Below are 1153433 nucleotides of genomic sequence, written 5' to 3' on the forward strand. Positions count from 1 at the left end.
AAACAGATGCTCTTGGTTAAATGGTTGTCTAAGTATAGTACTTTGTACTTCTGGCTTAAAGCCTGAAATACGTAGCCATGCATGGCGTCAAAGAAGTACGCTTGTATTGATTGCTCTAGAGGCAGTGTCTGCGGCGTCAAGTGCACATTTAATTGAGGCATTTGAGATGAGCTTTCCCTCTTGTATAAGGTCATTTGCCTGGGTCTTGTATTGGTCTGGTAGGTGTTGTAGGAGATCTTTTAACTGATCATAGTGAGCCCTATCATAGCGTACCAATAGGGCTTGTGTGTTGGCAATACGCCAATGGTTAGCTGCTTGTGCTGCTACTCTTTTGCCCGAGGCTTCTAATAGTTTGGATTCTTTGTCTGGGGGCGGTGTATCTCCTGTTTGGGAGTTTGCCCGCTTCCTTACGTTGGAAACCACCAAAGAATCTAGAGGGAGCTGTCCTTTAATATAAGAAGTATCTTCTTGGGCAGGTCTATATTTTTTCTCAGTTCGAGGGTTAAGTACCCTGGCCCGTACGGGGTCCTTAAAAACTTCTGTGGCGTGTTTTATGACCCCTTTAATCATAGGTAAAATTTGAACTGATTTCTGAGACTGCTCAAAAGTGTCTAAAAGGAAGTCTTCCTCTGGTGCATCTGAGTGCATGGTGACGCCATGGTAAAGTGCTGCTCTGTGTACTAGTTGTCCAAACCCGAGGTGGTCATCTGGAGGTGAGGGTTTCGAAGGGTATGTAGTAGGATCAGATACATCAGGCAGAGGGTAAGCCCAGTCGTCCAATGGTACAATATCCAGATTTGTGAAAGGATCATTAAGATCATCCGGATCACCCCCTCACCTGTGGAGGTGGTGTATGTGAAGGAGATGGTGGAGGTAATGGTAATGGAGGCAGGGGGGTGGGGTAAGAGGTCGTACGGGAGACGAAGGAGGAATGGGTGAAGTCCTTTTTTACAGGAGCTGGAGAAGGTGTTGTGTCTAGCTTCCTTTTCTTACATGGCACAGCAGTGACATGTTCAGTTTTTGGATTAATATAGATCCTTTTTTGCGTTGGATCTGGGTGGAAAAGTTCTTGGTCTTCAGGAACAGACTTTGGCGCCGGTTTTTTCGGTTCCGATCTATGTTTTGGGTGATCGGTAGAGTCTTTAGGACGTGTAGTATAGACCTTAGGCGGTTGTTTCGGTGCCAATGAGGGTTTCGGTGCCAATGAGGGTTTCGGTGCCAATGAGGGTTTCGGTGCCAATGAGGGTTTCGGTGCTGAAATGGAGTCTTTAAGCTTGGGAGCTTTCGGTGCCGGCTTGTCTACGGGCCTCGATGGTTTCGGTGCCAAAGGTGCCGGAGCCGGCTTCGGTGCAGAGAGGTCTTGTGTCTTCGGTTCCGAAGGTGCTGGGGGGTACAATAATAGGTTTGCTCAGGCCCGAGCCACCTGAAGGCTTGTATTTCTTCGGAGCCGAACCCGAAGGCGGGGCTTCTGAAGGTCGTTTTCGGTCGCGACTGGGCCCAGCTGGCGAAGGTCTTGACCAATGCCTTTTTTGGAGGGGTTGGGGTAGGGGCATCGGTACTCACGTGTTGCCCCGGAGTAATTGGGTCGTCGGAGTCGTCTGCTTCTGATATACTGTGAAGTTCCACGGAATCTTCTTCCGTGACATTGGGGCCCTCATCAAAGATGTCCTCTGGTTCCGGAGCTGGTCTGTGTGCCATGATATGGCGTCGAGCTCTCCGATCCCGAATGGTCTTCTTGGATCGGAATGCGGCGCAGGCTGGACAGCTGGACTCATCGTGTTCCGGCGACAGGCACAGGTTGCAGAACTTGTGATGGTCACTGTGCAGGAATTTTGCTCCACATTGGGGGCATTTTTTAAACGGCGTCCTTTCCATGGGCCACAGGCCTCACGGCGCGGATAGGTTTAATCGCCCGCGTCGACGTCCGGCACCGGCCCGATGAAGAGTAAAGGTGTATCGATGAAAATTATAAAGGATTTTCGCTTCGAAAAGCTTGGTTTAGAAGTTTTCTACCAGAGTGGAAAAGTTTCATCCGAACCCAATGGCGGAAAAAACAATCTGAGGATGGAGTGGATGCCCATGCGCACTGTAGTCCAAGGGAGGAGTCACCTATCTCGTGACCAAAAGACTTCTTCCGAAGACAACAACAACCTGCAAGCATCCGAGCCCAACACCAGATGGCGATCTTATCCTAAATGTGTGATCTGCAGCTCATATGCCTCGAACATATGGTTAGATAGGTTTTCATTATACTAGGTAAACATACCCTGGTCAAAAATGGCCTGGCAAACTACTGTCACGCCCCAGGTGCTGTTCAGGGCAGACTATTCTAGCTAGACACTGCCACCTAACCTGAAGTAGCTCACCACCATGCAGAGAACACACAAGTGTGCAAATGTACCATTCAGCAATCCACTAGACAGCCAAGCATATAATATTCATACATTTCCCAAACATGATAAAGCAACAGCCCATAGCTAATGAGACTGCTTACAATTTCAATCTTCATCATACATTTAGATGGTTCTTGATAGCTTGTGGAGAAGTCACATTCAAAAACTCATACTTTACCTATTAACTGGTACCTACCTGAGATGCTTGAACTATGATAGGCACTCCTAGAACTCTTTGTCCAGTCAAGCCTATTGCCAGAGGTACAGAACTGACATCAACAAACTCAACATAAGCAATTCCTTTGGAACGTCTGGAGTTTCTATCGGAAATCATTCTCACATCCCGAACCTAAAATAAAAAATGTTGAATTATTATATAAAAATGTAACACCATTAAGCACACAAAGGAGTTACATTTGGGCACTACGGCAGACATTCATGATTACAGAAGAAAACCCGGCTCGTATTCTGTACAACACAGCTACAAGATTAGCTAGTGGCAGCCTGAGTACATTACCTGAAAACAACATTTACTCTCTAGAAGTAGTGTCGGACACAAAAACTTTACTATTGGTTAGTTAGGCTAGTTTTTCAACATTTGCCTCAACCTGTGCAATTCAACCAGGCTTTGCTGCTACAGTGCTCATTTGAATATGCCAAGATGACCGGATCATGCAATGAAAAAACTGAGAATGTTGAGAAACCATTATTCACATTCAGACAACACGAGGAAACTTAAACCAAGGGCTGAGCTAAGCTACAGATACAAGGTAGACAAGATTTTGTTGACCTGAGCAGTAAGAGGTCGATCTAAAAACACTCCAAAGTTAAAAACAGAAGAAACAGGGTGAAATTGAACACAGCAGAGGCAGACTGCCAAGACAGGAGAGCACATTCAGCACTATGAGAAAATTTGAACTCTGGGTGAGACATATCAAGAATATGATTGAACTTCAAGAAAGTGGAAAACCACTTATTCATGGACGTATAAAGTATTTTGGGATGGGCATGAGAGAAATACACTGAAAATGATTTGGGGCAAAAAGATCTATTGAAGGTTTCTATAAATAAAGAGAAACCACTAGGGCTGCTTCCAAGGAGTGGGAACATAAAAATGGGTTTATTCCAGACAGCCTTGAGAAACGGGATGATGGTTTCCAGAGATGGAGAACGTGGGTGAGACAAGGATTCAGAGTGGAACCCGAATGGGAGGAAAGTAAATAAGTTACTTACCTGTAACCGCAGTTATCCACCATTGGTAGCTTTCATAGATTCTGTAAGAAATGGCCCTCTTTTTGAATGGTTTCCCCCACTTTCTGCTATACTGCTGATGCACTGTGAGTGTAACCTGGTTACCCGCAAAGAAAAAGTTACTTACCTTCGGTAACGATGTATCTGTAAGAAACATTAGTTAGATTCCTCACCTTAGAATATCCCCAGGCGTCAGACTGGATCCGGAAGATTTTTCGTCAGCAATACCACTTGCGCGTCGCTAGGCGTCGTCTGCGGCTCCGCGTCCGTCGTCGGCGTCGTGCGCCGGAATGACGTCGGAGTACTTAGACGCCGCCCTCGCGCGCTGACGTCAGTTCTTGTACATAGCTTTCCGCGCCAGGAACGCAGAGCCATGGGTCGGTGAGGAATCTAACTAACTAATGTTTCTTACAGATACATCGTTACCGAAGGTAAGTAACTTGTTCATCTGAAAGAAACACGTTAGTTAGATTCCTCACCTTAGAATAGATACCCAAGCAATACCATCCCCGGTGGTGGGTCTGCGAACCAAGATCACACCAGAAAGTCCTGGAGGACAGAACGGCCAAAGAAGCCATCCCTCCGGACTTGGCTGTCAAGGCAATAATGCCTGGCAAACGTGTGTAACGAAGCCCACGTCGCCGCCTGACAGATGTCCTGCAAAGGGACTCCCCTTCCCAAAGCAGTAGTAGCCACTGTGGCCCGAGTAGAATGGGCGCGCAGCCCAACAGGAGGGTCCTTTTTCGCCAAAGAATAGCAAATTTTGATACACAAAACGACCCACCGAGAGATGGTCCGTTTGTGCACAGCTTTCCCCTTCTTAGCGCCCACGTACCCAACAAAAAGCTGGTCGTCCACCCGGAACTGTTTCGTGCGGTCCAGATAAAAGGAGAGCGCACGTTTTGGGTCCAGACGGTGGAGCCTCTCTTCCTCTTTGGAAGGATGCGGAGGCGGAAAGAAGGTGGGCAAGGTGACAGACTGCCCAAGATGAAATGGAGTCACCACTTTCGGAAGAAAGGAAGGACGAGGCCGAAGGACAACCTTGTCCGGATGAACAGAGAGAAAAGGAGGCTTTGAAGATAAAGCCTGGAGCTCACTCACCCGTCTAGCCGAGGTGATGGCTACCAGAAAAGCAGTCTTAAGAGTCAGAAGACGAAGAGGAAAATTGTGAAGAGGCTCGAAGGGAGCGCACATCAGGAATGTCAAGACCAGATTCAAGTCCCACTGAGGCATTACAAAAGGGACAGGAGGGAACGTGTGAGTAATGCCTTTTAGAAAGCGTGTAACCACAGGGGACTTGAAAAGAGAAGGCTGATCAGGAAGCCGCAGGAAGGCGGAGATGGCAGCAAGATAACCTTTCAGGGTGCCCAGGGCAGAGCCCTGCCAGGCCAGAGAAAGAAGAAAGAGGAGAACCTCAGAAAGAGGGGCAGAAAGGGGATCCACAGCCTTTGCTGTGCACCATGCCACAAATTTGTTCCACCGGCAGGCGTATACCGTCTTTGTGGAGGAACGCCTGGCTGCCAGAATGATATCACAGACTTCAGGAGGCAAGTCAAATGGCATCAACTGCCGCCGCTCAATCTCCACGCATGGAGGTGGAGGCTGGACAGGTTCGGGTGGAGGACCGTCCCCTGCTGCTGCGACAGAAGATCCTCCCGAAGGGGCAGACGTATCGGGGGATCGGTCAACATACTGAGTAGCTCGGGATACCAGTATCTTCGTGCCCAATCCGGAGCCACCAAGATGACTTGGGCCCGGTCGTGCCTGATCTTCAGCACTCTGGGCAGAAGTGGTATAGGCGGAAAGGCGTACAACAGACCGCAACTCCACTCGTGACGAAAAGCGTCGCCGAGCGAGTGCCGCCTCGGAAATTCCAACGCGCAGAACTGCTGACATTGCGCGTTCTCTTCGGTGGCGAATAGATCTAACCAAGGCTCTCCCCACTGCTGAAAGAGACCTTGCGCCACTTCGGAGTTCAGACGCCATTCGTGATCCATCATGCACCGGCGGCTGAGTTCGTCCGCTCTGGCGTTCAGAGAGCCCGCCAGATGTTGAACCACTGGGGTGACGCCCTGGTGTTCCAGCCACGTCCAGAGGCGCAGAGCCTCCTGACAAAGGGTCCACGACCCCACCCCGCCCTGTTTGTTGCAATACCACATGGCGGTGGTGTTGTCCGTGAACACCTGCACGACACTGCCCCTGACAGAGGGAAGGAAGGCTTTCAGTGCAAGTCGGATCGCTCTCAACTCCAACAGGTTGATGTGGAGACGAGACTCCGCCGGAGACCAGAGGCCTCTGATCTCCGCCTCTCCCATATGGCCACCCCAGCCCAGGAGGGACGCATCCGTCACTACGACATGCTCCGGTTGGGGAAGGGAGAGGCTCCTGCCCATGACCCAATCGCGGTCCGTGAGCCACCACTGCAACTGTTGTGCAGTGCCCTCCGAGATCAAGACATGGTCGGACAGGTTGCCGTGATGCTGGGCCCACTGAAACTTCAGGTCCCACTGCAGAGCCCGCATGCGCCGCCTGGCGTGATGCACTAGTAGGATGCAGGAGGCCATCAGCCCCAGAAGCCGCAAAACTAGCCTGACCGAAACCCAGGATAGAGGCCGAAAGATGGGAATCAGGGCCTGTATATCCCGGACCCGCTGTTCCGGTGGATAGACCCTGAACTGCGCCGAATCGAGAACTGCTCCGATGAAGAGGAGCTTCTGAGAGCGACTCAGGTGTGACTTCGGCACGTTGATGGAAAATCCCAGCAAATGCAGGAGATCCGCCGTAGTCTGGAGGTGGGAGACGACTGCCTGGGGCGAGCCCGCCTTCAACAACCAGTCGTCGAGATAGGGGAAGACTGGAACCCCTGATCTGCGCAGATGAGCTGCGACCACCGCCATCACTTTCGTGAACACCCGAGGGGCACTGGTGAGGCCGAAGGAGAGCACGGTAAACTGAAAATGCTCTTGGCCCACCGTGAACCGCAGGTAACGCCGGTGGGCCGGCAGGACGGGGATATGGAAGTATGCGTCCTGCAAGTCCAACGCTACCATCCAGTCTCCGGGGTCTAGGGCAGCTAGAACCGGAGCCAAGGTTAACATCTTGAACCTTTCCTTTCGGAGGAAGGCATTGACGTTCCGGAGGTCCAAGATGGGGCGTAGGCCCCCTTTGCCCTTCTTGGGAACCAGAAAGTAGTGGGAATAACAACCACGACCTACTTCTGGACTCGGAACGTGCTCGACGGCCCCCTTGGCCAAGAGGGCCGAAACTTCCTCGCGGAGAAGATTCAAATGATCCCCCGAGATACGGTGGTGCTGCGGTGGCATGGCTTGAGGGGTCGTCTCGAAGGGGAGGGAGTAGCCCCTTCGGACGATTTGCAGCACCCACCTGTCCGATGTAATGGACCGCCAGTGGAGCAGGTGATTGCGAACTCTGCCGTCCACTGGCGTGGAATGGGCCTGAAAGCTCGGACTAGGAAGGCTTTGAGGCGGATGCTGCCGGGGTGGATGTGGGCTGACCACGTCGTCCTCCAGATCCGCCACGGCGGAAACCACGTCCGCGACTGCGGTCAGGTTGGTTCTGCGGCTGGTGGCTTGGCGGACGTGAGGAGGCGCCCCTTCCTTGGCCACGAAAGGGGCGAAAAGCGGAGGTGTGCGCCCGCGGAGCCGAGAGGCCCAAGGACTTGGCCGTAGCCCGTAGTCCTTAAAGCGGTTCAGCGCACTGTCCGCCTTCTCACCAAACAGGCGAGTGGCATCAAAGGGCATGTCCATGAGGGTGTTCTGGACATCCCCGGAAAATGACGTGGACCGCATCCAGGCGTGGCGGCGGAGCGCCACCGTGGTGGAAATCGCCCGACCCAGCGAGTCCGTGGTGTCAAGCCCACATCGTATGGCGTGCCGCGCTACATCCCTCCCATCGGCCAAAGCCTGGGTAAGACGTGTCCAGACCTCCTCCGGACACAGGGGCAGCACGTCCTCCACCGTATCCCACAGAGAATGGGAATAACGGTCCAAGAGACAGGCGGTGTTCAAAGACCGCAGGCCCAAACTAAGGGACGAGAACAGTTTCTTGCCAAACTGCTCGAGTCTCTTGGAATCCCAGTCCGGCGGAGCGGTCGGGAAGGAGGATTGGGAGGTAGAGGCCTGGATAACCAGACTCTCGGGGGTGGGGTGTTGGGACAGGAAACTGGGGTCGCCCGGAGCAGGGCGGTGGCGCCTGGCAACGTTCCTATCCACAGGAGGAACTGTGGAGGGCTTGGACCAGGTGCCCTGCAGAACGTCAGTGAGGGCCTCATTGAACGGCAGCAGAGGCTCAGTGGAGCTTGCTGCGGTTTGAAGCACCTCAGTGAGGATGTTAGTCCTCTCAGCCACGGCAGGCAGCTCGAGCCCAAGGGCTGCGGCCGCCTTGCGCAGCACCACAGAAAATGCTGCACCCTCCTCCGAAGCCACAGTCGGAGGAGAAGTGAATCCAGTGTCTGGCGAGGTATCCAGACCACTGGCCTCCCCCAGTTCATCTGCCCAGTCCTGTGAAAGCTGCGACTGAACAGCCATAGGGTCCTCGAACCCCTCCCAGTCGCCCCCGTCTTCCGATTCCTGATAAACAGGAGGAATGATCGGAGCCGGACTGTAGAGATGATAGGTCTCAAGCGGCGCCGGACGCGGCGTCGGTCGACGCCGTTGCGGCGCCGGGTCCGGAATAGGGCTAAACTGGGGTTGGACGCCGTCCGGAGTCGGCACCGAAGGCGTCGGCGGCACCGGGGGTGTAGGCGTCTGCGCCGGCGGCGTCGGTGGTTCATTCGCCGGCGCAGGAGTGGTTAGGTCAACCGGCGTCGACGGGGGCCCAGGCATGGGCCCCGCGGGGACCTGCGGCGTCGAGACCGGAGTCGTCGACGGCGCCGGGGCCGAAGCCGCCGGCAGGCAAGGTCGCCCAGTCGAGTCCGCGGGGCCCGAAGGCGCCCCAGCGGGCGTCGACAGCGGGGCCAGGCTCCTCATGGCCGAGAGGAAGGCACTGACCTCCGCCGGCGTCGCGTTAGTCCCAGGGACCGGAGGGTATGGGGACGGGCGCGGCGCCTGCGGCTCCGCCGGAGCCGCGGGGGTGGAACCACCCGGACCCTCGGCCGAGTCGCGCGACCGGCGAGGGGAGTCCGAAGAGCGATGTCGCCTCTTGGACTTCTTAGAGCGTTTGGACTTACCCGACGACTTGGAGCCCGACGATCGATGGTGGCGTCGGCTAGGGCTCCGCGAGCGATCCTTGGACCTCCTCCTGGACCGGGATCGCACACGACGCGGAGCCGAGTGGCGAAGCTCGAGAAGCTTGCGGGACCGCTCCCGCCGAGCCTTCGAAGTCAGGGCCTGGCAATCGGAGCACGACTCCGCGTCGTGGTCGGGGCCTAAACAGTAGAGGCACCGGCGGTGGTGATCGGTCACCGACATCAGTCGATGGCAATCCTCGCAAGCCTTGAACCCAGGCATCCTACCGGCACCAGATGTCGACAGACAAGGATCAAAAGTGATCAAAAAAGATTTAGTCAAAAAAGACTAAAAGGGGTAGCTCTCCCGGATCTGCGCTTACTGGCGCGGAAAAAAGAAGAACTGACGTCAGTGCGCGAGGGCGGCGTCTAAGTACTCCGACGACGTCATTCCGGCGCACGACGACGGACGCGGAGCCGCAGACGACGCCTAGCGACGCGCAAGGGGTATTGCTGAAGGAAAATTGAATATGCTACTTACCAGTATGCATCTGTTCTTGGCATGTAGGGCTGCTGACATTCATATCTGTGCATAGATCGCCGCCTAGTGTTGGGTCCGGATGTTTGCACGTTGTTGTCCTGGAAGAGTCTTCGAAGTATCCTTGGATAGGTGACTCCTCCCCTGGACTACAGTGCGCATGGGCATCCTCTCCATCCTCAGATTGTTTTTCGCCATTGTGGCAGTGATGGAGTAGATACAGAAAGTGATGACCATGCTTGCAATAATTCTGAGAGCTGCAGCTGCGACAGGCGCCGGGGAGGAGGGAGGGCGATATGAATGTCAGCAGCCCTACATGCCAAGAACAGATGCATACTGGTAAGTAGCATATTCAGTTCGAGGCATGTGGGCTGCTGAATTCATATCTGTGCATAGAATACATAGCAGTGCCCTCTATTGGCGGCGGCTACCCGTGCCAGCTGCAGCGGTCTGAAAAAGTGTTTTGAGAACAGCCTGTCCTACAGCTGCCTGCTGTTTTGACTGCACATCTACGCAATAGTGTTTTGTAAATGTGTGTGTAGTGGACCATGTGGCTGCTCTGCATATATCATGCAGGGGAATGTTTCCTAGGAAGGCCATGGAAGCCCCCAACTTGCGTGTTGAGTGGGCTCGTGGTGGAATAGTTAATGTGCGTTTTGCCTTTTGATAACAGATTTGAATACACTTAACTATCCATCTGGCTATCCCTGCTTTGGAGATGGCGTTACCTTTGTGGTGTGGGGCAAAGGCAACGAACAGTTGTTTTGTCTTCCTGAAGGGTTTAGTCCTGTCGATGTAGTACATGAGGGCCCTCCGTACATCTAGTGTATGTAATGCCCTCTCTGCAACAGTTTGTGGGTTTTGGAAGAAAACGGGCAGTTCAATAGTCTGGTTCATGTGGAACTGCGATATTACCTTGGGCATGAATTTGGGGTTGGTACGTAGTACGACCCTGTTGGCGTGAACCTGAATAAATGGCTCTTGAACGGTTAGTGCCTGGAGTTCACTAACTCTTCTTAGGGAAGTGATCGCTACCAGGAAGGCTACTTTCCAGGTAAGGAATTGAATCTCGCATGAGTGTAGAGGTTCAAAGGGTGGACCCATCAGGCGTGTGAGGACCAAGTTGAGGTTCCACATTGGAGCCGGTGGGTGACTAGGTGGAATGACTCGTTTGAGTCCTTCCAAGAATGCTTTGATGGCAGGCACTCTGAAGAGAGAGAGGTGCTGCCTGGTTTGCAGATAGGCTGATATTGCGGTCAAATGGACCCGTATAGAGGTGTACGCCAGATTGCATCGGTATAGGTGTAAGAGGTAACATATGATGTTGTGGATGGATGCGTCCAGCGGGTTAATGTCATTATTACCGCAATAAATGACGAACCGTTTCCATTTGGCTGCATAGCAAGCTCTTGTAGTGGGTCTCCTGGCCTCCTTGATGATGTCCATACAGTCAGGTGGCAGATTGAGATAGCCAAACTCTAGGACTTCAGGAGCCAGATCGCCAGGTTCAGCTGTTGCGGATCTGGGTGCTGAACCTCTCCATGGTTCTGCGTCAAATGCGCGGGTTTGATCCGCAGCCTTTGATGCGGTACCACGGAAAGTTCGAGGAAGGTGGTGTACCACGGCTGGCGTGCCCACGTGGGAGCAACTAGGACGAGTGTCAGGGAGTGTTGTCGGAGTTTGCGAGCCACCAGCGGTATCAACGGTGCTGGAGGAAAAGCGTACGCAAATTTGCCGGACCAGTTCATCCATATCGCATTGCCCTGCGACTGCGGGAATCTGGCGGCGAAGCTTTGGCATTTTGCGTTTTCGCTTGTCGCGAATAGGTCTATTTCTGGGTGACCCCACTGCTGGAAGTACGGTTGGAGTACCGATGGGTGTAACTCCCACTCGTGCATCTGGTGGCTGTGTCTGCTGAGCAGATCCGCCATCTGGTTGTCCTTGCCGGGGAGGTGTTCCGCCATGAGGAACATGTTCCTCTGAATGGCCCACTTCCACATGCTCTGAGCCAGATGAGACAACTGTGGAGAGTGTGTCCCTCCCTGCTTCTGTATGTAGTACATTGCGGTCATGTTGTCCGTCCGGATCAACACGACCTTGTTGCACAGATGTACTTTGAAAGCCTTCATGGCCAGGAAGATTGCCATCAGTTCCAGAAGGTTGATGTGCATCTTCTTCTGTTGTGTCGTCCATAGTCCCTGCACTGTGTAGTGGAGTACATGAGCTCCCCATCCCTGGAGAGACGCGTCCGCTGTCAGTACTATTTGTGGAACAGGCTCTTGGAACGGTCGGCCCTTGCAAAGGTTTTGTGGATTCCACCAATGCAGAGAGTTGTATGCCCGACCGCTCACCAACACTAGGTCTTTCAACTGTCCTTGAGCCTGATTCCACTGACGTGCTAGGCACTCCTGAAGTGGGCGCATATGTAATCTCGCGTGCGGGACTATGAAGATGCAGGAGGCCATCATGCCTATCAACTGCATAAACACTCGCGCTGGAAGCGAGTGGTTGGGTCTGAACTTGGAGATCAGCGCTTGTATGCCGTTGATCCTCACTAAATTTGGCTGAGCTGTGGCCGCCAGAGTGTCTATAGTCGCACCTAGGTACTGTTGTACGTGTGCGGGCTGGAGATGAGACTTTGGGTAATTTAGTGAGAATCCCAGACTGTGAAGAAGGTGAATGGTACGGGACACGTGGCTTGCACATTGCTGGGCCGATCTCGCTTGAACGAGCCAGTCGTCTAGGTAGGGGTAGACGTGTATGTGCTGTCTCCGTAAATGTGCCGCCACCGTAGCTAGGCACTTTGTGAAAACCCTGGGCGCTGTTGTCACGCCGAAGGGAAGGACTTTGAACTGATAGTGCTGCCCCTGAACAGTGAACCTGAGGTATTTTTTGTGTGAGGGGTGGATGGGTATGTGAAAATACGCATCCTTGAGGTCCAGTGATGCTAGGAAGTCTCCCTGCTGGAGAAGCGGAAGGACTTGCTGTAGAGTGAGCATGTGAAAGTGCTCCGAAAGAATGTACTGGTTCAGGGGTCTCAGGTCTAATATAGGCCTGAGCGACCCGTCCTTTTTTGGAATTAAGAAGTAGAGGGAGTAAACCCCCGTGCCCCGCTCGTGGACGGGTACGACCTCGATAGCGCCTTTTAGAAGCATACTTTCTACCTCTTGCTGTAAGAGCGTCAAGTGCTCTGAAGACATAGGACGGTTTCTTGGTGGTATTGTGGGTGGAGTGGAAGTTAACTCCAGACAGTAACCGTATTTTATAATATCTTTGACCCACCTGTCCGTGGTGATGGAGTTCCACGTGGACAGGAACCGTTGTAGCCTTCCCCCGACAGGTGTTATGTGGTCGGGAGGAAGGGAGAGGGCGTCACTGCTTGTTCTTGGGGGAGGACCTGGTGTTGCCGTAGCCACGTCCTCTGCCCTTGGTACTGGAGCCACGATAGCCACCTCGGGTGTTCTTATCGTAGGTGGTCTGCGTATTACCCTTGTTATATGTTTGTTGTGACCCCTGTCCTCTGCCTGCTCCCTTGTTTCCGGGGCGACGAAAGGAGCCGCTCCGAAAGGACTGAGTTTGTAGGGCGCCCATGGACTTTGCAGTGTCCGTGTCCTTTTTTATCTTCTCGAGGGTGGCGTCAACCTCAGGCCCGAACAAAAAGTCGGGGTTGACAGGCTGATTAAGGATATTGTTTTGTACCTCAGGCTTGAATCCTGAGATACGTAGCCAGGCGTGACGTCGTAGGATGACGCTAGTGTTGATGGCCCTGGCAGCCGTGTCAGCAGCGTCTAGTGCACATTTGATGGCAGCATTTGTGAGTAGCTGTCCCTCTCTGATAAGGATTTCTGCACCTTCTTTGTAGGGGTCAGGGAGGTGTTGAAGGAGTTGCTCCATTGTGTCATAGTGCGCCCTATCGTAGCGGGCGAGGAGCGCTTGAGTGTTAGCTATGCGCCATATGCTTGCAGCTTGTGCGGCAACTCGCTTGCCGGAGGTCTCCAGCACCTTGGACTCCTTGTCCGGGGGAGGAGCGTCACCCGTTGTCTGCGAGTGTGCCCTCTTGCGGGCATTCGCCACAACGATGGAGTCGAGTGGTAATTGTCCTCTGATGTAAGTAGGATCCCCAGGTGCTGATCTGTATTTCTTATCGATCCTGGGGTTTATCACTCGTGCCCTGGTGGGTTCCCTGAAAATGTCAGTGGCTGGCTTAAGGACCCCCTTCAACATTGGCAGAGTCTTTACATGTCTTTCTGAGGATGCAAAGGTGTCCATTAGAAAGTCATCTTCGATGATATCAGAGTGAAGCTGTACATCATGGTTGTTCGCCGCCCGTTCAATCAGAGCGTTGAACGCCGCAGTATCCTCTGTGGGTGACGTTTTTGCCCCATATAGTTGTGGGTCCTGTGCATCAAGAGGTGCACTGGGGTCTGCAGGGTCGCCCCAAGTTTGGTCAGGGTCCTGCTGGTCATCAGGGTCCGTGTCCACATGGTAGGGGACTTGTTCACCCATGTAGTCCTCCAATGCATCCGTGTCGGAGCGTGTGGGGGAGGCCCGGTGTGGATCCTGGTAGGGTGAATGAAAGGGTTCATACAGGAGAGGTTCTGTGTCCACAGGCAGCTTCCTCTTTAGCGGGATCCTGAAAGGTTCCAATGGCGGTTCCGAAGTTATCCTTCGGTCGTGGAGAATCATCCTGCCAGTGTCGGCGTCGATGACGCGTGACGGTGACGGCTCGACAGGCGTAACCGCAGTTTTGGTGGCCTGTGTCCTGAGTTGAAACGCCTTCGGGATTGTGGATGGAGGCAAGCCGAAGGTAATGCTGGTCGGCACCGACGAAACCGCTGGATCGATCGAACCCGACTGGTCCTGGAGGGCAGCCTTGGTTTTGCAGCCTGGCATTGCGCCAGGCCGTACTCGGGGCGCCTTAGAGGTCGTGGCCCCCGCCAGGGTCGTCGAGGCGGCTGCAGATATCTTCTGCGCCCGTGGTGCATCGAGCCGAGGTGCGGAGATCACCGTCGACGTCTTCGACACGTGAGGTTTCGGTGTCGTCGAGGGGGTGCTGCGAGGCGTAGCAGGCGGGACGGCCCTCGGTGTCGGTGGCGTCGACGCCGGTAACCGAGCAGGTTTTTCGGCGCCGATGGCCTTCTTCCGTTTGTCGACTCCCATGTCGCCCGTCTCGAGTTCGGCACCGAAGTCCCCCTTGGTGCGGTCGGTGCCGACACGGTGCGCCGGCGTCGAAGGTGTTGAAGGCCTCGATCCGACTAGCGCCACTTTCAGTTTCGGTTTCGTAGGAACCTGAGCAGCTTTCGGTTTCGGTTTCGTGGAAGGGAAACCAGCTGGCTTAAGCGGTAATGGCTGCCGCTGAACGTCCGAGGCCGGGCCCGAGGGCGGGGCCGAAGGACTGCGTGATAGGTCTCGGGTAAGGCCCGAAGGCGATCCCTCGACCGGAGCCATAGTCTGTGGCACTGGTGAATTCTCGGTTTGAACAGGTAGGCCTTGTTCATCATCGGAGCTACTCTCTTCGGCCCCTAAGGCCTCCTCGTCGTCTCCTACCTCGGTGTCGTCTTCACCTCTGTGGAAGAGTGACTCGTCGGCCTCGTCCGATCCGGGTTCTTGGTCGGAAACGGGACTGGAGGGTAAGACTTCTACTTCTTCGACGTCGTCCGCGTCGTCGAAGATGTCAGCTGGGGCCGGTGCCGCGTGCTGCGCTTCGAGCCTCGCCGCTCGACGATTCCGCAGAGTCTTCTTTGAACGGAACCGGGCACAGGCCATACATGTCGACTCGTCGTGGTCCGGCGAAAGGCATTTGTTGCACACCGGATGGACGTCGATGTGTGGGTACTTCGCATTACATACCGGACACCTTTTGAATGGCGTCCTCGATTCCATCGTCGAAGTAGTTGATGGACAGGTAAATGCGAACAAAGTCGGTGCTGGAAGTTAGTAAACTAACAGAGAGTATCGAAAACCGATCGATAAACAGTACCGACGCGAACTAAAGGCCTCGGCAAAATTTTTTCCTAACTTGAGCTAAGATAGCACATCCGAACCCAATGGCGGAAAAAAACAATCTGAGGATGGAGAGGATGCCCATGCGCACTGTAGTCCAGGGGAGGAGTCACCTATCCAAGGATACTTCGAAGACTCTTCCAGGACAACAACGTGCAAACATCCGGACCCAACACTAGGCGGCGATCTATGCACAGATATGAATTCAGCAGCCCACATGCCTCGAACCTTCCGGATCCAGTCTGACGCCTGGGGATATTCTAAGGTGAGGAATCTAACTAACGTGTTTCTTTCAGATACAGGTACCCATGGCCAATGTTCTTTCCCTAAAACTGCATTAAGACAAAACCCAATTGGCACTCTTTGGCCACAGGTCAGTCCCTTGTAAATGGTACCACAGGTACCAAGGGCATTGTGGCCAGGGAAGGCCTCTAAGGGTTGCAGCACTTACTGTGCCACCCTTACAGGCCTGGTACCTTTAAAAACATGCACTGCCTTTGCAGGCTTCGTGCTTTGGTGCAGAACAAAGAAGAGTCAACATGTGTGAGAAAGTGGCTCTGTATATACTGTTCCCTAATAGGTACAGGGTGTACTGAGTCCACAGTCCCCCAGAGGCTGATAGAGGTCAAAGTTAGGTATGACCTTACTCTCAAAAAGTGGTAGCTTGGTCGAGCAGTAAGGCAGTACCAGAGGACAGTGTAAAGCATTTATTGTACACACTCAGTCAGCAAATGGTTTCACACACTCAATAACTGAACTCTAGGCCAATGGTTTATATATATATAAAATATATGCTTGTTTTATTTTTAGAACCACAAAGGGGGTAAAAACATACTTTCTCAGAATGAGAGGTTGAATATAAATACTTTTGTCTTAAAAGCAATAAATTTGTGTAAACAGTCACAGTTGGTTGCAATAAACAATCCTATTTCCTAAACATAACAATGCATTGAGCTCAATGGTAAATTCATGTTATTTGTCATAAATTACTTTCCAGATTACTTTTGGAATTCCAGGTCTGGCTCCTAGATCCAGCCTTGGGTCAGTATTCAGAATCAAGTGATGAAAGTCGACTTAATAGCTGTAATGATTTTTAAATAATATTTAGCTATTTCAAAAGTTAGCACTTAGAAAATATTTCAAAGAAAACATTCAATGGATCTCTATGGCAAGAAATTCAAATTGCAGGTAGAGTACTTTATCGTTACTTTAGTAATCCAGGACTGGGTACCTAGACCCAGGACTGGGGTCCTTATCAAAAACAGGTAAGTAATTTCGTTTGCAGAAATGGTACGATTTTAGAAGAATATTTCAAATTTGCAAAAAAAGACACTTAGAAGAAATTTCACAGAAAAGCAGACAATGGTTTCCTATGGGAGAAAAATGAGTTAGAGGTAAGTATAGTTGTGAACACTTTTCAGGGTCAGGGCTGGGCACCAAGATCCAGCACTGGGAGCTCACCTAGGAGCAGGTGAGTAAATTCGTTTGTCACTTGGCTGATTTTTGGTGAATATTTGCAGTTTTGAAAAGTTCACACTTAGAAGATTTTTGAAGAAAAAGCCAGTCAGTGTTACCCTATGAGGAAAATGAAGTTAGCGGTTTAAGGGTAAGTACTCGACTGGCAGAGTTGAAATTCCAGGCATGGACTCAGGGGTCCCCCAGTGTCAGGTAGGTACAGTTGGTTCACCCTCAGCGGTTTCAGGACGGCCGGGTGCAGAGTGAGTTAGGCCCAATGTTATCCTATGAGGGATAGGGGGGCCTTGGTTGGTGGCTGCTGTCTGGCAAGCCACGCGGCTGTGGGAGCTGGGCTCCTGGTCACTTACTCAGGGCAAGTGGGGAAGTAGGTTAGTGTAGAGAGTGCACTGCCAGGGCCACTCGGGCGGCTGGGTGCAGGGTGCTTTTGAGCCTTCGGGCGCTCAATGGAAATCAATGGGCATGTTCCGATTTGGAAAAAGGCTGCAGGCTCGGGGACGGGGATGTTTCAGGTGCCACCACCACTTCGAGAGGTAAGTTGGGTAGTTGTAGGTTAGGTGGGTACCCCGGGATTGGGCACAGGGGGCCGCAGGGCGCCGGGTGCAGGGGTGCCTTTTGACGTCGGGAATCTTACCCTCTGGTTGATCGCGGTTGGGGTGGCACTCGGTTCTGAGGCTGCAGGCTTCTTCCGGGATGTCGAGGGGGGTCCTTGGGTGCCGGACTCGGGGTCACAGTCGCCGTGGGGTCGTCCTCAGGGTCTTTGTCCACTCCGGCACTGGCCAGGCTTGGCTGGTGCAGAGTGTGTTGGGTCCGCGGTTCCGGGCTGCTGCCAGGGGTTAAAAATAGGTTTCTTGAGTAGAGCCTCTACTCATGGGAGTCCCAGGGGCTTAGAGCCAAAAGGTAGCCAGGTCCTCCGGGGTTGGTGAGGTTGCTGGCCACGAGAGATGCCGCGTTGGTGCAGGTTCGAGAGTCGACAGGCCGGTAGGGCTGGGGCCAAAGCAGTTGGTGTCTTCTTCTCTTTTTAGCAGCTGCAGGGCAGGTCCTTGTTCTTCTTGCTCTTCTTGTAGTTTTCTATCTGGAATCTGAGGAAGGAAGGTTCAGGGTGCCCCTAAATACTAGATTTAGGGGCGTTACAGGTAGGTGAAGGCCAGGGACCAATGGGTCCTTGTCCTGGGGTGGGTACACCCCCTATCCTGCCTCTCTCCTGTGGGAGGGGGGCAGTAGCCTAATCCTGATAGGGTAGGGCCTCCCATCTTCAAGATGGCGAGAGCCCGGAGATGTGCTTCACCTCGCCTCCCCCACCTGAGGGGTGGGTGGGCAGGCTGGCACATCCCCTGTCCTTGTATGGGGTTTCCGGCCAAGCTTCCCGCCAGAGTGGGGGGTTGCAGTGGCCTGGGGAAACTCCAAATGGCGGCCTGCCTTTGAAGCTTCCCTTTGGTCATCCTGGGGGAGGAGATTTCTCACCTCACCCAGGATGTGCATTGTTGCAGGCCCGGGAGAGCAGGGGCTCTCCCACCCAGGGGTCCAGCAACGTGTCTGCTGTGTGGCAGCCTGGGCAGCCTCAGAGCAGACGTGGATTGTAAGTTAGCTGTAAGGGGGCATCTCTAAGATGCCCTCTGGGGTGCTTAGTACATTAAATCCTACACTGGCATCAGTGTGGGTTCAATGTGCTGAGAAGTTTGATACCAAACTTCCCAGGCTTCAGTGTTGCCAATATGGTGCTGTGGAGCTCGTGTTTGACAAGCTCTCAGCACCATGTACTCTTAAATGACAGCACTGCACACAGTGCCCAGGAATGGACCCGGGTACTGTAGGGGCACAGGGCTCCTGCTCCTGTGCCCACACCATAGGCGTAATGCACCCAGCTAGAGGGGTGGCTGACATATGCCTTGGCAGTGTAGGTGATGGGCATGGTACACAGTGATGTGTGCCATGTCGACTCTTTGTTTTGTCCTGCACCCAGACACTCAGCCTGCAAGGGCAGTGTGTGTGTGTAAGGGTACAGGGCCTCTGAGGGTGTCACAATGAGTGCTGCAGCCCTTAGAGGCCTTCCCTGGCCACAAGGCCCTGGGTACCTAGGGTACCATTTACTAGGGGCTGACATGTGGCTAGGGTTTGCCAATTTGGAGTTTGTGTGGTTTAAGGAAGGAACATAGGCCCTGGGCACCTGATTGGCAGGAACCCAGGGTACACTCAATCGAAGTACATTCAGCAATTTAGCAAAAAGTGGGGGCATACCATGCAAGAAAGATGGCACTTTCTCACAACATGGCACACATCCCTGTGTGCCAAGCCTACAACCCACTGCCCTGGCATAGGTCAACCACCCCTCTAGCTTGGTGCACTTTACAAGTGGTGAGGGGACAGGTGCATGAGTCCTGTACCCCCACAGTGTCTAAGCCAACTCTGTCCATCAATTGTCCTTTTTGCATAAACCAATTCTTAGACATTTTAAGTGCAATAAAGCCATTAACAGTATATGGTGCTGGGAGTTTCTCATCACGAACTCCACAGCACCATAATGGCTTTACTGAAAACTGAGAAGTTCGGTATCAAACTCCTCAGCACATTAAACCCACACTGATGCCAGCGTGGGATTTAATGAAAAATGCACACAGAGCAGCTTCAAAGGCCTGCTGCCTTTTTGAGCTTCCCCAAGCCTTTGCTGCTTCCATAAACTGTCCCCCACCGGTTCTGACCCCAACTTTGAGCAGGAGAATCGGCGGGAAAACCAAGTTAGGAAGGGAGGTGTGCCCACCTTTCCAACCCCCAGGGAGGAGAGGTGAAGCACAACTCTCAGTCCCTGCCATCTTGCAGTCGGGGGGACCCAGCCAACCAGAGTGAGGCATATGCCCCCCCCCCCCCCGGGAGGATGGCATAATATGGGGTGTACCCACTCCAAGGAAGAGACCCGTTGGTCTCAACCTTTTACTTACCAGTAACACCCCTGAATCTATAATTTAGGGGCACCTCTGAACCATGCCTCCTCAGACAAGAACCAAACGACGATGAGGAGAGTGAAGACCAAAGAGCCATGCTGAAACTAATTTTGTTTCCCACCGACTTGGCCCCAGCCCTACAGGCCTTTCCCCACCTCAAACCTGCTCAAGCGAAATCCCGGTGTGTCCTGCAGCCAGTAACCTTGAGAAATCCGGACGACCTGCCTGCCTTCCATCCATCCATCCATCCATCCATCCATCCATCCATCCATCCATCCATCCATCCATCCATCCACCCCAAAGACAGTCTCCTGTGAACACTGGATTTGTTCATCAATAAACTCCAGTTCCTCAAGGATCTGCGGGTCTGCACCACTCTGCCCCGTACGCCCACGGCCCGAGTTAGAGTGGACCAACACCAAGAGGAGGCCTCCCAGCCGTATCTGACCCAAGATCCTGTGATCCTTCACCTGCCTCAAGCCTCCAGCAGACGCCTACAGCCTCAAACCGGAAAGACCTCCCCCCAACCGAGACTAGGAGCTGGTAAGAAGATCTGACCCTAAAAGGCACACCTGCATCCGGCGCCCCACGGCCTAGGATGGCCGAACCAACGGTGCCCAACCAACCCCCAGCATTCCAACTTACCTCTCCAAGTGGTGGTTGTACCCAGAAGACCTTCGCCCACGAGCCCGCAGTGTGTTTGCAAACCAGAGACTCCCTGTGAGAAAAAGTGGCGACCGCAACATTAAGGCTTACCTTCACAGCCCAACACCGGGGGCAACAACAGTGACAGAAAAAGCAATACCACCATAACGGAAAGCTGTCACTCTTCTCCACAGGGCGGGGAATTAGAGTGTTCGGCGTCAAGCCCGCCCACACGCTCTCACCTGACTGGGATCAACCAATGGCCTGTCACGGCAGTGGAAGAAAACGAGACCGTTTCACCTGATGGGGGAACCAACCCGGAAGAGGAGGATCCGGAAGTGGACACAAAGATTACTGGAGGAGAAGAAGCCGAGGAAAACGCAGAGCGCAGAGCACAGAGCAAATCCAGCAGCGAACGACTACAGGGGAACGACGAAGAACAGCCGTGACAACAGAGATGACCCAGACGAGTGGTGGGAAGAGTGGTGGACCTCGGAGGAGACGTAGGAGCCGCCGCAACTCAGGAGAGTTGCGGCTTGAGGCGGTACGTGTCGGGGCAACGGGGGTTTGTGGAGAGGGTGGCGGGTGGCGGGTGGAGAGAACGTGTTCCGCGTTAAACCGCACCCTCCCGAACCGACCCTTCATATTTTATTTTGTTATCTTTTGCGCTTCTGATAAATCCCGAACACAAAGGCTTTCTCCTGCATAGTGTTTGTTCTGTACCCGCATAGTGTCTGCTTCTGCACATGCTTTTGGCCACGCACTGGATCCCATTTGTTCCCCCCCCCCCACCTTTTGTTCCTCACCAGTTTGTTTTTTGACCCCTATAACAGTTTAACGTGCGCATATCCCTCCCTTTCTTCCCTCTCACGACGGAAAAGGGAAAACATAGAAGGACCCTGATTGAAGGGATCGTGCTTCTAGCATAGCCTTCTATTGTTCTCCCAACAAGCAACACAAGTGCACCTGGGTGTGGTGGTAGACTAGAAAAACACAACATAGGGATACTTATTGTCACTTTCCTCTTTTGGGGTCATCCTTTCCTGAGAACCTCCTGGGGAGCCCTCTTCTGGACCACCTCCACAGAAAAGAAAATGAGAGAAGGGAAGCACCGTTAACTGAAGACCTCCCTCCTTACGGCTGTACACCAAGGGATACGCCAAGACTATTTCTTTTCTTCTTGCCTTGTGGCATTATTTACGCCTATTAATTTGTCAATAAACCCTCACTATCAACCCTATACGGCCTCCGCGCTTCTGTTTCCACCCATCCCTCCGACACTACCCCATTGAAAGCTACAGGGCACCCAACGCCAAAACAGCACTCTGCACCCGGCTGCCCATGTGCCGCTGAAGGTGCACCTTTTGTGCTGGCTTGAACCCCCATTTACCCCAAACTTAAGTTCAGGAGCTTTGCTCCCACAACCTAGTGGCCTGCTCGTCAGCAGCTACCAACCAGAGGCCCCCTATCAACCGTTGGATAACATTGGGTTTCACGACTCTGCACCCGGTCGCCCAAGTGCCGCTGTAGGTGTAACAAGAGGGCATCCTTGACCCTGGGGAAACTCCGAGTCTTACCCCAGAATACCAACTCCCACAGCAAAGTACTTACCAGTTATCCAATACCTTTATTTTCCTCCGCAGGATAACACATCTTTCTTGCATGGTATGACCCAATTTTTGCTGAATGTACTTTGAGTGTGCCCTGGACTCCTGCCAATCAGGTGCCCAGGACCTATGTTCCTTCCCTAAAAACACAAAACACACATTGGCAAACCCTGGCTACTTGTCAGCCCCTGGTAAATGGTAACCAGGGCACTGTGACCAGGGAAGGCCTCTAAGGGCTGCAGCACTCATTGTATCACCCTTTAGAGGCCCTGTACCCTAACACAACACACTGCCCTTGCAGGCTGAGTGTCTGGGTACAAGACCAAACAAAGTCGACATGGCACAAATCCCTAGGTGCCATGCCCACAACCTACACTTCCCTGGCATACATCAGCCAGCCCTCTAGCTGGGTGCCCTATGCCAGTGGTGTGGGCACATGAGCCCTGTGCCTCTACAGTACCCAGGTCCATTCTTGGGCACTGCAAGTGCAGTGCTGCCATTTAAGAGTACATGGTGCCGAGCTCGTCAAACACGAACTCCACAGCGCCATAATGGCAACACTGAAGACTGAGAAGTTGGGTATCAAACTTCTCAGCACATTAAACCCACACTGATGCCAGTGTGGAATTTAATGTACCAAGCACCCTAGAGGGCATCTTAGAGATGCCCCCTAAACCCAAACCTACAATCCACGTCTGTTCTGAGGCTGCCACACAGCAGACATGTTGCTGGACCCCTGGGTAGGAGAGCCCCTGCTCTCTTGGGCCTGCAACAATGCACATCCTGGGTGAGGTGTTAAATCTCCTCCCCCAGGATGAGCAGGGGGAAGCTTCAAAGGCATGCCGCCACTGAGCTTCCCCAGGCCACTGCAAACCCCCACTCTGGCAGGAACCTGGGCCGGAAACCCCAAATAAGGACAGGGGATGTGCCAGACTGCCAACCCCACCCCTCAGGTGGGGGAGGCAGGGTGAAGCACATCTCCAGGCTCTCCCCATCTTGAAGATGGGAAGCCCTACCCTATCAGGACTAGGCTACTGCCCCCCTCCTACAGGAGAGAGGCAGGATAGGGGGTGTACCCACCACAGGACAGGGACCCATTGGTCCCTGCCCTTCACCTACCTGTAACGCCCCTAAATCTAGTATTTAGGGGCACCCTGAACCTTCCTTCCCCAGATTCCAGAATCCAAAGAAGAGCTAGAAGAAAGAAGACCTGCCCTGCAGCTGCTAAGAAGAGGAAGACACCAACTGCTTTGGCCCCAGCCCTACTGTCCTGTCGACCCTCGAACCTGCTCCTGCTCCAACCCAGCATCTCTTGTGGCCAGCAACCTCACAAACCCTGGAGGACCTGGCTACCTTTTGACTCTAAACCCCTGGGACTCCCATGAGTAGAGGCTCTACTCAAAATCTACTTCAGATCCCTGGCAGCAGCCCGGAACCCAGCACACTCTGCAAGAGCCAAGCCTGGCCCATGCCGGAGTCAACAAAGACCACGAGGACGACCCCACGGCTACTGTGACCCCGAGTCCGGCACCTAAGGACCCCCCTCGACACTCCTGAAGAAGCCTGCAGCCTCAGAAAAAGGTGCCCCCCCCCCCCCCACCGCAATCAGAGGGTAAGATTTCCAGACACCAAAAGGCACCCCTGCACCCGGCGCCCCGCGGCCCTCTGTGCCCAATCCCGGGGTACCTACCTATCCTCCAACTACCCAACTTACCTCTCGAAGTGGTGGTGGCACCAGAAGAATCCTCGTCCCCGAGCTTGCAGTCTTTTTCTAAACCGGAGATTTCCCATTGAAATCCATTGAGGGCCCGAAGGCTCAAAAGCCCTCTGCACCCAGCCGCCCGAGTGGCCCTGGCAGTGCAATCTCTCCACCCATCTACTTCCCAACTTGCCCTGAGTAAGTGACCAGGAACCCAGCTCCCACAGACGCGTGGCCTGCTAGTCAGCAGCCACCAACCAAGGACCCCCTACCTCTCATAGGATAACATTGGGCCTAACTCTCTCTGCACCTGGCCGCCCTTGTGTCGCTGAGGGTGAACCAACTGTACCTACCTGACCCTGGGAGACCCCCCCCCCCGAGTCTATGCCCAGAACCTTTACTCTGCCAGTCGAGAACTTGACTTTAAACCGATAACTCAATTTTCTCCATAGGTTAACATTGACTGGCTTTTTCCTGCTCTTAGGTGAGCTCCCAGTGCTGGATCTTGGTGCCCAGCACTGACTGAAAAATACTTACAACTGTACTTACCAGTAACCCAATTTTCTCCCATAGGAAATCATTGACTTTTTCTGTGAAATTTCTTCTAAGTTTTAATTTCTACAATCTTTAAATATTCTTTAAAAATCGTATAATATCTGAAAAGGAGTAGTTTCTTACCTGTAACTCCAGTTCTGTAGTAGGGGTATCTCTGTTATAGTCATAATCTATGACTAGTCCCGCCCATGTGCGGGGACCCCGGAGCAATCAAAATATCTCTTAAGCTGTCCTGCATTTGCAAACCTGCAAAGACACTTAAGAGACAGACAAAATAGGGGGCGTGGCTAAGCAAGCCACGATGGCGGTCCGGCTTTGCTGAGGCTCTGCGGCTGGGCGCCTCTCGGCAGCTTTATGGAGCGTCGCAGTGAGTGCTAATTGGTACAGGGGGCGTCGGAAGGTGACCGCATCGCGGAGGGATGCCAGCGGCTGCTGGGGCTCATTCCTAGCCCTTAGAGCGGGACTTTGTCGGACTGCTGCCGCCAACACCGCAACCCAACTGTCAAAATGGCGCCGGAGCTCTTCTACCCGGCGCGGGAGACGGAGTAACGGGAGGCGGCGAAACTTGCGGCGCATTCCGCCCCGTTGGCATTGGCACCCGGGAGGTGTGTACGAGGAACGGACTCACGAAGAGGGACGCGGGACCTCGGAGGACGGAGGAGCCGCGCCGGCCCGGGCGCACCAGCCATCTCGGACGCGCTGAGCCCGCCGGGACCAAGAGGTGAGCCCCGAGATCGCCCTTGCTCACCCAGGTGCCCACAGTGACTGACTCTGGAGAGGGCTGAGGGGCGACAGGCTTGGTTGGGGGTGGCGGGACCTGGAGGCCCTCCAACCTGTCCGAACGGAGCTCGCCTGACCCTAACATGGCCGCCTAAGAGACAATGACCTCGTTCCCGGTGAGGCCGACGAGGCCTTGATCCCCGTGACGACGGCCTTTCTGGAGCTATACGGGGGGGCTGCTGTACCTTTGACTGGCGGATTGGCCGCCCTCCCGCTACGGGCAGCCTGGGACCCCCCCCTGGTACCCAGGGGGGCCTTGAGACCTGACGGGGCCTGCCGGGGCCGCCGGGGCACGCGGGTGACGGCTGCTCTGGGGGGGGCGCAGTGGCCCGGGCCCCCCCCCGCTGCCCACGTCGGGACCCGGAACTAGAGGTGCCGCGGGATTGTGATGACCTCGCCTCGGCTGTGGACCCTGAGAGAGACGTAGGCCTGCACGGGGGCCGCAAGGACGGCCCTAGAGCGACCCCCCCCCCCCTCGGCCTGGGGGCCGCCGCAGGGCCTCTTCCATCGCGTCGGCCACCAGTGGAGTCCCGGTGGGGGTAACCTGGAGTTGGGAGCACCTTGCTGGTGGGGTCTGGTGGCTGGAGTAGCCGATTCCTGTGCCTGCCCCGCGGGGGGAGCTTCAGTAGGCTGGCTTGGACTGCTACTCACCTGTACAACTCCGCTCGAGGGACGACGCGGCAGTGCCTTCCACCCTTCCTGGCATCACTGGGGGCACCGGCAGCCTAGCCGACGATACCGTCCCCTCCAAACCACGGGGAGTCACGATGGGGGAAGTCAAAACCCGCGCAGCATCAGGTGATCCCGGAGACTGCCCCGGAGAACATGCCTCGGACCTCGACTTGGTCTCCCAACGAGATGCCCTCCACAGATCTATCAATCTCGGACAAGTTGGATAAGGTCCTCGCCGCCATTGAACTGTCCCATCTGTCTATGGAAGAACGCCTGGGTACCCTGGCAACAGACGTCAATCTCCTCCGCGATGACCATCGTAAGCTGGCGGACCGGGTGCATACGGAGGAACGGACGCTAGAGGAAATACAGCCCGTACTAAAGAGCAACAGCAGACGCTCCAAGGGGTCCTCACTCGCCTAGCCACGGTGGAGGAGCGCGTACAGGATTTGGAGGGCCGCTCAAGACGCTGTAACATCCGAGTGCTGGGGCTGCCGGAGGGAGTCGAAGGTGCCGACCCAATAGAATACATGGACACGTGGCTGAAGTCCTTCACCCCATCATCTGACCGCACACCATTCTTCTCCATAGAGCGGGCGCACCGAGTGCCGGCCCGAAGACCCCCGCCCGGTGCGGCTCTTCGACCATTCCTCGCCAAATTCCTACACTTCCGAGATCGAGATGCGGTGCTTCGGGCGGCGCGACTGGCTGCGCCGCTACGAGTGGAAAACAACCACATCATGATCTTCCCGGACTACGCTCGCGCGGTACAACAGCAGAGTTCCTCCTTCCTGGACGTAAAGCGGAGACTATGGGACAATAAGATTCAATATGCATTGCTCTTCCCGGCCCGCCTCAAGATCCTCCATAACGGGTCCTCCCTCTTCTTCACCTCCGTGGAGGCCGCGCAAGACTGGGCAGATCAGCATTGCCCGCGGTCATCCGCCTCTCATCCCCAAAGGGGCTCCCCTTAAGACTTTCAGTGCCCGGAAGCGGCCCAAGAAGCTCCGTAATATCGAATCCAGACCAACGCACGGCTCGCCGGATCTCAAACAGATTATGCAAGAAAGACGGGAAGTTCTACAAGCAGTGATTGATCTACGCACCACACAGCCCTCAGACTCTATAGATCGACCTCCGCACCTGTTCTTCTCAGAAGGTGAAAACGACAGCACCGCCTCGGGGGCTGGTCAGGCGGCGCCCCCCCACGCCACTCCGCAAACCGCGGACGGACTATTGGATGGACTGCCATCTCCTACTTTGCCCTGAGGCAACTCAGGCCCACTATATCTCCCCGGACTTCGCAATACACAGAGGCACGCGACAAGGGTGCCCCCTTTCGCCCTTATTATTCGCGCTGGCGGTTGAACCCTTAGCCATTCGGCTTCGTAGAGATGGGCAAACCTGGGGTATCCCACTAGCGGACGTTACACACTGCGTATCCATGTATGCGGACGATCTCCTCATATACATACGAGATGTGACAGCGGATCTCACCATGCTTGAGATCGCTCTAGCGGAGTTTGCGGAGGCCTCGGGACTGAGAGTGAATTGGGACAAGTCGATGATTTACCCCCTCCACCCGGATACCCCTTCCCGGGAGGTCTGGATTGGCGACCGGAAACTACATTGGGCGACAGAGGGTCCCCGATACCTCGGGATTCGATTATATCATTTCCCAGTTGACATGTTCGAGGGTAACCATCGTAGGGCACTAGCAGGGATAAGATCCTCCATCGGGTTCTGGCGGAGCCTGCCGTTGGCCCCGATCGGCCGGGTAGCCCTGGCGAAGATGATACTGGTCCCGAGGCTTTTGTATTACTTTACCAATCTCCCAGTGATCCCACCCCGCTCCTTCTTCAAAGAGTTAGACACGCTTCTCAGCTCCCTAATATGGGGACAGGGGCGGCACAGAATCGCACTGGCCAAGCTAAAGCTGCCCACGACGCAAGGGGGGCTCGGGGCGCCCTCATTCGAAGCCTACTTCCTGGCGTCGCAGCTCCAGTGGCTCTCATACTGGACGGCGGAGCGATATACACTCGAGACATGCACGGCCACAGGATATATGCCCACACCCAAACTGCGCCGTCTGCTTCTACCGGGCTCCCGCCCCACGCGAACCTACCCCCTGCAGGATAACATCGCCCGGAAATGTATTCAACGCATACACCGCATGGCACCGCGCTGCCCTCCATACACGCCATCATTAAACTAGTCGGTTGGCCCTGCAACAACGGATTTTTCACATCTACCATGCTCCGGGAGTGGACGTCTAGGGACATCGTCGAAGCAGAATTGCTGTTTGACAAGGGACAGCTCCGGCCGTACCGGCAACTCATGGAAGTATACGATCTACCCCCAGGCCAATTCCTGCTTCACCGTCAACTCCTCAGCCATTTTCAACCATATGCAGATCTTACACGGGGGAGCCTCCCACACATCCAGTCCTCCCCACAATTTTACGAATGGGACAGGGTCGACACCTCATTACATGGTTATACAAATCAATCCGAGACCTAACACCCCCACTGCTGATGCCTCTCCGAGCCCTATGGGAGGAGGAAGCGGGACGACCCTTTCATGACAGCGAATGGGACAGGTCGTTAGAATTCCCCAAAAAAGTATCCAGGAATGCCCGCTTTAAGAATATCCAGTTTCACATCCTACATAGGGCTTACCTGACGCCAGCGCGCCTTCAACGCTTCTATCCCGACACTACCTTCCTTTGCCCTCGTTGTCAAGCGGGGGATGCTGCCTTTTTCCACATGTTCTGGACCTGACCGGACATACAGAACTATTGGTCATCTATCCACTCGACACTCTGGGATCTTACTGGGCTGACCCACTTGACTACCTGGGAGGGATGCGCGCTGGGTATACTGGGGCGGAGGCAGCGACACAAGGTGCCGATGCGTTTCGTCTTCCTAGTCCACCTACTGGCTAAACGCTGTATAGCCATGCACTGGCGATCCCCTACCGGTCCCCCGCTCGCGGCTTGGGTAGGGGCGGTTCTTAAATGGGCTGCAGCCGAGGAGGAAGCAATACGGGAAGAGGAGGCCAAAGGTACCCGAAAAACCCCAATCTCTCTAGAATGGGCGCTCCTACTACATCAATTCAGACAGTCCCAGGCCCCGGATGCCCCGGTCACCGACATGCATACCTCCGACCCCGTGTCGCCCCACACGACGCAGGGCCCCACAACGGGGGATATCCCCCATTGTCCCCCCACACCACCCTTAAGCCAGTTGGGTCCCTCCCTGCTCCCCTGACGTACCCATCGGCTCCCCACACCGGATTGCGCGCACGCTCATCCCCCGCTCGGTGGGAGGCAGCAATACTGTAGGATGGTCAAGGGCGGGCTCCGGACATAGCCTTGGACACATCATTCAGAACTTCATGGCACTCCTCAGTTTGGCTCTCCTCCCCAGTTTTTACTTTACTGGCAAGGAACTGCTACAGTACAGACTGCATCTACACAGAACAAGACACATACATGCTTTCTATATCGCAAATGGTGTAATTCGTTACTCATGTAACATGCTCATTTCCACGGAATGTGGTGTATGTATGCTTATCTTCATAAATGCCAATAAAAAGAACGTTAAAAAAAAAGAGAGACAAAATAATACAGCCTAATAACAATATGGCTGCACTGGCCAGCACTTCATCTGAAGTGAACACAAAAGCCAAACTAAAGTTTAAATGTCATTTTTATTCACATCTGACATGTTCCTTTATTGTATCACACTCCCTTCACCAAAATCCCTTTAAACAATAGAGAGGAAGGGGTGGACAGACAAGCCCTATAGGCTGTCATTGTGTCTGCTAAAAGGATACCGTGCCTTTAAGGAACTCTCCAGAGACCCCCGTCATCCCAGGATGCACAGCCAAAGCAAGTTACTTTCAGTTCTTTTTGAAGGTGTATAACAGGCCTGATACTGTCAGTTTACTCCACCGGGGAGGAGGGAGGGTCGCTTATGACTATAACAGATACCCCTACTACAGAACTGGAGTTACAGGTAAGAAACTACTCCTTCTGTAGTAGGGGATCTCTGTGTATAGTCATAATCTATGAATAGAATGGCAAGCCCATCCCAACCAAGAAACAGCGGTGGAGTAAAAACCGAACACCAACAAATTACTGTGCAAACAAATTCCTCAGCGAAGCCTGTCCAACCTGCGCATCTGCCCTAGCATCAGAGTCCAGGCAGTAATGCTTTGTAAACGTATGGACCGACTTCCAGGTGGCAGCCTTACAAATGTCAGCGATTGGAACATTCCTAAGCAAAGCTGTAGTCGCTGCTTTGCCCCTAGTCGAATGCGCTGTAGGCTTACCCCCTAATGTCTTATTAGCTTTCTGATAACAGAGCTGAATACAGGACACAATCCATCTGCAGATGGACTGTTTCGAGGTAGCTAGACCAGTTCTCACCGAACCATAATTTACAAACAGTTGATCCGACCTGCGGATGTCTTTTGTCTTATCTAGATACAATTTCAACACTCTACGCACATCTAGTGAATGCAGAGACCTCTCCGCCGGAGAGGAGGGATGCTGAAAAAATGTAGGCAGAGTTATCATTTGATTTACATGGAAATCAGATATCACTTTAGGCAAAAACTTAGGATGAGTACGCATTACCACTTTAGAAGCATGGAACACAGTATACGGCTCTTGACAGCACAGAGCCTGAATCTCACTTACTCTCCTGGCCGATGTAATGGCCACAAGGAAGGCAGCCTTCCAGGACAAATGCTGCAAAGAGGCCTTATGAATAGGCTCAAAAGGCTCCCTCAATAATCTGGACACCACCACGTTCAATTCCCATGGTGGAGAAGGTCGTCTAACAGGGGGAAACACCTTACGCAAACCCTCCAAATAATCTTTAATCACAGGGATTTGAAAAAATGAGGTTTGGGAAGGGCCCTTTCTATACGCAGTCAAAGCTGCGAGATGAACTTTAATAGACTGAAAATTAAGCCCAGATTGAGCTAACTGCAGCAGATAAGGCAGAATAACATCTTTACAGGATGTAGAGTCAATGTCCTTTGCCGTGCACCATAAGCAGAATCTCTTGCACTTATAGGCGTAAGAAGTCCTCGTAGACGGTCTCTTCGCCTCTTTCAAGATCTCCATACAGTCCTGAGGTAGGTTCAAGTGTCCATACTGTACTAGCTCAGGAGCCATGCTGCCAAACTCAAGGACGAGAGATTGGGGTGAACCATCTGTCCTCCGAATTTCGTGAGAAGGTCCGGCCGACACGGCAGGCGCCGGTGTGGTAGAACAGACCGGTGAAGAAGGTTGGTGAACCACCATTGCCTCGGCCACTCCGGAGCAATCAGGATCATCCTGGCTTTGGATTGCGACAGCTTGATCAGCACCGCCGGAATCAGGGGAATGGGTGGAAAGGCGTAGAGAAAGCTGTTCGACCAGCTGATCCATAGTGCATTCCCCAGCGTCCCTGGTTGGTAGTACCTGGACGCGAAGTCGCGGCATTTGCTGTTTTCTGCCGCAGCGAACAGATCGATATCCGGAGTGCCCCAGTCTGCGAAGACGTCTTAGCACGTCGTCGTTTAGCACCCACTCGTGATTTTCTTGAACGAGCCTGCTGAGCGCATCGGCTTGGGCATTCTGCACTCCCGGCAGATGGGTTGCCGTGATAGTTAGGTTCCTGGCCACCAGCCAATTCCAGATCGTCTGTGCCTCCCGAGACAGCGTGCGTGAACAGGAGCCCCCCTGCTTGTTGAGGTAATACATGGTATTAGTATTGTCCGTCTGAACTAGCAGGGAGTTCGTCTTGAAGGAGGGATGGAACGCCTTCAGGGCCAAGTGTACCGCTCTGAGTTCCAAAAAGTTGATGTGGTAAGTCATCTCAGTCTGTGACCATATCCCCTGAATCTGAAGAGGGCCCGAATGCGCTCCCCAGCCCTGGAGAGACGCATCGGTCACTATGGTCTGGACCGGAATATCCTTGTGAAAGGGAGTCCCCTTGCAGACATTCTCTGAGGAGCACCACCATTTCAGAGACTGTAGAGCGTGTTGGGACAGATGAATCTTGTCCTCCCAACGCCCCCGCCTCTGGTCCCATTGATCCTCCAGACATTCCTGCAGAGGCCTCATATACAGACGTGCATTGGGGGTGAGAAAGGTGCATGAAGCCATCGACCCCAGTAAAGAGGACACCGTCCTCACTGCAGGAGAGTGGGCTGAGAGGAGGTGCAGGGCCTTCCAACGGATAGATAAGCGTCTCTCCTCCGAAGGACACACGCTTGCGTTCAAAGTATTGACCGAGGCCCCCCAAGTACTGGAGACACTGCACAGGGATCGGCACTGACTTCGCCATGTTGATGTGCAGTCCCAGGCGATGAAGCAAGGCAGCTGTCCTGTTGAAATGACACTGGGCTTCCTGGTACGTGGAAGCTTTGATCAGCCAATCGTCCAGGTATGGATACACAAACACTTTGTTCTTCCGCAAGTGTGCTGCCACCACTGCCATGCACATGGAGAACGTCCTTGGTGCAGACTTCAGACCAAACGGGAGTACTGTATACTGGTAATGGTTGTTGCCTACCAGAAACCTCAGGAACTTGCGATGCTTTTGGGCGATCGGCACATGAAAGTAAGCGTCCTGCAGATCTATGGCGCACAGCTAGTCTCCTCGATGAAACGGAGGGTAAATCTGATGCAGGGACAACATACGGAACTTTTCTCTGCAGATCTACTTGTTTGCTTGACGCAGATCTAGAATAGGCCTGAACTCGTTCTTGTCCTTTTTTCTGACGAGAAAGAACCTTGAGTAAAGACCTTTTCCTTTTTGCCTCAAAGGAACAGTCTCTATCGCCTTCTTCTTTAACAGAATGTCTGCCTCCCACTGGAGCTCTCGCACCATGTAGGGAGAGCGCACTGGTGGGATCTGTGGAGGCGGGCTGGTGAAACAAAGACTGTACCCATTGCAAACTATATTCAGCACCCACTTGTCCTGAGTTATTGTTCTCCACTCTGCCAGGTAGTATTGAATACTTTAACACCCCCCCCCCCCCGGAGCGGGTAACGGATGAGGGGGAAGTGACCTTTCAGGGCTTCGACCCGGCCGGGCCTTTGTTTCCCGACGAGGATGGATGCTGTCCTCTGCCCCTCTGGCGCTTTTGAAAGGACTGCCTCGGGAACTGTTGTTGTTGCTGGTGTGGTTGTTGTTGACCAGACTGACGCCCTTGGCCGCGTTGTTTAGAATAACGCCTGCCATAGGAACGGAACGATCTCTTCTGTTCCTTGGGTTTTTCCAACCCCACGGCCTTCAGGGTTTCTGCTTCGGCCTTCATGCGGGCCATCTCGTCATCCGCATGAGACCCGAACAACGTCGTGCCAGAGAAAGGTAAGTTAGCAATCTTTTGCTGCGCTTCAGGCTTTAAAGAGGTAAGTCTCAGCCAGGAATGCCTCCTAATGTGTACTCCATGACAGTACCCATGGGCCGCCAGCAATGACACATCCCCCGCCGCACTGATGATCTGGTTGGAGACCATCATGCCCTCGTTCAACACCTCCTGGAAGTCTTCCAGTTTATCCCTAGGCAGGGAGTCAGCAAACTGTTGCAGGGAGTCCCATAATGATCGGTCATAACGACCCAGCAGAGCGGAGGCGCTAGCAGCCTTCATAGTCGTGGCCGACGTAGAGCACATCCTCCTCCCCAAGGAGTCCATCTTGCGACTCTCCTTATCCGGATGAGCTGTTGAAGAGGGCGACGTGGAATGTTGTTTCCTAGCCGCAACCACAATGACAGAGTCCGGGGGAGGGTCCCCCCTGAGGAACGCCGGGTCCAAATCAGGGGCCCTGTACTTCTTCTGCAACCTTGAGGGAGCAGACTTCACCACGGCCGGTGTCAAGAAGACCTCCATGGCTGGTTCCTCCAGACCTGGAACCAAAGGGAGGAGGGGCGTGATAGATGCGCCTTGTGTAATGTCTCGAATATCAGAGGTAGGGGGAACGGGTACTGCCACTGAGATTCCCAATTTTGCCGCCCCTCATCAGTACATCTTGGAAAGTGGCAATATCATCCACTGGCGAGATTCTAGTAGGCGGTGTTTCCGATAACGTGGGGGAAAGCCGTCCAGTGCCAGAAGAGTCCGTATACCTCGTGCCTCTGGATCAAGATCTATACCTCCGTCGTCCATGCCTTGTGTGAGTGGACGATCTGTGTCTGCTCCGTGACCTCCGGCGAGATCTAGAGTGCGATCTCAGTCTGCGTGGGGTCTTAGGAGCCACTGGTAGCCGAGGAGAAGGCGGGAGCTGTGGCACCGGAGGCGGTGGTGGCGTACGCTGCTTAGGAGGCGCCACTGGGAGCCGGGGGTCAGGTGGAGGAGGAGGAGGAGGCGGCGTAGGAGGCCTCTGAGGCAGCGGCAGGGGGTCCATTGGAGACTCTCTCCGCCCATCACCCCTCGCAGGAGACCCCGGACTAGCTCTGTCCGGACTTCCGTCCACCCTTCTCTTCTTTGCGGGTCTACCCCGTGAAGAGGCTGAAGTGAACGAGGGAGAGCGTCCGCCACTTCTAGATCCACGGCTGGATATCGTAATCACTGAAGACGTGTTACCAGGTGATCTTGTCCTCGATGTCGAACTGCGCGTCGACCTCGTACGGCTTCTCCTCGCCGTTGAACGCAAACGGAGTCCCCTCGACGTCCAACGGCGTCCCCTCGACGTCCAACGGCGTTCCCAGTCTTTCCTCGATGCTGAGCGCCTTCGTCTCGACGGCGAGCCTCTCGACGTCGACGGTGAGCGCCGTCGCCTCGACGGCGATCTCCTTCGCCTCGACGGCCATCTCCGTCGTCTCGACGTCCTTCGCCCGTGTCTCTGCGTCGATGCCGATCTATGAGTCGACGGCGAAGGAGACGAGCGGGCTCGCTTAGATGGCGAGCAGCGCTGCCTGTGGGGCGCAGTACGACGTCGATGGTGTGTCGACGTCGACTGAAGTCTTCGACGGCGAGCTAGTCCTAGGTCTCGCCGGCCCCTCTCTCGACGTCGAATGTCGAGGACGCCAAGATCCAGAGCCCTGGATCGACGGCGAACACACCGGTGCTGTACCTCTCGCCGTCGACGCCGTCGTCCTCGACGTCTAACGGGATCTTCCGGCCGGTAGGCGTCGTTTCTGCTCCTTTTTCTGCCCGGAGGTCCCTCCAGTGGCTGAAGCATGGGCAGAGGATGGGGAAGGAGATCCTCCATGCCCAGAAGTCCCACCTGTTCTCTGCTTCTCCTGTCCCTGAAGGCGAATCTTCTCTGTCCCTCAGGGTCCTTTTGGAGAAGGTCTTGCAGATGTCACATGTAGCAGGGAAATGTGAGGATGATAAGCAGAGAATACAGACATCATGTGGGTCCGTCTTGGCCATTTTCCTCCCACACTCAGGGCATTTATCGAATAAAGCCATGTTAAGTAAAATAAGAGTGGGTCAAACTGCCCCAAACTACAGAAAGCAGCAGAGAAAGGCTCTAGACGTCGAATGAACAAACTTTTATCTTCAAAAAAACAATTTTAGTTCAAAACATCCACCCAAAAGGGTAGAGCTCAATGCTCCCGGGTCCTGCTAGCAGGAGCCGTAAAAAAGAACTGAAAGTAACTTGCTTTGGCTGTGCATCCTGGGATGCCGGGGGTCTCTGGAGAGTTCCTTAAAGGCACTGTATCCTTTTAGCAGACACATAATGACAGCCTATAGGGCTTGTCTGTCCACCCCTTCCTCTCTATTGTTTGAAGGGATTTTGGTGAAGGGAGTGTGATACAATAAAGGAACATGTCAGATGTGAATAAAAATGACATTTAAACTTTATTTTGGCTTTTGTGTTCACTTCAGATGAAGTGCTGGCCAGTGCAGCCATATTGTTATTAGGCTGTATTATTTTGTCTGTCTCTTAAGTGTCTTTGCAGGTTTGCAAATGCAGGACAGCTTAAGAGATATTTTGATTGCTCCGGGGTCCCCGCACATGGGCGGGACTATTCGTAGATTATGACTATAACAGATCCCCTACTACAGAACGTAATTACTTACCTGTTTTGGATAAAGGTCCCAGTACAGAGTCTAGGCACCCAGTACTGGATTACAAAATTAACGAGAACATACAATACCTGCAACTTGAATTTTCTGCCATAGGGAATCATTGACTGTTTTCTATGAAATATTTTCTAAGTGTCAGCTTTTAAAATAGCAAAATATGGTCTAAAAATCACAGTAATTAAGTCGACTTTTATCACTTGATTTCAAGTAGTGACCCAGGACTGAATCTAGGATCCATTCCTGGAATTCCAAAAGTAATCCTAAAAGTAATCTGTGGCAAATAACTTGAAACTTCCATTGAACTCAATGCATTATTGTGTTTAGAATGGTGTTGCCTATTGCAACCACTTGTAACTTTCTACAAAAGTCAATTGCATTTTGCAAAAGTATTTATATGAAGCATCTCGTTCTGAGAAAGTATATTTTAATACCTATTGTTGGTTCTAAAATAAAACAAGCATATATTTTTTATATATATAAACCATTGGCCTAGAGTTCAGTTATTGAGTGTGTGAGACCATTTGCTGGCTGAGTGTGTGCAACAAATGCTTTACACTGTCCTCTGATACTGCCTTACTGCTAGACCAAGCTACCACTTTAGAGAGTAAGGTTATATCTAACTTTAGCCTCTGCCAAACCTCTGGGGACTGTGGACTCTGTACACCCTGTACCTATTTGGGAACAGTATATACAGAGCCACTTTCTCACAACCATTTACCAGGGGTTGACATGTGGCCAGGGTTTGCCAATTTGGGATTTTTGGTTTTAGGGAAGGACCATAGGCCCTGGGCACCCGATTGGCAGGAGTCCAGGGCACACTCAGTCAAAGTACATTCCGCAATTCAGCAAAAAGTGGGGGCATACCATGCAAGAAAGATGGCACTTTCTCACAAACTCTTTTTTCACAAACAGAGTGAGAGAATAAACAACGCGGTTGCGTTCTCCCAAATCAACTTTTTATCACACAAAGCAACCACTGTTTAACTGGCAGAATAACCAGATTCAGGGAAGTGTTGGAATGTTATTCAACTATCTACTTCTCAGGTGGAATATCAAAGATATTGAAGTAAAAGCCTCACTCACATAATAGTGACATGCTTCATCATAGGCAGTTACTCCACACCCAGAGAAGATGGTACTCTCTGGGCGGACTCAACCAAAGATATACTGGGAGTACTTAGATAAATGAACAACTGGTTAAGCAGGGAACCAGATCAAATTAAAAATCCCTATGAGTGTACCCTTTATCCGAATCCTTTATTCCTGGGCACTCATGATATCACTAAGAACTTATTATTGGGGTTCTTTTGAACTTGATTCTGTTCAATTATACCCTCAACCGTGTGCCAACATGTTTCGGCCCATATGGTAGCCCAATCGTGTCTGAGGGCCTTCGTCAGGGCGATATATCTCTGTTCCTTATACTCTAAGGTCCCTGCGGTGTAGCCGTACATGTGTCTACATGCAACCCATCCGTACGTGAGGCCTAATGCACTCACCTGTCCGTATATTCTCTCCAACTTCAGTAGATTTTCTATTGGACATAGAACAAACAATGTCATATATTTCTTAGTAGGATATAAAACAAACCTGTCTACAGCCCATCTCGTGCTCGTAGTCATTGATTTATAGTTGGAGTGTTGGTGTGCCACCTGTCTATGTGCTCGCTAATTAGGGCTTAGTGTAATTCATTTTCCAAACCATTCTACCCACCGCCACATCACCACCACATATTTTCACCACGCAACGTGATCAACATCCTATTGGTGTTATCTATGAGTGAAAGGATTGTGACTCTACAGTTTCTCTTAGCCACCGATCCTGCTGATCTACATTTAAACAAAACATTTTCCTTATCGTGTTGTTTTTTATTTCTTATACAACAATGAGCTGGGATGGAGTGTATCCCTTTTACCCAGTATAGTACATCACAAAGACGCTCACCTACTGTCAGATGCCTACTAGCATCATGCGGATCTCATGTGTTCAGGTGCTGTCCTGTAGTCAAACACTGCATAAAAAGTATATAACTGTATCAAGACATTTCTTATATGGTCATCACGCTACAGCCCCTGTACTTTTGTTACCATGATTATCTACAAGTTAGCTGTTTAGGACCATTACTTCCATGGTATTTCTATGCTAGTGTTCCATCTATGTTCCATCAGCAATATACCCTCGCTAGTGGTTTCAGAGGTTTCACCTATCTATTAGTCTGTTTTTAGAGAGTCATGCCCTTTGCTCTCCCTACTCATTTGGAATTACATTCCTCATTGGTATGTCCATTATTTCAGGGACTCCCTGTCCCTGTTTGTTTAGAGTCAATGCCTCTCTCACTCCTGACCTTCATACTATGGCTAGGGAAGAGGGCTCATTGTCACTCGCATAAATGGACTCGTTTCTGCTTTAACTTTACATCATGCGTTTCTTAGGGAAATCACCCCCCTCTTCTGTCTGCTATGTTAGAATACCCCTATTGTTTCCAATCAGCGTACTTTGGCAAGTTCTTTCGAAAAACCGTTTGTCACTCATATTCCTGGGATTGTCCCTATCTTTGCATTAGATTGTTCGGGACTTAAAGCATTATATTTTAATATGTGCACCCTCGCGCTCACTTACTTCGTCAAGGACACCGCACCGCCGTTTCACCTAGTCAACCACATCGTCCGCCGTCGGAGATGTGTATGCGGTAGTTTCGGCTTTTAAAAGACGTCACCCCAACTCATTGGCGGGCTGTTCTGTCCCCTGACGTATTTTCTATGGTTGTGGAACGTGATATCAGCTGATGTTCTGCCGTGTATGAGGCTGAACTACAAGAATTCTGGGAAATGTAGTTCCGTATGCTCCGATGTATGGTGTTCTATCCCCCTCATATCAGAGTACCTGTGTTTAAAGATTTATTTAAAAAAAAAATTTGGTTTGGAAAATGAATTACACTAAGCCCTAACTAGCGAGCACATAGACAGGTGGCACACCAACACTCCAACTATAAATCAATGACTACGAGCACGAGATGGGCTGTAGACAGGTTTGTTTTATATCCTACTAAGAAATATATGACATTGTTTGTTCTATGTCCAATAGAAAATCTACTGAAGTTGGAGAATATACGGACAGGTGAGTGCATTAGGCCTCACGTACGGATGGGTTGCATGTAGACACATGTACGGCTACACCGCAGGGACCTTAGAGTATAAGGAACAGAGATATATCGCCCTGACGAAGGCCCTCAGACCCGATTGGGCTACCATATGGGCCGAAACATGTTGGCACACGGTTGAGGGTATAATTGAACATTATCAAGTTCAAAAGAACCCCAATAATAAGTTTAGTGATATCATGAGTGCCCAGGAATAAAGGATTCGGATAAAGGGTACACTCATAGGTATTTTTAATTTGATCTGGTTCCCTGCTTAACCAGTTGTTCATTTATCTAAGTACTCCCAGTATATCTTTGGTTGAGTCCGCCCAGAGAGTACCATCTTCTCTGGGTGTGGAGTAACTGCCTATGATGAAGCATGTCACTATTAGGTGAGTGAGGCTTTTACTTCAATATCTCTGATATTCCACCTGAGAAGTAGATAGTTGAATAACATTCCAACACTTCCCTGAATCTGGTTATTCTGCCAGTTCAACAGTGGTTGCTTTTTGTGATAAAAAACTTTCTCACAAACACCACACAAAAAAAGAAAGAAAAAAAAAAAGTGTACTTAGTGCTATTATTTCTCCCTTCGCAAACAAATCAATCAGCAATTATAAAGCTTTAGGGTCTAAACGCACTGGAGTTGCTAGCTGCTTCGCAGAGAAAGCAGTAAAACACAAGGTGAAAGCACTCAAAAACAGGGAGGAAGAAGGGAGGTGCAGCAGCCATGTTGACGTGAAGGCCGAGAGCGTGCAACTGTCTCAGACAGATTTGGAAGTCTTTCTTCACCTGCTGCTGGGATGGAGCCTTCAGCAACCAGTCGTCTAAGTAAGGGTAGACGTAGAGACCCTGCTTGTGTAGGCAGGCCGCCACCACTGCCATACATTTGGTGAAGACTCGCGGAGCCGACTTGAGTCCGAATGGAAGGAGTTTGTACTGATAATGCTCGCTTCCAACCACAAACCGCAGGTACCTGCAGTGATGTTTCACGATTGCAATGTGAAAGTACGCATCTTGGAGGTCCACCGAACACATCCAATCCCCGACTTGCAGATGTGGACATATTTGGTGAAGCGCCAACATACGGAACTTCTCCTTGACGATGACTGTTTAGGAGACGAAGGTCCAGAATCGGCCGAAACTTGTGCTCTTGATCTTTTTTGGGCACAAGGAAGTACAGGGAGTACACTCCTTTTCCGACCTGCGAAGGAGGAACTTTTTCTATGGCCTGTTTTTGCAGAAGGGCCCTCACCTCCTTTTGGAGCAGTTTTAAGTGGTGAGGACGGGACCTTTTTGGCGGGATGTCTTTCGGATGCGCTCGAAAACGTAGCGCATATCCATTTCGCAGTATATTCAGCACCCAGCGATCTTTTGTGATGCTGTCCCACTCTGCTAGATGTCCTGACGCACTTCCTCCCACTGGAGTGGGCAACGGTCGTAGAGGAAGCCACAGTTCATGACTTTCCTCCTCTTGTGGTAGTGGAGGACTGCTGCTGGTGTCCACCTCTGCCCCTGCCGGACTTTCCGCCTCGAAACTGCGATTTTCCTTGGGGTTTACTCTGAGACCACTGAGGGGTTTGAACCCTCTGTTGAGGCCCCTTGCGTTGGGTGGGTCGAAAACGGCGCTTGAATTCCTTTTTCTTCTCCAAGCCCACAGCTTTGAGGGTGTCTAGCTCAGTTTTCATGCGCCCCATCTCCTCATCCGTGTGAGTGCCGAAGAGGGAGTTGCCAGAGAACGGGAGGTTTAAAATCCGTTGCTGTGCGTCTGGCTTGAGCCCTGTCAGCCGCAACCAGGACGACCTCCTGGCGCACACGCCGTGTGTGTAAGAGTGGGCTGAGAGTAGCGCACCATCTGCCGCTGTGCGAATCGACTGATTAGCCACCAGAGCCCCTTCAGTAACAATCTCCTCAAAGTCCTTTTGGTCCTCCTTGGGGAGCTTGGACTTGAATCGCTCCAACGAGTCCCAGAGAGCCCTATCGTATCTGCCCAAAAGCGCCGCCGCGCTGGAGATTGAGGGACGCCGCCGCGGAAGAGCAGGCCCTGCGTCCCCAGGAGTCCTGGGTTCTGCTCTCCTTATCTGGAGGAACAGAATAGGAGGCCGACGCCGTCTGACCCTTTCTTGCAGCCGCCACTATTACGGAGTCCGCAGGCGGGTCCATCTTCACAAAGACGGGGTCAGAGGTAGCTGGCTTGTATTTTTTGAGGATACGAGCCGGAACCGCTTTGACGGTCGCCGGGGTGAGGAAGGTGTCCATGACTGGTTCCATGATTCCTGGGACCAAAGGCAGCAGTGGACGAGAGGCAGACTTCTGGTGAAGTGTTTCAAAAATCACCGACGTGGTGACTTGGGGGACTGACATCTCAATCCCCAGCTTCTGCGCTCCCCGCTGCAACACCTCCTGGTAGGTGTTGATGTCGTCTATGGGCGAGACCCTGGACACTGGGCTGCCTGATAGCGTGGGTGAATAGTCCCTGATGGAGGACCTGGTGGACGAGGAAGAGGACGATGATGGAGTCCTCCGCGCCCGGCGATGATCACGAGCCCGTGATCCGGATGAACGCCCCTCCCGCCTGGGGGAGCGCGATCTGTGTCGCCTGCTGTCCGGCGACTTCTGACGTGCTGGCCTGGGGGGGACTAGCTCTGTCCACAGCCGCTACTAGCCGTTGCAGCGGAGAGTCATGCACTTGACTGACGTATTCCCGCAGCCTCCTTGTAGCCCCCGAGTCCTGACAATGATGTGGTGGCAGCAGCCATCTGGGCGACAGAGAAATGGTCCCTTGAGTCTGAGGGGAAGACCTACGGGGTTGGCCGGCAGGCTCTCGTGGAATTGCTGGTCGTGGAGATGCCCCTGAGTGAGAGGAGGAATGGCGCGACACCGACTGTCACCAGGACCACCGACCTGTCCGAGGCCTGTCTCGACGTCGAGCGTGGTCTTGACGTCGATCCGTGGCGTCACCTTCTTTCTCGCCGGGACTCTTCTCTCGACGTCGAATGACGCCTCGATGTGGACCGGCGGCCATGCTCAGTGGACGAAGGATGCCGCCTCTACGTCGAACGGCGATGTGAAGCCGACGACGGAGGCCCTCTCTCCCTAGACGCCAAACGCCATGGGGACGCCGACGGAGATGCTGCCACTCGACGTCGACGCGGATGCCAACCTCGACGCCGAACGCCGTCTGGACGACGACGGCGGAGGAGGACCCTGCTGTCTCGACGTCGAACGCTGATGGAGCCTCGACGACGGAGGGGATCGTGCCCTCGACGACAGAGGGGTGACACCCCGACGCCGGTCGTCGCCTGGTTGACGACGGCGGAGGTTCACTGCTCCTCGACGCCGATCGCCGCTGGGTTGGCGACGGCGGAGGTTCTCTGCTCCTCGACGCCGATCGTCGTCGAGATGACGGCGGAGGTTCACTGCTCCTCGACGCCGATCGCCACTGGGTTGGCGACGGCGGAGGTTCTCTGCTCCTCGACGCCGATCGTCGCCTGGTTGACGACGGCGGAGGTTCCCTGCTCCTCGACGCCGATCGTCGCCGGGTTGACGACGGCGGAGAGGCTCTAGATCTCGACGCCGATCGTTGCCGAGTTGACGATGGCGGTCTGGACTTCGACGTAGACTACGTACCTGCTCTCGACGGCGAGCCCGCTGTCGAAAGTCTCTTCTTGGAAACACGACCTACCGGAACATCTTTCCTCAGCGAGCCCGACGCTGAGGCGGAAGGACAAGAGGACTTGCTCCTAGATGAATCTCTAGGCCTCTTGGAGCCCTTCCTCACCGGAGATCGGCCTCTGGATGGTTGTGCCAGGCCATAAATGCGAATTCGCTCTCTGTCCTTCAAAGTTCTCTTGGACAGGCTCTGGCAGTGAGTATGTGTCTTGGAATCATGATCCTCCGGTAGACACAGGATACAGACCCTATGAGAGTCAGTCCTGGCCTTCTTCTTGCCACAAGCAGGGCAAGGATCGAAAAGAGAAGGCATTTCAGGTTGGAAAAAATGCCCAAAACTGCCTAAAAAAGACAGCCTCTTACTGACTTGGATGTAAAACGTCGAAGTAAGGGAAAAAACAGTTGAAAAATAGACAATATTTTCTGACAAACTCAGAAAAAAGTGGAGCTCTGTTGCCAGGATCCTTCCAGAAGGAGCCGGAAAGAACAACTGACCTAACTGCCACCCCTGAGGCATGATGGGAAGGTGGGGGTCAGGTGTGCCTTAAAGGCACGGTGTCAGTTTTTTGCTATGCAGCTATGAGTTAGCTTTTCAGTCTTTTTAGACTGGGTATTTGCAATGCAGCCTGGGAGCTTCCTATGCTTTCAGTGTTTTCTAAGAATTTCTGCTGTTTTCTAAGCATTAAAACAGTTTCCAAACAAGTTATAATGTTGTTTCTCATGTTTATAATGCTATTTTCTTATGTATAGTGGAAATTCCTTACAGCATGGTTCAGCTCTAGGGTGTTATGGGCTGCAATTGCTTGTGTATACATATAGGTATATATGTATGGATATATATATGTGGGGCACATATAATATACTGTTTCCGGGATCCCGCACATGGGCGGGAATATTCTAATGCTTGTGACTATTGATGAGGATCCCCTGGAAGAGAACCATTGGTCCCAACCTTTTTACCTACCTGTAACACCCCTAAATTTAGTATTCTGGGGCACCCCTGAAACTTGTTTCCTTGGACAAGAACCCGGAGGAAGAAGAGAAGGACCGAACAGCCGTTCCAAAGCTAACAAGAACAACGCCCAATGACTTGGCCTCAGCCCTACCGGCCTGTCCCCACCTCGAACCTGCTCCAGTGAAAACCCAGTGTGTCCTGCAGGCAGCAACGACGACAAACCCGGAGGACCTGCCTGCCTTCAATCCCAAAGACTGACTCCTGTGAACACCGGATTTGTTCAGACTCCAGTTCCGCAAGGATCAGCAGGTTTGCCCCACTCTCCACCAAACGCCCACGGCCCAAGTTGAGTAGCCCAACACCGGAGGAGGTACCCCCAGCGATCCTGACCCGAGATCTAGCAACCCCTGATCTGCCTCAAGCCGACGCCTGCAGCCTCAAACCAGAAGGCCCCCCCCCCCCCCAACCGCGACCAGGAGTTGGTAAGAAGATCTGACCCTAAAATGCACACCTGCACTCAACGCCCCACAGCCTTGGGTGGCCCAACCGAAGGTGCCTAACCAACCCCCAAGATCCCAACTTACCTCTCCAAGTGGTGGTCGCACCCAGAAGACCTTCGTTCCTGAGCCTATAGTGCTTTTGCAAACCGGAGACTCCCAATTGAAAGCTACAGGTCTTCCGACGCCAAAACAGCACTCTGCACCTGGCCGCCCCAATGCCGCTGAGAGTGCATCTTTTGTGCTGGCCTAAACCCCCATTTGCTCCTACAACCCAGTGGCCTGCTTGTCAGCAGCCTCCAACCCGAGACCCCCATTGGATAACATTGGGCCTCAGCACTCTTCACCCGGCCACCCTAGTGCCGCTGAGGGTGTAACAAGAGTGCATCCTTGACCATGGGGGACCCCCGAGTCTAACCGCAGAATACCAACTCCCACAGCAAATTACTTACCTTTAAACCAATAACACTATTTCACCCCGTAGGATAACATTGATTGTTTTTCTATGAACATTTTTTTAAGTGTGGAGTTGGAAAACCTAAAGAAATTCTTTAAAATTGTGTTTACAAAAACCCTTAAACTTACCTGTTTACAAGAAATGTCCCAGTGCAATATCCAGGCATACTGCACTGTGTAAGAAAGGTAGTCTCAAAAGTAACTTAATTGTAATCTTACTAAAAATCCTGTACAAAGAATATGTACTGTATTCTGAAAAGCACTGCAATACCAGTAACACTACCGTAATCAAATCAAAGTACATTTGCAATTCAAACAGTTCACTAACTGTATATTTACTGCAAAGTATTTATCACTTACCTGTGCCAGGCTTGCTTGGTTGGTTCTAGGAAATAAAATAACTAAAAGAATATTTTATACAAAAACAATTGGTCTAAAGTGAAGTATTAAAGTGTGTGAATTAATTTGATGTGTGTACAACAAATGCTTAACACTGTCCTCTGTCTGATAAAGCCTTACTGCCCGACCACACTACCACAAAGAGAGAGTTGCTATCTACTTTACCTCTGCCTACATTTTGGTGGCACTGGACTCTGTGCACACTATAACTCACTTTGGTATAGTATTTTCAGAGCCAGCTTCCTACATTACCCAATTGATTTGCAGGCTACATTCACAGGAAAACCCACAACATTTTTAACTGTCAAACTGCAGACATCCAAAACCACATTTCTTTCATCAGTGTACCGGTATTTGAGAAGTGCAACAAATATTGAGCAAATGCATTTAAATAAGGAAAATCTCTCCACAGGTTTCATTATATCAGGCTAAAACAACATACTGATGCAGGGTTTGCACCAACATACTGCCATCAATGTGTCAAAGAAACTATATAATTTGTGTAGGTGCACAAACAGACCAACATAGCATAGGTCTTAAAAAAAAAAATCCTATGCAGAAGTTCAGAAAAAAGATTGGGAAATTCCTTTGGCACAGTGCCCCACAAACACCTCTGGGTTGAAGGGTTAAGCTAGCTCAGATTCCCATATTGGTCTCATACAGTCTAAACTATCATAACTTATCTTGAAATGTTCTGCAACATATAAAGACTTTTTTGTGCTGCAAAAGTCAAAAGACCTGTTTAATTAAATGTTGAAATTATCAATGAACAAGGTGATGAAAACTGGTACAATGCGATGCAAAAGGAAACAATAGATCTTGACACTGTGCAAAATTACATCAGATTAACTGGGCCTATGCTCTTATTTAAACAGAGGTTACTTATACAAATTAAAATAAAAGTGATAACTTTAAAGGTCACTTCCATAAATCTAGCCTTAGGACAACATGTGAAAGGATGTTACTCCAATATTGACCAGGAAGAAAATTAAAGGAAAAACTTTAGTTCGAATTGTCATAAAACAGCCAAAATGGTCAATCCTCAAAAGTAAAAAAAAAAAAATACCTTTCCCACTGTAGAAAAAAATTCTTCCAGGTCTCGTGGACGAATCCTAGCAGCAAGTTGCATACAGAAGACAGTCCTAGCATCCCGTTCTTCTGGAGTCAAATTATCAATTGGTTCTCTAAAACAAATAATGGGTGATTAAGTTTCACAAAATCAAGTTTACCATTTTATTCACAAATCCATGACATTGTTTTCTTCAACAGACAAATCAGTGACTATCAGTAATTAACAAGCAATGTGTGTATGCTTCCAATCCAAAAGAAGGTAAAGTGATCTTCAAATTAGTACAGTTAGAATAAATCACTCAAATAATAGTTAATTATCTCGATTGTGCAGATTAGTGTGCACTAACCATGGAAACAAATGTGTTAACTAAGGAACAAATCTGCAAAATCTGCAAGCAAAACTACACTGAATTTTCACTGAAATGTCACAAACTTAAGCTTTACCCATCTACAAGAAATAGCAAGCAAGCAGTACAAAATGTTAGTCTGATGAACAATTACCACGCTATTCTTCTCCTAACAAGAGAAACACTTGGTGTGTTACAAAAATTAAGATAAACGTACAGCCACGAAAACCATTAAGAGTCATGCATTAAAAGAAAGACAGAGTTAAAGTGTACATTAAATAAAGAAAAGCCTACCTTACAGGACTTTTTTCTTTCTTAAAAGGACTTTTGCTTCTAGACCGTCGCCTACTTTAAAGACAAAAATAATAAGTTGTTATGCTTATCAAAAATTAAAACAATGCAAGTAAAAAAAAATTTAGTACATAAAAACCTCAATTTGATGTGTGGCAATCCAATCTTCCCTCGGATCCCACTGTTAAATTTTGGAGGTCCAGTACTGCAATAGAAACAAACAAAAAAACTTAACTTTCCTATCTTTTTGCCAATAGTAATTGCACCATGCAAGCATGCAAAGTCCGTTTTGCATGCTTAGCTCATAAAGGTGCTCAATTATAAGAACCAAGATCTAAATTGTAGGTTTGAATTCAAATCTCCTGGAACTACAGGGGAAAAACAAGATGACTTACAAGCAATTAAAGTTTTCAAATATTATCAAACTTAAATGCAGTTACCAAAACAATGCAAAAAAGGGCACAAGGTAGTAATACACTGCTACACATGGACCAGAAAACCACTATAAAAAGATTAATAGATAAAAAAATTGTACTGGTTAATCCTTTGAGCGAATAGTGCTCTATCATTTTATAGGCCACCCTCTATACTCGTGGGAACACTCTTTCGTGATGCAAGGTGTCTAGATCTTAGCACTGCACAGGGGTCGCCCTACACCCAGCCCCCTCAATCTTATTCTGCTTTCAAAACTGAGTCAATTACTATCTGTTCAAATTGAAAACTAGAGGATGCATGTCAGGTCGCCTGCATGACGGTGCTATAAATTAGAATAGTGTAAGGGCATGCATCTTTTTGTCCGATTACCCTCATGTTCTTTGATGCTGCTGGTTTTACTACTCAATAGTGCACAGAGGCCTGCCATGGGTGCGCAATTCCTACAGCCCAACACCCAGGACATTTGGGGGTCAGGGACAAGAAGCTTTCATGTTTATTTTCTCCTTGGGACAAGTAGGCCCAATTTACTGCAGCACTAATATTTGGGCTCCCAGATTACACTACTATATTATGGATCAGGGAAGGGCATTGCCTGCAGTTTAGGTAATATTTGTGTTCATATGTTAATGCTGTTCGAACCTATATTTATGGTTCATTATTACAAAGCCGTTATTAGGGTGAGGGCTATAAGGAATTGCTGCAAGTTCAGACTGCACTCCAGATCGTAGTTGCATTATATAAAATGTGTACACATTTGCAAAGTTTAATATAAGGCTATGTATATTACTTCCAGGATGCTTTCCGATTAGATGCAAATATATGCAAAAGCTTGAAAGACTGAGGATTCATTGCTTTCAATAGGAACAAGAAACATAGGCTAACCTACCGCTTGCTAGACCTTGGTTTCATAGGGGCTGAGCATCTTATAACCTGCAGATGAAAATTCCCTGAGCCCCCACCATACACAGCGTGGAAGCACTTGATGCTCAATTGGGCACAAGCATCAAGCCCTGCATTGGGGCGGGGGGGGGGGGGGGGGGGGGGAGCACACCTTTGGGCTGAGAGAATACCCCCATGCTACTTCCTGGGAAACGATTTTATCTGATTTGCAGTCTAATCACTCACTCGGTACAGCTGGTAGTGCTTATACGGTGGTAGGGGTACCAGACACATGGGCAACGGTTGTGGGCTGCCTTTACTTCTTTTGTTAATTATGATGCCCCTTACGAACGCTCTTGGTCATTAGCGGTGAATATTCCATAAAGCCTCTTTTGGAGATGAAGGATAGGGGGAATGATGGCAGGATGTCAAGTCATGTGTCGGTTAAGATATTCTGTTAGAGTTCTTATTGCTAAATGATTATCCAAATTATTGAACCTGTTGTAGGAAGCTGGCTCTGTATATATTATACCAAAGTGAGGTATAGTGTGCACAGAGTCCAGTGGAACCTCAATGGTAGGCAGAGGTAAAGTTAGATAGAACTTCACTTTCTATTTGTTGTAGTGTGGTCAAGCAGTAAGGCAGTATCAGAGGACAGTGTTAAGCATTTGTTGTACACACTCAGTAAATGAATTCACACACAAAGACTGAACGTCAGAACTATTGTTTTTGTATAAAAAACTTTCTTTTAGTCGATTTATTTTCTAGAACCAAGCAAGCCTGGCACAGGTTAAGTTGATCAATATTTTACAGTAAATATAAAGTTTGAAATGCAATTGTAAAGGTACTTTGAAGTGGGTACACTTTGAATTACAGGTAATGCAATACTGTGGAATGTTGTACATATACTGTGTATTGATCTTGCAATGAAAATTACAGGGAAGTAACATTTTTACGTTACTTTTGAGATTACCTTTTAGATTACTTTTTCTACTCTGCGTGATATGCCTAAACTTCACACTGGGACATTTACAAGACAAGAGGTAAGTAAAGTCAGTTTTGCACAGTTTGGGCATACCACTCTTCTTCACTTGTTTTTCCCGACGGTTCTCCGGCCCAAAGAGGGGGTCAGAACCAGTGGGGATCGGTTGCTGAGAGCAGCAAATGGCCTGGAGAAGCTCACAAAGGCGGCAAGCCTTTGAAGCTTTTGCTTCGTTAACCATGCCCATCCTGGGGGAGGAGGTTTGGCACCTCGTTCTAGGATGTGTATTGTTTCAGGCCCCAGAGAGCAGCAGGCTCTCGACCCAGGGGTCCAGAAACCGGTCTGGTGGTGGCAGCTAAAAGCAGCCACTCAGCCTGGACACTAGTGGTAGCTTAGTTTTCTGTGCGCATTTTTCATTAAATTCCACACTGGCATCAGTGTGGGTTTAATAGGCTGAGAAGTTTGCTACCAAACTTCAGAGTAGCCATTATGGTACTGTGGAGTTCTTAATGACAAACTCCCAGCACCATATAGTCTTAAAGCAGCATTGCCCTTACAATGTATAAGAATGGACTTAGACACTGTAGGGGTAAAGGGCTCATGCACATGTACCCTCGCCACTGGTATAGTGCACCCCGCTAGAGGGATGACTGATCTATGCCAGGGCAGTGGATTGTAGGCATGGCACACAGACTCTTTACTTTGCTCTGCACCAAGACACGCAGCCTGCAAAGGCAGTGTGTGAGTAACAGGGTACAGGACCTCTAAGGGTGTGTAGGATAGTAGGATCTGCACTTATGTTGCCCCCACTTTTTTTCTGATGTTAACACTGGTTTCTGGCTATAGTCTGGCTGGGTCCCTGCTAATCAGGGCCCCAAGTCTCTCTGTTCTCTCTAAACGACTTGGAGTGCATATTAGATGCACTAGTGATTGGATACTGTGGTACCTTATGAGCACCTAGTATATGGTACCTTAGGTACCAAGGGCATAGGTACTTCACAGGCCTACCAGGGGCTGAAGCATGTATTATGCCACCCCTGGGAAGCAGACTAAATCTGACACCACAGGCCTGCTACTGCAGCCTGGGTGAGGTAGTGTTAGCACTCCTCACTGAGGCATAAGTTCCCTATATCTCACCATACACACACACATAAACCTATCAGTCACCCCTAAGGCAGGTCCGATCAATCCTGAGGGCAGGGTGCTTGGTTTCCAATGTGAGGGGGTGCCTCTGCATGAGCAGGGCCCCTCTGCAGCTGGCAGAGTCTATTCTCTGTGGCTGTTTGTGGATGCGGTTAAACCATATACTCTTAAGTGCATTATAACCTACCGGTTAATGCTAACTTTGGAATGACTGCATCAAAACATGTTGTGTTTGGTGTCAAACGACTTGGAATCATACCCCCACACCAGTAACTGGTGAGAGTATGATTCCATCCTTCTAGAGGGGACGACATGTACCCACTGTGGAAACACGGTAGAAATCTGAAAGAGCCCTGGCATCACAAAATGGATGCCACCAGCACAGACACGGGGCTACCCTCCTGCTGCTGACAAACTCGCAGTGGAGGAGGCCCAACTATGGCATCCTGTCACAAGGAGGTGTCACCACCTTCCAGACAGGATTTAGTGTATTGGGGCTGGGTGGGTGCACTCCTAGAGTGCTTTGAAGTCCTGTACTGGGGGAGCAGTAGGCTCCTCTGTGCATATGCCAGCTCAAACCGGTTCAGGGGCTACCAGTCCCTGCTATGGGGCGAAACTGGACAAAGGGAAGTGGGTGTAACCACCCCCTACCCTGACCCTCCCAGAGGAGTGGTCATAGAGCTAGTCCCTCCCCTACCTTTAGTATAAGATAGGGAAACCTTGCCATTGCAAATCAGATATCCCTGGACGTTGCTCTACAAGAAGAATCCTGGCCCTTCGACATTCAACTACCTTTGGAAGACTGAAGAATCTCCCTTGGAGTCCAGGAGTGACTCCGCTGCTTGGCAGGCACCAAAAACTTGAATCAACAGTCACAAACTTTCCCGCTGAGTCCGAAGTCCCTGCAGCCCCGAAAGTGGATTTCCTGACCTCGACGGCCATTGTGAGTCCCCAGCAGAGCTGAGGCGAGTGGACCCCACGAGTGACGAGGAAGGATAAGTTACTTACCTGTAATCCTAGTTCTCTTCCAGGGGTATCCTTATCAAAGTCATAAGCACTGAATATTCCCGCCCATGTGCGGGGACCCCGGAAATAATAAAATTATATATGAAAAACATATATATACAGCTCTGTATATGTATAAACATATATTTTTTCCAAGCAAATGCAGCCCCCATAGAAGGCTAGACAATGTAGACACAACTATCCAATAATCCACCATAGGTATAATACACCCAAATCTTTTTTTTTTTTTTTTTAAACTATGTAAAAACTCATGATAAAGAAAAGAGAACACTGCAACACAGATCCACAAAACATTGTTAGCCTGTAGGCTGCATTGCAATACAATACCATAGAGACTGAATAGCCTTGTACAGGTAAAAACTGGCACCGTGCCTTTAAGGCAGCCCTGACTCCAATATCCCATCATGCCTCAGGGGTGACAGTTCTTTGCGGGACCGTAGTCCTAAACACAAAGATGTACTTCTTCCAGGTTTGATAATACAATCCTCATATTTGCCTGGGGAGGCGGGTGGGTTGCTTATGACTGATGAGGATACCCCTGGAAGAGAAGTAGGATTACAGGTAAGTAACTTATCCTTCTCTTCCAGGGGATCCTCATCAATAGTCATAAGCACTGAATAGAATAGCAAGCCCACCTTCCACCTGCAGGCAAATGAGAACTGCACTACACATGGAGTAAAACCATTGAAAAAATCAGTTATTGAACAGATTCCTCAAGGAGGCTTGTCCTACTTGAGTGTCTGCTCTGGTGTCCGAGTCCAGACAATAATGACTCGTAAATATCTGGACAGATCTCCAAGTGGCTGCTTTGCAGATCTCGGAGAAAGGGACATTATTGAGAAAAGCAGCAGTAGCCGCTTTCCCTCTTGTGGAATGCGCTTTAGGTCGAGCGACCAATGGACTTCTGAGCCAGTTGGTAAGCCAATTTAATGCCTGACACAATCCACCTACCAATGGAACGCTTCGATGCAGCAAAACCTGTGCGGACAGCTCCATAGTTTACAAACAATTGGTCAGATTTCCTGACAGCCTTAGTCCTATCTAGGTAGAATTTTAGAACCCGCTTAACATCTAAAGAGTGCAACGCCCTCTCAGCTGGCGAGGAGGGGTTGGAAAAAAGGTTGGTAAGGAGATAGCCTGATTAACATGAAAATCTGACACCACCTTTGGTAAAAAAGATGGATGAGTTCTCATCACTACCCTATTAAGGTGAAAAATCGTGTAGGGTTCTTTAGAACAGAGGGCCTGTATTTCACTCACCCTACGTGCTCAAGTGATAGCTATTAAAAAAGCTGTTTTCCACGTAAGGTGCTGTAAAGTAGCTTTATGTATGGGCACGAAAGGTGCACTCATAAGCTTTTAAAGAACCAAGTTCAGCTCCCAAGAAGGCGTGGGAGGCCTTACTGGGGGGTAAACCTTTTTGAGCCCCTGCAAAAAATCCTTCACCACCTGCAGCTTAAAGAATGACTGCTGCGATGGGGAGCGCCTATATGCTGTAATGGCCGCTAGGTGAACTTTAATGGAGGAAAATTTCAACCCCACCCTGGCTAAGTGAAGAAGATAAGGCAAAATCACTTCCTCTTGATATTTTGTAGGGTTATACTGATGTTGAATACACCATACATAAAATCTCTTCCACTTACATAAATAAGAGTGTCTTGTAGAAGGCCTCCTAGCTTCCTTCAGTATGGTCATACACTCCTGGGGAAGATTTAAATGGCCATACTGGAGGACTTCATGAGCTATGCTGTTAAGCTCAGCGAGGGAAGACTGGGATGATAAATCTTACCCTCCATTTTGGTTAACAAGTCCGGTCTGCACGGCAGACGCTTGTGAGGTCGGATCGACATGTGGAGGACATCCGTGTACCACCACTGCCTCGGTGTAGGAAGGTGGATATCTGACTATGGTTACCCCCAACTTTTTGCCTAGTGTCTAGCTGGTTTTTCGACTTAGTTGGCATGAGATCCTGCCATTCAGGGTCTCAGGCTGTCTGCTCTCTCTTTAAAATGGACTCCATGTACCCTAGGTACATAACCAATTGGTAAGGATCACCTTATTGGACCCTGTACAGTGTACCCTAGGTACCCAGGGCATAGGTGTACCCTAGGCCTCCCAGGGGCTGCAGCATGTATTATGCCACCCCTGGTCTGGCCTTCCAATCAGACACAACTGGCTGATCACTCAGCTGGGGCAAGGTCGTGTAATCACCCCTTGCTTAGATATAGTATGCCTATATCTACCCTTATATATAGACACATGTGTACCTATCAGTCACTCCTATGGCAGGCCTTAACAATCCTGGAGGCAGAGTGCTTGGTAACATGTGAGATGGTGCTCTAGCATGAGCTGAGCCTGTCTGCAGCTTTCGGAACCAGGTCCTTATAGCTGTTCTATGATATAGCCTACCATATACTCTTAAAGTGCCTTATAATCTTAAACGGTTATGGTAACTATGGTTTGGCTTTATCAAAACATGTCGTGTAAGGTGTCTAACACTTTGGAATAATACCCCCATACCATTTCTGGTGATGAGGATATTATTCCTCCCTTCTAGAGGGAGAGACATGTTAAAATCCTACTTTGCTGTTTATCTCTAACCAAAGCCTCAGCATCACAAAATGGATGCTGCTGCCACGACACAAGTCTGACCTCCTGCAGCTGGGAGTGATCCCAGCCAGGGAGGCCTGGACAATAGGTTTCCTGCTTGGGGAGGTGCTAGCACCCCCCCAGACAGCCTTTAGTGTATTGGGGCAGGGTGGGCTGAAAGGAATGAGACATGCCTGGGGCACACAAGGTGTTCCTTGCATAGTCCAGTTCAAACCGGCGCTGGGGCACTCCAGCCCCAGCTCTGGCGCGAAACTGGACAAAGGGAAGTGGGTGTAACCACCCCCTCCCAGGTCCCACCCATAAGGCGTGACCTAGCAGGTATCCCAGCCCCCCAGATTAGTATAAGAGTGGGAGTTGGGCCTCAAGACTTTAGATTATCCTGAACCTGCAAAACTGAACAGAAACTCTGGACCTTCGACATTCGACGAAAGAAGAAGACTGAAGAATCTCCCTTGTAGCCAAGGAGTGGCTACCCTGTGCAAACAGGCACCATCAAGAGACTACCCTTTGCTTTGCGACCGTTCTACGAGGAACCGACTGCAGAGCCCGACCAGAGCCTTGACTTCCAGACTTCTCCGACCCTCATCCACATCTGCAGCAGAGCTGAGATCCGTGGAGGCGACGAGCGACGTGGGACCGGCTACCTGGAAAAAGTGGCTAGTAACTTACAGCGCAGCTTCTGAGGTACCCTCGAAGTTGTGCACTGGGGATTGAGAAGCCCCAACCCCAAGCACCATCTGCACCGAAGATCAGCCCCCCACACTCCACGAGTCCTGCGTGGGGCCCTTCAGCATTTTCCTGCTTGCCGCGTCTGTCCGGTTGCTTGCCCGCTGGCTAGTGGCCTCTGTGACGACGCACCCTGAAATCTTCTGCGCTGGTTTGGCTCCTCCAGACTGGCTCCCGCTTCTCTGCAAAGAAGAAGCACACCAGACCTTCCTGGTCTGCACCAGAAGCAAGTCCTTCGTTCTTCGTGGGTTCCGCTTGCCAAGGCTTGGTGAGTCCTAGTCCAACTTCGACGCCGCCGACAGCAAGAGCCTTCGTGGGACAGCTCGCCTCCTGGTCCTGGTCGTCCGACGCTTCCTGGTCCTCCTGGCTGCAGCGACAAGCTTCACCTTCACCTGCAATCTTCACGACATCGCCTGGTTCCTTCCTGGTTCCACGTGGTCACTGGCTAGTGACCTTGACTCTGTCCCTTCTGCTTGCAGGTTTCTTCTCTTCTAGATCCCAGCCTTGGGATCCACCGGACACTCTTCCCTGACTGCCTGTCAGCATCTTTCTTCAGGCATCCATAGGAGTCGACGACGAAAACGACGCATCTTCACCCCTATGCACCCGCAGCCTGTGGGCTTGGTAACTTGGGTACTCCGGTGCTCATCAGGATAGTGACTATCCTAGTGTCTAGTTTTCAAGTCTCAACTTCCTAGCTACTCCGGAAGTGTCCTAAATCTACCGTTTTCTAAACTGTACTATTGCTATTGACTTTTACGCATTACGCGTGAGTGTTTCCACTCTGCACACGAATCCCGTGGGCCTCCCACTTCCTAACTAACGCTAGTGTAGTGTAGCCCCAGCGATTCCCTAGGCCTAGGCCTATTCTATTTCCGTGACAGTGGTTCTTATACCACTTATTTAGTATATGGTTTGCGTGGCCCCTAGGGCCTAACTGTATTACTTACCTGTGTGACTTAATGTATGCATAAATAAGACTGTGTTGTACTTACCTCTAATCTCATAAAGAGTGCTGAGGGTTTGCTTAGAATAAATACACTTTATTTTATATATATATCTGTTGTGGTGTCCTTTCATTTGGTATTCAAGGGATTATATATGGTATCACAGCTGGCTTCACATGCCATTCAGAGTTTAGCCTAAGACTGCTCTTGTCCATGCTACCACTAGGATAGCTGGTCTATAAGGTTGACTTTACAACCAATCACCATAAGGGTATTTGGACTGATATAAGGTGTACACTAGAACTAGTGACATCATACATCAGGCCAAATTCTCACACTCGGCCAGTCCGGTGCTATGAGGACATCTTGGTAGACTAGTTTTGCAGTTTGGTCACCACTTTGGGGATCAGTGGGAGAGGCGAAAAGGCGTACACAAATGTCATTAACCAATCGATCAAAAGGGCATTCCCTATGGATCCTGGCCGACGGTATCTTGAGGCAAAGCCTCGGCATTTCGCGTTGTTTTCGTCCGCAAAGAGATCGATTTGCGGACGTCCCCACTCCCCGAAGATGTAGTCTAGCACATCGTCGTTGAGTACCCAGTCCTCTGGATCTTGAAAATGACGACTGAGCAAGTCCGCTTTGACGTTGAGCTCTCCTGGCAGGTGTACCGCCTTTATCGAAATGTTCCTTGCTAGGCTCCAATGCCACAGGGACTGAGCCTCCAGCGAGAGCGTCCTGGATCGAGAACCCCCCTGTTTGTTCAGGTAGTACATTGTGGTGGTATTGTCCGTTTGTACTAGAATGGGACTCGTCCTGATTGCGGGTAGGAATGCTTTGAGGGCTAGGTGGACTGCCCTGAGCTCTAGCATGTTGATGTGGTACAACAGTTCGCTGCTGGACAACAGCCCCTGGGTCTGCAGGGATCCCAAATGCGCACCCCAACCCTGCAGGGATGCATCGGTGATCAGCGTCTGAGATGCGGGTTCTTGATGAAAAGGAATTCCCACCTGTAGATTGAGTGGCTTCAACCAGCACTTGATTGACTGCCTGGCCGCTGAGGAAAGACAGACTGTTTCCTCCCACAGTGAATTCCTTTGGTCCCATTTGTCCTCCAGATCTTGGAGGACGCATCCTCAATCTGGCATTGGGCACCAGGAATATGCAAGATGCCATGGCCCCTAGCAGAGACGATATCGGTCGTGCTGTAGACAGATTGTTGGGTATTATCTGCTTGCCTTTGTGGATAAGGGATAACCGTCTCTCCTCCGAAGGAAACACTTTTCCTACTGCGGAGTCTATAGTTGCACCGAGGTAGTGTATCCTTTGTGTTGGTGGATTTCTTGAAGTTCACCCTGAGTCCCAATCTGTGACACAAATTCAGGCAACGTGCCAGCTGTGAGTGTACACTCTGAGGCGATGGACCTTTTATCAGCCAATCGTCTAGATAGGGATAGACGAAGACTCCTGCGCGCCTCAGTGCAGCCGCTACTACTGCCATGCATTTTGTAAATACTCGAGGAGCCGATTTCAGGCCAAATGGTAGAACCTTGAACTGATAGTGGGAGGTCCCCACTATGAACCTTAGAAATTTCCGATGACTCTGTACGATGGGAATATGAAAGTACGCGTCTTGCAGGTCCAGCGAGCACATCCAATCGCCTCGACAGAGATGATATATTTGGTGAAGCGCAAGCATGCAAAACTTTTCTCTTTTCATATGCTTGTTGAGTGTTCGTAAGTCCAAGATGGGTCTGAACTCTGCTTTTGTATTTCTTTTTTGAATTAGAAAATATCTGGAGTAGACTTCTGTCCCTCTCTGCGCCCTGGGAACTCTTTCTATTGCTGATTTGAGCAGAAGGGTCGCCACTTCTCTTAGCATCTTGAGGTGTTGAGATGATTGTACAGGGTGGATCGAGGGAGGGGGACTCCGGAAACGAAGCGAGTATCCATGTCGCAGTATATTTAGAACCCACTTGTCCTTTGTGATGGATTGCCACTCTGGAAGATGGTTTACAATACTTCCTCCCACCGGAGCGGTGGACGGCATTGGAGGAAGCGGTCTCTCATTGTTGCTTCTTTTGCCGTTGTTGGTCTTGATTTTTCTGCCAGTGAGGGGTTTGAACCCTCTGTTGGTAGCTACGCCTGTCGGTTCCCCTACGACGACGGAATTCTTTACATTTCTCTAGCCCCACGGCTTTCATGGTCTCGAGTTCTGACTTCATGCAAGCCATTTCTTCATCTGCATGAGAACCGAAAAGCGAACTACCCGAGAAAGGCAGATTCAGAATTCTTGCCTGTGCTTCAGGTTTCAGAGCCGTCAGCCTTAGCCAAGAGGATCTTCTGGCGGAAATCCCATGAGCATACGAGTGGGCTGCCAACGTTGCTCCATCCGCTGCTGCGCTTATCACCTGATTTGAAACTAGGCTGCCCTCGTGAAAGATCTCTTCAAAGTCCTTTCTGTCTTCGGAAGGTACTTTTTCTATAAATCTCTGAAGGGAGTCCCATAGTGATCTGTCGTAGTGCCCCAGAAGCGCTGAGGCACTGGCCACTTTCAGACTAGAGGCTGGCGAGCCACATACTCTTCTCCCCCAAGAGTCTTGTGATTTACTTTCCTTATCTGGCGGCACTGTGGATGACAAAATCACTGAATGAGTTTCTGGCAGCAGCTATGATTACAGAGTCCGGTGGAGGGTCCGCCTTGAGAAATAGAGGATCCTCAGGGGCCGGACGATATTTAAGAATTCGCGCCGGCACAGATTTGATAGTCGCTGGCGTGAGGAAGAGGTCCATTACCGGTTTAAGCAACCCAGGAACTAAAGGCAACAGTGGACGAGACACCGCTCACTCATGAAGGGTCTCGAAGATGACAGAGGAGGTGGTTTCTTTAACAGGCATGGGAATGTTCAATTTTGTCGCTCCTCTGCAAAACACATCTTGGAAGGTGCTGATGTCGTCCACTGGCGATACTCTAGATGGTGGTGTATCTGAGAGTGTGGATGAGTAATCCCTTCTGGACGAACGGCTTGACGAAGAGGATGAGGGGGACCTCCGCCGCCTTCTCCCCGAACCGATTGACTCTTCTATGAGAGGTGGACCTGGATCACCTTCTGGGCGAACGTGAGCGCCTTTGGAATTCTCTTCCTCGAGAATGGGATCTTGCTGGTCGTGATGGTTGATTCAGAGCCCTCAATCTTGTTAAGGAAGCATTAACTGCCTGAATCATCGAAGTGTTCTGAGGTATTTCCCTGATGGAGCTCTGAGTCAGAGTATGGTCCTCTTCTTGAGAAGTATGCTCCACTGGAGGAGCTGGAGAGAGATGCAACACCTCCGGTGATCCGGATCTTGATCTCGAGCCTTCAGAGGCTGAAGGTGAAATTTAAATCGGCGAGATTAATCTTGCTCCGATGTGGTATATACCAGTCTATGAGGAGATTTGCGTCTCGATACTGGCTTGAAAGTCAGACGAATGTGTGACGTTTCCTGGTATCCCACTGCGGAGGACCGTCTCGACGGTGATAGGCCTATCACCGGAGATCTGGACTTCGACGCCGAGTGGATAACCGGCGATGTGTCCTGCCTCGACGTCGATAGCCTTGTCGTCGACAGAGGACTTGTCCTGGCCCGCCTCGGCGTCGAATGTTCCGACGGAGGCACCCGCCTCGACGTCAAATGTTCCGACGGAGGCACCCGCCTCGACGTCAAATGTTCCGACGGAGGCACCCGCCTCGACGTCAAATGTTCCGACGGAGGCACCCGCCTCGACGTCAAATGTTCCGACGGAGGCACCCGCCTCGACGTCAAATGTTCCGACGGAGGCACCCGCCTCGACGTCAAATGTTCCGACGGAGGCACCCGCCTCGACGTCAAATGTTCCGACGGAGGCACCCGCCTCGACGTCAAATGTTCCGACGGAGGCACCCGCCTCGACGTCAAATGTTCCGACGAAGGCACCCGCCTCGACGTCAAATGTTCCGACGGAGGCACCCGCCTCGACGTCGAATGTTCCGATGATCTTTGTCTCGACGTAGTCAGTACTTTCTAAGACGACCGCCTTTCTCTTGACGGCGAATCAGGTCTCGACGTCGAAGATCTTTCTGGATCTTTTGACAACGATCTTTGCCTCAACGTCAATGTAGATTTCAACGTCGAACGCCTGCGCTCTTCACGCGACGTCGACTTTTCTCTTGGTGTAGATTTCGACGTTGAGCGATGTCTATCCTTTGACGTCGAACTATGTCTTCTTGACGTCGATCGGCGATGAGTCTCCTTCGACGCCGAAGGATGTTTTCTTGACGTCGAAGTTGCCGACGACGAACAAAGCGCTTCGCCGCCGGATCGAGGGTAGACGTGGACTTTCTTTTGGAAGCATGACTCTCCCTGGACTCCTCACCTCTCAGCGACGATCCCGCCGCTGGAGTCTTCGACACAGAGCCCGACGCCGATGGAGAACAGACAGGGACCAGCTGCTTAGACGTTGACCGTTCCGAAAGGCCATAAAGCCTAATTCTCTCTCTCTCTCTCCTTCAAAGTCCTCTTTGAAAGGTCCTTGCAGTGAAGACAGGATGCAGGAGAGTGAGAATCCGGTAGACAGACTATACACACATCGTGTGTGTCTGAAGAGGCCTTCTTTTTGCCACAGGATGGACAAGGCATGAATAAAGAAGGCATTTTTCTGACAGAATAAAATGTTAAATCTAGTCAGAAAACACAGGAATTATGCTTCCCCACAGAATTTAACAAGAGGAAGCCAAAAAAATTACTATAAAAGTAACAATTCTTGACTGGAAAGTCAAAAATGAAGAGAGCTGAATTCCAGGGTCCTGACTGAAGGAACCGGAAAGAACAACTGACCCAACTGTCACCCCTGAGGCATGATGGGATACTGGAGTCAGGGCTGCCTTAAAGGCACGGTGCCAGTTTTTACCTGTACAAGGCTTTTCAGTCTCTATGGTATTGTAAGAAAAAAAAAAAAAAAAAAAAAAAAAAAAAAAAAAAGGATTTAGGTGTATTATTATACCTATGGTGGATTATTGGATATTTGTGTCTACATTGTCTAGCCTTCTATGGGGGCTGCATTTGCTTGGAAAAAATATATGTTTATACATATACAGAGCTGTATATATATGGTTTTCATATATAATTTTATTATTTCCGGGGTCCCCGCACATGGGCGGGAATATTCAGTGCTTATGACTATTGATGAGGATCCCCTGGTAGAGAACAGCAATACCCGGGTACCGAACACTATTCGAGTGCAATCCCTTCACGACGTTCTACAAACTTGTGCATTGGACCACGTGTGGTCCAAGCCTCCAGTAGGATTTCCACCGAAGATCAGAGGACTACCTCGTCTGGAGTGACCGTGGGCTCCTGTTAAGTGAATCCTCACAAGGCGTCTTCGCGATCCCTTGCACGTTGGCTTGTGGGTCCCCTGAAGACTCATCGAACCAAAGGGCTCCCCTGGTTGCTCCAGGCCTACCCTCACTTACCCTCGCTGGGTGAGTCTCTCAGACCTTGCTGGTCTGCACCGCTGACCTTCATTTTCCACGAGACTTGCTGTTGCCAAGGCTTGTTGGCTCCAATCCGGTTGCCGGCACCTCAGTAAGCTGCAGACATCGTGGGACACTCCGAATCCAGCTCCTGGTCATCGTCGATGCCTCCTGGACCTCGTGGCTGAAGAGTCAAAACACCCTTTATCACCTGAAATCACCCGACTTCCGTGGGAGTCCATCTTCCTGGCCCCGGGTCACTGGCAAGTGACTGAACACTGTCCCTTCTGCTTTCAGGTCTTCTTCATCTTTAATCCAGCCTTGGATTCCACCGGACACTTCTCCAGTCTTCGCAAGCAGCAAATCTTCTTCGGCTTCCATAGAAAACGACGACGCGACCCGACACCAAAAGACACCTATGCACCCGGCTTCCCTGGGTGAGGTAACTCGTACACTCCGGTGCTCCAGTGTGTTGGCCCTCGAATTACTTACCTTGTAAGTGGCTTGCTTGTAGACTCTCCCGAAGTAGTGTTCTCACACTGCACGCGTCTCCCGTGGGTCTTTTACTTACCTGCCTTGGGTGGATTAGTGAAGCCCCAGCGATTCTACAGGCCCTAGGCTTTGTCCCCTTGCAAGTCGACTTTCCTAAACCTCTTTTTTAGTATATGGTCTGGTAAGCCCCTAGGGCACCAGCCATATTTGTGCTCAACTTATTGTGAAACGTTGATATTTGCATATGTTCCTGACTTCTCATCTCAAAGAGATTAGTAGAGTGTGTCTAGTAATAAATACATATATATTTTATATATACACCTGTGTGGTGTCCTTTCATTTGGTAATTCAAGATACTATAAGGTAAAACAAGCTGCTTTACATTCCTCTGAGACTTAGCCTGAAGGCTGCTCTCCACAGCTACCACTAGGTTAGCTTTCTTTAAAAGGAGGTCTTAAACCTATCTACCATAAGAGTCGAATTGGACTGGTACAAAGTGGCCACTATAACTAGTGACCAGCATATGCCAGGCCAACTTCTCACAGGGTGGCACAATAAGTGCTGCAGCCCTTAGAGGCCTTCGCTGGTCACAGTGCCCTGGGCACCCGTTGGGACCATTTACCAGGGGCTGACCTGTGGCCAGAGATGCCAATTGGGTTTAGGCTTCAATGCAAATTTAGGGAAAGAACGTAGGCCCTGGGTACCTGATTAGCAGGAGCCCAGGGGACACGCAGTCAAAATACATCAGCAATTCAGCAAAAAGTGGGGGCAATCATGCAGAAAGAGGACACTCACACTTGTTCCAACATCAGCTACGACTCAACTGGTGCAACGTCTTTTCTACTCTTTGTAGTAGGGGTTGCCATACAGACATCTCAATCGTGAAAGTATGAACCTTTTGAACAGAAGTCCTAATTCGGGGCTAAGCAGTAGTGTTTTTCCTATCGCACAGGTTTACTGGTGTACACTCACTAATGAAACTCAGCCGTAATGTCAAAACGATTATCACAATATTTTGTTAAGATTACATGCCATGATGTTTTCCACTATATACCGTGCTACCAGTCTCTTGCTTTGCCATTTGATTGTATAATTGGAAAAACTACAATAAACAGAATGAAACAAAAAAAAAAGTGTTCTTTACTTTTAATTTAAATTTAAACATAACATGTAAATAAGCATTTCCAAAGCCAAAAGGGAGGACATTGGAGGTCAACCTTTTGATTATGTCAATGCGTGTCTAGTTTTGACATGGTGTGAGAAAGTGGCTCTGTATATACTGTTCTCAAATAGGTACAAGGTGTACAGAGTCCACAGTCCCCAGAGGTTTGGCAGAGGCTAAAGTTAGATATAACCTTACTCTCTAAAGTGGTAGCTTGGTCGAGCAGTAAGGCAGTATCAGAGGACAGTGTAAAGCATTTGTTGTACACACTCAGTCAGCAAATGGTCTCACACACTCAATAACTGAACTCTAGGCCAGTGGTTTATGTATAAAAAATATGCTTGTTTTATTTTAGAACCAACAATAGGTATTAAAATATACTTTCTCAGAATGAGATGCTTTATATAAATACTTTTGCAATATGCAATTGACTTTTGTAGAAAGTTACAAGAGGTTGCAATAAGCAACACAATTTTAAACACAATAATGCATTGAGTTCAATGGAAGTTTCAAGTTATTTGCCACAGATTACTTTTAGGATTACTTTTGGAATTCCAGGACTGGATCCTAGATTCAGTCCTGGGTCAGTACTTAAAATCAAATGATAAAAGTCGACTTAATTACTGTGATGATTTTTAGACAATATTTTGCTATCTTAAAAGTTGACACTTGGAAAATATTTTATAGAAAACAGTCAACGATTCCCTATGGCAGAAAATTCAAGATGCAGGTATTGTATGTTCTCGTTAATTTTGTAATCCAGTACTGGGTGCCTAGACTCTGTACTGGGACCTTTATCCAAAACAGGCAAGTAATTGCGTTTTCAGATATTATACAATTTTTAAAGAATATTTAAAGATTGAAGAAATTGATACTTAGAAGAAATTTCACAGAAAAACAGTCAATGATTTCCTATGGGAGAAAATTGGGTCACTGGTAAGTACAGTTGTAAGTAGTTTTCAGAGTCAGTGCTGGGCACCAAGATCCAGCACTGGGAGCTCACCTAAGAGCAGGTGAGTATTTTCGTTTTTGTTACTCGGCTGATTTTTGGTGAATAGTTTAGGTTTTGAAATGTCCACACTTAGAAGAAATTTCAGGAAAAGCTAGTCAATGTTACCCTATTGAGAAAATTGAGTTATCGGTTTAAAGGTAAGAACTCGACTGGCATAGACTCTGGGCATAGACTCCGGGGTCTCCCAGGGTCAGGTAAGTACAGTTGGTTCACCCTCAGCGGCACAAGGGCGGCTGGGTGCAGAGAGAGTTAGGCCCAATGTTATCCTACGAGAGGTAGGGGTGCCTTGGTTGGTGGCTGCTGACTAGCAGGCCACGCGGCTGTGGGAGCTGGGCTCCTAGTCACTTGCTCAGGGCAAGAGGGGAACTAGATTAGGATAAAGGTTGCACTGCCAGGGCCACTCGGGCGGCTGGGTGCAGGGTGCTTTTGAGCCTTCGGGCGCTCAATTGATTTCAATGGGAAATCTACGGTTTCGAAAAAGACTGCAAGCTCGGGGATGAGGATTCTTCAGGTGCCACCACCACTTCGAGAGGCAAGTTGGGTAGTTGGAGGATAGGTAGGTACCCCGGGATTGGGCACAGGGGGCCGCGGGGCGCAGGGGGGCCACAGGGCACCGGGTGCAGGGTGGCCTTTTCGTGTCGGGAAATCTTACCCTCTGTTGATCGCAGTTGTGGGGGGGGGGGGCACCTTGTTCTGAGGCTGCAGGCTTCTTCAGGAGTGTCGAGGGAGGTCCTTGGGTGCCGGACTCGGGGTCACAGTCGCCGTGGGGTCGTCCTCGTGGTCTTTGTTCACTCCGGCACAGGCCAGGCTTGGCTGGTGCAGAGTGTGCTGGGTTCGCGGTTCCGGGTTGCTGCCAGGGATTAGAAGTAGATTTTGAGTAGAGCCTCTACTCATGGGAGTTCCAGGGGTTTTAAAGTCAAAAGGTAGCCAGGTCCTCCGGGGTGTGTGAGGTTGCTGGCCACAAGAGATGCCGGGTTGGAGCAGGTTCGAGGGTCGACAGGACAGTAGGGCTGGGGCCAAAGCAGTTGGTGTCTTCCTCTTCTTAGCAGCTGCAGGGCAGGTCTTCTTTCTTCTAGCTCTTCTTCGGATTTTGGAATCTGGATTTTTGGGAAGGAAGGTTCATGGTGCCCCTAAATACTAGATTTAGGGGCGTTACAGGTAGGTGAAGGGCAGGGACCAATGGGTTCTGGGGTGGGTACACCCCCTATCCTGCCTCTCTCCTGTGGGAGCGAGGCAGTAGCCTAGTCCCGATAGGGTAGGGCTTCCCATCTTCAAGATGACGAGAGCCCGGAGATGTGCTTCACCTCGCCTCCCCCACCTGAGGGGTTGGGTTGGCAGGCTGGCACATCCCCTGTCCTTATTTGGGGTTTCCAGCCAAGCTTCCCGCCAGAGTGGGGGGTTGCAGTGGCCTGGGGAAACTCCAACTGGCGGCATGCCTTTGAAGCTTCCCTTTGCTCATCCTGGGGGAGGAGATTTCTCACCTCGCCCAGGATGTGCATTGTTGCAGGCCCAGGAGAGCAGGGGCTCTCCTACCAAGGGGTCCAGCAACATGTCTGCTGTGTGGCAGCCTAGGCAGCCTCAGAACAGACGTGGATTGTAGGTTAGGTTTTAGGGGGCATCTCTAGGATGCCCTCTGGGATGCTTGGTACATTAAATCCCACACTGGCATCAGTGTGGGTTTAATGTGCTGAGAAGTTTGATATCAAACTTCTCAGTCTTTAGTGTTGCCATTATGGTGCTGTGGAGTTCGTGTTTGATGAGCTCTCAGCACCATGTACTCTTAAATGGCAGCACTGCACTTACAGTGCCCAGGAATGGACCTGGGTACTGTAGGGGCACAGGGCTCCTGCGCCCACACCATTGACATAAGGCACCCAGCTAGAGGGGTGGCTGATATATGCCATGGCAGTGTAGGTGATGGGCATGGCACACAGGGATGTGTGCCATGTAGACTGTTTTGTCATGCACCCAGATACCCAGCCTGCAAGGGTGTGGGGGGATATAGATATATATAAAAATAAGGGTACAGGGCCTCTAAGGGTGGCACAATGATTGCTGCAGCCCTTAGAGGCCTTCCCTGGTCACAAGGCCCTGGGTACCTAGGGTACCATTTACCAGGGGCTGACATGTGGCTAGGGTTTGCCAATTTGGGTTTTGTGTTTTTAGGGAAGAAACATAGGCCCTGGGCACCTGATTGGCAGGAGTCCAGGGCACACTCAAAGTACATTCAGCAATTCAGCAAAAAGTGGGGGGATACCATGCAAGAAAGATGGCACTTTCTCACACATGGGTTTTGTAAAACGAATAGTTTCTTACCGGTCGGTGTAGTTTTGCAGCTTGAAGATCTTTCTGGATTCACTATGCTGTGCATTATTCCGTGATCTTGTGGTTGGGTCCGGATTCGTAGTCTCTTGTTTTTTTTTTTTTTTTTGTAGCCCAGGTGGGCGGCGACGACCCACCATTTGGTGCACCTCTCGTGACGTGGTCATGCTTCCTGCGGAAGTCCCACCTTTGGGGCGCCATCTTCGGGTTCTTTTTTCACCTTCTTCCTTTTTTTCTTTTTCTTTTTTTTTAAACCCTAGGCGATTGAATGGTCCTTCTGTTTATTTTCTGTACGTTATTATTTCTCCTGATGTTTTCCACTTCACCCCCTCTTCCTCCAGCCTCATCTTCCTGGTGGAGGTGGGTGGGTTCGCTAGTGAATCCAGAAAGATCTTCAAGTTCAAAACTACACCGACAGGTAAGAAACTATTCGTTTTGCAGCGTGAATCTTTCTAGATTCACTATGCTGTGCATAGACTTTGTAGCGGTTTTTCCCTAATTTTGTGGTGGCTGGGTGGTAGATGAGCGTTGGTCGTTGAAAATGTGTTGAAGCACCTTCTGTCCAACCTGTGCTTCCATGTTCATCTGAATGTCCACGCAGTAGTGTTTCGTGAACGTGTGCACAAATGCCCAAGTTGCCGCCAGAAATATGTCCTGGATGGGCGTGTTCGCCAGGAAGGCAACGGTGGCCCCCTTCTTCCTTGTGGAGTGAGCCTGAGGCCCCTCCGCTAGCTCCTGTCCAGCCTGTTTGTGGCAGAATTGAATAGTGAGGGCAATGCATCTAGCGATGGTGCCCTTAGTCACAGGTCTACCCATGAAGCTAGTAGCAAAGGACACAAACAGCTGCTTCGACTTCCTGAGTTCCTTGGTTCTCTCAATGTAGTGCATCACCGCTCTTCTAGCGTCGAGGGTGTGCAGAGCCTTTTCTGCGTTTGAAGTCGGGTTTTGGAAGAAACTTGGTATCTGAATACTCTGATTCATGTGGAATGCCGACACCACCTTGGGCATGAAGTGTGGGTCTGTCCTCAGGACTACCCTGTCCTTGTGAATCTGAATGTAGGGTTCCTGTAGTGTTAGTGCTTGAAGCTCGCTCACCCTGCGTAGTGAGGTTATGGCCACTAGAAAGGCTGTTTTCATCGTCAACATTTGCAGTGTGGCCTTGTGAATGGGTTCAAACGGTGCCTTCATGAGCTCCGTCAGAACCACGTTTAGATTCCATGCCGGCGGCGGCAACCTTTTCGGTGGGGCCCTTCTTTTGGCTCCTTCCATGAATCTCTTCACCACCTGCGAAGTGAAGAAACTTCCACCCTTCTCACCTCTGGTGTAGGCAACGATCGCCGCTAGGTGCACCCTTAGGGAGCTCGAGCAGAGGTTACTCTTTAGAAGGTGTGTGAGGTACCTCAGTACTGTTGAGTCTCTTGTCATACAGTTTTGCAGGCCCTTCTTCCTGCACCACACAGTAAATCTCTGCCATTTTGCGCTGTAGCATTTTCGTGTAGTTGGTTTCCTTGCCTCCCGTAGCACTCGCATAGTGCTAGGAGGCAATCTAAGGTGCGCGAACTCTAGGTCTTCAGGAGCCATGCCGCCAGGTTGAGGCTCTCTGGTTCTGGATGCAGGACCTCTCCGTTTTGCATGGAGAGCAGGTCCCTTCTCCTCTCGAACCTGTATGGATTGCCTTGTGCCATTTCTTGAATTTGTGAGAACCATGTCTGCCTTGCCCACTGCGGAGCCACTAGGATCAGAGTCATGTTGCTGGTTCTGCACTTGTCGAGCAGTCTGTGCAACAGGGGTATCGGTGGAAAGGCGTAGGCAAATGTCCTCGACCAGCTTATCCATAGGGCATTTCCTGGGATTGCTGATCTGGTTGCCTGGACACGTAGCTTTGGCATTTTGCATTTTGGCGTGTTGCAAATAGGTCTATTGTGGGAGTTCCCCATCTCCGGAAAAGCTTCTCCGTTTCCTGGCCATTGAGCTCCCACTCGTGCGATGCCGAGGTCTGCCTGCTTAGCCAGTCTGCCTCCACATTGTCCTTCCCCGGTAGGTGAATTGCCAGTAGATCTATCCTGAGAGGTATGGCCCATCTCCAAATCTCCTGTGCCAGAGAGGAGAGAGGGAACGACTGTGTCCCCCCCCTGCTTGTTGATGAACCAACACCCTTTGGTTGTACAGGTGCCTCTGGAATGCCTTCAGGGCTAGCAGGATGGTTTTCAACTCGAGGTAATTGATATGGCGAACCGCATCTGCTGGAGCCCACAGACCCCTCACTCGGAGGTTGTCCATGTGCGCTCCCCATCCCATTTGCGATGCATCCGTGGTAATGGTCACTGTTGGGATTGGTGGTGTCAGGCTTCTCCCTGCTGTCATGTTGTCTCTGTTCCACCAAGTCATCTCCTCCTGCACTGCGTGCGTAACAACCACTAGATCCTCCCAACTTCCGTTTGCTTGTGACCATTGCAGTTGTAGCCATTCTTGGAATGGTCTCATGTGCAGGCGTATATTCGGCACCAGCTGGATACACGACGCCATCATCCCCATCATCTTGCTCACTGACCTCACTGTCAGAGCTCACCCCTTCTGGTAGAGCCGCGTCTCCTTCAGTAGGGCATCTGTCCTCCTGTCGCTGGGCACCACTGTGCTGTTCAGGGAGTTGATTTTTGCCCCCAGGAAAATTTTCACCTGCTCCGGTTCCAGCGATGACTTGCCCCAGTGGATCGAGAACCCCAGGTTCGTCAGAGTGTCTATTACGCGTTTTGCGTGCCTCTCGCACTTCTCGCGTGAGTTTGCCTTGACCAGCCAGTCGTCTAAGTAGGGGTAGACATGGATCCCCTGCCTTCGTAGGTGGGCCGCGACCGCTGACAGGCATTTTGTAAAAACCATTGGCGCCGATTTTAATCCGAAGGCCAGGGTTGTGAACTGGTAGTGTTCCTGGTCGATGTTGCACCTTAGAAGGCCCTTGTGTCTTCTGTTTATTGGGATGTGCAGGTAGGCATCCTTGAGGTCCACGGTGACCATGAAGTCCCCGTCTCTTATTTGGGGCAGTACCTCCTGCAGCGAAGTCATTTTGAACTTCTGCGTTCTGATGAACTTGTTTAGGTAATGCAGGTCCAGGATGGGTCTGAGGTTTCCGTCTACTTTCGGGACCACAAAGTAGTTTGAGTAGACCCCCTTGTTGCGTTCTCTGAACGGCACTGCCTCTATGGCTCTCTTTTCTAGAAGTTTCCGTGTTTCTTCTCTGAGTAGGGCCAGCTCTTGATCCGATCTCTGCCTTCCCTTTGGTCTTCTGTTTGGAGGTCTTTTCTCCAAATCTACGCAGTATCCATACTGCATGACGTTCAGTATCCACTTGTCTGTGGTTATACGCCGCCACTCCTGAAGGTAGAACCTCAGTCTTCCGCCTACTGGTGTTGTATGCTCGTAGGCTTTTGATTCTTCTCTCCCCCCTGATGTTACTGTACTGCGCCTCACCCTTGGGGGCATGTCGAGGGTAGGCGTCCTCTTGCGTGCTGAGTCACTTTGATGAGGGCTGGTCACCCCCTCTCCTCCTCTGGCCACGTCCGTTCCCTCTCCCGCGAAAGGACTGGCCCCGAGGCTGGTACTGCCAGTTTTGCTTCTGTTGACCTTGTTGTCCGTGACGATCACCCTGCTGACCCTGCTGGAACGTCTGGTGCGACGCCCCCTGCTGGCTTCCTCCCCTACCGTAGGGTCTCGGAGGGATTGCCTCGCCTCATTCCCATCAGCTGTAGGGCCCCCATGGACCTCGCCGTTTCGTTTTCTTTTTTCAGCTGGGTGAGTTTCTCGTCTACTGTTGCTCCGAACAGTGTCTCTCCGTTGAAGGGGTGCTAAGGATGTTGTTCTGCACCTCCGGTTTGAATCCCGATATTCTTAGCCATGCATGCCTTCTCTCGGTGACCCCTATGGCCATTAGTCTTGCTGAAGTCTCTGCCCCGTCCAACGCCGTCTTTATACAAGAGTTGGCGATGTTTTTACCTTCGTCCACCAGGTGCGAGGCTCTCTGGCGGTATTCTTTGGGGAGGTGCTTTACTAGCTCCCCCATCTCGTCCCAGTGCTGGTACCGGTGCCTATTGAGAAGTGCATTGGAATTCCCCATGCGCCAGTGCATTGTGGCGTTCCTCTCGACCTTTCTTCCTGTGAGGTCTATCCTCCTGCTTTCTTTATCAGGTGGTGGCCCCGAAGTTGCTGGTACGTTGGCCCTTCTCCTGGCCGTGGAAGCTATGATGGAGTCGGCGGTGATGCTACCCCTGATGTAAGGGGGGGGGTCCAGAGAAGAGTGCTTATACTTCTTCTCCGTCCTGGGCGTGATCGAACGGCAGGTCGCTGGTTCCTTGAAGGCTTCTCTCCCCTGGTTCATCACACTTTGTAGCATGGGGAGGAATTGGCTCCTCGTCTGGATGGGGAGCAGGGTCTCGAGTAGGAAATCGGCTTTCGGCCTCTCTTCGTCGAGTTTGACGCCGAAGGCTGTCGCTGCGCTCCTGACCACCATATTGTACACCCCGATATCGTCGGGTGGCGAAGGCATCGAAGGGTACGTGTCCACGGGCTCCTCCGGGTTTTCGGTGTCGAGATCCTGCCATTCGATGTTGTGGCTGGTAGATGGCGCCGAGCTGTAGAACGACTGCTCGTCTTCTTCCTCGGCTTCGCCTTCATAATAGGTCTCGTCTTCCTCTTCGAGATCTCGTCAGCCCCTCGGTGTCGAATTCGTCCTAGACGACGTTCGTCAGTGGAGCCGTTGAAATCTTGAATCTTGAATTCCTTCATCTTGGCGTCAAACTCCTTCCTTTGAAGGATGTTCTCCATTTCAGCCTCGAGCCGCCTCTTCTCCATCTCGGAGATGCTTTCGGCGTCGACCGCGGGCCTTTTCGTCGGAACTTGCGTCGACGTCGACCGTTCTTTTTGCGTCAAGCGTCCCGTTTATGGGTTGACTTCGACAATCCTTGCCTTTCGGCGTCTTTCGGCACCAGGGAGTCCTTTTCGAAGGATCCGCTCGGCCTCTTGTCCATGGTTCCCCCCTTGGTCGAAGTTTTCGGCGCCGGGGCTCCCTTCGTGGACTTTGACTCTGATTTTCTCGAGTCACCCTCGGGTTTTCGAGGTGTTTTCTGTTTTGAGCTAGACGATTCTCTTACCTAGTCTTCATTTTTCTTGTCGGTCTCTACGACCGTGAAGTTTTCGGGTCCCTCGGCGACGTTGTCCTCATTGTCCGTGGATAGGCCCAGATCGTAGAGCGACGGGGCTTTACCCTTGCCATCCATGCTGGCCTTCTCTCCCGATCTCTCACCCGGAGCGTCTTCGGCGCGAAGGCTGAGCAGGCGTTGCAGTCCTTACTCTGGTGGTCGACCGGTAGGCAGAGGTTGCAGACCGGATGCTGGTCCTTCTGCGCGAACTTGTGGTGGCAGTTAGGGCAGAACTTGAATGGCGTCTTGTCCATTGCGCTCAGGGCCTCTCAGTGCGCATTCTCCAAGGGCGTCGAAGAAAAAGGCGCAAAACCTCCTTTCTACGCGCTCCTGATGTAATCTATTCCTTTCCTGTGAATTCTTCGTAGTAGTTAGACGAAACTCGCTTTTCTTTCTTCTTCCTTCGATTGTAATTCTGAAGCTTCCCGATGACTATCCAGACCCAACGGCGGAAAAAAGAATCTGCAGATGGCGCCCCAAAGGTGGGACTTCCGCAGGAAGCACGGCGACGTCACGAGAGGTGCACCAAATGGGGGGTCGTCGCCGCCCACCTGGGCTACAAAAAAAAAAACACAAAAGAAAGACTACGAATCCGGACCCAACCACAAGATCGCGGAATAATGCACAGCATAGTGAATCCATAAACATTCACGCTGCAAAACTATATTTTTGTGGGAGCTGCCGGGCACTAATCATAAACTTTGAGAGAATTGCACTCTTCCTTGCATGGTATGCTCTCACTTTTTGCTTAATTGCTGAATGTACTTTGAGTGTGCCCTGGACTTCTGCTAATCAGGTACCCAGGGCCTATGTTCCTTCCCTAAAATTACATTGAAGCCTAAACCCAATTGGCATCTCTAGCCACAGGTAAGCCCCTGGTAAAGGGCCCAACAGGTACCCAGGGCACTGTGACCAGAGAAGGCCTTTAAGGGCTGCAGCACTTATTGTGCCACCCTTAGAGGTCCTGTACCTACACTGAAAATGGACGTTTGGTATCAAACTTCTCAGCACATTAAACCCACACTGATGCCAGTGTGAAATTTAATGTAAAATGCACCACAGAGGGCATCTAAGAGATGCCCCATGAAACTCTACCAACTTCTAGTGACCCGACTGAGTGGCTGCTTAGGCTGCCACCAACAGACATCTTTCTGGACCCCTGGGTCGAGAGCCTGCTGCTCTCGGAGGCCTGAAACAATGTACATCCTGGGACGAAGTGCCAAGCCTCCTCCCCCAGGATGGGCATGGTTCACAAAAGGGAAGTTTTAAAGGCATGTCGCCTTTGTGAGCCTCTCCAGACCATTTGCTGCTTTCAGAAACTGGTCCCCACTGGTTCTACCCCTCACTTTGGGCGGGAGAACAGGTGGGAAAAACAAGTGAGATTAAGAGGTGTGCCCACCTCTGCCAACTCCACCCCTCAGGTGGGGGAGGTGAAGCACAACTCCGAGTCCCCGCCATCTTGAGGATGGGGGGACCCAACCGACCAGGGAAAGGCTCACGCCCCCCTCCCACTGGAGGGTGGCATAATAGAGGGTGTACCCACCCTAGGGAAGGAACCTATTGGTACCTGTCCTCTACCTACTTGTAACACCCCTAAATCTAGTATTTAGGGGGCACCCTGAACCTTGCTTCCTCAGATCCAGCCTGACAACAAGAAGAGAAGAAGGAAAGAACAGCCGTGCAGCAGCTATCAAGAGGAAGACGCCCGCTGACTTGGCCTCAGCCCTACTGGCCTGTCTCCCCCCTCAAACCTGCTCCTACAAAATCCCGATGTGTTCTGCAGCAAACAACCTCAAAAACCACGGAGCACCTGCCTGCCTTCACTTCCAAAGACTGCTTCTCCCGTGAACACCGGATTTGTTCAACTGCAACCTCTAGCAGCAGTCGGAGACGGCAAGTCAGCCCCACTCTGCACCAGCCGTCCACGGCACGAACTCAAGTGGAATACATAATGAGGAGGTCACCCCACCGATCCTGAACCGAGATCCGGCGACCCTGACCTGCCTCAAGCCTCCAGCCGATGCCTGCAGCCTAAATCCAGAAGGCCCCCCTAATCGCGACCAGGAGCTGGTAAGAAGATCTGACCCCAAAAAGCACCCCTGCACCTTACGTCCCATGGTCCCTAACTTTCCGACTTACCTCTCGAAGAGGTGGTCGCACCCAGAAGTCCTTTGTCCCCCTGCCTGCAGTGCTTTTGCAAACCAGAGGTTTTCCATAGAAAACAGGGCATCCGACCTCAAAATAGCAACCTGCACCTGGCCGCCCTAGTGCCGCTTAGAGTGGACCTTTGGTGCCAATTTGCTCCCACAATCCAGTGGCCTGCTTTCCAGCAGCCACCAACAGGAGACCCCCTATCCTCCATAGGATAACTTTGGGCCTCACCACTCTGCACCCGGCCGCCCTAGTGCCGCTGAGGGTGTAACAAGAGTGCATCACTGACCCTGGGTTACCACTGAGTCTAACCCCAGTACCTTAACTCACACAGTCGATAACTTACCTGTGAACAGATAACCTGTTTTTCCTCTATAGGATAATCTTGACAATTTTCTTCCAAAAAGTTTGTGTGTGGAGTTTTGAAATCTAAAAATATTCTTTAAAAATCGCACAAATAACAAATGTATTTACACTTACCTGTTTGCAGGAAATGTCCCAGTGCTGAATCTAGGTATTCAGCACAGAGTTAGAAAACTAATGTATAAAGTAACTTACCTATAATTTACTGAAAAAGCCTATTTATTTCAATGTATTTTATTTGCTAAGTTTTGCAACCTACTGCATCCCCTGTAAATCAAAAAAAGTACAATTTCTACTGCATTTTCAAACTGTTCTACAATCAGCAACGTATTACTGTAAAGTATTTAATGCTTACCTGTACCAGGCTTGCTTGGTTCTAAAAATCAACAGTACATTTTTTATACAAAAATAATTGGCCTAGAGTTCAGGTATTGAGAGAATGAATTCATTTACTGACTGAGTGTGTACATTAAATGCTTAACACTGTCCTCCGATACTGCCTTACTGCTCGACCACTACCACAAATACCGAGTAAGGTTCTATCTAACTTTAACCTCTGCCTACCTCTGGGCTCACCTGGACTCTATACACACTATACCTCATTTTTGTGTAGTATATATAGAGCCAATTTCCTACAAACATTGTGTAGGAAATTACTCCTTTTTGGCATGGTTACCTCCCACCCCACACACTTTCAGCCTGACTCGGAATGCAACTTTGAATGTGCAATGGGTTCCTGCTGATCGGGTTCCCAGTGTCTGTTCTTTACCAAAAACTGTACCTTCGATTCCACAATGGCACACCTCTGGCCCACAGATAAGTCCCCAGTAAAAGGTACCACCAGTACCAGGGTCATTGGGACCAGAGAGGGTCTCTAAGGGCTCCAGCATGTATTATGCCACCCTAAGAGACCCCTCAACAAACAGGCACAATGCAGCTTGCATGTTTTGGTGCAGCTAAACGTGAAGTTGACTTTGCACACATCGTTGTGTGCCAGGCCTACAAGCACTGCAAGAGACATTGATTAGTCACCCCATACAGCAGGCCTTATAGCCCTAAGGCAGGGTGCACTATACCTCTTGTGAGGGCATACCTTCATGAACAGATATGCCCCTATGGTGTCTAAGCCCATTCTTAGACATTATAAGTGAGTACTTACCCTTAAACCGCAAACTCTATTTTCCTCATAGGTTAACATTGACTGGCTTTTTCCTGAAATTTCTTCTAAGTGTGGACTCTTCAAATATTCACCAAAAATCAGCCGAGTAATGAAAACGAAATTACTCACCTGCTCTTAGGTGAGCTCCCAGTGCTGGATCTTGGTGCCCAGCACTGACTGACAAATACCCACAACTGTACTTACCTTTAACTCATTTTTCCTCCATAGGAAACCATTGACAGTTTTTCTGTGAAATTTCTTCTAAGTGTTGATTTCTGCAATCTTTAAATATTCTTCAAAAATCGTATAATATCTGAAAACGCAATTACTTACCTGTTTTGGATAAAGGTCCCAGTACTGAGTTAGGACACCCAGAACTGGATTACAAAAGTAACGAGAACATACTGTACCTATAACCTGAATTTTCTTATATAGGGAATCATTGATTGTTTTCTCTGAAATATTTTCTAAGTGTCAACTTTTAAAATAGCTAAAAATTAGTTAAGAATCATTACAGTACTTAAGTCGACTTTCATCACTTGATTCTGAGAACTGACCCAGGACTGAATCTAGGATCCAGTCCTGGAATTACAAAAGTAATCTAAAAAGTAATCTGTTGCAAATAACTTTAATTTACCATTGAGCTCAATGTATTGTTGTGTTTAGAAATAGAGTTGCCTACTGCAACTACTTGTAACTGTTTACTAAAGTCTATTGCATATACAAAAGTATTTATATGAAACATCTCCTGTTGAGAAAGTATATTTTAATTCCAAGTGTTGGTTCTAAAATAAAACAAGCATATATTTTTTATATATAAACCATTGGCCTAGAGTTCAGTTATTGAGTGTGTGGAACCATTTGCTGGCGGAGTGTGTACAACAAATGCTTTACACTGTCCTCTGATACTGCCTTACTGCTCGACCAAGCTACCACTTTAGAGTGTAAGGTTATATCTAACTGTAACCTCTGTTAAACCCTTGGGGTCTGTGGACTCTGTACACCCTGTACCTATTAAGGAACAGTATATACAGAGCCACTTTCTCACACTGTGAAATTGCATGTTTTTTTCCTTCCATAGGGTAACGTTGAAAAGTTTTAAAAATACACTAGGCGTCCACTTTTTAGACTTAAAAACTGATGTTAATAACTTTTTACTGCAACAAAGTATCTTTGCTTTTAAATAATAGACAAAAAGTAATATTTTCACAAACAATTGGTCACTGAGTGTGTGCAATCATTACATTCCTGAGTGAGTGTACACAACAAATGCTTAACACAGCGTGCTGATTAACCTAACTGCCCACCAACACAAGAGAGCATTAGTATTACCTACTTTAGCCTCTGTAAGCCTTTGGGGAGCCACTGGACTGTGCACACTATACCTTACTTTGGTATAGTCTACGACTTTGAATTTGTTGGACCACTTTGACAATGAACACACAACTACAATCTAAAACTGCCTTTAGAGTCAACGGTTTTTAATTGAATTTTTTTTCTCCAAATTTCTCTCATTCTTGTTAGAGCCTTGATTAAATCCATTTAGTATTTTTAACTGTTTAAAGCCTACTGTAGTTAGGGGTAAAAGTGCTACTTTTTTTTTTTTACTCCTTTTAAAAAGGACCAGACTTTAGTAAAATAATAAATGATACACAGAAAGTGGTTGTGGAACTCAATCTGAAGCCTTACTCCATCTTGGCATGCAGGAGATCAGGACTATCCATAGACATAGGAAAATTAAAACTGGTTATACTCCTACCAAGGTCTCAAGCTCCAGGAACTCTTGGTAGAGCACCATTCTGAAGAGAATACCTCCTCTAAGAAGAAGAAAGTGATGATGAGGTGGACAATTGTAGGAAGCTGGCTTTGTATATACTATACCAAAGTAAGGGATAGTGTGCACAGAGTCCAGTGGAACTTCAAAGGTAGGCAGAGGTAAAAGTAGATAATACCTTACTCTCCATTTGTGGTTGTGTGGGCTAACAGTACAGCTTTATCAGAGGGTAGTGTTTAGCACTTACTGTACACACTGGCAAGAAATGATTTCACACACTCAAACTGAACTGAGACCAAATTGTTTGTATAAAATTATTAAGTTATGTTTTATTTGCTAGAACCAAGCCAGGCCTGGTACAGGTAAGTATAAAAACACTTTGCAAGAACATTGCAGGTAAATACAGTTTGATTGCAGTTGAATGCAAATAGGTTACAGGCAAGTCATTTGTTTGTAAAACAGTTTAAATTACTTTACAGATTACTTTTCAAGTTACTTTTCAGATACCTTTAAGTTACTTTTTCTACTTAGTGCGATATGCCTAGATATCCCACTGGGACATTTCCTAGAGAAAAGGTAAGTAAATCAATTTTCATATATTTTCAGTTTCTCAGAGCTTAATACAAACCGACTCCACACTTAAAATAATTTTCACAAGAAAGCAGTTCAATGCAGTCTTATGGGAGACAAAGTTATCGACTCAATCGTAAGTACTTAGGTTTGGGAGTTGTTTTTTGGGGGTTAGAACCTGCTTTCAATGGGAGTTGCCGGTTTGGGATTTTGGCTGCAGGGTCAGTCCAGGAAGATGTCTGGGAGAAACCAGAAACCGGTCCTCTTCTACAGAGCGGCTTGATGCAGGGGTAACTTTTGAGGTCGGATTTCACCTTACCAAGCTGCTGTTCACAGGAGATCCAGTCTTTGATGAAGGCAGTCAGTCCTCCTAGGGGAGATTTGCACTTTTATCAACTAATAACCCAATTTCTTACATCTATGGAAACTGGTTTTTTTTCCAATTCTAAAGTGTGAATATAAAATGTGGTCTAGAAGGCAATGCGGCTATTTGTTTGTAAACCAATTTTATTTTTAATGGGCTTTTAAAGTATAAATCTTCACTTAAAGATGGCCAGAATATTATTGTAACAGATGTGATTTAGCATTCCACTGAGTGCAAATCCATTTTAAGAGGTTATGCCAGACTATCAAAAAGACAGTGATCGAATTAACCGTTTGTTCCTTTATTGCGCTCCTTCAACTTCTTAAATAAAGGTATCATCCTGACTGCTGCCAGTGATCTCTGCTGTTTAAGTTAACTTCACTCAACTTAAGCCATTTGTGAAGAACTGCTAACAAACTGACAAACAGAAAATGATGGATTTTTTTCCCTTCATTTTGACACTTTGCAATTTAGGTCACTGTACGTAGTGCACTCACAGAAATGAAAGTTTATACTACCCATTAATCCTTGCTCCGGTTGTGATACTTGCTGTATTTACTTGTAATTAGAACCGATATACCATATTTTTGATATCCTCTTTCTTTCCCAATTACTGTAGGTGAGCATCCTCATTTCAATTTACAGCATCTCATATAAACAATGATATCCGATAAATACAATATACAAAAACCCATGGGTATTGGGTAGGTTTAAAGTTATACAGGACCTCATGAGCACACTGTACACTAACTTCACATTTACTCAGTCTTTTTGCTTATTCCCATAGGAGGCTACCATACAGATGTTCTGCATTAGTTTAATCTACCTTTATCATATGCTGATGTGACTGTTACTTGTTTGTAGATTTATTAATTGTTAAGTTTGTTGCAATGAAATATTAGTGTGAGTATCCCGAACGATCACATTTGTCCTATAGATTTTTGGGGCAATTTATGACTCATCAAGTCCCTTATAATAGATTTGTGTTCCTTAGCTGACTTTCCTTCAGCAAGACTCACAGTACTTTATACTTTTTTCAATATTTAGTTAGCTATGCTTTTGTTTAAGTATCACATCTTTTTCTTCTCTTCCTAAACCATTAATACATGAGAGATATGATCTTAAAATGAATTACACTATGGCGATTCATCTGATATAACAGATGCAATATTAATCTCTCTTGGGGAGCTCTACCTGACAAATTACTATCACAGACTCATGGTTTCCCTGTTTTTTCTATCCACTATGTTCTCCAAACATCCGTGGCTCTCTCCAAAGCCTTAAAACATTGCTTTGTGACAAAAAAAATGTCACTGGAAATCACTGTATCGAATAGTATACCTGTCGGTGTAGTTTTGCCGCTTGAAGATCTTTCTGGATTCACTATGCTGTGCATTATTCCGCGATCTGGTGGTTGGGTCCGAATTCGTAGTTTTTTTTTTGTAGCCCAGGTGGGCGTCGACGTCCCACCATTTGGTGCACCTTTCGTGACGTCGTGCTTCCTGCGGAAGTCCCACCTTTGGGGCGCCATCTTCGGGTTCTTTTTTCCCTCTTTTCTGTTTTTTTAACCCTAGGCGTTTTCTTAATTTTCCTTTTCCAATTTCTTTTAGTATTCCAATTATTCTGTTCTTCCATGTCCTTCCACCTCTTCCTCCATCCTCCTCTTCCTGGCGGAGGTGGGTGGGTTCGCTAGTGAATCCAGAAAGATCTTCAAGCTGCAAAACTACACCGACAGGTAAGAAACTATTCATTTTGCAGCGTGAATCTTTCTGGATTCACTATGCTGTGCATAGACTTTGTAGCGTTTTGTTATCTTTGCGGCGGCTGGGTGGTAGATGAGTGTTGGCTGTTGAATATGTGTTGAAGCACCTTCTGTCATACTTGTGCTTCCTTGTTCATCTGAACGTCCACGCAATAGTGCTTAGTGAACGTGTGCACTGAAGCCCATGTTGCCGCCAGGCATATGTCCTGAATGGGCGTATTTGCCAGAAAGGCAATAGTTGCTCCCTTCTTTCTTGTGGAGTGGGCTCGTGGCCCCTCCGATAGCTCCTGCCAGTTTGTGGCAGAATTGTATTGTCAGTGCAATCCATCGTGCAATGGTGGCTTTTGTCACGGGTCTACCCAGAAAACTAGTTGCAAAGGAGACAAAGAGCTGCTTGGTCTTCCTGTGCTCTTTGGTCCTCTCAATGTAGTGCATCACTGCCCTTCTAGCGTCCAGAGTGTGCAGTGCCCTTTCTGCGCTTGTCGTGGGGTTTTGAAAGAAACTCTGTATCTGAATTGTCTGGTTCATATGGAATGCCGACACCACCTTAGGCATGATGTGTGGGTCCGTTCTTAGAACCACCCTGTCCTTGTGTATCTGGATGTAGGGCTCTTGCAGTGTCAGTGCTTGCAGCTCGCTCACTCTGCGCAGCGCAGTTATCGCTACCAGGAAGGCTGTTTTCATCGTTAGCATTTGCAGCGTGGCCTTGTGGATGGGTTCAAACGGCTCCTTCATAAGCTCGGTTAGGACCACGTTGAGGTTCCATGCCGGCGGCGGCATCCTCTTTGGAGGCGCAATTCTTTTCGCCCCTTCCAGGAACCTCTTTACTACCTGTGACGTAAAGAGACTTCCTCCTCTCTCCCCTCGTGTGTACGCTACGATTGCCGCCAGGTGTACTCTTAGGGAGGATGAGCATAGATTACTTTTTAGTAGGTGTGAGATATCTAAGCACCGTTGACTCGGTTACCATTTTATTCAGAAATTTATTTCTGCTGCACCATTATTGTGAACCATTTCCATTTCTCCCTATAGCATTTTCGTGTTGTAGGTCTCCTTGCCTCCCGCAGCACTTGCATAGTGCTTTGAGGTAGGTTCAGGTGCGCAAACTCTTAAGTCTTCAGGAGCCATGCCGCCAGGCTGAGGCTCTCTGGCTCTGGGTGCAGGACCTCTCCGTTCTGCATGGAGAGCAGGTCCTTTCTTCTTGTGAATTTGTGAGGAGTGCCTTGTGCCATTTCCACTATTTGAGAGAACAAAGTTTGCCTTGCCCACTGTGGTGCCACTAGGATCAGTGTCATGTTGCTGGTCCTGCACTTGTCGAGCACCCTGTGTAACAGCGGTATCGGTGGAAAAGCGTAGGCAAATGTCTTTGACCAACTTATCCATAGGGCATTCCCTTGCGATTGCTGTTCTGGTTGTTCGGATGCGAAGTTTTGGCATTTTGCATTCAGGCGTGTTGCAAACAGGTCTATTGTCGGTGTTCCCCACCTTTGGAATAGCCTCTGTGTTTCCTGTCCATTGAGCTCCCACTCGTGGGATGCCGAGGTCTGTCTGCTGAGCCAGTCTGCCTCCACATTGTCCTTCCCTGGTAGGTGTATGGCCAGCAGGTCCATCTTGAGTGGGATGGCCCATCTCCAAATCTCCTGTGCCAGAGTGGAAAGGGGGAACGATTGTGTCCCTCCCTGCTTGTTGATATAGAACATGGTAGTGGTATTGTCCGTCTGTATCAACACTTTCTGGTTGTATAGCTGTTTCTGGAAGGCCTTCAGGGCTAGCTGGACAGTCTTCAATTCCAGGTAATTGATGTGTCTGACCGCATCTGCCGGAGTCCACAGACCTCTCACCCTGAGTTTGTTCATGTGTGCTCCCCATCCTATTTGTGATGCGTCCGTGGTAATGGTCACAGTTGGGTTTGGTGGTTTCAAGGTCTTTCCTGTAGTTAAGTTCTCCCTGTTCCACCATGTTATCTCCTCTTGCACTGCGTGCGTAACAACCACTAGATCCTCCCAACTTCCGTTTGCTTGTGACCATTGCTGTTGCAGCCATTCTTGGAATGGTCTCATGTGAAGCCGTACATTGGGGACTAGGTGGATGCATGACGCAATCATCCCCATGATCTTGCTCACCGTTCTCACTGTCAGAACTCGCCCCTTCTGGTAGAGACGCGTCTCGTTCAGCAGGGCTATTGTTCTTCTGTCGCTGGGCATCACCGTTCCGTCTATGGTGTTGATCGTCGCCCCCAGGAAGACCTTCACCTGCTCTGGTTCCATCGATGACTTCCCCCAGTGTATCGAGAACCCCAGGTTTGTTAGGGTTCTTGTCACCCGTTCTGCGTGCTCCTCGCACCTTTCGCGAGTGTTTGCTTTGACTAGCCAGTCGTCTAGGTAAGGGTACACATGAATCCCTTACCTTCGTAGGTACGCTGCTACTGCTGCAAGGCATTTTGTGAAGACCCTTGGGGCTGACTTTATGCCGAAGGCCAGGATTGTAAACTGATAATGATCCTGGTTGATGCTGAACCTTAGCAGGTTTTTGTGTCGCCTGTTCATTGGGATGTGCAGGTAGGCGTCCTTGAGGTCCACGGTGGACATGAAGTCTCCGCCTCGTATTTGGGGTAGCACTTCTTGTAGTGATGTCATTTTGAATTTTTGCGTCTTTATGAATTTGTTTAGGAACCTTAGGTCCAGGATGGGTCTTAGGGATTCGTCCACCTTTGGTACAAGGAAGTAGTTTTAGTACACCCCATTGTTCCTTTCTCTGCGTGGCACTAGTTCTATGGCCTTCTTTTGCAGTAGTTGAAGTGTCTCCTCCCCGAGTTGAGCGAGTTCCTGACCCGAGCGCGGTCTTCTCTTTGGTTTCTTATTTGGAGGCCTTTTCTCTAACTCTATGCAGTATCCGTGCTGTATGACGTTGAGAACCCATTTGTCTGAGGTTATTTCTTGCCATTGTTGAAGGTAGAGGCCCAGTCTTCTGCCTACTGGTGTTGCATGCTCGTAGGCGCTTGTTTTGTGTAACTCCCTTGGTGTTCTTACATTGCGCTTCACCCTTCGGGGTATGCTGTGGGTGAGCGTCCTTTTGTGTGTGTAGTCACTTAGATGAGGGTTGGTCTCCCCCTCTCCTCCTTTGGCCACGTCAGTTTCCTCTCCCTCGAAAGGACTGGCCTCGAGGCTGGTACTGCCAGTTCTGCTTCTGCTGTCCCTGCTGATTGTGACTGTCACCCTGCTGGAATGTCTGGTGCGACGTACCCTGCTGGCTTCCTCCCCTTCCGTAGGGTCTCCGATTTGGGGCGCCTCTTCGCATTCCTCTGAATTGCAGGGCTCCCATGGATCTTGCGGTCTCATTTTCCTTTTTCAGTTGGGTGAGCTTCTCGTCCACAGTTTCCCCGAACAGCGTTTCACCGTTGAAAGGGGTGTTCAGTATGTTATTCTGGACTTCCTGCTTGAATCCAGAAATTCTGAGCCAAGCCTGTCTCCTTTCCGTGATCCCTATGGCCATCAGTCTGCTCGAAGTTTCCACCCCCTCCAATGCAGTCTTGATGCAAGAGTTGGCGATATTTTTCCCTTCCTCCACTAGATGGGAAGCTCTTGGACGGTACTCTTCTGGGAGATGCTGGACTAGTTTCCCCCGTCTCATCCCAGTGCTGGTACTGGTGCCTGTTCAGTAGCGCGTTTGAGTTTGCCATGCACCAGTGCATTGCGGCGTTTCTTTCTACCTTCCTTCCAGTGAGGTCCATCCTTCTGCTCTCCTTATCAGGAGGCGGCCCCGAGGTCACCGGCATATTGGCTCTTTTCCTGGCCGTGGAAGCAATGATGGAATCTGCCGTGACCGATCCCTTGATGTAAGGAGGATCCTGCGAGGAGTGCTTGTACTTCTTTTCCGTTCTGGGTGTGATGGACCGGCATGTTCCCGGGTCCTTAAACGCCTCCTTCCCTTGGTTCATCACGCTTTGGAGCATGGGGAGAAACTGGCTCCTCGTCTGGATGGGGAGCAGAGTTTTGAGTAGAAAGTCTGCTTTCGGCTTCTCCTCGTCCAATTTCACACCAAAGGCTGCTGCAGCACTCTTGACGACAAAGTTGTACGCCCCGATGTCGTCAGGCGGCGAAGGCCTCGAAGGGTACGAGTCCACGGGCTCTTCGGGGTTTTCGGTGTCGATGTCCTGCCATTCCAGCTCCTGACTCGTCGACGGCGCCGAGCCGTAGAACGACTGCTGATCCTCATCATCACCTTCTCCCTCATAGTAGGTGCCTTCCTCCTCCTCTTCAGGACTTCGACTGCTCTTCGGCGTCGAAATCCCCTTCTTCCTCGATCTCCACGACCTCCGTCGACGGGACCGTTGGGATTTTGAATTGTTTCATTCGTTCGTCGAACTCCTTCCTCTGAAGGATGCTCTCCATCTCCGCCTCGAGCCTTCTCTTTTTCTTCTCCATGCTTGAGATGTGCTCGGCGTCGACCGCAGGTCTCTTCGACGGAGCTTGCTTCGACGCGGTCTTGTCTTTCTTTGAACGTCCCACCTAGTGGGTCTGTTTCGACGAACTCTGCCTCTCGGTGGTCTTCGGCACCTGGGAGTCCTTCTCGAAGGATCCGCTCAGCCTTTTGTCCTTTGAACCACTGACAGACGTCGAAATCTTCGGCGCCGGTGTTTCCTTCGAGGACTTTGACTCATTTTTTCGAGAGTCACCATCCGATTTTCGGGGCCCTTTCGGTGGTTTTGTACTCTACGTGTCTCTTACCTCGTCAGGCGTTTTCTTATGGGACTCTGCGACCGTGAAGACATCAGGTCCCTCGGCGATGTTGTCTTCATCGTCGGTTGATAGGCCCAGATCGTACAGCGACGGGGCCTTACCCTTGCCTTCCATGCTTAAGTTGGCTCTCCTCTGACGTTCTCTCACCCGGAGAGTCTTCGGCGCGAAGGCGCAACAGGCGTTGCAGTCCTTGCTCTCGTGGTCGAACGGCAGGCAAAGGTTGCAGACCGGGTGTTGGTCCTTCTGCGCGAACTTGTGGTGGCAGTTGGGGCAGAACTTAAATGGTGTCTTGTCCATTGCGCTCAGAGCCTCTGAGTGCGCATTTTCCTCTGTGCATCGAAGAATTCGAGGAGCCCCTCCTTCGTCGTCTCGGCTGTAATACCTTTCTCTCTGTAGTCTTGTAAAGGTTCTCCTTCGATGAAACTCTCGTATTTTCCTTCTTCCTTCGTCTAAAACTCTGGAGCTTCTCGATGACGATCCAGACCCAACAGCGGAAAAAAGAAAAAACTAGTTACTTACCTGTACACTATGGTTCTCCAGTATTATCTTTCATAGATTCACATGCTTGTATCTTCCCCGTCGTCATGGTGGGAGTCTCACGGTAACAGAATGACCACAGCAGTAGAAGAAAAACTGCATAGCAAAATCCCATAGGGAATCATCTTATTTGGTAACCAAATCTCATCATTATGTGGTCCAAAACTCAGCCAATCGGCTGCTAGCCCTGCCCTCACACTCCCCAGCAGAACCTTCCTGCCTCAGATTTCCAGCCCAGAGTGCGAGACTAAAATACATCTAGAGACAATGAGGTTCTGCCTGAATGGGGAGGTGGGCGGGCCGCATGTGATTCTATAAAAGATAATACTGGAGAACCATAGTGTACAGGTAAGTAACTAGTTTTTCTCCAGTATTGAATCTTTCATAGATTCACATGCTTGTATCAGAATAGTAAGCAGTACTTATCCCAAACTGCATTTCCAGGCTAGAACTCCAATAACCGCGGGCTCTGCTCATTTGTATAGATTGTTAACATACATTGCAGTATTTGAAACATTCGTGTCAATAGACATATTTGTTCATTCAATCATCATCATAATACATGATAAATACCTTAATGAAATAGGTGCCGTAGAACTGCTTGTCCCACTGCTGCATCCTTTCTCCACGCTGCGTCCAGACAATGTCTAGTAAAGGTGTGCGCATTCTTTCATGTCGCAGCTCTACAAATATCTGGCAGTGGCACCCCTGCAAATAGCGCCGTAGAAGTTGCCATCATCCTTGTGGAGTGTGCTTTGCTATGACACAAGGATATTGCTGACGATATCCACCTCGAGATACTCGACCTAGAAAGTGCCACCCCTTTCCTGGGACCAGCAAAGGCTACGAAAAGCTGATTTGTCTTTCTGAATGATTGGGTCTTGTCGATATAGAATTTGACAAAAACCAAAGGAAATGATGGACGGAGTGTTGAACATTGCAAGCACTCACCCCAGTCAATTGATCTGGGTTTAATCCATCACCGTTATTTAGCCCACTCTGCCACCCCAGTTCAGACATGGCCATATGCAAATCAGTCTGACCCTGTGCCTCATGGGAACAGTCCTGCCCGAACTGCCAAGCCATGTCTTCCCTGGACCGGAAACAAGCTTCCTAGGACCGGTTTCTGGCATTTCAGCCGTCTTCAGCCAGGCTTGCTTGAATCCAGTGGCAAAGTGAGCAAGGGACTCACGTCTGAGCATACCCTGCCAACTTATGGCGAACAAAGCAAAAACCAATAGAATTTGAGACATCGTTTAATGTCTAAAGAGTGCAACGCTCTTTCTGCCGCTGTTGACGGGTCTTTAAAAAATGTAGGCAAAACTACTGGTCCATTCAGATGGAAGGGACTTTAGGAATAAATATGGGATTCGTCCTGAGAATCACTCTGTCCTGCCTGAATTGTAGGAATGGTTCTGCAATCGAGAACGCTTGAATCTTGCTGACCCTTCTTGCCGATGTGAGCGCCAACAATAACGCTGTCTTCCATGAGACAAATTGTAATTCCGCCTTATGGATTGGCTCAAAGGGCGGTTTCATTAACTGTGTAAGAACTGTATTCAGCTGCCAAGGAACAACTGGTCTTTGAACAGAAGGGAACATTCTGAAGAGCCCTCTGAGGAATTCCTTAATAACTCTTTGGGACCAAAGAGAGGGTCGGTCAGGCACTCTTGTGTACCTATAAATCGCGGCTAGGTGTACTTTTATGGACATATGAGAGAGTCCAGATTTTGCCAATGTCAGTAGATATGGGAAAATCTGATCAGAAGAGAACCGAAATGGATGCAAGTCGTTAGATGCACACCACTGACAGAACCTTTTCCATTTCGCCGTATATGTTTTGTTTGTAGAGACTGCCCGGGATCGTGATAGAATGTCTCTGCAGTCCTGAGGGATCTTTAACAGGTGGAATTCATGCTCGTGAGGTTCCATGCTGACAAGCTCAGCGATTTCAAATTTGGATGCAGTATCTGTCCGTTGTTCATAGTTATCAGATCCTGCACTAATGGGAACTGTATCCTGGGTGTCATTGAGAGTCTGAGCAGTTCGGAGAACCACGCTTGTCTCGGGCACGCTGGTGAAATCAGAATCGGATGGCACGGCTCTGATTTCATTTTCCTTAAGACTTTCAATATTAGAGGAAAGGGGGGAAAGGCATACGCAAGCATTCCTGTCCAGCACATCTGTAGCGCATTGCCCCACGATCCCTTCTGCAGGAACCTGCTTGCAAAGTTTTTGCATTTCGAATTGTGGCGGTCCGCGAATAAGTCTAGCCTTGGCGTGCCCCATACCTTGAAAACTCTGGAAAGGTGCTTCCGATGTAGTTCCCACTCGTGAGAGATTTCGGGAGATCTGCTCAGAATATCCGCTCGTGTTGTCCACTCCTGCAACATGTTGCACTTGAAGCGAGAAGTGAGCTAGAAGCCATTTCCAAATGTCTTGTGCTTCCTTTGATAGAAGTTTCGACCTTGTGCCCCCTTGTTTTAGCAGGTAAAACATAGACGTGGAGCTGTCAGTCTTCACCAGAACCGTATATCCGCGAATTCTGGGTAGAAAAGCCTTAAGTCCCAAGAACACGGCCCTCAGCGCTAGCAAGTTGATGTGGAGCTGCGTTTCGGACTTTGACCAGTGGCCTTTAATTTCGAGCTCCTGGAGATGCGCTCCCCAACCTTGAAGAGAAGCATCTGTCATCATCACGAAATTGTTGACCTGTGATTCGGAAGTCAGTCCTTCCGCCAAATGATCCCTGATCTTCCACCATGACAGGGCGTCTCTGATCTGAGGAGTGATTACTATTCGATCCTCGAAGGATCCCTGCGACTGAAGCCATTGCTCGTCTAGTAGTTCTTGTATGGGCCTCATGCGGAACCTGCAATTTGGGAGTAGGGGGATACAAGAGGACATCATTCCCAACCAAGACTTGTAGATCCTTACTGAAACTGACTTTATTTGCAATTGTGTTGACAACCGTATGATCTTTCGAATACGCTCCTCTGACGGGTAAGCCTTGGCCGCCTCCGTGCAGATTAGAGCACCCAGAAATTGAAGGGACTGCGCTGGTCTGAGATGAGACTTCTCTAGGTTGACTGAGACCTAGCTGATTGAAAATCTCCATGCAAACGTGAAGGGAGCGGTGGGTGTCTCTGAACGAACTTCCTTTGACAAGCCAATCGTCCAGATAAGGGAAAATCTGGTGACCTTGTAGTCTTAGGTGGGCCGCAATTGGCGCCATACACTTTGTAAAGATTCTCAGTGCGGACTTTAGTACGAAAGGTAAGACTTTGAATTGGTAAGGACGCCCCGCCACCATGAAGCGTAGAAATTCTGTGTTTGATGTGGATTGGGATGTGAAAATAAGCACCTAAGAGGTCCAGGGATGCCAAATAATCTCCTCTGCCAATCAGGAGAAGAATTTCCTGCAGGGATAACATTCGAAATGATTTCTTTTGAATGAATTTGTTTAGACCTCTCAGGTCCATTACCTGCCTCCATTTTGATGTGTCTTTCTTTTTTATGAGCAAGAAATGCGAGTAATAGCCTTTCCCGCGTTGAGGCCGCGGAACTTCTTCTATCTCCTCCTTTTGTAATAACGCTATCACTTCTGCCTTGAGGGCTGATAGATGTTCTTGTCTCCTGTGTATAGGAGGCTGAATTGGAGGCTTTTCTACGAACTCCAGTGTATGGCCATGTTGTATTACATCTAAAACCCATCTATCCGTTGTTATTGACAGCCAAGCTGGGTAAAATGAAGTCAGGTAATGCGTGCTGCTTCTCGGACAAGTAGCGGATGTGTTGAAGTCATTGTCGTCGATTGGATTGCTGCGACTTTCCTCTCGCAGATGATCTTCCCCTGAACTGTTGCTGATAGTTATTTGAGGATCGAAACTGTTGATTGTTCGAGTATTGACGATATCCCTGCTGCTGGTATGGCTGATATCTGTTCGATTGGAACGAGGATCTTTGTGTAAATTGTCCTCGGGATCCTCTCCTCCGAAAGGACTGAAACCTGCCCTGCTGAAGAGATCCCAGAGCCCGTGCTGTATCTGTGTCTGTTTTGATGCTTTGGAGGGCCTCATCGACATGCTTTCCGAACAGGTTCTCTCCATCAAATGGCATGTCCACTATTTTGGCCTGTACCTCTGGTCTGAACGAGGTGGCCTTCAACCATCCTTGTCTTCGCAGAGCTACTGCACCTGCCATTTGTCGAAAAGCCACTGAGGACAAATCCATAGCGATGTCTATGGATTCCGATGCAGCCCTAGCCCCATCCTGTAGAATAGCAGCCGCTTCTTTTTTTTTATCCTCTGGAAGATGGGAGAGCAAGGGTGCTATATCGCTCCACATCTGCCTGTTGAATCTGCTGATGAGGGCTAATGCATTAGAAGCCTTTATGGAAAACGCTGCCATCACCGCAAAGCGCTTCCCTGCGCCATCCATTCGTCTTCCGTCTTTGTCCAGTGGAACCATTGTTGTTGAAACCGGATTTTTTGAGTTTCTTTGGGCGGCCTGCGTCACCACAGAGTCTGGTTGAGGATGACCAATCAAACAGGCCGGAAACGATTCTGGAGCTCTATATTTCTTGTCTATTCGAGGAACTGAAGCAGCCACTGAAGCCGTGTTCATTATCTTCAAGCCTTCCTCCCAAATATGGGCGATTATCGGGATGGATCGCATAGACTTGCGTGACTCCTCTTTAAAGTCATATAAAAAACATTCGGCTTCCTGAACTGGAAGCGGAAGGTCAAAGCGCTTTGATGCTTTCTCCATGATATCATGGAACCCTCCTATATCTTGCGGCGGAGAGTGCGCGGGTGTTGGAGATGTCGACGGTGTAGTTGGGAGAATATATTGGTCCCATTCATCGACAACCTGCTTATCTTGAAGGAGTTCTCCTTCTTCCAGTTGATCGGCGTCACTGTCTTCCAAGTCATCTCTGATTGTCATAATCGGTGGAGATCGTATCTTCTGAGTGGAAGTTTTGGGAGAAGAATGAGGTGGTCGTACCTGTGTCGGCTTCTCCACTGTCTGTGGCGCTTGAGAGTTAGCGTCCGGGAAACGCCGATAGTAGTAGTTTATCATCAGCCGCAAGTCAGTCACCAAGGAGACCGGCATGGAAATAGAGTCCTCTCTAGAAGTATGTTGAGGCTCTTCCTCTTCGTCATAAGACTGCTGAAAAGATTCATATCTCCGTGAATCTCTCGGAGGGCGATCCTGAAATGAGAAGACTTCTTGAACCTCATGAAACTCTTTCTCATCCGTTTCCTGACTCTTAATGCGAAGTTGGGAGGGACTATAAGCCACTCCTGAAGACTCCTCATCATCTGACTGTAAGTCTAGTAGATTTGAAGGAGGAAGCCGAGAAATTTGTCTATGTTGTAAAATCTGTAGACTTAGTCTGCTTCGTCGCCGAGCCCATAGACGACGCCATAGACTTCAATGTTATTTTCTTTACTTTAGGAGATTTAAAAGTTCCCGTCGACGGGGCTTCTGTCGGCGGAGATCTCGTCGACGGGGACAGCTGTATTATCATCGGCACCGTAGTAGTCAACGACGAAGTCTTAGTCGACGAAGGTAATGTGGCCGTCGACGGGATCGTCAACGGGCTTTTCTTCGACGACTAGGTTTTAGTCGCCGTCGATGCCGCTGTCGTCGATATGGTGGTCGTCGACGAAGTCGTTGTCGACGTAGTCGTCGACGGTTTCAAAGCAATAACAGCCGGCGACGGTCCAATTTTCGTCGACGGGGCTGAGGAACTTCTCTGGACTCTTTAGATTTTTCAAGAGGAGTATGGAGGTAATGAAGACGCAGGGGCCCCTTTGTCTTTTGCTTCTTCAGCTCTGAAATATCTTCCGAAGTTGAAGATTTTCTCTTCTTTGAAGACTTGGATTCCTCCTCAGAGTCAGATTCTGAAGTGACCTTTTTCTGAAGCCACAGCAGAAGACGTGCCTCCGTGTCACGTAGGGTTTTCGCAGAAAAGGTTCTGCAATGTTTACAGTCTTTAGGCACATGTTTTGGGTGCAAGCAATATAAGCAGTCCTTATGTGGGTCCTCAGAAAACAATCTAGGCTTTCCACAGGATCTGCAGGGCCTGAAAAGCCTCTTCTTAGAGCTTTCAGCCATACTGAACAAGAAAAAATGAAGCACAGTACCTTAAACCAGCAAAGAATTAAATTTTAGCTGAACCAGAGGTCAAAAGTTCACACAGGAACAAAACCGAGCAAGGCTCAGGGAGACGACTCACACGATTGCGGTTGGAAATCTGAGGCAGGAAGGCTCTGCTGGGGAGTGTGAGGGCAGGGCTAGCAGCCGATTGGCTGAGTCTTGGACCACATAATGATGAGATTTGGTTACCAAATAACATGATTCCCTATGGGATTTTGCTATGCAGTTTTTCTTCTACTGCTCTGGTCATTCCGTTACCGTGAGACTCCCACCATGACGACGGGGAAGATACAAGCATGTGAATCTATCAAAGATTCAATACTGGAGAATCTGAAGATGGCGCCCCAAAGGTGGGACTTCCGCAGGAAGCACGACGACGTCACGAGAGGTGCACCAAATGGTGGGACGTCGACGCCCACCTGGGCTACAAAAAAAACAACAACAAAAAAATAAAGAAAGACTAAGAATCCGGACCCAACCACCAGATCGCGGAATAATGCACAGCATAGTGAATCCAGAAAGATTCACGCTGCAAAAGTACATGTGTTCTTTCTGACCACATCAATATTTCTGAATTGTACTACTGTGTTGAAAGGGATCATTACATACCAGATAAAAAGTTTTATTACTGCTCGACATCGTCTGCTATATACATGCTGTGTATATTATCAACTTTTTGATGTGGCCCAGACCGATCTTCCCCACCACAAAATAAGATTTGACAGATGCAGTGCAAAATCTATTTTAAAAATAACATTCCGACGCAGTAGTGGGATAGTGCGGGTGGGGGGGGGGGGGGAATCAATTTGTTCCTTTTGTCTTGTTTTACATAACCATAATTATGATAATATATAAACTAAATGTCAATGACAATGCTCTACAATGTATGTCTTCTGTTAAGGAGCTCTGCATTATGCTTGACCTTTGGCACAATAACATTTGTTTATAAAAAGATAGTATTCCATTGCATAAAAAAAAAAAAAGATTTAATATGTTCCAACTAATGTCTGCAGACAACCACACATGAACACAAAAAAGGAATAATGAAAACATACTACGGGCTCCTGTAACGGCCTTTGAATCTGTGATCGCGATCCCTGCTTCTTGACCGACTTCGTCTTCGTTCTTTACTGCGACTTCGTTTCCTTTCCCGACTTTTACTTTTCTTTCTTTCCCGATCTTTGCTACGTTTGCGTTCTTTACTTTTACTTCTCTTCCTCTCCCGGCTCCGGCTCCTGCTCTTGCTCTTTTTTTTCCTAAAACGGTAAAAGATTTTTACGCACAATGAAATAAGCAGAAACCTTAACAAAACAAATATAGCATTGAACTTTAAGGTGTATAATAGCTAGACTTCTCTGAAGCAGTACATGAATGCAAGCAGTAGTTGAGAGCTATTTTAATAATTTTAAAGAAAAGCAATTTAGAGCTACCCATTGAGATTCACCAAGTTAAAGGTGCAAAAAAAATCACAAGGCTTTGTTTTTGCACTCGAGCAATCCAAGTTGGAGTTACAGACTTTTGGCTAGACACCCAAAACTGACAATATAATCTAATCTAGTTCATCAAGACTGGAGAGAGCAAAATTTTCATCAAAGGATGTACACCATGGGTACTCACAAACTTTCTCTCGGGGGCCAAATTTACAGTGTGGTTTGTGGCCAAGGGCCGCACCAGTGGGGGAGGGGGCGGGCCTAGAGCAACAAAAAAAAAAACTGACCATGAGGCTGAACACAGGCCCCTGCAGCGGACGCCTTCGTCCACTGAACCACCAGACCCGGCATTCACACATCACTCTCCCTCCCTCTCCCCGTCTCCCTCCCTCTCCCCGTCTCCCTCCCTCTCCCCGTCTCCCCCCCTCCCTCCCCCTCCCTCCCCCTCCCACCCTCCCCCCCCTCCCGTCTCCCTCCCCCCCTCCCACCCCTCCCGTCTCCCTCCCCCCCTCACTCCCCACCCTCCCCCCCCCACCCCTTCCCCCCCCCCCCCCCCCCCCCCCCCCACCCTCCCTCCCCCCCCCTCCCTCCCCCCCCCTCCCTCCCCCCCCCTCCCTCCCCCCCCCCTCCCTCCCCCCCCTCACTCCCCGTCTCTCCGCCTCTCCCCGTCTCTCCGCCTCTCCCCGTCTCTCCGCCTCTCCCCGTCTCTCCGCCTCTCCCCGTCTCTCCGCCTCTCCCCGTCTCTCCGCCTCTCCCCGTCTCTCCGCCTCTCCCCGTCTCTCCGCCTCTCCCCGTCTCTCCGCCTCTCCCCGTCTCTCCGCCTCTCCCCGTCTCTCCGCCTCTCCCCGTCTCTCCGCCTCTCCCCGTCTCTGTCTCCCTCCGTCTCTGTCTCCCTCCGTCTCTGTCTCCCTCTCCCTCTGTCTCCGTCTCCCTCTCCCTCTGTCTCCGTCTCCCTCTCCCTCTGTCTCCGTCTCCCTCTCCCTCTGTCTCCGTCTCCCTCTCCCTCTGTCTCCGTCTCCCTCTCCCTCTGTCTCCGTCTCCCTCTCCCTCTGTCTCCGTCTCCCTCTCCCTCTGTCTCCGTCTCCCTCCCCCCTCTGTCTCCCTCCCCCCTCTGTCTCCCTCCCCCCTCTGTCTCCCTCCCCCCTCTGTCTCCCTCCCCCCTCTGTCTCCCTCCCCCCTCTGTCTCCCTCCCCCCTCTGTCTCCCTCCCCCCTCTGTCTCCCTCCCCCCTCTGTCTCCCTCCCCCCTCTGTCTCCCTCCCCCCTCTGTCTCCCTCCCCCCTCTGTCTCCCTCCCCCCTCTGTCTCCCTCCCCCCTCTGTCTCCCTCCCCCCTCTGTCTCCCTCCCCCCTCTGTCTCCCTCCCCCCTCTGTCTCCCTCCCCCCTCTGTCTCCCTCCCCCCTCTGTCTCCCTCCCCCCTCTGTCTCCCTCCCCCCTGTCTCCCTCCCCCCTCTGTCTCCCTCCCCCCTCTGTCTCCCTCCCCCCTCTGTCTCCCTCCCCCCTCTGTCTCCCTCCCCCTCTGTCTCCCTCCCCCTCTGTCTCCCTCCCCCCTCTGTCTCCCTCCCTCTCCCCATCTCCCACCCACTCTCTCCCTCTGTCTCACTCACTGTCTCCCTCTCTGTCTCCCTCTCTCCCCCTCTGTTCTCCTTCTCTTTGTTTCTCCCTCCCTCCCCCCTGTTCTCCCTCCCTCTGCCTCTACTTGTCTGTCTCTCTCTCTCTCCCTCTGTCTCCCGCTCTGTCTTCCCCCTCTCCCTCTCTCCCTCCCTCTGTCGCACTGTCTTCCTTCCGCTGTAAACTCACCCGCTGCTCTCACTAGCTGCTGCCCCACCCCCTCACCTCACCCTGCTGTCCCTGTCACCTCACCCCGCGCTGAGACAGCTTCCCTGGAACACACAGAGCCGCCGCACCCAAGTACTTCACAGGTCTTATAAAGGCCATTCACTTGTTAATGAGGCTTTGTTGAATGTCACCTCTTCTTAGCGCCCCTGCATCTACACTCAAAAGCGCCCCTGCACCTCCACTCAGAGTGGAGATGCAGGGGCGCTAAGAAGAGGTGAAATACAACAAAGCCTTATTAACAAGTGAATGGTTTTTAAAAGAATCGCCTGGCCCCCATAGCTCCGCGCTGCTGCAAACGGCGATATAAAAAAACAGAGGTATAATGCCTGCAAGGTCCGCGGGCCGCCAAGGAAGGCTTGCCGGGCCGCTGGCGGCCCTCGGGCCGTACTATGAGTACCCGTGATATACACTTTCAATATCACAAATGAGAACTGCAATTCTATGTCAGAACCGGAAGCAAAGATTATGCTTTCTTCCTTCGCTTTAATATAACATTTCAACAAACAGCAGCTATTTTTATTTTTCAACAAAAAATTTAACTGTTACCAGAAACACCAGGGAACCATAAGAAGTCCATTACCCAATAAGGTAACAGGAGTCCCAAACAGTCCATCGTTGCTGTCCAGACCCTCTTTCAGTTAAGACACTTTTCCTACTCTGTTTAATTATCAAGAAATACTATATTGCTGGTATAGTTCTGCATGTATTGCTTGTCAGTGATTCATTTCCTTTAGATTCCTTTATTACAGGTCGTGGAGCAGCAAATGCGCTCCTTCCACAACATATTTCCCTTGTCTGCAGCAGATAGTGCAGTGCGCCCTTGGCGCCAGATTCAATTCACAGTTCAGAGGTTGCGTCGGACATGGTAATTCAAGACAACATCAGTCACCCCAGATCTGTAGTGTGTCCCAACAGAGAAGGTAGCAAAGTACGTGGCAGAGAGTCTCCGTAATCCCTTAGAAAAGGAGGCCCGCAGTCGACTTAAGGCGGAGTGTCCCTATCCCTTCTTAGGAGGAAAGGTTTCTCTGACCCCAGACAGACCGCAGGATAACCACCTTCTTCGATGAATTCATAAAAGATCACAAAAAAGGTACAGATAGGTAGTGGCGTTCATGCCAAGACAAGTTATTAGATGCCAAAGGTCCCATGACAAAGATAATAGAAATTGAAAAAAAGGCCAAAGCCTTGGCTTCCAAATCCCTACTGATGTCCTCTTCGGTGGGGAGCACAGCTTGCAATTGTTTTCCTAGGGAAAACGAACTGCGTGTTGTTGAAGGAGCGTCGGAGACCACACTAAATCAAGGTTGACCCCAAACTAGGAGACCTCGCCTCCTCGGGGCAGGTGCTGTGGCTCAGGGTGGACTGTTTGGTGACCCATTCATGAAGGAGCTGTAGAAATTTGTGTCCGCATTCACGTCCCTTGACAAAGTGCAGACTAACATCAAGGGGCCGCACAAGGGCACTTCTCTTACCCACCCACCGCCCCCCCTTAAGGGACAGGACTACAGGCGTGGCAAATGCAAAATAGCAAACCAATGGCAAAATAGCGCACATTTCAACTCCTACCCTTCGAGAGGCCAATGGTTCAGCATACAAGGTAGTTTAATGGGCCTACCTGGCAACTCTGCCAACATTAAGTGTACTCCCTTCTTCCCGGCAAAGGGTGGGGGAGCGGCTGGGACCTTTCCTACAAGCTTGGGTTCATCATCACAGACACATGGGTCCTGCAAACAGAACAGGGTTTCCACACAACAGCTAAACAGTGCGTCTGGACCGAAGATGCTCGCACCTAACAGTTCCAGTCTTTCTACCCCACTGTCTTGACTCTCCAGTTTGTCTGGCAGTCCCAGACCTACAAATTCTCCATGCTCCCATTTGGCCAGCTATTGGCACCCTAGTGCTTCACGAAGGTCCTCAAGCGGGTGGTAGAATATCGTCGGGTGCAAAGGCTACGGTTCATTATACAGTTAGACATTCCCTTTTTAGCACAGTGCCCCAGAAGCTATACCTACACCTACAGACTGCAGTAAATCTTTTGCAAGATTGGGGTTGATCAAACGAAAATAAATCGCTACTGTCCCTATATCAGAGAAACCTTTCCTAGGGTTCGTGATGGACTCTACCACAGTCTTCCATCTGAAAAGATTGCAACCATTTGCCACGAATTACGGCAAGTGTTAAGGGAATTTTGCATGGAAACCTAAGAAACTTGATAAAAACTGTTTCTCACCTTTTATCCAGGAAATGTCCCAGTGAGATATCTAGGCATATCACACAGTAGAAAAAACAATCTGAAATGTAATCTAAAAAGAAATGTAAAAGTTCAATTGTAATTGAATCTTTGTACAAACCTTAAACAAAAGTCATTCTCATCCAGCTTGCTTGAAAAGTACCATTTTATTTACCTGTACCAAGTCCTGCATGGTTCCATAAATAAAAATACAACAAAGAAATATTTTGAATACCAACAATTGGTCTGAGTGTGTGACATTTCCTACCCGAGTGCACGCAATAAATGCTTAACACTATCCTCTGATAAAGCCTTACTGCTCGCCCACACTATCCTCTGATAAAGCCTTACTGCTCGCCCACACTATCACTAATAGATAGTAATGTATCTACTTTTACCTCTAAGTCTTTGGGGATCCACTGGATTCTATGCACATCATACCTTCTTTTGATGTAGTATATACAGAGAGCCAGGTTCCTAGTTGCTTAGCGCAATTTGCCTTTCCCTTTCACCGGAACCCTGCTATTCAGCACTGTGGGCTGTTAACCAGGTCTTAAATCTTAGTGTCTTGGCAACCAAAAAGGTTCTTATCTCAAAAAGAGCTATCAGCAAAACTGGCAATGAGACTTTGTTTGGTTTCGTGCAGAAGGGTTTCCGATAAGAGCGCCTTTAACCTTTCTGGTTGGGTGTTTTCCCCGGATGGGGTTTCCTTCACCGTAAGAAAATGAATCAAATCTAGCATTCGCATCATCTCTTACTCTGCTTTTTGAGATGTCCCTAAATTGTGTATGGTTCAGTGTCTCAAGGATTAGGAGTTGATGATGGAAGAAGTGTGCTCTCCATGCGAAAGACAACTGCTCACTGAACCATGTAAACCGTATAAAGCAGTGTCCTCTCCTACAACAGACCAATGGATTTGTTGGGTCATGCAGGAGGCCAGTACTGATACCAAGTAATTTGCAAACACATTCAGCTTGCAGGGGCAATGTCCTCGAAAGCTTTTCTTTGGGTGCACATTTGGAGAACATAATGACTGCATGATGAGGGCAGCAGACTGGTCCTCAGATTCCAACTTAAAAAGGTTTTATTTTAAGTCTGTATTGGATGTAGCATAATCCTCGCCTACGGTGATGAAAGAGAAAGAAAATGTTCCTAGCTTTCGTAACGGGCAAGTTTCAATTCTATGAAGGACACGGAGGTGAGGATTATCCCATCCGGCAATGAAAACCATGTTTTCCCTCTCCGTTCTGGAGTAAGTAATTTATTTTCAGACTAGTTAATTATTTACGAGATGGATGCATTTCGTACAGTCATGTTTACTTTCCTCAGAGTACGCCTTACTGTACTGTAGCGATATGAGGATTGTTCCTGAAACTAGTCATTATGGTGCTTATTTTTTCAGAGGAACTGATGGCTCAAAACAGGACATGTGAAAAATCAATCTGTGGTGTGATTCAAGCAAAGAAACAGGGAATCTGGACAGCAACGATGGACCATGTTTGGGTCTTCTAGTACCCGATTGGATAATGTACTTTCTGATTCCCTGGTGTTTCTGGGAATAGGTGCCTAATGTTTGTTGCTATTAAAAAGGGCTGTCGTTTGTTGAAATGTTACATTAAAGCGAAGGCAGAATGCATAATCCTCTTCTCTGTGTCCTAAATAGAATTGAAAATTTCGATTACGAAAGCTAGGGAAATTTTCATTCCTCACTAAAACAATTAAACATATTTCCTTTCATTTCTTAAACACCAATGCGGAGTTGAAGGAAAAACAGGTTATAATTTTTTTAACTGAACTGCCGAAAAGTTAATGAACCAACAATATGCAAATGTCTCCAAAAAGCCTAGATGTTGACGGAAGGGACCTCGTTCCCTCATATTTCTACGATAAACCATGCTAGTGGGTTAAATAAAACTTACTTCTTGCTGCGCTCCTCATGGCCATTGGCACTGCTCAATTTGTCCTCCTAAGCAGGGTTGATAGAAGAAGATCATGAAGACGAAGTGGAAAAATTTCAAGTTGTCAAAGGGTAAGGGAACAGGAATAGAAAAAAAACACAAAATAATTTAAATACTAATTACTTAGCAGTTGTATGTGGAAAACTATAAAGTAAGGGGCATGTGTTTAACCACTTTTCAGCTCACATTAATTAAGAGGGACATTAAGTCATGAAAATGTAACTTTAGAGATTATCTTTAAATTATTAAACATAATTAAATTATAGCTCTCTTACATAACTTAGATAGTGAAGAGCCTGTAGCTTTATGGCACTCAAGTGGTTAAATGGTTAAATTGTATAAAAAATGTTAAGCTTTCATTCTGTTCAAGGGTCCCTACGATTAGTACCAAGGCTATATGTCTGCCTTAGTCCAAAGTGGCCATGCTAGCAGCCAATCACTAGCAATTTCCTGTGACCGATGCCATTCCTGAGATCTTCGCCCATTTTCGATGGAGGGTTGGGGCAGTAAGAGCTTGATGCCACCTCTGTCACACATCTCGCCCTGAAGCAAACAGGGATTCACACTGCTTTAGTAACGTTGACTCCCAATAAGGTCATCAATTATCCACCAGTCCAGCCTACACATTCCCTAAAGCCATGCCCGTTTACATGTAAAATATCCATTTCAAAATGGAGGCATGTGGTTCATTTATCACATTAAGCAGTATGATGGTCTAAACAGTAAAATTGTAAAAATGCAAACGTTTAACATAAAAAGATGTTATTTAGTAAAGTTGCTACAGGGCTGTAGCACTAAATGTTAAATAAAGCGTAACAATGACGCCTGTTTTCTGTAGCTTTGGCAAAGTTAGCTACAATACAGGTATATATATATATATATATATTTTAATACTGTACGGAAACTAAAAGCATGCATATTTTATCACCTCACCATAATAAGGTAAACTACAATACATTTTACAACTACATTGCAATATCACTACCAACAGAGTACATCAGAACTTTCAATCTAAAATGTGGACACACCGATTATAGCATACATACTGAATAGCCTGAATAGTCAAGGAAGTTATTTGTACAATATACATATTCAGGGATCCAAGAATTTGGTTACACTCACTACTTCTCACTACTAGAGATGACACAGCCCGATTATGTTTAAGTCACTTTTTAAAACCATATTGTCAAACTCTTCCATAAAGACTAGCAGGCCTACTGTTGGTGCTTTAACCCTCTACGACTGGGTGAAAGTTATTCTTGGACCCCTGCTACATACCCAAACCACTGCATTCACCTTGTTGCTATACCAAACTGGAACTCGGAAATTCGTAGGCAAGTCATGTTACCTAGGGGACCACGGTACAGCGATACGTCACTCAATTACTACCTTATGATTGACAGTTCACACTGGAATCAAAGGTGAATTCATGGGAGTAGAGGTGAGATATCGTTAGGCAAGTCTACAAAGAGAGATAGATGGGCATTTATTCATCACGCTGAAGTGAAACTACTGCACAAAAATATTACATCAACAGTACATAGCGACTTCGTAAATTACATAAATATATATCCAAATTGATAAATCATGAGGGTTCCAGGGATGTTAGTTTAAAACTTAGCAGCAGTTTCAAAAAAAGCTAAAATGTATTTAACTTAAGCCCAGTGGGCGTCTACTTCTCACCTTTCTGTAAGGAGCTTCAAGCATTGCTTCAATATCAAAATCGTCTGCCATTCTCAGGACTCTGAAACAAGATAAAGAGCATTCTGTTGGTCAGATTCTAATGTCAACACTAGCACAACCAGAATATAATTGGGAGTTCACTAGAAGCATTCTTTCAAATATACACAGCCATAAAAAGGAAAACTCAAAATCGCACATCATCAACATCAATTATTATGGGAACAGACAGGCCATTGGCTACAAAGTAAAAATGGTATAAGAAGGGGTAGAGAGGAAGTGTGTGCTCAATAACTAGAAAGGAAAGCAGTGCACCACTCAGGGATGTTCTTAAATTGTAGTATTACCACAAAACTCTCTGTGGCAGAATGTCATGAGTCTTGGGCGGGTGCAGTCAGGAATTTTGAGGCAAGCAGACCAAGCGAGTAGAATGTTTAGTGTTCTTCAAAGAAGTTCATCCATTACAGGAGCCTGGAGGCATTACTGAGTGGGTTATGTATCCCTTTGTACTGACCCTCTTAAGATAGCTAGCAGTCGTACTCTGGGGGAAAAAGAAGGTAGAGTATGTTTCCGTAGGCAGGAATGAAGTCAGACTTGGGTGGGATAGTAATGAAAGGCAGGGCTCAAATTTAGACGTACCACTTGGGTCACAGCACTGCTTCAGCAGCTTGTCCTGAAGGCTACTTGCATTTTTTAACTTTTACAGTTGACAGATCATCAAGTGCTACATTATCAAACTGTAGTCACTTTTTCAATTGATGTTTCCCTTACAAACCTCCGGAGATAATTTGGAGGGGGGGGGGGGCAAGGGCATACCTTTAAAACAGCCAGTAAAGTATCAGACACTCACCAAGATAGAACATTATATCTCTCTGTGACTTCGATGCAGAGCTTCCAAGACCATTTTCTTATGTCCCCAGAGCCATGTTTGTCATTTTGCCATCACTGCAGAAATATGCTCCCAGGGCTCGCTGCATCTAAAATGAGCCAGGTTGAATTAATCTCAGCCACAGAAGATCGCTCAGTCTTATTCCAGACCATCGTTTCTCGCTCACTGTGCCTTATACATATCAGTTTTGGTCCTGCTACAAAAGGCACAGTGCAGCCAAAACTGCCAGACCAGGCCCCCTCCAGATAGAACTAAAGCAACTAAACCCAAACAGGGTTACACCTACTTAGATCTTGGGTTGCTTGTGTTCTGGTTTAGAGAGAACCTTGCTTGGCAGTTTGGAATGGATCACTCCTAATAAAGCAGGATGAAGGATTTGCATATGGCTGGGTCTAATCTAAGGTGCCATGGTGGGTAGGATGAGGTTACCAGCAGCTGAGATTGTTTCAAACATCCCACCCATCACTTGGTTTACTTCAGTGCAGGTATGTCCAGAAGTGGGACCTGAGCTCACTATGCACTGGAAGCAGGCTGTATCTGGCTGAAAAGCCCCAACTAGAGCAAAACCAATCTTGGGCTGCTTGTGTTCTGGTTCAGAAAGGACATGGCTTGCCAGTTCAGGACGGACTGTCCCTACTGGTAAAGGATTAAGGCGGATTTATGTATGGCTGGGTCTAACCTGAGGTGGCATCACATGGGGCGAGCACACCAAGGGTTTGGTCACTTACGGTTAGTAGCCCACTGGTTACAGTCCATGAGACCCCTAAAATGCCCCTAAATACAGTATTTAGGAGGCGGCCCTGAACCTATATGGCAGATTCCCGCAATCTATGAAAAAAGAAGAAAGACGACACACAGCAGCCGAGAATGCACAAAAGAACGGACCTAACCAGCACTACCGGCCCAGCTGCAGTTTCCAGAGATGCTGCGCCACAAATCGCCTTGTCCTGCAGCTAGCAACCTCCAGAACCCCTGGGAGGACTGACTAGCTTCAACGAAGACCGGATCTCCTGTGAACAGCAGCTCTGTTCAAAATAATCGCCGAAGGAAGACTCAGAGCCTGATGAGGACAAAGAAACCAGACACCTGGAAGCACCACTACACCCAACACCTACAGCCCGGGTCCGAAAGGCCCACCGGTCCCGGCGAGGAGCTCCAGAGTCAGAGTCCACCACAGGATGACTTTTCCAGAACTCCCTGACGTCACCGGCAGCCTCTGCACTGAGACCCCACCAGCCCCACCCCCCAACCGTGAGTGGCCCGGTAAGGTGATATCTAACAAAAGTCACCTCTGCATTCAGCAGCCCTGCGCTCTGGAAAAGAGGACCTGAGGTGCATTTACATCCCCGAGCCCTCCAACTTACCCGCCCAGCTGTTGGTTCCTCCCGGGAGACTTCATGGACCGAGCCTGCAGCCAAAATCCCAAACCGGCAACTCCCATTGAAAATAACAAGGCACCCAACGTCAAATCAGCACCCTGCTCCCGGCCAACCCTAGGCCGAGGTGGGTGCACCTTGTGTGCCATCTTGGACTCCCCTGTGCCCTGAGCTAAACCCTAAGAGCTTTGCTCCCACATCGAAGTGGCGTGCCCGTGAGCAGGCACAAACCAAAGGCCACCGATCTCCCTCGATAACAATGGGCCTCAGCACTCTGCACCCAACCGCCCTAGTGCCGATAAGGGTTTTCTTTGAGTGCATCCTTGACCCTGGGGGAACGCTGGTTTTAACCCCCAGAAACCCAACTCCCAAGACCGATTACTCACCTTTAAACCGATATCCTGATTCTCTCCCATAGAACTGCATTGACTGTTTTCCTGTGGAAAAAGTTCTAAGTGTGGAGTTGAGAATTGTATGAAAACCTCAGACTGCGTTTTGAGAAAAACTGATTTAACTTACCTTTTATCCAGGAAATGTCCTGTGTGATATCTAATCAGCTTTCCATACAAGCGTTCACAAGGAACTCATTTCAACAAGACTAATTTTTGCAGCTTGAAATGGGGATAATGCAATCAATCTTTCAATTAATTAGCACAACTCAGTGTATCCTTAAGTATATAACTGGAGAAAGTAGCCCAAACAAATGTTTTTTATACTTTTTTCTTCACTCACGTCAGCCGAAGTGGGTGATATTTATTTGCAAATACAAAATCTTAGTATAACCATACACTCACAGAACACAACAAATATTACTTACATATTAATAGAGAAGTAAAGGAGAATGACTTATGTGACTCCAGTGAAGTGACCATAACCAACATGTGATGAAACACTAAGTGACTATTTTTTTAAAAAGCCAGTTATTAGGATTCAAAGTAAATCTTTAAGGCCCTAGAGTATGTTCTAGTACTCTTCGCACTATCCTTTATTGGCACTGACGTTTCGTAATGTAAATAATATATGTTGTGTTCTGTGAGTGTAAGCTTTTACTAAGATTTTGTATTTGCAATTAAATATCACCCTGTTCGGCTTAAGTGAGTGCAGGAAGCTGGCTCTATATACTATACCAAAGTGAGGTATAGTTTACAGAGTCCAGTGGAACCCCAAAGGTAGGCAGAGGTAAAGTTAGATAGCACCTCACTCTCTATTTGTGGTAGTGTGGTCGAGCAGTAAGGCAGTAACAGTGGACAGTGTTAAGCATTTGTTGTACACACTCAGCCAGCAAACAAATTCACGTATTCAAAGACTGAACTCCAGACCAATTTTGTATCAAAAATATTCGTTTAGGTATTTTATTTCCTAGAACCAAGCACGCCTGGCACAGGTAAGCAATAAATACTTTGCAGTAAATATACAGATTGTAACAGTTTGTATTGCAATTGTAAACGTACTTTGATTTGATTTACAGCAGGGTTTCAAAGAAATGCAATACTTTGTAAATACAGTACATAGACTTGAATAGGCTTTTCAGTAAAATTATAGGCAAGTTCCTTTTGAGATTACTTTTCTTACTCAGAGCAGTATACCTGGATACTACCATGGGACATTTCCTGCAAACAGGCAAGTAAAATAGTTTGTTAGTGCAATTTTAAAGAATTTAACATTTTCAAACTCCACACTTGGAAACTTTTCCAAGAAAAACAAACAATCTTATCCTATGGAAGAAAATAGTGTTATCGGTCTGAGATAACTATGTGGGAGTTGAGGTTCTGGGGGGGGGGGGGGGGGGGGTCAAGGATGCACTCTAGTTACACCCTCAGTGGCAATAGGGAGTCAGGGTGCTGAGGCCCAATGTTATCCAATGGGGGATAGGGGGCCTCCGCTTGATAACTGCTGGCAAGAAGGCCACCTGGTTGCGGGAGCAAAGCTCCTAGACATTAGCTCAAGGCAAATGGGTAAACAAAGGAGCACCAAAGGTGCACTCACAGCCGCACTAGGGTGGCCGGGTGCAGGGTGCTGTTTAAACGTCAGGCACCCTGTTTTTAATGGGGAACCTCCGGTTTGCAAAGGCACTGCAGGCTTGGGGACGAAGGTCTTCTGGGTGCGACCACCACTTTGAGAGGTAAGTTGGGAAGGTAGGGATTGGTTAGGCACCGTCGGTTTGGGTACTCTGGTGCAGGGGTGCTTTTTGGAGTCGGATCCTCATATCAGCTCCTGCTCGCGAATGGGGGGACCTTCTGGACTTAGGCTGCAGGTGTCGGCTGTAGGCAGGTCAGGGGTTGCCGGATCTCGGGCCAGGATAGCTGGGGTGACTTCCTAGTGGTCATTGCCCATTTGAGCTTGGGTCGTGGATGGCGGGTGCAGAGTAGGGCGGATTTGCGGTGTCCGGACGGAGCAAGAGGTTGCAGATGAACAAATCCGGTGGTCATGGGAGACAAAGTCTTTGTAGTTGAAGGCAGGCAGGCCCTCCGGGGTTTGAGGTTGCTGGCTGCAGGACACACCGGTAATTTCACAGGAGTAGGTTTGAGGTGGACACAGGCCGGTAGAGCTGGGGCCAAGTCAGTGGGCGGCTTCCTCTCATTAGCTGCTGCACGCCTGTTCAGTTCTTCTCCTTGTAGTTTCTTCTGGTCTGAAGAAGCAAGGTTCAAGGGTGCCCCTAAATACTAGATTTAAGGGTGTTACAGGTAGGTAAAAGGTAGGGACCAATGGGTCCTTTCCCTGGGGTGGGTACACCCCCTAAAATGCCACTCAAGTGGGAGGGGCGCATGAGCCTGTCCCTGGTTGGCAGAGTCCCCCATCTCAAGATGGCAGGGACTGGGAGTTGTGCTTCATCTCACTTCCCCCACCTGAGGGGGTGGAGTTGGCAGAGGTGGGTACACCTCTTCCTCATTTGTTTTTCCCACTGGTTCTCCCGCCCAAAGTGGGGGTCAGACCCAGTGGGGACCAGTTGCTGAAAGCACAAGTGGCCTGGGGAAGCTCAAAAAGGCGGCAAGCCTTTGAAGCTTCCCCTTTGTGAACCCTTCCCATCCTGGGGGACGAGGCTTGGCACCTTGTCCCAGGATGTGCATTGTTTCAGGCCCCAGAGAGCAGCAGGCTCTTGAATCAGGGGTCCAGAAACATGTCTGGTGGTGGCAGCTGAAAGCAGCTACTCAGTCTGGACACTAGGGGTGGGATAGTTTTCAGGGGGCATCTCTAAGATGCACTCTGTGTGTAATTATTCATTAAATCCCACACTGGCATCAGTGTGGGTTTAATGTGCTTCTCAGTTTTCATTGTAGCCATTATGGTGCTGTGGAGTTTGTAATGACAAAACTCCCAGCACCATATGCTCTTAATGGCAGCACTGCACTTAGAATGTCTAAGGATGGACTTAGGCACTGTAGGGGTACAGGGCTCATGCACCTGTACCCTCACAACTGGTATAGTGCACCCGGCTAGAGGGGTGACTGATCTATGCCAGGGCAGAGGGTTGTAGGCATGGCACACAGATGTGTGCCATGTCGAATCCACTTTGTTCTGCACCAAACCACGCAGCCTGCAAAGGCAGTATAAGGGTACAGGACCTCTAAGGGTGGCACAATAAGTGCTGCAGCCCTTAGAGGCCTTCTCTGGTCACAGAGCCCTCGGTACCTGTGGTACCAGTTATAATGAAAGCTGATTACCATACCCAGTTCACAGGGATGTATTGGTTTCTCTTGTGTTTTCATGTACTGTGTGATATCTAGGCATATATCACGGAGTAGAAAAAGTAATCTTGAAAAGTAATCAAAAGTAATTACAACTGTATTTGCACATTGTCATTATTCATCCAACTTGCTTTTTAACACTCAGTCTTGAAAAGTACAATCATATTTACCTGCACAAAGTCCTGCTTGGTTCGCTATGGTGAGTCGGATTTTTCAGGTAAAGCTATTTTTAGCATCTACTCAAGGACAGAGGTCAAATGTCAGTTTGTCTTTTTACTAATTGTTGCTTATCTTATCCTTGAGAGATTCAACAAGACATTGAAAGACATGAACAATGGAATCTGAAAAGCTCAAAAGGAGATGGGATGTCCTTTTTGCCATGCCTGCTTTCTGCCTACAGAGAGCACTTATGACTTGACTGCAGGGTACTGGCAGATTGCCAGGGCCCCAAAAGCCAAAGGAAAAACAGCATTCTGTGGTAAAGGAATGATACAGAGTCCAGCTGTGCAAGTAGGATACTTCTTTATTGTAGCTTGGTTCCAGAATAGGCGAGTAGGAGAGGATACATGGTACAAAGACAGCCCCACCAGGAGCAGGCTCCTAGCAGCTCAGCCTGAGATGACTGACACTCTAAACACGGAGAGGCACTCAAGCATTCTATGATGTCATGGTACATTCTAACAGAGCAGTACAGTGGAGAATAGTAGAGAAGTAATTTACTACACATCCTCCTTCCTTAGGGAACAACAGCAGAAATAAAGAGAGAGACAAGTAATATACCTCAAATATATCATTAACATGAAAGTACAACAATGAGATGCACATATCTAATGGTGTATTACATGAGGTATCAAAAACCACTGGCATGAACAGAAATGCATTAAGATGCAAAAATAACTGAATACATTAAAATTGCAAACAACATTACTATATGCTCCATCCCCTTCCCTTAGGGAAAAACAACAAAGCAAGGCTTAGATGAAAAACCAATGCAGCAGAGAAGGGTGGTCACCCCCCACAACCTCCCAAAACGCGGGTACACCACAGGGTAGTCACCCTGGTAAACAAAGTTGGGTGTTGACACTGACCCTTGAGAGAAAAACAACATACCCAAGAAAAAAACAGGGGTAAGATTCACTCTAGATAACCGAAAGAGTGCAACCTCCACAAGAAGGATACACCTGAGCAAAAACACTCTGGAAAGAAACAAAAGTTCCCCTGATTAGGATAGAAGGCATGCTGACACCTTCCGTTAAGAGTAACAGAAGAGTTCTAAACACTAGAGAGAAGCTTCTCACACAAAGTCCTACGAACGTGAAACCCTTAGCCACGAGTTCCAAGCAGGTGGACTTCGACCGGAGCAGTGTCAACATGAAAGGAAGCCCCATGGGTAGTAACTGACAAGACAACCTCCACCAAAAATAGGGAACAACACAGGGTACTAAAACTGGAAAATGACAACCTCCCCTAGGTAGGGTACCCCACAGGGTAGTCACCCTGGAAAACAACAACCTCCCCTGATTAGGGTACACCATGGGGTACACACCCCGGAAACACCACAACCTCCACTAAAAAAAATGAACATTGCAGGGTACTAACCCTGGAAAATAACGCAACCGCCCCTAGGTAGGGTACTCCACAGGGTAGTCACCCTGGAAAACAAACATAACCTCCCCTGATAAGGGTACACCACGGAACATCCATCCTAGACGAAAACTGAAAAGTGGTGCCGACAACGCACACCACCTCCCCAAGAAAGGATACACCAGAGGGTACTAGCCCATGGAACAAAAAAAATAACCTCCCCAAAAAGGGTACACACATGGTAACCACGCTTCCATAAAGAATAGGGATACATATGCGCAAACAGAATATTATCAAAAGAACAAAACTGCATAGTAACCAATTCCAAACCCAGTTACTTAACCACTTGGTGAGCGACATCCCACCCGAACCCAATGGAGCATGGTTGGAAATGCAGGGCTCTGTGGGGACTCCATGAAGCCACCTCGTCATCGCAGTGAAGAACTATGTCCCTAAACGGAACACACTTGGCAAAATAGATGGAGGAGGAGGAGAACGCAGCGAACAGAACAGAAGACAGTCACCAAGTCCCTTGATGAAACCACTTACATGCCACACAAGGTCCAAAAGTACAAGAGCAGGAAACATGGTTGGCACAGAGGACATTGCACCAGTTTGTAGTGTGAGCCACGACCAACCACAAGATGGCACGCTTTTGAAGCAGCGCCAGGTGGCTCAAGGCACGTTTGCGCAGCAGAGCGTAGGTAAGCAGCTGGGAGGATCCGAAAATGCCGGCATCACGAGACCGGTAAGTCTGCACGTCGAGTGTGCGCGCGCGGTGGGGGGCTCGTGGCTTGTTTGAAAGGCAGCGGTTCAACTGCCATGGAGCATATGAAACATTAAGAGTGCACAAAACAGCAAAGAAAAGTGCGCCCACTCACCGGCAAAACACAGTTACAGTCCAGCTTCTTCAAGCATGAGCGTCGGCTCACCGGAGATGCCACACGTGTGTAGAATTTGAATTTAAAAGTTGTGCTGCAGTTTGACATGAAAGGGTGGGTCCACTCTGGGGTACAAAACGGCAAAAGCAAGGAACACCTACTCAAAGGGAAATCACAGAGTCTCAGCCTCTACGAATATGTGCAAGTGCTCACCAAAGATGCCCCGTGTAACAAAAGGCTACATCAGTTCCTCAAATTCGCCACAGTTGTCACTGATTCAGCCAATATGCTGCCTCGAATATGCACTTACACAGCGCTCACTGCGGAGGAAGTCACATGGTGCAAGTTGAAATACACCGCTATCCTCCTTAGATGTAGCTTGCCTATGTATATACTGCCAGTCTCTGCCAATAAAATAGATGGAACACTTCAGACTTTCTTGAAGACTCTGTTAAAAAATACACAGGCAGACTCTGCTGGATACAGATTCTAGCTACAGGTAAATCGGTAGTTTACTGAAGAAGTAGACGAAACCTGCTGTTAAACCACAACGCTTCCCACGCAGGTTGGGGGTCAAAATGAAACAGTGGATGACAAACGCCCAGACTGCAGGCTGTCCTGGTGATACAGGACACTGGTGGGGCTGAACAGGGAGTGCCTTGTGAATCTTTAGTTCCTTGTCCTTCGGTTCCTTAGTTGCGTTCCTCCTTACTCCACGCATTGGTTCTTTAAGATAGTCGCCAAAATGTGGTAAAGGAATGATACACAGAGTCCAGCTGTACAAGTAGGATACTTCTTTATTGTAGCTTGGTTCCAGAATAGGAGAGTAGGAGAAGATAGATGGTACAAAGACAGCCCCACCAGGAGCAGGCTCCTAGCAGCTCAGCCTGAGTTGACTAACTGACACTCTAAACACAGAGAGGCACTCATGCATTCTATGATGTCATGGTACATCATAACAGAGCAGTACAGTCGAGAATAGTAGAGAAGTAATTTACTCCACATTCTCCACACCTGATGGGCGTTAGCAGTTTACTGTTATGCTCTTTGGTTAAAAGAATGCCCCTGCCACCTTCCAAAGGTTGGTGAATCAAGTCCTTGCTGGGTCGAAGACCTTTAGTGCAGCATATCTTGAGGATATTGCTGTTTTAAGCTCCACCTGGCAGGATCACCTGGTCCACCTGGGGAAGGTTTTCCAGGCCCTGTAATCTGCAGTCAACTATCAAGGAATCCAAGTGTCAGATCAGGGTAATGTTGTATACTTGGGCCACCATGTAGGTGGAGTTAAAGTGCAACCTTTACAACCCAAAATCCGGACAATTCTGAACTGGAAAGCTCCAATCACCAAGACCAAAGTCAGGGCTCTCCGTGACTTGACATTACAGGAGGTTTGTGTAGGGGTATAGGTTCAGTGACACCCCCGCCCCTTTTCACTGAACTTACCTCCAAAAAGATGCCCAAGTAAGTGAACTGGACCGTCAGTTGTCAAAAGGCTTCTGACACCCTAAAAGAGGCACCAATTCTCAACGCTCCAGATTACTCCAAGCAGTTCATTGTGCAAACTGATGCCTCCAAGCTAGGGATAGGAGGGGTCCTATCCCAGACCAATGGTGATTGGGAAGCCCAACCGGTTTCCTTTTTTAGGCCGGGGGCTACTCCCAGGGAACAGCATGCCATTGAGAGGGAGGCCTTTGCTGTGGTTTGGTCCCTGAAGTAGACGAGACCATACCTGTTTGGCACTCACTTCCTGATTCAAACTGACCACAGACAAATGGCTAATGCAGATTAAAGGTGACAATCCCAAACTTTTGGGGTCCAACTCCCTAAAGGGAATGGACTTTAAAGTGGAACATGGGGCGGAGTCAAGATGGCGGAGTGAGCAGACGTACGGCTCCAGTGCTCCCGCCAACGATCGCTATAGCACCGGTCCGCGGACCGTCATCAGCGAACACAGGGCAGATTTCAAGGGCTGGAGCGACCCCGTGATTGCCGCGAGCGATTGGTGGCCGGTTCCGGCTCCAGTACGGTCAGCGGTGAAGGCGTTGCCGGAGCTCGGTCGCGCAAGAGGCCGACGACCAGCCGGAGTTTGAGGCCGCTGAGAGGCGGGGCCCTGGACTTGCGACGGCCGGACCAAAGGCAGAGGCGGCGGCACAGCGGTGCCAGATGAATGCTCCCATCGCGGAAGCAGAGAAGTAGCGGCCTCCGGAGCGGTGAAGATGGTGGTGCGAGGTCTGGCCAGGTGGCGGCGGTGGAGCAAGGACGCCGCTATAGACGGCGGCAGGGACGGTGAGTGAGCCCCGCGCCTCCCTTCTTTCCCCCCCCCCCCCCCCCCCCCACACGCGCTGACACCTCCACGAAACAGAGGGAGGGGGGGGGGGTTGATTGGAGCCCTGGTGAGGACCAGTGAACGGGGCGCGCCTGCATCTGAGGCGGTAGCAGCGGGAGACGGCGGCGGTTAGCCGAAACTACACTGCAGCGCTGGGAGGGCCCGGCCTGAATGCGGTGAGCTTGAGGAGAAAGGCACCCATCGTAACTGGAGGAGACGGTCTCGGGGCTTTTATCGGAGTGGGGCAGTGAGATTGAGGGGACGCCCCGGCACTGTAGGCCAGTAGATTGACCTCAGCGGGTGATCCCGTCAGGAGGCAGGCCCAACAGAGAAGGAAGGACCGCATATAGACGGGACCAACAAGGGCACAACAGTTACCGGAATCCCACAACAAGAAAGGGACGGGTGGAGGCTGGTGTTGTTGCTGCGTGGTCCGACGCCCACCACAGCGACATTGCTGCCCGCAAGGACAAGGCAGTCACGGAACCGCCACCCGGGACTAGTGGGGGAGTCGGGTCGTCCGCCTGGATCCTGGAGACAGACGTCCCACCTTGGACCGGTGGATTGGGCCGAGTGGTGCCTGCTGCGGGGGAGTGGAGGCGACGGTGTGTGGCCCGGAGCGCTCCCTGCGACTCGGACGGAGTAGGCCATGCCCACAACAAAGAAGAGGCAGGGCAGGTCGATTAAAGAATTGTTTGCCCAAGGACCGGCTGGCCAGATGGCTTCTGGTGCGGAGGCTGGTGCCTCGGGGGGAGCGGCGTCAGAGGGAGGTGGAGCGGAGCCCGTCACCAGGGCATTCCTTGAATATATGTTCGGCGCATTGAGGGAGGACATTCGCACACTCAAGCATGAATTCACCTCGGAACTAAAAGAGGCTCGTCGCGATGTAGATTCTATTGGTGAGAGGATAGCGGATCTGGAAGGCAGGGGCGATGGCCGAGATGTGGAGATCTCGGAGCTACAGCAGGAGATCATCCGGCTCCATGATCAACAAGTAGACCTCCAAACCCACCTCGAGGACATGGAAAACCGCTCCCGTCGCCACAATATTCGGATTAGAGGAGTGAAAGCGGATGAAGTATCAAAAGACCTGTTTGCCTACACACAGAAGCTCTTTAAAATCACATTTTGGGCAACCCGACTGAGATCTGAATAGATAGCTCTCAGAGTAGGAGCCCCGAGGGCGCCAACGGCTTCCCCGTCGGACATCTTAGTGTGTGTCCAGGACTATCACACTAAAGAAACCATCCTCCAGAAAGCACGCCACCTGCACCCCATACAGTTTCAGGGTCAGACCCCGGTTCTGTTTCAGGACTTATCTGCACTCACATTACAAAAGCGGCGAACATTCAAGCCTGTCACTATGCACCCTCAACAACACGGCATCCCTTATAGCTGGGGTCACCCTTTCCGGCTGGTGTTCCGTAAAGACAATAAACTGTTCCAATTGCGTTTGTCGGAAGCCGGCGCGATCCTGGGCCATGATCCTCCGGATGAAGAGACCGGCGGGGAGCCTCATAAAGTGGGGCCTGAGAAATCCAGGGCTCAATGGCGCCAACAGAGCTGCAGGCGTCGCCCCAAGAAGCCCCCAGCGGCGGACATCGCAGAGAGCCAGAGATCTGCTCTGGAGGCCGTCTCCACAGGTTTATCATGTCCTGATCCGGTCTGACTCTGCACAGACATTTGCTTGATAACTGCAGACTGTCTCCTAATATATGGATCGTTGGCGGGAGGGGGGGGGGGGGGGGGGGGGGCTTCCGTCCCACTGTGGAAGATCTTACCCAGATGTTTTCTTACCGATCACTGACAAGTGATGGACTAAGAGTTCTTTGTATTGGTTGCGATTTGTTTTTGATAATGCGTTATTGGGGGTTTGCTGGGGGGAGGCATTCTGACGCCCCGCGTTCACCTTCTTTGTGCATATCAAAGGTCTGATGGTGCGCGCACACACACCCCCGACGACTGTTGGATGCGTTGACAGGAGTGGCAACGAGGGGCGCCCGCTTAGTGTTGCAAGTACTGAGGGATCATACATATGCCTGTCACCACACTTTAAGTCCTTACCCTTAATGTGAGGTGTCTTAATAATCCCGTGAAGCGTGGGGCTCTTTTGTCCTGTCTGGAAAACTCCCAGGCGGCTCTGTGCCTTTTACAGGAAACCCATTTATTGTTGAGAGATTGCCACCGTCTTAAGTCCCGGAAATTCCCAACACAGTTATTCTCTTCTGCCCCTACTAAGACGGCGGGAGTGGCGATATTGGTGGCTCAGAAGTTCCGGGGGGAAATCCTTCATAGAGTGGCAGAGATCCGGGGAAGATTACTAGTCTTCCGCTTTGCCTTGAGGGTACAGACATTTACGGTTGGTTCCCTATATGCCCCGAACGAAGACCAGGAACGATTTCTACACTCCGCTCTTGTAGAGGCTACTGCCACGACGGACAGCAATATCATTCTAGGGGGCGACTTGAACCTTGTGTTTGACAATCATAGGGACAGGTCTAGTAAACGCACCCACCACAAAGGGGCATTCTCAGCGGAAGGGATTGCACGTATAAGGGACCTGGGGCTTGGTGATCTATGGCGCAGCTTTCATCCTCACTCTAGGGAATATTCATTCTACTCTAACGCCCACAGGACATACGCTCGCCTAGATCATTTCTTAACGTCTGACTCGATACGCACACTTACGAGGACAGTGGAGATTGGAGTGGCAGCTTTGTCAGACCACGCGCCGGTTCTGGCCACTCTTGCCCTCCCGCCCACATAACGACCAGCCAGGGTTTGGCGACTTAGAGACACTCTCTTACATCGACCAGACGTTGTCAAACACATACGACACACTACAGACTAATACACCTCACACAATGCAAATTCCAACACCACATTAGCAATACAATGGGCGGCCATGAAGACAGTAATCCGAGGGGAATTTATAGCTTTGTCGGCGGCGGACAACAGAGAGCGCGGACGTAAGCGGGACGATCTCACGCAGCGGACCAGGGAACTAGAGCAGATGCACCAGAGAACAGGAGCTCCGAGGGTGTGGCGACAGCTTAAAGCCGTGCGCCACCAGTTAGCAGCGCTGGATCAGGACAGAGCGGAATATGCGGCATTAGCATGCATATTACACCGGGGGGGATAAATGCGGACGTCTCCTTGCTCACAAATTGCGGGAAGTACATCAGCAGCGTGGGGTCAAGACTATCGCCCGACTGGATGGCACCTGTGTGTCCGAGGACGGGGCTATAGCGGAGACGTTCCTTGACTTCTATGCAACTCTTTATGCAGGAGACTCGGATGGCTCGGAGGGGGTGGCCTTTCTTGATTCCGTTACTTTACCTACATTGACTGCGGATCAAGCTGACCACTTAGATAGGGAAATCCAGCAAGAGGAGGTCATAGCAGCTATATCTCGTCTCAAGCTGGGGAAAGCCCCTGGCCCAGACTGCTTCTCCGCGATTTTTTATAAGACGTATTGCGCCGTGCTTGCCCCGATCCTCACCCGGTTGTTTAATTCCTTTGCCACTCAAGGGGCAATACACAGGGATCTTTTGGAAGCTTCTATAGCGGTGATTCCCAAACCTGGGAAGGATAGATCCCGGTGTGGATCATATCGCCCAATCTCCTTCCTCAACACAGATCTCAAATTATACACGGGGATTCTGGCTTCCCGTCTTGGTCCTTACATCACTAGCCTCATTGACCCGGATCAAGCTAGGTTTATCCCGGAACGGCAAACGGCAGATAACACCAAGAGAGTTCTGCACCTGATCGAGAAAGCTACTCGGGTGACAGGCGAGTACATGATGTTGGCCACTGATGCCGAAAAGGCATTTGACCGAGTACACTGGCCATATTTGGAACAGGTGCTGGGGATGCTGGGGATACTCGGGATAGGGTAACGGTTTAGCACGTACATACTTAACCGCTATAAGTTTCCCACCGCAACGGTTACAGTGAATGGCTATACTTCCTCTCGATTCCATATTGAGAGAGGCACGAGACAGGGATGTTCTTTATTCCCCCCTTCTTTTTGCCCTCTATATGGAGCCATTAGCTCAAAGAATGCGGCAACACCCGGAGGTACAGGGGATTAAATTCGGGGGGGGGGGGGGGGTTTACCCACACTATTAGCTTATATGCAGGCGATGTGCTGATATCGCTCACCGAGCAGAGGTCCACGCTGCCGGCGTGTATGGCAGAACTAGACGCCCTTGCCCGAGCCGCAGGATTCAAGGTGAACGCTGACAAGTCTCTGGCCCTCGATCTGTCCTTGTCAAGGCCAACGCGGGATTATTTACAGTCCATACTCCCCATCCAGTGGGCGACGGACACGATCCCCTACTTGGGGATTCAGTTGGCTCCCTCTCTCCCAGCAGTGGTTGATGTCAACTATACTATATTGCGCGGGAAAATCCGTCAGGAACTGGGCCGGTGGAAACACTAACCCCCGTCATGGCTGGGTAGGGTGGCGGCAGTTAAAATGACCATTCTGCCGCAGATTCTTTATCTCTTCCGTACCATATCTTTGCGACCGCCAGCCGACTGGATTCGCCGGACCCAATCCGAGCTGGCTCAATTTATTTGGAATGGCCGGAAACCATGAATGAGACGTGCCTTAGTAGTGCTCGCTCCAGATTTCGGGGGACTGGGCATCCCGGATCTCCAGCTCTACTTCCAGGCGGCACAGTTACGGTACCTGGTGGAGTGGAGTAGGTGGGAATCCGATAAACACTGGCTATTCCAAGATCAGGCGGTGGCGGCCCGCCCCTTGCAGTAAATTCCGTTCCTGCGTAGGCCTCATAGACCTCCTAACCTATATGCCTCACACATCACGCGAGTACCCTTAGAAGTGTGGGATGCCACTAAGGCTAAACAAACTCACAACCTTTCCATCCCCGCTCACTCCTTTGACGGACAACCCCGACTTTTTCCCGGGGATGGACAAGGCAGCTTTTTCTAACTGGAAAGCGGCGGGGTGCCGGTTTTTGTACCACGTCTATGGCCCTGAAGGGGTTCACTCGTTTACCCAAATGAAGCAGGAATTTGGGTTTCAGGAGGCAGAAAGACATCGGTACTTCCAGGTGAGGCACTGGGCGCTCCAACCACAGATTCGCTCTGGGGCGGATAGGAGTTTTTCCTCCTATGAAAGATGGCTTCTCACGCGTACGTCAGACCGAAAACTCGTATCGGACCTCTACAAGACACTGCAGTTGATACATGCGCACAATTACAACCCCAGCAGAGAACGGTGGGAACGGGAGTTGGGTAGAGTTCTAACACACAAGGAATGGGAAGATATATACTATAGAGCCAGGCATTCAGCATACCACATGGGACTCACGGAGACATTTACAAAGATAGCGACATATTGGTACTATACCCCGGAGCACTTACACGAATGGACCATACCCGAGAGGCGACGTGCTGGCGAGGCTGTGGCCAAGTGAGCAACCTAGTGCATCTACTCTGGGAGTGCGCACACATTCAACCATATTGGACACAGGTGTTGGATGAGGTGGATAAACACTTCGAGACGGAGATACCGCACTTTCCGGACTACGTCCTATTGGGTCTTCCTAATCCCTTAACCTATCCACTGAAATCCCGTAGAGGCAGGCAGATCGCTATAGCTTTGGAATCTGCGACACAAAACATTCTCGCACATTGGCGCACTCCCACTCATCCAGCTTTCACAGGCTGGCTACATCGCCTGTGGTATGTCCTAGGGATGGAGAAGCTAGCGCTCACCCTGGCAGGGGAGGGAACTAAATATGGGGAGCTGTGGCGACCATTCTTGTCATTGTTGGCTACTGAATTCCGAGAAGTCACATGCCCCAGATATTTAAGGCTGCTACGGCTCGGAGGTGGAACGGGCCGAGGGTTAGAGGCATGGTCGGAGGGTCCATACATAGCTTAGAGGGGAGGCGCGGGGTGGGATAGAGGGAGGGAGGGGGATGTTTTATTGTACATTTTATGTACATCATTGCACTGTGGGCTATGTACAGTTGAGTAATATTCCACAGCCACCGCCTACGGTGGTATTCATATCGCATCCCATGTCCACAGATGTCTATATGTGGTTACGCTTTTTGGTTTTGTAAAATTAATAAAAATATTTAAACCATAAAGTGGAACAGGGACCTTGGACTGCCCATGCCAATACAGGTAGACTTTCCAGGTTCTTGCACTTAGACAATGAAGACTGTTAGTCTCATCCTTTTCATTTGGGGGGAGGGGGTGGGTGTGTAGGTAAGTGCCCCTTTTTGGTTGGTCACCCCCTAACTTTTTGCCTGATATCTGATGCACTTTGACAGGGTGTGCCCTGGGTCCCTGCCAGCCAGTTTCCCAGGGCATGTGTTCTGTCCCAAAACTGTACCATTGCTCTCACAATTGGCACACATCGGGCCAATTATAAGTCCCTTGTAACCGGTACCAGAAGTACCAAGGGCCTGTGACCAGAGAGGATCCCTCAGGGCTGCAGCATGTATTGTGGCACCATAAAACGACCCCACACAACACATACACATTGCCACTGCAGGGCATGTGTTTTGACAACTAAAAGTCAACATGGCACACCATCCTGGACGCCATGCCTATCCCCCACTGCCAGTGGCATGGGTAAGTCACCCCTTTGGCGGGCCTTACAGCTTTAAGGTAAGATGCACTTTACCCCAGGAAAGGGCATAGCTGCATGAGCAATGTGCCCCTACAGAGTCAGAGTCCATTCTTGGACTCTAGGTGCAATGAAGCACATGGGCTGAGAGTGTCAACACTAACTCCACAGCTCCACGATAGCTTCAATGAAGACAGAGTAGTTTGGTATCCAACTTCTCAGCATCATAAACCGATGCCAGTGATAAATTTATATGAAAATGCACTCAGAGGGCATCTTAGAGAGGCCCCCTGAATCCAGACTAAGACACGGTGCCACCACTGTAATTTAAATCATACCTGAACAAAAAGCCCCACGTAGGCTATGATAACGTTGACAAAGATGCTCCACTGTAAATAAAACTAGATGGATACTGAAAGACAGGATTTTTACGGAGAAGATGACAATTCGTCTAAGATGAACTCGGAACTGCATTGAGAGACTGTTAAAGTGTAAAATCTGAATTATCTCGATTTTTAATTAAGCTGTGCTTCATTCATTGTCACCCCTGTCCAGCTTTCAGCCTTGTTTGATCCTTGACAGTGCATCTGTATAAACATTGGTTAAGAATCTAGGTTGGGGCATTGTAGGCTGTGTAAACATGCAAAGTCAGCGCAAAAGAACAGACTGGCAATCTGCTCGAGGGTTTTCAGGCAATGGTTAATCCTCAAGTAAAGTCTACTCAGATAGCATATCTTGTTGTCCAGTCTTAGGACATAGCAATTGCACAAGACACCGAGGCTGTCAATTTTTGCAGTTACCTCGTTTGTGTGTTTTTCCCTAAGCTCTATTTACCTCTGGGCGTCCCTTGTTAGTGATCTCTTGCTATAAAAACCCATGTAACCATCGTTCAGTGTGCTCTCTCCTAGGTAACTTGATGGTACTTGTCGGATGGAGACCCATTCATGAATGCTAAGTTGACTTCGCTCCAGTGTCGATTCCTCCTTACTTGTTAGGAACCCGTGTCGAAGTGGTTACCCTGCACCAGTAGATTATGAATCTGTTCCACAAATTGGCGTCCAACATGGGGCTCGATCAAGGGCTTGCAGTCGGACCGGGGGAGGAGATCGGGTCAGTAAGACTAACTTTGCTGAGGAGCACCCCACCTGAAGAGACTAGTGTTGCTCATGGTCAAAGGTGAATTTTCAGCTTTCCGACTCTGATCTTCCTGGCGGCTGCTTGCCTTGACTGGGGCCTTCGGACGGTCATTTTTGGATCAGGGAGGATCAACAGGTGGGAGTTGAAGACTACACATAAGGTAAATCTGTATTGAACCGGTTCATATGGTTAGGATTTGATTAGTATTTGCTTTGTTTGGTATTTGTCTGGTATCTGCCTGAAATCTGTTTTTGTAACTTGCTATATGTTTTGGCTAACATTGTTTCTTACAGGTAATGTGAGGATATTTTTTAATTCTCTTTGTTTATAAATTATATAACATACCTGTACTTAGCACCCTTTGGAAGTTTTTTTGCTGCTGTGATAAGCAGAGCATTTTGGAAGCAAGTTAGCCGGCGCCACCAGAAGGTATGCCGAATTTTGAGATGTACATCAAATATGGAATTTGTCCCATTATGTATAATGCATTGTGAAACACATATACAAAAGGGGATCCCCAGTTGCAATGGCCGTTAGAGGGAACAATGGACCCTCACAAACTTGAGTATTGAGATAAACAATTGTTTTTAAAGAAAGTTAAGCCAGCTATGTTTGACAGTGTGCGTATGCGGAGGAAATAAGTGAGGAGCGGCAGCTCAAGGCAAAGAAGGTACAAAGGAAACAGGAAAGGAAGACCGTATCAGAAGTATAAGGAATTGAAGGATAAGGAAGTTCAGGAGAAAAAGGAATGTTTAGATAGACAGCATAGATTATTAACATCTAAGGAATATATAGTTAGACCAACAGTAAGAGTTCAGGTCCACCAAGAAGATGTGGATTCAGATATTGATGGGTTGTTGAGAACGACCCCCGCACCCATATGTACCCTTAACACCCCTTTCCCATGGACCACCAAATGTTGTTCCCCCTGTACCCCCTGGTTCCGTCTCCTTTGCCGCAGTTGTCCAGCTCCCTATTTTCCAACCATTTCCTGTACATTCCTTACCCCTCTCTAAATCAGTCCACTGCGCCCCCATCCCAGGCCTCTGCACCTCCACCTCAGGCCACTGCACCTGAAATGACTGATGATCCTGTACTTCCTGTATCTGTCTCTACACCTCGAATTCATAGTTCTACTGTACCTCAGTTTCGTCAGGACGCGATAAGGTCAATGGTATTAAATTGGATAAGTGATCTAGAAACGGAAGTAGAAGAAATGATAGATCAGACACAGAATTTTTCTGAGGGCGAACTTCTTTGTCTTATAAATAAGCTTTTTCACCAACTTATGGTTAAATGGGAGAGAACTACAGGACGAAATGGCCCAGATGATGTTAGAGCTATTAACCGTCTATGTCAGATAGGAGCCTTCCCTGTAAGTAGAGTTAATACTGCCATAGCACCGATAATTGGATATCGTAATGCTCTCTTCCTCTCCCCGAATAAGACCTATGAGGGAAGCTGCACCACAATTCATTCCTGGAAGAGGGAATGCAGACCATGATTGTGAAAAACTGCCATCTTTCTTGCATGGTATGCCCCCACTTTTGGCTATCCTGCCTCTCTCCTGTGGGAGGAGGGCAGTAGCCTAGTCCTGATTGGGCAGGGCTTCCCATCTTCAAGATGGCGAGAGCCCGGAGATGTGCTTCACCTCACCTCCCCCACGTGAGGGGTGGGGTTGGCAGGCTGGCACATCCCCTGTCCTTATTTGCGGTTTCCGGCCAAGCTTCCCGCCAGAGTGGGAGGTTGCAGTGGCCTGTGGAAGCTCACAGGCGGCATGCGTGTGGGTTTAATGTGCTGAGAAGTTTGATACCAAACTTCTCAGTCTTTAGTGTTGCCATTATGGTGCTGTGGAGTTCGTGTTTGACTAGCTCCCAGCACCATATACTCTTAAATGGCAGCACTGCACTTACAGTGCCCAGGAATGGACCTGGGCACTGTAGGGGAACAGGGCTCCTGCTCCCGTGCCCACACCATTGGCATAGGGCACCCAGCTAGAGGGGTGGCTGATGTATGCCATGGCAGTGTAGGTGGTGGGCATGGCACACAGGGATGTGTGCCATGTCGACTCTTTGTTTTGTCTCGTACCCAGACACTCAGCCTGCAAAGGCAGTGTGTATGTGCGTGTGTGTGTGTAAGGGTACAGGGCCTCTAAGGGTGGCACAATGAGTGCTGCAGCCCTTAGAGGCCTTCCCTGGTCACAAGGCCCTGGGTACCTAGGGTACCATTACCAGGGGCTGACATGTGGCCAGGGTTTGCCAATTTGGGTTTTGGGTTTTTAGGGAAGGAACATAGGTCCTGGGCAGGAGCCCAGGGCACACTCAGGCAAGGTACATTCAGCATTTCAGCAAAAAGTGGGGGCATACCATGCAAGAAAGATGGAACTCACACTTTAAAATTCCCCATTGAGCTCTATGTTAGAATTGTGTTTAACTTGTGTTGCCTATTGCAACAACTGTAACTATTGCATTTAAAAGTCTATTGCTTAATAAAAGTATTTAACTAACGCATCTCATTCTGAGAAAGTATTTTGATACCTACTTGTGGTTCTAAAATAAAACTATATATTTTTGCATACAAAACAATTGGTCTAGAGTTCAGTTCTTGAGTGAATGAGACCATTTGCTGACTGAGTGTGTACAACAAATGCTTTACACTGTCCTCTGATACTGCCTTACTGCTATACCAAGCTACCACTTTAGAGAGTAAGGTTATGTCTAACTTTAACCTCTGCCAAAACTCCCGGGACTGTGGACTCTGTGCACACTGAACCTTACTTTGGTGCAGTATATACAGAGCCACTTTCTTACGATGATGACCCAAATAGTCCTGATGCTAGAGCCCATTTTTAGGTCTCGCCTGACCCAGCCCATGCGCTGGTCTGGCGAGACATTTAGTAGGTGGGTTTAGAAAGCGCTACCCACCTTTTTGTGCTGGCGACAAGCTACAGTGCACGATGGCGTGCACAGCTGCTCCCCGCATTCCCCCCTCCCTTCTCGCCCAGCCATCTCCTGCGCCAGCCTTCAGCACCATACCCCTCCCCCTGCTGCTGCGCGCGCATCCCTAGCGTGCGTCATCGCGATCACTTTCGCTTTTAGAGTGATCTCGATGGATTGTCTGTGTAAGGAGTAAGGGGGTCGGGTGCATTGCCCTACATTGCTTTCGGCCCCTCCTTAAACTGGGTATCAGAGCCATGCAGAGCCTGCTCTTTAGCTTGAGCCTGGCTTGCCTTGGTTCTCCGCCAATCACTTCCTCTGCACCACAGCATATGCGAGTCAAAAGCAACTAGCGTGAATGAGTTGTGTGACTTCAGCATTACATTGTTCTTTGATCATTCACCAAATGCTTCTGTAGTGTCCCAGCAATATACAGATACTGAGCTGCACTAAAGTGTCAAGAGAGGAGGAGACAGGGGAGGCCTGAATACACAGATCGCCATTTTGACAGTTTTATATAGCGTGAACTTGACCCAGGGTATCGGATATCAGAGCGCTTCACACGAGCACCAGTTTCGTTACACAAGGACACATTTTTTGTTAGGCACGGGGAGATTATGTGATTTGCCCATAATCACAGGATGTTCAGCGTCATTGCCGAGACTCGAACCCGGTTCCCCAGCTTCGAGGTCTCATCCCTAGCCGATAGGGCAAATACTCTCCGCCATGATTCATTGGCCCCCCAACCACGGAGATGGGCTAGCAGCTGCATGATGTGCTTTATTTAAAAAAAAAAAAAAAAAGGGATACCTACATTAAATCTTATTTCAGTCATTAGTACAATTGCAACATATTGGCATATAGTGGGCACATGTATGACACAGGCGTCATGTGCTGCTGTGCTCTGGACTTCACCTGCAGCAGTATAGAGACATAATTAATACGAGGGCGTGTTTGAGGGCATATGGCTGGTTAGAATGAACCCCCAGCAGAACATTGAGATGTGTACAAAGTTCATTATGGAGCTCCCTGTTTAGATGATAAGTTAATGATTCTAAAGAATTAGGATCTGAAGGGGGGGGTGCAGGGACAGGACGCAAATGATGCCCAATTGGTCACCTGGACCAAAGCCTCCTTTTTGTACCATTGATGATTTGGGGCCGTATCGCTGTATCCAATCACCAACACCGCCTCCCTTCACCATGCTATAGTCTATCCCAGCAGAGACTAGCCAACAATGCCTTTCTAGCACGACTTACCGAATACAATTATTCCCTCAGATGGGTTGCAGAACTGTCCACTCAAACGGTACAAGGGTGTGGCTTAACGGCTCGGGCGGACGACTATGAAGCTGGGGAACCAGGTTCCAGTGTGGTAGGAGTCTCAAACATCCTGTGACTCTGGGCAAATCACTTAATCTCCCCTTGCCTAAAAATGAATGTGTCCGTCTAGTGTTTCTGTCCATTGAATCACATTAACAATTCAGTGCTTATCCATTTAACGTCATTTCCTTCTGAAAAACACTGGACAAATTAATAAACGAGGGCTCATTTCTCAGTTGAATAGTTTATTTCTCAAAGAACGCCCTTCATAGGTGGGCAGATAGTGGTTCATATTCAACTATTTGACTACTTAACTTAAACAAACAGGGCACATATTTCTCTTTATGTATAGTGCTTTGATGACCTCCACATCCTCTATTGGGCGAAAGTTCTCCCCATTTCTTATTTGGAATGCTGTAATGTCCTTCACTTGCCATCTTCAGGATACCCTGTGTTTATCCTACAGTGAGTTGGACAGTCATATGAGTCTTCATGTTTCCATGTTGCTTTTAGTTTTAATGGACAGCAGAGCTGAGGGATGTGGCCAAGGTATGCTCATTTTCTGAGTAATAGTGTCTACCACCCTGTTAGTATGCTGCAGAAAGCGATGCCGATCTTGGACATCCAAGCCTGCATTTACACCCTTTACCCTTCCTGTCCTTCAACCAAAAACCTATGTACCTGGTGGGTGTGGGAGTGCTTACATGCAACTGTTTATGTTGTTGCACCAAGGATATTGTGCTGCTTAACTAAATACTTATAAGGTCCCAAAAGCGAGACCTATTGGCTATGCCAATGCTTGTTGTATAATTGGATATATGCGCCCAGGAAAAGGACAGATGTACTCACTTTAAAAGTCTCCCTATTAGACATAAGGAAAAATCCTAGAGGATTTTATAATGAAGTAGAGGCTGTTATTGATTCTTGTGTTATGACGCTAGCTGATATGGATGTGTTTTTTGGCATGATCTTACCGCCGGATATGTGGTGACTCACCAGAAAATAGGATCAGGTTGTTGAGTTAGGAGATTGGACAGCAATAATAGCAGCTGAAGCAGATAGGAAGCCTGGTAAAAAACCCAATTAGAACATATTTTAGATGACAACCTATTACTTTACTGTGAGGAAACTTTGAGAGTTGAGAGAAAGTAACAAGATAGTAGTCCCTCAATATCCTGTTTTTTAGGTTAAGTTAATACACCTGTGGTATTTTCTGGCATCCACGTTCAAAGCCCTATTTCACAACAACTGAATGTTAGTACAAGGGTCTCCAACATTTTCTGTAACAAAAGTTACTAGTGATGAAAAAGTGACCACCCCATCCAAAAGAGTGTCAGTAGTGATCACATTGGTGCATTAGCCAGGGTTTTCAGCAGTAATGAGAAACAAGCATTTGCAATGCAATCGGTCTCGCCTTTCGGACCTTCTATTTTTTAGCTATGCAGCACATTAGCCTGGGTGCTGAAACATCTACTGTTCTTTAACATGGAGGGAAAGTAAGCCCCAAAATGTGTGACATGCCAGGGATGGAAAAAAATGGATAGAAATATTGCCTTTCAGGGGAAAATGGTATAGCCCAAAGCTCTGTTTTTAATACAAAATCAGGGCCTTCGGTGGTCATATCACTGAAAATACAAGATTGTAAAAAAAAATATTGTCTACAGGTGCTTGTGGAAAACACTTTCTATGGACTGGAATCTAGAGAATGCTAAATCGATTATGGTATTTTACTGATTTCTGCTGGTCGTTTTCTATCAAGACGGTTAAACAGTCTGTTGAACAGAAAAAAGTCCCTAAGCAGAAGCAGACAAGTCCTAGAGCTGATCTCCGGAGCCCACAAATTACCTACACATAGAAGTATATAATAAGAATATACTACAGTATATGCAAGAGGTCTCGAACGCTCGACCTAAAAAACTACTTTTCTATTAGAACACTGTGGTCACGTTGTAAGAACTATCTTTTACCTCAGTATAGACACACTGGAAATCAACCACTTATCCACCTCAGACAAATGAATAAAACGTCACAACCACTACCAAGAGAGAGGATTGGTCTGGTCATTACCCTACACCAACAGGTGGCCAACAGCCACAAAATGGCAATCACTAACAAAGCAACCAACGATGCAAGCGCATACAACACAACTGATAAAGTAATGCTAAAGGGCTCTACATCCCACAATCCTTTTGTGTTACAACCCAACCTCTATGCTGACAATATCAGCACTACACAAGGAACCTGCTTTTGACAATGTTGTGTAAGGCTATTCAGTATCTGGTTTTAAGTTCATCTCTTTAAAGTCTCTGGACATGGCTTAATATGGTAAGACAGAACATGTAAACAAGGCAAAATGTTGGTACCTGGGGTAACTTTTTGTCCAAAACCAAAAACACCAATTTAAGAATAACTTTGGAAAATCACCCTCGGATCCGGAGTGATTTTTTGACAATTTATATCTTTCCCCTGATAATCGTATTTAGCAGCTCCATTGCTGGGCAGAAAGTGTCAAAAAAGAAAAGGTAATAAAATGATCTTAATAAAATTGTTATGCTCTCTGCCAGCAAATGCAATGTGGATGCAAGGCCCGTGCGTCACTGCTGCCAATTATTGGCAGCAGTGAGAAGTGGCCACTTAAGTTTGCATTGCACATGTCGGTTTTGGGGGGGGGGGGGAAAACTACCCTGCTACGGTCAAACCGACATGCGCAATTCACACCTCATCAACCCGGCTGCTTTGGACAGCCAGTTAGGAGAGCAGTCACAGGCCTACAGTGCTTTTTGGAGTGTGGAGCCAGCCCGCTCCAGCGTATCAAGACGCTTGAGAACAGTATCTTGATTGGATGAGAGTCAGCTGTGGACTTCGCACTTGGAGGGCGTGTTACAGAACAACCAGGAAGTACTGCAGAACGAGCGGCAGTGTAAGGTAAGTGATTGATTTTTTTTAAATGTGTAAAGTTATGTTAATGTGTATATTATTGTGAGTCCAGTATGTGTATATATGTATTATGTGTTTATCTTTAGCCTGCCCCCCATGTGATTTGCTACCTCCCGCCACTGGTATTTAGGTTGTTCAGCAAATGGTAGTTTTATATGGGCCTACCCTGAACCGTCTAAAATATTTTTTTGGATTTTTCTAGATAGATTTAACCAGAATTCCAGAATAGAGAGAATGCATTTTCTGGAGTAAAGTTACGAGAATACCTTTCTAAAGAATAATTTAATAGAGCTTATTCTGATCCACTCACTGTAGCATAGATCGATATTTCAGTTCGTACTTCTATGTTTTGTTTTTTAAAGAAATTGTAATTAAAAAAAATGTATTTATACAGAGCTAATTATTTGCCAAATCTGTACAGATTTTGGTCTCCAAAAACGATAAACAAAACTTTAGGGGCCGTGTTCAATTTAACACAGGCGAAAAACACCCAATTTAAGCCTGCGAGGAATTGTACAAAGGGATTCCAAGCAAGTGTAAACGCATTTCCTAGTGCACATTTCTGCGCCATGAGTGCAGAGAAATCCACAGTAGTAAATCTCACTCAGGGGGCGGGAAGAGGGAGTTCTAAGGCGTGGTAAGCGTTGTTAGTTTAAGCAACCCCACACATATGTATGTTTTTTTGCTAAACTTCGATCTGACCTCTTCCTACTTTTGGAACGGTTGGAGACTTAATGAAAACAAGTCCAGAGACAACACACCTTCCAGCATCGCAAGAGGAGTAAATTACCCCCAGATTTACTGAGGTGTAAGAGAGGACAGGATGTTGTTCCATGTGGAAAAGAAAAAAAAGTACATTTGCTCAGCAAGCTCCCCAGTGCAGTTTTACACAATGTAAATCTCTGCACGGGTGGTACAGGACCTCATGGGACAAGTCACATGACATTCTCAGTAGCAGCACACCTGGTGCAGCGCTCCAGGTGTGCTACTTTTTTGTATGTATACAATGCAGGAAGTTTCATAAAAAAAAATATGTTTGTTGTGTCTACACTGTTTTGTACCAATGAAAAAGCTGTTTTTCAAAGTTAATCCATTTCCTTGGCCTACAATAGCGAACATGAAAAAAGGACTGAGGATGTTCATGTAAATTGATGACAACTCTGAAATGTAAAAAACTAAAAAACAAAAGCAAGCAAATATGTTTGTTTGCTATCAGACAGATGCATTTTACACACGCTTTTGCAGGATGCTCAAACCAGAATTCATTGTGGCTATAAGTGTCCTTCAATAAACCACCCCTGGAAATTGGAATATTTGGGACAGATCTCAGCCTAATGCCAACGTTACCAATATATGTCAACAGGTTCACCAAGGGCCACCATCCATAACTTGAAGGTGGTGACATCCTTAGTATATGGCTTGACATTACATGAAAATTATTGCTGATGCAGAAGAAATAAGTAGAGCAAGAGGTCAAATGGAACAACATATCTTCATATATTTTTTTTCCTTTGGCTACTGGTGGAAGAATTACCATCCTTCCACAGAAGCTGCCTCCAGGAAACCAATAATGCTCATTTACTGGCTGGGAAAAACCCAACACATCACACAGCAACCCCAAAGCTGCCACTGGATGCTACTGAAACACAGTCACCATCAAAACTCGCCAGCTTCCCTTTCAGAGCCTCGGAGGCACAGCACCAACATACCCAAGAAACAAAATCAAAAGACACCCGGGGAAATGAGAATTTTATCACGGGACCTATAACTTGCTTCAGATTGCTCTTTCTGTTCATGTTAAATGCCTAAAGGAAGTGTCCGTCTGACGTTTTGAACCTCTTACGCACCTTGGCTCTCAAGACAAGCTGCCTCCACGTGCACATCTGTCCGTGCAGGCACAGCGAACAGGAGACAGGGAGGGACAGGAGATATGCACACGTGCGAGTGGTATTGAATGAAGCCAGAGAGGAGACGCCATGCGCGTGCACATCGACTGTCCGTGAGCGCACATGGTTTGTCTCCCTTCCGAACGAAAACAACAAGAGTCTCGCCAAGGCGAAAGCAGTGCATGCGCTGCATTCGCCAGGCGAGACCTAAAAAGGCTTTGAAAATTGTAACTGAAATATTAGATGGGTACTAGATACAACCAATTGCTGCTACACTCCCTTGCGCCAAGATATAATTATGAGTAATAAATATCTCCAACTGAAATAGCTGTAAGTACATTTTCAAAATGTCAATTATTTTTCTGTAGACATTAGTTTGAGTTGTGAAAATACAAAAGAAGTGTCTTGAATGCATGAGTTATTTTTAAAATACAGGTTGGACTGCACACAGGAGAGCTATTCACAGGTACCTGGTGATCTACTGGTAGCTCACGAGCAACTCACTGGAGACATAGCAATGCCGCAGAAGGTTGCAAACAGACTACAGTGAAATTATTGCATCACTTAGCCTCCTTGGACAAAGTATCTCTTTTCCAATTACAGTATTGTCAACAGAAGGACCTTTGACTCGGTCCCCAGGCAGGTCGCTCCCCTCACCGCCACGCAGCCCCCTGTGTGACCGGTGCTCGCTGCTCTGCCACCCGGGATCCGCCCGCATCGCTGGTAATCCTGCTTTGTCGCCCTTTGCCTCCTATCCACTTTGATTTCTGTACCCCCGCTCTCCCTGTTGGCGTTGTTACTGTCGTTTCTCTCTGCCCCGGTGTTTTCGCAACCCCCGTTGCCCATTTTCCTTTGTGCCCCCTGCCTCAGTTTCCCGCTGCTGGGTCCCTGCGGCCCCGCCCCCTTGCCTCCCATTCGCCGCCCCGCTCCCGCCTCCCAGCTGCTCCTCCCTCCCTCTGCCCCTCATATGAAGGCCGCGCAGCGGAAGTGCGCACGCCAAAGGCAAGCCGGCCTGCGCCGGGACCGCGCCCAGCACCAGAACCCCTGGTTCCAGCTGACGCCAGGAACCCCGACTGAGATACACCGCCGCCCTCAACACCGGTCGACCTCCCGCCTGCCACCAAGCCACCCCGAAGCACACCCATGGACCCTTCACCTGCCTAGCCTGCAAATTCACCTGCCTCAAGTCAACAACAACCACCTCAAATGCATCCTCCTCAACACCCGCTCCATCCACAAACACGCCATCGAACTTTGGGACCTTCTCGACACAACAGCACCAGACGTTGCCTTCCTCACGGAAACCTGGACGAACGCATCCTCGGCCCCCGACATCGCCACAGCCATAGCCATCCCGGAAGGCTACAAGATCACCCGGAAGGACCGCATCAACCAAACCGGAGGAGGAATCGTCATCGTCTTCAAGAACACCATCAACATCACGACCAACACCGAAGACACACTCTCCGCCGCCGAACACCTACACTTCCAGATTCACACCGACCCCAAGACCACCCTTAGAGGAACGCTCATCTACAGACCTCCGGGCCCGCGCACATAATTCATCGAAACCATCACCGACTTAATCAGCCCGGATGTCCTAGCCTCACCAGAATACATCCTCCTGGGGGACCTGAACTTCCACCTGGAGAACAACAGCGACAACACCACCACCACCACCACCACCACCCTGCTCGACAACCTCGGACTCAAGCAACTGGTGAACACCCCCACCCACCTCGCTGGCCACACGCTCGACCCAATCTTCTCCGCTAGCAACCACGTATCCTTCAGCCACTCCACTGAACTACACTGGACCGACCACAGATGCATCCACTTCACCTTCCAAAAGAATACATCCCACCACCGTACGCAACAAATCCCCCCACAGAAACTGGAGCAAAATCACCACAGACCAGATACTCTCATCACTGAGCCTGAACCTGCCAGCAAACACTGCTGACACCAACGAAGCGGCCACAACCTCGCACAGTGGATCACCAACTGCGCCGCAACCTCGCACCACTGAAGAACCCCCCAGGCATGACCGGCAACAGGAAAACCTCATGGTTCACAGACTCCCTCAAAGAATCAAAGAAATCCTGCCGTACCCACGAACGGACTACAGGAAACATGATAGCCCTCAAGAACGCCACTCGCGAACACCACCAGCTGATCCGCACCACCAAAAGGTCATCATTCAAAAAGCGGCTCGACAGCAACACCCACAACAGCAAGGAACTCTTCAGCATCGTCAAAGAGCTCTCCAACCCCAGCGCCAACAACAACGACATCACACAGTCACAAGACCTCTGCAACTCCCTCGCCACGTACTTCCACCGCAAAATCGCAGACATACACAACAGCTTCGGACCCCTGACTTCCCCTCCTGTCACCGAACCAACGACGCCCACCACCACCCTCAGCGCCTGGACCCCCATCAGCACTGAAGACACCACCCACGTCATGAACAGCATCCACTCTGGCTCCCCCTCTGACCCATGCACGCAGAAATCAATGCCCTTCTGAAAAATCCACAGCGGACCCCAAAAACCTCAAGAACTTCCGCCCCATCTCTCTTCTGCCATTCCCGGCCAAAGTCATCGAGAAGACAGTCAATAAACAGCTGTCTGCATTCCTCGAGGCAAACAACTCGCTCGACCCGTCCCAGTCCGGTTTTCGAGCAAACCACAGCACCGAGACCGCCCTCATCGCAGCCACCGACGACATCAGGACCCTGATGGACAACGGAGAAACAACCGCTCTCATCCTCCTAGACCTCTCGGCAGCCTTTGACACCGTATGCCATCGCACCCTAATAACCCGCCTCCTTAACACTGGAGCCCAAGGAAAGGCCCTGGACTGGATCACCTCGTTCCTCTCCGATAGAACCCAGAGAGTCCGCCTCCCTCCCTTCTGCTCAGAGGCCACCAAGATCATGTGCGGCGTACCCCAAGGCTCCTCGCTCAGCCCAACCCTCTTAAATATCTACATGAGCCCCCTCGCTGCCATCGCACGCAGACACAACATCATCTCCTATGCCGACAACACCCAGCTGATAGTCTCCCTCACCAAAGACCCAGCCACCGCCAAAACCAACCTCCAGGAAGAGATGAAAGACGTCGCAGAATGGATGAAGCTCAGTCGCCTGAAGCTTAACTCAGACAAAACGGAAGTCCTCATCCTCGGACAATCCCCATCCGCCTGGGAAGACTCCTGGTGGCCCACAGCGCTGGGCACCGCACCGACACCCACGAACCACGCACGCAACCTGGGATTCATCCTAGACTCCTCCCTCACAATCACCAAGCAAGTCAACGCCGTCTCATCCTCGTGCTTCAACACCCTGCGCATGCTTTGAAATATCTTCAGGTGGATCCCCGCCGAAACCAGAAAGACCGTCACCCAGGCCCTCGTCACCAGCCGACTGAAGTACGGAAACACGCTATATGCAGGAACCACTGCCAAACTTCAGAAACGACTCAAACGTATACAGAATGCCTCCGCACGACTCATCCTCGACATCCCTCGCCACAGCCACATATCCGCCCACCTAAGAAACCTGCACTGGCTCCCTGTCAGCAAGAGGATCACGTTCAGGCTCCTCACCCACGCATACAAAGCGCTCCACGACATGGGCCCCGAATACCTCAACAGCCGCCTCTCGTTCTACACCCCCATACGCCAGCTCCGCTCTGCCAAACTCGCCCTCGGATACGCAGAACCACCACCGGAGGAAGATCGTTCTCCTACCTGGCTGCCAGGACATGGAACTCCCTCCCCGCACACCTACGACTGACACAGGACCATCTCACCTTCAGGAAACACCTCAAGACCTGGCTATTCGAGCAGTAGCAGCACCCCCCACCCCAGCGCCTCGAGACCTTCGCGGGTGAGTAGCGCGCTATATAAATGTACTGATTGATTGCTTATTTAGGTCTCCTCCTGTCGAAGGGGGTTAAGACGCTACACCAACATAGGATATAATTAGTGCAGAACTTGCAGAAACCACTGACTCAAATTTGGTAATAATCGCACAGATATTAAATTAACTAATTGCAAAACTCCTGCTTGCTTGAATATTAAAGCATGTATGCATTCCACTTCCTTGGACTAATCAGTGTGAAGCGGTCTTTTTGCAATTGAAAAATGCTTTATGTAATACTTCTGCTTTAGGTAAAACCTGATTACAAATTTCTGCATGCAAAAGATGGTTGCAGCTTGGCACGGTCCCATGTAGGAAGGAATAGGTCATGTCCATATTTCTCCTCCACATTGGAAACCACTGCAATAAAGAACAAGCATTGGCATTGCCAATAGGTCTCGCTTTTGGGACCTTATAAGTATTTAGTTATGCAGCACAATATCGTTGGTGCAACAACATCAACTGTTGCATGGCTAAACACCTATAAGGTACAAGGTTTAGCCATTCAACAGCTGATGGTGTTGCGCAAAAGATATTGTGCTGCAAAACTAAATACTTATAAGGTCCAAAAAAGCGAGACCTATTGGCTATGCCAATTCTTGTTACAATTATGGGCACGTCGTTCCCCCTCAGACCCCTCCCTCCCCACACACACACACACACACACACACACACTTGGACTACTGATGTGCGAAGACTAGGGGGGCTTCGGCACCCTCCACAAAGGACGGTTGTTGAGCCCGCGCTGGGCGGGCACTAGACTTGTTTACACAGACATGAGAGCAGCAGCACCCTCGTGCACACATCTAGAGGAGCGGCGCTCAGTGGTGCACGCTTGGTCACCATCACCCTTTAGATACACTCGTAGCAGGGGCGCAACTAGAGCCAAATTTCGAGGGGGCTAAGAAAAATTTTTGGGTGGGGGGCTGACTCTTCCAGCAGTAGTTGAGAGTGGAGATGCAGGGGCTCTGAGAAGGGGTGAAAAACAGCAAAGCCTCATTCACAAGCAAATGGTCTTTTAAAGACCTGTGAAGTACTCGGGTGCCCAGGAAGCCGTCTCAGCCTGTGTTGCCACACACGACGTGAGGGGAGTGGGGCTGAAGCCCTTTGATCCCAATGTGCGTTGCGCGCCTGGCTCGAAGTCATCTGCACTGTCCCTTACTGTTCGTACGCACCCACACCCCTATTTAGACATGTTAACGGGCAATATGTTTCTTATGTGCATACTCGTCTACACCCCTCCGGAGGAAGAGCCTCGAAAGCCCCTCGTGGTTTCGAAATGAATCGTTTAAAATACTGGAAGCACTGCTTCGGATGGTTTTCATTGTTTAGGAGTTTTTTTGTTGTTGAAGTTTTATATAGCGCGAACGCGACCCGAAGGTATAACAGCGCTTTACATGGGCACCAGTTGCATTACAGACCCATTCATTTTGAGGCGCGGTGATATTAAATGATTTGCTTAGTTCTGATTTGCGTTTCGAGGCGCTAAAGTGAAAGCAAATTTGGCGCGCGCGTTTGGCGGGGGCGGGGGAGCCGATTCCAGGCGGGGGAGCGGACCCTTTGAAGTGCTCCCAAAAAGCAGAGTTCATGGCGGCACCAAGCGCGTGATTGTGCGCGTGCTAGCAATGCAATCTGCTTTTTGGGAGCACTTTGAAATGCCCTTTTACAATAGTCTCGCTTTGCGATCGCTTACGCGATAGCAAGGCGAGACCTAAAAATGAAATGTATATATTTAAGGTCATAATTTGACAGTTATGGTACGACATTTAGTGGATATCTAAAAAATAAAAAAATTCAGACCCAGCACCTGACCAGTGCGATATTAACAGGGTAGGAGTTGACACTTTTTACTCCAAACATCACTCCGAAATGCCGTAACATTTTCAATCCAGCCACTGTACTGCCCCTTTCTGAGTCCCAACAAGATGAGAAGCATGATTGCATATTCATTATTGAAAAGAAGACTAAGAGACAGGCAGACCTGACAAATACCCCTATATCTGACCCACTAGGGGAACTGTTCGTGGATGGTTCATTTTACAAACTACCCGATAGCTCTAGTACAGTGGCCTATACAGTTACTCCCTTGAAATCTGTGGTTGAGTTGTGTAAAATACAACAAATGTCAGAGCAATCTATGGAGCGGACAGCTTTGACGGGAGCCGGTTGCGAGAAAGTGGCTCTGTATATACTGTTCCTAAATAGGTACAGGGTGTACAGAGTCCACAGTCCCCAAGGGTTTGACAGAGGCTAAAGTTAGATATAACCTTACTCTCTAAAGTGGTAGCTTGGTAAGGCAGTATCAGAGGACAGTGTAAAGCATTTGTTGTACACACTCAGTCAGCAAATGGTCTCACACACTCAAAAACTGAACTCTAGGCCAATGGTTTATATATAAAAGAATATATGCTTGTTTTATTTAAGAACCAACAATTGGATTTAAAATATACTTTCTCAGAATGGGATGTTTTATATAAATACTTTTGCAATATGCAATTGACTTTTGTAAACAGTTACATGTGGTTGCAATAGGCAACTCTATTTTAAACAATGCATTGAGCTCAATGGAAATTTCAAGTTATTTGCAACAGATGATTACTTTTGGAATTCCAGGGCTGGATCCTAGATTCAGACCTGGGTCTGTACTTAGAATCAAGTGATGAAAGTCGACTTAATTACTGTAATGATTTTTAAACAATATTTATCTATTTTAAAAGTAGACACTTAGAAAATATTTCAAAGAAAACAGTCAATGATTCCCTATGGAAGAAAATTGGGTTAGGGGCAAGTACAGTTGTAAGTATTTTTCAGAGTCAGTGCTGGGCACCAAGATCCAGCACTGGAAGCTCACCTAAGAGCCGGTGAGTAATTTTGTTTGTTAGTCGGCTGATTTTTTGTGAATAATTTAAGATTTGAAAAGTCCACACTTAGAAGAAATTTCAGGAAAAAGCCAGTCAATGTTACCCTATGAGGAAAATAAGAGTCATCGGTTGAAGGGTAAGTACTCGACTGGCAGAGTTGAGGTTCTGGGCATAGACTCAGGGGTCCCCCAGGGTCAGGTAGGTACAGTTGGTTCACCCTCAGCGACTCTAGGGCGGCCGGGTGCAGAGAGAGTTAGGCCCAGTGTTATCCTATGAGGGATAGAGGGGCCTTGGTTGGTGGCTGCTGACTGGCAAGCCACGCGGCTGTGGGAGCTGGGCTCCTGGTCACTTACTCAGGGCAAGTGGGGAAGTAGGTAGGTGTAGAGGTTGCACTGCCAGGGCCACTTGGGCAGCTGGGTGCAGGGTGCTTTTGAGCCTTCGGGCACTCAATTGATTTCAATGGGAAATCTCCGGTTTAGAAAAAGGCTGCAAGCTCGGGGACGAGGATTCTTCAGGTGCCACCACCACTTCGAGAGGTAAGTTGGGTAGTTGGAGGATAGGTAGGTACCCCGGGATTGAGCACAGGGGGCCGCGGAGCGCCGCGTGCAGGGGTGCCTTTTGGTGTCGGGAAATCTTACCCTCTGTTGATCGCGGTAGGGGGGGCACCTTGTTCTGAGGCTGCAGGCTTCTTCAGGAGTGTCGAGGGAGGTCCTTGGGTGCCGGACTCGGTGTCACAGTCGCCGTGGGGTCGTCCTCGTGGTCTTTGTTCACTCCGGCACTGGCCAGGCTTGGCTGGTACAGAGTGTGCTGGGTTCGCGGTTCCGGGCTGCTGCCAGGGATTAGAGGTAGGTTTTGAGTAGAGCCTCTACTCATGGGAGTCCTAGGGGCTTAGCGCCAAAAGGTAGCCAGGTCCTGCGGGGTTTGTGAGGTTGCTGGCCACAAGAGATGCCGGGTTGGAGCAGGAGCAGGTTCGAGGGTCGACAGGCCTGGGGCCAAAGCAGTTGGTGTCTTCCTCTTTTTAGCAGCTGCAGGGCAGGTCTTCTTTCTTCTTGCTCTTCTTTGTAGTTTGGAATCTGGAACCTGGGGAAGGAAGGTTCAGGGTGCCCCTAAATACTAGATTTAGGGGCGTTACAGGTAGGTGAAGGGCAGGGACCAATGGGTCCCTGTCCTGGGGCGGGTACACCCCCTATCCTGCCTCTCTCCTGTGGGAGGGGGGCAGTAGCCTAGTCCTGATAGAGTAGGGCTTCCCATCTTCAAGATGGCGAGAGCTCGGAGATGTGCTTCACCTCGCCTCCCCCACCTGAGGGGTGGGGCTGGCACATCCCCTGTCCTTATTTGGGGTTTCCAGCCAAAGCTTCCCGCCAGAGTGGGGGGTTGCACTGGCCTGGGGAAGCTCACAGAGGCGGCATGCCTTTGAAGCTTCCCCCTGCCCTTCCTGGGGAGGAGATTTAGCACCTCGCCCAGGATGTGCATTGTTGCAGGCCCAGGAGAGCAGGGGCTCTCCCACCCAGGGGTCCAGCAACATGTCTGCTGTGTGGCAGCCTAGGCAGCCTCAAAGCAGACGTGGATTGTAGGTTAGGTTTAAGGGGGCATCTCTAAGATGCCCTCTGGGGTGCTTGGTACATTAAATCCCACACTGGCATCAGTGTGGGTTTAATGTGCTGAGAAGTTTGATACCAAACTTCAGTGTTGCCACTATGGTGCTGTGGAGTTTGTGTTTGACGAGCTCTCAGCACCATGTACTCTTAAATGGCAGCACTGCACTTAGTGCTCAGGAATGGACCTGGGTACTGTAGGGGCATAGGGCTCCTGCGCCCACACCATTGGCATAAGGCACCCAGCTAGAGGGGTGGCATGGCACACAGGGATGTGTGCCAAGTCGACTTTGTTTTGTCTTGCACCCAGGGGGGGGGGGGGAGAGGGGGAGAGAGGGGGGAGAGGGGGAGAGAGGGGGAGAGAGGGGGAGAGAGGGGGAGAGAGGGGGAGAGAGGGGGAGAGAGGGGGAGAGAGGGGGAGAGAGGAGAGAGAGAGAGAGAGAGAGAGAGAGAGAGAGAGAGAGAGAGAGAGAGAGAGAGAGAGAGAGAGAGAGAGAGAGAGAGAGAGAGAGAGAGAGAGAGAGGGAGGGAGGGAGAGAGGGAGAGAGAGAGAGAGAGAGAGAGAGAGAAAGAGAGAGGGAGAGAGAGGGAGAGAGAGGGAGAGAGAGAGGGAGAGAGAGGGAGAGAGAGGGAGGGAGGGAGGGAGGGAGGGAGAGAGAGAGAGAGAGAGAGAGTGTGTGTGTGTGTACAGGGCCCCTAAGGGTGGCAGAAGGAGTGCTGCAGCCCTTAGAGGCCTTCCTGGTCACAAGGCCCTGGGTACCATTTACCAGTGGCCAGGGTCTGCCAATTTGGGTTTTGTTTGTTTTTAGGGTAAGAACATAGGCCCTGGGCACCTGATTGGCAGGAGTCCAGGGCACACTCAGTCAAAGTACATTCAGCAAAAAGTGGGGGCATACCATGCAAGAAAGATGGCACTTTCTCACACCTGTGAATTAAGTAAAGATTTGACTGTAAATATATATATATATACACACACACACACACACCCCCCCCCCTCTTTTGGAGTTGCCCACTCATTCGGACGACTCTGGAAACAAAGGGGCTATTTGACTTTGCATGGTGATAAGATACAGTATGGAGAATGAATAGTAAAGTTACTGGATACCTTGATGTTACCAAAAAGAGTTGCCATTGTTAAATGTTTTGTCCACAAGAAACATTATAGATGAGGTAATACAGGGAAATACTTTTGCCAATGAAACAGCTAAACGAACAGCCTATTTAAAGTATAGTTTAATGTATATTGTAGGGACAGCTAAATGGACACCAGAAGTGACTATGTTTAATCAGACTCTAGATTGCATGCTACGGAGGAAGAGAAGGAACAGTGTAAAAGATATGGGTGTCAGGATGCAACAGGATGTTGGATAGATCTGTCAGGAAAGCAAAGATGAATGCTTTCAAATTGTTTTGTGAATGCTGTTACCATGGCCCACAGTTCAGCCCGCATCAGTGCTAAAGGAATAGTGGCCACGTCAGATCATGCATTATTCAATAATCGGATTCCCAGGGTGGCAGAGTTCTATGTCAAGAGGTGCACGATGTGCCATACTTATAGCACAGGAAAAGTTACCCCGTTTCAACAGGATATTTTGCACCTCGAGATCTGCCCTTCGAGGTCTTGCAACCAGTTGAGGTGGTTATGGGGAGGCCAGCAAATGTATAGCGTGTACCAAGATCAAGGACAATCTGACATTGAATGTACCTTTCTTGTCGATTACTGTGTTAACTAAAGATTTACATTTGATCCATTCACAGGTGAAGGCCAGTCTCTCTCCCAGTCTCAAAGGCCCAGGTCACAAGTTGAGGCCTAGAGACTGCGTCTTTACCCAACAGTTTCAGAGAAAGTCCAGCCTTGAGCCATGCTAGAAGGGTCCAGTGCAAGTTCTCTTCACCACTCAGACTGCTGTCAAGTGCACAGGGCACAGACACTGGATCCATGCCAGTGATGTGGAGAAAGCAAGCGCCACTCCCTTTGCCATGTGATCAGTGGATAACAAGAGGAATACCTGATTTTGAATATGATCTGATCTCTCAGCAAGTGCTTTTTGAGGATGGTGATCTTTTTGAAACATGGTTAAGTGGTGTCACTGGAACAACAACTTGCTGCCATCATGCCTGACCCAGAAGGACAGATTATGTTTGAGCATCCTGACATTGTTCAGCCCGACACAAAATGCGATAGACTTTGATAGAAGATACTATCTCTAGAGAGGTAGCAACCCATGCCGGTGGTCAAGACCGCCAACGTCTGGAGCCAACGTCTGGACTGGTACATAAGCTTGCCAGTGAGGCTTTGAAGCAAAAGTAACTTGGGACTTAAAGCTCTCCGATAGTGTAGTGAGGGAATTTTGGGAGAATTGAGATTACATTGCTGTATTTCTGGCTGATCGTTACGCTACTCTGTTACCTTGGCAATCAAACAACAAATACTATAGTAAGAGGAAGGAAGGTTAAGAAACATACAGGTTGAATATAAAACATCAGTATGGGGGAATAGTGTTAGATGTTCTTCTGAAAAACGTATTTCTATATATAGATTAGGTTGAAATGGGTAGAATTGTCGATCTGCCATTAAGGTGCTTTGGGAAGGTGTTTTTATTAGAAGGAATAGTAGTACTTGCCCCGAACACCCCCGCTAAAAGCAGACAGTTTTGGATTAAAAGGAGAAAAATAGGGGTATCTGTAGGTTTTCTATTGTTAGTATTGGGATTTTTGGGTCTATTTTGGAGGCTTGAAACATATTACCCTATTCATAGCCTAGTGCCCCCTACCGCATCTGATCACTTCACCTTGTCCTCTTTTAAAAATTCACACTGCCAAATATATGAGCACAATACATTTGTTCAATATTTACATAAAGCACCCTCAATGTTAATTGAGCCACACAAAAGCTTCACCAAATAGCTGCAGAAATACATCAGGAAAAAGGAACATTGACTTGGTCAAGAATGGTCTTGCTGCTGCTGCATTCAATGTGCCCCCATGATATGCACCTCCTGCATAAATATTTGCAGTAGTATTAAACCCACCCCAATAAAAGTTAATGAATTAATATTTAAGTACGCGATTAATACATATACCCCTTAGAATAAATTCAGCACAGCTGAAAAGTGAGGACTGTTAAAATATAAAATCTGAATTCTCCCGTTTTTAGGTCTCGCCTGAGCCAGCACTTTAGCGCTGCTCTGGCGAGAGCTATAGAAAACGGGGATTTGGAAGTGCAAACGAGTGCTTTTCAGGCCCCCAACTACAGTGCATGTGCGCCAGGCGTGCGCACCATTTGGCAGCCTGCGTGTACATTTCGCGGGCGCTTTGATGTTCTCGGTGAGCCGCGCGGCCACTGAGAACATCAAAGCGCCCGCGAAAGTGCTCACCATATGCCAGCCCCTCCCTTATCCCACTTCCTGCTGGTTTACCGAGCAGTAAGTCGAAGGCCGTTTTAGAGGTAAGGAATTTTAGGAATGAGATCAGCAAACAACCTTTCTCTACTCAGGCCACTGTCCACTTTCCTTAGTGAAATTGAGTGCTTCCGGGTCTGTCTGATCTCTCTACAACATGTAGCTGATTAGTGTTAATAGACTAACATCGCAACGTCTTTTCAACAAACAGTTTAAAGTATGACAGTCTTAAAATTGCATCTAGCATGTTTTCAGTTCGGTGTATTATTTTTTTAAGCATAGCTTTCCAGTTACTCTCACTGTGAAAGTATGACCTTCATTTGTTATGCCAAAAGAAAACAGTTTGTCCGTGGCATTTACAAAGTATTTTTAATACTTGGTTCTGCAGACCAATTGCCATGGCTTGTGTGGTTTTTAGCCTTGAATTTTTAGTCGACAGGCCTAAGCCCATGTCTTGTATACCTGTACGTGTATTTATATTTTTAAACGTCCCCGCATGCTTAGCGAGGACTCTGTAGAGAATTAAATAAATGTTTTTTCTCCAGGGGCAAACACTACAGGCCTTTATTTGCGTAGCAGGCATCTATTTCAGAAGTGTATTGTTATGGACAACGATCAAAACAATTTGTATTCCATAATTCTGAAATATACAACATGTCCGTCAGATTACCTGCCCTGCGAGCGCATATTTGGCAAAAGCAGATAAGTGTGTAGTGAATCATTTTTTTCTTTAAACGGAGTTTTATATAGCGCGAACTTGATCCGGTATTGGAGCGCTTTACATAACACCAGTTGCGTTACATGAGGACACATTAATTTTTCTGTTAGGCACGGGGAGATTAGGTGATTTGCCCAGAATCACAGGATGTTCAGCGTCGTTGCCGCGACTCAAACCCGGTTCCCCAGATTCGCGGTCGCCCGCCCTAGCCGCTAGGCCAACCCCTCTCTTCATGTCGGGGGCACAGCAAAGAGTTACATTTCAAAGATTCTTTGTACACACATCTGCTAACAGTAGGCAAATTTGTTCCATCCAAATAGAAAGCAGAACATGACAGAGCAAGAATGACATGGAATTGTATGTTTCTTTGGAAGGACTGAATGTAGTGATCCAACTGAGCATGTTCTTGAACTTTGTATTCTGCTGTCACAGCGGGTGACTGGCAGACAGTTTTTCCAACGTTTCTAATTAAAAAAAACATTTGCAATGCAACAGGTCTCACATTTCTGCGAGTTTGAGGTATTGGCATTGTAAATGACAATGCCTTTCATTTATGTTTTGGTTTTTTGAAACATAAATAAAACGCATTGTCATTTACAATGCCAATAGCTTAAACTCCCGTAAATGCGAGGCCTATTGCATTGCAAATGCTTGTTTAATTAAGCTGTGCTTCATCCATTTTCACCCCTGTCCTGCTTTCAGCCTGGTTCTATTGTTGACACCGCATTTGTATAAACATTGGTAAAGAATCTAGGTTGGGGTATTGTAGGCTGTGTAAACATGCAGAGTCATCGCAAAAGAAAAGACTGTCAATCTGCTCAAGGGTTGTCAGGCAATGGTTAATCCTCAAGTAAAGTCTACTCAGATAGCATATCTTCTTGTTCAGCCTTAGGACATAGCAATTGCACAAGACACCGAGGCTGTCAATTCTTGCCGTTACCTCATTTGGGTGTTTTTCCCCCAAAGCTCTATTTACCTCTGGGCTTCCCTTGTTTGTGATCTCTTGCTATAAAAACCCATGTAACCATCGTTCAGTGTGCTCTCTCCTTGGGTATCTTGATGGTACTTGTCGGATGGAGACCCATTCATGAATGCTTAATAAATGACTTATAGTTTGACTTCGCTCCAGCGTCGATTCCTCCTCACTGGTTAAGAACACGTGGCGAAGTGGTGACCCTGCACCAGCAGATTATTAATGAATCTGTTCCACAAGACAGCGAACATGTTCTGTTTTTTCCCCTCACCCCGATCCCATTACCCAACCCCATTACCCATAATTTTTTATTTTATAGCTTCAACAGGTTTGATTTAATGAACATGTAAAATAGTAGGCAATGTGACTTCACACCGATCATTTACCTTGGAGGGCGCCCTCTGGCCTCGTCCTGTATAGTATACGTCAGTAGCTTTTAGATTTGCGGGGCGGGGGGGGTCCTGCACAGGAATGGACGCAGAATGTATCACCACATGGCTCCTGACCTGACGATTAGTCAGACATTAACACCCTTGTTTTATAATTGTGCCTACAATTATAATGTAACTATACCATGAAAAACATAACACTTAGCGAGCCCCCCTGAAAAACGACCAACTTCTAGTGTAGTGCCTGACAGCCACTAGACAGGTTTCTGACCTCATGTGGCGAGTCTGTGCTCTTGGTGGTCAGAAACAAAACCTGCTCTGGGTGGAGGTACCTCTCACCTCCCCTAGCAGGAACAGCAGCATTTGGCAGTGAGCCTCAAAGGCTCTCCCACTTGGGTTATGCCGATTTGGGCAGAGCCAACTAGTGGAGAAGCCCCCCCGTCTATGCCATGCTTTTTGGCAGCAGGATAGGCAGGAATATTAATAAGCAGCATAGGACTGTACATCTGGGCCTGGCACACTCCTAGGGTGACCAAGAGCTGAGGTGAAACTCTCTTGAGAATTCTCCATCAGGGTTTGGAGAATTTAGTCCGAATAGGGATGCGCCCTTCTCCCTAAAGGGTGTAGTCACCTTCTAAATTTAGTATGCAAGGGCTCCCCATAACTGTGTTACTCAGATCTGACAACCTACCAAGAAGGACCGAAGAGCCATGCAGCAGTGGAGAAGACAACTGACTTGGCCACAGCCCTACCGGTCAGTCTCCATCTGCTACAGCAACCCTGCTTCAAGAAACAAGCGTGTACCACAGCCAGCAACATCCAAGAACCGTGGAGGCCTGAGCGGCCTTCAACAAAAACCCTTTTCTCTCATGGACACCAGATTTGTCCATTAAGAAATTATCCTAAGCACTACAGATCTAGGCTGATCTGCGACATTTGCAACACTCCGCACCAGATGCCGATAGCCCAAGTCCCGGTGGCCCAACAATCCAGCGACGTCTCCCTAGCAATCCTGATCTGGGATCCAGGATTGGACTACCTCTCCTCAACTTCCTCACAACTCCTGCAGCCTCAACCTCAAGTCTATTTACCTATAACCCAGTTCCACTTGGTTCCTAAAATATAAGTAACTAAAGTAATATTTTTGCAACCATCGGCCTGGAGTTAAGTCATTCAGTGTGTGTGTGTGTACAACAATGCATTCAAACTACCCTCTGATAAGCTTAACTGCTAAGCCCAGCAACCACTAAATTGAGAGTAAGATTATCTACTTTATCCTCTGCTATACCTATGGGAACTTACTGGACTCTGTGCATACTACATCTCTTTTTGATATAGTATATACAGAGCAAGCTTCTTACACTTGTGAAACGTTTTAATGAAAGCAGTATGCAGCCTAACCCCCCCACCAGATATCATTGCCGCCCCTGGTTATACCTTAGACTGTACTCTTTAGCCCCTGAAAAATGTGTGCGGGCACCTATGGTCTACTGTAACCTTTGCACAACATGCATTCAATTACAGCAAAATTAACTTTGTTGTTCATTCTTCCAAGATCAATAAAAATGGCCATTAATTGCACCAAATCCCATCATTAAGCAACCAAACGACTACAAGACTCAAATGGTAGTGCACAAGAATCAAACAAGTCACTATTCAATTTTCACACACTTGGCTCCCTAATTAAGTGCATTTTTAACCTGCTCCGCTTTTCTCCACCACTGTAAGGAGTAAGCGTTTATCCACCACTAGAAGGAGTAACTCCCTTCATGTTTTCCAAATTGCTCAGAGTCGAGGCTTGGCGGGTGGCAAATTCAAGAGCTGTAAGGAACCTTGGTCATTCAGCAAGTAATAGGACCATGAATTATAAGTCCAATACCTGTGGGTTGAATTTCTATTTCTCAGTTTTGGTAAAAAAAAATGGGAAAAAAAGGAGTACATCTTTCCTTTTTCCTGCGAAAATTGATTGCTTTGGTGATATGGAGACCAGGGCAGTAATAAAGGGCTGCATGGAATTTTCGGAGACAAAATGAGAGATTAGGTCACCGATCTGATCTTATCACCTATGTCCACAAAGATAACTGCACTGGTGGGGGGGGGGGGGGGGGACTAGCCCATATTCTAACTAGGGATGACCATATCTCATCAATTAACAGGCTCAAGCACACTCTGAAGCAACCTGTGATTTGAAATAAGAACATGAAACACGTGCTGCATCTAGCGCACCATAATCAGTAGAATGAGGTTAAATGTTTGTTATATAGCACCAAGTCAGATTCAGCATAGTGTCATCAATTCATCCTCCTCAATATATAAATTTAGCCGAAAGAAAAAAAAAATGTGGACTTTAAAAGTACACTTTGCAACAGTACTTCCCAGGACTGAAGGAAACGACTGTCTGTGGGCGAGTGCTTGGTGATTGCGTTCTGCACTGCCTCTCAGTGAATTTAGCCAACTGCTAAAGCGGGCTGACCCACTGTCCCATGCTGTATTTTATAGTGGGTGGACATAAAATGTAAATTACAGAATAAAGCAACATTAGATTAAATAGCTTAGTTAGTATATTAAATATAGGGCTCCCGGTTCTATGGTATTTATTTTTTTGCCATTTCCGTCTGTATTTATCCATATTTAGTTTTTTAGTCATTTTCTCTGTATTTATCCATATTTATTTTGTATTTTCAGTATTATGACGTTTTAAAACTGTACATTTCCATATCTATTTAACTGATAGACGCTCATAGTATGATGTCTGTCGTTTTTGATCTATTTAAGCTGCCAAATATTACATAACGGTACAGCCACTAGTAAAAACTAGCATTATACCATAAATGTATGTTGACATATGCTGCTATTTACTGAAATTTTATCCTGTTTTTAATTTCCCTTGCTGTCCATCTGCTCAGCCTATAATTCATTAAAGACTGCACAGAGAATCACTCAAAAGAAGCACAATCTTCTGTATTTATCCACTTTAAAACATAAATGCAGACAGAAAACACATTGTTTTCTGTCTGTATTTATCTGTAAAAATCCGTAAAAACTGAAAACAGGGAGCCTTAATTAAATATAACTGGCTCCCTGTTTTTCGTTTTTAAAGGTTTTTACAGATAAATACAAACAGAAAACCATGTGTTTCCTGTCTGTATTTATTTTTAAAGGCAGAAAAATACTGAAAATTGTCCTTTTTGTGAAAGGCTATGCTGTCTTTAAAGAATTCCAGGCAAAAACTGAGAAGATAGAGTTACAAAACAGGATCAGATTTCCCTTTAATACAGGCATAAGTTAACATATATTTGTAGTATAAACCTGCTATGCACCTATGGGTATAGTTTTATGTTATATGTGGGTGTTTAATTTGCTAAAACGCGGCAGGCTTCTACATAGGAGTGCATGTCTAAGAGTTAAATGTTGAAATTTATACAATATTTACGACTCCATTTATACTAAAAAACAAAATAAATATGGATAAATACCAATAAGAGGGCCAAAATAATATGGATAAATACAGATGGAAATGTAAAAAAATAAAATTAAAATAGAAACATTAAATAAAAATTAAAAAAGGGAGCCCTAATTATATATACCATTATAGTGAAATCAAAAGATCTTGGCTTATGACTGACCTTAAAAAAAAAATCCAAGTTCTATTAGCAGTACCTTACTGATTAAAATACATTTACATACACCTCAAAAGTGTATTACTGAAAAAGACAACTCAATTGATTATTGCATTACATTTACATGGACTTTTACCAGATCTCAAAACCGCTAATGGCAAGTATCAAATCACATCTGAAATTCTTCTCACTTTCACAAACTATTGCTTTTAGTAAAGCATGGGTAGTATTAAGTTCTTTGTCTCATTATCATTTTGTTTTTGACATTTTGTAAATGTTAAAACACAAATCTTAAACTACAATCATATACAGTGATGTGAAAAAGAAAGCACCCCTTAACATTCCGCAGTCTAGAATGCTAAGAGATTTGACATTAAATTTAGCCACCACTACTTCATAATATGTAAATATGACCTTTTGTGACAACAAATTTCAGGTTGTCATTTATTAAAGAAAAAAAAATAAGCAAACAACATTCAGTAGTCGTGTACTGTTATGCCAACTTACTGCATACTGTTTGAGAAAATCAAATAAAAAAAAAAACATTCAGTAGTCGTGTGTGAAGTGCACTCCATGATTCAGTAGTATGTGGAATCCCCATGTATAATAATAACCTAAACCAGCTGTTCTTAACATTTTGACTTATGTGGACCTCCACTGAATAAATAAGGACTCAAAGGACCCCAGCAGAGTCACTATTGGAAGCCAGGGAGCCCTGCCTTAGCAATTGCTACAATTTAAACTTTAAATAATGGAAAAAATAAAAATACAGAAGTATACATCAAGCAAACATTCCATTTTTTTTTTTTTAATTTACAAACTAATTTCGTTTGTGGGAAAAATTGAGCTTTTCTAAAAAGCAATATACTAAACGCTAGTATAGGACTGTCTCCTTTCCTCCTAATACATGCTCTTTTTTCTCAGCGCTCAAATTGAGGCCACCTATTCTACACATTATACTGCGTTTGATGTACTTGAGCTGCTCCATCAAGTCAAGCTAAGGATGCCAACTTAATTTTACCCTCCAAAATCGAAAACATTCACATTTACAGAATGTTTTCAAATTTTCCAATTTACTTTGTTTCTTTATGTACACAATCTATTATTTACTTACCTAAAAAGTCGCAGACTGCCCCCGAGTAGACATCATGAACCCTGGTGGTACGTGGACCACATGTTAACTACTGACATAAAATAAATTATTTGTGTTAAAAGAGCTACAGTCTCATGATTTGGGAGGAACTCTCGCCTTGTTTTGCCTAAAGACAAAATACTGCTAAAGCTCCCATGCTCGAGGGCATTTGTCTACGCATAGGTTTCTTTAGGTCCCATCACATAATCTCAACGAAACTGGGCGCGGAACATGGTCATTTAAAAATCCTGGCTATATTCTTTTTCAGCATGGAGTAGCTTTACAGATTTGTTTTTAATTATGTTCCATGATCCACCACAGGATAAGAAATGAAGTTCACGCTTCCATCTAGAAAACACTTGTTCCGCTCAGGCAAGGCTATGGGGGTCAACGGCCTGCCGATTGAACTATATAAGTTGCGCCCGGATAAAATCGCGCCTTTCCTCCGTCATATGTTTCAGGAATCGCTCGAGAGGGGTTCCCTTCCTGACGACCAGCATCTGGCTACTATAGTAGTGATTCCCAAGGAGGGTAAGCCACGTGACCGCTGTGCCTCCTATAGGCCTATTTCCCTGCTGAATGCCGAACCCAAAATACTTGCTAAGGTCCTCGCTAATCGCTTGCTGAGCGTTATATGTGACTTGATACATCCGTATCAATGTGGCTTCATCCCACATCGTAATACCGCTCTCAACTTACGGCGTCCTTGCTAGGGCTGAGTACTTGGCTGAACCGGCCATATTGGTTTCCCTAGACGCCACGGTGGCCTTTGATACCATTGAATGGCCATTTCTTTGGGCCGTCTTGGCGAAGTTTGGGTTTGGGGAGGGGTTCCTTGGCTGGGTGAAGCTCCTTTATGCTGGACCAATGGCTCAGGTGGTTGTCAATGGCGGGTTTCTCGGCCCTTCGCTCTCGGGAGGGGAACTAGACTGGGGTGCCCGTTGTCCCCACTGCTCTTTGCTCTCGCCCTGGAGCCGCTCGCTGCCTGGCTCCGTTGGGAGCCCTCGATTAGAGGGCTCCGGTGGGCCCCGGGCTTCGAGGATCGGGTTTCATTGTACGCGGATGATATTCTCTTGTATCTCACCTCGGAAGTCGCTCAATGTTCTCTTTGATGTCCTTACTTCCTTCGGGAAAAACTCGGGTCTGATAATCAACTGGTCCAAATCTTGTGTGTATCCTATCTCTGGTGGTCTTCCTCTTGCCGCCTCAGCTTCCGCTCCAAATATCTCAGTCCGGCTTTAAATACCTGGGGGTGTACGTTTCGTTGGATCCGGCGGTCCGCTATGAGCAGAATCTCCTGTCTCCACTCCGGCGTTTGAGAGCAGACACGGCTCGGTGGTGTAAGCTGCCCTTGTCTCCGCTTGGTCGCGCGGCGCTGTTTAAAATGATGTCCCTTCCCAGATTCCTTTATGCACTCCAGAACTTCTTTTTTTTTTATTTTAAAAATAAAAAAAAAGAAAACACTTGTTTAGGAAGGAATTCACAGTGGACTATATACCTGCGGGTCGTCCAGGTACAGTGGCTGCAAAGCAGGCCAAAAATCCTCATCCCTACACAACCTTGCTTGACAGCTGGTATCAGGTGTGTGAAGTGTTAAGCATGGTCTTGCTTTTGCAAAACAGGTTGTACTGTACAGCCATACAACTTCAATAACGGAATGTCTGTCCAGAGGACATTAATCCAGCAGTCAGGTTAAGCATTCATGTGCTGTTTTGTTACGCAGCATTCTTTTTGTATATAATTATTTCCTGGCTATCCTTCCATGAAAGCTGTACTTGCTCAGTCTCTAACTAAAAGTATAATCATGAACTGTACTATTTACTGTATTAACAAAGTTCTGTAGATCCATGATCGTAGTTTTGTAGTTCTTTGAAATCTCTATAAGCAGAATACTGTCTGCTTGCAGGAATTTGCTAAACCCACTGCTAAGTAGACCAACCACCTTGAACTTGCTCCGCTCGTAAATAATCATTGTCACTGGAATGATTGACTCTATAATGCATGGAAATGAATTTAGAAATATATTTCCTGATGGGCAGCACCATTTTTTTCTTCAGTCACCGATACGTCCTCACCTAAGCATGATGAGTACGCAAACCCTGAATGTTCAAGACTAAACTGACAAAATGTCTGATTTTGTACTCAGTAGTACTTCCATATGAAATAATCATGTGTACTTGTTTAAAAAATCCTGGGTTCAATCACCCTATCATCATATACATGATAGTGATATGAGGGCACTTTATCTACACAAAGATTAACAAATAACTGTGAAAATAACCTACTGCTGGGACGTGGTAAGGACTAGGCAGTGGCCAGATACGTTTTAACATGTAAAACCACAACAGGGTGCACATTTTCCACATCACTGCATATATATTTTATTTATCAGCTTTCTATAGCACATGGTCACTAAGAAATTGGGTTTCTGTGTTGGTGGAGGGGGCAGGGGTGGAAGTCCCTTATGCAACAATCACAATCCTGGTTAGGGTGAACCACAAACGTTAATAAATTAACCTGTCTGGTAGCTTGGCACAAAAGCAGTCAAGCTTAACTTAACCCCTTCCATGCTCATGACGGAACGATTCCGTCATGAGCATCGGTTGAGCTGTGCTCATGACGGAACCGTTCCGTCATGGCCCCGCCCGCGCTCAAACCCTTCAGCACCGCGGGGGAATCCGCGCAGCGCTGAAGGGGTTAAAGGCAAAGTGTAATGTTTATGTAGCACACACACAATAAGTGGAAATAACACAAGAAAATCTAAAAACAAGTTTAAAAAGTTGGCAGTGATATAGTGTATAGAGCCTTAAAGACCCAACAAAACTGGTTCAGAAAAAAGGAGGATTGAAGGTAAAAAGGTTGGGGTTGACCCAACTGAGAGGGTCAAGTCCAACAGAAACCAAAGATATAGACCCGATTTACGAGTTAACTAATTCAACACAAGGTCTTCCATAGAAATTATGACTTGTAATAGCAACAAAGATTAAATCAGGATACGAGTAGGGATGGAGGAAAAAGGTAGACAGATTAACATTAGTCAGTCAATGCTTAATTAGAGCCATGGCTTCCGGTGCTCGGCACCAGCACTAATAGTCAACACCGGCTTTTAGGACAGTCTGTCAGATGGTGGCACTATTTATTTTATTTAAATATGTGCACAACTACACTTATTTAAACAGAAGAAAAATCCTGAGCCAAGGTACAATAAGCATTTGCAATAGGTCTCGAATTTGAGAGAGTTTAAGCTATTGGCATTGTAAATGAAAAAGCCTTTTATTTATGTTTTCAAAACCAAAACCTAAATAAAAGGCATCGTCATTTACAATGCCAATAGCTCAAACTCACGTAAATGAGAAACCTATAGCATTGCAGATGCTGGTTTTTAAAGTGATAGATTTCAAACAAATTCAGAAACATTCACTATTTCCTCCACCCTGACAACAGTGTCAATAGTGAACTAAGAGGCGAGTCAGTTGGGTGGCCTAGTTTACCGATTATACATGAACAGTATAGTTTATTAAATCAAACAGATAAGGTTCTGAACAGTGCACATCCTTAAGTCATGCATGTGGATGTCCTCATACAATAAAAAAAAAATATATATATATATATATATATATATATATATATATATATATATATATATAAAATATATAAATAAAAGGAGGGAAAGTGAAATAAAACGATTACCTAAGATCACACAATTTGGTAAAGTGGGTAAGCTGGGATTAATCACAGTTTTCTAGTTTCATATTCTGCAATTCAGCCACCAGATGTATACTATAGGCTTCGCTTCCCCAACACCCACCATACTGCAACCCCCCGGAAACTCCCTTCCACGCCACCCTACTAGAATCAATGCGGCGTTTGGCAGGGATGTGGAATTCCTATAGCCCGACGCCCAGGACATATAGTTGGGGTCACGGTCAACAAATTTAAGTGTAGTTTGTCCTTGGGAAAAGTAGGCCCAAACCCCTGCAGCACAAAACCTTTGGCTGCCAGTTTGCAGTACCACATTATGGATCAGGAAAGGGCACGGTCTGTAGTTAAGGTAATATTTTTGTCCACATGTTAATGATGTTCAAACTTGTATTTACGGTTCATTAATGGAAAGCCTTCATTATTAGGGTGAGAGCGCCAAGTAAATGTTGTAAGCTCCGACTGCACCATTGACAGTGGTTCCAGTATCAAAATAAAATGTGTACACACGTTTTCAAAGTTCTGCAAAAGCAGGCTATCTATAATGTGCCCAGAATGCTCTCTGATTTGATGCAAATGTTTGCAGAAGCTTGAAAGCAAGATTGAAGATTATTTGCTTTCAAAATAAAATGTTCATAAAAATATGAAAGCAGTAAAAAAAAAAAAAAAAAAAAAAAAAACATTTTGCTAAACTACTGTAACATTTCAGGTATTATTTCTTTGCAGCATCATTTAGTAACGTGTTGATGGATGCTAGTGTTTCCCAAAAATATTCATAATGGAAAATCAGTGTACCTACTTTCAATAAGACTATGGGAAACAAAATTAAACAAGCACTGCCAAAACCAGTAGGTCTGAAATCGGTGGTAAGCTTTTTAGTTTTGTCATTTTGCGACTTGTTTTTGGCATGGCTTTTGTAAAGCCTTGCTGGTGTGGGGGCTGCTGGGTCCTCACCATTATAACAAACATTGGCTAAAGCAAAAATTGTTTTTGGTCTCAAAAAGCACACTGCCACGGTAGTTACTGGCACTCAACAAAACTACTTGGTGCGCCGATATGCTCCTTGTGAAAGTCAAGAATGCTGTCACTCACAGAGAAGCCAGCCGATACAGAGAGCGAGACTGAATTTTAATTAACGCAAAAGGTTATGGTCTAAGCCAGATCAAATTATGGGCCCAATTATGAAAGAAAGTCTCAAAAGTGCAGCCATGTATATGTACTTGAATCAAGTGCAACTATACGGCTTTCATTAATTCCCAAGAATTTATAGAAGTAGGACAAGAAATAGTACTCCTAGAAAATATTTGTGAACTGCATTTTAGCATGAACAAATATGCATGTGTACATTTGCTCATGTGAAACTCTGAGTGAGTGTAAGTTCACTTTCCCTCCAACCACTTATTTCCCCAACTCTGGAAGAAGGTTTACGCCTGCCATTGTCTGGAGGAAATTTCCAACATTTCTCAGTATGGGAAGAATTATTGTAAACCCTTAAAACATGCAAGTTAATAGGTTTCCACAGACTCAAAAGGGCATTCTAACCCTGGAACTATTGATAACCACCATCTTCAGCCCCAGTATGTAGATCTGCAGAAATGTGGAACATAAGGGATAGCAAATATTCAAACACTACTATGGTATGAGCCCTGGCATAATCAAAGAAGCTATATCAGAGCTCTTATATAATGAGACTGCTGCCATAATTTGTCGCTACACTACATGCCACCAAAAGGAAAAGTGGATTTTGTTACAGGACAATAACATTTATGAAGCAACCTGCCCCATGGACAAGTAGATACTTTATTACCTTCCACACCCCTGCTTTGGTCACAAGAGAGCAAATCTTGTGGCCCCTGGGAAAATGTTCGCAAGTACCCATGAGCTACACCCCGATATGGATCTGTGTAAAGCATCATGTATAGATGCATGTACCATACAATTTATTTCATTCTGCTAAGTAAAATTACTCCATTTAGAGCTAAACACAAAAAAGCAGCAGCGTTTTTGGGAAGGCCTTAACTGGAATAGCTTTAACTCATTAGATCCTTAGAGAAGATTCCCAACTGCAGTCGCAAGCTCGTGGAGTCAGTTATCGGCACAGCAATGACTGCTTCCCAACATTATCATAAGATAAAACTAAAAAATGGGTTGGAAAGTATGATTTCCAACTACAAATAAAATACTATGTGTACAAAATATTTAAACAAGCATTTACAATGCAATAGGTCTCGCATTTACACAAGTTTGAGCTATTGCTATTATAAATGACAAAGCATTTTAATTATGGTTTTTTTTTAAACAATAAATAAAAAGCATAGTCATTTACAATGCAAAACTTTAAGCTATTGGCATTATAAATGACAATGCCATTTATTTATCTGTTTTCAAAACCAATACATAGATAAAAAGGTTGGTCATTTACAATACCAATACCAATAGCTCAAACTTTTGCAAATGCGAGACCTATTGCATTGCAAATGCTTGTTTCCAGTTTAGGATAATGAAAGACTGGGGAAAAAGACATAGCGCCAATAAATATCTTGTAGTTTGCATGGAGCCCTTTGATAACAGTTAATAGCTCACTATGCTATAGGATTTTAACTTATAAACTTCAAGTAACAAAGGATCCCTGGGACACAAGCAGTAACCCACTGACCTGTTTACAATTAATGTACTTTGTGATCTGCATGGCATATATTCTTTGCAACAGTCATATTAACCCAGTGCACTCTCTTAGGATGAGTTAAAACTTCAACTAGACAAACCTATGATCTCTCTCCAGCAGGAACATTAACCACTGGAGTGATCTTGACGTTTTTATTGATGCCTGAAAATTGCTGGAAGCAATCAAGGAACGCGGCAGCAGGAGCTTTTAAAAGGAAAATATACTCGCAAACAGGCGACCCCACCCCAAGTCAGCGCCTAGTGCGGTGGCACCGATCGCAGCGCCCTAGAGCCGGCCTTGCGACGCATGTTGTGCACCGGCCCTTGACACGTGCTGTGCAGGTTTCTGGCCGTCCATACTTCGAGTCACACAAGTCCAGTCCCTGTCAAGGTTCTGCCCGCGGGAGAGGGGCCTTGAACCCGGGAGCCCCCCGCCTGCATGGGGGTGTGTGTATGTGCTCGTTGCCTTCACAATCCTGGCACCTTCCTAATATTAATGATGACATTGTTTCAGATGTCAGTGAGCGCTTCCCCCCCCCTGCGCGCTCCACAAACATACAAATAAAGTCACAATGTGCCCGACCGCCCCCCTCCGCACAGTCCGACGCCTCAAAGTTTATCCTCACCTCAGCGCCTCTGTGTGTGTTAAGGTGCAGAACCACTCCCTGCTCCCATTGGCTGAATCCGCAGCTGCTTTCTTTGCGCTCAGCGGCGAGCACCGGCTCTTATTGCGTCTGGTGCTCACTGTTGAAGGTTCGCCCGCCTGGCCTCCTTGCAGGACACGGATTTGGCTGCAGAGGATGTCCGCGTGTGCGAGGTGTGAGAGGGACACGTGCAAGAGCTGAGGAGGAGGGGGTGCGCGGCGAGCACGGAAGAGGCCCCCAAAGTGTGAGCGCCCCAGAGGCACCGACCCGTCGACGCGTGAGCACCCCAGAGGCACCCCGGGACCCCCCCAAGGTGTGAACACCCCGGGCCAGCCGTCTGCTTGAGGACGAGACAGAAAGACACCTCTCAGGTGCGAACCTCCCAGAGGCCCCCCCGAGACACCCTAGGTCATTTTCAATGGAAGGGGCCTCAGTGGATAGGCACATTCCTGGGTGCCAAAGGTACTCCGAGGTGGCAGGATGCAGGGCGGGGGTCACTGACACCGTGAAGAGTCTGAGGTGGCGTTTGATGGATAGCACCGCAGGGTTGCGTTAAGTGAAACAAGTATTTCTTTCTACTCGGGATGAGTAGACTTTGTGACACCCCCCCCCACCACCCCGACAGAGGGGGCCTTACATTTGTGTCTGAGAATTACATTGTCAATATTGTACTGCACGGAAGAACAGTGTATTCACTTTAAAGGGGGGGGGGGCAAGGGGTGGGGCGGCGTGCAGCTGTATTTAGTTATAAATGGAAACTGTTCAACCGAAGAGGCGAGGGCGGCCTAAAGTGCCACGTTCATGTCATTTTTAATATTTGTTTAAACCAAAGGGAACTGGGCCTTTTCATTAAGGTGTTACCCTCTGGTCCAGCAGTCCAGAGCTGGGACAGGGCACTGGACATGTTCACTCAGAACGAGGCAGGAAGAGAATCTGACCCTTGAACCCTGCACTCAGACCTGGGTGGAAGAGAAGTGCTGCACTTGAACCCCTCGCCATGGGACCCTTCTCGACCCCCTGTGCCGTGCGGGACAGACTCGGACCCGTGTTCACCCTCTCACGCACGCCTGAACAGGGTGAGGTTTGTTCCTTTCCTCACAACATGTTTTTAATACCAGATCCTTCCCTCCACATACTTTTATGTTTATGTATATTATTACGTCACCAATTAAGTCATACGCATCTTTCTGGGGTAAAGAGTGATTGACTTGTTTTCTCTTGTAACTTTATTGCTTGTGTAAAGCACTTTTATTGTATTGGCCTGGGTTGACCTATAGAAATCGAAATAAAGATGGATCCAAAAATGAGCAATCCCGCGAGTGGTGCGTGCGCCACAGCGAGACGTGCTTTCAATTATCGCACCTGTGTCTGGGCACGATAACTGAAACCACATGGCCTATTGGCGTCTATTATGCGCACCAAGTGAGTAATAGACACCAATAGGCCATGGGCGAAGCAACACGCCCGCCGTTGGCCAATTGCGTGCAGTCTTTTATAAAAAGACGCACGCAAAGGCCAATGGGGTAGCACAAAAGGAATCGCACAAGCGTATGGGATTCCAGGGTCCATTTCTGAACCCCGGACAAAAGGACTCTCGCCTGCGCAAGCAGTCGCGAGACCTAAAATAGCAATAAGTGCATGCAGCTTTCATGCCACTTTGCTCTGGTGAATTAACGATTTGCCCTTTTCAGAAGGCAGCGATATAAACTATTTTAGTGCACGAGTCATGAGTGTGCAACAGTTTCTCCTTGGTTTGCGCACACTGTCAGTCTGCGGTTTCTATTGCTTCCAAGTCACTTAAAAAAAAAAAGAAAATAGTCATTTGCAATTAAATAGGTCTCGCATTTGCGATAGTTTAAGCTATTGGCATTGTAAATGATGCCTTTTATTTATGTGTTTTGATAATTTACAATGAATAAAAGGCATTGTCATTTACAATGCTAATAGCTCAAACTTTTGTAAATGCAAGACCTATTCAAAGTAGCAGCTGCGATTGTCCCCGTCTGCTTCTTAAGTCAAATGGCCTGCTAATGTTGCAGGAAAACATGTGTGCCTGCAGTAGGTGAAACGCACTAAAGAAAATAGTGCTTACAGACTAAAGACGACGTACCGTGTAACAACAAGTAAAAATGTCCAGTCCTCATGGGAGGTTACAAATGAAGACAAGGCAATACTAAGGAGGGACTAACCAGCCTAATAACAAATCAGAAGCCAACATTTACGAAGGACAATGACAAGCCAATGACAACTATGGGCGGGGCTTCAGATACATACTCCAATACAGCATGGCTCACTGAGCAGCGCATGTGCTGCCCAGGCTTGACCTAAAAAGTTATATGTAATAATAACAAGCATTTGCAAAGCAATAGGTATCGCATTTAAGCAAGTTTAAGCTATTGGCATTGTAAATGACAATGCATTTTAATGATGTTTCAAAAACCAAAACCTAAATAAAATGCATTGTCATTTACAATGCCAATAGCTTAGACTTGCATAAAAGCGAGACCTATTGCATTGTGGAACGAAACGCATTTTACCTCATCCACAATCAATTTTACTATATGGTGAATTTTTAAAAAACGGAGAGCCCAACTGTTGACATTAGGGTGATGACCTGACCCAACTAGGGACCTGATATCTACGAGACTGAACAAGCAGTAACAGTAGTACTCTCGGATGCTTCCCGGTGTTAGGTGCAGAACCCACATAAGTGTATACCACGCAAGGTAGGGAGGGTTCACCATCCTATGATAATAGATCAATGTATGTTATTCCAAAAGAGGTTTGGCTATTGTTTGCAGGAATGTTACACTTCTTGTATGTTGTGTCTTGTTTGCAGGAATGTTACACTTCTTGTATGTTGTGTCTCTTTACAGAGCATACAACAGTCCTATATGTGGAAGCTGAAATACCAGCAGACATGAAGTGTGCGACCATCCTTAGGTTCAGTGCCTGCAACACTTCTGCGATGCACCCCACAGTTAACGTGCTCCACATGCTGCCCCGAGAAGGCCGCTAGTGCCCTCAGACACAAAATATGCACTAAAGTAACAAGTCACAACAGATACAGAAAGTGTGCATCCCAAATAGAAACAGTCCAGCCTTCACAAATTATGCAGGCCTTTCTTGTCCACCCCACCACACAAAAGCACTCGGTCACTCCAACATGTGTTTACTAGTAGGGGTAGTAAGGCTGGAGGGGATGGGCAGAGGCCTACGTGGCCCGTTTTTGACCCGGAGGCAGAAATGCGGTCAGGGCCCATTGGAGGAAAGGTCTGGGCCTGCACGAGTGTACCCTGGTACCGATCTCAGGAAGAGTGCTGTGAGCTTTTTGGAGAGCTGTGCATCACTTAATAGTGCGAATGCCATGCAGGGCAGTGGTGGTTGCAAGAGGTACGGGGATGCGGCTGAGTACAGTGCCTGGGGATGGGATGCAGCACGGTCTCCTGGGGAGCATGGGAGAGGGACAGGACACGTTTGTTTTATATAGCGCGGACTCGACCCAAAGGCAGTGGAGCCCTTTACAGAAGAACCAGTTACATTGCACAAGGACACGTTCATTTTTATTAGGCACAGCCGAGATTAAGTGATTTGCCCAGAATCACAGGATGTTGAGCAGACACGGAGACTCGAACCTGGTTCCCCTGCTCCAAAATCGGCAACTCCTGATGTTATGCCATTCGGCCCGAAGCAGAGAAGTGTCACAGACTGGGGGCTTCGGGTGGCGTTTCTCGAAGCGTTTCTCGAAGCGGCGCTGGCGCAGCCGCCATCTTATTGACACAGACGTAGGTACCAATAATGCAGCAAGTGCAACTGCACCGGTATCCAGTGTAGGAAGGATTAGCTAGGGTCCCCTACTTAGTACATGTTTTTCCCACCCCGGGGTGCGGCCGAATTTCGATGCCTAGGCTCTCTTACGCCACTAATCATTGAGAATGCCGCAAAACACTCGTGGCCACCACAAAATACCCCAGCCCACGGTGACTGTACCCGGTGCGTGGAAGCAGAGACCCGCCGGTGGTGTAAGTAGGGAACACCTGCTGTTACCGCCTCCCACCCTGTAGGAACCACCACGTCTCTCCTCAAAGCCTCTCAAAAGTGAACACCAAGCAAGCCTGAGACGGGCGGGATTTGTTCATTTGTAGCAAAGTCCCCGCCTTCCAATGTAACATTTTGGCAGGCTTGGAAGAGGCACGCGCGTTTGGAGACCTTTTTCTATTAAATCCTGCAAGGGTTGGGGACTAAACATTAGATGGGTACAAAGCAAATATTTCAGTTAACTATCAAGCCATAGAGGCAAATTGCTCAAGGGCAAAAACATGCAGACGTTGCATAGGCAAGGCCCACATAAACTACAGCCACCACTGCATACAGAAGACCAGTCCGCATCAGCCACTTATGGTCATGTATGAGTCATACATAACTATGCAGCAGCTGGCAGGGAGTGCTGTGCATCGGGAGCATATGGTAATGTATATCAGGGACGCACACCGAGCTGTGCAGGTGACCACGGTGCAGTGTAGCAAGATCGTTGAGAGCGATGTGCCCAGGAGAACACGGGTGCTGGGTCCCGGAGGAGCACCAAATCTTATACACGGGGAGAACTGGGCGTTGAGTACCAGTGCCACATTGGGCTTTGTGCATCACATAAATCACTAAGAGTTGTGCCTGGGCGTTGTGCACCAGTACCAAACCGCGCTTTGTGCATCAAGGAAGCACTGGGACTTGTACATAAGAGCAGTTATAGGCGTTGTGAGTCGGGGGCACTGGACGTTGTGCAACAAGGAAGAACAAGACAGTGCTGCACTGGGAGTTATGCATCAGGGCTGCTCCGTCCTTGTGCATATGAGGAGAACCGGGATTACGCGTGAAGAAGCAATGGGAGACCACTTCAAACAAGCAGTTAGCACTGGTTGCAGCGGAGCAGTCAATAACGCTCAGAAATGGCGCTAGCACACTGAATTTAGTTACTGCAAAATGCACATCGTCGCTAACACTTAAATACATCGTTTGAAGACGTCAGTAATCTGGTGCACATTGAGTAAACTATTCTTACAGCTAATCTAAAACGAGTGGTGCACGTGCGCCACACCGCTGCTATGTGGTTTCAATTATCGCGCCTGTGTCTAGGCACGATAATTTAAACCACATGGCAGCGGTGCGCATAACAGACACCAATAGGCCATGGGCGGAGCAATGCGCCCGCCTTTGGCCAAATGCGTGCTGTTTTGGATAAAAAGACGCACGCAAAGGCCAATAGTGTGGCCCAAAAGGAAAAGCACACACACGAGTTTGTGCGATTCCTAGGGCTGTTTTCAAACCCCCTACAAGAGGTCTCTCGCGGTGCGAGCAATGCCGTGCACTGCAACGCTAGGCGCAAGACCTAAAAAGAGACCAAAAGGACAAAAATTCAGTCAAAACAAGCGAAGGCAAACAATTTTAAACATGTATGTCAAAATAGCTGCAAGAAGCAGAAAACGAGGATTATGGGAACCTGGTTGTGCGTGACCGAGACAAAGTCACAAGTTCAGGCCGACTGCAATGGAGTGCGGGCCGGACAAAGGGACCAGCTTAGTCCAGCTGAAAAAACGACCTGCTCAAAGTTCAGGGCACAGGGTTCATGTCAGGATTTAACAGGAGGATCTTCACTGATGCAAGCCAGGAAGTCACATCTTGGGGGATCAGGAACTCACACCAGCATAGGCTAGCAGGCCTCAGGCAGGGCCAGTTGCAGCAGGTCATCTGGGCAGTTGCAGAGAGGCCTCTGGACCTTGTGTAACTGTAGCAAACTGACCCTTGGAGACAAGCAGGTTGGCCTGGAATAAAGGGAGCCAGCCCAGTCTTCCTTCGCAGAGAGCAGGCCTTAAGCAACAGTGCAGTCTTCCGAAGAACTAGGCAGGTCTCAAGCAGCAGGGCAGAACTGTGAGGAACAAGGTAGTCCTTCTGTAATGTCAACAGGTCTGAGCGTACTAATGAGTGCCTCAGGGGGACCAATATTTATACCATCCCTTTTAAGAGGAGGTAACTTTTAGTCCACCCGGACATCTGGTTCTGGAAAGTTCTTTCCTTCTCCTGCCAAGGTTCTAAGAGGTCTAGAGTAACCTGTGAGTGTGCTGGAAGTATCCCTTTCAAATCTAAGTGGAGCATGGAACAGCTTCTCCCATCATGGCAGGATGGCCATCTCCCGGCTACACCCAGTTTCTACTGTTCACTGCTGGGCCCAATATGCACTGGAGCAAGAAGTAAACTTAACATAATTGTTGTAAAACAACAAATAAGCACTAAACAGAGGAAACCGTTCATATCAGTATAGACCAGACAAGACCACAAAGGGAGTGCTGCGATAATATTGTTGCTTTATCCAAAGTACCTCTTAATTAAGATTCTGCGGTCCCTATTAAATGCACCGGGGTTGGAGGTTGTGTAAATAATTGCCCGGAGGGGGGGGCATATCGATGTTAGCAATGATTTATCTGTCCACTGATTTTTTTGTTAGTTTTGGAGGACGGTGTACGGACTTGTCCAAATTTGCTACAGGTACGCTATTTCTGTAAAACCTCCCTCTGACCCTCTCCTCCATTGCTGCCGCTTCCCTAAGTGAGACCACCACACCAATTCTTCAATCTACCACAATATATCCAGTGGTCGCTGACTATTAAGAGTGCCATTCGCACTACAAGGCAAACTTGTAAGTCAAATATAATCTTTCACATTAAGCTTTCTCTGTGTGGCAGACTGAAAAGACCATAAGCTGGCATATTGGTGCTGCATGTAATAATGATACCATAAATAGAAATGCAAACGTGTACAGCAATGTCACTAATTCCTTGTCACGTGCAGTACCCTAGACTATCTAGAGGCCTAATAATGATGTGGTTGGTGTATTCAGAATGTGTGTAAACACCTGTTTGTGCACAATTTGAAATTACAAGTTAAACTGTATTCAACATAACAGGGGAAAAGAATATGGTATTATCATATCATGATGATTTTGGTGCATTAAACACCAACGACTGCATTTTATTCCCCATAAACTCATTATAGGTGCTACTTATAGCCAGGGCCACTGGAAGTATGCGATTGTGCAGCTGTGGTGATTTTTGCATGTTTGTGGATTTACCAAATTTGCCACATAAGCCATAATTGGCAGGTTTAAACAAAATAAAAGTGTTTCTAGCTCAAACAGTCCAAAAGTTAGTTAAAACGCAATGACACTTCCTGCTGCACAGTGGGAGTACCTTTACAAAAGTTGACTGATCACCTTTCTGTAGCTTATTACTATATTTGGGTGTTAAACTGGTACTGGAGAGGTACAACTAATGCCCAGACATTGTTAAGTTTTAAAAAGACCAAATAATCAAGTTATGCTATCATAACATTTGCCACATAATATGCCTTTTCTTGTAACATCACATAACTTAACCATGCCACAAAATTGGACCCTTTCCTGCAGCAGAATTCCAGTGGACCTGCTTATAGCACCAAACAGATAAACAACAATACCACTGGGTACTTTATCAGGTGCACTAAATAGCACCTACAATTGTAATCAAGGTCTAGATGTAGTAACTCATTCATCATATGCACCGCCGTGCAATCGTGAACAGCCTTTCTGTAACAAGGAGGTGGCTCAAATAAACATTCAATCATTTGGACTACGTTTTAAAGATAAACTACTCCATCGCATTTCAATACACACTTTTCTGACAAAGTCTTTTTTTCTGCGGAGAAACATGCACTTTAACTGTCAGTCCTTACATATGTGTACAGATAATAATTACCCAGCACTGGTCCATTAGCAGCCGAAAACTGCCTTTAAACTTACCAGAAACCTAAAACCTCTGAAAACTTGATAAACCGAGAGACATCTTTACAATCGTGGGTTTGTGGGAAGAAGAAAAAGCAACAATGTGAGAAAGAGGAGCAATAACATGAGCGGCAGGAGACAGGCAAGCAACAAGACGGAGGGAGATAGACGGACAGGAGGGAGACGGTCTGCAAGCACAAACTCTTATGGAGCGCAGCAACTAAAAGCAAAAAAATAAATAGCCTGGGCCTGAAAGCGCAAGCAGTGTTAGAACAAGAAATCAGTACTTGGGCCAAGCTCCAAAGGAGGGACAATTACACAGAGGAAGTGAAGCTGGTATGCGCTGAATAATTATTAGAACAAGGAAAAGGAAACTGTAGTGACAAAGCCAAACAATAGGAAGCAATAGGCATTCTTTAAGCTCCCCCTGAAGCTAGCAAAATCTCACACAAGCAACAGTGCTTGCGCTGTCTTATGCAAGACCTAAAAAGGCGAGTGATAAAGATCACGTAATTTAATGAACAAAGCACAGCAAAACAGCTGTATTATTTTTCCATAGCACTCCTCACATTTGTCGCAATTAAAGATATCCACAGAAAACCCTACAATACCTGACCAAGGATGATAAATTGCAAGGATTATGAGCTATCGAGCATCTATACCGCTGTTAAGATAGAAACCTTGTGACTGCAGAAAAACCACTGCTGGCAGCACCTTCAGGGGCAGCACCTTCAGGGGCATCACACTAGTTCATGGTCATAAGATAAAATCCTTAACTTAAAGAAACCTAAAGACTTCCTTCCACAGCTACAATACACCCATCAGCTATGTCTAAAATGTAATTCTTTCCTTTCCCACAACTGCCCAAAACACATCGCCTTATGTGTCTGCCACTGTCTAATTGCAAAGTCAATGCAAAAAACAAAGTTATTATCCAGCAGCAGTGCAAACTCATAGAGCTTGCAACTCCCTTGATGTTTCCGCCTATTATCAGGGAGCAGGGTATACCAAAATAAACACCTACCCAATTCCACCCTCCTAAGGTCTGAGAGAGAAGAGTGTTATCCTGCACCAATTTAAACATAAACTAGGCACAATAGACAAAAATGTCAATCTTACCTAGATGCCGAATTTACAGAGTTAAAATAAGAGCAAAGTAGAGAGACCCAGGTTGCTGTAAAGCATAACTGAAGGGAAAATGTGTATCACGTTCTCCTGTGAGTCTGAATCCAAGATAGTGGCATCAATGCTGTACAAGATAACTGTTTTGGGCAGGAATACCAAAGTAAGCTAGAAATGTTAGGCCGAGGGCTATACCGCGGCTTAGGCGGTGGAGTTCAATGCCAATTGAATGTACAAATCAAATCACAAGGTCACTATAATTTTATCATACATATAGCACATATTCGATATAATCACAGCAGTACTTTGGCAAAAGTGGTGCCCATTCCATAACTTCAACTATACAACCTCACATTAACAAACTGCTGTGATAATTTCAACCCTCAAAACTTAAATTTGAGTTGCCTGGCTTGTGGTCGAGCACGTCTATTTCATTAAAGTGTTCAAAGAATTGTTAAATTAAAGTACTTACTATGTACATATATCTTCAGCATATAATTAATGAGAAATAACCTTCAATCTGAGACACGTGGTGGTGAAATGCAATGAACTCCTTGAACGCCGTTTGTGGCACAGTTCCAAAGGTTTAGACGTTTAGTGTCATTAATATCAGAATGTATCATAGCTGACAGCGGTAAGAAACGAGTTTAAAAAAAGTCACTCCAACAGCACTGCCCGAGTGTAAAAAGCGGACTTGATATTTTAAGCACGAACTCCAGTGTTTCATTATCGCGACGGAATACTGTGCATTTATCCAATTAACTTTGTCGCACTATTCCCTAGCTATCTGTAATAATGTATTACACGTGCAGCGCTTCTACACTTTCCGTCATTAAGTTGTAAGCAATCCTTTTAGAACCGACAACCAAGCTTTCAATACCTAGTCGCGAGTAGGTAAGGTGCTCACCTACAAAACATCTTATGTCAGTTTGTACCATCTATGTAGCACAGATGGCTAAAAAGGTTTATTTATTCCGTGTACTACTTACTAACGTGACGAGTCCCTCAAGAAAGACCCACTGTACAGAACACATTGGGGGAGGGGTGCTACTATCAATCTTGGGGACAGAGTTACTGGACCTAATAGAAAAACATATACCAGAAATACAGGAGGGCCAAACGGCTAAACCATCACACCTCTTTACAGAGATCAGCAGCGACAGCTACATACAGGAAGCTCTAAAAACAGCATCTAAAGGGGAGGGAGGTAACTATTGCATAGCGGAAAGAGGGATGTCGCACAGCTCCGACATGGTTACATTAGGTGCCGCAAAAGACTGAACGATATATAGTGGTTATTTTTCTGGGATAAAAGTCACTCTCCGACGTCAAGGTTCCGGAGAGCACCTTGGTTTGGTTTACCTGTAGAAACAAAGCTCGGTTTGGAAATGCGCGTCCTCAACAAGGCCTCTGGCTGGAGTTGAGATCGGCGGTCTGTCTCCGTTGCTCCCTGAGGAACCTACAGAGAACAAGGGGGTAAAAAAGAGACTCAGGTGCTTCAGAGGCAGTGAGTAGAACCACTGGGAGGGCGGGGGTTGGGCTTTCTTCTTCGGTTTACACCCTTCTTCGATTCAGATCCAGAAAATGGCGGATGGTTGCCTCTGAGTTACAACGGGGTTTCCCAGGCACAGGCACAGGGCTTGCTCGCGAGATCACACAACAACTACAGTCTAGACTGAAGCACTACGAGAGATGAGCAACGACCTAGAAAGAAGACGAATCTTCAGTTCAGACACACTCTTACGATAGCCATGTTGGAATGGGAAGGTTGTCATTCACTCAAAATAGAACAAACCTTAAATTCTTCGTTACGAGTGGCCCGGTCCGGAAAGTGTGACATTTCTGGCGCCTAATACAATTCGCCTCCATTGGATTGTGACCTTTTAGGCAATAAAATGTGGATTTTTGTGTTCACTGCACAAAAAAATCTCATGTTCTGGTAAATGCTGGGCTTTTTGCCTGATAAATGTCGACAGGTTTGACCTGTCCATATTTATCAGAAATCTAATAATTGTGATATGTGCGGTAACAGTGATTTCTGCATATATTAACATTTTAATAAAAACAAGGAGGTATTATGCTTTCTTATCTTGCCTTTAATCAAATAGCAGCTGTTAAGCAATGCCAAACGAGTATTGAAAATGTAACCGGTCTCGCATTTGTTTCCGTTAGAGCCATTAGCATTTTAAATGGCAATGTATTTTGCCTATGTGTTGTGGAATGTATGAATGTGGCGTGTAGTGGAATAAAAAATTAGCTAGCATTCGCGCCAAGAATTTTCAATTCTATTAAGGACACGGAGGCGAGGATTCTGCTTCTCTTTCTATTTATTGCTACTCACAGCAGCCAATGAAAACTTTTCTTATGCAAAACAAACTACATTTCCTATGATGCATGCACCACATCACTTCCTGCAGAGCCCCATAAGAGCCAGTAACACCGGAACCGGTCCTCTTTCTTTGCTCCGAACAAAAGTCCAATAATTATAATAAAGTTCAACAACAGCTTCCAACGTGGAAGAAACCAGACCAGCTGGGAAGAACGTCAACTTCAAACAGGATTAATCCATCTTCTTTTCAGATCCTGAAAAAACAGAGATAAAACAACCCATAACTTCTGTATAATCAGAGTATATATGCAAACGGGTGGGCAACAATTACAATACTGTAATTTAACCGTGTGGGATAATCCTCGCCTCCGTGTCCTTAAAAGAATTGAAAATTCTTGGCGCGAATGCTAGCTAATTTTTTATTCTATTACAGGACCAGAGGCTTCGTATTATGCAAGTTTAACGCTGATTAAAAACAACAGAGGATATATCACCCACCGGTTTATAATAAAACTGTTTAAACGTTGACTCAGACGACCAGTCTGCAGAATGCATGATATCCTGCACAGTAGAACCCAACATGAAAGTCTTAGAGGCCATAGCGCCTCGGACAGAATGTGCACCAAAGACCTGAGTATCTACACCTGCTTCTTGCATAACATCTTTGAGCCATCTGGCTATAGTAGCCGCAGTCACAGGTTTGTACGGTTTCTGAAGAGCAATCAACAATTGTACCACACCATCAGGCCTGGTAGGCCTGGTGCAGTCTTCATAAGCCTTGAGGCATTGGACCACACAAAGTTTAGCATTATCGGGAAAAGCATGATAATCCACACTGCGTGACATGGTTTTAGTTCTAGCCGTAATAGAAAACGAAACTCCCTCCGGAGTAAATACTCTATCTGTAATATCAAGAGCTTTAACATCCGAAGAACGTCTACAAGCCGCTAGGCAGAGCAACATGGCCAGTTTGGCCGACAATTGTTTCCTGGACAACCTATTGTTGTCGGGCCATCTATTTAATAGTGACAGAACCAGCAAGACATCCGACAAAGAAGAATACTTTGGTTTGGGTGGATTAGCTACTCTGATACCCTTTAGTAGTTTACATATTAAAGGATACATTCCGACAGGTTTTCCCTCGATCTGAGAATGGCCTGCCGATATGCCGGAACGGAAGTTATTAACAGAGCGATATGCTAGACCTTCCGACGGTTTTTCAGACAGGAAATTTACAATACAGGGTAATCCTGCCTCCACGGGATCCACATGTTGTCCCATGCACCAACGAACCCAGCATCCCCAGGCTGAAGAATATCGCTTCTTGGTAGAGGGGGCCCACGCCTGATTGATAAAGCCTGAAGCTTGTTCCTGAAAATCCTGGCATTTGCCAACGCTGCCTGAAAGTCTCCAGGCCATCAGGGACAGATGCCCCGAGAGAACCATCGGGTGTCTCTCTCCCTGAGGGCCCTGGAGCATCGTCGAGGACCATGGGATCCTCTTGGGAAAGTCTCAACTCGCCTCCAGCAACAACGGGAACCAAGGCTGCGACTTCCACAAGGGAGTCACTAATATCACTTCTGCTTTCTGGCGCATCACTTGAGTGAACACGCGAGGAATGAGAATGAAGGGTGGAAATGCGTAATTCAACTTCTGAGTCCACTCTTGCGCGAAGCCATCCGTCGCCAGCGCCAATGGGTCCGGCCTCCAGCTGAAAAACTTCGTCATTTGACGGTTCAGCCTGGAGGCAAACAGGTCGATCTCGCAAAATCCCCATATCTCCTGCAACCACCGGACCACCCGTGGGACAAGTTGCCAGTCGCTGTAGTCCCTGAGGTGGCGAGAGTTCCAATCCGCCACCACATTGAACTGACCCGGAATGTATTCTGCTATGACAGAAATCTGGTGACTCAGGCAATAGTGCCAAAAGGCCTTCGCTATCTCCACCAACATTGAGGACCTCGTGCCCCCCAGTTTGTTGATGTACCTTACCGCCGATATGTTGTCCATCGGAAGAAGGATGCAACATGAGACCTGCCTGGGAGATAACGTCCGGATCGCAAATGATCCTGCGAGGAGCTCTAGACAATTTATGTGAAGATTTAACTCTTCTAGGGACCAACGCCCCCCTGTGGAAATATTTCCGCAGCGCACTCCCCAACCCCAACGGCTGGCGTCAGATTCTATGACCACCTCCGGTAGAGAGCCGAAAATTGCTCTGCCGTTCCACGCCTCGACGTGGGCCAACCACCATTGCATTTCCTCCCTCACCTCCTGGGAAAGAGGGACTACGTCCGTGTATGAAAGACCCTTCTGTAAGTGTTGGATTTTTAGTCGTTGAAGGGCCCTGTAGTGTAGGGGTCCCGGAAATATCGCTTGAATGGACGATGCAAGGAGTCCCACTATTCGGGCAATCCCCCTGAGCAAAACCATTTGTTTGGTCAGGAATGAGCGAACCTCTTTCTTGATATCCCAAAGCTTGGAATTCGGAAGGCTGAGTTGGGCCGTCTGAGAGTTTATGACGAACCCGAGAAAGTCTATAGTCTGTGTGGGACACAGAACCGATTTTGGTTCGTTGATCACGAACCCCAGGTTCTGCAAAATACGAATGGTCATGCGCAAGTGTTGAACCGCCAACGCCTGAGATTGCGCCATGATGAGCATGTCATCCAGGTAGACAATCATGCAAACCCCTTGTTCCCTGAGGTAGGCTACGACCGGTTTCAGAACCTTGGTGAAGCACCACGGTGCTGAGGAAAGTCCGAAAGGAAGGACCAAATATTCGTACCACCGGTTCCGCCATTGAAATTGAAGGAATCTGCGATGGGGACGATATATGGGGACGGACAGATAGGCGTCCTTCAGGTCCAGACGGACCAACCAGTCCCCCTGCTTCAATAGATCTGCCAGCAGATGGAAGCCCTCCATCTTGAAGTGCTTGTAAGTCATAAAGTGGTTGAAATCCTTCAAATTGAGTACCAACCTGTAACCACCGCCTTTCTTCTGCACCAGAAAAATATTGCTGCAGAAACCGCGAGGGCCCTCGTTGCAAGGAGCTATCGCGCGTTTCTGCAGCAATCCTTCTATTTTTGAATCTATGAAATCGCACTCTAGTTGGGAAAAAGACAGCTGTCTGGGCCGATGAACCTGACAGGGTGTCTGAAAGAACTCTAGGTGGAACCCCTGAACTGTCTGCAAAACCCAGGCGTCCTGTGATATTTGAACCCAATTGTGATAAAACTGCTGAATACGTCCCCCCAACGGAAGAAGAAATAAATCTGGAGCGCTCACCTGAAGACTCGGTGTTCTGAAATCCTCCCCGATAGGATCCCTTGTTAAAGCGTCGCTTGTTGAAGCGCTGCCTGGTGGGGTAGAAGGTGCCACCACGGGTGGAGTCCCACTCTCCCCTGCCGCATCCGAAATCTCCTCTCTGAGGACCTTGGTAGAATTGACGGCCAAACGAGCGTCCCCGGCCTCGTCCGGCCCTGTTGAAAACCCCTGCCTGGAATACCCATTTGATTCCTGCCTGAGCTTTGTCCAGGGTCGTGAAAGTGCCCACGTATTTCGCCACAACTTTGACGAAGCGGTCGCCGAATAGGTTTCCATCCGCCAATGGGCCAGGCTCCCCCGCCGCCAACTCCTTAAGGTTAGAGTCCATGCGCATCAGGATGGACTTCCTGCGCCCCGTGGAGATTGCGCAGTTGGCATTACCTAATAGGCAGATAGCCCGCTGGGTCCAGCCTGCCAAAACATGGGAATCAATAGCAGTTCCCGATTCTTGCGCCTCTAGAGCCATCTCCAATATCTTGGCTAGGGGGCCGACCACGTCAAGAAGCTTGTCTTGGCACCCTCACCATGCGCGATCTATACCCTTCTTGGGGTCCTTGGCAAACTTTTTAAGGAAAGTTAGCAAACTGGTGTCAATTTCCGGCGTTTCCGCCACCTTATCCGTAAGATCCGGTCGGGGACATTCAGACCGCAGTCTGTTGCGCACTTCCTTGTCAAAGCTCTTGCGCAAGTTCTCATGTAGGTACGCTGCCACCTCCGGGGCAGGCAACCTATCCGAGGATCTAGGGTGAACGATATCCGAGGGGTTGAAGGTGAAAGGTGTAGGGGCCGGCTGAGGAGTCTCCACATTCTTAACTTTCCGAGACCTCTTCTTGGGAGGGGAATCATCAGGGGTGTCCGAAGAGGTGGAACCAGGTTCCGAATCAGTATCCTGCACCCTCTCCCTCTCCGTCGCAGGGCGCGGGAGTGACGAATAGAAAGCAGAATGCGGCCAGCAGTAAGTCCGTGGCTCCTCTGCCGGATCTGCAGCTGGGGTAGTGAAGCCATGATGCTTCGCGAACCTCTCCAGTTGCCTAGTAATAGGCTTCAATGCAGTCGCCAATGCCTGCTGCACAGTTCCCGGAACTGCCTTCTCCAGGGCCTTGTTGACTGACTCCTGCACGGAAGCGTCCAGGGCCTCAACAATATTATCTTCGATGGCAGGTGTCCCCACCTCCTCCTCGTACAAGGTGTCATCCTCCTCATAGTGCATCCAGTTTTCCATGGTGGAACCAAATTTGTATACGTATTTGCTCATAAGGAAGCAGTAAGGAGGAGTAACAAGGGGGGAGCCAACCCACAGCGCAACAGCACCGGTACCTCCTCAGCAACAGCTGTGTCCCAATTATTACAGCCCACAGGGCGTAGTGGAGCCAAAAGAGCAAGAAAAAGTCCAAGGAGGTGTGCTCCCTCCAGGCCCAGGTCATTTTTGCAGCCAGCCAGGCGTAAAGCAGAGCTATCCTAGTAAACCTCAGCCTGAATGGCAAAAACAAAAGGAAAAACACAGAAAAACGGGCAGTTACGACGTGCATAGCACAAATCCTACCAAAATAGCCCAATTGGGCTACGCACGTGGAAACACGAACAAAAGCGAAAGTAACAGGCTCCCAGCGTCACCGGCATATGAGGGGAGCCTTAGCGCCAATCATGTGTCATTTTCACCCGCCAAAGGCGGGGCGGTACCGTGAGCTCTAATAATAAACAAGCGCTAACGCGCTGAAAGGGGCACTGATAAAGCGGCCGAGCGCCGCGTCTGACACTCGTCAGGCAAATACGAGCTACCGCGCGAGGCAGCGCTTGCTCTTAACTATGCCCCAGACTCATCCCCACTCCCAGCGGGAGTCTCGTAGCGCCAATGCGCGTCGCCACATTGGTCAGCACAACGCTGTGTAGTTGCATGTAAGCGCGGCGTTAAGCATCAATCTGTATACAATTTTCGCGCGCCGCTTGCACAATCAAAGCATTAATAGTGACATCCCAATCACAAATCACATCAATCAATAATGGTAATAACGGAGCTCTCAACTTAACTGTCTGCGTGAGCAGCAAAGAAAGAGGACTGGGTCCGGTGTTATTGGCTCTTATGGGGCTCTGCAGGAAGTGATGTGGTGCATGCATCATGGGATATGTAGTTTGTTTTGCATAAGAAAAGTTTTCATTGGCTGCTGTGAGTAGCAATAAATAGAAAGAGAAGCATAATACGAAGCCTCCGGTCCTGTAATAGAATTATGTGTGTTGAATTGAATTAGTTAGTTGTGTAACTGTGTGGCATGAAATTGGGTGGTGTGGCAGGGATTGGATTTGTTTAGTGGAATTATGTGGCATGGTGTGCTGTGGAATTATAGGGGAAGTAAATATGTGGTATTGAGTGTACTGGAATTATATGGAGAGGGATTGTGTGTTATGGAGTGGAATTATGTAGAATTGTACTTTTTGTTGTGGAGTGGGATGTAGTGGACTTTAATTACATAGTGTGCTGTTAAATATTGCGGCACGATGTGGAATTGTGTGGCGTGGAGTAAAGCAGAGTGACATTGAGTGGAGTGAAGTAGACTGGAGTGCAGCGGAGTAGAGTAGAGTGGCGTGAAGTGGAGTAAAGCAGAGTGACATGGAGTAAAGCAGAGTGAAATGGAGTGGTGTAAAGCAAAGTGGCATTGAGCCTAGTAGAGTAAAGCAGAGTGGCATGGAGTAAAGCAGAGCAGAGTGGAGTAAAGCAGAGTAGAGTGGAGTAAGGCAGAGTGGCATTGAGTGGAGTGGAGTAAAACAGAGTGGCGTGGAGTAAAGCAGAGTGATGTTGAGTGGAGTGGAGTAAAGCAGAGTGGCATTGAGTGGAGTGAAGTAGACTGGAGTGCAGTGGAGTAAAGTAGAGTGGGGTGGAGTGGGGTAAAGCAGAGTGACATGGAGTAAAGCAGAGTGGTGTGGAGTGGTGTAAAGCAAAGTGGCATTGAGGGGAGTGGAGTAAAGCAGAGTAGCGTGGAGTAGAGCGGAGTGGAGTAAAGCAGAGTAGAGTGGAGTAAGGCAGAGTGGCATTGAGTGGAATAGAATAAAGCAGAGACCAACGTTTTCGAGCACGTTTGCTCTTTCAACTCTAGATTCCAGCTTTTCCAGGCTCCCGCTTCCCGCTCTCCGCCCTCCAGCCAAGCCAGCGGCCGCGGTGAACTCTGGCACGGCTCCGGTGGCGGTTAGATCAGACTTCCATCTGCACCAGCGCCCCCCTGATACCCTGGTACCCCCCCCACACACACACACGCTTGCCACAGTCCTCAGGCAAAAGTTTCAGGCAAAGGCTGATAGTGGCTGTGGCGGACTCCGGCCCGACTGTCTCCCGAAGAGTCCCAGGTGGGGGCAGGTAGAGGCAGTCGCGGCACCCGTCTCTCGGCTCCACAGTGCTAAACCGGAGGCGGGGGAACTGAGATCCAGCCAAGCTGAGCAGCAGAGCTCAAGCACCCGGAGCTTGGGGTTCCGCCGGCAAGCTCAGTGTGCCAGCAGTGCATGTCTCCTGCAATCTATGCACACCAGACACCCAAGCAGGCTCGACAGTGGCAGTGGTAGTGGGGTTGTCACGGAGGCACAGCCAGACCGAGTGTGTATTCCAGTGTTTCCCAGCTCTTCTCAGGAGCCTTTATTTGCCTGCTGGCTATATTGACCCCCCCCGCTCGCCCGGCTCCTGCCCCCCGTCTGCATTCCTGCTTTCCTGCAACCCGGTGGTTGCGCTGAGGACGGCCACAGCCAGGTCTGCGATTTCACCATTTTCATCATTGACAGCATCGACTGCAACATAAGCCGATTAAAGCTTTAAGTTCCCCGCGAGTGAGTGCGTGTGGGAGCCTAACATCACAGCCTGCCCCAGTTGCTCTAACTGCCCCAGGCAGGGGAGGCACCTAACCAGTGTGTGCTCTTGAGGCACTACAGAGGTACCACTGAGGTATTAGGGCACTGGGGGACTGAGGCACTGAGGCATTACAGGGGAATTGCCGGATACTACCTCACTACAACCCTGCAATGAGGTCAGGGAAAACCAGGAAATTGCAATCCAAACCCATACCCAAAGCTATAAGGCAAGAGTCCCTAAGTGATAACTCATACACGGCGGAAGCACCATCCCTGGACATACCTCAGCCCAGTGTGATACATGGACATGTTCAGGCACCATCAACTCACCTTTCGATTCCCCCCGGCACTTTTTGTCTACCTACACTGTCGGGGCCATCACCTTCTGTCAGTTCCAAAACTTCAGATACAAAACAATGCATGACAGTCCGTGTGGCCACTTCCCCCAAACGGGCGACATTGAGGGATTTCTTTTAAAACGTTGCAGCAACAAAAATGCCAGGCCTTACCTAAAATACTTCGTACAGCACTGCGCTGGAAGCTACAGTCGCCCCTCAGCTATCAGATCGGAACTCAAACCAAGTAGAGGCTATAATTCACGATAGCCCCCACAGGTCAGGCCTCAGTCTGCCTCAAAACACATCCTCCTCAAGAATTCCAACAAAGACGAATACCCAGCTCCAAATGCTATCGAGAGCTGCTCACTATCGCCTCTACAGGGATTTAATGTGTTCCAACACGACCAGCTATCAGTCAATGTAAAGCCAACCCCAGTCTCGCCTCAAAATACCCCTTTAAGGGAGGACGACCAGCTTTTTATTAATACAAGCTCGCCACCACCGTTAACACCAAATGCACAGACCACGATTACGGCTTCGGACGAGCAAGCTGGGAGTAAACCAGCATTAATCGCCCAAAGGGAACTACAAACAGGGCCTACTTTATGTGAGGACCTCCTATCACCCACAAAATTCATACCGGAGCCACCTGACCAGCGCAACCACATGGGCCCTTCAACAGGTAGCCCGATCATTAAAAACTCATTTGACCTGTCCTTTTTCAATGACGATCACAACAAGCCTCCTGCCACTGAGAGCTGTTACTCGAACAAAAAGAACATTCTTTGGTCTCAACTCTTGCAAACACTCCAATCAACAGTTTCAGCTTTAAACTATCATTCCGATAAATTGGACTTGCAGGTGGACCTCTTAAACACACTTGCCGTGTTCACAGACGGGATTAACCAAAAGCTAGAGGGCCTTAACACCCTAATCACAAAAGCACAATCTAAAGCCCACTTGGTGCAGGCGGTATGTTGTTGTTCACCAATAATCAACAGCCTCTCTTCGTTACCTGAGTTCCTTGCGTCAGTTGTAACTGAAGTCAAGAAACTCCCGTTATCAGGGCAGACCCGTATTCCATCCCAGGATTATTGTTCTCCCGTGGTATCAGACACAGTTGCTCAGAAACCAAACAACAGGAATCAAGGCCCTGACTGATAACAACAAAACCTTATTAGAAAGTTTGAGATCTGTCAAACTAACAACCCCTGGCACTACCAACCCCAGTTTTGAATCTCAAAATGTGGACAAAACAAACCGCATAATCCATCAAACCTCAACAACTAACTCGACCTCCTTAAAATTAAATCAAGTGACTCCTTTAAAGAGCATATGTTCAACTGGCAACATGGCTCCTGAGAGCTCCGGCTCTGCTGCCGGCAAAGAAGTAAAAGCAGCCCACTTCCACAAGATGAGCAAGCGAGAAAAAAAAAGACTCCGGAAAAACCGCGACAGACAAGTAACTGAAAGTCGAAACACAATAAACCACTACTTTCAAAAAACCACCTCTACCTTATCACTGGGCTCATCCAGCACAACTAGTCCCATTATCAGCCAGCCCTCGAACCAACAATCAACTTTGTATAAAAAAACTATATCAACAAACCCACAACTTGCATCAAACACTTGGTCTGAGAAAATTGAAGTTCTTAAGCCTACTCTCCAAACATCACCAAAAGGAGGGCTTCCTCCACCCAATGAGGAGCCCGAAACAGATCAGGGCCGCCCATCATCCACAAACGACAACTTAATGGCTACCCCGGTGCTAGTACATCTATCCTGCTGACAGCAGGCAAGATGAGACCAGGGAAGAACTCAGAGGGTCTAGCACACGCCGCAGGTAATTCCAGCCACGACGTAGAGGAAAGGCATCGACCAATTCCAACTACGACCCAGGGTCCTGCCAACAAGTGTAAAATCACTCTTAACAAAGCAAGTCCTAACTCCTTTAGCAGTAAAACCATCTCTAACAAAGTGTCTCCAAACCTTTCTAGCAAAAAGACAGGCTCCCTTCAAAAACCTTTTGGAAACCAATGGGGACCGGACAACACCGCAAAATCCCCAGTTCTTACCATCGACCCCACAGAGAGCCACCTGTGCAAAGAAGGGACCCAGACCAAACTGTTATTAGTCCCGGAGTATATTTCTCAAGGCCAGCACGACACTCTGAATCGTGGGAACATTCTCAGACTTTTTAAATCAATTCCAGAATTAAGCAAACTGAAATCCAGCGACATAACATCTATTGGATTTAAACCCAGTAACATCAACCGATCAATTGAAACAACCTTGATAACCTTGGCAACCAAAGCAATAAAGGACCTGGTACTAGCACAGAAAGAGCAATTTAACAGCTGGGGTATAAACCTAGTAAATCCTACCGATCTTTGGTACCCCTCGATTTTAACTAGTGCCTTGGTTCCTGCTATCCAACCAGTAAATCCACAATTTTCAATATTAAGATCAGCTCGAAGAAGCTCTCTAACAGAGTGTGGCGAGCTAGCCACAGAGAGCCAATCCATTGTAAAGCCCGATTGGGCCTGGCTGCCAGGGGCCCTGTTCCGAGACCATAAAGATTGAAATATAATCCACTCCAGTTTGTCGATATACTCCTGGAACATTAATGGCCTTGATATGAAACTTCAATCCCCCGACAGTCTGGAATTCCTGAAAAACAATAACATCATACTTCTCCAGGAAACCTGGTCTGTAAAAAGTTCCCCTATTGAAGGTATCTTGAATATAGGTTACCAGCAATAAGAGTGCACAAGCATGGCCGGCCACAAGGCGGCCTTTCGATTTACGTCGCCTGTAAATTTTCCTTGAATATCAATGCGTTGGAATTTAACGAAGACTGGATTATTGGCATCAGAATTAGCAGTTAAAACCCAGCCAGACAACTTTTTTTGCTTAACATTTATGTTGCTGTTACACATCGGGCCTCTTGTCTGATCAAATGGGACTCGTGGGAACAATAAAGTTAACCAAGAGGGCATTCTCTTTTGAGACGCTCCCTGCTCGAGGACTATAGAGGTGGAGTTTGCAGACGCTCCCTCCTTTAAATAATTGGCGTAGACCTGAAGCCAGTGCTTGGCTTTCAGTTCCTAGAATCCTGTTTCCTTGCTTGGCCAAACCCTTAGCTGTTCCCTGATTTCCCGCGCCTAGGTTGTTTGGTGTTTCCTGGTAGAAGAGTCAATGAGGGTGTGTTCGAGTTGCTTAGCGAGAGGATTGCTCCGCTGTCGAACGCACTAAGAGTGTTCCCGTAAACCTAGCGGTAAGCCTGCTTTATGCCGCTGTTGCAGTGAGTGTTTTCCTCTTGTATTCCGCCGCCTCTATGGTGTTCCTAACCCTTCCATTCTTTCCCTTTCGCACCCGTGATACTTGGTACAAGACAGCCTCCTTCTTGTTAGTCCCTCCCCGCCTCCTGGGTAGGATTGGTGTATATTTTGTTGCTTGTACATAAAAGATAATTGGGAACGAATGTTTAATCGTGCCAAAGAAGCAGGAGGTGCTCAGTTCACAGAAAAAGGGCTGGCTTAACACGCGCGGAGCGCGTTATGGTTGCTGTGTTATAGAGCAACTATTTTCTGGTTTTGATTTTGTCGTGAAACGCGCGGTGCGCGTTGAGGAGTGCATAATTACTTTCTTATGAGCATTGCAGAAAGCTATTGACTTGCGCGGTGCACGCTAGAAGTCGGAGTCTGCATACATATACATTTTTGTTGTAATTGCCAAGAAGACCTTCTTGGGAGAGTTCCCTTTAGGGATAGTAATTCTATTCTCTTTGCCCTTGGTTTCACGGATGATGGTGTTATAGTCCTCTTCGTTGAAGAGTGTCCCTATTGTTCTTTTCGCCTCATGTAGGGCGGTCTCATCCCCTGATAAAAGTCACCTTCCCTTTCTAGTCCTCGAGGAGGTAGTAAGTGACACTCAGTTATTACGTCACTTCCTGTCCGGAACCCGTACCTGATGCTGCTGAGTCATTCCTTTGAAAGCCCCATGAGATGTCGAGCTGGTAAGACAAGAAACGATGTACATTAATACACCCTTTTAAACTAGCGTGAGAGTAGTTAAAGGAGTGGGAGGGAAGGTCAGTCTTTAATGATGTCCTCTATAGGTCCCTCCTCCATTCTCACCCTTGGACGGAAACCAGCTGGGGGATCTGAAACCTATTCTTCCCCGTTTTGGGTCCCCACATCTCCCTTTATCTTTCTGCAGATAGGGTGTGGTTAAATCATTCTTCTGTGGAGAGGTGTACGGAGTGTGGGAACATTATCGTCGTTCCTGTGGATCAGAAGCTCACATCTTACATAGGTGAGTGTGTTCGGCAACAGTTGCACCCCACTCCAGCAAGAAAAAGGCCAAATTCGACCGACTGATTGACATCATGTCCAACCTGATAAAAGACCATGGTGCAGTCCCATGCTTAATCTCTGGAGATTTTAATACCAATTTATACTTAAGCACTCCAGAGGAATATAATGAAATATACTCCACGCCGCACCGTTGTACCTAGTGCCCACTCTCAAACCATCAGGCATTAGACCGAGCAAGCTGGGTGAATATGCTGTTTTACAACTCAACAGCCTGGGTTTCACTGTATTGAATGGGAGATTTTCTATGGATTCTCCACCAGCCTGGACTCGAACAAATGGCCTCTCCCACTCATTTCTTGATTACACGCTTGGAAACTTCAAAATGCTCCCTTTAATAGAGAACTTTTATATTGTACCTCTGGGCGTTAGTGACCATCACCCCCAAATAATAGGTCTATCCATCAATGTTGTTCATCACTCGGCAATAGCTCACACTACAACTGGCATATGTACAGAGAACCTTAGAAGATTGAAATGGACGGATCATCTAATCCCCACAATAATGGACAAATGCAGATCTCTCCTAGGAGAATGGAGTGCAGGAGAGATTGTCCCTAGCAAAATATGGGAACTCCTCGTCCAACAATTGCTGAGCTAATTCCCGCCTTCAGTACATACATTTTCAAACCCTGTACAACCTCCTATTACAGCAGAGACAAAAACATTAAAGACCAAACGCAATGCTGCATTACGTCTCGCCAGGAAACGTCAGGGAGATGCTCATGCATTCGCCATCTACAAGCAAGCTCAGAAAGCATTGATAATATCTATCAACAGGGACAAACATAAAGCTGCCAACCAGTCCTGGTTGAAACTAGTTCACGCCAGTAAAAACTCCTATCCTAAACCCTTTTGGTCACTGATGAACAGGAGGACACTGGGCGTAACTAACCAATGCAGCGCCAACATAAACAAAGCTGAATGGGTCCTTTTTCTAACAGAGCACTTCCAAGATCAAAATAAAGGAAGGGATCAATTGAACATAACCTCACCATGGAAAACAACTAGAAATGGCGCATTAACCATACATGATAAACCCAATGCTTCTACTTCATTTATCAATACTGTGGAAACCAAGTTTCAGCAAGACTGTTACTTTCACTTTGAAAACTTTATTCGACAATTAAGTCATGAAAGTATCGTACATCAAACATTTACATTGACAAAAAACTTTAACAGAATAAACTAAGCACATGATTTTTACACTTAAACACCCTAAATTACGATATACTCCATGATTACTGATCGATACTAGTTCCTAAGCATCCAGTTCAATAAAAACAGTTCATTTTTAAACAACAATATTAACACATCCTCAACAAAAGTTAGTCAAAACCGCAAGAAGACCTAGACTAAAGTTTTTACATATAAAGATGGATGAGTGGATATATATGAAATGAGTAAATGCGTGACTACATTAAGGTGCATTATCGTTAGTCACTTTCGCATTAGAGTGTCTATACCGTATAATCCAAGCCCACTTTATATATTTTGCCATTGCTATTGCAATTGTCGGGCTTGGATCTGAGCGCAAGATTCTTAGTGCCTCCTCGTGCCTTCGAATGCCTATAAGGCGACAGACAGGTAATACCCATTTTTTACGAGGGTGCTCATAGAGAGGACAAAAAGATAAAATGACTCAGAGATTCAATCGTATCTCTACATTTAGGACATTTGTCCTGGGACCCATTGGTCCATTTGCACGTAAATGTGCAGATAGGAAGGGTACCTATCCTAAACTGGAAATACAATTTGCGATCAGTTGGTTCTTCGATCAAGCCCCAAAATTGTTCCTGCCCAGGGTGGGCCTTAATCTCTAGATATCTAGCTGTTAACTGAGATGTACTCCCCTTAGAAACAGATTCCATGGCAATGAACTCACAGTACTTAGTTTTAACGATTTCTTTTGACGGGAAAACCGCATTTTGGGGATCATCCCATAGATTGCTCCACCCCAATCTATAAAGTAATATTTTAATAGACTTCAACCATTCTATTTTATGAAAAAGGTCTTTCTCCATTATTTCTTTTAGTCCCAAAGCATAATGCCTGAGCTCCTCAGTTGACCAAACCCTACGCCAATACAACAATGGTCGCAAATTAGCAGTGTCTTGTAAGGTTTTCAGACCGAGGTCCCAGAAAAGGGGTAACAAGGGAGTACTTTGTGGTACGCCAACAACTTTCCGTATAAACTCACTCTCCATTACATTCAAGCGTTTGGGATTGTTGCCGTAACCCCATAGCTCTGAACCATATAATGATGAGCTACGAATCTTCATTGAATACATTTCGAGGAGTGGGCCTATTGGCTGTGACTGTGAAGTTTTAAATCTTTTTATAAGGAAGCCTGTCTGCTGCTGGAACTTCAAAATTGACAGGTCTAGTTGGCTTTTCCAACACATGTTCTTCTGTAACGTAACTCCCAAGTATGTAAATGCGTCAACTTGTTCCAGGGGCGAGACACCCATTACAATTACACCACCAAACGGTTTATAGGATCTACACGGGTTAGGGCCGTTAAGAACCATAAACTTGGTCTTGGAAACATTAATTTCCAAACCACGAAGCAAGCAGAACTCTTCAAAGCGTCGGAGGGTAAGCTGCAGGCCACTCGGAGTTTTAGAAATCAGCAATGTGTCGTCCGCGAACATGAGAACTGGGATACGAATTCCGTTCATAGCCGGTGCATCCGAGGGGACCCGGGAGAGGAACTCGGCCACCCCATTCACGAAGAGCGAGAACAAGGTCGGTGCCAAAACACAACCCTGCCGAACTCCTCGCTCCACGGGGAAAGACTCCGTTACCTCTCCCTGTCGTCCCCACCGGACCCGTGCAAAGTTGTTCTCATGTAAGCGGACGACCAACGCCAACAACTCCGGCGCCATCCCCAACTCCTCCAATACCTGCCACAGCTTGTCTCGCGGGACCAAGTCAAAGGCCGCCCGTAGATCAACAAACACGGCATACAAAACCACTTTCTCTAAGACAACTGTCCGCCAATAGAGGACAATAAACCTGAAGACCTGATCTATTGTGCTTGTTTTTGGTCGAAACCCAGCCTGTAAAGGACTTAAGATACTATCAGCTTCCATCCAGGTCTGGATTTTGCCCAAAACAAGCCTGCCCAGGATTTTTTGCATAGCATCTATTAAGCTAATGGGCCTATAGTTGCAAGCCAGCGATTTGTCCCCTTTTTTGTAAATCGGGACGATTTCGGCACCTTTCCAGGAATGAGGGATGGTCATTCCCTCGGCTATAGCGTTAGCTAGATGGGTAATATATAGACACCATCTTTTTCTATTGTGCAGAAATACGTCGGCCGGGATACAATCCATGCCAGGTGCGCGTCCCTGGGTAACCATGTCAAGCGCTGTGTCAACCTCCTCTGTGCTAAACACAGGGCTATTATAAAACAGCCTCTCCTGGTGGGACATTCTAGCATCCCCGATGCCTTTAGAATATTGTGACTTAAAGAAATCTATCCAAGAATTCTGGGGTACATGATTATGAGGACTATCAGTAATTTCGCCCCTCTTCCATTTAAAAATATCCCAGAATTTTTTCTGGTTTTTATCAGCACATGCTGCTTTTAAGTCTTGCCACTCGCTCTCATCCCAATCTTTTTTTGCTTTCCATAAGGTCTTTTTGTGTGTGTTGCGAGCTATTTTGATCTTGCTCATATCTTTTGCTTTAAGAGCCAGACCCAAATTGCTACGGGCATGTTTGCAGGAGGCGTTATACCAATCCTCCTGTTTGCGTCTAGGGGCATGTTTTGCTTTAAAAGGTCTACAAAAACATGATTTCAGGTTAACAACTAATTTTTCATGTATAATCTCTAGAGCAACTAAAGGTTGACAATTGTTACCTATTGCCATGATTGATGTCAACGCCTCTTCCACGTAGGACTCGATGCTGCCTAAAAGATCTGGGTGCTCAACTACGTTACGCCACTTAAGGTGGCGTTCATCATTGGATAGAACGACAGCTGGACCAATCTTTTCAGAACCGTAGGCCTCCCTGTCACCCGATCCTAGTTTAAAAGTTGCGACTAGCGGGTTATGATCACTTTCTATCCGTGTCTCAACCACCATATCCACAAGGGTATACCACATCCTTAAGTGGACCAAGAGGTAATCTATATTGCTTGCCCTGATACCATTATCATACGTTTTGTTACATGTCCTATCTGATATGGTTCTGCCATTGGCCGCCCTCAATTGGTTGCTCAGGCAAAACCCTTTCAGGTACAAGGCCGCCTCTGTCCACTTGGTAACTGCCTTTGTCTCAAGCAGTGGAACACCCCACTTCAAGTCTTCTTCCTCTGCTAAAAACATATCTTGAGACCCTAAAGGCTCAAAAGTTGTATTAAAATCACCCGCAATAAGTGGGAGCACATCGATGGAATTAGATTCGACAAGAGTATTTAGTGCAGGCATCACCTCAGAAATTTTCCCACCTGGTAAGCCCCTTGCGTATACATTGTATACGTCGATTTTAAGGTTTGGCATACAGGTCAGCCTGACTCCCGATAATTCAATATTCTGAGTTGGGATAGATTGGATTTTACACTCCAGGCTTTGTTTGATCCAGATAACTAGGCCTCCTGAAGGTCGTCCCTTGGATTTTTTGACCGCGGGGACAAAGAAGTTCAAATATCCCAACATAAACACAGGCTCAGTTGACCATGTCTCCTGAAAGAGACAGATGTCATGCTTGCTAATGAAATCTGCCCACAAAGGAGAAGAAAGTTTAGAACCAATACCCGCAACATTCCAGGATAGGAACAGCACATGACCCGCGGAATTAATTCCGCCTTTCGCACTCCCATTTTTTGATATGGGGGAGGGGACTATACCTTGTGAGAAACAAGGGGTACCCTCAGTGCTTAAACTTTCATTTTGGAATTCACCTTGTAAGCCTCCTTCGCCAGCCCCTCCAATGTATGTTCGGTCAAGAAACGTATTGACATTAGTTCCATCAGCTATTCTAGGGAGATCCCTTTGACATGTACCCTCTACTTCCACTGTGGCTACATGTAATTTTTCATGATTGCCCGGTGACGTCGGGGCTGCATATGACATTTCGTGTTTAAGATAAACTCTACCCTTATCCAGTCAGTCGCAGTCCGCTAGCCCAGAGAGCACATCAACTCTATTGATGGATCTTATGTCCTCATAGGCGTTTCCCCCTAGCTGAAAGCCCCCACGTATGATCCCACCTAGGGGCAAGGACATGGGTGCATAGAAAAATGACAATGGCATTGTACATATTAGGGGAGAAGGGTCGATTTGGGGCCAAGAGCAAATGTATTCCACGCACCGTCTATCCCTAAAATTAATAACAACACAATCCCCCTTTAATGACTTAGGACTCCTGCCCACCCAGTTTACTCACCTAGCATACAAAATTTCGGCTCGCATATGGGCCGGCAATGGTCGCTTATCATTAAGCCAAAATGTACATTTGTTCTTTAGGTCCCAATAGGATTCCCTTGCTCCATTGGCCAAGGGTGGGACCCCCGTTAAAATCACCACATAGGGGGCAGCTTCCGGGGGCAGATGTAAATCAATTAAACCCGATGAAGCTTGCGCAAGAGGCTGAACAAGTGGGTGTGGCTTGTCTCTTCTAGCTCTGCCTGTCCCGGGACTATTAGATACCACGGGTGGAAGGGGATGTTCAGCTCTTAACTGGTTACCAACAGCTGGAGTGGGTTGAGGTTCCTGAGAATTAATGGGATTATTTTTCGCAATTATATTATTATTAGTAAGATTAGTCTCAGTACAATGACCTACTGCACTAGGACATTCCTTTTGCAATCTCAAGCCTTGCCTGCCACCCCGAGGTTGGGCCGATACAAGTGAAAGTTCCATACATGTAAGTCTACTTTCAATCGAACCAAGCCTTTCGTAAATCGGGTCACACAGATTCTTTACAATACTTTCCAATCTTTTCCAAAATAATGTTGTATCTGTTTCTACCGCACACGTGGAACCCGGGAGTAGTGATAGATTTGCCCGTGTTTCAATAGTTAAAGGTTTAGGGCATGGGGGTATGTCCCTCCTTGAAACGGGCGCAGGAACATGATCAATTTTAGCCTTCTTCCCAGGAGCAATCTTTTGGTTTCCTCTACGGGTTTTTTTCAAAGTAGGGGCTAATTGTTGGTGATCAGAGGCCACTATTACATTGCTAGTTGAGCGGGTCTTGATACTTGATAAAGGCTTGGAAATAGAAACCAAATTGGCGTTATTCACGACGTCAGCATTATCATCCAATACTTCGATCAGAGGAGTGGAACACATCATAAGATCATCATTTTGCTCTTCCTCCAAACGAGATATACAGGTCATGGAATCCGACCTAACGGGCTGTCGACAAGGTGGTGATCTTAAATTAGCCATACTTCCTAAAGAGGACCTCTTGTCACATAGGATATCTAAGGATAGTCTTTTTTCAGTTAGTTCGATATCCTTTGCAAGAACTGATTGCACTTGCACCAGGAAATTGTCCAATGTTCCCATTAGTGCACCCCCAGTCGGCTGTATAGTGGTACCATCCCTTTTGGCAGTTTTTTCCATTCTTTAATAAGTGCTAACAGCCACTTGACACGGATTCCCACAATCGTAACACACAAGAGCCTGGTGCTTACCCTTACTGGTTCTCTTTAGACAATACTTGTTAGGGGAAGGTCCCGTTCCGTTCTCAGACGATCTCGGACGGGCTCAGACGGGCCCGCCCTTGGCCCGGGCTTGGCCCGGCGCGCGCCCGCATGCGTCCCGCGATGCGTGGGCCGTGAGGAGTCTTATGGCGTCAGGGCGGGAGTACGGGAAGAGGCCACAGCTGTTTCAGATTGCAGGGCTGCTGGTCCTCGCAGTCCCGTGTTAGTTATTCTTCCTCAGCAACCAGACACCGTTGAAAATGTTAGCAGCTCGCCCGTTATTGCAGCACTCACAAGGGCCTTGAATTAAAAAGATTCCGATAAAATAGCACACAGAAGACTCCAGCCACGAACGGCATCCCTTTATCTTTCTACAGATAGGGTGTGGTTAAATCATTCTTCTGTGGAGAGGTGTACGGAGTGTGGGAACATTATCGTCGTTCCTGTGGATCAGAAGCTCACATCTTACATAGGTGAGTGTGTTCGGCAACAGTTGCACCCCACTCCAGCAAGAAAAAGGCCAAATTCGACCGACTGATTGACATCATGTCCAACCTGATAAAAGACCATGGTGCAGTCCCATGGTTAATCTCTGGAGATTTTAATACCAATTTATACTTAAGCACTCCAGAGGAATATAATGAAATACTCCACGCCGCACCGTTGTACCTAGTGCCCACTCTCAAACCATCAGGCATTAGACCGAGCAAGCTGGGTGAATATGCTGTTTTACAACTCAACAGCCTGGGTTTCACTGTATTGAATGGGAGATTTTCTATGGATTCTCCACCAGCCTGGACTCGAACAAATGGCCTCTCCCACTCATTTCTTGATTACACGCTTGGAAACTTCAAAATGCTCCCTTTAATAGAGAACTTTTATATTGTACCTCTGGGCGTTAGTGACCATCACCCCCAAATAATAGGTCTATCCATCAATGTTGTTCATCACTCGGCAATAGCTCACACTACAACTGGCATATGCACAGAGAACCTTAGAAGATTGAAATGGACGGATCATCTAATCCCCACAATAATGGACAAATGCAGATCTCTCCTAGGAGAATGGAGTGCAGGAGAGATTGTCCCTAGCAAAATATGGGAACTCCTCGTCCAACAATTGCTGAGCTAATTCCCGCCTTCAGTACATACATTTTCAAACCTTGTACAACCTCCTATTACAGCAGAGACAAAAACATTAAAGACCAAACGCAATGCTGCATTACGTCTCGCCAGGAAACGTCAGGGAGATGCTCATGCATTCGCCATCTACAAGCAAGCTCAGAAAGCATTGATAATATCTATCAACAGGGACAAACATAAAGCTGCCAACCAGTCCTGGTTGAAACTAGTTCACGCCAGTAAAAACTCCTATCCTAAACCCTTTTGGTCACTGATGAACAGGAGGACACTGGGCGTAACTAACCAATGCAGCGCCAACATAAACAAAGCTGAATGGGTCCTTTTTCTAACAGAGCACTTCCAAGATCAAAATAAAGGAAGGGATCAATTGAACATAACATCACCATGGAAAACAACGAGAAATGGCGCATTAACCATACATGATAAACCCAATGCTTCTACTTCATTTATCAATACCGTGGAAACCAAGTTTCAGCAAGACTGTGACTTTCAAACTAAAGGAGGCAGAAGAGCTGATCCTAAAAACTATAGGATGACAGCATTCCTAGATGTAGACTCCAAATATTACGCCAGCCTCCTGTTGGAAGATCTGTCGTCCTGGGTGCAAAAAACTCAGCGGCTGCCATTTAACCAGACTGGCTTCGTGGCCAAATCGGGTACTACTAGCAACCTACTGGCCCTATCCATACTTACGGAGAAAGAAGCTGTGGGGTGCGACGGGGATGTAGGCAGACCACACGATAATTTGCTAAGGGAGAGGCTCCCGCATTTATTATGTAATTCCAAACACAGATGGACGTAAAGTATTAGGCCAATGATAATAGTCCCGGCATTGTTGTCCTCAGGGAAGGAAACCTCCTCCTCTCTTTAATGATGTCGGGCTGAGCGTCTCTCGCCGTCAGGGTCGAGGTAAGGGGGAAAGACAAAAATAAAACAAAAGGCACTGGTTAGTGCTTGTGGTCTTTTGGAGCCAACCACTTTAAAAACAAAGGGGTGAAAGACCAGTGCTGGAATCACAGGGCGGCGGGTGAGGGTTGTGCGGGAGCGGAAGGAAAAACACCGTCACCGGAGAAGGCGGGAATTGGGTAGACAGTCCTATGCCGGCTTGGTTCTTACAAGTGCCTACGGCAGGATTGTTGTGTGCCTTCCCCAACTACCCGACCGGTTTCCGGGCTCCCCCCCCGCTCCCGAGCCCCCATACCCAAGCACGCACCTGTTCAAGCCACGACCCTCCTGATCCGCGGCTGGGCGCTGCGTCCTCCGGTTGGCCTCTCGGCTCTTCCAGCGAAGGTTCGGTGTCTCTGATTGTCAGCTCCGGGATCCTCGGCATCTGCATACACGGCTGCCACCTCTCAGCTTCCTCCTTCCAGGTTCCGCCCTCTTCTTCGAGCCGCCTCTCCTTATCAGGCTTGTCGTATTGTAGCTCCGCCTCCCAAGGGGATGGATCGTCGAAGCAGGAGCCGGGTTTAAAGGGCCAGCCGCCACGTTCCTCCTGCTGCACTACGATGTGGTCGCCGGCGTCTGTGGACTGCATTGGAGAGAGAGTGGAGGAGTCAAGGGGGCCCCGGGACGAGGCCATGGCAAGAAGGGGTGAGGTCCAACAGCAGCATTCTTAAAAATGTCATTACACTGCTGTATTGTTTTTTTTTTTTGATAAACAAATTTTTATTTTCAAATAGGCCTCAAGATCAAAAAGGACATACAGCAATTTGAGCAATTTGGTAGCAGCCAGACCTGTCACATAGTAATTAAAAAACAGCAGCACATGCGTTCTCCCCCACCCTTCTCCCTCCGTACCCGCCCTACGCATACCCCCCCTAAACTAAGCCCCCGAGCCATTTCCCCCATACTTTACGGACCTTTTTGGGGCAACCCCTTGCAGCGTACAGTGTCCGCTCCTGTGCAGCGCACCAATCCACCCCTCTCCGCCATTTGTCTCCCCTGGGTGGGTCAACTTGCTTCCAGGCGGCCGCTATATCCCTCTTGGCCACCACCAGGGCTGTGGTTAGGAAATAGTGCTCGTTACGGGAGCCATCCAGCCCATCCGTTATGCCCAACAGCGCTAATCGAGGGTCATGGGGGACCTCCCATCTCAGAACGTCAGTTAATTCAGTTTCAATCTCCCCCCAGAAGCTGTCCAGGCGAAGGCAAGACCAGACCATATGAAAGAAATCTGCCGGTTCCACCCCGCACCGCGCGCATGAGGCCCCTTGGCACAGGCCTGCTCGAAGCAGACGCTCCGGGGTCAGGTATGCAGTGTGAAGATAATAAAGCTGGATAAGCCGCAATCGAGCCGATGCGGTGATCGTTCTGGGCGCCATAAGGGCGTCCCTCCAATCATTGTCGTCCAGAGGACCCACCCAGGCCTCCCACCCAGGCCTCAGCCCACTCCAGTCCATCGGGGTATTATTAACCAAGGATCGGTAAATACGGGAGATGCCCCCCTTCCCAAGATATCCCAGCATCACCTGGGCTTCAGGCGGGCTATGGTCAGGGAGTTTGGAGTCTAGGGGGACGTGAGATTGGAGCGCATGGCGCAGCTGGAGATAACGATAAAATTGCGAGGGATGCAAAGAAAACCGATTCCGGAGCTCTTGAAAGGAGCACATGTGGCTTCCCCGCCAGACGTCGCCCAGGCAGGAGATCCCCAGGAGGTCCCAGCTGCGAAAGCCACCGAGCCCCGCCACCTCCCGCATCCAAGTGCCATGCCATAGCGGTGTCACCCGGGTTAGTACCCTCGACCACGGGTGTGCCGTAGAGCCGCTCGCCACGCCAGAAAGGGGGCCCGCACGACCTCCGGAAGCGATCCAGGGACCGTCGCACCATAGAGCATATTCTGAATAGAAGAGAATCCGGTGAGCTGCACCTCCAGTCTATAAGCCGGATCATCCCACCCACCCGAAAACCAGTCGTGGACCACCAGCAGCCGCGTAGCGAGATAATATAGGTAAAGATTCGTCATGCTCAGGCCGCCGTCATAGGAAGGAACTCGACAGCGGTCTAAGGCCAACCTGGATCTACGTTGAGGTGCGAGGATTTAGCAAAGATTGTTACAGGAAGTTTAGGTGTGGTTGAAAGGAAGAGTATATGGGTGGGGCGATAGAGAGAGGTTAGGTGGAGGTTAAAAGTAGTAATTGGAACGGATGTGCAAAGAGTAGTTAAGTAGTATGGAAAGAATGGGGGATGTGATTTGGATATTTGAATCATTTTGAAAGTGAGGGAGAAAGGTAAATAGTTATAGGCGGGCAGGTTGGCATTTACAGGAAACCATGTCATACAATACAATTTTGACATTAACACGATTTTTTAAGCACAGTCAATTTCAGACATAATGACAACAATGATTGAAGAAAGTAATAAAGTGTAAATTGTCAAAGAGTCCCAAATCAGGGTAGCGCGCGTATGCAAGAAAAATTCAAAACAGTTAGCGGTTGACAATGTACATATTTGCGAAAGCATCATAATTACAAAATTCAGGGCAGCGCGCGTATGCAGGACAAAATCGAAACAGGTGCCCGTTAGCAACATGCATATTTAAGAAAACAACATGATAACGAAATGTATTTTCAGTTATAAATCAAGTGGTCATTTAGTGAGGGAGAGAGAAGGAATTGCATGTCATTAAGAGAGCAGGGTAGTCAGGAGGATCAATAGTTTAGGTACAATTCATATTGGGTTCCAAAAGTAGTATAGTGATGACGCGATCATGGAACGCAGGAAACAGATTATGTAGACATTGGTGAACAAGGCACAGTTGATCACAATGGATCCATCGTTACGAGTAAGCGTTAAATCAGAGGCAAGATGTCATAACGACATACAGTAATAAGAAGTGAGCGTATATTTACAGTATGAATGGGATTGCAGCGTCATGGTGGTCGCGTCAGGTATGAAATGAAGGAAAAGAAATTACTTTAGTTACATCTTGTACGGGTGGTTTAGCGAGAGCCGCGGGTATGGGTGCGTGGCGCCAAAATCAATGAGTCGGTGATAAATGTGAGCCGCGGGAGAGGCGCGTCATCGATCAAGATAAAAGTGATTTTTTTAGGTTGGGTGAATGCAGTAATATGCAATAACCAATTGTGAATGTTATTGTGAGGTCTAAAATACAATGGTAGGTGTGGTCTAGAGCACACAACAAATCGTGGTTTGAGAAGTGGAGCTATTCCAAAGTGTGGAAAGTGCTCATAGACGCTCAATCATACGTAAGTCGTGAAGTAGGACGTGAATGCCAACCTTAGCGGAATTAGGATATATTTTAGGAGTGTTTCGTAAATGCAAGACATACAAGTGCACTTGGCAGATTGAGTAAGCAAGAACGTGTGAAGTACACAATGAGATCGAGAATCCCTTACCGGGTTGTCACGTAATGGGGTATCTTAGTAAACGCTAAATGACCACTTGATTTATAACTGAAAATACATTTCGTTATCATGTTGTTTTCGTAAATATGCATGTTGCTAACGGGCACCTGTTTCGATTTTGTCCTGCATACGCGCGCTGCCCTGAATTTCGTAATTATGATGCTTTCGCAAATATGTACATTGTCAACCGCTAACTGTTTTGAATTTTTCTTGCATACGCGCGCTACCCTGATTTGGGGCTCTTTGACAATTTACACTTTATTACTTTCTTCAATCATTGTTGTCATTATGTCTGAAATTGACTGTGCTTAAAAAATCGTGTTAATGTCAAAATTGTATTGTATGACATGGTTTCCTGAAAATGCCAACCTGCCCGCCTATAACTATTTACCTTTCTCCCTCACTTTCAAAATGATTCAAATATCCAAATCACATCCCCCATTCTTTCCATACTACTTAACTACTCTTTGCACATCCGTTCCAATTACTACTTTTAACCTCCACCTAACCTCTCTCTATCGCCCCACCCATATACTCTTCCTTTCAACCACACCTAAACTTCCTGTAACAATCTTTGCTAAATCCTCGCACCTCAACTCTGTTCCCTTTCCTCTTTCTTTTCCCGCTCCCTTTCCTTAATTCTTCTTTGACTCACCCTTCCTCTTCTGTTCCCACCTACCACATCCTTATATATCCTGTACACATGACCTACTCGCTTCTGTGTTATCAATCTTTGCTGTAACACTGCCTATGTACAGCCCTGAGGAAGCCCTAGGCCTGATGGCCAGTTAGAGGGCGAAACACGTGTTGGCTGTGCCATCTCTGTTCCTTTCTAGCAGACAAATAAAAGCACAAATATCTTACCATCATCATCTGATCTGCTTGCATCAATTGGATATTTTATCCTAATCAACTTAAAATTTATACTCTCGCCCGGACACACCTAATAAATCCTGCTTCAAATTAGGGGCATAGGGGCCTCTCCCCTGTCTCTGGGCCAGAAACAGCACAAGAACGATACATGCTTATTATATGACTAGTAAGGGATGAGGATCTTTTTCCCCTCACCTACATGCAACAACCCTTAAGGTCAAATGGTCAACAAGCTTTATTCTAACAACGGACTTCATAAGAAAACAGAATTCTTCTACAAACACTAAGAACTAAAAATTGAACTCTGATCACATGGCTTTCTGCCAAGATCGACGAGCACAACGATCAACAAGGGTCGAAGAAACCTTTTCCACTGAACCGGTAACCAATAGAAGTACAAACCCAAAACCTAACCCAACATCTGCACGGAGTAGTTTCCAGAACTTGGAACGTGCAGTCAAGAGAGAAACTAGCAAATGGTGGGAAGCAGAATCCCTCAAAAAATATCTTGAAGCTGATCGAATCCCACGGGGACTTAGAATACTTATTTTCCCCCCATCTGACACCACTAACCCCCAATACATAAGCAAATGGGAAGAGAACCTCAAGGAATGCTCTAATAATATGATTAGACAATTAATCGATCACTCCCAAGAAGAATACAACCTTGATAAAACTGAAGTAGACAATCTTAGCAAACACATTGAAGATTCTAACTGGGGAGATCTCACAAGGAAGAACTACGAGATACTCAACCTAATAATTGACGAATTCGAGGAAGACATCATCAAAAGAAAGAATCGCAAATTCAGAAGGGACCAACTGGATTATCAATTTGGAAGGGTGTACACCTTCGCAAAGAAATACGACGCTAAACCTCAGGATACACCCAACACCAATACCGCGGAACAACCATCTGGAGCAACCACCAGCTCAGATATTGACTCACCAGCACCAGAGGGAGACAACTCAAGATGCAAGGTCAATTTTTTAGAGGAGGTACTACGCTATCGACTCGGTATCAAAACATCAAATACCACAAATACTTCAACCATGGGAGGTTCCCAACAATTTGGACGCCAACAGACGCCAACAATAGGCGTCACTACGAGATCAAGAAAAAAGGAGATGGAAAGAAGGACATAACACAACTAAACCTAGTTAAGAACCTTTCCCACATTCAACTGTCTAACCAGGAAGCAAATATTCTTAATAAAGGACTATCTTTCTGCCCTACGGCCCCATGGAATCTAACCAGAACACGAATAGATCTGTTTAAATTCATCCGCAGATTGAAATTAAAAGTGTTCTTTGCAGACCAACATATGAGACATGAGCCCCCTGTAACAACAACCACATCTGATCTATCGATTCAAGAACTAGAACATGTGGACTCACTGACCCATCTCAGTGAGGTAAACGACGACCCTGATACATTGACCAGAACAGCACTTGAACTTGGAATTGACACGAACCTCTCAATTGACAGTAGATTAACTAAAAAATCTACCTTCTTACCGCAATTACCCGCTGGTAACAGCATTGATGCTTTCCATCTAGCAGTCACACATGATCTAGAACATGAATACACCAAATACCGAATAAAATCTAAATATCTACCACAAAACATCACACAAGAAGAGTGGAAGGCTATTACAAACCTTAAAGAAAGAAAAGATCTGATCGTCAAGGAGGCTGACAAAGGTGGAAACCCAGTAACACTCCACATTGATGATTACATCCAAGAGGCGAACCAACAACTTGCCGACAAGGCCTGTTACGAACTCCTCACCAAAGATCCAACGAAAGACATACTCAAGTCAATTACCACCATGCTTGACAAATGGTACGCCTCGGGACTCATATCACAATCAGAAAAACTATTCTTGTATATTCCATACCCCACCATGCCCACATAGATGTTTTAAGGTATGGGCAAAGTGGGCTCTGGCCCAGGGCCCCAGACTTTCAGGGGGCCCCTGATAGAGCCAGCTCTGTTCTGCAGAGACTTGCCCTGATGAACTTGAATAATTCTTAAACAGATTGTTTTCAATACCATTTTCCTTTCATTTATTTTTAACATGGGTGATGTGTGAGATTCTATTACAGATATTTTGCTCATAAATATTTATTTTTCATGCAGGGTCCCTTGCTCACTTTGCCACTGGATTCAAGCTAGCCTGGCTGAGGAGGGCTGTTAGCCCGAAACCGGTCCCAGAATGCTTGTTTCCGGTCCAGGGAGGACCTGGCTTGGCAGTTCAGGCTGGACTGTTCGCATGAGGCACAGGGTCAGACTGATTTGCAGATAGCTGTGTCTGAACTGGGGCAGTGAAGTGAGCTAAAGAATGATGATGGATTCAACCCACATATGTGACTGGGGGTGAGTGTCTGAAAAGTTTCCGCGTTCTGTCCATCATCTCCTTATATTTGCTATTTTTCATGCAAAGTCCAAAAAAATAGTTTCGTTTAGCTCAGGATACGACCTCACATATGAGAAGTGGGAGGGTGTCACAGAAATTATTTGCAGTAATATTAGTGAGCTGCTGCTGTGTTACAATATTGAAAACACGTCACTATCCATGAATATTAGATGCAAACACACTTTGAATTTGGACGAGTGTGCATGTGCACTGTCAGTGACCTGGCCAAAGAGGGCATGCAAGAGCTGAAATTGATTCATAAATTCATAGTTTTTCCGTAAAAAGGCCCCAAAAACGCGTTTGGCCCAGGGCCCCCTTAAACCTTAAGATGTCCCTGCATGCCCACTCTATACCTCCTGCCAAAGATTCACAAGGGCATTCACCCTCCACCAGGAAGACCTATTATAGCAGGTATCAACTCACCGTGCTCCAGGTTAGGGGAATATGTGGACAGAAAACTACAAGGACTGATGAAGGAAATACCATCCTTCATCCAAGACACAAAAGACATCCTGGACAAACTTCAAGATATCACCTGGGAACCAGACTTCATACTGGTTTGCATAGACATTGTCAGCCTTTATACATCTATCCAACACCAGGACGGACTCAATGCAGTGCAACTATCACTATGGACACAATCGGCAAACTTACTTGAAAGTAACAAAATGACCCTGGAAATGCTTAACTTCTGCCTGAAAAACAATGTCTTCAGCTTCAATGGAAAAATATACCGACAGATACGCGGTACGGCCATGGGAGCCAAATTTGCGCCGCCGTACGCCTGCATCCTAATGAGCCATGTGGAGAAATTCTGGCTGTGGGACCCAGAATTTTCCGAGTTCACCCCCCATATCGTAATGTGGCGGCGTTACATAGATGACATCCTATGCATCTGGCAAGGAGATGAGACATCGCTCAAAAGATTCTTGAAGCAACTAGACAAAAACCCTTGGGGAATTAAAACAACCCATACCTTCTCTAAAAAAGAGATCAATTTTCTAGATGTAACACTCTATGTCAAAGACAACACCTTACAAAGTAAATTATATCGGAAAGAAACAGCGGCAAACTCCATCTTACGCGCTGACAGCTTCCACCCACGACATAACATAAGGAACATTCCAAAAGGAGAACTGCTGAGAACACGCAGAAACTGCAGTGAAGACGAAGTCTTCAAAACGAAAGGAGAAGAAATTGTATCCAGACTCACACAACGAGGATATGAACAATCAATGCTACAAAATACATTGACCTCAGTGGCCAAAATAGAGAGGAAACAGATGTTCAGAAAAAACACCCGGGAAAAAGAAGAAAAAAAGAAAGACTCAGCAATACGCTTTGTAACTGACTATAACATCGGCCATCACCAAATCAGACAAAGCCTCAAAAAACATTGGCATCTATTAAAACAAACACCTAACATCAGTCAAGACCTCAAAACATACCCTGAAATCACATTCAGACGTGCACCAAACCTAAAGGACATGCTCTGCAAATCAGAATTTGAAGACAAACGTAACTTAGTCACTACATTCTTAGACAGGCCTCCAGGATTCCACACCTGCAAAAATTGCAGCATCTGCAAACTAAGCTGCAGCAAAACAACAAGAGTACCAATAACACAAGGGAGGGAATTCATCATAAAAGAATGGATTGACTGTAATAGCAAATTCTGTATTTACGTGATAATCTGCCCCTGCAACCTTCCGTATATTGGCAGCACAATCAGACCATTACGGATCAGGATTCAGGAACACTACCGCAACATCCATAAACATACTTCAGGCCATCCACTCACTGAACATTTTGAAGACAGTCACCCTCACAAAAAGGACTTCCAGTTCTTTGGTTTGGAAATTATACACCAAACTAAGAGAGGGGGAAATCGTGAACTCAAACTACGGAGACGCGAGAGTGAACTTATCATGAACTACAAAACCACAAACCTGGGGCTTAATAAGGATGCGGAAATGCATGTATGGTTAGGAATGATTAGCTGCTCCTTGTTCCCCCATATTGGTTAAACCGCCTCCTTTAGCCCAAGGACTCCACCGCCTACCTCTGTGCCTCTCTTAAACATCCTCTACCAGAGGCTCTCCCTACGTTACCAGAGAATAAACAGCATGCCTCTTTCGACATACCATTTATTCAAACATTGTTCCATGCTAGAAATGCAAATTATACGTTACCATGCTCAACTGAACATCAATATGTCACTTCTTTTCACGTTTAGTGGGAACTGATATATGTCCTGAAAATACAGAACACTCGTAAAAATTCTATATGTATCACATACCTGATGTATTATTGTTATTCCTTCCGATAGTGTTATTCAGCTCTATATGTCTATCGATATGTCTGTCTTTTCCAAACTCTTTTCCCCATTCCAAGATGGCGGCCGATTAATACCGTCCTACTCACCGCCCTGTTAACCCATCTTCTCCAAACATCCCATTCCAATATGGCGCCCGTCGTAAGCACATCGTCTCTTCCGGGTTTACCCGGAAGTTCATACACGCGACCACTTTATTAATGCCCGCTATTATCGGCTTCACATTACTCCAAAACCGCAGAAACCCATCGAAACCTGGCATTAGCCGAGACCGGAGGTAAGAGATACTTCACTACCCCCTCCATGTCCCACCTGACCTCAACACATATGGCACGATTTTCATTTTCTGTTCTTCATTGTCTTTTCCCCATTTTAGAATCGTCGGGTTTACAAACCCTTCCGTTTACTAAGATACCCCATTACGTGACAACCCGGTAAGGGATTCTCGATCTCATTGTGCACTTCACACGTTCTTGCTTACTCAATCTGCCAAGTGCACTTGTATGTCTTGCATTTACGAAACACTCCTAAAATATATCCTAATTCCGCTAAGGTTGGCATTCACGTCCTACTTCACGACTTACGTATGATTGAGCGTCTATGAGCACTTTCCACACTTTGGAATAGCTCCACTTCTCAAACCACGATTTGTTGTGTGCTCTAGACCACACCTACCATTGTATTTTAGACCTCACAATAACATTCACAATTGGTTATTGCATATTACTGCATTCACCCAACCTAAAAAATCACTTTTATCTTGATCGATGACGCGCCTCTCCCACGGCTCACATTTATCACCGACTCATTGATTTTGGCGCCACGCACCCATACCCGCGTCTCTCGCTAAACCACCCGTACAAGATGTAACTAAAGTAATTTCTTTTCCTTCATTTCATACCTGACGCGACCACCATGACGCTGCAATCCCATTCATACTGTAAATATACGCTCACTTCTTACTACTGTATGTCGTTATGACATCTTGCCTCTGATTTAACGCTTACTCGTAACGATGGATCCATTGTGATCAACTGTGCCTTGTTCACCAATGTCTACATAATCTGTTTCCTGCGTTCCATGATCGCGTCATCACTATACTACTTTTGGAACCCAATATGAATTGTACCTAAACTATTGATCCTCCTGACTACCCTGCTCTCTTAATGACATGCAATTCCTTCTCTCTCCCTCACTAAATGACCACTTGATTTATAACTGAAAATACATTTCGTTATCATGTTGTTTTCGTAAATATGCATGTTGCTAACGGGCACCTGTTTCGATTTTGTCCTGCATACGCGCGCTGCCCTGAATTTCGTAATTATGATGCTTTCGCAAATATGTACATTGTCAACCGCTAACTGTTTTGAATTTTTCTTGCATACGCGCGCTACCCTGATTTGGGGCTCTTTGACAATTTACACTTTATTACTTTCTTCAATCATTGTTGTCATTATGTCTGAAATTGACTGTGCTTAAAAAATCGTGTTAATGTCAAAATTGTATTGTATGACATGGTTTCCTGAAAATGCCAACCTGCCCGTCTATAACTATTTACCTTTCTCCCTCACTTTCAAAATGATTCAAATATCCAAATCACATCCCCCATTCTTTCCATACTACTTAACTACTCTTTGCACATCCGTTCCAATTACTACTTTTAACCTCCACCTAACCTCTCTCTATCGCCCCACCCATATACTCTTCCTTTCAACCACACCTAAACTTCCTGTAACAATCTTTGCTAAATCCTCACACCTCAACTCTGTTCCCTTTCCTCTTTCTTTTCCCGCTCCCTTTCCTTAATTCTTCTTTGACTCACCCTTCCTCTTCTGTTCCCACCTACCACATCCTTATATATCCTGTACACATGACCTACTCGATTCTGTGTCATCAATCTTTGCTGTAACACTGCCTATGTACAGCCCTGAGGAAGCCCTAGGCCTGATGGCCAGTTAGAGGGCGAAACACGTGTTGGCTGTGCCATCTCTGTTCCTTTCTAGCAGACAAATAAAAGCACAAATATCTTACCATCATCATCTGATCTGCTTGCATCAATTGGATATTTTATCCTAATCAACTTAAAATTTATACTCTCGCCCGGACACACCTAATAAATCCTACTTCAAATTAGGGGCATAGGGGGGAGGAGCCTAGCGCTTGACCAAGATGGCCGCGTGAGCTTTGAGCTCCCGAGACCCTCGTGCCCTCCGTCGTCTATCCTGTATATAATCCTGTTTGTATGCATGGCATCGTGTAGATGACTTGTCAGGGAGGCGATCGATGCCACCCGAGGTCGAATCGCCCACCGGGAACCGGAGTTATGCATGGCGGAAGTTTGAGGCCCATCTCCGAGGGATGCCAGGGGCTCGAGTTGGCAGGATGCCCGACCTCTAATTGAACAACAACGGCCAGGCGAGGTGTGAACTGCCGGACGGAGGTCCCTATCCTTTCACTTTCACTTTCTCGCCCTTTGTCTGCCCAGCCCAGGGAGTGCTCGCGTCTGCTTTATTATCATTTGGACGCTCTGCATGCCACACTGGCGACCCATCGTAAGACGGAGCACTCCTGCTCTCTCTCGCTGAGAGAGGGCAGTCCTGTTTGACCCGACCTGCTCGAGCCCACCATGTCGGGCAAAGCAGAGGTGGATCGGCCGAAGCCCAAGGCCACCAGGCGGGGAGCCTACACTCAAGCCAATAACATGGACCGCTATGCCCAGCAGAAGGGGTCACCGGGTGCACCGAGCCAGTCCCCGGATACACAGAAGACTGTTTCACCCTTGGCCCCGGAGCTCTCACTGCAGGATGTCATGGGTGCACTTGCCGGGCTGCAGACTTCGATTGGGAGACAGTTTGATGCCCTGGCGCACAAAGTGGATACCATCTTGGTGGATGTTAATCTGATCCGCGCGGATTTGGGCAAAACAAATGAACGGGTCAAATCCCTGGACATCAAGACCACGGGCCTCGCCGATGATGTCTCGGACCTGCAGACCGAGGTCCGTAAGTTGCGGACCGAGCATGATCTTGCAGCCCGTCGGCTGGAGGACTTCGAGAGCCGGGCCAGGCGCAACAACGTGCGCATTATCGGGGTCCCGGAGTCCTCGGACGAGATTTCAGTGGACCTGCTCGTGGAGGACTTGGTGCTCAATCATCTGCAGCCTAAGGGTCTAGGGAAGTTCTTCGCAGTTGAGCGGGCCCATAGAGTGCCTGGTGGGCGGCCCAAGGTGGGAGCCACACCGAGGCCGATCGTCGCCCGGCTCTTTCATTTTCGAGACCGGGACGCTATCCTGCAGGCCTCGAGGGTAACGGGCCCGGTCCCCTTCCAGAACGCGTCGGTGAATTTCTATCCTGACTTCACCCAGCAGGTACAGAGGCAGCGGCAGGGCTTCCTGGGGGTGAAGAGGAGGCTTCGGGAGAGGGATCTGAAATACGCCATGCTCTTCCCTGCCAGACTACGTGTGGTGTTTGAAGACCGAACATTCTTCTTTGAGTCACCTGCCATGGCGGATGAATGGCTGGACGCTCTGCCTCGACGACGCACGGAAGAGGACACTGCCGTAGACGGGGACAGTGGCCGGGATGAACAAGGTTGATGTATTCGGAACCGGACTGACTCGGACTGACTTTAGATAATGACTTGCAGTAACACGGAGGTTGTGGGAGGACGAGGGGAGCTCTTTCCTCCCTTAGGGTACTTTTTGTAGATTTTGGGTTTGGTAGGGCGACAGGCACACTGCAAGTTGTGGGGGCTTTGTAAGCTGCAGCAGGGGTGCAGGGTGGGGGGGGGTTTCCGGGATTTTGGGGTTGTTGTTGGGGGGTTTGTTTCAGCAAGGCATAGTGATTATTTCCAGGACTGTTCCATGGGGGCTCTTCGGGTGTGGGGTGGGCCTCTTTACGTTTGGGGATGGGGGGTAGGGGTTTAAGTGTTATAAGCTGGAATGTGAATGGTTTGGGGGATCGCATTAAGCGTGGGATTGTTTTGCAATTCTTGAAACGGTCATTGCCGGATGTCGCCCTGCTGCAGGAGACGCATCTTATAGGTAATACGTGCTATGCCCTGAATAGGAAGGGTTATAAATTCATAGCTCATTCGGGATTCTCCTCTGGGTCCAGGGGTGTGGGCATCCTAGTCAGAGCCTCGCTACCATTTGAGGTGGACTCCACCATTGTTGATGATAGGGGGAGGTTTGTGGCGGTGGCGGGGCGGTGGGAAGGAAGAACTTTGGTTTTAGTTTCGGTTTATGTCCCGCCGGCCATGCAGGCCTCCACTTTCACAGATCTGGGTAGGGCCCTGCTGGATCTCCCGGGGGGTATGCTTGTAGTGGGAGGTGATTTCAACGCTGTTGGCTCCGGCCTGCTGGATAGATACCCGCCCAGAGACACGGGGGGGGCTCAGAAGTGGCTTCCAGACTTTCTAGATACGCTTGGCCTGATAGACTGCTGGAGGCTCCGGCACCCCACACAGAGCCAATACACTTTCCACTCCGGAGCGCATGGTAGCCTTTCTAGGATTGATTACTTACTCACTCTGGCTGCGCATGCCTCATTGGTGTCTGAGGCCAGGCACATGGCGCGTGGCATATCTGACCATTCGCCGGTGTGGGTCAGGCTGGATCTGGGTCGAGAGGGAGGGGGAAGGGTGGCCCCTATCAACCCTTGGTATTTCCGAGACCCCAAGACGCGCAGCGCGCTGGTAAAGACAGTAGATAATTTTTTCAAGGATAATCAGGGATCCGTGGACTCGGCAGTGTCGCTGTGGGAAGCATTTAAGACCGTGCTGCGAGGGGAAGCCCTCTCCCTTGTAGTGGCTGCCAAGCGGCGGAGAGATGGCGAGGTTTTGCAGGTTGAGGAGGAGATCGCGGCTTTGGAGGGAGCGCTGGAGGAGGAGGTTACAGAGGCCTCACTGCATGAGCTGTGCTTGAAGCAATCCGAGTATAAGGACCTGGTGACGAATGCCGCTAAGACCCTCGGTAGGGAACAGCAGGGCCGTCTGTATGATGTTGGTGACAAGGTCGGGAAACTCCTGGCTTGGCTGGACAAAAAAGAACGGGTCAATAGAGTAGTGCCGGAGTTGACGGGAGAGGGGGGAGAGGTGATTGTGGAACCTGAGAGGATTGTGCAGTGTTTCTCGGACTATTTCCGTATGGTTTATGCCTCAGTGTCGGACAAGCCGCCCGAGGACTCGCAGGACCTCCTGCGTGATATTGCATTGCCCTGTCTCTCTGATATAGATAGGGACGATCTAGCTGGTGACATAACGGTCGATGAGGTGGCGGGGGCTATCCGCGCGTTGAACTCGGGCAAGGTCTCGGGTCCGAACGGCTTGCCGGTCGACCTGTACAAGCTATTTCCGGATAGGGTTGCCCCTCACCTGCGCGCCATGTTCGTGGAGGCGCGGGGGAGTGGGGCCCTCCCGTTGGATCAGCGACTGGCGACGATTGTGGTTATACACAAAGAGGGCAAACCCCGAGATAAGTGCGCCTCATATAGGCCTATCTCACTCCTTAACGCAGAGCCGAAAATTCTGGCTAAAATCCTGGCGGCCCGGTTGATCAGGGTACTCGGTGACTTGGTCCATCCGGATCAATCCGGATTCATCCCGCACCGTAACACAGCGTTAAATCTTCGACGCCTTCATGGTGTAATCGCCAGGGCGGGCACGCTGCGTGAACCAGCTATTGTGGCGTCTCTCGATGCCACGATGGCTTTTGACACGGTGGAATGGGCATATTTGTGGGCCGTGTTGACCAAGTTCGGCTTTGGCCACGGTTTTGTGAGCTGGGTGAGGTTGCTGTATGAGGGCCCTCTTGCGAGTGTGGTGGTAAATGGCCGGGCGTCGACTCCGTTTCAGCTTGGGAGGGGTACTCGGCAAGGTTGTCCCCTGTCGCCATTGCTGTTCGCCCTCGCCCTTGAGCCGCTGGCTGCGTGGATACGCTGGCACCCGGATATACGGGGACTTAGATGGTCGCCTGAGCACGAGGACCGTATATCGCTCTATGCTGATGACATCCTGTTGTATCTTGCCTCACCCAAGAAATCACTTATAGTGGTCTGTGACGTACTCACATCTTTCGGTAGGAACTCGGGTCTCGTTATCAACTGGAGTAAATCGTATTTATATGTTCTTAGTGGCGAGGTTCCACCGATCCCTCGAACTTGTTCGATCCAGGTTGCTCAGCAGGGCTTCGTGTATCTGGGGATCTTTATCTCCATGGATTCTGCCGTGCGATATGAGAGGAACCTGCTCCCCCCCCTAGCGCGCCTGAGGCGGGATGTGGAAGGCTGGCGGAGGCTGCCGCTCTCTCTCGTTGGGCGTGCGGCCCTGTTCAAAATGATGTCTCTTCCCCGGTTCCTCTACGCGCTGCAGAATACTTTGGATTGGGTACCGGCCAACTACTTTCGGGAGGTCGAAGGCCTCCAACGAGCGTTGCTGTGGGACGGGCGGCCGCGAATAGCTATTGCAAAGTTGACGCTCCCATGGTACGACGGGGGTATTGCGCTTCCAGACATCCGACGGTACTATTGGGCCACCCAGCTGAGTGCGATTAATCATGGGTTTTATGGCCCGGCCCTCAGCCCTGGGTATGCCATGGACAGGTGGTTGCTGCGTGGTGGAAACTATTACAGGGCGTTGTATTCGCGGTCCCTGGACTCGTCCCTCACGGGGCCCACTGGTGTGGCGGTGCGTGTGTGGAAGATGGCAACTGACTCGCTGGGCTGGAAGGATAGGCTCACCCTCGCTACCCCGCTGTTTGAATCTGAGAGATTGGGTAGGCTTTGGCACACAAAAGGCTTTGACAAATGGGACTTGATCGGCATCTCCAGGGTCGGAGACGTCCTGATTAAGGGGAGGGTGAAGTCCTTTGAAGAGTTGCAGAAGGAGTATGAGCTGGGGCCATCAGAGTTTTTCCGCTATATTCAGGTGCGTCACGCCCTCCGATCAGTCCTCATAGAGGGTGAGAAGGTGCCTGAGTCCTCTCCTTTGGAGGACCGGGTCCTTGATGGTCATATGCCCGAGAGCACGATCTCGCTCATCTATAAGAAACTGATAAACGTCCGGGCAGATATGCTTCTGGGGTTGAGGGACCAGTGGTCTAGGGATGGCCTCGAGTTGGATGACGAGGATTGGCAGTCTGCTGTTTCCTCTCCTAAGGAGGTTGCGATCCCGTCGCGTCTGAGGCTGGTGCAGCTTAAAATACTGCATCGAGTGTACGTGACGGGGCCAAGGCTGGTTCACATGGGATTCTCGGAGGACGGCCTATGCAGGAGGGGATGTGGTATGGTGGGTACTTTCCTGCATATCATTTGGGAATGTGGTGTCATCACGGAATTCTGGCGGAGAGTCCATGCAGTGATGGGGGAGGTGACGGGCATTGCTATGCAGCCGGAAGCGCGGTGTTGTCTCCTGAATGTCTGGGGGCCCACTGATCACAATGCGGCGCAGACCCAATGGGTGACTCTGGGCAACATGGTCGCTAAGAGAGATATAGCGCGATTGTGGGGATCCGTGGGCCCCCCCACATAGACCGCGTGGAAAGAAAATATGGACTGGAGTATGCTAAGGGAGAAGACGGTATATTGCGCTAGAGGCCGCCCTCGGAAGTGGCACGCCATCTGGGGGCGGTGGAACCAATACAGGGGGGGAATTTGTCTTGCCCCTGATCTGGATCCCCCCGAGGAACAGCTTTCCTCCTAGCCCTCTTTCCAGCTCAGTATGGTTAATGAACTTCTTTGGCCTCTGCTGTCCCCCTTCTTCCTCTTTTCACGGTACTGTAAATGGTAGATGATTGGGTTCCTGCCTCCCCTGGGGGGCTATCACCATGGGCATTCAGTGTTCTTGCCTTGCTGGGGGTTGTTGTGTGTTTTGTGTTTATTTAAAAAATGGAATCTTTGCACTCCTCCTTCACTGTACTGTGGACGCGTCTCTGTTCCTCTTTATCGAAGCTGCCGAACCTCCGGGTTGTCGGCTGAATAGCTGTGTCCAGACTTTTGAAAATAAAGGTTTTAAAAAAAAAAAAAATAATAATAATAATAATTAGGGGCATAGGGGCCTCTCCCCCTGTCTCTGGGCCAGAAACAGCACAAGAATGATACATGCTTATTATATGACTAGTAAGGGATGAGGATCTTTTTCCCCTCACCTACATGCAACAACCGGGATCTACCTCCGCCCCAAAGAAATGTAGTCGCGGTCTTGTCCAGGTCCCGAAACCAAGAGCGGGGGAAGGAGCAGGGCGTGTTTTGGAGCATATATAGAAACCGAGGGAGGATCATCATCTTATAAAGAGCAATCCGTCCCAACGGATTCAATAAGAGTGACTGCCACTTCATCATATCTGATCTGACCTTGTTAACCACGGGGGCCACGTTGAGATCCCAGCACAGTTCCGGGAGAAGGGTAACCCAAATCCCCAGGTATTTAAAGGACAGCCGTCGAAGGGGAATGTCAGACTGCCAATCAAAACACTCCCGTGAAGGGTGTAGCGGAACCAGGAAAGACTTCCCAGAGTTCAGACGGAGACCAGATGCCTGCCCAAACCGATGAAGAATTCGGCGCACCCGAGGACCCGAGACAGCCGGATCTGAGAGATAAATAAGAACATCGTCCGCATACAACGCAATTTTATCAGGGACCATACCCGGCCAGTCCCAACCACGGAGAGCAGGAGCTGCCCGGATGAGCACAGCCAGGGGCTCCATCGCCAGGGCGAAGAGGAGGGGCGAGAGCGGGCAGCCCTGCCGTGTCCCCCGCCCTATGGAAAACGCGCGGGACAATGTCCCATTGACCAGCACCCGAGCTCGTGGGTCCGCGTAAAGAACCCGAACCATGGCGCGAAACTGGGGGCCGACCCCCATTAGCTCTAAGGTGTCTCCAAGATATTCCCACCCCACCGAATCAAAGGCCTTCTCGAAGTCCACCAGTAGAAGGGCCAGATAAGGAGAAAGGCGCTCTTGGTGGGCCAGGGCAAGATGCAGGCGCCGCAGGCAGTGTCTGGTTCCTCGGTTTGGCATAAACCCGCATTGGTCCGGGTGAACCAGCGTGACCAGACACGGGCGCAGCCGTTGCGCAAGGACGGTAGCGTAGACATTAAGCTCGGTGTTGATAAGAGATATCGGACGGTAATCGGAGCAGGACTGTGATGGGGGTTGAGTCTTCGGCAGGACGACTATAGTGGCGGTATCTGTTTCTCACGGGAAGGAACCCTTCTCTACCGCCTCTGCAAAGAGAACTTGAAGCCGCGGGCCAGAGTATCACGGAAATGGGCGTAATACTCCTGTGGAAAACCATCCGGTCCCAGGGTCTTCCCAGTCGCCAAATGGGAGATTGCCATCTCGACCTCCTGCAGGGTAATGGGCAGGTCCAAGGTCTCGCTATCCTCCTGCCCCAAACGCGCCAGGGCCGCCCCACCCCCCCCATCAATCCCGCAAGGGAGATCCCCTGCGCCCGCGCCCGGTATAGCTGGGAATAGTAGTCCGCAAAGGTTTGAGCTATTGCCACCGAAACCGTGTGTGTCCCCCCCGCGGCGTCCGCGATGGCCGGAATCGCCCGGCCTGCACGAGGGTAGGTGGCCAGTCAGTGCAGGAGCGTTCCGTTCTTGTCCCCCCACCCCTAGACCCGGGCCACCGAGGAGCGCCAAAGAGTCTTCACCGCATCTAGAGAGCGCATGCGTATCTCTTCGCGGAGAAAGGCCAGCCGTCGCGCCCGCGCGGTGTCTCCCAACGCGTCCTGGTCGCACTCAAGCTCCAGGGCCTGCGCTTCACAAGCTGTAAGTTGCTGGAGTTGGCGTCGGCGCTGCTGCTGCAGATGCCCCTTCGCAACCCCTCTAATAGTCACCTTGCCGGCCTCCCAGAGGACAGCCGCGGAAGAGACGGAGCCCACGTTGTGAAAGTAGTATTCCGCAATCCCTCTCTCCACCACCCTCCGAAAGGCCTTGTCCTGAAGGAACCAGGCATTCAAACGCCACATCGGACGGGCAGTAACGGGAGGCGGGCCAAGAGCCAGAAGCACCGGCGAGTGATCAGAGAGGCCTCTCGGAAGAATGCGGACATCACAAACCCCTGCACAGTCGGTAGAGGGAACAAAAATTAGGTCAATACGGGCGTGGGAATGGTGCGCCACCGAAGTGTGGGTATACTGGTGATCGCGTGGGTGCCAAACCCTCCAAACGTCACACAAGCCCTGGGCCTCAGCCCAACATGCTAGCTGTTTTGCGCGAGCGGTCCTGGTAAAGGAGACCGGACCCGTCGAGTCCAGATGGGGTGTATAGACAGCGTGGAAGTCTCCACCGAGGACAAGGGACCCCGTCGGGAGTTTGGGGAGGAGGTCCGCGGTGTAAGCAAGAGCGATCTGCAGCAGGGATGGCGCTGCGTAGAGGGACAGCAGTGTAGCGGCCGTCCCTCCAGGGCGCCACATACCGTAACGGTCATACCCTGGGGGTCCAAATGCACCTGGGTCGTTACAAAGGGAAAGGAACGCCTGAGCAGGATAGCCACCCCCTGTGAGCCTCTAGCGAAGCCCGAGTGCCAGACCCTATCGTAGCCGTAGCGGGCGAGGAAGGGACATTTATTACCCATAAGGTGGGTCTCTTGAAGAAGGAGGATGTCAATCTCCGCACGCTGCGCATATTTGAGGACCGCCATGCGCTTGAAGCAATCTAGCAGACCATTGACATTCCAGGACAAGACACGCACGGCAGCTTTAGGCATGGGAGTGTCCGCCATGGGAGCAAGCAGGGGCATGTAGGACAGGAGATAGACAAAGTGGCCGCGAAAGGGAGCCGTGGGTGGGTCGGGAAGAGCGCATGATGCCAAGTCCCCGCGGGCACCGTGCCCACACTGGGGCCAATGAGCGCGTGGGCAGGAAAGCTCCCCGGAAGGAGGGACATGAAGAGATCGGACAGGAGAGCAGGTCAAACATTACATGATGCCTTAGAACCATAACAGCGAGGATTGCACCCACACTGCTGTATTGTTGACTTTAAAGCGGCCTTCGACCGGGTGCCTAGGGCCCTGTTATGGCACAAATTACAAAAATGAGGAATCCCGAGTGACCTGTTAAAATTAATAATCCAACTTCATTCAAACACCTGAATCCGCATCAAGTTGGGTGACAGGTCACACATCTCAAGAAAAATACCGACTTTCTTTGGGGTCAAACAAGGGTGTATGTTGGCCCCTCTTTTATTCAATCTTTTCATTTCTGATTTATCCCATCTATTGGACAAAGTCAACTCTCATCCCCCTTACTTGGTGGATCCCGAATTAGTAATTTGCTTTATTCAGCCACACGAGGGTCGGTTTACAGAGACTTCTTGACCAGCTGCTTTCTTTCACATCAAGTAACTCTCTGGAATTAAATCTTTCAAAAACGAAAGCTATCACCTTTGGGAAGCGGAAGCAGCAAACCGGTGGGTGGTTCTTTGATGGCAAAAAAATTGAAACTGTGACATCGTATAAATATCTGGGAATTTACATGTAAAACAGAAAGAAGCGGTCAAAGCAAAAGCATTGTCCCTCGAAGCAGTAACAATGAAACTTTCGGCACAGCTACTTGGCCCAAGCTTATCCCCCATCCTGACAGTCATGAAGGCAAAGGTTACAAACTGTTTAACCTACGGTCAAGAAATAATGTTGGGGAGCAACTCGTCAATGCTGAATACAACAACAATTAGAATCTACAAGCGAGCTTGGCACCTTTCCGAAATCGGCATCTCCGGCTCAGATCAGGCTCGAGTTTGGCCTTCTGAACCATGAGTGTGTCGGAGCAGGTGCATTCATCAAGCTGTGTCACAAACTGCGTAATTCAAGGGAAGGAAGCAGGGAGGCCAAGTTGTGGCAAGAAATATCGGGGAACAACCTTTACAACGCAACTTTTACAACGCAGTACCTTTACAACGCATTTTTTACAACGCATAATCCATTACAACGCATGACATTACAACGCATGACACTACAACGCATTTTTAAAAACTACCTTTACAACGCATTCCATTACAACGCATACTACCATTACAACGCATACCATTACAACGCATAATATTACACTATACTATCCAACACTTACCCTACTGTTGCACCCCCTGGAGTTAGAATAGTAATTTTTACCCCTATACTATCCAACACTTACCCTACTGTTGCACCCCCTGGAGTTAGAATAGTAATTTTTACCCCTATACTATCCAACACTTACCCTACTGTTGCACCCCCTGGAGTTAGAATAGTAATTTTTACACCTATACTATCCAACACTTACCCTACTGTTGCACCCCCTGGAGTTAGAATAGTAATTTTTACCCCTATACTATCCAACACTTACCCTACTGTTGCACCCCCTGGAGTTAGAATAGTAATTTTTACCCCTATACTATCCAACACTTACCCTACTGTTGCACCCCCTGGAGTTAGAATAGTAATTTTTACCCCTATACTATCCAACACTTACCCTACTGTTGCACCCCCTGGAGTTAGAATAGTAATTTTTACCCCTATACTATCCAACACTTACCCTACTGTTGCACCCCCTGGAGTTAGAATAGTAATTTTTACCCCTATACTATCCAACACTTACCCTACTGTTGCACCCCCTGGAGTTAGAATAGTAATTTTTACCCCTATACTATCCAACACTTATCCCACTGTTGCACCCCCTGGAGTTAGAAAAGTAACTTTTACCCTTATACTATCTAATACTTACCTTAAATGCAATTTAATATTATGCGTTGTAATGGTATGCGTTGTAAAGGTATTATGCGTTGTAATGGAAATGCGTTGTAAAGGTAGTTTTTAAAAATGCGTTGTAGTGTCATGCGTTGTAATGTCATGCGTTGTAATGGATTATGCGTTGTAAAAAATGCGTTGTAAGTGCATGCGTTGTAAAAGTGTGCGTTGTAACGTCATACATCCGAAATATCGGTAGGTCAATCCAGCCAAAAACACCAACGATTCCTTGAACACTCCTTGAATCTGCTCGATGTCGTGGACTATTGAGGAACTAATCCACCCCCGCAGGCACTAAAACTGTCCATTAAAAGAAGTGTTCGCCTCTGGTCTTTCCATCGGGACAGGGCACAATTGGCTAAAAGAAAACACGCCTGGTCTATAATCACTGAGCTCAAACCCAGATCGGAGGCCCCATATCTTTCGAGCACTTATGCAGCTGCCTGGAAGAAAAGATTTATGGCACTGAGGATGGGCGAATGGCCTTTTTTAAAACATTTGCCTGCATGGCGTCACTCAAATGAGGACATTAATTGTAGGGGCTGCGGTCATCTCTCAGAAACTATTGAGCACGTGGTGTGTGTTTGCCCTGCATTTCTCAAGGATAGAAGGCGGTTGTTGCGAGGTGAATGGTTCAAGCACGGCGTCCGATCATGCCGGCAAGCCATTATATCAGCAATGAACCCCAACAACACGATGCTCAATGTTAAGTTTACAAAATTTGTTTTCCAAACTGCAAAAAAACTTAACTCCATAGGTTTGCTGGAACCATCGCCACAATCTAAGACTTTTACTGGTGGAGCCTTTGCATGTTTTACTGAAAGCTGGGGGTGGATTTTACACTCATCAACAAGGTCATTATGTTTTTAAACACACTTTAGCTGTTTCTTTCTTTTAAAAAATAAATTGATAAATGTATTTATATATATTTATTTATTTCACACCACAGTATCTTTTTAACAACTTTAACTTCTTCTTTTTGCATTTAAGATTAAATGTATTTTTTGGCCTGTTTTATTCTAAATTGTCATGATTTTAAGGAATCAAACAATAAACTACTATAACTATGAATAAAGCAGAGTGGGGAGCCGTAAAGCAGAGTGATGTTGAGTGGAGTGAAGCAGAGTGGCATGGTGTAAAGCAGAATGGCATTGAGTGGAGTGAAGTAGACTGGAGTGCAGTGGAGTAAAGTTGGAGCCCCAGCGGTATGGTCAGGATGGTCCACGTGCAACTAATGCATTGCTTCATCTCTCTTTGTAATGTAGTTGAGGGAGCTCTGCGGAAAACGGGATTTATAAATTATTTAATTAGCACTGGAGCAAAGCTCATTTTGTCACGGTTAATATTTCTTTCCAAGGGGCCAGCGTGCCAAAAAGCGGTATTTATTTTGTCTCCTAACCAGCGTGCTGCACTCTGTTGTTTGAAATGGCGACTACAGATCCCACCTGTGTCCTCTCGGAAGAGCCGCATCCTGCATCTTTTATAGCCTGAATTCTGAATTTGTTATCGGAATTCTATTTTTTTATTTCGTCAGATGGCTTTTTCTTGGGTTCTTCAATTTTGATTGACATTTTTGCAGCGCACTGAAACTTTCAGCGTAATGGTTAATATTTATGGAAATGGTACATCTTTAAACAAGCAGCAGTGAAAGCGATCGTGAAAGTGAACGCGATTGCTATTGCAAAACAAACAAGCCTGCGAGTGGTGGGTGCGCGCGCGCCACAGCAAGACATGTGGTTTCAACTATCGCGCCTGTGTCTGGGCACGATAATTGAAACCACATGGCAGCGGTGCGGGTAACTGACACCAATAGGCCTTGGGCGGAGCAATGCGCCAGCCTTTGGTCAATTGCGTGCTGTCTTTGATAAACACACGCAAAGGCCAATAGCGTGTGCCAAAAGGAAAAGCACACGCACGAGCGTGTGCGATTCCTAGGTCCGTTTTGAAACCCCCTACAAGAGGTCTCTCACTGCGCGAGCAATGTTGCGCACTGCAACGCTAGGCGCAAGACTGAAAAATGGGTACGATAATACTTTCAACCCAGGTACCTCCCAATGAGGCATTAAAAACATTCAATAAAATAGGTTTCCAAAAATCCATATTATAGTTAAAAACATCTATGGGCACTCCTTCTGGTACCGCAGCTTTTCCATTAGCACTTTTTCGGCGAGCTAGTTTGATTCCTTCTGTAGTTATTGGTAACATTTTAACTGTTTCTACTATTATAAACTTTTCTCTTTTACGATCAATTATTTTGAGACCTTCTGGGTTAAAGATATTCTCAAAATGTAACACTCAATCTTCCGATGGAACTACAGTGTCAATCTTTACTTCATTATTTTCTTTAAAATACGGATGATTAATTGTCTTCCAGAAAAGGGCTGAATCTTTCAGCTCTGCTGCCTGGTTTAATTTCTCCCATGCCCCCTCACGGATCTCCCTTTTTCTTTTTTCCAAGGTTTTTTTATAATCTTTCCTTGCGGTACTAATCCTTTGGGGGTCGCTAGGTTTTTGTTTAAGGGACAATTTCAATTCCCCATTCAGCCTCGTACACTCATGGCTAAACCATCTTGGGTTAAAATCACAAAATGTCTTCCTTCTTTTAGTTGTTAAATTACCTGCAATTTCCTTGGTAATGTTAGAAAAGGCAATTATGGTGGCTATTTCAGTAGAAGAGCTATCCAAGCAAGTTTCCAGGTCTTTTTGTGTTTTCCCTCTAAGGTTTTCCATAAATATAACTGGATTAACACCTGTTCATTTTATGGAGACACCATTATTTCCTTGGGTATCAATGTCACCATCTGCTGTCTTACCCTGTAATTTTGGTGACACGTTTATTTTCAATATCACACTTAAGGGGTGATGATCACTAAACAGGCTGATTTCATCAAAACTTTTTCAACCAAATTACCATCATTTGCTGATATTATAAGGTGATCTATATTTGATGGTGACCTTGTTCCTACGAAAGTGTGCATATTTGTTTCCCCCTCTGGTGTATTAGGTTCTAAAACAATTAGATCATATTTATGCACCACCTTATTGATAGCTTCCCCATACATATGATACGAAAAATGTGGAATCTTGTCACTAAAAAGGTCACAATATCCACAAGGTTCGCCTACTTCATAATCGCATTTGGCACAATTAAAATCCCCCGCCCAAACTAAAACATAATCCCCTGCAACTCCCTTTTAAAAATGGTCCAAATCCTTTTCTAATAGGCTGATTACCTTACTGTTTGTGTAATCGAATAGATTGGCTTAAAAATGTATAACAATATTAGCCTGATTTCCATTGGAATAAAAATATAAAAACTGGTAATATTGCGATGTAATAAAGGTTTTCTTTAGAGTCAAAGGCGAAGTAACTGCAATTAGTGTGGCAAGACCACCCTTCGCCCTTCCCTTCCTAGATGGAGTGGCATTAGTGCAAATTGTCTGATGGCCATTAATGCAAAAGAGTTCAGTACACCATGTTTCTTGTAACGATACCACCCCAAAACCGTCCAGTATTTGTAGCCAATGGGCATCAGGAATCTTGTTTTTAATACCTGCGATGTTCCGCGTCATAATTTTCAGAAACTCTCTAGGATATGTTCTGGGGTCAACTTTCGATGAATCATTAATGGGTGTACTATTACTATAATCATACAAAGGTATGTCTGAAGTTTCTATATGGGGTGGTACTTTTAGGTTTTCCATATAGATATTTGAATTACAAGAATTGACATCTCCCATGGTACTGTAGAGAGTCTCTTCCATGCCAATTTCCATGGTGTAATCTGTATTACCAACATCTAACAAACCATAAGCAGTTACTTGATCCTTATTCCCATATGGTTGGTCGGCAATTATATGTCAATCTATTTCGCTACATCTCCGCAAAGGCGCGTATCTGTTATGCAGTGGCATGTACAAGGGCAAATTAAATCTAGCATTTGCAATACTGCTATCATAATTTGGCCTATAAAAAAAGCCCAAAGGAACAGCCATTATGGAATTAGTATCATCCAGACAATATCCTTTTTCACAAGTCACCCACAAATTTTTTACTTAAATTTACCACTATACAATCTCACTGACATGATTTCCTAGATTTACCCAAGCAGTCAATTCTCCTTAACATAATTATATCCTGATATAAAATATGCGCCCTAACATTAGTGTTTGTGGAAAACCAATGAACACTTGATTCTTCATGGTATCATATGTTTCCTTCTGGTTTGCCAATAGTTTGGGCAGATTATTTAGAACTATTACATAAGGTGTTGCTTCAGGTGGGAGATTTAATGTCCCCTTGATGTTATTATCAGGATATATAGGGCTATTCTTCATGTATATTGACGGATTTTTAGGAACTGTTGTAACGTGATGGTTATCATCTTTATCTGTATTGGGTCGGCTTGTGACTTTTGTTAATGGTTTAATATCCTTTGCTGTAACGGTAATAGTCTTCTCCATCTCTCTTTGTGTAGCAGAGCTAGTTATATTAACGAGACTTGGTTTTTCTTTTACGATTCCCATTTGTTTTTGTCCTGTCTTAGAGGTATTAGATGTTTTTCCTATTGTTTTAAGGGATAGTATTTCGGTAACCATGTCCGTTAAATGTGACATGTCCTTCTGTATCTGCTTAATCTCCTGTGTTAGTCGTCTTTTGATGCAGTCCATTTTACCATGTACTTTTTTTACAAAGGATTTCAAGATCTGGAGGTTTCTGTTTTGTAAAATCATGTTCCTTTCTAATCTGCCCAGGATTACATCCTCCCTTTTTTTGCTTGGCTGATAATTTGGCCTTAGGTGTAATCTTCTGCTTTTCCACTGGTTGTTTCATCTTTTTCGCTGGTGGAGATATCAGGGAGGTATCATCTGTTAATTCTGAGATTTCCAGGGATGAAGTTAGGACACATGGATTAAGAAATTTATGATTACTCAAACTTATAGGTGCACTTACTACAAGTTTGTCTGGCTCCATGTCCCTATCTCTCACAGTATTCTCAATATTCTCAGATACAAAAGGTTCCATTTCTCCTTCTGGTATTGACTCCTTTAAAGCCGCATCAAGGGCTGTCTTTGTTGCTGCCAATTGCTCCTCTACATGGATAATTTCATTATTAATAAGGCCCACTGCATTTTTTAGATATTTCGTTATTGGGGCATTCTTTATCGTCTTCATGGGCTACTTCCCCCTTCTTGCGATAACTTCCTTTTACCCATATTTTAGATACTGGGTAGATATAACAACGTAATATTCTCTTACCGTAGCTTACCTGTCTCTCTGCGGAAGTCCTGCCCTGCCACGTCCTGTCGCGGTACCTTGTAAATGCCCTTTGTGAAACTACTTGTAAATGCCCTTTGTGAAAAAGGGCATTTACTACTTGTAAATGCCCTTTGTGAATACCAAAAGTCATACAGTTCAACTTTTGGTATTCACAAAGGGCATTTACGAGCAGTAAATGCCCTTTGTGAATACCCAAAGTCATAAAGTTACACTTTCGTCTCAGTTTACCTTTGTGAATCGGGCCCTATGTTGTATGTCTATATGTCTTACCTTTTGACTGATTTGCGCACTGGTGTTAACGCTGATATTTGGCATTTCAATGACAGATATGCTTTTGTTTTTAAAATTGACATTTTTGACTAGTTTTATTTCAGGTCAGGTCTAGGAATGCCTACAGTCATGGAGATTGATTCACCAAAATGCCCGGGGTAGCAGAACCGACATTATGTGCCCTTCGAACCCATGAATGTCATAACAGGAAGTGACATCATATGACATTTTAAGCCAATTATATAATTGGAAGCAGCATCGTGTGACCTTTTCGCAAAACTGAATTATAGCAAGTGCCATCATATTAGCGGATAGTGGAAAATTATTACCAGAACATCTCACTGTAGTAGGGACACATTAAAAATCTTTAACACAAAAAGAATACCACAAATCCTGCCAAAAATGCTGCTAAGGATGCAGTCAGTACTATATGGAAAAAAAAGCCCTTGTTAATTTTGCACGATTTACATGGAGTGATGTCTTTGAATGTTTTCACATTTTTTAAGGTCTTTCTTTAAATTGTTTTCAATATTTATGCAAGTTCATCAATGGAATTATGTAAAGGTTAAGTTTTGTTGTTTTAAATTGTTGAGCTCAGCTGATATCTTAAACACTACATTTTGAATTGAATTGAATTTATGACTTTGATAAGAACTTTGAGACTCAGAGATGTCTGGTGGCATGTTATCTGAAAATTCATATAACTTTTGACAGTTCAATACATAAGACAAATACAGCCTCTGGTGACCACTGCCAAGTATCATAGAATGCAGCAGACAAAGAGAACAGGTTCCAGTGTCCAAAGTAAGACATAGGTGTTCTTATAACAACTTCACTCGACACATAACTCAGACAGACGTTTTTAATAGTGACACTCTGTGCAATACTTTCTTTATTTAACAGCACTACATAGCAAGGGCAATACAGAATGCTCAACTCTGGCAGCTGGAACCATTTATTATACAGAGCAACAATGCAGCACAGAGCATGAAACAGAAGTCTGATAATTTAATTAGCAAGGACATAGCCCTTCATCATGTCAAAGAAATGTAGAGGCATGATTCCACGGCATATACAAAAACAAAAAAGTGCCTTATTATTACTTCAGGGAGCTATGTTTAATTTCTGAAATAGTTCAGAGAGAGAACGCGATGTGCATTCATTTCTGCACTAAGAAACAAAGCCATAGCAGCACTTCGCATGTATCTGAGACCATGGGGCTGTAACCATGAGCACTGGCATGCAACACATGAAAGAGGTTGCTTACATTATTTCACACATTTAATCAATCAATCATAAGATTTGTAAAGCGCACTACTTACCCGCGAGGGTCTAAAGGCGCTGAGGGAGAGGAGGGGGGGGGGGGTTGCCGCTACTGGTCGAATAGCCAGGTCTTGAGTCGTCTCCTGAAGGTCAGCAGGTCTTGGGTGTGTCGTAGGTTGAGGGGAAGGGTGTTCCAGATCTTGGTGGTGCGGTGGGAGAAGGATTTGCCTCCGGTGGTGGTTCTCCGGATGCGCCGGACGGTGGCCAGGGAGAGGTCGGCGGAGCGGAGGTGACGGTTTGGGAACGTAGAAGGGGAGTCGACTGTTGAGGTAGGCTGGGCCTTTCTTGTGGAGTGCCTTGTGTGCGTGGATCAGGAGTTTACCCTTTTCAAACACATTTTTATGGAACCAAAATGCAGCTTTCATGCAATGGCTATTTAAAACATTACATCAGTCAGTCACACAAATATTGTTAGACTCTATGTGACGGCTGTCTGATCTACCTATGCCCCACGATGTGCATGCATTTTCTGATATATGCACGTGAGACACAAATTCAACATTATGTTCTTTTTCTTAGTTAATGTGTCAGCTGAAGTGGTGTGGCAGCCTAAAAACTGGAACTCTCGAATATGGTGTGTCTCGGAGATGCCAAGGTCTGCACATGTCACTTGCGGCTGTACACACACCACTTTGCAGCCCTCATTTCCCCCGTCTTTCCATTGTCGGTCTAACCTGCAATCCCACTAACCAATCCCACCGACCATTTCAAAGATAGATACCTTCAACACAGGGCTCGAGTCGGGGTACCACGCGGGTGGACGGCGTCCCCCCACTTATTTTACCAGAAGCTCGATAACTGGAGCAAATGGAGCCACACATTCACTCTTTGGCCTCTCTGGGGCGAGATCGGAGCTCATTCAGAACGCTGCTCGCGCGCTGGCTTCTCTGATGCAATCGCATCTAAGGGGTGAGCGAGGGGAGGTAATGAGTCTGATGGTGCAAGCCACCTTTCGTGACGTCACTTCCTGTCGTGACGTCAGCGTCCCCCCACTTCTTTTTTTAGGACTGGTGCCCTGCTTCAACAGATGCCGCTTTGAGCCTCAGCATTTTATTCCCGTCCTCCTGTCTGTTCCCATCTTACCCATGTTACACAGCAGACTGGCAGTCCCAGAAAGGAAAATGAAGTGACCTGAGGCTTCTTTTGATTTAATTGTGCTCTGCAAATGAGTAATGTGACTGAAAGGCGTGTGCACAGTACAGTTGTTGCCTCTGATTCCCTTCGCTGCTAGCCCCCCCGTGCTAAGCCTTTTTTGTGCTATTTGGGGTAGTTTGCGCTTAGGCCCCTGTAACTTCTTGTCCACATAAGGTATCCACACCAAATTTCCATCCTTCTCTTCCAACATCATGAGGATTCTAAAGGTACCCAGGTTTTCTGGATTTCCTTGAAGGGGACCGAGAAAGTAGCCATAATACAGCAACATTTTGGTTTTTTTGGGGACAAATGGGAAAAAATAGTGCTGCAGAAGAAAGCATCTGTTTTTTTGTCCCATGCATATGGTATTAATGAAGGGTTTGCGGTGCTAAAATCACCATCTTTCCAGCTTTCAGGAACAGGCAGACATTTGTCAAAAAAACAACATTTCTTCACAGTTTTGGCATTTTACTTGGATATAGCCTATCTTTCCTGTTTTTTGTGCTTTCATTCTCTTTCCAGTTAGTGGTAAAAATGGGTGTGAAACCAATAATGGATCCTGGAAGGCTATACATTTCAGAAAAGTAGACAAAATTTAGAATTCCGCAAGGGGTCATTTGTGTAGACCCTTCAAGGTTTTTCTATAGAAACTAACAATTGAAATGAAAAAATATTGAAAGTGAGTTGAAAAAAACAGCCATTTGTGCCAAACTTTTCACCTGTAACTTATTCTAAGTATGACAGATTTTTTAAAGCAATATACCATTATGCCTGCTGGACCCTTCTGGTTGCAGGGATATATAGGACTTGTAGGTTCACCAGGAGCCTGAGGTACCCAGAGCTAATAACTTAGATGTGCCTTGCAGTGTTTTTCATAGTGTAAAGGTATACAGAAATACATTTGGTAAAATATAAAGAGTGAAAAACAGGTATCAAGGAAACCTATGAATTTCCGAAATGGAAACAAAATATGGGGTTTAGAAGCAGTGGCTATTTGCACATCTACCAATGTGTTGGTACCCATACTAGCATGTGAATAAGAGGGCATTTTATCACACTTACTAACATTTGTTGTACGATTCTGTGTTCCCCTAAGTCTCCCAATAAAAATGGTACCTCACATGTGTGGGTAGGCCCAGTGACCACGTCAGGAAACGGCCCAAACTGTGACGTGGACACATCACATTTTTCCAGTGAAAACGGACCCTTTTTTCGCAATGTGCCTAGCTGTGGATTTTGGACCCTATCTCAGCCGGCACCTAGGGAAACCTAGCAAACCTGTACATTTTTTAAAACTAGACACACAGGGGAATTCATAGTGGGGTGACTTGTGTGGCTGTCATCAGGTTCTGTTGCCCAGAATCCCTTGCAAACCTCAATCTTTGTAACAATAAACCACATTTTCCTCACATTTTTGTGATGGAAAGTTCTGGAATCCGCTGGGAGCTACAAACTTCCACCCACCTAGCATTTCCCCAAGTCTCCCAATAAAAATGGTACCTTACTTGTGTGAGGAGGCCTAGTGCCCACGACAGCAAACGGCCCAAAATATGACCTGGACACTTCACATTTTTGCAGTGAAAACTGACCAGTTTTTTTGCAATGTGCCTAGCTGTGGATTTTGGACCCTAGCTCAGCAGGAACCCTGGAAAACCTAGCAAACCTGTAATTTGTTTAATACTAGACATCCAGGGGAATCCAGGATGGGGTGACTTGTGTGGCTCTCACCACATTCTGTTACCCAGAATCCCTTGCAAACCTCATACTTTATCCCCAAAAACACATTTTCCTCACAGTTCTTTTTCTTTTAAAACAGATTTTATTGATTTTCATGTAACAAACAACGTATACATTACATTTGTCATATGTCTGGTACTTACAACAGGTAGAGAGAATAGTCAAGATGACACGTAATTGACAAATATTCTATTCCCTCCATTCCCTCCTCCAGAAGTCAGTATGACACTACATAAATAGTACTTTACAACATAGCCAATGATCACTCCAGCACACTCTATAGGGAGACACAAGGTATCTTTCAATTAGATGTGATGGAGCAGGTAAAACAAAATTTTGTATACCTCCTCTAAATTGCATGAAATTAATTACGTAATCATTCTAAATCTAACTTGCACTAACTGGTTTGCAGTGAAATCTTACTAATCAACTTTTACACCTTGATAGACACGGGATACACGTGGGACTAAAATGCAAATTGCATGGCAGAATAATTAATTATGGTACGCAAACTAACCTTAGATTGTGGTGAAATAGAAAATTGCATGAAGTAATATGTTGCTTTTTGATTGTTTGTGTTTTCCAGTATTACCTAAATGTTTCTACAGCTAGGAAAATGCTAATATATATTGGGATTAGTATGGGTTTAAACATTAGAATCTCCATTTCTATATTTTAATTACTGTTATGTCTGTTTTTGCTTAAGTTGGTATTCGGGCCTACTAGGCCGCAGTACCCAAGATGGAGTCTCTACAGAAAACACCACCATGTGAGCGCGATGGTTTCTGCGCAGAATCGGATGGCTATGGAGATCTCCAAATGACCTCAGATCTGTGACACTGTGTTCCTTGTCAAGGATATGAACAGAAGGGACAATACAGAACTTGTGGAGAAATGTCTTCTCACCTTCTAAATGTTACATTCGAAACTTCGCCTGGGAGCAAAGGGGATGGTATACGATTTGTGCCTTCCTATCCCAAGTTTAATGGAGAACCGTTTTTCCCTGGGAAACTTTAGAAACACTCACAGATAACCCCGAACTGTCCAATCAGAACATTTCTCTACCCCTAAATTGTTGCATGTTAGCATGAAGTAATAGGGAAAAAGGGTATATAAAGTCATCATCCGCCAAAGGGGGGTGGACATCGGGCTGATCTTTCATGGCGTTGGGTCTGCATTGAGCTGGTGAAGATTTCCATGGTGCCTTGGGTTTCTTTGGTTTTTTCGGGAAGTTATTTCATCTGACGGTTTGATCTTTGCTGGGGTCGGACAGCTTATCCCGGATATGGTACCAGAGATTGCGGAGAACTCTCTGTTTATTCAGAAAGTCGCCGACGTTTGCTAAGTGGTAATTAATTAAATGCGCCTTCTAAATTTCTGCTTATTTACTAAATGTCTGATTTCTCTTTGAAAATAAAACTGAATTTATACTATGACCTGTAGTGCATAAATGCTAATGCAGACAAAATTATTATTAGATAAACAAAATTTGAATTAATAAGAAATTAGTTTGTGGTTCTTTAATTGATTACAGAAAATAATCAAAATGTTTCCTAGGCTTTAATTGTGTTTTAGCTGGTTCTAATTCACCATCAACCAGTCCAACTAATTGGTCCATCGACCAGGTGGTGGAGTGCCTTGAAGTTAAGGTCAGGATTCGGTAGGTACATATGTATGAAATATATATAATGTAAAGAAAATGAATCCTGAAAGGTAATAAGGTACCCACATGTCCAGCGCTTTCTCTCCCATGTACGGATTCGAATGAGATGAGTGCATGTAGGTGTTATGGGCCCCACCAATGAATGAATGTATGGATGAGTTGCTGTGATTACGAATCTGTGACATAGGGTGAAAATGAAAATTTGACCTTTGCGCTGCATCAGATGCCATTCCCTAGTAGGTATCTCAGGATGCCCAGTACAGGCCAGGGTGAGAATATAGCATATTGTGGTAATAATCATGGCGACCCCCTCAGGAGACACTGTGGGTGTATCCGGCTCAGGGTTAGGTAAGCTATCTACCATGGTTCCCTAGGTTCGGGCAATACAATCTTTCCCATGCTGTGCCTGACTTCTCTCAAAAGTATTCTCCCCTAGCTGCTCACCTATTTTTACATTTTTTATCTCCACATGCCTATCCAGGGACCCCTGTGCCTTCCAATTCCTCACGATCTCGCAGTTGGCAATAAATAAACGCTAAATCTTGGAACTTATTTGTGACTTTCGTCTTAGACGTGAACGGGAACGACCCTAATAAACACTGTCCCGGGGTGCCAGAGATCTCCCTCCTGATAACCTCCCAATCATATGTAAGACCTCTTCCCAAAATGAGCTCAGTGTGGGACATGACCAGAACATGTAGAGGATGTGGGCTCCCTCTTCTCCGCATCTGGGGCATGACGCATCAGCAAACTGTAAATATCTACTTATGCGCACAGTGGTCAGGTATGACTTATGTAGGACATAATAATTAATGAGTTTGAAGATTGTATTTCTAGATACCTTAGGTGTTCTGTCCAAGATGTTGACCCATTCCTTAGTAGTCATAGGGATGCCCTAGTCGTTCTCTCACCTAGTTCATAACTTCTCTAATGCCAATTGTTGAACTGCCCGTTGTGCTCTGTATAAGCAGGAGACCATCTTGACAGTGCCCACACAGCGAGCTACATATTGACAAATCTGTGATGTATGAAGTTCATTAGTTCCCATGCCCCAATGTTTTGTTATTGCTGTCGTGAGGGGTCTATGCAGGAGAAAATGTCCCTGGAGTCACACTCTCTTCAAGTCTTCTACTCTGCTGTGTCACCTACTTGGGAACAGCCGGAGAACTGTATGCAAGAGTGTGACTACAGACTTTACTCTCCACAGAACAAACCATGAAGACATAGCTGAAGTTTACCAATACCTCAAAAAGCAAACACAAGACAGGTGGTATAAGTATATGCACCTTTCTATTAGCATGCATTGTAAATGGTTGACCAGTGTATGACAACAGGAGTGGAACCAGGTAGTTAACAATTATAGTAAATAATGAATTCCCTAGGTCCTGAAGAATAGCCTATAGGGATTTGGCTAGAAACATGTCGACCATTAGGAATTAGGAACATTACTCCCTTTTTTCTCAAATCTCCCTTGTTTAAAAAAAAAAACATACATCAGTTGAAGCGTACAGTATTACATCAATGGACGTCTGGAGGTATGAATACAGTAGCCTTTACATCAACGTCAACAATCCATTGTTGCAACAGTCATTACGGATCTTGACTCTCTTTCCCCATTATGCTAGAACGAGCTTCCCCACCCATCCTCAATTGTGTGTCTTCCCTCCCTCCCCCTTCCCCTCACGGCTTCCTGTATTTCTCCCATAGGTTCCACACTTTCTCCCATTTCCACGGGCAGCCCCTGCTCTTGTATACTATCTTTTCTGCTGTGCTACACCAATCAAGATCAGCCTTCCATTGACCCACTGTCGGGGGAAGGGCAGCCCCCCACACTCTGGTGATGTTCCTCTTGGCCACCATTGCCGCCACTAATAGCCAGATTCTCTGATATTTCGACCACGTCTGGTCCTCCTTTACTCATAGTATGTGCCATCTGGCCTCTTTAGGAATTTCCTGCCCAGTCACCCCAGACATTACTGGTATCACCTTTCCCCAGTATTGTTGTATGGCTGGACCCTCCCAGATAATGTGGAAAAAGGTACCTCTTTGATCACAGCCCCATATACAACGATCCGTATGAGTGCGCCCTAACTTATGCATGATTGTGCTAGTGGAATAGGACCTATGAAGAATTCTTAATTGTATTAGATTAAATCTCACCCTGATTGCTACCTCTCTTGGGCTCTGTACAGCCTCCGCCAAATCGTCATCTTCTAGAAGGCCAATGTCAGCCTCCCAAGCCTCTCGTAGGGTCCTCAGCGGGTCGGTTGAATTATAGATAATCTTCCTGTATGTGCCGGATAGTGCCTTTTCTGGTATTGGGTCTAGTATGAGTCGATCCTCCAATGGGCTGTACTCATGAATTTGTTCTCTAATGTGCCTACGGGGTGCATGTCCCAGCTGTGTATATCTGTATCTTTCTGTGACGGCTAACTGGTACTCCTCCTGTAGATTTTCTAATGAGATTATCGCCGGGCCCCGCCATACGTCGCCGAAATGTGTTATATCTAGCAGTTTCCACTTACCAAAGCCCTGTAGTTTGCCCACCTCCCCTAGCATTTCACTATAGCATAACGGAGTTCAATCAGCCAGCCTATTATAACACCCGATCCCCTGTTTTTTAACCATACCGACTAGGGGTCAGAATAAAAAAAAAAACTACTAGCCAGGTATTTTTAAAATAAGATTTCTCTCCCCCCTCCCTCACTCCTCCCACCTAGACCATCTCATCTGTCATTTGCATAGTCATTAAAAGTGCTCCCCGCAGCACAACAGGATGGACCCAATGATGAACCATGCAACCATGGGGTAACCCTAGTGGGTGAGGGTTTTACAGAAAACTTTGTGTTTTCTCCCAGGCTAAAGTTAAACTTTCCTTAATGGCTAGGTGCCTATTTTTTCTGTGCTGTAAATTGTGTTTGGAGGATGACCCTAGTTTTTTTCCTCCTACTCCCTCTAATTTTTTTTTAGATCAAAATCAGGGGCCACCAGGCCACCTACCATTATTTATCTTCTGGGGGATCGTCATTCTGCGCTACAGGGAAGAGCCTGTTGACTCTTAAGCCAGATAATTGATCTAAAGTCTCCAGCTTGGAACGGGCTCCCGTCAAGTCCTCCGCCGTGTTGCACAAGAAGATAAGTAAATCGTCCGCATACAGCAATATTCAATGGTAATGTCCCCCAATATATGGTCTCCTATGCATATGTCCAATCTTAGCAGAAGCCGCCAAGTACTCCATGGCGATAGCGAACAGCAGTGGAGATGGGGATTCCTTTTCTTGTTTTCCCCGCTCCACTAAACAACCTGCAGAGATGGTCCTTCCTGTGCGGACTCTAGCAGTTTGTTTAGTATAAAGTAAGTGTGTCCACGTTATAAAGTTCTCTCCCAGCCCCATGCGTGCCATCAACTCGTATAGATAGTGCCAAGCAAGGTTGTCGAACTATTTTTCAATATCAACAGCAAACACCTTGGCATCTAACCGGTCATAGTACCTAGCTTCAAGAATGTCCAGGAGCTGTTGAATGTTAACTGCCATACTGTGGTCTGGGATGAACCCACGCTTGATCCGGGTGGATCAATTAAGGCATGAGGGGCAAGAGCCGAGTCGCCCAAATTTTACTCAGGATTTTGTCCTCAATATTTAGCATCAATAGAGGTCTATATGCTAATTGATCATAGGCTCGATCAACGCAAACCACACCTCCCTGGACTCCCCCTATCAATCAATCAATCACTGCATTTGTAAAGCGCGCTACATACCCGAGAGGGTCTCAAGGCGCTGGGGAGGGGGGGGGGGGGTGCTATTGGTCGAAGAGCCAGGTCTTGAGGAGTCTTCTGAAGGCCAGCAGGTCCTGGGTCTGTCGTAGGATGGTGGGGAGAGTGTTCCAGGTCTTGGCGGCGAGGTAGGAGAAGGATCTGCCGCCAGCTGTGGTTTTTCGTATGCGGGGGACTGTGGCGAGGGCGAGGTTGGCTGAGCGGAGGCTTCGGGTGGGGGTGTGGAAGCTGAGTCGGTTGTTGAGGTAGGTGGGTCCGATGTTGTGCAGTGCTTTGTGTGCGTGGATCAGGAGCTTGAAGGTGATCCTTTTGTTGACGGGGAGCCAGTGCAGGCCTCTCAGGTGGAGTGTGATGTGGCTGCGGCGGGGGACGTCGAGGATGAGTCGGGCCGAGTCGTTCTGGACGCGTTGGAGTCGTCTCAGGAGCTTGTTTGTAGTTCCTGAGTAGAGGGCGTTCCCGTAGTCGAGTCTGTTGGTGATGAGGGCCTGGGTAACGTTTTTTCTCGTGTCGAGGGGGATCCATTTGAAGATCCTGCGGAGCATACGGAGGGTGTTGAAGCAGGACGCGGACACAGCGTTGACTTGCCTGGTCATGGAGAGAGTGGAGTCGAGGATGACCCCCAGGTTGTGTGCGTGGTCCGTGGGCTCCGGGGCTGTGCCTAGTAACGTGGGCCACCAAGAGTCGTCCCAGGCTGATGGGGTGGGTCCGAGAATGAGGGCGGCTGTTTCTCCTTTGTCCATCAGGGTCCGGATGTCGTCAGTGGCGGCGATGAGGGCGGTCTCGGTGCCGTGGTTGCTGCGAAAACCGGATTGGGAAGGGTCCAGGATGTTGTTAACTTCGAGGTAGTAGGTCAGCTGTTTGCTGACAATCTTCTCGGTCACTTTTGCCGGGAAAGGGAGCAGGGAGATGGGCCGGAAGTTCTTGAGGTCCTTGGGGTCCGCCTTGGGCTTCTTCAGAAGGGCGTTGATCTCGGCGTGCTTCCAGCTTTCTGGGAAGGTTGCTGTCTCGAAGGAACAGTTGATTGTTTTCCGGAGGTGGGGCGCGATGGTTGCGCTGGCTTTGTTGAAGACATGGTGAGGGCAGGGGTCCGATGGGGATCCGGAGTGGATGGAGTTCATGGTTTTGATGGTGTCTTCGTCGCTGACGCTGGACCAGACGGTCAGGCGACTGGTGCGAGTGGTAGTCGTAGGGGTGGTGCACTCGGTGGTAGGTGCGGGGGGTCGGAGTTGAAGCTGTCGTGGATGTCGGTGATCTTGCGGTGGAAGAGGGTGGCCAGGGAGTCGCACAGGTCTTGAGATGGCGGGATGTCGTTGGTGTTGGAGCTGGGGTTGGAGAGTTCTTTCACGATGCTGAAGAGCTCTTTGGTGTTGTGTGCGTTGTTGTCTAGGCGGTCCTTGAAGGCGGTCTTCTTGGCGGTCCTGATGAGTTGATGGTGCCTGCGGGTGGTGCTCTTGAGGGCTGTGTGGTTGTCTGGTGTTCGGTCGTGGAGCCATTTCTTCTCCAGCTTCCGACAGGTGTGCTTGGAGATCCGGAGGTACTCGGTGAACCAGGCGGCTTTCTTGTTGGTGTTGTTGGTTGTAGAGGTCTTGAGAGGGGCGAGGGTGTTGGCGCAGTCGTTGATCCACTGTGTGAAGTTGGTCGCGGCGGTGTCTGGGTCGGTGGGGGTCGGTAGGTGGTCTCAGGGCGAGGGTGGTAGTCAGTTGGTCCTCGGTGACCTTGCCCCAGCAGCGGCGTGGTAGCTGTTGGGTGCGGTGGTGTGTGGTGGGTTTTCTGAAGGTGAAGTGGACGCATCTGTGGTCGGTCCAGTGTGGTTCGGTGGTGTGGTTGAAGGAGACGTGGGGGCTTGCGGAGAAGATGGGTTCGAGCGTGTGTCCAGCGGCGTGGGTAGGTGTCGTTACGAGCTGTTTGAGTCCGAGGTTGGCGAGGTTGTCGATCAGGGCGGTGGAGTTGGCGTCGTTGTTGTTCTCGAGGTGGAAGTTCAGGTCCCCGAGGAGGATGTAGTCCGTGGAAACGAGGGCTTGGGTGCTGATGAGGTCGGCGATGGTGTCACTGAACAGTGGGCGGGGTCCGGGAGGTCTGTAGATGAGAGTTCCTCTGAGGGTGGTGTTGGGGTCGGTGTGGATCTGGAAGTGCATGTGCTCGGCGGTGGTGAGGGTGTCATCGGTGTTCGTTGAGATTTTGATGGAGTCTTTGTGGATAATGGCGATACCTCCTCCCACTCCGTTGGTGCGGTCTCTGCGGGAGATCTTGTAGCCCTGTGGGATGGCTATGGCGATGTCTGGTGCTGAGGTGGCGTTCAGCCAGGTCTCCGTCAGGAAGGCGACGTCGGGGGCGGTGGAGTCTAGGAGGTCCCAGAGTTCGATTGGGTGCTTGCGAGCGGAGCGGGTGTTGAGGAGGATGCAGCGGAGGTGGTTGGGTTCTCTGGCTGGTGGTGTGGAGGGTTGGATGCTGGTGAATCTGCAGTTCCGGCAGGTGAAAGGCCCCTGGGTGTGTTTCGGGGTGGCCCGGTAGCAGGGGTGGTCTCGTCTGGTGTTGAGTGCGTGGAGGGTGCTTGCGTCGTAGTGCAATCTGGTGTTGCGGGGGGTGCGGGGTCCAGGGGTTCTGGCACTGGGTGTGGTCCAGGCGCTGACAGGCGCAGACGGGCGCAGACGGGCTTGCCTTAGGGGCGCCTTCGGCGCGCCAGCGGCGCGCCCGCTGCGCGCCCCGGCTGCGCGGCCGCTTCGTGGCCTCCATATGAGGGCAGAGGAAGGGAGGAGCAGCTGGGAGGTGGGAGCGGGGCGGCCAATGGGAGAGAAGGGGGCAGGCCGCAGGGGCTCAGCGGCGGGGGAAAACCCAGGGAAAAAACGGCGGGAAAAGACGGCGGGAGAGGGACAACAGAGCACAGGGGTACAGAAAGCAAAACACAGGGGTACAGAATGAAAAAAACAAAGTGGCACAGAAAGCCAAGCGCAGGGCTACAGAATAAAAAAGGGAGCGAGCAGTCAGGCGGCAAAAGCGGCAACGGAGGTTCAACCCACAGGGGGCTGCGTGGCGGATGGGGGGAGCGACCTGCTTGGTGACAGGGTCAAAGGTCACTCTCTACCACCGCTTCGCGGCCTCCATATGAGGGCAGAGGGAGGGAGGAGCAGCTGGGAGGTGGGAGCGGGGCGGCCAATGGGAGAGAAGGGGGCGAGGCCGCAGGGGCTCAGCGGCGGGGGAAAACCCGGGGAAAAAACGGCGGGAAAAGACGGTGGGAGAGGGTCAACAGAGCACAGGGGTACAGAAAGCAAAACACAGGGGCACAGAATGAAAAAAACAAAGTGGCACAGAAAGCCAAGCGCAGGGGTACAGAATAAACAAGCATTTGCAATGCAATAGGTCTCGCATTTATAAGAGTTTGAGCTATTGTCATTGTAAAATTACAATGCCTTTTATTTATGTTTTGGTTTTAAAACAAATAAAAGGCATTGTCATTTACAATGTCAGTAGCATAAACTCGCATAAAAGCAGTGTGTGGAGTGCAGCAGTGTGCGGCGTGCAGCAGTGTGCGGCGTGCAGCAGTGTGTGGCATGCAGCAGTGTTTCGTGTAGCAGTGTGAGGCATGCAGCACTGTGTGGCGTGCAGCGGCGTGCAGCAGTGTGCTGCGTGCAGCAGTGTCGTGCAGTATGCAGCAGTGAGTAATGCAGCAGTGTGCAGCAGTGTGTGGCATGCAGCAGTGTGTGGCGTGCAGCAGTGTGTGGCGTGCAGCAGTGTTTCGTGCAGCAGTGTGCGGCGTGCAGCAGTCTGTGGCGTGCAGCAGTCTGTGGCGTGCAGCAGTCTGTGGCGTGCAGCAGTGTGCATTGGCAAAACATGTCAGCTAATGTCAGACCGATTGTCTTTGCCAATGATTGTATTACTAGTGCATACACAATGTGCTGTATTGCATGTACGTCATAATAGCATGAGAGGGGAATTTATAGGAACCCAGCTGACTTTGAATACCAAGCCAGACCTGTCTCATTTATCTATTAGTGCTAATAAATAACCTAGTTCTGCAGAAAATTAATTGCTTACTCAACTAAATGAAAATGTTTCAACCATATCGTGAGCGTATAATGAAAGGCCGCTGCCTTGGCAGTAATCAGCTTGAAAGGTTACGCTTTCAAACCATGAAGGGTCGACAGAGGTACTAAAGCGTTACTGCTTTAGGTAATGGGAATAAGGTCTGCTGATGATTTGTGGTCAGACGATTAATCACCAACTGATTTTGTACTCTGGTAGACCCGAAGATAGGTCATGGCATAGTTACGATAGTTTTCAAATCTCTGGAGATCAAACAGAAAAACACATACTGCACAAGCTATCGTTATGTTTGATCATAATGAGTTTGACATTCAAAAGCAAAACACAAATCCACTAATGTTAGAAAGCAGCATGGTAAAGTGCAGCATGAACAACTGATACCCATAAACAAGCATTGGCCACGCGGCCGCCAAAGTGAGGTTACGATTCTACAAAAGCTTTAAAATAAAAAAAGCATTAAAATACACAAGCTTTGGCCACGCGGCCGCCAAAGTGAAAGTGATCGCGATTGCGATCGCGTGCTGCGGAGGAAAGACACATGGCGCTGCGCGCGTGCACGTTCACGTGCACTGAAGCTTTAGGCGATGGCAGCACTGGATCAGGCGAGACCTAAAAAGGGAGCGAGCAGTCAGGCGGAAAAAGCGGCAACGGAGGTTCAACCCACAGGGGGCTGCGTGGCGGATGGGGGGAGCGACCTGCCTGGTGACAGGGTCAAAGGTCGCCCCCTAGTGTCTAGCTTTTAGAAATGTCTGGGTTTGGTAAGTTTCTCTAGATGGCTGCTGAGTCTGGACCAAAAACGCAGGTGCCCCCTTGCAAAAACAGGTTGTTTTGTGATAGATAATTTTTATGTCTCCACAATACATTTTGGGCCCTTCCCATTCGCAGGCACGTGGCTCAGCCACACAAGGGAGGTACCATTTTAATTGGGAGACCTGGGGGAACGCTGGGTGGTAGGAAATTTGTGTTAGCCTTGTGAACCCACAACTTTCCCACACAGAAATGAGAGGAATATTTGATGTTTTCAGCTAAATGGGATGTTTGTAGGGGATTCTGGGTAAGAAAATGTTGGGGGGTTCCACACAAGCCACACCTCCCTGGATTCCCTCAGGTATCCAGTTTTCAAAAATGTCTGGGTTTGGCAGGTTTATCTAGAGAGCAACTGAGCCCGGAACCAAAAATGCTGGTGCCCCCTTGCAAAACCAGGTCATTTTGTGATAGATAACTTTGATGTCTCCACAATACATTTTGGGCCCTTCCCTGTAGCTGGCACTTGGCCCACCAACACAAGTGAGGCACCATTTATATCAGGAGATCTGCGGGAATGTTGGGTGGTAGGACATTTGTGTCGGGCCAGTGATCCCACAACTTTCCCACATAGAAATATGAGGAAAATATGAGGTTTGCTGGGGATTCTGGTAAGATAACTTTGTGGGATCTACACAAACCACACCTCCGTGGACTCCCCCAGGTGTCTAGATTTCAGAAATGTCTGGGTTTGATAGGTTTCCCTAGATGGCTGCTGTGCCCAGGACCAAAACGCAGGTGACCCCCTTGCAAAACCAGATCATTTTGTGATAGATAACATTTTGATGTCTTCACAATACGTTTTTGGCCCTTCCACACAAGTGAGGTAGCATTTTTATCAGGAGACCTGGGGAAAGGCGGGTGTTAGGAAATTTGTGTCAAACTGGCGGTCCAACAACTTTCCTACACAGAAATGTGAGGAAAATGTGATGTTTGCAGGGAATTCTGGGTAAGAAACAGTTGGGGGATCCATGCAAGCCACAACTCCTTGGGCGCACCCGGGTGTCTAGTTTTCAGAAATGTCTGGGTTTGATAGGTTTCCCTAGATGGCTGTCGAGCCTGGGAATGAAACGCAGGAGCCTCTTTGCAAAAACAGGTTGTTTCTTTGTCAAGAGGGTGCTACCGGCGTTTTTGTTCCCGGGCTTGACGGCCATCTGTGGAATCCTACCAAATCCAGACATTTCTGAAAATCAACACCCAGGGGAGTAGATGGGGCCAGCCAAGAGACAGTTCACACAATGGCCAGGTAAGCGTTAGTCCACACACACCGGCTTCCAAGCAAGCGACACACACACACTTTATTTTAGTCACTCCCTCGCTCCTGCTTTGCTTCTCTGATCCTACCTTCCATCACTCAAGAACTTTATTTTCTGCAACAATACCCTCTACACAACACCTTACTTACTAGATTCATTATCTCCTTTTCTCAAACACAACAGTTAGCTTCCCTGACTGCACACCAGAACACCAAGGTCATATCTATCAATCAATCAGTCGGTATTTGTATAGCGCAGCTTATCACCCATGGGATCTCTAGTATGTATATAGTTGGCAAAGTGCTGCTAGCTCCAGAGCTCTACCCAAGCAACACATCAACATACGTCTTGAAAGCATTCAGATATTCTTAACCTGAAACTTCTACACACATTGCATCAATAACTTTTACCAGACTAGTGATGCTACCCAGAAAACAATCTCCCTAGGCCAGGCCAATGGTCACCTGACCACCCCGCTCAATGAAAAACACCAAAGTGCTTCAGCACACCATAGACTATGACCACTAGAAAGGCCTTTACTAGAATCAGCACATTTTAGTTTCACGTTAACAATAAACTTTACTATACAAGACCTTTAAGAAATCACTACTAACCATCACTACCAAACACAACCAAACAATTAACAATTGATTGATGTAAATCTCCCAATGTACAAAAAGACACACATATGAAAACACTACAATACCACAGCTGTGGCTCCTTTGCTATAGCGGAGGAGTGTCGCCTCCCTCCCTTATCCCCCAGCTCCCTCAAAACGTCAGGAAAGGAAAAATAAAACAATAATAAACACTTTTTATTAACGTTTTATTTTTCCTTTCCTGACAAGTCTTTGGGGGCGGGCCAGGGGCAATTACAGACACTGAAAGGGAGTGGTGGGCCCTGCCTTTAGTGAGTATGATGGTTTGGCTGGCCACACTTGTAAGACAGTGGCTGTATATACTACACCAAAGTAAGGTACAGTGTGTACAGAGTCCAACAGTCCCCAGAGGTTTGGCAGAGGTTAAAGTTAGATATAACCTTACTCTCTAAAGTGGTAGCTTGGTCGAGCAGTAAGGCAGTATCAGAGGACAGTGTAAAGCAGGGGTCTCTAACCTTTTCTGTAATGAGAGCTACTTATGTTAAATGAAAATCATTCCGAGCTACTATTAGTATTAAAGTCAAAGTCAAAGGAACTTATTAAGCCCACATATCACCAGAAGGTCTCATGGCGCTTGCGAAGACTCCGTGCGAACTGACAATCTGATATGAAGGCATTATTGATGAGTGTTTAAATTGTGACCACATCAGACAAGATTACATTAGTGGCCACATTAAATAAAGATTACCTGTGGTGATTGGGCAAGGTTGCCAGCAGTAATGTAAAAAAAAGCTTTATCAATTCGGAATGCCTTTACCAGGAAAATACAAAACAGCCATATCTGCAGTGCCCAGGGCACCAAGGTACTAATATGAGTAATAGGACTCTCCAAAGATTCATAATGTATCACTCAAATACCAGCTTTGCAAATATTTTGAAAAACACAATGTTTCTCTCTAAACACCAGTTTAAGAGTCCTGAAAAACACACAGTTGAATTTCATATGCGCACCTTTCAATTTTGGTAGAAAAATATTAATTCAACCAAGAAAAAGCTTCTAATTTAGTAGGCTGGCTGTACAGAGGAGAGCCACTTAAATGTAGCTGGAGAGCTACTAGTAGCTCACAAGCTACTCGTTGGAGAAGCCTCGTGTAAAGCATTTGATCTACACACTCAGTCAGCAAATGGTCTCACACACTCAAGAACTGAACTCTAGGCCAATTGTTTTGTATAAAAAAAATCTACTGTTGTTTTATTTCTAGAACCAAGCAAGCCTGGTACAGGTAAGCATATAAATACTTTGCAATAGTGATTGTCTTGTTTGAACACAGTTCAGAATTGCAGTATAACTGGTACTGGTTTTGATTACAGGTTTACGAAAGCAGTTTGCAACACATTGCAGGTATAGTACATTCAATTGAATGGGCTTTTTAAGTAAAATGCAGTTAATTACTTTTCAGATTACTTTTCTAACCACAGGACTGGATCCTAGATTCAGCCCTGGGACATTTCCTGAAAACAGGTGAGTAAATGCGTTTTGGTTAAAGGTATGATTTTTTAAGGAATATTATTGCATTTCAAAAGTTGACTCCAAAACTTTTTCACATAGAATCACCAATGTTATCCTATGGGAGGAAATTCACTTAGGATTTAAGTTACTTTTGCGTTACTTTTGGAATCCAGTGCTGGACTCCTAGATTCAGCACTGGGACATCTACTTAAAACAGGTAAGTAATTACGTTTTTGTAGTTTGTACGATTTTTAAAGAATATTCTTGAATTTCAAAAGTTGACAATTGGAAACTTTTTCACATAGAATCACCAATGTTATCCTATGGGAGGAAATTCACTTAGCAGGTAAGTTCTGTTATCGTTACTTTTTCTTACTCAGTGCTGGATTCTGAATTCAGCACTGGGACATTTCCTGTAAACAGTTGAAAGAAATTGTTTTTGTTAAACAGGCGATTTTTAAGGAATATTTTCAGTTTTCAAAAGTCGACACTTTAGAAACTTTTTGAGAGAAAAAGTGTCAATGTTATCCTATGAGGAAAAATGAGTTATCGGTTTCAAGGTAAGTAATCGGTCTTTTGAGTTAGTGTTCTGGGGTTAGGTTCAGGGGTCTCCCAGAGTCAGTGATGCACTGTTGTTTCACCCACAGTGGCACTAGGGCAGCCGGGTGCAGAGTGTTGAGGCCCAATGTTATCCTATGGAGGATAGGGGGGCTCCAGTTGGTGGCTGCTGGCAAGCAGGCCACAAGGTTGTGGGAGCAAAGCTCCTAGGGTTAGGCTCAGAGCACGTTGGGGACCAAGTTAGCACCAAAGGGGCACCCTCAGCGGCGCTAGGGCAGCCGGGTACAGGGTGCAATTTTGAGGTCGGGTGCCCTGTTGACTTCAATGGAGATTCTCCGGGACAAAGAAACACTGCATGCTCGGGGACGAAGATCTTCCAGGAGTGACCACCACTTCGAGGGGTAAGTTGGTTATGTAGAGGGATGGTTAGGCACCACTGGGTTGGGCACACAAGGCCGTGGGGTGTCGGGTGCAGGGGTGCCTTCAGACGTCGGATTTACTTACCCGCTCTGGTCGCGGTAGCGGGGGTCTCCTGGATTGAGGCTGCAGGCTTCGTCTGGAGGCTTGAGGCAGGTCAGGGGTTGCCGGATCTCGGGTCAGGATCGCCAGGGGGACCTCCTCGTGGTGTTTGTTCACTCAAACACAGGCCGGGCTCGGCGGGTGCAGAGTGTGCTGGATTCGCGGTTTCTGGCTGGCACCAGAAGCTGCAGTTCAAACACATCCGGTGTTCACGGGAGAAACAGCTTGGAGAGTGAATGCAGGGAGCTCCTCCGGGGTTTTTGAGGTTGCTGGCCGGTGGACAATCTGGGATTTTGCAGGAGCAGGTTCGAGGGTAGACAGGCCTGTAGGGCTGGGGCCAAGTCAGTGGGCGTCATCCTCTTGTTAGCTCTGCACGGCTTCTCGTCCTTCTTCTTCTTTTCTTGTGGTTGCTGGATCTGAGGAAGGAAGGTTCAGGGTGCCTCTAAATACTAAATGTAGGGGTGTTACAGGTAGGTAAAGGGCAGAGACCAATGGTTTCCTTCCCTGGGATGGGTACACCCCCTCTTCTGCCACTCTCCAGTGGGAGGGGGGCTGAAGCCTGTCCCTGGTTGGCTGGGTCCTCCCATCCTCAAGATGGCGGGGACTCAAGGTTGTGCTTCACTTCACCTCCCCCACCTTAGGGGTGGAGTTGGCAGAGGTGGGCACACCTCTCTTCCTCACTTTGTTTTTCCCGCCGGGTCTCCCGTCCAACGTGGGGGGTAGAACCAGTGGGGACCAGTTGCTGAGTACAGCAAGTGGTCTGGAGAAGCTCACAAAGGCGGCAGGAATTTGAAGCTTCTCCTTCGTGAACCCTGCCCATCCTGGGGGAGGGGGCTTGGCACCTCATCCCAGGATGTGCATTGTTTCAGGTCCCCGAGAGCAGCAAGCTCTCGACCCAGGGTTCCAGAAACATGTCTGGTGGTGGCAGCCTGTGCAGCCACTCAGTCAGGTCACTGGGAGTTGGTCGAGTTTCAGGTGGCATCTCTAAGATGCCCTCTGTTGTGCATTTCACATTAAATCCCACACTGGCATCAGTGTGGGTTTAATGTGCTGAGAAGTTTGATACAAAACTTCCCAGTCTTCAGTGCAGCCATTATGGTGCTGTAGAGTTCGTAATGACAACCTCCCAGCACCATATACTCTTAATGGCAGCACTGCACTTCCAGGGCCCAATAATGGACCTGGGCACAGTAGGGGTACAGGGCTCATGCACCTGTACCCTCACCACTGGCTTAGGGCACCCAGCTAGAGGGGTGACTGATGTATGCTAGGGCAGTGGTTTGTGGGCATGGCACACAGGGATGTGTGCCATGCCATGTCGTCTCTTTGTTTTGCTCTGCACCCAGACACTCAGCCTGCAAAGGCAGTGTGTGTGTGCCAGGGTACAGGGCCTCTAAGAGTGGCACAATTGGTGCTGCAGCCCTTAGGAGCCTTCTCTGGTCACAGTGCCCTGGGTACATGGGGTACCATTTACAAGGGACCTACCTGTGGCCAGAGCTGTCAATTGGGTTTTGTTTTGGGGAAAGAACACAGGCCCTTGGGTCCTGATTGGCAGGGCCCCAGAGCACATCAAGTCAAAGAGCATCAGTAGTCTGGCAACAACAAAAAAGGGGGGGTTTACTGCAACAGAAACCCACTTTCTCACAACACTGTCATTCGCACTGAAGCAGTCTCTAACCCGAGCTGCATTGCCAGGTTGGAGAAAGCAGGCACAGGCTCCCAGTCTCAATGGGAGCGTAAATTCACAGTGCTCAGGCCAATTCTGACGCTGACTTTATGCTGCCACCAGCAGCATGAGAGCAGCATCAGGATTTGCCTCCGTGGAGTCTAGGAGCCTGTGCTTGGGGGAAAGCCCGGTTGAAGCTAAGTTTTTTTCTGTCGCCCTATCATTCTTGGTCAACAAGAACCACTATTGCAATACCATACTAATGGTACAAGCCTAATAGAACAGATAACTTGACAACATAACAATACTTTAGAAAACCTAATACCCACACATTGCACACATTAACCCTTCACAGCTCAGTCTAATGCTCCTTTTCATACTCTCCTAACTCAGCATTGCACATATTTGCCCATTTTCCACAACCAAACAGTAATGTACTCATGTGTCCCATTTCCACAATGCCACAACAATGCACATATTTACCACAATTTAGCACAATTCATTGACACACTGGTGAAGTGGGTGTGTGTAACAAACATGCACACATATACAGAGGCAAATCCTTTCACAGTAACACACAGGCAGGTGCACATAACCAGACAAACAGTAGAAAAGCACAGCCTCTGGCGAGCCACCTACCTTGCTATTTGCTGCCCGACACATAGACCTGTGCAGGCAGAGGAATGCACCCCATACAGAGAGGCTGGGGCATCTGCAGAAGGGTAGATAGATATGTGAATGAGAAGCAGAGGTTGGCAGAGAAAGGGTTGAGAAAATCAGCCTTCTGCTATGCAAAACACACAATGGGAATGGGCATGCATAAGTAAGCCCACCCACTCCATGTGTTAGTACTTGTATGTGGGGGGGCTTGAACCCGGTTCCTCCCCGTACTCCTCCTTCATGTACCACCAGACCCAACAATGACAACCAACAGTGGACAATGCAGCCAGTTAGAACTGACCCACGCTGGCTGTCTGTCTAGCACTGAGGGACAGCCAGCCTGCGCCTCACCTTGCCCCTGCCGGCCCCCAATCCACTGGCACTCTACTCCAGCCTCCAATTATTCTCCCCCTGCACCACAGCCTCCTTTTCTTTTAACACTCATCAAACTGATGACATCTCTTGACTTCACTACCTCTCTCGTCTCCAAAGCTAATCCTTAACCCCAGCCTCTCCCATGACCACCTCTTCATCATAGCAGCTCGTCCTTTGCTTGACACTACAGCCTCTCGTAGTCCCAACATGCCTTGCTCTTCTACTCTCACTAACAATGTCTGTCGGGACTCACTCCCTAAACCCACAACTCCTTCCTCTGACTCCCCCTTCCCTTGACTCTCCCAGAGGTCTCCCTTCATCAGACTCCCCAGCCTGTACCCATCCCTTTATTCTCCCCGGAGGTCTCCCTTCATCAGACTCCCCAGCCTGTACCCATCCCTTGACTCTCCCCCGAGGTCTCCCTTCATTAGACTCCCCAGCCTCTACCATCCCCTCGACTCTCCTGCAAGGTCTTCCTTCATGTCACTTCCCTCCTCTACCCATCCCTTGACTCTCCCCCGAGGTCTCCCTTCAACTCACTACCCCGCCTCTACCCATCCCTTGACTCTCCCCGGAGGTCTCCCTTCATCAGACTCCCCCGCCTCTACCCATCCCTTGACTCTCCCCGGAGGTCTCCCTTCATCAGACTCCCCCGCCTCTACCCATCCCTTGACTCTCCCCGGAGGTCTCCCTTCATCAGACTCCCCCGCCTCTACCCATCCCTTGACTCTCCCCGGAGGTCTCCCTTCATCAGACTCCCCCGCCTCTACCCATCCCTTGACTCTCCCCGGAGGTCTCCCTTCATCAGACTCCCCCGCCTCTACCCATCCCTTGACTCTCCCCGGACGTCTCCCTTCATCAGACTCCCCCGCCTCTACCCATCCCTTGACTCTGCCTCGAGGTCTCCCTTCATCAGGCTCCCCGCCTCTACCCATCCCTTTGACTCTCCTGTGAGGTCTCCCTTCATGTTACTCCCCTCCTCTACCCATCCACTTGACTGTCCGAGGTCGTCCTTCATCAGACTCCTCAGCCTCTACCCATCCCCTTAACTATCCCCGAGGTCTACCTAAATCTCACTCCTCAGCCTCCACCCATCCCTTGACTGTCCACCGAGGTCGTCCTTCTATCTCACTCCCCTGCCTCTACCCATTCCTCGACTCTGCCCGAGGGTCTCCCTTCCTCAGACTCCCCCACCTCTACCCATCCCTTGACTCTCCCCGGAGGTCTCCCTTCATCAGACTCCCCCGCCTCTACCCATCCCTTGACTCTCCCCGGAGGTCTCCCTTCATCAGACTCCCCCGCCTCTACCCATCCCTTGACTCTCCCCGGAGGTCTCCCTTCATCAGACTCCCCCGCCTCTACCCATCCCTTGACTCTCCCCGGAGGTCTCCCTTCATCAGACTCCCCCGCCTCTACCCATCCCTTGACTCTCCCCGGACGTCTCCCTTCATCAGACTCCCCCGCCTCTACCCATCCCTTGACTCTGCCTCGAGGTCTCCCTTCATCAGGCTCCCCGCCTCTACCCATCCCTTTGACTCTCCTGTGAGGTCTCCCTTCATGTTACTCCCCTCCTCTACCCATCCACTTGACTGTCCGAGGTCGTCCTTCATCAGACTCCTCAGCCTCTACCCATCCCCTTAACTATCCCCGAGGTCTACCTAAATCTCACTCCTCAGCCTCCACCCATCCCTTGACTGTCCACCGAGGTCGTCCTTCTATCTCACTCCCCTGCCTCTACCCATTCCTCGACTCTGCCCGAGGGTCTCCCTTCCTCAGACTCCCCCGCCTCTACCCATCCCCTTGACTCTCCCCCGAGGTCCCCCTTCATTAGACTCCCCCGTCTTTACCCATCCCCTTGACTCTCCCCGAGGTCTACCTTCATCTCACTCCTCAGCCTCTACCCATACCCTTGATTCTCCCCTGAGGTCTACCTTCAACTCACTCCCCCGCCTCTACCCATCCCCTTGACTCTCCTGCGAGGTCTCCCCTCATCAGACTCCCCCGCCTCTACCCATCCCCTTGACTCTCCCCGAGGTCTCCCTTCATCAGACTCCCCCGCCTCTACCCATCTCCTTGACTCTCCCCCGAGGTCTACCTTCACATCACTTCCCCGCCTCTACCCATCCCTTGACTCTCCTGCGAGGTCTCCCTTCATCAGACTCCCCTGACTCTACCCATTCCCTTGACAGTACACCGAGGTCTACCTTCATCTCATTCTCCCGCCTCTACCCATCCCCTTGACTCTCCTGCGAGGTCTCCCTTCATCAGACTCCTCAGCCTCAACCCATTCCTTTGACTGTCCACCAAAGTCGTCCTTCATCTCACTCTCCCGCCTCCACCCATCTCCTTGACTACCCACCGAGGTCTCCCTTCATCAGACTCCCCAACCTCTCGTTCCCCTCCTCTACCCATCCCCTTGACTCTCCCTCGAGGTCTCCCTTCATCTCATTCCCCTCCTCTACCCATCCCTTGACTCTGCCCGAGGTCTCCCTTCATCTCACTCCCCTTTTCTCTGTCATCTCCTGGTTTCAGACTTTCCCCTTTGATCTCCCCTCAGTGGCTCAGCTCATTACGGGGCATATGACATATTCATTACAGTTCCCTATCGGAGACCGTCTCTTGGAGACCTCTCCTCTTCACTGTGGAATCTAGCACTACTGTCTGGAGAACAGAGCGGAACACTTCCAGGGAGATAGGTCTCCAGGCCTGCAGCCTCGGCCCGGAGATAGCAGCGCACGCCAGCTGAGGGGGCGCTAAAAACCTATCAGCCCAACAGACGTTGCGTACCTGGTGCACGACAATGCGCCTGATGTTGAAAAACATTTATTTTAAACGAAGAATAAGAAAACTCCACATTTTAAATTCATATAAAAGGTCCAACCCTTCCGATCAGCAGAAACCTGTGAATGGAACACCTGTGACGTGCCAGGCTCTCCACGGTGATGTCACGAGGTCCACGCTAGGACAAGCAGCAGAATCCTGTGATTGGAACACCTGTGAGGTGCCAGGCCCTCCATTATAGTGTCACGAGGGCCAGGGCCACGCTAAGTGCAGAGGGGAGGCCACCGCCGCTACAGTGACAAGGAGAGGCCGCTGATTGGGAAGAAGGTCGGGCAGGATTAGATCGTCTTTGAGGTTCATAGCAGGATAATGTTGTGTCAAAATATGTTTTTGATTTTTTTTAGGAAATTGAATAAAAAACCGTGTCTCGCCTGCTTCCCCTCCCCCTTTACATTGCAACACCTGTCATCACCCATAAACCGGTGATGCATGATGACACGCTGAAAAGTCTCTATTGTGACGTGTCCGTGGTGTAAAAGGCTGGTAACCAGGCAGCCGCAGCATTGCACTCATGAGCACCAGACGGAGCTGCTGGCGGCTGGAGCGAGACCCGCGAGAGGCCGAAGTAGCCGGGGCCTAACAGGCTCCAAAAAGAAGTGGGTGGGGATGGGTCAAAAGGGACAAGGTGAGTATAATATAAACCAAATGAAAAGCAAACTGAAAACCGAACTTGAAACCAAACTGAAACCAAACTTGAAACCAAACTGAAACCAAACTTGAAACTGACTTGATACTGACTTGATACTGGCTTGAATCTTCCCTTCCCTTACCTTCTCATCAAATTCCCTTCCCTCTTCCTTTCTATTCACTTCTATCCCTTTTTTCCTTCTCTGCCTGACATTCCCATCTCTCCTTTCCCCTTCTCGCCCTTTACATTTCCCCTTCCCTCAATTACTTTCGTCCTTACCTCTTCAATCCTCTCCCCTTCTGTCACACCCCCCTTCCTGTCTCTTCATTTTCCTTTCCATTACAGCCCCATCCCGCACTCTCTTATCTCTCCTTTTCCCTCTCTACCCGTTCTCTTCTCTTCCTCTCTATTCCCTCCCATTCACCGTCTCCTCCCCTTCCATCCCATTCTCTTTTTTTTCTGTCTGTTCTGTTCCCTTCCAATCTGTTCCCATCCCCTCGGCTCTCTTTCCCCTCCCCTCACCCTTCCACTCACCCTTCTCTTTCTCCTTTGTCTTCCTATCATCACCTTTCTACCGGTCACCCTTCCCCCTCATCTCCCTACCCCATGACCCCTCCCCACTTCTCCCTTCCTTTCCCCTCATCTCGTCTTCCCTTCCCCTTCACCAATCCCATTCTTCACCCTCTCCTTGCCTCCGCACCACACTCCTCCTCTTATCTTCCCTTCCCTCACCTTTTCCTTCTTCCCTATACTTCCTTCCCCACACTTCCCAACCCCTTACCTTCCCACCCTCCCCACCCCTTCCTTCCCTTCCCTATCCCTTCTCGCCTCATCACTTGCCCAACCCCTTCTCTTCTTTCCTTTCCTCTCCCCTTTCCTTTTCCTATCTCCTATCTCATCACTCACCCAACCCATTCCCTTTCCCCTTCCTCCCCACCAAACCCCACCTCTTCCCCTCTCCTCCCATTCCCATCTCTTCCCTACCTTTCCCTCCCCTTCCATTTGAACGTCTCTATACTTTCTTCCCCTCAAACTCCTTACCCCTTCCCTCCCCACCCCAGCCTCCCTTTCCTTCCCTATCCTTTCCCTTCACATCTACCTCTCTCTACCCTCCCCCTTCCCCTTTGCTGAAATCACTTCCCTTCCTTTCCAATCTCTTCCCCTATCCCTCCCCTTCCCCTTCCCCTCACCCTTTCTTTCACTTCCCTTACCCATCCCCTCCCTCACCTTCCCTTCTACCCTTCCCTTCCTTTCCCCCTCCCTTCTCGTTCCCTCATACTCCCCTTCCACCATTGCTTCCTTCCCTCACCCTTCCCTTTCCCTCTCCCTCCACTTCACCATCCCTTCCTGTCCCTCACCCCTACCTTTTTTTCCAGCCACACTCTCCTCTTCCCGTGCTTTCCTTTCCCTTCTCTACTCATTTCACCTCCCCTCCCCTCCTCTCCCCTCCTCTCCCCTCCCTCCCCTTTACCTGCTCATCCGCCCTCCATCTCCTCCTTCCCCTCACTCTCTCCTTTCCTTTTCCTTTCCTTTCCCCAACTCATCGCTCACCCAACCCCTTCCCTTCCACTTTCCCCTCCTCTCTCCATCACACCCCTCCTCTTCCCCTCTCTTCCCATCCCTACCTTTCCCTTCCCTCACCCTTCCCTTTGAACATCTCTATACTTCCTTCACCCCAACCTTCTTACCCCTTACCTTTCCTCCCCAACCTCCCTTTCCTTTCCTTCCCTTCCCTTCCAATCCTTTCCCTTCCCATCTCCCTCTCAACCCTCTCCCTTTCCCTTTGCATCTCCTTCCTTCCTTTCCGATCTCGTCCCCTATCCCTCCTTTCCTCATTCACTCCCTCTCCTTCCTTTCCCCATCTCCATCTCATCGCTTACCCAACCCCTTCCCCTTCCTCTCTCAGGCCTCCCCACCACACCCCTCTTCCCCTCTCCTCCCATTCCCATCCCCTCCCTACCTTCCCCTCCCCCTTTCCGTTGAACCTCTCTATACTTTCTTCCTCTCAACCTCCTTACCCCTTCCCTCAACCACCCCACCTTCCCTTTCCTTCCCATCTTTTCCCTTCACATCTCCCTCTACCTTGCCCTTTGCATCTCTTCCCTTCCTTTCTGATCTCTTCCCCTATCCCCTCCCATTCTCCTCACTCTTTTCACTTCCCTTCCCCATCCCCTCCCTCTCCTTCTACCCTTACCTTCCTTCCTGCTTTCTTCTCGTTCCCTCACCCTCCCCTTCCCTTCCTCCATTCCTTCCCTTACTCCTCACCCTTCCCCTCTCTACCTTTCCCCTCCCTTCTCCTTTCCCTGCCCAACCCCACCACATCACTTCCCATCCCATCCCTTTCCCTTCACCTCTCCCTTCCCCCCTCCCCAAGCTCCCTTTCTCTCACCTTTTCCCTTCCCTTCCTCTCCCATCCCTCACCCCCTCGTCTCACCCCTCCTTTCCCTCCCCTTCCTACCCCTTGCTTCCCCACCCTCACCACTGCCTCCCTCCTTTATGCCTCTCTCTTCCCCCTGAGCCTTCCCACCCCCTCCCCTTCACCATTTCCTTACCCTCTCTTCCCTTCCCGACTTCCTCTCACCTCCCTACCCCTTTTACCTTTTCTTTACTTCCTTTCCCATTCCCTCACCTTCTTTACCCTTCCCTTTCCTATCTTCTCCCTTTCCTGCTCATCGCTTTCCTGACGTTCACTTCACCCCTCCCTTTCTCCCCTCGCCTTACTCTCACTCTTCCCTTCACCTCTTCCTCTCTCTCCTTCCCCTCCCCTTTTCCCCTGCCTTTTTTCCCTCCCATTCTCTATCCTTCCCTTCCTTTTCCACCCCATCCCGTCACATCATTCATCCAACCCATCACACATTCCTCTTCCCCTCCCCTTCCCTTCCTCCTTTCCCCCTCCCCTTCCCTACACTTCATTCCCCTTCCCTCCCTACCCCTTGCCTCCTCACCCTCTCCACCCTTCTCCTTCCCTCTCTTTCACATCTCCATGTCCCTACCCTCCCCCTTTCCCTCACCCTCTCCAATCTTCCTCTTACTCTACCCCTCCCACTTCCCTTCCCCATCCCCTACCCAATTTCCCTTTCTTTCCTCACATCTTTTCCTCTTCTATTCTCTTCCCCTTTCTCCCTTCCGCTTCATTCCCCTCTCTTCCATTCCCTTCCATTTGATTCCTTCCCCCACCCTTCTCTTCCCTGCCCCATCCCTTCCTTTTTCTCACCTTTCCCATCCCCTCCCCTTGCCTCCCCACAACATCCCTCCTCTTCCTTTCCCTCCCCTCCCCCTCACCATTCCCTTCTCTTCTTTCCTACCCTTTCCTTCCCCTCACCTCCCTACCCCCTTGCCTCTACAACCTCCCTTCTTTCCATTCCCTTCACCTCCCTCACTCTACTCCCCTTTCCCATCCCGTTCCCATTCCTCACCCTCCCATTCTCTTCCCCTTCCCCTCTATTCTCCTCACCTTTCCTTTCCTTTCCTTTCCCCTCACCTCACTCTCCCTTCTCTCCTATACTTCCTTTCCCTCACCTCCCTATCCCTTGCCTTCCCTCTCCCTCCCCTTCCCCATCCCTATCCCCCTATCTCTTCCCCTCTTCCCTTCTTTCTTTTTGTTTCCTTTTCCGTCATCCTTCCTTTTCCTTTCCTTCTCAATTCACATCCACATCACACCATTTCTCTTCCTTCACTTTCCCCTCCCTCCCCATTCCGCACCCTTCCATTCTCTTCACCTTCCCCTTCTATTCTCCTAACCTTTCTTTCCCGCTCACCTCACTCTCCCTTCTTTCCTATACTTCCTTTCCCTCACGTCCCTAACCCTTGCCTCCCCCCTCCACCCCCTCCCCATCCCTGCCCCCCTGTCTCCCCCTCTTCTCTTCACGTTCTTTCCCTTTCTTTTTTTTCCTTTCCTTTCCTTCCCTTTCCCTCATCCTTTATTTCCCTCTCCCTCTCCCTTCACACCCACACCACACCCCTCCTCTCCCTGCCCCCTCAACCTTCCAGCCCCTCCTTTTGGTACTTCCCTTTACTTACTTCCCCTCACCTCCACTACCCTTTGCCTCCTCACCCTCTCCACCCACCAACCTTCCCTCTCCCTCACAACTCCCTACCCCCTTCCCCTCACCCTTTCCAATACTTCCCTTCCACTCTTCCTCTAGCATCCCCTCTCCCTCTTACTTTCCTTCCCCATCCCCTTCCTCTCCTTCTACCCTTACGTTTCTTCCTACTTCCCTTCTCATTCCCTCATCCTCCCTTCCTCTCCTCCATTCCTTCCCTTACTCCTCACCCTTCCCCTCTCTACCTTTCCCCTCCATTCTCCTTTCCCTGCCCAACCCCACCACATCACTTCCCATCTCTTACCCTTCACTTCCCAGCCCATCCCCCACCATTCCCTTTCCCTTCACCTCTCCCTTTCCAACTCCCCAAGCTCCCTTTCTCTCACCTTTTCCCTTCCTCTCCCATCCCTCACCCCCTCGTCTCACCCCTCCTTCCCTAAACTTCCTTTCCCTCACCTTCCTACCCCTTGCTTCCCCACCCTCACCACTGCCTCCCTCCTTTACCCCTCTCTCTTCATTGAGCCTTCCCACCCCCTCCCCTTCACCCTTTCCTTACCCTCTCTTCCCTTCCCGACTTCCTCTCACCTTCCTACCCCTTTTACCTTCATTACCCTTCCCTTTCCTATCTTCTCCCTTTCCTGCTCATCGCTTTCCTTCCGTTCACTTCACCCCTCCCTTTCTCCCCTCGCCTTACCCTTACTCTTCCCTTCCATTTACCTCTTCCTCTCTCTCCTTCCCCTCCCCTTTTCCCCTCCCCTTTTTCCCTCCCTTTTTCTATCCTTCCCTTCCTTTTCCATCCCCATCCCGTCACATCATTCATCCAACCCCATCACACATTCCTCTTCCCCTTCCCTTTTGTTCCTCCTTTTCCCCTCCCCCTTCCCTACACTGCATTCCCCTTCCCTCCCTACCCCTTGCCTCCGCACCCTCTCCACCCTTCCCCTTCCCTCTCTTTCACATCTCCATGTCCCTACCCTCCCCCTTTTCCTCACCCGCTCCAATCTTTCTCTTACTCTACCCCTCCCTTCCCCCTCCCACTTCCCTTCCCCATTCCCTACCCAATTTCCCTTTCTTTCCTCACATCTTTTCCTCTTCTATTCTCTTCCCCTTTCTCCCTTCCGCTTCATTCCCCTCTCTTCCATTCCCTTCTGTTTGATTCCTTCCCCCACCCTTCTCTTCCTTACCCCGTTCCTTCTAACCTCTTCCCTGCCCCATCCCTTCCTTTTTATCACCTTCCCCATCTCCCCCCTCTCCACTTCCCCACCACTTTTCCTTCCCCTTTGTTTTCCCTTCACTTCACTTTCCCTTCCCAACTTTTTTCTCCCCTTCTCTTCCCCTCCCCCTTGCCAACCCATCCTGTTCCCCTCTCTTCCCCTCCCCTCCCCACAACATCCCTCCTCTTCCTTTCCCTCCCCCTCACCATTCCCTTCTCTTCTTTCCTGCCCTTACCTTCCCCTCACCTGCCTACCCCCTTGCCCCTGCAACCTCCCTTCTTTCCATTCCCTTCACCTCCCTCACTCTACTCCCCTTTCCCATCCCTTCCCATTCCTCACCCTCCCATTCTCTTTCCCTTCCCCTACCCTTCTATTCTCCTCACCTTTCCTTTCCCCTCACCTCACTCTCCCTTCTCTCCTATACTTCCTTTCCCTCACCTCCCTACCCCTTGCCTTCCCTCTCCCTCCCCTTCCCCATCCCTATCCCCCTGTCTCTTCCCTTCTTTCTTTTTGTTTCCTTTCCTCCCCTTCCCTTCATCCTTCCTTTTCCTTTCCTTCTCAATTCACATCCACACCACACCACTTCTCTTCCTTCACTTTCCCATCCCTCCCCATTCCGCACCCTTCCATTCTCTTCCCCTTCCCCTTCTATTCTCCTAACCTTTCCTTCCCACTCACCTCACTCTCCCTTCTTTCCTATACTTCCTTTTCCTCACGTCCCTACCCCTTGCCTCCCCCTCCCCATCCCTGTCCCCCTGTCTCTCCCCCTCTTCTCTTCCCTTTCTTTCCCTTTCCTTTCTTTCCTTTCCTTTCCTTCCCTTTCCCTCATCCTTCATGTTCATTTCCCTCTCCCTTCACACCCACACCACACCCCTCCTCTCCCTGCCCCCTCAACCTTCCAGCCCCTCCTTTTGGTACTTCCCTTTACTTCCTTCCCCTCACCTCCACTACCCTTTGCCTCCTCACCCTCTCCAACCACCACCTTCCATCTCCTTCACAACTCCCTACCCTCTTCCCCTCACCCTTTCCAATCCTTCCCTTCCACTCTTCCTCTAGCACTCCCCTCTCCCTCCTACTTTCCTTCCCCATCTCATCCCCATTCCCTACCCCCTTTCCCTACCTTTCCGCACCTCTTTTCTTCTCCTATTCTCTTCCCCTCACCCCCCTTCCTCTCCCTTCCATTCCCTTCCGTCTTGATTCATTCCCCCACCCTTCCCCTTCCTATTATTCTCTTCCTTTCCTTCCACCCCCTTCCTTTCCCTCTCCCTTCCCCATCCCCTCCCCTTGCCTCCCCACCACATTCCTCTTCCCCATCTCTTCCCTTCTCCTCTCTCCACTTCCCCACCACTTGTCCTTCCCCTTTCTTTTCCCTTCACTTTCCCTTTCCTTCTTTTCCGTTTCCGTTCTCTTCCCCTCCCCTTGCCACCCCCCTCTTCCTTTCCCTTCCTCTCACATTTCACACATTCCTTCTTCCCCTTTTCTCTTCTTCCCTACCCCCTTACCTCTGCGCCCTCCCTCCCTTCCATTCCCTACACCTCCCTCACTCTCCACTCCCCTTCCCCTCTCCCTCCCTTTCCTTGCCCCACCCTACCTTCCCCTTTCCCTACCCTTCTCTCACCTTTCCCCTACCCTCTATCCTTCCCTACTCTTCCCTTGACTTCTTCTCACCTGCCTACACCTTGCCTTCCCTCCCCTTCCCTATCCCCGTCTCTCCCCTCTTGCTTTCCCTACCTTTCCCTTCCCCTTTCCCTTTCCTCACCCTCACCCTTCCCTTTCCCTCATCCTTACTTTTCCTTTCCCTCTCCCCTTTGCCTCCACACCACACCCCTTCTTTTCCTTTCCCCCTCAACCTTCCCTCATCCTCCTTTTGCTACTTCTCTATACTTCCTTTACCCCCACAACCTCTTGCCTCCTCACTCTCTCCAACCTTCCTGTCCCTCTTCTTCACATCTCCCTACCCTCCCCCTTCCCGTCCACTCTTCCTCTAGCACTCCCCTTTCCCTCCTATTTCCCTTTCCCATCCCATTCCCTCCCCATCCCCTGCCCCTTTTCCCCACCTTTCCGCACTCTTTTCCTCTTCTCTCATCTTCCTTTCCTTCCATCCCATTACTTTCTCCCTTCCCATCCCCTCCCCACCACATGCCTCTTACCCCCCCTCCAGTTCCCCACCACTTTTCTTTCTCTTTTCCCTTCACTTTCTCTTCCCACCTTTTTTCATCCTTCTGTTTCTCTTCCCCTCTCTTCACCTTCACTTTCTTTTCCCTTCACTTCCCCACCCCTTCCCTCTACGCCACACTCCTCTTTTTTCCCTTCTCCCTCACCATTCCCTTCCTCTCACCCATCACATGTCCCTTCCCCTCTTCTCTTCTCTTCTTCCCTTCTCTTCCCCGCACCTCCCTAACGCCTTGTCTCTGCACCCTTCCTCCCCTTCCCTTTCCCTCAGCCTTCCTTTTCCTTTCCCTCTCCCTTCACATCCACACCCACACCACACCCCTCCTCCTCCTTTCACCCTCAACCTTCCCTCCCCTCCTTTTGCTACTTCCCCATATTTCCTTCCCCTCACCTCCACTACCCCTTGCCTCCTCACCCTACCCACCCCTTCCCCTCACCCTTTCCAATCCTTCCCTTCCACTCTTCCTCTAGCACTCCCCTCTCCCTCCTACTTTTCTTCCCCATCCCCTCCCCATTCCCTACCCCCTTTCCCTACCTTTGTGCACCTCTTTTCCTCTTCTATTTTCTTCCCCTCACCCCCTTCCTCTCCATTCCCCTCCCTTCCATTGCCTTCCGTATGTATCCTTCCCTTCCCTTCCCTTCCCCTTCCTATTCTTTCTTTCCTTCCACCCCCTTCCTTTTCCTCACCCTTCCCTTGCCTCCCCACCACACCCTCCTTCCCCATCTCTTCCCTCCCCCCTCTCCACTTACCCACCACTTTTCCTTCCCTTTTCTTTTCCTTTCATTTTCCCTTCTTTACCCTTTCCGTTCTCTTCCCCTCGCCTTGCCACCCCTCCTCTTCCTTTCCCTTCCTCTCACATTTCATGTTTCTTCCACTTTTTTCTTCTCTACCCTTACCTTTTCCTCACCTCCCTACCCCCTTGCCTCTGCACACTTCCTTCCATTCCCTTCACCTCCCTCACTCTCCACTCCCCTTCCCCTCTCCCTCCCCCTTCACCCCCTTCCCTCACCCTTCCCCTATCCTCCCTTCTTCCCTACTTTTCCCCTGACTTCTCACCTCCCTACCCCTTGTCTTCCAGCTCCCTCCCCCTCCCCATCCCTAGCCCCGTCTCTCCAGCTCTTCCCTACCTTTCCCTTCCCCTTTCCTTTCCTCTCCTTCCCTTCCCTTCCCTTCCCTCACCCTTCCCTTTCCCTCATCCTTCCTTTTCCTTTCCCTCTCCCCTTCGCCTCAACACCACACTCCTCTACTTTTCCCGCTCAACATTCCCTCTCCCTCCTTTTGCTACTTCCCTTTACTTCCTTTACCCCCACAACCCCTTGCCTCCTCACCCTCTCCACCCTTCCCCTTCCCTCTCCTTCACATATCCCTACTCTCACCCTTTCCAAACCTTCCCTTCCACTCTTCCTAGCACTCCTCTCCCCCTCCTACTTTCCTTCCCCTACCCCTTTTCTCTACCTTTCCACACCTCTTTTCCCCGCTTCCTTTCCTTCCACCCCTTCCTTTCTCTCTCCCTCTCCTTGCCTCCCCACCACATGCCTCTTCCCCATCTCTTGCCTCCCCCTCTCTCCAGAACCTCACCACTTTTCCTTCTCTTTTCCCTTCATTTCACTTTCCCTTCCCTTCCCACTTTCTTTTCCCCCTTCCGTTCTTTCCCTCTCCACCTTTGCCTACCAATTCTGTTCCTTTCACTTCATCTCCCCTTGCCTCCCCACCACACCCCTCCTCTTTCTTTCCCTTCTCCCTCACCATTCCCTTCCTCTCACTCATCAAATGTCCCTTCCCCGGTAAACATCGTTTACCACGAAAACTTTTCCCTTCAGGGAATTACAACGCGGTTGTTACAAGGACCGCGTTGTAACCATGCGTACCATTACTCCGCAAGTCGGAACGACTTGCAGAAGGTTCCAACACCTTCCCTACTGTTGCACATACTGGAGTTGGGATAGTAAATTATACTATTCCAACATCCTGCGCCCCCCCTCTGCAAGTCGTCATTACGACTTGCGGGGTAATGGTATGCGTGGGTACAACGCGGTTGTAACGACCGCGTTTTAATTCCCTGCGGGGAAAAACCATGCGTTAAAAAGAGGTATGTTTCACTTCCCCTCTTCCCTTCTTCCCTAGCCTTACCTTCTCCTCACCTCCCTGCCTCCTTGTCTCTGCACCCTCCCTTCCTTCCATTTCCTTCACCTCTACTCCCCTTGCCTTCCCTCTCCCTCCCATTTCAACTTCCCCATCACCTCACCCTCCACTTCCCATCCCTATCCCTTTCCTCCCCTTCCTCCTCCATCTTCCCTCCCCCTCCCCCTACCACTTCCTTTTTACCCTTCCCCTCATCTCCCTACCTCTTGCCTCCCCACCCTCCCTTCCTATTTTCTCCCCTTTCCTTCCCCTTACTACTTTCCCTCCCCCACTCACCCTCACCCATCCCCTTTTCACTTCCCTTCCCCATACCTTCCATTTGCTCATCCAACCCCTCCTCCCTCCCTTTACCCCTCACTTCCTTTTCCCCCTCCTCTGTTCCTTTCCCTTCGCTACTTCCCTAAAGTTCTTTCCTCTCACCTCCCTACCCCTTGCCTCTCCACCCATTCCCTCCCCTTTCTCTTTCAGTCTCATCGCACACCCAACCCCTTCCCTTCCTATCCCCTTGCTGCCCCACCGCACCCCTCTTCCCTTCCCTTCCTCTCCTCTCCTCTCCTCTCCTCTCCTCTCCTCTCCTTTTCTCTTCCCATCCCTTACCTTGACATCTCCCTCTGCTCCCTCTTCTCCTCAGCCTTTTGCATCTGTTCCCTTCCCATCTCTTCCCATATCCCTCCCTTCCCCTCACGCTTGCTTCCACTCCCCTCCTCCACATCCTTCCCTCCCCCTCCACTTGCTTCCACTCCCCTTATATCCTTTCCTCCCCTTCACACTACCCTTCCCTTTTCCCTTCCCACTTCCTTACCTCTATACATCTATCACTATTCTCTTCCTTCCCTTGTCTTCCCACTTTCCTCCCCTTCCCCTCCCTATTCTTCTTTTCCACCCTCCCTTCTTCTTCCCTATCCCCCCACCCTTCCCCTTTCCCCTCACATTTCCCCTTTCCCTCACCTCTCTACATACCCCTTGACTCCCCACCCTTTCTTCCTTTCCTTCCCCAATCTCATCTCCTCCCCTTGCCTTCCTCTCACCTCTCCCATCCCTTTCCTTCCACTCTCCTCCCCTATCCTTCCCTTCAGCCTTCTTTCCACGTCTCTTCCCCATCCCACTTTAACTTTCCCCTTCCTACCTCCATTCCCCTTCCCCTCCTTCCACATCCTCCTCTATTCCTTTCCTTTCCTCTTCACCACTCCCCTCACCCTCCCCATCCTGTCACCCTTCACCTCCCTACCCTTCCCCCTCACCCTTCCTTCCCTTCCCATTCCCATTCCCTTCCCTACTCTTCACTTCCCCTCATCTTCCTACCCCTTGCCTCCCCACCCTCCTCCTCCTCCTTCCCCCTTCTTTGTTTCCTTTCTTTTCCCCTACCACCGCCCTTTCCCCTTCAAGGGGTGAGTGGTAGTGAATAGAAAGAAAAGGAACATAAAGGAAGGGACGGGGAGATGGGTGTGATGTGGAACTAAGGGATGTGAAAGTGGAAGGAGAAGGGACAGAGAGGGGAAAGTGTAGAGAGGGAGAGGGAAGAGAAAGGTACAGGTGGGTTAGGAGGAAGGGAAAAGAGGGGAGGGTATGGGAGAGGTGAAGGCAAAGGAAGAGTGAGGGAAATGGAGAAGGAAGAGAGGAGGAAGAGGGGGAGGTAGAGAGAAAAAGGGAAGAGGAGGGTAGGAAAGATGAGGGTAGGGAAGGGTTAAAGAGGAAGGAGGAGGTGAAGAGAAGGGAAGAGGAGAGAAGCAGTGTGGCGGGGAAGCTGAAGGGGTGGGGACGGGATAGGAGGGGAAGTGTGAGGGATGGGGAACGGAAGGAGAGGGGAAGCACAGGGGAGGGGTGGTTTGAGGAACAGAACGGAAAGAGAAGGTATTGTTACACATTAGATAGTGGGTTGCATGACATATGGTGTAAAAACTACTATACCCAGAATACACTAGTAGAGAAATCGGTTGTGTGCACTCACAGGCCTCGTCATGTGACTTCCTGGGTTTAAAAGGAAGGTGAACGCCAAGCACAGGTGCTTGGCAATCATTTACTGGATGGACCATGCCTTTCAGCATCTGTTCCTGAATTTAGGAAATCTACTTGGACTCTCGTCACGTTTGCTGGTATTTCCCTCCATCCCTTCGTCTTACAAGTTCAGGAGGGGTTCAGCTTAACGTTTTGACCTCGCTAATTTCATTTTTTGTGAACGCGTCTCAAGCCGCCATAGCAACTTTGTTGCGAGTCTCAGCGGAAAGTTTTCTCTTGCTCGACTCGTTATCTTTCGCGCCCGTGTGGTGTTTCCGCCTTGGTCTCGGCGGTTGTTTTTTAGGTCTCGCCTGGCTATCGCGTAAGCGATCGCACAGCGAGACTTATGTAGGGGCTTCAGAAAATGCTCCCAAAGGCTTCCCAGGAGGATCGGGTGGCGGTTACGCGCACAACCACGTGCATTCCATTTGCCACCAGCTACTTCCGGCGCGTGCGCTGCCTCACGAATTCAGAGAGATTTAGTAAGGGGCAAAAGACCTTAGGAATGCGGTTTATGGCCAGTGCATGTGAGGCATTCAAGCACGAAGCTGGCATCTGGCATCGGACTTGAAAGCAGCAGACTGCTTTCGCCAGCGCGCGCTTGGCCTCACTTCCTGCATCCCCTCTTACAACAATTAACTTTCGTTATGACTCACACCCCATATGCTCGTTCCCTCCCACCCTTCCTTTGATGTCCGCTTTTCTTGTTGTTTACAAACCATGCCACACACTGCTGCACACTGCATACTGCTGCACGCCGCACACTACAGCACGCCACACACTGCTGCGCACACTGCTGCATTACACACTGCTGCATTACACACTGCTGCATGCCGCACACTGCTGCACGCCTCACACTGCTACACGAAACACTGCTGCACGCCTCACATTGCTGCACGCCACACACTGCTGCACGCCACAAACTGCTGCACACCTCACACTGCTGCACGCCTCACACTGCTGCACGCCGCACACTGCTGCACACCTCACACTGCTGCACGCCGCACACTGCTGCACGCCGCACACTGCTACACGCCACACACTGCTGCACGCCACACACTGCTGTACGCCGCACACTGCTGCACGCCGCACACTGCTACACGAAACACTGCTGCATGCCACACACTGCTGCACGCCACACACTGCTGCACGTCACATACTGCTGCACGCCACACACTGCTGCATGGCACACACTGCTGCACGCCGCACACTGCTGCACACCACACACTGCTGCACACTGCTGCATTACTCACTGCTGCATGCTGCACGACACTGCTGCACGCAGCACACTGCTGCACGCCGCACACTGCTGCACGCCACACACTGCTGCACGCCGCTGCACGCCACACAGTGCTGCATGCCTCACACTGCTACACAAAACACTGCTGCACGACACACGCTGCTGCACGCCGCACACTACCGCACGCCACACACTGCTGCACACACTGCTGCATTACACACTGCTGCGTTACACACTGCTGAATGCCGCACACTGCTGCTCCCCGCACACTGCTGCACGCCTCACACTGCCACACAAAACACTGATGCACGCCTCACTGCTGCACGCCTCACACTGCTGCACGCCACACACTGCTGCACGCCACACACTCCTGCACGCCACACACTGCTGCATGCCTCACACTGCTGCACGCCTCACACTGCTGCACGCCGGACACTGCTGCACGCCGCACACTGCTGCACGCCGCACACTGCTGCACGCCGCACACTGCTACATGCCACACACTGCCACACGCTGCTGCACGCCACACACTGCTGCACGCCACACACTGCTGCATGCAGCACACTGCTGCACGCCGCACACTGCTGCATGCCGCACACTGCTGCACGCCTCACACTGCTGCACGCCTCACACTGCTACACGCCTCACACTGCTGCACGCCGCACACTGCTACACGCCACACACTGCTGCACGCCGCACACTGCTGCACGCCGCACACTGCTGCACGCCGCACACTGCTACACGAAACACTGCTGCACGCCACACACTGCTGCACGCCACACACTGCTGCACGTCACATACTGCTGCATGCCGCACAATGCTACACGAAACACTGCTGCACGGCACACACTGCTGCACGCCGCACACTGCTGCACGCCGCACACTGCTGCACGCCACACACTGCTGCACACTGCTGCATTACTCACTGCTGCATGCTGCACGACACTGCTGCACGCAGCACACTGCTGCATGCCGCACACTGCTGCACGCCACACACTGCTGCACGCTGCTGCACGCCACACAGTGCTGCATGCCTCACACTGCTACACAAAACACTGCTGCACGACACACGCTGCTGCATGCCGCACACTACCGCACGCCACACACTGCTGCGCACACTGCAGCATTACACACTGCTGCGTTACACACTGCTGAACGCCGCACACTGCTGCTCCCCGCACACTGCTGCACACCTCACACTGCTACACGAAACACTGATGCACGCCTCACACTGCTGCACGCCTCAGACAGCTGCACGCCACACACTGCTGCACGCCACACACTCCTGCACGCCACACACTGCTGCATGCCTCACACTGCTGCACGCCTCACACTGCTGCACGCCGGACACTGCTGCACGCCGCACACTGCTGCACGCCGCACACTGCTACACGCCACACACTGCTGCACGCCACACACTGCTGCATGCCGCTGCACGCCACACACTGCTGCACGTCACACACTGCTGCATGCCGCACACTGCTGCACGCCGCACACTGCTGCACACTGCTACACAAAACACTGCTGCACGCCACACACTGCTGCATGCCACACACTGCTGCACGCCACACACTGCTGCATGCCGTACAATGCTACACGAAACACAGCTGCACGGCACACACTGCTGCAAGGCACACACTGCTGCACACCGCACACTGCTGCATGCCACACACTGCTGTACACTGCTGCATGCTGCGCGCAGCATACTACTGCACGCAGCGCACTACTGCACGCCACACACTGCTGCACGCCGCACCCTGCTGCACGCCACACACTGCTGCACGCCGCACACTGCTGCACGCCTCACACTGCTGCACGCCACACACTGCTGCACGCCTCACACTGCTGCACGCCTCACACTGCTGCACTCCTCACACTGCTGCACACCGCACACTGCTGCACGCCGCACACTGCTGCACGCCGCACACTGCTGCACTCCACACACTGCTTTTATGCGAGTTTATGCTACTGACATTGTAAATGACAATGCCTTTTATGTTTTAAAACCAAAACATAAATAAAAGGCATAGTAATTTTACAATGCCAATAGCTCAAACTCTTATAAATGCGAGACCTATTGCATTGCAAATGCTTGTTTTGTTTCATATTGCCGCCTTAACCTCGGCGGTCGTTTCTTTGGGACCCTATCATTTTTTTTTTTTTGTTACGGCGGTAATTACTTATTTTCTTGGCATGTTGCCCTTTTTCTCCTTATCCTAGGCGCTTTCATTTGCGTTTGTTCCTGCGCCTCTATACGGACAGTTCTAAAGAACTTTTGCTGTAACCCCAGCGAAGGAATTATTTCATTTTGGTGAGGACTTCATTACCATTTGGATCCTGGTAAAGCTTGTCCAGTTCTACTGCATCTCAGTGTTTTGCGACCTTGATTTTAGAGGTGTCTGCTCTGAGTTCAAGCACCTCCTTGTCGATTACTGAACTACTTATCAGCGTTTTCCCCTTGATGTTCACGGTGAGTCTGAGAGAGTACACAACCATAGGTGGGGCATATGACATAGAGGTTGGAAGCATATAATTATCATAGTCAGTAATCGTAACTTCTGGTATTCTGTGTGTTTCTTGTTAGGGCATTGTAATGTCGTGACATGTGCTGGGCGCTAGGACCAGCACATGAGACTAAGAGATGGGAGGAGAGCTAGGGGTGGCGGAAGAGGAGGAGTGAGGAAAAGTTAGAGTAGAGCAGGGCTAGTAACGAGATAGAGGCAAGGGAATAAAGCTTCCATACATACTATAGTGTCTGCGTCATTTGTGTTATCGCAGCGACACTACAACTGGCGATGAAGGTGGTCGCAACCTGTGCATGCTGCCTACCTGCCTCCTGTCGTGCGTACGCTCCACTGCCTCGGAGCTGTGCTGCGGACCGGGTGCCCCCCTGGCCGCGTTGTGCCCGCTGTGGTGCTGTTTCGCTCCGCTGCCTCGGAGCTGGAGGGTCCGCGACCGGGACCCGGTAGCCCACCCCGGTCGCGTGTGTTGAGGAGGCCGCTGTGTCCTGATCGCGTTCCGGTAGCTCACCCCGATCGCGTGCTCTGCGCTGGTAATGCCCGTGACCAAATGCCGCCTGCTGAGGTAGGCGGGTGTCCGTTACTGTGCCCTGTGTGCCTGAATTCCTGCTGCCCGGTGTGTGAATTCCTGCATGGCTGCTCTCACCAGCAGAATTAAGCCCGAAATCTCGCGAGGAGCGAGATCTCACCGGCGGCCATCTTGAAGTCGGGCACCTCACCCAATCCCCTGTGAGGAGTGCCCGGCGGCCATTTTAAGGTCAGGCGTCTGCTGCAAATACCAACAAGCATTGGCAAAAGACTGTGTGAGAAGATTTCTGGTGTTTATAATAAATTCCAAGGCCATTTAAGAGACTTATGGGACTGCCTGCTCATCTAGTTGCCTGCCCTTAATGTCCAGTGATGCAAGTGACCATCCATATCTTTCAAGTAGCTGGTGGACTGTCTTTTTTTCTTCATTGGCGCCCTGCTACTGACCCTACATAATAGCGCAATTAAAGAGTGGCGCTGACGGTGCCATTTTGAACTGAGTGGCAGGCGATAGGAGGATCCCTGTGACTCGCTCATCTGTTCGCAAAGCATCTGCTTCACCATTTTCATACGCGATGTCTCGATCGCAAACGTCTAGCCAGGGTTATGCCTCTGCCAGCACCAGCACCAGGCCGGACTCGTCTACGTCCACAGGGCAAATGGCTGGACACGGACTCGGCTTCATAGGAGTCCCTTTTCTATGCCTGCCGGAACCCTTGGTCCTCATATCGGGGGGAGGTATGGGCCTTCGCTGGCAGGAGTGGCTAGAAGACTTTGAAGATTTCATGAGAGGGTCTCATGTGACCGAGGAGGAGCAGCAACTGATTGCATTGCGCAATTTAATTGGGAAAGATGTTGGTCAGATTATAAAGGAGCTTCCGGCTGATGCTGCTTCGTCCTATGCCAATGTGCGTGACGCACTAAACAGAAAATTCCTTCACAAACGGAACGTTGACTACGAAAGATATACATTCAATTTGGCTTCGCAAGAAAAAGACGAGCCCATGAATACTTTCATCACACGACTTAGACGTTTGGCCCGCTACTGTGAATTTGGTTCTTTCTCGACGGAAGACGCCCTTCGCCTGTGATTCATAGAAGGATGCCAGTCTGAGTTGTTACGTAGACGTCTGCTAAAGAAGAGCTACTCGCTGGATGAGATTGAAGAAATGACGCGAGTACATGATCAGGCAGAAGAACATGCCAAGAAAATGAAAGCTGGAAGAGGTGAAAAACGTGAACAAGCATTTCGGCTCCAATCCCGTATCACCAACAGGTCCTCCCCTACAAAGCAAAGATCTTCCAGATCCAAAGTTCAGTCCCATTATACAAGTCGCCTGCGTCGCAGTTCTAGCCGGACTGATAAACGACAGGAGCGTCAACTTAAATGCTATCGCTGTGGATATGACTTCCCTCACACGGAGACATGCCCTGCCTTAGGCCAAAAATGCAGGAAGTGTGGTCGGGACAACCACTTTGAGAACGTCTGAGGAGCCCCTCGCAAAGACACCCACAGAGACAATTACAGACAATCCAGACAGTCTAACACTCGCCATCATGCCAAAGCAGTGTGGGACTACAGAGATTCTTCCACTGGTTCTTCACAGTCCAGTCGTCAGTCTCATGGGACATATCGATCTCGTCGATCACAATCTCGTGAGTCAAGGTCGCTGTCACCAATATCGCAAGACAGTGATGAGTACGTCTGCATGGTTGCGGACCCGGACCGGCTGAAGAAATACCCGCGACTAGATATTAACATGGACACACACTGGGCCAAATTTGTTCTGGATAGTGGAGCGTCTCTCAACTACATTTCAGTTGCAGAATACAAGAAAATGAGTCCACCACCACACTTGCATAAAGCCAACGTGCGAGTGTACACTTGGATGTCAAAGAAACCTCTTCCGTGTTTAGGACAATTCCCGACTAATCTCACATACAAGGACAGACCTATTCCAGCTCCCATGGGGGCTTCGTGTGCTCCCAGTATCGCCTGCCTTTACATGGGACATTTTGAGCATCAAAATATCTACAATGAACTGGCCCCATTTTACGAAAATGTTCGTACATGGGTCCGATTCATAGATGATATTTTTTTTGTATGGGAGGGTGATCAAAGCACCCTTGACATCTTCCTACTTTGGATAAATGCGGCTGACATTAATTTGAAGTTCACGGCCCACTCTGACAATTTCCAACTGGAGTTCCTAGATGTTTGGATTAAACACAGGGATAGTAAAATCTATGTATCCCTTTTCATCAAACCCACCGCCAGGAATACACTCTTGCAGTATGGCAGTTACCATCCTCGCTGCCAAAGGGACAGTATCCCGTTTAGTCAGTTTCTTCGAATTCGAAGAAACTGCTCCAACATCAATGACTTTGTCGATCAAGCCAATGTACTGAAGAGTAAACTCATACATCGAGGTTATCCTCCTAAACTCATTAAGGACTCCCTCAAAAGGGCCAAATATTTCAACCGAGAGTCAATGTTTCTCCCTAAAGAAAAGCCCGCGGCCGACAAACTGGTCTGTGTGACTAGACACTCTAACATCAATCATAAGTTGAGACAGGCGATAAATTCGTGCTGGTTTCTTTTGAATATGGGCAATGAGGATGTTATCCTCCCCAAGCCCATCTTCGCTTTCAAAAGGAATAGGAACCTTAAGAATTATTTGGTCAAAGGGAGACTTCAGGCACCCCCACCCTCTCAACAAACAGGCATTACGATCGCCGGACCTGTTCTAGGCAACCATCGCTGTGGCAACTGTCAGGCCTGCCCCAATGCTATTACAGGAGATACTATTGACACCCCAGAACGTCAAATTAAATTATCCAACATGACGAATTGCCGTACTTCCAACATTGTATATCTGATTATGTGTCCATGTCGGATGATCTATGTTGGAGAAACGGGGCGAGAATGCAGAATCAGGATAGGGGAACATAAGTCGAACATTCGAAATGGAAAATTGTCAGCCCCCCTGGTCCAACATTGGCGGAACCTGAACCACTCTGTACAGGACATTAAGTGGTCGATTCTAGAGAGAATCATGACCCCTCCGGGAAAAGACCCTACTCAGATTCGTAAAAAAAGAGAGGTTTTTTGGATCTACCTTTTGAATGCAGTGAACAAAGGACTCAACGAGCACTGCCCTTGGGAGAACGCGATTATCTAATTCTCCTCCAGTAGACCTCTTGAAACAACCTCTTCGGCCCTATTTGTCGGACCCAATCTCCAGAATGTCTATTCTTTAATAGATCCTTTTTGTTTTCTTTATTCCTTATCCCCCCCGGTCCTTTTTAAAAAAATCCCTTTTTTTATTCATCTTATTTAATTTTTCAATTTGGTTTTCCTTGAATTAGTTGTTCCTATGAGGTACTTCTCGACCGGTCTAAGATGGCCGCCGTGTTTGTTTTCCTCATTGTCCCTTTTCTATATCTAGCTTGTTCGCCACCTACCCCATCCTCCATCTGTGATTGGCTACCTGACTATTTACATCGACATAAAAGAAGGTGCCCTCTCCTTTGACATTTCCTTCCCCGGGAGCCGCCTATTCGCTGTGCCTCCGTAGAGATCTGTGCCTCGAGCCCGCGTGGTCGTCTCCTAGTCGAGTGTAATTGGGTAAGTTATGTTATGTTATGTTATGTTATTCACTTTTATTAGGCGCACAGCTGCCCCAGCGAAGGGGCATTCTATCATGTTTACATTTGTAGCTACACCATTGTGTTTAGATATTATGTTACTCTGAACTGTCTCATTTTTTGCCTATTGTTTACAATTTTTGTTTGTTTATAGGTGTGTCTGTCCCACCATCCATGCTCTCCTTCGCCCTGATGAAGGTGCAGCCCCCGTTGGGGCTTGTTCACCGAAACGCGCGTTGGCATTCTGTAACCGCACTCCCGGCTACCATAAACGTGCTCATTGGTGCCTTTTAGCCGCATGGACTGTTCTAAGTCCATTCCTTAAACTTCAGTTGTTAAACGACTATTTCAACCTGTTATGTGTTTTTACGAATATGTATTAATGTTACATGTCGTTTGATGTTGTTGTCGGATATGTGATAGTATGAATGATTGTCCGTTTGAAGGAGCATTTGTGGGACTGTTTAGTAATTCGCTACATTGAAATTGTATTTGTTGGATATTTTGTTTGATTACTTTCTCTGATTTATTCTGTCTAATTTTTTACAATCTTTATAAAACAAATGATTTTCATATCTAACACAAACACTAATGATGAAATAAAATAAAAAAGACTTTTCTTTAAAAATACTCAAATTATTTTAGACTCTGTCTGTTTGTCTCCATTCCATTCTATCTTGGTTCGGTTTGCCTATTGGTTGTGGTCCCTTAGTATCTGGACCCTGATTTAGGGCCTCATTGTGATCAACCCGTGGCAGGTACTCTTTCTTTCCTTTGTAACTATTCCAGCTCCCATTCATGTCATTGATGGTCCTGAAGCGGATTGTCTTCTTAGCTTGCCCACGGCGGAACAACTTCGACTGGTAGACATTTTGTATAAAGTAGATGATGAACCGGACATAGTTCACAAGTTTCCAAAATTATTCACCGGCCTTGGAAAGATGGTTCACTGCCAAGTTCGATTGCACATAAACGAACGAGTGACTCCTATAGCGCAGCATCACAGAAAAATTCCATTTCACCTTCAACAGTCTGTAGAGGAGGAACCAGTGGTCGTCGTGCCTAAGAAGGGCTCACCTGGCAAAGTGCGCCTCTGTGTCGATATGAGGGCACCCAACACGGCCATTGAAAGAGAAAGACACCCGGGACCTCATATTAGCAACATGATTGCGTCACTCAATGGTGAGCAAATATTTTCCAAACTAGATCTCAACAAGGGCTATCACCAATTGGAACTTCATGAAAAATCGAGATATATTACCACCTTCTCAACTCACCAAGGCCTGTTTAGATACAAAAGACTCAGCTTTGGGGTCTCTTCTGCTGCTGAACTTTTCCAGGAGGCCATCAGAAAGGTAATTCATCACATTCCCAACACTCTAAATTACAGTGACGACATCCTGGTCTATGGAGCAACAATGCAAGAACACGACACAGCGTTGGACAGAGTCTGCCATGCTCTATTGGAGGCCAATCTCACTTTAAATAAAGACAAATGTGAATTCCACAAGTCCACTTTGAAATTCTTCTGACACATCTTCTCAGGCGCGGGAATGAAACCAGATCCAGAAAAGATTGCCGCTTTGAATGACACTCCCAGGCCGCGAGACGCGGGGGTTGTACGTTCCTTACTAGGCATGGCAAGCTACTGTGCACGCTATATCAAGGACTATGCCACCATTAGCTACCCCCTGAGAAAGCTGACCAAACAAGGACACTCATTTCAATGGACCACAAGATGTGATCAAGCCTTTCATGAAGTCAAAACTGCGGTGGAATCTGCCAACAATCTTGCATATTTCAATCCGAGAAGAAAAACTGAAATCACTGCTGATGCGAGTCCCGTAGGACTGGGGGCGATATTAGCTCAATATGACAAAGAGAGTGACCAACGGTATATATTGTAGCATATGCCAGTCGGAGCCTCACGGACACAGAGACAGCCTACTCTCAGCCTGAAAAGGAAAGCCTGGCGGTAGTCTGGGCCTGCGAGCATTTCCACATTTTCATCTACGGGAAGCATTTCACACTTATCACGGATCACCAGGCCCTGATAACCATCTTTGGAAATCCCCGAGCCAAAATGCCACCCAGAATAGAGCGCTGGGGCATCCGTCTTCAGGAATACACCTATACTATCATCCACAAGCCGGGAAAAGCTGCAAATCCTGCTGATTACATGTCCCGACATCCCAAGGCAACGTCCAAATCCAATCCATCACTGGCTGAGGAATACATCCATTTTGTAGTGGCTCAAGCCAAACCGCTCGCAGTTCCCTTAGAGGCCATTCTTGACGCTTCTAATGGAGATGTCACACTTCAAAATGTAAAACATCGCATTTGGGCAGACAGTTGGAGGCACTTGGAAGAATTTGGACAGAGTGAACGGATTGACAACCAGGAACTGTCCTCATTCAAACATGTGAAGGAGGAACTGTCCATCACCGCAGATGGTCTCATACTAAGGGACAAGAGGATCATCATCCCGAAACAGCTGCGTCAAGGAGTCATCAACCTAGCGCATGAAGGGCACAGAGGCATTGTAGCCACAAAGAGAGCATTGTGGGAACGGGTCTGGTTCCCTACGCTGGATCAGATGGTGGAACTTACATAGAAAGATTGCCCACAGTGTCAGCTAGTAAGTCGAGAGGATCCCCCTGCGCCGCTTCAAATGTCTGAACTGCCGGATGGTGTATGGCATCATGTTGCAGTGGACTTCTTTGGACCGCTACAATCCGGCAAGTATGTCCTAGTCATAATGGACGAATACTCGCGCTTCCCTATTGCGCACCTCATAGCATCAACCAAAGCCGCCACTGCTATACCGGTACTTGATGAGGTGTTCGCAGCATGGGGCATACTGAAGGTAGTGAAAACAGATAACGGCCCTCCATTCAATGGACAAGACTTTGCTGAATTTGCCAAGCACCTCAATTTCAAACACCGGAAGATCACTCCTCTGTGGCCCCAGGCCAATGGAACGATGGAAAGATTTATGGCCACTTTAAAGAAGACCATCCAGCAGGCAGAAATTTCAAAACGTGATGTGCAAGTGGCACTAAATGAAGTATTACGCGCCTATCGAACCACACCGCATATTACCACAGGCAAATGTCCAGCAACCTTAATGTTGGGTCTCACTGTGTGCACATGAGACTAAGAGATGGGAGGAGAGCTAGGGGTGGAGAAAGAGGAGGAGCGAGGAAAAGTTAGAGTAGAGCAGGGCTAGTAACGAGATAGAGGCAAGGGAATAAAGCTCCCATACCTACTATACTGTTCGCGTCATTTGTGCTATCTGTCAAGAATTCCTGTCATACAAGGGAAACACGCCCTTATGTAAACAGGAGAGCTGTTACATAACTCAAGGGAAACACGCCCTTATGTAAACAGGAGAGCTGTTACATAACTCAAGGGAAACACGCCCTTATGTAAACAGGAGAGCTGTTACATAACTCAAGGGAAACACGCCCTTATGTAAACAGGAGAGCTGTTACATAACTCAAGGGAAACACGCCCTTATGTAAACAGGAGAGCTGTTACATAACTCAAGGAAAACACGCCCTATAAAGGGAGGAACCGGGAGGTACAACGCTGTCGGATATTGTGTTCACACCGACGTACCTGCTTCGTGAAGAGCAGTGTTCCGGAGTGGTGCTCCAGTAAGGCAAGAACGGAGGTAGGTCGAGTCGTTACTCCCTGGGCCGTGTCTTGCCCCATCGTCACCTGTGAAGGACCCGGAAGCTCTACCGGTCAACCATTGAGCTTCGCTTTTTTGACTCGGCTGAGTCCAAGCGCAGTGGCGCTTTTGCTGGTTGGAGTCGTAACTCCCAGCCCGACCAGAGACACAGGGACTGCCAGCTGTAACGCACACCAGGAGGTGTTTGCCGCGTTACAGACTCGGAAGTCCACAGGATCGATCGAGCGGCTGCTCTCGGTTCAGTCTTCTTGCTTGTGATTGGGGTATCGGTGACGCATCACCAGGAGGTGACTCCGCGTCCCGGTGCAGTCTGAGGAAGAGGTTGAGCGGCTGCTCCCTTCAGGTAGAGACCCCGGCTGGGTGTTTCCCTGACTCCTCGATTCTCCCCAACACTCTTCGTGCCCCTCACAGCCTACCGATTGGCATTGTCGGCCATTTCATTTCTGCCCTCTGTTGGCATACGCCGGGACCGGCGTATATGCAGAGGACGGTTAGGACCATCCGTGCTGTGGGCTGGTAACGTACTTAGCCTGGAGGATTCCAGTGACTATAACTTGTTTATTCTTTGTATTATATTTGCCTTCATTAAAACAACTAACCCTTCACTAGTGGTTGCGTCCTCATTGTCGTGTCTGTTAAACGATCCTGAGACGTTCAGGGCGTTACACTATCGCAACGACACTACAGGCATCAACAATCATTTCCTGAATTTCTGAAGTGCCTGCCTTCCTGGAAAGTACCATTTTTTCCTTCACCTTGGTGGTCCTGAGTTACTCCTCCCTCCCCTATGGGTAGTTAGCTAGTAGCCCGGTTATAGCCGGATCTGGTTGTACCCTGAGGGAGAGTGGAGGTCCTTCTTCGCTCCCGACGATTTGGTATTCCGCAGCGCGGACCTAGAATGCGACAGGTATAAGGGAAGGGGTGAGTTAATTTGGGGTAAGGAGATTGAGGGGAAAAGAGAAGGGAAGGGGCAGTGAAGGGTGAAAAAGGGCGATGGGAAGGGAACAGGAGAAAGTAAGAGAGAGGGGAGGGGAAGAGGGAAGTGGGAAGGGTGAAGGAAAGGAAGTGAGAAGTGGAAGGGTCCGGGGAAGGGAAGAAAAAGGGAGGGAGAGGGAGGTGGAGGGGGAGGAAAGGGACGAGATGGGGAGGGGAAGGGGTGGAGGGAAGGGAATGGACCGGGAGGAAAAGAATGTGGGAGGGGAAGGGAGGGAGAGGGGTAGTGGAATGGAGCAGTAAAGCAGGAAGGAGAGGGGAAAGGGAAATGGAAGGAAGGGAATAGAATGGAAGGTGAGGGAAGGGTGAGCGGATGGTGGACAGAGAGGGGAAGTGAAGGAGCAGGGTGTGGGGGTGGATAAGTTAGATGTGGGTGGGGGTTGGATGGGAAGTGATTGGATTGGTGAAGGGAAGGCAAGCGAAGCGGGAAGGAAGAGAGGAGGGGGAGGGTGGGGAGTGGGCCGGAAGGGAAGAGAAGGGTAAGGAGAAAGGGAGTGAAGGGTGAAGGAAAGGGGAAGGGAGGTGAAGGAAGAATAAGGAGGAAGGGAAGGGTGAGTAGAAGATGAGGGAAGGCGAAAGGAAGCAGAGGGGATGGGAACACATTGGAAGGGAATCAAAGGGAAGGAAAGAGAATGGAATTGGATGGAAGGGGAGGAGAAAGTGAAAATGGGAGGGAATGGAGAAGGGAAAGGAGTGGAGAGGAAAAGGGAGAGATAAGTGAGTGTGAGATGGGACTGGAATGGGAAGAGAAGGGAAAAGACATAAAGGGAAGGGGGAGTGACAGAAGGGAAGAGGATTGAAGAGTAATAGAGGGAAATGGAAAGAAGGAGAGAAGGGAGTATTAAGGCAGGGAGGCAAGATGGGAATGTTAAGGCAGAGAAGGAAGAGTGAGGGAAAGGGGGGAGCTAAAGGGGAGGGTAAGCAGGATGGAGATGTGAAGGGGAAATGGAATGGGAAGAGAATGGAACGTGAGGGGAGGTGGAGAGAGTAAGTGAAAGGAAGGGGCGGGGAGCAGGGGTGGATGGGTTAGGGAAGGGTGGGGTGAGGGTAAGAGAAGGGTGATGTGGAAGAAGGGAGAGGGGAAGAGAAGGAAAGGGAAAGGGGACAGGGGAGGAAGAAAAGAGGAGGGGAGGTGGGGAGGGAGGGTGAGGGATGGGAAGGCATTGGATTGTTGAAGTGAATGTCAGGTCAGGGAAAGGATGGTAAGCGCGGGGAAAGGCAGAGAGGAGTGGAGAGGGTGGGGAGTCAAGGGGTTGGAATGTGAGGGGGAAGGATAAGGGTGAGTGGAAGGAAGGGGAAGGAAACAGAGGGGAAGGAGATGGAGAAAAAAAGAGGGGAGGTGGTGGTGAATGGGAGGAAATGGAGGGGTAGAGAAGGGAAGGTTGGAGAGGGTAAAGGAGAGTTAAGAGAGTGTGAGATGGGACCGGAATGGCCAGAAGGGGAGAGGATTGAAGAGGGAAATGGGGAGACTGAGATAGGAGAGGAGAGATAGGAATAAAGGCACAGAAGGAAAAAAGGTAAAGAGAAGGAAATAAGAAAGAAAGAGACTGGAAGGGGTGGAAAGCAGGAGGAAGAAAATGGAAGGTGAGGCGATTGAGAAGGGAAAGGAAGAATGAGGGAAAGAAGGGGGAAGGGAAGAGAAAGGAGGGGAGGGGGCGAGAGAGTGAGACAAGGGAAGGACTAGGAGGAGGGAGTGTGAGAGGGAGAGGGAAGGGGAAGAGCAAGGGGATGGGAATAGAACGGGAATTGATCAGAAGGGAATATAAGGGAAGGAAGGGTCGGTATGGTGGGTAGGGAGGCAAGGGGAGAGCGAGGGATGGGAAGGCAAGTGGAGGGGAAAGGGAGGAGAGTGGGGAGGGTGGAGTCATGGGGTAGGGTAAAAGGGAAGGGTGAGGGGAAAGGGAAGGGAATGGTGAAAGAGAAAGGAGGTGAAGGAAGGAAGAATAAGGAGAAATTGATGGGTGAGCAGAAGGGTGAGGGGATGGGAACAGATTGGAAGGGCAGAAGGTGATGAATGGGAGGGAATGGAGGGGAACAGAAGGGAAGTGGTGGGGTGGAGATGGAAAAGGAGAGATAAGACAGTGACAGTTCCCTTCCCCTCTCAGTGAATGCATGGGAAAGGAAGGGGGAGTGACAGAAGGGGAAAGGATTGAAGAGGTAAGCAAGAAAGTAATGGAGGAAAAGGGAAATTGAAAGAAAGGGGTAGAAAGGGATAGGAGAGTAGATATGAATGTAAGGCAGAGAAGGAAAAAAGGGAAAGAAGGTAATAGGAGGGAAGTGTAAGCAGGAAGGAGAGGGTAGGAAAGGGTGAAGGGAAGGTGGAGGGAGATGGGAAGTGATGGGAAGCGGCGCGTAGTGGGAGTGGATGGGTTAGAGAAGGGTGCTGGTGAGGGAAAGGAAATAGTGAGAGGAAGAAGGTAGAGGGGAAAAGAAGGGAGAGGGGAAGAGAAAGGAAAGGAAGAGAAAGGAGGAGAAGGGCAGGGCAGGACAGGGACGGCAAGAAGGGGAGGGACAGGGGAAGGTAGACAGGAGGGAGAGAGACCGGAGAAATGTGAGGAGGGAGTGTGAGAGGGAAGAGCAAGGGAGAAAATTGGGGAGGTAAGGGATGGGTATGGTGGATGGGATGGAAGGGAACGGAAGAGAAGGGGTGGGGAGGGCAAGGGGCGGGAAGGTGAGGGGTAAGAGGTATAGAGAATAAGGGAAGGGTGATGGGAACGTTAAGGGAAGAAAAGAGGAGGGGTGCAGTGGGGAGGCATGATGGGGGGTGGGGGGTGAGGGATGGGAAGGGATTGGATTGGATTGGTGAAGGCCATGTCAGGGAAGGGATGGCAAGCGGAGGGGAAAGGGAGAAGAGTTGAGGGTAGGGAGTCAAGGGGTTGAAAGGTGAGGGGAAGGGTATGGCAGGGAGGAAGGTATGGGAAGGGTGAGGGGAGGCGAAACGAAGAAGAGGGGATGGGAACAGATTGGAAGGGAAGAACATGGGATGGGATGTAAGGGGAGGAGACGGTGAATGGAAGGGAATGGAGAAGGGAAGGGGTGGATAGGGAAAAGGAGAGATAAGAGTGCGGGATGGGACCGGAATGGGAAGGGAAGGGAAAAGGAGTAAGGGGAAGGGGGGGTGACAGAAGGAAAGAGGATTGAAGAGGTAAGGAAGTAAGTAATGGAGGGAAAGGAAAATGGAAAGAAAGGGAGAGAAGGGTATAGTAAAGGAGAGGTGGAAATGTTAAGGAAGGGAGGCGAGATGGGAATGTTAAGGCAGAGAAGGAAGAGGTAATGGGGAGGGCAAGCAGGAAGGAGAGGGGAAGGGGAAATGGAAGAGAATGGAAGGTGAGGGGATTGGGAAGGGGAGGGAAGGGGGAGGTGACGGGAGAGGGGACAGGGGAAATGAAGGGGTGAGGGAAAGGGGAGAGAAGGGAAGGAGTGGAGAGGGAAAAAGAGATACAAGTGCAGGATGGGGCTGGAATGGATGGAATGGGAGGGGAGGGGAAAGGGGAGTGACAGAAGGGGAAGGGATTGGAGAGGTAAGGAAGAAAGTAATAGAGGGAAAGGGAAATTGAATGAAAGGGGAGAAGGGGATAGGATTGTAAGGCAGAGAAGGAAAAAAGGGTAATAAGTGAATAGAAAGGAAAGTAGGAGGGGAAAAGGGAGGGAGAGGTGTAGTTGGAGGGTGAGGTTAAGGGGAGGAAAAGCAGAAAGGAGAGGGGAAAGAATGGATGGGGAAGAGAATGGAAGTTGAGAGGAAGGTGGCGGGAGAAGGGAAGGGTGAAGAGGGAAAAGGAAGGATAAGAGATTGTGTGATGGGACCGGAATGGATGGAATAGGAAGGGAAGGAAAGGGGGAGAGAATTGAAGAGGTAAGGAAGAAAGTAATGGAGGGAAAGGAAAATTGAAAGAAAGGGGGAGTAGGGGAAAGGAGAGGAAAGGTAGGAATGTAAAGGAAAAAAGGGAAAGAGAAGGGAATAAGAGGGAAGGGAAGGTAAAGCAGGAAGGAGAGGGGGAAGGAAGGGTGAGGGGGAGGTTGAGGGAGAGGGGAAGTGAAGGGGCGGGGCATGGAGTGGGAGTGGGGGTGGATGGGTTAGGGAAGGGTGAGAAGGAAGGGAGAAAAGGGGGCAAGGGATGGAAAGAAGAGTAGGAGACGAGAAATGTGCGGAAGGAGGGAGAGAGAGAAGGGGAAGAGCAGGGGAGAAGATTGGGGGAGAAAGGTGGATGGGACGGAAGGGAAGAGAAGTTGATTAGAAAGGAAGGGAAAAGAAGGGGTGGGGAGGGTAGGGGTTAGGGGAAGAAAGTATAGGGAAGAAGGGAAGGGTGATGAAAGGGAAGAAAAGAGGAGGGGTGTGGTGTGGTGGGGAGGCAAGAGGAGGGTGAGAAATGGGAAGGGATTGGATTGGTGAAGGGAAGGTCAGGGAAGGGATGGCAAGCAGAGGGTAAAGGAATGAAGTGGCAAGGGTGGGGAGTCAAGGGGTTGGAAGGTGGGGGAAGGGAAGGGTAGCATAGGGAAGAAGAGATGGGTTAGGGGAAGGAGAGGGAAGGCTGAAAGGTGAAGGGAATGGGGAGGTAGGTGAAGGAAGGATAAGGAGGACGGGAAGGCTGAGTGGTAGGGTGGAGGGAATGGGAGCAGAAGGGATGGGAACAGATTGGAAGGGAAAAGAAGATAGAATGGAAGGGGAGGAGGCGGTGCAAGAGTGGTGATAAAGGGGGGAGAAGGGAAGTGGTGGAGTGGAAAAAGGGAGATAAGAGTGCGGGATAGGAGAGGGAGAGGATTGAAGAGGTAAGGAAGAAATTAATGGGAACGGGAAACAGAAAGAAAGGGGGATAAGGGGATAGGAAAGGAAAGAGGAATGTAAGGCATAGAAGGAAAAAAGGGAAAGAGAAGGAGGAAAGGAGAGGGAGAGTTAGTGGTAGGGGGAGGGAAAGCAGAAAGGAGAGGGGAAAGAAGGGAAGGGGAAGATAATGGAAGTTGAGGGGATTGGGGAGTGGAGGGAGAAGGGAAGGGGTGGGGTGGTGGATGGGTTAGGAAAGGGTGGGGGAGAGAATGGAAAGGAAAGAATAGGAAAGGAAAGGAAAGGAAGAATGAGGGAAAGAAGGGGGAGGGGAAGAGAAAGGATGGGAAAGGCAGGGATGGGAAGAAGGGAAGGGAGAGGGGAAGTGAAAGGTGAGGGGAAGGGACAAAGGGAGAGAGGGAGATAAGTGGAGGTTGAAAAGTAGGAATGAGCGTGTGGGAAGGGGAAGAACAAGGGAGAATATGGGAGGAGAGGGATGGGGATGGAGGATGGGATGGAAGGGAATTGAACGGAAGTTGATCAGAAATGAACAGAAGGAAAGGAAGGGTGGTTGGGTGGGGAGGATGAGGGATGGGATCGGAAGGGAAGGTCTGGGAAGGGAAGGCAAGTGGAGGGGAAAGGAAGTGGGGAGGGTGGGGAGTCAATGGGCAGGAAGGTGAGGGGAAGGGTAGGGTATAGAAGAAGGTAAGGGTGAGGGGAAAGGGGAGGGAATGGTAAAGGGGAAGGGAGGTGAAGGAAGAATAAGGAAGAAAGGATGGGTGAGAAGAGGAGAAAGGGAGCAGAGGGGACGGGAACAGATTGGAAGGGGAGAAGGTGGTGAATGAGAGAGAATGGAGTGGAAGAGAATGGAAGGGTGGGGTGGAGAGGGAAAATGGAATTTGATCGGAAGGAAGGAGAAGGGAAGTTTCAAGCCAGTATCAAGTCAGTTTCAAGCCAGTATCAAGTCAGTTTCAAGTTTGGTTTCAAGTTTGGTTTCAGTTTGGTTTCAAGTTCGGTTTTCAGTTTGCTTTTCATTTGGTTTATATACTCACCTTGCCCCTTTTGACCCATCCCCACCCACTTCTTTTTTGGAGCCTGTTAGGCCCCGGGTACTTCGGCCTCTCGCGGGTCTCGCTCCATCCGCCAGCAGTGGTCCTCTCCCTCTGGTGCTCATGAGTGCAATGCTGCGGCTGCCTGGTTACCAGCCTTTTACACCACGGACACGTCACAATAGAGAGTTTTCAGCGTGTCATCATGCATCACCGGTTTATGGGTGATGACATGTGTTGAAGTGTAAGGGGGGAGGGGGCAGGCGAGACACTGTTTTTATTCAATTTTCTAAAAAATCCCATAAACCTATTTAGTCAGAAAATGATCCTGCGATGAACCTATAAGACGATGCCATCCTACCCGACCTTCTTTCCCCTTAGTGGCCTCTCCTTGGCTCTGCTGCGGCAGAGGCCTCCCCTCTGCACTCAGCCTGGACCTCGTGACATCACAGTGGAGGGCCTGGATCGTCACAGGTGTTCCATTCACAGGATCCTGCTGCTGGTGCTAGCGTGGACCTCATGACATCACAGTGGAGGGCCTGGCACGTCACAGGTGTTCCATTCACAGGATCCTGCTACTGGTGCTGCTGGGGAGACGCGGACCTAAGGCTGACTGCCACTACTTGTTTGCACACACACATCCATACAAACACGTGCGAAGACACTCACACAGGGGTGTCATACGCTAGTATTTATTAACTTTACAAACAGAGCCCAATTAGGGCCACTCTTCATTGGTCACAGTGAGATAACTTCAAACCAATCGCACCCAGGAGCAGTTATTGCGTCTCTGCTGATAGGTGGGTCTCGCCTTAGGGGTATATCAATCACAGTAGGAGCCCTTATTCATCACCAGGCTCGTAACAGGGTCTCACTGCTGTGAGTTTCTAGAACGATCTTTACTGTGTGTCGCTCTGGGGTGCTTCTATTTTTCCTGTGAGTCTTAACCATAGCTGCCAAGTTTCTGCGGCCATTCTGTGATGTGCTGCTCCAGTCCAGGTTTTTTCCTCTGAATTATGGGACATGCAATCCTGTTTTTATAATGATATAAACAAGACTACAAGTCCCAGAATTCAAGGGAAAAACGTGGACTGGAGCAGCGCATCACGGATGGACCTGGAAAACTTGGCAGGCCTGCGAGAAACCTGTGCTCGGGTCAGGAGTGCAACTAGACCCAATCTTTTTTTTGAGGAAGGGGGGGGGGGGGGAGTGTTCAACTTCCAGCAAGTGGCGCGGGCCAAGAATTCGGGCAGAGGCATCTTTATAGTCAATATGAGGGAAAGAAGTGACAAACTTTGCAGTTTAAACACATTGGACAATCCCAATCTGATTATGATTGAAAGATTGTGGAGTCCATGGCTACACCTATATTCCTCACTAGGGTTGAGTTGTTATGTGGGGGGGGGGGGGCGAGGGGGGGGCTACTAAGGCCAACTTGTTCATAGTGGTGTTTGATCCTTTTGCTGCACATTAATATTTCGATTTCTGACATGTTTATTTTGCTGTGACTCGAGAGCATCCTTTAGGTGACCTACTGAGGCCATGTCCATTTAAGTATGATTCACAGACAGATGGATTTTCATACTCAAATCTAATTTGTGTATTATTTGCATAACACTAATAGTTGAGGTTGAAGGAGGAGATGAGGTCGGGGGAAGAACCATGGCACGTGTTATAGGGTAGGTAGAACTGTTAGGCACATTAGTTGTGAATTTAATGGAGCGACTTGAAGGGATCAAGTGAGATGATATGATCTGTCTGATCCAAAAGATGCAATCTGCTTCAGTTCGCTCCAGTCTCATGTGGTCACGTCTCTGGAGAAGCTTGGCATGAGAAACAGTATCGAAAGCAAGAAAGAGTTCAAATAATAAGTATGTTGGAACTCCAATGCAGATATTTGTCCTAAAGCACGTCTTTCAATCTTTCTATCCGTTTGACTAAAACAGTCTGTTATAGGCCATAAGTAAGATCGATCTCTTGTTTCAAGGCATTTTTGTTATATGTTGGGTTTATGTGACATTAAGAGTTCCTTTGGTAGTATCCCTGTTTTCAAGGAGTTGATGACAGTTCTGGTTGGATTGGCTACAGGGCTATTAAAGATGGCAGTGGTCTGCTGGTGATTCTGCTGGCTACAAGGATTTTCAGCATTGATGAAATCTTCCATGGTCAGGAAGGTTAAAGGTTATTAATTGTAGTTGCTTTCATGTTTTGTTATCTGGTGAACTGAGCTGTGCTGCAAGAATTGTGGTTGAGCAGTGGGAAGACAAGAAGGAAGACTGGCAAGGGTGAGTGGGAATTATTTCAGGTGTCAGGGTCAGTGGTGTGGAGGCCTTTTTAGTGTGTTGCCAAGGAACCAAGATGTCCTTTGGGATTACCACTTCAGGTATTGCAGTTGACTGATCCTTTCTGCTCTGAACTCATCTAGAGGGGCTGCTGCTTGTGACCCATAGGCCCCTCATTAGATTTCCAGGCCACTCAGCAGCTCTCCCTATTCAGATCTCCTTTCTTGTGTTCTGGACTCTAGGCTGCTGTCAGCTCTCCAGGTCATAGGGCAGGTCTCCCTGAAGCAAGGCAGACATCAGGGATCGCTTCAGACAGCTTTCTTCACTAACTTCTCCAGAAGAAAATAAAATAAAACATCGCCATTGTTCACCATTTGCAGGCTGCAGAGCGGCTATTACCGCATGTGTACATGGAAGCAAAGTATGTTTAGACCAGTTACTATACACTGAGACACACATGCGCACTTGTTTAGTATCCAAAAACATCAGATTTACATGTACCGAGTGGAAAGACCATACGGGAAGCCTTATTAATTTAGGAAAACATATTGCCTGAACATGCTATTGGGACGGGAGTGTCCCATGTGAATTAAAAGTCATGTTGCCCTATCCTCAATACTCGACTATGAGTAGCTGGTATCCCAGAGATTATTTAATTTTGGGCCTAGCCTTGTGCTAATTTACTGCATAGAAGCCTATGCTGTCCCTTGACATGATGGAGGTCATGGACCTATCCTGTGACCTGGAGGGACATGTCAACCATGCCCTCATTTTCCTAATAGTGGACTACCATCCTGCCGCAGGTTTAGCATGTAGATCGATGGCACAGCATACCGTGTTTTGTGAATACATAGTCAAGATCGCACCTTTTTATCTGTGTCACTGGAGTGGAGGCCCCACTGATGTGAAGTTCTCCTTCAGTGTGCTAATCCTAACCCCTGTGCTAACATTCCAAATATATGTTGTGTGTGTTTTCACTTGTGTCTCCTGTGGTACATGCAATATGTACACAAGTGTGCCCGTGTAATGGAGGCCTCTGGGTTCCATTCTGGAAGCCCCTAATCTGCTCCTGTGCACAAGATGGAGGTGAGATTGTTTTCCCAGACAGAGGAAGTGTTTTGCTGACATTCCTAAAGCTGGAGGGAGGAGACCTAGGCAATGAAGTGAGGACAGAGGAGACAAGACACCTTCAGAAATTCACTGAAGCTCTTTTGCTGAGAGGAGCTGCTGATTAGTCTTCCTGTAGCACTGCCACTTGGAATATGGTGGCGGGGAGGGGTGGGACTGAAGTCTCCTTTTCAGTGTGGAAAGGATCTTTTAGGTGAGCCAGCCTTTTGTATTTCCCCTGATCAATGCATAGTGTGCTTGTTGATATGCCAGGGATAGAAAGCTCACGCCTCTTTGTGCCTCTGTTGTGGTTGCTCCTGGATGGAGACTACCGTTCTACAGGGAGCATCACTCTGCTCTGTGATGACTGCTGTGCACCTAGAACTGGTGTCTGTCTTGCAGCCAACTTCCAAGATGACTGGGGTTATTCCCTGGAATCTTGTCTTGCTGGAACAGCTGTATGTCTGACCGTAAGTGCCTGGAACCGGCCTGCCTACTGAGAGAGGGAAATATTCTGCCAACCCTGCGGGAGGTGTTGGAGCAACAGCCAGACCCTAGTGCCGAGGGTCTATCCAGGGGCATGGAGACTGCAAAGACTGATTGGTGAGCCCGATAGTATGGGCACAGTCTCTCCAGAAGTGAGGTGCTAAATGTAAATCATGGATTCGCCGTTAACCTCACCACAGTGCAATAAGAACGATTGGGGTGTCCTCGCTGGTAAAGTGAAACAACTGTGACCATGGAGATCTTTGCCATCAAAGCTAAAACTTGTGCCTCTGACCATCACCCCTGCTGCACTTACAAAGTGCTCACTGTGACTGCTATCCTGCCACTGTGTCCCTGTCAAAATGGCTACCCATCTGCTGCTGAAGTGACCCAGAAGTGGGTCCAATGCCTACCGTGCGCCCCCACCACCAGTGTCTGCATTTGTCGAAGAACTCCAGGCTACCAATCTAGCTACCCATCCTGTTAACCGTTTACCGAGATCAAAGGCCTCCTCTGCAAGCACCACGTCTCATCCCAGAAGTGGGAGAGATTGGAGACACTTGCTGTCGAAAGGACATGGAGACTGTGTTGTGGTGAGACTGTTTCAAAGAAGACTGGATTGAACTGAGCTCAAGCATGACTGAACTAGGGTATCTGTGGCTGATCCTTGAATCGTGTTACACAAAACTCTGTAACCTAAGGGGGGGCATGTCTAGATTTGCAAGAGCAGGGAGTATTGCTGTTCACTTTGGGACCATTTGCGCATGTTGGGGGTGGTGCACAGACCTTCTCGAAGCCCTGCTAAGTGGGGACTTCATAACTGAGCTGTCATCTGCCTAACGGGGGAGCCACCGCAGCGGATTGCTGCCACCGCTGGGGACTCCAAGTCCCACAACCCAGTGCTGGACCCTCACCTGGAATTCATCAACAGCGCTATTTCACAAAGCCTGGGCCAAGGGCTGGATCGTCCATACCCGGAAGAGGTTGGGCCTCCGGCTAAGGTCTATTTTGCCCCCAAAATGTACAGTTGTTTGCTATATCTTGCAACCCCTTTGGCCAAGATGACCAACAATCAGGATGTCACTAATAATTTGTTGAGTTCTTCCATGGCACCTTATGTTTCTGTTCCCATCTCCCCTGACCAGGCCTTTTACACTGCTTTGATCTTAAATTTAAAAACTGAGGTGGGGGTTCTAAAATCCATGAATACATCACTGACCAGTTCTTTGAAACAGCTTCTAGATTTTAGCAGCAAGCATGCAGTTATTGGACAAATTAATCTACCCACAACCATTTCCAGACCCTCTGCTGCTGTACGCATATGGTGACTCCTGTGAATAAGGGTGCCAATCCCATATCGGATGATGTTCCCATTGGTAATCACAATCTGCTAATTCACAGTCATGTGCCTTTATGGCCGCTTAACTACAACGGGGTAACTTCCAATGCCTCAAGTACTCAAAGCTTAGGCGCTCATGCCGAGCACTTTACTCTGGATATTTTTACTCTTCTTCTTCCATTGGGGCCAATCTCGGCCATACACCTAACAACTCCCTGTGCCACACTAAGAGTAGACCTGCCAGTGCTGATTCCATCATGATGATCAGTGTTCCTAAGTCAGGCTTCTCCAATGAGTAGCTCGTGAACTGCTGGTAGCTCTCCACCTACCTGTAAGTAGCTCTCCTGTGTGCAGCCCAACCTACTAAATTAGACACTTTTGGTTGGTTGAATTAATCTTGTTGACCACAATTTAAAAGGGTGTATTCAAGACAAAAATATGTGTATTTTGAAACCTTATAGTTTCCAAAATATATTTCAAGCTGATATTTGAGTGATAAATCATGTGGCATTGGGGAGATGTATTACTAATATTAATACCTTGTTTCCAGGTGCATTGCAGCTATGGCTGTTGTGTCTCATCCATGTAGAGGCATTCCAAATTGATAAAGGCTTATTAACATTACTCACGGAATTGTTGACAGACCTGCTATCGCAGCTATGGGACAAACTTGATAAAATGTTATCATAATCCAGAAAAAAATTTGGTAAAGTTGAGAGTATGTTGAACACTATTTTTAAAGCACCCTCCCCATCAAATGCCCAGTCACAGGCTGTATGTTCGAGCTTACCCATACAAAATAATTCAAATGGCGGGCCACCACATATTAACATACCGTTAGAGAATGGGTCAATAAGATGTAATGGACCCGGGCAAGGCTGCTTGTAAGTAGGGCTAACTCCCAGACAGGGGGTTTTGTCAGGGATGTTGGGGGTGATGGGTAGCAACATTCTACTGCATGTGAGCCTGAGAAAGTTAAGGTTAGTTTAAACAATGCAAACAGAGTAGGTCTATCAGTAATTGATCTGCCTCCGGCTTGTTGTCCTTATACTGTTGTCCTGGTTGGGGTCCAAGGTTTGGGTGCACGTAGCGCGGAAACCACAGATAATTTGATTAATAAAGTGGCACACTGTTTAGGGAAACACAGTAGTTTTAATGTGACAGATCACACTCATATTTTGATGGCAAGAAGGGTCTCTTGGATTGGATGATCTAAGAAAACATTCGAGGGTGGATGTTGTGATTGTCACTTTTAGATTCCCAACGCTGGCTTATGACATTTTGAGACATTCCGCTGAGTTCCCTTTTTATGCTTCAGAGATTAAACCACTTCCACTGGGTTTCTTTTATAGACCTAATCCCAACATCTCAGTAAATAACCATGCCCATGGTCTGGAGGGGGATTATCATGCTTGGGAGGGAGTAAAGGTGTCACCGAATATGTATGCCCACCTGTCGTATCTTAACGGTCTGGATTGACATGCTGAGGGGACTGAACACAGCTTAGTGCAGATAACATCGGATGACACACAAACGCAGGACATTATGCCTAGTGAGCCCCGGTTGAATGGGATTGCAGACCATCCTCGAGATCGTTTTAACACTAGTTGCCGGATATGTATCAGGTGGGGGGGAATACAGTCCCAGCTATATTACCTAGTTTCCAACATGGGGAAGATGTTGCCCTGATTTCTTGGAATGTAGCAGGCTTAGCTTCCAAATTCAAAGATGAAAGATGGATTCAATTAAGAATAAAAGAGGGTCCCTGGGTTATATTGTATAAGGAGAGGAAGGCAGGGAATAATAGAACAATAACAACAGAAAACCTCTTCTTAACATTGAATTGCTATTCGGGTAATACCTCCATCATCAAAAAATACTTTGTCCCACTAATTGTATTTATTATTCATCTTTTTATTTATCAGAAAACATTTTTGTTTTATTTGTTATATATGTATATAATCATTAGTTTCCAAATGTAATACAAAAACTCAGCAACATATTTTTTGAGCCCAAAAAAAAGCAGATAAATTGGATATCTCACGGATGCACTCAACCATCACTAAACACACAACTAACAGTCATACCACAACACAGTCATACTCCAAGGCATAACTTGACATATCGATGCATATTTTAGTTCATTTCATAAATACATGCCATAAAAGCAGGAGAAGAAAAGCGCCGACGCGCGTTTCGGAGTGGAGTTAGAGATCCACAGTTCCTTCGTCAGGGCGCAGAGAATCAATTATTAATAAGGTGGTCAATTGTATTCCAAAACCATCCAAATGCTTTCTTATATGCGGTGCAACAAGGGCTCTATGTAACAATAATTTAGGACTTTAAAAACAATCTGTTGGAACAATGAAAACAATATGTTCATTTTTATAATTTCATATATGTACATAATAGTGAACATGAAGCTTTGGCGGGAACACAAGAAGATAGAGTTAGAAAGCAGCAGTATTTGTGCTCCTCAGTGATATGAAAGAAGGCAGAAAGTGTGAATTGTAATAAATCCAATTTCCAACACCCGAATAAGTGTGCATAAAAGAAGATAGTTTATCTATAAAAATAAAACAGCAAACCTACATTTCAGAATGTGAAACGGTCTACGTCTCGCACTCAATTGTTGCTTCGAGGCTGCAATGGCCTGGTGTCTTTTCTTCAAGGTATTATAACCTGGCAAAGACAAAACGATGGAATAGAATACGCACTTAGGGAGCTGTGTTGATACATAATATCCTCCCGCTCAGTGTATTTAAAGGGTTTAGATCATATCTACTTTCCTTTTAACCTTAATAAGTAAAGTGGCCGAGTCCAAGAAATAATACTAGTATGAGCTTAAGATATCCTATTATACCAGGCAGATGACAACGATAGACCCTGTCATGGCCTCAAGATACTAGCGTAAGCAGTTCTTACCAAGGCTGTAGTGAATCGAGTCCCTACAGCAATCCTCAATAGCGGAAATACTTAGGGTCTATTGCCGTTTCTAAAATGAAAAAGAGTCTGCATGAGTCCTCAGCATATATATAGGGAACTGTAATGAAGTCTGAGGGAGACCTATTACCAAATGAAATATTCTTTACATACCAAAGTGAGGAGTATGGCAGTACCAAAAAGACGCTCAGTAGATAATCGGGTCGATCTATTAGCAGATAATCGGGTAAATTCTTTTGGAAGAGACTCTAAGAGAAGCGGAGAAGGATGGAGAATTTAATAATAGGCTACGGAAAGGATTCAATACACTATAGGCTAGACACTGCACTGGGTTACTTACATGTTATGTCAAAAAACAAAAGCTAATACAGCACACCCTTAATCTGTGTATATAGGTCCTGCTTAATAACCAGTATTGAGGACCATTAATCATTTGAAGTCAAAGGAGCAATCTCACAACTCATGAGGTCATATATGGCAGCCCAAAATCTAACAATACATGATGAAAAGTCCACGTAATTTCAGTAGAAGACGTTCTTTTTATTTCTTTAAGAGACCAATATCCAAAATAGAACACGGCCAACACGTGTTTCTTCAGTACTTGTCAGTACTAAGACTAAGTCATCGTGCGTGATAACGCTCGCCAGTTTACTGGCGAGCGTTATCACGCGCAGTGACTTCTATGACTCTTTGGAAATTTATGAGGAATTGACGCATCATGATCGGGATGTCTGTTTTCTGACCTTACCTCTGGTCATTATACACTTGTCCGGGATAGGAGATTACCCTGACTTAAGTCCATTACATGGTGTGGATTTCGTACTCTATACGCACTGACTCTTCAGGATTTTTCATCAGATTCTGAAGTTTATACTTTTAGTCGATAGCCTTGAGAAAGTCTTAGTACTGACAAGAGGGTAGTAGTGTTCCCTAACAGGGAAAAACCTGCACATAGTATCCACATTTCTGGCGCCTAATACAATTCGCCTCCATTGGATTGCGACCTTTTAGGCAATAAAATGTGGATTTTTGTGTTCACTGCACAAAAACAATCTCATGTTCTGGTAAATGCTGGGCTTTTTGCCTGATAAATGTCGACAGGTTTGACCTGTCCATATTTATCAGAAATCTAATAATTGTGATATGTGCGGTAACAGTGATTTCTGCATATATTAACATTTTAATACAGACAAGGAGGTATTATGCTTTCTTATCTTGCCTTTAATCAAATAGCAGCTGCTAAGCAATGCCAAACAAGTATTGAAAATGTAACCGGTCTTGCATTTGTTTCCGTTAGAGCCATTAGCATTTTAAATGGCAATGTATTTTGCCTATGTGTTGTGGAATGTATGAATGTGGCGTGTAGTGGAATAAAAAATTAGCTAGCATTCGCGCCAAGAATTTTCAATTCTATTAAGGACACGGAGGCGAGGATTATGCTTCTCTTTCTATTTATTGCTACTCACAGCAGCCAATGAAAACTTTTCTTATGCAAAACAAACTACATTTCCCATGATGCATGCACCACATCACTTCCTGCAGAGCCCCATAAGAGCCAGTAACACCGGAACCAGTCCTCTTTCTTTGCTCCAAACAAAAGTCCAATAATTATAATAAAGTTCAACAACAGCTTCCAACGTGGAAGAAACCAGACCAGCTGGGAAGAACGTCAACTTCAAACAGGATTAATCCATCCTCTTTTCAGATCCTGAAAAAACAGAGATAAAACAATCCGTAACTTCTGTATAATCAGAGTATATATGCAAATGGGTGGGCAACAATTACAATACTGTAATTTAACCGTGTGGGACAATCCTCGCCTCCGTGTCCTTAATAGAATTGAAAATTCTTGGCGTGAATGCTAGCTAATTTTTTATTCTATTACAGGATCGGAGGCTTCGTATTATGCTAGTTTAACGCTGATTAAAAACAACAGAGGATATATCACCCACCGGTTTATAATAAAACTGTTTAAACGTTGACTCAGACGACCAGTCTGCAGAATGCATTATATCCTGCACAGTAGAACCCAACATGAAAGTCTTAGAGGCCATAGCGCCTCGGACAGAATGTGCACCAAAGACCTGAGTATCTACACCTGCTTCTTGCATATCTGGCTATAGTAGCCGCAGTCACAGGTTTGTACGGTTTCTGCATAGCAATCAACAATTGTACCACACCATCAGGCCTGGTAGGCCTGGTACAGTCTTCATAAGCCTTGAGGCATTGGACCACACAAAGTTTAGCATTATCGGGAAAAGCATGATAATCCACACTGCGTGACATGGTTTTAGTTCTAGCCGTAATAGAAAACGAAACTCCCTCCGGAGTAAATACTCTACCTGTAATATCAAGAGCTTTAACATCCGAAGAATGTCTACAAGCCGCTAGGCAGAGCAACATGGCCAGTTTGGCCGACAATTGTTTCCTGGACAACCTATTGTTGTCGGGCCATCTATTAAATAGTGACAGAACCAGCGAGACATCCCACAAAGAAGAATACTTTGGTTTGGGTGGATTAGCTACTCTGATACCCTTTAGTAGTTTACATATTAAAGGATGCATTCCGACAGGTTTTCCCTCGATCTGAGAATGGCCTGCCGATATGGCGGAACAGAAGTTATTAACAGAGCGATATGCTAGACCTTCCGACGCTTTTTCAGACAGGAAATTTTCAATACAGGGTAATCCTGCCCCCACGGGATCCACATGCTGTCCCATGCACCAACGAACCCAGCATCCCCAGGCTGAAGAATATCGCTTCTTGGTAGAGGGGGCCCACGCCTGATTGATAAAGCCTGAAGCTTGTTCCTGACAATCCTGGCATTTGCCAACGCTGCCTGAAAGTCTCCAGGCCATCAGGGACAGATGCCCCGAGAGAACCATCAGGTGTCTCTCCCCCTGAGGGCCCTGGAGCATCGTCGAGGACCATGGGATCCTCCTGGGAAAGTCTCAACTCGCCTCCAGCAACAACGGGAACCAAGGCTGCGACTTCCACAAGGGAGTCACTAATATCACTTCTGCTTTCTGGCGCATCACTTGAGTGAACACGCGAGGAATGAGAATGAAGGGTGGAAATGCGTAATTCAACTTCTGAGTCCACTCTTGCGTGAAGGCATCCGTCGCCAGCGCCAATGGGTCCGGCCTCCAGCTGAAAAACTTCGTCATTTGACGGTTCAGCCTGGAGGCAAACAGGTCGATCTCGCAAAATCCCCATATCTCCTGCAACCACCGGACCACCCGTGGTATAGATATATGGAGGGTGAAAAACGGCAATAGGAGAGATTTTTCGTTCTATAGCCGTAAGTATAGACACCACTCAAGGATAGATTATTTTTTGTTAGATCAAGCCCTTTACCCTAACGTAAATTCTATTGAGTACATCCCAGCTATACTCTCCGATCATTCTATTGTGGAATTAACCATAAATTTAAAGAGTACAAACCAACAGAGGAGGTGGACATTGGATAGATCCATATTGATACAGGATGAGGTAATCAGCAATTTGAAATTAATTATAGAGGAATATTTTCGATTTAACTCTGGGACAGTAAGCGATCAGAATATTTGGGAGGCATTTAAGGCCTATATTAGAGGGATGTTAAGTATGGTAATGCTTAAAAGAAACAAGATCAGGAGACAGACTGAAAAGGAGAGCCTCGCTAAGATCAAGCAAAAGGAAGAACAACTACAGAAGGCCTCTGCCGACCTTCAAACTACTAATATAATAAATATCCAAAACGAATTAGACCATTTGCGTGCAGAATTCCAAGCAAATCTTGATAAAATAGTAAAAGACAAGTGGGATTCAAGTAGGCTCCAGAATTTCTCCTATGGGGAAAAATGCGGTCGACTTCTTGCTTGGAAGGTCAGATCAGACAGACTCCGAAATCAGATTAGTCGTATATGCCCTCTTGATGCGGTGCAGGCATGGGTCGGTGGCAATCGTCCTGATGGTGTCAGTGAGACCAAGGCTTATGGTGCAGGGCAAGGCGGTGCTCGATGCGGTGCTGGCAGGTTGAAGTGCAAGCGACAGAGCCGGTTAGCAGGAGCTGGCATTGGTCGGCCCACACTACTGTGTGGCACAAGGCGGTGCATCGTGAAACTTATCAGTTGTGCCCCAGCCACGATGCGGTCATAGGTGTCGGAGTCAGCAGCAGCGACGGCATTGGTGAAACCAGGGTGGCAAAGTGAAGCGAGGCGGTGCGGTGCGGAGTGTGGTGCCCACAGGTCATGGTGCAAGCAGCGGCTCGGTGGTGGCGGCGGCGGTCGTCGGTGAGACCAGGGTTGTGGTGTAAAATGCAGACGGTGCCTTCTGCGGTGCCGTCAGGACACAAAGCCAGCAAAGGAGTCGGTTGCATTTCCCTTCTCTGTGGCAACAGAAACAGCGGTTCCAGAAGTGGTACCCAGAGGTTGGTGAAGTCTTTGCAGTCCCTGAGACTTCAGAACAGGAGGCAAGCTCTACTTCAAGCCCTTGGAGATACTCAGCACAAGTAAAAGAAAGTTCAGTCCAGTCCTTTCTCTGCCCAAGGCAGAAGCAGCAACTGCAGGCCCACCAAACAAAGCAACAACACAGCAAAGGGGCAGTACTCCTCCTGGCAGCTCTTCCAGCTCTTCTTCTCGGAAGTTTCCTTGATTCCAGTGAGTTATAAAGTTTTGGGGTCAGGGCCCCAATATTTATACTCAAAATCCCTTTGTTCTCTCAGACAGAGAGTGTCTGTGCTTAGTCCAAACCAGTCCCATCCTCTCTGGCCCAGCTACACGACAGGAGTGGAGATAGCATTGTTCAAGGTAGACCAGGGCTATTCAGGTGCAAGGAAATCTCTTCCTATTACTCTAAATGCAGCCCAGGTCTATTCAGCTCAGCCCTGACTGATCCAAGAAAGGCCAGTCACACCCCAACCCCCGAGTGGCTGTCTAAAGAGAATGCACATCCCCAGAAATTGTCACCCCCAAACCAGACAGTCAATCGACAAACCCAGCAGAGGCACACAGGATGGCGAAGAAAGAAAATACTTATTTTCTAAATGTGGTATTTTTAAACAAAGAACATAAAAATCATCTTTACTAAAAGATGCATTTTTACATTCTGAGTCCAGGCATACTAAACTCCATTTCCATATCTTGTCCCAATGGGAAGTTATGCTTTTAAGATGTTATAAGTAAAACTCCCATTCTTTCCTATGGGACAGATAGCATTGCAGTGGTGAAAAACAAAATACACTGTAATTCACCACCAAGACATGTCACACACACCAGTACATGTCCTACCTTTAACATTTTAACATACACAGCACTCTGCCCACAGGGGTACCTTGGGCTTACCTTAGGTGTGACTTATATGTAGGAAAAGGGAAGGTTAGGGCCTGGCAAGTGGGTGCGCTTGCCAGGTCGACATGGCAGTTACAAACTGCATGCAGACCCTGCAGTGGCAGGCCTGAGATACCTTTTCAGGGCTACTGATGTGAGTGGCACAATCAGTGCTGCAGACCCACACGTTACAGAGCCTGGGCCACCAAGCCACAAGACTCAGGAGGGAACGTAACACATGGTGCGCGCCCTCTCCCTTGAATTGAAAAAACTGCAATAACAGCATGATCACGTAAAGGTACCAATATTGCAGGGATAACTTAACACCTAGTCCGAGAAGGACTACCATGCATGTCTAGAATCACGCAATACACTAGATAAGATATGCAGAGCTCGAAGCCCATTTCAATAAACCAAACAACATTATTCTCCTCTCCATGTTAGCCTCAACCACGCGAACAAAAGAACTTAAGGCGTCATGCCTATCACACCCTTCATCGAAGAGCACCCTCCGTGCTGGTAAATGAACAAAACTTAGGAAACCCGGAGGTTTCCAGGAGACAAACTACGGTATGTAAACAATCATGGAACTGTAACAGTGCCCTTTTAGTACTACGCACCAGGGACAACCACTAATTCAACCTTGTCCCTTAATATACCCACAGTGTCCCACAAGACCACACACTGCCCTGAAGAAGACCTTCTACCTAACTCACACCCAGGTCCAACCCAGAAAGTCGAAACGTGTCAGCACATTCCAAACTGAGGTCAAGAGTCACAATGAACTGATTGGAGAAAAAAAGGCACCATAAGCTAAAGCGCAATTAAGGTCCCTTAGACAGGATTTCATCTAATCATGCGCTGACCTCCACAAGACCTTATACTACATTATTATAAAAGTGTACGAGGACATTAGGGCAACATGTCCCAACATTAAACTTGCGTTGGACACTTGCGCACAAATAATACTTGCAACACTTAAAGGACTTATAATTCTATGTTGGATGTGTGCAATGTAGGAAACCACGTCGCATTGTACATGAAATGTCTAAATGTAAAATGTACTATCACTTTATGTTTTAACCATTATTTCATTTATGTTTGCGTTTGCAATTTTGCATCATTGAGTTTTGTGTAAAAATGTTCACTACTGTTTACGCAAAATGTAAAAGCACAGGATGAAATAAAAAAAAACAGAGAAAGATAAATATCAAACCAAGGTAAATACCTGGCACATGAGTATTCATTGGACATAACCAGTTGGTTGTCATTTTTATAAAAAATATTTTTAAGAGATAAGGGAAACGCACGTTTTTGTGTAGTAAGTATATTCAAGTAAGGACCGTTCATTGGTTGAACAAAGGTAGAGAGACTTGTGCAGCTCTCTATCTATGAAAAAAGTACAATCTATGGTCTGGGAGGCACTGTTTTGTAGTAATTTAGTTTTGATTCCAGTCTCCACAGTCCTTAACAGAATCACTCCCCATTAGGAGACCCACAGGCCCACTAGTAGCATTTGATTTACAGGTCCTGGCACACTCTGTGCACTTTAGTAGGGGCTTACCAGTAAATCAAATATGCCAATCATGGAAACACCAATCCATAACAACAATTTACAACAAGAGCACTTGCACTTTAACACTGAACAGCAGTGAGAAAGTGCGCAGAGACACTAAACCAGCAAAAACAGAGTCAAAACCAGGAGGTCAGAAAGCAAAAAGACAGGGGAAACACGCCAAAAGATGCCAAGTCTAACACCTGGCCTATGGATTCAATCCACAGGCCAGGTTATCTTAGTTTTTTCATTCTTGCAAGTCCTAGCCAGAAGGTTAGAGCCTCTGGGGTCTAGTCATCTGGATTAGAGTCTCACTAAACTGTTGAATACGTCAACTTAACATTAATTCTCCTGACATCTTGGGTATCCAATTGAACACGGCAAGTAACCACGGAATAACCATCTTTAATGTCTATGTATGAGGGGTCAGGGACACTATGGTTTCATGAATGCCACAGGTGCTTGAAAACTTTTTTGAACAGTGCTCTTACCAACACTGTCTTATTGTAGCGAGTGACTTTAACATAACATTCGAGCCACTCGACAATGATGACGTTTATTTAACCAGGGATGAAGATTATTCTTGGGCTATCCACCAATCAACAGATGGACAAAAGCCGCTCTCCAATTAAAGCAACTTACAGTGGAGCATGGACAAAGGGCCCTTAATGGTAGAACTAAATCTGATTTAAAAGGTGTCCACACTTACAACAAGCCACATCACGCGAACCAATTTGATTATATGTTGGTCGACCTAAGGCTGTGGCCATCTGTAATCGATATGATTGTTTTAGAAAGATCAGAATCACAACCCCCTCTCTTTGACCACCCAGATCTTTTGTGAGAGCATGTCTTCAGAGGGGAAGCCCAGGAAAGTAACAGGAGAGGGGGGCAGGAGACCACGAGCCCCGGCATCACATGCGGCTGCTGCAGCCACCGCAACACGTCACACCTGTTCCTGGAGGCGCTTTATTAGCGGCACAGGGCTCCAGCAGCGCGGGAAGCCCAGGAAAGTAACCAGAGAGGGGGCCAGGAGACTAGGAGCCCCGGCATCACCTGTGGCCACTGCCACCACTGCGACACGTCACGCCTGTGCCTGGAGGGTCTTTATTAGCGGCACAGGGATCCCGCAGTGTGGGATGGGCACGGCCCAAGCCCAGGGAAAGCCCAGGCCAAGGGCAGGCCGTTTGCGCCCGTCCGCGGCCCATCGTGGCTGTGCTGGGCCCACTCTCTTGGTTGGTTGTTTTGAGGCAGACGCAGAGCGTGGATATATTATTCTTTCCTGTCATCGTGGAGGAGCCAGTACATCGAAGGTGTCGGTTAGTAAAAGTATATGAAGATTCAAATTTGTGGTGAATACTGTTTTAACTGAGGAAGTCTCTGTGCCTTGATTTAATTTTTTAAATGGCAGGAATCTTCTGTATTTACCTATTATGGGGAAGAGAAAGGCGCTCACACTGACCACCTCACTAGTAACAAAAGGGCTACTATAGACTCCTTTTTGACGAAAGCTGTGGGAGCCATTTCAAAGGAGATTGACAAAGCAGAGAGGAGACTTTCTATGAGCTCTGTCGGTACCACAGTACCAGCACTTTTGCCTGGTGAATCAGCAGAAACAATAGGTACGCACCCTTAGGTTATTACCTCCAACAACTCACAGGTCTCTGTTATATGGCCTTAACGCCAGGGGGAGATGAGCAATGCTCTAGTACTCCCTCTTCTGGCACAGTGGGGAATAGTCAAGGGGCACCCCCAGACAATAAAGAGGGTTTAGAGCCAGAGGCATCACCTGCACCCAAGAGACTGCGTAAGGCAAAGAAGAGAAATGAACCCACACGGAGAGTGGAGGAGCCAATAATATATACTAGACCGACAGATCTGGGGGAATTCTGGAACACTGTGAGGAAAACACTCACGGAATTGTTGACAGACCTGCTATCGCAGCTATGGGACAAACTTTATAAAATGTTATCATAATCCAGAAAAACATTTGGTAAAGTTGAGAGTATGTTGAACACTATTTTTAAAGCACCCTCCCCATCAAATGCCCAGTCACAGGCTGTATGCTCAAGCTTACCCATACAAAATAATTCAAATGGTGGGCCACCACATATTAACATACCGTTAGAGAATGGGTCAATGAGATGTAATGGACCCGGGCAAGGCTGCTTGTAAGTAGGGCTAACTCCCAGACAGGGGGTTTTGTCAGGGATGTTGGGGGTGATGGGTAGCAACATTCTACTGCATGTGAGCCTGAGAAAGTTAAGTTTAGTTTAAACAATACAAACAGAGTAGGTCCATCAGTAATTGATCTGCCTCCGGCTTGTTGTCCTTATACTGTTGTCCTGGTTGGGGTCCAAGGTTTGGGTGCACGTAGCGCGGAAACCACAGATAATTTGATTAATAAAGTGGCACACTGGTTAGGGAAGCACAGTAGTTTTAATGTGCCAGATCACACTCATATTTTGATGGCAAGAAGGGTCTCTTGGATTTGATGATCTAAGAAAACATTCGAGGGTGGATGTTGTGATTGTCACTTTTAGATTCCCAACGCTGGCTTATAACATTTTGAGACATTCCGCTGAATTCCCTTTTTATGCTTCAGAGACTAAACCACTTCCACTGGGTTTCTTTTATAGACCTAATCCCAACATCTCAGTAAATAACCATGCCCATGGTCTGGAGGGGGATTATCATGCTTGGGAGGGAGTAAAGGTGTCACCGAATATGTATGCCCACCTGTCGTATCTTAACGGTCTGGATTGACATGCTGAGGGGACTGAACACAGCTTAGTGCAGATAACATCGGATGACACACAAACGTAGGACATTATGCCTAGTGAGCCCCGGTTGAATGAGATTGCAGACCATCCTCGAGATTGTTTTAACACTAGTTGACGGATATGTACCAGGTGGGGGGGAATTCAGTTTCAGCTATATTACCTAGTTTCCAACGTGGGGAAGATGTTACCCTGTTTTCTTGGAATGTAGCAGGCTTAGCTTCCAAATTCAAAGATGAAAGATGGATTCAATTAAGAATAAAAGAGGGTCCCTGGATTATATTGTATAAGGAGAGGAAGGCAGGGAATAATAGAACAATAACAACAGAAAACCTCTCCTTAACATTGAATTGCTATTTGAGTAATACCTCCATCATCAAAAAATACTTTGTCCCACTAATTGTATTTATTATTCATCTTTTTATTTATCACAAAACATTTTTGTTTTATTTGTCATATATGTATATAATCAGTAGTTTCCAAATGTAATACAAAAACTCAGCAACATATTTTTTGAGCCCAAAAAAAAGCAGATAAATTGGATATCTCACGGATGCACTCAACCATCACTAAACACACAACTAACAGTCATACCACAACACAGTCATACTCCAAGGCATAACTTGACATATCGATGCATATTTTAGTTCATTTCATAAATACATGCCATAAAAACAGGAGAAGGAAAGCGCCGACGCGCGTTTCGGAGTGGAGTTAGAGATCCACAGTTCCTTCGTCAGGGCACAGAGAATCAATTATTCATAAGGTAGTCAATTGTATTCCAAAACCATCCAAATGCTTTCTTATATGCGGTGCAACAAGGGCTCTATGTAACAATAATTTAGGACTTTAAAAACAATCTGTTGGAACAATGAAAACAATATAAGTTCATTTTTATAATTTCATATATGTACATAACAGTGAACATGAAGCTTTGGCGGGAACACAAGAAGATAGAGTTAGAAAGCAGCAGTATTTGTGCTCCTCAGGGATATGAAAGAAGGCAGAAAGTGTGAATTGTAATAAATCCAATTTCCAACACCCGAATTAGTGTGCATAAAAGAAGATAGTTTATCTATAAAAATAAAACAGCAAACCTACATTTCAGAATGTGAAACGGTCTACGTCTCGCACTCAATTGTTGCTTCGAGGCTGCAATGGCCTGGTGTCTTTTCTTCAGGGTATTATAACCTGGCAAAGACAAAACGATGGAATAGAATACGCACTTAGGGAGCTGTGTTGATACATAATATCCTCCCGCTCAGTGTATTTAAAGGGTTTAGATCATATCTACTTTCCTTTTAACCTTAATAAGTAAAGTGGCCGAGTCCAAGAATTAATACTAGTATGAGCTTAAGATATCCTATTATACCAGGCAGATGACAACGATAGACCCTGTCATGGCCTCAAGATACTAACGTAAGCAGTTCTTACCAAGGGTGAAGTGAATCGAGTCCCTACAGCAATCCTCAATAGCGGAAATACTTAGGGTCTATTGCCGTTTCTAAAATGAAAAAGAGTCCGCATGAGTCCTCAGCATATATATAGGAAACTGTAATGAAGTCTGAGGGAGACCTATTCCCAAATGATATATTCTTTACATACCAACGTGAGGAGTATGGCAGTAGCAAAAAGAGGCTCAGTAGATAATCGGGTCGATCTATTAGCAGATAATCGGGTAAATTCTTTTGGAAGAGAAGCGGAGAAGGATGGAGAATTTAATAATAGGCTACGGAAAGGATTCAATACACTATAGGCTAGACACTGCGCTGGGTTACTTACATGTTATGTCAAAAAACAAAAGCTAATACAGCACACCCTTAATCTGTGTACATAGGTCTTGCTTAATAACCAGTATTGAGGACCATTAATCATTTGAAGTCAAAGGAGCAATCTCACAACTCATGAGGTCATATATGGCAGCCCAAAATCCAACAATACATGATGAAAAGTCCACGTAATTTCAGTAGAAGACGTTCTTTTTATTTCTTTAAGAGACCAATATCCAAAATAGAACACAGCCAACACGTGTTTTTTCAGTACTTGTCAGTACTAAGACTAAGTCATCGTGCGTGATAACGCTCGCCAGTTTACTGGCGAGCGTTATCACGCGCAGTGACTTCTATGACTCTTTGGAAATTTATGAGGAATTGACGCATCATGATCGTGATGTCTGTTTTCTGACCTTACCTCTGGTAGTTATACACTTGTCCGAGATAGGAGATTACCCTGATTTAAGTCCATTACATGGTGTGGATTTCGTACTCTATACGCACTGACTCTTCAGGATTTTTTCATCAGATTCTGAAGTTTATACTATTAGTCGATAGCCTTGAGAAAGTCTTAGTACTGACAAGTACTGACGAAACACGTGTTGGCTGTGTTCTATTTTGGATATTGCGTAGATTTTTATTGCGACAAAACGCAAATACGGGTTTGGGCATGGTTTTTGTTTGGTCACCCGTATTGAGAATATGCCACTGGGAGCAGATAATTTGTCGCAGTTTGTTATCAAAATTGGAGTGACGTGTCACACATACCAATTTTCTATCCTCTATATGGGGTTTCTCTTGTAAGAGGGCATCCCTATTATAAGGTTTGGCCCTTTTGTATGCCTCTCCTATAACTCTGTGTGGATATCATCGGTTAAGTAGTTTACTCCTGAGTTCATCTGCATGTGTTTCAAAATTCCCCATGTTGGTACAGTTCCTACGTAGTCTTAAAAATTGACTAAATGGTATATTGTCTTTTTGGATACGTGGGTGAAAGCTTTGGTACTGTAGAATGGTATTCCTTGCTGTGGGCTTGGTGTAGAGCGATACCTCAATGTTTCCTTCAATGGCTTGTATCCAGACATCTAGGAATTCAATCTTTTCCCTACTTATATTGGCACTAAATTTCAAATGAGGGTCACATAAGTTTAGCCAAAGGGTGAATTCATGTAATTGTTCTTCCAGGCCACTCCATATAAAAAAGATGTCGTCAATAAATCTGTTCCAATGTTGTATATTTTCAAAAAATGGGGCAATTTTGTTAAATATACAACGCTCTTCAAATTCCCCCATGTAGATATTGGTGACATTAGGGGCGCAGGGCGCGCCCATTCTGACGCCCTGGACTTGTTTAAAACTTGAGTTATCAAATTCAAAGTAGTTTTCCTGTAGTACAATAGCTAGGCACTCAAGAATGAAAAGTTTATCATCATGACTATTGTTCTTTTCTAGTGCACTTTTCACTGCCTCTCGGCCCCCCCTATGGGGGATATTAGTGTAAAGTGCCTCTATGTCCATAGAGACTAGGAAATCAGTGTGAGGATTGAATGCGAGACCTTCAATTTTCCCAATGAGGTGACCCATATCCTTGATGAAAGCTGGAAGACCACTTACTAGCGGTTCAAGGAACATATCCACGTATTTCGATAGTGGTTCTGTGATAGATCCAATAGTAGATACTATGGGTCTATAGTGTGGTTTGATAGTATCCTTATGCATCTTAGGTACCCCATACAGCACTGGAATGCTGGAATAAGGTCTGTTGAGGTATTCAAATTCTTGTGAGCAGATTTAGCCTCTATCAAGGGCTCCCTGCGTTATAAGTAAAATCTCACCCTTAATTCTTTTACTCGGATACGAGTTGACTTTACAATAGTGAGCACGGACTTTCAGCATGTCCTGAATTTGTTCCTTGTAGTCAATACTATTTAACAACACAATACCCCCACCCTTATCACAGGGTTTAACAGTGATTTCTTTGTTGGATGATAAAGTTTTAAGTGCCATATATTCATCATAATTAAGATTGTACACAGGTTTAGGTACAAATTTAGTTGAATTTTGTATCTTGGTGTATACTATTTTTTCAAAAATGCCTACTTCAGGCCCCACTTCTTCCAAGGTAGGGGTGAAGTTGAAATCAGGGCGTAATCCAGTTCTATTGACCAGTGGTGGACTATGATGTTCCAAAAAAAATATAATCTCATTTTCCTAAAGAAGGACTGTATGTCCCGATTAAGTTAAAATTCATTAAGCGTGGTACTAGGGACAAAAGATAATCCACGGTAAGTAGATTTAAGGCATGGTTGTCTAGTTCGGAACGTGATAAGTTAAAAATAGGTATGAGCTCCATATAGTTCGGAGTCACCATTCCCTCCAGTATTGATTTCTTCTCGTTTGTAAATATTGGGGATGATTCTCCAAGTGTTGGTATTGGTTTTCTTGGTATTGGTATTGACCCCTCTCTTGTGGTCTGTATCTGACTCTTGATGTTCCTCGGCGGTTCCCCAAGAAACGGTTACCTCTGTTTGGGCCTTCAAACGGTGTTCTCCTATTACTAACCCCGCCACCCGAACTCGGTCCACCTTCACCCTCTGATTCCGTCCGAAAACGTAAGGATCTTTTTATTTGTCCAATGTTGATAGTCCCCTTGGTAGTTTTGTTCCTTTGGATTACTGTAGTACTGGGCTCCTAAATATGGATATATCCTCTCCTCTGAGAAGTAGCATATGTTCTTTTTTAGTTTTTCCATTTTCTTTTATACAAGACAATCGCTAAAAGAATTAAGTTCTAAGTTAACCTCTTTTATTTTTTTCTTTCTTCCTCCACCGGATTATTCTATCTAAGGGTTTCTTCAATGTCCTCTATTTCTTTAAGGAGTGTGTCCACTACCTCACGGGCTGTCTCGATGATAAGGATCATGAGGTCCCTAGAGCATCTATTGGCGATTAGTGACCATTTTCCAAGAAATTTCCTGATCTCTACGAATAAGCCAGGTATATTTCTTATCCGGAGACCATTCGGGATTACCCCAGCCTTTAGATACTGGAGCATGAAATCTGCATGAGATTCCGTTCTTCTTGCTTTCTTGAAATGAACTAAAATATGCATCGATATATCAAATTATGCCTTGGAGTATGACTGTGTTGTGGTATGACTGTTAGTTTTGTGCATGGTGATGGTTGAGTGCATCCGTGAGATATCCAATTTATCTGCTTTTTTTCGGGCTCAAAAAATATGTTGCTGAGTTTGTGTATTACATTTGGAAACTAATGATTATATTCATATATAAAAAATAAAACAAAAAAGTTTTGTGATAAATAAAAAGATGAATAATAAATACAATTAGTGGGACAATGTATTTCTTGATGATGGAGGTATTACCCGAATAGCAATTCAATGTTAAGGAGAGGTTTTCTGTTGTTATTGTTGAAAGATGGATTCAATTTATAACATCATATAAAATCATTTGTCTTCCGGAGACCTGGGAGGTGGAAAACCAATGTTTCCTGGAAGGTTACAAGACCTTTTTCCTCCCAGCAGAAGGGGCGTCTTCTGGTCGAGCAAAAGGCGGATTAATAATTTTTATAGCACTTGATCTCTGTGCGTCTGTGAAACAATTAACCTGGAATTCTAAAGTGGCACAGGCCTTAAGTTAATGGTAGAGAGAAGACTGCGGTTTATATTAAAACATTTCTATAACCCAAAAAATAAGAATCGTGGTCCGTCCAGGTTGATGGAGTTATCTGGGTTTCTGGAATTGTTACAGGGGGATGACCTCCCACAGGAAAACCTTATTTTGCTAGGTGATTTTAATTGTCATTAGTTCTCTGACATCGAACAAAGCTTGAGAGATACCCCCATATGTTCAGCATCTGAAGAATGGCATATGAAGCATTCTCCACATGGCCATAACTTAAACGCCCTTTTAAACATTCAGGATCTAATGTTTACATTATAGAATGCAGTTAGGTCCCCTAATAGCTTTCATCCACCACTCTATAAAGGAAGGGCCCGTGCCACAACTACTGATTTTATTTTTGTACACCATCCATGGGTCACATTATATAATTGTTTAGGACGATAATTAGTCCCTATAGTGATCATAATCCTTTGACTTTAGGGCTGTAGGCTTAGGGTCCCAAGTCAGTACAAGGCAGGAGGATGGCGGGGACAATATTTCCAACTGATATGGGGAGGCGCCTGCGGTGGTCGCAGGTGGATGTTAATGCTTTTAATCAATCCCTTTTATAAGTGAGGCAACAGGAGATTATGAAGTGCCTAGAAATATCACCCTCAGATGATGATGTTATTAGTTCTTTTGTTGCTATCGTCCAGTCAGTGACTGGTTTGCTAACTGTTCCTACAGTCTCTCCCTGCTTGGATAGCCCAAGATGGTTTGACAGTGATGCTCTAAGGCTCTGAGGAATTTAAAAACGGCCTTGAAAGAGACCCCCCATTATAAATCAGCCACTTGCCGTAATTACTATAAAAGTGCGCTTAAGGAACGGAGGTCCTCATTACAAAAACAGGCCTCGGACGAGTTGGTACAAGCTAGTGAATTAAAAGATAGTACACTTTTTTGGAAGGCTATCAATTGACCTTGTTTTTCTGAACCAGATAAACCGCATTTCGGTCATCATATCACTCAGGACCAATGGAAGGATCATTACCAGGCAGTTTATAATCATGGGGACGGAGAACAATGTATTATAACTTGGTGCCCCTCCCCTGCGAGGCGCAGATTAACTTTCTCATTTATGAGGTTAAAATTGGCATTGAGGAATTGTCCCAGAATAAGGCCCCAGGTCCAGATGGGATCCCTCCGGACCTGTTTCAGAGTAATATAAATTTATGGGCCCCAATCCTGACTAGGGTACTAAACGCAGCAGCATTATCATATATGCCCCAGTCTTGGTTCACTGCCATTATTGTCCCCATCTACAAGATGTGCCGCCCCCTATCCTTGATGGATTCTACTGTTAAGGTTATGGGTCGGGTCTTATTAAATAGGCTATCTGAGTGGGCAGATAATAACAAATTGTTTCGGAGGTTCAATACGTTTTCCGAATAGGTAGATCACAGTAGGCCAATGCCTTAACCTCTATTTGTTGATATCCAAATATACATTCGCCAAAGCAGGTTCTATCTAGGTTTTATGAATCTTACTGCAGCGTTCGATAGAGTGAACCGCAGTAAATTGTGGTCACTACTAGATGAGTTAGGTGTCGAACGCACAATAATAAATGTTTTAATGACTTTATACGCCCATACTTCAGCTGCAGTCCTATTTACGCAAGAGGGGGGACTCACAGATAATTTTAAATGCTCAAGAGGTGTGCGTCAAGAGTGCATTCTTGCCCCTTTTTTATTTACATTGCATATTAATGGGTTAGAATCTGCCCTGATATCACTGCAGGCCAATACCGTGAGAAAAGGTAGTAGACCAGTATCAGTTCTGTTGTATGCGGACGCCGCCGTGCTTATAGCACGTACGCCCAGAGCGTTGCACATCCTAATCGAAGGGTTTGTCTCCTTCATGAATGGGCTGGACTTGTCTCCTAACGTTACCAAGTTGTTTGTGATGGAACTAGGTTGTCGTGGGACTAATTCAAAGATTTGGCAGGCACTTTTAGCCTAGCCAAAGTCCTGGCTTTCACATATCTTGGTGTTCTATTTCATGCTTAATCGAATTGGAAAAACCTAAAGGCAGAGAAGCCAAGGGACATGAAAAAAGCCCTGGGAACTATTGCAAATTATGTACACAGATTAGGCACATGGTCCCGGGGGGGATTTTAAAATTATATCAGTCATTCTGAATTTCCAAAGCCTTGTATAGGAGTGAGATTTGGGGTTATAAGGCAGTTGACAAACTACAGACTAGGCAAAACAAATTCCTCAGGCGGATTTTAAAAGTCTCACAGGGAACTCCTGCATACTCTGTTCATGAGGAACTTGGGGTTAAGTATTTTACTGATTTAGTTGCAGTTAAGCCTCTGCTTTGCTGGGTGAATATTTGGTCCAACAAGGAGGCTTCATTTAACCAAGCAGTCATTTTGGATCATGTTTTTAAAATTCCTTGGTTAAGGTATATTAAGGAAACATTCTATGCCCTCTGTAGGTTAGACATTTTTATGAACTATAACACAGTGAAGAGAGAGGATAAACAATTGATTAAAGATTTATTTTTTGAAACAGTTAATGCTGAGCGTGAATGCAAGGGGCTCAATAAGCCTATGGTAAAAGTGCATGCTTTAGTTAAATCAGTACCGGTAATGGAGTCTTATCTTGCCATTTTAACTAGTGCTCATGGACGTTTTTTAATTACTCATTTTAGATTAAACATGTTTCATAATTAAGGGCCAGATGTATCAAAGGGATTTACCCATTCTGTATCTATGGGAAAATGTGTTCATACATATAGCCCTTAGTGGCCTCTCCTCCTGGTTTTGTCGCACGATCCAAGGATAGAGGGCCCTGTGGCTGCGACAATAGGTCTCCACAGGATATTTTACACTTAGTTTTTTTAATGCAAATATTTTATGCACCCCCAGGCGATTTTATTTGAAACCTTATTTAAAAGAAATGGGATTCAGGCAAGCCAGTATCGCACTTTTGCACTTGCAGCTCTTGCAGAATGAACACACTTTGTTTGTTGTTATACACCTCCTAAGGGCAATGATAAGTTCAAGGAAATCCAGACATGACTGAGATAGTGAGGGACATCAGTGAACGGTTCTGAGTTGATATAAGGTTTTATTGAAGTGGTTATGTTTTACAGCCGTGTTTATGCCACAGGACATTTTTTTTATGACTGTATAGAGATTGATACCATGTACTGTTGAGAGTAACATCAAGCATAAGAAATGTTAGATCTGAATGAGAAAGATAAGGACACTTGCAAAGTTTATTATGATGAAATATGTTTTTAACTAATTTGCTACTGTTTTTAAGTTATTGTATCTTTTATGGCTGTGTTCACTGCCGAATAAAGATTGTTTATATATCTTCAGAGCTTGAGCTGCCCTCTTACACCATGGATATTACCTTAACTACTGACAAACGATACCTGAAATGACATCAGGTAGCTGCTCTTCCTGATATATTATCTGTTGTAGATATGGACCTTAAAACAGTCCTCGCTCAATTTGAGGTCGACCGGTTTGACACACCAGACCAATTGATGCATATTCATAAGACCCTCTTTGAGCACATTTTCAGTTATTTCACCATCCTTGTTTTACGCAACAGGAAAAGTACTGATAAGAATCGATCCTGGATTAATAAAGAATGTCGGAAACTCCATCATTCCCTAGATACAGCCATCAAATCTAAGGATCTGGTCCACATTCCCCTGTATAGGAAGGCCTACAAGATGACCATTGCTAATGCTAAAGGGGACTGGGATGAACAGAGGTGCAGGCCCTTCTGGATGATTGTTCATCCACAGATTCTACCAAACTCTGGCGATAAGTCGCATGTGGTGGCTCTTCAGCCACATTGGAACCATCAAATAACGTTGCTCCATCTGGCTGGTTTGATTACGTTCACACTCTATATTCTGGTGACTCTACCACTCCAACACAGGCTACCACCTAAGTCCTTCCGCCTCCTCACTGAGTGTCTCTTTACACAGGCACAGAATTTTTGACTCTCCACCATGCCCGAGTTTTCTAACTACTCCTGATACTACATGTATAGTTCAGTTTACTGGACATACGTATTGGTTTTAATTATGATACATGCCAAATACAATGGGTGTATCTGTGCTCCACCATTTTTTCTACTTCTCACTTCTTAACATTCCCTGACTGGGCTATATGACTTATAATTGACAGCATGTCACCATCAGTACAGGACTCTCTAATAATAGCTGTTTCACTATTATCTTTCCTCCTAGAGCGGTGCCCCCATCCTGAGCAGTTGCCAGGTTGAGGTAGAGTTTTTTACCCAGCAATAGTGGGTAAGAGATTTTTGCTACACATTTTTTCACATACAGTAGATACTAGCCATAAGTCATATCCTGTATTCATAGGTTGCACAAAATTTGAATCAATAACTCTGTTCCCTACAGGTAAATCGCACCTTCCGGAGCAGTCAGATTCTCGAACACGTTTGGTTCCTGTATCCTTTCCTGTTTATTCACTCTTGCACTGTAGCAGCAGCATCTGTTAGGTCCTGAAGAAAGCCATGCCCTACCCAGGGGCACTCTAGGCTGAAACATGTCGACCAGTATTTTTCACCATACCATTGCGACTTAAATCCATGTCGCTGGTGCACTACTTTTAATCCTAGCAGAGGGTGTCTCGAATAAAACATACATTTGACACCCCCTAGCTAGTTTTATTCTCACTTTTCTCACATTTTGTTTTTCTTTTGCACTGCGCCCTCGCTCACACTATTCATATGTGGATTTAGAATATCCTATATCACTCATTGACAAAACATCCCTGAGCTCCTCCCTCTCAGAGAGGGGGTTGTAGCCCTCAAAGGAACTAGGTTTTTCCTTTGAGAGGAGAATCCCATATGATGAAGCATGTCACCTATGGTGAGTGAGGGATTTCGTCCTGAAAAGGGAATCTTCCACAGGTAGACCTGTGCGGGATAGTCTATGGCTTAATCATATCCTAATTTTCGAAAACTTTTGCACATAATAGACCCAAGGATTTTTTACGTGTTTTTGTCAGTCATTTATTGGGGATTGAATCCTTTGCAGGTCTCTAAACTTCCCTAGGACCCTCCTTTCTTCAAGCTGTTGTTGTATTCAGTCTGCTGACAAACGTTACCTGAAACGACATCAGGTAGCTGCTCTTCCTGATGTATTATCTGTCGTAGATATGGACCTTAAAACAGTCCTCGCTCAATTTGAGGTCGACCAGTTTGACACACCAGACCAATTGATGCATATTCATAAGGCCCTCTTTGAGCGCATTTTCAGTTATTTCACCATCCTTGTTTTACGCAACAGGAAAAGTACTGATAAGAATCGATCCTGGATTAATAAAGAATGTCGCAAACTCAATCATTCCCTAGATAGAGCCATCAAATCTCAGGATCTGGTCCACATTCCCCTATATAGGAAGGCCTACAAGATGACCATTGCTAATGCTAAAGGGGACTGGGATGAACAGAGGTGCAGGCCCCTTCTGGATGATTGTTCAGCCACAGATTCTACCAAATTCTGGCAATAAGTTGCGTGTGGTGGCTCTTCAGCCACATTGGAACCATCAAATAACATTGCTGTTTGCTATCAGTGATATCATCAAGTCCCTAAACGCTGTCTCGCAGGGCCGGGCCGCAGGACCCGATGGTGTTCTAGCTGACATATTCTTAGCTGATATTGAGGATTGGCCAGCTATCTTTTAGCCATTGCTAATGCCTTAACTTATGGGGCACCCATTCCTGATTCTTGGAAGGGCACCATAGTTTTACCCATCCATAAAAGAGTCGACCGATCTCAACCGAGCAATTAGAGACCAATAAGCTTAATAGACTGCCTCCAAAAAGTGTTTTGCCTCTGTCTGCTGGCAAAAATCCAGGATTGGATTATGGAAGAAGATGTTCTCAGTCCCTTTCAAGCTGGCTATCGCAGGAAGGTCCCAACCATTGATCAAGCCTTCCGTTTTTCTTGATCTATTGGGAGAACCATTGTGATTGGCAAGGGAAACTTTTACGTTGCCTCTGTCAATCTAAAATTGGCTTTTAACCTGATACCCCGACTAGCCTTTGGAAATCCCCCGCTGTTCAGGCTATGCCTCCTCACATTCTATCCGTTTACATGAGGACAATTACGCGCATATTAGGTGGGGGGCGCAAGGTCAATTGACTGATAGGTTAGCAGTTCACAAAGGTGTTCTCCAGAGTTATGTTCTGGCCCCCACATTATTCTTGTTACTTATTATTGATATTGTTCACTTCTTGTACCACTTTGCTACAGATGCTCCCTTCTTGGGCCAAATCAAATCTCAGATTTGCCTCTTTGCAGACCACACTTTGTTAGGCTTTAGACACGTCTGACTCGCTTCAACGAGTTTATCTTGCTCTTGGCTTGGAGATCAACACCTCTAAAACCAAAGTGATGTTGTTTAATCCACATAAATCGTACAAGGGGAGTATAGTCCTGGGGAGAGTCCCCCTGGAGACGGTTGATTCTTTTACCTATCTTGGGGTAACGGTTTCTGGGAGTATGACTTGGCACTGGCACTCCCACATCAATAAGACAGCCTTGAAATGTATGCAGACCACTGGTGTGTTACTTAAGGAGTATTCAACATCATACAGCAAACCCATTATGCCAGCTCTACAAGGCCAAAGTACTGGGTTCCACCCTATACAGTGCGGAACTGTGGGGCTTTTCCAACCATGAAGAGTTAACCATAACTGAAAATAAATTCTTTAGCAATCTTGACTATCTTCCTCCTAGCACTCCACTCTGTTCACTTTTTATGGACCTGGGAGTAAATACGGTTGCTGGTAAAATCCATCTATGCCCCCTATTTTATTGGAGATGCCTATGGACCACCCCTAAATTTGTCCACTATGTGGATGGTCTTAAGGATGCCATGAAGGCTGACCCCTTCAGCAAGGTCCCCTGGCTCACAAGAATCAAGGAGGCATTTCACTGTCTTGGAAAACCCGAGTTGTGGGATCAGCTGGATTCCACTAATTTCCCATCCAAGGATTTTCTCAAAAAGCATTACTGGGTAACACTAATGGCCAATGGATCCAGAAGAGCCGCTTGCTCTAAGCTTACTAATGATGATATTGATTTCAAGCCCACTTGTGGGTTGAGCTCTTCTGGGATCAGGTGTCTGTTGTACTGGACAGGAAGCTTCACTTCCAGTTCCGAGTGGGTACCCTCCCACTGAGAGTGTTCACTTCCAATTGGGTGGGTGGGGGAGCCTCTGCATGCCTCACTTGTATGTCTCCAGTCAAGAGCATTCTGCAAGTTTTCTTTGTGTGCCCAGCTTACACCTCACCGCCGCACCTGGCTAGCTCCTATATGTAAGCTACTCGGCATATGTGGTTATTCTGCCTCCCTTGACATTCTCATGGCAGATAGCCGCCCGGCTGTTGCCATATCTGTTGCCAAATTCCTTGGCTGCTATGTGGGTTCTTAGAAGGAAGGTACCCACGTAGTTGCCTGATATCCCTTGGACTAGCTATGCTCGGGAAATCCTCTTGTTGTATCTATGAGCAGTCCTTTTTTCAAATCCGTGATTAACATTGCACTTTGTTTATTTTTTTATGTAGCTCTGGTCTGTAACTATGTTTTAATGTATGTTTTTATCTATTTATTGTTGTTTTAACTTCTTTCTACTTCTATGGCCATAGTGGCTGAAATAAAGTGATTTGAATGGTTGAGTGACAGAAGAAGTGACTCCGGGGAAACAGGGAAAAAAGGGCATTATCCCAAGGCACAGTAGTTCATGTGCGCCATATATTATTATTGCACCTGCTACTAATACCTCTGTGACATTCCATTTATAGTGAGTTCTCAATTTATCCAATTTAAGCTCTGTACTGGGCAAACAAATTGTTCTGCTGGGTGGTTGGTTAAGTTCTGAGTTTGAACACCCCACACTACCTACCTGAGAAGCCTGTGACTGTTCCCCATCGATACCACTGAAGTGCATCAGAGGATGTACTTGATCCAGTTTTTTCAGCCATAATAGGATGGATTCCTGGACATCAGAGGCAAACTCCAGCCCTAAAGTGAGCTCTAAGTAGCCAATGCTTACCCCATGCCCCCTTAAAGGGTCTGGCACATGTCCTCTAATTGAAAGAGTATGTACTCCACAACTGACCAACTATGCACTGTGTGACTCCTAACTCTATATAGTCACTGCAATTCAGTCAATACTAAATTTTCAATAGGAGTCAAGGGCACAATGAGTGCAGAAAGAAATGGTGCAACATTCTTTGCACTAGAGACATTAAATCAAAGGAGTGAGAACATGGTGATTTTAAATTAAACTAATACTGTTATTAAAAACACTTCACTGGTTCTGGATATTCACCAGTACTCCCCACCACATGATACACATCCATGCTTAATTGTCCAAGAGTTAATGCACTTGTATAGTTCTTTAGATTGTTTTTGAGCACCTTCATGGATGTATTTCAGTTCTTCAGAGACTTATTTTTTTAGATTTGGCTTGACAGTGCAGCTGCAGCCAGAACTTGTGTGATCAACAGAGAAGGACCTATGAGGGGCACAACTAAGAAAAAGCGTTGGCTCAACCCATGTTGGTTACCTTGAGTAAAGCACTTGATTAGGCAGTGATTATGTGCTGCTGCAGAGAAATAAGGCCTGATTCACAATGGTAAACTTAGACCTTAAGTCTAAGTCTAGACCTGAAGTCTAAGGGTCCAATTCACAAAGGTAAACTTAGACCTGAAGTCTACGTTTAGACCTGAAGTCTAAGGGCCCAATTCACAAAGGTAAACTTAGACCCGATGTCTAAGTTAAGAAGTGAAGTTTAAGTGTAGACCTGAAGTCTAAGGGCCCAATTCACAAAGTTAAACTTGGACCTGAAGGCTAAGGGTCCAATTCACAAAGGTAAAGTTAGACCTGAAGTCTACGTTTAGACCTGAAGTCTAAGGGCCCAATTCACAAAGGTAAACTTAGACCCGAAGTCTAAGTTAAGAAGTGAAGTTTAAGTGTAGACCTGAAGTCTATGGGCCCAGTTCATAAAGGTAAAGTTAGACCTGAAGTCTAAGTTAAGAACTTAAGTCTAAGGGCCCAATTCACAAAGGTAAAATTAGACCTGAAGTCTAATTGTAGACCTGAAGTCTAAGTTTAGACCTGAAGTCTAAGGGCCCGATTCACAAAGGTAAATTTAGACCTGAAGTCTAAGTTAAGAACTGAAGTCTAAGTGTAGACCTAAAGTCTAAGTGTAGACCTGTAGTCTAAGTTTAGACCTGAAGTCTAAGGGCCCAGTTCACAAAGGTTAGGTTAGACCTGAAGTCTAGGTTTACCTTTGTGGCTTGGGCCCTTACATTTCAGGTCTAAATTTACCTTTGAGAATCGGGCCCTTAGACCTCAGGTCTAAACTTAGACTTCAGGTCTACGTTTACCTTTGTGAATTTGCCACAGAGTGTTTGCTGCACTCCTATTGGTTCCTTAGGGTTGTTACCTTACCTAACATGACTGCCCCATTAAAATGTAATGACATGGCAGTGTACAAGAGGAAGACCTTAAAAGCATGGTGTGATAGTACTGGCTAACAGTATTGCTCTGTGAGCCGTTAGCAGTATGGCTGGTAGTAGTATTGGTGAATAGAGCTTCCCGATAAGGTTTTGTCCCTCATTAAAATACACCGGCTCCTAAGTGCTTAATTTGAGCCGAAAGTTTCTGGTCCTCAGCACTGACATTTAATCATCAACATCGGTGCTATAGTTTAATGAGCACCAGTAAAGGACGCACTCATTTTTGGTAGGCACAGAGAGATTACGTGATTTGCCCTGAATCACAGGATGTTGAGCCGATGTTGAAACCCAAACCAGGTTCCCCAGCAAAAAGGTTGCAGCTCTGGTCATTATGCCACATCCTCTCCCCACTTCCTAGTTAGTAGTTGGCTCTGTTTTAGGCAGTGTTACAGAATAAATGGGCTAGTGCAAGCTGCCACCTGACGAGAGCCCCTGTACTTATTTATTTGTACAAATTAACCACTGCAGCTCCTCCATAACCAGCTCCCTTGTCCCACACTGGTCCCAACAGCCTCAGCTCATCTTCCCTCCAGTAGCAGCTCCTGTAGTGCACTACCCTATGCAGGACAATGGGTGAAGATGCTGGTCTACATTGTGGCTTCAGAAGCTGTGAAAACAAGTCGAGCCACTGGTACCCCCACCTCCTTCCTTCACAGCAGAAAGTATTAAAGCCAATAAGGCTTAAGTTCAGTACCAACTAGTACATCTACAGCCTGTGCTCACCATCATCATATCTTAGCCTGCAGTTCCCACTCAGCTCTCACCCCAGTCCACAGTTTTAGATGCAGTGCTTCACCCTTAGCCTGTGGGGCTTGCTCCCCATCCAGCAGCTTTCACCTGTTTTTCCCTCCTGGACTACATGACCACTCCCATCTGGCTTAACCCCACAGACTAAGACTGATCTCACCTCACACCAGCCCCCATAGCCTCAGTCCAATGTCCCTTCCCATTCCATCCCACAGTCTAAATACACTCGTCTCTCTTGCACCGCCCTGTGGTTACAGATGGAACTGAAAGGTAATAAGTACTATGGGAAGAGCAGATATTCTGTGGGTGCATTTGTAGGTATATGTGCATGTTTAAGAGTGTTGGGTAATTTAATGTGTGCTGTGTGAAAGGTGTGCCATGTAAGTGCTGGGTGACAATGAGTGGTGTGAATGCATGGTTAGTGTTGTGAGTGCTGAGCCAGAAGGTGGAGACTGATGGGGAATGATGCAGGCCATGCTCACATCCTGGAGCAGCCCCGATGAAGAGGCAACTGAAGCCACTTCTTTGTGGTTTGGCCCGCATAGAAGGCTCTGAGATAAGACGCCAATCTTGCCACGAAACTGCTGAGGCCCTGGGGGTCTGACGGGCTGCCGATACGCAGAGCTGGGAGGTCCTCGAGGGGGCGACTCACCACCCACACAAAAATCCAAGGTAGGGGGTTCGGAATTCCAACCAGCTCTCAACCACGAAAATGGATAAACTACTGCTCAGTGTGCAAGCTAAGGCAGAGGATTTGGAGGCGCAGTCACGAAGAAATAACGTACGCATTGTTGGCATTGCGGAATCCACCAATATCTAAAATATGGACCTGTTCATTGAGAAATTGTTAGTAACGCTGTTGGGTAGAGATACATTCTCGGACATTTTCATCATAGAACGGCACACATATACCTGGCCCCTAGAACCGTACTGGCCCCCCACGCCCCATTATTGCAAGAGTACCCAATTATAGAGATAGGGATGCGGCTCTTTGCAGACCCTGAGGTACGAGGGTATGGACGTATCCATCTACCCAGACTTTACCCAGCAGGTGCAGGAGCCGTGCCGCCAGTTCCTTCTGTTGAAGCGTCCACTTAGGGTACTCAATCTGGAGAACACCTTGGTATACCTGGTGAAACTGAGGATACCTGCAGATGTACAAAAATCAACAATGAGGGGGGGAACAAACCACTTGTCCTGTGTACCAGGGTCTTATTTAACGTGGATGCTCGTCGTTAAAAAACCCTCATATACGTACACAAGTATTAGGCGGTATATGTTGGTTCTCCGCCTTCGTGTATCGTAATAGCATGATCATTGGGCTTTTTTTTGTCCATATGCTTGCCTCCCCATGGAGGAAGACCAACTGGTTCTACAGTAGTGGTCAGAGAGATAAAAAGGAGGGTGTGCTCGTGCTCAGTGAAAAGTGGTTTTGAAGATAAAATTCCTGGTTGTCAAAACTCGTTTCCTTTATTCTTGAGATATATGACTTTGGGAAATTAAAATCATGAACGTGCATATGAAAACCTAGTTATTGGTCTAATGCACTGACAATAATCTAATAAGGTCTGGTCTACATGTTTCAGCCCCGTGCATAGGCTAGAGGCTTTCGTCAGGACCAAAGTTGTTTAGGGGAGCATTACTGGGCTCACCTAGTGAATTCTGGGGGTGGTTATTGTGTACTCACCGCCCTCGGTGTAAGGAGTCAGATCTCTTAGTACCTGTTCCTGTGAAAAGAAATAGTGTGTATTATCACATTCTAACAACACATTAATTGCTAGTGTTTCTCTTATAATTATGCTAGAACGAATATTTAATCTTTACAAACAATCTTAGTATACTGGTTTAATTGCGCATTCCTGGCGCTTTTAGTACACAGAGCAGACTGAAGAAAGGTTTAGAGTGGAGTTAAAACGGAGGTAAAGCAAACACCACATCGGTTTTCGTTACTTGTTCTTATTTGTCAAAATGTGTTCAGAAAGACTGTTCACGTTATATAGTCAAAAAAATCGGCATTTACTGTCTAGGTGACCTGTTATATGCCGGTATGAGTCTATGTGTTCATATTAAGACTAAAAACACTATCGCACTGTAGGTACATAGCTTCTCTCCGTTCAACACTTGTGTGAATCATGGCGTAATGATAAAAGTCTGTATGTAAAATCACTCGGTTACTGCTGCCTTTACAAACGTGATGTCTCTATTTAGTCTATTAAGAGTAGTTCGAGAAAGCAAGGCGGTTACCTTTTTTTAGGATTAGGACATCTTTCTTCAAGGTGTCAGTCAGATGGTATTGAACCTCTTGCTGTTGGAGAGGGGGAAAGAGTTAGTCACTTTACTCACTATTTGACGCTTTTCGGAGACAGCTTCAGCGTCGCTTACCGGTTCCTCTGGCAGACCCACTTGTTCTGACTCTGACGTTATCCTTGGGATAACGTACGTTCCGGTAGACTCGCGTTACATAGGCCGCCGCTAGTAAAATCAAGGTAGGACTTCTCGGTTTTGGTTGGCATTAGGCTAGGTGAAATGGTTGGCGTTATTGCTCTTGGTTGTCAAAGCAACGCGCAAAGGCCAGTAATGGAGGAGGATGAAAAGGACACTTTTGGTTATCGGATGGTGTCTTAGGTGATTCATGTGGGTGACATTTCTATGATTGTATAGATGTTTGTATGCCGTCATAAAGGTCAGCGTGTTCTGGGAATGAAAATGAGGCTAATAGGTCATTCCGATGGGCACTTGTGGTTGGCAATGTTGTTGAGATAGGGTGCCCGAAATAGGTGGATAATATTTGTCATGTTGGGGTTCATAATTATATGGAATTTGGTATTCCTGATGTTGTATCTTCATGAGAGTTACCCTCTCGTTGATCTTTCTGAATGTGGCGGGTGTTCATATATTCAAGATAGGTAGTTGTTATCACTTGCAGAGAGTGGACCAGGGTATGGTGTCATTCAGTCCCTCTTTATCTGTCTTGAGACGATGGACCCAGCGTTGTTCCTTTTCAAAAAGTATTTGTTCCACATTGTGGTTTTTGAACACTAGGGTCTCTAGGATTACCCAGTTTAGATCTTCTGGGGTATGGTTAGTTTCAATGAAATGTTTGCTCATTTTTGTTGTCGCTCTTTTGCATGTGATGTTACTGCGATGTTCAATGATCCGTTGTTTTGCCTTCCGGCAAGTCATTCCTATATATCTAAGGTTGCAAGGGCAGACAATCATGTACACCACATGTGTGGTGTTACAATTTGTGTGGTTGCGTAGTTCCCATTTGAGGTTGGGAAGAAGTTGTAGGGTTTTCGTCATCTTGGTTAACTTACAAACTGAGCAGGAGCCACAAGGGTAGTGACCCACTACCGGACTTAAGTTCCATGCTGTTGTTATGGTTTCTCTTGTAGTTGTGGTCCTTGGTCTTGTGTGGACCAGAATGTCTTTTAATGTTTTTTGTTCTCTTATTGGCGAATCTTGGTTTGGGCCATTTCAGTGTGTTTGAGGTTAAAATTCTCCAGTTCTTGTTGATGATTTTCTTGACTGTGTTTGATTCAGTATTGTATGTTGTTACACACGTCAATAAATCTTTGGGTTCTTCTCGTTGTGCTGTGGATAATAGACTTTCTCTAGGCTGATTGCGAGCTCTCTTTTGGCATTTTTTTATCGTTTTGATGGGATAGTCTCTTTTAGTGAGTTGATGTTCTAAATCTCTTGCTTGCTGTCTATAGTCCTCCAAATTACTACAGTTTCGTTTCAAATGGAGGAACTGACTATAGGGGAGATTGTCTCTTAGAGGTCGAGGGTGAAAACTTTTGTAAGAGAGAATACTGTTTCTCGCCGTTGGCTTGTAGAAAGTCCTAGTATGTAGTGAGTCGTTCATGGAAAAGATAGTTACATCAAGTAAGTCCAGTTGTTGTTTGTCTGCTGTCGATGTAAATTTAAGGCAGTCGTCCCTTGTATTGATCCAAGTCAGAAAGTTGTTTAAAGCTTCTTGGCTGTCTTCCCATATCATGAACACGTCATCTATGTAACGTCGCCAGAACTTGATCTTTCTGTAGAAGGGGTTGTTGGGGGTTTGTACGTGTTCCTGTTCAAAGTTGCTCACATACAACCCTGCTACACTAGGAGCAAATGTACTGCCCATCGAAGTTCCGTGGCATTGTCCAAATAAGGTCCCTTCGAATTCAAAGTAATTCTCCGTGAGGGCTAATCTACAGCATTCCAACACGAAATGTCTGGGTGTTTTGTAGGTCCAGTCACAAGTGAATAAGATGTTTTCAAGAGTGTTTAGAGTCTTCTCTTGAGGTAAGCTGGTATAGAGACTCTCAACATCTAGACCTACTAGAAGCATGGTGTTTTCATTGTAGGTCTGACCTTCAAGTAGGTTAAGGAGATCACGGGTGTCCTTCAGATTAGTAGGAGTCTTTTGTACCAAAGGTTTCAGGAATTGGTCGGCAAATTGGGAAAGTGGTTCTAGGACGGACCCAATTCCTGACACTATGGGGCGTCCCGGTGGTGGTGTTTTGTTCTTATGAATCTTTGGCAGAGAGTAGAAATAAGGGACTCTCGGTGTTTTGGTTTTTAGAAACGCGGCCTCAAGTTTAGAAATCCATTGGTTGATTTCTGCTTCGTCAACCATTAGTTCGATGGTTCTTTGCAGTCTTTTGGTGGGGTCAGACGTCAGTTTGATGTAAAATCTTCCATCTGAAAGAAGGTCAGTACATTGTTGATTGTAGCCTTGGTTAGTTAGTAGGACAATAGCTCCTCCTTTATCCGCTGGTTTTATTATTAAGTTGTCTTTTTTGCTTAGTTCGTCCAGCGCTCTTTGTTCCTTCTTTGATAGGTTTATGTAAGGTCTTTTACTGTTGGTACTTAGATTGTCTACTTCTTGCATGATTGCTTGTTCGAAGGCTTGGACTTCAACTGGTATGAGATGCGTAGGTGGATTGAATGTAGACTTAGGCCTCAGATTTGTATCACTTTCTCTGGGTTGTGTTTCTTTTTCTTTAAAGAATGTCTTGAGTTTAATTTTCCTGCAGAATTCTGCTAGTTCGCATTTTAACTTGAAGATGTCGAGCGGTGGAGTTGGAACGAAGCCAAGGCCTTTGTTGAGGACAATCTCTTGGTCGTTGGTAAGTATGGTTTCCGTAAGGTTAACTACCAACGACTCGTCGAGCTGGTTCCTGGTTGTTCTTTGGTCATGCTTCGGGTATGCATTTGTCTTTCTTGCTCGTTCCAAGTAACTCCTTTTCTTCTTCCCCTCTGGCGTCCCGGACCTCTCCCTAAAAAAGGAGAGGATGATGGTTGTGCATTCATCATTTGGCCCATCTGTGGTGGACCTTGGAAGTATGGATTCATCCATCCTGGGTAGTTTGGCATATAGGGTTGGAAAAAAGGTGATGGTTGGTCATAATATCTGGGCATTTGCCAGTTGTTTCCTCTTTGGTGTCGGTTTCTCCTGTTTTGACCTCTTCCTCTTCTTGTGGTGGTGCCTTCATCACTACTCCAATCAGAGTTGTTGTTGGAACTTCCTGCTGAGGAATTGTCGTCTTCTTTGTAGTCCGGAGTGACGTAATCTTCCCTTGAGTAGGGGTGCATCTTTTCCATTGAAAACCTTTTGAGGTCTTTGTTCAGTTTTTGGATTTTGTTTTGGGTGATGTACTCTTTCGTCTCATTCATTTCTTTGTTTATTTCTTCGAGTTTTTTCTTGAAGACTGAGATCTGAACCATAGTTTTTAATTTGGCTTCGCTGGTTTGTATGCTGATTGTTAATGTTTCAACTAGACGTGTCGCTGTTTTGATTATTAGGACTAAATAGTCTCGGGTGCACTTCCATGAAATGGAGGACCAGTCTTTGCGGAAGAGTACATCTTTCAAAAAATGCGTGGAGCATTTTGTACCCATAGGCCTTTGGGTGCTGAGTTAGCGCATAAATATTCTTTCATGATGATACCATGAATTGCTGTTCTGACTAGTTCTTTCTTGGTCTCAGTGAGTTCATCCCACTCACTTGTTTGTGTTAACGTTTGTGCCAAGTCTCTGTCTTGCAATTAAGATGATTCTGATAATATGGCATTTACTTCCTCCTCCGTGTAGCTCAATCCTTGCATCTCAGCCATGATTACTTCTGTATGTAAGTAGATTTTTTGCCCGTATTTAACCCACTTTCAGGGTATAAAGGGGCTTGAGGGAGACCGTTCTCCCTGAGTTTGATGTGTATTTCCCACAGCTGTGCGCTGCTTATAACTATAAAACATCAATGGGGGGGAGGGAAAAAGAAGCAGTGGTCTATTCAGCTTCCAATGGTTAGTACAAAAATCAACAATGAGGGGGGGAATAGACCACTTGTCCTGTGTACCAGGGTCTTATTTAACGTGGATGCTCGTCGTTAAAAAACCCTCATATACGTACACAAGTATTAGGCGGTATATGTTGGTTCTCCGCCTTCGTGTATCGTAATAGCATGATCATTGGGCTTTTTTTTGTCCATATGCTTGCCTCCCCATGGAGGAAGACCAACTGGTTCTACAGTAGTGGTCAGAGAGATAAAAAGGAGGGTGTGCTCGTGCTCAGTGAAAAGTGGTTTTGAAGATAAAATTCCTGGTTGTCAAAACTTGTTTCCTTTATTCTTGAGATATATGACTTTGGGAAATTAAAATCATGAACGTGCATATGAAAACCTAGTTATTGGTCTAATGCACTGACAATAATCTAATAAGGTCTGGTCTACATGTTTCAGCCCCGTGCATAGTCTAGAGGCTTTCGTCAGGACCAAAGTTGTTTAGGGGAGCATTACTGGGCTCACCTAGTGAATTCTGGTGGTGGTTATTGTGTACTCACCGCCCTCGGTGTAAGGAGTCAGATCTCTTAGTACCTGTTCCTGTGAAAAGAAATAGTGTGTATTATCACATTCTAACAACACATTAATTGCTAGTGTTTCTCTTATAATTATGCTAGAACGAATATGTAATCTTTACAAACAATCTTAGTATACTGGTTTAATTGCGCATTCCTGGCGCTTTTAGTACACAGAGCGGACTGAAGAAAGGTTTAGAGTGGAGTTAAAACGGAGGTAAAGCAAACACCACATCGGTTTTCGTTACTTGTTCTTATTTGTCAAAATGTGTTCAGAAAGACTGTTCACGTTATATAGTCAAAAAAATCGTCATTTACTGTCTAGGTGACCTGTTATATGCCGGTATGAGTCTATGTGTTCATATTAAGACTAAAAACACTATCGCACTGTAGGTAGATAGCTTCTCTCCGTTCAACACTTGTGTGAATCATGGCGTAATGATAAAAGTCTGTATGTAAAATCACTCGGTTACTGCTGCCTTTACAAACGTGATGTCTCTATTTAGTCTATTAAGAGTAGTTCGAGAAAGCAAGGCGGTTACCTTTTTTTAGGATTAGGACATCTTTCTTCAAGGTGTCAGTCAGATGGTAGTGAACCTCTTGCTGTTGGAGAGGGGGAAAGAGTTAGTCACTTTACTCACTATTTGACGCTTTTCGGAGACAGCTTCAGCGTCGCTTACCGGTTCCTCTGGCAGACCCACTTGTTCTGACTCTGACGTTATCCTTGGGATAACGTACGTTCCGGTAGACTCGCGTTACATAGGCCGCCGCTAGTAAAATCAAGGTAGGACTTCTCGGTTTTGGTTGGCATTAGGCTAGGTGAAATGGTTGGCGTTATTGCTCTTGGTTGTCAAAGCAACGCGCAAAGGCCAGTAATGGAGGAGGATGAAAAGGACACTTTTGGTTATCGGATGGTGTCTTAGGTGATTCATGTGGGTGACATTTCTATGATTGTATAGATGTTTGTATGCCGTCATAAAGGTCAGCGTGTTCTGGGAATGAAAATGAGGCTAATAGGTCATTCCGATGGGCACTTGTGGTTGGCAATGTTGTTGAGATAGGGTGCCCGAAATAGGTGGATAATATTTGTCATGTTGGGGTTCATAATTATATGGAATTTGGTATTCCTGATGTTGTATCTTCATGAGAGTTACCCTCTCGTTGATCTTTCTGAATGTGGCGGGTGTTCATATATTCAAGATAGGTAGTTGTTATCACTTGCAGAGAGTGGACCAGGGTATGGTGTCATTCAGTCCCTCTTTATCTGTCTTGAGACGATGGACCCAGCGTTGTTCCTTTTCAAAAAGTATTTGTTCCACATTGTGGTTTTTGAACACTAGGGTCTCTAGGATTACCCAGTTTAGATCTTCTGGGGTATGGTTAGTTTCAATGAAATGTTTGCTAATTTTTGTTGTCGCTCTTTTGCATGTGATGTTACTGCGATGTTCAATGATCCGTTGTTTGGCCTTCCGGAAAGTCATTCCTATATATCTAAGGTTGCAAGGGCAGACAATCATGTACACCACATGTGTGGTGTTACAATTTGTGTGGTTGCGTAGTTCCTATTTGAGGTTATGAAGAAGTTGTAGGGTTTTCTTCATCTTGGTTAACTTACAAACTGAGCAGGAGCCACAAGGGTAGTGACCCACTACCGGACTTAAGTTCCATGCTGTTGTTATGGTTTCTCTTGTAGTTGTGGTCCTTGGTCTTGTGTGGACCAGAATGTCTTTAATGTTTTTTGTTCTCTTATTGGCGAATCTTGGTTTGGGCCATTTCAGTGTGTTTGAGGTTAAAATTCTCCAGTTCTTGTTGATGATTTTCTTGACTGTGTTTGATTCAGTATTGTATGTTGTTACACATGTCAATAAATCTTTGGGTTCTTCTCGTTGTGCTGTGGATAATAGACTTTCTCTAGGCTGATTGCGAGCTCTCTTTTGGCATTTTTTTATCGTTTTGATGGGATAGTCTCTTTTAGTGAGTTGATGTTCTAAATCTCTTGCTTGCTGTCTATAGTGCTCCAAATTACTACAGTTTCGTTTCAAATGGAGGAACTGACTATAGGGGAGATTGTCTCTTAGAGGTCGAGGGTGAAAACTTTTGTAAGAGAGAATACTGTTTCTCGCCGTTGGCTTGTAGAAAGTCCTAGTATGTAGTGAGTCGTTCATGGAAAAGATAGTTACATCAAGAAAGTCCAGTTGTTGTTTGTCTGCTGTCGATGTAAATTTAAGGCAGTCGTCCCTTGTATTGATCCAAGTCAGAAAGTTGTTTAAAGCTTCTTGGCTGTCTTCCCATATCATGAACACGTCATCTATGTAACGTCGCCAGAACTTGATCTTTCTGTAGAAGGGGTTGTTGGGGGTTTGTACGTGTTCCTGTTCAAAGTTGCTCACATACAACCCTGCTACACTAGGAGCAAATGTACTGCCCATCGAAGTTCCGTGGCATTGTCCAAATAAGGTCCTTCGAATTCAAAGTAATTCTCCGTGAGGGCTAATCTACAGCATTCCAACACGAAATGTCTGGGTGTTTTGTAGGTCCAGTCACAAGTGAATAAGATGTTTTCAAGAGTGTTTAGAGTCTTCTCTTGAGGTAAGCTGGTATAGAGACTCTCAACATCTAGACCTACTAGAAGCATGGTGTTTTCATTGTAGGTCTGACCTTCAAGTAGGTTAAGGAGATCACGGGTGTCCTTCAGATTAGTAGGAGTCTTTTGTACCAAAGGTTTCAGGAATTGGTCGGCAACTTGGGAAAGTGGTTCTAGGACGGACCCAATTCCTGACACTATGGGGCGTCCCGGTGGTGGTGTTTTGTTCTTATGAATCTTTGGCAGAGAGTAGAAATAAGGGACTCTCGGTGTTTTGGTTTTTAGAAACGCGGCCTCAAGTTTAGAAATCCATTGGTTGATTTCTGCTTCGTCAACCATTAGTTCGATGGTTCTTTGCAGTCTTTTGGTGGGGTCAGACGTCAGTTTGATGTAAAATCTTCCATCTGAAAGAAGGTCAGTACATTGTTGATTGTAGCCTTGGTTAGTTAGTAGGACAATAGCTCCTCCTTTATCCGCTGGTTTTATTATTAAGTTGTCTTTTTTGCTTAGTTCGTCCAGCGCTCTTTGTTCCTTCTTTGATAGGTTTATGTAAGGTCTTTTACTGTTGGTACTTAGATTGTCTACTTCTTGCATGATTGCTTGTTCGAAGGCTTGGATTTCAACTGGTATGAGATGCGTAGGTGGATTGAATGTAGACTTAGGCCTCAGATTTGTATCACTTTCTCTGGGTTGTGTTTCTTTTTCTTTAAAGAATGTCTTGAGTTTAATTTTCCTGCAGAATTCTGCTAGTTCGCATTTTAACTTGAAGATGTCGAGCGGTGGAGTTGGAACGAAACCAAGGCCTTTGTTGAGGACAATCTCTTGGTCGTTGGTAAGTATGGTTTCCGTAAGGTTAACTACCAACGACTCGTCGAGCTGGTTCCTGGTTGTTCTTTGGTCATGCTTCGGGTATGCATTTGTCTTTCTTGCTCGTTCCAAGTAACTCCTTTTCTTCTTCCCCTCTGGCGTCCCGGACCTCTCCCTAAAAAAAGAGAGGATGATGGTTGTGCATTCATCATTTGGCCCATCTGTGGTGGACCTTGGAAGTATGGATTCATCCATCCTGGGTAGTTTGGCATATAGGGTTGGAAAAAAGGTGATGGTTGGTCATAATATCTGGGCATTTGCCAGTTGTTTCCTCTTTGGTGTCGGTTTCTCCTGTTTTGACCTCTTCCTCTTCTTGTGGTGGTGCCTTCATCACTACTCCAATCAGAGTTGTTGTTGGAACTTCCTGCTGAGGAATCGTCGTCTTCTTTGTAGTCCGGAGTGACGTAATCTTCCCTTGAGTAGGGGTGCATCTTTTCCATTGAAAACCTTTTGAGGTCTTTGTTCAGTTTTTGGATTTTGTTTTGGGTGATGTACTCTTTCGTCTCATTCATTTCTTTGTTTATTTCTTCGAGTTTTTTCTTGAAGACTGAGATCTGAACCATAGTTTTTAATTTGGCTTCGCTGGTTTGTATGCTGATTGTTAATGTTTCAACTAGACGTGTCGCTGTTTTGATTATTAGGACTAAATAGTCTCGGGTGCACTTCCATGAAATGGAGGACCAGTCTTTGCGGAAGAGTACATCTTTCAAAAAGATGCGTGGAGCATTTTGTACCCATAGGCCTTTGGGTGCTGAGTTAGCGCGTAAATATTCTTTCATGATGATACCATGAATTGCTGTTCTGACTAGTTCTTTCTTGGTCTCAGTGAGTTCATCCCACTCACTTGTTTGTGTTAACGTTTCTGCCAAGTCTCTGTCTTGCAATAAAGATGATTCTGATAATATGGCATTTACTTCCTCCTCCGTGTAGCTCAATCCTTGCATCTCAGCCATGATTACTTCTGTATGTAAGTAGATTTGTTGCCCGTATTTAACCCACTTTCAGGGTATAAAGGGGCTTGAGGGAGACCGTTCTTCCTGAGTTTGATGTGTATTTCCCACAGCTGTGCGCTGCTTATAACTATAAAACATCAATGGGGGGGAGGGAAAAAGAAGCAGTGGTCTATTCAGCTTCCAATGGTTAGTACAAAAATCAACAATGAGGGGGGGAATAGACCACTTGTCCTGTGTACCAGGGTCTTATTTAACGTGGATGCTCGTCGTTAAAAAACCCTCATATACGTACACAAGTATTAGGCGGTATATGTTGGTTCTCCGCCTTCGTGTATCGTAATAGCATGATCATTGGGCTTTTTTTTGTCCATATGCTTGCCTCCCCATGGAGGAAGACCAACTGGTTCTACAGTAGTGGTCAGAGAGATAAAAAGGAGGGTGTGCTCGTGCTCAGTGAAAAGTGGTTTTGAAGATAAAATTCCTGGTTGTCAAAACTCATTTCCTTTATTCTTGAGATATATGACTTTGGGAAATTAAAATCATGAACGTGCATATGAAAACCTAGTTATTGGTCTAATGCACTGACAATAATCTAATAAGGTCTGGTCTACATGTTTCAGCCCCGTGCATAGTCTAGAGGCTTTCGTCAGGACCAAAGTTGTTTAGGGGAGCATTACTGGGCTCACCTAGTGAATTCTGGGGGTGGTTATTGTGTACTCACCGCCCTCGGTGTAAGGAATCAGATCTCTTAGTACCTGTTCCTGTGAAAAGAAATAGTGTGTATTATCACATTCTAACAACACATTAATTGCTAGTGTTTCTCTTCTAATTATGCTAGAACGAATATTTAATCTTTACAAACAATCTTAGTATACTGGTTTAATTGCGCATTCCTGGCGCTTTTAGTACACAGAGCGGACTGAAGAAAGGTTTAGAGTGGAGTTAAAACGGAGGTAAAGCAAACACCACATCGGTTTTCGTTACTTGTTCTTATTTGTCAAAATGTGTTCAGAAAGACTGTTCACGTTATATAGTCAAAAAAATCGTCATTTACTGTCTAGGTGACCTGTTATATGCCGGTATGAGTCTATGTGTTCATATTAAGACTAAAAACACTATCGCACTGTAGGTAGATAGCTTCTCTCCGTTCAACACTTGTGTGAATCATGGCGTAATGATAAAAGTCTGTATGTGAAATCACTCGGTTACTGCTGCCTTTACAAACGTGATGTCTCTATTTAGTCTATTAAGAGTAGTTCGAGAAAGCAAGGCGGTTACCTTTTTTTAGGATTAGGACATCTTTCTTCAAGGTGTCAGTCAGATGGTAGTGAACCTCTTGCTGTTGGAGAGGGGGAAAGAGTTAGTCACTTTAGTCACTTTACTCACTATTTGAGAGAGATAAAAAGGAGGGTGTGCGCGTGCTCAGTGAAAAGTGGTTTTGAAGATAAAATTCCTGGTTGTCAAAACTCGTTTCCTTTATTCTTGAGATATATGACTTTGGGAAATTAAAATCATGAACGTGCATATGAAAACCTAGTTATTGGTCTAATGCACTGACAATAATCTAATAAGGTCTGGTCTACATGTTTCAGCCCCGTGCATAGTCTAGAGGCTTTCGTCAGGACCAAAGTTGTTTAGGGGAGCATTACTGGGCTCACCTAGTGAATTCTGGGGGTGGTTATTGTGTACTCACCGCCCTCGGTGTAAGGAGTCAGATCTCTTAGTACCTGTTCCTGTGAAAAGAAATAGTGTGTATTATCACATTCTAACAACACATTAATTGCTAGAAGTCCTACCTTGATTTTACTAGCGGCGGCCTATGTAACGCGAGTCTACCGGAACGTACGTTATCCCAAGGATAACGTCAGAGTCAGAACAAGTGGGTCTGCCAGAGGAACCGGTAAGCGACGCTGAAGCTGTCTCCGAAAAGCGTCAAATAGGGAGTAAAGTGACTAACTCTTTCCCCCTCTCCAACAGCAAGAGGTTCACTACCATCTGACTGACACCTTGAAGAAAGATGTCCTAATCCTAAAAAAAGGTAACCGCCTTGCTTTCTCGAACTACTCTTAATAGACTAAATAGAGACATCACGTTTGTAAAGGCAGCAGTAACCGAGTGATTTTACATACAGACTTTTATCATTACGCCATGATTCACACAAGTGTTGAACGGAGAGAAGCTATCTACCTACAGTGCGATAGTGTTTTTAGTCTTAATATGAACACATAGACTCATACCAGCATATAACAGGTCACCTAGACAGTAAATGACGATTTTTTTGACTATATAACGTGAACAGTCTTTCTGAACACATTTTGACAAATAAGAGCAAGTAACGAAAACCGATGTGGTGTTTGCTTTACCTCCGTTTTAACTCCACTCTAAACCTTTCTTCAGTCCGCACTGTGTACTAAAAGCGCCAGGAATGCGCAATTAAACCAGTATACTAAGATTGTTTGTAAAGATTAAATATTCGTTCTAGCATAATTATAAGAGAAACACTAGCAATTAATGTGTTGTTAGAATGTGATAATACACACTATTTCTTTTCACAGGAACAGGTACTAAGAGATCTGACTCCTTACACCGAGGGCGGTGAGTACACAATAACCACCCCCAGAATTCACTAGGTGAGCCCAGTAATGCTCCCCTAAACAACTTTGGTCCTGACGAAAGCCTCTAGACTATGCACGGGGCTGAAACATGTAGACCAGACCTTATTAGATTATTGTCAGTGCATTAGACCAATAACTAGGTTTTCATATGCACGTTCATGATTTTAATTTCCCAAAGTCATATATCTCAAGAATAAAGGAAACGAGTTTTGACAACCAGGAATTTTATCTTCAAAACCACTTTTCACTGAGCACGAGCACACCCTCCTTTTTATCTCTCTGACCACTACTGTAGAACCAGTTGGTCTTCCTCCATGGGGAGGCAAGCATATGGACAAAAAAAAGCCCAATGATCATGCTATTACGATACACGAAGGCGGAGAACCAACATATACCGCCTAATACTTGTGTACGTATATGAGGGTTTTTTAACGACGAGCATCCACGTTAAATAAGACCCTGGTACACAGGACAAGTGGTCTATTCCCCCCCTCATTGTTGATTTTTGTACTAACCATTGGAAGCTGAATAGACCACTGCTTCTTTTTCCCTCCCCCCCATTGATGTTTTATAGATACCTGCAGATGAAAAGGCACATGCCTTTGCTGAACCCAAGCAAGCTCTGCAATTTTTGAAAAAAAGAGACAGGGAAAGTCATCATGGGGGATCGCCAAGGTCTCTAGGGGAGCGGGACGGTGCCTCTCTGGACCCAGAGGAACAATGAGACACGCTGCAAGCTGCACTTGAAGGGACAGGCAGTGGGCACCATGTGGTTCACTGCATGAGAGAGGGGAGAAAGGTTATGGCCAAGGTGTGGTATGTCTAAACTAAACCGAAGGATACAGACACTGAGAACGCTCAGGAACAAACGCAGAGGCCTTGGGCTGGTCCTTTTCCATCTCCTCCTCAGACTACGACACCCCAAGGCTAATGGAGGAGACATGCACTAGCAGCAACTAACAAATGCAGCTCAAGGCTGAGTTTTCAGGACCGGATACTAGAGTGAGATGTGAGCTGGCTGTTGTCCCAGCCACATTGACTCATTCGATTGTGTAGTGATAATGCAGCTACATGGGAAAGTATGGCAATGGGGAGAGGATTAATGATATGGCGAAGGGCGGTGACGTATGTATTAACAACTGGGGAAGCATAATATGTTCTATTCGATACAGGCTGGACTGGTGGTAAACAAACTAGACTGCTGGCAACATCTGCCCCCATGTGTATTACACCAGATGTCAATGTTGTTATTGGTTGTTTCGCCACAGTGCAGTTTTTAGTTTTTGTAGGGTGGGAGGGATTCACTTTGATAATGCTAGGTTGGGGATGGAATAGCGTGGGAGGGTTTGGGTGCACGTCATTACCTTACACTGAGAGTTGCATACACAGAAGATTCGGACAGAGAAGAGCACTAAACAGGTGACAGGCACCTTGATACAGGAAGCTTCAATTCGTGGCTGAAACCCCAAGAAAGCTGAGTAAAAAGATGAGGCTGTGGAGGTGGAACGTTCGAGGTCTCAATGAATAGAAGACTACGTAAAGTGGCAGCCTCCCTCAAGCGACATAAGGTTGATGTGGGGATGATTCAAGAAACACACTTAGCCCCCCAAAATGCAATGTTGTCTGCAAGACGCTTGCAGGGTCAGTTCCATGCTGCCAGCTTCACCTCACACGTGAGGGGTGTCCTTACATGGGTAAATCCTAAATCAGGTCTCACACTACTAGACGCTGATGTGGATCCTAATGATAGATTTGTTACGACACGATGCTGCAATGAAGGGTTTAATGCAATGCTAGTAAACATATACGGTCCCAACCATGACGATCTGCAATTTTACCACTCGCTAGCGGCCTGCCTACTAAGTCTCCAACCTACCACGAATTTGGAGAGGGGACTTCAATTGTATATTAGACCCAACATGTGACAGATCCAGGGGTCAGCATAGGTGGCCTGCTGTGGCTGCAGTAGCAATAAAAGACATTATGGACCAATTGAGATTGGTCGATGTATGGAAGCAGCGTACCAATGCCGTCCCAGGATTCGCACACTACTCAGCACCTCACAACACACATACCAAAATTGATTATTGGCTGACATCTAGGAGCCTCCTCCCACAGATTGAGTCCTGTATCCCCTTCCCGAGAACCTATTCTGACCACTCCCCTGTTCAGCTTGACCTTGAAATGACAACAGAGCACTTTGCCCCTTTTACATGGAGGTTCCCTCCCTTTTCCCTGCTGGACCCGGTTTTCCATGCGGAAATTGCCACATCCTTAGAGTCCTACTTTGAGATTAATATCAGTTGATTAATTCCTAACGATATAGGAAGCGTTCAAGGTGTATATAAGAGGGGAGGCCATTTCGAAACATGCTGGGGTCTTGCGCTCCATCCGCAACAGACTCGCAAGACTAGAGACAGAAATAGCGCAGCTAGAGAGGGCACACCAGCAGATTGGGGATAGGGCGAGACTAGATGATATTAAACAAACCCTCGAGGAGTATCACAACACCGCAGATAGCAAATTCAAGCATCTAGGCAAATACGCTACTGCAAGGGTATACGGTGAGGGTGAAAGGCCAGGGGCTATACTGGCTAACCTTTAGTGCCCTAAAAGGGATAATAACACTGTAGTGGAAATATTGAACAAACAGGGCGTGCTGGTCCGCTACTCGAGGGGGCTAGCTGATAGGTTCAGCAGGTACTATGCTGACCACTACAGGTCTAAAATAACACAAGACAATACCGCTATTGAAGATTACTTAGCACATATAAAGATGGTATGGCTTGCAGACGAGCATAGAGAGCATCTAATGGCTCCACTGGAACCCAGTGAGATAAGAGTTGCGCCGTTGTCTATGTAATCAGGATCAGCACCCAAAGCTGATGGCCTTACTGTGGCCTTCTATAAAGCTTACATAGACCTCCTCATACCCCATCTAGTTACCTTATTTGAGGAGATGGTAACGCAGAAAAAGATGCCCCAGTCGATCAGAGAGGCAATAATTGTCACTATACTTAAGCCAGGAAAATCCCCTGCGGACTGCTAACTATACAGGCCTTTATCCCTCCTAAATGTGGACACAAAACTCTGTGCTAAAATTCTTGCTAACCGCATAGCACCCCTAGTCCCGAAGCTGGTTGGGGCGGAGCAGCCTGGATTTGTGCCGGGCCGTAATTTAACCCTTAACATCAGAATGATTTTTGGCGCGATCCAACAGATAAACCCAGACACCAAATCAGTTGCAGTATTTTTAGACGCTGAAAAAGCATTTGATTCATGGAATGGCCATTCATGGAGGTGGTATTACGGTGTATCGGAGTGGCAAGATCTTTCTACAGTCAGACAGGGTACTCTACGAGGCACAAGTGGCACAGATTAGGCTGAGGAATAGAGTCACTGCACCAATTTCCATCTCCAGAGGCACTTGCCAATGTTGGCCTCTGTCCCCTTTATTATACACTCTGGTTGTGGAACCCCTACTATGTGCATTGAGGGAATATCATGGTCATAGAGGCGTACGCTTCCTAAGTTATCAGCTAATTGTGTCAGCATACGTCGATGATATGCTGAAGGAGCCAGAGACTTGCCTTACCCCGGTCCTCACAGAGGTGATCAGGTTCTGACAATTGTCTGGCTTAAAGATCAACTGGACCAAATCTCTAATATTCCTGTTAACCCCTACGATGGCCCCCGTACATCTGGAATTTCCTCTGCAGTGGACTACGGAGTCGGTCCTCTACTTGGGAATACAAATTCACACTGACTCTGCGGTAGTCTTGACGGATAACTGTGGTAAAGCCATGGATAAGACTGCTGCTCTCATTGCTGGGGAGAAAACCCCTTATGAAATTGATTGTGCTCGGGGCGTGGCCTGACGCCGACGTAGAAGGAAGCGGACCTCGGACCTCCTCCGTGGCCTCCCTCCATTGTAATTGATCCTGCTGTATTAAGGGGGCCCCTAGTCACCCATCCTGAATGGGAATATCTGGTGCCTGGTGGGAGCTCCTTCGACGGCGTAGGTGGCTGGATTGCTGGACAAAGAACGATTCTTTGTCCCGACTGTGCACTCGCCTCGGCGACCTAAGATGGTGGCCGCGACCTAGCGGAGAGATCGCCGCGAGCTACAACGTCCTGTTTGTTCCGAACTGCACCTGAGGAGCGGTGGGGGATCCTGAGTCTGCCCTGGCGCAGAGGCTGGTGGCAGTTCTGGCGAGAGAGCGGAGTGCGGGGAGAGCGGAGTGCCGCAACTTGGTGCTGCATCCTGACCCCAAAATGGCGGCTCTGAATTGAAGTGGAGGAGCGGACTGGCTGTGAGCGCGGTAGGAGAGTGCTGAGTCCTGGGGGGCGGTGGAGCGCCCCCGGTGTCATCGCCGACGTCCGACGCTCAACTTCTGCTGGGGACCGGCAAGTTTGTAGGCCTCCTCCTGCGGAGTGGTGCATGGCCGGCAGGTGGCCTCCGCAATACGTCTGGGACATTGGCAGCGGTGAGTGAGCAGCTGAGAATACAACCCTCCTCGCTGCGTTGGGAGTGGGCTGTGACAGCGCTGGTGAGCAGTAGAGCCTTGCTGAGATATACCCTGCTCTATCTACGCCTGGGACGGCGTCCTACCTCTCTCCCGATCTGCCCCGATTGGATAGCCCTTGGTTTCTGCGGCGTGACTTCTATAGAGCGTGGGGGTCGTGTGGAGGAGCTGACCGCTCTGGTAGCGGCGGTGGAATTTGGGCATGCTTCTGGAGGCCCTGCAATAACTGTCCCCGTGACGACACTCAGCCCATGTCGACCGCTTGGAAGTAGGTGGAGCTTTCACGGGGTGGCGGTCTTATAGCGGACGAGCCCTGAAGAGCGCCTGGGTAACCGGGTCCTATGTGGGATCTGCTGGACTTCTGAGGCACACTGCTGCATCGAGGGTGAATTGTGACAGTGTTGGTGGGCCGGTGGGCCGGGGGCCCTTAACGAGATGCTGGCTGCCCCCTGAGTTGCATTGTCTGAATGGCGCTTCTTCCTTCCGCCCTTCTAGCTGAGGCCAGGGTAGAACGTGGACCTGCTCCTGGGATCCCCTGGCCTACTTGCCCCCAAGACCGGGTGCAGCTACCCCGCATGCCAGCTCTTGCTTGGGACTTACTCTGCTTCAACTGATTTGCTGGGCGAGACAGCTCCAACAATTAGGCGCAGTTGTGATTTGCGGTATCCCGATTCTGGTGGATTCTTGTGTGGCCCCAGGTAAACTACTGAGATGGGCCGTATGTCCAAGAAAAAGGGGTTCGCAGCCCTCCAGGAGGAGGACGGGGGGGCACCAATCTGGAGATGAGGATGTCGAGACGCGGAGCTCGGGTGCAGAGGCTCCTGGAGGCCCTACTTTGGCGGATATAATGCAGACCATCACTGCGTCATGGGAGGCCCTCGAAACAAAGATAGACACTATTGGGGTGGATCTCGCTTTGCTCAAGGATGACCATAAGAAGCTAAAGGAGCGGGTAAAGGCGACTGAGAAGACACTGATGGAGGTACCAGAAAAAAAGACCAACTTGCAGCTCTCCTTGAGGCAGACGGAGAGCAGGGTTTGAATTTTGGAGCTGAGGGCGGAGGACAGCGAAGGGCGCTCTCGCAGGAATAACCTCCGCATAGTGGGTATTCCGGAACGTGCTGAGGGGGACGATGCTGTCCGGTACTTGGAAGGCTGGCTCAGGTCGGAGGTTGCCCTGGAGGGGTTGTCCCCGTTTTTTGCCCTTGATAGAGCCCACAGGGTTCCGGATAGGCCTCCTAAGCCGGGAGCACCCCAGAAGCAGATGGTGGCAAGATTACTACACTACCGTGACAGAGACCATCTCCCACAACAGGCCAGAGAGAAGCAACATCTACAAATAGAAAACTCCAAGGTGATGCTCTTTCTGAACTACACCAGGGAGGTTCAGAGACAGCGCGCCTCCTTCGTTGCGGAAATTGCGTCAACTCCACATTCCTTATGCAATGCTCTTGGCACGTGGCAATGGCTGGAGACACGCCAGGCGAGGTCGAGGCAGAGTTCGACAGCGAGCAATGCGGAGAGACGATCCCCTGAAGCTACGAGCCCGTCGAGGGCTCTCACGCTGCCGGACCGTCGCCTTGAACGAGACAGAGCTGTGCAAGCGGTGGCTGTGATCAGCCAGAGTGGGACCAGCCCGGCTTCTGCTTCCTCTAACCGAGTGCTGGGGGGCACTGGGTCCTCTCCAGCTGGCAGCACGAATGGTGACTCTGAGCCTGAGCTACCGGAGGTCACTCCGCAGACAGTGGACTTGTTTGGCTGATCTGGACACTTACGGTGGGGTGAGATAAATTTGCAACGCAGCTCAGGATTGATTGTTGAAGGGTGCATGTCGTGTGGGAAGAGGGGAGATGGCACCAATTGATCACTGTTATCGGGGATACCAGGATGATGTTACTATTCATATCAACACTGGGCGGGGGAGCGCCGGGGGGGCTTTGGATCCCATAGGGTCGGCGCACTTCTCACTACCCATTTTGAGCAAGGTTGATGGTTCTTTCAGTTTGGATGGGGGCTATTTTAAGGGAACCTATCCTGGGGAGTGGGAGTTGGGGGAGTTGGGGTGCAAGGGAAGAGGGGGAGGGTGGGACCAAGAATGCCGCTACGGGAGGTAGGGAGGCCAGCATTTATTCCATCACGCCATGGGTACCGCCGTAGGTATTAAGTGCCTATCTTGGAACATTAGGGGGATGCACACTTTGACTCGTCGTCACAAGATTCATGTTTATCTTAGAAGACGTGAGGTGCAGATAGAACTATTACAGGAAACGCACTTAAATAAACAGGAGGGACTGGTTTTGCAACGGAGGTGGGGGGGCAGGTGTTCTGTACCACATACTCGGCTTATGCACGAGGTGCATTGGTCTGGGTTAGGGCTGGGGTACCGTTTCAGAGCACTGGGCAGGTGATTAACCCTGAAGGTAGATGTGTTGTGGTGACGGAGCACTTAGATGGCAGAGAAATTTTCCTAGGGAGTATATATGCCCCCAACATGGATCAGGCTTCCTTTTTTGCACACCTCCCCGGGAAATTGGCACCTTTGTTGACTGGCTCTTTGCTCCTGGGTGGCGACTTCAACTGCATCACTGACGTTTCCCTAGATCGTTCCCATCCTCGCCTTGCCGACTCCCTGGTCCACAGGTTGGCTGCAGTGCGGCGGGATTGGCAACAACAATGGGGGTTGACTGATACCTGGAGGGCGCACCCCCCGTCTGACAGGGACCATTCTTACTTCTCATCGATACATGACCTGCATGTTCAGTTGGACTCGATCCTCTGCTCCCCAGATGTCCACGGGGGGATGGTACATAGTGAATATTTGGCTAGGACATCGTCTGATCATAACCCACTGTTGACAATACTACATTGGCTGCGGGATCGCCCTGCCATCCCCACTTGGCGGCTCCGGCCTGATACACTAGAGGATCCAGTGTTCCGAGCTAATATTGGATCGGCCACTGAAGAATATTTTAGGGTTAACGCTAACACGGCATCTTCTTTGGTGGTTGAATGGGATGCTTTTAAGTCGGTAGTTAGGTGGCACTGCATAGGAAAGGTTGTAGGAGTGTGCAAAGTGTTGCTGCAAGACATACTTAAGGCAGAACAGAAGGTACACGATTTGGAAAAGGAGCGCCCAGAACGTTCGGACAGGCAGGAAGGGTTACTTGAAGCTCGAGAGGAACTAGCGGTTCAAATCGAGAGATTGCGCTGCTTCGATTATAAGGCCTACACGGATAAGGTGCACGCGGAGCGTGATAATGCTGGGGCACTGCTAGCCTGGCTGGCAAATCGGGCGCGTAGAGGGACAATGATACTGGAATTGAGAGGTCAGGAAGACGAGGTGTTTCACACCCAAAGGGATATTAATGATCATTTCTTACAGTATTATATCGAGTTATACCGTAGTAGGCTGGGTCCTGGGCTTCCGGGTGATGAGGAGTGTCTGCCGAGGGCAGAGCTACCACAACTTGAGGACGAGGACGCCCAAGCTCTTGGTCGGGATATCGAAGCAGGAGAAGTGTGTAGCGCCATAAAAAACATGGCCAGATACAAGACACCAGGTAACGATGGGCTTCCCGTCGAATTTTACGCGGCATACACGGACGTTCTGGTGCCCCGTTTGGTGGCGCTTTATAACAGGGAGTGGCAGGAGGGTGCCCTCCCTGCCTCCATGCGCAAAGCCCTCATAGTTCCCCTCCTCAAGCCGGGCAAACCTGCTTGGGATTGTTCCTCGTACAGGCAGCTCGCGATGCTTAACCTTGATTATAAGATCTTAATCCGAATTCTGGCCAGTCGTTTGATGCCCAATATGACGAAACTGATCCATATGGATCAAGCCGGATTTATACCATCTCGAAATACTGCGATGAATGTGCGCAGACTTATGCGCGTTTTGGGGTCCGGCACCTATGATACGGAAGAGGCCTGCATTTTTGCGGTTGATATCGAAAAGGCCTTTGATAGCCTGGAATGGCCCTACCTTTTTTTATGTTTTGCGGGAATTTGGCTTGGGAGATTGCTTTATACGGTGGACGGCGTTGCTGTACAGTGCTTCTACTGCCAGGGTGAGGACAGGGGGCTTGATTTCTGCTGCCTGTGCAGTAGCTCGGGGGACGAGGCAGGGGTGCCCGTTGTCCCCATTATTGTTTGCCCTAGCAATGGAGCCCATGGCTGCACACGCCAGGTCAGGGCAGTATTTCCCTGGGCTCTTGGTGGAGGGACAAATGCAGCATATCGCATTGTATGCAGACGATCTCTTCAAGTTCCTGCCGGACTCTGCGGATGCCCTTCGGGGTGCGAGGGCCTTGCTGGAGACCTTAGGGAGGGTGGCGGGACTCCGGGTGAACTGGACCAAGTCGTGTCTGTTTCCTACTAGATCAGACAGGATAGACCATCGGAGGGCAGGGGATGTTCCGTGGGAAGGCCGGTGCTTGCCATACTTGGGAACTCAGATTTATCATGCTCATGACGACCTCTTGGAGGGCAATGTGGGGTGAGCGGTGCGCAGAGTGAAAACCTGTTTTGATTTTTGGGGGACTCTTCCTCTATCGGTTGCAGGCAGGGTTGCCTTGGTGAAGATGGTTATCCTGCCCAGGTTTCTCTATTACTTTGGGTCGCTCCCCGTTTGGATCCCAGGTAAGCTCTTTGCCCAGCTTAATACTTTGATTACAGGGTTTATATGGGGAGCTGGGAGACAGAGGGTTGCTCTGACCACCCTGCAGCGGCCCAGGGCAGAGGGAGGCCTTGCGCTGCCGGACCTAGAGGCCTATTACCATGCTGCACAGCTCCAATGGTTTACGAAATGGGTGGCGGGCCATATTAGGCGCCCGGGGGACCAGGGGGGGGTTGGATCCGAGTTGGTGCCTTTTGTCTTGTGTGCTGCTATGGATACCGTTGAAAGGTGACTTGCTGCCACCAGATTTATGTACGGTGCGGCAGTGTTGGGCACGCTTGACCAGGAGGGCACACATCAAAACTCCCTATGCGCCCGAGATCCTGCTGAGGATGTGTGAGGCGTTACCTCACGGGGGGGATTGGAGCCAATTGCTGACATGGGAGGAGGCGGGAGTTACCACCATAGGTGACCTATACGACGATGGCAATCTCTTCTCTTTTAAAGATCTCAGGGAGCGACATGATCTCCTGCGGGGGGACTTTCTCCTGCATGCGGCCCTGACAGCAGCTATCAGGAAGCACTGGCGAAAGGGATTGTTGGAGCCTGACACGTCTCTCGCCTGTCAATATATACTAATGGCGGCGGGAACTTTTAAAGCGGTAACCTGCCTCTATAAGCGGATCACCCGGGACATGCGTCAACCCTTGACGGTGTTGCGGCCCAAGTGGGAGGCGGATTTGGGTGAGCCCATTGCAGAAAACCCCTGGGAGGCGATTGTTGAGCGGCCGTGGAAAAACTCTCGGCATGCACGCTTTCAGCTCATCCAATTCTATGTCTTACATAGGGCCTACCTCACGCCCGGCAAAATTCATGAATATTTAGGGGTGTCAGCAACCTGTCCCCATTGTGACCAGGAAGAGGCGAGTTTTTTCCATATGTTCTGGGACTGTCCACAGGTGGGAGACTACTGGCGAGGGGTGACGACTGCTTTGACGATTGTGACGGAGAGGGAGGTAGCCATGACACCAGGGGTTTGCTTGTTACATTGGTTTCAACACACTGCTAAGACTAGGATTACCAGCAAGTTCATTGATTTGGGTTTGGCCTTGGCTAAGAGAGAACTTACTTCCCACTGGAAGGCGAGACAGGGACCTAGTCTAGCGCGCTGCGATAGGGAGCTGGTGAAATGGGCAGAAAGTGAGGGGAACTATAGATTATATATGGCTCAGCGTAGTGGGACAAGAAGTCCTTGGAAATGGCTCGAGCATAGGTGGCACTCATGGAACTGGCCAAACACCCGATTGTAGAAGACGAGAATACACTTGATGAGGGGGAAGATGCAGGGGGCCCCTGAGCAGCCCCCCCCCGCCTGTGAGAGTAAAGAGCAAGATGGGACCAATGAGAATTTGATAGGGAACTTCCCCCAGTGTTCCTGATCCGCTACAGACGGCGACCTGCGAGGAAGGGATTCTGATACGTGGTGCGGGAATTTTGTTTGACTTCCTGAATATTTTAGCGACCAGCGGCATGCTTGGGTGGGTGGTTGGGGTGGGGGGTCTCTGTTGGGGTGTTTCAGAAATGGGAGGGGAGGGAGGGGGTCGAGAGTTCTTCCTGTTGCTTCACAACATCGGACTGGATCACGCATGCAGACAAACTGAACTGTATCCCGGGTTCCTTGTGGGGGGATGGCTGAGAATCAGTAATGTGCTTCTGGGATCCCTGGTGGAGCTCTTTTGCTGGCAGTCACCCTTGGGAGGGTGTTCAGTTTGTTATTGTAACCATTGTACTGCTTACTGACTTCCCAACTTGATCATCACGATGCCCACAGGGTTGAATGTATATTCTCTGAAACTCAATAAAAGTCTGTTTAAAAAAATAAATAAAAATGAAAATGATTGTACTCCCGCGGTTTCTATTTCTCTTTCAAAACATACCCATGCTTCTCCCGGCACATATATTCACCAAACTCAGGTCACTCATGATTAAGCTAGCCTGGGCGGGTAAGCCACCCCGGGATAGGTGGGAAACACTTACACTCCCGTATTTCATGGGGGGACTTAACGCTCCAGATTTGGAATTATATTACAGGGTGGCACTAAATTCGCATGCTCATGCATGGCTGCATGGCCTGCAGGGCCTTCCACATTTACACATAAAGAAAGTGGCTCCAGACCGGAATATATTACCCCAAGTTATATTCAACACGCCTTCTCGGACACACAGCATATTAGACTCCCTCAACTCTCCTATCCACACGTGGCAAAATTTATTAGATAGGCAAGCAGTTGTGCTTATGTACTCCCCCAGAACCCCAATAGAATGGTGCACCTGGCTCCCGACGGGGTTAGATAAGGAAGTATCCAAAGCCTTGAAAAGAGTGGGTATTGAGGTAGTAGCTGACTTGTTCAAGGATGGCAAACTGTGTAAGTGGGAAGCTGTCTCAGGAGAGGGACAAGTGCATTCGTCGCTGGAGCAATATCAGTTTTTTAGAGACAGACATCCAATGCAAAGTTTGCTAGGCGATGGTATGCTGGAGCCAGAGGAGATGGTAGCCCTCACCTACGCTATACGTACTCCCTCCTCATCCAAGGTGGTCTCTACAATATATAGTATTACACAAGAAAATAGGAGGCCACTACTTTCTAAAACACGGCTAAATTGGCAAAAAGACTCAGCCCGAGTAATTGATGATGACTGCTGGTGATACTACTGCGATGTCACTAAGCCAATTTCCCTAAATGGCAGGCACCACGTCATTCATTTTAAATATGTCAATAGGATATACTACACCACAGCCAAGCTGCACATATACGGCCTGAGGGATTCTGCTGCCTGTTATTGCTGCTGAGAGATGGAAGCCACCTTCATACATGTGTTATGTGTCAATGGGGTAACCCGATAGACCACTGGACTCGGGTATATATAGTGGTACACAAAGACAGGTCACAGTGGAATTGATTTGCAAAGTGTAAGAAAACACATATGTCGGCAATGCATATAAATTTAGGACAACACCTAATAGATGCGATGAATGACTGTGATTTAATCAGTTACGCAAGTTTTTTGGTCAAACGATCAACAGTTCAACAGACATAATATATATCAACATCATCATTTTAGTTAAAACAGGTGCAAATAAGGTGACAAGTGCAAGAATTGGGATCAGTGCAAGTGATGTGCAAGGGGAAGGTAGTGCATATAGATACATCCACAATACATTTAGGAACCTATCCTGCCAGTTTAGTGGCATAAACAACAAATGTAACAACATAAACAGAGAAAGCAGTTGTAGAATCACTGTCAATCCGGTTTGTTGATGGAGGGAAAAAGAGAAAAGTTGACGTTTCGACCCCTGTTAGGACCAACAAAGTGAATGTCTTGGAAGCGGGGTCTTCATCAGGACCAAGGGATGAAGGGGTGGGGGGGTTTATTGGCGCATCAGCAGGAGAATTTCGAGCTGGAAAATGAGAGTATGGGCCACCGTGGCTCCATTAAGGGTTGGGTCAAGCACCTTAGAAGATGAATGGCTAAGGGCGTCTGATCATTCAAGAAGGAGGGCAAGGGTTCAAACGTAACCAAGGCTCCAGGGCAGCTTCTTGCGGGTTCTTGTATGAGGAAGCAAGGTTTAGGGGTGCCCCTAAATACTAGATTTAGGGGTGTTACCAGTAGGTAAATGGCAGGAACCAATGGGTCCCTTACCTGAGGTGGGTACACCCCCTATTATACCACCCTCCAGTGGGAGGGGGCATGAGCCTGTCCTTGGTTGGCTCAGTCCCCCCATCTTCAAGATAGCGTGGACTGAGAGTTGTGCTTCACCTTGCCTCCCCCACCTGAGGGGTGGAGTTGGCAGAGGTGGGCACACCTCTCTTCCTCACTTGTTTTTCCCGCCGGTTCTCCCGCCCAAAGTAGGGGTCAGAACCAGTGGGGAACAGTTGCTGAGAGCAGCAAGTGGCCTGGGGTGGCTCACAAAGGCGGCAAGCCTTTGAAGCTTCCCCTTCGTGAATCCTGCCCATCCTGGGGAGGAGGTTTGGCACCTTGTCCCAGGATGTGCATTGTTTCAGGTCCCAGAGAGCAGCAGGCTCTCAACCCAGGGGTCCAGAAACATGTCTGGTGGTGGCAGCTGAAAGCAGCCACTCAGCCTGGTCACTAGTGGTAGGTTAGTTTTCAGGGGGGCATCTCTAAGATGCCCTCTGTGTGCATTTTTCATTAAATCCTACACTGACATTAGTGTGGGTTTAATGTGCTGAGAAGTTTGATACCAAACTTCTCAGTTTTCAGTGTAGCCATTATGGTGCTGTGGAGTTCGTAATGACAAACTCCCAGCACCATATACTCTTAAAGGCAGCACTGCACTTACAATGTCTAAGAATGGACTTAGACACTTTAGGGGTACAGGGCTCATGCACCTGTACCCACACCACTGGTATAGTACACCCAGCTAGAGGGGTGACTGATCTATGCCAGGGCAGTGGGTTGTAGGCATGGCACACAATGTGCAATGTCGACTCTTCACTTTGTTCTGCAAAGGCAGTGTGTGAGTGTCAGGGTACAGGACCTTTAAGGGTGGTACAATAAGTGCTGCAGCCCTTAGAGGCCTTCTCTGGTCACAGTGCCCTGGGTACCTGTGGTACCATTTAAAAAAAACCTTTATTTATCATTTTATTAACAACTTACATAGGTTCACAATGCATAAAATGGTAGGTACAGTTATCATTACCTCAAAGGTAAAAGGATACAGATATAATAAAACAGTTATGTATGAATCGGCACATACCCTCAACCAGTAAGAATGATGTAGATTTGGAGTGTGTTATGTTGTTTCCCTGCTCTCCCACTCCCGCATCTTTGTCGCCTGTCTAAAGCCTGCATGGACTTTGAAATACAGACGCGATCGCTTTGAACTTGATTGTGTCACCCAGTGGCATGTGTGTTCTGGCCCGTTCCCTGTCCCTCCTGACTAGCTGATGTACCCTGCGTGTCTTGTTACCTGTGGTTCCATTTACCAAGAGCTGACCTGTGGCCAGAGATGCCAATTTGGTTTAGGCTTCAGTGCAGTTTTAGGAAAAGAACATAGGCCCTGGGTACCTGATTAGCAGGAGCCCAGGGCACACTCAGTCAAAGCACAGCAGCAATTCATCAACAAGCATTGGCACAGCCAATAGGTCTCGCCGTTGGGACGTTATAAGTGTTTAGTTATACAGGACAATATCCTTGGTGCAACAACATCAAGTGTTGCATGGCTAAACACTTATAAGGTCCCAAAGGCGAGACCTATTGGCTATGCCAATGCTTGTTTTATTTGACGAAGGTGCTCGTGACATTTGGGGTTAACAGAAACGTTTGACGTACCTGAAAGCACCCCACGTAAAAACCTCACATACTAAATCTGAAGATATGTTAATGCGTAACTATGTCAGTAAGATGGTGAAATTGCCATCTGTCCCTGTGGTGTTGTTTGTTGCATGTGTTTTATTCAGAAGTGTACTGAGCTGTCTCGTCCTGCTATTTCCATCCATTGTCATTTTTAATTCATAGCACATTCAGTCAAAGGGGTCTGAGTAACCATCGGACCCGCCCTCTTGCGCATTTGTATTCTAAATGTTATCTGCTGCAAATATATAATTACACGAGGCGCTTCCGGAAAAGGGTCCATAGATCTCCTCTGAATGAAACTAGTTACTCAGCTCAAATATAAAGTTGCTTACGAGACAAAAGGCCGCCCCCACAAGCAGGGAAACAATGGTATCTACAAAGGTAATTACGTCATTTACAAACCAAAAGGAGGGCAGATGTAGCAGGGCGAGAGTGGTGGCTTCTAAGGTAATGACGTCAGTTATAAGGCAAAATGCCAGCACCAGAAGCAGGGGCAACAGCGTCAAGAAAGGTAATGACGTAATGACGTAATTTAAAAGTCAGACCAGTATCAACATCAGGGAGACAATCGTAGTTTCAAAGGTAATTACGCTATTTACAAGGCAAAAGGCCAGCTCTGGAAGGAAGCATGGGACAACAGTATCAACAAAGGTAATGACGTCATTTATAAGGCAAAAGGCCAGCACCAGAAGCAAGGAACACCATTATCAAGAAATGTAATGACGTCATAAGGCCAGGATCAATAGAAGGGTGGCAATATTAGCCTGAAAGGTAATGACGTCATATACAAGGCAAAAGATAAGTTTCAGAAGCATGGGACAGCAGTATCAAGAAATGTAATGGCGTCATTTACAAGGCGAAAGGTCAGTTGCAGGAGCAGGGGACAATAGTGTAAAGAAAAGTAACGTCAAGAAGCGTGATTGTACCACGGGGAAGAATGTATGTTATGTTCTATCGGTGCTTGTATTCAGTGCTTTGAATGGAAAGAAATATGTGCAGGTATTCACCAAAAGGAGCATTGGAAAGTAAAAGCGATCGTGTGTGTGTGCGTGCGCATTCAGCTGTTTTTCAAAGCACATACTCGTGCTTGTGGCGCGCCGCTGCGCACTCCTGCAAGCTGTATGCCGCCACAAGCACGGGTATGTGCTTTGAAAAAGTGCTGCACGACGGCTAAAGGTTTCCAATGCAGTGCATGCGCACTGTGTAGGCGAGACCTAAAAAGTGGGAGCAACCATGCAGAAAGAGGGCACTTTCTCACAATATTTATATAGCGCAAACTCGACCCGAACGTATTGGAGCGCTTTTACATGACCACCGTATTTACATTACACATTCAGGCACAGAGAGATTAAGTGCTTTGCCCAGATTCACAGGATGTGGACGCAACCTTGAGGCTCAAACTCTGGTTTCGAACACCAAAGTCGGCAGTTTAGCCGACGGACCACATCCTCTCCCAACATGCCAATAGACCCGCTTCAGGAGGGAGACTGCTGATATTTTAAGCCAATAGTAGCTTTATTTTAGCTGTCACCCGCCTGAAATAGCCTCTTCTTCGATAGAATTTAATGGGGAATATACAGTCCCCCGATTTTTTTTCAAAATCTCTCACTTTCATGGCGTCAACTTGTTGGAATGTATGGAATATAGTAAAACCTTTAAACAAAACTTAACTCTGAGAGAGCACGTCCAGAATGATCATTAAAAGGTTTAACCGTCACAATGGAACTTGTTCTGCTCCAATATTCTAAAGGTCATAGCAAAAGAGCAGAGTAAGGGGAGGGAAGGGAAGGAGAGGGTGCCAGGATAAAGGGGAAAAACATGAGGTACGAGAGGCACTTACTAAGGGGCATATTTACAAGCAGGTGATAAAAAATTATCGCTGCTTTTGCGGCCGTTTTCGGCCGAAAAGCGGCGATAATTTCATCGCCTAATTAGCAAGTCCACACTAGCGCGTGAAACCTTGCTTTAGCGTGGGGATTCTTTACGCCCAGCTTTGCATCTCTAATGAGATGCAAAGTGGTCGTTCCTGACCTAAAATGACAGGAGAAATGTCGCTAAGCTACATTTCTCCTATCATCAAGCCCCACGCTATGAAGCATAGCGACAGGAAAAGTAGCGATAACCCCTGTTATCGCTACTTTCCTTACACCTGCTTGAGGACTGACTTAGCCATGATATCCTATGGAGGGTGGATATCATGGCTAAGTTTGTGAGTCCCTATCAGCAAGCTAACGCCACATTGCGTGAGATTATCGCTCGGTTTCCAGCGATAATCTCACGTTAGGCAGTTAGCGTGAGGATTTTTATCGCTGAGGAGATAAGCGTTGCTAATAGCACGCTATCTCAGCGATAAAAATCCTCGTTACCCGGCGACAATTATCCTCACGCTAAGAGCGCTGAGCGATAATAATCGCCGGGTGTTGCTGATATGCCCCTAAATGAGTTCGTTTTTAAATATGAATTTAGAAACATTCGTGCCCTCTCTGTCACGACAATGCCATTTGAGTGCTTCTCACTCCTCAAAAGGGGGTATTTTCTTAAATATATCTCTTTAGATGGACTTCGTAGGCTTCGGTTTACTCTCAAGAAATGATCACACATTTGGCAGCAAAAGGTTAATATCATTCGTACTTAAAACAACTGAAATGTCATACATGAATTAGAAACGGGGAGAGGATGTGGTCCGTCTGCAAGTCTGCCGACTTTGGTACTGGAAACCAGGGTTCGAGCATCGGGGTCGCGCCAACATCTTGTGATTCTGGGCAAATCACTTAATCTCCCCGTGCCTGAATGTGTAATATTAATACGGTGCTTATGTAAAGCGCTCCAATACTTTCGGGTCGAGTTCGCGCTATATAAATAAGCAAAAAAAAAATTTAAAATGGCACTTATGTCTGTAGTTGAGAAATGATGGACTGTTGAAAAAGATTCCACTTAGGTGGCCATACTAAAGTGCCTGTCATGATTACGAAATCGGACTTGTTCCAACGTCGATTTTCCCGTTGCACATTTTTTTTTTTTAATTTCCTATCGCTGAACAGAAGGATAGTCCGAGAGGACCCGCTGCAAAACTAGGACTCTTTGAATCAGGCTGCGCCTCAAGGGTGCGTGAGGGAAATAATACCTACACATTATCTACACTTAACATGGCCGCGAGGAAAAGCGCATATGCGCTCAGTATTTATGCGGTAAAGACTGTTGACGGCAGATCAAATTGTTGTCCTACGTCTTTGTCGCCGCTTCCTATAATTCGGCCCCCAAGTACTCGTGCTGTGTTGCTTGCGTAAGTGCGCTCGCTGTTCATCATCTGAGGTCAACACCATGCTCAGGCAAACAGCAGGCTGTGCTGTGCTCTTTTGCGGGCGCCTTCGAGGTCCCTTCAGCTCGGTGAGAGGAGCAGTAACCAGAGTAGCGAGTAAGTGAAAGAGAGAGACAAAATTAAGTGCTGAAGGCGGCAAATTGGGGAAGTAGTCGCATGTACTCTTGATCAACGAAACGGTTTGCTCAGTACCAGACTAGTAATGCGTACCAACTGTCTATTGCTTTTCTGATGTTAGGATAGTTGAAGTAGCATGGCGCACCCCCTTACAGCTTCAGTATATGTGGCCAGAATGTGTACTTACTTATATTGGGGCTGACATCATTTGACCAAGGGGTCTCCTACCTTTCCTGTAAAAATTGTTACTTCTGTTCAGTGCAAATCATCTTGAGCTACTAATATTATTAATGCTGTAATAGTGAACATGTCGGACAAGATTACATTATTCGCCATCCCATGAGTTATTACCAGCAGTGATCACCTCAGTTCCATTTAATTTGGAATGCTTCTACGTTGGTGATACATGACAGCCATAGCAGCAATGCTGCTGGCACCTATGTACTAACATTAGTATTATTGCATGATTTATTATCAGCTTATGAGTTCTAAAGATGTACACGTTTTCATCTTGGAAAAATACCCTTTTCAATTCTGAAATACATATATTGAACTAAACAGCAGCTTTTAATCCAAGGGCTGGGCTACACATAGTAGAGCTACTTCCAGGTAGCTAGAGAGTTACCAGTAGCTCATGAGCTACCCATTGGAGAACCCTGCATTGGACCATAAGATTTTGGTGCCGGGTAAACCAGCATTACACCCATCTTGTGTAGATATAGAGCCTCATTTGAGCCTTTTTTTTACTTTTTAAAGGTCAGAAATACCCCCCCAATCTAAAATATGAATAAGAAAGTCAAATTATTACAGATTGTGTTACGTTTAAATTATTATTGTCATATTACAACACCCTGAAGTATTGTCAGCTGTCTATGTTCACATCTTTGTATTAGAAGTCATGCAGAGCGGTAGGATACGACTAAGCCCCAACAAAATAACTGTCAAACACCTAAGCATCCAAATTAGAAGTGTGACAGAACTCATGCATTTCATTTAAACACATTGCAGAAGTATTGCTGGGTTGTGTCTTAGTTCGTTGTGTGTTTCTGTCTATTACTGTTCAGCCTGGAAGGTGTTCTTTCATTTGAAATGTCAGTATGTCATGCTATTCTTGGGACTCTGTAAGTACAGTTGGAGGATGCTAAGTAGTGAACTACCTAGCTCTTGGTGAGGCATCTGTATTGTTGTGTAGTTCCTATAAATCTATATAGTATCTGTGCGTTTATACAACATAAACTTAGAGATTGGTGTCCAGACTGATTCCAGACACCCCCAAAGGATATGTTAGCTTTTAGACCATCTGCTCACAGTGCCGCTATAAGTCCCCTAACCTTACAAAGGAGCAAATAGTTTCTGTAAAGTATCGAACATGACAACCCTCGATCCTTCAGGCATTGTGGTAACAGTGTGCTACTTTTCACTTAGTCACTTGTGCTCTCTTAGTCTCAGAGAAAGACACAGCATAAACAACGAGGATGTTTTCAATAAGCATTTATTGAACCAGCGTCATTCTAATGTAAAATACATGTGCTGTGACAACCATTAGACAGACACTGATATATACCATTATAAGCACCTACAAAGTAAATAAAAGGTAGAATTCTACCATGGTGCTAAAACAGTGAATATATGCAGGCATACAGATAAATGGCAGTAATCAAGCGTACTCTTAAGCAGGCCTGGGCGTAGTGGGGCTACGTGGAGCAGCACGTAGTGTGCCCAAATCTACTCACACTTGCGCGCTACGCGTAGCCCCACTACGTGCCACCCTCCTTTTAAAATAATGTAAAGTATGATAAAAAAATTAAATATAATGACTTACCTGCAGCGCGGCGTCTCCGGGGCTCCCTCTTCCTCGTTGACAACTTCTTTTCACAAATGCGCATGCGCGGACGCTCGCACATGCGCATTTCTTGCGAGAAATGCGCATGTGCGGGCGTCCGCGCATGTGCATTTGTGAAAAGAAGTTATCGGCAATGAGGAAGAGGGAGCCCCGGGACGCCGCGCTGCAGGTAAGTCATTATATTTAATATTTTTATCATACTTTATTTTAAAAGGAGGGCGGGCGGGAGGCGGGTGGCGGGCGGCAGGCAGCTCTGCTTCGCCCTGGCGTGTGCGTAGCGCTGCCTGCTACGCCTACTTCGAAAACTGCGAAGCAGGCAGTGCTACGTACACTCCGTGGGCGAAGCGGAGTACTACGCCTGGGGTTACTCGTAAGATGCAAACCCTAGCTAAGTGTGCCTAGCATGTATAGAGTTGTGAAGCCAAGAATCCCCTATGAAAGCCATCCCCTTTACATGATGGGGAAGAATGAAGGACTGTGAGAAAGTGCCATATTTCTTGCATGGTATGCCCCCACTTTTTGCTGAATTGCTGAATGTACTTTGACTGAGTGTGCCCTGGACTCCTGCCAATCAGGTGCCCAGGGCCTATGTTCCGTCCCTAAAACTTAAAACCCAAATTGGCAAAACCTGGCCACATGTCAGCCCCTGGTAAATGGTACCCTAGGCACCCAGGGCCTTGTGACCAGGGAAGGCCTCTAAGGGCTGCAGCACTTATTGTGCCACCCTTGGAGGCCCTGTACCCTAACATAAACACACTGCCGTTGCAGGCTGAGTGTCTGGGTACAAGACAAAACAAAGAGTCGACATGGCACACATCCCTGTGTGCCATGCCCACAACCTACACTGCCCTGGCATACATCAGCCACCCCTCTAGCTGGGTGCCCTATGCCAGTGGTGTGGGCACAGGAGCATGAGCCCTGTGCCCCTACAGTACCCAGGTCCATTCCTGGGCACTGTAAGTGCAGTGCTGCCATTTAAGAGTATATGTTGCTGAGAGCTCATCAAACACGAACTCCACAGCACCATAATGGCGACACTGAAGACTGTGAAGTTTGGTATCAAACTTCTCAGCACATTAAACCCGCACTGATGCCAGTGTGGGATTTAATGTACAGAGCACTACAGAGGGCATCTCCGAGATGCCCCCAGAAACCTAACCTACAATCCATGTCTGGTCTGAGAGGCTGCCTAGGCTGCCCCACAGCAGACATGTTACTGGACCCCTGGGTGGAGAGCCCCCGCTCACGTGGGCCTGCAGCAATGCACATCCTGGGCGAGGTGCTAGGTCTCCTCCCCCAGGATGGGGAGGGGGAAGCTTCAAAGGCATGCCGCCTTTGTGAGCTTCTCCAGGCTACTTGCTGTACTCAGCAACTGGCCCCCACCGGTTCTGACCCCCACTCTGGCGGGAAGACTGGCTGGAAACTTCAAGTCAGGACAGGGGATGTGCCAGCCTCTGCCAACCCCACCCCTCAGGTGGGGGAGGCCAGGTGAAGCACATCTCCGGGCTCTCGCCATCTTGAAGATGGGAAGCCCTGCCCAATCAGGACTAGGCTACTGCCCCCCTCCCACAGGAGAGTGGCAGGATAGGGGGTGTACCCACCCCAGGGCAGGGACCCATTGGTCCCTGCCCTTTACTTACCTGTAATACCCCTAAATCTAGTATTTAGGGGCACCCTGAACCTTTCTTCCTTATATTCCAGATTCCAAAAAAGCAAAGAAGAGCAAGAAGAAAGAAGACCTGCTGTGCAGCTGCTAAGAAGAGGAAGACACCAACTGCTTTGGCCCCAGCCCTACCGGCCTGTCAACCCTCGAACCTGCTCCTGCTGAATCCCAGGACCTCTCGTGGCCAGCAACCTCACAAGACCCGGAGGACCTGGCTACCTTGTGACTCTGAGCACCTGGGACTCCCATGAGCAGTGGCTCTGCTCAAAACAAGTTTCTAACCCCTGGCATCAGCCCGGAACCGCGACCCCTGCACACTCTGCACCCGCCAAGCCTGGCCTGTGCCGGAGTAAACAAAGACCCCGAGGACGTCCCCCCGGCGACTGTGATCCCGAATCCGGCACCCAAGGACTCACCTCAAGGCTCCTGACGACACCTGCAGCCTCAGAACCAGGTACCCCCCCAACCGCGATCAACAGAGGGTAAGATTTCCTGACATCAAAGGCACCCCTGCACCCGGCGGCCCCCTGTGCCCAACTCCTGGGTACCTACCTATCCTCCAACTACCCAACTTGCCTCTCGAAGTGGTGGTGGCACCTGAAGAGTCTTTGTCCCCGAGTTGCAGCCTTTGTTCATCCTGGAGCTTTCCCTTTGAAATCCATTGAGCGCCTGAAGGCTCAAAAGCACCCTGCACCCAGCCGCCCCAGTGGCCCTGGCAGTGTAATTTCTACTTCCCCATTTGCCCTGAGTAAGTGACCAGGAGCCCAGCTCCCACAGCCGCGTGGCCTGCTAGTCAGCAGCCACCAACCAAGGCCCCCCTGCCTCCCACAGGATAACATTGGGCCTAACTCACTTTGCACCCGGCTGCCCCTGTGCAGCTGAGGGTGTAATAACTGTACTTACCTGACCCTGGGAGACCCCTGAGTCTGTGCCCAGAACCTTAACTCTGCCATTCGAGTACTTACCCATAAGCCGATAACCCAATTTTCTTCCATAGGGTAACATTGACTGGTTTCTTGTGGAGTTTCTAAAGCTTAAAATATTCACCTGTAATCAACCGAGTAACGAAAACGAAAATACTCACCTGCTATTAGGAGAGACCCCAGTGCTGAATCTTGGTGCTCAGCATTGACCCTGAAAAGTACTCACAACTGTACTTACCATTAACCCAATTTTCTCCCGTAGGAAATCATTGACTGTTTTTCTGTGAAATTTCTTCTGTGTCGATTTTTGCAAACTACACATATTCTTTAAAAATCGTACCAACTGTGAAAACTTAATTACTTACCTGTTTTAGATAGAGGTCCCAATACTGAGCCTAGGACCCCAGTACTGGATTACAAAAGTAATGAGAACATACTATGCCTGTTACTTGAATTTTCTATCAAAGGGAATCATTGACTGTTTTTCTATGAAATTTCTTCTAAGTATCAACTTTTAAAATAGCAAAGTATTGCCTAAAAATCCCAACAGTAACTAAAACGTATTTACTCACTTGTTTCCAAGAACTGTCCCAGGACTGAATCTAGGATCCAGTCCTGGAGTTAGAAAAGTAATCCTGAAAGTAATCTATTGCAAATAACTTAAAACTCCCATTGAGCTCAATGTATTATTGTGTTTGAAATTGTGTTGCCTATTGCAACAACCTGTAACTACTACCTACAAAAGTCAATTGCATATTGCAAAAGTATTTAACTAAAGCATCTCATTCTGAGAAAGTATATTTTAATACCTATTGTTGGTTCTAAAATAAAACAACCATATATTTTTTATATAAACCATTGGCCTAGAGTTCAGTTCGTGAGTGTGTGAGACCATTTGCTGACTGAGTGTGTACAACAAATGCTTTACACTGTCCTCTGATACTGCCTTACTGCTCGACCAAGCTACCACTTTAGAGAGTAAGGTTATATCTGACTTTAACCTCTGCCTAACCGCTGGGGACTGTGGACTCTGTACTCACTGTACCTATTTGGGAACAGTATATACAGAGCCACTTTCTCACAAGGACCCTTTCTTGGTCTAGAGTTGGACACCCCTCAAGGGATGTCAGACCATTGCGTGCTGGAGCTTCTGCGTGCAGGAACTTCAGCGCCTTGTGTCAGCATGGAAGCTTCTCTTCGGGTTTGCCCAGCTAAGATGTGGTGCTAATATATTTGAAAGGTACCCTCAGGGGTTCTACCTAGATGTGTAATGGTGCTGTGTTCCTGTCTTCCAAGGATGACGATAGCAGTGACTTTTGTACAGAGTTATTATACAGAAGATGGTAATCCTGCTGTGCGATACCAAGAATCCTCATGCATAATAATTGAGAATAGTTTTCGAAGAAAACCACACAACTTTTATTTGGCACATAACTAGGCAAAAGGTCAGTGCCAGAGCCGTTATGTAGAGCAAGGTAGGAAAAACGTAGGTAAAAGGTCGTGAAGCTACCTAGGCCTATATTGAGGTACATTGGGGCTCATAACACCCACTCCTCATCCGAAGGATGATAGACAGGCATATTTTACCATTAGTTTAAGAAGCATAAAAACATTGTTAAAAGACATGGTAAACAGGAAAAACGATGTAAAAAGTTTAAAAAGCTTGAGAAGTCATATATAAAGTCAATATTCTGTTTAGATAAACCAAGCACATCGAAAGCCATGGTACTCAGTGAGAGCAAGGAGAGAAAAAAAAACAAAATGATATTTCCGAATTCCAATTTGGCTTGGTTTGGAAAAGGCCAAATTGTTCCCATCACACAGTCAAATGTTTATGTGTCCTATATGGGAGACCCACATCACTGTTGCTTGCCTTCGCAGACGACTGTCCCTTTAACTCATCTTGGATCAGGTCAGTGGAGCAAAGGTGATCTCCTGTTCCCACAACAGCCGCTGAGGAAACATTCTACACCTGCGAGCCTGTTTCAGAGCCCGTGTCTGTTCAGATAGGAGCAGAAGTTTCCCGTGGTGGTTCTACGAATGCCAAAATCAATATGGGAATACGCTAAGGACACTGTAATACGTGGGCCTTTAAGCGGTCCAGTAGTACATCTATGTCCGGTGGCACAACAGATGGAAGGGCTAGACATATGTCCAACACTCATTCGTATCTGCAGAATAGGCAGCGGAGCACGGGCAAGACTCTGTCAACCCAGACAGATCTGAACGATAGGAACCAAAGCTCGCTTAGCTCCCGAAGCCCAGGTGTTCCCAGATGGAGTACTATTTGTTCCCGGCAACGTCGCACCAGGACTGCTTTCTCCATCTCCTTGGAAGCTGAGATGTCCATTGCTTAGCAGGAAAATTAAAACCATGATACCCACTACAAGGAGTAGGACCAGTGGAAGCCCTCCAAAAACTCTTCCCTCTAGGGAGTGTATAAACGATGGGATAACTCTGAAAATTGTCTAACCCCAGACACCACCGGCCCCTCCTGCTAGCCTTAACTCAGAAACACCACAAGAGAACCTGTCACTCCAGAGTCAACCCTAGGTACTAGACACGCAGGGAATACCCCTCTGGACACCGCTGGAAAGACCGCAGGGGCTCACATCCCCGACTCCTCCATCCGCACTATCATGGCTCCACAAGCTACTAAAGGATCGATACCATCGACACGATCAATTTCATTGACGCTTGGTTAAATAGCACCCACCTTCCTTTCTTCCCATAGTTTGACCCAACAGTTGGAAGTTGGCAAGTGTAAGTTGACCGACAACTCTGCCAACAGTTGTTTGGGAACGCATATAGGCAAGAATAGACGTGACAACATCGGGAAGTCCACATAGCAGCGACAAATCCATATTCGCCCACGGGCGGCAAGTTTCATCCACACATGCACGGAATCGCTGATGAGTTCAGAACAACAAGCAGACTCACCCCTGACAGGTTTTTTTTTACCACGGACTAACCAGTGCTAACATAGTGAAACAGCACAAGGTGCACAGGCACGGACTAAACAGTTATATTAAAGAGAAATAACAAAATTTAGGTTGACGACCATGAGTACTGCGCACTTCCTTGTAACTATGTTTTAAAGCATTGAACTGATGTACGAAGTCAAAAAATCATCACAAATTAAAAAACCCAATAAACAAATTTAAACCCCCAAAAAAGTCTGAAAATTGTCTGAAAGGTGCTCAATAGTCCAGAACTTATGTTCTTACATAGGTGCACAATCCCACTCGTATCAGACGTGTTAAAGATATGATGTACCATTTCCCCGAAATGGAGCGGGAAGTTCGTTCGGACTAGTGTCTGTATCTCAGCTGAAGGCTTTGCAGCCTAGAGATCAAAAGTCTCCCGGACTGAGGTTAAGGCCACATCCTTCTGTAAAAGCATGGCTTTCAGTCTTCTCAGAGGAATCAAACCATATTAGGGAAACATTCAATGAAGGTCATAGCGGCGCCTCCCTGACTGTGTGGGTCGGTGGAAACAATACTTGCATACAAAGAGTAACCCTGGAACTTACTGTGACCAGATATGCGATGCCTGGCAACATCCCCAACAACCTTGATCATTTAACATCAAATAACTCCCATTCTACAGCAGTTTGAACAGCAGATGAATCACGGCAGCTGGGGATCCTTTCAAGTGACACGATAGGTTTGCAATCGAAGCATTACAGGCTCCATGAAGCAAAATATCCTGACAAATTAGAGACCCACTTAAAGAACTCGCAGTCTAAACCGCTAAGAAATACTTCAGTGCCCCCATTTCTTCATCTAAATTTGTATGGTAATTCCCAAGATTCATGTATGTAGCCCTCTTCCATCGCTTTATATCTGCCTACCTGGTGATACTGTAGACAGTATTGAAATTGGAATGTCGGGACTGGCAATGTAATGTAGCCATGGATTAACCGTTCTGTGGAGGGTGACTCCGCAACACTAAAAGGTAATTGGTCAGTTTTTCAATGTGCAGCATTGTATATTTTGCATCCCTTTGTGCCATTGTCTGTCTTTCTGTCAGATTGTATGCAGAAAACAGCGACGTACTGTTGGTATGCCGCCAGGGCACGTGACCAGAGCGCAATGAATGGTGTCCTGCTCAATAATAGAATGGAACGCCATTGTGATTACCCATGTTGAAGAATAAACAAATCCTGTTATCTTATATCTATTGCAGAAGACACAATGTTGCCCAGTGAATAAATCCTGGATGTCAGTGTGGTCATGCCATTGTCAACCACTGCCAAAGCCTTTTCTAGGTTAACCCTGTCAATTTCAAGCAATTACTCGGGAGCCTTCTGATGGGAGATTTTCCATACCTCATTGTAAATAGCATAAAGGAATCGCTTCTCTCGTGGCTTCTGGTGACCTAACAATAAACCCTTAAGATCCATGTCATCTGAGAGTAAGGACAAGTGTTGTTTTACCTGTGACAGTTTAGGTCTTTAGCCACTCTAGGAATAACTTCCCAACACTGTAAGATGTCACCACCCGAGTGTTCTCGCTGTACGTAGTGTTGGTTAGGCCTGTGGATACTAAACCATTCGGTGGTACCCCTGAATCTTTACTGACACCTATTTGTGTCAATATGCCAAACCAACCATCCCTTCCAATTGGGGTCAGATGAATTGTACGAACCATCATGTAGAATGTCATCTAATGTAGCCTCTCTTTATTGTGTATAGTTTTGCCAACCCTCAAATTGTGGGGGGGGCGCTAGAGGGCGCACGGCAAGATGGCCGCACCATAGTGTTGCTGTGCCCGGCTGAGCCACTATCCGTCCATTATCCGCCTTACAACGTGGCATCTAAGCCCTGAAACCGCTCAACATAGTTTGCACTACCCCTCTGGCCACGTCGGGGGAAGTGCAGAGTGCTGGGATTTTCTGAAGCTGCAGGAACCTGGTCTTATGCGAGCTCGGCCTCTAGCGCCTAAAATGGCGGTCCCTTTGAAGCCTTGGTGATCGGGCTCTCCAGCGGGCACTACAACGCTGGCGCAGTGCAGAGGCAGCTGAATTGCTCTCTCTCTCAAGGAGTGACTGGTGGAGACCTGCGGAGCCGCCGGCGCCTGGTGGGTCCTGGAGCAGTTACGCCAGACCTGTGGGGGCTGCGTACCCCCCCCCCCCCGACTGATTGAAGCACGGTGCGGCAGCCTGGCGCACTATCATTGGGCCCGGTGCTGGATGAAAAAGTGCCCCGTGGAACCAGCAGTGCACCGGGTGCTGGCTGTGGTGAGTGGGGTGCGGCCCTACCCGGGCCCGTTGCTACGAAGGCGGGCGTGGTCCTAGGCGGCGGCTTGCGAGCTGTGGCGGGCGCCCGGGGGCAGTAGTGAGGCTGGGCCTGGTCTTGTTGCGGAACGAGTTGCACTGTGGGCCCGCCCTGCATATATACGGCTGACGGGGGAGAGGGAGTGCGCAGGAGTCCTGCTATCCTGGTTGCGTGCCCGGCTGCACGGCCTGCCAAAACTGTGCCGGCATTGCTGCTGCCACACGCTTGTTCGCATCTTCATTACTGGATGACCAACGCTGCCGGCCTACTTCGTGCCTGGGTTTTCTTTGCATATGGCTGGGTTCAAACTGGAAGGGCATGGTGAGCAAAAAAACAATGGATTTAGGCCCAGATCTCTGTACTGGGGTGAATGTATGTCATTGTTCTACATTCTGTCCATCAATTGTTGTTTTTGCATTTGTCATCCCGAATGGGACGGGTATGCTCAGACGTGAGTCCCGTGCTCTCCATGCCACTGGAATCAAGCTATCCTGGCTGAAGAGGGGTGAAACCCCGAAACCGGTCCTAGGATGCTTGTTTCCAGTCCAGGGAGGACCTGGCTTGGCAGTTCGGGCTGGACTGTTCCCATGAGGCACAGGGTCAAGACTGATTTGCATATGGCTGGGTTCAAACTGGAAGGGCATGGTGAGCAAAACAACGATGGATTTAGGCCCAGATCTCTGTACTGGGGTGAATGTATGACATTGTTCTACATTCTGTCCATCAACTGTTGTTTTTGCATGGGTTTTCTTTGAGGGCGCTGCATTTTGCGGCCTGTGATTTTGTGTCCTTGGCTCTCATGGTGTCGCAGTCTTGGGGAGTGCGCCTCTAGCGCTGTGATGGAGCCTGGTGGCATCTAGACCCTCGGCCCTTGTGGGATCTATTGCTGCAGTGCTGACTCTGACTAACTGCTGGTGGTGTGCTGTGGGCCCGGGTGTCCCTGTGTCTGCCTGGCCGCGCTATTCCTGCTCGTCTGTGCGTTTTTGCAGGTGGCTCTGTAGGGGTCCTGCAGCCTGGGCCCTGTGTGCCTGTGGGCCCTTGAGCACTTTGGGCCTACAACGTGGTGTCCCCCCCCCCCTCCCGCCCCCCCCCCTCCTCCTCCCCGGTATATGATGGCCTTTAGATCAGCTAGCTCAAAGTGCCACTATAAGCCCCCTAACCTTGCCAAGGAGGGAATAGTTTCTGGCAACTATCAAACATGACATCCCTTGATCCTTCAGGGGTCGTGGAAACAGTGTACTACTTTTCGCTCAGTCACTTGTGCTCACTTTGTCTCAGACAGAATAAGCAATTGGGACGTTTTCAATAAGCATTTGTTGAACCAGCGTTATCCTAGTACAAAAATAAGTGTGCAGCGACAACCATTAGACAGAAACAGATCTATACGATTACAAGCACCAACACGGTACTAAAACAGTGAACATATGCAGGCATATACATACAATGCAGTAATCAAGCGTACTCCTAAGATGCAAACCCTAGCTAAGTATACCTAGCATGTATGTAGGTGTGAAGCCAAGAATCCCCTAGTAAAGAGCCAGCCCCATTACCTGATGGGAAAGACCGAAGGACCCAGTCTTGGTCTTGAGTTGGACACCCCGCAAGGGATGTCGGACCACTGTGTGCTGGAGTTTCTGCGTGCACGAACTTAAGCACCTCGTGTCAGCATAGAAGCTTCGCCTCTGGTTTGCCCAGCGAAGATGTGGTAATTATATATCCAAATGGTAACCTCAGGGGTTCTACCTAGATGGGTAATGGTGCTGTGGTCCTGTCGTTGTCAAAGGATGAAAATAGCGGTGACTTTTGTACAGAGGTATTATACAGAAGTTGGTAATCCTGCTGTGTGATACCAAGAATCCTCATGCATAATAATTGAGGCTAGTTTTCGAAGAAAACCACACAATATTTATTCGGCATCTATCTAGGCAAAAGGTCGGCGCCAGAGCCGGTATGTAGAGCAAGGTAGGACAAATGTAGGTAAAAGGTCGCGCAGCTACCGACGCCTATATTGGGGTACATTGGGGCTCATAACAGTATCTTACGACTAATTTGATTCTAAAACAATACCTACAGGAACAACAGAGTCCAGCTTGTTTGGGAATCTGTACATGCACAGTTAAATACAATGAAGCTCCATAGGGAGCAAAATAGGAATAACCGCTTGGATGCAGCGCACATTTCCCTGCTGTGCGGGCAAATTCTACGCATGCGCAAATCAGATGAGCCTGTTTTTTGATGCTGCAAAGGAAGTTTATCTTCTTTCAAATTTAGTGTCAAATCTGCTTCCTTTTGCAAGACTAACTGCACCTTAAGCCACCTTTCAAATTTATCTGCCAGAGCTTCTGTTATTAGCTCTGCTGAGATGCTTAGTTTTGTTAGGATTAGGATCTCTACCCAGGTTATCTAGATCCTCGGTTCTCACCTCTAGCCTCACCAAAATCTCAAGCACACACTGAATGTGGACTTTTGATCTCCTTTTTTACATCCTCAATTTGCCCCTCCAGCGTCTGCGTTCTAACTCACTAGTCTCCTGTTCACACATGCAGCATTCCAAAAAGCATCACATGTGGCAAAGTTCATATCCCTAAGTATGCTGGAAGGTGTTCTCTGCCAAGGATACACCGTTGTGGTGCTCTGCCTCGTTCATCCTTCCCTGTGTCATTTTGATCCTTGAATGTATTGGTCACGGTGGTGCAGCCAACATAACCTTCAGAGTGTAGGTCAGTAACTGCAGTCCTCCAACCCAAGAAGGGTACCAATTCCCCTTGGCCATCTCCGACTCTTATTTAGTGGGCCACTGAAAGATTTTCATTTTCAGTGCCTCAGTCTCCCTTACAAGATGTAGATCACCTGACTGGCCCAGGAGGCAGCCAAGGGACCTTGCAGAGGTCCGTTGCCATGGTAGGGAACTGAAATTTCATCCACACAGACGCTTCAAGGTGATCATCACTAAACACCAACTGTGGTGATTACTGAGAGCTCAGGGAATATGAGACAAGCGAAGAGCCGATGCTGAAGTAGAAACTCCCAGAGGCTATGGCCATGTGGGATCTGGCCGTCTCCAACACCATTATTCTCTACAAGTTGATATTCTTTTTGTTTTTATTATTTTCTTGGGAGAGTTATTAGAACCCACCAGTAGTACTGTGAAGTGTAAAAGGTTACAGATGTTTTCTTTCCCACTGTGCATTGTTAGAAACATTTATGTAAAGATGTGAAATTATTAGGACATACTTTCAGATACGAGTGTCAGGCTGCTTTTAGGTTTCGAAGGGGAGCTGTGGAAATGCCTCACTGTAACCAGTGGTTATTTCCTCAGTTGTTCTGTCCATTTTCTAAATATGTTTGAAAAGACTTCCTGCACTGGTAATCTGAAGGGTAAGCATATATGCTGTATCTACGGTGTATGTTCTAATTCTGGTCTTGCATCTCCTCAGGTCCCAGCTTCTCTGTGTGCACGGACTGGTACTATTCAGTTCTATTGCCCACCTTTGCCTTATTGGTAGCACAATTGATAAATGTACATGCAGAGGATTACACATGGCACCTCATCACCTACATTTATTTTATTTTGTGGAAGTCATTCGCTCTTGAAATTCGAGACCCCGAAATATTTAGAACTCCAACAAAACATGTAATACCTTACAGAATTGTAAGTCCTAGAAGTTGTCAGACTGTGATCTATGGACTCCCCTTACCATCTCCCATTCAATGTACTCATCATCTGCTCCGCACCACCTGTATATATGTGGTTGTTTCACTACCCCTAAATCTTGAATGAGCGCCAGCTCCTCATTATTTACCTGAAGTGGATCTTCCTCTTGTTAGTGCTCCCTTCCTCCATCCCTAGGGCCTTTCTGTCCTGAGATATTTTCTCTGGGTCCTAGGGCGGTTACTTGGCAGTATCCTGTGACATTTAACATTTGAGTCCACAGGCCCCAAATACTAAAGCTATTCAATTTGTAAGCCAAGTTATTCATTTTTGGTTCTTGACTATCTCAGGTCAGCTAGGACGAGCAGTTAAAACTTACTTGAGGAGGCTAAGCGTTTTAAAACTCGGATGCAGTGTGACACATTATTAAACGCTGTGAACGCACAAATCAGGTTCCCTTGTCTGTTAATGAGAGAGAGCAATCTAACACAGTTTTGGAGGTATATTTATTTAAGCTTAAACCTGAGAGATACAAAGTATCCACCTTCCAGGTATACTTTTCCAGACAGAGCTCGTGAAAATCCTTTTATACCGTTAAAACATCATTGGTGTATTGAAATAGCCGAGTAGGACTGTGTGTGCAAAATAAAATATGTAAGTTACACTGAAGAAAAACAGAGGAATCTTATCAAAGTATGAATACATTGTCACAGTGCTGAGGACAGGTGCAGTTTTGACATCTGCTGTTTATTGTCCTTTCTTATCTACCTGAATCTTTAGTCCATAAAAACAAAGGAGAAGCTGCAAGGATAAACAGTTCATGGATTTTTACCCTCCTTTGCCTAACTGCAAAAGCCAGGGTTTGTACAGCTGCAGGGTTTATGAAATCACGGTGAAGACAACAACATGAAAGAATAGTTGTTCAATATCACCTTTATGCCCCTACAAACCACACTTTGAACAACTGTACAACATGTTATAACTTTTGCTATACAATATTTTATGCATTAGTGCAGTCACTCTCTCTCCTACTGTATCATGATGCTTGAAACTTAAACATTATGTCAGGTTCCGCCTCTGGATTTCCTCGGAGTTGCGCTGATGCTCAATGGGGTCCACCTCTTGACTGCCCCAAGTCCGGAATAGATATTAACACGGACTAGTGAAGTAGTCCAGTGAGGGAAGGAAAGGATAGGGACTGCAGGGAGGGAGACCTGGAAGAAGAGACAAGAAAGCACCCTATTAGTTCTTGTTGTTCACTCCCACCTATTACCTACAACAGTGGAGACAGTGGAATTCCTATACAGTTAAACCCCCTACCTGTAAAGGAAGAAAACGAAGCGAATGCTGCCAGAAGAGAGAAGGGGGTGCGTACACTGATTAGCCCAAGGAAAGCAATTCACCAAGTCGTAGGGAAATGCAGTGTTCTGTGATTCACCCTTCTTGTACCTTACTCTCTCCTGGAACAAATAAACAATTAACGCACAGGTGCACGTGATGAACATTTCATGGCAAAGTAAATCATCACAGGTAGAGCAGTGTCGTGTGAAACCATACAGTACTTGGTCTTTGGTTCATGGGACACGGAGAGTTCTCTGCGTGGAAATAGCAGTCTTTCCACTTGTCAAGTAACCTAACCTCTACTCTCCGGTGTGGTAGGCTGTCTACATTCCTCTGCAATGGGACTGGGCAACGGTCCCTTCCAACAGAGGAGTGTACGATCAAAGTTTTACCAGTGTTGCCCTGATAGGGGCCTGAGCAAAGGGTCTTACCCCAGGGAGACAAGCGCAGTGTTCCTCTTGCCTCAGAGGAACCTGCAGCGGGTGCCAAACGCAAGGAACACCAAAGAGGAGAACCGAAACGCTAAACGACAGGAGTCGAGGGCTCTCCCCCTCAGAACGGAACAGGATTGACGGAGCAGTCGGGCGCTCCTCTGCATGAGACGCGGAAAGCGGTCTCGCCAACGGAGGAGCGCGTGCAGGGACAAGCACACCTTCTATTCACAGACTCCCCAAATGTACTCACGGTACCGAGACGGTAGAAGGAGGCTCCGAGATCAGGTCCGGAACGGCCACGAAGAAACCAGGACTGCCACTCTGGAAGGAATATCCGACACCGCTTGTTCTTCCTGCCGGGTAAAGTAGCGGAACGTCGTAAGGCGTCCAGGTCACGTGGGGTGTGACTCGCGCCATGACCGTCGGGAGATGTAGTTCCCGAACTGGCTACGGGAAACGTGGTTGTCAGGGTGTAGGCAGTGTTTACCGGACACGCTGCCTGACACATTACTTCGAAGGGGAATGCACAATTTGGGGCATGCCTGACAACAAACAGGAAGCATATTTGCACATAAACAAAAACTATTATTGCAATAACACTAGTATTACCTTGATTGTAGTCCAACCCCAGGCTCCAAATAGTGAAGAAATAGTATTAATAGTGCCAAATTACAGAACTCCTGAGCAGAGGTATCTGTCTGCTCCACCTCTTCTTCCTCTACCCATACTGTTTGTTTGCAGATATTTACCAACATGCTCCTTAAAATGGTGCCTAATATGGAGAAGCACTAGGCTTAGATAAAACAACCCTGCCCCAACCCTTGGGCAGACAAGGGTATGCCTCTTGTCCACAGACAAAATAAATAACCTACCCTGCTGCTACTGATAACGGGGGCCAAGAGGCATTGGCAAGACTGAAAACATGGGTGCAGTTACTACGTCCCATCTCTCATAATCCTTTTGATGCGAGACATAACTGTCTATGTCCTCTTGTTACCCATAAAGCCGGGGGATTGTTAAATAAGGGGGAGGGTGTTGATATTCGAATTATTCATCTCTAGGATGAATTGTTTATATCTTGTACTCATGACACTGTCAGAACCTTCACTTCTGGTGGAACAATCCAACGGCACCACTGTTTCATCTCTGCATTTGCATCTGACATCCGTACCCTGTGGGCCAGAAAACCAGGTGATCACTGCTTTAAATAGAATATAACAAGAATCATTAAGCGTCAAAGGCAACAAAGGCATTCCGTGTTGAGTTACAGAAGGGTGTTTAGACGAATCCAACAATCTGAGACCTTTAATTCCTTCTAATAGGCGTTCATCATTTGTATGGCAATGTCTTTGTGGCAATCTTTGGAACGGGGGCCGTACAGATCTTCAGTAAGTGTGGTATTTGAACCCAAAAAATTCAGGAAGTATATATCATACAAGTAGATGACAAGGGCTGTTAGGGTAGTAATGTTGATCAGAACAAATGGTATGCACAATTTGTTTGTCAGCAAAGTTCCTAAATATTCCTCCTGAGCAGTTGTGCCCCCTTGTTTCTTATTCGTCACCATCACTAGGCTGTGAGGTCACCAGTACTTCACAGTTCTGGACCTGATAGTAAACTATAGTTGGTTGAGTCAAGAAGCTGGACCTACTGTAGGGCGTGGGCACAGGTTGTATCGAGGACCAATGTCCTTGATGAAATGAGGTGGCACAGTCTTTGGGGCAGTCCTTTGTGCTGCAGTCGATGGCAAGGTATGTGGCAAAGGAGCTCTTCTCACATTTGAGGCATGGATCAAATTCTTATATCGTGTATATTTCATGCCTGTTTCTGTTGCCAACAGAACTTGTATGAGACAGTTCCAGCGTGGTTGTAGGCAATTATATCTCTGAAAGTTCTTGACCCTCATCCATTTGTGAGGTTAAATATTATACCCAGATCCCTGCAGAAGCAATGGCAAGCTGTGTTTACATGTTCAATAATGGCAGAAAGACGTCTTATCCATTCATTCAAAACAATACTCTTGAAGCAGTTATGAGTTATTTGTGTTGCTAGCAATGTTTTTGGACCCTCCAGTCACTACTTAATGTGGACTGAGACGTGTTGCAGTATCTGTGGTAGTTTGCATGCTCATAAGGGCAAGTGAGAAGGGATCCACCCAAGTCAATTTGTATTCTGTGCGTACTTCAGCTATATTGGCCTTCAGTTTGCCATTTCTTCTTTCAATGGCACGGACTGCTTCTGGGTGATATACACAATGACATTTCTGTGGTACTCCCATTGCCTTACAAACCAATTCAAAAGTTAATGACAAAGAACACCTTGTTGTCACTTGTAATCCAAACCAAAGTGTGGAAAGAATTCTTTCAGAAAGTATTTAGCTCTGGTCATAGCATTGCATCGCATAGTAGTGTAGCCTTTGATCCAAATGTCCATAAACTAGCATTTTCTCAAAACGGTTTCATGCTGTTTTCACAATGCCATCTCTTCAAAATTGGAAGGGCCGTGCATCATCAATGTCATAGGATATAATAGTTGTCAGGTAGCATGAATCGATAACCATGTTGATCTTTTCAACAGCCATTTACCAGGGTACCATATAGTTGCCGTTTTTGTATCTCTTTAGTTGTTTGTTTTTGTAAATCTGCTAAACCCCTTTCACAGAAGTCATATGCACGTTCTTTCGCTTTAATAAACATTCAATAGGAAACCTATGCTAATGACATGACATCCTGTGCAGTCTCTTAGATTATCTGGTCAGCAAAAGTAGTCCCTGTGCTTATGTCATCTACTATCCTTTTTTGTGCTTGACATTTGATTATATCTACTTATTTAGGCAATGATAAGCATTCAGTAATTTAACAATCAGTGGACCATGTTGTATTTTCATTCCTGGAGACGTTAGGAAACCTCTTTCTTAGTAAAACCTGCCAAAATTATGCGCTACTCCAAACGCATATTGGCTATCAACATATATGTTCCTAATTAATCCAGTGCTCAGCTCTTGTTAATGTTATTAATTCAGCAGGTTGTGCCATTAATTCTAATAGTCTACAAGTTTCAATGACATTGTGTTATGTGGTAACTGTATAGCCTGCAGTGGTTGTCCCATCCTTGAGTTTAAAGCAAGAGCCATCGACCCTGAAGTCACCATCTCTTTCTTCCATTGGTGTGTCTGTAAATCCATTCTCCCTTTGGTCTGTTCTTCTGTGATCAGTACACAGTCAAGGAGCGTGTCGTTATCTTACTAGGGAGATGCAAGAACGTCACTGGATTAAATGTGTTACATCTATGTATGGTAACATGAGTACTGAACAAACACAATTTATGTTAGTCTGGCATTTGTCAAATGTTGTTTGACTTTTGTTTAACAATATTTCTACAGAGTGAGTTTCATTCATATGTACTTTGTGTCCTAGAATCAGTATTTCTGCTTGTTTTAAGGAAGCAACCACTGCCGCAGCACGCAGCCATGCTGGCAAAAAAACATAAGTGCTGGGTCTTTTCCTGTCACCCTGTTTTATAAGAACATCAAGTGCGCAACCATCTTGTTCAGGTACAAAAGATGAAATTCTTTAGTATAGTCAGGCATTCCAAGAGCAGGATCGTCACAAAGCGCCTGTTTGATTTGCAGAAAACGATTCTGATGTTCAGTTAACCAAGGTAAAGGTTTAGAAAGAACGGAAAAGTTATGGATACATTGTCTGCAATAGCCTGTCATACCTGGCAAGGCTTGCGCTTGTTTTGTTGTAAGAGGTTGAATATTCAGTATAGTTTTCACTTTTAGAGGGTCAAGTCTCCTATCCCCCTTTGACAGGAGGTGTCCTAAATAGGCAACCTCCTGTTAAACAAACTGCAATTTAGTGGTGAGAGAACTTGTGGCCTTGTGTACCAAGAAAGTGTAATAGGGAAATGGTGTCAGAAGCACAGTCTGGTTCGCTGGTGCTGGCAAATAATATTTAATCTATGTATTGTATGAGGGTGGTGGTTGGTGTCAACTGAAAGCTTTGAGTGCCTGCGAATAAAAACCACAAACCTCCAAAATATCTTCCTTAATGGGATCATCGCCCTCCTTTTATTTCTTTTTCTTTTAAATACAGCAAGGATCGGGCTATTGCATGGTTAGTCCTGTCTCTGTTTTCACTCTGTTCTTAAGTAAGTTCAGTATCACTATTTCCATTGCCTGTTCTTTCTGGTGATATTCTGTTCTGTGGCACCTGTGGGAGAGGAACGTTTTGTTTCAAAGTCATTTGTACAGGTGCTATTGTTATTCATCCCAGATCATTCTTGATGGAGGCCCAAACATTTGTTGTCTACTTTGTCAAACACACATTCAAGTATTGTAGTTTGGGGTGGGGCGAAGTAGACTTTGGTGGAGAAGGAGAGTTTTCTGTACATTCAGGATGTATGCCATCTGCGATCATTTTATTGTTGCATGTAATTTTTGAAGTAAGTCAATGCCCAACAAGTTAAGGGCACATTTGTCTGTCAATACAAAACAATGTTTATTAGTTATTCGGCGTCAGTGGTGCAGAGATGGGACTGTGCACAAGTACATTAGAAAATCCCACAGATGTATTATATTTTCTTGAGAGGGGTGCAGGTGGGATAATGTTTTGATAAATTAAGGCATTAGCTACCCCAGTATCCAAGAGGAATTTCGTCTTCTGCCCTTATACCATTGGGTCCTTCTTACTGTTCCTAGGGTTAGAAGAGTTCGAAGTGGAGGCCGCTCTTTCTCTTTTCTTGTTTCCATACTCTGGACTTCTTTGCCCATTAACTTTAGAATAGAAGAGAACTTAATGCGCTTTAGAAAGAAGTTAAAAACCCATATTTTCTCTCTATCCCCTTAGGTACTCATACTCAAGCTAGTCCATACAGCACTCGGAAGCCCTGGTTGGGTAGCCATGCGCTTTACAAATCTGCTGAATGGAATAGAATTGCTTCAACATATGGCCCTCCTTGTATTCACTGGAATTTCATCCCTTGCCTCTGGAATTTCCACCCATTCCTCTCTCTCCCTCCCGGGCCACCCTATTGGACAACATCAAATTAGGCAAGGCGACTGTTGCCATCTGAGATCCGTTAGCCTGTCTGCCAAAGTAGTTTTGTTGGTGTCTCCGATAAGTGGTGGTGTTAGCATACTATTTTGCATTGTGGCCATTATTGGACATATCATTATGTTGTTGTGACCCTCTGTTAAAAAGAATTCCTGTTTCCCCCTTGGGCAATTCCTTGTGACATGGAGCACCCTCTGGTAGTTTTCTGTAGTAACGGGCACTCCTAGGGTCTTTACATTTGTGGCACCCATTATCTATTTGGGTATTCTGGTGTCTGTAAAAGTGGTGTTGAGTATCCAGTCATTGAAAAATCAGAACAATTTTACTACACCTGTAGGTCTAGTGACACAAATAATCCACTTGACCTAATTATAATGCTCTCGATCCATAAACTGGTTTCAAATTATGTGACCATAGGAAAATATTTTAATTCCCTGAGCCACCATTTTCTTTTTTATCACATAAGAGGGCACCTTCAAACAGGCAAGTTCAGCATGTCTGCTGTACAAAAAACACTTTGTTTTATTTAATAGACTAAACTTTTGCTTTATATATATATATATTACAAATCTAGCAGCATATAGGATACACATGATTTGTAACTTGCCTCTTAGTTCATCAACAGCTTTGTCATCCGGATGAGGGCAGGAATGTTTCTCAAATAATGTTTAAAAACTATCACTTTTAATAAATACATACCTAAAGCATGAAGTGGTAACACAGTCGTTTGCAATTAGCAGATTTTCCATTTAAATGGTCTCAAAATCTTTCACTGACATGCAGTTTTGCCTGTTGAAATTATATAGTGTACAAACAATGTTAGAAATTGAGTTTCTGCAAATATTTGTCATTTGCACATCACCAAATAAAGTTTGTTTTGCTCCGATTTAAATCTTTGTTTGCATCACAATTCTGAATTACAAAAAAAGTGCTTTTTTAATTCCTGATATATTTCGAAATATTTGCCCTATTCATTTACAAGCTGTTTAAAAAAACTGACCTTGTACAGCCTTTTGTTCCACAATGATTGTCAGATAGATCACTTGACAAACTCCTTGAGCTGTAATAAGAAAAAGAAAAGTAAACACCATTTTCCAGTGTAAGATAAGCAGCAATTAATAAAAAGACAAACTGTCATTGAACAGACAGAAAATGTGTCCAGATAAAAACAAGATTTAAAGGTGCTTTAATTGCTCATTTACTTTCTGAATGAACATAACACCTGTTCCTTTTTCAACTTGAGTTCATTCACCAGAACGGACGAGTGGGTCCTATAAATAGCTCGCCCTGATAAAATCTGACCCGCCATAGCGAGTGGGCGAGTAGATTTTTCGAGGCTTGGCAATCTAACCATTACATTTCCTGGCAGGGCTGCTATTTTATCTTTCACTTGACCATCAACTTCATTTAGTATTAATTTTGTTCCAGTCAATCTTCAAAGTTTTATTTCTTGCACTTCTGCCATATATCAAGTGGGAGAATGCAGGAAAACATTTGGTGTATATCAATCATGGTAATTGGCCTCTGCGCAATATCTTTCTGTCCTGGTATACTATTCATTATAATGAAGGAAGATGTGACTGGGGCAATAGGACCTTTTGGGTAAATCATCCATTCACCTTATCGAAGGCCTTCTTCAACTTCAAGCAAGAAAAGGACCATCAGGGTTCTATATTCATTGGCCATGTTGATGAGATTTTCTGCTGTCTTTGTGCTATTGTAAGCATGACATCCCCAGACAATTCGTAATTGAAAAGGGTTGATCAGTTCTGGCCACATCAGGTTTTGCCTTAAAACCAAGAAATCTGTAAAAATCTGTGACGTTGTAGAGAGGAGCAATCGGTCAGTAAGATCCACAACACAGTGGATCTTTCCCTGGTTTCACGAAGACTATGATCACAGCGCGAAGCGTAGCGTCTGTAACCCTTTGAGACTGAAGTTGAACAGCTTGGCTAAAGGTTCTGCTAATATATTCTGAAAGGCTTTGCTTGGCTCTTTATCCCTTGCCATCCTCCGAATGACCTAAGTGATCTCTTGTGGTGTGATAGGTATTTCTAAGTCTTGGAGAATTTCAGGCTCCATCACTGGAGGATTGAATTGTATTAAATATAGATCCTGTGCATGAAGGTCCAATTCTACTTGCCTCCTATATAGTTCTATGTTGAATCCTGTCAACATCTTCAGTATGTCAGAGGTATAATACACCATGAACCATCACCTAATATTTGTACAAAGTTCCAAGTCTGAATGGCCTTCAGTTTGTGTGCTAGAATGAGGCCTGACTTGCCTCCTTTCTCATAATATTTATGTCCAATGTATAGTATTCTTTCTTGGCTCGTTCTCCCTGAACTTAAGAGAGTATTTACTCCCCCAGTCTGTATATAAGGACTAAAATGTTACAGGTAGGTAGAGAGCCTTATGTTATTGTTCTAGAGCTCGAACCTGGGACTCAAGCTCCTGTATCATCTCTCTTGCCAGTGTGGCCATTGCAAAATTGACTCACTCCTCAACACCACCTTAGCTGCGCCCCACGCGGTGGGGAGCTAAAGTTCCCTGTATCATTTTCTTGGAAGTAGTGGTGGATGGTGTCTGCTATTTGTACTGTAAGTGAAGTGTCTCTAAAGGATATCTTATTAAAGCTCCCGGCTCTTATAGTTGAAGGTTTGGGTACCGGGAGGAGTGGTGAGAAAGAGCACAGACCTCAAACTCTGTAGCTCACATATCTCATATGCCTCTGCTAGTTATAAAGAAATGTATTCTTGATCTAGTTTTGTTCATTCCCTCTCGTGCATGCTGTAAGTGCCAGGCTTTCAAGAATCCCAGGGAATCAATGCCCTCATAAAGTGCTTGAGATGTGCTGTAGGTACCCTTTCTTGGAATTGACCTGTCTAGTTTTTCATCAAGAACAGTGTTGAAGACTCCTCCCTCTATAAACAAGCCTTGTGAAAGCCCTCTATTTGTGGGAATGGAGATTGGTACAATGCATATCTAATAGAGACATCTAGCCGCAGATTCCTTACTTTTGAATTTCCCAGGCAACAGACTGGATCTGGAAGATTTTTCTTTGAGCAATGACCCTGTGAACCGGTAGGTGGCGTCTGTTGGCTCTGCGTCACATAATAGGCACCACCAGTGACATCTGCGTCACCTATAAACGTGCCACCTCTGCGCACTGATGTCAGTTCTTTTCTTTCCGCGCCACTTAAGTGCAGATCCGTGAGGAGAACTACCCTCTGTCACTTTTTGACATGCTTTTGTCTACCCCTTTTTGGTGTGTGGCTTTTTCTCATGTCCAGAAAGACTTCTGGCTTCAAACTGTGCTGCACCTCTTACCGTGCCATTTCTGTTACATACCCGCACGTGGTTAGCCTGTAGTGCCTGGAGCGCAACCACGGCTCAAGTTGTGCTCAGACTGCCGAGTCATGACTTCGAAGGCTTTGGGGGATTGATCCCTAAAGCTAATTGCGGCCCGACAGTCGACACCGTGCAACTCCTAGACAATCCCATTCACAGGAAGGTCCATGTGCAGCTCCATTATTCCCAAATCCTCGTCGTCCAAACCATCTGGACACTCTGGTAAGAGGCACAAGAAGTTGAAGCGTGTTCTGACTTCTCCCCGTCCATCGGCCGACGTGACGTAGGAGCCTTATCGTTCAAGGCCTCATTCTTCAGAACCTGCCCCTGGGTCGGCACCGCGCCTCCCTGATTTACCAGGGGATGGAGTAACCTCGCCCAACATCGAAAGTTTTATGAGGCCATGCACCTCATGTTTGGGTGACCTGACACTAGCGGCGTTTGTCCGGGCCCGTGGGGTCAGAGGGGGCTCCATCAGGCTCTGCGCCAGCGGCTTTGGCCCATATGCCGATGCCCCCTATGCTTCTGGTAATGGATCCAGTCCAGCACCGGTTGCGCCAATCCAATCTTTACCGACGCCGATGCCCCTGGAGCTGCTGGTACCCCCTGGCGGCATCCGGCCCATTCTGATCCCAGGCGACCTGGAGCCAGAAGCCTGTTGACCGACAATGATTCCGGCACTGACAGAACCTCCAGGTCCTAAGTCATTTCATGAACCCTATTGTGAGGAGCTAGGAGTGAAAGAAGATTGGGAGGGGTCGCTGGACCTTTTTAGAAGACCATCCTGATCAAGAAATGGACTGGTATGAGGAACTGGGTGAGACCATGGATTGGACACCTCCAGATTCTGGCATGCTTTCTCTCCCCACCGTGGCTATGGACGAGCATCATTTGCTTTGGTGGTGCGAAGTGCGATGAGGTCCAGGACCTTCAGCTCTCTTCCGTGGCGGTCAAGACTAATATAGTGATCGATGTCCTGCAGCCTCGTGTTTCCCCTTCGGAACCCTTGCTGCCCTTTAATAAGGCCCTTACAGATGTCCTACTGGGAACCTGTTCAAGCCCAGCACAGGGGCCCTTGTCAATAGTACAAGCGCCCGCTTCCACCGCCCTGCTCCGAGCGGCGCAAGCTTCCTCACTACCCACTCTACGCCAAAGATCTTGGTGGTCCAAGCCTCTATCTCCCATGATGCGTTCCCTTCCGCTCCCCTAGACAAGTAATCCAAGAGGCTTCAACCAGCCTTGCATTGCATTCGATGAACACAGCATGCTTATTGGGCCCCTATTCCTACTCCCTGTGGGAAACTGTTGCGCAAGTGCTGCCACAGATCCCGGAGGAGGCCCGGGCTGTCCTCTCCCAAGCAGTGTTAGACGGGAGAGGCAGCAAAGTTTGCCATCCGTTGTGGTCTCGACCAACTTGCTGGGTAGAGCAATTTCATCGACGGTGGCTGTTCAATGCCACACCTGGTTGGGAACTTCTGGCTTATCGGGGGGATGTCCAGGCCTCTCTCATGGGCATGCCCTTTGATGGCACCTGTCTCTTCGGAGAGAAGGTAGACATTGCGCTGGAGTGCTTTAAGGACTCGGGGGGGGGGGGGGGGGAGGGGCTACAGCCAAGTTCTTGGGCCTCTCAGTGGCCACACATCCTCAGTCAGCCTTTTGCCCCTTTTGTGGCTACAGAAGGAGCTTTTAGCTGAGCCAGTCCTATCCCAACGACAAGTCAGCGCAAGTTCCTCAACCTCTGTGCTGCCAAGGGCGCAGCTCATTCCGTCCTCTTTTGGTCGGGCGGCCAAGGGTCGAGTCCGTACACCCCTCCTCGTCCCCTTCCCAAAAACCTCAGCATCCAAACACTCCTAGAAGGGCAAGACTAGATCATGGACGGCCAGTTGATGACAGGATCACCTCTACCTCTGGCAGACCATCACATCAGACGGGTGGGTCCTCCAGATTGTCTAACGGTGCTACTTCCTTTCCTTAGAGGCTACCCCTCCCTCCATGCATCTATCTTATGACTGGCTAACGGAGTATCATTTCAGTTTGCTTCAGGAGGACATCATGACTCTCTTGGCCAAGGAAGCCACAGACAGGGTTCTGGGGCCAGAAGCAAGCTGTGGTTGCTATTTCTGCTTATTTCTGGTCCCTCAAAAAAATCAAGGGTTTTCATCCTGGAAAGGATGTCATAAATCATTCTGTTATCTCACTGCAGTTCAGATGTGGTTGTCGGTTACTGCTGTCAAATAAGCCCGCAGTGCAGCAGATTCAAGGATTTCTAAAGCAGCTACCTGATGTCTGCAGTCAACAGAAATATAATCAACATTGTCTCACCTAATTGCTATATAAAATGCTACATTCCTCCTCAGCTCGGTTGGGGCTATACTAGTGCCAACGCATACATCTTTAAAAGATTTTCTCAGACAGGGTCAATCTTTCTTAAAACAAGCTGGTTCCATTGTCACTCATGTAATATTGACCACAGAATACCACATTGTCACAAATTCTACTACACACCACATAATTAAACTCCACATCCTAAGAAAGCATTCCACATAATTACACTCATCAACACAATCCCACTCCACATAATTTCCGTACACTCAAAACCACATAATTACTATCTTCATAATTCCACTGCATACCATGCCACATAATGTCACTACACACATCCACTCCACTCAATTTCACGACCGACAATTCCACAACTAACAATTCCAATCCAACCCACATAATTCCATTCCACACCACATACATCCAATCCACTCCTTAACAAATGGATAAAATACATTGTCATTTACAATGCCGATAGCTCTAACTCTTGCAAATGCGAAACCCATTGGCATTGCCAGTGCTTATTTCCTTTCTGACTGCGGTCTCTAAGCTGACACTATGTACTACATGTTGCATTAAGGGTCTGCTTACAGGGGCTACAAGCAGAGTGTACTAACCTTTAATGTGGAGAAATACTTCTGTTCTCTCACCGTAAAGTGTGGATACTGAAGGTTGGTGGCTCTTAGTCAGTAGTGCAGGGGTACATGTCTTTTTATCCGACACAACTAGGACGAAGGTAAGATAACATCTGTTAAAAGTCCAGCTAGTCCTCCATAACTGGGACCTTATCCTTAACCCATCTTCATGAACGATGTAATCTGTGTTGATGTTGCATTTTGTCACAAGTTTGTGAGCCCTTGTGCTGGGGGGTGGTGGTGGTGGTGGCGGCCATCCCTAATTGAATCCTGTACCTATGTTCGCCTCTGCTACAGACTTTTCCTTTCACCCTATATCCTATCGGGTGTTCCCTGTTCAGTAAGGCTTGCAAAACTGATTTCCGAATCATTTGAGTAAGTTGTGAGTTCAGCTCTAGTGGCCATAATGGAACTGGCGGGGACCTGCTGAAGACTTTATGTAGATATAGTTTGGCCTAAATGCCCATTACCTGTCCCCTGATGGGTATGTGTTACTAAATAGACGCAACTGTCCTTCTGTTAACTAGTGACCCCGGTAAAAAATAGGGGAGTTTATTTAGGACAGACTATGCATCCCAAAATGTAATCATTTAGCTACATAAAATAACTGACCTTATTTCCATTATTTAGATTTGTCACCAATGCCGAATCACATTCTCCCAGGGTATCTCATTATTCAGACCCTGAGAATGTGTTTTCAGCATAAATATCCAGAAAACCTCATGCAATTTCCTTACTTCAGCCTGATCTTTGCCCTCTCTTGCGGTGATTTGTTTACAAAAGAAACAGTTTTATGTCTTCTGGTTGATGTGCCTTGTCTAATAATGTTTCACCATGGGGACATTTAGCTTTCAAATTGTGACCACTGATCAATGTTCAGTCAGGGGAATATGGAATATGGAGGGGCTGCAGCCCGTTTCATCTACATAGCCTTGTCCACACTGGCATTTCAGAAGATAAATCACAATTTGCGTTTTTTAGTTTGAGAGTGTGCGTGATTGTATGATATAGCCAATGTGTGTGGATACTTGTTTCTAAAGTGCTGTCACAGGCCAAACATTGGCCACATTTAAAGTTTCCTTTCATGGGATGCGTTCCATCTATGTTTTTTTTTTTTTATGAACCTCCTCTCGTTGGGAAGCCATAATCGCATAATATTGTCCATCAGGTTCTTGTTTCTCCAGTAGGTGAACATTGGTTTGGGGATCCTGGTATTGTGCTCCGGGTTGCTGTTAAGAATGTGCCAGTTGGAATTGACAATTAGGCGTACTTTTTCATAGAGTGCTGAATGTCTGGTGATGCATAATAATTTAGGGTCACTCTGAGTTTTTTTTGTAGGTCTCCCTTATAAGTCTCTTGGGATATCCACTTTTGCTGAATTGCTCCTTCATAGTGATTTCCTTCTCATCATAATCTGCAATATTATTGCAATTGTGTCTTAGTCAAAGGAACTGATCAAAAGGAATTCCTTGGTTTGGTTCTTCGGGTGATAGCTGTTAAAATGAAGGAGATTACTTTGGACACTTAGATGGTGCCGCGCGAACCCCCTCCCTGGATGAGCGCTCCCCGCAGGCCCTAGACACTTAGCCTCCCTCTCTGGCATAGGCATGGGTGTACACCACCTGTGAGCTTTAGTGACCTTGGCTATTACGGCGCCCCCGCCCTATCACCTCCTCCGCCAAGCGTCAAGAGGCTGCCGACCACTCCCCGCCTTGCCTTTCCTTTCCTTCTCTATCCATCTCTCCTCTCTCTTGTCTCCTTTCTCCTCCTTTAATCTGTTTTGCTGTACCCTATGCTGTATGTATTATTCCTCATCGGTTATGTGATCACCATGAGCAGCTTTGCAATGTACCCCACTCAGGCAAACGTTAGCTCTGTCGGAGTGTGAACTGAATAGGCCTTTATATAGCTCCGGCGCCCTGGCCCGCCAGGACAAATACCACACTGCTACCCCCACCCACGCGCACACGCTATGTAACCCAATACAAGGGAGAACCCCTGCAAATTCTCTCCTGGAATCTCAACGGGCTCCTTGACACAGTGAAACGCACAGCAGTACTGAAGTACTCCCAAAGGTTGGCCCCGACGTCCTTCTGCTCCAAGAAACTCATCTCATGGGGAACCAATGCCCCTTCCTCGCCGGTCAGGGGTTTGGCACTCCGGGTTTGAGCAGGGATCCCACAGAGCTGTGACCCTCTTGCACTACACCCTTCCTTTCACTCCTGCCAGTGTATCCAGGGAACCACAGGGCCACTTTGTGGCCCTTACTGGGACCCTGGGGACCCTTGGGATGCGGCCATTAACTTGGTCTTGCTCTATGTGCCTCCGGCAACCCTCATGCCCATCCTGAGCGCTGTGGTTGACACTATCTACCTCCTTCCCCCAGGTCTGACAGTGGTCGGGGGCAACTTTAAGGCAGTCATGCAACCAGCTAAAAATACCACCAGCATACCATCCCCACATAGGGCTCAACATGCTAAGGGAATGACCAAATGGGCATCACAATTGGGGCTGTGCTATGTCTGGAGGACATGGACCCCAGAACGCGGCAATACACTGACACCTCGGCAGCGCATCATACCCATGCGCGCATTGATCTAGTATTCATGCCAGCCCCCGACTGTTGCGCGGTAACAACTATCCGTATTCTTCCCTGTGGCATATCAGACTATTCTCCCCTCCTCCTCCAAGTGGGGGGCCCTACCGTTGCCCTGCGTCCTCTGGCTCAATGGCTAGTTCCTCCAAGACGACAAGTTTCGAGACACACTCTGGGACGACCTCAAACAATACTTTCTTGCTAACCAAAATTCAGTCCCCAAAAGGACACGCTGTGGGAAGCCGGCAGAGCCACAATTCGAGGGCTCGCTAAGGGGCATCTCAAAGCCAAGCGATTGGCAAGAGAGAGCCGGTTCTCCCTCCTGGAGGCCCAGGCGACTCGCTTGGAGCAGACCACAGCTGAGACAGGGAGCGGGAAGGGAAGACGACATCTCCAGCTCCTAAGGGAAGAAATAAAACACTTAGCGGTTGAATCGGCGAAGCTAATGTGGAGGTCCTTCGTACCCTGCATTTATGGATGGGGAGATAAAAAAGGTAAACTTCTCCACTGGCTGGCTTCCCAACGCTTGGCTAACCGAATAGTCCCTGAAATTCTTGATCAACAAGGTTAAACTAATCGCACGCCTACCTCCATGGCTCAAGCTTTTGCCGATTACTATTCCCGGCTCTAGGTGGCTGGTAGGCCCCAGAGCCCTGACCCCGTGTCAATGCAACTGGACCCTACTCTCCTTCCCCTACTAACAACATCAGAAACTACCTTACTAGACCAACCAATCACAATGGAAGAAATAGTGGAAGCTATCTCTTTGGCAGCAGCTGGGAAGACGCCCGGGCCTGATGGGTTTCCAATGGAGTACTATGCAGCATACTGAGACACCCTGATACCTCACCACCACGCACTATATAAAGAGGTGGTAAAGAAGGGAGCCTTCCCGCCAGAAGTGGATATGGCAACAATTGTAGTCATACCCAAATTGCAGCCCCCATCGGCCTCCTGCTTAGAGTACCATCCAATCACCTTAATAAGCACTGAAGTAAACATCTATGCGATGATCGTAGCCACGAGCCTTAAGTCAGTCCTCAACAGCCTCATCCACCCGGACCAATGCGGATTCATGCCACTCCGCGGCACCCCCTACGGCGCCTTCACTTGCACTGGCCCACCTGCAACTTTTCATCCCTTACCTCGCCCTTCTATTGATAGACTTTGAAAAGCTTTCGATACTGTAGACCGACGGTATCTGGAAGAGGTGCTGAAGGCGGTGGGCATGGGACACCACTTCCACAGTCTAGTGCGAGTAATATACTCTAAGCCTTCGGCACGGGTGCTCATAAATGGAACTCTTTCAGACGCCTTCCTGATCTGGAGACGGATGAGAAAATGGTGCCCCCTGTCGGCCTTCCTCTTTGCCCTCGCGATTGAGCCACTAGCCTGTCATATCCGTATGGACAGCAGGTCCAGGGTTGGCACTGGCAGGGCACGCACGAAGACCGCATCGCACTCTATGCGAATGATGTTCTGCTCTTTCTTTCAGACACAGCCTATTCGGGCCCCAGATGCCTCCAGCTTCTCTGCTTCTTCAAGGTGGTCTCAGGCCTGTGCAAAAATCCAGCCGAATCAACACTGGTGCCTCTACACACGTCCAGGGAATGCATAGACTGGCAGACACCCATCTCCGTAAGGCGCCTTTCTTTTAAAAATCTGGGGGGTTGGGTTGCGCTGCTCCCGGAACTCACCTGGTCGCTCAACATTAGTCTCTTAGTTCAGAAAACGTAAGCTGTGACCTCTGCAAGTGGCAGTCCCTTCCGCTCAACCCGATTGGTAGAGTTGCCTTATTTAAGATGATGGTACTCCCCCCCCCCCCCCCCGATTCCTATACATTATCCAGAATCTTCCACTTCACCTCTCTCGTGGATGGTTTCGAACAATAGACCGAATGGCCATGACATTCCTATGGGGGTAGCTTGAGACCACGTAGGGCCCTCACCCATTGTCAAAAGGCCCATACGACGGAGGAATGGGCATGAACAACCTCTTTTTATACGATCTGGCTACTTGCCTCCTATCGATATACGACTGGTTCACCGGTGGCTGGTCCGACCCGGCCTATCGGGTGGAACTAGAGTGCCTCACGTTTGCCTGCATTCAATGCTCTGAGGAGCCCCGATCCCTTGCACGCTGTCCGCAGTGACTAGGATGGTCTTGGTCTTCTGGCGTTCAGTGTTGCGATACATACAATGGGAGAATAAACTTGCACTGTAAACACCCTTGTGGAGTGGCACCTTGCTTGGAGAGGTGGAGGCACTAGAAGGCTTTCGCAAGTGGGACTTGATTGGAATCTCACAACTTGGGGACATGTGGAGAGGAAACCACCTATGCTCCTTCCAAGACCTACAAAACTCATACTCATTGCACCCCACCCAGTTCTATAAATACCTGCAACTCCGACACGCCCTCACCCCCTATGCACCTGCAGACATCACATTCCCCGACTTTAGTCCCCTAGAAGCCCAAATCCTGATGGGTGACCTTGGAAAGGGAGGCATATCCAAGATCTATCGCTCACTGGTCAACAACTCCCTGACTTCCCTAGACCCCCACAGACATCGTTAGGAGACATGGCTGTGCCCCTTGTAGGAGGAGGATGGAAGAGATGCCCTGATGGCCCACCCGTGCTACCACTATCTCTGCCAGACTCCGGCTGGTCCAGCTCTACCACCTCCAGTGTGCTTACCTTACCCCTGCCCGCCTGCACCGAGCCGGGTTCCTGTCCGCCCGCATGCCCAAGATGCAAAATGGAACTTGCTGATTTCTCCCACATGGACTGGGCCTGTACCCCCCCCACTTTATACTGAGAGACAATAGTGTCTGAACTGAGCACTCTCCTGGGCTAGGAAGTCCTGCTTAGCCCACTAGCTCTACTCCTGCGAGTCATGGATGGTCTGGATGGGATCTGACTGGATAACCTTTTTCTAGGAATGGCTGTTATGGTGGGCGAGCGCGATATAGCGGCTGCATAGAAAGATCCTACCCCCCCCCCCCCACACACAGTATTGCTAAATGGCACAGAGGGGTGGACTGGTGCGCTGCACAAGAAATTTATGAAGTGAGAGGCTGTCCTGCCATGCATGCTGTGTAGGGGGGGAAATGGTTGGGACTACTGATGTAATGGGGGGAGGGCGCTAGGGAACGAACTGGATAATGATTATTACTACTTCACACTGAGGCTAACCACTAACATCTATACAGTATTTCATGCTCTAAATGTAAGATCTCTTTGTGCTGCTGCTTTTATGCCTTAAAAACAAAACATTTAAAATATTTTTTTTTTTAAACAATTGAATCGTGCATAAAGAAATGTAAATATGTGACTTTGACATTGAACATAAACCTATGAGTAATATTCCAGAATACCATCAAGACCTATGTTACAGAATCCTTTAAAAAAAAAAAAAAAAAGATTTGTATGTAGGATAGACCGGAATTGTATGTAGGGTTGTGGATGAGAGGACGTTATGTTATTTTACTATTTCCAATCCTGTTTTCATTGAAACCTGTGTTAAAGACAATGAGGATATACTGTCTTGTTAAATAACAAAAAGAATAAATAAATTTATTGAAGCAGGAGGTCCCGTTTTTTTTTTTATACATATGTATTTCTGTTACATGGAGGTTAGCCTGATTCTAAACGTTTTCCAGATTAAAACATCAAGGGATACAGGGGGATGTAGTATTCTCAGAATCGCACACTGTTCATGGGGAAGCCTAGGTTAGGACTGAGCCAGAAATTTGACATCCAACACTCAAATCTCAGGAGCTACCGGCCTTGTCACCAGCACGTGTCAGATGTACAGTGATGGCTTGTCACAACCAATTGCACCCAGCCTGGTTGCGTAAAAAAAACAAACTTAGCTGTCTGAACTTATGAGTGTGATACAGCATCTGGGAGGTCTGGTGGCTGTCTGAAGATGACAAGGTAGATCTTTACCTGGACACATCACGCTGTGAGAGTCGCTCCTGTCAAACATTCTGTACACATTTCTCAGAAACGCTTATACACCTTTAAAATGTTCTGTTATATTGTCCTAGTTCTGCAGTGTAGGACAATATAACAGAACATTTTTGAGGACTGCACATTGTTGGGAAGTAGGGTCATGTTTTTGTTCTTTTCAAAGAGTTCTGTTCACTTATAAAGAATTTGGGCCATTGATAAAGCCAATAGATCTTGCATTGATGAGACCTATTGGCTCTGCCAATGCTTGTTCTTAAAGTTGCGGCCACCCAAACAGTTTGTTCAGTCCCGTGGGAATTGTGCCGATCCTACTGCTCTGAAAAGGCCGACAGGAGAAAAGCATGTCTTGGCCTATCAAAAACCCTAATTTCTTTTATTACCGGTACAATAGGAGTCCCACCAGACCAACTGTCGAGATACACCTACTTTTTGAAACCCTCTAAGGCCACCACAAGCACCTTTTTTAAACACAAGTTTCCCAAACAGTGGATTGATTTGCACCACATCACGAAAGCACGCTTTCTGCGTCAAGTTCTAACTTTCTGCCAAATTTGGTGTAATTTTGCTTAGCTGTTTTTTCTGTATTGCTACCTAAACTTTTCTATGGGATTTAACATGAGAAAACAAAGTTTTGACCTTGAGAGTATTTTTTCTTTTGCCTACTGGAAACCGTTATTACCACAGTCCTGATGTATGGAGCTGTTCCGTACCCCATGCACAGAGCTTCACCCAGATTGCTAAAATTTAAGCCCCACCCCACTGAGTGTACTGGAAGTGCACCCATGCTTGACTACACGGGTGGGTCTTACTCCTACTATTTCCTGTAATTCTTTTCTTTGAGTTTGCATTCAGCTATTAAGGCTATTAGAGGGACTTCTATTTCTCAGTTGGAGTTCTTGGCCTCTAGACTTCTGCATAGTTTGCATTTATGGCGCCCATTGGTTCACAAGCTAGTTCCTCCTTGAGATATACCTCTATTTTTCTTTTTTCTTCAGGGTACTCATTTTGACCTGCTCTCTTTAGTGCTTCTAAAGTTTTTGACCTGAAGGGTAATTTTTTTCCTTGTGTCTATTTTCTCAGGCTGTTGGTTTGGAAATATTGGGATAGCTCTTCTTTATCATGAAACCTTTCTTAAGATTGAGCTCCTGCTTTCCTTCCCAAATGTTTGTCTTCTTTATATCTTTCTCAAGACATTGTGTTGCCTTCTTTCTTTCCCTCAGCGCAGGAGGTTCTGTAGCATACTCTGGATCTGGTCAGAGGTTTGACTATTTACTTGGATAGAATCTCTTCTGTTCAGAAGGTGGGTTTTCTCTTCACATCCTACAGTGTCCACCTTGAGTCGATTGATGAAGACCGTTATGTCCTTAGCTCACCAGAATGCAGGAGTTTACTGGCTGTCGGCAATCCAAGGGCATTCCACAAGAGGTGTATCCCCTTTGTGGGTTTCTTTCAAGGTTGCCTCATTACAAAATATTTGTGCTGCTGCTACTTGGTCTTCTCGCTGCATATTTATTTCTCATTATACATTTTGTGTGGGGGAGTTGTTTTAAACAGCTTTTGGTTCTGCAATTCTTTCGGCAGGTGGCGAAATAGGTATTTTTCATTTTATTTTTAATAAACCACTTGTTGTCACAGTATGTTTGGGCTGCTGTCCTACATTTTTTTCTGTTCTTACAAACTTTGTCATATGCTCCTTATGTCAGGACTGTGACAAGAAAGGTGAATGAGGCAGGTAATTAATCTGTTACTTACTGGTAATATTCTTTACTCCTAATCCTAGTTTTCCTCGCCACAGTCCTGTCTTCCCTCCCTGCCCTCCCTTGAGGGTGGTGAGAGGAAATTGATGTATTTCTTTTTTTTTTTAATCACTGGTGATTTATAGGAATTATTATACATAAGCAGCACCTTTTATAGTAAAGGGTGCCCGTCCTGTGCACTCAGCGGGGTGGCGCTTAAATTTTTTAGCAATATGGGCGAATCTCTGTGCATGAGCTACGGAATAGCTCCTTATGTCATGACTGTGGCTTGGAAGTCTATGACTTGGAGTAAAGAAGATTGCCAGCAAGAAACCAAGTCATTTTGGGAATCGTAGTCCACTTTTCAATTAGTGTTTTTTGGCAGTTTATCATCCATCTAGACTTACACAAGACCCCTGAAAATGTAGGACAAAAGGCAGACGTCCTACCGTCATACCTACCAATTTTTAACGATCAGTCTGTCATCTAGTGTTATTTGAAAACATTGTCCATAGTGATAACCAAGACCTGCAGATTATGTAAGATTGGCAAGGACCCAAGGTTCCTGTCCCATAGGATAACATTCCCCATCGAAGACTACATAACCTTTTAGTATCTTAGCTTGCAAATGCTGAACAACTCCTATGGTCATATCTCGATGCCTGAAGGTGTCTGGAGCCTGGTGTAATTTTTGTTTGACACATTTGTGCTTGTGCTGCTTTTTCTACCTCTGAATGAAAACTTGTTCTTTTTAAAAGAAAGTACAATGACTAAACAGAGTTTGAGAGTGATTACTGTGCAGTTCTGTGTCGTAGACTTAGCACCTTCTTGACTAAGATTTGAGTGATTGACCTAGCTTTCCTCTATATTCAACTGTACAAAAGAAATAACTTAATCAAGCTAATAATTACTGCCTTAGTACACCAGTGCTAAACCGGTAACCTTGGACTGCTCTGGGACCAGGAGAATTATCATCCTGTTAAATCATGTTTTTCCTAGTTCACTTTTCTTTTCATAACCTTTCCTTTTTGTTTGATTTCCTAGCAGAAAAAAGCAGTCATGAACGTCTTGAAGAACCTGAGCTTCGCCCGTTGTACTTGGATGTTCAGGCGACCACACCACTGGTTTGTGGAATGTTCTTTTTTTAATGTTATGAAGAATTAATTCTTTGGATAATGTTTAAAAGGTTGTATGTGTGCCGATCTCATAATGGGCTACAGCTCCAGTGATTTCTGAGTGGAGTGTACCTGGATGTGATGGAAAGTGCACTCTGAGCCCTGTCGGAGCAAAATGTGGTTTTGCTAACTGGTGAGTCGAGCACACCAGCAGAATTATTTATTGGCCATGCAACACTAACTCAGCAATCAGTACTTCTCATGGAGGTGTTTATTTTATTTTTCCCTCCACCTGTCTACCAATCACTGTAGAAATTCGTGCATGCATTGTACTCCTTATCACACTGGCGTTCATCAATAAATATCGTCTTCAATGAAGCCAGTGCCACCGAAACATTGGCCCTTTATGAGGCTAAGCTGTTGTAGGTCGAAATATTCTTCCCCTTAGTCCCTCCGGAAAGACAATTTTTCGGATAAACTTTTAGCCTTAGATTAGTCACCTTTTGAATATTTCCCAGGGGTCAGACTGGATCAAGAAACTTTTCCTTAGTATCTCTGCATGCCAGAAGTTGGCGCTGTGTGGCTCCTCACTGATATCGTTGCTTCCCGAAAGTGATGTGCGGGGCCTATACGAGCGCCACTCCTGCAAGCTGAGGTCCTTTCCTTTTTTTCTGGTCTTGCAGATGACCCTACCCTGAATTTCCTTCTTGCAAAACTTTTTTCAGTTTGCAAGGGATGTCAGCCCCTAAGACCACAGGTTTAAAACCCTGTAAGGGTTGTCTCAAGCAGATGTCTGTGACAGATCCCCTCCAGATATGCCTTTGGTGTCTGGTGGTGGCTCAGGAGTCCAAAGGCCATCAGGGAACACTAGGTGAAACTTTGTCACCAAGACAATGCAGCCTCAGGATCATCTCAGGTCCAAGGCTCGAACCTGGTCCCACTCCCATTCCTAGATTCTACGGAGCCACTCTAAAAGCCGGTCTTAGTCCTGCTCTAACACCTCTGGTAACCACGAAAGATGCCATTCCTACTTCCCTGACATAGTGTGCGGGTAGCTCCAACCTTCTTGCTTTTGAAGTCTCCCGACTTCAGAACTAATCCTGCAGCTGGTTCTGGCACAACCAGAGTTTCCGGGGCCTTCAGCCACGCGGAGCCAGATCAAAGAGAACTCTACTGACTCTCTCTAGTGCGCTTTCCGGCCCTGCGGAGCCGAGAGGCCTTCCATCTGGACTACTGCTGGTGGGTTAGCCCTCAGCCCCAGCTGGACCCTCTGAGCTGCTTCTGCCCTCGACTCCAACTCCGACACTGCCCCCGCTCCCAAACCCACAGCAGGCCCGAGTACATAGACGCTGATGTAACCCTTGCCTTCCAAGGAGGCAGTTCCAATTGTCTTCTGACACTGTATCTACACCAGTCTGAGTATGACAGATGCCGTGCCCGAATCTGAACGTGGCACTAGCCTCTGCACTTGTACTTCCACATGGCAGCCATCATTCATTGCATTTCTTCTTTGGCACGGACTCTGACAACAACGTTCACCAAGGTGATGAGTTTTCTCAGCCCTGTGCCAATGTAAATAGGTATGAGGACTTGCAGGAGGCCAGTGGGCTAGTTACTTAGCCAGAGACTCTTTTCACTTCTCTCGCCCCAGTCATGCAAGAATCTGCCTCCTACACTATGGTTATGTGTACGCCAGCTGAAGTTCTTGACCTCCAGCTTCCCACCATGTAGGTGAAAACAAACATGCTTACAGAATTCCTACACCAGGGCCAGACTACCTATGATCACCTCCTCCCTTTCAATGAGTCCCTGACAGATATAACCTAGGGCCATGAGGCAACTCGTGTACTGGCCCTGCAGTTAACGGACAAATCGCCAGGTGCCATTGCCCGGCGATATGCTACCTGCCTATTTTTCTCTCGGGACCGCCTAAAAAGAGCCTTGTGGTGCAGGCCTCAACCAGTCAGACCAACCCCAACAATTTTCCTACTATTCCCTTCAACAGGGAATCAAAGACACTGGAGCCTTTGGGATAATGCCTCTTCATCAGCCAGTTTGGCCCTGCGGTCAATCAATGCCTCCTGTTTGTTGGGCCATTACACTGAAGCCCTTTGGAATCCAGTGGCACAAATACTCCCTGGTGTACTTTCTGGAAGACCTTTGCCCTGTCTTTTCACAGGCGATTCAAGATTGTCTTGAGGTGGCTAAGTTCACAATTTGTTGTGGCTTGGATACCACCGTCTCCTTTGGCCGAGCAATAAGTACCTTTGTAGCCATTTGTCACTGTTAGACCTGGCACCTTGGCGTGGGTCTCCCTTCCATTTTTTGCTGTTGCCTCGTGTTTTTGGTGGTGTTAGATGCTTTGGGCACTGTGCCACTGCTATCCAGTGCCACAGTGCAAGTGCTCCCTATTGTAAATTGAAGTATGGATTAGTGATTCCATGATTGACTGATTTGGTTTACTTGTCAGACCCTAGTACAGTGCACCAGGAGTGCCCAGGGCTGGTAATCCAAATGCTGCTAGTGGGATAGCAGCACCGGTTGTGCCACCCACAGAAGCAGCCTGTTAAAGTGTGTCTAAGACACCCCTATGGTAGGCCCAAGGGCAGGGTGCATTGTAAGTATATGGTAGGACATGCCCTGGTGTGTGTGGCATGCCCTAATAGTGAATTACAGCCATTTTCGTTTTTCACTATTGCAAGGCTACCTGTTCCCCATAGGCCAGAATGGGCAGTTTGACTTGGGGTACTAGGTAGAAATTCAAGTTTAGTATGCCTGAACTCAGAATGATAAAATGCATATTTTAGTGAAGTTGGTTTTAACATTCTGTGTTTGAAAATACCACTTTTAGAAAGTGAGTATTTTCTTGTCTAACCATCCAAGCCTGCCTCTGCTAGGTTTTGTATTCCTTGTCTGGAGTTTTAGTGACAGGGGCTGGGGGATTCCAGGAGACGGGATGAGTCAGCACAGGGCTGAATAGAAAGATCTGCATGTAGATGGGTGGGAGGAGTTGCACCTGGGACCTGAATAGGGCTGTGCTTTCCCTCCACAATGCTGGCTCCACCTCCCGTGGTGCATCTGATGTCTCTGCCCTGCACTGTGAAAGGAAAGAAGGAGTCAAGGAAACAGTGCTCCAGGACTGACCAGAACTGGTTTGGACCAGTCAAAGGCCTCTCTGCCTTCAGAGACCAAAGAGAAATTGAGTATAAATATTGGGACCCAAACCCAAGAACTTAAGATCACTTTGGGAAACAAGAAGAAACCTCTGCTGAGGAGAGACTATCCCTAAGCTTGAGGGATTGGCCTGCAGTGGTTGCCTGACTGCCAAAGAGAGGAAAAAGTAACTTTGTGTGTACTTTATTCAACTTGTGAAGAATCTCCAAGGGCTTGAGAAAAGAGCTTGCCTCCTGCTGAAGTCTCAGGGACAACAGACTTCCCCCACCAGCTCCCCAAGAGATCTTTGGAAGTGCCTGCTGCTGTGCGAGGCTTTCTGAGGGACTGCGTGTCGCAAGGAGCTGGAAGTGCGACTCACAAGTAAGAAGTGTGTCGCCGCTGTCGCTTCACAACACGAGAGCGCCTCGCATCACCGGAGAAGAGGATCGGCATCGCATCAGACGCCGCCGCATCACCGGTAAGCGTGTCGCAGGGCCTGTCGCGGCGCGGAAGAATCGTTGTCATCGCAGGGCCACCGAAGCGTCTCGCGTCCGCGGAGAAGAGGATCGACGTCGCATCAGACACCACTGCATCACCGGGAAGCGTGTCGCAGGGCTTGTCGCGGCGCGCATCGTTGTTTAAGCATCTCGCATCGCCGGAGAAGAGGATCGACGTCTCATCAGATGCCGCCGCATCACCGAGAAGCGTGTCACAGGGCCTGTTGCGGTCCGCATCGTGTTGCATCGAGAAGACGACGCCATCTTTGTCGCATTGTACCGGATCTTCATCGCATCACGACGTTGCGTGCCGCATCGCCACAAAAGCGCAGTAAGAAACCGATGCATCACCTCCCCTCACAGAGAAGAACCGACGCATCCCCTACGCAGTAGTAGGGACCCGACGCATCACCGTTCTTGCGTGTAAGGAACCGACGCATCACCTTCCCTGCAACACTTCGTTGTATAGCGTTACGCATCCTAAGGTACATTGAACTGAAAGTGTCACATTTTTACATCTAAACAGAACTAAGCTAATTCTGCCACTTTAAGTACAGTATTGTGGATTTTTGTCGTTTATGGTCTTGTGTTAAATCTATATAAAGAATACTTATTTTTAATATACAACTTGTGTGGCGTCCGTCTGTAATGTTGTCACTTGGTTACTGTATGTGTTCACAAATGCTTTACACACTGCCTCTGAGGTAAGCCTGTCTGCTCGTGCCAAGCTACCAAGGGGGTGAGCAGGGGTTATTTCAGGAGTGTACCCCCTTACCCTGACAAGACGCAAGGGCCCCTACTTGGTCAAAGGTACCTACCTCTGCCAACTAGAGACCCCCAAATCTAACCGACCCCATGCGTTGCTTCGATCAACTGAGTTCTTGGGCAACGCTCCGTCCTCTTTGATGGACATGAGATTTCATGACCCTTTCCTGTTTGGGGACAAGGATAACTCTGCTCTTGAATGCTTCAAGGAGAGTAGGGCTACCAATCATTCTCTGGGCTACCAATCATTCTCTGAGCCTCTCTGCCCAGCCTCGCCAGCTGCATCAGTTCCACCGTTCTTTCCAGGCTTTGACTGAGGCATTCCTTACTGCTAGTCTGTCGCACCTCAGCAGGAAAACCAGCAGTTAGGCCTGAGAGGCCTAGGTGCCCATCAACCCAGCGAACAAGGTCAGCATGCTGCTCAGTCCTCCACCCCCTGTAGTCCCACCGGCCAAATCTCTTTAGTGTGCCCTTACAGGTTCACAGGCACCCAGTAGGGAACAGAATCTACCGATTCTATCTGGGTTAGAAAGTGATCACATCAGACAGGTGAGTCCTGCAGATTGTCTGTGAAGATTATGCCTTGCCCTCCCTTTTTGTCCCCTCCTCACCTTTCACCGTCCACCCAGTGACTGATGGAGGACCATCTCTCCATGTTACTGCAGAAAGTTCAAGCCCTTTTGGCTAAAGGGGCTGTTGAGAGGGTGTCAGCACCAGAAGTAGGATGTGGTTGTTATTCACGCTTCTTTCTAGTACCCAAAAAGGATGGAGGTCTTCGGCCTATTCAAAATCTGCACCCCCCTCAGCGCCTTCCTCTGAAAGGAGAAATTCAAAGTGTTCACCCTCGCCCAAGTTTGGTCTGCCCTTGACTGTGGAGACTGGATGGTGGTGCTGGACCTGTTGGACGCCTTTGTCCACAAACCTGCCTTGCCAGCTCTACCTGCATTTTGTGGTGGATCAGGAACAATTTCAGTTAACTGTGTCCCCTTTTGGCCTCACCAGAGCCCCTCTGGTGTTCACAAAAGGGATGACAGTAGTGGCAGCACATCTTTGGAGGTCAAAGGTGCCAGTCTTATCCTACCTAGATGACTGGCTGTTGCCAACGACTTCCAGCCTATGGCAAACCTCCTGTCTACTTTGGGGTTCACCATCAACATGTCAAAATCACACCTGACTCCTCAGACGCTCTCCTTCTTTGGATCTATTCTGGACACTGTTCGGTTTGATGCAATAATCCCAATCTTTCAGCCTCTGTCTTGGATTTCGGGGAGTTTTTACTCTGAGGCCTCTGGGTCTGATGGTCTACTGCACCCTGCTGGTCGAGCATTCCAGGTGGTACATGTCTGCTCTGCAGTGGTATCTGAAGTTCCAGTGGGCCCAGCATCGAGAGGACTCTCCGACCAAGTACAGATTTTGTAGAAAATTGTGAAAGATCTGCAGTGGTGGCAACAGGTCCACGATTGGGTCAACAGCAGATTTCTCTCACTTCCCCACCCAGACTTGACAGTGATGACTGATGTGTCACTTCCGGGCTGGGGCGACCACCAGGGAGAGTTGGAACTCAGAGGCATGCGGTCTTGGCCAGAGTCCTGGCTCCATATCAACCTGCTGGAGCTGAGGGCCATCTGCTTCGCGCTGAAAGGATTCCTGCCGTATATCGGGGGAGGCTGGTACAGGTGCTCACGGACATTAGCATTGCCATGTGGTAATACAGGAAAGCGGGCGAGCTGGGGTCAAAGACCTGATTTTTGGAGGCCTTGCGGCTCTGGAAATGACTGGACCACCAAGGAATCTTCCTCGTGATGAACCACCTGGCAGGCACCTTGAATGCCGCAGCGTCTGCGCCTAGCGGATTACAACTAGCTGTTACACCCAAAAGTTGTGCAAGGTCTCTTCTGCGAATGGTGAGAACCTTGTCTTAATCTGTTCGCTACCACTGAGAAAGTGTAATGTCAGCACTTCTGTGCGTTGGAGTTTCCAAGGTGTCTGTCGCTTGGAGACTCATTCCGTCTTGGTTGGAAATTAAGACTCCTGTATGCCTTTCTGCCGACAGCACTCCTGTCCGGGGTGCTCAAGAAGATCAGGATCGACTGGGCCCAAGTCATTTTAGTGGCTCCAGACTGGGCATGGAGAGTATGGTATCCAGAAATCCTGGGCTTGAGCATCAGCACTCTGATCAGGCTGCCCCTCTGTAAAAATCTCCTGTAGCAGCAAAAGGGCCAGTTCTCCACCTCAGCCTTCACAATCTCCACTTTCATGCATGGAACTTAAATGGTGCCTGCTGAATCCCTTCTATTTTCCTCTGAAGGTAGCAGATGTCATCTTGACAGCCATGCGTCCCTGTACCAAGACGGTAGGCGCCTGTTGTCGCAGCCCACCTCCAATTAGGTACTTCTTTCGTAGCTATTCAAAAGGTCAGGAATCTGCTGCTAGGCATCTGTCCGAAGAACAAGTTACTTACCTTAGGTAAAGCTCTTTTGGGTAGAGGCGCTCTCTGGCCGCAGAATCCTCGCCAACTCTCCCATCCTCCCTGTTCTTTGATTGGACCCCATCCATTAATAAAGATCCCAATTTTAGCCATCTGTACCTTTCTGTCCATTTACTTTTGGGACTCCACATCTGGGGGCATGGACAGATTTGAAAGCAACTGACTTTAACGCACAGGAGTGATGCCTATATAACCTGTGCACTTCACTTCCCGAGTAGAACAGCATCACTGTGTAGCCACAGGGCGCCATTTTCTGACGCGCAGAGGTATGATGGAAATGTTTTTGGAACAGGTCTAACGTCTGGGGAATATTCAAAACGTGAGGCATCTGCAGTTAGGTAGAATTTCGGATAAAAAGTGCATTACTGAGGGTAAATAACTGGTTCTTTAAAATTCTGTAGTCTGTCCTTGCAGTTCGCTTACCCTTCCCCCAATGCTTTTTGTCCACAAACTATAAACTCCCTTCCCACAGCAACCATATTCTCAAAATCCCAGTCCGAGCTTCACTGCCTGCTTTCCTTTCCCCCCCAGCACAGCATTCCCTGATGCAGCTCTCTCCATTGAACCTCTTCTGTTCACCACCATTCCTCTCCCACAAAACATTCCCCCATTCTATGATAAGCTACTTCTCCCTGTGTCCAGTTTTGCACTCTATGCTCTTTAAAATCCCTTGTAAAACACTTCTTACTACTTGTTGTTAATCTTTTGGCCAAATAAACTAAACACTACTTACTGGCAACTCGCACTTCTCCTACCCCACCTACTACATATCTGTTGTGACAATCCCAGTGCTTAAAAAATCTTTAGTAAATCTCATCCTTGGCCTAAACTGTACCTCATTTATTTTCCTCCCCTTATGCAAAGTGGATGTTCAATTAGCAGACTTTCCTATGTAACACTTGACACTTAGGACGCCATTACAAACAGGCCTGGGCGTAGTTCGCAAAGTTTTGCTACGCGGAACTCCGAGAAGGTCCAAAAAAACTCAACAAAGTTCTGCAAGTGGTGGAGTGTAGTGCTGAGGGATGGAGTTAATATTACCGGCCGTTATCTGTGCATCGAAGTTATGCTATTACAAGAGTTTTCTCCACCAAAATTGGGAATAACTGCCCAAACCCATATTTACCATGTGCCTTTCTGGCAATAATTTATCATTTTGGTGAGAAAACTGACCGTCTCTGCGTTACGTCCAGGAAGGGGGAGGGTTGGTATTGGCAACGTTGGTGTTCAGGATTGAAGGACACATGTCTGTTTTTGGGGAGCATTGCCACCACAGATCCCCCCCCCATACTTCTGCAGGGGTTGGGCTCAGACCTTCAAATGCTGACATATGCATCAAATCTCCCAGGCCCGAAACTACTAGGGCCAGAATTTTAGAACTAGAAAATTCCGGGCCTTGAAATGGGATCTTAACCCATTGTCTCTTCATTGCTCTCCATTTGGACTTGTGTGTCCTTGCTGTATTGACTTACTTACCCTTTGCCTGCTGCAGAGGTGGATGGGGCGGGTGGTGTTGTACAATGGATCTCTGTACACCTCCCGTGTCCCGAACCCTCAGACATACTTCCACTTCGTGCTCATTTGTTCAGAATGTGACCACCCTGCATTCTGCCTATAAGTTTGTTTCCCTAGACTTTGTCTATTTGTCTGTTGTGTCTTTTGTCTTCAAGGCAGCTCGGGCCTATCACCCATAAGTGCTTTACATCCTGAAACTACAATGGGAGATCTGATCACAGAGATCAGATATTTACTCGAGCATTTGGCAATCATGCATCTGTCAACAAATCTGATAACTGTCCTCCTATTAACCCTCACCTCTATGGGCATCGTGCTTTTTTAACCTTGTACGTAGCAGATCGTTCTATATGGTCTTATCGTGCACGTATCTCCTTGCCTGAAAATGGTCTTTAGAAGTCCTTCAATATTCTGCTCTGTGTTGCTGATACTTTTCACTGTCCACCATTTTCCTTGAGAATATCATTGCCTCTCCTGTGTTTATTTATTCCCTTAGTGCTGATGACAAGCATGTGTTCTTTCCTTAACATTTTACACTGCTTTGTTTTCTTTACTGGTGCAGTCTTTGTAGGTCGAGCCTGGGAAGCGCATGCGCTGCTCTGGGAGGCATGCTGAATTGGAGTAAGGACTTGAAGCCCCGCCCACTTTCTGCTCATTTTTGTCATTGGCTTGTCATTGTCCTTCGTAAATGCTGGCTTCTGATTCGTTGATAGGCTTGTTAGTCCCTCCTTAGTACCGCCTTGTTTTCATTTGTAACCTCCCATGACGACTGGCCCTTTTACTTCGGTTGTTATATGGTACGTTTTAGTTAGTCTGTAAGCACTATTTTATTTAATGAGTTTCTCCTACTGCAGGCACAACATGCTTTCCTGCAATATTAAGCATGCCTTGCACGCTTTCACGTGGCGCTTTTACCAAATAAAGCGCCTCATACTATGCTTTCACTTTAATAGCAGCCGCGGACCTTTCTTTAGACCGTGCTCGTCTAAAAGTGGTGTGGCATGGGGCGCTTGTAAGCATTTGCAATGCAATAGGACTTGCATTTTAGAAACTTTGACCTATTGGTATTGTAAAAGACAATGCCCTTCATTATTGTTGGTTTTTTTTTTTTTTTTTTTTTTTTGTAAAAACCTTTATTTCGATAGATGCACAATACACAGCGTCTGCCTACAACCCCCTCGGGGCCGGCCGCTATGACATTGGAAAACATAGAACAATAATGTCAGGATAAGAAAAGGTTTAATTTTATGGTTTTGTCGAGTACAACGTAGTGTACTTCGAACAGAGTCGAAGCTAATCACTGACCAGGAGAGACATCACCGTTCACGGAGCACCCAGAAGGAAGCGTTATATAGGAAGGCATTGGTAAGGAGACAGGTGGCCACCATCCAGGGACGAAGAGCATACACTATACCACAGAATGATAAAACACAATAAGCTCCTTACTAACACTGAACCCCGACCCCGAAGAAACAAAGAAACATAAAAGAAAAGGAAACCAAAGAGGAAGGGAGAAAGAAAGAGAGAGAGGGCCATAGAGACGAAGAAGACATAGAACACATCCCATCCCCCCACCCTGCATACCAGCGGAAGGCCATGGCCCACCCCCCCCCAATAGGCATGCCTGTCGCCCCAAATGAACCCCAAGTAGGAAAGAGAGTCCGGAGAGTGGGAAATAACCTCCCAGTCTCCGACTCCCAGAGAAGGCAGGAGGAGGAAATGTTACATACTCCCGGTCACCACAGCCCATTAAGCATCCCCCACCCTGAAAATCATCAGCACAACTGAAGAAGCAAGCAAAGCGGCAGGTGGGGAGACTCCATTTCAAATGTGCGAGCAAAGCAGATAATTAGCAGCCTCATCCTAGTCCCCGCCCGCCAATACGTACAGCAAACTAAAGAAAATCGCCCAGCCCCGGCCCGATCCGGAGCGGCCCCACAGATCCACCCCCGCGGTAAACAGTAGCAATTTACACACATGCGGCACAACCGATACATAAGCAAATATTCTAGTCCGGGTCATGCCAGGCGGTCAAGCAGGATCATCAAGGGAGGCAACATCAACCCTGGCCTGAACGCGGAGACCCCACCAAACATGGCCGCCGCTGGGAGTGTACCTCAGGCAGAACAAAGGAGCAAGATGGCCGCTCACGGCAAAGAAGACGCAGAGGGAGAAGAAGCGAGAGTTCCCAGTCATAGACCATCACCACATCGATAGTGACAAACACAGTTTTCCCCACCGAACGGCACACACTCCGGCGATGTTGAGGCAGACACGGCAACACCCGCAGAGGCAGAGTCTCAGCTTGTAAAGTGGAAGGGAGCTTTGTATCTGCAACTTGATCATTAGACAAACCCTCGACACTGTAACCAGGGAGAGGACGATCCATAGTACCCCCCTGTCGCCAATTTGTATCCGCCTCAAAGGGAATGAGAGGCATTGGGGGGTCAGACAACCGCAGTAGTTCCCTGGATGGCATAGCAGCATCGATCTTCCACTCCAGTTCTCGAGTGCGTTGGCACCATGTCGCCCGCAAGTCCCCCAGGGCTAGAAGGATATCACCATAGGTCAGGTCTGCTCCCTGCTGCAGCATGCCGACTGTATGTAAAGGCGCCACCGGGACACCCTCCAGCTCGACAGCAGGCAGTGAAGCCTGCGTCAGGGACATGGCGGCCTCCGCCTCTCCGGCGAAGCAGACCGGCGCCGACACCATTTCCGCCGCCAGCCCACCTCGGAGGGGTGAGGGCGACTCCATAGGACGGAGAAACAATAGTGAGGGCAAGAGGAGTTGCTGCTCGCTATACGGGGCTCACACGATGGGAGAGCCCTCGGCTGTGTTGCAATGCGGGTGGTGGGCGCTCTCAAACGGTCACCGCTCTGACCGCTGGTAGGAGGACAAAGGAAGATTCGCCAGCCCGGACCCAATCGTACAGGAATTCTCTCCGTCGCGAAGAAGGCTCCGCCAGGCCGCCCACTCCACGTCCGGTCACATTTCCCCCGGCGCCGGTCCAGCCCCAGGTCGTCTCACCGTACGTGATAAGCGGTGTCCGGCGGTGGTGGTCGGGCCAGAATGCGTGGGCAAAGTCCAAAGTCGGCAAACTCTATGAATCCTCGACCAAAAAAGCCGGCGGGAACATCGGAGGAATGCGGGAAGTATCAGCGCATTCGTGGTTACATTTGCTCGCGCCGTAGGCAGGATTAAAGATCAGGATGTCATGTAAACAGCAGACGGGCTGCGGAGCCGGGAGCTCAGACGTCCTGTCCGTCCGCCATCTTGGCTCCTCCCCCTATTGTTGGTTTTTTAAACACATAAAATTAATTGTCATTTACAATGCCAATAGCTCAAAATCTCGGAATTGCGAGTCCTATTGCTTTGCAAATGCTTGTTCACTATACCATGAACCCTCTTTATTGTTCACTTGCCTGCCAATGATTTGCTGCATCATAACCACTCTGTGTCCTCTTCAGATTGAGATTTTTGACTTTATTCTGCCTCGATCTCCTTACAGTTGGAGCTCAAGTAGCATTACTCCCTTATAGCGGCCAAAGACCTCTAAAGAATCACCTTATGTGACCCAAGTCTCTCCATTTCCAACCGTTCGCTTGATTTTACTGTACAACCATTTTTACTGTATACCTACTGATTCACTTTATCTGTTAAGCATCCCAGTTTTCTCTCCCTTCAAGGTTTATGTGTATATTAACTAGTCTTCGTTTATATATTAATATTGCATGTACTACTTACCTACAATCAGCTTTTCCTATAGAAATGCTTGATCGATTACATAAAACCGATACATACAAATATGACTTCTTAGAGTAATATGGATAATGGGGTAAAATGAGAGCACAACCTAAAGCCTAATAATGCGACTTGCAAGGAGGATTCGTTTTACATCGACCCCGTTCATGGAAGGCTTCATTACACACAGGACAAGTACAGAGCAGATTGGCAGGAGTGAAAGCTTTCTTATTTTTCTAGTGCATGGTGAAAAGGGTCAAATATGTCCTGTATTTCTGTTCCCTCATCAAGTAGGGCAGTGTGTGTCTCGAAGATGTCTTCCATTGTCATTTTCCCATTAGCGGGGGATAACCGAGTGCTTACAAAGTGATTTAGCACATCCCTATGTAGCAAGAAACAACTCGGTCTCCTAAAGAGAGAGATCAATCAACTAGGGAATGACCAGAACCTAAGATGGGTAGCATTGCTAGCATGTTACTCCCTCACCCTACACATATACATGAAAAAAAGTTTAGATGCTCACCTTCATTATCTCTGCTAGCTATTGTCTCTAGTTTGCTCCTGTGGGACCCACGTTTGCTTGCTCACAATTGCCTGGACTGACATCCCAGTTGCTCTTTGCTCGTACTCACTCAGCTCCCAGCGCAGTCTTGCATGGACAGCTCCCCAGTAACGTACCTGTCCCTTCCGACCCAACTCCAGCAACAAACCTAGGCACTGCCCAGTGACTTTAAACAAGGTAGATCGTAGTCAGCAAGTGGGTACTTTATTTTGCGGAGGCAGTAACCTGGCAGTTACACACTGAGGAATAGCTAAGCTGTAGCCAGCTGCCCTTCAGCCCATGATTGCTTGTGGTGGGTTGGTAGAAGCTTCCATCTTTCGGAGGTAGGTGGTCACTTCCCTTAAAAGTAGTGTACATAATAGTATGCAGACACTTTTCACATTGGATGCAGTTTCTACCTACTATGTATGCTTGACCTCTTGGCCAGAACTGAAAAGAATCTGCACTCCTTTGATGTGGGGAGTTCCAGAAAAGTGTACTTTTCACTCATGGTTCCCACATGGATCTCTCTTTTGGCACTTTGTGTACCCCCTCTGACTCACTCTTTTGAGGTTGAAGATAGCGTGGGGAAGAGACATCCTATTATTTGTGCATATGCCTGCTCTTCTATGCCCTTGGTCATTCTACAGGCCCACAACAATTGGACAGATCTAGTTCTTGGTAGTCCAGGCTTGAGCGATACTTTTCAGGTTGAAATGAAATGCACACTCAAGGCATAAGCTGACTTTAAGTAACTCTTAGTGATGTAAATGCAGGGCATGGGTCTGGGCCAAATGAAGATCTGTTTCTTCATTTGTTTCCCCCGTGGCCCCACTTAATTCAGTAAAAATACTATTTGTCTGAGACCTAAGTCATTCAGAGAGGCATCTGTCTTCCATGCAGAGTTGGACCTGAACCTACAGGAGACTGGCTGTTAAGACTGTTGAAATGCTGTCAGAACACCTGTGATCCCAGAGTAGGCCTTTCACTAGTATACGCCCATCTAGCGTGGAGTAACTGCAGTGACAAGGCATCAGCTCTTGGTGGTAGTACTGGCAGTCTGGCTAGCCACCGCCTTCCCTTCTTCCTGATTTGAGCATATATGGTGATTTGGACCCTCTAAGGCTAAGATCGAAGGCTGTTAGTCGAGCACCTCCCTGGTGACCTATGAAGTGATGTTTTTGAGGTTAGTTCTTGGTGTAGGAGGGCAGTTGCCTGGGAAGCTTTTGAGCCAGTGATTCATGATTTGGGCTCCAGTGGTGTCCTTGTGAGTAGGAGAAGTGGGGGAAGCTCAATGGGCTGGCCATCAAATCTCAACATCCTAGGATATTGGCAAAGTGCCATTCCCAAAACCCATCAGGAGACCGGGCATAGTCGCCATTATCTGGAGAGGAGTTTTGTTTGGGCACTAGGAGTACTGAGAGGCAGGAAGATGCACCTGCCTGTATTGTGCTAAATGAAATGGTTAGCAAGATCTAAACCTAAAGAGCCTTCCTGATAGTCTGTGAGACTGCATGGCAGGTACCTATTGTGGACGTCCTGAGTGGTATGAACTTTCTTGAGGAAAGAGTTTGATGGCAGCAAGGTTACTTAGGTGCAGTGTGGCTGAACTTCTATTTCCTTCCCAAGCCCCCCATCTTAGGAGCCTTATGTTTAGTAGGATCAGGACTTGCTGAGCTGATGAGAAATCGGCTGGGCCTACCCTGATAAAGGGGTGGAAAGGCAAGTGGAAATCACCTTGTTCCTTTCAGAGGGAGAATGACCAGCAAATGAGGCATGCCACCTTACACCCCTCCGCATTCCTTACCAAGACTGTTAAACAGTGTGTTGGCCTGAGGAAAGAGATTATATTGAATATTAATTCCGTTCACCTGGTCAGCAGGATCAAAATGATAAAGGAGATTTCTGTTGCATCCAGAGGAAGATGGACAACTTGCTCACAAGCATCCAAAATGATCCCTTCTTCCTATGGGGAAGAAGGGATTCAGCAGCCCATTCTTCCTCTAGAGGGGCCCTTCCACAAGCAGTAAATACTGCCTGCTCGACATGGGAAACAGAAAGCAGAGAATTGGAGAAATGTGGCATTGCTGCCGCAAGATGCAACACAGCTGATAACCGCCTATCAAGGCCCTAGAAAAATGGCTACAAATCTTGATACCAGAGATTTCTCAGTGCTTTGTTGAAGAGTGGTCACGCATGGCATTGACATCCACCCTCGTCACCCTGTAACAATAATCTCCAAACCTCTAATTTATGAGGACCAGGTTGTAGCCCTGAAGGGAGCATAATGACTAGGAAAAGTCAACAAGAATAAGCTTACAAAATCTTCCCTGGCCAGGCTAGTAAGTCTTTCTAAGGGGTGTAGAGTAAGTTGAGAGCCATACAACTGATCTGTACTATCTGGTTCCTGTTAAACTTATTTTATTCTTAAACTGGAAAACCTTCTTTGAGGCATATAGGCATTGTGAATGCGGGGTGGATGAATGCAGTGATCTTGAGGGAGAATGTAGCTGGTGCAGAAGGTTGGATCGCTCCAGTGGAGTAGGGGGCAAGGTTGAAAGAAATGAGACAGGCCAGCAAATAGCCAGTCATGGGAGATTCTCCATAGATGAGACTGCTGCAGTGGACACAGGTGGCTACAGATTTCTCGGTGCTAGAAACCCACCTGCCTGATAACCCATGAAGAACGTGAGACTGGACGAACTAACCGATGGAGTAAAATAAAGGCAGCGTATTTGTAACATAAGGTCATGACACTATGGGAAATATTCAAATAACTGATGTGTGGCGTTTGTGTTTGAAACGTGTGCAGAACTATGGTTCTAAGAGGAACCTGATAGAATAGTCTATATATTTATAATTCATAGGTACGCGCCAAAGAGGTTTCCTATGTTATGGACAATTCAGAGTAGTTGTAGGGAATAATAGGGTGCAGAGGTGGTGGCGTGGGACAATTGGCCCCTGGGAGGAATTAGGTTCTCTATGGTTACTTTCTAGTTTTTTTTTATTGTTGGTTTCTGGCTGATGCAGTTACATGGAAATAAAAATGGTTCCGAGGGAAATTTAATCCTCCATTCAAATGCCAAAGAGCAAGGGAATTACACAAATGGCAGTCTCTGAAGATGCTGGAGAGCATAGTAAAGGATAGGATTATGTGGTTTTCTCACGTTTAGACATAAAGCAAATCTGGTGCTTCTCCAGGAGACCTCAGCGGCATGGAGCTCCATCCGGCAAAGAAGAAGGCAATCACCCAGGAGTGGAGCAGGCTGAGAAGACTCAAGAGAGGTGGTTCAGGGGCCCGTAAGAAAATCATGACCTGTGGCAGCGAGATCCTCCGAGGCACTGAAGAGATCTGTTGCTTTTGGTGCAAACCGTCCTATTAGATGGAAAGCTGAATCACCTCCCCCTAAGCATAACAAAAAGATGGTGAGAGAAGCAGAAAGTAAGCAGAATATGCGGGGGCTGGCAGCCAAGGGTGCTTAAGGAAAGGCCTGAGACTGTGCAATACCAAGTGGGGCTGCTGCGGACGCGAGTTGCGGCTGGTGGGATGTGGTCGTAGTGTTGCTGCAAATTAGGGCGTAGAGGCATGAAGATAGGCATCAAACAGAGACAAGTGGACTAGCAACTGAAGCGCCCATGGAAACTGAGAGGCCTGAAGCAGTAAACAGTGCCAAGAAACTTATGAAGATAAGGAGAAGGCCGCAAAAGCCCAATAAACACTAATAAAACTGCAGCTGGCAGAGCTAGATACAAAAAAACCTACAAAGGGGAGATACCTAAACCCGGACATGAATCCCCTAAACCTCAAAACAACAAGGTACGAAGGGCAGTTCTGACTTGCGTAGGAGGTAACTGCTGGCAGAAAGGAGCGACAACCATGGGGAAAACAGAGAAAGGCCAGTCGCGTCTAACCTTTCAATCAAAAAAAGCTAAGAAGTCAGCACAGGAAGAGCAGAGAGACTGATTACGAATCTGAGACACAGGGCTCATCAGTGCTAGAGTCAAGGCTACAGGCTATACAGCAGAGCCTCCTCTCTATTGATGGTAAAATGGACTCCCTGCACCAACGCATACGTAACATGTCTACCAAATTAGACAAGCAGGCATCCAGACTCACAGAAGAGGAGCACAGACCATCAACAGCGGAGGGTGAAATACAAGCAATGACTAGAAAGTGCTCAGACATGGAAAAGCTACTGACTACCATACAAGCAAAAAATGAAGATTTAGAAGTGCGCTCATGACGCAGCAATGTACGCATAATAGGTATCCCGGAAACAACAAACTCTGGTAGGATCGAGCTTTATGAAAAACAGATGCTCACTGATCTATTTGGCCAGGAACATAATGGTAGTAGAGTGAGCACACAGATCACTGATGGCTAAACCTCCGCCGGGAGCACCTCCGCCCCCCGCCATCACTAAACCACTAAATTACCGGTACCGGGATACGGTGCTGCGACTGGCACGGGAAAAGAAGGATATCAGATACGAAGGTTACCAGGTGGCATTTTACCCAGACTTCACTGCCATTGTGGAAGCCGCGAGAAGAGAACATCAATCAGTAAAGCGACAATTGCAGAAAGTAGATATTGCAATGCTATAGCTAGACAATTTGCGAATTGAGTATGAGGGAAAGCAAAAAATATACAACACCCCAAAATCAGCGTAGGACTTTTTGAAAACCATTGCGAAGAAAAAACATGATTAGTGATAGATTCGTTAGTTATAGATTCCTTACCTTCGAATTACCCCCAGTTGTCAGACTGGATCTGGAAAGTTTTCGTCAGCGGTGCCCCTGTGCGTCAGAAGGTGGCGTCGTGCGGCTCCGCGTCCGTCTTAGGCGTCGTGATCGCCGGGATGACGTCGCAGCAGCTACTCGGACGCCGCCCTTACACGCTGACGTCAGTTCTTTCTTTTTCTGTGGCAGCAAGCGCAGATCTGGAGAGAGCAGTACCCCCACTCAATTTTTGGCAGAGATTTTGGGGACTTTTGTCTCTGACTTTTTTGAGTCTTTGACTCCTAGTGTTATAGGGATGCCTGGTTTCAAGTCTTGCGAGGTTTGTCCCTGCATCGGTGACTGGCCCGCACCGCGAGTGTCTCTACTGCCTGGGGCGCGACCACGACCCCACGCCGTGCCCCGACTGCCGGGCCATTGCTCCGAAAACTTTGTGGGAGGGGTCCCAAAAGTTGCTTAAAGCTCTGCGCCGTTCAAGGTCCCGGTCCCGTGGGAGGTCGAGGGACCAGTCGCCCAAGCCGCCACCATCGTTCGAAGTCTTTGCATTTGGGGTCAGGTAAGACGAAGCACAAGAAGTCGAAGAAGCGCCGTCGCTCTTAGCCTTTCCCTAGCCTGCCGCGCAACACAGCTGAGGGTGCGGGTGGTGCCCCCCCGCGGCTCCGGCAGAGCCTATGCAGTTGCTGACTGCCTACTCTCCTTTCCCGGGTCCATCGACGACGAGGAATTTGTCAGCCATGGGCCGTCTCTTTGGCCCGTCGGGCGCCGCCGGCATGCCTTCAGAACCTTCGGGTCCGACTGGGGGTCCTCCCCCTTTTTCGTCTTGCTCCGGCCCGACGTAGTCGACGACTCCGGCCTCGGCGCCGCAAGACCCCCATGGATCCATGCATTGATCCCAGCCGATGTCGGTTGACCTCGTACGACCTCCACCGACATAGACATCTACGGTACCACCGCCGGCTGGCATGGAGACGGTGCCGAACCGGTGTCGATCGACACCGATTCCAACGCCAATGAGAATTTTTATCCCTTTCTCCATCCTCCTCCTCCTTCTTTCCCACCTACCTAGCAGGTTACGGAGGACTGGGAGGGGTCTGAGGACCCTCTTGCAGCCCAATGCCAGTTAGACCCGGACTGGGCAGAGGATTTGGAGGATGCCGGTGATCTGAATTTCTTTCCAGAACCTGGTGCACTGTCTCCTTCTACCTTGGCTACGTAGGAGGGTGGTACTTATTCAGTGGTGTTGCGTAGGGCAGCAGAGGCTCTCCACCTCAAGCTCCCTACAGTGGCTGTCAGGACTAACCTCCTGCGGCCTCCTCTGCGGAGCCGCTGCTGCCCTTTAATGATGCACTTTCAGACGTTCTTTTGGGCACCTGGTCCAGGCCCAACACAGGGGATCCTGTGGATAGGAACGTGGCCTGGCCCCGGACGACCCCATTTTCCTCTCCCAACACCCTACCCCTGAGAGCTTGGTTGTCCAAGCCTCTGCGTCTCCGAGCCCATTCCCTTCCGCACCTCCAGACAGAAAATCCAAGAAACTGGAGCCGTTTGGGAAGACGATTTTCTCTTCCGCCAGTTCAGGGTTGTGGTCTGTGAACACCGCATGCCTCTTGGGCCGTTATTCCCACTCTGTGTGGGATACAGTGGCTCAGGCGCTGCCTCAGTGTCCGGAGGATGCCCGGACGGTGCTCTCCCAAGCTATTGCTGCGGGTAAAGATGCAGCCAAGTTCACGATTCGTTGTGGCCTTGACACCGCCGACTCGCTGAGCAGAACGATTTCCATGACAGTGGCACTACTCCGTCACGCCTGGCAGAGGACAACTGGCTTTTCTAGGGATGTCCAGAGCACTCTGATGGACATGCCTTTTGATGGCACTCACCTTTTTGGCGACAAGGCAGGCAGTGCGTTGGAGAGTTTTAAGGACTTGCGGGCTACGGCCAAGTCCTCGGGCCTTTCGGCCAAGCGCACTACTTTGGCTTCTGCTTTTCGCTCCTTTCGTGGCCAAGGAAGGGCCGCCCAAACACGTTTGTTTCAAAGCCACAGGCCTGCACATCAACCGTCTCAGCGTAGCTGTGGACGTGGGACCTGCCGAGGTGGGTCACGGGGCCAGCGGATGGGTCAGTCTACCACCTCCCCCAATGCCTCCAAACCTTCCTAGTCCAGTGTTTCAGGCCCACCAAATGCCAGTGGGCGGCAGGATTCGCCATCACATCCCCCACTGGTGCACCATCACTTTCGACAGGTGGGTTTTATAGATAGTCCGAAAGGCTACTCCCTCCCCTTCGAGACCACCCCTCCAGCCATGCCACCTCATTACCACCGCATGTCGGGGGATCACTTGGCACTTCTCCAGCAGTAAGTTGCGGCCCTTTTGGCCAAGGGGGCCATCGAGCACGTTCCGACGCCAGAAGTAGGTCGTGGTTGTTACTCCCACTACTTCCTGGTTCCAAAGAAGGACAAGGGCCTGCGTCCTATCTTAGACCTTCGGAATGTCAATCGCTTCCTCCGGACGGAGAAGTTCAAGATGCTCACACTTGCTCAGGTCTTGTCTGCCCTAGACCCGCAAGACTGGATGGTAGCATTGGACTTGCCAGACGCTTACTTTCATATCCCCATCCTGCCGGCCCACCGGCGTTACCTGCGGTTCACAGTAGGCCACGAGCACTTCCAGTTCACCCTGCTCCATTTTGGCCTTACCAGCGCTCCTCGGATGTTCACGAAAGTGATGGCGGTGGTCACAGCTCATCTGTGCGGATCAGGAGTTTCAGTCTTCCCCCCCCATCTCTACGACTGGTTGTTGAAGGCGGGCTCGCCCCAGCCAGTCATCTCCCATCTCCAGACTACGGCCGACCTCCTGCATTTGCTGGGGTTCTCCATCAACGTGTTGAAGTCGCACCCGATTCCCTTTCATAAGCCCCTCTTTATCCTCCCGAACAGTGAGTCTGGGACATTCGTGCTATGATTCCGATCTTTCGGCCCTTGTCCTGGATTTCGGTCGGGATGACCTTGAGGCTGCTGGGCCTCATGGCCTCCTGCATACTGCTGACCAATCATGCCAGATGGCTTATGCGGGCTCTGCAGTGGAACCTGAAGTTTCAGTGGGCGCAGCATCGGGGGAACCTGTCCGAGTACATCCAAATCTCGGAGGGCACTGCACAACAATTGCAGTGGTGGCTCACGAACCAGCATTGTGTCAGCGGCAGATCCCTCTCCCTTCCCCAACCGGAGCACACAGTGGTGACGGATGCGTCCCTCCTGGGATGGGGCACCACATGGGAGAGGCGGAGATCAGAGGCCTCTGGTCTCCGGCGTAGTCCAGGCTCCATATCAACCTTCTGGAGCTCCGGGCGATCCTACTTGCACTGAAGGCATTCCTTCCCTCTGTCAAGGGGAGAGTAGTGCAGGTGTTCACAGACAACACCACCACCATGTGGTACTGCAACAAGCAAGGCGGGGTGGGGTCGTGGACCCTATGTCAGGAGGCTCTGCGACTCTGGACATGGCTGGAACATCAAGGCATTTCTTTGGTGGTTCAACACCTGGCAGGTTCTTTGAATGCCAGGGCGGGCGAACGTACTCAGCCGCAGGTCCATGATGGATCATGAATGGCTTCTTCACTCGGAGGTGGCGCAAGGTCTCTTTCAACAGTGGGGAGAGCCTTGGTTAGATCTATTGGCCACCGAAGAGAACGCGCAATGTCAGCAGTTCTGCGCGTTGGAATTTCCAAGGCGGCACTCGCTCTGTGACTCTTTTTGTCCAGAGTGGAGATTCCACCTTCCGACGCACAGGGGCACTGCTGACGAAAACTTTCCGGATCCAGTCTGACGCCTGGGGTAAGGTAAGGAATCGATCACTAACATGTCCCTTTCAGATCATGTTTTTTCTTTGCAATGGTTTTCAAAAAGTCCTACGCTGATTTTGGGGTGTTGAGTATATTTTTTGCTTTCCCTCATACTCAATATGCAAATTGTACGCCTTTCAGTCTATACCACTTATACACAGAGTGCTGAAGAAGATCAGGCGTGACCTGGCCCAAGTCATTCTTGTGGCCCCGGACTGGGCTCGAAGAGTTTGGTATCCCGAGCTACTCAGTATAAGCGTGGATCCCCCGATCTGACTGCCTCTTCGGGAGGATCTTCTGTCGCAGCAGCAGGGGACGGTTCTCCACCCGAACCTATCCAGCCTCCACCTCCTTGCGTGGAGATTGAGCTGTGACAGTTGATTCCATTTGACTTGCTTCCTGAAGTCTGTGATATCACTCTGGCAGCCAGGCATCCCTCCACTACATTGGTATACCCCTGCATGTGGAACAAATTTCTGGCATGGTGCACAGCAAAGGCTGTAGATCCCCTTTCTGCCCCTGTTTCAGAAGGCCTTTTGTTCCTCCTTTCTTGGGCCCGGCAGGGCTCTGCTCTGGGCACTATTAAGGGCTACCTTTCTGCAATATTGGCCTTTCTCAGGCTCCCTGATCAGCCCTCTCTTTTCAAGTCCCCTGTTGTAAGTAGATTTCTCAAAGGCATTACTCACCTTTTCCCTCCTGTTCCTTTTGTGATGCCGCAGTGGGACTTGAATCTGGTTCTTACCTATTTGATTTGCGCTCCCTTTGAGCCGCTTCACAACTGTCCTGTTCTTTTATTGACTTTGAAGACTGCTTTCTTGGTTGCCATCACCTCCGCTAGGCGTGTGAGTGAGCTCCAGGATCTTTCCTGTAATCCTCCTTTTCTGTCTGATCATCCGGATAAAGTTGTGCTCCGCACTCGTCCTTCCTTTTTGCCAAAGGTTGTTACTGCCTTCCATATCGGGCAAACTATCACCTTGCCCACTTTCTTTCTGCCTCCGCATCCTTCCAGAGAGGAAGAGAGGCTCCACCGTCTGGACCCAAAACGTGCGCTCTCGTTTTACCTGAATCGCACACAACAGTTCCGGGTGGATGACCAGCTCTTTGTTGGCTACGTAGGCGCCAAGAAAGGCCGGGCTGTCCACAAGAGGACTATCTCCTGCTGGTTTGTTTTGTGTATAAAAGCATGTTATTCTCTGGCTAAAAAGGAGTCTCCAGTGGGGCTGTGCGCCCATTCCACCAGGGCGACAGCAGCTACTACCGCAATGGGACGTGGTGTCCCCCTGCAAGACATCTGTCAGGTAGCCACGTAGGCCTCGCTGCACACTTTTACTAAGCATTATTGCCTTGACAGCCAAGTCCGGAGAGACGGCTTCTTTGGCCTTTCTGTTCTCCGTGACTTTCTGGTGTGATCTTGCTTCGCAGACCCACTACCGGGGTTGGTAATGCTGGGGTATCTATTCTAAGGTAAGGAATCTATCACTACGTGTCGCTTTCAGATGCACAAGTTACTTACCTTTGGTAACGATATATCTGTAAGAGACATTAGTTAGTGATAGATTCCTTACCGCCCCACCCATCCTCCCCGTTCTGCAAACTGATTTCTAGGGTTAAGGTCCTCCCTTTCAGGGCCCTAGTTTCAATGCACCAGTGGTCAGTATCTTGCATGGCTCTGCGTTCCTGGCGCGGAAAGTCGTGTACAGAACTGACGTCAGCGCGCAAGGGTGGCGTCTAAGTAGCTGCCGCGACTTCATCCCGGCGATCACAGCGCCTATGATGAACGTGGAGCCGCACGACGCCACCTTCCGACGCGCAGGGGTACTGCTGATGAAAACTTTCCGGATGCAGTCTGACACCTGTGGGGAATTCTAAGGTAAGGAATCTATCACTAACTAATGTCTCTTACAGATATATAGTTACCGAAGGTAAGTAACTTGTATTTCAGGGCTCACAGGATGACAAGGACTCCAATCAGTAAGCTCGCTCGCAAGACGAGAACAAAGTAGAGATGAAAATCCACGGAGAACTAGAAACTGAATGGGAATCTAAAATGGCTTTTGATTCTCAAACAATTTGAAGACTGATGTGTTGTATCGCCCGGCCTCCTCCAACCTTGAGGAAGTTCGAGCTCCTGACGACCCCCCACGCAGGAGAACCCCATTAGAACTGATAAGTACAGTATTATTGTCAGTTAAGTTAAAGTAAGATATGTAGGATTTGGGGGACATTGCCTTTACATGTTTGGGATGCTGAAGTGGATGGGGGAAGGGAAATGGTTATTGTGATGCTTACCCTAGCCTGTCGAAATTATAGGCTCATGGTACTTTTATGATTCACTCACATGCACATACACTAAGCACTAATACTTAGATGGCTGCAGATAATACATTTGGTAACATAAAGCTCTTGTTCATGACCTGGAATTTACGAGGACTAAACAGCCCCAGACAAGTCATGGCCTACCTCACCAGACATAATATTCAGGTGGCACTGAAACGCATTTGACCAAGCAAACTGAGACGAGGGTGGGCACACACTGGGCAGGGGTCAGGTTGGCGTTGTCCTATTCGACGTATGCAAGTGTTTTATTATCATTAATAAAAAAAGGCACGCCGTTCACAGTAACTCATTCCATTACAGATGCTACGCTAAATTGCAGGGCAGAATGTATGGAACACTCTTTACGATAGTAAACGTGTATGGGCCGAACATAGGCGACCTGGATTTTTATGTAGATCTTCTGAACGCTCTACGTCCACATTCCGAACTCAGAAATAATATGGGGAGCTGATCTGAATACTCCTCTTGACCCTTGCAAAGACATATAAAGCCCTCATGGTGGCCACAATCCCAGGGCAGCACGAACTATAAGGGAAGGGAATACCTGGCTTGGTAGTTGAGGCTGGACTGTTCACATGAGGCACATGGTCTAGACTGATTTGCATATGGCTAGGTCCAAACTGGGGTAGCGAAGTGAGCTAAAGAACGATGATGGATTCAACCCATATCTGTGACTGGGGGTGAGTCTCTGAAGAGTTTCAGCACTCCGTCCATTATCTCCTTGTGTTTGTGATGTTTCATCTAGATAAGATCATACATGACCTAGGCAGTCAAGTAGATGCTGACTCTGACTCTGATTCAGGAAAACGATTAGAGGAGGCCATTTGGGACATGGCGCACAGGAAGAAACCGGGCCTCATTGGCCTGCGGGTAGGATTTTATTCCACATTTGCTGGGTCGCTGGCCTCACGCTTAGCCTCCATGTAGAGCACTGGAAAAGAAAGAGCTGCCTCCACCAGGGATGCTGTAGTTATCCCCCTCCCCAAGGTGACCCCACAAGGGCCGCCCCCCTTGCATTTTGCCTGCTGTCATATGTTTCCTATATAGCCCATTGTCGTTTTCCCTATGTTAGCCTAATTATGCACATTGTAGGCCGCTTTTGCTTTGCACACATTACCAGATATCATTATTGTTTTAGTGACGCATTGTATTCTCACAGAAAGCCAGCACATGTTTTTGTATTTTGTTCTTTTCTGGAATTTAGGCCAAACAGCCTGGGCAAGGTCAAACACATTGCTCCTTGCTGTTCTCTGTGGTCTGGCACTAACACCTAAACATAATAGAGGAACCCAGCTGCTGTTTTTGATCATACATGTTTTGTCATATAACCCCGGACGTGTCATTCTAAAAAACACAGAGCTCAGACTTGCAGACAGAGCACAGGTCCTGAGATAAGAGGGCTGTGCCAGATGAGATGTAGAGCAACTATCTTTGTATGCTAAGGTATGGGGCCCGCCATTAAACCCAGATATCTATAGTCATTTAGCTTCTGTAGTGAGGGTGGGTTTAGGCAAATTTGTTGGCTAATATGAAAGGGTTTTACATTGTAATATGTCTGCTAATCATGCTAATGACTTTACTGACCTGTATTCGTTTTCTAGTTGTGGAGCAATTATTGCATATTAGAGCACAATAGTTAAATAAATATGTACGCTTCCTTCGTGTCTCTTTTCTATTTATTGTGAACAAGTAATAGTGCGAGAACGAAAGGGGGTGACAAGCTACCGCAATCCCTGAGAGGGTCTAGAGTGTTGTGTTCTGAGGTACCAAATCACTTACAAGTTTATTTTTATTTTGCATAGTTAATTAAATCCATTGCAATGAAATATTCCAAAATTCTTGAAATATTCTTGTTTAAAACCAGTAAAAAATCGAAGAGTGAGAAATTCATAACAATTTAAAAATGATAGTTCAATGGAGCTGATTAGAGACCAGCATTTATACACTGGCTGCTGGAAAGTGGTTATCTCGGTTTTCGTTAGCTCTTGCCCAGCGTGACCATTTGTCGTATTTTCCACAAGGACTCTGCTTGTTGCACAAATTGTTCCCCTGGTGCTAATGGACGTCCTTGATAAGGTTCCGCTAAGTCTTTTTGCCCATCTACTGGTCAGCTTGGGTCGGTAGATTTTGTAGTGCGTTTTTCATTATTTTTGGCATTCTCCGTTCGACCACCATCAGAAATTTTACAAATCTGCAGTTTAGTGGTCTCTCTAGAAAGTTTAGAAGGGCATGTGAAGCACTGTAAGGTAGTCTGATTCAGGTCCATAGATGCTGCTGTGGTATGGTGACTTAGCCCCTGCATACTGATGTTCTATGGTCCAAAGCATAGTTCACAATCACTATGACATCACAATTTGTAATGAATAGCATACCAAAAAAATAAAGCATTTGTTTACTGGGGCTGATGATTATGAAAAGAGAAACGACATAATTTTGGTAACTTATCCCATCCTGCCAGATCATGATGGTGTGGGAATATGTCAACGTACAGGGCTTGAAATGCTAATTAATAAGGCAAGGGGATACCTGAGGAAGCCATTTCTAATAGGATACCCATTGAACTTGAAGAGACTGAACCTTCTGAATTTACAAAATATGTAACTTATGTATCACATACATTGGAGGGATTGGGAGGATTACACTCCACATGTGTACACTTACTGGCTGATAAAGAATTGCCATACCATTGTGTATATGCTGTTGGAGAGAATCAGTGCAAAGTTAAAAAAAAAAAAACACTGTTCTGCTGCAGAATGTACACCTCATTTCCTCTATTAATAAATCAAATGAAAACCACACTTGTGGCTTATACTTTTCTCTCTCACACACACAGCATTACATAAGCAAAACGTTGCTCTGTGCTTTACTTACAAAAGCCTTTTACTACAGGCACACATTTAGAACTATTTACTTTTACAGTACTTGTCATGTTAGCCGGTAGTGATTAAACATCATGAGTCGCAGGTTAAGGGTGAGAATGCTAAGGAAAAGTCTGGAGATAACTCTGAATCCTGCTGAACTTTCTCTTGTTTGACAGGACCCAAGAGTGCTGGACCGCATGCTACCTTACCTGGTCAACTACTACGGCAACCCTCACTCTAGGACTCATGCCTATGGCTGGGAGAGTGAAAAAGCCATGGAAAAAGCAAGAGAGGTGTGTATTAAAGATTTGTGCCAAACCGATCATGGTTGGAAGTGATTTTAATGAATGCAAGGACCTTCACACTTTTTATTTTATGCGCGAGAAACCCCAACCCTTTCCTCCCCAAGAGTGATGTAATATGTGACGTCATCAGCAGTGCATTGCGGGGGCGCGAGTTATAGTTAGCTGAACTAACTATAACAGGGGAATTCCTAGGGTTTTGTACGAGGGAAATGTCCAGCTAACTATAACGCCCCTGAAACCTTTGGTTTTTTCAGTGAATTTCAAAGGTTTTTTAAATGCCAATTCCTAACTATAACGTGCATGAAACCTATGGTTTTTTCAGTGAATTTCAAAGGTTTTTTAAATGCTAATTCCTATCTATAACTTATCTCTAAAGATATCATGTTTAATGATTTTGATTGGATTTCTATATTTTTCCAATTCAGTGTGTCAATTTCATTAATTAGGTTTTTTTAAAATCCTTTTTATCACCATTTTTTTAAACCTATTTTTTCAATTAATTCTTTTAAAAATTAAAAAATATTATTTGAATTTAATGGGTTTTTCAAACATATTTCTTTTATATTTTTCAAAATATTATGAACAAAACTTTATTTTATATATATTTTTTCCATGTTTTTGGATCCGTGCACCCAACGCGAGAGGATCTGTGCACCAAACGCGATAGGATGCGCGCACCCTGTGTGCTTTTCGACGTTTTTTTTTTTTTTTTTAAAAGGGGGCCCTAAGGAGCTCTAGAGGGTCAGAGTATTTCCACTCTGCCCCCTTTATATGTTTTACACACTTATTCCCCTTGCTTCTTCAGCCTCGCTTCTACCGAGGCAGAAAATGGCCGCCAACAGTTCCTGGTTTCGAATGTAGACAGACACTCGACAGCCAATTAGCATTCAGCGCGCGATCGGGAGGGTGCGAGCTCGGTTAGGGGAGGGTGCGCTTACGATGCGGGTAGGGTGTGCGGATCCTCCCCGGCCATAGATATATATGTACTTTTAACTCTAATTTTCTCAGGAACTACTGAACGGATTCACACCATTTATGCAAAAGGCATGAGTTTGAACTGAGGACTACCTCTTTGCCAAATTTGGTGTAATTCCGTTCAGCAGTTCGGGCTGTAGCTGCGACAACAGATCCTATGGGAAATTGCATGGGGAAAACGCGTTTTGGGACCCCCCTTTTTTTCCTCGGCCCCCGCTTGACGAATCGCCACGAAACTTTCAGGGTAGGAGTGGAGCTGGCCAAACGTTTGGAAAATTTCGCGAAGATTCGTCAACCGGCGCCAGACTTATTGGGAATAGAATGTTGCGGATTTCCTATGGAAAATAGGTCCTAACTATAACTATCTACTGGCGACCGCCATTAGAATATATATATTTACCACTCCTAATGCATCCTCTCCAAGCCCTCAGTCTTATAGCTCCATTGTGCAAGTACTTAAATGCAGTTTGTCTTCGCTCACAGTCTGCCAGCCCCTTTCTGATGGCCTTCTGCCATTCCACCAGTGTCCTTAAATTCCTCTCAGCCCATGAGTTACCCTCTGTAGGCCATTGAAGGCTAAATGGACTTTTATATGTCTTCAGAATACTCTATCCTAATCCTGGAAAGCCTTGAACTCGCTCTCACATTTTCTCAGGTGGTCCTCTCAGGCCCTCAGTTGGACCTCGTATCCTGTTAGCCACCAGAGCCTGAGACCTCGTCTACTGACTGTTAGAACCTATCACCCAGCACGAAAGAGCCACTTGTACGGCCATCAGACTCTCTCGGCAGACGATCGAATATCACCAAAACACCTTGTTCGAGGCATATGAGCTGCAGATCACACACTTATAGTAGATCGCCATCTGGTGTTGGGCTCGGATGCTTGCAGGTTGTTGTTGTCTTCGGAAGAAGTCTTTGGTCACGAGATAGGTGACTCCTCCCTTGGACTACAGTGTGCATGGGCATCAACTCCATCCTTAGATTGTTTTTTCCGCCATTGGGTTCGGATGCAACTTTTCCGCTCCGGTTGGAAATCTCAATTCCAAGCTTTTCGAAGCGAAAAACTTCCACAAAACCATCGAAGCACCTTCACTCGACATCGATTTCATCGACTCGATTCCGGACGTCGACGCGGGCAGCTGGGCCTATCCACGCCGTGAGGCCTACGGCTCATGGAAAGGACGCCTTTCAAAAAATGCCCCCAGTGTGGAGCAAAATTTCCGCACAGTGACCACTACAAAGTCTGCAACCTGTGCCTATCACCGGAACACGACGAGTCCAGCTGTCCAGCCTGCGCAGCATTTCGATCCAAAAAGACCATTCGAGATCGAAGGGCTCGACGCCACATCATGGAACAGAGAGCAGCTCCGGAACCAGAAAACATCTTTGATGAGGCTCCTGATGTCCCGGAAGAAGATTCCGAGGCTCTACAAATCATCTCCGAAGCAGATGACGCGGATGACCCCATTACTCCTGGGCAACGCGTGAGTACTACTGCCCCTGCCCCACCCTCTCCAAAGGCATTGGTCAAGACTTCGCCTGCTGGCCTCAGTCGAGACCGAAAACATCCTTCAGACTCCCCGCCTCTAGGCTCTGCTCCGAAGAAACATAAGCCTTCTGGTAGCTCGGGCCCGAGCAAGCCACATGTCATTGTTCCACCGGCACCTTCGGCACCGAAGACAAAAGACCTCTCGGCACCGAAATCGGCTCCAACGCCTTCGGCACCGAAAACATCGAGGCCCATAGATAAACCGGCACCGAAAGTTCCCAAGCTGAAAGATACAACTTCGGCTCCGAAACCATCATCGGCACCGAAACCACCGGCTAAGGACTCTCACACCTCCTAAAGCCAAAAACTCCACCGATCAACCAAAACCTCGATCGGACCCGAAAAAATCGGCGCCAAAAACTGTTCCCGAGGAACAAGAACTATTCCATCCAGATCCCATTGATCCAAGACAGAAAAAGATCTATATTAATCCAAAGACTGGACATGTCACCGCGGTGCCATGTAAAAAACGGAAACTGGACACACCACCTGCCACAGTTCCTATAAACAAGAAGGACTCTGCAACATCACCTATTCCTCCTTCCTCTCCCATTCTACCTTCTACCCCACCCCCTCTGCCTACACTACCCTTACCTCTACCCTCTCCATCACATACACCACCTCCACAGGATCATGATGATGACCTAGGGGGAGGGGGTGATCCTAATGTTCCATTCACGGATCCAGATACCGCACCACTGGATGATTGGGCATTCCCTCTACCAGACCATATTCCTCCAAACCATCACCTCCAGATGACCACCTGGGGTTTGGCCAATTATTAAATAGAGCAGCACTTTACCATGGCGTCACCATGCACTCCGACGCACCTGAGGAAGACTTCCTATTAGATACTTTTGAGCAGTCTCAAAAGTCTGTACAAATTTTACCTATGATTAAAGGAGTCATAAAACACGCCCTAGAGGTATTTCAAGACCCCGTCCGTGCCAGGGTTCTTAACCCAAAAATAGAAAAGAAATGTAGGCCTGCCCCTGAAGATCTTTGTTACATCAAAGGACAGCTCCCTTTGGATTCTTTGGTTGTTTCCAATGCTGGGAAACGCGCCAACTCCCAAACCACAGGAGATACACCACCACCCGACAAAGAATCCAAACTGTTCGAAGCCTCTGGCAAACGAGTAGCAGCACAAGCAGCTAACCATTGGCGTATTGCCAACACCCAAGCCCTACTAGCACGCTATGACAGGGCTCACTACGACCAGTTGGAGAATCTGTTGCAACATCTGCCAGACCAATATAAAACCCGGGCAAATGACCTTATCCAGGAGGGAAAACTTATTTCAAATGCGTCAATTAAATGTGCGCTTGACACCGCAGACACCGCCTCTAGAGCAATAAACACAAGTGTGTTCCTTAGACGACATGCCTGGCTACGCATTTCAGGCTTTAAGCCAGAGGTACAAACTACCATACTTAGTCAGCCATTCAACCAAGAACAGCTATTTGGGCCAGCAGTAGACACTGCCCTTGAAAAGATGAAAAAAGACACCGAGACTGCTAAGTCCATGGGAGTATTACAGTCTCCACAACCACGTGGCTCCTTTCGACGCTCCTTCTACAGAGGAGCCTCCAAGAATATGGGAGCGGACACCTCCTCTACGTTCAAACCCGCTACACAAACATCCCACAGTAGAGGATATTTTAGAGGAGGATATAGAGGAAACAACAACAAGGGACGAGGTCGAGGCAATACCAACACTCGCACCTCCCCTGCCACAAAACATTGACTTTCCTCCACTCCCCCCAGACCATTCCACTCCAGTCGGGGGAGACTCAAACAGTTCCTACCTGTCTGGAACTCCATCACAACAAACAAGTGGGTAAGACAAATTATCCAGTATGGTTACTGCCTGGAACTCACAACTACCGCCCCTCATATACCACCCAAACAGCGTTCCATGTCACCAGACCATCTTGCGCTTCTCAAACAAGAGGTTCTCTCATTGCTTCAAAAACACGCAATAGAGCCAGTTCCCTTACAACATCAGGGTACAGGGGTATACTCACTATACTTCCTAATCCCCAAAAAGGACGGGACTCTAAGACCAATACTCGACCTCAGACCCCTAAATCTGTATATAAACTCAGATCATTTCCATATGATCACTCTTCAACAAGTGCTCCCACTACTACAACAAGGCGATTTCCTTGCCACACTAGATCTAAAGGACGCCTACTTCCACATTCCCATACATCCTGCACAGGAAGTACCTAAGGTTTGTGGCAGACGGACAACACTACCAGTTTACAGTCCTTCCATTCGGAGTAACAACCGCGCCCAGAGGATTCACCAAATGTCTAGCAGTAGTAGCAGCACATCTCAGAAGACAACAAATCCATGTCTTCCCGTATCTAGACGACTGGCTAATAAAAGCCAAGTCATTCAACAAATGTGTTCTACACACTCACCAAACTATCCAAATCTTACACAACTTGGGATTCACAATAAACTATCCCAAACCTCATCTCCAACCCTCTCACATACATCAGTATCTAGGAGCCACCATAAACACCTCCAAAGCCCTAGCATATCCCAGCCCAGCCAGGATAGCCAATATACAAGCTCTTATCGCAACATTTCAAACCCAACACTCTCTTCCAGCAAGAGTGTTCATGCAACTCATAGGCATGATGGCGTCATGCATCTTCATTGTGCCTTATGCAAGACTTCAAATGCGTCCCTTGCAAGAATGTCTAGCACATCCGTGGAACCAGGCTCACGGACAACTTACAGATCTGGTGTTGGTGGACAGCTGCAAACATCGCTCTCTCAAATGGTGGAACATAAAAAACCTGTCCAAAGGGCGGCCGTTCCTAGAGCCTCTTCCACAGATTGTGCGGACGCATCCCTCTCAGGATGGGGAGCCCATCTCCTCGGACACACCACTCAGGGCAAATGGACCACTCAACAGAAAGGGCTCCATATCAATTACCAGGAACTGCTAGCAGTGTTCCTAGCACTAAAATCATTCCAACTACATCCCCAGAACAAAACTGTCCTCATCCAGACAGACAACATGACAGCCACGTATTACATACAAAAACAAGGAGGCACACATTTTCTCCAGTTGTTCCAGCTCGCACAGAACATTTGGAGATGGGCCATTCCCCAGAACATATACCTACTTGCAGAACACCTACCAGGGGTTCACAATCAAATTGCCGATCTGTTAAGTCGACAAACTCAACAGATCCATGATTGGGAATTACATCCACAAGTCCTACTGCCCTTTTTCCAACAATGGGGCCAACCAGACATAGATCTGTTCGCCACACACAAAAACGCAAAATGCCCAACCTTCGCCGCCATGTTTCCCCACCCGGAGTCAAAGGGCAATGCGATATGGATGAACTGGTCCGGCAGATTTGCGTACGCTTTTCCGCCTCTCCCACTCATTCCATTAGTGGTACGCAAGCTCAGGCAACAGTCTCTCAAACTGATCCTAGTAGCTCCCACATGGGCACGCCAGCCGTGGTTCACAACACTACTGGAACTCTCGCTAGTTCCACACCAAAAACTGCACCTCTCCCCGTCCTTATTAACCCAGAACCATGGAGAAATCAGACACCCAGATCCAGGTCAATTGAATCTAGCGATCTGGCTCCTGAAGTCCTAGAGTTTGGTTACCTAAACTTGCCACCAGACTGCATGAATATTATAAAGGAGGCCAGAAGACCTTCCACTAGAGCATGCTATGCTGCAAAATGGAAGAGATTTGCCATTTACTGCACTAACAATCATATAAACCCGTTGGATGCATCCATCCAAGACATCATTTGCTACTTACTGCACTTGCAAAGATGTAATTTGGCATACTCATCCATACGTCTCCACCTAGCAGCATTAGCAGCCTACTTACAAAATCGACAAAACTTGACACTATTTAGAGTACCTGCGATCAAAGCCTTCATGTTAGGACTTAAAAGGATTATTCCTCCCAGATTACCACCCTCTCCAGTGTGGAATCTAAACATTGTTCTTACAAGGCTCATGGAACCCCATTTGAACCTCTGCATAAATGCAAACTACAGTTCCTCACATGGAAAGTGGCCTTCCTTATCGCTATCACATCCCTCAGAAGGGTAAGAGAAATCCAGGCTTTAACCGTACAAGAACCATTCTTACAATTACACCGCAACAAACTGGTTCTTAGAACAAATCCAAAATTCCTTCCAAAAGTCATATCTCCGTTCCATCTTAACCAATCAGTAGAGTTACCAGTGTTCTTCCCAAATCCAGACTCGGTAGCTGAAAGAGCTCTTCATACCTTAGACTTTAAAAGAGCCCTTCTTTACTACATTGACAGAACCAAATCATTCCGCAAAACAAAACAATTGTTTGTTGCTTTCTCTCCACCACATAAAGGCAACCCCATTTCTAAATCTGGGATAGCTAGGTGGATAGTTAAATGTATCCAAATATGCTACCACAAGACTAAAAGCACACTAACAGTTCCCCCTAAAGCGCATTCCACACGCAAAATAGGGGCTTCCATGGCATTCTTAGGAAACATTCCCTTAGAAGATATATGTAAGGCAGCCACATGGTCTACAACACACACCTTCACTAAACACTATTGTGTTGACGTGCAAGCAAAGCAACAAGCTTCTGTGGGTCAGGCTGTCCTTAAAACGTTATTTCAAACTGCTGCAACTGATACAGGTGACCACCGCTAGGGGAGACACTGCTATATAGTCTATCCTAAGTGTGTGATCTGCAGCTCATATGCCTCGAACAGAATATGCTACTTACCAGCATGCATCTGTTCTTGGCATGTAGAGCTGCAGAGCCACACACGCCCACCCACCTCCCCGGGACATGTATCTGTTCCAGCATTGTCTTACTTAGACATCACACATGGACATCTCTCTTTTCTACAAACTCCATCATTTCCCATCATGGCGAAAAACAATCTAAGGATGGAGTTGATGCCCATGCACACTGTAGTCCAAGGGAGAAGTCACCTATCTCGTGACCAAAGACTTCTTCCGAAGACAACAACAACCTGCAAGCATCCGAGCCCAACACCAGATGGCGATCTACTATCCTAAGTGTGTGGCTCTGCAGCTCTACATGCCAAGAACAGATGCATACTGGTAAGTAGCATATTCCTTCTAGCTGACAGACCCTCACTTGGAGTCAAAAGAATCTTAGTCTCTCGTCTGTGCTACCCAGAGCCCTTTAGGTACTCTTCAGTAGCCCATTCACCCATAGCCGACAATGCTTTCTGCCAGCCTATCCTGTGCCTCTGGCCGGATGAGTCCCAACACCTGCTTTCAAAATCCCGCCAGGCAGTTCACTCACTAATTGCCATTCATTGAAAAATTCTGTCTTCAAAGCCATAAGAAAGTGACCAGTTCCTTTGGAGTAGCGTCTTTCAAATAGAAACACATTGAGATTTATTTTACATGCATGTTTGTTTCCATGATCCTGCAGTTTAGTAGTAATGTAAATATTCCATCGTGCAGCAAGGGGGCTTAACGGTCAGAGCCGCCAACTTTGAAGCTGAGGAGCCAGGTTCACGTCTGGCGGGAGGCTCAAACATCCTGTGATTCTGGGCAAATCGCGTAATCTCCACGTGCCTAAAACTGAATGCGCCCGTCTGTAGTGCAACTGGTGCTCATGTAAAGCGCTCTGATACCTTTGGGTCGAGTTTCCGCTATATAAAACAACAACAAAAAAACCGATTCTAGCAAGATTGCTAGATTGGTTCATGCAGTTTTTCAGTTATTTGTGTAACATGGAGATCCTAAATTCCTACCCTGGGAAATAGTCCAGAGGATTATGCTCTTCTTTTTTTAATTTGCACTTTGCTTTACCCTGACATGAGAAAAAATATTGTTCTTCTAGATAGAAGGAATACCATTGACTTGGTGCGTAATATTCAACCTAAAAAAAATCAGTTGTGTGTACATAAATATGAAATTGAGTTTTTATGTAGCACTTAGTGCCACACATCTGCAGTTTCTTAGTGCTCTATATATCCGATATTACTATTTTAATAGTACTCAATTTACTAAATTGGGAAGGCTGAGCTTACCTTTGCAGGGATTTTAACTCATGATTGTGAGATCACCGCGTTTTGGCAGAACCATGAAGCACTGTTAATTTAAATATATAGTTACATTGTCTGCTTACACATGTACCCCTGCATCGATTACATATCCCTGCGTGTATGTGTGTGTATATATGTATATGTATATATGTATATATATATATTACCTACTGGCGGTCGCCAGTAGGTAGTTATAGTTAGGACCCTCTTACCATAGGAAATCCGCAACATTCTATTTTGAATAACTTTGGCGCCGGTCGACGAATCCTCGCCAAATTTTCAAAATAGGTGGGGCGCTGCGCTCCGCTCCTACCCTGAAAGTCTCGGGGGGATTCGTCAAGCGGGGGCTGAGATAAAAGGGGGGTCCCAAAACGCGTTTTTCCCATGCATTTTTCCATAGGACCTTTAGACACAGCTACAGCCCGAACGGCTGAACAGAGTTCCTTGAAATTTGGCAGAGAGGTAGTCTACAGGTCAAGGAAGTGCCTTTTGTAGGTTTGGTGTAAATCTGTTCAGTAGATTCTGAGAAAATAGCCTTTAAATCAATATATATATCTGAGCCAGCTTACGGTGCGCTTACGGTGCGCTTACCGTACGCGCACGGTGACGTGCGCGAGCGCGATTCTGATTGGCTGTTAGATCTTAGTAAACATTCGAATCGGTCGAAACCAGGAAGCGGCGGCCGCCATTTTCTCTCTCGGACTCTGAGGGGGGGATGAAAAACAAAGAGAATAAACATGTAAAGGGACTGTTTAGACAGCTCCCAACCACCTCGGCTTGCTAAATGTGTCCCCACAGAACCCCCAAGGCCAAAAATTCATTTTTATTTTTTTCCGAAAATTCACCGATTACGCTTACCGTACGCGTACGTTAAAAAAATTAATAAAAAAAAAAATTATCCACACTCTCCCCACCCCGTGTGCAAATGTTGCCCGAACGGCACCATTTGTGCATGGCATATTATATATAATTTAAACTGAATATAAATGTTGATCTTTCACAACGAAGCGCATAATATGTCCACCACGTGCGCACGGTGCGCGAAGCGCATCGACCGTACATGGCCCATCCACGGCACTAACTGCGCGAAGCGCACCGTGCGCGCACGCCACGAATGGCGTAAAGTAACTTAGCATTTAAAAAACGTACAAATTCACTGAAAAAACCATAGGTTTCACACACGTTATAGTTAGGAATTAGCATTTAAATAACCTTGCAAATTCACTGAAAAAACCATAGGTTTCACACATGTTATAGTTAGCTGGACATTTTACTGATAAAAAACCAATGAAATTCCCGCGTTATAGTTAGTGCAGGCAACTATAACTCAAGCGACCGCAATCCTCTGCTGATGACATATGTGTCTTTATGAAAAAAAAATATTTGTAATATATGTATAGCTAAAATTTAATGGAAGAAGACATAGGCAAATAAGTGTCTAAATACAGTATTGGCATCAGCAGAGGATTGCGGTCGCGTGAGTTATAGTTGCCTGCACTAACTATAACGCGGGAATTTCATTGGTTTTTTATCAGTAAAATGTCCAGCTAACTATAACATGTGTGAAACCTATGGTTTTTTCAGTGAATATATATATATATATATATACACATACATACATTATCTCTCTCTCTCCCTCTCTCTCTCTCTCCTCTCCTCTCCTCTCCTCTCCTCTCCTCTCCTCTCCTCTTCTCCTCCTCTTCTCCTCCTCTTCTCCTCCTCTTCTCCTCCTCTTCTCCTCCTCTTCTCCTCCTCTCTCTCTCTCTTCTCCTCTTCTCTCTCTCTCTCTTCTCCTCTCTCTCTCTCTCTCTCTCTTCTCTTCTCTTCTCCTCTCTCTCTCTCTTCTCCTCTCTCTCTCTTCTCTTCTCTTCTCTTCTCCTCTCTCTCTCTCTCTTCTCTTCTCTTCTCTTCTCTTCTCCTCTCTCTCTCTCTCTCTTCTCTTCTCCTCTCTCTCTCTCTCTCTTCTCTTCTCTTCTCTTCTCTTCTTCTCTCTCTCTCTCTCTTCTCTTCTCCTCTCTCTCTCTCTCTCTCTCTCCTCCTCTCTCTCTTCTCCTCTCTCTCTCTCTCTCTCTCTCTTCTCCCCTCTCTCTCTCTCTCTCTCTCCATACCCTATATTGTGCTACAAGTGACATGTGGACTATGCAGAGCAGGGTTGTGCAATACAAAGAATGTGGGAGACATGTAACCCGCAGTGGACGTGTTTTGCATCAAGTAGTTTGAATTGTGTCAGTAGCACAAGGAACAAAGCTTGTCTCATAAAAATAATCGGAATCTCTATTAGCTAGTGTAGAGTCTATCCATGATTTCATGTATATGGATGTCCCACCATTCCCTACAACTGCAAAAGCCTATCTATGGCTGCTCTGGTACAAACTAGTGTTAAAGTCTCTTTGATGTATACCTCTGATTTAATAACCAATCCTCTTTCTTGTCTCTAGTTACATTGTGGGCCTTGTAGTATTTATAACTTAAGATCCACTAAATAACGTGAGACGACAGCTTTTAAAGCCAAGGTGCCAAAGTGAAAGCTTTTATACTCTTGGATTAGTAGCAAGGCACAAAGAACGGATGTCCTGGGACTCACATAAAAGATAAAATAACATCACCCAGCAGAAATATTTTCATGTGTATCTTGTCACTTGCCGTGACCTCCCTTCTGTACCTTTTGTCCCCAAGTAAGAAAGGATAAACCATCATGCTGTGCTCTCCTGTGTAAGTGAGAAAAGTGGACCACACACATATAGTATCTCGGTGTGTCATTCTTGCCTCTCACATTAAACCAGGGATGAAAAATACAGCAGATTAGTCCCCTCCTGGTTACTGCTAAGTGTAGCCACTCTTTTTACCGCTTTCGAGTAAAAGTGTGGTGGAGCACAGTATAAATGAGAGCAGCTTATTCATCTGCTCATGTGCATAGGGTGGAGTGGTAGCTCATCCTCCTTTTCCTTCTGTCTTTGGGACGCAGGGAAGTCAGAACAGGTAAGGTGTCTTCTTCCTTTCATTGTGGATGAGGCATAGTTGATTCTCACTATTTTAAGTTACAGCAGCAGAAAGGCTGTGATGATGTAATGTTCAAGAGCATGCAAGTCAGATCTACAAAGCTGCAGGGCTTCATGCCCATTTTATTGGAGAGTAATATACATGTCTGACTTTGGTACTGGTATTTGGAATGAGTTTATGCCTCTCCAAAAGACTCAGCTTATCGTTGTGGGGCAAAAACAGACTCAATGCATTAAAAACTGTAGAATTGGCAAACTGATCAGCAGTTTTTAGACAACCTTAAACATGTATTTGCACATTTTTAGAAGGCACAGGTTTTGTTCCCAAATACCTATACTGTCGACACTCTCCCCTTTTGCTGTCTTCATGTTAGTCAGAAAGTAACGGGTTGAAGACTTGCCTATAGTTGATTCATCCTTCCCTTGCTCCTTAAGACTGAAATGGTATCTCTGCATAATTGTACTGATTCTTGGCAAGTAATGGTGATCTTACTTTAACATATATATATTTCATATTCATTCAAATTTAATTATTCCTCCGTTCTCAAATCTGATTTTCTGAGTTTCTCTTCAACAACTTGGCCTCCTTACCCCCCCCCCCCCCCCCCCCAGCAGACGATAAAAGGGAGTACTTTCTGCACTCACATGTGTTCCACACAGTCTTGTGTAATTAATCAATATCTTGTGCCACTTATTCAACCCTATTTGTGGATTTCCTGGACTGGTTAAAAAAGAATTGAGGTGTTGTTGCAATCTGCATACTTCTTTACCTTGAAATATATAATGATAGTAAAGCAGAACAAACTAGACAATATGCAGGACAACTACTAATTATCCTATGTACTGTTATAGACCAATTACAAATGTTTATCACTGTAGTGCAGTTGAGTCTCACACAATAATATATAAAATGTGTATCTGTCATCATTGTATAGGCAAATCTCCAACAATAATAGTAGGTGTGCCTATCACCACTGTGCAGGCTAGTCTCAAGCAATACAGGTAGCAGGTGTGCCTGTCACTGTTAAGTAAAAACAAACACCCAGGATTCTTCAATCTTCAGCTACCGTTCAAGGTTGCACAGTGTTAAAGGTTTTGTCTTTATGCTGCAATGAAGATTATCCCAAACCTTCAATATGGCCACTCAGCTTGTATAATGTCAATCCTAACAGAGGAATGGCCTTGTTTTCCTAGAAGTAAAACCATCCTCTTTCAAAATGGCCACCGGAAACCCTATCTCATTTCTACAGGCAATTGACTTTGTGTAGAGGAAACGGAGAATAAACTGTTTAAAAATGGCTGCCGATGTACTAGATGTTCCATGTCTATTGTTTTCATGGGAAATTGAAGTACCGCCACAACCAGACACGACTGGTGCTGCAGTATGGTTCGATACTGTAGTAATAAACTGCAGACGAAGAGGAAGATGCGAGGTAAACATGAGTATTTTCCATAACCAAACTAGAGCTGCCGTGGGAGTACACACACGTACTCTGGCCTCTCTTCCCAGTTAACCACCAACCGTCACCCACTCTCCCTTTGCCAACCCCACGTCACAAAACCTACAAGGTAAGCATTCTTCAGTAACCATGGAGCTCTGTGTCTAGAGCCCTACGTACGCTCTAGACACTCCTTTCATAATACCTAAATTACACAATATAACCTATCTTCCCTTCTTACACTTCGACTCTCTCTCCTTGAATGAAAACTAAAATAAAGAGAAAAAATCTAAGTAAAATAACAAGCAAATATACTATACATCCCCTTACCCCTCTGTACTAAAAACCCAAAGTAATATATACTATAACTAGAAAAAGAGTAAGCACATTATGTTCTAAACCTAATAGGTTTTTTGATTATACGTGAACCCCTATGCAAATGTGGAATATTTGTATCGTTGGTAAGGGACTCTGACCTCTTTCCCCTGAGAGACTTTTATTCTATTTTTCCAGAAATTATTTCAGATTCCTGAACAACAGAAGGAGATTTGGCTCTTTCTCTCTCACTTTCACTACCCAAGAGATTCCATCAATGCACAATTGCAACTTTGACAGCATTACCACAAATTTTCACGATTTCTACAGGATCATTATACTTGCTCTTCCCTTTTGTAACATGAGTAGCAGATTTAATGCGTACTGCATGTCCCACCTGAATCAACATGTCTTTAACACCTTTCTTTTGATCATACCAACTTTTTTGCTTATGTTGGCCTCGACACCCTTTCTTTGAGTAGCAACATTACGTTTTCAACATCAGACTCACTCTTTAACCATCTGGCCATCCATGCTGGATGAAAACCAGTGTTCGCTTTTCTGCCCCTTAAAAACTCAGAAGGGGAATACTTAGTTGACGAATGAGGTGTGGTCCTATAGAGCCACAGCATTCCTCTCACAGATTTGATGTGTCACGGTTCCCACTTTTTTCCCACTTTACACACTTCCACACGCCTAGATTCATCCTTTCAACAAGTTAATTGGTTTGGGGATAGTAAAGGGAATTTCTGTGATGTTTAATCCCACATAACTAAAGAAAATGTTGCAGCTCCTTGCTAACAAATTGTATTCTTAAAAAAACTTCCGGAAACCCTTCTCTCAGAAAGATTTGACTGAAAAAATCCACCACAGAGATAGCACTAGGAACTCTTAGAAACTTAAGTTCTGGCTACTTAAAACAATAATCCATAAGCACCAAGATAAACCTAGTACCACTGGGTAAAGAATCATAGGGACCCATTGTTTGCATGCTTGCCCCCCACTTTTTGCCCGATGTTGATGCTCTTTTGACTAAGTGTGCCCTGGGTTCATGCCAACCAGGTACGTGGGCCTTTGTTCGTTCCCTAAAACTGCACTGTTGCACACCCAATTGGCAAATCTCTGGCCACATGTAAGCCCCTTGTAAAAGGCACCATGGGTGCCAAGGACCCTTTGACCAGGGAAGGCCTCTAAGGGCTACAGCATATATTGAGCCAAACTTAGAGGCCTTGTTCCCTGACACACACACATACTACCATTGCAGGCTGCGTGTTTTGGTGCAGAACAAAGTGAAGAGTCAATATGGCACACATCTCTGTGTGCCATGCCTACAACACACTGCCTATTGCATAGGTCAGCCACCCCTCTGGGTGTGCTATGCAACTGGTGAAGTTTACAGATGCATGAGCACTGTACCCCTACAGTGTCTAAGTCCATAAAGAGTATATGGTCTGGGAGTTTGTCATTATGAACTCCACAGCACCATAATGGCTTTACTGAAAACTGGTAAGTTTGCTATCAAACGTCTCAGCACATTAACCCCACACTGATGCCAGTGTGGGATTTAATGCAAAATGCACTCAGAGGGCATCTTAGAGATGCCCCCTGAAAAACGACCTGACTCTAGTGTCCTGGCTGACTGGCTGCTCGCCAGCTGCCACTTCCAGACCTGTTTCTGGACCCCTGGGTCGAAAGCCTCCCGCTCTCAAGGTCCTAAAACAGAGCACATCCTGTGCAGAGGTGCCAAGCCTACCCCCCAGGATGGGCAGGGTCCTCGAAGAAGAAGCTTCAAAGGCTTGCAACCTTTGTGAGCTGACCCAGCCATTTGCTGCTCCCAGCAACTGGTCCCCACCAGTTCTGACCCCCACTTTGGGTGGGATAATCAGCGGGAAAACCAAGATAGGAGGAGAGGTGTGCCCACTTTTGCCAACTTCACCCCTCATGTGGGAGAGGGAAGGTGAAGCACAACTCTCAGTCCCTGTCATATTGAAGGTGGTCGGACCCAGCCAACCAGAGTGAGGCTTACGCTCCCCTCCCAATGGAGGGTGGAATAATAGGGGGTGTACTCATTGGTTCCAATCTGTACCTAGCTGAAATACCCCTAAATGTAGTATTTAGGGGCAACCCCGAACCTTTCCTCCTCAGACCAGAAAAAAGAAGAAGAACTGAAGAGCATTGGTGAAGGACGAAGAGGAGGACACCAACTACTGGCCTGTCCCGACTCCGACCTGCTCCAGCAGAATCCTGGTGTGTTCAGCAGCCAGCAGCCCCCCAGAACCCAGAGGACCTGCCCTGCCTTCCTCAAAAAGACTTTGTCTCCTGTGACCACCAGATTTGCTCACCAACAGACTCTGGCTCCGGCCAAATCCGCGAATCTGCACCACTCTGCACCTGATGCCCACGGCCCGAGTGGCCCAACCCCGCAAGGAGGTCTCCCCGGTGATCCTGACCAGGGATCCGGTGATCCATGACCCACTTAAAGTTTCCCAACGACTCCTGCAGCCTCAATCTGGAGCATCCCCCAACCGCCACCAGAACCGGTAAAGAAAACCTGACGCCACATGACACCCCTGCACCCAACGCCCCACGGCCTTGGGTGGCCCATCCGATGGTGTCCCGGCATCCCATGACACCCCAACTTGCCTGTCCAACCAGTGGTCGCCTCCAGAAGATCTTCGTGCCTAAGCCTGCAGTGTTTGCTCTGACAGGAGCTTCCCCATTGAAACCAACAGGGCTCCCGACGTCGATCTAGCACCCTGCATCCAGCCTTCCCTGTGCTGCTGTGGGTGCTCCTTGGGTGCTATCTTAGATCCCCCTTTGCCCTGAGTTAAACTCCAGGATCTTTGCTCCCAAATCCAAGTGGCGTGCCCGCGAGCAGCAATGAACCGTAGGCCCCCAATTCCCCATTAGACAACATCTGGCCTCGGCACCTGGCCGCGCTAGTGCCTCTGAGGGTGTTCTTTGAGTAGATCCTTGATCATGGGGGAACCTTGGTTATAACCCCAGAAATCCAACTCCCACAACCAAGTACTTCAAATACTTACCTTTAAACCAATAACTTCATTCCCTCCCATAGGATTGCATTGGCTACTTTTCTGTGAAAAAAGTTCTAAGTGTGGAGTTGGAAACTGTTTGAGAACTTAAGAAACTGTGTGTTTACAAAAACGGATTTACCTTTTATTTAGGATATGTCCCAGTATAATATCTAGGCATATCACACCGGGTAGAAAACTTAATCTGAAAAGTAATCACAAAGTAATTGCTAAGTAACTGAAAAGTGATTTCCACTGTTTCTGAACATTTGACCTACCTGTATCTACGTTCAACTGCATTCAACTGTATTATCAGAAAAGTACTATTTTTACTTACCTGCACCAAGTTTGGCTTGGTACTAAAAATAAAGTACAACAAATGAATATTTTTATACAAAACAATTGGTCAGAGTTCAGTTTTTGAGTGTGTGAAATCATTTGCTGACTGTGTGTACAATAAATGCTTAACACTGTCCTCTGATACTGCCTTACTGCTCAACCACACTACCACAAATAGAGAGTGAGGTGCTATATAACTTTACCTCAGCCTATCTTTGGGGATCCACTGGACTCTTTGCACACTATACCTCACTTTGGTATAATATATACAGAGCCAGCTTCCTACATTGGTGGATCAGAGGTGGGATATACAACTTTGCATTTGTTGGACTACTTGGTTACCACCTGATCACACAACAGAACTCTTAAATTGTCTGAGGAATTCAGATTTTTCAAATTGGCAATATTTTGCAAAATTACTAAAAGTCTTGTCAGGGCCTTTGTTAAGTCCCTTTAGAATTTTAGAAAACTAAAGTTCACTTAAGCTAGGGTTAGAGGGGTTAGAAGTTTTTTTTAACCATGTCTCAAAACAAGAACCCTGCTGTTAGTGAAAATAACGACAATGACATAGAGGACTTGGTTGAGGAGCTCGACCTCACCCCTTACCTTCACTTGCCTTTCAAGGAGTTAAGGTCCTTATGTAAACTTAAAAACATAACCATGGGGTCCCATCCCACCAAACAAAAGCTCCAGGAGCCATTGGCTGGGTATGGCAAGGACCACCCATTTGAAAATGGTGAAGGCCAGTCAGATGAGGAAGGAGGGGAAGGGTATGACCTGGTAGATCAGCCCTCTCCACTTACTGCTCGCCCCACACTACCACAAATAGAGTGTAAGATATCTACTTTTACCTCTGTAAGCCTTTGGGGATCCACTGGACTCTGCACAATATACTTTACTTTGGTATAGTATATACAGAGTCAGCTTCCTACACCCATGAAATCAATACCTAATTTAACCCAAAGTCTGGGACATCGATGGGCATCAAAGGGGGTGTTGCTACTTTCGAGCTTTTGTCAGATGATGCACACACACAACATCCTCCTACCACTTCCTCAATGTCAGAATCCATCCTAGGCCACCAGAAAGAATCATGGATGTGCCTTTTAGTGAGAGTACAACCCAAATGTCCCTCAAGAGCCTGATTTATTATGTTACTTCTCAGCTTACACGGGCGAATCAGTTTTTCAGACCTTATAAGCATGCCATCTTCCATGGAAAGCTCTTTACTGATTTTAACAAAAGGCTAAAGTATGACAAATAAGACTTTCTCCCTCGGCGAGCCATTTTTGACATACTCCAAAATGTGTTGTAAAATGGGATCCTTCATTACAGAAACTCCTCAAACTTCTGCAGAACACACACCTAGGTTAGGTACTTCAATAGATGCCACCAAACAATCCTTAAATCTTCATCCATAAGTTCAGCCAACACAGCCTTTTCCTCATTGTTAGCTTTACATGGGAACCTGTAAAATAAATCGGCTCTGATAATCCTGCCCCCAGGAATGTGTGCTACATCAAACTGAAGTTGTAGAATTTTACTGGTCAACCTCAGAATTCTTAGCATACTACATTTGCTAACACCTCCACTCAAGATAGTCATTAGAGGTTTGGGATCAGTTTGTGGACTGAATCGTTGTCCCCAGACATAACAGCGGAACTTCTCGATAGCCCACCAACACACAAACAATTCCTTTTCAATCACTGAATATTGTAATTTGACCTCCCACAACACCCTTGACGCAAAAGTGATCGTGTTCTTTGTATCACCTTTCTTTTGAGTAAGTACCGCTCCTAATCCTACTTTACTGGCATCAACCGTGATGCAACATGGTAATAAGGGATTAAACGTGTAAGAGCTTTACTCTCACTCAACTGAACTTTTAGCCACAAATAGGCTTCACAACATTACGTCTCCCAAAAGAATTATGTTCCTTTTCTTGATTTTTGAAGCGTAATCTGGAAAGAAGTGGGAATAGAATTCACACAATCCTAAAAATGTCTTAACACCACTTTTGTCTGACGGAGGAGGAGATTCCACTATACACTTTATCAAATCTGGCTTAAATTTCACCTTCTGTTCTCCTTCCTCTAAATTCTAACACTTCCTCTGTATATCCTAAGGGCTCAATTTTTCTTCATTCATAAGAAACCGATGAACGGTTTGGCAGAAATAATCCCCTGTCTCCCCACGTGTCCGCGAATAACTTCTGTGTGATCATGGTGATTTTTGCCACTGAATCAACAAGTAGTTTTAAACATTTATCACCCACACAAATATCAACAATAGGATCAACACATGTGGAGAGATCCCCTGAAATCAGATTCTGTTTCTCAGTTATGGTTAATGGGACATTTAGATTAATCTTCTACTACGCTAAGTACTAGGTCATTCTACTGATCTACATCAGATTCAGAATCAGCTTCACAATCTGATTGTGTCACAAACACACACAACAGGCCTTAGAGTTTAGTTTTTTTTTCTTTTGGCAAAATGTTTTACTTTCTTAGAGTAGTTGCACTTGACATTTTTTGCAGGACAAGACCTACCATTTTTAACATGTGGAGAGTTACTACAGTGAAAACACATGTTGACCATAGGGGAATCAGATGTGATTCCTGGCGATTTGCAACAAACGTTTTTGATTAACCCAGTCTAAGGACTAGTCTGGTGGAAACCTACATCAATATAAATATATATCAATATATCTATTTGCGCGCTTGCCCACCACTTCAATCCTCTGAAATAAGGCAATGTGGACCCATATTCTTCAATAGTGATTTTATTCAGCAATCACCATGTCGCCATGATGCGTTTCGGCCGGTAGAGACGGCCTTGATCACATGTCAGCGTATGGGCGGGATTACTTCTATTTAAAGTGCAAGTGCAGCGGCAATAGACATAGTAAAAATACCACACACTTCAATAACATTTTAAAACATATTGTTGAAATGATAGTTAATGTGTAAAAGATTTACATATATATATATATATATATATATATATATATATATATATATATATATATATATATATATTCCAAATGAAAAGAGGCTCACGCTTGAGGTGCCACACACAGCGCGTTTATTCACCTTCTCCGTCAGGAAGAATGCAGGACATAGAGTGCATCATAGACAGCAATAGCATTCGCCAAACGCGTTTCGGGCTTCCATCGCCCTTGCTCACTGGCATCTCTCGGAGGACACAGCTACTGAAATTTTCACCGCACTCGCAGTGATGTTTTTAAGTCCTGCCTTAGGTAGGCGTGGCTCTGGGCATTCTGGTCTCAGTAGTCTTTCACTGCTGTTGTCCCCCAACTTGTTTCCCACTGGGTCGCTGAACACACTAGCACAGAAGTCCCGCATTAGTTTCACCTCCACAACACTGGTGCACGCTGTTCCTTTGTTTTCACCGTCATTGGCGAAAGGAGCTGCAAGGTTCACAGCGGGGCGCCTCGCGACCAAGCCGGCCGCTAATATTCCAAATGAAAAGAGGCTCACGCTTGAGGTGCCACACACAGCGCGTTTATTCACCTTCTCCGTCAGGAAGAATGCAGGACATAGAGTGCATCATAGACAGCAATAGCATTCGCCAAACGCGTTTCGGGCTTCCATCGCCCTTGCTCACTGGCATCTCTCGGAGGACACAGCTACTGAAATTTTCACCGCACTCGCAGTGATGTTTTTAAGTCCTGCCTTAGGTAGGCGTGGCTCTGGGCATTCTGGTCTCAGTAGTCTTTCACTGCTGTTGTCCCCCAACTTGTTTCCCACTGGGTCGCTGAACACACTAGCACAGAAGTCCCGCATTAGTTTCACCTCCACAACACTGGTGCACGCTGTTCCTTTGTTTTCACCGTCATTGGCGAAAGGAGCTGCAAGGTTCACAGCGGGGCGCCTCGCGACCAAGCCGGCCGCTAATATTCCAAATGAAAAGAGGCTCACGCTTGAGGTGCCACACACAGCGCGTTTATTCACCTTCTCCGTCAGGAAGAATGCAGGACATAGAGTGCATCATAGACAGCAATAGCATTCGCATTAGTTTCACCTCCACAACACTGGTGCACGCTGTTCCTTTGTTTTCACCGTCATTGGCGAAAGGAGCTGTGTCCTCCGAGAGATGCCAGTGAGCAAGGGCGATGGAAGCCCGAAACGCGTTTGGCGAATGCTATTGCTGTCTATGATTCACTCTATGTCCTGCATTCTTCCTGACGGAGAAGGTGAATAAACGCGCTGTGTGTGGCACCTCAAGCGTGAGCCTCTTTTCATTTGGAATATTAGCGGCCGGCTTGGTCGCGAGGCGCCCCGCTGTGAACTTTGCAGCTCCTTTCGCCAATGACGGTGAAAACAAAGGAACAGCGTGCACCAGTGTTGTGGAGGTGAAACTAATGCGGGACTTCTGTGCTAGTGTGTTCAGCGACCCAGTGGGAAACAAGTTGGGGGACAACAGCAGTGAAAGACTACTGAGACCAGAATGCCCAGAGCCACGCCCACCTAAGGCAGGACTTAAAAACATCACTGCGAGTGCGGTGAAAATTTCAGTAGCTGTGTCCTCCGAGAGATGCCAGTGAGCAAGGGCGATGGAAGCCCGAAACGCGTTTGGCGAATGCTATTGCTGTCTATGATGCACTCTATGTCCTGCATTCTTCCTGACGGAGAAGGTGAATAAACGCGCTGTGTGTGGCACCTCAAGCGTGAGCCTCTTTTCATTTGGAATATTAGCGGCCGGCTTGGTCGCGAGGCGCCCCGCTGTGAACTTTGCAGCTCCTTTCGCCAATGACGGTGAAAACAAAGGAACAGCGTGCACCAGTGTTGTGGAGGTGAAACTAATGCGGGACTTCTGTGCTAGTGTGTTCAGCGACCCAGTGGGAAACAAGTTGGGGGACAACAGCAGTGAAAGACTACTGAGACCAGAATGCCCAGAGCCACGCCCACCTAAGGCAGGACTTAAAAACATCACTGCGAGTGCGGTGAAAATTTCAGTAGCTGTGTCCTCCGAGAGATGCCAGTGAGCAAGGGCGATGGAAGCCCGAAACGCGTTTGGCGAATGCTATTGCTGTCTATGATGCACTCTATGTCCTGCATTCTTCCTGACGGAGAAGGTGAATAAACGCGCTGTGTGTGGCACCTCAAGCGTGAGCCTCTTTTCATTTGGAATATTAGCGGCCGGCTTGGTCGCGAGGCGCCCCGCTGTGAACTTTGCAGCTCCTTTCGCCAATGACGGTGAAAACAAAGGAACAGCGTGCACCAGTGTTGTGGAGGTGAAACTAATGCGGGACTTCTGTGCTAGTGTGTTCAGCGACCCAGTGGGAAACAAGTTGGGGGACAACAGCAGTGAAAGACTACTGAGACCAGAATGCCCAGAGCCACGCCCACCTAAGGCAGGACTTAAAAACATCACTGCGAGTGCGGTGAAAATTTCAGTAGCTGTGTCCTCCGAGAGATGCCAGTGAGCAAGGGCGATGGAAGCCCGAAACGCGTTTGGCGAATGCTATTGCTGTCTATGATGCACTCTATGTCCTGCATTCTTCCTGACGGAGAAGGTGAATAAACGCGCTGTGTGTGGCACCTCAAGCGTGAGCCTCTTTTCATTTGGAATATATATATATATATATATATATATATATATATATATATAATTATGCAGCCTAAAATACCAAATTAGGCTCAAATATGCCAATATTGCATTTTTTTTTCCATTTAAAATCAAAACATATATGGCAACATTTCCATGACATGGAGAAATGTACTCTTAACTTGTTTGAACATAGCCTTTATTTTGAATGAAAAAGGCAAGCTAATATCGGGCAGATAAGCCCAGAAGGCTGCATATAGAATACTCATCAAAAAACTGGCACTGTGCCTTTAAGACCTCCAGGCTCCTATCATGCCCCACAGGTGACTGTTAGGTCAGGTATTTTTTACGGCGTATTTCATTGTGTAGTGATCATAAGGAGAAAGAGCGCTGTTATAAACATGGTATTCGTTTGGGGAGGAGGGACTGTTGCTTATGACTTTGAGTATACTCCTGAAAGAGAACTAGGATTACAGGTAAGTAACTTATCCTTCTCTTCATGCAGATACTCATCAATAGTCATAAGCACTAAATAGTTTAGCAAGCCCAACCCCAGAATCCTGCAGATGAACACCAGCATAGAGAACACATTCTGAACAACATTTTACTGAAACAAATTCCTCAAGGAAGCTTGCCCAAACTGGGCATCCACCTGAGTATAGGAATCTAGGCAGTAATGGCAGGGAAAGGTGTGTACTGATCACCATGTAGGCACGTTCCTGAGAAGGGCCGTAATGTCGGCTTTGCCTCTCGTGCAGTGAGCCTTCGGCCTACCAGGGAGCTGTTTGTTAGCTAACTGATAAGATAAAGTGATAAAAGACACTATCCATCTAGAGATTGACTGTTTAGAGGAAGGGAAACCAGTGTGCATTGGACCATAGTTCATAAAGAGATGATCCGACTTTCTCAGGCGCCATGCTGTCAATCTCAGTGATGGAAGGTTAGGATGAAAAACCTTCTCTCCGAACTTGGTTAACAGTTCTGGGTGGCATGGTAATCTCCTGTGTGGCATCTTAGAAAGATGCATAATGTCCAGATACCACCACTAGCGAGGCGCCTCTGGCACGATCAGGATCATCTCGTTCCTGGATCTGGAGAGTTTGTTGATCACCAGTGGTATGAAGGGACTGGCGGAGAGGCATAGAGTAATTTCTCTGACCAATCGATCAAAAGTGCATTCCCTCTGGAGCTTGGTTGAGGGTACCTGGATGCGAAAATGCAGCGTTTTGTGTTTGCCGCATACACAAACAGATCGATGTCGGGTAACCCCATTTTTGAAAAATGTCGGGTGCTATCTCGCCTTTTAGCACCCAGTCGTGCGCTTCGAAGAACTTGCGACTTAGAGCGTCCGCATGCATGCTGATAGTACCTGGGAGGTGAATTGCAGATATGGACAGATTCCTCGCCGGTATCCACTTCCAAATCGTTTGAGCCTCTAGATATAAAGGTCTGGATCTGGTCCCTCCCTATTTGTTAAAGTGCTATACATAGTTGTGGTATTGTCCTTCTGAACCAACAGAACACGTGTCTTTATGGAGGGAAAGAACCATTGAGCGCCAGATGCACAGCTCTTCGTTCCAACATATTGAAGTGGTAGGTTTTCTCCCTCTTTGACCACATCCCTTGAATCCAATGTGAGCTCCCCAGCCTTGGAGGGACGCGTCTGTGACAAGTGTTTGGTTGGGGAGTTCCTGCTGGAATGGGACTCCTTTCAACAAATGATGACTCTGCATCCACCATCTTAGGGAGACTTTAACTTTGTGGGGAAGAGTTTTGGTGTCCTCCCAGTGGTTGAATTCATGAAACCACTGATCCTCTAATGCCTGCACTAATGGTCTCATCTGTAGTCTAGCTTTGGGGACAATGAATATGCAAGATGCCATCGAGCCCAGCAGAGAGGATACCTTTCTGTGCGTAGGATGAAGCGTGTGGAGGAGAGTGCGACATTTGTGGATAATTGAGGATAGCCTCTCCTCTGAATTACACTTGCTTGCGGAGTCTAGGGTTGCGCCCAAGTAGTGGATTCTCTGAGTTTGATTGAGAATAGACTGCTTGTAGTTGACGCACATACCCAACTGATTTAGAACTTGAATGCAGTATTGTAGATGTTCTTGCAGAAGACTGGGAGAAGCACTCTTGAGCAGTGAGTCGTCTAGATATAGATAGACGAAAATCTTCTGCTTTCGCAGGAAAGCAGCTACAGCCGCCATGCATTTTTAAAACGTGCATGGGGCTGATTTGAGTCCGAAAGGGAGGACTTTGTACTGGAAGTGCTCTGACTCTATCTTGAATCGCAGAAATTTTCGGTGCTGTTTGGAAATTGGGATGTGAAAATAAGCATCCTGAAGGTCTATGGAGCCCATCCAGTCTCCTTGATGGATTTGTGGAACAATTTGGTGTAGTGCCTACAGCCTAAATCTTTCCTTGAGAACAAATTTGTTTAAAAGTCTGAGATCGAGTATAGGCCTGAACTCCTTAGTTGGACCTTTCTTTGGAACCAAGAAGTAACGGAAATAAATCCCGTCGATGTTGTAGCCAGGGAACTTTTTCGATGGCGTGTTTTTGTAACAAGATGGAGACTTCCGCCTGAAGTAGCTTTAGCTAACGTACTGAAGATCTCCGGGGATGTATAGCAGGTGGCGGGGATTTGAATCGGAGTACCCATTCTGCACAATATTGAGCACCCAATTGTCCTTGGTGATTTTGTGCCACTCGTCCAAATGAAACATTATACCCCCTGCCCCCCTCTGAGTGGGTAACAGAGCGGGGGGAAGCAAGCTCTCACTGTTTTGGCTGCTGTTTAGCGGAGGGGGTTGTTCATAAGAGTCAGAGGGGCTACCCATCCTCTTTCCGGAGCAGCGGAGGCTTAGGCTTCTTCGGATTTACTAATGCAGCCATCCCAGTAGCAGGAACAGGAAGGCAGTGGCAACTAGGAGACTGGCAGCCAGCCACCAATTGGGAGTTAAGTCTTCTAGAGTCCCTCCTCACTGGCACCGGTAAAATCCGCTCGGCTTCGAGGGCGGAGTTTTTGAAAACTTCGCAGTCCAAACGGAGTGGGGAGTTCTAAAACTCTGAAAACTCCGATGGCGGAGCCAAGTTAGTTGCCCACCTTTACCGTCTATTCAAAAAAGGTGATAAATCCCTTCCAAAAAACTAGTGGCCCATATCCCTCCTAGATTCAACATTGAAGGTGATGGGGTGCATTTTATTGCATAGATTGGAGGAATGGGCCCCTGAAAATAATATTTTAACAGATCAACAGTATAGTTTTCAAAAAAGGATTGGGCACGGTGGACTAAAGCTTGATTTTATCCTTTTTTATTGGGAAATACACTATTGCAAATGAATGGCCCAATCTTGCTTTCTTTTATGAGCTTCTCTGCAACTATTGAGTGTGTATCACATACTAAACTCTGGGTCATCATGGCAGGATTAGAAGTAGAGGAGACAGTCATTAGCTTCATTAGACAAATGTATAGTGATGCAAATTCATGTGTTTGCAACGGGCAAAATAATGAATGCACGGGTCACTTTAAGATTTTGAGAGGAGTAAGACAAGGGTACGTACTGGCCCCTTTTCTCTTCTCTCACACACAAACAGGGTGGTAAAAGTATTGAGTTCAAGATAGTAGGACGCACCTTAGGATGGCTCCTGCCCATTACTGATAGTTTCTTATGCAGATGACGCAGTGTTGATTGCACGAACAGGCCGATGGCTCCAACGGTTGATAGATGACTATATCATCTTCATGCACGTCCTTGATCTGCAATTTAATGCTTCCAAAACGTTTACAATGATATGTGGAGCAAGGCCTAGGAGAAGACCTGTGCATAGTATTAATCACAGGAGTGACAGAGACTGAAACATTCTCGTATCTTGGAATACTACTTGATGATAAATACGTCTGGAAGCCTATGATTGCAAACAGGGTGGCCCTGCTTGAACAGGCTATACATGGTGTACACTGATTTGTCAAAAAGTTGGGTTCCAAACCACGTAACTAAATCCTAAAAATGTACGCATGTAAATGTCTGCCAATTGCCACATATGGGACTTGGATCTGGGGCATTCAGAAGGTACAAGCAATTCACTCTGTAGAAATTGCATTTGTGAAAAATATCTTCGCATATCCCAATAAGTTGTTCAAATGCTATAATCATGATGAACTTCGGGCCCCTACATAATGGATAAAATGAATATGGCACCTGTGCTACTCTGGCACTCTAGATGGAGAAAGGAGAAAACAGCCTTAACTAAATTGATTCTGAACGATTGTCTCCAATTGCATGCGGCCCAGGAGATTCCATGGCTCTCTTATGTACAATTGGTATGTGTGGAGCTTGGATGTGCCCATCTGTTTAGTGACTCGGATTAATGTTCAAAAGCTACCAATTTATCTCTGCAGCATGTCGCGGGACGAGTGAATACGCGAGGCAGGGTTTATACTGTGGGGGGGGGGGGTTTATTCAGGTACTTTCCACACAAAAGGAAAATACGCCACAGTTCACAGGTTCTCCTCTGGGGAATTGGCTCCTCGTCCCTCTGGGGTCGCGTTGTTCCTCACGGACTCTACCAAGCGGTATGAAAAGTCAAAACAAAAGGAGAACACAGCCTTAATATCAGGCAGTTTTGTGACTATGGGGGAAGGGATAGTGAGGGAGCGCCAGTACGATTGGGTGTGAGGGGGGAAACCGCCACCGAAATGCGGGCACGCGGTGACACCCACAAGGCTACGGATCCCACCCGTTAGCTGCCCTCTGGGAATGAGGCACCCGCCCGTCTCCCAGGCCCCTGGAATCGGTCACGCACCTGTTGGAGCCACGAACCTCCAGGTCCGTGGCTGGGCGCTTGGCGGGAAGTGCCTCCTGGCTCCTTGCTGTCCTGCCCGGCGTCGGGGTCTTGCTCCTCAGCAGTCGTCCTTCCCTCTCCGCGTTCTGCTCCTCCAGGCTTCTCCTGCGCATCTTCTCCGCTTCCTTTCTCCTCCGCTTCCTGGTTGAAAATCCAGCCTCTAAGAAGGGGCGAATCCTGTTCGTCGTTTCCCCTGGAGGCGGAGCCTTGCCGCAGATCGGCTCCGGTGTAAGCGCCAACAGCCCGGGATATCCGGAATTCCAGGGTCGCCAATGGCAACCTCCGCTCCGGGAAGCTGCAAACAAGAAGAGGGGCGTGCGACAGGTGAGTCCTTGTACTGTTCTCCGGGGCGGGAAGGGGCGTACCCTGACACATGTGTTTTTGAACATAGAACAGTCAAAAAGGCTTGAGGGGTATAAAGTGAAATCCTCAGTAGTTGCCTATAATCTTTTACACGATCAAGAGTGTCTCCTGCCCTACCTATCTTACACACAGAATACACATCATTACGTGTTGACCAGATTCCATTGTAACTTTTTTCTTTTATGATTGGTTACCCTGCTAACTATTTCTCCTCCGCTAATCTGAAATTTTTCCCTTGCGATGGAGTTTCTATACAATCCTTTTTGCATCCATTGTTCTTTTGCACATTATATGATTCTCTTAGAAAACTATTTTGAATTCTCTTTCTTAGAAAGTACAAATTTAGACAGTGCAGACCAGTGCTATTGTTCCTACAAAACCTCTATAGCCCTTGGGTCTGTTATGCAGTGGCCTCACTTATTTGGCAGGCAGTTAAACTCCTGCAAAGTGTGAATCGTTGAAATATAATTTTATTGATTTTATAATCCATTGCCCTAGTCCTTCTCAGCACAATGCTCATGTTTTCATGTCCCTCTTTTAACATCACCTTCTTGGATCCAATATGAAATGTTCTTTCTTTTTTTACTTGTTTGGACATGCAATCCTCTTTTGTATTGCTTTTTCATGCACTTTATAATATTTGCTGCTAGCCCTTAAACAATGTGGTACGTTTTTATGATGTGTAATTTTAACTTAATTGCACAAGATGCAATACTGTTTACCTTATGGTTTACTTATGATGTTTTTATGGTGATGTATTTTATCTGTAGTGCTATTATAACATAGAAATGTGGTGAAATAAAGCTATTTTCACTGACTGACTGACTGCAATATATTACATTTAAAAAACAGGGAGGGACCCGTTCCATCCTGCTCTTACAGCCATCACAGACCATATTAAAATAGGCTAACAGTTACAAAATACTCCTCCTGACACAATATATATACCAGGGCAGGACAACTCCATTGTGGACCTTCTCAGCAGGACATACTAACAGGTTAAAAAATGGGAAATGCACAGTCCGTACACAACACTACTAGAGCTATCCGTAGTACCTCGCTAATAACTACCCAAACCTCCTTACTCAAAGCAGGGGCAGGATAAGACATCCCAATGTTCAACAGCTCAATCTTGCAATTTGGCTCCTGAGGTCCTAGCGTTTGGATACCTGAACCTGAACCTACCTCCAGAATATATGCCTATTCTAAAAGAGGGCAGAAGGCCAACTACAAGGGCTTGCTATGCAGCAAAATGGAAACGTTTTGTGCCCTTTTGTGTCTTACTAAACACCCTTCTTCTCCAATAAAACTACTAATCTGTTACCTATTACACTTGCAGAAAGCGCATTTAGCATATACTTCTAAACACCTACATTTCGCAGCCATTGCAGCATATCTACAAAACAAAAAGCACCAGTCCTTTTCCGCATTCCTGTCATCAAAGCCTTCATGGAAGGACTAAACCGAATCATTCAACCTTGTATACCTCCTGTACCAGCATGGAACTTAAACATTGTACTAACATAACTCATGGGGCCACCATTTGAGCCACTACATAACTGTCAAATTCAATTCTTACATGGAAAGTGGCTTTCCTTGAAGCATTAATATCTACGAAGGGTTAGCAAAATACATCTGCTCTCTGTTGAAGAACCACACTTCCAAGTGTTCCCAGATGAAGTGCATTTACTCACAAACCCAAAATTCCTATCAAAAGTAATATCTCCTTTCCATTTAAATCAAACTTTAGAGTTACGAATTAGCTGGCCAAAACGAGAAACGGCGGACGTGCTTTACATTCACTTGATGTTAAACAAGCACTTATGTAGTATTTGGAACGGGAAACATCCTGAACAACGACTCCGGGAACAATGAGTTCCGGAGTCACGCAAGTGGAACAACGACTTGCCCGAACTACGCATGTGCGTGGTTTAGGCTGATTCGGTCTAGTGTTCGGGCAGGGCGGAGTTCAGAGTAGCGTCGCAGAGGAACATGTAAGAGGAGTTAATTATCAGGGGAGTCGGGGGGGTTTGGGGTTTGTTTTTAGGGGTTAGGGTTTAGTTTTTAGGGGGGTATGAGTGATCGTGTTTGTTTAGAAGGTGTGGGAGAGATTAGTTTGTAGGGAGTTGAATTTGTTTTTAGGGGCGTTGGTGATCGTATTTATTTTTAAGGTGGGAGAATTAGTTTATAAGGGGTTGAGTTTGTTTTTAGGAGGTGGGGATGACCGTGATTATTTTTAGGGTGGGGGGAATTCGTTTTATGGAGGTTGAGTAAGTGTTTAGGGGGTGGGGGTTTGGGATTAGTTTTTATGGGGCTATGTTTGTTTATATGGTGTGGGGGGATTAGAATTTAAGGGGGTGCGTTTGTTTTTAGAAGGTGGGGTGATCGTGATTATTTTTAAGGGGGGGAATAAGTTATAAGGGGGTCGAGTTAGAGTTTAGGGCTAGGGGTTTTGGATCCGTTTAAAGGGGAATGGGTGGAAGTGTTTATTAATAGGGTGTGGGTGGAGTTCGTTTTTATGGGGCAGGAGGGTTTGAGGGGGGATCGAAGTAGTAGTAGAAGAAAAGCATTATTTTAAAACGCATTCCTTTAACGTAAAATCGTGGAAAAGGAATGCGTGGTAAAAAAAATTGTGGTTAAGACGAGGTTGTTGTTGCGTCCTCGTTGTTAGGGAAGTTGTGATTGTTGAACTCGTTGTTCCAACATACAGCCATTTGGAACACACAAAACCCTTTGGAGAAACACTGCAATTGTTTGTTTCTTTCTCAAATCCACGGAAGGGGAATGCTTTTTCTAAAACGGAAATAGCAAGATGGATTGTCAGATGTATCCAGATTTGTTATGCCAAAGCAAAACAAACACTACAAACCATGCCAATGTCTCATTTAACACGTATTAAAGGACCAAACATGGCTTTTCTAGGGAATATCCCTATCCATGACTTTTGCAAAGCAGCAACATGAACGAACCCATACACCTTTACCAAACACTATTGTGCGTATGTTCAAGCCAGACAACGGGCTCTAGTTAAACAAACAGTCCTTAAAACAAACGCACCATCTAATGCCTTAAGCCACCGCGCGAGCGGTACTGCTTTACAGTCTATGCATAGCATGTGTATCTGTAGCTAACACATGCTACGAATGGAGTATGTTAACCTGTAAGCATCTACCCGTAGTGTGTAGTCTGCAGATTCACATGCACCCGCCCGCCTCCCCAGCAGGTACAAGATGGTGACAAAAATATGCACAAATATAGCATGTTCAACAGCAAAAGCTAACTTAGAAAACTATGTCCCCACTCCATATAAGGCAAGGGTTAAAAAACATTATCTAACAAAGTAACCATTGAACATGCGCAATACCTCTAGAGGGAGGAAAGGCGAAGCTCCACGCCGATCATAAAACTTCCTCGAGAAAAACAACTTGCAGAGTCCGGGCCAACACTAAATGCCAGGATTATCCATAACATATGAATCTGCAGCACTACATTCTACGAATAGATGCTTACAGGGTAAGTAACATACTCCTTCCCAGCTTCACCAAGACCAGTGACTGAGGATCAGTCTGCTGATATCCTGGAACCAACTCCAGGAAAGCAAGAGCTGACGGAGCCCAAGCGGACAAAGAAGTAGCCACCCCAGAAGTTTTGCTGCTACCAGTCACCAGGCTCAACAGAGGGCAAATCAGAAATATCCAAACCTGCACTAGAGTCTGGCGGACCCAGGAGTGCTGTCCAAGTTCAGAGTCACCGTTCACAAAGGACTCCAGCCTCTAACAATGAGTTTGCATCCAACCGCAGTGCTTTGTGACCAGTAGTGCAGCATCGTCTATCCAGCTACTGGTACGTAGAGGACTTCACAGCACCCTGATCTCCAAGGCCAAAGTCGCCCCATATCACCCGTAGACTGAGGAACCACCACTGAGACACCCCTGTTGACCGCACCACAACCGGAGCATCCTTTTGAGCATCTTAGCCTGCGTCCCTCAGCATCAGGACCACTCCATTGACTTCTGTGGCGGTTGTCCTATAAAGTTTAGAACTTGCTTCAAAAACACTCTGGTGGCCAGGTAACTGTCCAAAATATCCTTTGTGGCCCCCCTAGACCTTATTTCCGTTGATTTGGGTCACCCAGGTTGGACAGGAGTACTCGCACTATTCCAAACTGTTCAAAAGTTTTAAAACTTTACGTTTGCCAATGCTTGTATGCAGTTACATTTAAAAGTGATAACAAGTTTTTAAATCTGTATCTCCAGAACTCTCCGGTGGATTTTGATGATCAAGGTGTCCAGAAATTCATACAAATACACTCTATTCTTATAAATTGTTGTTCTGTCTTTTTATGGGTGTGATTATCCCTTTCTTTAGTTTGGGGCTGTTAAATGCATCCACCAAGTTCCTTTGCCAAGCCTTAATGCTCGTAGCCACAGTTACCCAGGGTTGAGCTTAAAGTTAAGTAAACAATACTGACTGGACTCAAGACTGTGTTTGTGAGTGTGCCCCACGATAAGGCCCCACAACCATATCATATAGTGCATGCAGATCCTCACAGTGACCGTCTGAAGGAAGCCATTTTTGTGTGTTACACACTGACATCTTGTGAGTTAGGAGGTCTGAGGTAGTTGTGCAAGTAATGCTACATTAGGCCAGCCACTAGGTGTCTCTGTTACAGTGAAAACAGCTACCTCTGCCATCCATTCTCCCACCAAAAGCTTCCTATGGATTCCTCTGTATTCATCTAGGTGCAGTGCAGCACCCTCTGCCAGTGGCTAGTTTTCCACGTAGGCTTTCCACTGACTATGTGGTGGGCCGTCTGGTGATTTCCAGTGCCATGCAATGTCCTGCAGCTTTTCTGGATGTTTATCTGCTGTAAAGGCCCAGTAGAAAAATCCACAGTATGGAGCGCCTGCCTGTCCAGTGTTCACTCTAATTCCACTGTGACCTGTATCCAAAAACATGTGATCACTGTGCAGCTCCAGGACATGTGATCAAAGTCTGCATCGGTCATGGTACACCTCGGGAATCTCAGGTCGGTGATATGTAGCATATTATTTTGGCTCTAAGGTGTGAGATAAGCGGTATGTCTATGGTTAAACTATGTACATTTAAACCAAGTGTCTCTTCATAGGCTTTAAGTGCGTTCCAGTGTCTTTTACCATTTCCCCCCATAAAATTGGCAGCCTATTATGGTCTCCCAACAAGCACGCAAGCTTTGCAAACCATCCAGGTTCTTAGCAACCATTGTCTTAAGTAACCAAGAGATTAAACGGCGAATTAGTGTCCCCAAACACCGCCCTCCCCCCACACCACCTCCCTAAGAAGTGGGTAATCCCACCAGGGCAAGTGGTGGGGCATGCATCATGCGATTGCCAATCCATTTAAGTGCGCCCGTCCACATTTGGAGGGCTGCGGGGAGGAGTCTCTGCTTCTGTATGGGGTGACGTTTCATGAGCAGGGCTAATACGGTGCCTTTTCTTTGCTTCTCACTAAGCTTCCCCAATTTGGCTAGTCAAGTTGCAGTGAGCCCTCTGGCTGTGCTATGAAATAATGCAATTAATAATCCGGAACCCTGTGTTCCCCGTCTCGCAACGGCTGCTGTAATGTTTGCAGCGAGCCCCATTACGCTTTCTGTTCCATATCGACTCCAGAAGCACTGGGTTCAAGAGCGAAACCAGCTCAGCGGATCCACTTGGAGAGGTTTTTGAAGTAGTAAAGGACACACGGTAAAATGATCATTTATGCAGTGCATCCTCCTTGGTGTCATGATGACAAAGATAGCGTTTGGCAGAGGGACTGCAACTTCCAAATGTTTGTTTTCCGGCTTCTGATCCCACAGTCTGCTTTCAGGCCAGTTCTGGTGGTCAGGGTGTGGTTTATGTATTGGCCTCTGACTAAGGCCTGCATCTGCTTTGTTTGCCATTGAAGATGGCCACTACTCTGGAACTAGGTGTTGGTGAGTTTGATTATCCGGGTGAAACATACACTAGGATAAAAGGCAATGAGTAATATGCCCCCTTAATCCCCTTCCTTCCTGGATCCCCCAATCCCTTTTCTAGCAGACTGGCTTATAGGATGCAGATATCAAGAATGTACGGAGGCATATCTGAAGTGCACCTCACCAGCTCAGCATAAACTAGGCCCCATTTTGTAGATAAATAAACCCTGTACCGAAGTTCAAATAACGCTGCCTCCACGGTCAAGTCATCACATAGCCTGAATTATGAGAGCATAAGCCACTCTTCTTTCATACAGTTGGTCCACTTCTTGTTGCCCTGACATAAATGCACAGCTCTTGAGCTAACAATGCCAAAATGGACATGAAAAATCTCAAATGGTCATAGAATTATCTGAAGAGGAAAAATATATGGTAAGCTTTCTACAGCGGCATTTTGTTCCAACTTCATGAGCCTGGTATTCATTAAATACTGTTTTCAGAAAGTGTGTAACATCCCATAAAGTTGTTGTTCTGCATATAATGTTAAAGACTACTTGATAAGTTTGGGAGCTGATCTGGGCCTAAAACTATGGCTATAAATTCCCTTCGGATTAAGAAAACCTTTAAAATGACTTTGGAATAGACAGGAGACAATCCTGCTTAAATGAAAGCTTTTGTTTCTTCTTTTCTGGGCCATCACCCTCCCAAGCATTTCCATCAACGAGACCGTACTTCATATGTGTCATTTCAGACAACACCATGTCAGACCCCAATTAAACCAGATAATTTTGACAGTCCACGCCAATACCTTTTGGCTGCTGGGACAAATGCACAAGATCTTAGAAATGTACCATCTTTTCATTGTAAAGTGCCACATCCTTAACCGAGGTAGAATAATCTAGGGGAGCTGGGCATTTTCCTTGGTTAGTTCCTACAAAAAAGAGTTGTGATCCACATAATTGGCTGCATGTCTGCAGATGTCATTGGCTTGGGAGCCACTGTTCCTAGGAACACTTTTCTGTCATAAATATTCTGGTTTCTCAATCTCCGGATATAGCCTAAAAATATCCTCAAGCTTCATTATGACCATTTGATTCCGTAAAGCCCTCTGCAACAGTTCCCACGGGCCTGAATGGTGATTAAGTATCCACTTCAGCCTTCTACTTATATACCCAAATGTGGAAACAATCGGAAAATGAAATCTGTTTTTTATATCTATGAAAATGCTCCTGTACAGGCCTAGTGACAGAATCTAAGCGGTGCATATCTCTATGTGGATTGTGGAGGGCGTTTTGGACACCTTAGAAGCTTTGTCATTAATTTGAGGTCAACTATTGTGTTGCTGGATGAAATATTACTCACTCTGTCCGTGATCTTCCCTGAAAATAAGGCCCTGAACCTTTGCTGTCTGGAAGTCTGAGTATCAAATTAAATTGTGCACACACACTGACTCTCTAATTAAGAATCAGAGTTCTCTTTATTCGCCTGAGAACAGCCATAAAGCATGCACGATAGGTGCAAAATAGCAATGACATGCACACAAATTATTATTAAAAACAGGCGAATAAAATACATAATCATCAGGTTTGGGAAATTAATGACCAACTCTCTAAATAAAACAGGCTGGGATAAACAAAACTGAAATTAAAACCGAGACAGGTGCTAATTCATCACTCTACTAAAATTAACCTGAAAGCATCGACCTCCTGGAGCTGACGGCAGCTTTAAGAAATAGAATCACGTGTTTACATGTTTCGTCATCTGGCAATGGCAGTAAAAAATGATATGCTTGCTTGCAAGGCCGTAATTTCCTAAGCCTTAAAAAATGTACGAGGAACCTTTTGGTATACATTTTATAATATTCACAAAAAAGGAGAAAATGTACCGTAGTTTGTTTGTGCAAATTAGTACATGGGTATTCTCTAAAGTCAAGGTGGGGTTGGTGTCCTGCCAGAAAGCAAAGAAAATAGTTCACTATATCTGCCCGAAAGCTAAACAGTAAAACCCTTTCCCAACTCCTATTAGTTATCTGCAAATAGTTGGTAGAAATTGCCTCAGGATTAAAATATAAATAATGCTTTACACTTGATTTTTGTCTTTCCGCCCTCAACCTCTCTTCTTTAGCTCGCTCTAGCAGCATGACTTGCACATTCTTTCTGACGGGGGCTACCCGCCGCACCCGGTCTAAAAACATAACAGCCATTCCAGTGGCTTCCATGGATTTCTTGACGTATGCTATACAGGGGATCAAAGGACCCTTATCACATGCCATACAGTCTAAAACTACCTCTCTAGTTAATTTTGCTTCTTTTGAGCTCCAGATAGATGGCCACAAAAGAATTTACCAGCTACAAATAAAATCACTCAAAGTCTAATCCTAGTTTGTTGAGGCAAAAAAATTTAGAGGTTGACACTGGGGATGACAATACTCTCCGACAGAAACAATTTTCCTTCCTTTGAAGGTTAGTCAAGTCACCCAAGCCCCATAAGTTGCTATAGGAACACATTGTGCCAAAATATATTTGCAAAAAAGGTGTAAGCACCCTCTCTCCCTTGGGTGACAGAAGACTAAGCAGGGAACCAACAGCCCTGAAGAACTTGGACCTACTTTGTGCAGACTATGTCCCAGATGAGCTCTTCACCCATGCTCACAAAGCACTCCACAACGCCGGACCAGCATACCTCAACAAACGACTCCCCTCTACACCCCAAACCGCCAGCTTCGCTCCGCTGACCTCGCCACCGTTCCACGCATCCACCGAACGACCACCGGCGGCAGATCATTTTCCCACCTCGCAACCAAGACATGGCACACCCTCCCCTTCCACCTGCGACAGATCCAGGACCTGCTGACCTTCAGGAGACTTCTCAAGACCTGATTGTTGGAGCAGTAGCAGCACCTCCCCCACCCCCACACCACCCCCTCCTTAGCTCCTTGAGACCCTCATTGGTGAGTAATGCGCTCTACAAATGCTTGATTGATTGAGAGTAACCCCCAGGCAAGATAAGGAACTAGTGCCTTATAACACTTCCTTACCCACTGTAATAGTTGAGTGTTGCATGCGCTTTGGGCCACAGGTCATTATAAAAGACTTAGTAAAATGAGTTAATAAATCCAACCTGGCCATAAAATTGACAAAGGAATGCACTAGATGACGCAAACCTTTTGGGGGTACAAGTAATTAACAGTGTCATCTGTGTTCAATAGTGCTGGAAGGGGGGAACCACTCGCCATCGACACATCTGGGGTGAACCTACTAAGCTCCCAACTGAGATTGTTAATATCCAAAATATTTTCTACTACTCTATTGTACAAAACATTGCTTAAGATTTTGGCTGATATGTCTAACAGGGAGATTGGGCGGTAACTTTTAGGCTCTGCCCTATTGCTCTTTTTGAAAATCAGGACAATGACTGAGAAAGCCCAAGAGCAGGGATCAACGACCTGTTCAGGCTGTTATAAACATTTGTTAACAATAGGTCTCAAAAGATCTAAGTTACACTTAATAATGTCAATCGGTGCACCATCCAGTCCAGGTGCTTTCTCTCTCGCACTCTCTTGAATTGCGGCCTTCACTTCCTGTAATAAAATGGTTGGGAATGATGGAGCACTCCCAGGCCATAGCTGCAGACCGACCGGACTGGCATCAGAACATTTTCCAAAGTGTGGCACCCAGTCCTCCCCATTTATGTGACAACTAACAGCTGATCCACCGTGATCTAGAGAGTGTATACAAGAGACAGCCTTCTAGAATTACTTGCTACTCTTTGTGTGGGCAGTATCACTTAGATGATACCACTGCTGGAAAAGAACTTCATTCTTCCTCCTATTTATAGTTAAGATATAAGAGTTATGCTGAGAGGAAACTAAGCTACGAGGCCGTGTGTTCAAAGCCCATCTACCAACCCATTAAGGAATTTAGATGGATCGGGCAGCTTCCAACATAGCCTTAGGTTGTCTGGGGATGCAGTTACATTTTCTAAAGCTGGCATCTCTTGGTAAGTCTTCCTATATGGTGACTCTGATTCATTTTGCACACCTTGATAACCATCTTCTCTTAGGGAAGGAGATGAAAGCATTACATCAGTGTTGCCCTTGATTGAATATTTAGAGCACCTCCAGAGGGTTGTGTCCTCCATAACCATGAAAAACTAATGGCAAGACCTACTTGAGGAAGATTGTTTATTTACTCCTTGGTGCAGAGAACATTCTTGCAGCACTCAGTAAAGTTTGCTGATCCTGTTTGCCATCTTGCTTCAGGTGTCGGACCACAGAGACCGAAGTTGAAGCCATCGGAGGCACATTATTTTTTAATAAGTTTGAGATTGCTTTTTGATGTAAACAATGTCTGCAGTATGGCCTTGATAAATAAGGAGCCATTTCTAGTCCACTAATGGAAGGATGACTTTTGTTGCTAAGATATTTGCCTTCAGTTCAGTTATTATTTGTTTAAGATTTGTGTAACATGCAAAATCATGGTTTCTTTAACACGTTTTTGGACAACTCTTCCTTATGAACGAAAGAGCATAGGGTAAATTAAGTGGCATTCATTGAATCCAATGTATTATTCAAGCTGTGGTTTTTTTCTTTAAGACTTTATTTTTTATTTTATTATCTGCATAACAATACAACTTTCAGAGCATAGCTGGAATGCATCCCACAAGAGATCATCACATTAGTCAAGAGCATAAAAGCAGCATGGTATATTGCAGGGTCCCAAATATTAAATGCACACTTTAAAGAGGGACGGGAAGGGGCACTATAAGTAGGATGTCATTTCTCATAGGCGTAATGCTCTATAACCTGCCTCCTTCCAAGCATTTCCATCAAAAAGACAGTACTTCATATGGGTAATATTTTCATACACCACCATGTTAGACCCCATTTATATTTTTGACAATCCACGCCAATTCTTTTTTACTACTGTGACAAATGCACAAGGTCCTAGAAATGTTCCTCATTTTTAGGTCGAGCCTGTAACAGTGCTTGCGCTGTTCTGGCGAAGACTTTATGTAAGGGCGTTTGAAATCTCACCTCGTGCTCGCTCGTGCGTGTGCTTTTTGTTTTGTCCGAGGCTATTTGCCTTTGCATGCGTCTTTTTAACAAAGACAGCACGCAATTGGGCAAAGGCGGGTGCATTGCTCCGCCCATGGCCTATTGGTTGCGGTTACCTGCACGGGCGCCATGTGTTTTGAATTATAGTGCACTGTTGCGTGCGCGATAATTCAAAACACGTCTCGGTGTGGCGACCGCACGTGCACCCCAGCAGCTCCCGCATCTCGTTTTGTCCCCGTATCCACCACTCCTCCCCTTTCTAGTCATTCCTTGTTAAATTCCTTTTAGCGCGCGCACACGCACCACTCCCGAGCTTGTTCTCTGTTTCCTCGGACTCTGTTCTTCTCTACCCCGCATTCCTCTCTCGCCAGTTGTTTGTGTTGTTCCTCCATCCCTCCAAAGCTGTCTTTGTTTTTCTTCGTCTCCCTGAAGCTGTCTCTTTATTATTCTGTCACCACGTGCATGAAACCTCAAACAATGACCCAGTACAGTACAATACCCTCCCCATGGTCCACCGTATTTGCGTTTTATGTCTCTCTCGGTCCCTCTCTCTTCATCCCTGCAGTTGCTTTTAGAATTCCGCAGCTCTGGATGTTTCGGCGTGTACCCCAGTCGCGTTATCGCGGACGTCACATCAGAGAGGGCGTATGAGTGCACAAGCGTAGCATGTACTCGTCACTTCAAGGCACTTCCTCAGCTGGCTTGTACGTGCTATTGATTGATGAGCCTGGGCCCTCTGTTTACAGACACACTTGCAGTGGATGCTTTGTTTTCCTGTGAGGTGAGATGAAGCAGACAGTCCGTCTGATCCTTGACAGGTACACTCTGCGCTGTAGGCACGTTGTAGGGTGAGATGCAGGATGGGGTGTCGGTGCTTTGGTGAGGAGATCCCAGGAGGCTTCGTTAAGCAAACCCTGCTGACGCCCGCCCTCCCTCGCCTCGCCTTTCTGCAGAGACCGGAGAGCCTGCTGACTGGTCATATACTGGTGATTGTGCCGCACAGTTCACGTGTGCCCCGATCAAGCCCCAACACAAGTGGCCTAATGGTTATAAAACGTGGACATGCGCTTTAAAGAGGTGAAAGAATGAAGCAAAGTGAATATGACCTGCTTGGTGTGTGACTATAATATTGCTACTCTCGCTAGGATTAGGAGAAGTGGATTTGTTTGTGACATACCAAAAAGCGTACTTGGGTGTCTAAATCAGTATTACGATTTTTGACACTAAACACACTGGGCTTCTTGAGTTTTTCTTTTGTTGTAACTTTTCTTAAATTATCATCTTATTTGGGACACTAATACCGACACCAGTTTGTTCGTTGTATAATAAGGATTCTGCGATCCCTGGCAAAATAATGTACATCGGAATATGTGAACAGGGGAATTGTGAGCAACGGGATGAGGGAGGGAGTGAGTGAGACATTTGGGTAGTCCGACGGGAATGTTAGTGAATTAGTCAATAATCATTTCTTCCTAGTTCAGTTAATGATCTTTTTTTTCATTTCATTTTTTACATTGCCCAAATTGAGCACTTTCAGTTTATACAGTTCCCAAATTGAGCCAATCCCTACTCTTAGCGCAAATGAATGACAAAATGATGCGTGCTGTATGTTATGATACTATTCACAGGTTGGATAAAAAGGGCTGCAGTTTCCTCCTTCTTTAATCACATACACTCTCCATATATTTCGCCGGAGTTTCCCTGGCGATTGCCCACTCTTCGCGCATATTCTAGGTTTCCTTTGCACATGGGGCTACGCACTGGTGACTATTTCTACACGTCTCAACGGAAGCAGAGAAGGTACTAAAAAACATGGGCAGCACTGAATGTATTGATCCCACTTTTAGTTCATTAGGTCTCGGCTGGCGTGGGCTGCGCACGTGCGCAGTCTCGCTTGCGAGATTTAATGATTTAGAGGGAATTCTGTAAAGGGCTTCAAGCCCCGTCCCACTTTCCCATTGGCCGGCGTCACCGTTGATGCTAAACAGTGGCCAGCCATTGGGAAAGAGCACTTTGTGACATAGACTTTTCCATTTTTTGGCCGGCCCACTTGGATGGCTCGTCCGCTTTTCAGCTGAAGTAAAAGGTTTCTTATCTTTATGGAGCCATGTGTTTTAAACACATGGCCCCATAAAGACAAGAAACTTTCACAACGGACGAAAGTGAAAGCGGACCTTGCTTGTTTTTGTGGCGATAGCCGTGAAGTCATACTTTGCACTCAGCGGCTCTATGCAGGTAATCAGCGGACTGGGTTAATTTTCCTGATTGCCCGTGGCTCGCCTTCCACCTCCCCCGCCCGTGGCCACGGCAAATCCAGCGATTTCGAAAAGCCTTAAGATATTTTTCATTCAATATAGACACGTGTTCTCTAAATAATTATCGTTCAGTTTTTTGGTTTTTTTTTTGCCCGTCGACGATAATTGGCAATGTAGATCACAGAAGGCGCCAGATAAATATTAAAAACAAACATTAATCTAATCGAGTCCTGGCACGTTAATACGGCACTCCCTGGCTGCGGGCACCAATGCTAAAGCCAAGACATGTTTTGTGCTAAGATTTTCAGAGGTGTAAAACACACAAAAACAACACGCCGCCTTACACGGGGTGTCATAAGTGGCCGTGCTTCCTATGTGTTCTGTCGTCGTGAATTAAAGTTATGAGCCGGGAAGGGGCCTACCGCCACCCGCCCCCGCCCCCGTCACCCCCAACATTCATAAGTAAAAAAAAAAAAAAACTGGTGTGTCAGCAACTCAAAAATTAAGTACCACTGAACCCTACTGTATTCCAGCGCGGCCAGACAGAGCTGTCTACAAATCCGCCCGTTCCACAGATCAAGCCCCTCTTATTGCAGGCGACGAGGTGTCCAGCGCCTAGAGTCGCTAACTCATAGCGGCGCTATGTAAATGTTCTACTTACCTACTTTTGACCAATGACTGCCATGCACAATGGTAGATTTCAAAATAAAATAACGTCAAGTAATAATATTGCATCAATATTATTGTCAACTGCATTATCCTCGGCAGGTCCTGTAGCACTTACCACATGAAAATGTGGAACGGAATAATTTTTATTTAAATATGGGTTTTGACAAACTATTAAAACTTGTCAAGGGTAATGTAATGAATGTAACTTTTAATCTCCCTGGAAAAACTTTTCATTCAAAAGTACGCCACGCCCCGTGCAGCCAGTTTCCCTCAATAGCTCTATTGTTTGGAAATCAACTGCGGAGCCACTCGATATGTATTCATGGTTGAATTCTCCGTTTTCTCTATACGGTAATCGAAACTTGCTCTCTCCTTTTTTTTTCTCTGTGCTAAATCGATTATTGAGAGATTTTAATTTGCGTGTATGTTGCGATAGCTTTAGAGGGCGATCGGTCACATTATGGAGTACAAAACGGGACATGGCGGAATTAAGACACAAATACCCCCAGAATTCAAATTGGAGCCCCTGTACACCAGCATTTGTGAGTGAGGGTCAGTGATTGTTTAAGTGTGAGTTTGTGCTAGTGCCTTTGTGAGTGGGAAACAGTGCGAGTGTATGGATATATTTGTGTGAGAGGGCACCCAAGGCAATGTTTGAAAACAATGAGGTGAACCTGAGGCAAGTATTATGCCCACCACTTTCAGGGATCACCAGCTGACACTGGCTACACCATAGATCAGCCCGACTCACTCACACCGACCCAAGATACCTCAGCCGTACCTTGGCTCAAGATGAATGCTACGCAGAGAAAGGAAAAGAGCGCCTGAGGCACAGGCTAGTCCTGGCAGCATTGCCCCACACAGAAGCAGCACCAGTTCAACAACATAGGAAGGGGTCCAGGCACATTACAATCCCCTTGACCCGCAAACTCAGAGGTCTTGAAATGACTCGCCTACTAGTCAGGCTGTCCCATGCACCAAGCTGGCTGAAGAATGCAGGGGCCCATCAATAGTTCTGGACCCCTGCAGCACACGTGGTGGCAGTGTGTGCAGGAGGATCCTTAACTTATGACTACCAAAAGAGGTCTTCTTGCAGGGACAGCAGTAGGACAAAGAGGGTTCTTCATTGCTGCTTAGGCACTTACAGCCTCCCTGCTGCCACCGTCACACCGCAAGACTTCAGTTGCAATTATTCGGGTGGCTTGCAGTGTACTGAAAGCATCATCACCACTGGCGGCACACCAGGAAGTGAAAAGCTTTTTTTTTTTTGCAGTTTTATACTTGACCTGAGGGTATTGAAGCATTTTACATAAGCAGTTATTTTACACAGGGACACATTCATTTTTTCCATGCATGGTGAGATTAAGTGATTTCCCCAGTTACAAAGTCAGTAGCTCTGGCCAGTAGCTCTTTCCTGCCTGGCAGGTCAGGCATATGTGGCCAAGAGAGACGGATCCATACCAAACTCCCGGCTGCCTAATGTGCACTGCTCCCCATTCATGGAGCATGCTTTTTATTTCCGATACACAGCTGGTTTAGGTTGTATACGAATACGCAGCACTAAGATGTGGTTGCACTATCTCCACCACAGTATAATGCACTTCCTTAAAATGCTCTGGAAGACGTAGTCCTTTAACGTTAAGCTATTGCTTAAAGATCAAATTGGGAGCTGCAGCATCCTCATGGGGACAAAAGATGCATAGCTGCCAAATGGTCCCATCATGTGTGACACATTCAGCCGCTCCTGCCATTTTAGTCCACCACACTTTGAAATTTTAGGACATACTACGAAATGAGACATTTCCTAAAAATCCAGGAGTAGTTATTAGCTAATGGTATTGTATGTGGCATATGCCACTGATCCACTTGGTGGCTATACAGATAGACAAATATACACCGGGAGAGTCAGAAGCGTGTATTACCTCAATATAAATGAATAGGCTTCCTGTATGATGTACACTCACTAAACTGTATCCTTTTTAGCAATGTGCACATTTTTTGGCTGGTGGTGGAGCTGGGGCATGGGGACACTGTCAATTGCCCAAGTATGTAATTGCCTGGGGAAAACAGGATTCTGATTCTAAAGTCTACAGCATTGGCTCTGAACCCTATCACCTTCCAAGCAGCCCTCCCAAGCAGTCACTGATGCCAGTCCACATCCATCATCATATAATGCTCAGTTTTGGAACCTTTTGGAAATTCACAGAATAATGGCTACAGGAGGGTGGATCTGCATTTTTTAAAATTATTTATTAATGCTTCCTTGTTGATATCACATTTGCATAAAACTCATCATTACAAAACTACACATTTTCTACAATTTTCCAAAGACGTCTCCATATTTTAGCAGCGAATGTTTATAAAACATGATATATATCTCCCGCATGCACCGGTTCTATTTTTTAAATAGTTACAATGACTTCCTGAAATGGCGAGCTGAGCGAGGGGTGTAGTTTCAAAGGACTGCAGTTTTGTTGCATTGATGGGTTCTAAGATGCCCTGCTGTGCTTCCCACTATCCAAGCAAAGTGCAACATCCAATGGCAACTGTTTGCTCCAACAGGCCACCAAATTGTTACTTCACACTAGTCTTGGGAATTCAGATTTTATAGTTGTGATGTATTCCATGTTGGGGGTACACCCTTGTACACCCCTGGTGCCTGGGCCACACTCACCCGGGTCACATCGGCCCCTCTCTCTACCCTGGGTTTGTTCACTGCTATGTTAAGCCCCAGTGGAGGTTTTGATCTGGTATGATTACCCTGTCTAGCAGTGCTTAATATGTGGAAAAAAAGGGCCAGGGCCCTTGTCAGGAGGCCACTTCTGCTTGCAATGCCCTTTGTCTCAGTCAGCGCTGCTAGTAACAGTAAGAACACAACTACTAAGCAACATTTTCCTAAAATTGTGAAAATGTAGACTATTCCAAGGCCACCAAAGCTACAAGAATGGCTTTGTCACAGGTATTAGTAATTCTTAATGAATATTGAATTAATAACAAAATGTTATTGTACTAGTCTCTAAATTTGACAAACAGCGCAGCCATGTGACAGACTGTCATAAGTGCTGGTGCTGAGCACAGGAAACCACTGGCTCAAATTAAGCACTGCCACCTATGTCACTTCCTAGTTGTGGTCCTGATGCACTCTGAACTGAAGGGGAACAGGGACTAGGGAGATGGCTAGCACAAGCCATGCACATAGTGGGCCTTGGATTTCATTTGTTTTTACGTTACATAAAATATTTCAGATAATAGATTTATGTGGATGTTTTACAGACCACTGTGCGTCACCTCATGTCCACTGTTCATTTTAATTTAACGTCATGAATGCAGCAAAGCATGAGTCCGATCATCTCTGAGGCACAACTCGAGTCATGTCTGATGTTCCTTGCTCGATGCCAGGACTTCTGTAATTCCAATGATAGCCTAACTGGCTGGAATTGTTCAGTCTTAAAGAACTTTCCTGAAGTACAGGATGTGAGGATCTGCTCTTAAGGTCAGATTCAGGGTGTTCCACAGTTTTGCAACAAAACCTGGATAGCTACATGGACCCACATCCCTCAAGAATCCGTCCCTCCTCCCATATCTTAGGGATAGGAATCTCTCTGCACCCCCCATTCTTAGGATCCTGTTATGAGGAGATAATGCGTGTCGTCCAGCTTTGAAGTAAACTTGAAAAGCTGTTTGGGCAAATAGTGCTAACTGTCTCAGGAGGTATTCTGGCTTCCATGATAGGTTTAGTTTGTTCTTTGGCGCTGATTTTCACACTCCACAAGGCTGCTGTGCCTGTCTGGTCACAGTGATAAAACACTTACCGAAAGGGTGCGCCCGAGCCAGTACAGGGACACTGCACAACAATGGCACCAAGGCACACAGTGTAGGGACATATGGGAACCACACAGTAATGATGTCTGCTCATTATGGACCCTGGGGTTTAGATGTCACTGCTTCCAGAGCTTTACTATGTTGAAGCATCAGAATTCCTGCATGTGGCTGCTACCGGGTCTTTTCTAAACAACGGTCGAAGTGCTTTAAAAACAAGCATTAAAAATGCAATAGGTCTCGCCTTTTATTAAGTTAAAGCCATTTGCTTTGCTATACAATACCATTAGCAAAGCAAATGGCGTTAACTTAATCAAAGGCGAGACCTATTGCATTTTCAATGCTTGTTTTTAGGTCTCGCCTGGCGTGGGCTGCGCACATGCGCAGTCTTGATGGCGAGATTTAATGATTTAGAGGGAATTCTGTAAAGGGCTTCAAGCCCCGCCCCTCTTTGCCATTGGCCGGGTCACCGTTTATGCTAAACGGTGGCCAGCCATTGGGAAAGAGCACTTTGTGACGTAGACTTTTCGTTTTTTCTGCCGGCCCACTTAGACGGTCCGTCCGCTTTCCAGCTGAAGTAAAAGGTTTCTTCTTTATGGGGCCATGTGTTTCAAACACATGGCCCCATAAAGACAAGAGATCCTCTTTTACTTTCGGGACCGCGCCGCGCTTGTTTCATTATGTGTCTGGAGTGACTGTGGGTGTGGCGGGTAAGTGCCAGAGCAGCGATGAGTCCAGATTCATACGGGGCCCTTGCTGGATTCCCCGGATTACACGTGGCATGGGGGGAAGGGGAGGAGTGTGTGTTAATTACAGAGCACTGTGCCATAGGTTATCCGAAATAGACTCCATCGGGGCCCTTGCTCTGCTATTTTAGGGCCCAGCTAGGTGACTCCTGCAGGGGCGTTGTGATACCTCGATCTGACCCCCTCCCTATGATCGAGCTACTGGACTGTAAATAAAGACTTGGTGTGAGAACAGTGGGTGCTAGTGCTGCCTGCGCCGTCACCTCTGCGCCTCGAGGGAAGGAAGGTGCATAGAGCGCTACATAAGTGATGGCTCCGCCCCCAGGCTGGTAGAGTCGAAGGGAAGCACTCCGCCCCTGAGGAGGCTCCACTGCAATCCTGGCTAAATACTTATTTAATTGATTTTAAGTTTTGTGATGCGCCATTCTCGACTTCGGAGCGCTTTACAGTTACAAGTACTATAAAAGTGTATAAGGTATGATTGACAATAAAGAGCACCACATCTCAATCGCAGTCACGTTAAATTGGAAATGACCTCCGTCTCACGATTATCTTCACTATTGGGGATGAAGGAAAAGGCTTGTTCTGATGGAAGTTGGGGTGCGCCTTGTTGCATTGGTTTGTCGCTGCATAGAACGTTTGTTTTTCGTTTTGTACATGGTTGTCTCTGTTAGCATGTGTCTGTGTTTTTACCTGAATTCCTGTGTCTCTGGCGTGTGTGCCTTTTTATGCACCTGCATGCTGGTCTATCTGTTCGCATGTGCCTATGTGTGTGTTTACCTGGAGGCCTGTGTTGATGTGTATTTCTATGCATCTGCCTGCTTGTTTGTCTATCTGTTCACATGTATCCGTTCACCTGGATGTCTGTTTGTGTTAGCTTGTCTGTCTTGATCTGTTCGTGTGTGTGTGTGTGTGTGTGTGTGTATACTTGCCAATCTGTTCGCATGTGACTGTGTTTACCTGGATTGCTGTGTTTGTAGCCATTAGGCCTGTCTGTGTGTTTGTGTATGTGGCTTGTGCCTTGATAAGTTTGGTTCTGGTTGCCTCTGCATGGACTTGTGTGTGTTTTTCTCTGCATGATTCTTGGCATGGGTCTGTGTCTGTTCTGTCGGCCTGTGTGTCTCTCTATATGCAGGCCTGTTTGTTAGGTGTCTTTTGCATGTTTCTGTATGTTGTTCGTCGTTGTTGTTGTTGCAGTATTTGTTTCTGTCGTCCTGTGTCTCTCTATTTGTAGGTATACGTGAAGTGTGGTTTTTTTCTGCATGTATGCTTGTCAGCATGTGCCCCGGTTTCTGTAGGTGTGCTTCTCTGTCGTTCTGACTGTCGGTTTCTGTCGGTCTGTGTGTAGGTCTGTTTTTGCCTGTTTCAATCAATCAGTTTTTGTAAAGCGCTGATTAACCCGTGAAGGTATCTGGTGCTGGCTTTAGTCGAAGAGCCAGCCAGGTCTCGAGCCTTGGTATGTGTGTGTCTCTGAGAGCTGCCTGTGTGTGAGCTCTGGATGTTTGCACATGCTAATGAGCGTCCCCGGGGTGTTCTACAGTCTGCCACTTGCTGGGCCCGCTCAGTGAGGGGCTGTGTTCCAGGGCTGAACTCTGAACAGTGCAGCACACACAGTGTGTGTGTGTGCACTCTCCGCCGGTTCTCTTTGAGGTCAGTGAGGCCTGCCTCTGAGCCCTAGGGTGTTTACTGGCTGTGTTTTATTGTGTAAATGAGGCCTCCTTGTACCACACCTGCTGTGACATCTGCGTTATGTAAGACGTCGCACACTCCAAGACACGCTTACTCAGGAGTTTCCTTTCCACGCACACAACATACAGCGACTGTGTATGTAGTCTTACAGGGGTTGATCAGCCACACTTCTGTTGGTTAGCGCCTTTGCTCTGTTTCCCTCACCATCCACGACTCCGCGGCTGGCAGGGAAGGCCTCTAGCGCCTAAAAGTGTTTTTTTATGTTGCTTCTGTGAACGTATCGCGAAGTTCACATTCTGCTCTCCTATGAGGTCACTTCCTCTTTGTGGGGTTGGTTGGCAGTTCACAAAATGGTAGCCCGTCTGAAGTAGAGAGATTCTAGCAAAGCCCGTTTTAAAAATTAAATGTTGTGCGAAGGTTTGTTTTTGGTTAAACCCGCAGAAGTTAACGGTTGGTGAGAAGTAACTTTGTGCTGCTTAGAATGAATTAAAAGCCCGTCTGGCTGGACGTGTCCAGAGTGCAGAAGTAGTATGAAATAATGCACGTGAAAGTGATGGTGATTTAAGGCTTGGGATGAAGTTAATTATGTGCCTATAGAATGCACAAAGTGCACTCTCCGATGTTTCTGCTGCGCATTCCTCGGTAATCGCAGCGGAAGTCCCAGGCCCCGGCTGACCCGTCCGTTTCCAGCGAAGCCAGGCTGCCCTGACTGCTGGGGGAGTGAAAGCGGCTGCAATCCCACAGCTGCACGGATTTAATGTGCCATCATCCTGGGCAGGAAAGGAAGCCCTCTTTGTGCCTGCCTTAAGCGCCTTCTCGCCTTGCTCGCGCCCTCAAGGCACCTGCACTTATATGTGGATGTCTGAATTAAGTGTTGGTCGTCCCCCGCCTCCCCACTACCGTGTGGCATAGGTCTAAGAGCCGCAAGCCTGTCATGGGCCTACCCAGATACTTCACAAGTAGCCTGGACATTTTAGTTCGAAATGGCATGTGTATAACACTTTCCCGCCCCTTGCGAATTCTGAAGAGATTTGCTGGCACCGAGTCCATTTGTATAGAGTAGTTAAACGAGCATTAAAAATGCAATAGGTCTCGCCTTTGATTAAGTTAAAGCCATTAGCTTTGCTATACAATACCATTAGCAAAGCTAATGGCTTTAACTTAATCAAAGGCGAGACCTATTGCATTTTCAATGCTTGTTGTAGTTTTATATTGAGCGAACTGGTCCCGGGGGTATTGGAGTGTGAGCACCAGATACATTAAACACGGGTTTTAGGCATTTGGAGATTAAGTGATTTGCCCAGAATCACAAGATGTTTAGCTGACACCAAGAATCGAACGGGTGGTTCCCGAGTTCCCAAACCTTACATCACATACCCCGCCTCACTACTCCAGGTGAGCATGTTCCAGTGTTTACCGGAAAAGCTTTGCCTTCTGAAGCAGCTGAAAGGCTGAAAGAGTGTGTGGCGCACTCCTGTGGTTGCCTCTGCCGAGCCTTTGAGCCCGAACGTTCTCCACAACACCGTCCGCAGTTCTCTGTGGCTAAAAATTAATAAGCGCCAATAAATTAAATGTTACCAACGCATCAAAGGCGGGAATAAAAAAAGAGGGCACAGTGCTCGCGCAAACCCTCGAACCCAGGGAAGTAAACAGAGTGAACGTCCTTGCATCTCGTGAACACACGCACATGAAGGACACACTGCCGCAAACTAAGCGATATATTGTTCATATACTGCTGTGGCCGCTCTTGCTGAAGATGAGCGCTTTTAGTCCACAGTTTGTTATTAAGGAGCTGAGGACAGGAACATTAAACAGTTTGCCGATTTGAAGATGTTTCCTTGCATGGCTTCAATTAATGTGGTACAAAACATTTATTTGGCCATCCGTGTTTTCCCGATCATTATTATTGTTCGATTAGACGCTTCGTCGTATATGTTAATAAGCCCCTGTAAAGATCGTTTAAATGTGATGCTTCGTTTTTTTACATTCATTTATAGCTTAGCGTCTGTCAGTATATGGCGCTCATCAAACAATGTGTGTGTGCGTACACATGGCTGCACGTAATGTAATAAAATAGAATGCAAACACATGTCTTTTATGCACAATGTTAGTGCACCGTACATATTTTAGAAACATATAAATATGTGACATAAATACATATGGTCTATGTACACATACACACATAAACATTCATGTCATTATGTGTTTGTGAATATGGATGTGTGTGTGTGTGTGTGTGTGTGTGTGTATATATATATATATATATATATACAGATGTAGATATATAAATACACATATCCGTATACATCTCTCTATCACATACCAACATATGCGAGCACGCACCTATTGTGTGTATGTACATAAACATGACAAAACTCACACATATGCAACAAGCAGACACGCAGATACACTATGATTGGCAAGTGATGTACACTACGTCAGCGGCGGTTTTATTTATAAAACTGACGTAACGTGCGCACTCCTTATATGGAAGGGTGTCACTTGGTGTTTACTCTTCACTAACAACAGATCTGCAGATTCCACTCTGAAGCCTGCAGCCGACGGTATCTGCGTACAGTGGGTCTCTATAAATTGGTATTGACATGGAACAAGGTCTCGCCTTTGGGACCTTATAAGTGTTTAGCCATGCAACACTTGATGTTGTTGCACCAAGGATATTGTACTGGATAACTAAACACTTATAAGGTCCCAAAGGCGAGACCTATTGGCTATGCCAATGCTTGCTGTAGTTGAGGGTCAGATCCTTAAACCAGGTAGAATAATCTAAGGGGTGCTGTGCATTCACTGAAGGGCATTACAACACTTAACAAAGAGAAGCGCTAGGCTCTTACTGTTGCAATGGCTGCAACATTAGCAGAGCAATTTTGAGATCTATGGGAATGTAAAGATAACAATACTCACATCCTATTAGAACAAGACAAAAACTTGTAATATATCTTGCATTTACTGCAATAAGGGAGGATTTGCAGTTGAAATTTGTGAACAGGTACAGTGCTAAGGTAGTTCCTCATTAGGGATTGTTAGTGAATCACATTAATGTGAACAGTAAATTACTGCTTTGTAGTCTTCAACATTGGAAGCTGTTGGGGATTAGTGAATTCGCAATGAAGATCAACCTGGCATGTTCAGTTATGTATTTGTCTGGGTGACCAGTTGCAAACTTGATCCTTCCTAGTCTTTAGAAGAGCATCCCTGAACCAGTCGCCCACAGTAACCATGCCTCAGGCAGCACCATTCTGACAGTTGTCATTCACTGCAAGGTGCGAAGCTTCGTACTAAGCCTTGCGCTGGTAAGGCTGGGCCAGGGAGCAACACAACACATTCCAAACACTTAAGGTGCAATACAGTGTGGGTAAGTATATGCCTGATGAAGGGAACTAAGATGGGAACCAATCCACACCAAACTGCTGCTGTTTTAGTAGCACTTGCGGTAGTATGAGTAAATGTTAGACGCTTTGATCCCCCAGCAGACCCTTGCCATATCAGCGTATCGTAGGGAACTCCTAGTACCCCTTCAACTCTATACAAGGCCAATTAGCAAAGCTGCATATTTAGTAAAAAAATCCCTATTAGGTAGGGATTGCTGAATACGTAAGCAGTTTTAAGTACCATCAGCATTTTGGCCAAGCTGATTTGAAGCACCGAGACACAGGGAGTTGAAGCAAGTTTGCTTCTGCCATGTACTTTTGTATCAGGTTGTCCAGATATTTGATATTATAGGCTGCATGTTAGAGCTGCAAGTCATCTACTGATGAGTAATCTGGGTTGCCAAAGGTAATAGCTCATATTTATGCCAATTCATTTTCAGTCTCACCACTTTGCTGTAAAAGTTGGCCATCTTATGGCTTTTGGGTTAGTTAAGTATCATAAATTAATGTTGGTGAATCAACTGAATACAATGCCTTTGCCTTTCATACACGGATTACGAAAGTCGCTTATTAAGTGCTGCAAAAAGCACAGGAGACTGGGCATCCTGCCTTGTGCCGCATTGCAAAACTATCTGGGATAACCAATTGATGTGAACTTTAGGGTGAATGACAAGAATATAATTTGAAAAATATTGACTTGTATGAATTTTGTGTCAAAATATTGTCAGCACAAAAATATCCAGGTAGAAAATATAGAAGGCAAGAATATCTGTTTTTTTTATGTGTATATATTTTTTATTTTAAAGACAATATAATTTACTATATTATAGTTATAGTAAAGATGTTTTTAATTGTTTAATATAGGTTATGTTCATTTTAGGTGTTAATGTAATTGTTTTGTGTGGTTTGTAATGTTTATTGTGCAATTCGATTTTTTTACATTTATTTAGTAATATATAATTTAGTTGCCGTTTTCGGATTGTATGAGAAAAGGGTGAGAAGTTATTTATAGGATTGATTTTTATGTGTTGATTGAATATTTAATTGGTAATTATGTAAATAATTTAATTATCAGTTTTCATTTTACTTGTTTAATTTAATAACTCTTTTAATATTGTTTTATTTGAAATCTATTTTGTTTTTGGGTAGTGAAGTGTATTTTACATTTATTGTGTTTTTTATTTGTTAAATTACTTTTGTTTTCCCCTTGATTTTCAATTCCATTTAATTTATAACCGATCTATTTTTATTTTGAATATGTTTGAATAACTTAGTCGTTGTGTATTGAAATGTTTTGTTTAAAATATCAGAAACTGGAATGGTATAGTTAACACTTGTTAACACCAAAGTTTTCCCTCCTTTTGCTAAGTTTAAAATTGGAATAGTAAATCTGACCCCTCCAAAGTCCCAAAACTTCCCCAAGTGTTGCTTAGATTGGAATGGGATTAGTAAATCAAATCCCTTCAATGTTCCTACTGTTGCACTGATTAGAGTGGGAATGGTAATTCACACCCTTCCAGAGTCCAACACTTTTGAGACTTTAGCTTAAATTGGAGTTGGAATAGTTAAGTTGACTCGTTCAAAATCCAATACTTTTGCTAGTGTTTATTTTTGAATGTTTATATTGTGTAAATATTTATTTTTCTTAAATGTGTATTGTTTATTGAAAAAGTTAGTTTTTTAATTATTTTATTTTTTATAGATTTTATTTTATATGTCCTTTTAATTTTGTCATTAATATATTTGTAATTGTTTAAATATTTTCATATTTTTTAAGTGTGTGTGTGTGTATATATATATATATATGTATGTATCCACACACGAAAGGTTACCCTTGTAGAGACGCCACACAATGGTAAGTAACTCCATAGCTTTATTCCTGGTTGCAGGGACATTGCTCATTTTCCCCTAGCGCTGCCATATGCATTTCGGGCTTCCTGCCCTTGATCACTGGCGTTTTTCACAACATTCACAGCAGCCGCGTGGACTATACACCATAAGCCCCGCCCCTCTGGGACTTCGTTTCATTCATTGGTTTCTGGGTATGGAAGTCCATTTATTCATCATAGTGATTGCTGCTCGGTATGAGTGAAAAATATGTATGTATGTATGTGTATATATATTTAATATATATATATATATATATATCAAAGCTACCAAGTGCCCACAGGCAAAAGCGCACTCTCCAGCGTCTCGCACAATGGCGTTTTCAGGTAAGGTAGGGATTCGCTTCACGATAAGATTACAGTTCTCTTGTCGACCATTAAAAAGCCTGACGCGTTTCTGAGCTTAATAGCTCGTCTTCAGAGGCTTCGACAACATATATATATATATAACTGGAGCTGCCCAAAGGTTTGGAAAATTTCGCAAAGATTCGTCAACCGGCGCCAAAGTTATTGGGAATAGAATGTTTCGGATTTCCTATGGAAAATAGGTCCTAACTATAACTACCTACTGGCGACCGCAGATGAAATTGTGATTGGTAAGTGCCGCTTTTTTCGGACAAAACTTCAAATTCTGGTGACTTGGTAATACTGCACGAGCGCTGAGAGAAACAGTGAATTAGTATACATAGTTACTGGTGAGCATATGGACATATAACAGCTTTTGGAAGGGGCCAAGTGACCCATTACTGCAAGCGGCACACTATGTATGAAATAATTTGTCTCACATGTCATGGCCTAAACAACAGCTGCAATTAATAATGCTTTCAATAGGTTTTGCATGGACTAATTTAAGTGGTCTAAATTTACTTGGCAGGTTGTGTCCAGCATTTCGTTGGGCATTGTTCAAGACCATTATAGCCTCAACAGAAAATACTGTGTAACCTCAAGTCTTGTAAATTTCTATGATATTATAATGTTATTTTGCACCCGTTTTTTAATTTTCTTTCTTTCATTAGTCCTCAATTTGTGCACGTATGTATATGTATATGTGTGTGTGTGTGTGTGTGTGGGTGTGTGTGTGTGTGTGTGTGTGTGTATGTATATATATATATATATATATATCCCGGTGCTAGCTCCTAGTATCAGAACATGGTCAACCTATATATGTTTTGGTTATATGTGAATTTTTACTTTTAAATTAATGTTAATATTTTTATTTTAATGTTTTGTAAAAAAATGTTCAATTGTTTGTATATTTTTGAAAGAATAAGTATAGATGTACTTTATTTACATTACTCATTAAACATGTTTGTAAATATTCTGTAGTTTAATACTTTAAATGATTTATAATCCTATATTAATATTTCAGTATAGTTTTTTTTTTTTAAACAATATTTTGTTCCACAATATTATGGTGATTCATATACAAAGTATACAGGCTCAATATTTTTTTGTTTGACACAGTAATCTAGTATGTTGATTTTGTTCTCTGTATTGTGTCATATGATGGAACTCTAGGTTTAGGATTTTTTTAAAGAAGCCTAATCATCTTTAAAGTCCAGGGCTAAAGCCGTCTCATACCAGAAACCACCAGAAAGCAAAGTTTAAGGCCTTTTCTAAATGTATTGGAGCAAACACTTTATTCTACTGTGGAAGTCTGACAATAATAAGACACCAGGCACTGAGATTTCTAATGTATCTTAATATTCAACAACTTTGAGGAGCCAGGTGCCAACGTGGACCCGCTTAAAATCTAGGAGTTAAAATGGGTTTTTATAGATAATACATAATTGCACATATTGCACAAATGATACACAGCCATTGAGAGCCAGTTGCTCGGTGAAACAGAGATTTTATTCACTTATCTATCCTATCATTAATCAGAATAAGGTCCTTGGGTATATATGGCAATTAGTTTATGAAATCAGCAAGAATAGCATAGCAACATCTTGCCACGTACACTTGTGACTAGGTCATTTCTCAATGACTTGTGGTTACAGCAAAAGTACAGACAGTTCAAGTTCACTTAAAGGGCAACAGGCATGTGCACCCTCTGCAGGCTTGTTCCTATTGAGCGTCACAAAATGGAACCTGAAATAAACATGGGTTCCACACTACAACACATCAGCATTTCTCCTCACAGAGCCTACGGATAGTGGATATAGTGGAGTGCCCTGGAGTTTAAAAAAAAAAAGCCTGGTAAGGATGGTTAAGTCTTGGCATCACACTGGACAGATGGTTCACAGTCATTGTAACCAAAAACATTTGTATCCATGTTGAACAGCGACAATGAATGTTAAGAGCATTCAGTTGTGTCAGTGGAAAGAAACCATGCTTGTGTAAATTACCTAAGAAGCTCAGTAACTTAGAGGCAGATTGGACCTTTGTGGACCAGTGGGAGTATTTGAAGAGGCTCTCCTACATCTGGATCCCAATAGCTGCAGATTATGCATAACCATAAGTAAATGATAAACCAAAATTGGCCTTGTCCACCCCTTTTACCTTCAGCTTCGCAGAGGTATAATTGTTGTGTTCGAGGCAAATGAGCTGCAGATCTACACACTTTTGCATAGATCGCCATCTGGTGTTGGGCCCGGATGTTTGCAGTTTGTTTTTCCTCTTGGAAAGTCTTTGGAAGTCACGAGGTCGGTGACTCCTCCCTGCGCATGGGCTTCGGCTCCATCCTCAGATTGTTTTTTTCCGCCATTGGGCTCGGATGTAATACTTCGCGCTCCGGTTCTGAACATTTCCAGTTCGACGATCGAAGCGGAATCTTCACTCATCGTGGTATTGTTCAGATCCAGATCTCCTCAATCGCCTTCTCTTCGACACATCTTCGATTCCAGTCGTCGACGGCGGCCTTCGGGCCTACCCAAGCTCCGGTCCCGGCTGATGGAAAGAACTCCTTTCAAGAAGTGCCCTCGATGTGGGTCCAAATTCCCCCACGCCGATCTTCATGAGGTGTGCAACCTCTGCCTCTCCCCTGAACACGAGGCTCGATACTGTCCGGTCTGCAAGTCTTTCAGATCGAAAAAGACTATTCGAGATCGAAGAGCCAGACGAAACATGGCGCACTCCTCGACCTCCGTTCCAGTCGACATCTTCGGGGACGACGTCGAAGATCCGGGACAGCAGCACACCGAAGAGGACGTCGTCAGTGCTTCCGAAGCCGACGACTCCGATGTGGAGGACATCACCCCGGCGCAGAGGGTCGTGAGTACTATACTCCCTCCCGCACCCGCGCCCACACCCAAAAAGGCTTCGGTCATGCCTTCGCCTCCGGGCCTAGGCAAGACCAGAGACACTGCTTCAAACACCCCACCTTCGGGCCCGGTGAAGAAGCCAAATAAGCCTTCCGGCGACTCGGGCTCGAGCCAGCCCTCCAGCGGTGCCGAGAAACACACTTCGGCACCGAAAAAGAGACCGGCCTCTACCTCGACACCGAGCTCCGTACCAAAGTCCTCGGTATCGAAACCAAGCCTTTCCGTACCGACGCCATCTTCGGTACCGACCAAACCCCATAAGGCCCTCGGCACCGACACTTCTACGCCGAAGCCCACCTCGGCGCCGACCAAGAAATCGGAGGTTCCCAAGCCCAGTGCTAAGCACAGCACGGACAAGCCTAAAAAGTCATCGGCCCCGAAACCTTCGGCGCCGACGGAACAAACATTGTCACAGGAACTGTTTACACCGGATCCTTTGCAAAAGACTCTTACCAAGGATTTAAAAACTGGACATTTGGCACTCTCTTCTAAAAAGAGACATTTTGACAAACCGGCTCTGCCTCCACCTCCAAAGAGGAAGGACTCTGCTACCTCCCCTTTCAGAATGCCTTCCCCACCTCCTCCACCCTCTCCACCTCCGCCCCCTCCACCTTCTCCACCCCCACCTCATCGCTCCCAGACTCCGTCTCCAGACGATGATGATCAGGGGGACCCATATTACGATCCAGGTGATGTGCCCCAAGACCCCACCCCTACAGGATCCCCAGACCCATGGGACAACTACAATAATCCAGACATTCCAGACGTCCCACAAGGTGACCTTTACCCTTCCAGGCCATCTCCACCGGAAGACTCATTAGGTTTCCACCACCTACTTCAGAGGGCGGCACATTATCACGGGGTAGAGCTACACACTGACCCAGTAGAGGATGATTTCTTCCTCGACACCTTTGATACCGCACATAGGTCTACCTCCATACTAACTATGCTCAAGGGGGTAATAAAACATACGCCAGAGGTTTTTAAGGACCCAGTCAGGGCTAGGGTCATTAACCCACGCATAGAGAAAAAGTACAAAGCTGCCCCCACAGATCCTGCCTATATCAAAGGGCCAGCGCCACTATATTCCCTAGTGGTTTCCACTGCACGGAAGAGGTCAAACTCCCAGGCGTCAGGCGAAGCTCCACCACCTGACAAAGAGTCAAAGCTACTGGACGCGTCAGGAAAGGCACTGCGTCACAGGCTGCCAATATATGGCGTATCGCCAACACTCAAGCGCTATTGGCCAGATACGATAGAGCTCATTATGATGAATTAGAAACCATAATGCACCACCTCCCAGATAGATACAAAAATAGGGCCAATTAATTAATTCAAGAGGGTAAGACTATTACTAACACCTCCATACGCTGTGCCTTAGACGCAGCAGACACAGCCTCCAGGGCCATTAACACTAGCGTCCTCCTCCGTCGCCATGCTTGGCTGAGAGTATGAGGTTTCAAACCTGAGGTACAGGCCTCCATCCTAAATCATCCCTTTGACCAAGAACACCTATTCGGCCCAAAGGTAGATGAAGCCCTCGAGAAAATGAAGAAGGTCACGGATACAGTGAAATCTATGGGAGCCCTGCAGTCACACCCTCCTAGGCGCTCCTTTCTCCGCTCTTCCTTTTGGGGTACGGCTAGAGGCTACTCCTCAGATAGCGCGTCCACTTCCTACAAATCCCCTGCTCAGTCCACCTTCACAAGGGGTTATCAAAGAGGCGGCTATAGGGGCAATAACAATAAAGGCAGAGGCAAAACAAATACCGCCCGCTCTGCCACACCGCCTACCCAATGACTTCCCCCCGCTCCCTCCAGACCATCCCACTCCGGTTGGGGGCAGGCTACAAAATTTCCTTCAGGTCTGGGAGACCATCACCTCAGACAAATAGGTGACCCAAATTATTCGCTCAGGGTACTGCCTAGAATTGACATCTACCCCCCAAACATTCCACCCAAGCAACGCCTATTGTCACAAGAACATTCCACATTACTAAAACAGGAGGTAATCTCCCTCCTACAAAAACAGGCAATAGAACAAGTTCCCGCCAATCAGCAAAATTTAGGGGTCTACTCCCTATATTTTCTAATACCAAAAAGAGACGAGATTCTACGACCTATTCTAGATCTCCGGCCTCTAAACACATACATACATTCGGACCATTTTCACATGGTAACACCTCAGCAGGTACTTCCGCTCCTCTCCCAGAACGACTTCCTCACCACACTGGACTTGAAGGACGCATACTTCCACATTCCGGTACACCATGCTCACAGAAAGTACCTCAGATTTGTAGTGGACGGGCAACACTACCAGTTCAAGGTGCTCCCATTCGGGGTCACAACAGCACCAAGGGTATTCACCAAGTGCCTAGCGGTAGTGGCGGCATACCTCAGAAGACAGCACATTCACGTCTTCCCATATTTGGACGACTGGCTGATAAAAGCCACGTCCTACAACCAATGTGTACACCACACCACCACTACAATCCAACTACTTCACCAGCAAGGCTTCACGGTGAACCACCAAAAGTCCCAGCTAACACCATCCCACATAAAGCAATACCTCGGTGCCACCATAGACACCTCAAAAGCCATAGCCTACCCCAATCCGGCCAGGATTGCAAGCATTCAGGCTTTGCGTCAAAGATTCACACCTCAACACTCTTCCAGCAAGAGTGTTTATGCAACTGATAGGGATGATGGCCTCTTGCATTTTCATAGTGCCTCATGCAAGACTCCAGATGCGTCCACTCCAGGAGTGCTTAGCGTGCCAATGGAACCAGGCCCAGGGGCAACTGACAGATCTGGTGTTGGTAGACGGTCGCACCCATCGCTCTCTGCAGTGGTGGAACACCACAAATCTTTCCAGAGGTCGACCGTTCCTGGACCCGGTTCCACAAATAATACTAACAACCGACGCATCGCTCTCCGGCTGGGGAGCTCATCTATTACACCTCACAGTGCAGGGCACATGGACGTCGCAACAAAAGTTACTCCATATCAACCATCTGGAGTTACTGGCAATCTTTCTAGCCCTAAAATCCTTTCAAACACAGATTGTAGGCAAGGCAGTCCTCATTCGCACAGACAACATGACGGCCATGTATTACATTAAAAAACAAGGCGGCACACACTCGCCACAGCTCTTTCAACTAGCACAGAGCATATGTAGATGGGCAATTCCACACAAAATCTTTCTCCTGGCCCAGCATGTACCAGGAGTCCAAAACACCATGGCAGATCTGCTCAGCAATCAGACGCAGCAGATCCACGAGTGGGAACTTTACCCGCAGGTTCTTCACCCGTTCTTTGAAATGTGGGGGCATCCGCAGATAGACCTCTTCGCCACCCACGAAAACAAAAAATACCCAAGCTTCGCCGCCAGATACCCACACCCATTGTCCAAAGGCAATGCGATATGGATGAACTGGTTAGACAAATTTGCGTACGCCTTTCCACCTCTCCCACTAATTCCATTAGTGGTGCGAAAGCTACAACAGCATTCCCTCACACTGATCCTAGTAGCTCCAACATGGGCCAGACAACCGTGGTACACCACACTGCTAGAACTCTCGGTAGTACCACACCAAAAGCTACACCTCTCACCATGCCTCCTAACCCAGAACCATGGAGAGATCAGGCACCCGGACCCAGCTCAGCTCAACCTTGCGATCTGGCTCCTGAGATCCTAGAATTCGGATACCTTAACCTTCCCCCTGACTGTATGAACGTCATCAGAGAAGCTAGACGCCCTACCACTAGAGCCTGCTACGCTACCAAGTGGAAAAGATTTGTTGTTTATTGCCATAACACAATCAATCCTCTAGACGTATCTATACAACACATCATATGCTACTTACTCCATCTACAAAAGTGTAACCTAGCATATACATCCATTTGGCTACACCTCGCAGCAATTGCCGCTTACCTACAAAACAGACAGCACCTATCACTTTTCAGAGTGCCTGCCATTAAAGCCTTCATGGAAGACCTGAAACGAATAATTCCCCCCAGAGTACCACCCTCACCTGTGTGGAACTTAAATATAGTTCTCACAAGGCTAATGGGACCGCCCTTCGAACCTTTGCATAAATGCGAACTGCAATTTCTCACATGGAAAACAGCTTTTCTTGTAGCCATCACTTCCCTTAGAAGGGTCAGTGAGATACAAGCACTTACCATACAAGAACCTTTTCTCCAAATGCACCAGAACAAGGTTGTTCTCCGTACCAACCCAAAATTCCTACCCAAAGTCATTTCCCCTTTTCATCTAAACCAATCGGTAGAATTACCGGTATTTTTCTCGCAACCTCAAACTGTTGCAGAAAGGGCTCTACACACGCTAGATGTTAAACGGGCCTTACTTTACTATATCCAGAGAACACAACCTTTCAGAAAAACCAAACAACTATTTGTCTTTCTCTCCACCACACAAAGGCAACCCCATCTCAAAATCAGGGATAGCTAGGTGGATTGTAAAATGCATACAGATTTGCTACCACAAAGCAAAACAAACGCTATCTGTTCCCCCTAAAGCCCACTCTACACGAAAGATAGGGGCTTCTATGGCTTTTCTAGGGAACATCCCATTAGATGATATCTGCAAAGCAGCTACATGGTCAACACCGCACACTTTCACTAAACATTACTGTGTAGATGTGCAAACCAAGCAAGAAGCTAGTGTGGGCCAGGCTGTACTAAAAACACTATTTCAAACCACTGCAACAGATACCGGTGGTTGCCGCTAAGGTTGGGAACTGCTATACAGTCTATGCAAAAGTGTGTAATCTGCAGCTCATATGCCTCGAACGGAATATGCTACTTACCAGTATGCATCTGTTCTTGGCATGTAGAGCTGCAGATCTACACACGCCCACCCACCTCCCCGGCTACCTGTATCTGTTCCAGTCTATCTTATTTAGATACAACACACATGGTTTTCTTCACTGTTCTTACTACGCTCCATCTTTCCCTGTTGGCGAAAAACAATCTGAGGATGGAGCCGAAGCCCATGCGCAATACGATCCAAGGGAGGAGTCACCGACCTTGTGACTTCCAAGACTTTCCAAGAGGAAAAACAAACTGCAAACATCCGGGCCCAACACCAGATGGCGATCTATGCAAAAGTGTGTAGATCTGCAGCTCTACATGCCAAGAACAGATGCATACTGGTAAGTAGCATATTCCTTACCTGGCTCCTTTTTTCCGTAATGCGTCCTTGACCATGTACCTTGCAGCACTAGAGTTAAATCTGAGCTCCAGCTAACACAGTGTTAGTGTACCAGAGTGTTTGGTATCACCCTTGCACTTGCAAGATACCATGCAGTCCCAGTAGTTAGGTTTCTTTGCTACAACTTGCTGGTTGGTTCCAGGAAAAGGACCTTTACTCAAAGAGCCATGCAGTTAGTAACATACAGACCAGTCTTTATCAAAGTAGACTTTTTTAATTACACCCATCACACATGGTTCCATAGGGCCAGATTCATACCATTTTGTACCAGTTCTCTCTCATACCAAGCACTCGTAAGCTGATAACCAGGATGAAGGGGAATATACCAATGTGCACCCCATTATTTACCAGTGTGTCGGCTGCACTCCTTGTACTTCACTCCTCCTCTGTCAACCTTCCTGCTGTGAATTCCAACCCGATCTGATGGAAGTCTTGGTTTCCAACTGATTCACTTTTATGCCAAGATCCTGTTACTCATGGGCCTCCATTTGTTAAGGAGGCTGATAGCAGTGAGGTCCTGTGTAAACAATGGATAATGTGACAGTTTCCTCAGTAGGTTGGGTGCATTCACTGACTCTGCTTGCTGCTTTTGCAGTTATGACAATAGCATGACCACTGTGGTAGCCACCTCCAGCTGTTGCTTTAGTCAAAAGAAGGAAAATTCCTTAATTTTCTTTTTTTATCCTTCAAGATTGTCTCTCCCCTCAATATGTCCTGCACAGGAACACTTGAGTGTTTCTATGTGATTGTTTGGGGACGTATTACATTGTGCTTGCGTTCTTTGTTGCTGAGGATTGAACTCCCATAGAAGATGGGTTGCTAATAGTTACAAAGTGGGTGAGAGTGCCTGTCACAGGAGGTCTGGGATGGTGGGAGATGAGAACTCAGTCTGTTATCCTAGCAGCCAAATGATACCCTGAGCATAAAGATTTTAGGTTTAAAGTATTTTATTGGTGTAGCATATAGAAACCAAAGAATACAAACCAGAAAGGGTGTCAGAGCGTAGCGGCAAAGGCCATATACTGGGCAGGAGGCCCTTCAAAGAACATCCCAACAAGACATCAGTCCGCCATGACACTCAAAAAATGAACAGTAGTACGAAATCCTAAAAAGTCCCCCCCCAAAAAACCACCCTCCCCATACCCCCACCTTCAAACACCCCCCCTCCCCAGCCCTCCCCTCGTCCAGTGCATGGGACGGACCATCCCTGCCCTCTCCCGCCGCCACCCCCTGAAGGAGCCCTGCCCCGTGCCCATTCAGGAGGCCGAATCCTCTAGCGTTGTAAGCCGCAAGAGGCGAAGATATCTCGGGCAGGTCAGTTCCCTAAATTCCGTAACCAATAGGGACTGAAACGGCTGACAGAGGTCAGTGAACTGCTCCGCATCCCCTGCCACTGTAAGCGACAGTTTCTCCATTCCCAGCGTATGCCACAATCTATGGAGCCAGCCCGTGACCGTGGGGTGTGTAGTGGAGCGCCAGTGTGTGAGAATCTTCTGCATCGCCGATCCCAGTGCAATAGCTATCTGCCCACCCCTGCGAGATTTTAAGGGATACATCAACCTGTTCGGGAGGCCTAGTAATATATATGCTGGGAGGCGTGGCAGTTCAGTGTTAAAATGGGAATCGATATCGTCTATCACCTCTTTCCAGTAGGAGTCGAGGAGGGGACAGTCCCACAAGACGTGTGTCAGCGTGCCCACCCGCCCACATCCCCTCCAGCAGGCGTTATCTTTGCTGTGGTCCATGTCATGTACACGCTCCGGGGTATAGTACCAGTATGTCGATACTTTAGTGAAGGTTTCAGTGAGGCCCATATGATATGCCGAGTGTCTGGCCCTGTATGCCACCTGCTCCCATTCTTTGTGACTCAGGGACCTGCCCAATTCTCTCTCCCAGCGCTCCCTCCCTGGATTATAGAAGTGTGAGGAAGGTGGTTGTAGGAACTTATAAAGGTTGGTTATTAGCTTCGCGTCGGACGTGTGAGATAGAAGCCAGCGTTCATACGGGAGGAATCTCCTATCGGCCGTCTCTCGCACCTGTGGGTGCAACGCCCAATGGCGAACCTGCATGTAACGCAACCTCTCGGTCTCCGGGAGCGTGTATTCCTGTCGGAAGCGCGGGAAGGGGATGACGCCTTCCGGGTCGTACATATGGCACAGGGCCCTACACCCCGCCGCACGCCAGTGAGCGAAGGCCCCCCCCCCTCCAGTCCCGGGGTAAAGTCAGGGTTATCAACCAGGGGCGTTAGAGGTGAAGGGAATGTCGTCAGGCCGTGCGTGGCGTTGGTGGCATCCCATACCTGCAGAGGGACCCTCGTGACGAAGGAGGCGTATAGATTCGTGGGGCGGTGGGCCCTACGCAGGAAAAGCACCTCCTGCAGGGGCCTGCCCGTCACCGCCTGATCCTGAAAGAGCCAGTGCTTGTCAGATTCCCACCTGCTCTACTCCACCAGATAGCGCAGCTGCGCCGCTTGAAAGTACTTACGGAGATCAGGAATCCCCCAGTCCCCCGGCCTCCGGTGCCAGCATAGAGAGCGCCCTCTTCATCCTGGGCTTCTTGCCCTGCCATATGAAGCGCGCCAGGTCAGACTGCGTCTTCTGAATCCACCCAACCGGCGGCTGCAGCGGCAGCGCCCTAAACAGATGCAGAATCTGAGGCAAGACCGTCATTTTAACGGCGGCTATTCTGCCCAGCCACAAAAGGGTGCTGCGGTCCCACCGGCCCACTTCCTCCCGAATCTTCCTGCCCAAGGCGGCATAATTAGCAGTCACCATAGCGGGCAGGGTGGGGGCTAGCTGGATCCCTAAATAGGGCACCAGATCCTTCGACCAGAGTATCGGGAAAAGGCCTATTAAATAGGTCCTGGTAGCTGGCGTGAGAGACATATCCAAGGCCACCGACTTCCCCATGTTCATTTTGAAGCCGGCAACCGCAGCAAAGGCGTTCAACTCCTCGATACAGGCCGGAAGGGCAGAGAGCGGATCTTCCAGCGATAGTACGACGTCGTCTGCATATAGGCTAACGGCGTGAGTAAAGCCGCCAAACCTAACCCCCTTCACCGCCGGATTGTGACGTATTCTCTGGGCAAAGGGCTCCATATACAGGGCGAAGAGTAGAGGCGACAACGGGCACCCCTGCCTCGTGCCCCTCTCGATGTCAAAACTCCTGGAGCTATAGCCATTCACCCGCACTACCGCCGTCGGGAATTTGTAGCAGTTGAGAATCATAGAGCGGAACTTCTCCCCCATACCCACCTTCATCAGCACCCGCTCCAGATAAGGCCAGTGGACGCGGTCAGACGCCTTTTCAGCGTCCACCGAGAGCAGCATTCTCTCCCCTGGAATCCGCGATGCCTTTTCTATGAGATGAGCAATCCTCTTGGTGTTGTCCACCGTCTGCCTTCCCGGAGCAAAGCCCGCCTGATCGGGGTCTATAAGTCCCGGTAGGTGGGGGGCCAAGCGGGCCGCCAGGATCCCGGTGTACAGCTTGAGGTCTATATTTAAAAGAGATATCGGCCTGTAAGAACCGCATTGCGTCCGGTCCTTCCCTGGCTTGGGGATAACCGTGAGAGAGGCTCGCAACAGGTCCGGCGAAATGGCGCCAGGAACAGAGAACGTATTGAAGAGGCTTGTGAGGAGCGGGGCCAGCATCGCACAAAACGTTTTATAGAAGAGGGAAGTGTAGCCATCCGGCCCCGGGGATTTGCCATGCTTAAGGTTGGCAATGGCAGAGATCACTTCCTCGACTCGTATATCCCTGTCAAGGTCCTCCGCCTGCGAGGGTGCCAAGGAGGGGAGAGAGACCGAGTCCAGGTATGCCGCCGTCGCAGGTTCAACTGGGGGGTCCCCAGAGTAGAGGTCGGCATAAAACCTGCGGAAGGTCTCGGCTATATCGGCATCCTCCGTAACCGTCGATCCCGTGGAGTCGGAGATCGCCCTCACCAGCTGCTGTTGTCGCGCCACCCTGAGCCTGTTCGCCAGCAGCCGGCCCATGTCCAAGGCCGCCAGGAGCTTCCTCACCTCCTTGAGCTGCCGCCAGATTCGGGGAGCTCCCGTCCTGCAGTGCATGTGCTTAAGTTCGCAGACCCGCTGGGTGAGCTCCTTCCGCTTATGCTGCCGTTCCTTATTGTCAGCTGAAGAGATAGCGATAAACCCCCCCCGAAGTACAGCCTTCAGAGCAGCCCACTGGGTCGCCCGGGATGTATCCGAGTCGTCATTATGGGACAAATATTCCCGAATCGTATCCGTTACGCGCGTGACAACCGCCTTTCTGTGCAGTAAGACGCCAGGCCCGTGGCCGGCATGAGATCGGTGGCAGACAGAGCATGGCGGTAACCGGGGCGTGATCAGACAGGGAGACCACCCCCATCTCCGTTGCGGTGGCCAGTGCACACACCGGCGCTGTGACCAGGAAATGGTCCAGCCTCGCATAAGTTTTATGTGCGTGGGAGTAATAAGAATATTCCCGATTAGTAGGGTGCATGTGACGCCAAAGGTCATGGAGGTCCAACTCCGTCAGCTGCGCCTTGCACCCAGTCGAGAATTCCCCAGTTTGTTGAGAGCGATGTGCGGATCTGTCGAGGGCCGAGTCAAAGACCATATTAAAGTCGCCTCCGAGGATAATGTGCCTGTCCTGTGTTGCAGTGACGTCCACCAGCGCTGAGCAGAGGAAGCGCTCCTGTTGGTCGTTAGGGCTATAGAGGGACACTACCGTGAAGGGGAGACCCCCAACTCTAAACCTGTAGGCTAACCGCCTGCCTTTCTGTTCTCCGTGTTTGTGGAGGACCTCTCCTCTAAAATGCCTGGCTACCAGGATCGCCACCCCCGCCGTCTTAGTGTTGCTGGAAGAAAAGAATTGTGTTGGGAATTTGTGTTAGCGTAGTCTAAGGCAGTCCCGTGGCAATAGATGGGTCTCCTGAAGGAGACAAATGTCCGCTTGGGTACTTTCTAATAGGGACAATACCGCACGCCGTTTAACTGGGTTGTTGAGGCCCCTGACATTAAGAGTCACGATCGTAAGAGTTGTGGAGTTGTGGGCGGCATATGGGATGACAGTAGACCTAGCGCAGAGCCTCTGCAGACGCAGAGCCTGTCTCATGAGTGCCGCTGCGGCGGCCGAAACCCTGTGGTGCACTGGACGACCCCCCCCCCCCTCCCCTCCCGGTTCACCCCCCAACACTCCATCCCAACCCCCAGGCTACCCACCCTCCCTTCCCCCACTCAACAGCCCGTGCAAAACCCCCGAACTACCAACCAACCAACCAACCCACCAGCAATAGGCCAACAACCCCTGACCCCCCCTCTTCTTCCCTCCTCTTCCCAACCCTAGACCCCAGCAAACCATAGTCCCAGTCGAGTCCCAAAGGGAACAAGTCCGTGGTAAGTTACTTAAGTGGACGTCCAGCCACTGTCCCTTCCCCGCGACCCCCCCCCCCGAGCGCCCAAACCTGCAATATGAAGTAGGCTGTGATGATCTCCCCCCGGAGTGTTCTTACACCGTCAGTGCTACGTCGGCAGTGTCCCTGGCCACCTCGAGCACTGCGCTTTCCATGCTGGCCCTGATGGTGGGCGAATCCGGCCTCACTGGGCGTTCGGAGGAGTGCCGCCTTGACACCCGCTGCCAGCCATCCCTAGTAGAGCGCCTCCGGTGCGGCGTAGTCGCATCGTTCTCCGTCGCGGTGATGCCCAGGACCCCTCCGGTCTCTTGCAGTGAGCGTAGTTGGTGCATAGTGCCATTCCACTGAAAGATAAGCCGGAAAGGGTGACCCCATGCATAGGGCGTCTCATGCTCCCTCAAAGTCAGTAGCGATCTTGAATGCTTTGCGTTTCTGAAGTGTAATGACAATTAAGTCCTGGTAGAAAGCAACCGGGTGTCCTCTAAAGGTCCGGGGTTGCCGCCTCCGAGCTTCAGTTAGGATGCGCTCTTTGAGCGGGAAGTCCGGAAAAAAGGCCAGAATATCCGCCGGCGGCCCCGATGCCCGCCTCGGCGGCCCCACTCTGTGTGCTCTGTCGATCCGAATGGGGAAGTCCGCCGACTCCCCCAAGACCTCCCGGAACAGGCCCCGTAGGTAACCGGCAACGTCGGATCCTTCTTCCGTGGACGGAACTCCCCGGACCCGAATGTTATTCTGCCGGGATCTGTTTTCGAGATCCTCGTTATGCGCCTGGAGATCTAGCTGTTGGTCCCTGAGGCGCAGCACCTCCTGCTGCAGCTGTTCGATTTCTCTGTCCCTCCGTTGGCCTGCACTCTCCCCGGTGGCCACACGTTCACCCAGGCCATCTACCTCTTGTCGTATCTCCCGCACTTCACCGGCGACCTCTTGTTTCAACGTTTGGAAGTCTTCCCCGAGGGAGCTAAAGAGGGACTCCAGGAAGGATCTGGTGACTGGAGGCTCCCCACCCGCCGGCCTCCTGCGAGCCCCCGGAGGAGCACGGCGACGGCTTTCCCCTGTCCGCTCTATGTTGGTGCCTGCCAAGCAGCTCGGGGAGAGTGCGATCCCCCTTCTTTCCCCCTCTGTTGCCTGCCATTGTTGTGGGGACGTAAGTCAGCCAGAGCCTCCGGCGTCACTGGTGCCCGGCCCGCCGTGCTGCTGCGCGCCGACCTCCAGCGCCGGGCCCCGGGGGTTCTCCCTGCACCCCACCGGGCACCCCTCCTCCTGTCGTGCAGTGCGATCAAGTGCAGCCCGTTCCCAATGGGGGGGGGGGAACGCCCCCGCCACTCCTGGGACACCGCAAGGCCCCCGATCCCCTCCTGCCGCCCCCAGGCCACGTAGGCGGTGTCCAGCTCCTACCCCCTCCGTCGGCTCCCTCCGCAGGCTTCCGGCGGCTCTGCGCGTTGCGCAATATATCCCTCCAAGGAGCACAGGTCACCCGGTCCGGGCTCCTTTCCGCCACCGTAATCTCCAGGGCCCCGCAGGCTGCTCCTTTTCGCGATCGGCCGGCTGCCGGACCTCACGTAGGTGGCGCCACAGGGCGGCCGCCTGCCGGGGCTCAGGCCCAGCCGCAGGGATGCACACAGGCCTCGGCTCCGTCCACGCGCCCCAGGCCCGACTCCCTCGTGTGCTACAGGGCCCTTGTCCTCTCTGCTGCTCCCCCTCTGGTGCCAGGCGGTCGGGGGGATGTCCGCGGGGGGGGGGGGGGGCTGTCTCTCTGCCACCGGATGGGCTGCCCCTCCCAGAAGCTCACTCTCCGGGTTCAGGCCGCGAATCGCAACGGCCTAGTCTTCGGCACGCGGGACCCTGGGGGGGGGCCTCACCGCTCTCCCTGCCGTTACACCTCACCGGCGCCACTGGCTTATGGCCCTTTCGCCTTCGCTCTCCACCTCCCACGCCTCCGACGCACCTCAGCTCCTCGAGGGCCGGACTCTCCTCCGGGTCCGTTTCTTCACAGGCCGGCCGCCCTTCCTCCTGCCCGCCAATAAGGCCGCTGCGCTCGGGACAGGATCCGCTCGTCCCGAGTTCCTCCTCTGCTGGGCGCCACCCGGTTGCCGATTCCCCACCTCACTCCAGTCGCCACCGGGCCCACACCCGGGCTCAAGACCGCCTCTCTGATCGGCTGCGCCCCCGGCCAGGCGCAGGGGAGCGGCGTATGCTCCCGTGCCCTGTGCTGCCTCCGGTCGCGTCTAGACGTCTCCACTCCCCGCGGCTCCTTCGGCAACCCTCCTCCAGGCCTCGCCTCCGCGTGGCGTCGACCCGTGCAGCCCGGTCCAGGTCCGTACTCCGGGGACAATCCCCGGTCCACGCCGGCAGGCCCCGGCTCTCGGCCCCGCTTCCTGCTTCCTCGCCACTCCTTCCCTCGCCCGCTTCTGCTGGGCTCCGGCGGCGCCTCCCAGGAGCGCTGAGCTCCAAAATGTATCCGCCGGTACTCCACCACCTCCACAGCGAATTCCCAGCAGAACAGGGGGAGATTCTGCGAGGAAGTGCGGTCCAGGGGCCTAGGGTCTCGGGAGCTCGCAGAGAGTGCGACCGCTCACCTCGCCATCTTGGCCACGCCCCGAGCATAAAGATTTTAAAGGTATTCTTAAGCTCCAAATGTTAGATAAATGCAGAACCTCAGGACCCAGGCAACTGTACATTACTTGGATACAGAGTTGCATGGTCCTGTCTTGTGCAAGGAACAGTCCTGCATTCCTGGACTACGTATGCCTGCGGGAGATGAGACGCTTTACTGCCCTGTGGGGAGAAAAGATCTGCACAAACGTCCTAGCTAACAAACAATCTGCATTGAGGCCTACTCAATGCATGAAGGCCACCAAGGAGCCAGAATAATTGGATGGGGGTTTCAGTGCCTGGTCCAGTTTATGGTAGAATGTGGAGCCAGGTATGCTGAGGGGTTCTGTTCCATGTTTCTTTTGAAACTCTCATACTAAAGAATTCTTGTTGGGAATACAGGATTCCGGTTGGGGGCATATTAAGGATCAAGTTCCTACAATTATTTTTGCACTTTCTCATGTGTTGAAAGGATTCTTGAAGAGCTGGATCTGTTAGTAACAATATTTCCTAATAAGAGATGCATTTAAATCCATGCCTTCTCTGGGAATCTTAACCAGAACTTTCCAGAAATTATTGAGGCGCCACAGTGTGCATATTATTGGCATGCCATCCAGTCTGTTTTCAACATATTTGTGTTAGACTGCCAAATCATTTTATTGCTTTTGCAGTTCTTACAACAAGGCCACATTATTGTGTTTATTAGTATATTCACTCATAATCTTTTTGGGACCTCTCACTATTTCTTTGTTTGTTTCTTAGTTGGTGGGTGCTTGTTTGATGATGCCAAATGATGTGATATGTGATGCCTTAATGATATCTTCAATATCACCTGTATCATTATATGTGAGGAATGAATAGTGCTTTGAGAGGGTGTTGGTTGGCTTGCTCCCTATACTTGGCAAATTCTTCATTTAAGGATTTTCATCCAGAACATGCCATCACCTGAGGTTCTTTTGTGTTCTTTTTCTTAATTTTTTTAAAACAAAAATGACTTATGAGTACTTAACCAGAACTCTGTCTATCTTTTTTTTCCAGTAATTTTTCTGTAATATTGTATTTATTGATGAATTTTTGGCCCTTGATAACATGAAGTGCCATTGCGCAATGCCATTGGACATGTTTGTTGGACCTTGGTCTCCGGGATTACCATACTGCCCAGTTTTTTTTATTGTGTTGTGGTGCAGCATTGCAAAATGTAGTTCTTGGAGTTGTTTTAGTGTTCAATTTCTTTCATAATGCTGTGCGATGAAAACACGCCTCTCAGAAATTTTTTGTATCATGCAGGTGCAGACTTGCCCCATGTAATCATCAGTAGCCGTGGCTTCAAACAGTAATATATATCAATGTCTCAGTCAGTAATAAGCATCAGGGGCCCAAGGCAGTGTAAAGGATTGGATCCTTGAATATTTGAGTCCCCTTGTAGATTAGCCGACGAAAGGGTGACTCCTCTCATTAGCCTGGGTGCCACCCTGAACAGAATGCTATACATTAGAGGTGTCATGTGACAAATGGGGGCACAAATGGGAGGGGAAACCTCCTGGCAATCTTTAAAGTCTTGATTAAAAAAACAGAACAATAATAATGAGGATGGCTAGCACCAAATAGCTCCTGAAAGAACAGGATGGAGAAAATATGCCAAGACAAATTAAGATTAAAAATCAAATAGAAGTTTGAGCTATGCGAAGCAAAAATCTAGCACAAAAACAGGAAAAGGGAATGAAGAATGCAACAAAAAGTGAACAAAAACCTTTCAGTGCATCCTTCAGTAGTGCCTTCGTATTCATGGTCTAGAAAGTACTGACATCACAGAAAAAGGATCATGCCTAATCTCTTAGTTGTATTCTAAGTTCTTAGACTACATTCTATGGACTGACCATCCTCTTGGGACGGGCTCTTCATAAGGCCTGACCACAGCTTCACTCTGGATAAAAGGTAGCACTTATTGGAATGTGGAGAATGACATTATTGACTTATGACATCCAGCGTACCATTCCACAAGAAAACTACTGCCATAGGCAGCGCCAGTTGCAGGCTCCCTCTCCAGGCAGATTCGAGCATTAAGACTCCACTGCAGCTCATGCTGCAGGGGAGCTTAACTAGGTGCTTGGTGCAATAGTATCTCAAGATTTGCCTCTTGCCAACCACAGTGCTTCTCCCAATTCAGCCTGTGCAGGGCGTTCAGTAAGCCTTTGACTTTCATCTTGTCACAGATGTACAAGGCAGTAGAGACTCTCAGTGGCCCCAGGTAGTAATTTGCATAGATCCAGGCAGTATTGAACATTAATGACCCCTGGCAATATTTCTTATATTAGTGCATTTGAGCCCTGAAACTGTAGTGAAGACAGGGTTTTATGTGCACACATTGCTATGTTAGCATAAGCGTTTTAGAAACTAAATGCCATCTTGCCACTTTGCTGCTTTTGCACACGACACTACAGGTAGCTGTTATTACAAGTAAAACTGCTTGCTTGCTTTTTCTTCACGTGAGAATGGTCTGTTGTTCACATCCCTAGACGTGCACCGCGACCTTAGTCTGAACACTGTGTGCAGAAGCTGTAACGGTCAAATAACAATGTATGCTGTTGAATTCAGGTTGATCGGCCCACGCTCTAGACACAACACGCACACAGCTGCAAATATCTGAAACTCGGGTGCCTTTAATATTGCATTTTGCATGCATGATTCAGACACTTGGAGAAAACCTTTCCAGACACAGAGAGCAGAGCTGATCCTGTGATGTGATTCACCTAAGCTGATCTTTGAGGTATGGGGTTCCCCATTCAAACCTAGAGACCTTCTATTAGTTTATAAAACTAGTTTACTAGCCAAGGGAGGGTGGTTCACAAAGTATTATAGGACTTGTTATCCACTATCCTTTTTAATATGATTTCTCCCTTTATTTTTTATGGTATTGTAACAATGCTGATGGTTTTGTTTTTAATCATTTGCCTGCTTATATTAGCCAAAGTACTGCACCTTAGAGCACGTAGTTAAAAATAAACATTTTAAATTTTTCTGTGTCTCTGATTACTCTTGTTGTGGACTGATATGAGAATAATAACGAAAAGGTGTTTCTGATTCCCACCTTTCCTGAGAGTATTCTAAGTCGCTTGTTCTGGGTTGTCTAATCATTGGTCGCTTCGAAATGATACGGAGAACGAATGAGACACTGATGCTAGTCGGATAGGGGTTCTGGGTACTGAGGTGAGTTTTTTGGTACACCCCAATTCACTGAGGTCCTGGTTTCCTGTGCATAGTTCTGTGCATGAGCAGAATCCCTGCAACAAAACATAACAGGCTCCTGTCAGTATTGCTCTTCAAACGCCCAATGCATTAACGAGCAAAAATGGCCCCAGACGGGGGGCGTGGCCGGCTGCACAGCGGAATGGCCGCTTTCTGAGCGCGCTCCGCCGGCCGGGAGATTATTCTTTGAAAATCCTATATCGAGGGGAGACCTTAACCTGCCGGAACCTGCTGGATCAAATGCTGATGGGATCGTGGCCCCAGCGCTGATCTCCTAAAGCTTCACGGGCGGACCGGGGCCGAGAAACCTGCCGGGCTGGAGCCGAGCTGAGGCCTGACATCGCGACGCAGGCGGGATAACTAATCGAGCCTGTGGCTGCGGCCGCGGCGAGGGCCTGCTGCCGGGGAGCTGGATCCCGCTGTCTCCATCCGTAAGCGGGGAAGGTGGAGTGTCAGCGGAGGGCCGTCTATCCTGCGGTGAGCCGGAGGCCCGGGCAGCTGCGTCCACTTGAGGAGACGGAGCGCGAGGACTCGGGAGGTGAGAACGGCGGCGCCTGGGGCTGCAGCGCGACTCGGAGCTGGCCTGACCTTGCTGGAAACGCGGCTGCGGCGGAGAACTCCTGTGTGGTGGGGGCCTCGGGAGGGCCCAGGAAGATTGGCTAGTCGCTGATGTGACCCCCGCGCTGCTGCAGAATCCGAAGCTGGACGCTGGGGGGGCCCTTGCTGGTAAATACTCTGCCCCAGAGAGAGAGCTTGAAGGAGGTGGCGGGCCTGTGATGAGGCCTCACCCTTGCGGAGGTGTCGGGAGTCATTGGGAAGAACGAAGCTGAGGAGAGGGCTGAACAAACTGGGGGATTGCGGGCCGCCGCTGCTAGCCCCGCCATTGCCGCTTGGAAGGAACTGGCAGACCGGGGGGGCACCGTGTTACCCTGGGTACGGAGTCGCACTTTAGAGGGCCCGAGACATTGATGTGGAGACCGGTCCCTATCTCCCCTTGTTGGCTGACTTTGTAGGTGGATTGGCAGGATTAACGATCCGAAGCGGGAGCTGTGGCGATACCTTGACACTGCTGTGGCGGTTTGCTATTAGAGAAGTGCCGCTGCGACACAGGAGTCGAGAAATCGTGTGATTCACTGCTGGGGCGCTGCTGGGCTGGATCTCCTGACTAGATCTGCAGCGCCGAGACAGCCATGGGCAAGCATGACGCCAAACAACCGAAGTTGAACTTCGACAATAAGCGCGACTCCCGACACACTGAAGTGGAACATGATTCACGGGAGGGAGGGTCTCAGGAGTCGCAGGCAGAAGACCAGGGGGAGGACTTGAAATCCCTAATGCTCGAGATGCGATCTAGCCTGCGCAACATAGATTCCAAATTAGACACCCTAACCGCGCAGCTGGACTCCGTAAAGTCGCAGGTATCGACTCACGAGGCGCGTTTGGATGCGCTGGAAGGCAGACACACGGAGTATCACAAATTCCAGGTTGAGACAAAGGAGCTACTCCACATGGATAATCTCCTGCGGGTCATCAGGGCTAAAAACGAGGATTTAGAGGCGAGGTCGCGACGCAGCAACCTCCGCATTACGGGGATTCCGGAGACGACAGCCATCTCAAAAATGGAGTCTTACGTAACAGAGCTACTGCATGAGCTGTTTGATCCTCACCTTGCCTCGGTCTTTGTGGTGGAGCGAGCCCACAGGTCGCTGGGACAGTGGCCGCCGGTGGGTGCCCCGCCCAGGCCCATCATAGCGAAACTCCTGAACTATCAGGATAGGGACCTTATCCTCAGGAAGGCCCGGGAGAAAGGTAATATCACGCACAAAGGAAATACCATCTCCTTTTACCCGGATTTCACCCCGGCGGTGCAGGCGGCAAGACATGAGTTTCTTCCAGCAAAGCGGATGCTAATGCAAGCACAGATCCCGTACTCACTGTTATACCCGGCGAAGCTAAAGTTGTCGATTGAGGGGCAATCCCACTTTTTCACAGACGCGAAGGCTGCGTTAAAGTTTGCCAAACAAGCCTGTGGGAAACAGAAGAAGGGGCAGCGCGAGGTCGATAGAAGGGGAGACGCCAACCTGAGTGACAATGACTAGAATGGAAGGACCATGGCCCACGCTCTGTCCGGAGTGCCTGAGCAGACTGGAGACATGTACTCTCCCAAGAAAGGAACTGCCCGCTATGTTACTGAACTCATCAGCATAATGTTAGATTAGTAAGTACATAGCAGGCTGTGTGCGGATGGCATCCCCGACAGTACTCCTGGCCACCTTGCACAAAGCAAGGAAGTTGGCCAGTGTTGCTGCGTCCCCATGGGAAGGATCCCGACTGTCACGATGTGGGTTAAATGTTTTGGTTTTTTAAGGGGGGGTTTCCTACAACCTGTTTGGGGGGTTGGAGTGGGAGGAGGGAAGGGGGTAGGGTTCACGTTCTTGTTTAAATGCCAGGATTGGAGGTACGCTTTGGACAAACTATATCGTACGGGGCCGCATTACCGCACAGTGGGTATAGGTAACACGCTTGCAATAGAGAACTTAGCCTATGGTTGTTAGCACTCTAAATTGCCTTACTTGGAATATCCGGGGACTTAATGATGGCAGGAAAGCAAGACTAGTCCACGCATATCTGACACGACATAACATAGACATATGCATATTGCAGGAGACGCACCTGAATGTAATACCTTCACAGCGACTCCGCCATATTCGATGGGGACATGTCTACTCATCGGTGTATTCTAATTATGCACAGGGGGTGGCAGTGCTGGTTAAGAAGGGGCTGGATTGGAGGGAAAGGTATACACAGAGTGACCCTGAAGGTCGATATTTTCTGGTGCAGGGGCTCCTATGTGGCTCACTTGTGACAATCGTGGCTGTGTACGGTCCTAATGTTGATTCACCTGATTTTTTCCACACCATTTGATCCAAGAGTAGGGCTGCGGGATGCTCGACTGTGCTATGGGGTGGAGACTTTAATGCTGTACTAGATGATACTCTAGATAGGCGGGGATCTGCCCGCACCTTGCACCCGGCGGCGAGCGCCGCACTGAGGGGGATAGTGGCAGATGGGGATCTTATTGACATTTGGCGTGACAGACACCCCCAGCTGAGTGAGGGTACGTGTATTTCTGATCACCACAGCTCATGGTCCCGGCTGGATTACTGGCTGGTGTCCCGGGACGTTGCCACCTGGTCTGTAGATATCGCGCACCTGCCAAGGTCACTGTCGGATCACTCTCCGTGTGTGCTGCGCTTGGCACTTCCAGGCGCGCCACAGAGGGGCTTTGCCTGGCGACTTCCACCTCATGCCTTATTAGACGAAGCCTTTAAAAAAGAAATTAGGTCTGACATCAGGGAATACTTTGATCTGAACACGGGCTCGGTTGATACCAAAGCCTCACTGTGGGAGGCTTTTAAAGTAGTGATCAGAGGGAAATGCATAGCTCGCCAGGCGGGAGTCCTCAAGGCAATCAGGGGGATACTTGCCTCGTTGGAGACCAGCATAAAAGCGCTGGAAGGCGAATTTTATGCCACAGGGGACCCGCAGGTGACTGGCTTGATCAAAGCTAAATTATTAGACTATTCTGAGGAGGCGCAGCAGGAGGTCAAGTTCCTGGGAAAGCATGCAGAGGCCAGGAGGTATGGGGAGGGAGACAGACCGGGGCGAACGCTGGCAGGCATGACAAGGGCGCCCAGAACTGCAACATTCATACATGAGATCCACACTGAGACTAGGGAGGTGCTTCGAGGTAGGGAGGAGATTTTGGAAGCCTTCTCTGCCTTCTACGCTAATTTATATAAAGCTACGCTGACTGACTGCCCTGAGGGTCTGCAATCCTTTCTAGACTCAATCGCACTAGCCTGGTTCAATGATAATCACAGGAAATACATGGTTCTTCCATACACGGCTACTGATGTTGCGCAGGTCTTAAAAAGTTTACCCCTCGACAAGGCCCCGGGCCCTGACGGGCTGACCACAGCTTTTTACAAGGCCTAAGCTGACGAACTGGCGCCAAGGCTGCTAGAAGTATATGGAGAAGCCCTGGAAACGGGAGTGTTACCTAGTTCCATCAGGGAAGCTATCATAATTACGCTAATAAAGCCAGGGAAACCAGAATCCCAGTTGGATTCGTATAGGCCACTTTCACTGATAAACGTGGACGTCAAAATCTACGCTTAATTGATTGCTAATAGATTACAGCCATTGTTGCCCATCATTGCGCTTCCTGACCAATCCGGGTTCATTCCAGGGCGTTCGACTTCGCACAACCTACGTACCATTTTTTCAGTATTACATTATTTGCATCCTGAGGTCCAAGCTGCAGTGGTGTTTCTTGATGCCACAAAAGCATTCGACACCTTGGAGTGGCCTTTTCTGTTCACAGTTCTAGGTCGTATGGGGTTAAGTCTGCTTTTTATCAATAGTGTACAGCTGATTTACAGCTCCCCCAGGGCAAGGATTAAAGTTAATGGGCTGCTGTCTGACCCACTCTTGATATCCCGCGGTACCCGACAGGGGTGCCCCCTCTCTCCACTTTTGTTCGCAATAGCGATGGAGCCACTCGCTGCGCGCATACGCCGGCACCACACGGCACGTGGGATTGGATTTCGTTCTAGATGCCTTCTTATATCGCTATATGCGGATGATGTCACTCTCTACCTTATTAACCCGAAAGAAAACCTGGACCCCGTTTTGAAGGAATTTATCAGATTTGGGGGACTGGCTGGGATAACCATCAACTGGTCAAAGTCGGTAATTTTCCCCCTAACAGAAGGCACGCCGAGATCGGACTCCGAGTATCCATTGAAGTGGGAGGCAGAAAAAGTAAAATATTTGGGAATATGGATTAGCCGGGATGTGCAGGAGATCTGGAATCTAAATTATGGGAGAGCCATGACATGGCTGGAAGAGAAGGTCAAAATATGGTCAAAGCTCCCCCTGTCTCTGACCGGTCGACTGGCCTTAGCTAAAATGATCGTACTACCTAAGGTTTTGTATTTATTCACGAATGTCCCTGTTCCCTTGACATCGCACTTCTTCAACACTCTGAGGTCACATCTTGTAGCACTGGCGTGGGCAGGTGGACAGGCAAGAGTATCATGGGATTTGCTCAGACTTCTGGGTGCACCCAACACCGTTCCAGCCGCATGTGGCGGTGGAGTGTGATGTGATTGCGCCTATTCCGTTAAAGGTGGCAATATGCAAACCTGCTGGCCGCCCTAGGGTGGACATAGACACTGCAGGCACGCTTAGATGGGCTTGGGAGGAACTGCGCAGGAGGGCAGGGGTCCCGCTGCTCTACGCCCCATCGTTGGCACTATCGCGGAATCCATTGTTACCATGCGTGGTGGACGGAATCGATAGGACGCTCGTACAGAAACTGGGGACACTGGGGCTTCGCACCTTTGCGGACCTGTTCCCCGTCAATATTTTTAGACCCGCTCCATCTGGGGAGGGAGACCGTGACGTACCCTTTGCTGAGAGATTTCTGTACCATAAGCTCCGGGCGGCATGTAAAGCCCTTAGTGGGGATTTTCCAGCTGCCCCGCCGGTCCTGGCCGCCCTGGAAAACGTGGTTGGTTCCCCATCCCCTCGTAGGCTGGTAACGCGGATCTATAAGATCACGCATGATTCGGCCCCGGTGGTTAGTCCCAAGTCCTTGCAATACTGGAATGACGAGCTGGCCCTCCCACTGTCTGAGAATATGTGGAAGTTCTGCTGCGGGCAGTTAACTGAGCTGTCGCCAAATTACAGGTTACGTTTAATTCATTTCAAGTTTCTGCACAGATTTTATAGGACCCCTATAGGGCTGCACAGGATGGGGTTGCGCGCGGACAATGGGTGCTGGAGGTGTGGTTTCTCCCCTGCCACATTTCTGCACATGGCATGGGACTGCCAAAGGTTGACAGACTACTGGGCGAAGATATTTACCTTTATTAATCAAATAATTGGAAGATCTGATGCGCCTACGCCCGAAGTGGGGCTCCTGGGATATGTCAAAGATACCCTGCCGAAAGCGCGTAAACTACATGCTCTGCTATTATTGTTTGCAAAAAGACAGGTGGCGGTGTGCTGGGGCGGGAAGAGGCTGCCGTCGATGGAGGGCTGGCTCGCTGCGGTAACATATGGACATACACAGCTGTCTACATTTTGGGAGCTCATGCCGCCCACTTCCAGGCCGAGGGACATCTGGGAGCCCTTTCTGCAGTGGGCACAAAACCAAAGGGACGTGGATATGTAGATGCGAGGGGCTCTTGGTTCAAGAAGGCCCTGGGGGGTGTGGGGGTTGGGAATTCGGAGAGACCACTTGCTTTTATGCATACATTAACAAATGGTGCGCACACATGTATAGGTGTCAAGGAACAGCTGTAATAATCTTCGTAATTTTGTCGGAAGGTACAGATGTAGATCTGAAATGGAGGGAAGATGTGACACTGCTGGCTCTCGTAGGGTTTGATACAGGCAAAGACATAACAATGCATAAGGTAATGCAGATAATACCCAGACAAATGTGTGTTTTAATGATACATCCTTTACTCTTCATGCTCGCCTCACTTGCAGAACATCAGTTGAAGTGGTGATAAAATGTCCAACTGGCTTGTTTGTTATGTTATTGTAATGTGATTTGCATTATTGAAAATGTCAATAAAAAAAAAAAAAACACATATCATGACAGAGCTACACTCTGCTAACAGCATTACGCTAGTATATTACTTTTACTCCCCTCCTCCACCATTGTAATTGGTGATGAAATGGCATGGAGCAAACAATTGACCGCCTTCCTGCTTCTTGATTTCCCTGGAATGCTTCAATACTGCTGATCATCTGGTACCCAGGCCCCCACCCCTTCATTTCAGGCGCAGCACAGGGCATCCTGGTGACATCATGATTCTGCATGGCATGAAAGTGGATCTTTGACCATTGTTGAGTATGATTAGTGGCCATGAATCACAAGAGGTGAAACTTTGAGTGAGTCTTAGTGCCATCAGTCTCCTTCTACATGGGTAATGAATAGTATATTATTCAATGAAGATCTGCAGATCGTCAAGCATTCAGTGTCGGACTATGTGATACGGCATTATTTCCGGGTAGAACGGCCCCCTTGGGAAACGTTCCATGCTCTCCTTCACCTCATGGCCCAATAGAATTCTCCCCCCTACAATCGGATGGGGATAGGGATAGTCACCCCATATCTGCCCCCGGGGGTTAGAAAGCCCACTAAACCCCAGCCATTTCAAAAAGGCGATAAAACAAAGAAGAAGAGGTTGCGGCCAAACCTGGCGTCAAGCCTACCTTCTCCCCAGAAGGGGCAATAGTGTCTTTCGCCCCCTTCGGGGAGGGGGGTGGCGAGGGGGTAGGAGGTTTGACACAATTGGGGATTCCCCAAAATATTTGCCCCTGGGGGGTGGTACAAAGACACGGTCAATGGGTGCCCCAACGATGGGACTGCCATTGACCTTGGTTTGATCCGTTCCTGTCGTGGGCACTAGTCCCAGCCACACAAGTGGTGCAGGGTTTTTATCAGTACAAGTGGGGTAACGCTGGGTGGTAGGATTTTTGTCTATTCCTGCAGATTCCAGAAGTTTCCAGCGCAGAAATGCAAGGAAAATCTGAGATTTCAGGTATAGTTTGAGGGTTGCAGGGTATTGTGGGTAAGAAATCTCATTGGATCCATGCAGGGCACACCACCCTGCAATCCCCTGGTTGTTTAGTTTTAAAAAAGGTCCATGGTTTGCATGGAAGGCACCACAGTACGGTCCCAAAAACCGCAGCTACCCTAGGCCTACCCACACAAGTGAGGTACAATTGTTTATTGGCATAATTGTGGGAGCATAGAATAGTAGAACATTTGTTATTACCAATTGGATTTTGCTGCATTTCTTTCTTTCAAATGTAAGCCAGTGTGTAAAAAAGTAGAAATCACGGGTAACCACAAATTTAGAGATGTACAAATAACTCCTGCTCCTAAACTACATATCTTGTGTTTATTTCAATCAATCAATCAAATAATTTGTAAAGCGCACTACATACCCGCAAGGGTTTCAAGGCGCTGAGGGAGGGGAGTGGGGGGGGGGTGCTGTTGCTACTGGTCGAACAGCAAGGTCTTGAGTCGTCTCCTGAATGTTCGAAGGTCTTCGGTTTGTCGTAGGTTGAGGGGGAGGGTGTTCCATGTCTTGGCGGCGCGGTGGAAGAAGGATCTGCCTCCGGCTGTGGTTCTACAGATGCGTGGGACGGTTGCCAGGGAGAGGTCTGCGGAGCGGAGTTTCCTGTTGGGTACGTAGAAGGAAAGTCGACTGTTGAGATAGGCTGGGCAGGTCTTGTGGAGTGCCTTGTGTGCGTGGACCAGGAGCTTGAAGGAGATTTTTGTCGACGGGGAGCCAGTGCAGGTTCCTCAGGTGGGGGGTGATGTGGTCGCGGCGCAGGACGTCGAGGATCAGGCGTGCAGAGGCATTCTGGATTCTTTGCAGTCTGTTGATGAGCTTGGTCGGGGTTCCGACGTAGAGGGCGTTTCCGTAGTCGAGTCTGCTGCTGACTAGGGCCTGGATGACTGTTTTCCTTGTATCTGTCGGGATCCATCTGTAGATCTTGCGGAGCATACGGAGGGTGTTGAAGCAGGTGGAGGAGACAGCGTTGACTTGTTTGGTCATGGTGAGTTTCGAGTTGAGGATGACTCCCAGGTTGCGTGCGTGGTTGGTAGGTGCGGGGGGAGTCCCTAGCGATGCGGGCCACCAGGAGTCGTCCCATGCTGAGGGGTTGGGCCCGAGGATGAGGATTTCCATCTTGTCTATGTACAGCTTAAGGCGGCTATCCTCCATATTTTCAGAAATACATAGGTTTCCTTGATACTCATTTTTCACTCTACATACTTCACCATATGAATCTTTCTATACTCCGTACACAATGAAAAGCTATTGTACAGTGCATCTCTGATGTTGGCCCTGGTTACCTTGGGTTCTTGGAGAACCTACAAACTCTATATTGCACCGCAACCATAAGGGGCTAGCAGTCGTAATGGTATATTGCTTTAGTAAATCGGCCATTGTGACAACAAGTTACAGATGAAAACGTCACAAATAGTTGTTTTTTTATACAATGAATAGGCTACCTTGTTACTGGTGATTTAATTCCTTAAAAAGACCAGCATTTACAATGCAACGGTCTCGGCATTGTTAAAGTTAGAGCTATTGGCATTGCTCATGACATTATTTTTGTTTGTTATTGTTTTTGAAAACATTTAAAGAAACGGCATTGTTATTTACAATGTCAATAGCTTAATCACTCTCAAATGCGAGATGTTTACATTTGCAGCCACACACAGAGCCACACAGACAAAGCCACCCACACAAAGCCACCCACCCACCCACCCACCCACACAGACACGGACAGAACAGTACAGGTACTCCCACTTGAAATAAATTCAGACTAGCAAGCATCCAGACGATGGTGCTGCCAAGTTTTAACTTTCAGCAGTTAAAGTTGGGAAGAAAGTGACCGCAGCCGCATTGAAGCAATAACATGACCGGCTGGAGCATTCTGGGACTGTTTACTGTGGGCACTCAATGCCCCCGGGCGCCCCCATTTTAGGCAGGTATGAAATCTGCAGGGTCGAGCCAGGCTTTCATCATTTCAGAGCCAACAAAGACACCAGTGATTATTTACGTGACAAGAGACAGTTCAGCTTGGAGTACAGACAGTCATGCGAGCCGGCTGCACGGCTCCTGTGAGTGGACACACATGCTTCATCGCCGCCCACGCACAGGGGGCCAGGTGGGGGCTGACAGGGCAAAGCCTCTGAGAGGCCAGCAGGTCCGGGTCAGAGTCAGCTTGCTTTCTCTCCCATCACTCTGCACTGCCTGACAGGTGAAAAGTACATGACTGGCTTCGCCCCAGCCGTTCAGGCCTCTCCAAGGTGGGGGTGCATTGTTAACTGTATCTAGTGCTGTTCAGACAGGAGGTGACTGGCTACGCAGTGACCCTGATATACAGGGATTCACACCCTCTTTTTCTAGGTGCATGCCAAACTCCTTTGGTGACACTAAATGTCCGGGCAAATTACAAAAAAAAAATTTAAAAATAAAAACACTGGTGCAAAAATCCAGCAACTTCTTATTAGATGTATTTTTGCAATTTTTGTGCTAGGGAAAGAGAAACTTAGTTGTGCCAGAGCACATAGCGAGAAAACAGGGTGGGAAACTACCTCAAAAAATGGACGGGCCACTTTTGTTTATCACTGATTCATCAAACTTTATAACGAAGAAGAAACATTGCTTCATAAGTAAGGTTTTGTTTAAAAAATGTGGCACATTTATTCTGTATTTACTGTGCAGGTTTTATAAAATGAAAGCAGGCTGGTTTTGCTTCAAACTTACCTCTCTCATTGTAAAGTGAATTAAAGTGCGTGCGGTCCATTCGCTCCTTTGTAAACACAGTACATGTTAAGGGGTATTTCTTATATATAACCTGTTAATTTTTAAAGCTCACGTTCACCCAGAAGGGTATCTTGGCCTGGATAACAGACGTTTATTGGTACCAAATCCAGTGGTACCCATTTTATCGACCTCAGAAGGCTGAAAGGCTGGGCGGACCCACAGGGATTTGAACCTGTGACCATGAATGAAGTCAACGCAGGCCCCTACAGGGGGTGCATTAGTCCACTGAGGTGCCACGGTGCAGACGTTGCGGCAAAGGGTGCAGAAAGGACGTTGCTACATAGGAAAGGGCACGATGCATCAGGAAGTGCCGATGCCAGCTGCCGGGAGGCACTGGTGCCCTCACCGTTCATTCCGAGTAGGGCTCCATCAGGCCTCGGTATCAGAACAGTGTGGCCCTCCAAGCCCCACACTGCTCACATGTGGCACGAGACAGACCCGGTCCGCACAATGGAGCATGAACCGAATCCACAAGACGACACATAGCGCCCAGAAGCGCTGCTGGGCGCTCCTGCTGGGCGCTCCACCCACTCTTGGGCGGTTGAGTGTTGCACAACAGACCCCTCTCCTCCTTGCACGACCCCAGGCAGTGTCGCAAGGGGGGCTGTGGGCACTAGTCCCACCACAGCTTCTGTTGAAAGGTTGAGGAACGTGCCTCAACCGTCCAGTGGTCAAACGGCGCTTAAAAGGACCGAAGTGCGTGTTGCTCTAAATTGCCCTGATGTTAGGCGGCGCACTTGGATAGTGCGTCTGGATGGTGCTGCTTGCACTTGCCACAGACCTCATTGGTGGGAAGATTACCTTAACTACTGCTGCTTTACTAGCAAAGGTTCCATTTCAAGTTACTTTTAGCCCTCTCTTTTTTAAATGCTCTTGTAAAATTGTTTAATCCATGCTCACCTGCAAACACATGGTTTGAACCACAAGCTAATCGCCCTCAAGTGTCGGCACTTCACCACCACAACACCGGTCGCCCCTAGCAAAGCAGGCACGAGGAACAATAGCGAGGAGTCAAGTGGTTGGCCTCTCAGGGCTCTCGGACCCTGTGTCACTGCACCTGATGCACCAATCGTAGATATGGCCTGAAGAGGGATCTGAGGCGCCTGTCCAACTCTTTGCGCTCGAGTTAGAGGGCATGGTGGCCCTTACATACCACTCGTGTGTGTCTGTGCCCCAAGACCACGAGGACAGGACAAGCCTGCCCGACAGTGACTCAAAATGGCGGAGCACCCACAAAACACCTGTCAGTGTTTCCGGGGGCGGGAGCTCAAAAAAGCAAAATTAGATCCGACCGTGCTATAGCACCAGTGAGACGTGCTCTGCTCGGGTGTACACGAGGGCACTCCTGGGCTAAACAGCGACACAGCCCCCCCCCACCCCTTTTGGAACAAACACACGTGTTGACATACTGCGGCCATCCCAAGGCGGGAAGCGCAGCTATTTTGTGTTACTCTCTATACGAAAAGGCGAATAAATTCCTCAGAGCCACACACTGACTCATGTAAGTGCTGTTGTTGGTGTCGGGTGGGGGTGCGTTACCGTATAAGGGCTTGAATTATCCGTTGCCTCCACCTGTGGCTTTTGAACACAGACACACTCTGACATTCTGCAATTATTTCCACACAATTGAGGCGAAAGCAACTAATGCACCGGCAATCACGTACACACACACACGCACACACACGTATACACACACACACACACAGGCGCACATACACTCTCTTAAATGGAGAAAGCCATAAACTACAGGGACCTGGTGTTCAAAGCCACAGGTGCAGACCCCAACTCCGGAAAACGCTTAGAGGACTAGGGGGTGTTTTGGAGCACCAGCTCGCCGTCGACGATTTATTTGCCTTTCCCGACAAACAAAGACGCGGTCTGTCCAGCTGATTGACCCTGACCAGCACGTCTGGCCCACCAGGAGATTCCACAGGGGAAGAAGGAATTACAAATTGGGGGAGTGAAGGGGGAGGGTCTGTTGTAAAAGTGCATTTGTGGGGTGAGGCGACAGAAGTGGGCGTGGAGGCTTGCGGTGGCCACACACTCGGTAGCCCAGGCTCCGGTATCCATTCCCCGTTGTTTTACGCAAATAAATACAGAATTCTGCAACAAACTGGACGTCATAATGCATAAATAAGTCTATCTGTAGCGCCTCGGGCTGGGATCCAGTCAGGGAGGGATCCGGCCGAGGATGCACCCGGGGACTCACCGGCCGCACTGCCTCCAGCCGAGCCCAGCCACCGACCCAGCCAGCAGCTCCCGGCGGAGGGAGAGGGAGGGAGCGTGATATGAGAAGGGGAGGAGGGAGGGCCAGGGGGAGGAGGAAACACCGACATGGAGGGGGAGAGAAGGGGAAGAGGAACGGGAAGTTTAGATGCAGTCTGCACTATATCCACCAACGGACCTCGAAACGAGTCATGAACACCGCCGCCTATCTCCGAGGTCAAGTAGAAATGCCTCGGAGAAACGGAGCAGCATTTTCGGATTCGGGGGCGTGTTTTTTCTTTCTCTCCTCTTGCCATTGGCTGGAATGTTTACATTCCAGAGGAGAGAAAGAATCGAAAAAACACGCCCACGAATCCGAAAAAGACGGGGCTTGTTTGGAGAGACAAAGCTCTTCTCCAATGGCTGCCCAGCATTTAAGAGGACAGCCAATGGAGAAGAGGAGAGAAGAGGGGCGGGTTCAAGCCCCACTACTCCAAGTCATTAAATCTCGCGAGCGAGACTGCGCAAGCGCAGCCTTCGCTAGCCGAGACCTAAAAAAAAGAGAAGACCAGAGCTGTTTGGCAAAACAGGAACAGTTTGTTTAATTAAACATAGCGGCCTGGAGAACAGTTACAGACATGAGGTCCGACATGAGGTCTGAGGACTCTCTCAATTTACGTTTAGTTTGTGTCCCTATATGCAAAATACAAGGCATAAAAGTTCCCGGTGTACCTTATATGGTGAGTGATGTTGGTTGCTGCCTTTGGAGTCATAAACTAATGGTTCCTACTGGTGGGTCTTGACCTTCTGTCCAAACAGAATGTGCAGTGGTGAAAATGTCCAGATGTCCAGCAAGGGGATCGTGTGATCACATGTGCTAGGTCCTGATTGGCTATGTGTTCCTAACTTAGGTGGCATCTTACCTTTATGGTGTTTTTAGGATCGCATGTACCTTCCTTCAGCCATGTGTGTGCTTTATTGGGGCAATCTCCCTTGGCCATTGTAATGCCGCTGTACCCATCTGTGGGACTGATCTAGAGTTTCCTGCCCAAGTGTTTGCCTACCAGCTATGCATCCTCCGATCTGTGGCCTCTCAATCAACAATTCCCAGGCTTAGGTCTCAGGGCCTGCCTATCTACATATTTGCGAGCCAAGGTTAATGTAGATTTCACGTGCAAAAATAACAGTTGATGGACAGAATGCAGAACAATGTCATACATTCACCCCAGTACAGGGATCTGTGCCTAAATCCATCATTTTTTTTCTCACCATGCCGTTTCAGTTTGAACCTAGCAATATGCAAATCAGTCTTGACCCTGTGCCTCATGGGAACAGTCCAGCCCGAACTGCCAAGCCAGGTCCTCCCTGGACTGGAAACAAGCATCCTAGGACCTGTTTCGGGGTTTCACCCCTCTTCAGCCAGGATAGCTTGATTCCAGTGGCATGGAGAGCACGGGACCCACGTCTGGGCATACCGTTCGCACTCGGGGTGACAAATGCAAAAACAACAGTTGATGAACAGAATGCAGAAAAATGTCATACATTCACCCCAGTACAGAGATCTGGGCCTAAATCCATAATTTCACAACAGCCGATTATGTTAGTAAAGACGATATTTCATTTTCATCGATGTATGCATCTATTTCCATATTAACAATCTCATTGAAAAACGTCAAAATTGTGGAAAAAATAAAACTATTTTTTTTCAGCTCTGCATGTTCCTGAAAGCTGAGAGAATGCTGACTTTAGCACAGCAAACCATTTGTTGATACCATTTTCAGGAGTAAATAAACCAGACCCTTTTATCCAACACACTTTTTTTTCTATTTTCCCCAAGAAAATGTAGCTATATTTTGTCTACTTTCTTAATCCCCTCCAGGGGAATGTACACATTCTGAATACTTCTAGCATCCCCAGGATGTTGGGAAAAAAAGGACACCAATTTGGCGTGCATACCTTATGTGAATCAAAGGGTGTGGAGCCCTATGCGCGAACTACCCCAAATAGCCCAAAAATGTTCAGCATTGTTTGTGTGTGGGGGGGGGGGGTTTAAAAGAGAGAAGTACCTGGCCAAAAGATGTATGTGGCCTACACATTGAGGTTTTTTTCTATTTCCCTATAGTTCTTTTCCATCCTTGTGAGTGTTCTGTAGCCGTGGGGCTGGATTTTGCTGACAAAAACCCTATATGGCACATTTAAAAGCATAATAATAATTTATTTTAAAACCATCCCCTCCGTATTGAAAAATTAGATTGAGAAACTAGATGAAGCTACCGAAAAGAATCTATGGTGGCAGTCAATCAGGTGTATGAAGACTGAAATATTTTTGTGGTAGTGGAATCAGTTTGTTCAATTTATATTTCAAAATATTTAAACTGTAAAGATATCCTTATTAACTCTTTGAAGTCTATCTCAAAAACTACTAAATCAAATTACACCATATCACATGCTTGCTTTTGAATGAGTCTCTCTCTCTTAATGAAGAATTGCCTCATGGGGAAATTGATGTTGAGCACCTGAAATTTCTTTGCTTTTGGGAAATTGTAAACCTTCTCACTGAGGAAGTAACCAAGGCAAGCAGTAAAAAGATATATTTTCTGTACCTGAACGGAAAAGCACTGGTGTCCTATGAAGAAGCGGTGGCAGCAAGCTCACTTTAAAGTATATACAATACATAGCAGAAAAATACAGAACCTATGAAATACGGTGTATTAAGAGATTTTGTTTATTTCATTATTATATGCAATTTCTCTTTTCAAACAGCAAGTTGCATCATTGATTGGGGCCGATCCTAGAGAGATTATTTTCACCAGTGGCGCTACGGAGTCCAATAACCTAGCTGTTAAGGTAAGAGTCTTTTGTCCTGATCTGTCCTATGGGAACTTTGAGTGGCTCTTTTAGCCTATGTAGCCTATCAGCTTAATTGCCTTGTATTCAACAGGTGATGAGGAGCCCCACAACTGATCATTTTTCATTTTGTATATTTATGCAGTGCTTAAACATGTGTGTGCAACTAAATGTACCAGATCATAATTACAGGCCTGTAGTGAACTGCTGATATAACATTTCTATCAAAGATTTGGTTTCTTCCCGGAGCTTCACCAGCATTATCAGAAGGCTTTAGTTGGGCTCACGATTTTACTACTGATTTTTACTTTTCTCTTATTCTGGCATTTGCATTGACTATTTAAGAAGAAACTGTTGGCTTAAGGGAGTTGATCGATAGAGTTCAACATCACTAACAAGTTTTATATAATGTTTAAACGGTGTGTGTGTGTGTGTGGGTGTGTGTGTCTTTATATATATATATATATATATATATTTTAAAACCTTTTATTAGGTATTTCAATAAAGCAAAATGTACAATTAACCAATGGATAGAACAGACAGGAAACAAAAGGTAGAGACAGTAAGATTGTTAAAGGATAATAAGTTACCCTTCTGGTGTGGTCACAAGGCACAGAAACACTGCTTATCTGAGCATAAGAACACATATGTGAAATGAAGAAATAAAGTTGAAGTGACCTTTTTATTCAACAAGTCATTAACACAGCAAAAGAAATATATTCATCTATTCATTAGCTTAGAGAGAATAATATGATCATAGTTCAATCAGTCAGAAATATCAATCACAAAATACTTATCAATAAATGTGTAGGTGCCTGGGAGGCAATCCTGAAATGAGAAAACCGACCATCCAAGAATTACAATTTAAAGGCTCATTAAACGCAATGAATTGGGTGAGAACTGAGAATAAATGAAGAGATCAAAAGGTAATAAGGGTTATCTAAATTGGGATGTACCACCTGAGAGTAGGCATAGAAGTCCCAAATTAGATAAACGGCCGGCCAGAGAAGCAACGCTTGTGCTAGGCACTTGCAGGAGAGTTCTGGGCTCCTAAGTGGGGTGCAGGACGTATATACCTGGTTAATGCAGAATGGTTAAGCCGCATTGACGTTGGTACTGGAGTTATACTGGCTCAGGTGGTTGACCGCACGCCTACAGTGGTATTGCTAAACCCTAAGGACACGGAAGTTGTGACCCATTGTGTCAGGTGTTTGAGCGGGTGGTCAGCCATGCTTCACCACAATTTATAAACAAATCATGATTTTATAATACATTTCTCGGAACCAGTACATGAAATCGGAACTTGAAACAGGTGCTGTTTGGGCAAGGTGCTGTTTTTGGTTACATCTTGAGCAAGCTTGGAAACTTTCATAGAAGAAACGAAGCAACACAATACTTGTGAAACCGAAGATGTACCCGCCGGCCTCGTCTAGGTGTGACATAGGCTATTCTTGCAACTGTGGAAAGTTTTTGTGGTTGGCCAAGCTGCCTTGCAGCGTTGGGCACAAGAGAAATTCATATTTGTGATCAGTGAGGCCTAGTAGATTTTTATATTTGAGGAGGATGAGAACTGAGGGACCTAGGTAGATGTGTCAGGGGTGGTGTGAGTTACGATGGCATCAGTGACTGTGATATAAAAATGGCCAAAGTAGCACATTTCCAGGTTATGGTTAGTGGGGCCTATATGGAGACCTTCATGCTGCGAAGGTCGATATTTATTCATTTATATGGTAGCCCATGATCCTCCATCATTTCCCTCCTCTTGGTTATTTTTTAACACACTTCTAACTGTATATATAGCTTGTCCTTTATCTCGGCCTATGTTCCAAGGGGTGTCATTAGCATAGTGGCACGGGTACCCCCTATTTATTTGGGCTCTTAGCTCAACGTATTTCCCCATCCTTGTTTTTAACCAGAGCGTCATAAGGAGCTATGCTATAGTCTATCCATGCTAATGGTGTAACTGGAGGAAGTGGGGGAGCAGTATATACTTTTCTTATGGATACATCTGCCAGTGGATTCCTCACCTTGTGAATATCCCCTGCACCAGCAACATTTGGACACAGTTCACGCCGATAAGGTCGAAGGCGACGTCACAGAGACACGGCTCCGCTCACGACTCCGCTGACGTCTCCGGCTCCATAAGAAGACCTCGTCGGCGTGATGACGTCAGTTCCCTTTTTTCCGCGCAGTCGACGCCAACGGTTTTCGGGACTCTCTCTCTGTAGCTGTATTTGATACTTTGTGTTCTGCTGGTATCTCTCTCTCTCTTCTTGTCTTCAGCTGAAAATGTCGATGAAGAAGTCCGCGGAGTGCGGAAAGCACATGTCAATAACGGATCCATATGAAGACTGCGTATGGTGTCTTTTATCGGACCATGATGTGGATGGATGTTTTTCCTGTCGCAAGATGAGCTCAAAGGCTCTAAAGGAGAGGGAGGCCAAACTGTTCATTGCCAAGATGAAGGAAAAAAGAGGCCGGAGAAGATCGAGTTCGGCGTCAAAGTTGACTTCGGGACATGCTTCTAAGTCTAAGAAGCACAAGAAAAAGAAGAGGCAAGGATCTCGACATCGCCCGGATAGGGAGACGGCTTCGAGATCGACCTCGCCCTCCCGACGCCGTAAGGACTTTGTATCTCCTTCGCCTGTTCCTGATTCTCCTATTGGCCTGTCGTCACCTGTGGCTTCACCGGTGCATTCTCCGGCACCGGCTCCATCTCCGACGCCGGCTCCATCTCCATCTCCGGCTTCGTCTCCGGTTCCGATTGAGGAGCTTCCAGCTCCGGGTGAGCCTTCGGCTCCGCTACCGTCGCCGCCAGTCGGCCCGAGTCCGGCGATGCCTCAGCCTGAACCTTATCCATCGTTTCCAGGCCCAGGTCAGGATCCAACACATTATCTTAATGTTATGTATTTCAGTCTTCTCTAGAGACTTGTACCCCTGGTGCACCTTCGGGTCCTATGGGTCCTATGGCCTTCAGTTTGGGAGTTCCCCAAGCTTATCCTCAGGCTCCCTTCATGCCATTTTTTCCGGCGATGCCGTCTTGGCATCTACCCGCGCTGAGGACATCGACGCCGCTCCCTTCTTCACCGGCACCGACTCGACCTCGTTCGACGCCGGCTGTTCCATTGGATCCGCGCTCGACGCCAGCTCCGGCGCCGTCGGATTCGGTCACGGTGCCGCCGACTCCTGCTGTGAGGATCAGATCCAGGAGGGAGGCTCAAAGGGTACTGGAGGAACAGAGGTACCTGATGGAGGAAGTAGAAGAAGGTGAGCTGATGGAGACGGACGATATGTTTTTTATGAATTGAAGGAGGCTAGTGGCCTGGATTTGTCGCCTGAATGGGAGATCACTCCTCCTGCTGATGCTCCTTCAAAGGATGTGGCTCCATACCATGCTGTTATTAAAAAGGCGGCTGAACTTCTAGATCTACAATTGCCATCTGCAGAGTTTAAGCCTAACATCCTGACAGAGGTTCTGCACTCTCCTTCCACTGCATTGGAGCCTTTGCTCCCTTTTAATGACGCCATTATAGAACCAGTTTTGGAGATATGGCGTAAGCCCTTCTCTGCTCCTGCAGTTTCTAAAGTTATTGCTAGGAGGTATAGGGCGGCTCCAGGGGACCCAGACTTTTTGACATCTCATCCTTCCCTGGAGAGTCTGGTAGTTCAGGCTGCCTGCTCCAGAAAATCAACAGGTGCTTTTCCCCAAGTCCCGAGTGACAGGGATGCGAAGAAATTGGACCAGTCGGCTAAGAAGGTCTTCTCTTTTGCCAGTATGGCCTTAAAATCTACAAATGCCACCTGTCTTTTGGGCCGATATATCAATGCTCTTATGGATTCAGCAAAGCAAGTGGCCCCAAAGCTGTCAGAAGAGGATAGGATGAACTTTAATGAGGTCCTATCGGACACCCAAGCGGCTGCACGTCCGGTAATCCAAAGTGGCTTGGATACAGCTGATTCGGTAGGAAGGATCATGGGTTCTTCTGTTGCCACCAGGAGGAGTGCGTGGCTCAAGTCTTCAGAGTTCTCGCCTGATGTGCAGGCAACGCTCCTGGACTTGCCTTTTGATGGCTCTGGACTTTTTGGCAAAAAAGCGGATGCTGCGCTTGAAAGATTTAAGGAGAGTAAGGCCACGGCTAAATCTTTGGGCCTTCAAACTCAGCCAAGGGGTTCGTTCAAGAGATACAGGGGCTTTGGAAGGTCATCCTTTCGTTCTTACAGACAGCCCCAGCAGCAGCAGCAACAACAGCAGAGCTACAGAGGTAGAGTCAGAGGTCGCACTCGAGGTAGACAGCTCTCCTCCTCTTCCTCAGCCACTCCCACCACTGCAAAGCAGCCCTAGATCCACCATTCTGGATCATGCTGGTCCTGTGGGGGGCCGGCTTACACATTTTCTACAAGATTGGGAATCGGTCACTTCAGACCTCTGGGTTCTAGATCTTGTAGAAAATGGGTACGCCCTTCCCTTTTGGGAGTTCCCACCCAACTACCCTCCTTGCCAAGGGGCGTGCTCGGAGGTCCACCTTCTTCTTCTGCAGGAGGAAGTCCTGACATTACTAAACAAAGGTGCGATAGAGGTCGTTCCAGAGCGGGAAAGGGGTCAAAGTTCAAGATGCTCAACCTTGCGCAGGTTCTTCAAGCGCTGCATCAAGAGGACTGGATGGTGTCGATCGATTTGCAGGATGCGTATTTCCACATCCCCATCCTGAAGTCGCACAGGAAGTAGCTACGGTTTACGGTAGGGTCGCAACATTATCAGTTTGCGGTTCTGCCGTTTGGTCTTACTACTGCACCTTGAGTCTTCACCAAGGTGATGGCAGTGGTGGCACCCCATCTCAGAAGGTCGGGGATTCCAGTTTTTCCCTATCTGGACGACAGCCTGATCAAAGCGAAGTCGCCAGAGAAGGTGCTTCATCATCTGCAAGTTACAACCCAGCTGTTGTACAATTGGGTTTCTCGATAAACGTGCCCAAATCTCACCTGGTGCCCTCTCAGTGCAACCTGTTTATAGGACGGTACTGGACACTACTGTGTCGGGCATTCCCACCTCCACAAAGGATTCTCGCCATACAGGAAATTATTCCCTTGTTTTACAATGGAGCGGTCGTTCCAGTTCTGAAGATCCTTCGCCTGCTCGGTCTGCTTGCTTCCTGCATTCTGTTGGTCAACCATGCACGCTGGCACATGAGGGCGCTCCAGTGGTGCCTCCACAGGCAGTGGTATCAGCACAAAGGAGATCTCAGGGAGTCTGTGAGGCTCTCCAGAGAAGCTGCGGTGGATCTGTCTTGGTGGAGCGTGGAGAGCAATCTGTCTCAAGGGAAACCCTTCCATCTACCTCCATCGGTGGCCACAGTGATAACGGAGGCTTCCACTTTAGGGTGGGGTGCGCATCTGGGGGATCTGGAGATCAAGGGTCTTTGGTCTCCAGAGGAAAGGTTGCTTCACATCAACCTTCTGGAATTGCGGGCGGTACGTTTGGCGCTCAAGGCCTTCCTCCCTTCCTTTCGCGATCAGTCGGTTCAAGTCCTGACGGACAACACTACCGGGATGTGGTATGTCAACAAGCAGGGAGGAGTGGGGTCTCATTGTCTCTGCAGAGAGGCTTTGCGTCTCTGGTCCTGGGTTCACGATCATCAGATTTGTCTGATGGCAAATCATTTGGACGGGGTTCTGAACGTACGTGCAGACAGTCTCAGTCGGCAGTTCTCCGCCGACCACGAGTGGAGGCTTCATCCGGAGGTGGTTCGTCACATCTTTCAAGCGTGGGGAACTCCTCGGGTGGACCTGTTTGCCACTCACGAGAACGCTCATTGCCCGTCATTCTGCAGTCTCCAGTATCCGATGCAGGGAGCTTTGGGGGACGCGTTTCAGTTGAGATGGGACTCACATCTCCTTTACGTGTTTCCTCCCATACCCTTGATTCCTCGGGTTCTGAGGAAGATTCGCCAAGACCGGGCCCAAGTCATATTGATCGCCCCGGATTGGCCAAGAAGGGTATGGTATACAGATCTTCTCCACCTCTCCTCGTGCCCTCCGCTCCGTCTCCCTCTGAGGGCAGACCTCCTCCCGCAGTCAGAGGGGCAGGTTCTACACCCCCACCTCCAGAGCTTACACCTTCATGCCTGGAGATTGAACGGGGCAACCTGAATTCTTTTTCTCTCCCGCCAGATGTGGTAGATGTAATTTTGTCTGCCAGACGTTATTCCACCAAATCTATCTATTCCTATAGGTCTAAATTTGTGCTCTGGTGTGGGGAGAAATCTATTGATCCTTTGAGGGCTCGTTTATCTGACATTCTTCCGTTTGCCCTTTCTCTTGCTCAGCAAGGTTTTGCTGTAGCCACTGTAAAGGGTTATCTGTCAGCTTTGTCGGCATTCATTTGTTTGCCGGATCAACCATCCTTGTTCAAATCGCCTATTGTTTTATTGATTTCTGAAAGGCCTTACAAACAAGTTTCCTCCAACTCCTTTTATTGTGCCTCAATGGGACTTAAGTCTTGTCTTAACTAACCTGAGGGGTTCTGCTTTCGAGCCCTTACACAAGTGTCCCTTGAGGCTGTTGTCTTTCAAGATGGTTTTTCTCATTGCGATCACCTTGGCAAGGAGGGTAAGTGAGCTTCAAGCTCTGAGTTCAAAACCCCCGTTCTTGACCATTCATGCTGAAAGAATGGTACTCGGGACCAGGGCTGCTTTTCTGCCTAAGGTGGTAACTTCCTTCAATCTGGGGCAGTCCATTTTCCTCCCTACCTTCTATCCTCCCCCTCACCCTTCCAAGGAGGAGGAGCGGCTTCACCGCTTGGACCCTAAGAGGGCGGTGAGCTTCTACCTTGATAGGACTAAAGACTTTAGAGTGGACGACCAGCTCTTTGTGGGCTTTGTTGGGTGCAGGAAAGGCAGAGATGGATTGTCTTGTGCATCAAGATATGCTACTCTTTGGCTGGTAAGGAACCTCCAGAGGGTTTAAGGGCTCATTCTACTAGAGCGAAGTCTTCCACGTCTGCTTTGTCTAGAGGTGTTAATGTGGAGGCCATTTGTAGAGCGGCAACTTAGGCCACCCTCCACACTTTCGCGAAGCATTACTGCTTGGATTCCGAGGTGAGGAGAGACGGACACTTTGCGCGTTCCGTCCTTCAGGACTTTCTGGTATAGAAGGGTGGACACCCTCCTCCGGGAGTGGGACTGCTGTGGGAATCTTTTCACAAGGTGAGGAATCCACTGGCAGATGTATCCATCAGAAGAACAAGTTACTTACCTTCGGTAACGCTTTTTATGGTGGATACAGTATCTGCCTGTGGATTCCTCACTGACCCACCTGCCTCCCCGTTGTTCACCTTTGTATACCTACAATAATGATCATGATGTTTCAAAATGTGTTTATTACTGTCAAAGGAAGAGTGCTATTTCTTTTGTCTTCCTTTTTAATCTTCACACTGTGTGTTTTGCATTGTATATTATGTACTGTGTATATATTGCTGTCAGTCCGTCCGTGTGCCTCGAAGGCACAGCAAAAAGGGCAGAACTGACGTCATCACGCCGACGAGGTCTTCTTATGGAGCCGGTGACGTGAGCGGAGTCGCGAGCGGAGCTGTGTCTCTGCGACGTCGTCTTCAACCTCATCGGCGTGGACTGCTACAAAAGTTTCCGAATGTTGCTGGTGCAGAGGATATTCACAAGGTGAGGAATCCACACGCAGTTACTGTATCCACCAGAAAAAGCGTTACCGAAGGTAAGTAACTTGTTCAGTAGTTGATGTCGGGAGGGGTTTTCTACAAACGTGAGCCAGTCGGTGTGAACTCAACTACCTCTAACATTGCTAATATACTCCTATTCCTTGGTCTATTGACCCTACGTATGAACTTCCTGTAGATCCCTATCTTGGCATTGTTCATTTCTATTACTTTAGTACTCATTCTTTTCACCCAATGACCTCTATCTGCGGGACGCAACACAAAGAGCAACATGAAAAAAAACTTTTTAGAACAGCCACAAAGGTATCCAGTCAAAGTTCAACCAATCAGTGGCTGTCTGCTATGGAACCTCCTCCAGCAATCCATTTCTTTTCTATCTTGTTCAAGTCGTTGATGGCATTGGTGATGGAGCCATTTTCTTTAATGTTGGCAATGTGCAGCACAATTCCTTATCCAAAGGCATACCCTCCTCTTGATATTTCGAAGTCAGAGTGCTTTTGCCTTGATCTGGAACATCACAATGATGGTGTTGGAAGAAGAGCTGCACTCTGTTCAATAGACCAACCTCCTTTGGTAGGTCTTTGAAAGCTATCCTCGCTTAGTACTCTGCATACTGCCACTGTCGGTGGAGCCAGATAACAGAGCCAGAGATGGGCATCGATGTGGGAGATATTTGCTGCTGGAACTATCATGGAGACTTTGTGCAATGTTCTAGTGAGCATAGGCTGCTCCTTCGTGGGGGATGTTGGAGATAAAGCCGTTCTCTGCAGGCTCAGTAAAAGTTCATTAGGCTGGAGGTGCCATATTTAATGTCCGAATTAAAAACAGTGCTGTTTACAATTTGTGTCCTGACCCACAGGTAACATGCCATCCTAGAAAACAAAGAAAAGGTGCCTTTAATTTGAAACCATTTTATCATTTTGGACATTTTTATCCCCACCCCAAGTAGACTACCTGTCTACCTCATCTTCATAATCCTAGTCTAACCTATGTTGCCCTAAGGACGCTGCTCTATACCTCAAGTAACCTGTGGCATTCAATTTGCCATGGACGTAAATTAGTGCAAATAACAATAAAGCAGTTATATTCTTGCATGGTAGGGTGTGGGGCAAAGAGCCATGATAGTCTGATAGAGATCCTGTTATCATAAACCCATAGTTCCAACAAAAGGCTACACTAAGGTCTATATCAGGAACACTTCTCTAAAATACCCTTGTTGCCTTCCCTTCTATTCTGGAATTGTCAGTGACAACATCATGCATCATTGGGATGTGGTCCCTTACGTTTCTAGTTACAAACACTTCAGAGAAGGTGGCCTCAATAATCTGACATTGGTCGTGTATTCTGTAGAGGAACAGGTGTAGGAAATATTCTACAGTATGTGGTAGTACCTCCCTAGGTAAAATGTCTATCTGTGCCTACTGCATGCGTAGTCTGAGTTATAGACAAGTACTCCTTAGTCTTCTGTCTACCCATTGTTGTCATCTGAATGTACCACATGTTGCTGTGAAGGGAATCATCAGTATGCTTTCTAACTGCTTGGGCACTATTCACATTATTGCATTAATACATTATTACTTCCAACAGGGGAAGGGTATTAGGACACAGGGTGCGCATAAATATTTGGGGTGCTGACGGTACTGGCAGAGGATGGTGAACCCTTTTGCATTTTTACAAGGGCCATTTTCTCCATGTGCTAGCAGGTATATTGGAGGTGACTTGGGGTGCACAGTGGTATTGGCAACTTCAATAGTTTGAGCAATACAAGCCTTTCTATTAACACAATGAGATATAACAGTGACCTAATAAATCTTCCTAGTGCCACTCTGATAATACTGCAAAATATTAAAATACAAATGCATAACTTTGCATAAGACACTTCGGTGCAGCAGGTGTTGAAGCTACGTCTGAATCCATAAACGACCAAGCTGTCACCGTCTTCTTCCTCTTGGACAGTCAATGTGAACAAGTTAACCTCCTCTAGTTCGTTGTCCAGAGATGAGGGGGTGCATGGTCGACCCTGAAGTCTGTTCTGTTAATCCTTTCCTTTTGGCAATGGGGACAGCTGTTTGTGAGTAGTCTATTATTTCAAAAAAGTCTTTGGGCCAAAAATCTGTGTTCCATCATTGCTATGTCGAAGCTCAGTACTGATCGGGCCCTTCTTTCCTCCACCTGGAAACCTGAGTTTGAAAGGAACTTTGCAGTGCGTGATACTCATACAATTTTATATATTTCATATTTATATACAATATAATATGAAGCACAGTTATTCAAAGCACACTGTCCTCCTGTATTTACATATACTCATGTTTTCATTACTAACCTCAATACATAAATATGATATTACTGTATATTATTTATCTTTTGTAGTCCCTGGCGAATGCACTGCATTAAAATGCATTTGAGCAGATTCCACCTTACGATCTTAATTTGTTACAACAATATTTTCTTCAGCTCTGAAGAACCTAGCAACGCTGCTTTAATATCTGATGGACGTGCGTACACTTAGCTTACTTTATCTTAAACAGTACAGTTGTCACAAGGGATCGAAGCATGCATGTATATATATATAAATACACGCATAGCCAGTCACTAAACTGCATAACGTAAAACCTAAAACACTGTATTTAATCACGGCTGCCCCCTTTTATCAAATCGTGTGATCCTAGGCAATTTAATTCTCTTTACACAGCTCTCTGTGTTCTAACTGTATACATACATATCTTTACATGAAGGTGGCCTCAATCTCCCGATCGATCGTTACAAACCACAGGAAGCCTGTTTCCTGCCTGGCTCAATGCCCAGAATCTGTGGTCGACCAAGAGTGCTACTATCAATGGCAGCCCAAGCGAAAGCTTATTAACTCTTTTGTTACATTGTAACATCTAAAAACATGTGTTGTGTTTAATTGTACGCTATGCGGAATAAAATATTTAATATCACGTCTTTTTAGTAAAGCACACTTTCACTCAGAATGGTATTTTGGCGCTAGATACCAGGTCCTTATTGTTCCGTCAAATCAATGGTACTCCTTTCATCCACCTCAGAATGATGAAGGGCTGATCAGACCCCGCATCTATCCACTTTTAGAAGGATGAAATGCTCAATAGACCTAGTAGCATATGAACCTGTGACCATCAAGTCAAACACAGGCTTACGTTCTCTGTATTTCATGCACGTTGTGTAAACGCCGTATATTCTAGTCTTTTGCTCCTAAGGGCCTACAATAATGTATTGGACCTATATTTTGACCCAAAACGAAAATGGGGTGTAGCTAGCGTGCATTTCATTCCTTTGTTTAATGTTCAACATCCGCTCCGACATCAACGTTGCTCTAAGTCCAGTGTCACCAACCAACTTGAACATGAGCCATAATTTCAAAACCTCATTTTGTAATAGCAAACCTCAACTGTGTGTGCTCTGTTGCGACACTCTCCCAGATCGGTTCTTGCATTTGAGCCATTGCCTGTGCCTGCCTTGGCTGCTACTGAATTCAGATGCAGGTAGGAGTAAATCACTCTGTACTTAGTATCTCGGGGCTGCAGTATTTTGTGTAATCTTACTATGTTAATCTAGCATCTAGCTGACCAGGTAGGCCCCTGCATTTTGTTAATTGAAGTATTGATGCCTACAGATATTCATCAGGTCTATAATGGAAAAATTATTTTATGACTTATAATTGGTCATCTAAATAGAGAGATATTCATAAGCACTTGACCCTGAAAGTATTTCTCTTTCTGCCAGGAAACTATATTACTTATATTGGTGGCATTTTTAGTCTTCTAACATTGTGGGCCATAGAACATTATTGTGTAAAGATCTATTTCCAATAACGAGGGACATTTTTGATTGTTACCAGCAAGGCACTTTACTCATTTTTACAACCTTTGTTCATTGTTCTATTGTTGTCAATCTAGATGTTGAGGGGCATGTTGAATAGAATGAGGATCCAAAGATATCAAAGGAAATAGCTCAATTTTACCTGGTATTACATCTTCTATAATTGGGCTCTGGGCGGTAAGGGATGCAGTCCTTGAGCTCAACCTATTATGTCATCTACCTTTGCTTGGTTGGCCTATCATTTGCTGGTGGGCCAAGTCTAGGGCGTAATAGCAACCAGAAAACATAAAAAGGTTTCTGTGTGACGTGGTCAATTAATGCCTGCGAAAACCCTCCTCCCCCTCTTACTACCACTTGACTCAATATTCAAGTGGGAGGATCCGTTATTAAGCGTCCAAGCACGCCAGAAAGGTGAGATGAGAAGCGTGCGGTGTGAGGGTCAAGGAACTGAATGTACTCCATTTAGACCCCCCAGGATATAGCGGCATGGATTAGCAAATTTAGCGGCACAAATATGGAAATTTAGCGGCACAAATATGGAAATTTAGCGGCAATTTAGCGGCGTTTTATTTGGCAGTTTTACCTACAACAAACACAGATCTTTGTTTTTTGAGTTATTTAACAACATGAAGCTATGTATATTTGGTTTATTTACAATGTAGACACTTTGTTTGTCTTCAAGACTACATATAGGACATAAACCTGTTACTGAATACATGCCCAGGGTACCTGTATGCTTGTCGTGTTAATCTTGCAGTTCTTCTGAGCAGTCCAAATCTGGGGGGTCTGCTTAACAAACCGACCATGCACTAGGTGACCCCAGCACTTGGTATCAGAGTCACAATGGTTCCTAACTCTACACCGAGCACCCCCCACACATGCCCCTCACCCACGCTGCACAACAAACATGGGAAAGGTATACCTGGTTTATAGAGCTTTTAACTCCTGTTGGCGACCTGATCTGAACTGCAGACATCAACTGACCCAGACAGGAGCGAAATGCATCGAAAAACGGATGTGTTTGCCAGCTGTCCGGCGGACCCATCAAGAGACAAACAGACCTCCAGCCAGAATCCAGGATTGAGCAGGGCTGCCCCTCAGCCCAAGACTACTTAGCATATATGTTAATGATCTGCCGGCTGCCCCGGGCTGCTGGTGCCTGGCACGGAGGCATGATGCCCGCTCCAAGCGGATTACCTGGTTACCGGGCCTCCAGCTCGTGACGGCGCTCAGTGAACCCGGAGATGGTGAGACCGGGTGCAAATCACGAGCCCTGCAGATGCATCCGGAGAGAACTAGAATGAGATCTTTTAAAGTGAGGCCAGCAAGGCGACGAAAACAAACTCCCTTGTTGTACCAAACACGCGTGGGTAAAAGACGGTCTGAACTCTGGGCACCTCAGTCTGTGACCTTCAAACAAGCTGTCACGTGACATCAAAGTCCGAAGACACAGACTCCAATGTAAATCTCCTTTCATAGGAGCCGACCTGAACTTAACCCCTCTCACAGCACGTGCCCTCAACTACGTCACGGCCACGAATAGCATATTAACTCTGGCCTAAGATGGTGGGAAGTGGCTGTGGGTGGATTCAGGAGTTACTCGTAGGAGATTACAAAAGTGCCGAGTCCAGCACCAGCCAGGCAGGTGAGTCGTGTGAGTCGTCAGCAGCAGTGAAAGAACAGCACAGCAGGCAGGTGAGGGGTGTAGATAAACATCACACCTCGCGCCTGCCTGCTGTGAGGACCCCCCTTCTATTGGCCCCGTGGCAAGAGCCACTGGGCCAATAGAAGAGGGGAGGGGGCGGGTCTGCTCTGGATGCCAGGATTTCGCGGGCACTTTTGTAAAAATCGCGGCATTTTTACAAAAGTGCCGATTTCGCGATTTTTTTGCAAATCGCGAAATAGCGAAATCCTGGAGGGTCTGTTTAACAGTCTTGAAGGCAGCTACTTGGTAGCTAGACACAGTATACACTGGATGCACCGCGAACCAGTTGCGTGGTCTCAAATTGAACCTGCCTCAGTCAAAGTGGGTGGCTGGGCACGTACCCAGATGAAGGGGAGGAGTGGTGCGGTGTACTACAGACCACAGCATCAAATAACTAGCGGCGATCTGTAAGGCTAATGACTGGTGTAATACAGATAACAGCAACATTAACTAGCGGGCTTTTTCCCTTAAATGACGGAATTGGATTAAGGCCAGTCAACTTTAAATTGACAATTTGCTCATATAGTCAATATATATATGCATATATTAAAAAAGAATCAACATGACAATCAAGATGCACCTAGATATTATGGTCTCACTAATAAATCAATAGATCAACATCTGCCAGATGGGCTTCAAATACAAGAATATATAAAAAACAATTCACAGATCTAAGTTCTTCTAATAACTGTTTGTGAATCACAGGCGTCCCATCTTATTTAAGAAATCCACGCCTTTTCCAGCGCAAGATGCTGTAGTGTGTTGCTGTTGTGACATATGCAGAGTCTGAATAACCAGTGATGCAGTTGTCAGCCCCATTGTTTAAAGCGGCAATAAGTGCCACTAACTCAGCTGCTTGGGCTGAATAATGTGGGGGTAATGCAATCTGCTGTACAATGTCTAGGGAATCAGAGGACTCATGCTGTTGGGCTCTAACCACTGCGGCTCCTGTGTATCTGACCCCTTTTTCTTGGTCAATGGTGGAGGACCCATCAACAAAATATACAGTGCTATCTGGCAAGGGGTCCTCTTTTGCTGCTCCTGACTCATCTGGAGAGAATGTGGCATAATCATGGGTGTCCTCATCTGAGGCCGCAATGGGATGTGCAAAGAATGTGGCAGCGTTGACTGTGTGACATTTGACAACTTTCAAGGAAGGCAAATGACAGAATCACTTCATAACCTGACACTCTGTGTTGTTAATGTTGTCTTAACTTTCTGAATTATGGCAAAGACGGCGTGCTCGGTGTACAGTGTTAACGGGGATCCCATGACAATGGGGGTACTTTTCTCAACTGCGAATGCTGGTGCGGCAAGAGCTTGCTCGCATTGGTAAGGACCTTTCATGACAGAGTAACATGCTGCTGAAGTAAGCAATGGGCCACCTGTACTACTGGTATGCAGGTGCCTGCTGCTGCTGTTACATGGGAACCTGTATTTGCAGGAGCGGTGGCTGGGTAGGTTGGGCGTGAGAGTACAGTATTTGGGGCTGGAGGCGCTGTGGGTGTATTTGCGCAGCGAGACTTAGCTGAGTAAGGAAACAGTTGCGGCGGAAGTGGAGAGAAGACCCCGACTTCCTCTTTTTACTGGGCAGGACTTGCCTGGGTTTGCCGCTGCTTTTCGCTGCTGCTGCTATCTGACGCCTGACACCTTCTGCAACTGGAAGCTCCGTCCCCCGCCGCCGCTTCCACCATCTGCGGCCGCGGAGTGGGGACGAGACTACATCCCCCATAACCCTTAGCGCCAGGGGAGCCGCCCACGCTGTTTTCGCGCCAGGAGGCGCACAAAACACCACCGTGACCCCCGCGTCACGGGACGCGCGCGGGCGGCGCCGGGCTAAGCCCGGGCAAAGGGCGGGCCGTCTGAGGCCGTCCGAGGACGACAGAGGACGGGACGGGACGGACCTTTTCTCCCCTGAAAGTGACTGAGTGAGTGTTTTACTGATCTCTGGCTCGCTGGACTTCACTGTTAATTGAACTATTTACAGCTGATATTAAGCCGCTGTGAACTATTAGTATACCTGTCATAGCTGTGTGGTAAAATGCCAAAATCGAAAAAGTCAGCAAGTGTAAACACCATGGACAACTATATGGTGCAGATTGTTAGTAAAATCAATAACGATAGGAGGGCTTCACTGGGGTTAAACTGTTCCCAAAATTCTCCTTTGCCAGCACCCTTGTCAGATTCGCTGCTGGCTTCTCCTTCATTGGTTAACAGTAGTACTCCAATTGAAATTGATGTTTTAGTGAGTGATATCCCTGAATTAAGCGTTCATCCAACAGTTAGTTCACAACCTATTCTTGATGTAGATTTGCATACGGACACTGAATTAGTTGATTCCGATTCTTCCATCCCTCCCCCTAGAACCAGGCAAATTAGAGCCTGTAGGAAAACCCAGGCTAGAAGTAATGGATCCCGCCCAGGGGAAAAAAAGGCAACCTCTGCACCTAAAATTACGAGAAATACAGAGGCACCAGAGTTTCAAATTGCTAAATATTCCGAGAATGAATTGTCCAAGAAAATAGCAAATATGATTGATACTAAAATTGAGAGTGTTATTACTCCTCTGGTAGCCAGAATTGATAAATTAATGACAGAGGTAGCCAGATTAAGTTCCTTACTAAATAGACCTGTAGAAGAAGTGCCTAGAGTTGAGTCTCCGGTATTAAGCCGCCGTACCCTGACTGCACTACCTGATAGAGGGGAGGGAAGGGTTACACAAAAAGAGATAGCGAATCCTCCACCTTTGCAATCTGCAACTGATAAGAACTCCCAGAAGGCATCTAAACCAGGTCCTCCTATTGACCGACTTGCTTCACGCTCAGCGAATGATCAGTTTCAATGTATTGTGGAGGCCCTTCCTACCACATTGGTTCTTGCCAATGTACCTATTTTGACACCTGACAAAATAGAAACTACATCTTCTCTTATTAGTAAATCTCTGCACTGGTTGATAAAAAATATGAGGATGTCTCCTTGGGGAGCGAGACAACTAGCTGGCGAAATTATCATGGCAAGAAGGGTCTCATGGTTAGGTCCTGATCCTAAAAAGTATCCTGGGGATTGTGTGGTTATCAATTTTTCTAATCCAGCTGTCCTCCCTAATGTCCTGCACAATATATTTCCCCCACAACAGAGACATGGCACTATCATTCCCTTAACACTTAAATTTTTTTATTGTAGAAAGAAATGGGAGGTAAATCAAGCGACAGTGAGGAAAGGGCGGACCCCATTGCCTAGTATAGGGGGTGGGAGCGACCCCACTAGGATGTGGAACATCAACATAGAAAATAGATTCGGGGTTCTGTCAGATCTGAACGACTGTGATTGGCTTGATGGGAATGTGAGACTCGAGGACATTGCATCAACTCTGCACGATACTTCATCTATCCCTATAGTGTCAGCCAGTTACAAAGACAGTATTGAAATAAGCAACCCCAGTTTTACCCAGCCCATTGCAAAGGAACTCTATAGATCAACATTACCCATTCATTTAGGATCTGGAGACATCGTACCCCAGGTACCAATAATTGAATCATCAGGCATTCCACGCAGTAGTGTTGATTATGTGAATGGGATTGGTGGTGAGACTCAAAGCTCACCAATGTTAAATGAGTTTATTAGTCCTCTTAAACCCGAGTCACATCTGTCCGTCTTATCCTGGAATCTTGCAGGAATTGGCAATAAAATGCACTGCCCTGAGTGGCACATTTTTGTCGACCAGTTCGACATAATCTTATTCCAAGAGTCATGGTCAACGGACCCGGTTTATCGTTTGGGTTTCCTTAACTTCTATGTACCTGCTACTAAAAAAACTAAAGGTCGTCCCTCAGGAGGCTTGATAATTTGGATCCGCCAATCCCTACGCTGTAAGATAGACCAACATAGTCTTCAATCTAGCGACATCCTGTCATTAAATATCACTTGGCCCAATGACCAGGGAGTGGTTATAACAAATATCTATGCTAGAGGGATGGTTGGAGGCACCTCATCTGATGTGATATCCGCCTTAGACCATCACCTTTCTGTATTACCATCGGAGAAGCCTATTGTAGTGGGTGGTGACTTTAACACGACGTTCGAGCCTCTTGGCTCGGAGGATCAGTTTCTAGCAGAAGAAGAGGATAGTAGGTGGGGGGTTCCCCAGTTGGATCTACCCCCGGTTAAGAGGTGGACTGCCGCGGCCATCTAACTCAAAGCACTCTGTTTAGAGAGAGGGCTCAGAGCTGCTAATGGACGTACCCGGTCAGATCGCCAGGGCGCAAATACGTTTGACAATGGCAGGTCCACTAGTCGTATTGATTATTTTCTAGTGGATATAAGGATTTGGGCTAGATTGAATGATATGACCATAATCGCACGAGGAGATAGTGATCATAACGCCCTGTGCTTGGAGCTACATACCCCCAATGAGCCCACAGAACCTGAAATTGATGGAGGGAAAATCAGCCTGGATGTTGTCGTATCAAACAACAGGAGGCATGTTAAATGGGGAAGATTCATAGAGAAGCCTGAGGAATTAGAAGATCTTAAAAAAGTGGTAACCGATGAAGTGGCTAAATTGAATACCCAAACGACTGATAATAAATTTTTCTCATCTATGGATGAGGTCCATACCACCTTTTTTCTAAATCTCCAAAAATTCTTCATAAAACCCCTAGAGGGTGAGAAATCTAACAAGGGCAAACAACTTATGGCGGGATGGTTCAATAAATCCTGTAGAACAGCTCGCCAGAGTTTAAGTTTGGCCCTTAGAACGAAAAATGTGGAAAATGTGAGATCTGCCAGAAAGCTATATAAACACACACAGCTAGTGGCAAAGAAGGAATGGGACGAGGATCACTGGCAGGATTTGAAAACTGCTTGTTTGTCCAAGGATCAAAAGAAGTTTTGGGCAATAGTGAAGTGGGATAGAGGCGGGGTTGCACCATCTCCCCAAAATAATGTGGCAATAAACCAGTGGGTTGATTTTTTCAAACCACAATATGCTTCAGTCTCGCTAGAAGGTGAGCACCCACCCCCTCCGGCTATTTATTTCCATACGCAGGTGTTCACGATCAAAGATGTAAATTTAGCATTAGATTGTATAACCAGGGGCCGTGCCCCCGGGATGGACGGGATACCTGCGGATGTATTTTTAACTGATAGATCATCCTGGTGTCAGTACTTTCAATATCTAGCAAATTCTATAGCTATGGGGGCGCCCGTACCCCCCTCATGGAAAGGGGCTGAAATAATCCCAGTTTTTAAAAAAAGGGGACAAATCATTACCCAGTAACTATAGACCTATCAGTCTCATTGATTCTGCTCAGAAACTGATAGGTCGATTAGTACAAAATAAACTACATACCTGGATTGAAGAAAACAATATTTTGTCCCCATTCCAGGCTGGGTTTAGACCATGTACTAGCTCGGTTGACCAGGTATTTTACTTTCTAGCACTCTATTGGAGGAATGTAAAGCTAACTAATGGGACCCTTTATGCGGTTTTTATAGACTTAAAATCCGCATTTGATCTAGTGCCCCGCACTAAACTATGGAGGGTTCTCGACGAAGCAGGGATAGCACCGGAACTGCTAACATTACTCGTCCGCTTGCATGAGAACAACTATGCACGAATTAGGTGGGGAACACAGGGGGAGGTTACTGAGACATTCCCTGTAGAGCGTGGTGTTCGGCAGGGATGTGTCTTGGCACCCACGTTGTTCTCCCTGTTTATTAATGGCATTGTAGAATACTTGAGCCGTTCCCCCACAGACGCTCCTGTATTGGCTGGGTCTCGCGTGCCTGTTCTCATGTTCGCGGACGACACGCTGATAGTCTCACGGACACCTAGTGGCCTGCAGAAGGCGCTAAATGCATTCGGTGACTTTTGTCGAGAACGAGGTCTTGAAATAAACACCTCCAAAACAAAGTTCATGTGCTTAAACAAGCGACAAAATTTTAGAGGTGTTATTAAATTCAATGGCACCCCGCTGGAACAAGTAGAGGCATTCACATATCTAGGGATATCCCTCCAGAACAATATGAAATGGACAAACCATATTGATATGGCTGTTCTAAAATTCCACCAGTTAGCGGGAGCAATTGTTTCGAAATATAAACTATCCTTGACTAAACCCATCACTCCAGCCTTAGAGATTTATAATATGAAGGCTATTAGTGCTGCACTATATGGATCGGAATTATGGGGCTTTGGCAACCTGAAACAACTAAGATTAGCCGAAAATAAGTTCTTACGTTGTTTAACGGGAGTTCCTCGAAGTACCCCTATGATTCCACTAGCATATGATCTTGGTAGGAAAAGAGTTGAGGACTTGGCACGATTGCGCCCACTCCTTTATTGGCGACGTATCATGGTCACACCGGAACTTGCGCATTATGCTACTGCCCTAAAAGACATTATCAGGGCTGACCATTTTCACTCAATAGCATGGCTTAAAGAAATCAGAGACTTGTTAATAAAATTAGACCTGGGACATCTATGGAATGACCCAAATGGGTTAAAATTTCCTTCAAAGTTTGAACTTAAAAAAATGTACTGGGACATGACTTTAACATCTGCTTTTAGCTCTGGCCAGAATTCCAATCTAACAGGACGATACCTTGACACTAAATGTATTCCATCTTGTGAGGCATTTTGGGACTACATAGAGAGGCCCACTGATAGAAAACTGTATTTTCAGTTTAGAATTGGGTCTCTCCCTGTCAAAGCATTTACCCAAAATTGGTTACCTAATAATGATAATAGTTGTCCTCACTGTCGAGATTTGATTGAAGATGCTGGCCATCTATTGTTTGTCTGTCCATTGTATGTTATCCCACGTCAAAGGTGGATAAAACCAGTATGTTTAAATTTGGGAATACGTAGATACAAGGATGCCCTAAGGATACTCGAATCTGATTGTACCCCATGCTTGGTTATTGCTGTAGCAAAATTCTTGGGGTGGGCCTGGGTAATACGTTCGCGTACCCTAAAAATGCTAGAAGTTGGACAATGAGTATCTGACACTAAGGTTATTGTTCTACTTTTATTACAAAGGTTTGCTTTTTAAATTGATGGTATTAATGCATCGGAACTATTCGCCAGCATCATGGTTTAATGTAATTTTAAAAATTGTACATTGTTTTTAAAAATAGTATTTATATTTATGATATTGTTAGGATGTAAACATGCTTTTATGACATGCTGTCGAATAAAGCTTTGAAATTTGAATTTGTATTTGCTGTCGTTGGAATCGGTGTGGTGCTTGTTGGGCGGGACCCATGGATTGTTTGTTCTGATCTTGAAGTCTAGTACGGCACTCTCTTTGCATATGGCCTACCTTGTGGCAATAGAAACAGGTGTGCCGTCCTGACTGCAGTTGGAATCTCTGTTGTCCCATTCTATTCCCTTTTCCCTGCATACCTGTGTTCCCATTGGCATTCTTTCTGTTGTTGTTGTAACAATGTTGTTGGTCATTACTGTAAGCAGGTTGTGCTGAGATGTATTGTACGGGGAGCTGTGGTTGCATCCGTTGTGGGGAAGGCTGGGTGTTGGCTGCGAGTGCATTCACGGCAGTCTGGGGAAATGTGGTGACTGCCGTCATCTGAGTCACAGGTGCAGCTAACATGACTGTGTCTGGGGTGTCCTTTTCTTATTAAGCTTCTGCTGCACCAGCTTTGCAGCTGCATTCTCTATAGCTAGCTGTCTAGGAGGAGGGTAGTTAGTTCGTTAAAAGTGGTGTTATGGACAGCGATAGCAACGTTGTGCACCAAATGGATAGTTCAATTGATAATATGTGCAGGGGGGTTGGACATAGTTGATATGGAGGGTGGCAGGGAGCGAGGGAGGAATACTTTTTCCCTCCTATTGTCTAGCAGTTGCAGATGCAAATGATAGACAAAAAAATGTTGTGAATGAATGCGCTGATGTAAAAGGTACGGCAAGAGGAAGGGTGATGTAGGGGGAGGGCGAGGTTATTTTAGCTACCTAGTGGTGTTGCAATTAGATCAGGGAGAGCGGCCTGTTAGTGCAACCCAGACACCAGCTACATGTAATGGCGGTCAAGACACTCGGCTGCTGTGGGAAGGTGTCCGGACCAAGGAGTGCCGGGTACTGGGGTAGGACAAGGGCAAGTAGGCGCTATGTTATTAGAAGCACAATAGGCAAATAACAGCACAGTTGGCAAATAACAAGGCAAAAGACAAGAAAACATGAAACATAAAAAACAAACATTAAACATGACATATTATTCGAAAATAAATTACGATGTAATATAGAAGATGCATCGTGAAAAATAGAAGGAAGTACTGTAAAACGGACCTAGATATTAAATCTCGCTAGAGGCCTGGAAATGAGAGCGCAGTGCGAGATAACACGAGTAAAAAAAAAAAAGGGAGAGAGAGAGAGGTGTGAACAGTACCGAGGAGAGAGAGAGGCCACAGAAGGTGCAGGGAGAGCAGAGATCTGAAGCCGAGGAGAAGAGTGAGCACAAAAAAAAGGGAGAGGGGAAGATGATAGCAGCGTATATGTAGCGTGTACAGAAAGAGGGAGAGGGAGGGGGAGGGGGAGAAGAGGAGGATAAGGGGTGAGAGGAGTTTAGCAATAAAAGAGAAAAGTAAAAGAGAAAAGGAGAAAGTTATAATCGAATGACAGCGCAGCTGAGCCAGCCGTGCTGAAAACCCACGAAGGGGGAAGAAGGAGGGTGAAGTCTGAAGTGACCACAAGTGACTTCCCCTTTTCTGAGGCAGTGAGCTGCACAGCAAAAATGTACCGTCGGGGAAAGACACGACATTTACACAGAAGAAACAGTGTAATAAAAGAGAAGAATGTTACACCCAATTCATGCAGAATGAGGTAGTCAAGGAAAGAGAGGAAGACAGGAGAGAGAGAGAGACCCGTGAAATAATGTGACCCGAAAGGACAAAACGCACAAAGAAGGGAAGCACACATTGAAAAAGGGACCCTAGGGAAGAGAAAACCACACTGTAGATAAAACGTAGAAGGCAACGGTGAAATACGAAGTCAACATATAAAAAAAAACACAACGAGGACTCAAAACCTCGAACCACAATTGAGGACTCTAACCCCGAAACCTAGAACCAGAGGACTGTAACCTCGAACCAAAATACACGGTAAAACCTAGAACCACATCCGAGGACTCTAACCTCGAAATAAAATACGTAATACAATCTAGAACCACATCCGAGGACTCTAACCTCGAAGGAACCAAAATACACAATAAAATCTAGAACCACATCCAAAATCTAGAACCACATTCGAGGACTCTAATGTCTAATGAACCAAAATACACAATAAAATCTAGAACCACATCCAAAATTTAGAACCACATTCGAGTTCTCTAACCTCGAAGGAAACAAAATACACAATAAAATCTAGAACTATACACAATACAATGAGAAGTACGTATACAGCCGTGACCACACACAGAGGCACAGAGGGTGCGAATCGTGGCAAGACAGACCGCTATAGAGGATCGAGGAGTCGGACAGAGAGAGAGAGAGCCCAAAGCCCCCACCTCACAACCATGTACCAAGGACCAACCGAAGTAACTAAAGGGAAAAAATGAAAAATATCCCTGACTCACCCAGTGGCCGGCAGTGGGGAGAGAAGGGGGTCCGTGGGCAGTCCGCCAAGTGTTCCCGGTCCGCTGCAGTTAGGATCAGTCAGCACGATAGATACGTGGTCGCCAGCTGTTAAAGGGTAATAAGTTACCCTTCTGGTGGGGTCACAAGGCACCGAAACACTGCTTATCTGAGCATAAGAACACATATGTGAAATGAAGAAATAAAGTTGAAGTGACCTTTTTATTCAACAAGTCATTAACACGGCAAAAGAAATATATTCATCTATTCATTAGCTTAGAGAGAATAATATGATCATAGTTCAATCAGTCAGAAATATCAATCACAAAATACTTATCAATAAATGTGTAGGTGCCTGGGAGGCAATCCTGAAATGAGAAAACTGACCATCCAAGAATTAGAATTTAAAGGCTCATTAAATGCAATGAATTGGGTGAGAACTAAGAATAAATGAAGAGATCAAAAGGTAATAAGGGTTATCTAAATTGGAATGTACCACCTGAGAGAAGGCATAGAAGTCCCAAATTAGATAAACGGCCGGGTGGAGAACCCACGCTTGTGCTAGGCACTTGCAGGAGAGTTCTGGGCTCCTAAGTGGGGGGCAGGACATATATACCTGGTTAATGCAGAATGGTTAAACCGCATTGACGTTGGTACTGGAGTCATACTGGCTCAGGTGGTTGACCGCACGCCTACAGTGGTATTGCTAAACCCTAAGGACGTAGAAGTGGTGACCCATTGTGGCCGGTGTTTGAGCGGGTGGTCGGACATGCTTGACCGCAATTTATAAACAAATCATATTTTTATCATACATTTCTCGGAACGAGTACATGAAAGCGGAACTTGAAACAGGTGCTGTTGGGGCAAGGTGCTGTCTTTGGTTACATCTTGAGCTAGCTTGGAAACTTTCATAGAAGAAATGAAGCAACACAATACTTGTGAAACCGAAGATGTACCTGCCGGCCTCGTCTAGGTGTGACATAGGCTATTCTTGCAACTGTGGAAAGTTTTTGTGGTTGGCCAAGCTGCCTTGCAGCGTTGGGCACAAGAGAAATTCATATTTGTGATCAGTGAGGCCTAGTAGATTTTTATATTTGAGGAGGATGAGAACTGAGGGAACTAGGTAGATGTGTCAGGGGTGGTGTGAGTTACTATGGCACCAGTGACTGTGTGATATAAAAATGGCCAAAGTAGCACAATCCCAGGTTATGGTTAGTGGGGCCTATATAGAGACCTTCATGCTGCCAAGGTCGATATTTATTCATTTATATGGTAGCCCGTGATCCTCCATCACGATACACTTTGCATGATTCTGATCATCAGGTGGGCGTTATGTCCTTGCCATTCAGGCCTTGTGGATCGTTGTATGGTAAGTGTCTGTGCGGCAGTATGGATGTTGGTTAAAATTCTGTGCTGCAGTAAGGACGTTGGTTAAAATTGTTGCATGTCTTTATCTCTGTGTTACGTTTGGTCTTGAAAATATGTTTTTCTCGATGAAAATGACTGGTGAGAGAAAAGAGAAGAAACGGAGAAGGTAGATTGGAAAACAAGATAAAGGGGGGTGGTTGGGGCTGTCCCAAGAGATCATCGGTTTATTTAAATAGCGTGGTTTGTTTTGATATAAGTGTCCACCAAGTGTGGTAAGATATAGATGTGAAGTCTTTACAATCGCAGAGGATCATTTTAACTCCCAGTGTAAGTCGCAGGTCAAATAGGAGTAGTTCGGTTGTGTTGAGTTAGTGTGGCCCGGGGGATATGGGGGTGGGAGTGCCCAGGGTCCTCGGGCGATTAAGACCGGGTTAACAATACTTTGCAATAGATTGTAATTAATGGTTTTGTTATTGCTCTCCTAGTATGATTTGAGCAAGAGGCAATGCAAGATCATGTGGTCAAGGTTGCCTAATTCTGAGGTGCAGTTCCAGTATATATTAGAGTCAAGAAGGCCTAATGTGTGAAGTCTGGCTGGGGTCCAGAAGGTTCTGTGTAGTAGCCAGTATTTGCATTGAAGTATAAAAGTGAACCAGTGAATGGCTTGTTTGAGTAGGAATGCCGTTTGCATTTTACTAAAGAGGGATGCCCACGACACCCTCTGTTTTGTTGAGTAAATAGAACTTTGCCAGCAATTCTGGGCTTTTTATTAGCCCAGATAAATTGGGTGATGCATTTAAGTATTTTAAAGAAAGATTCTGATAGTTGGAGAGAAAGCGTACTAATGATAACGTTTACTTGAGAAGCAATTATCAATTTTGTACATTCTAGCCTTCTCCACCATGTTGTGTTTGGGGGGCTAAGTTTCAACTAGGTCTTGGATCTTTTTCTTCAGCATGTTTTCAGTTTGTGAGCTCAGCGAGGGATTTTCCTAGATGAATACCCAAGTATTTCAAGTGGAGGCTTTGCCATTTAAGATCTGTGTCTTTAATAATGGAGGGTGTACATAGGATGTTAAGCTGGACTACTCCTGTTTTCTCTTTGTTAAATGTGTAGCCGGAGGAGTAAGCATTTATTAGCTTGAGAATTTTAGGGACGGCTGTTCCCACTTCTGCTGAGAAGATGAGGACATCATCTGCGTAAAGCAGCGACTATATGGGTGTTGGAGTTAAAGGGGATACCGGTGATGGTGGAGTTATGACGGATTTTGGCGAGAAGAGTCGCTCTGATGCACCTGTTGAACATGAAAGTAAACCCAAAACGATGTTCAATATGCCCAGTGAACCCACCACTCAAACCCTTCATTGGGTCTCTGTAGTGTCCAGAGTGGTGCAGTTCCTGGTGTCTGACTGCAATTTCCTCGGAAGGTGGGCAGTGTCTCTGTACCCCAAGTTCAGTAGCCACTGGTTTTCTGTGGGGGAGTAGTGGCTGTCTGGGTGCCAGTTAACCCTAGGTTTCCTTTAGGTGGTTGTAGGGGTGCTTACATTTTAGAATTTAATTTACCAGCTGGAAAGAACCTTTGAGTGGCAGGGGCACCTGAAATGGATTACTGGCCTGGAGTTGGGGTAGGGATACTATATCTCCTGAACCACCTCGTCCAGAATAGCAGTCCTGAAATTAGGGCCCCTCCCCTCCAGCAGATGCCATGGGACGCCAGGTCAATAGATGAAGTCAGGATTTCATCTCACCTCCAGGGACAGCTGAAGTAATGGGTACTGACACCTTAAAAGCCCAGGAAGTGTGGCCAGGCACTTAGGCTAAACACCCTTCCTGACTGCTGAAGATGATAGTCTCACCTGGACTCAGTTGTGTATGCGCTTATTGTCATAGGCAGCTGGCTGGGGCAATCTCATGTCTCCAGGACAGTTGGATGGGTGCTTTCAATCAGCTGGACTTGGGCAGTCATCAGTGGTTTGTTTCACTTTTTCTTGTAAAGGCACTCCAGTTCTTCATTCAAACAGGTTATTAAGTCCTTTTCTCCACAGTCATCAGTGGTTTGTTTCACTTTTTCTTGTAAAGGCACTCCAGTTCTTCATTCAAACAGGTTATTAAGTCCTTTTCTCCACAGTTCCCAGTGAGGTGTCCTACACAGAGTTTCTCAGATTAACTGCTAGTCTGTAAGGAGAGTGGCAACTCTAATGTGATTTTACACCTGGGTCTGGCTTGTGACATTCCTGGCCTGGTGTACACTGCCTCCTTCCTTGTCAAGCCTCTTGAATTTGAAAGATGTACTGATCAATGGGACCAGTATGCGTCTTCCTTTGGTGGTCAGGCTTTTCCAGTCAAGTGGTCTGCACTTTTTAAATTGTCTGTTCCTCCAAACCTGGGAGCAGCTTGTTACTAGCATGATCACCTCACACCCAGGTTTTGCAAGGCTGCTGCCCCTCATAAGGCCAATCAAGGCTGGCTGAGGTAGAATGCAGAATGGCTTCAGACAGTACGCCCTCTCTAAAGAAATTCATACCCCAAACATTGAAGGGAAAGGAGTCGTTTATGTTGACAGGGGAACTGCAAGTACTTGTGAGCTACTTCCCGTGATTCTCAGAGACAACTGATTTGGGTAGGGAGATGTGTACATGCAAGTCCCACTGTCCAAGATGGACTTAGGCAGTCTCACAGAGAGGCAAAGAATATATTGTGTAGCACACAACGTGGAGGTCATTAAGCTATGACATTGTAATTGTATTTATGTAGCGCTTACTACCGATGACAAGGCCTTGAAGAGCTTTACGGTGAGTAACATGCTACTCTAGAACCCAAAAAGGATTATTGGTGGATTCGAATAGGGATTGAGCGGTGTCTGTTAGTTAGCTCTAATAGGATAATGACGGAATAGAAGAGGGAAGAGATAGAAAGTGTTATTTGGTAGATTAAATTAGTAAGCTGAGGTTTGGGATGAGTCAAAGGAGGGTTACACGATGGAAGAATTTAGAAAGGGTTGTTGGTGAGATCATAGTAGTAAAAAGAGGTTTGGGGTGATCCAAGAAGGGATAGAGGAGGGAAGAGTCTAGAAATTGGTATTTTGGTCATAGTAGTAGAATGTGGTTTGGCATAAGACAGCAAGTGGAGGCAGAGGATATATTAAGAGAGGTATAGGGTGAGACATTGAGACATAGAGTAGTGCATTGGAGAGAGTCAAAGGTTTTTTTCCCCCTTTAATAGGAGTAAAGTAATAAATATATAGATGCAAAAGTATATAGAGAGGGTATACATGTATAAGGAAGAGAATATGTTGAGATTTAAAGTAGTGTTTTATAAACTCACACTTTCAAGTGTTGCAGTTCATTAAGCTAGTTTTATTTGTGAATTTGTATAACTAATATTTTATATTTCTCTCAGTATCTCAATAGTGAAGTACTTGTAGATAAGATAGTTATACCATTTGCATATTGTGATAGATTAATAAAACAGAGACCTATAAGCATCTATTCAAATCACCTATATACATGTTAAACATGGAATAAAATATATATACATACCCAAAAGTAATATATACATTTGTTAAGCAGTCCTAAAGAGTATCTACATATTTTAAAAAACATAATTGTTATACATATTTATACATAATTGTACAAAGAAATACACTTATCTAGATACATACATATAATGAAATAATTCTTTATATAACCAGGGATATGCTGTACATTAGCGTTTGATGGTTATGTAGGAAAGAGTCAACTGTTGATTAGTCTTCTGAAGATAAGGATTCCCCCCCCCCCCCCATTTTTTTGTAACTTTTTTATTATAATACCGCATTAATCACAAAAATCATTACAATCCACTGTTTTGTGTCATCTGCACATGGACTATCAACACAAATTACATTACAATGTGTGTGATACTCCAGGGTCTCACACCCACTCTTCATTTATACTTACAATCCATGGGCAATAATCACAAGAGTAAGGAATGTACATTATGAGTAAGGAGTAAACAAAAACAATATAACATTTGCACAGCAGCGACTGGTGACGGAATTTTCTCACAGAACTGAGGATACCAAATCGTTAATTATCCATAGCATGGGATAGGGCGACCACCTGTCATTCAGAGGTTATGTGACCAGTGTGGGAAGGGGCCCTAATACTTAGCAATATCTTTCTTCTCATGCGCTTGGGTGTCCGGGCTATCCTACGTTGCTGTATGTGGCAAAGAGGTGTTTGGTTGTGTTCTCTGGGTAGTATTAGATTCCAAGTCCAGTTGCGAGTCTGGCATTCGCAACCCTTCCAACATGTGCCCCCAGTACTCTAAATCCCGTTCTGCATGTTCATCATTTTGAAGTGACTTCCTTCAGCCACCCCCATTCCCATATATCTGATAGCCATGAAGCAAAGTTTGGAGGAAGTGTTTGAGTCCAGTGTATCGCAATGCGCCATTTGGCCAATACCAAACCTAGGCGAGTAAATTTGTGTCTGGTGCGTGTTTACTTTTTTGGTGTCTGGAGTACCCCCAGTAGGCAATGTTTAACCGTCTGCTCTATCTGGACTGCTGTGGTGGTCCGGAGTATCTGAACAACTTTCTGCCACTCCCTTTGTAACCTGATGCATGTCTAAGTCATATGCAGGAAAGTGGCAGGGTCTGCGCCGCACCTGGGGCAGTGGGAAGGGTGCTCTGGGTTAAACTGCGCTAGTCTCTGAGGGGTCAGATAGGTACTATATAAGTAGTGGAACTGGGGGAGTTTAAACCGAGCATTACTTGCCACCTCTCCTACTTGTGCAAATGCCCTTTTCCATTCCCCTTCCGTAAGGGGGTCCGTCAGGTCTGCTGTCCGCCTGTCCTTTATCTGCAATGTCTCGATGACATGGTCTTCTTTATGGGCCTTATATATATGGGAGATTAGGCCTCTAGTGGAACCCAGGTTTAGCAGGAGAGCTAGCGTGTGTGACTCTTTCAGTTCATCGGGAAAAGAGGGCCATGTTCCTCTGACCGTATGGGCTATCTTAGTATATTGTATGAAGTGTCCTTCAGGTATTTGATACCATTCCATCGCTTCCTCGTACTTTAGGAAGGCCCCGTTGTCAAAGAGATCCCCGGCTGTCGAGCACAGTCGTTTGTACCATTTAGAGATGTCCATAACTGCCTGAATTTGACTGAACCCCTGCAGCCATTGGAAGGGGAGTGAGGTCATATAGGGCGCCTTACGGATAACCTGGGTGATTGCCTTTTTCCAGACCGTTGCTACCTGCCGGATTGTAAATGGGCATGAGCTGGGGACCAGAGTGCCCATCATAAAGTATTTGGGCAGATCAGAACCGTTCTTAGACTCGCTAGTAGTGCTTTCTCCATGTTGTGCGCCTCCATGCACGATTGTGCAGCTTATTGAAGCAGCCCATCAAAATAATATAATCTAAGGTCCGGGAGGCCCAGTCCACGCAGGTCAGTATCCAATTTGAGTGTGTCTAATTTGACCCTGCTACGACCACCAGCTAGACCAGCAATTTGTTCAGAGTGGCAAACGTAGTGTCCGGGATTTGACAGAGTGTATTCTTTAGTGCATACCGCCACCTGGGCAACATGACCATTCTGGCCAACGCAACCCGCCCCATAATGGAGAGAGGGAGCTTGTACTAGAACCGGATCGACTCCGTCAGATTCATGATTACAGTCCCCATATTTAGGACATATTGATCCTCAGGCCCATGTGCCACCTGTATACCCAAATTCCTAAAGTGATTAGTTCCCCAGCTGAACTCCACCGGAGGGAGATCTTGAATAGCCACTTGTGTTAGAGCGGCCTGCGGGAAGATGACAGACTTACGATGATTTATACGAAGGCCTGATGACTGCCCAAATGGGTGTAAAACACATAATAAAGCCGCCACTGCCTCCTCTGGCTCTCGGATATAGAGCAATGTGTCGTCTGTATGTAGGGACACAACTTGAGTGCGGCCATCAACTGTAATTCCACATTCATCCATATCCCTCCTCAGCCGGATTGCAAATGGTTCTATTGCCAGGGCGAAGAGCAACGGTGAGAAAGGACATCCTTGTCAGGTGCCTCTCTCAATTGTAATGCACTCTGATACCTGGTCTGCTGTGCACACATGGGCCAGCGGCCTTCGGTATCGGAGTTGTACCCAGGTAATAGACTCATTGCCAAGTCCCATTATTCTGAGAACCTCCCACAAGTAATTCCACTGCAGAGTGTTGAACGCCTTTTCAATATTTAGTGCGACCACCTCTGCCCTATCTGGTGCGCCCAACAGCGAATGTAGCACGTGTGAGAGGAGGCGTATGTTCATGTGAGTTCCCCTTCCTGGTATAAATCCACACTGATCCTCATGCACCAGATTGGATACCATACGACTGAGCCGTCTGGCTAGAACTTTAGCCAGTATTTTTACATCCACTCCCAGAATTGACAGGGGCCTATACGATCCCGGATCTCGCACGTCCCTACCTGGTTTTGGAAGCACGACAATGCGGGCATCTCTCATAGATTGTGGGAGGACTCCCGTTACCTTAGCCTCATTGTAATGAAGCATGATCTTGATAATTTGAGTCCATGGTAAATCCAAGGTTTCTTACTTCCGAAGACATTTTAGGAGGTGGTCCCAGATCATCTGGCCAGGTTCCCAGTGGGTCATAATTTTTCCAATCGCCACATGTTAGTATTTCAGTTTTGGAAGCTTTCAATTCGGGATGGCTCAATGTCATCCACTGATCAACGGCTCTGATGCAACTGAAGAGTTTTGATTTTCCAATGTCTTTGGGGATTTCCAGGTTAAGGAGCATTTGTGTGTCATCTGCATAGTTCTAGCATTTGAGCTAAAATGTCTTTGCTCATGGTCAGTAATTACTTCATGTAGATGTTGAAAGCATGAGTGAGATTATAGAGCCTTGAGGGTCCCCTGCTTTTGTGAGGTATGGTTTGGATGAGAAAGGAGTATAAATGACAATTGTATTGTTTTGAAGATAGGATGTGATCCAGTCGAGCACACTCCCATCCATGTTGGCTGTGTAGAATTTTTGTATTAGAGTGTCATGGTCAACTGTGTTGAAGGCTGCTGAGAGGTCCAAGAGAAGTAGTGCAGCGACCCTGTTGTGGTCGACTATATTTTTAAGTTCATCCCAAATGGTGATGAGGGCAGATTATCTGCATCTTCCTAGGAGGAATCCTGTATGAAAGTATGGAGTCTTTTCTGGATTCACATGCTTTGCATCATTCCGCCATCTAGTGGTTCTGTCCCGAATTCTCCCTAAAAAAGTTGTCCTTCTACTCTTTTTGTTTTTTGTTACTGGTGGGTGTTGACGGACCACTTTTGGTAGCCATATTCAGATTATTTTTTTCCGCCGTTGGGTCTGGATGCATGCTGTAGGCTCTCCAACAATTGGAAGAATTTGTTTCCCGAAAATCAAGAGAATTTCACCAAAAGTCCGAAAAAGGTACTGGTGACGTTTTGTGGCCATAACAGAGTTGGTGAATTACAAGTGCTCACCTTACAAGAGCATTATTTCCAAGTATACAAGGCCGGAAATGTCATGAGTACCCACCCGCAGTTCCTGCCACAGGTTAGCTCGCAGTTCCACATGATTCGAAGTATACGTATAGCAAGTTTCTTTCAGAAACTAAAGACTCACGCAGGGAGGACTTTACACACTTTGGACATAAGGCGTGTGGTAATGTAGTACATCGAAAAACACAAAGGCAGACAGAAAGACGAAACAGTTCTTTGTGTCATTTGCAAATAGTTTTCTAAGAGGATCAGTTACCAAGAACACAATTGCAAGATGGATAGCGTAAACTATTCAGTTGAGCCACAAGAATGCAGGAGAGACATTACAAAACACTCCTGGTGCACATTCAACAAGAAAGGAAGGAGCAACTATTGCTTCCCTAGCAAATACTCGACTACAAGGCATTTGTGTGGCAGCAACATGGTCATCAGTGCACACGTTCACGAGACACTATTGTGTAGATATTCAGATGAACAAGGAAGCACAAGTAGGACAAAAGGTCTTACAGCATCTGTTTTCAAATCAGTGCTCATCTTCAACCCAATCACCAGTTTTGCAGCATGTAGAATTTTCTGGATTCATAAGCGAACCCACCCACCTCCACCAAGAAGATGAAAGGAGGGACCAGCATAGGGAAAAAAAAAAAGAATCTGAAGAAAGCGGGCACAGCGTCAACTCCGTCATATGGGGACACCAAATGGGGGTCTTTCGACACCCACCAACAACAAAAAACAAAAAGAGTAGAAAGACAAAGTTTTTTTAGGGAGAATTCGGGACCCAAGCACTAGATGGCGGAATAATGTACAGCATGTGAATGTAAAAAATTCTTCAAGCTCCGAAAATACACACAGTTTAGAAACCATATGTTATCTTCAATGAATTGTGACATCTGGGTGAATGCTACTCTACAGTTTGCCCAGGACTGGCCAATTTGTAATGTAGTTGTTGGGGTCATGCAGGTCCAGGTTTGTTCGCTTTAATAATAGGCATATTTATGCCTTTTTTAGGTCTTCAGGAAAGATTCCTGTTAAAGAATTATTGATGATTCTTCTTACTGGTGTGGCAGCAGAGGTAGTTAGAAGAATGTTCTTGAAGATTTGTGGTGGACAAGGGTTAGAAGGGCAGCCGACTGGCCTGCTTGCTTTGAACACATCCATAAATTTGCTTTGTGATATTTGTTTGAAGGACCGCAGAGGCTGGGGTAGGCTACTTTTGGAGGGGATTTTTGGAAATGGGTTGGTGCTGGTGGCTTTCATTTGTTTTAAATAGGAGTTCTACGTGTCTGTTCTGGTTGTGTAATGATTTGCCAGTGAATTCCATGTCTGGACCATAGGCGAAAATTATGCTGTACTTTCTTCACTTTGTTACAGCAGTCATATTAAAGCATATAACAGGACTTCATTTCCAATGAACCCTTGGGGTAAGGTCAAGTAAACAAATTGTCCAATCCATATCCAGGAACCCTTTCGTAGTTCTTGGTTGGTTTTGCTGCCTCCTCTTACTTCGCAGCCCGAGATAAGTGACTCTGAGCCATTTTGAGGTCTCGCCGAGCATGCAGCGCATGCGCTGCTTCGCCTCGGTGAGATCTATTGTCGTTGTTTCTGTGTCCGGGGCCTGTGGAAGCGGGGTTGGTGTCCGCCCTGTCGACATTAGGCCCCGCCCACCCTGCCCGCATATCTGTTTTCGCTGCGGCACATGCTGGGGTTTCCCTCGCTTTCTCCGCGAGCGACGTGCTTGTTCTTTCATCCCCACGAGAACATTGAGGAAGTATTGAGAAGAGGCTGTGGCCTGTGCAGGGCCATGTATTTCGCTTCAACACCGGTGGTTTACCGACAGAAAAATAAAGTTTTACTATGTCTTGTTCTCCGTATGTGGCGAGTGGAAGATTGAAAGATGTACAAGACGTTTGTGACATCTTTATGCTGTGTACGTCCCAGCGCGAGGGAGATCATTGTCCACTAGCTAGCAGATGCTCGCGTGTGTTGTCGGGTGGAAACCATCGCCGGAAGGCACTGCAGCCTTCTTCCTCCTCTTTTTGTGAGGGGGCGAGCGAAGCGCGCCTTTACTTTCAGGAGCACCTGGTTTTCATCTGGCACCAAGGGTTGCAAGCGTTGATTCTTGAGATGGGAGTGAGGCCTTGTCAGTCTCTTCTTTCCTCTGCCATTCATGTTGGGCAAAGGAAGGGGAGGAAGGCTGCGTCCAGGGTGGCCCCCTGCTCACAAATACACAGTTGTGCAAGAAAGAACCGCTATCCCCACTAAAAGCCACATGAATGACATTTGTCTAATCGTGGCATAGACTTTCAGTCAAATGCACACGCTGGTCTCTTCTAAAGCTTTATACAGGGCTTTAAGTATGATGAAAAAACTGGGGGAAGGGGTGTTTTTCAAAGGTGCGTAGCTCAAACGTAAGCTAAACAAGCATTTGCAATGCAATGCGACTCGCATTTGCGAGAGTTTAAGCTATTGGCATTGTAAATTACAATGCCTTTTATTTATCTGTTTTCAAAACCAACACATAGATAAAAGGTTTGTCATTTACAATGCCAATAGCTCAAACTTTTGCAAATGTGAGACCTATTGCATTGCAAATGCTTGTTAACTTTTGCCTGCACAGCACTTGCGCTGTGCTTGTGAAATCTGTTGTATTTAATATAAATGTTAAAAGGGGATTACATCCTGCTTCCTTGCTTTCCTTGTTTTTTAATTGGTTCCTGTGCTTGCCACTTAATTTTCCTCTATTTCCATTGGCTGTAGCATACTGTTTTTGTTTTTTATTTGGATGAAATGTAAGTACAGTTGTACTTACTAGATAATGCTGCTGTCCTCAACACTAGCGCTGGTTCGTTTGGATTTCACGATTTACATTTTTAGATTTCGCCTGCACAGATCTTGTGCTTTGCTTGTGAAATCTCTTGTATTTAATATTTCTTAAAAGGGTGCTCTTATCAGTTCCCATTTCCGAATGACTGTGTCCATTTGCTTTTGTGTGAAACTTTTTTTAGTTAACTTTTCCTGGCTGATCGCCTTTACGATACTTCTACTAAAGCTGTTCACGCTTTTTAAGCCCCATTCACTGTCAAGATAAGATCTCTTCCCATGGAAAAGGCAGACTGCTTCTAACAGTACGCTGGACTGCTTGCTTAATCTATTTGGTCATTATGGTCAAATTCTAAGTGTTGTACTAAACATTGCACGTTAAAAATAAGGTTAATTTAGAGCTATGCTATATTGTACCACTAAACGGGCAGCCACAAGTGCAGTTACCTTGCAGACAACAGGGTCATGAGTTGAATGGACATCAGTTGCAGTAGCACCGGGCCCAAAAGTTGTCAGAACTCATCTAAATACATAATATTGCTATAGTTGACTACTAATCAGGCAGTCACAATTGCAGTTATCTTAAAATGGTTAAAAGGGCCTTGATTTGAATGGTGCGGCAGGTGCAGTGATACTGGGGCCAAAAGCTTCAGGGACCCCACTAAACCCATATTATTGCAACATTTTACTACTAAACAAGACCGTCACAAGTGCAATTATCTAGCAGGCAATGGGGTCATGATTTGAATGGCGCAGCAGGTGCAGTAGAACCAGGTCCAAAAGCTCTAGGCACCCCACTAAACACCTAATGTTGCTATATTCTACTACGAAACAGGCAGTCACAGGTGCAGTTACCTTGCAGACAACATGATCACGATTTAAATGGTGCAGCAGGTGCAGTGGCACCGGACCCAACATTTGTCATGACCTCCTCGAAACACCTAATTGCTATATTTTACTAATATACAGCCAGACACAATTGCAGTGATCTTGCAGTTAAAAGGAGCTTGATTTGAAATGTGCAACAGGTGCAGAGGCACTGTGGCCAAAAGCTCTAGGGAACCCACTAAATTGTTAAACTTAACTACTAAACGGGCAGTCACAAGTGCAGTTATCTAGCAGGCACTAGGGCCATTATTTCCGTGGTGCATTGACACTGGCGCCCAAAGCTCTAGGAACCGCTCTAAACACCAAATATTGCGACATTTTACTATTCAACAGGCAGTCACAAGTGCAGTTACCTTACAGGCAAATAGGGCCATGATTTGAATGGTGCAGCAGGTGCAGTGGCACCAGGGCCAAAAGTTGTCATTATTCCTCTAAACACCAACTATTTCTATTACATCAATTAATTCTATTATTTCCCTTTTCCATTTTTCAAGATTATGCTATTACTTACCCTCACTATATCACTAGTAACAGCACAAAATATTGCCTTTTTATACATAGTCCTAATACTTTACCAGACATTCGGTAGCTTATAGTGTACAACTAGTCAGCAAGCTACAACTTGCAACAAAAAACGGCTTATTATTAATCACATAGGAGAAACCTAATGCATTTACCAATGCTTGTTTTTAGATATTTCGTGTAATTTTTGGGGGGTAATTGCTTTCTTTCACTGTTGTATGCTTAATATCCCTTTTCTCTTGTAGCGCAGCTGTGGAAACACATTGTCGTTTCCTGATTTGGTGCACACTTCGGCGTGCGAGGCACACTGAGTTTGGTCCTCCTACCACAAGAGAGCGCCGCATATCTGCATTCTCTTGCGCTTAGTGCATCTGTGCTCCCAACCGGCGCCTTATTCTGAAACGGACTTCAAAGGAGCAGCGCGTCTGGCTGGGAGCCCGAGGAAGCCTGAGTTCACATTGTCCCGAACGTCTGGAGCAATAACTCCCAGTTGGGGTCCTTAATCCTAAAAGATTGTGCAGCGCTCAGCGCAGTATCATGCCAATCAAGAGCTCATACTCGTTATAAAATTTCTTGTAGGACACTGGCCCAGACATCCATACCCAGCATAAACAAGTGGGTGAGTGGTGTCCCGGGGTTTTGTACTTGTGGGCTACATATAAATAGACTGGGAGACCCTCAATAATCCTTTTGCCTTTATTCAATAACTGGGAGACCCAAGAGCTATATAAATAACTTGGGAAACTTGGGTATTCAATATCTGTGAGGCCCCAGAACTATATTGTCACCTCACCATGAGTGACATAGAAAAACATTACATGGATGAGGATAGCATTACCTACCTCCCCATAGATGATAATCTATGCAAGGTTTTAGACACCTCCATTCTAAAGGCTGTGACGCAGGTGGTGGCACCCCTAGAGCAGAAGCTGCTGCACATGGCAGAACGCTTCTTTAAAATTCCCTCCTCCAGGGAAGACCAGCTTGGGACTCAGGTCTCTTTACCTCCTGGGCTGCCTGGCCAGCCTGAGACGGATGCAAAATGCAAGAGGGACCATGCTCCTGGGGTTGAGCTGGGAGGACTTGCAAGTCTGAAACCGGCCTTCATGGATCAAACTCAGCCTCTGGGATCTGACCCCATACTAGAACCCATGCCTGGACCCTCGGTTCAACAACCTGCCGACGCAGGTCCCCTAACACGATCACTTACTCCCCTGGATAGGACAAATTACTCCTCTGGTTCCGATGTGAAGCAGGATATGGGTTCCATACCGTGGCAACCTTCGCCTATCTCTAAAACGCTGAATGGTGATCAACAGTGAGGGACAGTCCTCGCAAGACAGCCTCTAACATGTTAAATCCAGAGGAATTGCTGCATCCTCATTCCATGGAGTGGTCCCCGGTCAACAAGGTAGCCACCTATGTCACGGGGAGACTGTGCAAGCCCTTGTAGAAGGAGGTACGTAGCCGCCTCCAGTCGGCATGCCCAACCTGTTTCTGGGTGATATGATCGCACTGACACCAGAGATTAATGCCCTCAAGCTAGCTTCTTGGCCAAATACTTTGGTGGCCCTAAGACGGGCATAAAAGATCCTGGCAGGCTTGTCAGGATAAGCTCCTGGAAATAACGGGATCGCGGATGAGAATTCTCGATATGGTGGAAGACGCCAGGGAGTCTGGAGCCCTTATCTCCTCTGAGGTGCCGTGAGGGTAGGCCCAACGGGCCATAATATATTTGGGCAACGCTAACTGCGCCATCTCAACCGAGAGGCACAGGTCACTCTTCATCTAGATCAAACCCAAGTTGGGGGATCTCACCACCTCAAAGGTGGGCAAAATAGCACAAGGAGGACTATTTGGTGATCCTTTCATTCGGGAATTAGGAAAATGTGTGGTGACATTCAACTTGCTAGATTAACCCCTATTAGGAGGATCTTTACACCCCGGGTTTTCACCGGGGCTGGTCGTGACAGGGAGCGCTCAGCTGGCCGAACCCAACCTCAATCCCCTGGCAGAGACTGTGGTGCAGCCAGAGGACAGTGGCAGGATGATTCCCACTTCGGCAACTTCTGTCCCACCACAGATTACCGCTGCCACAGGGGTTCCGGAGGCAGTAAATAAGGCTCCTCTCAAGGTGATTGTACAGCCTTTTTCCTAACAACGTCTGGGGGCAGACAGAGAAAATGTATACACAATTGGGAAGCTCTCACTTCTAACTCGTGGCTCCTTTAGACCATACAGCGATTCAATATAAAGTTTTACGGCTCACCTATCCAACCAGTTTCCCCTATCACGCTATCATTCTCAGAGTCAGGCGCCACTTTGGTAGACACGGAGGTGGTGGAATTGCTTGCTAAGGGCGCCATTGTGTGGACGTTACTCCACGCCTCAGGGTTCCTCAGCAACCTTTTCTTAGTGGAGATGAGAGATGGTTGACAACGACCAGTCATCTACTTAAGGACTGAGAGTGGTTGGTATTCCGCCACTTAACAATGGAGGGCATTTTCCTCTTAAGAGACCTTCTTTCAGTCAACGACTGAATGGTACACCTGGATCTCAATCACTTGTACTTGGCCATCCCCATCTTCTTGCAGCATCGCTTTTTTCTCAAATACCATGGGGGAGGTGAACTTGTGAGTTCACGGACCTCCTTTATGGATTTTCATCCACCCCTTGGTATTTCACCAGTCATGCGACCGTGGTAGAATATCTCAGAGCCTGAAGCATACTGCTCATTGTGTTTCTCGATGACATCTTTCTGCTGGATCTAAGTCCAAGGACTCTCTCCATACACTTACAGACAGCAGTCGATCTATGGGAGTCACTGGGCTTTATCATCTTTCAATCGGAGTCAGTTCTTTTTCTCACACAATCTATAGTGTTTCTTGGATTTGTGGTGGACTCGGTCCGAACCACTTTAAGCCTTCCCTCTCAGAAGGTGACAAAATCAGACACAAGCTACGTCAGATGCAGCCAGTACTACCATCCTACTACGGCAATTCGCGCGAGTAGTGACTGTTGTCGTCCTCAGTTCAGGCCATATTCCTGGAGCCTCTTCATTACCTAGCACTGCAACGGCTCAAAGCTTTCCACCTTTGGTGGGGGCTCACATACTCACAGGTAGTTTCATTCTCAGAGGAAGCCAAGGAGGAGATCTATTGGTGGCTTGCACACATTGAGGCATGGAATGGGCAGGCTCCCTTCTAGATATGGGGATAGATTCTGATGTCAGTCGCACGGGCTAGGGCGTAAGATGTGGGGAATTCTCCACAGGAGGAAAATGGTCATCTCTCAAAAAATCCCTACACATCAATTGTGTAAAGTTGCTGGCACACTCGTTTGTGGTCAAGTGCTGGACCAAAGATGTGGTCCAATGAGGTGTCCTGTTAAAAATGGACAATGTGGCGGCGGTGCGCTACTTTAAACACTTGGTAGGTATGAGACCAAAAGCCCTTTCGGATCTGCCGTGAAACTTTTGGGACTATTGTCATGAGAATCAGGTTTCTGCGACAGCAGAACATCTCTTGGGGAATCTAATCAGGTAGCACACTGGCACTCCTGACACCTGCAAGATGTGAGCCTTTGGAAGTTGCATCCATCGGTCTTCCAGGTTGTACATGCCAAGTGGGGTCCGTTCTTGGTGGATCTTTTCGCATCTTGCTTGGAATATCAGCTCCCCAGATAATTCAGCTGGCGGCCAGACCCCAATGCGGTAGCAACCAATGCCTTTCTCCAGAACTGGCAGATGGAGAGGGGGTACGCATTTCCCCCATATGCGATGATCATGCGACTATCTGCCCAAGTTTGGTGACAGCAAGCAGATCTGGTGCGAGTGACCCCAATTTGGAGATCGCAAGTATGGTCTCCTGGAACTTTCTGGGGATTCTCAAATCAGTACGCCTGTTCCCGGATCTCTTCCCAGATCCAGAGGGGACTCAACATCATCTGGTCCTGGACTGCATCTTATGGCATGGGAGATTACAGGGAACACTGAAAAGTCCTAGGACTTATGCGACAAGCTGCATCCCTACTCTCAAAAGCCCGCCCGACAGCACCATTAAATGGTATAGATCAGCTTGGTCTTGATGGATGAGCTGGTGTCACCAGAGACATTTGGATCCTGTGGAGACAGATGTTGTCCATATTTAAAATTTCCTTGCTCTTTGGCCTCCGACAGTTTGGCTTACAGGTCAGTCAATACCTTCAGATCGGCAATCTCGGCAGGTCATTCCTACATTGGTGATCATCCTGTAGGGGAACATCCTCTGGTTGGTAAATTTCTTCAGGGCATTCGACTGTCGCTCCTTCCAGAAACCCAGATACTTGACATTAGGAGACGTCAGCAAGGTCCCGAACATTTTTCTATCTTGGCAATCCAATAAATACCTCTCAAGGAAAGAGATATCGTACAAACTGGCTACCTTGTTATGCCTGCTTTGTTGTAGATGGGTTTCGGAAGTTAGAGCTCTGGATCTAACTGGTAGTGTATTCACCCTGGTAGGGGTTACTGTGCATATTTCGAGAAGGACAAAATGTAATTCATGTGTGGCTTCTTTCCCTTCTGTTGCAAATTCCCCTAAACTGTATGTGGTCGGATTTATTAAAGCATATGAGACAACAATGGCAGATATCCACCCTCACGGGGAAAGGCAACTCTTGATTGCCCTTAAGAAGCCGCATAAAGCAGTCTCTACTCCCACTATTGCCAGGTGGGTTAAGGGGACCATGCAAGAAGCTAACATTAAAACAAAGGTGTTTGGTGCTCATTCCGTAACAGAGGCCATGTTGCAAAAGCGTTTCCTCAGGGAGGTCCCCATAGAAGATATCCTCAATGCGGTGGACTGGTCTTCAGATTTTACCTTTAAAAGATTTTACTTTAAACCAGTCCCCAGCATTGCATCTCTGGTGGTGGATAAGCTTTAAACTAGCATAATCCATGCCTCCGGTCCTGACATAGAATGAAAAATGTCCTAGCTATCGTAACGTAAAGTTTAAATTCAATTTAGGACACGGAGGCGAGGATTAACCCACCTAAGACTTCTACAAGTGTGGTCCTGCCTAGAACAGAAGTTTGGCTTCTTCATCATTCAATTATTGACTATATTCATCTATCTTAATAGAGCACACTCTGCCTTATAAATTGATATATATAGTCGTTTTACCGGACATCTTGTATGTTTTCTTTCGGATCAGATTCATCTAAACATGACTGATGATGTCACCAGTCTGTTTCTGTCACAGGAAGAAAGAGGAGGCAGCAGGAACGACAAAGGACCATGAAAGGGTTCCTGTATATGGATTGGACAGTTTGTTTACTTGACTGTTTTTCAAGGGTTCATGGGAAATGAAGGCCTGATATGTTTTAATATGGCTGCTGTAACAATAAAGTGAAGAAAGGATAGCATAATCCTCGCCTCTGTGTCCTTAATAGAACTCAAACTTTCTGTAATGATAGCTAGGAAATGTTTAATTCTTGAGATACCATGCAGATATACCACGCTTACGCTGTAGCCGCGCCGTAGGACTCCCACATCGCGGCCACAGCCTGGAACATCTTACCCCGCCACCTCTGCACTGCACCATTGCTGACCGAATTCAAGAAGGGACTCAAGACCTGGCTTTTTGACTAAGACCAGCAACTAGCGCCTGGATACCTTCCTGGATTACAAGCAGCGCTTTAGAAATTCGAAATATGATAATATCATGAGTTCCATCTGAGCGTGTAGTTTACGAAATTAGTTGAAAATGTTATAAAATTATTTATTTGCACATTTAACATTTTGAATTGTACTTTATTTTTAGCTTTTTTCATTGCTGACTTGTATATTCTGTTAAGTTTCTGTAAGTGAAGTTTGTATTGATTGCTGTTTGTTTTGAGCTGGGTGTTTTTTCTAATTTGTTTAATCTTTTTTTAGTTCTGTATTCCTCCAAAGTGCTTGTTTTCTTTGGTCCTGTTTTGTTGTTGTTAGTGGCATTAGGATATCGAAAGCTTCCTATAGCCACTCATTACTTTTTTTTAACTGAATTTGTGTCTAGATCTGTGTTGGATTTTAGTTGGATTTCTCAGTATTCAAAATTGAGTTTGTTCCATGGTCGATAGGTGAATGCATGTAAAGTGGTCTTAGGTGTATTGATTTCTGGTATTTTATGTTTGAAAGCTAGCAAATGGTGGTCTGACCATGTGTCTGGAGTAATCCTTGGAAAGGTAACTAGTTGTGGATTAACAGAACTGACATCTAGGATGTGTCCAGCGATGTGTGTGCATTTGTGTACGATCTGATGTAAGTTCATTGCGACTAGTCCAGTGAAGAAGATGGTTTTTGGACGGGGCAAATTGGGTTTTTCAAACCATATGTTTAGGCCACCAAGAATTCATAGGCATATTAACATATATTATTATAAGGTTTGAAACTGTGTCTCTGTATGTTGCATTGCGAGATTGTGGTCTGTAAAGGAGAAGGAAGTTACATGAGGACGTTGGTGTAGGGTTTCATCTGGTGATGAGGGCCTCAGAACCTTGTATGGAAATGCCGTCCGGTTTGAGATTTATTGTTAGCTTGAATATAACACCTAGTCCACCTCCCCTTTTGCCTATATGATTTTGTGTGATAGTTTGATAGCATTGAGGAACGTCTCCGTGCAATATTGGGCCATGTCCTCTCCCAACCAATGTGGTGTTTGGTTTTAGAGAATGATTGAGCATTTATTAGTAGGCAGTTTAGAGATTGTGTTTTGGTGATGGTGTGCCTTTGTTTTGTGCACAACCGAAGAGTGAGCAGCATTTCTTTTTAAGTTGGAGTCAGGTTTGTCATAAGTTTTGGAATTATCTGTATGTGGATAGCAGTAGTTTTGTTTTTCTATATCTTATTTTTCATCTAGCAGGCTCAGAAGGCACTGTGAAGGGTCTGCGTGTGTAGGTGGTGGAAATGGTGGTTGAGAATGAGATGATGAGCTGTGTTTTTCTAGAGTAGCCTTGTGTAATAGGCATGGGGATGAGAAGTTGTGAAGAGTGTCATTTTATATTTTGTCTTCCCCTGTTTAGGGTGGAAGGTGTATGGGTTAGGGGTGGTGGTGGAGCATGTGGGTCATGTTTTAAGACTCTAAATTGTGCAATGAATGAGAGCTGGGTGAATGAGAGTTGTTGTGTTGGGGTATTTGTGTTGGGTGTTGGTGGAGAGTGAATAGTGACCATTTGGGAGTAACGATGGTTTAGGATGTGTAATATTTGTGTAGTCAGGATGGTAGGAGTGGGTGTATGTTTCTAATTTGTAACTGAATGTATTGTGTGCATGTGAGATTTTAATGTGCTGCTGTGTCTCATGTTTTGTTTTTGTGGGATAGTGAGGGGGTGTTGATGTAGTGGTTTACTGAGAATGATTTGTATGTAAAGTACTGTTGTTGAGTGGAGGTTGAATGGTAAAATGGGTGGTGATGCATTTTGGAAAAGAGTGTATGTAGCGTGTGAAAGGGGATGGACAAGAGTTATGAGGGTTTGTGTTTAATTTGATACCTGGAAGAGGTACGTGTGATGGATTGGAGTGTAAAGATTGTTTGCTTGTGTGTTTTGGTAAAAAGAGCAGGAGAATGTTGGTGAATGATATGATGGCGGGTCGAGTATAAGTTTGGTGGTGACAAAGGGATCTGTTAGGAGCAAGTAGAGGGTAGAACTGTTGCTTTGTATGATCAGGGAGTGTGTATCTGGATGGATTAAAGTTATGTATAATGTGGCTTGTGTTGTGTTGGTGATGTCTGGATTTCTTAGTGGGATAAGACAGATTGGTGTTTTGTCTGAGAGTGAAGGTGTCATTGTGTGGTGATTGGGGTTGAAGGATGTATAGGTATGGTTTGTGGAGTTTTGTAGTGGTTGTTGACACGTTCAAATGTAGATGGGGTTTGTTTGTAGTAAATGAGTAGAGTGCGTTTTCTGAGTGTGTGTTATTATGTTAGTGGATGTGGATGAGTTAAGGTGGTAACTGGTGAATTGCAAAAAGGGTAGCATTTCTTGCCCTAGCCCCGACCTGGCACAAACAGGCAACTGCCCTTGTCCTCTCCCGCCCTTGGCCCCGACACCTGTGCTGAGATGGCCTGAGCCCCAAGGTTATATAGCTGTAGGTCAGGTGATACCTTTGTCCAATGGGAACCCTAACCAATCAGATCCCTAACCATACGTCCTAGGGCCATTGGGAGACCTAGCCCTTTCAAGCAATCGCAGCCCTAGTAACCAATCTAAACCTAAATCCTATGCCTTACGTCAAATAGAAACCCTAACTCTAGGAACCAGTCAGAACCGCAGACCTATAAGCCAATCAGAACTCTAACCCTAAAACAATAGAAACCCTAGCCAGTAATCAGAACCCCAGATCTATGGGCCAATCAGAAGTCTAACCCTAAGCCCTATGTATAATAGAAACCTTGGCCCTAAGAACCAATTAGAACACAGATGCAACAACCAGTAAGAAACTTGTATAAAGGACATTTGACCTTAAGGATAGGCTGGTGGGCAGGGAGCTGCTCCTGAAGTCAGGATCTTCTTGGATACAGACAAGCTCAATCCACACTTTGCAGGTCCTGTTCAACCTTGCAGGGAAAGCCCAAATCTAAAGCCACTACAAATACTGTTTTTCGCGCAATTAAGTAAATCACCTTTTCTATCCAAAAACGAGTGCTACATGCACTGTCCAAACACAGTTTAAACCATAAAGCAGATTAAGCATTCTCTTAAACACACTCTTAGATTTAGTTAGCTTTTATACTTTTTAAAAACAAAACAGCAGGGTTGGGGGGGGGGGGGGAGTGCCTTTTGCAGACCTTGGCATAGTACTGGGGAAACCTAGGAGAGAGATAGAACAATCACGGATAGAAAAAGAAGTAGTTATAAAATTACAAATTGCACAGAAACCAAGAGTTCAATTTAAACACGGTACAGGAAAAAGCTATTTTGAAGTTTCAAGAATACACAGCACAAGTCTGTGTTCTTACCACCTTCTTTTTGTTTTGCTCACCAATTCACCTATCCAGGCATGTGAAGCTTAACACACAAGTATGCAGGCAGCCTTCATGCATGTCTGAGACTTCACACCGTTAAAGGACTAGAGTTATGGTAGCTTATGCTACTTTTACATGGGGGAAACTGGGCCTCAACTGGTTGCGAAATTGAAGTAGTGTAGAAGCACCCTGAAGGATACTGAATGTTGTTCCAGATCATGGATGCATAGAATGATCAGGCTTACTGTCTAGTTGTAGTGTGCAGTCTGATGGTGCCCAAGCTGTGGGTGTAGTCAGACCCGCTGGAGTTGGTGAGCTTTTCTGCGAGATAAATAGAGGTGCTGGTCGTGATGGCTTTGTAAATGATGCAATTGGTTTTGAATATGGTGTGATCCATCTAGGGGAGCCAATGGACTTCTATCAGGAAGCAGTGGGGTTAAATTCCTCCTGGCCCTGGTGAGACGTGCTCAAGCCTGTAAGAGGGACCTAAGGGGTGAGCCTGTAAGAGGGTCCTAAGGGGTGCCAGTGTGGAGTCCGGAAGGCTATTGGAGTAGGGCATTTGCACCATCCAGATGCAAGACTACAAAGGCTTGAACAGCAGTTCGGAAGTTGTTTTTTGGTAAAAATGGTTTGACTTTAGTTAGAAGAGAGGGTTGGTACCAGGCCATCTTTATTGTTTTTTTTTTGGCAGTGTTTTCCTTGAGGGTGAGGTTGTTGTGTAAAGGTAATCTAAGTGACTTGTCATTCATTGGAAGTTAGCGTTTAAAGCTGTCAAGGTTCATGTCATTAAGCCTAGTTTGAGCTTTGTCTTATTTGTTGTTCTTGACAAATAACAGGAATTCTGTGTTGGTTGGAGTGAGCTTCTGGTAAGCACTGAACATCTAGGTCTGGATGATGTGCAGGCAGTGTTTGAGGCTTTGGACGCCTGAAGCATGGGGGACTTTCAAATTCAATAGAGCATCATCGGCATAGTGGTGAATCTTGATGCTGTTATCTGTGAGAAGAGCACAAAGCGGACTGTATGGATCCCTGGGTGATAGAGATCTTTTGTGACCTTGAGGTGCTCATGTGAGCAAACAAGTGTCTGTTGAAAAAGTGGGAGGAGAACCAGTGAAGCACATTGATGGTGAATCCCATATGAGACTTCGGTGTGTATATGAGGTTGGTATGGTTGAAAGTGTTAACGTCCAGAAGTATCTGGAGACAGGGATTATCGTCCTATGTGGTCAAGAGGTCATAGTTTATGATGTGTACGGTAGTGGTCTCCGTGCTGCAGCGTGATTTGAAGCAAGCCTAGTAGTCTTGCAGGAGATAGTTAACACTGTTGTGTTGAAGTTGGCGAGGTCATCAGAGTCTAGTGTAGGTTTCTTTAGAAGTGGAAGGATTGGTGCTATCTTCAGAGCTTCTAGGAAGATGCCTTGAATGAGGGAAGCATTGCTAATGTCAACTAGGGACAAGAGAGCATCCCCAGATAAAGAGATTTGATGAAGAACTATTATAAGATATCTCATCATAAGAGGTGGCAATGAGGAAGTTGAGTATGTCAGTGAGATTTGGTAGTGATAGGGCTGTGAAGGCAGAGCATTGTAGGAATCTATGGGAAGGGGGGTGTAAGAGATGAAGCAGGGTTGATATCAGTGAGCTGTCGTATCTTCTGTATTTTTTAACTGAAGAATAGGTTGATGGCATAGCACTTTTCTGTTGAGTGGAATTGATGGTTCCGGCAGGAGATTGATACAGTGCTTGATTGTCTTAAATAGTGTTAGTTTCTTTTTGTGGCTTCACTGATGGTGTTGGTATATTACTTTGGTTTGGCTGATGTGATGAGCTGTTTGTGTGTTGTGTCGAGTGACTTCAATATCAAGAGGTCTTTGGAGGTCTGTTTTTTTCTTCCTTTTTCTTTCCTTCATGCAAATGCATTGTTTGTCAGCAATGTCTTTAGAGAAGCAGGGTGCTGAAGGCTTTTGCTTGCACTTGCATGTTTTGATTGGGGCTTGGATGGCCACATAGTTTTCCAAACAATTGTTGGTTATTTGAGAGTATGTTGGTGTCAGACTTGATACGTTGAGAGATGAGTTCAATGTTAGATTGCCTATGGAGACTAATTTGAAGGATCTGAAGGTTTGGTCTTCCCCTTTTTGTTAACCTTGGTTTGTTGGTAGGATGCTGAGCAGGGATATGGGGATGGTAAAGTGGTCAGTCCCGTCCAAGAATATAGGTGGCCTGCATTGAATTGTTGATGTTGAGAAGACTAGGTTGAGGATGTGGCCTTTGGAGTGTGTTGGTTGTGTGACATGCTGCACTAACTAGAGTGTATTGATGAGGTTGAAGATGGTGCCTCTTGTTGTTTATTTATTTTTTAGCTCCTGTTATCTGGGACGTTGAAGTCATCCAAGAGGGTGGTGTGTGCATCCTGGATGGATAAGGTGATCTGGGATTCATCAGTTCTTTTGGTGCACCGAAGATCTGTAGATGAGATGGAATGTAGCAGTCTCAGCTGAAGAGTGAGACAGGGCATGTCAGCAGTTTCAATGGGATGAGTGTTAATTGCTTGCCTGAAGTGCAGGAGGAATTCTGGAAACAGTGGGGCCTCCTGATTGTTATTTTTATGTGCACACTCCACACCATGGATGCTGTAGCCTGTGGAAAGAAGGATGTCTAGAATGTGTGACTATGTGGGGGCGTCATCCATGTTTCTGAGAGGATGAATGTATCAAGCTGGTGATGGGTAACGAGGACTGCGATGTCTGTTGCATGGAGTACTACAAAGCAAATATTAATGAGCATGAGTTGGAATGTGTTGTGTAATTTGAGGGTGTGAGATAGTGGCATGTGTGCAAGGTTGGGTATATGTGTTGTGTGAATGGCATGTGAGTGTCTGGGTCATCTACATCTGAGCGTGATTGTGGGGCATGACAGTATGGCACACTGGGTGAGGCACATGCTTATATCTTACCCCATACGTTTCAGTGCTGCAGGGGGAGTCTGGTATTAAAAGGCCCAAACAGGCAATGCCCTTGTCTGTGTCCAACCTTAACAGACCCAAACAGGCAATTCTCTTGTCTGTGTTCGCCTGTTGGTGACTCCCTGAAGAGCTGATTAAAACTGGGAGATGGCAGAAGTGATGTCTCTTTTTCTTAGCTTCTTTTAAAGATGGTTTTGTTGGGAAGCAGTAAAACTGAAGTTTCTAAAGTGGACTCTCATTAATGTTGAACCCACTGGGTAAATGGAAAACAAGACATACAAGACATGGCAGCATAGTTTTAACTAGCCGTTAAAAAATAAAATATTTCTCCAGTCATTATTGGCATTTTACATGGTTTTCCAATCTCCAGTAGAACTTGGGACATTTCCTGACCAGCTATCTGTAACGTGCAATGTACAACAATGTGGGTGAATGAGCAGGGGCTCATCTCAAGATTCATCAGTTTCTCTACAATGGCACCAGGTCTGGCATAGCAATTGAGGAGTAAGAGCTGTGATTGATTAAAATTCTAGATCCTCTGACCTGTGTAGGACTTTTTGGTCTTGAAAGCTTTTTATATGCTGAAGTCTAAACCACTTGTTTGCCGTCTTGTATATTTTGTAGGCGCAAGACTTATAAGCTGTTTTTTAGCTGGTCATCAATTGGAATTTCAGTTCGAGCTCACCAGTCTTTTGGTCCCGGCAGAGACCAAATGGCTGCTGTGTGAAATACTACGTATTTCAGTACCTTTTTTAAGGTCTTGGTCAGCAAGTGCCTACTGACTTAACACTGAATGACATGTAGCCTTGTGGGAGATTCAAATTCCTCACTTTATCCAGACCTACCCACAGATATTGAATGCAATACTTCAGTTAAACATAAATTTGACTTTTGTCCATGTTCCACCTCGAAAAGACCAAATAAATCCATCAATTAGCTTCTTTTGGGAATCATTGTACATGATATGATAAACTTCTAGCCAAAGTCTCACTATTGCTCCTATTGCTAAAAGAACTCTGTTTACAGATCCGTCACAATTACCTTCCATTGGTCCTGATGGCTCCTGTGCTTCCAAACATGATGTTAGAAAAAATATCAGATGATGGCATCTATAATGTGAGGTCGTTGTGGTGTTTGAAGCTGTAACATCATGATTTGTACCGGCTACGGTTGAAGCCCATAAAACTGTCCCCAACACTAGATTTGTAGGGGATGATACGGCTCTGAATAGGTTTGTTCTGGGCAGCTATTCTCACACGAAATTAACATTTTCTTTTTTATTTGTGGCAATGCTATGGACTGCAGTGCAGTGTGAAGTTTCTGCTTGCTTCAGCACCAGTCTTGTATTCTTCATAGGCCATGATAAAGAGCCTAGTGTTCCCTTTTGTTGTTTATACACGTTCTTCTTGCCAGTAGAAACCCTTTTCCGTTCAGGAAGAAAATCAAAAGGATCCTATAATCCTGCATGTTCAAGTATACCCTGAAAGCGTCTTGAATCCCTAGCAACCAATTACTGTCCAGAGTTTCCCATAGTTCACCATCATGATAGCCATCATGGCCATTGTGGAGGCATGGACCCCACCCCTCTTGGTTTTGTGGCATTAGTATCCATACTAGCTAACCTGCAACCAGGATACCACATACAAAACGAGTTTGGTGACACCAGAAGAGACTGAACCCTTACTTTATTATTTTCTTTCTGTACTTGTTTAGTAGTGTTGATGCAGTGGATTTTATGTAGGAGTTATTCGGGTGCTTGCCTTTTCTTCCAAAATAATTTTGGGTTACCTTTCAGCTTATGTAAGGGATGTAGATATCTTTTTTGTTTTTTGGCAGTGGGTAATATGTTTTTCCCTTAAGCACTCGCTCAAAGCTTTCTTTCGATCTCCGAATAGCGTAGAATATACTCCAAATAGATTCTTGCAAAAAATGATCGGCAGCAATGGAGGTCACAGACACTCCACAGGAGACCTCTTATGTGTTATATACATGCCCACCTTCATGTATGTGGGATCCACTGCATTTAGGGTCTCGTCAATCGTGCTATCCATTTGGCAGAATCCCTTTTTAGGCAAATGGCAGCACACATCCAACTGGTTAACTGGAAATGGGTTAAGTAGTTTATCTTGTGGGAGTCAGATTAAGGTTTTCAGTGAGACAATGATTGGGTAGAAGGGCATGATGACGCTTTTCACTTTAGAATCTTTTTCCTTTGGAGTTCCCTCTTCATGGTTGGGATAGAGGATGGTTCAAAATATTGATAATCCATTCATTTACAAGTCCATTGATGTAATTGAGTAGAGAAGTGTAATTCCTTCTTGCATGTTAGATGGCTAGCAAATTCTGAAGGCGGGGAAATACAGTTTTCCAAAGCAAGTGATGTAAATCCATTATTGGTTTCTCCTTTTCTTTCATACTAGGGTGTTGCAAGATTTTATAAATCACGGAAGAAGCATATAATTACGACACAGACTGAACACAAGTGTGTGCTGGACTCCTGCCGTTCCCTTCAAGCGGAGGGCTTTAACATTACATACCTGCCAGTCAAGAACAATGGGCTCCTTGATCTTAATGTAAGTTCCATTTTTTGAATCAATATAAGTGTTAATAATAGTTCTAAAAAGTATTTTTAATCATGTGTAATTTCTACAGAAAACTAGAATCCAGGGTGTACAAAAATCAGTCCTTTTCAAATCAATGTTTCAGAAAGTTACACAATTTAGAAATGTTTAATGACCAGACTTTCATGCTCTATTAAATGGTCACTTCATCTTTAACACTACCTATTTCAAGTCTCCATTGACCTTTTAACCAAAGAAAAAGTTTTCAAAAGTTTTAATATTAGTTCCACAGTAGACTACTCAACAATCTTGTGTAATTGTTTTTCTTTGAATCTTGCCCCCTCATAACTAATTATTTATATTTACTCTAGAGCATGACTCCTCCTTGTATAACAGAAATACCTGCTTCAATGTAGGAAGAGCAGGCATTTCTGAGTGGTCTACTGGGGAACTACATATTTGGCGGTGGCCATCAGGTGAGCCATAGTTGGGTACTTTGGAAACTTGGACACCTTGCTTGCTTTATTGACTTGGCCTTTCTGCACCTCAAAGGACCTCTGTTGATATAGTCACCAGATTCTCACTATGTTTAGACCTGGCGCTTGTTTTGAGAGCGTTATTCAGACCCTCTTAGGCCTGACTTAACTGACACAGTTCCCCACTGTCAGGCTAACCCCTCTTAGATTCTCCTCTGATACAAGGTCCACTAGGTTGACTATCTTTTGTTTAAATCATTTTTATTAACTTTTTTGTTGTTGTTTTTTTTGCGCATTGGCCAATAAAACATACAGTCAGAATAATACTCATGCAAAAGATGAGAAGCGAAAATGGAGGGGGGGGAGGGAGAAAATGAATTGCCAACGGCTAGGTACACTTTAACTGATTACAACATGGTAATGAAAATTCAGGGTGCATTAATTACATCTAGGCTTACGGCAATGTCCCAAGAAAGGCAGAGTGGCGTTGACAAGGTACAGCATTGGGTAATATGCGAAGAATATAAGTAGCAAGGCTTATAGGTAGAGCATCACTCATGCAACAGGCGGAGGAAGGGGTGAAAGAGAATAGATTGCCAGTGACAGGGTATAGCCGGGTCGATAACTACATGACGATGAAAAATTCAGTGCGCATTAATTACATCAAAGCTTGTGGCGATATCCCAGGAAAGACAGAGTGATGCTGACAAATCGCAGTATCGAGTAATGTGCGAGTAATGCAGGAGCAGTGCAGTTCCAACGTAACCAGGGGCATAGGGCACAACAAAATGAGGGCAACGAAAGCGACACTAGGTTGACTATCTTTATCCATGTCTGGATAAGATAGGGGAGTAAGGTGAAGACAATCTTGCGATCCTTACTTCGAAGTTAAGGACGTGTCAACATTCATATGAGGAGCACTTCAAAGGAAGCTCCGGTCCACTCTCATCTGGCTGGATAGAAGGTAGAGAACTATTACACTTAAAGTAGTGAAGTGTCTCAGAGGAGATGCAAACAAAATCAATCAATTCTAAATAATTTAAAACGATTTCTAGAAACGTGGGCCTGGCTACGCTCCTGGTCAGACATCTTGCTACCACTTCAGGGCCAGGAATAGAAGCCTCTGCTGACTCTGATCAGGGCATGGGAATATTGTTTTCTGATGTCCCAGCATCTATACCCAATCTGAGGACACAGAGGGACTTATTCACAAAGGTTAAGTTACATATTTTGTGTAAGTTTACTAATTTGCTGCTATTTAAAAATCATGAGTGTGGTTTTACGTGTAGAATTTTTACGACTGCTGAGAACTCCTTCCATAAAATAAACAGGACAGTCTCTGCAGTTGTAAAGATACTACATGGCAACTACACTTGTAGTTTGTGAATAGCAAAGAATAGTAAACTTACACCAAAGTGTAAGTATAACTTTGTGAATAAGGCCCAGAGTTTTTTCCCCCACATGCATAGCAGGTCATGATTGTTGTAGAACCTTCCGTGCTACATAACACCAAAATAGGGGGTGCGTGTCACATATGGGCACCACTCATCTGAGAATGGAGTAGGGCAGCCATGCACATATGAAAACCTGAGATACCCCATTGAGAGCACTGACCATAAGCTAATATTAATTAAGAGCTCCGTAGTCGAGATAAAAGGAACTGGCTGTTAAATTAGTTGAAATTAGGGGTATGGCCCAGTGCCTGTCGAAAGTCGAGAATCTGGTGCAGGCTGATGCGGAATTAAAAACCTGTGCCTTGGTCCATCTGGAAAGTAAAGTAGAGATATTGGACAATGTGGGCATAGCTTCACGTTGGAGGGTCTTGAGTAGCCCTCAATATGCTGAGGAATACACCAGAGAAGGTAATTTTCAATATTTATAGAGCTGTTGGACTCTAATGCTGCCATATCAGTGGAGGTTTGTACAATATTCCAACTGCCAACAGGAGGGCCCTAAAAGAAATACACTAGGGCAGGGACTGTTTTGGTAGAGATGCTGTCCACACAAAAAGCCATTACCAAAGCTGTTTTCAATCTCAAAGGCTTGAAATTTAGGGGTATTAAGACTGTAATGTCCCTTTACCTCAGTAGGACAATGTAGTTGAAAAGGAAAGACCTCCAAATTTTCAAGACAAGAGACACTAGCTGCAGAGTTTGAGGCCTCAATTTAGAATTGCCCTTAGATTAAAAATTAGGATTTACTTGGGTCTGGCCATTCTTCACAAGTTTCTGCTGAGCACTTAGTTTCCCCTCACCAGTCACATGTATCAGAAGTGAAATATGGGCCATTTCACTGGTCAGCTCTGCCTAATATAACTGTTATGGTTGTTGATTTGAAATGGTCAAGTCATGCTTTGCTCTAGCCCTTCCAACCTTATGAGATCTGAGGGAGCAGCTGGCTTTATCCGAGTTGTCTTATTTCCTGTAAAGAGTGGGCAGTCACTCATACAATTTTGAGGCCTTGTCTTGGGAACTTAATGCAGTCAGAGGTTACTTTGCACTAATTGTAACAACTAATGCTGTTGACCTGTGGTGTCCCTTGTTCACAATACTGCCTGCAAGAACTTAAATCTCAAGAGAGATCCTTACTTTCCCAAGGATTTAAAAAAATAAAGATTTTATTGATGTCAGTAAAACATGAGGCAAACCTTAGAGCATCATCTCAGGTTAGCATAACTATTTGTGTGTGACATCCAATAAATCTTAATAATTACAATTCACATTGTGGGTCATTTGCATTATATAAAATGGTTTGCAGATGTCAGTGTCTTTTTTGTGAGTTGCAGTGTGTATTTTCCAGAGTTTTCACAAATCTGGACAATGGGTGGTTATCAGTGTTCATTTGTATAGGGGCATCAAAAAAATGCCAAAGACAAACATTTTCCAGCATTTATAAAACATACCCTTATTGCTGGTCCTTTCCAAGAGTGCAGCTCTCACAGCTAATCTCTCCCCATGAGCACCTTTTCCTTTAGTCTCTCTCACCCAGAGCCCATATATGAAGTACATTCATAAGGGAGGTAGCCATCCATGATTTGCATCCATGTTACTGGATTCTTCCTTCTCTGACAATCTCTTCACACAGCAGATACCAGTACACAAATGCCATTATTCAGGAATGCCGCTGGTTTATAAACAATGCTTGGAACCAAGGATATGGGTGGCTTGCATTGGATTGTTGATGTTGAGAAGACAAGGTTGAGGATGTGGCCTTTGGAGTGTGTTGGTTGTGTGACATGCTGCACTAAGCAGGGAGGACCTGGCTTGGCAGTTCGGTCTGGACTGTTCCCAAATTGCTCAGGATCAAGACTGATTTGCATATGGCCAGGTCTAAACTGGGTTGGGATGGTGAACAAAAGAATGATGGATTTAACCCAAATCTCTTGACTGAGGGTGAATGTTTTGATTTGTCCTGCATTTGCAATTGTGTGTCTTTTGCTTTCTCACCCTAAGTGTGCTGGGTATGCCAAGATGTGGGTCCCGGGCTCACTGTGCCACTGGATTCAAGCTATCCTGGCTTATGAGGGGTGAAACCCCGAAACCAGTCCTAGGATGCTTGTTTACGGTCCAGGGAGGACCTGGCTTGGCAGTTCGGTCTGGACTGTCCCCATGAGGCACAGGGTCAAGACTTATTTGCATATGGCCAGGTCTAAACTGGGGTGGCATAGTGAGCAAAAGGTTAATGTATTTAACCCAGATCTCTTGAGTGAATGTTTTGATTTGTTCTGCATTCCGTCCATCAAATGTCTCTTTTGCTTGGAACAAAACTATAGCACTGTTAATAATGGAACCTGTGTCACACTGGACAAGTATTGAAAGAAAAATGCTTGGAAACTACTTGTGAAAAAGAAAGGTTCCTGTTACTATGACAATATTATTTTTAAAACACTGTATAAATACTTTATTAATTGTTCCCATCCAGTTTTGCTAACTATCATAAAAATAAACATAAAAAAGACTTGCTGATGTACTCTGCTTGAACCCCATTTAGGAAAAAGATAGCATAATCTCGTCAATCAATCAATGTTATCTTTATTCGAATAAAAACAAATCCATAAAAGAGGCGAACACATACAATATATAAATACATATACAATCTTAAAAACAAACCCATGATTCTTTAGTAAAGTGCAAGCTATAAAGTGTGAATTACAGTGTTCATTGAAGTGCGTGCTCCAACTGCAGTTTTCAAAAAGGTACCCACGCGAATTATCTCATCCTCACCCAGTGTGAGCAGGGTGTTGTAGGCATCTCTATAATCAATTTCTTTAAAATGGGAGCAGTATTGATTTAATATATTGTTCATAGAACTTACAAATAAGTAAAAAATGTAGCAGGGTTTGGCCCGAGTGCCGGTTACATGGGCAAGGAATAAAATCAAGATTCGCTTGAAAGCCCCGGGGGACGCATATTTGATACTTGACAGTGCCAGCTCTTAGGTGGAACAGAAGACCACTCTCCCAATGACCCATAGATTTAGTCAGATAGCTGGTCAGGTGTTGATCGTTCTCAGTATGCTGGTACACAGCTATGCTAGATTTACTGAACTCCTTGGCCAATCTATCCTCATTATAATGCCTGTAAAGGGCCGCCCACTACTCTTCTTTTTTATTTTATTTACAGTGTCTAAATCGTTGGATTTGTCAAACATTTCCATACCTAATCCTGCGTAGACTGGATCTCACCTCCGCTAGCCACAGGATTTCCAAGCCTTTTTCGCATTTAAGACCGTCAACTATGATATCTCCAGTAAGAGACGCTGCCTTATTTTTCCATATGGTTAACCAAAATAAAGCAGGGCGTGCTCTGATATAATCTTCGACATAATGTAGCTTTAGTTCGCAATGACGCACAGGTTGAGGAGAAGAGATTGGAGCACCCAAAAGCTTACGAAGGAGCCTATTCTCCTGAATATTATGACATTTGGCAATACCCCAAGCCTCTGCACCATAGGTTGTTATAGGTGTGCACTGAGTTTTTTTTTTTTTTTTAAATGGGCAAAATACGCCTCTCCCCCTCCTAGGTTGGGGCAAGCTAAGTACTGAGTTAACTGACCTAGAAAACTTGGTCCTGCAATATGCAGTGTGGTCTGGCCACAGATATATTAGCAGCAAAAACCAAACTCTGGTAAGAGGAGGTGCTTGTGCACAGGAAACTCTGATCGCCAACATGGAGAACATTCAAAGCTTGCTTCCTTGGTCCACAGGCCATTAATAAAGATGTTTTTAAATTAGTGAACCAATTCAAAGAGGCCATAAAATCGACAAAACCTCGTACTGAAAGGCGCAGGGCTTTGGTGGGTGCGGCCCATTAGGACGCATTATCAGCATATAATAAGGATGGGAGTATAAATCCATTAATTCTTAGAACATCATTAGTAAGCATCACTAAAAACTTATGTAAGTTATTAATATCCAAATAAAAAGCAATGGGACCAGAACACACCCCTGCCTTACCCCTCTAAAAACGCCAATATCATTGGAAACTTCCCTTTCTCTATTAATTCTGATCCTGGCTTTCATGTTTCGATGTAAATAAGCTAACAATTTAACCAATGTCTCATCCATTCAAGTTTTCAGCAGTATGGACCATAACTGCGAACGGTTAACAAAATCAAATGGAGAGGTCCGATTCATAGACGCCAGGTATATAGGTGACTGCTGAGCGATTGTATATTTCCCAATCTTTAGGGTTAAATTAAGGCACTGTTCTATTGAACCCACCTTATTTCTAAAACCCAGTTGGCAGGGGTGCAGAATAGAGTTCTACTCTGCCGAATTTTTTATCCTATTGTATAGAACCCTACCCAGTATTTTCAGCGTTGTGTCTGAGGGAAATTAGCATTTAGCAACTCTGTTAAGAGCGGTCACCCTTTTTCAATCAATCATAGCATTTGTAAAGCACACTACATACCCATGCGGTTTTCAAGGCACTTGGGGGGGGGGGGGGGGGGGAGTGCTGCCACTGCTCGAAGAGCCAGGTCTTGAGGAGTCTTCTGTAGGTCAGCAGGCCTTGAGTCTGCCGTAGGTGGATGGGGAGAGTGTTCCAGGTCTTGGCGGCGAGGTGGGAGAACGATCTGCCGCCGGAGGTCGCTAATTCGGATGCGGGGGACTGTGGCGAGGGCGAGGTCGGCGCAGCGGAGCTGGCGGGTGGAGGTGTAGCAGCTGAGTCGTCTGTTGAGGTACGCTGGTCCGGTGTTGTGGAGAGCCTTGTGTGCGTGGGTGAGGAGCTTGAAGGTTATCCTCTTGTTGACGGGGAGCCAGTGCAGGTCTCTCAGGGGGTGTGATGTGGCTGCGGCGAGGGATGTCGAAGATCAGGCGCGCAGAGGCGTTCTGGATGCGTTGAAGCAGTTTCAGGAGTTTGGCCGAGGCTCCAGCGTAGAGGGCGTTTCCGGAGTCCAACCTGCTGCTGACGAGGGCCTGGGTGACCGTTCTTCTCGTTTCGGTGGGGATCCACTTGTAGATCTTGCGGAGCATGCGGAGGGTGTTGAAGCAGACGGAAGAGACGGCGTTGACCTGCTTAGTCATGGAGAGGGTGGAATCGAGGATGACCCCTAGTTTGCGTGCGTGGTCGATGGGCGTTGGAGCATTTCCCAGTGCGGTCGGCCACCAGGAGTCGTCCCAGGCCGAGGAGGTAGACCCGAGGATGAGGACCTCCGTCTTGTCAGAGTTCAACTTTAATCGGCTGTTCCTCATCCATTCGGCGACGGCCTTCATTCCTTCGTGGAGGTTGGCTTTGGCGGTGTGGGGGTCCTTGGTGAGAGAAAGGATCTGCTGGGTGTCATCGGCATAGGAGATGATGTTGAGGTTGTGCAGTCGGGCGACGTGGGCGAGTGGTGCCATGTAGATGTTGAACAGCGTTGGGCTGAGGGACGTATAATATCAGACATCGACCATGTGCTTGGTAGCGAGGAGCTGGCTAAATTATTTAAAACATTGAGGAGTAGAGGGGCCCAGAGGTCAAGTTTCTGTTTAATGAGGTCAATAGGCACCCCATCAGGTCCCAGGGCCTTATTGCCTATGATCTGGGTTATAACTTCCTCCAAGTCAAGGAGAGAGATTACAACTTCCTTAGGGTTTGGCAACTGGGGTGTTTCCTTATTATGAAAAATATGCCTCCCAAGCGTCACTAGTTTTATTGTAACTTATCTGTGAAAGAACTTGGCCCACCGCCCGCATGTCTTTTATGGCAGCCCAAAAAAGTTTTTATATTCATACCGTGGTTGCGTGGAGTGCACTCCAAAGTTACGTGTTTTTAACTTTTTTAATTGATGCTCCAAGGCAAGTATGTTTGGCGTGCGACCCTGGAACGAGCCCTAAAAAGTTTGCCATTCTTTAGGAACGCTGTATTGGCAAGCGAATCTCATTGAGAAACCAATATCTCTTCCCTCCTTCGTGAAATCACCGACTTATATTTTTCCTTAACATTTGGACTGTCTACGGACACCTTGGGTTCACCGCAAGGACTCTACGTAACTATTGGCTTACTACTGAGCATCTGTGATTAAACCATCTAGGAGTGCAAGATAAGGGGCGAATAGGTTTCATTAGTTCAGTCCTATTGGTCAAACAAAGATTAGTAAATACAATAACCACATCAGGATTGGGTTCAGCCACTGTCAGACAAACCTCAAACAGTGCAAGGTTTTCCCTTACCACTTTGTTAAATAATTGCTCCGGGTCAAACTCTCGCCACACTAATCTGAGATTATCTGTGGAAGATTCCAAATTCCTTGCACCACACTCAATTTTGTACTCTGGCTTCGGTGACCATTTAGAAGCCACTTTTATTGGATTATGGTCACCATACTTGCAACAACTTTGCCATAAAATAGGAGAGATAAAAATATAATCAATTGTAGTGGCACAGCCCCTTCCTCTAAACGTTTGGAGCAGTATATCATTATTAGCAGTGGAGGCAATATCAATAACATTACTCAGATTATGAGTAATCAAATATTCCAGCATCTCTGTAACCCTATTACAAATTGGAGCTCTACTGGAGTTACTAAAACGAGAATCCATGCCTGCTAATTTGATGGTAAAATCGCCTTCCAGACAGATACCGGCTGTATTAGCAAACTCTTTCGATTTCCTTAGGTCAGTAATATAATCAAAAAGATTAATAAAATTAGTATTGGGTTTGCTATGAAAATCATTATTCTACAAATTTTGCAAATCTAGGGTTATACCTCTTTTATATCTTAAAACTTCGAAATTGCCATTATGGGTAGGTATAATCTTAGTGCAGCCCCCTGCAGCGATATTCACCCACATTGCTAAGCCACCAGTGGGTCGGCCCATTTTGGGTTAGTGAGGCAAGAATGTTATAACACTCTAACCCTTCAAGATAGATAGTTTTGGTGGCCGGGTTTCCTGAAACATTAGGATGTCCTATTGCCTAATTATCTAGAGCCAGTCATCTAAGAATATCTTTGATTGTAAGCCAGCCAGATCCCAACTTAGTATTTTTATAACCTGGCTATCATATGTCGGGGCCCCTGCTGCGGCTATTAAAGGATGCACCAGAGTTGTGCGTGGGGAGCGCGCAAGTAGTAAGTCACCTTCGTCCTCAACATTTGGAACCAGTCAATCCTTGGCATCAAGGTCATTTAGTGCTGAAAACCTGTTCTGATTGACCAGAGAAAATGTTTTGGGCGCAAAAAATCTGAGGGATGGTTTATAGAAATATCCCAGTGGAAGTGACCAAAGTTTGGTATGTCTTCCAGTAGGGATTTCCTGCTGATTCAACAGCGCCCTTACCATAGCAGGTCTGCGAAAATGTATTACCACACAATCCCCTTTGATATTTTTAGGCGAATCGCCCACCTTCCCCTCTCTCCGCACCCTAATTATTTCATTCATATTTAAGGTGCTAAACTGTTTGTGCTTGAATAGCCAATGTGTGCATTTATTGCGCCTCTTGGCGCGGGCGTGGCGACGTCAGTGTGCGGCTGATGCCGCGATGCCTCCTGGGGTGTGTGGTCTGCCCCCAACAAATAAGCAAGCAGCAAGGACTCCCGCGCTGTGGGAGCCCATTGGCCAATTTATTCTGCGCCTCTGGGCGTGGCTGTGATGGCGTCTGTTTGCGGCTGATGCCGCAATGCCTTCTGGGGTGTGTAGTCTACCTCCAACAAACAAGCAAGCAGCAAGGACTCCCGCATAATCTTGTCTTAAAAAGCCTTCCAGATCTAGTTGTATGAGATAGAGGAGGGATGCCTTCATCTGGTATCTCTAGAGAAGAGTTGGATGCTTGACTTGGGCACGCAGGGGCCCTGAATTACTTTCGAGGTCTGGAGCTGACAAACTTCGAAACAAAGGCTTAAAGTGAGAAAAGTCCCTGGTTATGGATTTTACAGATCATTGAGCAGTTGCCATATGTCCTTTGCTCGCCACAACTCTTAGCGGTTCACCATTAAATGGAGTATCCGTCTTGCATGTCTGCTTTTGCTTAGCAAGAACTCAGTCGTCTTGCTTGAAAACCATGTGCTCGTCGGCGTAGGCCTTCATTTTGCTATTGCGAGAGGTCAGTGATCCGAATCTCGTCAGGGTGTATTGACCAGCTGATGGTCCATTGAAGTATCTTAGTTTAGCTCTCGCGAACAGCACGGTGGCAGGACTTTATCAGGTCATGGATTAAGTAGCGGAACAGTAGGCACGAAGGCCTGGGTGCAGAGCATACTTGAGCTTGAGACCTTCCAGTGCAGCACATTGAACTACCCTTTTCAAAGTACTCCTAATCGTGGAGAAGTGTGGCTCAATGATTAGAGTGGGTGGAGAAGTGTGGCTCAATGATTAGAGTGGCAGACCCTGATGCAGAGGTCTAGCCCGGGACCAGGGTTCAATTCCCCGCCTCGGCGGGTCTTGGGCTAAAAAATTCCACGGACTTGATAATTCTCGCCTCGGTGCCATTTCAATCATGGAGTCCCACTCTGCAACTCTGGGCAATAGCTTGCTTAATCTCCACAACGGCCCCCACAACGCTAAGGATGCCTGGCCTCCACCTTGGGGGTGCCCAGGAGTGGACGCCTCACAGGGAAAGCCAGGATGGATTCCACAGCGGTATTCGTACAAGCGCCTTGAGACCCTTGCGGGTGAGTAGTGCGCTATCCAAGTATCAATTGTATTGTATTGTATTGTACTAAATCGTTCAACAACGCCCTTTGCATGTGGCCAGAGAGGTGTACTTATCTGATGTTGGATGTTCAAACAAATAAGAAAGTCTATGAACTCTCTGGTAGTGAAGGGGGGACCGTTGTCTTATTTGAGAACGGAGGGAACACCCCATGTTGTGAAAATGTCATCCAGCCTTTCGATGTCTTTGTCATGTGTGGTTGATAAGTCTTCCACTAGAGGAAAACGTGAGTACTCATTGACAACTACCATGAGATGTTTTCCGTTGTTAAAAGGTCTGAAGAAATCCACAGCAATCCTCTCCCAAGTTTGCTTAGGTAGATCAGACATTTTTAATGGGTGCTGAGCCGTTTTGGGAGACATGCATTTTGTATAGATGATCAACTTTAAACTTCCTTTCAACTCGTTTGTCAAGACGTGGGAACCACACTTGATCCCTGAGGGCTGTAATAGTTGCAGCAATGTTCTTCGTGTGGCAGTTTAATAAATTGCTGCCTCAGGCTTTCAAGGATCACTATTCTTGCCCCTCGATGTATGACACCATCATGTGCAATAGAAAGTTCTTCATAAGCATTTTGGAATTTTTGATATTCAGCATCATCTGTAAGAGGTCGAATATGCTTTCTCTATGATTATAGTTTAATGAGTTACTTGAGCGTAAGCATGTCTTTGTCAGTATTAGTAGCGGTCAGAAATTGTTCAGTAGAAAGTACTGCAGGCACACTTGACTTAACTATAGCATTGATGTCGGCCTCAGTCATTTTGGATATTGTGCTAGGACAACAACTACTCTGCTCGAGGAGGCAGGGAACAAGGGCAGACAGCAGCCTCGAACCGCTACCTGTCTCAGAGGAGGACGGGGCACCAGCGGCGAAGGCTCAGTCAGCGGAGCTGCACGGGCGGGGAGCTGGGTCTCTGGCCAGGAGGTCAGAGGTCCTGCTCAGTCGTCCGCACAGCGGCTGCAATTATATAGGAGAAGGGGGAGGGAAGTGCAGCAGAACTGGAGAGGAAGGGGCCACGGGGGCAGCAGCGGCAAAAAAAACAGGTGGGAAAAAACAATTAAGGATATATCTCATATCTTTGGCTGAGTTCTGTCAACTTAAGTTTAAAGTCTAATCCTGCCCTGGCAGTCAGATCAAATAGGGGCTGTTTCTTCTGTCTTTGCTGTCTTCAATATGTAATATCAGTGCATCCCCTACTCAAGCAGTCGCTGATTCCATTACCGCGCCCCCATTTTGTGTGTGGTGTTGCAGCTTCCAGTCCTGCCCATCTAGCCCTGTCCTTTTTATCAGGGCAAGTTCAATTACATTTACTTCTTTCTTTCTTTTGGCATATGGCATCACACTTAATAGGCACATTTCAGCCCAATACAGGTCCCCTCATTCTGTTATCTCCTCCAGTGCATCAGTTACAGGTGAGCAGAATTCTGTAATTACTGGGCAGCGCCTCGGCAAGTGAATGCAAATCTGTTTAGCAATCACTGCACCTATGACAATCTGTTGCAGAACGTGAATACATTTTACCTAATCCGCAAGGGGTGAGTTGAGTCTTTTGTGATGTATTAAATTGCGACAGTTTAAACTGCACATTCCTGGACACCTTAGGGGTGTAGGAAGCATTGACTTCCTGACTGTCCCTTCTTGCTCTGCACAGGTCTTGAGACAATTCTAGACCATTGAGATCTTCATGATTACCCTTGGTCACTTCTAATAGAGCGTAGTACAGAAGTGACACTTGCCTCCTCCCTTCTCTATTGTAAGCAGTAACTGTAATAGTTTGTCAAGATTTAGTATGAGGAATCCCACTGGAGTCAGATGTTTATCCTACACATTCCTTGTAAAGTCATTTCCAAGGCTTGGGGATAGCAAACAACCGGGGGGCATTTCGTTTGGATGAAAATAGGAGTAAGGACAAAAAAGAGACCTATGTCTCATAAGAGGCAAACTTGGGCCATTAGGGCTTCTAATACAGAAACTTGCTACACCTGGAGTCTGAAAATGGAGAGTAAATCGTGTAACCATATGTTCTAATAAAGGCAACACTTGACAGGCTGAGTAACATTTGGGATGCCTCCGGTCTGACAGCAATGAGCATCCCAGTGAGCACCAGGAAATGTCTGTTGGACACTGAAGAAACCAGACTGAGGAAAGCTATCACAAATAGAACAAAAGATTTAGCTATTTAAAACTAGGGGTGCCAAATAAGAGGATTTCTTTACCAGTAATGAGGGGAAAGGCAGAAAAAAACACAAAGCTGGTGATGGACAGCACGAAAAGCAGGAATCCAATCAAACACGTAGTAGTTGCCCGATACCTGCTACCAAGTTCTGTCTCTACCAAGAGTCCCAGAGGTAAGTGCATGTGCTCCCACTGCCTGTCACAACCCCGACGTGACTAATACCACTTCCTGTGATGGGAGTCTTCTAGGTGCCAATAGCCCTTCTTCACAGTCTCTGGTCTACCCAATAATGCAGTGTCTACGTAAGCCTCAGTGCAGGTTAAGATATAGAACGTGTTTTCCTGTATATGTGATCCTGACGTATCCTCTTGCAACAGCAGCCACCTCATAGACTTACTAGAAGGCTTAGTAGGTAAAATAGCATGAGACGCCCAAATTAATTGAGTTACATATACAGAACAAGCTGGTTCCCAGGAACATTCACATGTATTGGGGACCCTTTCAGGCTATAAATAATTGTAAATCCCCTGTATATCCTAGAATCTCAAAACGATTTAAACAACCTATTGAGGGATGCTATCAACCCAGACTGGAGGAGGAGCCTGTATATTATCTACAACTGGTTTGACCCTGGAGACAAGGACTACTGGATGTTTTTTCCAATGATTAGGAAGCGCTAAGTGGAGAGCAATGGCTCCCACCAACTGAGTGATAACAAAGGGAACTTGGGCATGAATTTGAGTTGTGAATCAGGGCTCTTCAATTAGTTGGTAGATAGCCAAACCTTGTCTCCCGTTTGTACTTCGGGACAGGTCTTCAATGTCTGTCAAACTATTTCTTGTGATTAGCCTGGCCTTTGTCAAATGTGAAACTGCAGATCTATGAATGGAATGTAAGTGGTGTAGTATTGTGTTAACAGAGAAAACGTAAGAGGAGGAAATAGATGCTGCCCATAAACTCAGAAGGAACAATTATTGCAATATAATGGTGAACAACCTAATACACTGTGGAGTGAGTTGGTATAGGCTAATTTATCTAATGGTTCCCAGAAAGCCCAGCCATTTTGTTGTACCATAATAAAGTATTGCGTGTACTGTTCAGGAGAATGATTACATCTCTAGTGTGCCTGTGTGTATGAGGTTGACTATCAGACCTAAAATTACAGTTCCCAACTTTTGCATATCCAAAACCTTGCTTGAACTATGATCCTCTGTCCAGTATTAGCTCCTCCAGCAGTCCATGTACCTTTACGGTATTGATCACAAAATGTGTAGCTAGTTTTGGGGCTGTGAGCAATCTTATCAAAGGTTCAAAATGTGCTAACTTGGTGAAACAGTCTAAGACAACGAACAGTGGTGTTAAGCTTAGGTAGGTCTGAGATTTACTATGAAATCCATAGAGATATCAGAACATGGTTGACCAGGAGCAGGTAAGTGTTGCAATAATTTAATCTGTTGGTGATGGTCAGATTTGACCTGGACACACAGCACACAGTTCTTTATATATGGTTTTATATCCTTTATTACTATGGACCTCCAAGATGTCTTAAAACCAACTCCAAGTGTTCTTTATCTCAGGGTGACTTGCTGCCAGAGAATCAGGGCACCAACGCATATCAGTTATTGTAAACAACCGTCCAAAACAAATAAATGTTGATCATGAAAAAGTAGACCTCGACTTATGTTTTAATTGGATGGAGCTTCCCAGGTCCATTGTTCTGCTCTTTTTATTTAAGCCCTTTGAAATTGTTTTACGAATACTTCTGCCTGAAGTGTCTGCCCTAGATTACGAAGATCTACGGTTAAGGTCCCTTCTGGACATCAGATTTTATTGCAGGAGGGGAGAGAGTGTTCGCATTTCTATGTCAGTCAGTGTTTACTTTATTTCGATTAGCAAAAGGAAACATAAAAGTGCAATACAAACATCAATAAATTCATGACCGTAACATAAAATTCAATAAAAATATAACGTCCTACATAAGCATAATACACCCTTGCAAAAAATCTGGATAAATAACAACATACATTAATATTGTCTAAAAATTGCAGATATAAAATAGCTGGTCTTGCTTGCTGAAAATTCAAAGGCACGAGTAAGGGACGGACTTAGTTATATCGCAGATCGGCCCAATTAAGACACATTAAAACAATGTATAAAGTGTCCAGTGCAGAGGACGCATCGCATGAGCAAATGGGGGTGGGGGGGTCTGATGGCTTATGCCATCCTGCTAGTAACTGAGGGAACATATTCAGACAACAGTATGTTAAAACCCTTCCATGCACAACCGGCATATCCAATGTTTTTTGTTTTTTTTAATATATTTTTATTGAGAGTTCATAGACTTAATCAACATACAATAATATCATATATCAATACATATTTCAAAATATTGAGAAGAAAAAACTGAAAATTAATTGAATCCAAAATTCAATGTATTACATTATGATAAATATTCATATAGAAGGAAAAAAAAAATACTCAATAATGCAGTCACAATACGTCAATAATACAGGAAAAGGACCTAGTAATTTAAAGTGCAATAGTGCAAAAAATCAACATAATCTAAAGTGCAGAGTGCTGTGACCGAACATATACTTGAATATATATTCTCTCCTCTTATATCCCCTACAAGATGTTATTCTATGTCTCAAACATACTCCAATATTTCTTATATTTTCTTACAGTTCCTGATCTTAATGCATATTTCTTTTCCAGTTTTTGTATTCTAGACAGCTTTGCCCTCCATGCATTAAAAGTTGGTATCTTCTCTGTTCTCTATGCTTGCAGAATTAGAGATCTTGCTATTGAAACTGCAACAAACAAACCTTCCTCATGCGCAGAGGTATCGGGAGAGCAGCCCAAAACCACTGTCGATTTGTTAAATCGAATACCCGGGTCGATTATAAATTTAAGATATTTCTCGATCTCCTCCCAAAAACTCTGGATTTTGGGGCATTCCCAGATGATATGTGTCCAGGTTCCTTTCTCTGTACAACGAAAGCATTTATCTTCTATTTGCGGGTATATTTTATGAAGAAAAGAGGGCGTTCTATATATCAACCATTTCGTATAATATTGCATGCGTTTAAAGTTTGCTCCTCTGAAAATGGCTGTATTAAGTTTGTTAAGCCTATTCCAGGTTGATTTAAGAATCTGCATATCTTCTCTTTTCTTCCATCTATCCCTAACTTTTTCGTATAGTGATAGAGATTTATTATCATCAAAGATCTTAATCCAATTGCTAATTTTCCGTTGTGTGGGGGAATTAAGGACTTCACTAATACTTATTTTATAACACAAGCTATTCACGGCATATCCAATGTTGTGTACGTTTCGATTTTATTCATAGATTTACCCATAACATAATGTGTATAGCAATGTTTGTATTGTGAGTCTAAGGTTCTAGCTTTTTGGGTATATACCTTAAATGCTCTCTTGACCCATGCGGTATCGGATTTAGAAATTAGCTCTGGTGAATTATAAAGATGTGGTTTACCCAAATTTCTCAGTGTCGTTTTTATATAACTTAACCAAGGTACAGGCTATAATCCATATTCAGACAATCTCTCAAAATCAAACTGTTGATTTCTAACTAGTTTTTGACCCATATCAAAAACTCATAAAAGTATAGGATGTAATCAGCAATAAAGCCTGCACCTATCTCATCATGCACTATTTCTGTAGGTTCGTTCTGCGGGATTCGTAACAGTTTTCTAAAAAAAAATTCTGAAGCTTGTATAGTAAGGGAAGACTTGTAATACCAGTTCTCTGCTCCAAAGGATACCGTGGGAACACAGTTTGCATCGTAGAGGTGTAATACAGACTTTATATGGCGTCCCTTCCTCATAGCGAGTGCAAAAGCCATGTATGACTGGTTTTGCGACCGCAATTACGGTCACAAAAATCGCAGTTTACCACCTACTGCAAGTAGGTGGTAAACCATTCGTAAACGGGAAGGGGTCCCCATGGGACCCCTTCCCCTTTGTGAATGGGTGTGAAAATATTTTTCAAGAGCAGGCAGTGGTCCCAGGGACCACTGCCTGCCCTTAAAAAATGAAACTGGAAAGTTTTTTTTTTTTCTATTTTAAATTCATCCCATTTTCCTTCAAAGAAAACGGGCTGAATTTTCTAACAAAAAATAAAAAAACTGCTTTATTGACCAAGCAGTCCCAGACATGGTGGTCTGCTGACCCCAGCCGGCCACCATCCCTTGGAGTGCTAGCCATTCCCAATGGGGTCGCAAATTGTGACATCCTCATTAATATTCATGAGGCAAGCAAATTGCGACCCCAGTGGGAATCGCAAACCGTGTCTGAGACACTGTTGTACATTGAATTTTGCGACTCGCAAATTGCGACTTGCAATTAGTCGCAATTAGTGAGTCGCAAAATTCAATGGTCATACATCTGGCCCAGAGTATGTGATTTCATTAAGGGATCCCAGGTCAATTTATCATCCAGCAAGATGCCTAAGTAGCACAACCTGTACACCTTACCTATATCATGATCCTTTTAATATGTACATTTTAGTTTTGTGTTTTCAGGGTCCCATTGTCCTAGTATAGATATGGAGTAATACATTTTTAGGCCCAGATTTTCCATAAAATCAGCATAATAAAAATTGTAGGCCATTGGCTGTACTTGAGATGAGAACAGAGTCACCCGCTTACAATCAAGAGGGGACCTATGTTCGGTATCTCTTTACAATGTTCCCTTAAAAACTGATCAAATGTGTTTATATATAAAATAAAAAGCGTAGGGGCTAAAATACAGCCCTGCCGGACACTCTTCCCTAACTGAAAGTGCACCATGCATTCCCCCGGCCATATCTTACTGAGGCTTCAAGGCTGGTGTGCAAATAATGCAAAACCACCACTAGGGCCTCATCCACCCCATGTCCTTCAGCACAGACCACAATATAGATCTGACCGCTGTGTCAAATGCTGTGCTGAGGTCAATGAAGGCTAAATGTATACTTTACCTTTTGACCACTGTGTATTTATTAACTAATAGATATAAATTAAAATGTTGCTCAATAGTGCCTCTGCCCGGCATGAACCCCTATTGAATTTCTGACAAGACATACTTATTGCTTGCCCAATCTGTCAATCGCTTCAGCAAAACCCTACCCAAAACTTTTCATGCCGGGTCTTTCAAAGAGTTGGATGGGAGCACGTTGGATCGGCTTAGTTCCCTTTTTTTAAAATAGATACTATAACAGATTGCTTCCAAGATGAATGAATATAGCCTCATGCTGCCACATTCAGGTGTAGGGTTATTAATGGGGCCCACAGATCTGCAAATGATTTAAAAAGGTCACATGGAACCCCATCTGGGCCCGGAGCCTTCCTAGATGTCAATTCCATTTGCCTTCCCTCACCTTTTCCAACTCAAAATAGACATTTGTTTGTTTGGCCCGAGGTGCACTAAGTCTAGAATCACTGTCACCCGCATATATATGATTGAAGTGAGCTACCCACTTTCGCGCCAATATAGTTACACCCAGATCCGGTACTGTCCCTCATTAAATAATGGCTGGTTAACGGCTTTCCAAAAGGCTGCACTGTTTCTAGTACTACAAGCATCCTTAAGCTTATCCCATCCTTAAGCTTATCTCTTTAGGGCACCTATTCCATTTCTGCGATCCAACGCATATGCCCTCCTAGACACTTTTACGGTGTACGTCGACCTTGGTTTTGATTTAAGGGCTCCCTTTAGGTCGTTATAAGCCCTTGTGCAGTTATTATCGAACCATTTAGGTCCTGAGCTAATTGTTTTGGTGTTATGTCTAGTCAGGGCTAGCTGGACCTCAGTACAAATAGTATAGAATGAATGCACAATGGCTCGATCATGCAAGTCAGTATTCAGACACACCTCAAATTCCCGGCTACACTTCTGGACCAAATTCCTCAGAAAGTCCTTCCGGGTGACCTTTACCCAGCTAATACGCCTCCCTTGTTTTTCAAGTGTGAGCGGATCTTAATAAATGGTGGCAGTCTTAGCCTCAAAATCACACCAACCAAATGCTGCCGTGATTGGGTTATGGTCACTGAAAATGCACCATACTGTTCAAAATTCCACCAGAAACGAAATCAAGAGTGCAAATGTGAAAATATGATCAATAGTTGTATTATTACCTCTACCCTTAAAAGTCGGGACTGCCCTAGGGGAATCGTACTCTTCTTTAGTTAAAGGATTAATAAGGTTTAATTCTGAAACCATAAGAATAAAATTATCTCCCTGAGTGGAGAGCCTAAAATGGATCCGCTCTGAGACCTCGCTATGTTCCTGATCCATCCTTTTCTCGATACATGCCTTGCAAGGATGTAAATTAAAATCCACAACCAGCAGGACTATTATTGAGAAGGACCACTCTAGCAATGATTTTTCGCAGAATCTTCTTAACTCTAAGTCCAGTGCTACCTCTGTAGATGGTAAATTATAGATATTGAATATCAGCCCCCTAATATTATTGGGAAAAGATAGTAACACGCCCAAAATAATTCCGGAATCAAATACTATTTGTTCTATGGTGCAATCTAATCCTAAACTTATGAACGTTGACAGGCCCCTCTTTGCTCTACCATGCAGGGCAGCCTCGGCATCAGCCCGAAAGGCAATAAACCCATCCCAAAACAAAATCTCCTCTACGTCCCAAGTTTCTTGAAAACACACTATCCCATATGTTTTGCATAAATCCAAACCCAGATAGTCCGCTAATAGTGATCTTAAGCTTGCAATGTTTCATCTAAGTATGGTCAAGTTACTTTTTTAAGTGTTCACAAGCACTCTTTCCCCAGTTGTCCTCCCTGTTATATCAGTAACGCACAAATTCACCTCCTCTCTAAGATCACACTAAGGGGAACCATTCTCTTCTCTAAGAAGTCAATCTACATCTGTAAAGGGCATCAAATCGGTTGTATGTAGGCATAACAGAAAAACTGGACAGGTTCACCAGGCCCTCGAAAGTTGCTGTTGGAACTGTGTGTATACTCCCCTTAAGTTCATTGGGTGCCCTAATAAGAGCCCAGATCGCTTGATAACTTGGTTTATAAAAAGTAATCTAAAGTCAATAGAACAATGTTGCTGGATTCCACCTGGGTACTCCATTTCCTGAACAATAAGCTTTTAGCCAAATGTTGACTATTAAAGTTGACAATAATGCAATCTCCTTGTATATCCGCTATCCCGGTGCCAATCCACTCCACCCGTCTTAACACCAAGATGCTATTGGCCATTCTAGGCGGGACACTTCTGTAACGGCCCAATCGGTTCACAGTCTTATTGAATAACTGCTCATATGACTCCTTTTGACCTCTCCTTAGACCAGGGACACCAGCAAGGATAATCACATATGGGCAAGAGGCTGGGGGCAATCCTATGACTGGTTGTATTTCCACTTAGGCTTCTTCCCTATCTCCATTTTCTTCGCCTCCTTGACCCTGTAGTGCCATGGGGGTAATTCTTCAGATCGGGCTTTCTTCTTAAATGCTGTGGTGCCCCTCTCGGTTTATGGATTTGGAAGAGTGTTAGGGCAATTCCCGCCTATTTTAGCAGCTCCAGGCAAGACATTTGTGATATTGGCTCAGGGATGAGGTGGTGGGATCCCTGAGAATAATTCTCAAGTATACCTAACGGAGCTTTGGTACCTGCCATTCCGTTATCCGTCTTATAACAAAGTGAGCATGCTTGCTCCAGGTTGCCCTCCTTCAACTTAATATCCAGTATATCATTATTTAAGACATTCAGTTTGCCGAATATTGGTAGTAGTCCAGCTCGTAAAAGCGATGTAATTGTAGCCAAGACCTCCCCCTCCAATTATCAGTTACCCTTCATGTTCTTTTCTTCCTTTTCCCCGGATGGTTTTGAAAGTAGCAGGGGAGGGTCGTCCTCTATTGAAACTGAGGCAACACCAGGGGCCTTTAAAGGTAAGGAACTATAAGCAACTTTTTTTATTGGCCTCAGATTTAGGTATTCGCTTCAGTCGCTTAGCCTGCCTGCAACGGGGTGGACTATCGGGAGAACTTTCTTTCAATGGCATCGATATAACACTTGGTCAAGGAGCCGCTGAGTCCAAAGATAATTTCTCTTGAGTATTTGGCAAGGAAACTATAGAGCACGGCGAGACCATGGAGCTATTGGGAACGCCAACCACAACAGCAATAAGGGACAGCCTTCTCTCCGCCTGATTAATCTCATTGTTAATTGCCGTCATAGCACTCAGTAGCATTCTATCCAGTGAGCTGGCCGTGGAGGGTGTTTGAACTGTGTTCAGCTCCCCCTCCCAATTTCCTCTTGCCCATCTTGGCACTAAAGTCATAGAGTTGGTAAGCCTCTTTCAGTTGAAATAGTCCAGAAACCAGAACCAAGTGGGATGGCCCGGCCTGGCCTCTTCTGGGCTCTGACGGGCCCACCCTTGGTTCGGGCTTTGCCCGGGTGCGGCCCAGGTACACACTTGCAAGGCCCGCCCTGTGGGACAGTAGAGGTGCCTTTACGGCAGCGGGAGGGCTATCCCTGCCTCCTGCGCCGCACAGAATGCTGGGAGACCGAATCCCTCCCCAGCCAGCCACCACAAGGAGCAGGTAAAGATCTTGTAGGGCCTCAGACCGCCGGGTTTGCAGAACCTTTCAATTTCTTTACCCAGGTTAATAAGAAATTTCATGGTGGAAAAAGTGTCCCTCTAGATCTATAAGATTACTACATTTCATAGCTTTTTTTAAAAATCCAAATTTTTTGTAGTCTTTCAACATAATCACCTCTTGTTTGTCCCCTTCTAAATAATGCCTTCACTGTGTTTAAGCCTCTTTAATGGCCAAATGTTATCCGGCATAGATTGGGTAGTTTATTTCTAAAGAGAAAAGCATACAGGAATGAAGTTCTTTTGTCTCAGGGTTACTTTGTGATAAGATAACTCTGATAGTATAAGTAGAGGTTTCTGTTTCTACACTGATAGGTAGGATACCAGGTACTGGAGCTAAGTGAACACATTATTTTGATACGATGCAGGCCTCTTGTTGCCTTTTTTTCCTACTTTAGCAGAATACCTATTTAGCTAGTTATAGGAGCACAATTTTATTTATTATTTTTTAAAGAAACTAATTGTCTATACAAATTGCCAAAACTGTATATTTCTTGATGCCTTACATCTCTAGGAGGAAGCCACTCCAGTACTGCTAGTACTTTAACCGGATTCTTTTGTATTCCTTTGTATGATAGCATAAATCCCAGAAAGCTAATGGAAGATTTTTCAAACTCTAACTTCTCCAACTTTTCATATAACAGATGATTATTCCATCTCAAGAACAATACCCTGATGTGCTTGATGATCCTCCACTGCAATAAAAAAGATTGAGGTGATATCTTAGTATTTCACCACATAGAGATCTAAGAAAGTCCCTTGAAATGCTGCAGTGGCATTGCAAAGACAGGATGGCATGACCAACTACTTGAAATGGCCTTATTTGGTGTGTTAAATGCTGTCTTCCAATCATCACTTTGTTCAATCCATAATAAATGTTAGGCTCCTTGTAGATTAAACTTTGTAAAGACTCTTGCTGCTATGATTTGGTTTATCTAAAGAGAAATTTGGGGCAACATAATCTGTTACATATGGTAATGTTGTTCAGCTGCATGTAATCCACACAAGGTTGAAAGATACTGTCCAGTTTGGGGATAAAAAAAATTAGGAGCTCTTTTGGTTGAAGTATGGTGCCTATTTATCCTAGATGTTCTTATAGATAGTTTCTTATGACCTTCTCCTCATGTATGGCCAATGGATAGATTCGACCATGAGGCATGTTCACTGGATAAATAAGGTAAATTTGGCAGTCATACACACAGTGAGGTATCAGCCTGTTACTCTGGGTCTTTCCGAAGACAACTTTAAATGCTTTGTGAATTAAAGGAATCTTGGTGATCCCACCGGTTTCATGTTGTAATGTCAGACAAGTGTAATTGGGGAATGCCTGTGCAAGGAAAGGAATTCGGAACACAAAGTGATGAAGAAAAGGAAATGGTTTGTGTATTGCGGTGTATTAGAGGATTGTGTTTCTTAAGCTATGAAGTGCCCAACACTAATGAAGTAGATAGTGCATCAGTGAATTCAAAGATTAGTGAGTCCTAAATATGAGGCCATTAGTATGGACATAGCCTTGTGACAGAAATCACCAGAGTTTAAAGTTCTTCCTTTAGTACCTTGGATTGGTTCTTTCACCTTCTTTTCTCGAGTTGGAATTTAAGCAGTTACCTGTAAAGGATACTCCATGAAGCATCTGGATGTCCCACAGACAGCTAGAACTAGAAGCACACAAAATCCCTTTGATGTTCAAAATGTTATTGGCAAATAACGAGTCTTGATTTGTTCAAACACTTCAGGTGTTCAAGCACATGTTGGGTTTTCAGGACAAGGACATGCATACTAGTTTTCATGTAATGAGGGATATTTTTGTACAAAAACATCCTGATTTCCTGCAATCATAAGCAGAAACCTTCTTTTCTGTGTTGATCTTTGTCTTCCTGTGTAAACAGCTGGCAAAAATTGCCTAATGGTATAGGCTCTTTTTGACTGGTTTCATGCCTGTAGTTTCTTTAGTGTCAGTGGAGAGTCACAGCACGACCATCTTCATTCTGTCATTCGATTCTTCTGCTGTGTGTTATTTCGGGAACTAAAACTATACTGGCCTCCAGGATAGTAGATCTTTTCACCAAAAGAGAAAGTGTACTTTAAACTCTTCCTATAAACAGTGGAAAAAGCTGTAGTAGCAGCTCCATCAGTCCACCCTGCTTCAACTCTTAATTGATAAACTGACTTTTATATTGGATCATGTCCATGAAACTTCTGCATTGCAAAAGGAATCCAGCATGGGCTGACTAGGTGATCTGCTTTTTAACAAATATTCTTGTTAATTGTCTAATTTTTCATATTGCTTTAGTACATAATAATTCCCATTTATTAATGGAGTAGCGCAGGTTAATGCATCTTTAGTCAGGTAGAATACGATTAGGTAATCTTGGCTTGATCATTAGAAAACACTGACTGGTGAGTAGAAAATGCAATCTACTTCTTGTCTAGCGACCTCTGTCGTGTTTAATGTTAGTGATTACCTGTGTCGTCTGCAGCAGATTACCTTCATAAACCATAACTATATTTAGAGAAAAAGATTTTTGGGCTTGGAAAACTGTTGGTATTCAGTATAGGGAACCAGTCTGGATTGTGTTGTTTGTTTCAGGTATGCTGGTAACAAACAAACGGAAGACATCTTGTTTGGCAGAAAATGGCCAAAAAGAGGAGAAAAACCTATACCTCTGTAGATATGGGACCAGATGCGGATGACTTGTGTCATTTGCTTCACTTGGGATCTGACACTGGTAAGTAAAACACAAGATTATGCTCTAATATAGGAAACCTGCAATAATATACGTGTATAGACAGACCCATTAGTTTCTGATTATTCTTTCAGTCTACAACAATTAGGAGGCCAGCAAGCACCAGGTAATGGCCCGGGACCTTGAAGGAACCACGCAGGAGAAAGCTGTTCTAGATTAAACAAAATAATTAGGCATTTTTAGACTATGTACGCCACATAAAAGGAGGTATAAACCCAAAAAGGTGAAGAGGGAGAAAACGATAAAGGTGTAGGATTAGAATCCAGTGTCACACTGCATTAAAAAACCGGACACCAGTATAACATGCTAAAGTTTCCAGGCACCTGCTTCCAGGGCCTCTCTACTTATATAGACATGGAAGTAAGAAATGAGCTCCCACCGCGTATCCTAACCTGGAAGTGACTAATACTGCTTCCTATTATAGGAATGCCTCATTTGCCAATGTCTCTTCGACAGACTCCAGTCTGTTTCATACTTTTGCCCCAGTTTCAACCACAAATTCCTTTGGTAAGCCCAAAACCGGGTTTGTAAACCCTGCCTGCCAGGGAAGCCAACCAAAAGTGCCTTTTCAACTTATCAAGCCTCAGGAGATACCTACAGAAAATTAGCTAACTGGGTGCTCAGTTCTCAGTTTTGCGACTCCTTCAACCTCTAAATGCCAAAGCTACTTCCCTAGGAATCCACTCCCATTTTCACTTTGGAATGTGCTGTGGATAAACTGGTCAAGGACATTCTGACACATACCGCTACTTCCTGATGTTTCACTGTGAGAAAGTGCCATCTTTCTTGCATGGTATGCCCCCACTTTTTGCTGATGTACTTGGACTGAGTGTGCCCTGGGCTCCTGCCAATCAGGTGACCAGGGCCTGTGTTCCTTCCCTAAAACTGTATTGAAACCTAAACCCAATTGGCATCTCTGGCCACATGTCAGCCCCTGGTAAATGGTACCCAGGGCACTGTGACCATTGAAGGCCCCTAAGGGCTGCAGCACTTATTGTGCCACCCTTAGAGGCCCTGTACCCTGATACACACACACACTGCCTTTGCAGGCTGAGTGTCTTGGTAACAAGAGTTGACATGGCACACACCCCTGTGTGCCATGCCCACAACACACTGCCCTGGCATACCTCAGTCACCCCTCTAGCTGGGTGCCCTGTGCCAGTGGTGTGGGTACAGGTGCATGAGCCCTGTACCCCTACAGTACCCAGGTCCATTCCTGGGCACTGTAAGTGCAGTGCTGCCATTAAGAGTATATGGTGCTGGGAAGTAGTCATCACAAACTCCACAGCATCATGATGGCTACACTGAAGACTGAAGTTTGCTATCAAATTTCTCAGCACATTAAATCCACACTGATGCCCGTGTGGGATTTAATGTAAAATGCACGACAGAGGGTATCTTAGAGATGCCCCCTGATCTAACCCACGTCCTGACTGAGAGGCTGCCTAGGCTGACACCCAGCAGACATGTTGCTGGACCCCTGGGTCGAGAGCCACCCGCTCTCGTGGGACATGCAACAATGCATATCCTGGGGCGAGGTGCTAGGTCTCCTCCCACAGGATGGGCAGGGGAAGCTTCAAAGGCATGCCTTTGTGAGCCTCCCCAGACCACTTGCTGTACTAAGCAACTGGTACCCACCGGTTCTGACCCCCACTCTGGCGGGAAGACTGGTGGGAAAACCCAAGTGAGGAAAGGGGGTGTGCCAGCCTCTGCCAACCCCACCCCTCAGGTGGGGGAGGCGAGGTGAAGCACAACTCCGGGCTCTCGCCACCTTGAGGATGGGGAGCCCTACCCAATCAGGACTAGGCTCCTGCCCCCCTCCCACTGGAGAGTGGCAGGATAGGGGGTGTACTCACCCCAGGAAAAGGCCACATTGGTCCCTGACTTTTCCCTACCTGTAACGCCCCTAAATTTAGTATTTAGGGGCACCCTGAACCTTCCATCCTCAGATCCCGATTCCGAAAGTACAAAGAAGAACAAGAAGAAAGAAGACCTGCCGTGCAGCTTCAAACAAGGGGACGACACCGACTGACTTGGCCCCAGCCCTACCGGCCTGACGCACCTCGAACCTGCTCCTGCTAAACCCCGGCGCCTCCAGTGGTCAGCAACCTCAAAAACCCCGGAGGACCTGACTGCCTACTCATCTAAAGACTGGGACTCCCACGAGCAGTGGTTCTGCTCAAACAGCAACAACCCCTGGTGCCAGCCTGGAACCGTGAATCCAGCACACTCTGCACTAGCCGAGCCCGGCCTGTGCCTGAGTGAACAACGACCATGAGGACATCCCCCCGGCGACTGTGACCAAGAATCCAGCACCCAAGGACCCTCCTCAATGCTCCTGGTGACGCCTGCAGCTTCAACTCCAGTGACCTCCTCCCCCACCGCGACCAGCAGAGGGTAAGATTTCCCAACACCAAAAAACACCCCTGCACCCGGCCCCCTGTGCCCAACTCCTGGGTGCCTACCTAACCTACAGCTTCCCAACTTACCTCTCAAAGTGGTGGTCGTACCTGAAGAATCTCCGTCCCCGAGCTTGCAGCCTTTATTCGTCTCACAGCTTTCCCATTGAAATCCATTGGGCACCCGAAGGCCCAAAAGCACCCTGCGCCCAGCCGCCCGAGTGCCCGTGGAAGTGCAGCATATGTTCTATTCTACTTCCCCACTTGCCCTGTGTAAGTGACCAGGAACTCCGTTCCCACAGCCTCGTGGTCTGCCTGCTAGCAGCCACCAACCAAAGTCCCCCTATCCGCCATAGGCTAACATTGGGCCTACTCTCTCTGCACCCGGCTGCCCCTGTGCCGCTGAGGGTGTAACTACTGTACCTACCTGAACCTGGGAGACCCCTGAGTCTTGCCCCAGAACCTTAACTCTGCCAGTTGAGTACTTGCCTGAAAACCGATAACTCACATTTTCTCCATAGTGTAACATTGGAAATTCTTCTAAGTGTCGAGTTTGGAAACTTTGAAATATTCACTAAAAATCATCCGATCAACGAAAACGAAATTACTCACCTGTTACCAGGAGAGATCCCAGTGCTGGATCTTGGTGCCCAGCACTGACCCTAAGAAGTAATTGCAACTGTGATTTTCAGATGACCCGTTTTTCACCCATAGGATAACATTGCCTGGTTTTCACCAGACATTTTGTGTCGATATTTGCAACTTACAAATATTCCTTAAAAATCGCCTGTTTACTAAAAACGATTTCTTTCAACTGTTCACAGGAGATGCACCAGGGCTGAATCTAGGATCCAGCCCTGAGTAAGAAAAACCTACGTTAAAGTAATTATTATTGCAGTTTGCTTAAAATTCCCATTGAGCTCAATGTTATTGTGTTAGAATTGTGTTGCATATTGCAACAACTGTATCTATTGCATTGAAAAGTCTATTGCTTATTGAAAGTATTCAACTATAGCATTTCATTCTGAGAAAGTATTTTTATACCCACTTGTGGTTCTAAAATAAAACAATATATTTTGACATACAAACCAATTGGCCTAGAGTTCAGTTATTGCGTGTGTGAGACCATTTGCGGACTGAGTGTGTACAACAAATGCTTTACACTGTCCTCTGATACTGCCTTACAGCTCGACCAAGCTACCACTTTAGAGAGTAAGGTTATATCTAACTTTAACCTCTGCCAAACTTCTGGGGATTGCCGGACTCTGTACACACTGAACCTTACTTTGGTGCACTATATTCAGAGCCACTTTCTTACATTCACCTGTAGAATAATCCCGGGGATACGACTGAATCCAGAAACTTCAAAGCTCTGACTCAGTGGGGTAGTGGTTTCGAATGAACCCAGGAAGTGGCATCAGGTAACTTTACCAAAGCCATATAGCGCCCAATTCAACACAAAGACATTGGCTCAATTTTTTCCAGGTGGGTCTGGAGCTTGCTTTCTTTGAAAGTTGTGCATTTTCTTCATGTACAAATTTTTTGGGTGTAGTGCTTTGTCTCCCCTTAGAGCTCTGGTTTAAAGCCCTTTAGGGACTCTCCAATCTATTTTATCTACGATTTGACAGCATTAGACTATTTGGAGATGAGTCAAATGCGGCCTTCAAATGCTTTAAAGCCAGCACAGCAACAGCCTGATCCCTCAACCTGCAGCAAACAAACCCCATTAGATACAATAGACAGGTTTGTTGCTTTTGTGCATTTTCCAGGGTGTTCTCCTTTCAGCAGCAACAATCTTACCTGCCATAGTTGCAACATCCTCAAAATCTGCTGCCTCACCAGTACAGGCGAAGAACCAGAAGGAAAGGCTGTGGATCCATCCAGCACTACTACTCCTCCTCCTCCTCCTCCTCCTTCTCCCTCCTTCCTCCTCCTCCTACTCTTTCTCTTCCTAGTTCTTTCTCTTCCTAGTTCTTTCTCTTCCTAGTTCTTTCTCTTCCTAGTTCTTTCTCTTTCTAGTTCTTTCAATTTCTCTTCCTAGTTCTTTCTCTTCCTAGTTCTTTCTCTTCCTAGTTATTTCTCTTCCTAGTTATTTCTCTTCCTAGTTATTTCTCTTTCTAGTTCTTTCACTTTCTAGTTTTTTCTCTTTCTAGTTCTTTCTCTTTCTCTTCCTAGTTCTTTCTATTTCTCTTCCTAGTTAAATTTCTTTCAAATTTTTTCTTTCCATTTCTCTTTCTAGTTCTTTCTCGTCCTAGTTCTCTTGCTCGTCCTAGTTCTTTCTCGTCCTAGTTCTCTTGCTCTGCCTAGTATTTCTCTTCCTAGTTCTCTCTTTCTCTTCCTAGTCTTTCTTTCTCTTCCTAGTTCATTTTCTCGTTCTAGTTCTTTCTCTTTCTACTTCTTTCTCTCCTTCTGTCTCCCTAGTTCTCTCTCTCTCCCTAGTTCTCTCTCTCTCCCTAGTTCTCTCTCTCTCCCTAGTTCTCTCTCTCCCTAGTTCTCTTTCTCTCCCTAGTTCTCTTTCTCTCCCTAGTTCTCTTTCTCTCCCTAGTTCTCTTTCTCTCCCTAGTTCTCTTTCTCTTCCTAGTTCTCTTCCTCTTCCTAGTTCTCTTCCCTAAACAAACATAGAGCTTGTAGAAGGGCTAGAGTCCTCCTTTCTGCCGACCTGGAAAGCCATAATTTCACGGCAGTGAGCCCTTCAGATAGTGGCAAGAGCTTATACACTTCAATCCTTCTGGCTCCAACCTACCACTGGAGTGCAAAAAGGAGCAGTGGACCTAGTGCCAGAGTAGTAAAAAGGTTACGGATGCTACTTCAGTTATTTCTTTGTACCCAAGAAGGAGAGCGGCCTGTGTCTGATCCTGGTCCTCAGGGAGTTGAAATTCTTTCTGAAAGGAGAAGTTCAAGATGCTGACCCTAGCCCACGTGTTGCTGACGTTGGATGCTAGAGACTGGATGGTGTCACTCCACCTGCATGACACGTATTTCCACATCCTACAGTTCAGACTGAAATATTTGCACTTTGTAGGGGGGTCTACGCATTACCTGTTTGTCCCCTTTGACTTTACATTAGCACCTTGAGTCTGCACTGTTGATGGCAGTGGATGCTGCCCATCTCAGGACGTCTAGCATTACTATTTTTCAGTACATGGATGACTGGTTGATGAATGTCCGAGGTGATGTCTTGCCATCTGAAGTCAAAAGTGTCCCTTCTATTTGACCAGGGCTTTTCTATCAAAAAGCTAAATCTTACCTGAAGCCCTCTCACTGACCCCAGTTCATAGGGTCGGTACTGGACACCACCCTTCCCCGCGCTTTTCCTCTACCTCAGAGGATTACCGACACCCAGGAAATGGTACCATCTTATCAACAAGGTGCGGGAGTTCCAGTCCTGAGGATCCTGAGATTTCTAGGTCGACTAGCTTCCTGTATTCTCTTACTCATACAAGCATGTTGGCATTTGAGGGCTTTGCATTTATGCCCCACAGGCAGTGGCTATAGTATATGGGATACCCGACGGACCTCCACTGTGATCCCCCCCAGCACTGCGATGGAAGTGTCTTGTTGGGGGAACAAGGCCTTCACTCCCCCTCCTACCATGGCTGCAATAGTGATATATTCATCTACCTAAGCGTTCAGAGCCCACCTGGAGAATCTGGTGATCAGAGTCCTCTGTTCTTCTGCAGAACAGGTTCTTCACATCAGCCTGTTGGACTGAGGGTAATTGGGCTGGCATTCAAGGCCTTTCTCCCACTCCATTCATGGTCGGTCCATCCAGATCTTGACGGATAACACAACAGCGATGTAGTAAGTCAACAAGTAAGGGGAAGTAGGGTCTCACCTCCGTTGTCTGGAGTCATTGAGACTGTGTTCTTGGGCACATTGCCGAGGGATCTGCTTAACCATCAATAATCTAGTGGGGTCTTTGAATGTCAGAGCCAGCAGCCTGAGCCGACATTATCTTGCAGATCACGAATGGTGACTTTTGCCAGAGGTAGTCTAGGACCTCTTCGCCCAGTGGGGCACTCCTTAGGTTAACCTGTTAGCCTCCTCAGACAACGCTCAATGCCAAATGTTCTATGCCCTCCTGATTCTGTTGAGGTGAGCATTGGGGGGACGAGTTTCAGTTGAAATGAAATTTTCAGCTGTGCCTATGCTACATGCTCCCCCCCCCCCCCCCCCCCCCCCTTGATTGCTCTGGTTCTGAGGAAGATACGCGAAGACCTGGCCCAAGTCATTCTCATTGCCCTGGATTGGCTAAAGAGGGTGTGGTGTGCAGACCACCTGCGCTTCTCTACATATCTCCCCCCACTCGATCTGCCTTTCAGACTGGACCTACTATCCCGACAGAGGGGATGGTGCTATCCCCTAATTTTCGAGAACTTTACCTGCATGCTTGGAGATTGAGCGGGAACATCTGAGTCCTTTTCAGCTGCCTCAGAAGATGGTTGATATCATTCTTACGGTACGTCTCTCTACTACAAAATTATTTTACTCTGACAGTTGGATTCGCTTTGCTGCTTGGTGCACAACAACAATGTAGACCCTTTGCCGGTCAAGTTATCACAGATTCTACAATTTGCACTTTCCCGTGCAGATTGCCACTGTCAATGGAATATTAGGTGGTGTCTATGTTCTTTCGCCTGCCAGTGCCTCTTCAAATCTCCATTGTGATTATTTTGTTCTGTAGGGGGTAAACAAATATGTATTCTCCAGCCCGTTACCCTGTGGGACCTTAATTTAGTGTTAACTTTTCTGATGGGGACTTCTTTTTAACCCCTGCATTGTTGTCCCTTATAGATGTTGACCTTAAACAGTTTTAGGTCTCGCCTAGCGACGCAGCGCCTGCGATGCTCGCCTTGGCGAGATCTAGTGTTGTCGATTTCTTGGCCGAAGGGGGACAGGAGATATACACGCGTAGGGACAGGAGATGTAAATGCGTGCACATCACCAGTCCCTCCCTGTGTCCTGCTCGCTGTGCCAGCGTGGACAGGAGATGTGCACACACACCGCCGTCAGAGGTTGATCCAAGCGTAGGAATCAGAGTGTAGATTTATAACACTAGTAAAGAGATTTACTTCCATGTATTGTGCGAGGGACGGGCGCGGACGTTATATGGTGGGAATGCTCTAGGACTGGAAGTTTCTCCCCGCCAAGCTTGCTTGTTTGTGGGTGTTCTCGCAATCTGTTCCCTCCTGTGACACGGTCCAAAATGTAATATTGTCCGGGCAGGAGTACGTCTTTAAGGATGGTGGAAACGGAGAACAGACTTCCCCAAAATTGTTTGGGATGCAGGGGAATGGGTTTCTGTAATTGAGAGGGATTTGCGCATGCGTTAATGTACGTTACCTATATTTGTTTCCAAAAATATCCAGATACGCATGTGAGAAAGTTTAAATTTACAAAGAATTCCACAACTGGCCTCACGAAAGTGTGTTTGTCACCATGGTTTCCCGGCAGTACTCCTACAATCCTCTCCCAATTCCAAAATGTCAGAAATTTACTCCTGGGTGACTTCTTCAGAATCAACCCTATATCTGTCGCAGCCAGGTCAGCAGAGCCGTTGTAGAACCAGAGAACCAGGTCAGCAGAGCTGCTTCAAAGCCAAGGAACCAGGTAAGCAGAGCTGCTTCAAAGCCAGAGAACCAGGTCAGCAGAGCTGCTCTAGAGCCTATGAATCAGGTCAGCAAAGCTGCTGTAGAGCCAGAGAACCAGGTCCGCAAAGCTGCTGTAGAGCCAGAAAACCAGGTCAGCAGAGCTGTTTTAGAGCCAGAGAACCAGAGAACCAGGTCAGCTGATCTTCTTTAGAGCCAGAGAACCAGGTAAGTAGAGCTGCTTTAGAGCCAGAGAACGAGGTCAGCAGAGCTGCTATAGAGCCAGAGAAAAAGGTCAGCAGAGCTGCTATAGAGCCAGAGAACCAGGTCAGCAGAGCCGCTCTAGAGCCACAGAACCAGGTCAGCAGAGCTGCTTTAAAGCCAGAGAACCAGGTGAACAGAGCCGCTGTAGAGCCAGAGAACCAGGTCAGCAGAGCTGCTTTAGAGCCAGAGAACCAGGTCAGCAGAGCCGTTGTAGAGCCAGAGAACCAGATCAGCAAAGCTGCTTTAGAGCCAGAGAACCAGGTCAGCAGAGCCTCTGTAGAGCCAGAGAACTAGGTCAGCAGAGAGAACTAGGTCAGCAGAGCCTCTGTAGACCCAGAGAACCAGGCCAGCAGAGCCGCTATAGAGCCAGAGAACCAGGTCAGCAGAGCTGCTGTACAGCCAGAGAACAAGGTCAGCAGATCTGCTCTACAGCCAAAGAACCAGGTCAGCAGAGCCGTTGTACAGCCCGTGAACCAGGTCAGCAAAACTGCTCTAGAGCCAGAGAACGGGTCAGCAGAGCTGCTTTAGAGCCAGAGAACCGGGTCAGCAGAGCTGCTCTAGAGCCAGAGAACCAGGTCAGCAAGCCGCTATAGAGCCAGAGAACCAGGTCAGCAGAGCTGCTTTAGAGCCAGAGAACCGGGTCAGCAGAGCTGCTCTAGAGCTAGAGAACCAGGTCAGCAAGCCGCTCTAGAGCCTGAGAACCAGGTCAGCAGAGCTGCTGTAGAGCCAGAGAACCAGGTCAGCGGAGCTGCTCTAGAGCCACAGAACCAGGTCGGCAGAGCTGCTGTACAGCCAGAGAACAATTGAGCCAGAGAACCAGGTCAGCAGTACTGCTCTAGAGACTGAGAACCAGGTCAGCAGAGCTGTTGTAGAGCCAGAGAACCAGGTCAGCAGAGCCGCTATACAGCCAGAGAACCAGGTCGGCAGAGCCGCTGTACAGCCAGAGAACAAGGTCAGCAGAGCTGCTGTAGAGCCAGAGAACCAGGTCAGCAGAGCTGCTGTAGAGCCAGAGAACCAGGTCAGCAGAGCTGCTATAGAGCCAGAGAACCCTGGTTGTAATTAAGTACTAGATGTTGTATATACATTCACACTAGGATGTTTTTCTTTTCTTTCTATTTTCTCAACCTTTCATAAACTTAAATGCCGTATCACTGGCAGTTAGCATGAATTTAGTTGAATTTATGCGGCATTGTGGTGCGGTCTGGATGTTTAAGATCACTTTTTCCAACTGTGTATATGTCTTGATTGTGCTACTTCTCGGCTACATTCTGAAGAGGCTATGAGGGTTATTTATACACCTTGGCTTTGAACCGTTTGCTAACAATGTATGTGCCCTGACTGAAGGATTTCCACTGCCACAGGACATTAAGGCCCAGGGGGATTTTTTTAATGATTAAATTCCTTGCTAATACCAGATGTTTCTGGCTGTAGGTCCAGCTGTCTCGCGGATTCAGCTGCTCCTGGTTTCACAACCGTTTTTCGGTTGGAAGAATTCAAGCTTCACTGGACACCAAAAGGTGGCAACACTGCTTAAGAGCAGGATTTTCTCTGGGATATATGTGTGCGCATAGTGAGCGCCAAGCGATTGGCATCTTTAAAGCATTCTGCCAACGACATTGGAGCTTATTTACATGCCCCTTGCGCCGCCGCTGCGTCACTTTTTCCCACACAAGAAGTGAAGCACCGGCGGTACAAGGGACTTCTAAATAAGCCCCATTGTGCCCATTTGAACGCGATAAAACAGTTACGTAACCTTCACACCACGGAAAAGGTGAAATAAAGCACCAGTTTCTAAAGTTATTGCTCTTTCCACAGTTACTGGTAACTCAAGTCTCCTGCCTGAGGTCTACTACATTTATTGTACTTTAAAACTTCAGGTATCAAAATGTAAAGTTGTGTGAGCTATTAGCCTTACACTGGCTGAGCAACTGCCTCCTACCATAGGACTGTTACGAGTGTCTACAAGTATTTGCAATGCAATAGGGCTGGCATTACTTAAAGTTTGAGCTATTAGCATTGCAAATGATAATGTTTGTTAGTTTTTGTATTTTTTTGTTAAAATATATTCCAGCAGTAGCATAAGTAATGAAATAAAATCCACGTAGACCACCAGTACCACCACCACTAACACCACCAGTACCAATACCACCACCGCTACAACCACCACAAGTACCATAACCACCACTACAATTATTACTATTACTACTCTGTGGTGATAGTAATAATAATAGTGGTAGTTATGGTACTGGTGGAAAATTACTATTATAAATTACAATACCTGTTAATTTTTCAAAAGGCATTGCCATTTACAATAGCAATAGCTCTAAAACTCGCAATTGCGAGACCTATTGCATTGTAAATGCCTGTTCTAACTGCAATAACATCAGCCAAACGGATGAGCGAGTTGCAGGCTCTTAGTTCCTGTGCACCCTTTATTAGGTCTCGCCTGAGCCAGCGCTTTAGCGCTGCTCTCGCGGGAGCTTTTGTAAAAGGGGGATTTGGAAGTGCAAACCAGTGCTTTCAGGCCGCCAACTACAGTGCATGTGCGCCCGCTGGGCGCGCGCGCGCACCATTTGGCAGTCTGCGTGATCATTTCGAGGCCGCTTTCATGTTCTCAGTGAGCCGCGCGGCCACTGAGAACATCAAAGCGGCCGCGAAAGTGCACACCATTTGCCACCCCCTCCCTTATCCCACTTCCTGCTTGTTATCACATCCTTGCTGTCTTGCAATCTTCCCCGTTATCTCGCTAAGCCAGTTTCGTTTTATGTTCCTGTTTTTCCCGAGCCCAAAACATGACTGCTTTGTGTTACAGTTAGCTGCATTGTTCAGCTGGCACAAAAACACATAATCCCCAGTGCACAAGTATTTCAGAGGCGTGCAGCGAGCTGCTTAGACATCATTCCGTTTGTATTTCTGGCATTCAGACAGGAGAAGAGAGCAAAGCAATCATGTTGCTTCCTGAAGTGCCTTAGAAAGTGGAGAGGTTTATTCAAACAGCTGTCTTGTACTCGAGATGCATTTCACCCTCATCTCCTCTTTGATAAAGAGCCTCGCTCTCTGCTCACTGTAATTGCCAGCCCTGCTTTGCAGCACTCACTATCTGCACAGGGTCCGCTTCATTCAGGTGTGCTCGTCCAAGAAATATTCGAAAACTGTATGAACATTTCTTTCAAAACTATGAACATGTCAGGGAGCGGGACATCGTAACCGATATTTTGACACTACTGGAAGTCCCTACACCCTGTAGGCACACACTGCCTCTGCAACCCATGCTCAGAAGAGGAAACACAAACACTTAGGTGATGGACTATTCCCTGAGGAAGCCCCCCTCATCTGGAACAGTTGAGGGTCAAGACCCGCCAGTTCTGACCTCCGCATCCAATCAATTTTCTTTCCCTTCACTTCTCCCATACACTTTTATTTTCAAAAACACGAGTTAAAGCTATTGGCATTGTAAATGACAATGCCAATAGGCATTGGTATTTGCAATGTCAATAGCTCAAACTTGCGTAAATGCGAGAACTAATGCATTGCAAATGCTTGTTTTCTTTTACCATGTCAAATTGGTGTTGTGAACCAGCGCTGTTTTCCTGCCGAAGGTGGTGACTCATTTCTCCTGAGTCAGTCCATCACCCTTCTGATGTTCTATCCCCCACCCAGTCCCATGAAGGAGTAGGAGTGATTGCATAGATTAGAACCTATGTGGCCAGTCAACTATCTAGACCGCACCAAAAATGTTCGTCCGGACGACAACCTCTTCCTAGAATACTGCGGTGCCATGAAACACAAAACGGTGCAGAAAAGAACTCTCTCAAGATGGATTATCATCTGCACGAAAACCTGTTATGCTCCGGAAAAGAAAGAACCACCAAAAGGTGTATAGGCCTATTCAATCTGGGTTAAAGCCGCTACTTCTGCACTTGCATGAGGTGTTCCAATTGCAGAGATGTAAGGCTGCCACATCGGCGTCAATCCTCACATTTGCCAAGCTTTACTACCTGGATTCCGAGGTGCGAAAAGATGGCCATCTTGCCATTTCCGTCCTGCAGGATTTCCTATTAAATCATCCATCAACACTGCTGCTAGGTGGGTATGGCTATTGAACCTATTCCACAAGTGTGGAATCTGTAGGTAGAATTAGCCATCAAAAGGAAAAGTTACTGACCTGTGGTAACTATCTTTCTGGTGGATACTCTGTCTACCTGCCCACGATCGCAAATACTCTTTCTATGAGCATCTTGCTGCACACAAACGCCTCTGCTCGTCCAACGACATTTTCGAGGGCTTGTTAGCCCTAAAACTGTGTTTTAATATCTTTGCTGCTATCTCTGTGTATTGTGATTTTTTAATTGTGTGACTCACTTTTTAATCTTACCTTTTTTAAAGTGCTGCTCCATTGTTTTTTTATCTCTTCATTCAGCCCTCTTACCCGCACCTTAAAATTAAGTCTTTCACTCGCCTTGCGAGACTCCTCCCCTCCGCTCTGGGCCTATCCACGGCCGCCATCTTCGATTGGGTCCCTGGAGAGACTATTTGTAGCAGGCCAATGCAAGCGCGCAGCCCCACGATCGCAAATACTCTTTCTATGAGCATCTTGCTGCACACAAACGCCTCTGCTCGTCCAACGACATTTTCGAGGGCTTGTTAGCCCTAAAACTGTGTTTTAATATCTTTGCTGCTATCTCTGTGTATTGTGATTTTTAATTGTGTGACTCACTTTTTAATCTTACCTTTTTTAAAGTGCTGCTCCATTGTTTTTTTATCTCTTCATTCAGCCCTCTTACCCGCACCTTAAAATTAAGTCTTTCACTCGCCTTGCGAGACTCCTCCCCTCCGCTCTGGGCCTATCCACGGCCGCCATCTTCGATTGGGTCCCTGGAGAGACTATTTGTAGCAGGCCAATGCAAGCGCGCAGCGGGCGCGCCGGAGGCACGCCAGAGGCAAGCCCGTCTGCGCCCGTCCGCGCCAGGACGGGCCGAGGACTAGGGCCCCCGACCCCCTCCGCAGCTAATCTCCTTACATACACCCGGGAGGAATTGCTGTCACTGCGCGCCCCGAAAAGCGTTGCATGTAAGTACGTATATAAGGGAGTTTACCCCTTCGTCGCCTGCTCTACCTGTAACATCACACAAGTTGACAGGGGCAAGTATACTCTGGCTATGGCCCTACTAAACTGTCGTTCGCTGCCTTGCCATGCAGTAGAGATTAATTTCTTGATACAAGACCACGATCTAGACATTCTGTTTTTAACAGAAACATGGATCACACCCAATTCAGGGGCGGACATTGTACGCGCCCTTCCCCCAGGCTTTCTCATTTACAATTTGGATCGACCCTCAGGTCGAGGGGGAGGCATAGCCATCATCTATAGAGATGTTTTTGTATGTAGGGCCTCTAACAGCGAGATTCAGGACTGTGAAAGTTGTCAGTTTTCTTTACGCATCTCCCCTACCACAACTGTATCGGGTCTGCTAATATATCGCCCCCCAGGCCCTTCGGGATTCTTTATCAACTCTCTTATGGAAACTGTTATGCAGATGGCCACTTCTACCTCCAACTTTATGGTACTGGGGGACTTAAACCTCCATTTTAACGATCCTTCTGACTCTATAGCCACAGACTTGGGTTCTGACTTGAAAGTTTACAATCTGACCCTTAGTAATCACGGAGCTTCTCACATTAAAGGTCATCTTCTCGACCCGATCTTCTCTAACATCCCGCAGGTAGAAGCCTTACCGGCCTGCCCCCTGCCATGGTCAGACCACTTTCTGATACCTTTTGCTATGCGATGCGACCCCAGGTCCATCTCTTCCCCCAGAGTCTACTCCTTGGAAAGGGCTTGGTCTAAACTGTCACTCGATAGCTGGACAGCGCAGCTTCAGAGCTCTCTCCCTCCCTTGGCCGATGATCCCTCTACGGCTGATCTGGCCTTTGATCAATGGCTTACCAATTCTCTAGACTCCATTCTGCCCAAAAAGAGAGTGGCTAAGAGTCGGAGCAGAACGGGCTCGGCCCCCTGGTACACCGCTGAGCTGCGCTCCCTTAGGAGAGGCTGTAAGAAGCTGGAGAGGACATGGAGAAGGGATTGGGAGGTGGCCAGTCGAGTGAACTACCGGGTAGCCATGAGGTTATATAAGAAAGCCCTACGCGCTACTAAGGCTAAATTTTTTGAAGAAAAAATTACTAACGCCTCTAACTCTTCTAGAGAGACATTCAAAGTAATTAAGGAACTTCTCAAGATCCCGGAGCCGCCAGTTATCCACGACAATCCCGCGGAAAAGTGTAGAGAGCTCGCGGACTACTTCCACCTCAAAATCGAGAACATTCTCTCGCAGCTCCCTCAGGCCCCACAGAACACCTATGTAGCAGATCAAGGAAGAGGCGCCCTCGTTCGATTTGACTCCTTTGACCCGGCGACTGAGCTTGATGTGACAAGGGAACTTAGCTCTATGAAGAGCGGCTCGCCTGACGACCCTGCTCCAATGAGGTTCCTTAAACAAGTGGCCTCTGTTATCACGGCCCCTATCACGAACCTCATCAATTTTCCTTCACGCAAGGGGTGGTTCCTCCAGGTTGGAAAAGGGCTGTGGTAAAGGCCCTTCTGAAAAAGCCTAGTCTGGATCCTTCGGACTTGGCTAATTTCAGGCCTATCTCTCTACTGCCGGGACTCGGCAAGATCGCAGAAAGGCTGGCTAACCATCAACTGTCCAGCTTTCTGGAGTCCAACGGGCTGCTTCGAGAAACCCAAACCGGCTTTCGCCCATGCCACGGCACCGACACCGCCCTCCTGGCAGTTGTGGACGAAGCCAGAGGCATGCTAGATTCTGGGGGGTCAGTGGCAGTGATCCTCCTGGACCTTAGCGCTGCCTTCGATACTGTTAACCATCAAGTATTGATACAACGACTGTCCAATGTGGGAGTAAGAGGTGTTGTGTTGCAGTGGCTGCGGTCCTTTCTCACTGGCCGAACCTATCAGGTACGGGAAGGTAGTGCTCGGTCTTCTCCTATCCCCCTCCAGTGTGGGGTCCCTCAGGGCTCCTCTTTGAGTCCCACTCTATTTAATGTGTATATGGCCCCCGTAGAGGATGTGGTGGCACCTTTCGGGATAAAAATCGTCAGCTACGCTGACGATACTCAACTGGTGGTGGCCCTCTCCCAATTGATGAAGAACCCGGAGGTATTGCACCAATGCCTGTCCCAGGTATACACTTGGATGTGTGATTCAGCATTGAAACTCAACGGATCCAAAACTGAAATTATGCTACTGGTGCCCCAGAGGCCACGTTGAACAAGCTCCAACAAGTGCAAAATGCTGCGGCTAGATTACTGACCAATGCTCCTAGAAGGCAGTCAGCTAGACCAGCATTGAAGATCTTGCATTGGCTCCCAGTCCGGGAGAGAGTCAAGTTCAAGTCCCTCTGTATTGCCCATAAACTTCTTCAGGGCAAGGGCCCCCCCATTCTATCTAAACTAGTGGTCCCCTATAAAGCTCCCAGAACCCTTCGCTCGGACCAGAAATCCCTACTTAGGGCCCCCAGGGTGTATAAGGCCCGTACGGGTGGCAGAAGATTCGCAGTCCAGATCGCCACCCTCTGGAATGCGCTCCCGCTGGAATTGCGGTCAGAAACTGGTACCCTGCACTTCCGGAAACTGCTGAAAACGTATCTGTTCCCTCTGTAATGTGCTTTTCTTGCTCTTGGTTAGGGTATGGTTGATCAAGCGCCGGGATGCCCAAGGGTAACTGCGCGCTATACAAAACCGATTACAATACAATACAATACAATACCTGCAGATTCCTCAGTGACCGGCCCGCCTTCCCTTTTGATGGACAGTTCTAGGGAAAGTTAATAAGATTACAAATATTTATATATTTTGGCACTGCACACATCTCTTGATGTCATTCTGTCCTTTCGATTTGAAGGGTTGTAAAAAATGGATGGAAACTGACGTTGTACCAGAGTGAGCAGTATGTGGCTTTAGTGACCTTATCAGACACCACTTCCAGGGTTGATTTGAAGCCAGCGCCAGGGTCGAATTGGTAACGCGGATACTCGGGCAATGCCCGATGGGCCGGTGTCTGAATTGCAGCTAATTTCAGGCCTATCTCTCTACTGCCGGGACTCGGCAAGATCGCAGAAAGGCTGGCTAACCATCAACTGTCCAGCTTTCTGGAGTCCAACGGGCTGCTTCGAGAAACCCAAACCGGCTTTCGCCCATGCCACGGCACCGACACCGCCCTCCTGGCAGTTGTGGACGAAGCCAGAGGCATGCTAGATTCTGGGGGGTCAGTGGCAGTGATCCTCCTGGACCTTAGCGCTGCCTTCGATACTGTTAACCATCAAGTATTGATACAACGACTGTCCAATGTGGGAGTAAGAGGTGTTGTGTTGCAGTGGCTGCGGTCCTTTCTCACTGGCCGAACCTATCAGGTACGGGAAGGTAGTGCTCGGTCTTCTCCTATCCCCCTCCAGTGTGGGGTCCCTCAGGGCTCCTCTTTGAGTCCCACTCTATTTAATGTGTATATGGCCCCCGTAGAGGATGTGGTGGCACCTTTCGGGATAAAAATCGTCAGCTACGCTGACGATACTCAACTGGTGGTGGCCCTCTCCCAATTGATGAAGAACCCGGAGGTATTGCACCAATGCCTGTCCCAGGTATACACTTGGATGTGTGATTCAGCATTGAAACTCAACGGATCCAAAACTGAAATTATGCTACTGGGGAACAAGGCTCCCCCTCTCCCTTTGTCAAGCTGGCCTAGCTGCCTGGGAGATCTCCCCTGCCCCAAACAGGAGATTAAGAGCTTGGGAGTCTGGTTGGAGCAGGACCTTACTTTTAAGACGCAGGCAAAGAAAATGGCAGGGATCTGCTTTGGGCTCCTTCGCTCTGCCCGTAAAGTCCTACCCCTTCTCCCCCCTACTTCCAGGAAGCTTCTTATTCAGGGTCTGATTACATCTAGGTTAGACTACTGTAATGCGATCTTCCTTGGTGCCCCAGAGGCCACGTTGAACAAGCTCCAACAAGTGCAAAATGCTGCGGCTAGATTACTGACCAATGCTCCTAGAAGGCAGTCAGCTAGACCAGCATTGAAGATCTTGCATTGGCTCCCAGTCCGGGAGAGAGTCAAGTTCAAGTCCCTCTGTATTGCCCATAAACTTCTTCAGGGCAAGGGCCCCCCCATTCTATCTAAACTAGTGGTCCCCTATAAAGCTCCCAGAACCCTTCGCTCGGACCAGAAATCCCTACTTAGGGCCCCCAGGGTGTATAAGGCCCGTACGGGTGGCAGAAGATTCGCAGTCCAGATCGCCACCCTCTGGAATGCGCTCCCGCTGGAATTGCGGTCAGAAACTGGTACCCTGCACTTCCGGAAACTGCTGAAAACGTATCTGTTCCCTCTGTAATGTGCTTTTCTTGCTCTTGGTTAGGGTATGGTTGATCAAGCGCCGGGATGCCCAAGGGTAACTGCGCGCTATACAAAACCGATTACAATACAATACAATACAATACCTGCAGATTCCTCAGTGACCGGCCCGCCTTCCCTTTTGATGGACAGTTCTAGGGAAAGTTAATAAGATTACAAATATTTATATATTTTGGCACTGCACACATCTCTTGATGTCATTCTGTCCTTTCGATTTGAAGGGTTGTAAAAAATGGATGGAAACTGACGTTGTACCAGAGTGAGCAGTATGTGGCTTTAGTGACCTTATCAGACACCACTTCCAGGGTTGATTTGAAGCCAGCGCCAGGGTCGAATTGGTAACGCGGATACTCGGGCAATGCCCGATGGGCCGGTGTCTGAATTGCAGCTGTGGTCTGCTTTTTTGAGCAGCCTGGGAGCCGATTTGGGCGGTTTCTGTGTTGTTAGGATGCCGCCAGCGGCCCGTGGGTGCCTGAGTGGCCTTTCTGGAGGTAGATGGGCCTCCATTACCTCCCTTTCTCTCCCTGGGCCGGTCCATTAATATATGCATATTGAGCGGGGACAGGGGCCCGAGCAAAAGTAGCCTCACTTGTTTTCAGGTGTGTTTCACCAGTGTAACCTAATCCGTGCAATTATTTTTTTACAACCCCTTTTAGAAAAAGGTTCGCTGAAGCAGTGTTTTTCGGAAAGGCAATTTGCTAATGTGGGCCACTTTTTTAGCGTGCCTGGGCCGATTTTTTTAAATCCCAATCCAACCCTGGCCAGCGCCCCTAACAGTGACCTGAGAGATTTGAAGTTTCCGAATTCAGGCCTACGCCTGGCATTCTACTACAGGTGAGGAATCTGCAGGTTGACAGAGTATCTACCAGAAAGATTGTTCCCGCAGTTAAGTATGTTTTTTTCACATTTGCTTTTATGCTGCTTACATTGCTATTCTATGTGGTCCAGAAAATGAATCAAGTGCCAATGACGCTCAATATAATTTCACCCATGTGTGCAAATCAACTTTGGTACTACCTTTTCTTGGAGATGTCTGTACATGAACATCAACAATTTCCTTTTCATTCGGCTATGCTCAGTCAGCATCAAGGCCAACTGTTTCATCCTAATCCAAAATCCCTCAAGTTAGTGATTTGGTCACCGAAGAAGTTAGAATTTGGGTATTTGCGAATAGCACTGGAATGTATGCATATGTTCAAAGAAGCTAGAAAGCTGCACGTTATGCAGCTAAATAGGATTACTAGGTTATATGAATTACTACAATACTCAACAGGTCTGTTCTTTAACTGCCATGGTAGGACACCTTATGTGCTACCTTTTGCTCTTGGAAAAGGATGGATGGGCATACACATTTATATACAGGTTAATGTATCTACATCTTCTGCATCTTATCAAAGCCGAGGCTTTCATGGAGGGGTTACAGAGTGTTTCCTCCCAGGGTAAAGCCAGCACCCATGTGGGATCTTTTGTAGTTTTACTAGATTATTGGGAGTGCCATTCCAAATGTTTCATTCTTGCCTTCTTCAGTAACTCTCCTTGTAAGTGGCGGTGGTGTTTGCTGTCACTTTCATGTTTCTGTTTAGTGAATTTCATGCTCTGTCTGTCAAAGAGCCATTCAAACACATTTATAAGGACTGGTCTCATATCAATTGATCTATTGATTTAGCATATTTTTTCCAATTCATGCCTTTTCCAAACTCTATTGTAAGAATAAACAGGCCCCCATAAGAAGCCCAGATAGGTCAAACAGTACTAAATGGCCAAACAGTGCTTAAAACGTTGCTTGAGGCTTTTCCCTCCGCCATTCACATACCACTGCTTTGTAGGTTGGGTTACTGTTTTGCATTATATACATGGCATGTGCTCTGCTGCAAGCGGAAGAAGTTATTACCTGTAACCATCGATACAACCACTTATAGTGCTGTAGATTCACATGCTCGCAAGCCTCCTCCCCCGATTGAGGTGTAGGAGACAGTTGTCAGTAACACATTTAAGGTTTCCTTCCGCTTTTGATCTCTGCAATAGGAGCATTCTAGTACTCAGACTATTAATATGTTCTATATCTATACATTCTCTCGCCTCTCCATTATCGATTGTGTGGTCCACCTCACCTGCTTCCTCACCCCCTAAGCCCCGTACTGGTGTGTTATTTTTGGGGAATGTAGTACAGATTACCATAAAACTTAAACCATCTGCTTTGAAGAAAAGCAGGTTTTACTATCCCGAAATCAACTCTAGATGGTAGGACTGTGCACAGCATGTGACTCTACAACACCCCAAGCTGCAAACTGATTATTCAAGGTAACCTTTTCCTTACCAGCCATTTCGATATTAGCTACTCACAGTGAGGCCCACAATAATGGATCAGTTTTCATTTTCAAACTAACTGGTTCTCTATTCATTAATATTAGAAACAGTGAACACTAGTCTAGTCTACCCGCTACCATTTGAACGTTGGTCCTACAGTTCCCAGGCTCCTTCTGCAGTAACTTGTTAAATCTTAAATAAAATTAAGTGTACAAAACACCTGGAGCTTACCTCCTTCAAGATAAAATCAGAATAAGTGAGCTTTTAGAGGATAAGAGAAATGCTAACAAAGAGCATGATGAGCTTTCTTAGAACTTGTTAAGAAGGACTCAAGTTTGTCCATCTCATTTCACTAACTGACACTAAGTGGGCACAAAGTGGTGTTTGAGGAGCAGATGGCCATTCCATTAGAAGGCGAAATCCAGTGAAAAGTAACCAAACTCCCACCGTGTACACTATTTGGGCAGACTTTTTCCCTTAAAGTTCATATTAAAAACGAGTACCTTACTTGCTTCCAACCCACTGCTGCTGCCACTCAGTTTTTTTTACAAGTGGTTTCAGTGATGTTGGTCATCCTAGCGATAACAGTTACCACATGCCACTGAAAGGGCAAAGTGTACGTTTCTACTGTGCATTGTTCCTAAAATGGCTGAGACTGCATCCGATGGCACACCACTGTACATAACAGGAGAGAATGTGAAGGTCGACATCAATGGTTTGCTGATAACTTATTTTCTCCATGTGCAGATGGTGGTTGACACATTTGGACACATGATCATTGTAGTATTGAAAATCTGATACTTCATTGTCTCATTCATGTTCATTGCAGTCTTAGTAGAATTTGTAACATGCTTGTTCCATTGTAAAGTGGCCCTAGATGGAAAAGGATTGAAGATCTTGAAGAAACGGCTTGGGGGAAAAACTAGGAAGGAGGAAATAGGAAGAGGCAACAGGGTTAGGATTTGATTTCAAAGCTTCTCATTGTTATTACAAGTTGTTTGTGAGAACAGTACTAAACAATAATGTGTTGATGATTACAAGAATCTCTGTCCTGCATATACTGTTCGATTTCTCCTGTGCCAATAAACAAACCAGTGTGTTTTTGTTTATTTATTATGTGATTCAAGGAATTGGAGAAGTCTATAAGACCAGACACAAGCCTTGTATCGGTTATGGCAGTCAACAATGAGATTGGGGTTAAACAACCAATAAAGGAAATAGGTAAGTCAAATGTGATTGTGCGTCATACATACCTAGCTTGAAGAAATGTAACACATAACTGGTCTTATTTTTTTTACAGCCTTTCCTTGTTAACTTGCTTTTTTTTTATTTGTGTTCTAAAACACCTCTTGCTTGTGTATTTAATGTGTTTGAAGTGACGGGTCATAATCACTGTTATCATGGGCTTGTTTAGAATTGGTAAACGTCGTTTACCGCGGATGCTAAACCACGCATGCCATTTCAACACGGTCACCGACCGCGTTGTTACATCGCATGCCATTACAACACAAGTCGGAACAACGACTTACTGTAGGGGGCAGAAAATATTGGATTTAAGTAACAACTGCGTTGTAAGGGCATGCGTCTTAAACACATGCAAACTAACGTGGCATATTCTTTTGAATTTATTAATCAATACCTCTTTCTAGGCTGATCTGCAAACTTTCAATAAATTAGAATTTACAAACCAAGAAAAAACATCCACTACAGGACTCGTAATGAAAATACACTACCTCTGGCAAGCAGCACTGCTCACCTCCTTCCACCCTTAATCAAAGAATTTGGCCTAACCGCTACAGTGAATACTTAACTCTGCACACCAGGCTACTATATGTTTTACCTGTAAAGCTAAGCTACCTCCAAACCTTTTAATTTTAGATTTCAGACAAACCTGTACAAGGTTTTAAAGAAGAACTTCAGTAAAGAGAATGTACCTTTTGCCAGGTAACTGGTTATGGATGATTTTGGATTTTAAACTGTAATCTGGTTCTTCCTGCTTGAAAAAAGAGCCTGTCTTGGTTAAGTGATAAAAGGTGCACAAGACCTCGTATTTCTCCTGTACGTTCCTTCATAGATTCACATGCTTGTGAATTTTCTTTTGTCATGTGGGAACCTCAGTACATTAGGCGGAACAGTAGTCCTTCTACTGTGTTGACTAACATTAGATGAACACTTTCCATATACAACCTATGCACCTAATTACATCACCCAAACTTTATCCAATTAGTTGAGGTGACAGAAACCTGCCTCCCCTGAGGCTCCAACAGACAGATTGTACTACTGTTTGTGTGTGTAAGGAACCCGCTAATGTTAATATTCTCAGTCTACCAAGGGATCTTCCAGCCTCATATATTTCGGACCCAGAGACAGAAGTTATGGGTTTGGAATGCCATGTCTTCGAAATAGAGAACAGTCTCAAAAGTGTGCTGAAGTTGCTTTTGTAGTAAGAGGTACAAGGCATTTATGATGATGAGGATGATCTTGAGACGCTTGAGTTTTAAAGTACTCCTAAAACAGGGATGGGGTACTTAAGTGGAATTGCTCGATAAATCCCTAATTTAGTCTTCCTGGTGAACCTCTCCATCCTTATGAGGTTGTACCCATATAGGACTTTTAGTCGGATGCCATCTGAGGAGCACATTGAAAAACAAAACTTCTGAGGGTAGACATTCATTCTTAGGGAAAACCCAGCATTCTTCACACAAACAACAACCCTTGAAATAGAAAAAGTTGAGCTACAAGGCACCAACATTTCTACCAAATCTGGTCACAGTCCAGCAGGATTGTCTTTTTCAATCCGAAAAAACCTGCAACTGCAGTCATAAAAGATAAACTGTCTCCACATGTGTGAGATCCTGGAACACAATATTAAGAAACATTAATGTTTGTCAACTGAATCAGTTCAGTCTATAATCTCACCTACTGATAATCTTGTAGGGTTTTTTGAGCTCTCAAATAGAGCAAAGAGGAAACTTACAGACAGCTATTCCTCACAATAATTCTCTATACCAGCCTTTAAAAGACGCCAGAAAAAGAAATTCACATCAGCTGATTCTGATCCCAAGTTCCTGAGAGTAATGCTTACTGCAGCTTCCTTGTTTGTGGCAGCAGTAAAGAGTTTAATTCGGCTCGCTTGACTTAACCGAATCTGCGAGAGAAAGAAAGCAGAAGATGGGAAGCTTTAGGCTGAAATGATTGTTGAACCTCAGTGGGCATTGTGAAAGTTGTCAGTTTCTCTTCTTTTGAGTCACTACTATTGAAATATTTTAGGGACATTCCTAATGGCTCAAATATGCAACATTGACCCCCCTCATGCAAAACAGAAAATACTGGTGTTGCTCTTTCATGGCAGGGTCTCTTTTCAGGCCTCAAGGAAGATGAAATGCAAAATATGAAGACTGAAGTAGAGACCCTGAAGTTTGGCGATCTGGAGAAGGAAGAGATTTTGTGTGCTGTTTAAATATTTTGGCATGTAGAAAAGACAACTGCAGGAGCGGAAATAACAAAACCAGCAGTCCTTTCAGAGGCAATCTTCTAGAGGAAGGAGTAATGACCATCAGCCATCCAGTGCCAAAGAGAAACACCTGCAAGGCAATGACTTAATCATCTTTCTCTACCAGCCATCCTGCGGAGTACCAAGAAATCACAAAGAATTAGCAATAGCTGCACAATCCTGTTTTCTCACTCTTCTCCTCAGGTCTGGTTGTGGGGGTTCATAATGTGATGGATTCCTGCAATTCTGGTCTAGTTTCAATCTTCAGTAGAAGACATAGACCCATGGAGAATCCCAGCCGTCTCCAAGTTCCTTTCAGGATATTGAAGGTTTGAATACCTCACAAGAGAAATAAGGAAAAAATGTGGTAGAGTGAGAGGAAATAGTGGGGTGGCTTGCTATGGTTCTTGGACTTTTGGAATGGGCTGGCGACTGCTTATGAGGCTGGTTCAATGAATGTTTCTCAGGCAGTGCAAAGATCTCTAGGCAAGTATGGTAAATACAGAATTGTAAATGTGCAGGAAGTTAGTATACGTACTGTGAAAAATGTCCTAAAATTGGGATGGATTAACACCAGGACTAACAAAATCCTCTGAATAAGGACCTCACCCAAAAGGGAAATCAAAGTGCGAAACAAGAAGGGAGCCAGTACAATGATGAATCCTTGCCAGTCATGGAAACATGTAGTTAAGTTTGGGTTCTACCACTGTTGAACCAGACGTGAATTTCCAAATGCTATTGCCCTGTCTTTTTTTTTTTTTTTTTTTTTTTTTCCAAAACCTTTATTTGACACAGCAGTTATGTACAGTCACGGGCCTACAACCTCAGGGGCCGGCCGCTAGTGTGCAAGAAGGAGAGTCAATACAGCGAACAAATGAGCAGCCTGCACAGAGTGAGACTAAACTGCCCACAACAAGACTCCATGCTACAAAAAGGCTTTGAATTAATATTTTACAAAACAAAACACACAAAACAAAACTAAAACCAGGCATGAAAACTATATAGGCAGGAACTTGCTCTCCCATGGGGGTGGGGGGGGCAGCCTCCTCTCAGCAGCACTACATGCAGAAGCCAGTATTGAGCGAGGCGGGAATGCCCTGTCTTTTTTAACTTACAGTTTCTTTCCTGTCTTTATCAGGATATTCAGTGGCTGTTCCAGAGTGTGACAAAGCCATAGTGTGAAAGCTTATGGATTTTACACATAGGACTCAATCTGAGTAATTGTCTCAAGTGTGTCCTTTGTTGGGTGTTTCTTGGAGGACCACCTGACAAGCAGCTGAATCAGGAGACTCCAACACACCTAGAGAAAGGTGCAGTATTGCCAGTAATCATGGTACAAGGGATCTTACTCATGTACTTTCCTAATCAGGAAGAGGGGGGTCCCATGCAAGATTGGATTTGTGTTTTATACCCAAAGAATGCGAACAAGTGAGTGAAAAGGAGAAAATCTGAACGTTGATCTTCATCAGACGTTTCCATAGCTGCAGCAAGGCCACTGATTGTGTGCTATGGCTCTGCAGAACACTTATATTAATGTACCCATTTGTGCTAGTCACAGAAACCATCTAAGGCTCAAAATTGGCAAGAATCATTATCAGTACATGGTTCTCCCTTTTGGACTAAAACCAGTTACTATAGCTTTTTCAAAAGTTGTGACGGGCATTCTAGCATACTCTGCAAGTGTTAATTAACCCTTTTTGGATTACTGGTTACTCAAGGCTTTGCCCCAATCTGAGCTGACAGTAGAGCTTTTTTTAATTTGCTTATTATGTGAATGGAAAGGAATCCAGGTTGATTGCAAAGCAAAAAATTCAAAGGTTGGGTGTGACTGTAGACCGAAGGAGGATGAGTGGAACATCCCACATGAGACTTATTTAGTAGTCTACTTCCAGTCCTGGAAAGGTTGAAAAATAGTAATTGCACAGTGCTGCCCAGTGGGCACAGCTTAAGGCAACCGACCATCCCCTCGCCCTCTTCCCCACAAACCTCTTCTCACTAGTGAGGATTCAATATTCCACCACGCAATCATCTCATATCCTGATGGAACCTCGGCATACAATGCAGTTGTACAAAAAGCTTCCTACCATCATGGTATGGTGATACAGGTGCGAGGGTGGGGAGAGAAGATTTTCTAACAAAAAATGACACCTGATGTGAAAGATCAAAGCAGTATTTACATATGTTTAAAACTGGATTCAATCCCACCTGAAATAACATTACTATTTCTATTAAGAAAACGCCTCTTATTCTGAGGGTTGACTGCATGTGGAAGTTCTAAGTTGTTCCATGAATTGCTTCAGAGCCATTGGTCTCGCTGTTTTGTTTTAACTGTAAAGTTAATCAACACCCCTAGAGTAAGTGTAGTTCTGTATTGAAAATCCTAATATTTGTATATATAAATTGTTCAGCTGTTTACCAAGACTCAATTTTTATTAGAAGACCCTGACCTCGTGGTCGGGCATACTAATATCCCCTAAATCCCGACTACCGATGGACTGCTTTCTGATAGAAAGTAATCACCTATAGCTCATAAATGGATTGCCACAAGTATGCCCATGAGTTGGCAATATAACCAATTTGCAAGCCCTGCTTATTAAATATGACTCTTGTCACTGGTAAGAGTTTAAAGATATTGTACATCACCCTCCAGAATTTGAACACAAAAGTGCAGCGGAGATTGTACAACAGAGCACAGCTATGTTAAACACTGATATTCAAAGTGCATTTGATGCAGTGCACAGGACCCATTGCCAGCTCCGCACCAGCCTTTTTCCTACATTGCCCTGCTTGATCAGTGCCTCGTCTTTTCATGCATAAGGTCAGATTAACTTGCAAAATCAGACTTTTGATGGGAAATGGACAGCTAAAGTGATGGGGACACAGCAAGAACAACATTTCCCTATTTTTGTAGGGTACGGGCGGGAGACATCCTGTCCTTTGTTAAAATCACTGTACCAGAGCCCAGACATTAACACAGCAACACCAATCATTCACTCCAGTTCCATTAAGATTATTCTTATTGGAGCAGGTCTTGACTGGAATTCGAGAGACGGCCCAAAGCCTTGATTCAAGTCTTTTCTGTGGGACCAGTATCAAGCAGTCCTTCTTCCTCTGCCTTACTTTCTCTTGCATGTGGTTTGCCCCATGGAACATATATTAATTCTAGCATGTTTAAAATGTATGATGATTCATTTGCTCATCTTATCATTTCATTTGGGCTTGTTCTGATGACCTAGGACTACGTAACCCAGATTGTCCTCAGGCTGGGTGACTAACTTTTTCAGGTAGCAAGGTTGATGAAACTGAATCATCGCAAACTTGATGACATATCAGAGGTCATGATTATTGGCCATCCATCTAGCTTCTGGACATATTGCATGTAGCTATCTGACCTAGGCCCTCTGCCCCTTCTTTCTAACTCTGAAATGAGCTTGGGAGGTTTTTCCAATCTTGATCTGTGGTTCTCTCCTTTGATCAATAACGTATGCACCTGTTAATTTTTCTGTCTGTAGATGCTTCACACAATCATCCATCTTTTGTCTGTCATAATGCGACTGTCCAGTTGGCAATCATGTCTCCATGTAACAATTTTTTTTCTTCAGTTTTATATAGCGCAAACTTGACCCGAAGGTATAATTGTGCTTTACATGAGCACCAGTTGCATTACAGACGGACACATTTATTTTTTAGGCACAGGGAGATTGTGATTTGCCCAGAATCACAGGATGTTTGAGCCTCCCGTCAGACTCGAACCTGGTTCCCTATCTTCAAATATGGCTGCTCCAGCCATTAAGCCACATCCTCTCCCATGAAACGATGCTGTTTTTCTAAATTTTGGTCTCCATCAGTATCTTGTTAGGCTTCAATTAGTGCAGAACTCTGCTGACAGGCTTCTTTTAAGTATTCCACTCTGAGTATCTGTTTCTTCTTACCATTACAAAAATCAGTAAATCTCGATCTAGTGGCTGTTCTATTTCTTCCATTGCCTCCAAATTTTGTAATCTATTTCCTTTATCCCTTTTTAAAAAACAAATATATTTAGTAACATTTTTCTATGTAACATGCAATTTGAGCTTACAACATGACACACATTCAGGATCATCTTAAGATCGTACATTATGGATACACTTAGGAGACACCTAGCCATGGTGATTGGTTTAGGTTTTGGGCCCATCTAATTGGAGCCCAGTGAGTTCATCATATCCAAGTAAGTCAGTTCTGAGTTCTCCCAACCAGTCCCGCTGCCCCTGCCGGTAGAAGACAGTTTGCCGTTAGTGCTCCGTATCCGTCTCACATTCCATGGGTTCTTGCCGGCCAGTGAATGATAGTCCATAATGTTCTCTCCACGTAGCCCACACCTGGTCACATTTCTTAGGACAGCCCCATGCTGCATATACAACTTTCTCCACCCCCATACATGTGTCCATCCCAGTAAGCCACTGGGTCTTGGTAGGTATAGTGAGTGATCCCCATTTTTATGCAGTATTACTCTTCGCCACTATCCACCCAAGTGTGGAGAAGATCAACTTTTTCCATCGGAGATCAGTGTCCCCATGGACCACCAGAAGTAAGAAATGGGGATTATGTGTTCTCTCCTCTTCAAGTACTGCACTGAGTTCCTGCAGCATCATGTCCCAATACCTCTAGATCTCTTGGCAGCCCCACAGAGTGTGAGAGGACGAGCCTTTGGGATTTTCCCCATTTTGTGGAGCTTAACCCTATCTAAGTGTATGATATTCAATTAAATCAGGCGGAAGCCCAGTCGTATTGCAACCTCCCTGGGATGCATCAGGGTGGCCTCCCAGTCCACATCTTCCATCTCTCCCAAGTCGTGTTCCCACAGTTGTCATGGGCCCCTTAGATTGTCCAGAGTATTATTTGTAATAACCTTGTAGAGTGAGGAGACTGCCCTTCCTGCCCAATGGTTTCCGCAGCAGGAGATTTTCCATGGATACCAACTTGGTCTGGTCTTCCAAGTCTATCCCCTTGGCGGGAAGGTCTTGTCGTAGTTGTTTGTATTTGTATACTTGGGTGTGCAAAAGGTCGTATTCTGCTTGGAGGCTCTCGAATGACCTAACCACTCCTTTTTCTGACATCCCGTATCTTGGAGATCCCAATTAAGTCCCATCTAGCAAAGCCCTTTAGTCTGGGCACCTCCTTAAGCAGAGATTCTATCCATAGAAGAGTTTAGTTCGTAACACTCCCTTTCCATCCCATATGGATGCTTACCTTGTCCCAAGCCACTGGAGCAGGCAGGGCCCTTCTGTCTTTACCATCCTAGAAGTGCTCCTGTCATATGGTCACATTTTAGGCCTGTGTGAAAACACTGTTTTCCATGCTCACATTTAAGTTGCCTTCATTTCTTAAACATGGTGACATTTGACATGCATTTGTTTGCATGCCTCTGCAGGATAATAGTCTCTGAACTAAACTTTGCTTACGTTTCCACTTTGTAGGCACATTATCAAATACCCTGAACATTCTGTACAAGGGCTAAGTTCATTGCGCAAAATGTTATTTGTGATTGGCCGTTTGGCGACAGAGCTATCACAGTAGAATAAACAGTAAGTGCCTGACTTGGGCTTCGGCATGGCGACATGGATGATGTTTATTATTTTTGTTTTGTAAATTCTTTTTATTGGCATTTGTTGTTATAATCATAAAGACGTTACATTCTGCACAAGTAACTGTGGCACATGTGCAACAGAATTGACCAACATCAATATAGAGAGTACATTTGCGTCTTATTCCGCGTAGATGCGGCATGTGTTCTAGCAGGTGTTCGCCAGAATGAAAAACTGGGGGGAAGAACCGAACTAGGAGGTGCCATGGGGTTCTTAGTGGTTGGGCCAGGCAAATGCTGTGAGTCCGCGGATACCTACTCGACGGTACAGCTGCATCTGGCTTAGGAGGGGATGGGTGCGCGGGCTGGTGTAGGGGACCGTTCAGTATGTCTGGCAAGCGGGGCGAGCCTAGCGGGTCTAAGGGTGGCGTGGGTAATCGGGGGGGGGGGGGGGGGGAGGATCCCCTGCCCTGGAAGCATGTACAGCAGGTAGCTGTGTGGTGCCAGGGGTAGTTGTCGGTGACCGGGTCCTCCGGGGTCTGGGACTGTTTGAATTGGTGTAATAGAAGCGCCCATTCTAGAGAAATTGGGACTTTGCGGATGCCTTTAGCTTCTTCCTCATGCAGTGCGTCCTCCTCAGCTGCAGCCCACTTAAGCACCGCCCCCACCCACGCCGCAATCGGAGGGCCCAACGGGGAGCGCCAGTGCATAGCTATACAGCGTTTGGCCAGCAGGTGGGCTAGGGAAACAAAGCGCATTGTTATTTTGTGACGTTTCCTTCGTCCGAGTATGCCCAACGCGCAACCCTCCCAAGTGGTCAAGTGGGCCAGTCCGGTGAGATCTCGAAGTGTCGAGTGGATGGATGACCAATAGTCCTGAATGCCCGGGCAGGTCCAAAACATATGGGAAAAGTCTGCATCCCAACGAGGACAGAGGAAGGTCGTATCGGTGTAGAAGCGCTGTATTCGCGCTGGGGTTAGGTAGGCCCTATGTAAAATGTGAAACTGTATATTCTTAAAACGGGCGTTCCTGGATACTTTTTTGGGGAATTCTATCGCTCTTTCCCACTCGCTATCATGAAATGATCGTCCCGCTTCCTCCTCCCAGAGGGACCGCAGGGGTGCTAGTAGTGGGGGTGTCAGTTCCCTAATCGATTTGTACAGCCATGTGGTAAGGTGGCGACCCGGTCCCATTCGTAATATTGTGTGAAGAACTGGATGTGTGGGAGGCTCCCCCAGTGTGAGGTCATAATATGGTTGGTAGTGGCTGAGGAGTTGGTGGTGAAGCAGGAACTGGCCTGGGGGAAGTTCATAGTCGTCCATAAGTTGCTGGTACGACCTGAGCTGTCCCTCTTCAAACAGTATTTCTGCTTCGGCGATGTCCATTCCTGGAGCATGGCAGGAGTGAAAAACCCCCTGTGTCTCGGCCAGCCGACTAATGGTAGTAATGGTGTGTATGGGGACAGTTTGGTGTCATGCGGTGTATGCGCTGGACGCATTTCCGGGCAATGTCCACTTGAAGGGGGTAGGTTTGTGTGGGACGGGATCCCGGCAGGAGTAGGCGACGCAACTCTGGTATTAAAATACGACCCGTGGCAGTGCATGTTTCAGATGTGTACCTTTCTGCTGTCCAATATGAAAGCCACTGGAGCTGCGCCGCCAGGAAATAGGCTTCGAATGATGGAGCGCCAAGTCCCCCCTGTGTTGTGGGTAGTTTTATTTTTGCTACCGCGATCCTGTGTCGCCCCTTACCCCATATTAGAGAGCTAAGGAGTGTGTCTAAGTCTTTGAAAAAGGAGCGGGGTGGGACTACTGGGAGATTGGTGAAGTAATATAAGAGCCGTGGGACCAGTATCATCTTTGCGAGAGCTACCCGACCGATCGGGGCCAGCGGGAGGCTCCGCCAGAACCCAATTGTGGATCGTATACTGGCAAGTGCCCTATGATGGTTGCCCCCAAAGATGTCAGCCGGGGAATGGTATAAGCGAATCCCGAGGTATCGGGGGCCCTCTGCAGCCCAATGCATTTTCCGGTCACCAATCCAAATGACCCGGGGAGAGGCGTCTGGATGGAGGGGGTACACCATTGACTTGTCCCAGTTCACTTTCAAGCCCGAGGCATCCGCAAATTCCGTCAGGGCGGTCTCGAGTGTGGTGAGATCCGCCGTAATATCCCGTATATATATATATATATATGAGAAGGTCGTCTGTGTACATGGATACGCAGTGCGTGGCGTCCGCGAGTGGAATGCCCCAGGCCTGTCCGTCTCGGCGAAGCCGGATAGCTAAGGGTTCAACAGCGAGCGCGAATAATAAAGGTGAGAGGGGGCATCCTTGTCGTGTGCCCCTGTGTATCGCGAATTCCGGGGAGATGTAGCGACCGAGGGGGACCCGAGAGGTAAGGTTGGTATAGAGCAGGCGAGTGTAGGCTATGAGAGTTGGGCCTAGTCCCACCCGCCCGAGGATGGTAAAGAGGAACTGCCATGTTAGGGTGTCGAAAGCTTTCTCAAGGTCCAGGATCAGGCACGCCGCTCGAGGGAAGCGATCGCCAATCTGATCCTGGATGTGAAAGAGGCGTTGAATGTTGTGAGAGGTATGGATGATGTTTATTATATACACAACATCACTCCTTTGTTTAGATTGAGAAGTATTTCACTGGCATTAAGAGGTTGCCCGATGCCAGAATTCCAGCCCAGCTGATTCCTGATTACCTCTTGTGAGAGATAGTGCCTGCTGTCCACCAAGACGGGCCCCCTGATAACACTTCCCCACAGGTAATGGGGAAATTTGATCACCCTACAGTGATTTGACAGATTCACCCACCCTAGGCACACTAGCTTAGGTAGCTCTAGTTAGAAGCAAAATAAAACAGTATGTATATGCTTGGATATATTCTCTGTAAACAGCACAATGGTTACATTGTAATACTAATCACACTAATCACACTCTTCTGTTTCCTTCTATTGATTATTACAGCACACATACTTTACTCAAGAATCACAATGCTTCAATAAGTATGTTATGTATTTCTTGTGCATCTCTTTGGGTATTAATGAGTTACCACAATTTCCTTGTGGAGTCAGGTTTGTCATGTTCTGAGCTTGCACATTCCATTTGTTACCTTGTCAGTTTTGGGGCACAAATGCTGCACTGTGAGCTAGCAGGACTAAGGCCAACATATCCTGATGGTGTGCGTAGAATCAGTCTTGCACAGACTTGACGTTTGTTGCCCAACAAACGCACAGTTTTTACTGAGTAAATCTGAAAGAAACACGTTAGTTAGATTCCTCACCTTAGAATATCCCCAGGCATCAGACTGGATCCGGAAGATTTTTCGTCAGCAATACCCCTTGCGCGTCGCTAGGCGGCGTCTGCGGCTCCGCGTCCGTCGTCGGCGTCGTGCGCCGGAATGACGTCGTCGGAGTACTTAAACGCCGCCCTCGCGCGCTGACGTCAGTTCTTCTTTTTTCCGCGCCAGTAAGCGCAGATCCGGGAGAGCTACCCCTTTAGTCACTTTTTGACTAACTTTTTCGATCCTTTTTGATCTTGTCTCGACTCCGGTGCCGGTAGGATGCCTGGTTTTAAAGCCTGTGCTGACTGTAGCCGCTTGATGTCGGTTACGGACCATCACCGCCGGTGCCTTTACTGCTTGGGCCTCGACCACGACGCGGAGTCTTGTTCGGACTGCAAGGCCCTGACCTCGAAGGCTAGACGGGAGCGGTCCCGTAAGCTTCTCGAGATTCGCCACTCGGCTCCGCGCCCCTCTCGATCCCAGTCCAGGAGGAGGTCCAAGGATCGGTCGCGGAGCCGCAGCCGACGTCATCATCGGTCGTCGGGATCCAAGTCTTCGGGTACGTCGAAGCACTCCAGGAAGTCCAAGAGGCGGCACCGCTCTTCAAACTCCCCTCGCCGGTCGCGCAACTCGGCCGAGGGTCAGGGTGGTTCCACCCCCGCAGCTCCGGCGGAGCCGCAGGCGCCGCGCAAGTCCCCATACCCACCGGTCCCTGGGACTGACGCGACGCCGGCAGAAGTCAGTGCCTTCCTCTCGGCCATGAGGAGCCTGGCTCCGCCGTCGACGCCCGCTGGCGCGCCTTCGGGCCCCGCGGACCCGACTGGGCTACCTTGCCTGCCGGCAGCTCCGGCGCCGTTGACGGCTCCGGCCTCGACGCCGCAAGCGCCCGAGGGACCCGTTCCCGAGTCCCCGCCGACGCCGGTCGACCTCGTCGCGCCTCCTCCGCCGGCGTCGACACCGGTACCACCTCCGATGCCGACTCCGCTCGGCGTCGAGCACCGGTTCAGCCCCACTCCGGGCCCGGCACCGATACGGCGTCGATGGACGCCGCGTTCGGCGCCGCTGGAGACACATTTTGTCTATCGCCCGGCTCCGATCCTTCCTCCTGCATACCAGGAATCGGATGATGGGGACAACTGGGAGGGATCCGAGGATCCTATGGCCGCTCAGGCTCAACTGTCACAGGACTGGGCAGATGAACTGGGGGAGGCCAGTGGCCTGGATACCTCTCCGGACACTGGATTCGTCTCTCCTCCGACTGTGGCTTCGGAGGAGGGTGCTGCTTTCTCTGTGGTGCTGCGCAAGGCGGCCGCAGCCCTTGGGCTCGAGCTGCCTGCCGTGGCTGTGAGGACTAACGTCCTCACTGAGGTGCTTCAGCGTGCAGCAAGCTCCACTGAGCCTCTGCTGCAATTCAATGAGGCCCTCATTGACGTTCTGCAGGGCACCTGGTCCAAGCCCTCCACAGTTCCTCCTGTGGACAGGAACGTCGCCAGGCGCCACCGCCCTGCTCCGGGCGACCCCAGTTTTCTGTCCCAACACCCTACCCCCGAGAGCCTGGTTATCCAGGCCTCTACCTCCCAATCCTCCTTTCCGACCGCTCCGCCGGACCGGGATTCCAAGAGACTGGAACAGTTTGGCAAGAAGCTGTTCTCCTCCCTTAGTTTGGGCCTGCGGTCTTTGAACACCGCCTGTCTCTTGGACCGTTATTCCCACTCTCTGTGGGATACGGTGGAGGACGTGCTGCCCCTGTGTCCGGAGGAGGTCCAGACACGACTTACCCAGGCTCTGGCCGATGGGAGGGATGCAGCGCGACATGCTATCCGATGTGGGCATGACACTACGGACTCGCTGGGTAGGGCAATTTCTACCACAGTGGCGCTTAGACGTCACGCCTGGCTGCGGTCCACGTCCTTTTCGGGCGATGTCCAGAGCACTCTCATGGGCATGCCCTTTGATGGCACTCGCCTATTTGGCGAGAAAGCGGACAGTGTGCTGAATCGCTTTAAGGACTCCCGGGCTACGGCCAAGTCCTTGGGCCTCTCGGCCCGCGGTCGCAAACTTCCGCCTTTCGCCCCTTTCGTGGCCAAGGAAGGGGTGCCTCCTCACGTACGCCAAGCCACCAGCCGCAAAACCAACCTGCGCGCGGTCGCGGATGTGGTTTCCGCCGAGGCGGTTCTGGAGGACGACGCGGTCAGCCCACATCCACCCTGGCAGCATCTGCCTCAAAGCCTTCCTAGTCCGAGCTTTCAGGCCCATTCCACGCCAGTGGGCGGCAGAGTTCGCCATCACCTGCTCCACTGGCGGTCCATCACATCGGACAGGTGGGTGCTGCAAATCGTCCGAAGGGGCTACTCCCTCCCTTTCGAGACGACCCCTCCAGCCATGCCACCGCAGCACCACCGTATCTCGGGGGATCATTTGAATCTTCTCCACGAGGAAGTTTCGGCCCTCTTGGCCAAGGGGGCCGTCGAGCGCGTTCCGAGCCCAGAAGTAGGTCGTGGTTGTTATTCCCACTACTTTCTGGTTCCCAAGAAGGGCAAAGGGGGCCTACGCCCTATCTTGGACCTCAGGAACGTCAATGCCTTCCTCTGGAAGGAGAGGTTCAAGATGTTAACTTTGGCTCAGGTTCTAGCTGCCCTCGACCCTGGAGACTGGATGGTAGCGTTGGACTTGCAGGACGCATATTTCCACATCCCCGTCCTGCCGGCCCACCGGCGTTACCTGCGGTTCACGGTGGGTCAAGAGCACTTTCAGTTTACCGTGCTCCCCTTCGGCCTCACCAGTGCCCCTCGGGTGTTCACGAAAGTGATGGCGGTGGTCGCAGCTCATCTGCGCAGATCAGGGGTTCCAGTCTTCCCCTATCTCGACGACTGGTTGTTGAAGGCGGGCTCGCCCCAGGCAGTCGTCTCCCACCACCAGACTACGGCGGATCTCCTGCATTTGCTGGGATTTTCCATCAACGTGCCGAAGTCACACCGGAGTCCTTCTCAGAAGCTCCTCTTCATCGGAGCGGTTCTCGATTTGGCGCAGATCCGGGTCTATCCACCAGAACAGCGGGTCCGGGATATTCAGGCCCTGATTCCCATCTTTCGGCCTCTATCCTGGGTTTCGGTCAGGCTAGTGTTGCGGCTTCTGGGGCTGATGGCCTCCTGCATCCTACTAGTGCATCACGCCAGACGGCGCATGCGGGCTCTGCAGTCGGACCTGAAGTTTCAGTGGGCCCAGCATCAAGGCAACCTGTCCGACCATGTCTTGATCTCGGAGGGCACTGCACAGCAGTTGCAGTGGTGGCTCACGGACCGCGATTGGGTCATGGGCAGAAGCCTCTCCTTTCCCCAACCGGAGCATGTCGTAGTGACGGATGCGTCCCTCCTGGGATGGGGTGGCCATATGGGAGAGGCGGAGATCAGAGGCCTCTGGTCTCCGGCGGAGTCTCGTCTCCACATCAACCTGTTGGAGTTGAGAGCGATCCGGCTTGCACTGAAAGCCTTCCTTCCCTCTGTCAGGGGCAGTGTCGTGCAGGTGTTCACGGACAACACCACCGCCATGTGGTATTGCAACAAACAGGGTGGGGTGGGGTCGTGGACCCTTTGTCAGGAGGCTCTGCGCCTCTGGACGTGGCTGGAACACCAGGGCGTCACCCTAGTGGTTCAACATCTGGCGGGCTCTCTGAACGCCAGAGCAGACGAACTCAGCCGCCGGTGCATGATGGATCACGAATGGCGTCTGAACTCCGAAGTGGCGCAAGGTCTCTTTCAGCAGTGGGGAGAGCCTTGGTTAGATCTATTCGCCACCGAAGAGAATGCGCAATGTCAGCAGTTCTGCGCGTTGGAATTTCCAAGGCGGCACTCGCTCGGCGACGCTTTTCGTCACGAGTGGAGTTGCGGTCTGTTGTACGCCTTTCCGCCTATACCACTTCTGCCCAGAGTGCTGAAGAAGATCAGGCACGACCGGGCCCAAGTCATCTTGGTGGCTCCGGATTGGGCACGAAGGTACTGGTATCCCGAGCTACTCAGTATGTTGACCGATCCTCCGATACGTCTGCCCCTTCGGGAGGATCTTCTGTCGCAGCAGCAGGGGACGGTCCTCCACCCGAACCTGTCCAGCCTCCACCTCCATGCGTGGAGATTGAGCGGCGGCAGTTGATGCCATTTGACTTGCCTCCTGAAGTCTGTGATATCATTCTGGCAGCCAGGCGTCCCTCCACAAAGACGGTATACGCCTGCCGGTGGAACAAATTTGTGGCATGGTGCACAGCAAAGGCTGTGGATCCCCTTTCCGCCCCTCTTTCTGAGGTTCTCCTCTTTCTTCTTTCTTTGGCCCGGCAGGGCTCTGCCCTGGGCACCCTGAAAGGTTATCTTGCTGCCATCTCTGCCTTCTTGCGGCTTCCTGATCAGCCTTCTCTTTTCAAGTCCCCTGTTGTTACACGCTTTCTAAAAGGCATTACTCACACGTTCCCTCCTGTCCCTTTTGTAATGCCTCAGTGGGACTTGAATCTTGTTCTCACATTTCTAATGTGCGCTCCCTTTGAGCCTCTTCATAATTGTCCTCTTCGTCTGCTGACGCTTAAGACTGCTTTTCTGGTAGCCATCACCTCGGCTAGACGAGTGAGTGAGCTCCAGGCTTTATCTTCAAAGCCTCCTTTTCTCTCTGTTCATCCGGACAAGGTTGTCCTTCGGCCTCGTCCCTCCTTTCTTCCGAAAGTGGTGACTCCATTTCATCTTGGGCAGTCTGTCACCTTGCCCACCTTCTTTCCGCCTCCGCATCCTTCCAAAGAGGAAGAGAGGCTCCACCGTCTGGACCCAAAACGTGCGCTCTCCTTTTATTTGGACCGCACAAAGCAGTTCCGGGTGGACGACCAACTTTTCGTTGGATACGTGGGTGCTAAGAAGGGGAAAGCTGTGCACAAACGGACCATCTCTCGATGGGTCGTTTTGTGCATCAAAATTTGTTATTCCTTGGCAAAAAAGGACCCTCCTGTTGGGCTGCGCGCCCATTCCACTCAGGCCACAGCGGCTACTACTGCTTTGGGACGGAGTGTCCCTTTGCAGGACATCTGTCAGGCGGCGACGTGGGCTTCGCTACACACGTTTGCCAGGCATTATTGCCTTGACAGCCAAGTCCGGAGGGATGGCTTCTTTGGCCGTTCTGTCCTCCAGGACTTTCTGGTGTGATCTTGGTTCGCAGACCCACCACCGGGGATGGTATTGCTTGGGTATCTATTCTAAGGTGAGGAATCTAACTAACGTGTTTCTTTCAGATGAACAAGTTACTTACCTTCGGTAACGATGTATCTGTAAGAAACATTAGTTAGATTCCTCACCGACCCACCCATCCTCCCCGTTCTGCAAACTGACATCTAGGGTTAAGGTTATCCTTTTCAGGCCCCATGATTTTATTTTTGGCACCAGTGTCGTTCTTTGCATGGCTCTGCGTTCCTGGCGTGGAAAGCTATGTACAAGAACTGACGTCAGCGCGCGAGGGCGGCGTCTAAGTACTCCGACGTCATTCCGGCGCACGACGCCGACGACTGACGCGGAGCCGCAGACGACGCCTAGCGACGCGCAAGGGGTATTGCTGACGAAAAATCTTCCGGATCCAGTCTGACGCCTGGGGGTATTCTAAGGTGAGGAATCTAACTAACTAATGTTTCTTACAGATACATCGTTACCGAAGGTAAGTAACTTGTTCTTATAAGCCATACAGCACTTCAGGTGGGTTCAACCATGGCGGATCTGTCCAGCCGGGGCGTGGACCCAATCCTTAATAGCCTAGAGCTGGGAGGCCCAGTAGTATGCCCGTAGGTGCAGTAGGGCGATTCCCCCCAACCCCCCATTATACAGGGATCTAAAGAGGGGCTGCGTTGTCCCACAGCAGTAGTCTGATCTCTGCCCAACTTTAAGAAGTAGGAAAATCGGATCCGGGAGGGTGTGTTCTGCATGACATACAATTTGGCAAAGTGATCATTTTGAAGATGGCTGGTTTACCAAGAAAAGTCATAAATAGCGTATGCCATCTAGCTATGTAGTTTCACATCTCCATTAATGGCCTTTCCAGGTTAGCCTTCATGAATTTTTCTGGGTTTGTAGTAACAAAGATTCCTAAATAACTGAAGCGGTCATCGACCATCCATAAGGGGTCCCCAACAGTACGTCCTATGTACCAGTTCCCCAGTCTATATCTGATTTGTGCCAGTTGTTTATGTATCTGGAGTAATCTCCAAAGACACCAAAAATGTCAAGGAGGGGACCCAGCCTGGATCTGAAAGATGGAGAAGGACATTGTCAAAGTATAGTTGGATTGTTTTTCTCCCATTCCGCTGCTACCGCTAGTGTCATGTGCGGATCTGATCGAGGCTGCCAGGGGCTCTCTGCTCAAGGCAAAGAGGAGTGGGGAAGGGGGCGTCCTTGTTTGGTCCCTTGTTCCAGTGGGAAGGTTTTGGATACCTCCCCGTTTACTTGCAGCGCCACCGTGGGTACCATGTATAGCAGGTCCACCCTGCTACAAAAGTGGGCCCCGAATCCGAAATGTTTTAAGACCAGGGTCAGATAACGCCAGTGGATGGAATCAAATGCTTTCTCAGCATCAATAGATACTATGGCCAAGGGGCTTTCCAGCTCCTGCACAGCATCAAGCCAGTTACACAGCTGCTTCAAGTTCGGCCAGGTGGACCTGCAGGGCATGAACCCGTTTCAGTCATAGTAAATGAGTGATGTGATGGTATTGTTGAGCCTGCGGGTCAGTATGGCTGCTAGCAACTTGTTCATCACATTAAGGGGCGAGATAGGGCAGTTGGACCCACAGTTTCTTTGGTTTACCATATTTATATATATATCTCCGCAATTATTGCGTGTCAAATGTCAGGCGGTAGTTGTCCCTGTGCATGTGCCTGTTCAAACATTTGTAGTAACTTTGGGCCCACCAGCCCTGCCATGCTCTTGAACTGTTCTACTAGCAATCAGTCTGTTAGGCCCTGGTGTTTTCCCACTCTACTTCTCTATTAAGTGCCTCCATGAGCTCCTGAAGCATCAGATCGCCCTGTAGCAACTCTATCTCCCCCCCTGCGACAAGGTTTGGAGGTGCAATTTTTCTAGGAATTGGTCCACTTCCAGGTAGTCTATCTACAGTGTGTCCAGAGCACGGTAGTATTTGGCGAGATCCTGGGCTATGTCTCTATTGTCTGTTAGTGTCTCCCATGTCGGGGAAGCAAGGTCCACCAACCAGGGCGCCTCTACCTCCCTATGGCTCAGCCAGGCCAGAAAACACCTAGCTTGCTCTCCCGCATTGTACAGTTTCCTCTGGTTTGGCAGGTAATGACTGCGGGCTTCCATTATGTTACAGTACTACTCCGTAGTGGTGGTTTGGTGCCAGGGGACATTCGCCTCCGGTAGTGTAATAGCGCTGTTCTAATTCTAGGACGCAGTGTTCAAGGGTGGCCAGTGTATCTGCTGCAGCCTATTTTTTATGTGCCACCAGCATTTGTATTTTATCCCGCAGGACCACCTTGTAGGCTTCCCATACTGTGATGGGGGAGTCCACTAAGTGCTTATTCTCCTCGAAGTATGTGTCCTGGTCTTCGAATTCCCAGTCATAGAATCTCCACTGACCTCACCTGCCTCATCTTCTGCCATTTAGGGTGACTAGCAGCAGAGAATGATCAGAGATGCTCTGTGAGAGATATTCTGCCCCCACATAGCTGGGTGTTCATCTGTAGGCACAAACAGGTAGTCTAGTCTAGAGAATGTCACTCTAGCACCAGAGAAGAACAAGTACGCTCTCCCTGCAAGGTTCCGGAGTTTCCACAAGTCTGTCAGTACCAGTGCGCTAGCGAACTGCAGGGTATCTGTCCGATGAGCCCTATGTCCTGTCTAAGACATGTGCCATAGTGTTGTTGAACTCCCCTTACACTAGTGGCAATGTTTCCAGAATATTCAGGCATACCTATTCCATTGTTTCCCGTTGCACACGGGAAGGGATGCACTGCAAGGATGGTTCCACTCTGGTCTGTCCAGACACTGGTGGTTTTGAAAAGGGGAAGGGAGTCCTTCGTCCAAGTATGGCCACTGCTGTGGATCCCAAGGAAAATCCCTTGTATCCAAGGACACGTATTGGCCTGATCCAATATCTTAAATTCTGGTCCCAACAGCTGGGTTTTCTACAAGAAAACGATGTCAGGTGCCACTTGCTTACTATAATGTGCCACAATTCCTTGTTTTGGTTTTGTTCCCAAGGCTGTTCACGTTCCAGATGAGGATTTATTGACGGTCGAACCGTTTTTAGCCATGGTCCGTGAACTGTTCACCTTCCAGTCCGAGAATCCCTCCTTCGGATTCTAGACTCAGCCCTATCTCCCAAGTGTCTAACTCATACTGCCAGTGTCTACGCACTAACTGAAAAACGTTTTCTGCAACTCCCGCCCACACGTTTCCTGAACAAAAGCCAAACAGTGCTTACTCCCCAACAGGAAATATCCGTAGCCTGCCCCTCTCAATGCCTCTGAAATCAAGTAGTAAGCAACAATGCAACATCAACAACTTTAACTATGAGTCCAAAGTGTGCAGGCCTCTGTGTATGGGCCCAGTCAGTCTCTTAGTAGGACTACGAGTGAGAGTCTTACAGTGTTCATAGAGGAGCTCTAGCTCACAACTGCCGGTGTTGGGCAGCACCTCGTTGCCAGGTGGGTGGGCCAGGCGTTCCTGGTCTGTAGGTTGCAGTTCAACCCAGTGTGTCTGCTGTCATGGGAGTTATCCCTTTCTGAGGAGTAGTTCTGCACCATTTTCCAGCGAGTCCAAGTCATCTCTGGAGTGCTCCGGGCTACTTCGCGACTCCATCTCCTGTGCCTTTTGGAAATGGCCATCTTGGCCACTGGCTGTGCCCCTTCCGTTTCTGTCTGGTGTTTTGTAGGTTTTCCAAACAGCCAGCTCCTGCACTTTGCTGCCCTCATGCGCCTTCTTGGTTCGGCCAGTCATCCGCTTCTGTTCTTGGTGTACCATCTTGCTCCAGCTGTTCCCAGACCTCCTTTGTCATGAAGGAAGCAGTTCCCCTCTCCACAGGGAGCTTAGCATGGTAGAGAAGTGTATAGCGGAGGACCAGCAGGCGGAGCTTTGTTTTCACTTGGAGGGAAGAGTTTCTCGTCCTTTAGGTGAGGATAGTGTAGTCCAGGAGCAGGTCTACCTTGTTGTTCTCCAATGTCCAGGGGCCACGCGACCGGGCGACGTGGAGTATGTGATCCCGGTCTCTGTAGTTCAGGAGCCTTGCGACCAATGGTCTACGCGGTGCGCTGGGAGAGGTACATGAACCCAGTGTGCCGTTTCCTTCCTCCGTCGTGCAGGATTGTACCGCAATCAAGGCTTTGTCGCGGTCTTGGCCACGCCCCCAGTTTCTTCTGTCCTTGCGGACTTAGTCTAACCACCTTGTATGCCTCATACTTTAAAGATCAGCCATGGTCCTGCTCTTATAAGAGCTGTCCTGCCTAAAACTGCCAGGTAGGTCCCCTCCAGATGGGAACACAGGCAATTTGGCATTAGAGTAATTTTAATCAATGTGAAGTCATTGGAGTGATTTCTGCAATTGTTACTCTGTAATGCAGAATGACAATTAATTATGCCTGCTCGGGTAATTTAACAGTAATGTGGGGGGGTGGCGGGGAAGGGGGAATTAACACAGAAACAACAAATTTAGCGAGCTGCCCACACTGCTGTTTGCTTTCTTTTGCATTTAGCCTCACTTTCACACGGCAAACTGCATCCTTGCGTCCATTTTGGACACAAGGTTGTATTTTGCACTAAGAATCTAGTACTTAATTCCTGGAGCACATTGGGGTGGACAATCCTAACCCAAGGGCACATTTAACAACAGTGAACAGCTGCTTGCACTCCTACTCGTATTCTGTTTCATTTAGTGCTATTTCTGAGCGCACAATGCAGCTTCACATGTTGGACGCAAGGGGGTATTTTTGTGCTAAGAAAATAGTGCTAATGCATAATTACTCTTTTCGTGTAATTAGTTGGAATTTTTGGATAATTCTGTGTGATTACACTACACTGAATTTTGTGTGCCATGCTCCAAAAGCAGTCCTAGACTGGCTTCAATATAAATTGGTCTCCGTGAGGTATAGCTTGAATCTTATGAAACGGCGAGCGTGGGTATCGCACGGAGGAGAACAGGTGTAAAACAATGGACGTAAAGAATTTAAATATTTATTTTCAGGCAATCATTCAGTATTTACTGACCCCAAAATCATCTGGATTTGCTTGAACTTTAACCATTGCAAATGACTGCACTGACAACTTATCTGCAGAATATGGATCACCTATCAGTATTCACTGGGCTTTTTAGTCTGCATGTGCTGTCTCTGATTTCTTTCTTTTAACGTAAATAACAGTCCCCAAGTCAGTGCATTTGGCAGCTTGGTTCTTGAAATGTTAGACTTTGCATATTTAAATCTACCTCAAAGATGCTGGTCTGTCAGAAAAGAGGCTTGAAGGGCATCTGCTCAGATGCGTTTTACTGCAAAATGTAAATATTCCACTATTTGTGCTACCCTTTTCCCTTTCTGCTACATCCTCCTTCCATATTTGAGACATTTAGAAGCATGATAAACTTTAATGAATTGTGCAGAACTTCCATCTCTCTTCGTAATTCTTTTTTCCACAATTCTTTTGAAGTGTCAAAAGGATTTACCCACCACTACACTCTCCTCATTGACTTGGAATTGGAATACAGTCTTAGGTTGGTTAATGCAGCGACTTTTGAGCGTAAAAATACTTCATCCTTGAGCACTTAACAGTTAAAAGCGAAAGTTTTAGTGCCCATCGCTGTGCCTTGATGAGTGAGTGAAATTCTTGTTTTGACCATAAAACAAATACTTCTGCAGGGACACAGTAATGAGGTGGTGGTGTATACTTATCTTTTCAGGTCAATCAGAATTTCAGTGGCCCTATATTTTGTTTTTACTTTGCTAACCTGTTTTCAAAGCAGAAAAGGCTTTACTCACTGTAGATGTCAGCCAAATTCCTATCGATTTTGTAAACAAGACTACACCCATGAGAAATACACGCCAACTTTTTTGTTTTACATTGTATATAATTGTAAAGGTAGCCAACTAGAGCTGGGACTATTTCAAGTTGTACTCTTAAGGGTATTCGTTTATTTTACCTTTTATACATAATACGGTATCACTTCCTACACCTAAAGAGCATTTTGCTAAGAAAAAGTGTGTGTTCGAGGCATATGAGCTGCAGATTGTACACTTTTGCATAGATCGCCATCTGGTGTTGGGCCCGGATGTTTGCAGTTTGTTTTTCTTCTTGGACAGTCTTTGGAAGTCACGAGTTCGGTGACTCCTCCTTCGGTCCGTACTGCGCATGGGCTTCGGCTCCATCCTCAGATTGTTTTTTTCCGCCATCGGGCTCGGATGTGATACTTCGTGCTCCGGCTTCGAACCTTTCCAGTTCGACATTCCACGGAAAATCCTCGTCCATCGAGATTCTTAAGACAAAAAATCATCTTCTTCATCTCTCTCGGCGGTACTTTTCGATTCCAGACATCGGCACCGGCCTACGGGCCTCCCTCGACTCCGGTCTCGGCCGATGGAAAGGACTCCCTTCAAAAAGTGCCCAAAATGTGGGTCTAAATTTCCCCACACCGACCTGCATCAGGTGTGTAACCTCTGCCTCTCTCCCGAACACGAGGCTCGAGACTGCCCCGCCTGCAAGTCTTTTCGATCGAAAAAGACCATCCGGGATCGAAGAGCTCGACGCACCATGGCGCACTCATCGACTTCGGCTCCACCCGACATCTTCGGAGACGACACCGGAGCTTCGGGGCAGCAGCACACCGAGCAGGAGGAAGAACTCGTCAGCGCTTCCGAGGCCGACGACTCTGACCTGGAGGAGATAACACCGGCGCAGAGGGTCGGGAGTACTCTACCCCCTCCCACTCCCGTACCCACACCGAAAGACTCCTGTTACACCTTCGCCTCCGGGCCTAGGGAAAACCAAACATACAGCTTCTATCACCCCACCTTCGGGCCCGGTGTCGAAGCATCATAAGTCTCCCGGCGGCTCGGGCTCGAGCCAGCCTACTCCTGGTGCCGAAAAACACCGTTCGGCACCGAAGAAAACCACACCCAGTTCGGCTCCGAAGTCATCGGGCTCGAAACCTGCACTCTCGGTGCCGATTAAGCATAAGCCCCTCGGCACCGACGCTCCGGCGCCGAAGCCTGCCTCGGCCATGAAGAAATCGGAGACCCCGAAAAAGCATGGCATGGAGAAACCATCGAAGCCCTCGGCTCCGAAAACATCGGCACCGACAGACGATTCGGTGCCAGGAGAACTATTTATGCCCGATCCTTATCAAAAAACTTTAACAAAGGATCCAAAGACTGGTCATTTAACTTTGTCTTCCAAAAAAAACATTTACACAAGCCAGATCCTCCTCCACCGCCAAAACGGAAGGACTCTGCCACATCCCCCTTCAGAGTACCTTCCCCACCACCTCCTCCACCTCCTCCACCTTCTCCACCTCCTCCACCTCCCATATCTCCACCACCTTTGCGTCACCGCTCTCCAACCCCATCTCCAGACCCTGATTATGGAGATCCAGATTATGATCCGGCAGACGCCCCTATAGACCCCACACCTCCAGGGACACCAGACCCATGGGAGGATTACCACAACCCCGATGTACCAGATATGCCTCAGGATGACATTTATCCATCCAGGCCATCTCCTCCAGAGGACTCCCTGGGGTTCCACCACTTAATACAGCGGGCGGCACACTACCATGGGGTAGAATTACACAGCGAGCCAGTTGAGGACGATTTCCTACTGGACTCTTTTGACATACAAGATAAGGCCACAGCAATATTGCCCATGCTAAAAGGAGTAACCAAACATGCTGCAGAGGTGTTCAAGGACCCAGTCAGAGCTAGGGTATTGAACCCCAGGATAGAGAAGAAATATAAAGCAGCCCCCACAGATCCTGCATATATTAAAGGACCTTCTCCTTTGGACTCATTGGTGGTATCCACAGCTAGGAAGCGGTCTAACTCTCAATCCTCAGGGGAGGCTCCACCACCAGATAAGGAGTCAAAGCTCTTAGATGCGTCTGGTAAACGCACTGCCTCGCAAGCCGCAAATATGTGGCGCATTGCCAACACACAGGCACTGCTTGCACGTTATGATAGAGCACATTACGATGAACTGGAGGCTATCATGCAACACCTCCCAGACAAACATAAACACAGGGCTCATGAGCTAATACAGGAGGGAAAGCTCATCACCAACACCTCAATTAAATGTTCCCTCGACGCAGCAGACACAGCTTCTAGAGCTATAAATACCAGTGTTTTGCTTCGTCGTCATGCCTGGCTCAGAATCTCAGGGTTTAAGCCAGAAGTCCAGGCATCTATATTAAATCACCCCTTTGACCAACAACACCTATTTGGTCCAAAGGTGGACGAAGCACTGGAGAAAATGAAAAAGGACACGGATACAGCAAAGTCTATGGGGGCATTACAATCCCATACCCCTAGACGGTCATTTCGTCGTTCCTCCTTTCGGGGCACAGGCAGAGGTTACTCTGCCGATAGCGCCTCTACTTCCTACAAGTCCCCTCCTCAGAATACCTTCTCAAAGGGCTATCAGAGAGGTGGATATAGGGGAAACAATAATAAAGGCAGGGGCAAAACTAACAACACCCGTTCTGCCACACCACCCGCCCAATGACTTTCCCCCGCTTCCCCCAGACCATTCCACTCCAGTCGGGGGCAGACTACGGCATTTTCTTCACACCTGGGATACCATAACATCAGACAAATGGGTGACACAAATTGTTCAGTCAGGCTACTGTCTCGAACTCACATCTACCCCACCCAATATTCCACCCAGGCACCGTACAATGTCACAAGAACACACCACACTGCTCAAACAGGAGGTGATCTCCCTCCTGCAAAAACAAGCTATAGAGCAGGTCCCCGTCAATCAGCGAAATTTAGGGGTCTACTCTCTGTATTTTCTAATACCAAAGAGAGACGAGACCCTACGGCCCATTCTAGACCTCCGGCCTCTAAATGCATACATACATTCGGACCATTTCCATATGGTCACCCTCCAACAAGTTCTCCCACTCCTCTGTCAGGGAGACTTTCTCACTACACTGGACTTGAAAGACACATACTTTCATATTCCAATACACCCTTCTCACAGGAAGTACCTCAGGTTTGTGGTGGACGGTCAGCATTACCAATTCAGGGTTCTCCCCTTCGGGGTCACAACCGCACCACGGGTGTTTACTAAATGCCTAGCGGTAGTAGCAGCTCACCTCAGAAGACAACACATTCACGTCTTCCCTTACTTGGACGACTGGCTGATAAAAGCCGCGTCCTACGACCAGTGTGTGCAACATACAAACAGCACCATCCAACTGCTCCACCAGCTAGGCTTCACGGTGAACCATCAAAAGTCCCACCTCATACCATCTCACACAAAGCAATATCTCGGGGCCACTATAGACACCTCCAAAGCTATAGCCTATCCCAATTTAGCCAGAATCGCAAGCATTCAAGCCTTGCGCCAAACATTCATTCTTCAGCACTCTCTCCCAGCAAGATTGTTTATGAAGCTAATAGGGATGATGGCATCTTGCATCTTCATAGTGCCCCATGCAAGACTCCACATACGTCCACTCCAAGAGTGCCTAGCACGGCAGTGGAACCAGGCCCAGAGACAGCTGACGGATCTGGTGTTGATGGACGGCCGCACCCATCACTCTCTGCAGTGGTGGAACACCACAAACCTTTCCAAAGGGCGGCCGTTCCTGGACCCGGTTCCTCAGGTGATTCTAACAACGGACGCATCGCACTGGCTATGGAGCGCACCTTCTACACCTCACAGTGCAAGGTCTATGGACGCCACAGCAAAAATTACTCCACATCAACCATCTGGAGCTATTGGCGATCTTTCTAGCCCTGAAATCCTTTCAGAAACAAATTTCAGCCAAAGCAGTCCTCATTCGCACAGACAATATGACTGCAATGTATTATATTCAAAAACAGGGGGGGACACACTCTCCCCAGCTCTCCCGCTTAGCACAGAGCATATGGAGATGGGCAATTCCACAAAAAATCTTTCTCCTGGCACAACACGTCCCAGGCATACAAAACACCATGGCAGATCTGCTCAGCAGACATACGCAGCAAATGCACGAATGGGAACTGCATCCACAAGTTCTTCGCCCATTCTTCCACAAGTGGGGGCATCCTCAAATAGACCTCTTCGCCACCCACGAAAACAAAAAATGCCCAAGCTTCGCCGCCAGATACCCACACCCATTGTCCAAAGGCAATGCGATATGGATGAACTGGTCAGGCAAATTTGCATACGCCTTTCCACCTCTCCCGCTAATTCCATTAGTGGTAAGGAAGCTACAACAGCACTCCCTCACACTCATTCTGGTAGCCCCAACATGGGCCAGGCAGCCGTGGTACACCACACTACTACAGCTATCGGTGGTACCACATCAAAAACTGCACCTGTCCCCGTCCCCATGCCTCCTAACCCAGAACCATGGAGAAATCAGGCACCCGGACCCAGCTCAGCTCAACCCTGCGATCTGGCTCCTGAAATCTTAGAATTTGGATACCTTAACCTTCCCCCTGATTGCATGAACATTATCAAGGAAGCCAGACGTCCTACCACTCGAGCATGCTATGCCGCAAAGTGGAAGAGATTTGTTGTTTACTGCCGTAACAATACAATCAACCCTTTAGATGCATCCATACAGCACATCATATGCTATCTGCTCCATCTTCAAGGTGTAACCTGGCATATTCATCCATACATCTACACCTAGCAGCAATTGCTGCTTACCTGCAAAACAGACAGCATTTATCACTGTTCAGAGTGCCCGCTATTAAAGCCTTTATGGAAGGCCTTAAACGAGTAATTCCACCCAGGGCACCACCTTCCCCTGTATGGAATCTAAACGTTGTTCTTACAAGGCTAATGGGTCCGCCTTTCGAACCAATGCATAAATGTGAGCTACAGTTCCTCACCTGGAAAACAGCTTTCCTCGTAGCTATCACTTCCCTTAGAAGGGTTAGTGAAATACAAGCGTTCACTATACAAGAACCCTTTTTACAGATACATCACAGCAAGGTGATACTTCGTACAAATCCAAAATTTCTGCCCAAGGTCATTTCCCCCTTCCATCTTAATCAATCGGTGGAATTACCGTTTTTTTTCTCGCAACCTCAATCTGTTGCAGAAAGGGCTCTACATACACTTGATGTTAAAAGGGCTTTACTGTACTACATACAAAGAACGCAACCTTTCAGGAAGACTAAACAATTGTTTGTCTCCTTCTCTCCACCGCATAAAGGCAACCCCATCTCAAAATCAGGGATAGCTAGGTGGATTGTAAAGTGCATACAAATTTGCTATCACAAAGCAAAAAGAACATTATCTGTTCCACCTAAAGCCCACTCTACAAGAAAGATAGGGGCTTCTATGGCTTTTCTAGGGAACATACCCTTAGATGACATCTGCAAAGCAGCCACATGGTCAACTCCGCACACCTTCACAAAACATTACTGTGTAGACGTGCATTCCAAGCAACAAGCTAGTGTGGGCCAGGATGTACTAAAGACACTATTTCAAACCGCTGCAACGGATACCGGTGGTCACCGCTAGGGCTGGGTACTGCTATATAATCTATGCAAAAGTGTACAATCTGCAGCTCATATGCCTCGAACGGAATATGCTACTTACCAGTATGCATCTGTTCTTGGCATGTAGAGCTGCAGATCTGTACACGCCCACCCGCCTCCCCGGCTACCTGTATCCGTTACAGTCTATCTTATTTAGATACAACACACATGGGTTTCTTACTATTATCACTACGCTCCATCTTTTCCCTGCTGGCGAAAAACAATCTGAGGATGGAGCCGAAGCCCATGCGCAGTACGGACCGAAGGAGGAGTCACCGAACTCTTGACTTCCAAAGACTGTCCAAGAAGAAAAACAAACTGCAAACATCCGGGCCCAACACCAGATGGCGATCTATGCAAAAGTGTACAGATCTGCAGCTCTACATGCCAAGAACAGATGCATACTGGTAAGTAGCATATTCCCTATTGAATATGTGTTATCGGACATATGCAGTGCAACTACTTGGTCAACTTTACAAATGTCCTGAACATTACAGTCTGGATATTCAGGTATTACATGTAGCTATGGTGGGGCAAGCATTTTTTAAATATTTGTTTGCTACTGTTTGAACGTCATGCCCTTCTCGATAGGTGGAACTGTTAAGGGCGGTTCGCTAAGACATTTCAGACTGCTTGGTCCTTGTACCTGGGAGGTCAGGGTGATGCCCCTCAGTAGCAACATTGATCCCACACAGTGATATGTGACAGGACAAAATTACTTCATAGAGGTTACTCTGTCTTCTCAGAGGGAAAAGCATTTGGCATAAAAAAAATCTGCCACACGACAGAGAACAGGATACTGGCTTTTAGAAGGAATTGGCTTTGGAAGATCAGCACTCCATGCCTGCAGGATATATTTTCTGTATGGAATGAGCAAAGAAGCTCTGGCAAACCACCAGCACTCTCTTAGGCATGTTAGAAGTTCCCTGTTTCCTTGGAAATAAGACTGACCCCACTCCAGAACAGAGAAGAGTGAAGCAGAGCCCCACAGCCTCAGCTGCCGACCGTATCGCATGTCCAAAAGCGCTGTACAGGAAAGACATTGAGCAGAGACTGAGTGGCTCAGGATGGAACCCAGACACCAAACGCATAATGTCTGCAACTTGTGCCTCTCACTGGAGCACAAGGAAGAAGATTGCGACGCTTGTCGATCGTTCCGGTCGAAAAAGACTTTGCGGGACCGTCGGGCTTGACGAAGGGACATGCAGCAGCAGAACATCGAACAAATGAAAAAGGACACACAATTGGCGAAATCAATGGCCCTTCAGTCACCATCCGATAGAGGCTCTTTTCGTTGCTCATTTTATCGGGGAGGATCCAAAGGTAATTCCTCAGATACAAATGTGTCCTCATACAGGTTAAACACACAACTCTTGCCAACAAGTGGTTTCTATAAAGGTGGGTACAGAGAAAACAATTTCAAAGGCAGAAGGCAAGCACACCTACGCGTACCTCTCCATCTCCCAACAAACACTGACTTGCCTAGAATTCCCCCGACAATTCTTCACCTGTTGAGGGAAGACTACAACGCTTCTTTCCCATTTGGCAATCAGTAACATCAGACAAACGGGTATTATACATTACCCGATATGGGTATTGCCTGGAGCTTACCAGCAGTCTTCCCAATACTCCACCTCACACTCACAAACTCGCACTACAACACCAACAGCTCCTCAAACAAGAAGTACAAGCTCTTCTCACAAAAGGAACTATAGAACCAGTTCCATTACAACATCATGGATCAGGAGTTTAGTCACTGTACTTCCTTATCCTCAAGCAGGATGGGTCTCTACGGCCAATCTTGGATCTCAGACTGTTAAACCTACACATACTGTCAGGAACATTTCCATATTGTATTGTACGACTGCACTACTTTATAACTGGAAGGCAAAACCCCATGATGCCATCTTGAGCTAAGGACCACACTTGTCCCCAGGACCAGTGAGTCTCTCTCCAGGACCAGGCAAGCTGGTTCCTTTACCGCCCCTAAGTACAAGTTGCCCTCACCAGAAGATACTAAAAGGAGAAAGGCTGGATTACCCCTAGCGAGGACACATGGAGGTCAAGAACCCCCTGGGGTGGGCCAGGGCCTGGGGGTTCGAATCAAGGATCAATTCAACATTTTGTATTCTGGGATGGAGACGTGTGTGGGGACCCAGCTCGTTAGCGCTGGAGGCCCGTAGATTTGGAGGCCCGGGGATTTCAACCTCCGGGCCTGGTTCCATATAAGGCGGCCTGGGACCCCATCTCCACTCCCCACCACCACGAAGTGGGGAGCACCATTGGACCCCAGCCCCCAACGAAGAGAAGGGCCCAGAACCTCCATCTCAAGACCCACAACGCATCTGGCAGAGGGGGAGTGCAGTAATGATCGCTCGAGAGGAGGAGGGACCCAGGACCCCATACACTAGATGGAGCAGGGGAAGCCTTGCCGTGCTGCCCCAACAGTGGTGGGACTGTCCTTGCTTCAGTGTCTGATGGTAGCAGGGCAGTCACCATAAAAGAAGACACTGTGCCTGCTTGGGACTCCATGGGGGTGAGGGGCATTTGTGAACACTGCTGGAGATGCCAGGGATAATAATTGAGCTGTGCATTAGCACTACTGGCCTACACTCGTCCGCTGCATGTCTGCACTGATAATGTGACAATCCAAGATGGCGGCTGGAACCGTCTGAGGTGCTCTGATGATAAAAGGGACCTAGATGCAGGACCGGACTGCTGGTGCAGCCGGCGCTAGGCCCGCTTGGCTGTGACTTTTGAAACAATAGCAATTGGCTCACACAGGACACGAGAGACACATGGTGTGTTTGGGGCTGTCGGTCGGTGCGCTCAATGGAGATCTGCTTTGCAGGACCTGGGCCTGCGAGAGTGAGCCCGGTTGGGGTGCACCAATGGGAGAGCTAGGAGCCACGGGCCTCCAGCATCTGTGGGACAGCTTCGACCCTGCCGGCCAGGATTGGAGGGACAATGATAAGACAACCTTAGCTGTCCCAGCGACCCCCCCTATTATTGCCCGGGGCAATGCTGGAAGGGCCTAGGAAACTTGTCCATACCCAACTCCATAGCGCTGTGGTGCTATCCTCGTGTTGGCTCGCTGCTCCGTACTATAAAGTAGTGCAGTCGTAAGTGCTAAATGACCCACTAGATGATTTTGGAGAGGCATTGCCCCTCTTTGTCTGGTGGCTTTCGAGTGTCATTGCTTCGGTGATAGGGGCACTCATGAGTAATTTTATTGCCTGAGATACAGGGCCCTCTTATAAAAAAAAAAAAAAAACGGCAGTGCGGCTAATTCACACCCCCCCCCCCTTATATCAACATAAAGGCTCCCCACAACCAGCGTTCATCTACCAAGGTGAGGAGGGGCTAGCATTTGCGCTAGTGACAGAAAAAAATGGCCACATAAAAAGTAAAGAGGGACAATATTCAGAAATATGCTAACACGATCCGCCACGGCCCCTGCCCCGACTAAGCCCGGCTAAAGATCTTCTTTCATCTGAGTACTCCCACCTGTCTGACAAGGACTCCAAAGAGACAGTGCCATCACCTGCACATTTATGGATTCCATTTTTGACTCAAGGAGCGGAGTTGCTAGCCATAACACAATATCTAACACTTGAGCCGCTCTATGTGAAACATAACTTTGGAGTCATGGGTGATAGTGTCCGCATTGGAGGATGGAGAGGTGGCCCACGGGGAGGAGGTTGAAGGCCTGCAACAGAAGGCCTACCGCAGAGGGTACTCTGCAGGTTTAGATATTGACCTGTGGTAGGCTTCATAATAGTAGTGGACACTCATATGGAAAGTTGGTGCGGTTTACTGTTTTTCTTGCAGTGACGCTTTATTTTACACTTTGGGTTTGCTTCTCTTTGGCCTATAAAGTCTATCAACATATCAAAATAGGGTGAAATATGTGCAACAAGATGGATTTTGCAAGTCCCAAGAAGCTATTTGCACATCTTATGTGTCATCCAGATTTGTCATTTCTCTGACTTTTTGTCACCCTGGTGGGTCTAGTTAATTACATTGTTAATTAAATTGTTCTCCAGCAAAAGGAACTAAGGCCACACCATGGAGCAATTTACATTGCTTCATTCAGCTCCTGAGGAGGAAGGGGGTGGTGGAGAAAATCTACATGTGTTAATTAGCTGTCACACTCTACCAGGGTTGGGACAACCTGTCCCCCAGATCAAAGGAGGAAACCCAGACCTCTGGAGTCAACGAAGGATGGGGCTCCTCTGATGTTTTGGTGGTAAAGGCCCAGGCACCAATGTCAACAAGGGGTGGATCTGAGGTACCAGAAGAGATGTGGCCGCTGACTCTGGGATGGTGCCATCTTGAATTGTCTCAGCATGCTGTGCAGAAGGGTTGGGACAGGGGTGGCGAGGTAATGTGGCACCCTAGGATTGGCCAGGGGTGCCTGACTTCTAAAACTTTCTACCCCCACGTAAAAGGTATCTCACAAGGAGGGAGAGAGTGCTTTTTGTTGGGGCTGGGCACTGGGAATGGATAAGTGGAAGGCAAAACTTCCATCTTGAGCTAAGGACCACACTTGTCCCCAGGACCAGTGAGTCTCTCTCCAGGACCAGGCAAGCTGGTTCCTTTACCGCCCCCAAGTACAAGTTGCCCTCACCAGAAGATACTAAAAGGAGAAAGGCTGGATTGCCCCCAGCGAGGACACATGGAGGTCAAGAAACCCCCGGGGTGGGCCAGGGCCTGGGGGTTCGAATCAAGTATCAATTCAATATTTTGTATTCTGGGATGGAGACGTGTGTGGGGATCCAGCTCGTTAGCTCTGGAGGCCCGTAGATTTGGAGACCCGGGGATTTCAACCTCAGGGCCTGGTGCCATATAAGGCGGCCTGGGACCCCATCTCCACTCCCCACCACCACGAAGTGGGGAGCACCATTGGACCCCACCCCCCAACGAAGAGAAGGGCCCAAGACCTCCATCTCAAGACCCACAACGCATCTGGCAGAGGGGGAGTGCAGTAATGACCCAGGACCCCATCTCTGGGCCCGACACTAGATGGAGCAGGGGAAGCCTGGCCTTGCTGCCCCAACAGTGGTGGGACTGTCCTTGCTTCAGTGTCTGATGGTAGCAGGGCAGTCACCACAAAAGAAGACACTGTGCCTGCTTGAGTGGGCAGGGTAGAAGTGCTGCCAGCTCCCGTGACAGCACAGGGAAATGTTGGTCAGGCGGGGATCCAGCCTGGGGTGGGCTCCATGCGCTGCCCTAAACGAAGGCCACCATGAGGACCTGGCACCCCAGCCAAAAAAAAATTGAAAAGGCAAAAAGGAAACCTCACAGAAAATACAAAAAGAATGCGGCCAGAGCCTCTCAGTAAAAATTCACGTTTCCCTCGAGACAGCGCCCCGTAATGCCCTGCAGAGTTTGCTGTAGACAACTTTTTGGGCTGTTTGTGGTGTCCCAGAGAAGGCAGGGGCCCCCACACCGAGAAAAACGGAGAGCTGCTCTCGCCCAAGGAAACCTAAAGGATTTTCAAAATGTGGCCCTAAGTTTGTGGGGTCTCAGAAAAGATGAGGCTAGAGCTTTAGCTCTACAGTTGAAAGTGCAGCGCCCTCTAGGGGATGGTTCTATGGCTACAGTTTATTTTGCTTAAGTTTGTTTTATAGAAGAAAAAACAACTGACACATGGTTTATGATAGTACAATGCTTTAATTTAAAGTGGTATTTTGGAGGCTTTATTTTAAAGTATTTTATTGCTGACAGTAATAGTTAATCCTGAAAGGCTACAAAGCTTTATTATTTATAATGTGTGCACATTGTTGCAGATGGCTTATGGTTATTGTAGTCAGTGATGGAATAACTTAATGTAAACTGACACTTTTCTATATGGTTATTGTCTGTATTATACATGGATGGGGGGTACTGTGATTTTTGGGGTCATGATCCTTTTGGGGTAAAATGTAATGTAGACAAAGATATTTCCACCAGCCTTGTGTACATTTGTAGTGCGTGTGATATGAATGCATTTTACCTTTTCTAAATAAAAAGCATAGACTGGACAATCAATTTTGGAGTGTTATTATTGCGTGCCAGCGAGTGGTGATTACTAGCTCACATCACGTCCGCTGAGTAGGCTTTGTACTGTTCTGCTATCTTGAGAGAGGTGAGCGCTACAATGGGGTGTTTGGTTCGTAGGGAAGAGGTGAATATGGACCCATTACTTGTGCAGGACGCACAATTAACTTCCTGTTTGCTTACAGAAATTATGAATGTTAATGGTTGGAGGGGTGAGGGTTACTGTTTTTTTAATTGGCTTTTTTTTTTGTCTCGTTTTTTATGATTTATTATCAGCTGGCCTCCGGGTTGTGGGCGGCATACTTGTACACTGTTGAAAACTCAATAAACAGAATTTATCCTAATGTGACAATGAGATCAAGGATTTGGGTTATGTTTATTATTAGTTGACCGGGCTTTCATATAATTTAATTGTTTATGGGGTGTTTCACATGGTTGTTGTAATTGGTCAGATAATAAGCGACTGGCATCCTTTCTCAACAATATACTTACGGTTTTCCAGAAGGCTGATGCAGTGAATCTTTGAGTTCTATTCTCTTATTACGCCAACAATCCAAACAGATAAACGTTTTTGCTATAAATTGACTTCCGTTTTTTATTGCATCAACCCTTTGCAGTAAAGTAACATTGGGGGCATTCATGAGTTCATAACTTGGAAAATGAAGCAGTAAATATACACTATATGTAGTGCAGTTGCGTGAAATCCCTCAAGAAGAGGCCATAATCAGTACCACGGGTGTCAACTCATGATTTAGTTAGCTCACTGGTTGAGGGTTGAATGAGGGAGAAAGATGAGGAAAAAACAATATTTGAACATGTCATGAAAAGGTGACAAGTTTGAAGCAAAATTTTACAAGCCTTTTATATATCGAGATTATTTTAAGGGCTAATCCAAATTGTAAAAACAAACATTTGTGTTTCTTGCTGACCTGTAAAACATTGCCCTTAGAATTGAAAATAAGTAGCTGTATTTAAACTTTGAACACAACAAGGGGTCGCCTATACCTAACCCCTGCTCGAATGGGAGGATTTAAAGGAGTGATCAGCGGAGACTGTATCAACACTGCTATAGCGGAATGCTAATCACCACTCTGGGCTCTCGAAGTGGTATAATGCACCTACATCGACTTGGAGCAGCGAGAGTTCGAGAATTTCTCCATCTGTCCCTCAGTCGCTCAATAACAGGAGGAAGAGGAGACCAAACTGATACAACGGTTACGATGCCTGGATTACACCTCTTACACAGTTGGATCCCACTCTGAGCGTGACAGATCGGGGCGCCTTCTAGCATAGCTTCCTAATAGGGAGTCTAGACAACCCTCGATCTCAGTTCGAAGCCCTGAGGAGGGTCCTGCTCCACACACAACATGCAATCATTGGTGCCTTTACTACCAGAACCTATACAGTCCCCTTGTGGATGCCCCAGCGGCCGAGCAGGAGGACCTAGATTTCCCTGTTAGGGTCCAGGATATGTGGGCAGCCATAGTGAGCCTGGCAACCGGGAAATGTCCCAGCACAGATGCCTGCTGGCCAAATTTTATAAACCATATGCACACCTCCTCGCTCTCCACTTAACCAAGCTGCACCCAGTAGCCCTAAATGATGACTCTCCCAATCTTGTTTTGGGAGGCCTTCTTTGTTTTGTTGTTAAAGTCTGTGAAGGACCCCCACAGATTATCCTTCGTATCGTCCTATAGCCATACTGAATGTGGACTGTAAAATTCTTGAGATTGTTTTTTCCTCCCCTATCTAGCAGGTGCTCCCTTGCCCAGTTCATTTGGACCAAAACGGTGGTTGTCCCAGGCAGGTATACCTCCCTAAACATCTGCCGTCTCTAGAATTATGTTACAACAAACAATTGATGGACGGAATGCTGACAATGCAGACATTCTCCCCCAGTCAAGAGATCTGGGTTAAATCCATCGTTCTTTTGCCCACTACGCCACCCCAGTTTAGACATGGCCATATGCAAATCAGTCTTGACCCTGTGCCTCATGGGAACAGTCCAGCCCGAGCTGCCAAGCCATGTCTTCCCTGGACCGGAATCAAGCATCCTAGGACCGGTTTCTGGCTATCAGCCGTCATCAGCCAGGATAGCTTGACTCCAGTGGCGTAGTGAGCACGGGTCCCACGTCTGGGAATACCCATCCCACTTAGGGTGAAAAGCGTTACAACAAACAATTGATGGACGGAATGCTGACAATGCAGACATTCTCCCCCAGTCAAGAGATCTGGGTTAAATCCATCGTTCTTTTGCCCACTACGCCACCCCAGTTTAGACATGGCCATATGCAAATCAGTCTTGACCATGTGCCTCATGGGAACAGTCCAGCCCGAACTGCCAAGCCATGTCTTCCCTGGACTGGAATCAAGCATCCTAGGACCGGTTTCTGGCTATCAGCCGTCATCAGCCAGGATAGCTTGACTCCAGTGGCGTAGTGAGCACGGGTCCCACGTCTGGGAATACCCATCCCACTTAGGGCGAAAAGCGTTACAACAAACAATTGATGGAGCCTCTTCCACCAATGGGGGGGTGCCCGATATAGAGCCTGATAGTAGTCGCAAAAGGCCGCATTAATGTCCTGTTGCGTATGTACTGTGTCTCCGCTGCTAGTGATAATCCCATGGATCGGGGAATTAGGGGGGTCATCCCTGAGGATGCGTGCTAGTAGCGGGCCCGCCTTGTCCGCGTCAGCATGTCTTGCGTACGTATAGGCAGTATAATCTATTTGCCTAAGCGTCTCCAGCAACTCTGCATGTTGTATTCGCCGTCTTGTATAAGCATGCCCTTCGTGGGGTCAGTCGCCGCAGCCTGTTCGAGACTATTTAGTGAGTTTTCTACCGCTCTCAAGTTATTATGTAGTTCCCTTCGCGCCCCAGCCGTGGTGCTGATAGCTATCCCCCTGATCACTGTCTTGAATGCATCCCACTCCGCCTGGGGTGTGGATGCGGTACCAGTGTTCTCAGAAAAGTAATTGTCTGTGCCAGTCGCCAGTGCCTCCCGGAAGACTGGGTCCTCAAGCATCAGGGGCCACAATTTCCAGGTAGGAACCGGGGTGGGGATTCTGCCCCAGCTGAGGGAGACCTCCAATGGGTTGTGGTCAGAAAGGGTCTTACCCAGATATGTTGCATGTGTTACCTGGGTTGTAATGTGATTGGAGCAAAGTATCCTATCTATGCGAGTATGAAGTTGGTGCGGGTGGGAAAAGAATGAGTATTCCCTACTGGTGGGGTTTTTCAAACGCCAAACATCCCCCAGGCCCCAGCCCTCGGCCCAACTGCATAATGCCTCCGCTTGTCGAACAGTGTTTGCACCTCCTGGGGTGGGGGAGGGGGGTGAGATCTATCAATAGATGGGTCCATTAGAGTGTTAGTCCCCTCCCAGTATCCACGGACACTCAGCCCAAGGCGCCAGGACTGGATTGAGGCTTAAGACGTACGCATCCTGATCAAAGTTGGGCGAATATATGCTGCCAAGGACCAGCTGTGCACCATCCAGTGTGCCCCTCACTAAGACATATCTTCCCAATGGATCCACCCGCTGCTCCTGCGCCTCAAAGGGGACCCCATTCCTTATCCATATGGACGCGCCCCTCGCAAATGCAGAATATGACGTGGAACTGCCCACACCTCTTGTAGGTGGAAATGACATGCCTCACCAGGGCCGGAAAAATTGCCATCAATTTGCCACCTTACACTCCTATCACTCTGTTGCTAGATCTGGCGACCAGATGGGTCCCGCTAAGCTAGTGGACATGGAACCCTGGGAACAGGCATTGTCACAAACCCTGGGAGATCTTTTCCAGGACAGGCAACCACTCCCCTTCCCAGCCATGATTGAACAATATGGACTGTAAGAGGGCCAATTCCTACTGCATGCCTCAATGGTAGGCACCCTTCAAGATATCTGGGTGATCCGAAATGTGGAACAGTCTGCCCACTGCCTCCTCCGTGTCCTACATAATATGGGAGATGGCCAACTCCTGATCAGATGGATTACCAGAGCCTCGCTGGACAACACACCCTGGTTTCCCTGCAGCCACTGAGAGCGGTATGAGAAGAAGAATTTGGCAGTCTCTTCATGATAAATGAGGGCCAAGGTACTAGCATACTTTAGGAAACCCTCCAGAAATGTTTGCTTTAAGTTAATTCAGGTCTACATCTTGAACAGTGTTTATCTCTCCCCACAGAGCATTGGCTGTATCTTCCCTGGAGCCAGGGACATATGCGCCTGCTGTAATGCCTCAGCAGCGGGATTAAGGCACATTCTCTGAGACTGCACTTGCACGTGTAGAGGGGATCACAAGTATTTCAGGGACGAACTCGTAGGAGGTGGGTGCCCCGGGCATCCTTAAATGTACCCGCAGACACAAAGTGGTGGCACGCTTCTTTGATCTACCCCTCCTCCCAGGCAAACGTTCCATCACCATGAAATGGAAGCTCCCTAAGCCCACAACTATGGAGGCCTAGACTTATGCTCTGACTAAATGGGCGACTGCTGAATCTACCGCCCTGCATTGCAAACAGGCCAAGGGCCTTAGATGCCACCCCATAGCTCACGCTTGGGCAGAACCCCTGTCCCGACTCCTTCCTCCCCTGGATGACCCTAATCCAGAGATAGAAGCCTCAGCCTAGTCCGTGAGGAAACTGCCCCCGAAGGGTTCCGTCACCTTTGACCCCACGCACCCCCGCGTGCAGCCATTCTTGTCCCTTCCAGGGACTGTAGTGGCCTTGTCATCTGGCCTTTCTGTGGTCCCACCTCGGGAAATATCTCTCCCTTAGCCCCCACTTCCCCTACAGCTTTTTCCTCCAACTGGCTCGACTGCCAGAACACTATACACTGTTTCATGCACATACAAGATCTCCAAGTCAGCACAGCAAGTTAACGGATGGACCCATATAACCTCCCCACTAGTAGTCACCGCACCCGAACACCCCCCCCCCCCCCCCCACCCCCTTCCAGAGGCGATCCTTCCTGGTTGGCCACTTACTGCCAACATCAGATACCATCCATGGGAAAACATTGGGATTGGGGGTCACATGGGGCACAGTGTTTGGTCCTGTATGTTCCAAACATTAGATGTTTTATGTTGGATGTGCAGTATTACTGTTACTGTATTACTGTTTGGGAGGATATTACCTGGTTGTGTTTTGTCAGGTTTTTGTAAAAAATAATTACAGTTGTTAAATAAAAAATAAAAAATTGGACTTTGGCTTAGTATCAGTTTGCTCGTAAGGACTAACAACTCTCAGAAAGAGATGCAGTGCACTGCTGCTGGCCCCTGCTGAAAATATTGCTGACCTTTTTTCTGTGGATCTATGCAAGGTTTATAAGCATCTTTATAAGGAGAATGTTTTATAGCACTGCAAGCATTTGATATTTACTCCTTTTGTTTGGGAGAGGAATTACGGCATCATGGATGGGCCCTTCTCTTTGATCGTCTATAGCACGAGTTCAGAGTAGTCACTGAAAGCTCGAGCCAGGCTCAAGCTAGATGCCTGGCTCTGGCCCAGTTTGAGGTCATCTTAGACCCTCAATCTTAAAAGGAACCGAGTTTTCATGTGGCTTCTGCCTGCCACCCAAGCTCTTTGCTGCTTCCTGCCCATTTTCAATATGGCAAGACCTTTCTCCCGGCATGTTTTTCTCCTTAACCCAATACAGAGGTGTGGCTTCCAAGTAGGCTATACGACCCTGGAAAACCAGTTTGGCAACTACTTTCCCCTCTCCTGTCCCAAGTTCCAGCCTGCCTGCCTTAAAAATGGAGCAACCCCTCTACCAAGTGGTACCATTTGCTCTTCAAAGGCCGCCTTCTCGGTTGAAACTCGCATTTTGGCCAACACCCATGTGGCTTCCTGCAAGAGTGAGGTGGCACCCCCTTCCAGAGCAGGCCCCTATTGTATCCTTTCCTGGGAGTCGATAGCACGTCTTCCCCAGGAGTGCAGAAAGCTGCCTCAGCGATATGGCTCTGGGTGCAACAGGCATTGGCACACAGGACTAGAGGCAACAAAGTGGCAACTTTGCTAAAGTTGCACACTGCAACATTTTACAGTAATTTGGACCTGAGAATCAAGTTGTGCTTAATGTAACAAGATGTTTGTTTGATACCTTGGATACCCCCCTTTGGTCCCCCCATTACAGAGTTAGCACAGCTGAGGAGTAAGTGTTGGACCCTGCTCTCGCGAATTAGGCGATCAAGCTTTTTAACAGTAAAAACAACAGTTTTGTGTTTTTAATATCTTGACATGTAATATTACATGTTCTGCCCATGGGATATATGACCCTGCCTTACGACTCAATAGGCCTGCCATAGGGATGATTTTCACATACACCGGGGGAAGTCTGGCTTTGCTATGCTTTAAATGAGAAACTCAGGCCAGCAGTGTTAAAACTGCTCTTCCAGCCTGCAGATGGCAGGCTGGGGGGTCTTGTTTTACGTGTGTCACACCCAGGGCGGCACAACTAGTACTCCATGTCCTGGTGTGACCCTCTAACTTACATGCCTCGAGTACCATTTACTTGGGACTTACAGGTAAGTTAGCTTAGCCAATAAGATATGAGCCAATTTGACATACTAGTTTAAGGGAAAGGGCACGGGCACAGGCACTGAAGTCTGGTTAGCAGGCCTCAGTGCACTCTAAGTCGCAAAACCAGCAGCATTAGTCCAAAAATCTTACGGGTGACCATACAAAAAGAGGCATTTCCTTAAAGCTGCACTAAGGGGGAAACGCATTTGCATGTTTAAGAAATATATTTTTATTTTCATTTTGAAGAAGCTTTATTTATATTTTTACATGATGTTAGCTGCATGATTTGCATACCAAATGCTTTCGTGGCTTGGCTTGCAAACGGACTCTTTGAGCCAAGTCTGACCCTTAGCTCTTCTGTGGCTCAGCTTTCTCAGTTTGTTGGCTCGCCACCACTGGTGCAGAATAACAATATTGTGTCCTAAGTTATTCAGCCATTCAGTATACAAAAAAGTGTGCATCAAGATTGATATTTTCACAAATGTATACCGCAAATAAACTGTATTTCAATGAACCTATTTTTATGTAGTGTGTGGATGTCTTATAAAACCTCTTCCTACTCTTGTCCACATGAGGGTCAGGGAAAAGTGACATTAAGTAAAAAAAGTGTTCAAAAAGCACAAGGTGTGTGTTTCTTCCAACACAATCTATGGGACAATTTCAAAAGCACAATGGAATGCGTAAACATTCTGTGTTAGAGTGAAAAAAAATAATAATTAAACTCTGGAAGCAAAAAGTTATTTCAAGGCCGAAATACAAACTAATGAAAAGGAAACCATTTCAGTGGATATGTGAATGTAACAGTTTTTTTTCTTTTTTTGCTTACATTGGCTATTGAAGTCTTTTTAAGTATGGTTTATTGACTTTTTTTCCTTTTGATATGCTTTTTGTTATTTTTTTACTTAATATAAGCCTTCATTGCTTTCATGTGTTGTTCGAAACGTTAATATTACAAAGAAATGCTAGTAAATGAAAAATACATTCTTAACTGCATAAACATAGACGTGACTGAGACGCCAGAATTGGTGACGCTACTTCGCCACGATATTGGGGCACCTGTCCTCACCACAAGTTTTCCTTGCTCACAAGTATTTCATGGGAGTGCAAAAGGCCCGCTAAGATGAGACACTATTGAGTCATGGCATTTCTAAATTGCAGTGGCGGACGGTGACATTTAAAAGTGGTGGGCGTAAAATGTTTGGCATACTTCAGCATAGCGAGCGAGCGTAGCGAGCGAGCCCAAACAACCTAAGGGGGGTTCCGGGGGGTTCTCCCCCCGAGAAAATTTTGAAAAAAAGAGTGGAAAAATGGTGCATTTGCAAGCAAATTTGAGAAAGCAGAAAGGTTAATAAAGCAATGAAGAAAGTGCAGTTATTACAGTAATAAAGAGATCATGTCATATAACATAGGTAGCTGCTTATTCAGTATAACCACAGAGCTTCATAACAGACTTTGAGATATAATGCATTTCTGAGTACCTCACAGGTGTTTTTTATTTAACAAACAACTAAACAGGTGGTCGGAAACTAGCAGCATTGAACATACATATGTTTACTTTTTGTATCTAAACTCAGCACGTCTGTCTTTAAGAGCAGCAAACTTTTCAATTACTTGAACGTTAAAATCAGAGATATTTTGAACTAACTTGCTCTCTATAGAAAGCATTGCCAAAGCATTCAGTCTTTCCTGAAGCATGGTGTTTCTTAGGAATGTCTTAATCCTCTTTAAGGCGGAAAAAGATCGTTCTGCCTCTGCTGTTGTCATAGGAGTGGTTATGACAATTTTAAGTAAAGTCACTGTCTCTGTAAATGTCTTTTCCATATTAAGTTTATAAATTAAAGTCAGCAAAGCCCTGGCATCTCTGGCATTTCGGTACACAGGCATTGAGTACAGTACAGTCAGCTCACTTTTGAGGTCCTCTTGGTTGAGCATGGGATAAGCTTCCACAGCCTCATGCTGAGCATGCTGAGGGAAGGATTCACCATATTTTGCAAAGTTTTGACTTTCCAATAATGCGGCACTCACCAAATGTTTTGTGAAAGCAAACCGTTCTTGTGCATGCATAATTACAATGTCACATATCTCCTTTGCATTTCGGACCAGAGTGGTGATGTTTTTCCTGTGGTTTCCAAAAGTTGAAGCCTCTGGCAGTTTGCTGTCTAAATTGTCCACCTCATTTCTCACTATGCTTATGCGCTCGACAAACATAGCGGTATTTCTTTTCACAGAGACAGTATCGATCTCTCGTGCTTGTAACTGATTGTATAAATTTTCGACAGCTGACATTATGTCTTGAAATAAAAACAGAAAGAACTGAAACTCTCTATCTTCTAGTGTTCTAGCAAAGCCACGGGCTTCACTTTGAGTTTTGAAATCAAAGGTGTCATTGACTTCTATATTATGAAAACATTTCACAAGGTCCTCCCTATATTGATATATTAGTTGCACTGTACGTATGTTAAAGTTCCAACGAGTTGAGGATCCCCTTGGAACCCTTTTGTCAACAATCTCCTGAAGTGCTTCCGTTCTTTTTGGGGAACGTGAGAAGAATGCTGCCATGCCTCCTACATCCAGAAAGAAAATTCGTGTCTCGGAGATCTTTGATACTGCCTGCTGCATAATAAGATTAAGTTGGTGGGCGTAACAGTGCACGTAATGAGCATAAGGGTACACATCTCTAATTCTTTTCTGTACTCCACCAAGGCTTCCACTCATTACGGACGCACCATCATAGCTTTGTGCAATCAGTTTTTTTTTTTTGGTGCACCTCTGGAAAAATGAAGTTGAGTTGACGCAGTATAGCTGCAGTAATGGTTTCTGCAGTAGAGTCTCTTAAATGAGTGAAACCATAGAACCTCTCCACAACATTATTGTCATTGTCCAGGTACCGAAAGACTAATATGGACTGTGTTTGTGTGGCCACATCAGTGGTGTCATCAGCCTGACTAGCCACAAAGTCTGTGTTTTGCAACTCTTGGACAATATGGCTTCTCAGAATTTCGAGCATACACTCAAGGAGTTCATTTTGGATAGTTTTAGAGGTGCCCTTAAAGACTGTAGCAGTTGCTAAATGTACTTCCATTTCTTTGTCTATGCTTGCTATTAAATCCACAAGGCCTTTGAATATTCCTGGATTTGTGGAATCTTCTGATTCATCATGGCCTCGCAATGCCAGTTCGAAAGCACCACAGAAACGAATGCAATCAATTAATTTTGATAGTATGTGCCTATTCCTATCAACTGTTTCATTGTGTTTCTGTATTGTTTGGCGGTATGCACTGCTTATGTGCTGCTCAATCGGTGTGTCCCCCAACATTCCCAGTCTTGTTACGTTTTCCATATGCTTTTTTGTGTGTGCATGCTTCTTGATTTTTTCAGACAGATGCTTCAAGTCTATCACTCCTTCTCTTGTCCAAGGAAAATCACCATTAAACAGCAAGCAGGGGAAGCAGAACAGTTTGTTTCTTGTCGGACACCCTGTAAGCCATTCAGCTTTTGTGTACCAGGTGTTTGAGAATGTACGTGTGTAAGATTTTCCTCTGTCCTGGGTAACTTGTTGTAGTTGTAGGTCTGGCCGATCAGGTCCTAATCTCTTTATCTGTAGTTTCTCTTCTAGTTGCCGTGCATGGAATGACCGTGTAATTAATTGTTCTACCGTATTCATCATGTCGATGTTGTCCTTACCAATATGAAAGAAGCCTGTCAATAGTCGAAGTACAACGTATAAGATTTGGTGCAATAATAGCAAATTTCAGTATAAATACATCTACCTAGTACCTTGTGCATTTTCGCAATAGATCTCCAATCCAACAGCTCCCCTTTGCGCAACAGGACTGCTAAAAATACAGCCTTGCCGCTGCTCGCTGCCTCTGTGTGCCATAGTGGTTGCTGAAGGCACTGAAACAGACACTGTTTGAGGGCCTTGAAGAAGGCAAGGAATAGATCGTGCCTTTCACAACCGTTATTGCCCAAACCACAGGGCTAAGGCTCAGTATTAGTAAATTCCATCCACTGAGGGAGGGTACAATGTACAGAATGTGCACCCACCCCAACCACCATGTAGAGTGACCAGAAACATAGCCCTAACTCCAATCTAAATAAAAATATCATCAGTTTCCTTACCTTTAACACTGGTGTTTGCTGGGTCGTAGCTGGGATGAAAGAGCAGCAAAGGAGGTTGGGGCCTCTTGTTCTTTGTCCAAAAATTGCCCAAAAATTAGGTAAAGGTTCCAGTTGCAACTTGTCAGGCTTTACCAGGTGCTGAAAATAAAAATATAACAATTTATTTTTGAAAGATTAGGGTAATCAAACAAAGACTGGGGGAAAAAAACATAACGCTACAATTTTTACCTTGCAGTTTGCATGCAGCTTAGATGACAGTTCATAGCTCACTGTTGTATGTTAGGATTTTTACTTACAAACTTCAATTAACAAAATGATCTCTCTGACAAATGCAGTGACTCACTGACCTCATGTGCATTTTGTGACCTGCATCAGGTACATGAACTCTCCTGAAGCCTAATGCTAACACTGGGGGTTTCCAGCTCAGAGGGGAATAAACAGACTGAAAAGGTCAGTGATGATGGGCCAGTGCAGCAGTGGGAAAGTGTCTGCTGTGCGGGAAGAATTAGAAACAATTGGGGCTAATACCCCAATAGTAGGCCCATTTTTAAATATTTCGTCTGCCTTGCAAAGGTGGTCGAGCATTTAAAAAACATGATGTTGGTGGGGCAGCTTTCTTTAAAAATCCGCCCACCTCTATGTGTACAGCACAGCACTTACTATCAAAAGAGTGGCTGGTGCTTCTTGAGCATCGGCATGATGTTAGGCATGTTTTCAGGTTTTAAGGAATGTGGCTGAGTCAATGGAGGCACTGAGGATTTGCGTTAGTGCTTCGTTTATTGGTAGGAGTCCATTGCTGAAAGCGTGGTGGGAGGTAGCATACTACCTATTCAGCTCTAAGATTTCATATACCAATCATTCTAAAATCACGACACAGACTATGCCTTAAAAAATCATTCGAATTTTTCAGAAAAGGCTGTATTCATTTGATATAATCTCGATATGAAATATTTCTATCTATCCTTTGCTTTACATACACATCTTAAATAAAAAAACAGTATCTCTCATTCCCCCATGAACAATTATTACAAACAAAAGAGTAGGAATCATGATCAAGTGACACATCGAGCCCTTATTGAATTATATACTTGTTAGTGGCCACTTTGCAACTGGGGTGTAGAACTGAGCGCGTCATCAGCACTGCAGTAAACATTATTGCAGTAGAGTATGCGTTATGATTCTTTATGGAAGGCAGGGCAGCCTGTGCTTATTATGACTCTCAAAAAAATTATTTAAATAGGCACGCATGGTCACCGATCAACAAATTGTTGCCTGGCATAGTAGGAGATCATTTGGGGAAATGTAATTTCACGTAGGGTTGTTTGCAGTGCTTATTTTGTAAAAGAATAGGTGCTCAAAGCTCTGCTCAGAAGACTGCGACCAGCGCTGTGCAATGTCGGCAAACGTCAGGCACACTAGAGTTATCTCACCATAAATAACAGTAACAGGCGGATTTACAATTACCTATCTCAGAACTTTTTTCACATGTTAGGAGTTTTTGGTGCATCTTTGTATGCTGTGTGACGTATATCTGGGATTTGAACCCTGAACTTTTTAATATCGGGCAGATTTATTTCCACCAATAAATATATATATCTGCTCAGCTGTGATCATAGTAGTGGTTATCTGGCCCTATGTCTGGTGTGGGGAGCGTCGAGAAAGAAATGACCGGTTGTGATAGATGAAAAAAACCGTGGGAGTGAGGGAGAGATTAACTAGGCCGCGGCCGCGTACTACGTAGGTTCGTTTGGGCCGTTTGGCAGAGACACACTAACTAACGTAACACTCAGACTCAGGCATAGCTGAAATTCGTCTTGCAGTCGCACTCGCAGAAAATATTCCGACCCGACCTCTAGAGCCTTACTCGTCCTGTAGTTTCTCTTGGCAAAGTTTGTAAAAGGGCAACATACATTTCATTAAAAGTCAACTTTTACAGGTTGGAAAGATATCTGTGCAAAGATACAGTATATCGATGTATCCTGCGTAGACTTTCAAGGCCCGAGGGGTACTTTATATAGGAGTGATGCCCGCCAGGTTCGATTAAAAGGGGACTTGCATTATTAGCCCTCGCTCCAAAATGCAGCATGCTGTTCTCTGACAAGCCAGAGTTCACAGACGTTTGGAATAAGTAAAATAACTATTTATACCCATGGAGGAATGAAATCCACTAAGTGCAGAAAGAATATGAGTTCTATAATCGGTCACCCAGGAGTACCCCACTTACCTCGCTTTTGTTACGTCCTTCCTTCAGGTTCCGCTGTAAACCATCTCTGCTAGTATAAGTGCGCTGCGCCGCTCACGGCGTCTTTATTCAGAGTTTGCCGGCTTAGAACACCGGCAATATGAAGCCCACAGCTCAGTGGTCTGCGCGAAGCACCCCTTCGCTATTGTAAGATTCGTCCCTAGTTTGTACTTTCGAACAAAGCGCTGGAATAAAAGGTGCGCTGATTACCTGTATGTGTCCCGGTTTTACAACGCGCCCCCGCTGTGAGGTCGTCTTTTCGGATTGTGAGACAAGGTGTTTATTTTAGACTGAAGGTCTCTTTAAGCGAGGGCGGGAGCCGGCCCTTCTTTCTGCCCCCAATTGCACGACTCTGGCAAACAATGTTGGCTGTCAGTGGCACTAAACACTGAATAAACTGTTTTGCAGTCCAAATGCTTGCAGACTTTAGCTAGGGGCGACACCAAACGAGTTCACATAGGGGCGAGTACACTGTGACCAGAATTACTCTGGGTTAGCTAACATTTTTGGTGGATATGTAGTGAAGTAACGCAAAATGATGGGGGACCCCTTGCAGAATGTGATGAGGTCTCCGAGTTTCCCGATATATCACATATATGGGCTGGATGGGGTCCCCTTAAAAGATTGGCGCCCCCCTCCGCCGCAGTAACTGCAGGGACCTAGGTTACCTCCTTAGATTTGGGAATTAATGCACCAGATGTTAAAAGCGATTTGCTCAGGATCACACATTTAGGCAAATAAGAAAATGGAGGCCGGATATCCACTTCCTGCCGCCAAACTCTATAACTTAGTCTTAGAGACTAGATCAGTATAGGGGCAGCAAACGCCCTTCGGTACAAATGTTTCCAAGTAAATAATTATGTTAGAGGGTTCACCCTACAAATTAAATATTCACGAAGGCATATATTTGTATATTCCGAATCCTGACGAACACCGGAGGACCTGATTGTAACTACAGTTCCTGTGCTAGAACTACTCCACCAGCAATAGATTGACGAGGAAGGTCACACTTCAAACCACTCTCCATCATTGATGATTCCTAACTACATTTCACTAAGAGGGCACTTCCTGAAGTTGTTACTTTAGGGTGTCCCACTTCTTTTGCAGTTTTATATAGCGGGAACTAGACCCGAAGGTATTAATGCGCTTTGCATGAGCACCAGTTAGGTCACGCAAGGATACATTCATTTTTTGGTAGGCACAGGAAAATTAAGTGATTTGCCCAGAAGCACAGAATGTTGAGGCGACGCCGAGCCCGAGACTCGAACCTGGCTCCCCAGTTCCAAAGCCGTCAAGTAACAAAAGCCGTAGGCATAAAGCTCTGATCGCGTTACAGATGAATAACTTGCCACCTTCAAAGAATGTACAGAAAAGTAAAGTTACTTACAGGTAGAAAGTGCGACTCGTGACTGACTCCGTGTCCGTGAGTGACTCCAGTCATGTGGCAGCACTGGCGCGCGGCGGGGACGAGCGACACGTGCCAACTGCCGAGTCAGCGAGCGTATCAGCGTACGCCTCGGGAAATCAGGCCAATCATACAAGTGCGGCCACCAACCACGCGCCGCACCATGCATGCTGCGCGCCGTGCGCGGTGTCTTAGCCAATCATGGCGCTGCATCAGCAGCGCACTTCAACAGGATTGGGCCACGAGCAGGGTTACTCCCTGCCCATAATGAGACCCGGGGGCTGCGGTCCCTCGCCTCGCCACACCCACACTGCCTGAGAATGAGTCGCTAGGGGAGGAGGGGGGAGGAGGGAAGGTCAAGGTATTGTGTGCGTGTGCGCATGTTCGGGCCAGTCATGACTAGCCCAAAAATTGACATGCGCACACTGCTGCTGCTGCCTGCTGCACTATTCGCGCTGATAGCCCCGCCCCCAGTGCCGTCCACATTGAGTCGGGCATATCCCGATTCCCGGAGTGCGTGCGGCGCCGTGCGCGAGTCAGTGGCAGGCTCAGCACAGTGCGTGCGATCGATTTCCAAATATTTATTTATGCATGCAGATGACTGGGGGGGGGCAACGCCCCAACGCCCCCAATGGACGGACCGCCACTGCTAAATTGAAGCTACTAAACTGCTTCTGCTCTGTCTGTTACGAGGCAGTTTGTGCCTTACCAAGAACATATAGGGTCTTGGATCCTGCCCATTGCTTACCATCGGTTGGTTTTCCTTGTCACTCTCATTTGACTGTTTATTATTTGTGTCCCAGCTTGTCATTTTTGTGTTTGTTCGTCCCAAGGAGCATTGACTCTTCAGCATCACTTTGATTGGCTTGCATTTCTGCTTCCACTACTTGTTTTTCAATTATTACTTTTTTCTTTTGTGTTTAGAGTGCATGTGTTTTTACTGTCTTTCTCATGTACTTCTCTCGTTCTGCAGTCCGCGTTGCTCACTGTCGCTTCTCCATGTTCTCTATGTTGCGCTGACCCGTGTTCTTCTCCCCATTGTGACCTTGCAACCTCCATCATGCTTCCGTCCCACACATTGTCTTCCTTTACAGCCCCTGTCTTCCTTTACAGCCCCTGTCTTCCTTTACATCCCCTGTCTTGCATCGCCATCCGCCCCTGCCCTTCCTTGCCCTCCTTCCTCCATTTTGATTTGCCACTGCATTCGCATCGGGGTGATGTGCATTGTACAGAAATTGTCTAAAATGCCAGGGCGCAGTTCTGAAATTGTTAAAGATGATTAGTTCGACTTAATAGATTGATGGTGGTGTTCTCAGTATCAATTCCTCTTTCACTATGAACTGTTAATTTTTTGTTTTATTTTTGATTCCTGTAAATAGGTCACATATGTAATTCCCATAAAGTTTACTTCCATACGGATGCTGCACAGGCGGTTGGCAAGATTCCAATCAATGTAAATGAAATGAAAATAGACCTGATGAGCATCAGCGGTCATAAACTCTACGGACCGAAAGGTATTTTTCAATTATTTACTCAGATGGATGGTCTTTTTGTCATACATGTTGTCACTTGTGAGTGTGTAGCTTGCCAAATACGACAAGTGGTGCTCAGAAGACAGAATAAAGGGTAACATTAACCTACAACATGCAGATAGGTGAAATATATTTAAAAGCGTATCTTAAGAGAACAAATATAATTTGACAGTACACCTGAATTGTACATGTCTTTTTGTTGATGAGTTTGCAGGAGAAGAGCATTTTACTGATGAACAGCATGTCTCGAGAACATTTGCCCACTGATTCAACGCAATTCAATTATGGTATCACCATTTGGAGTTATGATTCAGATCTTAACATTGATGGCCACAAATATGGAGGCTGTTACATAAAATAGTATGTTGGAGAATGTGGGTGCATGAGTGTTGGTGTTACCTATTAAATTACCAAAATAAAGATTTTATTGTGTGCTTAAAACTTTCTCCCTTTGAGCAGCAGAAGAAAATTTGAATTATTGATGTATTTTACATATCTTTGAAGAATAACATACATATATTTTTTCTCAGAACAGCCTGAGCGAAGTAGAGGGTAGGGGACTGTGAGCCTAGATGCAGTATATAATTTACTTTGAGGATCCGATGTGCTTCCACTAGTGTAGAGTATACATTTCAGTTCCTTCATACTGCAGGATTTCAAATTCAGTGCAATGTTGCGGCCATTGAGCTTGATTGGAAGGTGGAAGGGGTGGTTCTTGAGGGTCCGAGGGGCACAGTGTTGACAGCTCAGTAGGTAGAGGATTCCAGGGTTTCGAGAAAGCTGATGTACAGAGTTTGTGCCTAGAGCGAAGCAGCAGAGAACAAAAAGTTTAGGGGTGGATTGCTTGAATGAATCTCAGCAACTAGTAATCACTCTGGGCCGTAATGTTGTCCATTGTTGGTTGCCCACTGTGCCACCCCAGACAGGAATCTACCTTGGTGTTGCTCCATTAGGAACAGTCCATCCCAAACTGCCAGGCTAAGTACCATCTGAGGGTACACACAAGCAAAAGAAGACTGGTTTCAGCCTATTACCCGACTACAGATCTCCCCCCCCCCACAACAGCACCTTGACACCCTAATGGGTGAATAGTCACACTCTACAAGAACCTGATTGATTTAGGCTTTGTCAGTAGGGTGCAGGTTGAATCCAATGGCACAGTAAGAACAGGACCCACGTCTGGGCATACCAGTCACACTGAGGAAAGCAAAAAAAGTAATAGGTGGATTGCTTGAATTGATCTCATCCACTGGTAATTACTTTCGGCCAAAATCCAGATTATAATTTTTTCCCAACCTTGCCACTTCTGACTGCAAATTCTTGTCTGGGGTTGCTTTTGTCAATTAACGGGGACCTGTACTGTTCCTGATGTGATAAGTTGTCTGAATTTTTCTCTGAAACGCATGCCAGAAATAGGCTATTTAGACACTCTAGTACTAAAGACTTTCTCAATGTGCCAACCCGAGACAGAAAGCCAACTGGAATGCAACCACCCTGCAACTTACTGAGCAATATCTGAGTTGAAATGTGTTTCAGGTAACTATCAGTCCTATGAGAGATCACTGAGATAAATAGTGTAACCGCAACCTTTTTTCTTTATTGAAAGGCACACTCAAGAACACTATGAAATTAGGGTCCGTTTTTAAAGATTGTTTTTTTTAAATCAAAACCCTATCCTAGTGCACACGATATGAATAGTAAATGTTATGAATATATACAATATACTAGCAACAAAATTCACTAAAAGTGTAAATAGCTAATAATATTGTTGGTAAAATCTTAAAGCTTTCTTTATGTCAATACTTATAATCCCACTCTTGTCTCTTCTGCTAACTAAACTGATCTTGGCACCAAGGAAAGGGCCTAATCTGAGTTTCAAAGATGGGTCATACCCACATACCTAGTCTGGACAATAGAGCCAAGGTTCAATAAATTAGCAGTGTTTACTGTACATGTCTGTAGTGGCAGGCTGACCAGTATGCCCACCAAGTGAAGGATGAATGCACCTCCTGGTAGCATTCAGCAAAGGAAGGTGATATGGTTCTCTATGGTCTCTGTCTTAACTATCTAGTGCAAATTTCCTTTCTATCTATCACAATTTGTTATTAGTTTACATAACATCTGATCTTTGTTGAACCTTTTTGAATAAACAATTGGCAGAATAATCCTTTGCCCCCTTTCACTCACTTATGTTCTGTGGTACCATGCCCTTTTTTTAAAATCAATAAAAGAGAAGTGAAATTATTAGCTTACATGAAACTTCATTATTTAAACAGTTAAAATAACAGAGAATTCAATTCATAACAAATACCATGAATATAGTCAAGCAGCTACTTAGTACTTTACAATTAATAATGACATGGATAAGTTTATATTGAGTTATTCAACATCTTTTTCTTAATACGCAACAGATATAATTCGAGAAGGGGATGCAATACCTAAAAGAAGAGAAAACCTAATAAATGTAGTAGTTGGAGCCTCATCAAGGCTGATTTGCATTGCCTGGTTCTGATGGCTACATCTGCCTGTGGATTCCTCACCTTTCAAATTATCTTAATGCGCAGCATTCCACTGAAACCTTTCTCCTCAGCTCTCCCACGTCGACGAGGACGTCAAAATGGAATGGCTACGCACTCAACTCTGTATGACGTCATCAGAGCCATAAGAAGACCTCGTCATCGTGCTGCGTTCTTTTCAAGTGGAGGCTGGGCACTTCACTGTTCCACATTGTTGTTCTTCTCCAAACCTCTGCTCGCTGCTGGCATCTTGGCCTAGGGCCTGGCACCTCACCTCCACACAGGTTCCTCATTTGCCACACTTGTCTCGGTTATGGGCAGCCTCTGGGTTCCAAGATGAGAGAATTGTAGTATATAGCTTTAAGATGTATAAGAGTCATACAGTTCTAGATTGTAGAATGTATTGTGTGTGTGAGTTCTGTAGTAAGACAGTTCTGCTGTGGAGACTGTCAGCGTTGGTGGTGTTATTCCCGTGTGCGGGGGGCTGTAATAAAGAACTCATCTTATACCATACTTCTTGAGTTGGACTTCATTTATGAGTATACTACATTGAATTGGCGACAAGGATGCTCAGCCCCCTGCCAACGTTTGGAACGAGTGCGTGATTTCAGACTCAATTTGGGAAATTTATGGATTATACGACGAAAGGAATCACAACGGAAGTTACAACTTGTGCGTGAGTCCAATTGCGCTTGCTAGCAATCCGTGAGATAGTTTTCTTTTTGTTTGTTTATCCATTTAGTCAACCCTGCCAACGCTAGTGCTGCGTATATTTGAAAGTGCGGCAGTTATTTTAAGACTTCAGTATTGCTTACCTCGCGCGAGTGACGACGTCCATTCTTCAGCGCGTAAGCTTGCTTTGAAAGACGCTTCTAGCTGGTGGCAGAGCAACGCGCAATACGTCAGTCTACGTGTGTTACGAGGTCACGCAACGTGACCCTGGCGGCCATCTTGGTTATCTGATCAGTGCTAGAAATGCAATACAAGTGAAGCATTTCGATCGGAACATCGTTTCAGACAGTTTTCAGTTCAAGAAATTTACCGTTTTGCATAGAAATTCCTCCATTACCATTTTATTATTTGCCATACTTATTTATAGTAGACATTTAAAGTTAAGTGAACATGGATGGTGAATCTAGCACAGTCTCCACTGCAAGCAAGAACTCACAAAGTACAAATGTCAGCATAACTCTCAGCAATCCAAAAGAATTCTTAGTTAATCCTGGAGAACCCGTTATTAAATGGCAAGAATGGAAAGAGTATTTCATTAATTACATTGCTACCTTGGAGGATAATGGTAGTATTATGTCTCCTGAAAGAAAAAAAAGAATTTTAATGCATTGTTTAGGACCTGAAGGTCTCAGGGTATATAATCAGATGCAGAAAAATGAGAGGAGCGCAGATGTTGACGTGTTCAAGTGCGCAATTGCTGATCTTGATGAGCATTACTCACCTATTGTGTGTGCGGCAGTATCTAGACGCACATTTTATAAACGGAAACAGGAGACTAATGAATCAATCGAAGATTATGTCTCCGCTTTAAAGAATCTTGCCATAAAGTGCAAATTTGGGGCTTTACATGACGACATGATTAGAGACCAAATAGTCATGTGTACAAAGAATAAAAGTATCCAAGACAAACTCTGGATTGAAGGTGACTCTAGCCTTAAAGACATCATTACATTAGTTAAGAAGGCGGAATTGTCAGAAAGGTGTGCTAAAGCTGTTTCTCATTCAACTGAGACAGTCACTGTTAATAAAGTTACTGACACCAGAAAAGACAAAAGTGTTACGTACAAACAATCTAAATCGTATCAAAGCAATTGGAAACCACCTTACACCAAGAAAGAGGAAAATTCTTCTTCTCAGTCCGGCTTTGTATGTTACAGATGCGGAAGTACTGCGCATACTGCGAGATTTGAAAAATGTCCTGCTAAATCTACAAAATGTTCTGTATGCGGAATCGTGGGACATTTTTCTAAAGTTTGTAGAAGGAAGCGTTATAAAAAATCACATGTAAGTTGCATCACTAACAGCAATTCAGATTTGTCAGACAACAATGAAGATGAAGACTCTCCAGAGAACTCGAGTATTTCCAGCGGCATTACAAAACATGTTGTGGTCAATATTACGAGCAATGATAGCAACAAACCTTTATGTATGATTTCCTTTGGAGGTGTGGTGTTACAGGTTGCAGCGGACTCTGGGTCTCCTTTCACTATCATTGCTAAATCAGTTTGGAATGACAAATTTGTTAATGCCATTGGTCCACAATTGCAACCCACTGATGTGAATCCAGAAAGTTTCACGGGGCAAAAAATTGATATGTTGGGTTTCAGATCTTTAATTTTTGAGTTCAAGGGTAGAAGAGCACTATGTAAATTGTATGTAGCTCAAGATGGGCCTTCAGTTTTAGGTTGGAGAGACCAACGTTCTTTAAGTATCATTTTGAATCCGAATAGTCCTGAGCAAGTGCTTGTCATGTGTGAAGCGGAGAATACTAAGAAATGGGTTTTAGAAGAGTTTCCAAAATTGTTTAGTGGCAACATTGGAAACCTTAAAGGTTTTTCGCACCAAATTTTGACCAAACCCAATGCAGTTCCTAGAGTTCATAAAGTACGACACATTCCATTAATTGTTCGAGATGAGGTTAAAAATGAATTAAAGAAATTATTAGATGCAAATATTATTGAACCAATTGAGGCATCTGAATGGATTTCTCCCATAGTGATTGCTAGACGGTCTAATGGGAAAATTCGCATGTGCATAGATTTGAGATATTTGAATGAGAATATAATTGTTGATCAGTTTCCTCTCCCGAGAATCGATGAAATGCTTGCACTCACCAAAGGGGCTAAATGGTTTTCAACAATTGATTTGTCATGTGCATATCATCAAGTTTCGTTACATCCATTGAGTAAACACCTTACAGCCTTTTGTACCCCTTTTGGTTGTTACCAATTTCGTCGCATGCCATTTGGGTTAGCATCCGCGGCTGCGGTATTTCAAAGGCTTATGTACGAACTTCTGGGTGATATGCAAGGTATAATTTTCTTTCAGGACGATATTCTTATAATGGGTCCTAATAAGAAGGTTCATGATGAGCGTTTAAGGAAAGTCATGAATATCTTACAAAATAAAGGGGTTACGGCGGAGCTTTCAAAATGTAAATTTGCAGAAAATAGTGTAACTTACCTAGGCCATGAAGTAAGTTCTTTAGGTATTAGACCCAAGGCCAGCTTAGTAAGAGCCATTAAAGATGCTCCCCCTCCCAAATCTAAAGAAGACCTTAGATCCTTTTTGGGACTAGCAGAGTTTTACTCTAAATTTGTGGACAAGTTTTCAGAAAAAACTTGTGTAATGAGATCTCTTCTCAAAAATAAGGCACAATTTATTTGGTGTAATTCATGTCAAAAGTCTTTTGAAGAAATAAAAAAAGCTGTAGCGCAAGCACCTAGTCTCCAAGGATTTGACCCTGGTGCACGAACTATTGTCACCACTGATGCCAGTAGCAAGGGGTTAGGGAGTGTGCTTACACAATTGGGTGAGAATAATGCAGAAGTTATTATTGCCTTTGCTTCAAGATCCCTTACCCCTACTGAGGAACGTTATTCAGTTGTTGAAAGAGAGACCCTGGCTTGTGTGTGGGCCCTAGAACATTTTAGAAAATTTCTTTGGGGTAGGAAGTTTATTTTACGGTGTGATCATAAGCCTTTGACTAAGTTACTAACCACTGAAGGGTTAACCAGTGCCACAGCCAGGATAGCGAGGTTATCAATGAGATTGCAAGATTTCATGTACGAGGTGCAATACGTTCCTGGGGCTAAAAATTTTACTGCAGATTTTTTGAGTCGCATGTCTTTACCTTTAGTTGAGCTCGATATGAATCCTTGGAATGAATTCTCAGTAGCTCACATTTCGTCAAAAGTCCAGTGCAGTTTTAGTAAAGAGGAATGGCTTGAAGCAGAGAATTCAGATCAAATTCTACTTGTTCTTAAACAATTAATTATGAAAGGATGGAATGGAATTGATAAAAAATTTGTGAATGATGACTTGCGTGGTTTTTGGGAAGTTCGGAATGAACTGAGTCTTTCAGACGAGTTTGTTTTACGGGGTGACAAAATTGTACCACCGAAAAACTTAAGGAATAAAATAATTAGTTTAGGCCACGAGGGGCATTCAGGAATCACTCGCACCAAATTGCGTCTAAAAGAACTGTATTGGTGGCCCAAGATTGACTTAGATGTAGAAAGGTGTGTAAGATCGTGTGTTAAGTGCGAAGTTTCGGATAAAACATTGAAAACTTTCAATCCACCTTTAGCTTCTCCTAGTTGCCCCAATTTTCCTTGGGAAGTTGTAGCTATTGACTGCATGGGACCAATTTGTTGGCATGATAATTCGCAGAAATACATTTTGGTACTCGTCGATACCTTTTCACGATGGTTAGAAATGTGTGTTGTGGATACCATCACTACCAAAACAGTGATAACATTCTTAGATGATATCTTTTTAAGAGAAGGTTTCCCTAAGTTTATCTTATCTGATAATGGTGTACAGTTCAAATCCTGTGAGATGAAAAATTATCTGAGTGCTTCTGGGGTTCAACAGAGATTCACAGCATTATATCATCCTAGTGGCAATGGTATTGTTGAGAGAGCTAACCGCAGTATTAAGGGTGTCATACAACTTGCTAACAAAGGTGACCTATCTTGGGAAGAAGAATTAAAAAAACTCCTTTGGGCCTATAGAAGTACTATTCATGGTACTACTGGTAAAAGTCCTTTTTCCTTAATGAGAGGGAGGATTCCCCATTCAAAGATTAATCCAGGATGGTTGAATAAAAGTGGGATGGTTTTGTGTGATATTCCTGTTGTAAGAGAGAATATCAAAGATTCTCAAATGAGAAACAAGTCCTATTATGATTTAAAACATGGTACTAAACAAGTTAATTTACAGAGTGGTCAATGGGTTAGAATTAAAAGTGCTAGGAAAGTGTCTAAGACTGAAAGCAAGTTTAGTGAGCCCAAATTGGTTGTCAAAGTTATGAATAACACAGCTTTACTTCAAAATGGTGAGGTTTGGCATTGTAGTCGTCTGGCACCAGTTTCATATAGTTCTGAATCTGAAGAGCGGAACAAATGCAAGAATTTTTGGTGGCTAGATACATGTAAATTGTCACAACATATTGATGATTCTAATCCAAATGATGAAAATGTTAATCAAAGGATATCTTCTGATGTTAATTTGGAGGTTTCACAAGATTGTAGTGTTGTTCCAGATAGTGTTCCTGTTCCAGAGGTTCCATGTGATGAAAATGTTTCTCTGGGGGGCAATCATCAAAATGTTCAGGATCCTGTTTTACCACAAGTGTCTTGCGATGAAAACATTGTTAAAACGTCTAGTGGTAGAATTGTCAAGAAACCAAAATTGCTAGAAATTTTTGATTGTACTTAATAATATGTAGATTTTAAGTTACATTTATTTATTTATTTATTCATTTTTTTTTTTTTTTTTTTTTTTTTTTGTTTTCATTAAAGAAGGGGGATTGTGTAGTATATAGCTTTAAGATGTATAAGAGTCATACAGTTCTAGATTGTAGAATGTATTGTGTGTGTGAGTTCTGTAGTAAGACAGTTCTGCTGTGGAGACTGTCAGCGTTGGTGGTGTTATTCCCGTGTGCGGGGGGCTGTAATAAAGAACTCATCTTATACCATACTTCTTGAGTTGGACTTCATTTATGAGTATACTACAAGAATGTTCCCACGCACTGTCACAAGTCCTCTATCCCTGGCCGGCCCAGCATCCGTGTTTCCCTTCTAGGGAGTCTATGCTTGTAGGTATGAGCAGCCGGGGACATCAGCGACTAGCCGGATGTGCCCCCAGACCCCAAGGATCCCCCTCCATTGCTGGTTCATGGGGCTAGATGGAAGATGGAATCCTGAGGGATTCGGATGGAGCAGAATTAAAGGAGTTGACCGGGAGCTACCTCAGATTGTGGCTCCATTTATGAATATTTTTTAGGCTACCATGACTGCTTTAGTCGGACATACATACAACTAGATCTGACCAGAGTTTTGACTTTTTAAGCAGTGTGTGCTATATATGTGGAAATCATTGTTCAGGATTATAGAATTAGATGTGACCTGACGTAGGTAAAAATCAAAGTACTGCAAAAAAACATTCTGGGATTCACAAAATGGAAGATATCTTCACATCCATTTCTCATTTTGGGGGAAATCTCAGTGAGCCAAATGGATTACATGGGTAAAATGGAGCTCTAAATTTCATTTTAGAGGCTAAGTACTTCATCTGGGTTGTAGAAAAAGTATATCCTATAAGAAATTACAGCTCCCATAGCTATAAAATCTGTGTAGTGAATATCAACATTTATGGGAACATGACAAACTTACAACCTGTTGCAGAAGTTCGGTCACAATGGCTGTATGTGAAAATGTCAAGTTTTTTTTTTAATCAACCTACAAAAATGTTGAATCCAGGTCATTGATCACCACTAAATCATCAAGGTACCTTAATATAGAAATAAGAAGAGTAAATCTATGCTTTCCTATATTTGTAAGATATAGTGGTAGTTGGAAGCATGAATTCAATTTTTTTGTAGATCAATATGGAAAGCTTGATAATCATCATCATAAAACTTTATTTCGGTTAAAAACCATAAAAGCACATATATGCAATACTTATTGCACATTAGTAAGAGTTCATAAATCGTACTACTCGACAAAACATTTTCTAAAATAGCAATGCAGTACAATAAAAGTTAAATACAAGATGGAATCAGTTAAAGTGCTTAGAAATGATAATAACAAAAATAGGACAATAAAACAAATCAAGGGCCAATTTGAGGACAATAAAGATCGGGGGGTAGCGTCGTAAGGCTAGGCGCCTTTTAGCTTGATTATTGCACTTCTTGCGTACCACATAGAAAGAAGGAATCTCGAAGTTACGAACACAAATACAGGGGTCGTATCATATTTTAATAATCTGTAGCCTCCCTATAGTCCCTAAGGCCCCTCGATTTGCAAAGGGGGACAATCCATTTGGTTCGTGCCCCGATGTAAGAGGGACAAAAAAGCAAAACATGCAGATCAGTCTCTAATGCAGAGTCACAACCAGGGCAAGGGCTCCATATGGAGGGAATACCCGACCATTTATTTGACAGAGCCCGCAAAGGGAGAGATTCGTGTCTGAACTGAACATATCATTTTTTTGCTAGCTAGGGCTGGATGTCATCCAGAAATTTTTCAAAAAAATAATGATCTTTCACCTCCAAAAATCGGAGGGACAACCTGCCCAAGCTAGGATTCAGATCACGGAGATTCAGATGGTGCTGTTTAAGAATAACCCCCAGCGCCCTCATACTAATCAAAGGACAAGATGTTTCGGGCGAAATCCACAGATCCTCCCTATGCAAATCGTAGCAGAGTTGTTTTACATGTTTAAGCCATAGAATGTTCCCCGATCCCCTTATAGACAGTAAATCGATTAACTCCTCCTTATAGCTTAGCAACTCTAAAGTGGACCAAAGTCTCCTCCAATATAGCAGAGGTCGGTGTAGGATGGTCTCCTGAATAGGAGCCAATCCCAGATCCAAACTTAGAGGGGTTAAGGGAGTGCTTTTGGGGAAATTTAAAAGACGCCTGATAAAGTTATTCTCAGTAGTGGACGTAGAGCTGGCATTCACATGGCCCCAAAGCTCTACGCCATATAGAGCCGCTCCCCTAGCCTGTGCCCTGTAGATTTCAACTGGGGGACCTAGAGGTTTGTGGGAACATTCATTAAAAACCTTCAGAATGCCACTTGTTGATTGGATCAGCCTAAGGTTAGCCTTAACCATATGAGAATCCCACTTCATCCTATCATTCAGGGTGACTCTCAGGTAATCAAAAGTGGAGACTCTCTCCAAAATGCATCCCTCTAGGTGTGGGTGGGGGTAAGTTGATGGTTTAGAATTGAAAACCATACATTTGGTCTTTGAAAGGTTTATCTCCAGATTTCTAGAGCGGCAGAAAGAGCACAAGGCCTCCAAAGTTCACTGGACACCCATTGAAGTTTTTGAGAATAAAAGGGTGTCATCAGCGAACATTAGGGCAGGTATTCTGCATGCTGCTAGAATCAGAGAGTCTAAATCTTTCGCCCCCAATAGATGTAGAATCAGACCATTGATAAACCAGGAAAAAAGAGTGGGAGCCAACACACACCCCTGCCTTACACCCCTGTCTACCGGGAAGGGAGCCGAAAGCTCACCATTCCTACCATACCGGACCCTCGCATACGTTCCAGAGTGGGGACGCTTGAAGAGGTCACAAAGGTATGGGGGAACACCCATCTCAAGCAAGATTGACCAAAGCTTATCCCTCTGAACCAGATCAAATGTGGATCTAAGATCCACAAAGATCAGGTAGAGGGAACCCTTCCCCAAAAGCATCGTCTTCCAGTATACCAACTGTAACCTGAACAGTTGGTCAGTTGTTGAGACCCTAAAGCGAAAGCCCGCTTGAAGGGAGGATAGGATATGATGTTCATCCATCCAACTTTCGAGCCTAGTTAATAAGAGACGGGCAAACACTTTCTGTAAGACGTCGATAAGGCAAATGGGCTGATAATTTTCCGGATCTAATGGAGAGGCCTTCTTGTGGATGGGAATGATTTCTGTGCCCTTCCGAGTATAGGGGATGTCCATACCCAAGAGGATTGCATTAAAATATCACAATAAGTATGGTACCCAAACCAACGGTTCGCTTATGAATAAGTCCCCAGAGATCCTATCTAAACCGGGAGCTTTACCAGGAGAGAGGCTCTTTAGGGCAGCCTGAATTTCACAAGAGGTACAGAGTGGAAGGTCAGACGGCCATACTTCATTAGACACTTGGGGAGATAGACCAGTCAAAAATGGTGCTGACTCAACTAAAATGTCCCTTGTCGGGAGACAAAAAAAGGCTTGAAGTGCGCCAGCCAAACCTCTTCACTCAAGTCGGGAGTTATAGCAGAAGATCCCTCTTGTCTACCACACCTAACTAAGTTCCAGAAGGTCCTGGAATCATGATTATCCAAGGCGTCCTTTATACTAGCCCACCTGGCAGCCTCACACTCCCTTTTAGATTCCGATATTATGGACTTATACAAGTGTCTGGCTCCTCTAATACTATGGGGGGTACCACTTTTCACCTCCCGCATAAGTGCCTGTTTTGCATCCCTGCAACTAGAGTTGAACCAGTTAACTTGTTTCCTCACCCCATTCAACTTAGAGTTAGCCGTAACATAAAAAAAAACTAGCAGCCATGGTAATGAGTTTAGAGTGAATAATCTCTAGTTCTTGAAAATATGATGGATCCTGTCTACCCTCCATAAGAACAAACGCTTCAGCTAGAAGGATGGCCACATGGGAACAGAGTACCGCAATTTTATCTGGAGTTGTCAAAAACTTTGACCACCTGATACGACGACCACCTGCCACCACTGTTAAATTAGATACTATAGACTGGTCCGGGGTCCCTATAGCTCGTTTGGGACCCAAGTAATACTGTAATTCCAATCTGAGAAGATTGTGATCACTATCAGCCCTATCCACTATGGTAAAAGATTTAAGATGGGACCAAAACTCCACATTTACCAAAATGTAATCATTAGTTGAGCTTTTGCCCAATCTATTATAAGTATACTTCCCCGGGGCATCAGGTACAAGTCTGCCATTACAAGCTTGAAGAGAGTGGATAACTAAGAGCTTGTTGATCTCAATAGCCAATGGTGTTAAACGTTTAGCAGGATACATAAGGCAGTCCTGAATATCCCAGGTTGAATCCTCCTCAGAGGTAATGGAGGGGATACCAGCCAGGGTTTCGAAGTGGCAGTTGAAATCACCCCCATGACTTTGTGGACTGATGCAGGAAACAAGGTCAACAGGTCATCGAGGGCGTTAAGAATGGTAAGTCCCAACCGAAGTGGAGTGGGCCGTAGATAGATGTTGATTACCAGTACCGAAGTACCGTCCCCAAATTTCAGGATGATACAAAGAATATCTAATGAGTGGGAGTCAATCACTCTCACTGTACACCCCAAGTGGGTAGCCACCCAGATGCATAAACCCCCCGAGGGTCGCCCCCTAGGGCCCTGCACAGCCGGAATACTATAGGAGGCAAAACCAACCCTAACCGGAGGAGTCACCATCCAAGTCTCTTGAAAGAGGCATAGGTCATAATCATCCACCAAAGCTTCCCAGTCAGGATTAGAGAGTTTGGTACCCAACCCTGCTACATTCCATGATCCAATTTGAGAACCAGAGTTGACATCCCCAAGTGAGCCACGGGGTACAATTTCAGAACCTATGAGTGAAGGGGGACCTCGGTGGGTCACCAAGGCCAAACCTGCGCCGTCGGAAAGATTACCAGTGCTTGAGCCAGGAAGTCATTGATGTATTTAAATAACAAGCAGTGGGTAGACCAGCCTCTACACTCTCCCCCACCATCTTGATGGCAGCGACCCCATCATGTATTAAACCTGTAACCCCCAGACAGGGGACTAGTCAAACCTCGCTGCCCAGAATACCAAAAGAGTTGGCAACTGGAACATTATAAACAGCCGTTTGCAAACCACAATAAGAATTCCTTAAGGCAGGCCCGCCCAAACCAGCCGACCGTTGATAAAAATAACCCAGAGGAAAAGGTCAAATCGGGCTCTGGGATGGCGACCCTTGCCATTCACGAATGTAATTTACCACTCTAGGATCCCTAAAGTTGATTATGACACAGTCACCTCCCTTTTCATTTTGATTCACCCCCAACGAACTCACCCTTCTCACAAACATTTCCCCCTGACCCCCTCTTGGTCTAGAGATGTTCAACCAGTGAGTAACCTTATTCTTCAGCTCGAGAAAAGATTCTTGGCGTGCACCAGACAATGGGGGGATGCCTGTTAAAACCACCACATATGGCAAGGTCTCCGGAGGCAACTGGGGAAGGAGTGATGATGGTAATTGCCCAGTGCTATGGTCGTTCCTGCCTATAGAGTGAGGTATCAAGTCACAGTCCACTCTCCTCTTACCAGATGTAGAAATAGAAAAAGAAGAGAGGGGAGGGGAAGTGGCAAGTTGGATACAGGCACAGATGGCCTGGTAGGTGGAAGAAGACCAGGTGCATTAGAACTTAAAGTGGGAGGATGTCTATTCGTAATAGCTGATACCCGCGCTCCAATATCATTAGAACTAAGTACAGTAGGACAAGTGGCTTGAAGAATAGGCATGGAAGTCACAGGGACCGTATGAGTAGTCTCACTTCCGGAAGGGGCAGGTGTGTGCCCAGCATTTTTATTATTATTAATTAAAGAGCCAACTCTATCAATTTTGCTCATCAAGCTTTTAAATTGAGAAATGATGAGTTGTTCCAGATGGGTTTGCAAATCAATTAATAGGTGAGTAGCCCATACCGGAGGTGCTAAAGAAACAAACGGTTGAGTTGGTCCTAGATTTAGAAGTACTCTGGGTACAGAGCTATTTTTAGAAGGTTTGTTAAGTGGCTTTACTTTCTTATTTCTACCGCGGGACTTTTGAGTCCTGAGAGTTTCTTGAGAAACATGGGATGGTGATATATTATTAGTCGAACTAACCACTGGGCTGGCCGCTGGGTTTGCTTGAGCACAAGGAAGCTCAGCAAATGAGGGCGCAAGCAGCGAGTCCTGATAGTTATCCGTAAAAATGGACACATTCCCGGGTGGGGGGTGGGGGGGGGGAATAAACTTGGGGTAAGGGGGAGACGTCTCTCAGTATTCTCTATTGCAGTTGCCACCACCCCTATAGTTTTTTGCAGCATTTTGTCGATGGCTGTGAGGCTTGGGACAGGAGTGTTAGAGACTACATTTTGTCTAGTGCAAGGACGGCTAGTCGCTGACTTAGTTTTACCCATAATCTTTGACCTGGCAAAGATGAAGTAGAAACTAATAAAGAACCCCCAGATCAAGAGCAGCAGAGCGCTATAACATCCCTCGCTTACGATACCGGCTTAACCAACAGGATTGCCCAGAGAAAGATGAAACAAATTGTACAAGCACCCTACTTACAACAAGGAAGAACCACAACACTGATATTAAACAACCTGGACCAATCCTTGATCGGCCAGCCAAGAAAGGTTGCCCAGCCCGGCCTCCCTCGGCCTCTGACGGCCTAGGACGGCCCGCCCTTGTCCCGGGCTTCTCCCGGCGCGTCCCGCGGGACGAGGTTCCAAACAGGCCCTTATGCGCCTCCTGGAGATAGCGCCAGCGGCGTCTTCGCCGCAAGCGGGATTGCGGGGGGATGTAGTCCCGATTACAGCGGAGCCAAGCCCGGCTGGAAAAAGAGTCACAAGGAAATAATCCCCCGCAGCAGCATAAGTCAGTAGGTAGCGGAGCCAAGCCCGGCCAGGGATGTTTACTCAGGATAGGTTGCCATGTGATAGAACACTTTGAAAGCTCCTTTGAGTTAAGAGATTCTTACAGGTTCATCCGTGTAAAACCTGTTGCCATCAGTGACTTCTGACCGAGACCTGCACAACACGTATACTAGTACTGCTTCTGTTCTGCTCAAGCCTGTACTATGGTCCAAGGGGAGATAATGAGGAATGGTTAATTAAATCTAAAGAAAAGAGCAGACCCCAAACTTGTGTTTCACTGTCATTACACTCTTCAGAGAGGTTTAGCTTTATCCAGGCACAAGGGAGCACCCAGTATAAGTCAAAACAATATCCTTCCAGGCTTTTAGTGCTGCATAAATTATGTATAAACAGAGCGGAGAACTCTGGGTAGTTACTAAGTTTAGGTGAAGTGCAGCTTGTCCCTTTCTAGCTCTGCCTGGATGACACTGTGCTAATCCTGTTCTTAAAAACGTTGCTGGAAAAACAAACATGTGAGGTGATCAGATTTAAGAGAGTTGCTGATGTTGTAGGGTACCCTGTGTAGGATCTGCTCTCCACCTAAACTTGGAAACTACCCAGAGTTCTCTGCTTCGTTTTTGCATAAGTTATGCAGCACTTTAAGCATGAAAGGGTATTGTTTTGATATACGTATGTGTGGGTGTATATATATTTATATATGTGTGTGTGTGTGTGTGTGTGTGTGTTGGCATGTGTAGCTCTAGATAAACATGCTGTAGGTACTCTTGCCATCTAGTGTTGGGCTCGGACGTGTGCAAGTTATTTTTCTTCGAAGAAGCATTTACGAGGTGTAGTGACTCCACCTATAACTGGTAATGCGCATGGGCATCGGCTCCATTGTTAAAGTGTTTTTTCAACGCAGTCAGGTTCAGATGTGTCACTTTGAGCTTCGGTTAGATGCCGTGTGGTGTTCTCGCCAGGGTCACTTAGATCCACTCCTCGCTAGAAGAATTTACATTTGTGCACCTGGTTCCATTTAACGCGTATGTACCCCTTTCAAGACAGTTCCACGGTTTGAACTTTTTTAAGTCCCGCTTAGGGAAATGAGCCCCCGCCGGCGCAACGCCCATTGAAATTGGTCCCAAGAAGTACTGCTACTCAGCACACTGCTCATCGCCATCATTTGCACTCCGTGGAGGTTAGTGCCTTTGGCTCCCAGGCCATTCTTAAGGCCACTGGTACGCCACTGTCACGCATCCACGGTTAGCACTAATAGAGGCATCAGGCCCGATGCCCACTTACCCGTCCACCTCCAGCATCAGCTCCAGCCCGAACCCAGCAGTGAGACCCACCTCAGAGTCGAAAACCTCAGAGGGAAAAACCACGTCGGCTCCGCATGGACATCAAAAGCTGTCTGATCCAAAAGATAGGCGCCCACGCCTGCCTCAGCAACATCAGAGGACGTTGACCGGCCCCTACTCCCAACACATCATAGAGGAGCTTGACATCAGGCAGAGACAGATTCACTTTCAACCTGGCAAAGGTCGAATCCCAACTAGGCCTCCGGGCAATTCTAAAGACCCTGTTCTCTCTAAGAGGAAATTGACTTTTGAGGAGGCCTTGAATCCATCTTCAGAGCAGATGACCTGAAAGCAATGGCACCATCATGAAAGCACTTCTACCATTGCCTTCTTCAGCTACCCTTCCTCCTCCTTTCCCTCCTGTATCACTCCCCATTAGACCTGCTTTCCCAATTCTACCTGTGTACCGTACCTGCCATCCAACTCACGGTTCTCTTCCTCCAGGGGGGGTGGGTGTATATTCCAGGGTCCCCCTACGACCCACCTTATGACCCACATCCCTATGTAGACCCATGGGAAAACCACAATGTGGAGCCACCAGCTGATGCCGAATTGTATCCTGTTAACCTGTTAAGTGTAAACCCCCCCCCCCCCCCATATGACATTTCTTACCATGAGGTTCTTCAGCGTGCAGCCTCCCTCAACAAGGTAAAAATGCACAAACAACGAGAAGAGGAGGACTTCCTTATGTAAACACTCTCCTCCACTCTTAGGTCAATGCAATATCTGCCTATGCTCAAGGGCATGCTTAGACCTGCACGTGAGATTTGTAAGGACCCAGGGAAGGTGCTTGTGTTCACCGCTAAGGTGGATAAAAAGTTCAAAGAATCCCCCTCTGCCCGCCCTTACATCAGGGCCTAATTATCACCTGACTCGCTGGTCGTACATACAGCACAAAAATATGCTAATTCCCTGGGTACAAATGATGATCCGCCTCCTGACTGGGAGAGCAAAAAGATTGATTCTACAGGCAATCATGTCACTTCCCAGTATTACACGCTTTGCCGCATCGCCAATTCAGTGGGCCTGCTCTCTGTTCTTCCGTGCCCATTTGGAGGAAATGGAGAATCTGATCCAGCACCTCCTGGATCAGTGTAAAAAAACATGGCCAGTAGTTGGCGACAGAAGGGAAGATCATACACCACTATCAGGTGCGCCCTCGATGCAGCAGACACCTCTTATCTAAATGTCAATACTAGTGTCCTCCCCCACAAGCAAGCATGGTTGTGCGGGTTTGTTCAACAAAATCTTCTCATTTTGCCATTTGATGATCAGAACCTCTTTGGAAGGCAAGTTGATGAGATGTTGGAGAAAATTGAAAAGGACACAGATTGCCAAGGCCGTGGATGCCCTGCAAACACTAGCTACCCGCAGCTCTTTTCCCCACACACAATATCATGTAGGACTAACACTACCATCCCTGAAAAACATCCACAGCCTTCCCCATTTAGCAGGAGCAACAGTAACCCTCTCGGGGTTACTACAGGGGAGAATACAAAGGCAACAATTGGTGAAGCAGGTGAAAATGGCGCCCCAACCATCTAACACCTGTCAGGGGAAGACTTAATTGATTTCTGCCCCGCTGGGCAGAGAACACCTCGGACCAGTGGGTTCTGAATATCATCGCTGAGGCTTACTGCTTAAAACCCTCACACCACCAACAATCCGCTTGTAGACACACTCCCCATGCTTCAAGAGGGGATGCATTCACTACTCAGCAAAGGGACCACAGAACCTGTGCTGCCCCAACATCACGACAAGGGGGTATACTGATTATACTTCCTGATTCAAAAGAAGGACGGGGTCCCTAAGAACCATGCTCACCCTCAGGCTCCTCAACAAATACATCTTGTCAGAGCACTTCCACATGTTTACGCTCCCGGATGTCATTCCTCTGCTACAGCAAGGTGACTTCATGACCGCCCTCGACCTGAAGGACGCCTACTTCCATATCTCAGTAGACTATGCACATCGAAGGTGGTTTCTGGTAAGTGGCCAGCATTGTCAGTTCAGAATGCTGCCCATTGAAATAACCACAACTCCCAGACTGTTTACAAAGTATCTTGCAGTGGTAGCCGCTCACTTCAGAAGGAACTGCATCCATGTCTTTCCTTACTTGGACGACTGGCTGATCATAAGCGCAACGAAGCACCAATATCTAGCGCACACCCAAATCGCCATACATATTTTGCTCACTTTAGACTTCACCATCAGTGCAACCAAATCCCATCTCTAGCCCCTGCAAGGACACCCCTTCATTGAGGCCGTACTCTACTCTTGAGTAGGGAAAGCATACCCCAATCCAGCAAGGGTGCAAGCATTCAAAATGTTCTCTTTTTTCAGCCAGATCTCCAGGTAAAGGTCAGAAAGGTCAAGCACCTCTTGGGTATGATGGCCTCCTGCATTGCCATAGTGAAACATGGCAAGTTATGCATGTGCCCATTGCAGATGTGCCTAGCAGCACAATGGTCACAGGCAGAGGGTCAAGGGAAGGATCTATTGTTGATCTGGGTCCGAACTCATCATTCTCTGCAGTGGTGGAATGCCAACATCCTGGTACAGGGACAGCCCGTTCTAGGCCTGATTCCACAGGTGACCATCACCACAAACGCATTAAGTTCTCTTGCAAGATCTGACGGTACACAAAGTGTGGACAACCGATCAACAGGATCTCCATATCAGCCACCTGGAGCTGTTAGCAATCCAGCTAGCCCTTAAAGATTTCCTTCCTTTTATTCAACACAGGGTGATTATAGCCAGGATGGACAACACAACTGCCATGTTCTACTTACAAAAGTAGGGCGTCACACATTTCCTGCAGTTGTCTGCTCTAGCGCAGAGCATTTGGCTGTGGGCAATACACCATAAAGTCAATTTCCTCATACCGTACATACCTTGAATGGACAACAATTTTGCAGATTCGCTCAGCAGGATGCATCAGCAAGTCCATGAGTGGGAACTCCACCCACAAGTTTTAAACCCGTACTTCCACCATTGGGGGTTCAGCCATATAGACCTGTTCACCATAGCTGAAAATGCAAAATGCCCAAGCTTCACCTCCAGGTTATCACACCGACAGTCCATAGTCCATGCACTGTGGTTGAACTGGTCTGGGATATTTGCCCACGCTTTTATGCCTCTCCCTTGCCTTCCATTCATGGTCAGGAAGCTTTGGCAAACATCCCTCACCGCATAATAGTAGCTTGGACTTGTGCCAGACAGCCCTGGTTCACCACCTTTCTCAATCTCTTTAGTGGCTCCCGAGAAGCTCCCCAAGTGACAAGATCTCACCCAACAAAGCACTCTCAGGCATCCCAACCCCACACAGCTCAATCTTGTGATGTGGCTCCTGAAGCCCTAGAGTTTGGCTGCCTTAATCTTCCTGCAGAATGTGGGATTTCTTAAAGAGGCACAGGGCTGCCACTAGGCCTGCTATACGGCCAAGTGTAAACGGTTTGTCCATTACTGTCTCCCTCAACACATCAATCCCCTCAAAGCAACAGTCTAAAACATTGTTTGTCACTGACTTCACTTTTGAAAGTCAGGCCTAACTTCTAAGTCTATCATAGTTTACTTGGCTGCTGCCGCTGCTTATCTCCGAAACAGAGACAAATTTCCCTTTTCAGGTTGCCCGTTATCCAAGCCTTCATGGAAGGGATCAAAAGGATTATTCCCCAACGGTTGCCACCCGATCCCTTGTGGAACCTCAACATAGTTCTAACTAGAGTAAATGGGTCCTCCATTTGACCTGCTTAACTCGTGTCCTTAACAGTTTCTCTCATTGAAAGTGGCCTTCCTAGTAGCCATTACCTCTCTCAAATGTGTTAGTGGGATACAAGCTCTCACCCAAGAAAAGCTTTTTTCCAAGTAGATCATGATAGGGTAGTCCTCAGGATAAACCCTAAATTGCCTGCCTAAGGTCGCCTCTAGCTTCTAAATCAAACAAACTATAAACATTCCTGTGTTCTTCCCATATCTGGATCAGTAGCTCAACAAGCTCTTCAAACATTAAATGGGAAAAGAGCGCTTATGAATTATATTGAGAGGACAAAGTCCCTCTGTAAAACACATCAGTTCTTTGTCTCTTTCTCAAAACCACTTAGAGGGAGGGCTTTCTCTAAGGCAGGGATGGCACACTTGCTGGTCAAATGCATGCACATGTTATGCTCAAGCCAAAAGACCTTTGCCTGTTCCTCCCAGGCCCAACTCAAGTTGTAAAAAAGTAGCTTCTCTGGTTTTCTTGGGTAGCATTCCTTTTAGCGGACATCTGCAAGGCAGCTACATGGTCTACTCCGCACAAATTTACAAGACATTATTGTGTGGATGTGTGAGCTCGTCAATAAGTTAACATTCGTGAGGCAGTTCTACCCACACTTTTCCAGTCCTCTGCAACATCCTCTGGCTTGCCAACGCTTCAGAGAGAACTGCTTTACAGTCTATGCAAATGCAAAAACAACAGTTGATAGACAGAATGCAGAACAATGTCATACATTCACCCCAGTACAGAGATCTGGGCCTAAATCCATCGTTTTTTTGCTCACCATGCCATTCCAGTTTGAACCCAGCCATATGCAAATCAGTCTTGACCCCAGCCATATGCAAATCAGTCTTGACCATACATAGTCTATGCAAAGCATGAGTATCTACAGCAACACATGCCACAGATGGAAAATGGTACTTATCCTGTAAGCATCTGTTCGTGGCCAGTAGTTCTGTAGATTTACATTTGCCTCCCCTCTTCCCTAGACACCTCTAGAAGTTGCAGATGCTCCTTAACTTACATTCCTCCTCTTTATTTGCATGATCAGCTACCCTTTATCTCTATGCTCCATCTACAGCCTCACCCTTTGTGCAGAAAAATCAATCTAAACATGGAGCTGAAGCCCATAAGGATTACCAGTAATAGGTGGAGTCAGTAGACCTTGTGGCTCGAAAATGCTTCTTTGAAGAAAATCAACTTGCACATATCCAAGCCCAACACTATATCCAAGCCCAACACTAGATGGCAGGAGTGTGTCAGCATGTGAATCAACAGCACTACAAGCCACAAACAGATGCTTACAGGGTAACTAACATTATATTAGATATAGATAGATGGATTACCCACTGAGTAGTTATAGTCGGGTCCACGTTTCGATAGGAAATGTCTTTTTTGGGAGGGTTGGAGGAAGGGGGGGGTCACAAGAAAAATACAGTATATTTGGCACTTTCAGCACAGCATATTTTGGTCTTTGTTGGTCTTGATTACTATATTAGTGGTTAAGATAAGATTTACGTATGGGGTTTTTTATTGACATGTAAAATAGTTTCAATTAATATTTGTGGCCTTAACGATGTTAACAAAAGACTACGAGTATCGGCTCTATTGAAAACAATGAACTTGGACTTGGTCTGTCTCCAGGAGACACACATAGAGGGTGGTAGGGGGTTTCTGTTGGAGCAGTTGGGATTTTCTGTATTGGCGAATACAAAACAGGGGTCTAAGACTAGGGGGGTTGCGGTGTTGGGCAAAACTAGGGATACGGTAGTAAGTAGAAAGAGAGAAGATCAATGGGGTAGATGGGTGATATTGGAAATTATATACAGGGGGGAGAAGTTCACCTTGGTTTCAGTTTATGGCTCCACTGAGGACGACTCTGAGATGCTTCAGTTTTTAGACGCGGAACTAGCTTTGTGGCCTGAACCGATTATCTGCTGCGGCGATTTTAACATCCATTGTCCAGCTGGGGTATCTCCACAAGCAGGGAGGGGGTACACCGGCAGGAAAAAAAAAACCTATAGGGTATTAAAGGATTTGGCACACCATAATTCACTGACAGACCTTTGGGCCACCCTTAACCCCCTTAAAGACGGAAGTACATTCTTCTCTGCACCCCATAGGGTCTTGGTCAGATTAGACTACTTTTGGATATCCAACTCCCTGGTTAGTAGATCTCAAATAGAAAAGCACCCTCGTATTGTATCTGATCATAACCCCTGGTTTTTAACTGTAAAAATGGGTCAGCGGCGGGTACTGGATACTTTTTGGACGTATGAGAGAGCCCTGTTAAAGGAGGAGGCATACATTAAGCATATGAAACCCTGGATTAGGAATTTTGGGGAAATAAACAGGGGGACTGTAGATTCTGGAACAGAGTGGGATGCATTCAAGACAGGCATACGAGGAGAAACGTTGAGTTATTCGCTGTATAAACAGAAGAGGGAGAAAGCGAGATTTAACGAAGTGGTTATAGAGCTAGCTAAAGCGGAGGAAGAGTTACACCTAGCGGTACAGCTTCAACAGCTGGTGGAACAACAGGGATTAAAGATAGTCAGTCTTAAAGCAAGGGCAGTAGAGAGTATTGCCAGCAAGGCTGCAGCCAGATATCTAATAAAGAGAGAGGATGCTTATGAGTTGAGCGAGAGAATGGGGCATATACTGGCTATTCGCTCCAGACAAAAAGCTTCGTCGGCAGAGATTAAGAAGATCATGGATGCTCAGAGTAACATTGTCACAGAGCTTGATGGGGTGAGTGAAGTGTTTAGGCAGTTTTATGCAGGCCTGTATAGCTTAGATAAGGATGTAGAATCAGGGGACATAGTAGACTATCTTAATAACATTAGGCCAACGCTTCTTCCTGAGGAAGACAGGGATGTGCTAGATGCACCAATTAAGTTGGAAGAGGTGATGGTAGCACTGGAAAGTCTTCCTGCTGGTAAAGCCGCGGGTCCAGATATGATCCCTGTAGAATTCTACAAAGTATTTCGAGAGGCAATAGGCCCGGAACTCTTATTCACCTTGCTCCAGGCACAAAGAGGGGAATCCATCCCTAACTCATGGGGAGGTGCGGATATTGTCGTCATTTTGAAAAAAGGTAAAACTCCATTGGCACCATCTTCGTATAGGCCCATCACTCTAATGAATGTAGACGTTAAGGTCTACTCTAAAATACTGGCGAAGAGATTGGCTGACGTAATCGAGGCTTTGGTTAGCCCTATACAACATGGTTTTATACCTGGCAAAGGCACGACACAGCACATAAGGCAGATATTTACACTCTTCGATGCTGTAGAGGTCCCAGGAGATCCTATGGCGGTATTGTTACTGGACGCAGAAAAAGCGTTCGATAGGGTCTCCTGGGAATACTTATGGATAGTACTGAGATGGTATGGATTTGGCGAGAACTATATCAGAGCCATTCAGACTTTATACAATAAGCCATCAGCCAGGATTAGGGTCAACAGAGGATACTCAGCCACATTGCAAATAGAAAGAGGGACTAGACAGGGGTGCCCATCTTCCCCCCTCTTGTTCGCGCTCTATATGGATCCATTCTTGCGTAAATTAGAGACTAACGCTAACATCCCCCCAATGACAATTAACAATATGGAAATTAAGACACAGGCATACGCGGACGACGTGGCAATCATTACATCTAACCCCACTCTTGCCATTAGCGCAATAGAAATAGAAGCACAACATTTTGGTCAGGTGGCGGGTTACAGCCTTAATAAGACAAAAACACAGATTGTCATGAACTCTCATGTGATATGCAACGATAGTAGGGTAGTTAGTAGGGCAGTATACCTGGGAATAGAAATATCAGCAGATCTATAGAGAGTGGTCGAGCAGAACATGACTCCCCTAATGGCAAAAGGAAAACTAGATTTAGACAGAATGAACAACCTCCATCTCTCTTTAGTGGGCTGTACAAATGTCATCAAAATGGTAATTCTACCCAAATTTCTCTATTTATTTAGAGAAATACCATTATATTTTGGGGTAGAATGGTTCAAGGCGTTAGAGCTGTTGCTAAATAGATTGATCTGGGCCCATGGAAAGACTAGGAGGTCGTACAGATTTATCACCCTTCCAAGGGAAAGAGGGGGGTGGGGGGCTCCTGACTTTAGGTTATATTACTTGGCCACAGCACTACAATATATGCAGGGTTTGATTGGCGGAGGGGGGGCACATCCTAGAATTACTAGAATGTCTACGGCAGTGTACGCAATAGTTTTGGGGACGGATGCCGAGAATTGTTTTTTAAACTGTTCGGATTTCTCCTACTTCAAAAGAACAAGGTTTAAGACAGTCGTTGCCGCTGTTAATATTTGGACGGCCTTCCTGAAAAAATCTGGATTGGGCAGGTACAACAGGTATACCCGAATGTTTAAGAATAAGTCCTTACCAGGGGAGATATTCGCAGACTCGGTCTTTGCAAACTGGGAGCATAAAGGGATTAGGAGGAATGGGGACATCATTGGACCGGAAGGGATTGTGCAGTTTGCTGATTTAGTTACTAAATACCAAATAGACAGCAGGAGCTTCTTCAAATATTTACAGGTTAGAAGCTTTTTAAATATTAAGCGAGGAGGGACCATAGGGTTTAATAATAATGACATTTTGGATAAGATTGAGAAGGGGGGAGACTGCACGATCCGCAGTTTTTATGCATGTTTAGTAGCAGGCAAGGCAGATGATCTCGCTAAATATGGCGAAAAATGGGCTATGAAATTGGGTATTGCGACCGCCTGTTTTCAGGAATCGCTGGATTTGGGACGTACAGTGCTCTGCTCAGCACCATTACAATCCCAGCATTACAAAACCCTATATTGCCTGTATCATACACCAGCTAGAATAGCTCAATGGGGTGGTTCCTCAGGGACTCAATGCCCACGCTGTAATCAATCACAGGCGGATTTAGTCCACATTTTTGCTACCTGCCCCCAACTCTTTACGCTGATCAGAGAGGTGGAGGGATTCCTGGGGATGCACCTTGGAATCCAAACTACACTTACACTAACCGTGATTCTACTGCAATAATTTTAGATAGGGATGTTATCAACCGGGAGTTTATTTTTGTAGCCATGGCAGTATTTAGACTTGTTATAGCGAGAGCATAGCTGGATAAATCACCTCCCATAAGGAATCAATGGCTGTCCAATCTCTTGGCAGCCTATAATCTAGAAAAAGGGATTCATGAGCGTAAAGGTAGAAAGGGGAGGCAGCTGGGGCTGAGAATCTGGGATCCAGTACGGAGATGGAAAGAGCAAATGGAGTAAATATCAGTCATGTCGTTTACATTACCCTATTTGAAAGAAAGATTTATGAGTTATTATACAAGCTGTTTTTTATTACAACCGATAGATAGGGTTTTTTTTTTCATTGGTTATTAATATTTTTTTTTGTATGGCTATCAATGGATGTATCTTAGGCTGTGCTGCATTGTTATATATGGTATATGAAGTTTCTAATAAAATCTTTTTTGTTTTGCTAATAACTTTGACACAATTTGACAAATCTCTGAAACTTTCCAGAAAGTTTGTCTTTTTTTGCCTACTTTGTGCATGTAAAGTTTTGGGGTGATCCTTCAAGTGGAAAAGCCAAAGGTTAAAGTTACGTTAGGTTAACATTTCAGTGTCAACGTAACATTTTGAACTAAAATAAAAACACTGAAATACACCAGTTCTAGTTATTTCATGTTACTATAACTCGTGCCCTAAGATAACTATAACTCGCACACTCACCATGCACTGCTAATTACCCCACATATTACATCACTCATGACATCTTCTGTGAAATCATTGATATCACTGCAACATTTACATTGAAATTATTGATGAGCAAACTGTCTATGGTGGTACCAAGACAACCACAAGCACACCCAGACCACCTCCTACACCAGAGGGCCAACTCTCTAGGGTTAGGCCTCAACACACACAGAGAGAGGCAGAGCACTGCAGGGCATTAAACCCTAAGAATCTGCCGAAGAGACACTAAAACCCATCTCTGGCTGCAGTCCCTAAGCTACCTTGAGTCAAAGACACCCAGCCTCGAGCCGAAAAGCAATCGATCAATCCCTGAAGTACTGAGCAGACCCTCTCAGTGGCTTCAAATTCAGTCCCTCTACACCGGGCTCGATGTGGAGTGAGCCTCTTGTACCCATAGAGCTGCCAGAAATTCTGTGTGTGAAACAGAAGTAACTCAACATCAATCTCACTTTGAAAAAGGTCATGCCTTGTCTTGTAGCACCACATGAGCTGAACCCCACACCCTTAAAGACAACGAGGCATTCTTCAAGAACTTGGAGGGATACTGTTGTGAACCCCTCAAATCAAAGGGCATACCTAGATAAATATCCCCAGCCCCAATGGGGTTTTACTTATCACACCCCCTTCGAAGAATATAACAAACAAATGCCTTGCTCGCCTCTTTGAGTTCAGCTCATCTAGATCCAGAGTTTTAGGAGTCTGACAACTCTACCAGCGAAGCTCATATCTACATTGGTTATTCATAGATGGATGCATCCTCACCCATATCCCTAAAAGAAGCAGAAACACAAAACACATGGCATTTTATAATAATTGGTTATTTATTATGCACAATTAGCACACTAACTTTGTGTATCAGAATGAGGAAAATTGTTATTGGAATCTTGTCAGCCATAATGTAGAGTACGACCAACATTAGATAAGCCCAAAGCTTTTTATATCACACATCCCTACTATCTGTAATAATTATTCTAAACAATACCTAAAGCCTATAATATTATCTGCCGCGTAGTTATCGTATTCACTGAGTGATTTGTATTTTCTCTCGCTAATACCAAGCTATGTATTATCCATACATACCTTTAGAAAGCAGCTAAGCCTGCAATTGGATATAGGTTCTCCTGCATTTTCCCCAAGCAACCAGTCTTCATGCCTGCCTCTCCCAAATTCTTAGTTCTCTTTAGATCTTTCTCCCCAATTATTCTCTATGTACAAGAGGGGGAGTTGCTATGCAGTCTCTTATATCTTCATAACTTCCTGAACAATGCCTCAGAGACACATCTGAAAGGCAAGCAATTGTATCAAAACACGCTTCCTTCCACATTAGGCCCCTGCCGGTCCAGTTTACCCTGCAGTATTGCTCACTACATGTAGCTCTCTGGACTCCAGAAAGGAAGTTTCCTTTTTGCTGTATTTCTGTTATTTTTGTTAACGTTGTGAGAAAATCGAGAGGTTAGTTGGAGGATAGGTAGGTACCCAGGAGTCTGGCACAGGGGGCCGCAGGGCGCCGGGTGCAGGGGTGCCTTTTGGTGTCGGGAAATCTTACCCTCTGTTGATCGCGGTTGGGGGGGGGTCCCTGGTTCTGAGGCTGCAGGAGTCGTCAGGAGCGTCGAGGTGAGTCCTTGGGTGCCGGATTCGGGGTCACAGTCGCCGGGGGGACGTCCTCTGGGTCTTTGTCCACTCCGGCACAGGCCAGGCTTGGTGGGTGCAGTGTGTGCAGGATTCGCGGTTCCGGGCTGGTGCCAGGGGTTAGAAACTTGCTTTGAGCAGAGCCACTGCTCATGGGAGTCCCAGATGCTCCGAGTCACAAGGTAGCCAGGTCCTCCGGGGTTTGTGAGGTTGCTGGCCACAAGAGGTGCTGGGATTTAGCAGGAGCAGGTTCGAGTGTCGACAGTCCGGTAGGGCTGGGGCCAAAGCAGTTGGTGTCTTCCTCTTCTTAGCAGCTGCACGGCAGGTCTTCTTTCTTCTTGCTCTTCTTTGCTTTTTCGGAAACTGGAATCTGGAGAAGGAAGGTTCAGGGTGCCTCTAAATACTAGATTTAGGGGCGTTACAGGTAGGTAACGGGCAGGGACCAGTGGGTCCCTGCCCTGGGGTGGGTACACCCCCTATCCTGCCTCTCTCCTGTAGGAGGGGGGCAGTAGCCTAGTCCTGATAGGGTAGGGCTTCCCATCTTCAAGATGGGGAGAGCCTGGAGATGTGCTTCACCTCGCCTCCCCCACCTGAGAGGTGGGGTTGGCAGGCTGGCACATCCCCGTCCTTACTTGGGGTTTCCGACCAGTCTTCCTGCCAGAGTGGGGGTCAGAACCGGTGGGGGCCAGTTTGCTGGGTACAGCAAGAGGCCTGGAGAAGCTCACAGAGTCGGCATGACTTTGAAGCTTCCCCCTGTCCATCCTGGGGGAGGAGACCTAGCACCTCGCCCAGGATGTGCATTGTTGCAGGCTCAGGAGAGCGGGGGCTCTCCACCCAGGGGCCCAGCAACATGTCTGCTGTGGGGCAGCCTCCCAGACCAGACGTGGATTGTAGGTTAGGTTTCAGGGGGCATCTCTAAGATGCCCTCTGTAGTGCTTTGTAAATTAAATCCCACACTGGCATCAGTGCGGGTTTAATGTGCTGAGAAGTTTGATACCAAACATCTCAGTCTTCAGTGTTGCCATTATGGTGCTGTGGAGTTCGTGTTTGACGAGCTCTCAGCACCATATACTTTTAAATGGCAGCACTGCACTTACAGTGACCAGGAATGGACCTGGGTACTGTAGGGGCACAGGGCTCATGCTCCTGTGCCCACACCACTGGCATAGGGCACCCAGCTAGAGGGGTGGCTGATGTATGCCAGGGCAGTGTAGGTTGTGGGCATGGCACTCAGGGGTGGGTGCCATGTCGACTTTGTTTTGTCTTGTACCCAGACACTCAGCCTGCAAGGGCAGTGTGTTTGTGTTAGGGTACAGGGCCTGTAAGGGTGGCACAATAAGTGCTGCAGCCCTTAGAGGCCTTCCCTGGTCACAAGGCCCTGGGTACCTAGTTTACCATTTACCAAGGGCTGACAAGTGGCCAGGGTTTGCCAATTTGGGATTTTAGGTTTTAGGGAAGGAACATAGGCCCTGGGCACCTGATTGGCAGGAGTCCAGGGCACACTCAGACCAAAGTACATTCAGCAATTCAGCAAAAAGTGGGGGCATACCATGCAAGAAAGATGGCACTTTCTCACAAATGTGAAATATGTCAACCTGCTTATTAATTGAAATGGCAATTTTGCCAACTTTGTTGGCTTTTATCACCATTGAAAACATTAGTTTCCTATGTCCTAAATCTTCATATGCGCACTTGAAAGATTAATGTACGCATGTTCCAAGTACACTCATGCCTGCTTTGTATGTAACATGGACGTCATCGAGGGTGGTGGTCTCGCCATGCTGCAGGATGGCCGCACTGTAGGCGAGCTCTGCCGGCCGAACTAAAAATTCGGAAAGACCCCTCCACTATCGGACCCATCTGGCCGCAAGCGCAGCACCCTGCGAGGGCCGGCGACACCGTGAGTGCAGCGGCTGACCCACATTAGCACTGTGCTTGGTGTATGCCTGAGGGTGATCGTCGGATGGCGACTGCGGCCTGCCCCGGCTGTGCCGGTGGTGTGGTGGCTTCAGACCTGTGGTAGCTGGACGACTGTGTCTGCATTGGGGCATAAGGAAAGCCACTGAAACAGGACTCTCATGCGGAGGAGCTCCCTACCAGACACATCGGCTCCCCACGCCGTAAACCTGCTGTAAGAGGCTGGGCCCGCACTGCAAGGGGAAAAGACACAGCGAGCACGACGCTAAAGATATATGTCAAACTCCCACGTGCACACAACACTATTTGCACAGCGGCACCAACTCTGTGCTGCTCCCTCCTGGGGATAACTACGTACCGTGCACCTGAGGGCCCCTGGGACACCGGGAAGTGGACTCTTCAGGGAGCCAGGGCCAGACTGCACTCTGCGACTTGCCACATTGCCTCGTCTCCACCGGCGCCCGAATCGCTCCTACGCTGGCCTACCTGGCCATGCACTGTGCTGATACTGCTGGAGACCCGGGGGAGGGCGGCAATACTGCCACCCATAAATCCAGAGAGCAGCAGATTGCCTTGAGCTGGGCCTAGACACTACTGGGCGCTGCCATTGGACAGTCCGGGCGGCCTTGCAGCGCACCATCCTCCTATCTCGGCCCCAAACAAAACAGCAACAAGGCATACTCCTAAGAACTTACTCCACAAGGACCCACGTGGCTGGACACCTCTCAACGCTATGCTGGTTCTGGGCCAACGAACAGTGCTGCTGATCCCTGACCGTACACAGCAATGGGTAAGCTGGAGGGCCGGCAAACCAAGCTCCCCTTCGAGAAGAAGCGCTGTGCCAGGCAAGCTGACCACGAGGAGGAAAAAAAATCAAGTCTAAAGAACATTGATTCCAAACTAGATATACTTACCTCTCGCCTCGACAAGGTGAAAAACTGAGTGGATGTCCATGGCTCTCGGCTCGATCACATGGAATCCCTTGTATCTGAAGCAGAGGAAATCCAAGCTGCTACTTCTGAACACCTTCTGTGCATGGACAAAGTGGTAGATCTCATGAAACAAAAAAATTAAGACCTTGAAGCCTGGTCGAGGCGCAACAACCTCAGAGTCGTGTGAGTGCCAGAATCTGCTGCGATCCAAAGAATGGAAAACTTTGTGGATACCCTATTACAAAACCTCTTTGGCGCTGACCCATCTCCAGTCTTCATTATTGAAAGAGCCCACAGGTTCTTGGGCCCCTCCGGGAGCTCCACCTCGTCCGATTGTTGCCCGTCTGTTGAACTATAAAGACCGCAACACAGTCCTCAGTTTGGCAAGAGAAAGGGGCCAAATCCAATATAAAGGAGACAATATATCATTTTACCCCGACTTCACGATGGCGGTGCAGGCGGCCTGCTGGGACTTCCAACCAACCAAACGTCTTCTGCAGCAAGCCAACATAAAATATGCCATGTTGTATCTAGCCAAGCTTAAAGTTACACACGACGGTAAAATGCACCACTTTACTGATCTGAAACAAGCCCTCAAGTTTGCTAAATAACAAGTCAAGTCTCGCCGCTCCCAGGAAGGCTCAGCACGACCCGCGACGGAGGCGCCACTGGGTGACAACGATTAGCCTCAGAATATTTTTCTTTTCTCCTCTGTTAAATGTCACAAGAGTTGCATTGTTGTTCAGGAGCTGATAATTCTAAAGTTATTGAACGCTTTGTCCTTCTCAATATGTTGCTTCTCTAATGCCCTGGAATGATGCCACAGCACTATACTAATGCATTGTTTGAGTACACCTGCCTGGGCTCGGGAGGGCGCGCCGAGGCCATCCAGATGGCCAGGGACCCCCTTCCCATGACTGACACTCGGCCGCCCAGCCTCCATGGTGGGTCGTTAGCTCAGATTCCACTGCCCCAAGGGATAACTCCCAGTGTCAATGTTACTGGTAAGGGTGCCACAACCTAATTGGGGGGTTGGTGTGGGTGGGGGGTGGCCGGGGGGGAAATTGTTGTGGTAGTTTAATGATTATTGTTTAATGCATACCAAAGTTGCTTGCTTACTGGCACATACATGCACCATTTCCATTATCGCACGCGCATGCGGGGACACCGCACATATCACCACATACACAACACGGCATCCCCCTCTGGAGACCGCCACTGCCCCCCAGTGTAAAGATGAATAGGACAGCAACGTTTAAACTTATCACATGGAACATAAGGATTTTCAATGATGGCAGGAAGATCCGTCTAGTGCTTGCTTACTTGAACAGACACAGTCGATATCTGCCTACTTAAAGAAACTCACCTAGGGACTGTCCTATTCATCAATATACTCCAACTACATAAGAGGGGTCTGCGTCCTTGTATGTGGGGGCCTGGCTTGGACCACCACCCACTGTACTTGCGACAACTAAGGTCAATGCATTATATTGTCGGGCACACACTACAACCACCCCATAACCCTTGCTACTGTTTACGGACCCAATGTAGAGGATCCTGACTTATTTGCCAGGGTCTGGCATCTAATTGCTGGTGCGGGCCCGCATTCTGTACTTTGATGTGGCGATTTCAATGTCCCGTTAGTCGACAGAGCTGGAAACTCCAGACGACCCCACCCCCAAGCCACCTTGACACTAACCACGATAAATACAGACAACAACCTCACGGACATTTGGCAGTGCACACTGCAACATCCCCGAAGTCGCATGCTTTTTACTACAACACGGGGCATGGTCTAGAATCGAGCACTTGTTGGAGACCAGAGACGTACTGTCCTGGCAGCCAACAGTTACCCACTTGCCGCATACTCTCTCGGACCACGCCCCAGTGCAACTGGTCCTTCAGCCTCCCCAAGCGCTCCCTAGCACATTTTTGTGGAGATTACTTAGGGGCGCTCCCAGGGACACGTTCTTCAGAGAGGAAGTTTGTGCAGCTATTCATGAATACTTTGAACAAAATACCGGCTCGGTCGACTCTCCAGCCAGGCTTTGGGATGCTTTCAAAGCGTCAAACGCAGTACGTGTATAGCCAAACAGCACGGTATCCTTAGATCTATTCGTGGGGCGATCTCGAAACTTGAAACTAACATTTCCACACTTGAAACACATTTCTACCACTCCAATGACCCCGGCACACTGGCCAGCAGACGCGAAAAGATGTCTGAATACCTAGAAGTAGTGCTGAGAGAAACGCTCTTCTTAGGATTAGAGACCCAGGCTCGCAGATATGGCGATGGAGAATGCCCTGGCCAAACACTGGCCAGGCTGCTTCAGAAGCCCCGTGCCTCATCCTACATCTCTGACCTTTTTTAACTGTGAGGACTGGAAGTGCTCCTCTACCCCAGAACTTCTACAAATTATGGTCGATTTCTTTGCCCATCTTTACTCTCCTTCCAAACGGCAGCACCTCCAGATTTTCACGCCTATTTTAATGCCATCAAATTGATATGGCTAACAGATGCAAAACAAGAGTTCTTGGACTCCCCTATCACTGAGATACCACAGGCAATCGCCCGTCTTCCCCCAGATAGAGCTCCTGGTCTGGATGGGCTAACGGCCGCTTTTTATAAGTAGTACTCTCCAATTTTAATTCCTAGACGTCTACAAACACACCCTGGAGGTGGGCTCGCTCCCCCCATCGATGCAGGAGGCTGTAATCTTCACGCTTCTCAAACCTGAAAAGCCAGCTAACCAATGTGACTCATATCGCCCCCTGTCGCTCATCAACATAGACAGCAAAATATTTGCTAAGGTACTGGCAAATAGATTGCAACTCATGCTTCCAGTAATGATTAGACTCAACCAATCTGGTTTTATACCGGACCGATCCACAGCCCATAAACTTAGAATCATGTTTGCAGTCATGCACTACTTGCATCCTCACACCCCTGCAGTGGCCACCCTACTCGATGCTACAAAAGCTTTTGATATGCTGGAGTGGGAATACTTGTTCCTGTTACTGTGTAGACTGGGCCTCGGCTCCAACTTCATTGCACAGATACGTCTTCTCTATTCAATGCCTAATGCCCAAGTGTGTCTCAACGGGCAAATATCAGACTCTCGCCAACCTCAGTCTGCCTTACGCTCCTTTCATGGCCACGGAAGGGACTTCCAGCCATGTCTTTACAAGCTTCTTAGCCTGTGCGTGGCCGAGGACGCCATACCAACAGACCTCATGGATCAGGCAGCTAGAGGTCAGGCCAAGCTGGTTCCCTCCCTCCCCTCTCGGGTCTTCAGATTGTCCAATGGGGCTGCTCCCTCTCCTTCAGGACTTCCCCTCCACCTATGCCACCCACTTGTGACAGGCTGATGGAGGAGCATCTCTCCTTACTCGGTCAGTAAGTGGTGGCTCAGGTTGCCAGGGAAGCTATAGAGATGGTGCCAAAGCCAGAAATAGGTTGTGGTTATTATTCCCTCTACTTTCTAGTGCTCAAAAAGGAAGGAAGCCCTTGTCCTAACCGAGACCTGCGCCCTATCAATTTCTTCTTCAAAACGGAGAAATTCACAATACTACCGCTCGCTCAAGTCGTGTCTGCCCTGGAACAGTGAGACTGGATGTTGGCTTTGGACTTAAAGGACGCATACTTTCACGTTCCTGTCCTGCCTGCCCACAGACGTTACCAGTAGTTCATGGTAGGCTACAAGCCCTTTCAGTTCACCAGGCTCCCTTTTAGCCTTACCCGAGCCCCTCAGGTGTTGACCAAGTTGATGGTGGTGGTTGCAGCTCATCTGTGGAGATCAGGGGTGTAGTCTTCCACTGTCTCGACAACTGTCTGTTGAAGGCAGGCTTTCCCCAGGCAGTCTTCTCCCACCTCCAGACTATGACGGACCTCCTGCACTCGCTATCAACATGCCGAAGTCACACCTGACTCCTTCACAGACGCTCCCTTTCATCTGAGCTGTTCTGGACATAGTGCAGTTTCAGGCTTATCCTCCCGAATGGCAGGTCCAGGATATTCAGGCACATGCCCATTGGTGTATGCGGGCTCTGCAGTGGGACCTAAAGTTCCAGTGGGCGCAGCCTCAGAGGAGTCTTTCCAACATGGTCCAGATCTCAGAGGGAACTGCAAAAAATCTGCAGTGGTAGCATACAAATCGCAGTTGGGTCAACAGCAGATCACTCTCCTTTCCCCAATGAGATCTGACAGTGGTGACAGATGTGTCACTCCTGGGATGGGGCAGCCGCCTGGGAGAGGTGGAGTTCAGAAGCCTCCTGTGGAATTTGGGCTCCACATCAATCTTCTGGAGCTCAGGGCTATCAGTATGGCATTGAAAGCCTTTCTATGCTCCATCAAAGGAAAGCTAGTGCAGGTATTCACGAACAACACCACCGCAATGTGGTACTGCAACAAAAAGGGCTGAGCGGGGTTGTGGACCATTTGTCAAGAGGGTGTTTGCCTCTGCACATGGCTGGAACATCAGGGCATCTCCCTGGGGGTTCTACACCAGTGGTCAGTGTTCTTCGTGCCTCCGCGCTCCTGACGTTTAAAGTCATGAAAAGAAACGGACGTCAGCAAGCTGCTGTAGCGTCTATATAGCCACCGCGCAAGTCACTTCCAGTGCAAACTCAGTGTTGGAAACAGCCCACTCCCACTCCGCAGGGTGGTGGTGGACTCCCCGAACACACTGTGGTAGCTTGGCTCGAGTGGTCAGGAAACAGGCACAGTGCTAAGCATACAATATACCCATACAATAACCATGCGTGCATCCGTTCCAAAAACGACTCTACACCGTAAAAATTATGAAAATATTCTTTCTTTATCTTTTTCTCTTAGTTGCTGATTGGAAAAATAAATAGGTCAATCACAATATACAAGTTTCAATTAGTGCAGGTCAAATAAATATTGGCTGTTTGATGAAATAAATAGGGGTGATCATAAATAACAGGGCATAAATACAAGTGCAATATATACAGACAATTAAATACTTTGAGGCAATAAATACTGTACCAATAAATATTGTACACCAACAAGTCCTGTGGACCTATAAATATAGTGCAGCAATAAATAGATAAAAATTCAATAAATACAGTATCCCCAATAAATAATTACAAGTATACAGCACCCCTCATATAATCAGATGACACTTCACTTCTTAAGGGCTGATATGGCCCAGGCACAGCTTGTAGGGTTGTGGAAGGCTTGAGGGGGGAGGCTACTCCCTGGCTGGGACAAGGCTGAGGCCTAAACTGAGGTAGATCAAAGGGGGGAAATACCAATGCCCTGGCTTTCCTTCTCCACACAACCTCTCTAGGTTAGTCCCAGTTCACCCCAGGCACAGTCAGATGGGTTTCAGCACCTCCCTAGCCCCTTAGAGCAGTCTCTCAGGTCTCCACAGGGCCTTAGGCGCCCTCTACTCCACTTACTGCCCTTTTTCTGATGTTCCGACGCCGCTGGAGTCGGGTCGACGCCGTGAGGCGGTTCCGGTTCGGTCTCGGCGGCCTCGGCACAATGTCAGTTCTTTGACGACGCCGGCAGGCGGTTCCGGTCCGATGTCGGTGGCCTCGGTTCGATCTCGACCTCCGATTCGACGGCGTCAGGCAGTCTCTTCACGATGTCGACTTCGGGCGGCTCCGGTCCGATGGCGCTCTCGGCTCCGATGACGTCGGCCGGCCTGGCCTCGATGTCGACTTCCGGCGACTCCGGGGTGCGATCCTCACCCCCGACCTCCGGTGCTCCTCCTCTCAGGTTCCGGGCGACTCCGGAGTGCGATCCTCACTCCCGACCTCCGGTTCACCTCTACCTCGGTCTCCGACGACTCCGGAGGGCGGACTTCACTCCTCCGATGACGCCGCTCGCTCGACCTCGGTTCACTTCCTCCTCGACCTCTGGTATTCCTCTCGACCCCCGTCGGCGCCCTCTCACGACCTCAGGCGGCTCCGGGTACGACGTCTGCTACTTCAGTCAGCGCCGCTTCTCCACCTCGGGCTCCAGGTCTTCAGGCTACTCGACGCCGGACTCCAGGGAAACCAGTTTCCAGGTCAGGATCTTGCTGCTTTCTGCTTCTAAGGCCTGTTCCTGCTGTTCAGGTCCTTAGGATGAGTTTTTCTGTCTTCTTCCCACACAGGGCTATAGGCTGGGATCCATCAGTAGGGACAAGTATCAAGGGTGGGTTTATGGACCCCACTCCAGGCACAAGTTTCCACCCCTGCTGCTTCACTCCTTCCTCCTTCACTGTTGTGCTCCTCTCTCCTCACCAGTCAGGTGCCAACTGCCAGCTCCAACTGCCAACTGCCTCTCTTAACCTCCCAACATTCTAAACCGCCTCCAACGGTCACAGGGTTCTGGAAGCTCCTGGAATGTTCTGGAAGGTGCTGGTAGGTTCCAGTGGATGCTGGTGATGTCACAGGTGGCCACCATCTTGTGCTCCAGGCCCTCAGACAGAAGTTTCAGGGGTAGCTAAAATGGCTCCCTGAATCTGCAGCAACACGAAAAAGTCTGGTGGTTCCCAAAAAGGAAAAAATTCAAACAGGGTTTGAGGCAAAAGTGGGACAAAATAAATAATGATGAGGAGGGACCACCCAAAGGGCTGACAGGTCTAACACGCGTCCCCCCCAGCTGAAAGTGGGGAGAGCTACCCAACCCCTTGGGAGTTCTCATCACTAAGGCGGAAATACCTTGAGAGACCGTCTGCATTGGCGTGGTCCACTCCAGGCCGATGTTCCACCTGAAAGTCCATCCCCTGTAGGGAAATAGACCACCTCAACAACTTGGGATTCTCCCCCTTCATCTGCATCAGCCAACGAAGGGGTCTGTGGTCGGTCTGAACAAGGAAGTGCGAGCCAAACAGGTATGGCCGCAACTTCTTCAGAGCCCATACCACTGCAAAGGCTTCACGCTCTATTGCACTCCACTTCTGTTCCCTGGGAAGTAGTCTCCTGGATAGGAAGACCACGGGTTGATCCAGGCCCTCTTCGTTGAGTTGCGATAACACTGCCCCAATGCCATGTTCTGATGCATCTGTCTGGACAATGAACTTCCTGGAAAAGTCTGGGGCCCTTAAGACCGGGGCCTCGCACATGGCTTTCTTCAATCTCTCAAAGGCTTGCTGACAAGCCTCCGTCCAGACTACCCGTCGAGGTTGTTTCTTGGACGTGAGCTCCGTGAGGGGGACTACGATGGTACCGTACCCCTTCACGAAGCGGCGGTAATATCCCGTGAGGCCCAAAAATGCTCGGACCTCAGTCTGTGTCTTGGGGGGTTCCCAGGCCATGATGGCCTCGATCTTCGCCTGGAGGGGTTGCACCGCTCCCCTACCCACCAAGTGTCCAAGGTACACTACCGACCCCTGCCCGATCTGGCACTTGCTGGCCTTGATCGTCAATCCAGCTTGTCTCAGGGCCTGGAGAACAGCTTGCAGGTGACGCAAGTGATCCTCCCAGCTGTTACTGAAGACGGCTATGTCATCCAGATAAGCAGCAGAGAAACTCTCCATCCCGGTGAGGATCTGGTTTACCAGGCGCTGAAACGTGGCAGGTGCGTTCTTGAGCCCAAAGGGCATCACACAGAACTGGTAGTGGCCATTGGGCGTGGAGAAGGCTGACCTTTCCCTTGCTCCATCAGTCAAAGAGATCTGCCAGTACCCAGAGGTAAGGTCAAAGGTACTTAGATATTGGGCAGCTCCCAGCCGGTCAATCAATTCATCCGCCCTAGGGATCGGATGAGCGTCAGTTTTTGTCACTGAATTCAGTCCCCGGTAGTCCACACAGAACCTCAGTTCTGGTTGGGCACCCGGTGGTGCAGCTTTTGGTACTAACACCACCGGACTGGACCAGGGGCTGCTAGAAGGTTCAATCACTCCTAGCTCCAGCATCTTAGTGACCTCACTATGAATGCTGGCCTTCACCTTGTCTGACATCCGGTAGATCTTGGACTTCACAGGTGGGCTGTCTCCTGTGTCCACGTCATGGACGCACAGGTGAGTCCTACCCGGGACAAGGGAGAACAACGAAGAGTACTGCCCCAGGACCTGGTGACAGTCCTCCTGCTGTTCAGGAGTTAGAGATGGGGAGAGAATCACTCCCTCCACCGACCCATCCTTTTCCTGAGACGCAAACAGATCAGGGAGAGGCTCGCTTTCCACGTCCTCTCCTCCGTCAGTCACCATCATCAAGATGACTTCGGGCCTCTCGTGGTGGGGTTTGAGGCGGTTGGCATGCAGCACCCGCAGGGGCTGACGAGGGGTCTTCAGGTCCACCAAGTAGGTAGCCTTACCCTTCTTCTCCAACACCTCAAAGGGTCCTGACCAGCGATCCTGGAGGGCACTAAGCTCTCCTGGTTCGATCACCCACACCTTCTGGCCAGGCTCCAACTCCACCGGGTGAGCGTTGTGGTCATACCACGCCTTCATTACTGCTTGGCTGGCTTCCAAGTTGTCAGAAGCTTGCTTCCACAACTTAGCCATTTGGCTCCGGAAGGCCAGCATGTAGCTCACCACATCCTGGGGGAGCTTTCTGGGAGTTCTTTCCCATCCGTCTCTCACCAGGTTAAGAGGTCCACGTACAGGGTGCCCATACAGAAGCTCGAAGGGGCTGAAGCCCACTCCCTTCTGTGGCACTTCCCTGTAGGAAAAAAGTAAACAGGGTAGGAGGACGTCCCATTTCCTCCGCAGGCTTTCAGGCAGACTTCTGATCATGCCTTTTAAGGTTTTGTTAAACCTTTCCACTAGACCATTGGTCTGGGGGTGGTAAGGAGTTGTGAACCGGTAGGTCACTCCACACTCCTTCCACATTGCCCGCATATATGCTGACATGAAGTTGGTCCCCCTGTCGGACACAACTTCCTTGGGAAAACCCACTCGGGTAAAGATTCCCATCAGGGCCCTAGCCACAACAGGTGCTGTTATGGTCCTCAGAGGTATTGCCTCTGGGTACCGTGTGGCATGATCCACCAGAACCAGGATAAACCTGTGACCAGCTGTAGTCGGTGGATCTAATGGACCCACAATGTCGATGCCCACCCTTTCAAAGGGGGTGCTAACGACAGGAAGTGGTTCCAGGGGGGCTTTCAGCTTCACCCCTGTTTTCCCACTGGCTTGGCAAGACACACATGTCCGGCAGTAGGTATCGGACGACACTTTCATCTGAGGCCAATAAAAGTGTGGGACAAGACGGGCGAAGGTCTTGTCTTGCCCCAGGTGTCCTGCCAAGGGGATCTCGTGAGCCAACTCTAAAAGGAAGGCTCGATAACGTTGAGGGACTACCAAGGCTCGTGACGATCCATGTAGGGGTGCCTTGGGTTCACTGTAGAGGAGGCCATCCTCCCAGTAAACACTGTAGTTCCCTTCAACGTTCCCTGCTGCCTGGGCTTCGGCCTGTCGCCTCAGCCCCTCAAGGGTAGGGCACTCCCTCTGGCCCTGGCAGAATTCCTCCCTGGACGGGCCTCCCTCCACGTGCCACTCGGCCGGGATGGGTAGGTCCTCCAGGTTGGTAACGTCCCCCTCCGCAGACTCCTGGTCCACCACCTCCGGTGGCCTATCCGTCCTACGGGGTGGAGACGCCGAGGCAGGCTCCTCCTGTCCTCGGTTCTTCCCTTGACTGGCAGCTGGCTGGGCCTTTGTTCCAGGCTCCAGCCGGAATGAACTCCCTCTTCGGGTAGTCGCGGACCTTGTGCTAACACAGGCCCAGTCAGGTGTACCCAGCATCTCGGTGTGAGTCCGGTATTCCACCTCCTTCCAAGCGTTGTGCTCCATGTCATTGCCCAGCAGACAATCGACTGGCACGGCAGGGCTTACGGCAACTCGAAGTGAACCTGCAACCCCCCCCCATTCAAAGGGAACCTCGGCCACTGGATAGTGACCTGTTCTGCCGTCAGCCATCGCGGCTGGGTGGAGTACATCGGGAATTACCTGCTCTGGAGACACCAGTTGGCTACGCACCATAGTCATACTGGCTCCTGTGTCTCTCAGAGCCTCCCCCCTTTGGCCGTTGATGGTGATCCACTGCCCATACTTTGCGGTATTTGCGGGCACCTGGATCTTAGGAACCATCTCCCGTTCTCCCAGGGACACTAAAGTGACACCCGCCCACTCCCTTCCCTTAGTTAAGGGCATCTCCTCCCCGAGCACTACACTAGCTACTCCGGGGGTCTTTCCTCCAGTGGGAGGGGGTGATCGTTTCTGACACTTCGGATCTCCTTTATAGTGTCCAACGCCACCGCACTCGTAGCAATGGACAACCCTTGGCTGCTGACTCTGGCCAGGATTAGGGTTTCTGGGTGGGTTAGCCTTAGAGGTGAATCCTGTTCCCTTCCCTTGGAAGTTATTTTGGGGGCCTTTGGAGAACTCCTTTTTCTTTTCCCCTCCCTCTTTCTTCTGGGGGGCGCCCTGTCCGGCCTTTTGAGTATCCCCTCCAGTCCCCCTTGTGGACACCCGGGTACTAGCCCAAATGTCCGCCTCCTCAGCAAGCTTCCGGGGACTGGTCAGCTTGCTATCCACCAGGTGTTGCCGCAGTTCAGGGAAACATTTCTCGAGTAGGTGTTCCTTCAGTACTAGGTCAAACAGCTCCTCGTAGTTCCTTACTTCACTGCCCTGAATCCAACCTTCCAGTGCCTTCTTTGCATAGTCCAGGAAGTCCACCCAATTCTGTGTGCCCAGTTTGTGACTACCCCTGAACTTCTGTCTGTACTTTTCAGGTGTTAGTCCAAACTTTCTGATGAGCGCCAGTTTCATGGTGGGGTAGTGGGTCTGCTCATCCTCTTCGAGGGCCAATAAAGCATCCCTACCAGCTGGAGGCATGTACCTATACAATCCTCCTCCCCAATACTTCACTGGAACCCCATGGGCCCTCAACGAGACCTCATAGGCTGCTAGCCACTTGGCGATGTCGTCACCCGCCCCATAGCTAGCTACTATGTCCTTTGGCAGGTAAGGTTTGGATTCCCTGGTGATTTCTTGGTCTTTGCTGCCACCATTAGGAACAGTTGGTGCCCCAATTCTTAAGATCTGAAGCTCTATCTCTTTCAGTCTTATCTCATGAGCCATCTTCTGTTTCTCCGTCTCATGAGCCATCCTCTGTTCCTCCTTCTCCTTCTCCAGCTTTGCTAAGTCCCATGTGAGCTGTCTTTTCTCCCTCCGATCTGCTAACTCCACTTCGGATAAGCCCCCACTAGAGACAGTGCTGCCCTTCCTAGAAAGTGTCCTGGGCCCTGCTGACAGGTTCCCCACCTCAGGTTGGTACATCTCAGCCCCCTCGGGGTCAGGCTCTCCATCCCTGTCTTCCTCCTCAGCCTTGCTTTCTCGGCGTGCCTCCCCCCAAGCCCTTAAGCTGGTTTGGAGTGCACCCTTCTTTGCTCCTGGGGGACAGTACACCCCCTCCCGCTGGCAAAACTCCCTGAGTTGGGCCACAGTGTACGTTTCTAAATCTTCCAGTACAAACTCCATCTTGCCCACTCAGGTTAGAGGACAGGTTTTGTGCAGTAACAATGTAGGGTGGTACCTTTAGTAATACCTCCTCCCACCACCAGAGTAAATTTGGAAAAAAAACAAAAACCCACAATTAGGAAGGCCGCTGTGAGAAAACTCCCGGTGTAGGCCTATGGACTACCCACAGTTATTGTTGAGTATATGTAGGCACAGCTCTATCCCACCACTGAACACCAATTTATGTTGGAAACAGCCCACTCCCACTCCGCAGGGTGGTGGTGGACTCCCCGAACACACTGTGGTAGCTTGGCTCGAGTGGTCAGGAAACAGGCACAGTGCTAAGCATACAATATACCCATACAATAACCATGCGTGCATCCGTTCCAAAAACGACTCTACACCGTAAAAATTATGAAAATATTCTTTCTTTATCTTTTTCTCTTAGTTGCTGATTGGAAAAATAAATAGGTCAATCACAATATACAAGTTTCAATTAGTGCAGGTCAAATAAATATTGGCTGTTTGATGAAATAAATAGGGGTGATCATAAATAACAGGGCATAAATACAAGTGCAATATATACAGACAATTAAATACTTTGAGGCAATAAATACTGTACCAATAAATATTGTACACCAACAAGTCCTGTGGACCTATAAATATAGTGCAGCAATAAATAGATAAAAATTCAATAAATACAGTATCCCCAATAAATAATTACAAGTATACAGCACCCCTCATATAATCAGATGACACTTCACTTCTTAAGGGCTGATATGGCCCAGGCACAGCTTGTAGGGTTGTGGAAGGCTTGAGGGGGGAGGCTACTCCCTGGCTGGGACAAGGCTGAGGCCTAAACTGAGGTAGATCAAAGGGGGGAAATACCAATGCCCTGGCTTTCCTTCTCCACACAACCTCTCTAGGTTAGTCCCAGTTCACCCCAGGCACAGTCAGATGGGTTTCAGCACCTCCCTAGCCCCTTAGAGCAGTCTCTCAGGTCTCCACAGGGCCTTAGGCGCCCTCTACTCCACTTACTGCCCTTTTTCTGATGTTCCGACGCCGCTGGAGTCGGGTCGACGCCGTGAGGCGGTTCCGGTTCGGTCTCGGCGGCCTCGGCACAATGTCAGTTCTTTGACGACGCCGGCAGGCGGTTCCGGTCCGATGTCGGTGGCCTCGGTTCGATCTCGACCTCCGATTCGACGGCGTCAGGCAGTCTCTTCACGATGTCGACTTCGGGCGGCTCCGGTCCGATGGCGCTCTCGGCTCCGATGACGTCGGCCGGCCTGGCCTCGATGTCGACTTCCGGCGACTCCGGGGTGCGATCCTCACCCCCGACCTCCGGTGCTCCTCCTCTCAGGTTCCGGGCGACTCCGGAGTGCGATCCTCACTCCCGACCTCCGGTTCACCTCTACCTCGGTCTCCGACGACTCCGGAGGGCGGACTTCACTCCTCCGATGACGCCGCTCGCTCGACCTCGGTTCACTTCCTCCTCGACCTCTGGTATTCCTCTCGACCCCCGTCGGCGCCCTCTCACGACCTCAGGCGGCTCCGGGTACGACGTCTGCTACTTCAGTCAGCGCCGCTTCTCCACCTCGGGCTCCAGGTCTTCAGGCTACTCGACGCCGGACTCCAGGGAAACCAGTTTCCAGGTCAGGATCTTGCTGCTTTCTGCTTCTAAGGCCTGTTCCTGCTGTTCAGGTCCTTAGGATGAGTTTTTCTGTCTTCTTCCCACACAGGGCTATAGGCTGGGATCCATCAGTAGGGACAAGTATCAAGGGTGGGTTTATGGACCCCACTCCAGGCACAAGTTTCCACCCCTGCTGCTTCACTCCTTCCTCCTTCACTGTTGTGCTCCTCTCTCCTCACCAGTCAGGTGCCAACTGCCAGCTCCAACTGCCAACTGCCTCTCTTAACCTCCCAACATTCTAAACCGCCTCCAACGGTCACAGGGTTCTGGAAGCTCCTGGAATGTTCTGGAAGGTGCTGGTAGGTTCCAGTGGATGCTGGTGATGTCACAGGTGGCCACCATCTTGTGCTCCAGGCCCTCAGACAGAAGTTTCAGGGGTAGCTAAAATGGCTCCCTGAATCTGCAGCAACACGAAAAAGTCTGGTGGTTCCCAAAAAGGAAAAAATTCAAACAGGGTTTGAGGCAAAAGTGGGACAAAATAAATAATGATGAGGAGGGACCACCCAAAGGGCTGACAGGTCTAACACTCAGCTACTACACAGATCAGAATGACGCCACCTACTGGTGCGTGGGGTACTGCTCATGAAAAATTTCCAGATCCTGTCTGACCCCTGGGGATAATTCTGAGGTAATAAATCTGCGGCTAGATAGTCTCTGCCAGTTAAGGCCTTACCAAAGGGAAGTAACTTGTTTTTAATAAACAACTGTCTTACTAATATCATCAACTTATTAAGACACTATGGGCCAGATGTCCGACCCATTTTTGCATGCGCAAATGGGTTAGCGACACGTTTGCGCATGCAAAATCTGTTAGGGCCATGTACAAACCCTATTTAGCGAGTCGCAATTTAATTGCGATTTGCTAAATATTATTTGCAACTCGAAATTAGGGAGGGGCGTTCCAAGGGCGTCCCTTCCTAATTGCAACTCACTACCCCATGTAAGAATGTTTTGCGACCGCAAAACACTCGCAATTTACCGCCTTCGCAAATGGGAAGGAGATCCCCTTCCCCTTTGCTAATGCAGGGGAAAATATTTTTTAGGGGCAGACAGTGGTCCCAGGGACCACTAGCTGCCCTTAAAAAATTAAACAAAAACGTTTCATTTTACTTCCTTTAAGGAAAAGGGGCTGCATAAAAAAAAACTGCTTTGTTTAAAAGCAGTCCTAGACATGGAGGTCTGCTGAGCCCAGCAGGCCACCATACCTGGGAGAGCCAGCCATTCCCAATGGGGTCGTAAATTGCGAGTGCCTCATTAATATGCATGAGGCATGCAATTTGCGACCCCATTGGGAATCGCAATCACAGTTGTGCATACCAATTTGCGAGTCGCAAAGTGCGAGTCGCTATTGCGACGCAATTTGCGAGTCGCAAATTCCTTGGTTGTACATCTGGCCCTATTCTTCTTAAATGTACATACCTAACTGCTTATATGTCATGTATTGCATTACAACGGAAAGGCTTTATGAGCAGCAGAATAGCTTAGTGGGCTTGCGTTAATTCCTAGTTCTACAGACCATGATGTTATTTTTCAGTGGGTAGGTTGTGTGCAGAGTTTGTCTTCACACATCTCCAGAAAGAAGGTCGTTCAGATGAAATTTAATTCTCAGCAGATTATTGTGCTCATTTCGTGTGCGTTGTTTGATTTACCGACACTTTGAACACTTTCTTTGGTCTATTGAGTCCGTTTATTTCTTAATCATCAGGATCACAAACTATGTATTTGCACCCATTATTATGATTAGCGTCAATCCTGTGGAAAACTTTGATAATGTATACCCTGATAAATGTGAAGCTTACCCTTATGTTTCTTTGACTAATCCTAACATACATTTTTGTGCTGTGTTTTTTGTGTTAATTTGTCTGTCATGTTAGACACATGAAATATAGTATCCAATCCTTCAGTAAATTAACGTGAATATGTTGTTTCTAATAACTGTATGATTTTATTTACACTTTGGGCAACATGGGCTTCATAATCACTTACTGATTCTAATACTAAATCTTGTTTTAGTAACAATTCGATCATGTTTGTCAACGTATTAAGATTGACATACAAGAGTTGATTAATAATTGGCCCATGGGTTGTGGTTATCACTTCTTGTGTTGGCGAGAGTAGTGTATAACCACAACATTCGATCAGCTCATTTACAGTCCCTAATTTAGTAAATCCTTTATTAAAAGAGCAATAATTTTCAGCGAATCTTGAGATATAAGAACCATTTTCATACTATGTAAAAAAAATCTCTGAAATTTCTGTTTATGGTGATCGCCTTTAACTTAGTTATTTTCAGCTATAGTTAGGTTGCATTCATTATGAAAAACAATGTTCGATGCATATGAGCTGCAGATTACACACTGTGCATATATCGCCATCTGGTGTTGGGCCCGGATGTTTACACTTGTTTTTGGCTTGGAAAGTCTTTGGAATTCACAAGGTATGTGACTCCTCCTTTGGATCATAGTGCGCATGGGCATCAGCTCCATCCTCAGATTGTTTTTTTCTGCCATCGGGCTCTGATGTGTTCTCGCGTTCCAGTCCGGAACCGTTAACGGTTTTCTCTTTCGACGCGCAATCCTTCCCACCTCGACGGTATTGTTTTCGATTGCGTTTCCAGCCACACGCGACCCTTCAACTTCGAAGTCTTTGATTCCGGTCGTCGACAAAGGCCTTCGGGCCTACCCGGGCCTCATCTCCGGCTCATGGAAAGGACGCCATTTTAAAAGTGTCCTTGATGTGGGTCGAAGTTTCCCCACACCGACCTACATGAGGTGTGCAACCTCTGCCTCTCACCGGTGCACAAGGCCAGAGACTGTCCAGATTGTGCCTCCTTCCGCTCCAAAAAGACCATCCGGGACTGACGAGCTCGAAGAACAATGGCGCGCTCGTCATCTTCGATCCCCGACCACATCTTTCAAGAGGGCGTTGATGTTCCGGTGCAGGGTCGAGTCGAGGAAGCCATCATCAGCACATCCGAAGCAGATGATTCCGACGTCGAAGACATCACTCCAGCTCAAAGGGCCGTGAGTAGAGACGTCGACCCTGCCTCCCCCCCCCTCCCGACACCATCAGAAAAGGCTTCGGTACCACCTCCACCTTCGGGCCCAGGTGCACGCCGAGACACTGCTTCCCATGCCCCGCCTTCGGGCCCAGTAAAGAAGCCTAGTAAGCCTTTAGGCGACTCGGGCTCGAGTCAGCCTACCCTCGGTACCGAAAAGCAACAATCGGCACTGAAGAAAAAGGAGTCATTGACCTCATCCATGTCGACCGTTGCTCCCACATCGAAGCACTCGGCGTCAAAGGCTAGCACCAGTTCCTCAGCAGATGAACTGTTTCGTCCAGATCCTACCCAAAAGGCTTTAATGAAGGATTCTAAGACTGGTCATTTAATGCTCAGCATCAAGAAAAGACCACTAGAAATGCCTGCGCCCGCACCGCCACCAAAGAAGAGAGACTTTGCTACCTCTCCATTGAGGATTCCTTCTCCTCTTCCTCCTCCTCCTCCCCCTCTCCCACCACACCACTCTTCCACACCATCACCTACCCCAATTGATGATGATGATAGCGCCTCAGATGATGCAGGGGGAGGTGCGGACGATCAACCCCTTGGGGACCCTACTCCTACTGGCTCCCCTCACCCCTGGGATGATTACAGTGTCCCAGATGTCCCTTACACCCCACAAGATGATATTTATCCCTCCAGGCCTTCCCCCCCAGAGGACAATATCGGATTCAACCAGCTCCTTCAAAGAGCTGCCCAATACCACGGGGTGGCCCTGCATACAGACCCAGTAGAGGGGGATTTTCTTATGGATACCTTTGATACCACACAAAGGTCCACCTCAACACTGTCCATGCTTAAAGGGATCATTAAGCACGCACCAGAGATCTTTAAAGACCCCGTCAGGGCTCGGGTCATCAATCTTGGAATAGAAAAGAAATATAAAGCTGCCCCTACTGACCCAGTATACATTAAGGCCCCCGCACCACTAGACTGCCTAGTAGTCTCTAATGCCAGGAAGAGAGTGAATTCCCAAACGTCAGGTGACGCACCACCACCAGACAAGGAATCAAAACTCCTAGACGCCTCTGGCAAACGCACAGTGTCACAGGCAGCAAATATTTGGCGCATTGCTAACACCCAAGCACTCCTAGCCAGGTATGACAGCGCACATTATGACGAGCTTGAGTCCATAATGCAGCACCTACCTGACAAATATAAAAACAGGGCCAGTGAACTAATCCAAGAGGGTTAGACCCTCACTAACACCTCCATCCGCTGTGCCCTAGATGCAGCAGATACCGCCTCAAGGGTAATCAACACCAGTGTCCTTTTGCGCAGGCATGCCTGGTTACGTATATAAGGTTTTAAACCCGAAGTACAGAGTTCTATACTCAATCAGCCTTTTGATGAGCAACACCTATTTGTAGACGTATCCCTCGAAAAACTGAAGAAGGATACAGATACCGGCAAATCTATGGGAGCCTTGCAATCGCAAGCTCCCAGACGGTCCTTTCGGCACTCATCCTTTAGAAGTACCCATCGATGCTACTCCTCTGATAGCCCCTCCACCTCTTACAAAGCTCCCGCACAATCCACCTTTACTAGAGGTTACCAAAGTGGTGGTTACAGGGGGAATAACAGCAAAGGCAGAGGCAAAAACAACAACTCACGCTCTGCCTCCACACCTACCCCATGACTTCCCTCCACTACCCCCCCGACTATTCCACTCCAGTCGGGGGAAGTCTCCACCAATGTATCCCTGCCTGGATAAACATCATTTCAGACAGGTGGGTCCACGAAATCATTCAATCAGGCTACTGTCTCGACCTAACATCTACCCCCCCAAACATACCACCCAAACACCGTCCAATGTCACAAGAACATTTGTTACTATTAAAGCAGGTGGTAATCTCCCTCCTACAAAAAAGTGCAATATAACCAGTTCCCCTGCACCAACAAAACAAAGAAGTCTACTCCCTCTATTTCCTCATACCAGAAAAGGACTGATCTCTAAGGCCTATTTTAGACCTCAGACCCCTAAACCTATACATACATTCAGACCACTTCCACATGGTCACACTTCAGCAGGTCCTCCCTCTGCTGTCCCAGGGCGACTTCCTTGCTACTCTAGACCTCAAGGACGCCTATTTCCACATTCCCATTCACAGCGCACACAGAAAATATCTCAGATTCGTAGTGGACGGTCAGCACTATCAATTCAAAGTACTCCCATTAGTCACTACAGCACCAAGAGTGTTTACCAAGTGCCTAGCAGTGGTGGCAGCACATCTAAGAAGACAACACATACATGTCTTCCCATATCTAGACGACTGGCTTATAAAAGCCAAATCGTACAATCAGTGTGTACAACACACTCACGCCACTATTCAACAACTTCACAACCTGGGGTTCACAAAAGATCACGCCAAGTCCCAGCTGCAACCGTCCCACATGCAACAATACCTTGGTGCCACAATAGACACCTCAAGAGCGCTCGCCTACCCCAGTCCCGCCCATATAGCGAGCACCCAAGCTCTTCTCACTAGATTCCAACCGCAACACTCTCTTCCAGCTCGAGTGTTCATGCAACTCATAGGGATGATGGCCTCTTGCATATTCATAGTGCCTCATGCAAGACTCCAGATGCGTCCTCTCCAAGAGTGATTAGCACGCCAATGGAACCAGGCTCCAGGTCAGCTAACAGATCTGGTGTTGGTAGACGGTCGTACCCATCGCTCTCTGCAGTGGTGGAACACCAAGAACCTTTCCAAAGGGCGACCGTTCCTCAAGCCAGTTCCTCAACTAGTCATGACAGCGGACGCATCGCTCTCCGGCTGGGGAGCTCACCTACTACATCACACCATGCAGGGCAGGTGGACACCGCAACAAAAGTTACTCCACATCAACCACTTGGAGTTACTAGCCATATTCCTAGCCTTAAAAGCATTTCAAAAACAGATATCAGGCAAGACTGTATTAGTCCGCACCGACAACATGACAGCCATGTATTATATCCAAAAACAAGGCGCGACACACACTCTGCAGCTCTCTCAGCTTGCACAGAGCATGTGGAGGTTGGCTATACCTCAAAACATTTTTCTCCTAGCCCAACCTGTCCCAGGAGTCCAAAACACAATAGCCGATCTCTTGAGCCGTCAAACAGAACAAATCCACGAGTGGGAACTTCATCCACAAGTTCTAAAACCGTTTTTTCAGATCTGGGGGCAACCACAGATAGACCTCTAAGCCACTCAAGAAAACGCCAAATGCCCAAACTTCGCCGCCAGGTATCCTCACCCATTGTCCAAAGGCAATGCGATATTAATGAACTGGTCAGGCAGATTTGCGTACGCTTTTCTGCCTCTCCCACTCATTCCGCTAGTGGTGCGCAAACTACAGCAACACTCATTAACGCTCATCCTAGTTGCTCCAACTTGGGCCATGGTACACCACACTGCTGGAACTCTCAGTAGTTCCACACCAAAAACTACACCTCTCTCCACGCCTCTTAACCCAGAACCATGGAGAGATCCAACACCCAGACCCAGCTCAGCTCAACCTAGCGATCTGGCTCCTGCAGTCCTAGAATTTGGTTACCTTAACCTTCCTCCTGCCTGTATGAATGTCATCAAAGAAGCTAGACGGCCTACCACTAGAGCATGCTATGCAGCCAAGTGGAAAAGATTCGTAGTATACTGCCATCACAACGACACTAATCCCCTAGATGGGTCTATCCAACATATCATAGGCTACTTACTACACCTCCAAAGATGTAACCTAGCCTATACCTCTATCAGATTGCATCTTGCTGCCATAGCAGCATATCTAAGAAATAGACCGCATTTCTCACTTTTCAGGGTATCTGCCATAAAGGCCTTTATGGAGGGACTCAAGAGAATAATTCCCCCCAGAGTACCACCTTCCCCTGTGTGGAATTTAAACATCGTTCTCACAAGACTAATGGGGCCTCCATTTGAACCTCTACATAAATGTGAGCTACAATTCTTAACATGGAAAACTGCTTTCCTCGTAGCCATTACTTCTCTACGAAGAGTTAGTAAACTACAAGTACTAACCATTCAAGAACCCTTTCTCCAGATGCATCTTAATAAAGTTGTTCTCCAAACTAATCCTAAATTCCTCCCTAAAGTCATTTCTCCCTTCCACCTCAATCAATCTGTAGAGCTGCCTGTATTCTTCTCGCAGCCACAAACAGTTGCAGAAAGAGCTCTTCACACCTTAGATGTCAAAAGAGCTCTACTATACTACATAGAGAGAACAAAACCCTTTCGTAAGACCACTATTCGTGTTTTTCTCACCACCACACAAAGACAACCCCATATCAAAATCTGGGATAGCTAGGTGGATTGTCAAATGCATACAGATTTGTTACCACAAAGCAAAACGTACATTAGCTGTTCCTCCTAAAGCCCACTCTACACGAAAGATAGGGACTTCAATGGCATATTTGGGAAACATTCCTTTAGATGATATCTGCAGAGCAGCTACATGGTCTACACCGCACACATTCACAAAACACTATTGTGTCGATGTGCAAACTAAACAACAGGCTAGTGAGGGCCAGGCTGTACTCAAAACACTATTTCAAACTACTGCAACAAATACTGGTGGTTGCCGCTAGGAGTGGATACTGCTTTACAATCTATGCACAGTGTGTAATCTGCAGTTCATATGCCTCGAACGGTGTATGCAACTGTTCTTGGCATGTAGAGTTGCAGATCTACACACGCCCACCCGCCTCCCTGGCTACCTTTATCTGTTCCAGTATTATCTTACTTAGATATACCACACATGGGCATCTTTCCTTTTTCTTACTAAGCTCCATCATTTCCCTGCTGGCGAAAAACAATCTGAGGATGGAGCCGATGCCCATGCGCACTATGATCCAAAGGAGGAGTCACATACCTCGTGACTTCAAAAGACTTTCCAAGACAAAAACAAGTGCAAACATCCGGGCCCAACACCATATGGCGATCTATGCACAGTGTGTAGATGTGCAGCTCTACATGCCAAGAACAGATGCATACAGGTAAGTAGCATATTCCTTATGTACATATACGTGAAGTTTCTACTGAACGTGAGCAGTGTTTTTTAATTCAAAATACAGATAATTCTCCAGGCAGACAATGCATTGAATATGGAAGTTTCCATGCGCACTTTAAAACTGACTTTCCTTGCTGTGTATACCATCCAGCATCTTTCTTTAGTATAGCATCCTTCTAATTAAAACACATTAATAGGTATTGTAATAGATCTATGTACTAATCATGTAATACCTGAGTTTTCATATGGAGTATATGGCAATAGTTCAAACTCTTGAAGATCACTCGAATTATACTCCCAAAGCATTTACAAGGTTTCATGAAGCTATATGATCTAAGGTCTTGTAAAGAAGTCTGTAAAATGAATATAGCTTTATAATTATGCTCCCGTTTCTATGGTATTTTTATTTATTTTTAACATTTCCATCTGCATTTATCCATATTTTTTGGAGGGGCATTTTATGTGTATTTATCCATATTTATTTTGTGTATAAATGAAGTTGTAAAACTGTACATTTCCATATTTATTTAACTGACAGACATGCACTCATACTTTTATGTCTGTCATTTAGCTATTTAAGGTGCCAAATATTACTTAACAATACATCCACTAAATATTAGCAATATACCACTAATGTATGATGAAATATGCCATTATTTAAAGTAATTTCATCTTGTTTTTTAATTTCCAATGCTGTCCATCTACTCAGCTGTTGGTTTGCAATTCATGAAAAATAGCACGGAGAGTCACTTCAAAGAAGCACAATTTTCTGTATTCATCCACTTTTAAAAATAAATGCACATTGTTTTCTGTATGTATTTATCTGTAAAAATCCATAAAAACAGAAAACAGAGAGCCTTATTTATAATACATGGGATTCTCCAATCCCTGTATAAATACCAGTCTAAATTCTTTATAATTGGTGACTAGTGTTGCACCCAGTCCCTGATTATAAAGAAAAGACTTCCGATCTTGACTATTATAAGTTTGAGTTCTGACTTCACAAGCCTGCTGCCAGAACCAGCAACAGAGGTGAAAGGCAGTACAGACCACGGAACATAATTTGGATTTTTCAAAACATGTTGGGCAGAAAATATGGATTTTATTAAAGACACGGAGGCTAAGATTATGCAAATCTCCTTCTTTGTCAGCTAACAGCAGCCACAATTAAAGAATATAGAACTTCAAGGAACATTCTAAGCCACTATAAAGTCCCCTCACATGTAGCCATCATCCTTCTTTGTTGCTGCTGCTCACAAGATATGTACCTCTTATTCTCTCTTTGGGATTTTATACCCTTGATGCTTTTATACTTCATTATGATATATAGCTTTCGCTCTGCTCTTATAGGGCAGAATGGGGACGCGACTTGACTTCCTGACCACGCTTGACTTTGTGTGTTCTTTCAGCCTATTTAGGCTGAAAGAATGACTGTAAAATCGGACTGGCTTTACTTGAAAACTTAAACAATTTTTTTTTAACCTCTGCTCGGTGCGTCAAGCTGAAATACTAAGCAATCCCCCTTTACCAGCTTTCTCCTGAAAGACCAGCTTTGTTTTCCTTCAAACAAGGAAAGACCGGCTTTACCTTCAAACCCGCTCTCGCGTTACCTGGGAGACGAGTCCTCCAACCGCACGCAAGCTGATCCTTAGCTCAGGTGACTCCGGGAGATCCGCGTACACTTCTTATAGCAGCGGGGCTAAATACAGCGACCATCGTGGGCCCATGTGGCACTTGTAGAAACTAAATATGCTTTGGTTCATTTTCCAATGCTTTTATTGACTTTTCTTTTAGAGAGTCAGTTCCTTTGTCCTTGTTCTCTTCAGACAAGGGACCGTCTGTAATGGGTTCTTCCTTTCCTCGATACGTCTTGGATTGTACCTCGGGAAAAGAAATATAGGAAAGGGTGAGGACTTTGTCTCAGTGTCTTGGAATTATAGGGAAACGGGAGTGAGGGGATGTATTAGCCACCTTTTCCACCACCAGGTTCATTTTTAGTGCGTTACGCCAGCGCCACGCTATAGAATTTTCAAAACAGCTGGCCTTTCCTCTGCACTTTCCAGGCCCTCTTAACCCTCTCTCTCTTGTACTCAGAGGAACTGTCCGTCTCTCCGGAGCCCCTCTGTTACATACCACGAAAACGGGCACGTACCTCTGATACCCACGCTCCACCTGGAGCGCGGCGGGCCAGTCCGTGGTGCCGGATGGGGTCCGGCTCCCTCTCTTGCTGGGTTCTCGGGGAATCGGCTTCCGCTCATCGGGTCTCTGTTCGGGAAGCGCCGAGGCTCTCTCTTCCTCAGTCTCCTTCATGACTTCTTACCAGGTTGGGCATGGAGTCCTTCCTCGTCCTCCATACATTTCCGCCTACGTCGGGGGAAACGCTACCTATCAAGGCAGCCTCATTGTTGTCCTAGTCGGGGATTGGGTCTCGTGCCATAGTCACGTGATGGTCTTCAAAGCCACGGAAGTCCATTTAGTTAAGTGACGTCCCGATCCCTACTATCAGGATCCTGTGAGGATGAGAGATAGAGGAGAGGAGGGACGTAAGGAGGGAATATGTCTTCGCCTTCACCCTCCATCACGGCATCCTTGGGTACGTTGTGAAAGCCCGCCCTACACTACTAGTAACTCCTGCCATGAGGGTGTGGTGCGTCTCGACCGCACCGCCCGAAAAATACTTGAATGGATGTATGGGGCTAAGATGGGGCTTTGACCCCTAGAGGAAAAGCCATGAATAGGCGGTCATGAACGACGGCTACGTGCTGACCACCATTTTAACCAATTTGACTGCCATTTTAGCTTGTTGGTCACCATGTCTAATCTATGTTGACAGTTGGGGAATTTCAGTTGCTACGGTGCCGAACAGCTGATCACCACTTTCCTCATTTGCCCTACGCCTTACTTAACTAAAACAAGGAAAAATTACACTGAGACCGTTATTTACTGCTTTACCCCATAACCTACTACAATTATGTCTGTAGCACCCCCAGAGTTAAATATAGAAGAGAAATTGGAACAACTGGTAAAGGCCCTAGACAAAGTAATATGGTCCCTTGATGATACCATTAATACAAAACTAGAAACCCTCTCTAAGAAGCGATGGCCAACTACAAGCGCTCACCTCCCCGAAGGTTTGGATGGAGCAAGTAAGGCCCTAAGAAAGAGGGCTGCAGGAGGAACTCTACAAAAAGTGGTAAAGAAGAAAAAGACAACCCCAGGGGCCGCTTCACGCTTTCTATGCGGTGACAAGAACGGTGTCTCGGGCACCACAGACTGGCAAGAAACTGGCCCTGTGTTTCCCATCCCCATCGATGGTGATGAGACATTTGAACCAAAAATTAAACTTTCATGCTCCTCTGAATTCAATATAGATACCAAGGAGGAGGAAGTAAAGCGAATGGGAAGCTCTGACAAGGCAAGTAAGGCTCTAGAACTAAGATGGGCATTGTGGATCCGTTCACGGATTACATTTTGGACCCTATCCTAATCAAACACCCCATATCACCTGAGTGAGCACGCTCACAACATGTTGCGTACTACCTTTCGTTCTGGATGAGAAAGGAAATTCCCAAGGAAGTAAGATCTAGGTTACGTTCTGAATGCCCACGCCCCATCCTCCCTGACAAGGTGGCCATGACCCCTGCAATAGACCCCAAGGTTGTAGCATTCATAGCTAAGGGCGCTATGGACCCTAGAGTAGGGATTGGCAATGGTCTGAAATCCTGCCAGAACCACATTCTAGTCATCATAGGGCCACTAACAAACAAATTTGAAATGGCAGAAGTAGCCTACCTTGGTGGAACCCCAATTGATCCCAAAGAGCTACGGCAATGGATCCAAAGGACTATCTGCCTTCTAGGGAACACAAACACAGCAATCTCCACAGAGAGAAGAAAGGGCGTTCTACTAAAGATAGACCCTAAAGCAGAGGTCTTGAGCCCCCCCCGCTCAATTTTTTTAGCTGTTGGGCCCCCCCAACACCTGACAGAAATTTCTGGAATCTGGTACACTACTTAATTGACCGCCGCACGCATATCCGGGGCCATATCCAGCAAATAATGTTCAACATAATAAGAGTGTTTAGTAAAGTGCAGGTTTGTGAGTGGATGTGCTGAAATGACGGATTATTACATAGCTCAAACCACCATTTTCCTAGATAAAATGTGCACAAATGGTTTTTACTAGGATGCTTTGTTTTACACATGACATTGATTGATAACACCACCAACATAAATGTGATGGGTGTGCCTGTTTTTTGCCACAGACGGTCAATCTGTGGATGGATTTTTGCTACTGCCATCCTCAGGTAGTGCTCTACATCCAGGGGCAGATTTACAAGGAAGTGCTGCAGCGTGGCACTGCAAGCCCTTTGACTGCGCCACGCTGCGGCATTTCCGAAGCACAGGGATGCGACATATTTACAAGAATATGACGCATCTCTGTGCTTCCCCCTGCGCTGGCGCACAAACTGCAGCCATGCGCTGGCGTAGGCATCCTTGCACCATGGTGTAAGGATGCCTGCGTCGTGGGGAGATTGTTTTTGTGCAGGAAGGGGCACCTTCCTGCACATAAACAATCACTACAGGCATTTCCCTCTTTCAATGCATGCTGTAGAATGCAGCACGCATTGAAAGAGGGAAAAACGAGGAGAAATGAAAACATTTCTCCTCGTTGCACCTCGCTAAGCCACCTCCAGGGTGGCATAGCATTCATACGCATTTCCAGATTTACGATTCCTCATAAATCTGGAGATGTGTCTTGTTCCATGGGTGTTGCGTGGGAACACCCACAGCAATACTCATGGAACAACTCTTCAACACAAAGTGCTGCATTTGAAGGGGCCGCATTTACATGGATGGGAAAAGTCACGCAGGGTGGCTTTTCCCATCCTTGTAAATATGGAGGCGCCCCCTGCGCCACCAGTACGTCACGAAAAGTGACGTACTGGTGGTGGAGGGCGCTTGTAAATCTGCCCCCTAGTCTTTAATATAGCAAGTGCTGAGAACCCAATCTCACATAAATAGGACGAGCTGAAAGGCAAGAGAGTTTTGATAGCAGTTTCTCTCAAAGCTGAATATTCTGCAGACATTTTCAGCCAAAACAGTGACTGTAAGGGAGACAGTGTTGTCAGATTTTTCGAGCACTCCCTAGCTCAGAGCTGGTACACGAGAAACAAATCTTCTCTAGAAATCATTAACCGTTTTGGGCAGCATTATAATGGGATAATTGCCCACCAACCTGTTATGGACCCGAAGACAAAGTTGAAAGTCCACAGAGAGGATGTTGAACGAACACCTAATAGAGGATTCCTTAGTAGTACGATAAGTTGCTTGCCTGAAGCAGTTGGGGTTAAGGACACGTCGGGCTTATGTTTAAAAAAAAAATAGAACTAATAATAAATGAATGATGGTGTCTATTTTACTAAAGAGCAATGTTGTCTGACAGACTTTGTGGTGGCAGGGACATGTTAAGGACTTTGGGTGCCCTGGGCCAAAACTATTTTGGGGGGCCCTGTTCAGTACAGCTTTGAGTCTAAATGATTTACTTTCAGCTCTGCCATACCCTCTTTAGCCAGGCTACTACCGGTGCACAGGCACTTTGGTTGAAATTCTAAAAGTGTTTACATCTAATATTCATAGATAGTGATGTGTGTTTTCACTGTTGTAACAAAGCAGCAGCCCACTAATTTTACAGCGGATAATATCTGTGATATTCTCCAATTTCTCATATGTGAGGACCCCTCTTGGATCTAAAATAAACTTTTTTATGGTTGTTGCTTGAAACAAACACATTTCTCTGCACATAGTAATAGACTCCTTACATCAATCACATTAAAAAGAAATGAAACAAAACGGTATTTACAAGAATCTGTTTAGGAATTATTCCAGGCCATCAGGGCAAAAACAGAGCTGTCTCTATCAAGGGGACCCCTGGAAGGCTGGATTGCAGTGCATGTAAATGAGTCCTTTTATAATTTAGGACGACATGCCCATACTCTTGTACAGGGGCGCAACTAGACCTGAACTTCGGGTGGGGGCTAACACTCCCAGCCAGGGCTGGCCCAAGCACTTGTTGCACACAGTGCAACAGTCGTTTTTGGTGCCCCCTCCCACATTTCCTCCCTCCATGAATTCCCTCACTACCACTCACCAACGATGCACCTCATCTCTCTTTATTTTGCTATAGCACTACTCATTGTTTACTTGCACTCAGTACTGTGATCTGCATGGTACACATTCTATTAACCCTCTGTGCTGTGTGGGTGGCAGGAGTGCTCATGTGAGTGCACAGTGAGCCATGCAACAGTTTGCGAGTAGGGTAAGAGGAGTGACTGCAGGGTGAGCGAGGTGACCATATGAATTTGGTTGCAGATATAAGTGCAGAGTGGGACAAATGAATGTATGGTTAGTGGTGGGCTTGAGTGAGATTGCAGATTGAGCAGTGAGGGGGACAGGTGAGTGAAGTGTCACTTGAGCGCAGGTTGAGTAGTGTGCTTGTGTGACTGCAGGGTAAGGTACAGGGTGAACAGTGCAAGTGCATTGTGAGTGCACAGTGATCACCGTGAGTGCAGGGTAAGTGGGTGAATAGTGCGAGTGCATGGGGATCAGTGTGAGTGCAGGGTGAGCGTGAAAGTGAAGGGCGATAATGAGAAGCGAGTTGCCTGAATGCAAGGTGCATTCCCAGACACTTGAAGTAACTCAGAATGTTATTGACGGCAGCATAGGGTTTCAAATGTGTTAAACTATTGCTAATATGGCAGTAAACAGGGATCAGGGTGGAGGAAATAAATAATGTGGTGATCCTGCAACAAGCTCCTAGTCTTATGATTAGGGTTGCCAGCTCATTATTTTGATGTCCCAGATGGTACAAAATTAAGCAGTCACCTAAAGCTGTTTTGTCAGTACTTGTCCATGCATACTTTGAACAGCAAATATAAATAAAAATAACTTTTACTTGTGTTCTAGGGCTGCCTGAATAATCTATGGCTGATAAAAGGGAACATGCTTCTTTATTTATAGACAAGCAATTTGCAGTCTGTTTAAAAGAACACATGGCTGGCTGGCATTTTGCGCGCCTGCCTGTGTAGTTTTAAAAGCAACTTTGTCTCCTTTCTGGGAAGCGCTAACCCTCCCATGAGGGGGTTAATTCATAGAGCTGAAATGCTGCAGCTGCAGTGAGAGGCAGGATGTCTCCACTGCTTAAACTGAAAGCAAAGGAACACTGGCATTTCAGCTGCAGTGCCCGAGGCTAGGAGTCTCCTCTACTATAACATGGAATGTGAAGGCTGTCTGTTCGTTTACTTTCGGTTTTAGCAGAGGAGACTTCCTGCCTCCTTACTGCAGCTGAAAGAATTAACCCCCTCCTGCGACGGTGAGCATAATAAAAGCATGGGCACTTCGTGCCCCGTTGATTTCCCCTCCCTCCAACCATACCGGAGTTATCTAAGAAGACCTTACGGGAAACAAAGGTAAATCAGAGTGGAGTGCGAGCCCCCCTTAGACGCCCCACAGTTTGAAGAACTCTGCCCTAAACTAATAGAAATAGCCAATAAGGATGGGGGCCTAGCTCCCAAGGACTCCTCTTCGGAGAAGACTTTATAAGAAAAATGGCAAAATATGTAGGAGTATTTGTATTGTAATGTAATTGCATTTATATAGCGCTTACTACCCCTGACGAGGCGTCAAAGCGCTTTTTTGGCGAGTAGCATGCTACACCGGAACCAATAAAGGATTAGTGTTGAATTAGTATAGTGAAATTTGAAAGTAATTTGAGTAGTGGATATGTTAGTCAATTATTTAGATTGAGAAGGGTAGGGGAGGGATAGAAGAGGGAAAAGGATTTGCATTTAGATAGCACTTGTTACCCCTGATGGGGTGTTGAAGCACTTTTTTTGGCGAGTAGCACGCAACTCCGGAACCCATAAAGGATTAGTGTTGAATTAGTATAGTGAAATATGAAAGTAATTTGAGTGGTGGATATGTTATTCAGTTATTTGGATAGAGCAGGGTAGCGGAGGTATGGAAAAGGGAAAAAAGGTTTGCATTTATATAGTGCTTGCTACCACTGATGAGGTGTTTTTCGGCGAGTAGCACGCTACTCTGGAACCCATAAAGGATTAGTGTTGAATTAGTATAGTGAAATATGAAAGTAATTTGAGTAGTGGATATAATGATTCACAGAAAGTAGTGGTGGTTTTAATGGTAGCACATCAGCATTTTGTGTATAATAAAGATTGAATTACAGTTTTGGTGCCCCTCGAGGTTAAGAACACACACCCCACTACCTAAGGTGTCAGTCCACTGTAGTTCTGCCGAACTCAGTGTTAGTATCAAACAATAGAATGAACCTCGGCACTCTAATTCAAATATTCAGTCATGGATATCATATCATAGCCCTTCGCTCCTTGTATTGATACTTTCTATATTCCGTGGCTGCACTGGGTAATTTCTGACAAAAAATAGTTGGCTGAAATATATGGGCCACCGCTCTGTATACTTGAAGACAATCATTGGATCCACTAAAATTGTGTGGCACTATTATCGTTCTGGACGAAGCAGATAAAGTAGTCAAATAGAATTTGATTATCCTTATTGGAAGTTCACGCTCCGACCTCATGCACCAGAATAAAAAACAAAGCACCCGCTTCTCATGCAAAACAGGATCGGGGAAATAATACCCATCTAGTGAGCGAAACCAGAAAACCCGGAACCACTCCCAGCCTCCCCACTCCACCAAACCGTGCGACCCTAGGCAATGGTCCACCTCACTTTGCATCTTCCCTCCCCATTATCACATGAGAGCGCCTTGAAACACACGAGTCCGCAGTGTGTATTATACAAATAAATCTGAAGGAACTGCTCCCACAGAAAGAGAGAGGGAGAAGGAAAGCGAGGCTAGAAGCAAACAGTCAATGGGAATCCCCATGACCACCATTTAGTTCCCTCACACACCCAACTGGGTGCCATGCCCCATCACAGGGCCAAGCTCCTACGTCGGGCTGGCACCGCAATGCCCCACGAGAGGGCTCCCTGTCAGAGATCGCCCTAGTTCCTCTGCCATAATGATGAAAGTGTGTGTGAGGAAACAATGTGTGTAGGGAGGACTGAGTGCAAACTGAGTGCCAAGTGAATTAAAATGGTCTAAGGGATACTAAATAAGTTTTAATATAGTGGTTCCCTTGACCGGAATAAAAACAATAGAAGTGCTATCATGACGGCTCTATGAACCAGGATAGCCTAATGCGTTTTATATGGGGTCGAAATGTCTTATGCCCATCAGTCCAGCCGGATCCCTGGCGTTTAGTGACCGGGGGAATCACAGTTTCAGAAAAACTAAAAATAGCTCTGACACGTCACCCAATTGGGCGTGCTAGGGCACTAAACAATAATCCTAAAGATCCTTCTTGACCAACCTCTTCCAACCTGGCCTTCCCTTCCTCTTCACAGGAGCAGTACCCATCAGATCCAGTGATTATGTTTTAGGAGCGTGGGTCCTGGACCTTTATCAGCTCCTTCTCCCCCTCTCGTGTGTATAGTGCATTGTACAAAACCTTCTCTTGTCTCTGATCCAATACACAACAATGTTTTTTCATGTATAAGAACAACCCAAGTCACCCTGAGGGTGCACATGACAAACGACCAACATCATATCTCACCAATAGCACTGCTCTCAGGTCTGAGAGAGGCATGAGTTTGTCTTAAATTTAGCTCCATTCAGAAGTCGCAAAAAAAAGTGTTCTAGGATGGGGTTTTTGGCAAGGCTGCGAAAACTCTGGGTCGGTTGCTTGGCTGTGGCCAAACCTCAGCAAGACCCTTCTTGGGCTATTTGGTTGTGGAAACTCTGAGGTGACTTGCAGTATCCTTACACTGTACAGCAGAGGGTACGTTATCCCTTATAAATTGTTGCTGTTCATGTGTATTGTGTTCTAAAGTGATTTTTACTGCACCAAAAGCAATTAAAGTCATTTCTGTAATTTAGTATTTTCTTTACTATAATCTTTACTATTGTTTGTTAGTCATTACCTGGTATTCGAAATGTTACTTGTATAATTTGTGCATTTAGTTCTCTTATTTTCTCTAGAGCTTATTTGGCAGATTTATGCATTACATCCATACCGTCTATAGCAATTAATTTACATTTGACTCTTTTCTCTCTCTCTTTGGACATGTAGGAAAAATATAAACATTTTAATTCTCTAGCAGAGTATCTATGTGCAACTTTCACTAACATACGCCTGACATAATATACCAATACTGTCTGTATTGATGTGTAGTACCTAGGGTCTGGTTTATTAGCCAATGGCCCTATTGCTCCTTTAGTAATTCATTTGTAAATTCTATGCACAGGTTTTTATTGACTCTGTGGTACACTTTTAACAGTACCATTATTAATCAATAATTGAATTTCATTTAGTGCTTTTTCTTTTAATATTTAAGCTCCAGTTTTTCTTGTTAAATGCTCATTTCCCCAGTTGCTCCAATTCCAGGCTTACTTCTTTTCTCAGGGCATCTTTTGTAAGTAAATCAAAATCTTTGGAACTACAGAGAGGTAATGATTTAGAACACAATAATCATACATAGAGGTTGCATAAGCCATAAACTAAATTAAATAAAAGTATGGCCAATATGCATTTCCATGTGCTTGATGTCATACTACTCTACAAGTCTACTCCTTTGACTTCAGTGTTTTTTTGTGTGATATATCTCACAAAAAGGTACCCGGATGGTGTATTGTGAAAACGCAACCAAAGCTGGCGGGAGGGGAAGAAGCACTAATGTAATAAGACGAGAACCCTCACTAACCCTAGGGTGACATGCTTCATTATTGGGGTCCCCTCTTCACACATTGGGCCGGCAAGGTGCCCAGTGTGGGCTACAACTCCCCCGTAGGAGAGGAGCGTGAGGTGTTTTTATGTCATCCAATCGAGGGCTATGAGTGAGGGGCAGAGCGCAAAACAAAATGTAGCTAAGTGTGAGTTAGAACTATCTCCTGGTGGGCGAGATTAATCTTTATTGCTACCCCCAGTGGATAGGTTAAAATAAGCGAAGTGAAAATAGGGTTATGCATATTTCAGTATTCGAATCCGGTCAACATGTTTCTGCCTCCATAGACCAAAAGGATTTTGGCATTCCTCAGGACCATTCTCTGTCACTCTGCTCTAGTTGTGCAAAAAACAGTAATAATAAATAAATACCATACTTTTACTTGTATGGAGATTGTTAGTGGTACTAGATTCTAGTCAGGTCCACATGTTGTAAGGCTGTAGAAAACACATGTCAACATCATACCAGATCCCAATGTCTTCAAAACACCAGTGTCCCTCACCAGCACTGCAAAAACGTGTAAATACATATCATTGTGTATAGCCTCACCAATTTGAAACTATTAGTCATACTCCACCTTCATAAGTGCCTTCATAGCAGGTGACAGGACTCTAAAGGTGTATAAAAGCACAAAAACAATTGTCAGATTTCGCCACTCTTATCTGGTTATCTCCACCTCTCAATCTGAATTCAGGTGCTAAATGTTTTGTGTGATGACAGCAAGGTGGCAGAACATGGGTCACTTAGCCTTTGCTCCTAGTAGTAAGCTGTTTACTTTGTCATATGGTGCTATGTTCATCTTCCACAGTAGGAGCGTTTAAGTTTAACCTGATACTGCTTTTCTCAAGGAATAGTTTCAAGTTGGTCTTGAATTGTAAAATCAGGAATGTTTAGGTATATAGTTTGATTTGAAAATTATAACTATAACTGCATTTTATACTTATTGAATTTTTGTACATTGACTCTTGTACTTCACTTCGTGCCACCTGTCTAGAGAGTTCACATAAAGTCAAAGAAGTTTTTGAGATTGCCTACCAAAAAGCAGCTGATGCTTGTGCTACAAGACTAGAAAGGCTCCGCCATTAACAAATCCTAGGTAGATCAGTGTAGTAGTTCAATGCTCTTACCAGCGTGTAAATTCCTTTAAATATTTTTGTATTTTAATAATGGATATAAATGTGATTAGTTTTAAAAAGTTAAGAAACTGTTTTGAGATATGTGGAAACAAGCTCGTCACAGCCCTTGTCCTGTTAACATTCCGGGCCTAATTGTTCCTTGTCGTCAAACTAAATTAATTTGCCCTTTGTTTTTAGGAGTTGGTGCCATTTATGTTCGCCGACGACCAAGAGTACGTTTGGAGGCAATGCAGAGTGGTGGTGGTCAGGAACGAGGGCTAAGATCTGGTACAGTTCCCACTCCTTTGGCTGTCGGTCTTGGGGCAGCTTGTGAGGTGGCACAGCAGGAGATGGAGGTAAGCATAACATACCTTTGTGGTGAACTCACCTTTTCGACTTTAGCCAGGCTCTCTTCGCTTTCTGGGTATCGCAATAACAGGACTTCATGGTCAAGTTTTCCATTTTCACTTCAGTTTTAAAAACGAGAGTTAAAAATGACAGATGTTTGCCAACTTAGAAAATGGGTTATGAATGAAGGCAAGTTTTTTAAAATACAAGTCAGCTAATTTTTTTTGTTAATAAAAGCATGTTGATAAATACCTTTTTGCAATATACCCCAATTTAGTTCTAGACATACAAATAAAATTTATCTTGCATTTGTTATTTTTGGCTTCGCTTCTGTGCTATTTCGTGTGGCACGTATCACGGGCTAATGATTCGCCATTCTTTGTCCATCTGCATTTGATTCTTGACAATAGAAAAACTATGCTTATTGGATTACCCACAGAAAGCACATTGGCCCTAATTACGATGTTGGTCAGATGAGCCTGCGTCTGACATCGTAGTGGAAATGTACCGCCTGACAAGAAGTCGTGGTCCCACCTCAACAATTATGATGCAACCGCTTTCATGACGTTCGGAAAGTGTATATCTTCTCTTGAGTCTTGTGCTGCGAATTGCAGCACCAGCCTGAGTAGAAAATAAGCACTTTTAAAACATCCCTGCACTGTGTGGCAGGCACCATGCAGTGCCTGCCACATGGTGCAGGGATATTTAGGGGGGCACTATAGGTGCCCCACAAACCCCATTGCGTAGGGCAAGGTTCCCATAGTCACTTTCCGACAGACTTTCTATGTTCTTCAATCTTTTGTCCGTTTTGGTGTCGCAGCTTAATTTTTTGTCAGTCTCTTTTTTGAACACCTTATTAGCACAAGAAAGTCAAGCGGGACGTGGTCCCATCCTGCCACCCGAATTCTGTGGTGAAGTTGCAATGACATTGATCTAAACATATCCCCCCCAATTTCTTCTGACTCTGACCCAGTTCTGTATTTGGTAATGGTGCACCCCAAATTCCCCGGGCCATTGTCGACTGCAATAAATGGCATCCTTCAAAGAAGATATGCTGCAGATTTTTTCTGAAGCTTCCAGATCACTCTGGTATGACTTTGAGAGTCACAGGACTCAGTTGAACATCTGGTGACCCCTCTCCCAGTACTGAATGGCGCTATGGAAACTGATCCCAGGCACTTGAAACTGGTCCAAACTTCTAGACTGACAATCAAGTCCTCACCAGTTCTGTGTCGGTGCCAATGCCAGCTCCACCGACACTAGTCCCAGGCCCAGTTTTCTGATCTCTGTGCTAGAACTGAATCACCAGGCCTGTGTTGTGCTAGGAGATTACAAAAGCGCAGCCAGATCAAAATCCTCAGCCTCTTCCTCTTTGGCAGCACTATCAATTGCTAGGGTCCTTTTTTGGATCCAATTTTGATGCATTTTATGGTAGATCAAATGTTCCCAATTATGATGAGTCTCCCTCTTCACTATACAGATGAGGGATTGTATCTGGACTTAAACAGCACTCGTGGGCTAAGTGCATCCCCAAAGACAGTGCTAAACTCGCCACCTGAACCACCAGTGAAAGAAAGGGCCTATTTTGCAATGGTAGTGTGAAGAGCAGCTGAAGTACTGATCGTACAGGTGCCTTCAATGGAATCCAAGGCTAATTTGTTGACTGAAGTTCTTTAAGCAGGCCCAACTTGATCTGAGTCACTTTTACTTATCAACAAGGCACTTATAAGACACCCTTAGGGCCAATTGGATTCAGAGTGCTCTGGGTCGGTCAGTCAGTCCCTGGCCAGACAACATGGACTGCCCCTGGGTGACCCTGATTTTCTGACAAAGCATCCTATGCCGGGAAGTCTGGTGGTTAAGGTGTTCACTAGTAAAGCGAACCCAAATGTAATTCCAACCAATCCCCCAGCTAGAGATTTGCAAAGTTTTGATGGCTTTGTCAAGACATAATTCTCTTCGACTGGCTTGGCCCTGCAATCCTTGAATGTGCTGTGCCTTCTGGGCAGGTAACACTCATACTTATCATAACATGGCCTGTGAGATCTTGACAGGTGTCATTTGAAGACCTTAGGGTCTCTGTGGCTCAAACAATACAGGATGGACAGAGAGTTGCAAAATATGTATTGTTTGCTGGCCTGGATACCCCTGATTGTACTGACAGGGTTATTGGCACCAGTGTCCTGCTTAGAGGGCGCACCTGGATGCAGTCCACACGATTCTCAGGAAATGACCAAGCATCCCTTATGACATGCCCCTTGATAGGTTCATATTGTTTGGTGGAAAAGTCGATTTGTCATTTAAATGATTTAAAGATAATCTAACCAGGGCACAATCTTTGCAATTATAGTCTTAGTCAAGCAGTGCTACCAACAGTACTGGAAATACTGAGGCTATTTGAGAAACCTAGCCAACCGACAAAATCGGCCCTCCCAACCTGTATTCAAGCAGCAAGACCCGGTCGTTAGGACAGAGGATGCAGCTGAGGTTATTCGTACCAGCATGGATGGTAGTCTTTAAACTCCTTCTCCCAGTTGTAGGGGTGCCAAGCCCCTTTGGTTTGCCGTCACACACTCACGACCAGAGGATAGGGGACAAAATACATTTCCTCCCAGTTGAAGGTCCATTACATCAAACCTGTGGGTCATGTAAATTGTGCGATGGGCTAACCCCTGCCTTTCATGTTCTCCCTGTCCCACATTCCTCCCATATTGGAACCTCTTTTAGGAGACCCCTCCACTATATTGATCCAAGAAGTCAATCTTTTGCTCGCCAAAGGTGTCAGAGGGTGCAGGATTCAAAGAGAGGAGTGGGGTGCTAATCACGCTACTTCCTCTTGCCGAACAGCATAGGCCTCACATCAATACTAGACCTGAGACCGTTGAATGCCCTTCTGAAGGCATTCAAAATGTTGACATATGCCTCATATCCATCCATGTGTACACCCAGAAGACTGGATTGTCCACCAACTAGCTGGATATGTATTTTCATATACCTATACTGCAGTCCCCCACACAGTACCTGCGATTCAAGGTATGGTTCGAGCACTTCCATTTTTAAGTGCTCTGTTTCATCTTCACCTCTGCCTTTCAGGTGTTCATGAAAGTGATGGCAGTGGTCACATCCCAACTTCTGAGGTTAGGAATACATGTAGTTATGTTCTTCAATGGTTGGATGTTCAAGACTGGCTCCCTGCTTTCGTACGTTCCTACTAATTCAGTAAGACTGCTTTTGGGCAACATAAGCATCAAAACATGGGGGACTGTGTTCGCTCATACCATCAGAATATGTTGGCCTAGTTCCTGGCTAGCTCACAGTGTGCCATTTGGACCCCTAAACCTTACAGGGTACCTGATGGTGTCTGCAACCTCAGAACATGAAGACTCTAATTAACCCAACAAAATCGTGGAAACAGATCTACCCTTTTTTATTGTTAACTCAGGCATGCCCAAAGGGAGACACAAGAAATACACGAATTAGCAATTCAAAAGAGTTATTGAAGAATTGGTTTCTAGTGTGGAATACGTGTGCTGCAATGATGAATAGAAGAAAATAAAGCATAGTAACCAGCATTACAAAAATGGTGAATTAGATGAATAATTTAACCATTAAAATTATTGCATTAATTATATGGATACATATAATTGTAGTCCTACCTGGCACTGCCTATCCTATTGAGAATTGGGTGGATGCGATTCTGATAGATTACTTAGAGTGGTCTAACTCTCCCTTTACCTGCGTGCATGTGTCATCTGGTAGCCAATCTTGGTGTAAAACAGGCTGCCATCACTCGGGATAGTGAGTACCTGTGAGCTGGTGAACAGAATTTGGGCCCGACATCCGCGTTGCAAAGCTGGAGGGAAAAAGCACAATCCTCTGATTCTGCCTGTGCATTTGCGCGTCTCCCACCATCTGCAACTGGCGATGCCTCTGCCTTTGCTGCCCGGAAGCAGTCTCGCGCTGCACACATTCTTCCTCGCTGCACCACAACTGTTGCCATCCTCCACCATGGGAGCATACCGTGCCGCTCAGAGAACTACATCCGAGATGCCGTAAAGCCTCAATGCCAGGTTAGTACAGGGGGAGGGGGCACATTTACCAAACTAATGCATAAAAAATGCCCTGGTCGCATCTCTAAAGCGGAAGATTCCTCTAGGGTCCAATTACGATCAAAAAAAGTCTCTGCATACTGCTCAAACCAGGGTCCTCCAGGGGAGCCCTGCGACCGGCATTTAGCCTGCCGCCATGCTCCTCCACCTTATTTTTGCTACAGCTGTGAGGTAGGCGGGTGTATTCCAGTCCTGAGACAAAGTACCATCTAAGCTCCACACAGAGTATCCCCTTCAGGGGAGCTGTACTGGACATGGTGGTGTTCAAAGCATTTACACCGACAAAGTGAATAGGAGACATTCAGAATATGATCTTGATGAGTGGGCTTAGTCATGGGTCTTGGGGAACATGGTTTTGAGGCTTCTTGGCCTTCTGGCCTCATACATCCTCCACATCTCAAACACCAGGTGGCATATGTCAGCCTTTTATTTGAACCTGAGATTTCCGTGGGTTTAGCAGCAGGGCTGCCTCTCCAACTCCATCCAGATTTCACAGACAACCACTCAGAATCATCTGTGGTGGCAGACAAGCATCATCTGGCCTGCAGTAGGCTGCTCTCCTTTATCTGCCCAGACAGCATGATTGTGACTGATCTGTCACTGCTTGGCTGCGGGTGGGTGGTCACTTAGGGGATGTGAAGATAAGGGGCCTCTTTTGCCTGATGGAGAGCCAGATCCACATCAGTCTTCCGGAGCTTTACTGTTCCATCTGTCCATAAGAGCAGTTCTGCCATTTCCGCTGAATGATGGTACAGGTCTTCATGGAGAACTCAACTGCCATGTAATAGTGCAACAAGAAGGGGAGCAGGGTCTGGGATCCTTGGACATCTTCGATCAGTGGGGCATGCCCTTAAGAGCCACTGCTCATGCACTGGAGTTTACTGTAGGAAAATCACAAGGAGACTCATTCCGCTTGGGATATGGTGCAGGACTCCTGTATGCATTACGTCTTTTGCCTCGAATTCTGAGAAATATCGGGCCCAAGTCACCTTAATTGCCACAGACGGGGTCAGGAGAGTATGGTATCCAGAGCTCTTGAGCCTGAGCATTTGCTCTTCATCCTGGCTACCCTTTTCAAGGACCTCCTGTCTCAGCTACAAGGTAGGGTCGTTCACTAGAGACTCCATAAACTACACCTCAAAACAAAGAGATTGAGCAATGACATCTGAACTCTTTCTAACTGCAACCTGAAGTGGTCAATGTCATCCTTGCAATTGAAGCCTTTTAACAAAAAACATCCATGCCAAACGCTGGGAGAAATTTGTGACCTGGTGTGGGGTCTATCAAATGATCCTCCATAGCCCAGACTTAATGATGTTACTGTTTGTTGTATCCTTGATCCAGAAAGGCTTTGCAGTGGGCACATTTAAATGTTAATCTCTACCCTTTATACCTTTGTGTTTGCCTGATCAATTTTCTGCCTCCTTAAATGACCTGATGCATTTTGTCAAAGATCTGAATCACATGGTCCCTCCAAGACCATTCATAATGCTACATTGACATTTCTTATCTACAAGCCCTTTGTGTGGATGCACAGCTGATCATTATGACTCCTGATGCATGAAACGCTACTCTTCATGTTCCCTTTCTAGGGGTGGCTCATGAGTGAACTGCAAGTACTATTGGTGAAACCTCCCTACACCAACTTCCTTGATAAATTATTGCTGATGACTCCCAAAACCTTCTTCCCCAAAATAGTGATGTCTTTTCAGGTTGGCCAATCAGTCCCTCTGCCAGCGTTTTCTGATCTCTCTCACCATTTGGAAATACAAGGAAAGGCTCAATTGGCTTGACCCTAAGAGAGTTTGGAGATTTTATATTGACTACAAGAAAGACCATTATGTGGATAATCAGCTCTTTGTGGATTGTTCTGGATATAAGAAAGGTAAGGTGCATCAAAAGAGGACCCTGTAAGGTGGGTAATCCTCTGCATCAAAATCTGCTATGCATCTGCTAATAAGCAACCCCCTGAAGGCTTGTGTGCTCATTCCACCAGAGCAAGGACGTCTCAACAGCATTGGCAAGGGGGGGGTGCAGTTTCTGGACATCTGCCAACTGCCAACATGAGCTTCAGTAAACACATTCACAAAGCACTAGTGCTTTGACAGTCCAGTACAACAGGTAGACCTCTTTGCCCTCTCGGCCTCGCTAGAGTTTCTGACCCGAGTCCTCTCCCCATAGTTTCTACATTTTGGAAGGTATTGCTGAGGCATCTAAAGGTGAAGGGTGGTTAGAAGTATCCATTAAAAGGAAAAGTTATTTAACTTCGGCTACACTATTTCTGGTGGTTACTCTTATCTAACCACAGATTCTTGACTAACTTCCCTACTCCCCATCCTGAGGAGTGGACTATAAATATTGATGACATTTTTAATGGTATGTCATTGAATAGGTTCAACAGCTCTGTAATCCTTTTGGAAGAAACTTAGGAGAGGAAACTAATGGTATTTGAAACTGGCATTGCATCAAAGATGGAGATAACGCCTAAACATGTGCCAGGCACATCTTATCCAGTTGCTACATTACTACATTGACACAATTGCTACTTTGAGGAAATAAAGAGTTTGTTTGGCCAACTGTCTTCTTTGTGGATTGGAAATTGTGCAACCCTTCCTGTTTATTTTTCTGGCCTGCCTTGTATGTTTCCGCCTGGGAATTTTACAGTCTGCGGTTTCAGTGCAGTCTTTAAGCACTCCACAACTTACTTTGTGCTTAATTAACAGAGCTACGTGCTGCTAACGGGGTCAACCAAAGTGCACACGAATCTTAAGTGAGGGTCGTTACTGTCCCCTTTTGCCATGCTATGATGGCCGTGATCCTAGTTTAGAGGTGTGGGCCTTTTTCTTGCACTCATGTTAGAAAGATGGACTATCAGCTTTCACTTTTAAAAGATCTATCCATTAGCCAGTATCTGTGATCATTTGCATGTGTGTATGCGTGCATGCGCAGGTGGGTGGTGAGTAGTGCTTCAATTTAATGGTGAATTAAAGGTGTTCATTTGGCATACTATGTTCATAATTGCACAAGATAGTGAACTCACTGCAGGCTTGTGCCTGTCCATGATGCCCATGACAACCTGCAAATCTTTAATCTCAGGCCCCCTTCCCCGAAATCAGTCTTACCTGTTGGGTCTGGGGGAAGTTGTAATCAATTCTGGTTGTTCAGAGTTGGCCTCCTCTTGTATAGTGTTTCTTTTTCCTCAGTTGCCAATTATATAGCAGCTGTGGCTTTAGTTTGGGTTTGGCATTGGATAAATCTGCATTTAAAGATTCGCCTGGCCAAACTGGTCTTACCTTGAAGTCACTCTAAAATCGTCAGAAAGAAGAAAATGAAGACAAATGCACTTGGCTGCTCGGGCTGGCCTTTTCCCATTGGAGCAGGGTCAAGGCTAATTTGCATATACTTGGATCCAAACTGAGGTGGCATGGTGGGCAAAAAACGATGGATTGGGATGCGGCCTTGAGTAATTGCCCGTGGCTGAGATTAATTCAAGCATTCCATCCATCACCTTGTTGCATGAAAATGTAGTACATCATCTGGAAATGGAGGAGACCCTTAACATATGTTAAGCAGAAACATTGCCAGCAGTAGAACATTTACTGTCCGGGGCCAAGCCTTTATTCTTGAAACACCTTGTCGCTGAAACCTGTGGGAGCTGGACTGCCATGTAAGGAGTGAAGCTATCTTGACAAAAGGAAGATCTGCACAAACACCAGCTGCTTAGGATCAACAACATATCTGTAGTCCAGCTGGCTTCGAATTTTGAGGTCGGTGTAGCCGCAAAGCATCCACCTCTGGGTGTCTTGTAGCTCGGTGGGGGAGAGCATAGGCTGGGCTTGCTCCTGCTGGTGGGTCTGTGAGTTGAGGTGATGCAGGAGAACTGAGGGCCTGTCTTTTTTCCTGCATGTTGGCACATGGGCAGGCTCCTAAATGGCAGGTTATCCCTTTCACTTTCTGCATTCTGTTAAAACACTCTATTAGGGCAAACCTCTACTATCTACTCGCACCCGTAAGTTTCGAAACTTCTTTTGGAGACTCTAGTTCTGTGCACGATATGGCTCTCTTTTCTGTTTGATCTGTCCATGAAACAAGAAGCAACATTGTGTTCGAGGCATATGAGCTGCAGATTACACACTTGTGCATAGGTTGCCATCTGGTGTTGGGCCCGGATGTTTGCAGTTGTTTTTCCTCTTGGAAAGTCTTTGGAAGTCACGAGGTCAGTGACTCCTCCTTTGGATCGTATTGCGCATGGGCTTCGGCCCCATCCTCAGATTGTTTTTTTCCGCCATTTCGGATGTGATCTTGGCGCTCCGGTTCCGAACAGCTTCCAGTTTGACGATTGACGCGCAATGCTCACCCTAACTCGCGGTATTGTTTTCGATCGCGATCTCCCCACTCGACACAGCTCTCATCGGCAAGAACCTTCGATTCCGGTCGTCGACGACGGCCTTCGGGCCTACCCAAGCTCCAGTCCTGGCTAATGGAAAGGACTCCCTTCAAGAACTGCCCTCGATGTGGGTCCAAATTCCCCCACACCGATCTCCACGACGTATGTAATCTCTGCCTCTTCCCTGAACACGAGGCTCGAGATTATCCGGCGTGTAAGTCCTTCCGGTCCATAAGGGGAATCTCTCGGACATTGGCCAGATCTCGGGGGGCACTACAAAAGCAGTGGTGGTTAACGAACCTCGATTGGATCACTGGCAGACCCCTCTCCCTTCCCTAGCCAGATCTAACAGTAGTAGCAGATGCCGGCATCTGGGAGAAGTGGAGATCAGAGGACTCTGATCTCCGGCAGAATCTGTACCCCACATCAACATGTTGGAGCTCCAAGAGATTTGGCTGGCATTGCAAGCCTTTCCACCCTCCATCAAAGGAAGGCTACTGCAGGTATTCACAGACAACACCATCTCCATATGTTACTGAAACAAACAGGACGTGGAGGGGTGCAAACCCTCTGTTAAGAGGCCCTGCATCTCAGGACATGGCTGGAATGTCAGGGTATTTTCCTTTTGGTTCAACACCTGGCGGGATCTCTGAAAGCCCGAGAGGACTAACTCAACCGAAAATGCCTGGCGGATCACAAATGGCTCTTCCATCCAGAAGTGGTGTAAAGTCTCTTTCCGCAGTGGGGAGAACCTTGCTTTGATCTGTTGGCTATTACCGAGAACGTGCAATGTCAGCACTTTTGCGCGCTGGACTTTCCAAGGCGGCTCTCGCTAGGAGATGCTTTTTTTGTGTGAGTGGACATTCGTCCTGTTACACCTTTCCTCCCATACCACTTTTGCCCAGAGTTCTCAAGAAGGTTAAGAACGACTGGGCTCAAATCATCCTTGTGTCTCCGGACTGGGCTCGGAGACTCTGGTATCACGAACTGTAGAGCATGGCCATCATTTCCTTCAATCAAACTGCCCCTTCGGAAGGATCTTCTGTCGCAGAAGCAGGGAAGGGTTCTGCACTTGAACCTGTCAACGCTACGCCTTCATGCATGGAGATTGAGTAGTGACAGTTGGCAGCTCTCGACTTTCCACCCATAGACTGTGATGGTATCTTGGCAGCTCGGCATCCCTGCACAAAGACGGTATATGCCAGCTGTTGGCACACGTTTGTGGCATGGTGCACAGCCAAACATGCAGAACACTTATCTGCCCCCCTTTCTCTGGTCTTGTTGTTTATCCTTACCCACACCCAGTAGAGCTCGGCATTGGGCTCCTCAAAGGATTACTTAGCTGCCATCTCTGCTTACCTGCGGCTGCCAGATCAACCTTCTCTCTTCAAGTCCCCTGTTGTGAATAGGTTCCTTATAGGTCTCCAGCACGTTTCCACCCACTCCATTTGTGTTTCTTAATTTTCTGATGTGCGCTCCCTTTGAGCTACTTCACACCTGCCCTCTTAGACCTCTCATCACCAAGACAGCTTTTTTGGTGACAATTGCATCTGCCGGGAGGGTTAGTGAATTGCAGGCGACATCATCTCATCCTCTATATGTGTCTTTCTTCCCAGAAATGCTGGTCCAAGTGAAGAAATAAATACCTCAAAATTGAGTAAGATCTAACAGTACAGCCAGTTATTATAGCAGCATTACAAATCATAAAAACACATGAAATAGTGAATTGCCTACTGACTGTACCTTGAACTTCACAGAGGCCATAAATTAAAAGATGTAAAAATAATAGCCTTAAAATTCATGCAATAGGTACAAAAAAGTTAAAATCAGTGTAAACAATTTGATACTTTTTAAAATTGGTTTAAATCATATTCGCAGACCCACTTCTGGGAAGGTGTTGCTTGGATATCTAATCTAAGGGAAGGAATTGAAGACAAGAAATTTCTATCATATGAACAAGTTACTTACTTCCAGTAGTGCCTTGTCTGGTAGAGACTATCTAGCTGCAGATTCCTTACCGACCCGACCGTTCCTCTTCTCTGTACAAACAGATTTTAGAATTAAAGGCTACTCCCCTTTTCAAGTCCCTAGTTCCACACACTAGTGTTCTTTGTGGGTCTGCGCTTCTGGTGTGAAAAGTTACGGTTAGAAACTGACATCTGTGTGCTAGAGTTACGCCTATATAGGCACTACACACGTTACTAACGGTGCGAACAATGCCACCTACCACCGTTCAGGGGTACTGCTCACAAGAAATTTCCAGATCCAGTCTGACACCTGGGGATAGTACTAAGGTAAGGAATCTGCGGCTAGATAGTCTCTACCAGGTAATCCGTTTCTGAATGTAAGTAACTTGTTCTTTAACCTCCGATGAGCAAGCTTTTCAACATCATAAGCATGCATTCTCTCAGGCTCAAATTCTTTCATATCCTAATCCAATAAAATAATTTATTGTTCAAGCAGATGGTTTGGAAAGAACAGTAGGAGCAGTCTTGTGGCAGGTTCAAGAAGACAGTTTGGAAAATTAATTTATCGGTCTCACACTCTATCTCCTTGCAAACGCAGCTACTCCATCTTAGAGAGAGAACTCTTGGTAATCAAACATGCCCATTAAGAATATCAACATCTTAGAATTGAAACCAGAGAACATTTCAAAATTAGACTTCACCACAGAACACTTCAGTGCCTTTGCAACCTGCATTGTTATGATTGCAGACAAACTGGTTGGGCTTCATCTTTCAATATGATCACACTTTTACCTGTCTACCTGGTTCGAAAACTATTTTAGTAGATGCTTTTTTCCACACTATCATGATTCTCCTACTGCTTCTTTACCAAAAATGTATCTCTTCCTCTGGTATTTGTAGCTCTACAAATGCCCTTAGTTGGATAGGGTGAACGAAGCCCATACTTACCTTGATCAATCTAAATTGGAAGAATTGTCGACAGTAGATGGCATTTATTTCTCTTTGCAAGCCTTGCTGATTCCGACAGAAGAGCTAGAAAGATAACTTATGAAGTTATGTCATCACACTGATCTTGCAGTTCACGTCAACCAGAGATCTAGTCTTGAGGTCTTTCTGATGTTCATCTGTGAAATTAGATGTCCAACAGTATGCCTTTCAGACTCATTATTTTGGCTATCTGCTATGTCTTTGAATTCTACCGAAAAATGTTTATACAGTTGCCACAGTTTTTAATGTTGATTTTCATATTCCAATAGGTTTCAGGTTAACACGTTGTTTTTCTGAAATCGCTTATGTTCTCCATTTAAAGAAATTTTCTTGTGGAGAGATGAGGCTCAAACTTCATGAATGATATTTTCACCTACATGTTATTCCCACTCCCATAATTTCTTATTGTGGTCGCAGAATCTTTATCAAAGGCGCTTTGCTCAGCCAAAGGAGTCCAGCAAACTCTTTCTTCAGAGTACTTCAGAGTATCATTCTTAGACCAACTGCCAAACTGAGAGGGTGAATCCATCTCTGAAACAATATTTAATAAGGTTTAGTTATGCAACTCAAGACTAGTCATTTCGCAGAAATTTCGTACAGTAATATCAAACATAGTATTGCTAAGGTCTCTTATTTCTAATATAGCCAAGGAGTTCATCCCCCAAACTTTCCAGACTAACCTTGTGTAGGTTTTATATCCCCAGCAGCTGTAGAAATAATCTTCCATTTAAATACTCAATGACTTTTAGTTGCACAGGACCGAAGACTTTGTGATGAAATCAGCCTACCTACTCCAAAGCCCTGATTCGACCTTTTCTTAAGGAGATTGTGCCTGGTTGTCTTCCCCGTGTTTGCTAGCTAGATTCTGACTTTTCAAACGTAGACAATGTTTTTATCAGACCCTTCCATATTTTTAAACAGATAAACCTGATGACTTTACCTTATCTAATTTCCTGTTTTTTCCACATTTTCATAGTTCAGAACTTAAACTGTGTATTACTAATCCTTTTTGAAGGGAAGTTGCAGCTCCACAACCAATAATGGTACAGGGTCAACCAGAATGCAAAGTCCAATAAATCTGTGACACACTATTTTTTAGAGATCTTCATTTCTTGGTTGGTTAGAAGGGTTATTCCCCCAGTGAACTCTGAGTGGTCCTCTTCTGTTCATGCTTGTTGGCTTTGTGATTTTTTTCAAGCTTTTCCTGATAATCCCAATTTCCCTGGAATGGGGCTGAGTGGGTTGAGGGGAGGGCTAATACTGATCGGCACAGGTATTTCACTGTTGTGCCTACCTCTTGATGTTGGGTTGCTCCTGGCTTGTTTGCATTCAATGGCCTTGTCATTTGGTCCGCAGGATGCTCAGGTGCGGGAGAGCCAGTTGACTTTCTTTCTCCCTGCATGCTGGTGCATAGGCAAAGTTGTGAATAATATTGGTCCCTCTTACCCAGCACGTTAAATATTTTGTATCTACTCACACCCTTACCTTGTAAAGTTATATCTTAGCATGTGTAGCTGTAGATGCACATGCTCTGCATTCTCCTGCCATTAAGTGTTGGGCTCAGATGTGCAATTTGTGTCTTCAAAGAATTCTTGTCACTAGGTGTAGTGACTCCTCCTATGACCAGTAATGCGCATTGGCATTGGCTCTATTGTTTTTTTTTTTTTTTTTTTGAAACCGTTTATTACAAGACTCAAAAAATTATACAAATATGGGCCTACAACCTTCCGGCCGGCCGCTGGCAATAAAAGGAGCATACGATATACATTTATAAAACACATGGTGCTGCGACCGAGCATTTACAGGAGGTAACACCGTTGCGCGCCACAATATCCAGACCCCATTATACGGTTCCATTTTAAATTTAAAGAACAACAAACACAAACAAACCCACAAGGCAATCCTCAATCGGAATAGCAACACGTGCTCCCCTAGAGGGGGGATTCTAGCCATCCATAGGAATCTCAGGAGGGGGGGGAGAGATCAGAACAAGGGTTGGGGACACCTAATGCCCAGGTACCGGGGGGATGAGTTGGCTAAGGGGACGGGGCCGGCGACGGATCGGGCAATAACGGTGGAGCACAGATTCCCCCGCGGTAGGCGTTCCAGGGGCCCCACACTTTCACCCATGTCGCAGGCTTACCTCTCGCCACATATACCACCTTTTCCCGAAACATGCACCAATCCATATGTTCCTTCCAGGCCGAGACAGTCGGGGGCCTCTGGGATCCCCACAGCTGGGCAATATCACGCTTGGCAACCATATACCCCAGAGTCACCCACCACGTCTGCGGCACCGAGTAATCGGTAGGCTCCCACACATTCAACAGGCATCTTCTCGCTTCGGGCAACAGCGCCACATGCGTGACCACTCGCAGCACCTCATGCACACCTCGCCAGAACCCCTCCACTTCCGGGCACTCCCACAGGATATGCAGAAAAGTCCCCAGCGCACCACACCCACGCTTACACAAACCGTCCTCAGCATAGCCCATACGCAGGAGCTTTGGCCCCGTCATGTAGACCCTGTGGAGTATCTTGAGCTGGACGAAACGAAGGCGAGCCGGTATGGCCACCTCTTTCGGGGAGGCCACTGCGGAGATCCAGTCCTCGTCGTCCAGCTCCAGCCCATCGGCTACCCAAGCCTCACGAAGGGCAGTCAGCAAGTCTGAGCGATCGTTGATCAGTTTTTTGTAGATCAGTGAGATTGTGCTGTCAGGGACGTGTCCATCCAGCACTCTATCCTCCAGGGGGGAGCACTCCGGGATGGAGGCAACGTCCGGAAAGACGGAGCCCAGCGCATGCCGGACCTGCAAGTACCGAAAGTACTCGCTGCCCTGCAACTGAAATTCCGTCTGCAGCATCTCGAACGTTTTAAATCCTCCCCTCGTCCAGAGATCCCCCACTTTGCTGATGCCTATTAAATCCCACTTCTCAAAGCCCTTCGAGGTCCACAAGGAGCCCAACCGCTCAGATGCGTATAGTGGTGACGCCCGGGTCAAACGGTCCTTCCACCCCATTGCAGCATTGGCCGCGTGCCACACTCGCACCATGACACGCGTGGGGCCCGTTAGGCGAGCGTCGGGCGCGCTAGAGTAGAGCGCTCGATTATAGTCACCACCTGGAAGGAGCATCCTATCCATTTCAAACGCCGGGTTTAAGGCTGGCCCATATAGGCCCTGATTAATTGCAGCTAGCTGGGAGGCCCAATAATACCGTTTAATATCCGGGAGGGCAATCCCCCCATCATACCAGGGGAGCGTCAGCTTAGCCAGGGCAATACGTGGCCTCCCGTCCCAGAACAGGCGGCGCTGCAAACTCTCCACTTCGCGGAAGTAGCGCGCTGGGACGAGGTTCATCGTGTTCTGCAACGCGTATAGGAAACGCGGCAACGACATCATTTTAAACAATGCCGCCCAGCCGAGCGGCGAAAGCGGCAAACGCCGCCAGCGCGCGACATCCTCTTTCAGACGCTGGAGGGGGGGAAGCAAGTTCCGATCATACCGAGCCTCCGGGTCCAGAGAAATGAAGACACCCAGGTACCTAAATCCCTGCGGGGCGACCTGGATCGGACAGCCCCGCGGGAGGATAGGAGCCTCCCCAGAGAGAACATACACACACGATTTAGCCCAGTTGATGACCAGACCGGAGTTACGACCGAATGAATGCAGAACATCAACCAGTACTATGAGTGATTTACGTGGGGAAGCTAGGTACAAGAGGATGTCATCAGCGTATAGGGATACGCGGTCCTCATACTCGGGGGTCCAGCGGAGACCACGGATGGAAGGCTCCCACCGCAGCCACTCCGCCAGGGGCTCCAAGGCAAGTGCAAAGAGGAGCGGCGATAAGGGGCAGCCCTGTCGAGTGCCCCGGCCCAGCTCAAACGGAGCCGATACTCTTCCGTTCACCACCACCTGCGCCAATGGGCCCGAATATAGCAATTTGACCCAACTGATGAACCCTGGGCCAAATCCAAACTTCGCAAGCATCGCCCAGATATATGGCCATTCAAGCGTGTCAAACGCCATGGTGGCGTCTAAGGACGCCAAAATGGCCGGCTCCCGTATGAACGGGGCACGTGCGAGCACACCGTGCAAACGCCGCAGATTAAGGGCTGTGTTGCGATGAGGAATAAAGCCAGACTGGTCCTGATGAACCAAATCGCCCACCACGCCGACCAGCCGATTGGCCAGTACCTTAGCGAGAATCTTGGGCTCCGCATTCAGCAGCGAAATGGGCCGATAGGATGTAACCCGGTCCCGAGGTCTTCCCTCCTTGTGGATGACCACGATTGTAGCCAGACGCTGGTCCGGCGGGAGGGAGCCCACCGAGTGTGCCGCCAGGAACATAGCCCGGAGGTGGGGTGCCAGCGTATCCGGTCGTAACTTGTACAACTCGATAGGGAGACCATTCGGACCCATGGCCTTACCGGAAGCGACCGAGCGTATGGCGAGGGCGATCTCGTCGGAGGTGGGAGCGGCGTCCAACGACACCCTGTCCTCCCCGGAAAGGGACGGCAGCGCGATATCACTGAGCAGGGCAAGGGAATCCTCTTCCGAGCAGGGAGACACCGGGGAATACACCCCATGGAAATAATCCGCGAAGCAGGAGACAATTTCTTCTGGCTCAGTTACACACACACCATCCGTTTTCTCAATCAGCGGGACCACACGATTCGCTCTCTCTTTTTTGTCCAACCACGCTATAAGTTTACCAGCCTTATCACCCACATCATACAGACGCCCCTGTTGCTCTCTACTGAGGCCCCTGGCCGCCTCCGTGACGAGGGCCCTGTAGGCCGCCTGCTTGAGTTGGAGGACATGTAATGCAGCATCCGTCACCCCACCTTCTAAATTCCCCTCCAACTCGGCTATTTCAGCCTCCATCCGGGTCACCTCCTCCCGCTCGCGCCTCCGGGCATGGGAAATAAGGGATAGGGCCTCCCCTCGGAGTACTGTCTTGAAGGCCTCCCATAGCGGTATGGCCGAAGGCACAGACCCCACATTCTCATCAAAATATCGCTGAAGGGATTTAATCAATGCAGCGCGAATGGAGGGGTCGCGCAAGTACCAAGGATTGATTGGGACCACCCTACCCTCACCCCTCGGAAAGACATCAAAGTGCAGTAGGAGCGGGGAGTGGTCCGAAATACCCCGTGGCAAATGGCGTACCTCTCCCACCCTCCCAACATAGGCCGCCGGGACAAGGACATAATCTAGTCGTGAGAGACTACCATGGGCTCCCGAGTGGAAAGTATACTGCAGCTGCGCGGGGTGTTTTAAACGCCAGCAGTCCACTAATCCAAATGTGTCCAAGAGGCCGGGTAGCCACGCCTGTGCCCGGGGGAGGTCCCTAGGGGGGTGACGATCCAAAGATCCAGATACCACCGCATTAAAATCCCCCCCCCACAACTACAAGCCCCCCCGGAAGGCCAAGGAGAAGGCGCCCAAGGTCCGCAAAGGTGGTCGACTGCAGCCCCGGTGGGATGTATACTGACACAAAGACAACCACTTTGCCCTCCAGCCTTCCCACCGAGACCGTATAACGTCCCCTATCATCGTGGAGCACCTCATCAATCTCCAACGGGAGCGAGTTCTTCACCATGATGCCCACACCCCGTGAGCCGAACGTAAAGCCCGAATGAGCCACTAGGCGATAACCACGCCGATTCATGGCGCAGAAGGAGTTACCAATGAGGTGTGTCTCCTGCAGAAAGACTACATCGGGCGAGATTCGCTTCAAAAACTGCAGGACCACACCCCGTTTGATCCTGTCCCCCAGTCCATTCACATTCCAGGACAACAAAGTTAGTTCCCTACCCCCCATCATATACAAAAGCCATCATTCGTACCCCGGAGAGCACTTTAGAACCAACACAATAATACGTTTGCCTTGTGATAAAAACGAACAACACCCCATCCCCACCCACCCACCCCAACAGAACTCCCCCCTCCCTGCACCCCTGCATGAGCCCAAACAGCCCCCCCAACGTGCAGTGTGCCTGTCGCCCCATATGTAGTTAGACTAACTAAACCCCCTAGAGGAGGAGGGAGAACCCCCAATAGACCCAACACAACCTCCATAGGAGGGGAACTTACAAAAAACTGACGCAGAATCAAAAGTGGCATCATTTTCGTCCAGAGTGAGGCCCAATATTAGACCCTCAGTCTTGATCCAGCGTGCCGTCTCCCCCCGCCGCCCCCCCCCCCCCCCCCCCCCCCCCCCGATCACGATCCCCGGGCAGAGTATCCAGCCAGTCCCCGGCCGCCTCGGGACGATCAAAGAAATGCGTGCGACCATCCACCTCCACACGCAGCTTGGCCGGGAAAAGCATGGCATATTTGAGGTTTAGGTCCCGAAGACGGCGTTTGACGCCTAGGAAGCTCAGTCTCTGCTTCTGGACCGCTGGGGTGAAATCAGGATAGAAATTAACCTCCATATTGTCAAGCTTGACCGGTCCATGCAGTCTGGAGGTTTGCAGGATAGCGTCTCTATCCCGAAAATTGAAAATCCGGGCGATGAGAGGTCTCGGAGGGGCTCCGACATTCGGCCTTCCCCCGGGAACCCTGTGAGCCCTCTCCACAGCGAAGAATTTGCTCAGCCCCCGTGGCTGGAGATGGGTAGCAATCAGGTCCTCCACAAAGAGATCCGCCGCCGCCTCCTCGCGTCCCTCGGGCACCCCGATAATGCGGATGTTGTTCCTCCGTGCCCGACTCTCGGAGTCCTCCAGGCGTCGATCCATTAGCGCAGTCGCCCGACTAAGCCGGCGCACCTCTGTTTGCAAGGCCGCCACATCTGTCGTTAGGCCCGATGCGGTGTGGGCCAAAGACTCTACTCGGTCATTGGTTTTGGAAAGATCGGCCCTCACCAGGCCAACATCCACGAGGACCGAGTCAATCTTCTGCGCCAGTGTATCAAACCGCTGGCCCACCGAGGCCTTCATCTCGGCAATGGCGCCCATAACATCTCGCAGAGTCAAATCTGCGGGCAGGTCTGGGGCATCAGGAGGGCTCTCAGGGGACTTGCGCGGTCCATCGGGCGATCCCTTCTGGAGGGTATAGCGGTCCATACTGTTGGCCTGATGGACGGCGCCACGCCGGGTCGATTTGGTCTTTGCCCGGTCCCCATCTTGTTTCGTGGCCATGGCCACCAGTCTCCCAGTCGCACCAGCCACGTCGTGTAGGGCAGGAAAGCAGACACGAGCTCCGGGGGGGCCCCCTCAGGGCAGCGGGGTGGATCACAGCCTGCAGGCAGGCAGGGTCTCCCAGCAAGGCCACACCACACCAACACCAAGGGCTCCGCAACCCAACCTCGCAGAGACGACAAGGTGGTGCGAAAGCGAAAGTGCGGGGCACGCGAGTCGCCAGGCCCTGCCTGCCGCTGTTGTTCACTTTGTCACTGGATCACCACACAGCGCAAATCCGGGGTCCGGCGAGGGGAAGGGCGCACACTTCAATCGGTGCTCACTCCGGTGTCCGAGGTCCGATTCGGAAGCGGGAAACGGGTGCCACCTCAGCTCAGGTTCACCAACATAGTCCCCTCATCCAGGGCAGGATAATGTCAGGATAATCGTAGGAGGTTGCGGAGGTCCTCGGGAGCCTCGCACCTACGCGGCCATCTTGGTTGCGCGCTAGGCTCCTCATTGGCTCTATTGTTAGTGCAGTTTTTTCTTCCTTGCCGTGTGGGTCGGAAGTGTTACCAGTCAATGCCCCTTGGTATTCGTCATTTGATTTCTTCGGTCTATCTCCTCCTGTTGGCATGTAATGACGATGTGAAACGGCGTCCCGACAACCCCAACCGGAACACCGTCTTTCCCCGAATTTACCTCCTTCGCCAGCCCCGGGACTGTATCCCCGGCTTCATAATGCCCCCATAAGGACTCGACCTGAGACGCCAGCAAAACACCGGAAAATCACACCCTTCCTTTCCCCACAGAGACCAACCAGAACATCGGGTCAGACAGCCTCAAATATCGCGGACTCCGGAAGCTCCGCCCCTATGGCAGCGACAGCACCGGATAAAAAGGAGAACCCGGAAGTGCGAAGGGTCGGAGATTTGTGGCAGGAACCTCGGACTGGAGGACGCGAAGGAGAAGAGGCAAGAGACGGAGAGCAGACGACTGAAGCAGACGTGTGGACCGAAGAGTGGTGGAGTCCACAGGAGGTGGCTGTAGAGCGGCCGTAACTCAACGGGAGAGTTACGGCGGACCGCGTGAGTGCCTTTAACCTCACTAGTTTACTCACTAGGAGTCCCCTGTATAGTCCTTGTATACATTCCCCTTCTCTTTAGCATTACGTTCCCTGCACTGTATTATAACTGTATAGCACTGCACTGTGTGCCCTGCCTCGTCCTTCACATCCCGACCGAACACCCTTTCTTTTTCCCGCCCCGTATTCCTTTCCCCCGGTCCCTTCCTTTCCTCACTGTCTCGTTTTTCCGCCCCTTCCCCACACACCCGGGTGACGGTGTCGGGAGCAATGATCTTCCGAAAAGGATAGGACTAACGGTCCCTTTTGTTTCTCTTCTTGCTCCCTGCCCTCCGTGGATTCTCCACGTCGCCGAAACCTCCATTGGAGCCGCCGAAGACCGCAACCAGCATCGCCGGCCTAGAGTGGATCCAGCACCCGGACGTCCTCCTTGTTTACCTTGTGTTCTACCTTTGTGACTCTTCAATAAATCCCTACTATAGCACACTACATACGGCCTCCTCGCTTGCTTTTCCGGCCCGCTGCACACCCAGCCTCACATTTGGTGTCAGAAGTGGGATCAGCCGGAAGCATGGAGGCCGTTGTCAAGAAGATGGCGGAATCTCAGGAACAGTTTGCCAAACTGATGGAGCAGTTCCTAAAAACGGCTGAAGACGACAGGGGCCAACTTCACGATGTCTTGAAGGGTCAAGGGACCACCCACGGAGAGACCCTGGAGAAGCTAACAACGGTCCTGGGTCTGCAGAGACCACTAGCCTCCCTCCCTTCGGTGGTACTGCAGAAGTATGTCCCGGGGGAAGACCCGGACTACTTCTTTACTAACTTTGAACGTCTTGCCCAAGCAGCCAACTGGCCAACGGACCGTTGGGGGCAATATCTGGGACCCCTTCTCACAGGCGATCTACAAGCCGCATACCAACAGGCCAACATACAGGGCACCACCCCGTATGCAGATATCAAAAGATGTGTGTTGGAACGACTTGGGATCGACGATGACACGTATAGAGTAAAGCTACGCCAGGCGAAAGAGAGGCCACAAGAGAATCCCAGGGCCCTCTCATTCCGAATTAGGGATCTTGCAAACCGATGGCTCCGGTCGGAAAACTCTACAAAAGACGAGATACTGGAGAAAATCTATTTGGAACAGTTCCTGAACTCTTTATATCCTGCCACCCAGCGGTGGGTGAGACAACATTCCAGACTCACCCTAGAAACCGCCGTTGAGATAGCCTCGGCCTTCAGCCGGGCACAGGAACTCCAGCGGGGCAAAGAGGAGCATCCGCACCGTACCCCGAACGCTGGACCATCACGGCCTCTCCGGCCCCTTCTCCTCCGAAGACCAGAACCAACCCCCCTGTATCCCTCCCCGGTTGTGGTCCGTCCCCCTAATCCAGGACCTCAGTGCTATGCCTGTGGCGGTTTCGGTCACATTGCCCGGATGTGCCCGCAGAAGGAAGAACCTATGGAGGTCGGGCTTGTCCGGAACTATCTCTGCACCCCTCCGGACACCACACCACCAGTCTTCCATTGTCCGGTCTCTATCGATGGTCAACAACTCATGGCCCTTGCCGATAGCGGCTGCCGTCAGAGCGTCCTGAGACCTCAAGATCTGGGACATCCCCTCCGTCCTACGGGGGTGGTTGCCATACAGTGTGTCCATGGGGACACTAAACAGTACCCCACTACCCAGGTGCGGATCCAGCACCGGTACGACCCCGGGAGCTCCCTCACTATTGGTCTGGTCCCCGCTCTCCCCGAACAAGCCATTCTGGGGAGTGACTATCCAGGACTGCCTACGCTTCTCCAGGACACCTCCGACTCCCTGTCTCAGTGGTGGAAGGACGCTCCTTATCCAGGCCAGACCTACCCTGCAACGGTTCCAAAAACCCACAAAACCAGAAGCCAGAAAAGAAAAGAGAGGAAAGAATACGTCAGCGCGTATCCCGCCTTTACTGATGACCACCCGTGGCAGACGGACAGGGAATTCCGAGCAGCCCAACAGGAGGATCCCCTTCTTCAGGAAGCCTGGGGAAGGGCCCTCGACCACGAAGACCCCTTGCAAGTAGGTCCCTATTTCTTTAAAAAAAACGGGCTGCTGTACAGAAAAGGTGGGCCCCAACAGAACGCCCAGTTGCTTGTCCCGGGTCCCTTCCAGGACAAAGTCCTTTTCCTTGCCCACAGCCACCTTCTGGGGGGTCATTTTGGCGACGTCAAAACCAGTCAAACCATTTTAGAGAAATTCTATTGGCCCGGGGTGTACCAAAGGACCAAAAACTATTGTCAGGAATGCATCATATGCCAGAAAAACAGCCGACATAGACCTCCCAGGGTGCCACTGCAACCCCTCCCTCTCATAGACGTCCCCTTTAGCCGAATAGGGATGGACATTATAGGACCACTCTTGCCCTCCCGTAGCGGGTGTCGCTATGCCCTGGTCGTAGTGGACTACGCCACCCGCTTTCCTGAAGCCATACCCCTGAGACAACCCACTACCCAAACGATAGCCAAAGCCCTGATCTCCCTGTTTTCCCGGGTAGGGTTTCCCCGGGAAATCCTAACCGATCAGGGCACACCTTTCGTTTCTGCCTTGATGAAGCGAGTGTGCGCTAAACTGGGAATTAAACAGATCCGTACGTCTGCTTATCATCCGCAGACGGACGGATTGGTGGAGCGTTACAACGCCACCCTCAAACAGACCCTCAAGAAGCTCTTGGGCCTAGAAGCCAAAAGGTGGGAGGACATGCTGCCCTTGGCCCTCTTCGCCATCCGCTGCAAGCCCCAGAGCAGCACCGGTTACTCACCGTATGAGTTACTGTACGGGCGTCCCCCGCGTACCCTGCTAGACATGGCACAGGAGGCCTGGGAGGCTGAACCGGATCGCACCCGTCCCCTTCCAGAATACCTTGAGAACCTGAAAACCCACCTCTCTATGGTCCGGGACATAGTGAGACAGAACCTCGAGAACGCTCAAGAGAACCAAAAGAAGCAGTATGATAAGGGTACCAGGTCCCGCGTCTTCGCTGTCAACGACTTGGTACTCCTCATGATGCCCTCATCAGACCAAAAACTTCTTGGACAGTGGCAAGGGCCGTACACCATCCTCCGACAGGTGACCCCGGTTACCTATGAGGTAGAGATAGACCCTACCCGTGGTACCTCCCAAATATACCATGTAAACCTGCTAAAAAAATGGGAAGGACCCCGTCCCGTTCTATACGGAAACCCCGATCCCCGACTTCTCTCTTTTGACTCCTGTGTAGATCCGAAACTGGCTCCGGTACAGACCCAGGAATTACGGGATTGTCTGACACCCCTGAAAGCGGTCTTCTCCTCCTCTCCTGGCCGAACCAACATCACCGAACATGCGATAGAGACCATGCCAGGAAAAATAGTCCGCTTAAGGCCCTATAGACTTCCCGAAGCACGCCGAGAGGTCATACGACAAGAGATAGCAGACATGCAGAAAATGGGAATCATAGAACCCTCAGTGAGTGACTGGAATTCTCCAATCGTCCTTGTGCCAAAACCAGATGGATCGGTCCGTTTTTGTATTGACTTTAGAGAGGTCAACAAGGTCTCTACCTTCGACAGCTACCCCTTACCCCGGGTGGATGAAATGATTGAAAGGATAGGCAAAGCAAAGTACATATCGACCTTGGACCTATGCAAAGGGTATTGGCAAATCCCCCTCAGGGAACAGGATAAAAAGAAGACCGCCTTTTCCACCCCTGAGGGGTTGTACCAGTTTTTGGTTATGCCCTTTGGTCTACATGGCGCCCCCGCCACCTTTCAGCGCGCTATGAATCAGGTTTTACGACCCCACGCACAGTATGCTGGGGCCTATTTGGATGACATCATCATCTTCAGTGACAGCTGGCCCCAACATTTGAAACATCTTTTTGACGTCGTCTCCTCTCTAGGGTCTTTTGGGTTCGCCATCAACCCCGCCAAAACAACCCTGGCGGCGAGAACCGTTAAATACCTGGGGTACCTTCTGGGGGATGGCTTAATAAGACCCCAAGAAAACAAAACAGCCGCTATTCGATCCCTTCCCTTCCCCCACACAAAAAAAGACCTCCGAGCCTTCCTAGGACTTCTCGGATATTATCGACGCTTTGTACCAAACTTTTCCCAAAGAGCAGCAGCCCTGACGGACCTGCTAACAAAATCAAACCGATCCGAGGAGAAGCTACGGAACCCCTCTCCTGAAGCCTGGCAAGCCTTTACGGACTTGAAGGAAGCCTTGACCTCCAGTCCTGTCTTGGTACCCCCCGACTTCTGCCGGCCTTTTATCCTACAAACAGACGCCTCTGATCATGGGTTAGGGGCGGTGCTATCCCAGAAGGATTCCCTAGATAATGAAAGGCCTATTTTGTTTGTCAGCCGCAAATTGTTCCCCCGTGAAAAACACTACGCCGTGGTGGAGAAGGAAGCCCTGGCCATCAAGTGGGCAGTGGACCATCTCCGCTATTATCTGGAGGGCAGAGATTTTGTCCTCTACACGGATCACGCCCCTCTGGAGTGGATGGCCCGGAACAAAGGCCAGAACGACAGAGTCCTCCGATGGTTTCTCTCCCTACAGCCCTTCCGCTTCACCACCAAACATAGGAAGGGGTCCGAACAGGGCAACGCAGATTTCCTTTCGAGATACCCTACGTCTCCCGCCCCTACAGGAAGGACAGCTAGGGGAAGGGGATGTGAAACGGCGTCCCGACAACCCCAACCGGAACACCGTCTTTCCCCGAATTTACCTCCTTCGCCAGCCCCGGGACTGTATCCCCGGCTTCATAATGCCCCCATAAGGACTCGACCTGAGACGCCAGCAAAACACCGGAAAATCACACCCTTCCTTTCCCCACAGAGACCAACCAGAACATCGGGTCAGACAGCCTCAAATATCGCGGACTCCGGAAGCTCCGCCCCTATGGCAGCGACAGCACCGGATAAAAAGGAGAACCCGGAAGTGCGAAGGGTCGGAGATTTGTGGCAGGAACCTCGGACTGGAGGACGCGAAGGAGAAGAGGCAAGAGACGGAGAGCAGACGACTGAAGCAGACGTGTGGACCGAAGAGTGGTGGAGTCCACAGGAGGTGGCTGTAGAGCGGCCGTAACTCAACGGGAGAGTTACGGCGGACCGCGTGAGTGCCTTTAACCTCACTAGTTTACTCACTAGGAGTCCCCTGTATAGTCCTTGTATACATTCCCCTTCTCTTTAGCATTACGTTCCCTGCACTGTATTATAACTGTATAGCACTGCACTGTGTGCCCTGCCTCGTCCTTCACATCCCGACCGAACACCCTTTCTTTTTCCCGCCCCGTATTCCTTTCCCCCGGTCCCTTCCTTTCCTCACTGTCTCGTTTTTCCGCCCCTTCCCCACACACTCGGGTGACGGTGTCGGGAGCAATGATCTTCCGAAAAGGATAGGACTAACGGTCCCTTTTGTTTCTCTTCTTGCTCCCTGCCCTCCGTGGATTCTCCACGTCGCCGAAACCTCCATTGGAGCCGCCGAAGACCGCAACCAGCATCGCCGGCCTAGAGTGGATCCAGCACCCGGACGTCCTCCTTGTTTACCTTGTGTTCTACCTTTGTGACTCTTCAATAAATCCCTACTATAGCACACTACATACGGCCTCCTCGCTTGCTTTTCCGGCCCGCTGCACACCCAGCCTCACAGACCACTCTTAATCTGAAGGACCTATACTTGCACATAACCATTCACCCTGCTCTTTGCCTCTTCCTGCAGTTTGTGGTAAGTGGCCAGCGCTATCAGTTCCGAGTACTGCCCTTCGGGGTACTACTGCCCCCAAGGTATTTACAAAATACCTTGCTGTGGTGGCCGCTCATCTTCGAAGGGGGGGGCATACATCTCCTCCCTTACTTGGACGACTTAATAATCAAGAGAGCAAACAGGCTAGAGTGTCTTTCCTACACTCAGACCACCATAAACCTTCTACGTAATCTAGGCTTTTCGATCAATACAGTCAAGACACACCTTCAACTGCTTTAGGTCCAGCCCTTCCTGGGCGCAGTACTCAATACTGTCACTGGGAAAGCTTATCCCAGCCAAGAACGGGTTCAAGCTTTTCAAATGTTACAGCCTCTTTTTCAGCCAGATCGCCACTTAACGGTCAGAACAGTATTGTGCCTTCTTGGCAGATGGCCTCTTGCGTAGCCATAGTCCCCTTGCAGGGATACATGTGTCCTCTGCAAGAATGACTAGTAGCACAATGGGTGCAGGCGTAAAGTCAGTGGAAAATGATTAGGGCCAGCACCCATTGCTCGCTGCAGTGGTGGAACAGCAAAAACTTGGTGCAGGACCAGCCCTTTCTAGACCCAGTTCTGCAGCTGACCATCACTACAGACACTTCCCTCTCAGGATGGGGGCTGGCATTTGCAGCACATGATTGTCCAGGGTATGTGGACGCCCCACCAACACAGCTTCAACATCGTCGTCGTTCAGGTACAACTCCAGATGGTACTTATCATGACGGACAACATGACAGCCATGTATTACCTTCAGAAGCAGGAAGTCACACACTCTCTGCAGCTGTCAGCACTGGCGCTGAATATTTAGCGTTGGGCACTTCTCAAAAGAATGCATTTCCAAACAGAGTTCCTTCCAGGAGTGAACAACGCCTTTGCAGGTCTGTTCTGCAGAATGCGACAACAAGTCCATAAGTGAAAACTGCATCCACAAGACCTGCCCTCGTACTTTTGTTGTTGGGGGTTTCCGAATGTCGACCTCTTCTTCACTGCCCAAAACGCAAAATGCCAAAACTTTGCCCCCAGGTTTCCATTCCCATAGAACATGGCAATACACTATGGGTGAACCGGTCATGGATATTTGCATATGCTTTTCCACCTCTCCCACTCCTTCCATACATGATTCGGAAGCTTCAGCAGACGTCTCTCACACTCATTCTGCTGGCTTCCTCATGGTTAACGACCCTTCTAGACTTTTCAGTGGTTCCCCATGAGAAATTGCCCAACGGACCAGATCTTCTCACGCATTTTGCTTCTGAGGTCCTTGAGTTTGCTTATCCTAATATATCTACAGAATGTATGTCTGTCCTCATAGAGGCACGTAGACCCACCATGCAGGCCTGTTATGCGCCAAGTGGGACAGGTTTTCTCGCTATTAAGAAAAAGAAAATAGACCAGCTCAAACCAGAGGTCCAAGACATAGTTTGCTATCTTCTTTATCTTTAAAGATCAGACTTAACTTATAATTCTGTTCGAGGCATGTGGGCTGCTGAATTCATATCTGTGCATAGATCGCCGCCTAGTGTTGGGTCCGGATGATTGCACATTGTTGTCCTGGAAGAGTCTTCGAAGTATCACGAGATAGGTGGCTCCTCCCCTGGACTACAGTGCGTATGGGCATCCTCTCCATCCTCAGATTGTTTTTTTCTGCCATTGGGTTCGGATGTGCTTATCTTAGCTCAGGTTAGGAAAAACTTTATTTAGTCTTTAGATATCGTCTGTATCGTTTGCGTTCAGTATCGATAGATTATTTTATTCACCTTTATCGGATCGAGTTCGGTCCGAGCATCAATCAACGTTGGAGGATGGAATCGAGGACTCCCTTCAAGAGATGTCCTCTATGTCACGCCAAATATCCACACGTCGATGTCCACCCGGTGTGTAACAAATGTTTATCACCGGATCATGATGAAACCAGGTGTATGGCCTGCGCCCAGTTCCGGTCCAAGAAAACACTTCGGAATCGACGAGCGGCTCGATTGGAGGCCAACAAATCGGCGCCTACCCCGGTCAACATATTCGGTACCGTGGATGAAGATGTCGAGAGCGTCGAAGAAGTAGAATCGGATCCTGCTTCGGAGCATGACTCCGAATATTACGATGACGACGAGGAGATCTTCGAGGAAGAAGACGTCGTCGACGAGGTAGGAGACGACAATGAGGCCCTTGGGGCCGAGGAAGATAGCTCAGGCGAAGAGCTAAGCCAATCCGTCGATACGGAGGCTGAGGGACATAGTCTCCATAAGGCTCAGGTCGAGGGTTCGCATGCGGGCCTTACCCAAGATCGGTCGAATCGTTCTACAGCCCCGCCTGCAGGCCCGGCTTCGAACATTACAAAGGAGCCAGAAATATCTAAAAACTCTGGAGTCGATCCCGCAAAATCGAAACCAAAAGCTGCACCGGTAAAATCGAAACTGAAAGTGCAACTGGTCCTGGTCGGATCAAAGGCATCGAAACCTTCCAATCCGTCAACACAAAAGAAGGACATCGGAGCCGAACAACCTAACAAGGACTTCGGTACCGAGAAACCACAAAAGGACTTCGGCACCGAGAAACAAACGAAGGCCCTCGGTCCCGAAAAGACGCAAAGGCCTATGGCACCGAAGGTTGGGGCGCCGAAGACCAACGTCAAGGTGGTCGATCAGACTATATCAACACCGAGGGGTGCTGAGACTGCGAAGATGCCCGATCAACAAAGCGTCGACCCGAAACTTCGGATCGAAGCCCCTAAGACAGGAAAGAAACCGGAGACCGATTCAAAGCCTGTCTCCAAAGAGCCTGTCGGACCGAAAGCACCGTCAACATCCATGTTAAAGCAGGTATCGGAGTCCCTAAGGCGCATCAGGAACGGGACACACTCAAACCGAAACAAGGCCCCGAACCAAAGAAGGTCGCCAAAGCTCCCTCGACGCCGGCGCCGATCACGTTTGGATTGCCACCACCGGGGACACCTAGGATATTCGAACTTAGGAAGAGTATCGAGCACCCAAAAACAATGTCCACTGACAGAACAGATGTCGAAGACTCACAGGAGCAGTTTATCGACATAGACACTGGTAGACTGCTGTTCCGCAAGCGCAAAATTGTCCCAGTAAACACTTTGGAGTCATACAAAATTCCACTCAAAAAGAAAATGGCGTCAGGTTCCACACCAGTGCTTGTGGAACCTTACCAAACATATAACCAGGAACCACAATACTTTTCTCCCACACACTCGGAGGCGGATGGAGGAGACGGCTATTACGAGGATACCACTTATCCTATGGATAATGACCCTGATGACCCAACAGCACGACCAGGATCAAGCATGGGGAGACCCTAATGACCCTGGAGACACACAAAATGCTCCTGACACTCATGTTTATAATATAAAACCATCTCCCGCTGAAGATACTGCTGCTTTTAGCGCCCTCATTGAACGAGCAGCTGCCAATCACGGAGTGGAACTTCATTCTGACTCTGTGGAAGAGGATTTCTTGGTGGACACGTTCTCAACATCAGAAAGAACGGTCAAGACTCTACCAATGCTAAAAGGAGTTCTTAAACATGCTAAAGACATCTTTAAGGAGCCAACCAGAACACGGGTATTAAACCCAAGAATAGAAAAAAAATACAGACCAGCCCCAGGAGACCCTATGTACATTAAGGGTCAATTGCCATTAGACTCAATGGTAGTTTCTAATGCGCGCAAAAGAGCAAACTCGCAGACTACGGGTGATGCTCCTCCTCCGGACAAAGAGTCCAAAGTGCTTGAAACATCGGGAAAAAGGGTGGCAGCACAAGCAGCAAACATCTGGCGCATTGCCAACACCCAGGCACTCCTAGCCAGATACAACAGGTCCCACTACGATACCCTAGAAACACTTATAGAACACCTACCAGATGACTACAAGGAGGGAGCGGAGCTCCTCATCAGAGAGGGACAACTCATTACAAATGCTTCCATCAAATGCGCACAAGATGCAGCTGACACTGCAGCAAGGGCAATCAACACTAGTGTGATGTTGAGGAGGCATGCATGGTTGAGAATATCAGGTTTCAAACCTGACATTCAAACTAATATCTTGCATGAACCAGTCAACCCAGACTTTTTATTTGGCCCAGAAGTTGACGCCACACTAGAAAAGATTAAAAAGGACACTGAAACTGCAAAATCTATGGGGGCTCTACAATCGCAACAGTTTCGGAGTGGCTCCTTTCATCGCCCCAGGAATGCAGGAGCAGCTAGAGGTCAGGGGTCCCAGCAGCAGTACAATAAAGGAGGTACCCAGAGTACCTATAATAAGAACAATAGGGGTGGATACCGTGGATCCAGCACCAAAGGCAGAGGCAAAGGAAACAATAATACCAGGTCCTCCGCCAATAACAAACAGTGACGTCTTGTCACTGCCCCCCGACCACATAACACCGGTCGGGGGGAGATTACAACAGTTCCTGCCGGTCTGGAGATCCATCACCACAGACAGGTGGGTCACAGACATTGTCCAGTACGGTTATTGTCTAGAATTAACATCCATTCCATCCAACATACCACCAGGACACCGTCCTATGTCCGCAGAGCACTTAACATTATTGCAGCAGGAAGTACTAAGTATGCTGTAAAAAGGAGCCATAGAGCCCGTGCCTGTAAAACAACAAGGGTCAGGAGTGTACTCTCTGTACTTCTTAATCCCAAAAAAGGACGGGTCTCTAAGACCTATACTGGACTTAAGACCTCTCAACCAATACTTTCTGTCAGAGCATTTTCATATGCTCACCCTCCAGCAGGTTCTGCCATTACTCAGTCAGGGAGACTTCCTAGCAACACTAGATTTAAAAGATGCGTATTTCCACATACCCATACACCCATCACACAGAAAATATCTAAGGTTCACTATTCAGGATCAACATTATCAGTTCAAAGTCCTCCCCTTCGGAGTAACAACAGCGCCCAGGGTCTTTACCAAATGCCTGGCAACAGTGGCTGCACACTTACGGAGACAGCACATTCACGTCTTCCCTTACCTGGACGACTGGCTTGTTCAGGCAAAGTCAGTCCAGCAGTGTGCCAGCCACATGTCCCACACCATTCATCTTCTTCACAGGCTGGGATTCTCACTAAATTATCCAAAATCACATCTTCAACCCGCCCAAGTACGGCAGTACCTGGGCGCCACCATAGACACTCTGGCAGCCAAAGCTCAGCCAAATTTTGTGAGTATCAACAGCATACAAAAATTCAGACCTCAACACTCCCTTCCAGCGCGAGTGTTCATGCAGTTGATAGGCATGATGGCCTCCTGCATCTTCATAGTCCCGCACGCGAGACTACATATGCGCCCGCTTCAGGAGTGCTTGGCACGTCAATGGAATCAGACTCAAGGACAGTTGAAAGACCTAGTGTTGGTGAGCGGTCGGGCATACAACTCTCTGCATTGGTGGAATCCACAAAACCTTTGCAAGGGCCGACCGTTCCAAGAGCCTGTTCCACAAATAATACTGACGGCGGACGCCTCTCTCCAGGGATGGGGAGCTCATGTACTCAATTACACAGTGCAGGGACTATGGACGACACAGCAAAAGAAGATGCACATCAACCTTCTGGAACTGATGGCGATCTTCCTAGCCATGAAGGCATTCAAAGTACACTTTTGCAACAAAGTCGTGTTGATCCGGACGGACAACATGACTGCCATGTACTACATACAAAAGCAGGGAGGAACACACTCTCCACAGTTGTGTCATCTGGCTCAGAGCATATGGAAGTGGGCCATTCAGAGGAACATGTTCCTCATGGCGGAACACCTCCCGGGCAAAGACAACCAGATGGCGGATCTGCTCAGCAGACACAGCCACCAAGTACACGAATGGGAGCTACATCCATCAGTACTCCAACCATACTTCCAGCAGTGGGGTCATCCAGAGATAGACCTTTTCGCCACAAAGGAAAACGCAAAATGCCAAAGCTTTGCCGCCAGGTTCCCGCATCCACAGTCGCAGGGCAATGCGATATGGATGAACTGGTCAGGCAGATTTGCGTACGCTTTTCCCCCAGCGCCATTAATACCGCTAGTGGCACACAAACTGAGGCAACACTCAATAACGCTCTTCCTGGTTGCTCCAACGTGGGCACGCCAGCCATGGTACACCACGTTTCTAGAACTTTCCGTGGTGCCGCATCAAAGGCTGCGGCTAACACCCAAACTTCTAACGCAGAACCATGGCGAAATTCAGCACCCAGATCCGCAACAGCTGAACCTGGCAATCTGTCTCCTGAAGTCTTAGAGTTTGGCTACCTGAACCTGCCTCCTGAATGTTTGAATATCATCAAGGAGGCCAGGAGACCCACAACCAGAGCTTGCTATGCAGCTAAATGGAAAAGATTTGTCATTTACTGTAAAAACAATCACATTAATCCGCTGGATGCATCCATTCAGAACATCATCTGTTACCTGCTACACTTATACCAGTGCAATCTGGCATACAGCTCCATACGTATACATCTAACCGCAATAGCAGCCTATCTTCAGAACAGGCAGCACCTCTCTTTATTCAGAGTGCCTGCCATCAAAGCCTTCTTAGAGGGACTCAAAAGAGTGATTCCTCCAAGACACCCACCGGCACCAGTGTGGAACCTGAATGTGGTCCTCACCAGATTGATGGGTCCACCTTTTGAACCTCTACATTCATGTGAGATTCAATTCCTCACCTGGAAAGTAGCTTTCTTAGTGGCAATCACTTCGCTAAGAAGAGTTAGTGAACTCCAGGCACTAACCATTCAAGAGCCATTCATACAGGTTCACGCAAACAGGGTCGTACTACGTACCAACCCCAAATTCATGCCTAAAGTGATATCGCAGTTCCACATCAATCAGAATATTGAACTGCCTGTTTTCTTTCCAAATCCAGAAAATGTCGCAGAGAGAATTCTTCATACACTAGATGTAAAGAGGGCCCTCATGTACTATATAGACAGAACAAAGGATTTTAGGAAAACAAAACAACTGTTTGTTGCCTTTTCTCCACAACACAAGGGCAACGCCATTTCCAAAGCGGGGATAGCCAGATGGATCGTTACATGTATTCAAATTTGCTATAAAAAAGCTAAACGCACATTAACGATTCCTCCAAGAGCCCACTCAACACGAAAGTTAGGGGCATCCATGGCTTTCCTAGGGAACATTCCTTTAGAGGAAATATGTAGAGCAGCCACATGGTCCACTATACATACATTTACCAAACACTACTGTGTAGATGTACTCTCAAAACAGCAGGCAGCTGTAGGACAGGCTGTTCTCAGAACCCTTTTTCAGACTGCTGCAGCTGGCACGGGCAGCCGCCGCTAATGGAGGGACTGCTATGTAATCTATGCACAGATATGAATTCAGCAGCCCACATGCCTCGAACCGAATATGCTACTTACCAGTATGCATCTGTTCTTGGCATGTAGGGCTGCTGACATTCATATCGCCCACCCTCCTCCCAGGCTGTATAGCATGGTCATCACTTACTATATCTACTCCATCACTGCCACAATGGCGAAAAACAATCTGAGGATGCCCATTCGCACTGTAGTCCAGGGGAGGAGCCACCTATCTCGTGATACTTCGAAGACTCTTCCAGGACAACAATGTGCAATCATCCGGACCCAACACTAGGCGGCGATCTATGCACAGATATGAATGTCAGCAGCCCTACATGCCAAGAACAGATGCATACTGGTAAGTAGCATATTCAATATGCTTCCATCTAGTCACCACCTACTTGCAAACTAGGGAGTAATCTTCTTGTTCAGAGTCTGTCTGGAAGGCTTTTATGGAAGGGGTCGAACGAGTTATCCCAACCAGGATACTTCTCTCCCCTGTCTGTAACTTTAATATCATACTTAGTTAAATCATGGGCCCTCCTTTAAACCCCCACTCTTGTGCCCAGTACAGTTCCTGTAATCAAAGATTGCCTTCTTGGTTGCTATCATGTATTTAAGGCACGTTAGCAAGCTGCTAATTCTTACCCTGGAAGATCCCTTCTTCCAGATACATAAGGACAGAGTAGTTTTTAGGACCAACTCAAAGTGTCTCCCAAGGTGGTATCCCTATTCCACTTCAATCAAACCATTGAGCTGCTTGTGTTTTTTTTTACCACAGCCGGACTCTTTGATATAGAGGGCCCTCTATGCTCTGGATGTGAAACGTGCCTTTCTGTACTACATTGATAGAACAGAGCCCTTATGCAAAACTCAGCAACTTTTTGATGCTTTTAGCAAACCACACAAAGGATACACCCTGCCCAAAGGGGGTATAGGCAGATCATTTGTCATGTGTATCCAAACTTGCTACACTAAGGTTAAAAGGCAGCTGCCTGCCTGTCCCAAACCACACTCCACTTGCAAGAAGGTGGGTCTCAGTGGCCTACCTTGGTAATATTTCTATTGCTGGCAGATGTAAGAGAGCTATTTGGTTCACTCCACATACGTTCACTAGGCACTACTGTGTGCACGTCATAGCATGCCAACAGGCAAAAGTTGACTAAGCTGTTCTACAAACTAATTTTCAGTGCTCTGCAACATTCTCTGGCTAGCCACCGCTTTAGTGGGTACTGCATTACAGTCTGCAGAGTATGTGTATCTACAGCTACACATGCTACTAACGGAATATGTTACCCTGTAAACATCTATTTGTGGCATGTAGTGCTGTAGATTCACATTCACCCACCCTGTTCCCCAGAAGTCACAGGTTGTTGCAGATGTTCTTTTCTCCTTCTGCTTTTTTTCATGTTTATCAAACTTTCATTTACTATGCTCCATCTTCATCATCACCTGCCATGCGGAAAACAATCTAACAGTGGAGCTTATGTCCATGGCCATTACTGTTGCAAAAGAAACAATTGATGGATGGAATGCCGGTCAATGCAAACTTTCACCCCCAGTCACAAGGATCTGGGTTTAATCCATCATTTTTTCGCTCACTATAATACCCCAGTTTGGACCCAGCCAAATCAGTCTTGACCCTGTTCCTTATGGAAACAGTCTCACCAGACTGCCAAGCCAGGTCCTCCCTGGACTGGAAACAAGCATCCTGGGACCGGTTTCAGAGAATCACCCTTCATCAGCCAGGCTATCTTGAATCCAGTGGTGTAGTGAGCACGGGACCCACGTCTGGGCATACTCTTCCCACTTAGGGCGACATATGCAAAAGAAACAATTGATGGACGGCACTCCGTCCATCATCTCCTTGTGTGTGCTTTGTTCACCCTAAGTTGGCAAGGTATGCCCAGACGAGGGTCCCTTGCTCACTTTGCCACTGTCTCAAAGCCATGAGACAATGTGAAGGAGCAGTTAAGAAGCACACCATAATGGTTGGTGAATAGGTTGTTGTAAGAAACTGTCTCTATATATACTGCACCAAAGTGAGGTACAGTGTGTATAGAGTCCAAGGGTCTCCAGAGGTTTGGCAGAGGTTAAAGTTAGATAGAACCTTACTCTCTAAAGTGGTAGCTTGGTCGAGCAGTAAGGCAGTATCAGAGGATAGTGTTAAGCCTTTGATGTAAACACTCAGTCAGCAATTGAATCGAAATTTGCCTAGCAAGGTAACGGTAAGTTTCAATTCTATTAAGGACACGGAGGCGAGGATTATGCTTTTCCTTCCTTCGCTTTATTATTATGCAAAACACACAGCAGCCAGAAAAGCAGAACAAGAGTGACTCTATAACCAGAACTGGAAAAAAAACCATCCTTCGGTCACAAGACAAACGATCCGAAATGTTCATTCTGTAAACATCAACTCCCATCAGTCCGTGGGATAACACAGCGTCCAAGTCCTTTCACGCTGTCCATAACTCCTAGAAAGCTCCTCCATTCCGTGAAGCCCTCCTCTTTCTTCGCGCAATTCAAGCCAGGACATTACTGATCCTGTTTAGCTCCATCATTCCCTGCATGTAAAGAAAACACGAGAATTTACTACTGGCCACACGGCCCAGCCGGCAACTCAACATGCCATAACACAAGGTCACAATGCGGCTATCAAACAGCTGACCGAAAACTGGAAACTGGATTACTTACGGAAGAGCGGGGAGGTTCGCACCAATTGTGCAACGGGAGGGATAATCCTCGCCTCCGTGTCCTTAATAGAATTGAAACTTACCGTTACCCTGCTAGGCAAATTTCAATTCTATGGCAGGACCGGTGGCTCCGATTATGCTAGTTCAAAGCTTACTTACCACCAACTGAGCCACATCCACCACCGGTTTAAAATAAAACCTCTTGAAGGTGGAATCGGAAGACCAATCTGCCGCTCGCATAAGATCCTCCAAGCGAGCTCCCAAAGACAACGCCTTAGAAGCCATCGCGCCCCTGAATGCGCTCCAAACTGTTTTGTATCAATACCCGCTTCTTGCATGACCCACCTCACCCACCTGGCTATCGTGGGAGAGGAGACAGCTTTGTGCGGTTTTCTCAAGGCAATAAGAAGTTGCCGTTCGCCCGGAGGGCGTAATTCAAGAGTCATGTCCTCATACGTCTTTAGACAATTCACCACACACAGTTTGGGCGTGTCCGTAAAAGCCGGATATGAAATAGTCCAACGCCCGGACGTCAGAAACCCGGCGACAGGAAACTAGACATAACAGCATGGCCAGCTTAGCTGAGAGTTCCTTCAAAGAAAGATATTTATTCCGCTGCCAGGATAAGAAAAGATTCAAGACCAAATTGACATCCCAGAGGACCGAGTTTCGCGGTTCCGGGGGAAGTGACAGACGGATACCCCGCAAGAGTCGACAGACGAACGGATGCTCCTCGACCGGGGCTCCGTCTACCGGATAATGAGCTGCAGAAATCGCAGAACGAACCGCGTTAATAGAGCGGTAAGCCAGACCCTCCGTGGCCAAACTAGCCAGAAAGTTCAACATGGGAACGACGCCTGCGACCATGGGATCAAGACCCCGTCGAAGACACCAATGCATCCACTTAGTCCACGCGGACCGATAGCGTTTAGATGTACTGTCGGCCCAGGCCCTTGACAAGAGACCTTGAGCCGATCCGAAAGGCCTGGGAGCGACCAGCGTCAACTGAAAGCCTCCATGCCATGAGACGGAGAGATCCTTGGTGAATGAGGTGGTGCTGCTCCCCGTTCGGATTCAGAAGAAGATGAGGAAGCGGGGGGAGTAGGATTGGAAAATCCCAAGAAAGTTCCAGAAGAACTGGAAACCAAACTTGAGACCTCCAACAAGGCGTCACCACCACTAAATCTGCTTCCAAGAGCTGGACCCGGGTTGCCGTTCTTATCACCATCGAACGGTGGGAAGGCATAACCCTTCTCGTGACTCCAGTCCTGGAGAAACACATCCGTGGCCTCCGCTAGCGGATCGGGCCTCCAACTGAAAAGGCGTGGGAGCTGATGGTCGAGGCGAGACTCAAAGATCCACCGAGAACGGGCCCCAGAGATCGTTCAACCACCGAAAGACCAGAACATCCAGCTTCCATAGGCTGGAGTCCCTCAGATGTCTGGAATGCCAATCCGCTACCTGGTTGGCTTGGCCCGGCAGGTACTCCGCCGTCACCGAAATTTGGTGTGCCAAGCAATACTCCCAAAATTCCTTCGATATTCGCCAAGGCCCGGAATCGGGGACCTCCCAGTCGATTGACATAACGGACCGCTGAAACGTTGTCCATCTTCAAAAGCACACACGCGGTCGCTTGACGCTTGGTCCAATAACGGACAGCGAACGAACCCGCCAGAAGTTCCAAGGCTTTGATATGCAACTTCTGCTCCTCTGAGGACCAAACGCCGCCTGTAGAAAATTTTCCACACCGGGCACCCCATCCGGACCTGCTTGCGTCCGATTCTATGACTAAATCCGGTGCCGAGTCGAAGATTGCACGGCCGTTCCAGGCCTCCATGTGTGCCAACCACCATGACAAATCCTCTTTGGCCTCTTCCGACAGGGGGACTGCCTGGTCGTACGAAAGCCCCCTTCTGAGGTGATGCGCTTTTAGGCGTTGCAAGGCTCGATAATGAAGGGGTCCCGGAAAGATTGCCTGGATGGAGGAGGAAAGAAGTCTGTTAGACCTGTCAGCCCTTGGGTTGTCTCCCCATCTATTTTTGATCGTGCCTCATTTTGTCCACCCTCATTTTTATGTTGGACTAGGTCTCCGGGCGCCTTTTCATTGCCAATCAGTGTTAAAGTGCAGGTGCTCCCTTCTGCCAGGATGGCTGCCACAGGCCACAGGCCCCTGCTACTGCAGAGTGGTCTTTATTAGTAGCACCCTAGCTGCCAGGAGCTGGCTGGAACCCCCCAACAATGTTGCGACACCAGCCCGCCTTTTTGTCCCATAGGTAGAATGGGGAAGCTCCTGGAATGTGCTGGAACCTTCTAGAAGGGAGGTGTGGTTTTTACTTTTGCCGCCTTGGCTAGAGGTCACCTGACCTAGGGCTACTTTAGTGAGGGAGGGAACTTTTTCTAGTTAGTTGGCCAGTGGGGTAAAGCAGAGCTGGAGAATCCACGCAGGAGTTTTAGACGGTAGGGCCTAGCCAGGGACTTATGCCTCTGAGAGTGACAGGATTTGGGTGCTGCCTCTTATGTAAGTGAGGGATCCTGTAAAGCCCACTGATCTTGCCCAGCTGTAGGAGGACCCAGGGAACCTCTGCCCAGCCTGACTAGGAAGGACCTAGTCGCCAACTCAATCCCTACCCCCCAGGAACAGAACCCCCCAAGGGCACCAGAGACATCTGCGCCATCAGGACTTCAGGTCACCACTGAATGCAGAAACTGAATGCTGAAACCTCATGTCATGACTGCATGCTGAAACTGAATGCTGAGACCTCATGTCACGACTGCATGCTGAACCTGAATGCTGAGACTTCATGTCAAACCTGAACACTGAAACTTTATGCCAAAGCTGATTGCGGAACGGCTGGGGATCAACCAGGTACTAGCGCTGAGACCCCTGACCTGGCCTGGGATCCCCTGCATCAATCCCCGTTGAGCGCGGAGCTCTCCCGCTTAATTTGACCTCCCCCCCCCTTTGCGCGGGGACCAGAGCGCGCTCACCGCCGCGGCCCAGAAGCCTGAAGTGTGCCCCCCTCATCGCGTCGAGGCCCGCGGAGATGCCCGGGGCCACGTCGCTGCCGTCTCAGCTGCTGGCGGAGGTGTGTGAGGCCGTGGCCTGCCCCCGTGGCGGAAGGACCGACTGTGGAGTCCGGAGCTGGGTCGGACGCCTCCAGACGTCGAGATCAAGGTAAGCCCGGGAGGCTTGGGACGGACCCGGTGCGCCCCCTACAGACCGGGAATAGCACCGCACCCTGAGACCCTGGTTCCCCTCCATGGGAGTTTCCCCCGTTCACCCAAGACTTCGACACCCCTCCGAGGGATTTCCCCTTTCCTCCAAGACTGTCGCGTAGCAGTGGACCGCCTACTTGAGGCTTGCTTATTGCGAGTAGCGTTGTGCCCCACGAACTGCACAGAAGTACTTGAGGCTTGCTTATTACGAGTAACGTTGTGCCCCACGAACTGCACAGAAGTACTTGAGGCTTGCTTATTACGAGTAGCGTTGTGCCCCACGAACTGCACAGAAGTACTTGAGACTTGCTTATTACGAGTAGCGTTGTGCCCCACGACCCGCACAGAAGTGCCGGATGCTTGCCTATTACGAGTGGCGCTGTGTTTGTAGGCTCTGCTCAGAAGTGCTTCATGCTGGCTTATTAAGAGTAGCGCTATGTTCGCAGGCTCTGCTCCGAAGTGTTCAATGCTTAGTTATTACGAGTAGCGCTATGTTCATAGGCTCTGCTCACAAGGATTCAAGGCTTAGTTATTACGGAAGTACTTGAGGCTTGCTTATTACGAGTAGTGTTGTGCCCCACGAACTGCACAGAAGTACTTGAGGCTTGCTTATTACGAGTAGCGTTGTGCCCCACGACCCGCACAGAAGTGCCGGATGCTTGCCTATTACGAGTGGCGCTGTGTTTGTAGGCTCTGCTCAGAAGTGCTTCATGCTGGCTTATTACGAGTAGCGCTATGTTCGCAGGCTCTGCTCCGAAGTGTTCAATGCTTAGTTATTACGAGTAGCGCTATGTTCATAGGCTCTGCTCACAAGGTTCCAATGCTTAGTTATTACGAGTAGCGCTATGTTCATAGGCTCTGTTCACAAGGATTCAATGCGCAATTATCACGAGTAGCGCTGGGTTCTTAAGCTCTGTTCAAAGGTGTACAAGGCCTGATTCGTGCGAGTAGCGCGGTAATCGCCCACTGAGGCGCTAAGGGTACCAGGGGTGGCGGTAAGCCCGCGAAGTCTGCCCTGAGTCCCTACGATTCCCAGTCCTTACAACGGATGTTAAGGTATACGAGTGTGGCCTAGGGCCTCAGGGGGAATTGCTGGTGAATATAACGCTGAGGTCATCAGGTACTGCCTACAGCACCGTTATGCAATATTGGTGAAACAGATGCTAACCTATGTGAATAATGCCATTGCCATCTAATGAACTGCATTTACATATAATGAACTGCATTTACATCTACTGAACTGCATTTACATCTAACTGCTTAGATAAACTTGAGTTATTTGCATAAACTCTACAGAGTGGCGTCCCTTATTGTGTGCGTTCCCTGCTTCAGAGGATGTGTGTGTTGTATGGTCGCTTTACACATAAGCCTTTGGGTGCCCAGCCGCTCGAGTCACGTTACCCCCTTAGGGCCTGGTGACCCCAGGTCTTACAAAGTCCTACTACCCGGGCAATCTGACAGAGGGAGGTTTGGGGTCTGTAGATGGTCTGCCGTAAAGTATGGCGGATTTTGGCCATCTTGCGAGATGGGAGGCTCAAGGAGGCCTGAACGGAATCCACAACAAAACCGAGAAAGACCAGACTGCGCGTCGGTGTTAGGACCGACTTCGTACCGTTGATGACAAACCCCAGGCTCTCTAAGAGGGATACCGTCTGCTGCAATTGACGCGTCAGCTTCAGGGGGCACTGCGCCATGAGAAGGATGTCGTCTAAGTATACAATCATCCTGATTCCTTGCCCCCTCAAAAACTCTATCACAGGATGAAGCACCTTTGTGAAGCACCAAGGTGCGGAAGAAAGCCCGAACGGAAGGGCCGTGAACTCGTACACCTGACCCCGCCAGAAAAACTGGAGAAATCTGCGACGGGGAGGATGGACCGGAACCACCAGATACGCATCCTTGAGGTCCAGCCTCACCATCCAATCGTGCGGTAGAAGTACATCCCGAAGAAGATGGATCCCCTCCATCTTGAAATGCCGGTAGACCAACCACCCGTTGAACTCTTTGAGGTTGATCACCGGACGCCGTCCCCCATCGGTCTTCTCGACCAAAAAAGATATTGCTGAGGAAACCGTGTGGGTGCAGAGCTGATCGACAGATGGCTCCCTTCCTGAGCAGGGCGGACACCTCCTCGTCGTTCAGCTGCGCATCGGGCGGTAAAACAATGGGCCGTGGGAATTCTGCCTGAACAGGCAGGTCGTAAAATTCTACGTGAAATCCCTTTACAGTCTGCAAGACCCAAGCATCTGCCGTGAGCTGAGCCCAAGCGTCCTGAAAGGCCACCAAACGACCCCCTATACGCACTTGCTCCGCTTGCATGACACTCACCGCTTGATTGGCCTCCGCTGGAATTGTTCTTCAAGCCACCACGGTCCCGGAAACGTTGACCTCTGGTAGGGTAGAAGTTGTTGTAATTGGCCGAGGAGTTGTACTGCCCTCGCCCGGAGCCTTGTCCCCTGTTACTAGTCTGCTGACCGCCACGGCCGGTCGCGCGGCCCCTTCCGTGACCGGCCCCTTGGGAAAAAAGAGTTTGGAAAACTCTTTTAATGCTGGATTGGGCCTTGTCTAAGGAGGTGAAAGTGGCCACGAATGTTCCCAATTCTTTCACGAAGGGATCCCCAAAGAGGCCCCCTTGAGCCACAGCGCCTGCCTCGGAAGATGCTAAATCGCCCAGTTTTGGGTCGAGTTTGATCAGCAATGAACGTCGGCGTTCAGTTGATAGGGCGCAATTTGCATTCCCCATGAAGATTGTCGCCCTTTGCGCCCAGTTGGATAGCACCTCGGAGGAAATGATAGAACCTGTGACTTTTGCCTCCTCCGCCATATCAAGAATCTTGGTTTTTCACATATTTAGCCAGGATGGTAGCCATTTTCGAATCTAACTCGGGCGTAAGGGCTACCTTCCCCTCTAAAGTGGGGCGCGGACACTCCGCTCTGAGACATCCCCGTGCTTCCTTCTCTAGAGGCTTGCGGAGGCGTCCCGCCACGAACTTGGCCACCTTGTCCCCCGGAGCCCAGGCTGCGGAGCGCGGATGAATGATCTCATCCGGATCCAGCATACCTGTGTCATCCTGGGGCACTGCGCCCGCGGAACTGGACGGACGCCAAGAACGCGAAGACCCCTCCTCATCCTCGGTATCTGCCGGGGAACCGCCAGTCTGGGACGGCGAGGGAGGGGGCGGTGGGAACTGCGGGCTCCGGCAGTGGGGGAGGCGCCGAAGGTGGTGGACCGGACTTAGCCAAGAAAGCCTGCCTCAAGCGTTCAAAGGCGTCCTTGTCCACTCCCTGCGACTCCTCCGTGCTGCCCTCTCTACGTACTTTCTTGGGGGACGGGCCAACCTCCTCAGGTAAAGGACCTGGTGCAGGAGAAGGAGCCCCCCGATGGGCCTGCGCTAACCTAGCGCATTCAGCCACTATGCGGTTAGACAGGCGTTCCTCCATAGGGGCTACCACTTCATTAACACACCTAAAGATAGAACTATGTACCGCTTCAAAGAAATCATCGTCCAGAGGTGAGTACTGTGCCCCCTCTTCTTCCTCATAATAGCTCCCCTGCTCCATACTGCCCCCAGATAATTTCAAGGCAATGCCGTAACCGCAGAGATGTGGAACCTCGTCACAGGTAAGCAACAGTGCAGGCTAAGGCAAACGGGGAAGCAGCCACAACAGACCAAGTCTTTACTAGGGCCAAACGTGTACTGGCAGCGCCAGGACGATTTTGGGCAGATCTAAGGAACTGCAAAGTTCTAAGTGCGGCCTAGCCGCTGTGGGTGGCACACACACCCCACGCGCGCAGGCCCTCAGCTATTGACAAAGCCACTCCGCCACCCAGCGCGCTTTCAATGAAAAAGTTCGCAAACCTGCCCTCAGGCGATTACGGGGCTCGGAGACCTCCGCTTGTCAATACAGACCCCTGCGGGCGTAGAATTCGAAAAATGCGGGACAATACAGACCCCGAAGGGCGTCTTGGTGAGGCGGCAGTGGGACAAGCTCCGGCGGTCTCGACTCTCCTAGCACGGCCCTCTTGAAGAGACAGCCGCGCGGCGAGAGCAACGAGATGCACGGGCTCCCCCTAGCGGCCAACAAAGGCCGCCGCAGGTGGAACGGCCGCGAAAGGAGCGAAATAAACGCTCCCGCGGCGGTAAGGGACTCTGTGAAGAGAAAACACACCTTTAAAACACAGTCGAGTCCTTAAATTCCAGACCCACCAGAGCGCTATTAGCCCACATAAACTCAATAAATCCCTAGAAAACAAGAAAGGGACTTAACTGGCTGCCCAGCAGCGAAGAAAGAGGAGGGCTTCACGGAATGGAGGAGCTTTCTAGGAGTTATGGACAGCGTGAAAGGACTTGGACGCTGTGTTATCCCACGGACTGATGGGAGTTGATGTTTACAGAATGAACATTTCGGATCGTTTGTCTTGTGACCGAAGGATGGTTTATTTTCCAGTTCTGGTTATAGAGTCACTCTTGTTCTGCTTTTCTGGCTGCTGTGTGTTTTGCATAATAATAAAGCGAAGGAAGGAAAAGCATAATCGGAGCCTCCGGTCCTGCCATAGAATTCACTCACTCAAGAACTGAACTCTAGGCCAATTGTTTTGTATAAAAAAATATACTGTTGTTTTATTACTAGAACGAAGCAAGCATGGTACAGGTAAGCATAAAAATACTTATCAGTAGTAAATTACTTGTATGAACACAGTTCAAACTTGCAGTGTAACTTGTACTGGTTTTGGTTACAGTTTTAAGTAAGCAGTTTGCAACACATTGCAGGTATAGTACATTCAAATGAATTGGCTTTTGGAGAAAAATGTGTTTCTCATCCAGGGGATACTCATCAAAGTCATAATCTATGACTAATCCCCGCCCACGTGCGGGATCCCGGAGCATATAGAAAATACATATATATACATATATATGCATATGTAAAAAACATATACAAGCAGCCTAAAATGTTTCAAACATGGCAATGCTAAAATTACATAGGTTTGCATTGTAGTACCCCTAACCCATAAGGAATAAAGGAAGCACTAAGCCAATTGTCACACAACAATGTTTTATTGCCATAAAGCAAACTTGTAATTGCAGGCATTTGCCTGTAGGCTGCAGTAGAGTATCAAGAAAACAAAGAAAACTGACACCTTGCCTTTAAGGCATTAGAGTAGGGGGATCGTGCCTTTAAGACCTGCAGGAGACCCCTTGCTCCCATGATGCACCACAGGTGACAGTTAGGTCAGTTCTTTTTTCCGGCTCCTTCTATGAGGATCCTGGAGCTTGAGCTCTTCAGTTTTTTGTAATTCAGATTTTTTCAGAAAATTCGACATTTTCTGGCTCCTGAAAGCTTGTTCTGCTGGTTTCCTGAAGAATTTCAAATTTTTTCAAGTCAGAATGCCTGCTTTATTCAGGAAATGCCGTTCCTGTGGCAATAAGATGGCACTGGCGGATCCACACTCTGTGTGTATTGTGTGTCTGCCAACTTCACACAATCCTGACCGGTGCCCCCACTGCCAGAAGTTTTCCTGGCGCACTCTGCGCGATAGAGAGCGCATTAAGCTGCATGCCCAGCTGGAGAAGGAAAGAAGCCGTCGTGAAGGTGACCATTCCTCCTTAAAACCACCTTCTTCAGCTAGACGACCACAGAAACGGCGACATACCAACTCTCCTGACCCCAGGAAGACCAAGGTTCCAGGAGATTCGCCGTCGACGTCGAAGGTACTGTCTAAAAAATCCAGGACGACTTCTGCGTCAAGAGATTCATCTCAACGTCGAGATTCTCCGCCGCATACAAGTCTGCGTCGAGGCACAGCCCTTCGGGCTCGAAGGCTGTTAGTCCGATGAGATCCGGACAGTCTCCGTCGACGTCGAGGCTTCCGTTGACGTCGAGACATTCTCCGCCGCCCTCGAGGGGGTCGGCGTCGAGAGCTGCAACGACATATGTCTCGCCGCGAGTGGGTCGACCGACATCAAGGCATTCGACGTCTGGAAGATCAACCTCAGCTCGACGTCATAGAACACCGGACCGCTGGCGAAGGTCGACGTCAAAGTCACCAGCTCGTCGGCGAAGGTCGACGTCGAAGTCACCGGTTCGGCGACGAAGGTCGGTGTCGAAGTCACCGGTTAGACGACGAAGGTCGACGTCGAGGTCTCCACAACGCCGTAGGCGATCGGCGTTGAGACCGCCGTCGAGGGCGGAGCGGCATTCCCAGCAACCGATGGTGACACAAACATCATCGACGTCGAGACGTTCGACGTCGAAGGATAGACCTGCAGTGGCCACGGAGAGGATTAGATCTAGATCGTCAAGAGATCGCTCATCATCTTCAGGTCTTCATATCGTGCAGATCTCTCCGGAGAAATCACCCAAGACACCAGAGAAGTTTGGTCTTTCACCTCGCTGGTTGGAGAATGTGGGTACAGGTGACTGCAGAAGTCCGGGCTCGGACTATTCCCGCACGTACTCTCCCTCCAGGATTTCTCCGCGTAGAAGCAAGTCTCCTCCTGGTAGACCAAAGTCACCTTCTCCATGACGGTCACGACCCAGGGATCGCCCTTCCTCTCACAGAAGGCCAAGATCTCCTTCTAAACACAGATCACGGTCCAGGGCTCATCACAGTGATCGTCCCCACAAGAAGCGACGCACTAGATCACCCACCTGGTCTTCCTCCACAAGGTCCTCGGTCCGGGACTATTCTCTGACCTTTTCCTCTACACCTCCATCACGAGTGTCTCCTATTGATGACATCGCTACTTTCTCTGACGTTCTGGGCAGAGGTGCGCAGAAATTAAACATCAAGATGCACACCCCTTTGACTCCCACATCAATTATATTTGACACGTTACATCACCGTTCAGCACCCAGACCTTTGCTGCTATTGGTGCCAGGACTGTTGGAGCCAGCTATGGCCACATTTCTTGCTACGGTGGGCTCTGTGCCTTCAAGAATCGCTAAGAAATATAAGGCCCCGTCAGAGGATCCCTTATTTCTAAGAGCGGACCCGCCAGCGGACTCCGTTATTGTGGCGGCTGCCATGAAGTCCCATTCTGTGTCTGTCTCCTCTTCTGTCCCCTCGGAAAAAGACAGTAAGCAGATGGATTCGTATGGCAGGAAGATGTGCAACACTTCTGCTTCATACATGAAGGTGGCTAGTGCTTCAGCCCTTCTGGGGTGTTATGATCGCGCACTTTGGGATTCCCTCCCCAGATTTGCTGATAAACTGCCAAGGGAAGACAGACAGGATTTCAATGAAATTCTCCTTGAAGGTCGGCTTGTAGCCAATCAAATCATAAGTGCGGCTGCGGATGCTTCGGACCTCGCCGCACATGGCTACTCTCATGGCGTATGCTCTCGACGCTCAGCCTGGCTGCGGCTAACGGGCCTCAAGCCTGATGCTCAAAAGAAGATTCTTAATCTGCCTTTTAACTGGTCATCCTTGTTTGGGGCTCACGCTGATGACCAAATGAACAAGATGAAAACAGAGATGGACACTGTTAAAGCTGTTGGTCTGGAAAAGCGCAAGGAAGGACATTCTCCAAGTGTATGGTGGTGGTAGCTGCCTTCCTCCGCAAACGGAATATATTCGTCTATCCCTATCTAGACGACTGGCTCCTGAAGAGTTCCACGCCTGTTCGACTCCAGAGCCATCTCTCGTTCTGCCTCAATCTGCTTCAATCGCTGGGCTTACAGGTCAACTACAAAAAGTCGGTCCTCAATCCCACTCAGCGGATTCATTACCTGGGCGTCTCTCTGGACTCCGCAAAGGCAAGCGTGTGTCCTTCGGAGGAGAGGTTATTATCCATGCTTCAGAAATGCCACGCACTTCTCGACACTGCATTCCCCACAGCCAGGCAAGTGTCGTCACTTCTGGGGTCGATGGCTTCGTGCATTTACATTGTACCCAACGCACGTCTTCACATGCGTCCTCTTCAACAAGAGCTAGAGGATCAGTGGTCGCAGAGGTCCGGTCGCTGGGAAGATCTGATCTCTCTTCACCAAGCCGCCAAAGACTCCCATCAGATGGTGGTTGAAATGCTCCCATCTGCTTCACGGCGTCCCCTTCCATCAGACGCCTCCGACACAGACAGTGGTCACAGATGCCTCCATGCAGGGCTGGGGTGCTCATATGGACCCGCTTCAGGTACAAGGTCTCTGGTCCAATACCGAACAAAGTTATCACCTAAACTTCTTGGAGCTATAAGCAGTCCATCTGGCTCTCAAATCCCTGTACCCGTCTCTCCAAACCAGCCACGTTCAGATTCAGACAGACAACACGACAACTATGTTCTATCTGAACAAGCAAGGAGGCACCAGATCACGAGTCCTATCTCTGGAAGCTCAGTCCATTTGGCGATGGCTACTGGCGAGAGGCCTTTCGATCATCGCTGTTCACCTGCCAGGGACCCTGAACGTGCAGGCAGACGGCCTCAGCAGAGACTTCGTCGAAGCGCACGACTGGGTGCTCAACGAAGACATCGCCCAAAAGGTCTTCCGGCAGTGGGGAGTACCGGACATCGACCTTTTCGCAGACGCGGCAAACAAGAAATGCCCCGTCTTCGCCTCCAGGTTTCCCCAACAGGGATCTCAGGGGAATGCACTTTTGATCAGCTGGTCGCGGACATTGCTGTACGCTTTTCCTCCTCTCCCTCTCATCCCAGCGGTGATACAGAAATTCTACAGGACCAGAACGCGGATGATCCTGATAGCTCCGGAGTGGCCCCGCCAGTGGTGGTACCCGGATCTACTCCAGCTGTCAGAGGTGCCACACCGGAGATTGCCTTGCCTGCCGAACTTACTGACCAAGAGCCAGGGGAGAGTGTTCCATCCCAACCTCCCCTCTCTTCGCTTGACGGCATGGCTCCTGAACTCATCCAGTACGGACATTTAGATCTTCCGGCGGACTGTATGAACATTCTGCGAGAAGCAAAAAGGCCCTCCACTAGGAAGTCTTATGCCTTCAAGTGGAAGAGGTTCTACATTTGGTGTAGAGATAACGCCCTTGATCCAATCCAGGGTCAGGAACAGGTTATTCTCCCCTACTTATTACACTTAGCAAAGTCGGGTCTGAAGTATACATCTATCAGAGTCCACTTAGCTGCTATCACAGCTTATAGAAAATCTCCTACCCAGGCCTCATTCTTCCAGATGCCGGTAGTCAAAGATTTCATAGAAGGGCTTAAGAAAGTATTTCCACCAGTGAGGTCTCCTTCCCCACCCTGGGAACTCAACATTGTTCTCTCTAAGTCGATGGGAGCTCCTTTCGAGCCTATTCATAAGGCATCCTTGCAGCAACTGACCTGGAAGGCTGCCTTCTTAGTAGCCATCACTTCTGCCCGCAGGGTAAGTGAAATTCAGGCCCTCTGCTGCAAGGAACCTTATACTGTGTTCCATTCCAATAGTGGTGCTACGTACTCATCCGAGCTTCCTGCCCAAGGTGGTCTCGGATTTCCACATTGATCTGGTTATCACGCTGCCCACTTTCTTTCCTCAGCCAACCACTCCTCCGGAGAGAGCCTTACATTCTCTAGACCTCCGGAGGGTATTGAAATGTTATCTTGCCAAAACCCTTTCGCTTAGAAAGTCTGACAGGCTCTTTGTCAATTACGGTCCAACAAATACCAGGCTGGCTGCCTCCAAGATGTCCATTTCTAGATGGATTGTTTCTTGTATAGCCTTGGCTTATCAACTGCCTCATAAGGTTCTACAGGTTAGACCAAGAGCACACTCTACCAGAGGGAAAGCTTCTACTGTAGCTCTCCTTCGCAACGTTCCCATGTCTGAAATTTGCAAAGCGTCTACATGGCGATCCATACATACCTTTACACGCCGTTATTGCCTAGATTCAGACGCACAGGCCGACGCCCAGGTGGGGCAGGCCTCTTTGAGGAATTTGTTTGTATAACTGCTATGCTAAGGTGATGTTAATGCATGTTTTAGACGCTATATTGCTCGTCCGCGAGACTTTGGGTATGGGCTTGCTACTCTATTCATAGATTATGACTATTGATAAGTATCCCCTGGATGAGAAGGATTAGTTACTTACCTGTAATCCTAGTTCTCATCCAGGGGTATACTCATCAAAGTCATAAGCGACCCACCCACCTCCCCAGACGAGCATTTCTCCTCAAGTTATTGTTTATTGATTGCAGATCTACTCAGGTGCGAGTGCACCGTCAAAAAGAACTGACCCAACTGTCACTTGTGGTGCATCATGGGAGCAAGGGGTCTCCTGCAGGTCTTTAAGGCACGGTCCCCCTACTCTAATGCCTTAAATGCTAGGTGTCAGTTTTCTTTGTTTTCTTGATACTCTACTGCAGCCTACAGGCAAATGCCTGCAATTACAAGTTTGCTTTATGGCAATAAAGCATTGTTGTGTGACAATTGGTTTAGTGCTTCCTTTTTTCCTTATGGGTTAGGGGGTACTACAATGCAAACCTATGTAATTTCAGCATTGCCATGTTTGAAACATTTTAGGCTGCTTGTATATGTTTTCGCATATGCATATATATGTATATATATGTATTTTCTATATGCTCCGGGATCCCGCACGTGGGCGGGGATTATTCATAGATTATGACTTTGATGAGTATACCCCTGGATGAGAACTAGGATTACAGGTAAGTAACTAATCCTTAATTACTTTTCAGATTACTTTTGCTAACACAGGGTTGGACCCTAGATTCAGCCCTGGGACATTTCCTGCAAACAGGTGAGTAAATGCGTTTTAGTTAGAGGTACGATTTTGAAAGAATATTATTGCATTTCAAAAGTTGACACTTAGAAACTTTTTCACATAGAATCACCAATGTTACCCTATGGGAGGAAATTCACTTAGCAGGTAAGTTACTTTTGTGTTACTTTTGTAATCCAGTGCTGGACTCCTAGATTTAGCACTGGGACATCTACTTAAAACAGGTAAGTAATTACGTTTTTGTAGTTTGTACGTTTTTTAAAGAATATTCTTGTATTTCAAAAGTTGACACTTAGAAACTTTTTCACAAAGAGCCCCCAATGTTATCCTATGGAAGGAAATTCAATTCACAGGTAACTTACTTTTTAGTTACTTTTCTTACTCAGTGCTGGATCTAAGGAAGGAAGGTTCAGGGTGCCCCTAAATACTACATTTAGGGGCGTTACAGGTAGGTAAAGGGCTGGGACCAATGGGTCCCTTTCCTGGGGTGGGTACACCCCCTATTCTGCTACTCTCCAGTGGGAGGGGGGCAGGAGCCTGTCCCTGGTTGGCCGGGTCCCCCCATCCTGAAGATGGCGGGGACTCAAGGTTGTGCTTCACCTAGCCTCCCCCACCATAGGGGTGGAGTTGGCAGAGGTGGGCACACCTCTCTTCCTCACTTGTTTTTCCAGACGGTTCTCCCGCTGAAAGTGGGAGGTAGAACCAGTGGGGACCAGTTGCTGAAAGCAGCAAATGTTCTGGAGAGGCTTGGCACCTCGTCCCAGGATGTGCATTGTTTCAGGCCCCCGAGAGCAGCAGGCTCTCGACCCAGGGGTCCAGAAACATGTCTGGTGGTGGCAGTCTGCACAGCCACTCAGTCAGGTCACTCACTGATAGTTGGTCGTTTTTCAGGGGCATCTCTAAGATGCCCTCTGTGGTGCATTTTACATTAAATCCCAAACTGGCATCAGTGTGGGTTTAATGTGCTGAGAAGTTTGATACCAAACTTCCCAGTCTTCTGTGTAGCCATTATAGTGCTGTGGAGTTCGTAATGACAACCTCCCAGCACCATATACTCTTAATGGCAGCACTGCATTTACAGGGCACAGGAATGGACCTGGGCACTGTAAGGGTAGAGGGCTCATGCACCTGTACCCTCACCACTGGCATAGGGCACCCAGCTAGAGGGGTGACTGATGAATGCCAGGGCAGTGGTTTGTGGGCATGGCACACAGTGATGTGTGCCATGTCGACTCTTTGTTTTGTTCTGCACCCAGACACTCGGCCTGCAAAGGCAGTGTGTGTGTGTGTGTGTGTGTGTGTGTGTGTGTGTGTGTGTGTCAGGGTACAGGGCCTCTAAGGGTGGCACAATGAGTGCTGCAGTCCTTAGGGGCCTTCTCTGGTCACAGTGCCCTGGGTACCTATGGTACCATTTACCAGGGGCTGACATGTGGCCAGAGATGCCAGTTGGGTTTAGGCTTCAATGCAGTTTTAGGGAAGGAACACAGGCCCTGGGTACCTGATTGGCAGGAGCCCAGGCCATACTCAGTCAAAGCACATCAGCAATCCAGAACAAGCATTGGCATAGCCAATAGGTCTCACTTTTGGGAACTTATAAGTATTTAGTTATGCAGCACAATATCCTTGGTGCAACATCATCAACTGTTGCATGGGTAAACACTTATAAGGTCCCAAAGGCGAGACCTATTGGCTATGCCAATACTTGTTTTTCTTCAGGGCCCAGGGCTGCGATGAGGCTAGGACAAGGAGGCTGTGCCCGAGAACTGCCTATTGCTTGTAACATGGAAAGGGTTCAGAATATCTGCATTCATCTGTATTTTATTAATCCCACCAAACATCAGCATGAAGAATCCCAATAAACATCTACATCAACTCACATACCTCAACCACTCCCCCACCCCACTAATGTTAACACTCAACTGCTATTTACTCCATCTACCCCAAGGAAATTCTAGGGAATGCATGGAATAGTTGCTTGAGTCACTAAACTAACCTTGATAACCAATAACATGACTAGCCACTAACCTTGGGTTCGGTAGCAGCATGCTGCCAAGGGTAAAGCGCTTTAGCACCTCATCAGGGGTAGTAAGTGTTATATAAATGCAATTATAATTTACCACGGTTCCCCAGAAATGGATTTCTGAGGCTTAGATATCTGTATGAGTGAGAAGGCCTGGGGGTTCAAGAGCGAGAGAGGGGGGAGAAAGAGAAGGCTTTGACTGTTGAAGAGAGGCTAGAGAGGGCGGGGCAGGCAGAGAACGAGACAGATGGAGAGTCAGAGGAAGGCGAGAAGGAGCAGGAGGGAGAGAGTGACAGGAAGTGAAGTAAAAGTGTGTAGAAAGAGAGCGAGGGGGTTGGGTGAGAGAGTGGGCTGAGGGCAAGGTGTGTTTAGGAACATCAAAGGATCTTGAAATGAAGTGACGTCATTGAAGATGTGTGAGAAAGTGTCTCTGTATATACTGTTCCCAAATAGGTACAGGGTGTACAGAGTCCACAGTCCCCAGAGGTTTGGCAGAGGCTAAAGTTAGATATAACCCTACTCTCTAAAGTGGTAGCTTGGTCGAGCAGTAAGGCAGTATCAGAGGACAGTGTAAAGCATTTGTTTCACACACTCGGCCAGCAAATGGTCTCACACACTCAATAACTGAACTCTAGGCCAGTGGTTTATATAAAAAAAATATATGCTTGTTTTATTTTGGAACCAACAATAGGCATTAAAATATACTTTCTCAGAATGAGATGCTTTATATAAATACTTTTGCAATATGCAATTGACTTTTGTAGACAGTTACAAGTGGTTGCAATAGGCAACACAATTAGAAACACAATAATGCATTGAGTTCAATGGAAGTTTCAAGTTATTTGCCACAGATTACTTTTAGGATTACTTTTGGAATTCCAGGACTGGATCCTAGATTCAGTCCTGGGTCAGTACTTGGAATCAAGTGATAAAAGTAGTCTTAATTACTGTGATGATTTTTAGACAATATTTTGCTATTTTAAAAGTTGACAATATTTCATAGAAAACAGTCAATGATTCCCTATGGCAGAAAATTCAAGTTGCAGGTATAGTAGGTTCTCGTTACTTTTGTAATCCAGTAATGGGTGCCTAGACTCAGTACTGGGACCTTTATCCAAAACAGGTAAGTAATTACGTTTTCAGATATTATACGATTTTTAAAGAATATTTAAAGATTGCAGAAATTGACAGAAGAAATTTCACAGAATAACAGTCAAGGATTTCCTATGGAAGAAAATTGGGTTACTGGTAAGTACAGTTGTAAGTATTTTTCAGAGTCAGTGCTGGGCACCAAGATCCAGCACTGGGAGCTCACCAAAGAGCAGGTGAGTATTTTCGTTACTCGGCTGATTTTTGGTAAATATTTTAAGTTTTGAAAAGTCCACACTTAGAAGAAATTTCAGGAAAAGACAGTCAATGTTACCCTATGGAGAAAATTGAGTTATCGGTTTAAAGGTAAGTACTCGACTGGCAGAGTTGAGGTTCTGGGCATAGACTCCGGGGTCTCCCAGGGTCATGTAGGTACAGTTGGTTCACCCTCAGCGGCACAAGGGAGGCGGGGTGCAGAGAGAGTTAGGCCGAATCTTATCCTATGGGAGGTAGGGGGGGGCCTTGGTTGGTGGCTGCTGACTAGCAGGCCACGTGGCTGTGGGAGCCGGGCCCCTGGTCACTTACTCAGGGTAAGTGGGGAAGTAGATAGGTGTAGAGGTTGCACTGCCAGGGCCACTCAGGGGGGCTGGGTGCAGGGTGCTTTTGAGCCTTCGGGCGCTCATTTGATTTCAGTGGGAAATCTCTGGTTTAGAAAAAGACTGCAAGCTCGGGGACGAAGCGAGAGGTAAGTTGGGTAGTTGGAGGATAGGTAGGTACCCCGGGATTGGGCACTGGGGGCCGCGGGGCGCCAGGTGCAAGGGTGCCTTTTGGTGTCGGGAAATCTTACCCTCTGTTGATCACGGTTGGGGGGACACTTTGTTCTAAGGCTGCAGGCTTCTTCGGGAGTGTCAAGGGAGGTCCTTGGGTGCCGGACTCGGGGTCACAGTCGCCGTGGGGTCGTCCTCGTGGTCTTTGTTCACTCCAGCACAGGCCAGGCTTGGCTGTTGCAGAGTGTGCTGGGTTGCTGCCAGGGATTAGAAGTAGATTTTGAGTAGAGCCTTTACTCATGGGAGTCCCAGGGGTTTAGAGTCAAAAGGTAGCCAGGTCCTCCGGGGTTTGTGAGGTTGCTGGCCACAAGAGATGCCGGGTTGGAGCAGGAGCAGGTTCGAGGGTCGACAGGCCGGTATGGCTGGGGCCAAAGCAGTTGGTGTCTTCCTCTTCTTAGCAGCTGCAGGCCAGGTCTTCTTTCTTCTAGCTCTTCTTTGGATTTTGGAATCTGTAATCTGGGGAAGGAAGGTTCAGGGTGCCCCTAAATACTAGAATTAGGGGCGTTACAGGTAGGTGAAGGGCAGGGACCAATGGGTCCCTGTCCTGGGGTGGGTACACCCCCTATCCTGCCTCTCTCCTGTGGGAGGGGGGCAATAGCCTAATCCTGATTGGGCAGGGCTCCCCATCTTCAAGATGGCGAGAGCCTGGGGATCTGCTTCACCTCGCCTCCCCCACCTGAGGGATGGGGTTGGCAGGCTTTCACATCCCCTGTCCTTATTTGGGGTTTCCGGCCTAGCTTCGCGCCAGAGTGGGGGGTTGCAGTGGCCTGGGGAAGCTCACAAAGGCGGCATGCCTTTGAAGCTTCCCCCTGCCCATCCTGGGGGGAGGAGATTTTGCACCTCGCCCAGGATGTGCATTGTTGCAGACCCAGGAGAGCAGGGGCTCTCCTACCCAGGGGTCCAGCTACATGTCTGCTGTGTGGCAGCCTAGGCAGCCTCAGAACAGACGTGGATTGTAGGTTAGGTTTCAGGGGGCCTCTCTAAGATGCCCTCTGTGGTGCTTGGTACATTAAATCCCACACTGGCATCAGTGTGGATTTAATGTGCTGAGCAGTTTGATACCAAACTTCTCAATCTTCAGTGCTGCCATTATGTTGCTGTGGAGTTTGTGTTTAACAAGCTGCCAGCACTATGTACTCTTATATGGCAGCACTGCACTTACAGGGCCCAGGAATGGACCTGGGTACTGTAGGGGCACAGGGCTCCTGCCTCTGTGCCCACTCCCCTGGCATAGGGCACCCAGCTAGAGGGGTGGCTGATGTATGCCAGGGCAGTGTAGGTTGTGGGCATGGCACACAGGGATGTGTGCCATGTCGTCTCTCTGTTTTGTCTTGTACTCAGACACTCAGCCTGCCAGGGCAGTGTGTGTGTGTTAGGGTACAGGGCCTCTAAGGGTGGCACAATGAGTGCTGCAGCCCTTAGAGGCCTTCCCTGGTCACAAGGCCCTGGGTACCTAGGATACCACTTACCAGGGGCTGACATGTGGCCAGGGTTTGCCAATTTGGTTTTGACGTTTTTGTTTAGGGAAGGAACATAGGCCCCGGGTACCTGATTGGCAGGAGTCCAGGGCAAACTCAGTCAAAGTACATTCAGCAAAAAGTGGGGGCATACCATGCAAGAAAGATGGCACTTTCTCACAAGATGGAGTAGGTGGGAGAGACTTGTGTCCTGGCGAGGTGCGAAGAGAGATGAAAGAGAGGTGGGATTGGTAAGGGCAGAGGGGGCTGGAGAGTGTGCAAGGCAATAAGGAATTTATGAAGGGAGAATGATGGGAGCACGGGTAGGTAATGTAAAAAAGGAAAAATATGGCAGAGTATGAAAGACGGGCGGGATAAAGAGATGTGCTATAAAGGGAAAGAAAGGTGTGACGAAAGGAGCGGTCAGAGAGGGTAGACTTATAAAGTGGGAGAGAGGTAGGCGACAACGTAAGGGAGCGAGTGATGGAAAAGGACAATGCAGATATAAAAATAGGAAAGAGTAAGAGGAGAAGATGAGGGTCCGAGAAGATGGTGAAGTGAGGGAGAAAAGGGGGAGAAGAAAGCACAAAGTAGAAACAGGACAAGGGAGAAGAAGGGTTCAGAAGAGTGATGAGCAGGAGATGTAAAGTGGGACAGAGTGGTGGGAAACTGGAATGAAAAAGACAAAAGGTGGAGACGGGGCAAAGTATGAAAAGAGCTGAGGTTGAGAAGATAGGGAAAGCAATGAGAAAGGGAGGAACTAGTGAGACCATGTATGATGTCCTGGCTCTTTCACGTATGGAGCGGAGATTCTGGGAGAGTGAGGGGAGGAAAAGTGGGGAGAGCCCGTGAGCAAGGGAAGCCCCGTGAGCAAGGGAAGCCCAGCGAGAACAAGGGGTCTAAGAGGGGAGAGAAAGAGATGTCAAGGGAGCAGGAGAAGGTGAAAAAAGGTGCTTCATGCGAGTCTGTGAAAGAGCGGTAGATTGGGTCGACAGGGTCAGAAAATAGTTCGGAAGAGCATCATAGAAAAAGAAATGATACCCCGATAAAGAAAGGGATGAAACAGAGAAGATAGGATGGTAGGTCTAAGGGGGAAGAGAGATGGTGACCGAGAGAGCAAGATAGAAAATGAGAAAGGGGAACGACAGGCTGGAAATTAAGAAACGCAGTGGCGACGGAGAAGAGTGTTAGAAAGCAAGGGAACGAACATGTAAGAAGGAACTAAGGAATGGAACATGGAAGGGTGACATAAACCAGGGAAGAATGAAGAGAGGATGTTTGGAAACAAGAACAGGGAATATCTTTTGTAGGCAGAACTCCTTAAAATCACACATTCAACCCTATCAACAAACGCCATTCAGATCTTTCTTATGGCGATTACATATGATTACAGCACACAAATTATAGTTTTGGCCTGCAGGTTGCGATAGGCGACCACGTCCAGAAATTAGTTTGGGGATGGTAGCTTGTCTCCGTAACATCCCCCTTTTCAGTGTGCCCAAAAGTGTGATAAGGGCCCCACACAAAGTTTGCGTCACTTAAAAAACATATTGTGGGGCAAGAATGGCAAAACTATGGGACAAGAAAATACAAATTATGGAGCATGTTGCCACATATACAATGGCAATGTTCTTTTTTTATTTTAACACCAAAGCAATCGGCAAATAAAACAAGCCTTGCTTAAAAGCGGATGCCCATTACTCTCAGCGAGTGTGCTCAGGTGCGAGCGAGGAGGCGCGTGTTAAAAGGAAATAAAAACAAGCATTGGCCGTGATAGTGACCCGGCCGTGAAAGTGATAGTGATCGCGATTGTGGGCTGAAAGGGTGCCCGCGAGCGATGCACTTAATGAGCCATGACGAGACAGGAAAGCCAGATGGCGCCTGTGCTCATAACTGTGCGTGTAACCGCATGCTCTAGGGCACACAAAAAGCTGTGGTCTGCTTTTTGAAGCCCACTTACTAAAAGTGTCGCCAGAGCAGCGCATGCACTGGCTCAGGCGAGACTTAAAAAAGTGGGGGCATAGCATGCAAGAAAGAGGGCACTTTCTCACAGCTCTCATAAAATGTGGACTCAAAGTCGACATCCTCTTGAATATCAGTTGTAGCATTCTCTTTTTCGACCAGAGGCTCCATCCAGAGAGTAAATGGCATATGGGATAGGGAACAATCCCCCCTAGTCTCCCTTGACAACACAAAGGGATCTGACAAAATTGAATTTTTTCTAACCTTAATTGAGGATCGTTCGCTTATTTAACGTCATGAATTTTTTAATTTAGACATGATTATAATGGTGTCTATTGGAGGAACCTGTTGAATGCCTTTTCCACTTCAAAAAAGAGAAAGATCATCCATGTCTTGTGTAAAGCCCAATCTGCAACATTGATTCTAGGCTTACCTTTCACTAGCCTGTCCGTTTATAACGAAGCCTGACTGCCATGAGTAGATTATTGCCTGCCAAATCTCTTCTAATCAGCATGTAGGTAATTTGACAGGTAATTTGTGTGCTTTAAGGAGAGTTTCTGGTCCTTCCCTCTTGTTGTCATTCTCTTTATGATTTTGGAAGCATGTTGGTTTATGTTGTGCCTTGAGTTACAAGACTTGTCTCTCCAGGTCGTTGTGTTTTTTCACAATGATAAGCTCTCCTATGATCCCCCGCCTTAACGGCATCCCATATGATATGCCAGGAGATCTCGCCTATAATGTCATAGTTGAAGCATGCATCATGTAGCTTCAGGTGACGCTTCTTAGGTCGGGGTCTCTGGAACTTAATGAGACAGTAGCTGATATTCAATTGTGGTTCGAATTTAGGTGCCTATAAAGGTATGTTGAGAAGAACTTAGTCTATTCCTACCCGGAGAGGCTTGTGTTCTCCACTAATAATTTAACTGCAGATCCTGTGTGCTCCTAACCAAAACAAGAGTGATATATCATGATACATGTTAGGAAAGGAATAATTCTGCCCCAGGTCAGTCTAAGGTCTCCTCTATAGTTCAGCGAACCTCTGACAAAGCTTGCTACAAGGGGGAAACACCTGGGCTAGATACTATTCTTTGATTTCATTTAGGCTGTACATCAATAACCGCATTAGAGCATTATCCTAAGTATTACCCTAAATACTGATTGCTCTTTATATTTCATCTGCAAATAAAAACCTTTTTGCTGATGCATTGAAATGTATTGGGTATCATTTGAGTCATAGATGGTAGCTGTAGGGAGAGGATGTGGTCTGTTGGCTAAACTGCCGACTTTGGTGCAGGAAACCAGGGTTCGAGCCTGGAGGTCGCGTCCACATCCTGTGATTCTGGGCAAATCACTTAATCTCCCCATGCCTGAATGTGTAATGTAAATACAGTGCTCATGTAAAGTGCTCCAAAACCTTCGGGTATAGTTCACGCTATATAAATATGCAAAAAAAAAATGGATTTTATGCAGCAGGGCTACCTCAGTTTCTTGGACATGTAGCCATCTGAGAATTGTCTTCCTATTCGTTTGACAAGCAAGGACTTGGACCTTCAGCATTGTAAAGAAACATGTAATGTTTCCAGCTGACGCTCAGAACCCTGTATGTTTTCCTCTATTTAGTCTGTGTCCTTATTTCTCCAGTATCTGTCTTGCTAGGCATCCACCTTCCCCTATGTGTTGTTGCTTATTCCAACAGTAACCAAAAACAACAAACATACAGTTTTAACAGGCTTTCCACAAGCATAGCCAAGCAGCTGGGGCTCTGGTCTACCTCGAAATCTTTGGGATACATTCACATCGAGCATACACTGTCATTGTATCCGTAACATAACTTAATTTGAGTGTAACATGGAATAGAATAAATGCACTAAATCTCACCTCTGTCCCGGACCTACACAACTACTTTCACCCCTCCTAAAACGTCCAAAGACAAGTTGGTTGCATGAAGATCAATAGCGATGTGGATATTGCTCTCCTTTTTAACAGTTTACAGGGTATACATCCTCCTAGGCCTCTTATCAATCCAAAGTTAGTCTTGTGCTAGATATCACTCTGCAGAGTGTTGCAACAAAGCGTTTTCATCTTGTTGCAGACAATTATTGATCAATTCTTGGAGCCTTTTCACATTCAAAAGAAGCTGTTTTTATTATACCATCTTGAAAGTATCTCTTCAGTCTCTGAGTGTGTTTGCAAGGAGTTCAATTCCATCCTTGGAAATGCCTAAGTCCCTTTATGGATGTTCCCAACTTTTCTTGTCATCCTGTTGTCTGTGTTTCTTGTGTGCTTTCACTCCCAGCTGCACAGGTTTCTCTTCCATTAAAGTTTGGTATCTTTGTTCCCTCATCTGCCTCCTGATCTGAGTTCAAGTTCTTTTGCTACTTCGAGATGACCTACAACTGTTTGTCAGGGGTGATAAACAGAGGGAAGTCAAATATACTTTGTGAGATCTTAAACTTTGAGGAAGGTTGTGGCAGCCATGATACCCATTACTAGTAATAGCAATATTTGTTTAGATTACTTAAAATCACATACAAAATTACAAAACAAGATACATATCCATCTATAAAAATAAATAATATTTTAAAGTACACATTAATAATGAAAATAGACCAAAATACATGCTTAAAACATTCATGCATATTAGGAATCAATTTCGTTACACATCCAGTTGGTTTTCCCAACATCCCCATGAAACAAAACCTAGTAGCATTGTTAATTGTTTGCATTCCGTGCCTGCTAAATAGCAGTCGTAAATATATTTTCTATATATCTGATAATTTAGGGCAGGTACAGAGAACATGTTGAAGAGTGTCTTAACTTCTCCAGTGTTGGATCTTTCATAGATTTACATGCTTGAATCATTCCCCTTAGTCGAAGTGGGAGTCCCACAGTACCATTAGAAAGCAGTATACAATGATATACATAGCACAAAATGGTATAATCTTTCACTTCAATAACATATCCACATCATTTACCAAGAACCAACTTCTGCCAATCAGGCGACAGCACCCTCTAGAGCACTCTCCACAGAGTCTTTATTTCATCAGATATTCTACCGCACGTCAGGTGGTAGGAGTTTCCCTGAGCTCTGCTCAGTTCGTTTCATATTCTCTATTTTGGAGTAACTTTTCTCTCAGAAAAAGATACAAGCTACATCTAACAAGATCTGGCTGATCCAACCATGTCAGACCCAGCAAGAAAAGGACATTTCAGTCCACGTGGAACATGTGGGAAGAAGAGGCTGCACTCAGAGGACCCAAACAAGGAGTGCATCTACTGTCTACATCCTGACCATAAGGTAAACGGCTCCAAAATATGCTGTAATGTTTCCTCAAAGACATTCAAAGACAGATAGAAGACTACTTATTTGGCTTCAGAAAATAAAATTTAAGGAAGCTCTTCTTCTGAAGAGGATAGTGATGACTCTACAAAGACCAAAAACACTCACAGACTGGATAGGTCCCATGAGCAAATGCCTTCAGGCTTACCTAAAAAGGCGATGAAAAAGTCTCATCATGGGTCATCAAGAGAGCCTAAAGCATCACAAAAATGCACTCAAGTCTAAAAAGGAGAAAGTCTCCTCAAAAAAGGTTCAGTCTAAGCCTACCACTCCTTCGTTAGGGGTGGAAGTGGATTTAAAAAAGTCATCCTCTCTGCCAGCAATGGCAAAATCTCTCAAAACGGCTACTAAACCACATTTTGAATTCTCATTGACAACACCATCATCTAGAGAGCCATGGCAGCATCGACACTAACAACAGCATCAATATTTACTTGTGTGGTACAGTTGATGGTTGTCGTCTTGTTGCCGGTAGTATCGACAACAATACTGTTGACTAGAACATTGTCAACAATGACATTGTCGACCAAGGCATTGTTGACAGAGATATCGACAATGAAGACAACATCAATTACTGCACTGACGACGGCTCCGCCAGCGAAGACCTTGTTGACGCAGCTGCCGACAACAGCTTCGTCGACAAAGAATCCATCTCCAACGTCAAAGCCCTCTTTGGGGTCACTGACTTTGTTGTCTGACACTCTCAGCAAAGGATAAAATATGCTCATACCCATTACAACCTGCACACATATATACAAATAGAATCTCCCTTCTTCCACCAGTGCATCTTTTTGATGATGAGGGGTCAGAGGATGAAGGTCCTTTTGGAGCAGCACATAGTCCCTCTGAATGCATGTAAAATGTCAGGATGATGACTACGACTATTATGAGGATCAATGTTATCCGTCAGGACCGCATGAGTATATAGAAAACCCTGAACCATACAGAGACCAGTATAAACATTATGATTGTCAAGAATTCCAGGGAGGTTCAATACAAATGCCACTTGGTCTGATGAATGATCTTAAAAACATGCTTCAGGATTATTGTAAGATATTTCCAGAGCCTACAACGGTTACCTCTCCATCGTAGCCAGCAAGTTTAATACACTTGCAACAGATTTAGACCCCCATATTGCACACTTTGCGTACTGTTGCTGCACCTATCACTGTAAAAAGAGCACCGCATCTGAACTTAGCAGAACCATATGCAGATGACACACCCTCCTCAGACAAAGCTAGAGAAGAAGGAGAGATCATATACAAGTTTCTAACGCATGGGATGACAAACTAATCCCAACACCATCTCCTCCAGTACCACAACCAGTGGATTCTCTACCAGACGACACTGGTGGTTTGCACAACTTAATGGAAAGGGCTGCCAAGAAGTTTCAACTTCCCTTAATGACTTATAGTAGTCAGATTGTTTCCTTTATGACATCAGGGAACCGACAAAGAAAATGATCAGGGCAATCCGTATTGTTGATTTCATTTGGGAAGAAGGACATGAGGAATCCAGTCACATTATTGGCAGTGTTACCTAGACTCGATAAGAAGTATAAGGAACAGGATGATTCCCCAGCTAATTGGCCATCCAAAGCTGGATTACGTGGTAATACAAGCGTCCCAGCATCGCTCAAAGAACCCTTCTGCTCCTATTTCCACACCATCGGATAGGAAAGGCCGACACTTGGTCAATATTGGGAAACACTTCTCTTCCGTGGCAGCCACTACTAAATGGTTAATTTGTTTTCTATTCTAGGCGCTACAATAGGCAAAGGTGGTCAGACATTGTCACAGACTATCTTTTACCCGAAGATGCGAGAGGGAAAGTGAATGATATGCTGCAAGAAGGGTAAGGTATCTCCTTGGAGATGATTGATTGTGCAATAGACATGGCATCTACAGGTTTTTGACAGTTAACGGGATTAGCAGTTCTTAGTAGACCGGTATAGCTTAAAGCAACATCATTCAGGCCAGAGGTACAAAACAAAATCCTTGGCGTAATACGATGGAGAGGCACTGTTTGGCAAGCATGTAGACTAGGCTTTTCAGGCTATCAAGACAGACAAGGCTTCTACCAGATCCTTGGGTACATTGCAGATGAGTAAACGGCCCTTTTGGGACCAAGAGCCAGAGATCTATGTTCCTACAGGAAAGGATATCAATCATTTAGGCATCAATACCAGCCCTTTCAACAACAATACAAACTTTTTATCCTCAACACCTGTTTAGGCCGTCATCAACAGCGGCTTACACCATGTAAGTACCTATAAGGAAGAAATCTTCTCAAGGAAGGGACACTGTCACTAATAACAGACAGATGGGTGTTCTATCTAATCACATACAGACACACTTGGAATTGAACCAGAAACCACTAAATACACCCCCAAAGGGGGCAACCCCTCCCCCCATGTTCAACAAGGATGCAATAGAAAAAGTACTGGTCACCCAGAGAGGGATCGGGTTCTACTCGCATTTCTTTCTGATAAAAAATAAGTCCGGGCAGTGGCGCCCCATCTTAGATCTTTAAACGCTCATCAGTTATTTTAAGAAGCAATTTGTTGGCCTGGTTACTCTGCAGGACATCCTACATCTTCTCAGTCACTGTGATCATATGTCAACTTTTAATCTCTAGGATGCTTACTTCCGTATCCCAATTCACCCAAATCATTGCAGGTTCGGCATTCACTATTAATTCAAAGTTCTCCATTTTGGATTGAAATCAACACTCCGTATCTTAACGAAATGCTTAGCTCCAGTTGCAGCTCATTTGAAAGCTCCTACCTCTCGGCAGGCAACAAGAGCCTGTCTTGCACTTTTCAACAACCTAGACCTTACAGACGACAAGCAAAAATTGTCCCTTATGCCTTCAACAACTGTAACGTTCTTGGGGCATTGTTCCAGGCAGGATTCAAGACAAAGAATTTGTGTCAAAAGAGGGGCAAATATGGTTCCTATTGTTAGCATGGATATTGCTCAAAAGAAAGTCTGTTTCTGTTTGCCTATACAAGTCACTCCTCGGTATGAAATCCCCTTGTATTCTGATAATACCACATTGGCGCCTTCAGATGAGACCTTTACAAGAGGAATTAGACAGACAATGGCTACAGGTTCAAGGGTTGTTTGATGATGTAATTCAGATCACGCCGACCAAGATAACATCTTTGCAATGGTGGATACAGAACACAAAACTGTCCAAAGGTTTAACATTCCGGCCTCATTTTCCCCAATGTATCATCTACATGATTTAACCATCAGCGGAAAGTGGACCCGACTCCAGATGAAAGTGCATATAAACCTGCCAGAGCTCAAAGCCATAGCTTAGGGTCTGCAGTCTTTCCTGCCTAGGATAACAGGATCATCTATACTAATTCACAGAAACACTACCAGCATGCATTATATAAACAAGCAAGGGGGTATGAGGTCACCAGCTCTTTCGCAACATGCACAGGAGATTTGGAGTTGGGTTCTGCGGCACCAAATAACATTCAGGGCTGAACACTACAGGAACAGCCAATGTCCCAGCAGACAAAATGAGCAGAACAAATAACTGATGTCATGAACAGGAACTCAACTAACAGATTTTTGACAGAAGTTTTGATTGTTAGGGCTAACCAAACCTAGATCTGTTTGCGACATGGGAAAATAGGAAATGATGGCACTGTGCAAGCTGGCATCCACAGCAGGGGTCATGGGTGAATGTGTGTTTGATCAGATGGTCAGGAATCTTTGCGTACGCTTTTCCCCCTATCCCATTGCTCCAAAAGCTCCTCAGAAAATTGAAGAGGGAACTTTGTTGAATAATTCTGATTGCCCCCAGATGGTCCCGCAGTTCTGGTTATCCAGTATTAGGGGTGTCTTTCATAGATTCACATGCCTGAATCATTCCCCGTCGTCGAGACGGGAGCCTCCGGTACATAAAAAAGTAATGTCCTATAGACATACATAGAGAAAAATAGGCCTAAGGGCCTCCCCTTAGTAGCCTATCCTAGTCCTTATGTAAAAAGGACCAAACTCTTAGAGCCAGCCAATCAGCTGTCGCCTCCCTCTAGAACCTTCCTGGCAGGAGCCTTAGTCCCTCAGATTTTCTACCGCACGTTGTGCTAGGGAGTCTCCAACCTGAGTTCTCCTCAGGATTTCTTTCAAGCCAGATTGTTCACTTTTTTGGTGACTTTCTTCTTCAAGGATTTGAACGCAGACTACTTCAGGCCTCTTATTGCTGCAGTGAGTGTTTATTTCATCTACAACTCCGGGCATGTCTGAATCCCAGAAGAAAGCCCTTTTCAGGGCTTGCTCTTCATGTGGGAAGAAGAGGCTTCATGTGGACGACAAGCATGACCTATGCTTGTATTGCCTCTATCCGGACCACGTCCCTAAGGACTGTAAAATATGTAGGTCTTTCCCTCACAAGACCTTGAGAGACAGGGAGGGTCGCCTGCTTATCTGGCTGGACAGGCTCAAGGACAGAGAGAGTGTGGTGTCCTCAGAGGCGAGCTTTTCCGGAACCTCTGAAGTCTCCCTGAAGAGGCCGAGAGTGACGTCTCCTGGCCCCTCAGACGCTCCTCCTATGAAGACACACAAGAAGTCTTCAGAGGCAAGATCTTCGAAATCTTCAGTGTCTGACAAGGACTCTCTGACTTTTAAGAAGCCTACCCTGTCGGCCAGCAAAATTGCGACACCTTCCTCGGCGCAAAAAAGGCCATCAGGTCATGTCTCCACAGCGACGACGACCGTGTCCACAACGACAGCGTCGTCAGTCTTCTCGTCGACGACGACTACCCCTTCATCGTCGTCAGCAGGTACTCCTATTTCGTCTATTATACTGTTAAAACCGTCGTCGACATCTAAGTCATTGTCGACGACGAAGATTGTCCTGTCGACGACGACATCGTCGATGAGGAGCCCACCGTCGACGGAAGAGTCGACGACGAGGGCGTCGACGACGAAAGCATCGACGACGAAGGCATCGTCGACGAAGATGTCGACGTCGAAGGCATCGACGACGAAGGCGTCGACGACGAGGGCGTCGACGACAAATGAATCGTCTACGAGCGCATCGTCGACGAAGACGTCGACGACGAGGAAAATATCGTCGACGGGGACACCGTCGGTGAAAGCCATGCCGTCGACGACGGTATCGTCGACGGGAACGTCGTCGTCATCCATGGGTATTTCTGAACCAGCGCAGAAATCCGAAATATTAGGACTGTCAGCACGGAAGACAGCAGGTGTTCCTGTACAAGGATCTGCTTCTGGCAAACTGACCAGACCACAGATTACACCGGAAACAACGTTTCCAAGCAAGGTGCAAACCAATTTGCCTATGGAGATTCTTCAGAGTGAGGAGTCGGAAGAAGAGCTTTTCGAACAGGCTACTTCCCCTTCTGAACTGTACGTCAAATGTCAAAGTACGGACGAGGAACAGGAGGAGATGAGCGGGCAGGAACGCCCCGTCCGGGAACAGGTTCGCACGGAGGTCACCCCGATGGTATGCCTTCCCCTGTCGATAGTTAATGACCTCAAATACCTTATCCGGGACTGCAAGCAACGTTTCCCGGAATCGCCGGCACTGGACACAGGGGGCCCAGTGCCTACTACAAACCCACCAACAACAGCCCCAAGGCAATCACGACCAGCTACGCAGGTCTGCCACGAGAAACCGCCACCTCAGGTGATAGAGTCATCGGATGAGGAGGCTGAGGAGATGGAAGAAGGGGAGGTCCAGGGAGACCAGTCGGACCAGGATGAGGAGGAGGAGTATGTGGCATCCTCACCACCTTCCCCACAACCGCGCCAAGCTGATTCACCGCCAGTGGATATTGGTGGTTTTCATAAGATAGTTGAACGAGCAGCGACGCGGTTTCATATGGTCATGGAATCGACGGAGACTGAGTGCTTCTTGCATGACTTTAAGGAGCAGACGAAGAAGACGACGAAGTCGATCCCTATCATTGACTTTCTCTGGGACCAGGGAAAGAAATTAATGCTGACGCCCGCTTCCGTTCCTGCGGTTGTTCCACGCCTGGATAAGAAGTACAAGGCTCCATCCACGGCGCCAGCTTGCCTTAATGGACACCCGAAACCGGATTCGGTCGTGACCCAAGCGGCCCAGAAAAATTCTCGTAATCCTTCCTCTCCTCTGTCAGCCCCACCGGATAAGGAAGGCAGAAAACTAGACACAATTGGCAAAAGGTTTTCGACCACTTCGGCAATGACCATCAAGGTGGCCAACTCCATAGCCCTGTTAGGGCGTTATAACCGCCAACTTTGGGAGGATATAGCCCCATATTTAGCAGAGCTACCAAGCTCAGTTCAGGAGGAGGTCAAGGCACTACTTTCTGAGGGCCAAACCTCTGCGGCCGAGATCATTGATTGTGCCATAGACGTGGCCATGACAGGCTTTCGTCAACTGGCTGGGGCTGCAGTCCTGCGCCGCCAGGGATGGCTGAAGGCAACATCGTTCAGGCAGGAAGTGCAGACGAAGGTGCTGGACATGCCCTTCGACGGACAACATCTTTTTGGAGATAAAATTGACGAGGCGCTCCAAGCTATTAAGAAGGACACTGACACGGCTAGAGCGCTTGGAACCTTGCAGGCAAGGAATCAGTCCTTTCGGGGCAACAAATCTAGAGGCCAGTCCTCCTACAGAGGATCCTTCCAGAATAGGTCCTCGTATTCCTTCCAGAATAAGACCCAGTACCAGCAAAAGCAGCAACAAGGTCGGCAGTCGTCTTATGGAAGATCTAACTTCAAGGGTAAGAACCAAAAGAGGGGCACCGGCGGACGCCAGTGACCAGTTACTCCAGCCAGTCCAGCTACTATCTCCCTTTTCAAAAATTGGAGGAAAATTGACCCATTTCCTGGAAAATTGGCGCCTCATCACCACGGATCGCTGGGTACTCCAACTCCTAAGATTCGGCCATTCCCTAGAATTTACCACCATCCCGCCTGCAACCCCTCCCCGCAGGTTCCCCCACAAGCATCTGCGACTGCTACTCCGGGAAATATCGGAGATGTTGAAGAAAGGAGCAATCGAGCGGGTTCCATCGGCTCAGAGGGAGAAAGGATTCTATTCCCGCTTCTTTCTGATACGCAAGAAAGAAAAGAAGTGGAGGCCCATTCTAGATCTCAGGGCACTCAACTCTTTCCTGAAGAGTCAGTCGTTCAGGATGGTGACGCTCCAAGAAATACTAGGCATTCTAGAGGAAGGAGATTTCATGACATCCTTGGATCTTCAGGATGCCTACTATCACATCCCGATACTCAGGGGGCACAGGAAGTTTCTACGTTTCGAGGTGGCAGGACAGCACTACCAATTCAAGGTCCTGCCGTTTGGCCTCAAATCCGCTCCGCGGATTTTCACCAAGTGCCTTTCTCCTGTGGCAGCTTTCCTGAGTCAAATGGGTCACCAAGTTTTCCCCTACCTCGACGACTGGCTGGTAAAGGCACCCACGGCTGCAGGCGCAACCAAATCCTCCAACGCCTGTACCAATCTTTTCCAACATCTAGGATTGACTCTCAATCTTCAGAAATCACATATGTCCCCAACAAGAAGCATCACCTTCCTCGGGGCGACCCTGAATACGGAATGCGTGAGGGCATTTCCTTCAGAAGAAAGGAAAAACAAGATCATATCGCTGGCCACGGCGGTCGCATCAAGGGAATCCCTAAGAGTTCGCACCTTCAAATCACTCCTGGGAATGATGTCTTCTTGTATACTCCTTATCCCTCACTGCAGGCTTCGGATGCGTCCACTGCAAGAAGCTCTCACGAACCAGTGGACTCAGAGTACGGGTTCGTTCGAGGACATTGTGAGGATAACACCGCGAATATCCAAGAGCCTCGAATGGTGGAAAGATTACAGGAACCTGTCGAGGGGACTGCCGGTCCTGCTTCCAGCAGCGCCACTTGTGATCACCACCGATGCATCTCTAGCGGGCTGGGGAGCTGTCCTTCAGGACCTCAGAGTAAGTGGCAAATGGTCAGATCAGGAGCAACATCTCCATATCAATCTTCTGGAGTTGAGGGCTGTGTATCTAGCGCTGCAAGCCTTTTTACCACGCATCCAGAACTCCCAGGTGCTCGTCAGAACGGACAACACCACGACGATGCACTATCTAAACAAACAGGGAGGAACGCGTTCGCTCACTCTATCACTCTAATCGCAAAAGATCTGGAACTGGCTTGTTCTCCATGGGATCACTCTCAGGGCGGACTATGTCCCGGGCAAGGACAACACCATTGCGGACGCCCTAAGCAGGCAGAAATCCCTCTCCCACGAATGGGAGCTCGACGAGAGTTCACTAACACACGTATTCTCAGAATGGGGAGTCCCAGGAATCGACCTGTTCGCCACCAGGGAGAACGCCAAATGCCCAAGCTACGCAAGCTGGCATCCCCAACCAAGGTCGCTCGGAAATGCCTAGGCTGGTTCAGCGTATTTGCGTACGCTTTTCCACCGTTCCCGATGATTTCCAGGGTCCTCAGGAAGATGAAGGCGGAGCCCTGTACCCTGATCCTGATTGCCCCGTACTGGCCGAGGCAGCACTGGTTCTCGGACCTTCATCGCCTCTCCATCAGGACACCGATTCGTCTAAAACAGCACCCGAACCTGCTGACAATGTCCAACGGGCAGGTGCAATTCCCGAACCTGCAGTCGCTCAGGTTATCGGCCTGGCTCCTGAGCACAGAGAGTTCTGTCATTTAAACATCCCGCAGGACTGCAGGGACGTGCTAGCAAAAGCGAGGGCGGACAGTACCAACAAAACCTACTCTCTCAAATGGAAACGCTTCTGCGTATGGTGCTTAGAGAAGGGCCTGAGACCACTTCATATCACGCCTGAACAGATATTGCCATATCTACTGCACTTGGCACAGTCAGGATTGGCGCATGCATCCATAAAGGTGCATCTGGCTGCAATTTCACGTTTTACCAGGACTTCCAAAGGCCTGTCTCTCTGGTCCAGTAGGCTTATCAAACAGTTCCTCAAGGGTCTATATAGGTCCTTCCCAAGACCTCGACGGGTCCCACCTACGTGGCACCTCAACTTGGTCCTTAACCAACTCATGAAGCACCCCTTTGAGCCCATTCATCGAGCTTCCATCAAGTACATCTCATGGAAAACGGCTCTGTTGCTCGCTCTAACATCTGCCAGGAGAGTCAGCGAGCTGCAAGCGCTCTCCATTCAGGAACCCTTCATGCAGTTCAAACAGGACAGGGTGGTGCTGAGGACAAATCCCAAGTTCATACCGAAAGTACCTTCAGACTTTCACCTCAACGAGCCGGTGGTTCTACGTTCCTTCTTTGCAAACCCTACCACGGCAGCAGAGAGGACACTCCACTCTCTGGATCTCAAATGGTGTCTTAAGTTTTATATAGACAAGACAAAGACCTTCAGGAAGTCATCGCAGCTATTTGTGGCCTACAGTAGGCCAAGGTTGGGTATGCCTCTAACAAAACAGAGCATCTCAAGGTGGATCTCCTCAGCAATAGCATTCTGCCATGACGGAGCCGGACGGCCTTTAAGAGGCAGGGTGGAAGCGCACTCCACCAGAGCGATGTCCACATCAGCAGCGTTGTTCGCTGGAGTGCCGATTTTGGACATCTGTAGAGCGGCGACGTGGAAGTCACCGCACGCCTTCTCCAGACACTACTGCCTGGATGCTGAGCTTACGAAGGATGCTGCAGTGGGCCAGGCGGTGCTTCGCCATCTATTCCAGTGAGGTGAGCCTTCCAACATCCCGCCATCCTGGTATGCACATTCTTTACTGATTTACTGTTTTGACGTATGCCAATGTTTCAACCTGATATGGTAATATGTGTATTATCTAAATATCTATATGGCATGTTACATCAGAAATGTGCATAATGTATTGCTAACTACTCTGATTCAGGCATGTGAATCTATGAAAGACACCCCTAATACTGGATAAGAAACGCGTTACTAACCTGTAACAGCAGTTATCCAGTATTGGTGTCTTTCATAGATTCACATGCAACCCTCCCGCCTCCCCTGGAAGGACTCACGTCTCTCTCTAACTATATTACGCCTACCTAGCTTGGTGCGTACGAAAATCTGAGGGACTGAGGCTCCTGCCAGGAAGGTTCTAGAGGGAGGCGACAGCTGATTGGCTGGCTCTAAGAGTTTGGTCCTTTTTACATAAGGACTAGGATAGGCTACTAAGGGGAGGCCCTTAGGCCTATTTTTCTCTATGTATGTCTATAGGACATTACTTTTTTATGTACCGGAGGCTCCCGTCTCGACGACGGGGAATGATTCAGGCATGTGAATCTATGAAAGACACCAATACTGGATAACTGCTGTTACAGGTAAGTAACGCGTTTCTTCACAGAGCTACTTCTATTCTCGGAGCAGACCCACATTCAATCGGAGGCAATACCAATGCTATTGTCAATGAAACACAACCAAGTTCTTCATCCATATCTGACATCCTTACACTTGTTGGCCTGGCCCGTGAACCTTGAGTATTCCTAGAGATTGCAGAGAGATACTTGCAATGGCCAGAGCTGGTGCAACCAATAAAACGTAGAAGCTTAAATGGAAACGGTTCTGTTTGTGGTTCCAAGAGGCAAATGTTCATTCCATTTCATTACCACCGGAGCAAGTCCTCCCATATCTCCTCCTGTTAGCAAAATCGGGCTTAGGCACACACTTCTATTAAAGTACACTTGGCAGCAATCTCAAGATTTCGAAGATTGCACCTTCATTTTGGTCTAGCAGAGTGATTAAGCAGTTTCTGAAAGGCCTTTTCAGAGTGTTTCCTTCTGTAAAGAAACCACCTCCACCTTGGCACCTTAATATAGTACTTGGACACTGATGAAAGCCCATTTGAGCCCATTCATAAAGCAGATCTAAAATTCTACACATGGAAAAAAGCACTTTTATTAGCACTCACGTCTGCAAGGAGAGTTAGCTATATTCAAGCGTTCACAATTAAAAAACCATTCAGGCAGTCCAGGCATTATAGTGTGGTTTTAGAACCAACCCTAAGTTCATACCAAAAGTTCCATCGGATTTTCATTTAAATGAGCCGATCATCTTGAGATTGTTTTTTCCTAATCCCCAGAGTATGGCTGAAAGATCCTTACATACCTTGGGCGTTAAGAGGTTGCAAGTTTTACTTGCACAGGACTCACCTGTTTAGAATATCTGATCAGCTAGTCATTGCTTATGGAAACCTTTGTAAAGGTTTCTAAGTTTTCAAGCAGTGTATAGCTCAGTGGATCGCAGCAGCTCTACAACTTTGTCACAGCAAAGTCAGAAAACCATTGAAGGCTACAGTAGAAGCTCATTCTACCAGGGCTGTTTCTACTACCACCCCTATCTTCGCTGATGTGCCTTTTGAAGAAATATGTCGAGCGGCGACATAGAGAAACAGGCACATGTGCACACAGCACTATTGCCTGGAAATTTCTGAACAGAGCGATGTGGCTGTGGTACAAGCAGTGTTGTGCCAACTATTTCAACAAGATGAGCCATCTTTTTTTAGGTCTCGCCTGGCGAACGCAGCGCAAAGCGCTGCTGTCGCCAGCGAGATCTATTGTTGCTGACTTGCCTCGGAAGGGGGACAGGAGATGGGCACACGCGGGCTCTTAGCGGATTTGAATTGGTGTACGCGCTTACAGCCACGCGGCGTGCACATCTCCTGTCCCCCTCCGACCACATGTCAGCCCTGTTGGAGCGGCCCGCTGCAAGACGGGGCCGCTCAGAATGCCAAAAGGACACTGTGCCTCGATCAGGCACCAACAATAGCCCACACGGAGCCCCCCAGCCCTTCTTCACTCACCGGGCTGCTCTTCTGGGGGGGCTCCTCCTCGCGGCTGCAGCACTTCTCTTGCGGGGCTTCCCTGGAGCCCCGCGCTGCCGTGGGCAGCCTCGGCCGCCGCAGTCAGCCTCGGCCGCCGCAGTCTTCACCCGGGCCCCCTCCTGGAACCCGGGGCTTTGCTCCACTCCGGTCGCCACCGCGGGGCTCTCCCTTCAGCGTGGGAGCCCCGCGTTAGCATCGCACGCAGTTTCTCTTCCTGCCGGAGCAGGCCCCGCCCACATCCCGGGCAAGGGCGCCTGACTTCCGGCTTGTTTCTTTATGCATAGGGTACGGCTGACTGCTTTTGTTTCTTGTTCTAAAACCGGATTACAAGGCAACCTAAATGAAAGAGCAACAGAGCATAATTGTTATCGGTGCCACGTGGCCAGGGTGCCCAATCAAGTGCCATGGTGTGTAAACATGGTGTAATGTGATATTGGTCTCAGCCGGATCCCTTCAGTTTAGCATCCGGAACTTTCGAGCTCAGTACATCTGTGAGGCGAGCAGAGATGGCGCTCTATTCTTGGGCACAGAGGACGGTAAAATCTGTTTGGGACACAAAGGGGCCTTTTATAGCTGCACTTTAAGAAGGTACACTCAGATTAAGCAGTTTGAAGTGCAGGACGGAATGTGACCAAAGGTTTTGATCTTAACCTAAACCGGAGGAGCAAACACTGTTCACTGAACGAGACAAAGTCTGCAAGGAAATTAATATTACCTCACCCTAGCCCTACCTCTGGCCTGGAGCTGTATTAATAAGGTCAGGATTGTAATTTGTACAGATTGGCATTTTTAACTTAATAGTACTTTTGCTGCCTCTAAGCACTGTGAGTAACACTTGTTACTATTACCCATTGTAATGGGACTTAATTAACCGGCCATTAAATTATTGATAGTTCGAGTCCCAGTATGCCAATTGAGACTATCAACCTGCAGGTGTCCGATGCGAGCATTTAAGTCGTTGAGCCGCCTTGCTACTTAGTGTTTCACTGAAAGACCCCCACCTCACCCATGCCCCCCTGCACAGTGCTCCAAAATGGAGCATGGCGCGGACTTGCATAGTATTTTAAAAATGTTGTGCCACATTCGGAGAGTCCATTATGCTGCACTTTGGTGCATGCATGGCAGACTAATTACGTTTTAAGCAAATTGTTATTCCCCTCTGTAAACTGATAGTTTTTCATGCACAGTACAGTGACAGTGGCACTGGGATAGCTCTGCATCAGAGTCACACTAAACACAATTTTCACTCCACCAAGGACCAAACTATTGGCTTTGTCAGTGCTTGTTATGGAAGGGGATGTCCTGCTCTCCCGCTCACAGCTCTTACTACGGGGCTCCCCCCTGGCACTTGTCTAAACAATGCAGGTGATGTCACAGGGACATTTTAAGCTACAGTAATATTGTGTACATCGGAATTATTTGGCTGTATTACATGTTATTTATATTTTTTTGTCTGATTTTCTTGTAACATTGGCAAGCAGCACACACACTCAAGGACACAAATTCATGCATAATTGATATCCTCAATGTGTGCCACAGCCCTTATTGGACATTACATTTGTAAATAAGGGAACGACCCTCGGCAGGTCAGCAGAGATAAACAAGCATTTGCAATGCAATAAGTGTCGCATTACTAAAAGTTTGAGCTATTGGCGTTCCAATTAATGCAACGTAATTAGCTCAAACTTTAAGTAATGCGAGACCTATTGCATTGTAAATGCTTGTTTTATTTCCCACCGTCTGCTATTGTATTTCAATGTTGATTGTGTACGTGTTTTAACTGCTAACTATTCGGATTTAAGCTTATGAATCTATGAAAGATACAATACTGGAGAAGAAAATTAGCTACTTACCTGTAACTGTGGTTCACCAGCATTCGTATCTTTCATCGATTCACATGCGACCCACCTTCCTCCCCAAAGAGGCTCCCCTTATTCTTTAGGGTTCTCTTATTCCACGTGTGCAGGAAAATCTAAGGGAATGAAGCCTCCGTGGAGAGTGTTCTAGAGGGTGCTGTCGCCTGATTGGCTGAACTTTGCTTCTTGGTAAATGATGTGGATAAGTTATTGAAGTGAATGTTTCTACCATTTTGTGCTATGTGCATCATTGTATACTGCTTTCTAATGGTATTGTGGAAGTCCCATATCGACGACTTGGAATGATACCAGCAGGTGAATCTATGAAAAATGTCAATACTGGAAAACTACAGTTTCAGGTAAGTAACTTCTTTTCTTAAGTGACTCAAACAACATCACATAGACTGATTCATTGTTTTATTGTAGACACCTTCAAATTGAATCCATGAAATATGTAAAAGCCGAGATCTTTTTTTTTTTTTTTTTTAAGTATAAGTGGATCAATTTATAATTGTAGATAATCCTGTCTTCTAAGTTTATAAGTATCAAGAGCTTAACTTTTATTTTGTTCCTTGAACATACCAAATTGAGAAAGAAATTGATTGCTTAATTACCTTTTTAGGCTGCAACCTGTTCAAAGCAGCAACAAACGTTAATGAGGGTAGGTTGTAGTTTGTGAATAAGGCGGATACATTAAAGTTTGAATCTAAATCTTTCAATATAGTGTTTAAGGATATTTCAGACCAAATAAAATGTTTCATGGAATTCTCTTTAGCGGACACACAATAGCAAATGTAATTTAGCACATTAATATTATTCTGAGACAAAATAGATGGTAGTTCTAATTCCCTTCTCAGCCCAGTGTGCAGAGTAGAATTTCTTAAGAGTGAGTTTCTTCCTCACACAACTGTGCTAAATAATGTTTAAGTTCTGTGAGAAGTTGGCCTGATGTATGATGTCACTAGTTATAGTGTACACCTTATATCAGTCCAAATACCCTTATGGTGATTGGTTGTAAAGTCAACCTTATAGACCAGCTATCCTAGTGGTAGCATGGACAAGAGCAGTCTTAGGCTAAACTCTGAATGGCATGTGAAGCCAGCTGTGATACCATATATAATCCCTTGAATACCAAATGAAAGGACACCACAACAGATATATATATAAAATAAAGTGTATTTATTCTAAGCAAACCCTCAGCACTCTTTATGAGTTTAGAGGTAAGTACAACACAGTCTTATTAATGCATACAGTAAGTCACACAGGTAAGTAATACAGTTAGGCCCTAGGGGCCACGCAAACCATATACTAAATAAGTGGTATAAGAACCACTGTCACGGAAATAGAATAGGCCTAGGCCTAGGGAATCGCTGGGGCTACCCTACACTAGCGTTAGTTAGGAAGTGGGAGGCCCACGGGATTCGTGTGCAGAGTGGAAACACTCACGCGTAATGCGTAAAAGTCAATAGTAATGTTACAGTTTAGAAATAGATAGATTTAGGACACTTCCGGAGTAGCTAGGAAGTTGAGACTTGAAAACTAGACACTAGGATAGTCACTATCCTGATGAGCACCGGAGTACCCAAGTTACCTAGCCCACAGGCTGCGGGTGCATAGGGGTGAAGATGCGTCGTTTTCGTCGTCGACTCCTATGGATGCCTGAAGAAAGATGCTGACAGGCAGTCAGGGGAGAGTGTCCGGTGGATCCCAAGCCTGGGATCAAGAAGAGAAGAAACCTGCAAGCAGAAGGGACAGAGTCAAGGTCACTAGCCAGTGACCACGTGGAACCAGGAAGGAACCAGGCGATGTCGTGAAGAGTTGCAGGTGAAGGTGAAGCTTGTTGCTGCAGCCAGGAGGACCAGGAAGCGTCGAGGACGACCAGGACCCGGAGGCGAGCTGTCCCACGAAGGCTCTTGCTGTCGGCGGCGTCGAAGTTGGACTAGGACTCACCAAGCCTTGGCAAGCGGAACCCACGAAGAACAAGGGACTTGCTTCTGGTGCAGACCAGGAAGGTCTGGGGTGCTTCTTCTTTGCAGAGAAGCGGGAGCCAGTCTGGAGGAGCCAAACCAGCGCAGAAGATTTCAGGGAGCGTCGTCACAAAGGCCACTAGCCAGCGGGCAAGCAACCGGACAGACGCGGCAAGCAGGAAAATGCTGAAGGGCCCCACGCAGGACTCGTGGAGTGTGGGGGGCTGGTCTTCGGTGCAGATGGTGCTTGGGGTTGGGGCTTCTCAATCCCCGGTGCACAACTTCGAGGGTACCTCAGAAGCTGCGCTGTAAGTTACTAGCCACTTTTCCCAGGTAGCCGGTCCCACGTCGCTCGTCGCCTCCACGGATCTCAGCTCTGCTGCAGATGTGGATGAGGGTCGGAGAAGTCTGGAAATCAAGGCTCTGGTCGGGCTCTGCAGTCGGTTCCTCGTCGAACGTTTCACAAAGCAAAGGGTAGTCTCTTGATGGTGCCTGTTTGCACAGGGTAGCCACTCCTTGGCTACAAGGGAGATTCTTCAGTCTTCTTCTTTCGTCGAATGTCGAAGGTCCAGAGTTTCTGTTCAGTTTTGCAGGTTCAGGATAATCTAAAGTCTTGAGGCCCAACTCCCACTCTTATACTAATCTGGGGGGCTGGGATACCTGCTAGGTCACGCCTTATGGGTGGGACCTGGGAGGGGGTGGTTACACCCACTTCCCTTTGTCCAGTTTCGCGCCAGAGCTGGGGCTGGAGTGCCCCAGCGCCGGTTTGAACTGGACTATGCAAGGAACACCTTGTGTGCCCCAGGCATGTCTCATTCCTTTCAGCCCACCCTGCCCCAATACACTAAAGGCTGTCTGGGGGGGTGCTAGCACCTCCCCAAGCAGGAAACCTATTGTCCAGGCCTCCCTGGCTGGGATCACTCCCAGCTGCAGGAGGTCAGACTTGTGTCGTGGCAGCAGCATCCATCTTGTGATGCTGAGGCTTTGGTCAGAGGCTAACAGTTGAAGTATGATTTTAACATGTCTTTCCCTCTAGAAGGGGGGAATAATATTCTCATGTCCAGAAATGGCATGGGGGTATTATTCCCGAGTGTTAGACACCTTACACGACATGTTTTGATAAAGCCAAACCATAGTTACCATAACCGTCTAAGATTATAAGGTACTTTAAGAGTATATGGTAGGCTATATCATAGAACAGCTATAAGGACATGGTTCCGAAAGCTGCAGATAGGCTCAGCTCATGCTAGAGCACCATCTCACATGTTACCAAGCACTCTGCCTCCAGGATTGTCAAGGCCTGCCATAGGAGTGACTGATAGGTACACATGTGTCTATATGTAAGTTAGGTATAGGAATACTACACCTAAGCAAGGGGTGATTACACGACCTTGCCCCAGCTGAGTGATCAGCCAGTTGTGTCAAAATGGAAGGCCAGGCCAGGGGTGGCACAATACATGCTGCAGCCCCTGGTAGGCCTAGGGTACACCTATGCCCTGGGTACCTAGGGTACACTGTACAGGGGCCAATAAGGTGATCCTATCCAAATGGGTTATGCACCTAAAGTACATAGTAGTAATTTAGAGAGAGAACAGCAGGGCTGTGGGTCTGATTAGCAGGCCCACAGCCACATCTAAGTCGTAAACCAGTAAAGCAAAAGCAAAAAGTGGGGGTGAACATAGAAAGCAGACCCTACTCTCCTACACAACCCCCCCCCCAAACTTAGGGACATTAAACTAACCTTGACCAGTTGAGTCTTCATGTTCTAAGTGGAAATATCTGGAGAGTCCATCTGCATTGGCATGGTCAGTCCCAGGTCTATGTTCCACTGTGAAGTCCATCCCCTGTAGGGAAATGGACCACCTAAGAAGTTTGGGATTTTCACCCTTCATCTGATTTAGCCACAAGAGGGGCTTATGGTCTGTCTGAATCTTGAAGTGAGTGCCAAACAAGTATGGCCTCAGCTTCTTCAGGGCCCAAACCACAGCAAAGGCCTCCCTCTCAATAGCTGACCAACGTTTCTCTCTAGGGGTCAGCCTTCTACTTATAAAAGCAATGGGCTGGTCTTGACCATCTACATTCAGTTGTGAAAGAACAGCTCCCACACCTAACTCAGAAGCATCTGTCTGGACAATGAACTCTTTGGAGTAGTCTGGACTTTTCAGAATAGGTGCACTGCACATGGCCTGCTTCAGGTCATCAAATGCTTTTTGACAGCTTGCTGTCCACTGAACTTTCTTTGGCATCTTCTTGGAGGTCAAGTCATTAAGTGGTGTCACTATGGACCCATAGTTCTTAACAAACTTTCTGTAGTACCCAGACAGGCCCAAGAAAGCTCTGACCTGAGTCTGGGTAGTTGGAGGAGCCCAGTCCTTTATGGTCTGGATCTTGCTCTCCAGTGGTTGAACCTGACCCCCACCAACTAGGTGGCCCAGGTATACAACCTTGCTCTGCCCTATCTGGCACTTAGTGGCCTTGATAGTGAGGCCTGCCTTTTGCAGGGCCTCTAAAACATTCCTCAGGTGGACCAGGTGATCCTCCCAGGTGGAGCTAAAGACAGCAATATCATCAAGATAAGCTGCACAATAATCATCCAACCCAGTAAGGACTTGATTCACCAGCCTTTGGAAAGTGGCAGGTGCATTCTTCAAACCAAAGGGCATTACCACAAATTGATAATGTCCTCCTGGGGTCGAGAAAGCAGTTTTGGCCTTTGCACTCTCAGCTAGTCTGATTTGCCAGTAGCCTGCTGTTAGGTCAAATGTGCTCAAAAACTTAGCAGCTGCCAGTCTGTCAATGAGCTCATCTGCCCTAGGTATTGGGTGGGCATCTGTCCTAGTGACAGCATTGAGACCTCTGTAATCCACGCAAAACCTCATCTCTCTCTTACCATCTTGGGTGTGAGGTTTTGGCACAAGGACTACAGGACTAGCCCAAGGGCTCTCTGAAGGTTCAATGACTCCCAGCTCCAACATCTTTTGTACCTCAACTTTTATGCAGTCCCTGACATGGTCAGGTTGCCTGTAGATTTTACTCTTCACAGGCAGACTGTCACCAGTGTCCACCTCATGGGTGCACCAGTTTGTCTGACTTGGGGTCAGAGAGAACATATGTCTGTAGGCCTGCAGAACTTGTCTGCAGTCCTGTTGCTGATGGGCAGTGAGGCTGTCAGAAAAGACCACACCATCAACTGAGCCATCATCAGGGTTCTGAGTCAACAGGTCTGGGAGAGGGTCACTCTCTTCCTCCTGCCCCTCATCTGTAGCCATGAGTAGCCCCATGTCTGCCCTGTCAACATATGCCTTCAATCTGTTGACATGAAGCACCCTGTGGGGGCTTCTGGGAGTCCCAAGGTCCACCAAGTAGGTGACTTCTCCCTTTTTCTCAACAATAGTGTGGGGTCCAGACCATTTGTCTTGGAGTGCTGCTGGGGCCACTGGCTCCAACACCCACACTTTCTGCCCTGGCTGGTAAACAGTCAGTACAGCCTTTTGGTCATGCCAAGCTTTTTGGAGTTCTTGGCTTGCCTCAAGGTTTTTAGAAGCCTTCTTCATATACTCTGCCATCCTGGAGCGGAGACCAAGTACATAATCCACTATGTCTAGTTTGGGTTGTCTGAGAGGTCTCTCCCATCCTTCCTTCACCAAACACAGGGGTCCTCTTACAGGATGCCCAAACAAAAGCTCAAAAGGGCTGTAGCCAACCCCCTTTTGTGGGACCTCTCTGTAAGCAAACAGAAGGCAGGGTAAAAGGATGTCCCATCTTCGCCTAAGCTTGTCTGGTAATCCTTTTATCATTCCCTTTAGGGTCTTGTTGAATCTCTCAACAAGCCCATTGCACTGTGGGTGATAGGGTGTGGTGAACTTATAGTTAACACCACACTCCTTCCACATTGCAGTCAAGTATCCTGACATAAAGTTGGCACCTCTGTCAGAAATGACCTCCTTTGGAAAGCCCACTCTGGAGAATACTCCAAGCAGGGCCCTTGCCACAACAGGAGCTGTTGTGGTCCTCAGGGGAATTGCTTCTGGGTACCTGGTGGCATGGTCCACTATCACCAGTATGAATCTGTGCCCAGATGCTGTTTGTGGGTCCATTGGTCCTACAATATCTATGCCCACTCTTTCAAAGGGGACCCCCACCACAGGTAGTGGTATGAGGGGGGCCTTTGTGGTGCCACCTGATTTGCCACTGGCTTGGCAGGTGACACAGGAGCGACAAAACTCCTTAGTATCTTCTGACATATGGGGCCAGTGAAAGTGAGGGACAAGCCTGTCCCAAGTCTTGTTCTGGCCTAAATGTCCTGCAAGGGGAATATCATGGGCCAAGGTTAGAAGGAAGCCTCTGAACTTCAGTGGTATGACCAACCTCCTGGATGCACCAGGCTTGGGGTCTCTAGCCTCTGAGTACAGTAGCCCTTCATCCCAATACACTCTATGGGTACCTTGAGCATTCCCTGCAGCCTCAGCAGCAGCCAGCTGTCTGAGGGGTTCAAGAGAGGGGCAGTCTAATTGAGCCTGCCTCAGATCTGCCCTTGAAGGTCCCCCTGTCCCAAGAAACTCAACCTGATCAGGTTCAAGTTCTTCTAGGACAGTTCCTTCAGGGCTCTCAGAATCATCCTCCTGGGAGGACTGATCCACCACCTGACGCAGGGGGGAAGGCACAGCCTTAACCCTACTGCTCTTTCTCTTGGATTGTGACTGGTCCATAGTTTCAGGATCCAGCACTTGTTCAGTGTTGCACTTTTTGGCCTGTGACCTGGTCACAGCAAGGACATGTGCATCTATCCCCAGCATTTCTGCATGGGTCCTATACTCCACTTCAGACCAAACTGAAGTTTCAAGATCATTGCCCAGTAAACACTCTACAGGAAGGTCTGAACTAACAACAACTTTCTTGAGGCCAGTTACCCCTCCCCAGGAGAAGTTAACAATAGCCACACTATGGGAGGTAGTGGCATTGCTAGCGTTGGTCACTAGGTAATTCTCACCTAGTATGATCTGTCCAGGGTCCACAAAAGCAGGTGTCACCATTGTGACACTAGCCCCAGTGTCCCTGTAGGCCTGAGCCATTCTTTGGTTGATAAAAGGTGTCTGTCTGTACTTGCCCAGGTTACTGGGGCCTACAGTAGAGGACACAGCTAAGTCCCCATCACAGATCAGGACAGCCTGAGTAGGTACTCTGACTAGGCCAGAATCCTCCTCAGTTCCCAGGGTTAACCCTACTACACCCTTTTGCTGGGAACCACCACTTACAGCTGAACTAGGGGGTACAGTTGCCTTAGGGGCAATGGTGGCTGGGGGCTTATCCTTTTTGGTGCACTCACTAAACCAATGTGAGGTAGACTTACAATAGTTGCACCATGGTTTCTTTTGGCCTTCTTTCTTCTTATCCTTTTTGGAACCACCCTCCCCCTGAGCCTTTTGGGGGCCTGGTGAAGACTTCTGGTCTTTTTGTTTCTGATCATTACCCTTCTGGTCTGCCTTTTTCTGATCACCGCCCTGGTTCTGGTTTTTCTGCTTAACTCTAGTCCTGACCCATCTATCTGCCTTCTTTCCCAATTCTTGGGGAGAAGTCAGATCAGAATCAATCAGGTGTTGATGCAATAGCTGGTTTTGACAGTTGTTAAGTATTTGTTCTCTCATGATCAAATTATACAATCCTGTATAGTCCTTAACCTTACTTCCCAATAGCCAGCCTTCCAGAGCCTTAGTGGCACAATCTACAAAGTCAGTCCAGTCCTGAGTCTGTGTCTTCTGGGTATCCCTGAACAACAACCTGTATTGTTCAGTGGTTAGGCCAAACCCATCAATCAGAGCACTCTTCAGGACAGTGTAATTATCTGCATCCTCATCACTAACTGTGAGGAGCTTGTCTCTTCCTTTCTCAGAGAAGGAGAGCCACAAGATAGCTGCCCACTGACTTTGGGGTACCTGCTGTACTTTGCAAGCTCTCTCCAAAGCAGTTATCCATTTGTGGATGTCATCCCCACACTTGTAGGGAGGGACAATCTTGCTCAGGTTTCTATTATCATAGTGCCTGTCTCTATCTCTAGGAATGTTGCTGCCACCAGTGGGTTCTAACCCACTTAACTTTTGTTCTCTAGCCAGAGCAAGCTTCTCTTTGGCAAGGGCAAGTTCTTCCCTCTGAATCCTCAGATTAGCCTCCCTCATTCTGGCTGCATGCTCCTTTCTCTCAGGTGAAGTCATTCCCCTGTGAGAGGAAGCATTAGAGATGTTAGAGACATGGGAGTGGATGGATTCCCCTGAAGGGGATCTGTCCTTCCTGTTTCTCTGTGAATGTCTACTTGTGGGTCTGTATGGGGGGACCCCATGCAAACTCCCATGTAAACTTAAGTTAGCCTGGCTAAGTCTCCTTACTTGGCTCTGGCTGTCTACCTCCCCATCTGAAGCCCCATCTGACTCCTCTGTGGTGGGTAGACCCTCCTCTGTGCCTAGGGCACCTTCCTGTGATGCCCTCTGAGCATCATACTCCTCTAGGAGTTGTCTTAACTGAAGGAGGGTAGGGTTTGCACCCTGTTTTATTCCTCTGGAGGTACACAATTGTCTCATCTCCTGGAATGTTAAGGTATCATACCTAGAGGGGGTCTTCTGCAGACCTGCCCCTCCTGAGAGAGCATCTACTTGATCTCCTCCCAGAGGCATGATCTAGTGAGGGTGTGGTGTGTGCACCTACCTACACTAGTTGTATCTACTAAACCTTTCTAGTAGTTGTAGTCAGGGTGTGTTATTCCCTTCAACCTACAACTACAAAGTCCAGTAGGACTTAAGTATAATAATCTATGTTATATGTACCTAGACAATATCTGTGTGATCTTTCAATTTAGTATCTCAAGATTACAATGGTATTACAACAGCAAGCTCAGATCCCAACCGCTGCTCACCAATGTGAGAAGTTGGCCTGATGTATGATGTCACTAGTTATAGTGTACACCTTATATCAGTCCAAATACCCTTATGGTGATTGGTTGTAAAGTCAACCTTATAGACCAGCTATCCTAGTGGTAGCATGGACAAGAGCAGTCTTAGGCTAAACTCTGAATGGCATGTGAAGCCAGCTGTGATACCATATATAATCCCTTGAATACCAAATGAAAGGACACCACAACAGATATATATATAAAATAAAGTGTATTTATTCTAAGCAAACCCTCAGCACTCTTTATGAGTTTAGAGGTAAGTACAACACAGTCTTATTAATGCATACAGTAAGTCACACAGGTAAGTAATACAGTTAGGCCCTAGGGGCCACGCAAACCATATACTAAATAAGTGGTATAAGAACCACTGTCACGGAAATAGAATAGGCCTAGGCCTAGGGAATCGCTGGGGCTACCCTACACTAGCGTTAGTTAGGAAGTGGGAGGCCCACGGGATTCGTGTGCAGAGTGGAAACACTCACGCGTAATGCGTAAAAGTCAATAGTAATGTTACAGTTTAGAAATAGATAGATTTAGGACACTTCCGGAGTAGCTAGGAAGTTGAGACTTGAAAACTAGACACTAGGATAGTCACTATCCTGATGAGCACCGGAGTACCCAAGTTACCTAGCCCACAGGCTGCGGTTGCATAGGGGTGAAGATGCGTCGTTTTCGTCGTCGACTCCTATGGATGCCTGAAGAAAGATGCTGACAGGCAGTCAGGGGAGAGTGTCCGGTGGATCCCAAGCCTGGGATCAAGAAGAGAAGAAACCTGCAAGCAGAAGGGACAGAGTCAAGGTCACTAGCCAGTGACCACGTGGAACCAGGAAGGAACCAGGCGATGTCGTGAAGAGTTGCAGGTGAAGGTGAAGCTTGTCGCTGCAGCCAGGAGGACCAGGAAGCGTCGAGGACGACCAGGACCCGGAGGCGAGCTGTCCCACGAAGGCTCTTGCTGTCGGCGGCGTCGAAGTTGGACTAGGACTCACCAAGCCTTGGCAAGCGGAACCCACGAAGAACAAGGGACTTGCTTCTGGTGCAGACCAGGAAGGTCTGGGGTGCTTCTTCTTTGCAGAGAAGCGGGAGCCAGTCTGGAGGAGCCAAACCAGCGCAGAAGATTTCAGGGAGCGTCGTCACAAAGGCCACTAGCCAGCGGGCAAGCAACCGGACAGACGCGGCAAGCAGGAAAATGCTGAAGGGCCCCACGCAGGACTCGTGGAGTGTGGGGGGCTGGTCTTCGGTGCAGATGGTGCTTGGGGTTGGGGCTTCTCAATCCCCGGTGCACAACTTCGAGGGTACCTCAGAAGCTGCGCTGTAAGTTACTAGCCACTTTTCCCAGGTAGCCGGTCCCACGTCGCTCGTCGCCTCCACGGATCTCAGCTCTGCTGCAGATGTGGATGAGGGTCGGAGAAGTCTGGAAATCAAGGCTCTGGTCGGGCTCTGCAGTCGGTTCCTCGTCGAACGTTTCACAAAGCAAAGGGTAGTCTCTTGATGGTGCCTGTTTGCACAGGGTAGCCACTCCTTGGCTACAAGGGAGATTCTTCAGTCTTCTTCTTTCGTCGAATGTCGAAGGTCCAGAGTTTCTGTTCAGTTTTGCAGGTTCAGGATAATCTAAAGTCTTGAGGCCCAACTCCCACTCTTATACTAATCTGGGGGGCTGGGATACCTGCTAGGTCACGCCTTATGGGTGGGACCTGGGAGGGGGTGGTTACACCCACTTCCCTTTGTCCAGTTTCGCGCCAGAGCTGGGGCTGGAGTGCCCCAGCGCCGGTTTGAACTGGACTATGCAAGGAACACCTTGTGTGCCCCAGGCATGTCTCATTCCTTTCAGCCCACCCTGCCCCAATACACTAAAGGCTGTCTGGGGGGGTGCTAGCACCTCCCCAAGCAGGAAACCTATTGTCCAGGCCTCCCTGGCTGGGATCACTCCCAGCTGCAGGAGGTCAGACTTGTGTCGTGGCAGCAGCATCCATCTTGTGATGCTGAGGCTTTGGTCAGAGGCTAACAGTTGAAGTATGATTTTAACATGTCTTTCCCTCTAGAAGGGGGGAATAATATTCTCATGTCCAGAAATGGCATGGGGGTATTATTCCCGAGTGTTAGACACCTTACACGACATGTTTTGATAAAGCCAAACCATAGTTACCATAACCGTCTAAGATTATAAGGTACTTTAAGAGTATATGGTAGGCTATATCATAGAACAGCTATAAGGACATGGTTCCGAAAGCTGCAGATAGGCTCAGCTCATGCTAGAGCACCATCTCACATGTTACCAAGCACTCTGCCTCCAGGATTGTCAAGGCCTGCCATAGGAGTGACTGATAGGTACACATGTGTCTATATGTAAGTTAGGTATAGGAATACTACACCTAAGCAAGGGGTGATTACACGACCTTGCCCCAGCTGAGTGATCAGCCAGTTGTGTCAAAATGGAAGGCCAGGCCAGGGGTGGCACAATACATGCTGCAGCCCCTGGTAGGCCTAGGGTACACCTATGCCCTGGGTACCTAGGGTACACTGTACAGGGGCCAATAAGGTGATCCTATCCAAATGGGTTATGCACCTAAAGTACATAGTAGTAATTTAGAGAGAGAACAGCAGGGCTGTGGGTCTGATTAGCAGGCCCACAGCCACATCTAAGTCGTAAACCAGTAAAGCAAAAGCAAAAAGTGGGGGTGAACATAGAAAGCAGACCCTACTCTCCTACAAGTTCCTTAAAGGGTCAAAATTCATCAAAATTCAACAATGCATAAATATTGATTGTATTTTCAATTAAATAGCAGTAATGGTCGAGCCTACCGCACCCCTTCCATATCTGGATGCAAAACTTTTCATTACAGTAGCTGATTTATTACATTTGTGTTTCATATTCTCAATCATTGTGACCATAGTGCGGTATCCTGTATGATTGTACCCAGATAGGCATAACTTCTAACAATATGCATTTTTCATTGGTCTATTATCCACTTAAAATAGACTAGATTTCCCATGACAAAAATGTTGTTTTATCATAATTCATTTTTAGGTGTGTACTTGATTATACTCCTGTAAGCATATTAACTGACATTGAAGATTTTTCTGAGTTTTGGAGAATAACACAAGATCATAGGCCAAATACGTAATACTGCACTGACCCATTTTTGGACAGTCTCCCTCCTTGTTATCTAAATTTTTAAAGAGATCAACAAGAAATAAAGAAAATAGCAGAGGGCATCCTTGTTTTAGATCATTTATAGTTTTAATCTGTGGAGTCCAACCTCTTTTATCACATACTTTGCCCTGAACCCAGGTATCCAAATGAAGTTCAAAATTGAGTTCAGAAGGGTATTATGAATCCCCCAACCTGCCAGCTTTGACCACAATATGGTTTGATCTACCTTATCAAACGTCTATGAAGCAAGCAAATAAGTTTTGTTTTTTAGTGGCAGAAGAAGTTTTTACGAAACAGTTTAAATCAACGATATTATCTATTGTTGAAACACCCCAATTTAAAACCAGTTTAATGAGTGGGATTTATCGAAAGTCATTCTGCCCAATCTGCCAGTCTCTTTGCTAAAATATGTCTAAAGATTTTACCATCAGCATCTATTAATGCAATTATGCTATAACTGCAGGTTATGCAATAAATGTAAAAAATTATTGTGCCAATAGTTTTCAGGTGCACCAATTTCATTACAGCTAAGTATTTTGGTTGAAAGAAAATTAAATGCTTCAAGAACTATATTTTCCCATTCGAATGCGTTCAGACTATACTTACTCTCTGAGATCCACTTCTTAGCAAGTATTGTCAGTTAACGTCTTGAAAAATTGTAAGTATGTGTCATTGAAACTATTTTTTTCCTTCTTAAGAGTCTGCCCCTTAATTTCTTCTTTTATCCTGAAGTGTATCTGAGTAAGAGCAGCAGGCGCTGAATAATGATACATTGAATAAACTCAGTGGTTGCGGTGCAGGGTGATATCTGAGTATTCTTGTATCTACAAAATGTTTTTGAGAAGTTTTTATATGCTAATTTCTTGTGGTGCAAAAGTTCTTTAGAAAAATTTTAAAAATATAAATACTTTACCAAGCTTATGTTTTCTATATATAAATGAGCACATACTAAAAGAGAATGGTCCTGGCAGGACATTGAATTTATTCATTGTACTTGCTTATGTTTAACAATATCTGAGTTCGAAATCCTCAACCACCTCCTCTTGTAAATATTTACTGTTCAACTTTGATACCCTGGACTGTCAAATGCCCAACGGAAGTAACTTTACAACTTATGTGCTTACAGGCAGGTCCCAAATAGTTGGTGTAAATTGTGTACTTTGAGATCAGCCTCATTTTGCGATATTGTCTAATAGGTCACATTTCAAAAAGTCATTTTGGTGAGGGTTGCTAAATGACCTTCCTAATCAATATTAATTAGGTAGGTTATAATTTGCGACCCCCCCCCCCCCCCCCCCCCTTTTAAGGGCCGCTAACACAGAGATTGTTGTCCCGCAACGAATAGCACACCACCATGCTTGCATTTGCTTTCTCAAACGGGAAACTTTTTCTTTTTCTTAAAGCAGGTCATGATTTTAACAGCATTACCAGTTTGGAAACACATTGGGGGTTTCAGGCAGTGTTTGGTTGACCATTGCCTGCTACCTGAGACTGCCAAATATGAGATAGTTCACCTTAGAGAATCAGATACTATCTCCTTTGAAATGTATCTATTATTTGCAGTCGCAATGTGCCAAGACATTCCGTTACGACTTACAAATAGGAGGTGGTGGGGACCCTTTTCACGCTTCCTTCTATTGGCAATTCATAATGGGTCACAAAAGCCCTGTCACCCAGTAATAAAGACTTTTCTGAGCCATAAAGGGTTTTGTCACATTGTAAAATGGTGTGGTTTAAATGCATATCTAATGTTTTGGGGAACCTCAGACTTTGCAGCGAAAAAGGCACCTCTGTATGTGATGCACTTTGTCATTTAATAATAGTGGAAAGACATCACATTAATGAAATCCAGTATTATAGAAATTGGAGTGTTTCCTTCGCACTTAAGGAATTGACTTTCAAAATGTTGATGAAACAAAATACATCTATGTCTTTCCAGCAACACCATTGTTATTTCAGTCTTGTACATCAGTGTAATCTTGAGAGAGAGAGAGCGAGAGACTTATCTTACCAACAATAATTCTTTATTGTGCATGATTTAATATATATACTTTATAAACAGTAATTTATTGTTACAAAACATATTGTGCCTGAAAACTGTACCAGAGACAATTTGATGTGCTCAGAGCTCTTTACGTTTTCTTGATTGTGTTGTAGTATGATCACTGGCGAATAAACAAGTTAGCTGATCGACTAATACAGAAAACCATGTCTGGGCTGCCTGATGTTGTACTGAATGGGGATCCAGAAGATCGCTATGCAGGTACTGTCAACATTGAGGACCTCATTACTCATTGTGAATTTGTGAAGTTCAACTTCTTACTGTAGGAAACTTTATCTCCTCCATATACAGGTTGCATAAACTTATCATTTGCCTACGTAGAAGGAGAAAGCTTACTAATGGCTCTCAAAGACGTTGCTCTTTCTTCAGGAAGGTAAGATGCATTTGAATAAGAAAGTCAGGTTATTCCTACTGATTGCTGGTGCCCTTACCCATGGCTGGTTTAGACTCTTGGTGTAAGGTCTGTTCTCCAGCATGGATTTGTCATAGATTTACATGCTATTCTGATTAGACAGAGGGCCCCAAATTAAGAACAGTAACTATTTAATAACCTGAAAGTTGCAAAGGGACCCCTTTGTGGGTGGTCACCACCGTTTTTTCATTTGGGTGGGGAGGGGGTGTAAACCAGTTGGTAGTCTTAAAATCTAAAACTGGGACACTGCTGTCCAGTGCCCAGTGGATGTGCTCTGACCATTAAAACATGTCGAAATTGGCCTTAAACCCGATTGGCACGTTTAACTTTCCTATGCTAACCTAGTTTATGGTGCACAAATACACCCATGGCATAAAAAGGTAAATGCCACTTGTGGACTGCAGCACCTATTGTGCCATTCACTACAGTGGCATTGAAAAAATGTCTGCATGCCTACCCTGTGTAGCCTGATTGCTGCTGTGTAAAACATGCAATGTGACAGTGATTGAGCCACATATACGCACCACCCCTGCACACTGATATCTGTCCCATTTTTCCACGCCTTCGGATACAGATCCAGAGCTCGCATCCAATCTTTTCTCCTCCTTTGGTTAAACTTTCTTCAAAATATTACATTTACAGTGTGCAACCACCTACATCAGAGTAACTGTGAGGGGACACTTTGTCCATTTTGTGACAGACGGTCTAGGATCTTTTGTAAGAAAGAGCCATAGAGGAGGGTTCTGGCATCAGAAATGGGGAATGGGTGCTACTGCTGTTGTTTCCTGGTGGCGTATGACGACGGAGGCCTTCATCCTATATTAGATCGCCCTGTCAGTTTCTTCCTGAAAAAGTACAAGTTCAGGATGTTCACAGTGGCCCAGGTACTTTCTGCCCTAGATACAGGAGAATGGAGATCTTTGCCCTCAATTTCTTTGTGAAGAACGGCAAATTCAAGATACTCACTTAGGCCCAAGTTCTGTGTGCCCTGGATCCAGAACCAGAAGCACACCTGACTCCTGAGCAACAGTTCTTGTTCATCAGAGCTGTTATCGATATGTTCCAGTTTCAAGCCTTCCCTGTAGTTCTACTAGTTGAGGACATTCAGGCTATAGTCCTGAAGTTTCAACCTGGGTCTCTGTGATAGTAGCGCTGAGACTTCTTGGCCTCCTGCATCCTGCTTGTTGACTATGCCAGATGGCACATGTGGTACTCTGCAGTGGGATCTGAAGTCTCGGATTAAAGTGAGACCCAGAATCTTTTTCAAACTTTTTGACTCTCAGACTTTTCACCAAGACCAATCCACTTGTACCTGACCAGGATTCTATTGAGGTCAGCTTCAAATCATGCTTAGGTTCTGGTCTACCGCAACCATTTGATATTATTGCCGTTCTGTGTTTTTTGGTGCTATTTTCTGTTAAACCATTAAAAATTCATACTTCCAGTACCACTTATTGGATATTTGACTTGTCTTTTTTTACTCAGAATTTTTTTTTCTCTGTAGTTTAAGATTGGTTGTGGAGTTGTATTATGTTTTGTGTGGCCTTAATTAGTGTGTATGCTCTGCTTAAACACTTTACACATTGCCTTAGATATAAGCTGTACTGCTTTGTGCCACATTACCAAATATTAAGCACAGGTCTATTTTATTTAACTTGTACGACATCTAGCCGGTGGTGGCCTTATCATTTGAGGTGGACACTTGTCCACCGCAAACAATAATCCTCTTTCTTACAATGGGAAATCTATAAACAAACAAAGCTGGTGAACCACAGTTACAAGTAATGAGGTGTGGAGGTTTGAGCTCTTGGCGACTGATTCAGTTTACTAAACTTGACTCATTTCACTGAGAAAGAGAATGTTTTCCTTTCTCCAGTCTTAATCTTAATCTGTTTTCTGAGACAGTGGTGTGAATTCTAGGGTACTAATGTCCTAGGGTAGTAAGAGTTAGCAAATGCTGAGCTAATCTGCCCATGACAAAAGAAAGCTTTGTAGTACTCTGCTTCAAGGACAAACCTCACTATAAAACAAATACCGGAAGGGTTCCCTATGAAGGCGTTAAATGGAATGCTGCAATATCGCTGCACTCTACTTGAGTTCCCACCCTAGGAAGATTAAGGAAGAATGAAATATCTTTTTATTCGGGCCTGGTGCGGACAACTGGAGAATCGGACTGAGGTGTCTTCACTACTACTGTTGAGAGACTAATGGGAAGATGCTAGTGATCACTTGAGAGAAGTGTTTAATTTGTGTAAAAAAAGAAAATGTATCTGAGTCCTCGTCAGGAGGCCACCGTAGCTTGCACCACCCATTTCCTATGTCAGCGCTGCCATCACAGTACCTGTACAACTACTAATCATCACACTGCTTGCTACAAGTGCGACAATTCGGGCTGTTCGAGGCCCCCAAAGCTTTAACAAGCATTGAAAATGCAATAGGTCTCGCCTTTTATTAAGTTAAAGCTATTTGCTTTGCTATACAATACCATTAGCAAAGCAAATAGCTTTAACTTAATCAAAGGCGAGACCTATTGCATTTTCAATGCTTGTTTATATTACAGAGAATATGTGCACCGCATGCTGTGAAATAACCTTTTTTGTACTTGATAATGTTGGACTTCAAACTGTACGCCAATAATGAAAGACTTATGTGCCAGCCTAACAGCCTGTTGCCTTCGCTGTTAACTCTGGTTCGTTGGCATGGGAACGTCCGGGATACATCTGTGCACAATTAATATTTTAGCACTCTTTCATTGGGTATGGGGCACTGTCACAGTCAGTGTTCACTACGGCTGTACAATCCTTTCACTTAACTTGCCCTGTGAGAGCACCATGTCGGGGGCTGCCCTGGTGAAAACGCGCACACTGATGCATATGTTTACGGAGAATGCAGTGTAAAGAAGGGTACCAAGATGACTACATTATCATCGGGGACTTCATATCCCAGTTGTTCCAGATCACTTTCCCTTCCACATCCCACTGCCTGGACTACATGTCTGAGGGTGTATCCTATCCGGCTGGTAGATTCAAGCCTAGGACTGGAGTGTGGTTTCAATCACTGCAAGGCCAACCAGTGCCTCAAGTATAATATTAAAGCTGTTCATTCTGTAGTGTTGTTGGGCACAAGAACCGAGAAAGGCTGTTCTCACTCCTTGTACTCTCTTTCACATGCCTGCCGCACGGAATCTAGCCACGGAAGTGAGGGAGGTGGGAAGCAGCTTATCTTCCAGAACTTATCCTGAAAGCATTCCTTATAAACACATGAAAGTATTTTCCTATTATCATGTATATCCATCTTTTAATAACTGGCTGCACCAACACACAGAGGCTAATTTGGCTGGTATTTAATATTCTCTGCAAGTTTCTTTGGGTCACAAATTAGTGTTGTGCAAAACCTTGTATGACAAACACATCGTGGTGCGAAAACGTCGTATTAACCATGCAGAGCGAAGCTAATGTAAATGGAAAGAAATTGCAAAGTGCTCATTTAAAAAAAAAAAAAAAAAAAGCTTGCCTCACTAACATACATACTTCAACAGTCTGCCTGGGTAAAATTCCTCTTCTGTTGGCCTCCTTGATGCACACTTGTCAGCCCCGTTAAACAGGGAGAAAAGCTCTTTGCCGCCGAGGCCGCTCTCCCGAGGTCAGAGGTAGCTGACGTGAATCTCATAGGTAATGTGTAATGCAGGAATTAAGTTACATATGTTAAAGTCTTCTATTTCCCATTCAGGTCACTAAAGTGTCATCGATGAGCAGGATTATTTATTTATTTTCTGCGGTTTATGAGATGATAAAATCATGAAATTGATTAGATCACTGATAGAATATGCATTCATATGTTCCCTATGTCTTAAGCTACCACAATACATAAATTAAACTGACAACTGCCATTAGTATATGATCAGTGGTGGTGGAAATCGTTGTAGGTTCACTTCTTCTGTCCATCAGCCATATTGTGCATCCTTTCTAGGTGTCGACACATTCAGAAGGCTCCTCGCGCACATGAACTTTCAGAGTATTCAGAAATTATGCGTGGGTTGATTTTCGTGTCTGGTTGCACCAGAGCTTTAAATGATGAACGCTTTCAGTGGCTTCAACCAAACATCAGGTGACAGTGGTGAAGTCTAGAGAGAAAGGTGACCTCAGGCCTCAAATTCCTCAAAATGTTAGTGTATATATTCTGTTCAATTAATGGAAAAAACATTTTTACAATATTTGTATTACACTACTGCAACAAAGAGGCGTTCATGTGCTTTGCATAAGAAATCGAGATGTACACGTGAAAGCTGGGTGGAGAGAGGACACAACTGTGGGATAAGTAGGAGTGGGGCAGAGGAGTGCAGACAAACATATGGCTTCGAGTTCAGGTGGAGACAGAAGACATGTTTTCAGCAGTGCCCAGGTTGAGTTGGGCTCTTAGCCGAGGAAGAAGAGATATCCACAGAAAGGTTGTAGAGCCAGTAAAGGATCATTTCAGTGTTAGAGACGTTTTGAATGTTGCATTTTTCAGATCACGCTAACCTATTTTCTCTCGTGATTGTAAATGCCTTGAATGCAAGCCCTCCAAGGGTGCCTCCACTTCACATCTGTCACATTCACCCTGATTAAAATTGTAATTCTACTTGCATTCATATAGCGCTAACTACCCCTGACAATCGTCGAAGCACTTTTCGGTGATAGATCACCATCCTACCAGCCTGCCAGCAAGGTGTCCTTGGCGCCTTCCTTCCGGTGACCTTGAGTAGTTTTACACGGTGCTAACCAGGCTTTTCTCTGAGGTATAGTTTCAGGTGACTTCCGACATCCTCTGCCACTGTCTGACCGATAAAATTGCGGTGGTATGAGCGAACAACACAAGCTGTATTTGCCCTGCATGCTCTTGCCTTTTTAACACCTGCTTTACAACTAGCAGCTAAAAACAGGCAATCATGAGCACCGAAAGGTATGTGTGCCTGATTACCACTGTACATTTCCTCAGGTCAGAATGCATTGGTACTTGAACCCCCAATCCGAGGAGCCGGGGCGCAATTTGTATTGAAAATTTAATAAACGCTAAAAACAGATAAATTTTTCTGAACCTTACTTTAAAACCAGCAGCAGTTGAGGAGATGGGAAGCAGCAGCTGATTGCGTTTTTATGTGGGACTGTTCTTTAAAATTGGCGTTTTAAACAGGATACTTCAGAACTCGGCTGTAAATTGTTGCACGCCGGCTTCCTTCAACTCTGGGTCCATCGCGAGCGCGTGCACTGTTTAAAGTTAAAGCACGCCGGAGCCAGAGTTGAAGGAAGCCGGTGTGAACAAGATGGCGGCATACTGTCCACTGACCCACGGACCCGCGCATGCTATCTCCTTTGGACAGATGGCGAGAGCAGCCCTCTTTGTCCGTGCAGGCGCGTGCATGAGCCCACGGCGGAGAATTGATTCCACAAGGTCCTCTCTGACGAGAGCAGCGCATGCACTACATTCGCCAGGCGAGACCTAACCATGCAGGCGCGTGGATGAGCCCACGGCTGAGAATTGATTCCAAAAGGTCCTCTCTAACGAGAGCAGCACATGCGCTGCTTTCGCCAGGCGAGACCTAAAAATGGCTTGGACACAATAATTGGTTGTTTTTAATGTATATTGATATAATAGAACAACTGTTGTACTGCTAATCTCTAAAACACACAAACAGCGCCACCATGTGGCAGCTGGAAGCCAGGGCCGGGGAAGGCGCAGCCGGACCCATTGGGGCCCAGGGCAAATGCCGCCCTGAGGCAGAAAACCATCCCCGCCCGAGGCCCGCGAAAGGATTGCGTGCCCCAAGATAGCGGACGCCCCCCTCTAATCATGGGGCGAGTTGGCCCCCACCCTCCCCCCCGCCGGCAAGGAGAAGAAGGAATGAGGAATCGCCGGGAAGAGGAACGACTGACCTGAGGACTGGACCTGATACCAGACCGTCAGCAGCGAGTTGGAGCAGAGCAAGTGTGGTGATTCCCAAGGACCAGAGGGGCGAGGGCAACGATTCACAAAGACCACAGGGAAACAAGCTTAAGAGTTTTCAGAACTTACAGGCACTTGAAGCCAATACAGCAGTGCCTTGGGGTGTAGCAAGAGGCCCAGCCTGGAGTTACGAGGACCAGCAATCCAGTCGTGCATTGCAAGGCGGGGTCGGTGTGGGCTGCGGTGCCCCCGATACAGCGGATGTGTGAGAATAGAGGTGAGCTCGGGTCGGGATCCAGAAGGTTGCTGGTAGCTTAGGCGGACAGAGGGTAGGGGCGCAATGTAGCTTAATCAAATATGGCCGGACTTGGAAGGGGATTTCATTACAGGCCTACCATTTGCAAAGCAATCAATCAGCGCACCACGTCTGGGAGTGTCTTCATTGTGAAAGTCTCTTTGTGGATAGTTGAGCACGAAGGCCACGCTGCTGTGTTAATTTACGCAAAGATATATATAACTTTATGATATTGGGGGTGCACTCCTATGGTATACCTTTTAATTACTTTTTAGGTCTCGCCTTGCTATCGCGTAAGCGATCGCAAAGCGAGACTTTAGTAAAGGGGCATTTCAAAGTGCTCCCAAAAGCGGATTGCATGACGAGCACGCGCACAATCGCGTGCATCGTGCCGCCATGCAATCCACTTTTGGGGAAGCGCTTCAGCCCACTGGCACCCTCGGCATCACACTTCAAAGGGTCCGCTCCCCCGCCTGGAATGCGCTCCCCCGCCAAGCGCGCGCTTGCTTTCACTTTCGCGCGTTGTGCTCTCGTTCGCCTCCTCAGCTCAGATCAGCTGTCTCGTTCACTGGCAGAAAGAATGACACATACATCTTCTGCCTTGTTTATTAAATGCATCTTTAAGCCCTTTCACTGCACTCCATAATTTCTAATGCACTAGCTAATACATCTTTAGCTAACTACAAACTTCTATAGAGTAGACTCAGGCCCTGCAGCACTGTTTACTGTCTGCAAGAAACATTCCTTTTCCTCATCTATCACACCATCTATTGTGTGTTCACAATCCTCGTCCTCTTTCAGTTCATTGCTGGTGATCACAGGACGCATTTCACACAATCGAAACACACACATGCCTCTCGCCTATTTATCCCCCGCCCTACCCCCGCTGTGTTTTCCTTGGCTTGCTTTGACTTTCGCGCGTTGTGCTCTCGTTCGCCTCCTCAGCTCAGATCAGCTGTCTCGTTCACTGGCAGAAAGAATGACACATACATCTTTTGCCTTGTTTATTAAATGCATCTTTAAGCCCTTTCACTGCACTCCATAATTTTTAATGCACTAGCTAATACATCTTTAGCTAACTACAAACTTCCATAGAGTAAACTCAGGCCCTGCAGCACTGTTTACTGTCAGCGAGAAACATTCCTTTTCCTCATCTATCACACCATCTATTGTGTGTTCTCAATTAGCCGCGAAAACAAGCTTGCTCGAGTTCGTATACCTCAAGCTGCGCCTTTACCCCTCCCCGTAAAAGCTTCCATTACAATTACAAACAGCCAGGCTGAAAGGCGCCTTTGGCGCATCTGCCAGTAACATTTCCTGTTTCACATTTCCGGCAATTTTGGTAATTATTGCAGGGTCTGCGAGCCTAACCACTTACACCCCGAGCTGACTTGCTGGTTCTAAGTATGACATTTTCATTATCAATTAGTTCATCGCTGGTGATCACTGACTCTGCTCCGGCCCTCCCTGCCTCGTCCTCTTTCAGTTCATCGCTGGAGAACACTGACTCTGCTCCGGCCCTCCCTGCCTCGTCCTCTTTCAGTACATCGCTGGAGAACACTGACTCTGCTCCGGCCCTCCCTGCCTCGTCCTCTTTCAGTTCATTGCTGGTGATCACTGACTCTGCTCCGGCCCTCCCTGCCTCGTCCTCTTTCAGTTCATTGCTGCTGATCACAGGACGCATTTCACACAATGGAAACACACACATGCCTCTCGCCTATCTCTCCCCCGCCCTATCCCCGCTGTGTTTTCTTTGGCTTTCAGAAATCAGCTTCCCTGCAACCAGCATTTAACCCCCGCCTTTTAATTACAACAAGTGGAGCTTTGTCCAGATCTATATGCCACGCAAATTCCCTTTTCAACCTTATAAGGTCGATAACATGAGCCCCGTTAATTCATCAACAACAGAAACTTTATTCACAGCGCCCAAAGAAATTATCAGCACACGGGGCAAATTTCACACAATAGAAACAGCAGCTTTGCACAGCTCTATATGCCACACTCATTCACTTTTCATCTTTCTGAGGTAGATAACATGGGCCACGTTCATTCGGCAACAACTAAAACAATTTAAATGTAAATGCTGCGGCCTATAATTGTATCTCTTTTGACTTTGCACCGTGTTTGCACCATTGTTTAAAATGACATTTGCTAAAGTTATGTCGTCTTGCTGTCTGTTAGGGGGCCAAGAGGAAGCTTGCAGGATGCGGACTACGGATGTCAGGTTCCACCCTGAGTGTTGTGTGTGGAATGTTGGCGCTGAGAAAAGACCGATTCAGCAGCCAACCCTGTCGGGAGATAGTTGGTTCTGCTGTAGTTGAGTTAAATGTGGAGCGAGCTGCCACACACTGCTGCACGCCGCCCACATCTGCTGCACGCCGCACAATGCTGCACTCCACACACTGCTTTTATGCAAGTTTATGCTACTACCATTGTAAATGACAATGCCTTTTGTTTGTTTTAAGACCAAAACATAAATAAAAGGCATTGTAATTTTACAATGCCAATAGCTCAAACTCTTATAAATGCGAGACCTATTGCATTGCAAATGCTTGTTAATATGGGGTGCTGCAGCAAGCAAGAGCTGTCAACATTTGCTAAATGAAATACCAAGTTTATAACAAGTACTGAGACTTGTATTTGCTGCGCACAATTCACTAGGTGTTAACACCTCAATGTAAACATACACTTTTCAAATCTTGTATGGTTTATTCCTGTTCACAAAACAATCTTTAGCTCAAAAGAAATCATTTTAATTGTACATAACGTTTTTTAAAAACCTTGTACATAGAGTCACTATGTATACATTGTGTTCATGTGTATTAAGACTCAATATAACTTTTACAAAATCATGCTCTGTTGAATGCTTATGCCCAATGCATTTCGGAACATAAACAGTTCCTTTCTCAGGGGCAGATCTGTAAATGAAACATATAATAATTTACATACAGTAAATGTCCATACTCGGCTCGAAAATCACAATTACACTCAATTTAATGTGTGTGAAACACATTATAGCCTATAATTATTCTCACTCCTATTTGTCCTGTGGTAAGTGTTAAGATCTACCACCCGATGTGTTTTTGTGTGATATAAATTGTATATTATCCCCTACCTTCCACTGCATCACATTTGCTTCGTGTGCCTGTAATCCTGGTAAAAAACTAAAGAAACCGATTGTCAATACCACTATGTAATGAACCAAACTATCCTTATCCAATACTGCTATATCGTGTGCTTCATTGCCAAGCATCTTAAGTCTCTTACCTCACTGTAGTTATTCGCGGTTGGAATCTGCAATACAAACCACCGTAATCAGACATGAAAGCCTGCAGAGTACACGTTTAGACAATCTGCCCGAAATTTCAAACACCACTTTTATTGTTACTATACTACTCAAAAATCTTACCTTTTGGACATCCCTAGTAGCGTATATCTGCAACGAGAGAATAGCGAATTAAAACTCACTTAACGTCCTGCTTATTGGAGTCAACCAAACTTTTCTGCCTGCAAACACGTGCGCCACCATTGCCGCTAATGTTCCGTACCTTAAGACATGATTTTGTGGTCCATAATCCGACTTCCGCAATGCTACGTTGGTTCCTAGCTTCAATCTCGCGTTTTTATCAAGCCGCGCAGTGATACTATAAACAACATCAATGACGGACTCCCGATGTTCAATCAGTACACTAGTGTCTAATGGCGGTCGCCATGATGAAAAGGGTTCCAAAACTAACGCTCAATGCAAGAAAAATGTAAACATTCATTATGCTCATAAATCTATCCTCAAAAAATCCAGAGGTTGCGTATATTCGCTAGACATATCCACTTAATACTCCAGTGAAAAACTTCAACGCGGTATTTAATACCTGCTAAACTTGAGAGTTTAGAGGCATGTAATTTCTGGTTCAGTTGTCTTTTCTTAACCCGAAGATAACTGAACCAGAAATTACATGCCTCTTCGCTAGTCCAGTATCATAAAGCCAAACGCATACCGAGAGGACTACGTTTGTCGATCAAACCCATGTTATTTTGTTTCCACCTGAATCCAGCTTTTATGGACAAATGGTACTCTATTTTAAATACATTTTCTTTAGACCTCATTTTATTGCTCATCGAGGAATTATCAAAAACCATACGAGAGCTGGAGGAAGAAATTCAAACTCTCAAAGTAGAACTTGAACTGAGAATGGAACAGAACACCTGGCAGATTAACCTGGAGGGATTGAATCAAGAGCTGGAAAAATACAGTAAAGAGCTACAGGAAGGGAAATTGAGAAAATACAAAAGAGACACAATAGATTACAAACTAAACGAAGTCTACACATGGGCAGAGATTTATGCCCGCAGGAGATTTGATCAAAGAAAAATAACAACCCATGCATCTGAGAGTTTGGTAACTGACAAGGATACATCTACAAATAGGACCCCAGTGCAACCAGGTACATCCGGTACAAGCACCACTGGATCAATTACAGAACCAGTTGAGAATATCCACACGCCGAGCACTGTGTCTTTTTTGTCACAGGCTCCAGACCAAGGATTACCACCAGCCACACAGAAAGGAGTAACAGGAATACCCGCCCGTCCAGGAGAGGAAAGGGCGGGCAAATCTCTTCGCAGCGGGAAGAACATAGTCTAATTGTTAACATCTCCTCAATGAACCTAACACCGCAACAGATTAAAGTGTTAAACAAAGGATTGTCATTTGTACCTACAAGCACTATTAACACCATGGAAGTAGAAACATCCTTATTCAGGTTTATGCGCACTTTACATTTACAAAAATATTTTCACCAACGTGGCTAATATTGAACAAAAACAGACCATTGAAAATGTGAAATTCAAGCCCAAGAGTACTTTTCAAGCGCCTACTTCACATAAGATGGGTGACACGTATGAAATAATGGTCAAAAAAGACATAAAGGCTTTGAATTTAAATAAATTCAGTCGACAAAACTTAACAAAACATGACAGGATTACAATAAAAGCTATAGCTAATAATCCTGAAATAACAATTCAGCCAGCTGATAAGGGAGGAGCTATAGTGTTAATGGACACGGTGTTTTACCATCAAAAAGTCAACCTACATGTTATGGATTCAAACACTTATTTACTGCTGGACACTGATCCCACCATGGAACTTCTGCGTATTTTGGAAAAGATTTTACAACATGCAGTAGATATGGATTGGATTGACGTACCTACAAGATCATATTTTACAACAGCTAATCCCCGGAGACCTCATCTGTACATGATACCAAAGATCCATAAAAATCTTGATAACCCTCCTTTCAGGCCAATTGTATCGGGGTGCGGGTCTATATTCGACCCTCTCTGTAGATACCTTGACCATTTTCTGCAAAAATGTGTACAAAGCTGGAAATCGTATATAAAAGACACCACGGATTTTTGATCTAAATTGGAAAATATACAATCTGAAATACAAGCATCTTGGTTATTTTGTACCATCGACGTAGTAGCACTCTATACATCAATACCACATGCAGCTGGATTAGAAGCAGTCGAGTGGCCCTTACTACAATTAGAAAACATCAACACAGAAAAGATACTACTATTACAGTTATTGAATTACTGTTTGCACTACAGTTACTTTAAGTGGGATAACAAATATTATGCACAGCTCACAGGAACCTCTATGGGTTTTTCGGGGGCGCCTGCGTACGCAAATATCTTCATGGCTTTATTTGAACATCAGAATCTAATGAGTAATCCATCTTGGTGGTCTAAGATCAGACTATACTGCAGATTTATAGATGATATCTTTCTGGTCTGGATGGACATACGCGAAACATTGGAAGAATTGGTACAAACGATCAACACATTTGATCCCAGAAATCGAATATCTGGATGTGACAGTAATTAAAAAACATGATGGCATGGGATTGGATACTCAAATATACACTAAACCCACGGATCGCAATAACGCTTTGGAACACTCAAGTTTTCACCCAAGGAGTCTCATAAGAAATCTACCGTATTCCCAATTCATTAGGATTAAGAGAATATGCTCTGACCCTCAAGTATGTCTAATGAAGACAGAGGAATATAAATAAAGATACAAACAAACAGGATATCCAGACAGGGCATTACAAGAGTGCATGCACAGAGTTGCCAGCAAAGAACATAAAGATCTATTTGCTTTCAACACAGCAACAAACAAAAAACAATGAAATAGTATTTGTATCTAAATACACTACAAGCTCGCCAGCAATCAAAAAAATTATCAAGAGGAGATGTGAGCTTTTGGCTAATGAACCGGATTTCAACAGCATATTCAAGAATTTACCACTACATGCCTCCACCAGAGGCAGAAATTTGCGCGCATTATTACCAAAAACAACCACTGACGATAGACCAAAGGAACCTAAAGGAACTTTAAAATGTCTCAATTGCACACACTGCAACAACCTTATTACAGGCAATACATTAACAAACCCAATTTCAGGAATGAAAATAGCATTGAGACACACAAGTGATTGCAATACGAATATCGTAATATATTGCATAAAATGTCCTTGTGGAAAGGCGTATGTTGGTAAAACTGAACGCAAAATCAAAACCAGGCTCAATGAGCATAAAAGCCGTATCAGAACCAAAAATCTAACCTCAGCGTTAGCTGCTCATTGGACAAAAGCAAATCACGCTATTTCCCAACTAAGGCCCACATGCATCAAAGAAAAAACCATTCGCAAACGGGCAGATTCTCAGAATCTGCCCCTTTGCGACCGGTATTTTTGCATTTGGGATGCATCATCCCAAATGCAAAAATCGCAATTTAAGTAATCTCTAAATTGCGATTACTTAAATTGCGATTGCATTTAAGGAATCTCAAATTGAGATTCCTTAAATGCAATGCATTAAAATAAAAATATTAGCGATTTCGCTAATAGGGGGAGCAAATTACCATGAAGTTGAACTTCATGGTAATTTGCAAAAACTTTGAAAAATGCACTAAAGTGCATTTTTCAAAGTTCCATTTTACACACACACATGCCTTTAGGGCATGTGTGTGTGCAAGATGTACTCATATGCAGATTTCAGGGGTGCAACAGGGTGTCCTTTTGACACCCTGGCACCCTTGAAATTGCATGAGCAATTTGCGATTCTCTAATTGAGAATCGCAAATTGAGAATGTCTTCCCATTCATTCCTATGGGCCTCTAGGCCCATAGGAATAAATGAGGAGGTATTCCTTAATTACGACTCGCAATTTGCTAGTCGCAATTAACCCCTTCCCCGCTCATGACGGAACCGCTCCGTCATGAGCCACGGTTGCCGTGTGCTCATGACGGAGCGGTTCCGTCATGCCACAACCGTTGGCGGCCGCTCCACCCACGCGGCGCTGTTTCCCCGCCTGTGCGGGGGGACAACGCAACTGGGCGGAGTCATGACGGAACCGCTCCGTCATGAGCACAGCTCAACCGTGGCTCATGACGGAGTGGCTCCGTCATGAGCACAGCGCCACCGCGCTGCCCCCCCGCACCCCCCAGCGCTGCGGCGGAATTCCCGCCGCAGCGAAAGGGTTAAGGAATGTTTAGAAATCGCTATTTTGTAAGTGATTTCTACATGCATAGCCTTTTGCTATTCCTTATTAGCGAATCCTTATTTTTTCGCTAATAAGGAATCGCAAATGGCATTGTTGATGCATGTGCCGGTATGATTTCAGATTATTGAAAAAGTAATGATATATCCAGGAGTAGACAATAACAAGAAACTGCTTCAACGGGAAGTATATTGGATAAAAACACTGGAAACCATTATCCTCAAAGGGTTGAATGATGGATTAGACATGTCTTGCTTCCTATAGGTTCAGTTCTATAGGTTCAGTTCATGACAGGCTCACACACAAGTCATAAACCGAACATAATAAGCATTATACAAGCATAAGACAATACAACACACGTTAACTTGAAAAATGGGAAGAATTGTAAATTGTCATTAGGTGTTTATGTTCATAGAGAAAGAATGTGGTATCGCTGGATGTCATCATGAAGGATTGTCTCTATATGTCGCCTTTATGATAGACATAGGTTTGGCCTTATAGTCAATCTCAACTTTAGCAGGTATTAAATACCGCATTTAAGTTTTTCACGGGAGTACTAAGTGGATATGTCTAGCGAATATACGCAACCTCTTGATTTTTAGATTATTTATATTTTTGAGGATAGATTTATGAGCATAATGAATGTTTACATTTTTCTTGCATTGAGCGTTCGTTTTGGAACCACTTTCATCATGGCGACCGCTATTAGACACTAGTGTACTGATTGAACATCAGGAGTCCGTCATTGATGTTGTTTATTGTATCACCACACGGCTTGATAAAAACACAAGATTGAGGCTAGGAACCAACATAGCATTGCGGAAGTCGGAGTAAGGACCACAAAATCATGTCTTAAGGTACGGAACATTAGCGGCAATGGTGGCGCACGTGTTTGCAGGCAGAAATGTAAGCAGGACGTTAAGTGAGTTTTAATTCGCTATTCTCTCGTTGCAGATGTACGCTACTAGGGATGTCCAAAAGGTAAGATTTTTGAGTAGTATAGTAACAATAAAAGTGATGTTTGAAATTTCGGGCAGATTGTCTAAACGTGTACTCTGCAGGCTTTCATGTCTGATTACGGTGGTTTGTATTGCTGATTCCAACCGCAAATAATTACAGTGAGGTAAGAGACTTAAGATGCTTGGCAATGAAGCACACGATATAGCAGTATTGGATAAGGATAGTTTGGTTCATTACATAGTGGTATTGACAATCGGTTTCTTTAGTTCTTTACCAGGATTACAGGCACACGAAGCAAATGCGATGCAGTGGAAGGTAAGAGATAATATACAATTTATATCAGACAAAAACACATCGGGTGGTAGATCTCAACACTTACCACATGACAAATAGGAGTGAGAATAATTATAGGCTATAATGTGTTTCACACATATTAAATTGAGTGTAATTGTGATTTTCGAGCCGAGTATGGACATTTACTGTATGCAAATTATTATATGTTTCATTTACAGATCTGCCCCGGAGGAAGGAACTGTTTATGTTGCAAAATGCACTGGGCATAAGCATTCAACAGAGCATGATTTTGTAAACGTTATATTGAGTCTTAAAACACATGAATACAATGTATACATAGTGACTCTATGTACAAATGTCTTTGAAGAAACGTTATGTATAATTAAAATGATTTCTTTTGAGCTAAAGATTGTTTTGTGAACAGGAATAAACCATACAAGATTTGAAAAGTGTATGTTTACATTGAGGTGTTAACACCTAGTGAATTGTGCACAGCAAATACAAGTCTCAGTACTGGTTATAAACTTGATGTTAATTTACGTAACACTGCGGGCATAAGAGTGGAGTTGAATCAAAAACCGCTGAAAGCCCCCCCCCCCCACCCAAAAAAAAAGCCCCCATAGGAGGCAGAAACCACTCGTCTAGTATGGGCGATGTAGCGCGTTACATAGCACCACGAGAGAGTTGATTCTAAGCTTAAATTGTTGTAGCCAGAACGCGATGAGCATGGCTCCAGCAGCGTGCAGGGTTTGCTGCGAGGTGTTCGCAGCAACAGTGAAACAGGGGACTGTTCGGCTCGCAGGGCGCACGGTACTCAGTAATTTAGCAGATAACGTTTGTTCAAGTGGGTTGAAGGACGTTCTCAGTCGGAGCAGACAGCAGCTAATTCTTGCTATGACAGCATACGGTAATACCTCAGACGCAGATAATTGTATCAAAATGCTGCCAACAAAAGAGTGTTTCCCGTTTCTAAGGTGCTTTTAGAAGTGCAGGCTGTTTTTAATGTATCGCGCATTATTGTTTATCGTATCAGTCTGTACGTATTTATTTATTTAGGTAGCACTTAATGTTGCTGGGAAACAGCTTCTAAGAGCAACAGAACATGGTAGTAAGCAAACCCCCAAGCAGGTAGGAAATACAATAAGGTCAGGGTAGGAATACGGATGCATTTGTGACTATGGCGCAAGCCGATGGGAAAGGATGGGCCCCTTCCGGCTAGCAGCATGAAGGAGGATAGATCAGAGATATCTATCTGGACCAGCTGCAAGTCCTCTTGGTGCATCCAGGAAGCTGCTTCTCACCCACTGTCCATCATAGTATGGGCACCATAAAAGCATCAGGGGATACCCTAGCTCAGTCATGCTCTAAGCATTAATAACCACAGTGACTGATAGGTATGCAAGCACTACGGAAGCAAGTTTAAAGGGGGCAAAGAGCGGTTCTTCACAGGGTCAGCATCACAGCAGGTTATGAATCCAGTCAGCCTGTCACCAAGTTAAACAAAGGCGGTGCTATCGGAGAATATTTCCCCTGACCTAAGGCGCGGTACCTAAAAGTATTACCAACTCTACCCCAAGTGGATCTGAATCATCCATTGGGGGTTAGGTAGATAAATGGGGCGATTGACTGCCAGTCTTACAAAAGCGAGCAAGGAGGACTGTCCTTCAAAATGGTTTTCCATTTTCCCCTGGCTGGCGGTAGCCTCCCTGCTTAAATTTAGGTAAAAGCTGTATTGTTGCATACCTGCTTTAGTGAAATCTATGGTTATTCAAATAAATATGCACGAAGTATGTTTGTTCTGTGCAGCAAGATGGTCTATCGTTTTTTTTTTATTCTCTTATGTCATGGGATCTCTGTTTTCAGTGGACCTCACAACCCACCATGTAGCAAGCATAGGAACTTGCCGAGCGTCATTTGGTTAATTGTTTTGGAAATAGCTCTAGCCTAAGTTATAGTAGCTACAAATGGCTGCAGAAAGGGTTCATTTGGCTGAAACCATGGTCCAACGGGTTAGTTCTGAGTCTTCCTCTGTGCTGAGCACTTGTTGCCAGCTGTCTTGTGTAACATTGCCCGTGCACTGCTTCTAACACAGAGGATTGAGGATATCGGTGTAAGGTGGGGGTGGCATAAGGTACTGTTCTCCCACCAGGGTAACTGTCTTCAGAGACGAATTGAAGCATGACTCCATGAGTTCTAAAAAACATAACTTTCGGGTATGTCAAATTGGGCTCCAGTACCCTCAAAGTTGGTGGGTAGGGAGACCACGAATAATTTAAATAAGGGAAATGCAGCCGGAATCACTGCATGAGATGGTAATACTGGTGAAGTCACGCTGCCTGTTGTAAGACGGCCTCCTATAGGCATCCCACCAGGGCTGGGAAGTAATAGTTGAATCAGTAGTTAGCATTTCGCAGGTTCAAATCCCACAAATTTTCCGCTACTGGGAGCAAGCTGTATAATCTCCCACAATAGTGCGGCCCACTGTTTTACAGTACTGCATACATAGGATGGGCACTAGATGAGGTAGGCTCCATGGAAATGGAGGCTAGGCTGTGTAGGACAGCGGTAGCAAGACATTCATTGGGGCATGCAGGGTTAGTGAGATGGTGGCCCCCGCAGCAGATAACTCCGGAACGGCCTGCAGACATCGGGCAGACGTGGAATTGGAGACAGGTTATAGGAAGATCCTCCTGCGACGGTCAAAAATGCAGATGGGTTTCTGGTGAGGAAGGAAGGGAAGGAAGAGCAGGGGGAGTTCCCTCCGATGGTAAACCCGTAGGTAGCGTGGCGGAAGAAACTCAGGAAAGATATACAGAAGAGAGAAAATTTAATTGTGGTAGATGGAAGGCTCACACAGTGTCCTTGGGATGCCTCACGGCAGGAGCACTGAGGGAGCTAATGACGGCACTCAGCCACAGATAGAGTAGATGTGATGCTCCCATAGGGCCCTTGGTATGCCTCACGGCAGAGGTACGGACGGGGCTAAATAACAGGACACAGCCACAGGCTGAGTTGCTCACACAGGGTCCTTGGGATGCCACACGACAGTGGCCCTTGAGGAGCAGGTGAGGGGCCAACAAAGGGTCCAGGGCAAGCGCAACAGCACTTGCAGCCCGGGCAGATCCTGTCGGACACCCACCAAATTCTGTAGCAAGTTGAAGCTTGGAACCGCAGACACGGAGGCCCGGCCAAAGGGGCACCTCGCAAAAGCTATACTGGTTGGGAGCAAATAATGACAACGAATGTACAAAGACAATAGAAAGATACAATCACATGGATGTAATAAATGACCAATGAAATTGCGAAAGGTAAAACCATGTTATGTCTAAATAAACTGCAATTTTTTAAGGCACCAAATCACGGTCAGTGGTGTAATGTAAAGGTAAAAGGGACGCAGTTAAAGGGGCAAGGGGGGGGGAGGACTCGCCCCTGGGAGGGGTTGAAGCCCGGGCTGGGGAAGGCGCAGCCGGACCCATTGGGCCCGGGGCAAACTCTGCCCAGAGGTGGGAAAGCCCCCCTCCCCGTAGCCAAGCCCGCGAAAGGAGGGGTGACCAGGATTGGTCACACCAAGATAGCCAAGACCCCCTTCAATCGGGGGGGACGAGTTAGCAAGCAGCTGGGGGGTTTATATAAGGGCGTGAGGCCCTGAGTTACCACACAACCCCCCCTCCCCCGGCAAGAAAAAGAAAGAATCCCACCCACCCACACCTAAGGAAGCGGGTGTCGCAGCCGCAGGGCAGAGGGGAGGCGGAAGAAACCTAGGAAAGATATACAAAAGAGAGAAAATTTAATAGAGGTAGATGGAAGGCTCACACAGCGTCCTTGGGATGACTCACGGCAGGGGCACTGAGGGAGCTAATGACGGCACACAGCCACAGGCAGAGTAGATGTGACGCTCCCACAGGGCCCTTGGGATGCCTCACGGCAGGGTTACTGAGGGGGTAACTAACAGGACACAGCCACAGGCTGAGTAGATGAGATGCTCACACAGGGTCCTTGGGATGCCACACAGCAGGGGCCCTTGAGGAGGAGGCAAGGGGCCAACAAAGGATCCAGGGCAAGCGAAATGGCACTTGCAGCCCGGGCAGGTCCTGACGGACACCCACCAAATTCGGTAGCAAGTTGAAGCCTGGAATCGCAGACACAGAGGCCAGGCCAAAGGGGCACCTCGCAAAAGCTATACTGGTTGGGAGCAAATAATGACAACAAATGTACAAAGACAATAGAAGGATACAATCGCATGGATGTTAGAAATGACCAATGAAGTAGCGAAATGCAAAACCATGTTATGTCGAAATAAACGGCGACCTTTTAAGGCACCAAATCACGTTGTCAGTGGTGTAATGTAAAGGTAAAAGGGACGCAGTTAAGTGGGCAACGGGGAGAGGACTCGCCCCTGGAAGGGGCTGAAGCCCGGGCTGGGGAAGGTGCAGCCGCCCCCATTGTGCCCGGGGCAAACGCCGCCTGCAGGCGGGAAATCCATCCCCCCCCCCCCCCCCCTCTCCCCCGTCGCGAGGCCCACGAAAGTAGGGATTGGTCGACTCAAGATAGCCAAGGCCCTCCTTCAATCGGGGCGAGCTGGCAAGCAGCTGGGGGTGGTTTAAATAAGGGCGCGAGGCCCTTAGTTACCACCCCCCGGCAAGGAGAAGGAATCCCACACCTAAGGAAGTGGGCGTCGCAGCCGCAGGGCAGAGGTGAGGCGAGGCGGAAGAAACCCAGGAAAGATATACAAAAGAGAAAATTTAATAGAGGTAGATAGAAGGATCACACAGTGTCCTTGGGATGCCTCACGGCAGGGGCACTGAGGGAGCTAATGACTGCACACAGCCACTGGTAGAGTAGATGTGACGCTCCCACAGGGCCCTTGGGATGCCTCACGGCAGGGTTGCTGAGGGGGTAACTAACAGGACACAGCCACAGGCTGAGTAGATGAGATGCTCACACAGGGTCCTTGGGATGCCACACAGCAGGGGCCTTGAGGAGGAGGCGAGGGGCCAACAAAGGGCCCAGGGCAAGCAGAACGGCACTTGCAGCCTGGGCAGCTCCCGACACACCTACCAAATTCGGTAGCAAGTTGAAGCCTGGAACCCCAGATACAGAGGCCCGGCCAAAGGGGCACCTCGCAAAAGCTTTACTGGTTGGGAGCAAATAACGACAACGAATGTACATGACAATAGAATGATACAATCACATGGATGTTCTAAATGACCAATGAAATTGCGAAATGTACAACCATGTTATGTCTGAATAAACTGCGACCTTTAAAGGCACCAAATCACGTTGTCAGTGTTGTAATGTAAAGTTAAAGGGACGCAGTTAAGTGGGCAAGGGGAGAGGAGGACTCTCCCGTGGAGGGGTTTCACAAGTGCGGTGTGGACAATTAAGTGCCGTTGCAGAGCACCGGAAACTACCGGCACTAATTAAGCACCGTTAGATGCTCCTAGTGTGGACTCTTGCTTGGATCTGCATATGACAACTCTTCAGCAGCTCCTGGCATTTAAAAAAAAAAATCTATACATACTCAAATCGAAGTCTGAAAAGCTTTATTTATAGAAGATAAAGAATCACAGATTAGTCTACCACGGGATCCCTCAGCAAACTGCACTGGGGCGAACTCATTAAAAGAAGGCAAAGCACAAATACGTACGATTTACGTATACACATTCATTAAAGAACACGTGACTTGTAAAATTAAGCAAGTACATGGGTGCCTGACTCAGGGGTCCTGAGAAAGGAAGAAGACCTTTAGTTGTAACAAGAATGTAAACTTTTCTGGCTGACCAACCAAATCAATACATTCTCATGTTGAGAGCGAGAATGTTAAAGAAGCTTAAACCTCCTAGACGGGCACTTCTTATTGACACAGATAGCAGGAGCAAGAAACTTGATCAATCACACTTGCGTGATTTAGTCAATTTTTAGGTCTCGCCTGACCCAGCGCATGCGCTGGCCTGGTGAGACATTTTGTGAGGGCTCCAAAAAGCCGCTTTGATGTTCTCCGTGAGGCTTCAATAGATTGCAGCAGTTAAAATAAGCATTGGCATAGCCAATAGGTCTCGCTTTTGGGACCTTATAAGTGTTTAGTTATGCAACTGTTGCATGGCTAAACACTTATAAGGTCCCAAAGGCGAGACCTATTGGCTATGCCAATGCTTGTTGTTCAGGGTTGTAGCTAGTTTCATCTTACATTGACTTTTAAAATACATACTGTTTAGAGGGAAAAAATATAGACTTTCTGTGATTTTCTTTATTTTCACACCGGGAATATTGAAATACAGGTCATGTTGGTTAACAGCCAGGTGGCAACCCTAGCCAGATCAGGTATTGAGGCCTTTGGGACATTTTATTTCACCTCACCCACTTGGCCAAAATGCAGTGCTTCTCATTTTCACCAATCATACTGATTCTTTAGGCTTTAAAATGCTTAGGTCACCAAACATTTCTCTAAAAATGAGTCCAATGAGACTAACCAAATGAAGTTTCATGAAAGGGCACGATCCGCGAATGGGGGCCACTGTTTTTTGGGACGGACCGGGCCAAATTGCAATCCCAATCGGACCCTGGCTATCAAAAATGCAGCTGGTGCAGTGAAACAGAGGCCTAGAGGCAGGTGAGCACTTTCTGCCCTGCACTGACAGCGGCTGTCTTTTGGACTTAGAACACTGCTTTGCTCAGACAGGGGCAGCTCCCTGACTTCATAGTTCGAGGTCATATTTAGGTCAAGCATTAGTGAACATGCGTTGTCTGCAAGACCTGCTGTAGTCACTCGTACTGAGTGTAATCCTGCATGCTACTTACAATTGGTTCACTCCTGCGTCCCTTTTTTTTCCTGGCTCCTCATTCATTAGCACTCCGATACATCATTTCCGGTTTTACACGAGGAGTACTGGTAAATTACAGTTTCCTTACACTCATAGGTGTCGTGTGTTCTTTGGGGACTTCTTGTGTTTTTTTTAATTCATACTAGTGTGTGGCACGGCCCACTTTCACCTTGGGTATGGTAGCTGCTGCCCGCTTTTATTTGTTTATGCATAGCGCACTTCATATGGCTGCCAGCCGCTTTTTTTTTCTTCTCCACGGCACACATTCAATTTAGTATGGCTTCACTTTAGGTATGGTAGCTACCGCCCGCTTTTGTTTGTCAATCAATCAATCAATGACATTTATAGAGCGCACTACATACCCGTAGGGTCTCAAGGCGCTGGGGGTGGGGGGGGTGCCGCTACTGCTCGAACAGCCAGGTCTTCAGCTTCTTCCTGAAGGAGAGGTGGTCTTGGGTCAGGCGCAGGTCGGTCGGGAGGGAGTTCCAGGTCTTGGCGGCCAGGTAGGCATGTTGCCGGGAAGAGGCGCAACTAGAGTCAAATTTCGGAGGGAGGCGGGGGGGGGGGGGCAGGGGGAGCTAAGAAAAAATTTCGGGGGGGGGCTGAATCTTTAAGCAATAGGCAGAGTGGAGCTGCAGGGGCTCTTAGAAGGGGTGAAACAACAGCGAGGCCTCATTAACATGCAAATGGTCTTTTAAAGACATGTGAAGTGCTCGTGTGCGGCTGTGTGCGCCCGGGAAGCTGTCTCATCCCGGGCTGCCACACACGAGGGGGGGGGGGGGGGGGCTGAAGCCCTTTGAGTCCAATGGGTGTTGCACGCCTGTTGCCGGGGCTCATTATAGCCAGATAAATGCTCCCGGTGGCACATGCTGTACACGAACCTCTAAATACATCTGTCAGCGGCAGCATTCTCCTATTTTACACCCCCCTCCGGAGCTTTAACTCCACACAACCAGTCGACTTAACCCGTCATTAGTTCATCCGCGTCCGACCCCCAAGAAAGTTATAAAGTGCCAGCAGGTCAGACCAGGATTCCCAGCAGCAATATTTTGCAAAAGGCATCCGGGGGATGTAGGAGGCAGGGACTGTTAGGAGAGTGGAGATGTTGCACATAGAGCCTGGCCGGGCACGAACATCCTGAAGGCAATGACCTGGTGGCGCTCTTGCAGACTCTGTGTACGTCTATGATTTTCCTCCCGAGCACGTGTTCTCTATCCCTTAGTGCCGAGCAACAGTTACAATTTAATAAAGCAGGAGGCTGCTAAGCATATTATGTGATTTGCTCCGGATTTCACACTATAGTCCAGTGGGAAAGCTGAGAATGGAATGTACACCATCTTGCCTCACTGAGCTGGCATCCTTTACTCCGAACCAGATTTGAGAGAGGTGGGAAGAATGTCTTTCCCAGTGCAGAAGGCGTACCTTTGTATTTACCAGCTTCTGGCACACACTGTTAAAACTGGCATAAGGGCATAATAAATAAATAGAACACCGCTTCACGTCATTTACAAATTTTATTGACGTAGTCTAACAATAATCTTATTATCTTATAGTTACTAAAAGGGCATTATCTCTAGACACTATTGTGATTGGTGCTCTTAATGTATCCTCCTTGAAGGGATGAAAGGGTAAGTCGACCCTGCTGGATTTAAACCTCAGACACTTAGCACAATGCTTGCCAGCGAATGTTGAGCCACTAGGACCAAAAGTGAATCTATCATACCAGCTGCATTATTGTTTACACTTTTTTCCTGGAGTCTTACTTAAAAATAGGTTTGCTTTGTTTCACATCTTTCTTACCGCGTTAGAATGCAAAAGCTGTAATAAATATAGTTGTGTGCATGGAACGGCCACAGCTTCCGGGAGCCCTTTGTCAGAACCTGAAAGTGTGGAGATTTCAGTGGTTGTCATCGAGATATGTTAGTGAGTGGACACTGGTGTATTGCACTGTTTGAGAATCCTTAAACCATCAACTTGATTAGGTTGGCATGGTTATAGTAAAGATACGTGAGGTGGGGCCAGCACCGAAGAGCCATCATGATATATCAAGTAAATAAAAGGGCAGGAAAGTGTAGTGTACCTTAACTTACAGTAAAAGGAAACGCTGCCGTCGTAAACATCTTCGTTATAACGGTAGCTGGCAATCACATCTTCGATGCAAGCACCGCCTTTCCAACACTAAGTTTTCCTACTCAGTAATTTTCTGTAAATATAAGCCGGATTTCTGACACTGCCAATAGGTGTACCTCTCAAGCCTTCGGCACAGATTGCTTCCAAATGTAGATTTGACATTAGGGTAATGGTTTTCTGGGCTCGTGCTAGGATATCTTTAATGGGTTCCCCAAAACTGTTATTGACATGGTGGGAGACGTTGTTCAGACTGTATGTTGTCAGTGATCTGGAATGGGTGGTTGGGGCATGGCAGGGAGAGTGATTTTCCAGGCTGTGAACCGTAAACTAGAAGTGGTTATTTCCATACTGTTCTGTCTGACGTACATTGTAATTTTTAGGTCTCGCCTGACCCAGCGCTTGCGCTGGTCTGGCGAGACTTTAAGTAAGGACTTCAAAAAATGCTACAGCTTCCAGTGCATGTGCACGGGTTCGCGCTTATTAGCAGAGGCGCCATATGGCATTCCTCATGCTCATTAAGCGCATCGCTCGCCGCGCGCTAGATCGTGATCACTTTCGCGGCCGCGCGACGGCCGCGCACGCACCACTCCCTTTATACTCTTACTTGTATTTCATTAGTTGCACATTACAATTGCCTTTAACATATAATGCTACTTAACAAATATATTTGAAAAACTGCAATGTAAATGCACCTTTTTGCATTTTTCCCAAACTTTTCTTGGGAAGAGACACTTCCTCCCTATTTCTTTCTTGGAAAATGCTGCGCTCGCCTGCAGCGCGTCTCCTCGCTGGAATTTAGAGTTGGTTTAAAAAAAAAATCACCAGCTGTTTTGGGTACCCAGGCCAGCCCTTCTTTAAACTCGTGTGTTATTTCCTGAAATGTAAGCTACCTAAATTCAATAGATTTTTAATCCCAAAATATAACCAAACAGCTAACTGATATTTACTGGTTCTAGAACTAACGGAAAGTGCTCCAAATACTCACATAAAAAATGTAATATATGCTGAGAACCTTTCCCCAGGAGAGATGCTTGACAAGCAACTCAACGATCCATGTAGGCATGCCTAATTGCGAACACACAAAGCTAGACCTACTTAACATCAAGTACAATCTATCTAAATTAAAAACAATATCAATGAGGAGCATTAAAAAAAGATTCCACTTATTTGTCGTAAATTAATTTATGCAGACGAGGCCCATGAGAACAATTGAGACAGCTCCCTCTGTTCCTTTTTTTTCGTTAAGAGCAGGATCGCGGGTCGGGCTGCTGGTTTCTTTTTTTCTATTCGGGCACCAGTACAACACAAAAATGCACTCGCCTATGGGTTTCGCTCAAAATGACATTGTTAGACTAAATACACATATGAAAACATCTAACACATACATTATAAGTCGCTCTTTACAGAACTTACATTCCATAGACCATTCGGATAAAACAACTTCAAGCTATGAATCAAGCCACCAGAAATGTTTAAATCTAACAATTTTAATGTGTGCACGAGCTTTCAAAAAATCTTCGAAAGAGTAGAGTAACAAAAAGTTCTCTCCACCTTTTCGTTTGTTGTTTGACTATTAGCTAAAACATGTAAAAACAAATATTTTGGTGGCATTGTGGTCTGTATGTTCAGTAGAGTTTTTTATTTCCTTTTTAGGGGGAGGCGGAGTGACGCAGAGCCGCCAGAAAAAAAAACATGATAATGCAAAATTAGATATACATGTAGGAGGAGGCGATAGCTTCTCGGTAGTGCTGGGTAGGTCAGTCAGTTCATAAAAAGTCAACTGTGTATTATCAATAACTTTTGTGGCGTTTGGTGACTTAGCAATGCATTCCACATTAGAAAACATATTGTACTTCTGTTCAGTACTTTAAAGCTTTGTCTTAACAGGGCAAAAGGAGAAAGTCATTTTGTACAATGAGGATGGGTGCTCCGATATTCTGATTTCTTTATTTTAAGTATTTCTGAGAGCAGTTCGCTCTTTCAATCTGTACAGCCTGAGGTGACATGCATTTCATCTCTAACGATGTCAAACATCTTGCAACCTCTCAGATCAGTGGGTCCCTATAGACTGTAGGACGCTCTGTATTTGGGCCTCCCCAACTATCTTTTGCATCGGCTTCAATGCCACTTAAATCAGACGTGTTCATACGAAGCCCCTCTGCCTCCAGCTCCAATGAATTCCCATCAAAGAAAGGCTCTTTCAAAGTCATGCGCACATGCACTAGTCGATCATTAGCAAACTCTACTTTTCTAATGCGCTGTCTTCAGTTTTACCAACCTGCTGGTTCGCTTAGACTGGTCAACAAGCGATTCCTCAGAGCTCCTTACTCTGAATGGCACCACTGTGGAGGTTGGAGATGCTCAGTTCTGGACCACTCCATCAGAAACTCGATGGCTTTCCTTCTTTATTTGCACATGATTCGGAAAACCTGGTTATTTGCTGATAGATTATAAATTCTGCATTTTAGGAGCCTTCAGCCTTATCCTTTATAGAAACATTAAATCCTTAAGGGTGTACGTGCTTCAGAAAGTAACAGAACATTTCTGTATTATGGGATGGATTGCGGAATGACAAGAAATGGGGCATGCACACAAAGACCAGTTTCTAAGGGGTGGTTTTCCAAACTTGGTATAATTCATTTCTGCAATGTTTCTGTAGTTCTAAAACGAAAATGTATACAGATCTTGTTAGGCAAGTGACGTCAGAATTATTTAAATATATGCAGTATAGGATTCTAAGCTGGAAGCGAAATCTTTTGCTCAGGGTGACGTTTTGCACTGTGGCTTGATGTTCGTGGACTGCTGCTAAGAAGTTCCGGACGTCATTAAGAAGAACATTTCCTGGCCATGGTTGGTGAACATCTTAGCTAATGAGAGTTATGGCAATCCTCAGGGAGGTGGAAATTATTTCCTCAGATAAAATTGCCAGTGTACTCACTGGGTTTAAAATCTACAGATAATGTGCACATTTTTTTCAAAGCCAATATTATGGTGAACTATAATGTACCTCTACCTTGTAACCTAACCTAGGATCTACGCTGACACCAGTATTTACTGCGGACACAGGCAAGCCCTGTCCACAGTACCAGTTGCAACTGCTCCATACTGATATTGTGTGTGGTCAATAAATACATTTTGGATTGCATACAACGTTGGCTTTATATAATGAATCTGCACAGAATGTTCCAAAAACAAAATATGCCCACTTATGCTTGATCTAGGAATGTTGCAAGCTCATTGGTCAAGGGAGGGAAGTAAGCATTAGGAAGTGGATCCCAAAATATATATTTTAATTGAAAATCTGATTGGGACTTACTGATAAAGCAAGAATGCAAAAATCTTCCGTAGCACCATGCACAGTCGTTGCTAGGGAAATGCCTAAAGTCATGCTATATGGCCAGTGGCAATGGGAGTTGGGCGGATAAACTGCGCACAGTGTGATCAGAGCCCACACTCCACACCCAGTCACAAGATGTCGCAACTGGAATGGCATTTTCCATTTACATCAGGGACACTTGTAAGCGGCGGACAGGTAAACAGAGGGATTGATAACTTTTGGCTCATGGTTTATCTTGAATATCTCACATACCAGCAGCCCATAATAAGTTATCCACCGAGCCCATATCTGACCAAAGTTCTTTAGGAATCCACATACTGCATACATTGATGTTGCCAGTGATAAAATCTGTAACTTAGCTGTGTCTTTCAGTTTGGGTTTTTGTGTTTAATTTCAAACACCTCTTTACTTCAGATTGACCATAACATTATTACATGTCTTTTCGGTTGCAATTCCTTTTTCTAGTGCTCAGCTTAGTCAAGCTTTCCCTTTTTTCGATGATCTGACCTGCTTTGGTTCCTGTGCAGCATCGGTCTATCTGCTTCAAAACTCTCCCAGGGTGATTTCTGCGTGATATAAATAAAATAATAATAAAAACTCTGAAGTATTTTCAGGAGAGATACCGCTGCATTTGTCTACACAATTGTCTGTCAGGAGCCACAAGGAGCCAAGTGCTATGTATTATATACACTTTCTGCAAGTCCTGTTTTTTTCCAGCCAAGAAACACTTTGCAACCCTGGATTAATGAGGCCGTAATAGAAATGTTAAAAGGGTAATTAAAGGCTGCAGAATGCAGTATCCGGTTCACTAAAAATCCTGTTCTGACTGCCGGTGCCACACATGAAACGTGGGCACTTGGCAGCTATTCTAAATGTGGCATGCTTACGTACCTAGCACAGCCTAGGATGTTTATTTGGTTGCAGGTAGTTGATGTGGATTAGTGTCTCTGTCTGTCTTCTGTAATATTTAGCTTATTGCCTTGCTGAAAAATATTTGATTTGAGGAAGTCCCTTACTTGGCAGCCAACAACCATCCTAGATCAGACCGAAAGCCCAAATTCTTTAGAAAAGGTACAAGGGTTGAGATTTTTCAACTGACAGAGATCAAATATTTCAGATACGAAAAAAAATCTATTTGAAAGGTTAAAAATATTTTTGGCTAATCTGTTCACTGATCGACTCTAGCTAGAATCTTGACTGGCCAGTTAGTAAACAAATGCTTCTTTCGTCCGTCTTCGAACGTAGCTGAATCTAGGTGCCTCTGAATACAGAAAAATGAGAAATCTCAAAAATCCATCAATTTGGAGAAAGCTAGTGGAAACTGAGAGCTAGTAGAAAAACATAACAAAGCATTACTTAAGGAAACTAGTCATGTCAACCCGAGAGAAGGGTTAAATTGAGGCAAAATGGGGGACGTTTTTCAGTGAAATCAGCTACCACTTACGAAGATTGTCCTTGTGGCCAAGATCTTGAAGACAGCCAATCAGAGGGCCACCAGTTCTATCAAAATAATAGTTAGATGCTGATGGCATCTAACAACACACAGAAATGATGACCAAGTTCATATAAGCCTAAAATAATTAAAAGGATGGCATTTAATGTTATTACACTGAAGTAGACTATTTGTCTGCAGAGTGATGACATAAGCTATGACCTTTGATAAGCAAAGAAACAGTTGATGCGAATCGATATTTTGAGGGATCTCCATGGTCAAGGGACAACTTGTTCTACAGTGATGGAGCAACAGCACTTTAAAATGCCGACACATTTGGCAAATGGAAGCACAGAATGATAGGCTTCGAAGCGGCAGAAGTGAAGCCTGGTGGTCTACTGTTCTTATTTTTGGTATCAAATGATTAGGATGTGAAGAAAAAAACAATATGCATATTATGGCAGCTCTCCTCACCAACGTCAGTGTTTGAGCAGCTCGAAAGATAGCAGATATAAAAACATGACAAGACAAAGATAGACGTGTGGACAAGATGGCAAATTAATGACACTGGAATTCGCCAAGATTCTCAACCATTCAACCCAAAAGATAGGCATAACAAGAAGCTAGCTTAAATCTTTATACCTTTATCTTCCCAAAACGAAATTTAAAATGGGCTGAGCGAACAGTGATGCTCTGACCCCTGCCCGAGGCCTTACTATGGGGGAAAGTTTTCGATGTGGCAAGGGAAGAGGAGATGGTGTCAGCAGCGAAAATTTCTAGAAACTCCCAAGTCATCCTGAGGGTTGTTAGGAGAAAATCTCAGGAACGTTAAGCAGTGCAGGGATATGTGACCAGTGTTAGAAAGCAAAGGGACATCGAAAGCCGATGCCGGATGCAGGCAGTGAGTTGCTGATGTTCACAGGTCTGAAGAAATGTCTGATGGCCGAGCTAAGGAAGTCAGTCAATCGCGAAATGAGAGGATGTATCCACAGAACAACTGTAGGCCCTGCAATAATCTGTTTACTTGATTTGAGGGTATAGAATGACTAATAGAACTCTACAGTACCAGTCCTATTAGATGGAGCCAGCTATGTCCACAAGTGATTTTGTTACACAACTACATGTGTTTATTTGATCAGATCATTGTATCACTGTATTGTATCAGATCCATGTTGTATGTTCTGTCTACCTGGAGACATGAACTTCCAAGCCTTTAAAGCATAATGCCCATTGATAGAGATAATTATAAATGAGGTTGCCCAAGAGACTCTCTACAGAAAATGCATTACTCTGTCATGAAGTGGGTTAGCAGACTGTCCGACTTATCAAATAATTTACAGTGTAGTGCAGATCACTAAGGAAACTATCTGGAAAAAAACAAGCATTGGCATAGTCAATAGGTCTCGCCTTTGGGATCTTATAACTAAGTGTTTAGCCATGCAACAGTTGATTTTGTTGCACCAAGGATATTGCGCTGCATAACTAAATACTTAGAAGGTCCCAAAAGCGAGACCAATTCGCTATGCCAATGCTTGTTCTATGATGATACCTTTTCTGCTGCATATCTGCTTGCAGAAACTTTCATCCATCACAGCATAATCTGTGCTATTAAGGAATAACTATACTTGTGGTTTTGAAGCCATTGCAGAAATGACATAAATGCGCCGTGTGAGAAACATCCGTTCAAAATGTCAAACACAATTGATGAATTTTTAACATCCGCGTGCAGATGCATCATACTTGCTATGGCAGACGCCTACGAAGGTATATGCTATTCATCACAGCAGCTTTTGAGCCATTTGTTATTGCATCTTGATGCAATGTTGAATGATTTTGCTGTCCAGTTATAAAGTAACACGTGCACTGCAGGGGCGTAGCTTCAATTGATGCAGCTGGTGCAGTGGCACCGGGGTCCAGAAGCCTTAGAGGTCTGTTGAATTCTGATTAAAGCTGTATTTTATAGTTAAAACAGCAGCCATAGTTCCCATTTTCTCCGTTTCACTCGCTGGTAATGCTACTAATACACTAGCTCATTCATTCTTGTGAATTCATGCTCAAAGTCAATACTTCGATTCAGAGCTCTTCCATGTTGCACATTGTGTGGGATAGAGAACGTATCTGCTTCTCTCGCTATCTTCTTAGGGAAGGGACTTTGGATTCTATATAAACACGGACATGCATTACATTACAGACTCCTAAAAACCCATTTGGTGTGAATGTTGTAAACACTCCACTTTTGCTTATATTTTAGTTATAACCAATAAAAGTATTCCATAACTGCTCAGACGATCATCATATTAGCAAGATAGTGCCAGAAACCTAGAAAGATTGACTCCGCAATTCCAGAATAAATTTATTGGCTGAAGGGAGAGGCAGATAGTTTAAAACACAATCTACTTCAATCCAGTTACCCGTGTGCAGTAAGGTAAAAACTGAAGGAACTTTCTGAGTAATTTCACGATGGCCAGTCATTCAGGCTAACCACCAACTGTGTGTTTGAGTTCTTTTTATTCACCTTATTTTATCTGCATAGCCTGGTAATTTGTCATGGATATGTCCCTACTGTGCCTAAATTAGACTCCCGAGCTTTAGTTTAAGATGCCTGGCATCATGGTCCCTGCCTTCTTATGGCAGCTGCCGCCCTCTGTCTCATAGCTCAACAATCATTTGCAATGCAATAGATCTTCCATTTGCAAGAGTTTGGGCTATTGGCATTATCAATTACAATGCCTTTATTTATGTGTTTAGAAAACCTGCAAACACTGCCTAAACTCGCACTTTGTACTTGTAATCCTTGCTTACGACTGGCAAGGCTGGCAGTAACTGCGCCTCTTTTACTGCCAGCCTTGCTTCTCGTAAGCAAGGACCATAAGTATAAAGTGTGTGTTTAGGCAACCCTTGTAGATTTTCAAGACACATAAATAAAAGGCATTGCGATTTACAATACAATAGCTTAAACTCTCGTAAATGCGAGACCTATTGCATTGCAAATGCTTGTTTTTTTCTTTTCTCATCACCTCCTGTCGGAGAGGCTGGGTTGGATGTCCTTTGCTTTATTACATGGTTTTTATATATCACCTACCAGACAGTTTTTTTGCAGTCGGTACGTGCAAGCAAGCCTCTTGTGGACCAAAGCAAAAAGGTACATTTGGCATAGAGCACGTCCTTGCTTACCATTGGGTGTTTTTCGATCTTGGATAAACTTTATTCGTCATCAGTGCTAATATAAAGTGTAAATAGTGTGATAAAAACAAGATACAATTTTGTTTAAACAAGATGCTATACATACATGTTACAGCAAAAGGGATAAGTCAAGAACTCAACCAAGAAGTTAAAAAGAAGAGATTTCTGATCGAAAATACGAAGGTTTTCAAAAAAAGACAATACATTAAAAAACATAGTAAGTTTCAGTACTTTCTGGATCTGCCTTTTGAAAGTTCTGCCAGGGGTAAAAGTTCGACTAGTTAATTGGCATACACAGTCAAAGGCGGATAATCTGCACATTGTCATAAAAACGAGAGGACATTTTGTTTAGCAAGATGCTATGCATACATATAACAGCAAAAAGGATAAGTCAAACATTAGACCAAGAATTTAAAAGAAAAGATTTCTGTTTAAAAATACAAAGTTTGTCATCAAAAGACAATTTATTGAAAACTTAGTACTTTTGAGTCTTTTCTGTGTCTTCTTTTTAAAATTGATGCCGGGCGGTGCTTTAGATGTGCTTGTGTACCCAAACTTCTCCTTGTCCAAAGAGAGTACCGGTACTCATGGGGCAGCATGCCAAACTCAGTGAAATTGGTATGTACAAAAAGAGGCACAGCACAGCTGACTAGTCGGTCCGTTTTGGTGAAGCACTCTGATAATCGAGTGCTAATCTAACCTTACAATGTGCTAATTGAGCAGCGGCCCGTATGCATTTATTCAGAGCTGGCAGGGAGTTTGCGAGGGGCCTGAGTGGCACTGTGATTGACACTGGATCCACTCAGGCTCTGTAGAATCACTAGCACAGTAAGTGTGTGAACAGGGCCTGCTAACAGCCATGTCTTGTGACTCGCGGGAAATATAAGAGAAGGTTTCCTGCTGGCACAGCAGAGTATGACAGCACTTGTTTGGAGCCAGAGTGTGGAGGAAGATGGGGACCGTAAAGCTGTAGCAGAGTGAGTGGGAATCAAGGTTTAGTAATGTGGACCTCAGCTAATGTAAGCGTTTCTAAAACACATGTACTGAATGTCCTATCTGCGTGCACGATTGCTTCTAACAGTACGTGTTCTCGCATGAGTGAGTGCTGACTGCAGTGTCCAGCATGGCAGATACATAGTTGCAAAACCGTCAAGCCCTGCATTACCACACTCTACCCATAAGGTGCAAAGAGTTTGCTTGTATCAAGTGCTAGGACACTCTCACCAGTGCAGATCTGCTTTCTCCGCAGTGTTTCAACACAATTCTATTTCGTTTTTTAGAGGCCGTCTTCTCTTGGGTTAATGGAGGGGCGCTGGGAAGGGTATAGGCGGGCATACTAACCTATTTAAAAGGGGAACCCAGTCAGTCTTTTTCGCTAGTACATTTGGTGGGTATTGACTGCTAGCCCTTCCCACCCTTCAAGAAATTCAGTCCTTCTTACTCACTGCAGTTGATCTGTAAATCTCAGTTCATGGACCTCTGGGGATTAATGGTTCAAATGTTTCTAGTTTTTAAGCCTTTCAGGCCCCTTCTCCACCCTTTGAGGAAGCTGGACAAAACTTGTCATGGCAAATCCAAATTGGATTAACTTTCTTTTTTAAAGCTCTGTGCAGATTTATTTGGCGGCACCAATGTTATTTAGAAACTAAAAAAGAAAAGAAAAATGCCTTCTCAGTGGAGACTCTGACCTAACCATCACTACAGAGGTGGTGTGTGTGTGTATGTATATTTTAATTACACAGTGGTGGTCGACACTGTGTAGTTATGGTTGAGGCACTTTCCATTAAAAAGCATTTTATGATTTACCTACAACTTTTGTCCTTATTGATGGATATGCACGAAACTTAGGTCAAAGTTAAACAGGAGTGTGGTTTACCATTGTAGCTCCCATAGGAAATTGAACCACTGAACAGATTTACACAACTCTTTTATTATTATTTTTTTTAATCTGTTTTTATTAATTTCCAAGTTTACATATTCATGAAAGGCAACTTGTTTTGATTTTCCAAAGCCAACTATACATTAGATCACCTACCAACACGTCAGATTTACATGACTCTTGGTATGAAAGTAGAACTTGACCCCGAAAGGGTGCTTTTGTTTGGTGTAAATCCGATCAGTATTTTTTTATATACTAGCGTTTTTAAAAGTTTGAAGATAAAATTGAGAACCATGATAATGCAAGAAGGGCCTCCATCCTCAGACAGATCGTATGGAAGGATAATGGCTTAGAAACATCAATTGCGGACTTCCTTAGGAGGGAAATAAACCTGGATTGTGGCCATCGGCCGACCGGTGTCAGGTGGGCTTTATGATAATTTTCAGATGGCCAGTGTAGAACTGAGGATGGGATGAACACCGACTTTGCAGACTGAAGAACATAGGGGATTTGCTTTGTGGTGGACTTTGAAGAAGAGCAACTTTTCACACTTCTGTCATCTCCTTTTCCTGATGTTAGTTCTTACTGTTTCCAATGGAAACGTTCTGCAGGGGCTATGAATGGAGTTTGTGAGTCATGGGGTACTGGCCATTGTTCTTTTTCCATCCAGACTGAAAGTGGTTGTCATTGGCAGACACTACATGTTCACGAGTGCTGACACTGCAAGAGCTTGTATGAAAGCCTAGGGCTACGAAGAGGAAATGAAGGATCATGCGTCCAACTTGTTGTAGGTAATTTCGAGACTACTGTTTGAGAGTCCTTCTGTGATTGGTCATTCTATTTGTCCAAATTAGCCCTACAGTGATTAAGTTCTATTAACTAGCTTTTAGTCCGCTTCCAAATAAGGGAATGGTTCGTTTTTTCTGTTGTGTTCCTTGCTATTTATTTGAGGGGTGTATTGGTTTTCTCTTTCAGGTGGGGGTTGTGCTCCCATCACTTTGCTTACTTTCAGATCATGTATGAAGATTCTTTGCGTTCCACTGTTGTTCAAGGTGTACGTAGTGTGTGATAAGCAGGGTTCCCATTTTATGTATTTTTTTTTTTGTTTTTTACTTTTCTGTCTGTATTTATCCATATGTAGTTTTTGCGAATGTTATCTGCATTTATCCATATTTATTTTGGGGTTTGAATGAAACTAGTAAATGTCCTCGTTTATTTACACAATAAATGTGCACTCATGCTTAAATGCCTGAGATTGTTTCAATGATATGAAAACCCACAGATGATAAATCAATGCATTTATATGAAAACATATACATTTTAGTATCAACCTACTAAAATTTCTTTCTTTTTTTGGTTTTCCACTCCAGTCCGTCTCTTGGTTGACAGATGCCAACTAGAGGAACCACATGTTTTCAGTGGCTTGGGTTTACATGTGGGGTTAGAGATCTTTTAACACCTCTCCTCAACTTTTCACAACCTCCCCTATCACTACTAGGTTTTGTTTCCATTTGAGTCTTTCATATTGGAACCTGTATAATACTTTCTGTTCCAGTCCTTGTGTTGGAAGTAGTACTTGAACTGCGTGCTCGCATAGCGGAAGTAGTTCCTCACCCATATCCCTGGCCTCTGTTTAAAACTCTAAAAGGCAGCTCACCTGGTGCCACATCATCAAGGATGCTTGTTTATAAAAAATAAAAACCTGAGGCTCCTTATGAAACTTGGCTTGGCTATCACAGTGTCCCCGTTTCTCTGCACTGTCTGACCATCCCTTCTGCAGGACACACAGAGTGCCCACGCAGGGCAGCACTCTTTAGAATCAGAGTGTGTCTATCAGTTCAGAACAGCAGAATGTCCTAGGAGAACAGAATCACATAAATCAGTTAGCTCATGAAATCTGTGGAAATTGTACGCACAACCCATATAAAATTCATAACTGAAAAAGGATTTAATGAGGGAATACAAAATACATTAAAGTTACAGAATCCGTCATTTGTATGAAAGACGTTTTGTGTCCAGAATTCTAGGGATTATCGTTTATCATCCATGGATACAGTTTGTAGCACCCTGTGTTGTTGATGACGTGATAAGAAAAGTTAATATTCCTGATGTTGGAAGTGACGGTAAAGTTCCTTTGTATTGGGTGGAAATAGTTCTTCAACCCAGTGGGTGAGTAGCAAAAAACAAATAACAGCTGACGTGTTTCGTTCCCTTAACATTTTCAAGGCTGTATAAAGAGTAAATGTATAGGTCAGAAAAAAAGCTTACCTACTGTCTTTGGAGAGGGATTGGTGAGTATCACCTCATCCAGTGCACAGTGTAGCAACAGAAAGTGTATGATATTCAGAGTCACCCAATTTTGTGAACTTGCAGAGAAAGATAGGATAGGGCAACCCCAAAATTGTCATCATAGGTCACCAGACGACGAGAACGATTTAGGATAAGTATCATGCCAATACAGGTGATATGTGCCACCTCCAGAGTTAAATGTGTACAAACAAAATTATATACATGTTTAGAGTCATGTTAAGTGAAATATGAAAAAAGCATAGCCCCCAAGAGTAATGATACATAGGCTAATACAGATTATTATGAACATATCTAGTTATGAATGGCAATGTAGAAGGTGAACCTTCAACTTCTTAATAGGAGTGAAGTAAAGCATGGTATCAAAATGGAGTTCACGGTGAGGAGAAAATGTAGTATACAAATGTGAAGTATATAAATTAGAGTTTAGCTGGAAGTTATCAGTGAGAAATCCAGTGTTGATGCCATAAGAGAGACATATTACCTGTTGAAGGGATAGTAAAAAATATGTATCAGCTGGAGTTAACCTATCTTTAGAAGAAGAAAACATCTCTGGAAAAATCACATGGTGAAGTGCATGTAAAAATAATACAAAACTCAAGTTCTATTGTAAACGGGGATAATGGGATCAACTAGAACTATATTTTATCTGTCATGTGAGAACATGAATGTATACACCAATAAACACATAATTTGATTATGGGCCTGATTTAAGGTTTGGCGGATGGTACTCCGTCCTTCAGTTGGTGGGGACATAACCTTCTCCACCCTGACAGAATACGACAGCCAAATTTAGAGATGACCACTAGCTCATCAATCGCCTCTGTACATTGAAAGGAAATGCCATCATGGCAGTTCCTGTCAATATACAAAATGTTTGGTGGATGGCCACCGTCGGTTTTGACCGTCATTAGTCAAACCTTTCTAAATGGGATCAAAATTAAATAAATAATGACCCTCATACCCTGAGGGGTTCTCCTTAGGTTTGGAGGTCATTATTTTATTTCTGATTCTCCTGGCTGATGGACAGTAAATTAAAAAACACTCTAGTGTCAACCCTAAATAAGATGGGCAGAGTAATGTGCTTCCTCACACCGAGGAAGCTTTCCTTCAATAGAGACAATTACTGAAAACTTTAGGTCTGCCTATCTCTGTAACTGAGGTGGGCAGACCAAGGGTTTAGCAGAGAGAGTACTCTGTACGTTTGGATAGAGTACCCTGTCTGCCAAACTCTAAATCAGGCTCGGAGTATTGTTTTTCCCCTTAAGTGTGATTGAAACCCCGGTGGTACCCAAATGAGAGTAAATGCTTGATACAGGCATGGGATCTTAAAGTAAAATTAATCGTGGATCACACTGAGTATTCCACAATTATTAGAACAATGATTGGTGTATGTGTCAAAACCATACCCACGGTAAGGATTACTTGTGTGAGGGCACCAGAAGGCAAAATAGGGGCAGTCATGACCTGGGCAAAGACCCTACCACGTGTGCTTCCTATGCATTCCCAGACCAGGGCTCTTATATGACAGGCTAAAGCCCAGAATTGCCCCCTATGAAGGAATTTAAAAAACAGCCAGAGCTCCTGTAATTTACTGAGGATTCGATCGAGAGCCATGCTGGAGCAGATTTGCTGCAGAGATGAGGGATCAGGGAGTAGCCAGTTTCAAGATGGCTGCCTCTGATCGGCACAACCGTCCAGGAGTACTGCGACGAGGTGCTTCCCCATGCGGAGAGTTAATGAAATTGGTTTCACTGGCCTTGAGACCTGGCGGAGAGCGGTGGCCTGGCCAGGGGTATCCTCTTGTGGCTTGGGACTGACAGTGTGGCCACTGCAGTCTGCCCTGTGATGGGCAACGTGCTGGAGCCTTATGTGGCTTTCTTTCCCTCCTCCGAAGCATCTAGGAAGCTGTAGCTGGGATGGTGAGACCCCAATGCTGCTGATTTGAGTGGGTGCCCACAGATTTGGGCCGGCCATGCTTCCTGTGCGCCAGTGTTCTTGGGCCTATTGAGCGGCAACAGAGGAGACCAGTGCAGGGTTGATGTCTGCTCAGCAGGGGAATACTATGTGGACACCCTGTGGAAGCGGAGATCGGCTGTAGTTGAAGCAAGGTAAGGCAGAATGACCACAAGACATTGAAAACAATCGCCACGAAAAGCCTGGGTCAGCTTATTACCTTGCTTTTCTGGGCAGACCCTGGAATTGCCTTCCCTGAACTACAATTGAAATGGCATTTGCAAATACAAGACCTCATCAAAGACATTTTTACTACAGTGCGCTCAGATAAAACACCGACTACGCAGAGTGAGCCAAATCCCTCACAGTCCACCATACCATATGACATGCGTTCCCCCACAACTAAGAGAACTATACAGCTTTTTTATAATGGAACTGAGAAAATATATAATAGCCTTGCGACAAGACCTCTCCAAGTTGATATCTGAATTGGACTATCATTTATAGAAAATTGAGGCCACAGTTGGCGAACTTGTCACCACAACAGCTGAACGGTCACACAAATACGACAAACCCCATGAGAGACTGATTGAAATAGAAAATATCAACAAGATAGATGACTACAATATCTGATCCAGGCAAATAGAAGGATCAGAGGCATCATCCCTGATATGCCTGATTCTGAATTGTCCTCACATGTATAAAAACTATTTAGAACCCTCCTGCAGGCATCTGACCATACTGAAATCCTGCACTAGTCCAGTTTACTCAGCCCTACAGAAACAAAGGAGTCGAAGCCCAGACATCCGGACACATTCACTTCTTTCGGCTCAAAAAGGACATTTCTGTAGTGGCAGAAGATCCGAAATAATTAGTTTTGAAGGGGATGATATCTTTGTCTTCTAAGACATCTATGTCGACTCGCTGCACAGATGGTGCAGTTTTAGAGTGGTCATGAACTACTTAAGGAACAAAAAAAAGTCCCTACCATTGGGCCTTTCCTTTCAGACTATTGTTTACCTATAAAAGTAAACAACACACAGTCTCTGCAAAACAGGAAGTCTTCCACATGCTTAATTTCCCAACAGTGGGAGAGTAGGATCCATCAGCTTCTCAACGGAGCGATGGGGCCTGGCAACCACTAGGCAGAAGCAAAACAAATAGGCAGACCACTGCGGAAACTACAATCTAGGCATACCATTAGGAAAGTGTAAGAAAGTGGGTTTCTGTTGCAGTAACCCCCCCTTTTGTTTGCGTAATAGCTGATGCAATTTTCCTTGTTGTGCCCTGGGCTCCTGCCAATCAGGTGCCCAGGGCCTGTGTTCCTTCCCTAAAAACTGCCAAAACCCAATTTGGCAAACCCTGGCCACATGTCAGCCCCTGGTAAATGGTACCCTAGGTACCCAGGGGCTTGTGACCAGGGAAGGCCTCTAAGGGCTGCAGCACTCATTGTGCCACCCTTAGAGACCCTGTACCCTAACACACACACACTGCTCTTGGAGGCTGAGTGTCTGGATACAAGACAGAGAGTCGACATGGCACACATCCCTGTGTGCCATGCCCACAGCTTACACTACCCTGGCATACATCAACCACCCCTCTAGCTGGGTGCCCTATGCCAGTGGTGTGGACACAGAGGCAGGAGCCCTGTGCCCCTACAGTACCCCGGTCCATTCCTGGGTCCTGTAAGTGTAGTGCTGCCAGCTAAGAGTATATGGTGCTGTGAGCTTGTCAAACACGAACTTCACAGCACCATAATGGCAGCACTGAAGACTGAGAAGTTTGGTATCAAACTGCTCAGCACATTAAATCCACACTGATGCCAGTGTGTGATTTAATGTACAAAGCACCACAGAGGGCATCTTAGAGAGGCCCCCTGAAACCTAAACCTACAATCCACGTCTGTTCTGAGGCTGCCTAGGCTGCCACACAGCAGACATGTTGCTGGACCCCTGGGTAGGAGAGCCCCTGCTCTCCTGGGTCTGCAGCAATGCACATCCTGGGCGAGGTGCTAAATCTCCTCCCCCAGGATAGGCAGGGGGAAGCTTCAAAGGCATTCCGCCTCTGTGAGCTTCCCCAGTCAGCAGCCACCAACCAAGGCCCCCCTATCCCTCATAGGATAACATTGGGCCTAACTCTCTCTGCACCCGGCCGCCCTAGAGCCGCTGAGGGTGAACCAACTGTACCTACCTGACCCTGGGGGACCCCTGAGTCTATGCCCAGAACCTCAACTCTGCCAGTCGAGTACTTACCTTTAAACCACAAACTCTATTTTCCTCATAGGGCAACATTGACTGGCTTTTCCCTGAAATTTCTTTTAAGTGTGGACTTTTCAAATCTTAAAAAATTCACCAAAAATCAGCCGAGTAACGAAAACGAAATTACTCACCTGCTCTTAGGTGAGCTCCCAGTGCTGGATCTTGGTGCCCAGCACTGACTCTGAAAAATACTTACACCTGTACTTACCCTTAACTCAATTTTCTTCCATAGGAAACCATTGACTGTTTTTCTGTGAAATTTCTTCTAAGTGTCGATTTCTGCAATCTTTAAATATTCTTCAAAAATCGTATAATATCTGAAAACGTAATTACTTACCTGTTTTGGATAAAGGTCCCAGTACTGAGTCTAGACACCCAGTACTGGATTACAAAAGTAACAAGAACATACTGTACCTGTAAACTGAAGTTTCTGCCATAGGGAATCATTGACTGTTTTCTATGAAATATTTTCTAAGTGTCAACTTTTAAAATAGCTACATATTGTTTAAAAATCATTACAGTAATTAAGTCGACTTTCATCACTTGATTCTGAGTACTGACCCAGGACTGAATCTAGGATCCAGTCCTGGAATTGCAAAAGTATTCCTAAAAGTAATCTGTGGCAAATAACATGAAACTTCCTTTGAACTCAATGCATTATTGTGTTTAAAATAGTGTTGCCTATTGCAACCACTTGTAACTGTTTACAAAAGTCAATTACATCTTGCAAAAGTATTTATATAAAACATCTCATTCTGAGAAAGTATATTTTAATTCCAATTGTTGGTTCTAAAATAAAACAAGCATATATTTTGTATATATAAACCATTGGCCTAGAGTTCAGTTATTGAGTGTGTGAGACCATTTGCTGACTGAGTGTGTACAACAAATGCTTTACACTGTCCTCTGATACTGCCTTACTGCTCAACCAAGCTACCACTTTAGAGAGTAAGGTTATATCTAACTTTCTCCAGTATTGAATCTTTCATAGATTCACATGCTTGTATCTTCCCCGTCGTCATGGTGGGAGTCTCACGGTAACAGAATGACCACAGCAGTATAAGAAAAACTGCATAGCAAAATCCCATAGGGAATCATCTTATTTGGTAACCAAACCTCATCATTATGTGGTCCAAGACTCAGCCAATCGGCTGCTAGCCCTGACATCACACTCCCCAGCAAAGCCTTCCTGCCTCAGATTTTCAACCGCCTTCGTGTGAGGAGGAATCTCCCTGAGTTCTGCTCAGTTTTGTTCCTGTGTGAACTTTTGACCTCTTTTTCATCTGGAAGTTCATTCCCTTTACTGGATTGAGGTACTGTGCTTCATATTTCTTGCTTACTATGGCTGAAAGCTCTAAAAAGAGGCTCTTCAGGCCCTGCAGATCCTGTGGAAAACCTAGATTGTTTTCTGAAGATCCCCACAAGGACTGCTTATATTGTCTGCACCCAAAACATGTGCCTAAAGACTGTAAGCATTGCAGAACTTTTTCTGCGAAAACCCTGCGTGACAGGGAGGCACGTCTTCTGCTGTGGCTTCAAAAGAAGGTCACTTCAGAATCTGACTCTGAAGAGGAATCTAAAACATCAAAAAAGAGGAAATCTTCTACTTCTGAAGATAATACAGAGCTTAAAAAGCAAAAGACAAAAGACAAAGGGGCTCCTTCGTCTTCATTGCCTCATACTCCTCTTAAAAAATCAACAGAGTCTAGAGAAGTCTCCTCAGCTCCGTCGACGAAAATTGGGGCGTCGCCGGCTGTGATTGCTATAAAACCGTCGACGACTTAGTCGACAACGACTTCGTCGACGACTTCCATCACGACAGCGGCGGCGACGACTAAGACCTCATGGTCGAAGAAAGGCTCGTCGAAGATCCCGTCGACGGGGAGGGCGGGTTCGTCCTCGTCGACGGCCCCATCGTCTTCGTCGGCGATGACTTCGTCGTCGACGACCACTATGTCGACAACTACTATGTCGACGATAATCCAGCTTTCCACGCCGACGAGATCTCCGTCGACGGGGCTCCGTCGACGGCAGCTTTTAAGTCTCCCAAAGTAAAGACAATATCTTTAAAATCAATTCCATCGTCGACAGGCTCGTCGACGAAGAAGGCTAAATCGACAGATTTTACGGCCTGGACAAAGATTTCTCCGCTTCCCCATCTAATCTGCTGGAATTGCAGTCAGAAGATGAACGAGTCTTCAGGAGTGGCGTATAGTCCGTCTCAACTTTGGATTAAGAGTCAAGAAATAGACGAGGAAGAATATCCTGAGGTTCAGGAAGTCTTCTCTTTCCAAGATCGTCCTGCACGGGATTCTAGGAGATATGAGTCATTTCACCAATCATACGACTACGAGGAAGAGGAAGAACCTCACCTAATAGTAGAGAGGACACTATCTCAATGCCACCTTCCTTAGTAACTGACTTGCGGCTGATAAGTGACTACTATCGGCGTTTCCCTGACGCTAACTCTCAAGCGCCACAAACTACAGATAAGCCTGCACAAGTGCAACCACCTCATTCTTCCCCCAAGACTACTTCTCAAAGAATTCGACCTCCACCAATTGTGACAGTTAGAGACGTTTTGGAAGAAAGTGACGCCGATCAAGCGGAAGAAGGAGAGCTTCTTCAAGATACGCAGGTTGACGATGAATGGGACCAATATATTCTCCCAACTACTCCGTCTCCATCTCCGACACCGGCGCAGTCCTCACCACAAGATATAGGAGGCTTCCATGATATCATGGAGAAAGCGTCAAAACGTTTTGAGCTTCCACTTCCAGTTCAGGAAGCCGAATGTTTCCTCTGACTTCAAGGAGGATTCACGCAAATCTATTCGGTCCATACCAATAATCGCGCACATTTGGGAGGAAGGATTAAAAATAATGAGGAACTGCTTCAGCTCCTCGAATAGAGAAGAAATATAGAGCCCCAGAATCTTCTCTGGCCTGTTTGATTGGTCATCCGCGACCGGACTCGGTGGTGATGCAGGCCGCCCAAAGGAACTCAAAAAATCCGGTTTCTACATCAGCAGTTCCCCCGGACAAAGACGGAAGACGAATGGATGGTGCAGGGAAGCGTTTTGGGGTGATGGCAGCGTCTTCCATAAAAGCTTCGAATTCGTTTGCCCTCATCAGCAGATTCAATAGGCAGATGTGGTGTGATATAGCACCTTTGCTAGCTCATCTGCCAGAGGATAAAAAAGAAGAAGCGGCTGCTATTCTAAAGGATGGGGTAGGGCTGCCTCGGAATCCATAGACATCGCTATGGATTTGTCCTCAGTGGCATTCAGACAAATGGCAGGTGCAGTGGCCCTGCGAAGACCAGGATGGCTGAAGGCCACTTCTTTTAGACCAGAAGTGCAGGCTAAAATAGTGGACATGCCATTTGACGGAGAAAACCTGTTCGGAAAGCATGTAGATGATGCCCTCCAAAGTATTCAAAGACGGGCGCTAGGATCTCTTCAACAGGGCAGGTTCCAATCCTTTCGGAGGAGAGGATCCAGAGGACAATTCACACAAAGATCTTCTTTTCAATCAAATAGATATCAGCCATACAATCAGCAGGGATATCACCAATACTCAAATAATCAGCAATTTCGCTCCACAAACAATTATCAGCAACAGTCCGGAGGAAGATCATCTGCGAGAGGTAAATCGCAGCAATCCAATCGACGACAATGACTTAATCAACGCATCCGCCACTTGTCTGAGAAACAGCATGCATTACCTGACTTCATTTTATCCAGCTTGGCTGTCGATAACAACAGACAGATGGGTTTTGGATGTGATTCAACATGGCCATACCCTGGACTTCGTAAAAAAGCCTCCAAATCAGCCTCCTCTGCACAGGAGACAAGAACATCTATCGGCCCTCAAGGCAGAGGTTTTAACACTACTACAAAAGGAGGCGATAGAAGAAGTTCGGCAGCGTCAACGAGGGAAAGGCTTTTACTCGCATTTCTTTCTCATAAAGAAAAAAGACACATCAAAATGGAGGCAGGTAATGGACCTGAGAGGTCTCAACAAATTCATCCAAAAGAAATCATTTCGAATGCTATCCCTACAGGAAATACTCCTTCTGATTGGCAGAGGAGATTATTTGGCATCCCTGGACCTCCTAGATGCTTATTTTCATGTCCCAATCCATATAAATCACAGAAAGTTTCTGCGCTTCATGGTGGCGGGGCGCCATTATCAATTCAAAGTCGGCGCCGAGAATCTTTACAAAGTGTATGGCGCCAATAGCGGCGCATCTAAGACTTCAAGGTCACCAGATTTTCCCTTATCTGGACGATTGGCTCATAAAGGGTGGTTCATTCAGGGAAGCCCAACACTCTCTTCAAGTTTGAATGAACCTTTTCAATCGCCTGGGTCTCAGAGTCAACCTAGAAAAATCACATCTCAGACCATCGCAGTCCCTTCAATTTCTGGGAGCTCTAATTTGCACGGAAGAGACCAAGGCTTACCCTTCAGAGGAACGTATTCAAAAGATCATACAGCTGACAACACAATTGCAAATAAAAAAGTCAGTTTCAGTAAGAATCTACAAATCATTATTGGGGATGATGTCCTCTTGTATCCCCCTACTTCCAAATTGCAGACTCCACATGAGACCTATACAAGAACTGCTAGACAAGCAATGGATTCAGTCGCAGGGATCCTTCGAAGATCGAATAGTTATCACCCCTCAGATCCGAAAGGCCCTGTCGTGGTGGAAGATCAGGGATCATTTAGCGGAAGGACTGACTTTCGAATCGCAGAGCTACAGTTTCGTAATGATGACGGATGCTTCACTTCAAGGGTGGGGAGCGCACCTCCAGAAGCTCGAAATTCAGTGGCACTGGTCAAAGTGCGAAACGCAGCTCCATATCAACTTGCTGGATCTAAAGGCCGTGTTCTTGGGCCTAAAAGCATTTCTTCCCAGGATTCACGGATCAACAGTACTTGTGAAGACAGACAGCTCAACGTCCATGTTTTACCTTCTAAAACAAGGGGGTACAAAGTCAAAACTGTTGTCGAAGCAAGCACAGGAAATTTGGAAATGGCTTCTAGATCACAACATCTTGCTTCAAGTACAACATGTTGCAGGAGTAGACAACACAAGAGCAGATATTCTGAGCAGATCGTCCGAGATTTCTCACGAATGGGAACTGAACCACAAGCAACTTTTCAAAGTTTTCAAGAGATGGGGCACTCCAAGGCTAGACTTGTTCGCGGATCGCCACAATTCGAAATGCAAAAACTTTGCAAGCAGGTTTCCGCAGAAAGGGTCGTGGGGCAATGCGCTACAGATGTGCTGGACGGGGATGTTTGCGTATACATTTCCCCCCTTTCCTCTAATATTGAAGTTCTTAAAGATGAAATCAGAGCCGTGCCATCTGATTCTGATTGCCCCAGCGTGGCCGAGACAAGCGTGGTTCTCGGAACTTCTGACTCTGTGACACCCAGGATACAGTTTCCATTAGTGCAGGATCTGATAACTATTAACGGCGGACAGATTCTGCATCCAAATTTGAAATCGCTGAACTTGTTAGCATGGAACCTCACAAACATGAGTTCCAACTGTTAAAGATCCCTCAGGACTGCAGAGAGATTCTGTCACGATCTCGAGCAATCTCCACAAACAAAACATATTCGGCTAAATGGAAAAGATTTTGTCATTGGTGTGCGTCTAACGATCTACATCCGTTGCGAGTCTCTTCGGATCAGATTCTTCCATATCTGCTGACGTTGGCCAAATCTGGACTCTCTCATATGTCTATAAAAGTACACCTGGCCGCTATTTCAAGGTACACCAGAGCGCCTGACCGACCATCTCTTTGGTCTCAAAGAGTTATTAAAGAATTTCTCAGAGGGCTTTTCAGAATGTTCCCTCCAGTTCGAAGACCAGTGGTTCCTTGGCAGCTTAATACGGTTCTTGCACAGCTAATGAAACCGCCATTTGAGCCTATACATAAGGCGGAATTGCAATTTATCTCATGGAAGACAGCGTTGCTATTAGCGCTGACGTCAGCAAGAAGAGTCAGTGAGATACAAGCTTTCTCAATTGCAGAACCTTTCGTCCAATTCAGGCAGGACAGAGTGGTTCTGAGGACGAACCCCAAATTTATTCCTAAAGTCCCCTCCAGCTTTCATCTGAATGAACCGGTGGTTTTGCCTACATTTTTTAAAGACCCGTCAACACCGGCAGAAAGAGTGTTACACTCTTTGGACATTAAACGATGTCTGAAATTTTACATCGATAAGACGAAATCGTTCAGAAAGACAAATCAACTCTTTGTAGCCTTTGCTGGCCCCAAGAAAGGTGGGGCACTTTCCAGATCTAGTATCTCAAGGTGGATATCTTCAGCAATCACCTTGTGTCATCTTAAAGCTGGAAAGCCTTTACAAGACAAAGTACGTGCGCATTCCACAAGGAAGATGGCAACTTCTACGGCTCTATTCGCAGGGGTGTCATTGCCAGACATTTGTAGGGCTGCGACATGGAAGAATGCGCACACCTTTACTAGACCTTATTGTCTGGACACGGCATGGAAAAAGGATGCAGCAGTGGGACAAGCGGTTCTACGGCATCTATTTCATTAAGGTATTTATCATGGTATATTGCGATGTGTGTATATAGACATATATGTATATTTAAACAAATATTTTGCATACTGTAATGTATGTTAACTTTCAATACAAAAGAGCAGAGCCCACTGTTTATTGGGGGTTCTAGCCTGGAAATGCAGTTTGGGATACGTACTGCTTTCTATTCTGATACAAGCATGTGAATCTATGAAAGATTCAATACTGGAGAAAAAACTAGTTACTTACCTGTACACTATGGTTCTCCAGTATTATCTTTCATAGATTCACATGCGGCCCGCCCACCTTCCCATTTCTCAGGCAGAACCTCATTGTCTCTAGGTGTATTTTAGTCTCGCACTCGGGGCTGGAAATCTGAGGCAGGAAGGCTCTGCTGGGGAGTGTGATGTCAGGGCTAGCAGCCGATTGGCTGAGTCTTGGACCACATAATGATGAGGTTTGGTTACCAGATAAGATGATTCCCTATGGGAGTTTGCTATGCAGTTTTTCTTATACTGCTGTGGTCATTCTGTTACCGTGAGACTCCCACCATGACGACGGGGAAGATACAAGCATGTGAATCTATGAAAGATAATACTGGAGAACCATAGTGTACAGGTAAGTAACTAGTTTTTTAGCCTCTGTCAAACCCTTGGGGATTGTGGACTCTGTACACCCTGTACCTATTTGGGAACAGTATATACAGAGCCACTTTCTCACAGAAAGGTCTTACATTGAAGCTACTCATGCCCCACTGGAAGTGTGGATGCTCTATGTCAATGCTTTGGCGATCTCCTTGCTGTTCTTTAGCCTCTGAAAGTTTGGAAAATAACTACCTGGCCATTACCATAGCCTTAAACCACTCACAAACTGGATAGGCAGAGCTATTACCTGCCTGGGGGCTACAAACCAAGCCCATTCTAACCACCGGGTAGCTTCCCCGACATCCTTTTTTGTGAGATACTAGCGGGATATGATAATTGTGTTCTTTTTATGTTGTTTATTAATGTATCCTATTATTGATTTGCCGATCACTGGTTACATTCTGTTTTGACTACTTAAGTGTGTGGGAGATGCATATGGACCATTGTGATATCTTTTATTGGGCTCATCCACTATTTGATGCCTTAACTACATCAACCTCATTACCCACATTGGCCCCGTTGACGATCCTATTCCTTAACAGTCAAGGCCTGCACTCCCAAATAAAACACAAAAGCTTTCTAAGATGGCCAGTGGCACAGGAAATCAGCCTGGTGTTTTTGACAATTCCATATTGTGGTCTCCGCTTTACCCTTTACAGTTTCACGTTACAGCCATCACGAAGGCCCGAGGTGTATACAGCGAAAAATTCAGAGAAGCTACCATGTAGCTGATGGGTGCAGTATGTTTTTGAGGGTAATATTGGAGGAAAGGGAGGTAACCCTGATATGCACCTATGCCCCCAATAAAAACAAAGAGGCTTATTTCTCAGATTGCTACACCCACATTTTGGTTTTTACTCAAGGCTTGAAATAAAACTTCTTAAACATGGAATTAGATGACCAATCGGCCGGGTTAAGGATATCCTCCAATCGAGCACCTAAGGTAAATGCCTTTGAAGCCATGGCTCCTCTCACCGAGTGAGCACCGAAATTGGACACATCAGTGGCCGCTTCCTGCATGTCCCACCTGGCAATTGTGGGAGAGTACATGGTTTTGAAAGGTTTCTTTAGGGATACCAACAGTTGTCTCTCACCAGGAGGACAAAACTCCTCCATGTGCTCATATGCTTTCAAACAACGCACTACACAAAATTTCGGAGACTGATCAAAAGCTGCATAGGAAATAGTTCTGAAATTAGACTTCATTCTGTGTGAGGTAGTAACCCCATCCGGGGAAAGAATTCTGCCAGTGATGTCCAGAGCTCATATGTCCAAGACCCTTCGACAAGATATCAAGGCTAGCAGCATCGCCAGTTTCCTAGAGAATTCCTTGTGGGATAGAAACTCATTCCTTTGCCCGATTTGAAGAGATTAAGGACCTGGTTCATGTCCACACAAATTTGAATACTTAGGTTGTAGAGGCAGAGACAAGTGGACACTCCTCATCAGCTTGCATAATGTATTCACTGTCCTATAGACCACGCCCTGGGACAGCAGAGAGGCCCAAAAATGCATTACTGGGACAACATGGGCTCCCAAGGGATCACAACCTATCTGTACAAAACAGCTGACCCATCTTCTTCATGCTGACCTATAGTGCTTGATGGTACCATCCGCCCAGGGGGCGGTGAGGAGCTTTTCAGCATCCTCAAAGTCCTGAGACTCCCCAATGTTCCCTGTAATCTGCCATGCCATAAGAGCTAGACTGCCTTGGAGAACGATCGGGTGAGGATTCCCAAGGGGATCCCTGAGGGGATTGGGAGCGTGGGGTAAAAGGATTGGAGAATTCCAAGCAAGTTCCAGAAGAACTGGAAACCACACTTGTGACCTCCTGAAAGGTGTTATGAGAACTACCCTCGCTTGTTGTCTCCGTACTTGGGTGGACAGGCGAGTTATCATTGCGAAAGGGGGAAGGCGTAGCCCTGCTCCCCGACAAGTCCTGGAGGAAGGTATCCGTTGCCAGGGGATCCGGCCTCCTACTGAAGTATCAATCCACCTGATGACTAGGCAGGACGCAGAGAGGTCCATCGTGAAGGGGCTCCAACGGGAGTTGAGAAGATTGAATATCCCCGTATCCAACTGCCACAGGTTCAAATCAGACTTTTGTCTCGAGCAGTGGTCGGCTACCTCATTGACCACTCCCAGGAGGTTCTCCACTGTGACTAATCTGTTGTTCGACAGGCAAAATGCCAAACTCCTTGTCCAAATCTGCCAGAATTATGGATCGCGGACATCAGAGGTTATTTATATATCGGACTGTCGAGATGATGTCCATTTTTTAGTAGGACACAACAGTTCACTCTATCCTTCGTCCAACACTGGACCACAAAGGACCCTGCCATTAGTTCCAGGTAGTGGATATGCAGCTGTTGCTCTTCCACAGACCATTAACCTCCAGTGAAGGAGGCCCCATATCAAGCTCCCAGCTGAACTTACTGGCATCGGATTCTATTATGATACCCAGATCGACCCGGAAAATGGCTGTCATTCCACGCGCACATGTGCGCTAGCCACCAAGGCATTTCCTCCCGGACCTCCTCCGTCAGTGAGAGCTGTTCGCAATATTAAAGCCCCCTGTGGAGGTGGAAGGTCAGGAGCCTCTGAAGTGTCCTGTAGTACAATGGGCCCGGAAAGACTGCGTGTATGGAAGACAATAAATGACCTACGACTCTGGCTATCTAGCGTAACAAGGTAGTTGGTTTGGCCAAGGGGCACAGCAGTACTCTTTGAATCTTTGCAATTTTACAGGATGGAAGCCTGAGGATTTTCTCTGTTAAATTGATCACAAACCCTAGAAAGGTAGGCTGTCTGGAAGGGGCAAGAAGGGACTTATTTACGTTCATGACAAACCCAAAGCTTTCAAGCAAGTGGATTGTCATCTGCAACTGCTCGGACATTCAGCCGGACACTGATTGAGCAGAAGGAGATTGTCTAAATAAATAATCGGACGAAGCCTTGGGCGCGAAGAAATTCCATTGCTGGTTTGAGCACCTTGGTAAAACACGAAGGGGTGGAAGAAAACCCGATAGGAATGGTTATGAATTTGTAGACTGGTTTTGCCAAAGGAACTGCAGGAATCTGCTATGAGGCGGGGAAATAGGGATTGTGAGGTACGCATGTTTGAGATTGAGATGCACCATCCTATCCTGTGGCTGCAGCAAATATCGCTACAGATGGATACCTTCAATCTTGAAATGGTGGTAAATCAACCAACCATTGAACTTGCAGAGATTGATCACAGATCGTTGACCTTCGTCCTGTTTTTCTACAAGGAAAATATTGCTGAGGAAGCCCTTTGGCTGTAGGGTGGACCAGGCTATAGCATATTTGAGCAACATATCAACACTTCTTGATCTATCAAGAAACACTGGTCCTCAGAAAAGATTAATGGACAACGCAGGAACTGCTGTACCCTGGAACCGTCGAACTCTATATGGAACCCCTGTAGTGTTTGAAGGACCCATGCATCTGAGGTTATCTTCTCCCATTTGTGAAGGAAACGTGCCAATCGAGGGACTTATAGAGGTTGCCTGCCACATACTTAGCCACCTGCGCAGACGAGGAGGACCATTCTGCCGACTTAGGATGACTAAGATCATCCTGATCCAACACATCAGACTGACGCTCGGAGTTATCTTGGGGTGGTAAAGTGTTGGTGGCTGGGAAAGGGTCCCACGGTCTGGAAGGACCGGCCTCATCATTATAGTCTGTTTGAGAGTCTTCATCTCCCCAATCAGGAAATGCAGTGTCAAATGGTAAGTCAGACGTGGGTCCAATAGCGCTCCTGGGTCCCGTTCAAGGCCAGGTGGGTCTTGCGAGAAATGCCCTCTTAAGGCGATCGAAAATACCCAAATGAACACCTTTGCGCTTGGCTGGACGATTATCTACCTGATCAGGTGAGTTGAGGGTTTTTTTGGGGGGTAGGGGGTACCCCTATACTAGGTGGCATTGGGCCTGAAAAGGAGTATCCTTTCTAAAGGCACAATCGCTGATGCCGCTGCCTGGTGGATCGTTGCATCCACCACCTCACAAAATTCATCATCTAATTGGGAGAACTGATATGGACTCCTCTTCCATATATTCTCCCTCCATTGTAAGGGCAGGGTCACTGCACACAGTTTAGGAGTACCTCAGAGGGGCTGCAGATGTGGTACTGGGCTATACCAGTGATAATGGGCAAGTTAAAAAGTGCAATTGGGGTTTCCCCTGGGGCAGAACACCCTATGTTGGTAGGAAAGTGTTAATATTGTAAGCGCCTGAGCCCAGCACCAAGTGGCAATCAATAGCGCTGTGCGTACGTCAGGAAATGAGGAGAAAAAAATAAATATTTTGGCATACAGACCCGTCAGTAATAAAGGCGTGTTGCCGCTTATTAGAGAGAAATCCAGACTCTGCAGGGCATCTTGGCTTCCAGGCATCCTTAGGAAACTGCACAGGCTCTGCGTGGCAGGCATCTCATTCACCATAACCATAGATGGAAATGCACCGCCCTCAGAGCAGTGAGATGCGCGTAGTGCGCTGCTTGTGAATGCTGCGCCCTCTATGTCGAGCTAAGGCCCACTGCACTCACACGGTCCCCGGGTCAAATGAGTAGCCACAAATGGATCACTGAATCGTGTTCCTACGGCGGGCGTGCTGTGAGGAGAAGCAATTCATGTTAGCGTTCACAAGGCACATTACACTAAACAAACAAAATGGCAATATTACTCCAATTTATGAAGCATAAGAGAAGAAGCACTCATATTTTCACCGGAGCAGGAAAGAAAATGGAAGATGCAGGGGGAGTTACTTAATATGAGGACAAGAGAGACTTCATTGGTTAAAGTTTTGTGTTTCCCTTTCCCAGGGTGTTATGGGAAAGGTAATTTCTTCATACACCATGAAGTGTTGCAGCATGGAAATAAAAGAAAGTAGAGCATAATCCCCACCTCCGGTCCTGCCAGTAACTGGTCCTAGGAAGCTTGTTTCCGGTCCAGGGAAGGCATGGCTTGGCAGTTCGGGCTGGACTGTTCCCATGTGGCACAGGGTCAGACTGATTTGCATATGGCCATGTCTGAACTGGGGTGGCAGAGTGGGCTAAAGAACGGTGATGGATCAAACCCAGATCTGTTGACTGGGTGTGAGTGTTTGGTTCTGATGCTCCGTCCATCACCACCCCCTTTTGTACCGCATAGAATTTATTAGTTACATGTCGCAGTGGTATAGATTATCTGTTTAGTAAATTAAATCAAGCTAGCCTGGCTGATGAGGGATGAGTCCCCGAAACCGGTCATAAGATGGGAAAAAGAATGGCAACAAACATCAACCACCGACACTCACTAAGTCTGCGGGGGCCCCTCATTTAACATTGATGAATTATCTCACAGGGGCAATGGGGGCAATTGACAAACAGATCATCTCAGTAGAAGAGACTTTGAATTCAGAAAGACTGGGGGCCATAACGGTGTTGCGTACTGAGGCAACATCTGATCAGGCTGGTTCACTTGAGACCTCAAAGGGCCAACCAACTCAAAATGGCTGTGTTCAAATTGTATCAGTTGACATATCTATTAGTGATCGGGAATGTGATATGCAACCACCATTGAAATGTCCCAGAAATCCTGAGGCTGTTAGCAGATAAACCGATAATATTCTTAGAAAAGCCAGACAAAACTTACAAAGCCCTGTAAAAAATAAATCCATCAAACGTGGTAAAACCTTAGCTCCACATGAGGCAGGCATAAAGAGAAGGTCACATCTTAAAATTCAATCTATTAACCACCCGAATAAACTCAGAAAATTATCTACTTTAGTGGAAGATCTAGATACATTTCTAAGAGATGCCCTAGCTAGATTAACAGACAGAGTGTCCCTGATTGAATAGTCATTAAATAAACACCCTGTGAATGTGAGGATGGATAGATACGATAGTTCATCCCGTAAGCAAGAGGGAACAAGGTGAAACCACTAGCAATGAGGCCATAATTACTCCGTCCAGACAACCAACCCCTACGATAGTCAAGCAGACCATAGGGACTTATTGTAAAGTGCGTCAAACATAGATAGGTTCAAGGACTTCAATACAACAAGTACCCCTCCGCATTCTATTCTATCTGATCCAAATAGAGCCAGTTCTGAAAAAGACATCAATCAGCGTACCATCAGTACTATCTATCCAAATAGCAACTACCTCAATCTGCGCCCGCCCCAAAACATAAACTTGTATGATTCGGTTTGTCTGGACTTACCTCCAGTTACTCCCTATACAGTAGTCTTGGCTAATGTACCAAGATTACCGGCTAGGGAAACCGAATGTTGGGACGCTTTGAGGAATAAAGCTTTGCATTGCTTGGGTATTAAAACAGGATTAACCAAGGCTCTTTTTTATAGAGGTTAAAATGGCCAGAAGAGTAAGTTGGATTGGCAGGGATTGTAAAGTCCTACAAGGTGATTGTGTGGTACTTACATTCAAAACCCCACACTTAGTAGAAACTATTTTTAGGAGAGCGGGAAATCACTTAATTTCAACCCACAGTATTAACCTGCTGCCGCTGGGCTATTTCTATCAGCCTTCACTTAACCTAGGTATAAGAACTTAAAATAGGGACATATATTTGACAATGGCCATTACATATATAATGCTCTGGTTAATAACCGGTTTGACAGTCTCCCAACTCTTGAAGAGGTAGACTGACTGACTAAATACATCCGGTATAACTGGCGCTCTCTTATAGGTCGACAGCCCATACATATCCCTAGATATACCAGCTCATAGCTTTGAGACTGGGATAAATCCAGACAAAGGAACAACTCTACACTCTTCTACACTCTTCAACAAGGCCTCCATGTGCCTTTAATACAGGTCTCAATACTTCACTATCTAGTTCTTTAAGGGTCAGCCAAGATAAGGGCCCAATCTCTGAGCCCCCACTTACAACTACAAGTCAAATTGATCAGGCAAAATAAATTAACAATAATGCTAACAGCAGACAAGATCATTGTTGTGCACTATTTTGGAATGTGGCAGGCATATTGACGAAGCTCACAAATCCTCTATGGCGGGATTTAATAGGGAAATGTATTATTCTCTGCTTTCAAGAAACCTGGGCAGAGGTTATTAGGCATATTAACGGTCATAAGACCTTCCATACTGCTGCGGTACCATCTGCCCAAGGGAGACCTAAGGGTGGGCTATGTGCGTATGCATCAATTTATGTGAATGCCATCAAGACGACATTAACTATCTGAAACCTGTTATCAAGTCGTTACTATCCATACTGATTAATTTCATTATATATTAGCGATAAATTATTATAATAATGCTCCGCCAGATCAAATTGTGGGTTTTGAAAAACAATTAAGCAACGATCTTAATAATTTAATTAAGGATTGTGCAAAAGATGTGTTTGTCCTATGGGGTGGGGATTTTAACACTGCACTGTGTCCGTTTAATGGGGGAGAAACCTGTGGAATATTATCTGATGACGATAGTACATACACTCATTTTCCGTACTCAAACTATGGGGATTACTTAAATGAGATTTTGTTTTCTTTTGATTTAGGCTTTGCTAATGGTCTATGCATTCCATTAGTACCCTTTAGTTACAAGTGCATTGAGAAAGGGATGAATTTGATAATCAATTACATAATCATACCTAACAGACACTCTACAAGATTAAAAGGTTTTAAAACACATAAGAACGTGCTAAGTGACCATTTTCCACTGAGTGTTACTTTCCTACTCCCTAGTAACATGATAAATACTAAAGGGAAATCAACATATTTGGTTCAGGATATAACCTTGAAGAAAATCAATGGCTACTTCCTACGTTGGTCTAAGGTGGACCCGCCCGAATTTACAAAGAAAATATTGGTCAACTGTCAAACATCTTTCTTAGCCTGTCTTGAGGGTTCAACTTAGCATGTTGAGATTCTAGATTCCTTTGCACAGATTACCAGAGAAATAAAAAACGCTTTAATGGTGGAGAACAAGAAAGAATATAAGAAAAATCAAGGGTGGTTTGATTCTAGATGAACAAAAGCCTATACAAAATTGAAACATGCCCTACACAAACCATCAAGAAAGAGCCAAGAAATAAAAGTGATTAGAGGGGAATATAAACAGGCCCTAAAAGACCGTAAAGCTGAATTGAGAGAAGAAGCATGCTCAGCTTTGCATGAAGCCACATTAGTTAGAGATAACACAGCTTTTTGGCAGGCTGTAAACGCCCCATTCCTTATAGTCCAAGACAAACCTACCATAGCGATTGCTATAGACGAGGATCAATGGGTGGAACACTATTCAACCATGTACACAAACATACCAGACAAGATTATCATGGATGTCCAACAGTTGACGCAAGGAATAACCCCCTTAAGGAATTATCCTATAGACCTTTACTTCACCCTAGAAGAGGTCAATAGTGCAATCGATGCTAGTAAGGGAAGAAAAGCAACAGGTCCAGACGGGGTTCCTGTCGATCTTTTTAAATCTAACCTTTCTCTATGGGGCCCAGGGAATTGCAGCTTGCTGTTCATCTTGTTTCATTATGACATGGTCAGAATCAATATTGGTCCAGATATTTAAGAAAGGCGACTGCCAGAACCCTCTGCGTTACCGGCCAATATCCCTGCTAGATTCCTTGGTTAAGGTTTTGGGACGCATAATACTCAGTAGACTCCAGGACTAGACTGAAGACAATAACATTTTATCTGAGTTACAATTCGGATTTCGGCAGGGCCTAGGTACAGTGGAGCAGGGATTAAATCTAAATATCTTACTGGGTAAATATACACTGGCTAAACAGGGCAGATTATACCTGTCATTCGTAGATTTAACTGCAGCCTTTGACTGCGTAGTACACAGCAAATTATTGAAGATATGGGTGTGGAAGCCTCGCTTGTACATTTTTTTAGACCGCTTTACTGTGGGGCGAAAGCAAGGCTCCGCTATGTGGCTAGGGGCGAATGCACAGCATTGTTCCATGTGGGGAGGGGGGTTAAACAGGGCTGTGTACTGGCACCTTTTTTTATTTATACTTTACACTAATGGACTAGGTCAAGCCTTGGTGGATCAGTGCCAGGATCTGCTGCAAATTAATAATCACCCTATACCGGCCCTTCTGTATGCGGATGATAAAGTACTGATGGCCCGTACACAACTGGGGCTCCAAATGGTGCTGACAGGTTTTACTGTGTATATGCAAAACCTGGGTCTTAGAGTTAATATTTTAAAAACGTTGATTATGACGTGTGGGAGAGGCAGCACAAAATGTAGAAACCTCTATATAGATAAGAAAAAGGTTACATTTACCAAGACATCCTTATTTAGGTATTCTCTTTGACCAGAAGGGGACATGGTCCCAGGCAGTTAAAGCTAGGAAGCTATCATTTTTTAAAGCTACGGCCGCCCTAGCTAACTTCCCAAGGAAATTGGGTAGAAGACCCCCTGTAGAATTGTTACACATATAACAGGCAAAATGTGTTACTACTGCCACATATGGTGCAGGATTGTGGGGCTATTGTGACCCAAAGCCCCTACAGTTGGTTAAGAATGCCTTTTTAGGTCTCGGCTCGAAGGCTGCGCTTGCGCAGTCTCGATCCGAGATTTAATGACTTGGAGAAGAGGGGCTTGAACCCGCCCCTCTTCTCTCCTGTCCTCCATTGGCTGGCCTCTTGAATGCTGGCCAGCCATTGGAGAAGAGGTCCGTCACTCTGAACAGGCCCCGTCCTTTTCGGATTCGGGGGCGTGTTTTTTTCAAGAAGTCTAATTATCTCCTCCAGCCAATGGCAAGAGGAGAGTAAAGGAAAACACGCCCCCGAATTCGAAACCGCCACTGCGTTCTCCGAGGCATTTCTGCTTCGCCTCTGAGAAAGGCGGTGGTGTTGATGGCATCATCCCCTGCTCCTCGATCTAAACACGGTCCCTCCAGGGGCCCTTCAGATGCCCTTGTTAATGCTTGTACACAGCAAAACAAAACAAAATTAAATAACTGATAATAGGTTCCTGTCGGCCCGGGTAACGCATTTCTCCGCCCACCTCTTGCGCCACGTTCTCCGTGTTCTCATGAACTCCCTTCCTTCGGTTTCCCTTGCGCGCTGGACACAATTAAGCTGTGCGCAGGGACTAGAGGCGCAGATGTTCGTCCGCAGCGCGCTCCCTTACAGACCTGCAATGCTGGGCTCCCAGCAGCTGTGCGGCCATTTGCCGCCCAAAGTGGCGGTGTAAGGCAGGAGCCAAGCATGAATATTCATGAAGCGGAGCAGGCCGCGTGTGCGTGTCTCTGTGCGCGAGGACTGGGGGTGTTGGCACACAGGAGAGACAGCTGCACCAGCCTCTACAACACACACGCGGAGCGCAGGGGCCGCAGCTGTCTCTGCACGGACGCGAGCTCTCGAGCCGGGGTAGGCAAACAGGCGAAGCGACAGACGGCCGCCATACCGGCCAGCCGGTTGCTTGAACATGCGCACGGCGCTCCAGGAACTACTCTACGTTTTTATAAAAAAAAGAAATACAGTTTACTCTTTTTGAAGAACTACGCTGACTCAGCCATTTTTTTTGCGTTTGAGGTGTCTAAAGGTAATATACACATACAACTTTAAATGTAACCTAATGAATGCAGACAGGACAAGTCGTAAACAGCAATTACCTCTGTTTTCCGACTTGTGCCGTCAAAAGTTCTTTTATGAGTCTGCTGGACTACTCTGTGTGACGTCTATGTTCTAGGAGGAAGTAACCCTGTATTCTCCAGTGTTGAAATTTAAGGGTTACAGGCAGGGCTTTAAGTGGGATGAAAGATTGGGCGTGGGGGGGTCTTAAAGGGGCGTCGTCAATGTAAGTAAGGGCGTGGCTTAAAACACGTAAGCTAAACAGCTGTGCTTAGAATAGTGTGCCGCCCAACTTGCATTTTGATGATTTATTGCTAATCTCGTCACAGGTGCTGGAAGGTTTGTGGAAGCCTCTGTGTATGTGGCTCTGTGTGTGTGGCTCTATGCGCGGTGGCTCTGTCTGTGTGTGGGTAACTGTGTGTGTAGGTGGCTCTGTGGGTGGCTCTATTTGTGTGTGGGTTGCTTTATGTGAGTGGCTCTGTGTGTGTGGGTGGCTCTGTGTGTGGGTGGCTGTGTGTGTGTGGCTCTGTGTGTGAGTGCAAATGCAAAAGGTCTCGCATTTGAGAGTGATTAAGCTATTGACATTGTAAATAACAATGCCGTTTCTTTAAATGTTTTAAAAACAAAAATGTCATGAGCAATGCCAATAGCTCTAACTTTACCAATGCCGAGACCATTGCATTGTAAATGCTTGTTAAGATTTTTGTTGGCTGTCCCATGCAGTTTCTCTTCCTATATATGTCACTCGGAATTGGGGCTATCGTATATATCGGACTTAATACAAATGTAAATGTAAATGTATGTGTCTTGTAAAGCGCACTGCTACCCTGAGGCGTCCTGGCGCTGTAGACCGCTGGGGAACCCGTCCTGGCTATCCCTGTGAGAGGGTCCCTCCTGGGTATCTCCAAGGTGAAACCAGGCATCCCCAGCGAATGTGGGGGGCCATTGTGGAGATGAGGCAAGCTAATGCCCAGAGTTGCCGAGTGTGATCCCTGGTTAGAGTAGGCACCGAGGCTAGAATTATCGAGTCCACTGGCCCTGGTCCATGACCCTGCCGCGTCGGGAATTGAACCCTGGTCCCAGGCCGTTCTTTTCTTCCGGATCTGCTGCCTCTAACCATAGGATTTGGACTTCAGCAGGTTTTTAATATCCTATGGTTAAAATATATAAAAGATTCTATTTATGACCATGGGCGTCCAGAATTATATGAAGATCCTAGTTCTATAACTTTGGTTACCAGAAGAGATTTTAAAAGAAAATGTATGACATTGATGGAGGCAAATAGATTTTCTGTAGAAATTATGAAACCATCGGTACAGTCTAACCAACTGATATTGACCACTAAAGGTATCCCGCCCCACCGTAAAAACATTTTAGGTGGTCATGAAAGATTTGTACTGACCCACTTTAGACTTGGGAAATACCATTGATTAGTACGTTTTCCCACTATAAATGATTAATCTAAAATCTTGATCAACTGATCATGTGATAGCTCAGCAATCAACAATGTATGTACTTTTATTTTGTAAAGTTTATGTAATGCAAGGAAAGAAGTGGATTTTACCAATAATAAGGCGACTCGGTCTGAAACAATGTTGTCCTGCATTTTTATTATTGCAACTCCTAGACAATGAACATTTTACGAGGTCAACAGTATCCTTCTTAAAAAATGTCATCAAATGTAGGAAAACTATTTTAATATGAAATTTATGAATACCTTGGAATGTTGTAGTGATATAATGATTTTTAAATTGTTTTGGACTATGAGATTATCATGTGATTTTATTGTACAAGCTTTTATGATTTTATTTTAAGAAATCGAATAAAGCCTGATTGAATTGTTTAGTAAATTAGAATTGTTGTAGATTAAAATAATAAGCAATAGCAAAAAGACCCACATGGATGTCACTCTGGACCTAAAAAGTGCATGTGCATTTAGGGGCAGTACCGTGCATTTAGGGGCAGTACCATTCATTTGTCAATAGTTGCCCTTTATATACGGAAGTTCCCTTGTAAACAGAAAAGGAGTACAGTATTATAATGTATCCAACCAAGGTGTAAAATTCATATTCCTGGGGTTAGGGAACTATTTTTGCATGTTAGCCACCATGCATACAAGAAATATCTAGACACCGAAAACACTAACCAGTGCTTGGTATAACACGTTAGGATTCTGACTGCCTTCTTTAGATGATAGTGCCCGACAGATCGTAATCAGCTAAGTTTGTCTAATGGCAATATATTTGGAGCAAAAAAACTGAAAAGGATTCAAGATTGAACAGGCAAAAAGGACAATTTGTGAGAGCTAGTACTTCACACTCATCTACTACTTGACTCATTCAGCAGTAAAATGGCATATCTGAACTGTAAGTACAGAGATCTGGCCTCGGGTAGTTCTATTCAATTTTTGGAAATCCTCACAGTTCATTCTGTCCTTTAAGTCCAGAAATCTGCCTGGTAAGTCACCGGCATTAGTGTGGCATAACCACCAATTCTTTAAATGGCCCCAGTATATCTCTTTTAGACTCATTAATGTTTTTTTTCTGTATCGCTTCAGAATTGGTCCATAATTCGGGCATCCCCAGACTAAATAGCCACTTCTTAACATACTTAAGCCAAGATATTTTTCCTTTGTGATCTAATGCAGTAATCTCAGCAACTGGTTCTCGTATGGAGAGTGGTAAGTCTTTGCTCCATACTCTAATCCAATAAGCAAAGGGCCTAAATGTAGCCATATGAGCTATGTTTTGAGGCCGAGATCCAGGCAAATGAGGGGTTAGGAGCGCATTATAAGTAAGTGCAAGCACAAATCTCGTAAAACTATTCTCTTTTCTTTCAATACCCCCTATGGTGTTCAAACCCCATAGTTCGGCAACATACAGGGCTGCTGCAATACCTTTTGCTCTGTAGATTTCAATTACCAGCCGTACAGGCCTAAACTTTGAGGTCTTCAGTTTTTAGATGTAGCACAGCTCACATGCTGTAATGTTACCCGGCTATTTGTGGGGACCATGATAGTGTTAGTGAGCCTGACCCCCAAGTATTAAAATTGTTTCACTTGCTCCAACTATGTGTTGCCAAATGTAATATTGCCTTTGAAGAACTTATAAGGGTTAAAAGTCATGAATTTAGTTTTAGTAAAAACCGATTCAGTAGATTATGTAACCCAATGGGGATTTTGAAATTAATAAGATATCGTCAGCAAATAGCATTGATGATATCTTCTGTCCAGCAATCATGGGAGGATCACCAGTGCAATCAGCCAATGAATCTATCATCCAATTAATGTATAGGGTGAACAGAGTTGGCGCCAAAACACATCCTTGGCGTACTACCCTGTCCACCCTAATGCGTTCAGTTAGTTCGCGTTTCCCCCTTATCTTATTTGGGCATAATTGTTAGAATGGAGCCTTATCATGATATGCATTAGGTTTTGGGGAACCCCCATTCGTTCTAGGGCTGTCCACATTTTCCCTTTAGGCATGAGGTCAAAGGTTACAGTCAATGCACAAAAGTCCCATCTTCAATCCTCACAACTGCAACCATATCTGGTAGCAACGCTAAACACTCTGAGCTCTAGCCTCTCCCAATGCAGCTAGAATTCAGAACTTTCAAACTTTATTACTACAGTTTCAAAACAACCAATACCTAACAGTCAAAACTTTCATGCAACTATTAAGGATGACGGCATCATGCATTGCAATAGTGCCTCACGCAAGAGTACACATGCGTCCTCTACCGCAATGCTTAGCACGTCAGTGGAATCAATCACAGGGTCGATTAACAGATCTAGTGTTGGTAGACAGCCGCACTTATTGATCTCTGCAGTGATGGAACATACACAACCTATCAAAAGGTCAGCCCTTCATCGACCCTATTCCACAAGTCGTACTGACAGCGGATGCATCTCTCACAGATTGGGGTGCCCATCTCCAGCATCTAACAATTCAGGGTTTGTGACACCAAACACATGAGTCTCAACATCATTCACTTGGAGCTTCTAGCTGTTTATCTAGCACTAAAAGCTTTTCAACCTCACCTCATAAGGCAAGTTGTCCTAGTCCGGACCGACAATATGGCAGCAATGTACTATGTACAAAAACAGAGGAGGGGGGAACACTCTCTACAATTTCCATGCCTCTCAGATAATTTGGCATTGTGCAATACTTCACAAAATTCCTCTTCTGGCAGAACACCTTCCAAGCATGCACAACCAATTTGCCGACCTCCTCAGCAGGATAAGGCAACAAGTGCATGAAGGGAACTTCATCCCCAGGTTCTTCTTCCATACTTCCAAAAATTGGGATTTCCACAGATGGACCTCTTTGCCTCAGCAGAGAACTTAAAATGCCCAAACTTCTCCTCCAGGTTCCCACACCATCTATCCAAAGGCAATGCCCTGTGGATAACTGATCAGGGATATTTGCTTATGCTTTTCTGCCTCTCCCTCTCATTCCATTTTTGGTTCGGAAACTCGGGCAGACATCTCACACTGATTTTAGTGGCTCCCACATGGGCTCGTCAACCATGGTCACCACACTACTAGAACTGTCAGTCGTTCTACACCAAAAGCTGCACCTCACTTCCAACCTTCTCACACAGAACCATGGAGAAATCAGACATCCAAACCCCAAGGAGCTAAACCTAGCGATCTGGCTCCTGAAGTCGTAAAAGTTTGGATTCCTAAATCTACCACCAGCTACCACCAGATTGTATGACAATTCTTAAAGAAGCAAGAAACCCTACTACTAGAGCATGTTATGCAGCAAAGTGGAAAAGGTTTGTTGTATATTGTAATAATAACACAATCGACCTGCTAGATGCATCTATACAAAATATTATTTGTTATCATTTGCATCTACAGCGAGTTGGCTTAACCTACACATCTATTTGACTACGCCTTGCAGCAGTAGCTGCACATCTGCAAAACAGACAACATTTATCCTTATTCAAAGTTCCTGTCATTAAAGCTTTTATGGAAGAATACCACCACTCGTGGAACCACCTGCACCTGTCTGGAACCTTAATATTGTTCTCACAAGGCTTATGGGTCCACCTTTTGAGCATTTACACAATTGTTTATTACAATTTCTTTCATAGAAGTTTGCCTTTCTAATTGCTGTCACTTCATTAAGACGTGTTGGTGAGCTACAGGCATTAACTTTAGAAGAACCTTTCTTTCAGCTTCATAAGGACTGAGTGGTTCTCCGTACAAATCCAAAATGTCTTCCTAAATTAGTTTCTGCTTTTCACATTAACCAATCAGTTGAGTTACCTGTGTTCTTCCCTCAACCTGATTTAGTAGTAGAAAGGGCTCTAAGCACACTTGATATCAAAAGAGCACTAATATACTATATTGATAGAACAAAAGATTTTCACACAAAAAAAAACGTTTTGTTGCATTTGCTCCACCTAATAAAGGAAATCCTATCTCTAAATCTGGCATTTCTAGATGGATTGTTAAATGTATTCAAACTTGTTATTTTAAAGCTAAAAGAACTTTAACTATACTTCCTAGAGCACATTCTACTAACAAAATAGGAGCATCTATGGCCTTTTTAGGTAACATTCCCTTAGCTGACAGATGTAAGGCAGCTGCATGGTCTACACCACACACATTTGCCAAACATTATTGTGTGGATGTAGCTAATGTAGGACAAGCAGTGCTAAAAACTATTTTTCAAAGAACTGCAACACCCACTGGTTAGCCACCGCTTTGGGAGGATACTGCTGTACAATCTATGGAAAGCATGTGTATCTACAGCGCACATGCCCCAAACGGATTATGTTACTTACCCTGTAAGCATCTGTTCTTGGCATGTAGAGCTGTAGATTCGCATGTGCCCTCCCTCCTCCTCCGACACCTGTGGTTGGTTCAGTTCTAATTATTCACATTACATACCTAGGGACATCCCTTTACTATACTACTTACTCCATTCTCACCCTCTTGCGGTAAAACAATCCAACAATGGAGTCAATGCCCATGCGCACTATCACCGAAAGGAGGAGTCACATTACCTTGTGACTGGGAAAGACTTCTTCGAAGAAAAAGAACTTGCAAACATCGGGAACCAACACTCATTGGCAGGAATATGCAAAGTATGTAAATCTAGTGCTCTACATGTCAGGAACAGATGCTTACAGTGTAAGTAACATAATGCATTTTGCAGTTGCAAGCCATAGGATTTTGCGAATTCCAGACTTTGCAACTGCAAAATACCTTTGTACATCAGGCCCATGGTTTCTTCTTGATAACAACTGATAGAAACATATTCATCGTGCCTATCCCTGTTTAAGGCCTTGTAAGTGCTTCCAAAAGGCAACATGTGGATGTCAGAAGAAAGACCATACATATTAAATTATATATTTCTTAATTAATTTGCACTATTTGTATGCCAGTAACACAGCTGATATTTTAAATTGTATTGCGTTTTGTGTCTTTAAGCGCATGTACATCTGCTTCCTTGGAACCATCATACGTTTTGAGAGCTATTGGAGCAGATGAAGATTTGGCACATTCTTCCATAAGGTAAATGACCGTGGATTGGATTAAGACCTTCCTTGGTAACGGTGCAAGTTTTTCTACATTTGACTTTCTCGCTGTCTTTTAGGTTTGGAATTGGTCGTTTTACAACCGAAGAAGAAATTGATTATACTGTTGAAAAGTGCATAATTGAGGTCAAGAGACTCCGTGAGATGAGGTATCCCTTTTTCTTTTTTGTTCTTTTGACTACTCAAATTCTTGCTCCAACTGAGTTCTGATGCCACTAGTCCTGTGGCAATAGTTGCAGGATTACTTCCCAGTAATCTTCATCACCCCTAGTCCAGATCTTCCTAGTCATGGCTCTGGCATTCCTTTCCTCTTGAGCCTGTTCATGTGCCTCCAACAGGTGCCCCTGGCATGAATTAGGACGAGCTGGAACTAACCACATTGATGTGTGATCATGTGCTCAGTTGAGTGAATTTTCTCTTTTTAGAACTCTGCACCACAGGTGAGGTTGAAACCCCATTCACCCGCAGGCCATTGGTGGTGGTACCCTGCAATTTCCAAAAATGGGAACATGCGGTTCTTTCAATAGTGCGTAATAATAGAATTCACAATTTTCTGAGTACTGGTAATTTTAGAAGCTCTGGGAATGGAGGCATAGTGATATGAAGTGAATGGGCAATATTACATCATTTGTTCAAAGCTGGAAACCAGAGTTGAATCTCTGGACTCATACCACAACTGTAAATAATATATCCATTAGACCATGCATCCAACATGTCTGGTGGGGTGTGGCTTATACCACAAGACCTTTCATTTAAGCTACCCATATTGAACCTCTAAACATTTTGCATAAAGCATCTGCACTCAATGTCACCATATATCAAATGGAAGGACAATGAGGGATTGGCAGGGAAGCTTCGAGTCTTGAAGTCGCAATTCAAATACCTGGGATTTGAGATCACCATTGACAAAGATAGATACCTGGAGGGAAATTTAGGAAGAGTCCTAGAAGAGTTTAGAGTGGATGTGAATATGTGGGGTATGCTGTGATTAACGATCATATGCTGAGCCTCTCTATTTAAAAGGATTACCTTGCCAAAATTGCTGTATGTGCTGCCAAATACTCCATTTGCGATATCTGAAGCCTATTTCACTAAGCTTGATAGCATACAGAGATGGCTCCTTGCAAGAGCTCAGGATCTACTACAGGGTGACACAATTAGATGTGATGAACGATTGGGAGTTGAACTACCATTGTACACCGGCGACACAAGTTGAAACGGCACAGATGGTGCCAGCCACCGGAGAGGAAACACCTGCCCACACCAAAAAGGTGACCCTGAAAGTGGGGGACGACGTCCATAGAGCAGTTGGTTGGCAGGGAAAGCTCCTGCTCACCTCTCTGTTGTGAAAGGGAATGGCCCTAAAATAAGTCTTTATGTTAGCAGGCTTTAAGAAGTGGGAATAGATTCTCTGGGAGACTCACACATACACTCCAAAAAGAGTAGGTTAACTTGGCAGATACCCTGGAATACACTCCACTGGAAAACTGGGTGCTACAAGGTGAAATAACTCAGAAGCCGGTTTCACAACTTTACCGTACCTTGATAAATCCGAGCTCTGCATACCTAATGGGAGGCAGATTTGGGGGAAATTGACAATATAGAGTGGGAGGTGGGCCTCATGCACCTGAGGGAGATAGCCATTAATTCCCTACTAAGATTAGAGCAGTTTAAAATAATACACTGGTCATCAAGCCTTAAATGTTTGAGGTTTGTTACTGACTAGGGAAAATTCCTATATATTATATGGGGATGCCCCAAAATGAAGATGTATTGGAGGGAAGCGATACAGGAGCTGGAGGCAGTCATGGGCCTAAAGATCCCGGTAACACCCCAATTGAACTCTTGGGGATCTCGAACGAAGTGGATATTCCGCATTGACTTCTAGGATTCTGCATGATGGGATTTATGGTGGCCAAGAAAGATGTGGCAAGGCTGTGGGGGAAGACAAACATTCCGATAACTAAGTGGAAAGAAGGAATGAAGATGTGCACGGAAGCAGAAAAGGTTGTTTTGAAAGCGGGACGTGCTTAAAGAAGTTCAACTGGGTGTGGTGAGCATGGAGAAACTACTATGGTCTTGATGTATTAAGCTGCAACTCCCCTGCCTACCATTCGAAGAGGCGGGAAAGGGGGAGCCCACTGGACAAATCTAGGATGAATATTCCAGACACCAGGGGAAGAGGTAGAAGTGGAAGGTGGGGGAAGTCGAAAACAGTAGTTTGTTATCAAGCTGTACTGTATGCTTGGTTCCGTGCCTTTTAAAGTATTTGTACTTGATGTCTGCTATTTTGTAAGCAGTCATGTGGTGCAAATATACTCTTTGTGTGATACTGTCAATGCGAGATTGCTCTTTAACAGTTTGGCATGAATGTAGAGCAAAGACAATCTTATTACGTGAACAAAATTTAACTTCATCATAAAAAAGAGAACCCAAGAGGTGAACACAGTTGTTAACTAAGTGGGAATGTACAGAGATCTCCTTCCTTTCAGTAAGGCAGGGAAGGCCCTCTGTTGAAGGACCTTCCCTCTCCTGTGAAATGAAAAATTATATTTATATAGCGCGTAACTGCCCGGAGGCCTCGTCGCGCTTTAAGCAGAGTCCTATGACGGCTCCAAGATGCATTAACACGTTTTGGCGAACAAATGAAATGAAAAATTATATTTATATAGCGCGTAACTGCAGAGTTCAGTCTCACTGGCCAAGTGCAAGAGGTGCAATTAACACCAGGGATTTTAACAGTATCTTTCTTTATGACCATGTTCACCTTTCGTGACCATTTTTACTCAACTGGCTACTTATTGTACCTAGACCCAGTTGTCAAGGCTCATGAAAGGGGCCCTCGAGAGACTCCATTGCAACATATGTTCTATTCAAACAGTGTAGGAGTGCTTCTGATTCAGTGAATGCAAGTCCGGTCTTCTCTCCCTTTCTAGATGGGCATTTGGCTACTTAATTTCAGTCAACCCCAGGGTGGGAAGAAGAGATGTTGGGTAATTTTGACAGGGTAAGACTTGCAGAGAAGGTTGACCTCAGCAGTAACTACACTCTACCTCCCAGTGCAAACTCTCAGAATGGCATGGAAATTTTCCCAATTCATGTTTTAGAAGGTTAACAAGTATTGGGTGTCAGACTTGACCCTATGATGCAATAGAGCCTCTCTGACGCCATTCTTTAAGTCTTGAAAACTGAGTTCTTCTTCCCTCAGATAAATACATGCAGGAGGATGTTGGGAGGGAGACGGTAGATGAGTGTTTGAATGGAGGCCCTTTTCGCAAGAGAAGGAGCCAGACACCATCCCCTACAGCAGTCCCAGCGAGTTTAAATAATTACACCAAACCAAAAGCAGTAATCATGCTTGTTAAGGTCAGTGGGGGTGTCCTCATCAAACAGCACTCTGTGTGCAGGGAGGTGTGTTCAGCATCTTTTGACCTGAACTCAGAGGCCTAGAGGGAGATCATTAACCTCCTGTTAGATGGTAAGAAACTCTGTGCTCACTGCACCGATGTCCTCCAGTAGAAAATTGATGCATTTAGCCATATCGCTGAGTGCCTTCTAAGCGGTGGCAGCCAGAGTCCTCTTTCTAGCCAAAGAAGATTTTTCTGATTTTCAGAGTCTTCTTTCTCCTCCAGCCGCCTCTTCCGAATCTTAAGCTTCCTGTTAGAAAGGAGGCGCACACTAGCCCTTTCCTCAAGTGTCAGCCAAGGCGAAGTAATCTCACTCGCCTTAATGGAGCCTTAACACCCCCCACCACCCCACCCCCTCCTCCAGACTCCATCCCAGTAGGTTCACTCTAGGACGATCAGTGAGACGTCCTCCACTTGGTGTATGTCACTCCCGAGCGATGTGTTTTCTTGATGTTGCAGGACTGTAAAGCCCTAGAAACGTCTCCCATCAATCTCAGTCCCAGCCACCTGTGGTCCAGTCAGCCTCTCTGTAACATCATGTGGACGATAACAAGCTCCCACACTGAAGAGCTAATCATGTCCTCAGAAAGAAGGCATGGATATTAGTCCCACTTCTTCCTTGTAAGGAAGATTGATGAAGGTCTCCAAGCCATCCTTGCACTTCACAATTTCAGATGTGTTACTTTCTTTGCAGAGCTTCTAGAAGCCTACTCCCCACAAGGTGCTGACGCTGACATAGTGTTTAATGGATGTGCAGTATCATTACTTTCATGTTCTGCCAGTCCACAACATAGGATACACCCCCACTTCACAGTGGGAAACAAACTACCAGAACATGCAACTGCCAGAGCAGGACTCTGTAAGACTTCACTAAGAACTTGGGTCTGATGACTGCTTTTATGTGGCTGCAGAATTGAATTGAATTGAAATTAAATTTATAAAGCGCAGCTCATGCCTGGAGGCATCCTGGCGCTATAAACAATCTAAGAACAGTAGAAACACTAGTACAGACAGCAATCAGGTTAGTTCATTCAGATGGTTTGTGTGAACAGCCACGTTGTCAAACCTTTCCTGAAACTAATCAAAGAGGGTGCTGTTTTTAAAGTAATGGGTAATGTATTCCACAGCATTGCTGCTGATTTGAAAAGTCTCCTGCCTCCCCAGGTGGCCTTCTTGAAGGGGGTGGTTGCCATGTTCCTGGCTGTTCCTGACTATAAGGTTCTGTTGGGAACATACCATTTTAATGTGTTCCTAAATTGTGTTGGTCCTAGATTGTGTAGTGATTTAAAAGCCAGGCATAAGACTTTAAACTTGCATCTCTGCCTGACTGGAAGCCAGTGTAATTCTTTTATGGCTTTTCTCGCTGAAACATTTTTAGGGATTTTTAAGATAAGATGTGCCGCCGCGTTTTGTACAATCTGAAGCCTGTTAATCAGGCCTGAATTGATGGTGAGGTAGAGGCTATTACAGTAGTCTAGGCGGGAGAGGACCAAAGCCAGAGTCACTGTTTTCAAAAGTTCCTCTGGTATATATTTCTTAATTTTGTTGATTAATCTTATAGCACAGAAAGAGATGGCTGTGACTTTACTGACTTGGTCCTTGAATTTGAGTTCTTTATCAATAATGATGCCCATATCCTTAGTTTTAGCGCGGCGGGTACAGGTAGCACATCAAGTACTGGTGGCCACCAGTCAGGTGTCCAGAGGGAGGGTTTATTACCAAAGATAACCTCTGTTTTGGACGCGTTCAACTTCAAGCAGTTGCCGTCCATCCAGTCACTCACATTCTTCATACAGATCTTAAAGGCCTCGCCCGGATGCTTTTCTTCATTTGTTAAGGACACCACAATCTGTGTGTCATCAGCATAGGAAGCTAGGGCAAATCCTGCTTTTTATTATCAAGGCTAATGGTGCTACATATAGATTAAAAAGTGTGGGACTCAGGGCAGAGCCCTGCGGAACTCCACATGGTAGAGAAAACTGTTTGGAGGTTACTGACCCCATTGCTACATTTAGTTGCCGGTTGGTCAAGAAAGATTTTAAGAGTTCAAGTGCAGTGCCTTTTATTCCTGCTTCCTGCAAACAGACACCCAAGATTTCATGGCTGACCGTATCAAAGGCCGCCGAGAGATCAAGCAGCGACTCAGTGCTGTGATGCTTCCTGAAACCATGTTGTGTTTCGTCTAATAATGAATTAGATTCAATATGTTCAGTGATTTGTTTATTCATTGAATTTTCAATACACTTGGCAACGAAGGGTAATCTTGCAATAGGGCGATATTTGCCGGGTTCTGAGCTATCAAGATTGTCTTTTTTTTTAAAGGGGGAGAATGGTGGTGCGTTTCCATTGAGTGGGAAAAGTTCCACTGGCAAATACTGTGTTAATGATAGAGCCCAGGTACACTGCTCGTTGTGTGGGTATCAGGTGCATTATGCTGGGCGGGCAGGGGTCATATGGAGAACCAGACTTAATTGATAAAATAAGGTCTATTAATTGTTCGTCTGAGATTTCTGAATTCAATAAAGCTGGTTATATCTTTCTTGGGGTTGGGTTTATACTTGCTCTGGGTGTTAATGCTTGTGAAATTATCATAGATGTTTTTTGAAAGGAGTTCGCTAGTAGGTTACAAAAGTCCTGACTTGATTCCATATGGTTGATCTTATTAGGTCTGACCAATTTGTTGATCACCGAAAATAGAGTTTTATTGGTGTCACAGGCATTTTTATTTTTTTTATTTCAAGTCATTTTTATTAAAGTAACAGAGACAATACAATAACTCTTCCGTACACAAGGTTCAAAATAGTCATGTCCATCACATACAAATACAGAAATAGAAAATGAATAGCAAGACAAATGAAATAAAGAAAACCCATTCCAGCTCGCATCATCAATATACAGGTACATCCCTAGTTACATTGCTCAATGTGTGGGCGCAGCGCCCCTGGACTCGAGAGGTCAACCACGCCTCAGCTCACAGCAACCCCAATCAGAGGGACCAACCACAGTATACCACTCAAGGTGGCTCATAATGAAAGGAGGATGCATCCAATGATTTCCAAAGCTTTTTGTTAGAAGGGCTCCAGGTAGAAGCCTGCAGAGCCGGATTACTAGACCCCCTCAGGAAAGATAACCACTCCTGCCAGATTTTAAAACTCACTTCAGTCGCATTTTTCCATTTGCAAAGAATCACTTTACATGCCATTGTTAACATTAAATCCAACAGCTGACGATCTTGGTCTATTGTTATTTGCGGATCCAGCGCCCCCAGAATAACGTAAACAAATTCCTGTACAGGTGTTATCTTAAAAACGTGAGAAATGCAATCAAATATCTTCCCCCAGTAATCCCCTAATGAAGGACAGGAAAATAGCATGTGTGCAAGATCACCATTACCTGATTGACAGTTCCAGCTCACAGGAGAGTCTCTTAATTTACATCTGAAAAGCCTGTCAGGCGTCCAAAAGGCCCTGTTGAGGAGCATATATTTCGTCTGAAATAGGATGGGTGAGACTTTATGTGTAAGGGCTAACTTATGAATCACCTCCCAGTCAAAAGGTATGCCTGTTAGATTTGGCTCAGCCTCCCATATGACCTCCAACCTTTTGTGTTTTTTCATGGGTAAAGGCAACAACATTTTATACACCTTCGACACAAAGTGGCCAGCATGTACCAGTCGTGGGATATGAAGTAATAGCCATGGGACATAAGGAGAGAAGTTACTCGCTGTCAGCATCGTTTTAAGTTTTAGGAAATCATAAAAATCCATCGGGGTAAGATCATACCGGTGCTGTAAGGTCGAGAATGGCAGCGGAGCCTTATCATCATATAAGTCCTTCACCAAATTAATGCCCTTCTTGGACCAAGACTCCCAGAATATACTACTACCATTATATTTAAGACGGGCATTTCTCCACAAGGACATAAACGATGACCTGGCAAATGTCAACTTTGTTTTATGTGTTTGGTCGAGTCTAAGTAAAGCCCTTCTAGTATTCAGCATGATATATTTAGAGTGAGGTAGGTGTGACAGGTCCATCGTGAGAAGGGCCTCCAAAGGCGCATGGTCTACTAGTGCCTCCTCAATATTAATCCATAGTGGTGTATACGCAGGGGATTTTATCAGCCACTGAGCACCCTGTTTGCACAGAAACGCTGTCTGATAGCACCTGAAGGAGGGGAGACCCAGACCACCTTTGTCTTTTGCTAATTGTAATTTCTTCAGTGAGACTCTGGCTTTCTTGCCCTGCCACAGGAAATTCCCAAACAGCTGATCCACCTTAGTAACAAAAGCATTAGAGAACGTCATAGGGAGCATACTGGCCAGATAGTTGACCAACGGGGTCGACATCATTTTAAGCGTCTCTGCTCTACCCCACCAGGAGAGAAACTTTGGAGACCAACCTTCCAGTAATGTAGAAATCTTTTTCAGGGTCAAATCTTCATTTACTCTCAGTGTAGAGATCAAATCCTTATCAAAATCCAGCCCAAGGTATTTAAAACACTGAGGTTGCCATGTAAGCCCAGAATCTCCGATAATCTCCTTGCCCCCAACACTGTTCAAAAGTTTGACCTCCGTTTTATCTTTATTGAGTTTATATCCAGAGACTCTGGAAAATTCCTCGATGTCAGTCATGAGCGCCGGAATTGCCTCATCCGCTCTTTCCGACACAATAAGCACATCGTCCGCATAAGCCGTTAATTTTACAGTTCAATCTCCAAACGGTATACCCGCTATATTGGGATCATGCCTTATATGATATAAGAACGGTTCAATTGCCAACAAGAACAGTGAGGGTGACAGGGGGCAACCCTGTCGTGTGCCTTGCTGTAAACAAAAGGGGGAGGAAAAGGATCCACCGGCCCGAACACGTGCCGAAGGGCAGCAGTAAAGGGACATTACCAGTCTAGAGAATGACTCCCCTAAGTTGAATTTACAGAGAACAGCGCGGAGGAAGGACCAATCAACCTTATCGAATGCTTTTTCAGCATCTAGTGTTATTGCTGCAGTCGGTGTGTCTAAAAGTTTCGCTTTTTCTAGTACGTGCGCCAAAATCCTTGTATTGTCACTGGACAACCGGTTTTTAAGGAAGCCTGCTTGGGATGGGTGGATCAGCTGTGGGAGAACCCCCTGGAGGCGGGCGGAGAGTATCATGGCCAAGAGTTTGCAATCAATATTAATCAATGAAATCGGCCTATAGTTTTTCGGTAGCGAGGGGTCTTTCCCATCTTTAGGAAGTACAGCAATTATGGCCTCTGCCAAAGTACCTCTAACCTCACCCGATTTATTAATACCTTGAAATAGCTGTAGGAGGGGATCGACCAAAAGGGAGGGGAAGGTTTTATAAAATTTTGCAGTGAATCCGTCAGGGCCCGGGGCTTTCCCTACTTTTAAGCGTTTAATTGCAGTCTCTATCTCTGAAGAGCTAATTGGACCATTAAGACTGACCCGGTCCTCATCCGAAAGCTGTGGGAGTTCGCACTCATCTAAGTATTCCTTAATTCTAGATTCCTCTACCGCCTCATTTTTTGCATAGAGGTCCTCGTAGAAAACTCTAAACACCTCCGTTATTTTGTCAGGGTCTGAATGCGAGTGCCCCAATGCATCTTTAATGACACTAATAGAGTTCTTCTGAACCTTGAACTTCAAGTATGAGGCTAGGGACTTCCCTGCCTTATTAGACTCACAAAGCTTAAACCGCCTACCCTTATCAAGCCAGACTCCCGCTCTCTCACTAACTATTTTATTATACTCATATTTCTTATTCGCCAACGCAGCAAGAGACACCTCATCCCTATCTTTTAAATGTCTAATCTCTAGATTCCTAATGTCCATCTCCAAAGCCTCCAACTTCTCATTATAAGATTTATTCATTTCTGACCTAATTTTGATACACACTCCCCTTATAGTACTTTTCAGAGCTTCCCACCTAATGAGATCGGACGTGTCCCCCTGTTTATTGATCTGAAGGTAGGAGGATATCGCCTCCTGGATCTTGGACCGGTGCTTATCACTAGTTAGGATTTCATCATTCAGCCGCCAAGATGTCTGGCGAGAGGATGGTTTGGCATTAGTGATTGATAATGAAATGCACGAGTGATCAGATAATACACGAGGTTCAATGGTTGTAGATTCTAATCTAGGAACGCCATTCTGTGTGATAAGAAGAAAGTCAATCCGGGAATACGAGTCATGTGGTGAAGAATAAAAAGTATAATCCCTCTCAGTGGGATTCTGAAGTCTCCATGTATCCACCAAGTTAAAGCGTTTACACAGACTAAGAAAAGCTTTATGAGCCTTTGTTGACTTAAAGGTGCAGCGTGAGTCTCCATCTAAAGTTGCATCTATTGGAAGATTGAAATCCCCAGCTACTATATGCACCGCGTTGTCCAGAATAGTTTCAAGGTGCTTATTCAGTTTGTCCCAAAAGACCAAGCCTCTAGTGTTGGGGGCGTACACGCTAGTAACATAAAACTCTGTATTATCCCTACTCATTTTGGCCGTGACCCATCTACCATCTGCACTGACTTCAGATGCCAAGCTCTCCACCTTAGATTTCCTCGCAACAAGTATCAGGACACCATTCTTTTTGTTCACTGCCTCAGCACCTACCACCTCATTATAAAATTTATTCCTCAGGTGGTAAAACTGCTTAGCCTCAAGCTTCGTCTCCTGGAGTAAAACAATATCACCCCTCAGTCTTTTAACATAATCTAAGATCTTCTGTCTCTTAACAGGCTGGTTCAGACCCTTAACGTTAAACGAGAATACCTTCAATCTGTCCATATTACATACTCCCATCGGAGAGCTAATTGAGCTATTTAGCATCAGGAGGTTGCATCAACATCACAACATGCATATACTCCACAATGTAAGCGCAGTTAAAGCCGTAGTAGAGCCCAACACCACCCCCACCCATGAGCATTAAGAAGATGAAGATCATGCAAGCCAGAGAAAACAAAAGCAAAAAACAAGGAACACATACCCCTACCCAAAAAAACCCCAGCCCCCCACCCTCCCCACCCCAACTGTACGATATAGGCATGGTGACTGGAAAGAGAATGCGTCGGAAACCCCCCGTGCATGACTGTTACAGAAAGATGAAAACCATGGAACAGAGGAACTATCCCACTCGAACTGAGGCCTGTTACCACCACCTGGACATCAACACCCTCCCCCACTAGCACATCCCTCGGGGACCTCTTCAACCGGTCTAGCCCCTGCCGCTAAGCAACAACCCGCCCCCAACGATCATTACAAACCCACAGAGCGAACTTGTGAAACATGACCATTAGCAATCTTGGCCAATTAAACTGAAACCCATCTATTCGAAAGGCAGTAATCTAAAACATATTATGTGACCAGGTACCCGGAGCATCTGCATCTGCATACTGCCAACAGAACTGTCTTTGGAGAGTAACTCGAGGCAGAGAACATGCTATAGGTAACCTGTCCCTTTAAGTAGAAGTATCTCATGCAGGGCTGTGGTCACTTATAACCTGAGGCTGAGGCCTGCTCCACTGCCCACATTGAGGAGCTTGTTTCCATGTCCAGATCGTCCGGCCCATCAAGCATGCGTTTCAGTTTCAAAGGATCCGAGAAAAAATGTGGAGATCCGTGGACCAACACACGATACTTTGCAGGGCCAGCAAACCCATATTGGAAGCCCCTTTTCTTTAGCATCGGTCGCAGTGCCAGGAACGCTTTCCTAACCTCCACCGTCTCTTTACTGTAGTCCTGTGATATGTATACCTTGACCGATTTCCATAAAATATGGTTGTTTTTCCGCATGAAGTCAAGAATCTGCTCCACATGTTGATATCGCAATGGCTTGCACACAATCGCTCTAGGACCTTTCTGGTTTTTACTCATCTTGCCTGGCACTCTATGAGCCCTATCGAACTCTAGAGGATGGTGAAAGGACAGATTAGTAGCCTGGGTAAACCAAGACTCCAGGAAGGCCCCACAGCTCGCATGCTGCCCTCCGGAAGGCCAAAAATGCGGAGGTTTCCCCGTCTGTTTCTGTCCTCCAACTCCGCCAGTTTCTGCATAGTTTGATCCGAGGTTATGCATAAGCGCTTGATGGCTGCACACGACTTTACTTCTAGATCCTCAAGTCTGCTAATCCTCGACTCTGCCTCCACCAGTTTTGCATTGGTTTCGCGATTATCCTGCCTGATAGCCGCTACCCCATCCTTGGTTGCTTTAGCCAGCTCCCTTACTTCCTCCAGCTTATTAAGTATCAATTCCATCGGATCCGGAATGCTTTTCGCTCCCTTGCTAGGTGAACTAGGATTCGACTGATCAGATTTGAGCCTCTTCATGCTTTTCACAGATTCTTTACTATCAGCCATGTTAGCCCGTCGTGTATATTCCGTGGCCGGTCAGAAATGTCCTAAAGCGCTTCAACCTTCACCTGTGGAGTGCCTCCCGATTGCCGTCCCCTCTGCCGACTGGTAGCAGCCAATCCAGGTAAATTCACATTAACCTAATACATCACTACGCGTGCAACTATGGATTCATCACCTGGCGCCTTCCCGACCGTTACCTATGTGATTGGTGGATCTCCGAAAGGGCGCACGTGTTTGGGGGCGTGGTTTGGACGCCGAGAGAGATGGCGGCTCGGTGATTCTCTCTGCCCGTGCGTGAATCGTATGAGGGCGGAGGAACGGGTCTCACCGCTCCTATCAAGCTCCTGACGGTGGAATCAGTGATCGGAATGTGAGGGGGCCTCAGAGGCGTAGTTTGGAGGCTTTTCGCTGCTGGGAAGCGGCTCTACCGCAGCCTCGAGAGATCCGCTTGATGACTGCGAGGGCTACGGCAGGCAACGGGACCGCGTGACTGAAGGTGTGTCGGCGGCCGGGCTGTTGCTGGAGTGGATCGGGCCTGTGTGCGACTAGTGGCGGAGATCAGCGGGTATGTGGACAGGAGCGCGTCTGTGATGGGGCAGATGAGTTGCGTGGCGCGGTGAGAAGTCGTTGGCGCCTATCGCACAGACAAGATGGCGGCTACCGCGACATAGACGGAGAGCACTTGCGCTACTACTGCGGCGCCTGTGGGGTGTTTGGAGCCGACTGAGGTATCGGTCTAACGGGATTGATGAGTGCCTTCTGGATCGTGCCCTGGTGGTGCTAGATGTCGGGATTCGAAGCCGGATCTACCTCCTTCAGTGCGGCTGGGCTACGCTGCCCGCGAAATGGTGGTTGTGTCGACGTGGGAGCGTGAATGTGGTGGACTGCTCCCTCCAGGGTGGACCTAAGCTTGCAAGGCCGAACCTGAAGCTCCACCTGTGGTGTGACCTGCTTTACTAATCTGGAGTCATAAGAGCCTGTGTATGGGGTTATGGAGCTGTAAATGATTCAGGCGCTGCGTTGCGTGGGGTGAGTGTCACAGGCATTTTTTATTTGTTTAGTAAAATAATCTGTTTTGGCTTTTATGATATCTTTTTTATGTTTTGCAAGTTTCACTTTATATGCAATTTTCTCCTCTACCTTATAGTTTCTTCTCCATCTTTGTTCCTGTCTTCGACATTCCTGTCTAGATAGTCTTAGGTTCTCGTTGTACTAGGGTTTGGACAGTTTCCTTTTTATTGATATCCTGGAGATGGGAATTATTTTGTCCAGCGTGGCATTTAGCCAGCGAGAGAGGATTTCAATATTGCAATCTGCGACCCCGTCCGGCCCCAATTGGCATGGGGTAGCGGCAATCGCCTCGGCAAGTGCATCTGGCTGGTTTTTATGCCAGGCTCTGCTAGTGGTGTGTTGTACCGTTGGTCTATGCTGTGCTGATGTTATGGCCATCATGGACCAATTAACCACCCAGTGATCTGACCAGGTTAATGGGAGGGATGGAGATATCACAAGATTCTCCCAGTTGGAGAATATGCTGTCCAGCATATGGCCAGCTTTGTGTGTCGGACGTTTACTGACTAGGGGCAGTCCAAATGAATCCATGAGGTCAATAAGTTTGTGAGTTTGGGTCTTTCAAATTTTCTAGGTGTAAGTTAAAATCTCCCAACACCATAAAGTTTTCATTGGTGATTAGGGCTTCCATAGCGGAGCAGATTTTATCTATGAAGCTATTCCTATCCCCTGGGGGCCGATACACCAGAACTCCTTTGATAGCAAGTGAGTCTGGTGGTTCAATAGAGAAGGTCATAGCTTCAAAATCCGCAGTATGTAATGGTTCCAATCTGGTCTTGTAATTGTCTCGGTATAAAATCGCCAGACGTCCACCTCTTTTGAGTTGCCTGTCTGATCTTAAAATGGTGTAGCCATGAGGTGTAGCTGCAATGGTATCTGGGCCGGAACTCTCGTCTGCCCATGTCTCTGTTGGAAAAGCAATATCTATGTTTAATGTTAGAGCAAGCTCATGGAACTCTAATTGATGTTTCACCAGAGATCTAGTATTTAAGAGTAGGCAGTGGATGTTGTTTTTACTTATTGGAGGGGACTGGATTGGGTCTGTGGGCACGGATGTCATGATACTCAGAGAGGTCAGACTTTCAGAAGGTGCACTGCTTCCCTTTCAAGGTTATGTTGACTTCTAGGGAGACAGTTAATGTGTTGCTGGAGAACCATGCTATGTCCACGTATGGTTCTTCTGGTTAGTTGGAAATTAAATGTGGGTCTGGCTGAAGTAATGCTCTGCTACTTTGAACACTTGACCTCCTGCAGCATGTGGCTTCTGTACTGCAAGACGTTCGTTTCTAGTCCCTATCACCAAGTGATTAATAATGCAGTAGACCCTATTCTATTGTAACAGGGTGTTGGTCAAGATTCATCCCACTTGTTCCTAAGCCTAGTTTCTGAATTCTGCCTAAGCATATTCAAACTTGATGTCAGACATACTATATGCATATTTATTTATATAGGGTTGTGCATTGTACAGACCACCTGTTGGAGAAAGTGCTGCCAGCCGAGTTGCTACTTTAGCCACCATTGTTGGATCCAGCAAATTATACTTCTATTTACGAGAGACAGACCCTCCGTCCAATGTCCATGCACATGCCACTAATGCTAATGGAACTTTATTAGCTTTCTCCAGGCATGAATCTGGTGGAGAGTGGCTCGGAGAAACCTTTGTGCCTAATCTTATGCTTGATGCCATCTTCTTTTCTTCTCATTTACTTACTGTTCTGTGAATTCTGCACACAACTTTAGAACTGAAGCAAGCTAGGGCATAGTAGTAGGATGAAGATACCTTTATGTTTACTGTTTTCTTTCTGTTAATAAACAAACTAGTTTATTGACATTTTGTAAAGTACAGTTCTTTGCAGCATAAACCTAACAGGCAATTACAGCATTTACTTCAGTGCGTGCTCAAAAGTTGATAAACAGTACAAAGATATGTAGTGAGAGCATATATGATTAAATAAATAAAGATACCTAGGCATAGAAGTGGCACAGATGTCTCAGTTGATACAGTCTAAGTGAAAATTGACTTTTCAAGGAGTCTAGATCTTGTGCTTACAGTGGCATCAGGTGTTCAAAAAGCATGCATGTGTTCATGCCTTGTGACCATCACCTCGGGGTTGGGGAAGGACTGAGGTCACAGTGTCCAGTCCAGTGGTGGGCAGTTTTATTTTTTTGGCAAGCACCACACCTAGATATAATAACTGTTTGGCATAGCGATTGACATCAAATTCTTGAAGAATATGTAGGATAGCAAATTTCAGACAGTTCAGGATTGTCAGCCCAGGTCATATGCTAATGTGCCAAGTATCCCACTCCACAATGTCCATATCTCTGGGCATTCCATGACTGTGTAGAATTAAATAGTGTCTTGATGACACCTAAGTCATATTGGGGAGGAGTATGTTCCCATTTTCTATAGCCTTTGTCTTATGTAGTACACCCCGTGAAGATATTTAAACTGCATGAGGTCTATGGGGCTGGACATGGCTACTTCGCTTGGGTATGTAAGTGTCTCGCACATCTTTATCTGTTAACTCTTCCATATCGTTTTCCCAGGCCTCTCATAGAAAGGCAACAGTGTAGGGCATTATTAATCAGGCATTTGTAGATTCAGGAAATATTATCACCTTCTAAGTCTCCCATTGGGATCTTAGCCTCTTAACAAGTTAAATTCTGGAATATCAGTGGCTCTTTAGAGATGGACGAGATTGCACTTGACACATCTAGGGGTACTAAAAGATTTGGGAATTTTCGAGTGCAGATTTACTTTGCAGTTCCACAAATTAGTAGAGCTGAAATTGAAAAGCTATGACTTTCATGTATAATATATAGATTTGTTCTCATTTGGTGAAGCCGTAGATAGAAGCTACCTCCATCATGGTTCACATCCAGAGAGATGTCTAGTCCTTTAGTTTGACTTAGTGATTGAATTGCTTGTAGTGCCTCTTTCCAGATGCCAAAGATTAGTATTATTGCTGACGGGAAGTCAGACAGGCAGTGACTCCCCCTCCCCCGCCCCCGCCCCCCACCCTCCCACCTCCCCTACAGGTAGCGTCGGATGAATATGATCTAAACCTCCCATCTTTCAGCCTGGCAAGTTGTCGGTGCTCAACCCAAAAAGCCATTCAGTAAATACAAGAAGGTGGGAGGTGCAATAGTAAGAAGAGCTTACATTTGGTAGGCCAATGCCTTGTCATAGCTGCAACTGTAGCTTTTAGCATTAAATAACTCTGGAAGGCCGTCCTCCCATAACAAACCTCAAACTAAGTAATTGACAGAGTGTAAGAAGGCCAGTGGAATACGGTGCAGGTGATTTTGGAGTGTATGTATCAGTTTAGAGAGGGAGGCCAAACTCAAGATTGCTCCCCGTCTTAGCGGAGACAGAGTAAGTCCTGACCAATTGTTCATGTCCCTTGGAATCTAGTCTGTCAGGAAACTAATGCTTTGACTATGTGAACACCGAGGTACTTGAAACCCTTGCAGTCATTTTTGGGGTTTGGGTCCCAAAGAACATCCTGTAGTGATAATTAGACCGGGAAGAGGGAGAATTTGGAAAAGTTAACACGGAGACCAAACCGCTTCAGAAACCAGTTTAGGAGGAGTATTGTATGTGTCATCAGGTAGAGAGCATGTCATCTCTTTATTCCACTGGTAGCCCTTGACCTTGTCTTGTCTATATATCTGGGCCATTACATTCATTAAACAGATAGGCCTGTATGCGACACATTGTTCTGGCGGATTACCCTGCTTCAGATTGGGGTAGGGTGGAGCGTGGTAGATTGGGGTAGGGTGGAGTGGAGTAGATTGGGTTAGGGTGGATTGTAGTAGATTGGGGTAGGATTGAGTGGGGGTAAATTAGGTTAGAATAGAGTGGAGTAAATTAGGGTAGTATAGAGTGGAGTAAATTGGGGTCGGATAGAGTGGAGTAACTTGGGGTAGGATGGAGTGGAGTAAATTGAGGTAGAATGGAGTGGGGTAGATTGTGTTAGGGTGGAGTGGGGTACATTTGAGTGGGGCAGATTGAGGTACGTTATAGTTGAGTAGGTTGTAGTGCAGTCAGGGAGAGTGGGGTGTGGAGTGGAGTAGATTGGGTTATAGTGGGGGCCGGTTGGGTTGGAGTGGGGGCCGTTGAGGTGGAGTGGAGTCTGGGCAGATTGGGAGAGAATGGAGTCTGGGCAGATTGGGGTAGAGTGGAGTCTGGGCAGATTGGGGGTAGAGTGGAATAGATTGGAGTGGGGCAGGGTAGACAGTAGTGGTGTATGGTGGAATGTGGCTGTTTGAGGTAGGATGGCGTCGGGTGGAGTGGGGTAGAATGGGGTGGAGTGGAGTGAGGTAGGTTGGGGTGGAGTGGGGTAGATTGGATTGGAGTAGAGTGGAGTGGGGTAGATTAGAGTAGAGTAAGGTAGATTGGAATAGTGTAGATTGGGATAGATGGGAGTAGATTGCGGTAGTGTGGAGTGGGTAGATTGGAGTTGTGTGGGATAGAGTGGTATGGGTGGATTGGGGTAGAGTGGGGTGGATTGGGGTAGAGTGGGGTGGATTTGGCTAGAGTAGATTTGGGTGGATTAGATTGCGGTAGTGTGGAGTGGAGTAGATTAGATCGCTGTAGTGTGGAGGGGGTAGATTAGAGTGGGAGAGATAGGAGTGAAGTGTAAGAGATGAGAGTGGGATGCATAGGAGTGGGGTTGAGTGGAGTGGGGTAGACTAGAGTGGTGTGGTGTATATTGGAGTGGGATATATTGGGGTACAGTGGAGTGGGGTAGAGTAGATTGGCTTGGAGTGGCGTGGCATGGGGTAGATTGGAGTGGTGTAGAGTGGAGTTAGGTAGATTGGAGTGGACTGCTGTAGCATGGAGGTGGATGGAGTAGATTGGGGTAGATTAGAGTGGAGTAGGGTAAATTGGCGTGGAGGGTGGGGTGGAGTGGAGATGAGTGGGTAGATTGCATTGGAGTGGGGTTGGGTTGGGTAGAGTGAAGTGGGGTAGACGAGTAGTGTGGCGTACAATGGGGTGGATTGGAGTAGATTGTAGTGAAATAGTGTAGATTGAGGTGGAATAGAATGGAGTGGGGTAGATTGGGGTGGAGTGGGGTATATTGGAATAGAGAGCGGTATAGTGGAGTAGGGTAGATTGAAGTGGGATAAGATTGTAGTAGAGGGAGTATATTGGAGTGGGGTGGTTGAGTGGATCGGGTGGAGTGGCGTAGATTGGAGAGAGGAGGGATACATTGCAGAGGGGTAGATTGGAGTGACATGGGGTAGATTGGGGTGATGGATAGATTGGAGTGGCGTTGGGTATATGGGATTGGAGTGGGGTAGATTGGAGTGAGGTTGGATTGAGTACAGTGGGTTAGATTAGAGAGGAGTGGGGTAGATTAGATTTGAGTGGAGATGGGTAGATTGGGGTGGTGTGGGGAAGCTTGGAGGGGGTAGATTGGAGTGTTGAATTTGTGTGGAGTGGCGTAGTGTGGAGTGGGGTAGATTGGGCTAGAGTGGGGTAGGTTGGCGTGGGTTGAGTTGGAGTGGGGTGGATGGATGGGGTAGATCATAGTGGATTGGGGTAGAGTTTAGTGATGTAGATTGGGGAACTTTGAAGTGGGATATATTGGAGTGCTGTAGATTGGGATAGATTAGATTAGATTGGAGTGGAGTGGCATAAATTCAGGTAGATTGAAGTGGAGTTGGTTAGATTAAAATATTGTACATTGAGGTAGATTGGAGTGGGGTGGATTATTGTGGTGTAGATTGGTGTGGGGTGGGGTAGATTGCGGTAGAGAAGACTGGGGTAGATTGGGGTGGAGAAGAGTGGGGTAGATTGGGGTGGAGAAGAGTGGGGTAGGTTGGGGTGGAGAAGAGTGGGGTAGGTTGGGGTACGGTGGAGTGGGGGACGGTGGAGTTGGGTAGATAGGGGTTGGGTGGAGTTGGGTAGATTGGGGTAGGTTGGATGGGATAGATTGGAGTAGGGTGGAGTGGGCCTGTCGACCTGACCGGCTTCAAGAACTTCAGACCCATTTCCCTGCTGTCCTTCCCAGCCATGGTCATTGAAAGCCATCAATGCCCAACTCTGAGTTCATCGAAGCAAACCACGTCCTGGACAAGTCCCAATCTGACTTCAGAAGCAACCACAGCACCAAGACTGCACTTCTCGCTGCCACCGTCAACATCCGCTTCCTCCTTGACCGGGGCAAAACCGCAGCTCTCATCCTTCTGGATCTCTCGGCCGCCTTCGACACGACTCACCGCACCCTAATCACGAGACTCCACGACGCTGGCATCCGCGACAAGGCCCTGGACTGGATCCACTCCTTCCTCACCAGTCGACTACATCGAATCAGACTACCTCCATTCCTCCCAGAACCCACAGAGATTAGCTGCGAAGTACCCCAGGGCACCTCCCCGAGCCCCACCCTCTTCAATTTCTACATGGCCACTCTCGCAGCCATCGTCCAGGACTACGGACTCAACATAGTCACTTTCTCTGCCGACACCCAACTGATCATTTCCCTCACCAACAAACCCATAACAGCCAGAAACAACTTCCACAGCGGGATGAAGGCTGTCGCCACCTGAATGAAAAACAGTTACCTCCTAAACTCAACTCTGACAAGACCGAAGTCTTCATCCTGTGACCCACCCCCTCAGCTTGGGACGACTCCTGGTGGCCCTCCACTCTGGGAACTCGGCCCACCCCCACGGACCACACACAGAACATCGGCATCATACTGGACTCCTCGCTCACAATGAACCGTCAGATCAACGCCGTCTCCTCATCATGCTTCCACATGGTTTGCCAGATTCGAAAGACATTCAGATATCCACCGAATCCAGAAAAACGGTCACCCGTGCACTCCTCAGCAGCAGACTCGACTATGGCAACGCACTCTACGCCGGCATCACCCAGTAACTCTGCAGGGAACTACAGGACATCCAAAATGCCACAGCCAGACTGGTTCTCGACATCCCCCCCTGCAGCGATATCACTGAACATTTCTGAGAACTCCACTGGCTCCCAGTCAACAGAAGAATCACTTTCAAGCTCCTTGTGCATGCCTACAAAGCCCTCTACGACACAGGACCAGCATACCTTAACCACTGCCTCTCATTTCACATACCCACCTGACGCTTCTGCTCTGCCCAGCTGGCCCTAGCCAACGTCTCTCTGATCCACAAGACTAGAACCAGAGGAAGATCCTTCTCCTACCTTGCCAGCAAGACCTGGAACACCCTGCCTCTCTGCCTCAATCAATCAGAACATTTGTAAAGCAAACTACTTACCCGTGAGGGTCTCAAGGCGCTGGGGGGGAGGGGGGTGCTGCTACTGCTCGAATAGCCAGGTCTTGAGGAGTCTTCTGAAGGTTAGCAGGTCCTGGGTCTGCCGGATGGGGAGGGTGTTCCAGGTCTTGGCAGCGAGGTGGGAGAACGATCTGCCGCCGGAGGTCGCTCTTCTGATGGGGGGGACTGTGGCGGGGGCGAGGTCGGCGGACCGGAGCTGGTAGTTGGGGGTGTAGAAGCTGAGTCGTCTGTTAAGGTATGCTGGTCCGGTGTTGTGGAGTGCCTTGTGTGCGTGGCTGAAGAGCTTGAAGGTGATCCTCTTGTTGACGGGGAGCCAGTGCAGGTCTCTCAAGTGGGGTGTGATGTGGCTGCGGCGAGGGATGTCGAGGATCAGGCGTGCAGAGGCGTTCTGAATGCGTTGAAGTCGTCTTCTCTTGGATCCCAGCGTCGTGGAGGTGTGTGCGTAGGGTGCGGTGGCAGACCGTGGCGAAGGCAGCTGACTGGTCCAGGAGGATGAGGGCCGCGGTTTCTCTGTTGTCTAGCAGGGCTTTGATGTCATCGGTGGCAGCGATGAGGGCAGTTTCGGTGCTGTGGTTGCTGCGGAACCCGGACTGGGACGGGTCCAGGATGCTGTTTTCCTCGAGGTAGCGGGTCTGTTGACAGACTTCTCGATGACCTTCGCCGGGAACGGGAGCAGGGAGAGGGGCCGGAAGTTCTTGAGGTCGTTGGGGTCAGCCTTGGGTTTTTTGAGTAAGGCATTGATCTCGGCGTGCTTCCAGCTCTCCGGGAAGGTTGCTGTCTCGAAGGAGATCTTGATGGCTTTCCGGAGATGGGGTGCTGGCTTTGTTGAAGATGTTGTGTGCGCCTCAGACAATCCCCGTCACTGACCCTCAAGACTTGGCTTTTCCACCGAACCCCAGCGCCCAGACAGACCAGCAAACCCCCCTCCCAGCACCTTGTGTCCCTCCGGGTAAGTAGCCGTGCTTTATAAACCCTGATTGATTGATTTGAGTAGGTTGGAGTGGGGTTGATTGGGGTAGGAAGGTGTGGAATAGAGTGGAGTGGGGTAGATTGGGGTAGCATGAAGATGGTAGATTGGGGTAGGGGGGAGTGGGGGAGATTGAGGTAAGTTGGAGGTAAGTTGGAGTGGGGTAGATTGGGGTAGGGTGGAATGGGGTAGATTGTGGTACGGTGGAGTGGGTGTAGATTGTGGTACGGTGGAGTGGGGTAGATTGGGGTAGGGTGGAATGGGTTAGAGTGGGGTAAAGTGAGGTAGGGTAGGTTGGAGTGGGGTGGGGTAGGTTGGAGTGGGGTAGATTTGGCCAGATTGGGGTGGAGTGGGGTAGATTGGGGTGGGTTGGAGTGGGTGGATGGATGGGGTAGGTTTGGATGAACGGTGGTAGATTGGGGTAGATCGTACTGGAGTGGGGTAGAGGTGAGTGAGGTAGATTGGGGTAGCTTTGAGTGGTGGAATGAATTTGGATAGAATGGTGAGATCGATTGGAGTGGAGTTGGGTAGATTGGAGTGCTGTTGATTGATAGATATTAGTGTGGAGTGGGGTAGAAATTAGTGTGGAGTGGGGTAGATTGGGGTGGGGTGGGGCGGGGTGAGGTAGATTGGGGTAGTGGTAGAAGGGTATATTGGGATATTTTCGAATGGAGTGGGGTAAATTGGAGTAGTTGGGTAGATTAGAGTGAATTGCAGTAGTGTGGGGTGGAATAGATTGGAGTAGAGAGTGGGGTGGGGGTAGGGAGGATAGGAGTGGATTGAGAGAGATGAGAGTGGAGTGGGATAGATGGGATTGGAGTGGGGTGGATTGGATTGGGTTGGGGTTTGATAGTGAGGTGGACTGGGTGGATTGGAGTGGGGTAGACTAGAGTGGTGTGGTGTAGATTGGAGTGGAGTGGGGTAGAGTGGGGTAGATTGTAGTGGAGTGCGGTAAATTGTAGTGGATAGTATAGATTGGTGTAGAGTTGAGTTGAGTGGAGTGGGGTGATTGAGTATATTGGAGTGGGGTCGGGTGGAGTAGATTATATTGGAGTGGAGTGGGGTAGATTGTGTGTCGGGAGTAGAAGTGGGGTGAATTGGAGTGGATTATATTGTGGTAGATTGAAGTGGCGTGGGGTAGATTAGAGTGAAGTGGTGTCGATTGGGGCAGAGTGCGGTATATTGGAGTAGGATAAATTGGGATAGATCTATGCCCCGACACCATCCACCTGCCCCCTGGGTTAGCAAGTCCCTACAAACAAAAAAGAAGTTCCACAATCGATTCGAGAGAACCTGGAGGAAGCTATATGACTCTGACTCAAAAAACAAATATAAAACTGCCCTGAGCCAGTATCACCTACAGTGTAGGAAAAAAATCTCTCAGGCTCAAAACTGCTCTCAAACCCTTTTCAAAGTGGTCCAAGACCTATCTGATCCGAATCTTATCTCTCCTCCCCCTCTTAGTCCCAAATTCAGTGCTAGGAGCTTGCTGTCTTTTTTGGGCCAACCCCGGCTAACAGACCTTCTAGCTTCTATTAAATCAGGGTCACCCTTAGACCCTCTCCGCCATCCAAACTAAGTACTCTAAGCCCGCAAGCATTACAGCTGCTGCTAGAACTCCTAAATATCTCCCTTAATGATAGGCTGTTGCCCCAGGCCTCGAAGCCCGCTGTGGTCCTCCCCTTGCTTAAAAAGCCTCACCTGGACTCCGCAATTCTATCCAATTTCAGACCCATCTCACTACTCCTTATCTTCTCTAAAATGCTTGAGAAACTGGTTAATTCTCTGCCCACTTCATTTGTGGAAACCCAGGACATTCTCCACCCCTCACAGTCTGATTTCCGAGCAGGGCACAGTACTGAAACTACCCTCCTGAGAGGTACTGAACGCATAAGACGACTTGTGGATTCCGGCGGCACAGCCGCGCTGATCCTATTGGATCTTAGCGTGCCGTTTGACACTGTGTCCCATGCTATTCTCTTGGATAGACTGATCCTATTGGGCATCCTGGGCTCCGCTCTGTCATGGCTCGCCTCCTTCCTGTCATACCGGATGTTCCTTGTCTTCTCAACCAATACAGTGTCGAAATCTCTCCCCCTGTCCTCAGGTGTTCCGCAGGGTTCTACCCTGAGCCCTTTGCTCTTTAACATCTATGTCTGCCCGCCTGTGCAGCTGGTAGGAAGCTGTAGGTTGACTGTTTTCATTCACTGACGACACCCAGATTATTTTTTCCTTGTCATCAGGACAAACGGCCAAATCAGAAGATCTCAACTTTTGCCTCACCCTGGTCGCCACCTGGATGAACACCAACTCCTTGAAGCTAAATGGCGACAAGACTGAGGCGATGATACTGGGCAAGAACCACCAACTCTCTGGCTTAACACTGGCCGGACATGCTGGGAGCTTCACCTATTCCCACCAATAAAGTAAAGAACCTCAGTATGTTGCTGGACTTCACCCTATGAACCCGCAAACCACTAAAGTTGGACCACTTCTACAGGAGGACCTCAGAAATTTCATTTTTATGTTTGATCAGCGACTGGCAGTAAATGAAAAGAAACCGCATTTTACGGTCGGGCCAGAGATACCACCTCTTGGTCTAAGTTGAATCCACAATTAGGGCATATAAGCGAGAGGGTATCTGTCTTGAGTGTGTGCGGGCAGCCTTCAGAAGTTTTAGCAGCAAAACATCTTAGCTGTTTTGAAGGGTATCGGATAGGTTGATGGAGTGTGAAACTGGCAGGGGTCCTGGCCCCTTGGCCCGGCTGATGCGAACAGACGCAGACGGGCTTGCCTTTGGCACACAGCTGCTTGTGGCCATTAAGAAATAGTCTGCCTCCAAAGTGCGTGGCAAATCCGGCACCAACAGGACGGGTTTTAAATCAGTAGCCGTACCCTTCAGTCGAATGCACGTCAGGTAAGAAAGAAAACTAAAAATTGGAGCGACACACAGCAGGTTTTAAAAGCCGAAATGGGAGCCAGACCTCTCCCTGCAAAAAAAGCTACAAGGAAATTAGATCAGAAGATGAAAGGGAATTAGGCTCCTCACAGCACAAAAGTGCTATAAGGAAATTAAACACTCCCGCCAGAGTGGTAAAAGCACTCAGAAAGGAGTGGGTAACAGTATAAAATTAAAAGCGAGCTCCTACCGGAGGTCAGGTGCATGTAAGTGGATTGCTGCGGGTGTCCAGTTTGGCACTTGTGGTGGCGCTAGGTTACCCCGCTCAGTATACACCCACTGCCACCAATAAATTGGATGTTTACTCTCTGCATTGGCGGTTCTTAATCTGTCAGATACCAGATGTGGTTTTACGAATGTACCCACCACTACTAATGACTGATGGCTGTGACTTTATGTACATAATGGGCTTAACTAGTGTGTAGGAAGTCCAACCTATTGCTGGCACAAGAATACTAGATTCTCAATTAGTTGGATGGGGACCCTTTATATCAGATGTGCATTAACTTATCTGATAATATATTTTCAATATATTTTCATACGTCTACCCACTGCCACCATCATTTATTGACTGCACTGTCTGCAACATCGTGGATACGGTGAATTTAATTGAGATAGTAAATCATCTAACCTATTACGGGCATAAGAATTCCGGATCCCTCTTGCTATACCAAAAAATACCTGGCTCCCCAGGGACCCATTCGTATTGAGAAAGAGATTTTAACTTCATGGGAATGTTTTCCCTGTCTGGTAATTGTTCCCTTGAGACACAGTGTATAATTAACCTGTGGGTACGCTTTACAGACTGACAAATACGACTATAGTGAATGCCAAAATACAGCAAAAACCCTTCATAGCCTTATTATAGCTGTGAGCACGCTTCATCAGCATTAGTCCAGATGATTGGAAAATGGTAGTTACATTTGTGTGACCCCCCCACTCTTTCCACAAGTGGGTGACTACAGAAGTGGCCTTCCTCTAGTTAGACCTACGGAGCCTATTTGCCTTAAACTAGATAGATAGATGTGCCCGAGTTGGTAACTCAAGTGTTTTGGGGCTTTTTCCTTCACATGTGATTACCACTATGAATCACTGTCCAGCGAGATGCACTGATAAACTATATCAAGTTAAGTCAAGCAAAGCTTTATTCGATTTCAGTTTTAGAAATTCATCAAAGCACATAAACTATATCAATTACTCTCAGCCAAATCAACTGTAAGGAGGTATACGTAATTACCCCCTCCTCTCCATTTTTACCCATTACAGTCAGCTTCTACAAGATGGACCAGTATGGTAGGGCCTACTTTTACCTTTAGCATTGACTGAGTCAGGACTGTGACTTTCTAGGGATCCTGTTAACCCTGATGAAGACCCATGACTCTTCTGGGCTCTAAAAGGGCCTACACATGGTGGTTAGAAGTGAGAGGGAGACATCATATTTTGGCTCACCCTTTTAAATTATTTTAATTCTGCCCAGTGTTCCCTTTTAAGAAAGAGATATCTTTTACCCCAACACTGACGTAGTTTTACCAATTAATCTGGATCCCACGTCTATCAGTAACAAATAGACTTGTGATCTCCCTTGTCCTGAGGTCAAGAGCTCCTTGGTGGGATTATCCAACCACGGTGGGGTGAATTCATCTATGATGAACCATGCCACAATAGTGTGAGTGAGGCTTTTCCATCTGTTTTTACAATGGTCCTGTTAGGACTTAGGCATTTATGAAACTAAATCTGTTCTTTGGCCACTACCATACTTTTTGTGGGCATCATTGTGGCTTTGACGGATGTATGGTAGTAGGTTATATCCTCTTGCTCTCTTGTTGGAATAGGGACTAACTGTATGGCAAACATGAATGTATGTACTAACTACTTATAGTGTATATGGGAAAGGCTTTGAATGGTGATAATAGCTACCTTTGTGTGAGATTACCATATTATTTTAACAGCAAGTTCACATTATTCGTGCTAACACAAATAACAGAAATGCAGCGTAAACTTCCTCTGCTGTCCAGACAGCTACACGTAGTTCGCAATATTTATTACAGGGCTATCCGGCCCAGTACATTTCTGATGTGCAAGGTAGCCTGTTTTGAAACATTTGCTTGCCTTATGGACGTGTCTCAGTAATGCTTTTACAAGAGATGCACAACTCCTCCCCGTCCCAGTAGAGAATTTTTGGGGAGAAAGGTATGCGAAGACGTACAATTTTGGAAGGAGCCAAAATAAAGACAGAGTGCCTTTAGGTTTTACGGATAATAAATTGCTGGGCATAAAAAAGAAATGTAAAATACGAATCATTTAGCAGCTACCAGAAGTATGATAATATAAATGTAGGTGTTGGGTAGAGATTAGACTAGTTATTACAGGCATTAGGTGTTTGCAATATAAAATGCTTAGGTTTTGTTTAGTATTTTGGCTGTGAGATTACTATAATTCCCATAATTCTGAAACACTAGGTTTGTGTGCCAATTGTACATAATAAATAATCTATGATTATTAAACACTAGCTGCTTTGTGTGTCTACTTCTTTCAGGGGTCAGGGTGAGGGTCCATGCATTATACAACAAATCCCTGAACCTCTGGGAGGGTTGTCTGACTCATAACACTCTAAATCTAGATGTGCCTAATTCGTAATGGAAACATCTGGACACCTGTCCATTTTCCTTTTCTACAAAAGGGGTGCAATAAGCAAGATCACCTTGGGGCTAAGAAAATCTTTCTGGTTCTACCATTCAATTTGAGCAGTTAAAGACAGGACAAGCACTCAAAAGGAAAGATCGAATCATGGACAGGGTTGGAAGTAGCATATGTTACCAACTGTAGTATTGACACTACTGATCTTCCAGGAACTGCTCATTAAGCCTCCGGTGGAGTTGGGCATGAGGCACAGAGGATATGCAGAAAACCATTAACGCAGTAATGAGATCTTGCAAGAATTCACCTGCAATGTCTTCATATGAATCTAACATTTCAATCGATCAGTTCAATCTTTATTTCGATCAATTAAGATCATAAAAGACATTTTACAATAAGAAAAAGGCACTCGACCTACCATTAAAAAGTACAAAATATCAGTATATAAAATTAATATACAATCATTATAAAAATCCAAACATTAAAAATCTTATCTTATATTAATCTTATAAGGTGCATAGCTACCAAAAAGATTTCCCAGCGCCGCAATACAGGAAAAAAATACAAGTAGCCAAGCTAACCACAATCTATTGGTTGAATAACCACGCCTTTACATGTCTGCGAAAATTGCTGAAAACAGTTTCCTTCCTAAGAAATAGAGGAAGGGAATTCCAGAGAAGGGGGCCCAGATAAGCAAAGGACCGACCACCCAGATGAGACCGTTTGATCCTTGGCACTAAAAACTTAGCCTGAGTAGAGGAACGAAGAGAACGTGGAGGGAGATAAGAATGAACAATAGCCCTTAAATATTGAGGAGCACTGCCAGACTTCACTTTGAACATATAGCTCAGGGTCTTGAACTTTACACGGCACTCAACCCTGAGCCAGTGAAGCTCCTGGAGAGAGCTAGAAACAGAAGTCATTTGCGGGATTTGGCAAAGCAATCTAGCTGCCGCGTTCTGCACCACTTGCAGTCTGCGTATCACATCCGTATTGGCTCCCAAATATAAGATTTTGCCATAGTCCAGTCTAGATGTAATAAGTGCTTGGATCACTGTTTTTTGAGTAGGACTAGGCAACATCCAAAGGATCTTCCTGAGCCATTTAAGGATTGTGAAGCAGATAGAAGCCACTTTTACTGCTTGCTGCTTCATTGAAAGTTGATTGTCGATAATTAAAAATGTTCAGATAATTTGCCTAAAAGCCTAAAAATTCATATTCGTATAAAAAGGCATAAAATGAGTCTGTAATACCATTTGCATTTCTAAACTGGAAAAATGACCTTGGAATCCGCAACCATTGGTGGCACGAAAGATCAGGTACAGTGTTTATCAAAGGTGCACCTATTTTGTACAGAGAGTGTGTGTGTTTGAGAGTAGTAATGGGAAACTCCACCTTGTGATAGAATGAGGACCATATTCTGGTATGATACCAGCCTACCCATTTCTACATCATTTATCTTCCTTCACAAACTTTAGTTTGGATATGCTTAGATAGGCATGCCAACCTTTGTCGTGTTTCTTTCGCAGTTTGACCACGTCCAACTCAAGAATTTGGCAATAGCTATTACACATGGTGCACTAGTGTTGGTCAGCAGTATCCTCATTGATATAACACTGCTCCTAACGCCCATGTTCTTACATAGTGGGCACAACCATTTTTTTTGTGGCGCCTTGTATGCTGGACAGACAAATATTATATGTGAATAACTTTTCTCATATTCCAGACACAACTTACACATACTGTCATTTTCATTATGCCAATTGCATGTAAATGCATTTACAGGTAATGAGCCTACCCGAAATTGAAAATATAGACGTCTATCCCTTGGTTTAGTAATGACATCTCAGTAATGCTCACATTGTGGGCAGGGCTTAAACTCTAAAAATTTGCCCGTCAGTGATGTTGCCTCTGAGGTCATTATATTATTATTCACCACCGTAGACCAATAGAGTCTTTTCATCTCTTCTTTTGGGGGAAATTGCTGGTTCTCTGGGTCTTCCCATAAATTTCGCAATCCCATACTAACCAGTGTAGTTTTTATATTTTGTAGCCACTTGATCTTACATGAGGTATCTAAGGCCCAAACAGAGCAGTTGTATACTGCGATAACTCAGGAATAGTCCATACTCTCTGCCAGTAAGCAATTGGACGAAACTTGGCAACCTCTCCCAGTCTGCTACAACCTAGGTCATAGAACACTGGTTTTAATGGAGTGCTCTGTGGTAGACCAATAACACTTCTCACAAATGTATTCTGTGCTAAAACTAATGGCTTTAAATCATTAAAGCCCCAGAGTTCAGTGCCATATGTTACAGAGGCTATAACTTTGGTGTTATAGATCTTGAGTAAGGGATACATGGGTCGGGTGTGTGAGGTCTTATATTCCTTCAGCAAAGCACCGGGTAGATGACAATGCTTTAGGGCCATGGTATCTATTTGGGGGTTCCAGTTGAGTTCCCCAATGTAATTCCCAGATAATTGAAAACATCAGTTTGCTCCAAACGTTCACCATTTACAGACACCCTACCCTTTATTGCTCTGTGTTTGTGGAGGACCCACAATCTTTACAAAACCCCTCAAACCTTAAGGCCCTCTGTAAACCACTCTGAGTCTTAGAAATGATTACGGTATCGTCAGCAAACATAAGTATGGGGACTTTAACACCTGCAAGGGACCAGGCGTCGGTCGGAAAATTAGAAAAATAATCTACAACCCCATTAATAAACAATAAAAATAGGGTCGGCGCCAAAATCTAACATTTCAGAAAGATAGAAGAAGTTGTTCAGAGGATATGCAGGAAACCATTAACGCAGTAATGAGATCTGGCAAGAATTCACCTGCAATGTCTTCATATGAATCTAACATTTCAGAAAGAGAGAAGTTGTTCTCCAAAGGATATATTTTTGCTACTTGTGTCCAGTACATTAAAAGGATGGACTGAACTGGGTTTGAAATAGATTTTGCATGATTGATATATGAAGCATGAGGTGTTAAGACTTTGTTCTGCGAGTCATTTAATTATAGTTATTAGAATATTCTTGGTCATCTCAGAAGAGTGGTAAACACCACCGTACACTTGAAGAAACTTCTTTGGGTGGATTTCAAGCAGAGTGGAAGGACTTTGTAACAGAAATGGTCTTTGCCAACAAGTAAGATCAGGATCTTTTGATGGTTCTCTACTGTTGGAATATGAAAGTGTGCATCCTGAAATTATATAGAGCACATCCATTGCTCTTGATGGACCTGGGGATAGATTTGATGGGGTGCTAACATTTCTTCATTAGTTGTAAGCTGAGGATGGGCCTGAACCCTTTGTTTGTCCCTTCATTTGAATCGGAAAGTTCCCCTTTTTGGGAATTTTGGGAACTTGTTCCACAGCTTGCTTCTCTTAGAGGATGTTAACTTTCTTCTGAAGATTTTTTCCTTGTAACTGCAAGCTGTCTTTGGAGGAATGGGTGTCGGAGATGATGGGAGCCTTAGAGCATAGAAATGTTGCACAATATTCAGCACTCATCTGTGTCTTATAACTTTTTGCCTTACTTCTAAATAAATCCTGACGCTTCCCCCTCTCATACTAGCAAATGGAGGAGAGGAGTTGCTGTGTTGTAGATATGATTTTTTTCTGCGACCAAAGATGGTTGTTGGCTGCTTCCTCTTACTGTAGTTTATAGTATTGCTAGCAGCACTGAGGGGCTAGAATATCAACATTCAGAGGAATTGTAATGGTATTTTCTGAACTCCTTCCTTTTGCTTACGTCCACTGCCATAAGGCTTTCCAGTTCAGTTTCCATTTGCTGCATCTCCATGTCTGCACACAAGCAAGCCAAATAGCATGACAGAGTATGAAAGGTTCAAATTCCTCTGCTGTGTATCAGGTGTTAGGCCAGTAAAGTGAAGATCTGACTCACACTGCAAGACAAGACCATAACAGTAGCCTAGTGTGGCTAGTTCTGAAGAATAGGCAGCAGCACTGAGTGAGCACCCTCATGTTCTCATTTAAGACTTCTTGAAAGTCTTCTATATCATCTTGTGGGAGCTTCTCTGTGAAATGATACTGCCAATCTGATAAGGATCTGTCATATCTCCTTAGCAGGGCAGTATTAGTATTACGATTCTACAAACTTTCCTTCCCATCACTCCAACTTATTTACATTACCTTTTGGAAGGTACATGCTAAGGGTCTGCTTTCCACTGTATTTTCCTGTAGCTGAAACTATAACTTAGTCTAATGGAGGATCAGCACCTAGAAATGGAGGGTCTTGGTGTGGAGATTGTTTCAGCAACCTAGCTGAGTAGATTTAGTTGAGGCTGGAGTCGAGAGTAGCACCAATGCTTGTTCCGGTAAACTTGGCATCAGTCAATGGCCTCAAGATAGATTGGTTATGCAAGATTTTAAAGATGATGGGAGTGGATGCCAGTAGTGTAGGGATTGAAATTGTAAGCTTGGCAGCTCCTCCGACACGAAACTTCATTAAAAGTATCACTGTCATCAATTAAAGGAAGTGCGGAAGGGAGTGATTCTGTATGAGTAGGAGAGCATCATCTACTAGAATGTCTGTAATGTGTCAGACTATGCCTTTCCAGAGACCCTGACTTCCTCCTTGACAACCCTAAGCTCCTTGGAAGGGATGTCACTGGAAATGCACTAAGTGGTGGTGAAAGGGTCATAGGCTGAGGCATGGTTAGTAATCACAGATGGTGATGTAGGTATTACGGCAACAGACATGAGATGCTTGGTGGCTACAAGGTGGTGCCCACACTAAAATGGAGGATGAGCAGGAACTGACCACAGGTGTATCTTCACAGGTTGGAGGGTAGGCTCTTGAGTTCTCAGAGTCTGAAGTTTCAGGCACCCTTCTTCTCTTCACACAGTCTGCAGAAAGATAGAGGTTTGTTCTTCAACATCAATCCTTGTTTTATTGACAGTCTGGTCTTCAACATGGTGATACCTTTTGATGCTGATTGTGTTTAGCCCCAGGTCTCCGGCATTATGTAGTATGATGTAGACCAAGAGTGTCGTCCTTTCTCCCGCTGGATCCTTTTTCTATTTTGAAAAGATCCCCTCTCCTGAGAGCTTCCGAAACCTGAACCCAGGTGTCTCTACTAGTCCTCCTGTAGACCATGAAGGCAGGTTTTTTCTTTATCCTTTACTGTCCCAGATAATTTTATGGAGTGTGTGCTGTCTTCTAGCTCATGATTCTCCAGAAGACAAAATGTACAGACTGCATATGGGTCTGTGTCTCCTTTGTTCCGTACGAAGAACACTTCTCAAAAAGGGCTAGCATTTTCTGAAGAACAAATATACTTTTCTGTCAGAAAACAGAAAATAAACTTGTTTCGTCTCAAGAGACATCTAGTCAATCAATAATCTGAAAGTTTGTTAAGTTTTTCCAAAGTCTGAGGTCAGAGCTCTAGGATCCTGATCCCAGGAGCCAGAAAAAAGAACTGAAGCAACTGTAACTGAGAGGGTATGCCTAGATACTGTTGGAGTGTGCTTTCTTCAAGGAGCAGTGTCCGTTTTACAGCCTTTTGGCTGCAGCCTCTCTAGCTACATTGCCCTCTTTTCTCTCAATTTTCATTTAAATTGGTTTGTGAGAAATATCTCAATGAAGTGACTGTTTTTAAGTTCACTTTGGCTTATTTTTGGGGGGGGGGGGGGAATAAATGAAAATTGGCCAATGATGCAATCAATGATTCAATCAAAAATGAATTTTGTTTTAAAACAAATTACCTTTTCTCAAATAAAAGTATGTTGTGTAGATTTTATAAAAAAGTGTTCTGGGATTCCAAATGTGGGCCAGACTGTGTTGTGGCCCCACAGGTGCCAGTAAACAAACTGAGGTTATTGATCACCTCCTCGCTCTCTGTGATGATAGCAGTAAGGGCGACACAGCGAGTCAGGGTACCTGTGAAGCATACGGTATGTGCATGGTTCTCATTTCAAAATAGTGGGTGTAACCAATGCCCTAAATAGATGGTTAACTGTTCCAAAATGATGACAGCCGAACTAGTGTTCTGCTTAGGGTCAGCGCAGGCAGTTCAATATTTAAGGAGCTAACCTTCTTTGCCTGTGTCTGGCAACAAGCATAGTTGATGACATTTCCCCTGTTAGTGCCAAGCATGCACCCAGCCTTAGCCTTCATTTTCACATTTATATTGTTTTTGAGGATTCTCCCTCACAATCCTCCTTATTCTTCTCTCATCCCGACAAGAACATTTTCTGTGAATCTTACTGTGAATTTAAGTTGCTCTTGTGGTCATAGAGGATTTGGCTTTAGTGCCATTTGGCACGGGCATGCAGGTTGCCTGGAATCTTTATTGGCCATATTTCTTTACATGGGATGGTGAGTGAATCTTTTGATAAGCTCATCTTTCATATTCATGGTATAATTGCATATTACTAAATCATGATTGCTTCTATTTGCAGCCAACATCCACATATATAGCAAAGAATTCAGTGAGACTAGTGGGCAATTTGACGAGATGTCAAGTTGGCGGGTGTGGAAAATCAACCTCCCTGCGAGATTTCTCAACGCAGGTGGTTGGATTTCTTATGCGAGTGGTCGCGTGTGCCGGCGACCGCTCACATTGAGAAACCGTCCGTTTGCGTTAAGAAAGCTGCCGCTCAAGTAAAAAATCTACTCGAGCGGCAGAAAGAAAGCAGCGCCTGCTTGCGCTGTGCGTGGTGCTGTTTGCGATGATTGCACAGTGCGGACAAACACCCTGCACTAAAAAACGCCACGAACGGCATTTATCTAATGCACTCCGCCGCTTGCGGAGCTCTGCGTAGCAGACGTTTTTTTTTTGCACTTCACAGTGTTCCGCGTAGCAGAACTCCGTGAACTCAACCCAGGCTTAGGTAGGAGGAATAGGGTTGGGTACTTACCATCATGGTAAATACCATCACCGTGGAGTTATTTTTTTATTTTATTTTTTTTCAGATGTGGTAAATATTTCCTATTCTGCATGCTCAACTTGAAAGGAAGTATAACATGCAGAATCGGTATTTAACAAACCAAATTCCGCATGTTTTGCCTTTTTTTTTTTTTTTTTTAGGCCTTTTTCCCACAATAAACTTCAGCAGGTTTGACTTATCAGAATCTAGCAGGGCAAAATTGATGATTATTACACAACTCGGAATTCCAATCCCTTTGCAAACTTATTTGTACAGGGATCGGAATTTTGTCCTCGTCTTGTAATGAGGGCCAAGAGGATCATCTGCTTCCTGGCCTCACTGGTAAGTTGTTTGTATCACTAATAAAACAGTGCAAATGTTTGCATATTTCTTTTAAGTCAGGATTGACTGGTTTCTTTAATTCAACTATTTTTATGTTGTTGAAAGTATATCGTTTGAGCTTCATGTGTCTTTCGGGAAGTTTTTTACCTTAATTTGCTTTTTTCTTTTTTTTTTATAGTCCTCTATGGGAAATGGTGCAAGATGGAATTGATTTGAAGAGCATCAAATGGACACAACACTAGACCTTCCATTTAAAATTAAAGGCGTTGCTGTTGGAATGGAGTGATCTGTATTATTGTGCTTTTCCATTTCGCGGCAGAATCATGTAGATGTTGCTCTGTACTTAAAGCGATATAATGGCTGGCTTTAAGATTAAAATATCCTAGTAGAGGGAAGATGCCATATAGGGGGTGTAGGAGGCTGGATGCTTAATATTTTCCTCAGAATTTTTTGGGGTTTAGACATTTATTAAGCTGCATGTTGTAATATCCACTACAACACCCCTCAGATTCGTGCCACTTGAAGCTTTCAAAATATTTCCTCTACGGTTATAATCTGACTATTTCTGTAATGGATCAGCCGTAAGTTCAGATGGTGTTAGCACGGGTAACACTGCAGCACCTTAATCAATACAGTTGTATAATAGTAGAGAATGCTTAGCAATTGGATTATTCAAAAGTTGGAAGCACCTTAAACTTAGAAATGGGTAAACATTTATTTAAGACCAGTTTCATTGTCAGTGTTGACTCTAAAATTTTTCTTTTTCTTTCTTTAATTTTGTAGCTGACATCTGTGTGGTAGTTAAGTTCAGTTCCTCTTCTTTAATAGTCATAAGCTTTTTGAACTCCCAATTGTATTTACACTTGTTTTAAACTATGGCATCATTCTCGAATTTCGCCTAACCCAGTGAGTGCTATTTTTCTAAACGGAGAAAGAAGAGGCCAGTGATACTTTCGAAAGTCGAAATTTGTTTTGTAAACGTTTTGGTTTTATTGATGGTAATTAATATCCTGGTTAACATTCCACGAGCTGGCACATGTTCGAAATATGAGCGCACAAAGATATTGCGATTGGTAAAGATGGGCTTCTTGGGTCAAACAGACCTTTACAAAGAATTACCTTTTTTCTGCTTCTTCTCTTTGTGGTACTTTCAAGAAGGCACTTGTCAGTTACTTTTCTGGATAGTTTAAAATGGCTCCAGACGTCCTTCTTTTTTTCACATGTCAACTGTCTTTTAAAAAAGTAAGCAGATTTTGCATAGTACATTTCAATCACGCACAAGGAGGCACAGTAATGTGATCCACTCTTATAAGTATAAACGTACCTATGCAATGTTAGTGTGTAAAATAAAATGGCTATGTACCGCTAATATAAGTCGCTTATGCCAAGTAAAGGTATTGTGAATATTAAAGATGGCCATATGTTGTATATGGTCTCACTGTTTTTGATGTGTGCTTTGTGCTGCATTCCTTTATTGGAATGTCCGTTATTCTGAAATCTTGCTGCCTGCTTATCTGCTGGTGATGGGCATTTGAATCATGTGTGCTTTGTGAACAGAAGGCATGCTGGCAAGAGCTTAGTTGTGTGTGTCCAGGTGAAAATAACTGTACTGCTTGACTATTTCAATCCCTCTGTGAACGCTTCTAACTAATAAATTACAGTTTTGATTAAGACGCAGGATTAGGGCCATGGGAGCCAGCTCAGCCTTCAGAGGACAAAATTGAAAGTCAAAACCATAAATGTTTATTCAAATCTAAAAATAATTACACAAGACCAAAAGTAGTCTTTCAAATTTGCACAATTTTTTTGTGCAGTTCTTTATTGTATAGTACAGATGAAGCAGAATTAAAGAAAAGCAGCATGAACTTTTCATTCCGGGGGTAAATCCGCAGTGGCGTGGGAAACAGACAGAAATTGGAATCTATATCATATGCAGACCCCTGCTAGAGGAGGAAATGCGCGAGTATGCTGCTCAGTCCGGGCCTGGGGTTTAGAAGGGGTATGTCGAACCATCGTAGTGAGTGCGTATATGGATACCTCTAAAAACAGAGCACTCTGGGTGGGGGTAAGGGAGTAGGGCAGCGCAAGGTTACGGGGATTCGGCATGGTCAGGAAGCTATAGATGCAGGTAAGGAATCAATTGTGAGGAGGATCTGAAAGAGGGGGAGCAAGGTAGGAGAGTGGGTGGCTGTGTTAGGACAGCACAAGTTGTAGTGGGGGCGTCAGCCTCCCGCATTTTCTCACAGAATTGCATTAGCATGGTATCCCATGCCTCGGCAATGGGCCGTTTACGGAGGCAACAGGCTTCTTCATTATGCAGATTGGTGCTTTCAGCTTCTTCCCAACGGAGAAGGGCATTCCGCCATTGGATAGGAAGTGGTGCCTAAACCCTCTAATGTAGGGCGAGGACTTGTTTAGCAAGCAATAGTGCTAAATTGATTAAACTAATTCGAGCTGTATGCTTGAGTTCCCTCTTATAGATCTCCACAGCAGTCGCCTTCTAGATATTGAGATGCGTGAGTTCAGTACCTGATGCAAGGGCTGCATTTACCTCCTGCCAATAAGTAGAGAGTGTGGAACACTCCCATAATGTGTCAGAGGACTACAACATCAGGGTGGCACCTGTGGCATTGAAGACCAGCTGCGAGGAAGATGCGGTTGAGTTTTGCCAGGGTTAAGTTGGCTCAGTGTAGGACTGTGTATTGAATACATTTAAAGTGTGCGTTACGGCAAATGACGCGAGGCGAATCCAGCACTTGGGCCCACTCTGAGTCATACAGTGGTCGTCCGGTGTCATCTTTCAAATCAGCATCAATGATGCATCAAATAATACCAATTGTGAGAGGTAAGGTCAATCGCCAAAGAAAGTAATTAGCCAGAAGCAAAATATAGTTTTGATAACCAGGCCCCAGTGCTTGTGCTCCTTCCCCGGTGCCGATCCCGGTGACGACGACCCAGACGCTGATTGTGCCCCCCAACCACCGTTGACCCCAGCCTCATCCCCGATGTGGACACGGCACCAGTCCAACATCGATCGACGTCTGTACCGGCACCGGGGATACTTTTGTCCCACTGTTCATTCCTGGTGTTCCCTACCGCCCTGAGTGGCAGCCAGAGGGGTACTGGGAGGGGTCTATTGACCCTCTAGCAGATCAACTCGAGGAATCGGACTGGAGAGAGGAGTTGGGTGATGCAAGTGGTCTGGATACCTCCCCAGACCTTGGAATGCTTTCTCCCCCTACCGTGGCTACGAAGGAGGAAGCTTCCTACGCTGTGGTATTGGGTAGGGTGGCTAAGGCCTTAGGCCTCGAGCTTATTACGGTGGCTGTCAAGACTAACCTCCTGACAGGTGTTTCAGCAGGCAGCAGCCTCTTTGGAGTCTCTGTTGCCTTTTAATGAAGCCCTCACCAACATCCTTTTGGGCACTTGGTCCATGCCAGATGGCATATGCGGACTCTGCAGTAGGACCTGAAGTTCCAGTGTGCGCAGCATCAGTGGAATCTTTCTGATGTCGTCCAGATATCGGAGGAGACTGCAAGTCAGCTGCAGTGGTGACTCTCAGACCAGGATTAGGTCAGCGGCAGATCCCTCTCCCTTCCACAACCAGAGTAACAGTAGTGACGGATGAGTCACTTCTGGGATGGGCGGCCACATGGCTAGGCAGAGATCAGAGGCCTCTAGTTGCCAGCGGAGTCCGGGCTCCACATCAACCTTCTGGAGCTCCGGGCGATTTTTTCTTGCACTGAAGACATTCCTTCCCTCTGTCAAAGGAAGAGTAGTGCAAGTGTTCACGGACACCACCACCACCATGTGGTACTACAACAAACAGGGCCTGGTGGGGTCGTGAACCCTATGTCAGAGGCTCTTCGCCTTTGGACACGGCTGGAAAATCAGGGCATATCCCTGGTGGTTCAACACCTGGCAGGTTCCCTGAACGCCAGGGTGGACAAACTCAGTTGCCGGTGCATGATGGATCACAAATGGCGTCTACACTTGGAGGTGGTGCAAGGTCTCTTTCAGCAGTGGGGAGAGCCTTGGTTAGATCTATTCGCCACCGAAGAGAACGCACAATGTCAGCAGTTCTGCGCGTTGGAGTTTCCAAGGTGGAACTCGCTCGGCAATGCCTTTCGTCACGAGTGGAATCGCAGCCTTCTGTACGCCTTTCCACCTGTACCACTTCTACCCAGAGTGCTGAAGAAGATCAAGAGCGACCGGGCCCAAGTAATTCTTGTGGCTCCAGACTGAGCACGAAGAGTCTGGTACCCCAAGCTCTTGAGTATGGCCATCGATCCTCCGATCAGACAGCCTCTTCGGGAGGATCTTCTGTCGCAGCAGCAGGGGACGGTCCTCCACCCGAACCTGTCCAGCCTCCACCTCCTTGCGTGGAGATTGAGCGGTGACAGTTGACCGCTTTCAACCTTTCTCCCCAAGTCTGTAATGTCATCTAGGCAGCCATGCGTCCCTCCACTAAAACGGTATACGACTGTAGGTGGAACAAATTTGTGACATGGTGCACAGCAAAGGCTGGATTCTGCCCCTCTTTCGGAGGTTCTCTTCATTCTTTTTTTGGCCAAGCAGAGCTCTGCTCATTGCACTCTTAAAGGTTATCTTTCGGCCATTTCGGCCTTTCTTCTCTTTCCTGATCAGCCTTCTCTTTTCAAGTCCCCAATTGTAAATAGATTTTTGAAAGGCATTACTCATCTCTCTCCTCCTTCTCTTTTCGTAATGCCCCAGTGGGACTTGAATCTTGTCCTGACTTACCTTATGCGTGCTCCCTTTGAGACGCTACATAATTGTCCTCTACGTCTTCTTACTCTTAAGTCTGCCTTCTTGCTTGCCATCACCTCTGCTCACAGGGTGAGTGAACTTCAGGCTCTGCCTTCCAAACCTCCCTTTCTTGCTGTCCATCCGGACAAAGGGGTCCTTCGAACTAGGCCCTCTTTTCTGCCCTAAGTGGTTACCTCTTTCCACATAGGTCAGACCATCACATTGCTCACCTTCTTCCCACCTCCGCACCCTTCCAAAGAAGAGGAGAGTCTCCACCATCTGGACCCAAAACGTGCGCGGTCATTCTACCTTGACTGCACTAAAGCTTTCCAGGTGGATGATCAACTCTTCGTGGGTTATGTGGGCTCCAAGAAAGGTCGGGCAGTGCATAAATGTACCATCTCTCGATGGGTTGTCCTATTCCTCAAGATCTGCTTTTCTTTGGCAAAGAAGGAAGCTCCAGTAGTGTTGCTCGCCCACTCTACCAGGGCAACGGCAGCCACTACTGCTTTGGGGCGTGGGGTTCCGCTGGTTGACATCTGCAAGGCAGCCATGTGGGCATCACTGTACATGTTTACAAAGCATTACTGCCTGGACAGCCAAGTCCGGAGAGACTGCTTTTTCTGCTGTTTTGTTCTCCAGGACTTCCTGGTGTGAACTTAGTTCGCAGACCCTCCTCCAGGGATAGTATTGCTGGGGTATCTATTCTAAGAGAAGGAATCTATAAATAATGGTCTTTCAGATGAAGAAGTTACTTACCTTCGGTAACGATGTATCCATAAGAGACAATCATTAGTTATAGATTCCTGTTCTGCAAACTGACTTCTAGGGATATGGACTCCCTTACAGGGCCCAAGTTTTGTGCACCAATGGTCAGTGTCTTGCATGGCTCTGCGCTTCTGGTACGGAAAGTCGTGTCTGAACTGACGTCAGCGGGTAGGGGTGGCGTCCAAGTAGACACCGTGATGTCATCCCGGCGACCACGATGACAAACCTCAAGTCGACTGATGCACAGGGGTACTGCTTCGAAAAAATGTCTCCGGATCTGGGGTAATTCTAAGGTAAGGAATCTATAACTAATGTATATCTCTTACAGATACATCATTACCAGAGGTAAGTAACTGGTTCTTCTTGGCTTGGGGCCTTCTTATGTCTTCCTTTGGAGCTGGAAGGGTTGGGACCGAGGTTGGTGCATCAGACAGTGACTGATGCCGGACCGACAACGACAATTCCCATCACGCTTTAATATTTTTACTTTTGCAGTTGTTTTTAAGCCTGGTAGGAGAGTGAAAACTGCCACTAGGCGCCCCTTTTCTGCCTCTGCAACAAAAAAGACGATGAGCAGCACTGTTCTTTGCCCTCTGGCCTGGGTGGGATGCAGTGCTTGATCTGGAAAAACAAAATACAAATAAAATGGGCGTGTGTGCTGTTTGTCCTGCAGGTGCCATTCATGTGTGTATACGGAGGATCATTGACTTCACGCCTGCGTGCCCTCTGTGCATTAGAAAGCTACTGAACAGTGTCAGGGCGGGGCGGGGCCTGCTGAGTGGCACAAGGGAGGAGGATTGGTGGGCAGAGGGCTGCCTGGGCACTGTTTAAAGTGTGCATGTTACAGACATGCATAGTTTAAACTTCTCAACCCAGCTCTCTTAGACAGCTGGATTGAGAGCCTGCAGAAGCCTCCAGTGCCCTCGGGAGTGCAGAGAGCTGCTTCCTTCAATCCTTGCGCTTCTCTCATGCTGAGAGAAGAGGACGTCTCAGTCAGCGGTGTGCAAGCAAGATACAAGTTACTTTTTATTTGATTTATTTTACATACCCCCTCATTAGAGGGAAGAGGTGTGGCACCGCGGCCTGGGCGACTGACTCCGGAATCTGAGGATCACGGTTCGATCCCCGGCACCAGGGGCAGATTAGCCCAGCACCATGTGATTCTGGGCAATAGCTTGCTTGATCTTCCCGACGGCCCCCAGCGCCTAGAGACCCTTACGGGTGATTGTTCGCGCTTTACAAATGTGGGTTGTTATTATTACATGTAGCGCATGCATGCACCCACCCACTAGGACCCCCGTGTAGCCTGGTTTTGACTCTAAAAGCGCTGTATTTTTGGTGTGCATTAGTCAAAATGTGTGCTTGTGCCCCCACCCCCTTCTACTACTGCCTGCGCCGCACCCTCTCCACCCTCGAGTCATATTCGGCCCTTTCCAGTGCTTCCTCATTCCTCTTCATTTACGCTCCACACCCCTCGTGTGGCAGGAAATGCTCTCTCCTCAGTCTCTGCTTCCACAACAACCCCTGTGCTTGGGAGTCTCAGCTGTAGGTGCAGGAACCAGCCGGACTGGATAGTGGAGACAGGCAGGACATGATAGCACTAAAGGCAGCTCTGTAGACAAGAGGAGGTGGGGGCGTTAGAGTGACAGCACTAAGGAGAGGAGGTTTGATGTGACACCAGGGCTTTAAGTGGGATGAAAAAACTGGGTAGTCTCTCAAAGGGGCGTGGTCAATGTAAATAAGGGCGTGGCTTAAAAACACATAAGCTAAAAATCTATGCTTAGCATCGTGTACCAACCGACTTGTATTTTGCTGTTTCTGTCATTGCATCCACATTTATGATACAACAAGTAACATTACATCTACAACAAGTCAGGACTATTGGCTTTGTCAGTGGTTTTTAGCGGCATAAGATAAATAAGCAGCAACTATGGCTTGTTGGATACATTACTGAAAAAACGTCCACTTAAAGCCCTGGTGACACCGTGACGATGTTGGTGCTCCTGAGTTTCAAAAAGATAATGTAAATCCAGAGAAAATGACTCCCTTCCCCTACAACGCTCGCCTGGCATGATATCATACCGTAATTTGGCCTTACATAACTTTACCTACAAAGCAAACGAACAGATTACTGTAAAAAAAGGAGCGCACTTCCAAAAGAAGGTCTGCACTTTCATACAAAAGCTTGCTGGCAAGGCACACGGGCACAACGCCCATCCCAGACACAAGTGCGCGACAGACGGCACCTTGTCCGGCTCACAGCTCAAGTGAAACGTGCTATATGCCGGATATACAGCTAAGGTCACACCGATTGCATTGCCGATATTAAGCTGAAATGACACACGCTGCCTGCCCCGTGCAAAGCTGGGGTGACAGCATGTCTATGCTCCCAAACACCGAAGGAGCGATAGCCAGGAGCTTTCTAATGCACAGCGGGCAAGCTGACGTGAAGTCAATGATCGTCCTTATACACACATGATTGGCACCTGCAGGACAAACAGCACACATGCGTGACCCAACACCTCCTTTGCCCGTCTCACCACTCTCGGTAGTTGCCAGCCGCCCCTGTATCCCCTAGCTATCTTCTGGAACCCGGTAGGAAGTAAACTAAAATCAAATTGAACCAATTAGCAATCAGCTCAGGTCAGTGTTTGCTGCCCATAGTGGACTTGTACGGGAGACTGTTGCTTGGCACCAGGCGCGCAACAACCATTGGACTCACAGGGCTTCAGCCCCCCCAGCCCCCCCCCCGTCGTGTGTGGCAGCCCGGGATAAGACAGCTTCCCGGGCGCACACACAGCCGCACCGAGCACTTCACAGGTCTTTAAAAGACCATTTGCATGTTAATGAGGCCTCGCTGTTTCACCCCTTCTAAGAGTCCAGAGGCAGCGCATGAAGGCATCAAGTAGGTCTCACTTGCGGCCTTGATTAACATTATTTTATTTAAACTGAATCGATCCGGACAATTGATACATCACTAGCAACATTGCAATGTGAGATCAGTTTCTCAATCAAACATCACTTGCAAGTGGCTCCGAATGTGTTGTGCTATAGCGACAAGAAAAAGTTCATGACGACTTGATGTGGTTCTCCAGTAGCTCGATGCAAACTCCCAGAAATATAACATTAGGCTATGTCTTAAATCATCTCACCTACGTACTTGCCGGATCACTTACTCCCTCCTCCACACAGCTCACTCACGTCTTGGCTCTACCATTTACTCGTGTTTTTTTAATTCACTCAGTAGTGTGCTCGTTGGCTCAGCCGTAAAAGTCACCTTTGACTAAACCAAATACGAGCTTTATTGTGCTCCCCAAAGGGAAACCTCGAAGATTCAAACGGTTAAGGGACCCGAAGACCGATTGCGGCCCCTTTCTTGCGTAACACGTGGACTCTTCAACCTTTTAATTCCTTCTACCCTTGACTATGCACTCCCATCCTCATTTTTGGCATTCTCAATGAACAAAGTGTGATCAAAATGAGTCCAAGTTATTGGCTACTTTAATACTTTTCTAATAAATATGACCTCGTTCATGTTTGTTCCAGCTGTTCTCACCTTCAGCACTCACTTCCCATCCCAGCCCCTGTCTAGACTCCAGTTGGACACCCCAAAAGCTGAACACATAATAAAAACTTGAAAAGCTGAAATCGATCACTAGGTCAATTGTTACTGGTTAAGTTCCTCGCACTCTAACGTCTGACAGCACTCTGCATACCACGCCCCCATTTGTTCCGCTCCCCTAGCCCCCTCCTTTCCCTCCTCTCTTTCTTCCACTTGGAGCCAGGACTGCTTGGACTGGTTTTTCAAGTCAGGGGAGGTCTTAAGTAGCTTTTTGATGAATAACCCGCCCAGACTACTTATGTAAGATTGTACTGTAGCTCAGTGGGATGAGTGCCCGCTGCCGCAATCTATGTCTACACAGGTATTAATTAATACCACGGGTAAGCTCTCGTAATATTTGCTTGATAAGGTCCATTGGACATAACGTGGTTCAAGCAGGCTCACTCAATGGGGGATTGTGATGAAGCTTAGCTTGAAGTGAGTTCGGGGTTGCCGTCTTCAGATCTCTGTTGTCACATGGTCCATGGGGACAGTTAGCATGAGCACGCTGCAGACTGTCCGCTGCTTTGCGCATGTTACTACACAAGTTTATTTTGCAAATGCCTCTTTTGCCATTTTCACATGAGAACCTACCGCTGTGTTCACACTCTGCAAGTTCCTGAGATTTAGTCTGAACATTGCGAACAAGGTTAATCAACAATGCCCCTTGTTATTCTGTTCTGGTCAGGCCCTAGCATCTAGACAAAATATACTGATGCAGCTGTTGTTTGGAATACGTACTTTGGTCCTATTGGATACATAAATAGGTAGCACACACTCGGAGAGGGACCTATCCAGGGAGAAGAGCAAGATGTAGATCTACCATCTATAGACTGAGGTACGGGGTTTGCAGATAAAGCCCAGAGATCTTCTAATTTATTAACATTCTGCTTTTATACAAGGGGAGGGAGGTTAGGCTACACTGTCTTTTCATAATGACAGCTCCTTTCATGTTTTATGGACTACTTGCTATGCTGACCGTATTTGTGTTCTGCATTTTCCTGCTTATTGTGGCACATATACTGCATATTAGAGCACGTTAGTTAAAATAAATATTTTAAACTTGTTTGTGTCTCTGTTAGATCTTATTGTGGACAAGTCCAAGAGTGCGAGCGAAAGGTTGTGTCTTGCAACCGCCATTCCTGAGAGTATCAGGAGTGGGTGTGTTCTGGGGTGTCTAATCACTTGTTTCTCTGGAAGTGAGTAGGAGAGCAAGTAAGACACTATAGCTAGTTGGTCCTGGGCTCATGGGTACTAAGGTGGTAGGATGACTCAGCCCCTTATACACTAAGGTCCCATAATCATACGCATAGTTCTGTGTGTGCGCAGAATTCCTGCAACACTGTCTTCTTCCTTTTCAGAACCTTTCATTTACTCTAAAAATCCCTAAGCACTTGCATTGGTTTTATTTTTAAGAGAGCGCTATACAAAGATTTTGAATCTGAATGGGGCCATTCACACGTGTGGCCATCAATTTTAGTCAGTGGGGGGCCATGAAGATTGACTAAAAGTGAGACTGTACTCCAAAGTGCGAGACTTGACCCATCAGGTTAAACCTGTGGCTTCTACTGTCTCTTGATAGTTTGTTGAAAAATCCATTTCTACTATTCAGTGTGTGGATGGTGTCCGTCTCGATTAAGTACACTGCAAACCCTTTCTTTGGGACACAAATGGTGCAGACTTGATAAGGCTCAGCAAGAGCGTGAGCTTTTCATTGGGGCACATACCAACCACCATGACAGGAAACAGGGGAGTTTACATTCCATGTCCATTCAATCCATGGCCTCTGAGACTCAGCGGCTAGTAGCGCCTTTATTGTTTAAATTCTGATGTGGGTTGTGTTGTGAAATGTATGTTCTGAACTTAGCACGACTAGTAGTGTTTACAAATCTTTAATTTGTAGATGTGATACATTTGCATGTCCTGAAGGGTTAATTAAGTGAGGTGTAAAGGTTCTTGACTGGACCAGATGCTACTATGGGAAACCCCTTTTAGAATGGGTTCTTACACCGACATGTATGAGTTGCAAAGGCCTCAGGCATCAGAAGTTCCGCAGGTAAAGCAAGTGTTACAGGCTTAGACATTTAGACAGCAGAACTGTCTCTTAGGTCACATAGACATACCAGTGCTAGAAGTTGGGTTACACAGGCATAAAAGGGCCAGATGTCACACATCACACATAGCCTTCAAGTTATGCATGTTACAGGCCAAGGATTTAGACAGAAATGTTACCCTTCAGGTAACTCAGAGTGTACCAATGTCAGTCAGACCTGCTGTGCCCCTAGTTACACAGATCGTAATGGTTCCAGCACTGTGATAATTGTTTAGTTTTATTTAAAGGTTAAGCGAACTTAATATATATCTTAAACAGTCAAATACATCCTTTTTACATAAATAAAACTCGTGGGGAAGAGGTTGGGAAGCATCCTTGCAGTGGTTAGGCTTGCTCGTCGTGCTTAATCCCTTTGTGCAATGTGAGGACTGATTTGACAGTTTCCAGGGCTGTTTTTGGTTTCCAGTCTGGCCTTGGGCTCTAGGTCTGCCACTGCAGCATAGTCAGACAATTTGTAAACTGCCAACTCAACATGCTAAAATAAACCTTTTGCCAGGTCAGAACATTCCTTTTTTAACATTTATAAGTCACGCCCAGGGAAGCCCTTAGTAGCCCACTAGGCAGGGTGCTACATAATTAGGAAAATAACTTGTTTCTATTATCCATGACATATCCTGATAATGAGAATTTGAAATTGTTGTTTTCACTGTGTCAGTGGCCGGTGGCCCCCATTAGCTAACGTGGAGTTTCAATAGCCCACACATTAAGTGCTAACTTCCATTTGGGACCACCAAATTAAGTACTCCAAGTTATTGAATTAATCATTACATTAAACCGGACTTAATACTGAACCTGGATTTAGTCATATTTAATGCTACGGTGACTTTAGAAAGTCATCACTTTCTTGTCCCAAGTGTCTAGTAGCCTTTCCTTGTTGACTACAGCCATAGTCACCTGAGAAAGACTGCGGCCCTGCTGCTAAGATGTGTGAAGCACCCCCAGGAAGAGGAACAAAGTGTCTGCTGGAGGGAGGACGTGTGTCCTTTTCTTGCCAGGCTGGCCCATGGCCTGTGGCCACAGATGGCCCATTTTTTAAAGTGGCTATTGCCTCTGAAAGGCATATGTAAGTCACTCCTTAGATTGCCTGCTCGTTTGTGTATGTATACAGTACGCCATCTCTTCCAGAGGGGGAAACCAGTTACAGAATTGGTTTTCCTGGAGAGGTGGCTAATTATACTGGACACACCTTCAGTGTGCACCCATAGCTCTGACCCAGGGAAGATGGAACCCAACATCTTGAATTGAGGCAGAGAGATGCACTGTGGAATTGATTAGTGCCAACACCACAGGAAATGTCAGAAGGAGTTGGGTTTCCCCATGGGAATTTTAGCCCTATTGGTTAGGGAGTCAGCCACACACACAAACTCGAACTTGGCATAAAAGTGGCACCCCTGGCTTCCAGCCTCTGAGCACTGCTGAGCTTGGAAAGGACAACACCTGCTGAATCTGTCTACCTCAGAGAGAAAGGCTGCACTAAAGAAGACTGCACCGGCTGAACAAAGGTAGGACTTAAGAGGGAGAATGGCTGCTCATACTGTCGACTTCATGGCGAGAGACCTTAAGGCCTGGACCTTCTCGCACTTGTGCCAAGGACCAGTGAGTGGACTCCAAGGGCTAGTTGGCTAGCCTCCTGTTAAGTTTCAGAGACATAAAAGCTCAAGAGGCCTTCACCTGCAAGTTATCTAGCTGACCAGTAGCCATTGGACTTGCATTGAACTCAGCCAGTGTATCCTGGGAGATCGAGTTCTAGTCCCCCAAGCGGTGCTTTCCAGGTCGTGAAACTGTGGCTGATGCTAGAGTGTACCCTTTCTACCCACAGAACTGCAACGTACTCCATTATTGGAACTTTCATAGATTTGAAATGGGAGTCCAACGGTACGTTATAAATAGCAATGCAAAATTAAACATAGACCGTAAAGGCCCTAGGCCCTTTAGTTTTAGAACATGTCAATATTAAATAAAAAAGAGTCCAAACGTAGATTTGAACCAATCAGGTTGTCCTGCCTCTAGAACACGCCTGAGAGAAGCTCCAGTCTCTCAAATTTTCCACCACATGTTGTGCTAGGGAGTCTCAACTGAGCTCAGTTTCGTTTTCTTCATTCCAAGGCTTACTTTAGCATTAACACAACTTTTGTCTGGCTAATTTACACTGACAGACTATTGCTCTCTTCATCTTGAGTCTGTTATAGTGTTTTTTTCTCAAACCTATCCGAAAAGGAGAAGAAAAGCCTTTTCAGCGCCTGTGGTACCTGTCCAAGAAACACCTCCACACCTATGACCCTCACAAGGACTGCATTTATTGCCTTAATCCAGACGATAAGGCTAAAGAATGCAAGACATCTACAATAAAAAATTGAAGACTGTGTGGTGTCTGCTCTCATGGCTGCAAAAGCTTAAAGCTAGGAAGGAACGTGTGTTCAGTGATGACAGTGAGAAGGCATCATCTTCATCCTCCAAACTATCTCATAAAAGAGAGAGATCTCCTCTCTGTCGCTCTTCCCTTGAGCAACCTCAAAGACTCCAAAAAGACCTCTCAGGGGCATATAGGCGCAGCCCTACTAAATCGCCTCACAAAGAGTGAAAGGAGATAAAAGAGCAACATGGTGAGTCAAGTAGACCTAAAAAAAAAAAAAAAAGAGGTCTGAAACGCCGACACCACCTCCCCAGGTGAGACATTCCATTAAGAAACCTTCTTCAGCCCCTCCGCCTGACAAGTCTCGAACATCCACACCACTGTTGACGCTTGCTGCTATCAGCGCTTCTTCCATGCCGGAGTCCATGTCCTCCTCGTTGATGGGTCATCAAATTCAACCATCATGGCCAAAGGTGCCATCAGTATTGTCCAACGTGGAGCCTTCATCGACTAGTCCACTTCCGCTGACGTCATTTACTTCGATGACAACATTTTCGACTTCACCTCCATTGACATCCACCATAGTTTCGACGTAGATGGTCACGTCTCCATCAGCGGGTCCGCCGATGACACCATCGACAATACCATTAAAAAAATAAACAAGCATTGAAAATGCAAAAGGTCTTGCCTTTGATTAAGTTAAAGCCATTTGCTTTGCTAATGGTATTGTATAGCAAAGCAAATGGCTTTAACTTAATGAAAGGCGAGACCTATTGCATTTTTAATGCTTGTTTTAAATATGTCTCTAAAGAATTGCTCATAAGACTGCCAAACTTTTAGCCTTAAGGCATCTCCGCCAGAGATATGGCACTCTTTCCTATAGGCCTATAAACCACTCCCCCAGGCGCTAGTTGTCCTAGTCTTATAATCCCAGTCCAGCTCAAGTTCAACAACTGGTCTCTTGGTGAAAACAGCCTTGATACCAGAGGTTGCCTCATGAACTAGAGGCGCGAAGCGTCCATGGTTTTTCCTCCTGCATTATTTATGTGCCAAGTGCGAGACTCAGTCTACGTAGGGGAGAAAACACAGGAGCCGCAGCAGATCAACCAGATAGGCCACCCAGAGCGAGTGGGCTGTAAGCCCAGTCCTGGCCACCTTCGGCCAGCTGATTGCTAGGAGCATGCCTTCAACATCCAGGGGTGCGATCCTTCTCCAACCTTGACACACACTGTGCCACCACACACTCAAACACCCTCTTGGGCACCTATTCACCCTCCATCCATATCCCTAACAAGCTCACAGGTAAACAAACCTTGTTGAGGGGGTTGTGTTGGGCAGCAGGCAGTGCTTAATTTCAGCAGGTGTTTTCCAGTGCTCTGCACCCGCTCTTAATTGTCAACACCGGCAATTGTGACAGTCTGCCACAAGGTGGGGCTGGCTCGCTAATTTGGAGATGACAACAGTTAAATATTAATTCCATATACTTTAAAAATGACTATTAACTCCCGCCCAAGCCATTCTTATAGCTTTTGAGGCCTGGAATAGTCTGAATTGCCACACTTCTACAAGTGTGACGATTCGGACTGTTCCGAATGTGATGGTTAGTAGTTGTGTTACTATCATTTGCAGCATACAAGGGGCAATGTGTAGGGCAAGCTGTAGTTGCCTCATGACACGAGCCCTGGCACTTATTTTTATTTTATTTTTTTACATATTAAGCACTGGTGGCAAGAGCTCACCACATCCTTCCCATTTTGAGGGCATTCCTGAATTTTTCGTGCCCCCATATAGAGTTATTTGGAAGCCTAGAACAAATTTGTTTGGGGTGGTGACTGTCTAGGTGATACAGAACTACAAGCCGATGAGGAGACATGCTCTGGAGAGCGCGTGACATTCCATTCATGAGAGTCTCCTCAGGCCGCTGCGTGATGACGTACCAGAGCACGACAGCCACACAACAGACCTATTTTCGGGACAGACGGTTATATTTTCGACAGTATTAGTAACAAGGGAACCCGATATGGGTAGCTATTGGACCTCGGGTAATTACGTATTATTCAAGAACAAAGGTCCTTAGCTTAAACTTGTATACTGCAAATATTAAACACATAGACTTGAATAAGACCTATGTACATTCATCCTGTGTCCAGCCGGACAAAGTAACATTTATTTTGAAAAAGTGCAAAAGGTTTCAAACAAGATAAAGGAGGAACAAATGAAACAAGGGCACAAGCCTGTACCGAGTTTTCAACAAGGGAAGAAGAGGAAGGAAAGAATAGCAGGCAAAAAAACTTTGGGAGCAACAAAGGCGGCTTACAGTACAAATACAAAAAATCATGTAAGCTCTAACCAACCGAAACCACAGTACATTTTTCGCAATGGATAAAGTGTGGTGCTGTTACAGAAAGTCGACGTTTCGATCCCTAGCTCCTAGTACAGTGGGATCATCCTCAGGACTACAATTAAAGGTTGCCTGATATAAGTTATACGCCTGTTGGAATGAACAAGGGAAAGAAGGGGGAGATAAGAAAATATAGTCCGCCATTACAAGGAGAAAAAGATTGCATGTCAACATATATAAAGGATTACTGTAAGTTCTTAGAGTGCGAGCGTGGAATTGTGCCACATGCACGACCTATGGATTACTGAGTGTAAGCAGGACGAAGGGTTTTGTGACCATAAGTAAACAGTGGTGAGGATTACTGGGAGGGTGAGAGTCGACAGTGGGAGCGAGGGCATATTGAAGAGGTGGTGTTGGTGTGATAGGGTGAGAAGGGTGATGGCGTGTTTATGAAGAGCTTGTCAGACAATTACATTCTTAGACGAAACAATCGAGTGCGATGCGTTGTCGTGGTGGTGATAGTGAACGCTGAATTCTGACCTTCAAACGATGGTAGGGTTCGAGGCTTCGATGTGTTAATGTTGGATAATAACAAGGAGCCTGATCTCCGATCGCGTTGCTGGTTACAAGTGAGTGTGCCTATAGAATTGATTCGAGGAAGAAATTAAGTAGGCCATTGGGGTGAGGAGGTAGAATTGTGAGTTAAAAGAGGCAGAAAGGAATTTACCTTGGCGTGGGGAATTAGCGTCGTAAGTGACGTCCTCAGGTGGGTATGATCCACGGACTGAGTGTTGGGCAGAATTAGTATCTATATGCCAGGACGCAGCGATCGAGGGCTGCCTGTTGAGGTCCGAGCTGCGGAAGGACAAGGTGGTTTAGGCGAGGTGAAGGGCACGGGAGGGGAAGTTGCGGCGGGAGTGGCGGAATTACCTACCGGGTTTCTTTGGGATACAGGAAGCGCAGCAAACGATGGCTGCCGGTGTTGGGTCCGAGCTGTGGGAGAGGGAATCACATTAGGGGAGGGGAGGGGAGGGGAAGGCAGGATAGGCAACTACCGCTGTGCCTGTAGTTGTTGCGGGGTGAGCTTACCTCAAGTGAGTCTTGAAATGCCGGAGTGGGGGTTCGTCCGGACTGCCGTGGATGGGCGTTAGGCTCGTGGATGGTGTCTGAAGTAGGAACCGAGCAATAGGGTAAATATAGACAAGGGACTGTGCAGTGAGTAGGCGCAAATTGCGGGGGCCATATTGGAATGGGGACGGCAGGGACCAGTGTGGGAGCCATTGTTGGTTGGGAGGCTGAATAGGGAAACATCTCTAGTAAGTACAGAGAAACGTGGTGAGCTACCGTGAATGTGAATTAGACGACGAAGGTGATTGTGCTTGATGGTTGTGGGATTTGGACATAGATGATATGTAAATAATATTTTCAAACCAGCGAATGGATTGAAACCATAACATTTGTTTAAACTTAATTAAACAATTGAAAAAGCAGGAAACTGGTTAAAAACAGGCAATGGGTTGAGCAGTGCAAAGCATGTAAGGCATGTAAGGCAACCATAAAATATTTGGAAAAATTAAAGTAATAGGGTTCCATGACTCCTGCTGTATAATTTTACAATTTAACAATTGGGAGGTGGAGGAAAAAAATGCAGGGAAAAGATGAAGGAAAACATTGAAGGAGAAAAACGGTCTTTAGGGCTTTCCATTGGTTTACATATTATAGTGTCTATAGCAAAGTTGTCCAGTCCTCTGTTCTGTTCAAGCCATTTCGTATTGAGTCAAAGAGGATGATTGATTTCAGTTCCTCTCTGTTTAGCAGCTGAGCCATATTTCCACCACTTTGGGGTAATCGCATGACTTTCAGAACTGTCCAACGGATGTCGTCCTCATTGTGATTAGTTTCAGAGAAATGGTCCACCAGTGGCGCATTCGGTGTCCTGCAGCGGATGCGGCTTCTGTGCTGGCAGATCCTGGTTTTCACTTTTTGTGTAGTTTGGCCGATATAGATTTTCTGGCATGGACAATGGATGAGATATATAACATTTGCTGTATTGCAGTTAGAAAAGGAATGGCTGTGTACTGTGATGTCCTTAAAAGTGAAACTTTTTCCTTCTACAGTAAAAGCACAAACATTACAACCGCCACATTTGAAATGTCCAATGACGGGGGACAGACCTCAAACTGCATCAAGTGTAGAAGCGTTAGTAGAAGTATCAATCAAATCAATTCTATAGGCACACTCACTTGTAACCAGCAACGCGATCGGAGATCAGGCTCCTTGTTATTATCCAACATTAACACATCGAAGCCTCGAACCCTACCATCGTTTGAAGGTTAGAATTCAGCGTTCACTATCACCACCACGACAACGCATCGCACTCGATTGATTAGTCTAAGAATTTAATTGTCTGACAAGCTCTTCATAAACACGCCATCACCCTTCTCACCCTATCACACCAACACCACCTCTTCAATATGCCCTCGCTCCCACTGTCGACTCTCACCCTCCCAGTAATCCTCACCACTGTTTACTTATGGTCACAAAACCCTTCGTCCTGCTTACACTCAGTAATCCATAGGTCGTGCATGTGGCACAATTCCACGCTCACACTCTAAGAACTTACAGTAATCCTTTATATATGTTGACATGCAATCTTTTTCTCCTTGTAATGGCGGACTATGTTTTCTTATCTCCCCCTTCTTTCCCTTGTTCATTCCAACAGGCGTATAACTTATATCAGGCAACCTTTAATTGTAGTCCTGAGGATGATCCCACTGTACTAGGAGCTAGGGATCGAAACGTCGACTTTCTGTAACAGCACCACACTTTATCCATTGCGAAAAATGTACTGTGGTTTCTGTTGGTTAGAGCTTACATGATTTTTTGTATTTGCACTGTAAGCCGCCTTTGTTGCTCCCAAAGTTTTTTTGCCTGCTATTCTTTCCTTCCTCTTCTTCCCTTGTTGAAAACTCGGTACAGGCTTGTGCCCTTGTTTCATTTGTTCCTCCTTTATCTTGTTTGAAACCTTTTGCACCTTTTCAAAATAAATGTTCCTCTGTCCGGCTGGACACAGGATGAATGTACATAGGTCTTATTCAAGTCTATGTGTTTAATATTTGCAGTATCCAAGTTTAAGCTAAGGACCTTTGTTCTTGAATAATAGGTTATATTTTCGACGGCAGCTGAAGTAACACTTCATACCTTCTTAGTTTCCTTGGCGCGGGAAGCAGGTAACATCCAGAGGGGCTGTGAAAGCCAGTCAGAGAAGCGCCAGAAGCGAAAACTAAGAGTGAGGGGAAGGAAGGAGTTCCCGCTCTTCAATGTTTGGTAGTACTTTCACCTGTACATCAAGCACCATAAAGCAAAACCGGCGGTGTCACCTCGGCTGTGGCTGCCGCATAGCCAGTGTATTAACGGCCAGAGCGGCCGACCTTGACGCTGGGGAACCGGGTTCGAGTCTGGTGGGAGGCTCAAACATCCTGTGATTCTGGACAAATCACTTAATCTCCCCGTGCCTAAAAGTGAATGTGTCCGTCTGTAACGCAACTGTTGCTCATGTAAAGCGCTCTGATACCTTCGGGTCGAGTTTGCGCTATATAAACTGCACACAAAAAATTCAGGCCCAGGCATTTCTGCAATTTTTTACGAGTATAAAACACACACACAATCATACACAACAAATCTACGCATCATTTAGAGTGTGAGTAGCCGCAAGTACATTGCAGGCTCAGGGTCGTACTACGACACAATATAGGCCTGAGTACCAAAACAAAAGTGCCCCCTAGTAGCGAATCAAAATCAGCGACCTGCTGAAATGGCTTCTGATCTGACCATCGGCGAGTCCACCTCCGGACCCAGATCACATTTCATTCCTGCCCTGTGGCATTGTCTCCCTCCTCGGTCTCTCTCGACCCTGCTGTCTCCGAGGTACCATGCACTGGCGCGCGCACACAAGTGTGTACCTGAAGCCAGAGGTGATTGCATGGTTTAAGTGCACTGAATGAATATCACGGTTTAGGTGATGTAAGTCATTCACTATTGCCTTCCACAGCTGAGGTTTGGTGGAGCAGCCAGGCCAGTCTTCTGCATGCCCACTTTCTCCAGCACTTCCCGGCAGCCCAATACGTCTCACCAGGTAGGAACTGAGATGAGACCAATCCAAGACAGTGAGCACTGAGTGTTCCAATTTTGAAACAGCTCTTTCTGTAAAGAGAAAACACATCTGGGGACTGACGAGTACAGTGTGTACTAGGCTGTGCTTCAAAGAATGTGTTCAAATGTTGTGTATAACTCCGAAGAAGCTCCTTGTGCTCGCGGGCAGGTAAGTTCAGTTAAGGAAGCAGGGTCTTCTTGGCAGGCAGCCTGCTGAGTTATGCCCTTGGTAGCCCAAGGCAAGGTTGGCATTGCTTAAGTAGTGGCAGGGCCCAGGGAGGCACCGTCATAGTATGGGAACAGAGTCCAGAGTGGAGCCAATAATCTCATAGGCTGCAAAGCACAGAAAATGGAGGCATCCTGAATGCATCAATATGCGAATTGGGATGAAGAATGTGGAAGGCTATAGACTGAGGGAACAGCCTACAGGACAGCCCAACTTGGGTTGGCTCGAGCTCCATTTCCTTATCAAACCTGGGATGGCCCATTTAATGAGATGGGGAGTCTGGCTGTCAAGCACATTCTTGTTTTCCCACTTTTGCTCTTAATACAGCCGAGGGCAAGGGAAGACGGACTTGGTCAAACCTGTTCTCCCAGACGTTGACTTGCTGCTAATCCTCCCACTGAGAGAAGAAATCCAACTCCGGACAAAAGATCGCTACTCACTAACAAACAAGGCGAGGAGTCAGCAGAAACCACCCCATGGGGCGTACCATTCACTCACTTCGAGTAAGAAGGAACAGCGGGCCCAGGAGTGGGGGAGGGAAGCCTCTCTGCCCTCTGGGCCTCATCCATAGCCTGCATAATACGCATTCCTCTGTTCGGCTCCACTCTCTCCGCCCTCAGTAGATAGCCTGGTGCAAAGCGTTGTGTGGGGAGAAGGAAGGTGGCCTGCTGGTCTGCTCAAGTTCCCTCGCTGAACGGTTTCACCGGGACAGGCGCATGCACGCAAATTGATGCAACCCTTCACAAGAGAAGGCCGCAAGCTAGGTACATGGTCTTGAATTGTAAAATTACACAATACTAACACTCTACGGACGACCCCAGTCAGAGCAGGAAAATCCACTCCGACGGGTATCCACTTAACCCAGAAGGGGAGAAGAGATATACTCTGAACCGGAGGAATAAAATACCTCCAGGCCTTAAGGACCACTACTCTACTGCGGTACGCAGATCGTGGGGAATTAGTGCATTCAACACAATGGCACATTAGCTATACTGGGTATGGTCTGTAAAGGACAACTGCAAAGAACCCTCTCTTGTAAACCCAGAAACATAGACACGTGTGCCTCAGCGCAAGCTCGCCAAGGGTCGCTGCAGATGGCGCGGACAGATTATAAATAAAAAAAAAAAAAAAACGAAGCTCACCTCAGAAAAATGTGTCTGCCATTCTGAAAAAAAGCACTGAAATGAAGTATGTCTTACACTGGCTGAAGGCCTTTCCTACACTCGGTCGGGCACAGAGTACTGTTGTGTGTAGATTTAGATTCCGTATATAGGTTTCCCGATTTATGCCCTTATATAGGTACAATTCATATTTCCCTTATTTAGGCATAGAAAATCCAGCCCTTATTTTGGCATTGTCCATGCTAACCAAATACAGGCATGGTCTCCTACATCCGTCAATCCACGTCACAACGAGTTCTTGGAAAACCAGACTCTTAAGACTTCAGAAATTTCCATTGCTTGGATATTGATTTCTCCAAGAACTCATTTATTATGCATGAACGTCTATTCCTTAGGGGTTCATTCATGACGTTCCGATGCCCGACTTTTACGTCAATACAGGCATTCCTAAACACCTTCAAGGAATAAATATACCTCCACTTGCCTTGGCAAACCACGGTTCCGGTACGGTCCAGTTCGGCTGCCTACTTGCGGTTCGCCACGGCAAGTTCAGAAGGAGATCGAGTTCCAGCCTGATGCACTGACCAGACGCTGTCATCCTCCTTGCAGAGAATCCAGCTCCAGTGTTTCTGATTTCCCTTGCGGGGTGTTAGAGATCGAGTCCCGGAAAGAGATTCCATCCTCACACATTCTAAGGTATGGAGCAGACTAAAACTTCGAGAAACTTTTGGCAACTCTTGGCAAAACTAAAACTATAGTTAGCTATACTTTAGAAAACAGCACCTACTTCTTAACTCGTACTATACTTAGGTTAAGTACACTGGGGTAGAACTATTTAGAAGCATCAGATGAGTATTCACATTTTAGCCTTTGTTATTTATGTATGTAATTTATGAATATATGTCATAGCTACAAACCATGCTATTGCAGTATTATTTTATCTTACTGCTAACCCTGTACGTATTGTACTTCTCATCCTGTCTTACGATTGTAGCAATTCATATCTCTTGCATGAGAAATAAGACTGTTCAATAAACCCCTTTTTATTGAAACGCCCGTCTCTCTATTTCTGTTCAACTCTGTAGAAACGAAGCATGCACGAGTGAAACTGTTATCTATTGTTTCCACGGTTCTGAGATTGTTCCGACTCTAAGGGAAACAAAGTTGTCATGTTTATGCGGTTGTCAGAAACAAATCCCTTCTTGTATATTCGAGAAGTTTCTAGGGACCTCTGAGTTAGCTGGCACACACAAGTAATTAAGTTTAATGTACTCGATAGAGACATACTGACATCAGTCCTATGTCAAAACTATAGTGTATATTATTCCAATGCGCAGAGCCTATCAGGAATATAGGAACTATACTGCAGTACCTCTCACCCTCAGCCATTTGCAGCCTGGCTCTCTCGCGCACTTTTTTCATCAGACTCACCTGCGTCTTCAAACTGTGGTGGGACAAAAAGTGGAGTGTAAGACATGCCGCTTGAAAAGGAGACCGCACGCTATCCCCTTGCTTACTGATACTCGTGTGCTATTTCTAAACTATTTAGATAGAAAATAGCATATTTGTGTGCGTAAAATAAGCTTTTGTCATTTCCACCCTTTTTCCCCTTTTTAATCAGTTTTCATGATGTTTGCTCACATCAGAGTAGGTACCTGAGACAGCCTTTTAGGCTTTTCAAAACATTCAGGACGTAAAAAAATGCCACTCGCAGCAAGAGATAGCCAAGACATTTCCACAAGAAATGGAAGCGAAAGAAAAGTGGTGGCACTGAATAATGACGCGCTGGTGGTCTAGCGCCACTGACGTGCGTTCCACGTTTCCCAGATGGTCCCTTCTAGAGCAGAGGCCTTGCCCAATGGCTCTCCAATGGCTGCTTTAAGACTTTGAAACTGTGGTATGCAAAATATAATGATTTTTATGTTCACGATCAAGCACAGGAACCCCGACTAGGCTGTTCCTTCGTCACTCTGCCACCCACCCCGATGGCTTCTTATTGCTGCTGTGCGACTGTAACTGGAGGGGAAATGCGACTTCCGTGACCGCATCGCGGCTGTGTCCATGCAGGTCTCACCTTACTGGCACTGGAACAGAGAAACCAACATTCTGACTGTTGGACAGTCGAAGTCTGCGGAAGCATTAATCCACTCCTGCTTGAGGCGGACCATGGTGAACTGTGAGCGGTCCGTATTCAGATACCACTAAAGACAATAGTACGGCAGAATATTAAATCGAGAGCAACATATAAATATTTATATTTCCATGGAAGCAAAAATGTGGTCCAAAACAACGTCCTTTAGAGCAAATGTCGCAATAAACGCACTTTCACACATGTTTAACTACATTTTAAAGGTACAAAATCTATTGCATATGCTACAGGAAAGCAAAACAGTCATTAGACTAGCATTGATCAAAGTAAACAGATATTGCGTATTACAGTTGCTTTAGACGTGGAAACAGCTCTCTGTGTCATGAAGTCTCTTCAAATGATTTTACCTTGCTCTATAAATTTTTATCCCAGGCATCTTTGCATCTTGGGAGGGGGGTGAGTACGCGTGCATGTGTGTGTGTGTCTCTCTCACATGATAAAACAAGCGCAGCCCGTCATGGGACGTGAACGCCTCTTTACAGGGCAGACAGAAGATGTGCACGCGGGGACTGCCTTTACTGGCGGCGAAAAAAAAAATCCCCGGTGTATCACGCCTTCAGTAAAGCATCCAATCCCCGAGTGCACATCTTCTGTCTCGTTTGTCTCCCCGCGTGCACGCTGGAATCGTATCAATTCCAAAAGGCCTCTGCATGGCAGGGCAGCACATGCGCTGCTTTCGCCAGGCCGAGACCTAAAAAATAGGACAGACTGAGGCATAAGATCCTTGAACACACCTCTTAGTAAGGTAAGTAAGTCACCTTTGCTTCCCTCACAACTGCTGGAAGAACAAGCCTCTGATGATGATGACAAAGGACCTTATGGATATGCGCAGAGCCTATCTGAAATGCACATAATGCGCCAAGATGACGATTATGATGAAGAAGAGTATCAGTGTCGCAGCTAGTACGTTCCTCTGGAGCAATATCAGCAGTATCAGGAGGAGATGGTTTGCTTGCCCGCAGCACTGCTCACTGACTTGTAATTTATGTTGTCAGACTATAGGAAGCATTTCCCAACGTCTTCTGCTCCCACAGCGCCAGCCACTGCATCACCGCAAATGGCGTTCATTCCTCAATCTACTCCACAGCAAAATACACTCTTTCTAACGACTTCTGTTCGCCATTCAGCGCAAACTGCTTTGCTTCAGAATCCAGTGACTTCTGATGATGATCATGAGGATTGTGAGTTCCGAGACCCACTCCAAGAATGGGATGATTACCCCATTCCCACACCATTATCTCCCTCTCCAATCCCTGTTGATTCTCCACCGAGCATATTGGTCAGTTCCACAATTTGCTAGAGCGAGCAGCCAAGTGCTTCGACTTGCCGATGCCTTGTATTCAAACAGACTGTTTCCTTTTTGATTTTAAGGTACCATTCAGGAAAAAAATAAGAGCTATGCCCATCATAAGCTACATCTGGGAGGAGGGCTTGAAAGTCATGAAGACTCTGGCCACAGTCAGTGCAGTACTCTCCCGTCTAGAGAAAAAGTACAAGGCTCCATAGGGTGCTCCTGCTTGTCTCACCAATCACCCCAAGCCTGATCCAGTCATCTCTCATGTACCACAACGCAGGTCAAAAAAAACCATCAGCACCTATCACAGCACCTCCAGACAAAGAAGGCAGGCGCCTTGAAAATTTTGGGAAGAGAGTCTCCTCCATGTCGGTGCTGACTGTGAGGGCGGCAAGTTCTCTCACAGTTCTTGATGGAAATGACTGCCAGATGTGGTCCGATCTTGCCTCTTTCCTGGATCAGCTACCCGACGAGAGTAAATAAGAGGCCAAAAAGATTCACCAGGAAGGAAGGCGCACATCTTCGGAAGTCATCAACTGTGCAATGGACATTGCTACAACTGCCTTTAGACTGCTGGCCAGGGCTGGCTTAAAGCTACTTCCTTCCGCCCTCAGGCCAAATTCTCATCCTTCCTTTTGACGGAGGAGTCCTGTTCGGCAAATACATCAATGAGGCATTACAAGCTATAAAGATGGATACCGAAACGGCTGAGTCTTTGGGGATGCTCCAGTTTCGTAAGGTGCCTTTTAGAGGTGCCAGAGGGAGAGGTCTTCCATCCTATATGGGAGGATAAGAACAGTATCAGTACCCCGCTTGCTCCTCTTCATCTCAGCTCTATTGCCCCTCAGTGCGCCCAGTGTTATACTAGTCTTCTGCAAGAGCTAGTGCAGGACGTCAAACCAAGTATTCAGCTGGTTGCTAATTGACCACCTTCAGGCTCCCGCTATTCCTTATTCCTCACAAATCAAGGTAGGGGTCGAAATATCTGCCTACCTTCATCACTGGCAGGCTATAACTATGGATCAATAGTTTCTCAACATAATTCAATTTGGCCATACTCTAGAATTTCTTCAAATCCCACCTCCCTCAATCATGTTCCAAAACATCTACATCTCCTCCGTTTAGACGATCTTGCAGTGTTGAAGAAGAGCGCAATAGAACCAATTCCTGCATCACAACTAGGGAAGGAGTTCTATTCCCATTTCTTTTTGGTATGTAAAAAGTTCAGGCAATGGGGACCTGTTCCAGACTTGAGAAGTCTCAACACCGACCTGAGGGAAAGAGTCCTTCCGCATGGTCTCCTTGCAGGAGATTCTGTTGCTCTTGAACCCAGGAGATTACACGTCCACCCTCGACCTCCAGTACTTGTATTTTCATTATCTGATTGAGACCTCTAGCTGCAGATTCATACCTTTGAATTACCCAGGCATCAGGTTGGTTTCGGAAACTTTTGCTCGATCAATATCTCTTGGGTGGTTCCTTTCGGCTCTGTGTGACATCATTGGCGTCAGTTATGACGTTGCAGTCACCTATATAGGCGCCACCCACGCACGTGTCCGTCAGTTGTTTTTCCTTCTGCCCCAGTTAATCTGGGAAGAGCTACCCCTCTGTCGCTTTTTGACAGGCCTTTTTCAACTTTTTGTCGACTTTGTATTTTTCATTGTGTGCGAGGATGTCTTTGAGGAAGACAGGGTTTAAACCATGTGGCGCCCGTGTGGTGTCTCATGCACGACCACGAGTCGAAGTCGTGCTCGGACTGTCGGATCATGGCTCCGAAGGCCTTGAATGAGCGGGCTATGAAGCTTCTTTGGGCCCGGCAGTTAATACCGGCCAGCGATACTCTGCTGAGATCCCGGTCCTGATCGAAGAAGAGCAGGTTGCTGGCATGCTTCCAGAGCCCTAAGTCCTCTTTGTCCCACTCGGGGTCATCGGGACACTCGGGGTAGAGATACAAGAGGAAGTCCAAGTTGACTTAATCTTTGCCTCGACTGTCGTCTGTCGACGAACGAGGTTAGGAGCACAGATGCTCTAGGCACGGTTCTGTGGAGCCACAGCCTGGGTTGACTTCACCCCTCCCTCCCTTTCCAGGAGCCAGAGCAACCCCCGCTCAAATTAAAGATTTCTAAGAGGCCATTCACCACGTATCTGAGTAGGCCGACCCCTCTGGTGAACGCTCGAGCACCGCAGGGTCGGAAGGGGCCCCATCGAATTTGACGCTGTTGGCTCTGGCCATGGCAGGACCTCGTGGATCCAATTTGGGATTCGGGCCAGCGCCGGTTGTGCCATTGCGACCTTCCCTGACGTCGGACCCAAAGTCAGTGCCTTCGGGGCTGCCGGCGCCCACTGGCGGCTCAAGCCCCATCCTTATCCCTGACGACACAGAGTCGGAACGGCATTGCTCAACGCTGATTCCGGTAGAACCTAGGAGTTCTATGTTGTTCCCTGAACATTTTGATATTTCAGGCATGGGAAAGGACTGGGAGGGGTCTATGGGCCCTTTGGAACACCAGGTTGTTTCTGCAGAGCAGATGGACTGGTATGGTTAACTTGGGGAAACCAGTGTACTGGACACATCCTCAGATGCTGGCATGATCTGTCTGCCAACTGTGGCTACGGAGGAGGGGGGCATCCTATGCCATAGTGATGAAGAGCGAAGCTTCGTTCCACACCCAGTCGCACAGCAAAAAGTGGATTTACCAACCACCTTGAACATTTTTCCTTTAGATTCTTCCTTATTACTCAATTTTTTCTACACACTTTAATCCATATTTTAAACTCCTCTTTTTGATCCACAAGTACTAGAATCCTGCTCTTCGTAAATGGAGTAAAAAGGAAGAATCTAAAGGAAAATTGTTTGAAGGTGGTTGGTAAATCGACTTTTTGCTGTGCGACTGGGTGTGGAACGAAGCTTCCCTCCCCACAGTATGGATTACATTGATGTGCCACCAGGGCAAGGCACTTACCCAACACGCATGCATCTTTCAGATGATTATGAAATATAATGGAGTAAATAAGAAAAGGAACGGTGTGCATACCACCACTATGATCATAGTGATGAAGAGGGCAGCTGAGGCCCTTAGACTGAAGTTGCCCACGGTGCAGGTCAGGACTAATCTCCTGACCGAAGTGCTTCAGCCTAGGGCTTCCACCTCTGAACCCCTATTGCCCGTCAATGAGGTACTTACTGATGTCCTTCTAGGCAGGTGGTCTGAGCCTAGCACAGGGGCTGCCATTGCCTGGCTCTGGGTGACCCAAAGTTCCTCAGCCAACACCTCACCCCTGAAAGCTTGATGGTGCAGGCTTCTACTTCCCAGGGCGCGTTCCCTTTTGCCACTCTGGATAGGGAATCCAAGAGGCTGGAGTCACCAGGGAAGAAGAGGTTTTCTTCCTCTAGCCTGACGATGCGGTCGGAGAGTAACGTATGCCTAATGGGCCGTTTCTCCACCTCCCTTTGGGAGACAATTGCGCAAGTGCTGCCACAAATCCTGGAGGAGGGCCAGGCAGTTAAGGATGGGAGAGCTACAGCAAAATTTGCCATAAGGTGTGGTCTTGACACGGCTGATTCGCTGGGCAGAGCGATTTTTATCGACGGTGGCCTTGCGACACCATGCCTGGCTTAGAATGTTTGACTTCTCGGGCGATGTCCAGGCTAACTTGATGGATATGCCTTCTGAGGGATCCTGTCTTTTTGGGGACAAGGCGGACTCGGCCCTAGAGCGGTTCAAGAACTGTCGTGCTACGACCAGATCCGTGGGCCTCTCTTCTACATCTCGTGGACAGTCTGGATTTCATGGCAATGAAAGGCGCTTCCAGCTGTGTCAGCCGTATCTCAGCCACCGTCCTCCGCAAACTTCCCAAGTTGTGCGGGGACGTGGACGCAGTTCCTTTCCTCCTAAAAATAGAAGCCAGAAGTCATCAGCCACCCTGCTCTCGGCAGCCTCCAGGCACACCTAGTCTGACTCTGCAAGACCTTGCTGTTCCAGTTTGAGGGAGAATCCATCATCATCTTCTCCACTGGAGGTCCATAACATCGGACAAGTGAGTCTTGCAGATCATTCAGGAGGGCTATTCCCTTCCTATCCTTTCTCTTCCCCCTCCTATTCCGCCACTTCAAGAACGACTGGCGGAGGATCATTTAAAGTTGCTCCTAGAGGAAGTTACAGCTCTCTTTACCTAGGGGGCAATTGAGAGGGGCCCCGGTTTCAGAAGTTGGCGGTGGCTGTTATTCCCGCTACTTTCTAATACCGATGAAGAAGAAAGGGTTACTACTATTTTAGCTCATGTCTTGTCTTCCCTAGACCAGGAAGACCGGATAGTATCATTGGACCTGCAGGATGCGTATTTTCACATACCCATCCTGCCGGGCCACAGACGTTACCTGCGGTTCAAGGTAGGCTACCAGCACTTTCAGTTTACCATGCTCCCCTTTGGCCTTACCAGTGCCCCTCAGGTGTTCACCAAGGTGATGGCGGTGGTTGCACCTCATCTGTGCAGGTTAGGGGTTAGAGTCTTCCCCCCCCCCCCCCCCACCTCGACGACTGGCTGTTGAAGGTGTCCTCGTCTCAGGCTGTCGTCTTCCCACCTTCAGACTACGGTGAACCTTCTGCATTCGCTGGGGTTCTCTATAAACATGCTGAAGTCCCACCTGATTCCTTCTCAGACGTTCCCGTTCATCAGAGCTGTTCTGGACACAGTGCAGTTTCAGTCCTATCCTCTAGACCAGAAGAGTACAGGATATTCAGGCTATGATACCGATGTTTCATCCTCTATCCTGGATTTCAGTGAGACTGACTCTGAGGCTGTTGGGTCTCATGGCTTCCTGCATCCTGTTGTTAAAGTATGTCAGGTGGCGTATGCAGGCTATGGAGTGGGACCTGAAGTTCCAATGGGCGCAGCATCTGCAAAATCTCACGACTTGGTCCAGATCTCGGAGGGAACTGTGAGAGATCTGCAGTGGTGGTTGGCAAACCACGATTGGGGTCCACGGCAGACCCCTTTCCCTTCCTGGACCAGATCATAGAGTTGTGACTGATGTGTCAATACTGGGTTGGCCATCTGGGAAAGATGGAGATCAGGGGACACTGTTCTCTGGCAGAGTCGGGCTCCACATCAATTTGTTGGAGCTTCGAGCGATTTGGTTGGCATTGAAGGCATTTCTTCAATTCTGTCAAGGGAAAGTTAGTGCAGGTGTCCACGGACAACACATCCCCATGTGGTACTGCAAGGCAGGGTGGGGTCGTGGACCCTTTGTCGACAGGCCCTGCGTCTCGGGGCATGGCTGAACAGCAGGGCATAACTCAGGTGGGTTAACACCTGGCAGGTTCTAAGAATGCCAGGGCAGGTGAACTCAGCCATCAATGCCTAGCAGATCACGAATGGCGTCTCCAGTCAGAGGTGGTGCAAGGTCTCTTTAAGCAATGGGGAGACCTTGGTTAGATCTGTTTGCCTCCGAAGAGAACGTGTAGTGTCAGCAATACTGCACGCTAGAGTTTCCAAGGCGGCTATTGCTAGGTGATGCTTTTTGTCACGAGTGGAGCCCAAGCCTGCTGTGCTCCTTTCTGCCCATGCTACTTCTGCTCAGGGTTCTGAAGAAGATCACGGGCGCCCAGGCCCAAGTTATTCTTGTGGCTCCGTACTGGGCAAGGAGAGTCTGGTATCCAGAGCTTCTGAAAATGAGCATCGATCCTCCGATCAGGCTGCCCTTTCTGGAGGATCTTCTGTCACAGCAGCAGGGGAAGGTCCTCCACCTGAACCTGTCAACTCTTCGCCTCTATATGTGGAGATTGAGCGGCAGCAGTTGATGGATTTTGGCCTTCCTCCCGAAGTATGCAACATTTGTTTGGCGGTCAGGCAGCCCTCTACTAAGATGGTATATGCCTGCTATTGGCAAGTTTGTATCAGAAAGGTCTATTGACCCTTTTTCTGCTTATTTTGCTACTGTTCTTTTGTTCATTTTACCCTTGCCCAGCAGGACTCTGCTCTGGGTACTCCTAAGGGTTATTTTTGTGCTGTATCCGCTTTTTTGCAGCTGCCAGACCAACCTTCTCTCTTTGGGACTCCAATTGTAAATAGGTTCTTGAAAGGGCTGGTTCACTCGTTTCCACCTACACCCCTTGTTATGCCACAGTGAGACCTTAATTTGTTCCTCACTTTTCTGATGTATGCTCCTTTGAAGCCTTTGCACAACTATCACATCCAGCTGCTTTCCATCAAGACAGCCTTTCTGGTGGCGTAACATCTGCCCAGAGGGTGAGTGAGTTGCAGGCGCCATCTTGTACACCTCCCTATATGATGTCTTTTCCAGATGAAGTGGTGCTTCACACCCGTGCTTCATTCTTTCCGAAGGTCATGACCCCATTCCATCTGGGTCAATCTATTACGCTGCCACCTTCTTTGCACCCCCGCATCCCTATAAGGAAGAGGAGCGTCTCCACTGCCTGGACCCAAAAAGAGCGTTGTCGTTCTACCTTGACCGCACAAGTTCCGGGTGGATGACCTACTCTTTGTAGGTTACGTGGGAGTTAAGAAAGGTCTGATAGTGTATAAAAGGACCATTTCTCGCTAGGTGTTCTCTCCATACAGATCTGCTATGTCCTTGCTAAGAAGCAGCCACCTGAGGGATTAAGAGCCCATTCCACCAGGGGAAAGGCTGTGACTTTAGCCTTAGCGCGGGGTGTTCCTGTACTGTATATCTGCCAGGCAGCAACGTGGGCATCTTTGCACATGTTTGCCAAGCACTACTGCCTGGACAGCCAGTTGCACGGGTACAGCGATTTTGCCAGTTCAGTCCTACAGGACTTTTTCGTGTGAGGAATTGGTCCGTAGCCCACCGCTGGGGGGTATGGCTCTGGTATCTTAATTACAAGGTAAGGAATCTGCACCTAGAAGTCTTTTATCAGATGAACAAGTTACTTGCCATTGGTAACGCATTATCTGGTAGAGACAATATCTAGTTGTAGATTCCTTACAGACCCACCCATGCCTCTCCACTTCGCGGACTGATTTGGTTAGGGCTAGGGTTATTCCCTTTTTCAGGGCCCTAATTTTGGCACATGTTTACGTCAGTCGCTTTATGGCTCTGTGCTTCTAACATGGAAAAGTGAAAGGTATTGACATCAGCGCGCTTCGGTGGTGCCTATATAGGTGACCGGGACGCCATAACCAACGTCACAGGGAGCTGAATGGAGCCACCAGACGGCTCGCGCAAGGGGTATTGCTTGAGCAAAAGTTTTCAGATCCAGCCTGGGAAATTCAAAGGTAAGGAATTTGCAGCTAGATATTGGCTCTACCAGATAATGCATTACCAAAGGTAACTTGTTCTTCCCATCCACCCATCTCAATGGAAATTCCTTCGATTCACAATACTCAGGAGCCATTATCAGTTAAGAGTCCTCCTTTTTGGCCCCAAATCTGCCCCCTAATATTCACAAAGTGCTTAGCTCCAGTGGCAGCCTTTCTCAGGAAACAAAGACTCCAAGTGTTTCCCTATTTGGAGGATCCGTTGGTCAAGGCACTGTCCATGTGCGCAGCTCAGACATATACAGCAGCCTGCACAACGCTGTTCAGGGAATTAGGCCTTACCCTGAATCCAGAAACGTCAGTCTTGCATCTTTCAAAGTCTATTACCTTCCTAGGAGCAACGCTCAACACAATGCTCAACAGAGCATTCTCATCGGTAGAGAGACAAGTAAAACTAATCTTGCTAGCCGAACTTGCACAAAAAAGGTCTCTTTCAGTTCGCTGTTACAAATCCCTCCTAGGGATGATGTCCTTCTGTATTTCTTTAGTTCCATTCTGCCGGTTAAGGATGTATCCTTTCAAAGTGGAGCTAGCCAACCAGTGGCTTCAAGCACAAAGATCTTTCGACGATCTACTCCCCATTACCCCAGCCATGGTCAACTCCATTTCAGGGTGGACAGACCAAAAGAACATTATAGTCAGACTCTCCTTTCTAGTACCGCCATCTCCTTTGGTCATTACTACCAGCACCTCCCTCGACAGATGGGGAGCTTTCCTTCAGTCAGTGGCAAGTGGCAAATGCTGCATCTGCCTTGCAAGCTTTCCTGCCAAGAATAAAGAACTCTGCGGTGCTCGTTCAGCCGGACAATACCACCGTGATGCACTACATCAACAAGCAGGGGTGGCATGAGATCACGCCTCCTATCCCAAGAGGCGCAGTGCATCACATCTGGGAACGGGCAATTCTTAGCCAAGTATCCCTAGGAGCAGAACATCTTCCTGGCACCCGAACACCATGGCAGACACTCTAAGCAGACTAAACCTTTTGTGTCACGAATGGGAACTGGATCAAGCCACTCTCAACAGCATCTTCCTTTGGGGCAAGCTGAATCTCGATCTTTTTATGACCTCCCAGGACAAGTAATGCCAGTTCTTCGTAAGCTGGCATCACCATCAGGGATCATGGGGTAATGCATTTTCAATGGCATGGTCAGGCATCTATGCCTTTCCTCCAATTCCTCTCCTACTAAAGCTGCTCATGAAGATGAAAGCAGAGCCCTGCAGGATGATCCTCATTTCTCCCCCCTGCCTGCGGCAACATTGGTTTACAGAACTTCTCCTACTCTCGAAGAAACATCACATTCTCTTGAAAGCATTCCATCTCTCTTAACGATGTCACAGGGCCAAGTGCTGCATCCAGATTCCAAATCTCTTCATTTATCGGCTTGGGTCCTGAGCACAATGAATTTTCCAATTTGAACCTATTGTCGGAATGCAGGGAAATACTGTCCAGCGCTCGTGCAAGCAGTACTAACAAAACCTATTGGCTGAAGTGGAAACGTTTTTGCATTTAGTGCCAATAAGCTAATGTACATCCTTTCTCTTCTATACCTCAGAATCTCCCTTATCTCCTGTACTTGGTAAAATCAGGATTGGCTTACGCATCCATCAAGGCCCACTCAGCAGGTATCTCACGTTTCAGGAGATCTACTGTACCTTCCCTATGGACATTTAAAATCGTTAAGCAATTCCTCAAGGGACTATTTAGAGTCTATACACCAGTCAGACCTCCCCCACCACTCTGGTAGCTCAACAATGTTGTCCTCTCACAGCTCATGTAGCACCCAATCAAAGAGCGGATCTGAAATTCGTTTAATGGAAGGTAGCTCTACTCGTAGCATTGACATCTGCTAGGCGAGTGAGCGAAATTCTAGCTCTAACCATTCATGAGCCTTTACTGCAATTCAGGAATGATAGAATGGTCCTCAGGACAAACCCTAAGTTGATTCCTAAAGTCCCTTCAGACTTTCATTTAAATGAGCCTCTCATCCTAAAAACATTCTTGCGAGATCCTTCCAGCGGAAAGGGCCCTCCATTCGTTGGATGTCAACAGATGCTTGAAGTTCTATTTGCAAAGGACTAGAGGCTTCTGCAAATCTCTTCAACTCTTTGTGGCCTAGAGTGCCCCTCGAAAGGGTTGTCCTCTTTCCAAACAGAGTATTGCTCGTTGGATTTCCAGCGCCATTCGCTATTGCCATCAAGCAGCAGGCAAGCCATTACAGACAACTGTGCACGCTCACTCTACCTGAACTGTTTCAGCATCAAAGGTGCTGTATGCTGGTGTGCCGATCCATAACACTTGCTGTGCAGCTTACTGGGAGAATTTGCACACCTTTACCAGGCATTACTGCTTGGATTCTGAAGTTCCCAACAAAACAGCAGTGGGTCAAGCGGTATTGCAACATATTTTCCAGTGACTCTGAGATTTCTCCTTTACCCCTCAATCCTTTTTTCTGGCTATGCACATTTTTTCTTTCTGCTCTTTCCTATTGGATGTATTTGTACATCATTGTATTTACATATGGATTGATTTATAGCTTGTTGTTTGGTTTTTGATATGCTATCTCTATGAATTCATGCTTTATATGCAACAGTAACAACAAAAAAAGAGAAGTAACAGAAACAATGTGCTTCTTAACTGCTTTTTAATCTGATTCAAGCATGTGAATCTATGAAAGTTCCAATACTTACCTGTAATTGTAGTTCTCCAGATTAGGAATCTTTCATAAATTCACATACAACCCACCCTCCTCCCCTGAGAAATTCACCTTTTCCCTATTTTTATCTTGGTGTATCTCCTACACTCGTGCTTTGAAAATCTGAGGGATTGGAGCTTCTCTCAGGATGGTTCTAGAAGGCACAGCAACCTGATTGGTTCAAACCTATGTTTGGTCTCTTTTTTAACAATGACTATTATATGTTATAAAACTAAGGGGCCTAGGGCCTTTCTAGTCTGTTTAACTTTGCATTGATATAATGTACCGTGGGACTCCCAGCTCGACGATGGGGAATGATTCAAGCATGTGAATCTATGAATGATTCCAATACTGGAGAACTACAGTTACAGGTAAGTAACTTATTTTCTTGCAGGCCAAAGGCAGAAGATAACTGTTTTTTTAGCACAGAGTGTAAGGCTCGTAGACTACCGCTACTTGCCTGTTGTAGGTAGCCTCAAACACTGCCAAAAACCAGAACCTCATATGGCAGCTGGACTTCACCTGTCTGTCGATATAGAGCCCAATGCTGACCTCAAGCAGCAGAGGACCCACACCAACCTCACCGTAGATGAGAAAAGGAAACAGAAAAGTATCTGAGTGTGAAAGTAAAATATTGCTCAGGAACAGCGTAGTGCTTGCATTCGACCCAGACTTCCATCACAGTCCGCCAGAAACTTTGACTTTGCCATAGGCTCTCGTGTTCAGGGCTACAGTAAAGGATGAAAAGCATTGATTTATGAAAATCTTTCAAAAATCATTACTCTGGTTCCCTTCACCTAATTTTTGTTGTCTTGCTGCCTAATTATATATAAAATGTCCTATTTTTAAAAAAAAATGTAAGTTGAATTTTTACTCTGTCATGTTTCACTTATTGACTGTTTTGGTACTGATACATGCTTTAGACTTGTTTTCCTTTGAGTTAAGCCTCACTGCTCTGTACCACAGCTATTCAGGACTGAGCTATGGTTTGATTTAAAGAAGCCTAAGTGGTCCTGATCCATCAGGGTCCTGAAGGAAGCTGGACATGATCTGAATAAACAAAGAATAATTATGTTTTATCAGGTACAGTGCAGTAAGAAACTGGCACAGAGGAAGGAGAACCGGGGTAGGGAACAGCAATGGTGCAGGAGTCAAAAGCTGGTGCAAACTTGACGATAGCCCAACAAGCTGGAACAATTTGCAACGTTGCCAGGCAATATCTGAAATGAGGCATCTTTTAATACTGTCTGTCAGCTGTGGCTTATAAGTAGGGCGTCCGGTTTTATGGTATTTGTGTTTTTTTACATTTCCCTCTTTATTTATCCATATTTATTTTTTGCTGACATTATTTGTATTTACAAATTATCAAAGGGAGGGAAAAAGAAGCTGTGGTCCATTCGGCTTCCTATGTTTAATGCAAAAAATCAAAAAGGGAGTGGACCACTTGTCCTGTGTAGCCAGGGTCTTGTTTACTGTTCTTTCCTTCGTAAAAGAACCCTCATAACTATACACAGGTACCAGAGGCGGCATGAACTAGGTTACCGCTTAAGTGTAAAAGTGCAGCATCATCATCGGGTCTTTTTTGAGTGTACGCTGCCCTCCACCCGGAGGAAGACCTTCTGGTTCAACAGTAGTGTCCAGACATGAAAAACAAAAAATGTGAGAGGGTTCGCATTTGGTGGGTTAAAATCTCTTGGTCATTGTTTCCATAGTGACTTTATTCTTGAAAGCTTGATCAGAGAGTTAAAAGAAAGGAGTGCGGGGTGAGACGGGGTTACTAGTCTTCCGTACTCGTCATGATGTAGGGGTCAACATGTTTCAGCCTTCTGCAAGGGTCTAAAGGCTTTCATCAGGACCGTGGTTTTTTAGGAAGGCGCTTTGTCGCTCCTAAAGTGAGAACACTTGTCACTTGTTTTGATTAAAGGGGTCAGATCAATAGTATCTGTACCTAAAAAAGGGGAGAAATGGTTACATTCACCAAAATTTTCTTAATCAAAGGTCGTGATTTGTTGCTTCATGCGGTCGTCTAGGGCAACTACTTATGTGTGGGGAGGTAAGTGAGGATAGTGTGTAAAAGCAAAACAACTAGGCGGAAGTTAGGGACAGTTACGTGAGGTAACGAGATCGTGATCTCGGCGAGATGAAATTAAAAACACTGTGGGACATTGCTTGGTTCATAACAAGACGTTGTGGTTAAAGAATTGTAAAGCCATGTGGATAATATCTAAAGTGTCTTTGTAAGCAATGGACTCTAATTGTTGACACTAGTATCATCAATAACGATTTGCCGCTTGCTGCTACGTGAGTGAGATAGACTATGTTACTTGTGAACAAAACAATCGTTCGTGTTTCTGAACAGCACGTTGCAGTAATATGTCGAAGCGTATTTACCTCAAGCTGGATTGGTAACATTCATACGTGGATGCCCGGAGGCAGGACGAGAATTCATTTCTGTATTCAAAATAAGGACAGAGAGGTAAATTAGAAAGACCTTACTTGAGTTTGGAAGTTGTACCGGCACTGCGGAGGCCATCGGAGCTTACCGATTCTCGCACGTTTAGTGTCTGCATCTGCCTCTTCTCGCGGTACACCCAATCAGATTCGTCCGGTTAGAATCACCGTTAAGAGGCGAGGACGCAGTGAAGGTCAAAGAAAGACTTCACGTTTTACGGTAAAGATTGGCAAGGTGCCGTGGTTGGCACGGTACAAACGTGTGTTCGAACCAGTTAAATGAATATAGCTTATTTTTATGGTATTCACTAAAGGAGGCGAGACATTGTTGTACGTGATTTACAAATGCATTAGGTTAGTGTATTATCTTGCCTGGTCAAACTATCACGATTGATTTAGAATGTGTTGGTAGAGGAACTACGATATTTTCTAATTCAACAAAATGGTGGGATGAGAATGCGTTGTGCGTTGTGAGCGTGCCTTGGTGAATGATTAGATCCGATATTACATTCTTGTTTATTACAAGAAATTCTTGTAATGGGATGTTCACGTAGCTAAGGTATACCATGGTATATTATCGTTGAGGCCTTGTTTGTCCGTGGACAAGCGATCAATCCAACGTTGTTCTTTTTCATACAAGATACCTTCGGCATTGTAATTGACAGTTCTTAAACTTTCTAGGACTACCCATTTGAGGTCACTGGTGGTATGGTTGTGCTCTATGAAGTGTCTACTCATTTTGGTGGTAGCTCTTTTGCAGTTCACGTTGCTTTTATGTTCTGTGATTCTCAATTTTATTTTTCGACAAGTCATTCCGATATATTTGAGGTCACATGGGCAGGTGATCATGTAAATTACGTGGGTAGTGTTGCAGTTAGTGTGCGTTCGCAATGTCCACGTAAGGTTAGGAAGGAGTTGGATGGTTTTAGTCACTTTTGTTAGACTGCAGACTGAGCACGTCCCGCAAGGATAGTGTCCTGTGATTGGTGCCAAATTCCATGCTGCTGTTATGGTTCCTGTACTTGTTTGTAGAGCAGGTCTGGTATGTACTAGAAGATCTTTTATGTTCTTTGTTCTTTTGTTGGCAAACCTTGGTTTAGGCCATTGTAAGGTGTCAGAGGTTAGAATTCTCCAATTTTTGTTCACAATCTTTTTCACTGTGTTGGACATAGTATTATAGGTGGTGACACACGTTAGTAGGTCATCTGGTTCTGCCTGTGTTGATGTCTGTAAGAGGTTTTCTCTCGGTTGGTACAATGCTCTTTTCTGACACTTCCTTATGATTTTTACTGGATAGTCCCTTTTAATTAGTTTCTCACCCAATTCTTTAGCTTGAGTTTTATAAGTTTGGAGATTGCTACAGTTCCTCTTGAGTCTAAGGAACTGACTGAATGGTAGATTGTCTCTGAGAGGACGCGGGTGGAAGCTATTGTAAGACAGCAAGCTGTTCTTTGCTGTTGGTTTATGGTACGTCTTGGTTTGGAGAAGATTGTTCTCTGAATAGATAGTTATATCTAGGAAGTCAAGTTTGTGTCTGTCAAAAGTGCAGGTGAATTTTAAACACTCGTCTCTGGAGTTGATCCATGTGAGGAAGTCTCCTAAAGATTCAGCAGTATCTTCCCAAATCATTATGACGTCATCTATGTAACGTTTCCAGAATTTTACTTTGGTCAGGTACGGATTGTCAGGGTTGTGAATATATTTTTGCTCAAAGTCACTGACATACAGGCCCGCCACACTGGGAGCAAAAGTGCTGCCCATCGATGTACCGTGACATTGTCTATAGAGGGTGCCATCGTACTCAAAAAAGTTTTCAGTTAGAGCTAATTTGCAACACTGAAGTATGAAGTGTCTCGGTGTTGAGTTGGTCCAAGGTTCCGAGAATAGCACATTTTCAAGTGTGTCTAGTGTCCTCTGTTGGGGGAGACTGGTGTATAAGCTCTCCACGTCTAATCCCACCAGGTACATGGTGTTCTCATTATATACCTGGTTGTCCAGTTGGTTGAGGAGGTCACGTGTGTCCTTCAGGTACGTTGGTGTTCGTTGTACAAGAGGTTTGAGGAAATGATCGGCAAATTGTGAAAGAGGTTCCAGCACTGATCCAATTCCTGAGACAATTGGTCGTCCTGGTGGTGGGGATCTATTCTTGTGTGTTTTTGGTAGGGAATAGAAATATGGTATTCTTGGTGATTTGGTCATAAGGAAATCTGCCTCGTGTTTTGATATCCACTGGTTCGTCTCAGCTTCTTCTATCATGGATTTAATGGTACTTTGTAGTCTTTTTGTTGGGTCAGTGGTAATCTTTTCATAGAATTTGTGGTCTGATAGTAGGTTTTGGCATTGGGTATCGTATCCTGATTTGTTCAAGAGGACGATTCCTCCCCCTTTATCCGCAGGTTTAACAACTATGTCTTCATTGTTGTTTAGTTCTTTTATTGCCAGCCTCTCTCGCTTGGTGATGTTCATAAATGGCCTTTGGGATGAGGGTTTGATATTGTCCACTCCTTTGAGGATAGCTTGTTCGAAGGCTAAAACTTCTATGGGGACCAGATGGTTTGGTGGACAAAAATTGGATTTTGGTCTGAGGCCGGTGTCACTTGTTGGTGTATCGTGCTGTTTGTTTTTGAAAAAAGCTTTCAGTTTAATTTTTCTGCAGAATTCTGAGAGTTCGCACTTGACTTTGAATAAATCTAAAGGGGGGGTGGGGACGAAACCTAGTCCTTTGTTCAGTATTTCCTCTTGATCTTGCGTTATCGTGGTGTCCGTTAGATTTATCACCAGGGATTCATGTTGCTGGGGCCTGGTTGGTCTCTGGACATGCTCCTGGTGTATATCTGTCTCTCTTGATCGTTCCAGGATACTTCTTTTTTCCTTCCTCGTTGGGTGGACCGACCTCTCCCTAAAAAAGGCGGCCGTTGGGTGTTCATCATAGGGCCCATCATGTGTGGTCCTTGTAAATACGGGTTCATCCATCCCTGAAAGTTAGGTGCGAACGGTTGGTAAAGTTGTTGTGGTTGGTCATAAAACTGTAGCGTTGACCAATTTGCTCCTCTTCGTCGTTGATTTCGTCTGTATCGACCTCTTCCTCGTCTAGGATAAGAGCCTTCATCACCGCTCCAATCTGAGTTATTGCTAGATGTTTCGCCAGTGGAGTCTTCATCATAATGGTCAGGTATTGTGTAGTCTTCTCTGGAGTAAGGGTGCATCTTCTCGACTGAGAATTTTTTGAGATCCTTGCTCAGTTTCTGTATTTTATTCTGAGTAATATATTCCTTGGTCTCATTCATTTCTCTGTTGATCTCCTCAAGTTTCTTCTTGTATATTGTGAGTTGAACCGTTGTTTTCAATCTAGCTTCACTTGTTTGGATTTGAATTGTCAGAGCTTCTACCAACCTTGTGGCTGTTTTAATAATTAGGACTAAATAGTCTCTGGTACATTTCCATGATATGGAAGACCAGTCTTTCCTGAATAGTAAGTCTTTCAGGAAGATGCGTGGAGCATTTTGTATCCATAGTCCTTTTGGTGCCGCATTTGCGCGCAAGTACTCCTTCATTATAATGCCATGGATGGCAGTTCGTACCTGGTCTTTTTTCATCTCCGTCAGTTCGTCCCACTCACTTGTTTGGGTTAATGTTTGAGCTAAATCTTTGTCTTGTAATAAGGATGATTCGCTGAGAATCGCATTCACCTCATCCTCAGAATAACTTAATCCCTGGTTTTCCGCCATGTTGCTTGTCTTTGAAACAGTTTTTGTGATCCTGCACTATTCTGTGTCGAGGACCGTTTTTTGTGATTCTTAGGGGTATTGCTGCTACCACTTCTAATGGAGACTCAGCCTCTATTCAGTGGTCAATCCAAGTTTCGAAAGAGTTTCCCACAGCTGCACGCTGCTTAATTACAAATTATCAAAGGGAGGGAAAAAGAAGCTGTGGTCCATTCGGCTTCCTATGTTTAATGCAAAAAATCAAAAAGGGAGTGGACCACTTGTCCTGTGTAGCCAGGGTCTTGTTTACTGTTCTTTCCTTCGTAAAAGAACCCTCATAACTATACACAGGTACCAGAGGCGGCATGAACTAGGTTACCGCTTAAGTGTAAAAGTGCAGCATCATCATGGGGTCTTTTTTGAGTGTACGCTGCCCTCCACCCGGAGGAAGACCTTCTGGTTCAACAGTAGTGTCCAGACATGAAAAACAAAAAATGTGAGAGGGTTCGCATTTGGTGGGTTAAAATCTCTTGGTCATTGTTTCCATAGTGACTTTATTCTTGAAAGCTTGATCAGAGAGTTAAAAGAAAGGAGTGCGGGGTGAGACGGGGTTACTAGTCTTCCGTACTCGTCATGATGTAGGGGTCAACATGTTTCAGCCTTCTGCAAGGGTCTAAAGGCTTTCATCAGGACCGTGGTTTTTTAGGAAGGCGCTTTGTCGCTCCTAAAGTGAGAACACTTGTCACTTGTTTTGATTAAAGGGGTCAGATCAATAGTATCTGTACCTAAAAAAGGGGAGAAATGGTTACATTCACCAAAATTTTCTTAATCAAAGGTCGTGATTTGTTGCTTCATGCGGTCGTCTAGGGCAACTACTTATGTGTGGGGAGGTAAGTGAGGATAGTGTGTAAAAGCAAAACAACTAGGCGGAAGTTAGGGACAGTTACGTGAGGTAACGAGATCGTGATCTCGGCGAGATGAAATTAAAAACACTGTGGGACATTGCTTGGTTCATAACAAGACGTTGTGGTTAAAGAATTGTAAAGCCATGTGGATAATATCTAAAGTGTCTTTGTAAGCAATGGACTCTAATTGTTGACACTAGTATCATCAATAATGATTTGCCGCTTGCTGCTACGTGAGTGAGATAGACTATGTTACTTGTGAACAAAACAATCGTTCGTGTTTCTGAACAGCACGTTGCAGTAATATGTCGAAGCGTATTTACCTCAAGCTGGATTGGTAACATTCATACGTGGATGCCCGGAGGCAGGACGAGAATTCATTTCTGTATTCAAAATAAGGACAGAGAGGTAAATTAGAAAGACCTTACTTGAGTTTGGAAGTTGTACCGGCACTGCGGAGGCCATCGGAGCTTACCGATTCTCGCACGTTTAGTGTCTGCATCTGCCTCTTCTCGCGGTACACCCAATCAGATTCGTCCGGTTAGAATCACCGTTAAGAGGCGAGGACGCAGTGAAGGTCAAAGAAAGACTTCACGTTTTACGGTAAAGATTGGCAAGGTGCCGTGGTTGGCACGGTACAAACGTGTGTTCGAACCAGTTAAATGAATATAGCTTATTTTTATGGTATTCACTAAAGGAGGCGAGACATTGTTGTACGTGATTTACAAATGCATTAGGTTAGTGTATTATCTTGCCTGGTCAAACTATCACGATTGATTTAGAATGTGTTGGTAGAGGAACTACGATATTTTCTAATTCAACAAAATGGTGGGATGAGAATGCGTTGTGCGTTGTGAGCGTGCCTTGGTGAATGATTAGATCCGATATTACATTCTTGTTTATTACAAAAAATTCTTGTAATGGGATGTTCACGTAGCTAAGGTATACCATGGTATATTATCGTTGAGGCCTTGTTTGTCCGTGGACAAGCGATCAATCCAACGTTGTTCTTTTTCATACAAGATACCTTCGGCATTGTAATTGACAGTTCTTAAACTTTCTAGGACTACCCATTTGAGGTCACTGGTGGTATGGTTGTGCTCTATGAAGTGTCTACTCATTTTGGTGGTAGCTCTTTTGCAGTTCACGTTGCTTTTATGTTCTGTGATTCTCAATTTTATTTTTCGACAAGTCATTCCGATATATTTGAGGTCACATGGGCAGGTGATCATGTAAATTACGTGGGTAGTGTTGCAGTTAGTGTGCGTTCGCAATGTCCACGTAAGGTTAGGAAGGAGTTGGATGGTTTTAGTCACTTTTGTTAGACTGCAGACTGAGCACGTCCCGCAAGGATAGTGTCCTGTGATTGGTGCCAAATTCCATGCTGCTGTTATGGTTCCTGTACTTGTTTGTAGAGCAGGTCTGGTATGTACTAGAAGATCTTTTATGTTCTTTGTTCTTTTGTTGGCAAACCTTGGTTTAGGCCATTGTAATGTGTCAGAGGTTAGAATTCTCCAATTTTTGTTCACAATCTTTTTCACTGTGTTGGACATAGTATTATAGGTGGTGACACACGTTAGTAGGTCATCTGGTTCTGCCCGTGTTGATGTCTGTAAGAGGTTTTCTCTCGGTTGGTACAATGCTCTTTTCTGACACTTCCTTATGATTTTTACTGGATAGTCCCTTTTAATTAGTTTCTCACCCAATTCTTTAGCTTGAGTTTTATAAGTTTGGAGATTGCTACAGTTCCTCTTGAGTCTAAGGAACTGACTGAATGGTAGATTGTCTCTGAGAGGACGCGGGTGGAAGCTATTGTAAGACAGCAAGCTGTTCTTTGCTGTTGGTTTATGGTACGTCTTGGTTTGGAGAAGATTGTTCTCTGAATAGATAGTTATATCTAGGAAGTCAAGTTTGTGTCTGTCAAAAGTGCAGGTGAATTTTAAACACTCGTCTCTGGAGTTGATCCATGTGAGGAAGTCTCCTAAAGATTCAGCAGTATCTTCCCAAATCATTATGACGTCATCTATGTAACGTTTCCAGAATTTTACTTTGGTCAGGTACGGATTGTCAGGGTTGTGAATATATTTTTGCTCAAAGTCACTGACATACAGGCCCGCCACACTGGGAGCAAAAGTGCTGCCCATCGATGTACCGTGACATTGTCTATAGAGGGTGCCATCGTACTCAAAAAAGTTTTCAGTTAGAGCTAATTTGCAACACTGAAGTATGAAGTGTCTCGGTGTTGAGTTGGTCCAAGGTTCCGAGAATAGCACATTTTCAAGTGTGTCTAGTGTCCTCTGTTGGGGGAGACTGGTGTATAAGCTCTCCACGTCTAATCCCACCAGGTACATGGTGTTCTCATTATATACCTGGTTGTCCAGTTGGTTGAGGAGGTCACGTGTGTCCTTCAGGTACGTTGGTGTTCGTTGTACAAGAGGTTTGAGGAAATGATCGGCAAATTGTGAAAGAGGTTCCAGCACTGATCCAATTCCTGAGACAATTGGTCGTCCTGGTGGTGGGGATCTATTCTTGTGTGTTTTTGGTAGGGAATAGAAATATGGTATTCTTGGTGATTTGGTCATAAGGAAATCTGCCTCGTGTTTTGATATCCACTGGTTCGTCTCAGCTTCTTCTATCATGGATTTAATGGTACTTTGTAGTCTTTTTGTTGGGTCAGTGGTAATCTTTTCATAGAATTTGTGGTCTGATAGTAGGTTTTGGCACCTGACCAAAGTAAAATTCTGGAAACGTTACATAGATGACGTCATAATGATTTGGGAAGATACTGCTGAATCTTTAGGAGACTTCCTCACATGGATCAACTCCAGAGACGAGTGTTTAAAATTCACCTGCACTTTTGACAGACACAAACTTGACTTCCTAGATATAACTATCTATTCAGAGAACAATCTTCTCCAAACCAAGACGTACCATAAACCAACAGCAAAGAACAGCTTGCTGTCTTACAATAGCTTCCACCCGCGTCCTCTCAGAGACAATCTACCATTCAGTCAGTTCCTTAGACTCAAGAGGAACTGTAGCAATCTCCAAACTTATAAAACTCAAGCTAAAGAATTGGGTGAGAAACTAATTAAAAGGGACTATCCAGTAAAAATCATAAGGAAGTGTCAGAAAAGAGCATTGTACCAACCGAGAGAAAACCTCTTACAGACATCAACACAGGCAGAACCAGATGACCTACTAACGTGTGTCACCACCTATAATACTATGTCCAACACAGTGAAAAAGATTGTGAACAAAAATTGGAGAATTCTAACCTCTGACACCTTACAATGGCCTAAACCAAGGTTTGCCAACAAAAGAACAAAGAACATAAAAGATCTTCTAGTACATACCAGACCTGCTCTACAAACAAGTACAGGAACCATAACAGCAGCATGGAATTTGGCACCAATCACAGGACACTATCCTTGCGGGACGTGCTCAGTCTGCAGTCTAACAAAAGTGACTAAAACCATCCAACTCCTTCCTAACCTTACGTGGACATTGCGAACGCACACTAACTGCAACACTACCCACGTAATTTACATGATCACCTGCCCATGTGACCTCAAATATATCGGAATGACTTGTCGAAAAATAAAATTGAGAATCACAGAACATAAAAGCAACGTGAACTGCAAAAGAGCTACCACCAAAATGAGTAGACACTTCATAGAGCACAACCATACCACCAGTGACCTCAAATGGGTAGTCCTAGAAAGTTTAAGAACTGTCAATTACAATGCCGAAGGTATCTTGTATGAAAAAGAACAACGTTGGATTGATCGCTTGTCCACGGACAAACAAGGCCTCAACGATAATATACCATGGTATACCTTAGCTACGTGAACATCCCATTACAAGAATTTCTTGTAATAAACAAGAATGTAATATCGGATCTAATCATTCACCAAGGCACGCTCACAACGCACAACGCATTCTCATCCCACCATTTTGTTGAATTAGAAAATATCGTAGTTCCTCTACCAACACATTCTAAATCAATCGTGATAGTTTGACCAGGCAAGATAATACACTAACCTAATGCATTTGTAAATCACGTACAACAATGTCTCGCCTCCTTTAGTGAATACCATAAAAATAAGCTATATTCATTTAACTGGTTCGAACACACGTTTGTACCGTGCCAACCACGGCACCTTGCCAATCTTTACCGTAAAACGTGAAGTCTTTCTTTGACCTTCACTGCGTCCTCGCCTCTTAACGGTGATTCTAACCGGACGAATCTGATTGGGTGTACCGCGAGAAGAGGCAGATGCAGACACTAAACGTGCGAGAATCGGTAAGCTCCGATGGCCTCCGCAGTGCCGGTACAACTTCCAAACTCAAGTAAGGTCTTTCTAATTTACCTCTCTGTCCTTATTTTGAATACAGAAATGAATTCTCGTCCTGCCTCCGGGCATCCACGTATGAATGTTACCAATCCAGCTTGAGGTAAATACGCTTCGACATATTACTGCAACGTGCTGTTCAGAAACACGAACGATTGTTTTGTTCACAAGTAACATAGTCTATCTCACTCACGTAGCAGCAAGCGGCAAATCGTTATTGATGATACTAGTGTCAACAATTAGAGTCCATTGCTTACAAAGACACTTTAGATATTATCCACATGGCTTTACAATTCTTTAACCACAACGTCTTGTTATGAACCAAGCAATGTCCCACAGTGTTTTTAATTTCATCTCGCCGAGATCACGATCTCGTTACCTCACGTAACTGTCCCTAACTTCCGCCTAGTTGTTTTGCTTTTACACACTATCCTCACTTACCTCCCCACACATAAGTAGTTGCCCTAGACGACCGCATGAAGCAACAAATCACGACCTTTGATTAAGAAAATTTTGGTGAATGTAACCATTTCTCCCCTTTTTTAGGTACAGATACTATTGATCTGACCCCTTTAATCAAAACAAGTGACAAGTGTTCTCACTTTAGGAGCGACAAAGCGCCTTCCTAAAAAACCACGGTCCTGATGAAAGCCTTTAGACCCTTGCAGAAGGCTGAAACATGTTGACCCCTACATCATGACGAGTACGGAAGACTAGTAACCCCGTCTCACCCCGCACTCCTTTCTTTTAACTCTCTGATCAAGCTTTCAAGAATAAAGTCACTATGGAAACAATGACCAAGAGATTTTAACCCACCAAATGCGAACCCTCTCACATTTTTTGTTTTTCATGTCTGGACACTACTGTTGAACCAGAAGGTCTTCCTCCGGGTGGAGGGCAGCGTACACTCAAAAAAGACCCGATGATGATGCTGCACTTTTACACTTAAGCGGTAACCTAGTTCATGCCGCCTCTGGTACCTGTGTATAGTTATGAGGGTTCTTTTACGAAGGAAAGAACAGTAAACAAGACCCTGGCTACACAGGACAAGTGGTCCACTCCCCTTTTTGATTTTTTGCGTTATTTGTATTTATCCATATTTATTTGAGGTTTTGTGAGCAGATGAAGTTGAAACTAGTATATTTCCACATTTATGTAATCATTAAATATGCATTCATGCTTGAACGCCTGATAGGTGTCCAGTGATAAGAACACACACAGATGATAAATCAATGCACTTATATGAAAACAGTAACTTTTTTATTATCAAGGTTGTGCATATCTGCTGCCGTTTTAACCTCTTTACTAAAATTCAATGTTCTTAAACCCTTACTTATCAATCTGCACAGCTATTGGCCTGGCAGGCATGACTGGCAGCATTTAGAATCTCTGGATAAAAAAAAGACAATTTCCATTTTTATCCATATTTAAAAATAAATACAGGCAGGAAAATAAATGTTTTTCTGTCTGTATATATCTGAAAAAATCAGTAAAAATGGAAAACAGGGAGCCTTACTCATACGTGATAGTGACATTGCGCAGAGATCAAGATGTTACCAGAGTACAATCCTTCTGCCACAAATCTGCATGCCACAGCCTCCACAGTATGCCATGAGAATTACAAACATCGCTGCACAGAGAAGTCTGAACCCTTGCACTAGGTTACTATTGCTTGCATTACATGATCTTTCGAAGGAGCCTTGCTAAGAAGAGCATTTATACACTCTCTGTAGAGTGAGATTAAAGAGCGGAATCCTAGGATAATATGGTTGGTTGTGAACAAAAACTCTCATAATTTGTGCCTTTGACAATTAACCTTGAGCCGTCCATGGGGAGAAGTAGACTTTAGATATCACCTTCAAGTTGACATTCATGGAACTAAGGTACAGGCCAAAGTGTATGTATAGCTCCGCTAGCTCAAAGTCAGTGCACTCTTCTATACCATATCCATCTTACCTTTCTTTAAAAATGTTAGTTTCAGTTCTCTTAAACTGAGACGTCACAGAGTTTCCATGGTGTCAGCTTTGGCCTTTTATTAAATATTTTCTCCATTTGTCTTCCTTTGTAGTCGAAGACTGACTTTTGATTCATTTTATTGCCAGTGGCCAAAAGCAGGTTTTAAGAGCACGTGTGATGATCTACTGCGTTGGTTGAATCAGAATAGTCACCCCTCGTTTTGACTCTGTCAAAGAAACATTTGCATGCCCTGTTCTCCAAAACAGCAACAAATTGGAGGACCACCATCGTAGAGGAAATCTAAGATATGTTGGTTTGCCGGAAGGCTCGGAAAAAGACGCTAACTTGTCTGCAGAAGTCTAAGGAGCCTGGATTCTGAAAACACTGGGTATAATCTACGAAAAAGAACTGGCAATAGAGAGGGCACACAGCATCACCTCTGGTAAATTTGCAGAAGGTGCTACAAATCCCAGGAAAAACCTAAGACCAATGATCACCAGACCCCTACGTTATTGGCACACACAGATTTAAAAAAACTACTTCACATAAGGAAAGTACAACCTATCCAGTGGAATGACTCAAGAATCAACATTGCCCATGTCTATTGTAAAGAAACAGTTGCTCACAGGAAAGGATTCCTTGACCAACGGAAATGTTTGACTGACTTACTTATTGATTTCTCTTTTATTGGCCAAGCAAGATTTAACATGGTTCACAAAGGAAAGTCAATAATTTTCAACTAACCTGCGGATCTTTGAGTATATCTCACAAGCTCATTTCAATCTTTGACGTAGGTATGCTTCTCATGCATTCTCCGTGTAAAACAGTGATCATGTGCTATTTACAGAAGATGGACTATGACTAAATCGATATTTGTCGTTGCATTCAAGGGATCTCTACAGTCTGACCACTGCAATTGTTATAGCATACTGACACCCAGGGGATGCTAACCGGAGGCAGAGGGCAGGACCACAAGCCCCAACCGCATAAGTAGCACGTAGGGCCGCCGCCACACTTCCTGGACCAAGAGGCTCATTAATCAGCTTGCATTCACCCACTGCGCTGGATGCACACCGGAGGCAGAGGGGCAGGATCACAAACCTCAACAGCATTAGAGGCAAGGAGGGCTGCCGCCGTACTTTCTGCGCCAGAAAGCTAATTAATCAGCCTCCAGTCGCCTGATGCGTGGGGGGTGCACAGGTCACGCCCGGACATGGCCTAGGGCCTGTCTGTGCCAGGCGAGGCTGGGCTCAGCCCCCTCTCGGCTCTGGGATTCTGAGGACCTCCCCAGAAATTGGTGTTCCACATAGCAAGGTGATGTTTAATGCTTAGCTGCTATGGGAAAGAGCAAGAATGAAGGGGGCAGTGTTATCCTACGTCCCTCTATTTTTATTGGCACTATGCTTGAAAGAGTTGTTGGGATTGTTTCCAATGAAATAGTTCTAGCAGAGCGAAGATTATCATTAGACTTTAGGATGTTAACAACGCCATTGGTTGATGGTGAAAACTTGGCCAGTAAAGACAAGTCCATGGAGATGGAGTTTTTACAGACAAATACTCTGCTCAAATACAAGCACAGTACTGGGTGTTTGTAACAAGTCTAATTCATTACATCCTGTGATATTATCGGAGGACCCTTCCCCAGCCATTGCTGTAGTCGTAAAAAGAAAGAGTCCCTGGCAAGCAGGCGACCGCAAAGAGGAAACCGCCAAGTCGAGCGGTTATTAATAACAACCAACTTCTTTCCTGAGTACAGTTCGTACCAACCCCTCAGCCTCACCTTAACTATTGGCTCATACTCAAGTCCTGAGTAGTCAGGCTATCGATGGCTCATCCGCTGACTCTTCACTCCTTGAATTATTCTTTGCTAGATTTAGTAATATTCTTGATGAAAAACTCAAACCACTGCTGAAGCGCCTGGATAGCCTGAAGAAGTGTTTGGGTGCAGTTAAAACTAGCCCACCGCTGATGGTTGCAGGCAGGGGAGGGAGCCACACAGCTGCTACTTTCCCCCACAACCAGCGGGGTGTTTTAACCCAGGCTACAGCCTTACCCCTCACTCCCTGCAGCTCAGCATAAGCAACAAAGACATGCTCAGCCTGCAAAGCAGACTATTGCAGGGAATGGCGTAGCTGCTGCTGCTATGATTACTAACCAGAAGGAAGAACTGCCTGGTAATAATATGGGTGCAAGACCAAAAGTTTTCCGAATTATAAACATACGTCGCCCTAGGGGTGTAACAAAGTATGCGCCCAGTGAAATCAATAGGACTTACCACCTGCTGCTTGCCCCTATGTACTAGTCTTAGCCGGTGTACCTCCTTTGAGGGACTCTCAAAGCGAAACCTGGGAGGAGCTCTGGAATAAATGTATCGATTGGCTCAGTAAACATTAACATTTTAATCATATAAGCTGCAATGAAATATTGATGGTGTGGAGGGTGGGTAGGCTGATCAAACAAAGATATTGAGGAAGACTGCATTGTTGTCAACTGTCGCAGACCACTAAGCGTGCGTAATATAATAAAACAGCAGGAGGCCATTGGCGGTACCAATTCTAAAATTGTTGCCTCCCTCTTGGCTATAAGGCTAAAAGCCCACGGTATTAGGAACCCAATCCCTCCCACCAGTTTTTGCTCACTGGAACAGGTTTTCCATTTTAGAAGGCCTTGGTGGGTTAGCCTGATTGAGGCCTGAGTCTATAAAGAAGCCAAGATCTGTAATTAACACTGTGGCAAGTGAGTCCTTCCCCGAAGCCCTTCGAAGTTTGAGTACAACACTGGTTTTTGATTATTGCATATTAAAGGTTTTGAGCTGGAATGTTGCGGGGTTGCAATCTAAGTTGCTGTGCCCAGACTGGCTTTCCTTTATTAGCCAGTTTGACATTTTAACTTTCCAGGAGACCTGGACGACTCAAGAAATATTTGTAGATGTTTTAGCATGTTATTATAACCCAGCAACTCCCTCTAGATCAGGCTATGCAGTATGCAGGCTGGCCATGTGGGTGAATATTAAAGCTGAGGGGTGTGTGAAGATATTAAAGATTGTTGACAGTGATTTCCAGGCAGTGAGGTACAAAAGAGGTCCAACAACATATTTAAACAATTAGTACAATAATGATTTAATCAATGTACCCAATACTAAATTTTCAATCCTGTTTTAATCCATATCTTCTTTACAATGGTGATAGTGGACAGCTAGCCGACCTTTGCCTGGGTGGCGATTTTAATGCAAGGTTGAGATTACCAAGCACCTCCCTATATCTCTCTAGTAACGCCACTCCTAACACAATCACCTATAAACAGTATAGATCTGATGTTAGAGGTTCAGAGTTGGCATCACTTCTGGCACTTTGTGAACTAGATAATGTTATGGACATTGCAGGTAATTGCACAGAGCCATGGCACACTTTTAGGGGTCGAGGCTATACATCTATAATTAAATACTTCTTCATATCGCCTAATTTAGAGGGTTTGCTTGTTATCAGGCAAAGTTGTTCCTTCTAATTATGGCCATCACAACCCAATTGAGGTAGTCTTTACCCTGGCCCCTAAACCCTATTACATCGGGGAAAGTGGAGCAAGTAATCTCGAATCCTCAACAGATGGATAAAGATTAAAATGGGGAGCAGTTGCACCGCATACTTATTCCAGAAAGTGAATAAAGAGAACCGGCCAGTGGTCATGGCATGTCTCACTGAACTTGACGCCGCTTACTGAGCAGCTTTGACTTTTACCCAGCTCTGCTCTCTCATTAAGAAAGAGCTTAAGAGACCCATAAAACCTTCCATTAATAAACCTAGATGGTTCAGTCATGAGTGCTCCATTGCTAATCGCCAATTACGACTAGCACTTAAGGCCACTATGAGGAATTCCATGTGCTGGCCGAGTCATGTAAGATATATAAACATGTCACCACAGCCAGAAAAAAAGGAAGTATTAGGTCAGCAATGGAACTCCTTAGTTCAATTCAATAAACGTTATTCTGTCATCAGACCATGAAAGTGCAAGATGCATATATACAGCCCTAATATGATAACAATCATCAGTTGCACTTTAAAAGACAGAATAAATAACTTTAAAAAAACACAAACATTCTGTTAAAATTGTAACTGTACAGTGAATGCCTTAAAAAGCTACTGGCTAATCAGTTCGCATTGCCTAGTACATACGTACACAAACTTGTTTAAAAACTGCAACACTAAGGATTGTACATTGAGCTATTGCAAAGGTACTTCCACTGGCATAAGGACACATAACAATCTAGGCCAAGTTGTTGCTCAGTTAGCTGTATTCCATAAGGGTTGGGATGGATTACCCCACCAGCAGAAATTAGTGGGGATGTGCCGCACTATGTGACTGTTAAGAGGATGATGGAGTAGATTTCTCTGCCTTTTCTTCGAATTCCCCACATATGATCCAGGAACGCTGCTGTTGCGGACACGAATAATGGTCTTGTGTCTGATTTAAGTATGCGCAAAGCTGCCCCATAGTCGCAGGTTCCAAATTGTTTACAAATAGGAATTAGCAATTTTCTTCTGGGGCCAGCATATGCAGGGCAGCCAAAGAAGACATGGCCAAGTGATTCAATTGGGGCAGAACAACAAAGGCATCCTTTGATCTGGGCAACTTTACCTGACCAAGAATTTGTAAAAGAGTTCAGGGGTAGAGGGCCATGCCTGAATTGAATGTAAAGGTTTCTATCGGCCGGCACCTGGATAAAGTCAAGGTATCCTTCCAGGGTACATACTAATTTAAAATGCATAAATTCCTCAGTCTACCCCGCCTACTGCCCCTAACTCCGTTCTGCAATACCCAGTCCCAGTACATTGCTTTAATTTGTTTCTTAGTTGGTAATTCTGGATAATTGGTGCTACTCCCCTTTACCCCAATTTCATTAAGGAGGTTTCTGATATTTCTGATCCAGCCTATTTTTTTTTATGTATCTAGTGAACAAACTTCTTCAAAGACTAGGGCATACCAGGTCAATTCGGGGTGGATGCTAGCCTCTGCCAAAATAGGAGCGGGCGGAGTTTTACCAGATCTTTAACCTCCGCAAAGCCATCAACATCTCCTTCGAGACCGCGACCTTCCCGGAGAGCTGGAAGCATGCAGAGATCAACGCCCTGCTCAAGAAGCCCAAAGCAGACCCCAAGGACCTCAAGAACTTCCGGCCCATCTCCCTGCTCCCATTCCCGGCGAAGATCATTGAGAAAACTGTCAACAAACAGCTGACCCGCTACCTCGAGGAGAACAACATCCTGGACCCGTCCCAGTCCGGGTTCCGCAGCAACTACAGCACCGAAACTGCCCTCATCGCCGCAACCGATGACATCAGGGCCCTGCTGGACAACGGCGAGACTGCAGCCCTCATTCTCCTATACCTGTCAGCCGCCTTCGACACCGTCTGCCACCGCACCCTACGCACCCGCTTCCACGACGCAGGAATCCGAGGCAAAGCACTGGACTGGACCACCTCATTCTTCTCTGGCAGAACACAGAGCGTCCGCCTCCCTCCCTTCCGATCCGAAGCCACCAAGATCATCTGCGGCGTACCCCAAGGATCCTCACTCAGCCCGACGCTGTTCAACATATACATGGCCCCACTCGCCCACGTCGCCAGACTGCACGACCTCAACATCATCTCCTACGCCGACGACACACAACTGATCCTCTCACTCACCAAGGACCCCACCACCGCCAAAACCAACCTCCACGAAGGTATGTAAGCCATCGCCAAATGGATGAAGAACAGCCGTCTGAAGCTGAACTCTGAAAGACGAAGGTCCTCATCCTCGGCCCCACATCTTTGGCCTGGGACGACACCTGGTGAATGACCGCCCTGGGAGCAGCTCCTACACCCACCGACCACGCACGCAACCTGGAATTCATCCTCGACTCTACACCCTCCATGACCAAGCAAGTCAACGCCATCTCATCCTCCTGTTTCAACACCCTCCGCATGCTACAGCAGACCGAAGAACTACTAACCTTCAGGAGGCTACTCAAGACCTGGCTGTTCGAGCAGTAGCAGCACCCCCGCCCCCCCAGTGCCTTGAGACCCTCACGGGTGAGTAGCGTGCTTTACAAATATCTTGATTGATTGTCTGGTACAGGAGCTTTTGCAGGTACAATTGCCTCTATGGAGGCCAGGATTTCCTCCTTGGTGAAGGAAAACCTTACTGCAAGAAGAGATAAATCAGAAGAATTTGGCCTTGTGGCGAGGCAGGAGGTATTGGTATATAGAGCACCAAAGTGCTCTTTCCAGGCATTAGCTGTGATGTTATTGGCTAAAGGGGGATGGTTTTACACGTTTCCCCTCCCAACGAGAGCTCAGAATTTCCTGGTATCTGATTGGGAGCAAGCCTCCCCAAGTTGTCTCCACTTCTTCTCGTCCCAATCTCACTTGGCCCTAGCTAGGGATAGTTTATATAGCCTCCTTAGGTTGCGCACCAAGGGCATGTCATCCTGCTTCAAGAGACCAAACTTGGACTTGTATATGATAGCCTTAAATTCAATTCTACATGGATAGAAGAGTGTTTCAGCTCGCCATCAAATCACAAGAAAAATAATTTAATAAAACTAATTTCAAAGAATCTGGAATCTCGCATCTTATCTCAAAAACAAAACAATTAGGGCAGATGGCTGCCTGGATACTCCCTCAAACCCTAGCCATCAAGCTCTCTGTGAGTTTTTTTTTATCACGACTGAACAAATGATTAAGTTGATAAGTCTCACCAAATCTGGAGCCCCAACAGACCCGTGCCCTGCTAACGTGCTCCAAGCGATGGCAGAATATATTGCATCTCCATATGCCCCGTTGCCCAATAGTATTCTAAAGTCTGGATGTTTCCCCACCAAGTGGAAAAAAAACATGCATACTGCCTCTTCTCAAAAAGCCAACCCTAAATCCTAGCGAAGAAAATAATTACCAGTTGATTTCCTGGCTCCCAATGCTAGCAAAAGTTCTAGAAAGACATCTAAACATTTCTCTCTCTGAATATCTGGAACAGAATGGCATCCTGGACAGAGCCCAGTTCGGGTTTAGGAAAGCTCACAGTACTGAAACTGCTCTGGTAGCAGTTATGGAGGAGATTAGGGACATTATGGACAAGGGTGGCAAGGCTGTGGTGGTCGGATTGAACCTATTCACAGCCTTTGACACAGTGAGTCACTCAGTTCTGAAGCACCAGCTGACCGAGATAGGTAAACAAAAAGCTCAGCCTTCAATCTACTATGCTCCTTTCTTGATAAAAGAGAGCAAACGGTTAGGATGGAAGATTTCAGCTCCAAGCCTATCGCTTTACCCGGTGGCGTCCCGCAGGGGTCTTGATTAAGTCACACGCTATTTAATATATATGTGGCTGTTCTGAAACTGATAAGATCGTTCAGATTCTCCACTATCTCCTGTGCTGACGATACCCAAATTGTGGAATTTATTACCAACAACATAGACGAAGTGGCCTCACGTTTTATAAACTGCATGATTGCAATAGTCAAATGAATGAGCTCCCATTGTCTTAAACTAAAAAACTGAGGTGCTCCACTTTGGACGGGGTACCTCCTTTTGGAATGATGCATGGTGGACACAGTCTCTTGTTCTCTTCCCATCCTAGTACTGAAAATAAAGAACTTGGGAATCATTTTTGATTCCAACCTCACTTTCAGAGATCAGACAGGTCAACTTACATCATCTTGTTACTTCATTTTAAAGACCTTAAAGAAAATTCTTCCCTACTCACCCTTTCATTTGCAGAAAACAGTTGTAACATCTCTTGCCCTGTCAAAGCTGGACTTTTGCACAGAAAGGCATCTTAAAAAAAAATCAATAGACTGCAAAATGCGTCCGCACAGCTCCTTAGGAACATCAAGAAATTTGAACCTCTAGAGAACCTTAAGCTTACGATGGTAGGGAAGTGCAATGCCATTAAAAATGATCTTTTTACCAAAGATTTTATATTTCTTCAGGGCTATTTCCCTGACCATCTGCAACCCCTGGTTTACTACTATGAATCAACTTTTCTCCAGGTTCATCTGGGCTAACTGTCGCCCTCGGAGAGCACTTACATTGTTAACTCTGCCTAGAGACAGAGGGAGTTGGGCAGTACCTAATCTTCAATTATATTATTGGACGTCAATGCTTCAGAAAATGGGGATATTGCTCAATGAAAAGGATGATACATTGATGTTAGTCTCCTCTGCTTCTATATTTGGACTGATCTTAGGAACTGAGGCTAGGGGGTGCCTCATCCGCACATAGATTTGAACCTCTAGAGAACCTTAAGTTTACGATGGTAGGGAAGTGCAATGCCATTAAAAATGATCTTTTTACCAAAGATTTTATATTTCTTCAGGGCTATTTCCCTGACCATCTGCAACTCCTGGTTTACTACTATGAATCAACTTTTCTCCAGGTTCATCTGGGCTAACTGCCGCCCTCGGAGAGCACTTACATTGTTAACTCTGCCTAGAGACAGAGGGAGTTGGGCAGTACCTAATCTTCAATTATATTATTGGACGTCAATGCTTCAGAAAATGAGGATATTGCTCTATGAAAAGGATGATACATTGATGTTAGTCTCCTCTGCTTCTATATTTGGACTGATCTTAGGAACTGAGGCTAGGGGGTGCCTCATCCACACATAAAAATAAATTTCTATAAAAGGGTCACATTTAAAACTTTAATCTGTGCTTTTAAGGTCTGGACTTCGGTGCGGAAAAACTTGGCCTCTGGCACATTATTGCCTATACACCAATATTCAGGAACTGGGAAGGGGAGCCAATAACGCTGGGCGAGGTCACCGCTGCCATCTCAGGACTGGCTTCTGGAAAGGCGCCGGGGCTGGATGGATTACCAGGGGATATGTTTAAACAGGAGCCCATTGTTTGGGCCCCTTACCTTACCGCCCTTTTCAATGGAGTTCTTGGTGGCATGGAAATCTCTAGTACTTGGCTGGGGGCAGAGGTGGTCCCCATCTTCAAAAAGGGCTCGCCTCTCCTCCCAGCCAACTACAGACCAATCAGTTTAATAGACGTAGCACAGAAACTGTTTGGTAGGGTGTTGCTGAATAGGCTCCAGGACTGGATGGAGGAGGTGGGTGCCCTTAGTCCCTACCAGGCGGGATTTAGGAAGGGGGTATCCACAGTGGACCAGGTTTTTAGATTGAACCTAATCTATTGGAGGGCAGCAAAATTCGAGGGCGGTAGTCTGTACACAATTTTTGTGGACTTACGGGCCGCCTTCGATCTGGTGCCCAGGGGGAAACTTTGGAGCGTCCTGGCAGAGATGGGTGTTCCCCCGGACATCCTATTGATCTTACAGAGGCTGCACCACAATAATTACGCCCGAGTGAGGTGTGGGAGGTCGGGGGAACTGACCGATAGATTCCCCGTTGGCCGGGGGGTAAGACAGGGTTGTGTGTTGGCACCGACCCTGTTTTGCCTCTTCGTCAACGGGGTAATCGCCCATCTGAATGCCACTGAATACACTGACGCCCCGAAATTAAATGGCAGCAGGGTGCCCGCAATTATGTTTGCGGACGACACCCTGCTGCTATCCAAAACCCCTATGGGTATACAGAGGATTCTTGACTCCTTCGTGGCCTTCTGTATTGATAGGGGGCTGGAAATTAATGCGGCAAAAACTAAATTCATGGTTTTGAATCCGAGGCAAAAATTGCGGCCAAATCCGCAATTGGGAGCTGCACGGCTCGAGAGAGTGGCCACCTTTGAATACCTTGGTGTGACTCTCAACGAAACCATGACTTGGGGATCTCACCAGAGTAGGGCTAACCTCAAACTTACGCAAACCACTGGGGGTATCGCCCGGATGATGACTGGTTCATCATACCGTCCATTGGGGGCACTAATCCAGATATATAAGGCCCAGGCTAGGGGAGCGATAATGTACGGGGCGGAATTATGGGGCCACACGCCTTGCCGGAGTCTGTCATTAACGGAAAATAAGTTTATAAGACAGATAGCCGCACTCCCGCCCAGCACCCCACTCCTCCCCCTGAGGCTTGATTTGGGCCTACGACCGTTAGCTGACGAAATAAGCCTGAGACCCTTAGTATTCTGGCGTAGGCTGTGGAGTAGCAATGATCTCGCAGAATATAGGGCGGAACTGGTCGAACTTCTGAATCACCCAAAAGTGCTCAATATCCCTTGGGTCAAAAACATCCAAGCCACTTGCATGGAAATAGGGCTTCCCGATTTATGGACTGAGCCAGCGAAAGCCGCACTAAATATTTCCAAAAAGTCCCTGGCTAACGTATATCACGAACACAAATTAGCCAGGGTCCAAGCCACCCAGGCAGAAGGGTCCTTATCCTCCGTGTTTCTGCAAAGCAAGGATCTTTATAGGTTTGAGAAGGTATTGGATCCTATCTCCCCTGTACTGGCCCGGAAGCTGTTTCTCCAATGGAGATACGGCACACTGCCTTTCCGGTCTTTTACAAGCACCTGGCCATCGGCTCCCACCACAAAGCAGTGTCCGGCTTGTGATGCTACGGAGGAAACTGATTTGCATGTGGCTTTTTTCTGCCCAGCCTACAAGGTAGCACGAAAATACTGGCTCCTCCCGCTGATAAGAAATATGGGCTGCAGGGAATATGCACCAATGTATAGGATTTTAAAATCTGATGTCTCTGGCCCAACTGTCTTCGCACTAACAAAATTTCTTACCAATGTTTGGCATACGCGTAACCGTATTCTAAAGGCGTTGGGTCCCTCTTAAAATTTTTTTATTTTTTAATCAGTGATTGAATATGTGTACTGTATATTTTTTTTTCTTGGCCACGGCCGAAACAAAGAATGGAATTAGAATGGCTTATTGTTGCTACTTTGATAACTGTTGTTTAATAACTTTTTATCTCAAATGCTGAATTATTTATGTATTTTATGTCTATGTATATATTTTATCTGTGCTTTTATGGTCACCGACCGAAATAAAGCTATCAAAGAAGAAGAATATTCAGGAACAATTCTCTTCCAAATATTTTTAATGATGGACATATGAGGCATTGGTATGATAAAGGAATTAGGATAGTTGGTGATATTACAAATGAGTCTGAGCTGCTATTGTTTGATGTTATTAGAGATAGGTTTGAGTTAGATAATCAACCGTTTTTGAAATATCCCCAAATAAGAGACTTTATAAGCAAAAAGACGGGGGTACTTGTGGTTTTTCTAGGGTGAGATTGGTGGATGAACTATTTAAAGGTTCAAGTACATTAGGGGGATTGTGTAAAACTCTGAATGATTTAACGCCAGACGACTTGACCAAACATTTAGATCGATGGCAGAGTTTGCTACGAATTGAACCAGGAGAGATAGAAGATTCACTGTATTTGGCCCAGACATCATTCATTGCTGCTAATTTACAATTACAATGCTTTAAAACATGGTTTAATTTGTGTATCATACCAGCCAAGATTGCTAAATGGGGTAGGGAATCAGGTTCTACATGCCCCCGGTGTCAGTATCATGCAGCAGACAGTGTACATATGTTTGCCACTTGTCCAGCTTTAGATACTCTGAAACATAATGTTAGCAGTATTTTGGCAACTATACTAGGCAGAGAAATTGTCTTATCACCACAATTGATTGTACTACGTGTGTGGTGCCCTCTTTCTTTAAGCCAGAATCTGTCCTTCTTATTTATTGACCTGACAGTATTTAGACTCTGTTTAGCCACTCATTGGCTTGATCCTGGTCCTCCATCTGGTCAACAATGGCTTGAAAGTTTTCTAGCAATATATAGGTTGGAGAGGGCCATATATTCTAGAAAAGGCCGCAAGGCGAAAGCCAACAGATTAGCTATTTGGGCTCCTCTAATGAAATGGCCCTGTATGAACTGTGAATAATGAATTTTGAATATGGTTAATTTTAGGCTAAAATGATATTTGGAAAATGATAAGGCATAGTTTTTTTTACCCTGCTTCTTATCCTTTGTAATATTTGTAATATTTGACAATGAAATCTGCTTTTACTAGTACTGGTCAGCAATGGGAGGGGGGGAAGGGAGGGTCCGGGATAAAAAATGTAATTCTTTTATATTTCTGTAATCTGTTTTGTCTATATCTATTAAAATGTTCATAAAGATTGAGAGAAAAAAAGGAAATTTGAACCAGTCTCCAAGGCTATAGAGGAACTACACTGGCTCCCCATTAAAAAGAGAGGAACCTTCAAAGCGCTCTGCATAGCACACAAAACTCTCAACCACACCGGCCCTGCTTTTCTTAAGAACACACTTTTATGGTACATTCCCAATAAATCCCTTCGATCTACCACATCCAGTAAAAGTCAGTCCCTTTAATTCACAAAGCCTCTTGGGGTGGCAGAAGCTTCTCCTATGCTATCTCCTGTCTCTGGAATCAAATGCCATGGCATTTGAGAAATCAGCCTAACCTACAGATCTTTAAAACCTCCTTAAAACCTGGCAGTTTACTCTCCCCATGTATTCTGAACTTTAGGCGGCTCCTCATCCTATCAAGCAGATGGCAGTGCCAAGACGCCCACGGGTAATTGCCACGCTCTACAAAACTCAAATCAATCAAAAGTCATGGCTAATTCTAAGGGACAAAAAAGATAATAGAGAAGTGTACATCATAATATCTGTGCCCCCTCCATTAACTTCTGGGAGTTCTGGTCCTCCTTCAATAAACTTATTACGGTATTAAAAAGCGACTACAGACTTCCAAAGGACGGTAACCTAGACAGAATTTCCCCCAAAAATATATTCAGGACAAATATTCAATCTATGCAAATACCCGTCTAATTGAGTTGGGGTCTACACAATCCAATAGGATTCTAGGCCCACCATCACAACACTTTTTTGAGAATTCACTATCTCTTAACTGACAAAAACTACATCAAATACACGTCAACTCCTAGAACTGAGCAAAAATTGGTCCCAGGTCACACTTATATCTCTATGGATATAGCTATAGAAGAGAATCTAACACACACTAAAAAATGGAAACTGAATGACGCTCCTCTAAACGACATGGAATCAAAACCCAAAATAATAAAAGCAATCAAACAATTTCTAAAGGTGAACAAAAGCTCAGATGCTTCACCTGTAATTAGATGGCGCACACTAAAAGCCACAATTAGAGGTACAATAATAAGCTTAAAGGCAACAAAAAATAAACACCCTAGAGTTTTTAGAGGGCACAATTAAAAAACTGGAATCACACCTATGACACACAGAAAGTTAAACAGCCTTACCATTTCTAAGATCACTCTAATATGAATACAATATGTTACTCTTCTAAAAATGCCATCCATTGGAATTCCATAAACAAAGCAGAAAAACGGAAAGAAATAAAGCTGGGAAAATGTTGACAAATGACTTGAAACACACTAAAGGAAAGGCATAATCCATGCCATTAGAGATATAAAACCGGTTCCACCCTAACCACAACCAAAAATATACTGAAGAATTTCCGAGACTTTTATCACAACCTATACACCACCAATAAGGCTATTAAAAATGAAGATGGTAACATTACTTTCCCTTCTGACAATCATGAGGCATAATCATCTCTTAACAAACCTATAGATCGATTAGAACTCATCAGAGCTATTCATTCCATCAAAATCAGAAAAGCCCCAGGTCCAGACGGCTTCTCAGAAACGTTCTTTAAAATCTGTGCTGACGTCATATCTGAACCCCAAAAATGTTTATTTAACCACTTTGTTGACAGAGGATATATATTGGGTACAGCAGCCAACGTCACCATAGACATAATTCCAAAAGAAGAGAAAGATCATCTAAGTGTCAATAACTATAGGCCCATTGTATTCATAAATATTGATTGTAAACTATGATAGGATCATAGCCTTCAGACTGGAAAAGATTATCTTCAGTTTGATCCATCCAGCTCAGACAGGCTGTCTAAAGGGTAGACTATTTTGTCATATATTGGAAAAGACCTAAACTCTTGACTCCCCAGAGGGAGCATTATAACTAGACACAGAGAAAGCCTTTGAGAAGGTCTCCTAGACCTTCTTGAGGACAGTCCTCCAAAAATTCTAAATAGGTGAGAACTTTACCCGCTTAGGAAAGCCTTTCTACTCAAATCCAGAAGCGTGAGTAAAAATAAATGGACGCCTCTTTTCCATATTTAATTTTGAACAAGGCACTGGACAGAAATGCCATATGTCCCCACTACTGTTCCACCTGGTTATAGAATCACTGCTTACTTCAATAAGAATTATCAAAAATATCGGAGGATACCCCTTTCTCTCAGGCAAACAAACAGTGGTGGCCTCTGCAGATAATGTATTAATCTTTGCAACTGATCTTGACAAAGTCATCCCAACGATTATGGAAGAAATAAATATTCAGCAGTTTCAGGATATACTCTAAATAAGGAAAACCTGGGAGGCGTGGCCACGATGGCGAGCGGGTAAGACGTGTGCTGCTTCGTCTCCCTGCCTGCCGCTGCCCAGCTCGGCCCCTGTTTCATGCTTGCCCCCATTTAGAGCACCGGGGGCGTGGTGGTGGCGGCCCCCAGGCCTTCTTGTCGCCTGGTTCCTGAGTTTGGGCGGCTGGGGGCGAACGTTTGGTGCTCGTCGGACTCGTCCCAGCGGAGCGGCCAAGATGGTGGCCGGACCCCGCGCGTAGCTGGTTCCCTGCGGTGGTGGCCCCTCTTGTTGCTGACGGCGGCGGTGGTGGCTGGCGGTGCCACCGGGGCGAGCTGTTGACGGTGTCGGAGACGGTCCTCCTGTGAACACAGCCGACGCATTGGGGCTGCAGAGTTGCTGGCTCCATTGGTGTGGAGTGAGTGGCGGCGCGGGAGCCCGGGCCCGCTTCTGAAGCAGCGGAGGCCGAGACCTGCAATTTGTACGAGCCGGAGGGCGTGGGGGAGGCCTGGGATCGGAGTGGGCCTCCCGGGCTACTACTTCGGCTGCAGTGGCGAAATTTCAGGTTTGGTGGCGCCTACGGCGAGTGGTCTGCAGCGCAGGGCCGGGCAGGTTGCCCTCTCCCTGGGTCGGCCTGGTCGGCGAAGAGACGGTTGAAGGACATCGGGCCTATGTGGCCTCCCGAGGGGTCTCGGCCAGAGTGACTCGGCTGGCTTTTGGGGGCGGAGGTGGTGTTCCGAAGGTCCTCGGCCCCTTAGTTCCCCCTGGAGTGCTTGATGTGGTGGAGCTGACCTGCCCTTTCTACCTACCTGGGCCTCCTATTCCAGGGAGGACGGACGGTGGCTGCGGGGTGGCTCTTTGATTGGCTCTTTTCCCCCACGCTTTCTGGTTTGGTGGCATCATTTGGACTTCTAGTGCTGTCAGCGGAGAGCGGCCTTGAGCGTGGGGTCTGCGTCCTGCTTCTCTGCTTCACATCTTCCTGGGCCTGGTGATCCGGCTGCTCGCCTGGTGGGGCGGCTGGGGGAGGCGGTGTTTCCTGGGGTGCCTCTCTGGGGTGAGTTGCCTCCTGCGTCCTGCCCCTGGGTCTTGCTTGAGCAGGGCCTTCGTTCCCCTGGTCGCCCGTGGTCCCTCCGCTAAGGAGACAATATGTCCAGTCAAAAGGGGCGGAAGGAGCGGACCTTGAAGGAGATGCTTATTAAGGGGCCCCACACTGCCACAGATCCCGATGGGAAAGACGCCCCCATTACCAAATCCTTCCTGGAGTCCCTCTTCAATACGCTTCACGAAGACTTTCATACCCTAAAGAGCGAAGTGGCGGGCGAAGTGCGGGAATTGCAGAGGGAGGTGGATACCCTCGGAGATCAGGTGGCAGCTATCGAGGACCAGGAACAGGCTAAGGACGAGCAAGTCACGCAGTTGCAGCAAGAGGTCCTCCGCTTGCGAGAGCAGAAGATGGACTTGCAGTCCCACGCCGAGGACCTTGAAAACCGCTCCCGGCGGAACAACCTTTGCGTTCGGGGGGTACAATCGGGAGCGGAAGGGTCAGATATCATTGCTTTTCTACAAGAGCTGTTCCGCGACATGCTGGGAGCACCCCCAGAGATGGAGGTCCGAATTGATAGGGCTCACAGGGTGGGCCTGCGTCGCCGGGCCAATGCACCGCCACAAGATATCCTGGCCTTTCTTCCGGATTACCCTTTGAAAGAGCGCATTATTAGGGAGGCTCGGGCGAAACATCCGGTACAGTACCAAGGGCTGCCTATCACTTTGTACCAGGACTTGGCTGCCAGCACCCTACAGAAGCAAAGAGACTTTAAAGCTGTCACGGCGCACCTGCGGGACAATGAAGTGGCTTATTCTTGGAGGCACCCCTTTCGCATAATTTTTAAGTGGCAGGGTCGTTTGCACCAGATGGCGTCCCTTGTGGAGGCGAGAAAATTGTTGGGGCTGCCGCTCCTGAGTCCAACGAGGGAGAATACTCCCGAGCGCCGTCGGTCTCCGGCATGCTGGCGGACTGTTGAGCGGAAGCGCTCCGCTGGGGCGGCCCCAGGGGCGGATCCGGAGGTGGTGGCACAGGAACGTAGAGCAGCCATTGATGCCGTGGCTATGCACACGTCTCCTTCTGGAGCCTCGTGAAGCTATGGGGGCCTGGTGGGCATGCTTATGTGCGGGGGGTGGGAGGGCAGGGGGGCCTGATGGTATTGCCCTTGCCGTGAGATGCCCCGGTTTGTTTTGTTCTTCCAAGAGCACACGACTGAACATGGTGTGCACGGAACTATTTGGGGGGGGGTTTGTTTGGGGAGTTGGGGTTGGGGGTCAGGTGGGAGGGGGGAACTGGTGTGCTTGGGGGGGGTGTTTCTGTTTTTCAAGTGGAATATAGGGGAGGGCGGTGGTGCGGGAGGGCCAGGGTTTTTCCTTTTCTCAGCTATCCCCATAGCCGCAGGCACGTGTTGCTCCCTTACCCATCCATGCACGACGCTGGATTGACTATTCTTACGCTTAATGTTAAGGGCCTTAATGGCCCAAACAAGTGGCGGGCTATCCTCTCCTACTTAGAGAATGCCGGGGCGGACATCTGCCTGCTACAGGAGACGCATCTGATGGCCAGGGACTGGCATAGGTTGAAGTCTAGAGTGTTTCCCTATCAATATTTCTCCTCCATGGCTGATAAAAAAGCGGGGGTGGCGATCTTGGTAGCGACGAAGTTTCGGGGGACGGTTGGAGACAAAGTGGTGGAGATTAGGGGACGCTTGCTGGCCTACCGCTTCTGGGTTGCAGGTCTCGCGTTTACGATCGGCACATTATATGCCCCAAACGCGAGCCAGGAGGTGTTCCTCCGCTCCGCTCTCTCCATGGTCTTGGAGCCCCAGGATCGCCTCCTTCTGGTGGGGGTGACTTGAACTTGGTCATGGATTCAGTAGTGGATCGGTCAGGTAGCCGTCATTCCCAAGGGGGGGAGGTCTCGGGCGCTGGTAAACAGTGGTTAGCAGAGAGGGGTCTGCATGACCTTTGGCGAGAGTCTCACCCTTGCGCCTCTCAATTTTCCTATTATTCGCATGTGCACCACACCTATGCTAGACTTGATCATTTCTTGGGCTTCGCGGAGATCCGCGCGCATATTAAGGACATTTATATCACTGCGGCGGCCTTGTCCGATCACGACGCGGTGGTGGTTACATTAGAGGTCCCCTCGGAGGCTCGGCCGGTGGGGCATTGGAGATTGCGCGAGACGATGCTACACAAACCGGCGGTCCAGGAGAAAATCCTTCGATGCATTCGGAACTACCTGGAGTTGAACGACTCCCCGGACATCTCGGCTGCTACTCTATGGGGGGCACTCAAAGCCGTAGTACGTGGGGAATTGATTGCCCTGTCGGTGGCGGAAAATAAGGAGCACAAAGCTAAGAGGGAGGAACTTGCGGCCAAAGTGCTTGAGCTGGAGAGAGCACACAGCCGCACGGGGGGCTCCCCGGATCTGGCGCCAATTGAAGTCTGCCTGAGCCCTGCTGGTGGGGCTCGATCTTGATATGGCGGAATATGCGGCTCTCCGCCTTAAGCACTCTTATTATGTGGGAGGTGATAAGACAGGTCGGTTGTTGGCCAGCAGATTGCGGGCGAGGACACAGCAGGGCAAAGTTAGGGAGATTACCACTTTGGAGGGTGGTCGGGTTACGGACGATGTGGGAATTGCGCAGGCCTTTCAGGCTTTCTATGAGGCTTTATATGAAGGCGGGTCGGCGCCCACGAACCAGATAGAAGCTTACCTTCAACAGGCCCGTACGACGGCGTTGAATCAGTTTAATAGCGATGCGTTGGATGCACCTATTCGCCTTGAAGAGGTGGTGGGGGCCATTTCCCGCCTTAAACTCTTGAAGGCCCCGGGTCCGGACGGCTTTTCGGCAGGGTTTTATAAGTGGTTCTGTATGGTGTTGGCCCCCATTCTTACTCGCCTATTTAATACTTTTGCGGGTCCCGGGACGATCCCCTTGGAGATGCTCTTGGCCTCTGTAGTAGTCTTACCCAAACCAGGCAAGGAGCCTTCTTTATGTGGCTCATACCGGCCTATTTCTTTACTTAATCTCGATCTTAAGCTGTTCACGGGGGTTTTGGCGGCGCGCTTGGGTCCACTGATGCCGGGCATAATTGATCCTGATCAGTTGGGCTTTATTCACGCCCGGCAATGTAGTGATAATACTAAACGGATCTTACATCTCATTGATAAGGCCCATCGTACTGATCTGGACGCTCTTCTCTTGTCGGTGGACGCCGAGAAGGCGTTCGACCGTGTCGATTGGTGCTTCTTGGATAAAACTCTGTCCCACTTTGGCTTCGGGGATCGGTTCCGGGCGTGGATCTCGAGCTGCTATACCTCTCCCAGGGCAGTGATTAGGGTGAATGGGGTCACGTCCGCACCGTTTGCGATTCAGTGGGGCACCAGGCAGGGGTGCCCGTTGTCCCCCCTTCTTTTTGCGTTGTATGTTGAACCGTTAGCGCAGCGGATCAGGGACAACCCGGACATAAAAGGGATCCTCTTTGGGGGAGAGAGACACGCGGTTAGTTTATATGCCGATGACATCATTGCTTCCTTGGAATCGCCGGCGAGCTCGGTCCCTGCCTTCTTGCAGGAGTTGGAGGAGTTTGGTCGGGTCTCGGGCCTACGGGTTAACATCGGGAAGTCCTCGATTCTTTGGCTCCGGGAGGGAGGGCCGGCCGCTGGGGGGGATTCTTGTCGGTACGTGGGCATCCCCGTCTATGCTTCCATTCCCTATTTGGGCATAGAACTTGCGGCGTCGATGTCCCAGACGGTTCAGCTTAACTATTCTAAATTCTTACAACGTGCTGTTCGGGATCTGACCACGTGGAAGCGGCATTCTCTCTCCCTGTTGGGCAGGGTGGCCGCGGTTAAGATGTCGCTGCTGCCCCGTGCTTTGTTTCTTTTTCACCATTAAAGATAATGGGGTAACCCAGTAACCCTCAGAACTATTCAGGCTATTCCGGTTTGGCCACCTCCGGGGGTCTTGTCTACCTTGCAGTCCGCTATTAATCAATTTATATGGGGAGGAAAGAGGCCCCGGCTTCGCAAGACTCTGGGCTATTTAAAGCCCGACGAAGGGGGCCTGGGCATTCCTAATGTAATGGCGTATTTTCGCGCGGCGCAATTGCGCTACCTAGTTGAGTGGAAGCGGCCGGAGTCCCAGAAGAGCTGGCTTTTTCAGGACCGGTCCCTTGCTAGATTAGATCTCTGGAAAGTTCCTTTTTTGCGTCGGGCTCATAGACCCCCTGGACCTTCAGGGTTGCCCAGTTACGAAGACTTTGCTGCGGGTGTGGGATGGCGTTGCAACACGGCGGGGTTTGACGACCTTCCCCTCTCCCATGACCCCCCTTTTCGATAATCCGGAGTTTTCCCCGAGAGTGGACACTCGGGCGTTTTCGGCGTGGAGGGCGTCGGAGTGCCGTTCGGCGGGTCACCTCTTTGATTTAGAGGGCATTCTCCCCTTCTCGGAGCACAAAAGCGTTTATGGCCTTCCGGACTCGGAGCCCTTTCATTACTTCCAGCTCTGGCATTGGCTTCTACATGCGGATGTTGGTCCTCATGTGGCACGTACGCTCACTAGGTTCGAAAAGTGGCTCTATCTTAAGAACACTGACAAGGCCATGATCTCGGACCTTTATGATATGCTTAGAGACGGGGCCCCTGCGGAACCCACTGCGGGGTCAGCGTAGGTGGGAGAAGGAGCTGGGACGCCGGTTGACGAGCAAAGAGTGGGCGGACATTTTCTATTGTGCGAATCATACAGCGCGTAACACGGCTAGTAGGGAGGCAGCGGTGAAAGTGGCCATGTATTGGCATTTGACCCCGGCCCGTTTGCATAAGGGGAACCAGACGCGTACTCCATTGTGCTGGCGTGGCTGCGGGCAGGAAGGCACTATGGTACATATTCTATGGGAGTGTAGAGACTTACAGGCCTACTGGAAGGAGGAGGTGCTGGATGATATCGATACCTATTTTGAGACCGAGATCCCGCGCTTCCCGACTTATATGATACTGGGTCTGCTGAATCCCCTCACTTATCCACTCAAGTCCCAGCGGGGCAGACTCATGGGGATAGCTCTAGGAGCTGCTACGCAGAACATTCTTTCGCAGTGGGGCTCCCCGCGGATACCGACACGGTGGGGTGGCTACATCAGCTGTGGCTTGTTTTGGGAATGGAGCGCATTCAGGCCTCTTTCTGACACTCTGGGTGGCTTTGTTGATGCTTGGCAGCCGCTTCTGGCTCTCTTATCGACTGAAATGAACGAGATCACATGTCCTAAATTTCTCCGTCTCCTTCGGCTCGCCAGCTTGGCCCCGCGCCATGATCTGCGGAAGTCTGGTTGGGGCCAGTCTGGCCACTGTGTCTCCTCTAGGTACATAGGAAAGCACACCAGTTCGGGGTGGGGGGGTGGTGGGGGGGTTGTTCTTTTTCTAAAGGCCTTATTGCTATGTCCCTCATGTTTGTATGCGGAGTACTGCTCAAGTGGCGACCGGGGGGTGATCTCTCGAGGGCCATTGCTGGATGTATAACTCCCTTGCAAAAACAGGTCGTTTTGTCATAGATAGGGGCCACCTGGGTTTTAGGGCCAGGGCTCAGCGCCTATCTAGCTAAACCTACCCAACCCAGACATTTCTGAAAACTAGACACCCAGGGAAGTCCAGTGATGTGGATCCCCCAATGTTTTTTACCCAGAACCCCCTGCAAACCTCAAATTTAGCTACAAAGTCACATTTTCCTCCAAATTCTGTGTGGGAAGGTTGTGAGATCACCACGCTGGCACAAAATTCCCACCACTCAGCGTTCCCCTCAGTCTCTTGATAAAAATGATACCTCACTTGTGTGGGTGCCCAAAGCAATGTCAGCCTAAAAACGTATGAAAAAAACCTGCCCTTCTGGACCCACTTTGGTTCCCCCTCAGTTTTTCATTTTATAAGGTTTTAGGTTGTCTGCTTCGGGTACCCACACAAGTGAGGTATCACTTTTTTCAGGAGACCTAGAGAAATGCTGAGTGGTGGGAAATTTGTGCCGGTGCACAGATCTGACAAATTTTCCACACCGAAATGTGAGGAAATTGTGAATTGTTAGGTAAATTTGAGGCTTGCCGGAGATTCTGGGTAATAAACCGCTGAAGGATCCACACAAGCCACATCGTCAGCCAAGCGCCATCCATGCAACCACCAGCCAAGCGCCATCCTCACACACAGTCAGCCAAGCACCATCAATGCACATCGCCAGCCAAGCGACAGTCTACACACTCAGCCAGACATGTGCCATCCATGCAGACCACTAGCCAAGCAACAGTCCATGCACACTGACAGCCAAGCGCTAGTCCACACATACTGCCAGCTAAGCACAAGTCCACACACACACCACCAGCAAAATGCAGGTTCACACACAGCCAGCCAAAGACCAGTAAACACAGAACGTCAACCGAATTCCATTTCTCATACACACACACAAACTTTTGCTAGTGTCTAGTGATTTTCTGCCCCCCTTGAGAGCAAGTGTGCCTAAAAATATTGCTGATCTGCCCCAGGAGGGGCAGAAGCAGCCAAAATGTGTTCACAAAAAAAGGGGAGCAACCCTTGCCTAAGGGGCCGCTCCCTGACATGCCCATAAACATAGCTCTGGTGCTCAGTGGGGCAGAAAGACTATGCCAATTTTTGAGGGGTAAGAGCATTATAATGCCCATTTAAGGCAGCCCCCACATGCAAGTTTAAAAAAAAAAAGAAACCCTGGGGTCTAGTGCTGCTTTTTGACCCCCCCCCCCCCCCCTCCCCCCCAGGGAGCAGAAAGACTCTCCCTTTTGGAGCACTTGGGGTATGGCAGACATCTCCCTATTACAAACTCTCGAATAAATTCTTGAGACGGGTTCTATCTGTCCCAACTTCAACAGCGACCTATATAGTTCATAAGGAGCTAGATACACCTTATATAAGTGACCTGATTAACGTAGCGGCCCTTGTATTGTGGCATCGAATTTGCACTAAAGAAGAAGCTCACTTTACTAAAGAAATAATCTTAGATTGCCTCAAATTAGATCACCATAAGAACATACCCTGGCTGCATTATATTGGTAGTCTCATGGCCAAGTGCAATATGGAAATGAATTTTAAATATGCTCCCGTGAAAATTTGCGATACTATTTGTACTTTTTCTAAATGTTATGGTGAAATGCTTCTTAATATATGTAGAATGCTTTTATGGTTATATACTTGTATACCGAATAAAGCTTGTTTGACTTGACTTGACTCTCCCTTTTATGTTGGGGTGGGGGCATTGGTATACCCATTGTGGACATCCCCCACCCCTCATTAAAAAACATCCCTAGTACCTAGTGGGATTTCTGCACCCCCCGCCCCCCAAAAAAGACGGTGGCAAATCTTTGTGAGGGATGGGGGCATCATTGTACCCAATTAGGGCATCGCCCACCCCTATCATTTTTTTTTATCCCTGGTATCTAGTGGGCTATTGCCCCCATCTGCACACGAGGGGGTGCCAGAAAGACTGTTACTAGTTTTTGGAAGGGGGGGGGGCATTATTGTGCCGATTTAGGGTAAACCCCACCACTAAGCATCAAAGACAAAAATTAATCCCCGATGTCTAATGTGCTTTCTGCCCCCCAGGAGGGGCAGATTGGGGGCTATTACCCCCATCTGCCTCCCAGGGGGGGCGGAAAGACTGACTTTGCACAGTTTACTATGGGGAGGTCAAAAGTCCTTGCCCAAAGGGGCTGCTCTGCCCTCCCTGGTGCCTAGTGTGTGGATCCCTGCTTGGGGATTGCCCTCCTGGGCCATTACGTCCATGGCATGGAACAGGTTATGGTAGGCACATTTGGCATGTCCTCTCTCCTACTGGCAGATTCTCTGGCTTCTAGCGATCAGGACTTGGTCTTCTAGGGAATGTATACAGACTAAACAAGCATTGCCAAAGCCAATATGTTTCACCTATGGGAGAACTATTGGCTTTGTCACTATTAGTGTACATGTTGCACAGCAGTGTGAGCTGCTGTGCAATATAGCTTAAAGTACAAACATTTTAAAACACACTGTGACGTGGCTGGCATTGACCACTTCATATTGCTTTTTTTCCCTCTTTAAGCCATGTTGTACAGTAGCCTGTGTTGCTGTGCAATAAGTCTAAAATAAGCTTTGGAAATGCAATAGGTCTCGCATTTGTTTGTGTAAGAACTTTGGGCGTTGTAAATGGCAAAGTCTTTTACCTATGTATTATAGAGTGTATGTATGTGGTGTGTAGTGGAATTATGTGGGTGGTAATGGAATTGTTAGTTGTTGAGTAGTGTGAGTCACAAGGATGGAGAGGGAGGAGAATATCAGCGTGAGGCATATGGATGGAGAGTGAGGAGAAGAGCAGAGTGAGGCACAAGGAATGAGTGAGGAGGAGAAGAGCAGAATGATGCATAAGGAAGGAGAGTGATGAGAGAAGCAGCGTGAGTCACAAGGAAGGATAGTGAGGAGGAGAGCAGCGTGAGGCATAAGGAAGGAGAGTGAGGAGAGCAGCATGAGGCAGAAGGAAGGACAGTGAGGAGAAGAGCAGCATGAGGCACAAGGAGGGAGAGTGGAGGAGAGCAGCATGAGGCACAAGAACAGAGAGCGAGGAGGATAAGAGCAGCGTGAGGCACAAGGAAGGAGAGATGAGAAGAGCAGGTGAGGCACAAGGAATATGAGTGAGGAGAAGAGCAGCATGAGGCACAAGGATGGAGAGTGAGGAGGAGAAAAGCAGCGTGAGGAACAAGGAAGGAGAGTGAGGAAGAGAAGATCAGCGTGAGGCACAAGGTAGGAGAGTGAGGAGGAGAAGAGCAGTTTGAGGCACAAAATAAAAATAAAAAGAGCAGCGTGAGGCATAAGGAAGGAGAGGGATGAGAAGAGCAGCAGGAGGTACAAGGAAGGAGAGTGAGAAGAGCCGCAAGAGGCTCAAGGAAGGAGAGTGGGAAGAGCCGCAAGAGGCTCATGGAAGGAGAATGGGAAGAGCCTCGTGAGGCTCCAGGAAGGAGAGTGGGAAAAGCCGCATGAGGCTCAAGGAAGGAGAGTGAGGAGGAGAAGAGGTGCACGAGGCACAAGGAATAAGAGTGAGAAGAGCAGCATGATGCATAAGGAAGGAGAGTGATGAGAGGAGCAGCGTGAGGGACAAGGAAGGAGAGTGAGGAGGAGAGCAGCGTGAGGCACAAGGAAGGAGAGTGAGAAGGAGAGCAGCGTGAGGCACAAGGAAGGAGAGTGGTGAGAAGAGCAGCGTGAGTCACAAGGATGGAGTGAGGAGGAGGGCAGCGTGACGCACAAACAATGAGAGTGAGGAGGAGAGCAACATGAAGCACAAGGAAGGAGGGTGTGGAGGAGAGCAGCATGAGGCACAAGGAAGGAGAGTGAGAAGGAGAGCAGCGTGACGCACAAGGAAGTAGAGTGAAGAGGAGAGCTGAGTGAGGCATAAGGAAGGAGAGTGAGGGGGAGTTCAGCCTGAGGCACGAGGAAGGAGAGCGATGAGAAGAGCAACGTGAGGCACAAGGGATCACTTACAGAATAGCGACACTCAGAATATTGACGCAAAAATATCGATGTCCAGAATATCGAAGTTCTATCTACATAATGGTAAGTACAAAAATATCGGGGGTAAAATATCGTTGTTAAAAATATTGTTGTTAAAAAAAAAATGTTTTTAATGTTTCAAAAATAATGTAAAATAAAGTAAATAATACATATAATAAAAAAAATAGAATTATTAGAAAATGTTTAAAAAATAACTTAAACATACATATTTATAAAATATAATATATATACTTAATCATATTTATAAATAATTATTTTAATAAATTGTAAGAAACATATTAAAAACTATATATATATATATACACACATACACCAATAATATAAAACTAGAAATAAAAAATATATCGAACAAATTAAAATATTTTTAATCTTTTTAAAATACATTTTACACTACATTAACTAAAACAGTAGAGAAACTATTGGATAGCGGAGCGGATAACATTACTATTACCACTCCAGAGAGGGCAACAGTAGGAAAAGTGTTGGATAGCGAAGGGGTAAAAATTACTATTCCCACTCCAGTAAGTGCAACAGTAGGGAAAGTGTTGGATAGTGCTGGAGCAGAGTTTTCTGTTGAAAATCTATTGGGTTTTTAAGCTCTGGTTTGTCTATTTGTCGATAATAAAAATATTAATTCATAATTACTAATTATTTGTTTTGTGTAAATGTTCTGACTAACCAATATGAATTAACAAGAGAAAACGACACGTGGGAATGCTTTCGTATTGCTTATTAATAATGTGCATGTTTTTATTAAATAAACGTTGCTGAGTGCTGTTTATTTTAAAGCACAAAATGCTTTTGAATTGTCGTGTATTAATGCTTTTCTGTGTTGCAAAGGCTAGATAATTACATACACATAAGGGTATTAGTGGGGTTAACACTGTTTAATCACTATGCTGTGGTAACGTTGTTTTTGTCTCTTTTAATTAAGATGGTACGTTTTGGCCTAGTATAAAATGGCTGCCGTTTGCAGCCTGGCCTCGAGTGAATGATTTGTGATGAGAAGGCCTTGCTGAACATGGTCGAGAGTCATCTGACCACAGTCTTCGCCTGGTTAAAGTTTTCCGTGAGGACAGCAGTTCTGGGCGAATATCCAAGTACATCTGAGTAACCTTGGAGGACAAAGGAGCCATAATGAATGAACTCTGAGATCATAATGCTGGTTCCGAGGAAATATGAACATGAAAAGATACTTTTTCAAATTCTAGTTCCGTGTTCCGTCTTTTTATTTTTGTGATTTTTCTGAGCGGAGAATTTCCAAATGTAGCGATGCTACATCCTTTCCTGCTCGCTCTGCTCAGCGGTTCAGCGGATATCTAAAACATTTTATGTTGCTTTCTTTTGTTAGAATTATTATAAATATTGTTAGCCTAGAGAGGGTTTTTGCCACTTTGCCACTTCTTCCCAAACCTGCGTTGGTGAGGATCTATGCTGTGAGGACGGCGACTCGGGAGACTTCTACTGAGAGACCTGTCCTGACCCATTCTGACATTTAGCTAGAATAGGTAATTATGAGAAAAATGATTTACTCTGATTAATTTTCTTTGACTAATTTTAGATAAAGTACCATAATTTTAAATACAGTGTTGGTGGTTATTTCTTGTCAATTATTGAGTACTCTATTTTGATTATTGTTGTATAGATTGTTTAGATCATGACTCAGGACAGTCACAATTAGGTCTTATCGACCTCAGTGTAGATGCAGGGTGTTTAGGAGTTTTTCTTTCCACAGGTTCAGTGTTGGTAGAGTATTTGAGCGTATGTTAGTAAAATGGGCCCAAGCGTATGATGAGTGCATGTGCGTGTATCTGTAAAATTACTCTATCCGTGGAAGTAGGGAGAATTTGTACACCCCGATCTGCACCAATTTCCTGGTAGCAGAATTTGATGGTTATTGATGATTGTCTTGATCTGATTAGATTGCTTGTACATTGGCTTATTGATTATTGATTATTGATTGATGTTGGTATATGTACTAATACTATATGTTGGAGTTGTCGTGTTGAGTTATATGTAGTGCTTCTGGAACTTGGGAGCTAGTAGCAGTTCCGTAGTAGGGCAGAGGGAAGTATATACTGCTCTCGGGAAAGACGGGATTGTTGGTCTTATATGTATACAGGAAAAACGTGTGACAATTAAAGTTGCGCGTCACATTGTCTGGGTTTGGAATCAGTGACATTGTCATATGTTACTATTAGAAATATTTCTGGTATAAAGGGAGTGCGTATGGTAGCGAAGGTTATCTGTGAAACTCTGGTCTTAAGTCCCAGGGATCCGTAAGGTTCACCGTTAAAGCTTTTTGCGGGAGAAGTAATAGGTATTCTCTGAGCTTGTTTGAAGGACTGGGCAAAGGTAAGCTGCTTGGTTAACGTGTGTTATAATTCTGTAGCGGGACGGATTGTACACTGTTCTCGGGAAGCAGGATTCTGTGTGTATGTACTATATTTTTCTTGTATGAATGTGCGTGAATGTATGAGCATTTAGTTGATTGTAAAACTCTTTTGGATAAGTCCTAGAAGAAACAGTTAATGAATGCATGATAGAAGGGCAGAGTAGAGGAATGTGCTACTGTGTCAACGGGATTCTTGTGAAATAGAATTTTCTTTACTATTCAGTGGTTAGCGAAGCAGACAATGGAGATGTTTATATGTTGTAATTAATAGATTTGTAGAATTTGACACGAAGTCTACTGAGAAATTTTGTAAAGGAGGGGTAGACGAGTGACAGGAGACAGGAGATAGAAGCGACTGCAGCGACTGCTGACGTCAAACAGACCGCGCTCTGATTGGATATTGGATCAGAATAGTGTTCGCGCTGGGATTGGTGCGTTGGTGTGAGCCGCGCAAGGATTGGAAGAGGTATTCTAGTGACGTAGACGCTCCAGGATTGGTGCGTTAGTGTGAGTCGCGCTGTTATTGGTTGAAAAATCATATAGTACAGTTGTAATACGGAAGGGATTAGAAAGTTTTGGTAAACGCTAAAATGTATTACCAAGAAGAGAAAAAGAAAAAATCTTTGTTCGGAAAAATAAAACGCTGGTTCGACAAGGATAAAGATGTTAAAACGAGAGGGTGAATTGTTACCTCCAGCGAAAACACCTGCATCCTTCATGGCTGCAAGATATGGGTATCATACCTGTATATGGTTGGAGAATTGGGTTAGGTATACAAAGGAAGATGGTGTTCTAGCATTTCCAGAACATGGTTCATTTAATTTGGCCGTGTTGAGAAATTTACGGGAAAAGATGTTATGTCTTGACCCAAGACCAAGGCCGACACAGTTTGAGGCTTTAGTGGAATGGGAAGAGGAAGTACATGAGCGAGAAAAACAGAGGTCTGGAGGCAACTATAGGTATATGTTTGGGAGGAGACATGATCGTGAAACTCATCATGATCGAATGAAGAGATGGCGAGATGCTAGCATGTCAGAGGGATTATATCCTATGAGAACAGTTGAAAAGAGAGAAGAAAGGAAGGGAGCGGAAAGGGTTCCTGAGGCAGAAGTGAGAAGATATGGAGTTAATGAGTATGAGGATGAGGTCTTGAATGACATGATTTACAAGAGACCACCTCCATATAGACCAGAACCAGAAGAGAGTACACCAGTTGTTTCTCCAATAAGAGATACATTGCGTATTATTGAGACAGAAAATGTGATACCTGAATTAAGAAGTGGTAATCCTTTCAGGGAGAGAGAGAATCGATGTGGTGAGGAGAATACAAGAGAATTAGCCAGAACTACAACAGAACTGACTGAAAAGATTAGAGAGCTGACAAAGAATCTGGAAGCTGTTACGGTGCCTGTAACTATAGGTCCAGTTATGCCTGTGTTTGACAAGCAGAGGACGAGTGAAAATGGTTTGGTGATTCCATATGTTGGGAATAAGATAACAAATTTAGCTGGTCCCTCAGGAGATTCAGGAAGAAGGACAGAAATGGTGATCTGAGACAATCCAGACATGACACATGTAGTGAAGGATTAGAGGTACAGTCTAATTCGAGATTGGATGCTAGTGAAGCTAGTTGTTCAGGGATGCCGATTTTAGAACCGCAGAAGAAAGTGGTTCCAGTGAGAAAAACTACTGAAATAACAGCTGAAGATTTGAATGATTGGATGAAAGTTCTTCAAAAGAGGGATAAAGATTCACAGGCAATTGATGTGGCTAGGTTACGTGTAGAATTAGAAGAGCTTGTTGCAGGGACAGTTCCTACAGAAATTCTAAAAAATCATCATGATGGTGAACTGTTGTTTATGTGTAAAAATATCACCTGGAGAGCAAGAAATACACATGACAGGTTAAGAGCTGTAGCGAATGAACAGGGAGTTGACATTGATAAGGTGAAAGCTTTGCAGAAGTCTTACAGGATGGATTTTACAGATAAAGACATTGAAAATCTGAATGGTACTGGTAGAACAGGACAGATTAAAGAAATGGTCGCATTATTGCGAAGATGGGGTGATGTAGAAAAGTGGAAGGATAGGTGGTACAAGAAAAGAGAAGAATCGGGAGATAGGACTTATTCAGCATTTCCTGTGAGAGAAAAGGAGAAACCAGTGGATACTTATCCTATGAGAGAAATACCTGGAGGAGGATATGTACATGTTCCATGGACCAGACAGGATATTTTATCATTTACGAATGATTTCCCTCGACTGAGAGAAAAGCCCGTCGAGTGGTATAGGCAGGTAGACAGGTTTGTGAAATTGTCAAAAGTGCTGTGGATTGACCTGAATAGTCTGTTTGATATAATTGTTCCAGCAGACTTGTGGACTGAGTGTAAAATAGTTGTGAGTTGGCCTACTGAGGAATATCCAAGAGATCAGAGAACAGGAGCACCAGATCCAGAGGTAATGAGAAAGTATGATCAGGTGATGGTATACCTGAAAAGTAAAGTACCTGCAAGAGAGACAGACTGGGTTAAAATAGATCGAACACAACAGGAAGCAAAAGAATCAGTTCATGCATTTTACGAGAGGCTGATACTGGCTTTTAAACAATTCAGTGGGGATGAGCACCTGGGTGACAAAGATTTGAGTCATTTTGTATACAGATTTGTATATGGCCTGAGACCTGAGATTAGTGAGAGAATTCGTGAGCACACAGTGGACTGGCAGAGTAAGAAAATAGATGAGATTCTGAGACATGCAAAATACTTCAGTGATGAAATTGAAGCAAAACAGAGAAAGCTGAAAGAAAAAGCAATGTGGGCACAAGTGAAAGTTGCGGAAAGACAGGAAGCACAGTTGGTGGAACAGGCGAATAATGCAGGAAATAATGCAGGGAATAGGCCCAGATATGCAGGGAAAGGAAAGGGGAATCTTGAGGAAGCAAAAAAGAAATTCCCATGTCACAACTGTGGCCAACTGGGACATTGGAGATCTGAATGTACCAATCCACCATTAGCGAATAATGAGGGTAAACCCTTAAATCAACAGGTGCAGAACGAAGGGAATAATCGACAGCAACAACAACCTTCTGTTGTGAGACAGCAGAGTCAAGAGCCAAAACCGCCCTTGCCGCAGAATAGAGGGTCACAAAAGTACAATCAGGATTCAGGATTCTACAATGATGAGCAGGTAAACAAACAGAGGCGTTCTAACCAGGTACAACAGTACTTGTTAAAGAATGAAGGGAGTGAGTCTGAAGGGGATTATTGACGGTGCCGAAGAGAGGAGGAAGAGTGCATACTTGGTGCAACTCTAGAAATAGACCAGGCAGGACCATTTGTAGATGGGAAAATAAACGAAGAAAGTGTTACTTTTTTAGTGGACACAGGTGCGACAAGATCAACTGTCAGGTCAACAGATATTAGAAATCTTCCTCTCTCGGATGAAGCAATCCAAGTAGTTGGTGTAGCCAATACACAAATCAAGACACGTCTTACTGAGCCAGTAAGAGTACAAATAGGGAAATTTTCAGACATGCACAGATTTATTGTCTGTGACACTAGTCCAGTGAACCTGTTAGGTAGGGATCTGTTATGTAAAATTAACTGTACAATTATTTGTACACCGGATGGAATAGCTTTTGAAACACCAGATGAGGATGTTTTGTACCGAATGACTCTAGGAAATAGAGAGTGTGAAATGGTTGGTGCGTTTGCTGTGTTTGATCCGGAGGATTTGCCTCGAGAGCTGAGAGACACAGTGAAAAGGACAGTTTGGGATTTTACTGGAGAGGATGTGGGATTGATGAATAATGTAGATCCTGTGAAAATTTCAGTGAAAGAGGGAATTACTTATCCTAACATTCCTCAGTACAAAATGACACCAGAAATAATTGAAGGAATAACTCCTATAACTGAGAAAATGATTCAGCAGGGAGTTTTGAGAGAACTACTTAGTAGCCCGTGTAACTCACCGATAATGGGGTTAAAGAAGCCTAATGGGAAATTCAGAATTGTACAAGATTTGAGAAAAGTTAATCAAATTGTGGTGGCATGTTGGCCTATTGTGCCAAATCCGTCAGTGATTTTGTATCAGATTCCACATGATGCTGAGTGGTACACAGTGATTGATTTGTGTCATGCTTTCTTTTCAATACCATTGCATCATGACAGCCAGCCGATTTTTGCATTTAGGTTTGGCCAGCGTATTTTAGCATGGTGTCGTATCCCACAGGGGTATACAGAGAGTCCTTCGATATTCAATCAGTTATTGAAAAAATCATTGGAGAGCTTGATTATGCCTGAAAACTCAGTACTAGTGCAGTATATTGATGACCTACTTGTGGCATCAAAGACACGTGAAGCTTGTGAAGTAGATACTATAGCTTTACTGAATCATCTGGCAGATGGAGGGTTAAAAGTATCTCCAGCCAAATTGCAATTTTGCAAGAAAGAGGTGCATTATCTTGGACACAATATTGAAAAAGGTCTGAGAAAGGTGACTGATGACAGGATCAAAATCATCAGGGAAATGAAGGCCCCAAAGACCCAGAGGGAAGTGAGAATGTTCCTGGGTATGGTGGGTTATTGTCGTCAGTGGATAATTAATTTTTCTCTGATAGCAAAGCCACTGATTAAGCTGACAAAAAGTGAGATGACAGACCCATTGGAACTGGATGGAGAACAAATGGCAGCATTTGAGGAGCTGAAAAATAGAATGTGTGAAGCCCCTGCTTTGGGTATGCCAGACTATGAAAAGGAGTTTGAGTTATACTGCAGTGAGAGAAATGGATGTGCACTTTCAGTGTTAATTCAGAAGCATGGACAGCTGAGGAGGCCTATTGCGTACTTCTCATCGACACTTGACCCTGTAGCTGTAGGTTTACCAGGTTGTTTGAAATCTGTGGCTGCAACATGCAGAAGCCTGGAACAGAGTGAGGGAATTATAATGGGATATCCTGTAAGGGTATTCGTACCTCATAATGTGGCAATTCTTTTGACAAGAAGCAGAACCCAGTACATGTCACATAGTCGGCTGACTAAATATGAGAAAGTCATTCTGGGAGCATCAAATGTGACTCTTGAGAGATGTGTGAATGTGAATCCAGCGACGTTGTTGCCGGATATTGAAAATGTGGGTGTGAAGACAGAAGATGATCACAATTGTTTGGATGTGCTTGATTACTGTACAAAGCCGAGACGAGACATAAGGGATCTTCCCTTGCTTGAGAGTGATCATGTGTTGTTTGTGGATGGATCATGTCTGAGGAATGATGAGGGTGTGCTGTGTGCAGCATATGCAGTGTGCAAGGTTTCAGAGGTTATGGAAGCATCACCATTGAAAGGAGTGAAATCTGCACAAGTTGCTGAATTGGTGGCATTGACAAAAGCTTGTGAAATTGGGAAAGATTTGAGAACGACTGTGATAACTGATAGTCAGTATGGATTTGGAGTTGTGCATGATTTTGGCCAGCTTTGGCTGCAAAGAGGTTTCTTGACGTCGAGTGGGACTCCAATAAAGAATGCTGAAGTGATTGGGAAATTACTGGAGGCAATACAGCTGCCTAAAGAGTTAGCAGTTGTGAAATGTGCTGCTCATGGACAAGGAGATGATTTTATAACTGTTGGCAATAGATATGCAAATGACATTGCTCAGTATTGTGCAAAGAATAACCAGTCCATTAATCGGGAACGAGAAGATGAAATGTCTTTTTGTTCTGTGATGTTTACTAATGTCCTAGAGACGTGGGATGAAGTGAAACAGTTGCAGGATGAGGCAGGAAAGGAAGAGAAGAAAGACTGGATCAAGGCAGGTTGTGCCCCAAGAGAAACAGACCATGTTTGGGTCTATAGAGATGGCAGACCAGTCATGCCAAACTCTATGCTGTCGACAATGGCAAGGATGTATCATGGCCAGGGACATTTGGGAAGGGATGCGATGATCAGGTCTTTTAAGCAGACCTGGTACAATGCAAAGTTCAGGACAATTGCAGAAAGCATCTGTCAAAGATGTTTGATTTGCCAACAATTTAACACTGGGAAAAAGACAGTGGTGAGTCTGGGAACAATAGGCAGAGAAGGTGGTCCTTTTACAAGAATGCATATTGATTTCATTGAAATGCCCCAAGTGAACAGACTAAGGTATGTTCTAGTGGTAGTCTGCTTGTTTTCAAGATGGGTGGAGGCCTATCCGACTAGGAGAAATGATGGAGTAACAGTGGCAAAGTTACTGTTAAGGGAGTTGATTCCTAGGTACGGGTTTCCAGTAACGATTGAGTCTGATAGAGGTGGACACTTCTATAATGAACTCATGAGTTTGATTTGTGAAGCATTGAGCATACAGCAGAAGCTACATTGTGCATACAGACCAGAGGCTTCTGGTGTGGTTGAGCAGATAAATGGCACAATCAAGAACAGGATTGGTAAGATGTGTTTAGCCACTGGAATTAAATGGCCTGGTGTCTTGCCTCTAGTGCTAATGACTATTAGATCTACTCCAGATAGAACTACTGGTTTAAGTCCGCATGAAATCTTAATGGGACGTGCAATGCGTCATGCATATGTACCTGTCAATAAGTTGATGACAATAACTGATGACATGATTTTGGATTACTGTATAGGCCTGGCTGATGCAGTTCATTCTGTGTTTCACCAGGTTGGAGAAGAAGCTACCACAGTTGAGAAGAAGCAAGCTCATGATCTGAGTCCAGGGGACTGGGTGAGGATTAAAGTGCACAGAAGAAGAAATTGCTTGGTTCCAAGGTGGGGAAGGCCGAGACAAGTCATTCTGACTACGACAACTGCAGTAAAGTGTGCTGGTGTGAAAAACTGGGTACATGCGAGTCATACTCTGAGAGTTCCAAACCCAAAGGATGGGACTGGTAAGGAGTATTTTGAAGAGTCAGATTCCAGTGATGATGAAGACACAGAACTAGTGAGAAAAGAGGCAGAAAAGGCTTCAAGGGAACCATTGAGAGTCTCAGAAAGGAGATCAGATTCTGTAAGAGAGCCTGAAGTTCCGAAAAGCAGTGAAGGGAAAAGAAAAGAAAAGAGCAATTCCACAGAGACTACTCCTGAATTAGAAGAGGAGGAGATTGAAGAACCACTTGAGATTGTACCTGAAGAAGCAGGGTCAGAAGAAGATAGAGAGGGACAGATTGCGGAAGACCCCCGAGGAGGTGTAGGGAACATTCCTGATAAGCTAGGTGAAGGGACAAGTAGACAGCAAGAAGATTGCGTGTCGGAGACCCGAGGAGGGACAGAAGTAGGGAAGTCTCAAACAGTGGTGAAAAAGACTGTGGAGCGAAAGAAAACTGCTGAAGAATAAGAGGCATTTGAAACAGAATCGGATGAAAGTGAGAGTGAGAAATTAGAGGGTCGAGTTCTGAGAAAGAGAACTTGGATTGGAGAAAGAAATAATACAGAAACAAGACCAAAAAAGGTTATAAGAGGAGATCTTTGGCCTAACAACAGAATAAAGAGGCTGAGATATAGACTGATAAGAGCAAATACTTCGAAAGCTGAATAAGTGAATGAGGTGTCGAGTCAGAATCCGGCAAGAGGTGAAAAAAGAAAAGAGTCAAAAGAACCAGAGGAGATCAAGAGGATAAGAAAACCTAACCAGAAGTATAGGTCGCCGGAATGGACGTACGTGGCACTGTCTGAAGGTGAAGAGGCAGAAAGTCAAGGAAATCCAGAGGAGACCGTACGAGAAGTGGTTGAGGAAGATACAGGTGAAATCCTGAAAGTAATCTTGACTGACATTGATGAAAAGTCGGATACTGAGGATATTGTTGGAGATCTAATACAGTTTGATGTTGAAGAAAATGAAGTAAAGAGTGATGAGTATCCAAATTGAGTGAATAGAAGAAATCACTTGGAGAAAGTGAAAAGAAGAAGAACTGAAATTAGTTGTTTGAAGTAACTTAGAGTTCTAGAAACTCAAGTAGTGGAGTAGTAGAGGCTAAGTCAAAAGACACGGTCAAAGTAGTAAAATGGCTAACATAGAGAATAATCAAAGTAGATGTGCCTTCTTAAGAAGATGGTGTAAAATGTGCTGCTGCTGTACTGGATTATTAATGCTACTATGGGGTGTTTTAGCTTTATTAGTTACTTTTAGAGTTACAATAGGTACATTTGAGATGCATACAGAGAATGTGACCAATGCAGAGAAGAGTTCACAAAAAGTAGTTCCGACTAGAATTAGTAATACTTACATACATAAAGATAGGTCAATTAATGATTTTTCTAGTAATGTTTTTTCAAAGTTGTTATACGAATATGTGAAGACTATGGAAGTTAAGGATTGCTACGTTTGTATGCAATTACCTGCATCAGTTTCAGAGGGTGTTACTTATCACCATTTACCAGCTAGATATGGAATTTCTTGTAGTGTATTAAGTAGTGTTTTTTATTTGTTAGGGAAAATAGATTATGAGATGTCTAACAAAGATAGTATTTTTGGGCAATTGCCAATGAACAAAAAGCTGAATCCAGCTAAAGAAGCTAACATTTTTGGTGAGTTTTTTATTGAAAAAGAAGAATTAACATTAGATTACATTTTTAAGAATAATTTAACTTGCAGTCTGAAAGAGGAGGAGAAAGCTTTCCTAAACATGGTGGAGGAAAGGAGATTGAACATGCATGAGAAATCAGGGAAATATAAAGTGAGTGAGACAATTTGGGACATTGAGATGGGAAAAGAATTGAGAAATGGGGCTAGTCCAACTTTAGCTCTAGATGCACCACAGAAGGGTAAGCTGTGCATTACAAGAAGAAAATCCCAATATGATACATATTTTGTTGGGACTAGTGAGTGTCATGATACATACTTCATTGCAACAGGATGGGGTTTCAGAGGTGGAGAAGATACAATTTTTCCAGGAGTGTATTATGTTTGTGGGAACAAGGCTTATTACAGGTTGCCTGACCGTTGGTATGGCACGTGTTATGTGGGCCTGGTCTTTCCAAAGATCTTTCATATAGATAGAATAGAAGATGTAGAACATATTAATTTACTAACGCGTTTTAAGAGAGAAACTTGGTCTGAGATAGTGGGTGACATTTTTGGAGCTTTAATTCCAGCAGTGGAAATTTCTTTGAATGCTTATGGAATTCGGAAACTGTCAACAGTGGTGGATCGCTTATCGACAAATACCGCTGGAGGGTTTCTTTTGGTGAATACGGAATTGATTGCCGTACGTGCCATGTCTATGCAAAATCGACTTGCCCTTGATATTCTATTAGCTAAGGAGGGTGGAGTTTGTGGAATGCTGAAAGTTCAACATTGTTGCACTTACATTCCAGACGAAAGTAAAGACCTGAAGGTCTATATCAAAAATATTACTGATTTGCATGAAGAATTAGTACCACTGGAAGCTGAGAGTATTTGGACTAAATTAGCTAATAAAATAGTTGCTGTTAAGAGTTTTATTGCAAAAATAGGTAGTTCTATTATAGGTAAGATATTGTTTCCCTTGACTTGTATAATTGTTGCTTTATTGATACTTAGATTGGTGTGTTTGTGTTGTAAAAACAGGGGAGGGAAAAAGAAATTAATCAAAAGAAATAATGAAAAGAGAAATAAAAGGTTGAAAAGAGAACCACAAGAAATAGAATTAGAAGAATTGAGGGAGAGTGTTTACTTGGAAACAAAGAGGGATGATGAAAGAGTGTCTGGTGTGTAGTGTTGTGTAAGGAGAAAAAGACATTTCCAATTTCTCCTAAAATGGGACTAAATGTCACCCAAAAATTTTTTTGGGGTTGTTTATTTGGTGATAATATCACCAAAGGGGGGATTGCTGGAGCAGAGTTTTCTGTTGAAAATCTATTGGGTTTTTAAGCTCTGGTTTGTCTATTTGTCGATAATAAAAATATTAATTCATAATTACTAATTATTTGTTTTGTGTAAATGTTCTGACTAACCAATATGAATTAACAAGAGAAAACGACACGTGGGAATGCTTTCGTATTGCTTATTAATAATGTGCATGTTTTTATTAAATAAACGTTGCTGAGTGCTGTTTATTTTAAAGCACAAAATGCTTTTGAATTGTCGTGTATTAATGCTTTTCTGTGTTGCAAAGGCTAGATAATTACATACACATAAGGGTATTAGTGGGGTTAACACTGTTTAATCACTATGCTGTGGTAACGTTGTTTTTGTCTCTTTTAATTAAGATGGTACGTTTTGGCCTAGTATAAAATGGCTGCCGTTTGCAGCCTGGCCTCGAGTGAATGATTTGTGATGAGAAGGCCTTGCTGAACATGGTCGAGAGTCATCTGACCACAGTCTTCGCCTGGTTAAAGTTTTCCGTGAGGACAGCAGTTCTGGGCGAATATCCAAGTACATCTGAGTAACCTTGGAGGACAAAGGAGCCATAATGAATGAACTCTGAGATCATAATGCTGGTTCCGAGGAAATATGAACATGAAAAGATACTTTTTCAAATTCTAGTTCCATGTTCCGTCTTTTTATTTTTGTGATTTTTCTGAGCGGAGATTTTCCAAATGTAGCGATGCTACATCCTTTCCTGCTCGCTCTGCTCAGCGGTTCAGCGGATATCTAAAACATTTTATGTTGCTTTCTTTTGTTAGAATTATTATAAATATTGTTAGCCTAGAGAGGGTTTTTGCCACTTTGCCACTTCTTCCCAAACCTGCGTTGGTGAGGATCTATGCTGTGAGGACGGCGACTCGGGAGACTTCTACTGAGAGACCTGTCCTGACCCATTCTGACATTTAGCTAGAATAGGTAATTATGAGAAAAATGATTTACTCTGATTAATTTTCTTTGACTAATTTTAGATAAAGTACCATAATTTTAAATACAGTGTTGGTGGTTATTTCTTGTCAATTATTGAGTACTCTATTTTGATTATTGTTGTATAGATTGTTTAGATCATGACTCAGGACAGTCACAATTAGGTCTTATCGACCTCAGTGTAGATGCAGGGTGTTTAGGAGTTTTTCTTTCCACAGGTTCAGTGTTGGTAGAGTATTTGAGCGTATGTTAGTAAAATGGGCCCAAGCGTATGATGAGTGCATGTGCGTGTATCTGTGAAATTACTCTATCCGTGGAAGTAGGGAGAATTTGTACACCCCGATCTGCACCAATAGCAGAGGGGTAAAAATTACTATTCCCACTCCAAAGAATGCAACAGTAGGGAAAGTGTTGGATAGCATAGGGGTAAAAATTACTATTCCCACTCCAGTAAGTGCAACAGTAGAGAAAGTGTTGGATAGCGTAGGTGTAAAAATTACTATTCCCACTCCAGAGAGTGCAACAGTAGGGAAAGTGATGGATAGCAGAGGGGTAACAATTACTATTCCCTTTCCAATGAGTGCAACAGTAGGGAAAGTTTTGGATAGCAGAGGGGTAAAAATTACTATTCCCACTCCAGTGAGTGCAACAGTAGGAAAAGTATTGGATAGCGGAGATGTTAAATTTACTATTACCACTCCAGAGAGTGTAAGAGTAGGGAAAGAGTTGGATAGCGTAGGGTTAACAATTACTATTCCCATTCCAGTAAGTGCAACAGTAGGGAAAGTGTTGGATAGCGTAGGGGTAAAAATTACTATTCTCACTCCAGAGAGTGCAACAGTAGGGAAAGCGTTGGACAGCGGGAGGGTAAAAATTACTATTCCCACTCCTGAGAGTGCAACAGTAGGGAAAGTGATGGATAGCAGAGGGGTGAAAATTACTATTCCCTTTCCAATGAGTGCAACAGTAGGGAAAGTATTGGATAGCGGAGATGTTAAATTTACTATTACCACTCCAGAGAGTGCAACAGTAGGGAAAGCGTTGGATAATGGAGGGGTAGAAATTACTATTCCCACTCCATTGAGTGCAACAGTAGGGAAAGTGTTGGATAGCGTAGGGGTTAAAATGAACATAATTATTAATTAAATAATTATTAAAATTAAATAACCAATAATAATTAATAATAAATTCATTATAAATACTAATAAATACATATTAATAATTATTATAATTAAATTGCTTCCCACCCTATTTCCCTATAAACCCACAACCCACTTCTAAAAAAAACACAATCAATATAATACTAATAAATAAAAATTAATTACTTTTTTTATAATTAAATTACTTTCCACCCTATTCCCCATATTAACCCACAACCCTCTCCTAAAAAAATAACACAATTAATATAATTATCTATTAATTAATATAAATTAATTAATAAACAATTATTAATTAATTAATAATGAATTAATTATAAATAATAATAAATAAAAATTACTATTTACTTTTTTATAATTAAATTATTTCCCACCCTATTCCCCTAGGAAACCACAACCCACTCCTAAAACAATAACACAATTAATATAAGTATTTATTAATTAATATAAATTAATAACCAATTAATAATCAAATAACTTAATTATACATAATAATAAATAAAGATTAATAATTACTTTATTATAATTAAATTACTTACCACCCTAGTCCCCTATAAACCCACAACCTGCTACAGAATTAAAATAAGCAAAAATATATTTACATAAAACTAATTACTGCAAAAAATTTCACACATACATTTATTTTTTAAACTACACTTATACCAAAAAATTACATCACATTCTTTTAACACACATACTTAAATACAGAACACTAACATAAATATTGATATTATTAACAACGATATTTTTACAAACGATATTACTGTCTTCGATATTAAAAAAACAAACGATATTTCTGTACCACAATATTCTTCCAGTCGATATTCTTGTACCTCGATATTTAAAACTTAATATTATTGTAGTACGGAAAAAAAACCTGGATATCTTGTCTGTGCACCGGCACAAGGAAGGAGAGTGAGGAGGAGAAGAGCAGCGTGAGGCACAAGGATGGAGAGTGGTGAAAGCCTAGGGATTTGGGTATAGTTCGAGGTGAAAGCAGAGAGCCCCAGCTACAGTTAGCGGAAAAAGCAAGGTGGGCCCAGCAGAGAGTAGAGATGAAAGTAGGTAGACCTGGCTGTAGTTAGGGGTGAAAGGACAGAGACATGGCTGCAGATAGTGGTAATAGCTCAAATACTCAGGAACAGTTTAGTGGTGAAATCAAGGAGACCCTGATGCAGTTAGTGGGAGAAGGCGGGACGAGTGAACATTGTATTTTTAATCGCATTTATATAGTGCTTACTACCCCTGATGAGGTGTTGAAGCACTTTTCGGCATGTAGCACGCTACTCTGGAACAAATACAGGACTAGTAGGAAATTAGTACAGGGGAATATCAAATTAATTTTAGCAGGGGGGATGAGAAAAGGGGACGTGGAGGGGCAAGAGTCAGAGGAAAGGGTTTAGAAAGGCTTGTTTGCCCTGAAACAAGAACTTCAACATACATTTACACAAAGCACTTATTTAGGCTTCCAAGGGAAAGAATGGAAAAACGGTGTCTTACTGAATAAATAATATATGGGGATTAGGTATTGTCTGCTAGATGTCATTAAGAAAAAGCACACAAATAAGGTAGATGGCAAGCATTAAAAGTGCGGCACCTTAAAAAATATTGATGAAACTAGTGCTCCTCCATAGCACAGAAGAGATCGGAAGAAATAGATACAAACAGCACCGTCTATTCCTGGGTCTGACATTAGCTAAGCAAGATATTGCCCAAGACTGGAAGGGGTCCACCCAGCTGCCCGTGGGAAAGTGGAAGAAAGGGATGTATGATGATACAACGCGTACCATCACAACGCCGTATGTTACATTGCGGTTTTGACAACGCAAGTCGTTACATCGACTTGCGTTGGAGGGCGCTGGATTTAGGAATAGTGTGAATTACTATTCCAACTCCAGTCAATGTACAGTAGGGAAGGTGTTGGAATAGTAATTCACACTATTCCTCAGTCTAGAGCGCCCTCCGGTGCAAGTCGGTGTAACGACTTTCGTTGTAAAAACCACGATGTAACCATACCGCGTTGTAATGGTTGCGTGGTAAAGGATGTTTCCCGAAGAAAGCCTTAGACAGATGTATAGGAATGGAATTGGCGGTATTCAGGCAAGGGGTTGCCCGTAAAAGCATAGGAAAATTTGGAAATGGTGGGCGGAATATAGGGGTATAGAACCTACCTGCCGTGGATTCCCCCGAATCTCCCATTGCACAATAAATGTAGCCCCATTACCGCGGTCACCTCTAGTACAGACACTTTCCAGCACTCCGACACTACACGCTAATATTCTGGTGTGGGGGGGGGGGCGGTGGGGGGGAATTGGTCTGTGCCCAAAGTTACATTGGTTTCTTTTCTGTTTCACCTTCTAAATTGGTACACTGCAAATATATTGAATTTGTTGATGTGATGGCCCTCCAGCCAAGCTGTACTACGAATAAAACCTGAAGAAAATGTGTTCACAAAAGACAAGAAATGGATGGATATGTTAAATGTCTCAAATGAAGGACACAAGGGCCCACGCCAAATACTCAATCGGAAAAAAGCAGAGAACAGGCAATAGAGGTAATGGAAATTCTCTCCATCATCAATAGTGTAATGTAAAAAAAAGTTCTTTATACAATGAATATATGGTACATTATATGAAAAATGTTGTCTAGACTTAAGCCTGCCACAAACAAACAAAATATCTCGTCTGGGGAAAAAAATGGTCACAAACAATGGTATACGCGGCATACGAGCACAGTCTTGAAGGCAAGTGTCTGACATTTGTAATTGCGTTTGGTGAGCCATTCATGTTCGCTTATGAATACCTTTCTAATTTAATTACACACCTACTCTGAAGATACTTCCCCCTCCTCATGTTATTAGGTGGCGGGCCTAAAGTATATGAATCTCAGAGGGAGGCCTCGAACAGGTGCCTCGAACAGGGAGTGGCGAAGCATAAGAGGAGAAGGTTACTCAACCTGTCTGCGGTTTACGAAAACACTCGCTCAACGCGACGGAAAGCATTCTCAGATCGCAAGCATGGGCGTCCGCAGAAATTTTTCCAGGGGGGGGCGAACCTGGCAAATGAAGGGGCGTGGCTAATGTTAATCAATGGGGGCGGGGCTAAAATGGCAGACAATCAGGATCGGGTAATGTTCAGGCCAACCTGAGAAAAACAAGCATTGGCATAGCCAATAGGTCTCGCCTTTGGGACCTTATGACTGACTCACTGACTGAAGAACTTATATAGCTCACTTTTCCCGAGGCGTCTTGACGCTGGGTAAGTATGATGCCGGCAGTATAAGTATTTAGTTCTGCAGCAGGCCCCAAAGGCGAGACCAATTGGCTATGCCAATGCTTGTTGTTATATCTGGGCATGTTGAGAGGCTAGGGGACTGGGTCTCGATGTCTGGTTGGGAGCACAGCAATGACCTACTCAATTTGAATGCATAGGTAATACAACCGGAGGGGTGAAATGAAAGGTTCGCTACCAGGAATAACAGGAAGGTAGAAAGTTAAGCTGGTTAGAAAGATAAGGAGGGGTAGAGACTGGCATGGTGGTGAGGGGAGAAACAGATGCATGCTAGGAGAGCGCTGTGAGGGAGTGAGGCGAAATGGGAAGAGGCACTGAAAGGTGGGTCGGGTAAAGACCGTAGTAAGGCAAACAGAAGGGTAGCGAGGGGTGAAGGGTAGACAAAGAAGTGAGGTGTAGAAGAAAAAGATTCAGGAGCAGCGACAGGTAAATCAAAGCTGGAGAGGGGAGAATAACGCAGTCGTAGAACGTGAGGGGGCCAGGTAGAGAGAGGGAGAGGTGTGTCATAGACATGTAGAGACAGCTGAGGAAGAGGGAATAATAAAGACTGAGGTAGACAGGTGAGGTAGAGGGGTGCGTTGATATAATGGAAGTGCAGAGATGTGCCACAGATGTTACTGAAGAGGAAAAGAAGTAGAGATATTAAGAAAGATGTAAGGCACTAAAAGAAGTAAGGGGGTGAACAGAGGTAGAACGAGTGGAAGGGGAGAGAACACGTAGAAGATGAATGGCAGGGTAAAATGAGCGATCAGGCAGTGAGTGTGAGGAGTGGGATACAGAGGCATATGTGGCAGTGAGCGTGATGTGCGGGGTACAGAGGGATATGTTGTGGCAGTGTGCACAAGGTGCGGGGTACAGAGGGATATGTTGCGGCAGTGCGCACAAGGTGCGGGGTACAGAGGGATATGTTGTGGCAGTTAGCGCAAGGTGTGGGGTACAGAGGGATATGTTGTGGCAGTTAGCGCGAGGTGTGGGGTACAGAGGGATATAAGGCAGTAAGCGCGGGCAGGGCCGGCTTAAGCGCTCGTGGCGCCCAGTGCGACAATGCTTTTTGGCACCCCCAATGACCACCTCCACTACAGGTTCTTCATAACCATCCTTTCACAGCGCCCCTCAAGCCTCCGTAACCATTCAGTCTCAGGTGCATTTAATTAATTTTATAGCGCCGCTCCTATCCGTGTAAGGTGTCAGAACACTTTACATTACACAGATTACATAGAGACAAACAATCATAAGTGTGTAAACAGTGCATAGGAAATGTTACATAAGAGAGGACAAGAAGGTGCAGGAGTCACAGGTCATCCGTACAGGTAGGCAGGATAGTTTAAGAGGGCTTGGCCAGGAGAATCAGAAACCTAGAATTTAAAACCTAGCACCATGGATGGGGGGTTCCCTTTATTAATAAGAATTGATTTCTACCCAAATTAACCCATTTTGCCACATTAGGATAATGAAAAGCTGGGGGGAAATCATAACGCTCTAGCCCATACCCTACAGTTTGCATGCATCTTTCATAACAGTTACTTGCTCACTGTTTCCACATTAGGATTTTAACTCATAAAGAGTTATCAACAATATGGTCTCTCTGACAAAAGTGTGACCCACTGACCTATTTACATTACATTATACGTACTTTGTGAGCTGCACGTTCTTTGCAGCAAGCATAGTAACCCTCTGCGCTACCTTAGGATGAGTAGAAACTTCCATTACACAAAACTTCGATCTCTCCCTCTCTAAGAAGTGCATTAATCACTGCAGTCATTTAGACATTTTTATTGGTGGCCGAAAATTTCTAGGAGTCCAGGAAAGAAGTAGGTGCTTTTAAAATCATATTAGCGCCCCCTACACAAAGTCAGCACCCGGGGCGGTGGCACCGGTCGCACCGCCCTAGAGCCGGCCCTGAGCGTGGGGAGTGGGGTACAGGGGGATATGAGGCAGTGGGGAGTGGGGTGCAGGGGGATAGGAGGCAGTGAAACACAGGGTCAGCATGTCCTGCCAGACATGATAGGGTGCATACTGGCAGATAGATATGTTATTGACACGAGTCTGTGTACGTTTTGGTGGGATCTGAAATCTGGGCTATGGCGCAACCTCAATTTTTGACTTGGGAGAATAATGCATCGACCCCCCCAGAACTTCATTCAGAAGACCTCTTGCTCTCAAGCTACACTGTGTTAAAAGCAGTGCTTAATTTGAGCCGGTGCTTTCCGGTGCTCAGCACCGGAACTTATTTCACAGGGCCGGGGCTATGATTTCTGAACCTGCAGGTGGTCGTCTCAATATTAATTATTCCATTCCAAAATATAAAGTATAACATACCTTGCCATGGTGACTGGCTGGTATGTGTTCACAGGCAGGCATACACCGGTTCAGGCAGGCATGATTGTGTATCACCACGTTAGTGATGATGTCATCACACCTGTAACGAATTCAAGAAGTCATCGTCAAAAAATGGCTTGCGTTCGATTCCCCGAGTCTGTTGCACCCTGCCATTGCCTGAGCCTCCCATTGGCTAATTGTAGGTGGGGGCTAGCTCATGACGGATTTCAGGCAAGGAAGCTCTGAGAGCTCATTTGGAACTTGGGAGTGAGGTCGCGAGGAAGAATAAACTAAATTAAGTGTGCATTTTCAAATTGCTTCGTGACCAGAGTGGTATAGATGGCAGCCCTACATTGCTGCTATCCGCAATGTGCTCAATACGGCTGTGGCCGAGCACAACTTTTGTGCGCCATGGAGTCACCGGTTTGTGCGCTGCCCCCCAGCATGCTAATTGTTCAGCGCGTGAGTCCAGCAGGCGCCACAGCCATACACACCGGCATTGGCAGCATTACGGTCGGGGACAATGCTTGTGCTGTAGCAGTCAGGGTCACAGCAAGCTCAGCATTGGATGCCGATGCCGTTGTCACCCCTGGACCTACTAATTGCAGGAGGCACTAGCAGTGACCTAACCTGCTGTGCTGGAGCAGCCGCCTGTTCCGCAATGCACTGATTAATATGTGCAAAAAAGCATTTTATTTTGGTGTGCATTTCTTTTTTTTGCACTCGTGTCGTGTCGGTTTAGATAAAGAATTAAAATACATGTCACCTTGCCCTTCTTTAGGAATGACAAAATAGCAGGGACATGTACAGGCTAGAGACAGGGCTGAGAGCACTAGTAAAGATGAGAGAGAGCAAGAGCAAAGAGGGGAAAGAAACAAGGAGAAGAGAGGGATAAAACACAGCAGAGTAGAAGAAAAGGAGGAGAGCAAATCAGATACAGAGAGAAAGAGAAGGCAGACATGGTGCGCAGCAGACAGTGATAGAAGGGAGAAGATAGATTGAAAGGATGTAGAGGACAGGACATGACAGAGAGAAAAAAAGAGCAGAGAAAGGATAAAACGGAGATACAGCTAATCACTGCTAGAAGAGTGAAAGTAAAGAGCCAAGATCGAGGGGAGAGAAAGCAGAATATGGATAAAAAGGAAGATAAAAACGGGCATGGGTAGAATGCATAAGGAATAGAGGGCAAATCAGAAATACAGGGAAGTAGGTAACACACCAGGTGTGACAAAGACGATAGAAAATGATTAGAGAGGTGAGAGGATAGACTCTTAGAGAAAAGACCTATGGGACAAACATCAGAGCAAGGTTAGAAGATAGACTGAGGCAGTGCTAGTGTTGAAGGTGGGGCACACCAGAGATAGAAGTGGGCTATGGCCTCCTTGGAAACATTTTCGGCACCGGCACTTCTGCTTTTGCAAATTAAGCACTGGTTAAAAGGAGGTCTTTGTGTCCAGACCTAACCACTCGTGCTTGTGGCGCGCAGCTCAAACTGGCCATTGTCATTCTGTTTGTGATAATCAGCCACAGACAGCATGACAATGGGCGGGAGGGGCTGCGAGGAGGAGTGCGAGGCGCCCGATCAGGGAGTTGAGGCCTCTGGCAGGGAACAGCTCTGCTCCCTGCAGGGCCCGTAATTACGGACAAAAGGCGTCCGTAAAAGCATGGATGGCCGCAAGGGGGGCAAGGAGGAGCACTCCAGGGGGGGGGGGGGGGCAAGCGCCCCTCCTTGCCCCCCCCTGCGGACGCCCATGATCGCAAGTGAGGTTAAAAAAAAAAAGTAACCGACCCGAGCCGAGTTCAATTGTGCTGTCCGAAATGTACTTTCAGGCGGTCGTGGGGCAGCGTGAACTCTTAAATAAGCTGTAATTTAGCATAAAAAAGCACCGATTGCCCTGGCTGTTTAGATGGTGGACTTGAGCTCACTGGATAAAGTCACACAAGCGTACATGTACATTCAGGCGACAACTCGAGTCTAATGAACTTCCTTGTGTTTCACTTGCTTACACCTATAAAAATACCACCGCCCCTCCCCCCACAGATATGTTGTATACAGACGACGACACAGCATAACAAACCAAGATCACACAGCGTGCCAGTGGAAAGCCAGGACTTGCAAATAAAATACGTAGCCTTACCACCTCCCCTCCTCATGATATATACATAACAAGCATTTGCAATGCAATAGGTCTCGCATTTGCGAGAGTTAGAGCTATTGGCGTTGTGAATGACAATGTCATGCTGTGTTTGGGTTTGGAGTGGATGTGTGTGGTTTGGGGTGGAATTATGTGGGTTGAATTGGAATTGTGTGGAGGTGGAATTTTGTGGTGAGTCGTGTATTTGTGTAGTGGAAGTATGTTTATGGTGAATAGATAGGGGTGAGAGCTGCAAATAATAGGAAGGAAGACAGAGAGAGATAGGTAGTTTGTCCAGGAAGTGGTGAACGTACTTTAGAAAAAGGAGTGGAAAGAGTGTGTTAGTACTAGAGAAAGAAGGGAAGAGCAGGCCACAGAAGCATGAAAAGGGAGCGCCTATCTACGCAGGAGAGACCCCAAGAAGAGGAGGAGAGTGTGGGATTGAGAGATGGAAACCTTGAAAAGGCACAGGAAAGAAACTGTGCTTGTAGACCTGAAGTCAACCCCATGAGAGAGGTGGGAAGACTGCATGCTAGAGTTAAAGCTATTGGCGCTGCAAATGCAAAATGAATAATTGATAGACGGAATGCTGGACAATGCAAACATTCACCCCCAGTCACAAGGTCTGGGTTTAATCCATCATTCTTTTGCTCACCACACCACCCCAGTTTGGACTAAGCCATATGCGAATCAGTCTTGACCCTGTTGCTTATGGGAACAGTCCAGCCCGAACTGCCAAGCCAGGTCCTCCCTGGACCAGAAACAAGCATCCAGGGACCGGCTTCAGGGCATCAGCCAGGCTACCTTGAATCCAGTGGTGTAGTGAGCACGGGACCCAAGTCTGGGCATACCCTTCCCACTTAGGGCGACATATGCAAAAGAAACAATTGATGGACGGAATGCTGGACTATGCAAACATTCACCCCCAGACACAAGGATCTGGGTTTAATCCATCATTCGTTTGCTTACCACCCCACCCCAGTTTGGACCCAGCCATATGCAAATCAGTCTTGACCCTGTTCCATATGGGAACAGTCCAGCCCGAACTGCCATCCAGGTCCTTCCTGGACCGGAAACAAGCATCCTGGGACCGGGTATGCCCAGACGTGGGTCCTGTGCTCTCCATGCCATGGTGTCAAGCTATCCTGGCTGATGAGGGGTGAAACCTCGAAACCGGTCCTAGGAAGCTTGTTTCCAGTCCAGGGAGGACCTTGTTATGTTATGTTATGTTATATTGTGTTTATATAGCGCACAGCTACTCAGAAAGAGTGTCCCGGCGCTTTCCACATGCAGCTCAGTGTAAAATAACACAACAGACCAATAACAGACCACAAGGCAAAAAAGGAGAAAAGAAAACCTAAAGGTTAAAAAGCCAAGTCTTCAGGCTCTTCCTAAACTGAAGCAAATTAGAAGTGCTGCGTAAAACCAGCGGAAGCGAATTCTAAAGCTGAGGGGCCTTGAGGCTAAAAGAGCGCCCCCCAGTGCGGGCCTTCCTCACACGCGGAACCACGGCCATAAAAAGAGATTCTGACCGCAGTGAACGGGCTGGACGGTAAAAAGACAGCCTCCGTTGCAAATACCTAGCGCCAGAGCCAAAAAGTGCTTTATGCATCAGCGTCAAGGATTTAAACATAATCCGCTTCCGGATGGGCAACCAGTAAAGCGTCTGCAGCAGCCCAGATACTCGTGCTCGCCTGTGAAGGCCAAAAATGGCACGAGCGGCAGAGTTCTGCGCCACCTGCAGGCGCTGGACCAAATAATCCGGGAGGCCAAGGAAGAGGGCGTTCGCGTAATCCAGCCTGGATCCAATAAGAGCTTGCACAGTGATCCGCCTGTGCTCCACAGAGAGCAATGGTAGAAACTTGCAGAGCATCTTCAAAATGCCAAAGCAGGTGCCAGCCAGACCAAGAACATGCGCTCTCAACATAAGCTTATTGTCCAGCTTGACTCCCAGGTTTTTGGCAACCAGCGATGACTGTGCAGGAGGACACATATCCAACGGCCACCATTCCTGCCACTCCGGGTCGGTAGCACAGCCAAAGAATAAAACCTCCGACTTGCTGGAATTGGCCTTCAGGCTATTCCGCTGGAACCAGTCGAAGACCATTCCCAAGCACCCCCGAATACTCTCTCCATCAAATGCCTGATCTTTTCCGCAGGTGAAGAGGAGTTGCGTGTCATCTGCGTATGACACGATCTGGGCCCTATAAGCCTCCACCAAGGGCGCCAGAGGGGACATGAAGATGTTGAACAACGTCGGGCTCAACACAGAACCCTGTGGAACTCCGACTCCCAATGGCGGCATCTCAGCGGAGCTCTGGGAAACCCAGATCGTCTGGCGGCGGCCCTCAAGAAAAGATGTAAACCATTTGAGCACCGTCCCCCTAAGGCCGATGTCATGGAGCCTGGCGAGGAGCGCCACATGGGGGACGGTGTCAAAGGCCGCCGACAGATCTAACATGACAAGCATGGCCTTGCCTCCAACATCCAAAGTCTCGCGAATGACCTCCAGCAGAGCCGTTTCCGTACTTAAATTAGGACGGAATCCGGATTGGGATGGATGAAGTAGATTGTTTGTTTCTAAGAAACCAGACAAGATGCCATGCACATGTTTCTCTGTGATCTTTGCCAGAGCCGGGAGAAGAGAAATTGGCCTGTAGTTGGCCAGGACCTCGGCATCCAAACCGGGCTTTTTCAGGAGGGGGATCACCATCGCCCTTTTCCAGGTGCGTGGGACACTCCCCTCCCTCAAGGAGGCATTGAGAAGGGGGTTGACCAGTGGGTTCACCATCGCCGCCATCCTGGCCAACAATTTGGCAGGGCAGGGGTCTAGCGGCGAGCCCGATTTAAGGCTGGCCAGCAGCAACAGGGACGCATCGCTAGAAACAGATGGAAAGTCCAACAGCACAGCAACAGGCGTGGACGATGGAACGCGTCCCGCCCCGGAGCCGCAACACCCCTCCTCCGACCTCTCCAAGAAGGAGGCCTGAACGCCTTGATCTTATCTGTAAAGAAGCTGGCAAGATCACATGCCCACGAGTCAGGTGAAAGTGGAAGGGGCAAGTTGGAGCTGGGGGTCGTGAACTCCTTCACCACAGTGAAGATCTCCTTACAGGAGTTCACCGACGCCTCGATCCTCCTAGCAAGATATTCCTTCTTTGCACACAGGATGTCCCGGTGATAAGCCTTCACAGCCGACCTATAGGCGAGTTTGGCCTTCCCGTCATACTGAAGGCGCCAGGCCCGCTCAGCAACCTTACATTGGCTGCGAGCCACGCGCAGCGCCTCCGTAAACCACGGCGCAGATCGCCGTATTGCCGTGGACCGGGGAGCCGCCCTTGGGGCAAGATCATTCAACCTTTCAGTCAGCCACAGCTGCAGAGCCTCAGTGTCCCGTTCCAAATCGCCCGAGAAGGGGCATGGATGATCCACAAGCGCCTGCTCCAGCATATCGGGCGTCACTCTATGCAACGCTCTCACAGCTGGTCTGGGCAGTATGGGGGCGCTGCTGTTCGTTCGCCCGTTCTCCAACACGGAGAACCTAATCAGCCTGTGATCCGTCCAGAGCACGGGCAGGGTTTCAATATCAACAATCGGGACCGACGAAAACACTTGGTCCAGGGTATGCCCTTTCTCATGTGTAGGACCCATCACAAAAGGTACAAGGCCCAGCGGGGATGTGATATCCAGCAATTTAGTTGAGTCCGAATCGTCCGCCACGTCAAGATGGAAATTGAAGTCGCCCGCCACCACACAATGCTGTGTGGACAGCGCCAGTTCGGAAATGGCCATCTGCAGGTCATCCAAAAAGGAACCCACAGGGCCAGGCGGCCTGTATACCAGCAGCCCCTTCAGAGCTTGGCACGGGGACAGTCTGAGCGTAAAGGCAAGGGACTCGGAACCCCCGATGGAATTCAGGGGGAGAACTGAGCAGGACACGCTCTTCTTCACCACCACAGCAACCCCGCCACCCCTTCCCTTCGCTCTGTCCTGCCGGAAGATATTATACGCCGGAGAAATGGCTGAGAAAATGTCCAGATTGGACGCCTCGCCCAACCAGGTTTCAGTCAGTAGAAGACATAATGGATTTTCCCTGACAAGGAGATCATAAATGTACAGGGCATGGCTACCTACTGACCTCGTATTGAGCAGCAGGCACAGATGTTTAACACGAGCCACTGCTGGTCGGTGGACGGTGACAGGAGTCCACACAGGCGACCAGCCACAGCCCGGGCAACGCCGTTTACCCTTGACACGGCCCGGGAAAACAGAGCGACAAGAACAAGAAACAGTCTGCAGGGCGCGCAGCGTCGCTGAGGTGTAACAGATCATCCTCGTCCGAGGCTAACCGGGCCGCAGTCCACCGCCGCCCTGGCGCCTCCGGGACGCTGACGGGCGCAGACAGGCAGGACTCCGGCACGCGAAGGCGTCCACTTGCGCGTCCCGCTGCGCGGGAAAAAGCGACTTTAAATAGGCGCTCCAATAAGCCCTTAGCGCGCGAGTCTGCTCCAAGATGGTGGCCGCCGCCGGATCAAGTGCCCCAATCCAAAATGGCGCCCACCAAAGTTCGCCCCCGGGACCCGGACCCACCAAAGTGGTGGTGCTTCTGGCAAAAATGCCTTCTTTTAAATGCAGTGAGGGAAATAAGGAGCGCGAGCTGCAAGCGAGAACTTAAAAACAGGGGTAAGTTCAACACAATCTCAAACACAAATACAAAACAAGGAAATGCTAAAAAACACAGCGCTAATGCAAGCGCAAGCGCAGCAGTGTGGTAGCCAGTAGAGACAGCCGCCGCACAGAGGACCGCCTTAAATAGGCGCTCCAATAAGCCCTTAGCGCGCGAGTCCGCTCCAAGATGGCGGCCGCCGCCGGATCAAGTGCCCCAATCCAAAATGGCGCCCACCAAAGTTCGCCCCCGGGACCCGGACCCACCAAAGTGGTGGTGCTTCTGGCAAAAATGCCTTCTTTTAAATGCAGTGAGGGAAATAAGGAGCGCGAGCTGCAAGCGAGAACTTAAAAACAGGGGTAAGTTCAACACAATCTCAAACACAAATACAAAACAAGGAAATGCTAAAAAACACAGCGCTAATGCAAGCGCAAGCGCAGCAGTGTGGTAGCCAGTAGAGACAGCCGCCGCACAGAGGACCGCCTTAAATAGGCGCTCCAATAAGCCCTTAGCGTGCGAGTCCGCTCCAAGATGGCGGCGGCCGCCGGATCAAGTGCCCCAATCCAAAATGGCGCCCACCAAAGTTCGCCCCCGGGACCCGGACCCACCAAAGTGGTGGTGCTTCTGGCAAAAATGCCTTCTTTTAAATGCAGTGAGGGAAATAAGGAGCGCGAGCTGCAAGCGAGAACTTAAAAACAGGGGTAAGTTCAACACAATCTCAAACACAAATACAAAACAAGGAAATGCTAAAAAACACAGCGCTAATGCAAGCGCAAGCGCAGCAGTGTGGTAGCCAGTAGAGACAGCCGCCGCACAGAGGACCGCCTTAAATAGGCGCTCCAATAAGCCCTTAGCGCGCGAGTCCGCTCCAAGATGGCGGCCGCCGCCAGATCAAGTGCCCCAATCCAAAATGGCGCCCACCAAAGTTCGCCCCCGGGACCCGGACCCACCAAAGTGGTGGTGCTTCTGGCAAAAATGCCTTCTTTTAAATGCAGTGAGGGAAATAAGGAGCGCGAGCTGCAAGCGAGAACTTAAAAACAGGGGTAAGTTCAACACAATCTCAAACACAAATACAAAACAAGGAAATGCTAAAAAACACAGCGCTAATGCAAGCGCAAGCGCAGCAGTGTGGTAGCCAGTAGAGACAGCCGCCGCACAGAGGACCGCCTTAAATAGGCGCTCCAATAAGCCTTTAGCGCGCGAGTCCGCTCCAAGATGGCGGCCGCTGCCGGATCAAGTGCCCCAATCCAAAATGGCGCCCACCAAAGTTCGCCCCCGGGACCCGGACCCACCAAAGTGGTGGTGCTTCTGGCAAAAATGCCTTCTTTTAAATGCAGTGAGGGAAATAAGGAGCGCGAGCTGCAAGCGAGAACTTAAAAACAGGGGTAAGTTCAACACAATCTCAAACACAAATACAAAACAAGGAAATGCTAAAAAACACAGCGCTAATGCAAGCGCAAGCGCAGCAGTGTGGTAGCCAGTAGAGACAGCCGCCGCACAGAGGACCGCCTTAAATAGGCGCTCCAATAAGCCCTTAGCGCGCGAGTCCGCTCCAAGATGGCGGCCGCCGCCGGATCAAGTGCCCCAATCCAAAATGGCGCCCACCAAAGTTCGCCCCCGGGACCCGGACCCACCAAAGTGGTGGTGCTTCTGGCAAAAATGCCTTCTTTTAAATGCAGTGAGGGAAATAAGGAGCGCGAGCTGCAAGCGAGAACTTAAAAACAGGGGTAAGTTCAACACAATCTCAAACACAAATACAAAACAAGGAAATGCTAAAAAACACAGCGCTAATGCAAGCGCAAGCGCAGCAGTGTGGTAGCCAGTAGAGACAGCCGCCGCACAGAGGACCGCCTTAAATAGGCGCTCCAATAAGCCCTTAGCGTGCGAGTCCGCTCCAAGATGGCGGCGGCCGCCGGATCAAGTGCCCCAATCCAAAATGGCGCCCACCAAAGTTCGCCCCCGGGACCCGGACCCACCAAAGTGGTGGTGCTTCTGGCAAAAATGCCTTCTTTTAAATGCAGTGAGGGAAATAAGGAGCGCGAGCTGCAAGCGAGAACTTAAAAACAGGGGTAAGTTCAACACAATCTCAAACACAAATACAAAACAAGGAAATGCTAAAAAACACAGCGCTAATGCAAGCGCAAGCGCAGCAGTGTGGTAGCCAGTAGAGACAGCCGCCGCACAGAGGACCGCCTTAAATAGGCGCTCCAATAAGCCCTTAGCGCGCGAGTCCGCTCCAAGATGGCGGCCGCCGCCAGATCAAGTGCCCCAATCCAAAATGGCGCCCACCAAAGTTCGCCCCCGGGACCCGGACCCACCAAAGTGGTGGTGCTTCTGGCAAAAATGCCTTCTTTTAAATGCAGTGAGGGAAATAAGGAGCGCGAGCTGCAAGCGAGAACTTAAAAACAGGGGTAAGTTCAACACAATCTCAAACACAAATACAAAACAAGGAAATGCTAAAAAACACAGCGCTAATGCAAGCGCAAGCGCAGCAGTGTGGTAGCCAGTAGAGACAGCCGCCGCACAGAGGACCGCCTTAAATAGGCGCTCCAATAAGCCTTTAGCGCGCGAGTCCGCTCCAAGATGGCGGCCGCTGCCGGATCAAGTGCCCCAATCCAAAATGGCGCCCACCAAAGTTCGCCCCCGGGACCCGGACCCACCAAAGTGGTGGTGCTTCTGGCAAAAATGCCTTCTTTTAAATGCAGTGAGGGAAATAAGGAGCGCGAGCTGCAAGCGAGAACTTAAAAACAGGGGTAAGTTCAACACAATCTCAAACACAAATACAAAACAAGGAAATGCTAAAAAACACAGCGCTAATGCAAGCGCAAGCGCAGCAGTGTGGTAGCCAGTAGAGACAGCCGCCGCACAGAGGACCGCCTTAAATAGGCGCTCCAATAAGCCCTTAGCGCGCGAGTCCGCTCTAAGATGGCGGCCGCCGCCGGATCAAGTGCCCCAATCCAAAATGGCGCCCACCAAAGTTCGCCCCCGGGACCCGGACCCACCAAAGTGGTGGTGCTTCTGGCAAAAATGCCTTCTTTTAAATGCAGTGAGGGAAATAAGGAGCGCGAGCTGCAAGCGAGAACTTAAAAACAGGGGTAAGTTCAACACAATCTCAAACACAAATACAAAACAAGGAAATGCTAAAAAACACAGCGCTAATGCAAGCGCAAGCGCAGCAGTGTGGTAGCCAGTAGAGACAGCCGCCGCACAGAGGACCGCCTTAAATAGGCGCTCCAATAAGCCCTTAGCGCGCGAGTCCGCTCCAAGATGGCGCCCGCCGCCGGATCAAGTGCCCCAATCCAAAATGGCGCCCACCAAAGTTCGCCCCCGGGACCCGGACCCACCAAAGTGGTGGTGCTTCTGGCAAAAATGCCTTCTTTTAAATGCAGTGAGGGAAATAAGGAGCGTGAGCTGCAAGCGAGAACTTAAAAACAGGGGTAAGTTCAACACAATCTCAAACACAAATACAAAACAAGGAAATGCTAAAAAACACAGCGCTAATGCAAGCGCAAGCGCAGCAGTGTGGTAGCCAGTAGAGTGCCTACTCTTGCCTGGTAGTTCGGGCTGGACTGTTCCCATTGGGTGCAGGGTCAAGACTGATTTGCATATAGCTGGGTCCAAACTGGAATAGCATGATGAGCAAAAAAACTATGGATTTAGGCCCAGATCTCTGTACAGGGGTGAATGTATGTCATTGTTCTGCATTCTGTCCATCAATTGTTCTTTTTGCATTTGTCACTCCAAGCGGGACGGGTATGCCCAGACGTGGGTCCCGTGCTCTCCATGCCACTGGAGACAAGATATCCTGGCTGATGAGGGGTGAAACCCTGAAACCGGTCCTAGGATGCTTGTTTCCAGTCCAGGGAGGACCTGGCCTGGCAGGTCGGGCTGGACTGTTCCCATTGGGTGCAGGGTCAAGACTGATTTGCATATAGCTGGGTCCAAACTGGAATGGCATGGTGAGCAAAAAAACGATGGATTTAGGCCCAGATCTCTGCACTGGGGTGAATGTATCACATTGTTTTGAATTCTGTCCATCAATTGTTCTTTTTGCTTTTAGTCCTGTGCCTTATGCATTTGTAAGAGATCAAAGAAAAATAGAGTAGCTGCCTGATTTCTAAACCTTGCCCTATTGTTGTGTTACATGTAATAAGAAACTTCTAAAGCGCACGTTTGCCGTGCTGAGAGCACTAGCAGCAGAACAAAGATGCAGAATAATCATTGGACAGGTGGGGACAGGTGTTTACAAACTCCTCTCCCTTTGCAATTAGACTAAGAAAAGTAAAGTGAGTTATACGACAAACTTGCTTGAGTACATGAGGTGTGATATCATTTTTTGTAACACAGAACAAAATGTAAATACCTTTAAATGAACAGTACACATTCAGCAGTTGGGAAAGCAAACATTAAGAAGATTTCTTTGTAATGCTCAAGTGTGAATGAAACAAAGATTTCAATAGGATCAGAACATATCAAGACACTCTAATTGGTGAAGCACAAATAATAAATATTCACTGAAACCCGATTTACACAGATTATCAATAAAACTATCTGAGCAAATTTAGTGACCCTTTCAATTGAAAATGTGCTGCCTGTAAATGACAATACGCCCACCACACAATGCTCAAGTTATCAAGTTATATTTAAAATAAATGCCCAGCCCATGCCCATACACATCCTTCCACACATAGCTTGGTGACTCAGGTTGTAACTTCTTCACAAGATGTAGATTTTATACCTAACACTCCAGTGGGTGGTTAGGAGACCAGAAGTCATGATGTATGTGGTAAGCACATTTTTACTTCTGCAAGCTCAGCCTTAAGATCCACAAATACGGTTTATGTGCTGGGCCAATATTCCCATGCTTTATGGGATTCACTACATAATATTTTGACATCTCTTTCATATAAGCCCTGCTTGGAGATTAATGATTTGATTAGGGATGGTCAGCAGGCTGCTAGGCTTACAGTAAGGTGGGGGTATGGACACTACAGACTCTGTATGTCACGCTATGGCATCGGCAGTGGCATTAAGGCGTCGGGCTTGGTTGGCAACTTTGGGTTTCTCGGAGGTTATCCAGTCGACTTTGGTCAACATGCCATTTGATGGTGTCTGTCTTTTTGGGAGTCAAGTTGATGTAGCGTTAAGACGCTTCAGTGAAAGACAGAGCTCTTCAGAGTCATAGTTTTTCGTTGTTTGTTACTGATGTAACTTGACTTTATACTTAAGATGCAGGCTATTTCTTTACAAGCGAGTAAGCTTTATTAGGGCATTTTACATGTCCGTTGTTGGGTTGTCCACTTGGTGGCCTGCGAAGCAGATGTTTCATTCTCAGTACCATTTTTCCCTTTTTTAGGCTGGTATTGATTTATTTGACCGAGGAAGATTTTCGTTTGTCCCTTGGCCTCTGAGGATGAGCTTGGTGCTCAAGAGATTATTGTCAAGAGACGCGTCTTCTTGAATGGAGGATTATCTGACGCAAGCTTCATTGAAGCAGTTCAGTATGCTAAAACATGAATGGTTTCGACCTTTCGTTATCTCTCATAGGGACAGGTTGGTATGCTAGTGGTAAGTCTGGTATATAGGAACTCTCTGGTCTTTACTCATTAGAGTAATCAGCATAGTATGTCCTCTATACTTTTGTGTTGTGCATATTAATTATGATGGATTCAGGGCTTACAGTTTGCATTCTTTTGAATACATGTTCTTGTGGTTCATCCTTCATTAAAGTCCTCTTGGACTAAGTGTTTTATGGTGCAGGTCGTTTTCTCCTACTGAGCGGACTGCATATATACATTTTTATTATATGTGCATCATTTTTTTGAAAATTGTGTGAGTAAACTCGGAGTTTATGGTGTATTCTTTGAAAGACACAAGTTCGTTGCCTTCTTCTCTGTGGAGGAGATAGGTAATTCATTTGTTCATTCCAGAACATAATGGGGTAAACTCTGTATCTTATGCTATGTGATAGGTTACCTGATTTCGGTCATACAATTTATTGTTGGAGTTTTTAGGCTTTATAGGAAGCTCTTCTTGTTATTCTCCCACTATGCTTTTTGCATCCGTCTGGAGGTTATATATTACCTGTCTTCTTGGGTATGTATTTTCTATGTGTTTTACAAGTCCTTGGCAAATCATGGCTGTTACTTCTTGAGGCGGACCTGTGATCAAATTGTGTTTTGTATCACAAGTGTTGTTGAATGCACTTGTGGCTAACAAGGATTCATTTGATATATTATTTCCTTTTAATGTTTAGTTTTATTCCTTATTTAATGTTTTGATACTGCACTAATAGGTGCGTTCACCTTTCTTCCTTCGCTTGCCTTGGTATTTTGAGAGTGCCCACGGCTCAGAGTCATGTTCAGACTTTAACCATGACACTAAAGGCCATGCAGGCACAGGCTTTGTAGATACCTGCGGTCCTGTAATAAATGTGGGCCAGCGATGCTTTATGTGTTGTCATACCACTCGGAGTGAATTGTGACATAATTTTATATATATTATGTATATGTCCAGGTGATACCCATTTGCAGAATTTTTTTTACTACTGGCATAATTGATAAATATCAATAGCGTTAGCTTCATGGCCAGCTTAGACCTATCGGCCAACCTAACCAAGTCTTATGTGATGCTGGCTGGGTCCAAACCCTGTAAAAGATTTTCATACAAAATAGGAACACATAAAATGGAAAAGGTTGAAACCTTCTCTTATCTGGGTATACTTTTTGACGGGCTTTTACATTTTTAACTTTTAACTGAAGAGCGGAGGTCAAAGTTAGCGGTATCTACAGGGGCCATAATGAGTTATGGGCGCAGGCTGGGCAGGTGGTCCCCTGAGCAGGTTATGCACCTATATGGCTCAATCTGTTGCCCCAAAGCATTATACGGGGCAGAAGTGTGGGGTTTTGTAGGTACCCAGCAAATACAGATTGAGGAGAATAAATTTCTGAGAAAGATTCTCCAAACCTCACAAAGTACATCGGCCCATATTTGTCATGACGAATTGGGTAGAGCATATATGGAAGATCTGATCAAAATCAGACCTATTTTGGCCTGGCTAAAAATTTGGACCAATCCAGAGGCGGGACTGAGTAGACAAATAGTTACTGACTGCATGGATAGGGATAAGGGAATGTGCATACCATGGCTGAATTACGTTAGGGTCACCCTGGAGAGTTTAGGGTGTAAGGGTCTTTTCTATAACCCACTAACAATAATTCCCGAGGACAAAATCAGAATTAAAAGAATGTTCTTCGAAAAAGAGAATACACGAAGAGCGGTCCTTGAGGAAAGCAAGCCTACAGTCCGCGCCCATATAATGGTAAAGACAGTAGAAGGTATGGAACCGTACCTTGCCCTCATACATAATGCACAGGACAGGTCCCTAATTACACGATTTAGGTTCAACCTTCTACATCACCTACTGGCTGACCCGCTTGGTTTTACTGTCACAGTCGAACAGAAGGGTACCTGCGGCTGCGACAATAGGTCTCCGCAGGATACCCTTCATTTAGTTTTACTATGCCCTTTTTATTCGATACCTAGACGTAAATACTTAGTAAGGATTCTTAAACAAATGAAGTTTAGACATGCTAAGGTCGCTCTTTTATATTTACAAAGATCGGAGAACCCACTAGCACTGGCTTGTACTTTAAATTTTATCAAAGTTGCAATAAGACTTAGGAACACCAGGGGACTTCCTTGAATGAACTGTGAATTTGGAACGAATTGATGATAATGGTCTCTGTGTAGTTACTGGATTTGTAATGAACTGAATGTTGTTTTTTAATTGTATATTTGTACTTTTATGATATTTTTTTAAAATATCGAATAAAGGAATCGAATTGAATTGAATTGATAAATATCAATATTAAATTCAAACCTATTAGTGTCATTTTAGTCTCTTAACAGTGCATTATGTAATATTTGGGTAGTAATTTTGATCAAACAAAATTCTTTATACCATATAGGTATTATTGTTCATCTTTGTTTTGGTGTTCATTCATCTTGGTATAATGGAATGAGGTCTGAGAGTCCTTCTATTGGATTTTATCAGGACAGTTCTTTCTCTGATATTTATTTGCTGTTGTGAAGAATGCAGATTACATGACTTTTGTCCTGCACTCGGCCCTTCTTGTCAACGAGTTCTCTTTCCCCTTGAGAGATCGAGGTTAATTTCTGATAACTGACAGATGATTCTTTTGAATTGTTTTCCCCTTTTCCTACAAGGGCTGATAATCTCAGGCATGTCGGGTTATTTATATGTTCTGTGACAGTGATAATGGATTCTATTAAGAGCCAAGCTCTTGTTCTATTCGTATGTACATTTGGTCGGTTGTTAGTTATGATTGGCTGGTTCTCTTTGAGAACTTTTGTAGGATTAATCAGAGAGCTACTGGGCGAATATCAGGATGCCACGGACAGTGAAATTAAGCATCTAGGCAAATACGCCACGGCCCGATTATATGGGGAAGGGGATAGGCCGCATTCAGTATTAGCACAAATATTGAAGGCCAAATGAGGTAGAACGCAGGTCACTGAACTTAAGTCGACAGAAGGTGAGATTCTGACGTGGAAGGTGGCTATAGCTGAAAGGTTCAGGCAATTCTACGCTGAATTGTATTCAGCTCGGTCATCCGGTTCAGAGGAAGAAATACTGAACTATCTCAAGCATATTCAATTGCCATTTCTCACTAACACTCACCGGGAGTTTCTTATGCGACCCATCTAAAAGGATGAGATTGTATTGGCCCTGACTAGTATGAAAGCCACGAGCGCTCCGGGGTCAGATGGCCTCACTGTCAGCTTTTATAAAAGCTTTCTTGATTTACTACTTTCACACCTCTCAGCGCACTTTGATGACATGTGTGTGTCAGGCACGATGCCGCCGACAATGAGAGAGGCGATAATTGTCGCCATCCCTAAATCGGGTAAACCCTTGGACGAGTGTGGTTCATATCGTCCACTCTCCCTGCTTAATATGGATACCAAGCTATTCGCTAAGATTCTTGCTAATCGGCCCGTGCCTCTGGTGCCAGTATTAGTAGCCCCAGAACAGGCAGGGTTTATTCCGGACAGGAACCTTACATACAATCTCCGCACAGTGTTTGGCACCATTCAACATACCAAACCAGACTTTAAGGCGGTCGCGGTCTTCCTCGACATGAAGAAGGCCTTTGATTCTGTCAAATGGCCTTTCATGCGGCAAGTTCTAACTAGGATGGGACTGGGCCCCGTCTTTCTACAACTGATAGGGGTGCTTTATAATTCCCCCACGGCTCGTATCAAAATAGGCAATTTACTAACCGATCCTATCACGATAACCAGAGGAACGAGGCAGGGCTGCCCACTGTCCCCAATCTTATATGCCCTGGTGGCTGAGCCCCTTGCGTGCACCTTAAGAGAGTACCATAGCCATAAAGGCGTCTGCTTCCCAATTTATAAGATTATTGTGTCTACCTATGCTGATGACACATTATTATACGTCCGAGAGTCGGAAAATAATTTCTTCTCTGTCTTAAGGGAGGTGGTGCACTTCGGGGCGCTATTGGGTTTATGTGTAAATTGGCCCAAATCCATAATATTCCCGCTCACTCCAGTCACGATACCCTTTAAGCCGGACTATCCTCTGCAATGGTCCACGGAAGCGATACAATATCTTGGTATCCGTCTCCACACGGACTCGGAGATCGTGTTCACAGAAAACTATGGCACCGCTGTAAGTAGGCTGGAGGATGACTTTGAAACTTGGATCATGTTACCACTGTCTTTACTTGGTAGGATTTCAATTATGAAGATGGTGGTGCTACCTCGATTTCTGTTCTTCTTTACAAACATACCCATTGTTTTGCCCTGTTCTTTCTTTCAGAAAGTTAACACATTATTGATAAAATTGGCCTGGGCCGGCAAGCAAGCAAGGGTGACCTGGCGGATACTTACACTACCATATCATTTGGGGAGGTTAGGCGCGCCAGATTTAAATTTGTATTATAGAGCGGCACAGGGCACCCTAGCGGACTATTGGATGCATGGTTCGCCTGATATTCCATTTCTTCGCATGGAATTTTTTTTCGCAGACCCCCTCCCTCTTCCGGCCACAATTTTCTAACCTGCGGACCGCCGGACGGGGATATTGGACTCTATCAACTCGACCCGACATGCATGGCATAATATGTTGCAGGGGGGGGCGTTGCTATATTCCCCGGACATAAAGGGGTTGTACGTGCGTTACAATCATTGAAGATACTGACGGCAGGAGAATTATTTGAAGACGGCGCAGCCAAGTCTTGGGAGGAAGTAGAGGATCCGGTGGTACCTAGCAATATGTTGCAAAGGTTCCAGTTTCATAGAGTGAGGAGAGCACTGGGTGGCATTTTAGGTGACAAACTTCTGGAGCCTCCTGAAGTACTGGAACTGTCATACATGATCAGAGCTAAGTCGCCCCGCAAAATGGTTACTAATATATATAAATTAGCAATGTCCCATAGAGCGCATCAGTACACTAAAGCTCGGTTGGCCTGGCAACGAGATTTACAACAATATATATATGACGCCACGTGGACTTACTGTTGCACCAGCACTTGACACATCTCCCTGCACGGCAGACATAGATCGATCCACTTCAAGTATTTGAATAGAGTGTACTACACCCCAGAAAGATTACATAGATATGGGTTAAGGGAGACCTCGGCATGTGAGAGATGTAGAGTGCAACCCGCTGATTTTATTCACCTAGCGTGGTAATGCCCTGGGGTGTATAAATTCTTGGAGTCCATTTTTCGGGAATTGGGGAAAATAGTAGATTCAGAGCTAACTCCAGATCCAATCCTGGCTCTTTTAGGGTATTCTAAGCAACTGCCTAAGCCAATACGTAGATTAGTGGATATGGGACTTCTCATAATGGGACTTCTCATAGCTAAGCGGCGAGTTGCAATGTGTTGGTCGAGGGGCCCCCTACCTACAATGACACAATGGTCGCACGACATGCTTTATTGCAGCACACAAACCGAGAATTTTAGCGAACTACTACCACCCAGGAGTAGACCCAAGAATTTTTGGGGACTTTATACGACATTTCTGCTTGCCAGAGAAGCAGACACCAATACTAAGTCTCGCTGTCTAACCTTCGGTGTGCGAGATAAAAACGGTGGTGACAAGTAAAGGGCTGAGGTGGTTGCGTGCAGGGAGCGCGGGTCTAGTCACCACAAGCTAGCTAGGTTACGCATATCACCATACACTGACCTCTAAGTGACCTTTCATAGATTCTTGTACAACTGATCAGCATTTTAGCAACGCAAGCTGAGTACGTTTTGTTGGTTATTTTGGGTTACTTTATAAGTTTTCTTTACGTATAATGTATCTTTTAATTACCCGTACAAGATCGCTGCCTGCCCTAAGGATTCATAACGATATGCTACCGGCCCCAGGGTTGTAGGCAAGTGGCTGTGTTTGATTGTGCAGTATGTAATAAAGGTTTAATAAAACATTTTAAAAAAAAAGAACTTTTGTAGGATTAGTTCGCAGACCCTCCTCCAGGGGGTATAGCTATGATATTTAATTCAAAAGTTAAGGAATCTGCAGCTTGATGTCTCTAACAGATTTAAGAAAGTTACTTACTTTCTGTAATGTAATATCTGGTACAGACACAGTCTAGCCGCAGATTCATTAACTCCCTGCTTATCCTCCCCTCTCTGCAAATGACCTATGAGGCAAGGGTTATACCCTTTTACAGTACTCATTTTATATACCGGTGATCACTATCTCAACTTATGTTGGGACTCAACAGACCACTTGGCCTGACCACATAGGTTTTGTTTAGATGTTGCTATACCATCCATTTCCAAATGTGTATTTGTCGGTAGGGTGGGGGTGTTTTTTCTTTCACACTGGATTGGACACCAGTTGGCAGTATTGATTTATTTGTTCTTTCTTTGAAAGTCTTTGTTTGGTATCATCATACCATGTGCTGGCTCTATCAATATGTCACATAATGGTGTGATTCAACAAACAGCTTGGTGTAGTTGTTATAGGTTTTATTTTGCTATTACCATTCCATTCATTACCATTGATGAATGGACTATGGAGTGTAAGGTTTTCTTCTCTTATATGAGGGTTATTCACCAAGGCATAGGGTTTCAAGTTGCCCTGTGTTTTGTTGATTCCTTTGGGATTTTCTTTGAAATACCATTTGATGTTTCTTCTTTTTTAAAGTTTCAAAGATTTTTTATCTTTTTGGTGCGCTGCTTTCACTACCAGTTTCTATAGTGGCTCTGCATTCTGGCGCGGAAGGTTTCACAGAAAAACTGACGTCTCCACGCCGGAGGGTACTTATATGGCTCCACTGACGTCATGACTGGAGTTGACGTAATCGCGGAGCCGTACGACATCCTTCCCTGGCGTGTAGAGGTACTGCTGAAAAATTTCCAGATCCAGACCGGCGCCTAGGGAGAATTCAAAAGTTGATGAATCTGCGACTAGACTGTGTCTCTACCAGATATTACGTTACCGAAAGTAAATAACGTTTACTACTGGTCATTTTTTCTACACTCCTGCATTTTATGGAGTTTTGTGGTTAAGACTGCTAGTCCACCACCTGTTTTGTCTATTCTGTCAAGGTGGATGATCAAATATTCTAGTGATACCAGTTGTCCAGCACTGGCTCAGAGGTTTTCTTCAGCCTGGTTTCCGTTAGGAAACACAAGGAGATGATGGATGGAGTGCTGAAACTTTTCAAACACTCACCCCCAGTCACAGATCTGGGTTGAATTCATCATCATTCTTTAGCTCACTTTGCCACCCCAGTTTAGACACAGCTATATGCTAATCAGTCTTGGCCCTGTGCCTCATGGGAACAGTCCAGCCCGAACTGCCAAGCAATGTCTTCCCTGGACCAGAAACAAGCATCCTGGGACTGGTTTTCGGACTAACAGCCCTCATCAGCCACGCTTGCTTGAATTCAGTGGCAAAGTGAGCAAGGGATCCACGCCTGGGCATACCCTGCCAACTTAGGGCGAACAAAGCAAACACAAGGAGATGATGGACGGAGTGCTGAAACTTTTCAAACACTCACCCCCAGTCACAGATCTGGGGTTGAATTCATCATCATTCTTTAGCTCACTTTGCCAGCCCAGTTCAGACACAGCTATATGCATATCAGTCTACGAGTAACAAAGTGCAATCCTCACTTAAATGTCTCTTTCACAATTGCAGTTTGACAGTATGAATAAAGCCTGAAGCTTGCTGGCTTAAATTGAAAGAACCCAGATTTCTTCTCCTAACGGAAACCAGGCTGAATAAAACCTCTGAGCCAATGCTAGACTTACTGGTATCAATAGAATATTTGATCACCGACCTTGATAGACTAGACAAAACAGTGGTGGACTAGCAGTCTTAACCACAAAACACCATAAAATGCAGGAGTGACCAGTTCTCACCTTTACAATGTTGATATTAGAGGTAGGAACAATCGACTTAATCTATACCCAAAATTCATGTGATATATAACAAATCCAAGGTCAAAATAACCTTTGTGGAACAACTCATTGAACTATTGACGATTTGATCACTTCAGGTAACAAAATTTTCCTAGGGGAATTCAATTTACACAGGGGAGGCAATAAAAAAATTGTTGTGTCTCAAGTATTCTTCTTCCTACACATTAACAACTTCACCCAGCTATGTGATACCTGTATTTCCACAAGAAGATCAAGAAGTACTAGTGTGGGGCTGAAATATCATAGCCAACATATTGAGTACCAAATATATCCACAAAGTAAGTCTATATGGGTAAGAATAGGTTTACTATGCTTACCTCCATGTTTGTGTAACTGAAAAAACCAAAGGTTACAGGGACGTTATAGTTATGGTCAGATTTCACTCATACAAAACCAGTGAAGTTCAGCAGTTATAGTTAGCTGAGCTAAGTATAACTCATGCCCCAGAAATGCACTGCTTATGACCTCACATGTTACATCACTCATGACATGGTCAGTGACATCACTCATGACATCATCCAACGCATTACTAACGCACCTACTCACACCCCCATAGAACCTTTAATACACTCAACCTCACACAACCATTCACAAACCCATTCACTGACCCATACCAGTACTTACACACCCACTCACTTATTCATAAATCTACACACAAATCCACTCATACACCCATACAGTCATTCACACACTGAGTCAGTCACCTATAGAACTACTCACACACCTATAACTCACGCCCCGCAATGTACTGCTTATGACCTCACATATTATATCACTCTTGACATGGTCAGTGACATTACTGATTACATCACTAATGATATCTCAAATGACATCACTTAAGACATCAGTGATGACATCATCCAGTGACTGTGAATATTTTGAAAAAGTTTGAGTTTTATATATATATATATATATATATATATATATATATATATATATATATATATACCAAGGTGTATTGGTGAATTAGTGAGTGTATGAGTGACTGTATGGATAACTGAGTGAGTGCTTGACTGACTGCATAAGTGAGCGATTAGGTCTCAGTGAATGTATGGGTGAGGGACTGGTTGTGTGAATGTGTGTATTTGTCTGTCAGTTGATGTCTAAGTGGGTGTATGAGTGTGTTAGTACGTGAATGACTATATGGGTGATTGATTGATTGGTTGACTGACTATCTATATGGTTGTCTGGGTGTCTGTGTGTGTGGGTGAGGAGGTGTGTGACTGCCTGTATGGATGAGTGAGTGTCTCTATGGCTGTGTCAGTGATTGAGTGCTTATGTCAGGATGGGTGATCAGGTGCGTCAGAGATGCTTTGGCTGATCTCATCACTGATGTAATTTGAGATGTCATCAGTGATGTCACTGACCATGTCCTGAGTGATGTAATATATGAGGTCATATGCAGTGTATTGCGGTGGCTTGAGTTATAGTTAACTCAGCTAACTATAATGGCTTAATTTCTCTGGTTTTGTATGAGTAAAATTTTACCCTAACTATAACGTCCCTGTAACCTTTGTTTTATTTAATGAATATACATATATATTTATATACATATATATGGTGTATGTATATATATATATATTCACTGAAAAAACCATAGGTTTCACACACGTTATAGTTAGGAAATAGCATTTAAAAAACCTTGCTAATTCACTGAAAAAACCATAGGTTTCACACATGTTATAGTTAGCTGGACATTTTACTGATAAAAAACCAATGAAATTCCCCCGTTATAGTTACTGTAGGCAACTATAACTCACGCGACCGCAATCCTCTGCTGATGCTAATACTGTATTTAGACACTTATTTGCCCATATCTTCTTCCATTAAATTTTAGCTATACATATATCACAAATATTTTTTTTTCATAAAGACACATATGTCATCAGCAGAGGATTACGGTCGCGTGAGTTATAGTTGCCTACAGTAACTATAACGGGGGAATTTCATTGGTTTTTTATCAGTAAAATGTCCAGCTAACTATAACATGTGTGAAACCTATGGTTTTTTCAGTGAATTAGCAAGGTTTTTTAAATGCTATTTCCTAACTATAACGTGTGTGAAACCTATGGTTTTTTCAGTGAATTTGTACGTTTTTTTAAATGCTAAGTTACTTTACGCCATTTGTGGCGTGCGCGCCCACTTAACGCAGTTCGTTCCGTGCACGGTTTTTATCAACTTTAATAAGCCCTGTACATTTGGTGGCCTTCGGCCACCAAAAGCACAGGGGGTGAGGTCAATGTGGATAGTGTTTTTTTTATTTCGATTTTATAATTTCATGTTGCCAAAATTACGTTTTTTTTCTCTATTAATAAGCCCTGCACATTTGGTGGCCTGCGGCCACCAAAAGCACAGGGGGTGGGGTAAGTGTGGATAGTGTTTTTTTTATTTTTATTTTTTTACCGTAAGCGTACGGTAAGCTTACGGTAAGCGTACGGTAAGCGTACGGTAAGCGTACCCCGCGAAATTGCCGAAAAAAAACATAAAACCGTTTTTGCTCTTGGGGGATGTTTGGGGACTCCCTCAACATGACTATGTGGGAGGGAGTTGTCAAAACAGCCCCGTAACATGTTTTTGGCCATCATGTTTGATAAACAACACTCAGTGCGAGAGACAAAATGGCGGACGCCGCTTCCTGGTTTCGGCCGATTCGAATGTTTACTAAGATCTAAGAGCCAATCAGAATCGCGCTCGCGCACGCCACCGTAAGCTTACGGTAAGCGTACGGTAAGCGTACGGTAAGCGTACCGTAAGCGGGCTCAGATATATATATTGATTTAAAGGCTATTTTTTCAGAATCTACTGAACAGATTTACACCAAACCTACAAAAGGCACTTCCTTGACCTAGGGACTACCTCTCTGCCAAATTTCTAGTAATTCTGTTCAGCCGTTCGGGCTGTAGCTCGTTCTAAAGGTCCTATGGAAAAATGCATGGGAAAAACGTGTTTTGGGACCCCCCTTTTATCTCAGCCCCCGCTTGACGAATCCCCCCGAGACTTTCAGGGTAGGAGCGGAGCGTAGCGCCCCACCTATTTTGAGAAATTAGCGAGGATTCGTCGACCGGCGCCAAAGTTATTCAAAATAGAATGTTGAGGTTTTCCTATGGAAACGTGGTCCTAACTATAACTACCTACTGGCGACCGCCAGTAGGTAATATATATATATATCAAAGAACACTCTACTGTTCTTTCGGCTGTCGCCTCGAAAACACCAGAGCACAGACCAAAGTTTGCTGCAGAATTAGCTCTTCTCATGCACAGCCTTGACACGTTTTGACCCCTGAGAGCCTTGATCACACATATATATATATATATATATATATATTCAAGATACGTAGATAAGGAGTTCAGAATGGCACATTTATACTTACTTATCCACTTACTTTCACTGTATTACTGTTTTTTGATATTTTGACCGCAAGATGTTTTTCCTTGATATTTTGATACACAATCATGTTGCCTCATGTGTACAAAAGACACTTTTTTAGACTCATTTGAAAACAAGAGACACTTGACACAGAGCTTGTGATCTTACTAGATCAGTGCTTCCCAAACGTTTTAGAACTGCAGCCTACTTTTTAGTATGACAAACTTTCTTCCCCCAACTTGCTTTAAAGGACATGGGGTGGGCATTTTTTTAACATATAACTAAAACAGTGTGCAATAATGATAATGTGTGTAAATCAGGTTTCAGTGAATATTTATTATTTGTGCTTCACCAAGTAAAGTGTCTTGATTTCTTCTGATCCTATTGAAATCTTTGTTTCCATCACCCTTCAGAATTACCAACAAATGGAAATGTGCTATATTTTTGCTTTCCTAACTGCTGAATGTGTACAGTTCATTTACAGGTATTTTCATTTTGTTCTGTGTTACGAAAAAATTATATGATATCCCACAGCCATTACTTTCACGCTTCATGTACCCACGCACAGGGCCGTTCCTAGGTGTTTTGCCACTCGAGGCGAGATTTGAAAAATGCCACCCCCTCCCTTTTACTACCATCACTCTCTCCCCCTGTCATCCAGGCTAGAAGGATCACCCCCACACAAACGTGTTGGAATAATGAAGGATCCACCAGTGTTCTACCTAATGGTATTTAACCGATAACCATTACACAAGAGAATATGTTGGGAACCGAAGACGTGTAGCAGACAATGGACCTACAATAAGAACACACAGCCTGTTGAAGAGGTGTGCAGTGGGACCTCGAAAAGAAACATTCATGAGGACCCCAGAGTGGAATTACAGAGGGCACCACATGACATGAGATTCAAAGACCCTGCAGTAAGAGCAAAAGGGACCCAGAAGAAGTGCCCCCGGGGCTCCAAAACAGAAGCCTAGAGGAGCCCTAGAAAAGGAGGCCAGGACTCAGTGACTTCAGGATCCCCACGGACCCGACAAACACAACCACAGGGAACGCAGATGAAGAGCCCCAGTGATCCTCTATTGTAACAGTTATATATATATATATATATATATGCCAGGAATCCTCTCTCAGTCGAAAGAAGGAAGGGACACAGCGGGGTACATTTCGGACATTTATTAAAAGAAAAGTCGGCATGACCGGTTTCGGCGTCAAGCCTTTTTCAAATGCCGCAGTTCGTAAGGGGTGTTTTCCGTCAAGTTGATATTGAGCTCCTCCCATGCAGTGATGAAAGACCCAGCTGCAGTACATTACTGTGCTGACGTCACAGCAGCCTCTGCCACGGACTGCTGATACCATCATGCACCTTGTTGGTATCCAATGTGCCGCAGCGGAAAGTAGCCCACGAAAATGCTGGAAACAAATGTCCTTGGGTCCCCTACTCCCAAGCCCCCATCACCGATATCACCAAGGCCAGAAGCGTAGGACAATGCAGACGCCTCTCCCGGGAAGTCCCAGACCGCCATCTGGCAGCAACTCCTTGACAACACAGGTATGCAGGCGGGCTGTGATTATACGATACCTCGTAGAAATCCAAGTTAGTTTCCTAACGTCCTGAAATTATCACAGCCCAAGCAGGAAGGGTCCCTTCAAAAAGTGCCACAGGAATGCACTTGAATTATGCCAGGAATCCTATCTATATAGATAGATAGATAGATAGATAGATAGATAGATAGATAGATATTTTTTTGAGTTTTATATAGCGCAAATTGGACTCGAGGATATCAGGTATCAGAGCGCTTTACATGAGCACCAGTTTAGGTACAGATGGACACATTCATTTTTATTTTTGTTAGGCACAGGGAGATTAAGTGATTTGCCCAGAATCACAGGATGTTGAGCGTCCTTGCCGAGACTCGAACCCGGTTCCCCAGCTTCAAGGTCGACCACTCTAGCCGTAAGGCTACATCCTCTCCCCAATATATAGCGCCTACTACCCTTATGTGGGGCACTGAAACACTCATCTACAAGGGCAGAAGCTAAGCCATGTGTGGTTGGAGGGATTTGGTCTTTGTTTTGTTATCCTATGTGGGAAGAATTTCCCTGTCATGCGTGATGACCACCGAGGTGAGGTGTGGTTATCATGTGATGGGACGCAGCGCCTAATAAGAAAGGTGAAAATGAGTGCTCCAAGTCCAGGTAGGATAGACAGGATGCAGAAATTTGAATAATGTGAGTCCCCAGGGAGGGCCCCCCATGACAGAATACCCCGAATAAGAGCCAAGAAGCCCCGACAGGAGATCCCAGAATAAGAGGAGGGCATAGGAGGAGGTAGAGGGAGGGAGGTATGACAGGCAGCAAGCGGAGGGTGTGAGGGGGCAAGAGAGAGATGGGTGTGACAGGGCTAGAAGGAGGTGATGTGACTGGGGTATAGCTGGCAGGAGGGCACAGGGTAGAAGAAGGTGAGACCGGGATAGTGACATCGTCCGAAGGAGGGGGTGAGCGTGTCACACTGTGACGGGACTCCTACCTGCACATGCTGAGGAGATCTCCAGACTGGAAGTCCTGCCGGATCCGGGTAGTGAGATGCGAGAGGGGCCTCTGCAGGACAGCGCTGCTGAAGAGGTCCCCTGAGAACCCTGTCCAGATGCAAGGGCGTTTTAATACCGCCGTCACATTTATTCTAGTCGGGACAAATTCTTCAATTCGTGTTCTATTCTGAGCAAACTCTGCCCTGCGTTACTAGCTATCCCGGACATATACTGGCTGCGACACTTGACACCCTGCCCGGCATGCCCTGTTATCTTGGACACACGCTGTTCTTACGGGCCCTGCTGTCCTGGACACACTTGCACTGCGGGCCCAGCGGGCCCTACTACCCTGGACTTACACTGCACACTGGACATACTTGCACTGCAGGCCACATTATCCTGGACACACTGTCAGTCAAGTCAGTCAGTCAGTCAAAATTCCTTTATTCGATAAATTAATATCATAAAAGACACATACAATCCTAACAAACACAATTAAAAAACTTTGAATAAAACACACAATTCATGCCATGAATACCGATCATAATATGACCTATTTCATATTCAAATATAAATAATGTAAAAACTACAGATATAAAAATTGTACGTAAAATGTTAAAAATGATCTAATTTAAAACCTGCAATGGGAAAACAAGTTTTTTCCTAATACGCATAGCAGCGACCAAGAAGCTTGCGACGTGAAACATAATTCGTGGAGTACTTAATTGCTGTAAATATACAAGTGCTGGCCTAACCTGTCTAAAACCCAGCTCCCTCAATATCGGCAGCAAAAACTTCCTCCTGCAATCCTTGTAAAAACTACAGAACATTAAAAAATGTAGAGTGTCCTGTCTCGAACTATTATCACATTTGCAGGGTTCTGCACGATCCACAGTGCACCAGGTTTTAAAAAAGCCCAGAGAAAAGTGCACCAAGTTAAACCTAAATCTGATTAGGAGGAACCGATGGTATGAGGCATTCACAACAATCAGATATGGTTCAGGACCAGGGGAACTGATCAGGGCATAATTGGCTCTAACTGTTGGCTTTGTCATTTCTAGCTCCTCACGTTCTAAGGAAAATAAGGTCTCAAGGGCAGTTTTGGTCATTGCAAGATCCTTCTTCGTGATAGTTTCTGGCGATCGGAAGAGGGCCTCGCGACCTATCTTTTGGAACCCAGATTTTATGTATACCAACCATGATATTTTATTTACATTGTCCAGTTTTAAGCAGTTATTTAATATTACATGGTTTAAAGTAATTTCTTTGTTCAGCCAAATCTTGAGCCAATAAAGGAGTGGAGCGATTCTAATCAGGTCTGTCACAAAACCAATCCCCACTTCCGTGTGTATAGAGAAAGTCGGAGTGGACTGTGGAACAGAAAGGGTGTCTCGAAGGAACTTATTTTCAATAAGCTGTATTTTATTATGGTTGGTGTAGCCCCATATCTGACAACCATACGTTGCGACAGCTAAACATTTTGCCTCGTAAACTTTTAGTAGGGCTACAACTGGTCTAGCCCCTAATCTTTTGACAAAGCCTCTAACTCCCGAAACTGTCCTAGCAAATGCCACACTCCGGCTATTGATTTGTGGGTTCCAAGTGCCCTTTTCATCAAAAACAACCCCTAAATAGGGGAATGTTGAGACCCTGTTTACCACATCCCCACAACAAAAGAAAGTTTTAACCCTGGATTTCTGCCTTCCCTTCCCCGCAATCAGGACCTGAGATTTTTTCGCATTTATTTTAAGATCCAGTTTTTGCATAAAATCTCCGAAGGCATCCAGCAACTTTTGCAACCCTACTCCAGTGCGAGCCAGAAGCACTGCGTCATCCGCATATAGGAGAACCGGGACAACCTGGTCTCCTATACGCGGAATGTCTAAAGATACCTCTCCCAATTGGGAATCGAGAGCGTTTATATATAGGGTAAACAGCAAGGGGGCCAGGATACATCCCTGTCTGACACCTCTGTCTGACCTAAAGTGCCTCGTGCATCGCCCATTTGAGTTGACTCTGATTTTGGCTGATAAATCCGAGTGAAGATCGGCCAAAAAATATACAAGGGAAGGTTGGACGCCCATGGTCAATAGGATATTCCAAAGTTTAGATCTATTAAGAAGATCGAACGCAGAGGAAAGATCCATAAAACCCATGTACAAAAACCCCTCCTTGGCCACTGTATATTTATTTATAAAAAGGTGCAAGTTTAAGCACTGGTCAATGGTGCTCCGTTTAGGTCTAAAACCATATTGTGCATCCGACAGGATCCCACTCCCCTTCAACCATTCACTTAATCTGTTCAAGACCACTGTTTTGTTATCCTATGTGGGAAGAATTTCCCTGTCATGCGTGATGACCACCGAGGTGAGGTGTGGTTATCATGTGATGGGACGCAGCGCCTAATAAGAAAGGTGAAAATGAGTGCTCCAAGTCCAGGTAGGATAGACAGGATGCAGAAATTTGAATAATGTGAGTCCCCAGGGAGGGCCCCCCATGACAGAATACCCCGAATAAGAGCCAAGAAGCCCCGACAGGAGATCCCAGAATAAGAGGAGGGCATAGGAGGAGGTAGAGGGAGGGAGGTATGACAGGCAGCAAGCGGAGGGTGTGAGGGGGCAAGAGAGAGATGGGTGTGACAGGGCTAGAAGGAGGTGATGTGACTGGGGTATAGCTGGCAGGAGGGCACAGGGTAGAAGAAGGTGAGACCGGGATAGTGACATCGTCCGAAGGAGGGGGTGAGCGTGTCACACTGTGACGGGACTCCTACCTGCACATGCTGAGGAGATCTCCAGACTGGAAGTCCTGCCGGATCCGGGTAGTGAGATGCGAGAGGGGCCTCTGCAGGACAGCGCTGCTGAAGAGGTCCCCTGAGAACCCTGTCCAGATGCAAGGGCGTTTTAATACCGCCGTCACATTTATTCTAGTCGGGACAAATTCTTCAATTCGTGTTCTATTCTGAGCAAACTCTGCCCTGCGTTACTAGCTATCCCGGACATATACTGGCTGCGACACTTGACACCCTGCCCGGCATGCCCTGTTATCTTGGACACACGCTGTTCTTACGGGCCCTGCTGTCCTGGACACACTTGCACTGCGGGCCCAGCGGGCCCTACTACCCTGGACTTACACTGCACACTGGACATACTTGCACTGCAGGCCACATTATCCTGGACACACTGTCAGTCAAGTCAGTCAGTCAGTCAAAATTCCTTTATTCGATAAATTAATATCATAAAAGACACATACAATCCTAACAAACACAATTAAAAAACTTTGAATAAAACACACAATTCATGCCATGAATACCGATCATAATATGACCTATTTCATATTCAAATATAAATAATGTAAAAACTACAGATATAAAAATTGTACGTAAAATGTTAAAAATGATCTAATTTAAAACCTGCAATGGGAAAACAAGTTTTTTCCTAATACGCATAGCAGCGACCAAGAAGCTTGCGACGTGAAACATAATTCGTGGAGTACTTAATTGCTGTAAATATACAAGTGCTGGCCTAACCTGTCTAAAACCCAGCTCCCTCAATATCGGCAGCAAAAACGTCCTCCTGCAATCCTTGTAAAAACTACAGAACATTAAAAAATGTAGAGTGTCCTGTCTCGAACTATTATCACATTTGCAGGGTTCTGCACGATCCACAGTGCACCAGGTTTTAAAAAAGCCCAGAGAAAAGTGCACCAAGTTAAACCTAAATCTGATTAGGAGGAACCGATGGTATGAGGCATTCACAACAATCAGATATGGTTCAGGACCAGGGGAACTGATCAGGGCATAATTGGCTCTAACTGTTGGCTTTGTCATTTCTAGCTCCTCACGTTCTAAGGAAAATAAGGTCTCAAGGGCAGTTTTGGTCATTGCAAGATCCTTCTTCGTGATAGTTTCTGGCGATCGGAAGAGGGCCTCGCGACCTATCTTTTGGAACCCAGATTTTATGTATACCAACCATGATATTTTATTTACATTGTCCAGTTTTAAGCAGTTATTTAATATTACATGGTTTAAAGTAATTTCTTTGTTCAGCCAAATCTTGAGCCAATAAAGGAGTGGAGCGATTCTAATCAGGTCTGTCACAAAACCAATCCCCACTTCCGTGTGTATAGAGAAAGTCGGAGTGGACTGTGGAACAGAAAGGGTGTCTCGAAGGAACTTATTTTCAATAAGCTGTATTTTATTATGGTTGGTGTAGCCCCATATCTGACAACCATACGTTGCGACAGCTAAACATTTTGCCTCGTAAACTTTTAGTAGGGCTACAACTGGTCTAGCCCCTAATCTTTTGACAAAGCCTCTAACTCCCGAAACTGTCCTAGCAAATGCCACACTCCGGCTATTGATTTGTGGGTTCCAAGTGCCCTTTTCATCAAAAACAACCCCTAAATAGGGGAATGTTGAGACCCTGTTTACCACATCCCCACAACAAAAGAAAGTTTTAACCCTGGATTTCTGCCTTCCCTTCCCCGCAATCAGGACCTGAGATTTTTTCGCATTTATTTTAAGATCCAGTTTTTGCATAAAATCTCCGAAGGCATCCAGCAACTTTTGCAACCCTACTCCAGTGCGAGCCAGAAGCACTGCGTCATCCGCATATAGGAGAACCGGGACAACCTGGTCTCCTATACGCGGAATGTCTAAAGATACCTCTCCCAATTGGGAATCGAGAGCGTTTATATATAGGGTAAACAGCAAGGGGGCCAGGATACATCCCTGTCTGACACCTCTGTCTGACCTAAAGTGCCTCGTGCATCGCCCATTTGAGTTGACTCTGATTTTGGCTGATAAATCCGAGTGAAGATCGGCCAAAAAATATACAAGGGAAGGTTGGACGCCCATGGTCAATAGGATATTCCAAAGTTTAGATCTATTAAGAAGATCGAACGCAGAGGAAAGATCCATAAAACCCATGTACAAAAACCCCTCCTTGGCCACTGTATATTTATTTATAAAAAGGTGCAAGTTTAAGCACTGGTCAATGGTGCTCCGTTTAGGTCTAAAACCATATTGTGCATCCGACAGGATCCCACTCCCCTTCAACCATTCACTTAATCTGTTCAAGACCACTGTTTTGTTATCCTATGTGGGAAGAATTTCCCTGTCATGCGTGATGACCACCGAGGTGAGGTGTGGTTATCATGTGATGGGACGCAGCGCCTAATAAGAAAGGTGAAAATGAGTGCTCCAAGTCCAGGTAGGATAGACAGGATGCAGAAATTTGAATAATGTGAGTCCCCAGGGAGGGCCCCCCATGACAGAATACCCCGAATAAGAGCCAAGAAGCCCCGACAGGAGATCCCAGAATAAGAGGAGGGCATGGGAGGAGGTAGAGGGAGGGAGGTATGACAGGCAGCAAGCGGAGGGTGTGAAGGGGCAAGAGAGAGATGGGTGTGACAGGGCTAGAAGGAGGTGATGTGACTGGGGTATAGCTGGCAGGAGGGCACAGGGTAGAAGAAGGTGAGACCGGGATAGTGACATCGTCCGAAGGAGGGGGTGAGCGTGTCACACTGTGACGGGACTCCTACCTGCACATGCTGAGGAGATCTCCAGACTGGAAGTCCTGCCGGATCCGGGTAGTGAGATGCGAGAGGGGCCTCTGCAGGACAGCGCTGCTGAAGAGGTCCCCTGAGAACCCTGTCCAGATGCAAGGGCGTTTCAATACCGCCGTCACATTTATTCTAGTCGGGCCAAATTCTTCAATTCGTGTTCTATTCTGAGCAAACTCTGCCCTGCGTTACTAGCTATCCCGGACACATACTGACTGCGACACTTGACACCCTGCCCGGCATGCCCTGTTATCTTGGACACACGCTGTACTTACGGGCCCTGCTGTCCTGGACACACTTGCACTGCGGGCCCAGCGGGCCCTACTACCCTGGACTTACACTGCACACTGGACATACTTCCACTGCAGGCCACATTATCCTGGACACACTGTGCACTGCTTGACCAGCAATGACACACTTTGAGTGGCGTCGCGTACAATCCTGGACACACTTGCACTGGGGGCCCAGCGGGCCCTACTACCCTGGACTTACACTGCGCACCTGACACATTTGCACTGCAGGCCACCTTATCCTGGGCACACTGTGCACTGCTTGTCCATCTATGACACACTCTGCATAGCGTTGCGTGCTATCCTGGACATACAGACCTGCGTGCCCCTCTGCCCTGGATTCACACTGGGCACTGGACACACTTGCACTGCGGGCCAAGCGGCCCTACTACCCTGAACTCACACTGCGCACTGGGTACACTTGCACTGCAGGCCCAGCGGGCCCTAGCTGGAATCACACTGCGCACTGGACACACTTGCACTGCGGGCCCAGCGGGCCCTACTACCCTGAACTCACACTGCGCACTGGACACACTTGCACTGCAGGCCCAGCATGCCCTACTAACCTGGACTCACACTGCACACTAGACATACTTGCACTGCAGGCCACACTTATCCTGTACACACTGTGCACAGGTTGTCCAGCTAGGACACTCTGCGTTGCGTCGCCTGCTGTCCTGGACACACTTGCACTGCGTGCCCCTCTGACCTGGACTCACCTGCCCGCCGGAGCTCTGCAGCCGCCTCCTCCCAGTTGCGGAAGATGGCCCAGTACAAGGCGAGCGGCTCCAGTTTTCCGGGTACCAAACACCCTGCACGCCCTCGCTCTTTGGAGGGTGAGGTGCTTCACCAGGGGCACAAACCTCCATTCGCTGCTCTTGGGGCTCTGCCAGGCCTGAAGAGATAGGGGATTTGGTTCAGGCAGCAGACTGGCTTTTTGGAATAAAAGCACACTTTGTACGAACACGACGCACTATGTGACTGCGTCACGTTGTTTGCAACTATTACAAAGTCAGTAGTCTCTGGGGCGCAGCCATGCGTGTGGGGTGGGTCATAGTCCGACAGAGTCTGTCCAAGTGCACCGACCTGACAGGCGCCAGCTGCCCTACTCTGGTGGAGGGCGCCAATTCAAGATGAAAGAACAGTGTGATCTTCTGCAAATAATGCCGCAGGGCCGTCAAAAGGTGTCATGTCAGTGGCACTAACACTCTGCAGGAGTGGGTGCGGTAGCATCAGGCAGTTCATTGCTGAAAAATAGTAATACAGAAAAGGCGCCACTCCTGATTCGCCTAGTCTTGCCTAATAGTAGAAACTGCCATGCCCACGCAAGTTTTTAATTCACTTTACTTTTCTTATTCTCACTGTAAGGTGAGAGGAGTTTGTAAACACCTGTCCCCATGTTAAAGAAAAAAATTAAGCATCAGACGACCTCTGCCTTTGAAGCGCAGAAAATGTGACAAAATAAATATATAATTTAAAGGTATCTATATTGATTGCTTCAACTTTCGTGACCCACCAAAAATAGGCTCATGACCCACCAGTGGGTCATGACCGACAGCTTGGGAAACACTGCACTATATTGAGCCAACCACTTCAACGTCTTCTTCTCACTTTACTAATCGAAAGTGGTAACCATCAGTCCACACAGAAGACCCAATCAATGGGTTAAAGAGTTAAAGAACATGGACATTTCCCTAGTAGCCTTTTAAATAGCTCACACTTTACAATTCATCCCACAATAATAATAGCCTCGCTTCCTAATAGCATAATGGTCTCATCAAAACGGGTGATAGATAAAGCTAAAACCACCCCTAAAGCTGTTTTAAATGGTGAGATAATTCACTCTACTTGCCTCCATAGCTTTAGGCAGTATGTCCACACAAAAAAAGCTCTGATGAGTTCTCCAACTTTGTAGAGAAGGTAAAAAAGATAGAGCTCTGCCTCACACAATTCTTATGGTTCACAAACAACAGCGACTGGAGCCTGAAATCTAAGGTGTGTCTGTCTTCCATCAGATATGGTAAGATAACATAATCTTTCAATTTTTCAGAGCCAGTCCCCATTTTACTTCTCTAAGAAATAAGCCCCGCTATCACACCCTTCAGGGCTAACGACTAATATCTTGTTGTCGCAAGGAGCATTCTAAATTGCTTCCAAGGTGACAAGATCTTTTCAGAACCAACAAAACATGGGGGATCTAAAGGACATAAAAAACATCCACCTTGTATCTAATTTACCCTTTTTAACCACTGTCTTAGCTGTGTGAAGGATCTACTCAAATTCTTTATAGAGGAAAATAACCTCCTTGGTGAGCTGTAGTCAGGCTTCAGGTCAGGTTGCAGCACAGAAACTACAACCGGGGGGGGCGGAGCTTGCCGGCTCGCAAGATGGCAATGCAGTAACGGAGCTCCTCTAAGCCGTCGTCACAAGCCGCAATTATCCGAGCATCTTGCTGCCTGTTAAGCCCCTAACTGAGCTGCCTTTGTTGGGGGAGCGCTGCTGAATCTACAATTACCTCTGCTGTCCTGGTCGACTGAGCGGAGGCACCATTGTTCGTAAAGAGAGGAGGAGGCCGCTCTACCTGCTTTCGAGGCCTGCTGCTGTGCGGAGTGAGCCGCCCAGAATCGACTCTGTGGCGGGGGCGCCCTCAAACTCCCAGCCTTTGTTGGACTTGTGACGAGCGACGCTGCCGGGAGGAGAACTGGTGCTCTGTTGTATTCCGCTTTAGGTGTCCGTATATAGGTTTCTCTGTAACATGTCCTTATATAGGCACAATTCGCATTGCCCTTATATAGGCATAAGATCCCAGTCCTTATTTAGGCATTAGCCATGCTATCCAAATACAGGCATGGTCACCTACATCCGTCCAACCCAACGTCACGTTAGAAACCAGACCCTTAAGCTCTTGGGAGTTCCCCTAGCACAGGATTATTGATTTCTCCAGGAACTCATTTATTATGCATGAACCGCTATTCCTTAAGGGTTCATTCCTGATGTCTTCCTCTGCATGACTTTGTCAATGCTAACATTCCAAGGTACCTACCAGGTATAAATATGCCTTCCCGTGCCCAAGCAAATAGGAGGAGACCTCGACTTTAGAGGAGCCCGTGTCCCAGCCTGACTCACTGACAAGAGACGCTGTCATCCCTGCTCGCAGAGAATCCAGCTTCCAGTGTTCTCACTCCCTTCGCAGAGTGTTAGAGTTCAAAACCTCTCTCATTCTTAAGGTATGGCGCTGACTAGAACCTAGAGGGACTCTTGGCATACCAGACTTAGCATACTATACTAAACTATAGAATAACATCCTATAGAATACAGCACCTACTTCTTACGCAGTACTACACTTAGGTTAGGTACACTGGGGTACAACTAGTTAGAGAAGCATCTCATGAGTACTCGCATTTTTAGTCTATGTTATTTATGTATATGAATACATGTGTCATAGCTAAAAGATAATGCTAGCGCAGTATTATTTCTTTCTACTGCTTACGCTGTATACAATATATCTTGCATACTGTCTTGTGACTATAACAGCTCATATCTCTTACACGAGAAACAAGACTGTTCAATAAATCCTTTCTGTGTAACTCTGAAAAAACTAAGCATGCACGATTAGCTGAGTGAAACTGTTATCTGCTGTTTCTACGATTCTGAGAGTGTTCCGATTCTAAAGGGAAACAAAGATGTCATGTTTATGCGGTCGCCAGAAACTACTTCCTTCTTGTTTACAAGGAGTTTCTAGTGGCCTCTGAGTTAGCTGGTACACATTAATTACGTTTAATATACTCAATAGGGGCATACTGACCTCAGTCCTATGCCAAATCTATAGGGTATATTATTCCAACGTGCAGAGCCTATTAGGGAAATAGGAATTACACTACATGGCGCCCAAACGTTTGGTAAGGCACTAATTTAACGCTAGATATTGAGTAACTCAGTCGTGCTTTTCTCAGAGACCCCTACTCACACACTCCATAAGACGTCTGGAGTGGGTAGGGTTAAGTATCCACCAAAGCTGAATAGGACAAAATCCTATATATTAGCTGTTTGGTTTGTTCAACGTTGAAGGATACAGTGTTTCTAAAAATATTGTGCACCTTATTTTTTTTTCCTTGAAACTTGTTCTACATTTTTCAAAAACAATGTCCCAGAACTGGTATAATGCTGAGACTGATCCAGTTGTAGCAGCTTTTAATTTTACAGGCTTAAATGAAACCGATGAGGGTGTTATAAACATCCCTCCAAATGCAAGAAGAGCCATCACTCTAAAACTTATAAAAAATGGCCTAACACTAAGAGGCGGTAGAGCAGTTTTTGTGATAGAGGCACACAAATCTTTTCAGACAGAGGTATTCTATTCATGGATCGTATTCCCAGAATCGAATCCAGTAACAAAAGTATTTCACTTCTTTAAAGAAGATGAATCACCTGAGGAATATATTCCTTTCGAGGATATTGAAATTCCACTCACATACCAGGAGCATAATCTCTGGTTTAAAGGTGCCCTAAAACATCAAAAAAACATTACCCGGCTCGGTCCACTAGTTAGACCAGGAGCAACATGGCCGATTTTAGCCAGCTACACACCTCATTCTGACACCGAAGAGATGTCAGACGAGGAATTACTAACTCGTCTACAAGAGTTAATAAAAATTTACAGACAATTAGTCCAATATGTCATGCGGACTTTCACAGTCCAACCACCAATAACAATTCCAAAATGTGAACAAATTCCATTCTGAATAGCTCAAAAAATTACTCAAATAGAAGCTGTATTTCCAAATACTAGCCCTTATGAGAAGCACAGAATCCTAACAATCTGTTTGCCAATGGGGATCACACCACAACTGGAAGATGCACCACTTGGGGCACAGTCTTTGCTGCCATCTATACTAAAACACATGGTGTTCCGTCAATTGCAGTAATACCAGATGTTCTGAAACAAATTCAAAACGAATACGGGGCAGATCCTGCTCTAAATTTAGGTATGAAATTACTGAAAAACTTCGGCCAGGTCACAATAATATTATCTAATATTAAAGGGGAGGCAGCATCAGTGGCGATCCGCCAACGCTTAAAGGAATTTGATGTAACAGAACATCAACATAGACTACCCAGAATAATAGAAAAATCTTATGCAGAATTAGGTAGTGTAACGTCCTGGCTTTCTCGGGGTTGGGACAAACAGACGACGGACCAGAGAAATGGAGGTTTAAGGATGATTTAATAAACAGATAAACAACTTCAGACAACAAAGAATACCGGTACTGGAATCACCAGTTAAAGTACGATACCCATTCACAGCTCGTCTAACCGTCCTCTGCATGCACACCGGACCCGGTATGCTCCAACGGAGGGCACAGTGCTAAGCAGTGGCCGACAATGCCACTCGACCGCTGTGAAGGGTAGTTCCAAGGTTGTGGAATCTACGGGGGGGCACGTGGGAGTCACCCGGCCGGGCTCTCTACCACCTGGGAACAGCCGCTCTACCAGTATCCCCCAGAGTACTGCCACAACACAAAGACGCTGGGAACACCTCCTAGTGTGCGTCTCTTGTATCCGGGTTTAAGTGATGATACCCAAGGTGGCGCAGAGAATGGATGGGAGCAGCCGCTCTACCTATCCCAGTTCTCCTACGCGTGTCGATGGCTAACACCTCCGGGATAGCGTCTTAGCTCTAAGCGTGTGTTTACCCAAGGAACGAGGGTTGGGAGCTTCGGCTCGCACCAACCTCGTTTTCTCCAAATTGTCAGGCCGTTGGGAGCTTCGGCTCTACCAACGGGACTTGTGCCCAATGACGTTGAATACGGCTCTCAGAACGGGACAGGACACGGGCAGGAAGCACACGCCAGCACCTCTCCTCCGCTCCTTAGAATGTTCCTTCCGCCACTCAACTCACCAACGGGTCCGTGTACCTCAACCAGGTACTCCGGCAAAGATCAGAATATCCGACGCCGAGTCCCAGTGATCTTCTCCTTAAGTAGTACTCTCGGCGTTGTATAACCATGACTCTTGAGTTGCATAACATGAAAACTAGGCATTTCCCTTGGTGTTATGTAACCAGAACTCTTGAGTTGCATAACATGAAAACTAGGCGTTCCCCTTGGTGTTATGCAACCAGAACTCTAGAGTTGCATAACATGAAAACTAGGCGTTACCCTTGGTGTTATGTAACCAGAACTCTTGAGTTGCATAAGGCAATTGTTGCCGGAGGGCATTCTGGGAGTTGTAGTCCGCTCTCCTCCAAGCGCACCAGGTTCACGGAAGTGGCATCGTGGGAGGGAATCCATGTGCGGGAAGGGATTCCGGACAGGTAGAGACAGTTTGGGTGGAAAATCTTTGAAGTCAAAACTCTCTGAAGGTCCTTAGAAGAACTCTAATATTCAAAATCCTACATCTTATAAAAAGAAGTGAGAAACTAATAAACAAAATTCAAAAGAGAAACGTTCTCAATCCCGAGGTAGGTCGCCTCAAAAAGAGCCCTCTCAAAAGAGGTATAACCTCAGGAATAGGGATACTTTAAGAAAACCTGATACATTCCTCTCATACCTTTCCGATATCGTCACAGACATCAGAAAGAAGAGGATAGTTAGATCACCAAGAAGAACGCGTGAAGTCCAAAGACGATCAACACGTTCAGAAAAATAAATCAAAACCTCAATTCACAAAAAAGAAGGTAGCAGGTCTGAAGATCAGACATGCCGAGAATACTGAGAACACAGCTCAAGAACGGAGAATGGGCTCAGACAATGCTGGACAGTGCAGCAGAAGTAACAATAGCTCGCCAGAACCTGAAGGAACTTCTGGAGATAGTGGACTTGAAGCACTCCACAAACGTTATATGAAATAACACTCCGAATGGAGGGAGACATACCAAGAAAAGTGAAAGCACTCTTTTGGGAGAAACTTTCAAGGGGTTATGATATACTTCTAGCAGAACAGGACTGGCCACCAAAATTTGTTAGGGAGTGCTCACATGGCGAGGACATCATTATGCCAGCCTTCTCCAACCACATTCCAATTCACATAAAATATACTTATGCCAGGAAATGGTCAGTAGCCCAGGCCCCAGTATTATACTAAAATCATGTAGGATGGGATGTACAAAGGCAGTACCCAATAAAGCAAGAAGCTAAAAAACAGGTCAGGGAGATCTGAGATCAACATGAATACCAAAGGGTGATTGAAACATGCACCTCCTCAATGAACATTCCTTTGTTTCCTGTATCCAAACCAGACAATACATATCGTCTAGTTTTGGATTACAGACACTTGAACACTTGTTCCACAACATTTGCAGTGCAAAATGCACGTAGTACAGCACTAATGAATAACATTGTGCGTAAAAAATATAAAACCACATTGGACATTTCAAATGGTTTCTTTTGTCAAAACATAGCACCTGAAAGCAGGTACTTAACAGCTTTCTCAATATTGGGGACTCAGTGTCAATTTTGTAGACTCCCACAAGGGTTTAAAAACAGCCTGGGGTTATTCTCAGCAAGGGTAACAGAGTTACTACAAATTTATGAGGACGAGGCATTGTCATATGTCAATGACCTCTATCTGACAAACGATGACCTAGATAGGCACTTGAACAGGGTGAATACCATTATACTGGGCTTTGCCTCTGAGGGTTATAAATTCAACTTTAAAATCCAGAATTGCCCATCTCAATGTCCTTTTCCTAGGATATGAGCTTTCAAGTGAAGGCAAGAGCCTGGTAGCTAACTTTTTAGAAAAGTGTGCACTGCTCCAACCTCCAAAAACGCTGAAAAACTTACAATCCATCTTGGGTTTCCTAAATTTTGGATGAACTTACATTCTTAATTACGCAGAAAGGGTTAAACCTCTCTACAAACTAATCAAACCTGATTTTCAATGAAACATTGGACACAAGAACACACAGACATCCTGCGTTTACTCCAAGATAACATGCTAGCAACAAATCATTTACAAACACGCATAAATAAACGCAATTTAGTGATCCGAATAATTTCGGGTCAATGTGGATTCGCCTATTTAACATTTAATGAGGGTGAAAGAGTACCAATAGCATACAAATCACATTTGTATACACAAGCAGAAATGCGCTTCACTTCAACAGAAAAGATACTAACAGCAGTTTAAACCACTGTAGCAAAAGAAAGAGCTCTAGCTCAGGGAAAACACATTATTGTTGTGACTCCAGTACCAGCCTTAGAGGCGGTTACAAAAGCAAGCATTCCAAATGCAAAAGCTTTACATCCTAGATGGATACAATGGGTTAATTCTCTTGCTGCAACGGATGTTGAATATGTTTTTGATCCTGATTTAAAAACACAAGCGTTCCTGCAATATGAACATGAATGTCCTCTGCCCACTGAAATTCTGCCTCTCGATCAGTACGAATTTATAATTTATACTGACGGATCAGCACAACCCGCTACAGGGAGCATGCTCAATCGTTAAAGGTCGCATGCGCGATGGTATCTTCAGGCCAATGGTCACAAAAACTCAATCTCTAGGAGATTGTACAGCTCAGCGAGCTGAACTACAAGCTTCCAAACTGCCACTTGAAAATACTGATAGCGAATTCCCCACACTTATAGTGTGCGATTCCTTTTACTGTGTCCAGTCATATAATGAATATTTACAGAATTGGCTTCAAAACGGATTCAAAGATGCAAAAGGTGGCACAATAAAGCATAAAACGCTTTGGGAACAAGTAGTTCATTTAAAAAACGAACTACCAAAAGCTCACGTGATACACACGATGATTCATCAACGTGATGGCGTTCACGTTGCAGGGAATTCATTGGCTGATGTAGAAGCAAAGGGGGCTGTTCAGACGGCTTCCGTAGCTGCGATCACTCGTTCAAAAATGAAAATAGACAGTGAGATGTTGTTGGCTGTCAATGCTTCAAGCAAAGGCAGTGGTGCAGCGTTACCAAAGAAATTTCCACTCAAGCACTCATATGTAATTGATGCGAACAACGTTCCTTTTGCTCGATTCCCTGGAGTGGGGGATAGGGTAATTTCAAATATGGAACGTAGGTTAGGACTGATCCTAGCAGCACATGAAGGGATAGCCTCTGCCCATACAGGTGTTTCTGCAACAGTGTCTTTACTAAAGCAAAGGTATTGGTGGCCTGGAATTAGGAAACAGACCAAAAACTATGTTTTGGAATGTGAAATATGCCAACAGATGAAAGTCTCCACAGTGAAACGTCCTGCGCAGACACACCATAAGCTTGTGTTTACCTAGACCACTGCGGTCCCTTGCAAAGGGACGGTAACTATAAATATATAATGGTCGCAGTAGATTCGTGCACAAGGTTCCTGTGGATGTGGCCTCAGCGCTCGACTGACGCTCGAACTGTTATAAAAGATTTGTGAGTCTTTATCGGCACATATGCAATTGCACACTACATTCTGACCAGGGCCTTGCGTTTAGCTCTCGGGCTTACAAAGAAGCCATTGCCAGTTTGGGCGTAGCATTGCGGTACTCCTCTCCGTTTCATCCTGAGGGAAATTCTGTTGCGGAAAGGAAAAATCGGGACATAGAGCAGTCTATAACAGTTAGAGTACTAGGTTTGGGTGATGGGTGGGTCAAACATCTTTATGGGGTCCAACGCTCATTAAACAATTTGCCAAGAAGTTCTCTAGGGGGGTCACTCCATATGAGGTCCTATTTGGGATAAGAATGTGGGTTCCTGATCTCGAATGTAAAGGCACAGTGGTGGAAAATAAACCCTTTTATATCAAAGTTCGTTTGGCTGTTTTACAGGATCTAAATGAACTAAGACCGAAACAAAGCAACGTGTTCCTGAAGCCAAGCACCACTGGGGAAAAACCGGCAGTCCCAGCAAGACCTGTCTGGATCCCAAAAGTTGGGGATCTAGTCAGAGAGAAGATTGCGGGGAAGAAGGAATTTGGACCTTCTTACAGAAAACCAGTACCTGTCCTAGCCGTCCACGGAACAGTACTTTTGCCGCCCCTTGCTGGAAAAAAGGAGAAATGATTTGTGTCAATTGACCTCATTTAACCACACTATGTGGCCGATACTAAATAGTAGGCCTAGTGGACTCCGATGTAGTAGCAGACGCACTCCTCTCGCTACTATTCAAGAAGTTCAGACTGAAAGGCTCATAACCATCGAGAATTCAGCAGAAAGAGATGAAGGACTAAGCAACAATGCTATGGAACTCATCCCTCTTGAAACCCAAGAAACTGTTCGTCCAGATACACCGGTCTACACAAACGTAACACATGATCAACTGCTTCCAGCGATTTCGACAAATCTTGATGAAATTCCAACAATTGACCAAACTGCTTCTGGCTATTTCATTAACTTTGATACATTTTCTGAGGATCCAAGTGAGCCTGAAACGACGCCAGCCCTACACACTTTCAAACAACAAGAACAAGAATTTTTTAAATTTCTGAAAGAGACTTATCTGATTTCACCATGGATTGAACTATGGATTATTTCTGGAACATTTTTCTTTCTGATTTGGCTAGCTTTGATAATGACTCTTAGCGTGCTTATGAATGACAGATACATTTGTATGGACACTGAAAGTAAAAATGTGAACTTACTTTTAAAGCCACACCAATCTTCCCATCATGAAGCAAGAGATTTGTCAGCAGTGAACATCACCGCCGTGCCTATACAGGATGGTATAGTTTGGGACTAAACCGATTTTTATATACTCGGCCCAACGGAACTTCTGAAGATTCCACATTTATTTAAAATTTCATTAAGTGACTTTATTACCTCCAGTACCTATTCTGATGATTGGGACTTTGAGACTGTTAATAACATGATGTCTGATCTAGAAATGACTGCTGCATTCTCTAACAATAAAAACTTAGAGGGTTCATCAGACTGCGAACAGCTTTAATATTACAACCACTATGGTCATCATTTCTTGCATAGATCTGCAACACCTAGAAATGTATTTATGTTGAACCAATACGAACATTGTCCTACCCCACCAAAGGGTAGTTCAAAAATGTTTACAAATAAGTTTCCATATTTTTCAGGGTACAATACATCTGATCCGGAAACATTTTCCTATAGAAATGTAAACAAAACAGGACAGAAAAATATGTTAACTAATAAAAAAACAGATTTATTCTGCAGCCTTTATTGCCCAACTGTCTAGATAAGGATTTTACTTTTGGAAAGACACAATCGACACAAAATCTGTCTGGGGTTCTAAAGATTGGCATGTGCAGGGGATAGAAGCTTTGTTTAGAGCCTGTATCATCCCACAGCAAATAATGTTTTTGAATGACACTGTGCAACAAATGTCTTGCCTTGGATTAGCCAAGATCAAAGACATGAACACACCTTCTGTACCAACACCTGCAAGTTATGACACTACATAACACAGTCACAGTAGACACAATACTACAAACCAACAGATCAGTTCCTGATTGGGAAAAATGGTTGCGCTGGCCCACAGACAAACATCTGTCAAGAAAGATTCTTGAATAGAATACAGGGCTTTACTATCAATAGGCCAGACCCATGTTATGTTCAACGACAGCATCCGGGGGTAGTAACAACATAAAGTGTAGGAAAATTGTGCCTCGGCTGACTACAAAAATCTACACTCGAGGATGTGAAACAACACTTATCTTTACTTAAAGAAGATGCAGAACTTAGGGATTTCTTGCAAGGACCGAGAAAACCGCGTCAAAAACGTTTCATATATGCCGGCATTTATGCTGCTTATAATGAAATATGGAAGGTTTCACAGGCAGAGGCCGCAGAAAGAATACATGAGCTTGATCGTATTAACTTAGAGAAATCTCTCACTGTGGTCGACATTGGGTTAACAACTTTGTCATCCAGAATATATTCACTGGACAACATTGTATCCTCTGCTATTGACATACTGGAACAAGATTGAGCCATGTTACAACAAGACCAATCTCAGTTACGTTCTATAATGTTATTAGGCTGGATGCTGCAATCCTTGCGTGCAGGCTATGTGCCTTGGCGTTTTATCAACACGTCATCTCTGTTTTCAGAATACAATCTCACGGATAAACAGATCAAACTGGCACAAAGGGGAGCAAAGTATACAGTGCTGAGCATTGAAAACTGGAAAAATTACCATTTACGGTAGCAGAAAAACCAGCTACAGATTGGCTTATCCATGGCAAATAACTCTGCCTGTCACTACTTTTCATTTTCAGTATTGCCTCAAACAAATGCAAGCAGGCAAATATAAAAGGTTGGGTAAGGAATACATCAAGACATCCTGGGATTTACCTTACGAATCCAGATGTTGGAGTGTTTCTAAGCGGTACACATTGTGAAAATGCACTGAGCGGTTCACTCATATGTCAGGACATTTCTTTACACGGGGCTTGTAATGGTTCTATGGCAAACTTGTCCTGTCATCTGCAGGGTACACCAGCTGTTTTGATTAATCCAACGTTTGGCCAACTTTATAACGGGAGTTACCTCATGTTGAGTGATCAGGGTTGCTGTGGCATGTTGCCAGGAATCCCATATCTGGTAACGGTTAGCTCCAGGATTACTTGTTGTATGCAAGTATTGTTCCCCCAAATAGACAGTCAGTCTACACACGCACAACCCCGCTTTTAATTACCCACATCACCGTTTTTTCCAATAAATATTTACTGTTAAGTGATGTAGGGATTTTTAACTCACTCCACTAGAGCACACAAACGCCCTCTTATTTTTCATTTCTGGACACTACTGGCAATCCAGTTGGTCTTCCTCCAGGTGGAGGCACAGCATACTCACAAAGATAAAGACCCGATGATGATGCTGCTACAGTACACTTAGGCGGAGAACCAAGATATACCGCCCACGCCTGTTTACGTATATGAGGGTTTTTATAAAGTTTCCCGGACGAGCAAATACCCTGGTATACAGGACAAGTGATACATTCTCCTCCCCTCTCTGATTTTTGCCCAAGCCTAAGTCCGCGCTAGTTGCTTATTGTGTGACTGCCTACCACGGAAACAGCTTGTGGGGTATCGGATGACGTGGTCCCTTCAACGATGGAAAAGGTGGATAAGGTCCAATTCAAGCTTCAATTTGAATAACGGAAAACAAGAACCCGGGAGTTAGGCAACCCCCAGCCCTCCTCTGAACAGTGCAACATGTTTGAGGAAGCACCTGCTGATTGGCATCAGATCCTAGCCACCATGCAATTAAGCCTAAGTACGATTGATGGAAAAATTGACTCACTGGCTTTTCGTATGGACCGTATGTCCGAGCGCTTCGATAAGTATGCTGAAAGGCTCGATATGGTAGAGCGGCGTGTGTCAGAGGCTTAGGAAGCCCATATGGAAACCGATGTAGCTCAAAAGCAACTCAATAGGACCCTTACACAGCACAGGACAAGACTGAGAACTTGGAAGCCATGTCTAGGAGAAGTAATATTCGAATTACTGGCCTTCCAGAATCCACCACCACAGGGAATATGGAGAGAGAGGAATACTAATATCTATGTATTAAACGCAAGAAGATCCAGCACTTTCAACAGTAATGACAAAACAATGTCCAAAGCAGTGAGCACACAAGAAGATGTTCAGATCCCAGACGTTAGTTTCTTAACAGGATTGTTCTTTATTTTTTTAAATTCAAAGGACCATAGCCGACTCATTTCGTCTCACACCGAGACTTTTTCAGGGCTATCGGAAAAAACACATACAAATACAATTTAAAACCAAATTTACATATGTACAAAAGACAATTTTTTAATTATTAAAAACCCATATTCACGTTGTGAATAATATAGTTTGCTAAAATATTGACTTTTTTAAATGTCTTAAAAGTAATATAAAATTAATGAAATAATAAATATAATTAAGTAAAACATACTTTAAAATACTTAAATAACCCTAAAATTAATAAATAATAAATGTGAGTTAAAAAAAATAACCAAGCAATTTTCTTTTTTAATACATTTATTAACTTAATAATATTAAAAAACAATCTATTTGTTTTAATTAAATGTTAAAAAACTGAATTTTAAATATAATTACATATATATATAAATAAACCTATAGTATAAATATAAAAATAAATTATATATTTTTTTTTTGTAAAACATTTTTATTGGCATTTATAAACAATAATACACGCAGGCACAGGCGGTATCGCCATTATCATAGAGACTTGCATATCAGGAGCGCCCAAAAAATTAATTATATATAAGTTAAAACACTTAAAAAAAACTTTTTTTTAAATAATATTTTACACTACATTAAATATAGCAATACCGAAAAGATTGCATAGCGTAAAAGATAAAATTACTATTTCCACTCCAACACGTGGTACAGTAGGGAACGTGTTGGATAGCGGGAGGGTAAAAATTACTATTCCCACTCCAGTGAGTGCAAAAGTAGGGAAAGCGTTGGATAGCGGGTGGGTAAAAATTACTATTCCCACTCCAGTGAGTGCAACAGTAGGGAAAGTATTGGATACCGGTAGGGTAAAAAATACTATTCCCACTTGAGTGAGTGCAACAGTAGGGAAAGCGTTGGATAGCGGGAGGGTAAAAATTACTATTCCCACTCCAGCAAGTGCAACAGTAGGGAAAGCGTTGGATAGCAGGTGGGTAAAAATTACTATTCCCACTCCAGTGAGTGCAACAGTAGGGAAAGTGTTGGCTAGCGGTAGGGTAAAAAATACTATTCCCACTCCAGTGAGTGCAACAGTAGGGAAAGTGTTGGATAGCGGGAAGGTAAAAATTACTATTCCCACTCCAGCGAGTGCAACAGTAGGGAAATTGTGGATAGCGGGTGGGTAAAAATTACTATTCCCACTCCAGTGAGTGCAACAGTAGGGAAAGCATTGGATAGCGGGAGTGTAAAAATTACTATTCCCACTCCAGTAACTGCAACAGTAGCGAAAGTGTTGGATAGCGGAAGGGTAAAAATTTACTATTCCCATTCCAGTGAGTGCAACAGTAGGGAAAGTGTTGGATAGCAGGCACCTAAAAATTACTTTTCCGACTCCAGTGAGTGCAACAGTAGGGAAAGTGTTGGATAGCGGGTGGGTAAAAATTACTATTCCCACTCCAGTGAGTGCAACAGTAAGGAAAGTGTTGGATAGCGTAGGGGAATAATTTAATATACCCACTCCTGCAATACAATTAACATTAATAAACAATTAATAATCTAAAAAAAGAAAGTTACCTCCCACCATTTTCCCCTATAAACATTACCTACAATATTGTAACATATTAATAAATTAACATAATTAATTAACAATTAATTAACTAATTACAATTAACTATATAATTATTAACAATCCAATCTCAATTAATTCACACAATTAACACTATACAATAACTTAAAAAATTATAATATAACAAATAATAAAAATTACATTAAATATAAATTACTTCCTACCCTCCTCCCCTATCAACCCTCAACCCACTGATAAAAAAGTACACAATTAACTTATCTACAAATTAATTGTTAATAATTAATATCTAATTAATTATTAATTAATTAATGCACACTTAACATTGCCAATTAATTATGAATTGTCATTCATCAATGTATAATTATTTAGTAATAAATTAATGAACTTAATATAAATGATTAAATATTAAATTATTAAGTAATAAAATAATTAATTAATTTCAATTAAATTACTTCCCACCCTATTCCCCTATAAACCGACAACCCGCTACAGACTTCAATTATGCAAAAACTATTTAACATATAATTAATTAATTCTAAATAATGCTAAAAATATATATTATAATTAAATTACTTCCCACTCTATTCCCCTATAAACCCACAACCCGCTATGGATAAAATTACGCAAAAATTAATTAACATCAAATTCATTACTTTCACAAAATTCAAACATACATTACAAAACAATACAAACTTTTAACACATATACTAACACGTAAAAAACACTAATCGATATTCTGCACCACTATACTTTTGCAATTCGATATTCTGTCCATTCTATATAAAAAACTCAATAGTCTGTCAAGTCAATATTTTTTTCCGATATTATGACTAGATACCGGTCTAGGTCTCGGATCTAATGTCATCATCTTGTCTCTCAAATTGCGTAAAACTGCTAAATTAAAAGAACCATGCTCTGGAAAAGCTAACACATCAAAATCCTTCATATATTCTACCCAATTTTCTAACCAAATACATGTGTGATAACTATACTTCAACATCATATAAGACGCTGGTGTCTTCGGTTGAGGAATAGGAACTCCTTTTCTTGTTATTACAGGTTCGTCCTTCTTGAAGAACCTTTTAATTTTGCCAAATAAAGTCAATTTCCCCGGTTTTGATTGTTTGAAATACATTTTTACTAATCAACTACAGTCTTGATCACAAACTCTTAATCTTCGTTAACACAATCAGCTATGATTCACCAATCAAATTCCTGTACTTCTCTAGACACCTGACCAATGTCAGCGCAACGCTCTCTAACCCTCCAATCAGAGCTCTCTAAGTCTCAACTATTCTATCGAATGCCAGCGTTGCTCACACCAACCAGCCAATCTGAGCTTACCTTGTCTCCGCAATCTGACCAATGCCAGCGTGGCTTTTTGTGACGTCAGCTTCTCCTCTTACTGCTGACCCTCCCTTTACAAAAATTATCTGCACTTTTCGAAGTTCTTTTTTCTTTATAATAACTCATTAGTCACAACATAAAACAATACCACATTGTCTGTTTACTAATGAAGAGATAGTTTTTCACTTAAAATAATTTTTCTTTGAACACGGGCAAGTATAACAATTCCGCTATTCCTACCCTTCATTCAAGCTTAAGGCCAAAATTTCACGAGAGGACCTTTAGGTTAAAAGAGGTCTCGCTACTCTTTCGGCGATAAGGCCAAAGTTTCACAAGTGGACTCTTCGCTATTTCACTTTTTTCTACATACACACTAGATAGAACCTAAAATAACACGTAAGTGTTATCACCGTTTACACAAACAATGCACCTATTTCCGTGTGATTCCACTTCTCACACTTTTCTTCTGCCTTATTTCAGTCTAACTTAATTTGCCGGCTTCCCAGACACCTCTCTGTATCTGTGTTCCAAAGACTACATAAAAACGCAACACTAACTCACTTTACATAGAATGTTAAACATATAATCATAAATCAATAAATCACCAAACTAATAAAAACCAACAATCTACTAACAGAAAAACTTATCCGGCACAACCCCTAAATCCGTGAACCAGGGACCAAGACACATATCATGCATAAATCACTTACCAAACAACGGGGCCCATCACACATTACCCATAAATCATCCCTGAGGACAAGCAACGGCTTAGGGGGTTTAATTTGTCAGTTTTATATATATAAGTCTTCTATACTTCACATTAATAACACATTTATCATTCCTAACTATTTGTAACTTCAACTATCTTCTTCTGGTCGATGGACCATTAGTTGATGAGTTAATGGTGACTATGATTAACTAAACAACTCAATACTTTAATTAAATAACCACAAAGTCATTTATTCGTTTAATAGTTTTATTTTATTAATCTATATGCTCCTTTAGATCAACAGTGCACACACAAGATAACTCATGAGGAAACAGTTATCAAGCAATGTAATCAAATGAATCATCAGTTTCAACATCAAAGCGTGCATAGGGATAAGGGAAAAGAAGGTACAGCAAAAATACTTTGCAGAACTGTATTGCAGAATTAAAGCATTTAAGGAGGGTGATATTCACCACGAATCAAGAAAACCACTTCCTTGGCCGAGGTTGTGGTAAAGGTCCTCAGAGATAGGCTCCAAAGGACAAAGTTAACAGGACAGATGCATTTAAGTAATTCAATAAATCAGAAATAAGACAAGAATCTCCCAACCTATCTACCTTAATCTAGTTCTCCTCGGACGCAGTCTCCTCCCAGGCACTCCCGCAACGTTCTCGTACCTAAAGTGCTCTCTCTCGATGCTCTTGTTTGGACGCTCCGGTTCTCGACTAGCAGACCACACCCCAATTGGGATATCAATTATACCCTAATTCTCAACTCACTCTCTTACAATGTTGCAGTGTGCATAGAAACTCAGCCTGTGATTGGTTAGCACGAGTCATGTTAGAGTCTCCTCATCAAGTTCTCATCAGCAGTCCATCCCATACTGGTTTTAACAAAGAAAGTATTAAGAATAACTGAAATCATATACCACTAAAGTCATCATTTATACAATTTGCAACATTATCAAATCATGACATCGCTTCACATTCAATTGCAGTTAGCGATGACAGTTCCCACAGTCGCTGTCGCATCTTGGCACATAAACAATAGATCTCAGGTCAACATGGCCTTCACATGGATTACATCAGCTGGTAAACTCGGCAGTTCGTGAGCAGGCAGAACTTTAAGCGCAGGCGCTCTTCTTACAGACCAAGACATCCACATGTGGGCTCGAACAAGAGGCCATTTTCAAGCAGGCCCAAATCTCGGACTAAAGTAAACAAACACAAAAGAATATTAATTCATGAAATGAAACCCATTATGTTTACCTCCCACCATACTATTATGCTATTAATAGCTATTGATTTAAAGCAGCTTTTCTGTTATTCGTGCACAACATGCAAAATGTGCAATGTACAACACACCATATACATGCACTAGTACGAGTTTTCGAAACGCAAACAGTTAATACGTGCTCAAGCCATCATGGTTTAGTATATTAAGTAAATTGCGTTTGCCACAAGTGTGTTTAGGGTTGGGTAGTCCATGCAGTTAATACATCATTATGGAGGTATTTAACTTCATGAGGATGTATTTTACAAACCTCACTCCATTACATGCATCATCGCATAATTCCTTGGAGGCTTATCTGATCATGGCTTCACACTCGGGCCACCCTCTCTTTTCGGGGCCACGTCAGCTGTTCTCTGAAACTGCATGCCCTAAACCAGTGGCTGTGTTTTAAATCCAAAATAAGTATGTGACTCCATTTACTTCTCTGTGACGCTTTTGATAATTGTTTACATAACTCGTGAGCAGGAAACATTCAGGTCCCAGAAGGAAGATCAGCAATAGGTATATATGTTTAGTGGGTCATACATATAAAATTTCTGCTAACCCACATAATGAATGAATCAAAGCAATAGAGGCTGGGAGCCAAAGATCTGTTCAATGAACAAGTTGACAGCTCAACTGAAGCAACAGGTCCCCAAATGGCCGGTAGACCAGAAATTGCGACAACCCTTAAACAAGAACTGAGCCTCTATGAAAAGCTAATGAATAAGGAAATTAATAAATGTTGGGAGGTAATGTCCCTTGAGAATTACATCAAGGCAGGAAGAGTTCCTCGTGGCCTCAATATTCTAACCACTCCCACGTATCAGAATCCCAACCCCAAATTACTAAAGGAATGGTCGTCACTTATGGCAGCAACTTGTAAAAACATGTTGGGATTGTTGTCCAAATATGTATCTTTAGAATTAGAGCAAGTGGTGAAGAAGCCAGCCATGCTCAAATCTATCCTAGAACAACAGGAACAAAAAATGTTAAAAGAATTTCTGGTACACATAGAGAAATGATTAACCAAGTATGAGGAAGGAATTAAACAGAGAAAGAGACGCACGTTTTTACGTGATAAACAGGATTATGGGCAAGGAAGGATTCTCACGTTTGGGCGCAGGTTTGACAATGCCATTCAGTACAAACAGGTTGGAGCTCTGAGGCAACAAGAATGGGCCACTTCCGAATCAGGCTCAGACAACTGCTCCTCGGATCTGAATGAACAAAATCTGCAAGGGCGCAGGGAATCCTTTTCTTTCACCTCCCTTGATGAATATAATTTTTTACAGCGAAATCAGACAGTCAGAGGCCGTCAAGAGGAGGGGAGGAAGAGGAGAGTCCAAAGAAACAGGAAAAAGACAAGAAGAGGGGGAGGAAGCAAAAAAAAGAAACAAAGCCTTATGGGAAAACAACAAGGCAGACCAAGCGAAAATGAAGGGTGAGGATACTCTGAAAGTGGTCAACCTCTCTTCCCACATTCTGACACCACAAGAGAAATCTGTGTTGGAATTGGGACTAACATTTTGTCCAACTGCAAACCTGAACTATTGCAGAACCAGGATTGACATTTTCTTATTTATATGTAAGCTGACGTTGGAGAAGGTTTTCCTTCAGAATCCGAAAAAATCTAAGAGATCATTGGGTTCTGCACTAGCCCTCACACATAACACAACTTCTGAGGATCTGTCATTGGGGGACATAAGAAGGCTTTCCACTTAGGTCGAGTTGGGAGGTGATTCCGGTAATTGGGCCATGGAGAGGGAGCTGTTAGCATCTATGGATTTGGAACTAGACAGAGTTACCGGAACCCCATTTAGACCCAAATCCCTTTGCAATCCAGTCACACAACACAATATGATTGATAGCTTCAATGAGGTTGTCGTCAGGGATTTACATAGGATTTGGCTTAAGGCCAGCCAGCTATGCCATCAATCTGAGCAAAGGACTGAGAGAAGCCATTAAAACCCTGAGGGAGGATCATAATGTGGCCATAAAACCTTCAGACAAGGGTGGAAATGTGGTTCTATGGGATGTCACCAAATACACAAAGGAAGCATGCAGACAGTAGAGTAATTTAGGAAATTATGAAAGAACAACTATACAGATGTACAATCAAGCTGTTGGAACATATCGGGGCATGTTACTCACATGGAGCGACAAGGGGCTGATTAGTATGGACGAGTATCTATTTTTATGGGTTAAACAACCTGTAGCCCCTTGTGTTTACATGCTGCCGAAGATTAATAATACATCAATTTACACAAGGTGAATACATGATAAACTTGAAAACATCAGGTTAACAAAATAACATGTAAAGTAATAGATATCTAAATACATTCTGTTGGATAACTCGTATGAAATCCGCCAGATTTCTCACCAAAAAATGCCACACACAATGATATCTCAACCCAAACCTTTCTTGTAATATCAAGAAACATTAAGGAAATTTGAGTAAGCGCAAATTGCGACCAAGTGGCCTCATATACACAAACACGACATACAACTAAACAATTTGTGTATGGTACAGATCCCTCTAGTCACAGCATAGATTAACTAAATTAATACAGATAACGTCCAAGTGGCCTATGTCAGTCAAATAATCCATGACCTGATCTATATTGTTAAACCTCAAGTGCTCACCTACTCTAAAAAAGAGCATATTTGTGTCAGTGTACTTAGACTGATAAAATAAAGTGAAAAATGTATACAAAACGGCACAAAATATACTTCACAAAAGGAGCTCTGAGAGGGGCGGGGGTGTCAGGATTCATAGGAAGCATAGTAGTGGGCAATAAGAGCAACAGATCAAGGGATTCTCCAGAGTAACAGAACCACCACGTCATGCCAAACATGGAAGGGAAGTAACAATAGTAAACCCTCAAAAAAGACCACCACAAAGCACAAAAGGGGTAATGTGCTTGAACAGAAAATGGCAGAAGGAAAGTACTGGGACCCTAGAGAAGAACATGAGGAATAACTGAATAATCAAACTTCAGTAAAGTAATGCATCAGCTGGGGAGACGCTAGGGGGCGTGCTGGCAAGATGGCCGCGCAGTAGTGAGGCTCTGTCAGCCCCGGAGCCTTAATGCAGCAATAATCCTGTCATTGCGGGACAATCTTGCTGCACGACTGGCTGTACTAAAGCGGACTGACGGTGGCATTAAAGTGAGTGCTAGCAAGACGGGCCCTGATCACGGCGAGCCAGCTACACGCCTGCGTCCATCTGCAGCCTATTGCATGGCGCGTGACCAGCCGGGGCGCGGGAAGTGGGACTCCCTCATCGGCGGTAAGGATTGGGGGCGCACTCCCGCCTGGAGCCTGGCCCCCCCGCCACCCAACATGAGTCGCCTAACAGCTGGGAAGCAGTTGCCGCCGGCACAACTGGTCAGGACTCTGACCGCGGATGGTCGCAGTGAGGCCTAGCAACTACGAGGACTCTTCCTCACCCGCCATACGGCCCCTGCTGCACCCGATGCACGGCGGACAGGTGAGGAGGCCCATATCGGGAGGAGTGCAGGCCACAGCTGCGACGCTTGCTGCTGCCGCGCTGGACCGCACTTGAGGTGCCCCGGCCCTCTCCCACACAAGGCCGGGGATTTAGGCCCTTACCTTTTTTCAAAAATCCAGCGTGGGTGCTGTGGTCGCTGCTGCGCACCCGCCTGCTGAGATACGCACACACACGGGCATTACTGGATACTGGACTGGGCGGCTGTGAGAAGTTGGCCTGGTATATGATGTTCACTAATTAAAGTGACCACCCTGTACCATGCCAAGCAACCCTTATGGTGTGGTTGTAAATCAACCTTTTTGGACCAGCTGCCCTAGTGGTAGCGTAGGCTAAGCAGTCTTTTAGGCTAAACTCGTTTAGGCATGTTAAGCAAGCTGTTTCACCATATGTAACCCCCCTTTATACCAATGAAAGGACACCACACAGATATATATTCAAAATATATATGTATTTATTACTCAAAGTATCCCCTAGACTCTTTATGAGCACAGGAGCACAAATCGTTAAACAAGAAAGTATCACAATATACGAAAGTTGCACTTTATATGGATAGGCCCTGGTGGCCGCTCAAACCATATACTAAAATAGTGGTATAAGTACCACGAACAGGAAAGGGAGAAGGCCTAGGGCCTCTAGAATCGCTGGGCCTACAAGGAGCTAACTTTAGTTAGTGACCAGGAGGTCCACGGGTCGCGTGTGCAGTAAGGAAAGTTACACGCGGGCGCCCATGGGTTTTCAATGGGTGCGTAATTGTTCAAAAGTTACTGCTAGAAGGGTCTTCCGGTTGGACTACGAATTCAAGACTTCAAACCTAGACATTAGAGATGTTACTCTACACTTGTGCACCGGAGTGCCAGCTTTACCTCACCCACAGGAAACGGGTGCATAGGGCTCCAAGTGCGTCGGGTTTCGTCTATCTGTTCAATGGAGCCTGACGACAAAGATGCTGCAGGCGGTCGGTCCAAAAGAGATGCGGTGGATCCAAGGATGGATCGGAAGTGTAGAAGACCTGAAAGCAGAGGGTACAATGTTCACAGTCACTAGCCAGTGACTGGCGCGGCACTAGGTAGGTACCAGGCGATGTCGGGTGCAAACAGGTGGAGAGGTGAAGCTTGTCTCCGCAGCCACGTGGTCCCTGAAGGTCAACGATGTCCAGGAGTCGGTTCACGAGCTGTCCCACGCAGGCTCTCGCTGTCGGCGGTGTCGGCAACTCAGAAGAAGCAAACAAGCCTTGGCAAAAGCAGGAGTTGCAGGAAGTGAAGAAAGCTTTTAGCTCTGACCAGCAAGGTCAGAGGGGCTGTTCCTTTGGAGGGAAGCAGGGGCCAGTCTGGAGCAACCAGACCAGCGTCGTAGTTTTTCAAGATGGCCACTAGCCAACGGACCAGTGACCGGTTAGGTGCGTCGAGTCGCGAAGTGCAGAGGGGCCCCACGCAGATTGTGGAGATGCTGGAGGGCTCACCTTTGGTGCAGATGCTGCTCGGATGTTCGGCTTCTCAGGTCCCAAAGCACAACTCGGAGGGAGCCTCTGTTGTTGCACTTTCAGCTAATCGAGTGTCTTCCATGGTGGCTGGCTCCACGTGTCTCGGTGCCTCCACGGGTTCCTTCTTTGCAGGGACTGTGGATCGGGCGGTGAGAGATCTGGAGGTCCAGTCCTTGTCGGTCTCTGGGCTCGGGCTCCGGCGGGAGGCGGCGGCAAAGCAGATGTTGATTCGCTGGGTGGTGCTTGCGTTAGCAAGATGGTCACTCCCTGACCATAGGGGAGATTTCCTTCGGTCTTCTGTGCAGCAGAAGGTCGAAGTTCCCGTCTTCTTCTTAGTTGTAAGTTGATTCCAGGATGTCTAAAGTCTTTGGACACAGCTCCTACCTTTAAGCGGATTCTAGGGGCCGGACTACCTGCTAGGTCCCTCCCTATGGGTGGGACCAGGAAGGGGGGTGGTTACACCCCCAATCCTTTGTCCAGCTCGCCCCAGGTCTGGGGCTGGTGTGCCCCAGGACCGGATTGAACTGGCATATGCGCCGAGGCTCCTTGTGAGCCTCAGGCATGTCTGTTTCCTTTCAAGCCCTACCTGACCAATACACAAAATCCTGTCTGGGGTGGTGCTCGCACCTCCCCTGGCAGGAAACCCTTTGTCCACGTCTCCCAAGCTGGAAGGACTCCCAGCAGCAGGAGGGCAGACTTGTGTCTGTGGTGGCAGCGTCCATTTTGTGGAGCTGAGGCTATGTCTGATGTTACCCGGGTTTCAGGTTCTGTACATGTCGTGTCCCTCTAGGAGGGTGGAATGCTAACCCCGTCGCCAGAATTGGCGAGGGGTTAGTATTCCAATTCGTATGACACCTTACTCGACATGTTTAGATAAAGCCAAACCAAAGATAGCATTTAACCGCGAGGTTCATAATGCACTTAAGAGTATATGGTATGGCGATATCTGGAAACGGTAGAAGGAAGTTGTTCCGACCACTGCAGATGGGCTCAGCTCATGCCAGAGCACCATCTCACATAAAACCAAGCACTCTGCCTTCAGGATTGTTAAGGCCTGCCATAGGAGTGACTTACAGGTTAACATGTGTCCCATTTACGATTAGGTATAGGCATACTACACCTAAGTAAGAGGTGGATACACCAACTTACCCCAGCTGAGCGATCAGCCAGTTGTGTCAAATTGCAAGGCCAGGCCAGGGGTGGCACAATACATGCTTCAGCCCCTGGTAGGCCTCAGATACACCAATGCCCTGGGTACCTAGGGTACACTAGTACAGGGGCTCACAGGGTGATCCAGTTCCAATGGGTCATGCACCTAAAGTGCATAGTGTCAATTTAGCAGAGAGAACAGCAGGCTGGGGGTCTGATTAGCAGACCCACAGCCTCAATACGTCGAAAACCAGTGAAGCAAAAAGCAAAAATTTGGGGTGACCATAGGATAGCAGACCCTACTCTCCTACACAACCCCCCCCCCCAAACGCAGGGACATTAAACTAGCCTTGACCAGTCGTGTCTTCATGTCCTAAGTGGAAGTACCTGGAGAGACCATCTGCATTCCCATGGTCCGTACCTGGCCGGTGCTCCACTGTAAAGTCCATCCCCTGTAGGGAAATGGACCACCTAAGCAGTTTGGGGTTTTCACCCTTCATCTGATTTAGCCACAAGAGGGGCTTATGGTCGGTCTGAATCTTGAAGTGAGTGCCAAATAAGTATGGCCTCAGCTTCTTCAGGGCCCACACCACAGCAAAGGCCTCCCTCTCAATAGCTGACCAATTCTTCTCTCTGGGGGTCAACCTTCTGCTAATAAAGGCAATGGGTTGGTCTTGAACATCTACATTAAGTTGTGACAGCACAGCTCCCACACCCAACTCAGAAGCATCTGTTTGGACAATAAACTCTTTGGAGTAGTCAGGACTTTTCAGGATAGGTGCAGAGCACATGGCCTTCTTCAGGTCATCAAATGCCTTTTGACAGCTTACTGTCCACTGAACCTTTTTGGGCATCATTTTGGATGTCAGATCATTAAGAGGAGTCACAATGGACCCATAGTTCTTAACAAACTTCCTGTAGTACCCAGTCAAGCCCAAGAAAGCTCGGACTTGAGTCTGGGTGGTGGGAGGAGACCAGTCCTTGATGGATTGTATCTTACTCTCCAGTGGTTGAACTTGGCCTCCACCTACAAGGTGGCCCAAGTACACAACCTTACTCTGCCCTATCTGGCACTTAGTAGCCTTGATAGTGAGGCCTGCCTTTTGCAGAGCCTCAAGTACCTTCTTCAGGTGGATCAGGTGATCCTCCCAGGTGGAGCTAAAGACAGCAATGTCGTCAAGATATGCTGCACAAAAGTCATCCAACCCAGTAAGGACTTGATTCACCAACCTTTGGAAGGTGGCAGGTGCATTTTTCAGACCAAAGGGCATCACCACAAATTGGTAGTGCCCTCCTGGGGTTGAAAATGCTGTTTTGGCCTTAGACTCCTCAGCTAGCCTGATTTGCCAATAGCCAGCTGTCAAATCAAATGTGCTCAAAAACTTAGCAGAAGCCAGTTTATCTATGAGCTCATCTGCCCTTGGAATAGGATGTGCGTCTGTCCTAGTGACAGCATTGAGTCCTCTGTAATCCACACAGAACCTCATCTCTCTCTTGCCATCTTTGGTGTGAGGTTTGGGGACCAGAACCACTGGGCTAGCCCAGGGGCTCTCTGAGGGCTCAATGACACCCAATTCCAGCATCTTTTGTACCTCAGTCTTTATACAGTCCCTGACGTGGTCAGGTTGCGTGTAAAGTTTGTTCTTCACAGGAAGACTGTCACCGGTGTCCACCACATGGGTACACCAGTCAGTTTGACTAGGTATCAGTGAGAACATATGCTGAAATGATTGTAGAACTTGTCTACATTCAATCTACTGATGCTCAGTGAGGTTGCCCCCAAGTGTCACTCCTTCAACTGAACCATCTTCAGGGTTCTGAGACAACAGGTCTGGGAGAGGGTCACTCTCCTCCTCCTGTCCCTCGTCTGTAGCCATGAGCAAGCCCATGTCTGCCCTGTCAACATATGCTTTTAACCTGTTAACATGGAGTACCCTGTGGAGACTCCTGGGAGTGCCTAGGTCCACCAAGTCGGTAACCTCTCCCTTCTTTTCCAGGATTGTATGGGGTCCAGACCATTTGTCTTGGAGTGCTGCTGGGGCCACTGGCTCCAACACCCATAACCTTCTGTCCTGGCTGAAACTCAACCAAGACAGCCTTTTGGTCATGCCAAGCTTTTTGTAGGGCTTGGCTCGCCTCAAGGTTTTTAGAAGCCTTCTCCATGTATTCAGCCATCCTGGAGCGGAGACCAAGTACATAATCCACTATGTCTAGCTTAGGCTTTTTGAGAGGTAACTCCCATCCTTCCTTCACTAAACACAATGGGCCTCTTACAGGGTGCCCAAACAACAATTCAAAGGGGCTGAATCCAACTCCTTTTTGTGGGACCTCTCTGTAAGCAAACAGAAGGCAGGGCAGAAGGATATCCCATTTTCGCCTGAGTTTCTCAGGTAATCCTTTGATCATGCCCTTTAGAGTCTTGTTGAATCTCCCAACAAGCCCATTACATTGTGGATGGTAAGGGGTGGTGAACTTGTAGTTGACACCACACTCCTTCCACATGGCTGTCAGATATCCTGACATGAAGTTTGCACCCCTGTCAGATATCACCTCCTTAGGAAAGCCCACTCTGGAGAAGACTCCAAGCAGGGCCCTTGCCACAGCCGGGGCTGTGGTTTTCCTTAGAGGAATTGCCTCTGGGTACCTGGTGGCATGATCCACTACCACCAGTATGAATCTGTTCCCAGATGCAGTTTGGGGGTCCATTGGTCCAACAATGTCTATCCCACTCTTTCAAAGGGCACTCCCACCACCGGTAGTGGTATCAGGGGGGCCTTTGTAGTGCCACCTGCTTTGCCACTGGCTTGGCAGGTGTCACAGGAGCGACAAAACTCCTTGGCATCTTCTGACATGTGAGGCCAGTGAAAGTGTGGAACAAGTCTGTCCCAAGTCTTATTCTGGCCTAAGTGTCCTGCTAAGGGAATTTCGTGGGCCAAGGTGAGAAGGAAGCCCCTAAACTGCAGAGGTATAACCAACCTCCTGGTTGCGCCAGGCTTGGGGTCTCTAGCCTCTGAGTAAAGGAGCCCATCATCCCAATATACCTTATGGGTACCTTGAGCATTCCCAGCAGCCTCAGCAGCAGCCAGCTGTCTGAGGGGTTCAAGAGATGGACAGGATAACTGAGCCTGCCCCAAGTCAGCCCTAGAAGGTCCCCCTGTCCCCAGAAACTCAACCTGGTCAGGTTCAAGCTCTTCAGGGACAGTTCCTTCAGGGTTCTCGAGCTCATCTTCCTGGGAAGACTGATCATCACTTGGAGGCAGGGGGGAAGGCACAGCCTTAACCCTCCTGTTCTTCTTCTTGGAAGGTGCTTGGTCCATTGTTCCAGGATCCAAGACCTGAGGTTCAGTAAGGCACTTTTTGGCCTGTGACCTGGTCACAGCAAGGACATGTGGTGATATACCTAACATCTCTGCATGTGTCCTGTACTCCACTTCTGACCATAGAGAACTCTCTAGGTCATTGCCCAACAAACATTCTACTGGGAGGTCTGCACTAACCACAACCCTTTTGAGGCCAGTTACCCCTCCCCACGAGAAGTTAACAATCGCCACACTATGAGAAGTAGTGGTATTGCTGGCATTGGTCACCAGGTAATTCTCACCTGGTATGTACTGTCCAGGATCCACAAAACCTGGTGTCACCATAGTGACACTGGCACATGTGTCCCTGTAGGCTTGAGCCACTTTTGTATTGATCAATGGAGTCTGTCTGTACTTGCCCAGATTACTGGGGCTCACAGTCAGGGACAAATCCATGTCCCCATCACAGATCAAGACTGCCTCTGTAAGGGTTCTGTCTAGGTCAGAATCTCCTTCAGTTCCCATAGTAATTCCCACTACACCCTTTGTCTGGGGACCAACACTGCTAACAGTACTACTGGGAGCAGGTGCCTTAGGGGCCACAGTGTTGGGGGCTCCACCCTTCTTACAATCACTGGTCCAGTGAGTTGTATTCTTGCAAGACTTGCACCAGGGTTTCTTTGGACCTTCTTTCTTCTTTCCTTTAGATTGTTGGGACCCACCCTCATTAGTACTAGTTTGGGGCCCTGTTGAAGACTTCTGGTCTTTGGATTTCTGGTCATTACCCTTTTTGGTCTGTTTTCTTCTGATCACCCCCTTGGCCCTGGTTCTGGTTCTTTTGCTTAACCCTGGTTCTGACCCATTTGTCTGCCTTCTTTCCCAATTCTTGGGGAGAGGTCAGATCCGAGTCAACCAAGTGTTGATGCAGTTGCTGGTTTTGACAGTTATTTAAAATCTGTTCTCTCATCATCAAATTGTACAATCCTGTATAATCTGAAACCTTACTTCCCAGCAACCAACCCTCCAAAGCCTTAGTGGCACATTCAACATATTCAAACCAGTCCTGAGTCTGCGCCTTCTGGATATCTCTGAACATTAACCTGTACTGCTCAGTGGTTAAGCCTAACCCATCAACCAGGACACTCTTCAGGACTCTGTAGTTTCTGACATCCTCTTCTCTAACAGTGAGGAGTCTATCTCGGCCTCTACCTTCAAAGGAGAGCCATAAGATTGCTGCCCACTGGTCCTCAGGAACCTGCTGTACTTTGCATGCTCTCTCAAGAGCAGTCATCCATTTGTGGATATCATCCCCACTTTTATAGGGGGGCACAACCTTGGACAGGTTTCTATTATTAAAGACCCTATCTTTGTCCCTCGGGACAATGCTGCCACCAGTGGGTATAGACCCACTCTCTCTAGGTTGCCTAGCCTTGTTCAGTTTCTCTTCCATCAGGGCTACTTCTAGCTCTTGTTTCCTGATCCTCAGCTGAGCTTCCTGCATTCTGGCCTCATGTTCCCTCCTCTGAGGGCTGGTCATCCTTTTCCTGGACTGACCCTGAGAGCCTCTAGAGGCGTGAGAGGCATTAGAGTCACCTGAGTGATTCCTCTGTCTCCCAAACCCTTGGTTAAGTCCACTGGGGAAACTCGGTGGGGGAACCCATTGGCATTCCCAAATAGTCTTAAGTTAGCTGGGCCAAGTATAACACTTGGCACTGGGCTAGTTCTCCCATCAGAATCACTACTATTATCAGAATCATCACCCTTGTCACTCTCGTCCCTACGCTGATCCTCATCATCTGTAGTCTGTTTCTCACCTAAGGGGTGACTGTTAGGAAGGGGTGCTTCAGTAGCATCTTCAGAAGGAGGGCCTCCTGTTCCAGTCCCGGAGGGGCCTAACTGGGGGGCTTTCTTGAGAGCTCTCTGATCTTCATCAGCTTGCAAGAGTTCTCTGAGCTCAGAAGAGGTAGGGTTCTTAGTCTGTTTAAGGCCCCTGGAATTAGCCAACTGCCTGAGCTCTTTCTGGTTTAGGATAGCAAAGATGGATGGTGCCCTCTGGGGGTCACTCTCGACAGAGATGGGCACCTTGGACCCCTCTGCCCCAGCCATTGCTCTTAAGTGTGGGCGGAAGTGTTGCAACTACCTACACTTGGGTTTTCCTACTAAACCTATCTAGTAGTTGTAGTCAGGGTGTGCTACTCCCTTCGCTCTACAACAACTAAGTTCAGTAGAACTTAAGTATATAACTAACTTGTTTTATATGTACCTAAAGGTACCTGTATGATCTTTCAATTGGTAACAAAGAGATTACAGAGGTAAAACAACAGCAAGCTCAAATCCCACCGCTGCCACCAATGTGAGAAGTTGGCCTGGTATATGATGTTCACTAATTAAAGTGACCACCCTGTACCATGCCAAGCAACCCTTATGGTGTGGTTGTAAATCAACCTTTTTGGACCAGCTGCCCTAGTGGTAGCATAGGCTAAGCAGTCTTTTAGGCTAAACTCGTTTAGGCATGTTAAGCAAGCTGTTTTAACATATGTAACCCCCCTTTATACCAATGAAAGGACACCACACAGATATATATTCAAAATATATATGTATTTATTACTCAAAGTATCCCCTAGACTCTTTATGAGCACAGCAGCACAAATCGTTAAACAAGAAAGTATCACAAAATACGAAAGTTGCACTTTATATGGATAGGCCCTGGTGGCCGCTCAAACCATATACTAAAATAGTGGTATAAGTACCACAAACAGGAAAGGGAGAAGGCCTAGGGCCTCTAGAATCGCTGGGCCTACAAGGAGCTAACTTTAGTTAGTGACCAGGAGGTCCACGGGTCGCGTGTGCAGTAAGGAAAGTTACACGCGGGCGCCCATGGGTTTTCAATGGGTGCGTAATTGTTCAAAAGTTACTGCTAGAAGGGTCTTCCGGTTGGACTACGAATTCAAGACTTCAAACCTAGACATTAGAGATGTTACTCTACACTTGTGCACCGGAGTGCCAGCTTTACCTCACCCACAGGAAACGGGTGCATAGGGCTCCAAGTGCGTCGGGTTTCGTCTATCTGTTCAATGGAGCCTGACGACAAAGATGCTGCAGGCGGTCGGTCCAGAAGAGATGCGGTGGATCCAAGGATGGATCGGAAGTGTAGAAGACCTGAAAGCAGAGGGGACAATGTTCACAGTCACTAGCCAGTGACTGGCGCGGCACCAGGTAGGTACCAGGCGATGTCAGGTGCAAACAGGTGGAGAGGTGAAGCTTGTCTCCGCAGCCACGAGCAAAGGAAAAATAATTGGTTTCGTGTTTCCCAATGTTTACTAACACTGTGGGAACCTGGGATGAGGTAAGACAATTGCAGGAAGAAGCAGGAGAGGAAGAAGTAAAACAGTGGGTAAAGCAGGATGTGCACCAAGAGAGAAAGATCATGTGTGGGTCTATCGAGATGGAAGACCAGTAATGCCAGATAGCATGATGTCTGCCATGGCACGGATGTATCATGGACAGGGACATATAGGGAGAGATGCCATGATTCGGTCCTTTAAACAAACTTGGTATAATGGCAAGTTCAGGCTTGTGGCGGAAAGTATCTGTCAAAGATGTCTAATTTGTCAGCAATACAATCCAGGAAGAAAAACAGTGGTGAGTCTAGGAACAATAGGCCGAGAGGGAGGGCCTTTTACCAGAATGCAAGTAGATTTCATTGCGATGCCTCCTTGTAACAGATTGAGGTATGTTTTGGTAATGGTATGCCTATTCTCTAGGTGGGTAGAAGCGTTCCCAACAAGAAGAAATGATGGAATGACAGTGGCAAAATTATTGTTGAGGGAATTTATACCTAGATTTGGGGTCCCAGTAACAATTGAATCAGACAGAGGAGGACATTTTCATAACGAGATCATAAAACTGATTTGTGAAGCATTGAATGTACGACAAAAACTGCATTGTACCTACCGACCAGAGGCTTCTGGTGTAGTAGAACAAATTAATGGTACTATCAAAAACAGAATAGGGAACATGTGTTTAGCCACAGGTATGAAATGGCCCGATGTCTTGCCTCTAGTACTCATGACTATTTGATCAATACCAGACAGAACTACTGGTTTGAGTCCTCATGAGATCCTCATGGGACACGCAATGAGACATGTATGTATACCAGTCAACAAGCTGATGACAATAACTGATGACATGGTATTGGAATACTGTAAAAGCCTGGCTGACGCAGTTCATTCTGTGTTTCATCAGGTTGGAGCGGATGCCACCACTCTTGAAAAGAAGCCAGCTCATGATCTGAGCCCAGGGGACTGGGTAAGGATAAAAGTACACAGAAGAAGAAACTGTTTGGGTCCCAGGTGGGGAAAACCAGGGCAAGTCATCTTGACTACGACAACAGCTGTGAAGTGTGCTGGATTGAAGAACTGGATCCATGCAAGTCATACCTTGAAAATTCCAAATCCAGTTGATTGTAAAGAGAAAGAGTATTATGATGAGTCAGAATCCAGTACTGAGTCAGATGACGGAGAGCCAAAGGATAAGGAAGGAGAAAACTCTGTAAGGGGGAGACAGAGCCAAGGTTAACTTTGGTCCCCAGAAGTAACTCCCTGAGGAAAAGATTGCAGATTTCTGAATCCAGTTCAGACTCAGAGACCGAACAAAGAGCCCATTCATCCAAGAAAGAACAAAGGAAGAACAAAGAAAAGGACAGTGGAGAGACAATAAAAGAAATCTGTGAGAAGAAAGTGCCAGATGAAAGATTGAGAGAAATTCCACCTGAAACAACACCTTTAGATGGACAGGTGCCAGATACAGAGAGAGAGGGAAAGATTATTGCGGAAGACCCCCGAGGAGGTGTAGGGAACTCCAACATCCAGTTAGAAGTAGGGACAAGTAGTCAGCAGGAAGATTGCGTGATGGAGATTCGAGGAGGGACAGAAGTAGGGAAAACAATAGAAGAGGTGGAAAAATAACTTGTTGAAGGTAAAAAGCAAGTCGAAGCAGAGTCTGAGGAAAGCGAGGATGAAATACCAGAAGGACGAGTTCTGAGAAAGAGAGCTTGGAGAACTGAAAAGAATGATAAAGGGAGTAAACTGAAAAGAGCGGCCAAAGATGAAGTGTGGCCAAACAAAATAAAGAGACTGAGATATCGGCTGACACGTGTAAATTCGCCATGAGCTGAACAGGTGAATGAAGTAACGAGTCAGGAAAGATCGAAAGAAGAAGAACAGACAGTAGTCAAAGAAAACAAACAAACAAGAAAGCCTAACCAGAAGTATAAATCACCGGAATGGACATATGTGGCCCTGCCTGAAGTAAAAGAAGAGGCGTATAGCCAAGACAATCCAGAGGTGATTGTACCGGAAGTGGTTGAGGAAGACGAAGAATCGGAAATCCTGAGAGTTATCTTGTCCGATATTGGAGAAGAAGCGGATGTTCAGGACAACCTGTATGTTGAAAACGAAGGGAAGGTGAAAGATGATGAGATGCCAAACTGAATGAGATAAGAAATTACGAATGGAAAGACAATAAAATACTGAAAAAGACAAAACTGGTAGAATCACGTAGGTGCTTAGAAACCTTGGGTTAGAAACTAGTTGTGAAGTAGAAGAGGCTAAGTCAAAAGACACGGCTCATTTTAGAAAAGATGGCAAACATAGAAAGTAGCAAAAGTAGATGTACCTTCCTTAGAAGATGGTGCAAAATGTGTTGTTGTTGTTGTACAGGATTATTAATGCTTCTTTGGAGTATTCTTGCTCTAATAATTTCATTTAAAGTTACTGTTGATACATTAGAAGGACATAGTGATAACATAACTAAGATAGGGAAGGTTCAAAAGGTAGTTCCAACTAGAATAGATAAAAACTATTTACATAAAGACAGGTCAATAACGGATTTTTCTAACAATGTGATTTCAAAGTTGTTGTATGAATATGTAAAAACTATGGACGTAAGGGATAGCTACGTTTGTATGCAAATACCTGCATCTGTATCTGAAGGAGTGACTTATCATCACCACCCTGTAACATATGGAATAACATGTAGTGTAATAGCTAGTTTGTTTTATCAAACAGGTAAATTAGAGTATTATTTTTCAGATGTAGATACTATATTTTCACAAGTACCAGCAATTAATAAGCTAAACAAAGTAAAACCTGCAAAGGTATTAGGTGAATTTTTTCTAGAGACAAATGAACTAACGTTAGAATATATATTTAGAAATAACTTGACTTGCAGTTTAAAGAAAGAGGAGAAGACATTTTTGGATATGGTTGAAGAAAGGAGATTGAAAATGCAAAGGAAGGTTTCAGAAGGGAAAGTGGAGAAAACGGTTTGGGATGTAGAAATGGAGAAACATTTAAGAGGAGAATCGAGTCCAACTATGGCTTTAGGTTGGCCTCAGAAAGGGAAACTGTGTATAAGAAGGAATCAGAAGGTATATGACAATTATTTTCTAGGGAATAGTGGGTGCCATGATACATACCGGATCATGGGAGGATGGGGATTTAAAGATGGAAGAGATCCAGTCTTTCCAGGACTGTATTTCATTTGTGGGAACAGGGCATATTATCGTTTGCCAGACCATTGGTATGGCACATGTTATGTTGGCCTGGTTTTTCCAAAGATTTTTCACATGGATAGAGGAGAAGATGGTGTACATAGTTTAGGTAATCATTTAGCATGGAGTAAAAGAGAATCTTGGGCTGAAATTGTAGGTGACATTTTTGGAGCACTGATACCCGCAGTGGGAATATCTCTGAATGCGAACAAAATTAGAAAACTTTCAACAGTAGTGGATCGCTTGTCAACAAGCACCGCTGGAGGATTCTTATTGGTAAACACTGAAATGGTTGCCATGCTTGCTATGGTAATGCAAAATCGACTTGCCCTTGATATTTTATTGGCAAAAGAGGGTGGAGTCTGTGGAATGCTGAAAGTTCAACATTGTTGTATTACATTCCTGACGAAAGTAAAGAATTGAAAATTTATATTAAGAATATAACAGAATTGCATGACGAAATTGTACCACTGGAGGTTGAAGGTGTTTGGGAGAAGATCGGTAAGAAAATAACAGCTATCAAAGACTTTGCAGTAAAATTAGGTAGTACATTTATAGGTAAGATATTATTTCCATTAACTTGTGTGATTTCCTTAGTATTAATAATAAGACTAGGTTGCATTTGTTGTAGAAAGAATAAAAACCAGAAAAGAATAAAAAGAGAAAACTTAAGGAGAAGGGATAAGACACAAGAGAGAGAATTTGAAGAAATAGAACTAGAAGAGTTAAAAGATAGCATGTATAAAACAGCAAAAAGAGAAGAAACAGGGGAAACTGAAATATGAATGAAACAAGAAATCAATTCGAAATTTCCGTAAAAAACTACAACATTTTATGTTAGTGTGGTGATATAATCACCAAAGGGGGGATTGCTGGAGCGGGTAGTACAACATTTTGTATACCCCCATTCTGCATGTTTATATTAATCCGAATAATCAATTAATTGTAATATTATTAATCTGTTTGAAGTGTTAACTCACCAACTATATTAACAAGAGAAATATACGTGGGAATTGCACTTTGCATGGCTATATTAATTGTGAATTAACATGTGTACGCATATTAATAGTAGAAAATTAGAATATATATGTTATATGCAGCTTTAAGTGATGAATTTGTGATTTGTGCTTTATTTAGTGAGCATAAACCGCTCTGAGTGTTGCTTCTGCTAGATAAATACATACACATATGGGTATTAGTAAGGGGATAACATTTTATTGGTCATTTCCATCTTTTAATTACGTTTTTGTGTTTCTTTTGCTTAAGTTGACCATTTCGGCCTATACAAGATGGCTGAACGGGACAGTAAACGTGACTGCCTTGACAACACGAGGTTCTGGGTGAAGGGCGCATGCGTCACCGCCAGCAACAGTGGCCTGGACCTGACCCCGGGTGAACATGTACCCTCCAAGGTCATTCCGGGAACCCATCCAAGACTAAGAGAAAATGCCCAATTTAAAAGCCGGAACAAGCAAGTTTGATGACTTCAGCTACGACACCCTGAGAACCGCTCATCGCCAGTCGAAATTGACCAATCAGAACTCTCTAAATCCAATCTTGTTACAATTTTGTTAGTATTTTCATTATAAAAGTAGGTACGGAATTAGGGTAGTATTCGCTACGACCGCCTCGCTCTTCTTTGACGAACTCGATTTCCTGACGTTATGCTGACGGAGAGGACGGTGACACTGCTGGACAGCTGTTATCCTGAATCTTTGAGAGACTGAATTGCGGCCTAACTTTGCTGAATAAATTCTTCTTTGACTGATTGACTTAGAGGACGACTTAGCCAGAATAGGTAAATATGATGCTCTGAAATGCTGATGATGATGATTTCTAATTTTCTTGCAAAATAATTTAGATAAAGAGTATTTGATTAATTGACAAATGTGTTGTGTCAATTATTTGAATAAAAGAAATGTGGTAAGGAGGTAATGTATAGATAGACAAGCATTACTCATTAAAACCAAGTAAAACAACTAAATGATCCATCTCCGTATGGGAGGGATATCTTAGGTTTGATGTCAAAGTGTTTAGGGTAAAGCAAAGGTATTCCTCTTATGTCAGCGTTGAGAAACGTATTTTCCCTCAGAAAACAGGTCAACCGAGTGTAAGTATATTGGTGTTATGGGCCCCACCAATGAATGTATGTGAGTAAATTGAATGACGAGGTAGTTGGTCTGTGCCGAAGGGGGAATTTGACGTTCTGCGCTGCAACAGTATAAGGACATTATTAATTTCATTATATATCCAAGTTAGTGCAGATGACGCAGTGCTCAGACACTCAACAAGTATATATACAACAACATAGAACAAGACACTGAACAGATCCCAAGGTTGCATAGGATTTTATATCAAGCAAACATAAGCAGAGATCCTGTCTGGTCATATATTGTATCTCTTGGAGAATCATAAAATGTTTTCAAGCTACTTAGGGAGGTGATGTTGACATTTCGAACTGTAGTTAGTCTTTGGGTCTCATCAGAACAAAAGTCATCTGATTAGGTTTCCCTAGAAAACGTGGAATCTTGGGACCTTCAATTAGGCATTCTATAAGCAATATGTGCAAGGACAGTACAAGGAAGGGTCTACAATGTAGTTAGTCAGACAGTTCTGGTGGGGTAAACACATTATTCAGGAAAGTACACCTTTATTTTGTGTGGAGGAAGTGGTCACACCTCTACATACTAGAGTATTTCTAGACAAAGCCAACAATGTGAAATGGGCCTCTTGGTTCCATAGAGGGTCCCGTAGCTGTAAATTGACTACACAGTAAAAGCACAACTTTGCACTGTGTCATGCCACTGCGTATTCAGCAATCATATTAGTGGCATGACACAATGCAAAGGTGTGATTGTACCACTTTCTCCATACAATACAATGGGGTACTTACCCTGAATAATTTGTTTACCTCACCGAAACTGTACTACTAACCAAGCAGCCAGATATACATAATAGACTCTAACTTGAAATACTCTTGCACGTATTGCTTACAGTATAACTTATTGAAGGTTTCATGATTCCACTGTTTCTTAGGTATTTTAGTCAGATGACGTTTGTCCTGATGAGACCTGAAGACACATCTCCTCCCTAAGTTGCTTTCAAAACATATTATGGTTCCCCAAGAACACCATATATGAAGAGACAGGACTTCCGCTTATGTTTAGTTCATATGAAATTATATACAACCTTGGAAACTGTTCACTGTCTTGTTCCATGTTGTTGTATACAAATAGGTTCCATATCTGAGCATTGCGTCATCTGCACTAATTTTGATACATTCTGAAATGTATATTGTCCTGATGCTAAAAATAATCCCCACTGGACATTTGTTTGAATTATTACACTTACTCTGGTTCTTGTGAGCAATAGGGTGGTCCTTGTATTTTATACATAAGTACCCTAAAACAGCACTTCAAAATCTAGACAAGACTTTAAAAATTTGCCACACAGAGTACTCATAGTGGTGGACGAAACATAAGCCATGCTGGCACAGTGTCAGGAAACCCCTGTCAGAGATGCGGGTATGCACGAGACGGACTGCCAAGACCCCATCCCGTCTCATATCTCTCCCTATCTTTACTTACAGCCTGCATGGAGTCTGATGACGGGAATTCCTTTGTGTACCTCAGATGACGAGAGAAGCAGATCTGGTCCCTTTAAGGACAGCGCTGAGCTGACCCACGTGGGGAGTCACATGCTACAAGAGGAGAGGAGGAGCCGAGGGTCGAACGGGGAGGAAGGAGAAAGACGGAAGACACCGGACCTCAGGGCACAAGGAGGAAGAGTGGAATCGGCAGAGGGGGCTGCTCCCGTTTTGAGGAAGGAGAGCGCAGAGGAGGAGAAGAGATCTGGTGCTTCGCGAGGCAAACCAGACGACGGCGTCCCACTGACCCCTGAAAAAGCGGAGACATCCTGCCACGGCCCCGGAGGGTCGTGGCTTTTCCAGGTGCATGGGCGACTGCAGAGTATTCTAGGGGGAAGACAGAAGGGGATCACGAGGGAAGGGGAACACAAAGGAGAGGGGTACTAGGGTGAAGGGCAAAGGAGGAAAAGGACGATCGTTTGATGTAATGTTCCTTTCCCCTTCTTAATGCCTCTACTGTGTGGTTGCTCCTTCCGGATTTCCCTTTCACTCGGGCACATGCTCTTTTCCCCTTTTTTCTTCTGGCTTATCATCACTTTCCTCGGGTTCTTTCGTTTGTTGGACTGGTGAACCCCCACTCCCTTCCCTGTGAGTTATTAAGAAAAGAATAGAAACACTTACCTGAGCCTTTCCTTTCTCCGAGGGAGAACGCTGGCCAGGAGAACTCCATCCAAGGGGTTGAAGCCGAAGACCCTGAAGACTAAGAAGGAGACCAAAGGAGAACTATACAGACCCTCCAGGATTTCGCGATTTGCAAACAAATCGCGAAATCAGCACTTTTGTAAAAATGCAGCGATTTTTACAAAAGTGCCTGTGAAATCCAGGCATCCAGACCCGCCCTTCTATTGGCCCAGTGGCTCTTGCCACGGGGCCAATAGAAGGGGGGTCCTCACAGCAGGCAGGCGAGGTGATGTTTATCTGCACTCCTCACCTGCCCTGCTGTGCTGTTCTTTACATTCTTCTGAGGCTGACTGACTCACCTGGCTGGAGCATCCTCGGAGGAATCGTCGGCGGATCGGCGGTGCGGCGGCCCAGGTAGCTGCTGCTAGATGGAATTGGTGCCCGCCGCATGCCCAGTGTGCGGCGGAGGGCCCTCGGTTGTTATTTCTTTTGGGGCCCACCGCTCACAGGGCACGCAGCGGGCCCCGGCTGCCATTTTTTTTTTAAAAGTTTGTTGGGGGGCCCGCCGCACAGAGGGCACGCGGCGAGCCCTCGGTTGTTATTTCCTTTGGGGCCCGCCGCACACAGGGCACGCTGCGGGCCCTCAGGTGGCATTTTAAAAAAAAAAGTTTGTTGGGTCCCGCCGCGTTCCCAGTGTGCGGCGGGCCCTCGGGTGGCATTTCTGCCGGGGCCCGCCGCACACAGGGCATGCGGCAGGCCCCGGCTGCCATTTTTGTAAAAAAAAAGTTTGTTGGGGGGCCTGCCGCACACAGGGCACGCGGCGGGCCCTCGGTTGTTATTTCTTTTGGGGCCCGCCGCACACAGGGCATGCGGCGGGCCCTCGGGTGGCATTTAAAAAAAAAAAAGTTTGTTGCGGGCGTGCCGCGTGCTCAGTGTGCGGCGGGCCCTTGGGTGGCATTTCTGCCGGGGCCTGCCGCACACAGGGCACGCGGCGGGCCCTGGGGGCCATTTTTTTAAATGAAATGTTGGGCCCGCCGCACAGGGGGCATGCTGCGGGCCCCAGGGGCCATTTTTTTTAATGAAATGTTGGGTCCGCCGCACAGGCAAATGTTTTTGCATTATAATCAGCAGCACAATATTGGGCTAGATTTGGACTGCTCAGAAGAACTACAAGATTAACATGACAAGCATACAGGTTCCGTGGGCATTTATTCATTAACAGGTTTATGTCCTATATGTAGTCTTGAAGACAAACAAAGTGTCTACATTGTAAATAAACCAAATATACATAGCTTCATGTTGTTAAATAACTCAAAAACGAAGATATCTGTGTTTGTTGTAGGAAAAACTGCCAAATAAAATGCCGCAAAATTACCGCTAAATTTCCATATTTGGCCTCTAAATTTCCATATTTGTGCCGCTAAATTTGCTAATCCATGCCGCTATATCCTGGGGGGGTCTGACTATATTAATTCCTGTATTGAGAAGAGATAAGAAATAAAAACTCATCTCCAACTAAAAACGCTGTATTTTTCTTATAAAACCCCACCCGTACATTGAGATATTTCACATGTGGTGGAGAATGCGGACAACCCTCCATTAGTTTGCAATAATGGAGAACCTTATTCAGCAATTGATTCGTGGCCAAGAGAAATTAGAATGGGCCATTGAAAGACAAATGTCATCTACCCAAGCGATAGAGACATGTTTAAGGCATCTCTGACTCAACAGGTGGACTGTATCCAAAGAGTTGCCGAAGGACAGGCTCTCCCTCCCACAGGGCAACAGACCCGACAGGGGAAACAAGCAGGATATCCTACCATATCGTTACAGGAATTCCAGTCCAGTGAAGATCCAGATGCATTCCTTTTAAACTTTGAAAGTGCTGCTCAGGCCTGTGGATGGCCTGAGGCAAAATGGCCGTTCTTTAAAGCGCCATTACTAACTGGAGAGGCTCAGGCAGCCTACCAGATGGCAAACCCAATGGGAAATACCAGTTATAAAGAAATAAAAGAGATCATCCTGGACCACCTAGGGATGGATCCTAAGGCATTTAGGGTACGGTTCAGGAAAGAACGAGGTCACCCTGGAGACACCCCTAAGACCCTGATGCAGCGCGAGACCGGGAAACGGGGAACAACCTGTTACCGATACCTTTCCTGCGTCGCAGACCCAACGTCACACAGATTCATTCACACACACATTCGCTGGTGGGGCCCATAACACCAACACTCATACGTCTTTTTCACGAGTCTGCACACACAGGAGGGATGAGTAATTCAAGCACTAGACATGTGGGGGAAGTACCTTATAACCTATAGGGAAGGAAAAGTCATTTACAAATATACATTAACACCCTTTCGCCTACAGATCCTCAATCCTAAAACATCAAGACACTCCTCCCACTTCAGTCAAATGACCAATTTAGTTGGATTGGTTGATGGTGATTTTAGAACCAGCTAAAACACATTTTTAAGATTCAGAATCATTTTCTCCTTAATAGAAAAACCACAAACTAATTTTCTTGTTAATCAATAATAGTTTATCTAAAATTATCATAGGAAATTTGTATTTGCATTTGTCTCGTTAAAATTCAGAATTTCTTGATTAATTCATATAGTTCACAGAACATCATATTTACCTAATCTGGATAAGCTAAAGTCCTTAGCTCAGCACGCTACAGTCCCAAAGTATCAAAGGACCAGAAGCCGTGCAAGCATTTAGCATAGCCCGTAGATTTTTGGAAAGTTCGCAGTCATCGGGCAGCATCTAAGTCATCAAGGAGGCAGGCGTCAGTTCGTCAATCAGTCCGTCAGAGCGATAGATAGGAAAGCAGCCAACGTAGGGATAGAAGAAGATCGTTTCCTCTCCTACTAGTCTTGTTTTATAAGGAAAATTTTACATAATAGTAACGATTTAGAATAAAGGTTGGTTCTGATTGGTTGGTTTAGAACGTCCGATCGGTTCCCAGGATTTTTAGTACAGTTCAAGGGGTGAAGTCACCGGCAAAATGTATCGAGATGTTCCGGTTCTCTATGTAAAAGTCATTGTTCCCCTTTCTTGGCAGACGTCCAATGTACCATCCTTGCTGGGGTACTATGTTCAGAGGTCACTGCGAGGATATTGGAAACTCTCGCGCAGGCGCTGTTCATTCCGCGACAGCGAGAGCCTGCGTGGGACAGCTCGTGAACCAACTCCTGAAAACCTGAAAACAAACTGTGAACCTCTATCAGATACAATACTTGTTGGTAATCCATGTAGTTTGACCACATGTTGTAAAAACAGGTCTGTTAACTCCTTTGTCGACGGCATGTGTTTCAAAGGGACAAAGTGTGCCATTTTAGTTAAATAATCAACTACTACCCATATGGTGGAAAATCCATTGGATGTGGGTAGACCAGTAATAAAATCCATACTTAATGTATGCCAAGGTGCAGGTGGAATGGGCATTGATTGTAGTAATCCAGCAGGTGCAACATGAGGGGTTTTAGATTGCACACAGGTAGGACAGGTTTTGACGTAGTTTTCGACATCAGGTATTAATGTGGGCCACCAGAAATCTCTCTGACATAATTCTACAGTTTTCTTTGATCCTGGATGACCGGCTAATGCCGCGTCATGATGCCAGTATAAAATAGTATCACGCAACTCCTGTGTGGGGGATATATAAACAACTATCATGATACAACAAGTCCCCCCTTTTTACTGTTTGAGAAGGTTTGGAATCTCTTTGTTGTGCTACTTGAACCTGAGCTAAGAAATCTTTTGGAGCACAAATGGCAATGATTTTATGTTCTGGAATAATCATAGTAGGTGTATCAGTACCTTTGTCAGGAGTAGGAAAATGTAATCATGACAGTGTGTCTGATTTCTGCTGTTCTTTTCCAGGTCTATATGTAATCACAAAATTAAATTCGTTGAAAAACAAAAGCCAACAAAGTTGGCGTGGTGTTAGTGCTTTGATATTTTGATAGAACTGCAAATTATGGTGATCAGTGTAAATTGCTATTGTGTGACGAGCTCTGAGCAAATGATGTCGCCATTCGTGAAATGCAAGTTTGATAGCTAATAATTCACGCTCAGCCACTGTATAATTCTGCTCAGCAGGCAGGAGTGTTTTAGAAAAGTAGGCTACTGGATGCAAAAGGCCTGATATAGGATCTCTCTGGGATAGAATACCGCCAACAGCAATTTGAGATCCGTCGGCCTCCACATAGAAAGGTTGCGATGGATCCGGATGATGTACCAGTGGAGCTTCTGTGAAGGCCTGCTTGAGTTTCTGAAATGATTCTTCTGCTGCTGGGGACCAATGAAATGTAACTCCCTTCTTGAGTAAGTGCCTAATGGGTGACACAACTGTAGAAAACTGAGGAATAAAACGCCCATAAAAATTGGCAAAACCCAGAAAGCGTTGAATATCCTTCAGGGATCTGGGTGTTTCCCATTTTAAAATGGCCTGTACCTTAGAATCATCCACAGCAATGCCATTGGGAGAAATCACATAACCCAAAAATTCAATGCGGGTCGCGTGGAAAACGCATTTCTCTAACTTAACGAATAGTTGATGTTCTCTTAGCCACTGTAACACAGTGCGGACATGTTCTACATGTTCTTCGGTTGACGAGGAGAAAATAAGGATATCGTCTATGTAAACTAATACGAAGACATCCAGAGAGTGCTGCAGCACATCATTGATAAAAAATTTAAATGCTGCAGGAGCATTACACAAACCGAAGGGCATTACTGTGTACTCAAAAAGATCGAACTTCGTCCTAAAAGCTGTCTTTCACTTGTCTCCATCTTTGACCCTAATCAGGTGATAAGCAGCTCTCAGATCTAACTTGGTAAAGATGGTTGAATGACGTACCTGATCTAATAATACCGGTATCAATGGGAGTGGCTATCGATTTTTTACCGTCACTTTATTTATGGCGCGATAGTCAATACAAACGCAGAGCTCTTTCTTCTGTTTCGAGATGAAAAAGAGCGGAGAACTAACAGGGGATGTAGAATGTCGAATAAACCCCTTTAGTAACAAATTATCCCAATATAAACGCAAATATTTGGTCTCAGGTTCTGACAAGGCATACAAATGACTGCATGGCAGGGTAGCTCCAGGAAGTAAATCTATACGGTAGTCGTAGGACCGGTGAGGTGGTAGCTGAATTGCCTGTTGTTCGGAAAAAACATCATGAAAGTCATTGTATTGTTTGGGTAAAGTGATTTCTGACTTTTCCTCTATTGCCAATTCTGGATCCTCTATCACAGAGGCACAGTGTAATGGTGTTATAGGGTGATGTTCAGTTGAATAGCATTTCTGCCAACAATGAGCTGAATCCAATGTTACTGTGCGTTTGATCCAATCTATTTTTGGATTGTGCAATTGAAGCCATGGGATGCCCAATATGGCTCCAAACACAGGAGTGTCAGTAAGATCAAAGCAGATCTGTTCAGTGTGTACGTCAGCGCAGATCATGGTTAAAGGGGAGGTTTGATAATGTATTAGACCCGAAGATAGCTCTGACCCATAACGGCACGTACAGGTTCAGGGGTTTCTTTCTTGATGGTTGGAATATTTAAGGTTTTGGCTAATCCTATGTCCATAAAATTACTGGTAGCCCCAGAATCTAACAATATAGGAATAACCTTTCGAATCTGGGTAGAAAAGAGCAAAGTAACAATCAAAGTTAAATGACGTGGTGCAGATGTCATGGTGTTTCCTAAATAGTGGTAAGAGGCCAAACCGTTGCTTGTGCTCGATAAGGAGGCCTCAATCCTTATCGGGCCAGGAAGTTTAGTTTCAACAACGGGAAGCGGGGATTCAATCATGCCAATTGCTTTCTTGGGGGTATACTTCGCCAAACAGTCCCTAACGAAATGTCTGGATTTCCCACAATACAAACAGAGATTTAGATGACGTCTCCGGTCTTTCTCCTCCTTGGACAAAGGTCCCCTAATCCCCCCAATCTGCATAGGTTCTGTATGATCAGAAGAAGCATTGTGATTAGGTGTTTCTTTTTTCTCATTTTTTACCACAACAACTCTGGGCATATCTCCACGAGTTCTTTCACTCTTTCTTTCCCTCAGATGATGATCCAACTGGACCACCAAATCAATAAATTCAACACAATCAGATGGCAGATCAACGATTTAAGCAAGTATATCTTTTAAATCATCCCGCAGGCCACGATAAAAAAGTGATGTTCTTTTCTCATCTGGCCATTCAGTCTCCGCAATCAACCTATTAAAGGATGTGATGTAGGATAATAAATCCTTATTGCCCTGACGCAGTTTCAAAAGCTCGTTGTCGCTTGCTTGGATAAATTGGTGTCTCGCAAAGAGTGTTTGCATTGTTTCTTTAAAGCGACAAAAGTTATGCAGTATTGGGTCATCCCTTTCTACAAATGGTATTGACCATGTAGCCGCTGTCCCAACTAGGTAAGATAAGATGAACGCCACCTTTGAAGCATCATCAGGAAATGCTGCAGGCTTACAAAGGAAGTGTAATTGACACTGGTTCATAAAATACTAAACTTTGTTTGGTCTCCAAAAAACCGTTCCGGGGGAGCTAAAGGAACCGGTGTAGGAGACGTGACGATGACGTTCACAGGTGGAGCCCCTGCTGCTTCTGCAGCCATTGGGGTGAAAGTAAAGCACTGTGGTTGAACCACAGGCTTGGTTTTAACCGTTGTGTTATCCCAAGGGTTTTCTCGTGGTTTATATCATTGTAACTCACAGTGTAGTGTGTGGTTCTCTTGTTTTAATGTAGTGACCTCTTTTTGTAATCCTAACACTAACCTAGACAATTCCTGTACGGACATGGTTGTTTCTTCTGTGAGGGAATCCATCGCCCAGGCAGACTTTTATTTTGTGGCTTGGCTTTATGTAAGATGTGAGTCCAGCCACTCACCTGAAATCCAGGTCCGTCCGCAAGGGCGATGACTGTTCCTCAACCCCCCCTGAATACCTCTCAGCGCTGCTGAGAAACACAGGAGCCATGGCAGGTGTCCAAACAGGGAAGGGGATTTGGGATGAGAGACAAAGAAGAAAGAGAGACTGCTACTCTTCACCGCCTGGGCCAGCCAGGATCCGCAATCCGGCAAAAGCAATCTTGACTATACCTAAAAATATATAAAGAGCATATTACTTATGCAGACCCTAACTCCTATTCTAATACAAATATCTTGTACTACGTTGTCCTAATTACCTTTCTTTATGTTGGGACATTTTCAATATTCATAAAAGATGTTCTCTAATTAAGCACAATGACGTTAAAACAAGATTCTATGAAATACAACACATTTATATGTATTAGACCTTGTATTCTTTATCCTGATTCACACTCAGTCAAAATATTTTAGTACAGCAGGTCAGGCTCCATGAGAATAACTTTGCAAGAGTGCGTTGGGGCAAAGGGGGTGAACTCACAGACGAGATACCAGTTAAGAGAGGTGTGCACCAGGGCTGTGTACTGGTTGCAACTCTCTTTCTTTTATATGTCAATGACATGGTTGAGTTCCTGCAAAAATCCAAACATGATTCCCCGAAACTGGGTGGGAACCATGTTTGTGCATTAACATTTGCTGATGACACAATTTTGCTGTCGCAAATGCCAAAGGGCTTGCACAACCTCTTAAATTCACTTGATGAATATTGTAAATTAAAAGGCCTGGAAATAGCCCCAGTAAAAACTAAATATATGTCTATTATGCCCCATAAGTGTTTTAAGAACGATATAAAGTTGGGTGGAGCAATCTTAGAGCGTGTCTCTAATTTTGTTTATCTTGGAGTAACCATCGATTCTAAACTTTCCTGGAATCCACAGATAACGAAATCAAGATCAGTTTTAATACAAAACTCTGCACCAGTTATAAAGAAACTTTTTGCAACTACGACAAAGGCTATCACCCCAGCCCTAGAAGTTTACAAGTCCAGGGCCCAAACTGCTGCCCTATATGGCTCACAGCTGTGGGGGGGGGGGGGGGGGATTCTCTTTCTAACCTAATTGTGGGGGAAAACAAGATATTGAGAATGTTAATTGCTCTTCCCCCAAAACACACCCGTTATCCCCTTAATGCTTGATTTGGGCATAAAACGAATTGGACAAAGGGCCGTTTGGATGACCCTGTCATATTGGATAAGAATATGGACCACCGAGGAACTGCATACTTATAGACAAGCATTGAGTGAATTATTGGCCCTTGACACTCATGTCACCTTCCCGTGGTTGGCCCATATCCATAAATGGCTTTTGGATCTGGGCCTGAGCAGGTTTTGGGAACAGCCGAGTACGCTGACCCCTGACTCAAAGCAGGAAATCAAGAACATTTATTGGAATTTTATTAGGCACAGCGTCACTTTAAATTGTGGATTTGGTACACTCACAACCCAATTTTTGATGTTCAAAATAACCCCTGCTTCGAACAATTTCTAGATGAGATTGAACCCCTACTTGCTAAGGTACTGTATCTAAAATTTAGATACGGCACTCTCCAGACAAAGTCTTTTACATCCAAGTGGGGAACAACTCAGAAAGGGGGAAATGATTGTAGGTGTACCCAGTGCCATATAGGAAGTAAAGAGGACATTGCGCATGTTGTATTCTTCTGCCCAGCATATGGAAATCCCAGAAAGAAATAGATAAAACCTCTGGGCAGGAAATTATGTATTAGAAAATTTAATGAAATGCTGTGCATTTTAAAAACTGACAGTTCCAGGCTTATTGTATTTGGTATTAGTAGATTTTTACTGGCTGTTAATTTTATAAGGATGGAGAAAGGGCTACAATTTTAACTCGAGAGATATATGAAACCTAAAATGCCGATTTGTTGATAGTCAATGACAGCATATATCTACAGTGTAGATTAAAAAATGTTTGCACTATGTCATGCAAAAGGTATAATTCTTTGCACTTTGCACTTTATGGAACTAACTATATTTATGTTAATTGTAAAATTTAGTTTTGAAGCACTGCGGAGTAATCCACATGTCAAAGTATCCTTGATGATAAAGTATTTTGCACCATGCACTTTGCACTCTATGGAATCAATTATGTTGCTGCTAATGAAAGAACTAGAAGTTATGTACTGTATTGCAACTCACCAATACGAGGATCAATGTACTGTATATATATATATATATATATATATATATATATATATATATATATATATATATATACTTTTCTTTTTACTTTTTTTCTTTATTATGTTTTTGTATTTATTGATGCTTTTATGATTCTTTGAATCGAATAAAGATGCTTGAAAATAAAAACAAGATTCTATGAAATACAAAACATTTATATGTATTAGACCTTGTATTCTGTATCCTGATATACACTCAGTATACTGTACACGCCGTATATCTCACCTGGATATGTCCTCAGAAGATTCTGGTCAAATTACTATCAAAAGCCTGTCAGCTGCTTACAAATAGTCACTGAATTTAAGGATCAATTGCGCTTTAAATGCAGTCAGAAAAGCATGAATCAAATGTCAAGCATAATGTGCAGAAAATGCAAAAGGTAAATTGTAGTCGCTTTTAAAATGCAGCCAGAAAACACTGATGCCAAAAATCCAAAGTTATTGTCAACTAGTAAAGAGTTAACATTGCAGTCACACACACTGCTGGTGTGAAATGTCAAGATTAAGCCTTCAAAATGAAGGGATAACACTCTAAATATTCCAAATGAAGGGTTAACACTCTAAATACACAAGCGCGCGCAAGCAGACTAAGTGATAACTGTCATGCCCCGTGATCCGGATCGACAGACGATCCAGTATATAAGGACCCTAGGCGCGTACGAACGCGCTTAGCGTTCTAGCTTGGAGCTCTGGTTTCCGTCTTTGTTCCGTCTGCCTCACTTCCGGTGGGAACTTCCTGTTTCCGCAGTTGCGTTACGAGAGTTGAGCCTTCGCGGGTTCAGCCCGTGTGTTCCGCGTCTTGGTAAAGACGCCTGATAGTTTATGGTCGCGAGCCCTTCAATACTCTGGCGGCTCGCTTTTGCTTTGATTCCCGCCACGAGTGGCGGAGTTGCGAGTGAGTGCAAGTTCTATCCCTTCCCCGGTGCTGCTGCTTCGTGGTGGTACTCACTCCTGGGTGGCGGTGTTATGTATGTATGTTTCGTTTGTTTCCCAATTGCCTTGTCCTCCAATCCCCTCTCAGAGATTAAGGGTGTCAGAGTTCCCTTTACGAGCTCATTCACTCACCCGCTACCCTGAAATCGCTGTTTCCTTCTCTGCTGAATATTGCGCCCCAGCAGCGCCTGATCCCCAGCTGAGGCCACATACCTTTCAATCCCTCACCGTACCTGTTCCGCCCTATTCCTACTTTTCAACAGTGGTGCTGGTTTCCCCTGAAACAGAAAACTTAACAACCCGTAGAGGACGCTAGCGTGGACCACGTTACAGGGACCGGTGTACTTCTGAAGCACGGTAACAGCGCAGTGCGCTACACATCTTTTGCGCTTATGGACACAGTAGAGGGTGGGTGGATGTAATTGTTATTGTTTTGTCTTTTCCTCCTAGGAATTAACCTATACCTGAATAGTCTATCGTTGTTACCTACCATGTGGAAATAGAGGGAAGCGGATGTATATTACCGTAGTGAGTAATAGACCGATAAGAAATTGTATGAAGAATTTGATGTTGCATGAAAGACTATTCCCTGAATTGTTTACTTTATGTGGTGTAGGAATTCTTGGCCTGCTTGTTCCACGCCTGCCCCGTCCTGAGTCCCATCCTTTCCCAGTGGAGGTGACACCTTTCTTACACAAAAGCAAGACCCCAGTGGTAGGTGGGTTTGGTAAATGTCTATGGTTTTGAAGTGAATGAGGTGATGTGTAACAGTGAGTAGGACTTTCTATTGCAGCGCTCAGAGAAGAACTACAGCCTTGGTTCCAACACGGCCACACCACTGAAGTCACACCCTCCTTCCCTTGTTTTGTTACCCTGTTTTCCCCTGGCGTGTCATCCGGTTCTCTAGTGTTTGATAGAGACGGAAGGCCGTAGGGGAAGACGGAGACTTACTCTTCTGATTCCTGACGCTCCTGCAGAAGATTCTGAGAACCATTACAATAACCAGTTTTTTTAACACTTAGCTCTTGCACATGATGTCCTTGAATCCTTGGAATGTCCTTGTTGTCTTGAGCCGGCTCGAAGACATGGAGGAAATCCTTGCAGACAGCTCCAGTTACTGAAGAAGAGGCTCTGGTGAGTTCCTTTCAGGCAGTGATGAGGAAAGGCTCTGGGGAATTCCCTCCTCGAGTCAAGAAGCAAAAAGCCAAGCAATGCTTAACAGATGGATGTGGCTATTTATAGCTAATTCCTGGGCATGCCTGGGGTGTAACACAAGGTGTGCAATTATGACTCATTGCCACCTGTTTACACTGAGAAGCTGCAGTTGCCTAGAGACATAATTTCAATGTCAACAGGCTTAGAAAAACGTGTGCATTTAAATGCCATGACTCTCGTTTTCAGACCCCTGGTTCTCCATAAGCATTGGCAAAGTTCAAGGTTGTAACCAATGTAATAACAAGCATTGGCACAAGCAATAAACAAGGCAATAAACAAGCATAGGCAAAATCATCACAAAATAAAACATAATAAAATAAGATGCAGTTCTATAAACAAACAGCGACATGACTAATTCGACCACCATATGGGTGTTGACAGATAACACAGGGTATACTGTTCCTTGTGAGATGGGGATTCCTGACAACACCCTAGCCGATTATCCCATTTAAAGATTTGGGCATTTAAATCATCCATATGTGTGTCCAGCAAGCAATTATATAAAACACCAATCCGAGCCTTACATCTGATGGCCTCAATCAACATGTTCTGCTCTATCACCCACTGCCTTTTACATAAAAAAATACAGATTTGTAGAAACTGAAAACATTCCTTTTAAGGCAGCTAGTTTTAACAGCCGAAATTGTAAAGGAAAAGAGACCCCTGTGATTATAAAAATCACCTATTTGTGAGATCCCTTTACATCTCCATCTATCTACTATCCTATCCTGAAAGATAGCAGTCAATAAAGTTGATGCGGCTGTAGGTGTGTAATGCAAGACCTCCTCAATCTGGAAATATCTCCATACGACCTTCCAGACCTTAAAAGCAGTGACTAAAACCTTAAAACAGGTCTTTTTGTGATAGCTACATTCCAGCATCTTAAATAAACAGTTTTTGGCCTCTGCACCCAACAGCATCTGATAGATGTAGGGGGTCTCAGCAACACTTCCGACCTCCTTTCCAGTTAACAAAATCCGCATATTTTGCAGTAAGCAGGCATAGTAATACAAAGTAAAGTCAGGGATTGCCCAGTCGCCTTTCTCCCGAGGTAGCATCATTAAACACATTGCTCTGCATGGTTTCCCTTGGGCCCATAAAAATCTAATGCATAATGATTGAAGCTGTTGTAACTGTCCTCGAGTATGCTCCAGTGGAATTGATCCAAAATAATATAATACATTAGGTATAATTTTAGTTTAAAAAATGTTCCAACTTCCCACCAGCGACAAGTGAAGACATTCAACTTTCTCTAATTGTTGTTTAACACTGTTGAGAATAGTGCCCCAGTTAACCTCAACCAATTTCTTTAAACATGTCCTGATTCTAATACCTAGTTGGTCACCCTGGGATAACCGCTACAGGCTTGATTTTTACAGATAATCTGAGTTTTAGATGCATCAAGTTTGTAGCCTGAAGCAAAGTCAAACCTGTGTGCAAGTTGCTCTATCTCAGGGATGGCTATAGAAGGGTTAGTTGTTACAACAGCTATGTCATGCGCATAGGCAAATACTCGGAATTGTTCTTGTCTACAAACTACAGGTTTAATCATAGGGCTCCCCTCCAAAATGGTTAAAATAGGGTTAATATATAGCGCAAGTAACAAAGGGGAGCATGGACATCTCTGCCTCATACCTCTAGAGTTGTGTACCGGTTCAGACTCTGGGCCCATTATACAAATTCTAGATGTGGGGGTCCGATACAAAACCTGGATAGCCTTGATAAAACCAGGACCAAACCCCAACCATCGCAGAACCGCCCATAAAAAATCCCAGGAGACATGGTCAAACGCTATTTCGGTGTCTAGTAATACCAGGCCGAATGTGTTACCTTGAGCGTTAGCTGCATCTAACAGGGTCACAACCCTGTTGATGTGGTTGACCGTGCCCGTAGCGGGTATAAATCCATGTTGTCGTATTGACACTAATGAGGCGATAACTTTAGACAAACGCGAAGCCAAGACTTTGGCATACATTTTCCTGTCACAGTTCAACAGGGATATGGGTCGATAGGATCCCGGAAGATCAAACAGCTTATCCTTTCTTTGAAAAACGTATAATATTTGCCTCATCCAAAGACGGTGGTGCAGCCTCTAGTTGTGCCTCTTGGAAAGAGGACAACATATCTTCCTTGAATTCCTGAAAAAAGGTTTTGTTTACCTCCAATGGTAATTTATCGGGCCCAGCCGCAATGCCACTAGCTAGCATATTTATAGCTTCCTCGAGCTCCTCCATGGTAATAGGCGTGTCCAGGATGGCTGCCTCATCCGTTCGCCGCTTAGACTCTGCAGTAAAGTCTTGCTTACCTGCCCAACAGGTTTATTTTCAGTATATAATCCCTCAAAAAGGTATGAAAAACGCTTAAGATCTCATAAGGAGTATCTAATGATTTACCCTGTGCATCTTTCAAAGCCCTAATTCTTTGAGCCCCTTCCTTTGAGCGGAGCCTTTGCGCAAGGCACCGCCCAGTAGCCTCACCATACTCATAGCTCTCTTCTTTATTGAGCTTATATTTAAGGGCAATTTCCCTACTCCAATGTTAGTTAACTTTAGCCATACATCAGACAACCTCAGTCTGCAGCGAGGTGATGTCGACACCTGCTTGGATTCCCCACATAAGATTCTCTTCGGCTATTTTGAACTTTGCATATAACTCTTGGATCACCAATTTCAGTTGCCTCTGTTTATGTAGTCCAAAGCTGAGGGCCTCCCCCCTAAACCCAACCTTTAATACATCCCATACATAACCACATGACATTGATCTATGGTAAATATCCCAAAATTGCCTAATCCTGTTCTTCATATGGTCAACAAAAACTACGTCCAGCAAGAGTTTCATATTGAGCGAAAAAGATCTTGAAACGGGGAATGTGCTAATAGCTGGAATATCAACCACCAGTGGGCCATGATCCGCTGTGATCCTAGGAAAGACCTGGATTTTAGCCCCTGCAAAAAGTGATGTTGAGCTACAAAATAGTCTAACCTCAATAACTTACTATGTGGGTGAGAATAAAACGTAAATCCCAGGTCTGGGTCACGTAGAGCAGCCCATGCCCATGCTCAACAAGAAGGTACTGTAATGCCTTAAACACTTTGGGTTTCCTGCCCTTATAATTCTTTATACCGGACTGTAAATCCTGACAACCCAGGTGTATATTAAAATCGCCACATAATATCAAAGGGGTGGGCCATGATGCTAATTCTAAATTAGGCCCCTCCAGTGCTGATACTTCGTCCAAATTAGACCTATGAATTGAGCACAAGGCAAACTTAACAGCCCCCATTATGCATTCAATGATTACCCAACGACCTTGCTTATCCACCAGTGTTCTTCCTGATTCCTGGATACCATGTTTAGCTAAAACAGCTAATCCCGGTTCATCGTGGACTGCTGTGTACATATCAATACCGGATAGCCTACTTCAGCTAAAACCTTCTGTTTACCCCACAGAATGTGAATTTCCCGTAAGCAAACCAAGTCGGGTTGCATCACACGTAACTCAGCGACAACTTGTTGTCTTTTCCCATTATTATTTAGCCCACAAACATTAAAAGAGCATATACGCAGATTTAGCAATCCTAAAGAAATCATCCTAGCCCCTGAGTGCTGCCGTCTCCCTCCAGTTGCTGACCCTGCTACATAGCGCCACACGCCTGTGTTCTTCTGTCTTCCACATAATATGGATTACTTTAGCTTTTTCCCCCTCCCCGACCCCCCACCCACCAACCCCCCGGTATAACCCCCCGTGTGCCCCCTGCACACCCCTTCTCCACATCCCACCCTGCAATGATGCATTAAGACCAATGGTCCCTAAGATGATCCCCCGCTACCTGGAGTGTCCCCCCACACACATTCATAAATATAATCTAACACAACAAACCCCGTCACCTGCATTTAAAAAAACAAAAGAAAGAAAGAAAGAGAAAAACAAACAAACAGAGAAATATCAAACAGAAAGACTGCCTAAAGCCTGAGACCCTGTCTAAATAGACTGCAAATACTTTTTGGCCTGCACCTCTGAGTTGAGAAACCGAGCATGCTCATTATGTATAACCTTCAATTTGGCTGGGTTGAGCAAGAAGGCTTGGGCCTCCTTGCCTTGGAATAGGGAGATGAGCTTGCGTAACTGCCATAATTTTTCCACCGTCTGGTGGCAAAAATCTGGTCTAACAAAAAATTCGAACCCTTTTCTAGCTCTCTTTCTGTCTGTGCATGCAACTACATACACTGCCTGGCAAGCCCAAACATTATTAATTGATATTAAGATTGCTCTGGATCTGGGAGCAGTTTGTCCTGGTCTTGTATGTTGACTAAACGAGAATCAATGCGGTCTTTGGCTCTCCTGATTCGAGTCCCATTGCGAAAGTTCAGGGGAGATTAACGATGAATTCACAAGTATCCTGTCCTTCTGCGCCTTCTGCAATCTCCAAAATTCTGAGATTGTTTCGCCAAAGGCGGTATTCAAGATCTGGTAACTTCCACTGCTTGTCCTCTTTTAATGAGCGCATTGACTCTGTTACCACCTTCTGAGCTGCCAGGTCATCTTCCAGACTAGAAATCCGGGATTCTGCTTCATTAAATCTTTCAGCAAATTCTGAACAAGATTTTGCAATGCATCAAACAGAGTTCTGGAGTTTGCAACAGGCTCCTAGGGTCCGTTGACTCTCTGTGCGTGTCTCCTCTCTATGGGACATTATACTCTGATAAATCACAGCCAATGAGATATCATCCGCTTTCTCTACCGTGTTTTCCCTTGTATGCTTAGATGCGCATCCCCCGTCTACCCCAAATTCAGCTGAAAATGAATCATCCCATAATAGGGCATCATTGCCCTCAGCTAGCATAGCGCTCTTTCCAGGTTCTTGTTTCTTACATGCTGTCCGCGGGCTGATTTCTGATGTGCCAGTACTCTGGTCCTCGGGGTGCTTGCTGCTTGTCTTGCTGTGACCACTACCCGGGGACTCTCCCCTAGAGCGAGACCTAAAGATTGACTCCGTCTCATCTCCTGATGAATCAGAAGGATCTGATAGGGAGAAGAAGTTGTCCCCCCAGTCAGTTTCATTGGCCATGATCTGGGTGCCCCTTTCATCATTTGCCCCTGGGTTAGCCATGTTCGAGAAGTTATCTATCTGTCCCTTCCTTGTAGTGGATTTACTCCGAGCCCCTTTACTTATGTTATTGAGTCCTGTGTAGTTTTTAGGGGGATCCACCATGGCAGGGGTAGCATTGAGATGATGTTCACATCCCCCGGCCCCAGCATTAGAGAGACCTTCACCCCCTACTTTACTCGGGGTCTTGTGTGTGCTAGGTGAGTCCATAGCCTGATAAACCATGTCCCCCTCAACATGTCCCTGGCTCACAGAGGGATTCAGGGGTCTATCAATCTCTCCTGCCTGTCTAATTACATCCTTGTCGGGAGGAGTGTGTTGAGAGTTGTGTTGTTTTTTCCCTTTCCTAGGAAGAAACAAAGAGGGTATAATGCTCTTGCCCGTATTCTCTCCTAGCACTCCCTCTCGTTTCTCACCTGCATTTTCTCCAGCACTGCAGCTCTTGCCGCCTTGTTGTTGAATTGAACCGCTCCTTGCGGCTCCAGGAGTGTCAGAATGCAAGGTTTTCCTCGAACAGACTTCGGAGGCATTGATGCCAGGAGTATAGCCGGGTCGACTCTGCCCCAATTCACAAACCGCTCTCAGCAGACACAGCAGCACAACGCAGATGGGGGCACTCTAGGGGATGCTGCGCCAACCAGAGGAACTGCCACAGCTAGGTCCACGGGATCACCAGGATGCTCCAGATCATGCCGTACAGCGAAGGCAGTAGGTTCGCTGTCCACTGGAATGCAAAATTCAGGTGCGGGGAGGAGGGTCCGGGAGCACTAGATTAAGCGTCCAACCAGGCGGACGCCATCTTGCCCCTTGTAATGTTTACTTAGTGAATGTGTGTTTCTTGAGATTAGAGGTAAATTTGTAGCTTCAGGGAATGATTTCTATATTGTCAGTGACCCAGTATATCCCCCAACCATAAAGTTTTGCATCAGCTATGGCAAAAGTATGCTGTGGAATTAGGTATGTGGCAAGGTGAAGTAATACTGTGTCTTTTTTAGTCTTTTGAAGTGCCTTTGGAAAATCTGCAAATTCATTAAATAAATACGTTTTTGTTTATTTACTGTTGCACACATCTCACAGACGCACACACCCACCAACTGATTTAGAACAATACTTCTGACTTCTACGTAGGACGGAGTTCTATAAGGAAGGTTTTAGCCAGTCAGCAGAGATGGCGTCTCGGTGGATGACTGCTGCCCAAGCCCTAACTCGGGTTATGGAGGACAGGTCTGAGGCAGAATTAGAGACTGAGACAGCAGATACTGAAGTCGCATCTGAGGGAGAGGATAATGGAGCAGAATATGGAAGTGATTTTTCAGTCGCGAAGTTCTATCCGACAACTCATCTTCCAGCGATTCTGAGGGACATGATGATGGTAGTCATGCTTGTCCCTTTGCAAGCACAGACTGTGCAGCAGAGCAACCGTAGGAGGTCAGATCAACCCAGAGAGCAGTACGTGGGGTGGCAAGCACAGATGAAGTGCTCTCTTGGCAATCCCTTGTGGTACTGCTTTATCTTTACAGAACCTTTTCATGGAAGGTTACGATGTAAGGATTCTCAGAATGTTGGATCCTGAGAGTTGTCAGTTGGGAGTTGGGAGCTGGATTACAGAGGTGGCTGAGACCTTTAATTTAATGAAAAAACTTGAATTACATTTCTACATTTTACCTTCATGTGTGTGGACCCTGCTTCTTTGAAATGGCGTCGACAAGTAGCTGTGGAACCCAACTTGTGAAGAAGTGTCTCCTCTGCAATGGCGGAGGAACTTCGCCCTACTGCCTGGCGCAAAGCCAGCAAACAAAAAATAAAACAATGCTCTAGCATCATTTTATTTGTCGTTTGCAAGCTTGTGCATGGAGGGGCGGGGCATGGGCAAGTGACGGAGGAGTGCTTGTGCACTCTGTAAGTGCTCATGTGTGTTTGGCCAGCCGTCTCAAGCCAACCAAAACACAAATGCGCACTTAGGTTTTCTCCAGCCCAGCTGCATTGAACAGACTTCCTGGTTTGAGAAGGGCGTCTTTTCAGCCTGCTCAGACCAATCCCTGAGCTGCTCTGCAGAACAGAGGTTGTCTGGGAGTCTGTCCCAGGGCTGCTGGAACCCAGGAAGAGGCCAGCAGGAGCAGCGCAACGGGAGAGGTGGCCGGAAGCCTCAGGTAAGATTTTTTAATTTTTACCCTTCCCATGTCCCCCCACCGGGCTCTCTCTCCCGCCCACCGGCACACCCCTTCCCACCCACCACCCTTTGTTAGGGGCAGCCACCACTGAGCGTCGGGGGCATAACAAACACCCCCGCAGGCCCCGCAGTGCGGGGGGGCCCAGTCTTCAGTAAGTGAAGCGAGGCCCCCTCAGCTCTTCTGTGTCTCTCCTGCTCTTAAGCAGCTGCCCTGTGCAGCCTGCCTTGAGCTCCTCCGGCAGACCCAGGACTGAAGAGAAACAATGTAACAAGTTACATTGTTTCTCTTCAGTCAGAGCCACGAGCCAGGCCCGGAAAAAGGATGGGGGTGGGGGCTCTCAGCAGGACTGGGGCCAGGCAGGGCAAGCTGGAGAGCTGTTTCACTGTCAAAAGTCCTTCTACATTGAACTAGCAGGGATTCAAAATATCCTCCCTTTCAGCCATATATTTAATCCGACCCAGAGAGCCAAATGCGATCCTTTTTAGAAGTTACCTTCACCATTGCGTTCTACAGTAGAGCAGCAACATCGTCGTGGTGTCACCAGGGCTTTAAGTGGAACCTTTTTAAATATCATATACAAGCCATAGTTGGTGCTTATTTATCTTATGCAACTAACAATTATTGACAAAGCCAATAGTCCTGACTTGTAGGTATGATGTTACTTGTATCATATATCTGGATGCAATGACAGCAACAGCAAAATACAAGTCGGGAGGCACACTATGTTAAGCACAGATTTTTAGCTCACATGGTTTTAAGCCACGCCCTTAATTACATTGGCCATGTCCCTTTGAGAGACCCACAGTTTTTTCATCCCACTTAAAGCCCTGATTGTACTTCATCTATCATTCACCCGTCAATGCCCGTGTGTTAGCTTTGCCAATGCTTGTTTACCCCTGACAGAATTCATGCAGGCAGGAACGTCAATAGAGAGAGGCTAAGAGCGGGATAAGGGTTCAACTCTGATGTCATGGAGGCCACAGGACGAGCGATGTCACTTCCTCACACCGTGCATTTTGTTATATTAAAGATGGAAGACGTCTCTTCAGGCAAGACTTGTCGTTGCCTTTCAGGAAAAAGGCATTTTAGCAATGCTTGCGATTTTCATGGGAAACAAATGTGTGTTTTGTTTGTGTTTATACGAGTGACGGGGGCTTGAAGTGGGGGTCATGCCCCGTTATGCACTGGATGACTTCATTGGAGAATTGGGGAATAACCGATATTAAAGTCCAAGGCCCCTGTTACACTTGGACCGGTAATCCAGGCTCGGGTGTAAAGTAAACGTGTTTGCACAAACAGGATTATTATTTGTGTACAAATTCTGCACACATACCTGGGGACAAATTTCTTCAGGTGAAATGCCTTGAAATGTGTGCACGAAAAAAGTGTAAGACGCCAGATCTGCGGGCTTTGAACGGGAGAAATCGCTCGTTACCGTCTTGCTCCAAGGTTCGACAGTCAGAACTATGGAGGGGAAAGTCGTGTCTCACTGGGGAAAACTTGAACACAACAATTTTACCGTACAGTATTATATTGAATTAGAGGATGAACATCCCCAAAAGCGTGCACCATTATTATTGCCAGGCTATCGGTCGGGGTTTGTGTACAATGATTAATGCTGCTGCCTTGCATGCGTGGTCAGTGTTTTGTCTCCGGCCGCATCTGTTTCACAGCTGCAATTTGGCAGGGCAGGGTGACTGAAAGCTTTAGAACGGATCATTTACTTTTTGTCTAATTTGAAGGGAAACCTCTTTTGAAGTAATTTCTTTAGTAACTTCTGAAAAAACTGAATGTGTAGCGGAATGAATATAAAATATGCCAAGTTAGTATCCAACCGCGTGCCTCTTTTTTGACAAAGGCGCTTAATAGATGGAACGCTACCGTTCTAATCAGCTATGACCGTAAAGTGCCACCCAATCAAAAATAAATAATTTAAAAAAAACATACAAGACTTCAAAGTCATATTCATGTTCACCCAAAATATTTGCCGTTCCTAAACCATCCCCTCCAGCGGCTATCAAAGAGACCCCATGTGTGAAAATTGCTAACCCTCCAATGGGAGATGTGTCCCCTTCGCCCCACCCCCTTAACATCCCTTCCAAGGGAGGCAGTAACAAATGGCAGGGTACAGAAACAGAAGAATATGGCTTTACTGCCCTAGAAGGCACCACTGGTCAAAGGTTCACTGGAGGCCAATGACAATGAGGGGGGTCGGGTGGGAGGTTAGGGGGGTGCTGGGGAGTTCTTTCAGGGGATACATGTTCAGTAGATTCGCTCAAAAGATAAAAACATTAATTCCGTATAGGCAGAACTAAAACCCGACCTCAGATCAACGCTGCATGTTTTTTTGTGCCAGGAAAACAAAATCGTTTATCAGCAAAATTACACCACCCCTCCCTGATTTAAAGGGAGACCCTCTGTTTTGGCTAAAATGCAGGAGTCTTTCACCGCTTTACGTCCTCCCTTTGTCCATATCACATGGTGAATAACGTCCAGGAATAAATATAGCACCCAACGCTTCTGATATTAAAATGCGCCTCCTAGATGCTTCCACATATTGGCTCCCCGGAACAGTAACGAGTTTACAATCGAAATCAGCCTACAAGCTGCTTAAACGTTTTTGTGAGCATTTTTATCCAGTGACGTGTTTAAGATACTACTTTCTACTGTAAGCTTGACCTGTGAGCCCCGAGCTTTACACGTTTGTGTCATGTGCACTCAGCTTTTTGGGGTTCATTTTCACATGAATGTACCCCTTTGAAATGCAGAGCGACTCCGGTGGCGAGCCCACCTCTGCAGCCCTTTTTCCCCTTAAGGAAGAGGCCCTGGTTGTCATGCGAAGCGCTTTGAATGTTTACGGCGCATTGCCATGTGAATTGGTTGCAATGAGTTCAACTTGCATCAGGAAAGGGGGCTCTAGGGGCAAACAAAACATTCTTAAGCTCCTTTGGTTACACCTAGGGACACAAAGGGACGCTGTGCTCGGAGGCTAGAGAACCCCTCGCTCAGCTCCATTTTACCCTCAGTTCACTTCTGCTCCCTCAAGAAGCAAAATGGACGCAGGGATGGGGCATCGCAGCGGCTGTCCACAGCGCGAGCACTAATTAGCCAATAGCTGCAAATGGTCTGGTGATATTACATGTGACACCCCCAGTCTTTCCTGGTTGTGCAGAGAACAACAATCTGGCGCTAAGGGTTGGAGTTTACCTTTATAAGAATTATGAGAAAAAAAGACAGAAAGAAGAGTACTTTCCAGGGCTTGGTGAAGATTTCAAAAATGATTCGGGGCTTATTGGCAGCCACGTTTAACGGTAACCAATGACGTTACTAACGCAACTCTGTTTTCTTTTCTATTTTTTTGCTAGCTTTACAGCAGTTTATGTCTGTCACAAATCACTGTTTGTTAGCATACTGCTGCCTGGAGTTTTTTCCCCTCAAAGTTATGTAATCACATTGCACTGTTGCCATCACCAGGGTCAAAGGTTATATCTTTATCGATTAGAAGGGGTGCATAGCTCCTGGCGCCATATCATGTGTGACACCTTCAGCCAGTCCTGGCGACAGCACTTTGCACTGTGGAAGGTAAAGTTTCAGAATTGCAAAATGCATAGTGCTGTAGGCAAGATGGCGTCACAGGTGAAACAGAGCAGACTGATCAAATGATGCCATTGTGTCCATGAGAATAGCACTGGGGTTTTGGTGAAATACCTGCACTGGCTGAAAGTGGCAGCTGGCATCATTGGGAAGAGCGGGACGCATGCGCGCTCAGATAAAATAAAATAAATCAAAGAAAGCTGGTGCGCGCAAATATAAACTTAAACTATATTAAAAGAAACACTTACCTGACAACTGACCCTCCTGCATCAGACCTCGCGCTGCAGCCCGGCCACCAGGAAACTCCCTTGACAAATCAGGGTGCTGCTCTCACCAGTATGAGAGCAACATCCTGATTGGAGGGAGTGGCCTGTCTCAGCTCTCCACAGTGCTATGGAGGCCTGCAGTTGCTCTAAGCCAGCTGTCTTAAGACAGCTGGGTTAGATGTTTCAAAATGCGCATGTCTGCCTGGCCGTCGCAAGACGGACGGACAAAAACAACCCACCCTCCTCCCAGTCCCTGTTGCTGTCATTCAGCAGCGGCCTCACCCTCGTCCTGCCGCTAGTTCAGTACGGGAGGATGTCAGGATGAAAAATAAAATGGTAATGATGAAGTACCATTTTATTTTTCATCTTGGCGCATTTAAGTGGGTTGACGCTCCTCCGCTCCAACGAAGGAACCGACCCTGCTGGCAGATGTCAATCACCAGGCAAGGATGTGCATGTGCAGAATGGCTTGTCTCCAAGAGCAGAGACAGGGGTACGCTGCACCATAAGGATTGCCTGACTCCCTTTCAAAGCCCTGAACCACCAAACCCCAGAATATCCAACCAAGAAGCTTTCATTTTCTGGATGCTCCCACTCACTACAGTACGAAGGTGAAGACCATTCTCCATCCTACTCTTCAGGAAAAATCCACTCTCTGCACCCAGAATAAACAGGTACTCTGACCCGCTGTCAGTGAACAAACAACGTCACCAATGGGAGTCCCTGTCATGAAAAGGTTTGTTTTTTCTGCTGCTCCTGTAGTTTGACACATAAAACGCGATGCCGCTGTAGCCATCACTCGTACTGCTCATCATTAGACCCAATGCACTTAGTGATAATCTGACTCTTGTTTGTACCACCCCCAAAGATCCATGCATGGTGGCTCCAAAAGTCCTACCATCAGGGATCTGGGTACAACCAGCCTTACATCCCCTTGTGTGCAGGACTTCTCTTGACTGTCTTGAGTGTACTCAATGTGGCTACCAGTGGGGCCGGCAGAGACCTGGAGTGGTGGGGCGGGAGGCAGGGGGAGTGGTGGGGGAGTCTAAAATAATAAAGACAAAAACACTTAGCCTATGCCACATTTCTCCTGGTGTCGGGAACGGAACAAGAATGCGCCCAGGCTCCCCTGACCAATCACAATGCTGCAATGCAGCATTGTGATTGGTATGAGTGCCGTGGTTCGACACTCAGCCAGGGAATGGGAGCCTGGGCATGTTCTCCACCCAGGCTGTAGTGCAGCCCGGCTGGAGAACATGCCAAGTACGCATGAATGTATGGTTGGTCCAAGACGGACAGCCAAACATTAACGCGCACTTGGAGTGGGCAAACCACTCCTCCTCCTCCGTCATTGGAGGAGCCCCGCCCACAAAGCTGCCACACCACGAAAAAATAAAATGATAATAACATTGAGTTATCATTTTATTTTACCTTTATTTCACTGCTAAAAATCAGTGGGGTGACGCTACTCTGCCTTAGCAAAGGAACCGCCACTTGTGCCTACTGTGTCTGTCGCCCTGGACCAGTCCTCTTCGTCAGTATTCTCCTTAGGTATCCCTCCCTTGCTTCTCATGCACTCGTGATGGATGGGTGACACTGTTGCTGCTCGTCCATTAACTCCTTCCATGCTCCCGTTGGCCAACGGCCGTCGCGAGCATTACCTGGTTAGTGCTGCGCACGTCTGTTGGCCGACGCGCCCCGACCACTTTTCAAACCGCCACACCACAGCGGAATTCGTGCTGCGATTAACTGTGCTTCCACCATTTATGGTCAATAACAAAAGTGACCTGAAGATCCATCATCTGTACTGCAAGGATTTCTTGTTCTTTCTAAAGTTGGTCGATGGTCTATGATGGACCAACAGAAGCTGTGTCGTAATCTGGTGGATACGTCTGGCATATCATGACTTCCTCTTTCACCATGATGATTCAAAATGTATTAGCTGCTTGCTTTGAAAGAGCACATGCAAAATAAGGTCATTGGCCCTTTTCTGGTGTCAGCTTCAGCTGTTGATAAGTACCATGGTTCATATCAAAGACTTATAGTAGATTCCATATTTATCTCATGCCCTTCAGGTTCTGTGCCTGGGTCTAGTCTACAGGATATGCGAGTCTAACTTCCCAAGTTAACTGGATCTCTGCCTTCTTGCCCATGTGGTTTTACCCTGCCTAGATCCTGATTAACCAGAAACACTCCCTGGCAGTCCTTCTTAAGGTTGGAAGCTTCTGGGTTGCTTTCCTCTTGCGATGGTTTCAAAGGAGAAGAGTTGTCCACAACACGTGGAAGTTCTCCTTGCAGCGCACTCACGAACATGCTGCCATTGAAGTCACCAAGCAACAACCAAGATGTCTCTTACCCTCTTCGAATGCAAGCCATCGAAGAGGTCTTTTGTCTTCCCTTGCAGTAGGGCGACCAGTTAACTCCAGACTGTACAAGACCCTTGGCATTTGAATACCTTCTGCTAGTTGTTGCTTTGGTGCCCTCTAGGTGAACTACCTTGCCAATGATGCTTTGTTTAAGAAAGACTCAGGATCGTCCTCACTTTGAGTCTATCATTATAGTATAGATATTTTGTGCTTATCTTCATTGTCATGTAGAGTGACACATAACACAACCTTACGTACCACATCATCATTCTCATACACCTAGCACAGCCTGCTCCATGTGAAGGCCACGCTCTGTGACCGCCCACTATACCAACATCATGGAGTGCCATTGTGGCTACAAGAGCAGACCCACACTTTTGGAAGGAACTAGAATATTTCTTCATCCTTCTAGATTGGGCCCAGTCCTTGTGTTGGTTCTGATAAACAGACTGTCGCAGGAACTGCATGCTAGTTCGGTTTTTCCATCCATACCTCATTTTTGGTACTTTGAGAGGAATGCCCCCTGAAATCTATGGCTTGTTGCTCTTAAAATATAACCTAACTTGTATTTTAAAGCACATGTTCTCCTGGCGTTTCTTAGGGCAGTGTAGCAGGTGTGTACTGCTTTCGAAGTCTCAATGGTACTAATTTTATCAACCTCAAAAAGATGAACGGCTGAGTGGAGCCACTGGGTGGCGAACCTGTGACAGTAGGGTCAAGCAGTAGCATAACAATGGTCCAACAGTCCCTGCGGTGCAGGTGGGCCTGAGTCCCAGGGACCCCATCTGTCACTGTCCACGGCCCAGGCTTGAGAGCCCCTGACTGGGCCTGGAGTATAAAGTACGCCACTGCTGTGCGTCTCAACATCTATACCGAACATGAAAAAGAAAAAGAGGAAATCTAATGCTAGCAAGGAAGGGCCTGCCATGATCCAATCCACCAGGCTACACCTGCCAACTACGCCACTCATCGTTACTCGCAAAACGTATTTTCTTGAGAAATTTCGCAAAATGGCATGTATAGCGATACTGGGTCATGCCGTATCCTCGAGCCCCACGCATGCGCCGTACAAATGTACTTGTAGCTCGTAAACCATACAACAGCAGCGTGCCGTAGCAAAGGGCCTGTGGCAGAAAACCTATATAGCGCTGACCGCTCAGTAGTTGTGCAGAAGGAGAGTGATGTCGGAAGAGGCCCATCGCTTCAAGTTGATGTTGCGTGCATGCCATGCAGCAAGAAAGTGATGTTGCGATGCTGTCCTCAGTGCCATTGCCTGACCTTGAATATCATCACCCTTAGTTGCCCCCGCAGTAGGAAACTGAATTAGTGCAGACTGTTGTTGGTGCATTTGCCTAGGGCTGAATATTTTCACTGGCTAAAGTTCCTATTATATTGCGCATTGATTGCCTCGGCACTTTGCTCTAAATTGACTGTCTTTCTGATGCAAGTGGAGTAGCCCTGGAATAACAGTTCATCAACTAACTTATAACTTGAAACTTTAGCGCAGCATACTCCACGTCTGGGAAAACACACCTCTCGGGTGCTTAGCCAAGCACCGGTAGGTAAGAAACTGGTTGTGTTTTTTTTTCACGTTTCTATACACAAAGTACTCCATAAAGGGAATACCCAGGAATCATACTGGATACCGGAGTTTATAGTACTGTTATTTTTAGTTTACTTATTTATTTTCTTTGTTGTCTGCTTTGGACTTATTCGTGTTAAAACTAGTCTGAGGACAATTTAGCAGTCTTAACGATTATAATGTAAATCAACTAGTTCCCAGTGGGTGAATGGTGCATGCTATTCATGTAGGTTGTATGCAATACTATTACTTAATGCAAAATATCCCTCCCCCACCATTTTTCATATCCTCACCAGGAGAGCCTTTAAAATCAAATGGTCCGAATGGAAGAAAGTAGTCTCACACTACGCTAGAGTGTGTGGGGCCTCTTTGAGTGCAGTGAGGAATACATCCTTACTACTTCATTGTTTAAGTCCTGAAGGACTGGAGGTTTCTGAACAAGTGCCTGACATTGGCGCCAGTAAAGCAGAGGGTTTAAATGAGTTTGAGCTGTGCATTAAAAAGTTAGACAATCATTATCTACCCAAAGTGAGCATGAAACTAGAGCAGTTTAATTTTGGTAGGAGGGTACAACGACCCCAAGAATCTGTTGAGAACTCTATTACGGATTTACATAAGTTGGGTGCCTTGCACATTTTTTAAGGTGCTCTTGATGAGTCCATTCATGATCAAAGCAAACACATTATGGATGGACGTAGCACTGAAAATTTTCAGACACTCACACCCAGTCACTAATAGATCTTGGTTAAATCCATCATCTTCTTCTGCTCACTTTCCAACCCCAGTTCGCACCCAGCCATATGCAAATCAGTCTTACCCTGTTCCTCATGCGAACAATCCAGCCTAAACTGCCAAGCAAGGTAATCCCTGGACAGGAAACAAGCACTCTGGGACTGGTTTCGGGGTAACACCGCTCATCAGCAAGGCTAGCTTGAATGGAATGGCACAATGCACAAGGGACCCACGTCTGGACATACCCTGCCAACTTAGGGCGAACAAAGCAAACACAATAAAATGATGGACGGAGCACTGAACCTTTTCAGACACTCACCCCCAGTCACTATTAGATCTGGGTAAATCCATCATTCTTCTGCTCACATCGCTACCCCAGTTCAGACCCAGCTATATGCAAATCAGTCGTGACATTGTTCCTAATGGGAACAGTGCAGCCCTAATTGCCAAGCCAGGCCCTCCCTCGCAATCGTAATCCATCTTTCAATGTTGGGATGTAACTGTTGTGAAAGAGTCAGGGATGAATTGTGGCAGAAAGATGATCCTAAATTGTATGAAGTGTTTTTCACATCCAAGAAAACATTCGCTGGCATTTGTAAATGTAATAAAGAAAGATAAAGGGAATTCTCATTAGAAAAAATACAGAGTGTATCAAATGGCAAAAATTCAGAATCCCAAAAGAAATAATTTAGTGGTACCTGTTTTCGATGTGATGCAACTGGCCATAAGGCAAATGATAAGAAGTGTTTGCCTGATTAGTCACGTGTCATGTCTGTGGGAAACTTGGTCAATATGGGAAGTTTTGTAGGTCTCATAACAAAATAAAAAAGCTGAAGGAAATGGTTGTGGAAGTTGAGTGTGACTACAATGGTCTTTACTGTGGAGAGATCGTTCTTCAAGTAGGGCACTAGGGAAAGAAAAGTCTGATTGATTGGGTCAATGTTAATGGACTCAAAGGAGAAATGCTATTTGATTCAGGTGCTAGTGCCTAGAAAATTCTATCTAAAGAAACTGTTAAATAAGATCAAAGTGTTTAAACCAGACATACAGCGTTTAGCTTATGGGGGACAACTCATTAAGCTGGGTGGATATTTCATAGGGGAAATTAAGTACACGGATTGTTTCACGGCTGGAAAGATATAAGTCTCCACTAAGGGGGATAGTATCATCAGCTGGTTCCACCAATGTGATCTGAATATTATGTTGGATCCAAACTAGCGCTGGGACGCCCGATGCTGGTGCAGCCATGCGCTTTACAAATAATCTAACATAACATAACCGCCTATTGTGTTGAAAGAAATCTTACCGGGGTCGGTGGAATCTGTGCAAACAAATATTCCCATTGTGCTTCAAAATGGTGTGGTGACTAAACTAGTTCTGGATAATGATGTGTGTGATGACAAATTGGTACGGTAGATACATCAGGAGTTTTTCGATGTGTTCACTGAAAAGTTAGCTTGTCTGTCTGATTATTCTCATAAAACTATGTTAAAGGAGAATTCCACTCCAGGTGAGAGAAAAGAGAGGGGAGTTCCTTTTGCTTTGAGGCAAGCTGTGGTGGGACAAACTGAAGAAGGAGGGAATTATTGAAGAGGTGGAAACAACAAACTGGGTGGTCCCAGTGAAACTAGCTCGTAAAGCATCGGGTGATGTGAGGCTATGCATGAACTTAAGAGGGTTAAATAAGTCAGTGGTTGTAGACAGGTACCCTCTTCCATACATAACAGATGTTGGTCCAACTTGAAGGTGCAGTGTTTTTTTTCACTTTAGATCTAAGGTCAGCCATTCATCAGGTCAAATTGGAAGAGGGTTCCATAAACTTAACATTGTTTATCACGCCCTTTGGCCTGTTCAGATTTACAAGGATGCCTTTGACTTAAAATCAGCAGCCTCAGTCTTTCAAAGTGCAATGGAAGATGTGTTGAGGGGCATATCAGGAGTGAAATATATCAAGATGATGTGCTGCCTTATGGAGTCCCACAGGAAGAACATAATCACAGTTTGAGATCAGTATTGGAAAGATTTAGAGAGGGGACTCACATCAATGGAAGACAAGTGTAAAATCAACTGTGAAGAAATTGTCTATCTTGACCATAAGTATACTTGTGTGGGAGTAAGACCTAATTAACATCTAGTGAATGCTAGTCAGGAACTTCCTATGCCTGAAAACAAAGACGACTTGGTAACATCCCTAGGAATGGCTGAATGTTACAATAAATGTGTTCCCTGTTTTGCAAGTTGTACTAGTAATCTATGATTGTTGGTAAAAAAGGGGGTAAAGTGCATGTGGACATCTGAGTGCTCTCTTGAGTTTGAAGATATAAAATATGCATTGTCTAAGGTTCCTTTTTTACAGAGTTTTAATACCTAGGAAGATTCTGTTTTAGTAACTGATGCTTGTGCCAAAGAGTGGGTGCAGTTTTAAAATAAGGTTGTGGCAGCGGAGAAAACTTACTTGGTAGGTCCCAAGTATAGATTCTCTGTTATCAAAAGAGAAGCTCTATGCATATTGTGGGCCATTCAAAAATGTAAAAAATGTCTATGAGGCTCAAAATTTGTAGTGAAGACAGACCACAAAATTCCTCAGGATGTCTTTGACAAAAACAGGTTGGATGCTGTCTTAAGCTGAATTTGAAGGTGGCTGATCTTCTTGCAAGAATTACATTTTAAGGTTGAATATATCCCAGGAGTTGAAAATAAAGTGTCAGACTGTCTCTTATGTTTGGTTACAGATACTCTAGATGTGGTTGACGAAGATAAGGTGTGGGATCTGTATGAAGACAATGTATATTAGGTCACTGAAGGAATTATAAATGAAGAGTAGAGGAAGGATTTAGTCATGGGTGATGTAAGCTTACAGAAAAATATTAAACGGATTAAGAGTGAGTGGAATTCCAGGCAAGGAGTGAGTGTGGAGGGTTTAAAATACTGGAATGTTAGAAATTAGTTATCTGCAAAGAATAGGTTAGTGTGGAAAGCTACTAGGCTCATTCCTCCAACGTGTGAGTGTATGTCTAATGACAAAGTCTGAAAAACTAGAGTGCAGCCCATGGCGGTGAGGGGTCTTCCAGAAAAGTCTTGGCAAGAGGTTGTGCTGGTCATTTTGGGACCTGTATCTAGTAGAAATTGTGAGTATTACATGAAGGTTTTAATTGACATGTGTTCACGATGGCCAGAGATACACATATCTCAGAGCATAGAGACAAGCAATGTGGTAGCCTTTTTACAGAGGGTATTTGGTAGGGAAGATTACCTGAATACATCCTCACAGGCAATGGTGAACAAGTTGGTCTCGTGTGAAATGGAATTTTGTTATCCAATAGGGGAATAAAACATAAAACATGTTTACTTTATCATCCTGAATCTAATAGTATGGTGGAAAGGTTCAACAGGGTTTTAAAATAATCTATTCAGATTGCTAAACTGTAAGGCAAGGACTGGAAGAATATAATACAAGAAAGAGTAGAGGTGTATCGGCTGACACTACATTCTGTTACTGGGAAAGAACACTTCAAGCTATTTAGAGGAAGGAAACCGAGTTCCCTGATATGTCCTTCGTGGATAAGTAATAAGGAAGTGGATGCTATGGTTGCACAAGATGAGTAGGGAGAAAAACAACATGAAAGGGTGTTGAGAAGGAAGGAGTTATTCGATTTTAAACACTCTGCATGTTAAACCACAGTAAGTGAGGGTAATTTGGTGAGAGTGAAGAAACCCCGTATAGATGGAAAAAGTTTGAGATTTTCAACTCCTCTTAGGGTTGTCAAATTGGTTCTAAATGATATAACATCGGAAGACAATTGGATTTGAAATGGAAGCAGAATCATGGTCCTGAAACGTGATTCTGTAGCTGGATTTAGAAAATGTACATACCAAGGGATGTGAGACAAATGTGCAAACAGAAGAGTTTGAAGGTCTTAGGAAAAGTGGGAGGTTAATAAGAAAACTGGTGTCACGACGCACCTGGTCATGACACGATTGAAGAGGACAATGAGGATGTTTTCCCCCCTTAAGTCTCTCCTCTGTTTCCAGTCTCCATCGGATTCGACCACTCAGGACCTGGAGGGCGCCTGTAAGAGACTGGACTCCACTGCGGCTCACGTGACGTGGTCACATGTGCCAATCAGAATCCCTGCTGATGACGTGTCCGGCTTGATATGCTGTTTTCCCCACTGTAAGGATGGCAACGAGTTGAGCGTGGAGGAGTACTCGTCTGTGGATGTCCAGAGAAGCCCAGAGAGTGACGTAGAGAGAGAAGGAGAGCACGCGACCAGGAAGGATTGCCGGCAGCTGACGGAGGTCTTACTGAAGACTCCCACAACAGAGCCAAGGGGGAGCCAGACCCCATCCGGCGCCACGAGTTGTCCCTCCACGTTCCCAGAGGAGTGTGGCTCTCTGAGGTACGTGGTCGCTTCAGAGGGTTATTCAGATAGGGGTCCTTAGATGCTAGCATGAGTGAGAAGAGAGGGAGGATGAGGCTAACTTAGGGCTGAGACTGTGCTGCGGCCTGCGTAAATCTGCTTAGTGGTATAGACGGGCGGCGTGATTAGCAAACCCCCCTCCAATCCTAATTCCCCACTAAAACTAAGGAAGGACAACGTTACTTAAAGAGTTCGCTCTTCTTTCTCTGAGGGATGGCCACCGCGAGAATACCAGGAAGGACCAACCCCCGCCCCCGTAGATAAAGAGCACAAAGAGAGAAATCCTTACCTGTATACCCTTAAACTCAATAAAACCGTAGTATATGCAATAAAGCTCTTGGTTGTTGTCTCGCAAGTGCCACACGTGGTGGAGAATGCGGGCACTTGCTCCATAGAAAAGCAGTATGGAGACCCTGATACAATAGCTTATCTGAGGAAATGAGAATGGGCACTGGAGAAGCAGATGTCATCCGCTCAGGCAGATAGGTACCTTTTGAAGGACTCCATGACACAGCAGGTGGAATGTTTTTAGAGAGTGGCTGTGTGGGGAGGCCCAGGCCGCTTATCAGGTTGCCAATTGCACTGGGAACACCCCATATAATGATATAAAAGGTATTATACTGGATCACCTAGGCATGTATCAAGACGCCTATAGGGTGCAGTTCAGGAAGAGGAACTCCTGGGGATAACCCAAAGACTCTATTCTTTAAATTGAAAGTCGCAGCCGACAAATGGCACAAATCACAAGAAAACACTAATGAAGAAATCATGTTGCTTACTTACCTGGAGCAATATTGGGAGGCCCTCTCCTTTTCCACCCAACGCTGGTTAAGGCAACATACTCACCTCATTGTAGAACAAGTTGTGGATATGAAAGAAAAACATTCTCCAGGGCACAGCGCAGGTCCCTCCCCAGGGAAACATATAAACCAGCTTGTTCCACAGCAGGGCCCATTAAAAACATAAAGAAAACCACAAAGTCTATACCAGATCCACCAAGAGTCAGAGGACCTAGACCTGAGACCTTTCTATCAAAAGGACCCCAGTGCTTTGACTGTGGCGAGTGGGGACACATAGGCAAATTCTGTCTCCACAAGAAAAGCAGCAAAGAACCGATGGACGTCAGCTAATTACCCAAGTCTATCCTTTACACCGAAGAGTTAGGCTCCTGTTTTTACGTAAGTCTAGTGGTAAATGGGAACCCTGTGAAAACCTTGTTGGATTCTGGCTATCGCCAATCAGTTGTTCAGACATCCCTAATCGATCAGTCTCAAATCCTAATAGGAGAACACGTACCTATACACTGTGTTCATGGTGACATAAGAACCTACCCTGTGGCCCTAATACCCATTCAGTTACCAGATGGTGAGACCATACATGCTAGACTTAGTGACAAGAGTTTTAGATATGCTCAGGCCCACGACCCCACACTCCAAGCCGTGTGGAAACAAGCTAGGAACCCCCTTCTGTCCACAACCTCACCTATCCACTCTTCCATATCGAAATGATCTGTTGTATATGACAGCAAAACCTACCGATCCCCCTCAGTGGTGGTACCACAGAGTTTCCAAGTCCCAGTTTTATTCTTTGCTCATTCCCACTTGCTTGCAGGACATAGTGGGCCCAGAAAACCACTGAGACTGTTTTACAGCACTTTTATTGGCCGGATGTATTTGCCCATATCACCAAATACTGCCAGGAGTGCGAGGTGTGCCAAAAGAGGAATACGTACAGACCCTCCTCCTGTTCCACTGCAACCCCTTCCGATAATTGGAAAGAGTAGGAATGGATATTATAGGTCCCCTACCAAAGTAAGGTTCCCCTTTTAAACTCCTCTATGAGAGACAGTACCGTACCCTTTTAGAAATGACAAAAGAGGCCTGGAAACAAGAGAAGCCTGAAAAAACCAAAAACCTCCTAGACTACACCCAGGGCGTAAGGACTCGGATCCGCAAATTGCAGGAATTCGCACATGCCAACTTAGAAAAAGCACAGGTACGGCAACAAATTTTCTATGATAGGGGAAAGAAGTGGCGTCACCTAAATGTGCACGACTGGGTGCTGGTACTTTTACCCTCCTCTCTACCTATAACCAGATCAGAGTGGAAAGGCCCTTATGAAATAGTCAAAAAAATCAGTCTGACTACATACCGACTGCAAATCACACCTAGAAAAACTCAGTTATACCACATCAACCTCCTCAAAAAGTGGTTATGACCTCAACCATCTAGTTGTTCACGAACAGAAAACAGGTACATCCACTCTGAGCCAGCTAGTTGTTAACAAGACCTTATCCGATAGCCAGAAGAATTCCCTACAAGAGGTGTTGGTTCCTATTTCCTCTTTGTTTTATGATCTCCCAGGGAAAACCACACTGGTGGAACATTCCATCATTACCTGCCCCAAGAAGGTTGTGAAGCAGAGGCTGTATCGCATCCCAGCAGCCCGACGAGAGGCTATAAGGGCAGAAAAAGAAAGCATGTTGGAGATGGGAGCTACCAAACCCTCCCAGAATAACTTGTCCTCCCCGGTAGTCCTGGTACCAAAACAAGATGGATCGGTTCGGTTTTGTATTGACTTCAGAGCTGTCAATGCCATCTCGAAGTTCGACTCATACCCCCTCCCTCGAGTAGATGAGCTCTTTGAGAAACAAGGAGAAGCTCAATACAACACCACACTTGACCTCACGAAGGGTTACTGGCAGGTCCCCCTGAGACTGTAAGATCAAGGAAAAATCGCTTTTTCCACCCGATTGGGTTATATGAATTCACTGTGTTGCCCTTTGGCTTACACTGCTCTCCGGCTACTTTCCAGAGGCTTATGAATCGGGAACTCCATAGTTACCAGGCCTACTCATCCGCCTAACTAGACGACATAATGATATACAGCCCCACTTGGGATCAACATCTATCCCATTGTCAGAAGATCGTTCAGGCCCTTAAAACAGTTGGGCTTCGTGTGAACACAAAAAAATCCAGAATGGGGTTCCACATGGTCAGGTACCTGGGTTATCTCCTAGGAACGGGGTCATTGAACCCCAACTAAAGAAAGTGAAGGCTATAGTCAATACCCCTTTTCCCACTACAAAAAGAGAGGTCAGGGTATTACTAGTTCTGCTGGGTTATTATCGAAGGTTCATCCCCAGATACTCCGAAATAGCATCTTCCTTGACAGTCCTGCTAAAAACACAGGTGAAACCAAAGGAGCTCCTATAACCCAGGCTTCAGGCAACACAAGCGTTTCAAGATCTGAAAAGTGCCATTACCTCCAGTCCCGTCCTAGTGTCACCCGATTTCTCTCAACCTTTTATTTTACAAACTGATGCCTCCGATCATGGGTTGAGAGCTGTTCTGTCACAGGTTTCTAAGGAAGGTGCTGAATTCACTGTGGTGTTCATTAGCCACAAGCTATATTCCTGTGATGCAAAGGTACCCTGTGATTGAGAAGGAGTGTCTCGCTATCAAGTGGGCAGTGGACAAGTTCCGTTACTATCTGGAGGGGTCCCCCTTTATCTTGTACATGGATCATGCCCCTTTGCAGTGGATGAGCTGCAACAAGGGGAACAACCCCCGGATTTTGCGGTGGTTTTTGTCCTTGCAACCCTTTTCCTTCAAGGTGAAACATCGTAAGGGGGCCGATAACGGGAATGCGGACTTTCTTTCCCGTATTCCTCTGTTCCCCGATTGGGAACAGTCTGGGGAAAGGGTGTGTCACGACCTACCTGGTCATGTTGAGATTGAAGAGGACAATGAGGATGTATTCCCCCCTTACGTCTCTCCTGTACTCTGTTTCCAGTCTCCATCAGATTCGACCACTCGGGACCTGAAGGGTGCCTGTAAGAGACTGGACTCCCTGGCGGCTCATGTTACGTGTTCACATGAGCCAATCGGAATCCCTGCTGATGCTGTGTCTGGCTTGATATGCGGTTTTCCCCACTGTAAGGATGGCAACTAGTTGAGCATGGAGGAGTACTCACCTACGGATGCCCAGAGAAGCCAGAAAGTGATGTCAAGAGAGAAGGATTTCCCGTGACCAGGATGGATTGCCAGCAGCCGACGGAGGTAGTACGAAAGACTACGCAACAGAGCCAAGGAGGGAGCCGGACCCCATCCGGCACCACAAGCTGTCCCGCCATGTTCCTGGAGGAGTGTGGCTCTGTGAGGTATGTGGCCGCCTCAGAGGGTTATTCAGAAAGGGGTCCTTAGATGCTACCGCGTCTGTAATGAATGTGCTTTTCACTAAAAGAACACACCCAAACCCTGCACTCCCACTCTGGGAGGCAAATATATCACTGCACCTTTAATAATACACTTTGAACAGCCCTCCCAAAGGTGAGGCGAGAACCCAGCACTCCCAAAGGCGAGGCAAGAAGACAAATTCTGGTGCATTTAAAAATAACACACACAAGTTTATTAATGCAATACTTAAAAAGGTAGACCAAATATATCAGTAAATGCAGATTCTCAGGTATCAAACACTTTTAAATGAACATGTAAAATAAAATGCAGTGTGTACAGGTAGCAAAGAGTAGAAAATATATATATATATATATAATGGTTAGGAACACCTCACCAATTGAATTTGCATCATCCTGCCAACTCAAGCTTTGGGAAGCCCGTCAAAAGCCCAGGTAGGAGTTTCAATCAGGACTCAAGTTCCGTCACCTCCCCAGCAATACGTCTATTCTGTGGTGAACTTTCACCTGGCCCCAGCGAATTCCCAGCTTTAATACTATTACTCAACGTGAGGCGAAGCTTCTAGAAAACCTCGCCCCCTTCTCATTGGAAAAAAACGAGCTGGCTGTACCAGTCTGCGTCAAGGCCAAGACGGAGGCTGGCCAAGCTCCCGTATTTTGACTTCGAGGCAGAGTTGCACGTTCTACAGATAATATTCAGTTCACTCTGGTCAGTGAAGAGCCAAAAACAAGTGAAGAGCAGAAAGACCTTGAATATGAATTGCAAGCACTGCTGCGCACGCAGAAATAAAGCAAAGTCAGACATGAGGCCCTGTCAAAGCCAATAATCATAGTCAGAAAACAAGATGAAATGAAGCCATGTCAAAACCAATAGTCAAAGTCAGAGAACAAGATGACATGAAGCCATGTCAAAGCCAATAGTAAGAACTCACCATTAAGCAACTCCGAGCACATGTGTGCACCATCGCTCACAACACTGCACTTCGAAACCAAAGAGTACATTCCAGACCTATCTCTCCCTCTCACGCTTTCAAATGCACATCCCACACCTTCTATTCTTGGCAAGACTATTCTACTCCATGACAGCTCCCACTGAAAGACAGCAAGATTACTAGAAAGAAGAGAAGCAGGCATATGCAGGGCCGTCTCACATATCTAGGCTAGGGTAAAATAACACACTAAAGTCAATTAAAATGGTGGTAGCTGAAGGTCATCATAGGGTGCCAAACCACAAGAGTGGCTCTTTCACTACAGCGTCTGTGAGTGAGAAGGGAGGGATGGAGGCTAACTTAGGGCTGAGACTGTGTTGCGGTCTGAGTAAATCTGCTTAGTGGTACAGACCGGCGGCATGAAAACCTGGTATGTAGCTCAACACCGGTGACGGAAACCGGGTGATTAGCAAGTCCCCCTCCACTCCTAATTTCCCACTAAAACTAAGGAACAACAATGTTACTTATAGAGTTCTTTCTTCTTTCTCGCCAAGGATACCAGGAAGGACCAAGCCCCTACCCCGAAGATAATGAGCACGGAGAGAGAAAGACTTACCTGTATATCCTTAAACTCAATAAAACGGTAGTATATGACATAAAGCTCTCTCTTGTTGTCTCTCAAGTGCCACAACCGGGTTTTATTATAGATTATGTGTAAAAGGGGGTAACAAGATAAGGTGTTTGTAGTAATGTCTCTTTAACCTTCACATTCTCTCTTGGAACACTGCATTGCTCGTGTTCCAGAGAGTGGCGGTTTGACGTTACTTGTCGCCTGAAGCCACTGGGGGTACTTGTATCTCTATTGAAATAAATAGATTTGTCCTACATATTGTTGTCAGCCACTTATTTCACATGGCGACAAGCTGGACGGGTGTACCCCTGGGCAAAGAACTCACTGTGCAAGCACAATGCAGATGGAGGGCACTTACCGGCTCTGTGTCCTAGCACATCTGCCATTCCTGTTGGTGCAGTGATCTCCTCAGGGTGCCTGAGTGCTGCCGGGCGTTTTCTCTTCGCCGAGTACAGCTGTGAACTGTGGCACAGTGCAGCACATCGTGGGACTTCTGGACGCCTTCCTGCTCCCCGCTACGACGTGCGAGGAGGTTTCAGGCTGCTGCGGTCAATGCTGAGTGGTGGCACCATCTAAACCTGAAATCGGCAGCCTCACTGGCTGTAGGGGGTTTTGGGACAGCAGAGGGAGGTGGAGAGCTAATTTTGGCCTAGGTAAGGGCGTCTGCGCATGCGTTGAGGATCAGGCCCTACTTGATAGGATGGAATTGTTGGAAAATAACGCCAGGAGAGCCAATATACGTATACTTAATGTGCCTGAAGGTTCCGAGGGTTCGGACGTTAAACATTTTGTGGTGCAATTGCTAAAAGAGTCGTTATCTCTTGATAAATCTCTAGAGGATCTGACCACCGATATACAGAGGGTCCATAGAGATCCATTTAGGAGAAATCAACAAAGATCTAAACCTCGTAAAATCTTGGTTAATTTCCATACCTATGCACTCAAAGAGCAGATCCTTAACCTAGCCCTGAAACAAAAATCCCTCCTTGGAAAGGGATTTACTTTCCTCATTAGATCTGACCTTTCTAGGGTTACGTTAGAGAAGCAGTGGGAGTTTGGTAGGTGGCTTGAGGCATTTAGAAAATTGGGGGCAACGGCTCAGTTGGTGTTCCCTGCTGCCCTGAAGGTGATGTTCAATAATAAGATGTTTAACATCAGGTCAGTGCAAGCCGCTGACGAGCTTCTTCTGGAGTTGGGCAATAAGGCAGCTGGCTGATATGTACTTTTGTAACAATTCCAGATAAAAAAAAAAAAAAAAATGGGCTTCGGAGTGTTAAAATATATTAGCAGATTTGTAGGTATTAAACTTAGGTTTTTTTTTTTCTCTTTCTTTTTTAGGCATTAGTAGAAGTAGAGGTAGTTTGGCTATCACACAACTATTATGGGGGGGAGGGGGGATGGGGGAGACTTGGGAGGAAAAGAAAAAGAGAAAAAACATATATATACATATCATGTAGAAAAAAAAAAATATTTTTAGTTTGTTTCCCCCTTTCCTTGTTCTATCCTTGTTGTGTCCATAAACTCCCATTCTCAAATACCAGCATCCACAGATTCTGTTAGAATATGTGCGTAACTAGCTCATCCTTTGAGGGGAAATTGGTTTAGCGTCAGAGAGGGTCACGGGAGCTTGAGATGGGGGTGCTATCTACTGGATTTGTTCCGGTTAGATACACCAAGGGTTCTCCATGGGTGGGAGGGGGGTGTGGGGGGGTACAGGGGTCACGGGGTTAAATGTATCAGAAAATTCCTCATGTGCCAATCTTGTGCATTATTGCATCCTGCTGAGGGTAGGACAGTCTCAGATATGCAATTATCAGACATTAGGCTAGGTCATACGGGTGATGTCCCAAGTCTCTGGGTTGGGTTGAGAGGTATTGAAGTCAGATGGCTAATTTAAAGATAATATCTTGGAATGTAAATGGCCTGCGTACTAAACCTAGGGCCAGGAAAGTACTTCAATATCTTCGGAATTCTGAAGCACAGGTCATTATCCTGCAAGAGACACATCTGGTCCAAGACGAAATGGATACCTTAGTTAAGGAGAATAGGTGGATCGATTTTTCAATTTCTACCTCTCAGTCTCTGACTTGTAGAGGGGTTTCACTTATCTTTAAAAAACAACTTAAGGCTAAAGTCTTAGATTTTAAGGTTGATCCAGCGGGTAGATGGGTTATTGCTTCTCTGTCTATTTTGGGCAGCCAGTTTACTATTGTGGGATATTATGGTCCTAATCAGGACGATCCGTCATCTTTGGAGGTCATTTTTTCCCACCTTCTGTCCTTCCCAGAGCCTGTTATTTTTGCAGGTGGCTTTATCATCATTTTAGACCCCACTCTTGATAAATCGCATAATAGTCGATCTCGTATTCCATCAAAATCTAGATCTTTTCTGCTTAGTGAAATGAAGCAATATGGCTATGTGGATATTTGGAGGTTGAGGGTAGGTGTACAGCTGGGTTTTTCTTATAGGAATCAAAAATACCACCACCAATCTAGAATAGACTTTGTTCTAGTCAGCCATACATTAGTAGATTCTGTTAAAGATGTTAAATACCTCCCGTTACATCTATCAGACCACTCGGCAGTAATCATGGAGCTTACTTCAATGCTAAATTTGTCGGCTAGAAGTTGGTCCTTTGATCGCTCCTTACTTTCTCATCCGGAGGATATTCTTTTTATTAAGGCTGAGGTGAGTCACTTCTTAACTATAAATGTAGGATCGGCAAGCATCGGAGTGGTGTGGGACTCCCTTAAAGCGTTTGTGAGAGGCCTTATTACAAATAAAATGGCCTACAGGAGGAGGCAATACAAAGAGGCAGTGACATCAGTGGAATCAGACATCGCTAAGACTCAGTTAGACCTAGACGCTGATTCCATTACATCAGAGGATCGCTCTCTTCTGTCTGAAAGATTAATTTCTTTAAAAGGCCACCTCGCTTCGGTCTTAAATCAGCGGGTACAAGAAAGATGGGAGGCCAGTAAGCTTGCACATTTTCAGTATGGAGAGGGAGCGGGGAAGCTATTGGCATGGAAATCCAAAACAGACCAAGTTCGTAATAACATTGAGGCGATTAGTGTCAATGGCTCCCCACTCTCCCGAGATGAAGATATTAGATCAGCCTTTAGAGATTTTTTTCAAAATATCTACTGTGAGGATAAGAACATCAGTCCGGCTAGAATTAAAGATTGGCTTAGTAAGATCACACTTCCAGCACTCTCCGATGAGCAAAGTGAGAGGTTGGATAGTGTAATCTCGGAGGAGGAAGTCACCAAGGCTATACATAATGCTAAAAAGGGGAAGGCGTCGGGTACAGATGGCCTACGGGCTGAAATTTATAAAGTCCTGGAGCAGGAACTGGTCTCATTCTTGGTACTACTGTTTAATGATATTTTACTTGATGGAGGTCGGCCCCCGACATCATGGGACAGCGCGTCTATCACGGTAATCTTAAAACCGGGGAAACCGGCTACTGCATGTGGTTCCTATAGGCCAATCTCCATATTAAATGTTGACTACAACATTTTTGCCTCAATTCTGGCCAATAGACTAGCTCTTGTTGCCCCCAAAATCTTGCACCCGGATCAGAAAGGGTTTGTCAGGGGGCGACAGTTATATGAACTAACTTTCGACTTAATAGGGGCTATCGATTTGGCAGTTCTGGAGTCCCTCCCCCTGGCGGTTCTTACCTTGGACGCCACCAAGGCCTTCGACAGAGTCAATTGGTTGTATCTGTCGGAGGCCTTGGCTAAGTTCAAAGTGGGGGCAGGGTTTCGCCGGACAATCAGTCTATTGTATCAGAACCCAAGTGCCTGTGTACTGATTAATGGCATCTTGTCTGACCCCTTTAACATCTCGAGGGGTACGCAACAGGGCTGCCCACTCTCCCCACTTCTTTTTGATCTTTACGTTGAACCATTCGCTCAAAATTTAAGAGACAATGTCGACATCAAGGCGTTCGCGTATAGTGGTTGGGAGAGGAAAGTGGCCCTGTACGCTGATGATATCCTTCTTTTCACTTCTGATGCTCGTACGGCTCTCCCGGAAATAATTAAGGTAGCCTCGGAATTTGGGATAGTGTCCGGGTATGAGATCAATGCTTCAAAAACTGAGATGATGACCTGGGGTATGGATAAGAGCTTTTGTATCTCGGGTATACAGCCAGGAAATAAATTGAGATACCTGGGCCTTGATATCGTGGAAAATATAGATCAGATTGTGAATATCAATTTTTCCAAAGTAGCTAAGGACTGTCGTAAATTGCTTCAGTCTTGGTCCCATCTTCCTTTGTCGTTACTAGGAAGGGCTAACTTAGTTAAGATGGCTGTCTTGCCAAAGATTTCCTTTCTCTTTAATACTATCCCTCTGTACTTCGACCCAAACCTTATTAACATTTTTCAGGCCGAGATTAACACTTTTATCTGGAATAAACACCTTCCAAGAATCTCGTGGAAAAAGTTAAGAAGGCGCAGGGAAAAGGGGGGGCTGGCAGCCCCGGACATCCAGGTCTATGCCTGGGCGTTCTAGTTGTCTCATGCTAGGGTGTTGCTAAAAAAACCATTGGAGTATGGGGTGGGAACTCTATACAACACTCTGCTTAGGAGAGAGGGGGTTAGCCAGTCTGGGTTTCTGTTGAAATTCGGAGATCCCAAGTTCTTTAAAAAAATTAAATTGAAAATTCTATTGGGAATGGCAAGGACTTGGGCCCAGGTTTCAAAATCCATTAATATAGGGTACTGTAGTAGTAGAACCCCCTTATGGGATCTCCCCGACTATCCACCCTGGTTGGGAGACTCACTTGCAGCACCTATTAGAGAGGCGGGTTTGGAGGTCTGGGGTGACCTATTTGTGGAGGGGGAACTACTCTCCTGGGAGTGTTTGAGTAGAAAGATTGGCCCGGGCCTTGCTAGGCTAAAATATCTGCAGATGTCTAGCTGGTCTCGTTCCTATTCTGCACAGCCCGTTCGAAAAAATTAATTCCCTTTAGGTGGTTACAGTACCCTTATAACTCTGTTAATTGATAGACCCCCTGCTAGGAAGGAGATCTCGTCCTGGTACAATTTGATTTTGGATGAGATGGACGGTGTATTTAAGCTTCCACATGAACTCTGGGGGGGAGGACATAAGTAATATTGATTTGCATGAGGTATGGAGAACATCTTGTAGACTGCTGTGGGATGTGGTGAAACCAGCGTGGTTGCGTAGGAACCACATCTTTACTATCCACAGAGCATATTATTCCCCCCTTCGTCTTTCTAAATTTACTCAGGGGAATATAGTTGTGTGTGCTAGATGTGGTCTCCCAGCAGCCTCTGACATCCACATGTTTTATGAATGCCCCCTTTTGTCTCAATTTTGGGAAGCCATCTGTAAGATCCTGTCGTCTTCAATAGACTCCAAAATAACTGCTCATCCCCAGTTGGTGATTTTCGAAATCTTAGAGGGGATCTCTAGCCCGGCGAAGAAGCTAGTATTCTACGCTATACTACTGGCTAGAAGGGAGATATGCAGAAAGTGGAAGGATCCTTTACCTCCCTATATCAACGATTGGTACGCCTCTGCCCTGCATGTTTCTAAGCTTGATTTGGCAAGAGCCGGGAACCCAGACAAAAGATCATTTTGGCACCTTCTCAAATGGGATCAGTGAGACTCTGTTTTTTTTTTTTTTTTCCCAGGTCCAATGATTAAGCCATCTATCCCACCGCTTGGCATAAGCGGTGCTCTGATCCCTTTTCGGCATTGGGTATTACCCGGCCTGAATTTCTGAGGTTATGGTATGGCGTTCGCTGGTTTGTCAAGCTGTATTGCTGTGGGACGAGGCCCGGCTCCACGACTATCCCTCCCAGTTGGTATGAACTGTGTCAGCATATTGCTTGTAAGCCGATCGGTTGCATATATAGAACCTTGGTGGCTTATATGAGGACAAAAAAAAAAAAAAAAGAAAAAAAAAAAACAATAGTCAAAGTCAGAGAACAAGATGACATGAAGCCATGTCAAAGCCAATAGTAAGAACTCACCATTAAGCAACTCCGAGCACATGTGTGCACCATCGCTCACAACACTGCACTTCGAAACCAAAGAGTACATTCCAGACCTATCTCTCCCTCTCACGCTTTCAAATGCACATCCCACACCTTCTATTCTTGGCAAGACTATTCTACTCCATGACAGCTCCCACTGAAAGACAGCAAGATTACTAGAAAGAAGAGAAGCAGGCATATGCAGGGCCGTCTCACATATCTAGGCTAGGGTAAAATAACACACTAAAGTCAATTAAAATGGTGGTAACTGAAGGTCATCATAGGGTGCCAAACCACAAGAGTGGCTCTTTCACTACAGCGTCTGTGAGTGAGAAGGGAGGGGGTGGAGGCTACCTTAGGGCTGAGACTATGTTGCGGTCTGAGTAAATCTGCTTAGTGGTACAGACCGGCGGCATGAAAACCTGGTATGTAGCTCAACACCGGTGACGGAAACCGGGTGATTAGCAAGTCCCCCTCCACTCCTAATTTCCCACTAAAACTAAGGAACAACAATGTTACTTATAGAGTTCTTTCTTCTTTCTCGCCAAGGATACCAGGTAGGACCAAGCCCCTACCCCGAAAATAATGAGCACGGAGAGAGAAAGACTTACCTGTATATCCTTAAACTCAATAAAACGGTAGTATATGACATAAAGCTCTCTTGTTGTCTCTCAAGTGCCACAACCGGGTTTTATTATAGATTATGTGTAAAAGGGGGTAACAAGATAAGGTGTTTGTAGTAATGTCTCTTTAACCTTCACATTCTCTCTTGGAACACTGCATTGCTCGTGTTCCAGAGAGTGGCGGTTTGACGTTACTTGTCGCCTGAAGCCACTGGGGGTACTTGTATCTCTATTGAAATAAATAGATTTGTCCTACATATTGTTGTCAGCCACTTATTTCACATGGCGACAAGCTGGACGGGTGTACCCCCGGGCAAAGAACTCACTGTGCAAGCACAATGCAGATGGAGGGCACTTACCGGCTCTGTGTCCTAGCACATCTGCCATTCCTGTTGGTGCAGTGATCTCCTCAGGGTGCCTGAGTGCTGCCGGGCGTTTTCTCTTCGCCGAGTACAGCTGTGAACTGTGGCACAGTGCAGCACATCGTGGGACTTCTGGACTCCTTCCTGCTCCCCGCTACGACGTGCGAGGAGGTTTCAGGCTGCTGCGGTCAATGCTGAGTGGTGGCACCATCTAAACCTGAAATCGGCAGCCTCACTGGCTGTAGGGGGTTTTGGGACAGCAGAGGGAGGTGGAGAGCTAATTTTGGCCTAGGTAAGGGCGTCTGCGCATGCGTTGAGGATGCATATTGCAACAGTCAAGCCCAATCGCGTGCAAAAACAACGAAAAAAAGACAGTGGCCATTTTAACTCATTGGGAAGGATACTGAAGCATTGTATGCTTAAGGAAAGTGCCTATTAGCCTTAGAAATAAACGGAAAAACCAGCGGCCGTTTTAAGCAATTGGGAAAGATCGGGTACAATTGCATTGAAGTACTGCTTTCAAATTGTCCATGCTTCAGGCATTTTCATAAGTTTATATGGCAATTGGTTTCAAATTGTTTTTAATGGAATTTCTGTGACATTATTAGTACACAAATGCATGTTGGTTACAACATATAAGAAGATACATTTATATGTTTTTGGGGGTTTTTTTCAAGAAAGGAAATTTTGAATTTGTGTTGGGTGTGCCTTATGGTGTGTTGTATATTAAAATATATGATGCAGTCTGTAAATCCTCCACCACCATTTTTGGAGTCACCAGGATATCTACCTATTAAATGGAGGCAGTGGCATGATGCCTTTGAAATCTACCTGGGGGCTATTGGGGCCTCCCGATTCAGACCCGAGAGGAAAAGGTAACTACTTTTACACTCTTTGGCTTTTGATGGCAGATCCATATTTAAATATCTGCTGATGTTCACGTCAAGGGGGAAGTGGAGTTAGATGTCTATGATGAAGCTGTAAAGAAGCTAATTCAAAAGTTTGGTGTCGCTCCCAGTCTGGTGGTGTTGAAGCACAGATTTTTCAAAAGAGAGCAAAACCCCACAGAGGACTTCGATACGTACATCTCTGCTCTGCGCAGGTTAGCAGCGGAATGTCAATTCGAGAACTTTGCAGAGCAGCTCATTCTAGATCAGTTCATCTGCCACTGCACCAATAAATCCATCAAACAAAAGTTGCTTTCGTTAGGCAACCCTTCTTTAACTGAAACCATCAGGATAGGCAAGAGCATAGAGACGTCAATCAAATCAGCAAGAGTACTTAAGGACAAAACCACTGTACAAGTTAATGTGGTGCTCTCCAAGTTTGACAAGGAGAGGGTGTCTAAAGCTTCTTTTTCATCACTTACATCATGGGTCAACTCGATGCAGCAGAACTCCTTTTTAAAACAAACTAACATGTGCAGCAGGTGTGGTTATCCCCCAACATTAAAAGGGGGGTCGGGCTTGCCCGGCTAAAAATGCACAATGTAGACTTTGTGGGAAATCTGGGCATTTTTCCCAGGTGTGTTAAAGTGCCAGAACCAAAGGAACCAGAGTATCTGCTTTGCGTGAGGATTGTGAAGTTGATGTTAATAATCTATTGAGTGAAGTCCATAATATGGTCATGGTGGTGAGCAAGGGCAACCTACTCAGGGCTGACCAAGAAGGGTGTATCGGCCCATATGTTCATGTTCAGGTGGGAGATAGACAGCTTTACATTTTGGTAGATTCTGGAGCCAGGATCACCATGATCACCCAAGAGCTTTTCCAACAGAACTGGCCAGGGCGAACATTTACCCCACCTGATAGATCTCCGATTTCCTATGAAGGCAGAAAGATCAACCTCCAGGGTTTCTTTGAAGAAACCATGGTTTTTAAAGGGAGACACATCTTTGGTAAAAGGCCAATGCTATATCTGTGAAACATAAGTTGAGGGGTGTCCCTTTCAGCAAATGCAGTGATTTGGGAAAGGAATTGTAGGGTTTACGGAGGAAAGGGATAATTGAGCCCGTTGAGTCCTCTTTGTGACTTTCTCCCCTAGTTGTCACCAATGGTGAGTTGAGGGTTTGCATTGATCTCAGAGCCCTTAACAAAGAAATATGGGTTGATTCTCATCCCCTGCCCAGGATTAGTGAAATGCTGTTTACTATCTCTGGTGCCAAGTTTTTCATGAAATTTGATTTAGCGTCTGCCTATCATCAGGTAGAATTGGCCCAGGAGTCACATCATCTTATAGCGTTTGTTTCCCTTTTAGGGACTTTCCAGTATTGCTACATGCCCTTTGGCTTGGCGTTGGCAGCTTCTGACTTCCAGAGACTGATGCCTGAATTGCTAAGGGGAATCTCAAATGTCTCAGTTTTTCAGGATGATGTATTTATTCTTGCCAGTTCTCGCTCGGAACATGACCTGTTCTTGAAGCAAGTTCTGTTGGCTTTTGACAAAGCTGGGGAGGTCCTCAAGAGAGAAAAATGTAAATTCATGAAACCCTCTGTGGAGTATCTTGGTCACATTGTATCCAAGGAGGGTATGCATCCCAAGCCTGAATGAACTGAAGCCATTTTGGATGCTACTCCTCCTGTGGACAAAGCAGGGGTGAAATCTTTTTTGGGCCTCTGTGAATTTTATTCACGGTTCATACTGGATTTTGCATCCAGGGTGAGGGCCATTTCTCTGCTATTGAAAGACAGGTCCGATTTTGGGTGGGATGATGAATGTTCTGCCGCATTTTCTGACATCAAACAGCAGTTAGTGAGTGCACTCAAACCTTTTGATCAAAATCTCATATGTTGTTTGACTGTGGATGCGAGTAAGTTTGGTGTTGGTGGGGTGTTGACACAGATGGATGCTGGGACAGAAAATACAATTGGGTTTGCGTCCAGAGTTCTAAGGGGTGCTGAAGTTCACTACTCTGTGGTAAAAAATAACTTTTGGCGTGTCGGTGGGCCATAGAAAAATTGAAGTTTTATCTCTGGGGGAAACGGTTCATCTTACAAACTGATCACAAACCCTTGGTTTCCATTCCTAATGGCACCAATGCCAAGAGTAGCACTCCCAGGATTGCAAGATTTGCCGCCAGATAGCTCCAATTCAATTTTGAAGTTGTTCATATTTCTGGAGAGAGGAATATGAGGGTGGATGATTTGTCTAGAAATCCCATTGTTGAGACTGATGAGTTGACTAGTGAGTGTGAAGATGAGTGCTGTTTTATTGCTGCCATGGAAGTCAAGAATTATTGTCAATTCACAGAAGAATTGTGGAGAAAAAGGTTGAGTGATGATTGTGTAATGGAAAAAGTATTGGAAAATGTTATGTATGGTTGGCCGAGGGAAAAATCGTTAGACTTGAATTTACAACCCTATTTTAAAGTGTCAGAGGAATTAACCATTAAAGATGGTTTACTGTTCAGAGGTGACAAACGTATTCCTCCTATCCAATTGAGGTGCAGTATTTTGTCTGAAGCTCATGAAGGCCATTTGGGGTCCACGTTGACCAAACGCAGTGTGCATGAATCCTTTTGGTGGCCACAAATGGATGGTGACATTGACTACTTAGTAAAGAGTTGTGTTTTAAAAAAAAAACGTTATGATTTTTCAAAAAGAAAAGAGCAAGAAAAACATTACAGCAGTAATTTCGTAATATACACTGTGCAGTTGCTATAGCTCGAACAGTAAACAGTGCGACAGTAGAATAGTATTAGCATGTCATTTGTTAAACATAGTCTGCAATCCAACAGCATAAAGACAATAGGGATTACTATGCTTCCCGGAAACCTCAGTATATTACTAAATGCATAAATAATCTGGTGTAGTATAGACAACCAATATCGCATGTGATTCCCACATCGGCACATTGCTAAACCCACCCCAGTACGAGCATGTTCTGCTTGGGCTTCATCCTCTACAGCTTTTGCCAGTAGATATTGAGAAATGGTCCCCAAATATCTTTGGGTTTACATTTAACAGGCATCAAAGCATTGTCGTTTTCAGATTGCGTGGAACAATATGCTAAATCAGTGTGCCATTCCGTTATAGTAGGCAAAGGACCTCGCATCCATCTCATTGCAACCCTGTGCTTGGCCAGAAGTATACCAATGGCGGCCAGTCTACGCACGTCTTTTGGTATATTTTTATCAAACCCTAGTAGAGCAACCAGGGGAGATTCCGGTAGTACCTGATCCAGCATTTTAGACAGGACAGTGAATACCTCCCCAAAATGCACGTATTCCTGGACTCTCCCACGCTAAGTGTGTAAAGTGAGCATCTGTTGCAGCGCATCTCACGCAACTATCATCCTCCCTCAGCCCATATCTAAATAGCCGCGCTGGCGTATAATGGGTTCTATGGAGGTATTTAAAATGAAGCAGTCTGTGCCAACCATTCTGTGAGATCGATTTAATGTTACTGAAGCACCAAGACCACTGCGCCATTGTAATTTCTATCCCAAGTTCTTCCTCCCATTCCAGTTGAAATTTCAGTTTAACCTGCGCATCCTGCTCTTTGAAAAGTGTGTAAAGTATTATAATACCACGTTATGGAGATTTAGCTTGCAGCAAGTATGTCAGTGGTTTAATTTCTTGCGGTTCTTGCATACCTGGACCCAACAACACGTGCAGTGCCCTACGGACCCTATAATACTGAAAAGCATCCAGTGCAGTAACCCCCCCACCTGTGGGGCTATCTGATCCCATGTTTTAACAATTCCTTCTTGAAACATGTCACCCATGTGCGTTATGCCCAGCTTAGCAAGGGTTTGCATAGTTTCTCCGTCATCACTGAGTGTAAACCAATCACACCATTGCACAGATAACTTGGGAGAGTATATTAAACTTAGCTGTTGCTTGCTAGCTATCTTGGATTACTGAAATCCAGTGCAATTCGCAGGGTCTCTCATGCGTGTTGTATTCCGCGAAGCACCAGTCAACAGCTTTGGCAGTGGGACGGGGGAGACCATATTATACTCTATGCGATGATGCAGCGAATTATTAAGGTCATGTATCCAGCCATGTGCATGCAGCGTCTCCGCAGCTCTATAATATCTTTCCATATTGGGGGCATTTAACCCGCCTTCCGAGTATGGTTTTATTAGGGTGTCCCGCTTCACACGAGGCTGCCTACCAGCCCAAAGTGGGCGTGTCTGCAGTGTACGCAAACTTCGGAAAAAGGACTGGGGCAGACTAATGGGTATATTTGCGAATAAAAATAGAAACCGAGGAAGCACCACCATTTTCGCCAGGCAGACACGACCTACCAGCGACAGCGGGAGCTTGATCCATTTATCAATGACCTCTGATAATCTTTGTAATGCACATCCGTAATTCTCAGACAGTACAACCACCGGATCAGTGTGTATTTTTATGCCCAAGTACCTTACCGGTTCTGTAGTCCATTCCAAGGGGTAGGTGGTCTGCACTGAGGTAGTGACGGCGGTTAACGGGAAGATTATAGACTTATGCCAATTGATGTATAGCCCTGAATGTTGACCAAGACGCTCCACCTCTTGCAGCATTGGAACCAGGTTTTGCTCCGGGCTACGAATATATAATACAGATTCGTCCGCATATGCAGCAATAGTGAGGTTATAGTTCAGGGACCGGATACCACGGTATGCATGATATTTTCGCATTGCACACGCTAGTGGCTCTGCCACCAAGGCATACAGAAGGGGAAAAAGAGGGCACCCCTGCCTTGTGCCCCTAGTTATTTCTATTGGACGAGATAGCGTCCCATTGATCCTGACCTGCGCCACTGATTACGCATATAAAACCTCCACTAGCTTCAGAAAAATGTCCCCAACTCCCACCCTACATAGGACTGCATATAAAAACCTCCATTCTACCGAGTCAAACACTTTCTCAATATCTATGAATACCGCCGCTGCTTTAACCTATGGATGGATTCGAGCTATGGTTCCGAATAGGGTGCGCAAATTACTGGTTAATGACCATCCAGGGACAAATCCCGGCCCCACTAACTTGGGTAACAGGGGGGCCAACCTGTTTACCAACACCTTTGCAAACAATTTGGTATCTGTGTTGAGCAATGATAAAGGTCTGTAGGAAGAGCAATGTTCGGGTGGCTTCCCGGGTTTGAGTAGGGTAACTAAAGTAGCTTCCCTCATAGAAGGTGGCATTTTGCCCAGTTTGGCCATCTCTTCAAATAAATTAACAATGTGGGGAATTAGTTTATCTTGGTACGCCTTGTAGAACGCGACTGTAAGTTCGTTTGCGCCAGGGGCTTTTTCGTTAGGCATTTTTTTTAATGCGGCTATTATTTCTGTGGGTCTCAGGGGGGCCTATAAGTCTTTCCCCATCACTATTTCCCAACCATATCATTGCTACATGAGCTAGGTATGCCTTGTCTGATTCAGAAGCAATGGCTTCACTAGAAACGTACAGACCTGTATAGTAGTCATCAAAAGCCTCCAAGACACCCGGTGTGCTGTCCACCAGCTCATTCTTAGCATTGTAAACACATGTGATGTAGCTATCACCTCTAGGAGGTCTAACTGTCGCCGCCAAGGTAGCACTAGATCTGTCACCCTCTGAGTAGGTCCTGGCCACAGCATAGTTCCCTAACTACAGTTTCTGCTAGTACGTTATATTTGTTAATTTGTGTTCTAATTTGTTCAAGTGTTTGCAGGTCGCCTGTTTCTTGGAGTTTACCTTCCAGTGTCTTAAGTGTATTTTCAACTTTATGTAATTGGGTGCGAATGGATTTGGGAACCCCTGCACGTTTAAATATCCTAATTCCCCTTATGTAGAGTTTGAAAGCTTCCCATATGAAACCCATAGTCGAGATGCTGCCCAGGTTTGTAATGAAGAAATCGTCAATCACCGTACCAAGCTCTGTACGAAAAACTATCTAATAAAGAGTATTGAGGAAAACGCCAAGCTTACTTTTTGCTGTGCAAGTCTGTCAGCCCTATCTGTAGGAGTACAGCGGAATGGCCTGACAGGGTAAGTGCTATGTGTGAGCAGTCTTGTATTGAGGAAAGTAACGTACTGGAAGCATACCAATAGTCTATCCTGGTATAGATATCATGAACTGATGAGTAGTGTGTGTACTCCCTACCTAAAGGGGCCTGATGATGCCAGACATCCTGCAGCCCCTCTGTCTTGGCAATGCTGGCTATAGCTCTAGCAGTGCGCGATGGAGGTCTAGGGGCTCCTTTCGACCTATCTAATTCATAGTTCTGAATGCAATTGAAGTCACCACCCCAAAGTATAGACATATGGGAGTGCCTCATTATCTTGCAGTGCAAGGTGTCATAATACTGGGGTCGTCATAGTTGGGCCCTTATACCCCCACCAGCAGGACGCTGAAGTTCTCTTTGCGATACTTTGCTAAAACATACCTGCCACCTGCATCAGCTTCCAAGGCCTGTATCTGTATGCCTGAGTTTCTACGGTCCCAAATGAGCACTCCTAGTGTGCGAAGTAACCCCAGATGCAACACACGTGCCCTTCATTCTTATTTGGGTTAATAACCCAGTTTTTGGGGTAAGATGCGTTTCTTGCACAATAGCAACATCTATATTGTGTCTGTACAAATATGCCACCACTTTGCGTATTTTTCTTTGGCCGTTAAGACCTCTGACATTCCAGGACAGAAATCTAATAGCAGCATGGTTCTGGGGCTGCGACATGTGTAATCTTACTTATCCAAACTGACATGTAATACCATATACATGCAACATAGCATTTCACAGTGCATTTTTCCTGCTAACACAGAGTAACCAGAGTGTTGCATAGAAATACCTCCCCAACACCCACCCACACCATATCAAAAGAAAGAGACATGTTAGTTGTAGAACCCCCCAGCTAACCTCCCACCCACCCTGAGAACTATCCACCCCCGTATCACAAATCCCCTACAAAGACTACCCAAGTGTAATACACACGAAGGTGGTGGCAGCCCGACCTGTGGTGTTATTAGATATCCTACGGCTGCCCACTCTCAAAGTTGCCATCTAGGCGTATGGATAGCTATACCGCACCACCATGTAGTGTTAATGCAAAAAACTGTACATTACAATGTGATTATAGCATGACATCTACGACACAGATGATACAAAGTAAAATGTGTTCAAGATACGTTTAGCATAGTCCGGTGCCCCTGATACACTTACGAGGCCGGTTTACTCGATCCTAGTAGGCTCTCTTGTGCAGCGTCCCCGGATGGGACATCTCTCTCCGCCGACGGTGTCCGTGTAGACTTACTCGACTTTTCTGCATTGTACTTTTTGAGGTCCTGCTGCAACTGGCTGGGGTCAGCATATATTTTAGCTTTGCTGTCGAAATTTACCCAGAGCTGTGCCGGGTAAAGCATTGCGTAGTCCAGTTGAAGTTCCCTTAATTTGTGCTTCGCAGGTCCAAACTTGTTACGTGCCTCTTGGGCGTGAGGAGTGAAGTCCGAGAAAAAGGACAATTCTGAACCTTCGTATTTAAGCACTTTCAAATCTCTTGCACGCCTCAGTGCAGCATCCCTGTCCCTATAGTTGAATAGTCTAGCAATCAGAGGGAGAGGCGCTGCACCCGGAGGAGGTCTAGGGCCCAATGTGCAGTGTGCCCGCTCAACGACAAAGACCTCAGAGAAAGTTTCAATGCCCGGTAGTTGCGCCAGCAGTTGTTCCACAAAAGTTTCCATGTTACCAGTAGCTGTGGACTCTGCCAGTCCTAGGATGCGCACGTTGTTGCGCCGTGAGCGCGCTCCGAGATCTTCTGCCTTGTCCTTCATTACTGCCAATAACTTCGCCAATTGTTTTTGTGCTGACTCCATTTCAGTTTGGGTGTCTTTGGCTTCTGAGATCATGCGCTCCGCCATATCTAGCCTTTCGGCGTGCTTGTCAACCCTCTCAGACATTCGATCCATGCAATAAGCCAAAGAGTCTATCTTGCCATCAATGGACGACAGGCTCCGCTGCATCGCCCCCAGTATTTTTCGTATGTTTCCATCAGGTGCTGCAGGGTCCTCATCTTGCTCCGCGATTGTGGGGTTATGGTCCTCGTCTCTGTACCTGGACAACTTGTGCTGTTCAAACTGGAGTTTCAACTGCGTTTTATCGCCTTTACCCATATCTCTTGCCGCAGATAAACGCCAATTGAATGGAAATTGGGTCTGTGTGTCTCAGCCATTAACAATATGTTAGCAAGTTCCGTTTGATTTGTTTGTCTGCAGCTCGTTATTACACCACAGTGCGGGGTCCACAGCAAGCCCAACGGTAATGATCCTCATGGCGGAAAGGTCAGATCAAGTGCACAGCATGGGCCACTCTATGAGGCCATGTCGGAGCTCCAAAAGATTATCTTCCCAGCAATGTCTGAGGCATGGAAGAGTCAACACTAATCACAGGCCATGTCGCGTGGCACTAGCCAGAAAAAGAAGAGGTGCATGCTGGAGACTGACCCCCGCTGTGCTGGGAGAAAGAGGGGCTGGAGACCCTCACTGCATACAACACAGGGTAAATCAGATGCGTAATCTACAGGGGTTCATGGACGTTGCATAGTAGAATCCTATGTGCCAGGACTCCCAAAACACACGCCCAATCCACAGCTGCCCGGACCGCCAGAGGGATCAGTACTGGGCTACTAGTATTCATGCCAGGCCTAGGGCCATGTGGGGGTATCGCACGGGAAGAGCACTATTCTCCGCAGTCTCAAAGGAGGCAAAGTGCGTATGTGCACAAGTAGTAAAGGTTTGCATCAAGGGGGGGACACAGAAGCAACTTCCCCCGCGGGCAGGACCCTTGCGAGATGAGTCAGGTGTGCTGCGCATTTGAAGCACAACGGCTTAATGCACGCAAGCCGGCCAGCCAGCATACTCTGCAGCTCGCACATTGGCTTACCGGAGCCTCGTCTCCTTCGACGTCACTCTCTCTCCACGGTTCTCGGCAACACACGTTGTAAAGTGGGACGAGCTAAGATCCTCTACTGCACGTCTCCAAGCTGTGGGACCCAGAATCAGTGCAGGAGGTACCACAACACAGCTAATAGCTCAAAATGGATGCAGCAGGCCTCCACAGTATCACTGCTGCATCACCCGGCACAGCTCAGACGCCAAGCCTCGGAGCACCACCGGACTGCCACAGCTCGCAAACCGCCACCTGAGTCACATCATCCACTACTTGTTATGCCATCAGTTGACCAGATGGAGCGAAACAATGCAGGATATTTTGGGCGGTTGCCGGAGCTCCCTCAGGCTGCGACCATCTTTGAGACAGGCAAGCCACGCCCAAGAGTTGTGTTGTTTGTTCCACTTCCGATAAATCTTTTAAGACATCCATCCCACCTTTGAAGCCTATTGTCTGTCCTTCCAGACCTTGGAAGAAACTAGGCATTGATTTGATGGGACCATTTAATGTTTTGTCACACAATTTCCGTTTCGCATTACCCCTTATGGACTACTATTCTAAATGGCCTTTTGTCAAATTTATTGGTGAACCTGACTCTAAAGCTGTCATTGTCTTCCTCAAAGACATTTTCATGAATGAGGGTCTACCTGAGCAGATAATTTCAGACAATGGGGTTCAATTTGTCTCTGGTGAGGTGGAAACATTTCTGAGTGAGTGTTCAATTCTGTATCTTAAGAGTTCTCTTTACCAATCACAAACCAATGGCCTGTTGGAATGCTTCAACAAGGTTCTTGGTGAGTGTGTGAGGTGGGAGTTGGCTAATAAATGTGACGTTCAAAATATTGTCTAATCCATGTTGTTGGTTTATAGAACCACCCCGCATTCCTCCACTGGCTTTTCCCCTTTTGAGGCTCTTAAAGGAAGGAAACCTGCAATGCAGTTTAGGCCGGCTTGGATGAGTAAGTTCTTTAAAAAAGGAGTGTCACATCAATGTTGCAATGAGTTGATCCAACACAGTGTTCAATGCGCACAGCACAAACAGAAAACATACTATGATGCAAGGAAGAAGGTCAAAGTGTGTCATTTTAGGGTAGGTGAATCTGTACACATCAAAACACCCGGGTTTGTGAAAGAAGGTGATCCAAAGTTTTCTGGCCCTTCAGTCATTGACAAAGTGTGTGGGAATGCTGTTAGGGTCCAAGGTCACAATTGGTGGAACACTGCCAAACTTATCAAAGTTCCTGCACATGCAGAATCAATATCTAAATCTGTAACTTTTGATGATTCAGTGGAACCTGGGTTGGATTTGTCACAATCATCTACGTCCCCTAACAAGTCTTGTGTTTTTTTTTCTGGTAATGTTGAAGGTGAACTGGCTCCTGCTTGGTCTCTACAGAGGAGCGTCAGGGCTCGGAAGATTCCTAGCAGGTACCATTAGTACCTTTATTCGGTTGTATTGCTATTGATGCTGTTTATTTGCTATCCTGGTTTGCTGAGTCTCCACGGAGGAGCCTCAGGGCTCAGAAGGTGCATAACAGGTACCCTTTGTACCTTTATTCTGCAGTGATGCTTTAAGGTTATGCCATTTTTTTATTGTTGTTCTGCTTTATTTCCATTATCTTTTCCCTGTTTTCTCCTTTCTCTTTGCTTTCCCTTTCGGGACCAACACCCCTCTTTTCCTTTTGGTGTTTTTTTTGCTTCCATCGCAGGTGTTCAGTCAAGAAGATGAATATCTCAAAATTGGTGTACATAAAAAAAGGGAAAACTCAATGTTGTATTTTTCTTTAGTTGGTTGCGTATGACTAATCTGTAATTGGTTGTATTAGACGAATGTTTAATTAAAAAAAGGGAAAACTCAATGTAGTAATGTCTCTTTAACCTTTACATTCTCTCTTGGAACACTGCATTGCTCATGTTTCAGAGAGTGGCGGTTTGACGTTACTTGTTGCCTGAAGCCGCGGGCGGTACTTGTTTCTCTACTGAAATAAAGAGATTTGTCCCACATATTGTTGTCAGCCACTTACTTCAGTGTTTTATTGCATATTGCATTTTTTTGTGTGAATTCATGATTACTGTATTTTTTACAATTCTTAAGATATTGTGGCAATATTGTTGTATATGACCCTCACATTATCTGTGCATCTCCCTTATTTATCCTTGGATTTTGTATGTTATGTTTTTTCTTTTAAGCTTTATTTCTACACTTTGTGTTGTTTGGAAATGGGGGAGATATGTGGTATTACTTTATCTTCATGGACTCTTCTCATGGAAGGTTATGATGTAAGGATTCTCAGACTGTTGGGCCCTGAGAGTTCTCAGTTGGGAGATGGATTACAGAGGTGGCGGAGACATTTTATTTACTGAAGAAACTTGAATTAACTTCTACATTTTACCTTTGTGTGTGGACTCTATTTCTTCACAACCCCAATTTAGTTCAGCCTCATATTTCGCCTTTCACTGGCGACGCTAGATGTTACGTAGAAATGTCCAATTTTTTGCCAATTGACCACATCAATCTGTTTTGGGTATGCAAATTGTGCATCAAGCAAATTTGTGTGACAAACAATTTCAGAGAAAGCATGGAGGGTCTCTGGGGACTCATTCAAGGGCACACGAGTGGACTTCTCTTTCACTTGAGGAGTTGAAGATATTTTTGGGCCTTATGCTCAGAATGGGGCTAGTGCAGAAATCAACCTTGCAGTCCTACTGGCCTACTCACTTGTTTTGTGAAGCCCCCATCTACGCACTGTACGTGAGCAGAGAATGTTTTTTGCTATTGTAGCGCATGCTGCATTTCGATGACAATTCTGCTGCATTGCCCCGGGACCATCAAAACCATGACTGGTTGTTCAAAATTCGGCCTGTTGTGGAACATTTGTATGCCATGTTTCCAGAGAATTATACTCATGGACAGAATATAGCCATTGAAGAGTCCTTGATCCTGTACAAAGGGCGGCTGCTGTTCAGACAGTTCATTGCAAGGAAAATAGCTTGCTATGGCATCAAGTTGTAATTGTATTCTTTTTGACTGACAGTAATTCAAACTGTTGATAATATCTTGTGTGCACAGGTCATCTGCAGGCATCAAGTTGGACATGCTGTGTGAGAGCTCTACTGGCTATGTGTATAGCTTGAGAGGGCATACAGGGAAAGACTCTGCTCGAAAGTCTGTAGATTGCCCACCCTCGCTAGGAGTCACAGGAAAGATTGTATGGGAACTGGTCCAGCCAATCCTTTGCTAATGTTATAAGCTTTATGTGGACAATTTCTGTACGGGATTGGAGCTGTTCAGTGAGCTATACAAAGCTGGTAATGTGGCATGCGGCACAGTTTGTTGTTGCTGCAAAGGTTTCCAGCAGGAGCTTGTTTGTAAGAAGCTTCAGAAATCCCAGAGCATTGTGTTGGGTTCCAATGAACTGCTCAAAGTCAAGTTCTCTGATCGGCATGATATGTATGTGCTTGTTAAAGTTTATGATGAGAACACCTACCTTGTCACGGTTTGTGGTCAAATGGCCAAAGTTCACAAGCCCACCTGTATACTTGATTACAACAAGTACATAGGCGGAGTGGATAAGAATGACCAGGTTTTCAACCATACCATGCGAGTCGTAAAACTCACACTTGGTATAAGAAACTGTTTACCCACCTGATAAAGATTACAACATAAAATGCGTATATTGTTTATCGTCAGACCACCAAATGAAGGCTCATGTCTTTCCTTGACTTTCTGTTGCCCATTATTAAAAATCTTGCTGCTACATATGTAGCAGCTTCCACTTCATATGCTCTGTTGGATGGATATAGCAAGGTTGCCAGATCGACACTTTGCTGATCGCATTCCTAAAACAGCTAAAATAACTCAATCATGTTGTTGTTGTAGAGTCTGCTCCAAGGAAGGAAAGAGGCAGGAACGTTCTGTTTACTGTCCCCAGTGCCCATTTCAGCCAGCCCTGTGTTTTCCTACTCGCTTTTTGTTGTACTATACAAAAGTTAAGTATTGGGAAATTGACTGAGGTGGAGCTAACGAAACGTAAACCTTTCAATGGCTGTGCATGGATAACTACATTCCATGTGCCACTACTTCACTAGGCAAGCAGTTGTAGATTTTTTGTTCCTCTGCTTGGCCTGCTCAACACCTTTATCTGCCGACAGAAAGTGGTAGGTTTTCAGTTTGCTAATTGACATGTGCATTACAGTCCCCACACTGCACATAGTGGTGGACGAAACATAAGCCATGTTGGCACAGTGTCAGGAAACCGCTGTCAGAGATGCGGGTATGCACGAGACGGACTGCCAAGACCCCATCCTGTCTCATATCTCTCCCCATCTTTACTTACAGCCTGCATGGAGTCTGATGACGGGAATTCCTTTGTGTACCTCAGACGACAAGAGAAGCAGGTCTGGTCCCTTTAAGAAAAGCGCTGAGCTGACCCACGTGGGGAGTCACATGGTACAAGGAGAGGAGAGGAGGAGCCGAGGGTCGAATGGGGAGGAAGGAGTAAGGAACATTACATCAAGCGATCGTCCTTTTTCTCCTTTGCCCTTCACCCTAGTACCCCTCTCCTTTGCGTTCCCCTTCCCTCGTGATCCCCTTCTGTCTCCCCCCTAGAATACTCTGCAGTCACCCACGCACCTGGAAGAGCCACGACCCTCCGGGGCCAGGGCGGAACGTCTCTGCTTTATCAGGGGTCAGAGGGACACCGTTGTCTGGTTCGCCTCGCGAAGCATCAGATCTCTTCTCCTCCTCTGCGCTCTCCTTCCTCAAAACAGGAGCACCCCCCTCTGCTGATTCCACTCTTCTTCCTTGGCTCCTCCTCTCCTCTTGTACCATGTGACTCTCCACGTGGGTCGGCTCAGCGCTGTCCTTAAAGGGACCAGACCTGCTTCTCTTGTGGTCTGAGGTACACAAAGGAATTCCCGTCTTCAGACTCCATGCAGGCTGTAAGTAAAGATTGGGAGAGATATGAGATGGGATGTCTCGTGCATACCCGCATCTCTGACAGGGGTTTCCCGACATACCCCAACCCCAGTCTTTTCCCGTTCGGGGAAACAAGGATTACGTGAAAGGAAGTCTGCATTCTCGTTGTCCGATCCTTTACGGTGCTTCACCTCAAAGGAATAGGGTTGTAGAGATAGGAACCACCGTAAGATGCATGGATTATTACCTTTATTATGACTCATCCACAGCAGGGGAGCATGGTCGGTGTACAGTGTAAAATGGGATCCCTCTAAGTAATAATGTAGCTTATCGACTGCCCATTTGATGGCCAGGCACTCCTTTTCAATGGTGGAGTATTTTCTCTCTCTTGGGAATAGCTTACGACTAATAAAAAGCACAGGCCGTTCCATATTGTCTTCTGTGCACTGGGGAAGGACAGCCCCGAGGCCTGTGTCTGAAGCATCTGTTTGAAGTATAAATGGTTTCCTGAAGTTGTGTGACACTAGGACGGGACTACTGGTTAATGAGATACTTGAAAAAGTTTATTTTCCTAATGCCATGCTTATTCTGTATGTCTGTAAACGGCAGCATTCCATGGCGCCCATTAAATCCCCCAATCTCCGGATCCCACACATTTCCCATTCTGCCATTATGGAGTCTGAGAAAATTTCCCCAGGAAAGTTAGAATTCCTAAAGAGTTGAGTATAGCCGTTTAGTCTGCCCTAACCAGTTTTTTTACAAAACGCTGTCCAAACCTTATATGCGGCCATCATAGTCTTAAACCTAGTTTTTTTTAAATAACTAGGCTCAGTAAATTTCAGAAAGCAGTTCTCAGCATCTTCTCCTACCAAAATCGTGTAGGATTCAACTGATCCAGACTTAACCCAAGGAGCGGTCACATCCCCGCCGATCAGGCCGCAAATGTACTGAAAGACTGTCACCCAATGATACATTTTAAAATCCGGAACAGCCCATCCTCCTCTTTCTTTTGGCAAGGACATAAATCGTAGTGTAGATTATGCACTCTATCAAAATCTTTTTTTTTGCTTTGTCTATTATTGGCTTGATGTTTATTTCTACAGTCTTCCCCAGGTCTGCTAAAATATTTATCCCCAGATAGACAGCTGAGTCAGTTATCCATGTATCATCGCACACAGCCCCCATATGCTTTATTATCTGGGTCTTAGACCTATTTAGAGCATACCGCAATACGTGGCCAAATATTTGAGCTTCTGTCTCAACTGCGCATAGGGCATCTTCCGGGCTTGAGGTGACCAACGCAATATCGTATGCGTATGGCAAAGTTTTGCATTCTATACCATCATATCTTAAAGGCTCAATACCTCCATTTGCCTCCAACTTCTGAATTAGGAAGTCGATATATATCGCGAAAAGCAGTGGCAAACACGGGCAACCCTGCCGTGTACCGCGCTTGATTGTTAGAGAAGCCGTATATCTTCCATTCACTCTAAGACGGGCTGTTGGATTTCTATATAGAGCCTGAATTGCCCTGACATAACCGCCCCCAATTCCAAACCACTTCATAGTGGCCCAGAGATAGTCCCAGGAGACCCGGTCGAATGCCTTTTCAGCATCCATTAGCATAACAGCCATGGGGTCCCCTGCAAATTCCGCAGCATCAAAGAGAGTTATAACCCTACGTACATGCTGCCTTGTGCCTCTCCCTGGGATAAAGCCATGCTGCATAGAGCTAACCATCTTGCCAATTATGTTGTTTAGCCTGGTCGCCAGGGTTTTAGAGAAGATTTTAGCATCGCAGTTCATGAGTGTTATCGGCCTGTACGACCCTGGTTCCCTAGATGGTTTCCCCTTTTTGAGGAAGACTACTATGTCTGCACCGGCCCATGAATCTAGGACAGAGCTACCTGATTGAGCTTGGAGCACTGTTTCAGCTAAATCGGGTCCGATTACTTCCAAAAAGGTTTCTTAAAATTCTAGAAGAATCTGATCAGGTCCTGCCGCCTTGCCCGAAGGGAGATTGCTAAAGTGGCATAAATCTCTTCCGCAGTCAGTGGGGTTTCCAGTGCCTCCCTGTCCTCATCGCTAATCGCTTGTGCAGCAATTTTCGCTAAGGTACTTTTGGATTGTAAGAGGGTCCTTCGCCTGTTCTTCATTATATAATTTACCGTAGAATTGCCTAAATATCTCTCGGATCCCTGCTGGATCATCAACAGTATTCCCATTTCCATCCGATATTTCCCTAATCTCCCCGGCTGCATTTTTCTGTCTCAGGCGCACCGCTAATGTATCCCCAACCCGTTCACTAAGCTCATAGCATTGCTCCGTTTTTTGCAAGGAATGTTGCTGCTGGTTTAGTAGCTATAACCTCCTGAGCTTCAGATATGGCTAAAGCCAGTCTGAGCAGAATATCATCGAGCGGTACACCCATGGCAATTGCCACATTCAGCTCCTCCTCTACGTCCATTACTGCCTTACATAGCCTTCTTTCTAACTGGGTCTCTCGCTTCTGTCTATGCAGGCTATAGCTAAGCGTCTCCCCGCGTACCCCAGCTTTGAACGCGTCCCAGACTACCCCTGGGGTGGTGCTTCCCCTATTGATATCCCAGGAGCCCACAATCCATTCCTTCATATGTTGTACATACCCTGGGTCTTTCAACAGGCCTCTCTCAAAAGTCCATGACTGCTCTGATCTTCCCCCCTTTGTTATATTTCCTGTTAGTACTAAAGGATTATGATCAGAGATAATGCGGGGGAGCTTCTCAATCTGACACCTGGAGATTAATAAATTGGATACAAAAAAATAATCAAGTCTAACAACCGACTTATGGGGCGCCGAAAAATATGTACTGTCCGGATCATCAGGCTTCAGCTGAGCCCATACATCTGCCAGTGAGTTATTCCGTACTAAGTTAGAGATTTATCCAAAAACCTTTTTCTTCCAACCTGTATACCTATCCCCCGCCTCCGTCCAAAGTCCACCCAGCCTGTTAATATTAAAATCTCCACACATAATGACTGGTGTAGGCCAGGAAGCTAGTTCCAAATCTAGAAATTCTAAAATATCCGGATCATCATAGGTCGAGCCATACACAGAGCAGACAGTAAATGTCTCAGCAACTATCGTACACTCCACCAAAACCCATCTGCCCCATTTATCTTCTAGCTTCCTCTTGACTATTATATCGCTTCTCCGGGAAAGTATGGCGACCCCACTAGTCTTAGACCCCTGTCTAGTGTTCGCGATAAGGCGGAAGCCTAGCTGTTTCATTAAGCCGATCCGTAATGCCCTCTATATAGGTCTCTTGAAGACACAAGAGATCTAAACGCATTGTTCTCAAGATCGCTGTGACCCGTTGTCTTTTGACTTGGTCATTTAGACCGCAAACATTAACTGTTGCAGTTCGTAGACTCATTAATGAACGTCAAACATTTGTCCAGCCCAGTTCTCCTTTAAGTTTGTTTCTGATTTTTTTTTCTTTATTCCTAGCCTTTCCCTCTTTTTATGACTCATTGCTTCGCTGCTCACCATGTGTCTCACCGCTTGTCTCAGATACCACGCTGTGCTGTGCTGTGCCGTGCCCCTCCCTTCCCAGCCACCCCAGGATCCCTCCCAACCCTCAGGACCCCCCTAACCACCCCCCTCCCCCCTTACGGGCATATAGGTCAAGCAGACCTATGTGTGGTAGCCGAAGCCCACAGCTTGAGTCGCAGTAGCCCCTCCCCCCCCCCGTTCCCCTGATACACCACCGTGCTCTATGTGTAGTGCCTTACCGGGCCGGTCACCCAGACATCAAACAATTATTCCTCCATTTAAATCATGATTCATCTGTAATTAGTATAGGACCTTGGTCTAAATTTTGCTCTGGCGGAAGAGGCATTAATAGCAACCAGAATATCAGAGCAATCAGACCCCACCATCTTTCCCCTCCTTATCCTGTAGCTCAGTAAAAAATGTTTGTGCCTTGATCTCTGAAAAGAACATTTGGACTCAGCCATGGAGGATGACTTTAAGCCTGGCTGGGTACAGTAGATAAGCCTCACAACCGGCCCCCTGGAAGGGGGTTATCAGCTGCCTGAGCCTCCACCTCCTTTCCACAGTAGCGTGGCAAAAATCCAGGCAGGCAAAGAATGTATTTCCCTTGTGTGTTCGTCTGGCATCAGGTCTTGCTTTATCTATAATAGCCTGCCGAAGGAGGCAGTTGCTGATGTAGGCTAAGATTGCCCTGGGCCGGTCCCCTTGCCCTGCAGTATGGCCTCTCTTCTGAGTCAATGGGAATGGGTGTGCCCTCTATACCTCGGCGTCCCAGTTCCACAAAGCCAAGTCTGGAAAAGCCCCCTTCAATAGGGTGACTACAAATGCCCTTGCATCTCCTCCCTCGAGATTTTCCGCCAATCCCAAAAGTCTAATGTTATTCCTTCTTTGTCTATTCTCGAAATCTTCGAGTTTCCATTGTAAATCCTCTGTTAGTTTTTCCTGTGATTCCTTGAAAGCCTGCCACTTGTTAACCTCGTCCTCGAGTCTGCTAGTTCTCTCCTCTACGTAGGTAACTCTGTCTGCCATGTCCTCGTATAATTTATTGACCTTACGGAGTGAGACCTGCAGTTTTTTAGTTGCTTGTTGCACCCTCTGACTCTCCATCCTAGCCTCCCCTTGCATCTGCTTTAAAGTGTTATACACTAAGTCCATTGAGGGAACCGGGGGTATTTCAGTCGGGGTGGTGCGTCCCCCCTTTTCAGGCATTGCTCCATCGTCCTGGTAAAGCTGGGTGGTAGCTGAATAATCCCACGCAAGCTTTCGGGCTGTTAATAAATCCGTGTTGGAAGGGCTTGTTCTGGATCTGGATTTCGACCTGTGTTTGTGGAAAATAGCCCTTGCAGTAGTGGGTGCTTTCTGCACTATGGAGGACTCTGCAGAGTCAGACCCGTCGGAAAAGTTAGCACCGCTGGAGAGTGACAGGTCAGTGTCATCGTTGAGGCAATAAAAGCAGTCCCCTTCTGGAGAACCAGCATGTGTTTTAATGCGATCAGGCCCCTGTGCTCGTTCCATTGCCCTTCCTGAGGGTGTTTTTTCTGTAAGGGGCTCTCAGAAAGGCAGTACCTGTTCATTATCTTTCCTTTCCGTTTCCCCATTGTTTCCCATGGCTAAACTCAGGTTACTGGCAGGCTGCACATTAGTTGCCATACTGTCTGACAGCTCCTGTTGTCCTGTCAAACTCCGATCATTCAACCCATCCTCTTTCTCTTCACTCGGCACCACTTGCCTGTCAGCCGGCCCTGAGTGAAGCTGCAACATTGTATCTTGTCGGGGAGTTCTCCCACTGCGCCGAGCTCCGCCTGGTGACAGGGTCCGGATCTTACTGAGCCCGTCAGTGTCGCTGTAGAGAAGGACTCCGGCAAGGTAGGCTGTCGGAGGGTGCTCTCCCGAGACTTGTTCCTTCCTTCATTACCTTCTCTCTGCTTGCCGCCATTGCCGCCGACATCACGGAGGTCATCTATCTTTTTCAGCAGTGCTCGTCGAAGCTGCGCCGATCCTCGCCCAGCCGTGGCCGAGCTTACAGAGCGGGTTGGTTCCTTATGCTCGTCTTTCAGCTCTCTTAGAGACTTATTCACTCTTGGTGCCATTCTACGGCCGACAGTCACACAGCGGGACAGGAGCTGGACTGCCCGGCTGATTTCCAGTGTCAGCGTTCTCTCGAGTGCCTCCAAGTCTCAACCCCATCGCCGTCGCGAGCTCCGTGTGTTGCAGCCGAACAGCTGATCGATCAAGCGTCTCACCAGGTAGGAGCAGTATGGCATTTCACCTCCCCATTTCTAGCCCTTCTATACAACCAGGAGGGAGCGAGCTACAACTGCAACTACTCGCTAAAGCCTGCCGGCGGTCATCTTGTCCTGCCTGCTAGGATCCTATAGGGACGTTGCTTTACTATTTTCCCTGGTCGCGTGGTAATGGCATGCTCGACTAGTGATGTTCTACCAGGACAATCAGAGAAGATGGAAGAGTAGGAATCTAGAGGTTTGAGGAGGGATTTCTTCTGGTCTTGGGTCAAATTCTTGTTTATGTTCATTTGGCTCATGGAGGAGGTGGGGGAAGATGTCTCTGAGCAAGCTACCTGGACAGTTTGGGGACGAGGCCCCAACAATTTTTTTAGGCGGTTTATATGATATATTTGGGACCTTGTTGGTGTTACTTTCAATCGGTAGGTGGTAAGACCTATTTTGTCTACGACCTCATAAAGTCCCTTCCACTCTGCTTGTTTGTGGGACAAAGAGGTGGTATAAGCACAAGGGCCCAATCATGTATGTTTAATTGTCTCCACTTCTTTCCTTTATTATGGTAATATTGTTGGCTTCTTTGGGCTTGTTCTAGATTAGCAGAAGCGAAGTCTCGTAATTTCTGGAGACGTAATCTTAATGCTTGAGTATACTCGAGGAGATTCTGTGTATCTTCTTGAGTTTCTTGCTCCCACGCCTCTTTTGTCATTTCCAATAGTGTTCTAGGCTGTCTTCCATAAAAAAGTTCAAATGGAGAGCAGCCCAAACTACTCTGAGCTTGGCTACGAATAACAAAGAGAGCGAGAGGCAAAAGCATGTCCCACTCCTTCCCTTCAGTAGACACCATCTTTTTAAGAGTAAGCTTCAAGGTAGCATTATACCTTTCACACAGACCGTCTGTTTGAGGGTGATATGCAGATGTTCGTATTCGGGAGATATTCAAAGTTTTTCAGACCTGTTTCATAAGGCGAGACACAAAGGGAGTCCCTTGGTCTGTTAATATTTCTTTATGAAACCCTCCCCTAGAAAACAATTCCAACAATTTCTCACTGATGATTTTTGCGGTGCCACTATGACCGGCTAAAAGATGTGAGTGAGCGAAAAACATAATCTGCTCACGAAATCTTTGAGGGACTACCAGTTGGGGAGATTCATCCGGTTTCCCTACCCGATATAGCAATTTGTTCTTGATCAGGAAAAGAGGATAAGAGGGCGGTGCTGTAGTGTCCCTGGCTTGTTGCCAGGCATTCTGTTTTTTTGAATTTTTTATTTTTTTATTTTTTACAACTCCAATTGAAGCACTTAAAATATAGATACATGCATACAGCTGTTATCCAGCACAAGATAGTACAAAACAGAGAAGGGGGGGGTTCCAGAAGTTATTTACAAGATACAGAATACATTCCTTATAAAGTTCAATCATTATATCAATTATAAACGAATATTTTAGTCATAGCAAGCGTCTACCTATTTTAATTAGAGCACTTATATTTTAAATCGTTCTTATAGTTATACTCCAGGTTTCTATTGGGGCCCAGATCTTGATGCCCCATGGCCTGGAATGATTCCCTCTCGTGGCATAAATAGCTTTTTCTTGATTGTATACTCCCAAAAAACGGGTTAGCCACATTTGAAAGCTCGGTGGATCTACATCTTTCCAGTGTGCCCCTAGTATTATTCTATATACGGCTGTACCAATGAACATACAGGACTCCTCTTCTTGGCTAAGTCCGATAGTATTGTCATAGCCAAGATTATATAGAGTGGATGATTCAGCTACTTTGTGCCCGAACACCTCTTCCCAAAATTCTGAGAGCATTTTTTTAAGTGAGGTTAATTTGTCGCATTTATAAAACGTATGTATTAGAGTGGCTGGACCGCTTCCACATCTAGGGCATTCATCGTTTGTCCTTTTGCCCCAAGCATATAGCTTAGCAGGGGTATAATACAAATTATAGATTGTTTTATATAGCTGGGCCTTTAGGTTTGATGATAAAAGCAGTCGTGATATTAATACCAAACATTTATCGATGTCAACATTTGGGTTAGCTAGTTTACCGGCCCATGCCGCCTCGGTTCGCTCTAGGTCATCTGGCATCTTTTCGAGAAGAAGATTATATATGATACCAATCTTTGTTCTTTGTTAATTTACAGTCTCTAATAAGGGTATTTTTCCCAGTGTAATGGTAGGAATTTTTAGCTTCAGAATAGTGTTTATTTGAATAAATTTAAGGTAGTCATTTCTAGGGACCCCAAATTTCTCCTGTAGTCTTATGAAGCTGGCAGATGAGTCTTCACCTTGAAAGTCCCATACGGTAATGATCCCTTTGTCTTCCGACTTTCTAGCTAAGGCATCATTGGCTTGTGCCGGTAGTATTGAGGAGTGCCATAAAGGAGAGTATCTGCTCATTTTGGGGATTGCCATGTGTTTACAAATTTTGTTCCATATCTTCCATGCACTGGTGATAGTTTTAAATTTAGTTTTTTTGAAATAGCTAGGCTCTAGTTGACTCAGTAATAATCCTCTGGCCGTCCTCCCGATTGAAAGTTCATATATAGATGGTATTTCTATATTCCCTATATACTCAGTAGCGGGTGAAGTACTGAAGAGCTGTGTCATTTGTTGGAAAAGCGCAGCTCATAAATAAAATGTCATATTAGGGATTGCCAGCCCACCCCTATCCTGGGGCAGTGATAAGTATTTCAGGGACCTCCTAATTTTCCCAAATTGCCACATAAAATTGGCGATTTGTGATTCTAAAGTTCTAATGATATAGTCATCAACCAATAGCGGAATAGCCCGAAACAAATATAATACCCGAGGAAGTATAATCATTTTTATAAAATTTCCTCTGCCAATAATAGACAAGTGTAAGCTATTTATACGCATTAGATCCTTTCTAATAATGCTCACTAATGGATCATAATTTAGTTTGCAGATATCTTGAATTTTTGTGCTTATTTGTACCCCTAGATATGTTGCTGTTTCTGCTTTTCTTGGGTCAGCATAATTTATGTTATCGGTGCATAGAATAATCGTCTTATCTTTATTAAGAGAATATCCGGAATAATTACCGAATAGCTGCGTGATTGCCTCTATTTCAACCATGGCTTTAGACGGGTTTGATGTTAATACGGCTATGTCATCCGCATAGGCAAGTATTTTTGTTTCGTATAAACCCACTATTACTGGTTTTATTATTTGGCTCTGAAGAAGTTTAACAATTAGAGGGTTAATATACATAGCAAATATTAAGGAGGAGCAGGGGCACCCTTGCCTAGTTCCTCTCGATATATTAATACCCCCGGATTCAATTTGTAGTGTCGCAGTCGGTTTTAAATACATTGCCTTAATAGCTTTTAATAGATTAGGCCCGAAGTTATTCCGAATTAGAACCCCCCATAGATATTCCCACGACACCCGGTCGAAGGCTTTCTCGGCATCTAGAAGGATCATCGACATCTGGCCCCCCGTGCCAGCCATAATATCGAAAAGTGAGATAACCCTTCGAGTATGGTCAGTGGTGCCTCTACCGGGGATAAAGCCATGTTGCCAGGGGGACACTAGATGTTCGATGACCCTCCCGAGCCGATTAGCCAAGATCTTGGCGTATAATTTTGAATCGGAATTAATCAAAGAAATTGGGCGGTATGATGAGGGTAAATCTGCGGGTTTACCTTTTTTATGAAAGATAATTATATTAGTCTCTTTCCAGGAATCTGGTGGAATCCCACTCCATTGGATACCGACAAAGAGATCTAATAGGAAAGGTACTATTTGTTCTCCTAGGTTTTTATATAGTTCTAATGGAATTCTATCAGGGCCTGCTGCCTTCCCTGAAGCTAAAGTTGCCAGGGCAGTTTGTAATTCTGCGATGGTAATTTCTTTCTCGAGATCTTCCTTTGTTATACAATCAATGGCGCTATACCAGCCTGTATTAGCTGTAAAATTGCTCCAGAATGTTTCAATTTCATCCAAGACAATTATGTTATCAAGTCATGTTTCAAGCTTAATTCGACAGCATGTCATAAAAGCAAATAACATCCTAACGAATACTATAAATACTACAAGATAAAAATACGATATATATATTATAAAAACTCATTAAACCATGATGCTGGCGAATTACAAAAATTGTAGAAGAAGGATAAAAATATCACTAATGATTAATAGAAACAGTTCAAAAAGAAGCAAAATCTCAATTTTAAAATTGATCATACATAATTTGTATCAGAAATTCATTGGCCAGCTTCTAGAGATTTTAAGGTGCGAGAGCGTATTATTCATGCCCACCCTAAAAATTTTGCAACGGCAATAGCCATACAGGGGGTGCAATCAGATTCAAGTATTCTTAGGGCCTCCATATACCTGCGTGTCCCCAAATTTATACACACTGATTTTAACCACCTGTGGCGTGGGTTGGTGTACAGGGGACATACAAACAACAGGTGGCCTATATCCTCAATCAGATCCCTACAGTGATGACACTTATTATCCTGGGAGGAAGACCATCTTTGAATAAATGCTTTAACAGGAAGGGACCCAATTCTAAACTGGAAATACAGTTTTCTATCGGTGACCCTTTCTATAATGTCCCAATAGGCCTCGCAAAAGGGAATAGATTTAATTTCAAGGAAGCGGCCCGTTAGCTTGGCATTTTTGCCAGAGCTAAAGACAGACATCAGGGTCATATCCCAGTACATTTTTTTAAGAATAGACTTAGATGGGAAACTTGAGCCATCCAAGTCATTCCATAAATGTTCTAATCCCAGTTTTGTTAACAAACCCCTGATTTCCTTAAGCCATAGGATAGAATGAAAGCGATCCGCCCTAATTATATCCTTCAGGGCGATGGCATAATGGGCTAATTCAGGGGTTGTCATAATCCGTCGCCAATATAGGAGTGGGCGTAACCGCACTAGATCCTCTATGTTTTTCCTGCCTAGGTCATATGCAAGCGGAACCATTGGGGTACTTTGAGGAACTCCAACTAGGCAGCGTAAAAACTTGTTTTCTGCCAATCTTAATTGGTTCAAGTTGGCAAAACCCCACAGTTCCGAGCCATACAAGCAAGCACTAATAACTTTCATGTTATAAATTTCTAGGGCAGGGATAATAGGCTTAGTCAGGGAAGATTTGTGTTTAGAGGCGATTGCACCCGCCAGCTGGTGAAATTTTAGGGCAGTCATATCAATATGATTTTTCCAGCTCGTATTGTTCTGGAGGGATATTCCTAAATATGTGAATGCCTCGACCTGTTCCAACGGGATACCATTAAAATTAATAACACCTCTAAAACGTTTCCGCTGGTTTAAAGACAAACTTGGTTTTGGTGGTATTTATCTCAAGACCACGTAATTGACAAAAATCTCCAAACATGTTTAATGCCTTCTGAAGCCCACTCGGTGTTCGCGAAATTATCAATGTGTCGTCCGCGAACATGAGGACTGGCACGCGAGCCCCTGCCAGTACTGGGGCATCCGTAGGGGAACGGCTAAGATGATCTACAATACCATTGATATACAAGGAGAACAACGTGGGTGCCAAGACACACCCCTGTCGAACACCACGCTCGACAGGGAATGGGTCAGTCACCTCCCCCTGGGTCCCCCACCTAATGCGTGCATAATTGTTCTCATGCAAGCGGACAAGTAATGTTTATAGTTCCGGCGACATCCCTATTTCGGCGAGGACCCTCCATAGTTTTGGGCGGGGCACTAAATCAAATGCTGATTTCAGGTCTATAAAGACCGCATAGAGGGTCCCATTGGTCAATTTCACGTTCCTCCAGTAAAGTGCTAAGAAATAAAAAACCTGATCAACAGAACTAGTGCAGGGGCGAAAACCAGCCTGATACGGGGATAAAATATTGTTTTCTTCAACCCAAGATTGCAATTTGTTTTGCACTAATCGACCTATAAGTTTTTGAGCTGAGTCTATGAGACTAATAGGTCTATAGTTCTTAGGCAGTGATTTATCACCCTTTTTAAAAACCGGAATTATTTCCGCACCTTTCCATGAGGGGGGAATAGGCGCACCCATAGCCACAGAATTAGCTAGCCATTGAAAATACTGACACCAAGATAATCTATCGGTTAGGAACACATCTGCTGGTATCCCATCCATTCCCGGAGCTCTGCCCCCAGTCACACAATCTAGTGCTAGATTAACATCTTTGATCGAAAACAACTGCATTTGGTAATAAACGGTGGGGGGGAGTGAGTACTCTCTCTCAGATAAATTAGAAGCATATTGTGGTCTGAAGAAGTCAACCCATTGATGTTTGGCAACATTATTTTGGGGCGATGGTGCAATCCCACCTCTGTCCCACTTGACTATAGCCCAAAATTGTTTTTGATCTTTGGCCAAACAAGCAAGTTTTAGATCCTGCCAGTGCTCCTCATCCCACTGTTTCTTAGCCACTTTCTGTGTGTGTCTATATACCTTCCTAGCATTCCTCACACCTTCAATGTTCCTTGATCTAAGTTCTACACTCAGATTCTGACGGGCAACTTTACAAGCCTTATTATACCATCCCGCCTCTGATAACTTTATTTTATTGTCCTTTTCTGTCTTGATGGTTTTCATAAAGAACCCTTGGAGTTTAGTGAAAAAGAGAGTATGAGCCTCAATTTGATTTGCAGATTGGGTATTTAATTTAGCCACTTCCTCGATCACCACTTTTTTGAGGTCCTCCAGCTTCTCTGGCTTTTCAATAAATCTGCCCCACTTTACGTGGCGCATATTGTTCGATACGACAATATCCAGAGTGGATTTCTCCTCACCCAATTTAAATTCTCTAAGCCCATCAGGAGCTTTGAATTTCATACAAAGGGGGTTATGATCACTTTCCACCCTGGAAGTTATTATCATATCGATCAGCCTATGCCAATATCTAATATCCAGTAGAAAATAATCTATACGACTAGAGGACCTATCATTATCAAATGTGCTTGCTCCCAGGCGATCAGACGAAGTACGCCCATTAATTGCTCTAAGCCCTCTCTCTAAACATAGAGCTTTAAGTTGGATGGCTACTGCTGACCATCTCTTAACAGCGGGAAGGTCCAACTGAGGAACACCCCACCTGCTATCCTCCTCAGCAGTGAAAAATTGGTCCTCTGGTCCAAGTGGCTCAAATGTCGTGTTGAAATCTCCTCCCACAATTATAGACAACTTGGTTGGAAGTGCTATAAGCTGTTGGTCAAGAGCGGAGATGACGTCAGATAGGGATCCCCCGACCGTCCCTCTTGCGTAGGTGTTAAAAATTGCCAATTCCTGGCCGGTAGGCCATGTAATATTCACTGCCAAAATGTCATTTGATGGAAAACACTGTTGTTTGATTTTACAACATAATGATTGGCGGATCCAAATTATTAAACCCCCTGATGGTCGGCCTTTAGATTTTTTAATAGCTTGAGTTTGGAAGTTAAGAAACCCCAGCCGGTAGACTGGGGCCAGTGACCAAGATTCCTGGAATAGGATGATGTCGAACTGGTCAATAAAGCTACACCATTCAATAGACTGTAGCTTATTGCCAATTCCTGCAAGATTCCAAGAAATAAAAGTCAACCCTGACTCAACTGCTAGAAAACTAAAGGGCTCTTTTGCTATTAATAGGCCTTGGATCCTAGCTACAGTCTTATTCTCATTGTCAACGTAATTGCAAGATCTACCGGGTGGCTCTATTAATAATGCCTTAGATCCTAAATTATCACAATCTAAAGGGCATGAATTTATCGGCTTATCCAGATCAATTATCACCGGATGTTCCTTTATTAAATTAGATGCTCCCCTCCTTTCAGGTAGGGGGGTAGAAATGACGTTTGATACAACTGATCTCTGCATCATAAGGGCACTCAGGCTGTCAGACTTATTTTTATTCTTATTCTCTAATCTGTCATCCCTATCAAGTCAATCGCAATCATTTAAATCTGACAAGACCCCAAACCTGTTTTCCAGACTGATGTTCCAATTGCTGTTTGAATCACACCTACCCCCTTTATTAAGGTCGGAAATCCGCCTTAGCCTTGGTCTCGCTACATTGACTTTGCTGCCTCTCGTGCAATAAAAATATTCTAGGGTTAGTGGAACAATAGCAGTATACCTTCGTTGGGAGGGAAATATATTGGCCAGGACAATGGGGAGAACGCCTGGATGTGAAAAGTTAAGAACTATACAGTCTCCCGCAAATTTTTTCGGATTAAGCCCTAGCCATGGTACTCTTCTTGCCATAATAATTTCCCCTGCTAATTGTTGTTCACCCCCTAAGGACATCCTCATGTTGTTTGTCATCCAGTGCAACGATTTACTAATCAGCGAGGATGTGGATTCCACTTTACCAGGCAACAAGGTGGGTACATTAGCAAGAACTAATACAAGGGGGGATGCCTCAACAATACATTCAAATTGGTCTCTCTCTTTATATGAAACAATGGGTCTAGGTTGGGAACCTTCATTGACTACGTTCTGAGTGTTCTTGTCTTTTGTAGGATGTGAGGAGGGAGGATAGATTGTCCCTTTTCCTACAGCCCTTTCTCCACCTCTGGAGGGCACTACATTTGGTGCAGATCTACTTGTCACCGGGGTCGAAGTACTACCCACCTCCTCCACTGACTTGTTTATAAGAGCACTCAGTCTTGATACCTCTGCCGTAAGCAGGTCGATTTTAGCCACCAATGGTGTAACAATGCACTTAATCTTGGAATCGATCATACTAGCTATTTTTATGAATAGCTCATTCTCGGGCTCTTTATTCTCATGTAGCCCGTTGACCTCTTTTCTTATTCAGGGTCTTAGGTGCAGGGGTGGGTTTATTCCGGCAAATACGGGGCCCACTGCTTTTGCATTGAGGTTTTCTACATGCTCTAACTGCTCTAGACCTAAGAAGGGGGGCAGGGGACGGGGATTTCACTGTTTCAGTATCTAGGGCAACATCTGGTTCAAGAATAGATTGTAAATTAATAGCAGAGGACACACTTTGTTCTAATGTTTCGCTAACTAGGACCTCTACATCAGCGACAACACTGCAATTTGCCGGTAATGGGGAATCCAACAAGGGTTCTGATAGAGGACTCGTCATTGGGGTGATAGAAGAGCAACTCAATCCCAATGACGCCCTCCTGTCATTATTAATTTTACTTACAATCTGCACCAAATAGTTATCCATAGTGTTCGGTGCAGAACCAACCTTTTGTTTAGACATGCTACAAGAATGATATAACAATGCCTTGCAATTAGTCTCTGATCAATAACCCCGACCGTGAATAATAATGAGTAATCAGGGCAATAGCAAATGGTCACCTATACTTATGCAATATTACACGGCTAGGTGCTATTGGCAAATATATTTGAGAAGCCACCAGTACCTTTGTGTCCGAGTCTTGAATATACAGTGGCTCTACAGAAGATGAAAGAGAGGTGGCCCGGCCCGTCCTCACACGTCCTCGGACGGCCACAGACAGCCCGCCCTTTGCCCGGGCTTAGCCCGCGCGCGGTCCCGCGACACGGGGTGTTGTGTTAAATTTAAAGCGCCTCCGGGCGCTGGACAGGTGACGCTGCTTCCGGTGTATTAGAACCGGGGAGCCTGGGTGTTGTAGTCCTCTCTCGCCCTCCCTCCACGCTGCGGCCACAGATTTCTAAAACGCGGCGGCGGGAGGGGGGGGGGGGGGGGGACACAGCAGGTGCAGCAACGATGGCGGGAGACAAAATCGGGCAGACCAAAGGTTCCAGCAGGGACAAGCCAAGGTAACGGCAGAGACACACCCGCTCCACCGGGTGTTGTGTTGAATTTAAAGCGCCTCCGGGCGCTGGACAGGTGACGCTGCTTCCGGTGTATTAGAACCGGGGAGCCTGGGTGTTGTAGTCCTCTCTCGCCCTCCCTCCACGCTGCGGCCACAGAGTTCTAAAACGCGGCGGCGGGAGGGGGGGGGGGGGGGGACACAGCAGGAGCAGCAACTATGGCAGGAGACAAAATCGGGCAGACCAAAGGTTCCAGCAGGGACAAGCCAAGGTAACGGCATCATTTTTATACAGCTTTTGATAATATTGTTGAAATATTTCAACAATCTCTTCAGGTTTGGTGTGGTTATGACCTTCTGATTTAATAGATGTGATTGTATTATAGGAAGTCTTCTGTCGTGTCCGCAGAGCGAGATGTTTCCCAATCCTTTCGCCGTTTTCATACATATTATTTTGATGTATTCGTAATGTTTCTGCCGCTTTCTGTGTCAGTCCCTTATTAAGGTCAGTTTTCAGTAGTAATATTTGACGTAGTGAAGTCTTCCCCTCCTCCCACCGGGCTAATGATGCCGCATGTTCCTCTTCTGCTCTAACTAGCTTCAGCATCAGTAGGCGGTGTTCCTTGTCTTGCTGTTTTTTAGTTCTTGCCACATAACTAATTGTTTCCCCCCTCAGGGTAGCTGTAAAGCAATCCCACACAGTCCCCCTGGAAGCACTGTATCTGGAAGCACTGTATCTGTTTGTGTCAAAGAATCCTTGAGCCCATTTGGTGATGTAAGTTATATAATCTCTATTGACAAGGAGTTTCCTATCGAAAGTCCATTTTGAGTATTGTCTGGTGAACCTCATTAAGTCAATTGTAAGAATTAGGGCATTATGGTCGGAGATTGTTTTTGGACATTTGAGGATTCTCGCTTGATTAGACAGATCCCTTGTGGTTAATATATAGTCTATTTTAACATATTTATTGTGGCAGTGTGAAAAATACGTGTATCCTGGATTCAGGTGGTTTTTTAGATCCCATATATCCAATAGGTCATAACTGTCCCTAAATTGGCAAATAGAGTTGAATACTCTTGGTTTGCGTCCTATGTATATTTGTTGTGTTTGTTTCCTAAATGTGGTCCCTAGTGATATATTAAAATCACCACAGAATACCAGTGGTCCTGGCCATGATGCTAATTCTAATTCCAAATTTTCAAATATGAATGGGTCATCTTGATTTGATCCATACACTGAGCAAATGGTTATTCCCAGTGCCAGCTTCACAATGACCCATCTCCCTTGGGTATCTACCGCCTTACGTATGACTTTTCCTAGAGGATTTTTAGCTATAATGGCTACCCCACGGATATTTGATGTTTGAGAAGTGCAAGCCAGTAAGTTATAACCATAAATTTTTAATAAATCTCTTTTCTCCCAGGGCAGATGGGTCTCTTGAAAGCAAATAATATCAGTAGGATTTTGTTTTATAATCTCGGCTAGGCGAGCAAGTTTATTCCTGTCATTCAGCCCTGCTATATTCCATGTGCATATTGTTATCCTCACCATTGCAGTTTGCAAGTCAGTCTCTTACGCGCCTGTATTCGCAACAGTTTTACTGGTTTCCCTTTTCGTATTTCAGGGGTATTTCGATTTTCTTGTGCCATTTTTCTTAGTATAACTAGTTTAGTTATTACAATTTTTTTTACTTTCATCATCAGATAGGAGTTGATTATTTTGTTTGTTTTAACCCTCTGCCCTCCCATCACCAACCCTCCCTTCCTACCCCAAGCCCTCCCTGAACCCAATGTGAGGCTTACAGACTCTATGAGAGTCTGGTTATGATGAGCGTGCAACAATTGGTCAGAGCTAACCCCCATTTACATTATATCCCTTCAATCAATTTCTTTATTTACGATACTGATTCCGGACTAAATCATTTTTTTTTTTCCCTTTCCTTCCGCCCCCCCAGGAGCACGGATTTAGGATACCATATCTCTTATTCTACCGGCCCCCTTCCATACTATTCCTTGTAATTCATATTTAAAGCCTTTTGTTGAGCCCCTCCAGGTATTCTTTAGCTTTTATCTGAAAAAATTAGTTTGACCATTATAAATTATTTTGAGCCGTGCAGGATTATTCAGAAATGCTTGCGCTTGAATGACCTGAAATGGTTTAATTAGCTGGCGCAATCGCCACCGTCTTTCGACGGTAGAGTGGCAAAAATCTGGGCGTACGAAAATATGTAATCCCATTTGCAGAGCGTTTCGTCTCTGGCCTAGCTTTTTCGATGATAGCCTGGCGAAGTAAAAAATTGCCAAAAAATACAAGGATAGCACGGGGGTATGATCCTGGATTTGTTGGTAGTTTCAAATTGAAAGGTACCCGATGGGAGGAGGAGCCAAGATGGCGACCGGGACGGCAGCGTAGACTCCCGGCTCCGTGAACCTCCGCATCCCGCACGGATATCCTGCACGAGATCCTCACCCTGTGCTACGCGGTCGTGTTTCTGAAGGAGAGTGGCCCCCGACTGAGTGACTCCGAGGTTTCTGGCTGCGGTACCGCCGGAGAAATGAGCATCTGAACTTTGCGGCTTGTGCGGCCCCGGGGCCGGGACCTCGAGTGGACGCCGTGGCCGGGTGGCAGGTCAACAACAGCGGTCTGTTGTGACTGGGTGGAGTCGGTCCACCGGAGCGGTGCCAAACTCGGCCTACATTTCGTCGTGGTCGTTTCTATTGTCAAGCGTAACGGACCGGGTGCATGCCCGGGGGTGCAGCTCTTAGATCCTCCGGTGGCTGACCCTGCCTTTGATAGTGAGCTGCCCGGCCGTCGCCCGTATCCTGCCCGGATCATTGCGGGCCGCCCCCGGATTTCTACGGGAGCCGGTCCGTGGTGGGGACGACTGTTGCCCGTGACCACGCAACGGATAATCTTTGCCTGCCCCCGGAACCAGGTCGCCGGCGACGTGGACGTCGAGACGCTTGTCCCGGGGTCCCGGCCCCGGTGAGGGTCGGGCATACTTGGCAGCCATCTTGTTGCGATGAAGCCTACCATCCTGTCCGCTGGGTCGCAGAGGGTTTGTGAAAGTGCGACTTTTGGGAGTGTGGCGGCGCGATCCCAGAGAGCTGTGCTGGGGTACGGCGACCTCCTCGAGGCCCTTGGTGCTCTTCACTCCTCCTTGATCCATGGTGTCGGGGTCTTGGGGAGTAAGCTCGACGGTGTGGCGTCGGCGTTGGAGCAATGGCGACCCGCCTGTCCGCACGTACACAGGGACTACTCACACTGCGCACAGGAGGAAACTTTGGCGGCCACCCCTGAGGTTAGTGCACAGCTGGACACTCCGGCCAGTATGCTACAGTGTGTTCGTCCAGTTGAGGGCCTGATCTGTCCCGGAGGCGCTGGCCCTGAGTGGGATGTGGTAGCCTCGTCCCGTACGTGCCCTCCTGCGACCCAAGGACAATTCCAGCAACTATTGTCTGCTTTGGCTGCTTCTGCCTTCCTGGACCTTGAGTGCAGTGCATATCCTGGGGCAGCACTGGGAAGCCTGTTTCTCCACGCTGCGGACTGTGTTGATGCTCAGAGACTTCCATCCCACCTGTATGCGTCGCTTCTCGGACGTTTTTGGACAATCCTCTACCTCGGAACATCGGATATGGTGCTGGGTCGAGGGGTAGGCATGGGCAGAATTCCAAAGAGTGGTCAGGGATAAGGCTGATCCTTCAGGGGTGGTCATCTAGTGGACGGGCGGGCTTAGGGGTTGCGTGCTCTCTTGGCGTAGCTAACAGCATAATAGGTGCATAATGCTCCCCATCTTTCTTTGAGAAGATCGATTTTGGGCTGTTTATTGTTCACCTTGGGGGAAACTTGCCGTGCGGGAGGGAGAAGCCGGGGGTATGTTTTGAAGGCCCTCCTCCAGTTTATTAATACCCTCTCTACCCCCCCGTCTGGTGGGGTTCTTTTCCTACTTCTTTTTCCCTATTCTCCTATATTTCGGGTCTGGTTCCAGGGCGACAGGCACACTGCTGGGGGGGGGGGCCGTACTCATCTGCAGAGGTGCAGGGTGGGGGGTTGGGGGAGGGGATTCTTTAGTCTTTTTTTCTCCTTTTCCATGGCCTCCTTTTTCTTCTCTATTTCTTTCTGTTTTTCTTTTTCTGGGATCAGCGTGATACACTTCCTTTGCTATGACTCGCTGCCGCTTCATGTGTACCACAAATTCCGGGGTGCTTTCCGGGAGTTCTGGCGGGGGACTGTAGGCGCCACTGCTTACGATATTTTTCCCCATCCTGATGTTCTTGTGTTTGCGCCATTGACCTAACAGATTGCTGTAAATCGTTTCTGTCTATTACCCTGCATAACTGTAATTGCTGTTTGAAAATTGTCTGGCACCTGATCCTTCTGCCTTGTTTAATCATAAAATGAAAACCTTTTTCTCCTGGCGCCCTACCTACGCTGTTCACACTATTAGCATTACGATTCTCCTCCCCGAAGTGCTGCCTGTGTTTACATTTGCCTGTTTTTGCTCTGATTGCTTAGCGGCCGGCCCCGGGGGGTTGTAGGCCCATACCTGTTCGTGATTGAACTGTCAATAAAGGTTTTCAAAAAAAAAAAAAAAAAAAAAAAAAAGAAAGGTACCCGATGGGCGCGTTGCACCTCTACTTCCCATTTCCTGTGCGAGAGTTCGGGCAGTGATTCGCGTAGAAGATTCACAACAAATGAATGGACATCTCCCCCTTCAACTTTCTCGGGAACCCCCAAAATACGCAAGTTATTTCTGCGTTGGCGATTTTCAAATTCTTCCAGCTTCCATCTAACATCAGCAAGCTTGGCTTCATGTGATTCAGCCATTTCTTGGGTCTTGGTGATTCCTGCCTCGTTAGAGACTATTCTAGATTCAAGCTCGGTCAGGCGGTCTCCGAAGGTACTGCAAGTCTTGGTCAATTTTCGGACTACCCCTTGTACCTTACGAAGGGCTGCCTGTGCCTTGCGACCGTCTTGTGAAGTCTCTTCACGATGTGATGCTATTGCTTGCAGGATAGTATCGAGGGTTACGGCCTGTTTTACCATTGTTTTAGGTCTAACGCTGGCTGCTTGTGATTTCTCACCACTGGCACTCTTATCAGTCTCACCTGATGTTGAATTATCTGACCACTCTGCTTCGTCCGAGAAAGAGAAAAAAATCACTGGGGTCCTTTTCAGGGTCCATATGACCATCAGCATTAAGTGTTTCCCTCATTTCCCTCATTTCCAGGGTATTTGCAATAGTGTTTTCAATACTTATATTCGGGTCAAGACTTAGCGCATGTAGTTGATGTTTTTGATTTGATTGCTGGGGTTAAAAATCTGGGGCCAATTTTGACCCTACTTGCATCTGGTGGGGTTTTTTAGATTCCTGTATATTTATATTGGTGTCAGTAACATTGGAGATGTTATTTTCATGGCTTGTACTTATATTTGCATTATTAGAGTTATTGTTTAGTGTCAAAGTCAAGATTAAGGGAGGCGTTAGCATACCTGCATTCTCCCTGTCATCCGTCTCAAAGGGAGCGTTGGTATCACTTTTCCTCCCTTGGGCTCCTCCGCTGCTATCCCTCGGGGCCGCTGACACAGCTACAGTCGCCGCAACTGGAGGGTTCAAGAGAATAGGATCTCCTAGCGTAGTACAGCTTGTGGTCGGGATGTCCCCTCCAGTTTGTCCCTCTGTGTTTACCTCCAGATCTGTGGCGTGATGCTCATCGACTCTCTCGGAGTTTCCGGGTTTACTCTTCCCGGCATGAACCGGATGCACTCCTGGAGCCTTGCGGAGCATTTCGAAAACTGAGGGGCCGGTCGGGTTTCCTTTCAGGGTTGCTGCTCCTCGGCGCTTCGGCGTCGCAACGGTTCCATCATCGTTCATGGTTTCTTCTCCAGCTTCTGCTATGACCCCACCAGACTTCTCAGTGGCTTCACGTTGTGCTATCCTTGCGGCTCTAACCCGAGCCGCGGCCGTCGCTGCATTCTTGGGAGCCATATCGTCCTTGGCCGTAGCACCCGCGTCTTCAATGAGGTAGGTTTTACCAACACTCCTTTCTTTTGCCAGCGCTTTCCGCATATATCGAAGAACGGTCAGGCCAATCACCGTCCCCAAAGTAGTTAGTTGATTATGCGATAGTTCGAACACTGCATGCCGGTTAGGACGACTATCTTCTATCATTTCCGAAGTTCTCTCTGTATTTCCTTTTTTTTAATTTAAGATAAGTTTATCGTCATTAGGATCAGTATCCTTGGGACAAAGCGGCATTTCAGTTCCGTTCAATTCAGTTCGTCATGGGAGCTCTGATCAATCGTGTGCACTACGGTTTTGGGTAAACCGCCATCTTGCCCCCCGTTGCCAGGCATTCTGGAGAGTGGGGTCTTGGTTTTGTGCGTATTGGAAGGATCTGTCCGACAGCCACAGAGCCTGTGTGAGAAGAATGGAAGATTGCATTGGGAATTTCTTCAAGGTATTCTTAAGTAATAAGTGAAACACAGGATTGTCTGTTCCTAAAAGTAACTGTTCCGGGAGGTTGTCCATTACCCCCACCTTGGCCTGCATAGTAAGTCCATGGGGTAAGGTGATAGGGACCTGAGCTACGGGATAGATACGGACATCTCCGTGTACACAATGGATAGGTATTTGTTCGCTGGGCAGAGCTGTGATTCTTCCACAAAAATGCTTTGTACAACAGACTGCCTACAACCAGAGTTCAAAAGAGCCTTAATGTTGTTTCCGTTTAGTACAAGACTTACATAAAAACAGGACCCACATTCCTCTGTGTACAGGATGCTTTTTGGAACGTAACTAACATCCTTTTGCTCGTCAGTGCTCTTCTTTTGGGGGCAGAACCTGGCTATATGCCCCCACTCCCCGCACTTATAACATTGTGGACTTTTGAATGGGGTGTTGTCACTTTTTGCGGTAGGTTCTTTCGTGGGTTCCTCAAAAGGCCTGTTTTTTTTCTCAATTCGGTCATGTCCTGTACCTACGCGTGTGTTTCTTTCAGGCTCATACGACAACGGTTTTGGTTAGGCTCTTGCAAAGGATGTTGCCATGTCTAGCGCTTGCTCGATGGAAAGATGGATCTGTTGTCGCAGCCATCTTTGAGTGGGAGCCGGTAAGGCCGCCAGGAATTGTTCTAGGTAGATCAACGCCATTATATCTTCCTTACTATTCTCCTGGGGTCTGAGCCACTTGTCAGCAGTGGCCTTTAGCCTAAAGAATAGGGTTGATGGAGTGTCGTATCCGAGATTATTCAATAATCCTCATCCGAATTGCATATGGACACCAACTACAATACAAATAGATCAGCACTTATCAGCTGCCCAGTATATATAGGGAAGCTGAAAAAACCATCCCTGCTTTCTAAATACACTTACTAGAAATAGTGTCTTGAAATGGTATGAACTATCCAAATGACGAACATTCCAAAACGTGCTGCATGTATCGTTTAGTTTCAAGGTCACTCAATCCAGTCGGTTCCAAATTTTACCGATCAGTCAGTGCTGTCCATTAACTAAAAAAGGAAAAACAAGCAATACATTCAATGAAGCATGACGAGAAGTTCACAGCCATAGCAAAAAGTCAGTTGCTTTTCATGAACAGTATCCTATTAGTAACATAAGGGTGTTCTAGGACGCTCTACACATCGTGCTCAACAATATCAAAAACATCTAGAATTGCATGTAGCAAAGTGAGACAGTTTAACAAATCACAGCGCATTATCCGTATATAACAGTTCACAAATAGCGAAGCCATCTCGCCAGTCTCCCGAGTAAGTTTAGTATCGCTGTTTGTGTCCTGTAGTAATGATATACTGAACAAATTGCGTATTAGCAGTATATAACAGTTCACAAATAACAAAACCATCTCGGCAGTCTCCCGAGTAAATTTAGTATCACTGTATCAGTGTATTTCGTAATAACGTTATACTAAACATATTTCGCATACTTATAAAAACAGACATATAACAACTTACATGCGAGCCGCACCCACACGCTGGAACAAATCAGGAAGTTACCAGACGCATGTATCTTGCGCGTTTATAAACCGTTAAGGTAGTAAAAATAGAAAAGGTTCGAAACCAGCGCCATCTTTGATCGGGAAAAGAACTCCTCAATATCAGGAGCGTTAATTCAACTAAACAAGAAGTATAAATAAAGTCTGAAACAACGCCCCCTCAAGACGTTATACAGGGACCAATGAACTAAAGGATATGTCGTCAGACCATTTCAGTCCCAAATCAAGCTTTTGTGTAGTGGAGGAAGCCCAAACATCAACAGTGAGCATATCTAACCGCAATCATTTTGAATCAATTACAAGTCATGCCTAATTCACATATCTTATTGCATAATTCACAATGTCATGGTATCTATTAATGTGCAGCAGGAAAATTATTATTATGTATGCATAATGAACCACAATACAGAATTCAACAGATATTGCTTTGTTTAACTATAGTCCTTACCATCTTAACAAGCATACATAGAGGTCAAACTTTATTCAATGGTAAAGGCAACAGCCTTGTTAATAGACTTCCCCAGACACAACCATTTAAAATCATTTGTACATCATTTTTGTCAACATATTATCCTCGCAACAGTCATGTAATATACAGTTCTCATTATACATCACGTTGTAAATTAGTCCACAACTAGACAAAAGAATTAGGGGAGGTCAACAGCAAGGCTCTTAGTACAGTATAATTGTTCTAAAGAAATTTTTGACAAATACCAGTGCTTTTAGCTGCAATCCATACCATCATAATAAACATGCTCATAATACAGTTAGTGTTGGTATTTTATAGCATCACAGCTACAATTATTGCAGAGTGTGTCATATTATCCGAACATTGTTAAACAAAATATAATCCACAAAGTAGATAGAAGCTGTATAGTACTTTAAAGCTTACAATATCCTCCGTAATGCCATCCTATTGGTACATATTTCCAGATACCAATTTAGCTGAATATAATTGATTGGCATTCTTCCAGGGAATTAAGACCCTTATTTATGCTATCACAGCGAAGGATCCAGCGACATTCAGTTTTTTTTAAAATGTTGGCAATATTACCTCCTCTTTGAGGACAGCATATCAGTTCGATGACCTGCCATCGCATGTCTGAAGCAGCATGATTTTGTTCCAAATAGTGAGAGACCAACGGCGCATTCTCTGTTTTACAACGAATGCGACTCTTGTGTTGGCCCAAGCGAGTTTTGATCTTTTGTGTCGTTTGGCCGACATACAAAAGATCGCAAGGACACCATATTGCATATATTACGTTCTGAGTATTGCAATTGGTATAGTCCTTCAAATCATAACAGATGTTCCCATGTACAAATTGTTTTGTGTTCATGCTGGAACTACATAACAGGCAGCCGCCACATTTATAGTGTCCAACAATTTTGTTTAGGCCCCACATAGTCGTTAAATTTGGAGCTTCAGTCCGGGGCAAAGCCGCACGAAACAAATGGTCCTCCACATTTTTTCCTCTTTTGTAGGTAAATAAAGGTTGTTCCTGAGTGATACCCGTAGAAACAATCAGCGGCCAATGTTTTCTAATAATCCCAGAAATCAAGTTACTTTTAGTTCCAAGTCGTTACACAAGGGATCCTAGTAAGTCTGAAAATAATCTAAAGCCTCAGTAAGAAAATGTGTATTTGTAGCTAATTGTCGGCCTGCCACAAAGCCATTCTGATCCGGGTGAATAAGATCCTTGGCAATGTGATTAAAATGTATTGATAATAATTTAGTGAGGATCTTATAATCAGTGTTAAGTAATGTAATAGGCCTATATGAATTGGGATCTTTGGGATCTTTGCCTTTTTTAGGAAAACTCACAACTGTGCCCTCCCCAAAAGAATCTGGAACTTGCCCACCCATTAACATATAATTAACTAATTGTAGCAACAAATCAGAAAAGGCGCAGAAGAAAACCTTAAAACATTCAGCGGGGAGGCCATCCGGGCCACAGGCCTTACCAATTGGGAGGTTCTTTACCACTAATTCCAGCTCTGACTTTGAAAATAAACTCATCATAGCTCCACTGTCTGCTTGAGATAGAGAAGGCATATCATATCTTGCTAAGAAATTTAAGAGCCTAGAATGGTCTATTTCCTGATGATGGCTATATATCTGTTTATAGTGAGAGAGCATTATAGTACCAATAGCATCAGACTGTGATGTGTCTAACAAAGTGATAGGAGACTTCAAAGTACGAATTGAATTTGCAGCGGCTTGCTCCTTAGCCTGCCACGCAAGGAGTTTGCCAGAAAAATTACTCTCCTCATAGCTCCTTTGAGATTGTATAAGGAATTGCTGTTCACTCTGTGTAGCAAAAAGCGTACTTAATTCACGTTTGGCCTCGTTTAATTTTTTTTGCGCAAGACTAGAGAAATTAGATTGTCGAAGCCGAGTCAGGGAACAGATTCTTTGATAGAGTAAAGTCCTAGTCTGTTTAATAGTACGCCATTCTTCTGCGTCTTTGGCGATAATAATACCACGAACAAAAGCTTTTAGTGAGTCCCAGATAATATGTAATGGGGCCGTGTGTGAATTACGAGCAATGAAGTCAACAATTTCTGATTTTAAAAAGGAAACCCAATTACTATCTTGTAGGTACATTTTATTAAATATCCATCTCTTAGGGGACTTAATTTCTTCCCCTACTTTAAACTCAATTACCAACATTGCGTGGTCTGAAAAGCCATTATGCAAAAATTTCTGATATGAAAATTTTAATGAACTAGAGGCCAAAAAAAAATCAATACGAGAGGAGGATCTATGTCTTCCCGACCAATAAGTAAATTCTTGTTTATGAGGAAATTTTAATCGCCATGGGTCACACAGATCAAGTAATGCGGAGTGCTTCATAATGGACCTTAATGACTTTGGTTTAGATTGTTTCTTTAAGAGACCAGTGGAATCAAGTTGTATATCGATAAGGATATTAAAATCCCCGCCTATAACTATATCTCCTCTGACCATTAGTAGTGATTGGAATAACTCCTCATAGATGGGGGCACGATCTTCCACTGGGGCATAATAACTAACAAAGGTAATTGGCCTATTCCTGTTTTTAATTACACAAGTAGCCCAACACCACCGCCCTGCTCCTCCATCTTCAAACTGAATAATTTCTGCATCTAAATTACGATTAATAAACAGCGCGACTCCCCTTTGAGATTCTTGAGCACATGAGAACCCACGATATGAAGACCAATTTTTGAACATTGAAAAAGAGTTAATTTTGTCCACAGAAATATGGGTTTCTTGCAGCATCACAACTGCTGGACGCTCTGTTTTAATCCAGAGCTCGATAGTGCGCATTTTTTTTAATTATTCAATCCATTGACATTGAAAGAGACAACTCTAACCCCTCCAATAGACATTAATTGTTAAGAATAACTTCTTGCCAACAAAATTTTGCATCGTGAACCACAAGAATTTCCATTTTCCATTTTTACCCCCCATCCCCCTCCACCCAAGTGCTCTTCCCTCTACCCAAGAGCTCCCCCCCCTAGACCTAGTCCCGTGGCCCTGTACTACCCCTGTATCTCCCTCCCACGCTGGCCACATGGCACTAACCCCTCTCATAAGAGCGCCTTGGTAGTGCGCCCCCATTCCCATGACCCCCTAGTTCCCACCTGCACCCCCGCCCCCTCATTAAAATATACGAGTACCCATCTAGACAAATCAAAACATGTTCCAACTTTAGCCTAACCCTGAGCCAACTTATCAAGCATCTCCCGAGCCTCATCAACATCTGTAAACAAATAGAATTTGCCCTTGATCAAAACTTTTAACTTTGATTGCTGTGCAATCGATGCTTGAGCTCCTTTGTCCTTAAATAACTGAAGAATCTTTACAAAGTCCTTTCTCCGTCTAGCAGCAGCAGCCGACATATCGGAAAAAATCCGACACTTAGTGGTAGGATTAACCTGAAATTGTCTTTGCTTAAAGGCCTGGGATAGGATTATTTCTTTAACCCGAACATCGGCAAAGTTGACAATGATAGTCCGAGGAAACGGAGAGTTAGGGAATGGACGAGCTGGGACTCGATGCGCCCTGGTAATTGTTAAGTCTCCCTTAAACTCAGGGATGACCTCTTGAGAAAAAAAAGAAGTGATCCATTTTGTCATGTCCGACCCCTCGATATTTTCAGGTACACCTACTATTCGAAGGTTTGACCTTCTATTATAATTCTCTAACTCATCCAATTTAGATTCGAAGGCCTTTGAAAATTTAGAACCAGTGATGATCTCTTTCTGTGCGGTGATAAGATTGTCCTCCACCCTAGAAATTCTGGTCTCAGACTCTTGCAGGCGATTAGAAAATGAAGCCATAGAGTCTTCAATTTTGTCCAGACGCTTACAAATCACCTCCATTTCCATCTTTTGCATTTGCTTCATCTCTCTGATTTCTTGCAGGATTAAATTCAGCATGTCCTTAACTGAGATCTGAAAGTCCCCAGCAGTTTCAGTATCTATCCCCATAATCGGACTCTGAGACAAAGTCACCTCACTGGGAATAATCGAGGAAGTACTTGGACCAGCAGTTGAAACGAGACTTTCAACGGGAGGGATAACTATTGGAGAAATAGAGAGGTTTGAGGGAGTTGGAACACCTGAAGATACTGCCCGAGTACCAGCTGTATTATTGGGGTCGTATCTTGCTGCTTTTCGCTCAAACAACGGGAATTGTTTAGAAGCCTTGGAAGCAGAAACTGATGTGGCCTCCTTGGATGGCTGTGAATCGAATGAGGCCGCAGGATTAAGGCTCTGAGTTATCTCAGGTAATTTAGCTTCTGAACCTAATAGAGCCACGGCTATTCCCCCCACTGGTGACTCAATTACCTCCTTTGCCGCACTAACAGTGGATTTACAAGGACTCTGATGAATAACCTGGGTCGGGCTGCCGCCTGAGAGACCGTCCTCACCTTCTCCAGAGCTCTCAGAATTTTCAAGAGAGGAGATTTCTCTCTCCGCGGCTGACCCAGCCCGCTTGGCTCTTTCGGAATTCTCTTTTAATTGTTGGCGTCGTATTTTGGCCTTGGCCTTGGCCGTCAATTGCTTACCCATTATTAAGACTGGTAATAGTGAAATAACTTTGCACCAGTGAATATGAGTAGCAGCAGTACGACAGTTACAATAGAAGCGAAGTCCAGCCCATCAAAAAGTACCGAGACCGAAAATCTAACCCACACAGCGGCTGCAGTACAAGATATAAAAGTGCAGCAGCGGGGCAGACAACTCTAGCAACGTGGACTAACACCTCACTCTGTCCAACTGTATTAGGATGGGCATAGAAAGTCAGTAATCGACCAATTGAATTACTGCTGCAAAAAAACTCCACATTTCCATTGCCAAGATCCATCAAAATGAAAACTGGGACTTGAAATTTTGACACACCTCGCACACTTTGACTGCTATCAGTGGCAAAAAAAGTTTACACCAGTCTTCCCAAACAGGAATACAATGTAGCCAAGGACCGGCCGCAGCAGCGGAGGCAGCAGGAGTCTCTTACCGAGATAAATGAAGAATTACTGCAACAGTAGCTTAACTCCAAGAAGTGTGGACCTCGGCGTTTATTTAGTAGAGGCAGATCACCGTGCTGACGTGAGGATAAACTGTGGAGCTTCGCAGAAAATCACCCAAGAGACAGCCTTGCAGCCTTGCGATGGAGAACTCAGCCCAGCAACTCAGCCCAGCACAGAACACCGCTGTGGATCACGTCTCTCCCAGAGGATTCGGTCAGACAGCTTTGCCCCGATCCTACGCCAATTATCGTTGTCCCGGTATCCCGTTATCCCGCTGCTAATCTCTGAAGTCGACCTCCGAAGGAGCGCAAAGACAAAGGGAGAACGGCATACTTGCAGCACGAAGCAGCAAACGCCAAGCGGCCGCCATCATCGACCGCGAGCTCGCAGGAGGGGAGGGGCAACAGCAGGGTTCTCAGGTGCTACGTGGAGGCGTGGAACTCCACCGTAGCGGCCGGCCAGCCCAAAATTTCCGCTTTAATTTTATTATTAGACGCGGAAAAAGCTTTTAACTTAGTGGTATGGACAACTTTATTTGTTATTTTAAACCACTTTGGAATTCCTCCACAGATTATTAGTTTAATTCAAAATTTGTACACGGGTGCCAAAGCCAATATAATCATTAATTCAGTTATGGTTGGTAAAGTATCGGTTCAACGGGGCACCAGGCAAGGCTGCCCCTTGTCCCCTATTCTTTTTGCTTTTTTTATTGAACCATTAGCCACAGCTATTCGGGAATCCGTAAATATCTCTCCTCCTATTCCCTCCATGGCAAAAATCAAACTATATGCCGACGATATTTTATTACTGATTAAGTCGGATATTCAATCTCAAACTGCCGCTCTTCAGCTTTTTGAGGAATTCGAACATCTGGGTGGTTATCGAATTAATAAAAAAAAAACTGAAATACTAGTTTGTGGTGGGGGTGAGGTTGAGCTACACACTGATTTATCCGGCTGTATTAATCCTAGACCGAAGAGGTATTTAGGAGTTATGTACTCTGTTTTGGTTTCCGATTTAGTTATGTTAAATTTTGATCCTCTTCTACGCAAGGTTCAATCTTTATTCAATAGATGGGAATCGTTGCCATTTTCCATCCTAGGGCGAGTGGCACTTATAAAAATGTCTATTCTTCCGTTATTTAATTTTTTATTTTCTGCCATTCCCTGTTTTTTGCCCAGTGGTTTCTTCTCAAAAGTACAATCATTATTCACAGGGTTTATATGGGCAAAAAAAAGTCCCAGGATCGCAATGCGGATTCTTTACGCCGATACAGAATTGGGAGGTTTAGCCGTACCCAATATTAAAGATTACTATAGCGCATATTTTGCCCAATATTTAGAGCGGTTTAAATCTGGAACGCAGACCCCAACTGTGTTTATTAATTTCTTTATTAATAGAATTTGTCATGAGGTTCAGATTCCTTCTCCGTTACATATTTCTAAATTACCGAAACTTACTCGTTATAAGACGATGCTTTGGTTTTTTAAGCGTCAGGATGTCTTTCTCAAAAGATATTCTCTCCCGCAATTTAATCTTAGAACCCCCTTAAGGAATGCTCTCCTTTTTTTGGGAATAAAAATTGGAGTTGACACTGTACTACAATGGGCACTTTCGGGATTTCATTCTTTGTTAGATTTCTTGAGGGAGGGGACATGGCTGTTACCTGGAGAGATGCAGCTTATTATTCCTGGGAATTTTATGTTACTTGGTTCGTATGTTTCTATCTTTAAAACGTTGGTACAAGTCGAACCAATCAGCATTGGTTCCTCCAATCAACTATGGGACGATTTGTTTACGACTTGTAGGACGAGGAAGCCAGGGGTATGGAAACGTGTTCTAGCAGAATATACTGCGGATGATCTTAGCCAAAAAGCAATTAACAAATGGCAAGAACAGGAGAATCATGTACTTACTATTAATACTTGGAAAATTATAAATAAACTGAATGTTAGTGTTCTTCGAGGATCTAATTGGAGAAGAATGCTATTTTTCAGTAAATGGCTTCTGTACCGTACCCCTGCTGCCATTGCTAAAATGTTTCCCAACACTACCGCCACCTGTTTTAGATGCCAGCAATATACTCCTGCAAACTGGTCCCACACTATAGCTAACTGTGTTAAAATTATGCCTTTTTGGAATGAGATATTCGATTATTTGCAAAAGTATTGTGGGATTCTGATTACTTATAATGTTAAATTAATATTGTATGGTTACGATTCCGATCTTGGCTTGACAGAACAGAGGGTTAAACTATTATTTATTGCAATGGCAGTTGCAAGGTCATTAGTCCTGCAGAACTGGAAGTCAGCACATGTCCCTCTCTTTAGTGCCTGGCTGCAAAAAATTAGGAATGTTAGAAAGACTGAAATGCGATATGCACAGCGAATAGGCGGGATTATGAAGTTTAATAGAATTTGGAGTCTTTACTTTGTGTAATGGTTGATTTCCGTATTGCGTAAATTATTTTCTTCATGTAATTCTGTATTTTTTCTTTCTGCTTGCCAATTTATATTTTTTCTCTGTGTGCCAACTTATGGTATTATCAATTGTAACTCTGACACAAGATTTTCAATAAAAAAAAAAAAAAAAAAAAAAAAGGATCCTAGTAAGCTCTTTTTTGGTTTTGGGAGTTAATAAAAACTCACGATGATTATACCATGCGTGTTTCATAGCACGCTTGATCCATTTTTTCGGGTAACCTCTTGATTTAAGTTTTTTTGCCAAAATCTCAGCCACCCTGAAATAATCCTCCTTAAAGGCACAGTTTCTGCGACTCCGCAGAAACTGCCCAAAGGGCAGACCATCTCTTAGGCCTCTTGGGTGATTGCTTGTATATTCCAGAAACGTATTTCTTGCAGTGGGTTTGGTAAACAATTTAGTTTTCAATCCACAGTCATGAGGAAACATCGTTAAATCTAAAAAATCAATTTGAAGATTACTAACATGTGAAGTAAACTTCAAATCATCAGAACATAAATTAAGCCAATCCAAAAATAAGACCAAAATCAGAATTAGTACCAGTCCAAATGAAAAAAATATTATCAATATAGCGGCGCCAATGGCGCACGCTAGAAAAATACGGATTTTTTTCACAATCGTAGATAAACTTCTTCAAAATTATCCACAAACAAAATGGCAAAATTGGGGGCATAAGAAGCCCCCATAGAAGTTCCTTTGAGCTGTAAAAAATATTGACCATCAAATTCAAAATAATTCCTAGTAAGTGAGATAGTCAAAAGTTCAATAATGAAATTTGTAGGAACTTGCATAGGGGATGGACGTGTATCTAGAGCTTTTCTAACTACTTCAATGCCCACCAATTGAGGAATGCTGGTGTATAAGGACTCTATGTCCAAACACACCAACAATTCCGAATCGGGCATGAATTGCATCTCTCTAGTTGCGTGATAATATCACCACTGTCGCGTACATAGCTACGAGTAGCGATTGGAAAATCCTTAAGGAAAAAATCAATATATTTACAAAGTGGTTCCAGAACCGACCCACATCCTGAGACAATGGGTCGGCCTGGTGGATTAGATGAATCCTTATGTACTTTTGGGAGGGTATAAAGAACAGGAATTCGAGGGTTATTACAATTAAGAAAATTGAATTCTTTATCAGTCAGAAACCCTTCCAATTTTGCAATCGATGTCACAGTGGTGATTAGTTTTTGAATCTCCACTACAGGATTATTTCTCAAAAGTTGGTAGTGCAAACCATTATCAAGTTGTCGTCTTATCTCTTGCTTATATTGATCCATAGATTGTACAACAATCCCCCCACCCTTATCGGCGGGTTTTATAATAACTTCCTGATTTGCTATCAAGGTTCTTAATGCCTGTCTCTCAATTAGAGAGATGTTGTATGGGATATATTCAAACTCTTTGTCTAAAGCTGAAACATCTTTTAGAACCATTGACTCTAAAGCTAATAATTCAACCGGCATTCTGTGTGTCGGTGGATTAAAGACTGACAATGGTCGCAGACCAGAAGCACTCTGAGTCATAGTTGTGGTATTCCCAAGAAAAAAGGCTTTCAACCCAAGTTTTCGAAAAAATTGAAGTAACTCAAGTTGAATGTCAAAAAAGCAAGATATTTCAGTTGGGATAAAACTTAAACCCTTAGATAAAAGAGAGACCTCAGCCGAGGACAAAAGGTGATTGGATAAATTAAAAATTGGAATGTTTTCAGATATAGTATTATCAGACATAATTTCTATTGTGGAGGCCCCCACTGATAGAACTTCCTGTGAGTCTGCCTCTCCCCTGCTTGAAAGTTCCAATGTTGTTGTTGTGGTGGTCTCGTTCTCATTTTGCCCCTGCCTCCATGACCTCGCTGATCTAAAAAAGGAGGGGGGAGCATATCCGGAATTTGAAGTTCCAGGACGGGAATTTGTACCTGTATCAGAATCTTCAGATGAACTGGCTGATGATTCTGAAAACGTCACAGCAGTATTTCTTTTAAAGCGTCCCCATACGGGGTAATTCTCAGCATATTGTTGTCTAGGCTGAGAATAGAATTCATCTAACAAATAAGGATGAAATTTAACATGATCAAATATAGTTATATCCTTTTGGATTTTATTTGTTTTCTTGCTGCGTTCAATTTTTTCAAATTCAGAAATCGATTTATTTACTTTCTCAAGTGCTGCTTTAGCATCTGCAACCACATTTCCTTCCAATAAACGTTTTTCTAGATCCGCAATGATTTCTAATTCTTTTTTACTATGCTCAAGAGCCGTGTCAATGCCATGAACAAGCCAATGGCGAGAGCATGTAAACCCTATATGACTAAAGCCTTTTCTGAATTTAGCATCGTTCGTAAAGATTACCGGTACATTTCGTACTTGCAATCCCACTGGAATCACATCTTTTTTAAGGTACTCAGTCATCATTAATGCATGTAATGTGGTTCGCACATGCTTCTTACGGCATTGTTTCAACTCATCAAGTAATGTTTGTGATTCATTCATAGGTGGCAAGGACACTGTTGAGCCCAACAGTGAAGGACCACTTTTAATTCTTTCAATATACTCCTCTGAATACATCAGGCCTCCACGTTAGCCATATTCATTTAGGCAGAAAATGTAGAGGCCAGAATAGCCCTCACAGCCAACCGGCTGTACTTGAAGTATTACCAACCACAGGGGCGGCTCAAAAGCTCCTGAACCAGGGGCAAACAATATTTAATCCAAACAAAAGTTCAAGAACTCATACAAATTACATTCAATAGACAAGTCACATATTAGTGACCATCATAAAAGTTAAAATAGGAAGAGAGAAAGAAAAAGAAAGAAAAAGAGAAACAAACACGACCCTTATACATACAATTCTCAAAATTACAAATTTATTATAATGAATATGTTTTTTTTTATAAAGACCAAGAAAAATACAGGGAAAAATACATTGATGCTCTATATAGTGCGTTGGTAAAATTAATAAATATTAACAGACCAAAAGCAGTGGCAGGCAAAGATACGTCACAAAAACAAGGAACAACATAAAAACAAATACTGTGTCCTCAATTAATTCACAGGCCACAAATGCGTCGACGGCGTTTCAACCGCTTTATCAATGTACGGTCATCATCAGGACAAAAACAGTTTCAAAAGAGCATCCAAATTCTGTGGAAAAAAGAATATATAAATCAATATGTATACATATATATTATTTAAGGTCTCTCACAGGGTCACAAATTAACATTGAGCTTCCTCCACCACAACAAAGAAAAGATAAGAAAAAGAAGGAAACAACTCTCAAGAAAGAAGAGATGTTTTAGAGAAACTCAAGTGCCATAGATCACTGATTAATACAAAGCCATATGCCTCCTCCTCCTTCTTTTTCGTTGCCTCAATTGCCCTTTCCTTTTCTTTGAGGTCTCGATCTGATATTCATTGTCCTGTCCAGACCTAAAAAGCGCATCTCCTCAACTACTGAAGGTGGTTCTTGCTGCTTTCCATTCTTACATTGCTGCCCAGATCTGTCCTCCTGGTCTGTGTCTAACTTCGAGCTAAACTCAGAGCTGGTCTCTGTCACTGTTCTCCTAGCGTGATCTTTTGTTTCAGGACCTGCATTCTCCGACATTTTTTGTCGTAAATTATCAAATCGTCGCGCAAACTTATAGATTTGGCCTCTTTGGTAGTCCAATCTATCTCTTGTGAATTTGGTTGCTTTTCTCTCTTTAATCACCTGTCCATGTTTTTTCGATTCGGCTTCCAACTCGTTATTGAATTTTGACACTGTATCAAGTTTGGCTAAATTATTGACCTCCTATTGTAGCAGTTTAATTTCATCCAGGATTTTATCTCTGTCCCGTTTAGCATATTTTATTAATATCCTCATCATATTGCGAGATTATTCTGCACTGTTGTTAGCCCACTCCTGCAGCATTTCAGGGTCAGGATTTTCAAACGTGGGGGCGATCAACATTTGTAGACCTCGAGGTAATCTCACCACTTCTAGATATCTATCCAAAGATTTGCATTCCTACCATTTGGAAACTTCCATTTTAATCAATTTCTCCAATCTGCGCTTTTTAATTGGCAGATTATTTTCTGGTGGTGCTGCGTTTGTCATCACAGCCCGATCTGATCCACTCGCACTCCTTGAATTTTCATCAAATAGCACATCAGCTGCTTCCTCCCTCTCTTTCAGCCAATTCTCCATTGCCTCCACTGCCGAGGTATATTCTCTCTGCTCAATTTTACAGAATTCGTAGTGCAGACCGAGCCATGCCAGTTACGTTTCCTGGCACCTCTCCCCAATACCAATCACACTTCCCGCTGGAACGAGGAGGGCTTACCTGCTGGCAGGCGTCCTCCGATGCTCCGTTCACAGGGGCTCTACACCGCCCGCAGCCCGGATCCAGCTGTCGTGTTTTCCCCAATAAAACCGGACATCGACACTGCAGACTCAGTTATAGTGTCAGGGACTGATACCGGTTACACGCTGGCTGACTGTCGCGTGAACCATGAAATACGGGGTGTTACAGAACTACAGTCCCCGGCATGCTGAGCGAGTCACGTCTCACGTGGCCATGATACGACGTCGGAGGTAGGGTAAAGGGCAGCGGACGAACAGAGACGCTGCCGATTATCCTGAATGCTTTCGTGATGCAGACTTCTCCTAAGGACTTCGTAACTAGAAGGCAGTAAGAGTGCGGCTGCACATTTCCCAGTACCGTGTTTCCTGAGTGAGAGGCAGAGGGCTTCTTTCCTCATCACTCCTCCCTGCGCTCCTCCTCTGTGTGACGAGACCGGCTATTGTCGGTCTCTTGCAGGGGAGTTTACTGTTAGCAGGGAATACTTTTGGATCGAGATTCTCCTCTGTTGGCTGGGACTGGCAAGGATCGGTCTCGTGCAGAAGAGGATTTACAGACTTTGGAGCATTATCGGCCCGCTATATTCCCTGATAGTAGAAACCAGCCCGGTTTCATGCGGGGAATATGTACCTTTAACGTGACCTCATATTTACTGTAAAATACATCTTGTTTAAGTGCCCGCCTAGACATTCTGAATATTGTTTAATCAAACGGAAGGGACACGCTAGTACTTGATATTCCGTTTCTTTTATGCCAAGGACATGGTGAAGTATTAACATACCTTGGCGAAGGGGGTGCAGTTCTCAGTTGTCGTTCAGTTGTCATTCATAAATGGTCAAAACTTCATGCTGTCATTGGTAGGTGTTGCATGGGTTTCCTTAGCTTGCTTAAATAAGGTATCAAATGAGACAGGACTTGTTTACAATGTATGCTCTCTTTTCCCAGTAGTTTCAGGTCGAGGAACTTGCAACCACCCTGCTCTCTTCTAGCATCGCTCATTCACTTCGTTATTAGGTAGGGTGTGTGAGACTTAACAGAATTGGAGTGTGGGGATGTTTCTTTTTACTACTGTGTAGGAGAATTGGAGTATATTTCCTTATCGTGTTCCTGTGTCATCCTCAGATCTCCCTCCCAGCTGTATCTACATTTTCTTTCCCTTGCTTGATGATCCCAACAGTCTGTGAGTATCACATTCGAGACTTGGGATTATCGAGAGGTGGGCCCCCATAGAGCATCAACACCACTCCGAGGATTCTGGAAGGAGGAGCCTGACAGTATAATCGGCCCAAGTATTCTATTTTCTCCTGGTTATGTCGAGGCTAGAGATGGCCACCTTAGAGGACGTGATGGCTGCTGTTGTGTTAGTCCAAACCGAGCTTGCTGCCTCACGTCAGGAAACAGCAGAGTTACAGAACAGAGTAGACAGAATGCAGAGAAACCCGTTCGATGCAGGAGGTCCCTCACACCCAATGTCAGTAGTAGTCGAGGTGCCAGCACAGATACCATTAGCCCCCCCCAAGAGGTCTCATGGGGATATAAAAAAGGTGCAGGTTTTCATGACCCAAGTGCTGCTACATTTCACCTGCAAACCTAAAACGTTCGCTACCAACCAGGCCCGGGTTGCTTTCCTGATCTCCTATCTGGGTGGTGAGGCAGCGCAGTGGGCAGTCCCCATAGTACAGAGAGATGATCCCTTGCTCTATGACTGAGATGAATTCAGAGTAGAATTTGAGAAAACATTTGATCGTCGGGCACAGACCTTCTCCACTGACAGGGATCTTCTAGAGCTTCAACACGGCACCTCAGATTTGGTCAGTTACCTTAACCGTTTCCGAAGATTAGTAGCAGAAACCGACTGGCCAAAAGCCAAACAGTCGGCCATCTTTTATCAAGGACTCACAGAAGAGCTAAAGGATATCCTCGCCCAAATAGACCCCCAACCTCGCACCTGTGCCGCTCTCATTGAACTCACTTTGCGTCTCGATCACAGACTGAGGAAGCGGAAAGGAGACCACAAACAGAGGGAGAGACATGTTCCCTTGAATGATCGTGTGTTTACTGCAGAGATGACTCCAACTAAGGCAGAACCTATGGAGATCGGGGCAGTGAGAGCATCCTTAACGCTCAGCGAGAGAGACCACCGGCGCAAACAAGGATTATGCTTGTACTGTGGAAAAAAAGGACATTTTCTTCGTGATTGTCCAGTAAAACCCAAATACGGCCGTTCTCGTACCGGACAACTAGCCACAAACACTGCAGAACAGGGGGCGGAAAACCAGAACGCTTGAGGAAACAAGAAGGGAAACCCTCAAGCGGATGTCCTATCCCTTCGGTTAATCTCTTCACCGTCTTGGAAGCCGATCATTTTTTTTATTTTGTTAAACCTGAAAGTCGATCAGGAGCAAAAACAAATAAGGGCTATGGTGGATTCAGGGGCCACAGGATGTTTTATGGACAGGGATGAAGCAGAACGGCTAGGGGTACAGCTCGTCAGCAAACCAACCCTTGAACTGGTGTATGCTGTTGACGGCAAGGAGCTAGAATCGGGACCCATTAGCCACAGCACTACAGAGTATGAGGTTACCTTTCAAGGCTACCATCATGAATGGCTCTCTTTCAATATCATTCAAGCCCCACAGTATGGGGTAATTCTTGGCCTCCCATGGTTACAAAAACATGAACCTACCATTAACTGGGCGAATAAAACTTTGACCCTAAGCTCCACCTACTGCCAGAACCATTGTCAGCAAGTACTCAATAGTGCATCCAAAGCATTGGCATCCAGACATCATATCACGACAGCAGCGGAAAAGAACGTAGTGCTACCCGCATGTTATGAGGAATACAACTACATATTAAGCGATACCCAGGCGGAGGTGCTCCCTCCGCATAGAGATTACGACTGACGGATTGACCTGGTCCCAGGAGCCGTAATTCCATGCAGATGACTGTATGCTCTTACCTTACGCGAGAACTAATACCTTCGCAGCTATCTGGATAAACATCTTGCGTTAGGATTCATCCGCCCTTCCAGATCTCCAGCAGCATCTCCACTCTTCTTTATTCCGAAAGCCAATGGGGATCTACGGTGCTGCATTGACTGTTAAGCACTGAACGCCATAACCGTCAAGAACCAATACCCGCTTCCCTGTTCTTTTGGAAAAGGTGAGAGCCGTGCGCATATATACAAAGCTTGACCTAAGAGGGGCGTATCATCTGGTTCGGATGCGCCAAGGCGATGAATGGAAGACCGCCTTCAAAACACGGTATGTTTTTTTTTAATACCTAGCTATGTCCTTCGGGCTTTGCAACGCCCCGGCGGCGTTTCAGTTTTTCCTCAACGAGGTCCTCAGAGAGTTTTTGGACCACTTTGTCATGGTTTATATCGATGACATATTGATATATTCAGCAAACAAAGAAGAACATGTCATCCATGTGGGTCAAGTGCTGCAGGTTCTACGGAAACATCTATTGTTTTGCAAAATCACTAAATGTGACTTCCACGTGACCACCGTCAAATTCTTAGGGGTCATGCTTGCTCCTTCTGGACAAGTCATGGCGGAAAGGAAGGTCCAGGCAATCATTGAATGGCCACGTCCTCATACTGTAAAAGAAATACATGCCTGTTAGGTTTTGCCAACTTCTACAGGAGGTTTATTCGACAATTTTCGGACCTGGTTGCACCTTTGACCCATTTAACCTGGAAAAAGACGCCTTTTTTTTGGACAGAAGAAACACCGAACACATTTGATCTTCTGAAAGAAGCCTTCACGTTGGCTCCGGTTCTCACGCATGCCAATCCCGGGTTGCCCTTCATTGTGGAAGCCGATGCATTCCGAAGTAGCAGTGGGAGCAGTGTTGTCCGAAAGGCATGAAATGACCGGTTACCTGCACCCCATCGCGTTCATGTCTAGAAAGCTAAATCCAGAGGAACAAAATTATACGATCGCGGAGAAAGAACTCCTAGCTATAAGAGATGCGTTTCTGGAATGGAGACATTGATTGATGGGGGCGGTCTATTCAGACCATCGCAACCTTCAGTTTATGCAAGCCGCACGCCATTTCACCCCACGCCAACTCGGTTGGATGTTGTTTTTTGCTGAATACCACTTTATTGTCACCTACGGCCTGGCGCAGACAATAAAAAAGCTGACGCCCTTACGAGGTAAGAAAACCCTACTCAACAGTCCCCCACTCTCGAAAGATCCATCATATAACCTAGTAAGGTGCTGTGTGCTGTTCAGATGGATGACTTTCTACAGAAGACCAGAAGTGGGGTACAATCATTTACCTGGAGAACCTGGCTCAAACATCATCCGGAATGGCAAATGAGACAAGGTCTCCCCATGAAAGGACCGCAGTTGCTGGTTCCTACCCAAGAGCTACGCAAAACAGTGTTTGCTTGGTGTCAAAGCCTCCTGTGTGCAGGTCACATCGGAGGGAATAAGACCCTGGAGAAAGTATTGAGACAATGCTGGTGGCCCACGGTCTGTCCAGACCTCCTACAATGGGTTCGAGAATGTACCACATGCGCCCACATGAAAACCGACCACAGACAAGCCCAAGGACTTCTCCAGCCAATACCCACACCAGAGATGCCATGGGAAAGGTTCTCTGTCGACCTTATATTAGGGTTGCCCAAGGATCAGGGTAACCCAGCAATAGTGGTGGTCGTGGACTATCTAACCAAAATGGGACATTTTGTAGCTTGCAAACAAGCACCCTCGGCAGGTCAATTGGCACGCATCCTATTAGCTAATGTCGTCCGGGGTACATGGCCTTCCCAAAGTCATAGTCTCAGATAGAGGGGCCCAATACACTGCTCTTTTCTGTAAGACTTGGTGTTCTGAATTACGGATCACCTCTTCCCTTTCCACAAGCTTCCACCCTGAGACTGATGGTCAAACAGAGAGGCTTAACCAGACTTTTAAGCAATTCCTCAGGTGTTATGTTGACAACAATACAGAGGCATGGGTAGAATGGTTATGGGTGGCAGAAATAGCATACAACAGCGCCAAACACTCTTCCACACAACACACTCCTTTCCTCAGTAACTATGGGTTTCACCCTCGATTTCACCCTTTGATTCTTCCCTGTAACAATAACAAACTTCCCGAACTATGTGAGAGACTATCACACATTCGCAAGAACTTGCTTGCAACACGTACAAACCTGCTCCAGGCTAAGAAGACATATAAAACCCAAGCAGACAAACATCGTAGACCAGGTCCTGTGTATAAGGGAGATAGGGTTTGGATGTCAACGAAACATATTCGATTTTGGAACCACAGTGTGTTTAACCCCAAGTTCATTGGTCCATATCGGGAGATCAGACACATCAATCCTGTAGCGGTGAAGTTGCACTTGCCGACTCATTTTCGAAAACACCCAGTTTTCCATGTCTCATTGTTGAAGCCTTCTCACTGTCTGATAAAGAAAAGGCCTGAGCCCATATGGGTTCGTCAGGATCAGGAGTATGAGGTCAAGGGGATCCTGGATGCCAAATGTGTACGGGGGAAACTATGGTATTTGCTTGCATGGAAGGGTTATGGGCCAGAGGAGAACACCTGGGAACCTGCCGGGGCAGTGCATGTGCCTAGGCTGGTGGCCCGGTTCCATCGTTTACACCCGGATAAACCGTTGGTCGGCCAGCGCTCCCTGGGAGGGGGATGTTCTGTCAGGGACTGATACTGGTTACATGCTGGCTGACTATCGCGTGAACCAGGAAGCACAGGGTGTTACAAAACTACAATCCCCGGCGTGCTGAGCAAGTCACGTTTCACGTGACCATGATACGATGTCAGAGGCAGGGTAAAGGGCGGCGGACGAACAGAGACGCTGCCGATTATCCTGAATGCTTTCGTGATGCAGACTTCTCCTAAAGACTTCGTAACTAGAAGGCGGTAAGAGTGCGGCTGCACATTTCCCAGTACCGCGTTTCCTGAGTGAGAGCAAAGGGCTTCTTTCCTCGTCACTCCTCCCTGCGCTCCTCCTCTGTTGGACGAGACCCGCTTTTGTCGGTCTCTTGCAGGGGAGTTTACTGTTGGCAGGGAATACTTTGGGATCGAGATTCTCCTCTGTTGGCTGGGACCGGCAAGGAGTGGTCTCGTGCAGAAGACGATTTACAGACTTTGGGGCATTATTGGCCCGCTATATTGCCTGATAGTAGAAACCAGCCCGGTTTCATGCGGGGAATACGTTATGGATGTACCTTAAACGTGACCTCATATTTACAGTAAAATACATCTTGCTCAAGTACCCGCCTAGACATTCTGAAGAATATTGTTTAATCAAAAGGAAGGGACACACTAGTACTTGGTGTTCCGTTTCTTTTATGCCAAGGACATGGTGAAGTATTAACGTACCTGGGCTTACTTCTTTTGGGCATTGTGCAAGACTGTGATTGTAACTTGGTCCACCATTTCTACTTTACGATTGGTTGTTCTTTGTTCTCTTGTTCCCCAGAAGAGAGAGTTCACGAAGGGGGTGCAGTTCTCAGTTGTCGTTCATAAATGGCCAAAACTTCATGCTGTCATTGGTAGGTGTTGCATGGGTTTCCTTAGCTTGCTTAAATACGGTATCAAATGAGACAGGACTTGTTTACAATGTATGCTCTCTTTTCCCAGTAGTTTCAGGTCGAGGAACTTGCAACCATCCTGCTCCCTTCTGGCATCGCTCACTCACTTCTTTATTATTTCAGGTAGGGTGTGTGAAAATTAACAGAATTGGAGTGTGGGGATGTTTCTTTTTACTACTCTGTAGGAGAATTGGAGTAAATTTCCTTATCGTATTCCTGTGTCATCCGCAGATCTCGCTCTCAGCTGTTCCTACTCTTTCCTTCCCTCGCTTTATGATCCCAACAGTCTGTGAGTATCACATTCCAGACTTGGGATTATCAAGAGGCGGGCCCCCATAGAGCATCAACACCACTCCGAGGATTCTGGAAGGAGGAGCCTGACATATGTATTTATTACACGCTGTTACGCATTTCGGCAGTATCTCCTGCCTTGCTCACACACTGAGCACCATTGGTTTCTGTTCTCTGTTGAGAGCAGTTTATCACATGATGCCACAGACATAGAAGACATACTTCAAAGCCAAGAGGGTTACATTGCGAATAATTGTCAAAGAATCATTACAATTCATCCTATGTTTAAGGCAAACAAACTTTTTTTGTTTTTTGAAATTTGTGTTCTGATTTTTTTTTCTTTTTATAATTTATATTGTTTGCTCATTCTTTTACACATTTTTTCTTTAACATTGCTGACATTAGTTATCTTACAACAATCTTGTTTCTAGTTGTACCAGATGTTCTCAAAAACATTTTTGTTCTCTATCTCTAATGCTCAATTGCTATATATATATATATATAATAACTATACAAGCTGTCTCCGTGCTGAGAGGCCACCGACCCTGGCAGGGCGGCCTCGGCAATGCAGGAACGGAGTGTCCTGCTTCTGACATACCATCCCAAAAACGAAATGCCAAGGCTCAACATCAGAGGAGACATGGCTCTTTATTTAACACAGGGCGGCAGGTAAAATCATTTTCCAGACGCGTTTCAGCCGGTTGGCCTTAATCATTGGAGATTGGGTTAAAATACCATGTGGTCAAATTTAAAGGTAACTACCTTTTTGCATTGTAGTCCAATTGTCCTTCAATACCCAGCATGCACCAAGGGAGAAAAATCACGCCAGTAACAAAATGCAGTGCAACATTGATGTAAGTTACTTTCTTTGCTTAATGCCTGCTTGCTGCAAAGTGTTCAAAATAAACGCACTTCCAAGGTGCCTTTGACTCTGCACTGCCACAGTTCATGAATGTCCAAAAGAGCCCGGGCCTTCGATGTCATCAAGAGGTGGTGAAATACCCCTCTCAATTCCCTTGCGCGCATCTTTGTATCTCAGGAAAATCCCTTCTCTCTGTGTGAGGCGGGCGGGTCATGCCTCAGAAATTAATACAAACAAGCTGTCTCCGTGCTGAGGGGCCACCGACCCTGGCAGGGCGGCCTTGCCGATGCAGGAACGGAGTGTCCTGCTTCTGACATGCCATCACAAAAACGAAATGCCAAGACTCAACATCAGAGGAAACATGGCTCTTTATTTAACACAGAGCAGCAGGTAAAATCATTTTCCAGACGCATTTCAGCCGGGAGGCCTTAATCATTGGAGATTGGGTTAAAATACCATGTGGTCAAATTTAAAGGTAGATTACCTTTTTGCATTGTAGTCCAATTGTCTTTCAATACTCAGCGTGCACCAAGGGAGAAAATCCACGCCAGTAACAAAATGCAGTGCAACATGGATGTAAGTTACTTTCTTTGCTTAATGCCTGCTTGCTGCATAGTGTTCAAAATAAACGTACTTCCAAGGTGCCTTTGACTCTGCACTGCCACAGTTCGTAAATGTCCAAAAGAGCCTGGGCCTCCGATGTCATCAAGAGGTGGTGAAATACCCTTCCCAATTCCCTTGCACGCCTCTTTGTATCTCAGGAAAATCCCTAATCTCTGTGTGGGGCGGGCGGGTCATGCCCCAGAAATTAATAGAAAAACTGTCTCTGTGCTGAGGGGCCACCGACCCTGGCAGGGCGGCCTTGGCGATGCAGAACGGAGTGTCCTGCTTCTGACATGCCATCACAAAAACGAAATGCCAAGGCTCAACATCAGAGGAAACATGGCTCTTTATTTAACACAGGGCGGCAGGTAAAATCATTTTCCAGACACGTTTCAGCCGGTTGGCCTTAATCATTGGAGAGTGGGTTAAAATACCATGTGGTCGTATATATATATATATATATATATATATATATATATATTTATTTATTTATTATCTACTGGCGGTCGCCAGTAGATAGTTAGGACCGTGTTTCCATAGTAAATCCGCAACATTCTATTTTGAATAACTTTGGCGCCGATTGACGAATCCTCGCGAAATTTTCAAAATAGGTGGGGCGCTCCGCTCCTTCCCTGAAAGTCTCGGGGGGATTCGTCAAGCGGGGGCTGAGAAAAAGGGGGGGGTCCCAAAACGCGTTTTCCCCATGCATTTTTCCATAGGACGTTTAGTCCAAGCTGCAGCCCGAACGGCTGAACAGAATTACTTGAAATTTGGCAGAGAGGTAGTCCTCAGGTCAGGGATGTGCCTTTTGCAGGTCTGGTGTAAATCTGTTCAGTATTTCCTGAGAAAATAGCATTTAAATCAATATATATATCTATAGGCGCGCTCCGAGCGCGTACCGTAAGCTTACCGTACGCGCACGCTGCCGTGCGCGATTCTGATTGGTTGTTCGATCTTAGTAAACATTCGAATCGGTCGAAACCAGGAAGTGTCGGCCGCCATTTTGTCTCTCGCAGTCTGAGGGGGTGAAAAACAAAGGTGGATAACGTGAAAAGGGGGCAGGCTGGACAGTTCCTGACCCCCTAGCCGTGGTCAGGGGGTCCCAGAAGGACCCCCAAGGGCAAAAATGTATTTTAATTTATTTCCGAAAAATCGCGGAGTGCGCGTAGCGTACGCGCACGGTAGAAACGGAATAATTCCACAAACTACGTAACGTGGGCGCGCGGTGCGCGAAGCGCACCGTGCGCGCACGGTACGCGCACGGTGAAAAAACTTAAAATAAATAAATACATAAATTAGCATTTAAAAAACCGTACAAATTCACTGAAAAAAACCATAGGTTTCACACACGTTATAGTTAGGAATTAGCATTTAAAAAACCTTGCAAATTCACTTAAAAAACCATAGGTTTCACACATGTTATAGTTAACTGGGCATTTCACGCGTGAAAAACCAATGAAATTCCCCCGTTATAGTTAGGTCAGATAACTATAACTCGCGCGCCCGCAATCCAGTGCTCATGACGTCACATATTACATCACTCATGACATGGTCAGTGGCATTACTCATGACATCACCGATGACATCATCCTTGTGATAGAGTGGCGGTCGCGCGAGTTATAGTTATCTGACCTAACTATAACGGGGATATTTCATTGGTTTTTCACGAGTGAAATGCCCAGCTAACTATAACATGTGTAAAACCTATGGTTTTTTAAGTGAATTTGCAAGGTTTTTTAAATGCTAATTCCTAACTATAACGTGTGTGAAACCTATGGTTTTTTCAGTGAATATATATACACACACACACACACGTATATATATTAAGAAACACAGGAATCACTGCCGCCGCACCGCTTGTCCTATGTGCAATCAGCGCGGTGGTGAGCCGCGATATGTTCCACAGCAGCGCGATACAACCACAGAAAGATGCACTCACGGGTATCTTCTTAGAAAGTTTGTTTATGGTGCGGAGCCCCCCACTGCACCAACAGACGTGTTTCGGCGTAGAGCCTTTTTCAATGTCGGTGTTCCCAAAACAGGCACTGACTTTAGCCTATTGGTGCATGTGCCAATCAAGTGACAGAAAATTAGAAATAGAAAACAAATTAGTGGCCTAAATTCATAGCAGCCATCTTAAGACATGCAAAAATTTGTGACAAAATAATAATGAACCAAAATAAAGTATATACATTTTTCAGGGGGTATGCACTCAAGGTACTTAATATAAACACCTGATAATAACAACCCTATTGTTAAAAATACTCGTTGTCAGTTGCAACTCTGTTTACAGAGGAATTCGATGTTATTGTACTTATGTGCTCACTACCCTTCAGAATTGAGCTCTGGATGGGCATATCCAACATGGTCGGTCGTGGTGGAATTGAGTTATAGAAGGAAAATATTTAGAGTCCTACATTAAATATTGGATAGGAAACCTGATCTGGGGCTGAAGCGGTTAGGGGACCGGAGGAGGGCTTTTTTGGACTTGCAAGCAGGAAATTGGATTTTAAACTGCACGCATCATACCCTGCACCCCGCACAACCACATGGTGTTAATTTTACTCCCACACACCACCTACCTGGATTCACAACAATGGATTCTGGGTGTTGAAGTTCAATCAAGTATCGTGAACTCAAAACAGGTGAGCGGACCATTAGGGGGCGGAGCGGGCTTGAACCAACAAAAAGGAGGCAGGACTCACTAACATCTTGCTGCAAACCTCCTGGACACTTGGGCGCTGACGAAGGCTAAATGAAAAGCCGAAATGCATTCGCCAATTACAAATTCAATAAAGTGCTTCCAAAGGTTCTTCCCCTGTGTGGCCTCTGCGCTCTCTCTCAGGAAGGAGTTTGCTGGATAGATGGATAGATAGATATATATCTATATCTATATATTCACTTAAAAAACCATAGGTTTCACACATGTTATAGTTAGCTGGACATTTCACTCGTAAAAAAACAATGAAATTCCCCCGTTATAGTTAGTGCAGGCAACTATAACTCACGCGACCGCAATCCTCTGCTGATGACGTCAGATATTACATCACTGTATTTAGACACTTATTTACCCATGTCTTCTTCCATTAATCTTTAGCTATACATATATTACAAATATTTATTTTTCATAAAGACACATATGTCATCAGTGATGTAATATCTGACGTCATCAGCAGAGGATTGCGGTCGCGTGAGTTATAGTTGCCTGCACTAACTATAACGGGGGAATTTCATTGGTTTTTTACGAGTGAAATGTCCAGCTAACTATAACATATGTGAAACCTATGGTTTTTTAAGTGAATTTGCAAGGTTTTTTAAATGCTAATTCGTAACTGTAACGTGTGTGAAACCTATGGTTTTTTCATTGAATTTGTACGGTTTTTTAAATGCTAAGTTATTTATTTATTAGTTATTTTTTTTCTCAGGCTTTTCACCGTGCGTGCACCGTGAAATGTATTTATTTTTTTTAAATCGCGAGGTGCGCTTCGCGCACCGAGCACCCACGGGTCGTAGTGCGTGCCGTGCGCGCTGAGTGCGCGCGCGATTTAAAAAAAAAAAAGTTTTTCTCCCTTGGGGGTCCTTCTGTGACCCCCTGACCAAGGCTAGGGGGTCAGGAACTGTCCACTCTGCCCCCTTTTCACGTTCTCCACCTTTTTTTTTTTTCACCCCCTCAGACTGCGAGAGACAAAATGGCAGCCGACACTTCCTGGTTTCGACCGATTCGAATGTTTACCGACATCTAACAACCAATCAGAATTGCGCTCGCGCACGGCAGGGTGCGCGCACAGTGCGCGCACGGTGCGCGCGTATAGATATTGATATGCTTTTAAATGCTATTTTCTCAGGAAATACTGAACAGATTTACACCAGACCTGCGGAAGGCACTTCCTTGACCTTATGGCTACCTCTCTGCCAAATTTCTAGTAATTCTGTTCAGCCGTTCGGGCTGTAGCTGCGACTAAAGGTCGTATGGAAAAATGCATGGGGAAAACGAGTTTTGGGACCCCCCCCCTTTTTCTCGGCCCCCGCTTGACGAATCACCCCGAGACTTTCAGGGTAGGAGCTGAGTGGAGCGCCCCATTAGTTTTGAAAATTTCGCGAGGATTCGTCAACCGGTGCCAAAGTTATTTAAAATAGAATTTTGAGATTTCCTATGGAAACACGGTCCTAACTATAACTATCTACTGGCGACCGCCAGTAGATAATATACACATATATATATATATATATATATATATATATATGTCAAAAACAAGGAGTTCATGGTACTCCAAACGTCTGGTGCACTCACAGGGGTGTGTCGGCTGTAAAACATCCGCAGAAGCGTTTCTGGCTCTTGCCGTCATCAGTGCGGAAAAGCCATCAATAAAACGGCACAGTCATTTAAACGGTTCTGCCATATGGTTCGTGGATCCTTGGCCAATGAATGGCCGGCAATTGGGCGTCACGGTTTTCATCATTTATTGCCTAATGCAATGTCAATGGCGCTCCCATCGCTAAAAAAGTTAATTGGCAGCTGTGACGACTGTGCCTATATATCCCCTCGCCTGCCGCTGGATTAAAAACGGAAACACTGAGTGTCCCACATATGGTGAAGCACTCTAGCTTTGTATAAGCCACAACCCAAGTAGGTCAACAGAGTCCGTAAGCAGCGGTTCAGCAGCCCAAATTGAATCCAAAGCACAGAACTCCACCTGGGGCCAGCTGAACTCGCGGCGGGTGCAACCGGGAAGCGGTGGTGGAAACCGCTTAAAAAACAGCAAAAACTAGGAGTTCATGGTACTTCCAAGGTCCGATGTACTCACAGGAGTGCTGTGGAACTATATATATATATATAATATATATATATATATCACAGCTCTCATTTCTCCATTATAAAAGAAAGATGAACTATGAGCTAGTAAGGACGTGTTGCAATAGACGAACTTAGTGATTGCTTGTAGATTTGCATAGATTGACTCCGCTTGGCAATGTGATGTTAAGTGGTGCTCAAGCCGATACACGGCATGTATTGTGAATATACAATATGATAATCACTTTCTGGCCATTCAAAAAGGTGTTATTTATAATTCTATAGTAATGATATTGCAATCACTAAAACTTGTCTTTTCCATATGAAGCATTAACTGATAGAAATTAACAAGGATTAAATGTTAAATTGCACACTATAAGATGGCGCATACAGCGTTTGTATGGGTGTAGTCCCTTTTCTTTTGTAACTCATGTGATGTAAATCATGTATAAAACAAGGCGGCCTCCCGGTGTGTTGACAAACACCGAAGAAGGCAGGACGCCGAAACGCGTTTGTTTGGTCGGAATAAAGATCCCGAGACAGCGTTCCTCGTGAGTGCGTATTTTCTTTTATAATGGAGAAATGAGAGCTGTGATAATTTGTGGAGGGTACCGCCAAATTTAAAAGCACCCGCCCGCGAGGGATTCCCTGTTTAGGTACAATTGTAGCGGAGATATATATATATATATGTCAGTTTTCGGCCCAAGTGTTTGACGCTGGCGCTGCAAATGTGAGGGGCAGTGCGTTTCTTCCGGTAGAGCCCCGCCGGTATTCATGAAACAATTCTTGCTTTGCAACAAGGTAAAGAACGCACTTACTCGTTTTTCGGAAGTAAAAAGCGGATTTATTTGAAGTCTGCCATGCCCTACGCGTTTCGGTCAAATTACTGTGACCTTGTTCACGGGATAGTGCAATACAGATAAGAGTCTTCTTTTATTTCTACCAGCACACAGTTGGGCATGGCAGACTTCGAATAAATCCGCCTTTTACTTCAGAAAAAGGCGTGAGTGCGTTCTTTAACTTGTTGCAAAGCAAGAATTGTTATATATATATATATATATAAATAAATAAATAAATAAATATTACCTACTGGTAGTCACCAGTAGGTAGCTATAGTTAGGACCTAGTTACTATAGGAAAATGGCAACATTCTGTTCGCAATAACTTTGGCGCCGATTGACGAATCTTCGTGAAATTTCGAAAAACTGATTCTTTGTTGAGATCAGCTCCTATATTGAAAGTTTGGGGGTGATTCGTCAAGGGGGGACCGAGAAAAAAAGTGGGGTCCCAAAACATGTTTTCTCCATGTTCATTTCCATAGGAAACTTTAGACAAGGCTACAGGTCGAACGGGTGAATGGAATTACCCCAAATTTGGCAGGGAAAAGGGCCTTGGTCTAGAAAGCACGCTTTTGTTTATTTGGTGTAAATTCATTCAGTAGTTTGAGATATATTGAAATTTACAGATATCGATATTTGGGAATTCTGCCATCTGATTGGCAGAGGCGTTACGAGCACAAGCTTGTTGCCGATTGGCTGCGAGCGGTTGCAACTAGGAAGTGTTGGCCGCCATTTTGTGATTCCGTTGAAGCGAGTAAGGTGAAAAAAGGGGGGAAAAAGGGGGAATGAAGTGGGAAATAGGAGGGTAGGAGCACTGTAACCTATGTGGGGTGTTTAGGGTGTGCTATAGAGGGGGTGCGAAGCGAAGTATTTACCCCTTCCGGTGTGTAAGTGGTGGACAATGGAAATTAAGTGATGTATTGGGTAGAGTCTGATGCGGGTAAGGTGAGCTGGAGTGGGACTCGGGGATTAAAGCGTGAGCCCAAATTGAGTGTCTTATGCTGTGAAGTCATGTGTCGTGGCCGCTGCACTACAGTTGTGGAAGTAGT

The 1153433-nt window shown here is 46.3% G+C and overlaps 2 protein-coding genes across 10 annotated transcripts in view; one reads left to right on the forward strand and one right to left on the reverse strand.

The window, feature by feature from the left end:
- RBM39 (RNA binding motif protein 39) overlaps window positions 1-163492 on the reverse strand; it is a 564082-nt gene extending 400590 nt beyond the window's left edge. The window contains exons 1-10 of one of the 8 annotated variants that reach the window (XM_085619031.1): window positions 163226-163450; window positions 100588-100714; window positions 99741-99801; window positions 98019-98065; window positions 96100-96172; window positions 91659-91859; window positions 46745-46810; window positions 46609-46662; window positions 45963-46080; window positions 2590-2742 (exon numbers count right to left, since the gene is read on the reverse strand). In XM_085619031.1, the coding sequence (XP_085475157.1) occupies window positions 2590-2742; window positions 45963-46080; window positions 46609-46662; window positions 46745-46810; window positions 91659-91859; window positions 96100-96172; window positions 98019-98043 (690 nt within the window). In that variant the 5' untranslated portion in view covers window positions 98044-98065; window positions 99741-99801; window positions 100588-100714; window positions 163226-163450. Of the gene's footprint in view, window positions 1-2589; window positions 2743-45962; window positions 46081-46608; window positions 46663-46744; window positions 46811-91658; window positions 91860-96099; window positions 96173-98018; window positions 98066-98445; window positions 98560-99353; window positions 99520-99740; window positions 99802-100587; window positions 100715-163225 lie in introns of those variants that run through there. The other 7 variants (XM_085619029.1, XM_085619030.1, XM_085619032.1 and 4 more) reach the window with 7 other exon arrangements.
- Window positions 163493-332364: 168872 nt separating this feature from the next.
- On the forward strand, window positions 332365-880974 carry NFS1 (NFS1 cysteine desulfurase). Of its 2 annotated transcripts, none has more exons than XM_085619037.1 (13): window positions 332365-332540; window positions 368416-368492; window positions 395135-395251; window positions 483350-483433; window positions 533739-533891; window positions 579156-579249; window positions 628801-628935; window positions 692507-692664; window positions 780612-780717; window positions 780808-780889; window positions 845511-845594; window positions 845677-845766; window positions 879710-880974. In XM_085619037.1, exons 1-13 carry the CDS (start codon window positions 332447-332449, stop codon window positions 879771-879773), a joined length of 1338 nt encoding a protein of 445 aa, XP_085475163.1. In that variant the 5' UTR covers window positions 332365-332446; the 3' UTR covers window positions 879774-880974. The 2 variants fall into 2 exon arrangements, with proteins under 2 accessions (XP_085475163.1, XP_085475162.1); XM_085619036.1 differs by having other exon boundaries at window positions 332366-332540; window positions 368413-368492.
- Window positions 880975-1153433: the final 272459 nt, after the last annotated feature.

This window comes from Triturus cristatus, chromosome 7 (genome assembly GCF_964204655.1).
Source record: "Triturus cristatus chromosome 7, aTriCri1.1, whole genome shotgun sequence".
NCBI classification, from domain to species: Eukaryota; Metazoa; Chordata; class Amphibia; order Caudata; family Salamandridae; genus Triturus; species Triturus cristatus.

What these genes read in the sequence shown, in the direction of transcription:
- NFS1 (XM_085619036.1), top strand. Translation starts at nt 332,447, where the DNA reads ATGCTCAGGCAAACAGCAGGCTGTGCTGTGCTCTTTTGCGGGCGCCTT. An exon ending in CCAATAACCTAGCTGTTAAG is followed by an intron (nt 483,434 to 533,738) that starts GTAAGAGTCTTT and finishes CTTTCATACTAG; the next exon opens with GGTGTTGCAAGATTTTATAA. An exon ending in ATGGGCTCCTTGATCTTAAT is followed by an intron (nt 533,892 to 579,155) that starts GTAAGTTCCATT and finishes ATGTGATTCAAG; the next exon opens with GAATTGGAGAAGTCTATAAG.